Here is a 1,153,433-nt window from a genome sequence, read left to right as displayed (position 1 = left end):
AATAGCAAAGACAGAAAATTCAGCTTTTGGCTCTGGCGTTGACATACACTTGCAATCTCACTTCAGGAAAAACAGAGGCACAGCACAGGCAAGGTGGAGTAGGGATAGCTCAGTGGCTTGAACATTGGCATGCTAAACCCAGGGTTGTGAGCGCAATCCTTGAGAGAGCCATTTAGGAATCTGGAGCAAATAGGTTTAAAAAAAAAATCTCTCAGGGATGGTCATAGATCCTGCTGTGAGGGAGGGGGACTGGACTCCATGATCTCTGAAGTTCCCTTCCAGCTCTATGAGATAGTTATATCTCCATACATACATGTATCTTAGACACACCAATATCTTGCTAACTCAACATTTCCCAAATTGTGTTCCACGGAACACTGGTGTCCATGAGATGTGAATAGGTGTACCATGAAAAATTTTCAAAAGTAGAGATATTTTTCCTTCTAAAATATTAAATGAGAAATGATGCGTTTATCAAAAACATTAAGGTACTTAAATAGTATTTAGACTATAGGTATATTAATATTTATGATACAGGCATCATAGTATAGTTGTTACGCAACTTGTGCCTAATTTGTTTTGCGTTTCTTCTTCATAAAAATGTTTTTAAGCATAAAGGAAGGACAGTCATTTTTTGAACAATATTGTCCTTTCTATTTCTGTACAAAAGAACGACACTAACCATCCTTATTTCAGCTGTTATATTGATGTTTTGTTTTGGGTTTGTGCTTCATTTTTAAGCTGTATACTTAATTATAGGGATGCTAACATCCTCCCACCAGAAGCACATTAGATGTTCATTCGGATGATTTTCTCCTGTTGTCTTTTGTTCTTTGCAAAATAAAATACATCCAAAAACTTAACTCTTAAATTAACTTTTCAGTATTACATGAGGCAGCTTTGCAGTATGAAATCTCCCCTGCTCCTCCCACCCCACCCGGGACCAACATGTATGCATTCCGCCAATCTATTCCAACCCAAAAGTGTTGCATGGCCAAATCAGTTTGGGAAACACTGAGCTAACTTATACCAGTGTTAGCCTGTTTAACATACAGGTTGCACCTTCCCGGTCCAGCGTGGTTAGGACCTTACAGGTCCTAAACAAGAGAATTTCCTGGACCTGGGAGGTCTAGGGCTTTGGCCTCATGTGGTCCAAGCCTCCTGCTCTGCCAGGGCTCCAGCCCCTCACCCAGGCTCCACTGGGCTACCACGGGGCTCCAGTCCCTGGCCACATGCTGCCACGTGTCAGGCAGGAACTCCAGCTCTGGGGCAACCAGGCTGCCAGCCACCGATCCAGCCCCAGCCCTGTGGACCCATGGATGTCAGTCTGACCCAACTCTGGGACTGTCAGATCCTGGAGCATCCATGATCCTGCCATAAAAGAGACAGCCAGTTTTCAGAGGTGCAACATATATTGCATTTAGCTGTCTCTTCTGATCACAGATTTACAATGATTTTGCAAAATATGTAGTCTTGGCTGGCAGAAAGAAAAAGGAGCAACATCAGAAAGAAGGAAAAGGACACATTTCTAGAGAAGGGATAGAATCATAGAATCATAGAATGCTAGGACTGGAAGGGACCTTGAGAGGTCATCGTGTCCAGCCCCCTGCCCTCATGGCAGGACCAAATATTGTCTACACCATCCCTGATAGACACGTATCTAACCTGTTCTTAAATATCTCCAGAGATGGAGATTCCACAATCTCCCTAGGCAATTTGTTCCACTATTTGACTACCCTGACAGTTAGGAACTTTCTCCTAATGTCCAACCTAAATCTCCCTTGCTGCAGTTTAAGCCCATTGCTTCTTGTTCTATCCTCAGAGGCCAAGAAGAACAAGTTTTCTCCCTCCTCCTTATAACACCCTTTTAGGTACCTGAAAACCGATCTCATGTCCCCCCTTAATCTCCTTTTTTCCAAACTAAACAAGCCCAATTCTTTCAGCCTTTCTTCATAAGTCATGTTCTCTAGACCTTTGATCAGACTTGTTGCTCTTTCCTGGACCCTTTCCAATTTCTCCACGTGTTTCTTGAAATGCGGTGCCCAGAACTGGACACAATACACCAACTGAGGCCTAACCAGTGCAGAGGAATGACTTCTCGTATCTTGTTCACAACACACCTGTTTATGCATCCCAGATTGCTCTTTTTGCAACAGCATCACACTGTTGACTCATATTTAACTTGTGGTCCACTATAACCCCTAGATCCCTTTATGCCATACTCCTTCCTAGAAAGTTGCTTCCCATTCTGTATGTGTGAAACTGATTGTTCCTTCCTAAGTGGAGCACTTTGCATTTGTCTTTATTAAATTTCATCCTGTTTACTTCAGACCGTTTCTCCAATTTGTTCAGATCATTTTGAATTTTGACTCTATCCTCCAAAGCAGTTGCAACCCCTCCTAGCTTGGTATCATCTGCAAACTTAATAAGCGTACTGTCTATACTAATATCTACAATCGTTGATGAAGATATTGAACAAAACCGGTCCCAATACAGATCCCTGCAGAGCCCCACTTGTTATATCTTTACAGCAGGATTGAGAACCATTAATAACTACTCTCTGAGTAAGGTTATCCAGCCAGTTTTACACCCACCTTATAGTAGCCCCATCTAAGTTGTATTTGCCTAGTTAATTGATAAGAATATCATGCGAGACCATATCAAATGCCTTACTAAAATCTAGGTATACTACATCTACCGCTTCTCCCTTATCCACAAGGCTCATTATCCTATTAAAGAAAGCTGTCAGATTGATTTGACATGATTTGTTCTTTGCAAATCCATGCTGGCTGCTCCCTAGCAGCTTACCACCTTCCAAGTGTTTGCAGATGATTTCCTTAATTACTTGTTCCATTATCTTTCCTGGCACAGAAGTTAAACTGATCTGTCTGTAGTTTCCTGAGTTGTTCTTATTCCCCTTTTTATAGATGGGCACTATATTTGCCTTTTTCCAGTCTTCTGGAATCTCTCCTGTCTCCCACGATTTTCCAAAGATGAGAAAACCTCATCACATTACATGTGAGCTACATCTACACTCGAGAGCTTTGTAGATAAAACTGGGATTTTGTAGACAAAACTCTCAGAGCATCTGCACGCAAAACGTGTTTTGTCAACAGAAACTGTCAACAAAAAAAGCCATGTAGATGATCCAGGAGACCCTTCTGTCAATGGAGCAGGTCAAAAGATTGATCTGCTTGTATGTGTAAATGCGATCTATTGACAGAAGTTTTGTTGGAACATCTCTTCCAACAGTAACTTCTGTAGACAGATGCTTGTAGTGTAGGCAAAGCCATGGAGTTTTGGGTTTAACCAGAGCCAAAGGAGGTGACATTGTCTTTTGGTACCCTCTCTTTTGCCAGGACTTCTCTCAGGAGCAGGAAAAAGGAGGCGCATTGGTGTAACACTACACCCTGGACACCCAGGAAGTGGTGGGGGTATGAACCATAATATGAAGTTCACTCCATCTCCTCCTTTCATGCAGCAGTTGTGCTCACTTCCACCTCTCTGTATTCCCCCACCCACAAGTCTCGGTGTAGTTGGGGGGAGTGGGGGGATGCCAAATGAGAACAATCAGTGGAATAGCCCATTTCCTCAATGTTTTGTTCACCAATTAAGACTAATTTCCAAAATGCCAATTACAACTAAGTTCCAATATCAGTCAACTGATTTTCAGTCCCAAACTTCAGTAATTTACTAAGCATCATCTTGACAAAGGACTTAAGATTGATCATTAGGGCTTCTTGCTTAGATTAATTGAATCTATCTCTCTTTTACAACTTTTTCCATCAGTGTTTGTTATTCCATGTTATTATGATGTTTTCTGGACTTTCATTTACTGTTTACAGTTGAAGTTACAATTGAGGTAAATTTGTAGGCCCATTTATCACAACTACCAAGAAACTAAAAATCTGAGATAGAAAATAATAGTTCAGAAAAATCTTGGAAAAGCCAGTCCACACAATAGTCATTTGCCAAAACAATGTCATTTGTGCAGAATTGACCAAGTTCTCAGCCAATCAATTTCCCAATAGTTTGTGTTTACTAAAAGGAAGATGCACAAGAGTGGGGAAAAAAAGGAATCTCTTCTACATAATATATCTAATCCTACAGTATATTTATAGTGCGTGATCTGTAGTCCATGAGGGTATAGTTTTATATTTAGTGCAGGTGTTGCCTGAATAAGGGCTACAGGACTTAGCCATGCAGACAACCTGGGATTGCTTGGGTCCTTAACTCAGTTAAGGACTTTTTTCCCTGGAAAATAAAAGGACAATCTATACCCTTTATTTAAATTGCTGTATTTTTTTCAAAAACTCAGTATATTTTATTAAGTTAATTTTTACTTCTGATTTCTTTTAAAAAGGGAATTTTTTAAATTTGCCCAATTAATATTTTTGTAACTTTTTTTGTTATTTTTAAATTTGGAATTCCATCAAGTGTATTTTTGTCTTCATCCCTATAAATGCCTATCATTTGCTATGTTTTAACAAAAAGGGTTACAGTCAGTTTGGGTTCCAATAACATTTTCTTACAGTTTTTAATCCTTAAGTATTGATTCAGCTGTGCCAAAGCAGAGCACTATTCCAAATATCTCCATTTTATCTCTTTTCTGTAAGGTTCATTGACAGCAATCCTTTTCCAGGTTCATATATTTTTCTGGCTGATCTTGATTCAGACTCTTTCATCACTCACTCACTCACATCAGTTTTCAGGACTGTACTTGATTTGGTGATTCTGTCTCTTTTCTGTTGGGTTTTATGAGACACAATCCAATTCCAGGCAGACCATTTTCTTAACATGGTGGTTTGAGTTATCATAAAAGGAAGCTGTATACCAGATTTGGTGGTCCTTGATCATACAGTTTAGAAAGGGTTCTTGCTCAAACAGACAGATTACCATGAATGAATGCATGTAAAGGGTTAAAGCATGCAAGGACTTTGGGCTTTCCATCAGCCTAAAGTAGACAAATGTACTTGCTCAGGACATTGCTGACCCTCCATCAATCAGCATTGACAACTATTCGTTACAGGTCATCCACGAATTCATTTACCTCTGGTCCACCATCACTGACACCCTGTCATTGGAGTCTGAGCTAAATAGGAGGATTGGAAAAGCAGCCACAACTCTGTCCAGACTCAGCGAGACAGTGTGGAATAACATCAAGTTGTACACCCACATCAAAATGCAAGTCTACAGAGCCTGCATCCTCAGCACCCTTCTTTACGGCAGGGAGTCTTGGACCCTGTACTCCTGCCAGGAAAAGAGGCTGAATGTCTTCCACTTGCGCTGCCTCAGGCGCATCCTTGAAATATCATGGAAAGACAGAGTGACCAACACCGCCATCCTCGAGCAAGCTGGAATCCCAATCATGCACACCCTCCTCAGGCAGCTGCAGCTCCGCTGGCTTGGCCACATCCACAGGATGAATGATGGAAGGATCCCAAAAGACATCCTGTATGGCGAACTAGCCTCTGGCAAAAGACTCCCAGATGCCCCCAGTTGTGCTACAAAGATGTTTGCAAGAGGGACCTCAGGGAGGTAGACGTCGAGCCGGACAGTTGGGAGGAGCTGGCAGACGACCGCAGCAGATGGAGGCAGGCACTACACAAGGGCCTTCAGAAGGGTGAGACGAGGATCAGACAGCTAGCAGAGGACAAGCGAGCCCACAGAAAGCACAGTAAGGACCTGCCAGACACCCATTATACATGCAACAGATGCAGCAAGGACTGCCGCTCTCGTTTGGGTCTTCACAGTCACAGTCGACGCTGCAAATGATGATCCCAAATGGAACTACGAAGGGCGCGATCCATCGTCTACGTAGCCTGAAGGATGCTGCTGCTACTACTACTACTACTACTACTACTACTACTACTACTAAAGGGTTAAACCTAGAGAAAGTGGGTTCTCTGCTGGCAAGCATCCAAGTGAGCCAATATGAAGAGAGAGGGATCTTTTAACTGAAGCAGTTACCAAATGAGGGGGGCCTTTCTTTTGTTTGGCCAGAGCTAAGAGGCAGAGATGTTTAATCCTAAACAGGCTTGGTGAATCCAGTAAATATTCAGGCCACAGCACAACCTGGCCATTCAGATATATAAGAAGAAAGGAAATGTTTAGTCAGACATGATCAGGTTGTTTTTTATTTCGGGTTTGGTGTGCACCTTCTCAAGCTGGCTGATGCACTCCCACTCTATACTGAAACTTCTAAACTGAATCCCACGGAAGTAACTCTTTGTGCTTTTTTATCTCCCTTTTTTTAAAAGCATGTATCAACCAAGTATGCTTTATCACTTGCTTGATATACTTTATCTTTTGTTTTTAAGGTAATGATTTGATTCCTGTGGCCTAAAGAATGGTTTGTGTATATCCAGGCCTGGGACTGAAAGTTCAGCTATCAGATTACAGCTCTGTGTTTCCAAGCTCTCCGCTAAAGAGGGAGTTCAGAGCTCGGGGTTACCCCACAGGGAGACATCCCAAGTGTGTCTTCCTGGATTTTAAAGATGGGTTTTCTCAGTTGGGTGCTGGCAACTACTTACCAGGCTCAGGGATTCTGTGACCTTGGGCAGCTTTCAAGCAGAAGCCTATAGACACAAGGTATTTTTAAGGACTCTTGCAAGTCCCCACTCTCTGCATTCAGAGTGCCAGTGAGAGGTATCAGCCTTGACACAGACAAACTCTCTAAAATATATAGCTGTCTCATAAACATGTAGAGGGCTTTTTCCCACTGGAATGCCCCAGAAATGGTGTTCCAGCACCTTTTTTCCCAGCACTGCCATTTTTAGAAGGTGGCTTAGCAGCTCTGTGTGGCTCTTTAAAGAGCCATTTACAGCTCCCACCACAGCCACCCTCTACTGATTCTCAGCATCCGGCCACGCCGAAAGAGGATGCAGTTTATTTGGGTTAAACAAACCAAATAAACTGAGTCCTACTATCAGCACGGCAGGGCATTGGGAGCTGCCCCTGCCATGTTGCACATGGGGAAGTCGGAAGGAGCCACGCAGTCACCATGAAGAGGAGAGGGCCCAACAAAAGAGCAGCAGCACATGGAGCCGTGAGTTCTTTATCATGTGAGTGAAACCTAAGTAGCGGGGGAGTTTAAGCCTGGGGGCAGGGGAAGATTGCTGCTATGGGGGGAGGGGTAAAGCTGCCAGGAGGTCGTACTTACGGCCAAAGTCCAGCTCCCCACCCCAGCTCACCTCCCCCAGCAGGGGGCTCCAGCTGCATGTCTGGGACTCCCCTCCAACCCCCATGGACCCGGCTCCAACCCCCATGCCTCAAGCCCCCGCACACCCAGGCCTCAACCCCTGCCCCCACCCAGCCCCACACCCCACAGACCTGAACCCCCCGCCATCCCTGTGTGGCCCCAGATCACCCTTCCTACATGCAGTTGGCTCAGCACACGCAGGGCTCCAACCTGTTCCCTGCTCAAGCACCCTGCCCTGGTGCACCCCCATTCGACCCCTCCCCACCTGGCTCAACCCCCCTGGGGCCCCAGCTCACTCTCCCATGCATGGAGCTCTGACTTCAACCCATGCATGGGGCTCCAGCTCCCAGCCCCCATTGTGCTGTGTGGGGCTCCAACCCCCCTCCACTCAGCCACCCCCCCCAGTGCACCCCTCATTCCCCCCCCGATCAACCCTTCCCCCCACAGTCCCAGTTCACCTCCCCACTGCGCTTGGGGCTCTGGCTGTCAGTCACCGCTGGCATGCGCAGGGGCTCTAACTCCTCTGCTAGCTCAACCCACCCCTGCCCCAGTTCACTCCCAGTCAGTCTCCCCTCCACCCAGCTAACCCCACCCCCACCCCAGCTCACCCCCAGCACGCACTGGGCTGTCAGCCGCCAGCACACATGGGGCTCCAGCTGTCAGCCACTGCAGGCACATGAGGCTCTATCCCCCCTCCCAGCTAACCTCCTCACCCCGGTTCGCCCCGTTCAACCCCCCGCTCCAATAACCCATAGTCCCAGCTCACACTCCCTGGTACGCAGGGCTCCAGTTTCAACCTGCACCCTGGACGCCCAACCCCCGATGTGCAGGGCTCCAGCTCCAACCCCCGCTGCTGACCGCCCCTGCAGCCCCAGCTCCAACCCCCTGGCTGGACTCAACCCCTGCCCTGACCCCCTGATGCCCAGGTCCAACCCCCTGCAAGCCCCAGCTCATACACACACTTCCATCACCCCTGCCACCCTAACCCACCCCAGGCTTAACCCACCACCACCTCTCAGGGCCCAAACCCAAACCCTCCCCAACTTATGTGAAATTCAAGGTACGTGAGGGTTGCGTGGACCACAATCCTCACATACCTCAAGGATTACAGCATGAGGGTATTTCCAGCTTACAACCAAATCAAGTTACAACCAGGTGTTTGGAACGTAACCTGTTCATAAGTTGGGGACTATCTGTATATTAATGACTACTTCTTATTTCTAGCTAATAGGAGGCCAGAATTTTCATAGCCCATGTTATAATGGAGGATAATCTATATTTGATTCAGATCATTTATAGAGAATGAAAAGATGGGAGCAGTGTGGGGACAAAAATTGATCTGGATTAATGGGGTCTGTATATGGAAAAGGGTACATACATCATCATGCATCTTATAAAGAAAAGCTTTATATCTTACTTACATCTCACTCCAGCTAAGATCTAGCCTGGGCACTCTCTTGGAAGGGTCGTGAGGAAAGGAGAACATACTTATGCATGCGGTGGTTGCATCCAGGAATTAGATAGTTTAGGAAAGAAATAATTGAATCACCTCATCTCGTGACAAAATGCAGCTTCCTAGAGATCCCTAACCTACTTTTCTAAGGCTCCAGAACAGGACTTATATTCTAAACATGATACCAAATTTCTTTCTTTTACATTTTTAGCAGCAAGACTTTGCAAGACATCCACACATTGCTGAAAAAGTGTAATTTCTCTTCCTATGGAATCTATAGTACAGGAGTGAGCAAATACCAGCCCACAGGCCAGATACAGTTCCCAAGGGTCAGCACTGGTGGGTCACCAGTGCTGTATTACCTGTGCCTCCACTTGTACAAGCAATTGCATCTCCCATTGGCCAGAATGCCATTCCTGGCCACCAGAAGCTGTGGAAAGTAGTGTCCCAGTCTGTACCACTTCCCTCAGCTCCCATCAGTGGGGAACAGTGATCTGCAGCCAATTAGAGCTGCAGTCGCACATACCTGCAGAGGCACAAATACATAAAGCAGTGGCGGCTCTCCAGGGGCTAACCATGGCAGACTGTCACCATTTTATTGCCCATCCCTAATATAGTAAAATATGGACCATCCTGATAATGGGAAAAACCTTCACAGCAAGTACATACACAAGAGAAGAACCAAAAATAGGTACAGGTACTTAGAAATCTGGTCACTCTCTAGCATACTCAGAGAGGAGGAACCCCAGTCAGCAAGCTAGGCTCTTTGAAAATTAACCTGATCCCAATTAACTAATAAGTAAAGTATAGTGTAGTATTATAACATTTTATTGTCACGTTGCCTTAATAAGAGTTTCAAAGAATGAGTTAATATAATAGTTCTGAAGGACAACAACAAAGGAAACAGCTAAAACTCCTGTGCAGCACTGCAGACATGTCATGTTGTTAAAAACCTGAAACGATCTGAAGAAAATAACTCCCCTGATTTCAAGGACCAGTGCGTACTATGCAGTGTGTAAGTCACTGAATACATTCATCTTACTCTGAGAAAATGGAAGTAGAATAATGTGTTTATGTTTTAAAAATAGTGATTTTTGCACACATAATTAACTTAGACTTATCTTCAATTAATTTTTTCTGTTCAACCTCCGACAGCTGTTTAACTGTAAAATGTCTTGAATAAATGCCCTGTCATAGGAAAATCTGGTACTACTTTATGAATCAAGCTGTTTTGTTTTTTAAAGAATGGGCATAAATGCTTCCATGTGTTAACATGTTCTTGCTAGTATTTTACTATGTCCTACTGCTAACTGCAGTAGCTGATGGACTAGACACAATTGGCCAAGAAAGCTCTGTTTTAACAAGTTATAACACCAATTGAGTTTCATACAGCTCTCTGTTTGTCTAGTCTGAGCAGGTGTTCTTTGGCCATTAGCTTCAAGCACTGTGGCTGTGAAACACAGGATTGACAGCATCAGAGAAAATCTGTGATCTTTCCTAAGAGCCCTAAAAGTTCAGACCACAAAGTATTGGAGCTCATCTGGTGCTGCTCACTGAAAATGTTCCAGTGATGTTTGATGAAGCCAAGATGCTGAAAAGAAGGAAAAAAGAAGAGAGGAAAATAAGGAGGTTGAAGGAGGAACTTTAGAACGCAGGGCAGTGCTTCTCCATCTTAATGATGGGCAAACCATCGCACAGCAATGCAAAATGGAATCAGCCTAGGAAACCAATGATATTTAGTGATACAAGCTGCAATCATGCTGATCAGAGACAACAGCTCCAAATAGGTTATGGTACCATGGAACTTTTGCACCCAGCTCTCACTGACTAAAACAAGAGCTCCCTGCCTCATACAAATGTATACTATTTCTCAATATCACTGAATCTTCAGCTTCAAGAGCAAGGAATTCAGGGACAGCACAAAGCCCAAGACTGTTTTGAATCCTTGCACAGGCGTATTGTCACTCATCTCCAAAGCATTCATAGCTTCCAACCTATGGAAGCTGCATAGCTGCACCAAAAGGCAAATGTGACCATTAAGTACCATCACAGCTTTTGTATATATGATTACACTTTCTCTAATCCCAATTGTCCAGAAAATCATGACTGTTTTAAAAGTAATCAGCTCGTAAAAAAATAGACTGAATACATTTTAGGATGCTTTCTATTTGCCCTCTGGGTTTTGAGCTGGTAAGGTTCACTTAATCAAATTTTGCTCAAAGTTTTGAGAGCTAAAAGCTTACTTTAAAAAATGAAAGCTGTGATTTTGATAAAATAACAGGATTCCAGGAGCTGGGGCTTTAAGAAAATGTATAAATATCAAAAGAGTCATAAAATCAGAGAGCTGGCAATTAATCAGCAAATATAACATTCCATTTTTAGAGCTGTTGAGTGTCAGACAAAGGCCAGGATATGCTGTCATATGCTGTCATGATGCAATACAGCAAGTCTACACCAGAGGTTTGCACCAGGGCAGCTTTCTAGTTGCAGTTACACTGCCAGCAACTCTCTCATCCAATCCTCTACATACACAAGTTTTGCAGGATGCCTTTCACAGTAAAAGCTTGCACATAATCCCACTGATTTCTCACTACCCTTATAGCTCCTTTTTAAATACCTTGGTGCAGGGCTACCTCCCCACTCTGACACTCTGAGGGCAGAAAGTGAGGTCCCATGCCCCCCCCCAAAAAAAAACACCTTAAAAACACCTTACCTGTAAAAGGCTTTGTTTAAAAAGTTTCACAAGGTCACCGATTCCTTGACCCTGGGTTGGTAGACTGCCACCACCCAAGAAAAATACCTTTAACCCTGGAAGACACACTTGGGGTATCTCCCTGTGGGGCATCCCAAGCTCTTAACCCTCCCTTAGGAGAGAGTTTAGACACAAAAACTGTAATCTGATAGCTGACCTTTCAGTCTAAGACACAAATACACATAGACTCTTCTCAGGACACAGGTATCAGATCATTTGCTTAAAGAAAAGTAATTTGTTCACAAAGCAAGAGAAAATAAATCATACCAGTTGCAGCGTAGAGAATTACTTCACTGGGATTCATCTTAGAAGTACAGATTACAGGGGAAGGAATCAAATCATTAACCAAATCCACTGAAAAAAGATAGTCCACACCGAATCCAAAATAACCATAATCTGATTGTGTCTAACTACACATACTTACATATCTATGGCTGATTTTGAGATGGTCGGGATATTTACTGGATTCATTCCAACTGCTTGAGAGCAATAATTTTCTGTCTGTCCCCTCTGCATCAGCCATGCAAACAAAGACCCCTCGGACTGTAATTTTTCTCAGTTCAATAAAGTTTCTCTTCTTCCCATTGGCTTACCTAGCCACCTCCTGCTGACAGGTGTCTCTGCAAGGGTTAACCCTGTCCCTGCATTCCTTCATGACACCTTGTAAAGCCTAGGCACAAACCATGTGGCCTTTCTAGAATGGAAGTAGACCCCCATCTCTGTGATGGGGAGGGAAGTCTTACAGAGGAAATGCAGAGTCCCCACTGCAGATTGTACCATGGATCTACACCCACATTTGGGCAGAAACTTTCCAGGAGATTTTCCCCTCTCCTGCCCTTGAACACAGAAAGGGAACTAACGGTATGGACCACAGCACTGGATTTGACCAGTGGAAACAAAGAGCAGTAAGGGTGGAAGTCTTATCATTAACTTACTTGAGTCTTTCAATCTACCACATTTCTTGTGACATACAGAGAGAAAGAGATTAACACCTAAGAAGCAGGATGACAGTTTTCAGACCATAAGGCCTCACTCTAATTCTAACCAATCTTCACCAGAGACTGCTTTGTCCCCCGTTCTGCTGAATTAAAATATCCCAATCAAAAATATGGAGGACCACCATTTCTCATTCTACTCTCCCTCCTTTCTTTCTCCTTCCTCCTTGACTCTCTCCCCTTCTCATATTTTTCTTAATCATTATTCTCCTCTTTCATTCTTACTGAAAGGAATGTGCCAGCAGGACCTCAATACTGCTGAAGGATTTGGGGAATGTGTCCCAGATCATCTGCATGAAAATCCAAAGGTGTGTGTATGTAATGTCTTGTAAACAAAGCCTGATGGGAGCAGGTGAAGCAATGACCTTTTGTCTGTTGTAAACAACATGTTGTTATAAAGTCACAATTTATGCTATCACCCAGTGTAAGAATAGTGGAGTCTTACCAATGCTTGAAATTGTTGTGGGGGTACAGGGCAGTCACCATAGCTGTGTAGATATGGATTGCACAGAGCTCCCTCCATTTAAGCATTGTGAGGTGAAGCCGGGGGGGATAGCAGCTGAACCAGTTGGCTGGAAACCTTTTAGCTATACAGCTGTAAGACTGGTTTGATTAGTTCTCCCTGCCACCCACCACCCACTGTTCAAAGGTAGACCTAACAATGGGTCTATAGTTATTCTGTGAGAATCCACCTTGATGGATACTGAGATGCTGTGGCTACGCTGAGAGCTGAATACCACTATGAGCTGAAATCACTGGTAGCTGAAGTTACACAGAGCTGGAATCACAGGGTTTTGCCTACAGCAAAACCAAGAAGAGAGCGGTGGCTGGCTGGTAGGAGAAGCAGCCGGCAGCTGGCATGAGTGGCTGGCGGCTGGCCGGTAGGAGAAGAAGTGGGTGGCCAGCGGATGGAGCTGGCCGGTAGGACAAGCAGTGGGCGGCTGGCAGGAGCGACTAGTGGGTGGCCCATAGGAGAAGCAGCGGGCAGTCAGCAGGTGTGACCAGCAGGCAGCCAGTAGGAGAAGCAGCGGGTGGCCAGCAGGAGTGACTGGCGGGTGGCCAGTGGGGCAGCTGGCAGGGGCAAGCAGAACGCTGGACCAGCACTAAGGTGGCATTGCCTCAGGGTCAATGAGAGAATGCATCAGGATGTTGTGTTGGGGCCTGCACAAATTGGACAGAGTTGTAAGTAGGGCATTTGAAGTGGGGTGCGGAGAAAGTTTGGATGTGTGGACTGGCTGTTTACAGTATTGGACTGGTGAGCCTGAGAGGCAAGGGACACTGCTCAACCCATGTGATCTGGGACAGTCACTTGAAGGTTGGTTCTGCCCCTTTCATTAGAAGTTTCTTTTCTACACTCAGACTCTGTGCTTGCAAGTGGAGAAGCATTGCCTCTCTGAGGTGCCCTGGCATGTGTGAATTTGCCAGGCTACTGGGTGGGGCTCGAGCCAGTTCTGTATAAGATGGATGAAAAGGAACCCCTAGATGTTGAACCCGGCCCTGGTTTCTGCCAACGCCTTCCGGCAGAAGGGTTACATTACTGTCCCCTATTTATTTTGTCCCTTTGTTTCTGAATTTCTCCATTGTCTGGAAAAAGTGAAGGCACACAGCCAGTTTTGCCTCCAGTATATATTTGTGGAGCCAAAAGCATGAAATGTAAATTAGCTTTAAAAGAAAAGACGATTTCATTTAGCAACATGAGTGTCTGGCATTTGACAATATTCTCTTGAGACATATCCTGGTGATTCTACAGAAGGCTTGTATTTTATTCACTTGAAACAGCTATATGGTATATTCAATAATGTCTTTTAAATACTTTGCAAAAGTCTTACTTATTAGCTCCTCTTCTGTAACTTGGAACCTTTGCTCCAAAGCAGTTTACAATAAAGGTTGTAGCCAAAGCTATATTTTCTACACTCCATTTTAGTCTCCTTTTTCTCATGTCATCTTCTGTTTCAATATAAAATAATTTTCTAGGACTTAATGAGATATTTTTAAGTCACAAATCCAAAATCTTATATGGTTTTGGATTTGAAACATTGAGATTATAAGAAAATAAAAAGAAACGTGTTTTGAAACTAGTAGGCTGCAATACATTTAGAGGTTAGTGAGCTGTTTCCTTAAGTAACAGCATAACAAGAAACATTCATACAGTGGAGTCATGTTTGTCTCACAAAGGCACAATGTTCCAGGACACACCGTGCATCTCACAAAGTGAGTCTTTGCCCACGAAAGTTTATGCTCCAATATATCTGTTAGCCTGTAAAGTGCCACAGGGCTTTTTGTTGTTGTCGTGGATACAGACTAACAGGGCTATCCCTCCGACACCAGGATACACTGTAACCAAGTATCAGAGTGAGGGAACTGGACACTGGTTCTAAGCTAATTACAACAGCCATATATAAGCTGGTAGAGCAACAACACCCCACCCCGCACCCTACCAAGTCTCTTCCCTGCCTCAAGATTTGATTCCTGAGGATTACAGGGGTCTTGTACAACAGCAAAATAGTTTCACTTACCAGAAAAATCTTCATAGCTTGATGTGCAACAAACATGATCCTTGGAGTGCTACATCTTCAAAGGCCCTGAAAGGATCAGTTTGACTGGGGGGCGGGGAAGAAGGCAGGTCAAGGCAGTCCTGAGGGCTGCCCGGACTTGCACTGAGCTATCTGCATACCTTCAGGCTGCCGGAGTACATGACTGCCCTGGCCACATACCCTCAGACTGCTTCTGTGCCAGGGGCTGGTGCCAGGGCTGCAGAAGGTCTTTTGTGACATGAGCATTCTTAGAGGAACAGCGGGTCTGGGGAGCTGGGTCTGGGGAGCTGCATTAGCCACAATGAGTCACAGAACAACTATGAACCAGGCCCACGTACATTGCCCATTCTGATTACCACAGAGCTGGTTTTTTTAACCTAATTCCCTATACTCCCTCAGAGGCTGACTGGGCCTCCCGGCTTGCCTCACGATTCCACGCTGTATGCCTGTGCAGGAAAGGAGAGAATGAGCAAGGCCCCTTTCTCACAACGGCATACTGGAGATGGAACACTGTCAGCCTGTAACTATTACAGCTCAAATGAAAGCAATAGGGACAGGAAGGCTGCACTTAGTGGTCCTATTTAATCTTCCTTCAGATTGGGTTTACCTCAATGCTCAGGATCTTGAGTGGAGTATTTAACAGCTGCCATCACTGCTGGCTCAGCTACTGTCTCAAAAGCTGAACCTTTCAAACGTAACAGGCTCAGCACAGCTCCCCTGTGCTTAAACCCAAGGTACTGACAGCGTCCCCACTATGGGCTACAGTGACACAGGCCTTGGGAGTCACAGCAAAGTCATTCTGTGCAAAGGGATTTCAGGGTGAAGACACAAGACCCAGGCCCCATCCCCACTCAACCTTCTGCCCACTGGTCTCCCCCACTGTCACCCCCATTACCCACAGAGAGATGACAAGTGGTGGCGAGTGGGGGTGCAGTAGCGAGGAGGGACTTGACCAGGCAGCAATGGGCAGTGTAGGCAGGAGGCGGGAGCAGAGAGAGGAAGAGGTGGGACCACCGAGGTCCAGGTGTACAGAGGCAGGGCAGCGGCGGCTGCATCGGGGTGGCTTAGCCTTTCCAGGCCTATTAAACTCAACACCTGTGAAAGCACTGGTAGGAATTAAATGCATATTTTAAATAAAAACAACCGAGGAAAGATTATCCTATGTCTGTGTCCACACACTACGGCCCACCAAGGAGCTGGCCTACAAATACAAAGCTTTTGTGGCAGCTCAGGCTTTCAGAGAACTGTCCTGGATCTAGCTAAGGTACTTCTCAGGCCCCTATCACTACACCCTTCTGAGGCAGAAAAACTTAATTGTACACATTTTATGATCTGTACTGCAGTGAGAGACAATGGCCTATGTTGTTTAAGATGTTTAGGAGCTTCTGTGCTCACTGTTGAAACACTAACTGAATTGGGAGCCTAAATTTCATTTTCAGAAGGGATTTAGGAAGTTAGGAGCCAGAATCCATTGGCAGTTAATGGGATTTTGGCTCTTAAATACCTAACTCCCTTAGGAAAAAGAGATCTGGGCCATGTCTATACTACAGCAGTGGTGTGGCTATGGACACTCCAACCTTGCAAGGAGAATCTGTGCTTGATCTAGATGATCCACCACTCAAACAGAGGGTACTTAGGTCAACAGAAGAATACTTCTATCAATCTAGGGGCATCTATGCTGGGGGGTAGGATGACTTAACTGCATCACATAGGGTGTGAAATTATTCATAGTGAGGTCCATATAATTATTAGGTGTAGACCAGGCCTCAGCCTCTTCAATCAGTTACACATTGCAATGCTGAGTGCAGCCAAGCTTAAAATACCTTTAAAAATCTGGGCCGACGTGAGTTGCCCAAGATCACTCAGGATATTTGTAATATAGTAGGAGATGATGGCAGAACTTCCATCGCTTAGGCTAACAGTTCTAACCCTTGGCCTACACATCTTCTCAAAATCTCACCCTTTCCTTGACAAACCGCTGAGCCATTACATATTGTTTGGAGTTAGAAATGTGTCCCCCACTGTGGATTCCTTTTGTTCCCAAGTGGTCTCTTCATCTGAACCTCCCAGCATCTTTATTTATGATCCTACATGTTGATTTTCTACCCACAGCAAATCATCTATGAGTGGATTTAAAGGACTAAGCTATAAATCCCATCATGGAAATATAAACAAAGAAACAGCGTTGGCTCAGATGAACCATTCAGAGAGACCATTTCTTGCCCGTAATAGTTAATTACATGACAAGTTCAGCTCTTTCTCCTCTTCAAGACCCAAACAATTTTTAATAAACTAGTTAGCTACTCCTAACTCAAGTACAGCTTAATCCAGGGCTCACAAAAGTCAATTAAAAGATTGCCACTGACTTCAGTGGATGTTGGATCAGGCCCGAAGTACCACCACGTGAGTTATGTGCTAACTGTTCACTTAACTATTTACCATTCACGTTATGTGATTGCTCATTTAAGATGCATGGTAGTCCTGTCAATAGTTTAACAGGGGGCTTTTACCAGGGGAGCTCTTGCAGAATGGGAGGGATAAGGAAAAACTAGGGAATTCATTAAGCTGTTTTCCTGCGTAAACAAAAAATGCTTTTTGTAAACATTGCCAAAGAAGCAGGACTCACCATTAGAAAAACAAGCAGATTAAAAAGCACTTGGCTGGAAATGTTTATCCTTCTCTTTCCCCCACACCCTCTGAACATTGGTGCACCAATAGTACCACACTGTATTCAGTGTGTGCAATCTGAACAGCATTGGGGACCTGAGGTTTGAAGACTTCTTTGGGGAAACGTGGAAATATTCTCACCTTGGCCATTTTTAGAAAACAGCTGCATTTGCTGCTTTCTTCGTTCCAAAGGGCAAAGGAGGAGAATTGCTCTTTCAAAGTACTTTGCTGAGCTGTGGATTTAAATGAACTCTGGCAGTTCCTAGTCCCAGAGAACACGTACCTCCACCATGCACATGAAAATCATTCCCTTCGGCTGTGTCTACACTAGCCAGATTTTCCGTGGCTGGAAGTGAGCCAGCCACATGGCCACCGACCCCAGCCCAGACACAAAATTTGGAAGAGTAAAGGGACTTCGAAGTAGCGCAGTCACTGTGAAGTGCCCGCAGCTACACACATGCCAGCACTTCGAATTTTGAAGCTTCAAAGTTGCCATGGGGGAAAATTAGCCTAATGAAGTGCTGCGTATTCACCACAGCACTTCATTAGTAATCTCTCATGGCCCTGATTACCGTGCACCCTTCGAAGTTGAGGGGAAGTGTAGACCCAGCCATATATATTTAGATTATGGATATATTGATATTTAAGGCAAGCAGACCTTTGTTACTACCTCATATTTATAGATTTATAAAGTCACAGTAGTTTTATACAGTATTTCTGTGAGCATATTTCTCTTCTATAAGCTTCCTTCAGACAAAAATATCCTAGCAGCATAATCGGGTCCTGATCTTGATAGAGGGCCCCGGGCACTATGAAAATGCACACATCAACAACCATATTTACATATGAGTACAGTTATCCATACAGACACATGCACTTTAGAAAGATACCAGCTTAGTTAATCTCAGCAGCTGCTTTTCCTTTGAAGCACTGGTTTTGAAGGGACATGGTATCAGTAATCTTGACAAACATTTCAGTTTACCCACTGACATCCAGGGACTGTGCACACAAGTTTGCTTTTACTAACCTCAGAAATACAAGCAGAACAGAATTACAGTAGGTGTATAAACAATGAGGTCACAGGGTTAATGTCTGACTAATACTAATGACTTTTTTTCAGCCACTCACAAAGCAGGATACCACAAAGAATTCACTAACAACAAAGTAAAGATAAATAATGAAATGAGTACAACCAACTCCTTTATACAGTCTCTGTATAAAGTTGTATAAAGTTGCATAAAGGATTTAAATTACAACATAAAAATATCCTAGTTTCACAGTAGATGTGACTTTATTCCTTTCTTCCCTAGTATCTTTGCAATAAGCTGTTTCCACATGCCAATAAATAATGTCAGAGGAACTTACTGGTTCATGTAAATTTGGAAGGAATAGAAATTGTTGCTTAAATAATCACTGTGTGGAGAAAATAAATCTCCCAAACAATCTACAAAACTAAAACTAATCAGAAAAAAAAATCCACACTCTCTACCCCAAGTTATATTACTTCTCTTCAATTAAAAAAACAAAAAGATTTTCCTGAACATCATGACTGCAGTTTTATTTGGACAAGACTTGAGTCAATTGTTTACAGTAATATCTGAAAACCGTGACAAAACTAATCTGGACACTTTGGAACTTTGGATAACTTTCTAAGCAATCTGCAATATAACTATTCCTGGTAATAAAAACTGCCTGGCCAAAAAAAAAAAGAAATAATACTGAAAGGAGTCCTAGAGCTCAGTAAGCAAGTCCAAAATATAGTGTGGATGATTTACAAAAGATTCAAGTGCTGGCACTAAAAAGCTTCATATTTCTTTTCACACATAAATGTAAACCCTTATCAAAAAGTTTATATGCCACATGTGGTGGGAAGGGGTTTCAGTTTCAGTACAGTTTACTTTGGCAGCTCATTTCACTTTGCATCTGTAATTAAATGATGAAGATGAGACAATGTGGCTCTGGAAAGATCATAGGAAACGCCATCTTATCTATTTGCCTTTTATTTACATAGTTCTTCATGTTTTGGCTTCCCTCATGCATTTTTCATTAAAGCAGGAAGGCAAATTTAAAGCACGCCCTTATCCTTTAGTCCACTCAGGAAGTAGTACACAAATCCCAAATTCAGCACTTTCTGCTGCTCCAGCTTACCCCCCAGCCTTTTAATTCTTCTTCCCTACTGTGAGGAATGATCTCCTAGCACCACTATCAGCCAAGAACTGCAATCAAACCTGACAATAACAGGTAAATTTGTTTCCACCCTCCCACCTCTGCAGAATTGGATTTTAATAAGCAACCAAATAGCCTTGAAAATAGTCTCTATTTTAAAGTTACACCAATGTACGTGACAGAGAGGTAGCCGTGTTAGTTTGTATTCTAACAGAACAGCAAAAATGTAGCACTTCCCAATGTCAGTCTGCATTGCAAATGAGATTGATCTGATGAAGTGGGTCTCTCCCATGAAAGCTCATCAACGAATAAATCATTTTGTTAGTCTTTAAAGTGCTACTTTTCTGCTGTTTTGTTTTATCGATGTGTAAGATGAATATGCGCTTTCAAACATCAAAGTACTATGCACTTCTGTAGCCCCTCCTAGTTGAGATTCACACAGTATTTGCACACAGTATGTAACTATCATGCTCCTGAGAGATGCTCTTAACCCACCTTTGCAGACCATGGAGGGAAGTGCCCGAGGTTCCACTGTGAATCAAACAGCCACCCTAGAGATAACACTACTGTCGTGTGCTGAGAATTGGTGAGGCACTTATTTCCTTCCTTTCATCAAAGATTATCAGAGCTACACTAGGCAGTAGCTGGTCCAGAATCCTGCTGTCCTTAAGAACACTCTAGCGGCCTGGGATGTAAGTGCCTAAAATCCATAGGGCTGGGCACAGTACACACTCTGAGCTGGAAGGATAACTGTTAGGCACTGAGAACAACAAGAAGTCCTGTGGCACCTTATAGACTAACAGATGTTTTGGAGCATAACCTTTCGTGGGCAAAGACCCGCTTCCAACTTTCTGCTCACAGGTGAAAACTCATGAGGGACACTAAATTACCATTAAAATACACGTAAAAGTTTCTAATTGGTTCCAAGTGCTCCTAACTTGGAGAAGGAGTAGCAGCAGGTGGCACTGGTTTTGCAAGGTAAGTGAACCTTGGGTTGTGAGGGGTGGGGTTAGAGAGGGTTAAAAGCTGAGGGCAGTTTGGGGCCATGAGTGGGAGGGAGGGTTAAAACCTGGTGGTGGGTGGGGCCGTGGGATAGACGGGGGCGTTAAGGCTGTGGGGGTTGGGTGTGCAGGGACAGTTGGGGGTGGGGTCAGGCTGCAGTGGGTTGGGGCCACGGAGCCGGTAGGGGGGACCAGGCTGTAGCGGGTTGGAGCCGTGGAGAGGAGGGTAAGGCCCATATTAGTGGAGCAAGTTCACTTGTCTAGTGAACAAAGGTAGGTATATGTGTCCCACATTTTACCGAGTACTTGTAAGTAAAGTACTTGTTTAACGAGGGATGAGTGTAGTGTGTCTGGCCAAGTTAAAGTGCTCACTCGCCGGTTTATCTGTGTTCAGGTTTCTAATGTCTAACTTGTGTCCATTCATTCTTTGGCACAGGGACTGTCCAGTCTGTCCAATGTACATAGCAGAGGGGCATTGCTGGCACATGATGGCATATATCAAATTAGTGGAAGTGCAGGAATATGAACCCCTCATCGTATGACCTATGTGATTAGGTGCAGTGATAGTGTCTCTAGTGTAAATATGCAGACAGAGTTGCCGATGGGTTTTGTTGCAAGGAAAGACCCCACGTTTAGTATTCCTTGGTGCGGCATGTGGCTGCTAGTGAGAATTTTCTGGAGGTTGGGGCTGTCTGTAGGAAAGAACAGGCCTGTCACCTAGGAAGGGCCGGTGAAAATTTCCCCAACACTATTCTTACAGCATATCTTTTAGAAAAACATCCAGCCTTGACTGAGAAATTGCCATTGATGGAGAAACCCTCATGACTCTCAATAAACTGCCCCTAAAGCTAATTATTCTAACTTGAAAACTGGCAGAAAATTTCCAAAATTGTAAGTGTGAGTATTGAAGCAGAAGAGACAATGAGCAGCTGCAAAAGCAAAGAGGAAATAGATTCTTCTATGCCCTAAATTGCTGCCCAGTGCCTCAGAATCAACAAGATCCTTTGTAATATCTTAAGTGGGAGGGGGAGTGTCTACCTATAAGACATTGGTTTTTTATAAGTAAACAAAGAAATGTTTTTAAAGAACTAAGTCTTGGTTTCCTACTCTCCTCAAGCCAACCTACAAGTGCATGTGAATGTGTGTTATAGTAGCAGCAGAGCTGCCCTTTCAACTGTGTGTTTCTTGGCCAAAGTGATGTTTTCTCCTAGATTACTCCTCCTGTGCCCTCACTGCTAGAGAGTTATCGTGGGGATTTGGAAATGTTAGTATTTTGCGGCCCAGAAGTTGGAAGCATCTCAGTCACCACAAAATCCAGATTTAATGAGGGGAAACTTCTTCATGAGTTTTATTTTATATATGCTTGTGTGTGTGTATGTATGAGCCTGTTAGCATTAAGCATTGAATAAAGAGGCCATCAGTCAAATAAAACAAGGTCACAGAGATTAATCAAACCCCAGATGACCATAAAATGATCAAACCAGGCTTCGAAGGACAGAGGTGAACTATTTCAGTTTACACTAGCGAAAGTCTGCCTGCGGATCACCACTGGCTACAAGCCCATTTGAGGAGCTAAGAGGAATTACAGGAGCAGAGTTTCCTCACCAGAAACCACCTGCTGCACCAGAAGAGGGCACTGGCTGGAGCACAAGGTTGGCCTGGGTACTGGGACATGTGCATCTCTCAGTCAGCTCTTCCAGCAAGGCTCCAAGTTTCTCTTCCCTGGCAGAACCACAGGAATCAGGCAGGGGTAAAAATCCCTGGGAATAAATCTTTCCTGGAGAGCAGAGGCTCCTGCAGAGCCAGCAGGCTACACCGACAAGAATTTGTCTCACTCCTAATATAAAAAATAATTGCAAAAAAGAAGCAAAAATCAAGTATTTTCTATGGTTTGTTCTCAGGGTCTGTTATACAGGAAGTAGGTCTCTGCTCCACAGGAGCAACGTGGCTTACATTTAGATCCCTGCAGATCTGAGGATATGAGTTTTATATCTGCAGATATCGGCGTCAATGGATGTGGATATCCATGGATCTGGATGCAGATACAAATTTTGTATCTAGAAACCTGCACATTTGCAAATATCCACAGATGTCAACGTGGATATCCATGGGTTATATTTGCTGATGCAGATACAAATTTTTTATTCACACAGGGCTCTGCTTACCTTTGCTCTGGGGCTATGTCTACACTACACGATTAAGTCAAATTTAAAGCAGTTAGCTTGACTTTATAAGGTCGCTGCCATCACTGTAAATATAGTTAAACCAATTTGAGGGAGCACTAAGGTTGATATAATAACGTCATCAAAAGTGACTTGGTGTAGCATCAAGTTCGAATTTCTTTAAATCGACTTTATTAGCCTCCAGAGACGTCCTGTATGCATCCCACTATGCCCTATGGTTGTCTGCTCTGGCCGCTTCCATCTCCAGGGCTGTGTCTACACACAAAAAGCTGTCTTTTGAAACGAAATCAAAAGAATGCAACACTCTTTTGAAACCACTCTTCCCCTCCCGTTTCAGGAAGAGCACCTTCTTTCGAAAGAAAACGTGTAGATGCTCTGCAAAACACGCGCCCTTTTATTTTTTTTCCAAAAGAGCAGTTCTCGTGGTGCCTGATTTTTCAGTCCCTGGCACATTCTTACAAAAGAGCGGGGGCTGTGTGCACACTCTCGTTCAAAAGAGCAGATCCCTCTTTTGTTCTGCTTTTTTGTGTGTGGATGACTCTTTCAAAAGAAGTTCTTTTGGACAAGATCTTCCAGAAGGACTTCTTTCGAAAGATCGCTGTAGTGTAGATGCAGCCCAGGTGCACAGGTATTAGGTAACAGGAAGCCTTTGAATTTGAATTCGGCACCAGGAAGCCTATGGGGTCATGCTTGTGTGAGCATCTGAGAAACTTCTTTATTATCAGTGGGGTGGGCACATCTACCCATTAAAAATAGCCCCAACACAGAGTTCATGGTTCTATCTCTACCTCTGTAAGCTGAGTACTTGGATTTTATTTTCAGTGCTGATGCCAGCCCCTGCCCCACCCCATCATGTGGCAGCTGGGTTGTGGGGGTCATGCTTGTTTGAGAGGCCAAGAAACTTCTTTTCTGCAGTTTACATATGTACAGGGGCAGCCCCCCACACCCTTCCCTCAGGCACCATGCATTCGGGGTCTTTTCTGTGCCCAACCACATCATGTGGCTAGCCCCCGACCCAATAAAAGGATGTGTCTGCTGTGCAGTGCAGACGGCACCATGTCCTGGCTTGCACCTGCTGTCCAGGCCAAACAGCACCATGTCCTGGCTTGTGCATGGTGAGGGCTTCAAAGGCAGGAGAGATTTTTGGGGGCTGACGGTTACTGGGAGAAGGGACCATTTCAACTGGCTCTTCAAACAACAATACCTCTAACCCCATGACAGCCCCCAATGGTATGTGGGGCGGCCAGCACCCACATGGTCAACTGGGGCTGGTCCCCTGCCTAAACAACATACTGAAGGGTCCTTGTCAACTGCCCCTTCAAAGACAATCCCACACACCACAACATCCCTTACAGAATGGGGGGAAGGCAAATATGGCAGTCCCACGCCTGGAGCACTAGTTGGCTTATCAGATGGAAGCCATACCATTCTGCCCAGGTAGGAGTGCTTTCAGGGAGAAGGAAAGTGGGTGGAAAGCCAGTTGAGATGGCACAGATGCCTGGGTGATCCCAGGGTTCAGAGTGATTCATGCATGTGGAAGTTTAGCAAGCTCCATCCCCTGTGTTGGACACGTCTTTATAATGAAGTGGGAAGCCAAAAATCCTGCCTCACAAATTGTCTTTTTTCCTCACCTGTATTATCCTCTTTCTTGAAGCTGTGCTCTGTTCCTGCAATATTTTCAGGGATGATGTTTCTAGATTCAAGATGGGAGAAAGTGTCTGGGGGGCCAGTTGAAATGACACAGACACCTGGGCGATCCCACGGCAGTATGACAGACCCCCTGCCTAGCACACTAAACCTTCTGAAGCCAGCCTATTTGGTTTTCCTTTGCCTCAGATTCCCTACTTCTACTTCTTTCCTCTGAAAAAATGGTCATTTGCTTTCCACAGGAGGGAATGAGGGCAATGCAATGTGGGGAGATTACATCACATGCCCACAATCACTTGTGGGACATTTTTTTCCCATACTTCACCAGCAAAAATACCCAGAATGCTTTGAGGCTGAGGAAACGGTGGGATGGGTTCCCACAATGCACTGCTGCAACAGTTGATGTTTTACAGTTGAGTGTGGCAGCAATAAGTTGACTTTGTGGGGACTTTGTGGGGAGATGAGGATAGTCAAATTCAAATTTATGCAACCCAGCATTATAAAATCAAACGTACATTGTAGTGTAGCCTGTGATAGGCCACTTTAGATCTGAAACTTAGGTACAAAGCACCATAAGGGCACGTCTGTGTTTGGCTATTGTAATCTAAAATGTCTCAGGTTTATTAATGTTGCTACAGTACTGAAGGAAATTGACTGAAATCTCCATCACTGGAAATTTTTAAAAGCAGGTTAGACAAATACTTGTCCGGGAGCCTTGCTCCTGCTGCGAATGCAGGGGGCTGGATTCAATGACCTTTTGAGTTTCCTTCCACTTCTAGTGTTCTACAAATCTATGATTCTATTAAATAAATTCCAACTGCAAAACAATTAAATTATTCTAACATGTACAGTAAACTAGTAAGATTGAAACACAAAATCTGTCATATAGTCTCAGCTTTAGAGCTGACCCAATTTCCCATCCTCCACCAAAGAAAACTAAGTGAAGACATGGAGCTATGTAATAATAGGAGGGAGGGGGTCGTGAACAGTATTTCCAAATTTCCTTTGCTTTTAATTTAAAAAACAATAGTCAAAATTACCTACACTCAAAACCATTTTTTCAGCATGAAACAAAAGAAAAAAAATCATTTTGCATCAATCCAAAATGATTTTTTTTTGGCTCACACAGTGAACCAAAAAGCCCAAACAAGTAAGCAAGCAATTATGCACACAGCATGTACCACAAATATGCAATACATTTTCAAAGTCAACTTGGTTCAGTCACGTTCATGGTCCTTTTATATCCTCTTCACTGGTCCCACATGTTTGTGGAAAGCAGCCCTTAAACTCACACACTCAGCAGTGGTATATGTTGCTTGGGTTGGGCCGCTCCTTGATGCAGCAAGGAGACAGCATTCCCACCATTCCTTGCCAGAGGCAATTCAATAAGAGAGAGAAGAGTCTGACCACATCCTTCACAGTCCTGCCCATGCAGAGCTCTCACTTGATTGTGATGAAAAGACAAAATTCAAACTTTGCACCCAGGCAGTAAGTCTCACAATAGCCTTTTTTTTTTTTTTCAAGGAACAAAGCCTCAGGCCAAGCATATGTGGCCAAGTAAAAGAAACATTTAATATTTTCTAAAATTGTCTATTCCTGAATTTATACCTCTCCCTGACAGTATAAAAGTCTGGTCAATTGTTCCAGCCCTCTTCTTGCCCCATACAGCTCCAGCAGCAGGGCTCAATTTGGCTCAGCTGGTCTGGCTCCCTGGTGAAAGAATCCACAGATTCACTCCAATCAATTACTGTGCCACTAGCTGGCAAACACAGAAATGCACAAGCCAAGCTAAAACTTTCCTTGGTGTGCCTGTACTTACTTACACTGCATGCCTTAGAAGAACATAAATTGGCCTTTAAAATTCAAGACACAGTCCTGTTGCTTAGCTCCGAAATAAAATGCCTAAAGTTGGTGGATGAATTAAAGCATATTTGCCATGTTAATATTCACACAGTATAGACTGTGCCTAGCCATATCCATATGGGCAAGATAGTACATAACAGCTCTTACTCTTCCTTGCTTCTGATTTTCTCCTAACCACCAGAAAAGGCTGTAATGGGGAGGCAGAGGAGCCCTCTCATGATCCCTAGGTGCCAGAATGGTAGCTTAGACAGTCCTGATGTCACAAGAACTTTCAACAGGTAACCACATATATCAGCCCAGGTCAGGGTCCACCTCTTATCCCCTATTGAGATGTGATAAACAAAGTTCTGGTGTGACTAACAACCTGGCCCACTATATCTCTAGTTGCCTTTACCTGCCTCATTACATTCCAGGTCATTTTCAAGTTTCAGTGTCCCAGGATTCTCAGTTTTGTGTGGAGAGCTTGGAACGAAAAAACCCACAGGTAAATCTGATTTGATGAGAATTCAACACAATGTGAGCTGCAGAAGAAAGTATAATTTATTTGCTACAAAGAGTTAAACATTGCTGATAATGCAACACTTTGAAAATGTTCCCAAACAATATATGCTACATTTGAATGAGACTCTGAAATCTTATAGCTAAAATCATTAACTTGTCATAAAACAGAGTGGTAAAAGTTCAAGTTTCCAAATTGCCTACATATATAGGCATGGATATTGGGAGGCATCAGAAAAAAGACCTCTCACTTGCACAAAATCTTCCAAAATGGGCTCTCAAAGCTTTTTGCATACACTAATTAAGTCTCAAATTCCTCTGTGACATAGACATTATCCCCATTTTACAGGTGGTGACATGGAAGAACAAAGAGGTAAAGGCCCAGAGCCTCAAAGCTATTTAGATGCATAATATCCTTTGAAATCTATTGGCGTTTAAGTGATTGGCCTGTCTTTGGCAGAGCAGGGTACAGAGTTCTGATGAGACTCACCAGCTTTACATATTAACTGCTTTGCCATCTTTCCTCTCTCACCAGAGTTCCTCAACCCCTTTACCCGAGATGTTTACAAACAAATGACAGTTTTCTCCTTTTAAATGAGCTCAGATTTTAGTAGCTCAGGAGCGCTCCAGAAATGGCTCATACCTTATCATTGTTTTTACAGATGCATAAGCATATAATTTACTTTACAAACATCATGATAGCACAATACTATCTTAATCAAGCTCCAGTGAGAAGTAGCTATATTGCCAACTTAATGCATTACTTAAAAAACAGCAGCCAGCTTGGATCTTGGCTCCTATATCTTAGCATGAGGTTACTATATGTGACCATATGCTCTGCCAAACACTGTACTTCAGTGTTGTTCATAAAACTTAATTTGAAATGCGTGTAGGATGGCATGGGCTTTTTGTAAAAGGAAGTTATTATCTGTGATAAAAGCAGTTGTTGACATTAGCAATACAGACTTGAAGATCCAGACAGGAAATTTAATAAAAAGAAAACAAATGTAGAAGGGGAAAAGGGAGGTTAACAATAAGGCAAAGCAAAGCCAGATGTAGCAGTAAATATCTGCCCACAGGCAAAACCTGGGCGACTACCTTTCAGACTGGCAATGTAACTAGTTTGCTTATCACATTGGACATGGAAGATTGTCAGTCAAAGAAGGAGGGAGCACGCACTTCAACAGAGGCAATGCAAGGTTCATTGCATGTTTTGTGCTGGTTGTGTCATGTCAACTCAGAAGACGGAAGGGCCCTTCAAAGGTGTAGCAGGCACATTTTTCAGCTTGTAGGACAGGAATCGTTTAATCCCTCCCCCACAATTTACATGACTTACACACCTCTCCCTTTCCAAAGGGCCTTAAAACCCAAAGTTTGTAAAGACAGTCCTACTACGCACTTGTTCATTGAAATAGTTTTAACTCTATAGTCTCCAGTGCAAAATAAAATATACCTCTCCAGCATAAGAATAGCACCTAAGCATACTTCATTTGACTCAAATAAACACAGTTAGATGTAAAAGGTTCTAAATAATACCAAAATATATACTCAAAAGACTTCCTTACCTAGAAAAAAATTAATACTGGAAACAATATGCTCTGGGCATTGAAAGTGAATTACTCCCTAGTTCTTAGAGAGACGTGCACTAAGGAGTCCTCAGCAGCACACCAATCTCAGCCTTCCCCCCAGCAGCAGTATCCGCTGTGCATTTTTGCCCACCATTGGAGACATGCAGGGGCCCTGTTTTGGGGGAAGGGGCCAGAGCTGCTGAGAAGAAGATTGGAGCTGAAGCTGCCTGATGCCCAGATAAGGCCACTCACTTACAGAGCAGATGTGTGCCCTACCCACCCACCAGGTGATTGGCTATTCCGGGGCGTTCTCTCTGTCTGTCTCTCTCTCTCTGGTTTTATGTTGCAAATAATTATGAAATATCTTGTTTTCATTCTGCATTGGAATGAAAACAAATGTCAAACCCTTCAAATTTTTCACAGAACCAAATTCATGTTTTCTGGTCAGACTTCATCCTAATCGAACATGTTTGGCTTCCTTGGGCATTTATTTTACTATAGGATCTGGAAATACTAATGGTAACCCTATTACAGTCTAAAATAATTATGCACAAAAGGAAAATCCGCAGCAGTGCTGCATCAGACATCCACTTGTAAGAAGATGCCATGTGAACCAGCAAATTGTGGGAACTGCTGCTCCAGGGTACAGGTTAGAAGGTCTGGAAGCTACCAGAAGTCCTGCGACTGAAGGAGCAGTGGAAATTACTACACCACACCTAGGAGGAACAGTCTGTTGCACTACGAGCACCACAGTGGCTAGGTGGGAAATGCAGAGCATGGATGGAAGTTGAGATGACAGAACACTCATATTTCCAGTTCAGATTCTATCCATACCATATGCACAAATGCTGGTTGGCTCCCTGTACAGGGTGGCTTAGACTATGTCTGCACTTCACAGCTACAGCTGTCACATGTAGACCTGAGGTCTGCAAACATTTTAAATTGTGCTCCGCCTTAACCTGAATGTAATCTACACATCCCTCCTTCTCACCACCACCACCGCACGCGCACACGCGTGCATACACACACACACACACACCAGGAACCAAGAGCTGAGGCCCAAAGTAAGGCCTTGGTCAGGACTGGGTTCGGAAGAGCAGCTGCGGCAGCTTGGGCCAAGTCACAAACACAGCTGGGGCCCTGGTTGGGCGCAGGAGTGGAGTCTCAGGTGGAGGCAAGTCTGAAACAGCGCTGGGGGGAAAGTGGGACTGGGTGGGGCTCCCTCACTGCCCCACGCCATGAGACCCCAAACATTCTTCTGTGCCCCCCATAGGAAGGAGCATCCACAGCTTAGGGGACACTGTTATCACGTTTTACTGCAGTAACAGTAGGGATTCTCTCACCAATGCAAGAATTACTCCTCCCTGCAAAAGGGCTGCTAAGGGGACAGAATCAGCCTGAGCTGGGCCTAAACATTTCATTAAATAGAAATTAAGGTTTTGTGGGGTTTCAGCAGCTTTTGCTTCTATTCAGCTCTGACTATAGTTTGTTTAATAATCCTCCGTGTGATGAGAGGGGAAGTGATCATGTATTAACAGCTTCTTCACTAATGTTCAAAGGTCCTGATCCAGATTTCACAGAATTTCCATGAAAACCTTCCCTTTGATTCCAGGGGGTTTTGATAAGGTCCTAAGTCCGCTTAGTATGCTACATTTTTTATTACTGTATGGGACAAATTCTGCTTTTGGAGGAGATTTCTGTTGAGTCGTGCTTATGTGTCAGAGGGTAGAATTTCTCTTTCTTCTAACTCAGCTTTAGGCTTACATGCAATGGTGCTCAGCAGATAAAATATTATCCCTTCATTAAGTTAGTGGCAGACCTGTACCTTTTTAAAGAACTTGTGCCTACCTTTTTTTCCATTTGAAAAATTTCAGCTTGGCACTGGTTTTGAATTGTGCCTGTAGGGACTGTCTCAGGCTCTGCGTTTGTACAAATCTTTGCAGACAGGTACCTGAACTTAGGTAGGGCCTTTTGGTTCTGCCATAATGCAATACTTAAAGCTAATCATACTTGCACTCAATGAGGAATTATATAGAAAGATACAGCCAAAAAAGAACCTACTGCAGAAGGTTATACAATGTAGGTTACAGCTGTTAGGGCATATTTGCAGAATGACAGATGAACAAAAAAACAAGACCCTGGTATTTGGTATAATGGATGGTTCAAATAGGAGAGGCAGACCCCACAGAGAATGGGTAAATGATATAGTAGATTGGTGCAGAGCTAGTCTACAGAAACTAAGCCCCTCCACACTGAACAGGAAAATATAGAAGGCAATAGTGAGAGAAGTATCAGACACCAATGGGCGCTGAGCCCAGGGTTGTTGATGATGATGATGATGGCGATGATGAGGATCCTTGCACTGAAAATAGCACATCTTTGAGAATTAATGTGTCATCAGGGCTTTCATGAAGACTTTCATTTTGTCCTTTCTAATTTTGTTGTTTTCTAGAAAGGAAAATCATTTTAACAGAGAATACATTGTTGCTCTTTGTCTGTAGACAGACGAAACAAGGAGAAAAATGTCTTTATTTCAAATCCTGTTGTCAGTTACAATCCAGCTTTGCACCAGTATCCATTGCTGGGGCCTTGTCTGGTCTATATCTAGTTTATTGATATATCTATATGAGCAAACCCTGATAATGAAGATGCAATTAATACCAGCAAAAGAGGTGTTTGCTTTCATAGCTCCTACTAGTTCTTCAATAAAATAAAATAAAATGAAATAAAATATACCAACAAAAAGGATTTTTTGTTGCAGTTATAACTACTACTACCATGGGGCTTTTGCCACCATAGCTATGTGTCACTTGGGGTGTTTTTTTCACACTTCTAATGGACATGCCTATGTTAGCGAAACTTTTAAGAGTAGACCTGACCTGACTAGGTCAATGGGGTTATACCAACAAACACCTCGTATTCCTGACCAGCACTCCTGTTCAGTGAATAATAAAATTTACATTTTCAAAGTAATTTAGTAATTGTCTAATTACTTCTCTCACTATCTTTCTGAGAGAGGTAGGAAAGAAACAGAACCCAATACTATTTCCATTGAAGTCAACTGTTATCTCCCACTGGGAGTTGCAAGGAACCCTAGGTGACTTCTCAGTGCCACTGAAGTTGGTTAAAGAATCTAGAAGTTCATTATTCTCATTCCTGAAATCAGAACACATCCCTCTTAAAAAATAACATCCCACTATGAATACCCCAGACTATAACCTCACTCGCAAAGGCACCATCCTTTTTTCCCTTTTCCCTATTGCTGAGAGCATCAGCCAGCTTGTATATAATCAGGAACTGCTTAAGAATCCTTCGGGACTGAAACCATTAAATATATTCAATTCAACCTCACCACATGCCATGGGGGATATTAAAAATTTCAGATAACTATGATTTCAGATAATCAAGGGAATTTTAAATGAAACTAAAGTCGGGAACATAACCCTGTTTTGCATAATAGGAAATTTTGGATAATCTAGTTTGTGTTCTAGGACTTTTCAGCATTAGAAAACCACCAACAGTGTATTGCCAGCAACAGACACGATGATACACAGCACAATCTGGCTTGCATTACTCTCCCCTAACTTTGCACATATTTGTGTGTGGTATTGCAGTTATATCAATATGTAGCAACAACCTGCTGAGCGCCACAAGGTTCTAAGTTACTTTATTATTGTTCTTGTGTAGTGGTTTTGTTAGTTAGCTGCCATTGCAGAGTGAGAGAACTTTTCATGTCAGTTTTTAGAGCAAACATTTTTGCTTTATATTTTAGTTTTTTTATGACAAGCATGTTAAAAGTGCATAGTGCAGGGAGAAGGAGGTGATATTTCACATCCAAAGTTTCCATCTTCACTAATTTATAAAAAGGTGACCTGCTTTTTTCCAGCAAGTTATCTACCATGTTTCTTTCATTATTGGAAAAGCAAGTTAGCTGATGTGTGTTTGTCTACCAAAAGCCTGAAGCAGAAACAGTCTCAGAAGAAAGCTAAACTTCAACCTTTAAGAACAGGGATGTATAGAATGAATATTGACCATAGATGCAGTGCTGCCCAGAGGACACAGCAAAGACAGAGACCTAGAAGACTTAGATTCTATTTCCATCTTGATCAAGGTCCTGCTGGGTGACATTGGACAAGTCACTTCCCATCCTGTACCTCTGTTTCCACATCTGCAAAATGGGGATAATGGCTTCATGTGTAAAGTGCTTTGAGATCTACTGATGGGAAGTGCCAGGAATCATTACTAACAAGTAACCAATGCATCGCTTAAAGTTATTATGCACCTTTTCAAAAATCAGTAAGCCAAAGTTACAATAAGATATTAATATACAATATCTTATATTACTTGTTCAGGATTAGGGTGATACTCAAAGAATCTGAATAAAAATTTTGGGCTGGCCAGGACAAAAGCTCTCTTCTACCAAGTATACTAGAAGGGTAATAAAATTTGAAAATACCTGCCCTATTTTTGGCGCTCATCTTATGTGCCTACTGACACTGAAAGCTCCTCCATTAAAAGAACAGTCCATAGTTTACTATGCATCTCACTTATTCCAGTAATGTGCAATACAGACTCTAGATGCTAATAGCAAAATTCATTATATTTTCTGTTTAAAAATGTATGTCCATATTATTCATAGATAACCAAGACCTTTTAAAATCTATTATGTACCTAAGTTATTTTTAATTAACAAACTGAAAAAAAAAAAGAATAAGAGACCAAAAAAAAATATATAGCAAGAAATCAATAGAAATCAATCCCTGTCTATATGACAGTATCCTGATGGTGGTCTTTCATCTTTGAGCTGAATTGAAGTATAAAGTTTTTATAATAATTTCTCAGCAGATAAATGTGGAAATTCATATCCAAGTGGCAGTAGTAAAAATTAGCTAGATGAATAACATGTAATGTTCTTATCTAGTTTGAGAGGAACCTATGTGTTAGGAAGTACAGAGACAAGGTAGGGAACATTGAACAGCAGCACTGGACTGATTGCCAGAGGCAGAAGTCTTCTATAGCAATTATGTTGATTAGTTTAGTATTTATTTGTCAGATAAGCAGGCCTGCCGGAGGAGGAGGAGAGGATGGAAAGCCAAAGCTGGAAGTTGCTCTGAGGCCCAGTGATTCTAAAGGCCCAGGGCTCTGGCCACCACTGATGTCACAACAGCAGCAACAGCAGCTGGAGGTCCAGGCCTTTTAGAATCACTTCCAGTGCTCCAGAGCCCTGTGCGGAGTGCTCTAGTTGGGTCTGAGAGCCAACGGGAAAATGTCACACACTCCGGGCAACGCTGTGGGTTGGCTGCCCCAACCCCAGTTCTTACACCTGAGGCTCCACCCCTTCTGAGACCACCAGCCTCCTCCCCCCAGATTGCCTTGAGGCCTGACAATCCTGTCAGCTACCATGCCAACAAGATATTAACAGGCATAAAGGTGGGGGCAGGGGAGAGACAAAAATATGAAGTAAAATGGCATATGCAGCATGTTCGCTTTTGGTGTTACGTACAAATGTTAAATAATGAGGATCAGAATAGGGAAAGAGCAGAAATTTAAGGAAAATGCACATGGAAGTGGCATTAACTCCAATAAATCAGCATTCCTAGCACAAATATTTCAAGGGAGTAGCTGGGAGCCATGTGGTTTACACAATCTAACAGTGGAGAGGTGCAACAATTAGTTTCCATCCTGTTTATCCCCACATTTAGAATTGTGTTGAGTGTATGCAAGAAAGGAGAAGTGATTTGTCCTAGGTCACCCAATTGGTTCTAATCGTCCAAAAGGATTACAACCTTTCTAACTTCCAGTCCTTTCAGCTGGCAGTGATACTGTGCTTCAGGAGCGATAGTCAAAATGTATGAGCACAGTGAATGTGGCTAGAAAGTAATGTGGGAAGAAGTTTGGGGTTCTGTTCCTTATTATAGACTGTGTCTACACTACAAGATGAGTTTGAATTTAAGGCGGTTAGCTCGATATTACCACATGACTGTCTTCACTGTAAATACCATTAGCTCAATTTAGGGAGCACTAATATTGATATAATATCATCAGTACCTGCTGGGTGTAGTGTCAAGCTCGAATTCAAAAGTTCGATTAAAAGGCCAGTGCAGAAATGCAACATGTTAAAATCAAATTTAGCCTCCAAAGGTGTCCCATATGTAATCCACAATGCCCCTCAGTGATCCGCTCTGACTGCTGCTGTCCAGGTGTGCATGAATTAGGTAACAAGAAGACCATGAATTTCAGCTCGTGACCAGGAAACCGGTAGCTGTGGGGTCGTGTTTGTAGAAGAGCCTGAAAAATGTCTTTCTTTCTTTGCTATTAATGCTGTGAGCACATCTGCCCATTACAAATAGCCCCAGCATGGAGTCTGTGGTTCTGTCTCTACATTTGGTATTTTCTTCTGTGCTGCCTGGCGCCAACCATTGCCCTGCTGCACTAACTAGCAGCCAGGCTGTTGTGGGGGTCGTGCTTGCATAAGAGGCCAAGAAACTTCTTCCCAGCAGTTTACATTTGTGCGCAAACATCCCTCCTTCCCCCACAGGCACCACACAGTCAGAGTCTTTCCTGAGCTCAGCCACATCACATGGGTAGCCCCTTATCCAATAAAAAGACATGCCTGCTATTCGGTGCTGACTATGCTGCCAGGCAGCACCATGTCCTGGCTTGCACACAGTTAGGGCTCCAAGGGTGGGAAAGATTTTCAGGGGCTTGTTGCCACTGGGGGAGGAAGACTCCCCCAGTGGCTAAGATATTAAGGTGAGACTACTTCAACTGGTCCCCCACCAAAAATATTTTCAGGGCCTTTCTGCCACCAGATGGAAGTCTCCCTTGGCAGCTAAGATACTCTGGTGGACTAATTCAACTGGCCCCCTCACTGACCACCCCGCCATGTCCCTAGCAACGGAGTCATGGAGCTTGCTGCTACTGGGGGGGTTGTCTACCCCGGTGGCTAAGATATTCGGGGGGAACTACTTGAACTATTTCAACATTTCAACCAGCTCTGCAGTCCTCCACACCAAAAATATTTTTTGGGGTTGCTGCCATTGCAGATACCTGCTGCTTTGATATTTCTGCTACAATAAGTTTTTCTGAACATTTCCTATCTGTCTTCATGCTTTGACCTCCAAAAGACACAAGGTGGAAGTCCAACTGAGATTCCTGTTTCCATTATGAGTTCAGTGTCTGAGATTTCACTGCCATCCCCTCATTGGCAATGTCCATGTAGTGAAGAGGGAAGACAAAAATCTTTTTTCTCGACTTTTGTGTCCTCTTTCTTTGAATTTTTCACCCCTTCACCCAGGGAAGAGCAGGTGGAGTGTCAATTGAGAATACAGTCTGTCCTTGTGTTATTTTCAGGGATTGGATGCAATCACAGTAGTGGGGACAGTGAGTGAATGGCCAGTTGAGAACAGCCTGTGCACAGAAACCTTACAGAGCACTGGAAAGCCCCAGACCCTCCCTGCAGCAACTCTCTTTTTTCAAAAACTCTCCTATCATCTCTTTCTTCTAGCATTTGAGGGTCCCTGTGTTACTTTCAGGGATCAGATGCAATCGCGGGAAGGAGGACAGTCAGTGAATGGCTAGTTGAGAATTCAGTTACAGAAGAGATTTCTGTTAAATTTTTTGCCACCTCTGTGGATGCACTATTTTTCCTTCCTTCTTTTCCTTACTGTGATGGGAAAAATGGGCATTTGCTAAGCATGGGAGGGAAATGAGGACAATGCAATGTGGGAAGATGTCAAAGACCAGCAAGCATACCCAGAATGCTATGGGGATGAGGGAACTGTGGGATAGGTTCCCACAATGCACAACTGCAACAGTTGAAGTGTGCCAGTTGAGTGTGGCAGAAATGTCAACTTTGTGAGGAGCACATGAGGAGGTGACAAGAGTCAAAATCAAATTTATAAATCCCAGAATTACAAAATTGATATTAATAAATTTGATTTTCTCTTGTAGTGTAGACACAGCCATAGAGTGTTAAGGAATCTGGCTTGTCTCTAGACCTTAAGGTTTTGTTTAGAGACTAGATTTATCCTTCCACACTGGGCAAAAATCAGAGAGCAAGAGCGGTAGTCAGTCATTTCCCATACATCAGTAGAAGCAGGATTTAGCTCCTGTAGCTTGTGCATTTGGTATATATTTTAGGTAAATCTCCCTCAAAGTATCAAAGTTGGCTACTGTAAATATTTATTGATGAAGAAAGTCCTTGCTTGTTTCTGGTACATTTTCTTAGGATTCTGAAAATTCATGAAACAGGGGAAACAACTACCAAAACAGCCCACGTTGTGGAAAATAAACTTGCTCCGTTTTGGATAGACGTGTTTACTGCACAAACCTATAGTGACTCAGATGTGAAATACGGTTCAGGTTTAGTATGTTTTGTTTAGTTTTTTAGCTCAGCTTTGGAAATCACAGGCCACACGTCAGGCTGACTTATATCCTGTCAAAAGGATTCATAGGAAGCACACTCAGACCTTTATCCACTGAATGCTAATTCCTGCACGAGTGGTCCTGCATTTGCTGTGCCTACTTGTGTATTTTATCATTTTTTAGGATCATGGTGTAAGGCACAGCATGGATTAGGGTCTCTTGTTTTATTTGGGATTGGGATTGTCACATGATTTTGACACAGAATTGTACAATTTAAAGAATCACCATCCAATGCATGCAGCATTTTTCAATGCACAGTAATACTATTTAAGAAACCCCTAGGAAATTGTCACTCTCCCATCACTGCCTTTCCTCTCATTGACGCTTACCATAAAAAGACTCTAGCTCCCTTCTAATTAGCTTGTTTCTTCCACAGAACTCTTTTCTGTTATGTCACATTTCCAACTGTGCCAACACAATTGCTTCTATGATAAAGGCTTATGTTGTCGTGATAGCAGATTTTGGCATTAGATACTGAACCAAGTTAACTTTGAAGTAAGGGAAATGCATGTAGACTCTCTGCTGGCTACTTCAAAGTAGTGCCTAACCAACTTCAAAGTTAGTTCCTCGTGTAGACGCACCCTAGTTCTTCACTCACCACAGTCTTCCAACTTAGATAGGATCTGAATTTCTAATTTAAAAGTTTTCCAAGTGTGGAGTAGCTCTTGAAAGCAGGTAGTGTCTGGTGATTCACTGTAGGGGTAATATAGGGAGCTGTATTTTTAAAATTGTAAATATCCTATACAAGAGTGCAGCTAAACTTCGCACTTTGCAGGCACGCAGGATGCAGTAATTCTTAAACTGTGAAAGTGGGACACAGGTGAGACTTCACCTTCAAATTGGGAGGCTATATCTAGCAGTCCCTCACAAGACTCCTGTATTATTCAATACTTTCATTAATGATTTGGAAAATGGAGAATATGGAATATACTTCCATAATTTGCCAAGGACACCAAACTGGGGAGCAGGAGAGGGGGGTTGCAAGTACTATGAATCAAAGGATTAAAATTCAAAATGACTTTGACAAGTTAGAGAACTGGTCTGAAATCGATGGGATGAAAGTCAGTTTAACACAAGTACAAACTACTTATGCTTAGCAAACCAACAACAAATCAAATGAACAACCAACAAGTGGGGAAAACCAGATAGGTGGTAGGACCACTGAAAAGGAACTGTGGAGTATAGTGGGTCACAAAATTAATGCAGATCAACAATGTGGTCCAGTGTGAAACAGGTTAATATCATTCTGTGATGTATTGACAGGAGCGCTGTATGTAAGACGCATGAGGTAGCTGTCTCATTTTACTCGACACTGGGAAGGCCTCAGCTGGAGATCTGTGGACAGTTCTGGGCAGTGGGCTTTTAGAAAAGATTGGTTTAAATGAGAGAGTCCAGAGAAGAGCAACAAAAATGATAAAAACATGAACTATGAGGAAACTTAAGAAGAATTGGGATGTTTAGTCCTGGGGGAAAAAAAAACAAAATATGTCCAAGTGGGGATTTGCTGACACACCTCAATATGTTTAGGGCTGTAATAGAATGGATTTCAGTCAATTGTTCCCCGTAACAACTGGTGGGAGGAGAGACAGTATATAACTGTTGTGGGGGGCATGGGGCACAGTTTAAAGTTTCTGGTGGCATGCAGTGAGGTTCAGAGCAGAGCATATAAATCCTGCCAGAAATTAGGGGTGGGGAGGAAGCACTTGACCCCCTGTGCCCATCCATGCACCACCTCAAACTATCAAGTAAGCTCCGCAACAGGCTTACAAGGGAGGTTGTGGAGTCCAGTGGTGGTTTTTAAGAATCTATTGGGCAAATATCAGTCAGGGATGTTGGGGCTGGATTGATGGCCCTGAAGTCCCTCCAGCCCTACATTTCTATGATTCTTCCAAGGGACAGTTGAAAAAGCCCAAGGAAGAAAAGGAGTAGAAAGAATAAGACTTGCTTTCAGTGTTACTAGGACTAAACCAGTAGCATTCACTTAGTCCAAAATGAACTTAAATATTATACACACATCACCACCAAGAACACACAGTTGCCTATTTGCTGAGCTCCATGTAAAAATGCCTCAGCCAAAAAAGAAAAATTAACAGGCTGCCTTGTGCATGAGTTTAAAATACACTTCCACTATTTCAAATACAATTTTTCAAGGAAGAACTTATGGCTGATCTTTCCTTCTCACTCCAACCCTACATCCCATATTTAAAAGCATTCTAAGACTGAAAGGCCAGTGTATTGTCGGCTCTTGAGCCTGTTACAAAGGAAGGGATCTCAACAAAGGCTCATAGACAAAGAAAAAGGTTGAGAGGGACTAAAAATAAGTCTTTGAGCTGAGTCAAAGAAAAATGTCTATTATAAATGTGTAAACTGCAATCAAAAATCTCATTGGTTTATTAAATTAGCTAAATTAAATGGATTTGTGCCCAGTGATAATGGTTTATAACTATGGCTAAAATGTTAAGAGCAATTTGTGATTTATGGTGCCTCCATCTTTAATGGCCTATCATAAGACATTTTAAAGAGTCCTACTTTCAGACAACAAGTGCTTTGCCCTTCTGACAAATCAAATCCTTTCTTGGTCTTTCAAAATGGGCACCGATTTCATCCTACCCAAAATCACTGATCAGTTTTGAAAATCTCAACTTTCAGTCTTTTGGGAAATTAAAGCTAAAGCAGCAGCAAGCAATCAGGCATATCCTTTCACCATTCACAGTATAGTCCACAAATTAACTTCTGTCCATATCAGCTGGAGGTAATTGGAGCAAGCATAGTCAGGCTTTTGGCTGACTTTCCACAAAAAGTTCATCTCTTACACAAACATTCTGGACATCTCATTTACAGAAGTACAAATTCCACAAAGAAACAAATGTTGCATCTTAAAGGACCAAAATGAAGAAAATAGAACTTGTTAGTCAGAGTGACAATTTATCATCTTCTCACAAGTTGCTAAGAATATTTTAATTCAAAGGAAAAGCGCCGTCTCCCTCAGATTGCTGTCTCCTTGATAATCTTGAATGGGAATTAAAAACTGCCTCTCAAATGCTCCCATGCTTTCAATCCAAGCAATAGTTTTGGCAGCTGTAAACCCAGAGTGGGTCCATTTAAGATGATCAGAGGAAACAGGCTGACAGTGAGCTGATTAGAAAGCTCTTAGAGCCCCCTCCCATGAAGAGGGAAAGGAGTATAACTTGCTTCATGTGCTGTCAGAGTGATACCCAGGAGCACTGTTAGTTTGACTGGATATCCTTGGTGAGCTCCTGTGTATATACACTTTTTTTTTTTTAAAAAAAAAGGCCATTTAAAAAACACAAACAAAACACACACGCCAACCAGCCCCTTGTCAGGCTTCCTGTTCCTGTCAGCTTTTTTGCTTTGAGGGAATGTTTGAAGATAACAAGGGAGGAAATAATGAAACAATGTGGTAAAGAAAGTCTAGCTGTATTTGAAGAGATGACTGCAAGCTGTTTCCTGGCCTCAGCCTTATCTAGGGACTTCCAGAAAATAACCCTGGCTCAGCATTCTATAAATAACTCATTAGGATCAGAATAAAGAATTCAATTTTTTTTCATTCAAGTGCTGGGAAATGGAGCAAACGTTCCACATGGATGAAGTCTAGCTTTATTTCCAGTCGCAGGCATGGGATGGCAGAAAGGCATTCTGGACAGGAAACAAGCAGCCCTGTAGTACCTTAAACACTAACAAATTCATTGATTAGGTAACAGGCGTTCCTGGGTAAGACCCACTTCAAAGCTCATTACCTAATCAATACATTTGTCCCCCTTTAAGCTGCTACAAGACTGCTTGTTTTTTGTGAACCTACAGACTAACACAGCTAACTCTCTGAGACCATTCTGTATGGCGTCCTTTAGAATATTTTCACTGGGAGTGAGTTAAGCAGCATTTAAGCACATTTTAATGTACTGCATATGGAAATACAGGTTTTGGGCGAGAAGGCAGCATGAGACAACAGGAGTCCAAGAGCCTGGTGGAGAATTTGGACTGTACAAAGCAATAGGCATTAAAACAAATTCAGCAGCAAAATAAAAATAAATAGATGAGTAAGCTACTTTGCCCCAGCCTGAGTGCCTGTCACCAATAGAAAAGGTTTGAGCCCAGCATTTTCTTTCTAAAATTGCAGAAGACAGCTGACCGTAGCTCATAGGGAAGATTAGAAGACAGAGGGGGAAGGCTCAGATCTGACGAGAAACAAAAAGGTACTCCATAGATTTTTAAGGCCAGAAGGTGCCATGATGGTCATCAGGTCTGACTTCCCGCATAACACAGGCCAAACATTTGTGCATCAACTTCTGTTTGAGTTAAAGCATCTCTTTGCTGGGCTACTGCCCAGCTGTCCTGTTACATACAGTAGTTTAGATTCAGGCCCTGGAGCTGACAAGAAACTTCATACATCACCATAGTTTGAACAAATATTGCTCTACAGGCTATAATCAGGAGTGACTGTAGAGTTGCTATGGACATGAGTACAAGTCCTCCACTATAGAAGTTTCCCTTTCATTCATGAATCTGCTGAATGGCTTATTTCAGAATTACAATTCCCCACTATTTTTGTTGGTTCCGTGTTTTTATTAAACTTTTTTACAACTTCCCATAAGTACAACCATAGATCATAGTGAAACTTGGGCAAAAGTCCACTCTTCTCAGTCATCTGCCTGCCTTAAAAGACTACCCCAATGGTATTCTCAAATATGATGGGTATAATTCGGTTCCACTGCATTTAGATAATCACTTTGTGCAGCAGTAGGTTTATGCTGGCGCCTTGAATGGTCACTTACGGCAGCGTGCACTGCAATTCATTGTTGATGCTTTTATAAAGGTAAATAAATACACCAGTTCAGAAACCTTTCACAAGCATAAAAAAGTCCAGCTAAACGCAACTCATCTCATCCTTACAAGGGTGTCTGCCACCTCAGCTAGCTAATGCTCATAAAGTCTTTGGTTGAGTTTGCTGGGGTCTGAGAGGTATTTGGGAGAATTATGGGTGGAACAGTGTATATGGTAGCCAAACTAGGAGCAGTCCTAATTTAAGGCTCCATTTGTAACCATTAAGCTTAGCCTGAAGCATATACAGAGACAGTATTACATAAACAAATAGAGATCATACCTGTCCCAATTTAGCCATCTCGGATCATGTGGCTAGGGTAGACAAATTATCCATTAGCTGGTATTCTTGAGACGTCATGAATTGGATATTGCATTACTTTTTCTGTAGTCTTTGTTTTAAACAGGGGCCCAGTGAGCAAGAATACCACTACCAGGGGGTTGCCTTCAAGTTCCTAGATTCCGAGGAACATTTCTTCACTTTTTTTGGAAGTCATTCTTTCTACAGTTGTATACACGATTTTAAATAGGATACTGCAGCTGCACTTTTAAGAGGCCACATTAGATAAGACTTACCCATTTATATATCCAGGATAAATTAGACAAACAGAGAAAAAGGAAGGTTAGGTGGTAAAGATACTGGGCTCTGGAAAATGTGTTCAGCTCCTCTACAGACTTCCTGTGAAACCTTGGGCAAGACACTTAGTTTCTTTGTGCCATTGCTTGTAATATCAATATAGTAATAGTTCTGTATCACACAGCATTGACTGAAGTTCTTAGATATTACAGTGAAGTGGGACATTAAATACAAGGAGAAAGAGGGCTGAACAGGCCGTTCTTCCCAATTCAAAACATCACAACTGTGCCTGATTAAAAAGGCTTTTTTTTTTTCTAGTTTGACTGGTTTTACAAATATCTCAGCTCTTTGGGTAAATTGTTCTTTGCTTACTTTCTCATATACGTTAAATGTTATGTATCATGTAGTAAGCCCTACACAGGCTGACTCTTCTAGTCTAGCACTCTCAGGTCCTTACCAGTGCCGAATCAGGGAACTTGATGAACCATAGGATGTCAGTATGGTCTGACAGCATTACCAACACTTCCACTGCTTAGTAGGCTCTTAGAAGATATTTAGGACAAATGAGAGCTAAATAATAGCACAGAACACTGAGAGCCAGGGCTGGTGGCTGTAAACAAATATTATGGGTGTGTGGGAAAGTTGGCCATACCCATGATATGTTGACAGCTGGCTAATTAAAAGCATCCTGGACCACAGATGTTGCTGGACCAGAAAGTGCTGAATTAGAGGAGGTCAGCTTGTAGTCAGAGGTGACATCTTCACTGTTTTATTAGCCAGTCTCTCTGAAAATCACATCCATAGTTCAGAGTCACCATGCTCCACCATGTGACCAATAATGTATCTCCAAGGAGTGTGTAGATATAGTGTATGTCTGCACAGCACTAGCTGTGTGTGGGTGAGTCTTTGAGTGACACCATTAGTATAAGTAACAATAGTAGCAAAGACAAAGCAATGGGGGCTCCAGCACAAGTGTAAATATTCCGCAGAAGTTACTCTGAAGATGTTATTTTCCATTACTAGCCACGTATGGTCGGTAAATAGGTTCTAATGCTTCCATAAAAATCTAACAGAGTTCTCCTGAAAGACCTCCAGGTTCTAAACACACATCCAGGAAGAAGCCAAGAAGAATGAAAATTCTTCATCAACAAAGATGGACCCATTTTTGTTGAGGGAAGACAGCAGCTTCTCATAAATCATCTGGGATTTTCTCAGTATTCCCAATTAATTTTTCCCCTGATTAACTACCCATAAAATGCTGTAGGGTGTCTGATCTCAGGGCACATTTCCTTATAAAAAGAGAATAATGAAGTTCAGTGCTTCTATTCCAGAGCTTATGGCTTGGTTTGATTAGTTAAGTGGCTAAAAAATAGAGCAGAGCAGCTCCATTTGGGTGGGTCAAATCAGATGCGTAACACTGATTGTCTGATTTGACTGGTGGAAGAGTTCAGTAAAGATGACTAAGATGAAAAGGAAGGATGCGATCTTAAAAGCTTTTACATAGCTAAAGCACCAGACTCCTTTGTTCCATGCAACTAAGTTTCTTAACCCAGAAACCCATTTAATATTGGTTTCTTGAGCCAGTTTAACTGGCTCACACAGTTCTCTACTCACCTCTAGGGCACCTTCATGTGGCTGCACATTGGGAAAAGCTCCACTCAGTATGACACCCCCTTCTGTCTCTTGTTTGCTCTCTGGTCTCACTCATACTCGAGGAGTTACAGTGCTTCCTCTTTGTGGCAAGACCTCACTCTTTGTGGTCCTCTGGCCAGCCCTACAGTATTCCCCTTTCACGGTAACAGAGTCTGGAACTCCCTATTATTATTAATTTATTTGTATTACTGCAGTACCTAGGAGCCCTAGTCTTGCCCCATTGCCCAACTGTGTGGGGTGCTGTACAAACAGAAATAAAAGACAGCCCCCACCAAGAGAACATCCCATTAACAAAAAAGATGAGGGAATGGCTAATGCCAAACAATTAGGCTAGGTCTACACTTGCATTCCTCTTTCAAAAGAGGTATGCAAATGAGGGAAATCAGAAATGCAAATGAGGTGCAGATCTGTTGAGTCGTGCTTATGTGTCAGAGGGTAGAATTTCTCTTGTTTCTGGTACATTTTCTTAGGATTCTGAAAATTCATGAAACAGGGGAAACAACTACCAAAACAGCCCACGTTGTGGAAAATAAACTTGCTCCGTTTTGGATAGACGTGTTTACTGCACAAACCTATAGTGACTCAGATGTGAAATACGGTTCAGGTTTAGTATGTTTTGTTTAGTTTTTTAGCTCAGCTTTGGAAATCACAGGCCACACGTCAGGCTGACTTATATCCTGTCAAAAGGATTCATAGGAAGCACACTCAGACCTTTATCCACTGAATGCTAATTCCTGCACGAGTGGTCCTGCATTTGCTGTGCCTACTTGTGTATTTTATCATTTTTTAGGATCATGGTGTAAGGCACAGCATGGATTAGGGTCTCACAGGATTCTAAATGCTGAACCAGATCTCAATATCATTGATAAGAGACTTGGGGTGTGTCTACACTTGAACTGCTGCACTGGTACAGAATACTTCTATTAACCTGGTGCTGCTACACTGAAGGTTAGGTTCTTATAGCTATGTCTCTCAGGGGTGTATATTTTTTCACCATCCCTGTAGACCAGCACATAAGTAGAAAATTAAGAAATAAATAATGGTGTGTTCAATGGCACCGACAACGTTCTTGTTTGCCTAATGCTATGATACCTCCCAGTAAAAAGTGGCATTTGTTTTATGGGCTATTCTCATTTAAAACAGTCAGGAACTTGAGCAAATGGCTGCCTCTATGATGGTATAAAAAGGATAGATGGAGTGGAGATAGGACAATCCTCTGCATTTTACAGGGAGCACTATCTCTGCCATGAATTCGAAATATTTTTTTAATAAAGACAGTCAATATACATTTAGTAACAGGCAGAAGAAAATCGTTCATTCACCAACTTTTTATGGTGAAAATTACTTCAAGATTTATTCCGTGTCAGTATGCAGAGCATACTCATGATATAAACTTTCACAGCAACACACACAAACCCAGCGGATCGAGAGGACATGCAGCTGGATGCATTCCAAAAGTGGCACTAAATAACTTATGAAAATGATTAGCTATGTTTTAGCTGGAACTAAAACTAAATCTGGAGGTGAAAAGACAATCAACAAAGCCACAATGTTGAGACTCCTGAAATAGAAAACATCTGTCTCTAGAGGAAGCATTGGCTGGCCTCATATTTTGAGGTAGTGTTCAGAAGCAGATACTCCAGGTCAAGTTCTTAGCAGAAGTTCAGAATTAATGAGCACAGGAAGAGATATTCATCTAAACAGGTTGGGGTGGTGCAAAAGGAAGACCCCACCATTATTTGTTAAAAAAATAATTGCCCCTTCCTTTGTGCTCATCAAGGTGACCACAAGGAGGGATAGCTCAGTGCCTTGAGTATTGGCCTGCTAAACCCAGGCTTGTGTGTTCAATTTTTAAGGAGGCCATTCAGGAATGTGGGGCAAATAAATTTAAAAAAAAATCTGTTAGGGATGGTGCTTGGTCCTGCTAAGAGGGTAGGAGACGGACTGTCCCTTCCAGCTCTATGAGATGTGTATCTCCATTAAAAAAGAAAAGTTGATATAAGGTGGACTTTGTCCCACATGTCAACAATTACCATGCAAAGCATCATATATTGGCATAATTATGTGAGTATTATGCTGTGTAGCACAAATATAACATTGTGGGATGCTGTACTTTTCATACAGTTGTTCTTTATTTCAGTGCAGCATTGGCAAAGTCCATAAGGGCATGAGAGAGGAAGAGAGGAATAGCCCAAGATGTGAGAAGAATCATACCAGCGCTCTTGGAATGATGTAAACAATGCCCTAATATGCAGCATGGGAAAATGTTTTTGGTATTTGGTTGCGGTGACTCTTAAGGGCTTGGGAGGAATCAATATGGTTCCAGCTAGACTGGTAAAGAAATCTGGTCAGCAATGAATGACTCTTTAGTATATTGTGACCAGCTGGAGAAACTGTTCAGCAGAAATTCACACGGTTTGGATAGCTCTTAGTTAAGATTTAAGCTTTAAGTATAGCTAAAGTTTTCTTAAAGCCCAAAAATACAAAATACAGAAAATCATAAAACATAGACAAAGCAACCAAGAGAATACACTAGAGAACATGGAAACAAAAAGCCTGAGCAGAAGGAAAATAGACAATCACGAGTCTTACTTTTGACTGTATGTTTTACTGTACAGGCAGAACATCAGAGAGACACACTACAAAAACCAAAGCTGAGTGATACTGCTAGCCAAGTCCTTTACGTTTTGAGAGAATTTTGTGAGATACACAAACACAGGAATGGCAAGCCTTGTACACACGACAATCCTGGCCTACACGAAAGAGGCAGTTTTCAACATAAAGACACAACTCACAAAAGAACATCAAGATCATGAAGTGGGGTATATAGGATCTCATGATTTCACTATAGTGAAGCAAATACATTACTGAATTCATTAATCTAATTCTCTCCATATAGTCACACAACTCAGTAGGAGCTGCACCTAAATATCTGAGGACAGAAACTGCCCCATAATGCACAAGAAAATAGTGCTTTTCAAAGCTCATAATTGTTTCCTATGGTTTCATAGAGCTGTGTCGATTAAGAAGAGCTTCTTATGTTATAATGGAGGGTCACAGAAACCATAGCAAAGGAGAAAAATGCAAGAAGATTATATGTTGTAAGAAGACTCAGAGGCAGTAAAGATGAACATTAAAAGAAAAACTGAATAGAGATCTAGAATTTCTAAATTACTGTTGGCCCAAATGTCTGGCTTACCACTGAAATAGCATAATTATAAAGCTGGCATAAAACAGACCAAGGATCTAGTTACTAATTTCTTACTAGCAATAGCAGCAAATCAGTTTCTGCCAGTAGCGGGTCTCTTGACAAAAACCTTGTGTCTTTCACATGATGTGACCTACAGGGAAAACTGTTTTTAATCAGGCAAATCTATAAATGGTATGCAGTTGTGGTCTTGTGTCTCAAATGTCAAAAGGAACTGAGAAGAAAGTGGGGGATGAAATCTTCAGTATAATTTTTGTTTTAAAAACTTAACTTTGTCTTAAAAAAACCCTTGTATTTTGAACGCATTTTTTGAGTTACCTTTGTTAACTAGCTCAATTACTACAGTAATCTCTCAGAAATATGCATTAAAAGCTTCCCAGTAGTTTATGTTAGCCCCAATTATGTTAAATTATGAGTCCAAATTAAGATTTTTTTTCATGGTGGCAAGCTAGTCACTAAGGACTTCATATGCCAAAATACTTAACACTCCAGTTCACACCAGCAAAGCATACAAGCACACACTTAATTTTAAGCATGTGAATGTGATCCCACTTGAAGTCACAGGACTGTTCACATACTCAGCCTTAAACATGTGCTTAAGTGTTTTGCTGGATCTAGCCACAGTGCTCAGACCCATGGAGCATCAAATCCTAACCAGTCCTAAACTGAAGGACCACGTCTACATGGGCAGCTTCTGTAGACAAAACTGGGTTAATGTCGGCAAAACTCGCCATGCATCTACACAGTTAAAGTACCCTGTCAAGAGTTTGTTGACAAAACTCAGCTGTTCAGCAGGCGGTATTATACCTCTCCCCAATCAGGTATAGCGCCCTTGTCAACAGTGTTTTGTTGACAGATTGCCCGTGTAGACACTTCTGTCAACAGCCCAGGCTTCTGGTTTCCCCAGGCGGCCCTGTTTGCAGAGCTTCTGGTCAGCTGTTCTGTTGAGAGAGGGCTGGGAAGTCTGGCTGCTCTCTGTCAACTGAGCAGATTGTTCTTTCGATCTGCTTTTGTGTGAAGATGCTATCTGTTGACAGACATTTTGCCAGGGTTTCTCTGTTGACAGAAGCTGCCCGTGTAGACGTAGCCAAGGTGTTTATCGTGTTACTTCATGCACTAGCATCTCCAAATTATCATGTAGAATTCTGGTAACATGTGCCTGTTGCATAGAGCTGCTCAGAAATTTTCAGTATAAACTGTTTTTGGATGTAAAATTGGATTTTAGACCAAACTAACTTTTTTATCAGATGTTCTGGCTTTCGGCAGGGAAATCTGCATTTTTGATGAAGACCTGAAAATTCAAATATTGAAAAAATTACCTAAATTCCAAACAGTTATTTTTGCCAAAAAATTTCAGTTTTTTGATGAAGAGTTGAAGGCTCCCAAAGAATAAAGCCCCATTCCCCAAGCAGCTCAGCTACTGAACAATGAGCTTCCAGAAGCAGAGCATGCTAGTCAGATTTCAATTACCAGAATGTATTTCTAATGACAAAAAACAACAGGCCTTAACTTCACCATATTTTCCAATCTTCAGCCTCTGTGTAAGATTTTAAATGCAGAAAACATGTGCTTTGGGTTTGGTTTTTTTTTTGGTTTTTTTTTTGCAGATTGTCTGTCTGTCCTAAGTATATCTAAGGAACCTATCCATCACCATGATGCTCAAGGGCTGCTACAGTGTTTAAACATATGTTACATGTCGCTCATAGCCTGTCTGAAAGTCATAAAAGATTGGGTGCAGAAGCAGGTCCCACGATAGCCAGTTTAGAGCCTTCAGCATGACTGTTGCTGTGTAAAAATATTATGAAATCTCACTGTTGAGTTCTTTTCCATATATAGCAACTATGTATAGTAATGAAGTCCATTGTAAATAGACATTTTAAAGCACACACCTCACAGTATTGAGAGTATTTATGGGCTCCCAAATTTCCTGCTAATGGTTTCCTGAGTAAAATCGCTCCTTGTCATTGCAAGGGGGAAAAATGATCAAGAGGGGATACACAAAGCTGTTAGCTAATTATTTTCAAAAACAAACAGAAACCTGCGAGCTGAAGGACTATGTGTGTCTGTAAAAAAACAAAAATGATTAACCACAAAGAGGTCAGAGTGACTTGTGCTCATAAAAACAGTTAAAAATATAATTCTGGCTGGTCGGTGGAAAATGACCATTCCCATCACTCAAGAGTGATCAAAGTGGAGAATTCTTTCTCCATAATGTCGATGTAACAGTTGCACTGATTCACTTGCAATGTGGTGTGATTCTCCTGAGCAAGTGCAGTGGGAATACCTAGGTACGTTGACATCGCATAACCTAAGCAACTTTTTCTAGGGAAACTGACTGGTCCTTTCTTACCTCCCTCCCCCGGTTCCTACCCGTCTCATACCTTGGTGTGTATGGAACCCCCAGTCACCCTTCAACTCGACACAGAAAGCATATCTAATGGTAAATTGATTGCTAGGTTATTATTTTTGGTTCTCTTTTGTATCATTGACACCTTCCGAATGGGTACAACCTTTGGAGACACATTCTGCCATATTTGTTTATGTTGAGCAGTAATTTACCTTTCAACTAGTCCCACTGGGTAAATTACTGCTCAGCATGAGTTTGGGTGGCAGTGGATTCAGTAGTCTTACTTGGCAAGTAGGGCACAATGGGATATGGAATGGATTTCTCCTGTATGGCAATTTCATCCCTCTTATCTCCTTCTGAGCTATTATTTCAAAGCTATATTTGCCTAGTGGAGATATGTTTTCATCTCAATTCCCTTCCTGTTCTCTAGCCCAAGAGTGTAATTCATATTGTTAGAAAGTCTAGAGCAGGTCAAAATATTTTAAACTAAAAACTTTTAAACAAAAAATTACTTTTTTTCTAAAACAAATTATTCCATGCAAAAAAATGTTGGATAAAATCGTGTACCTTTTTAAACAACATTTTACCAAAATTATTAAAAACAGTTTCAGTAAAAATGTTCCAATACAGACCCAGTTTAGAAACTTCAATTTTATTTTTAAACATAGTGAAATCTCTTCTTTTTCCAAAGAGCAGAAATAAAGAGTGGCACCATAGCGCTTATCGATTTATTTTCTGTTATCTCTAAAATACTACTACTACTACTTAACCCTTGTACTCCGCATGGAGCATAGGTCATCAACAAGTCTCCTCCACTACACACTGTCTTGGGACAAAACTTCTAACTGACTCCAGGAGTACCCCAGTTGCTGAATACACAAGTAAAAATAATCAGGTTATAGAAATATTCTCTGTCCCAACTGAACAGAGGAGGGAGTTAAGTCCACCAAAAATAATGTTTGTTTCCACAAGCCTCAGCCTTTTATAACTTACACTCAATCTTCCTACTCTAATTATTACATACATAAATTATAAGGTGAGCTATTTAGCCTTTTTTAAGAGCAAGATGCTGGAGTTAATTCTTCTAGCTTAAACTGAAGAATAAATTGTATCAATTATAGCTTTCTACTGGGTCTTGTTATTTTGACTTTTTTTTGACTCACTTTGCACTCAGATATATAAATTAGCAGCAGTCTATACAATGCACAACTGTATTTGTTCACAAGGAATGCCTTGGTTCTTTTGACTTTTTCCTTCCCACTTCCTAAAAGTTTACAAGTATAACTTCTGAAAAATTACCTAACGTATACTGTGTTTAATGAGTACATTAAACATACTTCAGCTACAAATCTTATCAGCTGATTACTTAACCTTTGTGGATAGGTTAAATATTTTCTGCGGTGTTCATATAAATATGATACTTGGTTTCAGGAAAAAAAGTAATCAAAAGGAAACTATCTCAAAATTGAAATTGCTGCTTTTTTCCCCACTTATTTTATCTGCATTTTTTAAAAACTGATCAAAGAAAAAATTCTCATAGTTCATCTAAAATGTTAAAAGACAAATTAAGTACTAACATATTCATTCTGCTGTAATTCCTTCTGGGGTGGAGGTTGCATACCTTCTGAAATTGACTTTGAAAATTTACCATTCAATGCAACCACAGAACCTAAGCTACAGTAGGAGAAGATGAAAGCAAAGTTCCAGCCTCCCACATAACACATTTTAAAAATGGAAAATGAGATTCATTGTTTGTCTAAATAATTTAAATATTGAGACACTTATCCAAACAGTCTAGACACCTTCACTAGTAACATTGCAACTTTATATACCCAGCAGCCTTAAAGGAGGAGGGCTTTTAGGCAGTGCCCAGAGGCAGTCCTCCCCTGTAGGAAAGAGGTAGGCTCTGTCTGAGATGTAGCTGTGAATGAATGATGAATTCTGGATGACCACTCCTGATTCAAGCAAGAGTCTTTCTGTACTTCACTCAGGGACTTTACACCCAGTCATGCACTGACACCCATGTGTGCAAAGCCAGTGCCCACACTGAGCCCCGGTGGTGCCAACGGTAGTCTCCTTATGTGACTCTCAGTGCAGGACAGGGGCCTACATGATTGACTCTGGACACACACAGGACTCAAGCCTGCCTTCATTTGCACAGGAAGGGAGGGGTGAGAATAAGAGCATCTTCTGCCTGACCATCTGCCAGGGGGCAAAGCAGGATCTTGTGGGAGCTGGTCCCAGCTGATGTCTCTGCCCATTCACCCTATGCCCAAAAGGGCATTGTCCCTGGATCTGGGGACCCTGTCCAGCCCCACCCTACAATCTGGCTAACACAAATGCTGCCTCTGCAGTGGCTGCTGGCCAGCAGTGAGTGGACTACTTGTGCAGGGAATGAGGCAGCAAAGCATGGCTCACGGTGCATGATCTCCAATCTGCCCAGTGGGAATCTGCCCTGGCCAGCACTGACCTCTGTCACTCCTGGCACACACAGGTGTGTCCCTGCGCACCAATGGCCAGAGCAGATCTGGCCTTTTACTGTGTGCTTCTACTTCTTTTCCCCTCTAATAAAGTGTTTCTTATTTGACGCCAGGGCTCTCTGCCTTTAGACACAAAATGCAAAGGTCCAGTGTTACCAATGCTTGTGATTTTATCAACTGCTGATTTTGGGGCTGGTTTTTGACCCTTCTCAGCGAGACATTACAAAAGCCTGTCATAGAACAAATTTTCCATTGTTCAGAATGGCCAGTCTCTCCCATTACTGCCATTGGGCTGTTGTTTTCCTGCTGTCTAGCTGCCTGTGGCAAAGAGGAGGACTTTAATAAGGTTGGCTGCCACCCCCCACTGTTTTCAATTTGATTGACTGAAGCCTGCCTGCAGGCAAACTGGCTGCTGCTCTGTGGTTTGGGGAGTGGGAGATGGGGGGAGGAGGAGCAGGACAGGACATAGGGAGTGTGAGGAACAGCAGACACTGTGAAGGCAGATAGGGAGGTTGATGGAACCAGGAGATATGTGTAGGGTGGCAGGAGAATGGGGTGCTGAGGATGTGGAGGGGACAGAAAGGCAGAGTGGAGGTCCAATGCAGCAGGAGTGGAGTACTGCCAAATCTCAGTCAGAAAGAGGGGTAGGGCGTGATGAGGAGAGGCTCAGGGAACTGTTGCTTCTTGTGAAGGGCTAAACCAATTCCATACTGCCTGTGCTGTGACACTGTCCTGGCTATGGGTGATGGCTGTGTGTTTAAAAATTCTTTAGTGTGCATAGCTGTAACTCATCCCACCAACATGGAATATAAATTCTATGTGCGAGTGTGAAGCATGATGCATTAATTAGCTGCTTACCACCCAGCTCTTCTTTTACCAAAGGAAATAAACTGGGCGGGGAGAGAGTCAAGCTAGTCGCAGGAAACCACCAGGCACCCTTTCCTCACCACTGTCATAATGTCGCATGTCTTTTAGTTAATCAAAAAAGACTCAAAGCCATGTGATCTTACGGTTTTCAAATCTCATTCTTCTGGAGGCCACCTCATGCTTTGTGAGTGGGGGGAGGAAGGAACTGACATGATTTTTGGTTGGCATCTTGAGGGTGGCAATTCTGAACTCCCTTCGATGGCAGACAGAGGATAAGAGTCATCCCTGGGCTGAAGGACAGCATAGAGTCTTCAGTGAGCTTTGAGTGGTTACTAGCAGAAGCATGGGAGAGTGGAACTATTTCACCCAGAAAGACAAGAGGTGTGCTGCTACTTCACTTTGGTGTGCTATACCTGTTCCTTTTGGTAGGAGATTATTCCTGGGAATACTTACAGGGTCAGATCTTTACCTCTACCCCACCCACTCCTTTATGCCAGGTAAAAGAGTTCAAAGGGACTAAACACCCAATTTCAGTGAAAACAAAAAAGCAGTCAAGTAGCACTTTAAAGACTAGCAAACTAATTTATTAGGTGAGCTTTCGTGGGACAGACCCACTTCTTCAGACCATAGCCAGACCAGAACAGACTCAATATTTAAGGCACAGAGAACCAAAAACAGTAATCAAGGTGAACAAATCAGAAAAAAATGATCAAGGTGAGCAAATCAGAGAGTAGAGGGGTGGGGGGGAGTCAAGAATTAGATTAAGCCAAGTATGCAAACGAGCCTCTATAGTGACTCCACTCTCTGATTTGCTCACCTTGAACATTTTTTTCTGATTTGTCCTCCTTGATTACTGTTTTTGGTTCTCTGTCAACAGAGTGTTATTCCTGAAATTTTTGAGGGATAACACTGTGAAGACAAATGAAAAGTTACGCTGAGACTCGGTCAACAGAACGTTTTATGTGTGTAGATGCTCCCTGAGTTATGTTGACAGAAGGCCCCTTCTGTTGACAAAACTCTCTAGTGTAGACATAGCCAAAGAGCCTATCAGCATTCAGGTCACATCTAGGCTGTGGGCGCATAACTGCTCCACCATCTCTCACCCCAGCAGCCTGCAGCAGCACATCAGTCACCCTCTGGCTTCCACAAACCTGTTTATCACTTGCAGGTTGATCTCAGCATATCCACATGCTTGGATTTTTCCCAAAAAGGTATGTTCTGCACTGCACAGCCTTCCCCTGGACTGTTCACATATACAAGGTCCATTTCCCCTGTGAACAGTCAAATAGTCAACAGTTTGCTACTTAACTGGAGTTACCAAAAAGCTCACATTAAACACAGCACTGGGATGGTTTAAATTATAAAAAAAAAAAAAACCAAGAAAAAAGAAAAAAAAAACAAGACAGATACACTTTGAATGAACATGGGTATAAGAAATAGAGCTAGGAATGGGTATAAGCAAATAAAATGAACACACACATCGAGAAGTCTAATAGTAACAGGGAGGAAGTCTAAAAGGAAGTCTAGAAGTCTAAAACTTTATTTACTAAGTTCTGATTAACTACTTTTTTTAAGATAGCCTTTCTCACACACAGTCTTCCAGCGGGAGGATGATTGACCCTTTCAGGATCTCTTTCAGAAGCCCAGAGGCTCTTCTTAGGTGACAGAGAGATCTTGGGGTTCTCCACTCCTTCCTACAACAGTCCAGTGACTCTTTGAAGTGGATCGTTCTGATGGTTGCTCTTCAAAATACAGTTTATTCAAGCAGTAAAGGAGGCATTACGGAGTCGGGGGGAAAAGTAGGTGAGCACTGGCCTGCTAAACCAAGGGCTGTGAGTCCAATCGTTGAGGGGGCTGTTTAGGGATCTGGGGAAAATACATTTAATAAAAAAAAATCTGTCAGGGTCGGTGATGGGTTCAGCCGTGAGGGCTAGGGGACTGGACTTGATGACCTCTGAAGGTCCCTTCCAGTTCTATGAGAGAGGTATACATCTTCATGCTACTTGTTCATTCTCACTTGTGTTTGCTGAAATGTAAATTTGCTTTGTCTCCTCCCATCTTCTCCCACTGTTAGCTACTTATACATAAACTGAGGTAAACACACGTTCCTTTGTCCCAGATAGAGCTATTTAACAATTTTTACCTAGGCAGGGCTGTGAAGTTTCGAATATGTGCTAACACCTTCATACATGAGGATTTTATAACTTGACACATAATACCGCTTCATATGTTTTGCCATGACATTGTTGACCAGTGAGTTGTTATTAGTTTTCAAATGATATCTCACCAGGGCTGTCAAGCATCTGGTTTTTGGTGAGAATGCCCAGTCAAAGAAGGATCCTCAGGAATGCCCTTAAAAATCTGGTCAGTGGAGTAGCAGTGGCTGGGGACTAAGGCAGGGTCCCTAACTGCCCTACCTCTGCACAGCTCCTGGAAGCAGCTGCCAGGTCCCTGGGCCTCCAAGCACTGACAGGCTTTGCCTGCTTTCCTCATCCCAAGTCCCAGCTCCACAGCTTCCATTGACTGGGAACCACAACCAGTGGGAGCTGTGGGAGGTGGGACATGTAGATTTGAGGGCAACACATGAAGCCTCCCTGGCCACCCATGCACCTTGGGGGCAGAGGGACCTGCAGCTGCTTCCTAAGGACTACAGAGCATGGGACAGTGCAGGACTGTTCAGTTTGGTGCAGTTAGAAAGATGGCAACCATATGCCTCACAAGGCATATTATGTGCAAAGATTTTTACATTAGAGCATTGGGTGTGAATGCAGGGGGGCTTTCAGCCACACTCAGGCCGTGTCTACACGTGCTCCAAACTTCGAAATGGCCACGCAAATGGCCATTTCGAAGTTTACTAATGAAGCGCCAAAATGCATATTCAGCGCTTCATTAGCATGCGGGCGGCTGCGGCGCTTCGAAATTGACGTGCCTTGCCACTGAGCGGTGTGTCCAGACGGGGCTCCTTTTCGAAAGGACCCCACCTACTTCGAAGTCCCCTTATTCCCATCAGCTCATTGGAATAAGAGGACTTTGAAGTAGGCGGGGTCCTTTCGAAAAGGAGCCCCATCTGGACACACTGCACACGGCGAGGCGCGTCAATTTCGAAGCGCCACAGCCGCCCGCATGCTAATGAAGCACTGAATATGCATTTCAGCACTTCATTAGTAAACTTCGAAATGGCCATTTGCGTGGCCATTTCGAAGTTTGGGGCACGTGTAGACGTAGCCTTAGACTCTCATTTCTGTTCCTTTAGTTCATAGAACATTAATCTATTCAGCCATGCAGCAGATATGCATCCTTCCAAAATCTGTCTCCAGCAAGACTTCTCGTGGCTCCAGATACAACACTAACTTCAGTTTGTCTTATTCTTTCATTTGGTATGAAAGTCAGACAGGGCTGAAAGGATGAAAGCAGAGAGACACACAGCCCCCTGAATGATAGTATTCTGGGCCTTGCTTCAGAGATTATTTGACCTCCCTCCCAGAGTCCTTTCCCCATTCGGGAAGTTTACTCCATCCTCTCCTGTTCTCAAGTGCATGGAGGAAGGGGTGGGCAGTGTCCTGTTTAAGAAACAGTCAGGCTCTTAGTCTCCTTTAAAGATCTCATTTGTTTATGCAGAGTCCAGCACATATGGACCCCTGGATCTGGGTTTATCTTCAACCCTGTCTCACAGCACTCATTTTCTCCCGGGTATATTAAGTTTTCTTGGGTGAGCGAGGCACTCAGCTCTTCCTGTCTCAGCAATGAGGTAGCAAGAACCAGCTACTTCTGAAGTACAGCAGCTTTTCTTGAGGGTGCCACCCCTCCCTGCAGCGACATCTCCTTTTAAAGCCAGGCCCTCCAGCTGATGATCTAGTGCTGGTTCAAGCCAGAGGAGCTTGTTGGGGGCATGCCCCATGCCAGGGTATAATCACAACACTGTTTGTCACATGCAACAGTAGAGCAACAGTCATCTAATGTTTTACGCTTTGCTAAATGGCACTGCTGGTTAAATAAAACACTTAACCATGCAATGCAGGGAGGGTGGGGACATTTTTGTGCACTGACATGATGTTAATGACTAATCTCATGTTTGCGAATCAGTGCTCTCAGTCTGATCCCAGGGACCAGCACAAAACATCGCGTAATTGACAGCCTGGCCTGTCCAGCAGAAAGCTCAAGCACTGTATGAATGTGGACGATGAACAACCATCTCACTGAAATGGATCAGAACTGGCGCCTCTGATGGGAAGCTTCTGCTACCATTGCCCATGTTATTGTATCTGTTCTGTTGATAGTCACACAACATCATTTTCTAGTCGTTTCAGTTAGATACCTTTCAGACACCCTATCATAAGGCCACAGATTCACAGACAACATTAAACAAGCTGTATGACGTTCCAAAACAAAAAATCTGTACGGTGGGCACTGAGCACCAACCAACATAGGGAGATGAACAACACTGGGAAATATTCACACCATTCAGCATCAATAACAGTCTGACCATGGAAAGCAGTTGGTGCACTTACAAATATGTGCAAGAATTCAGAAGTAAAGGAAAACAAGTTCAGACAAATTGGCTGGGTGGATCACATTAAATGCCATCATAACTGGACTACATTACTGCAAGAAGGTGTAAATTAAGAGTAATTCCAGTGAAATCCATGGAATTAGTCTGGAATTACATCAACGCATCTAATAGGAGACTATGACCTGCGTCTTATAAAGGCAAAGACACTGATTAATAACTAAAGTGATTCTGACCGAAAGTGAAAATTGGGCTATTGAGAAAAAAATCCTTAAATCAAAAGCAATATATAATCAACAACATATAAGAATAATGAGGAAAAATAGCCAGAAAGCAATTTTTGCTATATTCTCAAGTAGATTGAAACCATATACAACTACAGAAGTTCCCCCTTTTCTTGTTTTTTTGTTTTTCTCTTTTAAACTGATCCACAGCACAAGAAAGTAGTCTGGTAATATACAAACAGAGAAAATGAATGGATGAATCTTGAATTTTACACCTTTAAGGAACTGATGAGAAAATAAAAAAGGCATTGACTTCCTGAAAGAAAAGGAAGGATGAAGAAGCTAAGGATTCTTTTAAATAGAGCCATGAGTATAAGAAAATGAAGAGATGTACAATAAAAGATTGTAAAAATTGTACACAAAAAGAATTGACAACAGTGTGACTAAAGCTCTAGAGAAAGTTCTTTCACAATTTAAGATAAGGGTAGGAAGCAAAACAACATGACAGAAGAGAAAAAAATCAGTGAGTTGAAATGAATACACACCACTGTTTTAGACAGCAGTCCCAGGTGTCCCATACACCAATTCATTTATGAAATAGACAGCACTGAGATGAGTTAAACAGCATCTAAAATAGCTATTAACAGTAGGTGTAGCTATTAGTATTGAATGGCATCTCAGGTCAGATGCTGAAAACAAGATGCTACAGTCTAGTGACATGGTCTTATTAATTTCACTTAATTCTTGCATGTTAATATCATCCACTTGTACACAAATGGACTTACAGTCTTCCACTATCCTGGGCAGACGTGTAGAATCATCAAAGAACAGGTTTGTATCCTTTTTAAGCAAGGTATCCTTTATTTTAGGTTATATCAATATAATGACATCTATTTAGAACAACATTTTAAAAAAACCTGAACACTAAGAGCAGAAAGAAGCCACTGTTCTAGCAGGCTACCTCAAAGACAGTACATTACACAAGTGGTCTGTAACTTATACTCGCTCTCCAGATCATCACCGTGTCGTGATGTGTGGGCTTGTGCGTTACAATGAACCTGAGAGTGATACCATAGGGAGTCTTGTACTCCCAGCAGTGTCACCCATGGCAGCAAGGTCAAGGGTCCAGTCAAAGTCCTCACCAGCAGAACAGGAAGATGAAGGCTGCAGTCAACAAGAGACTCCCAGTCGTCATGAATCCCATGTCATTGGACCTGAGCCTTCAAGCTGTCAAGAACCATGTGGTTACAGTGCAACAGTGCCCCCATGTTAAAAGAAGTCGCACACCAGTATCTTCCACTGCATACTACTCTCCTAAACTCAAGGTCTATTACAACTGGTGAATGGTGATGGGAGAATTGTGAAATCTGGAAGCTTTTAGTCATGGACCAGCACGTAGGTGGTAGATGAATGTATCAGTCATTTTGTTTTGAGGACTGAGGTGGTAGAACAATCCAGCTGCTGCATCCATGGCAGAGCATCCCTATTTAGGATCCGTTCTGCTCACCCCACATGTGGAGGGGACTAGAAAAGGTGCTCTAAGCCTAGTCCATGTTAACCCCCTTGACTGGATAACCACATACAGTGGGTTCACCTCAATGCAGTCAAAATCGAACAGTGAACTTTGCACTATGGAATGTTCAGACTCTAATGGACAACCCAGACAGTGAAAGAAGAGCTGCAATTATCTCCTGTGAGCTGCAACTACTCAACATCAGTATAGCAGCCCTGGCAGAAACATGTAGACCAGAAGAAGAACAGCTAAGAGAAGAAGGCAGAGGGCACACATTTTGTGGAAAGGAACCCCAAAGCAAATAAAACGAATCCATGGAGTAGGATTTGCTATCGAGAATGAACTGACAAAGATCCTATCTGAAGTCCCTGTCAGCGCTAATGAGTGTCTCATGACTCTCCGCCAAGGCAGAAGTCCAAGATAAAACAAGGACTCTGAAAAACCAGTGGTGGATTGAGAAGTCACAAGAACTCCAGCATCTCACAGACATCAACAATACAAGAGCTTCCTCCAATGCTGCTAAATCTGCTTATGGACCAAGAAACCATGCAAACAATCCCGAGATCAAAGGATGGTGCCCAACTCTTGAAAGACAATGAAGCCATTACTTCTGGCTGGAGAATCCACTATAATGAGCTCTGGAACTGCCCCTCTTTCTTCTTGGACTGAGCTGTTGATTGATGGATCTCATCTTCTGTGATGCCTTTGGTGATCAACTAAACCAATCCCTGATTGGCAGAGCAGATTACAGATGTGACATAAAAAAATGCCAGCCACAGGTGTTGTATGCTCTTTTTAGATCCTACGCTTTTCCTGTAGTGCCTGGGTACACGGACTCCAAAAGCAATCAAGAGCCTGTACAGGGGTTTACTGCCAGGACAAGCTGTCCTGAACAAGAGTTTTCAGATCATTGGGAGATACGCTGCATTACTTCACATTGGCCTTTAAGATGTCTTTATAGTGCTTATACTGACCACTGATAGAGCACTTTCCATGAGCAAACTGGCCATTAAAGACCATCTTTGGTAGCCTTGTACCATCCATCCTCATAACATGACCAGTCCATTGAAACGGTTTGTTCATAAGCACTGCTTCCAGGCTCATGACACCACACAACTTAAGAATACTGTGTTAGGAATTTTGTCTCACCAGTTCATGTGGGCAGCCGTCGTCAGATGACACGTGGAACTGATTGAGCTTCAAAACATGGTCGTGATACATTTTCCATGACTCCAAGCCATACGGTGGTATATTCAGGACAACTGCTTGATAACCTGCTACTTTAGTTTGGAGTTTAATACCATTGTCATTCCATAGGCTTTGAGTCAATTTTCCAAAGGCAGTGCTGGCTTTGGCTAAGCAAGCAGATATGTCATGATCCACATTTATGCCACAGGACAGTGCATTTCCAAGGTAGCAGAATTTGTCAACGACCTTAAGGACTTTACCAGCAGCAGTGATCACTGGAGTGCTGGGCTCTTTCCAAACAGACTAAAGCATAACTTATGTCTTCTTGAAGCTCACTGAGCAGAAGTAACAAAGTGATCAAAAAGCTTCATGGAATGAGCCAACAATGCATAATCAGCAAACAGAAGGTCACAGATAGTTGTATTAACCACTTTAGTGTGAGCTTGAAGTCTCCAAAGACTGAAAATGCTGCCCTCTGTTTGGCACTGAAGGGGTATGCCCTGCATTCATTCCTTAAAAGCAACTAACAGCATCATTGAAAAGCAGATGTTGAACAGTAGAGAAGCAAGAACACACATAGGAACAACCACCTCTCCACCATGGTCCTAGAATCCCTTGACCAAATCCCTCAACAACTGCCTATGGATGTTCTTGCAACACTTCCTACCCTGAATGAGGTCCAAGCAGCCATCAAAGTGATGAAGTGCAACAAGGCAACTAGACTAGATGGAATCCCTGCCAAAGTCCTCACAGGAGGTCGGTCAGAGCTCCACAAACAACTCCACTTCCTGATTCTCAAGACCTGGGATAGGGAGCAGATGCCATGAGATTTCAGAGACACATTGATCATCAGTCTCTTCAAGAAGGGTGACAAGTCAGACTGTGGAAACTGGCATGATACCTCCTTCCTGTCAACAGCAGGGAAAATCTTATCTTGAAACCTTGCAAACTGACTCCTACAATTCTCAGAAGACATTCTCCCAGAATCCCAGTGCAGTTTCCGATCATTCCAAGGAACAGTGGACATGAACTTCACTGCCCAGGAACTGCAAGAAAAATATCATGAATAACACTGAGCCTTATACAAGCGTTTCATCAACCAGCCTAAAGCATTCAACTCTGTCAATCATAGCACCCTGTGGACCATCCTCTCAAAGATCGGCTGCCCCAAAAAATTCATTAGCATTTTAAGGCTGCTTCACAACAACATGACTGCCACAGTATTGAACAACTGTGAAAAAAATGAAATATTTTATTAGAAAAAATCATGGAATAATTCAGGAAATATATTCATAACCTGCTTACAAAACACTTTACGCAACAGCGGATTCCAAAGCAACCCTTTTGAGGTCAAAACGGAAATCAAGCAATTCTGAGTCATTACCCCATCACTGTTCTGCAGCTTCATTGCCATGAGCCTTCACCTCATTGATGGCAAGCTTCCAGATGGCATAAAGATTGCCCATGGAATGAACGGGAAGCTTTTCAATCTCAGGAGCCTGAAGGCAAAAAGAAAGACCTCCATGACCTCAATCATGGTGCTCCAGTACACGGATGACAACATAGTTGCTGCTCTTTCTCCTGCAGCCCTCCAGATCATGTTAAGTGTCTTTGTGGAAGCATACAAAAATCTAGGTCTCACACTGAATATCAAAAAGACCAACATACTCCACTAACCCTCGCTCAGGGAACAACCTCATGTACCTTGTATTGAAGTCAATGGAGAACTACTGGAAAATGTGGAGCACTTCACATACCTTGGAAGTCATCTTTCCACTAAAGTTGATATTGATGCAGAAATCCAGCATCATCTGAGCTGCACAAGCTCTAATTTTGCCCACCTGAGACAAAGGGTTTTGGAGAACTGGGACATCTATCCCAAGACAAAGCTCCTTGTATACTGTGCAGTGACTGTTCCAGTGCTACTGTACACATGTGAAACCTGGACAACACACAAGCACCACTAGAAGCCACTTGAACAATATCATCAATGCTGCCTCAGGAGAATCCTAACTAGGATGAGCACATGAACACTAGCATTCTGGAAGAGTCAAAAGTGACCAGCATTGAAGCCATTGTCATTCACCAACAACTTCGTTGGACTGGTCAAATGGTTTGGATATCTGATCAGTGCCTCCCAAAACTTATTCTGTTTTCCCATTTGGAGGAAGGACAGAGGAGCACTGGGGACCAGTGGAAGCAATATAAGGACATGCTGAAGGCACACATGAAAAAGGGTAGCATCAGTGTCAACACTTGTGAGAACCTTGCCCAAGATCATCCCCAGTGGAGAACGGTAATCCATGAGGGGGTGGTGCAATTTGAGAAGTCCCACCAAACTGTAGACAAGAAGAGGCAAAGAAAAGAGCATCAAAAACTGCCCTGTCCCCCACCAACAGCTACTAACACCTGCCCCTTCTGTGATAAGATCTGTGGCTTCAGAATTGGGCTGATCAACCATCAACAGACTCACAAATAGGAGGGTGACATGAAGAGGTTCTACTTGTTATCGAGTGACCACCAAGAACAAGGGCAAGATGTGTATGTTAACCTGTAAACCCTGTAAGTCTGGACTCCTGGCTACCTGAGAGATGACCTTCTCATGGGATTTTTCATCTCACTGTAGGCAAGATGAAGAGAACGTACCATAGTTGGCTCACATGTAAGAGGATGTATCTATCTATCTGAATTTGGAGATCATACATGTTGCCTGGTGATATATTGTATTATTGCTCTTCTCTTTGGTCAGAGCTCTCTAGCTGACCCCTCTTCATTGGCACCATGGTCCTGTTATAGGGATTTTACTGACTCCCCTAATCTGCACATCTGTATCCAGAATGATTCAAAGCAAAAATTTGCTGATGAACTGTTGAAAAGCCACTTCTGTATCTAGCATGACTACCTACTACTTAAACCTTTGTACTCCGAGTGGAGCACAGGTCATCTACAAGTCTCTTCCACTTCACTCTGTCTTGGGGCAAAACTTCTATCTTACTCCAGGAGTACCCCAGTTGTTGTTGTTCTTCAGTCTCAGTAGATCTTCTCCACATTGTCCGAGGTCTTCCTCTTTTGTATTTTCCTGGCAGGTTCCATCTGAGAGATTGACGGACTATGCTGGATGGTGGTTTTATGAGAGTGTTGCCTGGCCATTCCCACTTTTTTCTCTTGAGTTGAATGTCAAGTGGTTCTTGCCCTGCTCTGTTTCAAAGCTCCTCATTTGTGACAATGTCTTGCCATTTGATATGAAAGATGTACCTCAGGCATCAGTTTATGAACGTCTGTAGTTTGTGATTTGAAGACTTTTTAGTACACTAAGTCTCACATCCATGCAAGAGCACACTCTTCACATTTGTGTTGAACATTTGCAGCTTTGTCTTCACAGATATTATTTGTGAACTCCATATGGGATGGAGAGTCTTGAATGCAGCTTTTGCTTTCCCTGTCCTGGCATTAATTTCCTCATCTGTTCCTCTGTCATTGCTCATAATACTCCCCAGGTAGGTGAACTGCTCCACATCTTCCAGGTCATCCCCTCCCAGTGTGATGGTGTTGTTGTTGGACTGGTTGATCTTTGTCTTGGTCTTTCCTGCCCTGGTTGCCACACTGGCTCTCTTTCACTGTGGCCAATAAAATTACTTGCCTCTGATGACAAAATGGGTGAGGTAATAGCTTTGATTGGACGAATGGCTGTTTGTAAGAGAGAGCATCTTTTGAGCTTCACAGCCCTTCTTTAGGTCTGGGAAGCTTACTCAGCTGGGTTTCTTCTCCAGCTCCTGCAGCTCTTTTTCAGGGTTGGAAGAAAGGAAGCAACAGGTCAAATTTAAAAATGCACAAATAAAACTTCACAGCCAACAACTACAAGTTTCTTGCAGCCCTTGGTTAGCTGCATAGATGGCAATGGAATCCAGGCACTGCAGTTTTTTGACCAAGTCTTTCCTCACCAGCCACATGAAAATCACACTTAAAACCTAAGTGAGAGATCAGAGAGAGGAGAGCTATACAAGCATCATCTTGTGTAAAGTCCTCCACTAGCACACTGGTGGCTATAGGATAAAAGCCAAGCTAGATTAGTTTGGATAATGACTGTATTAGAAGGCTCAAGCATTCTCTGCCACTCTACCACACTGAAACATACTTGAAACAACATTAGTTCCCTCTAAGATTTCTGATCAGGAAAACAAAAGGGGGCTAGTCCCCAGTCCCAGCCCTTTATGCTGGCATCAAAACTCACAGACCTGTTCCTCCTGATGCTGCAGTGGAGAACAGAGCAGCCGCCAGTACAGTCTCATGAAGGCGATCAATGCTGCATATTTGCAGCTCCCTCTTGTAAGGCATGGAAGACAGGAAGGCACTGTATTTCTGAATGGAGGCGACAATCCAGCCCCTAAATGCTAGAATTACAGGCAGCATCAATCCAATCCAAAAAGTTGTTTATAACTCAGAACATAGTGACATGGGTTATATATTGAAATGAAAGAAAGGTACAGAGCAGCTGTCCAAATGCTCTTTTCATGCAGAGCAACATAGACATGCAGAACAGCCTACAAAGCAGGACTGTGTAGTGTCAGAACACTGGGATCACATAATCACCAGGGTGACAGCATCATGCAGGCAATGGAGTAAGGAAGAAAAGAGAGGAATGAATCTTGCCTCCTAAAGTAGAGAGGAGGCTCTTTGGGATCACACCCAAGCATGATTTCTATGGGTTTTGCAGCACTCAGCACACTTTCAACAATGTAACAAAATAAATGGGACTTGCAACACTTTGTGTATAGACAACAAACAAAAGACAGTGATGAAACTCCCCCGAGATCAAGGTCCCTAACGAAGGATACTTGTCTAGTAAAATCTTGTTGTTACCCTAGCCCAACTGATTCTAGTCGGTAAGAACAGGCCTGCCCTGAATGATGAGAATTGTCTAAGGCTGAATGAAGGGGGAAAGGAGATTGCTCAAGAACACTGGGCCCAGACAGACTTTAAAGGACTTAATGTATGACTCAGGTATCCAGCACAAGGATCACTGAATCTCTTCCAAAGTGTAAACATTTGGCCACATTAGCTTTAGTGTTTTAAAGCCTATTCTGAAGCTCAGCATTGTCAGGGGAGGTCTTTCAGATAAAACTGGACATAATTTACAAATGCCCATACAATGGAATCAATTAGAATCTTTTCAGAAGGTTTGGAGAAGTTCCATTAATGTCGTGTTTCTCCAATTTTCATACCATGCACTTCCACTATCATTCTGCTAGGTACAGAAGTAAAATCTTTCTAAAAAGGCTTTATGCAATTTAGACAGGGGATTACTGGGAATCTCACAAGGAATCCTGATCTTTCCCAACCAAGTTTCACACCAAAGAGGCTCAGATACCTTTATTTAAATTTGTTGGAGGGTTCACTTAATTTTGCAAATGTTACCTTCCCCCTTTTAGATGTGGGTTCTGTTCAAAACTGGGTAAACATGACAGTTTCTGATGAGTTTGGCAGTTATTGAAAAGCCAAAGTGAAACTCACCAGATGTGAGCAAACGCAGACTGAAAGATATAAAGGGCTAACCTTCCCCACAAACCAAAACTACAGAGCTGCATCCAAACCAGTTCAGGTTCATCCATCACTGGTGATAATGCAACCCAGTCTTAAAAACCATTCACAGATTTGGGGTGGAGAGGGGGAGATTGCCAAAATATGTTACAATACTGCAACTCTCCTCCATTTATAGCTACAAATTTTTCAGATTCACATTGAATATTCATTACCCTTGGTGTACTGTTGTTTCCTGGCTGGCTAAAGCCAATGGTCAATAACAGATGTCTGAGAAATGATGCAAGAAATTCCATTAAGGATAATTATGGGGCAAGCTACCCATAGAGAATTTCTGATTAACCGTTCTCTTTTTCTCTGAAGCATGAGGGTTGTAGCCATTATATATTGTTATCCTATATAACTGGATAAATCCTGCTAACTCTTAACCTCAGTAATATCTTGTGACAGTGAGTTCCATGGATTATATATGAACGTTGTACTAAAGTATTTCTTTATGATCAGTTCTGAGTTTGTCGCCCTTCATTTTCATTGGGTATCTCTTGCTCTAGTATTAAGAGACAGGGTGAATGGGAGCTCTTGCATGGCATTCTCTACTCCATTACACATCTCCCCTGTCCTGTCTTTCTTTGCACATGTAAATAGCAGGAGTAAGAACGGGTGGCCTCACAATTCTTCCTTGATCCCGCACTCGTGCTTAGAAGCATCCATTACATTAATCATAATTCTTAGAAGTACCAATTACTATTCCCAAGTAGCTATTTTATAACGAATATGTTACCTGAGGCAATTGTATACATATGAAGAAAGGAAAGTGGTTTTTAGTTGTCTGCCTATTACAAAGGTTGTAAACATCAGTTGCAAACACTTAACTAACTGAACGCCTACTAGCCAACATGTTTTTGTTCACACCAGTAAGTCCCAAACCTCAGCAAAGACCCACTCAGGCAGACACTTGCACTTACACAGAGCCATCCCAAGCACAATCGGGCTCCATGTGGGTAAGTGGGTCTGCCACATGGATCTCTTTAAGAGATCAATAGGCCCATCTTGTTTTCATGATAGGGAACAATTGGATGGAGAACTGTGGCCAAAATTGGCAAAATCAGGCAATTATCAAGCATAAGAATACAGTGGAGAAGACACGTCTGTCTGAAGGCATCTGCTTACTTTTAAAATATAGGGTTTCCCTTGATCTCTACCTGATATTGTCCATAGATCCTAACAACCAATAAATAGATTCTTCCTACTTATAGTCCCGTGTCTGATTATTCACAGTGCAGCTAAGATATGTTTATCAAACACTCCCTGCCAGTCCTACTTTGTGCAAATCCTTCCTTTGGTGGAACAACAATTATTAAATTACTTTAGTGCCTGTTGTAGTTAATGGTTGCCCTTCTCTATCCCGATTCTCCTTCCTGCTGAAGTCTGAACCTTAAACAAGGAGTTCAGCATCTACACGTTCATTCTCTAGGATGAATAGGGCTGTGAACTCTGTATTACAGAATACAGCAAATACCTATTGAAACATTTGTTGACCATTTAGCAAGGGTTTTTTTAAAAGGCTGATATTTGATAGAAAGTTGTCCTTTTGACCTGGACTTCTTATAACTGATTTGGGCATTTGTCCACCTTTATTTGTTGGATTTGTTCATTTTTACCAGTTAGCAGATTGCAGGGTAGAGGATTCCCCTGGAAATTTTATATCCACATTGACATCCATCTATCCTTGCTGATGTGCAGGGAATCATATTTTATACTGCTACAAACTTGCAATATTTTAAACCAGTTATTCAGCTACTATTTACTACATACTGTCCCAGAGTCAACTGCATATGAATATATTTCCTGAACTATTTTATGATTTTTCTAATTTTTTCTAATAAAATACTTCATTTTTTCTCTATAGTGCCAACTCACATAGAAAGAACCTTATCCTACCATAAGTATTACCTGTATAATGTTACTGATGTCACTGGGACTGCACAGGTGTAAGGGAGGGCACCATATTACCCAATAAATTACAATAATAGTGTTAAGTATCAGGAAAAAACAGCTATTTTTCGAACCTGTGCCTGAGGTCTTGTCCACACACACAGTTATTTATGTCAAAACAAAAAGCAGTCAAGTAGCACTTTAAAGACAAGCAAAATAGTTTATTAGGTGAGCTGTCATGGGACAGACCCACTTCTTCAGACCCACGAAAGCTCACCTAATAAACTATTTTGCTAGTCCTGAAAGTGCTACTTGGCTGCTTTTTGTTTTGACGTGTATAGACTAGCACGGCTTCCTCTCTGTTACAGTTATTTATCTTATTAGAGTCATAAGAGTCCCCACCCCTAGAGGATAGGGATAAAGCAAAACCAGTATAAGCCACTTTTATACCAACATCACTGTGTCTCCACTAGGGTTTGAGTGTTATTTCCTTAAAATGAAAAAGTATAGTTATACTGGTACAAATTTACAGTTCAAGATACAGTTAACTTGACCACAACAGAAGATGGTCTGTTTGCTATTCTTCAACCTTTTCTGAAAACCCAAAGCAATCCGGTATTTTAAAAGCTGCTAATGGGGACGGGACACTCAGATAAATGTTTGAGGATCTGGAGCTGGCTGGGAGTCTTGCTGTAAATAGTATGTAGGGACAATGTGAATATGCTTTTCTCTTAGTTTGTTCATTTTGCTAAGTCCGCCCTTGTCAGGTGCTGGCGTGGGGCTTCACTCTGGGGGAAGCTTATGGAGGAGATGCTCATGAGTACCATACCCTCGTGAGCAGAAGTTCAACCCTGTGGCTACATGCTGTTATGATTACTGAAGGAGGGCAGAACTCCGACAACCTTTTCCAGAACACCACCCTCCCATCCCCCTTCAGGTTGCCAGGCATCTGGTTTTCAGCTAGAATGCACAAGCAGAAAGGGGCATTGGTGGCTCCAACTGGCACCGCCTACTGAGCAATTAAAAGTCCAGGCAGAGGTGCAGGAGGCTGGAGCCTGGGGCTAAGGCAGGCTCCCTACTTGCCCTGGCTCTGTGTAGCTCCTGAAAGTGGCCACCAGGTCACTGCAGCCCCAGGTCCAAGGAGGTGCCATGTGCTGTCTCCACTCCCAGTGACAACTCAGCAGCTCCCATTGGTCAGGAACTGTGATCAGTGGGAGCTGCGAGGGCAGCGCCTGCAGGCATAGGAGCAGGATGTGAAGCCTTCTTGTGCCTAGGAGCTGCAGGGAACTGGCAGCTGCTTCCTGAAAGCCTCAGTAAGTGCTACTGGGACCCTGCACCCCAAATCCTTTCCTGAACCCAAACTCCCTCCTGGAGCCCACATGCTGCACCCCACCAAACCCCAACTCCCATCACCGTCCCAGAACCCACTCTCCCAAACAGGGCCCTCACTCCTCTTTCTATGTTCCAACCCCCAGCCCTGCAGGATCTCACTTGATATTCCTTTCCAGCTTCACTGTTAACCACAGATAACTCTTCTCTGTATGTTTTTCCAGATAATTATTCTCAATATGTTTTTGTGCACCTGTGTTTTAGGAGGTTTTTCTAGGCTCTGTTCCCCTACTTTGCTGTGAGATAGTAACAAAATCCTTACGGAAGTCAATATATATCACACCTACTTCTTCCCACCTCCACAAGATTTGTTACCCTGTCAGATGAGGACATCAGGCCTGTCTGACATGATTTTTTTTCCTGACAAAACAATGTTGACTGTTACTTATTAGCTTATTATCTTCTAGGTCAGCGGTGTCCAAAAGAAAGTCCACCAATGACTGCATCCCCCCCACCCACAGCCAAGTGCCCTACTCCCCTGCCCCCTGCAGCCAGGCACCCTACCCCCACTCCACCCTTGCTGACTCACTGGAGCTGACCTGCCCCATTCACCAAACATACTGGACAACACAGTTCTAGATCCTTAAAATTGATTGGTTTTAAGTTATTTACTCCATTATCTCTCTGGGTACCAGTTAAGATGGCTGAGTCTATAATTTCCTGGGCTGTCCTTATTCCTCTTTTTTACAAATAGGAAGTATATTTACCCTTGTCCAGTCCTCTGAGATTTCTCCCACTCACCAAATACATCCATACTTCCTCCACATGCCTACATGTGTACCAGCAATCTCTAGAAACACAGAGTTGAATTATATTGTCCTTCCCCAAAATAATTTCAGCAAACAGTATCAGGTGTTGTCATCAAGATGAGAAGACATTTCAAGACACTGGCCGCATCTACACTTGCATTCCTCTTTCGAAAGAGGCATGCAAATGAGGGAGATCAAAAATGCAAATGAGGTGCAGATTTACATATCTGGCACCTAATTTGCATATTCTTCTTTTGAGAGCATCTTTTGAAAGAAGAAAAGCATTGTAGATGCTGCACTTTCAAACGTAAACCCTATCTTCAAAAGAACCCGTCTTCCCTTTTTCACATTTTCAATTTCCCTCATTTGCATGCCTCTTTCGAAAGAGGAATGCAAGTGTCGACACAGCCACTGTGATTTGCCTATGCTAACGCTGAGCTGTACACAGACCAAAATATATACAAAACATGAGCCACTACAAGTAAACCTTCATATAGAACAGTCAAGGAACTGAACATAACTCATTAATGTTTTTTAAACTGAAGTAAACTTTTGGAGCCAATGCTATATGGTTAGACTCTAGTCCTTCACCCATCCGCAAGACATCAGGGTGCATTGCCAGTTTATTAATGTGAACATGAATGGCTAGCTTAGTCCCTGCGCTGTTGCTCAGCCCAGCACAGGAGCCAAGCTGAGACAGCCTGCATCTCTCTGATTGTAGGGCCATCGTAGCACTTCACACAACTTATTGGAAGTGGGCATGATGTGCCCGGGAGGCTGTGCCTACCCAAACAGCTAGGCATGGTCCCTGCCATGCTCTGGGGTGGGAGCTGGTGACCCCGATGGGAGGTTGCTGTACTCCAGGGGAGGACGCGCAAAAGGGTCCAGACTGGGAGGTAGCCTCTGCACACAGCTGCCACACAGGCCAAAATTGTGCCTGGAAACCCAAGACCGCTTTGAATCTTTCACACTCAGGAAACAGCTGGGCCACAAGGATGTCATGTCTCCCCACCTGATACGGCCAGGGAGGGTCCTTCGGGGCAGCACCTGTCAGGAACATCCTGCTGCACCATAGGTATCCCCAGTGGAGACTTCCTGAGCTTAGTGCGACCAACATGAAGTGGGCTCAGGGGCAGGTTTGGAAAAATGGCATGTGAATTCCATCGGTCATTTGTTTTCAACGGCAAGGGGGGAGTGAGGGCAATGCACACTGGGATGATGACATCACACACGCACAACAACTTGCAGCACATTTTTTCCCATAACACACGGGCCACAATATCACAAAATGCAACAGAGCTGCAGGAACTGTGCGAGAGGTGCCCACAATGCACTGTTGCCACAGTGGAACCTAAGTAATATACCGGGGACACAAAGTAGACTTTGTGAGCAGGTGTGGACACCCAACTTCAACTTTATAAAATCTAATAGTAAAAGGTCAAATTTAATAAATTCAGCTTTATTCCCAAGTGTACACATACCCTTACTCCTGACCATTTCACTCACTGGTATCCTTGTAGCGTTGCAACCAGCAGAGAGCCCCAATGAATTCCAAGTGGTGGGTGTTTAAAGCTCAGTGGGACACTACAGATTGCAGCATCCTTCCACATTCAAAACTTTCCCTTCTGTTCTAACCGCAGCTGGAGGAATAACACCACAAAGCAAAGTGAACAGAAGCTGGCAACTACTGTGTAAGGCCATTCTGCAAACACAAAGGGGTGGCAGCACAGAGAGCAGAATTAGTTCTTTGAGGAAAGCATCTATTGCCAAAACAAAAATTCTTCTGTTACTTGTAAGGCACTCCTGCTATCAAAACAAATATCACCTACCGTCAGTGAAAAATGCAAACAAGTATTTCTCCTCCTGGGCAGAACGCCACCAGTTCATTCATTCTTCCTAAGGGTTTAAGATTACATCATTTGAGAACTCTGACACCCTGATATTACAAAGGAATGGAAGTTTGAACTGGGACTCCAGTTGGTGAGAGGAGTGTTATATCTATTAGGAGGCTAATCATGCCTATCTCTTTAGAAGCTTGCCTTTAGAAAACCTGGATTCCGTGGTACAAAAGATTAATACAGTAGTAGTAGTAGTAGGCATCCTTCAGTCTGCATAGACTATGGATCGCGCCCTTTAAAGTTTCAATTGAGGACTTCATTTACAGCGTCTATTGTGACTATGAAGACCCACACGAGAGTGACAGTCCTTGCTGCATCTCTTGCAGATGTAGTGGGTGTCTGGCAAGTCCTTATTGTGCTTTCTGTGTGCTCGCTTCTCCTCTGCTAGCTGTCTGATCTTCATCTCGCCCTTCTGAAGGCCCTTGTGTAACCCCTGCCTCCATCTGCTGCGGTTGTCTGCTAGTTCTTCCCAGTTGTCCAGCTCGATGTCTACCTCTCTGAGGTCTCTCTTGCAGACATCTTTGAAGCGCAACTGGGGGCGTCCGGGAAGTCTTTTGCCAGAGGCTAGCTCACCATACAGGATGTCTTTTGGAATCCTTCCATCATTCATCCTGTGGACGTGGCCAAGCCAGCGGAGTCGACGCTGCCTGAGGAGGGTGTGCATGGCTGGGATTCCAGCTTGCTTAATACACCCCTGGGCCAAAGCCCTGAATGCCTTATTCAGTTTTCTCTTGGTCCTTCTCAGACAATATTCTTGTTATCCCCAGTGAGAATTTGCATGAGTAACTGCTAGATGAAAGCTGACAAAGGACTTCAGGGTACAGCTCAATAATAATAACTTGTGCCATTAACCTTTCTCCTCTGGACACTTGATTTCTAATATAGAAGTCACAATGAATTTGATACCAATTGCAGTCATAAAATAAGTCTGTCCACAGGTCTATGGGCTATTATATCAGAGCATAAGAATGGCCAGACTGGGTCAAACCAAACGTCCATCTGGCACAGTACCCTGTCTTCTGACAGTGGCCAATGCCAGGCAGACCCACTGAAGGAAAGAAGGGGCAAAGGGGGAAATTGCCCCTGGACCCAGCATTTCAAAGGGACGTGGAGCTCCAACCATTGCCAGGTCCTAAGTTCCACGCCCCTTTCAAACACCACGGCATTCTGTGTGCCTCTCTGCAGGCAACTTGGAAGGAGTATGGGAGGGGCCAGGGCTGACTGCCCAAGCCCTGCCCCTTCTGCTCTTGGCCCCCACCACTTCTGGTGCAGAGAGCCGGGTCCCCCTCTTACCTTGACCCTGGGCCTGCAGCACCTGTCAGCGCTACTGATGACAGGTGTCCCCGAGGAATGACTAGGAAAGGTAATCATCAAAGCTATGGCTACTTGGAGCCGTAAGCTCAAAATAAGCAACACAGTTTGCTCTATGCAATCTACACAGCTCATTTTGAGTAGATTTTGACGTAAGCTATTTCAGCATGTGGCACTGTCTAAACAGCACCATGCGATGAGGCTTACAGGGATGCTGGAAGAGTGAACTCATTATCTTGAAACCTGTTTTGAGACAACAGGTGCATTGTATAGATGCAGGCAGCTATTTCAGGATACCGTGGTGTCCCAAAATAGAGCCCGCTGTCTAGACATAGACCAAGTGATCTTTGCCATGTCACCCATTTCCAGCTTTTGAGCTTCTGACAAACAGAGGCTTGGGACACCATCCCTGCCCATCTTGGCTAATAGCCATCAATGGACCCATCCTCCATGAATGTCTAGTTCTTTTTTTAACCCTGCCAAAGTCCTGGTCTTCACAACATCTTCTGGCAGGGATGGCCAGAGGCTGACCGTGTCTTGCATGAAGAAATACTTCCTTTTGTTTGTTTTAAACCCACTACCTATTCCACGGAAAGGCTCTCTCAAATACTTCTGCTGAAGCTGTTCCACTTTATGTACATAATTAGATATCAAATGGAACAGAAATTTGGGTTTCCCAAATCCCAGGTGAGCATCTTAATCACCAGGCCAGGCAGTAACTGTGACACTTTCGCTGGCCCCAGGAATATTTCATGGTTAATGCAGCCTCTTAGGAGGTGTGAGACATAGCTTCAAATCTCTACTCCAAAACAGATAAGAGGTGTGAGTTGCACCTGGCTACTTGACTGCTTTTTGTTTTGGTGGTATATAGACTAGCATGTCTCCCTCTCTGTTACTATCCCACAACCTGTGCAAGTGCTCTAACCATTGGGTTAAACATTAAAAGTGAGGAACTACCATCATCAGACTCTTCTGCAAGCACCAGGAGAGGGCTTGCAGTTGTGAATGCCACGTGGAAGTAGGCCTCCTCTGGGCCTACACTTAGATGCCTAAAACCATGGCCTCAGCATTCCCCATTGACTGCCTTAGGCAGCTCCCTGTTCAGATTGCTGGTTATTGTGGATTCCATTCTTAGATACCAGGCTCTGCCCATGCATTGTACAGGAAGCCTGGGCACCTAACATGAGATTATGGATCCCTTTGGGCACTAGAAAGCCAAAACTTCAGCACTGGAAAAATGAGCCGTTATCCCCCCGTTGTTCTCGCCTTTAGCGTTATTTGGGCAGTAAGTAAATGAGTAATAATAATGCGCTAAAAAAAAATCAGACTCTGGAGCCACATTGTCCAATACGCTTCCCGTTCACCAAATGTGGCAAACAGGGCAGCACAATGTGGTGAAAAGCCACTCAGTGGCTCAGTAGAGCCGCACATGTGGGGCACCGCTCTGCCTACTCCGTGCACATGCCCCACCACAAGGGCATGGTGGCAATGGACAAGGCAGCCCCTGCAGCCCTTTCCCTGGTATAGCTCCTGAGGCTTTGGCCAGGAGCCGTGAGCCATGCCCCACAACAGTGCCCCGGCACAGCTTCCCAGCGGCTCCTTCCCAGCATGGCTCTCAGGGCTGGGTGGCTCCGGCAACGTGGCTCTGATGACTCACCAGGGGTGGGAGGGATAGGGTGCCTGGCTGTGGGGCGGGAGGTTAGGGTGCCTGGCTGGGGGTGTTGAGGCCTGTGGCACTTGATGGACTTACTTTTGGACACCACTGCTCCAGAGCATCAAGAATGATAAAAGTAATCCTTATGTCATTTTCCATGAAGATCCAGTTCTTAAGACTTACTTAACACCAAAATCCTTTGCAAAAATATGTTTATGGAGCTGCTCTTTGGAACTCTGGGAAGTGTTTTGCTAGGGAGAGCAATTACAAACCAAAGACCCCATCGCAAAATCCTTGCCCTGTAACTAAACTAACTGACTTTGTTTTAACAACAAATTTACTCCCTCTCCACCTTTTTATTAAGTTTTCTATTTAATGCTGTAAGATTGACCTAACTTCTAAAAATAAAATCTCTTTTCCTCACCTTCCAGTATTTGTTAGTCTTTCTCGTGAAGCTAAATTACTGGTTGGAACAGCAGCATGGCAAAGAATGCTTACTGCTTTGGGCAGCTGCTAATTGGGCTGTTATTTGAGGGAGAAAAATGCAGAAAATTATTGCTATTATAAGCTAAATAGTGTAAAGGAAAAGAAAATGATATAAATATAGAACAGTTATACCAGGGAAATTATGGATTTTAAAGCTCTATTTTTCTAAAAGATCCCTTGGGACTTCTTGCATGCACTGAAAATAAAATAGACCAGAAATGGAACAGATTTTATTTTATTTTTTATACCATTTGGAAAAAAATGTTTTCTTTTTTCAGGCCAAAAAGCAGCAAGATTTATGATTTATGCCCCAATCTTGCAACTGCCCCCAAATGGCCAGACCCCATGCACTGCCATTTGCAGGACCAGTTTGTGTTGAAAATTAAACTTTATGAACAGACATACACACTTTGCAGATGGCGTTTCAAATTTATTATTTCTATACTCAGGCTCCTGTGAATGTTTTGATTTAGTTAAGGAACAGCTGTGAGGAAGCCTTTGTGCAGTTTACATTATTTTTGCTATACCAACAAGATGCTCTAGTCTTAGGCCCAAGGTCCAATCCTGAAACTTCTTTTGGGAAGACAGGCTGCTGTATCTGCACAGGGTCCCTTTGGCTAGGGCTACACTACAGAAGTATTTCAAAATAAGATATATCAAAACAGCTATTTTGAAATATCTTATTTCAAAACATCACAACTACACACAAAATGCATTTTGTAATATCAACCAGCTATTTTGAAATAACATTCCTGGACACATACCGCTATTTCAAAATAGTGCCATTGCACGCCATTACGGCTTATTTCAAGATAGTGCTGTTCCTCATATTAATAGTGGCTATTTCTAAATATCTATTTCAAAATAGGCCTTATTCCTCCTGCAATTAGGGTTACCAATTTTGAAATAACACACCAGCTCTTCAGAGCAGAGCATCTACACACAAAATGCATTTTGTCAACAAAAAATATACACACAAAAACTGTATAGATGCTCTGGGGGGGGCCTTTCGTCAACAGAGCGGATCAAAAGATCGATCAGCTTTTAGGTGTAGACGATCTGTCAACAGAAGTTTTGTGTGTAGACGTGGCCAGTGAGTGCAATACTCTACAACAATCAGTATCAGATTAATTAACTAAGCTACATCTTAGGGTCTTGCAACATGAGGGGCCTTTCAAAAAGAAAACACTGAGTCCATTTCAAATTTTATCAGAATCTATTAATAAGTAAAGGAGATAAAGGAAAAAAAAGAGTCTCTTTAAATATAGACATGTACATTCAAATATGAAAAAATACACATCTGGCTACACAAATACCCTTAACCTACCCTTATTGTTCATTATTGACAAGTGGGGGTCCAGGGCTAAGGGCAAAAGCATAACTGCCCTTGTTAAACTGGTATTTCCAAGAGCCAGTCTTCTATCAGTCTCCAAAGACAGCATTTTGTTGACCAACTACTATGCATACAGTGATGAAGGCATGGTCAGAATTTATTTAAATAAATAAATAATCTCACTGCCTATAATATTGGGAAAAATGTAAGGCCAGAGACAGCAGTGTTTTGAAGCAGCCCTGCCATGCTCACTCTCGTATTGGACTCATTCTAGGAGCTACAACCTGTACAGCACCCTCCTTGGTGAATACTAGCTGGAAGGCCACCATATTTTTTTTTACAGTTCAGTGCACTGACTTGTACAGTGCCTTCACTCCTGTTGTGCTTTGTTTTCTTAAGTGTTAGTGTGTTCTTCCTTTTTTTCAACTGTCCTTATGTACAATGGTACATTGGGCATTCTATAAATATATTAGAAGCAAGAGGAAGACCAAGGACAAGGTAGGTCCACTACTCAATGAGGAGGGAGAAACAACATCAGGAAACTTGGAAACGGCAGAGGTGCTTAATGACTTCTTTGTTTCGGTCTTCACCAAGAAGTCTCTTGCAGAAATACCTAACATGGTGAATGCTAGTGGGATGGCAACAGGTTTAGAGGGTAAAATAAAAAAAGAACAAGTTAAAAAGTACTTCAAAAAATCAGATGTCTCCAAGTCACCAAGGCCTGGTGAAATGCATCCTAGAATACTCAAGGAGCTGATAAAGGAGGTAGCAGAACCTTTAGCTATCACTGAAAAGTCCTGGAAGTCAGGAGAGATTCCAGAAGACTGGAAAAGGGCAAATATAGTGCCCATCTGTGAAAAGGGAAAAAAGAACAACCCAGGAAACTACAAACCAGACAGTTTAACGTCCGTGCAGGGAAAGATAATGGAGCAAGTAATTAAGGAATTCATCTGCAAACATCTGGGAGAAAATTAGGTGATAGGTAAGAGCCAGCATTGATTTGTGAAGAACGAATCATTCCAGACCAAACTGATAGCTCTTTGACAGGATAACAAGTCTTGTGGATAAAGGAAAAGCAGTGGATGTGGCATACCTAGACTTTAGTAAGGCATTTGGTACGTTCTCACATAATCTTCTTATCAATAAACTAGGCAAATACAACTGAAATGGGGCTACTATAAGGTGGGGGCATAACTGGCTGGACAACCATTCTCAGAGAGTAGTTATTAATGGTTTGCAGTCATGCTTGAAGGGCAAAACAAGTGGGATTCCACAGGGGTCTGTTTGGGGACTGGTTCTATTCAATGTCTTCATCTACGATTTAGATATTGCCATAGAGAGTATGCACATTAAGTTTGCAGCTGATAACAAGCTGGGAGGAGTTGCAACTGCTTTGGAGGATAGGGTCAGAATTCAAAATGATCTGGAGAAACTGGAGAAATGGTCTGAGGTAAACAGGATGAAGTTTAATGAGGACAAATGCAAAGTACTCCACTTAGGAAGAAACAATCAGCTTCATACAAACAAAATGGGAAGCAACTGTCTAGGAAGGAGTACTGCGGAAAAGGATTTACGAGTCATAATGGACCACAAGCTAAATATGATTCAACAGTGTAATGCTGTTGCAAAACAAGAAATCGTGATTCTCGGATACAGTGAAAGGAGTGCTGAGAGCAAGACATGGGAAGTCATTCTTCTGTTCTACTCATCACTCATTAGGCCTCATCTGGAATATTGTGTCTAGTTCTGGGCACCACATTTCAAAAAAGATGTGGAGAAATTGGAGACGGTCCAGAGAAGAGCAATAAGAATGATTAAAGGTCTAGAGAACATGAGCTATGAGGGAAGACTGAAAGAACTGGGCTTGTTTAGTTTAGAAAAGAGAAGACTTAGAGGGGACATAAAAGCAGTTTTCAAGTACCTAAAAGAGGTATTACAAGGAGGGAGAAAAATTATTCTCCTTGGCCTCTGAGGATAGGACAAGGAACAGTGGGCTTAGACTGCAGCAAAGGAGGTTTAGGTTGGACATTAGGAGAAAAAAATCCTAACTGTCAGAGTGGTTAAACACTGGAATAAACTACTTAGGGGGGTTGTGGAATCTCCATCACTGGAGATATTTAAGAGCAGGTTAGATAAACATCTATCGGAGATGGTCTAGAAGGTGCTTTGTCCTGCCGGGAGGGCAGGGGACTTGACTCGATGACATCCCGAGGTCCTTTCAAGTCCTAATGTTCTATGATTCCATGATTCTATAATAATGTGTTTTAGTGTGCCTGCCGCTTTCTTCTTCATGCACTACCCATGTTTCACATGATTGAGTTTGCAGGTGATTGTCCAGTGGATAAGGGTTGAATGGTTCTTGAGGAGGATGAATTTGTGTTGGCTTCTCTCTGTCAGTTTCAGGAACGTACACTGTATTTTTATAGTGTGGGAAAAGAAAAATCCCAGCAATTCATTGTTTTATAGCAAAAATTAAATGAGAACAAACATTTGTAACTGTATTTATATACTTTAGATAAACTTTGTATTTCCCTAACAAAATTAATCATGCTGCAAAAGAATTATATATCCTCTCTTTCTTTCCTGTGAGAACATAAGACTTTTGCGTTTACGTAATCAATGTCCTTTCTGTGAAAATAATACATTTTTAATGGTATGAGTGTTCTGATATTTGTCAGATCTTCGGGCCTTACAACATCATAATTTGGCCTTGACAACAATTGTTTCACCTAAGGCTGAGGGGCTTGATTGTAAGTTCTTTGGTGCAGGGTCTGTCTTTTTGTTGTGTTTATGTACAGCACCAAGCACCAGCAGAGCCCTCGGCAGCACTCCAATGCAAACAATAGCAACATGAAGCAGTCCACGTGAGGAGTGTTCTAGTCTGCTCGATATTTGCAGTAGCAGTCCTCTCACAATGCAGTGGCTGTGCAAGTGCAGTAATGGCAACTTATAGCCATATCCCTGAGTTCTGTGATGATGGTGAGATTGTCGCATTGCATAAAACTGCTATAAAACTGTGGATAGGTCAGCTGGTTCTTATCAGGAGAACCAAATTCAAACTTTATCTAGCAGTGGAAAAATCCTGAACTTTCAAGGTTCGAAGAGGTCAGTTGGCTACATCCATACCACTTCACACACCGATTCCCAGCCACTCCCAAAAGCTGAGCAGAGTTGCCTGTGGTGCTGTCTGGAGGGAGGATGTAGGTGTTGCAGGCTGCAGTGTGCTGGCATTTCAACAGGCAGCACTTTTCATATTGAGTCTGTACTGAGTCTGTGTTGTAATGCAGTGCTCAGAAGCTCTGTGCTCCTGGAGACACCATCCTGGGATTGAGGCGCAAGGATGGGACTCAGAGTATGTCCACATTATTGGGAAGATCAGCCCAGTCAGGGTCAATCTTCTGGAGTTTGATTCTGTGCACCTAGTAGAGCTTCATGAAAGCAAACAATCTGGGGTTGGCAGTCACCTCCTGTACTCCTCAATATCGCAAGGAGTAAGATTGGTCAATGGGAGAGTTTCTCCCATTGACTTCCGCTGTTCAAACAGCAAGGTAAGTTGATTGCAGATAAGTCAATTCTTGCTATGAAATCACTGTAGCTAGAACTGCATATCCGCAATCATCTTAACTCCCTAGTGTAGCCCAAGCACACTTGGGTTCAATACCTTGTGTAAGGCCAACAGACCTGAGTTGCTGGCCCCAGAAATAGAACCTGTGAGCATAGGGTCTAAAGCCCTGCACTCTACCACATGAGCTAAAGGCTGGCTTTCAGCTGTAGAGCAGAGACGGCACTTGCCCCAGCTGAGGTCTCAGAGTCTCTAGGCACTACATGCTTACCCTGGCTTGAGAAAGCACATCCCAAGCTTCTGAGACCTTCTAGCAGTTCATCCCAGACAAGCCCCCAGTTACAACAGCAACAGACTTGGGTTACTGGCCCCAGTAATAGAACCTGTGAGCAGAGGGTCTAAAGCCCTGTACTCTCCCACATGAGCTACAGACCAGCTAGCTCTCAGCCAACCCTGTAGAGCAGAGATTTCACTGACCCCAGATGAGGTCTCAGTACCTCTGGGTACTACACTTGGAAAGCCACCAATAACCAGATTTTCAAAAGTGGCCACTGCTTCTGGGTGATTTGAATTTTGGACAGCCAGCCTTGCTGAGCACCCGCAGCTGCCCTCGTAGTAACATAAGGTGCCTGTGATCTGTGCGAGCTGTAGGTGTGCACGTCTCTGAAACTCAGGTCCAAGGCCCCCCAGAAGTTATTAACCATTTTTTGATGCAGTTGATTTTCCTCTATCTGGGACTCATCCCCCCACCTCCTCAACATTGGCATGGCCTTACGCTCACAATCCCCTCAGCTGGGGAGAGTATATTAATTAATGCGCATGGCAGGCTGAGCTCCTATGTCACTCGTAGCAGAACACTGAGAAACCATGAAAATAAACAGTGCCTCTTTTGTAATTTAAAAAAATAAAAGAGGTGCTGGTACTCAGCCAGCTCCCTGACCCTCCCACCAGTCAAACCCATGGCTGGGGCTGCAGAGGTGCCAGTATCAGTACCAGCAAGTACCAGCACAAAAAAAGCACTGAAAATAAGTAAGTGATCCAAGGGGCTGGCCTCAGCCAGCTCAAGCTGGATGCTCTTGCAAAGTACTGTATTCACAAGAGGTGAAATGCACACACAGAAACATACTACATACCCATACTTACTGGACCTGTGTAATCATAGTCACACTGGCAAAGCCACTGCACTGGCCTCCGCCATCTGGTCCCTCAGAGCTTCCCAAACCCCTCCTGACGTCCCACAAGCGACCTGTCTGAGAACCTATCATGGCCATCTGCAGGGGCCTTGTGCCTGCCCATCCATCTGCCCCACCTCTGTGCAACAGACCTGAGCAGATTTGCTGTCCTGAGGGATGTCCATGGCCCCTTATATGAGGTGTGAATTTCACCTCAAGTAAATTATTTCTAGAGGGATTTCATAAACCGAGAGTGAAAACATAGTGTTCTCCATCACAGAACCTTTACAGGAACCCCTGGAGTCTTAAATTACACCATTGCACTAAACTGCTTTTTTGTGGCATCTTTCTCCCAGCCTTTCCTTTGGAAAAAGAAAAAGCAGGACAGCTTTCCACAGGCTTACATGGGGAAGATTCTACTCTAATTAACTGTAACCTTGTGCCAACAGCGTTCGCCTTCAAGATTCAAAAACTAGCAAGGGGCTGGGAAGGAAATTATTAAAACTTTACTAACTTGTGCCTTTGACCCTTCCCAAATTCCTTGCAATTTTCTCACATCTCTAACCCAACTGTGTTTTAATACCAAGCCAGTAACATGAACTTTTTGTTTGCACGTTTATAGCTTTCAAAGAACATCTTTAAAAAATGACAGGAAACATCGAGGATGCGTCTACACACGCGTGATCTTCCAGAAGAGTGCTGGCTTCTCCTGGAAGATCTGTGGAGCATCAACACATTAAAGGCACTCTTCTGGAAGGAATCCAGAAGAACACCCCACGTTTTCGGGATTCCGCACTCTGCTCCCAAATCAGGAACAGCGCCTTCTTCCAGAACACCCTTCCAGAAGAAAGCATGTGTAGACTCTCCCCAACCCCTTCTTCTGAAAGAGTGATCTACATGGCGGCGGCCAGCTGGAGAGCGCAGACACTCTAGGCAGCCCCAGTGGGACTCTATGGTCTCTGGCTCCAGCCACCTATAAAACTGCAAGGACCCAGAGACCCTGTGGCAGGAAGCTGAGAGTGTAGAGACAGGCAGCACGTGCTGGGCTGCCAGGCACACTGCTCAGAGCCCCATGAAGCGATTGCTAAGCCCTAAGCCCGACTGATGCTCAGCAGGCAGACACCCCACGCCCCCCAGAGCACTTCCAAGAAGCCAGCTGATGGCAGCCAGGACCCTGACTGGGTTCCAAAAAGGAGGGCCCCATCCTGGACAGAGCCAGAGCTCCAGGACCGCCTGGGCTCTGGAGGGATGAGGAGGTGCTGCAGGACACCACAGGTCACCAGAGGAATGTCCTTGCCTTTGTGCCCCTCACAAATGGCCTGGCTTCCCGAGGCCACCCTTCCCGGATCCCCTAGCAGGTCCAGTGTAAGGTTAAAGAGTTGAGGCAGGGCTATATGAGGGCCCAGGACAGCACCCACTGGTCCAGCCAGGCCCCAGCCAGCTGTTCCTACTTCAGGGAGCTGCAGAAGCTACTGGTGAGGAACAATACATCCCCCTACCCTGCACCACCATTGGGACAGCTGCGCCAGAGCTCCCTGCTGCACCAGAGAGGGAGGCAGGCCCAGCCAAAGACCAGCCGGGACCTGCCAGAGAGCACAGTGCCCCAGATGTCAAGGTCACATCTGGGGACAAGTCCTTGGAGGGCTCCCTCATAACTGAGCTACTCTCCACCTCCATCAGCCAGGCCACCGCCAGCCAGGCATCATCCAACCTTTTTGAGGCCAGCTCAGGTAAGTGTGCACCATGGCGCATCCCTCTGGGGGGCACACCCAGGCCCTAGTGCGATGGCCCAACCCCAGGAACGTGCCCCAGGGCCATGGCCACACCTGCAGATGATACCTGGCACCCCCCCTCTGCAGAGAGCCCCACGAGCCACATGTGTGCACTGGGGGGCCCTTACGCTGCATGGCTGCGCCAGCACCCCGGGCAGGGACTCACCCATGTCCAAAGGCCCCCCCACTAGCCTATTCCTGGGGGACCCACCACAGGCAGCACCATCGCCAAGGTGACGTGCTGCATTGGCCAGCATGCCAGGAACATGAGACACTGATCTGGGATGGGAAAACACCTGTTTTTCCTACTGAAGGAAAGTGTAACGGGGAAGCCTGAAATACCCTAGATCCCAAAGTAAAGGTTTGTTTTCTTCTGTTCCTTTGCTTCCCGCACCCCATTTTCCCTTGTCACTGAGAACATGCACTCAGTCCCACATTATTCACCTTGTGCTTGATTGACTCTTTTCCCCTGTTTTGGTTTGGTTTGGTTTGGTTTGGTTTGCTTGTTTAAAACAGACTTGCTTCTGGCTGCTTTCCTGCACCAGCAGCTGTTTACACTCTGGTGAAAGAAACCAAAATGGAAGCCAGTTTACATGTAGGATAAGCCCCTCCCACAATATGCAAAATAAGGATGGATGAGCAGATGATTCATTTTCATACAGCTCTATAGACACAACCCCCGCCCTTGATGGCCAATACTTGGGGCTAGGGTTTGAAGACGAGAGTAGCTGAGAAGTAGCACTGCTCACAGTTGTTTTCTTCTTCCTTTTACTTCTCATTAAGTTACAAAAGCATTGAAGTAATATGGATGTTGCCTGTTTTCCACTCCTCACAACAGGGCACAGTGTGGCATAGAGGCATAATCCCCACACAGACACGCTGGTTTAATTTAAATTGGTAAATTTACAGGTGCAAACTAAGCTGACATAAGTCAAGTTTAGATCAGCTTAAGAATATCCACTCAAAAATTTGCACTAGTTTATCTAAACCACTTTACACTCATACCATTAGCTAAAATGATGCAGTTTGTGTGTAGCCCAGCCCTTACAAAGAGCAGAACTTCTTTTATGTTCTAAAACAGCAGTGTCCAATATGCTGTCCATTTGCCACATGTGGTGAACTGGACTGCACAGTGTGGCAAAGCAATTTATTAGAGCCACACACGTGGAGCACCCTCCACCCCTCAGTGCACACACCCCACCACCTGGTGGGACAAGTGCATGGAGGCAGCCATGGAGGGGGCTCCTCCTGCAGCTCAGGGCGATGGGGTTGGCGCGGCTTGGGGCGGAGCAGTGGGACTCAGGGCAGCTTGTGTGGAGCAGTGGCTCACAGAGACAGGGCTCAGGGCAGTTCGTGCCAGGGCGGCTCACTTGAGGCAGCGGGGTGGCTCTCATGGGACAACTCTGGTGAGTCACCAACAGTTTGAGCGGGGGGCTATGCTTGGCTGGGGGTGAGATGGGGAGGTTGGGGGCCCAGCTGGGGGGGAGGGTGCCTGGCTTGGGTGGGGAGGGGGCGCCTGGCTGGTGGGGGGGCTATGGTGATTGCTAAATTTTGTTGTGGACACCACTGTTCTAAAAGGTACTCTTTAAATTCTAGTCTGATTGTGTAGGGCTGATGTGTGGATTCAGTCCCACTCAGCTATGCTCCCACGCAGCTTGCACTCCTGTTGCCCAGTTTAAAATTTTCTCTTGCAGCATAAATCTGGCAAACCAAAACCACAGAAAAATACAAGGCATTATTCCCTCTCCCAGTCAGCTACTGTCCTGGATTAGCAGAGATAGGCTGTGTCTACACTAGACCAATTTTGAGGAGTAAAGGGACTTGGAAGTAGCACAGGCCCTTCGACGTACCCATGGCTAACCCATGGCTACATGCAAGCCGGCCCTTGGAATTTTGACACTTTGAAGTTGCGGTGGTGGAGATTTAGCCCAATGCATATGCAGCACAGCACTTCATTAGTAATCTCCCAACACCCTAATTAACATGCTCCCTTCGAAGTTGGGGGCTAGTCTAGACACAGCCCTACGATGCAGATTCCTCTCTGATTACCATGGTCCTCACACCAGGCATACATATTGCTACACCCTTTACCTTTTGCTGGTTTTATTTGTTGTTTTAGCTCATACGGGCCATAAAAAGCAGCGGCCTCATATTCATAGTAAAAAAAATATTCTTTTGCAATACCACGTACCCTGCAATGATACAATAGCACTGTTCTGATAAGCTAATCTACATGGCAACAGAGCTGGGTTTGTCTGTTATCAGCAAACAAGATCTCAAAGAATGAAAATGAACACATCTGAGTTTGTCATAGGACTATCTAAGGATCCACTCTAGTTGCTTTTAATGCATCCAAATTAATTAGTGGTGATTTAATCTGATCTTCACTTCTCTAGTGATCAAGCTTCAGTTAATTATCTAGTGGCAATTCAAAAATACAAAGACTTAAAATGGAATCCATTCACCTTGTTTTCCAACCACGGCTATGTAAGATCTAAGTCTCAGCTATCATGGGAAAGCACGCTTTTTCAGTATGCAACTCCAGCTAAATCGATCACACTCAAGCTAATAAATGCCTTGTCTAAGGGCGCTGTAGGGGGAAAGGGCATTGGTATCATTCCTAATATGGCCAGGAGCCTACAGCTGTATTTACACTAGTAAGTTCTTTCAAAAGATTTTTCAAAAGAAGGGAGCTCTCTTGCTAAAGATCACACAGAGCATCTACATACAAAAAGCAGTAAATAGAAAGTAAATAGAATGTGACTCTCCTTTCAAAATTGCTCTCCCTTTCCCATTTCTGGAAGGGCGCCCGCTTTCGAAAGCTTCTTTAGAAAGAAAACGTGGAGATGCTCTGCAGGCCCGTCTTTCAAAAAGAGCAGTCCTCATGGGACCTGATTTTTCAATCCCTGGCCCATTCTTTCAAAAGAGCGGGCATGAGTGGATGCTCTCCTTCAAAAGAGCAGATCACTCTTTCAATCCGCTATTTTGTGACTGGACACACTCTTTGGAAAGAAGTTCTTTCAGAAGAGGTCTTCCAGAAGGGCGTCTTTCAAAAGATCCCTGTAGTGCAGATGTAGCTTATGTGTACCAACAAATGGCAATTGTGGTAGATTGTGATTGAGGTAGCCCCACGAGAACTAGCAGTGTAACCACAGGACATGAGAGGCAGGCCCAGCTAGCTGACTGAGTACACCGCTGTTCAGAAAGGAGGTGAATTTTTGGGCAACTAGCCCATGTGCCCATGACTGTGCTGCCATTTTTACTGCATAATTCAGTCAAAACTAGGGCACGTGCATCTGCCAATACAGGAAATTACAGCTCAAGCTGCAGTGTCGACATATGCACAAATCCTCCCCCATTGACTTTTGTCCAAGTGGCTATTCCCGTCACCCTCTCAATTAAAGTAGGCAGTTTTCTCATTTCTCACATAAAATAAATTGACACAGTTTGTCCTGGGGTGACATCACACACCACGCTAAAGACCGTACAACTTGCTTGTCCCAAGGCAACTCTTTAAATTAAGGCTACAAATAACAGTCCATGAGTTATTTGGCTCTAAGCTGTCCAGAATTTGAGAATCTCCTCATGTTCAGTAGCTCCCTGTCTGCTGTTTCAATGCAGAATCTTTTCCAAACCAGCTGCAATAATTACCCCCACTGAGCATAAGAAATCCCATTTAGTTATAAATTCTCTGGCAATCTTGCAAGAATATGTCTCCTAGAGGACTTCAGCGCATTTCTTTCAGAAGTTAACCTTATTAAATCATTCTTATGCTGCCCCCAAATAAAGAATGAACCTTTAGAATAACCCTTGCTTTTAAAGGCTCCACTTTGCTGTAAAAGTCAGCAGTTCTTTGGAGCCTGCAAGTCTCTCGAAGCAGCTTTAGTTAAACAATTGCTAATGTTCTCTCCTATCGAATTTGAAATGAGGCAAGCATTTGACCAGGAGGAAAATGCTGTGCCATCTCAGGCCTGTCATTGAGTCAAAGATACACATAGGTAGCTCTGTGAGAATTCTTGCATTTGCATGATACAGTGCAGTATTTTGTGATCGGGATCCTGGAACAATGTGTATGGTGTGGATGCTGAGAGCTATTAAACCAATTAAAAACTCTGTATATGATGGAAACCACTTCAAGCCGGCAGCAGCTCCCCTCCACGCTCCTAATTCCAGCATCTCTTGTTGTGACTCCATTTATGCAAAAACCTGCGGTCTCTAACAATGCAAGCCATAGTGACAGCTTTGTCAACATTGACATTGGTTTTTCTCAGCAGTTTAGAACTCAGCTGCAAATGTTTGCTCTGGGCTAAAATTGGCCCACACCGATCTAAGCAATGCTTAAACTGGTCTAAAAAAAGGGCAAGTGGAGGGGAGGGGTGTCTATCATCCACTCCACATTTGCCTGTTCCCCTCCCCACTATTTATTCTACCCCCAGTGGCCCAACCCCCAATCAATCTTGTTATCTCAGGCTTGGTCTACGCTAGGAGATTAGGTCAAATTTAGGTCACTCGGGTGGAATTTCTAAGGAATCAATCGACACTACAGGGGCCATTCTGTCGACTTTAAGGGCTCTCAAGATTAACTTTTATACTCCTGCTTTTCACAAGGAGTATCTCCAAATTCAACCTTACATGGCTGATGTCAGGGTAGTGTAGACAGTGTGTTGTAAAATTCAGGATATGTCTACACTAGCCAAAAACTTCTAAATGGCCATGCAAATGGCCATTTTGAAGTTTACTAATGAAGTGCTGAAATACATTTTCAGCACCTCATTAGCATGCGGGCAGCCGCAGCACTTCGAAATTGACGCGGCTCGCCACCGCGCGGCTTGTCCAGACGGGGCTCCTTTTCGAAAGGACCCCGCCTACTTTGAAGTCCCCTTATTCCCATTTGCTCATAGGAATAAGGGGACTTCAAAGTAGGCAGGGTCCTTTCTGAAAGGAGCCCCGTCTGGACGAGCCACGTCAATTTCGAAGTGCCGTGGCCACCCGCATCCTAATGAGGCGCTGAATATGTATTTCAGCACTTCATTAGTAAACTTCGAAATGGCCATTTGCATGGCCATTTCGAAGTTTTTGGATAGTGTAGACACAGCCTCAGTGTCCTTGGCCTCCTTGACGTGGCCACCACTTGCAGCTTTGCTGCTCTCCAGGGCTACGTCTACACATGCAGCCAACATCGAAATCACTTATTTCGATGTTGCGACATCAAAATAGTCTATTTCGATGAATAACGTCTACACGTCCTCCAGGGCCAGCAACGTCGATGTTCAACTTCGACGTTGCTCAGCCCAACATCGAAATAGGCGCAGGGAGGGAACGTCTACACGTCAAAGTAGCACACATCGAAATAGGGATGCCAGGCACAGCTGCAGACAGGGTCACAGGGCGGACTCAACAGCAAGCCGCTCCCTTAAAGGGCCCCTCCAGACACAGTTGCACTAAACAACACAAGATACACAGAGCTGACAACTGGTTGCAGACCCTGTGCCTGCAGCATAGATCCCCAGCTGCCGCAGAAGCAGCCAGAAGCCCTGGGCTAAGGGCTGCTGCCCACGGTGACCATAGAGCCCCGCAGGGGCTGGAGAGAGAGCATCTCTCAACCCCGCAGCTGATGGCCGCTGGACCCAGCAATTTCGACGTTGCGGGACGCGGATTGTCTACACGGTCCCTACTTCGACGTTGAACGTCGAAGTAGGGCACTATTCCTATCTCCTCATGAGGTTAGCGACTTCGACGTCTTGCCGCCTAACGTCGAAGTTAACTTCGAAATAGCGCCCGACGCGTGTAGACGCGATGGGCGCTATTTCGAAGTTGGTGCCGCTACTTCGAAGTAGCGTGCACGTGTAGACGCAGCTCAGGTGTGCAGGAAATGGCCTGGGAAAATTTGATTTCATTTCCTGTTTATCCAGCGTGGCAAGTGGAGCAGGCAGCACATTTGGCTATGAATTCCCAGGGCTGCAGACCAGCTCCACCATGGAGCACTCAGGAGATCCAGAACTTCATTGTTGTGAGGGGAGTTGGTGGGGGAGGGAGAGTGGGAATGAATCTCTGCTGGAAAAAACCATGAAGCAACAGAAGAAATGCAGACATATATGTGAAGATCTCACTGGGCATGGAGGGAAAAGGACATACCAGGGATGACCAGCAGTGCCATGTGACAATAAAGGAGCTCAGGTATGTGTACCATAAAACAAAGAAGCAGATGGACATTCTGGGTCATCTCTGCTAATGTGCTGCTTCTATGAGCAGCTGTCTGGGCTTCTCAGGAGTGACCCAACCATCATCCCCAAAGAGTCTGTGGATACCTCCTCAGGAAGCCTCCAGCAATAGTGAGGAGATGGATGAGGAGGAGGAGGAAGACAACGGTCAGCAGCCAAACAGAGCAGCAGATCTCCCCAACAGCCAGGAAATGTCTGTAACATTGGATCTCAACCCTTTCTCCCAGGATGTTTTGCAGCCAGGACCTGATGGCAGGGAGGCCATGTTTGGTGAGTTCTCGTTTTTAATTATGCTACAAGTCAGTTAAAGCAATTGGGTCTGCTCTGTGGTGGGCACTGTACCTACACAACCTGGGGCCTCAGGAACAATTTGTTAATTTGTCTAGGGACAGAGCACTGATCCTCCTCACACATCTCCATGAAGCTGTCATACAGGTACTCTCTAATGCTTCTCACAAGGCTTCTGTGGAGGCCTGCCTTATTCCAACCGACACAGTAGGACACTTTTCTATGCCAAGCCACCGGTAAGTAATCTGGCATCATTGCAGCACAGACCAGCGCAACATACTGACCAGCCTTGCATCCACATTCAGTCAACAGCCATTCCTTATCAATGTTTGCTATTCTGAGGAGACTAATATCTCTTTTTGCTACCTAGAGGAAGTGGCGAGGGAGAATTAAGTTAATATACGATAACACAAGCTGATCTGCTATGCTTGGACCACCCCGCTTCCCACCCTGTGCTGCCTGGGGAAGGGAACCTTTTAATGTCCCAGCCACAGCTGGCGAAGGGGGAACCATGAGGTGACCAGCCAGAGGGAAGAAAATGCAAACTGCTACACCATGCCTGGACCACCTCCATCCCTTCCCAGGGCTTCTGGGTGAAGGAAAGCTTGAACTATCACAGCAGAGTAGGGAGTAGACACATACAGTGACTGTGAGAGACACCAAGTCCTGATAGCACAACCACACTGCCACACATGCCCCAACCTTTTTTTCCCCCGGCTCCTGTGGGAAGGGAAAGCCTGCGTGCCTCAACGAAGTGGGTGGAGAGGCATGCGGTAACTGCTGCTGAGACACTGGCACACGCTCTAGCCCTCCCCCCACAATCTCTTTGCAGCATGCACAGCTGCAGACTGCTTTTGCAATCACAGGCTTGAAAGCATGCCCACAATCTGTGCCTTACCGTGACTGGAAGCAAACCTTGTCAAGCAGGTCCCTTAAGATCTCTGTGTAGTACCTGCTGCACAGAGGATGCTAAAATCCAAAAATTGTCCTTGCGTGCAATACATCCCTAGTGTCTTTCACAAAAGGCCTTTAATGAAATTCCTTTCTGTGTTGTTAAACCTATCTCACCTACAGTATGTGCAGCTCCTTAATGTCTGGCCTTCCCTTCTGATTTGTTGCGGTGTGCTCAGCAGCAAACACTTGGACCACGATTCACCCTTTCCTGCCAGCACGGATACTCAGGAGAAAATGAACATGGGAAGACATGAATATAGAGTATATGGAAGGGCACAGTTAAACGTGTGGAAGAGAACCATGCTGGAGGAGAGATGGGCTGATTGGGAAGCAGAGAACTGAGACAATGTCAATTGGAGACCCAGGAGGGGATGTTGCAGCTGATGGTGCAGCAAGAAGAGGTCCTACAGTGCCTGCTACAAGAGCACAAAGCCCCACTGCAACCCATGCACTCCTCACCATGTTCCCTAACCTCCCCACATCAGCAGCCCAGAATGCAGGGGGGTAAAGTCAAGGGCAACCTTTCATACCACTCCCTGGAACGCTTCTGAGAGAAGAAGGCTGACAGTCCCCCATCTGCACTGGCAAAATGCCCTGACATACTGACCACCCAAACCCCTGCCAAGAACCCCTTTGCCGTCCCCTGAATACAAACAAGTACGCTAACATGTATGTGTGTCTTTATTGCTTGTATTGCAGGTAGTGGGTGATGGTTTACAGGAAAGCACACATCACTCAAGTGGGACCTTCTTAAGAGTAACAGCTATGTCTGTCCTGTTGGTTTCTGGTCATTCATAAAGCTGTTTTCCTAAGCCTTCCTGATTAGCAGTTCCCCCTCACTGTGCTCTCCTTATTGCCCTGGTGTCTGTGTGCTCATAATTACTGGCCAGGTGATCTGCCTTGGCCCTCCAGCCTGGCATGCAAGCTTCTCCCTTGATCTCACATAAATTATGAAGCATGCAGGAGGCTGCACCATGAGGGAAACATTGCAGTTCCCTCCCAGCCTTTCCTGTTCTCCAGTCTGGAAAAAGAAAAGGCACAACAGCTTCCCACAGATCTAGCAGAGTCAGGAGACTCCTGAATCTGGCTTTTAAATGGCCACATGAACATTCTACTGCCATTCTGCACCTGCGCAGCCTGCAGTTGAACTGCTCCTTACTGTGGACCAAGCTGCCAGTGTGTGACTTCACGAGCTAAGGGAGCAAGGGGTGAGCTGGATCACTCAGAATCTCTGTTGGCATCTCCACATCTCGAATGGTGATTTTCTGGTCTGGGAAGAAAGATCCATTCTGCAGCTTGCTGAACACACCAAGATGCCTAAAGATGAGCACATCATGCATCTTTCCCAACCATCCTGTATTAATGTCAATGAAATGACCCTTGAGATCCACCAACGCCTGCAACACCATGGAAAAGTACCCCTTATGGTTTATGTCGTGTGTGGTAAGGTGGTCTGGTGACAAGATAGGGCTGTGCATTCCATCCAACATGGATTCACCAAGAGCAAGGCGTACCCGACCAATCTGATTAGCTTCTGTGATGAGGTAACTGGTTCTGTGGACATGATGAAGTCAATGGATGTGATATACCTTGACTTTAGCAAAGCTTTTGATACCGTCTCCCACAACATTCTTACCCATAAGTTAAGGAAGTATGGATTGGCTACATGGACTGTACAATGGATAGAAAGCTGGTTTGATGGACAGGCCTAACAGGTAGTGGTCAATGGTTCAATGTCTGGTTGGTGATCAGTTTCAAGTGGAGAGCCCCAAGGATCGGTTCTGGGGCCAGTACTGTTCAACATCTTTATTAATGAACTAGATGAGGGTATGGATTGCACCCTCAGCAAATATACAGATGACACGAAGCTAGGGGGTCAGATAGATACTTTGGAGGGTAGGGATAGGGTCCAGAGTGACCTAGACAAATTGGAGGATTGGGACAAAAGAAAGCTGATGAGGTTCAACAAGGAGAAGTCTAGAGTCCTGCACTTGGGATGGAAGAATCCCAAGCATCGGTACAGGCTGGGGACTGAATGGCTACATAGCAGTGCAGCAGAAAAGGACCTGGGGGTTACAGTGAATGAGAGGCTGGATATGAGTCAACAGTTAGCCCTTGTAGCCAAGAAGGCTAACAGCATGTTTGGTTGCATTAGGAGAAGCATTTCCACAAGATCTAGGGAAGTTATTATTCCCTTCTGCTCGGCACTGGTGAGGCCACCTCTGTAGTATTGCATCCAGTTCTGAGGCTCCCAGTATAGAAAGGATGTGGGTGCATTGGAGAGACCCAACAGAGGGCAACAAAAATGATTAAGGGGCTGGAGCACATGAGCTGTGAGGAGAGGTTGAGAGATTTGGGTTTATTTCATTTGCAAGAACAGAAGGCTGAGGGTTAATTAGATAACAGACTTCAGCTTCCTGAAAAAGGCTTCACCATGCCCACAGAGCCAGTTATCTCATCATAGAAGCTAATTAGACTGGTCAGGTAAGACTTGCTCTTGGTGAATACATGTTGGATGGAATGCATAGCCCTGTCTTGACACCAGACCACCTAACAACCTTAGAGAGGGTGACGAGAGGCTGTTCTCAGTGGTGATAGATGGCAGAACAAGGAACAATGGTATGAAGTTACAGAGGGAGAGAAGTAGGTTGGATATTAGGAAAAACTACTTCACCAGGAGGATGGTGAAGCGTTAGAATGCGTTGCCTAGGGAAGTGATGGAATTTCCATCTCTGGAGGTTTTTAAGTCCTATCTTGACATAGTCATGGCTGAGATGTTTTTGTTCAGGTTGATCCTGCTTTAGGCAGGGGGCTGGACTAGATGACCTCCTTGGGTCCCTTCTAGCCCTAGAATTCTATGATTCTATGATCTGTTGCCCCGCTGCAGTTAGGAAACCTCATTGCAGCAAAACCATCCACTGTGTCCTGCACATTTCCCAGAGTCACCTACTTTTCTAGCAGAAAGTTATTGATTGTCTGGGCTACTTGGACCACAGCAGCCCCCGACTCTAGATTTGCCCTCCCCGAACTGATTACCCACTGCCCAGTAGCTGTCTGGCCTTGCAAGTTTCCACAGACCTATTGCCACAGGCTTCTGAACTGTCAGAGCAGGTCTCATTTTGGTATGGCTGGGCTCCAGGGCAGGAGAAAACAATTCACGAAGTTCCATGAAAGTGGCCTTATGCATGTGGAAGTTTTGTACCCACTGCTGATCATACCATACCTGCAGAACAATGCGATCCCACCAGTCTGAGCTTGTTTCACAGCATCAGAAATGGTGCTCCACAGTGTACAAAGCATTGAGTGCAGCCAGTTCCTCCTCTCCAGTGTCTTACATTCATATATGTCCCTGTCCCCCTCGGAATATTCATCACTCCCCTGGCTGCTTGGGCTCTGCACATACTGCAGCACAATGTGCGAGGTGCTGTCTGTACTTGCCACAACAGTTTGAAGCTGGACCAGTTCCATGCTAGCCTTACGATGGAGTCTGCACAGATGTGAAAAAAGGGCACAAAAAGACTTTTTGCTGTTGCTTTCCAAAGAGAGGGGGAGGAGACAAGTGCTCTATGGGATACTGATGACACACACCCAGACATCACCCCCAGCGCATTTTTGTCCTGTCCGACACTGGGACAGAAACCCACAATACAACGGGGCAGCAGGAACTGTGGGATAGGTACCCAGAGTGCACTGCTGACAAAGTCAAACCTTACAACACTACTGGGGACACACCCTTTTGATTCTATGTGCCAGTGTGGACATGCATCGTTTGCATTATAAAATCGGGTGCTACAAAATCAACCTTAACAAATGTAACCTAATTTTTTTAATGTAGACGTACCTCAATCCTCACATCAAATTTGGCCCCATCTGTTCTACCCCAGTGTGCTCCAGGGCTTCAACTCTGCTTCTCCTGCAGCTCCTGGAGCTCCTTACCTGCCTTTCTCAGGCCTGGCTTCAGCAGGATCTACTCTCCTCTTCACCAGTCAGGGTATTGCAAGATGTCAACTCTTGAGGATAGTTCCTTTCCTCCCTGCAGCAGCCCTGATTCTCTGCTTCCCTCAGGAGGCAGGCAAGTGCAGAAAGTAGCACGTCAGACTGAGTTTCCTCCAGGCAGCCCTAATAATGTGCATTCCTCAGCGACAAAGCTTACGTGTTGGCAATTTGAATTCCGAGGGTTGAGTTCTGGAGCACTGTAAGGATTGGATTTAAGCCTGAAGTGCTAGTAATGATTCATGGAGCCTTGCTAGGTTACCAGATTAGATCCAGCCCAGCTCAGCAGTGACCAAAAGCTCTTGTCCATCTGAAGATAGCAGTACAATGGTCCACGTGGCATGAGTGAGTGACCTCAGGGCAGTTCCCAGAGGACAGATGTCCCTGTGACAAAAACCACCATCACAATTCCTATCTTTGTTGCCAGTCTCATCAAAAGAAGGTGAAGAAGCAGTGAAGAAAATGAACTACCTTCTTACTCCCACAGGCAAGCTGCTCCAGGACATATTGGCAGGACAGAGGGATAAAGCTTATAGTACCAACGCCTTGTAGTTTCTGCTCTGTGGGTAATAAACGAAGAGTTCCTGTCTCTGGAGTTATATATCAGAGAGGTAACCCTGTTAGTCTGTATCTTCGAGAACAACAATACCTTATAGCTATAGTCTATACAGATACTAACAGATATAGTCTATAAGTGCCACAGGACTTTTTGTTGTCTCTGGAGTTGTTCATCTGGGAGTTTTCACTAGCAGCAAATTTTTGTAGGTATTTCAGATGCCAAAAGATGCCCATAGGTGTCCAATGGGGTTTTCAAAAGCACTAGGAATCGAACTCTAATATTAATGGGACTTTGGCATTTAGGTATTTTTGAAAATCCCATTAGGCACCCAGCTGCATGCCCACCTTCCTTTGCAAATCTGGCCCTTCAGGTCCCACAGTGGTGGGTATGGTCTGAGAACAGAATTTTGCTAGCACAAAATGCTTTTAAAATGAACTAGAACAGAAATGGTTTCTCCCTGGGTGAAGTGCTTTGAAACCAAGTTCGGTTACATGCAATTGTGCTGCTTGCAATTTCACAATCTCAACCAAAAAAAAAAAAGTTAACCAATTGCTGACTACTTTTTCATGCTCCTGTAAGTGAAAAATATTTTGGTTTTAAAAATGGAACAATGAGCTATGAACCATAAGAGCTGATTGACTGACTTGAGTGAGTAGGAAAAAATCTTTATCTTAGGCTATTTTCTTAGGCCCAATCTTACCACGACTTCTACATGGACCATTCTCCCTCTCGACGTCAGTGTGGTTCTGTCCAAGCACTGGAGTGCCTTCTTCTTCTTCCTCATATGAAATTCTCCCTAAAAAATCCCTGTGCTTTCTCCCATGAAATCAAACCCTTCAATCGTGTTCTGCAGAGCAATGGCACCAATTAGACACGTGCCTCCTGAAACATAAAAAGGTTGTGACATTGTGGTTTGAGCACTTCCACAACAGCTTCTTTTCATAAGAGGTTTTACTGTGGATCCATAATACCCGACGCCCACTGCTATTAACAGGCTTTTGCAACATATGCGCTAACAGCTCCAAATGAATAAGTAGGAATAATGAGCAAAATCTGTAAGCTATAGTTTCTTTTGCTTTTAATACTACCATTAAAAGAAGGAAATTAAATCAAAGCACACACACACAGAAACGAATTAAGATGAGCTTATGGTTTTGTCCTAAAGCCACACAAGCCAGGAAGATCACATGGGATACTCCATTCTTAACTTGCCATGTTGCATCAGACAACTATTAAAGGGGATTTATAAACATTCACTAGTTCTACATGTTCTCTGTTACTAGTTTTACACGTTCTTTGTGCTGCAATACTTGGGCAGGAAAGGGTGAATCCAGTGCTGAGCTGGTGGGATGGTTAAATGCTGCTGCTGCAAGGAGATGTAAACTGTACTGGCCGTTGTCAGCTAGCCAAGCTAGGATCCAGCCTGGGGCAAAGATAGCTTTATTCTTCTTCAGAAGCTCCACCGGATCTCAGCCAGCAGAGACTGAAGCAGGAATGTGCTCTATCATCACAACCAGCTTTCTTGCCTATCTTATATCCCTGGCCATCTTCAGAGGCTCTGCCATCCACTTACAGGCCATTCAAGAAGATGGAGCATGTGGGCTCTTACACTGCTCTGTGTAGAGTTTCCACCAGTGTCAACCTATAGAGAGTCTAGCACAGGGGTAGTCAACCTGTGGCCCACAGACCATATGTGACCTACTGGGGCTCCACCTTTAGCCTGTGTTTCAGTTCTGGTAGGGTGGGAGAGGAATGTGGACAGACCACAAATCAGGTGCGTTTCACTCTCTGGGAGGGCTGGGGAGGCGCAGATAAGTGGGGGATTCTATTGCCCTGGTGCACAAGAGGTGTGTGAGGGTGGGGGCACTGTGGAGCCACAGGTGGAACCCCAGAGGACCCCGGGCTGCTGAAGTCCACTGAAGTGGAGGAGGGCCATTAATAGGACCCACTTACAAGCGATGCTTGCCCATCGCTGGTCTCACACACACAGCCTTTGCACTTCTTTGTCCTGGGCTATTTTAATTGTCATTTGAATTAGAACAGATAAGTTCTAAAGCAGCCACCAAATCTTATTTCTGTAGAAAGAACTTGGGGTGAAGTCACTTGCACCAGAAGCAGAGGCCCATGGTATCCCCTTTGGGCAGTGTTCACACTGCTGTGTTTTAAAATAGGGTGGAACTGTCAGTCTATTTGCTTACCAACAGTTTCACATTATTTCACCACGGGTGTGTGAACAGCCTGCTACCGCTTCAGCTTGATTTTAGCGGGGTGAGGTTTAGCTTAGCCAAGAGCTAAAGGTGTTCGTTACTCTGCCTCTACACTAAGCACAAGGTTGCTTGTAGCTAGCACATGTTTGCTACGTCCAGCTTGGCTAGGAAAAGCCATCGAGTATAAGATGAACCCTGCATGGGACTGATTCTGAATTTTTTACCCAGTCTGAATGAGCAGTGGGAATTTTACTTAAGTGAGGACTGAGGTGCTGTCTACAGAGGATACGCCCCTGTGAGACAAACAAGCCCTGTCACTCTTTGAATAAATGTCTGAGTGTCAAATGCAGAATGCCAAAAGAAATAGCAATTAAACATCTGTCTGGACCCATGCTGAGTTTTTCAGCCTAATCAACCAAGTCCCACTCTTGCTGAGCCTTGCTCCAACAAAAAAAACCTGCTGGGCAAATTCATTCACAAAGTACACGTTCACAGGATCTGATCCTGCAAAGGGCGTTTCTCAGGCAGAATGATACATCCAGGAAGGGCCCCTCTACATCACTGGGATGCTGCAGCAGGTGCACAATTGTCCCCCAAGAGCTGTCGGTTGTGAGATCAGGGCCACAGTCTTCTAGATAATACCAGGGTTACCATGTCTGAACTTTCAGAAAAGAGGACATGGGAAGGAGTGAATGACAACAAAGGGGGACTCACACTGTGCCACTATACGATAACATTCAATCCCACCCTCTCTTCTAACAGCCCTGGCAGACCTTTCATTGAAATGTATAAAAAATGAGTAATTACGCATGTCCTGGTTCGGGGAAGAAAAAGTGCAAGTCCAGTACTTAAAAATGTATTGCTGCCTTGTGCGAACTAGAGGAAACAATAGACAAAGCAATCTAGCTCATTATCTAAGACCTGCAGTCTCTTCCGTGATAGATGGGAAAGGTTACTGCAACATGCCAAAAAGATCCCTTTGATGCCCAGGAGCCCAAAGGTCACCTAACCTGTGTTGGAAAACAAGACATTTTTAAATTAAAAAACATACACAAAGCAAATCACCTTCTGTGTGACTTGAGCAGTTTCTAAGATACATCTTAGAGCCATGAGGGAGCTGAGTAATCTTTAATAACTGGAATTCTTCAGAGCGCTGCTCTTTGCTCTGGTTGCCCACTGCCTCCTGGGATGAGAAAATACTAAGGAAATGAAGACTGACCTTGCACTGTTACAGAGGAATCTGCAAGGGCCCAATCCTGCCACCCTGTCTGTGAGTAACTCTTCCTCACATGACTAACCCCTGGAGTTAAAACTTCCTCAAAGAAGGACTGTGCAGCTGGAGTCAAATGTTCCAATGAATATGCAGTAGAGGAGCAATCCCACAGAATGAGATTTCTGTACTATACCTTATTGCTTAGGATACATTGAGCTGGAAGATTTCACAAGGCAGAGTGTTCTTTCCTGAGGCTAGAGGTATAAGTAATGTTCAGCATCTGTTTATTGCAGCAGAATTTCTTGGATGCTAGCATCTCTATCCATTACGATTCATCTGGGCCTGCTCCGGGTGCCCTCTGGGCTATGCCGCTGTGGCAATTAACACAACACCTTGATTAAGTTAAGTAGTGGAAGTTACTATGAAGAGCAAAGCAGTGGAAATAACAAAGGGTTACACAGTGGCTGCTGTGAATAAAAGGGATGATTGTGCTGGAAGTTGTGAGGGATGTGGGGGGTGGAGAGCCTGTGACATGCTCCTTTGAAGGGAAGGTCCTAGCCTGTGCCAATGAGACATTGCTATTTTGGGACTGTCTCCTCAGAGACTGAGGTTGCCACATCAGTGACAGCTAAAGGAGATTTTGTAAAATATACTCCCACTTGTACTAAGAATGAGGCTGGATGCATTAATTCAAACCAGCCTGCACTCTTCCTGCCCACCACCCCTTTCCTGTCAAACGAGTTGCCTGCAAAGAACAAACTTTTGTACTTGGAAAGCTGTGTGGCACAGCACAGCCGGTGCCCCCTTTGCCTTGAGACATTCACAGGGGCGCCATACAGCCAAGTGCTGTGCATTCTCGCAGCTCACTGACATGAGTGGGAGCTGAGGGCCCAAGGCATCTCAAAAGATTAGCCCTTAAAAATCGGTCTAAATAATTTAGTATATAGAGAAGAGACTAGACTGACACAGCCTTCAACCCTACCACATAGCCCTGTTTTCGAAATGTAGACGTTTCCTTTAATTTGGCTTTTTAAAAAATCATCCTAAGATAATTAAAGGGGTAAAACAATTCCCAAAGTGAAAATATCAACAATAAGTGAACCTTACTGTTCTAATTTGTGCACCTAGCTCATTCCAGATCACCCAGTTTCCACTAAACTGGTATGTGATTTCATTAAATGGGTAGCGGATTGCACAGTAATTACAACCTTCCTTGGCCTGCTGGGCTTTTGTTTTGGGGGGTGGCGGGGGGGGGGGTTAATGTCATTTTCCCAAATGCCACTGATGCTGGGGGGAGCTTCTCCTCCCCCTCCGCACATTTATAATCAAAGAAATTTGCTCGGAAATAAAAAAATGTTTTGGTGCAATTATATTGCTAATTGTGTGTCATTTTGTTCACAGAGAGTAGATGTGCCTGTAATATACCCTTTATTCCAGCATAGCTGTCTACAGCTGGCTGGGTGGCAGCAGCGTAACATCATTACTTGTGTGGCTCCCTGAGGCTCTGCCAGGAAGCTTCTGCTGATCACTGATTATATGAGAAGAGTAGATAACATAGCCTCATGATGCCAGCTGGTGGAACCGTAATTAGACACAGGTATTAATTCATTCCCAGACCTCACTAACACACCCACTGGACACACTAGACAGCTTATGCTCAGTGCTGCAGGCCTCACTCAGGAAAAACTCTGTCATTGCCCATTGGTGTGTGACTTCAATGGAGGACTGGCAGTGGCCATTTTTCACTGTGGTCACTTGCCCAATCTGCTCCTGAGGTCAGCCAGGCTGGACCCACACTCATGTCATGCATCATCTCCCAGCCTCAATGTTCATTCAGGAGGTTACCTTCAAGCAGCAGAATCCCTGAAATCTGTACTGAGGAAGGAGTGGCTAGGCCAGAGCCTAACTGATGTGGCTGTTCCTGGTTTTGGCTCCTGGCCGCTGCTGCTAGTGTGGCGGGGGTATGGATGGAGTCTTACAAAGGCTAGCGCTGCATCAACATTGATGTGGCTCCCCCGCTGGCGAGATGAGGGATTGCAAGGCCAGAGCTACCATTACAGATTTGGTACACTTGAGGCCAACCTGTGCAGATACTGCTTCACACTGGCCCTGTGCACAAGTGGTATAAGTGTGGGGGGCGGGGGGCAGGTAGGACTCAGGCCCTGGGTGTGGGCAGCTGTTAGTGTGCCATAGATGAGCAAAGACCAGATTCTCAAACAGGCTTGCACAGCCAGGCTCACCATCCAGAGCGTGTTCAAAAAGTGAACTCAGGTGGGGTACTTACAAACTCCTCAGCTCTCTTTATTAAGGTTTTTAAGGAAGTGGGGGGGGGAGACTGAGCCAACAGCCCTAGTTAATAATGCATTCAAGGCTGCATTCTAGGCCTTGTCTATGCTAGAAGATTAGGTTGAATTTAACTGACTTTGGTCAATTTTCTAAGCAGTCAGTCCACACTACGAGGTCCATTCTATCAACTTCAAGGGCTCCTAAGGTTGACTTTGGTGACCCTCCCTTACACGAGCAGTAAAGCCAAATTCGACCTTGCATAGTCAACTTTAAGGTGGTGCAGTGGGAGCATTGTGAAATTTAACATTCTTGGCCTCCTGGTGAAGTCCCACAGTGTCCCAGTGTGACCATTCTAGCCACAGCTTTCAGCGCCACTGCTCTCCAGGGCTACATCTACACGTGAAGCCAACATCGAAATAGCTTATTTCGATGTAGCAACATCGAAATAGGCTATTTCGATGAATAACGTCTACACGTCCTCCAGGGCTGGCAACATCGATGTTCAACTTCGACGTTGCGTGGCACCACATCGAAATAGTCGCTGCGAGGGTACATCTACACGCCAAAGTAGCACACATCGAAATAAGGGTGCCAGGCACAGCTGCAGACAGGGTCACAGGGCGGACTCAACAGCAAGCCGCTCCCTTAAAGGGCCCCTCCCAGACACAGTTGCACTAAACAACACAAGATCCACAGAGCCGACAACTGGTTGCAGACCCTGTGCCTGCAGCATGGATCCCCAGCTGCCGCAGCAGCAGCCAGAAGCCCTGGGCTAAGGGCTGCTGCCCACGGTGACCATAGAGCCCCGCAGGGGCTGGAGAGAGAGCATGTCTCAACCCCACAGCTGATAGCCACCATGGAGGACCCAGCAATTCCAACGTTGCGGGACGCGGATCGTCTACACGGTCCCTACTTCGACGTTGAACGTCAAAGTAGGGCGCTATTCCGATCCCCTCATGAGGTTAGCGACTTCGACGTCTCGCTGCCTAACGTCGAAGTTAACTTCGAAATAGCGCCCGACGCGTGTAGCCGCAACGGGCGCTATTTTGAAGTTAATGCCGCTACTTCGAAGTAACGTGCATGTGTAGACACAGCTCAGGTGTGCAGGAAACAGCATGGGAAAGTTTGAATTTAATTTCCTCTTTGGCAAGTGTGATGAGCAGAGTAGGGAACACACCTCAGCAGCACATCTGGCCATGCATTCCCAGGGTGCAGATGAGCTCCAGGGCTCATCTCATGATGCTGAGACACCCTCCACTTCCACGGAAGAAATTCTCCCATCTCAGGATGTGATCCTCAGAAAATCTAGCAGCGCCTCCAGTTCTCTGACAAAAATCCCCATTTGTGTTGTTACAACGATAGATGTTAATTGAAAACTTGAAAAACCATTGGGGCTTATGCTGTGTCCCAGAGCTCACCAACTTCTGCATGGGAAGGTTGTCCATAGGGTTGTCCAGATATTACCATGATCAGTGCTTTTTTTATAGAAAAAAAGAAGTCTGATGATTCCTCAGCCCCACCTCCAGGCTTAAACCCCTTTCAGCCACAAACCGCCCCCATGCTTAAACCCTTCACAGCCCTAAACTGCCCCCTCCCAACCTCCAGGCTTAACTCCTCGCAGCCCCAAACCACCACCCCCTTGCTCCCAGGCCAGGCTTACCACCTCACAGCCCCAAGCTTCCCACTCCCACCCCCAGGCTTAATCCCTTGCAGCTCCAGACTGATCCCCAAACTCCAGGATTAACTCACCTGACACAGGAGCTCCATGTGCTGCCACCCCCCCGCTGCTCCTTCTCCCGGCTGCCATGTTCTCTTCACCACAGCTGTGCAGCTCCCCCCAGCCCTACTATGCCCCCAAGTACAGTGCAGCAGAGGCAGCTCCCAATGCCCTGCTGTGCTGAAACAATAGGACTCAATTTAATTGGTTTAATGGCCAAATCGTTCCTGCTGGCGATTAAACCAATTACATCAAGTCCTACTCTTTCAGCGCAGCAGGCAGGAAGCTGGAGGAGTGAGCAGTGGCAGCAGTGAGAGCCACAAATGTCTCCTTAAAGAGCCACATGCAGCTCAGAGCTGCCCAGACGGCTTCCAAAATGGCAGCACTGCTGGCTCCACCAGCTGGTTAAAAAGACTCCACAGGTTGGATTCAAAAAAGTGCCAGAATACCGTTCTGTTGTGTGCAGCCAGAAAAAAGTCCTGACAATGATAAGTATGGGACAGGACCCTAGGGTAGCCCCTTCTGTTCAGCAGACCAGTATGAAGTTATTCAACAGAGGAGAAGCCCTCTGACTTCTTACACAACTTTGGGAGACTAGGTCAGAGGCTCTTTTGTGTGCTCTGCATTCTATGTCAGTGTGTGTGCACCTCACACCAGACCCATTCACCAAACCACCAGGAACAGGCTTTATTGCATGAAGAACACTGGACAATATTACAATTCAGCAACCTCCCCTCTGCTCGTGTAACCCATGTAGCTAACAGGGAGATATCTCTTTAAGAGACCCCTGGAGGGGGGCAGGAGTGAGTTGTGTCTGGATCATTGTTGCTAGGCAGATTTAACACCCCACACTCAGAAGGCTCTGGAATTGGGTGTGGTAGTTGCAGGGTCTGCTCCAATAGGCTCTGTGTCTGCTGCTGGGGTCAGCCCCCACCTGAGGGACAGGAGATGGGGCAGCTGCTGTTCTGAGGAGCAGAAAGGAGGCTGATACTCCCCCGCCGACAGCACTTTGCAGCAGGGTTTCCTTTAAACCTGTGTACTTGTGACTAACCAGTCACTCAGGTGAATGCTTTTGCCACCTGTCTAGCTGTGATCCACAGTGGAGGCAAAGCTGCAGTGATCTCAACTGACGGTTCCTACGGGCAAATGGAGGGAAGATGGTTCAGGCTCAGCAAACTGTTTCTGCTTACTGTGATTCGTGTGGACTGAACTCTTCAAGTTTTACTTTTGTTTCCCTTTGTTTATGATTATTGTAACTGTCAAGACAATATCTGTGGATTTATAAAATTTAAATGCTTTAAATATTGAGTCTGTTCTGGTCTGGCTATGGGCTGAAGAAGTGGGTCTGTCCCACGAATGCTCACCTAATAAATTATTTTGTTAGTCTTTAAAGTGCTCCTTGACTGCTTTTTTGTTATGCTGTAAACATTAGATTATTTGTTTCTTCATCATAGATTTTATATATTTGACTAAATTCATTTCTCTAGTTTCTTTTAGGATGTGAATGTGAGGAGGCTGGCCCTGTGCAATCCTGGCTGAAAACCCTTCGAGACTGAACTCTGGATCTCCAATTAGCTTTCCGGGGGCATTTGGGGTTTATTTATTCAAGGCACTGAAGAAGGGCAATGAAATGCTCACCCAAGGTTACACTTGCAGCCTAGGTGCTCCAAGCTCAGGCCCTGCTGAGACCCTGCTGGGGGGGCAAAGGGTAAGTTGTACAACACAACCCCCCCCACACACACACACACAAACATGTTCTAACTCCCATAATAACTAACTCCCAAAACACACATGCCCATGTTTTCCCTTTACATCACTTAATCTCCTCTCAGAGTGCTCCATCAGTTCTTTTTGGTCTTGCCGATAAGGAACATAGAACAGAATTACAGCACTTCCTCTCCGCTTGCAGACTGTGGGCTCCCAGATCAGTCAATGCTGATACCCTGCTTGGGTGGAGAGGGCTCATCCTGTCAGGCAGCAGGAGGTTCTCCTGACATCCCACAGTTTTGTAGTCCACTACATCTAGTTCCCAGGGCTGCTCTTGCAGCACACTAGGCCTTGGGCTGCACTAGGTAGAATAGAATAGAATAGAATAGTTGCTAATAGGAAGGGATTTCCAAATCTTTGGGCTCTGGAGATTCTTGAGCCATAAGGAGGAGAAGTGTCAAGAGGAACCCACAGCCAAGTTCTCAAATCCATCCAGGGAAGGAGTCTTTCACTCCAGTAGTCACATTGGTTATGTCCCTGTGTGTGCTCTCAGTTGGTGGGAACAGTATCTCCACCATGCCCGTTTATATGACCACTGCCTAGAGGCTGCTGTGGTCTTTCTCCCTCCATCCCTCTTGCTAGGAATTTGTACTGGTGAGAGGTGGTAGGAGCAATCAGCTGGAAGAGAAATGTTGCTATACACACCTGTCCCAAAGAACTGGAGGTACATTTTTATTTCGGAGCAACTCCTAAAGCAGGTTAAATTAAAGCTTCCTAAATCTGTCAGATTGGGTCTTCTTTAAGCTATTACATCATAATATTAATGTATATTTCTCTAGCATTGGTGCAAAGAAGACAGCTCCCATACATTCATACTTGTACATATCAACTATGTCCCAGTTTTAACAATGGCTAAAGACAAGTTCAGTACAAGGTAGAGTTTCAGCAATTTCTTCCTAAACTAACATTTCATTTCCATGCCATAGTTTATGTCTGATGTCAACGCTTTCATGCTCCTAATTAACTTGCATCTGTTTCATGTTTGAAGATTACAACACTTGCCAACTGTGGCGGAAGTAGTTTACATCCAACACTAAACATATGGTGATGTTTATGCCATACTAACCCTGAATTCTTTGACTTAACATTGTCTCATTTGATGATTACCCAGTGGAAAACTACTGATATGGAGCTGACTACTTTAATAATACCAGAACCAGACTCAGTTGGATACTGCTAAGTAGATGCCCATAATACAGGCTACCCTGGCCTGATGCTCGGAGGTGCTGAGCACCTACAGCTCCCAATGCAATCTGTGGAAGCCCCAGATGCACAGCACCTCTGAAGAGCAAATGCTCCAACATGTGAATCTCAGAGAACAGACTCCCATCAAATCTCTGGGGATCCTCAAGATCTTACCATACTGCCCAAGCATGCTTTGCACTGGTGGCCCATTACTTCTGCACTGAGGCTAACAGAATTTAAACGGAGCATGGACTGGTGACAAGGTGGTATCTTCTCAATATAATAGACTTTCAAAGAACAGTCTACTCTGTCAGCGTTGGCTTACATGAAACTCAGAGGCTTCATTCCCCTCACACCAATTTTACATTGTTGTAATCCATTGGTTTCAGCAGAGTGATTCCTGATTTTCACCAGCGTAAGTGAGAGGAGTATTAGTCTACCAGTCCAAGAAGTTATGTGGAATAATTATCACAGAGCAGGCTTAGAACTGAAGTCTTTTACATGGTTGCAAACTTTTCAATTTTTAACTGCCTGTCTTTCAGCTATCCCTCCCCCTGGACTCACCAGCTGCCTGCAGAGCTGAGATGGGACGAGCTGATGCAGAGCCTGCCTACCTGGACAAGGTGGGATGGGGGCAGTCATTCTGCAGAGCCAGGGCCCCGTGAGGCTGAGAATATGGGCTGGGTTGCCTGGCCACCAGTCTAGCTTCTCAAACATTTTGTGCTGTGAGGATCCCTTCCCTGCGTGGTTCAAGTACCTAACTCTCTGCTGGAGCCAGGAGCTAGTTCCTCAGATTAAGCTTCTCTCCATCCTCTGAACTCATCTAGCAGCCACCGCCTTTCCCACCCTCCCAGCGGGTAAGGCCAATTCTTATGGTTGCAGAAACCAGACTTTTGGTCCAGCAGTACTGACTGGACACCATATAGGTCCCATTTCAACCAGGCTTACCAGCTAGAAACCAGACACCTGGCGAACCTCTTTAGGGAGAGGGTTAAGTACAAGTGTACCATTATCTTTCACACTATACTTCGTGGGATGTTCTCTAAATTTAATACACACTTACTTTCTTCTGTGCCCTTTTGTTCTCCTCACTGGGAGCTGTAATTAACTTTAGTTACATGATGTTACAGGGTTCTGATATGAACATGAAAAACATTGTTGCAACCACTGTTTTATGTTTAAATCAACTCCTATACAAAGCTGGCCACGGGAGGCGTCTATTGAAAGCTGATGATTCACTGATTCTGTTGATACTGCTCATAAGCATATATCACTTTTGTATTTGAAGTTATGAGTATTGTATTTCAAATGTTTCCTTCTGGGACACTTCAGCAGGAGGCTTGGCCAGCCTATTGTGAAAGGGTTGCTAGTCAAATGAAATCTGCTCTTCACTGACAATGCACCCCAAGTGATGCCAGTCCGCATCTGAAGAAGTTTGCTGTGAACGTTCAGACCATGTAAGCCATTGCAGCAGCCTAAAAAAGGATTGACTAATTCACAGACAGGTGACTTGCTCATGTGACAAACTCCATGTTGGGAGGTATTTTCACACAGTGAGAACAAAGTAATTCCCTCCACAGGGGCAAGGTTTTAAAAAGGACCCTAGTGTTTCCTCCATTTGTCTTCATTCCAGTTCATCACTTCAGGATCATATTTGCTGTGAACTGAGCCTGAAAGGACAGATCACCCATCCTAATAAAGGGTGTATTGCAGAGACTTTCAAGATAGCAATATCTTCCATCTCTGCTACAAGCCTGCACCAAGAACTTTGCATTAATATATGAATTGAACTTCTTAAACAATTATACTCTCAATGATTTCTTTTTATTAATAAACCTTTATATTTTAGATTCTATAGGACTGGCACAGTGTGCTATTTTGGGTGACATATGAGGTATTAGTTGACCTGGGAATGTTGCTGGGCCTTTGGCTTTAGAAGCACTTGTTTGGATTTGGTGAGGTTTGTTTTCACAACCACTCATCTATATAAGGCGGGAACTAGTTGTGGCACAGGAGACGATTGACTGCCTGACGGGACTGCTTGTGTGACTTACTGCTCGCAAGGGTGGCAAACAGGACTGCTCTTTCTGACTGGTTTGTGTGCTTTCTAGTGCAGGACACCAGTCTTGGGTTGTAAGTAGCCCTGTGTGACTGGGTGTAGCAACCCCACACTAGCCAAAGGCTTGGGGGCTGGGCTTGCTGGGTGGAAAAGGCTCCTCCCACATGGCCCTGCTGGCCATGCTCCAGCTGCAGCCCTAGTATACAGGCTGGGGAGGCCAGTCAGTGGGGGCTGGCCAGCAGTGGGGAAAGAGCTGTGCTAGAATTTGATGGCAGCAGCAGCAGTCATCATTGTCATCGTCGTTGTCCATGGAGGAGCAGCCGGAGCTGGAGCAGCCTCATCTGAGATGGGGTAGGAAGCAGTCCAGGGCAGGGAACCAGGAGGTATCCTGGGAGCTCATTGGGTTGCAGTGGGGATCCTCATTGAACTGGTGGCTCGGGGGGGACACACCGACCACCGACAGGGCCCTGGGCTGAAGCTCAGGGGAGAGGGAGGGCCCAAGCTCCCCTGCTCCTGTAACTCCCAGGAAGGGGGAACTCTGACTAGTCCGCCAGGGCCAGCGCACACTGACTAGGCCACTGAGGCCTGAGGACAGCAGGAAAGTCCTTAAAAGAGGCCTGGAGCTGGAGGCACCACCACATCCTGTCTCTAAGCAATTCACCCTGATTTGATCCTCTCATCAGTACCCCACAAACAGGCCTGCCCACAGAAGGAGCCAAAGGACGCAGTTGCCCCAGGGCCCAGTGTTTCAAAAGGGGCTGGAGCTCCATCTGCTGCCACTGCTACTTTAGCCGTGGTGGCGGCTAGAGCTCCATGCCCCTTTGAAGTGTCACAGCAGCGCTGCTCCAGCTGTGCACGGCTGTGAGGGAGCAGCGCGGGGCGGGGGACCTAGTGCTGCAGTCCAAGTGGCATTGAAAGATGACTGCTCTTGGCCCTGCCCCTTGTGCTTTTGGCCTTCCCCCTTCTGGGGGACAGAGCCAGGCTCCCTCTCCCACTTCGCCTTAGGGCCCATGGTGGCTGTTGGCATCACGGCCCAGAAAACCTCCAGTGTTACAAGTGGTAGTCCGTGTGATTTGCTTTGTAATGTTTTTTATTGAATTTTATTGAAGTGGCCATAAAATTTGTGTTTGAACTCTGTCCCTGCACTGTGTGACTCATTCTGCCATGCAGCAAGGGTTAAGCTGTAGACTCCTAAAGACCTTTTTTATTACAGAAATAATGGCTGTACAGCAAGGATTTAATAGAATTTATTTCTTAAATTGCATGGGAAACCCAACCTAAGATTCACCTGAAGTCTCTACTGATGATCACCAAACACTTTAGTCAGCAGTTCTCATTGCTCCCAGGATTTTCACATGACGGAAGCTATTCCTACACTACTGCAGGTACAACAGCAGGGGCACGCCCTTATCGCACGACAGCGTAGAGCAGGGGTCAGCAACTGTTCTGAGGCGGAGTGCTGAAATTTGACCTTTTGACCTGTATGTACGAGTATCTGAGTACTGGTGGTACTTCTTAAAGTCACTAATCATCCTACTTACAACACCTTAATTAATAAATAAATTAAGATGCAGAACTTAACTGTTAGATCGAACTGGAAGTTTTCCATTATCTCACTGCAGACCCTTAACCGCTTCCACGTGTACCTCACTGCACCTGTAAATATAGAATAACTCAAAAGCATCTCAGGAAAACACTCTGAACCTCAATGTTGATTGCTGTTCAAGGATTTAACACTTTGCTTTCTAACTTTAAATGGTCAGATAAACAGACCTTTGGCCCATCATATCAGAGTTAGACTGGCAGAATATTTCCTGATGAGATGACTAATGTGCAAGTCACCCTGTCTTACCACAGTGAGACCCTCACAAGAGACTCGTGAAAGAGAAAAAAAAATAACTTAGGATGGTGGTACTGTGAACTGCCTGAAGGAGGATGAATGCAATTGTATTTTAAGACTTAGCAGTGACAATGGTATTTGTGTTTAGAGCTTCCGAAACTTCAGAGCTTGTGGCATTTAATTTTTTTGCAGTTTTATTGGATCTGTTTCTGTGGTTTTTAAAAAATGATATTCCATAGAATTTTGCTGAAACATAGCGTCATTATAGAGTGGAAATGGGTTTTGGTTTTTATCAAAACAATTTAAAAAACAAATTACAGAATCAAAATAATACTTTTGCCCCAAACCATTTTCCTAATTTTTTTCCATTGCATTTCTGAAAAACATTGTGTGGGTTGAAGCATATTTTTAGAGTTTTTTCATGACAAGGAACATTAGGGAGCAGGCTTGCAAAATAGCCACAGATTTTTTCACTCCATTTTCATCTACGCTCAATTCCAAATGATAACACCAGCAGAACTGAGCCTGTGAGGGGAGAAATCCAGCATAAAATAAATAAACTTTCATCTTTCTAGGAACTTAAGCTAATTATGTTTAGCCAAATTTTTAAAGTTCTGCAATCAGTTCTATATATAGCCATTATGAAGCCAAACCCCCAGCTACTTACTTTAACAACTTTTCTGTGTCATGAACTATGAAGCCTTACAAACCACTGCATTATTTTGAATGTCACAGCCAGTTCCACCCCCATCCCCAGCTATTCTTTGTTGTGATTGATGCCATCAGGAAGACAAAATTCAGGTCATTGAGGTGCAAGTGCTTACGAAAAGCTTCAAATAAATCCACGGGATACTACTATATTCTATTTGACAAATTCTGTTGCCTCTTCAATAATGGTGTTGATTTCAGGTGCTGTCCTGTTCGCATGGGTTTTTTATCTGTCTTTTTGCCTTGTTTACATCTTTTTCAGCTCTCGACCAGTCAACTTGCATGTTCCTATGATTGGCAAACGGATGTAGAAGAAATCCACCACCAAGTAGAAGAAGTCAAGTTGCTGCAAGTTTTCCAACTTTCTGGAACAAAAATTCTGCATACCAGCCAATCACTCGGCCCATTGCAATCTGAGCAGCTACAGAATATTTTTCTACAATTGGTCCAGAATTTTGGCCAAACATGTTTCCACCAATGATTATTCCTTGCATAGTCTGTTAAATCCAGTACTTCGTAAGAATCATCATCACTGGCATGCTTCGAGGCGGAGTGAGGCCTCCGAGCTGCTGTGTTAGTGACTGCTTCTTGTGGGGGGACTCCCTGGACCCACATGGCTCTGCCCACCGGGTGCTCTGCACCATCAGACGTCGTACTCTGTCCTTCTTCTGCTCAGCTAATGGGATGGGGGGACGATACAAGAGCTGCCCTCCTCCCCCCATCAATTCCTTAGGGGCTAAAGCCCCATGCGGCCTGCTTCCCCCTCCCACCCCACTGTGGAGACAGGTCCACTCCCTCCAGACAGGCCACTCCCCTGGCAAGCACAGCCTCCCTCCCTCCCAATGGGGCTGGCCATGACCCCTCTCCTGAGGGCTGCAGACCACCAGGCTGTGGCAGCAGGTGGAAGGGGTCAGCCAGGCCCCGTCCCATGGCCAATAACTGGCCGCAGACCCTCAGCCACCAAGCCATGCCCTGCAACCCCCAGCACCCGGCTCCCTTGAGCCTGGAAGGTGCACCTCCCCCTCTGGGCAAGGGCTCAGCCAGGCCTGCCCCACAGCCAATAGTTGACCATGGCCCCACAGAGCTGGGCCCTGCACCCTCCAGCACCACACTTCCTTGAGCCAAGAGGGCTCCCCACTTCCTGGCAGAGGCTGCTCCCTATGCTTGCCAATGATAAACAGCTTGCATGCCATTCTTGACATGCATACTGGTTGTTGCTGATACCTGGTGTAGAGGCTTCCTATGTGGACAGATGGGTGTTTTTCAATTGAGACAGTTAACCCACCTTTTAAGAAATGCATGTGAGGTCAATCAAAGAATTCTTTCGTCACTCTACCTGTACCTACAGTGGGGTTAGGTCAACTTAACGATGTTACAGAAGGCACAACATTTTTCACAGCCTTGGGTGATGTAGCTAAATCAACCTATGTTTTAGGTGCCAGCTCAGCTTGAGAGCCAAACCTTGAATGCCTTATTGAGACAAACTGCCCCCGCAAAACTCAGGTGCAGCGTGTGCCCAGAGCCTGCTCTGAAGGGCAAGGTAGGTGAGTGAAAAGAACTTCCCTTGTTTCTTGCTGCTACATAGCAGCTGTGCTCCAAGGGTGTTTTTGCAAATAGTATTTCTGTGCTCAGTGGTTCTCCTGCCAGCAATTTAAAGACATCACAAGAGTCAGGCCTTTCTTTATGGTGTCCAAATTCTTATTACCCGGTATGGTGAGGACTAAATAGCCTCCAAAGTACAGAAACTAAGGAAACTCCAGTAGTCTCAAACGCCCATGTCCTTAGTGGTCGCGCTATTGAGGCCAATGGCATACTGTCATTTTACAAGAGCTGAGTATCTGACCCATCTTTTCTAGGTGGGTTTCAGTTCTACAAGGCAAAATCTCCTCCTCTTCTAGAGAAAGCACCGTTTTATGCGCGTCCTTTTCATCCATCCTTTCTGATGGCAAGAACCACTCAAAAATCATCTCTGTGCTGTAGCCTGCCCCAGCCACATAGACTACTAAGTGCAATTACTTTGTATACGAATCCACAGGCACTGCTGTAGTCGACCACGGTAAAGAGGCTTTAGCTCTACCTGACAATCAGCCTTTAAAGGGTAAGATTCTTCTTCAGTATAAATCCATTGATGCCTGAGTCCTTGCAGCAGAGATGAAGTTGCCCAGACTGTTGGCCCATGCACCGCTTGTATTCTACATAGGGCTTGTGTTTGACCTGTCTCTCAATTAAAGGAAATTTGGAAAAAAATCCACCTAGACATCTGACCCATGTCAGCGATTATCCTGTTAGTTTTTTTCCTACTAAACCGTCTGCTTGAAGTTTTAGTCAGCTGATAAGCCAGGGGAGAATCTGATAGAAATATAGGGCTGGAAGGGACCTTGAGAGGTCATCTAATCCATTTTGCCAAACTGAGGCAGGATTAAGTATGCCTAGAACACCCCTGACAGGTGTTTGCCTAACCTGTTGTTAAAAACTTCAGCTGACAAGGATTTCACAGCTTCCCTTGGCATTTAGTTCCTATACCCAATCGTCTATGTAGTTGGACATTTTTTCCGAATCTTGATCTTAAATCTCACTTGCTGCAAACTAAGCCGATTACTTCTTGTGTAGCCCTCGGTGGATGTGAAGGACAGTTGCTCTGATCTTGGTGTTCTTCTTTCTAACACCTCTTTACATGTTTGAAGACTGTCATTATACTGCCACTCAGCCTTTTCTTCGCTACAGTCAACATGCCCAGGTCTTTCAAGCTTCCCTCCAAGGTCAGGTTTTCTAAATCTTGTCTCATTTTTGTTGCTGTGCTCTGGATCCTCTCCAATTTGTCCACATCTTTCTTAGCACATGGTACTTGAAACTGGCCTGACCCTGCTGAAGAGAATGAATACCATGTTTTACATATTACATTCATGTTAATACACCCCACCAAGACAGTCCCCTTTTTTTGCCACTGTACCACACTGCTGACTTACACTCAGTTGGTGACCCACTCTAACAGGGGTGGGAAATAAGCCAGAGGCAGTTGCCAGGTCTAGATCCTGGCAGGCTACCAGCACTTTATTTACCAGTGTCTCCACAGGTACAGCCACCGGGAGCTCCCTTTGGCCTTGGATTGCCATTCCCAGCCAAGGGGAGCTGCGGGAAGCAGCATGGATGGGACATCCCTTCCCGCAGCTCCCAGTGCTTGGGAACAGCGATCCGCAGCCAAGTGGAACCTGCAGCAGTTATACCTGTGTAGGTGCAGGTAAAGAAAGTGCTGGCTGCCCACCGGGAGCTAAAGCAGGTGAGCCATGTCTGGCCTGCAGGCCGGTTATTGTCCACTGCTGCACTCTAATCTCCAAATCCCCGTCTGCCTAGCCAGCTTCTCATGTAACATAGCGTTTTGATGCCCGGACTACTTGCCAATCTGGTAGTAGATCAGTTCAATCTAGTACTTTTCAGGAGGGAAGAATTCACCACAATCAATTGTTTGTTTTTCACCTAGTGAATAATCAGCCTGTGCAGTACAGTTATTTTCCCATTATCCAAGTCTCATTATCTGGTGTTTTCAATTTTAGTAATTTTCCCCCTCTATAGCTTGTCTACGTGGGGAAGTTAAGTGAAATAGTTATTCTACCGCCCTGTATTCAGTATTTCTTTGTCCTCCGCCTGCATCATCCCAGTTAGCTGAATGCCTCACAGACTTTAATGTACTTATCCTCAGAACACTTCTTGGAGATAGGGAAGTGCCACAATCCTCATTTAACACATGGGAAATTGAGGCAGAGAAACCCTAAAGCCTAGATCCTCCAAGGTATTTAGGTGCCTAACTTTCCTTATCATCAGAGGAAGTTAATACCTTTGCGAATGTGAGCTTAAGTGACTTGCCCAAGCTCACACAGGAATGCTGGGGCAGAGCAGGGATGGAGATCCAGATCTTGAAAGTCCTAGGCTAGTACTCAGGGCTGACAAGAGGCAGGGAAAGGGAGAGCAATTGTACTAGGTACTGAGTGCAGAGCCCCCTCTCCCCCACTGAAAATCACCTTCATAACATTAATGTAAATAAACTGAAATGGGAGGGGAGTGGGGCTGCAGCAATGATGTTCCGGTCAGGGCCCTCATTTCTCTGCTTCTTTCTCTTGGAGCACGTCCTCCCGGAGCTATTACAATCTATCACAGAATAAATCCATTCTTTCCAGAAAAATCTTTGTGTACTTCCCAAGCACAGCAATTATTCCAAAATCAAATCACCTCCATTCTGAACAGAGCACCTGGAACTGTGCTATCCCAGAGTAGCCACCACAGAATAGCTTATTCCACAGTGGCTCTTTCAGTCAATTCCTCCACACAAACAAGGAACTTCTCCTGTACACAGGCCCGTAACAATTATCTTGAAGTCAAGAGAAGAGCATTAGGCTGAAGGATTTCAGGTTCCATTTCAACCAAAGCTTTGCTATCCAGAGACAGTTTGGGGAGAGGATTAAACTTCCATCTGTTTGCCTTAGGGGGACAGAGCAGGGTAATCTGAGAGAGGTTTCTAGAGAGTCACATGATAATATTGCACATTTATTAGGCACTAAAATCACAGATAAGACAGTATCTACTTGGGAGTCATTCCACTCACCAACTTAAATAGCTTTTTAAAAGTGCACTTTGCATATAACAGACTGGAAAGACTCCTTCAAAGCCATCCCACCAGATTATATGATTACTAATTATGTCTTTAGGGCACATGCCATCTATACTAAAAAATCCTTATAAAACTGGTGGGAAATATGCTTTGCTCTTTCATTGCAAATGAAACACAAACCTCAATATCAGGATTTCGTAAAATGCCAAGAGCAGTTAAATTACATTAAGGAATAATCTCTTTATTTCCTGTGAGCCAAAGGGTTCCTTCTGCTTCTGTGAGCAGCAAGAAACAAAACTCAGCCCATCTAGAGCGCATGCTGAAGAGGGAGAGCTCCCTGAGTTCATGCCCCATGGAAGCCTCTGCATACATGGGCCATACCGACCCAGCTCTTGGAGGGTGGAACAAGTCACTCCCCTTGACTTCTTCCCATTGTCATCCTATGGCTACGTCTACACGTGCACGCTACATCGAAATAACTAATTTCGACGAATAACGTCTACACGTCCTCCAGGGCTGGCAACGTCGACGTTGGGCAGCACCACATCGAAATAGGCGCTGCGAGGGAACGTCTACAGGCCAAAGTAGCACACATCGAAATAAGGGTGCCAGGAACAGCTGCAGACAGGGTCACAGGGCAGACGAGCGCTTCCGGGGCAACAGCTAGCCGCTCCCTTAAAGGGCCCCTCCCAGACACACGCAGCCTGCACAGCACGCGGTCTGCAGAGCCATAGGCACACACACCTCGAGCGACGCAGTCATGGACCCCCAGCAGCAGCAGCAGCAGCAGCCAGAGTTCCACACAGCCGCCCCTGTAGGAGCAGTGCTCGCCCTGCTCCATGCCATGCAGGAGGCAGCTGCGCACCTCCTTGCCACAGAGGAGGAGCTGCCCGCAGGGGAGGAGGACGCAACCTCCAACCCTGCAGCACCCCCCCCGCCCCGGCCACACATGCCGCCGGCTGTGGAGCTACCCCACGAGCACCGACTGGTGGGAGCAGCTGGTGCTCGGTGAGTGGGACAACGAGCACTGGCTCCAGAACTTTCGGATGAGCCGGCAGACATTTCCGGAGCTCTGCCAGTGGCTCACCCCCACACTGAGGCACCAGGACACCACCATGCAGCGTGCCCTCAGCATCGAGAAACGGGTCGGCATCGCTGTCTGGAAGCTGGCCACTCCAGACAGCTACCGATCCATGGGCCAGCAGTTTGGCATCGGCAAGGCCACCGTCGGGGCTGTCCTCAGGGAGGTAAGAGGACCCACGGGGGGAGGGGGAGGCAGCCCTGGCAGGGGAGTGGGGTACCTGGCAGGGGAGGGGAGGGGAGGGGAGGGGGGCCCTGGCAGGGGAGGGCCACACACACACCCTGCACACCCCTCATTGGTGCTCTCCCATGTGCTTCCCCTGCAGGTCATCCACGCCATCAACACCCTGCTCCTCTACAGGCTCGTGAGGCTTGGGGACCTGGATGCCACCATCGCGGGCTTTGCCACCCTGGGCTTCCACATTTGCTTCGGGGCTCTGGATGGGACCCACATCCCTATCCGCGCCCCGGAACACAGTGGAGGACGCTACTTAAACAGGAAGGGCTACCACTCAGTGGTCCTCCAGGCCTTGGTGGACAGCCAGGGCCGTTTCCTGGACATTTATGTGGGCTGGCCTGGCAGCACCCACGACGCCTGGGTATTCCAGAACTTGGGCCTGTGCCACCAGCTGGAGGCAGGGACCTACATCCCCCAGCGGGAGATCCCTGTGGGGGACACCACCATGCGCCTCTGCGTCATCGCAGATGCGGCATACCCCCTCCGGCCCTGACTCATGCACCCGTACACGGGCCATCTGTCTGCCAGCCAGGAGCGCTTCAACCTGCACCTGAACCATGTGCACCAGGTGGTGGAGCGCACATTTGGCCGCCTCAAAGGGCACTGGAGGTGTCTCCTCACCCGCCTTGATGCGGGCCCCACCAACATCCCCCAGATTGTGGGCTCGTGCAGCGCCCTACACAACCTCGTGGAGAGCAAGGGGGAAGGCCTTCTTTCAGGGCTGGGCTGTGGAGGCCGGCAGGGCCGCTGTGCAGCCACCCGCTGCCCCCAGTCGCCAGGTCGACCCCGAAGGGACCCGGGTCCGGGAGACCCTGCGGGCCCAGTTCGATGAGGCCACGGGGTGAACGCTGGCAGGCCCCCCACTGCTCCCCCATCCTCCACAACACTCCCTGCCCCTATGCCCACACCACAGAGCACCCAAGAGCACACACCCCCCCACTTTTCTTGTAAATAAAAGCAGACATTTGTTCGTCAAATCAAATATCTGTAGAACTCTTATCATTATTATCAAGACTAACTATTTACAGGCAAAATCAAACTTATATATATATATATATATATATTATAAATAAGGATAAGATGAAAGAGGAAGGGGAGAACTATGTACATGGGGGGGCAAGGATCAGCATAGCAACAGGGGTCTAATATAAAAACTATTTACAAAATAACATAAAACTGGGGGGAATATATACAAAGGGGGAGGGGGGGCCACGTCCTGGGCCCCACACCCCCTAATGTCCAGCACTGGGGGTGGGCGGCCGTGATCCACGCCTCGGCCTTAGCCCTGGCCCGGGCCGGCTGGGGGCCAGGCGGACCGGTAGATATGGCTGGCAGGTGTCAGCTGGCCCCAGGTCCCCCTTGGTGGAAGGGCCCTCAATGGTGGGTGGCGGTGCGATGGCGGACGGCGCAGCGGGTGGCGCAGCGAGTGGAGCAGCGGGTGGAGCAGACAGGGCGGGCGCAGCAGTGGCCGGCACGGCATGGGGGGCCAGGTAGTCGGTGATACGGTCGAAGGGCTGCATGAAGGCCCCCCATGCCTCCTGGCGCCAGGCCAGCGCCCGCTCCTGCAGCTGGAGGCGGTGTTCCTCCACCCGCAGCCGCTGCTCGGCGACCTCCAGCTGCCGACGGTGGATGGCCAGCAGCTGGGGGTCCATCGCCGTCGGGTGGTGGTGCTGGGTCCGCCATCTTCCCCGCCGTGGGGCTGGTCGGTCCTCCGCCGAGGTGCTGGCCTGGAGTGATGGCCCCGGTGGGCTGTCCGGGACCACTGACACCTCGCCGGCGCTCTCCGGTCCTTCTGATGGTGCAGCTGCAGAACACAGAAGGGGGGGGAAGAAGAGTGGAGACAGCCGTTAGTGTGGGCCCCGAGCCGTGGCCCTTGTCCCCCCACCCCTCTGCTGCAGGTTCCCCATCCCCCTCCCCAGGAGATGCTGCTGCTGGGTGTCCCACCCCCTCCCCCGGGGGACCCTAGATGTTCCGCTCCCCCCAGCCCCAGGGATGGGGCATGGCACTGTCATGCTGCAGGGGGCAGGGGCTGATGCACTCTTCTGAGGGACATGCCACTGCTGTCCTTGGGGCCATGGTCATCTGGGCATGTGGAGGGCCCTGGTCATATCTATTACCCCCTCCCCTCAACCCCGGGGGTGTGCACCGGGGAGGGTACATACCTGATGGTCCACTCCCACGGTCGGGGGACACCCGGGGGGCGGACGCCCGGCTGGAGCTCCTCGAGGGCAGCACTATCTGCAGGCTGGCATCACTGGAGGAGGACTCCCTCTCCTCCTCCTCCTCCCCTGGTGCCTCAGGGGGTGGGCTCCTGGGGGGGCCCCCGGGGTGCGGGGCTTGCCTCCGGGGCGGACTCCGCCTCTGGGGCCTGCTGGGGCTCGTCAGCCAATGTATCAAGCGTGGCCGGAGGGGAGGAGGTGTGCCGGGGGCCCAGGATGTCCCAGAGCTCTCTGTAAAAGGGGCAAGTGACGGGGGCAGCCCCAGATCAGCCGGCCACATCCCGGGCCTGGGCGTAACCCTGCCGCAGCTCCTTCACTTACTCCAGACATGAGCCAGAGTGCGGGCAGGGTGACCCCGGGCAGCCAGGCCCTCGGCCAGCCAAGTGAACGCATCCGCGTTCCGCCTCTTGCTTCCCATTACCTGGAGCACCTCCTCCTCGCTCCAGAGCCCCAGCAGGTCCCGAAGCTCGGCCTCCATCCAGGAGGGGCCCCGCTGCCACTTCCCGGCCTGGCTGCCAGCCTGCAAGCCCTGGCTCCCCTTGGTGGGGGGTGCCCTGGGGGCACTTAGGGGGCTGGGGGGCGGCCATCGCAGCTGGGGTGGGGGTGTCTGTGGCTGCAGAGGAGCGTGCAGGCGAGCCGCGTGGCAGTGCTGCTGCCTGCACACTCTCTCCGCTTCCTGCACAGGAAGGCAGGGGGTGGGGAGCTTTAAGGGGCTGCTGCACGTGGCCACCATCGAGCTCAGGGGCTGGAGAGAGCGTCTCTCAACCCCTCAGCTGATGGCTGCCATGGAGGACCCCGCTATTTCGATGTTGCGGGACGTGCAACGACTACATGTTCCCTACTTCGACGCTGAACGTCGAAGTAGGGAGCTATTCCCATCCCCTCATGGGGTTAGCGACTTCGATGTCTCGCCACCTAATGTCGATGTTAACTTTGAAATAGCGTCCAACACGTGTAGCTGTGACGGGCGCTATTTCGAAGTTGGCGCCACTACTTCGAAGTAGCCAGCACGTGTAGATGCGGCCTATGAGGAATATCCATAAAAGCTACCACTGAAACTATCAGTATTCACTTACTAAGGTCCTCCCAGTATGAGGGGAACTCATTCTCTCCATGTGGGATTTGAGAACTTGCAGCGGCTGTGAATGCCATGCAGTCGTGGCCCTACCAGGTTGGGAGAGATGGGCTGTCTGGTGCAATTGTGAAAGTATAAGTCTCAAAAAGGCTAGCTCAATATCACTTTAAGTTGGAGGTCAAACCCCACAAAGGGGGTAATTTGGCCATATTGTTTTATTTTTGTTGTTTTTTGGTTGTACAATCATAGCCACCATCAAGAATCACATCAAGAAGATATGTGTTTGTGCTCCATGTAGCAGTCCAATGGATTTGTTTTCCAAATTCTGTGTCATTCTAAGCCCATTCTAAGGCATATCTTGAAGATAAGTCAAACACCCAGCCCATGGGTCAGATCCACCCTTACTTACGCAACCAACATGACCAATTTAAATTCTACTAGGGCCTACTTTTCATAGTGGCGAGATACCTTGCTCAACTTTTAAAGGTTTTTTTTTTTAAAGCAAAGTGAAATTTAAACAAATGAGCCACCATAACAACGATAGGTGACACCAGTGTGTGCAATTTGTCAGCTGGACATGAGATGACTTTCAGATGAGATGCAGAGTCCTGACCATTTGTGGCCATTAAAATATAGAACTTTTCACCTAAAATGAGACTTTAAACTTGGAATTGTAGCCATAGTCCATCTCCAGGAATCACATCTCACTCCGCTACATTCTCCCTGCAATTTCAAATGGAGAGGTTACTCTTAATTATCCCTCTTAAAAAATTATTGTATCCCCAGAGGCATTGAGACCCTGACAAAGGAGATTGAAGTCTCTGCTCTACAGCCTTAGCAGAGAGCCAGCTGGCTTTCAGCTCATGTGATAGTGCACAGGTCTTTAGCCCCTATCCGGTCTTCTGCCCATGACTCAGGTCTGTTGGCTTTACATGATCATGTCGTGTAAGGGGAGCAGAACGGTGGCGATATTACTCCCGTGATGGGATACTTTCAGAGTCACTGGGAAGCAGTGAGAGCAGAAATGTTATATTACCTCGGCACCTGGCACTGGTGCAACCGCCGCTGGACTACTGCTTCCCGTTCTGGTTACCACAACTGGTGAAAGCTGTTAGAAGCCTGGAGAAGTTTCACAGAAGACTTCTGAGAACACTTAAAGGATTAAAAAAAACCATGTAGAACTGTGAAAGACTTATGAACATCATCCATATGCAGCTGTTTTTAGAACACTAGCACAGGCCCAAGTCTATGGTGCTGGGACATTCATCACCACAGGACGTCTAGAAATACCCTGAGAGACCCACATGCACCAGAATCAGAATGGACATGATTTGGAGAGTCCACTCAGAAGGCTGTAGTGTCCATGATTACTAAGGCTGCACGTCGTTCACTTAGGTCAAGAAAGGCACAGACTCTGAGACTTTCTGAGACCTCCATGACTTTGGCAACTCTAGTGCCTGGTGCAGTGATCACAGGGCTGCCAGAGCAGCTGGCTGTGGGACCAGTAGCTGGGGCACCCACAGCCAGCTGCGCAAGCTACTGTTTGGGTGGCCCAGGGCCGTGGCCCTGGGGAGCATCTGAACAGCAGTCCTGGAGGCTGCCCCAGGACCAGCAGCACTGGCTGCTGCTTAGGCAGTTGGCCCCAGGCTGCGCCCAAGCAATGGCCTTGGGGCCTTGGAGAAGCAAACAGCTGGGGACAGTCAGACCCCATGGCCAGTGCTGTTACATTTTGGTTGGGGGAGATATATATATATATATATAGAGAGAGAGAGAGAGAGAGTAAAACTCGTGGACAAGTCATGGCCATGAATTTTTGTTTATTGCCCATAACGGTCCAGTGTAGAACAGACTTGTCAGCACAGAAACCAGAAGTGGTCAGTACAATCAATCTCGGTGACAGGGGACCCTGCCCTCCTTCCAGCAAGCCGAGAGTGCCCCACTCCCCAACTGCCCAGTTCAAATCCAAACTTCCAAGCCCCTCCTCCTTTGTCCTGTTTCCAAGGCAAAAGGTGTCACCTGGTTGTCTAGGTTACAAAGGGCATTATGAAGTCTTCACCCCCCAAAACTCCAATAACCAATTATGCAAAGAGGCCAAGCCTAGGAAAACTGAAGCAGCCAGATGGAGTTAATACAGGACAGTAGTAAGTACATGCAACATAACAAGGGCAATAAAATCCCTGCAAACACCAGTTGGTTACAACTTCATACGCCAGTACAGTTTGGACTGAATTGGTGTGGCATGGAGTAGGAACTAGCGTGGAACCAATGTGTCTTCAAACATACAAATCCAGCAACCACTGCACCTGGTGTAGTGGGGATACAGTTATTGCAGTGGCAATAAAGTGGGAGAGAACATGCTGCACTCCCCTTCCCAGCACGTAGCCACTTGACTCTTTTGGGGATAAGTTCAGCGTGGCCCTGAGTCATTTGGTTCCATTTCCTGCCACTAGTAGCTGATGACTAATTGTATTTATTCCAGAGGGCTTTCTTTTTAATTTTGTGTTTGGGAGAGAGACATGTTCAGCAATAATTGTTAATATGTCTCTCCTGTTTCCTCCTTTTACTGATTATTTACTTTTCCCACATTGCTGCAGGACTGCATTTTCATTTTTATAATTGCGCCTCTGCATTTTTTCACTTATTTTCCCAGCCAAAATAGCCATTACCTTTGCTTTGTTATAGCTAAAAAGAACCTAAAGCATAATCAAGAAGCTTTTTCGCATATAGTGTGGCTTCTGGGAAATGTTTATACAACTTCTCTCAAGAGATGGGCTAGACTGAGTTGGAAAACTTTGGCTGTGTCCAAACATGAACATGTTCATCCTCCATGACAAGCACATTACCACCCTGACTCAGCCTGCCCTTCTTCAATAAGAATCATCTCCTGCAACCCCAGTCATGGCAGGAACAGTGTTAGGGGTGTTTTTTTCTGAGAATGAGGTTTGGGAAATTGACAAGCTCAGAATCTGATCTGCTTGCAAAGTATTTTGAAGGGTACTATGCATCAGGCTTCATTCATCCTTCTTCCTGTGGAAAATACACTCACAGATGTGTTTCTTTGTATACACCTGCAGCCACATGTAAGTCTATTGCTCTTGAATAGAGCTGGTCTCATAGTCCTAGAGACAGGACAGCCTCTCTTTCATTAAAGAGAAGGTTTGGACTGAGCAGAATCAATGCAAACTTCCCCACACTGGCCTACCACTGTGCCTTCACTACAAATAATAATGCCATTCTGCCTTCATCTTCATTTGGCATTTTGACTTGTCTGCTAAGCCTGACAGCTAAGATGTCATTTGCGGTAGAGGTGATTTATGTGATCAGAACACCTGCCTACTGGAAACTGATCCACGATAAACACCAAAGAGTAACACATAACTTACTGTACAAGCTAAGGGGACCTTTGGGCTTTAGCTGTGAAAAGTTCTCTCTTCAATTATGAAAGCCACTGAGAACTGCTGTCTTCCAATGGGTTTGTATATTTGGAAAAATGCCATGTTGACAGACAGGTACCTCAACTATACAGTAAATACATGAATCACACCATTCGCCAAAAGGACGTTATATGTGCCAGAGTCTTCCTACCCAGTTTTAGTGAAGCCATAGGATGGTTTACCAAGGAAAAGGTCTGACAAATAACTGGCAGACTCTTTATCTTAGGCACTTATATGGCAGCCAGTACTGTAATAGCTAAGTGTTTCACAGTCTTTCATCTGTTTAATCTCACGACTCACCAGTGCTATTATCCTCTTCTTATGGCCAGGGAACTGAGGTACAGAGCAGTCCAAGATCATGCAGGAAGTCTGTGTGTGTAACCTTGTTATCTGAATGTCAATGGAATGTATGGGGCTTCTATAGATAAGATAAACATTTCTGTACAGCTGGGGAATGGTCTCCGGCAGTCAGAGCACAGGAATTCGCCACAACACTTGCCCCAGCCGCAGAAAGGTTTTTATGCAAGGCACAGTGAGCAAATCTCTACATTATAACTGAGAGCTGGTGTTAGTAAATGTTCAATACGGAAAGCCTTGAACTCTGACTTGTTATTCAAACTTCATCAATCATATATTCACACCCAACATGGCTGGATTACAGACCAGCCAAACAAAAGGTCCATCTAGCCCAGTATCCTGACTTCTGACAGTGGCCAATGTCAGGTGTCTGGGGGATGTACCAAACACATAATCATCAAGAGATTCATCCCAGTGCCCATTCTGAGCGTCTCGCAAACAGAGGCCAGGGACACCATCTCTGCCCATCCTGGCTGATAGCCACTGATGGACCACCATGAATGTAGCTACTTCTAGTATTTTGAACCTTTTCATAACATCCTGGGACACAGAGTTGAACGGGTTGCCTGTGGGGTGTCTGGGTTGGTTACTGGGTGGTTGGCCTATGTAGTCAGCTGTCACTTTGCCCCTCTGTAGCTCTGTTTCCCCTCCCACCCTTTCCCTGTGTTGCCCATTTAGACTGGAGGGTCTTTGACATGGGGACTATCTTGCCAAATGCATACATACAGCAACCAGCAAAGCAGGGCCCAAAGCTTCGCTCAGGTCTGTAGGCAGCACTGTAATGAAAATAATGCTAGAAGAGATAACTGGGATTTTATTTTATTTTATTTTGCACCAAGTGCTCTACTTTGCCTGTTGCTTGCCCAGGAATCCTTCTCTAACTTAACCCTTTCCCACAACAGCTATCTTGTATAACAGAGGTGAGGAACCTTTTTTGGGTTAGGGTTCACTGACCCAGAGACAAATCAATCAGGGGGCACACAAGTGAGCCACAAAAAAAACCACCTCAGATGTGGTCCCTGACTCAGAAACAACACAAAAAGGAGACACTCCCTTCACACATCGGCCCCAGAGCCAAGGGGGTCTGCCAGGGCTTGCACATTTTGTGGGCCCCTCTGGGCTCTGGGGCTGGCGTGAAAGGGGAATGAGAAGTTCACTGTGGGAGTGGGCTGCCAGGAAATGGAGTGTGGGGCCTGGGGGGAGGGAAGGTGCAGGAGTGGGCTGAGGGTGGAGGTCTGGATGGGAGAGGGATACAGGAGTGGGCTGAGGGTAGAGGTCTGGATGTGAGGGGGATACAGGAGAGGAATGTGGAGGCTGGGTGGAAGGGAGGTGCAGGAGGGTTTGGGGAGCAGCATCTGGAAGGAAGGGGGCAAGATGGGGGTGAACGGTCTGCGGGGAGGGGCAGAAGCAGGATGAGGATTCAGAGTGGGAGGGAGGTGCAGGAGAGGGTGGGATGGGGGCGTCTGGGACACAATGAAAGGTGGGCAAAGGCGTGCAGAAGCTGTCTGGAGACTTGGGGTCAGCCCAAGGGGGAATACAGCTTACCTGCTATATGCATCAGACAACCTAGACAGTCTCTACGTAAACGAATAAACACACACAAATCAGATATCAGAAATGGAAATATACAAAAACCCATAGGAGAGCACTTCAATCTCCCAGGTCACACAGTAGCAGACTTAAAAGCAGCTATCCTACAGCAAAGAAATTTCAGGACCAGACTCCAAAGAGAAATTTCTGAGCTACAATTCATCTGCAAATTTGACACCCTCAGCTCAGGCTTAAACAAAGACTGCAAATGGCTGGCTAAATACAGAAGCAGCTTCCCCTCCCTTGGTGTTCACACCTCCAGATCAACCGCTGGTAGTAAGCCTCACCCTTGCTGACTGAGCTAACCTGGTTATCCCCACCCTTGCTCTGGCTTATTTATACCTGGCCCTGCAGATTTCCAGGACCAGCAGCTGATGAAGTGAGTCTGTGCTCACGAAAGCTCATGCTCAAAACTTTTCTGTTAGTCTATAAGGTGCCACAGGACCCTTCGTTGCTGTATAAGAAAATTCATTCACTCAGGGTTGGGAAAAGTTAGCGGGAACACTGGAACAGAGGACTCCCACTCAGCTGAAAGAATGTTATATTGTCTTCCCTTCAATCATTGCTGCTTTATGCCCCTCACGCTCAGGCCTTCAGTGCCTTGTCCGTGCAGTACACATACTCATTTTGTCTCGGGGGAAGGGAGGTGGTAATGCACTATCCCAGGACTGTGAATCAGTGACTTTTAAAGCCAGAGCCTTGGATTCGGGCTCAGCAACAGAGGAGGCTATAAGGAGGTATCTAGGTGTACTTTTTCTGGAGACATTGCATTAGTTTTTTGATGTTACATAAATTTGGCCATGTAAGATCCTAAAACTGGCACCGCAGTGTGACGGGTAGACGTGTTAGTCTGTGTCCGCAAAAACAACGAGAAGTCGTGTGGGACCTTATAGACTAACACATTATTTTGGAGCATAAGCTTTCATGGGAAAAGACCAACTTTGTCAGACGCACGTGGCATCAGATGCATCTGACAAAGGGGGTCTTTGCCAATGAAAGCTCATGCTCCAAAATATCTGTTAGTCTATAAGGTGCCACAGGACTTCTCGCTGTTGCTGCAAATATAATGATCTTCCTTTTACCTGTAGAAGTTTTCTCTCCTAGCTCTCATTAAGAGCTGTTGGTTCACAGAATTAATATACGAACCTTCTCTAATATTCTTGTCCCAATACTGCAAACATTCCAGCTTGTTTTTGACTTGACTCATACATAAATAGCTCCTCGGGCCCTGCTCCAGTAAAGCCAGTAAGCTGATGCTTAATATTAAGTGCAAGAATAGTTTTCTTGACATCAATTAACAGAACTGTACTCTTGGAAGCATTCATGAAAGTAAAATTACGCACGTTTGAACGTCTGCAGGGTCAGGGTCGGGGTGAGTTAAGCTAAAGAAATAGCGTACAACACCTCTGCTCGCAAAATCGACTTCAGTTAATAAAAATCCTAGGGCCCCTGGTGAAGCTAATTCATTGTTGATAGCCATGAAAAATGAGTTAATAAATCTTCTGTCACTGATGAAAGAGGAGGACTTCACAAGCAGCACTAAACAAATTGAGCATTTCAAAGCAACCTTTTGAATACAAGGCTTCATTTGCATATAACTGCCCCACCACCCATTGTTAAACAAGATGTCTGAGTCTACTTAGCTTTATTGTTTATCCCTTGCTGCTGTCATGACCAGATTCCACAAAGAGATTTACTGAACAAATATTTTCTTTCTAACTGACAGAAGGGAATTTACTTCTGCAATCTGGAGCCTGCTAAGGTGAAACAATCCCAAAAACTAACACAGGACTAACGAACACTATAAATACATTAGTTATCCAACGTGTGATTACACCCCAGTGGTGCCTGAGGGAATCCCTGCTCTTCCTCAGTGATACACTCAGAATATGCCTTAATGAAACAGCTTTTAAAAGTCTTTGATAGCTTTCATTTTAAAAATGGGAGCATCGTTTTGAGAAAGCCAGGCATCCCTCCCCCATCCTGTTTATTTGAAAACCCTGAAAAAACCGTTTAATCTAAAGTGACTGACATGGGCTGTTATTAAAGACCATATTCAGTTAAAATACTAATTGAGTCAGTATTTTTGAAACATAATTGACAGAAAAAGTGGACATTATTTACTCCCACTAGATTACAGGGAGTTTTGTTGTTTATACAGGAGAAAAAAATAACCCAGTGAAATACAAAGTTATTTTAGTTTTGCAGCGTTTTATAAATCCCAGCTTAAATGCATACTTGCCCTTTTTCAAATAAAAGGCACTATCGTTTATTTCTTTCTTACCTGCCAGTGAGAAAAGAGAGCTGTAAGCTGTGAGCTGTTTCTCTTTCACTTTGAATTTAGGAGACAGCACCTTAAAATTTGATGGCATGGTATGATGCAGCATATCAGAGCTGGACATTGTAAACTATCAGATAATGATCACATGGGGGGAAAAAGGAGAAAGTGGGTGTGTTTGTATTGTCTTTTGGATGGCAATTTGGAATCAGCATTGATAAGGGCCTAAATTTGCAAAAGCAAGTAGTTGATTTTGAGTGCCTGATCTGGAATGCTATTAGGGGCGTAGATGTCTGAGGGTGGGTGTTCAGCATTTTCTGAAAATCATGCACCTCTAAGACAGCTCAACCTACCTACTGAAAATAATTGCTTTTGAAATTTCAGCCAAGGTGTGTCCCTCCCCCTTCCCATTCCTCTTCCCCACCCCCACCCCCAGCTCCATCAGTTGAGGAATGACTCTTCTTTTCAAGCTTGGCTAGACAATGCAACTGTTGCAATGCTTCATTAATTTGTTGGCAGTCCAGCTCCGGCTCCTGCACTTGCTTCCTTTACTTGAGGTTTGTTTTTCTTTAGGATTTGCCAACAGGGATTATAAAGGCTGCAGACAACGATTAGAGGTGAAACAAAGGAAAGGACATTGTTTGTTTATTTTGAAAGAGCCTAAATTCATATTACTGGAGACACCAGAGTCTACCCAGTGAGATAACCTTAGCCTCCCCTTTTGTCAACTTTGATAGATTTAAATATAAAATGATTGATCCAGAATGCCAGTTCACACTAGCCAAATCCTAAACATGAGGTGAGAATAACATCACTTTTACTGTGGCCAGACACTGGAACAAAAACCTCATTCATGCACGGGAAAGCATCTTAAAAAATATAATCATGATACAGGTGTTTAGTTACACACATTTTTGTGCTTCTCTTTTCTTGTCTTTCTTTTCTTTTGTGCTTCTGTTTTCTTGTCTCTTGTCTTACTAAGGTTTTTGTTGGGGCTTTTTTTCTGTTTATGTTTTACACAACAGATCTTATTCAAAAAATTATCTGGTTCTCCTCCCTTGGGTCAGAGGGTAAAATTTTACCTTTATTTAAACATGGTGGAACACTCTGGCCAAAAGTGGACTTTGGCATTACATTTTACATGGTCCCAGACTCCCTGTCATCTTAACAGCTATAGCAACAGCAAAGGGAGATGGAAATACAGCTGTTCCCAAGTAATCCAAGTTTTTTACCTGCCCCTTCTCAGCATGTGCACGCAGGCAGTCAGAGACACCATGGATTTCTGCAGGGTTTCTCTGGATGTGTATGGGAGTATATCATGCAATAACAAATACTTGATTTCCAAAGTCCTGGCTGATGACAAAGAGAGGTCTTCCTGGAACTGCATTGGGCCCAGGGTTCTACTAGCATTAAAATATGTTGGCTTTGGTGGCTTTACTTCAAAATATACACAGGAGTAAGTAGGAGGAGAATCAGACCCAAGTCACACCAACAACTGGCTGACCAGCCTCAGCACTTTGCTACTAGAAGTGGCTGGTTCCTTTCAAGCTCCCTGCTCAGCCTGTAATCACCCAATATTGAAACCAGATTTACAGGCACTTTAGAAGAGAAGTCTGATTTCCAAACCAGACACGCTTGGTATTCTGAAAGAGGTCAGACCCCCTCTGGAGTGAAGGGTTTTTAATAGAATCCATTCAGCAGGAGCTAAGAAGAGACGTACAAACCTAGGAGGCTGAGATGTGAAAAGCTACAAGCACTATTCTTTTGAAGAAGAAATTGTAGGGGGAGAAGGAAGTAAGGGGGAAGCTCAAAACTATCTCAGACACTGAATTTCATTTATTCCATGCTGAGGGACTTCGCAGGTAGGAATTGAGGTTGGGGGATAGAATTCCCTCCAAGGCCTAAAGAACTCTCAGAGAAAAAAGTGTGGGGGTTGTTCCTATCCTGCAATGAAAATTCATGGGGGTTGTCACTGTCCTGCAATGAAAATTCAACCTTTGCAGCGATACATTAAAGCCCAGGCTGCTTATTTAAAGATATTTAAAATATCCCTTTACCAACAACCAGTCGAACATCAGGCTCCATTATTTTAACCTTAATGCGTTTTCGTAACCGATCAGGGAATAAGCTCTTTGAGACAAGATGGGCTCTTGTTCTGGGTTTGTACAGGACCTCTAGCATTACCGGGCAGCTAGGCATTTTAATAGGGGTGCCAGAAAATGTATTTCATAGTACAGAGGTGCGCATTTACTACACCAACAAGCACACCTATTAGGCCTATTAGTTGCAAGTAACGTGCCTCAGTTTGCAAACACCGAGTACAGACCTCAGCAATGCAGGCCTACCGTGTTGTCAAGTTACTCTGATGGGAGGGTCAACTCTTTTCAGGCAATTTGGAGTCTCAGATTCTCTCCACAGCAGCAGTTTCCATAAATTCGTCACCAGCACTGCAGGTGCAGCTAGCTAACCAAGTGGAGCACCAAGTATAGACCAGCCCAAACTTCCAGACAGCTGTAACCCTTTCCGAGAGCGTGATTTGCCTCGCGTACCACCAACAACCCTATCACTTAGAAACTTAAAAAAATATCATAGACCCAAAAGTCCAAGAGTCACAGCACACTACTGAACAATTGCTCTCGTTTTATCACATTATAAATCAGATAGAATATAAATACTGTACTTACATACCAGTGTACAGTCTCAGAGGGGTAGCCATGTTTGTGTTTTTGCAAAATAAAGCAAGCAGTCCTGTAGCACCTCAAAGACTAAGAGTTTTACTTATTAGCTAATGGGTTTTATTGGACAAGACCCACTTGATCAGACTTATCCACCAAAGCCCATTACCTAATAAATAAAATTGTCTTTAAGGTGCTACAGACTGCTCGCTTTATTTGGTGTATAGCGTACAGAGCAGTGTAACCAAATCATTCAATGAAATTTTAGTTTATACTAACTTTGTTAGTGCTTTTTGTAGCATAGGCAAAAAGCTAGAGGAGTTGATGCAGGCCCTAGAAGACCTCCGAGTACCCACAGGGCTACACATACTGCTGCTTGAGAACTACTGAACTAGACAACCAAAACCTAAAGCATCATGTGGTCACAACACAGGCAGCCACCCTGAGTGGTCTGTTCTAGACAACCTACCCTGCTTACCCCTGCAGCAGCCCCTCACTGACAGAATGAGGTGTTGAGACTTCAGAATTTTACTGTGTTTCATGACATTTACAATCTTACTCAACCTACTGAAGTCTGTTATTCCAGATCTCGCATCTTGGCAGCCTTGCAGCTGCTTAGCCCAAGCAGTTTACTCACAATGGGACAAGTTGTGGAACCCTCACAGCTTGTAGTGTCCTAGACCCCCAACAACTATATGCAATTAATCAGTCCTCCCTCTTAGGTGACCTATGGACTCCAAGTCCCTTGTAGAGGTAGCATGGTCTGGTGGACTAGACAGAACTCTGGGCATTCTGAATCACCCAGTTCCACCACTGACTCACTGTTTTGACCTTGGGCAAGTCATTTCATGTCTCTTCTTCAGTTTCCAATCTGTACAAAGGGGATAATACTCAAAGGGGTTAAGTAGGTATGAAGATTAGTCAGTCAATCTTTAATAGTGAATTTGAACATGCAAAGTGCAAGATAAGCTCTACACTTCAGCCAGTTTTCAGGTCCTACTTTTGTTACTTACGAAGATCCTCTTAGGAGAGCACTCTTCTGGATTTTGTTTCCCTTCCCCCCTGAAGATCATGGTACCTGCTTTTCCAGAAAGTCCACTTTAACTAGTCCAAAAAACACAAGAGAAAAAAAAAAAAAAAACCACACAACACTCTAGTTTATGCCCCCTCAATTGCTCCAGGGTCTTTAACAACTAATCACTGAATTTATTAAGTGATATTAAATAAAGCCAGCTAATGTTTTTGCAGAACAAAAAACTAAATGCTCAAACAGAATGGAAAGAAAGCGGTTTAGGCAGAAATATCATAAGAGGAGCTGGGGCATATAGCAAACACCGTTTTATCAGCTCGTTGTTTCTTCCGTTTAAGACATGTTATATTTGGATGTTTTCATAGGAGCATCATCTTAAAGATCAGTGTGGTTTTTCTAAACTCCACTCTGCTCGCTAATGAACTCAAGTCACATGTGTCATACAGGGTATCGCTAAATTAAATGGACTGGGTGCGGAAAGGGTTTTGAAGATAATTTTACAGTTGTTAAGAACTGTGTGGAAAAGGACTAGCCGTACTGCACCAAGACAGAGGAAAGATTTACTGGCTGCCAGACAAATACAAACAATTTATGGAAATTTTCTGGCGGGAAGGAGAAAGAGGGACAGTCAAGAACAAGTAGTAATCAGTTTTGTAGCTACAACAGGGAAAAAGGAGACACCAGGGGGAGGAAAAGGACAATAAACACACTATTTAAAAACAGCTAGGTAATGGAATACACTGGCCAGGGAGAAGGGGATACACCACTATTTCTCTGAGTATCTCAAAGAGCAGACAGACATCCTTTCTGAGAGATAACAGAACTACTTCTGCCATTGTACACAAGGATGTACTTAACAGGAGAACACACATTTGAAGACTTAGTGCATTTCTATTCTGAATGTTAGTGTCACTTCACAATAGCTTTAAAAAAAACAAATTGTCTTTTTTGGTAGAAAATACACAAGTTAGTTTCAGACAAAATATATATATTTAAAAACATTTTTACAATAAGTCAGGAAACACAGGAGCTTGCATACAATTTATTATAGCTCAGTTCTCAGCTCCCTACAGCTCAGATAACCCTGGTGACAGTGTACACAACTTCTAATTTTTGCTTTCATAATTTTAAAGCAAACAATACATTGAGTGTATTTTACTCTGTGCAAATAAGACAACTTCTGGAATCCTTCAGAGGAAATATCCAAGATTCAGTTTGCAGAGGTCCTTTGTTTCTCAAAAGATTATTAACGAGAGTTTAAGATAAAGTGCTCCTGTCCAGCAGAACCCAAAGGCCTTTTAGGGTTTTCCTAGTACATTTAGCTCAGACAAAAAAAAAAAAAAAGTTGGTCATACAAATTCCAGCTTTCCATGCCCGCTGTACATTCCCCAGTGGACTAATGAAAGAATTTTGTCATTGCTGAGGTCAGTCTGTCTCATTTTATCACAGGTCATGCAGCAGTTCTCATGACCAGTTACTGGCACCATGCATTCCAAGTCTAGCTTTGCCACCTGTCCTTTTTTCGAATGATGTCCATGAAAACTGTAGTGCAAACGGGAGAGCATTTGCTGTCGTTGATCTTGCAGTCTTTTGTTCTCGCTCCTGAGCATACGCAAAGCCAGCATGATCAGCAGCACTAAGATCAGCCCACCAGCTATGGGAACAGCAATTACAGCTGCTCTAAACCACAGTTCTTTTGAAGAAGTCAATTCCTGAACCTTAGTGATGAGATTTCTGCTGTTGTCATGCTGATACCTGCTCCCCTGTCCTGCAAAGACATCAAGTTTATTTCAGTGTTAGCTAAAACAATTGTTGAATTTTAAAAAATTCCTTAAACTGCAGACATTAAAAGCTCCCACTGCTAATCATATAACTTCATACTGGAACGTACATGCAAACAGTACCTCTACAAGAGTTGATCTGGACCTTTTCTAAACAAAAGAAAATATATTTGCTACATTGGCAGTTGATGCGATATGAATGAGTATACCACCATACTATTGCTGCAAAGTAGGAACTACAGGCAGACATCTAATGCTAATGCAGATATAAAAGCTACCCAGCCATCTCTGCATCCCACCACATGCTTCTCCCTCTGGTATCTCTAATTACATTAACAACAAAATCAATAGCAGACATACAAGGTCTTGGCTGTCACAAGTCTATAGATCAGAGAAGAGATTTAGTTGAAACTGCTTTCTCTACCTGAGGTTTCCCCCTTGGGAGGAGAGAGAACATCATGCAGTCCTCTGTAATTGCACATATCTTCGTGACAGCATTCCAATGTGGGGATGGTGGCACTGGAGTGGTTTTGTGCCTGTTTAGCTTGGCAGATGTCAGCTGTGTTTGCAATAGTGTCCAAGCAGCCATGAGTAAGTGGGGAATTCGTGTTCTGAGGGTCAAGCAGTCTGGAGAAACAGGCGTTCAGCTCAGCTTTGCACATATAGCCAGTTGCAACACAGTGTGCAGCATCACAGTAGCATCTAATTTCACCTACACATAAAAAAGTCAAGGTTTTATTTCTAGTTTGTACACAAATTCACTTGCTACTGTACACATTAACAGTAGCAGATTACAAAGTTTGGAAACTCAACACGACAAACTTCGGAACACTGTCTGAACACTGTCGTCTGTAAACCCTGCAGAGCAGAGCTTGCCTGTTCTGTCTTCGAAGGTGCCTCCCGCCCTAAGGCCCCTTCCAATCAGTACCTTTGGCCATCAGCACAATAGCAATATTTGCTACTAATAACTACTACAGGGATATGTTTGATGAAAAGAGGAATAACTGAAGAGTCAAACTTTAAACTTCCTATTAGGGATTAGGGGGTCATTTTGCTAGATCAAACATAGCCATATCTGCATACCAACCTGATGGTTTGGTTTGGTTTGGTTTTCTACTTACTAAATGAAATAAGGATGGGTTTGAATAGAGAGTGAGAGAGGACAGTCCCCTTCTCTGCACAAAAGCTACAGTTTGAACATCTTGCTGCAGTGGTTTAGAATTTGGATCATTACCGCTGAAAACTTTTTTTTAATTTTATTGTTTGTCTTACATCTTTTGATTGAGCACAAGTACAAAGTAAAATTTCTAGAGGTTTGATTTTGTCACATACATTTAATCGGAACTGCAGAACTGTTTACCATTTCTCAGGGCTATATGGAGGTTTAAGAGCTTTGGCTAACACCTTATAAAGCTATCAGCTAAAATCATTAAAATCCAAAAATTCCAAGTTAGGAAAGTTTTTACTGTGTGAAATTGGGCAGCTATTTGTGATCTCGACAGAGGTTTTCATGCAACAGGGCTTTTTTTAGTTAGTTTTATAAAACAGGAACTGTGCAGTTTACAATTAGTGGTTTGTTTGCCAAAATCAATTTCTTTCAACCCAAATGGAAAATCTAAGAATGGGTGCTACTGCAAAGCTGAAATCTCCTCCCCCTTCGTCCCTAGTTCTGCACACAGATTGCGGTCAAATAAAAAAAAAGGAAAATGTTTCTACTGGTTGTAGAAAAATAAAAAAAACTAAAACCTCCTCGGGAAACCTCAAAAATTTCTGAAGGGAAGAGATTAAAAGTAAAACTTCATTTTGTGCTCTCCAAACCACCCTTCTGATTATACACACATCCTGTAGGGTAGGGAAAACTTATTCTTTCTAGACAAGTTAGAACTCAAACCTATTTCAATATGCCATCAGTTCAAAGAATTAGTGGAAGACAGTTTCTGGAGCCATCATTACAAGTGGGGATTTACTTAAAGGCTTCCAATTCAATTAGTTGGTGCACTGTCTACCCCAGAAGTGAGATTTGACAAGTCAGTTGAATTGTCAAGACTTCTTTCTAGAAATACATACTCTGGAAATAAACCCCAGTAACTGCCTTTTTTACTTGTGCCTCACCACTTCTTAAGCTTTAAATAAAAAGTGGTAAGTGGGAAAGAACTTAGGGCTTACCCCGGGAATGCTGCTGCAGGCTCCGGCCCTGAGGTTTCTGTCTTTAATAACTCTGCTTAATAGAAGCCAAATGATAGATCTGTGCATTAGCTCCCTTGGGCCTTAGGGCTGAGGAGCCCAACTTTCTTTAGTTTCATAAGTTAACCTTCCTATAAATCGGAGAACACATTTTCCTCTGTTTTTTCTTATGTACAATTACTGAGCTTACTACTTCTTTTCTGCTGCAAGAAAGGATCTATGGACAGCTGCTGTTAGTTACAGAAAGTTAATAATAAAAAAGCTCAAAGAACACAAGTTGACTGTCCTTTCACTACTTTAACCTCATCATGCAACGAACATGACACAATAAAGCATATATTTCCACGCTAACTGTTTATATGACCTGTTTAAAATTCTACATGTTACTGATGCAAGATAATATTATAAACAAAACAGGACATATTAGTCATCAGGTTATTGCAACTCAATTTTAATTAAAGCCACGTTTTTGGTAGAACAGAATGAACTTTGTAGAACTATATTAAAAGTGCATTTCTGTCAATTCATAAAGTTTCTTCCTGTGCTACGCAAAAGGCCAGGAAGGGTATTAGGTATTTTGAAACTGAACAATGCCCTTCTGTTTCCTCCTCTTTCTTGTTACTGTATATAGCTATTAAGGAAAAATGTCTGCTTTTAGTCAAGATGGCTACAGGAGAGACTGCAGGCTTCTCTTAAGGCTTTTGAAGTCAGCAGCAGCCAGAAGTCTATGATCCCCTAATTATATCATTATCAGGCTCATAGTTTCAGTATCTGTGACTTCACATCACTCAGTCACTCCCTGTTCTGCCTGCCTTTGATGGGGCCAGAAGGCTTTCCTCTGCATGCAACACGGGCAGTTATTTAAGGTTAATTACACCATTACTTCCAAAATAAATAAATACTATAACACATCACTGTGCTAGTTTATCCTTTAACGTCTTTCATAGATCTTGGCAATTATAGGGAGCCAAAGAAGGTGACCTCCCCGCTTAAAAAGGCTAACTAAGCAGTCACTGAACTGTTTGGGGACAGTAATTTAACTTAAGTGTGTTCAAACTTCATTTCCTATTTACAGAAATGTAGCAATCGCTACAGGAAATTAAACACACTAGCTTGAGAAAGTATTAAAGGAGACGTGGGGGCTGGAATTCCTTGACTCTGAGCTGTACTTTAAAAAGACCCCGAATAAATGTGGGGGGAAGGCAATCCGGCCTCCTCCAGCCCTTGGGGCTGAGTAAAACCACGCCAGTGTTCTCAAAGGGGCCGTGTGTCTCTAGATGGCCCTGCTCCACGGCTGGAAGCGGTCAGAAATTCATTACAGGCAGACTAACAAAAACATTTTGACAACCGCTTGCCCTTGAGGTCGGACTTCCATCAATGAAGCCGGGCCAGGCTCTAGCAGCGAGGTAGAGACGGGACAGGGGAGGGGCGGGGGAACCCAGCCACTGCTATTTCCAAGGAGCCACTTGCCCCGGCCTGCGAGCCTCAGCAGAAGAAACCTGGCACGCTAACAAAGGCTTGGCAGGGGGCTTCACCGCCAGCTCGCAGCCCTCTGCGGGGGGCTCCCCGCCGAGCCGGACCGAGGAAGCCCACGGGCCAGCGATCGCCCCAGGAGGGAGTGCGCGGCTGGCCGGAGAGCGGCAGGGACCGGCTGGCCTGGCCCAGGGGTATCGGAGCCTCCCGCTCTAGCCCCGCACCCCGGGGTGCCGCCGCGCCCCCTCACCTCGGGTCAGCAGGATGGCCATGGCGCACAGCTCCAGTTGCAGCCAGATGAAGCTGTAGCTGGGGTGACGATCCATTTAACCGCCCCCGCCCTCTCCCCGGCCGGCCGCTCGGGGCTCCCTCCGGGGCTCGCTGGCGCTCGCAGCGCCGCACCCGAGTGCCCGGCGCGGGCCGTGTGGGGGCTGCCGCCGGGCCCCCCGCGCCAGCCTCGGACGGAGCAGCCCAGCGATCACACGCTGCGGGCGCCGCTCTCCGGCCGCCGCTGCGGCCACATCTGGGAGCAGGGAGCGCCCGCGGCTGCGCCCGGCCAGGGGTACCCCCTCCCGCAGCCTCCAGCTCGGCTCTGGCAGCGCCCGCCGCCTCCCCGGCTGTAAATAGCGCGGCGGCGGCCCGGCCCGCCCCGGGCTCCTCCCCCAGCAGCCGCGTCGGGCCCAGGGGGCGCTGCGGTGACTGCCCAGCGGCGGGAGGGGCGGGGTCCAGGGGACACACGGCGCTCCCCGCCCCCCGGGCTCTGCTACCCGCCCGGCAGCGCTCAGGCGCCCGCGGGGACGGCCAGGCCGGGCCGGCTGCTGGGAGAGGGCCGGGGCGGAGCGGGTCGCTTTCTTTCCCCGTGATCGATCGAGGCCAGGCAGACAGGCGGTGGCCTGCAGGAGCCGGGCTGCTTGCGGGGCGGGATGCAGGGGGAGTAGCCGGCCAAAGCCACTTAGCGGGAATTAGCAAATCCAAAAGCACCAGGCGCCAGCGAGACGTCGCGGACGGAGACTGACGCTCAATTATCCTCCAAACAATCCCAGGCAAACACGCGGGCTCGGCCTGATCAATATCAGCCCCGAAGCGAGCGCCTCACTGAGATGCTAATTCAGTTATTAGGACATTGTCTGAGCTCAGCAAAGCAGCGGCCACCGAAGCAGCTTTGCCAGTCGGATTCCCCCCAGCCCACCCCGGGAGAACTTTGGGCTGGAGAATCAAAGGAGCTCGAGCGAGCTGTAAGCCCTACGCGGGGGTGTTGATTTGCAAATGTAACTGTAAAGACTGGGTACACTTGTAATAAATAACTTCCGTCACAGTGATCCAGGCGCCGCATTTCATGGTGTAGTGCCGGCTTGTCAGCGTGGTACTCTGGGCTTTTGCAGAGAACAGAGTCAACGGGAGAAATCACCCAGCTTATTTGCATGCATGATGAAGGGATTTGCAGGAGCTGAGGCACGGGGGGAGCTTAGAAAAGAAAAATCGTGAAAGAACTGAAGAAGTTAATTAATAGACATTGTCCTGCATTTCATTTCACTGCTTCCCAAAGGGGGAAATCTTCAAGACTAGAGGGCAGGTAATGCAGATATGTACATTATATCATAGTTATGCTCCACTAGCATTAATAGCATCTGTCTAGGACAGGGGTGAGCAGGCCCCCTTGTGGGGGCATGAAATTTCACAAGGGGGCAGAGAATGGTCAGGTGCTAATCTTACACTCATCCAGCTCATTACAAACATGTTACTGTTTTTATGTGGTGTATTCACATTTATATACCAATCGATAAAGATTTTACATTCTACAGCCTTTTTTCTTAAACATCAAAAAGTTTCTTTTTTATAATAATGAACATAACCAAAATGTCCATTAGTTTGAATTACTTTAGCCAGGTTGTGGGAGCCCTGTTAATTGCAGGGATGAAAAGTAGGGCCTGATATAAAAAGTTTGCTCATCCCAGTCTAAGATGTTCCTTTTAGAACATTCCAGTGTTTCCAAAAAGATGAGTTAAAGAAGAAAGAGGGGAATTTTCAGGTGAAATCAAGAACAGATAAGAGGAGGGGTGTTCAACAGGTTTCACTGAAAGGGGATAAGGGCTAGCAGGGTGGTACAGTGAAGAAAGTAAAGGCCTGGGACTCAAGAAACTGATTTTCCATTGCTGGTTTTGCCACTAACCTGCTGTTTGAGCTGAGCAGGTCACTTCACCTCCCTGTACCCCTTGAGGCAGGTGGGGCTCCTCTACAGGGACAGGCACTCACCCCACTTAGGAAAAGAAAACTCCAGTTTCAAACCTAAACTGCCAGGTCTAGCCTGCAGTGTTTGTAAAAGTGGTGCCAGACATAATTGCTATTTGGACTACCCCTTTTGCTTTAAAAACAGAAAGCCATATTCACTGAATAACTAACAACTCTGGTTGCTTAATGGCAAAATGCAAAATTAAAACAAAAACAGCTTTATCTCCAGTTTCTACGCTGAATGCCCAAGCTAATCAGACTGCAGAGGAGAATTCATCACTGAAATGTTTTACCTCCTCCTTTAACACATCCCTTTGCTCTAAACGGTATAATTTCTGTGACAACATGAATACCAGAAATTTTATCACATCAAGCTTTTTAAATGGCTAGTGAGAAAATCGCTGTTTGTTTAGCTCTGAGAGACATGAAGCACAATCTCATTTCCATGCAGGTCAGAATTTCGCTGTTGATAGTCATTAAGAAGAAACTTTCCCCAGGGACTGGTTATTTCATAATTGTCCATTATAAAATTTCTTGCCCCTTTCTCTAAAGTATCTCATGCTGTCCACTGTCAGACAGACACTGAGCTCCAATGGACTACTGCTCTGATCTGGCATGCAGCGTTTGTAGCCATGTTGTTCGAGGATATTTAGCAGACAAGGTGGCGAATCTTGGACCAGCTTCTGTCAGCAAGACAAGCTTGTGATACACAGATCCTGAAGAAGAGCTCTTTGCAAACTCAAAAGCTTCTCTGTCAGTCTCACCAACAGAAGCGGATCCAATTTGAGATTACCTCACCCACCTTCTCTCTGGTGGTGTGACAGTTGCCATGTTTCATGTGATTTGGATGGGAGCATCAGCCAGCTCTGGTTAGTGCAGTCAGCAGCTAGAGCTGCAGTCAACTTAGTTTTCCTTTTAATTTTGCCAGCTACATTTTTACAGAGGTGCTGGAAAAGGAAGTTAGGACAAGAAATTACATTCAACCATGAGTTCACAGATTTTCTGTAAACAAATCCTACAGCATGCATTGAGTTAGGACAGTTTTCCTTTATGTATTGTTCTGAAGGCTGCTTTGCTGTTGAAATACCTTTATCAACTTTATTCACTATTGTCATTACAGTTTATACGCCCTGATTTCTGTAGTATTTGCACACTTTTGTTCCCCATTTATTGGCCAACGGCTCTAAATATTTAGTCTTACAACTCACAAAAGTACACTTGATGATACAAGAATAATAAGTTAATGGCAAAAATTTTCTTCTGACCTGTAAATCTGAAGTGATCTGGAAGTCCTAAAGAAGTTTTAAATTCAGGATATACCACCATGTGCCAGAGAGTCATTCCTGCCCTGAAAGAGAAAGGAGGAAATATGAAATGTCAGACTGAGCTCAAATTTATTTTAACAAGAAGGGACAAACTGAATCTAGAATTAATTAATGTTGTTGCTGTCAAGCATTATAAAGGCTTTATTGCAGTTCTCTTGCAATTTACAAATGCACAGTGTATCTGGACTTGTACCACAACCTTTACAATTTTGTACGTATTTGCAATGTACCTCAAAGTAACTTTCTAATGTTTGTTTCTCTTTAGAAATTACAACACATCAAGGTCACCAATGGCATTATGACTGAGGCACTGTGCTGCCAGTGCCTTTTATTTGCACACGTAGGAAAATCTTCATTTGCCGAAGTAATTTATAATCGTCTAGCTCAGCATTTCTTTTATGCACTCAGAGCTGATGACAAGTGTATTTAGCAGGCTTGGCTGTCGCGTGTGGCATGTATGCTCTGGAGCTGGTTTGTGTTCATTAGGTTGCATTGTTGCACAAAAGTAATATGACAGACTATGTCTGACTATTACAAATGTTCTGTCAAACTGAACAGGCCTAAACTCCGATATCTTCTCTAGAGGGAAATGTGTCTGAAATCAATTTTAAGAAGCAAAATTTCCTCAGCAGCTGTCATGGTTGAGTTGTGATTGAACATTTATTATAAAACATGTCAGCTTCTGTTTTCAGGCTAGACAGATGTTTGAAGTGCCACATCTGGGAGGGACTTGCAGGATGCAACTACAGCTCCCCAGTCTTGGCTCTCTGGAAACCTGTGAAATTCGTTCCCCAGTGGACCCACTCTGACTTGAGCCTTGGGGGAGGTGACTGGTGTCAGGAGGCATGATATTTGATTTACTCACGACTACCACAGTTCTTCCCCCACTCTGGTTATTAGCACAAGCGTTCTTCTTAGGAAACTCTACACCATTTGTTGGAGTTCCCATGATGGGCCCATACACAAACACAAAATAACAGTGTTTGCCACACTAGTTTGCTTCTGTCTTACAGGCAAAAGCAAACAGGGACAGACTTGGCCCATAAAAGGGACAGGAGCCAGGCCCGGCACAAAGCAAAGCAACAGTAATGACATGTTCTGCAACAAGAAGGAATGTGGGATAATAACTACAAGGAACTAGCAAGCAAAGCAGCAGGGAGGGGCCCGAGGCAGCATGATGTGTCTGTAACAACCATGAAAGAGCAGCCCGGAGCCTTAACTTGTAATGACTATGTAGTCCACATATCAAAAGGCTCGCCCACCAACCCACAACTACAAATACAATGAAACCCTTTGAAATGAGTATTGGATAAAGGAATAACATGGTTTCAAAAACAAACCTCCAGTGCACCTCCAGGTAAAATGGAATAGAAATCTGACCTGATAAGCGTCTCTACCTGTCAGCGGAATCCATTCCATCTGGACTGATTCACGACAATACGCAGAGACATTCACACAGCAATTGTAAACACAGGCATACCCATCAAAGGAACAGGCCAGTTCAGGAAAACACCACCAAGCATATGGACTGTGTTTGGGCTTTTATGTATTGGTTTGTAGGCTGATAACTTCAGCCCCAAGTTTCAGCCAGACAGGTTTAAAAATGGCCAGCATATAAAGCAGTGATCAGTTCAGAATATGCCCCTCTAACTTTTGAATAGCTTACTATTTGGAGCCCCCTTGACAGATCCAAAGACCCTCCTTCCACACCTAGCAGCCCAGCACAGGCCCTGCTTTTCCTTACCTTTGTCCTCAGGCTTGGGAGAAGGACCGTGGTATCTTCCACCGGGGGACAGCTCTGTCTGAGATGGATTTTCACTTTTGTCTTGTCAGAGCTCCCAGGTGGCCATATCCCCCAAACTCTTGTGCAAGCAACCCACCCTTGGCCCTTCAGTTTTAACCACCTCGATGCTGTCAAATGTACTGCCATGTGGCACTTACATCCCAGAGACCACTGCCCTGTTAGGAAATTCCATCCCACAATTTGTGCAGATATTATGCCAAACCTTTCCCTGCTTCAGGTGAGACCTGACTCAGGCATTGGAGGGAGACGGACGTGATAAGGGAAGCCAGAACTGCCTGACCAGAGAGAAAACCAAAAATTAATAAAGTTAAATGACAGGCACAATTTTTTTTTAAACTTGATAAGTTTTTTAAAGTTGCAGTTTGCATCTCTTATTCCAGGAGAAACTCCTTCTTTCCGATCTTCCTTTCCTTCCCCTACCATCGCAACCCCTCCCTCCCTCCAGAAAAACCTCAAGAGAGTCCAAATTCTTCAATATCCCCCATTCGTCCTTCCATTGTACTTAGAAAGTTATTACAATGAGGAGGAAGGAAAAAATATTCTCCTGAACTTCTGATAATAAAATAAGACTATAGCAAGAGGGGTGTGTGTGTGTGAGTGAGTGAGAGCTCGAGAGAGAGAGAAAGGTGGGACATTAGACAAAACTTCCTGTCGGGGTGGTTGAGTTCTAGAATAACTTGCCTAGGGAGGCTGTAGAATCTCCATCACTGGAGATTTTTAAGAGCAGGTGAGACAAGCACCTGTCAGGGATGGCCTAGATGGTGCTAGGTCCTGCCATGAGTGCAGGAGAGTGGATTTGATGATTTCTCACACTTCCTTGAGGTCGTACGATTTAAAACAGATGTAGTCCTACTAGCTATTTTTGCTGCTTCTTAATAAATATTTCTCACCAGAACCTATAAGCAGCATTGAAGCTGAGTAAATAAAGCTGTGGTGCCCTTGGTTTATTTTGAGTTTCAACTATTGTCTCCTGAAAGTGCTTCCCAGTTGGAAATTACTCCCTTATCCAGCAACTTTTGACATGACAATGCCATCCTGTTTGGTATTTAAACTTACTGAGCTTTGGCAATTTTCCACTGTTAACCCAAATTGTTGGACTTAACCTTCCAGTCTAACTTTTAAATAGCAATTGTCTCTACATAATATTTTATATTTGTTTGAGATAAAAAAGACCGCATATTCAAATAAATGGAGAGTTTCAGTTTTCTATAAACCCTCTGACATTCATCATCAATCATTTGATTCAGGGGTGACTGGTGAAGCGGCGTGGGGCACAATCCCCTCAGCCTGGGGAAGGGCTCGGCCAGTCCCCCTCCACTCCTGCCACACCCTTTTCCCCCTCAACTGAAAAACGTGGCCTGGGGGGACTAGCAGGGCTGCCTTCTCCCCACACTCACCAGCAACCATGGGGCTCTGCTTCCCCAGCCACTTCGCGCCACTTCCTGCTGGTGAGTGTGGAGAACAATACCGCACCTCTCCTGAGTGGCGCAGCTGGGGCAGCAGAGTGAGCTGGGGCCACATTTTTCCAGTTGCCCTGCCACTGCTGGTGAATGCAGGGGGTTGGACCCCTGCTACAGTCCCCAGCCCTCCAGCTGGCTATTGCCTGGCCCCTTGCCTCCTGCCCATGGCTTTTTGGGATGCACATGACCTCTCATGACCCCTCCCCCACATTGCCTACATTTTGATTATTATTGCAACAATGTCTCAGAGTAACTTGCATTCCTACCTATGCAAATACAGTATTTCTTTGTTTACCTGCCTGTGCCTCCAAAGCATTTGCCTGTACTGCAGCATAAGACATGCGTTTAATCAGCTGAGAATAATTACTATTGTATTTGGCTGATTAAATTTGGTCTAAGAGCGCAAAGAGTAAACACACTCTACTCTTTCCCTTCTCTACCCTGAAATGGCCTTTTGGGCTGGAAATCTCATCTCTGCTCAATACTGAAAACCAAGGAATATGCTTGAGAGATGGTCAAAGAGACACTGGTGCAGCATTTATTAGACTACTGTGTTTAAATTGTTTTGCTATTGCAACGTATGACCCAGAATTAGGAGACCATTGCCTGCAATGTCTGTCACTACAGGAAGAGAGAGCCTGGCCAAGCTGTCAAAGCAAAGCTGATTACTTATTCTCCAAAAGCCTCCCTTCCCACTGAAGCCAAAAGGCAGTCACGTAGCACTTCAAAGGCTAGCAACATAATCTATTAGGTGAGCTTTCGTGGGACATATATGGCTCTGGTCTGAAGAAGTGGGTCTGTCCCACGAAAGCTCACCTAATAAATTATTTTGCTAGTCTTTGAAGTGCTACTTGACTGCTTTTTTGTTTTGATAGTATATAGACCAACACACTTCCCATTGAAGTAACTCTAGTCACGATGGCCTTATCAGGGCTTACCTAGAAGACTGCAATTTTCAGCCTCCTCCAATCCATACAATACTGCCACCAAAGTCACTTCCCTTGTTTGCTTTTCAGATCCTGTTATCACCATGCCCCTTGCCAGCCCTGCTAACTCCTTACAGTACAGGCTCTACACAGAATTGCCCAATCCTACATCTCAGCCCTTGTTTCCTAGCACACCTCCATAAGTGCCATGTACTCTGCTAACTTCTCCACCTCCCTAAATCCTTTGTCTCCCTCTAATGGTAATTCCAGGCCATCACAATGCTTGGGACAGTTCTGTGCAAAGGTACAGCTCACTCTACTCCAGGCCTGTGCTAAAAATCTGACTTTTGTCTTACTTATACAAACACAATAATCATAAATGAATATGACAATACAGTATGCTAAAATTATAGTTAAATAAAAGAGTCAAATCAGCTTCAAACCCAGAAGCAACAAGAAGGCTGCACAAAATAAACAGTCTAAACCACAGGCCTTAATGTCCCATCTTTCCTTTCTAGTCTCCTGCATATTGTCTAATTTAAGGCCAGTTCCTGGAAAATTGCAATAGTCCAGGTGAGACGTGACTTAAATGGGGCTAATCACATGAACAATGACATAGTCCCTATATTGTAAGTTCTTCAGATCAGTGCCTGTCAGTTATGAAATACCCTCATGGGAGACTATTTCTGCTGTTATAGGCAGAATATTAAGGGCCCCCAATCTAGCCGTGCTCAGGAGCTGAAGATACACATCTCTCCTTTGTGGCTTCCCCCTGGTGCGTCTTGCTGAGGGTTTCTTTGACCAATTAGCCATTCCAGCAGCTGAACATAGCCCGAGCACAGAGCCACTTCTGCTGTCCACCAGCCAGCCTCACCCTTATGCCAGGGAGCAGCAATAAGGGCTGAATTTCTGGCTCCAGGCCAGCCCTGTGTTTCAAGCTATGCAAAGAGGCCAGTGATAATTGCTCCCTAGCTAGTGTTTTAAGGGGGACTGAGCTTCACGTGGTGCACACAAGATAATTTGTGGCTAATGCTGCAAGGTGCTAAGGACCTACTTGCCAGAGCACCACCTCTCCTGCTATGTCCCTGTCAGGATCAGGCCCTTGACGTCCCTTACATTTGCTATCGACCAACTGTCCTCATTTCCATTCCACTTGAACTGAATTCAGGAAATATCCCAACCAGGGGCTGTTGAGCCAAGACCCTTCCAAGAACCCAGAAAGTGAGTCAATTTGCCTGATGTGCTCGCCCAGGTACATTTCCCTCTCAAACCAACACCCCAACAAGCTCCCTCGTGCTGCGTCTTGCTCATCCACAGCAAGCGAGGGATTGCTGCAGGCAGCTGGGCCAGGGAGATCAATAGAGGGAAGTCAAACTGAGGCTGGAAATAGAAGCTGCCAGCAAGAGTCCCCTGGTGGGAAATGTAAAACACTGGAGAGAGGCAACAATTATTGTAATTGGAGGTAATGAGGCTGAGGCGCCAGCTCCCGGTCTACATAGCCTCACTCAGTACAGAGGGAAACACACACCCAGGAGACACCGTGCTAGCTCGGCCCCAGCTCTCCCTGCCGCAGCCAAGGCCTCCTCACCGCGCTCCCTCCCCACAGTCCCTGTCAAACTCTCCCCAGTACAGTGCCTGCAGCTAAACCTCAGTCCCTGGTTAGAGGTATCCTGACTGCAGCAGCAGTAGGGCCAATTGCAGGACAGGGTTCCCGGCCCTGGGTTAATTTACTGGCATGGATTTTGCAGTTGTGCTCACCAAAGAATTCAAAGTGACAGTGAGTGGGAAGCCAGTTTGGACCCTGTTCCTTACAGGGCTGCAGAAGCCATTCTAGCTCCCTTTCCTGTCTATCGCCCATCAACAGAGCATAACCCACATACATATGTGTGGTTAACTGTCCCATGCAGTGGCACCTAGACCACTTCACAGAGAAAGAATAGGGTCCTCTACAGCCTAAGCCAACAGACAGCTGACCTTTAGCTCAAGCTGTAGAGGTACCTGCACTAAGCTCCCGAGGTCCCAGGTTTGAATCTTCCTGTGAGCAGTTAGAGAGCACATCCCAAGCCATGCCGTATCTATCCACACAGATGCCCCTCCCCTGGTGAGCAAATTAATCTGAGCAGCCCCATTTTGCAGATAGAGAACTGAGGCACAGAGTTCCTAGTCCAAGGTCACACAACAAGCCAGTGACAGAGCAAAGATTGGACTCCCTTCCCTTCCCCTCTCCTCTGCCCCACCATCTACAAAGCCCAGGTCAGTCCCCTGAGCAGCGCACTATGCTTCCTCTCTGCCTCTTTGAGGGCCAAAGAATGAAACTTCCCCTTCTGGCTGCCCTCCCCAGTCCTACTCCCTGCTATTTACCTGCAGCTTGGGGCAAGCTCTCATTTGATATACGTCAGGAGCAGAGATCTAGGAGAATGGACTTCATTGGCCAGGCTGGGGATTCATTCTGTAAAATTAAAGACATTAGTATCAATACCTTATCAATGAAATCACAGTTCAGACAATAGTGCTGAGCTGGCAGGAGGTCTTACTCCAGTCACAAGGGAGAAAAGGTATTTGTGTTTCCTGTCTGGCTGCATCCTTAAGATGCACAGAAAAGCCCTCAAAGTTTTGTTTTAACAAAGAAATTTTTCTGTTTGTTTTTTGCATTAAACCTCAGGGAGCCTGATTCTGCGCTCCCCCCAGTTTTATTCTGATGCACCTTCTGTGGCATCAGTTTCAGTTGCTCCTCATTGATTCCAATGGGAGAAGAAAGTTCTAGGTCCTGACTTTCCTTTTTTGGAGGACTCTTTGTAGAAGTGTAGGACTGGGGAGAAATGGAATCACAGTATCCTAACACCAGAAAGGCTGCAATCATTTAATTCTCATGGAGAGAAGGGTAGTTAATTAGACTCTAACTCTATTTTGTTAAATCCCATTCCACTCAATTCATGTTCCTGAAAAACAGCTGGGAGAACAGCTGTCTGTGAAAGTAGATCACCGGCTTGGTCTATACATGAAACTTAGGTTGACCTACCCCCGTGAGTCTGTGTGGACACTGGTAGGTTGACAAACGAATTCCAACTAGCGCCTACTGGAATGTGGATTTACTATAGCGATCCAAAAACCTCTTCTGTCACTGGAGCAAGTGTCTACACTACAGTAGTATGGTGGCATAACTGTAGCTCCATAGCAGTACTTGTATTGTAGCCATAGAGTTGGCCTCCACTGGACACTCACATGGGCATAACTACATCTGTCAGGGGTGAGAATAGTATTCACCCTGAGAGATGTAGGCATGTTAACCTCCCCGCCATATAGACATCAATGGAAGATTTCTTCTGTCACCCGAGGTACTGTTTCTTGTGGGGTGGGATAAATATAGAAGCGGGAGAACCCATCCCAGCATTGTACGCTATGCTGGAGCACTACAGCAGTACGTCTGCAATTGTGCTGCTGTATCATTTTAAGTCGGCCACAACTTTAGCCTTAATCTGAACTTCAGCAGAAAAAGCTACAGGTTGGATTTCAGCCTGTTGTGATGACACATTCCTCCTCTAGTTCTCCAAAGAGTCCTCCTGCAAGTACAGGGAATTTAAGACTTGAAATTACTGATATACCTAGAGAAACGAATAAGCAGCTTTCTTAGGTTTTATGGCAGAGGGTCTCATAAAGGATCAATAAAAGACACAAAGAAAAACTCATTTAACAATCTGTTAGGGCTTCCATTACAAGTTCCTAATTTATAACCATAACTAATAAATTTTGCCATATAAGATCTTGTGTATTGAAAATTCTGTTAAAATTACAAGGTACCATTTAAAATTCCCTGGAGTCTCCTGGTTGTGCTGTGTAACCCACACACCTACTGGGTGCAGTTCACTGTCCCATGCAGTGGTATCTACACCACTTACACAGAGATAGAAGGCATCTCCTCTACAGCCCTTGCCAGGAGCCAGCTGTTTCTTCCCCTCAAGCTGTAGAGTCTCCTGCACTAAGCTACAGAGGTCCCAGGTTCACATCTGCCTGTGGGTGGTTATACTTGCAAGTTTAGGGGCTCTGTAGGGAAGCCTGGGTCTTCCACTATCAGCCTGCAAAAAAGCAAGCCTAACAGAATCTGAGGGTTTGTCTTCACTTCCGTGAAGATCAAGCCAGTCAGGGTCAATCTTCCGCAGTTCAATTTCATGCATCTGGTAAAAACAAGCAAAATTGATCTCTCTGGGATCAGTAGTCAACCCCTGTACTCCTCGCTATTGCAAGGAGTAAGGGAGGTCAATGGCAGAAATACAGTCTGTTGACTTTCTTTAATGAAGGCAGTCAAATAAGCTGATTTCCGATATGTTGATTCTAGCTATGCAATTGCTGTAGCTAGAATTCCATAACTGGAATTGACTTATTTTCCTAGTATAAACCAAGCCTGACTTGAACTGAACTTCTGTGCACTAAGTAACGCCTGCTTTGTCTCTCTCTTTTTGTCCGACTTCTGTTTGTAATCCATGAACATAATAGGTCTCCGTACAGAAGGTTTTGGTTTATTTTCATTACACCAAATCTGATTTACTCTTTTAGGGCCAGGAGAGGGGCCTGTGATGTCAAATTTAGATTTCTACATTTCCAACCTACCAAAAGTTTGGGAATGGCTGGCTCCAGGGTTTTGGCCAAGCCAACATTTATTATTTATAGGTTATAGAAATGCAAAAATATTAGCTGATCTGGGCTGTCGTGGAGTGTTTTGTGTTCCTCAACTGAGAACTAGCTTTGATTTGAAAAACAAATTATTTTGCCACTCCACTGCTGTATAGGTGTATTCTGCTAGAAAGTGTTAGGCATGGGAAAGCAACTTAATGTAAGTGTTCTTATTGAATTGCCTGGCTTTCTGTAAGTCAAATCTTTAATAATAGCTGATAGATAATGATCTTAAATGTATTGACAGCTTATTATTATAGTAGCACTTTGAGGCCCCAAGCAGTCTCTTTGTGCTGGGCGCTGTGCCAGCTTATAGAAAGAGAGGTTCCCGGCCCCAAAGCACTTACCATCAAGACAGACAAAGGGCTGGGGAGGGGTTGCGGAGGGAGGCAGAGATTACAGTGATCATATATGGAATTGAGCAATGGGGTCAAAATTAACACTTTAGTTTTAAAAGCCCTAATCACTGTTCCAGCATGGTTAGAAAATACAGAGTCTGCACCGTCTGATTATAGATAAGGATTACACATGGTGGGGAATTCACTGGCACTTCCTATGTACGGGCAATGCAATGTGGCAGTCTATTAGACAGACCTGTTAGATCCCTCATTTTGACTGTCTCAGAGAGGTAGGCATGTAAGTACGTAGCTTCACAAAAAAAACCCAAGCAGTCCTGTAGCACCTTAAAATGGGTCTGACGCACACAAGCTCAATACCAAATAAATAAAATGTTTAGTCTTCACGGTGCTACAGGACTGCTTGTTTTCATTTTGACTGTGACATTTCTGTTTGGCACTTCTTTTTGTGTTGGTCCTTCCCTGGAGCATACGTCTCCTGCTCTAGACTGGGACAGACTTCTAGTACCAGGAAGGAACGGCTACTTCCTGTTTCGGCCAGAGGAGTCACTATTCAGTACAAGGAGAGCTTCCCATCTACCTCCAGCTCCTAGCACTGAGAATGTGCTCTCCTTCCGAGAGAGAAGCAAGGGCCTTAAATAAAATCTAGGGAGTGGGGGAGCAGGGGATGTCCACGTATGCCTGTGGCAGCCCACTGACAGAGAGGGCAAAGGAGACAAGTGTCCCAGAGTCCAGCACTTCAAAGGGCAGCATTAAGGGCATGACACACTGTGGGCAGAGTTGAGGACTGGCTGCCCTCAGCTCCATCCCTTCTGGGACCCCAAAGCCCGCCCATCCCCTGTCCCTCCCCTCACACACATTTTGTGCAGGTGCCCCTGCCTGAGCTATAGCGCATCCTCTCAGTCTCTCACTGCATCATTAGCACTTCTGCCCCCTTCACAAAGCCACCTTATATGTAGAAGAGTTTCCAGTTGCTGCAGTTACTTCTGAAAGGTGTTTGACAAAACTCTCTCTGGTAAATGTCTGGTTCAGACAGCAGAACCAGCTTTAAACACCAGCAAAAATCAGTTTGCCAGTCAGCAGTGGTTACTAGCTAAAGATCGAACGAAACAGGGCAGGAAGCCTGGGAGGAATCGATCCCTTAAGACTGGGGGCTGGAGGTGGCATTAGTACAGGCTGCCCTGTCATCAGTTCTTCAACTGGGGGAAAAGCATACGTCTGAGGAAACCAACACCATTCTAGGGTATTTGTTCTCTGCGCAAGATGCGGCCAAGCCCCTTGCAGCTATCCTCGTTTATTTCCTGGGGGTGGATAAAAAGGGAAGGGAGGGTTCCTAGAGCATAAAGCACAAAGATTTCAAAGTAGTCTGTCACCTGTGTCGTTGGCCTCATGGACAGCCAGATCAGTCAGTGTCACACAATGTTTGCAACTTTTCTCGTAGGTGTACTGGTCCCAGGATCTTAGATAGACACAGTAGGAGAAGTCGGTAGTATCTTTCTTGGACCAATTTATGTTGGTGAGAGGGACAAACTTTTGCACTCCTGCAGAGCTCTTCCTTGGATCTCACATCATGTGTGTTTCTTGCCCTCTTGTGGTAAGCTGAGGACACTCACTCAGGAATGAGTCCAGCAGAGGACTGGAAGCTGCTGGTTGCTGCAGGAATGATGCCTTGTACTAGCAGGCATAGATATCACCCAGCAATCTTGTGGACAACATCAAAACTACCTTTAGTGCTTATTTCCAAGTAAAGTGGTACCGCTAGTGTGCTGGTATAGTTAAAGTGGTACAGGCTCCCAACTGTGAATGCAATTATAGCACTATAAACATGCTGCTACAGCTGTTCTGGTATTGGAGAAGGAATAACTTTTATAACAGTACAACTGCATCCAGTCTGAGGCACTTTCATACCAGTGTGACTGCATCCAGCCTAGGGTTTCATGGAATCATAGAATTCTAGGGCTGGGTGGTCATCTAGTCCAGCCTGCTGCCCAAAGCAGGATCAACCCGAACTAAATCATCCCAGTCATGACTATGTCAAGGTGGGATTTAAAAACCTCTAGGGATGGAGATTCCACAACCTCTCTTAGTAAAGCATTCCAGATATTAGTTTTTCCTAATATCCAACCTACTCCTCTCCCTCTGCAACTTCAGACCATTGTTCCTGTTCTGCTATCGGTCACCATTGAGAACAGTCTCTCTCCATTCCCTTTAGAGCCCCTTCTCAGGAAGTTGAAGGCTGCTATCAAATCACCCCTCAGTCTTCTCTTCTTCAAACTAAACAAGCCCAAATCTCTCAGCATCTCCTCATAGCTCATGTGCTCCAGCCCCCTAATCATTTTCGTTGCCCTCCGCTGAACCCCCTCCAGTGCATCCACATCCTTTCTATGCTGGGGAGCCCAGAACTAGACACAATAATACAGATGTGGCCTCACTAGTGCCGAGTAGAGGGGAATAATAACTTCTCTAGATCTGCTGGAAATGCTTCTCCTAATGCACCCCAATATGTCATTAGCCGTCTTGACTACAAGGGCTCACTGTTGACTCATATCCAGCCGCTCATCCACTGTATTTGTTCCAGTACAACTATTTTCATACAAATCAGGCCCCTAACCAAAATAGTTTAGTCATACAAATGGTATGTGTAGCCAGATTACCTTCGCCCTTGCAGAAATTGTAAAAACACTTCAATTCCCATGTTTGGCCAGAAATTAGCTCAGAAGAATCAGACGTCAGCCCACGAGATAGCCAAAAAAGGTGTTGTGTGTCATAGTTCATAAAAATGTGTATGCAAAGTTAATTCATATAAAAAGTTATGCATCCCAAATCAGCGATAAGACAAGTTATCACGTGTCAAGGGACAAGCAATAACAGATGTTAGGAGAGTCGAATCAGATAGTGCATTTCACGATCCAAACATCCGACTTTAGCTGTGAGAAATCATAAGCCATACTTCAGGAGATGGCTAGTTGAGTATGGCCTGAAGTGTGGAGGAATAATGATATTAAATTTGTCGAAACCATAGGGATTAACAACTAGGCACTTTGGCCATCATCAGCGAATCACCAGTGATAATTAGTCATGCAGCAAGATCAAAGATTGTATTTATATATTTAAAAAATTCTCACTACTCTTATGTGCATGTTTTTACCTTGGCCACATGGCAGGGCACCACCACTCTCCCCAGACAGTAGTGAGCTCAAAAGAAAATTCCCTCAAAAGAATTGCACATTACTCCAAACCTGGGACTTGCTCCAGGGGCCATGCAAAGAGTGTGTGTGGCTTTCACAAATACCTGGCTTTCAACCATTCCGAGATGGCCCCTCTACTGGCTTTCAAGGCTTTGATTAGTTGGAACAAGGGAGGGCTCACAAAAGTTACACTAGTACAATACAGACTTACTTTCTTGCCTGACTTCTGCTTTGCCCTCCTTGCAGGCCTGCCCATGGGGAGGAGGCAAGGGGCAGTTGCCCTGGAGACCAGGGTTTCAAAGGAGCCTGGAGCTCTGGCTGCCGCTGCTGCTGCTACTTGTCACTCCAGCCCCCTTTGAAATGCAGCAGCAGCGCTGCACGACACAACTGTGGAAGAGTGGGGGCAGTGCAGATGGCGCTGAAGGCTGACTGCCCTTGCCCCTGTGCATTCCGCTCTTGGTTCCACCTGTTCCGGGGCATGGAGCTGCCCCCCGCCCATCTTGCCCCTGGACCTGTGGCAGCTGTTGGTGCTGCTGCCTCCACACAAAAATAGTTTATTTCTCTATGGTGTATTTGAAAGCAAAAAACACAAGATACTTAAAATGCTACAGGAAGAAAACTGCAGCACTTTAAGGCTTCAATATAGACACTACCTATACCAACAAGCCCAATGGGCAGTGGTCAATGGCTCAATATCTGGATGGCGGTCTGTTTCAAGTGGAGTGCCACAAGGCTCGGTTCTGGGGCCGGTGTTATTCAACATCTTTATTAATGATCTGGAGGAGGGACTGGGTTGCACCCTCAGCAAGTTTGCGGATGACACAAAACTAGGGGGAGAGGTAGATTCGTTGGAGGGTAGAGAGAGAATCCAGAGGGACCTGGATAAATTGGAGGACTGGGCCAAAAGGAATCTGATGCGGTTCAATAAGGAGAAGTGTAGAGTCCTGCACCTGGGGCGGAAGAATCCTAAACATTGTTACAGGCTGGGGACCGACTGGCTAAGCAGCAGTACGATGGAAAGGGACCTAGGAGTTATGGTGGATGAAAGACTGGATATGAGTAAACAGTGTGCCCTTGTAGCCAAGAAAGCTAACGGCATACTGGGGTGCATTAGGAGGAGCATTTTGAGCAGATCTAGAGAAGTAGTTATTCCTCTTTATTCAGCACTGGTGAGGCCACATCTGGAATATTGTGTCCAGTTTTGGGCCCCCCAGTATAAAAAGGATGTGGATTTGCTGCAGCAGGTTCAGCGAAGGGCAACAAAAATGATTAAGGGTCTGGAGCACAAGACCTATGAGGATAGGCTGAGGGATTTGGGCTTGTTTAGTTTACAGAAGAGAAGACTTAGGGGTGATTTAATAGCAGCCTTCAACTTCCTGAAGGGGAGCTCTAAAGAGGAGGGTGAGAAACTGTTCTCAGTGGTGTCAGATGGCAGAACAAGGACTAATGGTCAGAAGATGAAGAGGGAAATGTGTAGGTTAGATATTAGGAAAAACTTATTCACCAGGCGGGTGGTGAAGCACTGGAATCCGTTGCCTAGAGAGGTGGTGGATTCTTCATCCCTTGAGGTTTTTAAGTCCCGGCTGGACAAGGTCCTGGCTGGGATGACTTAGTAGGGGTTGATCCGGCTTGAAGCAGGGGGCTGGACTAGATGACCTCGTCAGGTCCCTTCCAGCCCTACGATTCTGTGAAGAGAGTTGTAAGTTCCAATTAAGGGGCAACACCTAAAACTAAGTATAATGGTTTGGATGTGGACATACCAGCAAAATGCATACAGACCCATGCATGAAATTAAGTAGCAACCTGCAATTTTTATTAAACTTCAACACAGGAAAGAGATGCCACTTGCCTATCACCCATAATTTCCTATATAAATTGAACCTCTCTAGTCTGGCAACATCTGAGGTCCAGCATGATTTTAGTGAGCCAGATGTCCACTTATCATGGGTGTGGCCAAATTTTCCATGGCCCCATAAAGTTAGCTTGCAACCGAAAGTCCTGGCTCTCAGTGTTCTGTGCTGTTACTTATCTCTGATTTACCCCTAAATATCTTCCATGCACCCAGTAAGCAGTGGAAGTGTTGGTAATGCTGCTAGACACTATAGACCTCCAGTGATTCAGCAAAGTCTCTCATTCAGAACCAGTCAGGTCCCAAGGATGCTGGACAAGAGAGGTTGAACCTGTATGAGACATTTCACTGAGTCTAGTTCAGGGGTTATGGGCCCCTTACCGTATAACCCATAATGCAGTGTAGGCTCTACTCAGTGTACCTGCCAGACTCAGTGCTGAGGCCTCGCACCCTCCTGCTCCACTAAGGGTACAAAGATGAAGAAATTAGAAAAGCAGAATGGGGACCTTGGCCCACAAGGTCTGAACTCAGCCCATAAAGGCCACAAAGCCACCCTAGCACACAAGCCTAAGGCCCATCACCAAAATCTAAGATTTTTTATCTCTGGGAATCAGTTGTTTTATTCTCTTAACCCTATTGGAAACCAGCCACGGGGGCATCAGCAACTAGCAGCCATGCGGCTTGATATCAAACCACCTGTCCAGTCCATGCCTGCACATGGCATAGCTGTAGGTCAGTACCTCCCTCTGACAGATGAACCCAATTACCCCTGAAAACCTCCAGCTGATGAAAATGGATGTCCCTGTGCTGTAACACTGAACCCCATTTCTCCAGGGATCGCATGGTGATCTCCCTTATTTACTTTCTTTCTGGCCTTGTCCATATGGGCTGGGTATGCTCCCAGCCCCTGTCAGCGAGTGAAGAAGTGGCAGGAGCTGATCTCTCTCCATGCCTCTAATGGATGCAACAGATTTGGCACAGGAAACCGGCCGAGACCCTGCTGCCATCCTGGCTGCCCTCTTGTGGGCCCAATGCCCTTTCTTTGGATGCAAATCCGAACATTGCTATGCTCTGGATAGCTTTGAAAGCAAGAAGCACACTGGAAAAATTTGCCTTTCCCTGCAGTCTGCAGCCACTAACATGCCTGCCCCAGTCCTGCGAGGACAAGTACTAAATTCACCTTGGTTAAGACCCTAGTAACACAAGGTTTTTCTCAGTACCATGCTCAATCAGTACCTTGTCAGGAAGCTGCCGTCACTGTATGTGAACAGTAGGTCCAGCTTCAGGTTCCAGATATTTAGGGAGGTGCTTACTACTGCTATAATATTGCCAAATCCATACAGCAGGAAGTGGGAAAGCCCCCCATCCCAAAAAAAAAAAAAAAAAAAAAAAAATCACCAGACATGACTACACGAGCATTCAAACGACATGAAAAATGTCACTCAAAGAAGTTGCCACAGTTCAAGAGGGATTGCCAGTATTGGATGTCTATGCATGTGTCCCAGTGAGGGGACACTTCCAGCAGCTGAACGAAAAACCAACCAGGATGCTAGGTGCTCCCTCCCCAGCCGGCCAGTTTGGTGCTGCCTGTCCTGGTTACAAGGGGTAGGGCTGTCGCTGGCTAGATAAGCGCAGCTCTCACCTGTTTCACACTTCCCCAATCTCCTTCCTCCACAGACAACTGAGCCCCTTGCAGGCAATGGCTGATGAAGTTCAGATGTTTCCAAGCCAGCCACTGCCTCAGAGCTGCTAGCGATCCTGGTTGGGGGCTGGGGTTGCTGACTGGCAGCTGACCTCTAGGATTTTGGGGAGGGTGACCTTCAGGTGGGATTTGGTCAGCACAAAGAATAACCTTTTCTATTGCTGGACAGACCAACTGCTCCTTCTGGGCAGCGCAGAGTAAGTTCCTCCAGAGCCGTTTCTCAAGGCAATGTGAACTCTGGGGGAGGCAAGCTCGCTCTGCCTCGGACAGCTCAGTCCTACAGTGCTAAGGGAATCTGGGCCATGCCCCACTGGAGCAGAGCCCTTGCAGGAGAGCCAGGGGGCAGCCAATGCTGGCTTAAGAAGTAGGAACCCTCAACCTATCCCATGGAACCAGGACAGCCAGAAACCCCTTGCTAGCCCCTTACCTGCTAAGATACCAGCAGAGCTAACAACCATAACAGAATAAATTCACCTGCCAAGACAGTCCCACTCCAGCCAGAGAGCATACAGCACAGCTGCTGCTTTCTGTTCAACTGCGGGGAGCATCCCCTCGACCAGGCAGGGGGAGCGCAGAAGCTAGCACCAGGCACATGTCCAGCAGAGTCCCACAGAACTACCCAGCTGGACAAGAGGCCCTCTTACTCCTTGGGGAGGGATATTGGTCAATATTTCAATGGCCATGGGCTCAAAGATCTGTTGCAAAACCAATTTTTCCTGCATCACCCTCAGCCAGGGAGCGGTATCTGCCCCAGTTACTCATGGCATTTACTGAGCAGAAGATCATGACCTAGGGCCGGCGTCAGCAACCAAAAGAGCAAGGAGGACCCTTTTTTTGAATTCAGTAAAAACAATAATTCAAGAGCTGCAATGCGTGTGAATAAGCAACATCAAACCCTACTTTTTGTAACCCTACTTTAAGAACAGCACGCACATATCCCACAATGCACTGCACATATTAAAGGGGGAGTTCTCCAACATTTCCAGATCACATATCAGTTGCTATTTAGAGATGAGTTGTTTATTGTTGGGCTTTTAGACGTTCAATGAAATATTGGAAATAATCAGGAGGAGTGTTTTTTAACTTTGCAATTATAGTGTCAGAAGCCACAAAGAAGTCCTTAAAGAGCCACCTGTGGCTCCAGAGCCGCAAGTTGCAGACCCCTGCCTTAGGGGCAGTTGTATCCTCCCTTCTCCATTAGAGATGCTCCCCCTAACTCCATCTCTCTCCACCCCACCCCCCACACACCCAAAGAACCAAAGCTGCGCTCCTTACTTGCTAAGCATGTACTCCGCCATCAGGCACTCCAGCCAAACTCAGCCCAAGCAGCCCTGCAGTGCAATTCCCCCAGAGGATGGAGTGAGAAAGTGAGACAGAGACCTTGGCAGGGCGCGTCACATAGCGCAGTAAGAGCACGGAATGGATTTTATCCACATTAGTGACCCATTCGTGAATGATTTTGTCGCTACACAAGTTGGCAATTTTTCTCAGAGTACCAGCAGTGAAAGACGTTCGATCTAACGCTTATTTTCTTGCCAGGGAAACCCAAGCTCTAAATCTAGTGACAGAATCAGTAAATGGGCATTCCCATGGGGAGATGCTCTCCCATCTCCCTCCCTTGTTACTGGGACTGAATGGGGCCAGCAGTGAAAGGAGGACAATTTCTCTAACCATTGATGTGGGTGGATGGCATTTGGCCTGGAAGCTAGCAGCCCGTTGTTGGAAGGTTCCTGTGCCATTGTTCTGACAAGAGGGTGGGTGTGTCCAACAGTGCCAATAGCCGCAAGGCGAGAGGGGGATCTGCTTCCTGCCCCCAGAATGGGCAGGGCCAAGGGCAGAAGGGGCAGGGCTTAGCTCCATCAGCCCTGGGCCCTCACCATGCTCCTGCAGAGCTACGGAGCTGTGGCACAGTGCTCTGCAGTGTTTCAAATGGGCCTAAAGCTCCAGCTGCTGCTGCCGCCACTGAAGTAACAGCAGCTGGAGGTCCGTGCCCCTTGAAATACTGGGCCCTGGAGCAATTGCCCCCTTTGCTTGTCCCTCCCCTGCCCCCATCAATGGGCCTGGGTGGGTCTGGGAAAAGTTCCTCTGAGGAGGTAGACAAGAGAGGCAAAAAACAAAAGATTTTAAGCAGCAGCTTTTGAGTACCATGGAGGACCCTGGAAAGAAGCTAGTGAGAGAGCTGGTGGGTCTGCTGTTGGCCCAAAGATGCTTGAAGCTGTAAGCAAAAGAAACTAGTTTATGTCTGGTTCTTCCTGTGTTCATAGAAGTAGGATACCACGCCTGGCTTGCAAACAAACAGGACTACATCATCCATTTCTGCTCTCAACCGGAACATCCACAGGGACATCAACTTCCACAAATCATTTGAGTCTAAAAGGGGCAGAAAAAGTAACACAGATTTCAAGCCCATGCTCTGCTCCTTAACTCACATCTCTAGGCTTTCATTTTCCAAGCATTGGGAGTTCAGACTGAAACACTGGCCTCCACTTTGGCCTGTGTGTCACAACCAACCACAACACACAGTTTTGACTTCACTGAACATAAGCATTAACTCTGCCATCTGACAAAGCAGGTCTTTGCCCACAAAAGCCTATGCTCCAAAATATCTGTTAGTCTATAAAGTGCCACAGGACTTCTTGTTTTTGAAGATACAGACTAACTTGGCTACCCCTCTGATACTTGTCTGCCCTTCCTGAAATCCTTTGGTAAAAACAACACGCTCTCATGAAACAAAAGCCAACTGACAACATTTTTTAACCTGCAGTAGCATGAAAAGCCATTTCACGCAGCCCAAAGGACCCTAGCATGTCCTCAGTCAGTCTGAATGGTCTGTCATTTTGCCTGTATCCCTTGTGCCTTTGTATGACACTATAAGCAAATTGGCCTCGGTTTAATTCAGTTTCTTTCCTATAGGCGATAAAGGCAAGCAAAAGGAAAGCTTGCATGCGGAGGAGAGAGAGTCTGGGGGTAGGACAGGATGAAGAGAAGAAGATAGATCAGAACATTTACTTCTGCATATAGCAGGAGACTGGTTGATGATGATGCAGGTTTCTGCCGTTGTACTTGTCACGGCGGTACCGTTTATGGAGGGCAGGAGGGACAGTGGGCCCCCACATTGTCTGAACTCCTGAATTTCATACCTCATGCATCAGCAACGAAGGGTCCTGTGGCACCTTATAGACTAACAGAAAAGTTTTGAGCATGAGCTTTTGTGAGCACAGACTCTACCTCATGCATGTAGTGCCAGTGCAGCACTGAACTGCTACAGTGTGCGTGCTGTTCCCAGCTGTGCCTTTGGGGCAGGGAGTTTGTTTATGCACAGAGGGAGGCTAACAAAAGGGTTGTCATTCAAGTAACTGAAGGATACTTTGATCATCATGAGAACACTGCCAGTTACTCCACTTAAAACAAACAAGCAGTCAAGTAGCACCTTAAATACTAACAGAATAATTTATTAGGTGATGAGCTTTCCTGAGGCAGACCCGCTTCTTCAGATCTGGAGATATGCAGTACATCTCTAGATCCGGAGAAGTGGGTCTGCCCCACAAAAGCTTATCACCTAATAAATTATTTTTTTAGTCTTTAAGGTGCTACATGACTGCTTGTTTGTTTTGTTAGAATACAGACTAATGTGGCTACCTCTCTGTTACCATTCCACTTAAAAGATGAAACAAAGGCCAACAGCCACTGTAGGCCTAGGGGCAAGGTGAGAGGGAGGCCCACCTCCCTGCCCGCAAAAGGGATGGAGCCAAGAACAGGGCTCATCGCAGTCAGCCCTGGGCCCTCCTCACACTCCCTCAGAGCTGCAGAGTGGTGGCCCACAATTACTCCAAATATTTAAGTCCAAAGTTGACTATGAAGAATTGCAAAGGGATCTCACAAAGCTAGGTGAGTGGGCAACAGAATGGCAGATGGAATTCTTTGTTGATAAATGCAAAGTAATGCACACGGAAAAATATAATTCCATACAAAGTGATGGGATGTAAATTAGCTGGCAATCTGAAAAGGTAACATAATATTGGGAATGATTAGGAAAGGAATAGGTAGTAAGAAAGAAAATATATTGCTTCTATATAAAGTCATGGTATGCCCACATCTCGACTGTTGTAAGCAGATCTGATCACCACATCTAAAAAAAGATATATTGAATTTGGAAAAGGTACAGAGAAGGGCAACAGAAAAACATTTATGGTAAGAAACAGCTTCCATGTTAGGAGAGATTAAAAAGACTGGGTCTTTTCAGGTGGAAAAGAAATGGCTAACGGGTTGGGGGGTGTGCGTTAAGCATCTAAAAAACTCAGGAATGGCATGCAAAAAGTGAATATGGAAATGTTATACTCCTTCACTAACATAACACAAGAAGCTCACCCAATTACATTTTACAGGTGGCAGATTTAAAACAAACAAAAGAAATTATTCCTTCACCATCAATCTGTGGAACTCCTAGCAAGAGGAAGGCAGAAAGGACCACTCTAACAGGCTTCCAATAAAAACAAAATCAGTTCAAGAAGGATAGGACCATCAAGGGCTACTAGCCAGGGTGGCATCCCTAAACTCTGCCAGATGCTGGGAATGGGCAGCCGAGGATGAATCATTTGATGGGTGTCTCTTTTGTTCATTCCTTCTGAAGCATCTGGCTTTAGCCACAGTTGGAAGATAGGATAACGAACCAGATCAGGTGTTGCCAATAATTTTTTAATGAGGGGGGCATGCCAACATTTTGGTAAGTGGGCAAGGGCCACACTTTTCTATGGAGGGCGTGCAGGATGTGGGGTGAAGTTTGGGAGCAAAAGGTAGCTGAGGTTAGAGGAAGGGGGGTGCAGGAGAGGACATGGGATCTGAGAGGGAGTTTGGGTGAAGGAAGAGTTCATGGCCAGGGACAGGGTATTAAGGTGCGCCAGTGAACATAGTGTACCTGGACTTCCAGAAAGCTTTGTCAAGATCCCACACTGAAGATTCTTAAGCAAAGAGTGCAGACATGGGCTAAAAAGAAAAAGTATTTTCATGGATTGGCAACTATAGAAAACATAAGGGAAGATTAGATTGTCAGTCTTCACAGTGGCAAAAGGCAACTGACAGGTTCCCCAACAGATTTTTATTAGGGCCAGTGCTGTTTGATATATTCATAAACTAAACAAGGTAAAGCAGTGAGGTGGCAAAGAGTTAAAGAGATCTCACAAGACTGGCTGACTGGGCAACAAAATGCAGATGAAATTCAACATTGATAAGTGCAGAGTAGTGCATGTTGGGAAACAGAATCCCAACTATTCGCACAAAATGATGGGGTCTAACTTAGCTGTTACACTCAAGAGAGAGCTCTTCGAGCCATTGTGGGTAGTTCTCTGAAAACATCTGCTTTATGGCTATGTCTACACTAGCGAGTTTTATCGGCAAAACAGCCATTTTGTTGACAAAACCCAGGGAGTTTCCAGATTCCCAAGGTGTTCAGTTGACAGAACGCACCACTTTTGTTGACAGCCATATGCCGGTCCCCACGAGGAAGAACATATCTGTGGACAGAAGTTTGTTGACAGAAAACCAATGGACATTCTGGGTGGCGCTCTGTGACAGACAGCCATGGACAGCCCTGTCTGCTGTGCTTCCGGTTCACCGTTTTGTCAAGAGAGCAGCCAGGCAGTCTGGCTGCTCTCTGTAGACAGAGCAGATCACTCTCGAAATCTGCTTGGCAATTTCGCCATGACCTGTTGACAGAAGTTTTGTCAGAAAATATCTTCTGACAAAAACTTCTGTTGACAAATCCCTGTAATCTAGACCTAGCCAGTGTGTACCAATAGTCAAAAAAGCTAACAATGTTAAGAACCATTAGGAAAGGGATAGAAAGTAAGGCTGAAAACATAATGCTGCTATATAAATCCAGGGTATGCCCACACCTTAAATACTGTGTGCATTTCTGGTTGTCCCATTGCAAAAAGTATTACACATACACACACACACATACATATGAGAATGGATTGGAAAAAGTGCAGAGAAGGGCAACAAAAATGATGAGAGGTATGGAAGAGCTTTCATATGGAGAGAGATTAAAATGACTGGGACTGTTCAGAGAACTGACTTGTAAGGGGGATACATAGAGGTGTGTAGGAGCATGACTGGTGTGAAGAAAGAAAATAAGGAAGTTTTTTGTACACCTTCTCATAACACAGGAACAAGAGGTCACCCAATGAAATTAACAGACAACTGATTTAAAACAAACATAAGGAATTACTTCTTTGCGCAGTACGCAATCAGCCTGTGGAACTCATTGCCAGGTGATATTGTGAAGGCTGACAGTATAAGTGGGTTCAAAGTGGACATATCCTCCGTAATCTTACTAATGCTATCAGTGCTATCAACAAGATTGGCAGGTAGGCAACCACATACTCTGGCTGTCCCTAAACCTGTGATGGCCAGAATCTGGGAATGAATGACAAGGGATGAATCACTTGAATAAATTGCTTTGTTCTGTTCACTCCCTCTGAATTATAGGCACTGTACAATGTCATAAAACAGTGTTACATGGACCACTGGTCTGACCCAGTGGGATTGTTGATAGAGATAGAAGAATATATTCAACTAGGAAGAAGGAGACAGACAATATGTAGAAAGTCAATCAAGACTTGGCAAGGAGGAGCAGCAGCAGCAAGAACGGGCAAGATGGATAGTAGCCTAGCCACTTGCTAAGGAGAGAGTATTTGAAGAAGAACCCTCAGAAGTAAAGCCAGCCAGTGAGCCTGAATGGTGACTGCATAGGGAGGAAGCTGGCCCAAGGACCTAGTTAAAGAGAAACTGATGATATCTGCCAGGAAAAGGGATGCAATAATAAAAGCAAAGGATATCCTGACAGACATTGGCATAGCAAATACCTCGGAAAAATTCTATACTAGTTATTCTGGCCACAGTCTCCACTTGCGGTGCCTGGAAGGAAAGAATGGGGTCAGCAGATGGATATGGGACGAAATTTAGATCCAGAGAACGATTAAGGGAGGGAAGGGGAAGACCCCCAAAGAATTCAAATAAGCATCCAAACATACAAGGTTTCATTGATCCCTCTAAATCTTCAGAGCCTCGCTACATTTGTCCTTCCTTTCTTCTCAGAAAATCCACAATAAAATGTAGAACCTTAGAGGAAACCAGATGTGTCTGTTGACTTCTTCTGGGTAATATTGAAACAAGAATGGGAGTGAAAGAGTGTACAGGCTTAGAGTAGTGTCTCCTCCCTGCACAATCGTTTGTCACTAACGCGCCATAACCTGTCTCCTTCTTCAGTGAGTATGTCTTCATTTGTGAATGAACGCACACTGAACTCTAAAACCCATTGCTGGAGAGAGAATATAAGGAGCCACATTATGGATGATACTACAAGTGGCACAGAGAGGAATTATTTGTTTAAATCTGTACTAACTTATTTCCCTTGCATGGGGCTTGAAGTGGTCTAAAAAAGGTAGATGAGGTACTGTACTTTGGTAAGGCTAAAGAATCCCACTTTACGACCTTCTCTTCACACGTGCTTAGACTGGAACTTACAGAACTTTACCAGGCAGAATTAAGACCATAGACTAGATCTTTTGAGGGTACAAGGCAGTGTAGCTCAGCCCTTAAATGAATAACCCAGGAAGCAACTCATGTCTTATTTGGTATCTTACAGCTAGCACTGAATAATGCTACTTTCTCCCAGCTTTGGCCTGACCTACACGGTGATGTAGCCTGGACCAAAGGGGTATAAATTTTAGTCTGCACTTGTGTGTTGAGCACTACTTGGCTCATTATGGACCTTGCTGGCATGCAAAGAGAGATCCCTAGTAGATGCTAACCCAGTGCTGTTTGAGAGGGGACTACGTTCATGCCCACTGACCATCTAGCACATACTGTGATGGGTATACACCACACACAGGTGATGAAGGGGTGAATGTGGTACTGCAAGGCCAGTCATGGGGTCTGGCTGAACCTGAAGGGAGAGCCAGACTTAAGCGATCATGAAGACCAGGTTGGCTGAAGTAGGCTGGTTAGTATAAAGCCAAGATGAGAGCAGAAGGGGGCTGTGGAGAGACAGTCTGCAGTCAATCTTGCCGGGCAGAGAAGTGGGGAGGAGAAAACTGAGCCCTAGAAGGGGGTCGACCCAATGGGAATTGTGGGGAAGAAAGGCTCAGATGCCTGGCTAGAAAGAAGCGCAGGAAAACAGCAGCCATGAGTAGGACTGCGCTGACCTTGGCTGTTTGTTATACGGTTTCTGGGCTGGAGCCCAGAGTAGCTCGTGGGAGTGGGATCCCCTACCAGCTACTGAAAAGTAGTACAGGACTGTTGGCGATGCCATCTGGACAGTCAGCCTGGAAGGACTGTGCTAGGCTGGAAAGAGAGGGCTATATAATGACCTGGCCTGAGATCTCAGCTACGAAGAAAGAGTAACCCAAGTCATGGAGAGAAGGAGGAGAGGTCACAGCAAAAGTAACCAGCAGAAAATGGTGCCATGCTGGGCAAGAACCAATCCCTAGATGTAGGCCCAAGAAGGCCTCACTTACAGTGAGTGTACCTCTTTGTACCTAGGCAGGGTCCACATAGGCCAGTTACATTTGCATTTCTCTGTTGCAGACTAAGGCACCATGTAGACAGACCCTAAGTATTTTATCATATCACGCATGTTATTCAACATTAATACTTACAAACAAAAAACACAAAGTTATGAGGTTCATACCCATCAACTTCTCACTCAGTCACCTAACTGGTTTCTGTTTGCTTTATTGGACACTGCTGGTAAGGGCAGTTTGGCTCCTCATTTTCCAGCACCGCTGGACCAATAGTGTTTCTTAAAGCTCAAAGCACATAAAGAATAACAAACCGAGTTTTTGTCTGAACAAATAAATAGCACCCAAAGGCACTGATCCTCCACTGAGCTACGTGTATGCAGAGCCCTGTGCCTGCACCACACACTATTACAGTCAGGGGGCTGCCTGCAAACACTAGTGCAGGTCTGAAGCCTTCATCCTCCCCTCGATCGATATTCACTTTCTAACACTGTTCGCAATTGATCGTATAATTTCCCTGTTTTTAGGGAACTGACCCTTCTTAACTATTTTACAAGGCTCTGTGCTTTCCAGAAGTCTATTTCTCTATGGCAGAAATGGGTCTTTTTTCCCATTATCCCAGCTTTGCTCTCTATCACTGTGTACAGGAAACAAGTCTCATTCATGGTTTACTGCATCGTAGGAACATGTGGATGGAGAAAATTTTACCATTGCTTATTGAAACCGACTTGTTTTCTTTTCCAATTATAATGACATAATTTAAAAAAAATACACACACAAATGATTTGGCTTTCTAAAAAAGCATGTTCCTTTCCCTCCTGCTGATCCAGCCAGCTGGGAATGGCACTCAACACTGGGCTTGTGTCAGAGATTTATTTCATTTGTGTTGAAAGAAAAGGGTAGTCAAGAATCTGGAAACAAACTTTGCCAGGATCCCACCTTAATCCCTTAAAGCTACATGGCTGCTTTACAGCTCCAGAGTGCATATCTCTTAAATATGCCTTTGTATGCAAATGATTTCCTATAAACCACCAATAGGGATTGGCAGATAATCTCTTAACAGGTATCTTTAATCTATATAGCACATTTCTTCTAAAACATTCCTTAAGCCCAGGGAAAACATGAGCCAAAAATACTCATTAATCCTTAATAAGTTACTTTACTAAGGACTGGTAGAAAGGTTGACCTAGCTATGTCGCTCAGGGTTTGAAAAATCCACATCCCTGAGAGACGTAGTTATGATGACCACAGCCCCACTACGGCTGACAACACTAGGTCAATGGGAAAATTCTTCTGTTGACCTGACTACTGCTTCTAGGAGAGCTGGATTTACTACAGCAACAGGACATTGCTTTCCGACACGGTACTGAGTGCCAACATAACCATGGTGCAGCTCCAGCATTTCTAAAATAAGTGTATCTACCATCATTGTGCCTTCTCAAAGCTATAGGGTGACAATTAGGGATGTTTACATGGTTAACTGGTTAACCATTTTAACTCAGGGCCTCCTGCCTAGCACACCAGCCAGCCCTGCCATGGTCATGAGGTCGTGCCATGTGGCCCTATGACAGCTGGAGCTGCTCTGCCTTGGTACAGTTGGCCACTGACAGAGTTCACCTTCAATGGCTGGCTAACCAATAATCATACCAGTCATTTTCATACTTAACAACACGCTTACCTACCTAGTAGAACTATGTGTGCCAAAACTGAATCAAGTGAATATATGGAAATATGTCCATTGGGGTGTGTGTGTGTGTGTGTAAGTAATATATATATATATAAAAATGGTAATTTACCTAGTCCTGGAGTGAAATCCAACTATTTCTTTACGAAACTCTGCTGGATCTTAACCAAGAGCAGATGTACAGCTGATTCAGCAAGCACAGGAATTCCTCTGCGAGCTCCTCATTTCTTCAAATGTGAATAATTAAGGTGGAGGTTTTCAAAGTAGCCCAGCGGAGTTAAGCTCCCATTTTCCAAAAACATTCCAGGGGTGTATTATATATACTGCCATACAAGCCAAGTGCCCTAGTCCTGCACCAGCACCCCATCATGCTAATCACTATATAGTGAACACAAACCCTGCCCAAAAAGCTTACAGTATATGTAATTCAGTGGCATTGACCCACCTACTTCCTTAGGCACCAAGAAAATTCCTAATAGATTGTTTCCCTTGGTAATAAAGAGAAAGACATTATAGACAAAATGTTCATATGTTTGGAAGCTTTAGGAGTCCAGAACTAAACCAGACCTACTTTCTATTTGGTTCTCTCAAGTATCTGACAACAAGAGTACATTTCCACTGTGATAAAAGAACAGATGCATGGCAAAAAGCTAACCTGGGTCAGCTGACTTGAGCTGGAACTCCATGGGCGTTGCAGAAGATCTCTAAGTCTGGACTCCAGACCAAGCCCAAATGTCTACACTGCCATTATATGGTCATGAAGACTCAGAGACTTAATGTCATGAGTTCATCGCAGAAGTCAGAAAAGCAGGGTTCACAGGGTCTTCATTAATATAGATTGCTGCGCTACCTCAGACTTCAGCTGCAGCATATGGAACACTCTGTGATGCTGCTGACAATTCAATATCCAAAACTGAAGCTATCCAGCTCAACTGACGTTAGAAAAATGGATAAACTTCTGGAGAAGATGTAGCTGTCATCTGCATGTGACAGAGAGGGAGCTAGAACATGTTTCATACTTCTGTGATAGACATCGTCATCTGCAGACTCAGAACTAAGACCCATTACTTGAGTCCTCAGAAGAGAGCCACACTGGATTGATATGCCTGTGAAGTTGACAGTGCTATCTAACTGGCTAGGACAAGAACGAGATTCTGGTTCCACACATTTTGCAACTATATGGAGAACTGCTGAAGTCTAACACCAAATAGAAAAATGTTTTTCTGGATTGCAAAGACGACAAGAAAATGGTGATCCTACAGAATCCCTAGACTCATAAGCTATGGTTACACTACAGAGCTCTGTCGAAAGAAGAGATCTCCTGACAAAACTTCTGTTGACAGAGTGCAGCTACACACAAAAGCCAATCAGAAGAGTGCTCCACTCTGTCGCCAGAGCAGCCGGACTGCCCAGCTGCTCTCTTGACAAAACAGGCACTTGCAAGCACAGCAGACAGGGCTGCCCATTGTTTTGGATGCCCTATCTGTCAAGAGGAGGCCTCCCCAGAGCATCTACATGGCTCTTCCATTGATAGAATCTCTTGACAGCGGTGTTACGCCTCATGGCTGGGAGGCAGAACACTGCCGGTGAAAGTGTTGACTTTTGTCAACAAACTATTGACAAAACATATTTTGTGTGTGGATGTTCCATCAGTTTTGTCAATAAAGCTCGTTAACATAACCACAACTGTAGACCTTAAGGTCAGAAGGGACCAACATGATCATCTACTCTGATCTCCTGCACAATGCGACCCAGAGAATCTCACCCACCAACTCATAAGTTCTGGCTGAATTACCGAAGTCCTCAAATTATGATTTAGATATTTCAAATTACAAAGAATCCACCATTTATACTAGTTTAAGCCTCCAAGTGACTTGTGCCCATGCTGCAGAGGAAGGGAAGACGCTCCCACAAACTTTACTAGTCTGACCCAGAGGAAAGTTCCTTCCTAACCCCAAATATAGTGGTCATTTAGGCCCTGAGCATGTAGTGAAAACCACCAGCCAGATACCTGGGAAAGAATTCTCTGGAGTAACTTGTCCGAGCCCCACTCTAGCGTCCCATGACTGACCAAGAATGTGAAGCCCCAGAAAACTTAGAGACCATCCACTATCTTCTAGAAACCATCCACCATCTTCTAGAAAGAATGGGCTTTTGCACTGAGGTACACCACATAGCTGTAAGACTACCTGGGCAAGGTTGCAAAGTAAGTTCTGAATGGTAGTGGAGCTAACTTCAGAAGTGCTGCTTAGCTCCACCGCAGAGAGAGAGAGAGAGAGAGAGAGAGAGTTACTTGATGGGATTAAACTACCAACCAATTTCAGACCCAAAGCAGATCTGCATCCTCATGCCAAGTGACTCTTCTGCAGAATATCACTCAACAGCTTCAGTATGTTCTAGGAAGAGGCACCAGAGAGCTTGATTTTCCAACACTTGTCAGCATTATGCAGCTCTGTGATTTCCTTAGATCCATGCCAGGATGCGAAAGCCCTTGGATGCCTGCACACCAGAGGTTCAGAATCAGTGCTGAGGATGTGCTTGCTCTAGTGTAGGCAAAGGCAAAATTGCACGCTCCTACAGTGATTCTTTGGGAAATGGCAGAACTGCCCATTCTATCAGGATGATCAGTTCAGCAGAAAGTCAGACCAGGTTTGTCACCTGAGGTTCCACCCTCCCCCCACCCCCCCCGCCCACACACACCTGTCTTTTAGGCAGGCACATCCACGTCTCTCACCTGCTTACCAAATGCATGTCATTTTAGACTCATTTACCAACCCAGGCATACATGTTTGCTCACTGCTCATTGCTTTTGTGGTATAGCCTCTGATGTCGCTATTTTAGCAAGATAAGAAACTTCCTGTTCATTGAGAAAAAATACACACACCCCCTTATATCAATGATTACTGTTGTTTTTGCAACACACTAAAAGCTGTGTCACCACAACACAGTCTTTCTCTGCTGAAAGCTATGAGTGAAAGAATTGTCTAATGAGGTCTTCCATCTTGTTTGAATCTTGGCAGACAATTCTTTAGATCTTCTCAGGCTCACTTGGTTTTTCAGCTGAGGAAGGGTTGATTAAAGATTAGGAAATGTATTTCACTAGCATGACTGCAGATATGAGACAAGGCTTAATGACCTAATTATAAAGCATGCCAGAACAGTGCCATATTCAATATAGTATTTATCAACTGACATTTATGGGTTATAAAACAATTTTCCCAAAAATGAGAATGCGATCTCAGTTTGGTACCTCAGTAGCATGGGACAACAAGCAGCAACCATACCTACAGGCTCTGGAGCCTTTGATCACATCAGTTTTGGAGTCTGTGCACCTTTTTGTGGGGTTGGGAGATAGACTGGTGAAAGGACAGATCTGGGATAGGGAATGGAGTAACTCTGTGTAGGGAATTAGTGATGGTCATTGTGATAGACCACAGCCATCTATAGTAGCCTTATGGAGGGCAAGTGTGTGAGCAGTTGAGTCTGTGCCTTTATGTTTCCCAAGGACTGAGGCTCCTCAAGAATCCGCCTGCAGCAGCAGGCTAATCCAGCACCTGGGGGGTTAATCAAGCAGCTGTGGACAATTAAGGCCTGTGGAACCCGTTAAAAGGTTTCCCATCAGGTAAGGAGGGGTAGGAAGGAAGGGGGCAGACCGGGAAAGGTCTGTGGAAGAAATCCTGCAAGAGAAAAGACTTGCTGCAGCAACCAGGAGAAGGTACTGAGGGAAGTGGCCCAGGGAAGAAGCTGTTACACTTTGGGCTGAGGGAGACAGTTCCTCCAGCAGCAGCTACCTAGGGTTCCTGGGCCAGAATCCAGACTGAGTGGGAGGGGACCGAGCTCCCCCCCAGATCACCCCACACTCTCCGGGACAGCTCAAAGGGAGCAGGAGGAGACCCAACGCCCACGTGGGGTCTCCCCTGGTTTATGAATGTGTGGATGATGAGAAGGGCTCAGTAGGCTCTGCCCCGCCCCTGGGAAAACTAGGAGGGAGAGCAAAAGGGATGCAGTGAGCCTCCGAGGCATTTCTTTAACTGCCACAAGGAACAGGGCCCATGAGGATTTGCTTGGGACTTTGTCACAACGTGAATTAAATACAGCTAAGTGCGGGTTTCAGGGCCTATGGGTTTGGATTAGGCAATGGATGAAGGCGTAAAAATGAAGGGAAAGGCTCAAGGACACAGGCTTGCACTATCCTCTTGAAGATGCAAATGAAGGAATTTAGAATTCCTCATGTCTACATGTGGAGTGAGTGGCCTTATTTCTGTACATTCCTTCTTCCTTTCCCTCCCTATCATATTTGTTGCTGTCACTGTGTCTTGCTTTATAATTGACTAGGGGCTCTTCAAGGCGGGCCTGTGTCTCTCTTATTGGTTTGGGAGATGCCTAGCACCTTTTTTTGGCATCCAGCATAAGTAAATCCTAAGTAATCTCAGTGGAAAGTTACATTGAGAGTTTCCATATCTGTCCAAAGCCAAATGAATAACAGGTGGCCTGAGCGATGATGAGCTGTCCTTTGCAAATTTAAGACGAGAAAGATGCCAAACACCAATTCTAGATCTGTTATTGCAGAACTGTGCCCCTACAAGTAGTTTTTCCACATACTGTTGGTGCATGTGCACTATAACAGAACCAAGGGCCTATGTGTGCTGTTCTGGGCACAGGTACGCATGCATAACCACATCCGTGTTGCCCACTGCAATGCTGCCAACAGGAGGAGACAAAGGAAGTAGGTGCCCTGGAGCCCGGTGATTCAAAAGGGCCCGGGACTCAGGCCACCGCTGCTACCATAGTAGCTGGTCATCATTGCAGCTGCCTGAGCCCCAGGGCTTTACATCTCTGCCAAAGCCACAAGCATCGAACTCTGGGCAGCACTGAAGGTTGGCAGGCCAGGTGTGGCAGTCTGGGCAGCCCCACCCCTTCCACCTGAGGCCCTGCCTGTTTCAGCAGTGCTGAACTTTCCCCTCCAGCCTCTGGCCTGGCAATTCTATCCCCTCACCCCCAGTCCTTTGTATTTCCTGGGTGGCTTCACAGAGTTCTGCTGCATGTGGCTTGAGCTGTCTGCCACCTTCACACCTTTGTCAAGAGCAGCTCCCACTCACACCCCTTCTGCATGAAGACATAGCCAAGAGATGCACAGACATGGCCACAATCTGTTAATAATGTTTTGTGATAACTTCCACTAAGTGTGACATGGGTTCCCAAGATTGCCATCACATCACTGATTTATAGCCTTCTCTTGCCAGGCGATCGTTTTGGAGTAGAGTGGGGGCTGGGCTTCTGGCATATTGCACTGTAGCAAGAGAGGCTATTGGCAGGGAAGATGAGAGCTCATTGTAAAACTCACCAACCTCAGATTCTGGTTCCTGCTGCACTTTATGGTCCTTCTCTGGCTCCTCAATGGGGGTTCTCTGTAACAAGTGTTGACATGGAAGCAGTGCAGTTTCCAATGCAGATACAGGCTAAGATTTGGGAAGCTAAGGGACAGGAACTCACAGAGTGATTCACAGGAAACGGCTTTCCCTGACAAACAGAACAGAGAAGATATTTTACAAAATGTCACAGTCTATGTGTATAGCTGGAACTTCAGAGAGTCAAACATACAGTAGCCAAACTTTGCTTCTAGTGGTGTGTGTAAAAGAATCAATCTTTGCCTTTTTACAGCTTTCTCACTGCAAATAATACTGGCTGTGCTGCCAAGCAGAGCTTGTCAATATATTTGTTTTTCTTTAGATATACATGCTAATGCAACTAGCAAGCTAGTCTAATGTTTCATCTGCCCTAGGAACTGTAGATAACGTGCGTGTACATACACACACACAGACTGGCTAACCCAGCGAGGAGGGCTTTAAACTAGGTTCAATGGGGGCAGGTGACCAAAGCCCTTACCTAAGTCAAACATGCAGACCTGGGAGACAGGTCTGAAATTCCGGATAGCATGGGCTGTAATATCAGGGATAAAGGAGAGACAAAACAGAAGTGGAGAGGGGAAAAATCAAATCAGTGTCTTGTCTATATACTGAAGTGAGCAATACAGGGAATAAGGAGGAACAATTTGAAATACTAATAAATAAATACAACTATGACAAACCTGGCATCACAGAGACTTGTTGGGATAATTAATGAGGAATATTGGGATAGATAGGTACTGTTCACTTTGGAAGGAAAAACAGGATAAAAATGGAAGTGGTTTGCCTTTTATATTAAAAATGTACACACTTGAACTGAGCTTGAGACGGACATGAGAGAGATTTTTTGAGAGTTTCTAGGTAAAGATAAAAGAGGAAAACAAGGATGATTATCATGGTAGGAGTCTACTACAGACCACCTAACCAGGAGGAAGAGGTGGATGAGGCTTTTTTTTTAATTTATATATTCATATAAACAACTAAAAAATAATCCAAAGCACAGGACTTAGCTGAAATCCTCCATCACCACCATCTAGACATCTGTTGAGGAAAGTACTACAGCAGAACAGATTATCCAATAAGGTTTTGGAATGTATTGGAGACAATTTTTTATTTCAGAAGGTGGAGGAAGCTACCAGAGGGGAAGCTGTTTTAGATTTGATTTTAATGAATAGGGGGAAGTGACTGAAAATTTGAAAGCAAAAGGCAGTTTGGGTGAAAGTGACCATCAAATGATAAAATCACAAACTCTAAGGAATGTTAGAGGAGGGAGAGCAGCAAAATAAAGCAATGGGTTTCAAGAAGGCAGACATTAGCAAACTCAGGGAGTTGATAGATAACATCCCATGGGAAGCGAAACTAAGAGGAAAAACAACTGAAGACAGTTGATAGTTTTTCAAGGAGACATTATTAAGGGTGCAAGAGCAGATTATTCCACTGCATAGAAAAAATAGGAAGTGAAGCAAGAGACCACCCTGGCTTAACCAGGGTGAATGATTCAAAACTCAAAAAGGAGTCCTAGAAAAATAGTTCAAATTACAAAGGATGAATATAAACAGAACACAAGAATGTAGGGACAAAATTAGAAAGCTGAAGGCACAAAATGAACTCAAACTAGTTAGGGACATATAATGGGTGAGGAGGAAACATTCTACAAATACATTAGAAGCAAGAGGAAGGCCAATGACAGGGTAGATCCCTTACTCAATGAAGAGGACAAACAACAGAAAATGTGGAAAGATAAGAAAAGTAATTCTTCTGCTTTACTCTGTGCTGAGTAGGCCTCAACTGGAGTTCTGTGTTCAGTTCTGGGCTCCATGTTTCAAGAAAAATGTGGACCAACTGGAGAAGGTCCAGAGAACAACAAAAATGATGAAAGGTCAGGAAAATATGACTTATGGGGAAAAATTGAAAGAATTGGGTTTGTTTAGTTTGAAAGAAGTCTGAGAGGGCACTTGACAACAGCTTTCAAGTACCTAAATCTTTGTTACAAGGAGGAGGGAGAAAAATTGTTCCCCTTGGCCTCTGATGAGAGGAAAAGGAACAATGGACTTAAACTGCAGCAAGGGAGGTTTAGGTTGAACATTAGGAAAAACTACCTAACTGTTAGAGTGGTTAAACACTGAAATAAATTGCCTTGGGAGGTTGTGGAATTCCATCACTGGAGATATTTAAGAGCAGGTTAGATAAACATCTATCAGGGATGACCTAGACGATGCTTGGTCCTGCTGTGAGGGCAGGGCACTGGACTCCATGACCGCTCAAGGTCTCTTCCAGTTCTAGTGTTCTATGATGAATGGAGGGTTTGTCTACATTAAAAACACTGCAGCACATCAGAAAAAAACATTTCCGATGCCAATGGAAGGAATTCTCCTTTTCACGTAAGTACTCCACCTCCCCAAGAGGTAATGAGAACAGATTTAGCCCATTGATCTAGCGCAGTTTTCTTAGTGTTAGGTCAATTTAACCGTGTCTGAGTGCGGGTTTTTCAAGCCCCAAGTGATGTTGCTATACTAATTTACCAGTGTAAACCACACTACTGACTGAGGAAAAGACCAATGGAGGCAAGCATCACCCCAGGCAGAAGGCACAGGTAAGGAAGGTAGAAGAACAGGCACAATGAGAAGGTAATGGCAGAAGACAATCAAAAGACCAAAATAAGGAGCAACACTCTACATTGCCCTCTAGGCTGTCACTATGACTGGGTCTACACTTGCTGCGGAAAAACAAATGCTTAGGTTCAATCTTCTGGGGTGTCGTTTCGCGCATGTTGCCCTCAAACTCCCTGCAAGCCACAAGGTTTAAGGAATGCTGATAGGAGGAGTATGCCCGTTGGCATCCTGCAGTGAGGACAGGGACAAATATCAACGGCTGCAAAATTGATTTTTTGTAATGCAATTGGCATACCTAAAATTGCATAGTGGCTGGTGACATTCAAGGTAAGTGTAGACCCAGCCTGAGGTTTGATATCTCTGCATTATAATGATGCTGTTTTAATAAATCTTTAACCAACTGGTGACATCTAGTGGTCTTGATATTATTCACTGGGCTTAGAATACATTTGGTTTGCTCGACAGGTAAACAGCAAGACTGGCAAAATACACTCTGGTGATTTCAATCCATGTTCTCGTGTACAAGCATTCATGTTATAAAGCCTCAAACAGCTATTGGGATTCCCACATTTAAACCAGCAAGAAGTGAATTGTAAGTAATTTGGAGAAAAGAAAGTGATTGGTCTAAAAGGTCAACTCTGACAACATGCATTTCTCTGTTAAAAATGGGAATGTAGTGCTACTGAATACTTCCAAATTTTGATATTGAGACCCACTCCGTTTGCTTTTCAAATATAAATCAATCTATAGGCAAAGCACTTCTGTTCATAGAAAATCATTCGCAACCAGGGAATAGTTAACCTCACTGGAGTGGGGCAACTGCACACATTTGTTTTCATTTATAAGATTGTTTCTCATATGCTTCTAAGACAGTCTGTTGGATTCCCCAATCCATTTTCCTGGCCACGAAGAATTGTTCCCTACTTTATCTACTTTTTCCTCCCCAATCTGCTCTCTAAAGCCCCAAGTGGTGGAGCTTTCACCACTTCCCTTTGAAGACTACGAAACAGTCTAAAATTTCAACAGGAAGCATTTCTTTTTATAGGCAGTGCACATAATGCTTTACTTGATCGTTGCAAACAGCAGAGGTGCTACTGGCAGGAAGTATTAACATGTGGGTTCTCCAACTAGCTGAAACTGTATAACCTATTTCTAGGACTTAAAGGTCAGAAACAATGACATTAGAAAAACCTAAATTAATTTCACAATTAAAAATACAGAAACACCAAGGCCATTTCTACACATCCCACTTTTTCCAAAAGTGGCATGCTAATAAATGTCCCGAAATATGCTAATGAGGCATGGATGCAAATTCCCAGCACATCATTAGCATAAGATCACGTGACAATCTTCCAGACTCTAACATGTACAAGTGCGGCCCCTGGGGGGGGCGTCTTCTGGAAGGAAATCCTCCTTCTGGAGGCCCTTTCTTCACAAAAACACCAGAAACAGCCTTCTGTATAACTGGTGGGGAGGGATCTCGGTGGTTAGAGCACTGGCCTTGGAAACAAAGGGTTGAGAGTTCAGTACTTAAGGTAGTCTTTCAAGAGTCTTGGGCAGGTTAGATTAAAAGTAAAAGTCTGGGAGGAATAGTGACAGGTCCTGCTGTGTGTGCAAGGGACTGGAGTCAATGACCTTTCAAGGTCCCTTCCAGCTCTATGAGATACGTGTATTTCCATGCTTCAAGTATTAAATTATCAATTAAAATTTACCACATTTTATTTAAACAAGACCTGAAAAAATATTATAAAAAACATACATAAAAAGTAATCTATAATAAATAATTATGAATTTCTGATAGTAGTTTCTTTGGTGGCCCTGAAAGCTATCAGTTTTAATTTGTGCAGCCTTCAGTAGGCTTTGAGTTTGACATGCCTGACCTAGCCTCTCGTTATGGCCTCCTGTCACAATATAAGTGTCCTGCTTGACTCCATTGAGCTTGACCTATGATAGCTATATAACCAATCCTTCCTCTAATCTTTTGCATTGATTTGTGGAATAATTTGTTTTCTGTGCACAGAGACATGTACAAATGTGCACCACCAACAGAAACGAAAAATAAACAGGAGGATACTCTGCTGATCAGTTGAGTTGCATTTGAATCTCTTCCCTTTGAACCTCTAGTAACAGCACTTCTAGGGGTCATCACTTCAGCTGAGGCATAGGAGAAATAGCAGCCTTGGTGGTGTATTTACTTTGCACAGTCTCTCTCAAGGAGGAATAAATTCTGAGGCAGCATCCGAGTTTCTAAAGTTGCCTCCATGTTCTGTATAAATCAAACAGATCAGTGACCTAATTTGAAAGCAAAACCACACTATGACATCAGGTAGGTGATAATTCATATGCTAGATATTAAAGAGTCCCATCCTTCTGCCTGGACATGACCAGGGCTTTTTTTTTGTGCCAGTACTGAGCAGTGGCACCTTGGAAGCCCCAGCAAAGTTCTTCAGGGAGTCTCCTCAACTCTCCTGTACAGAAAGATACAAATGCTCTGAAATAGTGTCTCAAAACTATCGAGATGGGTCTCTGGTGGCATTAATCGCTGTTACATAGGGTGCAACCAGGGTCTGTACACACTCCACAAGATCAAGTTCTCTTGGTCACATTCCTTAAAGATGTCCCTGTGACAGTTTAGACCCCTAGGGTCACATGATGAGCTGAGATACCACTGAGTGTTCTCTGTAAGCTGTGCCTGCCTTCTCTGCCAGGTTGGGAACACTTTAACCCTCTCTCATTGAGCCAGGCTCTTAAACCTCCTCCAGCATATGCACAGATAAGACCACACTCTGCTACAAAATGATACAGACACTGCAGTCAACTCTGGGATGGCTCATCTTTAGGGACTTGCCTCTGCATTCAGATGTCCCCTTTCCTTGGAGTACAAACTCCACATTATGTGAAATTCCCCTCCTCCTTCAGTGTAGAAGGTGCATACAAGTTTTTTTCTCCAGTTAGAAAGTACATAAACGGGGTGTTAATAAACGAAAATAAGTTTAATTATAAAAAGGTGTATTTTCAGTGGCCAAAAAGGGAAAAAATATAAGCAAGCCGATTATTAAGAAAACACAAAGCATGCAAACTAAGCTACATTCACTAAAGAAACTGGTTAAAAAATTCCTCACTATGTATTGTTTAGGCAGAGTCCTTCACAAGCCAGTGGAGTCTCTCTAGCCTGGCTCCAGCATTTCTCCCTCCAACCAATCAGGTCTAGTTCCTTTGTTTCCAGGTATTTTCCAGTATTTTCTTGGATCAAGATCATAATGGCTTTTGTGGGTCAGTCCAAAGGTACATCTACCCCAGTATCCTGTCTGACTGTGACCAATTCCATATGCCACAGAGGGGATGAACAAAACAGGTAATCATGAACTGATCCATTCCCTGTCACACATTCCCAGCCTTGACAAATAGAGGCTAGAGGCACGATCTCCGCCCATTGCAGCTAATAGCCATTGATAGACCTATCCTCCATGAATTTGAGTTGTTTTTGAACCCTGGTTTAAGCCTTGGCTATCGCAATATGCTCTTCTAGGAAGTTCCACAGGTTGACTGTGCATTGTGTGAAGAAATACTTCCTCTGTTTAGTTTTAAATTTGCTGCCTATTAATTTCATTTGGTGACCCCTAGTTCTTGTGTTATGGGAAGGAATAAGTAACTTTTCCACATTCACTTCTTCCACATCAGTGATGATTTTATAGGCCTCTATCATATTCCCCCTTAGTCATCCCCTTTTCCAAACTGTAAAGTCCCTGTCTTACTAAACTCTCCTCATATGTTACCATTTCATACCCCTGATTATTTTCGTTGCTCTTTGCTGACCCTTTTCCCAGTTCAGTGTACCCCACATGCTACATACCCACACAATGCTAGTGTAATTCTACACTTACCAGGAAAGTCAATGTCTGCTAAGCAATTTTAGGTACACCAACTGCATACCTAAAATCGATTTTGTACCTGTTGACTTTGGTCCCTATTCTCACTGCAGAATATTGACAGGAGTGCTGCTCCCATCAATACTGCTTAATCATTTTGACTTGCATGGAGTTCCAGAATCAACATTGACCCCAGAACGTCAGCCCTAAGCATTCAATCTTCCACAGTCAGTGTAGACCTGGCCCTAGATATCATCAAGACAGCTGATGAAAGAAGCACGTGCAGGCTCAACTAAGACTGGTACCAAAAATCTCCAATTAGAGGTAATGAGACACAGACACACCAACTGTGGAGCACTCCAAGGAGACTGTACAAAGAAGTGGAGGTTTGCCATAGAGCTTTCACTGTGTCCATAATGGCCTATTGAAAAGGCAGGGGCACTTTTGACAGGCCTGCTGTGGCCAGAATATCAACCAGGCTGTAGGATGACTCCTTTTCTACTACCACATGTAAGACCAAGTTTAAGACCATTCTCTTCAGCAGCTCCTAGTGGGCCTTAAACTCATCCTGGTAAGGCAATATGCCTGCTTCTGAAACAGCCTTTTCCCGGGGAGACCAGCACCAGCTTAAGACACTTTTACCCTTCTGTGCAGGCCTGGTTCCTGAAACATAATACTGGACCCAGTACTGGAGTCTGGATTGGGTGCTTCCCAGTGAGACAGAGATGCACTTCTCTTGGAAGACACCGAAGTAGGAGCATCTCAGATGGGGCCCTGAGATCATGATAAACCTGCACAGGTTCTAAAAGGGACACGATAGAGCAAGGATGACTGAAGGAGTAGCAGGAAGAATCGCCTTGGACAACAGTATTATGACCTAAAGTCCAATCCCAATGAGCGTCTCTCATGTGACCTTGGAAGTGAGGTTCCTATTGGTGCCAGAGATCAGTACCCAAACAGAAAAGTTTGCATGGTGGTTCACATGGCTGGTTTCCCTCTTGATAGCAATGCAGTGCCTGGAAACTAACAGTATATAGGAGCTATAAGCTCCCTCCTGCCCACTGGCATAAATACCATGAATTGTGTGGCGAAAGTGAATACAGAAAAGTTATTTACTTGTTCCCATAATATAAGAACTAGAGGACACCAAATGAAATTAATGGGTAGCAGGTTCAAAACTAATAAAAGAAAGTTTCTCTTCACACAGAGCACAGTCAACCTGTGGAACTCCTTACCTGAGGATGCTGTGAAGGCCAGGACTCTAATAAAGTTTAAAAAAGAGCTCGATAAATATTTGGAGGTTAGGTCCATAGATGGCTATTAGCAAGGGGTAAGGTATGGTGCCTAGCCTTTTGTTGAAGGTGGAAGATGGATGGCAGGAGACAAATTGCTTGATCATTGTCTTCGGTTCACCTCCTCTGGGGCACCTGGCATTGGCTACTGTCGGCAGACAGGATACTGGGCTAGATGGACCTTTGGTCTGACCCAGTATGGCTGTCCTTACCATCAACTCCTATATTGCCAGCACTATACAGCCCTGGTGCTGGCCTGTGCATCCTGTGTTGACAGTTTGCCTGGTACCAGACTCAACGGTAACTGCATAAAGGTTAGAGTCAACAGAGCTAACTATAATGCCAAAACACAAAGGGGGTCTGATGTAGGTAGCACTCCACACTGCTCTCTGTGCCTGGTATCAAGGAGCTACCTCTTGGAAGGCTGCTTTCTGTGTTGCTTCATCACTGGTGATGTTAAAATGGTGCTGGACTACTGCACCCAACAGCACTGAGATGCTCAGTGCAGAGTCTGACCAAGCTTGTCTTTCTTCATACAGAGTTTAAATTCATAACAGATCTGACAGCGATCCCTGATCTGAGCCTCAGGCAAGCACTTGAAGCTACTCAGAAGCAGTCTACAGAGGGTTCGAAGCAAGGAGACTTCAGCACAGAGAATGAACAAAACTCTGCTAAAAAAGAAAAACAACAGTTTAGGTTAAAAATTATTTGTAAACACTAATGATATACAACTGTGATGAAAAACAAAAACCACCGAGTAAAGCCTGCCATAGGAAGAGCAGTTCAAACGACAATCATGGATGGTATGAAGGAAATGAAGGAGTGCAGGGTTGACTGGGCTCCTTACAGTGCAGCTGTGAGCACATGGAAGCAGAGTCACCTCTACGAATACCACTGAGCAAAAAATTTCCAGAGACTATGCTGGGCAGCACATACCTACCATGGAATGGATACATGCAAGTACTAGAAGAACAAGACCAGCCAAAGTGGGCAAAGAAAAAGAGACCAGGAGGAAGAGCGACAGAGCCCCCAGAGTTGCCCCAGCCAGACTGTGCTAAATTAACTGAAAATAAAGATAAAATTGTAAGGAATTGGTAGATTGAGTCAAAAAGATAGGGGGGGAAAAAAAAATCAACCAACCAACCAGACAATGCAATGCTCTCTCTCAAGCAACAGGTAGTTGAGAAGGAAATGGAATGGAAGTGAGGTCTGCCCCTGCTCATATGCCCTTATACTGGAACCTGTGGGTTTCTGAAGACACTGCTGACAAAAATCTCTGATCAAGAGTATGTGGATGCATGCACACATCCTGACATTAAGCACCAACATGGAAGCTGTGAAGGAAATTGTACATGTTATGCCCCGTTCTAGAGTGCATTCATTACCACTTTCAAAAAAAATTTTTTTAAATATTCCTGACACTAACTTTTAATATGGTTATAAACCAGTGAAGCTCAATAAGAAATCAAGGATCGCCACACTTGTGGTTTTCATCCTAGCACATTCGCTCCAGTCCCCCACAAACCTGCCACTTTAAATAAATGCCCCCTCCCCCAGAGCCAGACACCCTTAGCCCACTCCATGACCACATATTCCACCCTACTCACGGGAGCTGCCGCTGCTGCATCTCGGGCCATTGATGTTGCAGACGCCGTGCCGGGCTCCAAGGCCGCACCAGGTCGCAGGTGCTGCAACAGCAGGAGCCGCTGGGGCTCAAGGAGTTGCGTGGATTTCAGCTGGTACTGCAGGTACCACACAGGAGAAATTAAGCAAGGGCTGCCTCTGCCACCATGCGCTTGTCCCACCATGTGGTGGGGTACACGAGTGGAGCGGCTGGATGGGCACCCCATGCGTGTGGCTCTCCTGAGCTGTAGTTTGCCATACTCCGCATGTGGCGAACTGTGAGCGTGCTGGACACCACAGTTAGAAACTAACAAAATATAGACAAACAAAAAGCAACTTCCTGAAGTCCAAACCAAATTTAAGAACCATTTTGAAATCTTGAGTGATTTAACTTGTATTCTTAGTTTGTTTTTGGAGTGTTACAGGAATTCTGATTTTTGAGAGCACTGCCAGAGAGACATAAAATTTACAATGGTTACAAAAAAAGTTTTTTGAGACCACTTGTAAGACTTAAAAACAGGCTATACAAAGAATTTAGTATTTCTTTGTTACTGAGACAGTTCAGGTGGGGGGCACTTTAGTTACTGGCAGTTTTGAATATATGTGGAAACTGAAGTGCCATCACTTCAGTAGTTAATTGTATTAGTATTTTAAAAAGGGGACTTCTAGCTTCTTCCTGAGTTTGTTTTTTTTTAAATGCACAACTTTTTTTAGATTTACACATTTCTGGCAGAATCACAGTAGCACCAAGTCATAACTTTAGAAGACTTTTGGAAAGAAAAAGCCAAATTTACTATATAGTAGCAATAGTTTCTTTTTTATTTTTAATATACTTTAGGAAACAATATACAAAGCTGAGCTTTCCCACCATTTTCAAACAGTGGATAGCTCCAATTACACAAATTCAGCGTTTTGTGATGGCTAAGAACAGCAGTCAGCACCAGACTTGAACAGTTAGCTACAACACAAACATCCTTTGAAATGAAATGTCATAATAGCAAGACAGGCAAACCAGGAGTTAACATGAGACAACTGTTGTGGAGGCTTTTTAATTATCCTTGTTGAATTTCATATTTAATTAAATATTTTATACACAATTTCTTGTTTACAAGTTTTAAATAAAACCTTCCTTGAGAAATTTCAATTAAGTACAAAAAATGTTCAACAAGAATAGTTCTGATAAAGAATCTCCAAAAAGACCAAATTCTAGTATGCGTTGATCAAAGGAAATGAAAACCAGTGTTTCGTTGTTTTAACATGTTTATTACAACAGATACAGTTCACATCTGACTACCTTTTTCCTCTTCCCCTCCCACAACCATGTTAACATGTTCATTGGGCTATTTCCTTATATTTGAGCAAGTAATGTACTTTCAGCACACATGCCCAGCAGTACTGTAAGACCATTTTTACAGGGTGCAAATTGAAATACGTTTCAATAATTTATACAAACAGTGGGTTATGTTCAATCACTGCAATTTTAAGCTACTGTACATAGGAATGAAGAGATTATAGAAAAAGTGCCATAGCAACAGTGCCTTAAAAAGGAGAAAATTAGGATTAAAAAAAACTGATAAAATCAGATACAGGATTTCAGGGGCAAAATGGAACACAGAAAATGAAAAATATTTTTCTATAAAACAGAAATGGAGAAGCACTGCTTTTGATTTGGTGCAAGTGTGGAAACAGTTGTTTCATGATATTTTGTACATTACCCAAACTGTTCCAAATTGTTGCAGCCTTACATAAAGATCACCTGGCGCTCACATTGAATTTTAGGAAATGCAAGATTTCTGAATGATAAATTAACTAAAAAAGAAAGCTAATTTTGCAGACAGGTTTACATGTAAAAGGCTAGGTATTTAGCCACCTCAGCATTGATTAGTTTTGGATGTCTAAGCTCTGATACACATGGCTTCCCATGGCTTCACTCTACAAAACATATTTACAACGTGAAGAATACATCTACAAGAAATCTACATTTCAAGGGTTTTATAAATCATCCTTGTATCTTTCCCCTTGAATTGACTCCCTCCTGTCCCCTTCCCCTTGTCATCTCTTTTGCCCAGCTCAACGGTCCAAAGTCTACTCAAATGCAGCTCAAAAATGTTAAGACTGGGCAATCAGTTTTACAGTTCCTGTATTCAAAACCATGTGCAATTATTCACAACTCTTCACACCATGAAGGAATTCTGATTCTTTAGCTTTTCAAGTTCTTTAATTTGTTGCCTCAAAAATAGTATCCTGCAAGACAAAACAGATGGATTAGTATAAGAACTCTCATTGTATTCTTAAGATTAATGATATGCTATGATTAATATTCATATTGAATATTGGTCACTTACACACGTCAATTAAAATATTTAAATTACAACTTAATCAAATTAGATATTCATTTTTTTATTATTATAACTCTACTAAGCTTGTCAATTCTCCTTGGTGAAGCACAGCTAGCATAGAATGCAACTACCACAGAGTGCAACTGTGTTTGTATACGGTGCTTAGATTCACCTCATATACTAATGTATGTGGAACACAATTCTTTTCCATCAACGTAACAAAAAGATACAAAGACATTGCATAGTTAATCTAGTCACTGGAGATCATCAAGAGTCACTGGTGCAGAAAACAGAGAAATGGATACCAGTGAAGGTAGCTTTTATCCTTCAGAAAGACAAATATGCCTAAACTTAAGCTGTCAGTAAAACACTTATGAAAAACAGGAAACCAGAAAAATCAACTTAAAAATAATTTGAAGTAAGTGCCCAAACAAATTCTTACCTTTGCTCACGCAATGTTGCTTGAATTTCACATACTCGAACTAAAGATCTTAAATTTTTTAATTCAGTACAAATTTCTGACATATGAACGCTTCCCATATTATGGGCTTCCTCACGTAATCTCGACGCCTGCAGGAGTTAAAAAAAAAATTTAAAGTTACCTCTTGGATTTGGGGTCACTTACTAGAAACTAATGGACACAGGCCAAGGAAATTGGGATTCTTATTAAAAAGATATTAGTGTTTTTTGAAGGAAAAAAAAAAAAAAAAAAAAGAGAGATGAAAGCCGAATTATACGAAAATGGTGAATCCATGCTGCAGTCTTAATATCAACATGGATCATTTTTCTGCCAGACAGGCCTGATCACTATTGAATTAAATTACAAAGTAACAGACAAAGAGAATGTAAAAGGCTGTAATACATTTAATTTGACATAGCATGCTAGATTGTCTTTCAATAACTTTTCCTTCTAAATAAGTTTTAAACCAGCCTGGAAATAACATTATCGCATGAAACAAACCTGCTAGAATGATAATGACAGAATAGTTTACACAGCTCAGTGCTAGGATTAGGAAGTAACAAGTAGAACACCTTACAGCCTAGAGTTTGAGCTGTTTAACTTGAATTTCCTTATTACTGATGCTGGAATGAAACAGTATAATTTGTGTTTAGACAGCATTACACTGGAAGGTTTTTTGAACATCAGTAAATACAAATGACTGTAGATGCACTAGAAATATAAGCAGAAAAAAAGGAATTTCCAAACAAAAAAAAAAATCCAAAACAGAGTTATTTAAAAAGAAGTAGCACTAAACGAGTCATTGGGCAAAACATGGACAGCAAGTGTATATATGGTCTTGCATACGCATTATGATGGAATAGAAAGTATAATCATAAACATATGAGATTATATCATGGATAAAAGACACAAGAACTTTCCAAATTGGATTTATGCTATTACATTTTCTGGATATCCTGCCCGAAAAAATGTGGATTAACTAAAGGACTTATAGAAAGAGAAGGGAGGAGTGAAAAACAACCGTGAAAGATTAAAATAACGAAGTCTGCGTTAGTAGTTTAAACAAGAATGGGGAGACACCCAGTAAATATTACAAGGGCACAACACATCAGGGAGGTAAAGGTCCATTTGATTTTTTTTAATGGTATGGAGATTCACATGTTAAGGCATCCCAACAGATGTAACTGTCCTTGTGTTATGATTAAGGCATATTATTGCTTATAGTTCCACATTAGATTAAGATGATTTTCAAACTTGTTTTGCCCCGTATCTTCTCATCAGGATCACTACAGGGTAGGATATCCAAGTAAGTAACGTTAACTCTGTGAATTTCTGTTTTTTAGTGTATTTGATTTCTTTTAAGGATAATTAATTCTGTACTTAGTTTTGGGATACTTTTTTAGCCCTTAAGATACTGATATGCCCAACCATAACTCCAATTTAACAACGTGGATACAACAGTAATACAAATAAATAAAAAGACTGATAGTCCCAAACAGAACGAAGGCTATATGGCTTCACAGCTATACCTGAACTATTAGAAAGCACTGTAGTGGTAGAAACAGAAATTCAGAGGCAGACCTTTATGTTTGAAAACTGGGTATCCACATACGGCATCTTAACAATACACAGCAGCTTATCAAAGATTTGTCCTATTGCCTTATTACAACTGCATGATCAATACAGCCATGTTCAGAAACAGTTCTGAAAATTTTTCAAAACTCAAATACAAACTTAACAGTTCCAACAAATACATGAGTTTTACATTACCCATGGCTTGAAAAATCAACAGCTTTTATAACCACAACTGTGTGTATTCCACAGGATGTTTTATTTGAATAGCTAAATCATTGCATGATAGTAATTCTGTATTCACTTCAGTAGCAGATACTTTTTGCTAACAGATACATTTAAAATAATAAAATACTTTAGTATTAAGGAAGATTTACCATGTTCACAGGAAAGTCTATATACAATCTGAACATGTACCCACCTGCTTTTCTGCATGGTCTGCAGGCCAGCCTTGAACATGCTTTATAAGATTTTCATTGAAGTGTGCTGCCAGTGTTGGTGTTAATGAACATGTAGGCCGAACAGATGCATTCTGTGGTGCAGTTGCTGAATTTGATGCACTAGTGCTAGAGGTATGATTTGGAGCTGGTGATGGACTTCTCTGACTACTGGAAGAGGTAAATTAAGATTAAAAAAGCACAAGTTTTCAAAGTGTTTATAAATCTGCAGTGAATGACTTAAACCTCTACAAACTTCACAACATCCAGCCACAAGTTACTTTACAAAATACTCAAAACTTATACTCCAACCATTTATGATCAAAAAACTAAAAAAGCAGTCCTGTAGCACTTTAAAGACTAACAAAATAATTTATTAGGTGATGCGCTTTCGTGGGACAGACCCACTTCTTCAGATCTGGAAAATTCTGATAAATGTAAACTGACATGAAGAGAATGTAACGGAAAGATGGGAAAAAAAAAATGAAAACTCACAAATAAGCTACACAGGACAGAAGGAGGAAGAGGAGAGAAAATTACTTACTGCAAGTGTCTATTAATTGGGCTGCCTGAGATCACTATGAATATCAAAGATGGGGAAACTTTCCCAAACTTCCCTATCTTTGGTATTCACACTGATTTCAGGCAAGTCACTTAATTTACACTTCCAGTAAGTAATTTTCTCTCCCCCGCCTTCTCCCTACCCTTAACCTCTGTGTATCTGATTTGTCAGTTTTCATTTCAATTTTTTTTTGACTGTATCTCTTATGTAACCAGCATGTGAATTCACTTTCAGCACCATTTTCAGTGCAGCACTATCTCCAGATCTGAAGATGTGGGTCTGCCCCACAAAAGCTCATCACCTAATAAATTATTTTTTTTCCTAGTATTTTAAGTGCTACATGACTGCATTTTGTTTTGGTCACCATTGCGTATTCTGACACCTGTTTCTTGGTCTGAGATCAATACTCAATTGTAGTTGCCTAATGAACTGTCAAGAGACTTTGAAAAAAGTTAAATCACTCATTGAAGCCAGGGTAGAGAGGGACAGTGGATGGAATACCAAGTTACATAACCCCGAGAACACAGAACTCCTAGACAAGAAACTATTTTTGTAGGGCATCATGAATACTTATGACACTGTAGAAAAGATGCTATTATCTATTATCTTGCAAGGACTGTGATATTTGCTTTAAGTGTCCTAGTGTGGTTGACACTTCTCTATTCCTTCTCCGTTTAAAACTTTCATCCTGGTTAGTGTAACTCCTGTTTACATCATCATCCTGAACTTGAAAATCCAGAGCCCCTCATCATAATCACTTTCCTAAATAAATACTAAACATATAAAACTAAATCAGGATAACTTAAGCATGATTAAAACACAGTAGGATGGACCAGCTAATACTGCCATGCTAATAAAAGGGAGAGCTGGTATTAAAGTAATACCAAATAGTCACTTTCAAAATACTTGCTATTTTCAGTAGACATATATCCTAAATATTACATTTATAAAGAAATAAGGGTTTTGTGCCCCATGGTAAACCAAACTTGTGTCAAACAAAGGCAAAACTGTCAAAATCTGGGGAATGGGATGTTTTGAAACCCTAATTTAACAGTAACTTCCATAACTTTAGTACCTTAGGAAAATGTAAATATGCTACATAGAATTAAAACATCAATGAGGGAACCAAAACCAATGCCTCTATAATTAGAAGTATCAATTATTCTCCAAGTTTCTCTAGAACCTGGTTTTACAGAAAGACAAACTAGGCCAAATATGCCTGTACAAACAGTAAACTTACTTGACTTTCAGAAAGTGTGGTTTATGTTCACTTATTTTTGAATGGAATTGCTTCTCAATGTATGAATACCATATTTTAATTTTAAAATTATTTAATAAGGTATTAAAAGCAATAGATTTAATAACTGATTTTCTTTTTTAAAGTAAAAACACCTGAAGGCCATTTTTGGACTAATATTTTTCTTCCATATTCTTGCCATAAAAAGAAATACGTAGACACAGTGTAAGTGAAGTGCTTAATTCTGGAAAATGCTTTCAACTTAGGAAATAGATACCTGTTTTGCCTCAGGCTTATTTAATAAGTGCCAGCTGCTATTATAGGTTAAATAGGATTCTTCCTACCCCATATTTTAAAGAACAGTCCACCGCTTCTGTTCATTATATCAATGAGCATTATTTCTCTCACAACATGACCCACTTAAAAAAAGGCATACATCATACCTCTAACAATTTTTCTTGAAGTTTCAAAAATAAAAATAAGTCAAAAACTAGCCTGAAGTTATCACCAGCTCTTTAAACTATTTTAATATTTTAAAATGTTTTACTTCTAAAAAGAGAAAAAAATGGTTTAGATGCAATCTGTTACAAGAAAATTTAATTATTAATCATTCTGACCTCTGAACAATTAAAATGGGATTATAACTGATCAATTTTCTTCAGTTTAGATTTTAAAGTTCCTAGGTTTCAGTAGGTACTTGTATTTTCACTTTACCAGTCAGGCATCATGGCCTCCCAAGGTATTACAGAAACAAAAGGACACAACATGATTTTTCTGTTAAAAATCTAACTTATGATACTGTCAGAATGCTTAGATTTCAGAAAGTTATCAGGCTTACAACTAACCATTCTGTTTAAATATTTTAGCAATAGTAGTAGGTAACTCATTATTTTTGCAAGGGTACAGAGAAGTGTTTAATACTGTCTTCAGCAGCCATTCATCAATATTCACTGTTGTATCTGCAACACTGAAAGTACATTTTTGGTATAAGAAACTGCACAAACACCCATACATTACATCATAGTAGTGTTAAATTTCAAGTTCCACTAGGAGTGGGGTAAAGAAAGAAAAAGTTCCCACTTACTATTGTTCCCAAAATATACTGCCTGTGCAGATCCACACTTTGGAGTCATGTACCCTGGAACACGAGCCACAGAACCATTCAAAGTAGTAATTCATTCAGAGGTGTGCACACAGTAGTAAATGGATGCTGCCCTCTGGGACAGACTATACATCCATAGCCATCTGTCAGCTCCTCTCTCTCAGACAGTAAATTCCAAAAACAACCCAAAGCCTCAGGCAGATCAAAATCACTTGAGCGGTGACCAGCAGCAGAGCCTTTGGTAAGAGAAACTGGTGGAAAAAAGAACAAGAGTCCTTTCTTCTGCAGTGTAAAAGAAACATCTCACAGTTCAGAACTCTGCTTGCTCTACAGAAAAGTTAGATACAGATTTGTTTACCACAAGTGTGTATCTCAATGACACCATCTGGCAAGGGGTACAACTTAGGTCACTGAATTTAACGGACTCCTCTTATTGGCCTGACCTTTCAAACCAAAGTTGTCTTTACCCTACATGATGTAAACCAGAGTCACAGTTCTGAAAGTACCATTTCTACAGACTTGTATGAGGGAGCTGACAAATCCTCTGTATCTGTTCAAATATACTGCCACACTGAGGCACTACACAGACACGAGAAGTAATCTGAATAGAGATACTTTACAAACTAGCCCAGTTTATTTCTCCACTGGATGGAATAAAGTGCATTTCATTACAGAGACTTCTCCTGGGTTCAATATTTTAAGCTGAAGTGCTTCCAAGAGAGCTAGAAGCTGGAAAAAAAGCTAGAGTCTGGAGATTAAACCTCAAAGAGCAGTTCCCAAATACAGGGTTGTGATCTCCAAATGGGGTCATACCATCAGCAGATGAGGTCATAATGATGTATCGTGTGTGAAGGATGCTGTTTAGCTCAGCAAAATGTGACCGCACATGTACAGTCCATGCCAGTTCATGATGCATGGGGGATGCAGTTTTGCTCTTCAAAATGTTACATTCCAAGCTGTATAACCCCCAAGAAGGAAATACTGCATTAAAATGAGGTCATATCAAGAAATACTTTGGGAAACACTGCCCTAACATGTACATTACCTAAAAGACATACTGCTACTACTGTTTTGAAACAAAAGATTGCCTGAGTGGCACTGAAAGCTAATAATCAGAAAAAGGGAGAGATTAAAGAGCTTCAGTAAATCAGCTGGTGCTGAAGATGAGCAGCTCCTGACTTGCTTCTCCTTCCTCACAAAATTGACCTTGATGAAAAGTGTGTCTCTGGTAACAGCTTTGGGAGATAAAGAAGCCAGTAATCTGAAAGTGATCAGAGAATGGAATAGAGGGAGACTAAGTCCATTATTAATACAAATACTTCAAAGTGGGCCTTTGGTGGGTGAGTAGACCCGTAACTCCCACGAGTACAGACTAATGATCTAACAATTTTATTTCCAAGAAAATTCCTATTCTCATTCAGCATCCAAAGGACTTAAGCAAGTCATCCACACAAAGATAAAATCAAAATCAATCTTCAGATCAGGCCATTTTATCCAATTTAAAAAAAAAAACAAAAAAAAACACCAAACCCAACCCATAAAGCAAGCCAAAACCAAACCAAACCCTTTTTGACCTGGAAGAGTGACTACACAGATGCTTTTCAGAAGTTGGCAGATCCAAGCCTTAAAAGAACTTTGTGTTCTTCTTCCTTGGCTCTTAAAACTCTGAAGACATTGAGTTCACTCCAAATGGCTCCTAAGACAAGTTCTTGGTCTTAGAAGTCAAACTTTGGTTCACACATGCTCAAAAGCAGACAATTCCTTACAGTGGACCTCTCCTTCAGATCCTCTGATTCCAAGTCTTTCTCCAAAAGGAAGCTTACTGAAGGAGGCACACACTCTATATGCCTTAGAATCATCAGCTGCATGTGTATACACACACCAAGCAAACAATTCACACACCACTGGAACCTGGTGAAAAACATTTGGGCAGAGAAATGAATTTTGGGAATTTTTTTTTCTGTTTTTAATGTGTACTATTAGAACAAAGTCATAGTGAACAGAAGTTGTCAACTCAGTAAACTCACTTAAAAATGAATACCACAACAAGAAACCACAAACTTCTAAAGCTAACAACCAATCATGTGCAAAGCACAACATTTGATCCTGTAACTGCACTGACAGATGAAGAGGAAATGAAGTATGTTTAGAGGGTGGGATCCTTTGTAATTTCAATTCCAGAATGGTGAACTAGAATCATTAATGCATGCTCCTCAATTTTGCTGCTGTGAATGGTTCTGTGGTTCACAAGGCAGGACATGTAACTCAAAGTGGCGATCTGTGGAGCAAAAAAGAAACGGGTAAAAATCAAACAAGTTATGTAGCTGTGTCCTGTCAGCAATAACTGGGTTAGTGTACATACGCTGATCTTAAGTATACCAAAAATCAACCTCAATAGTTGCAATGAATACATGTTTCATCCAGAGTAACAGCAACAAAGCAACATAAATATTCCAACTTGCCTCGAGCGCTGAAGACTTCGAGGAGAGGCAGGCTCATGACCTGCCTGCTTGTCAGCCAGTACTGGCTGCTGAGGTGCTGACTGTGAAGCTGGTCCTTGCTTAACACCTGGAGTAATAACCTGTAATATTCAAAACTTGGTCAGATTTCCTTCACATCACCAACCTCAAACATATAAACCAAAGAAGCAAACATGGGAATTACCAGTTACAATCAGATCAGTGATCTGTCAAGTCTCGCAACTCAGCAGTCTGGTACTTCAAGTCCCATAGGAAGGTCAAATAAATCCCATTTCTTTACTGGCTCTGAATTTACAGCTTTTTCAATTCATGAAATGTACAACTGGATAAAAGCCATCTGCTATTTTTCTCAATACCTCACCATTACAGTCACCAACTGCTTTAGATAAATTTGACATCACATAACCTTCCAATTTTTGCTTTAAGGAGTTACAAACATCAATTATCCATTTCCTTCAAAGCACCAACAATGCTTCTAACAATAATTCTGCCATACTATGCTATATTTCCCATGGAAGTAGTATTAACTATGAATGTCATTATACCACTTTTTAAAAAATCTCAGGCCTTTGCCTCTAATGCTATAGTCTACCTTTTCAAATAGGAACCTATAACAACTTTTTAAGAATGCTCACAAACTAAAAGTAACAACTAAGATCTCTATCAGAAAAAGTAATTTTCAAAATAAAAAATGCATGTCAGTTTGGCCTCCTGATGTGATTACATTAACTCTTCTAATGATCACCCAAAACCAGTAACTTGAATTCTTTGAAATGGCTCTTTGAATAACGACACTTATGAAATCAACACAAGCCAATGCTACAAGATACTGGAACCTTCTGGGGATCGGTCTCTGTTAGAGACACCTGCATCTCCCTCCCTCACGCTCCCTTCCCAGAGGGCTCTGTTCAGTTTATTTCATTAACATGGAAATTCCTAAACTAAGACCTTAAAGGAATGAGACAAGTGGATAGCAACTGTGTATGCAGAAATTCATCCCAAGAAAGAAGGTACATACTTTATAGTAACTGGAGGAGATTTTAAAGATGCTGTTGTCTGCCCTGATCCCACTGCACACCCAAGTTGCACAAGCCAGAAGTCTTTTATCCAGCAGGATTGCACACGTGTCATTACCCACTTTCAGGCCTCCTCCAATGACCATATAGAGCATGAAGCAGCCCAAAGGCCACTCATTAACTTTATTAATACAAAATATGCATGACAGAACTTTGTAGCAAAGGGCAAAAGAGGTGGAAAAGAGGATCCAAATGGAAAAACAGTATCTTGAGCCCCAGTTAGTATAAGCTAAGTAACCTCTCCTCAAGCATTTACTTATGTGAATACCACTTTGAGGTAAGTATCAGTAACCTCAGAAGTAAGTAGGTGATAGAAGTTCTAACCTAAATGATGACTGCAGGACAACCCTTCCAAACTGGACTCGCTATCCAGAAGTGACACGTAACCTTTTCTCAACCACGATCTTCATATTTTATTACACTTGTGTCGTGACTCAAGATAATTTGAGAAATTTCTTGATTACTGTCCATTACTACCTGGTGGGAGGTGAGGGATGCCTGGGCCCCTTCTGAAATGATGGCAGACAGCTCCCTGTGGCAGGCTGCCAGCTGCCACAGAGCAGTCTTGAGCAGGCAGCCCCCACTGGTCCCTGGCTGGAGCCCCAGCCAGCACGAGCAGGAGTGTCCCAGTGGCTGGGTCATGGAGCCCTAGTCATCCCTGGCAGACAGCCCCCACCGGTCCCAGAACCCAGAGCCCTGGCTGATCCCAGGATCTGAGCCACTACCAGCTCCAGGATGCAGAGCCCTGGCTGCCCGTAAGAGGGGAGACCAGGCTGTCTGGGGCAGGCTGCTGGCTGCCCCAGGCCAGCTCCCGGGAGGTCAGCCACTTCCAGCTGGGATGAGGAGTCCCGCCCAGCTCTGGGGTGCTGGCAGCTGGCGCCTGGAGCCCGAAGCCCGGGCTGGCCTGGGGTGCAGAACCCTCACAGCTGGAGCACAGCGTCCCAGTGGCTGGGGCACGGAGCACCGGCCTGCCCTGGGGTGCTGGCGGCTAAAGTTTGGAGCCCAGGACGGCCCCAGCAGTTGGAGCGTGGAGCCCCTGCCAGCTGCCCATCGCTGGCTCCCTGGCGGGCATCTCTCAAGGTTGCCCACAACCCAGCTGCCATCTCCAATGGCCAGTTCCCTGGGTATGCAGCCCCTGCTGCCACCCCACCCCAGGCAGGGAGCCGCTCCTTGCACTGTGGGGCTGCCAGTGACTCCCAGGAAGACATCTGCAACTGCCAAGGGGGTCGCAACCCACAGATTGCACACCACTGATCCAGAAACTTCCAGAGTGTAGTAGTGATTGGTAAATGTATTAACAGAATTCCAAGTAGGTGCCAGATAAATCTTTAAAGTAGGGACTCTCTCCTGAAATACTACATTTACTGAGCCCGAGTAGAGTTCTAACTTGAAAAAGAGATAATTTCTTTAATGTACAAGAAACCTGAATGTGGTCTGTAATGCACTCAGAGTCAGAGGAAAAGTTTTGTTTTTAGCTTACCAGTAAACACCACAATAAGCCTGGACGATTTACAAAATGGTTTTGTTCAGGTTATTTTGTTGTTAAGAGAAAAATCCCAGCACCATCTAGTTTGTGGGATTTAGCTAATGCAAGAGAGCTATAAAGTTTAGGAAAATACTGGTAAAATGTACAAACTGCTTTTTAAGAAAGACTCAAACTACTTTTGGCAAAGATTTTGGATGAAGCTTGAGAATAAATGTCTTCATAAAATAGTTTCAGGAAGGCTTGCCAAAAGCCTCAATTTTGATCACCCTGTGAGCCAAGGTGATGGCTATCCAAAACACTGTTTCAATAGGGAGATAATATAATAAACAGGACAACAGAGGTTCTATGGGAGGGTTTATCAAAGAGAGGATCATCACGTCCATGTCCCAAACAGTGAATGGCTTCTTAAATCAGTGGAAATGGATGAATCAATCCTTTATAATATCTTGATACCACAGAGTGAGAAAAATTTCCAATTACTCAGATGGGTGATGTGCTAATATAGTAGCCAGGTTACTCAAGTGTAATGGCATCCTGAGTGTTTGAAAGTCAACAAGTATAGAACAGAGGCACCTAAGAACTTAATAGACCACAACAAGAAATACTCCCACTCCCTTGAAACAGGGCTTGCTAATAGAGTCCACTCTGCTTTGGACTGAAACGTCTTACATCGCTGCATAATAGCTTCTGTCCACAGAAGTTTGCCAACTAGCCTCAACTTGGTCAGATGCAGGGATGCTTGGATCCAGATGCAATACCTGGAGATATTAGTAATATCTCCCCGTTAGACTCTGACAAAGGCTCACATCCCCCTATCTGATCTGACTTGTTTTTCCTCTTTTGACAAGCACTGTTGATACTGGGCCATTTCCACCTTACTGAATAGACCTTGTCAGCTCTGGCACTCCCTCTTACTGGGACCCCCCTCTTTAAATATCCCTCTGAAAGCACTCCCTGACTCATGCATCTGATGAAGCGGGTCTTTGCCCACGAAAGCTTATGCTCCAAAATATCTGTTAGTCTATAGGGTGCCGCAAGACTTCTTTCTTGCTGTTCTCAAAGCTACGGGCTAACACGGCTACCTCTCTGATACTATGATAATGCCAATTCCTCTTTGGGAGATGGGTGAACTGAGGTCCTATGAGAAAGTGCTACTGCAAGAAGCACCACAGAGGACGGGGCAGGGAGGAAGAATGAAGCCTGATAGAGAAATACAAATACAGCTGCAGATTTTGTTTATTGCTATTGTGATGCTGGCAGACCAGGTGCCAGCTCAAACTAAGGCCCTCAAGGTTTGAATGAACACCGACAAATACATAGTTGTGTGTCAACATCTGTTTTAATAATGTGACGTTGAAAAGTGTGTTTAAACTTTAAATGCTTGTAGGATACTGCATATGCTCATCTCACTTATCTCTAGAAGTTATATTGCACTGTAAACCTCTGAAACTGTGTCACACACCAAAAAGGAAACAAGTATTAACAGAAATAAGTGCTGGGCCTAGACATTAGAAGGCCCTATAAAACTAAATGAACCATTGTGAAATATCAAAACTTAAAGGCTACATCCACTCTACAGGACAAATTCAAATTTAAGGCAGTTCGATATTAAAATATCACTGTCTTAATTGTAAATATCACCACCTCAAATTAGGGAGCACTGGTATTGATATTATATCATCGTCAGAACAAGCTGGGTGTAGCGTCAAGTTCGAATTTAGAAGTTTGAATAAAAGCTATTGTGGGAGTTCCATGTCTTTAAACCGGATTCAGTAGTCTCCAGAGGTGTCCCGTATGCAACCCACAATGCCCCAGAGTGCTCCATTCTGTCTGCTTCCATCTCCACTGCTCTCCAGATGTGCAAGAATTAGGTAACAGGAAGCCTGCGAATTTGCGTTCAGCACCCAGAAGCCTGTGGCTGTGGGGTCATGCTGTTAGCTCGGCAACGGTACTGTCTCTACCTCTGCTACCTGAGTGCTTTTTTTTTTTCTGCACTGACGCCAGCCCCTGCTCTGCTGCACCACGTGGCAGCCAGGCTGTTGAGGGTGGAGTTCATGCTTGTATGAGAGGCCGAGAAACTTCTTTTCTGCAGTTTACATTTGTGCAGGCCTCCCCATCCCCCACAGGACCCATGCAGTCGGGGTCTTTCCCACACCCAACCACATTATGTGGCCAGCCCCCGACTCTATTAAAAGACATACCTGCTGCTCAGTGCGAATCACGCTGCCAGGCAGCACCATGTCCTGGCTTGTGGGCAGTGAGGGAGCCAAGGGCAGGAAAGATTATAGGAGGCTTGCCGCTGCCCAGTGGCAGTCTCCCCTGGTGGCTAAAATTTTCAGGAGCTTGCTGCCACCCGGGGGACCTCTTCAACTGGCTCTGCACTCACCCAACCCTCACCTAAAGTATATATTCGGGGGCTTGCTGCTGCTGGGGTGAAGTCTCCCTGGGTGGCTAAGACCTGTGGGGTCTTGCAGATGCCACAGGAACCTCTTCAACTGGCTCTGCAGCCACCAACCCCAGACCCCACCCCCTCACCCTAAATATATATTTGATGGCTTGCTGCCACTGGGGGGGGGGGGGGGGGAAAATCTCCACCCAGCAGCTAAGATTTCTGGGGGCAGAGGAGCATTTCAACTGGCTCTGCAGCCACAGACCTCAGACCCTACTTCCAAAAATATTTTGAGGGCTTGCTGCCCATTGCAGACACTTGCTGTTTTTTTGCAAAATCTTTAATATTTCAATTATAAATTCTTTTTCCTAACATTTCCTATCACCTTTCTTCATGCTTTGGTCCCGTGAAACACACAGGGAATAGTAGGTGGAGGGCCAGTGGAGATTCCTATTTCTGTTATAAGTTCAGTGTAAGAGATTTCAGTGCCATCACATTTTGGAAAGGCAATGTAATGGGAAACCCAAAATCTCCCTTCTAACCTTTCCTATCCTCTTTCTTCATGCTTTCCCCTCCTGAAAACACAGGGAACACTGGGAGGAGGGCCAGCTGAGAAGACTCCAGACTCCTTGCTGCCCATTGCAGACACCTGCTGCTTTTTGTAAAAGCTTTGATAATTCAGTTACAGCTAAAATTTTGTTTTCCAATATACCTATGTCACAGAACTGGAAGGAACTTTGAGAGGTCATTGAGTTCAGTCCTTATCACCATCCTAGACAGGTTTTTTTTATTTTAAATCTATTTGCCCCTGATCCATACACAGCCCCCTCAAGAACTGAACTCACAATCCTGGGTTTAGCAGACCAATGCTCAAACCACTGAGCTGTCCCTCCCCCCCGTTATAAAGAAGCAATTCACTTATACAAGTCAGAAATTTCAGTCCATATGGCAATCTTGCTAATGTCATATCCTACTTTTCCTTCCTTCCTCCTGGAAAAATGGCCATTTGCTTTCCATGGGAAGGGAATGAGGGCAATGCAACGTGGGAAGAGGACATCACATACCCACAACCACTTACAGGTAATTTTTTGCCTCATGCTGCACCAGCAAAAATATCCAGAAAGCTACTGGGCTGAGGGAACTGTAGGACAAGTTCGCACAATGCACTGCTGCAACAGTCAATGTTTGGCAACTGAGTGTAACAGCAATAAGTCAAATTTGTGGGGAGCCTGTGGAAAGGTGAGGATACACAAATTTGAATTTATAAAACCCAGCGTAATAGCAACAATTTTAATATATTTGAATTTATCCAGTAGCGTAAACATAGCCAAAGACTTTAACTGTCCCATAACACATGCATCGACTAAGAGGAGATGGGTACGAACGCTTGTCCCATCAGTTAGAACTATGGCAGAAGGGAGTAAGAATTAACCACTACTCTGCTTGGAATTTGTAGAGGGAAATATTTGTAAGCATAAGTAAGTGACAACCAAGCTAAGCATCTTGGCTTACACCTTTAGAGAACAAAAAACTTACATAACACAGCACTTTCTATCACCTTCTGGAACCCAAGACTAACTCAATCTGTTTATATTTACCTGTTCTGACCTTGGAAACATTTCTTTTTCTTAATAAACCGTTACTTATTATAGGACTGCTACAAACTTTGCATTTGATGAGTGATCTGGGATGCAACTGACCCGAGATAAATGACTAGTCCTTCAGGACTGGAAATAGACATTGTTGTAATGTGTAAGGGACTGTCTACCACAAAGACAGACTTGCCTGGGTGGCAAGAAACAGCAGAGTCCCCAAGGGAACTGTCTGTAACTCCATGTTAAGGCTGTTACTGTGCTTGACAAGTCCACACTTAACATTTGGTTGGAGAAATTCAAATACAGAACTCACAACCAGTTTGGGGTTTGTGCCCTAGCTGGCAACAGTCTGGCCTGAGGTTGGGACTAGTGCTCTTGATCTACTCCAGACAGCGTGACAGCTCTGAGCAAAATCAGAATAAAACTGTAACAGGAAAAGAGGGAGGTGCAAACAGCAGAAAAATGCTGAATAATGACTGAAACTTTCCAATATTTGTTATGTTCAAAAAAACATTACTAGAAATCAACAAGATTACAATACTTCATAATGCCAGTTTTGCAGAGTCTCTTAATGGAAGTGGAGTTGTACCATGAAAAATTTTAGAAAACAAGAATAGCTCTTCATTTTATGCTGACAAAAACCTTCCATGACTTTTATTGATATGCTTGTGCATATACATAATTACCAATCAATAATACACAAAACTTTTACAAATGGCTTCTTTATCTGTTCTTCAAATCACAGGTTACCATCCTTTGGTCCTTTACTGGCACAACTTCTCCATAAATCACTACACATCTTACCTTTGGCTGTGATGATACAGGGGGTGTATTCATCAAAGGTTTCAGAGGAACTGTGTTGGTTTGAGGCGTGCTTATTCTTGGAGAAACATATGACCTTGGTGATGAGGCATCCGATGTTAAAGACATTGGAGATTGATTAGATGGCTGAGCTATAAAAAGACATGACAGAATTTTACAGCATTTTTTCTATCTACGTGTAAAAGCTGCTTAATGGTGGTGGGCTACAGTGTATAAACAAAGTCAAAATAGAAAGCATAATAAAATAACATGCAAAATGCAGAAAAGACCCAACTAAGCAATCAGAAGGAAAAGTTACAAAGTTGTTCAAGAGGTCCTTAAAACAGAAAGAGCTATTGGCTGCTGGGCACTTTTGAAAACTCTCATCAGTTTAGTTAGGTATCTACAGAGAAGCAGAGCGCTTCACAATCTCATTTCAACTCAGACCACTAAGCGCCTTTGAAAGTCAGGGCCTTTAAATGTGGAGAAAATTTTAGTCTCATTCAAAAATTCTTACATTAAAATGCACGATCCAATTAATTAATCTAAAAACATTCTAATATACTTCATCCAGAAGAATGAAATACGTATGCAGCAGCTATTTAAGGTGCTTAGAATCTCATTTAAAAAAGCCAACACATTAAACAATGCTGACAATACGCTTTTCAATTCTACAGTTAGGAAAACCCAAAACCCCACAACACATACCACAGAAACACTCCCTACTACTCTACCACAAGACCATATCAAGCTCAGTTCAATCTCTAGTTTTACTGTATTTAAACTAGCACCTTCCCAAGATTCCACCAAAAGCAGAGTTTGTATTGTACTGTGTAGATTAACATCAGAACAGTAGTACATTCCAGAATCAAAAGATCCCTCTCAGAAAAGATACTGTTTCACAATCTCACTTAACATGAGGTTCAAGGTTAAACTGATGGACTCCAGATTAAAAGTCTCTACTGGTCATAAGCACAGGAGTATCATGAGGAAAAAGGTGTTCAGTAACCAGAGTCAGGTATCCAATGCTAAATATTCTGGTTCTTCCTCCATACAACAGATTAATCTAAACCTTTGATTGGAAAGATGCAGTGCCTGAATGCTGAATTCCCCAAAAAGAGTTTAATATTACCCATGCATTATTTGTCAAGTTAGAGAATCAGAGAAGTTAAGACAGAAAAGACCTAGTGGAGTTTGACTTTGTGTCACACTTTACATTTACATAGCCCTCAGTTTTTAGTGTGTATCAGGCATCCTACCCTCAAAGGAAGGGTAACATACAATCAGGGCCATCAATAGGCGGTCCTAAGGTCTAGGGTAATCCATCTCCCCAGGCCCCAGGAGTGGGGATCCTCACAGACCTGACCCCTGCTCCAACCTATCCCACACCAGATTCCCAGTAATCACCTGCATATGACAAGCTGGGAGATTAATGGGAGTCTGGTACACAGTGGGAGCAGAACTCACCTCTTCCCCTCGCCCTGACCATGGCAGAAGTCAAAGGGGCTCAGCAACCTTCTCCACCACACCACACCCCCAGCCTGCTGCTGCTGCAGTGGGCGAGGGCAGCGCAGCAGGGCAGGGCAGACTATCAGGCTGCTCTGGCTCCCACTAAGATCGTGCCACTCCACATCAGGTCTGTCCATAGGACAGCTGAGGCAGCCACCACAGGGACCCTCCCCCATAAAGAATGGGGCCTGGGTGGCCGTCCCAAACCATCCAATGGATGGGACGCCTCTGCATGCAACTTTAGATGAGACATTTAATTACCATTGTTATCACTCAGTGAGTTTTAGTTATAGTTACCCTTACAGAAAGTTATCTGACATTTTTACATAAAGGCAAGTGATACTTGAAATACCTTGTGCAGAGAGTTGTGCAGCTTGAGAGATCAGGGAAGTAATATTGAAAGCAGATGGTCCAGCAGTGAGAATCTTATGGAGTATAGATTGCAGAGAGGCTTGTGTCACAGCTGCTGTAAGAACTAACCAACAAGTAAGTTTGAGCAACATTTTCTAATTTTCTGTTGGAACATATAGTCCGGTCAGATTTGTAAAGAAAAGCACAGAAAAGGCTAATATAGGTGCTTTAAGAGCACTCAAAAATCCAAGTTTAGACATTTGAAAAAATTGACTCATTTTCACTAACAGCAATATGGATTCTATACACTTGTTAATTGCCAATGACTGTTTAAACTTAAGATTAAAATCCAACAATCAAAAAGCCATTATTGTTTCTGACAGAACTGAATGAGGGCCTGTTGAGAGTTTTTCAAATCATTTCTGTTTTTAAACTCTGAAAAGAATCTGTCCACGATCTCATTTGTTAGAATGCAAAAAAAGTCTCATTTGTCTGGTGTCTGGAAATTTGCAAATGTTCCACAGCTCACTTCCTGTCTTTGGTCTACAGGACCAAAGTCGGAGAAAATTCTATTCCATAATAAAAAAACCTGTTAGCTCATGGAGATGTAAAAATCCATTAGAAATTTCAGCACACATGAACAGCGATGTAATAGCATATTAGCAGGTGATGATGAAGGTACACGAATGTAGTCCAGATATCCTCATGCCACACATCCAGGATCTACATAGCTATGCTGGCAAACCGCCCTCAGTTCCTTCTCTACCATTATATCCGATGAGACAAAACCCTGAAGTAGAAGGCAAGGACAGTGGGAACTGGAGCATCCATAGGGACACCTTGAAGAACTCCAGTTACTGAACAAGGTTAGTAATTTCTTCTTCACATACCATCCCATCCAGGTAAAACATCGGAAAACTTACCTTCTTCAAGCATTGGTAAATGAGTTGTGTGATGCAGGTGGAGATTCTTCAAGCAAGGATGGTCTGGGCTCTCAACTGTGCCATCAAAATTGATGCTTAGTTGAGGACGAAAAGTGAGTAATAGCAGCAGTCATTTACAGAACCAAATAACTAAGGAATTTGGTAAGGGGTGAGAAAGCAAATTCAATCTTTGGCTGGCACATAATTTTTTGCCTGCTGAGGCAGAGGTCTGTCAGCTGGTTTTACCAGATTTCAAAAGACCTTCATTGACTGGTAATGCAATTCAAGTAGACTGTAGCATATATGTCGTCAAAAGTTTATTTTGCAGCTCTTGAACCCTCTTTAGTGGTTTCTGGAGCAGCTCAGCAACATAATTTCATCAGCTCTGGAAGACAGTCAGTACATTACAGCTTCATCTGATGAAGAAATATTTGCTGGAGAATGGGGAAAAGGGTTACTTTGTCAGCTGCTGCCTTTTGCTGTAGCATGCTTATTCCTGAGGCTGTGGAAGAAGACATGCAACAGGACAATCTCTCTATGCTCTCCAGAGTAGAAGAAAGGAGCTCTAGGCTGTGTCTACACTAGCCCCAAACTTTGAAATGGCCACGCAAATGGCCATTTCGAAGTTTACTAATGAAGCGCTGAAATGCATATTCAGCGCTTCATTAGCATGCGGGAGGCCGCGGCGCTTCGAAATTGACACAGGTCGCCACCGCACAGCTCGTCCCAACAGGGCTCCTTTTCGAAAGGACCCCGCCGCCTACTTCAAAGTGCCCTTATTCCCATCTGCTCATGGGAATAAGGGAACTTCGAAGTAGGCAGGGTCCTTTCGAAAAGGAGCCCCGTCGGAGCAAGCCGCGTCAATTTTGAAGCGCCGCGGCCGCCTGCATGCTAATGAAGCACTGAATATGCATTTCAGCGCTTTATTAGTAAACTTCGAAATGGCCATTTGAATGGCCATTTCGAAGTTTGGGGCTAGTGTAGACGTAGCCCTTGAGAACTGCAAAGGGCCACAATATGACCATTGGGTGGGGGTGGGGTAAGAAGAACCCTACAGTTGACGAGACGGCATCCATTGGGGCCTAAGATTGCTACTCCCTGTGCACTTCTCTCTGAGACTAAGCGATGAAGATACATTCTCCATTACAGATCAGAGATGCCTGGACAGAGATATGGGAATATACAGGAATCCTCAACATATATCAGCAGTGGTTCAGACAGAAAAGCTGCAGGTCATTGTCTACCTTCTGTAGCAGGTAATGGAGAAGTAGACTGCACTGGGAAAAATACTGCTCAGTACCCATTAGCAGTGGTGACTCCAGTCTGCAGAAATAAAAACATCCCTGAAATGTCTGTATTCTTGCAGGATCTAATGTATCTGAGTTGATGCTGAATACGGCTCCACAACAGTCCAAGATGGTACAAATATCGACTGCTTTGCCAATACCAGTCTTGAAGATTGTGCCAGTATTTAGGGTACACATTGGAGGTGTGTTTCTAAACAGAAGATGCCAACACCTTCTGGCACGCTGGAGCAGAAGATGGGGATACTGGTTTAGGTACAGGGGTTGCAGTTACCAACCTTCTGGAATCAGAGTACTTGGTGTCGGCAGACAATACTGTTTCTGAGAAGCAGAGTGACTCAGGTTCTCTGCTGAGTATGACTGATGAGCACCAAGGCCTGCTTAGCACCACTGCTCTGGGTTAGGCTGCCCATCCATCCCATTTTCACCAGCACAGTCCTGTATTTTAGGTAGGCATCCCACCTTTCATTTTTAAAATAAAAAATAAAAACTACTTGTCCCATATATTTACTTCCCATGCTGAGCTGCCCTTTCCTCAAGTCACCGCAACGGTCGCTGCAAGTAAAAATCAATAAGGAGCTGCCCTGAGAGCACATGGAGCATGCACTGACTGGCCACTACAAGCAGCAGCAGGAGAGGGAGCCACGAGCCCTCCCATAGAGATAAGACAGGGTGCATTAGGGGATAAGGTAATGTGTTTTGTCTCCCCTCTTAAAATTCTAAGGGGGACCTGGTGCCCTAGCAGTGCTGGGCAGCCTCTCTGTAGGGCAGCTGCCTCTGCAGCTGGGAAGACCACTGCTGGGAGGCAGCACAATCCCTGTCACAGGACAGCCTCCTGTGCAGCTGCTTCCTCCTCCCCATCTCCCATGGGGCAGCCATCTCCAGAGTGAGGAACCCCCGGAGCCAGGGAGCTCTCCCAAGGGGCAGCAGCCCCATTCCTGGTGCCTGGAGGCACTGGGCAGCCAGGAGCCACAGTTGCCTTCCACAGCCAGGAAGCGCCCTCCCTCTCCTCCATTCTGCCTCCTCCCGGCAGGGCAGCAGCCCCCACAGGGCAGCCACTGCTAGGGCCAGGGAGCATCCCTGCAGCATTCCTGGAGCCTGGCAGTGTGGGGCAGCTGACAAACATCCCCTTTCCGCAGGGCAACTACCCCTTCAACCAGGAAGCTCACCTGTGGAGCAGCAGCCCCGTTCTGGGGAGCTGCACTTGGTTGGCAGCTCCAGCCAAGGAGCCACAAGCACCCCTCCCCGCCCACACCCTGGTGTCGTATATTTGGCATAAGGAAATATGGTCACATTACTCTTAGGAGAGCATGAGTTCTTTGATGAACTCCCAGTGCTGCTTGAGGTTCTAAAATATTCCTACTATAGATCTGCAAGATCCTGGGATGACACAGATTTTCTAAGAAAGCTCTATGGTGGGAGACATTTTTTTCTTGTAGCCTTGTCAGTACATTTGACCTAATCCCACAAAGATCCCTGTGATCAAAATACAGAGGTTGTACCAAATGTAAAGTCTAAAAAAGGTATACAGAAGGTTGTCTAGCTACAGTCCAAAGCTGCACTCAGAGCTAGCTCAGAGGTGATTTTTGAAGAAATTTAAATTTCTCTTTCTGGATTTCCTTGTAAAAGCAGTAGATCTTACATATGGATTGTATAAGGGTGTCCCCCAAACAGCACAGGCACTGAAGAATGACTGTTGCTAATCAGGATGAACTTAGAGCACGAAATGTTGCACTAGAAGGCAGAAAACATGGCATAATATACAATGATAATCCTTTAAGAAACCCTCTCAAAAAAAGAAAAAAAAAAAAAAAAAAAAAAAAGGCGAAGGAAAGAAACAGGGTATTCAGTGGAAAAACTCCAACAGTGGAAAAGGGATCAATCCAACTAACAGTGATGACTAACTAACTGGACTACATTGAACAAATTACACTAAGTGACATTAAAGGTGAATGTTAAGAATAACAGCGAGCACATGAACGGCTCGATCTTAGGCTACCGAGAAGAAACTAAGAGCGGTTACCCGACACAGATCAACACAAGTTCATCAAGAGGCACAAAGACGTCCGGAGAACACGGGCAACCAGAATAATATTTGATACAGCAATTCTCCAATCAAAGGAACATGGGGCACATGTGCACCTGAGATGGAACATACACAGGGAGATCACCAGAATTAAATCTTTAGCATAGCAAGGTTACGCAGCCTATCCTTTCTGTACTGGCAGACAGATGTGTGTCCCAGACAGAACAAAAAACAACAGTACTCCCAATTCCAATGAGACTACTTGTGCACATAAATTATCTTGCTATTTAAGCATTTATATATTATATTTTATTATAGTAACTAATATGGCAAGTTAAAAAGTTAAATTATAACCCTAAAAAGCACAACTAAGTTAGCCAGGTATTCATTTGCCTGTGATGCACAGTTTTACTCCCCTTATTTTCAACAAGACCCCACCTACTATGGTTTTATATTATTATACACTGGAATTACAGAAATAAAAGTTATAAAGTAATATTATATTAAATTTTTGTAGAACTCTTACCTTCATTTATTTTGGATATATCTACACTAGAGTTATTAAGCTGCAAGGTGGCTTGAAGAGCAGGCAGCAGCTGTCGAAGAAGATTTGGGTCTTGAAGTAATGGAGGAATTGGTGATTGCGGGACAGGTGAAACAGGGACGGTAGAAGTAGCAGGTGCAGAAGTTGGATTCAGTCCAGAAGCCGATGTGGAAGGTGTTGTACAAGAATGGGACACAGACTTGTCCACAGATGCAGACTCTGAACAGAAGACAAAGATTAATTTAGTTTTTCCTTCCCAATTAAGTGTTTTGCCACAAATCCATACAAGTACACTACTGACATAAAATATGAAGGATTAGCTTCTTGTTGGCCCACACAAAGGACTGGGAAACTGAAAGACATACTGACATAGTTACTGGAATTCATTTTTATGGTAGTTTAATATTAAAAAGGAATGTAAATCTTATTTTCGGCCCCTAAAATGTTTTAGGTGTAATACACTAAAATATCTTACCATGAATTCCATTATTATAACAGCTTCCAACTTCTTATTTGTTGCCAGTGACATCACCAAGACACACTGAGCATACTTTTTCCAAGACAAGATTTTTTTCAACCTTTATTGTTATTAAATTTCATTTCTTGCTAAATTTTAATTCCACTGTACATTTACTCCAGTTTATTGCATTTCTGCCTTTGATTAGTGGACATTATCTTTCAGAAATAAACACTTCTAAGAACATGATGAACTTGGCAAAAAGATGGGATGACGTGTCAAATTTGGGTTACACACCAAGACCACCACTACAGATCAGAATTCAAGCAGGAAAACAACAAAAATAGAAGCTGCAATAGGATTAACAACAAGAGTACAAGAGTTCATACAGTGTGATTCCGTGTCTCTGACATTGAATAGACATGTCCAAAAAAAGGGGGGTGGAGGGGTGGGGCTGGAATCCTCACAGTAGGCAGCTACAGAATAACATGTTAATAGAGAAAGTTTCTTCCTCTGTCTCTGTTTGCAATTTCGTTTATGTCCTCAAGCATCATAAGAATTTGCATCCTTTGTAATGTTTAATTTAATATAACCCAAGTGTCAATTATTTTCATCCATAAAGATGAGTACTCCTTTTCGGAATCCTATTAAGCTCTTGAACTCAAATTACAGTCTGGTGATAAAATATGCATGATAAAAAGCCTTACTTCAATCAATCTTGCTTTCATGTTACATCAATACACCATAATTTTTTTTATTTGAGTAAAAGTGAAGCTGAGTACTCTTGTTTATTATTGCTATAGCATGAATTATTTTCTATATCTTTATAAAATGTATGTTTAGGAAAAGAGCAGCTCAATTTAGTCAGTCAAACTTAGCGTAGATTCTTCTTAAATTCAAGTGTGACAAAAAGTCTCACTAGGGAAAGAACTATTTTAATTTTTAAGGACAATTCTGCATAGCAAAATTTAGTCAATGGAAACGTCGACACCTTTAAATCTAACTATAATAAAACTAGTGAGTTAAAACAGGACAGTTACATATTCTGCATTACTGAACTCTTGAAACATGGTAATTTTTGGAGGCCTACAGATGACTGAATGTATTGTTTTTGCAGGTTTTTGGTAATCCGTGAAGTCCAGATAACTTTTTGGTCTAACTGAAACAGAATTTGAGAAATTACAGTAAGTAGAGTGGATTTATGTCTTCATGTGACTCAGTGGAAAGAGTTTTTGTTTACAAGGAACTTAAGAACTCAATGTGCTCCTTTAGTCACCTGGTACAATTCTGCACAACAATGCAGGAACAACCAGCTTTGATTCCACACCTGCAGACATTCTGAATTCAGTAAGCCTCAAATTCTGGGCAGCAAAGACTGACTTTACTCAACTGATTAATGAGCAGTGTTAAAGAGCATGGGTGTGGGTGAAGCTGCTGCTTGGGAAGGAAAGCTGCCCAGCATGTCACCCGGCCCATACTCTACCCCTGTTCTGCTGAGTGCCACTCCCTCACTAATGTATCCCTCTTCTCATCTATTCCAGCCAAAGCCCTGAACCCTAATGTAGCAAGTGACATTTGGAAAAAAAATATGCTTCTAAAATTTCTTTCTAAAAAAGATGAAACTTGTTTTCCACTGGATGTCAAATTGTGAAGGCTGGCAATGCAGAAGGTACCTAATTAAAAACATTAAAATTGGGAATAAAAAAGAGTCAGCCATCGGTTTTTGATATATTCTGGAGTTTTTCAGGGATTTATTTACAAAAACTTTGTAGTAGGAGCAAGTCAATTGTCCTGTGGAACATAACATTACATATTATGGTATACAAGTTCCAGTTTTTCTCTGTTTTACATTTTCTTCATCAGTATGTCTAATATTTTAAACATATTCTCTAAAGCCTTCAAAAAGTAAACATTCCAAATTATCACATAATTAAACCCACAAAGACATTATTTTAAATTAATCAGTCAAAGTGGTTTAGTGTGTTCATTCCAAAGTTCACTGCCTTCAGAAAAAGGGAACACTAATTCATTTTCTGTCATTTTCATAATAAGGCATGTTTATGAAATTTCTCTCTGTTTATGATAAAATTTGTTTTTAAAGATTTTAGGCAAAACAAAGGATTTTATATCTTCATAAGGCACCAACTTCAATGGAGGGTTCTCTTAAGTTCACCAAACAGTCAGAAGTAAAAGGGAAAAAATGTAACTTGTTCTTCAAGATGTCTCATGTCTATCTGGGCTAGGTGTGTGTGCGTGGGCATGTGTGCATGGCTGTCAGAAAGTTCTATCTAGCAACTGGGTTGTCTGGGAAGCCCCTCGGAGTGGCAGCTATTAAGCCTATATATGACCAAGCTGACCCCTCACTCCCTCAGTTCCTTCTTCCCATACACTCCAACAGTGGGGCAAAAGGTTGGGTTTTGAAAAAAGAGCAACGCAACTCCAAGAACAACAGTTAACAACAGTAACCATTTTTTCTTCTTCGAGTGCTTGCTCATCTCTCTTCAAGTTAGGTGATTCCCAAGCTAAACCCAGGAAGAAAAGTCAATGTGCAGCTGACTCCAGGAGAACCACCCCCAAAGCCTGCATCTCATCTAGATTACTGCCTGAGCTCATGTAAAGTGCACTGTCACAGTGGGAAGACTTTTGCGAGGCTATAACACACCAATATACAGAACAAGATCCAGAAAAAAAATGCACAGTGATGAAACCAGGAGTCCCTTCATGTGCTCAGTGATGGTCATGAAAAGCTTGGTCCAATCAATACAGAAGGAAAGCGCCTGTCTCACACTGAGGGAGTGCAGCTGCTACTCCTGCTAAGAGCTATGAAGCTTAGGCAGGAAAATGTCCTAACATGGAACAGGTTAGACCACTTTCAACAAGAAGCTGGATGAGGGTGTAGTTGGACCTTGCTCTTACGGAACACTGTGTACGGGGGCTCAGACATGTGGGCCTGGAGCTCAGACACTCTTCTGGCAGAGGTCATAGTCACCAGGAAGGCCACTTTCCAAGAGAGAAAGAGGAGACAAACAAGTGGTGAATGGTTCAAGGGCAGGGCACATAAGCACCCAGAGGACCAGGTTAAAATCCCAGGGGGGACAAACCAGAAAGACAGTGAGCGAAGTTTGTCAAAGCCTTTGAGCCAGTACCCCACCTTCGAGGGCGCAAAAACACATCACCCACCCTCCCCAGGATGGAAGGCCCATATGGCTACCAGGTGAACCTTTATACATGAAAAAGCAAGGCCTTACTGATTCAGGGAAATATGGTAGTCCAGCATCCATGGGACAAATATAGACATAGGTACAAGATTATGCTGAGTGCACTAGCAGGAGAAGCACGTCCATTGGGCCAGGTAGGTCTGTTGCATAGATGGCTTGTGGTCACGTGGAGATTTGTTGCGGCAGCTGATGTGCTGACTCCATGAGGAGCTGCTGGAGCCAAAAGTCACGCCCCTTACGGGTCCGGGGCTTGAAACCCCTGCAGATACAGGGCTTGCTTATTTGATGGGCTTCACCCAAACAACAAAGGCAGGAGTCCTGAGGATTGCTCACTGGCATTCACTTCAAGCAGTAATAGCACTGCTTAAAGCCCTGGACCTTTTTCATTCCGTTAACCCACTAAAGGGAAAAACTGCAAGAGGAGCAAAACCTTCCCTACCTGATGAATAGTGAAGACTGATGCAAAAAGAGAAGTTACTCATCGTAGTAACGGTGGTTCTTCGAGATGTGTCCCCGTGGGTGCTCCACAATAGGTGCCGGGCTCGCCCGGCACTGCAGATCGGAATTCTTCCAGCAGTTTCTCCTGGATTATGCATGCGCCAGCGTGCGCACCTCCCTTGCGCGTCCCCGGCCATGTGCGCGATCCGGTCCCCGCCAGTTCCTTGACCAACCGCCTCAGATGCTCCTGAAACACACTAAACAGAGATCTGAAGCGGGGAGGATGGGCGGGTGGTGGAGCACCCACAGGGACACATCTCGAAGAACCACCGTTACTACGGTGAGTAACTTCTCTTTCTTCTACGAGTGTCCCCGTGGGTGCTCCACAATAGGTGACTACCCAGCAGTAACCCAAGTAAGGAGGTGGGTAATCGGTTTATGTGCAGCTTGTCCCCGAAAGGACTGCTGTCGACAGACAGGTGTCCTCTTGGTATACCCGATGTAGTGCATAATGTTTGGCGAAGGTGTCATAGGATGACCAGGTCGCCGCTCTACAGATGTCCTTTAACGCAATGCCCTTAAAGAAGGCTGTTGACGCCGCCACCGCCCTGGTGGAGTGAGCCCTAGGCGGAGCCAGCAAAGGAGTCTTTCGAAGTTCGTAGCACATTTTTATACAGGACACAATGTGTTTTGAGATTCTCTGTGAAGAGAGACCCTCTCCTTTTGACCTGGGAGCGAGAGAGACTAGAAGTCTGTCCGTTTTCTGGAAGGACTTAGTTCTGTCTATGTAGAAGGCCAACGCCCTCCTCACGTCCAGAAGATGTAGGCGTGCCTCCTTGCTGGAGCTGTGAGGCTTCGGGTAAAACGAGGGTAAAACTATTGGTTCGTTAAGGTGGAACTCTGAAGAAACTTTCGGAACAAAGGCTGGGTGCAGCCATAAAGTTACCGACTCCTTTGAGGATACTGTGCAGGGCGGCGTTGCCATAACTGCTGCGAGCTCACTCACCCTGCGAGCTGACGTAATTGCAAGGAGGAAGGTTGTTTTTATCGTAAGGAGACGTAGGGGAACTGTGGCTAAGGGTTCAAACGGTGGGCCCGTTAGCACGCTGAGCACCAGGTCCAAGTTCCACGATGGTGGAAGCGGTTTCCGAGGGGGGTACAGGTTTACCAGGGCCTTCAGGAACCTGGTAACAATAGGATGGGCAAATACCGTGGGCCCCTCCTCTGCATGCCGAAAAGCAGATATAGCGGCGAGGTGGACTTTTAGCGAGGATAGGGAAAGCCCACCCCTACTGAGGTCCAATAAGTATTCTAGTATTACAGGTATAGGAATGTCAATGGGACCTAACTGCTTGGCAGAACACCATGCAGTGAATCGAGTCCATTTCTGCTTGTAGGTCTTCCGGGTGGAGGTCCTTCGGCTACTCTCCAGGACTTGTTGTACTCCCTCCGTACATGTGCTTTCTAGGGAGCTGAGCCATGGATTAGCCATGCTTGTAGGCGCAGACCTTGAGGGTGTGGGTGCACTATGGACCCTTGGGCCTGCATGAGTAGGTCCGGCGCCACCGGAAAGGGGAGCAGTGGGCGGTCCGACATGCACAGAAGCAAGGGGAACCATTGCTGTCGATCCCACGTTGGGACGACTAGAATCATGCGGGCTCTCTCCCTTCTGGCTTTATGCAAGACCTTGTGGATGAGCACTGTGGGGGGAAACGCGTAAAGTAGGGGGCCCTTCCATGAAATCGCAAATGCATCCCCCAGGAACCCCCGCCCCAATCCTGCCCTGGAGCAGTACTGGGGGCACTTCTTGTTGTGCTGAGTGGCAAACAGGTTGATCTGGGGAAACCCCCATGTGTGAAAGATCGGTCGTAGCACATCGGAGTGGATCTGCCATTCGTGCATGAGTGCGAAGCGCCTGCTCAGCTGGTCTGCTTTCACGTTGTGAGCGCCCGGCAAATACGAGGCTTTCAACGTTATATTGTTGGCGATGCACCAGTTCCACAGCCGGACTGCTTCCGCACATAGGATACGGGATCGGGCTCCCCCTTGTCGATTTATATAAAACATAGTGGAGGTATTGTCTGTATTGATCCCAACTACTTTGCCCTGTATGTGGTCTTGAAAATGTTTGCAGGCGTTGAACACTGCTCTGAGCTCCAGTAGATTTACGTGCATTGACTGTTCTGCAGGGGACCATAGTCCCTGCGTCACCTTGTCGTCGATGTGTGCTCCCCATCCTATATGGGAAGCGTCGATAGTAAGAAAAATAGAGATTTGTGGTTGGTGAAAGGGTATGCCTGTTAGCAGGTTCCTGGGGTTTACCCACCACTGCAGGGATCTGCGCACCTCTGTCGTGGGCGATACCACCCTGCGGACAGTGTGGGATGCCGGTTTGTAGACGTTCGCCAGCCAATGTTGTAGGCTGCACATGTGCAATCTGGCATTTTGCACCACAAACGGCACCGCCACCATGTGGCCCAGCAGCTGCAAGCACGTTAAGACCGGCACCGTGGGGCTGTATGTAATGACTTGCACCAGCGAACTGATGGCGCGAAAGCAGGCATAGAGAAGTTACTCACCGTAGTAACGGTGGTTCTTCGAGATGTGTCCCCGTGGGTGCTCCACCATAGGTGACGGCTTGGCCGGCGCCGCAGATCGGATCTTCCAAGCAGTTTCTGCCGGACCGCGCATGCGCCGGTACGCGCCGCTCCCTGGCGCGCTCCTGGCCATGTGCGCGATCCGGTCCCCGCCAGTTCCTCGACCAACCGCCTCGGTTGCCCCTGCAAAACACTAACAGAGATCCGAAGCGGGGAGGATGGGCGGGAAGTGGAGCACCCACGGGGACACATCTCGAAGAACCACCGTTACTACGGTGAGTAACTTCTCTTTCTTCTTCGAGTGTCCCCGTGGGTGCTCCACCATAGGTGACTACCCAGCAGTAACCCAGATAGGTGGTGGGTAATCGGATTATGTGCAGCTGGTCCCCGAGAGGACCGCTGCAGAGAGACGGGTATCCTCTTGGAATACCCTGTGAAGGGCGTAATGTTTGGCGAACGTGTCGTAGGATGACCAGGTCGCCGCTCTGCAAATGTCTTTCAATGCAACGCCCTTGAAAAAGGCTGTTGATGCTGCCACCGCCCTGGTGGAATGAGCCCTGGGAGTGGCCGACAAAGGAGTCTTTCTGAGTTCGTAGCACATTTTTATGCAGGATACAATGTGCTTTGAGATTCTCTGCGATGAGAGACCTTCTCCTTTAGATTTGGGAGCGAGGGAGACCAGGAGTCTATCCGATTTTCGGAAGGACTTGGTCCTGTCTACGTAGAAGGCTAGCGCCCTCCTCACATCCAGGAGGTGTAGGCGCGCCTCTTCGCTGGAGTTATGAGGCTTTGGATAGAACGAGGGTAGAACAATAGGTTCATTGATGTGAAACTCGGAAGAAACTTTGGGAACAAAGGCTGGATGCAGCCGTATGGTTACCGCCTCCTTGGAAAAGACAGTGCAGGGTGGCGTTGCCATGACTGCCGCAAGCTCGCTCACCCGACGGGCTGACGTAATTGCAAGAAGAAAGGTCGTCTTTACTGTAAGAAGGCGAAGGGGAACCGTGGCCAAGGGCTCGAACGGTGGTCCCATGAGTGTGGTAAGCACCAGGTCCAAGCTCCACGAAGGTGGAATCGGTTTCCGAGGGGGGTATAGGTTTACCAACCCTTTGAGGAACCTGGTAACCATAGGGTGGGCGAACACCGTGTGCCCTCCCTCCTCATGTCTGAACGCCGAGATGGCGGCCAGGTGGACCTTTAACGAGGATAGCGAGAGTCCTGCTCTCTTGAGGTCCAGTAAATACTCTAGAATTGTAGGTATAGGCACCGAAAGGGGGGCCAGCTGCTTGGTAGAACACCAAGCCATGAAGCGAGTCCATTTTTGCTTGTAGGTTTTCCTAGTGGAAGTCCTCCTGCTACTTTCTAGGACTTGCTGTACTTCCACTGTGCATGTGCTCTCTAGGGAGCTGAGCCATGGATTAGCCACGCTTGCAGTCGCAGGCTTTGGGGGTGCGGATGCACTATGGACCCCTGGGCTTGCGTGAGCAGGTCCGGCGCCACCGGAAGAGGCATCGGTGGGCGGTCCGACAGGCGCAGGAGTAGGGGGAACCATGGTTGGCGATCCCATGTTGGGACTATCAGGATCATCCGAGCCTTGTCTCTCCTGGCTTTTTGCAGAACCTTGTGGATCAGCACTGCGGGGGGAAACGCGTAAAGCAGGGGGCCTCCCCACGGGATCGCGAACGCGTCCCCCAGGGACCCCCGGCCCAGCCCTGCTCTGGAGGAGAATCGTGGGCACTGTTTGTTGTGCTGAGTGGCAAACAGATCTATTTGGGGAAACCCCCATGCGTGGAAAATAGGCCGTAGTAGATCGGGACGGATCTGCCACTCGTGGGTGAGCGCAAAACGTCTGCTCAACTGGTCTGCCTTCACGTTGTGCGTGCCCGGCAAGTAGGAGGCTCTCAGGATTATATCGTGGGCGATGCACCAGTTCCATAGGCGGATTGCTTCCGCGCATAAGGTACGGGATCGAGCTCCTCCTTGCCTGTTTATGTAAAACATGGTGGAGGTATTGTCTGTACTGATCCCGACGACTTTGCCTCGTATACGGTCTCGAAAGTGTTTGCAGGCGTTGAACACTGCTCTGAGCTCTAAAACATTGATATGCAGAGACTGTTCCGTGGGTGACCACAGTCCTTGAGCCACCTCTTCGCCCATGTGCGCTCCCCACCCTATGAGGGAGGCATCCGTAGTGAGGAAAACCGATATTTGCGGCTGATGGAAGGGTACCCCTGTTAGCAAGTTCCCGGGGTTTACCCACCATTGCAGGGATTCGCGCACCCCAGGTGGGGGCGACACCACCCTGTGAACGGTGTGTACTGCCGGCTTGTATACACTTGCCAGCCAATGTTGCATGCCGCGCATGTGCAACCTGGCGTTCTGTACCACAAACGTAGCCGCTGCCATGTGGCCCAGCAGCTGCAAGCACGTCAAGACCGGCACCGTAGGGCTGAAGGTGATGACCTGCACGAGGGAACCGATGGCTCGAAGCGAGCCTCTGGAAGGTATACTCTCGCCGAGACTGAGTTTATGCGAGCCCCTATGAACTCTATGTCCTGTGAGGGGTCTATCTTTGATTTTGCCATATTGATAACCAGGCCAAGTGCGGAGAACGTGTTTGCTGTGACGCGTATCATGCGGAGAACCTCCCTTTTCGAGGTCCCTTTGAGCAGGCAGTCGTCCAGATACGGGAAAATAAACACCCCCTGTCTGTGCAGGTAGGCTGACACCACTGCCAAGGTCTTGGTGAAGACTCTGGGGGCCGAGGAAAGGCCAAACGGCAGGACCTTGTATTGGAAGTGTTCGTTGCCCACCATGAACCGGAGAAAACGTCGGTGAGCCGGATGAATGGTTATGTGGAAGTACGCGTCTTGTAGATCGAGGGCTGCGAACCAGTCTCCATCGTCCAGTGCTGTAAGGATGGAGGCAATAGTGATCATCCGAAAACGTTGCTTGCGCAGATACCTGTTGAGGCCACGAAGGTCTAAGATGGGCCTCCAGCCTCCTGTTTTTTTCTCCGTCAGGAAATACCGAGAGTAGAACCCTTTCCCTTGCAGTTGCTCCGGCACCTTTTCCACCGCCCCTATGAACTCTAGGTGGGCCACCTCCTGCCTGAGCCTGGCTACATGGGAGGCCTCCTGGGGGTGGGGCTTGGGCGGGGGTCGCGGCGGCGGGAGCGACTGGAAGGGGATGGCGTACCCCGTGGCTATGATCTCCAGCACCCATTTGTCTGTGGTGATCCTTTGCCACTGGTCGTAGAATGGTCGGAGGCGATGGTGAAAAAGTCGTTTCGGATGATCTTGTGCAATGGTGGTGATGGCGCAGCCCTGGATTTGTATGTCAAACTTGTGGCCTTTGGCCCCGCCCCGAGGACGTACGGCCCTGTTGTGAGCGTCGCCTGGGGGTTCTGTACTGCTGGTGCTGCTGATGCCGCCCTTGCTCGTAACCCCTGTGATACTGGGGGCGCTGTTGCTGGTATTGGTACCGCCTTTGCTGTGGGTAGTACCTTTTCTTTGAGTATGGAGGGGTGTAAATCCCCAGGGTCCTGAGTGTGGCTCTTGAGTCTTTACTGGAATGAAGGACCGAGTCAGTTGATTCAGCAAACAGCTTCTGCAAGTCGAAGGGAAGGTCGATTATCTTCGCCTGCAGATCTCTCGGTATGCCCGAGGTCTGGAGCCAGGACTCCCGTCGCATCACCACTGCAGTTGCTGTGGAACGTGCTGCCGTGTCCGCAACGTCCAAAGCAATCTGAACTTCCATCCTCGCAGCCGCGTAGCCCTCTTGCACTATGGCCTTGAGGACCGGCTTTTTGTCCTCTGGAAGCGAGTCCATGAGGGAAGTTAATCTGGCATAGTTGTCGAAATTATGGTTCGCCAAGTGCGCTGCATAATTTGCCATTCGCAAGGTTAAAGTGGAGGAGGAGTAGACCTTTCTGCCGAACAGCTCTAGCTTCTTGGCATCTCTGTCCATTCCCCCTGTTTTAAATTGAGATGTTTTTAATCTTTGCTGCGAGGACTCCACCACCAAGGAGTTTGGCTGGGGGTGGCTAAACAAGAACTCCATGCCCTTCGCCGGCACGAAGTATTTCTTATCCGCTCTCTTTTGGACAGGCGGAATAGTTGCCGGGGTCTGCCATATGGTAGTGGCGGACTCCAAGATCGCTTCATCAAGCGGGATTGCTACTCTGGAGGAGGCCGGGGAGCTCAAATTTTTAAGGAGCTTATGATGTTTCTCTTGCACTTGTGCTGTCTGGATGCCTTGCGTGAAAGCTACCCTCTTAAACAGCTCCTGAAACTGTTTGAGATCGTCCTTGGGATGGACGTCCCCTAAAGCCGTGGCCTCATCCGGGGAGGAAAACGAGGAACCGCTGGGGTACATTTCTTTGGACCCTTCCGGTTCTTGATGGTGATGGTGCGCCCTCTCGCTGGAGGTTTGCGAGGGAAAATCTCGTGGGTCCACGGCCAGCCCCCCCTGGGATGCTTGAGTCTCCGTCCCCGATCGCGATTGCCCTCGGGGGTACGAGGTAATATGTGGGGATCTCCCCCTGGTAGATTGCCGATGGTGTCCATGCCCCGCGTGGAAGGGACGACCATGGTAGTATAGGCACTGTTCCTGGGAAGGTGACCTTGACCATTCCCTTTGCACGTACCCTGTGTGTCTGGGAGAGGGGGATTGTCGAGACACTGGAGAGAGCGATTTTGCATAATAGTCCAGCGATTCAAATCCCAGGAAGGGCGAGGGGGGTGCCAGCCATGGGGAGGCTGATTGCAGGAAAGGAGAAGGGGGCTCCGGGTAGGCTAGGGGGGGCCCCTGCCTTCTGGTTGGAGTCTGCAACATGAGCGGAGGGCTGTGAGAGAAGAGCTCCACAGCCCTGTCTGGAGAGGGGCTGCAATGCCTCCTCTTATGTGCAGCCTTCCCCCTCCCTTGAGGAGGTAACTCCGCCCCCTGATGGGCGGGGGATCCCGGCCCCGTCGGCACCGTGCTAGGCACGCTCGAGGGCGGTGCCACACGTGCGGGGTCCTTGTGCGCCTGCAGGCTACGTGCCTGCGCGCCCTGCACCGCCGGTTCCCCGGGGATCGGTGCCGCTGTCTGCGGTGCCGCTGGTACCGGCGCTTGCTTAGCCGCCGCCCTGCCTGCGGTGCGGGGCGGCTGGCTGATGATCGGAGGCTGAGCCGCTTCCACGTGGCTCTCCGTGCCGCCGCCGATCAGCTGTTGCTGCGGCTGGGGGCTGCTCGCTCCTCCCGTCCCGCTCACTGTTACTGCCGGCAGGGATCGGGTTGGAGAAACTTTCCTCCGTTTTTGCGCAGATGGAGTGAGGGAGGCAGCTTTCCTTCTAAGGGCCCCGGAGGGTCCCTCCTGCTGCGGCCGCTCCGGCACGTCTGGCTGGAGGGCCTTGTCAAGAAGCAGCAGTTTAATTCTCATCTCCCTGTCTCTCCGTGCTCTGGTCGTTAACTTTGCACAGAAGGCGCATTTTTGTGCCACATGGGACTCCCCCAGGCACCTTATGCATAGACTGTGCCCATCGGACACTGGCATCGCCTCTCGGCAGGACTCACATTTTTTAAAGCCTGAGGCGGACATTGTTGGTGAGTCTTTGAGTTTGCTTGTGGGTACTTAGCACTTCTTTGTGCTGTTTCCCCGTCCGATGGCCTGCCTCCGCAGGAGGGCTGATGGCCCTAGCTCCCGGCCTCCGGCGCTGGTTACTGGGACTGGCTTGAGCTGTCCCTCCTTAGCTTGTTTGTTGTTTGTTTTTTTTTTTTTTTTTTTTTGCAAAATAACAACCGGTTACTTATGGTATCCTAAGAACTGAAAAACTTTAAAGAGAAAAACAAATAAAGTCGTTGAATACGCTATGTGGCTTTAGCCTAGTCGGATTCCGTCTGCAGCCGACGGCGGTTGAGAGGAACTGGCGGGGACCGGATCGCGCACATGGCCAGGAGCGCGCCAGGGAGCGGCGCGTACCGGCGCATGCGCGGTCCGGCAGAAACTGCTTGGAAGATCCGATCTGCGGCGCCGGCCAAGCCGTCACCTATGGTGGAGCACCCACGGGGACACTCGAAGAAGAACAGGTAGATACACCCTTGCTGTAATAGAGTTTATACGTGCCCCTATAAACTCTATGTCTTGTGTGGGGTCGGTCTTTGACTTCGCGAGGTTGATGACTAGGCCCAGCGAAGAAAACGTGTCTGCTGTTACGCGTTATCATGCGTAGGACCTCTGCCTTCGAGGCCCCTTTCAATAGGCAGTTGTCCAGGTATGGGAATATAAATACCCCGTCTGTGCAGGTAGGCTGACACCACTGCCAGGGTTTTGGTAAAGACTATGGGGGCCGAGGAGAAGCCGAACGGGAGAACCTTGTACTGGAAATGCTCCTTGCCGACCATAAAATGGAGGAAGTGCCTGTGTGCCGGGTGGATCGTTATATGAAAGTAAGCATCTTGTAAGTTGAGGGCTGCAAACCAATCTCCATCGTCCAGTGCCGTGAGTATGGAGGCGACTGTGATAATCCGAAAACGTTGTTTGTGCAAGTACCAGTTGAGGCCCCGAAGATCGAAGACGGGCCTCCAGCATCCTGTTTTCTTCTCTGTGAGGAAGTAGCGTGAATAAAAGCCTTTCCCCTGGAATTGCTCCAGCACTCGTTCCACCGCCCCTATGAACATAAGGTGGTCCACCTCCTGTTTGAGTCTCGCCTCGTGGGAAGCGTCCCTGTGGTGGGGCCTGGGAGGAGGTTTCGGCGGTGGGAGCGACTGGAAGGGGATCGCGTAACCCGTGGCTATGATCTCCAGTACCCATCTGTCTGCGGTGATCTTTTGCCATTGGGAGTGAAACGGTCAGAGGTGATGATGGAACATGAGCTGGGAATGGCATTGCACGATGGTAGTGATAGTGCAGCCCTCGACATACCCGTCAAACTTGTTGCCTTTGGGCCTGCCCCGAGGATGCGAGGCTTTGTTGAGAACGTTGCCTGGGAGTTCTGTACTGTTGCTGCTGTTGATGTTGCCCTTGGTCGTAGCCCCATTGGTACTGAGCACGCTGTGGTTGGTACGGGTATCGTCTTTGCTGAGGGTAATACTTTTTCTTCCTATATGGAGGGGTATAAATACCCAGAGTTCTAAGTGTAGCTCTGGAGTCCTTACTGGAGTGGAGGACCAAGTTGGTTGAGTCTGCAAACAACTTCTGCGTGTCAAAGGGAAGATCCACAATCTTCGCCTGCAGATCCCTCGGGATACCCTATGTCTGGAGCCAGGATTCTCTACGTATGACCACTGCTGTAGCCGTTGAGCGTGCCGCCGTGTCCGCCACGTCCAGGGCGATCTGGACTTCCATCCTCAAAGCTGCGTAGCCCTCTTGCACAATTGTCTTTAGCACCGGCTTCTTATCTTCTGGAAGCGAATCCATGAGAGAAGTAAGCCTGGAGTAATCATCAAAATTATGGTTCACTAGATGTGCTGCATAGTTTGCCATTCTCAACAGCAGGGTGGAGGAGGAATATACCTTCCTGCCAAACAGCTCTAGCTTCTTGGCATCTTTGTCTGAACCCCCCCGATTTGTACTGAGAAGTCTTTGATCTCTGCTGAGAACATTCTACCACCAATGAGTTTGGTTGTGGGTGACTTAAAAGGAACTCCCTTCCCTTCGCCGGGACGAAGTACTTCTTATCCGCTCTCTTGTTCATAGGCGGAGTGGAGGCCGGGGTCTGCCATATGGTAGTGGCTGACTCCATAATGCCTTTGTCGAGCGGGATAGCGATTTTGGATGAAGCCAGGGGTCTCAAATTTTTCAGGAGTTTGTGATGTTTCTCCTGCACCTCTGCCGTTTGGATGCCTTGCGTGAAAGCCACCCTTTTAAACAGCTCCTGAAACTGTTTGAGGTTGTCTGGGGGAGCAAGGTCCCCGGGGGCCGTGGCCTCGTCAAGGGAGGACGAGGAGGAACCACTAGGGTAAACCTCCCTCGAACTCTCAGGTTCCTGTAGCCGATGGTACACCCGCTCGCTGGAGGATTGCGAAGGAAAGTCTCGGGGTTCTAAAATTAACTCTCCTTGATATAGCTGTGTTTCCGTCCCCAGCCGGGAGTGTCCATGGGGGTATTGGACGGCCAGGGGGGACCTGCCCCTAGGTGTAGGCTTGGGGTGTCTGTGTCCAGCATGATAAGAATGACCGGGGCAGCACGGGCACGGGTCTGGGGATGGAGACCTGGACCACTCTCGGGGTGCATACCCCCGATGTCTGGGAGAGCGAGATCTCCGCGACGATACAGATAACTGTGAAGCTGGTTTGTGATAGTACTCCAAGGGATCCAATCCCAGAAAGGGCGAAGGTGGCCCAAGCCATGGTGACGTAGGTTGGAGGAACTGAGAAGGAGGCTCTGGATAGGTCGGTGGAGACCCAGATCTTCTGGGTGGCGTGTGCAGCATAAGGGGAGGGCTTGTTGATAGCAGCATTGCAGCCCTGTCTGGAAAAGGGCTGAGGTGCCGGGTTTTTGCTCTTGCCTTTCCCCTCCCCTGCGGGGCTGGCACCGCCCCCTCCCGTGCCGGGGATCTCGGCCCCGCTGTCGGCGCCGCACTCGGCCCGCTCAGCTGCGGTGCCGTGCGGATAACGTCCTCCGGTGCCTGCAGGCTCCGTGCCTGTTGGCCCTGCACCGCTGGCACCACAGGGGTCAGTGCTGCCTGTGGCGGTGCTGCCGGTTCCGGCGCTTGCCTGGCCGCCGCTCTAGGTGCCGCACGTGCCAGCTGTTTGGTAATCGGAGGCTCAGCCTCTGCCACGTGCGCTGCTGCTTGTTTGAGTATGCGGCTGGGGGCTGTGTGCTCCGCCCGTCCCACTCGCTGAGACCACCGGCAGGGATCGGGCTGGGGAGAGCTTCCTCCTTTTCTGCACCGAGGGGGGTGAGGGAAGCCGCCTTCCTTTTGTGGAGCCCAGGAGCCCAGGGCCCTTCTGGTTGAGGCCTCTCCGGCAAGTCGGGCTGGAGAGCCTTATTGAACAGGAGCATTTTCAGCCGCATTTCTCTGTCTTTCCTGGCCCTGGCTGTGAGCTTAGCACAGTGGGAACACTTCTGGGTAACGTGTGATTCCCCCACGCACCGAATGCATTCGCTATGCCCATCGGAGGCTGGCATAGCTTCGTGGCAGGACTCACACTTTTTAAAGCCTGAAGAGGACATCACGGTGAGTCTTTTTGTTGTTAATAGGGCACTTAGCACTTAATTCATGCCTGTTTACCCATCGCGGACACCGGCCTGCAGCGGCGGGAGGCCTACTGGCCTTCACATCCACGCGTCTTCTCCGCTCCTCTCTCTCTTTTTATTATATATTTTTATTTTTATTGTTTTTTACTCTTGCTTTCTCTCTCTCTCTTTTTTTTTTTTTAAGAAAGAAAAAAAACAATTTACACGTAAAACTCTAGCTAATCTGACTCTGGCCGTAGCCTGAGCGGATTCCGTCTGCAGCCGATGGTGGTTGAGAAGGAACTGGCGGGGACCGGATCGCGCACTTGGCTGGGGGTGCGCAAGGGAGCGGCACGCGCCGGCGCATGCGCGATCCAGGAGAAACTGCTGGAAGAATTCCGATCTGCGGCGCCGGGCGAGCCTGACACCTATTGTGGAGCACCCACAGGGACACTCGTAGAAGAAAGAATGGTTATGCTAAACACAACTACTTACACTATTCACACAGAAAGAGCTAGGGAACTCTAGTGTAGCAACAGGTATTTCACCACACAATGGAACAGCCACAAGTGAGAAAAGAAGAGAACAGAGGAGTGCTGAGTCAGCGGAGTCATATATTGGCTTTGCACACATGCCACTCCATGGGGCTTCCCAGACAACTCAGCTGGTACTTGCTAGGAAAAACCTTCCGATAATTGTGCGTGTGCATGTGCGCACACCTAATTTGAATAAATATGAGCAAGCACTCAAAGAACAACTCGTTTGTCCCACTATCTGGAAGAAAAGGAATGTTATTCACTTAATTCAAAAACCAATGAACAATTTTAGCCCCTGAATCTGCAGCCATACTTCAGGCCCAGTGGTGAATCAGGTTACAGTCCCACTGTGGAATGGTGGGCTGTACCTGGGGACAAAGCTTCTTAAGGCCCCTCAGGAATCTGCCAAGTCACAAGAAAACAGTCTGACCAGGATCAGCTGGTGGAATGCAGAGATGAACAAAAGCTACAGTCTGAAGAAAGAAGGGTCCCTGGTTCCTGAGCTGCTATGAGTAGTCTAAGGTAGACTGTATCAAAGAACACAAAGGAGAGATGCTGCATTCCAACACCCAGTTGTGCCTCATCCAAGCAGGTTTGCTCCTCTAGAGTCAAAGAGCATCCTTGATGAGAGATGCAGACTACAGTGCATTCCTGCAACAAGAGGTTCTGATGGTTGGGAAGAGGCCAAGGAGGACACATCTCTATGTTCATGAGCGTGCCAAATGGTGCTGGCAAGACCTCCCTGGGGTGATCATGACCACCCGTGCACTCTCTTGACCTTTACTAGGATCTGGCTAATGAGGGGGACTGGCAAGAATGCATACATTAGGCTCCCAGCATACAACAGGATGAAAATATCTGTGAGGGAACTTTTGCCTGGCAAACAGGCCTATTTGGGAAGTTCTCTATCTCTGGAAAATCATGAAAGCCTCCTCTGTGTAGACCAACCACTTGTAGTGAAAGAATAAATCCTCGCTGAGATGATTCCTAAGGCATTCCCGATGCCAGGGCAGAGGATGAGCTTCCAGATGGATATCTTGGCTGATTCAGAAGTCCCTGAGATGGCGTGCCCTATGGCAGAAAGCTAACGCATTCCCTCCTTGCTTGCTTATGTACAACATCAAAGCCATCTTGTCTATCAAGACTATCACCACCTTGCCTGTCAGATGCAACAGGAAGACCCCACAAGCCAACTGAGCTGCTCTGAGTTCCTTGACATTTATGTGCAACATCGCCTCCTCCAGGGTTTAGATCCCCTAGATTCAGCTAACAGCAACGAAGGGTCCTGTGGCACCTTACAGACTAACAGAAAAGTTTTGAGCATGAGCTTTCGTGAACACAGACTCACTGATCAAGTGAGTCTGTACTCACGAAAGCTCATGCTCAAAACTTTTCTGTTAGTCTATAAGGTGCCACAGGACCCTTCGTTGCTGTTACAGATCCAGACTAACACGGCTATCCCTCCAATACTAGATTCAGATAGTGGTGCAGGAACAATTTTTATAGTGGGGATGCTGAGAGCTGTTGAACCAAATGTGAAGCCCTGTATAGAACAGAAACCACTTCAAGCCATGGGTAAAGAGACCTCCAAGGTACATGCGCCCCCCCCCGAATCATGATAAGAAACATCTGACATTAGCACAAGGGAAGAAGTGGGACTGTTGAGTGGGAATTTTTGGACTGGACCCAACCATCACTGCAATAAGGTGAGTGGCACTGGGAATAGTTACAATCTTTGCCAGAGTGTCTCTGGTCCGGGGATACATCAGTGCCAGACATTAATGGGGGTGGCATGGGGAGCCTGATATGGCAGACCATGTAAATGAATGCCGCCATGTGCCCCAAGCAGGCACAGGTATATTTTGTAATTGTGGGGAAATATAAAGACCTCCACAATGAAGTCCAACAGGGCCCAGAGCCTATCTAGGAATGTTCCCACGCAGGTCAAGTTGAATACTTGTGCAAGAGGCCTGATGAATATTTTGGACTGAGCCTAATGTGGGATTTTTGTCATTGACTAACTGCCTAGGGAGCAGCATATGGCTTGCAGGAACTTGATACTGTGTTGGACCTGCTCTTTGGAGTTGCCTTCGACCACTGTAAACCACAATTACCGCCATACACTTAGTAAACGCCCTTGGTGTCGTATCTATGCCAAATGGGAGGACTGCAAATTGGTAGTGGACTGCACCCACCTTAAAAAAAATATTACGTATGTGCTGTGGGAAGATCACTATGTGGAAGCATGGCTCTTTCACATGAACAGCAGCAAACCAGCGTCTTAAATCCAGTGATGGGCCAATGGGGGACAGGGAGACCATGTGAAATGTTACTTTCTGTAGGTACCTGTTCAGGTCTCGTAGATCTACGATAGAATGCTGATTGCCCTTAGCAATTCAGATACAAAAAAATACTGTGAACAGAAAACTTTGTTCCAATATGGAGGATGAAATTCCTCCATAGTCCTCTACTGAAAGAGCTGCTAACCATCACTTGGAAGGAGATCATCATGGGAAGAATCTCTGAAGAAGGAAGGGCAGGGTGGAAATAAAGTGGGAGAGTACAGCCACACCGTACATGAGGACCCAGCAATTCATATTATCACCAACCATGCTGGGACGAAATGGGAAAGGTGGTTGTGAAAAACTACTGAGTCCAGGAAATAGTATGTGTCATTCTGTGGTGTACCCTCAAAATGACTTATCTCCTTATCTGGAGTGGGTCAAGCCCTAATGCGCTGAACTTGAGGGCAGGTGGCTCATGTACTGTCTTACGGCCCTTGGGCTTTTTATGCAGCAGGTCCTGCGCCAAGGCTGGCTCCGTGGCCCGGCGGGGGGGGGGGGGGGGGGGCGTGTAGAGAGAGGTTGCAGATTGAACCTCTTAAAAATGCCAGGTCCAACATGTACAGTACCAATACGCAGAGCCCTAAGGTTTTCAGGGTGGTATGGGAGCATCTCAGTCCATATAATTAATATCTGTCTGTTCTGCAACTGCTCTGTTCAACTGCTGAGCCTCCGTGGATAATACAAAGAGCAGCAGCCAGGATGCACAGTGTAACCTGTAACATCTACGGCATCTGAAGCTGACTGGGAAACTGCTCCAGCAGTAACTGTACCCTTGTCAAGGATTACCTGGAATTCTTTGCGGGAACCCTCTGGGAAAGCATTCTTTGACTTGGCCTTGGCCTTCCACACATTAAAAGCACAACAGTGGAAGAGAGTCTGGTGGTTGGCCACCCTCAAACACAGGACAGCGTAAGAATACATATTCCATTCAAATAAAGCCAACCTCTTGTAGTATTTCTGGGCATACTTCTAGGTTGTCCTTAACGTTCAATGTAGTTAACCGCTTTGACCAGCAGGGAATCTGAAGTAGGGTGGGAACAGCTGCATTCATGCCCCTGTTGGGACAGAGTACTTAAACTCTGCCCATGTGGAAATGAAAAGCAGAGTGGGGTTTACCACAAGGCATTACTTTTAACATACCTTTGTGAGAAGGGAAAGGGCCTCCCTAGCAGCGACTATTCAGAAGATGTCAAATAGGAAGTCTATTCCTGTGTTTGCAAACCAAGGTTGGGCATGACTCTTGGTATTTCCTAGTGCATACTGGCTTCATCTGAGGTGCAGGGTGAGGGGTCTCATTACTGGCTTTGTCTGGCAACAATGAGGCAGGTACTGCGACTTCCACAGTACCCCCAGTGGTTGGCCAGCAGGTCGGCTTCCTTTGTCCACATGGACTTGAAGGATCTTTTGCCCGGAGCCCTCAAGCAACAGGGGGATTGGGTCATTGAGAACATCAACCTCTCTGAAACACTTGTTAACAAATTATCAGGTTGGGAGGAATGAGTGAACCTCAGTGGGGTCCAGGAATACCACAGAGCCATTAACTGGCCATGTTTATGTGCTTGTGAAATAGATGGCATCAAGGGTCTGGGACGTTACCACAACTACATCGAATCCTACTTCATACCACAGCCATATCGTGCAACAGATAGCTTTCATCATGAACCTTTTCTCTTAACCTACAAAAGATCTCCACAATTCAGACCTGTACTATCTACAAGAGTTATGCACCTTGTGCAGTAACTGAGGTTGTTCGAGATGACTGTCCCTATGGGTGCTCCATGTAGGTAGTATAGCACTGGTGCACCCGTAGTTGGAGATTCCAAGAGTATCAAATTCAAGTCCCATTGAGGTCTATTTTGAGGGGAGATTCTGAGGAGGCCCTTCCAAGATCTAGTTTGCAGGTGCGTAAAAACAGAGCAACCCCTCACAGAAGGATAGTATATTCACACTGCCATCAAATGGACAGTCAGGGTGTTCATGTCAAGACACAATAACTGCAGAGATAGAATGTAGTCCAGGATTAGAGGAATTTCTTTAATTTCTAATAGAAGCGCTTAATGACAAGCCCAATATGGAAAAATAAAAATCTCCATTTAGCTTGGTAATACTGTATAGCAGAGTCCTTCCTACTGTTAGAAAGGTATCTTGTATACCTGAGCATATCTGTTCCAAGGTAGATGCCCATCCAAATACCATGCCCTGATATGGAACAGAGGTGGAGGATGGTGAAACTGTACTGAGTCAAAAAGAACAGAGAAGTTCAGAATGGGAATTAGTGGAGAAGACAGCATTTGCAGGACCATGGGAAAGCAGAAAGGTTGTGGCCAATAAGAATGACCATCACCTTTTCTTGTCAGATTTTGCAAGGGTGGAGGAAAAGCATAGTTGACCTTATCTGACCAAGAGAATAGGAGAGCACCGCTCTCTTGTTTATTGGGTGGGCTCCACAGCAGGCTGCTGTGCCCATGGCCCCCAATACAACCTATAAACCAGACCTGCAGGAGATTGCAGGGTTTCCCATGGCAGCAGCTCTGGGAAGGAAAAGGGAGTAATTGTTCTCATGTATGTGCAGGGCTCCAAGACAGTACACAGGAGTGATGTAGTATAGGCAGCTCTTCTCCCATTTCCAATTTCTTGGAAGAGGAAAAGACAGAATCTACTTCTAATGGTGGTAACACTGGAGGTGACAGAACCATATATACATGACATGTGAATAGGTGAGTCTCCCCGGCACACACCCGCTTACCATAAGCACACTGCATGGAAAGTATGATTTCCCTGGGAAGTGGAAAGGTCCAATACAGGAGAAAAACATGGGTCTGGTAAAGCAAAAACTTCTTAGGGTGTAGCTATGAATCTGCCCATTATACCAGGAAGATTAATTCTTTCCTAGTCATAATGGTACTAATGACTTGACCAGTAATGTCAGGTCTTGTGCCCTGTAGGATATCAGTGACAGCAGTACTGACAGTTTGTCACCCAAACCGCTGGATCCCATTTTTTCTGGGTAATCATTTTGTGTCCCTGGAACAGGGAACATACTCCATCCACCTGGGCTGAACTAGTGCAAAGCGTGTCCATGTTCTTGGACTTCAGGGAAGAGTTGGCCCCAAGCTTTTAGAGATGCCTCATTGGATCCTGTCATGGGATCCATGGGGGCTATCTCATGATAGCTGGTCTTTTGTGCATTTTTATGCTAAACTATAACGATTTAGTGAGGAAGAACAGCATTTTTCAAATTGAGGGCCATGGCCCAAAAGAGAATTGCGGGAATGGGGGGTATGACCATGAAGTTGTTTTAGTGGGGTCACAATACTGCCACCCTCACCCTGTGCTACCTTAAGAGCTGGGCAGCTGGAGAGCAGTGGCCATTAGCTAACACTGAAAGCGGCACTCCCCCTCCCCCCCACAATAACACTGCAGAAATAAGTCAGCAATACCATACCATGCCACCATTATATTGTTGTCCTTCAGAGCTGGGCAGCCACAGTGGGAGATGCTGACTAAGAGCCTGGCCCTGAAGGCCACAGCACAGAAGTAAGGGTAATACCACCATACCATGCTATCCTTACTTCTACATTACTGCTGGAAGTGGTTTTGCCCTCAAAGCTAGACTTGTGGCTCATGGACACTGTTTTCAAGCTGCTCAGCTCTTAAGGCAGCGATGCCAACAGCAGAAGCATAGAAGTAAGGTGGCAATTCTGTCAACACCCTCTTCCCCCACACACACAGGACAAAGACCCAGGAGTTCCAGCAGAAAAAGGAAAAGAAGATGCACCAAGGGGCCTCTCAACTAGTGAGTCAAGGGTATGTCTTCAGTTACTGGGGACTGGCACTGTGGCGATCAATCTACATGGGAGCCGATCTGTGGGTCTAGTGAAGACCTGCTAAATTAACTGCAAATCACACTCCTGTTTACTCCGATATTTCCTGGAAATGAGAAGCATAAGGTAAGTTGCTGAGCGTGTTTCTTCACTGACCCGGCATGGTGTAGAGTAGACAATGCAGTAAGCCTACCTAAGCTACCTTGACCTCAGCTGTATTATTCAAGTGCCTGGAGTTGTGGGACTTAACTCCACAGTGTAGACCAGGCCACAGATGATGCAAGCTCTTGTAGACCTACAGATTCAACTATAATGGGGCTTGCTGCTTTTTGTGGTCCAGAGAGATCTCCAGTGTACTACCATTCCACACACAGCCCAGATGACCATTCCAAGTAGCAACAGAGGCTGCATCTCTACCCCTACTCCTCCACCCTGGGGAATATTGAAAATAACCAGCTTCACAGAAACCAATCTGTAAAAGATAAGGTTGCTGTATGTGTAGGTAAAATGGACATTATGTTCTTTACCCTTGTTAACTTTTGTTCCATTAATATGTTCCGTTTTTAATGTGTCTGCTCTTAAACTGCAAAAATTTTGCACTAGTTTTGTTACTGAATAAAATTTTATTTGGAAAATAATTCCTCTTTCCTAGTTCCTAACATAAGCAGCAGCTCTGAAAAGAAAGGTTACTCACGGTAGTAACGGTGGTTCTTCGAGATGTGTCCCCATGGGTGCTCCACATCAGGTGTCAGGCTCGCCCGGCGCCGCAGATCGGATCTTCCAAGCAGTTTCTGCCGGACCGCGCATGCACCGGTGCGCGCCGCTCCCTTGCGCGCTCCTGGCCACGTGCGCGATCCGGTCCCCGCCAGTTCCTTGACCAACCGCCTCGGATGCTCCTGCAAAACACTAAACAGAGATCCGAACCGGGGAGGATGGGCGGGTGGTGGAGCACCCACGAGGACACATCTCGAAGAACCACCGTTACTACGGTGAGTAACCTGTCTTTCTTCTTCGAGTGTCCCCGTGGGTGCTCCACATTACGTGACTACCCAGCAGTAACCCACGATAGGAGGTGGGTAATCGGATTATGTGCAGCTTGTCCCTGAGAGGACCGCTGTCGAGAGACAGGTATCCTCTTGGAATACCCTCTGAAGGGCATAATGTTTGGTGAAGGTGTCATAGGATGACCAGGTCGCCGCTCTGCAAATGTCTTTTAGAGCAACGCCCTTGAAAAAGGCTGTTGATGCCACCACCGCCCTAGTGGAATGAGCCCTAGGTGTGGCCAGTAAAGGAGTCTTTTTGAGTTCGTAGCACATTTTTATGCAGGATACAATGTGCTTCGCGATTCTCTGCGAAGAGAGACCTTCTACTTTCGATTTGGGATCAAGAGAGACTAGGAGTCTATCCGTTTTCCGGAAGGACTTGGTCCTGTCTATATGGAAGGCTAGTGCCCTCCTCACGTCCAAGAGGTGTAGGCGCGCCTCTTTGTTGGAGTTATGAGGCTTTGGATAAAACGAGGGTAAAACAATAGGTTCGTTAACATGAAACTCAGAAGAAACTTTAGGAACAAAGGCTGGATGCAGCCGTATGGTTACCGCCTCCTTGGAAAAAACAGTGCAGGGTGGCGTTGCCATAACTGCCGCAAGCTTGCTCACCCTGCGAGCTGACATGATTGCGAGAAGAAAGGTTGTCTTTATTGTAAGGAGGCGGAGGGAAACCGTGGCCAAAGGCTCGAACGGTGGTCCCGTTAGCACATTAAGCACCAGGTCCAAGTTCTACGAAGGTGGAAGCGGTTTCCGAGGGGGGTATAGGTTTACCAACCCTTTGAGGAACCTGGTAACCATGGGATGGGCGAACACCGTGTGCCCTTCCTCTTCGTGTCTGAACACCAAAATGGTGGCAAGGTGGACCATTAACAAGGGTAGTGAGAGTCCTCCTCTCTTGAGGTCCAGTAAATACTCTAATATTACAGGTATAGGCACCAAAAGGGGGGCTAGCTGTTTGGTAGAACACCACGCCATGAAGCGAGTCCATTTCTGCTTGTAGGTCTTCCTGGTGGAAGTCCTCCTGCTACTTTCTAGGACTTGTTGCACTTCCTCCGTACATGTGCTCTCTAGGGAGCTGAGCCATAGATTAACCACGCTTGTAGTCGCAGGCCTTGGGGGTGCAGATGCACTATGGACCCCTGGGCTTGCGTGAGCAGATCCGGCACCACCGGAAGGGGCATCGGTGGACGGTCCGACATGCGCAGGAGTAGGGGGAACCATTGCTGTTGCTCCCACGTTGGGACTATCAGGATCATTCGGGCTCCTTCCCTCCTGGCTTTCTGCAAGACTTTGTGGATCAGCACTGTGGGAGGAACAGCGTAAAGCAGGGGGCCCCTCCAGGAGATCGTGAATGCGTCCCCCAGGGACCCCCGTCCCGGTCCTGCCCTGGAGCAGAATCGCGGGCACTTCTTGTTGTGTTGAGTGGCAAACAGGTCTATCTGGGGAAAACCCCATGCGTGAAAAATCGGTCGTAGCAGATTGGGACAGATCTGCCACGCGTGCGTGAGTGCGAAACGCCTGCTCAGCTGGTCTGCCTTCACATTGTGAGCGCCTGGTAAGTACAAGGCTTTCAAGGTTATATTGTTGGCGATGCACCAGTTCCACGATCGGACTGCTTCCGCACATAAGGCACGGGACCGAGCTCCTCCTTGCCGATTTATATAAAACATGGTGGAGGGATTGTCTGTACTGATCCCGACTACTTTGCCTTGTATATGGTCTCGAAAGTATCTGCAGGCGTTGAACACTGCTCTGAGCTCCAGTATATTTATGTGCAGTGACTGCTCCATGGAGGACCACAGTCCTTGCATCACCTCTTCGCCCATGTGTGCTCCCCACCCTATGAGGGAGGCATCTGTAGTAAGAAAAACCGATATTTGTGGTTGGTGGAAGGGTACCCCTGTTAGCAAGTTCCTGGGGTTTACCCACCATTGCAGGGATTTGCGCACCTCCGCTGTGGGCGACACCACCCTGTGAAGGGTGTGTACTGCCGGTTTGTATACGCTCGCCAGCCAGTGCTGCATGCTGCGCATGCGTAACCTGGCGTTCTGTACTACGAACGTCGCCGCTGCCATGTGGCCCAGCAGCTGTAAGCACGTCAAGACCGTCACCGTAGGGCTGAAGGTGATGATCTGCACGAGGGAGCCGATGGCCCGAAAGCGAGCCTCTGGTAGATATACTCTCGCTGTAATAGAGTTTATGCGAGCCCCTATGAACTCCATGTCCTGTGTGGGGTCTATTTTTGATTTTGCCAGATTGATAACCAGGCCGAGTGAAGAGAATGTGTTTGCTGTGACGCGTATCATGCGTAGTATCTCCCCCTTCGAGGTCCCTTTGAGCAGGCAGTTGTCCAGATACGGGAATATAAATACCCCGTCTGTGCAGGTAGGCTGACACCACTGCCAAGGTCTTGGTGAAGACTCTGGGGGCCGAGGAGAGGCCAAACGGTAGGACCTTGTATTGGAAATGTTCGTTGCCTACCATGAACCGGAGGAATCGCCGGTGAGCCGGATGGATAGTTATGTGGAAGTACGCGTCTTGTAAATCGAGGGGTGCGAACCAGTCTCCATCGTCCAGTGCTGTAAGGATGGAGGCGATTGTGATCATCCAAAAGCGTTGCTTGCGCAGGTACCGGTTGAGGCCACGAAGATCTAAGATGGGCCTCCAGCCTCCTGTCTTTTTCTCTGTGAGGAAGTAGAGTAGAACCCTTTTCCTTGCAGTTGCTCCGGCACTCTTTCCACTGCCCCTATGAGCATGAGATGGTCTACCTCCTGCTTGAGCCTCGCTACATGGGAGGCCTCCAGGAGGTGGGGCCTGGGTGGAGGTCGTAGCGGTGGGAGCGACTGGAAGGGGATGGCGTACCCCGTGGCTATGATCTCCAGCACCCATTTGTCTGTGGTGATCCTTTGCCACTGGTCGTAGAATGGTCGGAGGCGATGGTGGAATAGCCGCTTCGGATGACCTTGTGCGATGGTAGTGATGGCGCAGCCCTGGATCTGTGTGTCAAACTTGTGGCCTTTGGCCCTGCCCCGAGGACGCACAGCTCTGTTGGGAACGCCGCCTGGGAGTTCTGTACTGCTGGTGCTGTTGATGTCGCCCTTGCTCGTAACCCCTGTGGTACTGGGGACACTGTTGCTGGTACTGGTACCGTCTTTGTTGAGGGTAGTACTTTTTCTTTCTGTATGGAGGGGTGTAAATCCCCAGGGTCCTAAGTGTGGCTCTTGAATCTTTACTGGAATGAAGGACCGAGTCAGTTGATTCAGCAAACAGCTTCTGCGAGTCGAAGGGAAGGTCAACTATCTTTGCCTGCAGATCCCTCGGTATACCCGAAGTCTGGAGCCAGGACTCCCTTCGCATCACCACTGCCGTAGCTGTGGAACGTGCTGCTGTGTCCGCAACGTCCAGGGCGATCTGAACTCCCGTCCTCGAGGCCGCGTAGCCTTCTTGCACGATGGCCTTGAGCACCGGCTTCTTGTCCTCTGGAAGCGAGTCCATGAGGGAGGTTAACCTAGTATAGTTGTCGAAATTATGATTCGCTAAATGCGCTGCATAATTTGCCATTCGCAACATTAGAGTGGAGGAGGAGTAGACCTTTCTGCCGAACAGCTCTAGCTTCTTGGCATCTTTGTCTGTTCCCCGTCCTGAATTGAGATGTCTTTGATCTTTGTTGCGACGACTCCACCACCAAGGAATTTGGCTGTGGGTGGCTGAACAGGAACTCCATGCCCTTCGCCGGCACGAAGTATTTCTTATCCACTCTCTTGTGGACAGGCGGAATAGTCGCAGGGGTCTGCCATATCATAGTGGCTGACTCCAAGATTGCTTCATGAAGCGGTATTGCTATTTTGGAGGAGGCCGGAGGTCTCAAATTTTTGAGGAGCTTATGGTGTTTTTCTTGCACCTCTGCTGTCTGGATGCCTTGCGTGAAGGCCACCCTCTTAAAAAGCTCTTGAAACTGTTTGAGATCGTCCGGGGGATGGACGTCCCCCGGGGCCGTAGCCTCGTCTGGGGAGGAGAGCGAGGAACCGCTGGGGTACGCCTCTCTGGACCCTTCCGGTTCCTGTTGGTGATGGTACACCCTCTCACTAGAGGTTTGCGAGGGAAAATCTCGGGGTTCCATAACCAGTCCCCCCTGAGATGCTTGAGTTTCTGTCCCCGGTCGCAACTGCCCTCGGGGATACGAGATCGTCTGTGGGGATTTTTCCCTAGTAGATTGCCGGTGGTGTCTATGCCCCGCGTGATAGGGGCGACCATGGCAGTATAGGCACTGTTCTTGGGAAGGTGACCTAGACCACTCCCTTGGTGCATACCCTCTGCGTCTGGGGGAGCGAGATCGTCGAGAGATCTGGGACACTGGAGAGAGCGATTTTGAATAGTATTCCAGCGGTTCAAACCCCAGGAAGGGTGAAGGTGGTCCCAGCCAGGGTGAGGCTGGTTGCAAAAATGGAGAAGGGGGCTCCGGGTAGGCTAGGGGGGACCCCTGCCTTCTGGTTGGAGTCTGCAACAAAAGCGGAGGGCTGAGAGAAAGCAACTCCACAACCCTGTCTGGAGAGGGGCTGCGGTGCCTCGTCTTGTGTGCAGCCTTCCCCCTCCCTTGAGGAGGTAACTCCGCCCCTTGGCGTGTAGGGGATCTCTGCCCCGTCCGCGCCGTGCTCGGCACGCTCGAGGGCGGTGCTGCACGTGCGGTGTCCTCCGGTGCCTGCAGGCTGCATGCCTGCGCGCTCTGCACCACCGGTTCCCCGGGGGTCGGTGCCGCTGCTTGCGGTGCCGTCGGTACCGGCGCTTGTTTAGCCGCCGCCCTGCCTGCGGTGCAGGGCGGCTGCTTGATTATCGGAGGCTGAGCCGTTTCCACGTGGCTCTCCGTGCCGCCGCCGATCAGCTGTTGCTGCGGCTGGGGGCTGCTCGCTCCTCCAGTCCCGCTCGCTGTTGCTGCCAGCAGCGATCGGGCTGGGGAGGCTTTCCTCCGTTTTTGCGCTGATGGGGTGAGGGAGGCAGCTTTCCTTTTATGGGCCCCGGAGGGTCCCTCCTGCTGCGGCCGCTCCAGCACCTCCGGCTGGAGGGCCTTGTCGAAGAGCAGCATTTTAAGCCGCATCTCCCTGTCCTTCCTTGCTCTGGCTGTTAGTTTTGCACAGAAAGAGCATTTCTGTGTAACATGGGACTCCCCAAGGCACCTTATGCATAGACTGTGCCCATCAGACACTGGCATTGCCTCTCAGCAGGACTCACATTTCTTAAATCCTGAAGAGGACATTGTTGGTGAGTCTTTCAGTTGTTAACGGGTACTTAGCACCTTCTCTGTGCTGTTTTCCCCTTCTCTGATGGCCTGCCGCAGCAGGAAGGCTGATGGCCCTAGGCTCCTGGCCTCCGGCGCTTGTTGCTGGGACTGGACTGAATGCCGTCCCGCTTGCTGTTTGTTTGTTTTTTTTAAAAATAACAACCGGCTAACTTGCAGTAGCCTAAGAACTTGAAAACTTTAAGAAAACTTTAAAGAAAAAACTGTTAAAACCATTGAATACGCTAACTTGGCCTTAGCCTAGTTCGGATTCCGTCTGCAGCCGACGGCAGTTAAGAGGAACTGGCGGGGACCGGCTCGCGCACATGGCCAGGAGCGCGCAAGGGAGCGGCGCGCGCCGGCGCATGCGCGGTCCGGCAGAAACTGCTTGGAAGATCTGATCTGCGGCGCTGGGCAAGCCCGACACCTATTGTGGAGCACCCACGGGGACACTCGACGAAGAACCACTAATTCTGCACTGGGGCTATTTACAACCGGTAGATGCATGAATAGCAAAGAAAGAAAGAATTTTCTCAGGCACTCATACAAACATTACCCCACAGCCACAGGCTTCCTGGTCTGGATTTGAAATTCATGGTCTTCCTGTTATCTAATTCCTGTGCATCTGGAAAGCAGCAGCCAGAGCAGAGCACTAGGGGGCACTGTGGGTTACATATGGGACACCTCTGCAGGCTGAAATTCAATTTTAAGACATGGGGCTTCCACACTGGCCTTTAATCAAGCTTTGGAATTCAAGCTTGATGCCACACCCAGCAGACAGGCGATATTACATTAATATTAGTGCTCCCTAAATAGAGCTAATTGTATTTACAGTGAAGACAGTCACGTGGTAATATCAAGCCAACTGCCTTAAATTTAAATTTTATCTCATATTGTAGACACACCCCAAGAAAGAAAAGTCCTGTTTGTAGCTTTCTAAACAATGCCATGCCCTTAAAGATGCAAGCATTAAGAATCTTCCCCGTCCAGACAACACTGATATTGGTGAAATTTCTCCAAGATCCAGCAATGTTTGTATAACCATAGAGAGGTAGCCCCTGCTGTTGATACACTCTATGGAAAGGTGGTATGATGCCAAAATAGGTATGTACATGTCATCTATTGCTCCACAAGATGTTTGGAATCCTCACAGCTGCCAACTCATACGCTATGTCCTGCACATTGCTGACCGTCTGACTGTCACTCTCCTGAGTAGCAGTAAACAATTAATGGCTCTACACACACACACACACACACACACACACACACACACACTCTCCAACTCTAAAATGATATCCTAGCAGCAATGTGGCATTGCAGGTTTCCACAGTGCACTGACCCTTGGTTCCTCCATTGTCACTGTACACCTCTGATTTTGGTCTCCCTATGTTGTAAAGCTAAGGTAAGATCAGAATACAGGTCAAAGAATGGGGCCTTGCACATCCAAATATTCTCAGCTGCTGCTGGTCATCCAAAACCTGTGTCATGATGTGATCTCACCACTTGTGCTTGCTTCTCAGACACAGAAGCAGCGCACCACTAAATGCATTGTGAACATATCCTATTGGAAGGAGAGAAAAGGTCATGTTGGTGGGAGAGTGGTACTACATTGAAAGAAAGTGGAAAATCAAATGAAGTAAAAATCTTAAATTAATTGAACTGTTCAATAATATATTTATGGGTAGTAATTCTATGTTTTAATATGAATATAGCAGTAGGAATATACTACCAACCATCTGGCCAGAATAGGAATAGTGACTGTGAAACGCAAAAGGGCAAATAAAAATAAAAAGCTCAATAATAACAGTTATCAGAGGTAGCCGCGTTAGTCTGTATCTTTGAAAACAACAAGAAGTCCTGTGGTGCCTTAGAGACTAACATATTTTGGAGCATAGCCTTCAGACAAAGCTGGTCTTTGCCCACGAAAGCTGACGCTCCAAAATATCTGCTAGTCTCTACGGCGCCACAGGACTTCTTGTTGTTTTTGAATAATAATGGAGGATTTCAACTATTAGCATATTGACTGGGTACACATCACTGCAAAATGGAATGCAGAGATAGTTTCCTAACTGTTTCTTGGAACAGCTGGTTCTGGAATCCACAATGAAAGGGACAATTTTTGTTTTCGTCCTAAATGGAGCACAGGATCTGGTCCAAGAGCTGAATAGCTTGTAAACACTGACCATAATACAGTAAACTCTTTCATATCTGGCATTCCCAGGACCAGGAGGCTGCTGTCTATTCAAATATTACTATATACACTCATCCCTCACGATATGAGCACAAGTGGTTCCTAACTTTTTGATTGTAGGCGAAAACTGTTAACAGGGACACTAAATTCCTACTAAAATACGCGTAAAAGTCTCTGATTGGTTCCAAGTGCTTGGAGTTGCAGCAGGTGCCGCTGCTTTTGAAAGGTAAGTGAACCTGGGGTTGTGGGGGGTTAAAGGCTGGGGACATGAGTGGGAGGGAGAGTAAAACATTGTGGGGGGCCAGGTTCAGGCTGCTGTATGTTGGGTCTGCAGGGCTGGTGGGGGGCTTAAGGCTGCAGCAGGGGGGTGGTTAAGTTGCAGCAGTTTGGGTGCACAGGCTGGCGGGGGGGGGGGGGGTTAAGTTGCAGCAGTTCGGGTGCTGGGGAGTGGCAGGGGGTTTCAGTTTCGGCGGTTCGGGCGTGCAGGGGCCAGCGGGGGTTTTCAGTTTCAGCTGTTTGGGTGTGCAGGGCCGGTGGGGTGGGGTGTTAAAGTTTCAGCAGTTTGGGTGTGTGAGGCCAGTGGGGGGGGAGGGGTTCAAGTTGCAGCAGTTCGAGTGCACAGAGCTGATGGGGGGTTTAAGGCTGCAGCGGTTCGGGTGCTTGGGGTTGGCAGGGGGGTTTAAGTTTCAGCAGTTTGGATATGCGAGGTCAGTGGCAGGGGGGTTCAAATTGCGGCAGTTTGAGTGCGCAGAGCTGATGGGGGGTTTAAGGCTGCAGAGGTTCAGGTGGTTGGGGCTGGCGGGGGGGGGTTTAAGTTTCAGCGGTTCGGGTGCGTGGGGGCCGGTGGGGGAGGGGTGTCAGGCTGCAGCGGGTTGGAGCCTCAGGGAAGGAATAAGCCTCATATTAGTGGGGAGTACTTGTTTAAACAAGGGATGAGTGTAATGGACAGGTAGCTGGACGTGGGCAGTGTCTCAGTCTGGATGAGGAGAGCACTGCACATCCTCACTCGAGGGCTCTCTTAGGAGAAGGCAGGCAAGAGAGAAGCAGGGACCATTCTCTAGGGCTCAGGCACTACCAGCCATCTCCAAAAGCTGCTGCAGCGATCGCTGCACATTTATCTTCCTTTGTGCACTGCAGCTGGCAAGTGGCTGACCTGGGCTCATGTCCTGGCTCAGACACAGAGTGAGCCACCCAGCCGCTGGCGGAAAGCTGAGCCGTGATTGCCACATGCACAAACCAAACCACCAGTTTCCACAATTCAGTCCAGCATTGTGGAGGGGGCAGTCGTAAAAAAAGTTTCAAGGCTAGTTTCCATGATTTTCACCACAGCACTGAACGCATGCACGTGAGACACTTTGACTTATGTCTTTGACTCTAGAGTCTAAGGCTGTGTCTAACTAGCCCCCTTCTCCAAAGGGGCTATGGAAATGACACAGACTAGGGAACATCAGTGAGGAGCTGCCGTGCATATGCAGCACCTCATTGGCATAATGGCAGCCACGCGAACTGCCAAGCTGCTAACTTTGAAGTGCTGACAGGCAGTCTAGATGCAGGCACTTTGAAATACATGCCCAACTTCAAAGTTCTCTTACTCCCAAAACAAATTGGGAGTAAGGGAATTTCAAGGTTGGGTGCGTATCGCAAAGCACCCACATCTAGACTGCCTGTTAGCACTTCAAAGTTAGCAGTGTCGCAATTCGTGCAGCTACCATTATGCTAATGAGGCGCTGCCATTCACTGATATTCCCCGGCCCATGTAATTTCCATGCCCCCTTTGAAGAAAGGGCTAATGTAGACACGGCTTTAATGCTAAAATTCCAGCTATCTGAGAATTCCGTATGATAGAACGCCTCTTAAAACAGAGTTAACTGTATATTTAAATTTAACATCCCTGTGTCAGGAAAAACATGACAGCAGCCAACATTATGGCATTTAATTTCAGAAAGTGGAACTACACAAAAAGGAGGTTAGTTAAGCAGAAATTAAAAGATAAAACACTAAAAGAAAATCCCTGCAAGATGTATGGAAACTTTTCAGAGACAACATAATGGAGGCTCAAGTCAAATGTAAACCCCAAATTAAAAAACGAAGTAGGAGAACCAAAAAATTGTCAGCTTGACTTAACAACCAAGTAAAAGAAGCAGAGATGAAAAGCCATGCTTGAAAAAAGTGGAAGTTAAATTCTAGTGAGGAAAATGGAAAGGAGCATAAACTGTCAAGTTAAGTGCAAAAATGTAATTCGGAAGGCCAAAAAGAAATTTGAAGAAAAGTTAACCATTCTTACGCTCTTATGACAGCTGTATGGGTTTGCGCAATTTTTAAAAAAGCATGAAATACAGATAACATTAATGAATGGAGACCACTGCATGCTGGGAAGTTGACTACTTGCTTCCATTTGCCCCTGCACAACTCATTTCTGTTCCACTATGCATCGCCAAAACTTTTCCAAAGACAGTGCACTGGGTGATGGTGATTTGCACACTGGGATAACCACCTAGAGGTGCACTGCACTGTATACTGGCACAAATATTCGTGTGTATGCATAGCTCAGACTCATGGAGCCAACCATGAACACACACACAAGCAACAAACTACCTGTTGCGGCTTTATGCTGCATTAATTTTTGTTAACCAAAATTTGTAGTGTAGACACAGCTTATGCTGAACTGAAGTATATCATGGTCACTGGTACTAAGTACTCCTATTCTCACACTCCCCCCTCAGTTCCTCTTCTCTATGAACGTTGATTATTCATGACATTCAAAATTCTAATCTGAACAGTGCTAACCATAATGAGGTCCTCCTCTCTCCTTGGTGCCTCTAGCTGCTTCAGGAACAAACCGTTAACTTTTAGCCATTTTAAGAATGACGACTCAATGGCAAACCCAGAAGCGTCAAGGTTTTTTTCTGAAAGACAGACTTTAGTTTCAAGTGAGAATTAAACCAGGGAAGTCCTATTCCTGTGTTATAAAGGCAGTCACACCAGTTGATCACAATGGCCTTTTCTACTTTATCTAATTCAAAGTTCTATCAGATAGATGGATTAAGATAAACAAATGACTGAATTAACTGTTTTGAGCATAGGAAACAAACATTTTTAAATAAAATTTACACTTGAGAATCAATAATTCAAATCAACCTGCAAGACTGAGCAGTAGAAAAAAATAGTATTATCTGACATACCTTTTCTCTCTGTTTTCTGAGAAGGGATGGAAGATGTGGGTGTAGGCAATTTTGATAAAGTAGATGCTCCATTAGCATCAAAGGATTTCTTTGGCTGGTGGTCAGATTGTAGAGAAAATGGAGTAGGAGGAACAGAGCTTGGGGTAGCAGTTGGATGAACCACTGGTTTGATGGGATGTTGTACAGGAGTAGAACTACTGTGAGTCTCTGCTCTTGGTAGTCTGTAGTCTCTGTCATTATGTCTGCTTGTCTGAGACAAAATATTCTGAGGGAGTATACTACTGGCATCACTGGAATGCTTGTCTTCCACTGTTTTTCAGGTTACACAAAGAATGTTGCAATAAGAAAAAAAGATTAAATTAGAAACTTCAGTAATATTGTAAGGACTATGACTAATTCAGTACCATACAAATTACTAAATTTGATTAGGCTTTCATTGTCTTTTAAAAAAATCTCAACTACCAGCAGCTCAGTATTGTCAAACAAGACAATCTGATTTTACTTATGTACCTTCTCAACCATCATACCTTTATCCAATTTAGAATTCCAATAAAGTAATCTGCTTAAGGACAAACTGTTTGTAGTGAGTTTTCTATTTTACAGTCATTTTAAAGATTCTTTAAACACCCTGATCAAAATGAAATCTCTCCTCCTCCCCCCACTATACTTAGTCTGAGACACTAAATATGGAAGACAAAGCAATGCAAAAAAAAAAAAAAAAAAAAAAAAAAAAAAAAAAAAATCACATTTTATGAATTTCTCTCCAATGCACCATGTTTGTCTCATTTATTTTTTTAATAGACTGAGTTGTGAATCCTTGTTTTTACAAGGATAAAAGTGGACTGAAGTTCAGCTTCACATCACTTTTTAGTTATTAGCAAACAAAACGGTAACAAAACTAATTTGCATGTTGTTATGCCCCGATGTAAGGTTAGTCGCTATTGTATAGCAGACATGCACAGAATCAGTAAAGATGAAACTAAGTTTCTCATCTGTCATGAAACCTTACTACCGACAATGTTGCAAAATGGACTGAAAATTCATAAAAGCAAATATTTATTGCTATTAAGACTGTTAAATTGTTTGAAATAATCACAATTGTAGTGCTAACTGCACCGCTAATAATACAACAGCACTTAAAAATTTTGGATATTTTTCCTCCGTTTTCAAATATCCTGATTTCTATTACAAAACAATACAAAATGTACATTGCTCACTTTATATATCTGACTATACACAGTTGCATTGTAAAAAGGATAAACAGTATTTTTCAATTCACTTTCTACAAACATTGTAGTGCCAGCTCTTAATTATGGAAGCTCAATTTACAAATGAAGAATTTTAATTTTTTTTACATAACAAAAAAAAGTAAAACTTTAGAATGTTCAAGTGTGCTCAGTCCTACTTCTTGTTCACCCAACTGTCAACAAACTTGTTTGCCTTAACAACTGCAGAAGTTAATGCTGCCCACTTTATATTTACAAAGGACACCTGCAAATGAGAACAGGCATTCATACGACACTGTGGTAGCCCTCATTTTAAGATATTTACATGCCAGAAATGCTAAACATTTGTATGCCCCTTCAGCTTCAGCCACTACTCCAGACGAGATTCTTCCATACCAATGACGGGTTTTGCTTGATCCAAAGGAGGTTCATTTTCATCATCTCAGTCAGATGCCATCAATGGAAAGTTACTTTTTATATTGTAAGCAATTTTAGCAAAAAGTATTAAGTGAACACTGTACACTACGTTGTAATTGAAATCAACATACTTGAAAATGTTGAAAAAGATCCAGAAATCTTTGCAGCAAAATTAAACTGGTATTCTTTTATTAACAGTGTGGTTAAAACCATGATGAATCGTAACTAATTTTAACCTAGTTAATTTGTTCAGTTAATCAGGCAAGTCACAGTCTCAGACTGACAGCCCTAATTGCAACATAAAATTTCTGCATCTATTTTTCTTGAAATGTGCATTTTCTTTAAATAGTGTGACATTTGTTAAAACAATATATTTTCTCCAGATATTAATATGCTGCTCCCTTGCACTTTATAAGAAATAGTGATAACAACAGTCAGGCTCCTTATAAATCTCTAGTACCTGAAACACTAAAGGAAAAAGCACTAGAAAAAGACTATCATGGGACCTAGAGAAAAAAAACTGTGCCTTCAAACTGGGAGGACAAATGCTGCATATAGTAACCAACAGTGAATAATTACAAAAAAAGGAATATTAACATGGACCAAAGATATAAGTGAATGCTCTTGTTGGACTGCTTCAAAAAACTACTAGGAGAAAACTTCTCCAATATTCTTGTTCCCCAATGTTATCTGTAGTTAGATTTAAGAAAAAAAATTGACTGGGCCACTTCGATTCACTGCCAGAAAAAGTCCAGGCTGAAGAAAAGGGACTTCTTTTTTAGTTTGGCAATGAAAAGTACTGGAAGGAAGAAAGCAATGCACACAAGCAAAACAACAAAAAAAAAAAAACCAAAACACAAAAAACCCACACATACTTCCACTGGTGAACCCACTTGCAGCAGTTGCCTGCATCACCTCTCTTCTGTAGTCCCTATCTTTTGGGAAACTGTTAACTGATATTTTGCTTGCTTCTTTTTGTCTCTGCTCTCTGCAAAAAATACAAATAAAGAATTCAAATCAAGTATATTCTCTAGATTATATATTTTGATTAAAAAGTAAAAGCTTATCTGTACCTTTCAAGCCACTCTTTTGGTTTTTCCCACTGTGAAACTTCTGTTCGGCAGTTATAATAGTATTTTTTGCCAGAAGAGCTAATGTGCTCAGACCAGTCATCTGCAGAATCATAGGACTTCAAAAACACGAAAAACAATGTTGGAGAAAAGATGATCTGACAGTTTTTAGGTAACGTGTATACATTTTAATATATTCAAAGTTGCAATATTTTCTTTTCCTTCAGATCCAGTTTGAAACACTACTACTTTGCACAAGAGACAATAATGTACCTTCTATCTTAAAGCTTAATAGAAATGTACCTACTCTATCACCTCCAATAATAGAAATGCATTCCAGCTGCTTCAAACAATACACAGCTTTTCCTACCTCATCTCACTAAACTGCAGCCTAAATTGAGATCAGGTAGTTCACTTACTGGATCTCTCTAACATTTCTCCAGTCTACACGAAAATCTTCAGTATGCTGATGATTTTGGATCTTTTTCTTCTGCAGCTTAAGAACTGCCTCACAATGTCCAGATGATGTGCATCTGGAAACTTTTAACCTATTCGCCATGTTAGGTTTTAGAAAACATTTGGAGGATCATCTCTGTTCTTCCCACACTCTAGAACAATTTTTAGCACAGACCAATGTAGTAAAAGCATTTTTTTGAAATTGAGTGCTTGAAGTGTAAGAAATGATACGTGCTAAACAGTAAACAATGAGGCTCAAAACCCTATGAGTACTGCCCAAAAGGTTTCAGAAACACAAGAACGTGGGGAGTTGTGTCAGTCTACTGCTGGGGAACAAGGATACTATAGCTAGATCCTTGCAAATGATATATTTAGGGAAAATACTTTTCTCAATTGCTATGTGTCTTTTTGATTAAGCTGTCGAAGACAAGGCAGATACATCCGAAAACCTAATGACAAATAAGTTACATTGAAACCATCTAAACATCTGACTATACTAAAATCATATAACCTTTGCCAAATGCAATTTGTAATGCTCTTCTCTCCATTTTTAATACGTAGTTCAATAACATGTAGAAAATTCAACCTCCATAATTCAATTGCAAATAATAAAAATAGTGTATATAAAACAGCCTAAGGCATATTTAGATGCTGATGACTATTAATACTTACTGCATCTGAAGTTTTACTTGGATTATTGCTTGGATTAGAAGAATGTGAATTTGAGCTATGAAGAGCACTGTGGTTATGTGAATTTTCTTGAGGAGAGTAACTGGTTCCTAAAACACACAAACATGGTTCATCATGAATGTTTCTATAAAAATTAAACATCTGTATTTCAGAGAATGGAAGTATGTAAATGTTTTAAAAGTACTACACATCTTATTTTTACCCTCCCTCACATCTATATATTAAACAGACCTATCAATCTCCATTAAGAGAAACTGAAGAAATCAGTGGAATTTTCATTCAGCCTTTTGCTTACATATAGCATATATATGATGAAGCCATGTGAAAATATCTTCCACATTCTACCAATAGTTTAACTATAACATTTTCCCTGTGTCTACACATGCCCCTTCCTTTCGAAAGGGGCATGTTATAAGAGGGTTTGAAAGATACTAATGAGGCGCTGCAATGAATAAACAGTGCCTCATTAGCATAATGGCTGCCACTGCAACTCAAAAGTGTGGCTTTTCGAATCGCACGCCGCCCATGGAGACAGGACCTTCCGAAAGGACCTCATCTCCCCAACCCCAGTTTTCCAAAGCCCTTTTTCCGGGGCTTTCGAAAACTGGGGGGGGAGGTGTTCTTTCAGAAGGTCACATCTCCATGGGTGGCGCGCGATTCGAAAAGCCGCACTTTCGCATCGCCACAGCCACCATTATGCTAGTGAGGCACTGCATATTCATTGCAGCGCCTCATTAGCATATTTTGAACCTGCTCATTAACATGCCCCTTTCAAAAGGAAGGGGCACTTGTAGACCCATCCTTTTTAAAAATCTATTGGTAAGATTCAATTTACGTATCTGAGCAGATCAATCCAGGTTTCTCCAGATGAGACTGAACAATCAGGCCATTAGAATTTAGGGAGTTGAAAGCAGCTCCAACTAAGGGAGGCCACAAAAAGCAAAAGTTATCAATGGATTAAATTTGGATTGAACAACATGTTCCTACCCATTCTGACATAAGGTTATTTCAAATCATTTATCAACTATAAAGAGGAGGAAAACTACAATTTAGTGGAATTATATATTTCAACAAAGAAGTCAAATTTGGTGGCAAAATCTGAGACATGCATTAGACAAGCATTAAGTTTATAATATTCAATAAAATTATGAAGTATTTAACTATAAAAGTAGTGTTCAATACAAGAAGATAAAGAGAAGTTCTACCCTAAAAGGACCACCAGTAGCACTGTGAGATCCCAGGTAGTATGTCCTGACTATACCTCATGAGTACATGATTATGACTGTACAAAGGATGAGAGGGTAGGCAAATGGTTTAGTTATTTTGTCCTATTTAACACGTTTCTTATGATATATAAACCATGGCAGACTTCTAATCAGACTGCTTTATCTTTAGGATCAATGTAAGAAAGAAAGAAAGCAGTTAAGAATCACAAACAAATAATTTTTACATGCCTAAAGGTATATCTGGATATTAAATGAATACATAAATATAACAGATCTGTTCATTACAAAGGCTCATTTTACATACAAGTGATAAACTAAAGACTTATTTTACAGAAACACTACTTAGTTTTTTTTGCTAAGTTGTAAAATATACTGAAATAACTTAACAAGCTATTTAATTCTACCTCCTTGACAAAGGTGAAATGTTCCTCGACCTACAGAGATAGGCTGTGGCCCCACTACCCCTCCCTTTCGGAAGGGGCATGTTATGAGGCAGTTAGGAAGATGCTAATGAGGTGCTGACATGAATATGCAGCGCCTCATTAGCATAGTGACAGCCACATGCAATTTGAAAGTGCTGCTTTCAGAACGCATGCCATCCATGTAGCCGGGGGCCTTTTGAAAGGACCTCCTGACTTCAAAAGCCCTTTCTTCCTATTTGGGTTTAGGACTGACATAGATTGAGTGTGTGCTGTAGTATACCTGGAACAGCGATTAAGTGTGGGGAACAGCCTGTGTATACGCAAGAGTGACACAGTATGTGAGCTGGCTGCTGCAGGGTAAGTTTCTGAGAGATGCCACCCTGTGTCTCTAAGAAAAACCTGTCCTACTCTGTCTCCCTACTGCCGGGCTCTGCACTTACCACTTACCATCCAAGTTTCAGACTGGAGCAGCTTCACTTTATGTCTCCCTCTCCCCCATCCCTGCTTCACAGAGATGGGATAGAGGGGCAAGAAACACCCTGATTTCAGCCCTACCTTCTTCCCTTTATCCCCTCACCTTCTGCAGAGTTAGCAGAAAAATCCTAGGAGCAGATCGGCTGCAGACGACAAAGTGGGGGGAGGGCCAGCTGAACACATGCTGCCTGCTGTAAGTATGCATGTTCTGCTAATTAGCTGGGAAGGCCAAAGAGAAATGATTGGCAAGCTGGATCGGGCCCCCAGCACTGATTTTGCCCACCCCTGCTCTAAGGGCACATCTACTCTGAGCTGAAATTTGATTTGTGTCTGCTTTTGATTTGTCTCATATAGACAACGCCACATCCTAAGCATTATTTTTAGGAAGACAAATAAATTAAGGACAGCACTCACACACACAGCTACATTGTACACATGCCCTAAGACAGCCTGGTATGGAAGCAGCAAATTCAGTTTTCTTCACTTGGTCTTGAGATAAATAGTACCTTTGCGTTGCTTTCACGAGCTGATGGATAGATTTCAGAAATGTACGTAAACCTAAATATCTTGGCATGTTACCCTACAGCAGAAGATCCATCCCTCCAAACCTTCAGATCTGGCCCCTCAATCTCCTGCAGCCAGTCTGCTCTACTGCACTGCTGCATGCCACTCAAAGTGGCTGCTGCAGGAATCATGTGCATCTTTGCGCTCTGACTCCATCCCCAGCACAGTCTCTCAGTTCCAACCAGCTAGAAGTTGATGCAGGGGCTCAGCAGACTACAGCCTGCTTGAGAGTCATACAGGGGTGCTGGCCAGAGGCCACTTAAGGTATGTGCATCCCATCCAGAGCCTGCACCTGCCACCCTCTCTGCCCCTAATTCCCTGCCTTATGTCACAGCCCAAGCCCTCCGCACCTCCACCCCTAGTCACAACTCTGTCCTACCCCAGGTTAGGACCTGAACCTCTGCCTCTGGTTATAAGCCCCTCCCAGATCCTAAACATATACACACCCAGACCATTCCTCCAGGTCAGAATTCTTTCCTGCACCCATACCTGCTACCAGACCCTGCAACCCCTCCTGTACCCCAATACCCTGTCCCCAGTCACAATCTCCTCCTTCCACAGGACACAACCAAAACTCTCTGTATCCTCTCTTGCACACCTGGCCCTGGTCTCAGCCTCCTTCCAGGCCCTGAGGCCCCTCACCCCCACCTCATTGCCTGCCCCAGGTCACAATTCCTTCCCGTCTCCTTCACCCAAACTCTCTCCCAAACCCCACACCCTCTCCTGCACACCAATCCTCTCTCAAGCTCCCTTCTGCAGCCAACCTCCAACCTAGACTCCCAGACCACCTCCTCCATTAATATCAGAGAACACTGATCACTTATCCATTTCTTAGAGTGACCCTCCCATCAAAAAATTATTGTTCACCCCGTCCTACAGAATTGTTACCTGTTTAGAGCCTGGCAGAACATCCAAGTTCTGTACAGACTGAAGCTGAAGTTCAGATTGTCCCTGACTACTGTGTCACAGGCTCCTTAACATATAGGACTAGACAGTGGTCTATTTGCAACTCAGGAAACCTAATGTGCAACAATTTCACTACAGATTTTGCATCCTTAATTAATGCTCTGTTTTGTTAACTGGTTATCTACTGTAGTCCCACAACATAAATACCCAAGACTTATCAAAACACTGTATACCTACAGCATGAAATATTTATCAAAGGATGTAGCTACACTACTGCAGTCTTCTTACAATAAAATGTGTCTGCTTTTAAGGCAGATGGACAAGATAGATGGTACAGAATTGAGATATTTTGGGTGATGTTACTGTGCATGTTGGAATTTGCATTTTACATAGTATAACCTTCACTTCTTGACTTTCCAAAGTTGATATTTTAAACCTCAACATTTTCCATGTTTTGCCTTGCAATTAAGAGCCTAACTTCCAACAAAAATTTAAATTGGGAACGCTATTTTTTATGGTTTTGTCAAAGATGTTCATTCATGAATTTATAAAGGCTTCTGTTCCTAAATGCCAATCCTGGTAAGCGAAACTGAGTTAATTCCTTCTTGTGCAGTATTCTACACCAGAACATAATGAATGATAATGATCTTTACGCCAGCACCCTGAATGGGGCAAGACCGGATTTGTCAAGGCCAGAGGAAAAAATGTACAGCAGTCAAGATGCAAAAAGGGAAGTTACTCACCGTAGTAACGATGGTTCTTCGAGATGTGTCCCCGTGGGTGCTCCACACTAGGTGTCGGGCTCGCCCCGGAGCCGCAGGTCGGATCTTTTCAGCAGTTTCTGCCGGACTGCGCATGCGCCGGCACGCACCGCTCCCTTGCGCGCTCCCGGCCGCGTGCGCGATCCAGTCCCCGCCAGTTCCTTGACCAACCGCCTCGGATGCTCCTGAAAAATACTAAACAGAGATCCGAAGCGGGGAGGATGGGCGGGTGGTGGAGCACCCACGAGGACACATCTCGAAGAACCACTGTTACTATGGTGAGTAACTTCTCTTTCTTCCTCGAGTGTCCCCGTGGGTGCTCCACGATAGGTGACTACCCAGCAGTAACCCAAGATAGGAGGTGGGTAATCGGTTTATGTGCAGCTTGTCCCCGAGAGGACTGCTGTCGAGAGACGGGTATCCTCTTGGAATACCCTGTAAAAGGCATAATGCTTGGCGAAGGTGTCATAGAATGACCAGCTCGCTGCTCTGCAAATGTCTTTTAGCGCAACGCCCTTGAAAAAGGCTGTTGATGCCGCCACCGCCCTAGTGGAGTGAGCCCTAGGCGGGGCCAATAAAGGAGTCTCTCTCAGTTCGTAGCACATTTTTATGCAGGATACAATGTGCTTCGAGATTCTCTGCAAAGAGAGACCTTCTCCTTTTGATTTGGGAGCGAGAGAGACTAGGAGTCTATCCGTTTTCCGGAAGGACTTAGTCCTGTCTATATAGAAAGCCAGCGCCCTCCTCATGTCCAGGAGGTGTAGGCGCGCCTCTTTGTTGGAGTTATGAGGCTTTGGATAAAACGAGGGTAGAACAATAGGTTCGTTAATGTGAAACTTTAAAGAAACTTTGGGAACAAAGGCTGGATGCAGCCGTAAGGCTACCACCTCCTCGGAAATTACTGGGCAGGGTGGCGTTGCCATAACTGCCGCAAGCTCACTCACCCTGCAAGCTGACGTGATTGCAAGAAGGAAGGTCGTCTTTATCGTAAGGAGACGGAGGGAAACCGTGGCTAAGGGTTCAAACGGTGGTCCTGTTAGCGCATTAAGCACCAGGTCCAAGCTCCACGAAGGTGGAAGCGGTTTCCGAGGGGGGTATAGGTTTACCAGCCCTTTGAGGAAGCTGGTAACCATGGGATGGGCAAACACCGTGTGCCCTTCCTCTTCATGTCTGGAAGCCGATATAGCAGCAAGGTGGACCTTCAACAAGGATAGGGAGAGTCCGCCTCTCTTGGGGTCCAGTAAATACTCTAGTATTACAGGTATAGGCACAGCAAGGGGGGCTAATTGCTTGGTAGAACACCATGCAGTGAATCGAGTCCATTTTTGCTTATAGGGCTTCCTGGTGGAAGGCCTCCTGCTACTTTCTAGGACTTGTTGCACTCCCTCCGTACACGTGCTCTCTAGGGAGCTGAGCCATGGATTAACCATGCTTGCAGTCGCAGGCCTCGGGGGTGTGGATGCACTATGAACCCCTGGGCTTGCATGAGCAGATCCGGCGCCACCGGGAGGGGCATAGGTGGACGGTCCGACATGCGCAGGAGTAAGTGGAACCATTGCTGTCGATCCCACGTTGGGACTATCAGGATCATTCGGGCTCTCTCTCTCCTGGCTTTCTGCAAGACTTTGTGGATAAGCACTGTGGGAGTAAAGGCGTAGAGTAGGGGGCCCCTCCACGAGATCGCGAATGCGTCCCCCAGGGACCCCCGTCCCAGTCCTGCCCTGGAGCAGAATCGTGGGCACTTCTTGTTGTGTTGAGTGGCAAACAGGTCTATCTGGGGAAAACCCCATGCGTGAAAAATCAGTCGTAGCAGATCGGAACGGATCTGCCACTCGTGTGTGAGTGCGAAGCGCCTGCTCAGCTGGTCTGCCTCCGCATTGCGAGCGCCTGGTAAATACCAGGCTTTCAAGGTTATATTGTTGGCGATGCACCAGTTCCACAATCGGACTGCTTCCGCACATAAGGCACGGGACCGAGCTCCTCCTTGCCGATTTATATAAAACATGGTGGAGGGATTGTTTGTATTGATCCCGACTACTTGCCTTGTATATGGTCTCGAAAGTGTTTGCAGGTGTTGAACACTGCTCTGAGCTCCAGTATATTTATGTGCAGTGACTGTTCCGTGGAGGACCACAGTCGTTGCATCACCTTTTCGCCCATGTGTGCTCCTCACCCTATGTGGGAGGCATCGGTAGTGAGAAAAACAGATATTTGTGGTTGGTGAAAGGGCACCCATTAGCATGTTCTTGGGGTTCACCCACCATTGCAGGGATCTGCGCACCTCTGTCGTGGGCGACACCACCCTGTGGACGGTGTGTGCTGCCGGTATGTAGACACTCGCCAGCCAGTGCTGCATGCTGAGCATATGCAATCTGGCGTTCTGTACCACAAACGCTGCTGCTGCCACGTGGCCCAGCAGCTGTAAGCACGTCAGAACCGGCACCGTAGGGCTGAAGGTGATGACTTGCACGAGGGAACCAATGGCGCGAAAGCAGGCATCTGGTAGATAAACCCTTGCTGTGATGGAATTTATACGTGCCCCTATGAACTCTATGTCCTGTGTAGGGTCTATCTTTGATTCGCCAGATTGATGACCAGGCCCAGCGAAGAGAACATGTCTGCTGTGACGCATATCACGCGAAGTACCTCCTCCTTCCAGGCCCCTTTCAATAGGCAGTCTTTTTTTTTTTTTTTTCCCCAGATATGGGTATATAAACACCCCCTGTCTGAGCAGGTAGGCTGACACCACTGCCAAGGTCTTGGTGAAGACTCTGGGAGCCGAGGAGAGGACGAACGGCAGAACCTTGTACTCAAAATGTTCTTTGCCTACCATAAACCGGAGAAAACGCCTGTGAGCCGGGTGAAGAGTTATGTGGAAATATGCGTCTTGTAAGTCGAGGGCTGCGAACCAATCTCCATCGTCCAGTGCCGTAAGTATAGAGGCGACTGCGATCATCCGAAAGCGTTGCTTGCCAAGTACCGGTTGAGGCCTCGAAGATCTAGGATGGGCCTCCAGCCTCCTGTCTTTTTCTCTGTGAGGAAGTACCTTGAGTAGAACCCTTTCCCTCGGAGTTGCTCCGGCACTCTTTCCACTGCCCCTATAAGCATAAGATGGTCTACCTCCCGCTTGAGTCTCGCTTCGTGGGAGGCGTCCTTTAGGTGGGGTCTGGGTGGAGGTTGTGGCGGTGGGAGCGACTAGAAGGGAATCGTGTAACCCGTGGCTATGATCTCCAGTACCCATTTGTCTGTGGTGATCTTTTGCCACTGGTCGTAGAATGGTCGGAGGCGATGGTGGAATAGTAGCTTCGGATGACACTGCGTGATGGTAGTGATAGTGCAGCCCTTGATCTGTGTGTCAAACTTGTGGCCTTTGGCCCTGCCCCCAGGACGCACGGCTCTGTTGAGAACGTCGCCTGGGAGTTCTGTGCTGTTGATGTCGCCCTTGCGTGTAGCCCCTGTGGTACTGGGGATGCTGTGGTTGATACTGCAAACAGCTTCTGCGTGTCAAAGGGGAGATCAACGATCTTCGCCTGCAGATCCCTCGGGATACCCGAATTCTGGAGCCAGGACTCCCTGCGCATGACCACTGCCGTAGCTGTTGAGCGTGCTGCCGTATCCGCTACATCTAGGGCGATCTGAACTCCTGTCCTCGAGGCTGTGTAGCCTTCCTGCACGATGGCCTTGAGCACCGACTTCGTGTCCTTTGGAAGCGAGTCCATGAGGGAAGTCAGCCTGGAATAGTTGTCGAAATTATGGTTCGCTAGATGCGCTGTGTAATTCGCCATTCTCAACAGTAGGGTAGAGGAGGAGCAGAACTTTCTGCCGAACAACTCTAGTTTCTTGGCATCTTGTCCGTTCCCCCTGTCTTGTACTGAGAAGTTTTCGACCTCTGTTGAGACGATTCCACCACCAGAGAATTTGGTTGCAGGTGGCTGAACAGGAACTCCATGCCCTTCGTCGGGACGAAGTACTACTTATCCGCTCTCCTGTTTATAGGCGGAGGGGACGCAGGGGTCTGCCATATTGTGGTGGTGGACTCCATGATTGCTTCATCAGCGGAATAGCTATTCTGGAAGAGGCCGGAGGTCTCAGGTTTTTAAGGAGCTTATGGTGCTTCTCCTGCACCTCTGCTGTTTGGACGCCTTGCGTGAAGGCCACCCGTTTAAACAGCTCTTGGAACTGTCTGAGATCATGCAGAGGATGGATGTCCGCTGGGGCCGTGGCCTCGTCAGGGGAAGATAGCGAGGAACCGCTAGGGTAAACCTCTCTGGACCCCTCTGGGTCCTGTTGACAGTGATACATCCTCTCGTTAGATACTTGCGAGGGAAAATCTCAGGGTTCCAGAATCAACTCCCCCTGAGATATCTGCGTTTCTGTCCCTGTCCGCGATTGCCCTCGGGGATATTGAACTGTCTGGGGGGGATCTGTCCCTGGGAGTATGCCTTTGGTGTCTATGCCCCGCGTGATAGGGGCGACCATGGCAACACGGGCACTGTTCCAGAGATGGAGACCTGGACCACTCTAGAGGAGCATACCCCCTGCGTCTGGGGGAGCAAGATCGTCTGGGTGATTGAGATAATGGAGAGACTGACTTGTGGCAGTACTCCAGGGGTTCAAAGCCCAGGAAGGGCGATGGTGGTCCGAGCCATGGTGATGCTGGCTGTAGGAACGGGGATGGGGGCTCGGTATACTGGAGGTGACCCCTGCCGCCTCATTGGAGTCCACAGCATAAGTGGAGGGCTTAGAGCGAGTAGCCCTGCAGCCCTGTCTGGAGAAGGGCTGCGGTGCCAGGTCTTCTGTGCTGCCCTTCCCCTCCCCTGTGGGGCTGGCTCTGCCCCCTTCTGCGTCGGGGATCTCGGCCCCGCTGTCTGTGCTGAGCTCGGCACGCTCCGCTGCGGTGCCGCGCGGGTGGTCTCCCCCGGTGCCTGCAGGCTGTGTGCCTGCGAGCTCTGCACCGCCGGTTCCCCGGGGGTCGGTGCCACTAGCTGCGGTGCCGCTGGTTCCGGCGCTTCCCTGGCCGCTGCCCTGTCCTCAGTGCGGGGCGGCTGTTTGATTATCGGAGGCTCAGCCTCTGCCACGTGCATCTCCGCGCCGCCGCCGCTCAGCTGTGACTGCGGCTGGGGGCTACGCGCTCCACCCGTCCTGCTCGCTGTGGCTGCCGGCAGGGATCGGGTTGGTGGAAGCTTCCTCTGTTTTTGCGCTGATGGGGTTAGGGAAGCAGCTTTCCTTTTATGGGCCTCTGCAGGTCCCTCCTGCTGAGGCCGCTCCGGCGCGTCTGGCTGGAGGGCCTTGTCAAAGAGCAGCATTTTCAGCCGCATCTCCCTGTCCTTCCTTGCTCTGGCTGTGAGCTTTGCGCAGAAGGAGCATTTCTGTGCCCATCGGAGGCTTGCATCGCTTTGCGGCATGACTCACACTTTTTGAATCTTGAAAAGGACATTGTGGTGAGTCTTTGAGTAGTTAATAGGGTACTTAGCACCTTCTCTGTGCCTGTTCCCCTCTTGGACTCAGCCTGCCGCGGCAGGAGGTCTAATGGCCTTACGTCCCCGGGCCTCTGCTGCTCCGCTTGCTACTAAGGCTGTAAAACTTTACTTTTTACTCTCTTTTCTTTTTTTTTTTGAAAAAAACAACAAGCTAACTTAAGCTAAAGACTGAAAAAGAAGCTCTAAACACTTTAAAAACATTGAATACGCTAACTCTGGCCGTAGCCTGAGCGGATTCCGTCTGCAGCCGATGGCGGTTAAAGAGGAACTGGCGGGGACCGGATCACGCACGCGGCCGGGAGCGCGCAAGGGAGCGGTGTGTGCCGGTGCATGTGCGGTCCGGCAGAAACTGCTGAAAAGATCCGACCTGCGGCGAGCCCAACACCTATCGTGGAGCACCCACGGGGACACTCGAGGAAGAATGAGGACTTACTCAAGAACTTTAGCTTTGGGGAAGGCAGGCAGAGCACAGCGAGTAGAGTTGCATCATGCTGTTCTCTTTCTGAATAAATCAAGGAGATCAAATATGGTGAGTGCCGTGGAGTAAGGAAGAAGTTTAAGCAGTGAGTCAAATGTGACTGACTGCATGCCTGGGATTCAGTTAGGCTGGGAAATAAAGATGGTTAGTTAGGACAATGACAGAACTGAAGGAGGAGAGAACAAGTCTGTAGTGGAGGAAGTCAACACAGTCACAGGATTTCTGCCAGAGACTGGAAGAAGAGAAAACAGATGTTGCGTGAGCTAGGGATGGAAGTAGACAGCATAGATCTTGAAATATTAGAGGCAGACAAAATCAAGGGTGGAAGAAAATGTAGAACAGAGATGACCAGGTGAACATCCTTTCTTCCTTTGACAAGAGCGCTGAGAGCAGAAGAGAAGCCATTCACACTGATGGACTAAGAGTTACAGAAGCATCTTATGGCAGGGTGTGAGGGAGTGTGCAAGACGGTGATGTGGACAAAGATCAGGCAGTGGTCAGAGAGAAAGAACACATCAAAGGAGAGAAGAGGAGAGCGGTACTTGGTGTAGACCAAATTAAGTGAATAGCTATTTTGGCACTGACTTGCAAGTCAAAAGCAGTAGGAGGTTGTGGTGACAGGCAGCTACAGGACTGGATGGGTCATCAACACAACAGCTAACGTACCCAGTATAAGTGCACAACAAGAATGAGAGGAAATGAGAGACAGTATTTGAAATCGGAGAGGAAGAGGAACACAGAAAAGCTGGACCGATGGTAAACAAGGAGGGAGAATACTATGATACAGTGCAGTTCAAATGAGAAGACTTGGAAAGAACCATTGACACACACAACACTTTCCTCCCCTACTCTGTTCTCTCATAGTGGCAGACTAGGACTTTAACCCTAGCCAGTGTCCCACATCCAGCTTTGACCTCCAGTCATACAGCAACAAGAACTCTGTGCACACAATAGAAAGCCTTATGTTGAAGTTTGCTCACAGCCTGGCATTGCAATAAAACAGCATAACATTGAAGAATAAACTGAAGACTAATCCCAAACTTTCAGCTTCATTCAAAAATACCAACAAGTCCAGTTTTGCTATGCTGAGAAAAATCTTTTACAGCAAGGCAGCTTAACGTTTACAAGGCCAAGAACATAATCATGGATAAATGCCTACGATTACGTGCCAGTACCTTGAACAAACTTCCAGGTAAGAGCCGTTATAAGATAGAAGAGAAGATTGGTAGCTTGGAGGGGTTCAGTTTGGTGTTCAGATATTCGCCAAGCTTAGCAATTTGGTTGCAAATGTTTCATTACCAATCAAGGTAACAGTCAGTGCACAGTATATTTGGTGTAAAGTCCTCCAAGTCAGGTCTTTATACAGTCTTTTTGCGTGACCCTAACCAGTGGTTGATTTTGACTGGTTATTTATGGCTTCGAATTTCAACCGACCAATCATCGCTGGCCATGCTCTCATTGGCTGTTCTTTTTCTATTATCCCTCAACGTCAACAGAAGCAAAACAGAAGCAATCAACAAACCCAATCAAATGGAAAGCTGTCTATTAACTGCAAGACTTTCTTGCCCGATGCATTTGCATAGTGTTAGTATAGGTACACTATATTCTGCTTAACTTTTTATGTTTATCTTTTGTTCTACTGCAATCAAATTACCATTTTGTGCCATTGTTGGAGCTGCTCAAAAAAAGGAACCAGCAGAAAAAATTTAGGTGTCCAAAAGAATAAATTACTTATGTGTAGCTAACAATAAAGAGTGAAGGAGACAACTCTCAAAAAATGGCATTCTGATGTTTAAGGACTAGTCTTAAGAGTCACCACTGTCACAGTTTGAGTATTCCCATTAACAGAAAAGCATAAAAATGCTCCACTTAAAATAAGCAATAGCAAAACTAAAAACATTTTTGTAAATGTGCTATTCTACCGCCTGGTAGTGCTACAGGGCAGGATAATAAAGTGACAGGGAGGACAAGAAGAAAGCCTTGTATTCCTATCATCCTCTATAATCTATCTTCACAAGCAAAGGACAATGTGCCTACTGAAGCTCATCATAGCAGTCCAGCAGCATGGAAATGTAGATTAAACTTCATTTTACTGTTGCTCAGGAAACATGGCAGTGTTATAGGATCACAGAACACTAGAACTGGAAGGGACCTCGAGAGAAGTCAGCAAGTCCAAGACCCCTGCCCTCACGGCAGGACCAAGCACTGTCTAAACCATCTCTGATAGATGTGTATGTAACCTGCTCTTAAACATCTCCAGTGATGGAGATTCCACAATCTCCCTAGGCAATTTATTCCGGTGTTTAACCACCCTTGCAGTTAAGAAGTTCTTCCTGAAGTCCAACCTAGAACTCCCTTGCTGCAGTTTAAGTCCTATCCTCAGAAGACAAGGAGAAAAATTTTTCCTCCCTCCTCCTTCTACCACTCTTTTAGGCACTTGAAAATGGCTCTCATATCCCCACTAAGTCTTCTCTTCTCTCAACTAAACAAGTCCAGTTCTTTCAGTGTTCCCTCATAGCTCACATTCTCTAGACCTTTGATCATTCTTATTACTCTTCTCTGAACCTTCTCCACATCTTTCTTGAAATGCGATGCCCAGAAGTGGACACAATACTCCAATGGAGGCCTAATCAGCACTGAGTAGAGTGGAAGAATGACTGTGCTACTGTAACAGATCACATTTTATATATTTATATCTACCTAGTAAAGCCATAAGCTGCACATTGAGAGTTGGGTCAAAGGGCAGAAACAGGAAACTTATTTCTTTTGTCTCCCAAAAGACCAAGAGATTGGCAACCCCTCCTCTACCATTAATATGCAGAAGCAGCAGAGTGGCAAGAAAGAGCAGCTTTCCATTCCTCTGCCACAAGAAGAGTGTGAAAACCCCACTTCACGCAACTACAAGCTCAGAGTAACAAGAAGCGATGGGGCACTTCAAAAAGAATCTGGGCCCACATCCTCATCTAAAGTGCTGTATCCCTGATCATCACATCACTTGAAGGTAAAAGATATTGACTTTAAGGAATCTTTTTATTCTTGACCCAGAAACTCAACCACATCTGTCTGCTGACCAATCTCTCCTAGGAATGCCTTTGCTGATAAAATACTCAAATTTATTATTATTATTAATTATAATCAACTATTTCTCTACCGAGTAACAGAGAGGCAGCTATGTTAGTTGGCACTCCAACGGAAAAAACAGCAGAAATGTAGCAATTTAAAGACTAACAAAATGATTTATTTGGTGATGAGCTTTTGTGGGACAGAGCCACTTTGTCAGATTATATCGAGAAATTTGTGAACTGGAATTCATATTCAAATTCAACACATTAAACACGTGGTATGAACAGAGACACGCATAACAAGGACTGTTTCCCTTCCTTTGATGCTTATAATTACCCCAGGCAGGACACTTAACATCCCCCATCCCTCTGCCACCTACTTCAGTCCTATGCACTTGATTTGTCAGTTTTAATTGCAATTTTTTTTGGTCCTCTGTACTTATGTCAGTCTGTATTGGAAATGATATTCATCTGATGAAGCGGGTCTGCCCCATGAAAGCTCATCCCCAAATAAACCACTTTGCCACTCTTTAAAGTGCTATATTTCTCTACCTATATGTTTTCAATCTGTGTCTAGATCTTTCAGTGTCCAATACGCTCGTCCTGGTGTGGCAAAGTGCAGCTCAGCAGGTGGGATACACTTATGGCAGAAGTGGAAGGGGCAGCCCTGCAACAATGTCCCCAGCTGCGTGGCTCCTTCAGCCCCTGTACATCCATTCTGTTCCTGCCCAGAGCCACATGGCTCCCTTGGCCCTGGCCCAGCTCCAGTCAGGAGGCACACGACTCCTGCAGCCTAACAGTACCAGTGGCTGCAGCCTGATGCAGCTCTTGCTGCCCCTGCACTCCTACGGAGTCCCCGGCCCAGAGCAGCACAGCTTCTGGGACAGTGGCTCCAGTGAGTTGCCAGAATATAGTTAGAGCGGTGAAGGGGCTGGAGGTGCCTGTGGCGAATACGCAAGGATCATAAGCACAAGATCGGTAATTCTTGAATTATTACTACACTCCACTGGTCTAGATTACAAAAGAGGTAGTTTCAGCAGTTTAAAAATTACTCTGCAACTACTGTAGCTAGCTGAGCGAAGAGGCGGGCAAGATATCACCTATGAGCTGGATCTGAGCCTTTGAATCCTACCTGTGACTTGCCCTTCCAGCACCCTCAGGCAGGGAGCAGCCTCAAGCTGCTCCATGTGCCTCTCTGTACCCCACACCCTCAAGACAAGAGGCTTTGTGAGCTGCCCCTGGCCCAAGAATAATCCTCAGCACCTACTGGCCAGAATCACTGCTGCTCCCTGCCTGACAGTCCTGGAAGGGTGATTGTGGTGGGGACAGGCAGTGCGTAAAGCCTTCCCCTGTGTGCAGTGAGGCATATGTAGCAGCCAGCAACTTTGCATGGCCTGGGGCTTTAGCCTGAAGGTCCAGCTGCACTTCTTGCTGAGAGCTGGGTAACTAAGTGCCTCCCAGCTGGAGCCTGCTTCTGGTACTACACCCCATCCTGCTCTTCCAACTCTCTGCCTCCGGTCCCACGTCACAACTCTCCCCCAAATCCTACACTCCCCTTTTTCACTCTTCCCCTAGGCCGGAATCCTCTCTTACAGCCCAGTCCTCTACCCCAAGCTTCCTTCTGCATCCAATCTCCACCCCCAACCCCACACCTCCCTCCTTGCACCCCTTAAACCAGCATTTCCCAAACTGTGTTCCATGCAATGTGAATAGGTGTTCCATGGAAAAATTTGATGCTAGTTGTATTCTTCCTTCTAAAATATTATATATGAAATTATGTGTGTATCAAAAATAAAGCATTTGAATAGTATCTATATTATTATTATTATTATTAGTAGTAGTAGTAGTATAAGACATTCATAACAGTATAGTTATTATGTGACTCATGCCAAAATAAAGTTGATTGGTATTGTTTTGGCACAAGTCACATTCAGAGAAATCACATGATGCTGCACTTGATATGAGGATCCAACTCTCCAGCATCATTCCTAATATTAAGGAGGTTTGTGATCAAAAAGATACAAAATCATTCTTCCCATTAAAAAAAGTCAAATGTTATTTTTATTTTCTGTAAAATTAACAAAATTATAAACACACAAAACTGAAATATTTTCTGTGCCTAATTTGTTTTGCATTTCTTTTTTATAAAAATGTTTTTAAGCTTTAATGAAAGACAGTCCTTTTAAGAATAATATCATACTTTCTATCTTTATGCAAAAGAAATACACTAACCATCCTTCTTTCGACTATTACACCGACGTTTTGTTTTGGGTTTGCACTTTTTGTTTTACACTTAATTTTAGAGTTGCTAATCTTCCTCCTATCAGAAGGACATCAGTTTCCCATTCAGATGATTTTCTTTTGTTATTTCTTGTTCTTGGGAAAACAAGAGACATCTAAAAAACCCCAACTTCTTAAAATCAACGTTTGAGAATTACGTGACCAATTTTTTTTTGGTATGTAACCCTCTACCCCCTACCAGCATGTATGTTGAAATAAAAAATTAATATGACCAGTGCAACCAGTAGCAGTTTGTAGCACTTGAGGTTTTTCAGACTTTCTACATTCGTCATTCATCATCGTTGCACTGGTCATATTAATTTCTTATTTCAAAGTTTATCCTCCTGACATAAGGGGTATATTAATTTAAAATGAAAGCTTATATTCTGAAGTCTGTTTCATCAGCCAGTTATCTATTTGTACAGCCATTTGTGGTGATGTATAATTTTATTGCTTAGGCCCAAACTAATTTGGCCATGGAACACTTTTGGGCTTGGAATATACTAATGGAGCACATACAGGCTGGTGGGGGGTAGAGGGTTACATACCAAAAAAAATTGCTCACGCAATTCTCAAACGTTGATATTAAAAAGTTGGGGTTTTTTAGATGTCTTTTGTTTTCCCAAGAACAAGAAATAAAAGAAAATCATCTGAATGGGCAACTGATGTCCTTCTGATCGGAGGAAGATTAGCAACCGATGTTGAATGACAAACGTGTAGAAAGCCTGCAAAACCTCAAGTGCTACAAACTGCTACTTTTCATTTCAATGGTCACGATCAAAATTTGAACGCAAATGACAGAAGGTGTGATTTATTTCACCAATGGCCATGTTAGCAGAAAACTAAGGCTGTATCTACACTTACCTGGAAGGTCGACGGCTGCTACACAATTATTGGTAGTTTCCTCCCATTGACCTTCCTCAATTACCATGCCACTCAAAGGAAGTTCTGGGGTCAACATTAACCACAGAACACACCATTTGGTGCATGCACAAAACAGCACCGCGGAAGATCGAACGTAAGCATTTGATCTTCTGCGGTGAGTACAGACCCAGCCAAAAGCACCAATGATTTGTATGACACACAAAGTTAAATGCAGTCAGCATAAAAATGAATACACCATTAAACACCACGAATACTACAAGTTGAACCTCTCTCGTCCAATGGACAGGAGAGTCCTCTGGAGGATGAGAGGCCAATATTTTCTAGCACGTTTCCAACACTTCCACTGCTTACTGGGCTCTCAGAAGACATTTAGGGGTAAATTACAGGTAAAAACAGCACAGAACGCTACCAGCCAGGACTAGTGGCTGTAAGCAAACTTTATGGGACAATGGGAAACCTGACCACACCCACAATAAGTGGTCATCCAGCTAACTAAAATCATGATGGATTACAGAGTTTGCTGTATGAGAGAGTTCCAGATGAGAAAGGTTCAACCAGTACTACACAATTATACATAGCCTTGCCTACATTTTTAATAAATGAGTTATTTTGGCTCTAAAATTAGCCAAAATGAAATTTTTTACTTTTCACAGTTTAAAAAGTTAAAAAGAAAAAAAACACTTTAAAAAAAAAACGCTTATTGAAATAATTTACTAATTTTAATAATGATGTATCACTTTATTTTAAATTAATTTTCCCTTAATGGAGCAGATTAGCTGGAATGCCATTCCTATGAATATTAATCCGTAAGTAAGGAATTTTAAAAAATATTTATAGTTATTTCAAACATATGTAATATTAAACATTTTATATACCCACTAACACAGGAAAAACAAAACCATTTTAATACAATGCTGCTGATATAGCAAATGATTTACTCTTCCCCCTCTTCTTTAAATAAGAGTGGACAATAAAATAGGGTTTTAAGTTCTTAAAATGTGGTCCTATGTCTCACCTATCATTATACAAATACATCTACGTTTCGGTGTGTCATGAGTCCATCACTGAGACACAAACTAATTAGGGTTCCCATCTCTCCAATTACTTATATATAAAAAATTAGTACAAAGTGTCATTTTGTTTCTAGTCCCTGCCTTTTACACAGCAGTCAATACTAACACAGTAGGCACAGATATCACCAGGGATAACTAATTTGTACCCGTTCTCACCTGCTCCTCTTCTGGATCCATCTGCAGTAAGAAGATAAGGTATGGAGTGAAGCTTCTGCCACAGGTAACAGATAGAAAGCACCTTCCCACTCCCTGCCCTAGAAAAAGATGAGGTTCAGTGCACCTATAGCATTGAATCCACTTGGACTCATGGATTCCCTTTACATAAGCTACTACACAAAGCTCTCTCACGTCCCGTACCTCACCAAGCTGAATTCTTGGAAGGGGGGCTTAAAGGTAAAAAATTCACTGCTGACTGTCCCACAATAATAGGTATATCACTGCTGCCAGTTACCCCTTACAGGGTAAAACAGCAAAACACCACACAAAAACTACCTTTAATCGGCATCCCTCTCAATATATTATCTACCTAAGACTCTACTTACAACATATTTAAAGAACAGTAAGAATGATATTTCATCAAGGTCATCCCTCACAGGAACAAGAATATAACAATTAAAGATGACCAACGAAACATTAGGTTTTACTTCATTTGAAATTATCTTCTAAGACATTTCCAGAGCAAGCAACGGAGAACTTGTTGACCAAACAATGTAACTTCAAACAAGTGAACAATGGCATCTGGAAAAGGCAATTACTTGGAATTCCTATTATCCAGAGGTAGCATGAACTCTTGAATTCAGGCTGATATAATGTTGTTGTGCTTAGAATAACTCATCTAAGATGATGAGCTTCTAAATTTTCTCAAATGTGTGTGCACACTTCACTAATCAGTTCCCATGACCCAATGAGAATTTCAATATGCTTAAAATAAATATTTTATTAAGACAGTATATGCACAATGTGGCAAAAATTACTTATTACCAATCCTAGCCTTATTCTGCATTTTTCAGAAGTGCAGTTTTTAATCTGTGATGAAGTCTCACTATACAGACATATCAAGATATATCTTGATATACATAACAAGACTCCTCTTACTCTACACATCTTGCAGCTCAGGCCACGATGAAGTACCACTAAGGACCTTATCTAGTTGGATCACCTCCTAAATATACACATCTCACAGAACTGGAAGAGACCACGAAATGTCATTGAGTCCAGTCTTCTGCATTCACAGCAGGACCGTCACTATCCCTCAGATTTTTTTTTTTAAATCTAACCTGCCCCAGAACCCTGAAAGCCCCGCCACTAAAGACTGAACTTATAACTCAGGGTTTACAAGGCCAATGCTCTAACCACTGAGCTATCCCTACCACAAAAATTAAAATTTAGTGAACCAGCATATGCGGGATCTATATTTCTAGTGATATAACATTTGGGGAGCTTCTGGAAATCTTTTGCACCAGTCTGAACCATACTAATAGCTTTACAGGATGCCAAGCACAGTTTAAAACAATGTTTGCCCTAATCTTTTCCATCCATGTATGGATTTTTTCTGTTTGTGGGGAGAACAAATTTTATTATGTTCACTGAGGCATGTGTGCATGGGAACCACCAGGAGAAAGACAAAACTAGCTGTGCACACCTTGCTAATCAGCTGAGCAGCACTGGAATCTCTCCTGAGTGGCCATGTAAGCGCATAGTTTACAGGGAACAATGGTCTAATATGCTCATCAAAAACTTACACCCAAAAGTTAATCTCACCACCAGATATACCATGATTCTCAATTAAGCAGAATATCATTTTATGATATGGTAACAAACAGAACAAAAAGATAGTCCCTGCCTGCCCCACAGAGCTTAGAATTCTGTATTTGCCCACGAGAAAAAAAAATGTCCATCCAACTATGACAGTGCTTTAGAATACAGGATTATTTCAAATCAATAAACTTTCCTTCTAAAAACAAAAAGAAAGTCAATGTGAGAGCTCAAAGGAGAATGAAATAATTTTAAGTCATTAGCAGTGACTATTTGCTTAAAAATGAAAAAGATGAGAACAAAATGAAGCATAGAATTAATTTAGTAATTAGGGAGAGGGAAAAGGCACTTGAAAATGCTATGGACAATGTGCCTCCTTAACAGGTGAAACCCAACTATTTGGTGATAAGGAAATTTAATGCTCCTGTTTTCAATCTGACATATTCTGAACCTGCTCACTTGCAGAACAGGAAACTACAGTTCAATTATAAAACTAACTGCCTCTATGCAGAAGTATAAAAACCATCCTCTTAAGGAAAAAATACTATTATCAAAGAAAAAAAAAAGCGTTTTTCAAATTTTGCACCAAGACTTTTCTTTACTTTCTTATTAAGAATTCAACACACTTTCTAGAAATATCACTTATTTTACTTATATACTCTTCTTGGATCTTCCACTGAAACATCATCCTTGACTGCCAAATAAAAGTAACAAGAAATCCTGTGGCACCTTATGGACCAACATATTTTGGAGTATAAGCTTTCATGGGCAAAGACCCTCTTCAATAGATGTATAAAAAGTAGAAAGTGTAAGTTATGCAATATTGGCTAGCAACAATATAGGACTCTCAGAAATGCTTACTAATATCTACATAAAAATGCATGTCACATTTCAACTTATTTCTCATTCACCATGGTATTCATTTAAGTATTCATTTATGACAAAAACAATTTTAAGTTGTACTTCTGCCACCCATTTGAACTGACATTACATAAAACGGAACATTCATATTTAATATGATAAGCCCAAGAAGCCCTTTTTTGGCTAATTGTGTAAGGCTAGGAAATTCTGGTATTTGAAAGCTTTTTGGTCTCTCCATCTATAAAAACAGCCTAGATAGATATAACTTCCATTTGACATTTTTAACTGTATAGAAATGAAGAAAAATGTTTTTACAGAACAGAAATAGTTAACATATTTGAATCAATATACTAATTGCTTTTTAAGTAGAAGTAGAGAAATGAAGCTTCTTAAATCGGTTTCTGAACTCTTCCCAGTTATAATCTGCCTACAAGGTTACATGACTCACAAAAGGCCACACAAAATAACTACTTGACAAGAAACTGTGAGTAGTAGTATCCCATAACTTAAAAAGTTAAATTTAAGACGTATTAAAAAGTATTGATATGGATTCTGTCACTCTCCAAATGTTCCCCACTTTTTCTTTGACTGTTTCTTCCTTCACCTAGATTCAAAATAGCAGATGGATTTCAGTGCTAGCAACTCTCTCAAAAACTGTTTAAACATCCGTGGCACCTACTATAAGAAAAACTGACTAGAAACATGCAATCAATTTTACTCACAGAAGGCACCACAGGTTAAGTACTTCAGTGCAGGAGAACAATGTTACTAACTCTACAGCTTCTAGCTCCAGCAAGTATCTGTGGGAAAATACAGAACTGCTGTTGACTGCCAGTTTGAGAGTCCAGATTTCCTCCTATATTATTTACATTACCTGTAAATGCACTGAAAAAATCATGAATACTCTACAAAGAAAAACAAAAATGTGGATATCAGCAAAGCAAAACTATGCATATATTCCTCAGAGTTGAACAGGCAAAAACATTCAGATCACTGGCAAGACGGGGATCATAGGAGAGAGGCTCTTTTTTCCTTAGAGAGAAACAGATAGCAAAACAGATATCAATCCTTTAATCACTTACCATAAACTACAAAATAAGAATAGTAGCTTGATTAGGGAGATTATATTTCCGTAAGCTGAAGGTAGGACTACAGGTAAAATTACTTGTATGCAGGAAAGTTCAACAGCAATCAATTAGAGCTATGCAGCACAAATGTACAAATGAACATCAAGTTGACTGAGCCCATTAAAAAGTAGTACTGAAGAGCCTGAATCTTTTTATTTACCTTATTATCTTTAAGGTTTTCACAGGAAAAGGTCTCTCTCTCTCTCTGAGAGAGAGAGAATACTAGGACTAGAAGGGACCTCGACAGGCCACCGAGTCCAGTCCCCTGCCCTCATGGCAGGACCAAGTGCTGTCTAGACCATCCCCTGATAGACATTTATCTAACCTGTTCTTAAATATCTCCAACGATGGAGATTCCACAACCTTCCTTGGCAATTTATTCCAGTGTTTGACCACCCTGACAGTTAGGAACTTTTTCCTAATGTCCAACCTAAACCTCCCTTGCTGCACTTTAAGTCCATTGCCTCTTGTTACATCCTTAGAGGCCAAAAAGAACAAGGTTTCTCCCTCCTCCTTACAACACCCTTTTAGATACCTGAAAACTGCTATCATGTCACCCCTCAATCTCCTCTTTTCCAAACTAAACAACCCCAATTCTTTCAGCCTTTCTTCATAGGTCACATTCTCTAGCCCTTTAATCATTCTTGTCGCTCTTTTCTGGACCCTCTAATTTCTGCACATCTTCCTTGAACTGTGGTGCCCACAACTGGACACAATACTCCAGCTCAGGCCTAACCAGCCCAGAGTAGAGCGGAAGAATGACTTCTCGTGTCTTATTCACAACACACCTGTTAATGCATCCCAGAATCATGTTTGCTTTTTTTGCAACAGCATCACATGAGGATGGGGACAGCTGACTGACCTGACCCAATCCTCCCTGCCCAGTGTTCTCCATCTTCTATGCCTGGCTAGGGCATCGGGATGGACCCTGGTATGTGGCACCACATCTTCTCAAGAAACTGTATGGGGGGCATGCAAGGTCACAGGTTTCCTCTCTCAGATTTCTGAGAGGTCTCACACCAGAAAATGGACAAGAAGTGGCAGGAAAGGATAAAGCCCCTAAGGACATATTGTGCACCAGGGTCCAGAGAACATAACTGCCGGGGTCTCAGACAACCCAAAAAGAGAAAGGTGGCTCACCAAAGGAAGGTGCCTAGGAGAAAGAGCAGCCCCACACTGCTTGGGGTCACGAAAAAGGGTGGGGGTAGCACGTTAAGAGGATGCTAAGCCACTGCCCGGGAAACCAAGAGGTGCAAACATGTTGGAAATAACTAGGCTATGGAGGGGTGAGAAGAAAGCTAAGGGGCAAAGAAGCCGTGTCGGGTTTTGCCAGAAGAAAATTCTCTTTGCTTTTCCTTCCTTCCTCCACTCCAGCAAGTATATAATGTTCTAATACCAAAATAAAGAGAGATATCTCACCATGTCTTTCACTAGACACCTCTTTCCCAACTTTTCAGAGACTTTCCTCTCAACTTTTCCCTGATCCTTTATAAGCCCTAGGTCCTTCCAAGCCTTCTCAATGGGCCAAACCAGGAGAACCCATTCAGACACCAGAGATTTAGACATGCTTCATTTACAGGGATCAGTCACTCTGTAACACTGTTTTTAATTTGTCATGACTTACCAAACATTTACCCTTTTCCACAGGAATTTTCCATACTCTGATGTGTCAAAAAACATTTTTTAAAAATTTATAAAAACCCCAATAGTATATTTGGGCTGAAAAGTTTGAAGCGTTTTCCAACCATTGTAAAACACTGCTGGAATCTTTTCCTGTATCAGGAAAACTCAAAAAGGTTGAACTTAGAAACTTCGTATGTAAACAACCCATGATGAAAGAAGTACACTGCTTTCAAAAATATTAACAATTCAACTAGTTAAAAGTTGAAAGTGGCTGTGTCCGAGAAGCACTACAGGCTTTAAATCCCTCTCTACTCCCTGAGTACTTGTATCATGTCATTATAGTTATTATGCAATTTCTTTAAAAAGTCAGTCAAATGTGAGGCAATATAAATCTTATGAAAATTCACAGTCCCCTACTTACTACCTTTCAACTGAAAATTGATAAGAAATTTTATTCAAGTTTTCCAAAGCATTTCTGAATAGTCTTCAAGAATGGGGAAAAAAGCAAAAATCACTAAGTGAATATTAAAGCCAGATACAAATACACTCATTCCTCGCTTTACGAGCACAATTGATTCACAACTTTCTGCTTGTAGGCAGAAACTCATAAGAGGTACACTAAATTACCATTAAATTACATGTAAAAGTCTCTGATTAGTTCCTTGGGCTCCCAGCTCAGGGAAGGAGTGGCAGCAGGAGGCGCAGCTTCTGAAAGGTAAGTGAACCTTCGGTTGGGGAGGGTTAAAGGCTGGGGGTAGTTTAGGGCTGTGAGCAGAAGGGAGGGTTAAAATCTGGTGGCGGGTTTGGGAGGGTTCAGGTTGATGCGGTCTGGGGGGGGGGGGGGGGGTTGGGCTGCAGGGGTCAGGCAGCGCGGAGGTCTGGCTGCGGGCCAGTAAGGGGGCCTGGCTGCTGTGGTTCGCAGCTGCAGGGCCACGGGAGTTACAGGTGGAGGGAGAGTCTGGCCCCAGGGGATACAGGCGGCCGCAGGGGTTACAGGTGGCGGCTGGGGGCGGGGGGTGTGTGTACAGGCAGCTGCGGGAGGTACAAGCAACAGCAGGGTCTGGTTGCAGGGCCGGCAGGAGTGTCAGGCTGCGGGGCCGCGGAGGGGGTGTGCAGGCAGCCGCGGAGACACAGGAGAGTCTGGCCGCGGGGGGTACAAGCGATTGGGGGGGGTGGTTAACAGGAGGCTGCAGGGTTGGCAGTAGTGTTGGGCTGAGGGGCATACAGGCGGCCGTGGGGTCTGGCCTCGGGGCTGGCAGAGGGTACAGACAGCGGGGGGGGGGGGGGGGGGCGGGTTTAAGGCTGGGGGGAGGGTCTGGCTGCAGGGCCAGCAGGGGCATCAGGCTGCCGTGGTTTGGGCCTGTGGGGAGTTCAGGCAGCAGGGGGCAGGCTGGGGCTGCGGGGGGGGGGCAGGGCAGCTTGGAGTGGGGTTGGAACCACTGCGAGGGAGGTAAGGCTCATATGAGCTGGGGAAGTTCACTTGTAGAGTGAACTAGGGTAGGTAAGTGTGTCCCTCGTTTAAGCAAGTACTCATAAATGAAGTACTCATTAAACGAGGGATGAGTATCTGAAAATACCTCACAATAGAAACTATATGCTATCTGCATCCTCTAAAAGAAAATACTATAAAACTGTATCCATGTGAGAAAATGTTTAGATATATATGATATCCACAGATAACAGTTTACTGGTAACTGTTCAAATAAATATTTCTATAAATCAGGTTTTAGTCACTAAGGCAACAACTTACAAGCGGGACTGAAATTCTAGGTCAACATTTTTTTGCTTCTGCTACAGTCCAACAATGAATTCAGTGACAGATTAGAAATTACACTTCACATCTTCCTTACTAAATTTGTTATAAACTTCCTTTTTATCTGAAAGACTAACAAAACATATAAAATAGGTTATTTTGATGCATCACCGCTCCACTGCTCCACACCCTATTTTCAGGGTTTAACAAATGTTAGAACTGACAACATATGTATGTTAAATGAATGCTCTATATCCAATCCCCTCCATGACAAGTTCAGATCCTATATGAAACAAATTTCAATATTAAAAGCTTATGCTTACTCTACTTTTCAAATTACTGCTCTGAAAGACAACCAAAATGAAAAGGTTAGAACAGATAAGTCCATTTCCCAGAAAAAAAGTTAGATCACCACCAGCATTTTAATGGGACAAGGGCAATCTATTTGCTGCAGCCCCAGGCAACTAAGAAATTTATATACTGTAATTAACAGGAAGACTAGTACTTGAAAGCAAATGTGTTGCTAAAGCAGAGCACGACATGCTGGTATTTGCATTCACAGCAGGAACTGTACTCAAGACTACTTGTGCATTTTTCAGCCACATTACACATAAATTTTCAAACATAACTCCCCTATCCTCCTCCTCCTCACCACATTATGAAATAATTCATCTTGGAATTTATAGATGTGACTCAATCTCAAGGTCTGCACAGTAATTTTCTCAAACTGACTAACTTATGCATGCAGTTATTTTGTATGGCATAAATCCAAGTTCAGAGGTTTTCCTCTGCAATTTCTACCAGTGTAGTTTTAAACATGATTTTGTGCCTTCCAACACAATGTGCAAAGATGTACTTAACACACTGCACATGTTACAGTTTACCAATTTAAACAAGGCTGCACAGGGCTGCAGGTTCAGACAGCAGCCCTGAGTTTATTTTATCTACTTTCATAGCAGTCAGCTTAGTCCCACCATACCAAAAGCATTCTGGTTAATGAAAAAACAGGGCAGGAGGAGTGCAGAGTTACAAGGTAAAACAAGGGAGTTAAGTTATGTAAAAGAAGAAAGGAAAAATATTTTAATGAGAAAACTGAAAGAAAGGACAGAAAAAAGAAAAAAGTTCAACACTACAGCTGTGATACAAGGATGAGACCCGGAGGCAGTAAAAAGCACAACACTCAATCCAGCCCAGAAGAGACAAACATTTTGGAGCAAGTGGTAAGAATTCCCTGGAACACAGACCAACAGCACACTAATGATGACATGGTTATAGGTTGTTACATATTTTTGCTACATTTGAAAGCTATTATGGGACATAAATCAATAGTATCAACATTCTAAAATAATATATTTCTTCTAAGATTCCAAATTTACCATAAGAGCAAGGGTTTTAACTCAGAAATCCTGACCAAATTCCATCTCAACTCTACCTACCTAAAACTTCTTCTATAATTTTGTTTGGAAAAATGTATTGTTTGCTTGTTGTCCTGCATTTCCCAACTTGTTAAGCAGAGCCATTGGGCACTGCTAACTGAAACTTTTCATCTCAGAGATACTTGTGTTCCACAGGTGGATGAAGTGATTCTTGTGCATAGTTGCATATCAATTTAAATATGTAAAGTACTTTGGGGGTGAAAGCAGTAAATATAAATGGAAGATCTTTATTAAAATAAACTAATCTATCATATTAATCTTGACTTCTATTTTGCTTATTGTAAAACTAAAGCTAAAGCTTACTCAGCCTACAGCAAGAGCCATTTTGTAAGGCAGAGAACAAACTAAGCTAAGTCCTATCTTCTCACAAACACAGACACACACACGTCAGACAAGTTCTGATCACAGAGCCTACATGTCCACCCGGCTGCCATACACAGCTGATGCTCCTTCCCCTCCCCACAAGACAGGAGCCTTATCTCCTGAAGAACCTGAATTTCAGATGACATCACTCCTGAACTCCACAAAGCCACTTGGCCCGACTTCCTCCACTACAAGAACAGCGTAGGATGGGAGTGGCAAACAGATAAGAACACCAGTTTTGCTCTGCCTGGTAAGACAGATAGCAGTCTAGAAGGTCAAAGTCACCCAAAGCTAGGAGAAACAGAACAGTCAGTGCAAAGTGAGCAATCAAATTAAAACCTATTTGTTCGATAGTTTCACGGATCACTCCGTGTAAAGAGAGTGTCCTCCTCTGATGAGGTTAAAGGGAGAAAGACTGCAAACTGAGATAAGGATACTATTCTTTTTATGTTACTTTACAGTCTGAATTTTAAAACAGTAAGAATCTCGTATCTGTCATCCCATCCCATCCTTCTTTTTGTTTGTTTGTCACAGAGGTCACACAGAAATTGTTTTGACAACTATAATTTAATAGGAAAAAGACAGATAATTTCCAGTACAGGTAACTTCACTGCAGAATTAAACTGCACAATCAGTACATAATTTGAGTATCTAGGTTGACCTAGCCCGGGTGTGAGCAGGCATACTGCAAAGCCATAATCCTGGTACTGCACTGCAGTGTGGCATAACTACCTTAGGTGACATATCCCATGGCTCTTAGAATCATTGTAAACTGAGCCATCCTACAATTCTTTTCATGAAATGCAGGAGAGCTTTGTCTTTCTGGGAACAAGCAGGAGTTAGGCAGGGAAGGACTGTCAGAGCTCAAATGATTTAAACCTTCATGTTTACTGCAAAATGGGCAATTTACCAGAGCAAGTTTAACCTGTACCCCAGGATAGACTAGCTAGTCCACTTTAAAAGCACCGAACTTGGATCAGAAGCTGTATGTATGGACAGGAGCTGGGTTAGAGACAACACACTCGTAAGAGTTCAGGTTAATTCTGCAGCGAATAGAAGCATTTAACTTTACTCGTATCGGGTAAATGCAGGTAAAAAAGCAATGCACGATTTTGCTCTATAAGGGTATGCTTACACAGTGAAGTTATTTCAAAATAACAGCTGCTATTTCAAAAAAACTATGAGTACCTACACAACGCAACCACTATTTCAAAATAATGGAATTTTTATTTCGAAATTGGTAAACCTCATTGTATGAGGAATAACGTTTATTTTAAAATAGGTGTTTCAAAATAGGGTCTGTGTAGACAGGGAATAGAGCCTATTTCAAAACAGGTGCTACAGTATGCAGCTGCTCTATTTTGGAATAAGGTATTCTAAAATGCATTCTGAGTGTAGCTGAGCTATTTCAGAATAAGATATTCCAGAATACCTCTTCTGAAATAACTTATTCAGGAATAACGCTGTGGTATAGAAATAGCCTGTCACAAGGTTCTCCTCATACAAACATATCACATTGAAATGAAAGAAAACATTAAAAATGTCTAATAAAGCTGCTTATTTATGAGATTCAGATTCCACATTTGTAGGTGGGATAAGAGAATCTGACTGGTTGGGTGGAATAAATACTCTCATTCCTCGTTAAACGAGTACTTTACTTATGAATACTCGCTTAAACAAGGGACACATACACTTACCTTAGTTTGCTAGACAAGTGAATGCCCCCCGTTAATACGAGACTAATCCCCTCCTGCAATTCCAACCTGCCATAGTCTGACCCACTTGCTCCGCCAGCCCCGTGGCCCCAACCCACACAGCCTGGCCCTCCGCCAGCCCCACAGCCCTTACATGCAGCAGCCTGACCCCTGCCGGCCCCATAGCCCCTAACTGCAGCAGCCTGACCCCACCCCCCGCCCCACAGTGGCCCTGCAGCAGCCTGATCACACCCCCCCCCACCCAGCAGCTTGACCACCCTGCACTGGCCCTGCAGACCAACCCCACAGCAGCCTGACCCCTGCCACCAGCCCCACAGCCCCAAACTGCAGCAGCCTGACCCCCCCCACACCGCCCCACAGACTGGCCTCCTGGCAGCCTTAACCTCCCTGCCAGCCCCGCAGCAGTCTTACCCCTCCCCCCTGCTCACCAGCCCCACAGCAGCCGTAACTCCCCTGCCAGCCCCAACCTGCAGCAGCCTTAACCCCCCCCACCCCCTGCCAGCCCCACAGACCAGCCCCACAGCAGCCTGACCCCTGCCACCAGCCCCAACCCACAGCAGCCTCACCTCCTCCCCCTCCCTCACCCCCCGCACCAGCCCAGTAGACCTAACCTGCCGCAGCCTGACAAATCAACCCACCCCACCCTCGCTAGACAGTACACCCAACCTTCAACAGCCTGAACCCCCCACCCACCCCGCCACCAGGTTTTAGCCTCCCTCCCACTCATGGCCCCAAACTGCCCCCAGCCTTTAACCCTCTCCAACCCCCAAACCCAAGGTTCACTTACCTTTCAAAAGCAGCACCACATGCTGCCACTCCTTCACTGAGTTAGGAGCACTAGGAGCCAATCAGAAACTTTTACCTGTATTTTATTGAGAATTTGGTGTCCCTCTCATAAGTTCTCCTACAAGCAGAAAGCTGGGAACCAATTGTGCTCGTATAGCAAGGGATAAGCGTAAACTGACTGGACAGTTTTCCTTAACTACAGCACAGCAAACTACAGAAGTTGAAAAGTTGATCCAAATGTACTACTTTGCTATTTTTTTTGGATGTTTAATACACCTATCTTTATACAATATTCCAATTTTTCAGCTTCTCTAAGTGTCCAGCACAATACAGGTTGAACCCCTTTAGTCTGACAAAATCCGTGATCTAGCATAATTTTTGTTAGTCAAATATCCACTTACGAGCATGGCCAAGTTTCCCATGGACCCATAACACTTGTTTACAGTTAATAGCCCTGGTTCCCAAGTGTTCTATGCCATTATTTAGCTCCAATTTACACCTAAATGGCTTCTAAGGGCACGTCTACACTTCCAGGAAGACCGACCCGGTCAGAGTCAATCTCCCACAGTTTGATTTCAAGCATCTGGTAGAGACGCACAAAATCAAATCACTAGGTGAACAGCAGATTTCCCCTGTTTAAATGAGCACTGCTTGTACCAGAGGTTAAGTCAATTCAAGTTCACTACTTAAAGACTGGATTTTTTCAGACCCCAGCCCAAGCAAAATAATTACACTTGTGTAACTTCCTCACACAGACCAGGTGCAACACAAAGAAAGTATTTAAAAATCAGGGCTTCAGGTTTTAGTAGTGCAGAAGAATATATAACATGAATTTGCTTTATAATCTTATATCAAACACAAGAACAAACTTTCCAAAAGTAACACTCTCATCATGTGCCCAGAACAAGATATTATACAACATTTTAAAAAGGAATGCGTTTTATGGATGAATTGTTGAACAGATGAACAGAGAAGTACAAGCACAAGTATATCTACTTTACTTAAAATATACCAGGAGGAAGCCAACAGAAGCACCTTTTGTTAAAGCAGACACAAAACTCTGTTTCCGCAACTGGTAGTGCACTATTACTTCAATTGCCATTTTGTAAAGAAGCTGGGACTTCTTGCATAAAACCAAGTGAGTTAGGCAATACAGAACATGCTGAAAAATCAGCTTAAGTTAACGTCTTAAATTTCTAGAGCAGCAAGTGATTTGTGCGTCTCAAATTGGGTATCCATTAAGAAGCCTATTTTTCAGAGGGTGGGTGCCCACATTCTGAAACTCGGGTCCCTTAAAGATGTCTCAAAATGGTCATACAAAAATTTGACTAGTCACTTAGAAAATGTCAACAAGTATTTTTACCTCACATCTCAGGATTCCCAGAGTGATAAATAAATGAACACATACCGGGAGAAAAACATAGTTGCCATATAACAGTAGGGTAGGTCAATTTTTGATAGGTGCCACTTCAAGAATTTGGAATTGGAAGATGTGTAGGGTCTGAAAGGGAGGCTGGTTGAAGGAGGGAGCTTGAAGTAGAGGGCTGGGGTGTAGGCGGGTATGTGGAGTCTGGAAGGAAGTGAGACCTGGTGCAGGGAAAACTGCAGCCTCCAGGAGGAAATTATGACCTGGGTGGGGCAGGGGTGCAGAGTGGATGACGACCTGGGGCAAGAAGCTGGAGTGGGGTGCCAGGTGCAGTTTCCAGCTAGGAGGCACTTTTCCTTGGCAGCTCCCTACCTGCTGCTCCCCAACTCGCTGCTCAAAGCAGCCGGTAGCTGTGGCTGTGTGCACTTCTGCAGTGTGCGGGGGGTGGGAGGAGGGGACACTGTGCATGCTGCCTGAAGTGCAACCATGCTAAAGGCAGTTCCCATTGGTCAGTTTCTGGCCAATGGGTGCTGCACGATTGTGTTGATTGTTGGTATTAACAAAGCCATCCCATCCATAGGGCAGTCTGGGAGCAGCATTCCAAGGTCTTGTAGCAGCCACCTCATCTGTCCTATGGATGGGATAGTCCTGCATAGCGCTGTTAGATATGGGCCCAGGGCAGCCTTGGGGGACCTGGCATGGGCTGAAAACAGGGGTCTTCCTGTCATATGCGCACGCACACACACCAGGACTGCAGAAGCCACAGGAAGCAAACTGACAAAGCAGTCTGCTGTGTTCCCGTGACATCTGCCCACCAGGTCACTCCACTTCACTGTGGTGGCAGCAAGTTTAATAAACTTGCCTCCAGCTCACTATGCAAACAGCCTCCATTACCGCCCCCCACCGGTAATGCCCCATATTCCAGGGGTAACAAGAAGTGGGGTGGGAGTTGCCCTAGACCCTGCACCCCACACCCCTCTAGGGACAGTCCTGGGTATTCGTAACACTGGCATTTTCTTTCATGATTCCAGCAGAATAAGACATTCTTTCTCTTTTTCAATTCTCATGCACAATAACTTTTGCTTGCTATTTACTGATCTAAGAATTAATTTGTATACCTACAGTTTTGTATTTTACTACAGTTTTAGTCTTATAAAGAAATATGCAAGCTGAGGGGAATATGGATCAATAATAAAGTGGGCAAGCTCTGTTATATATGACGTATGCTAAATAATTTCTCTCCTTTCCATAGTAGAGTTCTTAGAATTTCTGTATGAATAACAGAAAACAGTTCTCACAAGATGACACATACAATAGTTAATAATCAAGAAATCATGTTTCAGTGCCATTGCCTGTTCAATTAAATCAAGTATTCAGATAGTGCAACACTTCACAATCTCAAAATGGATGCTAATGTGGAACATTCATGGGCTACTTTAAATGTCAATTATTTTCTAGACAGAACAAATGGTCCTTTAAATACAATGCAAAATAGTTATTGATCATTAAAACAGGTATTAGCTGGGCATAAAAATTAACTTTTGTTTTTACTGATCTAATTCAGAAGTGCATGAAAAAATATTGTTTTCTAAATTAAGTCAAGGAGGCAAAGTAGCACCTTAAAAGAAGTGAAAGGATTTTAATGTTACCCCTTACAAAGTTTATCTACATAACTATTAGTGTAATGCTATACTTAACTAGAGAAATCTCATCCACTCAACCAAAAAGACTTGAATTAATACCCATGGGAATTCAAAGGTGAGAATGGCTTCTCAAGGAAGTCACGACACATGATTAGAATAAAAACACTGCCTCGAGAAACAAAAATTGAATAGGACAGCTGATTTCAAAGTGAATTCCTATCTTATATCAAAGTCTTCATGAACACAAAATTGCAGAATTATTCTGCTTCAACAACAACCACCAAGAATAATTCCTGTATTTGGCTATGTATGTCTTCAAAAGTGGGCACTTATTCAAATTTTTATACCTGAGTATCACTAGGCCTGTACACAAATGTAAGAATGAACTGATAACGCTTGCATGAGCTGAGCAGAATCCCAGTTTCTCTCATCAAGTTTCCTTTTTTCTATGATTCTGCAAAATGAGTGATGTCACAGACATACCGATCTTTTAAAACAAACAAAAGGAAGTATTTTTTCATTCAGCACGCCGTCTACCTGTGGAACTCCTTGCCAGAGAACGTCGTGAAGGCCAATACTATAACAGCGTTCAAAACAGAACTGGATATATGTATGTAAGATAGGTCCATCAATGGCTATTAGCCAGGATGAGCAAGGATGGGTGGTGTAGCCTCTCTTTCCTAGAAGCTGGGAACAGATGGGAGATGGGGGAGCAGAACACTTGATAATTACCTGGTTTGTTTATTTTCTCTGGGGAATCTGACATTGACCACTATTAGAAGATAGGACATGAGCCAGGTGAACCTTTTGTCTGACTCAGTATGGCCATTCTTGTAAGGACGAGACCTGGATGAATATAAAGGCCGATTCTTTGAAAGACGTGAAATTATGAGGTATTTAAGGATGCAGGGTTACAAGCCAACTAGAGAGGAATGACTCAACTGTAACCAGCAAATAGAGCAATGGTTCAAGCCCACGCCACAAGAAGCAAAGCTACATGCTTCAACATTAAGTGGTGAGGCCAGGACTTCAGACAAGGCTCATATATGATAACGAGGCTCAAGCACAAAGTTTATATTCCAAATATATGGTCAAAAAAAAAAAAAAAAAGAAAGTATGAAATGTTAGTAACAGTGTGCTGCAACACTTTTGTATTTTCTTATCTAATTTGTAAGTAGTTTTTACATGAGCTGAAACCTGCAATACACCAGACAAATCAGACTCCTGGCAAGGGGTTACAGTCGCCTGGAAAGAACCACCACCACAGCTCTAGAAAACTAGTGAAATATTTCCACTTTCCTATTTCACTGAAAGGCCAAAATTTCTCTTCCAGGAGTATGACTATTCTAACGGTCAAAAAAGCATCAGTTTTGGCTTAGTCACAAATCCAAAGAGGCTGTTTTATGGGAAAAAAAAAAACCTAATAACTTTATAGAGCTCAGCTATTGGAAATTAACTGCACTGAAACCAAATTCTGCTATATTCAAATAAAAAAAAAAACCTTACAATCCACAACCTTGTGAATACTCATTTTAACACATAAATTTCCCATTACTTCTACGGAAAAAAACATGTAGTAGTGCCCTTGAAGAAACAGCATCAAGAGAATCTTGACTAGAGATCATCAAAACGTTAGATTTTTTTTCATGAAGCCAATTCCAAAAGTATAATTTTAGTAAATGTAGAGGAACACTTTCTGACCTGCACTTACATTGACAAGCAGAAAGAATTCCAATTTAAATACACCTACCAAAACATCTGATGAAGTGAGTCCGTGCTCACGAAAGCACATGCTCAAAACTTTTCTGTTAGTCTATAAGGTGCCACATGACCCTTCATTGCTGTTACAGATCCAGACTAACACGGCTACCCCTCCGATACTTGACACCATGCAAGGTGCTGCTACCAAAACAAATCAAGTAAGTCCTAATTAAACAAGTTTCTTGTGAAGACATACATCAATAGCTATTATTTGCCTATAATCATATTCACATGTTCCTTTTTCCTACCTCTCTTCTATATGTTGCTTCTGAGATACGGACAGATGACATACCAGGGTGATTTTGGTGCTAAAGTGCACTTCTATTCTTGAAGCAAAGTAGTTTAAAAATACAGTGTTTTAAAGCCACTATGACATTAACTACATGTAAGATTTGTTCCTTTTACAAACAAAAGATTGGACTGCTGCAAGCTAGAGGAAAAAAGTATTTGCCCAGGCATCAGACAGCCAAGTTAGATTTTTTTTTTCCCACTTCATATTTCACCAATCTGGCAGGAATAAAGGTACCTTCCATTACATCTGTGGGAGGGAAGAGAAACTAGCTCAAGTCACTGGACTATGACTCCATATATCTGGGATCAATTCTGGCAAGTTTTGCCACACACCTCTTGTGCGACCCTTTTAGTAAGTTGTCTGTGTTGTCTATTAAAGTACGTTTATGATTGTGACATTCACATACTTCTGTAATGAGGGTCATAGAAGTGCTTAGAAAGATTCATCTGCAAAAGCCTACTAATCTCTGCTACTCAACTAGTCAGGCTCACTCTTCTGGAGCTTGATTTCGTGCATCTGGTAAAGATGCTCTGATATGGAGCTCTCTGGCGTCGGCAATCAACCCCCCTCCCCGCCCCGTACTCCTCATTATTGCAAGGAGTAAGGGAGATCAATAGGAAAAATGCTCCCGTCAACCTCTCTTTGTGAAGACAAACCTTACAGTTGACTGCAGAGATGCAATTCCAGCTAAAGCATCCATGTATCTGCAGTCGACTATGATCTAGTGTAGACCAAGCCCTACAGATGTTACCAGCAGCTGCATTTTACCTGTAAAATGGGCAAATCTGACAGTCACACCATTTCTAAAATACCACTTTTTAAAGCAGAATTTCATTTTAAATATTCATCTTCAGTCCCTGAAAAATTTTAAGTGAGTAATTAAACTAAACTGTGAGGAAAATAAATTGATTTTAAGTAACAATTTTGATTTACTTAATCCTCTAACCTACTACTTTGTGTGCTAAAATCATGGATCTTTGGGAGATGAGCTGATCAAATATAGATTAATTATAATATTTTATTACTAAATTTTAGAGCCTTGAATCACTATAGAGTCAAAGGTCAAAAAGGACTACTACGTTGATCTGCTCTAAACTCATCTGTAACACAGGCTCTAAGCATATTTCTGGGGAAGTTCTGCGGCACAACTTTGAGAAAAACAGCCAATCTTCATCTAAAACTGTCAATGATTCAATCCACCACAACCCTTGGCAAACTGTTCAAATCATTAATTACACTCACTGTAAAAATACACATCTCCAATCTGAACTAGTCTAACTTCAGCCTCCAGCCCATGGACCTTCCTATATTTTTCTCTGCTAGGTTGAAGAAAGCCCATTATTAAATATCTGTTCCCCACAAAGATACTTGGGAGTTTAATCAAGTCACCTTAATCATCTTTGTTAAAACAAACAGACTGGGCTCCTTCAGACTATAACTCTAAGGCTGTGGCTACACTACCCCTCCCTTTAGGAAGGGGCATGCAAATATGGTCGTTCAGAAATGCAAATGAGGCATAGATTTAAATATTTCATGGCTCATTTGCATACTCACATAGAATCTCTATTCCCGAAGAGCTGACTTCAAAAGCCAAAGCAGACGTGTAGATGTGCTTCATTCGAAAGGAAACCCCATTTTCAAAAGCACCTTTCTTCCCGAAAAAAATTAGGAAGAAGGGTGCTTTAAGAAAGCAGGGTTTCCTTTTGAATGAACCCCATCTACACAGCTGTTTTGGCTTTTGAAATCAGCTCTTCCGGAATCAAAAGTCTGCACAATTATGCAAATGAGGCATAAGATATTTAAATACATGCATCATTTGCATTTCTGATTGGCTGTATTTGCATGACCCATCTGAAAGGGAGGGGCAGCATAGCAAAGACCCAGGCAGATTTTCTAACCTTTTAATCATTCCAAGTTATCCTCATCTGTCTTGACTTGTGGGTCGCAGAACTAGACAATTCCAGCAGTAGTTGCACTAGTACCAAATGCAGAGGTAAAATAACCATTCCATTATTCCCTGTTTATGCATACCTTATATCTGACATTTTAGACAGATAATCTTCTACACAGTTGTACAAGTAACCAAATTTCAAGAGCTATTCGTCTCTAAGAACTTCTCTAATGCCTTATCTGTGTATTATTTAGGTACACAGGATATGTAAGAATTATAAAGTTGACAATCTCCAGTTTAATTCTGAATGGTTTCTCAGATAAGAAATAAAGAACTATCTAAATTTCCACCTTTTAGGATGGTTGTCTCCAAGGATTAAGCATAAACTAAGAAAACATTTTTGAGCAAACTAATATATTAGTACCATTAGCAGCAGCTACAGATATTGAATTCTGCTATTGGCAAATCTGCAAGTGTTATTATGATCTCTTTGGACCTCTTTTCCCCACTGGCAGAGTTTCAGCAAAGAACAGATTACCCCAGATAACTTAGATACATAAAATTATATCTATTTAAGACTCAAATGAAGAATTACTATATAGACAATCTGTTTATCAGAGGAAGATAAGACAACGGTAGAAGAGAAATCAAATATCATAAGCTGGCAAAGTTGCAAGAATTTCTATCTGAGAACTATCAAAACAAAAAAGCAATCAAGTAGCACTTAAATATTGAGTCTGTTCTGGTACGGCTATGGTCTGAAGAAGTGCGTCTGTCCCACGAAAGCTCACCTGATAAATTATTTTGTTAGTCTTTGAAGTGCTACTTGACTGCTTGTTTGTTTTGATAGGATATAAACTAGCACAGCTCCCTCTCTGTTACTATCTGAGAACTTGTGCTAAGACCTTACTTTAGAGCTCTATTTTTTGTATCTGCTTTTGGTTAACAGGTGTCTGATTAACTTGAAGTCAAGGCTTTAAAGTTATATTGACAACTATGGATAGGAGAGTTCTAATTTCATTGGGAACTTGTTAAATACATAACAAAAGTGGTTAAGACAATTGCTTTTTTTTATTAAAAGAACATTAAAATGAGTATTGGCATAAACACAGGACTATGGGAAAATACACAAAGCTTTAATGTATCATTAAAATAAATGCTTTTTAAAAAAAAGATGGTACCATCTTTGGTGCTGATGAAAATTTTCATCACAGCAATAAAATCTGTAAAATGAATTAAGCACTACTAGACCAATAGTGTTTTTAGGTTGGTACTCAGTGTACCTTCACTAGAAACATAAGTCAGCCTACAGGAGGTCAACATACAATCACCAAAATATTTACTGTAGTGATTTATGTCCATACTATCCTCATTCTGTCAGTGGCATGCACCCTTACCATGAATACACCCATCAATTTCAGAGCAGCAACCTGGCAGCATCACACATGGTTCCCTGCCGGAAGCCTGAATTGCACCTGCCTGGCTCCCTAGTAGACTATCCCTACCCAGGGCTGCTCACCGGGAAACAAATCTCTATCCCTCATGCTGGAACTAGAAGCAACCCTGACTTCAGGTGTGGAGCTCCTCTCCTGGAGCCCTGCTGTGGTGGGGAACAGAGCAACAAGAGGCAGCTAGGCTGCCAGCAAACATGGAACAGACAGCCAGAAGCCTCAGTCCAATACCAGGCACTTGCCTGGCTGGCAGACGGGAGCCCAGGAAGCAGGTGAGATAGCAGCTAGGAGCAGAGGGCAGGAAGGTTCTGAACAGAGCAGTGCAGCTATGCTAGGAGCTGTGAAATTGGAAAGAATGACAGTCAACAGCCAAAGTAAGTAACAGTGTTTACACGGACACTGACACAAGCCCTAAGCCTCTGGTGGAGGTTGAGTTATGTCAATGCATGGTCATATCAGTGGGAACAAGAGGGTAGCAAGTACAGACACAAACAGATTCACTTAAACTACCTTATGTTGACCTTTCTGCATCAGAGACCAAAGGTATTCTGAATAGAGACTTGTATGCTGTTCTTCTTACACGAGAGGCAGGAAATATTTCTCCTCCTCTCAATGTAATTTGATTGGGCAAAGCTAAGGAATCCATTAATTCACCAAGCAAAAGGAGCATTAAGTTTTAAAGTTAGTGTTAGGGTGCAACACACCTCTAAGTACACCACAAAATGCCTGAAACTGTACTGCAACCAAGTGATGTAAACAATATGTCCATGATTCTTTTGGGATGAGGATACTATATACAATATTCTACAGCAAATTCATATATACAGCAAAAATACACTTATAAAAAGATTGAATCAAATCCCTTTGTTCAACTCAGTACAACTTAGATTTATTAAAAACTATTTTTAAGTTCAGAGTTTTTAAAAAGCTTTGATAAATCAGCTTTTACAGACATCAGAACTATTCTGATATTAACAACATGAAAGGACTGATAATACGCTTACTGAAGGTCACAACCTATCCAGCCACTAGCTAGGTGAGGAATGCATACGTTCTGCAGTGCAAAAAGGCAGAACAGCAGGCTTGAGTTGTGCTCTAAAAGCCCTGGAGACAGTGGTCTCAGTCAGAAATAGCCCTATTCATTTGGGAACCAGTCATGCTCGGCTTTGGAACAAGCATGAACTGATATGTATTTTATGTATGTTAGAAGAGAAAATATGTCAAATTTGGCTCTGTTTAATCATTCCAGGATCTCAAATGGACTTCTTTTTGTAGATGTCAGAGATGTAACTACTGTTTTTAAACTACAGAACCTCTGCAAAACACTCAGTTATAGAACAGATCAACTAACTGTGCAACCAAAACTACATTATACAAACTCCAAAGTAAACCACCACCACACTGTTTTTCCCCCAACAAAAAACAAACAAGGAGAAGGAAAGAACTTGACTTGTAAGTCAAACCTGAAGTGATTTGTAAGTAAAATTCTAAGAGCATAAACTGTCTTATTTTACAAAAGTATTGAAGTATTAAAATATACACTTGGTTTTTAGAACAGACTGAAAACTCTTAATCAGAGCAAAAACATGTTTCTATGATACTGTCCAAATAGAATACCTATTTCAGGGACTGGCAAGCCTGAATCTGCAATGTTAACAAAACTGCTGAAATCGTAATGTACCACCTCTCCCACAGACATGATTTAAAGAATAATCAACTTTGCTCCATCTACAAATAAAATGCAACTGCCCCTTGAGCATGTGCTCTTTTAAAGACCTGTATTCAGGTACACCAACTTTTTTTTAAAAAATTACTACTACTACTACTACTGCCACAATGTATGTCCCAAAGTATCACAGTGCTGAGTCCTGATTGTCAGAACCAATGCATCTTTTCCCACCAAAATGCTATTATAGCAGAAGAAAGGAACATACAGGCATACATACACACAAAGCTACACTCTAATACTGGAACTTTTCCCCAGGAAAGCCTTGTGAAATATGTATAGAGGTTTGACCCCTCACGCTTCAGTAAAATCAGCTTCTCTCTTGACCACAGCTGTCACCAGTAGAGACAAATACACAATATAGTTCCTCTTGGTTTTGCATACTTTTAACTACCAAAATACATACCTGAAGATTTATTTACCAGTGTAAAGTTAATACAGTTCAATGATGAGACCAGAGAGAACGGGAGGGGAAACAGGAAATAAGGAGAGAAACCATACCTAAACTGACACCAAAGAGCTAACAAAAGTTTTTCCGGGGGCAGTGTGGGGTGGGAAATGAGAATACCATGAGGCAGTTTCCAAGTGTGGGGTAAGGAGACTCAGGTTAGCACAGGAGGCATGAGGAAGAACAGAACAGCAACAGTGGAGAATGTTGCATACTTGATCCTGCGATTAAAGGTCTATCAATGAGAAACTCTACCTGACCCCTTCCCAGTTTCTTTAGACTACAAGAAAGCTCATAGGTAAAGGGCTGCAGTCTCAGTCCATGTCTGCATCACCCAGGTAGTCAATCTGCTCCAGGTTGATCTCCCAAGGTTCAGTTTCACACGTCTGATAGGTACATGTGCAACCAACTTAACAGGGGTCAGCTGTCAACCTATGTAGTCTTCCTGATAGACAGGAGTCAAGTAAACCCCCACAATGCACAACTTCAAGTTGTGCTTAGCTTGCGTTAAGGCAAGTTAAGTGCAACTCAAAGTTGCTCTGCTGTTCTCTACCACCCGGGTCTCCCAGCTTGGGGAAACTGTAGGAAAAAAGACGGACATGCTGCAGTGGCTTCTCACTGGCTTCCCCTAGCTGGGGGAAGGTGGGTAGAACACATACCTAGCTGCTAGACTGGCAGGGAGCCAGGAAACTGACCAGCCATACAATGGTCAGTTTCCCAGCTCCCACCAGTGAAGGAGAGTGAGGAAACTGACCATGGCTGGTGCCCTCATCAGTTCCTGGCTCCCCCAAGCTGCTTAGGAAATTTTACTTATACAAGGGTTGCAGGAACGCAACCCCCACATAATTTGGGGGGGCTACTGTAGTGGTGACTGACTGGAGAAAGTAACCCTCTGTCGACCTTCAGTAAGGACTGCCAGGTAAGCTGGATTTCAGATAAGTCTGCTCTAGCCATGCAACTGCCATAGCTAAAATTTTTTACCTGAATTGACTTATTTTCCTAGTGTAGACATGGCCTTAGACTGTCTGTCCACACTTTTCTGCTCTGAAAGCACACAGGCTAGAAACCTAACATAAAGCCTGAATTCTATAGAAGTTAAAAGGGCAGGTTCTTTACAAAATCATTCCATCAGGGAATGCTTTTGTAAATCCCTCTGGCAAGCAAATATAATCAAGATCTGTTAAAAACAGTATTGAGATCATTTTCCTTTTTCAAAGTGTAAAAGAAACTTACATATTCAGCATCCTACACCTGCTAAAGTCACCTAAATAGTGCAATAAAATACAACAAATTCAAGTTTTACTGAGTGTCAAGAAAAATCTACAACAATTTATTTAAAATGTTAAAAGTACTATTCTGTATAATCTACATTAATTTCAGAAGTAAATTTGAAAAAAATACAGTTCATGAGACATTTTCACCTTCATGTAACCACCTGCTATTTAATATCCTGGTTTTAAGACTGCTTTTTGAAGAAAATAATGGACTTCAAAACTAATTTTTTTAAAAAAGTGTAGTTTCAAGACTATTGTATCTTTCTAATTTCAAAAACCTTTCCCCTGTTATGGGAAAGACCCTCACAGAACGGAAAACCTGACAGACCATATAAAACAGCCAGTGAAACTTACTTGGAAATGGTAGAGGAAACAAGCCAGAATAGGAAAAGAACAGGTTTAAAACATTTAAAGATGTGAAATTTAGTTAAGTCATCAGACCATGATGAAATTCAGCTTGAGATACTCAAGGAAATGGATGAAGCAACCTCAGAAACAATAATTGTTTCTGATAACTCATGGAAGACAGGAGAGGTCCAGAAGACTGGAGAAAGGCTCAAACAATACCTAACCTAAAAAGGGAATCAAAGAGGACCAGTCAGCCTAACTTTGGAAAGATACTGGTACAAAATATCCATCTGCAAGCACCCAGAAGACAAAAAGATAGTAACTAAAAGCCAACATGTCTCAGAGGGGCAGCTGTATTATTAGTCTCTGTAGACTCACGAAAAACAAGGAGTCCTATAGCACCTTAAAGACTAACAATTTTATTTATTGAGGGCCCCACTTCATCAGATCTGGAGCAGAAGTAAGAATTCAGGGTTTATATAGCAGTGGGGTGGGGAGGAAAGAAGTAGGAGGAGATGGAGACAAAGAGAAAAAAGGGAGAGGGGAGTCACCTGTCATTAACAGGACCTATGAAAGAAGTACATTAAGTTAAGAGGGATGGGTGCCATTCCTGTGAATATCAAAGGTGGGAAAATTGCCCTTGTAAAGCGGAAGATACCCACCGTGTTTTTGCCAAAAATAAATCATAATAAAAATATTTGTTTTTTCTGACAAGATTACTGGAAAAGTGGAGAGCTTTTTAACTACAGCTTTTAAGTTGTATATGGCATTCTCATAAGCAAACTGGGCAGGTAAAGTACTAGAAGTGGGTGCAAAAGTGGTTGAAAGGTCACACTGAAAGAACAGTCACCAATGTTTCACTGTCAATCTGGGTGGTCCTATTTAGTGGGGTCCTGCAACAGCCAGTACCAGATGAGGTACTATTAATTTTCATTAATTACTTGGAAAGTTGTGAGGAGAGTTTCTACAATTTGCAGAGGACATCAATTTGAGAGGCACTCCAATAACTTTGAAGAACAGGATTAGAATTACTTTAACAAATCAGAATTGGTCTGAAATCAAAATGGTAAAATTCAATAAAGGCAAGTACAAAGTGCTACACTTAGGAAAGAAAATAAATCAAATGCCTCAATACAAAAAGAGGAATAATTGGCCCAACCACCTATTATTCTGTTCTGTTGTCTGGTGGTAGACATCCACTCCACCAACTGCTGACTTCTTTTCCACCATACCAATGGTTCCCAAGAAGGCAAGCTAAATCCTTGCTTCCAAACATTTCAATAGCTATTTAGTGTCTGTTTTGCAATTAATAGTTTGGACTCTTTGCACTCCACAAACCTGTCCAGAAACTTTTGTTGTAAAATATTCCATTTCAGTTTTATTTTGCAGTGTCAGGCCTCTCTGTTCAGTAGCAATTTTGTTTATTTGATATTTTGCATTACTGACAAAATAACACATTCTAAAGTTTAGATCAATAATTTCCTGTGTGTCCAAGTCTTCGATTCTGTTTACATTCACAAGTCACTAAAAGTAATCAATGTTAACTATTTCTATGCAACTTCAGTTAAATCTTCATATCAAGGAAAGAGCAACTGAATCAACCTGTGATGGGAAAAATGTAGTACATGATCTAAAAGGTTTTATGTTGTGTACATTAATATTGTTCAAGTTTAATTGTTTTAAATCATCTATCCACCAGTATGTTAAAACGTGGCAAAATGCCTACAGATTTTCCACAGCTCTCTAAAAACCTTGTCATAACAGGATGCCCAGGATGATATCCTATCAACGTGCTTTTAGACACATTTGGGGTATACATGGCCCAAACTGAACTACCTGCCTAAACTCAAATTCCACCTCCGTATATTTTCTATCACTGATGACAATACCACCACACTCCTGGTCACTAGGCATAACTTAGAAATGATTTTTCACAACTCCTCCCTTGACCCACAGGATGTAGTCAAAACTCGCAACTTATTTTCTCTGTTTTAAGTTCAGATCTTTTCTTCACATTCCAACATCTGAAGTACTCACCTGGTTTCCTTCATTACCTCAGGCTCTCTGAAACCTTTTATCTCCCCATTTAGTGTTCATTAACTACTAGAATTATTCTCCTTGATTGTTAGTCTACTTTACCCTAGAAAACATTTTGAATCTTTCCTGATTTCTCTTTTTCCAGGTAAAATTCACATTTCTTCTTGTCACCTTAAAGGCTCATCACAGCTATCTCTTCCCTATCAGCAAGGCTAGTTTTAACTGCTCACTTTCATTAGGATGCTTGTTCTGAAACATGGAATCCTCTCCTGGAACTAATACATAACTCCACAGGACCCACATCTTTGATCTCTACAGGAAACTACTCAACAAATAATAGATTATGGGGTTGTATGGTAGAGTTATTTTGTGCACTACTTAATCACCTCCCGATTTTAAGCTCTTGAAGACAGGGACTGTTTCCCTTGGGAAACCTAAATACAAAACACAAAATAATAATTTTGCTAGACATAGCTATAAAACACTTGCTTTAATTTGGTCACATGCCAATGGTATGGGATGCACAGTCTCATCACTTCCACGACCAGTGACAGCACAGCATTTTTAGGCTGCATGTTTGAAGACTGGTATTTTAGCACTGTATGGACTTTCCTTGGGCAGTAAGAGGAGAGAATATCATCAAAAGTGTGTAAAAAACTTGGCAAAGTTAATTCAATGAGCAGAGAGAGACTGACTACTCAACCAATATAAAAACATGCCTAGTTTGTATTACCCCAACACACAGCGCTTGCCCAGTTTGCAGAAATCAATGTTCATTTTATTGATTTAGAAACAAATATACTTACAATGGTATGAACTCCTATGGTACATGCAGTTATATACCAGTTCCACAATGTTTATATCCCCACAGTTTATTTCATGAATAAGCTATATTGATATAAGCACTTTTATAACTACATTCATAATACAGTAAAATCCTTTTAATCCTGACTCTGATTATTAGGAAATCCTGGTGGTTCATCATCCAGCAAAAATAGTTCCATTGAGAGATAATCCAGCAAAATTCAATGGGGTGCTTGGGTGGTGGGTTGGAGCCATGGTGGGGGCTGGGAGGTTAAGCCTGAGGTGGATTAGGGCTGCACGGGGGCCAGGGAGGTGAAGTTGAGCTGGGGAGTGTGGGGGTTGGAGCCAGAGGGTACGGGGGTAGTGACATCCAATAGTCTGGAAAATTTGGTTATCTAGCACCTGTGTGGTCCTGGATTCAAGGAATTTTACTGTATATTAATCTCTAAACCAATATACAAATATATGTACTATAATAATAATAAATAATAATAATAATATGGAGATATACACTGTAGAACTGGAAGGGACCTTAGGAGGTCATTGTTTCCTGTCCCCTGCCCTCTTGGCAGCACCAAGCACCATCCCTTTTTTTTCCCCCCAAACTATTTGCCCCAAGTTGCTAAATGGCCCCCCCCAGGACTGAACTCACAACCCTGAGTTTAGCAGGCCAATGCTCAAGCCACTGAGCTATCCCTCCCCCCTAAAACAAAAAAACATCCCTGTGCATAAGTAAGCCCTTAATAAAATTAGGTCAGTTTTGCTTTACTACAAAATAGTCAACCAGATTTAGGACTGAACAAATTTGAAACTTCAGCACACAAACACCTCTTGGTCATCTGTTTTGGAAACCAGCAAACTGAAAAGCTGAAGTGACTTAACACTAACTTTAGAAGGCAAGGAATAGGTGAGTTTTGACTTCCAGTTCACTATTTAAAACTTCAGTGTGGTGTTGTGCATTTTTTAAAAATTAAAACAAGGTTAACGGAAATACTTGCATAACTACTTCCTTCAATTAAATTTGTTTAGATGGAATAATTCCCTTTTAGTAGTTCAAATCCAAGTATTCCAACATCACAATAATGAAACTGACTGAAAATGAAAATACAAAACAGTGAAACCAACCTATTTTCACTGTCCAAACTAAGAGAAATGCAAAGAATAAAAACACACTCAAGTTTGGAGAGAAAAATGACATTACTAATTTTACTTCAGTTAATAGTCTTAGATCCTATTAGCATCTAGTAAAGCCTTCCTCCCCCGCCCCCCAAACACACCACTGAACCTGACAATATCCAGTTCAACAAAACGTGCTCCCAGTAAATTTTCTGTAACTGTCAAACTGGAGATATAGGGGGAGTATTGAAGTAACCTGACTTTTACATTGGTATAATTAGTCACATATCGGAACAATCAGCAATATATTTTAGTTCAATTATAATTAACACTATCCTGTGTTTAAAATCAGGTAACCCTTTACATTTACTGGGCATTATAGACAAGGATATACCAACACCACACAGGTAAAGAAGGTTGAGTTGTGTCTGAACACCTAATTCCAATTCATAAAATTAGTATGAGTATGCCATACATCTTAATGGTATACAAGATTTATTTGCATAAGTAGGCTCTGCCAGTTTGGCCTATGCACTTCATTTAGAGTAAAACAATTTAAAATTGTCAGTAATTATGCTGTTTATGAAATGTAAGCTAGACATGATTTCTGAACAGGCAAATAATTCTTAGGTTTCTTAGTAATAAAATTACATTAGTCTATTTCACTGTGTATTATTTAACAAACACTGAAAGGCTCACATTAGGTTATGTAAACATTTAAGACTACTAAACCTATACTATACATGTGACTTTTATTACCATAATACACTGAATTTTTCACTCCATGAAAAGGAAGAAGAGGAGAAGAGAAACAGCTTTCCATTCCCTTAGGTATTCCAGTATCTTCACTACTTATCACCCAACACTTCTGCAAGCATCCATGAGGCCCTGAATCACCAACCATTCTGTTCGAGTGGACTTGAAAACCTGAATACATTTTTCCTTGTGTAAACACAGTAAGTTCAAATACTCAGCTACCTGCCCTATACCCTCAAATGCTCCTATACTGGGACTTAATCCTCCAAACATTTACCATAGTAAGGGAAAGCCCAAGTGTAAGTCCCATGGAAATGAACAGAACTACTCATGGTAGTAAAAAGTTAGGGAAAAAAAGTGTTAAGTGTTGAAGGATCAGGGCCTTGAGGATCAAGCAAGTAGAACTGGAAAATAAACATAACTTCATGATTGGCACTGCAGAACAGAAACTTATCAGGCTGCCAAAGAACTTCATATATTGTATTTGGAAGCATAACTTTTAGAAGAACAGCACCTTAAAAATGTTAATCAAAGTTAACCTTGGAAGACAAGACAGGTGCTTTTCCTTACGCACCAACACAATATAAATAGTTAAAACAACAGAAAAATAAGTTATAGTCATGATAGCTGGAACTCTAACACTAAGTCTTTGGAAAAGTAAAAATGTATTTTGTTTATGAAAAAATCTAAAAAGTAATCTAATTAAAATATTAACACATACTACACTTGCCAAAGCCTTTAGAAGTCAGCTCTAAAATGTACCAACACAAAAAAATTAAATTGGTTTGATCTCTGGATGGCATCATTGAAATCTACTAATTTTTGGAAGAATAAAAGAATCAGTTCAGTACATAAGACCCAGAACAATTACTTATAGCAGAACTAATCACTGTATTTGGGTCTCAGACAGTTTTCTCACTATCGTGTAAAACATGTCAGGTAATGTGATGATGTGCTCATGTCAGTTATAACTGTTTTACTTAATTAATTCAATAAAAGTTAGCTTATGACTAATTAAATAAAAGTCAATTAAATATAACTCACCTCCATCCCTCTCTCTAACTCTGTGAGCATGCACATTTTTGGCTTTACTGTGCCCTGTGCCGTCACCATATTTGTTTTCGGGGCTATCAGATCGCCGCAACATTTTATTAGGTGGTGAAGGGTCGGTGGTGTCTCGCATCTTGTCATGACGGTGATCACCACCAGTGGGGTGACTCTTTGATGAGTACTTAAGAGTCTGCAAGAAATGAGATTTTTTTTTTAAATTAACTTCATTTTTGCAGCAGTTTATACCACTTTCCACTAATACACATTCTAAATTTACAAGTATTTAATTTTTTCACATTGTAGTGTTAATTCTAGCAATAAAATTATTTCTGAAAGTATATTTAACATCAGTATTTGAGGAACCCAAGTAGCATAAGGCTTCCCAATTTTAATTATCCATATAAAGTAAAAAATTCTAATTTAGCTTACACCACATTTCCCCACTTTGGTTTCAGAGTAGAGCATCTCCTATAATACAGTACTAAACAAATTCCTTGAATTCTTATTCATTTTGTGCTATATACACATTCAGCACAAAGACTTTTTTTTTGAAGGGGGGAGTGAGGAGGTAACCGAGGAAAAGGTGTTTAGTTGTTTAATCAATAATGCAATAAAAACAGATGTTATCATTTACAAATTCTGCATGAATCACAAGGTAAGTGATGTAAATGTCATCCAAAAAACCAAACTCACCCACTAGCTTGAATGGCCATAACAAACTTTATTTGAGTACAAGAACAGCTCAGACAATATTAAAAAGAATGCTGAATGGTGTGGGTGGGTGTGAAAGAGAGAGAAGGGGAGCTTAATTTGTGTTCGTTCTCAAATATTTACACCTTGGAAGCAGCACTGATGAGCATCTTTCACCTGTTTACTTTCATAATGTAAACTTCTGGATGGGGAATGTTTACATTTAGATGAACTGTCACTAATAGCTGCTTCTAGTGATCACAGTTCACTTCACAACCAGTCATCAAAATTAAATTTCTGAGCATCACAGCTCCTCAAATGTGTACCCCCAAGGAAGTACAATATCTCACCACCAAGGAGAATAAGTGTCCTCAAAACACACAGTGCAATATCCAGTGCATCTCAAGAACTTGGTTTCCACGTGCACAAGGCAATGGGGGAGTATATGCATCTCAGAAATACAAGTAGTGTTTCAGTGGCACAAGGGTTTGATGTAGGTTTCTGAGTGCAGCCTGTACCTAGTGCCTATGGCATGCCCTGCTCAGGTCACAGTTTCTAGCAGGGATTTGGGGAGCAGGAGAAAGGCCCTCTCCGTCCCTCCGAAAATATGTTTTCTTATCTGTTTTTCACTAAATGCGATAATAACGCATTTCCCCCACACACACACCCCCGCCCCCTTCTCCCGGCACTGAGAGCCGAAACCTACACAAGACCGCGCTAGGCCTCGCCTCCCTGTGTCTTCTCTGAATGGCCCTGAGGTAACCGAGATCTCGCTCCCCTCACACACAGCCGCCCCACTCCCCGGTACTACGGGCTTGTGAGGGGAGAGGGCGGGGAAGTGGCGGCACCGCGGCCTGTGGCGGCGGCCGAAGCCTGCGCTGGAGTAGCTCCCCCCTCCGCTCTCTCCCCCGCTCCTCCTCCTCGGCCTAGCGGCCGGCGCTGCAGGTACCTGGTAGGGCTGTGAGTCCCCCCTGCGGTCGTGACAGCTGGAAGAGAGAGAGAGAAAGAGACGTTAGTGAACAACCGTTACCGGCCGCCGAGGGGGAGGGGTACCACAAACATGGCGGAGGGGCTGGGGAGCCCCCGCGGAACGGGGGGAAGGGAGGAGGGGATTTACCCATCACTGAGTCTCTGCTGTTTCCTCGCATACATTACCATCAATGCCCGGCCTGTGTATGTGAGTGTGAGGGGACCAGGAGGGGACGGCCGCGGCCGGGCCACAGGAGCCGAAGGGGGAGGCAGCGCTCCGCCTCACCACCGACCGGGACAGGGAAGGGGAGGGAGGGAGGGAGGGGGCAGCTCAGGCAGCTCAGCTGGGAGCAGCGCTCACGGGCCCATCTCCTTTCCGCACTGCGAAAGAGGAGACGCCACCGCTCGGCCCCGCACACTCTGAGACACTGAGGAGCACAGACTCCGCTGCCGCTGCCTCCTCCCCCCGCTGCGCCCACCGCCGCCGCTCCTCCAACTACATCCGGGAAACTCGGGCGACGCCGTATTCGGTCAAAGTCGGATATTTTCGGCTGTTTTCGGCACACTCCTCCCACTAGGTCCACTCTGCTCTATGGCGGTTGTGCGTTCGGCAGACATCGGCTATTTCCGCCGAGTCCAACGCCCTCAATCTTCCCCTTCGGACAACATCGACTATTTCCGCCACCAGTCCTCTGTGGTCTCGCAACAAGACTCACCGGTCTTGGGAAAGCATCGGCTATCGCCGTAGAACGCTCCTCCGCATTCGGAAGGTCTCGGGTGTTTCCGTGACCCTTCACCTCTCGCCTTGCGGCCGCTCCCGCTTAGAACGCTCGGAGACAGCCGCGGGTGAGAGAGCCAGGATGGCTGATTGGCCAAGAGCTCCTCTCTTCTCGGGTGGCGTGGCGAGTTCCTGGGAGGCGTGCTCCGTACTGCTGCTGGTAGCCGGGGCTGAGAGTGAGCGCCGACTACTACTGGCGGGGGGAGAGGGCCTCTTCGGCCGGGCTGGACACAGCAGAAGGCGAGAGAGCGGGTCTCCCCCAAGCCCGGCTGAGAAGAGGGAGGGTTAAAGGGTCTGTCTGAAAGCCAACAAGCAGCATGTGTACGTCCTGTGTGCTGGGAGGAAGCTCGGGAGAGAGGCGGTGAAAACGGGCCGTGGGAGACTTGCTGCTGCCTGTAAGGCTTGTGTGAGTGTGTGCCACGGGCTGCCTTAGTCGGCGCTTTTCTGTCTCGCAGCAGCCCCGCTGGATAGCTTGAGTGGTAGATGCCTGGCTCCGCTGCGAATGTTGTCCTTGGCGTCAGAGGGGTAGCCGTGTCAGTCTGAAGCTTCAAAAACAACAAGAAGGCCTGCGGCACCTTATATACTAACATATTTTGAAGCATAAGGTTTCGTGGGCAAAGACCTGCTTCGTAGATGGTGCTGCCGTAGTTGCTATGAGTGTTAAGTAGCAGTAAGAAGAGCCAACTGCGCTTGTAGGGGTTTCCCTCTCAAATTCCCCAGCTTTTTGTGGCGGCGTTTGTAGTGCCTACAGCAGCCACTGAGAAGCTCCCACAGAACACTTTCTTTGTCTACACTTAGTAGTAAGAAGAAGGAGAGCAGCAGGGGTTGGGGTACATCCCTGGCACCATAGCACTTGCTGCAATCTCAGTGGCCATAGCAAGCATGTAATATTAATGATCTGGCGCTTCTACACAGACAATAGGCACTCTGCCTCCTGCAGTGCAGAGTGCTCTCATCCAGGCTGCTCCCTGTATTCTCTGAGGAGAGGGAAGAAAAGCAGCTCTCCAGAGGCAGGCAGCTAGCTTTCACCTTACAAAACATGCTTATGTGATTTGAAAAGTTCCATCTTCTAACCCCTCCCACTTGCATTTTAAAATGGACTGCTGAATTGGTTCTCTGTTGGCAGATCTGAGAAGTACTGTGAGTGGAGAGGGCACTTGAGCTTAAGTACCAGATAGTTTCTCCATCTTTATTCTTGACCTTAGAGTGAATATTTCTAGTGACAATCATTACATTTCTGTCCCACACAGAAAAGGCCATATTTGTAGATTACAATTTTATATTTGTGGCCAGCACTGAAATTTTGAGCCCAAAAGGAATGGTCTTTTTTTCCAAGAACATCATGAATGTCTGATAGTGGGCAGCTACAGTGAAAATTATTTTGTTGTAAAAAGCTGTTGAAATTTATTAAATATAAAAGTTCAGTAACTATCAAAATAATCTCACTTAAGCCCTCAAGAAATAAATAGAATGTTTAGAACCTTAAATGTTGGTCCTGATCACTCATTCCCTAGATTGGAAGAGGCTCGGGAATACCACAGAAATTGTTTCCTTGGGTTTGTGAAACTGAAGGGTTTTTTTTTCTTTTAAACAAAATATCCTATCATGACTATACCCATGCTGGTTTTTTAGTGTAAGGTCATTCACAAACACCCAGCTACATGCTTTTTTCTTTTGTTTTTCTTTTTTAAATAAAAGTGCTGAAGAGTGCTGCTGTGAGAGGACTCTGAAAGTTGTGGCAGAGTCCATTAAGGCTGGAGCCTACAGGATGACTCAGCAGGGAGCTGTTCTACAAGATTACAATAATGAGCTGGTAAAATGCATTGAAGACTTACACATACAAAGAGAAGAACTGAATAAGCAGATCAAGCAAGCGGAAGTGGAAAAGAATAAACTCCAGCATGAAATCCAGATCTTGAAAGAGCATCTGGAATGTGTCTGTGATACCTTGGCCCAAAAGACAGCGTCACGAAACGAGCTTGATAAAATCCTTACTGAAACTGAAACTGCTTATATGAAGATTTTGGATAGTTCCAGAATGCTGCTTAATGTACTGAAGAAGGAAGTGGGGAATTTAAACAAAGCTGCAGAGCTCAAAAGCAATGTGACCTGAAACACCCAAATGCTTGGACTGTAGCACAATTACAGCTCCTTCTGCTCCTAAATGAGGTTAGCCACAGAAGCCTGTGATGAGCATATGTCTGAAAAAGGGCTCTACCTTATTTTTGTGTGGTTTTTAGCACATTTTAAAATCATGGGAGATGTACAATAAAGATAAAGGTGCTGTTCTGCTCAAATGTTCCATTTATTTATCTAAACAAACAGCACCTATGAAGAATTATAGACTTTGCAAATAGAGCTAAGAAAAATAGAGGTAAAAATTTGGACCAACTTTGGCATGATGCTGACCTTCCCTCAAAGTTATTAAAGAAGCAATGAAAGTTTCTCTTGATTCACCATTCCAGCCATGCATATTTACTGCTGCATTTTGATCTACTTTAATAGTATGCCTTAAATCTGAGATGAAAGAGCACTTTAGCTTCTTAACAATCAGTTCTCTAGCAATGGCAAGGAGACGTGTTTAACTTGTAAAAGAAATTGATTCAGTTCTCTCTCACCTGGAGAACGTTGCCACTAGCCTTGGGGAGAAGAAATAATATAAAATGGGTAGGTAGGTGGTAGATTCTGAACATGGGCATAATACTTCTGACCCCTTTTGGCTGATTCAAGATCACGTTGGCTGATTGTTTTTAACTATTATTTGCCAAACAGAAATCTACTAGTGGTTTTTTTTAAGGGGTCTGTCCATCTGAAATATGCACATAACTCAATATTATTTTTTAAGATTTGCATTGCTTTCACGTCACCCAAAGATCTTCTACAACAAACGGAATGTGAATGCTTATATTGAAGTATGTTAAAAGAATTAAAGGGAAAAAAGACACAGTATTTAAAATATGCTCTCTCAGAAAATTAAATTTCTATAATTCAAGTTGACTGTGCCCTTGTCAGGTGCTTGGCAACTATAAACTTGCATAGTGGAAGAAAACAGCTCCTATCATTTTTAAACTAGGGGACTATATGTGGTATTCTAAGGGGAAATTTTGAGTCTTCAGAACTCATGACCATAGATTAGATTATTTATAGGAATTGTTGCAGTCTTTATCACTATAGTATCATTACACAGCTTGTTTCTGTGACAGGTTTTTAGAAGTTGTTTGCTTACTGAGATCATCTCCACTGAGGGCAAAAGACAGAACTGCCTGAAGACTTTCTTTTTGACTCCCTTATGTAAAACTTGTTTTACTCATATATTATAGACACACAAGAATTGTGAAGAATATTGAAGAATATCATAGAATCATAGAACAATAGAGCTGGAAGAGACCTAAAAAACCCATCAAGTCCAGCCCCCTGCCCTCGGCAGGAACAAACCCATCAGATCAGCCCAGCCAGGGCTTTGTCAAGGCAAGACTTAAACACCTCCAAGGATGGAGACTCCACTACTTCCCTGGGTAGACCATTCCAATGCTTCACCACCCTCCTAGTGAAAAAGTTTTTCCTAATGTTCAAACCTGGACCTTTCCAACTGCAACTTGAGACCATTGTTCCGTGTTCTGCCATCCGTGACCACTGTGAACAGCCTCTCTCCAGCCTTTTTGCAACCTCCCTTCAGTAAGTTGAAGGCTGTTATCAAGTTTCCCCTCAGTCGTCTTCTCTTCTGCAGACTAAACAGTCCCAGTTCCCTCAACCTTTCTTCATAAGTCATATTTTCCAGCCCCCTAATTATTTTGGTCGCCCTCCTCTGGACCCTCTCCAGTGTATCCACATTCTTCCTATAATTGGGGGCCCAGAACTGGACACAGTACTCTAGATGCGGCCTCACCAAAGCCAAATAAAGAGAAACAATCACTTCTCTGGATCTACTGGCCACACTCCTCTTAATGCAACCAAATATGCCATTAACCTTCCTGGCTACAATGGCACACTGACTCATGTCCAGCTTCTTGTCCGCTACAACTCCCACGTCCTTTTCTTAAGAACTACTACTGAGCCGGTCAGACCCCAGCCTGTAACAATGCTTGGGATTCTTCCAGCCCAAGTGCAGGACTCTGCACTTGTCCTTATTGAACCTCCTCAGATTTCTTACAGCCCAGTCTTCCAATTTGTCTAAGTCACTCTGGACCCTGTCCCTACCCTCCAGCGTATCTACCTCTCCCCCTAGCTTAGTGTCATCTGCAAACTTGCTGAGGGTGCAATCCAACCCGTCATCCAGGTCATTGATAAATATGTTGTACAGAACAGGACCCAGAACCGAGCCTTGTGGCACTCCACTAGAAACCGACCGCCATCCCGACATTGAGCTGTTGATCACTACCCGGTGGGCCTGATCTTCTAGCCAGCTTTCTATCCATCTTACCATCCATTTATCCAATCCACATTCCTTTAATTTGCTGACAAGAATATTGTGGGAGACCATATCAAAAGCTTTGCTAAAGTCAAGATAAATCACATCCATTGATTTTTCCCCTATCCAAAGAGCCAGTTATCTCATTGTAGAAACTAATCAGATTGGTCAGGCATGACTTGCCCTTCATGAATCGATGCTGACTATTCCTCATCACTTTCCCCTCCTCCAAGTGCCTCAAAATGACTTTCTGTCATATGGGTTGGGGGAGTTATAAATACACACTTAGAAGAAAATAATATTAGAGATGTTTCCCTACTTTGAGGCTTTCTTTTACATGTGATTTAAAAATCTAGTTTGAAGGGGGAGGGAAAAGAAAATAGCATAAATCTCAGTTCTATTCCTATTTTCTATTTCTAGTACATATTAAACATTTATATTGCGCACTGACATATTGTAGCACTAGATTTGCTCTTAGATGTTCATGACAGTAAAATCTTTGTTTTACACAGATTCAGTACCTTTAAAGGACTGCAGTTGTACTCTGCTTGTATTACACTGCCTGACAAGCAAACGGATCCCTTGGGTATAAGAGCAAAGGGTGTGCTGGTGCAAACTGTCTCTGGTTAATTAGTCTATATTGAGTTTTAAGAGGCAAAGCTTATATCCTCCCAGTTCCCTTTGTGCAATGCTGCATTAGAAAAGTCTCACTGGTACAGAATGACTGAGCTAGTCAACAACATGTTCAAGTACCATTTCTGTTTGGCTTTCCTGAATAATACAGAAATGACTAAACTAGCTAATGTCAGGGGTACACCTACTATTTGGTACTATAACACTAATGAGGTAAAAATTCTGTTTCCTTGCTTTTACTTTAATTTACTTCACAAATTACTGCAGGTATTTTTGACTGAGTTTCAACTTCTGTCTATTCATCTAGGGTCAGCAACCTTTCCAAGGCAAAGTGTCAAAATTTGACCTTTTGACTTCTATGTGCCAGTCCAAGTGCCAGTGTTATTTTTTTAAAGTCACTAATAGTCCTACTTACAACAACTTCATTAACTAAGAAAGTAAGACACAGCACTTTACCATTTTGGTGGTGATTAGTAGCATTAGCTGGTCTTTTGTTAATCCACAGGTAGCATGGCTTTGAACAAGCTCCTGGGTGCATGGAGAAGAAGGGGCGGGGCTGAGCTCCTGCATCATGTGCCACTCTTGGCACCCAGGCCCAGGGGTGCTGACCCTTGATCTAGCTGTTTGGTCTGCTTATCGTAGCTGACCTTGCTTAATATTGACATGACAACCTCAGATTTTTCTGGGACTCCTGATTGGTATGTCATTGACTTGTGTTCCAGAGTTACATGTATGTTGCCTATTTAAAGAATTTTAAGTGGAAAAAGAACTTGCATTATGCAAGCTCTGATTACAGAGCACTCCAATGACAGTTTTGTACTTCTTGTATTCTCAATGTCATTTGGTCAGAGTGACTGAGTGGCATTTTGTCATTAAGAACTATATACTATGTCTTAAGCAGTATCTCCTATTGCTATGCTTAAACAATTAAAATAGTGCTTTTTTCCAGTTTATGCACAGCTTCAGCCAGTAGAAACAAAATTGAAGTACTTGTGCTGGTTGGCTTACGGAAGCAAGAAATACATCTATTCTCCAGTATCTTGACACAATGGGAATTAAGTGATCACATGCTACTGTTAACTGAAATGCCACTGAAATTAGTGGAAAGTTCCAAAGCCAAATGGAAGGCAGTATATGGCTGTCTGCTTTGTTGGAGTATTTTTTGCCTCTTATTAGTGTATATCTGTGCATTTTTGTTAGATATATACACCTTTTTTAATGTACAGCTTTTCTCTGTGAATTTTCAAGGCTTTTTGGGATATGCTAGATTTGTAACATCTTGACTTTTCTTAAGTGGCTACAATCTGATTGTAATAAGAGTGTATAACATCCAGGGAAACAAGTTAACAAATTGAAATATTAAAACAATTGGATTCTATTTCTTTGATTCTGCGGTTTTAGGTGCTCAGTATTCCTTAGATGAGTTTATTTGTTATGAGTTTGGGTATAAAAAGTTGATGTGTAGATTTAACTTTTCTCTTGCACAGGTTTATGTCAACAGGCTTTTTGAAGTCCTGCTGTCAGAGGTACATTGGGGATGTAGAAACAGGTGGTTGATCAAAGTGGGAGAGTGGAAATGGGGAGTTATAGAGATGTGGCACGTAGAAAGATGAGGTGAAGACTTTTGTAGGAATTGTTCTTAGCTTAGAATAGACCCTGGGCTCTTGGAGTTGAGAACCCATATCTAAAAATAGTTACAATAGGCAATGCTTAATGATTCTCCATGGGGAGAAGGATAGTTCAGTGGTTAGCACATTGGCCTTTTAAAACCCAGGGTTGTGAGTTCAGTCTTTGAGGAAGCCTTTCAAAGGTCTGGGGCAGATCAGATTTAAAAAAAAAAATACAAAATCTGTCAGGGATGACAATATGTCTGGCTGTGACTGCAGGGGATTGGACTCAAATGACCTCAAAAGGTCCCTTCCAGCTCTATGTGATATGATATACTCACTCAACTGAGACATCCTTTCTTCCTCATAGAAGAGATCTGCTGTCTGGACACAGTCTGTCAACCAAACTTCTGTTGCCAGATGTTTTGTCAGAAGAAGGCTGCAGTCTCAACATAGTTTCTGTCTCTGAGTTAGGCTATCATCCAAGTCTCAAGAAGGCTGTCAGTATTATGTGTGAGGACATTACATCTGTCTTGGATAGAAAACAAACTGGTTGAAATGCTCTTTGACAATTCTTTCGCATGCGTCGGTGTCATTTGTATGATTTTAGCTAAGATTAGGAATGGGCTTAGGCTGGTTTATGGCTATTGCGTCAGACCACATCTGGAGAAATGCTGATCACCAGCAGGCCATTGCTCAGTACCACACAGGACCTTGGCCTTTGTGAATGGTGCAATATCTATTTTAAAAATAATTCCATTTTGAAATATGATTCTGTGCTTAACCCCTCCTTCCCAAAACCTTAGTCTGTCACAAATCTACTCTTCTCTGTATATGTTCAGACCCCAATCTGCTACTACAGCTAGAACAATGTTTTCTATTTTTTAAATTGTTTAGCTGGTACCAATCACGTAAGCTTTGTTATGTTCTGGCTTGGGCATCAGTTCCAATTCCAGAGGTGCATTCTGTGGAATTTGAGGACCCTTGCATGGCACAGGTTCAATTTGAGTTATGTAATCTGGTGTTTATGTACATGCCAGGAATAACACAGTTTGTGAGGTAGCTTTTTGCAGGCCTGAAGTTTACTAACACTTTATTTTTACTTACGAGCTGACAAATTTGATCTGATCTGGAAATTGACTCAAATATAGAATCTCCTGGTGCCATTTTTACCCATCTAATACTCAGAATGGAATCACACTTGAAAGAGATACTTGTAAAACCAAGAGAGGCATTTTGGATGTGTATTTAGGCACTTCTCTTTAACAGGAATGCCACTCAGTAATGATTTAAACTTTTGCACAATAGCATGTGGGTTATTTGTTGTGTGTGACAAATGCAGAGGTGCTCTTTAATAACTACTGCTCCTATATCTTCTCCCCGTGTAGTATTCGCCACATGGTGAGTGAAGTAATGTCTTATTGGATCAGCTTCTGAAGGTGAGAAACAAACTTTAAGTTCCCTCACGCACTTTGTCTCTAACACCCTGGGACAGACATGACTACAACTGTACTGTATACACCCTGCATTATTTAACCTAGCCATACATTGGGGTGGATATCTTACCTAGGGAAGAGGAGGCCCTTTTGAATCATTACCTGACAGCTTACCCTTAAGGGCCGTAAGCGACAACACCAGAGTGACTAGCCGCAGTGGCTTTAGCATGGCCTTTTGGGTGGCACCCAAACCAATTTGAATGAGAGAAATAGAGAGCCGCAAGCAATCAGAAGGATGTGGGTTTGCTAAGGGCCTATAGAGTCTGTTCTGTTACTGTAACTTAAATGGAAGTCTATCTAACTTGGCTGATAGTAAAACAGAAGGTTAAATATGCCTAAAGCAGGGGTCTGCAACCAAAATCCTGCCTTGGGGCTCTCAGCTGGTTGTGTGACACCCATGAGAGAGATGACATATGGGATTCGCCCCCTTTGCCCCACTCCTGGCTGCTCACTGAGCTGAGGTGGGGGGGGGAGGTTGGAGGTAGGGTCTCCTCTATGCTCTGAGCCTTTGCACGGAGGTGCTGGGCTGCTGTGCAAGCTCCCTACTCTGCTGTACCCATCCCAGTGCTTTGCACAAGCCCCCTGCCCATGTGAGGCACCCACCTGCAACACTGGGCACCCTGTTACTGGGGTAGTCCCACCATACCTGGGAGGGATGTTGTTCAGCAGCCCTGATGCTTGGTGCAGGAAATGGGGTGTGCTGTGGCAGCCTGACCCCTGCCTTCCGCCAGCCCTGCAGCAGCCTGACCCCCACACCAGCCCTGCAGACCAGCCCCACAGACTGACACCATGACAGCCCGACCCCTGTGCCAGCCCCACATCCCCAACCCACAGCAGTCTTAACCCCCCATCGCCAGCCCCGCAGACTGGCCTAGCGGCAGCCTGATCCCCACCTTCCCTCCCCACCAGCCCACTAGACCTAACGTGCGGCAGCCTGACCCCACCCCCCACCGGACCACACACCCAACCTTCAGCAGCCTGAACCCCCCACCCACCCCACGGACCCAACCAGCCACCAGGTTTTAACCTCCCTCCCACTCATGGCCCCAAACTGCTCCAAGCCTTTAAATTCCACCCCCCAACCCAATGTTCACTTACCTTTCAAAAGCAGCACCACATTCTGCCACTCCTTCTCCCAGTTAGGAGCACTAGGAACCAATCAGACACTTTTACCTGTATTCTAATAGGTATTTGGAGTCCTCTTACGAGTTTTTGCCTACGAGCAGAAAGCTGGGAACCAATTGTGCTCGTATAGCGAGGGATAAGTGTAGTTTCCTCTCTCCATTCTGAAAACTGAGCATTTATCTCTACCCTTTGTTTCCTATCTTTTTATAAGCAGTTATCAATCCATGGGAGGAAATGGGTCTTACCCACCTAAGCTCATTACCTAATAATTAAAATGGTTAGTCTTTTAAGGTGTTACAGGACTGCTTGCTTTCCTCTTATACCACAACATCTTATAATAATCTACACCAAAATTATATTGTAGAGTGACACCAGCAAATTTCCAGTCCCAGACTTGTCTCCAGAAACATCTTGTACTGCTCCTAGCTCTTTCCTTCTCTGCAATACAAGTTCACTGAAAGGTCTGTAATGTCATTAACAGAAAATGACATGCAAACACTTATCTCAAGGAGATAATATAACTCATCTAGAAAAAAACAATAAAACAAATTTAACTATAGGATAATTTTAATTAATTACATGTAACGAGGCATACAACGTCCGAATTGCTTACAAAGAAATAAAAGACAAAAAACCAAATTAATACCTAAATTAACAAGTTGAATGAAATCAAAGGTTTTTCTTACTATATGCTTTTAGTTGCTGAATTCCTTCAGTCAAGTCCTTCCTCCCATGTTCAATGATGCTTCCTTGCCTTTTAAATATTGTTGATCCCGTGAGTAGAGATGATTTTTGTCCTCTATTTCCCCTTAAAGCAATTCTCTTTTTTGAGAATCATCTCCAGTTGAGGTTCAGATGAGAGCAAGTCTGTTTGAGATGGGGACCCCTAGCTGTTTATTTGCCAAAATATAAGTCTTTCACTCTTCTCCTAGCCAAAGAATGGCCACTTAAGCAAGTATCTGATTTTGCTGACACCTGGCTGAGGTGCTGACTAGCCTTTCAGCCTGAGGAACTGAGGTGGACTGCTGCCCCACAATTCAAATGTGCCTTAGTAACTGTAAGGGAGTGAGAGGAAGGCCTGGTAGTGCAGGGGCTAAGCAGAGCCTGTTGGCCCAATTAGTCCCACCCTGTGTCACCTGCAGCCCGTGTCAGGCCTGGAGGCAGGATAAAAGGAAGGAAGCTAGGCCCATTCAAGGCTGAACTGCAAGGAGGCAGGAGCTGGCTTGGATGCCCACAGGGCCCAAGCTGGAGCTACTCTTGGGTCGGCTGCAGGAGGATACAGCCTCCAAACTCTCCTTCAGGCTTGCAGGGGCGAACCCCTGCAAATCAGCCCCCTAAGGAGGGGGAAATTAGACTCTTGGGCTGTGTCTACGCTACTAAGAAACTTCAAAAGGGGGAACATCGAAAATCAAAATAAGGTATTTCAAAATAGCGCAGCTACACACACAAAGCGGATCGCTGTACCGACCCACTATTTTGAAAGAAATCCCCCTCCCTGCCCGTGCTTCAAAAGGGAGCGTCCACACAGGAACACGGCCGCTTTCGAATTAATCAGCTAGGAAACACCACACATGGGGTCATGTGGCCGACAAGCCCTTCCAGGTCCCACAGCCAGCAGATCCTGTAAAGGGCCCCTCCCAAACACACTCATCCTGCGCACACACAGCACTGGAGAGCAGCACACAGCACTGCGTGGACCATGCTCTGAGAACAGGAGGAAAGAACGGAAAAAACCAAGACATATACAGATGATCTATTCCACTCCATAACTATGGTGGATAAATGCTTTAAGTAGATACAAACCAGGGAATAAAATGTTATTTGGGTACTACGGTGTGAGTGCTGGAGCTGAATGACTCACTTCACTCTTTATAGAGAGTATGAATGAGAGGACACGATGAACATTTACATAGGCTGACTATTGCCAACTCTCTCGTTATAAGTAGTATGATATTTGGTATCTTTCTTAAACCCTTAGCTCCTGGAGTCATGTGATTATGTGAAAATATCAGCTGTTTAAAAAAAAATTTCTAGCCTTCATCGTTCTTGGAGAAAGTGTGCCCCTTAAAGGCTTAAAATCCAAAAGGCTAATTTAAAAAATACAAACAACTCCTTCACCCCAAAAAACCCCTAAAAATTATTATTTTTATAACCTTTCTATTTTTTAACTCAAACATGATTTTTGGGATGGAGCTGTTATGTTTTTGAATCTATGGGTCAGGAAATCCTGTCAGAGTGATAAGCTTTGTGCAGGAGTGATCATTAAACGTCTAAGATGAGGAAAAAGTAAGATCTTGTTTCTTTCCCCTATACTGTGGGATTTTCATTAAGAATTAGGGAGAGAAAAAAACAGTTTTGAGCTGGTTCCTGCACCTAGATTCACCTTAGAATGATCTTAGGGAAGTATGTGGAGTCACTATGCTGGTTCTGCTGATTAAATGGAGGATTCCAGGCTTCACAGCTGCCAGGCTGGTATCTTTGATGTGGCACTACCTTTTGTTGGGCAAGAATGAGAGGAAGTAAGAACAAATATTGTACTCATATGTTATCTGATTGTCAAAAAACTAGTGTGAGAACAAACACTCAGGATGGGATCATGCAAAGCGTCTAGGAAATATTCATCGTTTACAGAATGTGACAAATTTCAAATCCACTTGGTTTTCAAATAATTTTTATTGCCTCCATAGAGGATACGTGTGGTGCAAATTACTGACATCAGAGATAATGAAAGCTAAATGTGAAGTTACAAAAACATGGCACATGTAAGAGAATTAATCGTACATCATTATGAATCTTCCTTGGTGTATGTCCCTCTCATTTTAGGCATGTAAGAGTTTGCTGTTTGTTGAGGGGGAGAAGGGTGTATTTGACTCCAAAATAACTATACTTCTCACCCCACAAAACAAGAAGTAGAGACAGTCATCTCAACTTAGGTCAGTAGGTTTTATATACACCACTCTTTCTAAACGCTCAATCTAGCTAGTTTAAAGGAACCCCACAACTCCTTCCCACCCCAGTCCCCCATAGTTTGCAATGTATTTGAAGTTTTAAAATTAAACACCTTTACTTACAGTTTGTGTTCCCTTCACATTCTGCATACACTGACTGGATCATATTCTGATCTCTGTTCTGACAGTTTACATTCTGAAATAATGTGACTGATTTCAGTTCAGTCACTCTGGATTTCTCCTGGTGCAATTGAGTACAAAGCAGTCCTCTGCCGCTTTCCTCCTTTGTCCCTTGCAGAGTAGTAGCCAACACTGTTCTATTTTATTCGTTTTGTAAGCTGTCAGGACTTGAACCAAAGCAGCACTGTATGGAAGAGCATGCCTCATGAAATAATAAGTTTGATATATGAGAAGACTAAAGTGAAATAGGGTTTCATGCTGGAAATGTTTACCGTTGTCACCTGTGCCTCGACACTGAAAGCCTCAGCACAGAACTGGGAACTGGGCTCCTTAATTTGCACATACTCCCTCTACTGGTTCTGCCGCAGCTAAATATAAACAGCTGGATCTTCTGTGTGCTACACTGTGAACACTGAATATAATTTATTAACTTCTCAGTAAAGCATATGAATGTATATTCTGAATTCAGGTGGCATTTCCAACAGATTGTAGTAATTTCCAGCTAGTTAACATGTATGTTCTAGATGTTAAAGTAGCACTAATGAAGCTGTATGGGACAAAACCCTGGGGTCCTTATTCAACTTTTACTCAAGAGTTTAATATGAGTTTTATTTAAATAAAAATCAAAAAAGGGCCTCATAATTTGGATTTATAAAATGTCTCTTTAGCAGGTGCACTGTGTTACTGAATGTCAAGGTGACCCTGCATGAAACCAATATTTTTTACAGGTGTAAAAGCTGCTGTTGGTACAATTTTAACAGCTTCTTCTGCTTAGTTTTTTTTTTTCCTGTAGTGTTACCTTATTTATTACTTTTAGGAAAGCTTTAAATAAGAGATCACAGAAAAGTTCATACATAAATAAAATTATTAGCTTTGTTTATCTTGCTTGTCCTTCATATCTTAATGACAAAGTATGGGTTCCAGATAAGATAAAATAAGTATTGGAAATTATATTTTAAAACATAGTTTGTATACAATCAGCCTTCTAAATAAAGGAACATTAGCAATTCTAACTAATGGGCTTTTGGAATACATATAAGCTGCGTCTACACGTGCACGCTACTTCGAAGTAGCGGCAGTAACTTCGAAATAGCGCCCGTCACGTCTACACGTGTTGGGCGCTATTTCGAAGTTGAAATCGACGTTAGGCGGCGAGACATCGAAGTCGCTAACCCCATGAGGGGATGGGAATAGCGCCCTACTTCGACGTTCAACATCGAAGTAGGGACGTGTAGACAATCCGCGTCCCGCAACATCGAAATAGCGGGGTCCTCCATGGCGGCCATCAGCTGGGGGGTTGAGAGATACTCTCTCTCCAGCCCTTGCGGGGCTCTGTGGTCACCGTGGGCAGCAGCCCTTAGCCCAGGGCTTCTGGCTGCTGCTGCTGTAGCTGGGGGTCCGTGCTGCATATACAGGGTCTGCAACTAGTTGTTGGCTCTGTGTATCTTGCACTGTTTACTGAAAGTGTGTCTGGGAGGGGCCCTTTAAGGGAGCGACTTGCTGTTGAGTCCGCCCCGTGACCCTGTCTGCAGCTGTGCCTGGCTCCCTTATTTCGATGTGTGCTACTTTGGCGTGTAGACGTTCCCTCGCTGCGCCTATTTCGATGTCGGGCTGCGCAACGTCGAAGTTGAACATCGACGTTGCCGGCCCTGGAGGACGTGTAGACGTTATTCATCGAAATAGCCTATTTCGATGTCGCAACATCGAAATAAGCTACTTCGAAGTAGCGTGCACGTGTAGACGTAGCCATATATGAAGGGTGAGATTGTCAAAGGTACTCAGCATCCAGCACTTCTCAGGGTGATGCTTGTTAAATTAAATGTATGTATTACAGTGGGGTGGATTTGTATGTAACCTCTCCGTGAAAGAGATGTGGCAGATCTGAGACCTGGCAGCCCAAAAGATTTCACTGCAATTGTGCCACACAAATATTGACTTCAGGGTGGTAAATAAGTGGATTTCCTGGGGAATCCCTGCCAATTCCCCTGACAAAAAAGAGTCACTGTCTGCTGATTACCTGTCATAGAATGTCAAAATCTAATACCCAAATTACATAAAGAAATAGCTTATCCATCCAAGCTGGGTTCTGGATCTAAGATGGATGAACTTGTAATCAAGCAGAAAAAACAGTTGTGGGATTTGAAGGACTGAAATTTACCAGAGCTTAGGCTGGAGTTGGCGATTGCCTCTGTTAAGCTTTTTAGGGTGCTTGTATAGTCTCTCATTGATTTAAGAGGTTCTTTCTATAATGCTTTTAGATTGAGAATAAACATGGCTGCTGTCACATTCCAGGGTGGAATCCAGACCATTTGCCATGAAACAATGACAATGCTTATGGGCAGATTTTCAAACTAATCATCACTCAGCATACTGTTACCTGCTGGAAATTTGGTGTCACTCCCACACTTTAGGGTGCACACCTGTACCTGGTTCTCAGGCTCTGTTAATTTACATACCCACCATTATCTGCTCTGAAATCTTGGGTGCTTCACAATGCTTTGTTCTTGTAGCTCCCACTGTGGACTGTTCACATAGAGTCAAAGAGCATTCAGGCCATACCTGGAGTAAATTAGGCCAGGTCTACACTAGACATTGATGATATATATGCAATTTTAGCTAATGCAATTGTGTAGCTATAGTCAACTTATCTACAATCGACTTACCTGGCTGTTCTCAGAGGGGGAGATCAATGGGAGAAACTCTCTTGTTAACCTCTCTTACTTCTCATGATAGTGAGGAGTATGGGGTCAACTGATGACCCCAGATAGTTTGATTTTGCACGTCCCTGTTAGACACAGGCTGAACTTCCATGGAGTGAAGATACACCCTCTGTGTACCTACAGTGCTGGTCCAGCGACTCGTACCTCAGCAGCTTGTCAGCAACATATCAATCACACTCTGACTTCCAGCAGCTTGTGTTATGACTTGTGAGGCGACCCTAACACACTCAGACTCCTGAATTTTCCTCAAAATGTGTGATTTTCATGGTCCAGCCCTCTTCCGGACAATTCACATCATAAAAGTCTTTTGCCCCCGTGAGAGGTTAACATCCAACAGTTTGCAAATGTAGCTGGAGTTACCAAAACAGTTCAGTTTAACCACAACAGTGTATTAGTTCTAATCTAAGAACAAAATGTGTTTATGTAACTATAAACAGATGCATTCATGACCTAAGCACAACCTATAAAAGTCAGAAATGGATATACAAAATAAAGCTAAAATTCTTTCTGGAAGCTGAACTTAGCCAAAGAGGCTTGGTTCAAGGTGAAATGTTTACCACAGGTTCCCAGAAATTTGCTGACCAAATTTTGATGTCAGGAGAACCTCTCAAAGTCAAACAGTTATTTCTTTTGTCTTCTGAGATGAAAGAGAGACAGGTAGAATGAGAGGGAGAGGTTCCTGGGGTAATTTTTTGCTCTTCATTTTTACATTCCAGTTCTCCTTTGAAGTGGATTCTTCTGAAGATTACCCTTAAAGGCTAATTTGTTTCAAACCTTACAGAAGGTGATATGGAGTCTGGGGGGTTCAGATGGTCGTGTGCTCTTTCTTCTCACTGCATATGCTGAGATGTAGATTTGCCTTCTCTTCTTCTTGCAGTCTCAAGGATCCTGTTTATTACTTACATATAAACACAGATAAACATAGATTTCTTTAATTAGGATAGACCTGTTTGTCCACTCCTATTTGGTAAGGGCTGTGTGGGTTTGAACATATGCTGCGATCATAATACAGAAGGAATTCATAACTTTATGTATAACGTTACCACACACATTTCGCCATAACATGATTGACCCGTGAGTTATTAGTTTTCAAATGACACCTCACAAGGTATAATTTTGTACAAAAATGATTACACTCGTGCATAGTGTGAATACAGGCAGCACTGGGTCACACTTGTGTATAATGAACTGTGTGGTCATTTATAATTACGACCAATACGCCGGTCAAAGATCTCAGAGATAAAACAATGTGCAGACACTGGCATTTTAGGCAGTGTAGCTTGCTGAGGATATTACAGTGTGTGGCATAAGCAGTGGGTGAACCTCTGGCTTGTGGAAGCAAAGTTCAGCCCCACTGCTTCTGTACCCACCAGAGCCCAGCCCCCATTGTGGCTGTCAGCTCCTGTCCAGTTCCCTGACCCAGACTCCACCCCATAGTCACTAGCTTCTGCTCTGGCCTAGTGCCTCCCACCCTGGTGCACAGAGTCTTCCCATGCCTATGATACCTGTCTATGATACCTGATACCTGGTAGGGAGCCATGCAGCCTCCAAACCCTGGTCAGGAGGGTTTCTGCTCAACAGAGGTTACAACTGGAAGACAGAAATCTAAGGTGGGTGCCCTCAGTGATGCACAGAGGGGAAATATTCTGATGCATTTGTCCTGAAACCGTGACAATGCTTATGGGTAGATTTTCAACACAATCAGCACCCAGCATATTCTTTTGAAACATCTGGTCTTTCTTAAGGTGCCTTGCTGGGAGTTGAGCTGTTCTGCAAATTTGGACCCAAGCATATAGAGAGTGTTCTGTGTACTTAAGGAGTGACAATTACAGCATTTGAATTCTGGCTTGTGTTTTGGTAGACCCTACATTGCAGTAGACACTGCAGCTGTACTGAATGGACTGTCCCAAATGAAATAAATGTACAATTTAAAAAGATGTGTAAATGCATGAAGGTTAGGAGAAGGATGTACAGTTGACAAAATTATGTAGTTTATGTATTATTATACACACAGTATTCACTGATTTTTAAAGTCGCATCAGGACAAAACTGCCCACCTAGAAATCTTAAAAGCATGGAATATGATAGTAAGGGAAAAGTTTCCAGCATTGCTACCATCTTCACGTTGCCTCTAATTATGTCCATTATCTGTGCTGTCGCTCCTTGAGGCATTACTTTGCCACTAGAGCATATGGAATAGCAATATGTACCCCAACTTCAGCTCATGTCCCCACACAAATCCTAGATGGCAGTCTCATCTAGCTGGCATATCTGACTGTCAGGCAGTCCATTATTTCAGAAATTTCTTTTACCCTAGCAAGGCTGGATGCCAGCAACTTCAACGAAGAGTGTCCTCTTATTAAGAATATTGGAAAAGCAGCATAGTCATAGAACCTCTACTGCTCCTCCTTCCCCGAATAAATGATTACACTCCTTTGAGGACTCATGAGATAAACCTAATCGTGTCTAGAAAGAAAACGTTAGCAGATGTCATTCCCTTTTCCTTCACAAAAAAGGTAAATTCATTACACTCCACCCAGGGCAAATTACCAGACTTGCCTGATTTAAAATTAGACATCTTGCTACATATTTAGACACCTAAACAAACTGTCTGACATTTTTCCTCAGAGGTGCTCAGAACATCAAGTGCACTTCAGTTTTATCTTCAGGCAGCCAAATTTAACAATAGTGGCCATAGTCAACAGTACAATACTTAACAAAAGATGCAAGGAAAAATTGCTTCCTGGCCCTGGATGAATACTGTAATTTGGTTACCTCCACCATTACATTATTTTACCATGCAAACAATATTAATGTCCATTACATTATTCAACTGATTACAAAATGTAGCTGAGCACATTTATTTCTTCAGTTAGCCTCATTCTCTGCTGCTTTACCCTTTGTGTAATCATTTATTTATACTGTCCAAACCTGACATAAAATATTGTCAAACAAGAATTTTGTATACCAGAGGAAGAGGTTTTTACACTCATGCTGCAGAGGTGTTAATGATGGCATGAAGCAATTGGGAATCATCCACAGCATGTCACACACGGAAGGAATGCACAATTTGCTTAAACAAAATCAAGGAAATGTAATGCCTAATTATCATCGGTATGCTTTCAACCTTGTTGTGCATAAATAAGGATACCTCTACTAAGAGAACATTGGCTATTCCCACCCTCTATGACAGGCATGGGGAACATATGGCCCGTGGGGTCTGCTTAGTGTAGGGAGGAAGCAGCTCTGTGCCCTAGGGGCACAGCAGAGCAAAGAAGCTGTGTCTCTGTGCTTGTTTGCTGTCTCCACACCCATTGTTCCAACTGGCTGGGAATTACAGCAATGAGAGAGACTGAGAAAAGAACACTTGGAAGATTAGTTATTGACAGATGTGACTTGGTAGGTACTGCAATAGGTTGTTTAAATGAGGGGAAACAGGTTTGGAAGTTCATTTGGACTAACTGAAGCCAGCACAGGTTGGCAGCATCAGAGAAGAATTATTTTCAGTCACAGGAAAAAGGTTAACAAAGCCTGCACTATGCTCCAACACTCTTGGCAGCTGTTACTGATTTAGCCTTGAAGGACACCTGCCTTTACTAGCTGTAGGGAGAACTCACCAGGGGAGTGTAGCTGCTCTGATAAATGAGGAGGAGAGATAATTAGAAAGTGAAGGAATGGCTAAAGTCGTCAGAATATCTCTCTCCCCTGACCATCTGCACACAGGCTCTCTCCCTAAGCTGCTGCCTCGGGGAAGTGAAAAGTCACCTTTGTCATAAACCTTGATCAGGATCAGATGTGCTAAGGGAAAGGCCATGCTCAAATATCAAAGGGCCTCTAATGTGCCAAAGTGTGTGTGGGAGAGAGTGTGCACAAGCAAGCCAGTGCCAGAGGACTGTAATTTAAGATTGGCCGTCACCATTAACTGGAAACTATGTGCTCTTGAATTGTAATGATCCTGGGAATGCTTGTTTTATTTTGTTTCAGTTCCATTGGAAATCGTTGCAGCATTACTAATATAAGCTACTGAACAAAACACAATGATTAATCATATATATATACATCCCAGAAATATTTTTCTCTACTGCTCTCTCAGCAGTGATAGTGCTGTGCTGTGTTTTGTTTTTCAATTCTACATTCCACAAGCCAAGGGCAGCCTGGCCTGCCATGGCTCAGTTCTTTGTTTTTGCATCTTTATTTGGCTAAATAGCTCCATATTTTGCATTCTCATGAATCAAATCCAGCCTGAATTTTGAAGCAAGAGGAGTCTAAGCAGATTTTTGCTCTCACAGTACCATTGGTTATCTACATAAGGACTCTGTCATTAAATTAAAAGACTGACGATTACAAAACAAAAGAAACTTATTGCATCCTTGCAATAAAATATATAACAATGGTAGAATAGTATGTCAGTCCTACATGTGCAACTTCTCTTCTTTAATTTTGTAAAGTGTCTAACAGGAAATTAGGCCTGATCCTGAAAGCCTTTTCTGAAACCATGTAAATTGCAGTTTAGATTCAAATCTAGACTCAAATATTTCTTCATAATGGATCCAAATTGGAATATGAATCAAACCTGAACTTTGGAAAAATTCAAATTCAATTTTATAGCTCAATTTCTGCTCCAATTAAAATTTGTGTTGCTTAAACTGCCAGAAACTCTAGTCTCCTGAGCCAAAGTATTGAATATTCTGGCTCCCAATCAAATATTCTATGCTAAATCAAACAGGATTCTTATCTCAGAATCTCGTTACAAAACCTCTCTTTACTTCCATTTAAATACTTGGATCTGAATATTTATTTTTCAGTTTTGGGCTTTAATCTTGGCATGAATCTATGTAACATACTAGTTGAAATATTTTCACAAAAAAACCCCCTACATAAATTAATGATGTACAGTCATCCATAATGGAAAAACCATCACTGATATTGGAGCTATTTGCAGGATTTGTAACTTGTGCTCTGAGAATCAGATAAATGTGTTGATATAAAAGTCAAACAGCGTCATTGCTTCCCCCTTTCACCACACTGACTATATCTATACTAGTCCCAGAACTTTAAAAGGGACATGATAATGAACCTAATTGAAAGATGCTAATGAGGTGCTTCCATGAATATGCAGCACCTAATTAGCATAATTGCAGCCACATCACTTTTGACCGTCTACATAAAAGGACCCCGCACACTTCGAAATCCCCTTATTCCTATTTGGTTATAGGAATAGCCAATAGGAATAGGTTATTTCGAAGCGTGCGGGGTCCTTTCGAAAAGGATCCTGTGTAGAGGAGCTGTGTGCGATTGAAAGTGGCACTTTCAAAGTGCCGTGGCCACTATTATGCTAATGAGGCACTGCATATTCATGGAAGCACCTCATTAGCATCTTTCGATTAGGTTCATTATCATTCCCCTTTCAAAGTTCTGGGGCTAGTGCAGACATAGCACTCTGTATAGTAATGATTCTCAACCAGGCATACATAGTATATGCCTAGAAATAGGCAGAGGTCTTCCAGAGGAACATCAACTCATTTAGGTACTTGCCTAGTCTTACAAGGGGCTATATAAAAAGTACCAGCAAAGTCAGTACAAACTAAAATTTCATACCACAATGACTTGTTCATATTACTCTATATGCTATATATGGACATGTAAGTACAATATTTATATTCCCATTGATTTCTTTCATAATTTTCTGGTAAAAATGAGAAAGGCATTGTCTGCAGGGAAATCACTGAGCCATTATTATATTGGTGTAATGTAAATATATAAAATAGATGTCTAGCAAGAATGGGGCTGCAGCCACATTTTAAGTAGCAAGAGAAACGTTCTGCTTCTGAAACTGGCTCATGAAAATCATTAGTTACAAAAAGAACATTAAGGGTCAGGATAAACTCATACAATCAAAGAATCCACCATTGAAAACAGTCTATTTCTAGAAAGTCCTCAAACTAGAGTGTGAAAGTCTTAAATACAGTGGGCCAGATGCTGGTCTCATGTACCAGATGTATTTAGCAGCATCCTTTTTTATACTTGGTAGCTGTGTAAAGAAATGTGAGGGCAGAACTCAACCCAAAATAAGCTGATATATATAGATATGGGAACAAAATGAATATATGCACAGACCTCTTCTAAAAATCTCCTGAACTGGTCCTGTAGCAGCTCCATAATTTTCATTTTCTTATCTAGTATTTTTGCTTGACTTTAGCAAGTTTAGATCTTACAGACGATTTCAATATTTGTTAAACCTATTATGGGTCTGAGGTTGTGAGGGTGTATTGTTTGATTGTTTTTTAGAGATGCTCAAAGGCAACTAGTTTGCGGGTTGCAAGGGGGGCACTAGCAGTGTTCCCTGTAAGCTGAGTACTTAGGTGATCACCAAGCAGAGATTCAGGTGCTGCCCAGCTGATTAGCAAGGTGCTCAGTGCCACCCATAGTAGGTCCCATCTGTTTTTAATGGTGGTGTACATCTACACATGCCTTGGTGCATATAACAAAATTTATTTCACACATGGATGGAAAAAATTAGAGGGCACACTGGGCTCTGGCCATGTGCCCTGGCCCACCCATGCCCCTCCTCTCCAAGTCCATGCTCCACTCATGCCCCTCTCCCTCTTGCCCCTGCCTCACTTTCTGCCCACCCCTTCTCCTCCCCCTCTTCCTACTCCATCCCCACTCACCTCTTCCTGCAGAAGTGCCACATCAATTCCGGGAGACCGGGGTGGTTCCCACCCACCACACAGTGGCACAGCCTGAGAGCTGTGCGAGCTTTCTAACTCGCACCAGATGAGGGGTGGGACTGTTCCCAAACTCCCTGGAAGTGGCATGGTGCTAAAAGTGACGGGGGAGGTGAGGGGAGGAAGGAAGGCGTGCTGGGGGTGCATGTGACTCTTTGTGCATCTCCCATGCGTTGTCTCTGGCAATGCTGCATGGCATTTGGATAAAAGGCCTGCCAAATGCACTTGGAGGCCCATTTTTAAAAGGTATTGTGATGGAATGGGGGGTGGGTGTGAGAGAGTCAGGCTGGATGTGTGTGTGACAGGCAGAGCAGCTCACAGCAATGACCCCCTGGTGCTGTAACCTAAGCTGGCAGGTAACACGTCTGACCTGAACAAGGAGCAGGGAAGAGCTGAGCTGGGTTTGAATCCGACGGGTAGTTAGAACTTGGGGGGAGAGGGAGTTGGAAGGCAGCCAGCCTGGCTGAGGGGGAAGCTACACCCCAGATAGGGCACCCCTTGAGCTCTTCTCCCTGAGATGGGATGGAATGACTGTCTCTGCCTGCTGTACTGACACTTCTGTACTGAGCTGTGCCTCTGTTGACTACTAGACTTCCTGTTCTACCTGCTGAGTGAGAGTCACTCCTGCCTGTGGACCGGGAGCAATGCTTGGGGACCCCTGAACCCCATCACAGATATTTAGGCACCTAATGATATAAGTAGGCAGGGCTGGTTCTAGAGGAGACAAGCAGGGCAGTTGCTCTGAGTGCTATCTGAGAATCATAGAACACTGGGACTGGAAGGGACCTCAGGAGGCCATCGAGTCCAGCCCTCTGCCCTAATGGAAGGACCAAGTACTGTCTAAACCATCCCTGATAGACATCTATCTAACCTGTTCTTAAATATCTCCAGAGATGGAGATTCCACAGCCTTCCTTGGCAATTTATTCCACTGTTCGACCACTCTGACAGTTAGGAACTTTTTCCTAATGTCCAACCTAAACCTCACTTGCTGCAGTTTAAGCCCGTTGCCTCTTGTTCTATCCTCAGAGGCCAAGAACAACAAGTTTTCTCCTTCCTCCTTATGACTCCCTGCTGTGCTTCCTGACTGCTTTCTGGAGGGGGTTTTATTGGCTGCCTGGGGAAGGAGCAGAGGCAAAACACTTTCTGCCCTGCCTAAGCCTGCTGTTGCAGACAGATGCCTCATGGGATATTCAAAAGCACCACCTATGTGTCTGTCTTCAGTGGATCTGGACACTTGAATACCTTTAAAAATGTGGCCTTTGGTCTTTATAACAGCTACCCTTGGTTTGCAGTAGCTGATGACTGTGGCAGCTTCACTCCAGAATTAGGACCCAATGATACACGGTCTGGGGTCCATATTCATACAATGTCCTTGTACGTGTATCGCTCAGAGGGTAGATACCCATTAAAATGCTGGACTAGTTATGCTTGTGGTACTTAAGTGGAATAACCTTGCTGATTCCTGTATCATTCCCACTGACAAAGCTGTGGCATCTTTGGGATATCAGACCCTTGGGATATCAGAATCTTTAAGAGAGGATAAGCTGGATGGACAGGTGTGAATACTTAAGGCAGAAGATGAGATAGTAATAGAAGAGTGTAGTTAGGTAGAGCGGCTCAATGCTTATTTTGCTTCATGCTTCTCACCAAAAATAGGTGTGGCTGGACAACCAGCAAACTTATCATGGACATTAAAGTAGAAGGGATACATATGGGATAAGTAAAAAAACACATCAGAGATCTTCTGACTAATTTGATGTATTCAAGTCAGTGAAGCCTGATGCTATTCACCCCAGGACACTGAAGGAATTCACTGAATAAATCTTGAAGCCACTGCAATACTTGCAAACTCATGAATGACAGGAGAGGTCCTGGAAGATCAGAGAAGAGCAAATATAGCACTCAGCATTAAAAGGGTAAAGAGGAGTTGCCAGGGAACTGTAGACCAGTCAATCTGACTTTATACCTGGGAAACTACTAGAGCATACAGGGGCAATCACTAGCAGCCAGTGTGGGTTTACTAAGAACAAATCATGCCAAACCAGCTTGATTTCCCTCTTTGACAGGGTAACTGATGGGGTGGGACGGGGGGCAGGAGTGAAAGGAATATCAGGGCATCATATACTTGGGCTTTAGGAAGGCTTTTGACAAAATCGCACATAACATTCTGATAAGTACGACCATGAATTAGGCTTGAAAGAACTACGATTCAGTGCATATAAATTGGTTAAACACCCACAAAAATGAGAAACTGTTCATGGAATGATATCTGATTGAAAGGAGCTCTTGAGTGGGGTTCCACAGGGACCTGTTCTGGGTCTGGTGTTAACATCTTTTATATGGGAAGATACAACATATTGATCAAATCTGGCACAAAGCACACACGGTGGGGATCAGGGTGGGGTGAGGTTTGCAATCACTTTGGAGGATAGAGTTAAAATTCAAAAGGATTTTCTAAATTTGAGAACTTGAATACAAACAACAAAATTAAATTCAACAAAGACAAATGTGAGATGCTAGCCTTAGGGAAGGAAAACCAAATGCACGCACTAACTCAACTGGACTGAGAAGGATCTATGAGTTCTGATGCAAAAAAAAAAAAAAAGCGGATGTAATTAATAAAGGCATAGGATGCAAGAAATGGGAAGCAATAGTACTGATCCATTTGCTGCTGGTTTTGCCTCAGCTGAAGCATCATGTCCAATTTTGGTCATCAGTGTATAGAAAAGATGTGGAGAAACTGGAAAGAATCCACAGGCATGTGACAATAATGATCAAAATGATGAAATGCAAACCATATAAGCAAAGGCTGAAGAAACTGAGTACGTTTAGTCTGAAAAAAAGGAGATTAAATAGGATCTGATAGCTCTATTTAAATACTAAAAAAGCTTCCAAAAAGCTAGAGAAACGTTGTTCTCTCTTGTCACAAGGGGAAAGAAAGCAAGAGGCAGTGGATTCAAACTGCACCACAGCAGAGTCAGGTTATATCCCAGGAAAATCTTTGTAGCTAAGAACAGTAGAAAAATGGAACAGACTGCTAGGGAGGTAATGGAAGTTCCTTCACTGGAGATTTTCAAAATGAGGCTGGAAAGTCACCTGTCTGGGATGGTTTCAACTCAGCGAATCCTATCTCTTGGCAGGGGCTTGGACTAGCTGACCCTTGAGGTCCCTCCTGAGCCTACGGTTATACGATTTTATTAGGAAATCATCCACACTACATTGAGGAAGTGTATGAAGCAGGATATACATGGGAAATTGCCTCATAGTGAGGGTTACTGGCCTAGTTGATAAAGGGGAATTAGGAGATGTTATATCTTGGTATTTAGCTAGCCATTTGACTCAGACTCTAAAAAAAAAAACCGAGGTAAAATGTATTTTGAGGGAACTCAAGTAATCTAGATCAGTATTTCTCAACTTGGGGGTTGAAGGCCCTGTTGACAGGGGCAACACAGGACAGGTTTGGGTGGGGAGGAAATCGCAAATGCACAGAACAGCTCAGGTCCCCATGCTACAAGATTCTCCACAAAGCAAAATTATGTGCTTCATCCATTCACTTCCAGCTCATGTTATACATGAGCCAGAAATACATTTTACCTCTGATTTACCATATACATAGACCAGTACTTCTCATTCTTCTGTTATGCCCACATCTATGGATACCGTATCTATGGATATGGTGTATGGGGTGTCCAGGGAGGGGTAGCACCTCTGGTGCGGGGACTTGTTGTGTCTCTTCGGGGGCAGTTCATGCACCTTTGGTCCCCACCTGGCACCCAGCTCTCACCTGTGTCTCCAAGAAGCTGTAGCATGCAGCGGCCACACCCGGATAAACTGCTTCCACAGGCAGGCTAAACCAGGTGAGGATAGCCGGCACATCTGAAACCTGCGGTGAGATAGGGAATTGCCTATCCCAGCATGCAAAGTCGGCCCGGGCGGATGAGATCAACAGCAAGATCCAATGACCAGGAAGGCAGTTCTGTCATGCTCTGTGGAGAGTGAAGGGCATGACAAGGCACCAAAGACAGCATGGCCATCCACTGCAGCCTAGGAAGTCCCAGCCATGATGACTCTTCGTACCACTGGAACCAGGCTTCTGAGGTCGGGAAAGTGGAACTGCCCCTGTGCAATGGCTTTTCCATTTTAAACATTCTCTCGCACAGGTTCTTTGCACATTCTCATCACTTCTGTCTACCTCAAAGTCCTGCAGCGATGGCGGAGGGGCGGAGTGACAGTGGAGGTGACCACTGGGAGTTGTCGCTCCAAACCTGCATGTAGGCAGCCTGTGGACTTTGGTCGCTCGACTCTGATCCCAGGATGACAGAGGAGCTTGGCAGCATCCCAAGCGACTGAGCATGCCTTTTTGGGAACAGCACTGCTCACCCTCAAAATGAGGGAGGGGCCTAGAAAAGGTGTCCCAAAAATTGCTCGTCCCAGTCAAAATGGCCAGCCTGCCGCAGCTGCCACTTTTACCTTCACAGTGGTCGAAAAACAGTGAAAAGAAAGATGATATTTGCAGCATGGACCTTTCACACCCTCTTGGACAGGGAGAATGCTATGAGGCTTGAGAGAAGAACAGCCCTCATAGCAAGAGAACTGGCACGTTATAACATTGACATAGCTGACCTGAGTGAGACCAGACTGACAGAGGAAGGATCCATCTGTGAACCAAAAGGAGGTTACACCTTCTTCTGGAAAGGTAGGCCAGAAAATGAAGATAGAATCCACGGAGTGGGACTTGCCATCAAGACATCACTTCTGCACCAGCTTCCTGACCTACCAACTTGATGAAGCTCCACTTCCCCCTCAACACCTCTCACCACGTTACAGTCATCAGCGCTTACACCCCCACACTGACTAACAGAGACGAAGCACAGGAAGTTTCTGCGAGGACCTTGACCATCTTGTGAAAGCAACTTCTCCTAATGACAAGCTTCTTCTGTTGGGTGACTTCAACACCAAGGTAGGCAAGGACTGTAGGACCTGGAAAGGGGTGCTGGGGCATCATGGTGTTGGGAACATGAATGCCAGTGGCTGCCTTCTGCTGAGCTTGTGTGCAGAAAATGACCTGACGATTACCAACACTCTCTTCAGACAAGCCAATAAATACAAGGCCACATGGATGCACCCGAGATCAAAACAGTGGCACCTGATTAACTATGTCATCAGTCGCAGATGGTACATTCGAGATGTTAAGATCACCAGGGCCATGCAGGGAGCTGAGTGCTGGACTGATCATAGACTCGTCAGATCAGTCCTTATGCTGCAAGGACTGCTTGTTATTGGTGAACATCAGTTCACCTTTCACCTACTCATTTTCACCAGGAAGCTAAAATACAACTGTCTGAGACAACCGACTTTTTCTAGTCTCTAAATAGTGTTCGCATAATTCACCACTGGCCTGAGCATGTTGATTCCCCAGTAGTCAAAGGAGCTGTACCAGTGGTTTACTTGGACCTGTTGTACTATTATGCACTGAGGATAAAAGTCACTCCTTTGCAGCAAGTATCAGAGAGATAGCTGGGTTAGTCTGTATCTTTGAGAACAATAAGAAGTCCTGTGGCACCTTGTAGACTAAGGCGTCACAGGACTTCTTATTTTTCCTTTGCAGCAAGACTTCATGAAGCCTGTGCATCTGTTATGACCCATTTAAGCCCTATTTGAGTATTTAAGGGTGCATAGGCCCTTGTGCTGGCTCCTCACCTGGGATGAATTTCACTGAACTGATGCTGTTTCAACTACACCAGTTACTGGCTGTGTCCATTAAATCATCTTTATGTCATGTTATTGATGTGGCCTGGGGTTCTAAGAGAGAATACTTTAATAATGAAGAAAATTATTTTCTCTTTTGGGAAATGAGGAATGGTATGTAGGATTGGGTAAAAATCATCAACTACTATATTTTGTTCCAGCAACATTGTTAAAAAGCCACAGCAGGTGGCAGTGTAACACATCTACATACTTCAGCAAAATACAGTCTGAAAATCTCTGCATGCATTTAACTTAATGAAGCAGTAATTAATTTCTGTTTCTTGCGCTCATCTAAAGACTTAATTGTAACTCTGTGACTGTGTCTACACTTTCAGAAAACTTCGAAATGGCCATGCCACATCAAAGCATACTAATGAGGTGCTGAAATGAATATTCAGTGCCTTATTAGCATGCCGCCAGCCACAGCACTTCAAAAGTGCCACAGTTCCCCTTGTCTTTCTTTTTGAAAGAACCCTGCCAACATCGAAATCCCCTTATTCCTAATCCCCCTCTACTACACTGAAAGTGAGCATCTGCGAGGGGAGTATTTAGCTTTGTGACTCTCTACAAGGGGCCCTGCAGACCTACTACACCTTACCCTTGGAAGCAGCAAAGTGACAGGAAAGGAGCAGAGAAGGTGTTCTCCAGGCCTACTTAAAGAGACCTTCTCAAACCAGCCAATGCTATGGAACAAGGGGATTTTGATGTTGACAGGGTTCTTTCAAAAAGGACCCCCCTGTAGACAAGCCGCAGGCGAGTGAACTGCGGCACTTTCGAAATGCTGCGGCCGGTGGTATGCTAATGAGGAGCTGAATATTCATTTCATTAGTATTCTTTGATCTGGCCATTAGCATGGCCATTTCAAAGTTTTCTGTAAGTATAGACGTAGCCTGTATCTGTACTGAAACGTCTTCTGAGTAACTTCTACACAAACTTGGGTTTCTTCAACACAAACACTCTAGCTTCTTAACCTTCATGTGAAAAATCCTAAGGGGACATGACTACTTAAAAATCCCAACCTGCTCTTGTTGTAAGCTGCAATCCTAAAATAACTGCAAATGAAAGACAGAGCAAATGTTTTTCTCTCTGCTACCCATGTCCTCCATTTTTCTAGTTTTGTGCATTTAGTAGCACTTTGTTTAGTCGCCATTTCTTCTGTGCAGTCAATTTCTCCTGTTTCTGTGTCTCTTTCACACAATGTCCTAAAGAAAAACAAATTTAAATGTGATTGAAAACCCACAGGAATTAGCAGGGGGAATTCATGGACATGGATTGTGACTAAAACTATGTGACCAGATTTCCTCTAGACACCAAATTCCCATTTCCAAGTGTTCTGTAATAATGGCATTATAACTGTGATAGCCTAATACTGCAGAATTGATTCTATTGTAATTTACACCTTTGTCTGAAGACCCCCCATATTTAAATAAATATATGACTTCTGATTCTTCTCTTCAATTGACCTAATAATACTCTAACACAGGTCTATGGGAGATGGAAACCTTCACAAGTTCTTCTTTGGCAATTCCTTTTCATTTTTATGTGAGAAGAATGAGGTAAGGAATCTGGCCTCCAACACCGTTGGAGCTGATAGGCACTACTGAAGGCAAAGAGAAGTGTAAGACCTTTATCTTTGCACCAACTGTCAAACCCCCTTGACAGCATGGCTCTGACATCACCCTTCCAGGGAGACCACTCCTGGCAAATGCCTTCAGAACTTTGTGTAGGATAGGAGAATGAACCATCTCAAATTAATATTAACTTGTTCAGCATTAATTTTCACAAGTTTGAAGGCAGAAAATGCTGAGTCCTGCTGTCCCACCGGCTCAAGCCTTTCCATACCATTTGCAAGTCAAAGCAGAGCACCCTTCCTCACATCTCTGGTCTCAAGCAGGAACTGACTCATTAGGCCTTGCTGCTCCTTTTATCTGAACTTTGGCTGTTTTGAGAAGGCCTCTTTAAGTAGGCCTTGAGAACATCTTCTCTGCTCCTTTCCTGTCACTTTGCTGCTTCCTAGGGTAAGGTGTAGTAGGTCTGCAAGGCCCCTTGTAGAGAGTTGCAAAGATAAATACTCCCATTGCAGATGCTCACTTCCCTGTAGTATGACCTTAATTAACCTCTGCTTCCTGAAACAAGATCAGTGCTGCTCAAAGCGCAGCTGAGCCTGGCATTGCAGGAGGTGGTTGTAAGCTCTTCAGAAAGGAGTGCACTGAGCATATAAATTTTATGTCCTCTCTCTTGTGGAGTTCATGCATTCCTGAATCAAGCAGCTTTTTAAAACAATCAGCCTATGGTACACGTCTCTGTTTCAGAGAGGTTCTTAAAGTCCACCACTGAAATGCTTCATACATACAACCCACAGATCTCACAAAACTCTCATGGTTTCAAAACTAATTTAACACTTCAGAATTACTCAACAGCATTAGCTTCATGGCTGGATTAACACTTTGTGGGCCAAGCACCAAACATTTTTGTGGGTCTCCATGGAGTCATTATCGGCCCCTTCTGAGTGTGTGCTTCATAAGGCAGTGCTAGAATACACCTAGTACTGAGTCTGAGAGGCATCTTTCATTTTGTCACAAACCACTGCAAGATTGTATGAACTGCTATACACCACTTCCTCAGCCCCCAGTTTTTTCCTCATTGAACTTTACGTTCATGTGGGTATGCCAGTGTCCACAGTGAGCAGAAATTTCAGAGTAATCAGGAGAAACACCCCACAGATTTCTCTCTTTCCTCAAACAGACATCCTATAGTCATGTCTTCAGGACCACCCTATTTCACCAGTCATTGTATGTGACCTGGTCTCAGCTCAGTAAAGTTATGCTACCCAATCAATTCTAACAAATCCCCAACCCAGCACCTCATCCTGCCACTTGAGTAAGCTTCTTGCAAACACCATTTCCCCAAAGTGAGCACACAGACCCTGGGAACCTAAAGTCATCTGCCTTTCTCCTTCAGTTCCCATTTATGTGCTAATCTAGTATCTGGTCACCGCCACTTCTCTCTATGCTTGTTTCCCTTCTACCTTGGATATGTTTCCCAACCAGTTGGGGCTTTCCTCTCCCCAGTAAGCCTGACTTGCTTCCTCATTCCCTGCTCCCTTGACACTTCTTTCATACTGTTCACCACTGTTCCTTGAGATTAACTCCAGTTTCTTTACTTGCTTCTACCTTAATGGTCCCAGTAGGCACAGAGCCACCTGCAGCTTCTCTTGCTACAACCATGAGGCCAATTGTCAGAGGCCAGCCTTAGACAACTGCAGCTACTAGCTAAGGGATGGGTGGCAATTTCAAGGCTGAGCAAGCTTGAACCTTGCAATGGCAGCACTTGGGATTCTAAATCCTCAGCACTGGCCCTAGACAGCTATAGACTCTGCTGTGCAGTGCTTTCCTCTAGGCCATGGCTTGAAGTATTTGAGATGCCTGTCACCTGCAGCAAGGGACCCCAATTCCTACACACTCCTTAGTTAGCACACAGGCATGCAGAAAGTGCAGTCTGAATGATTCCAAATGCTCCTCCATTATGGGATTGGCACCCAGTGAAGACAGTGGGGTTATTTTATGTATAACCAGTTCTACCCAAAGCCTGCTGAAGTGAGAGGTCTTCTCATAGAGCCAAAGGACCCATTCTGGATTATAGGAACAAAGTGCATTTTATGCTGCACTGGTTTATTATTGTAACAGGAGGGCCTCGCAGTAGCTAAAGAATAATCAACACCTTCTGCAGCACTTATCTTTTTCTGATGCACTTCCCACCCAATTACTAAATGTAAACCTGCTTAGCTGATAAGGGCTGAAAATATGGTTACAAAAGGAAGGCACTTCAGAATTCAGTAGAGATTTCAGAAGTACACAGATCACAGGACTGGTTCCTGCATAGTTTCAAAACTGCAGTAAAGTGGAACAATTTTCAGTGTGTGACTGGAGGATATCTGGATCCATATTGTAAAACTGTCCCACATAATGAGGAAAGATTGAGGTGCCTTATTGTTCTTTTCTTCCTCTCTTTTTTCTGTGGGGAAATCACCAATGCACTATTGCTGTCTTCTTTTTAAGAGAAAACTTTAAAAAAAAAGGCACACCCTTGTAATGGTAGTTGAAAATAGCAACTCGAATTTCAGTTAGCATTGGGTAGATGCCAACATTTGGTTTGAATGTCAAGTAGTTCTTGTCCTGCTCTGTTCCAAAACTCCTCATTTGTGACAAAGTCTTGCCATTTAATATGAAAGATGTACCTCAGGCATCTGTTTATGAATGGCTGTGGCTTGTGACTTGAAGAATTTAGTAAGCCAGGTTTCACATCCACACAAGACCACACTCTTCACATTTTTGTTAAAGATCCACAGTTTTGTTTTCACAGACATTATTTGTGATCTCTATATAGGACAGAGAGTCTTGAATGCAGCTGTTGCATTCTCTATCCTGGCATTGATATCCTTGTCTCTTCCTCTGTTTCTGCCCATAATACTCCGCAAGTAGGTGAACTGTTCCACATCTTCCAGGTCATCCCTTTCCAGTGTGATGGTGTTGTCGTTGGACTGGTTGATCATTATTGTCTTGGGCTTTCCCTTGTTAATGTCATTGGGGTAGTTTTGTCGAGCATTGTGACCTTTTCTTTCATGCTTTCATGTCGGTGTGAAAGGAAGGCGACCCCTTCAGCAAAATCGATGTCCTGCAGTTGTTTGAAAAGCAATGCTTCTCTTCCTTACTTATCCTGTTAACCTCTCTTGGTAGGGTCCACAAACCCTCCCTGCGAGGCTTCAGACAGAAGTGCATTGTACACTCAGTCCACCCAATTTCTTCTCTGGAGATGGTTAACTGAGGCCACTAGCATCCCTAATCCTGTGTGGGGAAAGCGTCTGCGTGTGAGATGTGGGCCCAGGTCTTCTATTTCCTGTGCATACATGTTCCCCACACAGAGCATTACCCCCATCCAGAAGCTGCTTCTCCATTCACAGCAAGTCCTGTGCAAGACACACTCAGCTTCTCCCCCTCCATCCCCCTCACTTTCCTATTGCTAGCAACCAATGGAATGCTGGGAAATGTAGTTCCTTCTTTGCTGTACGGGCAGCGCTCTAGGCAGGTAGTTTGTCAAGGATCTACAGCTCCCAGAGTACTTTGGACTCTCGGGGTCCTTCTGAACTTGGGACCAGTGCCATGCAACGATTGACACCATAGTAATTCTTCCACTGTTCGCTCAAGCAGAAGAAAAACACCTAAAATAAATAGGAAGCATCTAGATCAAGTTGTTTCAAAAAGATGTTCCAATAATGCAAATAAAATCTTTTCAGCAACATGTATGAAAAATCATTTCAGAAAAACACTATAAATCCTGGATTCTATTTGTCTACTCCAATCATCTGAGGAAGGGGGTCTTACCCACCAAAGCTCATGACTTAATAAATTTGTTAGCCTCTAAGGTGCTACAGAACTACTGCTTGTTATTTGTGATGCATGTGGGTGAGGTAAGGGGGTGTCAAAATGAGGACTGTAATGCGAACATAGTTAAAACCTTATGAGTTATTATCGTGCCCCCAATTTGGACCATTTACTCCTTTGTGCAAACCTAGTTTGTCGCTACTGAAAGTCCTTAGCAACCTGTACTTTGTTATAAACAGCATTCTTGAGTTCCTTCATTAATTCTTAAGAGCACTACTGATGGCAGATGGTAGAGGGGAAAGGAAAGCACAATGGGCTTTCATCCTTTCACTTATTTTCAGATTTCATAGAGCTATCAGCCCGTCCCAAAATGTGACCCCTCCCAAGAGTTCAAGGGTACTCCTAAAAGACTTTACACTCCTCCCTTTGAACTCTGGGTTCCTCTGTACTTCATTTTCCTTAAAGATAACAAAAATGAGGAATTAGGTGCGCTCTCTTGTAGCTTCCTTCTGCATAGTGATTCTAAGACAAGGAGGTATGTTTTCTAAGGAGGTATGTTTTCACATAGCTTGCAGAGAGCTGGCTGCACAATTCCCACCAATTTTAATGGGAGGTGAAGGAAAAAAGTAAGCCCAGGTAATTCCTTTTATATATATGTGAAGTGGCCATAGCACTGGCCATACTTTTCAAAACAAGTGGCCAGCCTTCAAAACATAGTGCTCTGGGTAAATCAGGACATTCAAATTCAAAATTAGGAACATTTACATAGCAGATTAATTAGTTCTGTGGTTCATAATTGCAAGCAAGTACCTCAAAAAACGTTTTGTAGCTGAATCTTGGGTTCTGTCTCACTTGGTCTTTTGCTGCAACAGTGGGAGCACATACAAAGAAACCTATGACATCTTCATCAATAACAGCCACATGACGGTGGTGATGTATTTTTTCAGAATTAGAAAAGCTAAAACTATATATCTGCTTTTGAACCAAGACATTGCAGAATTGCTTCCTGTTTACTTAGTTGTCAGCTACTAAATGCTGGAATCAATGTTTACAGTAATCTGCAAGATATGACACCAAATATTTAGCCAGAGCTTTCTCTGCTTTTTTTTTTTTTTTTAATGATTATCATTATTTATTTCATGAAAAGTAAGGAATTGTGAAGGTGGATCTTGGCAAGAAAGTGAATGGGGAAATAATTTAAAATAATTGGTTTTAAAATGTGACTTTCTAAATGAATCTGCACACATAATGGAGTTGATTTTCCTCTCATTTACAGTGGTGTAACTCCATTGACTTCACTGGGAATTAGCTCCTCATTCCCATAAGGGAGAGTGGTGAATTTGGACACTAGGCACACATTTCAGCTCTTAAAATATTTAAATTATATTTAAATTTTTTAAAGCTCTCCTTTAAAAGAGAAGACCCTTAAATAAATGTAGTGAAGCAAAAGGTTTCGATTTTCTCCTACAGGATGCTAAAAGATTTGTCTGGAGAAGGATAGAATGGAGGCTGTATCTGATGTGCTGAATTCAGTTTGGAAGAATGATTGATTGGTTGCCACTGCCTGTAACACTGTCAATCCCCATGTATTTGGACCGCTGAAACAAGTCACAAGCAAACAGTTCCCAAGTAAAAGTATTCTACATAGCATCCTAGGAGTAGTTTCTTTTTGTAAAGTTTCCTCATGAGCAATTTATTCAAAGACCTGGAGACTGAGCCTGTCTCATGAGACAAGCTAAAAATTAAAGCAAACCCCCAAGGGTGACACTTACACATACTACACAGACACAGCATTTTACAGTTAAAATAAATCATTTAACAGAAACAAAATGGAATAGCTGTGTCAGATTTCAATTAGATGTATGGTGCAGTCCAATTTAACAGTTTGCTCAAAAGCACTAGACATAGCAGTGGAATAAACAAAAGTATGTAATTTTAAATGTTTATGTTCTGAAGTCATATGGTCCACTGTTAACTGCTTCAAAATAACACGGAACATGAAGGTGTCTATTTGCCCTCCGAAAAGGAAATTAATATTAATTTATCTGAACAACCTGCAAACAGATGTTGCAGGAAGCTCATTAATCTCGTATGGAAAATAAATAAACCAGTAGAGAAAAGGATGGGTGGGAACTTGACTTCCTCTGTTTCTGAAAATTCAAAAGAAGCAATGATTTAAAATATATATATATATATATATATATATATATATATATATATATATATATGTATGCACCATACATCTATACACACACACACACACACGTGCACACACAACGTATTGGGCAAAAAACTTTTAAATGGAAAATTGAGACAAAGAACAAATATATTTGTTAACACTTTGAAAATAAAAGTCCCTTAATGCATGTCATACTACAGGATAGACCAGTAGCCTGCCTATTAAGGCTGCCTGACCCTTCCCGTTACAAGCTTCTGCTTCAATTGCTTATAACTTTGTTAAACTTTAATTGGTTAGGAAAAAATGATATAAGCAGGGTGTCTTCTTCAGATGAAATGTTTCTGGAAATTTTCAACCAAAATGGCTCAGCCATTTCTAGGAATGAAGTTAGGGAAAAGCACACTGTTTTGATGACTTTTTAAAAAAAAGCTTTAAAACCTCCATTCTTTGAAGCAGCAATTTGAAATCTGCCATGTTTATAGCCTGTGTGCCAGGAATGTGTGTTACGCTGTCCTTATGAAAATCTGTTCAAAGTTGACTAAGTTACAAGCCTTTTGAAAGTTGCAGTTTGCCCATGCTGAGTCAAAACTCACTAGAGTTTTGCACCTTAATTCCTCAAAGATTCTGTGTGCAAGAGGCATCATACGGTCTTGGGCTGAGCAGGACCTTCCTTCCTGGCTTCTATGGGCTAAGCAAGGTCTATATCAGGGCACTGGAACTGAAAGCAAGGTGACTCTTTCCGGTGGGCTCTCAATGCCAGTGCTGAAGCAGAATCTTGGAGGAAGCTTCTTGAACCAGGTGCAGAAGACCCTGGACCAAGGAAGAAGTAGATTAAGAGGTAAAGGAACTGGAGGACAGAAGGGGAGAAGACTGGCAAGGATTGGGTGCCAAGTAGAGAATGGAAATGGCTGTGCAAGAAGCCTGCAAGACAGGATGAAAAATATGGAAGGGCCTTTGAGCTAGTTTGTGGGGAGAGCCAGAGATCAGATGAGGAGGTGAGGGAGAACTGGGACTGGCTGGGACAAGAGGACACAGACTGAAGAGGAGCCCAGGGAAAGAGGCTGTGAATCCAGTGGGAATGATGAATGTGGACATGGGAGCGACTGGAGGCTGGTGGGGAAAAGAAGGGAATTAGATTAAAAACAAAAACAAAAAAAACTGTGATGGGGAAACTGGGACTTGCTGAACAAGGAATGTAGGAATAAGGAGCCAAGTATGGGGGGAAGTGGGAATGTCTGGGCAACAAGACTGGGAGTGAAGACTGAAACTGGGAATGGTAGTGGTGGAGAGACTGGTAGTCCAGAGAGGGAACTGGTAGGACATGTTTAGTGGAGACTGGGACTGACTAAATTATAAGATTAGAACTAGTACAAAGATTCAGGAGGTCAGGAGGAGACATGACAGCAACAAGGTGGCATGGAAGGGGCAGAAAGGGAGTTTGGCAGAAGTGGTCAGAAGGGTCTGCCTACGTTAGAGGAGTTTGATGAGAGAGATACATTCTGAAAGATAAAATGTGAGGTACCTATACTGCTGCCTAGTCATTTTCTCAGTTACATTCTCTTAGGTTTCCAGATATGGTCTTCCTGGAGGGTTTGGGCAGTGAGTAAGGAGTATAGATCAAATTAATTTTCTGTCTCCAGAAAGCTTGGCCCCAAATTCACTTTTTAAAGTATGGGTGCATGAGAGATCACAGCATATGGAGAAAATGTGCTGGGAAGGATGCTGACAAAGGGCCCTTTACTTTTGGGAGGCCCATACTTCATGTGTCTAGAGCTGGCCCTGTAGAAAAAACATGACTAAGCTTTCATGTGAAATACAAGGGAGACATTGGACCAAAAGGTGCCCTGGGCCACATTCTGTACCGATTTATACTGTGTGCATCCCAGCTTGGAGCTGCAGATGCTCATCAGGGTCTTATTTAGGTACCTTTATGCATATATCTTTATAGCAAATAGACACCCATAGGTGGCTTGTACTAGCCAACTTGGGCTCAGTCTTCAAGGCTGTTTCACTGCTATGTAGTCTTCTGGGCCTGGACTGAGGCTCAAACTCTGGCACCCTGAAAGGTGTGAACAACAAACAATGAGATTCCAAATTATTATAGACAAATGCAATCGAGCAGATATAAATTCTACTCTGGTGTGCATAACTCTCAGATTCATGCATAAAGGTTTTTCTTAATTACTAAAAGCTGGCCTAGGGAAATTAAGAATGCAAAATAAGAAAATATGCATATGTCTGAGCATGCTAATATGTGTTTGAAGAAGAAACACACTATTCCAAAAACAGAAATGGGTAATTAAACAATGTCATGCTGTGACTCTTGAATAAAAACATTTTATAAAGGACTGAGTTACTTTTTACATGGTTACTTTCAAGGCCTTTCTATTTTAACAGCTTAACACGCAAACAAGTTTAAAAGAATAATAATTTCACCAGGAGCTAACATCTGGTAGTTGCAAGGTAGCAATCCATCAATACTTAATGAGGTGCTTAAAGCTAGAAATATTTATAAGATGTCTTGTTAGTTTATAGTGTTGGACATTAAAGAGATACTGTCAACCTGATTTCTAAGAAAAAAAATCTTTACATACTATGTGCAGAATAAAAACAAAAAGTAATTTAAAACATAAGGATTTTTCTGTTCTTTGTCTGATCGATACAGCCCTACGCAGATATAAAATTTGTATCTGCATCCACGTCTATATCTGCAAAAATGAGCCACAGCTACTGGCATTGGCAGCTGCAGATGTGGATACCCACAGATACAAAGCAGGTATACACAAATTTGCAGGGGTTTAGATACAAAATTTGTATCTCCATTCATATCTGCAAAAATGAGCCATGGCTATCCACAGATGCAGATACCAGCAAATACAAAGTGAATACTCACAGATTTTCAGAGCTCTACTGATGAAGACAAAACAAGATCAATCCAATAGCAGCACCATCAAATACAACTCTGTCAACCCTTTTCTTCCATCCTGTCCTCTCTGTATGCCTCTGATTGTTGCCTCTGATTTCATGTCTGCTGCCGTATTTCTGATGAACACCCTCTCTCAGATTATGGAGAAGAGTGTGAATGTGAGCTCCTGCCAAAGCAGTACCTTGACAGAGAAGACACCAGGCTGGTAAAGTATGAGATAGAACATGCCAAAACCCATCACAAAACCATGATACTGACTATATACAAAGTGCTGCCAAACGTGCACATAAGCTAGAAAAAATAGAGAAAATACTTTCTTTGTACAATGGTAATTGCCGTGGTTATGTGTAACAACACAAGATCTCATTTTTTGATAGAAGTGAATTTTCTAATTTAAAGTAACCCTATAAATCAGCTGCAAAACAAAAGAGGGGTTCACTGGTGCAAAGGATTCGTATAAGGTGAATTTCAGACTTTGTCAAAAACCAGACATAAACCAGAACATGAATTTCCTCTCAAGATGGCTGGTTCTAGTAGTTTCCTTGCAGGCTCTTATTTCAAACCCTTTTCTAACCTTTCCTAAGAGCGTGGCCTGCAACCCCTTTTCTATTATGAACTGGAGCTATTGAAGTCTACGTGCTCTGCCTGCATCATGAGCCAGTATGAGTCAACAGACTAATCCCACTTCTCCCTCCAGCCCCCAGCACCTGATATTCTATCACAGGACAGTACAGTACTCAAAAGCCAGTATGCAGAGAATGCATGACCTGGTGCATGCCATAGCTAAGGGGCAGGCAAGATCCAGCCTGCAAGTCAGATCCAGCCCACCAAGCCTTTGAATCTGGCCCATGGTTCGCCCTCCCAGGACCCTCAGGCAGGAAGCAGCCAGCTGCTTAATGTGCCTCCCTGTACCACAAGCCATAGTGTAGGAGGCTGCCCCCACTCCAGAACAATGTCTCAGTTCCTATTGGCCAGAACTGGCCAGTGGGAGCTAAAAGATTGTGCTGGGGTCAGGGACAGCCAATGCAAAGCAGCCAATGCAAGTTGAGAGATTGTGCTGGGGGAAGGGGATGTGTATGAAGCCCCCCCCCGCATTAGGCTCAGAGGGGCACGTGGAGTAGCCAGTCACTTTGAGCAGCCTGGGGCTACAGCAGGCAGAGAGACTGCTCAAGGATCCTGCTGGGCTGCTAGCTGGGAGCCATCTAGGTAAGCACCTCCCAGCCAAAGCCTGCCTCTAGTACCCCACCCTATCCCACACCCCAACTCCCTATCTCAAGTCACCACCCAAACCCTCTGCACACACACACATATACTGCCACATGTCACAACTCTCTTCCAGAACCTGAACCCCCTGCTACTCCCCTTTTCCTAAACCAGACTCCTCTCTTACACCAGTAGCCCTTCCCAGACCCTGCACCTCAATCCCCTGCCCCAGGTCACAACCCCCCTCCTTCACTCAAACTTGTTCTCAGACTCCACACTTTCTCCTGCACCTGTTCCACACCCCAAGATCTTTTCTGAAACCAACCTCCATCTCTGACCCTGTACTCCCTCCATAGAAAATCGTGTCCCTTGATCAGCTATCAAAATCTTGGAGTGGCCCCCCTCCATCAAAAATTGTTACCCAGTCCTGACCTAGGTGCATCTTATATGTGTAGTCATCCTTTGAAGTGAGCGGAGCTAGCAGGTTTGAAAATGAAAACTTAACAGCAAGCAGTATGGGGTGGCTGTTTTGGCTATGAAAGTGAAATAGATGTCATGGAAGGATCATAGTTCACACCCAAAATTATGGATCCATTTCGCAACCTCACTGCTCTCCTATTGCTCAGACAGTGATAATGCCACAGACATAAGGGAGTCCCCATGGGATGGAGGGCTGGCATTGCCAGCTCCTACATTCATCACCCATTAAGTGCTAGTCTAGGGAGTATGTCACACGGTGGGAAGGAAGTGTGAGCAAAGATGCTGAATGATTCCTTGAGGACTGTTGCCAGCTAGCACAAGTTAACACAGTCATAGGGTCGAGGTCTCTGACAGACCCCCTTTCTGCTACACTAAGCAGATCTTGGCTGGATCATAGAATCTGATTCTGTCTCGTTCACTCTTAGACTAGCATGGACTCAGCCTCTAAAGGCAAGGGAAAGATTTGCATCATTTTGAACTGATTCCTCTGGTTGATTCTGGAAGGGACTGTGTCCATTTCTTGGGAATCATATCAAGAAAGTGCAAGTGTCTTGCAAAGAGAGCTAGGGCATGAATACTGCAGAATGTATGTGGAATGCTCAGCAGTCTGAGGCAGACGTGGAGGAAAATAAATATTCAGTTCTTCTTTTTTTTTTGACATCTGGATTATTATCTTGTTTACAGCTGTATATATTTGCCAACCAGCCCCATGCTGAAATTGCAAATGCACCAGTGAGTGAATTATGTCACTTTTTAAATTTACCTTTTTTTTTTTTTTTCAGTGTCAGTGAGTCAGACAGGATCCTTGCTCTTGCCGTACATCACATACACAAATGCCATGGGTGTGGCTGAGGGGATATCACAGCTGGGAGGTCATAAATTAGGACAGTGAGTCTGCTAGTTGCAATATCAATGCACTTGCATTTGTTCTGTGCTAACGTTTCCCCAGCAATACTCCCAGAACTCCTCCCCAAAATGCGCAGTCACATGCACAATGATTTCTGTGTATTGGGAGTGGCAGGATGCTTGGCTTCCTCCAAAGATGACGTCCTCAAAGTGCCTGTTAGGGACGCTTAACATCAACATGAACTACTGTCGTGTACTATTACTGGTTTGTTGGGGATCTTTTTAATCTCATAAGGTGTCATACCTATTTCACAGATGATGACATTTTGCCTGAACCAGCATGACATGGACTCTTTTTCATTAGATACTGTGCACTTACAAAGATAGTATCAATCTTTCAGTGGCATGTAGTTAGCTAGTCCTAGCATGAAAAGCTGCCTCTTTCATAACATACTCACTAATTACGTAGCAACTCCCTAAAGGTTTTGTGCAATAGCGTCAACTCTAAATGATCATAATTTAAGATACCACCAGAAAGAGAGGTGTATTTTCCTTTTTATGTGCATGTGTACATCATCTCCACAGACTCACACAAAGAACAGTGGACTGCGTTCTTGGCTATAGCCGGTAGATTGCATAGCTGCTCTGCACCCTGCCACTGGGATGTAGGAAATTAGGATAGTACAAAAGGGAAAAAAGTATAGGAAGTAAAAACTGAACTTTGCAGTAGCTTTAAATAATTGCCCTTTGCAAAAGCAGTTTCTCTGCTCTTGTTGTTCACACTTCCACATTAGCAACTGGCAATGGGCCACATCCCCCCTGACTGAACTGACTTGATTTCTCCTCTCTTGATGTCCACACCTCCACATTAACTGCCAATAATGGGCCACATCCACCTTGACTGAATAGACTTTGTCAGCTCTGGCCCTCCCCTTTACTGAGACCCTCCCTTCTTTAAATCCTCCTCTGAAACCCTGCCACTCATGCATCTGACGAAGCGGGTCTTTGCCCACGAAAGCTTATGCTCCAAAATATCTGTTAGTCTATAAGGTACCACAGGACTTCCTGTTGCCTTTGCTTTCAAGTGATCAGTATTTCAGCTGAGAGCACAGGTGCTCATTCACTTGAACTTCTATCATCCCCCCCACAGTACCCTGCCCCAAAAATCCATCAGCGGGTCCTCTGTTTTCAGTTGTGAAATTTCTTCCTCAGAGTTCCCCTCATCCTCTGAGTGGAATAATAAGATGCACAAGCACCATCATGCCCAGGAAAAAGAACACTCCTGGCTTGCAGCCACATGCTAATTCACTAATAGTAGTTCACAGGCATTTGCTGGGGAACATAAAAGAAAGCAATGATATTTTAACTATCTAGTGAAGCGAATAATTCACCCTGCTACTGCGTTCAACAAAACAAGACACAAGTCTTAGTAATTACGGTATAGTTCAAGCTTCATATTTACTTCTCATCACCTCTTCTAAATTTCCAAGTTTCTTAATGGAAACATTGGCAGCACTAAAAAGAACCGTAAGTATGCAGCAAAGAAATGCACCTTTTCTTTGAAATATTATGAATGTTATTTTTTGGTTTTAGTTGTAGCTGTGCATTTCTTACCCCCCCATCATATTAAACTTTTAAAATTATCTGAACTTTGATCAATGTAGTGTATACATTTGGCTTTAGTCTAAAAGCTTTGGTGGGGCAGGAGGAATGTGTGTGTGTGTAAAGGTTCTCTATGTACCCGCCTGATTATAACAGCCTGAAGGTTGCTCTAAATTAAACTCAATGCCAATAGACTCTGGAGGGTAATATGGTATCTAGTGATTAGTTATGCAATGTTACATGCTAACCAGGCCATGTCTCCCTGCAGCAGGGAGTAGTGGTGGAGTGAGAATTGCTACAGCAGTTTTATGCCATGGGTGGACTTCCTTACGCTGGGATGACCTTTCCATTAGCGGCTAACCCAGCTTTAGGATCACACTTTAGTATCATCAGTGTACCACAAAATGGACAGAAAAACATACACACAGCCATACTGGGTCAGACCAAAGGTCCATCTAGTTTAGTATCCTTCTTCCGACAGCGGCCAGTGTCAGAACAGGTAATCATCAAGAAATTCACTCTCTGCCATTTATTCCCAGCCCTAACAAACAGAGGTTAAGGATGCCACCCCTGTCCATCCTGGCTAATGTCCATTGATTGACCTATCCCCCAAGAATTTATGTAGTTTTTTTTTTAAACACTTAGGGTGTGTCTACACGGGCACAAATCTTCGAAATAGCCATGCTAATGGCCATTTTGAAGATTACTAAAGAGGCGCTGAACTGAATATTCAGCGCCTTGTTAGCATTAGGACGCTTCCGGCCACGGCGCTTAGAAAGCACCACTTTTGAAAGCACGCGGTTCCGCGCGGCTACACAGGAGTCCTTTTCGAAAGGACCCTGCACCTTTTGAAATCCCCTTATCCCAATCACTGATGTGTGAACTGGAGTTCATGCTCAAATTCAATACATTATCACTTGGTCTCAATAGCAATAGCAATTATCTCACCCATTACTAGGACTCTTTCCCTTCCTCTGGTATTTGTAATGATCTCAGGCAAGACACTTGTATATCTCCCCATCACCTCTCCCTTTCAGTTCCATGTATCCGATTTGTCAGTTTTTATTTAAAAGTTTTTGGACCTTTGTGCTATATAACTGTCAGGCTGTACTGGAAATGCTATTGATCTGAAGAAGTGGGTCTGTCCCACAAAAGCTTATCACCTAATACATTATTTTGTTAGTCTTTAAAGTGCTACATGACTGCTGTTTTGTTTGCTGGAATACAGACTAACACAGCTACCCCTCCGTTACTACAGAAATATGATGGGTTCTTACCATCTCCGCGGGAAACCCTGAATACCAAGACATCTCTTTTGCATTTGCCTGCAATCTAGGGTTCAACTGTTAATCAGCCATATCTGTAATACGAAGAGTAGACAAATAAATACATACAAATGTGCATAGTCTTGTGATAAAATCATATGTATAACCATTCATACTACTTCCACAAACTCTTGGGTTTTCCTGGACAGCTAATTTTGGTGGGTTTTGCACCTCTCCTAGTATGGGGGATAAAGGAGAAGAGAGAAATCGAAAGAAAGCCTGTATTTTAATACATTACAGTATTTTTTCTTTTTAAAATATGTATGACTGAAATACATAGTCTTCAGTAGTTAAAGGAAAATTCAGCTAGTTTTGTATTCTAGCTATGTGGCTTCTTGTGCCTAACCTATACCAAAGCACTCTAGGACTGAAATAATTATATACCAAGGCTAGCCAGCCTTTCTATGTATGAAAAAGGGTGTGTCCCATTTTATTCATTTGTTCCACATTGACAATCTTGGAAATTGAGAAACACACAATTGAATGAGAATGACATTGAATCCAAATTGGGGGAGTAATCTGTTTCCGCTGAGAGCTAACTAATACATTTACTTAGCTTTTGGACACTCAGTTTTGTATTTAAAATCTTCCTGTTTCCTAGGAAGTCCCCTCTTTCAGAAGTGTGTGTAAATCTTTTGCAAATGCAACATGATCCAAGCTGTGTGCCAAAATCTAAAGAATACAGCTTGCATGTTCTGAACAGAGTGGGAGACACCTGAGATGACTCACTGCTAAATTATGGAACAATCTCAGCTATGTGTGCCACAAAAAATGTCAGTGTCAGGAGGTGAAGAGGGCCACAACAGTATGTATCCGGACAACAGCACATATCCCCACCACAGAAGAGGCGTTCTCAGTTCTTTCATAAGGCTGACCAAATGTCAATAAAGAAACTATGTCAGATCCACTACCCCTCCTGGTTATAATCCCATAACATCTCTCTGTCAACAACAACAATTACATCATGGAAAAATACTAGAAAATATCTAATCCATTTTAGCTATCTTTAAATGCAATTCAGCAAATGGAAATGGGGGGTTAGCATTACACTACTAACTTTCTCTGCAGGCTACCAGCAAGTGCTTTGCAGACCACCAATTGATTATTTATATAAAAAGCTCTTGGTCCCGGTTTGGTAGAATTCTAACCTACCCAGAGAAAAGGAGAATATCATACCAGCTCCATCATAAGTCATTTTAAAGTTGCTTTGTGGGCTGGAGTAGGAGGACAGCTTATACCACTCCATGCTAGATCCTGTCCTTTTCCACAACTGAAGCCACAGTCCCTGTAGAAGTTACTCTAGCAGAACCCAAGACCAAAACAACTCCCTCCCCCACTGCATTCTCTTATGAAGAGGATGAAAAAGAGCCAGATTTTCCAAGGGCTAAAAATGCAGTCAGTCACCTAATGTGATTTGCAAAAGAGCCCAAGCAAAGTAGAGTCCTAGTTCTGAATTAGACCAATGGGAATTAGGCAATCCTATTAGCTACTAGATTAGAATCAGTGTTACAATGCCTACCTTTCCGTACTCTGGCATTGGGGAAACTGCAACCCCAAGATGGGTATTCAGACTTCTCCCACAATGTATGGGGAGAGTTAGATGCCAGAAATGCAATACAGCAAAGCCAGCAGGCTGAGTGGGGTGATGCTCAGACCAGGCAACAGAAAATACCCAGGAGAGAGTGCGGCCTAATCTTAACCCAACAAATGGATTTAGGTGTCAAACTCAAGGTACCTATCTCCATGGAATTCATAGCTATGACCCTTGTCCAGCTATGACCCTCGGCTGCTTCCCTTTGATTAATGACCTAAAGGTATGTATGTTACTGAAAAAGAATTTTTGCACTGTTCTTCAAAGGGAAGCAGCCGAGCTGGCTTTTATATTTAAATTCGGCACATTAACACATGGTTTAAACCGGGACAGGAACTTTCTGAGTCACTATAGGGGCTCGTCTGCATACTTGGCTTAATCTAATTCTTGACCTCCCCCCGCCACCCCTCCACTCTCTGATTTGCTCACCTTGATTATCTTTTTCTGATTTGTCCTCCTTGCTTACTGTTTTAGGTTCTCTGTGCCTTAAATATTGAGTCTGTTCTGGTCTGGCTATGGTCTGAAGAAGTGGGTCTGTCCCACGAAAGCTCACCTAATAAACTATTTTGCTAGTCTTTAAAGTGCTACTTGACTGCTTTTCAGTGGTTAGAGTGCTCATTCATTTAGTTGTTAACTGGCTGTGAGCCTGACAGTGGTAGATATAACAATCAGTAACATTAGCAAATGCTGATTATTGGTCCACACCACAGTGCAGGGTTTTACTGTGGTCCCCCTCATGGGAACCCTGTTCCCATTTTCAAATAAATTCTCTCTTCCAATAACCCCTCACTCATCTCTGCTTCTTATCTACTCCCTTATTTTTCCTCTCCCCCTGAGCTCCATGCCATGCCATCTGCTGCCCCGGCCCAGGGTCTGCATTAGTGCTACTGCCAGTGCCCTCACTAAAGCCAGAACTGCTGTTGTGGGAGCCCAAGCCATGAAGCACCACTGCTGCCACCATCAGATATAGAGCCAGAGCCATAAGTCAATTTGTGATGTCTCCATTTGAATTTGCTGTAGTAATGGAAGGGAAGCTCTGCCACTGGCAGTCTCTCTAATCAGACTTCTTGGCAGCCTTGCCATTTTGAAGCCTACTCCCCACTCAAATTCAAATGTGGGCAGTGGGGACCACTGCACCGCTCTTCCTAGGGGTTGCAGCAGGTCAGAAACAATGACAGCATCCTGCAATAAGCAGGCACATGTTGTGCAGCTGAGCAGCCTTTTGCCTGCAGGTGCTGTCTAAGTGCACAGGCCTGATAGCAGCTGCACCAGCCATTCCTCTGCCCTGTCAATGCCTGCTCACCACTTGATTCTAGGGCCCCACCTTCACAAGCTGAGTCAATCATCCTGGCAAATATCCCCCGACTGCCTCAGGGCTGATGCAATTTCATGTGCTGCATTTGTCTAATACTGTCCTTGGCCATTGGCTCCTATTTTTATAGGGGTCTGAAGCAATGGACCCTGTATTTTTTTCCATCCCTGTGCAAAATAAGATTTGTTATGGTCACTGAGGCACATGCAGACATGCACCACCACTAAAAACACAGGCTGCTGGCATGGGCATTCTGCTAATCAGCTGTATAGCTTCTGAATCCCTCATGGGTGGCCGCCTAAGCTCTCAGCTCACAGGGAACACTGGTCCCAGGGACCAGTACCCATCTGTCTTGCAATGCCTCTGCAAAATCTTTGCAAAATTTGAGCATGCACCAACATTGCCTCGTAGTAACAGTAAGCACTAATACTCCATCCTGCAGAGGGCACGGTCACTGAGCACGCTCTAGTGTTAAAGGGATTTGCCCCCCATGCTTTATCAAAATTGTCTTACAAATATTAATATGCATAACTCAAAGATGCTTTACACAAACTACTTAATGTAGCATATCAGTTACAATAGTACCATCTACTGAATGTGCATATCTTATTTTTGTGAACATGTCATTCTTGTATATGAAGTGTGGATCTGTTTATAGTTCTAAAGGTGCTAATGAGAGCCATTACAAGTGCTCCAGTACTTAAAGACTCAGTACTCAAAGCAATAACTTGTGAATGACTATATTTGTTCTATAATTTTAAACTGTGAAGATCCATGTGGATCATAGTGAATGGAAGAATATGCTGAAGTCAATGTCTGTTCACAGGATGAGCAAACATGGGAAGTCACATGTCATACTTTTACAGTTTGTGAAGGATCATAGTATCAATGCAGGTTTTCATACACAGGCATGTGTAAATATTAAGAAATGGCAAAAAGTACTAAAAATATTGCTTGACCTTCCAAACTTGACCTAGTTTAGGTTTCCCCTCCCACACCTACAAAGTAGTGCTGGAAAGCAACAATTGTGGCATTTACTTGAGCATCAGTAAACAACTACTTTCTAGACATAATACAACTTACGTGCGATTTATCAGAGACACCAAGAGAATTAAATATGAGAGTCCTCTTTAGATGTCTGCTAGGTTACTGTGTATACTGTTAGGTTTAAAAGGAAGTTCTACTGGTGCTCCAAGCACTAGGCTCTATGGCTTTAACCCACAGCAGGTTTCCATAAATAATTGCACATTTTGAATAATGGAAGATTGTTTTTCTAGGAATATCAGAAACTACAGGATGCTAATACTCCAGGCATAATTGCTTTGTCAATTTCATGCCCTTGTGTCCCACCTCAACACCAAGCGGCAGGACCTTCTAACACCTATGGAAGCTGATGAGCCCCAAGGGGCCCACCTATATTCCATGATGGTCCCATAGGTCACCTGGATATTAGTTTGCAGTTCCTTCACAGACTTGTAAGCACACGTATGTATTTGGCATGGTTCTTCCCCATCCCTAGAGCTGTCCCCTCTATAGAACAGTTCAGGATGGCCACCTCAAAGCCCCATGTTTTGGAGACCTCTGCATTAGCTGCCTGAACCATCATATAGATGGATCCCAGTTTAGCCCAGGGGATTACCTGTGGGGAGGGGCCTGGTATGCAGCAGGCTACTGGGTCACCATGGTGAGTGCAAGAAATGAGGAATTGACCCCTGCTGCTTCCTTGCACCAGGCCCAGTCTTGTTATGTCGAATAGCCAACTTGACCAGAGTCATTGCTTAGTGAAGGGGGCCTTGACAAGGGGGCTGGGCAGGATTGCCTTGTAGCCTGCTAAGCATGGCCCTGCCCCTTTTGCAACATGTGGGATACATGAGTGCAAATTGACATCAAGTGTGTTAAGCTGCAGCCCCTCTTCTAACACCTGCACAACCTTCTTCTTTCGGTTCTGGCTTCATTTTTCCTTATATCAACTGAACTATGCTCACCCCATCTGTGAGGTGAATGACTATGACTATGAAGTCATGAGACACCATCCTTCTCCTGACTCTCATTAAGTTGGCTATTCAACATAAAATCATACAATACTAGGACTGGAAGGGGCCTCGAGAGGCCATTGAGTCCAGCCGCCTGCCCTCATGGCAGGACCAAGTACTGTCTAAACCATTCCTGATAGACATCTATCTAACCTGTTCTTAAATATCTCCAGCGATGGAGATTCCACAACCTCCCTTGGCAATTTATTCCACTGTTTGACCACCCTGACAGTTAGGAACTTTTTCCTAATGTCCAACCTAAACCTCCCTTGCTGCAGTTTAAGTCTATTGCCTCTTGTTTCTATCCTCAGAGGCCAAGAACAAGTTTTCTCCCTCCTTCTTTTGACACCCTTTTAGAAACTTGAAAACCGCTATGTTGTCACCCTCAATCTTCTCTTTTCCAAAACTAAACAACCCCAGTTCTTTCAGGCTTTCTTGATAGGTCACGTTCTCTAGACCTTTAATCATTCTTGTTGCTCTTTTCTGGCCCCTCTCTAATTTCTCCACATCTTTCTTGAACTGTGGTGCCCAGAACTGGACACAATACTCCAGCTGAGGCCTAACCAGCGCAGAGTAGAGCGGGAGAATGACTTCTCGTGTCTTGTTCACAACACACCTGTTAATGCATCCCAGAATCTTGTTTGTTATTTTTGCAACAGCATCACACTGTTGACTCATATTTAGCTTGTGGTCCACTATAACCCCTAGATCCCATTCTGCTGTAGTCGTTCCTAGACAGTCTCTTCCCATTCCCTATGCGTGACACTGATTGTTCCTTCCCCAGTGAAGCACCTTTACAGTTGTCATAACAAGACTGTGCTAGATGTCCAGGCACTCTGTGATCTGCTTGTCCCTCTGCACACTTATCTGGGCAGAGTTCATCTGACCATTTCCATTAGTTTCATTCCCACCTAGCCACAGATCCTCAAAACAAAACAGACAGGCAGTTATTTTGCTCATCTCTTGAGCCTTCAGCCTCAGTTGCTAGAGTATCAGCTACTTAGCCTTACCTCTGGCCTGCTACTCCTGATCCCATGAAACTTCCACTTTGAGCAGGTATAGGCAATAAGTCGGAGCCAATTCAGCAGTGTTAGCTTTTAGCAGGCTACTGGCACTTTTATTTACCTGCATATCCTGTTTGGGCCACAAGCAGCTTGCAAACTGAGACCCACAGGGCTAGAGCTTTCCCTCCAGCTGAGCTAAGGTTGAGAAATAGTGCCTGGGAAAGAGCCACATAAAGGTTGGAAGAGGTATTGAACTAGAAACCCTTGGAAGAAACTACTGTGCAAAGCATCCCCTGGCTCCAGAGAATAACTGAATTGTAAAGTTCCGATTAAATGTTAAACAGGAGTTGGTAAACAGTTTCTTAGACTGGAAGGGCAGTTAGGTGCAACTATAAGTACTGTAATAAATATGAATCTCTTACTAACCAGTTACTGTACAAGACAAACATTTGACAGCCTTGTTCCAAGAAACACAGACCGACCCAATCCCACGACGTTCGCAGTTGTAATTCTATGCAGAAGGCCAAGAGATGGGACATTGGGAGCAGCACTTAGCGTCTCACTGGACACTCCCGGCACAACCAGCAGCTGTACTTGCCAAAACAGCAGCTGAGGTTTCCCCAGTGCAAGGTGAACGCACAACCTGCTGCCAAGCTGCGACCCACGACCCCGCCACTAGCCACTGGCACAGACCACACCCCCTGAGACGCGGCTTTCTACCTGGCGTCCCGCGGGCGCAAGTGGGCGGGATAAAGTGAGTCCAGGTGACCAATGAGAGCAACGCAGTGGTTTACCTTTCAAGCCAATGAAAGGGCTGGCTTTGGTAGGCGGGGCAGGAGCCAGCTAGCGCCATTTCTCGGCCAATCAGAAGGCAGCTCTTCGCGCCGGCCGCGCGCTTGGGCGCCCCTCCTACCCGCTAATTCCTTGCCCCTGAGGGGAGGAGGGTCTGTGCGGTTCAGTCCCCTGCCAGTGGAGGCGGCGATGGCAGTTGGCTGGGGCGACACCCTCAGCTAGAGGAGGCTGGAGCCGCGGCCGGAATGCGGAGGCCTCGCTGTGCTTAGGGCAGGTGAGAGCTGGATCCCCTCCGGCTGTTGGGCGGGTCGGTGTTTGTCCTGGTTACTGGGCTGGGGGAATGACGGCGCGAGGAGCTGCGAAAGAGACGCTGACAAAGGGACTGAGGCGCCCTCCGCCTCCCGCGCGGCGCTGGAGATGCTAAGGGGGCTCCCGGCGCGCGCGCCCCCATTTCACGGTCAGTCAGCCGACTTCGGAGGTGGGGAAGGGGCAGGCGCGTGAGTGGGGCCAGCGGGAGGGGGTCGGGGATGCTCTGAGTGGGACATGGGGGTCTGATGTCCCGGGAAGGAAAGCGGTGCAGAGCGGCCGCGGATGCCTGGGCAAGAAGGGCTGAGCTGGGCTGGCGTGTCCGAGCTGTTTCATAACGATTTCAGGGCGGCTCAAGCTTGTCAGACGGTGGCTTCCATTTTTTTTCCCTCACACGTGCCGCGATCCCTGGGTGGCGGCAAGGTAAGGCTGTCACCTGGCTGAGGAGTTGAACTCTGAAGAAGAAGGAGGCTCAGCTTAAGCGACAGTCAGCGCCGTGCTGCTTTTACGGGAAGAGTCTGGTACCGCTGTAAGAGAGGCAATCTGTCGTCAGCTCCGGGTTGTATTTTTCCTGGTGGGCGACGGGGACCCGTGAGTCGTGTGGCTGGTGGGAGGAGATAAGAGGGACGAGCACCGGTTGCTTGCAGGTTCGGGCCAGAAGGCATCTTTGGGTTCTCGAATATTAACTAATATTTCCAGGCTGGTGCTAAAGCCTGGCTTGTTAGGGAGTAGAATTGCAGATGTGACCAGTAAATCCACATCACTTCGTTGAGATGAGAAGGCAGATGTTACAGGAAATGCTCTTGTTACCCTTCAACAGATTAGGTATTTTGTTAGCATGAAGATTAAATGCTGCTCTACACAACAAAGCCAGTTTTATTTTGTGCAGTCTCTCTTTTTATGAATACTTTTATTTCAAATGATAACTTTGCATTTTAAACAGCAGTGAAGGGTCCTGTGGCACCTTTGTATTTTCAAGTATTATAATGGGAGGACACCTGTAATTTTAATACCACGCTAACCTTCTACATAGCATAATCAGACGTCAGATTAAAAACAACAAGAAGTCTTGTGGCACCTTATAGACTAACAGATCTTTTGGAGCATAAGCTTTCATGAGCAAAATAGCTGTTAGTCTGTAAAGTGTCACAGGACTTCTTGTTTTTGAAGGTGCAGGCTAACTCGGCTACCTCTCTGATACATAGACCTCAGATTGTTATCCGTAGATCTGGATGTAACACAGGACATCAGTGTAATTTTCCCCCATTATAAATATGGGCTTGTTAACTTAGTTACTGGGTGGTGAAGTGAGTTGCACAGGCTCATCCCGCAGCCCAGTAGTAGAATCTGGAATACATCCCAAGTCTCCTGACTTCCAGTACAGTGCTCTCTCCCCTAGTTTACCTTGCTTCTCCATGTTGTATAATAAATTTAACTTGATGGGTCAAAATGTAAGGGAGAAGTTTCTTTAATTATGAATCGTGCTGCAGCCATTTTTTGTTTTAAAACATAAGGCACCACTGGGAATAGTTAAGAAGAATTAATTTATAAGAAGTAATGGATATGAATAAATCATCGACTACGTAGCTAAACCCAGGAGACCTATTAATTTTAATTTATAGGTCATTGGTACCGTGAGGTATTTTTATGAATTGCCTAAAAATAATTTAATTCACTTCTGTGAAACAGATTCCTTACAGAAAAAGTATGTGGACATTAACAAAATAGTAGGCAAGTCTTGACAGGGTTTATAAATAAGATTATTCACTTGGCCAATTTGTGTGCAAAGAACACAAATTGTGTTTACTGTGTGAATTGGAAAGGGTGGCAGACCTGACGTTAATTTTCTATATTCTCTTTCCTGAATACATAATTCTATCTTCATTTTAGTTAATGCTATAAGAACAAAGCATCTCTCTAGGTTTTCATGTGTTTCTTAGGCTAAGCCACAGGCTTTAATAGTTCATTTCCACACTATGTATTCTAAAATATTTGGGGAAACCTGAATGGCAGTAAATATTTTTCTGCCAAGAAGAATCACCGTCTTGGATGTCTCTACTGATTTCACCTGATATGCTGATAATGGAGAAGATAAAATAGTTTACAAGCCCATTTAAAACAAAACCGCTTTCCTCAGCAAGTAGATTTTAAGTTCACTGAATGTAGGTTACCCATTTGTTGGTCATCTTAAATTTACATTTTTTCTAATCCAATTCACTCTTAAATATTTGAACTGTTAATTAAAAGCCATTGAAATGCTTAATTGAATTCTTAAATATTACAAAATGAACCAAGTAACTAGGAAATCGACAAACAGTTATTGGAAAGCTCAACTGCTCAAAGTTTTAAATGTCATTAGGTGAGATTTGTGGTTGTCTCCACTAACTCAGTTATCTTAGTAAATGAAGAATCATGTATCAGCAGGATTTATTAACTGATATAGCAGCAGGTTAAATGGATATGTTTGCCAACTATAGACATTGTCACTTTTAAACTAAGTGCAGTGGTTGGATTTTTGGGTACATGCAATAGAAAGGCATCTGCAGTATTGCTATTTATGCACTAATTTAAAAAAAAAAAATCTGCTGGGGTTGTCGTTGTAGAAGTATTTTTAATCAGAAATTGAATATAGTCTGAAAATATTTGCATTGTTGGCTCAAATTGTCATAGAGGGCACTCTGCTTGGGAATTAATTTTATCATTGGACTAAATCATACTAGGAGGATTGTGCAAAGCCTCCCTTCATTCAGAATGGTTAACTATCCCATGTTTGTAGTCTCCAGCAGCTCAGTTTAGGTGCCTTGACTTTAAGTTTTAATGAAAGATTTGGTTTTCATTGTTTTTGACATTTTCAGTTAAAACTTTTATTCTGTTTTAATGTTTTCCTGTTGCTTTCATTAAACAAATAACTCCACACCAGTGGTGTGGAGTTGAGTGTGAAATTTACTAGTCAATCTACAGTGTGTCCAATTTAATCAGAATGAAAATATGTAAATTTCTGTAATAGAGAAGCAAACTAGATTTGCTTTAGCTTTGAATCACAGGTGAGCACAAGGGTTCCTTTAAAATGAAAGGTTGCTTCAGCTGTACAGGTATAGATAGGAAAAATAAAGCTCTCTTAGGTCATAATGCCAATTCCAGAAATTAGTTTTCATATTATGCAAGTGTCAAACTTAGGTAATTGGTGTTTCAGAGTGCATAATGTGGTAATAAGTACTTTGATTTGTGAAAACAAGGGGAATAAAGTACAGTCATATAAAAACTTTTTTTTTGTATTTCTGGCAGGTCTTACAAATTTACAGACCCCAGCTACACTAGAGAATGTATATAGTACAGCCAGTGATGCTCCCATTGAGGTTTCAGTCACAAGTGGCTCCTTCATGTGTCTGCTGTGGCTTTTTGCAGCAGATGAGATTAAAACATTGCAATTTAATTATTAATCAAAGTTATTAAGCAGTTAAATACTTTTGCTATGTTATTCACCAGTTGCAGCTGATACAATATCTTGGTCAGTTATTTTGCTGTCCATCTACTACATATACACAAAGGGAGAGAGGAGTAAATTAAAACTCTGAATTCACATTACTGGAGCTCTTTTGGGCAGTGCTGATAACTAAGTTGGCTTCCGATTCACTGAAGTCTGAGTGTTACTGGTTTAGTAGTTAGAGGCCATTATGAAAACTCCTCCTCAGCATTGTGCTTGTACTCAGCACACTCCCTTTTCCTGAGTGCCTGGGGGAGGTTGTTGGCATCTCACTAAGGCACGGTCACTAGAATCTGCTGAGATGTCTGTCTCTTCTTTTGACTCTGTTAATTCAGGAGCTTTTTCAGTTTCAGACAATATATTTTCCTGTGTTTTAATCTCTCCCTCTTTTTGTGCTCCCACACCAATTGTCTGACAAACACACTGAATGCCCTCTGCCCCCAGAGTCACGGGCTGGCCTGTGGGACTCAGGTACCAGGGCGGTGGGGTAAGCAGGAGAAGCTGGGAGCTGCATGCACCTTTGCACAAGGCTTGCTGTAAACAGACCTTTGCAACCAAGTATAGCAGGAGTGGTACTATTACAGTTTGTTGAGAGCAGTCTGTATTTGTTGGATGGGAGTATCTTTTTCTTTTCTTTGAAAGTTGCTTCAGTGAATTCACTGTGGGATTTGTCACTGGTTTCAGCTGGGCCTGTTTAGTGCAGCAGCCATGCAAACTTATACTGGCAAAGCTGTGGGAACTTATTCCTGAGTTCTGACCTACAGTAGATGTGCTGTTCTTGTCCTATGCTGCTTAAAAAGAGGTTGCTCTATAAATGACTGGTTTTTATTTTAGTCGAGGGTGGTCAGGTAGTGATTTTATTCAGGAGGGGTGGTTTTTGGAGCAAGTAATTGTGAAAAGAACTCTGCTGAAGCATTAGCAGCTCAAGATCTTAACAGGGCAGATACCTGCATTTGTGAAATTGCATGTTTAGGAGCTAGGCCAGATGGAGAGCCCATAGGTGCTGGCATTGGAGGCATGGGAGCTGGGGTGCTTTGTGTGACAAGACAGTTTACAGTAGTACATAGATATTCATTTTGTTGTTGACATATTTCCTTGGAGTAGGGCAGGCTCTGTTGACTTTCATTGATACTGCATCTTTGCAGTATCAGTGAAGACAACCAGGACTGGAGTAAGATATGTAACAGTACAGTTAGGCTTCCAAATGCAGTGCTCCTGTAAACCATGAGTTCAGAACATAGCTCTGTCACCATTCAGATTGAGAGCATATATAACCCACACACTTATGTGTGGTTAACTGTCCCATGTAGTGGTACATAGACCACTTCACAGGGAGAAAATGTTTTGTCTGCAGTCTGAGCTGAGAGGAAGCTAACTTTTAGCTCAAACTGTAGAGGCGCCTGCACTAAGCTCCAGAGGTCCCAGGTTTGAGCCTGCCTGAGGGCAGTTACGCATGCAGTTCTATGTGGAGTTGCAATTGTGTTCTGTGTCTTCAACTCTTATCCATTTCTCTCCCTGTGGCAGTTCTCAGTTCTTCTTCGAGTGTCCCCGTGGGTGCTCCACCATAGGTGACGGCTTGGCCGGCGCCGCAGATCGGATCTTCCAAGCAGTCTCTGCCGGACCGCGCATGCGCCGGCACGCGCCGCTCCCTGGCGCGCTCCTGGCCATGTGCGCGATCCGGTCCCCGCCAGTTCCTCTCAACCGCCGTCGGCTGCAGACGGAATCCGACTAGGCTAAAGCCACATAGCGTATTCAACGACTTTATTTGTTTTTCTCTTTAAAGTTTTTCAGTTCTTAGGATACCATAAGTAACCGGTTGTTATTTTGCAAAAAAAAAAAAAAAAAAAACAAACAAACAAACAAACAAACAACAAACAAGCTACGGAGGGACAGCTCAAGCCAGTCCCAGTAACCAGCGCCGGAGGCCGGGAGCTAGGGCCATCAGCCCTCCTGCGGAGGCAGGCCATCGGACGGGGAAACAGCACAAAGAAGTGCTAAGTACCCACAAGCAAACTCAAAGACTCACCAACAATGTCCTCCTCAGGCTTTAAAAAATGTGAGTCCTGCCGAGAGGCGATGCCAGTGTCCGATGGGCACAGTCTATGCATAAGGTGCCTGGGGGAGTCCCATGTGGCACAAAAATGCGCCTTCTGTGCAAAGTTAACGACCAGAGCACGGAGAGACAGGGAGATGAGAATTAAACTGCTGCTTCTTGACAAGGCCCTCCAGCCAGACGTGCCGGAGCGGCCGCAGCAGGAGGGACCCTCCGGGGCCCTTAGAAGGAAAGCTGCCTCCCTCACTCCATCAGCGCAAAAACGGAGGAAAGTTTCTCCAACCCGATCCCTGCCGGCAGCAACAGTGAGCGGGACGGGAGGAGCGAGCAGCCCCCAGCCGCAGCAACAGCTGATCGGCGGCGGCACGGAGAGCCACGTGGAAGCGGCTCAGCCTCCGATGATCAGCCAGCCGCCCCGCACCGCAGGCAGGGCGGCGGCTAAGCAAGCGCCGGTACCAGCGGCACCGCAGGCAGCGGCACCGATCCCCGGGGAACCGGCGGTGCAGAGCGCGCAGGCACGTAGCCTGCAGGCGCACAAGGACTCCGCACGTGTGGCACCGCCCTCGAGCGTGCCTAGCACGGTGCCGACGGGGCCGGGATCCCCCGCCCATCAGGGGGCGGAGTTACCTCCTCAAGGGAGGGGGAAGGCTGCACACAAGAGGAGGCATTGCAGCCCCTCTCCAGACAGGGCTGTGGAGCTCTTCTCTCACAGCCCTCCGCTCATGTTGCAGACTCCAACCAGAAGGCAGGGGCCCCCCCTAGCCTACCCGGAGCCCCCTTCTCCTTTCCTGCAATCAGCCTCCCCATGGCTGGCACCACCCTCGCCCTTCCTGGGATTTGAATCGCTGGACTATTATGCAAAATCGCTCTCTCCAGTGTCTCGACAATCCCCCTCTCCCAGACACACAGGGTACGTGCAAAGGGAATGGTCAAGGTCACCTTCCCAGGAACAGTGCCTATACTGCCATGGTCGTCCCTACCACGCGGGGCATGGACACCATCGGCAATCTACCAGGGAGAGATCCCCACATATTACCTCGTACCCCCGAGGGCAATCGCGATCGGGGACGGAGACTCAAGCATCCCAGGGGGGACTGGCCGTGGACCCACGAGATTTTCCCTCGCAAACCTCCAGCGAGAGGGCGCACCATCACCATCAAGAACCGGAAGGGTCCAAAGAAATGTACCCCAGCGGTTCCTCGTTTTCCTCCCCGGATGAGGCCACGGCCTTAGGGGACGTCCATCCCAAGGACGATCTCAAACAGTTTCAGGAGCTGTTTAAGAGGGTAGCTTTCACGCAAGGCATCCAGACAGCACAAGTGCAAGAGAAGCATCATAAGCTCCTTAAAAATTTGAGCTCCCCGGCCTCCTCCAGAGTAGCAATCCCGCTTGATGAAGCGATCTTGGAGTCCGCCACTACCATATGGCAGACCCCGGCAACTATTCCGCCTGTCCAAAAGAGAGCGGATAAGAAATACTTCGTGCCGGCGAAGGGCATGGAGTTCTTGTTTAGCCACCCCCAGCCAAACTCCTTGGTGGTGGAGTCCTCGCAGCAAAGATTAAAAACATCTCAATTTAAAACAGGGGGAATGGACAAAGATGCCAAGAAGCTAGAGCTGTTCGGCAGAAAGGTCTACTCCTCCTCCACTTTAACCTTGCGAATGGCAAATTATGCAGCGCACTTGGCGAACCATAATTTCGACAACTATGCCAGATTAACTTCCCTCATGGACTCGCTTCCAGAGGACAAAAAGCCGGTCCTCAAGGCCATAGTGCAAGAGGGCTACGCGGCTGCGAGGATGGAAGTTCAGATTGCTTTGGACGTTGCGGACACGGCAGCACGTTCCACAGCAACTGCAGTGGTGATGCGACGGGAGTCCTGGCTCCAGACCTCGGGCATACCGAGAGATCTGCAGGCGAAGATAATCGACCTTCCCTTCGACTTGCAGAAGCTGTTTGCTGAATCAACTGACTCGGTCCTTCATTCCAGTAAAGACTCAAGAGCCACACTCAGGACCCTGGGGATTTACACCCCTCCATACTCAAAGAAAAGGTACTACCCACAGCAAAGGCGGTACCAATACCAGCAACAGCGCCCCCAGTATCACAGGGGTTACGAGCAAGGGCGGCATCAGCAGCACCAGCAGTACAGAACCCCCAGGCGACGCTCACAACAGGGCCGTACGTCCTCGGGGCGGGGCCAAAGGCCACAAGTTTGACATACAAATCCAGGGCTGCGCCATCACCACCATTGCACAAGATCATCCGAAACGACTTTTTCACCATCGCCTCTGACCATTCTACGACCAGTGGCAAAGGATCACCACAGACAAATGGGTGCTGGAGATCATAGCCACGGGGTACGCCATCCCCTTCCAGTCGCTCCCGCCGCCGCGACCCCCGCCCAAGCCCCACCCCCAGGAGGCCTCCCATGTAGCCAGGCTCAGGCAGGAGGTGGCCCACCTAGAGTTCATAGGGGCGGTGGAAAAGGTGCCGGAGCAACTGCAAGGGAAAGGGTTCTACTCTCGGTATTTCCTGACGGAGAAAAAGACAGGAGGCTGGAGGCCCATCTTAGACCTTCGTGGCCTCAACAGGTATCTGCGCAAGCAACGTTTTCGGATGATCACTATTGCCTCCATCCTTACAGCACTGGACGATGGAGACTGGTTCGCAGCCCTCGATCTACAAGACGCGTACTTCCACATAACCATTCATCCGGCTCACCGACGTTTTCTCCGGTTCATGGTGGGCAACGAACACTTCCAATACAAGGTCCTACCGTTTGGCCTTTCCTCGGCCCCCAGAGTCTTCACCAAGACCTTGGCAGTGGTGTCAGCCTACCTGCACAGACAGGGGGTGTTTATTTTCCCGTATCTGGACGACTGCCTGCTCAAAGGGACCTCGAAAAGGGAGGTTCTCCGCATGATACGCGTCACAGCAAACACGTTCTCCGCACTTGGCCTGGTTATCAATATGGCAAAATCAAAGATAGACCCCTCACAGGACATAGAGTTCATAGGGGCTCGCATAAACTCAGTCTCGGCGAGAGTATACCTTCCAGAGGCTCGCTTTCGAGCCATCGGTTCCCTCGTGCAGGTCATCACCTTCAGCCCTACGGTGCCGGTCTTGACGTGCTTGCAGCTGCTGGGCCACATGGCAGCGGCTACGTTTGTGGTACAGAACGCCAGGTTGCACATGCGCGGCATGCAACATTGGCTGGCAAGTGTATACAAGCCGGCAGTACACACCGTTCACAGGGTGGTGTCGCCCCCACCTGGGGTGCGCGAATCCCTGCAATGGTGGGTAAACCCCGGGAACTTGCTAACAGGGGTACCCTTCCATCAGCCGCAAATATCGGTTTTCCTCACTACGGATGCCTCCCTCATAGGGTGGGGAGCGCACATGGGCGAAGAGGTGGCTCAAGGACTGTGGTCACCCACGGAACAGTCTCTGCATATCAATGTTTTAGAGCTCAGAGCAGTGTTCAACGCCTGCAAACACTTTCGAGACCGTATACGAGGCAAAGTCGTCGGGATCAGTACAGACAATACCTCCACCATGTTTTACATAAACAGGCAAGGAGGAGCTCGATCCCGTACCTTATGCGCGGAAGCAATCCGCCTATGGAACTGGTGCATCGCCCACGATATAATCCTGAGAGCCTCCTACTTGCCGGGCACGCACAACGTGAAGGCAGACCAGTTGAGCAGACGTTTTGCGCTCACCCACGAGTGGCAGATCCGTCCCGATCTACTACGGCCTATTTTCCACGCATGGGGGTTTCCCCAAATAGATCTGTTTGCCACTCAGCACAACAAACAGTGCCCACGATTCTCCTCCAGAGCAGGGCTGGGCCGGGGGTCCCTGGGGGACGCGTTCGCGATCCCGTGGGGAGGCCCCCTGCTTTACGCGTTTCCCCCCGCAGTGCTGATCCACAAGGTTCTGCAAAAAGCCAGGAGAGACAAGGCTCGGATGATCCTGATAGTCCCAACATGGGATCGCCAACCATGGTTCCCCCTACTCCTGCGCCTGTCGGACCGCCCACCGATGCCTCTTCCGGTGGCGCCGGACCTGCTCACGCAAGCCCAGGGGTCCATAGTGCATCCGCACCCCCAAAGCCTGCGACTGCAAGCGTGGCTAATCCATGGCTCAGCTCCCTAGAGAGCACATGCACAGTGGAAGTACAGCAAGTCCTAGAAAGTAGCAGGAGGACTTCCACTAGGAAAACCTACAAACAAAAATGGACTCGCTTCATGGCTTGGTGTTCTACCAAGCAGCTGGCCCCCCTTTCGGTGCCTATACCTACAATTCTAGAGTATTTACTGGACCTCAAGAGAGCAGGACTCTCGCTATCCTCGTTAAAGGTCCACCTGGCCGCCATCTCAGCGTTCAGACATGAGGAGGGAGGGCACACGGTGTTCGCCCACCCTATGGTTACCAGGTTCCTCAAAGGGTTGGTAAACCTATACCCCCCTCGGAAACCGATCCCACCTTCGTGGAGCTTGGACCTGGTGCTTACCACACTCATGGGACCACCGTTTGAGCCCTTGGCCACGGTTCCCCTTCGCCTCCTTACAGTAAAGATGACCTTTCTTCTTGCAATTACGTCAGCCCGTCGGGTGAGCGAGCTTGCGGCAGTCATGGCAACGCCACCCTGTACTGTCTTTTCCAAGGAGGCGGTAACCATACGGCTGCATCCAGCCTTTGTTCCCAAAGTTTCTTCCGAGTTTCACATCAATGAACCTATTGTTCTACCCTCGTTCTATCCAAAGCCTCATAACTCCAGCGAAGAGGCGCGCCTACACCTCCTGGATGTGAGGAGGGCGCTAGCCTTCTACGTAGACAGGACCAAGTCCTTCCGAAAAACGGATAGACTCCTGGTCTCCCTCGCTCCCAAATCTAAAGGAGAAGGTCTCTCATCGCAGAGAATCTCAAAGCACATTGTATCCTGCATAAAAATGTGCTACGAGCTCAGAAAGACTCCTTTGTCGGCCACTCCCAGGGCTCATTCCACCAGGGCGGTGGCAGCATCAACAGCCTTTTTCAAGGGCGTTGCATTGAAAGACATTTGCAGAACGGCGACCTGGTCATCCTACGACACGTTCGCCAAACATTACGCCCTTCACAGGGTATTCCAAGAGGATACCCGTCTCTCTGCAGCGGTCCTCTCGGGGACCAGCTGCACATAATCCGATTACCCACCACCTATCTGGGTTACTGCTGGGTAGTCACCTATGGTGGAGCACCCACGGGGACACTCGAAGAAGAAAGAGAAGTTACTCACCGTGGTAACGGTGGTTCTTCGAGATGTGTCCCCGTGGGTGCTCCACTTCCCGCCCATTCTCCCCGCTTCGGATCTCTGTTATTGTTTTGCAGGGGCAACCGAGGCGGTTGGTCGAGGAACTGGCGGGGACCGGATCGCGCACATGGCCAGGAGCGCGCCAGGGAGCGGCGCGTGCCGGCGCATGCGCGGTCCGGCAGAGACTGCTTGGAAGATCCGATCTGCGGCGCCGGCCAAGCCGTCACCTATGGTGGAGCACCCACGGGGACACATCTCGAAGAACCACCGTTACCACGGTGAGTAACTTCTCTTTATTTCACCTTCAGAACAGCAAAGGAGGATCGAAGAATAGAATAAAAAATAAGGCTTTATGTAGGACTTAAAATTTTTTTTCCAAAGGGATTCATCTGGATAACAAGAGACGGAAGTCCAAAGGCTGGTTAACAGACACATGGCCACATACAAGTTAGACTGCGTCTACGCTACAAGATAAAAATCAAATTTAAAGGCGTTAGCTTGATATTAAAATGTCACTGTCTTTACTGTAAATACCGTTAGCTTGAATTAGTGAACCTTAATACTGATAACAAAATGTCGATATTACCGGATGGGTATAGCATCAATTTTGAATTTAAAATTTCGAATAAAGGCTAGTTTGGAAGTGCCATGTCTTTAGTTCAAATTAATTAGCCTCCAGAAGTGTCCTGTATGTATCCCACAAAGCTACATTGTGACCCTCCATGTATGGCTGCTTCCTTCTCTGTGGGTCTCCATTCAGGTGCTCAGGAAGAAGGTCACAGGAAGCCTGCGAATTTTTGATTGAATTAGAATTAGAATTTGAATTCTGCAGTGCCCAGGCCTACAAATATAAAGTTCTGGATGCACAGCTGATGGAACTGGATGGAGGTGGACAAGGCTGATAGCAAAGCTGCCTATTGCTACGCCAATGTCCACAGAGGGCGTGTGGTACAGGGAACCTGGACGGGTTTGGGGGAGGGCTGAAGGCACAGCTGCGTGCCAGTATGCCATTGTCTACACAGCTGATGGAACTGGGTGGGGGTGGACAGGGCTGATAACACAGGTGTCTGCCGCTAGCCAGTGTCCTCAGAGAACATGTGGCACAGGAACCTGGGTGGGTTTGATGGAGGTCTGAATTCTGTTAGTGGGTGCTCTGAATTCTGGGACAGTGCTTTACATTCTGGGATTCTAACATGAAACACCCACTAGCAACTGGGGCTAAGGCACTGTGGGATAGGTACTCACAGTGCACTGCTTACACTGTCAAACTTGCATAGGGCAATGAGGACATGGAAACTTGACATGGAAAAACAATAGGTCGAATTTCAAGAAGGTCTGTGAACACTTTGAATTCATAAGAACAAGGTTAAAAAATCAAACTTTATTAAAAATTGAATTTATCTCGTAGTGTAGACATAGCCTTAGAATTCCTTTCCATATGCACTTGCTTTATTGACGGTTTTAACAGCAGTCCATCTCCCATTTCAACTTCTCCCATGCTCTATGTATCTTAAAAAGAGAACACAGAATAAAGTCACAGTCTAAGGCTTTGTCTGCCCTTCACAGCTTTTAGTGTCAGGGTTATGTCGAGAGAGTCATGTTGCTAAAAGTGAGGCAGTTTAGCTGCTGTTTGTCAGCCTTTTGCTGGCAAAATTCTTTCTCCTCCAGTGAGTGGTGTTCGTGTTGTCCTCAGGAGAGTACCAACACGCTCTTCACACTGACACTGGCACTTGTTGCCCATAGTCTGGGGCAACCCCCACTCCCGATTGCCTCAGGTACTAGGCTCAGGACTACCCACTGGCTGCAGGCCGCACCCAACCTCTGCTCCACCCTACCCCACCCTGTTCTTGTTCTGCCCCCTTGTGCCCTCCCCCAAGCAATGTGAGATGTGAAGTACTGAAGGGTCTGGTGCGGGGCAGCAGCAGGGGTCATCCTCCCCTCCCACACTCACCAAGGCAGCAGTAATAGGAGCAACCCTGTAATTTGGTGTTTCTGTCTCTTCTCTGTTTGGTTCTACAATAAGCAATCCTGTTCCAGGCACATCCTTTTTTCCTTTAAATTATGATAAAAGGAGGCTGTAAAGTAAACCCTCGAGTTACGTGGGGGATGCATTCTTGCAACCCCCACGTAATTCATATGTTTTGTGCACATCGGTGAGGAGAGGGAACCAGGCTGCCATCTGGTTCCCAGTTCCCCTCTGCTTGTGGGACTAGGAAACTGACCAGCCCATCAGGGCTCATCAGTTTCCTGGTTGCATCTTCCAGCCTTCCTCCAGCAATGTGACTGTCAGGCTGACAGTTGTGTGGCTGGGGGATGGCAGGGGAAAGGAGCTTTTAGTTTGCCTGAAGCCTTCCCCCTGCTTTCCTCCAGTGGTGCAGCTATCAGGCTGACAGACGCGCAGCTGGTAGAGGGCAGGGGGAAGGTCCACAGAGCAGCTTCAAGTTGTGCTTAACTTGCGTTCAAGTGAGTTATGCACAACTTGAAGCCACGTATTTGGAGGGTTTACTGTATAGTGAATTTGGTGGTCCTAGTTTTTACGGTTTAAGAGGAGTTCTTTATAAAACAGACAAACCCTCTGTAAAATATATTAACACGTTAGAGTTTTGTACAAATTATGATGTTAGAGTTGAGAGAGTGGAGCAATTTAAAAGCCAGTAAATAGACATTTGGTCTTTTGGTCACAGGTTTTCCCCTTAATTCCACGGAAAACATGTCAGCTCTTTTATACCAAGCATAAAGCAGTTTCTGTACAACTGTAAGTGCGCTCTGCTTGGTGGTGTTTTAAAAATTTATTACCTGATTTTCCCACAAGTGTAGTACAATGTTACCAGTAGTTGACAGAGGATTGAATAATAAGACAATCCTAAAGAAAAATGAAGTATTTTCAAGGATTTATGTACACTACAGATTTTTCCCAGTGTAGGAAGACTTTACACGATAAGTTTTCCAATGGAGATATATATCTTACTATAGTAACAGAAAGAAGGTGGTGCTAGTCTATATGCTATCAAAAAAGTAGTGCAGTAGCACTTTTAAGACTAACAAAATAATTTATTTGGTGATGAGCTTTCGTGGGACAGACCCACTTCTTCAGATCATAGCCATAGCAGAACAGACTCAATATTTAAGGTACAGAGAACCAATATTTTTGTGATTTGTCAACCTTGATTACTGTTTTTGGTTCTCTGTGCCTTAAATATTGAGTCTGTTCTGCTATGGCTATGATCTGAAGAAGTGGGTCTGTCCCACGAAAGCTCATCACCAAATAAATTATTTTGTTAGTCTTAAAAGTGCTACTGGACTGCTTTTTTGTTTTGATAAGTTACTATGAATGCTTAGTGTTAAAAGCAATCATAAGAAATCTTGTGTACTGTTTTGACTACATGCCTGTATTGAATGGTTTCACTGAGAAGCAGTTGCGCCTCATTTCACCATTCAGTTAGCTGATGTGTGGTTGTGTATTTAACCAGCATAATGATTTGTGTGTGTGTGTGTGCGTGTGCATGCATGTTCTTGGCTATGACGGTATCTTCAGTCAATGTTGAATACTGAGAGTAAGGCTGTGTCTTTACTCAGCACATTGCTGTCTGATCCGCTGTTTTAGGTATTCAAGTTGCATACCTAAAATCGACTTTTCAGCTGTAAACTTCTCTGCCTGTCTTCATGACAGAAGCTTGACAGGAGTGCTTCTCCCGTCGACTTTCCGTAATCCTTGCAGCTAATGAGGAGTTTCAAGGTCAACACTGACCCAGGAACATGCCGTTTCATGCATGCGTAAAATGGAACCTCAGAAGATCAAACCCGAGCAGTCGATCTTCCATGGTCAGTGTAGATGTACCCTAAGTCTTTTTGGTAGAATTATTACCTGATAAATACTTCTGAACCATTGTTTTTTGATAACACAGGATTGGATTTAAATTTTTATCTTTTGTAAGGCTCTAAGCATAGTAATGTGGATTAGTATAATACCAGAAATTATTACCTTTCATGCTTGGTGTTCACTTAAAACATATACGTTCCTAATGTCAGTTGTTTTAACCATCTTAAATGTTTTGTTTATAAAGTGTCACAGGTGCTTTATCTCATGAGCTGGGATGCAGTCTCTGCCTTGTTAAACTTGCGGATATTGTGATAGGACATGTTCCAGAGGTAAACACTCCCATTTTGAGGCTGCAAAGTTCCTCCAAAAAGGAAATACCAGCTACATCAATATCTGAAATATATGATATAACTGTCTGCTGTCATTACATTAATACTGTATCTTTAGTGTAAAAAAAAAAATCATTACAGTTGGTGTCCCTACAGAACTATTTCAGAACTATGAAATTTGCCAGTGTGTCAATCTAGTTTTATGTAATTATGATGTCCGCTTCTAAGCTGGGAATTGTTCCAAGTAGCATGGTGGTGGTCTGTGTTTTTTGAGTTCCACTGAGAATTAATATTTAATAAGTTATATTATTCTTAGAACATTATTGTATAGTGAATAATACATAGAAGGAAACAGACTTTGCTAGTTATATACTAAATATAGCAGATTATAACTATTCTTCAGCTTTCACATGCACATATCAGAAGCAACAGTATACAAAATAGTATTAAAATGCAAACACACAAAATTCTGTTCTTTTCATCAAATATTTTTATGTTCTGTAGGCTTTGTCTACACTAGCCAAAAACTTTGAAATGGCCATACATATTCAGCACCTCATTAGCATGCGGGCGGCCACGGCACTTCAAAATTGATGCGGCTTGTCCAGACGGGGCTCCTGTTCCAAAGGACCCTAGCTACTTCGAAGTCCCCTTGTTCCTATGAGCAGATGGGAATAAGGGGACTTCGAGCTGCGTCAATTTCAAAGTGCCGCAGCCACCCACATGCTAATGAGGCGCTGAATATGTATTTTCTTCTTGCAAAAGAAGCTCTTTTGAAATAAGAATATGCAAATAAGGTGCTGGATATGCAGATACATACCTCATTTGCATTTTCAATTTCCCTCATTCGCATACCTCTTTTGAAAGAGGAATGCAAGTGTAGACACAGCCTTAGAGTAGGGGAGGAGGGAGTGAGAAGGAGGACAGAGTGCACTCTTCTGCTTCCTGCGGCAGCCGTGATTGCATACCTCAGACCATCAGATATGAAGCATTTATACAAGTCAGTCAGAGAAAAAATGCATAACAAGAAGCAGGGAAAAGATTATGTTGGTTTTTTTTTTTTTTTTTTTTTTTTTTTTTTTTTTTTTTTGTTAATGGAAACCCGGGGGATGGCAAAGGAGAGAGATGATGGTAATCCTTTGTGCATCTGATGGAGAAGGAAGAATGTGAATTTCCTTGTTTTTCTGTTAAGAATGTTCTTTCACATGCAGGGCCTGTAAAAACAAGGTGACATAGATTAGTGCTTCATAATTGAAAGAAATAAAATCCATCCAGAAATGGATGCCTAGGGAAACTGCATTCCTTATGTGCTTCTTTTTTATAGTCCTTTAAGTGGATAGCAGTGATGTAACAAACTGTTTATTTCAGTCAATATTGACTTTTCCCCAAGGTGCAGCAGCTCAAGGTGTTTCTCCTTTCCAGGTAGATTGTAGATTATGGCTGCATGAGCAGCAGGTATAATAGGCCAGCCTGGTGCAATCTGCCTCTGGATGTCTGGTATCTGGGTGCATGGATGGGAGGAGTTGGTGAATGAGGTTGGGAGTGGAGGGGCCGCAGGCAGAAGAGCTGGAGGGGAAGTTCTCTTGCCACTCATGCACAGCTGGGTAAACAAAACCTGATCTTGGAAAAAAGCAAGACACATGCCGGAAGTGGATGAATGCAAGAAGACATTAAAAGGTGATTAAAACCATCCACTTGCTATTGTAGACAGATTTTGCAAATGAAAAGGAAAAGTGGAAGGAAACAAAAGCACGTTTTAGATGTTGCATTTCTTGGAGATCAACAGATTAGGTTTCTGTTGCATGAGTGGCAAGCTGGGTAATAAATCCAGGAGCAATTTCTCGGATATTACTGAATATCAATCATCAAAGTATGATTGGATTTTGGGTGATCATGGTGATCATGTTAAAAAAGACAACAGAGAGTTCAAGTGTCTAACTTACTAAGGGACCTGAAGTTAATGTATTCAGGAATGTACAGGGCAAGGTATGAAAACAGTGTGAAGTGAATTTAAAGAGCCGTGTACTTTTCAATCACTTCTGATGCAACCCCATACAGCTCACACGAGGAACAAAAATATGGATCAGAAAGATTCATCAAACACCCACTGATAACTTTGTCATTCAGGATCATTTTTTTGTGCTTCAGAGATTTTACCAAGACAATTGCTGAGGAAATAGCTGACATCATTCTCAGTACCACAGGTGAACATGGATTAGATTTCAGCTTGTTGTAGACAGATTTATGATGGTGTCATGCCAATATGGAGGTCAGGCAGTGTTGCAGCAAAATCCTGGGGCACTTTTTTCTTTTCAATGGTTTGTGCTGATTGATCTGAGTAACAAATTGTATTATTTTCTTTGGATGCTTGTAGACATTGTATAGAATTTTCAGCACATGTCCAACAGCAATGGGAATTTTTGATTCTGTCTATTCAATGTAATTTATTCAGTGGGTTGCATGTATTGATTGTGTGTATGGAAATGTTTCCCAAACTTGAAACATTTGTATACCCCTTTCTGGACTTCAGTCTTATTGGGGTACCCCCTCTCCCAGAGGGGTAGGCCCTTGACAAATTCCAGGTAGCTCTTCTGAAAATTTTTTAAAATCTAATGCAGAAAGAGCAGCTTTAATACTGTCTTGGTATTGAAGTTTTGCTAACCATATCTAGCTTTTCTTTTCTCCAAAAAAATCTAAAATTCTATGCCTATTTAAAAAATATACAATGTACAAAAATAAAAAAAGTATAGACACTTATGAGCTTTATCAGTATCGTTGGTTAAATGTAAAGTAATAATCATTAAATTCAAATTTATATATATTCCTAGAAATAAACTTGTTGTGAGGAGTGGAACAGCTTGCAACCAGGTAGTAGGACAGGGATATCCGGCTTGATGTTCGTGAGCTTAAGACGAAGATGCAGCTCCATATCAATAAGATGATTTCATTTTTTTTTTTTTTTTTTTTTGTTTTGTTTTGAGGCCAACCAGCACCGAGAATCGTGACTCACATATGTAAGAGGTAGCAAAAGGCAGAAGATACTTAACTGTTTTGTCTGATAGGGCTGGATACTCAGAACTAATGCTCAGCCAAAATGATGAGTGTTTTTTGCCCACATGCTGTTTTCAGGAAGCCATTTGAAGCGAGCTCCAAGAGATGTTTTTCTTCTGAATCTGAGGGGTTGTTTGGCAATGTTTGGACACTGATGAGGAAAGCATTCCTTATCAACTCAAAGGTGATGCCCAGTTTAGGGAAACAGAGTAAACTCTTTCATATTCAGCAACTCTGGGACCAGGAGGCTGCCAGATGTTCAAGTATGCTGGATAATAGAAAGCAGTGGTGGGATCTCCTGAGACATGGAGCAGTCTGGAGCATGGAGCCCTGCCAGCAGCCCCAACCACTGTTACCACAGCCAGGTGGCGAAGACGCCACCATCTCCACAGCGGGCTGCCATGCTGGCAGCTCCAGCCTTAGGGAGCCAGCCAGGGCCAGGGATACTCTCAGAGCTGGCTGGGGCTTTGGGAACTCCACTGGGGCGCAGAACTCTGCCAGCAGCCATGGGGCTGGGGAGCTGGCTGGGGCTGGGATGTGGAGCTATGCCAGGGAGCCAGAGGAATCCAATTTACCATGACTAATGCATTTACCCCACAGCTTCAGTTTTGTGATCATGCTCACTTGGTCTTGAACATGGACTATGGATATGAGCTTGCCTTGCAAGGATAGAATAAAGCTGCTCAAATGAGCAAAGTTATCTGCAATATATGCTAACCCCCATCCTAGCCTGTTCTTGCACCCTACTCCACCTAAACCCCAAAGGTGTCTTTTCTGGGGTTTCCAGTTCATAGTATCTTCATTTCATAGCTAACATACTCATGAGTGGTAAGTTTATATAATGTTTGGTGGTGTGCAGAATGAGTCCAAGCCTCCCCTCTCCACACTAGCCTTGTAATGTAAAAATAGACTGGATACACGAAACATTCCAGTTTCCCGAGATTGCCCAATATAATAAGAAAATTCATTTTAACTAAGAATATCACCTTTTTTTTTTTAATATTCTTTGGAATAGGGAAACAGCCAAGCACTCTAGGATCAACAACTCTCAAAAGCAAATACATTCTGTAATTAAAAGAAAAGTAGCCCCTTTTGTGGAGTTGTTAGCAGGCAGGTAACACTTTTCATTGTTGTTGTTTGATTCTTGAAATAAAGTCATCTAGGAGACTTGAAATGTCCAATTCAGACGTAAAATTCTTGTGACTGTGCAGGACTGTCAAGTGACATTGACGTTCTTGGCCTGTTATCATTTGCATATTATTTTTCAGTCTGCACAGGCAACTTAATGGTCATTCTGAGTGGTGTAGGTTGTAGTTGAAATTGTGTAGAGTAATTTCAGGAGAATTGTAGCTTTTAACATGTCCCGCAAGCCTTCATTTTGTTTCAGAAATTGCTTCATTTTACTTACTGAATTAAGTTGGTAATTTCTTGATCTGCAAATATCACTCTTTATTTCTAAGCGAATAGATAGCCTTTCTGGCTGTCTACGTGGCACTGTAAGATCAAACTATGTATTTTGAGGCATCCCTGTACTCATCATGTGATGAGGTGTACAGGGATGCCAGAATAGCTCACCTGTTATCTCACACTGTTTGGAATCAATGGGTGGATTGCACAGATACAGTGGTATCCCAAAATAGCACCCCCCTCCTATGTTCAATGTTACTGTGGAAAGCTTCACTTGGTGGGATCCCATTTTGCATCAGTTATATGTTTCCCTAAATTTACTGTAAAGGTAAACTTTCCATTGAAATTCTTTGTTCAATGTCAGTTTTGGATGCCCACATATTTTTGATGAAAATTCTCTTTGTTGTCACTGAAGGTCTGAAGAAGGCTTCCATGGTCAATTCAGCTCAGTAGTGTAAGAACCTCTATCTAAAGACGTTTTGCCTTCCCTCCTGTTATTTCCCCAGGGTGATTATTTGATGAGTCAGTGTGCAGCCTGTTCAGCATTTTTTTGCAACAGGTGAACTTCATAGTGCTTGCCAGCGACACATTTGGGCTTTGAATTTTTGCATTAGCATCTTCTGCAGGAGCTATGGCTTTGACAAGAACTGCTAGCGTAAAGTCTGTTGAAAGAGACTGGAGTTACTTTGAGAATACAGTATGTTATGAGCCAAATTAATCTAGGCAGTTCTTCATGGCTTTGTAGTTTTTGAATTGTTTAATACTGCTGATTGTTCATGTCCATCTTTTTGGGCACAGAGGTCAATGAAGAAGGCTCCCCTTCACACTGAAATGCTTTGGTGACTTCCCCTGAAGGCACTGATGAGCTCTTTCACCAGTGAAAACTTACTGATGCATTCTGGAAACTTATGTAGGACATCCTTTGTGATAAAATTAAGGGACTGTAGAGCACAATGCACAAATTACACTCCTGGCTCTCAAACCTTCACTCTGGCATGGACCCCAGTAAATTGGCTGGACAACATTACTGGCTTTGTCGTAATGCTGCTCCAGCAATCAGGAAAGGTCAGAGCACACCTGAGAAGTGTATTATTCACAGTTTTGAAAAGAGGCAGCACGCATTGCATCTGTCTGATAAAACTCAATAAACCTCTTAAGTCTTCCAGTCCTCATTATAAAAGAATCTTAAAAGAAAAATGTACTTGTTCTGTTCTTGAAATCAGTAGTCTCATCCATTAGTTACAATGGCATAAAACTTCTGAAGCCCTTATCTTTTGCATGGTTTGTCTTAGTACCATCATTACCATCATTTTTGATTATTTTGTTAACCTCATGTGACAGCCACTTGTTTTTTGCGCCTAAGCCACTGTTTCATTTCCTATGAATCTGTAATGCATAGCAACAAGAGCTGCATCAAATTTGAATCACTCTTATTATGTCCATGCTGTGCTATTTCATGTTGAGATAGGTGTAATTGTTGTGTGGTGCCTTCCTCGCTGATTGTGTGGTTTGTTTTGTTTTTGTTTTTTATCTGTAACTGGCTGACATTAGAGCAGAAACATTTACCTGTGATTACAGAGCAGTATACTTCATTACTACTTCCTTATGACAGGAGAATTTTTCATGTGATTGTAAAACTATGCAGCGTATATTCTCAATCCTGTAATCCCTATGAAATAAATGTTGGTTTGGCCTTCACAGAAATTAACGTTTTCTTTTCAGATTAGTTTTTGCAGACTGATAAAAAAAAATTCTGTTTAACTTGCAATTGTATTCCAACCATGTAAATTTTGATAGCCAAGATTGCTGAAACCTCCTCTTCTTATCTTGTAAATTGTCCACATTCTTCTTTTGTATGACTTCAGTTTGAACGCTGAGTACCAAACTCAGGCCATCACTTGATGAATTACCCTTTTCTTCTTTTTCCTGGGTAACTTAATCAATAATTTATCCACTGTTGGTTATTACTGATCCTACAAATCAAGAATGTGATTCTGGGATAAAATAAAACTATGGCATGCTAGTGCCATTTGATTATAAGGACTAATTAAAAGTGGAAAGTCAGAAGCAGTCCTCACCTGTTTCAATGCCATATATTTTGTTGTATCCACATACAACCAAATATATACTTTAAAGGGTATAAAGTCAGCTATTGTGCTAAACACAATTTGTACTCTGACTGAATTTTAAGTTGTATATTGTTTTTCCTCATGTGAGGGTTCTGGGGTGGGGCTGGAGATGACGAGCTCACAGCATAGGATGGGCTCAGAAGGCTAGGGCTGAAGGTTGGGGTCCCAGGTTTTTGCTGGGAATGTGGGCACTGAGGCATGGTGAAGCTAAGGATGAGGAGCTTGGAATGCAGACAGGTTCCCTGGGCAAGGGTCAGAGAGGAGGACTCTTTCCAACCCTCTTTCTGCCAGCAGCAGTGAGCTTCATGGGAGAGGCCCACTTCTCTCCCTACTACCTCCCAGGGCTGCACACTCACCCTGCATCTTTGTTGTTAACCATATAAGAGGTCCTTTATTTAAGTCACTTGGATATGTGTTGTTTCACACTTAAGCCATTGAAACTTTGAGGAACACAATGTAAAACTTCCTCTCACTTACATGGTTACCTCGGGGCTGGCTGCCAGGAAAAAGAAAAGTTAATTAAACATTTTTTAATTAACACCTGTTACAGTAAATTGTACAATTTAAAAAATAATTGTTTAGACCCTCCTCCCCATCTTGATTTCTTATGGGGAAAATTCCTCATTATATGTCATTTTACTTTGTTGCAACTTTCTGGTCTCTATCCCAACAGATACTGAGAACCCCCTGTACTTGTAGGGGCCTTCAGATCCAGAAAGATCATCATCTTTTCTGTGGTGGGTGTTTTTTCCAGGGGGAGTCTGCCATCACACATGCACCTCTTCTCATGCTGTTGCCCCTCATTGTGGCCTTCCTGGGGGTGAGGAATGGGGCTGCCCCTTGCCCAGTGTGCGGGAGGAGTGATCTTGCGGCTTGGTATCTGATGGTTGGACAGATGATCAGGCTCATCTCTAGGAACACCCCTTTGGCATTGCCTCTTGGTGAGTGGTGGGGCTGCCAAATGTGTGTACCTCCTCCATCTGCAAGTATAGTAATGGCATCAGGCTGCTGTTGGCACTACTCATGTTTGTAGACAGTAACGGCTGGTGGCAGCAAGGGAGTGCAGGATGGAGCAGCAGGATAGCTGCCTGCTGGAGGCAGGAATGCTCCAGAGCCTGGGAGAGGTACATAGAGGTGGCAGGCATGGGGCTATAGGCCACTCTGGGGGAGTCATATGCAGGCAGCAAGCAAAGCTGGCAGGGAGGGAGGGAGATCTGGCTCGAAAAATTGGTGGATCTGGGCCTTCATTCCGTGCATATTCCTGGGTCCTTAACAATCTGCTGTCCTTCAGTGTACTAATAAAAAGTTTAGCTTTCCCTTCATATACTTCAGGGATCATTTTATCTGGCATTTCCTGGAGTAGGTAATCAGTATGTAACAATGTTTTCTCCCCAATGTGTAGCTTCAAAAGGAAGCCCACTTCATAAAGATTGTCCCAAGCAGTTCTTTCGAAATTCCTACCTTTTTCGCAAGGGTTACGTAAGTGTCCTAGAAAAGTGACATATAATCTTACAATAACACACAAACAACTGCATTTTTTAATACAATGGACCCCAAAGGTAATAAACTTTAATTCAGTAACATTTATGCAGGAAATTGCTATCTGTCACATGCATACATAAATAATTTATTTAAAATGTTTCAGATGTTGGTTATCTTAACCGGGCATGAGCTGAAAAAAGAGCAAATGGAGATATTTCTGGCACAGCCAAAGAGTTTGGCAAGTTCCTTACAAGTATTAAGCCACATTGCAATTGTACAAGTGTTACAGCAATACTGGTTCAGCATAGCGTATAAGAATAGGGGAGCAGTTGATCATTCTGGTGATGCCCACTGTCTTCTGTTTTAGCAACCACTCAGCAACACTACATTAAACTAAGCCATATCATAAAAGACCATCCAACATCTTGACAGATGAAAGGAGATATGAAAAAGTCAATCCATCAGTGATGCTCAGTGGTATGGGAAAAGAACCTGATGCAAGTATGGCAAACCTGCCTGTAATAGCTATAGGTCCAGACAGCAGATGGAAGCTTAAGTATATACCTGTTTCCTGGATTGCCTGCAGGCTTCAGCCTGGGGTGTCTCATGGCTTTCTATGGTTTCTGAACTAGTTTTAACTTACCTTCTTTAAACTGAACGATTGCAGACAGGATTTTCCCAGTTGCCAGTACAAATGCTGAATTTCTTGAGGCCTTGATTGACCTTGTTGCTGCACCAGAGCTGTGTCTTTCCTCTCATGGGAAATTCTTAATTTGATCATAGAACGTAGCCTTTGGAAGATGATCTTGAATGACAGTATAGTCCTGTATAGTATAGGTCAGGGGTCAGCAACCAAAATAGCAAGAAGAGCCATTTTTTCCAATTTGGTGTTAAAAAATTCAAGAGCCGCAATGCAAGTGAATACGAGATGGTCCTTAATAAATAATGTCAAACCATACTTTTTGTAACCCCTGTTTTAAGAAAAATGCACACACCATGATTTGTAATGCAATGCATGATTACTGCAGGATGTTCACAAACTTTATACATATTCTATTTCCTAACACTTTGTGTTTTTGTACCACGGTCTTTCTGATTTTTCATTTCTGAACCCCTCCCCCAAAGGATGCTAAGGGAAGTTATCCAACATTTCGAGATCATATATCATTTGCCATTTAAATATGAGTTGTTTATTTTTGGACTTTTAGACATTCATCATTTATTGAAAATAATCAGTTTGGTTTTTTTTAACATTGCAATTATAGCATTGGGAGCCACAAAGAATGTCCTTAAAGAGCTGCAGGTTACAGATGCCTGCTGTAGGTCTTGTATAATAGTACAGGTTGATCGCCTCTAGTCTGGCACCCTTGGGACTTGACTGGTGCCAAATGAGAGAATTTGCCAGATGACAGCAGGTCAATATTGTCTAGCAGGATTATCAACACTTCCACTGCTTACTGGGGTCTTGGAAGACATTTATAGCTAAATAACAGCACAGAGCAATGAGGAGCTAGCACTGGTTGCTAGAAACAAACTTTATGGGATCACTGGAGTCTCGGCCACATCCATGTTAAGTGATTCGTCCTGCTAACTAAAGTCATTCCAGTTTATGGATGTTGCCCAGAGAGTGTACTGAACTAGATGGGTTCAACCTGTATATAGTTAATAGCTTGGTTATCTGGGACCCAGCTGTGCTATGGAAGTTTCTTCGTTGTTGTAAAGTAACAAAAAGAAACATTAAATATTTTTGTTTGTAACACACAATCTGTGGTAAACGTATGTCAGCATAACGTGCAGAAATAATGCTTTTTGTTGGAGAGTAACATGTCCCAACTACTACAAAACAGTCGAATGACCATTGAGATGTGTGATTTGGAGTGTTCTGCAAAGTGTTTGGTCATGTAGAGCCAGACAAAGGATAGGTTTATGTGAATAATTAGTAATACAAGATGTCATATAAATGTCTTATTTTGGTTAATGTTTTAAAAAGTGATTTTCCTTAAAATAAAAATTTATCTGATGGATAAGAAATTGGGATCTGTGAATAAGGAACCTGTTACGGCCTCATGACCAGTACCTCGGCAGGAATATAGCCTCAGAATTGCCAATGTTATCCTCTGGAATTGAGAAGCCTCCAGTAAATGCTGCAAATGATGTAGGTACAGTGGGGTCACAACATTTGCGAGGGTTCGATGTTGAGAACCCTTGCAAATGTTGCATTTTGTGAATAGGGTGGGCAGCTCAGGGCAGCAACGGAGACTTGCGGTGGGGCCATGGGGAGTCAAGGAAGTGGCAGCTGCTGGCGCTCCCAGCCCCAGAAAAGTGGCGGCTGGTGCTCTCTGGCTGGAGCCCCAGGGAAGCAAGGCCGCTCTCGAATAATTGAATTTGCGAATGTGGTACTTGCCAGTGTTGCTGTATTATGGCTACAGAAGCGCCTGTGCAGTCTGAAGAAGTGCTCCCTAAGAGCTTCCAGAATTGATATATGTATCAAGACTACAGCCTAAGCTCTGGGACTCTATGGGGGTGGAGGGTTCTGCTGTTTGCCCTCCAGATGGAGTCCAGATGTCTACACATCAATTTTTAGCCCCTCAACCTGAGTTTCATGAGTCCAGCTCAGGTGACCTGGGCCAGACTCAGCTGTACCATGGGTTTTTTTTTTTTCATACCTTATAAACATACCCATACCTTTGGTATGGACCTTATGAAGTCTGAAAAGAGGACTTCAGCAATTTAATCTCTTGAGTACTCATTTGCCTGTGTCACTTGATTACAGCAATACATGATAGGCTGTCAGTTCATTTATCCCAAACTGTTTACTTTGAATCAAGAGTTTCTAAATGTTTAGAATACAGAGGGGGAAGAAAAAAAGCTGGTTAACAGTTTAATGGAAATCCTCAACCAGGTGACTTGCCATAAGCATAATTTTAAGTAACACTTCTTGAAAATTGGGAAAGACTTATTTTGTGAAAAACCTGCCTTCAGAGTTCAAATTTGTCTTTTGTCAGTTGCTTTAACAAGATCTTACAAAAATTAAAACTAAGCTGTAAGTAACTGTTATATTCTCAGATCTGATTTCAGTGGACTCTAATCACGGTTCTGAGCCAAAAGCTCCCAAAATTAGTAACTTAAGCAATTTCTAGCTGAAATTAACTCTTCAATGTTAAGATCAGGAGGTGTGGGATATTACAACCCTCTCCAGGCTTTTCCCTCACTATGGCACTTGGCGTGCAGAAGCCCATAAGAGACTTCAAAATGTCATGCCATGCCACTAAAGGCTTCTCTTTACAAACTCCTGAAGGTCACAGATTCCCTGGCTTTTGATTGAGATGGCTACTAGCACCCAAATGCAAAACTACCTTTGATAATCCAGGTAGATAGAATTTCTTCCTGTAGGGTATCTTCAAACTCTTTAACCCTTTCTCTGCAGAGAGCTTGACAAAAACTTTTTTTTTTTTCCTAATGACTGGTCTCATTGTCCTAGGCACATGCATACAAGAACCATCTGCCTTCTGTAGCACAGCAATTGGATCATGGTATTAAAAAAGGTGATTTTTTTTTTTTAAATTTAACCAAACAAAGAAAGCATACTTGGTTGCTAGTTGTGACAGAGTAACTGGAGGAAAAAAAAAAGATTAAAACACAGACAATTGCTTCCCTGGGATTCATTTTTAAAAAGTTAGTGTAGGAGGGTAGTTACAGGTACTCAGCAGAGAGAAGTCCAACAATCCTGAAAATAACCTGATTGCATCTGATTAAACATTCCTTTTTCTACTTTCATATTTTTTGTTCCAGGGTTTAGTATATTCCATGCTTGGCTCCTGGCTTAATTCATGTCTCCCAGCTCTGCTCTAGTCACACACAGATTGGAACAGGAAGGTCACTGTTTCCAGTTCAAAAAAACATGCTCTATTTTCACTGGCTCTCCTAGCTTCCTGTCAACTTACTTCCTTATTCCCTAGCATTCCTGGAGACCTGATAGGTCCCATTGTCTGTCGTTTTCTCCATTACAGGAGCTTAGTTAAATGAATAGCTGGAATGTCCAGAAAAGGGTATTACTCCTCTCATTCATCCCAAACCCAAATTCAGAATATGTGGGCATGGGTGTGCAAACTTTTTGGCCTGAAGGCCACATCAGGGTTCAGGTACAGAAGGTTAGGTGATGCTGTGCTTCTCCAGACAGCCACGTGTAGCCTGGCTCTCCATCCCCTGTCCTGCTCAACTGTTCCCTTGGGACCTCCTACCCCCTCTCACCATCCTCTTGAATCCTTTCCTCTAGAACCTCCTGCCCCCATCAAACCCTGCCTGCTTCTCGCCTCCCTGGAACCTTCTACTTCCTTTCCCCTGACTGCATGCCCCAGGCTGCCTGCCTCTTATCCAGCTGTCCTGTTCCCTGGCTACCCCTGCTTCCTGCCCCCTGACTGGGCCACATGGAGTTGTAGGGCAGGTGTTACTATAGCTGTGCTACCTGAACCATGGTGCCATCCAGTTGGAGCTGCATCTCTGTCTCCTTGAGCATCTAGGATAAACAAAATGAACAAGCCAACTGATAAAGCAAATTGATCAGTGGAAACATAGTTTGCACTTTGGTGGTGGAGAAAAACTTGGTATGCATTTTGAAGGAATGCATTTCAAAGATTTATTGAGCTATAAAAAGGAAAAAAAGAGAACCTTTTAGTTATCCATCACTTAAGGAACAAAGGAAATAGTATCTTCTTATTCTATGAATGGTGAATCCCCGTGATTGAGGGGTTGGAGAGAATTATCAGTTGATGCAAGTGAGAAAGATGTATTTTTATTTTGTTTGTAATCCTACCTGTCTTTTTACTGCCTTGCTTAATATCATTTAAATCTGTTACTTATTAATATGCTTATTTTTACAGTAAACCATGTCATCATCTACTACTACTACTTTAACCCTTGTACTCTGAGTGGAGCATAGGTCATGTACACGTCTCCTCCACTTCACTCTCTTTTGGGACAAAACTTCTAGCTGGCTCCAGGAGTACCCCCATTTGTTATCCTTCAGTCTCAGTAGATCTTCTCCATGTTGTCTAAGGTCTTCCTCTTTTTGTGTTTTCCTTGCAGATTCCATTTGAGAGCTTGATGGACTATGCTTTGATGGTTTTCTGAGAGTGTAGCCTAGCCATCCTCACTTTCTTCTCTTGATTTGAATGTCAAATGGTTCTTGTCCTGCTCTGTTCCAAAGCTCCTCATTTTTGGCAAAGTCTTGCATTTGACATGAAGAATGTACCTCAGGCATATGTTTTTGAATGTCTGTAGCTTGTGATTTGAAGACTTCTTAGCATATCAGGTTTCCCATCAATACAAGAGCACACTCTTCATTCACATTCTTGTTTGAAGATCTTCATCTTCTCAGATATTATTTGTGAACTCCATATAAGATGGAGTGTCTTGAATGCAGCTATTGCTTTCCCTGTCTTGGTATTGATATCCTTATTCGTTCCTCTGTCTCTCCTCATAATACTCCCCAGGTAGGTGAACTGCCTCACCTCTTCCAGGTCATCCCCACCCAGTGTGATGGTGGTGTTGTTGGAGTGGTTGATTCTCGTTGCCTTGGTCTTTGCCTTTCTAATGCTCAGTCCGGTCATTGAGGCAGTTTTGCCTGGCATTGTGACCTTTTCTTCTATGCTTTCCTGTCACTGTGAAAGGAGGGTGACATCATCAGCAGAATCAATGTCCTCTAGCTGTTTGAAAAGTGTCCATTAGAAAACCTTGTTGATGGCCCTCTGTTGTCCTGTTTGTGATCCAGTCAATGGTCACCTATCCTGTTGTTGGGCTTTATAGGCACCCATGTCGCACTCCTGTGAGTATGCTAAAGGATTCCGTCAAGACACCATTGTGATCAACTTGGAATGTCAAGGGTTCCTATGTTGAACGGATCAAGTTAATAATTTTGGATGGACTGCTGCAGTGTTGCAGCAGTTTCCACAAAGTGTGTCTGTCAACACTGTTAAAGGTATGGGGGGTCGTGGTGAGGTGCCTTGTGTTTCTCTACACTGAGGGCTATGCCAGTGGGTGCTATAGGTCCTCGAAGGGTCATGCAAACTGGACAGGTCAAAGGGTATATACCAGACAAATCTGGATCATCTCTCCGCAAGGTAAAAGGAGTTGGCTTAGGGTTAACAACCTTATCTGTAAAAACACAAAGTTACGGACACAAGTACAAAGAACCTGCAACTACACAGATCTTGGGTGGAGTTGGCAATCAGCTCGAACTGAGTATGAAGCGTGGTAGGGAAAGCCGAAAAGAAGCTGCCCTGCAGATGACCCTTCTCTCACCCAGGGCAACCACCCAGTTCAGTATATGGAACGCTTGTACTATGTATCAAGTGGGAAAGGCAGCACAGATTGCTGCGGAGATGAAACAGTACAGTCTTGCAGTTTTGAGCTTGTGTGAGACAAAATGGACTCAATCTGGGTAGCTATGCCTGGCAATAGGTGAAACCCTCATCTACTCGGGACATGAAGGAGAGGATGCACCACACACAGAAGGTGTGGGCTTGATGTTATTTGAAGAGGCATCTGATGGTTTAACGGACTGGAAAGCCGTATCATCATGCATAATCACAACTAGAGTCTACTTCAAAGTGTGGAACGTACTAATTGTGCAGTGTTATGCACCAACCAACGAAACCATGTCAGTACTATTAAAGTAATTTGTGTGGATTCTCAATTGTCCTAGCAGTCTGATATGTTTTCTCTGGTTGGAGTCAGTGGGTTTTCTTGGTTTCTGCTAAGAGACCAGTGAGAGGGGGTGGAGCAACATTACAAGGTGTGATTCACTGAATACTGCTTGGAAGGCAACACTGAACCATGGTCTACACTAGAAGATTAAGTTGAATTTAAGCATCTAAGGTTGATTTTATAAACCATCAGTTTACACCCAGTGCTCAATAGGTCAATTTTGAGGACATCTAACATCAACTTTTGTAATGCTGTTTTCCTCAGGAGTAACTCCTAAAAGTCGATTTGACATTGTTAAACTATACAAGTGCAGATGGCAGCATCATTAAAATTGATTTTATTAGCCTCTGAAACAGTGCTCCTCAAAGCGTCCTTTCTGGTTATTGTTCCACCTCCAATGCTTTCCAGGAGAGGTGGAAGGTAGGTGACAGGAAGCGAGAGTCATCAGCCCAGGAGTTTTGATTAGATTTCCTTTCCTCTCTGGCCGGCGAACAGATCTGCGGATCATGTCTCTGCAGCATACCTTGTAGCTATGAGTTCTCAGGATCACAAAAGGCCCCCAGCATGGAGCCATCAGGAGATCTTGGACCTCATCTCAGAGTGGGTGGAAAGAAGCTATCTTCTTCCAGATGAAAGCCAGAGAAAGAAAAGCTGATATTTATGTTAAAATATCACAAGGTATGATTCTCAAAGGCTACACCAAGGATGCTCAGCCGTGCCATGTAAAGATAAAGGCAGAGCTATACCAGGAATTCATTAAGTCACTCCAAGCGTGCATGTGAACCAGGGGATCTACCAGAAATGCAACAAGCAAATGGCATTTCTGGGAGATGCTCCAGACCAACCAATATTATGATGAGCTTCATGATATTCTGGGGACAGATGCAACCTCTTCCTCCAGAAGATGACTTGATACCTCCTTACAGAGTGTTTCTTGGGAGGATGATGAAGCATGTCCTGATTTGGTAGAGGTGGATTGCAGTGCAGTCCAGTCAAGTGTAGAAGCAGAGCATGAAAGTCAGGAGCTGTTTCTCTACTTGGAGCCTGTCGTCTTAACTGAAGAGATGGCTTTGGAGGCAAACCTGGCTCGGGCGCTGCTAGTAAGTATGCTTTTTTTTTTTTTTTTTTTTCTCCTACTGATAATAGTATGTTGCAATCGTGAAGTGGAGGGTCTATGCCTGTTTTCCTTAGAACAGCATGTTAATATTTCTGTGGTTTAGAGTGCAGATTCTGTTTGGACAAAAGTCTGAATGTCTTAGACAGGCACTCTTGGATTCTCCTCACAAGTTTTATTGAGGAGACCTGACTTGTTCCTGCTTCCATGGTGAGACACCTTACTGCACCAAACGAACTGTAAGTGATCTGGAAGCATGGCCCTACGGACAATTCTTGCAAATTTTCCAACATTGTACCCAGACAGAATGAGCAATCTTTCCTTAACCCTTTTTTCTTCTTCTGATGAGGCTGATGTCTCATTTTGGCAACCTATAATGCGTGGGAAGTTTCGTGAGTCACTAATGATTTTTTGCTTGTGACTTATGCAGTGCAGAGCAAAACTTATTCTTCTCCTGGAGCAGCCACCTTACAATGCAGGCACTGCTTTAAGCCGCATACACTGTAGGCAACTCCCCCACCTACTTGTTTGGTGGGCGATCAGACCCTCCCCAATTCACATGTGCAACTGGAGTGATTTTTTTTTTTTTTTAATACCTAGATTAGTCGCTTTAAAATCCAGGTGCTAGTTTATCTAGCACATGCTTCAGGCAACACCCCCCGCTCCCGCTGCCTCCCAGGTCCAGTGGGCTATTGGACCCTCCCCTGGTTCATGTGTGCACATGCAATGACTTTTAATGATTTTTATTTTTAACTCCTGAGTCAGACACTTTCAAATTCAGAAGCTGGTTTAAGAGTGCAGCAATGGAGCCACCTTCTCCCCCTGGGCTGGCACCAATGGAACACATGCTCCCATCCCCCCAGCACTGGTTTAAGAAGTCTGGGTTCGGACAAGTGGCAAAATTTTTTTTCTATGGAATGAAGATAGCTTACCATGATGTTGAAAGTAAACTTCAGGTGCAGAAGAGTGTAAATTGCTATGATTAGAATCATGCTTTCTGCCTTAAGAGTTACCAGAGTGACCTTGCAGTTGCACTATGTTCTTCCATACAGACAGGCAACCATTCATTTTGTCAGTATGGTCATTGTTCCGAGTAAAGATAAAAAATGTTGCTATTGACAATGCCATTAATATTTCTACACTTATTTTATCGGGACCTGACCTTCCTAGATGACAGAGAGGCCCCAGTCCCACCTATAAGAGGTTGTGCCAAATGTGGAGGTGGAAGAAGTCTGGGCATGAAATGTTGGAGTGTTATTTTGATATTGTAACAAAGGCAAAAGGAGAGCTGACTTACTGGAGGAAAACCATGATGGACTGTCAAGCACAAATGCATGCTTCATTCCTATCTGGTAATGAACAGGAAGACAGAGTTGATTTGCATCGCCGATTGAGAAATCAAAATCGGCAACTTCTGCCTTAATTGAAGCAGTACTTGAAAAAAACAAAGTCAGCAAACTCTTGATTTCCCCCTCCAACACGTTTCCCATTACATGGCCCCCTGTCCTTCTCTTTTGTGGGCCTTCTATCCTCAGGCCACTCCATGCCACCCTTACCGCATTCATTCTCTTCCCCTGGACTGGGCATTGCATCCGCCAGCCTCTCCAGGCACCAGCATTTTATATCTCCCTCAACCCACTCAGTTACTCGCCTGCTCCTGGCTTTGCATCCCCTGTCCAATCTATTCCCCGTTCTCCAAACCTCATCCCTCCACATATCCAGCCCCCTCCTCTCATTGTTGACCCAGAATGAAGGGGGAAGGTCACTGAGAGCCCTTCACTTTAGCGCCACAGTCACCTCCCAGCAGAAAATTTAACCTACAACTAGCCATAGTCGTCTTATCCTTGTGTTTTATGTATACCCACTGCTCTGCCGTTAGTGCCCCCTAAATAAAAACATTATAATTTGGAAAAAGATTTTTTTTTATTGGCTAACAGGCTTTGGAATTGAGAGGGTGGTAACGGTTGTCACACATTTGGAGGTGGTTTCATAAAGGGCAAGGAAACATAACGTGTTGCGGGCGTGACAGTTAACGCCCTTAATGGTCATTCTTAAACTTGGTTTTCAAGGCATCCCTGATTTTCAGGGCCTCTTTCTGGGCTTTCCTGTTTTCTCTTAGGGTCAGTTGCTGATAATTTCTTGCCAGGATCTCTGCCTCAGCACTTCCACACAGGTGTTAAACTTCCTGCCTTGACTCGCAAATGTTAAGAATACAGCAGACCCCAATGACAAGGGTTTGTCTTTTCTTCATTGAGTTCTAAGCAGGTCAGAAGGCACCTGAGCCTGGCTTTTAAATGGCCAAAGACACATTCTACTGACATTCTGCACCTGCTCAGCCTGTATTTGAAGAGCTTCTTATTGGAGTCCAGAGTCCCTGTATATCATTTCATGAGCCAAGGGAGCAAGGTGTAAGCAGGGTCACCAGGAATCACTATGGCCATTTCCAGGCCCTCAATGTTAATTTTCTGGTTGGGGGAAAAGGTACCACTCTAGGGCCTTCTAAACAGACCAGAATTTCTGAAGATTCGTGTTGTCATGGTCCCTTCCTGATCACTCCATGTTGATGTCTATGAAACCACCTTTGCGATCCACCAACACCTGTAAAATCTTAGAGCAGGTTGATGTACTGTAAGGCCCAACCTTGTGGTTGATGTACTCTGAGACCTGGTGGTCTGATGCCAGGATGGGGATGTGCGCTCCATCTTTGGCCCTACTGCAATTAGGGAATGCCGTGGCCGCAAATTCTTCCACTATTTCCTCCATATTCCCCCAGAGTCACTGACTTTCGTAGGAGAAGCTTTTTGATCGCCTGGGCTACCTGGATGATAGCAACCTCCACTGCAGATTTGCTCACTCCAAATTGATTGCCTACTGACGCATAGGTGTCTGGCATTGCAGACTTCCACAGAGCAATTGCACATGTTTCTCAACTGTCAAAGCAGTGCTCATTCTGGTATTGCTGTGCTTCAGGGTGGCAGACAGCCATTCACAGAGTTCCATGAAAGTGGTTTTATGCATGCCAAAATTTTGCAGCCACTGCTGATAGTCCTGTGCCTGTAAAACAATACAGTTCCACCAGCCTGAGCTGTTTTTGTGGGTCCAGAAGCTGCGCTCCATGCTGTGCTCCATTGCTGCCAGCAACTCTGCAGTACTTCTCTCCATATCTTCATGTCCATCAGTGCCCCCAGCAGCAGTGAGGTGATATTGCATGGGTAGTACGTTCAGAACATACTGCATTAGTGGTGTGGCAACTGAGCACAAAGCACTGCAACAAACTTTAAAGTGGCTCAGTATCCATTTTAGTGTTTGTAATGCCGGATGGCAGTCAACATAAGACTGCGTGAAAATGCCATTTGTTCTCAGTGGGCAGCGAGAAGTGAGGGAAATGCATTCTGGGATGATGACATCAGAAACCAAGACCACTTGTGGTGACTTTTTCCTGCAAGACACCGACACAAAATCCCAAAATGCGATGTGTCTGCAGAAACTGTGGGATAGATGCACCTAATGCAATACCTCCAAGGTCAGACTGAGGCTATCTTGTGGGAACACAGTAAATTGACTTTGTGATCAGTTTAGACACTCAAATTTGACCTTATAGTATCTACTGTTAAAAAACTGACTTTAACAAATTTGACTTTATTCGTAAGTGTAAACATACCCTGAGATAGGCATGGTCTTGAGGAGTTTTTTGATTAGGTGGACTGACTGGTCTGGCTAGAAGCTGTCAAATAGTTCCAACAAAGCTTCCTTTTTTTGAGACAGAGCAGTTTATGGTTCTGGGCTCCCTCAGGAAAGTTCATGAAAAGCAAATGAGGGATAATTAAGTGGAAGGAATGAATTTTACAGTTCAGTTCTAAGAAGCATCCCTCTTACACAGGAGCAAGTTCCATAGTTTAGGTCCAGTTGTCCTGAAAGCTGTCTTTTCTTGAGTCTCTCTTTGTTGGGCAAGTGTGCCAGAGTTATTTTGGAATATTTATCATGGAAAATTAATGCAGGAAGAGAGAGATTCTTTTGGGTAACTACAGCTAATCCCATGGAAAACTTTGCATATCAGAGACCTGGAACTGGATTTTGTTTTCAGTAGAGAGCTTCTCAGAGCAGAATACCAGGATATGTTTTCAGCGACATGTGGTGTTAAGAAGATACAATGCTATCTGCTATCAACATTTCACTGTCTGGCTTCAGTCTTAGATACAGGTTGCAATAATAGAGTCTGGCAATGAAATGTAGATTATAGTAACCAGATCTCTGTCTCTTAAGATACCGTGCAGTCTTCTGGCTAGTTGTGTACAAATGAAATTGAGATTATTTTTTGCTTCTGTGGCTAATTTTGTGTTTCAGTACCATTAATAAACTCTTAAGGACTTCAGAGCAGCTTGTGATGCAGAGTTGGGAAGGTGATTTTATTAAGGTTATGAAAGGTAAAGGAATTACAAACTGGCATAGTCAGCCTTATTAGTGGAGGCCTGCTGTGGAGCAGATATTCTCAAACTGAGAGTCAGAATTACAAAGTAGGTTGTGACCCATTCTTAATAGGATCGCTGGGACCCAAAGCTGAAATCATACACTGAAGATAACCACTGGGGGTTCATTTTCATCTTCAGCTCTGGATGGGAGGGACTTATGTTACAAACTTGCCTGATGGAACTCTTGAGCTTTGGCTTCCTGTCTCTTGTGGTAGATCTCAGGTGGCCTTGGGCTTGGTCCTCCCTCCTGGTATCAAGTAGTAATTTTTGTTGTCAGAAGGGAGTAACTGTGCAATTAAGATTGAGCACCCTGCTGTACAGGAGAGTGAGATCGCAAATGGGAGATCTTGTAAATGGATATAGGTAGGACCGTACCTATATTTACAGTCATGGAATCACAACTCTGAAATTGGGTCTCCCTTGAAATCTGGCTTTTACTGTGATTTTTAGTTTTTTACTGCACGGGTGGGGGTGGGGAGAAGGCATTTCTCAGATTGGGGATCCTGACTCAAAAAGGTTATTTTTGTGCTGGAGGGTCACAACAGTGTCACCTGTAGATCTGCACTTCTTACAGAGCTGGGCAGCTGCAGAGTGGCAGTGTTATCTAGGTGCCCAGCTCAGAAAGTGGTTCCTTGCCAACAGCAGTGCAGAAGTAAGGACTGCAATAACGTACTATACATCTGTGCTACTGCCTTCAGAGGTGGGTGGCTGGAGAATGGTGATGGCTGAATGAGGGTTCAGGTCTTGCAGGCAGCTGCACTGAAGTCAGGGTCAACTATACTATGTCATCCTTCTATGTTGCAGCTCTGCTTTCAAAGCTGGGATCCTGGCCAGGAGCTGCTGTTCTCCAGCTGCCCAGCTCTAAAGGTAGTGCTGCTGCTAGCAGCAGTAGCACAGAAGTAAGGGTAGCAGTACCACAACACCATTTACAATAATATTTGTACTTCCCCAACTACTTTTTGGGTCAGGACCCCTACAATTACAAGATAGTGGAAGGTTTTAAATAGCTGAAATAATTAAAATTATTATTTTTAAAATCTCTATAGAATTGAACAAAATAGACCAAGAATTTGGTAAGCCTATAGGCATTGCTTCTTCTACCTGTCCCACTTGACTGGTACCTGGCACTGGCAAAAAATCTTTGCTCTGCTTCTTTCAGGAAAGGAAAAAAAGGGGTGGTATCATAGTCTGGTAAAACGCCACCTGCTGGGCAGTCACCAGGCTTCTATGTTTGGGTGCCACACACTGGAATAGGGTGCTTCAAGTCTGGGCACATAATCTGTTGTTCCATGGAAGTGGGACCTCATGGTCCAGCTAAGCAAGGCTCCAAGATGACTGTAGACTCCCTGCATGCTCCAAAGGCACCACAGTTGCTTAAACACACCCTTTCTCAGAGCTCCAACTTTTTGGATATTCTGGTTTGTAGTTTCTTTCTGCAAGAGCATGGGATAGTTGAAGCATATAACCAGGTGAGGCGACAGCAAGGTTTCAGGGAGCCAGCTCCCTACTTGTGGAAGGGGTGAAGCAGGGGTAGCCAGCCCTCACTGCTTCCAGGACCATGCCCTCACCCACTCTGTGTGATCAGGAACGTGTCACCTGGGGATCTGAAACATTCTGGTGGTGATTCATAGACCCTGGGGCTTGTAGTAGTAGTGGCTGCTGGGAATTCTGGGTGTCTTTTGAATCTTTGGGCATCACGGCAACTGCCTCCTTCCCTCCTACCCCCCCATGTCCCATTGGCAGGTCTGCATGTAACACCTAGGCTTTGGAAAAGAAATTCTGAAACAAGTATTCCTTTTTTTAACAGTGCAAGTATCTATACCAAGGCAAAACAAAAGCACCTACAGGCCCTTCCCTGCATCAGTTGCCTCATCAAACTGGACCATTCTGTGCTTTTGATTGTAGTTCTCTAGGATGGCCAGGTTCCTTCCCTCTTCCACACAGCGTTGCTTTCTATCTATCTCTTCTTCCAGTCTCTCAAAATCGTGGTTGAGAGTGTTTGTCCTTGTAAGACTAGAGTAGGGAACCTTTTCGGTCAGGAGCCCCTCACACAGAAAATCAGTCAAGGGCCACACAGGTAAGAAGGGGAAAAAACCCTAAAACTCACTGGTACAGTCCCCGACTGAAAACCAACAACAACAAATAAAAGATACTCCCTTCATTCCCTTTGTATGCCATCCCCAAAGCATAGGGAGATCAGGACTAGTAGATTTTGTGGGCTCTCCTAGGCTCTGGAATGGAGCCAAAAATAAGGTGTTCAGTGTGGGAGGGGCCTGTCAGGAAGCAGCTTGGTGTGTGGCGACTGGGCAGGAGGGAGGGTGCAGAAGCAGGTTGGGGGTTCTGGTAGGGTTCAGGAGCTGGGTGGGGGTGGGTGATCTGGGTGAGAATGGGATGCAGGAATGTTCAAGGGGGGGAGTCTGAGCTAGAGGGGTGTAGGAAGGGGTTGGGGTGGGGATGTGAGCAGTAGGGGGGTGCAGGAGCAGGCTAGGATGGGAATCTAGGATGGGAGGGAGGTTCAGGAGCTGGTAGGGGGTGGGAGGTCTGGGCAGGAGCAGTGTGTGAAGGCATGCAGAAATAGGCTGGGGATGTGAGGTGGTGCAGAAGAGGGTAGAGGAGCAGGGTGGGGGTGAGCAGGTCTGAGCAGGAGGGGACACAGGGTCAGGGTAGGGGGCCTGGGTTTGGGTAATGGGGGAGGTGCAGGAGCAGTTTGGGGTTGTGGGACCTGGGCCAGTGGGGACTTTTACTTGGCACAGCTCCATGATAGCACACATGGCTCTGTGTCCCCTGCTGATTCCAGGCACCATCTGCTGCTGCTCTGATTATCTGCAATTCTGGCCAATCAGAGCAGCAAGGGAAAAGACTCCAGGCAGCGCTTTGCTGTCTGCCAGTTCTTCAGCTGGAGAGTGGTGGGGAGAGGCAACATGTGGAATTACTTCTTCCCCTGCCACGCAGAACCTGTGAGCCAGATCCAGCTCCACTTGCTTGATGTGATGCTGGCCTGTGAGTCTCTGATCGCCACAGCCCCTGCCCCACAGTGGGCCATATACTGGGGTGGGGAGCCACCAGCTTCAGGGGCCAGGATCCTGTCAAGCCATGGGCTGTGGGTTCCTTGTCCCTGTTTTATGAAGTTGCTGTTCCCTCTGCTAGTCATCCCTTAGGTGATCAAAGTCCCCCTGTTAGGTAGTCTGTTGCTTAGTTACCAGGCTACCAGAGTGGACTGGTTTTCTTGGTCCATTTGCCTTTGTCAAAGGGAGTTTCCATTTGAATAGAAGACTATCAAAGCTGAGTGAACCCCTGTGGTTAACTGACTGTCACCTCCTTGGAAATATGTCCCAAAATGAAGGTAAAAAGACATCAGAAAAACACCAGCTTGTTGGAGTTTTCAGCTTAGTCATTGTATGTTGAGTTCGTGATCACCAGCTGGAGTTCATTAGATGTATAAAGATAAATTTCTCAAATAGTCAAAAACGAGTATACTCTTGTTTCAAACTGAAAGAAGGAAGAACTTGTGTAATTGAGTTGTAGCAATTGCGACATGACTTGTTGGATAGTTGTGTTAATGTTCTTAGTCTTGTTGGGACTAGAAGGAATGAGGAGAGAAATGAAAATTCAGGTGCTTAAGAGGTCTTTCAGGTTATAGTGACTGGTTTTTCCACTTCTCTGGTATGGGTGTGACTTATTTGTTATGTGGTTGTTAACAAAAGGAGGAAATAAAGTGCCTCCTTGCTACTGTAGTTTACCAGAATAAATATAAAGATAGGACACTTTATATCAGGGGTGAACAAACTTTTTACATCTGGCTGCACTTTTCATCCTGGCAGTTAGCAAGGCCTCCACAACATGCTAACCAAGGACCCCTGCTTTATATTGCCTCAGGGTGGGGGTGATTAAGCGGGGGAGGGTACCCCTCAGGAGGGTGTGAAATTTCATAAGGGGACGCAGCACGATCAGCTGCTGGGGCTCAAGCTCATCCATCAATAAAAATGTTGAAATATATTACTGTTTTGATATATGTGTATTTACGTTTATATACCAATTAATAAAGTTTTTACATTTTCTACATACTTTCTTACACATGCTGAGAGGTTTTGTTTTTCGTATGAACCTAACTAAAATTTCCATTGTTTTGGAGTATATTACACAGGTTGCAGGGGGCCCTGCTAATTGCAGGGATGAAAGTCGGGCCCGATGTAGAAAGTTTGCTCATCCCTGCCCTAGGGCCTAGCTTCACAAATACCAGAATGCAGTAGAAATTCTGTATGCAATCTCTAAATAGTTTTCTAGAAGTATTTATCTAGTACAGGGGTCAGCAACCTTTCTGAGGCGAAGTGCTGAATTTGACCTTTTGACCTGTGGGTATGGTCCAAGTGCTGGTCTTACTTTTTAAAGTCACTAATAGTACTACTTAAAACAGCTTAATTAATAAATAAATTAGAATGTAGAGCTTCACCATTTTAGGTGGTGGTTGGTAGCATTAGATGGTCTTTTGTTAATCAACAGGCAACATGGCTTTGAGCAAGCACCTGACTGCGTGGGGAAGAGGGGTGAGGCTGAGCCCCCACCTCATGTGCTGATGCTGCCTTGCATGCTATTCTTGGCATGCATGCTGGGGGTTGCTGACTCCTGATTTAGTCGAATGCATGGGTAACTTGTGGTAACACTAAAGAGGACTATAGAGCACCATCCCCTATGACCCTGCCAAAATTACAGTTGCTAAGTGGGGTGCCACCTCATGCCACCTCTCTGCCCCTCTGGTTTGTCCTCTCTCTGCGGGCCCCTGGGAGCACTAAATCATGCATATGTTTGAGCTAGCTTTTTTCTTTTAACATCAGTACACTGGAGCTGATCAGTTAACAAGTGTGTGCGCCCCTCTAATTTAATTATTTTAAAATATCTGCTGAAAGCTGTGTTTGGTTTATCAATCAAGAATTCAACCATAGGCATTAGGCAAGAAAATATTTGAACAGTCAGTCTGTTTGTCACTTTCTACTTTTAGTAATATTATCTCTTGAAACCAAAGAGCTATGCTTATATACATTTAAATTTCTCTTTCAGTAAATTGTAACTAACTGTAAGAGTTTTGAAATGATGCTACAGTTTGCAGAACTTATATGCAAAGAAAGTAAATAAAAGTTGAAAAATGGTATAGAAGAAAGCTCAACTTTTTTTTCCCAGTCCAGCAGCTTAAAAACTCACATGCTGGGGAAACTTACTGTGTAAAATCAAGAGGGGAGGTAAGGGGAGCAGGAAAGGAGTATTACATATCTACTTGCTAAGAGTAAACTGAAAAGTGTCCTTGGATCAGCAGCAAGAAAACCCAGTGTCCCAAACAAAATCAGTTTCTGTTCTGTTTTAATATCCTTAGCAATTGGAAACGATTGTGGAAATATTTAATATTAACTACAGAATATTTACTGACTTGAGATTCTGCAATGTAAAAGCAGATTGATAATGTGTCATTGGTGTTGTCACTCTTCCAGATTAAGTTCAGAAATGCCATTTGGATTCAAGCTTGCTTTTTCACAAACCCATATGTGCATTTAGAAGAAACACTTTGCTTTCGGAGTATGTCTTTTTGAAAGAGGCTACCTACATACAGGCTACATCTACACTACAGCAGTCTTTCAAAAGAAGTCCATCTGGAAGATCTCTTCTGAAAGAACTTCTTTCGAAAGAGAGCATCCACACACAAAACAGTGGATGAAAAAAGTGATCTGCCCTTTCTAAAGAGTGTCCACACAGCCACCACTCTTTTGAAAGAATGGGACAGAGATTGAAAAATCAGGCGACATGAGGATCGCTCTTTTGAAAAATAGGGCCTGCGGAGTATCTACACGTTTTCTTTCAAAAAAAGATTTTGAAAGAAGGTGCTCTTCCTGAAATGGGAGTGGAAGAGCACTTTTGAAAGGAGTGCCACGTTCTTTCAATTTAATTTCGGAAGAACACTGTGTGTGTGTGTAGATGCGCCCCTAGATATTTTATAAGAACTTGCTAGTGTAGACGTGGCCCTGCTATTCTGGTCACTGGCAGAAAAGAAATTCTTAGCTATTTACATGCTTGAAAGAGTTTTCTTTTTGCAGATTTCTCAAACAGCTTGTAGTGAGAGACCAACTGAAAGAAATCATTTCCACGTTTGAAAGAACAATGCCAAGATGTATTTCTCAAATACTTTCCCTCTTGATTCCCAAATTGCAGCATAACTTTTAATTTAAATATTAGCGTATTAAGTTAAAGGTTGGAGTAATACAAAAAATTCTGAGACAGTGCAGCCTATCTGGGAATCTTGCATGCTGCTTGAATTTCTAAAAGTAATGGCCTTTAAGAAAAAATTAACTTGAGTATACAGTGAGGTCTCAGAGTATGCAAACTCAGAGTATACAACCCAGCTCTTGTGCAGCTGACCCTGACTCCTACAGCAAATCTTGTAGCATGAGTTCCAGTTGCACTTAACTCGCTCCCTCTGCCCTGGTTCAACTCCTCTCAGCTCCACAGGTCCATGGCTCAGTCACCCCGCTTCCCCAGCTCCACTCACCACCTGTGCATAGCTCCTTCTTACCCCCTGCCTCTGGTTCTAGCTCACCACAACTCGGGCTCAACCTCGCTGGCCCTGGTTCAAACCATCTACTGGCTCACCACCTACGTGCAGCTCCAGCTCACTTCCCCCGCACCCACGTGGCTCTGGCTCACTACCGCTCCACGTGGCTCCAACTCACCACCCGCACTGGTTCAAACCCCTTGCATGTGACCCTGGTTCCGTCTTCCCGCCCTGGTTTAAACCGCCCTGGTCAGCTCTGGTTGAAACCACCCCCCCCCCAACTGCACAGCTGTGGTTTAACCCCCCTTCCGGCTGACCACCTGTGCCGGCTCTGGCTCTGGCTCAAACCCCCGTACCTGGCTCACCACCTGAGCAGGGCTCCGGCTCACCACCCCCATGCACAGCCCCAGCTCAACTCCACCCCTCATTCCCCTGAAGCCCTAACTGACCCCAGGCTTAGCCCCCCCTTCCCGCCTCCCACGGCCCCAACCCACTGCCAGGCTTAACCCTCTCCAATTGCCTCCCCCCTGCACCCCAAGACTTACCTTTCTTCTGCTTCCCCAGCTGCGGAATGTGTGTTCTGCTGGGGAAAAAGCTGGACCCCCACTTATGTGAAATCTGGGTTACACGAAGGTGCCTGGAATGGAACCCTTGCGTACTCTGACACCTTACTGTACAACTCTTTCTATATAGCTCCCTGGTACTGCCTCTACGGGTGTAACTTCTTGCAGATCGAGAAGAAGCCATGCTCAAGAACACTAACCGTTACTGGTTCTTGGAGGCGAGTTCAGATTCATCTGATTTGGAATTACTTGCAAGACTTTTTACTTGATGTATATATGTAGATATCTATATATATCTATCTATATATATTTATAGGCACCCCATATGTGGACTATTAAATTTTGGTGCCAGCCAACTTTTTTTTTTTTTAAATTACTAATTCATCAAACTCATTGTAAGTCATTTAGTACAATATGGGAAAGTGATGAAACTACATCGAGATCGTTTTAACTGTTGGTTTTACACTATGACATCCTAAATGTTATGTTCGCCTCAATAAGTAACAAACTTGATTTTAATGGTATGGGCATGACTTGTTTAAATTTAGAATTCCCTGATGCTGTGGAAACAGTATGACATTCACAGTGCCAGAAGAGGTACTACAAAAATCCATGGCTTTCTGTGATGTTAAACACAGATGAGATCTCTGGATTAATGTAACTGATAGAAAGCATTAGTGGAACATTACTTAAAATGTATAAAGGGTTAAGTGTGCCACACACTCAGAGTAGTCTCAGAGGTTAGAATAGGTCATGAGTGTCAGATGATAGTAGAAGGGCATAACTGTGGACAAGTAGAGTACATTATTTTAGTACGTGCCAGAAGTATGAGTAAATTGGACAGCTCTGAGAGGTGACAGTGCATGATCAGCTAGCTGTCCTTATTTCACATAGGAGCTATAAAAGTTTAGTATGCTAGAGGTACATGCATTCCTTTCTCTTTTTAAAAGGAAAAGTATAAAGGAAGTGTAATGATGAAAAGAAAAAGTCTTATGCAGCAAATATGATTGATTCCTTTGACTTGAGTTTGACTGTTGAAGTTGAGGACTTAACTTTGGCACTGTGTACATGCCTGATACAGAGGGCATCATCCATACATTTGACCTGGATGATTTTGTATCTGATTGTGCTTTAGTTTTTTGCACTTGGCACTGTTCACTCAATGGTGCATATGTGTGATATCTTGGATACCTCAACACACTAGGTTCTGCCAGTTTTCTCTCAGGTTTCCAAATGTGATGTTATATTTATGTTCTTTCTTTAGCACTGAATTCTAAAAGCAACTGCTAATGGTGAGAGTTAATGGTGATACACAGAAGAGAATGCTTGGAGAAAGAATTTAAATTCAAAACTGAAAAACTTCTTGGCTAATAAAATATTTAAAATGTTTTCCTTTTGTTAGAAATCAAATAAGTGACACTTGAATATTTTGTGGTTTTGCCACGTTAAAATCTTCTGGCACGAATTAATATTTGCAATTGATATTCAGTTCAAGGCCTGTTAAATAGTAAAACTGAAATAAAATGAAGCTTTATTATTGTTCTGGGAGATATGTGCTTCTTCTGTGAGCTCGTGGATTTTTCAGTGTATTGGCTGGCATCAGCTTTGCATTTATAGCACCATGTGGGGAATTCTGTGGTTCATTGATATTCTACTTCAGTTTGACAGCAGAAGGATGGCAGCCAAACAAATATCTCATGATATGCAAGTAGATCTGCTATTCCTGTATGTGATGGATTTTACTTTTGGTAGTATTGTCTCCTGGTTACAGGTTCATTCCCTTTTAATGCGGAGGTGTTTGGTAGGGTAGAGTAGGATCGACTATTCCTCTGGCCTCAGGTCCAAAGTCCTCTAAGGATTAGCAAGGGTCCCATACTTAGGAGTGCGGTAAGGTCTTCTGACCACCTACTCTTTTTTTTTTTTAGTCCAAGTTTTATAAAGTCTGTGGTGAACTCCGATCAGTTAAAATGTCTAGTTTAGCCCATTGGATTAGTTTCTCTTTATTATATTCATCACTAGTGCAAGGAACCTACAGGCATATATCCTGTAAGAAGATAGCTTCAGCAGTTTTAGAAATAAGACACGAGGCCTATGAACTTTGGCACAAATAAAACAGACCAATAGAAAACCCCAAATATCGGGAAGCTAAAAATAGAGTGGTCAAGGAGAAGTTCTGATTACAGGAACAAGACTCAATCAAAAAATGGCATGGCAATGAACTGATGTACATGGTAAGTTGAGCTCATTGATCCACTAGCTTGTAGGAGAAGGATATTTCAACATTATTAAGGTGATGCAATATAAATAAGAATGAAACCCCTCCCTCCCCAGTTGAATATGTGTTAATCGTATATTATATTACAAATGTTGTATCCCAGTCTCAGGGCCGTAAGGGAGAAAGATATAGTAGCTCTTGGAAGGTGCCAGTATGATGGCCGCTAGTAATGAGGAGGAAGATGATGGCTAATGATGTAGGATGTTTTGCAGGGGATGTTGTGAGTATATGGATGTTCAGGTGTACATTTATAAACTATTTCTAAATAACAGAGAGGTCCTCTAGTGCGAGAGTTACAGCTGTGTACGTTGGGGTTTCAAGTCATATAACTTGATCAATAGTGGACTTGCTGTTGGGAAAAGAAAGTGGCAAATCTCAAAGGGATAACTGGAAATTCTTTGATAGATTTAATATACAATCCACAGATCAAGCTACAGATTAAGCACCCCAGATGGGACTCTGAGCAGTGCACAGGAACAACTTCCCTACCTGGGGTAGGACCTCACCTTTTGATTAAAAAAAAAAAAGTAATCTAAGTTGAAATCCAACTACTCTATCAGTCAGAAACACTGCAGTTTGCTTTGGATTTCTTCTTTTTCCTCATCTATTTTTCTTTTTCTGTTTCTTTCTCTAATATACCACATTACTGATTTCCTTGCACCAGAGGGAGAGATATGCCCCTTTGGGAGAACAGTAGACATAAACACAACCTCCCCTCGAGCAAAGGAGCGCTTGAGGTCTTGACCATCAAACTAATTTGGCAGACCTCATAGATGATCACCTGTTTCCCACCTAAGCAGATATTTTTCACACACCTAAGTGGGAGATGGATCCCCATGTGTTCGTTGTGAATAAGTCTATTGTTAGGTATCCCCAGCACTTGAAGATGGTGTTGAGCACAACTAAAAATGTCCCAAACACTGCTCCAGAGCAAGACTGTTGATGCAATGGGATACTCTTTTCTTATCAAATGGGACAGTCCCCTCATATACACATTTCTTCCCATCCTACTACTCTGCAGTGTACTACAGAAAATCAAAAGCAACTGGATATGAATCATACTAATTGCACCAGCATGGGTGAGACAGACTTGGTTTCTTTAACTTGATCAAATGGTGGTAGCAACTCCTCTATATCTTCCTTACATTGCTCACCTCCTCGCTCAAGATGCAGTATGTATTGCTCACCCAGATATCACTATCCTTCATCTGAAGCGATATTTACTCTGGGACTAACAGACTCAGACCCATTCTGTTCAGAGGAAGTCAAACCCATACTTAACAGCTGCCAAAAGTGGCATCTCTTGCACAGCTGGTTGGCTGCACACTCTCTTTGTCTCTATGTTCTGCACCCTTACCCAGGGCACTGGAACTAAAGAAATAGAGCTCTTCTCCATAGTTCCTTAAGCACGCAATTTGCCTCAGTTTCCTCTAAACATAACAAGGTGGATGGTCAACCTCTCTTTGCATGCTCAGCCACTAAGTGCTTTTTAAAATGACTCAGTGACGTCTTCCTCCACTAAAACAACCAGCTCTGTTATGGGATCTCAATACAGTCCTCTATGCTCTCTTACAGGGAGGCCCTATCTACCTGTTTCTTTTTGAACCTCTCAGTAAAGGCTGCCATCTACTTAACCTGTCTTCTATCCAACGCCTCATACTGTTGCTAACGTCGCTTCTCTTCAGAACCTGGAAGTATGCAGAACACCCATATTTTACTTAGAACAAAATCTTTTAAAATCCCCTCAACTGTTCCTCCCCGTTGCTGAGCACTCTAAAGGACAGGCCATCACCAATCAAAGACTCTCTAAGTGGATATTGCTTTGCACCCATTTCTGCAATGACCAGAAAGACATTTCAGTTCCTTTTTCTTTGCATGTACTTTCTGCTAGGGTAGTAGTTGCCTCTACAACATTTCCACAAAATGTTTCAATCTCAGACTTATGCAGGGCAGCCTCATGAAGTTCAGCGCACATTCACCAAGCACCATGCCATAGAAAAATATGCTGCATTGGACACACAGTACAGCCAGCCATACTTTCTAATCTTTGTACACAAATTCCAAAGCAATTCCTTCTGTGGAAACACATTGCTCTGTAGTCATCTACAATGGAGCACCCTTAGGGACACACCTCGAAGAAGAGGCAGTTACTCATCTTGTGCAGTAATATTCATTCTTTGAGATGGTTGTCCCTGTGAGTGGCCCACAATCTTCCCTCCCCCACAGTGCTTTTGGGATCTAACACTTACTCTGTGGTAGAGAAGGAATTGAGGTGCAGTTAATGACACATGCTGGCTAACTATTCACTGCGGTGCAAGATTGCAGCTGTGCGTGCACTGCCAACTGGGGTACTGCAGGGCAAATATTTGCTTATACATACAGGGTGCCAAACCACTTACATTGGAGCACCCACAGTATCTCTACTGCAATATGTATTTATACAAGGCAAAGTAAAACCGTACTACCCCTTTAACCCATAAGTGGTATGGGAGGCAGTAGGGGAGGAAACAAGGGATCTAACACTCTTAGGCTATGTCTACACTAGCATCCCCCTTTTGAAAGGGGGATGTTAATGAGACACTTTGGGATATGCTAAGGAGGTGCTGCAATGAATGTGCAGTGCATCATTAGGATAATGGCAGCTACGGCACTTTGAAAGTGCTGCTTTTGATCACCATGCGACTTGTTTACATGGGGTCTTTTTTTGAAAGGACCCCACAGACGTCAAGATCCCCTTATTCCTATTTGGTTATGGGGGGTGCTAGCGTAGACATGATCCTTGATTCAAGTGTTAGATATTTATTCTGTTTTGTAAATTGCATATTTGTATTAGGCAAATTAGCCACAAAACTTAATGACCATTTCTGCACATGCCACTTTCTCCAAAAGCATTTTCTCCAAAAGCAGCATGCTAATAAACGGCCCAAAAATGCTAATGAGGCACAGATGTAAATTTCTGATGCCTGATGAGCATACAGTCACATGATTTGGAGTCTGGAAGAAGCTCTTCCAGACTCCAAAATAGCATGTAGAGGCGCGGCTCCTGAGGATCTTCCAGAAGCCCTTTCTTCTTGAAAATTTACATCCGTGCCTCATTAGCATTTTTCGGGCCGTTTGTTAGCATGTGGCATTTGGAAAAAGTGGCATGTACAGAAACAGCCATGAAGTTTTGTGGCGAAGTTGGCTAATACAAATGTGCAATTTACAAAAGAGCATAAATACCTAACGTGTAGAAATGGCCAATGGGTTTAAATCAGTTACTGTATATCATTATTTCAAAAATAGGGATCACGTGAGTTGTGATTCTTGACCTATCCAAAATGGTAAAGGAAGCCAGAAATATACAATCTTTCCGCTTAGCACCTAAGTATTTGACTATAGCTTGAGGAGTGTCATGCAAATTATTTTACTAAGGCTCTCTAACGTCACTTCCCTCTATTTAAGTGCTATGCAAATCTGTTTAGAAATAATTATTTAAATGGGAATTTCACCCGGAGAACTGGGAGAGAGAGTGGGAACTAAAATCTGTGTATCATAATGCTTGGCACAGATATGTGCTTCTGCCTTTCATTTGCGTGAAAGTGCAATATATGTTGATTGCCATGTGTTCTTGGCCCAAGTGCATCATGCTTATAGGGTGCTTCAGACGTTCTTGTTAAGCATTCAAGAGCATTATTAAAGTCATCAAGAGGAGTTGTGGGTATATTTAGAACAATATTTTCTAAATATTCTGACTATGATAAGAAATACTTTGTTTTATTTTTAAGTGTTCTGCAGCTAGTTTATTTTGTGTTATGAAAGGGATCCAGATTACAATCGGTGGTTTGTGTTGTTCAGGGAGGCATTTTCGTCAGCAGCTCCCATCAGGTCAGCTATGGTTCCATAGCTCACTGTAGCAGAACCTTCATGGGGTTCAATGTGTGATCATGCTGGCCCAACCTCACCTTCAGTTCCTTCTTCACTGCCTGTGACAGTTGTTGGACCTGCAAGTGACTTGATTGCAACTTCTCCTCACCTTTTTCTAGCATTAGTGTTTTCATTAGTCTGAAGTTCTTTTAGTTTTCTTCTTGGTTAGTAGTAGTTCTGTTAGGAGTGCTTTTTTTTTTTTTTTTTCCCCCTCCAACCCAACTTTTCCTTTTGGGACATGCCTTAGTCCCCATGATTGAAACCCTGCAAGTCCTGCAGTAAGTCTTTCAACAGGACCCCCCCCCCCCCCCAAAACAAAACTTTGTTTCCAAAAAACAAAACAGTACCTTTTAAAATTAAAATAAATATTTTAGTTTTGTCATATGAAAATGTCATTTTAAGCTAACTGAAATTTAAAATTTTAATTGTGAGAAATCAAGCCAATAACTTAAAATTGATTTCACAAAATTTCACAGGGATTTTTCTGATAAAATTTTCACAGGGGAAACTTTATTCTGACCAGCTCTAGTCAGAACTCAACAACCCATTTGCTTGACAACTGAGGCTGCCAAAAGTATGCAGTCCCTGGGTTCTTTGCATTTAGCTGAACTCCATTCACAGTTTTTTACCCAAAATCTCATGCTTCCCCTAGGGAGCAGAGTTTTACATACTTTGGATGTTCAGAGGGTACTGGCCTTCTATATGGACAGGACCAAACCCTTTAGGAAGTCACAGCAGCTGTTTGTAATGGTGGCAGGCAGGATGAAGGGCCTACCGGTCTTTTTTCCCAGTGGATTTCCTCCTGGATAGTGGCCTGCATTGAGGAATGCTATAAGCTGGCAGGGGTCCACCCTCCCCCGATCAGAGCTCACTCTACCAAAGCTCAAGCTTCCTCAGCAGCATATTTGGCCCGAGTCCCTATCCAGGACATCTGCTGGGTGGCCACCTGGTCCTTCATGCACACGTTTACGGTCCATTACGTGTTGACGCAACACGCTAGAGATGACATGGCCTTAGGCAGGGCTGTACTGCATTCCATTTGGGGCTCTGATTCCATGAGAGCGCAGGTGTCATCTGTGGTGTATTTGGTGCAGGTGCCTTTTGAGGATATCTGTAGGGCAGCCACCTGGTCCTCACTTCATATGTTTACAGCACATTACTCTTCAATTCAGCACACACGGGAAGACAGTGTGGTGGGCAGGGCTGTCGTGCTGTGTACTCTGACCCCACCTCCTATGCTTTGGCTTGTATTCACCCGACTTGGAATGCATATGAACAATCGAAAAAGAAAAGACAGTTGCCTTTTCTGTTACTGGTGTTCTTTTGAGATGTGTTGCACATGTCCATTCCAAAACCCTCCCACTTTCCCCATTGTGAGACTAGCTGGCCAGAAGAAACTCAGTGGGCAGCGGGTCGGGTGGTGCATATATTGGTTGCCATGCAGGCGCCACTTCAGGAGGTGCCACACCAACCCTATGGCTACTGGCTAGGCAAAAAAGCTTCCGGCAACTGGGCATGCACCTGTGCACACCCAACTTGGAATGGACATGAGCACCACATCTCAAAGAACACCAGTTACAGAACAGCTAACTGTCTTCACCTACGGGTCATATTAAAACCTAAAGAATATCTGAAAATGAACACTTCAGACATTTATTAACATTTAAGTTATTATGCCAATAGCATGTATGTTAAAAAGGTAACTTTAATTGTAAGTTTCCACAGCAACCAAAACTCTTCATTTTTAGGAATGCTTTTCTGGCTTTGCAGTGTGCAAACTCATTTATAACTGCAAGTAAATTAGATTTTTCTTCGACATCACTGTTAAAGTTAAGCATTGCAAGCCTGTTCGAGTGTTCTTGTCCCATTGTAGAACAATGATGGTTCTTTACTTGTTTTAACATGCTGAATGTGAAGCCATTGAGAATCTGAAGCCACTGATGAAGGGAGACTGGCAAATATGTAATGCAATAGTGATACTAGGAAATAGAGTCAACAGGCTGAGATAAAATATTTCTTGAAGCAGTTCTTTTGGATTGCAGGCCAATTTAAAGTTGGTGGAATGTATACATTTCAGGAAGACGATCATGTCACCCAGATCTCTTGAATTATCGTTGTACCTTTATTGAAACTGTCACAGAGAGGTAGCTGTGTTTTGTCTGTATCTTCACAAAACAAAAAAGCAGTCTTGTAGCACTTTAAAGACTAACAAAATAATTTATTAGGTAATGAGCTTTCATGGGGTAGACCCACTTCTTTTTCGCTTTATTGAAATTGGTCAGTTGCTGAACATAGATCTTCATTACTTAGTTCTATGCATTCCCAGAGGAATCCAAAAAGGATACAAATTTGTCACAATGACTCAAGTTGGCAGGTAAAACCAGATTTGATAGTCATTGATTAAAAAAAAATGACTCAGTAGTGGCTCTCTGCATCAGATTGAAGTGTTAGGCTACGACTGGTGGAAAACTCAGATGAAATGTCTGTACCCTCTGCTACCGATTTTAAACTGAGGATTGCATCCTATTGATCAAAATCTTTTGGCTGTGTTCTGTGCTAGTCATAAATTCTTGCTCTGAGGTCCTTGTTTTCTGCCTGCACAGTCTCTAAATTGAGTGTAGATTCTGCATCTGTCATTACTGTTGGCATTTCTGTGTCTTGATTAATAACCTCCTCATTTTGAGGCAGTGGCACTGAAATATCATTTGCGGGTACTGAGTTTTCATCATCAGAACTGGAAATGTCACTGTCAGTATGGTCATTGTCTAATGGCTGAGCCGTCTTTTCTGTGAGTAATGATGTTGGCTTTACGTTCTTAACTGCTGTGTCACTTTGTTGATTTTGCTGTCTCTTATTTACACCACTTTTAAAGTCTTTGCTTCATTTTTGTAGAGGGGTCGTTTTTAAACACAGTAACACAATAAATTAATTCACTGAGGGCTACTGGTTATACAAAATTTTAATTGTATGTACTTCACGATGAATATCATATAATAACTGATTGGCGGTGTTATTTATTCTGACCCTTATTGCCTTATATCAAAGTCTAGAAATTTTGTCCACTGGTGTATTCCCATTATTAAATTCCTCTAATAACTGGTATTACTATGACTATGAACATGGGGCAATTGCCAGATTAGACATAAAGTTTATTAAAGAACTACAATGAAAACCTTATTATAACAAAAAAGCCTTTAAAGGTGAATCTAAAACTGGATGAAGAAGTGGGTTACAGCTGAGCCTGGTATGGCTGTTGTGTACACAGGCACATGAGAAAAAAAGGAACACAAAAATCTCCTATGCAGAGATAAATGTAACATTTAAAAGTTAAACTCACCCTCATACCAAGCAAAATCACTTTTCAGTAACAGAAGCTGACTGATGAATGAGAGCAGATTATTTATGAAAGTATATTGAATTTTAGATTACATAATTACATTACCCTCCTGGAGTAGGCTGACAATATGAAATTTGGCAATGAAATATAACAATTGTGTTCATCCTGCTTCTATTTTTCTTCATCTCCTCCACTATCCTCTTTAAAGGTGAGAACAGATGCAATGAGAAAACTGTAAGAATAATTTTTATATTGTGATGCCAAATTTTCAGAATTTGTAAACGGTCTATAGCCGTGTCTACATGAGCCAGCTACTTCTAAGTAGCTGCGCCAACTTCGAAATAGCGCCCGCCACGTCTATACGTGGCGAGCGCTATTTTGAAGTTGAAATCGACGTAAGGCAGTGAGACGTCGAAGTCACTATCCCCATCAGGAGATGGGAATAGCGCCCTACTTCGACGTTGAACGTCGAAGTAGGGCACATGTAGACGATCCGCGTCCTGCAACATCGAAAGAGCGGGGTCCGCCATGGCGGCCATCAGCTGAGGGGTTAAGAGACGCTTTCTCCAGCCCCTGATCTCTATGGTCGCCGCGTGCAGCAGCCCCTTAAAGCTCCCCTCCCCCTGCGTTCCTGTGCAGGAAGCTGAGAGCGCGTGCAGGCGGCAGCACTGCCATGTGGCCAGCCTGCACGCCCGCAGCAGCCACAATCCACCACCCTGCACTGATGGCTGCTCGCCAGCCCCCCAATCTCCCCCAGGGCACCCCCTCCAAGGGGAGCCAGGTCTCCCAGGCTGGCAGCCAGCCAGGGAAGAGGCAGCGGGGCCCCTCCTGGACGGAGGCCGAGATCCGGGACTTGCTGGGGCTCTGGGGTGAGGAGGAGGTGCTCCATGTAATGGGGAGCAAGAGGCGGAACGCGGATGCATTTGCTTGGCTGGCCAAGGGCCTGGCTGCCCGGGGTCACCCTGCCTGCACTCCTGACCATGTCAGGAGTAAGGTTAAGGAGCTGTGGCAGGGTTACGCCTGGGCCCGGGATGCGGCCAGCCAGTCTGGGGCCGCCACCGCCACTTGCCCCTTTTACAGCGAGCTGAGGTCCATCCTGGGTCCCCGGTACACCTCCTCCCCCCCGGCCACTCTTGACACCTCAGCCAACAAGCCCCGGAGACGGAGTCCGCCCCGGAGGCAAGCCCTGCACCCCAGTGGCCCCCCCAGGAGCCCACCCCTGGGATGCTGGAGGAGGAGGAGGGGGACTCCTCCAGCGACGGGGGGGCTCCAGATCACCATCCCATCCTGGAGCTCCAGCAGGGCGTCCGCCCAGTGGGTGTCCCCCGACCATGGGAGTGGACAGTCAGGTATGTACCCCCCCGGTGCACACCCCCGAGGTTAAGGGTCGGGGACAAGAGACATGACCAGGGCCCTCCACATGCCCAGATGACCATGGCCCCAAGGACAGCAGTGGCATATCCCTCAGAAGAGTGCATCAGCCCCTGCCCCCCCCAGCACAACAGTGCCGTGCCCCATCCCTGGGGATGGGTGGGGTGGGACACCCATCATCATCATCAGCAGCATCTCCCGGGGATGGGGAACCAGCAGCAGAGGGGAGGGGGGACAAGGGCCACGGCTCAAGGGCCACACTAATGGCTGTCTCCACTCTTTCCGCCCTATGTTCTGCAGCTGCACCATCTGAGGGCCCGGAGAACGCCGGCGAGGTGTCCGTGGTCCCAGAGAGCCCACTGGAACCATCCCAGCAGGCCAGCCCCTTGGCTGAGCACTGACCAGCCCCAGGACGGGGCCGACGGTGGAGCCACTAGAGGACGGCCACGGACCCCCAGCCGCTCGCGACCCTCCGGTGTCAGCTGGAGGCGTCAGAGTGGTGCCTGCAGGTGGAGGAGCGGTGGCTGGAGCTCCAAGAGCGAGCACTGGCCTGGTGCCAGGAGGCTTGGGTGGCCTTCATGCGGACCTTCGAGCGCATAGCGCAACACCTGGCCCCCAATGCTGCTCTGCCCGCCGCTCTGCCTGCCATCCGCCACCCTGGGGCCTGCCGCCGAGGGGGACCTGGGGCCTGCGGACACCAGCCAGCCCTATTTGCCAGTTCTCCCGGTCCCCACCCAGCCTCAGCCAGGGCTCCAGCCGAGGCGAGGGTCATGCCCTCCAACCCCGGGCGCCGGACATTAGGGGTGCGGGGCCGAGGATGTGGCCCCCCCCCTCCTTTGTACATATCCCCCATTTGTAAATAGTTTGTGGACCCCTGTTCTGTTCTGCTACCTGCCCCCCCATGTAAATAGTTCCCCCCTTTTCTTATATATATTATTAATAAGAGAATGCGCTATTTGGTTTCAAACAACATGTCCATTTATTTGCCAGAAAAGTGGGGGGGGGGGTGTGTGCTCTTGGGTGCTCTATGGTGTGGGTGTGGGCTCAGGGAGTGTTGTGGAAGATGGGCGGGGGGGGTGGTGCAGTCAGTGGCCTGCCAGTGTTCACCCCGCAGCCTGGTCAAAATGGGCCCACAGGGCCTCCCGGACCCAGATCCCCTCGGGGTCGACCTGGCAACTGGGGGCAGTGGGTGGCTGCACATCGGCCCTGCCAGCCTCCATAGCCCAGCCCTGGAAAAAGGCCTTTCCCTTGCTCTCCACCAGGTTGTGGAGTGCGCTGCACGTGCCCACAACCTGGGGGATGTTAGGGAGGCCTGCATCCAGGCGGGTGAGGAGACACCTCCAGCGCCCTTTGAGGCGGCCGAAAGTGCACTCGACCACCTGGCGCTCATGGTTCAACCACGTGTTGAACCACTCCTGGCTGGCTGTGAGATGGCCCGTGTAAGGGTGCATGAGCCAGGGCCGGAGCGGGTACGCCATGTCTGCGATGACGCAGAGGGGCATGGTGGTGTCCCCCACAGGGATCTCCCACTGGGGGATGTAGATCCCTGCTTCCAGCCAGCAGCACAGGCCCGAATTTCTGAATACACGGGCATCGTGGGGGCTGCCAGGCCAGCCAACATAAATGTCCAGGAAGCGGCCCCGGCTGTCCACCAAGGCCTGGAGAACCACAGAATGGTATCCTTTCCTGTTGAGGAAGCATCCTCCGCTGTGCTCCAAGGCACGGATGGGGATATGGGTCCCATCCAGAGCCCCAAAGCAATTTGGGAAGCCCAGGCTGGCAAACCCTGCAATGGCAGCATCCGGGTCCCCGAGCCACACGAGCCTGTGGAGGAGCAGGGCATTGATTGCGCAGATGACCTGCAGGGGAAGGACATGAGAGCACCTGTGAGGGGTGTGCAGGGTGTGTCTGGCCCTCCACCCCAGGGCTTTCCCACCCCCCCCCACCCCGCTCCTGGGTCCTCTTACCTCCATGAGGACAGCCCCGACGGTGGCCTTGCCAACACCAAACTGCTGCCCCATGGATCGGTAGCTGTCTGGAGTGGCCAGCTTCCAGGCAGCAATGCCGACCCGTTTCTCGACCGTGAGGGCACGTCGCATGGAGGTGTCCTGGTGCCGTAAGGCAGGGGTGAGCCACTGGCAGAGCTCCAGGAATGTCTGCTGGCTCATGCAGCAATTCTGGAGCCAGCGCTCGTTGTTCCAGTTGCTGAGCACCAGCCGCTCCCACCAGTCTGTGCTCGTGGGGTAGCTCCACAGCTGGCAGTGTGTGCGGTGGGGGGGGAGTCGGAGGGCAGCAAGGTCTGGGGCTGCTTCCTCATCCCCTGGAGGCAGCTCCTCTTCCATGAATAAAAGGTGATCAGCTGCCTCCTGCATAGCACTGAGCAGGGAAAGCACTGCTCCTGCAGGGGCGGGTGTGTGGACCTCTGGCGGCGGTGGCTGCTGCTGCTGCTGGGGGTCCATACTGCTTCGACGGGTGTGCTTGCCTGTGGCTCTGCAGACTGCGTGCTGTGCAGGCTGTGTGTGTCTGGGAGGGGCCCTTTAAGGGAGCGGCTAGCTGTTGCCCCAGAATGCTAGTCTGCCCTGTGACCCTGTCTGCAGCTGTTCCTGGCACCCTTATTTCGATGTGTGCCGCTGTGGTGTGTAGACGCTCCCCTGCAGCGTGTACTTTGATGTAGTGCTGCCCAACGTCGACGTTGAATGTCGACGGCACCAGCCCTGGAGGACGTATAGACGCTATTCATCGAAATAACTTATTTCGATTTCGCTACATCGAAATAAGCTATTTTGATGTAGCGTCCCCGTGTAGACGTAGCTTATTACAACTAGAATGTGTTTTCCATTCAGAAGACCATTTGTGCTGTGTATCAGTTCCCTTTCAAGAGCAACAAATGCAGATTCGTGAGTCTTGGTAATAAGATTTTGAATTTTTGTTTTATTTTTTAAACTAGGTGTCTCAGACTTGATGATAATCTCTAGATCAGGGGTCAGCAATTTCTGAGGTGGAGAGATGAAATTTGACCTTTTGACCTGTATGTACAGTCCAAGTTCTGGTGATACATTGTAAAGTCACTAATAGTCCTACTTAGAACAGCTTCCTTAATAAGTGGAGATGCAGAGCTTTTCTGTTTATGTGGTGGTTGGTAGTGTTGTTAATCCACTGGTGGCATGGCTTTTAGCAAGGTGCTGACTACATGGGGGAAGGAGGGATGGGGCTGTGCTCCTGACTTGTGTGCTGATAAAAATCAGCTTGTGTGCCACTCTTTGCACCCTTGCAAAGGGTTGCCTACCCCTGTTCTAGATAGTTGCTTATAATTCATTTTGTGACAGGACTCATAATTGCCATTTGACTGTTCATGGGCCTTTGAGAATTAAATTAGGATTTGAATCAGTTTTCAGTAAACAACTGAGAAATTACCACATGACAGCATGTAATATTCCTCGCTGTAAATAGATTTGTGTCCTTACTTGAAAAGAGCATGGATGCTAAACTTCCTTCTCTGCTCTAGAGGGGTGGAGGACCATTGGCCGGCTTATGCTATTTGGTCTGTATGTGTATTGTAGCTACACTTCAGACTATAGTACTAAAATTTCTGAGCCATTCATTCACTAAATTTACATCTGAAGTCTTAAAAGGGGTAAAGCTCCAAGTTTAAATATGCAGTTTTCTTCCAATTTGATGTCTGTCAAAAACTAATTTACACAAGTTGAGTTTTTTCTCCTTGGACAAGTCAGTTCACCTCCTTCTCACTTTCCAGATGTAAAATGGAGATACTTCCCTTCCCTTTTCATACTCTGTGCAGTTCTTTTCACTTTAATGTATTATTACAGTAAATTTATAGGCTGCATTAAATAGCGTCTCTTCATACTATTTATAGAAGGCTTGGTTATTAAATTTTCTCACGAAAAGTGTGGAGGGCTAGCTCAGTAGTTTGAGCACTGGCCTGCTAAACCCAGGGTTGTGAATTCGGTCTTTGAGGAGGGGCCATTTAGTGATCTGAGGCAAATAGATTTAAAAAAAAAATCTGTCAGGGATGGTGATAGGTCCTGCTGTGAGTGCAGGGTACTGGATTCAATGACCCCTGAAGGTTCTTTTCAGTTCTATGAATATCTCCATACATCATAAATTTTGAAAGGTTTTGGAAATACGTTTGCTTCAGAAAGTTAAAATCTTTTCCTAAAGGTACATGTTGTGGAATATGCTATGTTCCAAACTGGTTTTTGGGTTAATGGGTAGATACTAGTAACCACTTTAGGATTTATTAAATTTATTGCCAGTCCACAGTTGACTTAGAAAATATATGTGAATATAGTAGTGGGCTGGACTAGATGACCTCCCTTCCAGCCCTATGATTCTGTGATAGTGATTGTTCTTCTTCGAGTGGTCCCTGTGGGTGCTCCACAGTAGGTGTCAGGCTCACCCCGGCACCGCAGATCGGAAATTTCCAGCAGTCTCCGTCGGGTTGCGCATGCACCGATGCGTGTCGGTCCTTCGCGCGCTTACGGTCACGTGCGCGATCCGGTCCCCACCAGCTCCTTCTCAACCGCCAACGGCTGCAGACGGAATCCACTCTGGCTCCAACGCCCGAGACAGATAAACTCTGTTTTACTTATTGTTAATAGTTATAGCTATTAATTAGTTATTATAGTAATTTTTGGTTAGCGTGTATATAGTTTTAAAAGGAAAAGGGAGCGAGAAAAAGGACGGAGGCGGCCGCCTTCGGTGGGTCCGCTGTCTGAAAGCCTGGAATGTTATCTGTTGACTGTTTACAGTTATCTGTTGCTGGATTGATTGACTGCTAAGTGCCCTGTTAGCACTTAAGGACCTTTAAAGACTTTAAAGTTTAAACAATGTCCTCACCGGGTTTTAAGAAGTGTGAATCATGCCGGGAGGCTATGCCTGCCTCAGATGGACATAGTAAATGTATTTGGTGCCTCGGGGAAGCCCATGTCCCCCAGAAATGCCCTCATTGCTCCTAAGCTTACAGCTAGAGCGTGAAAGGACAGGGAAATGAGGCTCAAAATGTTCCTGTTCGACAAGGCCCTCCAGCCTGGGACATCGGAAAAGCCCCATAAGGATGGCTCTTCAGGCTCGCACAAGAGGAAGGCAGCCTCTCTGACCTCCTCTGTGCAGAAGAAGAAAAAGCTTTCACCAACTCGATCCCTGCCAGTTACTTCTATGAGCGGGACGAGCGGAACACGGGGCCTGGGCCTGCAGGCCTCTCATGGTGGGAAGGCCACGGCACATGTGCCTGTGCAGGGGCCTCCGGTTGTTAAGGAGGCAGCATCGAGGGCTCTGCAGGCACCGGAAGGGTTGGCACCGGCTTCTGCGGCACCGAGCCTTGCGGCACTGACGGCACCGGAGTGAGAGCACCCGGCATGGAGCCCAACGGTGCCGGAGGAGACTACCCGAGCGGCACCGAGAGCAGCGGCACCGAGCGTGGCACCGGGGGCAACGGAACAGAGCACGGCACAGACTACGGTGCCAAGCCCCCCGGCACCGATAAGAACACCTGCGGCGCCTGAATGGGGGAAAACGAAGGCAAAGACCCAGCACCGCAGCCCTTCCCCGGAGATCATTGCACTGCCATTATCACCTCGCTCTCCCCCAGAGATTCAGCGGGCAGCAACTCCAACAGCCTGCCGCAGGCCTCCATCTCCATTCCTTCAACTGCCATCTCCTGGGTTTGGACATTTTTCACCACCTTCAAGCAGGGGTCCCTATGAGTACTATCACAGGGGATCCCCGCCTATGTCAGTGTCATCTCGACGGTCACGCCCTTCTACACATCACGTCTACACTTTCAGGTCGTGGTCCAGGTCCCCATCACCGGGCCCTTGCCCTTGTTGCTATGGCCGTCCTTACCATACGGGACATCGGCACAGGAGATCTGAGTCTCGGGGTAGATCCCCGTCAACGCCTCGTCGACATCGCAGCACACAGTCTCCCCCTGGGGGAGCACCACAAATTTCCCAGTCAGAGAGTGGTTCAAAGGATCTGGAACCCCACCTGGAAACCTTGAAAGTACAACCATGTGAACAGAGTCAGGAACCTGAGGATTTAGAGGAGATGTATCACAGCGATGCCTCCTTGTCTTCCCCAGATGAAGCAGTTGTTCCTGGAGATATCTCCCCCGGATGACCTAAAGCAGTTTCAAGAGCTGTTCAGAAGGGTGGCTCAATCACAAGACATTCAAGTGGCGGAGGTGCAGGAGAAACACCATAAGCTCCTCAAAAATCTCAGACCTCCAGCTTCATCTAAGATAGTCATCCCATTGGATGAAGCAATTATGGAGTCAGCCACCAACATATGGCAGACTCCAGCCTCCATCCCTCCTACGAACAAGAGGGCGGATAAGAAGTATTTTGTCCCTGCCAAGGTTATGGAATTTCTGTTCAGTCACCCACAGCCTAATTCATTAGTGGTTGAATCCTCGCAACACAGAGCCAAAATGTCCCAGCATAAATCCGGGGGATCAGACAAGGATATAAAGAAATTAGACCTCCTCGGCAGAAAGGTTTACTCATCATCTACCTTACTGCTATGAATGGCGAATTACGCCGCTCATTTGTCGAACCACAATTTCGACAACTATTCTAAACTCACCTCACTCATGGACTTCCTTCCAGAAGATAAAAAGCCAGTCCTCAAAGCAATCGTCCAAGAAGGCTACACAGCTTCACGAGCAGGAGTCCAGATTGCTTTAGACGTAGCGGACACAGTGGCTCATTCCACAGCCACTGCGGTGGTAATGCACAGGGAATCGTGGCTCCAGACGTCCGGAATTCCCAAGGATCTGCAAGTAAAAATTGCAGATCTTCCTTTTGACAGGCAGAAGCTATTTGCGGAATCAACTGACGCGGTTCTACACTCTAGTAAGGACTTGAGAGCTACACTTAGGACGCTGGGTACATACACCCCACCATACAGGAGGAAGAAGTTTTACCCTCAGCAACGGCGTTACACTTATCAACCACAGCGGACTCAGTATCAACGGGGGAATGATCAGGGCGCCAACAACAGCCACAGCAGTACAAGGCCCCTAGACGTCGGCCCCAGCAGGGCCGCGCTCCCTCCGGACAAAACATAAAACAGCAGGTTTGACAGGTACATCAGGGACTGCAAAACCAAGACCGTCTCTCAGTGCCAATCTCAACATATGTTTCACCATCAACTCAAGCCATTCTACTCTCAATGGCAAAGCATCACCACAGACAGATGGGTATTGGAGATTTATAGCCACGGGGTACACAATCCCTTTTCAATCATTGCCACCACCGAACCCTCCCACCAGGCCCCTTTTCAAGGATGCCTCTCACCACACAAAGTTAAAACAGGAAGTGGACCATCTCTTGTTCATCGGGGCGGTGGAGAGAGTACCGGAACAATTCCGGGGAAAGGCTTCTACTCCCGGTACTTCCTGACAGAGAAGAAGACAGGAGGTTGGAGGCCCATCCTGGATTTACGGGCCCTCAACCGGTATTTGCGCAAACAGCGCTTCAAAATGACTACAATTGCTTCTATAATCACGGCACTGGACGATGGAGACTGGTTTGCAGCCCTCAACTTACAGGATGCATATTTCCATATAACAATTCATCCGGCGCACAGATGTTTCCTCCGGTTCACAGTAGGCAAAGAACATTTCCAGTACAGAGTCCTTCCATTTGGTCTCTCTTCGGCACCCAGAGTTTTCACCAAAACCCTGGCGGTCGTATCAGCGTATCTACACAGACAAGGCGTATTCATTTTTCCTTACTTGGACGACTGCCTGCGAAAGGAACTTCCAAAGCAGAGGTCTTACGAATGATACACATTTACCTCACTGGGCCTCATCATCAACCTCTCGAAGTCAAAAACCGAGTCAACGCAAAATATAGAATTTATAGGGGCCCGAATAGACTCTGCTACATCAAGGGTATACCTGCCCGATGCCTGTTTTCGCGCCATCAAATCCCTGGTACAACTAATAACATACAGCCCCACTGTTCCAGTCCTAACATGTCTACAGCTGTTGGGGCACATGGCAACCACCACGTTTGTGGTACAAAACGCCAGACTGCACATGCGAGGCTTGCAGCATTGGTTGGCGAGTGTGTACAAACCAACAGCCCATACCGTTCACAGGATGGTATCACCCACAATGGAGGTGCGAAGGTCACTGGCACGGTGGGCAGACCCCAAGAACCTACTAGTAGGGATGCCTTTCCGCCAACCACAAATTACCGTTTTTCTCACAACAGATGCATCCCATATGGGATGGGGAGCGCACATGGGCAGCGAAGTCACTCAAGGTCTATGGTCCCCCGTGGAGAAGACACTGCCTATAAACATACTAGAGCTCAGAGCAGTGTTCAATGCGTGCAGGCATTTTCAAAATTACCTGCACGGAAAAGTAGTTGGGATAAATACAGACAACACCTCAACCATGTTTTATATAAACCGACAAGGGGGAGCCAGATCTCGTGCACTCTGTGCAGAGGCGGTCCGGTTGTGGAACTGGTGCATTGCCAACAATATAACCCTAAGAGCTTCATACTTGCCGGGTGTCCACAACGTAAAGGCGGACCAACTCAGCAGACATTTTGCGCCCACGCACGAGTGGCAGATCCGTTCCGACCTGCTCCGACGAGTGTTTCACAAATGGGGGTTTCCCCAAATCGATTTGTTTGCCACTCACAGCAACAAGAAATGTCCCGGTACTGCTCCAGAGTGGGCATAGGACAGGGATCCTTGGGGGACGCCTTCATGATCCCATGGAAGGGCCCTCTACTCTATGCGTTCCCTACCACAACCCTCAGACACAAGGTTTTGGAGAAAGCCAAAAGGGAGAGAGCACACATTAATACTCGTAGTCCCAACCTGGGATCAACAACAATGGTTCCTGCTGCTTCTGTGCATGGCACGTCGCTGGCTGTTTCCCCTACCGGCAGTACTGGACCTTCTCACACAGGCTTGGGGGTCAATACTGCATCCACACCCACAGGGACTCCGCCTACAGGCAAGGTTAATCCATGGCTCAGCGCCCTAGAGAGCACATGTTCAGAGGGAGTGAAGCAAGTCCTGGAGTGTAGTCAGAGGACTTCCACCAGAAGGACTTATGAGCACAAGTGGACACGATTTACCTCCTGGTGCTCTTCCAAGCAGTTGGCACCTCTGGACGCCCCTATAACTACAATTCTGGACTACCTGCTTACAACTCAAACGAGAGGGGCTCGCTCTATCCTCAATAAAGGTTCATCTCATGGCTATATCAGCTTTTCGACACGAAGAGGAAGGGTCAACCATATTTGCCCATCCTATTGTCACACGTTTCCTAAAGGGGTTGGCAAATCTGTATCCCCCTCAGAAACCGTTACCACCGTCATGGAGTTTGGACTTGGTCCTCCACACGCTGTCAGGACCACCCTTTGAATCATTGGCCACGGTCCCCCTCCGGTTACTTACCACGAAGACAACCTTCCTTCTTGCGATTATGTCAGCCCGTTGGGTGAGCGAGCTTGCAGCAATAATGGCCACACTGCCCTGCACAGCATTCTCAAAGGAATCAGTGGTCTTATGATTACATCCAGCCTTCGTTCCAAAGGTCTCTTCAGAGTTCCACATTAACGAACCAATAGTATTACCCTCGTTTTATCCTAAGCCTCACAACTCCTGAGGTTGTACTTATTAGATGTGAGAAGGGCGTTAGCCTTTTACATAGGTAGGACTAAGCCTTTCCGGAAAACGGACAGACTCCTGGTGTCCCTTGCACCCAGGTCGAAAGGTGAAGGCCTATCTTCACAGAGGATTTCAAACCACATCGTATCCTGCATAAGACTGTGCTATGAGCTTTGCAAGACTCCTCTGCCAGCTCCGCCCAGGGCTCAGTCCACTAGAGCGATGGCAGCGTCGACGGCCTTCTTCAAGGGAATCACGCTGAGAGACATCTGCAGAGCGGCGACTTGGTCATCCTACAACACCTTTGCCAAGCACTATGCTGTGCACTGGGTGTTTGATGAGGATACATGCCTGTTGACAGCAGTCCTTTCAAGGGCAAGCTGCACATAAATCGGATACCCGCCTTCTTTTTTGGGGTTACTGCTGGGTAGTCACCTACTGTGGAGCACCCACGGGGACCACTCAAAGAAGAAAAAGAAGTTACTCACCTGTGTAGTAACGATGGTTCTTCGAGATGTGTCCCCACGGGTGCTCCACTACCCACCTGTTCCTCCCCACTTCGGAGCTCTGTTTTGTGTTTTTCAGAGGCATCCGGAGCGGTTGATCAGGAACTGGTGGGGACCGGATCGCACACGTGACCATAAGCGCGCAAAGGACCGACGCGCATCGGTGCATGCGTGACCCGACGGAGACAGCTGGAAATTTCTGATCTGCGGCACTGGGGTGAGCCCGACACCTACTGTGGAGAACCCATGGGGACACATCTCGAAGAACCATTGTTACTACACAGGTGAGTAACTTCTTTTTCTCTGGAAAAAATAACTTATTAGGTTACTATTTTTGGTTCTCTATGCCTTAAATATTGAGTCTGTTCTGGTATGGCTATGGTCTGAAGAAGTGGGTCTGTCCCACGAGAGCTCACCTAATAAATTATTTTGTTAGTCTTTAAAGTGCTACTTTACTGCTTTTTTGTTTTGATAGTATATGGACTAGCATGGCTTTCTCTCTGTTACTGTTCTCTGGAAGTGATTAACCCTTAGTATGTCACGTTTTGTTACAAATGTCACATCCCTTGGTCAGTTGGAAATTTAGCTATGACACAGGGAGTAGCCAACTCTCATTCTTAACAAAAGAGAGATGACAAAGTATATTTGTGTAATCTGGAGAACATACCCTTCTTCATGCAATATTAAGAAGGCTTCTTTGCTATCAGCAAACAATGCACTCTACCATATAAACCTTTGCAAATGTTTGTGTATTCTTCATAATCCCTCTGATTGTGGTGGTCAATTTAACTGTTTATGGATAGAACTTCTAAACTTTATGTAGGTATTCTTTACTTGTGGGACCTATGAACTTAGTCTGGAGTGTTGCAGATGGAAAAATCCTGTCTCCTGCAGTCCAGCCTGAGAGAGCAAAACTCTCATGAAACTTTGGGGAAGGAGGATATGTCAACTCTTGGGAATAAAGTCAAATGTATTAAAGTTGACTCTTTACCTTGAGATTTTATGAAATCCAAGTTGTGTCCTGCACCTGCTTACAAAGTCGACTTAATATGTCTCTATTAAATTGATAAACTCAACTGTGGCAGAAGGGCATTGTGGGCACCTACCCCACAGTTCCTGCAGCCCCATTGTATGTTGGGATTCTGTGCCAGTGTCTTGGGAGGGGAGGGTGGGGAGTCACTGCAAGTGGTTCTTGGTATCTGATATGATCATCCAAGAGTACATTTCCTTCGCTTCCTGCTGGGGGAAAAAAATGGCTAAGGGAATTTGCATACCACTTTATCACCTGCCACACACCATTACAAGGATAACATGGATCCAGAGATGCTTCAATGTTTGGTGCAGAGTTTTATGTTGACTTCCTACACTGCAGTGCAGTACATGCTGAATTTAATGTACTTGCAGAACGAGCAGATTGAGGCAGGGGGCATTAACACATGTCAAGATCAGGAGAGGAACAGCGTGGAGTCGGTGGTAGCCCTGGAGCAGGAGCACAGGTTCTGGACTTCTGAAACCAGCTCAGACTGGTGGGATTGTGTCATTTTGCCGGCATGGGATGATCAGCAGTGGCTTGAAAACTTCTGCATGTATAAGGCTACTTTTATGGCACTTTGGCTACGTCTACACTAGCCAAAAACTTCGAAATGGCCATGCAAATGGCCATTTCGAAGTTTACTAATGAAACACTGAAATACATATTCAGCGACTCATTTACATGCGGGCGGCCACGGCACTTTGAAATTGACATGGCTTGCCGCCACGTGGCTCGTCCAGACGGGGCTCCTTTTCAAAAGGACCCCGGCTACTTTGAAGTCCCCTTATTCCTATCTGCTCATAGGAATAAGGGGACTTGAAAGTAGCCGGGGTCCTTTCGAAAAGGAGCCCTGTCTGGACGAGCCATGCGGCAGCAAGCCATGTCAATTTCCAAGTCCCCTTGCTCCTATCTGCTCATAGGAATAAGGGGACTTCGAAGTAGCCAGGGCCCTTTCGAAAAGGGGGTTCTCTAATTGCAGTGGCGCCATAGATGGAATGCACATCCCATCCTGGCACTGGAACACAATGTCTCAGAGTACGTTAATCACAAAGGGTACTTCTCTAAGGTTTTTCAGGTGTTGGTGGATCACAAAGATTGTTGCGCTGACATCAAAGTGGGGTGGTCAGGAAGAGTGCATGATGTTTGAATCTTCATGAAGTCTGGTCTGTTTACCTCTCTAGAACCTCCTACTTTCTTTCTAGACCAGAAAATCAACATTGGGTACCTGGAAATGGCCATAGTGATTCTTGGTGACCTTGCTTACCCCTTTCTTCCTTGGCTCATGACACCACACACAGACACTGATTCCGGTAGTTCACAGGGTGCTCCTCGAGATTCTCTCAGAAGGGGCATCGATCATCTTGGTGGCACTGGCATGGGCCTGTCGGCACTGGTACTTGACCCTCCTGCACCTGTCGATCCATAAGCCAGTGACGTTGCTTATCCAGCCAGACCTGCTGACTCAGCAAGAGAGGACACTGCAACATCCCAATCTCCAGTTGCTGCACCTTGCACTGTGGATGCTCCATGGCTGAGACACCAGGAGCTGTCTTGTTTGGATCCCATAAAGGAAGTATTGTTAAATAGTAGAGAACCCTCCATGAGGGTGACCAGTTTGGCTAAGTGGAAAAGGTTTTCAGTTTGGGTGTCTCATAGAGGGCTATCTCCTGCACAAACCCCCATCCCATTGATTTTTAGATTACCTATGAGGTCTGGCACAGGAGGGTTTGTCCCTCTCCTTGGTTAGGGTGCTCTTAGCTGCTATCTCAGCCTTTCACCCGGGTCATGGAACATCTTTTGTGTTCTCAGAGCCTGTAGTCAAAAGGTTTCTGAAAGGTTTAGAAAGAATCAAGCCCCAGGTTCGGGTACCACTGCCCCCTGTGGGATCTCAATTTGGTGTTAGCCAAGCTTATGGGGGCCCTCTTTGAACCCCTGGCTACCTGCCCCCTGCTGTTTCTGAGTTACAAAACAGCATTTGTGGTGATCTCCTCAGCCAGGAGGGTATCTGAGTTGAGGGCACTTCCAGTGAACCCCTTGTATACAGTGTTTCACAAGGATAAGGTTGGTCTGACACCTCATCCCACATTTTTACCGAAGGTGGTCTTTGCATTGCATGTTAACCAAGCCATTTGCCTGCTGGTATTTTACCCAAAGCCCCATGCCTCCCTGAGGGAGTAATGTTTACATACCTTAAACAATAGAAGGGCACTGGCCATCTACATGGATAGGACTAGGCCCTTTAGAAGAATGCAGCAACTCTTTGTGGCAGTTGCTGATAGGATGAAGGGCCTTCCAGTCTCCTCTCAGCAGATTTCCTTCTGGATAGTGATGTGCATCAAGGAGTGTTGCAAACTCACAGGGGTTCTTTTCCCTCCAAGTAGGGCACACTCTATGGGACTGACCAGCGCCTGAGAGAGGGGGAACAGTTTGGGTGCTGGAGGAACCCCTTTTTGTTTACCTTGTAGGTTCATAGAAAGTGTAGCCCTGCAGGCTGGGGTGCATCAGGAGTCAGCCAGCAACGGGCCATAATTAAAGCACCTGGGGCCAGGTAAGGCCTCCAGGCTTTCTATAAAAGGCTTTCCCCAGGCAGAAGGAAGAAAAGGGAGTGGTGCCCAGAGAGAGGGAGGCTGGAGGAGAAGAGTGGACCAGAACAGGCAGAGCTGAGCAGAGCACAGCCAGGTACTCCAGCCACAGGGTACAGGGGAAGGAAAAGACCCCAGAGGGTAGTGGTGGGTGAAGAGGCCCAGGGAAAGGTTGCTGCTGTGGGGCAGGGGCAAAAAGCCCCCACCAGCTCCTTCTTTCTCTGTAGTCCCTTGGCCAGAGTCTCGGGCAGTGGGCAGGACTAGACTCCCACCCCACAGCTTCCCCTGGAGGGAAGACCAACCGGGGCAGAGCCCAAGCCGCTTGAGGCTGGCAGAGAGGGATCTGCTCCACCCCAAATTCATGGTGGCCTGTGAGGAAAATGGCTTGATAAAGGGAGGTCCTTGCCTTTGGGAAGTCCCAGGGCAATGAAAGGGGCTTCTGTGAATCTCTGAGGCACACAAGGAGCTTCCTGGAAGTACAGAAACCTTAAAGGGCGGGTGAGGGCTTTGTGACAGCAGGTTAGACAAACACCTGTCAGGGATGGTCTACATCAGTAGTCTGCAATTTGCAGCTCTGGACTCCTTTTAAGGACCCCAATGCTATAACTGTGAAGTTCTTTTAAAAAAAGCCTCCTGATTATTTCTGGTAAATGGTGAAAGTCTGAAAGCCCAACAATGAGCAACTGGTTATCAAACAATATGTGATCTTGAAAAGTTGGATAACTTCCTCTTTAATATGTGTAGTGTATTGTGGGATATGACACTGTCTCTGTGTTTTGATGGTGTTGCTAATAAAGTTATAATTTTGAAAAGGGAAAGGAAGCTGTGAAGGTCAACATGCATTTGAAAAAAGAAAACAAATGTGAAGTGAAATTGGCATAATTAAAATACTTTCGGGAGTGAAAGTCAGGAAGATATTGGTACAAACACTCACGTGTAAAGTATGAGGAAACAGAAGTTTGTGAAAGTCCTGCAGTAAACATGTATTGCATCACAAATCATAGTGTGTGCTGTTCTTAAAATAGGGGTTGCAAAAAGTATGGTTTGACATTATTTATTAAGGATCATCTTGTATCCACATGCATTGCGGCTCTTGAATTAGTGTTTTACTGACGTAAAAAAAAAGGCTCTTCCTGCTATTTTGGTTGCTGATCCCTGGTCTATATGGTGTTTGGTCCTACCATGAGTGCAGGAGAGTGGACTTTTTATGACCTCACCAGTTCTATGATTCTGTGCAAACATACATTCTTAATCTTTTACCTATCAAACTGACAGCATGTTTAAGCTCATGGAAAATGGGATTGTCACCTACCTGTCTTGAGAATACTTTGACCTATGTTATTACTCATGACATTATCTTGTTAATTAAGTCTAGGCTTTAGGTTGGGTTTCCTTGAAAGCTCTGTGCTTGCAGAGCTCTACAGGAGAGATTCGTGTGCATCCTAGCTGATCTGAAGAGTGCACACAGCCAACAGCATGTGCTCTGGTGTTCCTCCTCTCAACATTGCTCTGTCATGCAGCTGCTCCTGGGATGGACACTCCTGCTAGGTATGCAGGGTATGAGGGGACTGTGGAGGTCAGGGTGCTCCCATGCCATGGTACCACGTCTCTGCAGAGCTGGGGAAAAGTGATAGGGAACACAACCTAGCTCAGTAGAATAAGTTGCTGCTGTCTGAATCATGAGTGACTACCTGCCTTTGTTAAAAAGGCACTGTTTTTGAGTTTTCTCCAGCAGCCAGTTCGTTCGTTCGTTCTCTCTCTCTCTCTAGTTATCACATAGTACTTCCTACACTACACATACAATTTTTTTTGTAATTTTATTCTTTCAAAGTGTATTATTTTAGTGTTTTGACTGGTCTATGTATTTCATAAGTTTTATTTCTTTTGAACTTAAATTTTTTTAGTTGTCTGAGTAGTGAGTTCTAAAGTTCCTTATCTGTCTTGGCTGGAGTAATTATCCATATGGTAACTTTTAAAGTAGATATTAAATCTAGTTGTTTGTTTTGTTTTTTTGTTTCTGTTGGTGGTGCAAAACTGCACAAGTGTAGGTGCACATATATTATGCACATGGATGGAAAAAATTAGAACACCGGCTTTGGGATGTGTGTAATGATTTGACTCTATTTGTAGCCATTTATTTCCAATACTTCCATTTATCATCACTCATATCTCTCTCTGTTTGTTAAATAAGTTTATAGTGAAAAGAAATAAACATTTAAATTCTTTGTGTGAAGTGGCACAGTGAGGTATAACTGGCAAACTGAGATATACTGTTCCATTAGAAGTAGCATATCTCTGAATGTCCTGTGGATCAGAAGCTGGATGCTCCTATAAAAATTGTGGAGGCTAGAATTTGTGCATTGCAAACTTGTAAAGGCAGAAGGCAGTGCTTATGTTGTGCATGGCCAGAGAATTTGTGATGCTGACCACCAACAGGCATAGATTAGGCTTCTCATTCTAAGGTGTTGCATAAACGTGGGCACCCCTGAAAAGCATAACAGCAGCTCACAGTGGAAAAATATCTTTAAAGATTTCTAAAAGAGGTCTAATAACTGGTTGTTCCTAAAGAAACAGGTAAAGAAGCCTCATTCCAAAAAGTTGTGATCTTATTTCTCTAAAGAGGACATCATCCTCTTCTCATTTTAGTGTGCAGTCTTAACACACAGCTACCAGTTCACAGAGAGGTAGTCATGTTAGTCTTTATCTTCTCAAAACAAAAAAGCAGTCCTGTGGTACTTTAAAAACTAATGATATAATTTATTACGTGATGAGCTTTCGTGGGACAGAGCCACTTAGTCAGATCTGGAAGATCCTGATCATTCAAACTGATTCCATTATGTTAACTTCTGTACCAGGAAAGATACTGGAGAAAATAATTAAGGAATCCATGTGCAAACATTTTGAAAATATGTTGATAAGTAACAATTGACATGGGTTTGTTAAGAACAAATCATATCATACCAACCTGATAGCTTTCTTTTGACAGCACAACAAACCTTTTGGATAAAGGGGAAGCAAGAGAGTTGGTAAATCTAGACTTTAGTAAGGAGTTTGATCCAGTCTTGCATGATCTTTTCATTAATACACAGGGGAAATAGAACGTCGATGGAGGTTCTGTAAAAGTGGGTACATAACTGGTTGGATGACCATTCCAAAGGGTAATTATCAGTGGTTCACAGTCATACTGGAAGGTCATAATGAGTGGGGTTCTGCAGGGATCACTTGTGGGGCCAGTTCTGTTCAATATCTTCATCAGTCATTTAGATAATGGCATAGAGAATATGCTTATAAACTTTGCAGATGATACCAAGCTGGGAGGGATTGCAAGTGTTTTGAAGGATAGGAGTATAATTGAGAATGATGTGGAGAAATGGTCTAATGTAAATAGGATGAAGTTCAGTAAGGACAAATGCAAAATACTTTACTTAGGAAGGAACAATCAGTTGCCCGCATACAAAAAGGAAAAGAACTGTCTTGAAAGGAGTACTGCTGAAAGAAATCTAAGCGCTGTAGTGGACCACAAGCTAAATATGAGCTCAACAATGTTGCAAAAAAACAACACACCATTATGGGATGTATTAATAGGAGAAATGTAAACAAGACACAAGAATTAATTGTTTTGCTTTACTCCACACCAAATAGCTCTCAAAAGGAGTGTTGTGTTTAGTTCTTCTTCAGGTTCTTGCTTGTATCTGTTCAAGTGTGCAGGTGCTACATGCATGACTGTTGGAAAGTTTTACCCTAAGTTCTACCTGTCAGGTCGGCTGTGGAGCCTCCTGGAGTATTGCTGGTGTGGAGCCCTATATATGCTCCTGCTGACCAGACTGCCCCTCAGTTCCTTCTTACTGCTTATGTGGGCTGTTGGAACTGTGGCTGAGTGCTTGTTACTCTGCTGCATCTCCCTAGCTCCGCTCTTGTATAAATAGTTTTTAGCATAGCCATTGTTTGCTAGTTAGTTAGTGTTAGGCAGTCAGCGGGTGGGGAACCACTCCAAGGGCTTGGGACTTCAAATCCCAGAGATTCAAGCAGTGCAGCTCCTGTGTAAAGTCTATGCCAATGAGCGACACCCTCCCCCCCACAACTCCTGTCTTCATTGTCTGGGGGAAGCTTGTGAGACTGATAACAGCTGAATCTGTAGAGGTTTCAAGCCCCAGACTTGTAAGGAGCATGGCTTTTGGCTTTGTTAGCGCTTCATGGAGTCCACAGCACTTAAATCTTTGTGGCAAAGCTCTTCACCCAGTTCTTATGTATGCAGCGCACCACCTTCCATTCCAGGCCTGGTGCTGAAAAAGGACTCGTCCCAGCACCGGAGTTCCAGGAAGCCTCCAGTATGACACTATTCACCCTTTCCGGCATGTGCCTCCAAGATGCCTAAGTTGTTGGCACTGGCTCTGTCATCCTCAACATCTTTGATACAGGTGGCACCGGACATTTCTAGGGCCTGTAATTCTGATCCATCGCGGTTATGTACAACGAGCCCAATCCTTCTTGATTCGCCAATAGGAGAACTGGTGCCGTTTCATCCTTTGTCGACACCTGGCAGCATGGGAACTTACGGAGATGATGCAATCCCTCATGTAGATTGAGGACTCTGCCCTTTGACGTATCTCCAGATGTAAGCCTGCACTCATGGGTGCACCTGTTCTGGCACAAGTGTCTGGTCACTTGCAGTCCTAGCACTGCTTTGAGTCCAGACTTGCCCTTTGGTGGTACCATCGATCTGACTTGCAGCACCATAGATCTGACTTGCAGCAAAGATCTCTGTCCTGTTCCACACCTGGCTGCTCCCTTTCTAGGGTCTCCATACTGGGTGACTCTGATTCTGGCTCTTCAACGTGCTCTGCTCAAAACTGCAGCAGTAGTTGACATGAAGTTTCTCAGGGTTTGCACCTATCTCAACAAGGTTCCAAGTTGGACTCTTCCACCTGTTGTATGGGACCTGGGGTCCAACCATGTTGGCCCTGACCAGTTGTAGGTATGGGTGCACCTTCACACCATTCCTGCTCTGTGAGCAGATCCCACTCTCCACACTGGTCTTTGCTTGACTAGCTGGTCTCTCTGCAGATCCTGCCCTTTGCACCCATCTTTCACAGAGCTCTGGACTTCATTTTGGCATCAGTCATGCTTGAAGTGTCAGTTCCATTCTCATCAGTACGCCCATCTGACTCTTGCCACTGGTCCCCATCTTTGGTACTGGTCCCTGTCTTGGCACCAGTCCAGCTCTCAGCACCTGTCTGTCTCTTCACACTGGTCTTGCTCGACTTGTTGACCTCATTAGTGTTCTTGATCTGGACTCAACGCCAACCACTCTCCTGCAGTGGTTCCATCCGGGTCAGCCTCACTCTGGCCTTTGTGCTTAGCCTCTCCTGTCTCTCTTCGGGGGACTTCAGTCCTATCTGACTACTCCATCCCAGTGGACCCTTGCCTGCATAGAGACGCAGACACTCCATTCCAGTGTCATTTCTGTATGCCTTGGATATACCACCAGGTGCAGGATACCAGGCTTCCTTAGCCTTAGCCTCAGTCTCCAGCCCCCACCTCTGGCTCCCGAGGCTACAATTAGCCATCCTCTTCCAGACCCTCATTCTTCCACTTTTCTGGAGGAAGCTACTTGTACCCTGCCACCTGAGCAGCCGGGGTTTCAGCCCAGATAGTGCCCCTATTGGCCCCCTCCAGCTCCTTTCTGGATGAGGCAGTGGTTGGTATCTCCATTTTGGGTCCTTCACCCCTGGACTTCCAGGCATTCCAGAACCTCCTTTGCTGGGTGGCTACCATGGAGGGTCCTTCTCATGTGGCCCTGTCATTTAAAGAGACTGTTTGGTTTTTTTTCCCACAACCACCACCACCATTTAGCAAATTTTGGCCTCCATCCTTCCCCCCACTTGGAGGGAGGGGCTGGAGTGCAAATACTTTGTGCTGGTCGAGAGGCTAGAGTATCTGAACACGCATTTTCTGCCTTGCTCCTTGGTGGTGGACACAGTTAATGAAAAGGAGCCTTAGGGTCAACAAGCTCCAGCCCCAAAATCCAAGGACACTAAGCGCATGGACCTATTCAGGAGAAAGGTGTACTCCATGGGGGCCGTGCTTCCCAAGGTGGCTAACCAGCTGGTTATCCTGTGTCATTACAACCAAGACTCTTGGGTCTCTCTCCTTTAAATTTAAGGACTCACTACCTGAGGACTTGTGGGAGGAATTCTATGTCATCCTGCAAGAACGTAAAAAAACAGTGTCTTGTACCTGTCTTCAGACTTCTTTGGACTCAGGGGAATCAGTGTCCTGAGCTATTGCTTCAGGCATTGCCATCTGGTCTCCTGCCATAGATCCAGCAAACTGTCCAAGCCCTTCCTTTCAACAGAGTGGGGCTGTTTGCAGAACAGGCCAGCTCCCTCCTGCATAGACTCAAGGACTCCAGGAATACCATGAAGTCCTTGGGAATGCACACACCAGCAACACAGCAAAAGCTGTTTAAACTGCAGCCCCAATTTAGGCCTTTCTCATCTCGGGGTGCTTGAACTTCTACCACCATATGCCTCTCTACTTCTGCCCTCTGATCCTCAGTGTCAGACCAATCAGAGCCTGTTCAAGCCATCCTCCAGGTCTAAGCACTCATTTTGATGGTGAACTCAAGATCAGCGTATGAGTACCATTGGATACTTCCCTCCCATTCCTCAACATGCTTTGCGTGGTCCTTCTGGTTGGCCATTATGTCGAACCAGAGAGTCCTCAGGACAGTTGCATTGGGCTTTGCCAGCCCTCTTCATTCTTCTCTGCCTTCCCACCTGGCTTGCCTGTCCCTCTTCAGTGACCCCTCTCACAAGCAGCTCCTCCTCCATTAGGTACAATTGCTCCTGGCCCTGGGGGCAGTGGAAGAGTTTCTTCCTCAGTACAAGGGCCAAGGGTTTTAATCCCATAATTTCCTAATCCCAAATGCAATGCGGCCTATCCTGGACCTAAGGGAACTCAATAAGAACATAAGAACGGCCATACTGGGTCAGACCAAAGGTCCATCCAGCCCAGTATCCCGTCTGCCAACAGTGGCCAATGCCAGGTGCCCCAGAGAAGGAGAGCAGAAGACAATGATCAAGTGATTTATCTCCTGCCATCCATCTCCTGCCCTTGTACTGAAGGCTAGGGCACCATACTTTATCCCTGGCTAATACCCATTTATGGACCTAACCTGCAAAAATTTATCAAGCTCTTTTTTAAACCCTAATAGAGTCCTGGCCTTCACAGCCTCCTCGGGCAAGGAGTTCCACAGGCTGACTGTGCGCTGTGTGAAGAAAAATTTCCTTTTATTCGTTTTGAACCTACTACCCATCAATTTCATTTGGTGTCCCCTAGTTCTTGTATTATGGGAAAAGGTAAATAATTTTTCTATATTCACTTTCTCCACACCAGTCATGATTTTATATACCTCTATCATATCGCCCCTCAATCGCCTCTTTTCCAGACTGAAAAGTCCCAGTCTCTCTAGCCTCTCCCCATATGGGACCTGTTCCAAACCCCTAATCATCTTACTCGCCCTTTTCTGAACCTTTTCTAATGCCAATATATCTTTTTTGAGGTGAGGAGACCACATCTGCACGCAGTACTCAAGATGCGGGCGTACCATAGTTTTATATAGGGGAAATATGATATCTTTTGTCTTATTATCGATCCCTTTTTTGATAATTCCTAACATCCTATTTGCTTTACTAACTGCCGCTGCACACTGCATGGATGTCTTCAGAAAACTATCCACTATAACTCCAAGATCCCTTTCCTGATCTGTCGTAGCTAAATTTGACCCCATCATGTTGTATGTGTAATTTGGGTTATTTTTTCCAATGTGCATTACCTTACACTTACCCACATTAAATTTCATATGCCATTTTGCTGCCCAATCACTCAGTTTGCTGAGATCTTTTTGTAGTTCTTCACAATCCCTTTTGGTTTTGACTGTCCTGAACAACTTGGTGTCATCTGCAAACTTTGCCACCTCACTGCTTACCTCATTTTCTAGATCATTGATGAACAAGTTGAACAGGATCGGTCCCAGGACTGACCCCTGGGGAACACCACTAGTTTCCCCCCTCCATTGTGAAAATTTACCATTTATTCCAACCCTTTGTTTTCTGTCTTTTAACCAATTCCCGATCCATGAAAGGATCTTTCCTTCTATCCCATGACCGCCTAATTTACATAAAAGCCTTTGGTGTGGGACCGTGTCAAAGGCTTTCCGGAAATCTAGGTATATTATGTCCACTGGGTGCCCCTTGTCCGCATGTTTATTAACCCCTTCAAAGAATTCTAATAGATTAGTTAGACACGACTTCCCTCTGCAGAAACCATGCTGACTTTTGCCCAACAATTCGTGCTCTTCTACGTGCCTTGCAATTTTATGCTTTACTAGTGTTTCTACAAATTTGCCTGGTACTGATGTTAGACTTATCGGTCTATAATTGCCAGGGTCTGCTCTAGAGCCTTTTTTAAATATTGGTGTTATATTGGCCGTCTTCCAGTCATTGGGTACCGAAGCGGATTTAAAGGATAGGTTACAAACTACTGTTAATAACTCCGCAATTTCACATTTGAGTTCTTTCAGAACCCTCGGGTGAATACCGTCTGGTCCTGGAGACTTGTTACTATTCAGCTTATCAATTAACTCCAAAACCTCCTCTAATGTCAGTTCAATCTGGGAGAGTTCCTCAGATTTGTCACCTAAAAAGGCTGGCTCAGATTTAGGAACCTCTGTAACATCCTCAGCCGTGAAGACTGAAGCAAAGAAATCATTTAATCGCTCCGCAATGGCACTGTCTTCCTTGATCGCTCCTTTTATATCTTTATCGTCCAAGGGCCCCACTGCTTTTTTTAGCGGGCTTTCTGCTTCTAAAGTATTTAAAAAACATTTTACTATCATTTTTTGAATTTTTGGCTAGCTGTTCCTCAAAATCTTTTTTGGCTTTTCTTACTACATTATGACACTTAATTTGGGAGTGTTTGTGTTCCTTTCTCTTTTCCTCACTAGGATTTGACTTCCACTTTTTAAAAGCTGCCCTTTTCTCTCTCACTGCCTTTTTAACATGGCTATTAAGCCATGGTGGTTCTTTGTTAGGTCTCTTACTGTGTTTTTTTTATTTGGGGTATACATTTAAGTTGGGCCTCTAGTATGGTGTCTTTAAACAGTTTCCATGCAGCTTCCAGGGATTTTAGTTTAGTTACACTACCTTTTAGTTTCTGTTTAACTAGCTTCCTCATTTTAGTGTAATTCCCCCTTTTGAAATTAAATGCCGGAGTGTTTGACCGCTGCGGTGTTCTTCCCAACACAGGAATATTAAAAGTTATTATATTGTGGTCACTATTTCCAAGCGATCCAGTAACAGTTACCTCTTGGACCAGATCCTGTGTTCCAGTCAGGACTAGATCGAGAATTGACTCTCTCCCCTTGTGGGTTCCTGTACTAGCTGCTCCAAGAAGCAGTCATTTAAGGCATCAAGAAATGTAATCTCTGAATCCCGTCCTGAGGTGACGTGTACCCAATCAATATGGGGATAATTGAAATCTCCTATTATTACTGTGTTTTTTATTTTGATAGCCTCTCTAATCTCCCTTAACGTTTCAGCATCACTATCACTGTCCTGTTTAGGTGGTCGATAATATATTCCTAATGCCATATTCATATTAGAGGAATGAATTGTGATCCATAATGATTCTATGGAACATTTTGATTCCTTTAGTATTTTTGCTTCATTTGATTCTATATTATCCTTCACATATAGTACCACTCCGCCACCCGCACGACCTGTTCTGTCTTTCCGATATAATTTATATCCCGGTATGATAGTGTCCCACTGATTGTCCTCATTCCACCATGTTTCTGTGATGCCTATTATGTCAACTTCCTCCTTTGATATGAGGTACTCCATTTCACCCATCTTATTAGACAGACTCCTAGCATTTGTGTAAAAGCACATTAAAAAACTACCACTATTTTATGTCCACCTTCCACAGACACATTGGATTTTTTTATATGCGATTGTTTCACATCTGATCTTGCCCACATATTATTTCCCATGTTCCCTATCTATGGAGCCTCGTGTAAAAGAAGTCTCCGTCCGATCCAGGTGCTCCCCCTCACCAATCGGCTTTCCCCCACCTCTTAGTTTATAAACTGCTCTATGACCTTTTTAATGTTTAATGCCAGCAGTCTGGATCCACCTTGATTTAGGTGGAGCCCATCATTCCTGTATAGGCTCCCCCTACCCCAAAAGTGTCCCCAGTTCCTAATAAATCTTAACTGCTCTTCCCTACACCATCGTCTCATCCACACATTGAGACTGTGAAGTTCTGCCTGTCTATCAGGCCCTGCGCGTGGAACTGGAAGCATTTCAGAGAATGCCACCATAGATGTTCTGGATTTCAGTCTCTTTCCTAGTAACCTAAATTTGGCCTCCAGAACATCTCTTCTACCCTTCCCTATGTCATTGGTACTGACATGTACCACGACCACCGGCTCCTCCCCAGCATATCATTTCCCACAAGTTCCATATGGTTTACCTAGGCACTATTATTTCTGTACTGGATCCAGGGGACTAGTACACTGTTTTGACTTACAGGATGCATGTTTCCATATCACAATCCAGCCTTCCTACTGGTGTTAGCTCTGTTTTACTGTGGGCCACCTGCACCTTCAGTTTACATCCCTTCCCTTTGGGCTCTCCATAGTTCCCAGAGTATTCACCAAAGGTATGGCAATGGTGGACAGCCTTCCCCTACCATAACGATGTTCAGGTCTACCTGTACCTGGACAATTGGGTCCTTCGGGGCTGTTCGTTCCACCAGGGAGAGGCCCAAGTGGCTTTCACCATAGAAACTCTGGACCAGCTGTGACTCTCGCTCAAGCTAGCAAAGTCATCACTGATCCTGACTCAACTCATAAAGTTCATTAGGGAGGTTCTCAACACCATCAAGGCAAGGGCATTTATTCCCAACCATCGTTTCCAAGCTCTTGTCTAGCTTCTACACTCAATGTCCGAATTTCTGGTCACCCCAGTCAGGGTGTGGCCCTGTTTGTCAGGCTGCACCTTTGCCCCCTCCAGGCATGGATGGCATTGGTGTATTGCTTTGGCCTGGACAGCATGGACATGGTTGTCACAGTGCCACATGTGTCTGATGCCATCTGCTGATGGCTCGATCCCCAAAATGTGCTGGTCAGTGTTCCCTTTCACACACACCCTACTTACTATGTCACTGGTAACAGATGCACCCTCCTTGGGCTGGAGGGTCTATCTAGGGCATTTTGCCTCTCAGGCAATGTGGTCAGGAGAGGATTTCTCTCTTCACTTAGTGTGCAAGCTTTAGGCCATTCTCCTTGCTTGCTTTGCCTTTCTACTTAATCTCTGTGGCCGCTGTGTAGCAGTGTTGACAGACAACACCTTGTCTGTATACGCTATCAACTGACAGAGGAGGGCAAGCTTGTCACTGTTCTGTTCGGGGGGCTGTGCACTTGTTGGATCTTTGTGTAGCCCACTCCATTCACCTGGAGACATCCTATCTCCCAGGAGCCCAGAACCAGCTTAAGGACCACCTTGGTCTCTGGTTCTTTGCTCATGAGTGGTCGGTTTGGGTGGACGTCTTCCACTCCGCCTTCCAAAAGTGGGATTTTCCTTGGGTGGTCCTCATTACGTCCTGGAGCAATTGCAAGTGTCCTCAGTTCTGCTCCTTCCAGGGCCTCAGCACCAGCTTCTTAGTGAATGCATTTCTGATACCTTGGAACTATGGGCTTGCTGTACACCTTTCCTCCCATCCCTCCTTATGCGCAAAGTTCACAGGGATTGGGGGACATTATCCTGATAACCTCTGCTTCTGGATCTGGTCACGAATGACCACAGTTGTCTCCTCCATCTGGTCCTTTGCTCCTTTCACCTAATGGCATGGGAGCTTCATGGTTAAATCCTGTTGAGCAGGTGAGTTTGGAGCACATGCAGCTGCTAACTGTCTACGTGGTGCTTGTACTTGGCTAAGTGAACGTGCTGCTCTTGCTATTGTCATCAGCATGACCTCATACCTCTGCCCTGAAGGTGCTGGACTACCTTGTTTCTCTGAAGCAGCAGAGTCTTGCCTTTTCTTCCCTTCTGGTCCACCTGGTGGCCATTTTTGTCTTCCATCTGGGGAGGGAGGGCACTCTGGTTTCACACACCCCATGGTGAGGTGCTTTCTGAAGGATATGGACTGCCTCCATCAGCCTGCTCCACAGCTGATTCTGGTCTGGGACATTAACCTGGTACTGTGGGTGGTTATAGGCCCATCTTGGAACCTTTGCTCACATGTTCCCCACTTTACCTGTCCTGAAAATAGATGTGAGCAAACACTTGAATAGATGTGAGCAAACACTCTTGAATAGATGTGAGCAAACACTCAATGAAAAAATGGTTACTCACCATTGTAACAGTTAAAACAAAAAAGCAGTCATGTAGCACTTTAAAGACTAACAAAATAATTTATTAGGTGATGGCTTTCCCAAGAAAGCTCATCACCTAATACATTATTTTGTTAGTCTTTAAAGTGGTACATGACTGCTTTTTTTTGTTTTGATAGAATACAGACTAACAGTCACTATTCATTGTAACAGTTGTTCTTTGACATGTGTTGCTAAAATCTATTTGGAGCCTACCCTCCTTCCCCAGAGTCAGAGTAGCTGGTAAGAAGGCACTCAGGGGCAGTCAGGTTGGCAGGATCATATAGAGGGCTTCACACCAGCACTAATACAGGAGTTTACACAGCTGACCTGATGGGCAGTAGCTGGTAAAACTTTGAGAGCCATGCTCGCAGCATATACACCTAACTTGAATAGATATGAGCAACATATCTCAAAGAACAAGTTACAATGGTGACATGAACAAATTGGGGAAAGAAAGTCCAGAGATAAGCAACAAATATGATTTAAAGGTCTAGAAAACATGATCAGTGAAAGAAAATTGAAAGAACTGGGTTTGTTAGCCTAGAAAAGAGAAGACTGAGAGGAGACATAAAAGCTTTCAAGTATCCAAAAGGTTGTTGTAAGGAGGAGGGATAAAAATTATTCTCCTTAACTTCTGATGATAGGAAAGAAGCAATGGGTTTAAATTGTGGTGAGGGAAGTTTAGGTTGGACATTAAGAAAAAACTTTCCAACTGTCAGGGTGGTTAACCACTGGAATTGTGTAGGGAGGTTGTGGAATCTCTCCCTCACTGGAGATTTTTAAGAGTAGGTTAGGATAAATACCTGTCAAGGATCTGATGATGTCTCCCATTCTAGTAGTCCGTGATTGAGTGATTATAGCCATAAGAGATTTATGGTATTGAAATTTCTCAGAACAAGAGAAGCGGTAATAGATAATCTAATTCGGAATCCCATAAGGCTTTCTCAGATGGTAACACTGGTCTTGAAAATAAACTTTAACTGTTACCACTCAGTGCTTTGATATACTGGTATGGCAAGATTCGTTAAAAAGGTGGATTTTGGAATTCTTGACATTATTGCCTTCAGTTAGGTAGCCACTTAAAGCACAGAACATCCATTGTAGTCTGTTGGGGCTCTACACATGGCATAACATTAGAAGCCTATACTAATTAGTCCAGGCATCTGAAAGGAGTGTGATTTTGGTCTTTAACAGTAGCAAAATTGTTACTCTAATATGAGAGGCTTGATAAAGATTCAGGGGTGTCCATTCAAGTTAGAAACTTAATTTATTACATCAGAATGATCTAGCTTAGAAGTTCAAAACAAAACGTTCTGCCGACAATCAAGATAAACACTGAAATCCTGAATACTACCTCCTTTTCCTTCCATCTGTCCCCTCTCTCATATTATGTTGGGCTTGAATCAAATAGTGAAGAAGCTAGAAAGTCTTTCTGATTTATCTTCATTAGAAAAGCAGAAAATTGATTCATCTATGACTGAAATGTTGCTGGGAGCCATTTTGTGGAGGGGCAGCTTTTATCTTTTCTTCACTTTTTCTTGCACATTGGTGGCAGCTCATGGTAGAGGCTATTAATAGTTCTAACTCCTTGCAGACTAAGTTGCAAGGAAATGGGGGAACAGACTTTATCTTTAAAATTACTGAAGTTCTAAAGCCGTGTTAGTCTGTATTCTAATAAAACAAACCAGTAGTCGTGTAGCATTTTAAAGACTAACAGCATAATTTTATTAGGTGATGAGCTTTCGTGGGGCAGACTCACTTCCTCAGATCTAGATGTGCCCCACGAAAGCTCATCACCTAATAAAATTATGTTGTCAGTCTTTGCAATGCTATATGACTGATTTATTAGATTTCTTAAGGAGTAAGTGCTCCCTCTTGTGACTGAAAACTACTATACTCAAACTGGAAAGCTCTGAAACTTTCCATTTTTACCATCAGAAATTTTTAAGATCTCACTTTCTTGTACAGTAAGTAGACACGTGTATATACACACACAGTGTACCATAAACACTACACCAATTGATGTGGTTAATCTGAGCATAAACATAACTCCAAAACTGAAGCTAAATCCTGGCAAGTGAATATGCTTTCTTCTCTTAGCTAGGCTTTCTAGCGAATTAAAATAAATTTTATTCCATCACAGGTGATAGAGCTCATAGGAGCATTGTTTGACTCTAGATTGGTGAGAACACATCTCCCTGAAAGCAAGTTCTTACTCGATGCAGTTGCTAATACATGAGAGAGAGTTAAATCAGATTACAACAGTACAAATGTGTCTGGAGCTGGTAGGGACTTCCTCTGTAAAAACTTCAACTCTGGCTCAGGTCAATCCATTTCTTAGCAGACCACTAGATGAACAAGAAGGTGTAGTCCCATCTAACATTGTCATGCAGCTGAGTTCTAATAAAACAGAAAGAACCCTACAACATGCGTAACGTTTTACCATTTATCTCTCCCTGCGACTGGCTTCAATCAGATACAGATTGGTGAGATCCTGGGGCCATCTATAAATGCGAGTGTGGTTTTTATATCAAACCCTCCCCCAAAAGCTTAGAGCTATCAGACTATCTTGCCTTATCTTCTTATCTGTTAGAGATGCCACAGATCCTGATGGCTAACACCTCTACAATGCACTCCCCTTTTTCCTTGTAGCCATGATGCTATGGATGTAGTGCCTCACAATCAGATCACTGTAATAACTCTTCACCGTCTAAGTCCCAGCAATAACTTGGTTAACTTTCTCTCCACTGCTCTCAGGTGCAGAGGAATTAGGCAGCAGGACGACCGTTGCAGTTCGGCACCTGGAAGCCTGTGGCTGTAGGGGCATGAGAGGCTGAAAAATCTTCTCTCTTTTTGTTTGATATTAGTGTGGCTGTGGGGTCTGTGGTTCTGTGCATATCTCTGCTAGCTGCCCCTTTTTTTTTTTTTTCTGTGCTTCCTGGCACCCGCCACTGCCCCCACCCCACCATGTGGCACCTAGGTTGTGGGTGTGGGGGGCTCATGCTTGGATGATAGGACAAGAAACTTATTTTGATACGCTTACATGTTGTCCTGCCCCCCGCCCCATCCCCTCTGTTCCTTCCCTGAGAGGCGCCATACATTCTGGCACTTTCCCTCTCCTGCATCACGTGGCAGCTAGTCTGTGGGTGGGGGTCGTGCTTGGATGAGAAGCTTCTTTCCAGCTACTTACATTATTTTTCTGACCCCTACATCCCTTCCCTTTTTTCCCCCCAGTGGTGCCACGCAGTCTGGAATTTACCAGCGCCCAGCTGCATCGTGTGGCTTGACCTCAAACCAATAAAAGGATGTGCTGCGCAAAGTGGCAGGCAGCATGCGCGTAGTGAAGGTCCTGTAGCCAGTCAGGGGAAGTCCTCCTGGTTAGTCATGATTTTTGGACAACAGAAGAAAGTACTTTGTCACTAGAGAGGCAGTCCTCTTGGAGGAAATTCTTGTATGGGCTTTATCCAAAGGCCAAGGGGCTGACTGTAGTTGGGGGTCTTTTAGCTCCGCAGGGAAAGTCTTTCTTGGTGGTCACAATTTTGGGGTGATGGCTGTAGCTGAGAGTCTTTCAGCTGCCTGGGGGAAGTCTCCCTGGGCGGTCATGATTTTCGGGTGCTGGCTGTAGTCTGGTGTCGTTTAGCGATCCGGGGGAAGTCTCTCGTGGTGGTCACGATTGTTGGGTGCTGGCTGTACCTGGGGGGTGTTTTTAGCTGTCCCGATTCATAACTGTTTCAGTGATTCATTGCAGTTTCAGTGTAGCGCCTGTGTCTACTTAAACAAATGGATCTTCTTTCCAGGAGTTCTAAATCCAGATGCAGGTGGTGGGTCCTGTCCTGAGACCAGAGGGCTGGCTGTAGTTTGGGATATTTTAGCACTGTTGGACCTTTCTCACCTTCACGGGGACTTCCTCCATGTTGCAGCAAGGGGTGGCCTCATTCTGCCAGGGTGGTGGCCATCTGGCATAGGCTTGGGCATTATGGCTCTTCACCTTAGGGCCTTGGAGTAGATCCTCCTGGCCCCACATTTCTGGGAGGCTCTGCACCTTTCACTCAGTCCATGAGGGACTCGTGTCTTGGTGCCCTGAGCTGGCTCTTGGGCTTTTGAGATAAAACGATTGTTCTGAGGCTCTTCTTTGCTAGGAGGTCTAAATCCAGATCCACGCCTGCAAAGATCCAGTGCTTTTGCATCTCATTTTGAAAACCTGTCAGTTGGGAAAACCAAAATCTCTTTTCTAACTATTCCTAAGCGCTTTACGACCCCTCCCCTCAATTATAAAAAGCACATCTCTTCTACAGGCAAGCCAGACCCTGCGTGGAAAAAGGGACGCTTGTTTAACATGGCAGGGGAAAGAGGGAAATGAAATGTAGGGAATGAAGTGTGGGAAGATGTTGTCAGGTACCCACATCTATTCGCGGGACATTTTTTTTTCCCCATGCTGCACCAATGAAAATAGCCAGAATGCTACAGGGCTCAGGCAACTGTGGGATAGGTTCCCATGATATACGCCTGCAGCAGTTGATTTAAGCTGCTTGTGTGTGGCAGCAATAAGCCAGTTTTTTAGGGAGCAGGTGGGAATGTGAGTGTGCTCAAAATCGAATTGTTAAAGTTCAACTTTAGTAAATCAATTTAAAGAAAATCTTGTAGTGTAGACGCAGCCTCAGAGAGTGGAAGAGAGCTGAAGAGGAATGCCAGCATTGCCACAATCAGTAGGGGTGTGTAGAGTTCACACAGGGAGTGTTCACGCTCCCCTTCCCTGAGCTGACCACTGGCATCAGCTGATGGCTGAGGAGGACTGCTTACCCAGTCCAGGCAGACCAGGGGGCCCTTACCTCAGCCCATTTCAGCCAAGGGACATAAGTGCAAATTGCGGCTAGGGCACATGGGGTCCAAACCACAGCACCCAATTACCTGCGGTACTGTGAGCAGAACAAGGGGCTGGGGCCTGGGAGTGAAGCTGCCCTTGCCACACAATGCCTTACATAATCTGTATTACATATAGAGAGACTAGGTGGTGTAGTGTTGCCAACTCTGACTCAAGCTATTCCAAGAGAATATTTTCCCCCCAACTTGACACATCATTTTCTTAAAATATCCTATTAAAATCTCCATGACTGCTTTTAATAGCCACCAGGAATTTGATGCTGATCCTGGCAGATTCCAGGGGAAGTACAATCTTTTAGTAGGCCATCGTTACTCTATTGGTGAGGGAACAAGCTTTTGAACCACACAGAGCTCTTCTTCAGCATCTTCTTTGGACCCTGAAAGCTTGTCTCTTTTACCAACAGAAGTCGCTCCAATAAAATATATTTTCTTATCCACCTTGTCTCCAACATTCTTAGATGGATATGTCCGCAACTACACTGTGTATTACATATATGCAGTTTCCTGTATTGACCAAATGTATGATCTGAGTAAAACTATATCTGGTGATTGGACCTTTTGTTCTGCAAAGCTATGTTCATCAGCATTAATTTATTGCTGTTTTAATTTCTTTGATATTTCAGATTTTTCATATTAGAGGTTCACTATTAAACTGCTTAGCTTTGACTTATTTAGTTTCAGACAAAATAAGGAAAAAATACTTTGAAGGACCATTTTTGTACTAAATGCCAAAACAGTATCAATACCATATTGTTAACCCAGTTAAAATTACAAAATTGAGAAATTGTAAACATTTAAGTTTCCAACAGCAACATTAACTTGGACTCCTTCCGAATCCTCCTGTGTGTTCATAATATACATTGGAACATAAAATAATGTATTAAGGTTGAGTATAACAAGAAAAACAAATAGAAATGAATTCATACATGAAGCAAAGCAGAGTTAACTACTGTTTGGAAGTCTAACTTTGCATTTCTGGTCCTTTTTTGTGATTTTTTTTTTAGCTGTAATTCTTTCATAGAATCACAGGAATGTAGGATTGGAAGGGAATTTGCTAGGTCACCTAGTTCAGTCCCCAACGTTGAGGCAAGACTAAGTATTCTCTAGAGACCATCTATGAGTGGTTCCCACTGATGGTAGGGTGGTCTAGTGGCTAGGCCCCCTTGCCAGGGCCTAGGGGCCTGGGCTGTGGGTCTTCAGACCCCACCCTAGAGGCTGAAGGATAAGTTTGCGGCATGGCCCGAAGAATTTAGTTTCCCCTCCAACGGGAAAGGGGTTCCTGGGTGGGGGGAGGCTTCCCCTTTGTGCCTGGTGGAGGGTTCTGAGGCTCCACCCTCTGGTGGGCAACCCAGTTGCAGCTCTGGCTCGGGCCCTGCTTACCTGCCTCTTGGCTGGTCAGCCCTGAACTGGGCTGGCTTCCCTCCTTTTATGTTTCTCCAGCCTGATACTGGCTGCAGGTGAACTGGGGTGGGGCTGATTGGGTAAACAGGCTCTGTTTAAACCCAGCCCTGCCTGGCCTTCGTCTCACACGTCACCCCCCGACCGCCATAGGGGTCTGCCCCTCCCCCAGCTGTGTTTCTTCTCCCCTGAAGAAAAAGTCTGCATTTGTATGATTCTTCCTTGCACAATGCTGGATCTGGAAAGAGAAGGGTTGGAGGGAAAGGTACCACCTCATGATTCTGGGGTTTGTCTCTTTCATCACCTGTAGCCAGCACAGAAGGGCATGGTCAGTGATGAGGGTAAAGTGTCTCCCCAGGAGGTAATATCAGAGTGAGTCCATGTCCCATTTTACTGCTAGTGTCTCCTCTATTACCAAGTAGGCCTCCTCTCTTGGAAAGAGCTTCCTGCTGATATAAAGAATTGGGTGTCCGTCATCTCCCACAACTTGGGAGAGCATTGCTCCCACTCTGATGTCCGAGGCACTGGTCTGTAACAAGAACTCCTTTGAGAAGTCAGGGCTGTACAGGACCGGTTCTTGGCAGAGCTGAGCCTCTAGGGCTGGAAAACTTCCTCACAAGCTGGAGTCCACAGGATGCGGTTTGGACTCTGTTTCTCAAGGAGGCCAGTAAGAGGGGCAGCAATGGAGGAGAAGCCTGGGATGAAGTGACGGTAGTACTCTGCTAACCCAAGCAACTGGTGTACCTGTCTTTTTGAGGATGGAGGGGCATACCGCTGGAGGGCTTGGACCTTCCCCACTAGGAGGCATACTGTGCGCTTCCCCAGGGTGTAACCTAGGTAGGTGATCTCATCCCTTCTGAGGCAGCATTTTGCCAGGTTCGCTGTCAGGCCTGCTTCTTGAAGGGACTGCAATACGGTGACCATATGTTGCAGGTGCGTCTGCCAATTGTTGCCTCAGATCACTGTATTGTCCAAATACACTGCGGCATATTGGCTATGGGGATGTAGAATCTGGTCCATTAGGCACTGGAATGTGGCCAGAGCACCATGCAGCCTGAAGTGCATGGTCCAGAATTGGAAGAGTCCAAAGGGAGTGGAGAAAGGCATTTTGTCCTTGGACTCAGGCAAGAAAGGGATTTGCCAATAGCCCTTTGTTAAGAGGAGGGTAGAAACATACTCTGCTTCCCCAAGCTGATGGAGCAGCTCATCCACCTGGGGCATTGGTTAGGCATCAAATTTAGACACTGCATTTACTTTCCAGAAGTTGATGCAAAACTGGGTGCTCCCGTCCAGCTTGGGGACTAGGACTGTTGGGCTCTTCCATTCACTGAAAGACTTCTCAGTTACTCCCAGTGCCAGCAACAACTAAAATTCTTGCTTCACCACCTCTTTCGGCTTCTGGGGAAGGGGCCAGGGGTTCTCCTGGACCTTAACCCTGGTTCGGTCTGGATATGATGGACAGCCAGGTGAGTTCAACTGGGTTTTGCTGAGAAGACTGAGGAGAAGTTGGCGACTAACTCCTGGGATTTAAGCCTCTGTTCCAGGTTAAGGTTGGGCCTAATTTGGACCTCCCCTGCATTTTCTACCTCCTCTGCCTGGTGCCCCAGTTCTGGGTCTGGTGGGCAGGAGGTGATAAGTAACCACTTCCTGGGCCTTCCAGGGTTTTAAGAGATTTATGTGGTAGATCTGTCACCCCTTGTGCTTACCTGGCTGGTCCACCTCATAGTTCACTGGGCTCACTTGGTGAACGATCCCATAAGGCACCTGCCAGCAGGCAAGGAGTTTGGAGTCTGTACTTGGTAGTAGCAGTAGCACTTGATCCCCCAGTTGAAACTCGGAGTCTTGCTCGTTTGTTATAAGTTGCCTCCTGGGCCTGCTGTGCTTGAAGGGGGTTCTGTTGGGTAAACGTACCTAGGGCTTTGAGCCTCTCTTGTAGGTTGAGCACATACTGCTTTGGGATGGCTTTTCCTCCCACATCTCCCTTACTAAGTCTAGAATCCCCTGCAAATGCCTCCCAAATTACAAACATGAGGATGGGAGGAGCTGGTCCCAGTAACGTGCATCTGTCAGCACAAACTTGTGGAGCATTGCTTTCAAAGTCCAATTGAAGCGCTCTAGTACTCCATCAGTTTGGGACGGTAGATGGACATCCAGAGTGTCTTGATTTTTAACAGCAGGAAATGATGTTGCACTGTTTGGGACTTAAAGTTTGTCCCCTGATCATTAGGATCTCCCAAGGGACCCTAACCTGAGCAAAGATGTTCATTAGCTCAGTTACCACCTTCTTGGCACTCATGGAGCATAGTGGCACAGCTTCTGGGTACTGGGTTGCATAGTCAACAGCAATGAGGATGAACCAGTACCCAGCTGCAGTCTTCTCCGGTGGGCCGACTATATCGATGCCAATCCACTCAAAGGGTATACTCACAAGTGGGAGGGGAACTAATGGGGCCTTCTCCATGGACCAGGATGCTGTGAGCTGGCATTCTGGGCAGGAGGCCCAGAAGTCTGCAACTTCCCTGTGGATCCTGGGCCAAAAGAAGTGGGCCAAGATCCTAGCCAGTGTCTTGTCTCTTCCCAGTGTCCTGCCATGGGGATGGCTTGGGCAAGCTGCATGACCTCTCTCTGGTATGGTCAGGGAACCAAGAGCCGATGGTGCACTTCTCCCATCTATGGGTCCTTCTCTACACAGTAGAGATGGTCTCCCTGGATTTCAAAATGGGGGAACTGTCCAACTGGATGGGGTCTGGTGGTCTCCCTGTTCATTACTGTCACCTGATCATATGCTCGGCTCAGCGTCTCATCTGCCCACTGCTCTCCCATGAAGTCTGAGGGACGAGGATTTGGGCAGCTGGCGGGGCCTCGGGGGTGTGCCTATATTTGTGGGGTCCTGAGCTTCCCAAAGTTGCATTCCATGTATGGGCAGTCTCGGGACCAGTTCCCAATGCCCCCACATGTGAAGCAGGTGTCCTGTTCCAGGATGGCTTTTGGCGGGTGGGTGTCTCCTCAAGGTGCCCGGGGTGGGGATGGATGTGGAACAGCGTTTCCAGGCTGGGGTGTGAGTTGGGTCTCTGGTACCTTTTCTGAGGGGCGGCTGGTTACCCTATGGAGAAGCTGGTGGGCTGGTCCAAGGCCCAGGATTTGGAGCCTGGGGTTAGCTTGGTAGTCCTGAGTCTTTTGGGGCTCAGGGAGGGGCGGCAGAAACCGTGGTCAACCCCATCCTTGTGACCCCAGGCTCCCCTAGTCACTCGTGCCAGGCTGCCTCTGGCTGACCTGGAGCCTAGAGAGGGAGTCATCCTGGGACACTTGGCTGCTAGATGATTCTCCATCAACTGGATGGCTGCGGTCATATTTTCCGGGTGGTTCTTCATCACCCATTCCCTTCCCCCCGAGGGCAGAATCTAGGTGAACTGTTCAAGTAAGATCTGCTTGGCTACCTGCACTCTTTGTTTTGTCTTTGTTTTAGGCTTCAACCACCTCCAGCAGGCATCCTGCAGCTTCTGGGTGATGAAGTGGGGTCGGGCTCTCAGGGTGGGGGCATATTTACTAATGGCAGAAAGTCTCTTTAGAGATATTCAGGATTGCTGCCTTGACCTGGGCATAGTCCGGAGAGGCCACAGTGACCAGTGCCCAATACACAGTCTGGACGACCCCTGTAAAGTATGGTGCCAAGATGGCTGCCCACTGCTCTATGGCCCACTGGGATATGGTGGCCACCCACTCAAGTCTCCAGGAATGCCTCTGGATCATCCTCTGGGCCCATCTTTGCAAGCTTGATTGGTGCAGGTGCTGGCGGTTCATCTGGGCTTCTGGGTTGTAGCAGGGAAGTCACGTGCTTCATCAGCTGTTGCTGTTGGGTTGCTAATTCCCCCATTAGCTGCTGCTGCTACTGCTGAGCCACCTGTTGGAGCAGCTGTTGCTGCTGCTGGCTGGCCTGTTGCTCCACCATCCACTTCAGCAGGGACTCCATTGCTTCAGTGGTTTGACCTTGCTGGGTCTACAGCTGTTACAGTAGGATAGCTCTTCTGGAGGGCTGGGGCAATGCCCATGTTCTCCACCATGTGTGAGTGGTTCCCACCGATGGCAGGGTGGCCTAGTGGCTAAGCACCCTTGACGGGGCCTAGAGGCTCGGGTGTCGGTCTTCAGCCTCTACCCTCAAGACTGAAGGATAAGTTTTGGCACATGGTCCTGAGAATCTAGTTTCCCCTCCGGCAGGAGACGGGTTTCCATGAGAGGCAGGGGCTTCACCTTTGTGCCTGGGGGAGGGTTCTGAGGCTCCGCCCTCTGGTGGCCAACCCAGTGGCAGCTCTGGCTTGGGCCCTGCTTGCCTCAAAGCCAGCTCCTGCCTCTTGGCTGGTCAGCCCTGAACTGGGCTGGCTTCCCTCCTTTCATGCTCCTCCAGGCCTGACACTGGCTGCAGCTGAACCAGGGTGGGAGCTGCGGGAGTGCAGGGAGTGGTCCAGGCCAGAGGGTGCTATGGGAGCTGCAGGCCAGGGGGACGTTAGGAGTGGACTGGGCTGGGCTGAAGGGTGCATGTGGAGCTGCAGAGCTTGGCTGGAGGTATCTGACCACATGGCTGTGTGTGCCCTGCTGTGTGGCCAGAGCCACTTTACAGTGTGCAGCCATGGCTGCACTGCCATGCGGCAGGAGTCGCTTTGCCATGTGCAGCTGGAAGTACCAGCCGCTCCACCAGACTGCACCAGCGGTAAGTCCTTAACTTACCTGGGGGAGAGGTGTGGGGAGCAGCAGGCTGTGGAGGTTTGGGGACCAGGGTGAGTGTGGGGAGTGGGACCAGATGGGCCAGAGGGTTGGGGAGAGCTGCAGGCCAGCGGGTATTGGAAGCAGGCCGGGCTGGGCCGGGCCAGGCCAAAGGTTGTGGGGGGAAGCTGCAGAGCATGGCTGGAGGTGCCCAAACACATGGCTGTGGACGCCTCCCCCCACCATGCGGTGGGAGCCACTTTGCTGTATGCAGACGTGGCTGCCCCACCACATGGCAGGAGCCACTTTGCCGTATGCAGCTGGAAGTAACTTACCTGGCGGGGGGGTGGGAGTAAAGGGACCAGGCTGAGTGGATGTTGGGAGTGGGGCAGGTCATAGGTGCATGGGGGGCTGCAGGCCAGGGGGTGGTGGGAGCAGGCCGAGCCAGGGAGTGCGGAGGCGGGGGGAGCTGTATGCAGTGGGGGTGTTAGGAGTGGGCCAGCCCGGGGCAGGCGGAGGGGGTCAGCGGCAGGTTAGCGAACAGTGGTGGGGCAGAGCAAACTGGCCCAATCCTCCCTGCCATTTGCCATGTGTTATTTCATCTTGCTTATATGGTCCTCCGCGAGCCCCGAGCAGGGGCAGCAGCAGCAGCACCAGCAGCCCACGGGTGCCAAAAGGGCAGAACATAGAGGGCAGCATGTGCTTCTTCTGGTAGTGCACATCCACACATTCATTGGTGCACATAACAAAATTTATTCTGTCCAAGGATGGAAAAAAAGAACATTGGATGAGGGTAGATGTAGTTATTGGATAGATTGGGTATGGTCAACGTAGTAGCTAAGGGCTGAGTTACAATGGAAGGACTGTAAGGGAGAAGTTTATCTTTCCTCTGTATTAACTAAACATCCTTTATGGCCTCCTCAGTTGCACTTAAGTCTTGAGATAGTAATGTAGCTAAATAGTTTTTCTCAGAAATCTGACATCATGCTATTACGGGTCCATCTCTGATGTCTCATATTCATGAAATCCTCTCCCATGTCCTGTATCTTCTTGCAGAATATTTTCAGCCTTTATGATCTTCACCTTTGCCACCTTTGGCTATATCTAGACTGCTAGGCTTCCATTCTCAGGAAAGTGGAAGCATTCTTTCAGGACATCGCTGTATACTGCGTGCCACAAAGCAAAAGGGATGTGTTGGCAGAGGGGCTCTTCCTAACATTTGTCCCTGTGTGCCTGGGTCAAATGTCAGGAAAGCCTCTCCAAACAGTTCCCTGCAGTTTAGATGCAGCCTCTGGTGGTAAAACTGGAACTCTGAAGGAAAAAAAATGTTGCTCCTTTTTTGATTATGAAACCACATGGGTTTCCTAGGTAGAAAAAAATAAACTTCTAGGCAGTGCCATGAATTATGAAAAGTTCAGATGCATGCATGCTTTAACATGATTAGTCCCCGAGAAATCGCCACAAACATATCTAAATTAAAAACGAAACAGTGAAATGTATTAGTTGAAAATATCAGTTGGACTCTTCAACTGGACTAAGAATTCTCAGCTACTATTCTCAAAGCAGATTACTAAATGTGATTATGTCTAAAGCCCCCTGGCATGAGCCAAGAAATGATGTAACAAACAAACAAAAAAAAAACAATCAAATACTTCCAAAATTACACAAAAGTCTGCCGTATTCTACTCTCAGGAGCAGTGTTCCCTGTAAGCTGCATTTGGGCCACTGCTCAGAAGAAATTCAGATGCTGCCCATCTGATTAGCACAGTGCCCACAGCTAGGTTTTGTGTGTTTATTAGTGGTGGAATTCGCACAGATCTCAGTGCAAATAAAAATTCATTCTACACCTGGATGGAACAAATACACCCAAGGATGGAGAAGATTAGAGGGAACAGTGCTCAGATGGGAATATTTAGAGACAAAAGTAGGAGGTTTCAAGGTATCCAGTTACAGTTCTTCCATTAATTTGGCATTTGACTTCAGGAAGATCATGATCTCTACCTCGGTGTATCTATTTGTAAAATGAGTAGGCACTCTAGAGAGCCACAGTTTTTGTATAACCATCTCTACATTACAGTCTTCAGTAGTTTTATTTTCAGTGATATCCTTCTGAGTTAGAGGGTCACACTAACAGGGAGACCCTGGCAATTATAGACCGATAAGTTTAACATCAGTACCAGGCAAATTTGTAGAAACACTAGTAAAGAATAAAATTGCAAGGCACGTAGAAGAGCACAAATTGTTGGGCAAAAGTCAGCATGGTTTCTGCAGAGGGAAGTCGTGTCTGTCTAATCTATTAGAATTCTTTGAAGGGGTTAATAAACATGCGGACAAGGGGCACCCAGTGGACATAATATACCTAGATTTCCAGAAAGCCTTTGACACGGTCCCACACCAAAGGCTTTTATGTAAATTAGGCGGTCATGGGATAGGAGGAAAGATCCTTTCATGGATTGGGAATTGGTTAAAAGACAGAAAACAAAGGGTTGGAATAAATGGTAAATTTTCACAATGGAGGAGGGTAACTAGTGGTGTTCCCCAGGGGTCAGTCCTGGGACCGATCCTGTTCAACTTGTTCATCAGTGATCTAGAAAATGAGGTAAGCAGTGAGGTGGCAAAGTTTGCAGATGACACCAAGTTGTTCAGGACAGTCAAAACCAAAAGGGATTGTGAAGAACTACAAAAAGATCTCAGCAAACTGAGTGATTGGGCAGCAAAATGGCAAATGAAATTTAATGTGGGTAAGTGTAAGGTAATGCATGTTGGAAAAAATAACCCAAATTACACGTACTACATGATGGGGTCAAATTTAGCTACGACAGATCAGGAAAGGGATCTTGGAGTTATAGTGGATAGTTCTCTGAAGACATCCACGCAGTGTGCAGCGGCAGTTAGTAAGGCAAATAGGATGTTAGGAATTATTAAAAAAGGGATCGATAATAGGACGAAAGATATCATACTTCCCCTATATAAAAGTATGGTACACCCACATCTTGAGTACTGCGTGCAGATGTGGTCTCCTCACCTCAAAAAAGATATATTGGCATTAGAAAAGGTTCAGAAAAGGGCGACTAAGATGATTAGGGGCTTGGAACGGGTCCCATATGGGGAGAGGCTAGAGAGACTGGGACTTTTCAGTTTGGAAAAGAGGCAATTGAGGGGCGATATGATAGAGGTATATAAAATCATGACTGGTGTGGAGAAAGTGAATATAGAAAAATTATTTACCTTTTCCCATAATACAAGAACTAGGGGACACCAAATGAAATTGATGGGTAGTAGGTTCAAAACTAATAAAAGGAAATTTTTCTTCACACAGCGCACAGTCAGCCTGTGGAACTCCTTGCCCGAGGAGGCTGTGAAGGCCAGGACTCTATTAGGGTTTAAAAAAGAGCTTGATAAATTTTTGTAGGTTAGGTCCATAAATGGGTATTAGCCAGGGATAAAGTATGGTGCCCTAGCCTTCAGTACAAGGGCAGGAGATGGATGGCAGGAGATAAATCACTTGATCATTGTCTTCTGTTCTCCTTCTCTGGGGCACCTGGCATTGTCCACCGTCGGCAGATGGGATGCTGGGCTGGATGGACCTTTGGTCTGACCCAGTATGGCCATTCTTATGTTCTTATGTTCATTCTCCTTGCTAGAGATCTGGCTTTCAGATTATACCTAGTCTATGTACTATTTAATGCGACTGGAAATTACAGAAACATGACACTAATTTCTGTACTGTGTATGTGTTCCTCAGGCTACTAGTTCTTCAGGGGAAGCCAATATTGATCTGTTGGAATCCAACTACTTATTAGGTGGAAACTTCCTCAGTAAAAGTAAAGGAAGCAATATATCTCCGAGTGAAATCTTTCAAAACATGAGAATACCACTTTCAGTTCAGATTTTCAGTTACCTAAGGCTTCACAATGAATAAGACTCAATGGCTTTCAGATTGTCCTGTCTCCGCATGAAATATTAGGTCAGGTGCTTCAAATACCATTTGTTGGTATACCTTTCTACTTTTTGGAAGTCAAGATCTTGTTGCTCAGATCAATAGCACTCTTTGGAAGAACAAGTGTAGTATGCATCTTGTGTATCCAAAGACCTGCTTTTTAATTTTCCCTGGAAAACTTGTTCTGTAACAGTTGTCAGATTTCTGCTTTTAAATCATTCAATTGGTTCGTTAAGATGCTTCTTCCTTTTAACTTACAAATGCATAGAAAGTCCATTTGTACTCAGTACATTGTGAAAATCATTGAATAATTCCACAGAATGACAACTTTCACAAATTATTTGTTTTATAATTTATGGGAGTGACAGGATAACGAATCACCATTTCCTCATTGGTTAAGCTAGAAATGGAAAGGCATATTTGAGACCCAACCTGCCAGCTCTTTAGTTAACGTAAGACAGAGCATATTAGGGAAAAGATACATGTCATAGTGCCAGAATTCTCTCTCCATTAAAAAAATGCCCTTTGAGGTGGCACTACAGCAAAATGCTGCCTTTTCTTATAAATGTTTCCAATCTCATTCCTCCTTCCTTTTCTGTTACTGCATCTGGCTCAGTCTTCCCAGTGCCTTCAGACTAGATGTGTGAGCAAGTGAGAGCAGGATCATTTTCTCCCTCTTGTCTGTTGGTTGGTTTTTGATTATCTATCAATCCATACTGGTCCTCTGTGCTTTGCTTACATCTCTGTTTATGGGTATGTACTTCTGTTTCCTCAGAGAACTGTAATTCTAGGATTATTCATCTCTGAAAGTTGTTCTCTGGAGGCTTGTGACACACTCCTGGCCATTTATAACCAGAGGATTTGGTGCCAAGTTAAGTTAGTAGGCATATGTTTGAGATTGGTGGGTGGATCTCATTAAAAAAGAAAACTTCTAGACTGGTGAACATCCATTTATGATGTGTAAGGTTAATTTAAAGGTAGGACAAAACTCTTCAATATTTTAATTCCTTTTAACTGGCAAAACCTAGAAATAGAGGGATTGTAATGGAAACATTTATTAATTCAATTACAATAAGAATGAAGAAGTTAAATTATTTTAGTCCAGTTAAAGTAAGGGTTTTCCCTTAAAAATCCTTCATAATAGCTTCTGAATGTAACATTAGCCAACTCTTTTTATAAAGAGAAAGAAAAGATGTTTGTTTATACAGGAACAGGTTGCTTCATAACATGTAATATCCTAATGTAAATGAATTCACTTCTGTATGTAACCGCTAGATGTCAGAAGTACTGCAGGAGCCTGAGAGGTGTCTAAGGGCCTGGTGGAAATTCAACAACGTATCACAGGACTTCACATATTTCACTGTTTCCACATGGTAGATGCCAGAAGAATCTGATACAGTGTGATATATAGAAGCAAGGTACAACTGGAATAATGAAATTTCAAAAATAAGCCCTTTTTAAAAGTTGGTTGTAACAGTCCTGTTGGGTATTGTAAATGCCTCAGGTGCACTTGATACTGCTGTTACGTTCCTGGCTTTTGGTTCTAATTTTTATGGAAAGATGGATTGAACTTCAATTTAAGAATATTCGGTAATCCCTCTCAGGACATACTGGAACAGCTGGTATTTTTGCGTTGTAGCAAATTGATTCCATACAGCAGTCAGCAATACTTATGGCTGGATTCTGACAAAAACTTTTAAAGCATTTTAAATAAATTCAGCCAAAGAAAATAACATCATCAATGCAAAAATGTAGCTTAATTTGCAAGTTTGGGGAAAGTAACACCATTCCACTCCAACACAATATTAAGCATTTTACTAGTAAGGATTTCATCAGGTCATTTATTTTTCATTTGTATATATAGCTTCTGGAGGGAATAAATTTTTGCCATATATACATTTCTTAAATTATAAGGCAGTTCAATTTTTTTGATATTGAACTTTTTACCATGAAATAAAGAAAATAACTAATGACATCCAAACTTTTTCTACAGAATGAGTGTAGATCAACATAATTTTCTAATTCACGTGAATTATTTTCTTGAGATAGCTTCAGTTTTAATTATTAATACTACAGTACATTTGTTGATGAAAATGCCTTTGAAATTTTTATTGCATTAATTTTTTACATACAAAATCTTTTAGTAGCACATAAATCAGAGGTATGTAATGATAATGATGTGAACTATTGCTACATTTTTAACATGTTTAATAAGCTCATGGAAACTGAAAATCTTACTCTCTATCAGATAGCTGACATTGTTCAGATAAGGATAGTCATATGCTGATTGGGGGATCATAACTCAGATTAGAACTCGCATCTTCTGTTATGAAACTTTTATGTGTAAAAAGTAAAAATTGAAGCTGTGTTTTTTTTCTTAATTTGTACATTGTGTCCTTGGCGTGGACGCCAGTATTTTTCTAAACTGAAGTTTGGCTTTACTTGCACATAGATGTTTTGTAACTCTTAACATCATATGGAAATCTTTGTCGGCCTAGAATACTAACCTTTCTCTTCTCTAGTTTAAAATTTTGCATTTATTATGGATTAGTGAAGTTGTTACTGTCTTGAAAATAATGGCTTTGTTAAATATTAGTACAGTATGTTTGGAAATTGATGCATTGTTTTCGAAAACTTTTCTTTCTTTCCTTCCAAAAACCCATTAAAATCTAATCTTCAATGTGCTGTCTAATTCAAGTAAAATGTAAAGTCTTTATTTTTTATATTCTGAAAAATCCATGGTATTTAACAAGAAGTGGATGCTTTTGCTAATGCAGTAAAGCTTGTCAGCCTTTACCATTTAAAACAAATTCTTAAGGGGAGGTAATTTTACTCTGTATGTGTAATTGAAAAAGAAGAATATCAGTTTAGTCTGAAAGTTAACATATAAAACTTCACTTTGGTGAACTTAAAATACTTTTAAAAGACTAATTTTAATAACAAGTTCAGTTTGGAGTATGTTGGCAACCCTGCCTAGTAACTAAAAATGGATTACAATTCACTAAACAAACAGTCCATGGTAAATAATAATTATAGAGGGTTTTTTCATTTGTGGAGGACAGAATATTAAACAGTTCACAAAGGTTATGGCGCTTGTGCTGTGACCTTTTATAAGACTGTATGTATACAGGTGTGTCCAAAATGTTCACTTTCAGGACCAGGGTGACTTCACAAGAGAGCCATTTTGATTAATAGTGTTGATGTTTTTAAAAAACAACAAAAACATTCCTGTATATACATGGTTTATGAAAAATTGGAATATATTTTATTTTCCAGAATCTAGAAAAAATATAATCTTGACTTTACATCTATCCAACACCACCTTTTTGTGCTCCACTATTCATTAAGACTATCAGTTTTAAATCTGGGCTTCTTTTTCGCTGACTTGTATTACAATGATATTTTAAGAAAGGCTTTTGTACTTAAATTTTTTGTGTAAATTACACCACTCTCAGTTTAAACCAGTGGTAAAGTTAAAGAAAAAAAATGAGCGTGACTTTCTGGCAATAAATACACAAGGTCAAATCCACTGTTTATATAAATAGTCAGAGTTTCATTGCAGTCAGTGCTGCTATGACCACTTATACCAGCTGAGGACCTGCCTCACAAAATATTATTTGTATATTCACTTGAGGTTTGGATCTGTGCTTGTCTAGGCAGTAAGCGCAAGTTATACAGATTCTAAATGAGCTGAAGAGACATGATAGAATTGGAAGTTAAGTGGAGGCCTTGTACAAATTAGTGTTAGAATAAACAGAGGTTGTTATGACAACCTAATCATAATCTGTGAGCAATTTAAAATATTTACTGTTTTGGAAAACTATCCCTTTTATTTCCAAAATAATTGACATTCTAGGGTTAAAATGTGTAATTTTAGTGAAGGAAATTAATGATTTTTACAGCAGCATGGGATTAAAGACTGAACTGAAGAAAACAAGCTTACTTTATCTTGGCAAAAGTTGCGAAGTCAATATAAAAACAATGTACTCTCTTGTTTTTAATTGAGAGTGTCAAATTAAATCAGAAGTTCATTTAGCAATAATAATTTCACTTGGTCAGTAGGAGACTATTTCAAACAGACTGCTAGCCACTCAGTAGGTCAAGTTTTAATTTTTGTTTGATGTGTTTAGGATGCAATGATTTGCAGTTTAACATGTTCTTTATTGTAAAATTATGTTTTTGTTCTTTCTAGGCGAATCTTGGAGATTGCAAAATTTTTGTAAAAAAACTTGGCTGCAGGCATCTAAACAGAAATTAACTGCTGCCTTCTGGCTGTGGAGCACTGTTCTAACGTTCGTGTGTGATAGTCTGCAAACTAAATCATGCCAGCTTTATCAGCTGGATCTGGAAGTGATACAGGTACGCAAGCTAAAAAGAACTATATGTTCTCCCTTGTCTTACTTGTGAAGTCTAAAATCTTTATCTGCAAAAAGATAATTAATTACTGCCTTCTAAGTGAACACACTTTTAAATTTAATCGCTTCTCTCTTTAATTAATGTAAATACACTGCACATCATAGTTAAAAAAATAAATACCTTCAAGCAGATCGTTTATTCCTCTGAGGAATTTCTTTTCAGCCACTGGTTCTTTTTTTTTCTTCCAAAGAATGAAATGGTTTAATATGGCCAAATGTGTGAAACAGTCTAGACTGTCCTCTGAGTTACAGATAAGTGTAGTTATTTCTGAACACAAACTATTTGTTTTTGATTCTTCTCTTAAAAAGTAGTTGTCAGTTTTTTCCCCACTCTCCCATCACACATAAAGGTTCAGTTTATATCACTGAGTATATGCAGTGGTGATGCAGTTATAAAAGCTTTTTCCCTATCATTACAAAGTTTTATCCTTTTTAGCAATGCTAAAGTATCTTAAATATAGACACATTAACTTTTAGGAAGGAAAAATCAAATGCCCAAATACAAAATAGGGAATAATTAGGTAAGCAGAAGTACTACAGCAAAGGATCTGGTGGGTTATAGTGGATCTCAGTTGGAGTCTGCTTCAACGGTGTGGTAGTGTGAAAAGCTGGGTGTTCTTCTGGGAGCCTTGTATGTAAAACCTGAACAGTAATTGTTTCACTCATAGCATTGATTAGGCCGAAGCTGGAGTGTGTCCAGTTTCGGGTGCCGCCCTTTATTAAAGATGTGAACAAACTGAAGAGTCTAGAAGAGAACAGGAGACAATTTCCTCTAAATCTTTCTTTGTGTTTATAAGGAAAGATGGCAAGAATTGGACATGCTTAGGGATGAGACGAGAGTACTGAGGGAGACATAAGTCTCTGAATATGCAAACGATAAATCTGAAGAGGATTGTGATCAAGTGTTCTTCATGTCCATCCAGAAAAGGATAAAAAGTAATGGGTTTTGTTAGCAGCAAGAGACGTTAGGTTAGTGATTTAAAAAACAAAAACAAAAAACAAAACTGGATTGATAGCAAAAAAAAAAATGTACACATAAATTTAAATTAAATGTTTCCCTCTTTCTTTCTTTTGGATTCTACTGCTTGCTGGATTTCCAGAATTTGTTTCCCTCTCTCTCCTGGTGTACCACATTCCATTAACATGACAGTTGAGGCCAGCTAGTGTGTCCACATTGATCTCCAGCTTTGAATTCTGGAGGGCTAGTTATACAATATTTTCGGGGTGATGGTGGTTTCTGTTGTGGTGCTTTCTTGCTCTGGTCCACCTGCTTTTGTTGACCTTTGAGCACCACTTAAGGCCATTTACTCAGATTTGACCAAATATTTTTCTAGTATTCCAAATATTTCAAATAGTGATCAGAGTTGGACAATGGAGTGATGGGTGACTTGGTGTCTGATATAAATGGTGTTGCTTACTTTATTACTTAAATGAAATAAATGTATCCAGAGATAGTGGAGAGAGGGACCTAATGAATCCATGAATAAATAAAATGGCTTGGAAAAAAGTGTGGAAAAAATCAATCCCTCAATATTAAAATTTGTGGCTTTTTCTAGAGAACACGTACTATTATTTTATTTAGGATACATTCAAAATACCATTTTATTATTAGGATTAATGGCAAAACTTAGTTGTCTCCACAAACCGAAGAAGTATATTAATGAGAATGATTAGAGACTTGGTGGGGTAATGTGCATGACTGGAATATTGGTATAGACGGGTATACAACTGGATTGAGGTTGAGAAGGAAATAGGAGACCGACATGTTAAGAGCCACAGGGTAAGGATAAAAGTGGTAAAGAAACAAAGGTGATGTCATGGCAGGAGTCTATTACAGACCACCTAAGCAAGAAGAAGAGCTGGCTGTGCTTGTTTTTTTGTTTTTTGTTTTGTATTAAAACAGCTAAAAATCATGCAAAGCACAGGCCTTGATGATGATGTGCGAATTCAGCTGCCCAGACCACTGCTTGGAAAATATCACAGCACACAGATTATTCAGTAAATTCTTGGAATATACAGGAGACATGTTTTAAAAAATTCAGTAGGTGGGGAGGGGGGAGTAGGGGGAGAGGCTCTTCTAGGTTTTATTTTGATAAATAGGGAGGAACGGACTGAAAATTTGAAAATGGAAGACAGCTTGGAAAAAGTGATCATAAAATTTATAAGAGTTCATAATTCTGTTGAATGATAGGAAGGAGAAAAACACAATGAAGACATTGGATGTCAATAAGGTAGACTTCAGCAAACTCAGGTCATTTGTAGGTAAGGTCCCTTGGGAAGTAAATCTAAGAGGGAAAATAACTGAAGAAAGTTGGCAGTTTTTCCAAGGGCACAAAGCAAACCATTCTCTAAGCAGGAAAGATCTTAATGTGGCAAGGGACCACCCTGGTTTAAGCAGGAGATCTTGAATGATCTTAAAATTGGGGGGAAAAAAGTCCTGTAAAAAGTGGCATCTAGGTCAAATAGTAAAGCACTAATATAAGCAAATAAAACAAGTAGATGGGGCAAAATAAGAAAATACAAAACACGATCAAACTAGATAGAGACATAACGGGTAACAAGAAATATTCTACAAATATATTAGAAGCAGGAGGAAGACCAAGGACAGGGTAGGCCCATAACTCAAAGAAGAGGGAGAAACAATAATAGAAAATGTGGAAATGGCAGAGGTGCTTATTGACTTATTTGTTTCAGTTTTAACCAAGGTTGGTGGCAATTGGATGCCTAATATAATGAATGCTAGTGAAAATGGTTCAGAAGCTAAATAGGGAAAAAACAATTTAAAAATTACTTAGGCTACGTCTACACTGGCACAAAACTTCGAAATGACCATGCTCAGAGGCATAAGAGGATTTCAAAGTTGGCAGGGTACTTTCAAAAAGGACCCCGTCTGAATGAGCTGGGCTGGAGCAAAATGTGGCAATTTTGAAGAGCTGTGGCCAGCAGCATAGTAATGAGGTGCTGAATATGCATTTCAGTGCCTCATTAGTAATTTTCAAAATGGCCACTTGCATGGTCATTTGCATGGCAATTTCGAAGTTTTTGGTGAGTGTAGACACAGCCTAAGACACATTAGATGTCTTCAAATCACCAGGGCTTGATGAAATGCAGCCTAGAATATTCAAGGAGCTGGCTGAGGAGATAATTAACAATTACAGATGAAAAGTCACAGAATATGGGAGAGACTTCAGAAGACTGCAAAAGGGCATATATTGTGCTCATCTGTTAAAAGGGAAAAAGGACAACACAGGGAATTACAAACCAGTCAGTTTAACTGCTGTACCTGGAAAAATAATAGAGCAAATAATTAAGGAGTCTGTTTGCAAACATCTGGAAGATCAGGTGACAAGTAACAGCATGGATTTGTAAAGAACAAATCATGTCAAACCAGCCTGATAGAGTACCTCTACCATTTCCCCCTCATCCACAAGGCTTGTTACCCTGTCAAAAAAGCTATCTAGATTTTGTAAGAAATTTGATCCTGTCTTACATGACCTTCTCATTAATAAACAATGAAAATACAACCTAGATGGATTTATTGGAAGGTGGGTGCATAACTGGTTGAATAACTGTTCCCAGACAATAGTTACCAATGATTCACAAGCATATTGGAAGGTCATAATGAGTGGAGTTCCATAGGGCTAATGCCTAGGGCCAGTTCTTTTGAATCTCTTCACCAATGGCATATATAGTGGCATAAAGAGTAGGTTTTTATAAAATTTGCAAGCTGGGAGGGGCTGAAAATATTTTGGATTTTCTCAAGTGATCTAGACAAACTGGAGAAATGATGAAGTAAACAAAATGAAATTCGGTAAGGACAGAGGCAAAGTACTTCCCTTAGGAAGGAACATTCAGTTGCATACTTACAAAATAGAAATGACTACCTGGGAAGGCATACAGGTTGAACCTCCACAAACCAGACTTCTCTGTTCTGTGGTCATATTTGTGACTCTCCTTCATCCCAGTGAGTCTCAAGATTGTCATAAACAAGGCAGTTGTCTGGGATAGGTCAGATTTGGTCCCAAACACCTAGAATATGTAGGGTGTACCAGCTGAAGTGTAGCAGCACTTTGGATACAGAGGGAGTGCGCAGCTCTTACAGTCAATGTTGTGAGCAGTCACTGCACACCTGGCTTCATGTGCCTTTGTTTTATGTGCAAGTCTTTAGCAATATTGGTAGAAAAAAATCTACATGAACAGAAATCTGTGAAATCTGGAAACCCTGTGTGTGGGCAAGGGTAAACAAAATGTTTCACAGGCCACACACAGAACCCTGATGGGCCACATATGGGCCGCAGGTTGCCTACCAATAGGTTAGAGGGTTGCAGGGCAGTGAAATCTTGCAACCTCTGGTCAGAGCTGCTGAAATCTGTGACTACAATTTTGTTTTACATAAAAAAATGGTAAACCCTGTATTCGCTGACACGAAGCTGCTAACTGTGCAGATGAATACTGCCAACGTTTTCAGGCATGAAAGTTGCACAGGGGGTGCACAGCAAATGTAATATGCTACATCATAGTTCAGGTTACAACATCACTTTCTTAAATTTCCAGTCTGAAAATTGGTGCTGGTTGAGACAAAACTTTAATTGGTTTCAGTGGGATCATGCTGTCATCCTTGTTTCTGGAATGATTGCTGCCCTCACTTGCCAGAAGCACTTACATGGTCTGTAGGCTTGCATTAATATGAGAGATGTAGGAAGCTAAGATATATCTGATAAGCAGTAATTATCAGCTTTAATCCTTACAAAAGAACCAATGTGTGATGATATAAAAATTGCATTTGGACTTTTACCTTATCAGTAATGTTTTCATTCTAATTAGTAAGTTCATACCACTCTGACCAAGTTTTCGAAACTTCTCTAAGAGAGTTAGTCCTTTTTAAAATGTCTGATATATATATTCATTCAGCAAAGTGTCATTACAGATGTATATAGTTTATATTTACCAATGATAAGTGTCTTAAAAATATTAAATTACTTGCACTCAAACTTAACTTTAACTTGTAACATTTGAAAATTGGATAAGTTTATACATTGCAATTCTCAAATCCCGTACTCTTTTGTCCAGAAGGACTACATATGTTGCCAGATGAGAGAGTACTGTGCTGGTCTTGGTGCTGTGGCTGGGGCCAATGCAGGAATGTTGCCTACCCCACGGCAGTGTGGCTCGGAGTGGAGCCCTCCTTCCCTGCCCCCCTAGAAGCATGGCAGGAGCAAGGCCAGGAGCTGGAGCTCTCCCTTGCCCCATGGCAGCCTGAGGGCTGGAGCTGGAGGTCTCCCCTTTCCTGTGGCAGTGTGGGGGCTGGAGACCACACCTCCCCTGCAGAAGCACAAGGGTGGGAGCCGGAGCCCCATGGCAGTTCTATGGCAGCCAGCGAGGATCAGGAGCCCCCTGCCTGCCCTGTGGGGCCAGGGAACAGAGCTGGAGTGCCCTGGCTGCCGTATGACAGCTGGGGCAGGAGCTGGAGCCTGTGGCAGCCCCAGCGAGCCTAGGCTGGGGACACAGTTCCAGAGGAGGGGGTTGGAGGCTGGGGCTGGAGTCTGTCCCAGGGGCAGAAGTCCTGGACCTCCCCTGATCTGGCAAATTTTCTTGTTTGGGACCTATCAGGTCTCAACTATGCTGGACAAGGGAGGTGCAATCTCTACTTAATCTTTTTTTTTTTGGGCAGGGGCGTGGGGAGGGGACAGCAAGGAAACATTATTTGTGCAGTAAGCTTTAATCAATAGCAGGGAGAGTTGTCTTTTGACCAAGAAACTTAATACATTGCTGTTTTTGTTAGAAAACTATAATCACATGAACAGTTTGACAGTTTCTGGTCTTGCTGGCTGTCCTTTGACTGGAGCAGACTATTGTACTGCAGTATAAAATGGAAGAGTGCCAAAATCTAGCTTAGCTGTAGAATATTGTGTACATCAGCTGTCAGAGGGAAGGTGTTCTGGCTTTTCAGCCCAACTTCTGGTCAAGGACTGGCTGTTTTACTAGTAGTCCTAATACTGTTTGTCTGAGTACTTATAGTTACTGAAAGCTTGCCATGCTAATTCCAGTTGCTCGACATAGAGCAGCTACAGATGTTCAAATATTCTTTCTCTCTTGTTAAAGAAAATCCATGTAAACAGAATTTAATGTACTCTATGGATTTCAGTGAAAGGAATATATGAATTGCTTGCCACTCATTCTAATCAGTGTTGTATTTTGCTTAAACATACCCTTGAGACATGGCATCTATTTTGAAAAGTAGGTATATTTTCCTGTTGATTTGAGTACATAGCTTTTGCTTGTGCTAAATGTTATGCTCGTTGAGACTTCTTTCCTTCAGTGTATTAAGTGATATTCACAGTAAATTTTGTTTGCCTGAACTACAACTTACATCAACATCTTCCTGATTGTTGCATGAAATCCTACTAATGATAGGGTCTTTTGATGCCCTGTGGAACAGAGGAAAAGTGAGATTCATGGTAATCAAATGAAGTTTTCCAGTAGTTTTGGGCTCAGCTCAGTAATAAATAGCTTTGATTCCTGTTGTTGGAAGACTTCATTCAATCTCTTAAAGGTAAATTTGTTTTTCCTTTTTTGTAACTATAATTGCCACATTAAGTATTCCACACCTATCCTCCCCAGTGCCAGGCCTTCCATTTACTATGGCAAATGCTGGGAATTTAGAGTTAGTGCATTGAACACGCTCAGTGAGTCTCTCTCCTGGATAGCCTAATGCTGTAGTGACTTGTTTTATTTTTTACTATATGCCAGATACATGTATCCACCTTCTTTGGTGTTGATGAGGACGCAAATATTTGGCAAATGACCCGCACAATAGATTTCTAAACAAGTTGCCATTTAGTTGAGAGTGTTCTGCATGCCACAATATGCAAACTTCCTTGGAAGGCTAAAGCCACAGGCTTTTTTTGAAAAGAGAAATGTGGAATCTGTGCATGGGTTCCTCCACTTTGTTAAAGCTCTCTATTTCACATTGTCAGTACTATCATTATTTTGTTGCTCTTGCAGCTTTACAGAGTTGAATGATGTAACAGGAGTATATTAAAGTTGTAGTGCAATTAGACTTCAGAATATGATGCTTGCTGATATTATGTGTAGCAACTGTTTTGATCTCCTTAGTTTATTTTAAAGGCACATTGGTGATCAGCTGAGTATAGGTAGAGGCACTTTTCCAGCCTTCTGTCCTCCACTGCATGAATGCAAACGGAAATCAACTGTTCAGCTTAACTCAGATGTCACCAGATGTCCTGATTTTATAGCAAAAGTCCTGATATTTAGGGCTTTTTCTCCTATATATGCCTATTGCCTCCCCCCTCACTGTTCTGAATTTTCACACTTTTTTTGTCTGGTTATTACCATACTGGGAATGTAATGTTAAATTTGAAATACGCATGTTTACAGAAATCCTAAAAACCAGGAACGGTTTGGAACAACTGCAAATCTTATAGGTCTTGTAACCCAATACTAAAACTAAAGGCTTTCATTTTATAAGAAGAAGAACTCAAAAAATGGCGCACTTAATTATCTGGAGAACTCCTTTTCAACATTTTCAGTTGTTTTAAGATAGGTTCTCACATTAATGTAATTCGAAGTAATGAAAGATAGCTACAAACTTTGTATTAAAACACATACACTCACTCACTCACTCACTGCATGTTGGTTTTTACTGTCCTGCGTAGGTTTAGTCTTCCCCCTTGAAATCATTTATGACAAAATTGCAATTCAGTATTCATCAAAAAAGCAAAATAAAGCTTAACTAATGTCAATGTTAACTTTGAAATATGAGCTTGCAAAATAGCACTCACAAGGATATCAAAATTTGACAGTTTATTAAAACTAAAAAAAAAACAATAGTTTGATGAATTTTTTCCAAATATGATGATTATGCTTGGATTCATGGACTGCCTTGGGATTGTGGACCATATTCAGTTCCTCTGAAAATGAGGCTGTTAGTGAATTTGCAGAAAACAAAATGTTCAGTTTAAAAATTATATTTACATGTAGGAATGAGTTAATCACTATCACCCTGATCTTGCACATATACTGAACATGATGTACTAGCAGTCCAACATATTTCAATGGGACTGGCCACAGAACATGAATTTAAATATATCTGCAAATTTTTGGACAATTGAGCCCTGAAAGATTAGTGTTCTTTATATGTATTACAGCAAGCACTTACTATATCCATTGTAACTCTTTTTTACTGCAGCTTGTCTACAAGCACTATTTTAAATTCCATCTTTACAGATACTGTGTTAGATAATGAATGTTAGTGACTTTGACTTCTGTGCAGTAGCAATGACATCAAGAGCATAAGCAACAAAAACACGAATTCTGTTGTTTCATTTTTGGTAACTAAAATATTGGCTGATCCTCCTACAGAACTACAAAATAATGCTTTAAATGTGAAAAAGTAAACCTGTTATAAATGGTAGCAAACAGTGTTGATTATTTTACCTTTGACAAAATGGAAAAATTTAAAGGTTGGTGTGTCCCAATTTACTAATATAATAAAATTTGATAGTGTTGTTCTGGGCTCAGATATATGTTCTTTAGTGTTTATTATGTCTTAGTTGCTATTGAAAGCTTGGATTTTAAGCCCAGCATTGTTGTATAGAATACTAATTCAGAAAATTAATTAACAAATGAAAGTAAATACTCATCTATTAGCGTCAACTTTATGAACTTTTTTTCTTGTACTACTCCTAACAATGTTAGCATTTTCTTGTAATATGTAAGAGTGATGGAACGCAGAGACCATATTTTTTTATCATTTAGCACTGGTTTATAGCTTCCACAGACTTGTCCTAATAATGAAGCTATGAAGGATATGACAAGAATGGTGATATTAAATTTCTCTAGACTAACCGTAAATTTTTCCATTCTGATGTCAAGAATCTTGAGCATCTGGAATCTGCAATATGAGTGGTTCACTATGGGAACACTTTCATCAATTACTTAGCCATTTATTCTCCTACTAGGAGCTAGTATTCTTCTCCAGAATATACTACTATATAGGAAACAATTTTGTAGAGTTGGAAGAGTTTTGTGTCCTTTTGCTTCTGATTTAAAAGCCTTCCATTATTTTGGGATTTAAATTGTATTAGATCTTCAGTTTAATTTGTATATAATTTGCTTTTTTAAATAATAAAACTTGGACAAAATTATATTAGGTTTGGGGGGTAAAAAACAGAAGATGTACAATAGACATGTACAAGTGATTCCATTAAGTATACAGAATTTTCTCTGATAGTTGTTTTAACCAAGGGCTATACCAGTGGTTCTCAAACAGGGGTATGTGTACCCTGATGGTATTCAGAGGTCTTTTGTGGGGTACATCATGTCATCTAGGTATTTGCTCAGTTTTACAAAAGGCTACATAGGAAGCATTAGTGAAGTCAATATGAGCTAAACTTTCACACAGTGACTTGTTTATGTTGCTCTCTGTACTATACACAAGTGTGTATGTATTTATATTCTGACTATTTTTAATTATATAATTACAAAAGCACCTTTTAGTAATAATATGCTATGACACTTCTGTGTTTTTATGTCTGATTTTGTAAGCAAGTAGTTTTTAAGAGAAGTGAGACTTGAGGGTACACAAGACAAATCAGACTCCTGGATTAATTACAGTAGTCTGGAAAGGTTGTGAAATACTGTACTACACTGAACTTTCCAATACAGTTGACACTTTTTTCACTGAAATGCTTTCTGTTGTCCTAGTTGACAACTGTGGTCTCTACTGCAGATGTTTACCTTTCTGTTACAATTAGTGCAAAGAATGCATGGATAGATCCCTTAAATGTGTGCCAGGTTGATTTAAATCACGTTTTTTGGTAATATAAAATTTATGCTGCCATAAGCAGAATTATTGTATGTGGTATGGTTGTAGCCTTGTTGCCCCCCAGTATATTAGAAAGAGAAGGGCGGATAAGGTAATAGCCTTTATTGGATCAATTTCTGTTGGCAAGAGACATAAGTTTTCATACTAATTCAGAGCTCTTGTTTGGATCATAAGTTGGCCCGGCAAATGATCTGTCACACACAATGTCTAACAGGGGAAATTATGAAATCTTTGGGTTTTATTCTCTTACATATTTTTTTTACCAGCAGAACTTAACTTCATGTCCCTGTCTCTGCAGAATCCAAAGTACTAATGTGATTCATCAATACCTTTTGAAGTCCTTAGTACTTGGATTAACAAAAGCCCAATTAAAATATACTGTAAATATTTTCACAAGAACTATACAAAACTTTTTGCAATTCTTTTTCTCCTCACTCAGTTCTTCCAGGATACAGATCATTATTCAGTTTATGAATACTATTCTGTAGTATTGTAAACAAGATATGACAAAAATCAGCAATGTGCACATTGGTATGTAGAATTAGGAGCCGATCATTATTGAAATTGACACCTTTTGTGGTTATTGGATTACCATTATTTCATTTAGTTAGTTGACTTTGAAGATAGCTCTTTCCTTCCCAGACTTTTGACAAGGGATTGGTGGGCTAAGGGCAGGATTGGGTGTCTTGTGATTTGAGATCGGGGCTAAATTAGTGTAGGAAGTCCTTTTCCTTTGCAGGTTTGCAAAACTGTCTCTTTTTTTTTTTTTCTCTGTGTGTATAAATTGGCTAGTATTTTTAAAATGTCAGTTACCTTCAGACTTTGGGGAGGCAGTTTTGTTGGTGGAAATTGGTATGAATACATGTGTTATATGTAATCTGTGGCTTTAAATGTGGAAGTATTTTGATTCCTGGACATTGCTCCAGGTATTTTTTTTCTGGTTCCAAAATAGAAGCTGGTTTATTCTAATTCCTGTTTATCGGCCTTCCTTTTCCTAGCTAGCTAAATTTTCTTTCATTTGATGGGCACCAGACAAGAACAGTTAAAGGGTAGAAAAAGAACAATCCTGTGTAATGCTTTTTACAGCATTACCAACCCAAACACTCAAAAATAATTAGTTAAGCACTCCAAAATCCTTTTTCTTAAAAGGGGTTTTTAATTTTTTTAACCGTCTATCTTCAGAACATTTAGAATATGCTCTGGTCACGTTTTAAAGTTTTCTTTACAATCATGAGGTTAGAAACTTATATTCAAAAACTAAGCTGAGATTCTAGAAGTTGGGCAAGCCCACTGATGGGGTGAGAGAAAGGGGCAACTCCCCTGGGACCCAGTGATTCAAAATGGCCTGGGCTTCTGGCCGCTGCCACTGTTAACTCCAGCAAGCATTGGTGGCTGGAGTCCTGGGACTTCTAAATTGATGCCGGAGCACCAAAGGCCTGGTGAAGGAGGCTAGCCCCAACCATGCGTCCTCTGCCCGAGGCCACACCCCTTCTAGGAGTGCAGAGACAGATCCCCCCCATCTTGCCCAGGCGCCCAACAATTCTGCATAGAGCATCTTCACCAGACACACTACAACTGCACAGAGTAGTACTTCTAGTGCAGATCTTCCCATAGATAAGGGCACTCTGGTCATTTACATCCATGAGGACAACTTTCTATAGCAAAGCAATTGCTTTTGGAGTCAACTCTCCACAGGTCACTTCCTGCATACAAGAGGAGGAACCATAACACATTAACTAAATTCCAAGCATTTTTATCCTAACTGTGGTGCTATCAAATCTCACAACCTCACAGGTATCAGAGAGGTAGCTATGTTCTTCTTGTTCTCGAAGATACAGACTGTCCTGTGGCACTTTAGAGACTAAGAGATATTCTGGAGTATAAGCTTTCCTGGGCAAAGACCCGCTTCATCAGATGTATGAGTCTGATGAAGCGGGTCTTTGCCCACGAAAGCTTATGCTCTGAAATATCTTAGTCCATAAGGTGCCACAGGACTTCTTGTTGTTCACAATCTCACAGGGTTAGTCTCAATAAATTGGACGTTCCTCTTAAAGCCCCAGCTCAGCAGTTCTTGGTACCTAGAATTGTGTGCTATGAGCCAGGGAGACAGAAGATGACACAGTAGACTGCAGCACTGCTTGGCCCTTCATGCTTCAGTGGCTCTGGCAGTGCCAAGGAAGTGACGGCAAGTTTTTCTTCGCTGCTTCTCTCTATGCATGACCACTAAAGATCTTTGGCTTGCATGGTACACTTGGTACCAGAGGGTCTGCTACCTTATGCAGTCAGTATCAATGTCATCTGAGGGTCAAGAACACTGGCAAGCTATGTAGCATTTAAAACTCAGGGACCCAGGCATGCCTCTTAGTAGGGCTTCTCCTACTGAGGGAAAGTTTCTGTGCTATACTAAAGGCTATGATAAAAATGATAATCTACAAAAAAGTATTTTTAAGAAAAAATAAATTGGGAAGATGAATGGTAGCTGAACTAGTAACCAGGTAAACGGAGTTCTAAAAGGTACACATCTAAACTAATTCTTAAGGTAAAAGGAGACTCGTGGTTACTGCTGGTTGCTCTTTCTCACATCAAGGGTGGCAGAGAAGGAACTGAGTAGTTGGTCACACAGCACTTTATTATTGACAGAGGTGGTGTGCAACAAGACAACACATATGTGACCCAACCAGGCACTGCTACTGAAACTTCTTCTCCAGTTACAAGCCTGGGGTACAGATTTATCTAAAATAGACCATCCACAAGAACAGTCCTTGAAGAAGAACTTGAGAGGCAGGTCTACATTTCCACTTAATTTAATCTAACTTACACTGCTGAGGGGTATGAAAAAGACAACCCTCTGGCTATGTAAGTGACAGTGACCTAAGTGCTGTGCACTCCAGCACTGTACTGGTGGGAAACACTTTCCTGCCAACATGACTGCTACCTGTCACAAAGGTGAAATAATAATGCCAATGGGAGAGTGCTCTTCTGGTTGCATAGAGCATCGTCACCGGACACACTACTACTGCACCAAAGTAGTACCTCTAGTGTAGACCTTCCCATAGATAAGGGCACTCTGGCCTAAGAGGTTTTTAACAGTTTTTTTTTCTTCCCTGAGGACAAAAAAGAGCAATTTAAAGCAGTCATCTTAGATGGTCACCTTCTAGCTCAAACAGCTTTAGAAGTCTCACTGGACACAGCCACAGTCTTTAGCATCATGGCCATAGCCGTGCACCAATCTTCCTTTCTTCAGCTTCCTGGGTTTCCCACAGAGGTACAAACCACCATTGAGGCTCTTCCGTTCAAGGGACCATAGTTGTTTTGAGCTAAGAACATGCCTGTGCTTACAGCGCTATGGTCACACAGCTGTACCAGTACAGGTGCACCTTCGAAGCTCATGTGCCGAAGATGCTATATGCCAACCCTCATAAGCTATGTCAGTGGGATGATCTCTACTGCTGACATAGCACTGCACACACTAATACTTATGTAAGTTAAAATTGTATTGTTCGGGTGGGTGGAATATTCGCACGCTTGAGGGATGTAAGTTTTATTGACACAGGTGGTAGTATATGCAAAGCTGCAAAGCTAACACGGTTGCCTCACACACCAAAAGACTCCAGTGTGACTCTTCAGTCCTTAGGCATCTACATGCCTATTCTAAGAAAGAAAGAGGAAATACCACTCAGCACAAAGAACAATATCTGTACCATACACATAACCACAGAGGCAATATAATCCTCAAAAATGTAGACAGAGACCACTACCATCTCAAATCATCAAGATTCCAACAACCACCCTTAGCAAAAATTTTGAGGGTTTGATCTGTGGCCCAAGATGCCTTACACATTCTCAATGGCTGGAACCATTCAAAACATCCATCCTTTTAGAGACCTTTTATCTCCGTCCCATACAGCATGGCAGATCATCATATCAGACAGATGGGTATTAAAAATTACCAAGATTGGCTATTCAGTCCAGTTTACTTCCCCACGCGCCACCTACTTTCCTTTGCCATCTCTTTTCAAGGTCTCTTCTCAAAAGCATGTAGTGTGACAGAAAGTAAATTATCTTGTGCACCTGGGCACTGTAGAGCCTATATAAATACAATACAAAAAGAAGGGCTTCTAATCCTACTCATACAAACCATGCACACAACTGGGAGTTAATCTTGGCCAGAAACTACATCATAATCTTACCTTACATATTCATAGCAACACCCCACCCCCAACCCTTAAATCTGACCTGAAAGGAAATTTTAAAAATATACTTATGCCCATTGTGCTGTTTTATCTTCTTGTGTGCCCTTTCCCTGTTTCCACTCTTCCCCATGTTATAGTTTCTGTCTGTCACACTGTCTGGAGTGGCTCTTGACTGAGTGCCAACCTCAGGGCAAACTGTCAAAAAGCAGGGCAGAGACCTCAAACTGGTTTTATGTTCTATAATTAGATCCTGCCAGTGCAATAACAAATATGAACTCCTAAAGCACAACAGTAGAACTCAGAGTAATGAACACTAGGATTATGGACTAGTGAATTACACTCCTCATTTGTGTACAGTACTTCTGTTTCCAATGAAGCAGCAGTAAAGACCAAAACCAAAATAAAACAAGAAAAAAATTACTTAAATATATACTGTAAGAAAGGGAAAATCATCATTTTTCTTTTTATAGTAAAGTTTCAGAGCTACTTAAATTCATATGCAGTTGTAAAGGTGTGAAAGAACAAACAAAACTTTTTGTTCAGAGTTATAAACAACCTCCATTCCCAAGGGGTTTGTAACTCTGAGGGTCTACTGTCTTAACAGTCTTAACATGGAGTCACAAATACTCCCCTTGGACATTCCAGTTTATCTTGCCATTCTGGTAAATTGGATTATGGGATTGTTGTTTGATATCAAAAATTACAATAATACTCAGGTTCTTCTTCAAGTGGTCCCTGTGTATGCTCCACATCTGGTGTCAGACTCACTCTAGTGCTGCAGTTCGGAGATTTTTACAGCCGTGGTTGGCTGGACTTTGCATGCGCAGCCAGCGTGAGGTTCCTTTCATGCTCTTTAGTCACGTGTGCGAGCTGGCTGAACCTAGTTGCTTCCAATCGCCCACAGCTGCAGTCGGAGTTCGTGTTCTCTTGTGTGACTCAGCATATTTTTACTTGAAGAGGGCTCAGAGTGAGTAAATTTTTAATTAAGCTACCTTTTTCTCCAAACTGTTGTTCAGTCACTGAAAATAAATGTGTAATACAGTCTAATAATTACTCTACCTTCTAGCCTCTTGGCTCCTGTGATATTATCAATTCACAAGTTCTTTAGCTGCTGTGTGATCTTCCAAGATAGCTGAGACCTGTATTTTTAATACAAAGTCCAGAGAGGAAACTCCTTTATAAAAACAACACCAAAAAATCTTCCATGATTTCCTTGTGTCATCATAACCTATGCTTTAGTGGGCTACAGCTGAGGATGACAAATTCAGGATAAACTGTTAGATGTAGGTGAGACTCACACCAAAGGAATGGTTGTTTTATTATTAAATACACAAATCAAGAACCAAAAGTAACCTTCTGTTTCACCACATTGCTTGTTAACAAGAAATCTAAACTGCAGTCTCCATAGGCATCCCAGCCCTTGTTTCACCACACAGACATTAAACATACTAATTAATTGTTATTTAAAACCAGTTTGTTTAGACAAAATGTTCTTCTGACCTCATATATTGGTCTGGTTATGCTGCTGATCTTTTAATTCAGATCTGACCCAATATCTAAAGGTTTATTCATGAGAGAGAAGAATAAGTTCAGAGTTAAAGTGGTTATGGAAATCAAATGTGTACATTCATTGCAAAGTTGTTGTACATTTGAGGTAGTGATGGAATAAACTGCTGGCTTGTAAAGTCTGTGGTAATCTTCAAATTGGAATGTCCTTGGTTCATTGATTGGAATGTTCCTTTTAGTGTAATCTGAGAGATCAGAGTGGGAAAACAACAAAATGGAGATGCCTTCAGTGTTCTTATACCTTCTCCAATGTGGCAGGGCTGCTTTCAGTCTTAGTTTGTAGAAAATTACAGGCACAAAATGGAGTCCAGGGTTACATGAGCAAGTCAGATGCCTTGTATGCTATAATAACTCCTAAGAGCATTGGCCCTTTTCTGGCTAAGGTATCCACATAAACGCTTAGAAGGCAGGTGTGGGCTTCTTCTGTGATCCACTGTGAGAGGTAAGTATTCTTTGATGGGCCATCAGTTTGAATAGTTCATTCACAATGTGCTGGCCAGACTGAATGTAAATTACTTATGGGTGTCACCACAGGAGCACAACACATAGGTAGGATGCCAGTATGTAGTCAGTATCTATAATTTGATATACAACCATGATACATGAATATAAGCAAGATAATCATACTTAGAAAATCATAACTTTTATATTGACATCTGATGTGATGAACTTTTTCAAGGTGACAAGTATCAGAAGGGTAGCCGGGTTAGTCTGTATCTTCAAAAACAACAAGAAGTCCTGTGGCACCTTATAGATTAACAGTTTTTTTTGGAGCATAAGCTTTCATGGAAGAAGTGGGTCAAAGAAGCGGGTCTTTGCCCATGAGAGCTTATGCTCCAAAATATCTTCTAGTCTATAAGGTGCTAAAGGACTTCTTGTTGTTTTTGTTCAAGGTATGTTGCAACTTTCTAATAGTGATAACACTAATGATATGAATGGTCATGTTTCAATCATACAACATCACAGCCATAAAGAATCTTAAGGCCATTTTTTTCCTCTTTCAAATAAAACACAATAGAGTGAGAATGACAGAATAGCACATTAGTGATATAGCACTACCTTTAAATTCCTTTTCTCTTTGTGGTGGGTCAGAGAAATTAATAGGTTACATCAAACTCAATTTACAGGGTAACACTGGTAATGTATTCCAAAGAAGGTATATGGTCCTTGCCATGTGAAATCTATATTGTTGTGTTACCACTTATGTATTTAAACCTCTGTATTTTTGAATATTTAATGTTGTTTTCTTTGAAGATTTATTGTCTGAGAGTTAAGGTCCAGTGACCTGATACAAGGACAAAATGAGTGAGTGTATTTTATAGCATGATTTACAGAAAAATAAGAACAGGTCTGTTAATCAAGAGAAAGTAATTATTTCAACCAGCACCTTTACTCAGAGGAAATGGCTCAGGTGTGTATTTTCTTTCCTCTGAATGGTAAACATGATGTTTTGAAATGGTGATTGTGCAACAGTAAAAGCAAAGTCTTCTATTTTCCACTCTTACTTTCAAATAAGTCTTAGGCTACGTCTACACTGTGCAGCTTGCAGCAGCACAGCCATGTCATGTAAGCCTTGCCAATATTTAAGGCATTCAATATAGTTGCTCTTTGTCATCAGAAATGAGTTCTCCTGATGACAAAATAAAACCATGCCCAAGAAAGGACGGTAGTTTTGTCAGTGGGACAGCATCTCCTGCCAACAAAGTCAGTCGACGCTGGCATTTTCATCATTAAAACTTTCGTTATTCAGTGGGATGTCTTTTCATACCCTTGAGCGATGGAAAGTGCTGATGAAAGTGATGAAAGTGCGGTGTACACATAACCTTAGTTTACTGTTAAGGATACATGCTACTCTAATAATTGGCTGGAGAATTAAGTATAGAAAAACAAAACTTAATCGTGTGTAGGAAATCTAAGTTTTCAATAAGAATTTGGTCAATGCCTAATTAAATGGCTATAGTTACACTGACTCAAAGTGCCAACAGCAGTATGCAAATAGGAGCCAGCAGAGGCTGCTGCACACAGAAAAAAGCACTGTAAATGTGGTTCTGTCAGAGAACTCCCGCCCTCCCTACCTATGTCGGCAGCCTCTTATGCCTGGAAAAAATCAAGTATAAGAGGCTGCAGAAAAAAACGTGTGTGTGTGTCGGGGGGGCGTAAGGGGTGTTTGTCACTTGCAGAACCGTATTTACACTATTTTTTTTTCTACTGGCTGCCAGAGAGTGATATGCAAATGAGTGTCCATTTGCATTTTCAAAACCTCCTATTTGCATACTCCTGCTGGCAGTTTGGGTCAGTGTAACCGTAACCATTGGTTTTACTTTTCCAATTTTATTTTTTTCTTTTATCAAGAACGTGTTTCTCCTATTAAAATGATGACTGTAACTGTGTGTTGCTGATAATCACAGTGACTCCACTTAAAATTTGTGTGAACATGCTTAAATAAGAGCCAAGTCTGTTTAAAACACACAGTACTGTGCATATCCATTTATATCAGGTGCCTAGCTTCTATTAATCCAGAGACTGAGAGCCAAGCATCCTATTTTGAATTTATAATCTTTGGGTGTGAGTACAACCACTGATACAAGGCTGTAGTTGGCTGAGGCTTTGTGTTTTTATATCAGTGCAAAATTGTAGTGCTTTGAATTATATCCTCTTTTTTTATAGTATTTCTGAAGCATAAACAGGAACAGATTTAAGTAAAAGCAAGATTTCAAGAGAAATGAATGTCAACCACCAAAAACATTTGGACCACAGAAAAGAATGTAACTGGAAGGAACATTTTTTCCAGAATACTGTACTTAAAGCCAACAAAAAGAGAGAAATGTTAAATAATCAGATCCCAGAGGTACTATATTTAATTTTCAAGGGACAAATGATGCCTTAAAAGGTAGTGAAACAATGCGTATTAATAATATATTCAAATCTTAGGTTTTTGGGAGATAATAGGCATAATAATGATAGGCAACCTATAATTTACCATAATGTGCTTTACTAGTTAATATCTTGTAAAGCTGTCCTTATGAGGAACAGCAGCACTTACTCAAACTAAAAATAATACCAGGATCATGTATAGTGTGTCCCAGGAGATTACTGGTGTTTTTGTAGACAGCAGACAGGAGAAAAAGGCATTTTGTCCTTTTTACCCCAAGCAGTCCCACTGGAAAATTAAACATGTGCTATGAATTGATATCAACTCATGCCAGGTTACCTCCCTAAAGAGCGCTGCTGTAAGCGCTGTTGCTACATTTCTTGGACAGCAGTTTGATGGTCTGTGTGCATGATGGATAGTTTATGCTGTATGCTACTGTGGAACACTGTGCTACTGTCTGCCCCCAGGAGACTGCTAGAGAGGTGTGCCCTGGGAGCAGCAGTTACTTGAACACTTCTAGAGAATCTTGGATAAATCTTGCATACTTAAAATGTAGGTGTTGTAAAAATCTGGCTACACCATAACTAACAATGCAGGTACTTTTGTCTCGCTGTAAATCTTTGCTGGAAGCAAGATAAAAATGCATTAAACATTATATTAGCAAGAAATATGTAGAGAAAACATGAGCCCTTTTTAATGGACCACCCTCTCCCATTTCTGTTCTTTTAAGGAAGTTTTTCCTATTCATGACTCATTTCACTCTTTGGCTAAGATCAAGGTAAATGGAATAACCATTAAGCACAGGAATGTATTTTTTTTCAGGTTTTGTCCTTCAAAATCTTTATGAATTTTCAGTATAGTCTTATGTAAATATATATGGATATAAAAACTTGACACTGTGACATGGTTTAAAAAATATACTGTTAATATCTGCTTAAAAATGTTCCCTTTGATTCTTTAAGCTTTAGGTTTTTCTGGATACACCAAACTCCCTATCCAGTTAAAATTACATGTTCCAGGCAGCCAATTACACAGAACTGTTAAGTGAAATTAATGAGATCACCCTTAGATTATACTTTGTGTTTTATTTTCATTTTATAGGTCTGTATGAGCTGCTGGCTGCATTGCCAGCCCAGCTGCAGCCACATGTGGACAGCCAGGAAGACCTGACCTTCCTTTGGGATATGTTTGGTGAAAAAAGCCTTCATTCACTGGTAAAGGTAAACCACATTTAAGTCAGATTCTTTGAGAAGAGCATATGGAAAAATGTTTTGAGTGCCATCTAGTAAACCAGTGATTGAACTGTTGCTCAGTGAAAACAAAACAGCCTTGTTTCAACTAACTCTGTTTCTGTCAGGGGTGGAAGTTGTTAAATAAGATTCTACCAAAAATACATAGATGATTTCATTTAATAGTGGTGTTCTGGGAGTATAGAATAATGCAACAAACATATGTTTGCCCTTGTTTAGAAAGAGGGAATACTAAATAGTAGCAGGAAATCTGAGATGTCTTTATGGTCAACATTCAAGACATGGAGTTTAGCTTAAGTAAATAAATGTTCATAGCAAAAATTAGAAGGAATATGTTTTCTGAGGTCAAGTATGGCAACAGTTCAGTAGCCACATTAATTTAAAATAATTTCCTTTAACAAAATCAACTGAAATTCTAGTAAGCTGTTTATTGGCTTGCCTCCACTGAAAATTGTGTTTTACATATAAATATATTGAACAAAAGTATGACTGTAAAATAAATTGGGAAGAATACTTCAGTAAAGGGTCCCATTATGAAAATGATCAACAACAAGAAATCAAAGCATGCCATGGGAGTATACAAAGCAATCTCAATAATAGTCAGACTACATAAATCAATCAAACCAGTCAGTTTCTTAGAAATGAACCATGCCAACAGTATGTTATGTCTTGAAACTCTAAGATAACTTAAATTGAAAGAAAATTCTGCAGTTTCAGCTGAATCAGAATGAAGTGGTGTATTCCAGGCCACAAGTGCTCATAATTCAGCAAAATTTGGAACAGTTGTCAATTTGTAGTACCAGTCAATGTATTGTGCCTCTAATAGTATGTTTAGAAATCTTAATGGATAGCATTGTTTTCAAATCCTTTATAGTACCTTAACAATATTAATAGTTATTTTGTAGCAGTTCCAAAAGTTGTGACTTAATATGTTCTATATTTGGCTTATTCACGTGGGAACAGTTACCACAGGCACAAATTTGCCTATCCTGGGTTCATGGAAGTGGTGCTGCTGTTAGTTTAGTTGTTATAACCTGAAGGAGAGGAGGGAGGTGATGAAATTTGATGAACATAGGATGGACTTGAACAGTAGTACAAGTTTGATTTGGGCAGCTAGGTACCGGGAAACATGGCTAGTGGTTAGTAATTGAAAATAAAACAGGAAGAATAATCTCTGTGATCCCATTATACAGGTAGTTCAAAAATCAGCTTTCAGAAATCATGAGCCAGGTCCCAACAACTGAGAGTTTGGATCAAAAATCATTATTGTGTTAAAAACCAATTTTAAGGGTTTTTTCCTTTTTTTTATGTTTTGTTTTTCTTCAGTCTATAAAATAGGCTTAAAGTCACATTTTCAAGCTTCTCTCTACAACCATGTGAACTGGAGCCATATGAACTGGATTTTTTTTTTTTTGTTTGGAAAGCCGAGATTCTTCCTCGAGTGTCCCCGTGGGTGCTCCACGATAGGTGTCGGGCTCGCCCCGGCGCCGCAGATCAGATCTTTCCAGCAGTTTCTGCCGGACCGCGCATGCGCCGGTGCGCACCGCTCCCCTGCGCGCTCCCGGCCACGTGTGCGATCCGGTCCCCGCCAGTTCCTTCTTAATCGCCATTGGCTGCAGACAGAATCTGCTCAGGCTGCGGCCAGAGTCAGCATATTTAGAGTTTTTTTTCCAGAGTTTTAGAGTTCTCTTTCAGAGTTCTTAGTTAAATTGTTTTTCTTTATTGCCAAAAAAAATATATGTGTGTGTGTGTGTGTGTGTGTGTGTGTATATATATAGATATAGATATAGATATACACACACAAGTAGAAAGTCTTAGAAACGAGAGGAGGAGCGGAGGCACCCCGGGGGCGTGAAGGCCAGTAGGCCTCCTGCTGCGGCAGGCTGGAGTCCGTGAGAGGGGAACAGGCACAGAGAAGGTGCTAAGTACCCTATTAACAGCTCAAAGACTCACTGCAATGTCCTCTTCAGGATTCAAGAAGTGAGAGTCCTGCCGCGAAGCTATGCCGGCCTCTGATGGGCACAGTCAATGTATCAGATGCCTGGGGGAATCACACGTCACCCAGAAATGCTCCTTCTGTGCAAAGCTTACGGCCAGAGCCAGAAAGGATAGAGAAATGCGGCTGAAAATGCTGCTGTTTGATAAGGCTCTCCAGCCAGACGTGCCGGAGAGGCCTCAACCGGAGGGACTCACAGGGCTCCATAAAAGGAAGGCGGTGTCCCTCACCCCCTCAGTGCAAAAACAGAGGAAGCTCTCTCCAGCCCGATCCCTGCCGGCGGTCACAGCGAGCGGGACTGACGTAGCTCATAGCCCCCAGCCGCAGTCACAAGCAAGCGGCAGTGCAGCAGCACACGTGGCAGAGGCTGAGCCTCCGATTACTAAACAGCCGGCCCGCGCATTCAGAGTGGCGGCCAGGCAAGATCCAGAACCAGTGGCACTGCCGCAAGCGGCACAGACCCCCGCGGCACCAACGGTGCAGGGCCAACAGGCACGTAGCCTGCAGGCACCGGAGGAGACCACCCGCGCAGCACCGCACATGAGCGTGCCGAGCGTGGCGCCGACAGTGGGGCCAAGATCCCCGGCACGGAGGGGGGCGGAGCCAGCCCCGCAGGGGAAGGGAAAGGCAGCAGCAAAAACCCGGCACCGCAGCCCTTCTCTGGACAGGGCTGCAGGGCTGCTCTCAACAAGTCCTCCCCTTATGCTGCGTACACCAACCAGGCGACATGGGTCTCCCCAAGCCTACCCAGAGCCTCCTTCCCCGTTCCTCCAACCAGCCTCACCATGGCTCGGGCCACCCTCGCCCTTTCTGGGATTTGACCCTCTGGAGTACTACCATAAACCAGTTTCACCATTGTCTCAATCGTCCAGATGATCTCGCTCCCCCAGACATCAGGAGTATACACCTCGAGAGTGGTCCAGGTCTCCATCCCAGGAACCGTGCCCATGCTGCCACGGTCGTCCTTATCACGCCGGGCATAGACACCACAGGCATACACCCAGGGGCAGGTCCCCCTCGACCGCCCAGTACCCCCGTGGGCACTCACAGACGGGGACGGAAACACAGCTGTCTCAAGGGGAGCTGATTCTGGAACCCCGAGATTTTCCCTCGCAAGCCTCTAGTGAGAGGGTGTACCACCGACAGCAGGACCCTGAGAGCTCAAGGGAGGTCTACCCTAGTGGTTCCTCCTTGTCCTCCCCCGACGAGGCTATGGTCCCCGGGGATGTTGCCCCCCGCCCCCAGACGACCTCAAACAGTTTCAGGAGCTGTTTAAAAGGGTGGCTTTCACGCAAGGCATCCAAACAGCAGAGGTGCAGGAGAAGCACCACAAGCTCCTCAAAAACCTGAGGCCTCCGGCCTCGTCCAAAATCGCTATCCCGCTCGACGAAGCAATCATGGAGTCTGCTACCACCATATGGCAGACCCCAGCTTCCGCTCCACCTATAAACAAGAGGGCGGATAAGAAATACTTCATCCTGGAGAAGGGCATGGAGTTCCTGTTTAGTCACCCACAACCAAATTCTCTGGTGGTAGAATCGTCTCAACAGAGATCTAAGACTTCCCAGTACAACGCGGGGGGAACGGACAGAGATGCCAAGAAGCTAGAGCTATTTGGCAGAAAGGTATTCTCCTCCTCCACCCTGCTGCTGAGAATGGCTAATTATGCAGCACATCTAGCGAACCACAATTTCGACAATTACTCCAGGCTTACTTCTCTCATGGATTCACTTCCAGAAGATAAGAAGCCGGTGCTGAAGGCCATCGTGCAAGAGGGCTATGCAGCCTCAAGGACGGGAGTCCAGATTACCCTGGACGTAGTGGACACGGCGGCACGCTCAACGGCTACGGCAGTGGTCATGCGCAGGGAATCCTGGCTCCAGACATTGGGTATCCCGAGGGATCTGCAGGCAAAAATTGTCGATCTCCCTTTCGACACGCAGAAGTTGTTTGCAGAGTCAACTGATTCGGTCCTTCATTCCAGTAAAGACTCAAGAGCTACACTTAGAACCCTGGGTATTTATACCCCTCCATACAGAAAGAAAAAGTATTACCCTCAACAACGGCGATACCCGTACCAGCCTCAGCGTGCTCAGTACCAACGGGGCTACGACCAAGGGTGGCATCAACAGCAACGACAGTATAGAACTCCCAGGTGACGTTCCCAACAAGGCCGTGCATCCTCGGGGCAGGCCCAAAGGCAACAAGTTTGACGGACAGATCGAGGGCTGCACTATTACTACCATCGCGCAATGTCATCCACAATTAATGTTCCATCATCGCCTCTGACCGTTCCACTCACAATGGCAAAAGATCACCACAGACAAGTGGGTACTAGAGATCGTAGCCACGGGTTACGTGATCCCCTTTCAGTCGCTCCCACCGCCAAGACCTCCACCCAGGCCTCATCTCAGGGATGCCTCCCACGAGGCGAAACTCAAGCACAAGGTAGACCACCTGATGCTTATAAGGGCAGTCGAAAGAGTGCCGGAGTGACTTCAAGGGAAAGGGTTTTAGTCACGATACTTCCTCACAGAGAAGAAAACAGGAGGCTGGAGGCCCATCTTAGATCTTCGAGGCCTCGACTGGTACTTGCGCAAACAACGCTTTCGGATGATCACAGTCGCCTCTATACTCACGGCACTGGACGAGGGAGATTGGTTTGCAGCCCTCGACTTACAAGATGCGTATTTTCATATAATAATCCACCCGGCTCACAGACATTTTCTCCGGTTTATGGTCGGCAAAGAACATTTCCAATACAAAGTTCTGCCATTCGGCCTCTCCTCGGCCCCCAGAGTCTTTACCAAGACCCTGGCAGTGGTGTCAGCCTACCTGCACAGACAGGGTGTATTTATATTCCCATATCTGGACGACTGCCTACTGAAAGGGGCCTCGAAAGAGGAGGTACTACGCATGATACACGTAACAGCAAACACGTTTTCTTCGCTGGGCCTGGTCATCAACCTTGCAAAATCAAAGATCGACCCCACACAGGACATAGAGTTCATAGGGGCACGCATAAATTCTATTACAGCAAGGGTTTATCTCCCCGACGCTCGCTTTCGCGCCATCGGTTCCCTAGTACAAGTCATTACATACAGCCCCACGGTGCCGGTTTTAATGTGCTTGCAGCTGCTCGGCCACATGGCAGCGGCAACGTTTGTGGTACAGAACGCTAGATTGCATATGCGCAACCTACAACATTGGTTGGTGAGTGTTTACAAGCCGGCATCCCATACCGTCCGCAGGGCGGTGTCGCCCACGACAGAGGTGCGCAATTCCCTGCAATGGTGGGTAAACCCCAAGAACATGCTAACAGGGGTACCCTTTCACCAACCACAAATCTCTATTTTTCTCACCACCGACGCCTCCCGCATAGGGTGGGGAGCACATATTGGCGAAAAGGTGACTCAAGGACTGTGGTCCCCTACGGAACAGTCACTGCATATAAATATTCTGGAGCTCAGAGCGGTGTTCAACGCCTGCAAACACTTTCAAGACCACATACAAGGCAAGGTAGTCGGGATCAATACAGACAATATCTCCACCATGTTTTGTATAAAGCGACAAGGCGGAGCTCGATCCCGTGCCTTATGTGCAGAAGCAGTCCGGCTGTGGAACTGGTGCATCGCCAACAATATAACGTTGAAAGCCTTGTACTTACCAGGCGCTCACAACGTGAAGGCAAACCAGCTGAGCAGGCACTTCGCACTCACACACGAGTGGCAGATCCGCTCCGATCTTCTACGACCGATTTTTCAGGCATGGGGGTTTCCCCAGATAGACCTGTTTGCCACTCAGCACAACAAGAAGTGCCCCCAATACTGCTCAAGGGCAGGACTGGGACGGGGGTCCCTGGGGGACGCGTTCGCGATATCGTGGAAGGGCCCACTGCTTTACGCATTCCCCCCCACGGTGCTCATCCTCAAGGTCCTGCAGAAAGCCAGGAGGGAGAGAGCCCGCATGATCCTAGTGGTCCCCACATGGGATCGACAGCAATGGTTCCCCTTGCTTCTCCGCATGTCGGATCGTCCACCGCTTCCCCTTCCGGTAGCGCCAGACCTGCTCATGCAGGCCCAGGGGTCCATAGTGCATCCTCACCCCCGAGGCCTGTGCCTACAAGCATGGTTAATCCATGGCTCAGCTCCCTAGAAAGTACATGTACGGAGGGAGTGCAACAAGTCCTAGAAAGTAGCCGAAGGATCTCCACCAGGAAGACCTACAAACAGAAGTGGACTCGATTCACTGCATGGTGTTCCACCAAGCAGTTAGATCCCCTTGAAGTGCCTATACCTGTCATACTAGAATACTTACTGGACCTCAAGAGAGGCGGGCTCTCCCTCTCCTCGTTGAAGGTCCATCTCGCTGGTATATTGGCTTTTCGGCATGAAGACGAAGGGCCCACAGTGTTTGCTCATCCTATTGTTACCAGGTTCCTGAAGGGGCTGGTAAACCTGTACCCCCCCTCGGAAACCGCTTCCACCATCGTGGAGCTTGGACCTGGTGCTCAGCGCGCTAACGGGACCACCCTTTGAACCCTTAGCCACGGTTTCCCTCTGTCTCCTTACGATAAAGACAACCTTCCTTCTTGCAATCACGTCAGCTCGCAGGGTCAGTGAGCTCGCAACAGTTATGGCAACGCTGCCCTGCATGGTATTCTCGAAGGAGGCGGTAACCTTACGGCTGCACCCAGCCTTTGTTCCGAAAGTTTCTTCAGAGTTCCATCTTAACGAACCTATAGTTTTACCCTCGTTTTACCCAAAGCCTCATAGCTCCAACAAGGAGGCATGCCTGCACCTCCTGGACATGAGGAGGGTGTTGGCCTTCTACATAGACAGAACTAAGTCCTTCCGGGAAACGGACAGACTCTTAGTCTCTCTCGCTCCCAGGTCAAAAGGAGAGGGTTTCTCTTCACAGAGAATCTCGAAGCACATTGTGTCCTGCATAAAGATGTGCTACGAACTTCGAAAGACTCCTTTACTGGCCCCGCCTAGGGCTCATTCCACCCGGGCGGTGGCGGCAGCAACAGCCTTTTTCAAGGGCATCGCACTAAAAGACATTTGCAGAGCGGCGACCTGGTCATCCTATGACACCTTCACCAAGCATTATGCCCTACACCAGGTATTCCAAGAGGATACCCACTTCTCGACAGCGGTCCTTTCGGGGGCAAGCTGCACATAACCCGATTACCCACCTCCTTTCTTGGGTTACTGCTGGGTAGTCACCTATCGTGGAGCACCCACGGGGACACTCGAGGAGGAAAGAGAAGTTACTCACCGTAGTAACGATGGTTCTTCGAGATGTGTCCCTGTGGGTGCTCCACCACCCGCCCATCCTCCCCACTTCGGATCTCTGTTTGGTGTTTTTCAGGAGCATCCAAGGCGGTTGGTCAAGGAACTGGCAGGGACCAGATTGCGCACGTGGCCGGGAGTGCGCAGGGGAGTGGCGCGCGCCGGCGCATATGCGGTCCGGCAGAAACTGCTGGAAAGATCCGATCTGCGGCGCCGGGGCGAGCCCAACACCTATCGTGGAGCACCCAAGGGGACACATCTCGAAGAACCATCATTACTACGGTGAGTAACTTCTCTTTCCTTCATAATCTCAGGTCACTGGGTACTAGGATTTTTGGGGAAAAAATCAAATGTAACAGTTGGTAACGCTAGATATGAAAAGGAGATTGCAGTGTTTTCAGATTAATTTGTTGATCTAAATGTAATTTCTGAGTGTTTATAGTATAAGCCAATGGAAAAGGGATCTTTATTGCATTGGTGTTATAGGGGAAAAGATTCTTTTCAAGATGCAGTTTTGTAAGTGCTGAAGATAACTTGTTCTGTGGAGACAGGTAAATGCTATGTAGTGATAGTAGTAATCAGAAATCAGGCCTTTAAAATAATTACTTTTTACTCAGAAATTGACAGAACTTTTTGCCAATATTTGATCAAAATAATTTTGAGATCAGCAAGCGACTCTTTTTTACATATGTTAGACTTCTCTGGTAAGAAATAAATAACAGCAACAAACTAGAAGGATCAGTAATCCGGTATTCTCATTGTCCTGTGGGCTGCATTGCAGGTGCCCTCACTTTCTGGGCACTGTGGATTTCAGTTCACTCGAAGCATCTTAGTGGCTGACTTTAATTGGTCATGCTGCCAATAGGATAACTAAAAAGAGACGAGTTGTACAGTAGTGGTTATTTCCAGTCTGGTTCTGCAGTAATGTGTTAATAACTAAACTAATCCAGGTAGGAAATTGGGTATTGAGTTCTCTCTTTGGGTATGCCTGTGTAGCAATTAAAGATACAAAGCTGTCTTGGGACAACTGAGTTGGGCTCATGAGTTGTGGCCTATGGGGCTATAAAATTGCTGTGTAATAAACAGTCATATTGGGGTTGGAGCTCTGGGACCCTGGGAGGCGAGCAAGTTCCAGAGTCTGGCCTCCTAGCCAAAACCCAATTGTCTACTCAGCAATTTTTAGCCCTCTAAACCTGAGTCTGCTGGTAAGGACCAGCTGTGGCTATGCTACAAGTGTTTAATTCCAGTTTAGGTGTACCCTTAGACTCTGATCCTTCCGAAAATTAGGAGTATGTGTAATTTCATACATGTGAATAGTCACACTGAATTATGGTGGTGCTATTGTATGCTTAGCCTTTCCAAGATAGATGCAAGATAGATTTCATTCCTGACTCCTTTAGCTCAAAACATCCTTTTATATATTAAGTCTATCTATTCATAAGGTTGTGTTTCATATATATTTTTAAGATGAAAGGACCATTGTGATTATCTTCTAGCCTGACCCCATGTAATAACAAGAGCCACAGAGGCTCATTCATTAATTTTTGCATCAAACCATAACTTCTCTTTGAGCTGTAAAATATCATTTCAGAAGATACCCATTCTTACATTCAATTTCAAGATTTGAAAGAGGAGAACAGGTTAGATTTTATAGACAAAAGCAGTTAATATAGTTCAGCTACGTCTACTCTAGAGAGTTGTGTAGACAAAATTCGTGAAGCATCTACACACAGAATAGCTGTGTCTACACTACAGAGCTGTGTTGACAGAAGAGGCCTTCGGTTAACAGTACTAAGGAGTGTCCACACTACCAATGAATTCTGTCAAGAATCTGTCAGCAGAATACAGCTGTTTTCCACATGGAGTTATGTCTTGACCGTACGAGGTGTAGTGCCCCTTTGGACAGATTCTGTCAACAAAAAAAAAAGAAAATCGTGTAGACACTCCTGGGGGAGCATTCTGTTGACCGAAGTTCACCAGGCTTCCCTGTTCACAGAGCTTCTGGTTGGCTGTTCCGTCGACAGAGAGCATTGTCAGGGGAGCCTCTGTTAGCTGTGGGTGTGTTCTGTAGACAGAGGTGCTGTCGGGAAGTGTCTATCTACAGTGACTTTGGTGGACAGAACTGTTCAGTGTAGACACAGCTAATCTGTTTTGTCAGCAGAAACCATTGACAAAAAGCTGTGTAAATGCTCCTGGGACCCTTTTGTCTGCTTTTATGTATAGATGCGATCCAACTACAGAAGTTTTGTCGAAACATCTTTTCCGACAGTAACTTCTTTAGACAGATGCCTCTAGTGTAGACGTAGCCTTAGACATAGAAGTTAGCATCCTATCTAACCCTACCATTTCTTCTGTTTCAGAGTTTCAGAATCATGTAGTGCTTTTTTTGAGAATCTGGAATGCAATTTGAAAAGCTAATTTTTACAGCAATAGTCTTCGATGTGTACTGTACTTTTTGAGTACAAAAGTATGAAATCAGGGTAGGCAGTGGGAGAAGTCTGGTATTTTTAAACAGAGGGAGGAACTGAAGCTTACAGCCAAATGGTATCTCAGTGCTGATGTTACTTTTATCTTTTAAAGGTACCCAAAGTGAATGAAGTTGGAGGGGAAAAAGTATCCTGAATTAGTAGTAATCAGATCCTAATAATTCTTTATATGAGGGGGGGGGAAAGCTCATTTTTAAGGGAAAAGCTGGTCTTGCTAGTATTGGTTACTAGTGGTAAACATACAAGCATCAGTTTGTGAAAGCTATTCTATTCTTCATGATTGCAAACTGGTTAAAAGGTTTATTTTCTGGTTTGAAAAAGCTGCAATAAATAATGCATTTTTAATTTTAAAAATTGTTACTTTGTTTACAGGTGTTTTATATGAACATCTATAATTACAGCATTTTCTGTAAGAAAGGATTCTGATGTGTATGATTTGCTACTTTGGCTTTCTTTTAAATACCACTCTCTTGGATCTCCTTTCAGTCAGTACTATTGGGTAGAAATATCCTTTCTGTGAACTTGGACCAGTATGTGCAGCTTTAAAAAGTTAGAGATGGAAAAGTTGTATTAGATCATCTAGTCTATCCCCTGCAAATTCTGGACTGTTCTCTACAGTACATTCCTGTTGTAGTAAGTAAAACCAGCAAAAACTGATGCAATCATTCATTCCTTCCTGTTTCTCTCAGCCCAGGAATCAGTCAATTTGATTTTAGATTGCAAAGTATAGAGCAGAGAAAGCCCATGACTATACTTGATAGTTTTGGAAGATATAAAAAATTATCTGAAAAGTGAATTTTGAAGTGTCTGCTTCACTCAGCTGATTCCTTTCTCTTTTTATTATGACTCTCTTAAGATGAAGGCCTCTGGTAGAATCTAGGATTTCTGCAGGGTGAAGGAAGTGTAAGTCCCAGCATTTGTGTATAGACTTGTAGCAAGGCTTAGCAAAGAGATGACCTACAGTATTATTAAAGTAGTTGGATGATAACAACCCAAAACAGTGCATTCAGGCTCACAGGCTGGTTAGAGAATTCTTTTTTTCCCTTTGGGTGGGGTACGAGGGAAAAGGAAAAGGATGAGAATGGTGTGGGTTATTAAGGGAATTGTCACTGTGGGATTTCTGTCTATTTTCAACCTGTGTATTTGCACGTGCCATGGGATAGAAAATGAGATAGTTCAAGGCTGCTGTTATTGTTTTGTTTTTGCAGAGAGAAATAAAGGAAATATTTTGAGGAAGAAAAGCTTAGAACAGAAGCTTTCAATGTCTGTTGTATCAAGGCTGTTAATATAAAATAATAAGTAAACCCTCAGATCATGGTATGCCTTTCTGTAGTAATAATGGCAGTGTGCAGCAGCATCAAGTCATTTTAACTGGTCACGGCACTATACTGTTCACTACTGAATATGCTGAAATTGCAGTTTAATTTATCTCTAATTGCTGGATCCCACACTAAATCTATGATCTGGACTGGCATGAGTCAGGCTTATGGGAAGAGAGCTTTTAACTTTAGTTTTATGATATATAAGCGCAATCATAAAGTGTAAGAAACAAACAGTGGTCTTTAGAATAAATGTGCCTGAGATTGGTGCACAAGCTACAATGGAAACCATAGTTACAGGTTTAATGCATGTATTAGAGGGTGAGGTTTTTTAGCCAGTGTTATGCTGGATCATAGTGGTACCTTCTGCCCTTAAAATCTATTAATGATTTATATTAGAAAGCCATATCGATACAATTAAATTTATATTTTACTTATGTGTAAAGTGATTTTCATTGTACTGATGCATCATGTTAGCATTACAAAAATAGTATAGAGACTAGCACAGCTCTCTCTCTGTTACTATTCATCATTTTAGCAGTAAGCCTTGTAAGCCGTTTTCCTACAAATTTGCCATTTGCTGAAATGTAGAGCCCTTTAAAAATAAAAGGAAATGGAGGGCATAGTGAAGAAATAAGGTGAATTTTTTCATGTGAGTTATAGTCAGCTTCTTGAGATGCCAATTGGCTTTAAAAAATCTTAGCAAATTATGCCTGCCATGTGAGGGAACTCGGCTTTGTTTCTATACCTTCATGGCAAATCCTTTGGGGAAGATTGTTAATTGTCTGAAATACTGTTTGCTTTGGCATGGTATGAGAAGGGGAGGGAAGAAAGCCAGACCATGTGAGTATAAGCATCCACCACCTGGCCATATGTAGAAGGAGGTGTGAATGAAGTAGATGGAAGCAGCTGGTAACAATCTATGGGCTCTGAAAGGTAATTGCTCAGCATGCTCTGTAGGGGAAGCAGGCAGACTTGCTCCTTATGTTATAGTTTACATTTTTCAAGCACAGAAAGCATGCAAAACTTTTTTTAAAACATAAATTCTGAAGTTCCAGGAAAAGCTGTTACTTCTGTAATGCAGACTATCCAAACAATGTGCATATGTGATCAGCTTTACAGAAGTTAAACTTCTTAATATTCATATATGGAAGATCATAGACAAATATTACATGGATAATTGAAGTGTATTCTTTAAATCAAAAACTCTGAATTTAGGAAATGTTTACCTTTGCCAAAGTGACTTTTTTTCCTTATTGTTCAGTGAATTAATTGGGTGAGTCAGTGTTGTCTAAAGAGGTGCCACACATCCTGGTCCATGAATCCCACTGGTGTTTTCAGCTCTTCAGAGAACTGAAATTCTATAGAGCAATGTAAGCTTGGTAGTACTCTAACCTACACCATGTAGAATAGTGACAGAGAACTAGCCACATTAGGCTGTATTCTATCAAACAAAAAAGCAGTCAAATTGCACTTTAAAGACTAACAAAATAATTTATTAGGTGACGGGCTTTCGTGGGACAGACCCACTTCTTCAGGTCTGTCCCACGAAAGCTCATCACCTAATAAATTATTTTGTTAGTCTTTAAAGTGCAACTAGAACATGTCAGGGAATATTAAAATGTGTTTTATTTGATCAGGACAGTTATTTTACCAGTGGAGGAAATTGAGACTTCTGTCATTTCTTGGTATAATTCCTGATTTCTTTTGGCTTCTGGGCACCATCTTTTCTTTTGGATAGTGGAAATTAGGTTAATTCCATAACTTCTCCTTTTACTTAGTTTTTAGAAACATAGATGCAGTGGAATTTGACTTTTCCTCAAGTAAAATATTGATAAGAAGTAGTCTGACTCCAACATCTAAATGCAAAATTAATTTTTAGAACATGCTTTATGCTTACATTAAAACAACTACTTTATTAAATGGATATCTAGGAAGGAGGACTCTTACTGGATCACCAACAGGCAGACTGTATGGAGTATCAGGAATAAACTTTCAGATCAAAACTTCATTAGTTAATTTTGCGTTCCTCAGAAGTATTACACCCAATGGTGTTGGTATGCAAAATATTTGTTTTCTGTATTTTTTGCGTTCAGTTTCTTCAAATTTGACACATTGGAAACTTGTGTAAGAAGTGTAAGTGATTTTTGAGGAGTAGCACAACTCTCCTGAAGATTTTGTATGGTCACTGAAAGTTGAGGAGGACCTGGATACAGTTGGCTGCATTATGCTTACGTTTCCATGGAAACAATAGTCAGTCAAAGTAAAGGCAACAAGTGTGAACTTTGTATGCCCTTTAGTCAACAAAATACTTTGATCCCTAGTGAGGGGGTTTTGCTTTGTCGGTAGCAGAGCTCTCCTGGTAGAATAGCAACATACACATTTTCGCTTGTCATGGCAGAACTTTGTTCTGGGGGAGGAGGGATGGGTGAGAGTGTTTAAGCACCTGTGAATGACAAAAGTTCTATTGATCAAATGTATGCGTAGGCATTGCCTGAGCCCCAGTTGGGTGAATGCTAAATGCTCACCAACATAATGGGGTTCACAATCTAGACTTTTGTGAGTGTGTGTTTTTCTAATGTTCCCTTTTCCTGACTATCTTTTCTCCAGTCTTCTCTCCCTTCTGTGATTCTTCGTGCACATATTAACCTTTTGTACTCATCTGCCTTTCCCCTTTTCAGAACAAGGAGTGAAAAGTGTATGGTATGCTGTATGGTATGCACTAAACTCTTTAAATGTATAGTTAATACTACTAATAACAACACAGTTTCTTTTCTCTAAGTTTATTTTTAAAGTAATCATCTCTACACGTCTTTGTAGAAAACATCTGTTCTCTTTGCAGGTGTGGTGATTATCAATGGATGTTCACGTTAGACACAAGTCTCATTCAGTCACAAACTGTGGTATGTGAGCACATAGCATATTTATACAACACATACGGTGCCCCATTCACTGTTGAACATCTAACAAGTTTCTGGAGACATGAGATTTGAAAAAAGTTATAGAGCTCACTTGTCAAATTGACCAAGCAGGTGTATAAGTTCTTGTTCTTTCATTAAGCTTTCTCCACTATCAATCTTAGTGCCAATATCTGCTGTCTGGCACTTCTATCTTTCCTGAACCCCACTTGCTTGTCTGCTAAATGTTCTACCTGCAATCTTAGTCTCTCCATAAGTATCAGCATTAGCACCTTGCCTAGATGACTTGTTAGGGCAATCATTTGGTAGTTCTTGCACTCCAGGGTACTTTCTTTCTTATGTATTGTCACTAGCATGGATCTTGTCCGTTCCTTAGGTGCCTTCCCTTCTTTCCATGCTATATTACACAGTCGGTGTATTTTGTGAATCATACTTTCTCTGCCATATTTGATTATCTCTCTTGTGATCTTATCATTTCCAGGGATCTTGTTGTTTCGTCATTTCAGTGCTATTTCTACTTTCTCCTTCGAAATATTGGTCTGACTCTTGATGATCAGTAGAGATATCTCTTTCAGTTTTTTGATCAGTCTCTCTGAGACATTTGGGTCCAACTGTACTTTGTATCGCTCGGTGCAATATCTCGTCCATCACTGCACAATCTTCTCCTTGTTCATGAGCACCTCTTCGTTCTCATCTTTGATCACCATCTGCTTCGGCTGCCACTTCCTATTAATATTCCTCATAATTTTATACACCTCCCTGATCTTACATTTGCTGTTATACCTCTCTGTATTTTCACACTGCTCCTCTAACCATTTCATCTTACCCTTTCTGGTCGCTTTCCTTACCTCATTGCATTTCACCCTATATTGGTGTTCCACCCTCTCGGAAGCATCTCTTCCGGTCTTCAACACTCTCTTCTCTTGGACCAACTTCAGTGTCTCCTGTGTAATCCACTTCTTATTGATCTTCTCTTCGTCTGGAACAGTCTGCTCAACAGCTTATTCTATCTCCATCCCTTTGGCTCTCTTATCTAGGTCTTTCTCTGTGGTCGCATTCCTAAGCTTCTCTTCGAGCTCTGCTCTGCACACACTCCCTATTTTTATCTCGCCTAGCCTTGCCACATCTCTTTCTCTTGAGTTTTATCTTGATGTTTGCGATCACTAGGCTGTGGTCTGAGTCTGTATCCTCTCCTTAGAAAGATCGGCGCTGCTGTACTGATGTTACCCATCTTCTTATCAAAATCATATCTATCATGTTTTTGGACTTCCTGTCATTTGATCGCCTTGTCCACTTCCTAGAGTCCCTTTGTTGGAATCTTGTATTGCAGATCACCATCTTATGCTCCATAGCAAACTCTAGTAGTTTCTCGCCTCGTTCGTTTCTTTCTCCCTATCAAAACCTTCCCATGACTCTCTCCCAACCTTTGTTATCTGTTCCAACCGTCACGTTCCAATCTCCTCCAGTGGTCAACACATCTCTCTTCAGTATCTCCTCCAGCATCTTTGTCAACTCTTTGTAGAATAACTCGATCTCTTCCTCCATACTGTCCAACATGGGTGCATACACCTGATTGACTTAGATTTTGAAAGGTTTTGCTTCAGATCTCACTACCATCATTCTTGCACTCACAGGTTTGTATCCTAATAATCCTCCTCTAGCTCTTTTGCCCAGAAGGAATCTGACTCCTGCCTTATGCTTCGTTTTGTTTCCTGACTAAATGGCTTTGTAACCGCACATCTCTCCCAGTGTTGTCCAATGCATCTCTGGCCAGTCCAAGTATATCACATCAGTATCTCTTCATCTCTTTCCAAAGCAGCTCTAATTTTCCACTTGCTCGCAGTGTTCAGATGTTTCATGTTCCAGTTGATAGCATGTGTGTTAGTTGTAATTTTCTTTCAGTGGCCAATGTATCAACTCGACCCTGATAACTTGATTGGTGTCGCAGACCTTGTTTATTTGGGTAATGTCCGAGCCGGCATCTTTTATCATTCAGTTGTACTGGCATCAGATTTCATTCCTGTTGTTTCATGGTCAGTGCATCATCACTCATCTGACAAACCTTCCTTCCTTATCCAGACTTGGGACTGACATGGGACCCCCCCAGAGGCTTCATGGCAGAGTTTATTGAGAAAGTCCCTACAATTAATGTCCAGTTGAATATTGGTAATGAGTTCTGAGCAGGCTGAAAATGGAGAGAGAACAATAAGGAATACAAGTGTCCATATTGTTGCTGTTTAAAGTGTGTGCTTTCTGAACTATGCCAGCAGTATACACATTGCAACTTAGTTCCTGATTGAGTGAAATAAGTGGAAAATCATCCTTGTACAGAAGCATAGGCACCACTTATGCTTACAGTAGATTTAAGTCCTTCAGGGCAAGGATGCATTTCATACAAAACAATCTTTTATACTGCAAATTTAAATTCCTTTGAGGAGTGTCCCTGTGGGTGCTTCACCTACATGGGTGCTCCACCTAGGTAGTTTGTCACCTCTGTGCCCCTATTTGGAGAAATACAGTAGCAGTTCCCTTCGTGGGCTGTCTGACCTGTGAAATGTCCATATCAATTTTAGGTGAACATTCTCAATGTATGTGATGCCTAGAAGAGGGACCCTCTACTAGCAAATGTCTCCGTTGTAAAAATCTCACCACCAGAACAAGAAACGCGAGAGAGTTTCAACTCAAGCTGTTCGTCAGAGAGAAATCCATGAGGCCATTCTCTGATCCTGAGCACTCCTCACCACCGAGGCAGCCTTTATCTTCCTTAATTTCTGAATAAGCAGCACCAGCCTTGAGACTCCAGCCCTGGGCAGGCACATAAGAAGCAACCCGATTGAGAAGCACAGAGCCAGTCTCCTCAGAGAAAGCACTACTGCAAAGAAAAATCACCCCCAGTAGCAACGAAATCTAAGACACCAGGTCATGAGGGACTGGGCACACTTAGCTCCTCAGGCTACCACTATGCCAATCACCTGGATAGCGCCAGCTCTATGGGACCAAAGCATAAAAAGCCAAAAATGGCTCTGCTGGCACCAACCAAATCTGCCTTGGCACTGAGCAAGCCAGGAGTTGCATCAGCACCCATTGCTACAATGCTGCCACCTATGGTACCCACAGTGCAGCGCAAGACCTTGGTGCATAAGAAACTACAGGCACCAATGGCACAGGGCAGATCATTGGCACAGACTCCACCACAGGTACCATGCACCATATCTGTTGCCCATTCCTCCAGTCATGCCCTTCTCAACAGCTGCTGATCTGGCAGTGCCCTCAGGACCGGGCACTCCCTTGGACCTTTCTGGGAGGAAGGCCTGATCTTCAGCCACCCTCCAATTCTGTATTGCCAGCTATACTGCCCTACTGGCAAACTATACACACAGTCTCTTTGCTCAGATGACTGAGTTTATTGAACAATTGCCCAATACAAAAAGGGACCAATTCAAGCATAATCTAAGTGAGGGAGCATTAATATTACGAACGATGCTGCAGGCCTCCCTCACCTCTACAGACACTGCCACATGCTCCATGTCTACAGCAGTACTCCTGAAAAGAGCATCATAGCTTCAATTATCAGGCTTCCCAAAAGATGTGCAGGCCATAGTCGAAGTACAGATTTTTATCATTTGCACCAGTGCAGCAGCACTTTGACCATAGGTGAAAACAAAGACAGAACAGGAGACATCAGCAGGCTGAGCACCCTTTACCACCACAGCCTTCTACATCAAGACAGACCTTTTGAGTGATTGGCGGAGAGAAACTCAGCCCTGAAATCCCCAGGGCAGCATCGACAACCAAAAGCACCATTTGGAAACAGGATGGTGTGCTTCTGTTATGTGTGGAACATCACCACAGACAGATGAGTGCTGGAGATAGTGTGCCCTAGCTACTGCATCTATTTTATTTCTATACCCTCATCCATCCCTCTCCGGGGACCCGTCTCACAAGGATTCTGTCACTAATGAGCTCCAACATCTCATGGAACTGGGAGCTACAGAATCTGTTCCACAGGAGAAAAAGGAAAAAGGGTTCTCCTCCCAGTACTTCCTTACACCCAAACAGATGGGAGGATAGAGACCTATCCTCAATCTGTGCAATCTCAATCACTACATCTGCATTCATTGTTTCAAAATGGTGACCCTTGCCACAATACCTGTCCTGGAGAAGGGAGACTGACTGTCTACCTTAGAATAATAGAAGGCTAGGACTGGAAGGGACCTTGAGAGGTCATCGAGTCCAGCCCCCTGCCCTCATGATAGGACCAAGTACTGTCTAGACCATCCCTGATAGACATTTATCTAACCTGTTCTTAAATATCTCCAGAGATGGAGATTACACAATCTCCCTAGGCAATTTATTCCAGTTTTAATAATAATTGGAGATACACATTTGCTAGAACTGGAAGGGACCTTGAGAGATCATCTAGTCCGGTCCCCTTCCCTCTCAAAAGGACCAAGCATCATCTCTGACATCTATTTGGCCCAGTCCCTAAATGGCCTCCTCAAGGATTGAGTTCACAACCCTGGGTTTAGCAGGCTAATGCTCAAACCACTGAGCTATCCCTCTCTTTTTTTAAAGGCCACATTCATTTTGCAACTAACAAACTACTCTTAAGTCTTGTACTTATACTCGCAACCCCATGGCATGGGCTGAGCTAGAACAGGGTGATCAGAGCAAGTGTGAAAATTGAGGACACTTTTTTCCAGGCAGAGAGTACAGTTATTTATCTAACATAAAGCCCCTGATATCTGGATGTCCCCATGATATGGAAGTCCAGTCACCTTAGGAAAGGACAGGTTTAACTCTGGGAATCTGCACCTACAAGCACATATTGAGTGTTTCTAGAACAATATCAGCTGAAGGGTGGCGTCAGCCATGGGCTCTCTCCCACTTTGGAGATCCCTTCACTCCCTTGCTGCAGGAGCCAGAGCAGCAGGCGCATTCCTTCCCCATACTCTGCATGGGCCTGCTCCAAGATGCTTATTTTCACATTGACAAGTATCAGAGGGGTAGCTGCATTAGTCTGTATCTGCAAAAATAATGAGAGGTCCTCTGGCACCTTATAAACTAACAGATATTTTGGAGCATTAGCTTTCATGGGCAAAGACCTGCTTTGACAGATGCAAACAGGTCTGCCAAAGAGGGTCTTTGCCCACAAAAGTTTATGCTCCAAAGTGTCTGTTAGTTTATAAGGTGCAACAGGACTTCTTGCTGTATTTTCACATTGCAGTACATCCTCCCCAGACATGATTTCTACACTTTGCAATATACAATGAGCATTGGACAACATGCTGTACTCCTATTTTTATCCACTGCCTTTCGAGCATTTTCCAGAGTCCTAGCAGTGGTGGTAGTGCATTGATAGAAAATGGGAATAACCATCTTCCCATATCTCGACAGTTGCCTTCCTACACAGCCGCAGAAAATGAGGTCGCTATCCAGAACCCTCTTTGACAAGCTTGGTCTCTAGCTCAATCTTCAAAAATGTACATTGACACCAAGACAAAAGTTGATGAGGACATGCATGGACTTTACAAGAGCCATGGTCAGTCTGTCTCCACAAAGAGCACAGACCATTGTGAGCCTACTGTACCTCATCCGGAACAGGACTCAGATATCATCAAAAACATGCCTTCATCTTCTTGGTCACATGACAACTGCAACATTTGTAGTCCTCCACGCATGCCTCCACATGAGACCCCTTCAAATGTGGCTACACGTGGTTGACCAACCCCATTTTCACCACATGAGAAAAATACTCAGCATCAAGGAATCACTATCCTGATGAACAATACGAGACAACCTATGCGATGGGGTACGTTCTTGAAGACATCTCCTTCACTCACGATCACCATAATCACATCTTTCGTAGGATGGAGTGGTCACCTTGCAGAACACACTACACAAGGCCAATGGTCTCACCAGGAATCCAGGTTACATATAACCTTAATGGAACTCAGAGACAGTTCACAGGGTATGCCAACAATTTTTATACATACTAGTGAACAGAACAGTACAAACACCAGCAGACAATATAACAACCTGTTTTACATGAACAGACAGCTTGGAGCGCGATCATACCTGCTGGCTAGTGCTACACGTACTCCTAGTGCCAGCAGCTTGATGCAAATGAGCAGTGTTGAAAATTCAAAATGGCCACTCATTCACATATTTTTGTGGCTCTTTTGCATATTCAAGACAGAAAACAAGCAATGAAGTTGTGGTTGTGCTGTCAAAATCCCCCTCTGTCTGGAAAAATTCAGGGATATGGGGCTTCCAAATGATTTGAAATACAGCAAAGTCCTCCTACCTTATCTGACAGTCCACATATCTTATAGTATCTATTACATCTCAAACAATTGGGTTTATTGCTTAGCTCTGTAAGGGTACACCTGTCTGCTGTTACTGCTTTACACCCAATGACAGATGAGTGTTCTCTAGTCACACAGCCCACTGTCAAAAAGTTCCTCAGGAGTTTGCAAAATATGTATCCTCCAATGAAAGACTCTATACAAGCCTGGGATTTGAATCTCATGTTGATGACACTCACGAGAAACCCTTTGAGCCCATGGCAATATGTTCATTCCTTCACTTATCCATGAAGACTGCATTCTTAGCAGCTATCATGTCTCCCTGTAGGGTGAGAGAAATGAGAGCTCTTGTGATGGAATCACCCCATATACTATAGTTCACAAAAATAAAATTGTACTTTGCCCACACCCCAAATTCCTTCCCAAAGTAGGTACTTATTTTCACTGTAATGAACCTTTATACTTACCCGTTTTCTTCCCAAAACTCCAATCAAATGACGCTGAAGCACTCAAGCACATGCTAGATGTCCACAGAGTGCTGGCATTCTACCTACAAAGAACCAAACCTTTCAGAAAAATAGACTATTTGTATCATCCGCAGAATACTGGCTATCCAAATGGATATCAGGGTTGTATTCACCTAGTATGTGTAGCTTTTGGCAAACAGCCACCAGCAACTATCCATGCCCACTCCACTAGAGCAATGGCTGTGTCCACTGCATTTCTCCATAATGTGCCCATCCACGACATTTGCAGAGTGACCACATGGGCATCTACACATATATTCACACAACACTATGCCATTAAACTACTCAGCCACAGACACTCAATTTGGTCACACAATTCTATCTACCATAACATTACATCAACCAACGCTCTGTCAGCCAACTAGGGAGACATCTCCATCAGCAGCTATGTGGAGCAACCATGGGGACGTTCCTCGAAGAAGAAGAGGGAGTTCACCTTGTGCAGTAACTGAGGTTATTTGAGATGGTTGCTCACATGGGTGCTGCACCACCCACCCTTCTTCCCCTCTGCTTCAGTTCCTTCTGTTCCAGGCAGAGAAGGAACAGAGGAGTCGGCAGACTGTGCATGTACAGTAGCCACCACGTTCAGTGCATGCCAGCTGCTTTGCACGCGCAGCCCACCAAGTGAACTACTATCATATTTCTCTGATCAGAGGCTCGGGGGTGCTGTACTACCTAGGTGGAGCACCCACGGGAACAACCATCTTAAAGAACTTCACTTACTGCACAAGGTGTGAGTAACTCTCTTTTCCTCGTTCTTAACTCAAACCCATTTTTTTCCTAGTCCAAAGGGACTAGTCCCCATCGACAAGGTCCTGGAATATTTTTTATTTTTCACACTTCAGTTGTGTGTGCTTATTCTGATCATGTTTTTTTAAAAAGCTATGTAAGGATTCACAAACAGAGGTGATAGGGCTGGTCAGGAATTTTTTTGAAACTTTAAGTTGGCAAATCTTGGTTTGTTGATACAAAAGTCTTTTTGTAGAAAAGGGTTAGGTTGATTAATTTTTGATTTAGAAAAAAATTGAAAAAATTTCAAAATTGGACTTTTGACAATCTTTTGGGATTTTGATGGTCCCAATATGAGGTAGGAACAGTTTTAGAAATCTGATTTTTGTGGTATTGGAAGAAATTTTCCTATCCAGCTCTGAAAATTGCAGTATCAGTTCTCACAAAATTCAGAATGGCTGAAAGAATTGTTTCCAGGCTTACCTAAAAATAACATTTTAAATAAATTTTAGGGTAGATTCTAAGTATTGCAGATTTTAACACCAAAAGTGAGTATTTTAGTAAGCTAAACATGTGAAAATGGTAAATTGAGAGGCTTCCTCATAGACCTCTTCAATTGCAGAGCTCAAAAAAAAATGTTGAAAAAGTATAGGAGAGTGAGGATGAGCCAGTGCTTTGGGTGTTAGCCTGGGGCTATGTCTACACTTACCAGGAATATAGACAGCTGCTACGCAATTTTAGGTACACCGATTGTGTACCTAAAATCGATTTTACAGCCATCAATATTGGTCCCTGTCCTCGCTGCAGAATGTCAGTGGGAGTGCTCCTCCGTCCAACATTCCTTAATCCTTGTGGCTTGCAAGGATTTCTGGGGTTGACATTGACGTAAGTGTTCAATCTTCCACCGCCACTGTAGACCTAGCCTAAGTCTTTGGAGACCTGGGATTAATTTTATTCTTCACTGAAGACTTTTTTTCTCCTTGGGCCTCAGTCCCCCATCTGAAAAACGGGGATAGTAATCCTTTTCTACCTTTCAGGGATGCTACAAGAATATTAGGATTATTTGGCACGTCAGAACTGTACTGCAGTAACAGAAGCCATATAAGTACCTTAGATGGAGAAAACTGTGTAAGTATCTCCAGTTTGCCCATGGGGGAAAATGAGGATCAGAGGCTAAGTAATTTGCCCAAGATCACAAAACAAGTCAGTGAGAGAGCTGCAGCAAGAAACTTGATATGCTGGTTCCCAGATGTAATACAGGCCCATATAGCTGGGCCATAAAATCTGTTTTATGGTACAATTGTTAATTTTATTTATTTTTCTGTTTACTTTGTGCATTTGTCTTTCTTGGCTGGTATAATGAGGATCAGTTTTAACTTGAAAACTCTCTTCCTTTCAGAGAATCCTGAATTAAAGTAGACATTTCCTGATGTTAGCTCCAAGTTGGTGGATGGTTCCACTGGCTGGCTTTCTTTTTTCTTTCTATTACATACTGAGACTAAATAATTCTTGTTCCTGTGTTCAAGAAGTTTGAGCTTTGGAGCCAACACTTGTTCTTTCTTCTCCTGTGATTCTTTTTTTTGTCAATAGTTGAAGTGCAAGTGTCCAAACCAGATTTCTAGGTATAGTGTGACCTTTTAAGAAGAACACTGTTGACTGTAAAAAAGCCCAAAAGAAGTGTTCTTACTTTTTGTCTGTTGAAAAATGGACCTAAATGGTCTGCCAAATCTGTCTTTCTGATTTGCTTCTTGTTGATATTTGCCAGAAGTCCTGAACTACAATGCTTACATGCCAATAGTGATTTCATATAGTTTGTGACTATTGCTTGAACTCCTTTTCTTAGTCTTCAGTCTAGATTAAAAATAAACCTTTAGCAGATATGTAAATTGATTGCTTCACTAATGCCATATATTTAATATAGATAACTATTTTTCCATAGAGTAACTTGAGTTGTAATGCCCTTAGGTTTAACAGAAAATAAGCAATTATAGTTTTGTTGGGCTCAATTACACTGTTTTAATTAGGAGCAAAGCATAAATCATGGTGATATTTCAGTTCCAAAATCTTTCAGACTTTCTAGAAAAGAGTATTCAGGAAACATAATCATGCTAATCTGATATATGAAACACTAACATAGACATACTGAAGTTATCAGGTTGTCATTATAGCTAAAAACTGCTCTACCACCACAGAACATGTCAAGCAAAAAAATATTCATAGCTGTATGGACATGCTCTTATATTATAAACACTCACTTTTCACCAAAACAAAAAAGCAGTCATGTAGCACTTTAAAGACTAACAAAATAAGTTTGTCATATCCCAATAAGAAATAATAAGCTCCTCCCTTCTTTCTTTATCACAATCATTGAATCAGATCTTTGACGCACTGGCTTCTTTTTCCTCTTGCAGTAGCTCTATCTTTTTGTCTCTAGTATATGTTCTGTCTTTTAAAATGGCCATAATAGTGAAAAGTGGATGGACACACACAGGCCACAACTTTTGTTAAACTTTAACGTGGTGGAGGGACATCATGCCCGTTCCTGGGAGCTGCACAGACTTGCTCCATCCCCAGGAAATGCCAGGACTACCTAAGGCGGACAATTCCTAGAGCAGGTGTCAGCAACCCCCGGTACAGATGCCAAGAGTGGTGCACAAGCTGATTTTTACTGGAATGCAAAAAAGCAGGAGCTCCATCGCACCCCTTCTCCCCCATGCAGCTAGGATCTTGCTCAAAGCCATGCTGCCTATGGATTAACAAAAGACTAGCTAATGCTACCAACCACCATGTAAATGTTAAAGCTCTTCATCTTTGTTTATTAATGAAGCTGTTGTAAGTAGGACTGTTAGTGACCTTAAAAGTATTACTGACACTTGGACCATACATACAGGTCAAAAGGTCAAATTTCAGCACTCTGCCTTGGAAAGGTTAATGACTCCTGGCCAAGAGCCTGTACACTGAACACTCTTCTGTTCCCCAAACTCTGCTCCAGCTCAGAACTCTCTCCTGTAGGCCAAACTCCCTCTCAGATTCTGCACCCCACATTCCCTCTTACACTCTAATCCCCTGTCCCATCCCGGGGTCCCCTCTCGCACACCAAACTCTTGGCCCCAACCCAGAGCCCCTACCAGCATACCAAACCCTTATCCCCAGCATCACCCTAGAGCCCACATACCTATCCAGAGCCCAGGGCTCATCAGTTCCCTAACCTCTTGCCCCAGGCTGGATGCCTCTCCCACACTCTGAACCCCTCATTTCTGTCCCCACCTGTAGCCCAGAAGCCATAGTGGTGTCTGATGTCACAAGCTGGTGTCCACTCCCCCATCCCAACCCTCATCCTAGAACCCACACATCCATCTGAAGTCCTCATCCCTTTATTCCCAAGCCTGGACTCCCCTCCTAAACTGTAGACTCTTCATCCCTGGCCCCACCTCAGAGCCCGCACCCCCAGTCAGAGCCTCAGTCCCTTTCACACCCAATTCCCTTCCTGAACCTGGTGAAAATGAGTGCCTGAGTGAGGGCAGGAGAGAGTGAGTGATGGAGGGAGGAGAGCTGGAGTGAGCAAGGAGTAATGCCTTAGGAAGGAGAAGGGGATGGAGCAAGAATGCTTGTTTTTTGCAGTTAGAAAGTTGCCAACGATAGGTTGGTTCCAGACATCTACTATTGAAGTTGCAGCCTGATTAAAAACCTTATCAATTATCTGTCCTTTCAGTATGCTGGACGAATGGAAGTGTGTGTGAGATAACCAAATGACAGATGTAAGGGGAAAGAGTGGAAGATTATCTGTATACATTTACCAGTCTAAAGTATTCCTGGATTTTATAATACATTCGTTAAAGAGTAAGGGTGAAATTTATTTTAAAAACATAAAATTTCTTGCATTGGTCAGCATAAGCAAACTATACATAATAGGTATTTGATATTATGTTAGTAGAAGCCTTCTCAATAGTTAGGTAGGTGGCAGGTATGTTAGATTTTTCTTACTGCTTATTTGTTGCTTCAGGATAATAGTTTTCTTTGTGTGTAATACTTTCTAGAAGTCTTTTTTCCACCTTTTTGGGGCTAGGAAACGCAAGTTAAATTTCAAAATGTTAGGTTTACTTTCAAATTCTTGAAATTAAAAAATAGTCCCTCTTGAATGGTTGATTATATGTATGCTGCTTTAAATTATGGGGAAAGTATGATTTTTTTACATATGAAATGCAGTTTGTAACTTTTCAGATATACACATAGAGCTTTCAAAACCATCAAGCTTTCTCTTACAAACATTTCATTTACAATAATATTTTGGTTTTTTGAATATTTTGCTTTATCATTGGAATCACTTCCTTTGAAATTATTTACAAAATATTGTATTGTTATGAATTTCAATAATTATTTAACAGATGAATTCTTGTACTTGTTGATGGAACTGAAGCAGTGACAGAGAACAGCATATTTCTCATTGCAGATAAATTGCACTGATCCCACTAGAGGGTGCTAATTGATTAAAACATTTTTCTTTAGCTTGTCAAAGAGCCACAGGGTCTCTAAATGAAGATTGCTAGTCTCGGAATTTTGGAGGGATTAATTCTGCATCAGTGAAATGTAAAAAATGATCTCTGCAAAATAAGGAACTTGTGACGCTGAGCTGAATAGAAAACTAGGTCTAACTGCACTGAAGCATGTAATACAGCTCTTTACTGTACCAAGCAGAATTAAATCAAACTTTCCTCACTTTTACTGTAGCAAGCTTTACTTAAAAGAAAATAAAGTTGCACAAGATTATTCCAAGGTTTCATTATAGCTATGATGGACTGGACCCCATGGAGATGCTATCTGCTGTGCTGAAGGTACTTCTGAGCCCACCGTTTCTGTGAGCCTTGGCCCCTTTACCTGGGCTTACTGTGTCAGGCTTTAAAGCAGTGGTAGGCCACATGTGGCCCATCAGGGTAATTTGATTTCAGGCTGTTTTGTTTACATTGATCATCTGCAGCAATATTCCCTTCAATTTTTCCCATACACTTGTGGAATAAATTTTATGTGCACTGAGGCATGTGTGGATGTGCACAACCAGTAGAAACACATGCTGGGCAGCATTTGAATCTCTCTTGGTTGGTCCCCCAAGTGCTCAGCTTACAGGGAACACTGGTCTGCAGGTGCAGGCCCCAGGAGCTGCAGTTCCCAGCAAATGGAGAGCAGTGGGAAGCGAAGGCCAACATGTCCCTGTGGCCTGTGCCATTTCCTACAGCTCCCATTGGCCAGGAATTGTGAACCTTGTCCACAGAGTGTTGCAGAAAGCACTGCGTGTGGATGGTTAATATCTGCAAAATGTATCACAGCTCACAATCTGATTACCCAATGTGGAGGAAGATGTACACAGCTTTTCCTCCCTCCCAGAAATAAGTTCATTAACTTTTAAAAGGTATACTTTAATTCTAGGGTGGGCAATAATTTTTTGCACAAATTTTGGTACTGGTCTTGGGCCAACTCTGAATCTGCCAGAAGGGGCGTGGCCTTGGGCAGAAGGTTTGGGGCTGGGGGCTACAGAGAGAGACGAAGAATGTGTAAATGTGAAAGACAAATATTTTTTGTGAGAGAGACAGACTTTGTGATTCAGATTGAGTAGGTGCTGCAGTTTGTAGGTGACACTGTCTATATGCATGTGGCACAGACTGGGTGAGAGTGAGAGTGACACTGTGTGTGTGTGCTGGGTGCTGCTGGGTAAGCTTCTGAGAGAAGCCCCCCTTTGTATCTTTAAAGGAAATCTGTACTGTTCTGCACTCTGGCGTGACAACGAGAAGTTCTGTGGCACCTTATAGACTAACAGATTTTTTTTTTTTTGAAGCATAAGCTTCCGTGGGCAAAGACCTGCCTAGTTAGATGCATCTTGGTCTTTGCCCACGAAAGCTTATGCTCCAAAAAAATCTTTTAGTCTATAAGGTGCCACAGGACTTCTTGGTTTTTTTTTTTTTGTTTTTTTGTTTTTGTGGCTATAGACTAACATGGCTAGCCCTCTGATACTTCAGCGTGAGTCACTTACCATCCGTGCTTCAGACTGGAGCAGCTGTGCTGTGTGTCTCCTTCTCCCCCATCCCTGTTCTGCAGAGATTGGGTACAGGGCCAAGGGAATACCCTGACTTCCAGCCCCTTCTTCTCCTCTCTACCTCCTCCCCCTCTCCACAGCTGACCAGAGAATCCTAGGAGCAGCTCTGCTAGAGACAGAGCAAGGTGTGGGGTAAGGGGCAGCTGTAAGTATGCACTGTCTGCTAAACATCTGGGCAGTCTGTAGAGAAATATTTGGTGGGCCAGATCCAGCCTCCTGTCCTGATTTTGCTCACTCCTGTGTGGCAGGCTACCCCTCCACACCCACTGTGTCTTGCCTGGAGCTTGTGCCTCTCCCTGTGGCTTGGGTCTTAGGCTGCACCCACTTCTGTCTGTCCAGGCTAGTTGAGCAGTTTTTTTCTCCCTAGCCATGGTCTGGTCTTTTAGTCTGACCAAGAGAGGGGAGTCCAAACAGTCCTCCCTGGAGATAAGCCTCCCCACTGCTGTCTTTTCCCAGTACTTCCAGTCTCTTTGTATGTGGTGTTGTCCTCTTATCTCTCTCAACTGCTTCCCTGTGTCTTCCACCTACTCTCTCACTCCCTCCTCCCCTTCTTCCGTGACTGGGACAGCTTTTTAAAAGCCATGCCACTGGGTGGCTGTGAGGTCAGCTGGCCCTCACTGATTAACTGTAGTTCCTCCTGCTGATTTCACCTGGGTGTTTAATCAGCTGTTTCCCTTCTTCTCCTAGCTGGGGCTGTGTCCTGAGCTGTCTTTCCCCCTTCCTACCATGGTCTGCTGGCCTGACCTTGTTACACCTGTTTTCAATGGTTAAAGAGAGAGCAAACAGAAAAAAGTAAATTGCTAAGAAAGCAATACAGAACATGCGAACTAAGCTAGATTCACTAAAGAAATTGGTTACAAATTGTAATTCCTCACTCTAGGGCTACGTCTACACGTGCACCCAACTTCGAAATAGCTTATTTCGATGTTGCGACATCGAAATAGGTTATTTCGATGAATAACGTCTACACGTCCTCCAGGGCTGGCAACGTCGATGTTCAACTTCGACGTTGCTCAGCCCAACATCGAAATAGGCACAGCGAGGGAACGTCTACACGGCAAAGTAGCACACATCGAAATAAGGGAGCCAGGCACAGCTGCAGACAGGGTCACGGGGCGGACTCAACAGCAAGTCGCTCCCTTAAAGGGCCCCTCCCAGACACACTTTCATTAAACAGTGCAAGATACACAGAGCCAACAACTAGTTGCAGACCCTGTATATGCAGCACGGACCCCCAGCTGCAGCAGCAGCAGCCAGAAGCCCTGGGCTAAGGGCTGCTGCCCACGGTGACCACAGAGCCCCGCAAGGGCTGGAGAGAGAGTATCTCTCAACCCCCCAGCTGATGGCCGCCATGGAGGACCCCGCTATTTCGATGTTGCGGGACGCGGATCGTCTACACGTCCCTACTTCGATGTTGAACGTCGAAGTAGGGCGCTATTCCCATCCCCTCATGGGGTTAGCGACTTCGACGTCTCGCCGCCTAACGTCGATTTCAACTTCGAAATAGCGCCCAACACGTGTAGACGTGACGGGCGCTATTTCAAAGTTACTGCCGCTACTTCGAAGTAGCGTGCACGTGTAGACGCAGCTTAGATGTTATTTCAGGTAGAATCCTTCATGGGCCAGAGATGTTTTTTTGTTTCCCAGCCTGGGTACAGCAGTCTTCCCCTGCTACTCCTCCCACCTTAGTTACAGTCCATTTGCTTCCAGGAGTTTTTTAGACTCTCTCTGTGGGGTGGGGTGGCAGAGATGAGGCAAGCTAGATTTCTTCCCCTGCCTTGTACAGAATTTCCTTGTGGAGGGAATCCTTCATCTGAGTTTTGACCCCATGGAACAGTTCAGCAGTCCAAGATGTAGGTGAGTATCAGGTTTCCAGACTGACACTACAGCAGTACAGTATGCTTGAGTCAGGAGTAGTTGAAGTCTCCATAGGAAGGCCAAGCAGATGCACAGTTCATTGTCCTTGTCCTGTCTGGCTTTTCTGTTTTTGTACCTGAAGTGCTAGTGGTGAGAATCAACCAAAGCTGCATAGCTGAAATACTGATGTATACTCCTGACTTCAGATACAAAAATAATACATGCATTCAAAGTGGATAATCATGTTCAGTAAATCATAATCTTTAAATGATACCTTAAATGAATTATATTGCACAAAGCATAGCTCAGTTATAGCATATTCTTATCATAAGCATATTTTCATTAAAATATAGATTATAATGTCACTGTGTGTATACATGGAGGCATGATTTTCTATCTATTTTCCTTGCTGAATATATTCATCAGCATTTCTACAAAATCTTAAATGTTGGGAACAGAGATTAGTGAAAGTCCGTTTAACTGAAGGAAGAATTCAGGGATAGAATTCAGGCATGTCAGAAACATCTTTAACCATTGATACCAATCACAGAAGTGCACCCGCATGGACAAAGTTAATTTTAAGATTCTCATTAGCAGGAATGTGGAACCAGTGAATACTGCAAAATGGACTGGAAATTAGGTCATTAGCACAGATGGAAGGAATAAAGACACAGTGATTGAAAGCAGCTGTGCTGAATAGCTGAGAATACTTGTTATCAGAAAATGTGAAAGTTTATAAAGCAAAATATACCAGCAAAATATACTCAGTTTACCAAAATAACCTGTGTAGAAGAGATTACGTGTACTTCAAAAAAGCTTTTTCCTTAATCTTCTAGGACAAAGGAATGGAGATGACAATGAATAATAATTTAGTTAAGGAATTTACTATGCCTACAAATCCATTAGTTTTGCCACTTATCTATAACTGATACTTTAAAATCTATGTCGAAAGAAATGATCTTGTAAAGAGTTAATTTGATGGTACCTGTTCTTATCTCATTCCAAGTATAAGCCAGACCAGTAAGGGGCTGTGTCACCATGTGGTCTGCAATCATGGGTACGTCACAACACTTTGTTGATGAAACACCCCATTTGTGCCTCTCACAAAGAGCCAAACACAATGCAAATCATACCTTGAGTGTTTGCGTGTCGCTGCAGTCTTGGTCAAGGAGATACCTCAGAAGCCTGTCAGCTACGCATCAACCACACTCTGGCTTCCAGGAACCTGGTTCACTACCTGCAGAATGACTCCATACACTCCCTGAGCTGTATTTTCACCTAAAACATGTGATCTGTATTGCACCAACCTCTTTGGGACATTTCAGATGTTAGAGAGCCATTGCCTCTGTTTGGGGGTTGTCATGAATGAATGCAGGGAAAGGGTTAACCCTCAGAGGGCCCTTAGTCTGTTGGCGGGGGAGGGGCACAAGGTAAGCCAATGGAGGAAGAGAAATTCTTTTGAAGCAAGAACAGTTGCCCTCTGAGGCAGCTTTTTCTGTGTGGCTGAGGCAGAGGAGATGGGGAAAAAATGATTGATCCTAAGCAGCTGGAATGAATTTAGTAACTATCCTGACTCTCTCATAATCAGTACATAGATATGTGAGTAGACAGGAAATGTTTAGTTAGATGGGATCAGGTTATGTTTATTTCCGGAACTGGTGTGGAACTTCTCAGGCTGGGTTGATTCCCCCCAACCCCCTTGTACTCTGTAACTTCTAAGCAGAATCTTAGGGAAGTAATTTTCTGTGCTGCAACAGAATATTTTGAGTTGTTTTATTGTATTATTTCTACCTCCCTTGTCCGGCACCCTTGAGACTTGAGCTGTCCCGGGCGAGGGACTTTTGCAGACTGGGGTGGTAAATTCTGCCCCCTCCTGCCTGACATTCCAGCCCCTTCTCTGGGGCTCCCCCTCCCCACTATCACACGAGGCTCCCCAACTCCCTGTCCCTACAGGCTCTCCGGCTTCCAGGTCATGGCCCCAGCCACCCCTTCCCAACTTCAGCTTTCCTGGGCCCAGCCCTGGCCTCAGCTTCCCGGGGCCACAGCTTCCCACCTAGTCTCAGCAATGAGACACTGCTCTCTAGTCTGGGACTTCTCATCAGCCCCAGCTGTGGGCTGATGAGCTGCTGCTCCCATGCCAGGGCTCTCCATCCAGCCCATTCTTGCCCGGCCAGCCCTGGCTACTGCTCCTGGCCCAGGGTGAGGATCTCTCGCTGCAACTGCCTGATAGACACTGTGGCTCCCTTCCACCCACTTGCCACCAGGCCAGCTGTGGCTGCCCTGGGTTCTTGCCGCTGGTCTGGGTAGCTTCTCCTCCTCCCAGTCTTGGGACTACCTAGTCCTATAAGATCTGTGGTCCTTCCAGGCCACGGACGTTGCTGGAAGAAAGAGTGAAGGATCTGGGAGTTTCAACCTGTATATCCAGCAACTAAGTATATTTAGTTACTTTCTTTGTATTTTTCCATTTTTTATTTTGTGGAATAATTACTTTTTTAAGGTAGTGATCTGATTCCTGTATCCCAAAGAAGGGTCTGTGTATATTCATGCCTTAGACTGAAATATCAGCTGTCAGATTACAGCTCTTGGTTTCCAAGCTCTCTTCTAAGGGAGGGTTAAGAGCTTGGGATCATCTCACAGGAAGACATCCCAAGTGTGTCTTCCTGGGCTCTAAAGAGGGGTTTTCTCCCCTGGGTGGTGGCAGCTCCCTCTCAGGATTGGGGGATCTGTGACATTTGATTTTTTTTTTTTTGTTTTGTTTTTTGTTTTGTTTTGTTTTAAAGCAGAGCCAATAGAACCAAGGTATTTTAAAGGTTTGTGCGGGACACTCAGGCTACGTCTACACATGAAGCCAACATTGAAATAGCTTATTTCGATGTAGCAACGAAATAACGTCTACACGTCCTCCAGGGCTGGCAACGTCGATGTTCAACTTCGACGTTGCGCGGCACCACATCGAAATAGGCGCTGCGAGGGTACATCTACACGCCAAAGTAGCACACATCGAAATAAGGGTGCCAGGCACAGCTGCAGACAGGGTCACAGGGCGGACTCAACAGCAAGCCGCTCCCTTAAAGGGCCCCTCCCAGACACAGTTGCACTAAACAACACAAGATACACAGAGCTGACAACTGGTTGCAGACCCTGTGCCTGCAGCATAGATCCTCAGCTGCCGCAGAAGCAGCCAGAAGCCCTGGGCTAAGGGCTGCTGCCCACGGTGACCATAGAGCCCCGCAGGGGCTGGAGAGAGAGCATCTCTCAACCCCCCAGCTGATGGCCGCCATGGAGGACCCAGCAATTTCGATGTTGCGGGACGCGGATCGTCTACACGGTCCCTACTTCGACGTTGAACGTCGAAGTAGGGCGCTATTCCAATCCCCTCATGAGGTTAGCGACTTCGACGTCTTGCCGCCTAACGTCGAAGTTAACTTCGAAATAGCGCCCGACGCATGTAGCCACGACGGGCGCTATGTCAAAGTTAGTGCCGCTACTTCGAAGTAGCATGCACGTGTAGACACAGCTTCAGAGTGTCAGAGTGAGGAGGCAGCCCTGACAGGGGTCAATGTATAACAATTACCAACCTTCTCAATTTAAACACAAGATGGAGTTAGTTTTGATTAAAGAACAAAACAAGTTTATTTAACTGCAAAGATTGATTTTCAAGTGAATTCAAGTTTAAGTCATTAAGGTCAGACATGGTTGCAAGAGAAATACAGATGACTGCTTTCTAGTTACTAAACTTAACAAAGTGGGTTTGGTTCAAAGTAGAGTCTTTACCCTAAGGTCCTAGCAACAGGACTGACCAAACTCTTATGTCAGAACCCCATCCTGAAGTTCAAAGTCTATTCTTGTACCATCTTAGGCGTGTGTGTGTGAGAGGGAGAGTATCTGGGGTAAGTTTACCTCACTCTTGTATAGTCCAGTCACCTTTTGAAATGCATTTTTTAAGGTTTAATCACTGGATAAATTCTTCCATCTGTAAGACTGGAGGCGTGGGATCATGTGGTGAAAGAGATTGCGTGTTCGTTAAATACAAATCAACCTGTTCCTCTCCCACTCCACCGCCAAAGAATGTCTACTTGGCAGCTGATTGTCGATCAACTTTGACACTTGTCAAGAGGCATGATCTTATCCTTTGTCATTGAGAAACTGGTTTACCTAATCCCCAGACTTGTCGAAAAAACATAATTAAGTCATAATTTCATAACTTTGCATATAACATTGCTACATACATTTCACCATGAGATTATTGATCAGTGAGTTATTAATTTTCAAATAGCAACAAAGGGTCCTGTGGCACCTTATAGACTAACAGAAAAGTTTTGAGCATGAGCTTTCGTGAGCACAGGCTCACTTCATCAGATGCTGATCAGATCCAGTATCTGATGAAGTGAGTCTGTGCTCATGAAAGCTCATGCTCAAAACTTTTCTGTTAGTCTATAAGGTGCCACAGGACCCTTCGTTGCTGTTACAGATCCAGACTAACACGGCTACCCCTCCGATAATTTTCAAATGATAGCTGACAAAGCGTATGTTGTACAAAGATCATTACAATGGTGTATATAATGTCAATACCAGGGTACATTTTCTGTAGGTTTCTTTGCATTCCCTTTGGAACTCTGAGAGTTACTCATTTCTTTTAATTATCCCCCACTCTGCAGCCTCTTATCCAGTTACAATCATTTTGACAGAAGTCTATATAGTATTGCTTTTGGAATATGCTATCACTCCTGAAGTATTTCCATTAACCATTGTGTATGGCGTTCTCTGTCTCTCCCCCACAAGTATTTTGGTTCTAAGAATATGAAACTAACATGAATTGGCATCATCACAAAAAATGTATTAAATTATGTATGCCTTTATGACATGGTTCTTTATTTTTCTGATTAAAATATCAGAATAAAGTAAGTGGGAAGTAGTGTGCCATTGCCTTTTTGTTCTCCATTCTAATAGTAATGATTTCACAACGTTAAATATTTAACATCACAATCTTTGTTGCTTTCTTAGTAGAAATCATAAAAATCACAGATGTTGCCGGGGTACTTTTGAAAATGGAAAGATTTAAAGTAGTGGTTCTCAAATAAAATATACCAGATTTTTGTCCTAAAAGCAGCAAATTCAGTGCTCTTGACCTGGTCTTTCTGTTCTTGAGTACATCTGCAGCTGGATAGAAAGTTACACTGAATATTTCTTTCCTTCTCTGTTTCTTATTTTAACAAAACATAGTGAACTTCTGTTCCTTTTAAAAATCGATCAGTTGTTTATTGCCACGTCCAGTTCAGTCATCTGTTGGGAGTTGGATATCCGAATACATTTGTTTTCTTTAATACTGAAGAAGGTTGACTTATTGTATGAATACTTACTAAAAACCTTGTAAGTAGAAGATTTTGAATTCTAAACCAAATGCAATCCTCTCTTATTAGGGTGTATAGTAATACACTTGAACTTCCTTAATCTGGGAGTCTGTAATCAAGAAACATCTGTTGGTGTTGGAGCACCAGTGCTAGCTCCCCTTTGCAGGGAGCGGGAGCCCCCAGTATCATGGGCCAGAATCAGGGAAGCTGCAAACTGGATCTGGCCTGTGAGAGGAGGAAGTGGCTCTGCATTCTGCTGCTCATCTTCTCCCCAGCTGTGGGAATGGCAGTGAAGTGAAGCAGTTGTCTGGAGGCTTTTCCCCAGCTGCTCCCACTAGCCACAATTCACAGACAATGGGAGTAGTGATGGGCCACCAGGTGAACGTCCATCATCTTCAAACTCAGACCCTGTACCTGCACCTCCAACAAGCTTCTCCCACCCCCAATGCATACCTATCTAAATATAGTGCACAAAGGATTAATCTTATGATATGTTATACATGTACAGTACTCTATAATGCTTTGTATGAACAAAAGGTTTATTTGTTTTGTTTACCCTTCATTATGGCGATCACCCATGGTCAGGAAAATTCCATAATCCACCATAGCCTGTTTCCTGAGGTTGCCTGATTGAAGAGGTTCAAGCGTACTTATTTTCTGCTTATACTATTTTCAATATATGAACTTTGTCTTTATTTACTAAAATTTAAAACAAAAACAAAACAGCCCCTGAGGAAGTGTGACGATGGTAATTTGAGGAAAATTTTGTAGTGGCTTCCAAAAAATGGAAAGCATGTAATGCAGAAAGATGCTGTCAAAGTATAGTGGAACTTTTTTTCTTACAATTGTCATTAGTTTGTGACTTTCTCAAAGTTAAATATCAGGTTTTCTCAAGGTATTTTGTATGAAAATGTCATTATAAAGCTATCTGACCTTTGGCTGCCTCAGTTAGGTTATTTCTATCGGTACAGGTTGAACCTCTCAAATCCAGAACACTCTTGTCTGGCAACATCCATAATTCGGCATGATTTTAGTTAGCTGGATGACCACTTATCATGGATGTGGCCAAATTTCTCGAAGTTCCATAAAGTTTGTTTATGGCTACCAGTCCTGGCTCTGTGTTCTGTGCTGTTGTTTTGCTGTAGATTACCCCTAAATGTCTTCTAAGAGCCCAGTAAGCAGCAAAAGTGTTGGTAACGTACTAGATCAGAAGTGCACAAATTGGGGGTGGTGGTGTGAAATTTCAAAAGGAGAGCGCAGCATAAGCAGCTCCCCCCTACCACAGGGGCCCTCCTTCGCTGCCTCCCCATACTTTTTGTGCACAGCTGTGCAGTGCTTGTGTGCATCCTGCTGGCAGAGGGCTGCCTTCATTTCTGGTTCCACCACCCCCATCAGGACCCTCCATTGCCGCCCTGCAGCCTCTCCTGGCTCAGCTGCCTGCCTCCCCCACCCCCCGAAGTCTCTGTGGTCTTTTTGTGTCCTGCCTCTTATGTTTTGCAGAGGCAGCTGAGTGGGGGGTAAGAGAGGTATGCTTTTACTGGCACAGCTGCTTGTTTCAGCTTCCTGAGAGAGTGTGGGCAATTTTTTCAAAGTGCAAGTATGTTGATCTTTTGTTTAGTTCTTCTACTTACTTTCAAAGACTGCCTGGGAGGGCTGGAAAGGGTGATGGGGAGCTCTTTAAACAGCAGAGATCTATTGTTTTGTTTTCACCTAAGCTAGGTCAGGCTCTTGAAAAAGCAACATGAACTCCCTGGGACTGCTGGAGTTGGGAGGACTCTTTAAATAGAGTGATTTTTCTTTTCTTTTTTGTTTTAATAATTGCCTGGAAAGGTGACTCTTCAAACATGGTTTGCCTCCATCTGTAAAATGAGTATCCCCTCCCTCATTGTGTGCATTTTCCTTGCACCATTGCAGTTTATGTTGCTGCCTCACATAGACTGGCACATGCCATTTTTTTATGTGAACATAACAGAAAATTCCATTGGTTTGGATTTTATTAGACAGGTGGGCGGGGGAGAGAGGGGCTGACTAACTGCAGGGATAAAAAGGGTGGCCCGATGTAAAAAGTTTGCTCACCCCCGTGCTACAAAATATTGACCTCCTGTGGTCTAGCAAATTCTCTTTTTCAGCACCAGTCAACTCCTCAGCATGCCAGGAGGTTCAAACTGAATTTGGTTACTTTCTGCACAGACTTAGTTTAATTTCTCAATACAGTAGTATATGGGTGAAAGTTGCTATTTTGCTTAAAATACATTTATGACAAATTAAAGGTAACACTTTTTTGACAGGTGGTAATGGATGAAATGCCATTTGTTTGATGACAAGGCAGCAACATTTTAAAACCAGCTAAAATATTTCATTCTCTTTGGGTACATCTACACAAGAAACTAACTTTGAAGTTAACTTCGAAGTAGCCAGCAGAGAGTCTACACACATTTTCCCTTCAAAATTAACTGCGAAGTAGGGAGCCCAACTCCAAAGTCCTTACTCCGTTCTTGGGAGTGGAGTGGTGCCCTACTTCAAAGTTTAACTTCAAAGCAGGGTGTGTGTAGATGCTCAACTTCGAAGTTATTCTTGTAGAGTAGACTCAGCCTTTAAGTTGTAAATAAACTACTGATCTTGTATATCTTGGGGAGGTGTTCTTTGTGTAATAAGACTACAGAAGCATAATACATCTATGAACACATTAATGTAGGTGAGATGGTGTGTATGTGATTTAATAATCCAGTTAACTGTTCTTGTAGCCTGCATACTGTATTACCAATTTGGGATGGTTTTGGAACCCCCCAAAAACAAGTCACTAGAGCGTGTGGGCAAGTCTCTGTTACAAATACCTCTGCTTTTCTCCCTGTGGTTTGTAAGATTTCACTGCAGATGTCCATCAGAACATACAGAAGGGAGGTGAACAAATCAGTTGTAGTGATAAACTGATCAGTTTGTTCTTAGAAATTGACTTAGATAGTCCTAGTGTAGACGCACCCTAACTTCAAAGATAACTTTGAAGTGAGGCGCTACTTCAAAGTAGCTAGCAGAGAGTCTACACGTTTTCCTTTACTTTGAAGTTAACTTTGAAGTAAGGGAGCCCAACTTCAAAGTCCTTACTCCATTCTCGGGAATAGAGTACCGCCCTAATTTGAAGGTTAGGTTTGAAGTAGGGTGTGTGAAGATTCTCAACTTCAAAGTCTGTTACTTTGAAGTTGTACTTCAGAGTAAGCAACTTTTAGAAGTTATTTTTGTAGTGTAGACACAGCCATTATGTCTTATTTTTAAGCAATTATATGAGGAGTTTATACTACAGTAGCCATTTCTATTGAATAGAATAGATACAGCATAGTATCAGCATGGTATCCAAAGTCTGAAAGCATTTTTATATCAGGAATATTGCTGTTTTTTCTTCAGTTAAATATTTGGTTAAAACTTTAGCAAGAGTTGTTTTATTTTGAGGGCCAGTCACTGTCAGCATCTCAACGTTTGTTAATTGTTTTAATTGTCATATGTCAAAATCAAGGATAAAGAAAGTCAGAGATAAGATAAACACATAATTGAGAAAATGTGAATGATAATGTTTTCAATGCAGAAATAGAAGTTAATATTTAAAACAAAAATAAATATACTTTTTTAAGCCTTATCTACATGGTAAGTTAGTGCTTGGCAAATTGTTGTGCCATAGGTTGCCAGTATAATTTAATCCTCCCCATGAAGTTCAATTATATAGAATTTTCACATAACAGATATATCTCAACATATATTGTATTGAAGCAGTGACACTGGAATCTTTTTGAGATGCATATGTACCCTTTTAGAGTGCACCTGAAGGAAAGATAGAGATATATGATATCTGTTATTATGCAGATATATTTAGTCAATTGACATTTCTTTAAAGTTACTTGTCAGCATAAGTACCCAGAAGTAGCTAAATAAATATTACAAACATTTTCTGTTGTAACAAATTTGTTCATAAATTAAAATTAACATCTGTGTTTAGCCTGCCTAGGAAGTATGTTTACTGTATACGGAGTTGTCAAACTTTAAATGACTTTTCCAGGCGAGACTCGTTGGAGCAAAGGTGATGAGGGGGCTAGGTGGTAAGGTAGGGTTAGCTCACATGACATAGATTGCAAAAGAGAATAAGACATATTTTAGAGCTCAAGAATGGACATCAAAGTGTGAGGGAGAGAGAATAGGAGAAGGCAGAAAAAGGTCATGGTATATTATCAGTTGTCTTTGAAGAAAACTGAGATCCTAGTTAGAGAACAAATAGCGGGGAGATGGGGTGAGCTATTTCAGAGGAGATCTCAAGGGAGAAGAAGAACCAGAGTTTGTAGGCTCAGAACTCTTAATGTGGAATAGAAATCATGGTGTTTAGCAAGGAGAAGAGCAGAGCTAATAGGGTGTGACAACTGCTATGTAGCCTAGGAAGCATGTATGGTTTCCTGATCATTCCTCAGAGATATCTTTCAGCATAGGAAAAGGAGATGAGGAACCAGATGTGATTAGTCAGCCCTGGGATTTGACTTGATGATTAGAACAATGGGAGAGAAGAGCAAAGAACTCGAGTATGGAGGAGGAAGTGGGTACATTTGTAAATGGAATCACGAAGTCAACTGAGAGGGGAGCAAATGAAACAAGACAGGTTAAGGAGAGTGTCTAGAATCAGACACATTTAATGCTAGGCAAGTGCTCAAGGGTAAAAGGTTTTTGATTGTGGGGAACATTGGTGTAATTTCTAACTGAATGCTTTCCACCTCAGAAGAGAAGGACCAGTTTTCTTAAGTACAGACTAGCTGGAGTAGCCAGAAGGGGTAAAACTAATAGCAAAATGGGAGGGCAAAAAGAGGGAAGATCTGAGTACTCAGCACCAACTGGAGATTCTGAGAACAAAATTCACCAAGGGTGGGAAAAAAAGAATGTGAGAAGAAATTCTTGAATTGTCTATACACCAGTGTGAGGAGCAGTTCTGAAAGAAATATAATGTTGGTCGGTTTCAAGGTAACTGAGCCTGTATCAACTGTGCCTGTATCCCCCTTCATGTGATAAACTGCTGAAGCACACAGGCAGGTCTCAGGTCTTGAGCGATCCTCTTTTTAGGCTGAGAATCTTTGCTCTCCACTGTTCTCTGAGTAGATGTTTAAGCTTGCACAGCCCCATGCCATAAACTGTGATATCCCCAGCAGGCCAATGTGCCTAATGGCCAGCACCTGTGCTTTGCTTGCTCTTTGAGGACAATTACTAGCATATTCCAGGAGTTACAAGATACCACACAGCTCTTTCTCAGCAAAGTACATTATTTGTGGTTTGGCATCCTTGCCCATCCTGGCTAATAACTACTGATAGGATAAAAGAATTACAGAGGAAACAGAAAACAGTAAGTTTCCACACGCATATTAAACATGCTAAAGAATGCTCATCTTCCAAATGAGGAATTTTGTAACCCTTCCAACCCTCAATAAGGTTGGTCCTCTAAGGCCCTCAGATTCTCTCCATTTGCTGAATCAACAGGAAGACCTGGAATCTGCTTTAACAGCATTTATGTATCTCAAGTTACTATATCTCAAGTTTGTTGTGTTGGGAGAACCCAGTTGGAACCAGTGTATGCAGACTGCTCCAGGTTTAGCATTGCTCTGGAGTTGTTTACTCTTAGTGATTTGCCTTAATCCGCCTCCACTCATTTTTTGTTCCTGGAGAAGCTGTGGTAACCCATCCCCATACCAAGAACACGATCATTCATAAACCAAATGCAGTACTCCCCAAAGATTCTGCATGGCGTTGCAGTATCTGTTATAGTTTCTACAGAATGCAAGTGTTCCTATGCCAGTTAGTGAGCTGGCTGAGGAGTTTAGGCAAGGGGCACGTTACTGATAAGTGCTGCATTTGTAAGTCGTTAGGGCCTCAAGTGAAGAAAGAAAGGGACATTTGCCTCAGGGTGCTCTTAATGGAGTCCACACTATCCCTAGCACTGGAGACCAGGTCAGACTTGACCTTGAGTGTGATAACATCAATGCCATTGTAAGTTGGTACCATTCCACCTCTGACAAAGGTTCCAGTGAGAGACTGCTGCCTATCATCCTGCAAGGTCAAGGGGAAGTTGGGTAGACCCAAGACCCATGGTGGGTGGCTTGACACTCCTGCCATGAGTTGGGGGCCAACCTAGACAGAGTGGGCAGAGTGGCCCAGCCCTCCCCCATCCTGCTCTGTAATGCTGAGTAGTGATGAAGGTCTTGAGCACATGGAGGAGCGTCTACCCCAAAGACCTTTTGGGTAGCACAGGACATATTGACTTTTTGGGGCTGGCAGCATCCACTCAGGCAGTAGCACAGTCTAGGGACAAACTCATGTTGGGCCCTGAACAGGTATTTCCATCCCAGCAACTCCTGTCCCCTCTCAAGGTATGATCCCCCCCAGTGCTCCCTGTCTCCCAGCATTCAGGTCTTGGGTGAAGTGAGACAGTGTTAGCCGGTGGCCAGGTAATGTGCGGTGAGGTACTCCCCTGGGTCCTAAACAACCCAGTTTTTTTACTGTTAGAGCAGGCAGCTCCTAGCACTCTCACCCACGGCCAGGCTGTAGTAACCAAACGGTTAAAGTTCTTTTTGTTGTGCCGGCTGTGTTGCAGTGACAAAAGAGTTAACAGCAGTCAGGCTCAGAGCTTAACTAGTTACAAGTTTATTAAGCTACAGTTATAAGCGTGTGGTTACAAAGGCTATTGTTTACTTCTTATATGCTAGCAAAGTACAGGTGTTAACAAGTTACGTTACAATCCAATACAAAGATATCTGTTACCATCTAACACAATGATATCTTGATACAATGACATCCAGTTACAGAGCTCTAATTCTTTAGCTGTGCACAAAAAAGTCGGAGACCTAGCATGGGTGTATCTTACCCTCTCTGCGTCTCTCGATACCAGCGTAGCCAAGCCGGATCGGTCACTCAATTCCGCGGAAAGATGAATACGAGGTCGGGCGTCCCCAGTAGTGGACCTCGGGAGGCAATCACCTGACCTGACCAGCAGGTAGTTGGTGGAGATGCACTCAAAGTTAGAGTTCTGCTGGGCCCATCTTTTATACCCCTTTTTGGGTTACGTATTCTCATTCTTATCTATGGTGCCAGATCATACTGGTCTGTCTTTGTGACGCCAGTTTGTTACAAGGGCATTTCTTACTTAATTTGCACTTGTAAGACAGGAGACAAGCAATTTGAGAGTACAGGACATTCTTTTTGTGTGGGCGGGGCACTTCCCATTCTGGGGTGATGTGTGTGTGCATCATATCGATCAATGCCAGCTGGGGTGATTTCTGAGGGTCCCCCCGCCCCCCTTGTTGACAGTCTGGACTGTTAGCCTTCCATCTGTACTTTCTGCTTCTCAGGGTCACGATAAGCTAGCATATCTGGGCCTCAATGAGGGCATCAAAGACTGTGCTGTCAGCAGCCGTTTCCGTGCCCTGTGTGCTTCTCAGTGGTGGGGGGGGCAGCGAGCAAGCTGGCTTGTAAGGGGGAGACTCTGTCTGGCTACAGGCAGGCTTTAGGAGCACCCTTTTATCCCCCTGATAATGGGTGGAACAGGCAGGACTTGAGGTGACATTCGCCGAAGCCCCAGTGCACATAGGTGGAAGCCTAGGTCTCCTACCTGGAGCACCTGAGTTCGTCCCCGGCTGTCCCAAGACGTTGGTACCATGCCTGGGGTCTCTTGCCCCATCAGTGCCAGTGGTTTTTGTCACACTGGCCTTTATCTCCATCCGTTTGATCCTCATGGTTGAGGAGATCCTCGCGCTACAGGTACTGCTTTAGGTCTAGATCTGTTTTGGATCCTGATGCTGAGCGAGCATCAAGAGGCATCAATCTCTGGTCTTCTGTTACTGATCTGCCAGCTATTCCCCAAGGTCCCAAGACAGATTTATCCCATTCAGCCAGATCTTCTTGGCCCCATGCCTCTCACCAGTCAACAGACGTTGAGAGACCTTCTCACGTTGAGTTGTTAGACACTGATGAAGAGGCCTCAGAGGCTGGCACCAAGTGGGAATCCTTGCCTCTGTGTCAAATGCTAACATTAGTGATGCCACCCCATCCACAAGTCACATCCATCAGAGTGACCACAAAGGCAGTGGGCAGTGCCCTGGTTTCTGTAAAACCTGTGGGAGAGGGAACACCCGACCTCAGGGAACTTGGAGCAGGCATCAGCCTCTAGTACTTCTCCTCCCAGTCAGGGGTAATCCCCTGCAAAAGGTCCAGCACTGGGACAGGAAGCTCTAGCGACCCACCAGTCCATCTTAGATGAGGCTATTTCAACCCCCTGTTCCCAGTAACACAGGATGTGAAGGTGTATCAACTATCACGATTGTGATAGGTGCTTCTCTGTTAGGCTGGGGTGTCCACTTAAGGGGCCAAGTGGTTCAGGGAACATGGTCAACAGATGAGCAGCTCAAACACATCAGGCTCCTGGAGCTCAGAGCATTATGGTATGGCTGCATGCACTTCTTGCAGAGCACCAACAAAACTGTCGACATAATGATGGACAATACATCAAAAATTCACTATATCGACAAACAGGGTGGAGTACCTGTGACGTTACTGGCTTTTAAATTGAAAATGGAAGCTATGTATGTTACCGTTATATAGATCTGCCATCTCCCATGTCTTTCTCAAATGGGGGTTCCCAATTGTGGATCTGTTTGCTATAGCTGTCAACACATGGGGCTTGTCTGCACTACCACCTTCCTATGAAGGAAGGATGGTAATTAGGGTGTTGGGAGTTTACTAATGAAGTGCTGCCGTTCATAGGCAGGACTTCATTAAGCAAATTCTCCCCCGTGGCAACTCTGAAGTTTTAAACGTCGAAGTACTGGCACACGTCAAGCCGCGGCACACCCACTGGTACTTTGAAGTGCCGGGGCAACTTTGAAGTCCCCTTACTCCTCAAAATTTTGCCCTGGCAAAAGTTCTCCTCAAAAGTTGCCCCGGCACTTCAAAGTACCAGTGGGTGCACCGTGGCTAGATGCTGCTGGTACTTTGAAGTTTAAAACTCCGGAGTTGCTGTGGGGGGCGGGAATTTGCTTAATGAAGTGCTGCCTATGCACGGCAGCACTTCATTAGTAAACTCCCAACACCCTAATTACCATCCTTGCTTCGAAGGAAGGTGGTAGTGTAGACACAGCCATGCTGTCTCCACTATCGCTCCAGATATGGATTAGGCCTCAATTCACAGGGGGATGCATTCATCATCATACCTTTAGCATCTGCATTCCCGCTGATTCCTTTCATTCAAAGAGTAGTTGTCAAGGTAAAGACAGACAGGGCTCAGGTCATACTGCTAGCACCCAGGTGGGCCAGACACGCCTGGTTCTCTGAACTTCTACAGCTGTCCAGACATCCCCCACATTGTCTTCCTTCCATCTCCTCGCTCTTAACCCAACAGAATAGGTCCATTTGCTACCCAGTCATTGACCACCTTCACCTCCATGTATGGCTCCTGGTTGGCTGAGAGAGGCAGAACTGCATTGTCCACCTCAGGTCTGAATGATACTCAGAAACAGTAGGCGACCTGCAACCAGAACAACTAACTCACAAAAATGTCATTGCTTCATATTGTGGTGCGTCATCCAACCATGGGATCCCAGGCATGCAGGGATCCTACATATATTCACTTATCCACTTCACCTTCAGCAAACAAATCTATCCACCAGTGTGATTAGTGTCAACCTGGCAGCCATATCATCTTTCCACCTGCCTATCCAAGACCACTCAATCTTCACCCACCTGTCAGTCAAGTGGTTCCTTAAGGGCCTCCACGACATGTTCCTGCTAATCAAAGAACTGCTACCTGTATGGGACCATGGGGGATGGTAGGGACACTGCTACCTACAAATCTTCAGACAGTGGGCGCAGCGGTGCTGCCGCACCTAAAGGTGGAACACCCATGGGGACAACATCTTGAAGAATTCCAGTTACTGCACAGGGTGAGTACCCTCTCCCTTTGCATGGTCTCCTTAGCCCTCATCATTTCCACTCTGGAACCAGGAGACTAGTATGCCACTCTTGACCTGAAGGAGATATAATAGCAGTCTTTCCAGTTCATAGGCATTTCTTTCACTTTACAGTGCGTCTCACCCACTGCCAGTTTATGGTCCTCCCCTTTGGTTGGCCATGACACCAGGGATGCTCACCAAGTGCATGGTAGTACTGGCAGCCTAACTTAGGCATAGGGGTACCCAAATTTACCTTTACTTTGACTGGTTGGTCAAGGGCAGCTCCACATTTTAGGTCCAAAGAAACATAGTGGTTCTCTTTAGACACCTATCGGTTCTTGTGGCTCCTAGTCAATGACAAAAAGTCCTCATTAATATCAGTCCAAAAGATAGAATTCAATGGGTGGTTCTTGACTCAGCACACGTGAGGACATTCCTGCCCCTAGACACATTCCAACCCTTGGCAAACCTCATGAAAGAGGTGTCAAAATTCCCCCTGACCAAGGTAAGGCTCTGCTTCCACTTACTGGGCCACAGGACAGCATGTACATGTGTGGTTCACCACACTCAGCTCCATATGTGACCACTCTAGCAGTGGCTGACTTCAGCTTACTCCCGGTTCTGGGACCACTTGGACAAGGTGGTCATGATTTCCCCACAAGTACGTAACTCTCTGAAGGGGTGGGTGGACAGTTCCTGACAATGTTTTGGAGGGAGTTCCACTCAATGCCTCTGCTCCTTCCGCTGAGTTAAGGTTGGACACACTGGACCTTGGATGGGAACCACATCTCAACGATCTTGGGAACCTGAGGAGATGAGACTCTACAGGTCAGATGAACAGCTCAGAGTACCTTGATATTTGCAATTTTTTTTCTCTCACACGTTTGGCAACCTGGTGTGAGTCCTCTATCATACCTCAACAAGCAGAGAGGGGCAAGCTTGTTGGTCCTGTGGCAGGAAGCACTCTTTTTCTGGCTCTCCTCCATCAGTTACAATGTCCATCTTGAGACTGGTTACCTCCCAGGAATCAACAATGTCCTAGCATATCGCCTCAGCAGGGACTTCTCTTCTCACCATGAGTGATGACCCTGTCTGGACATGGCCAATGTGATCTTCCAGAAGTGGGGATTTCCCCTCATGGATTTGTTTGTCACTGAACAAAATAGAATGTGCCACCAGTTTTGCTCTTGGTCCAGGCTTGGTAGGGGCTCTCTCTGTGACACATTTGACCTCTCATGGTCTGAGAGTCTGCTGTATTCAATCCTGCCCATCCCAAGCTGGGTCCTAGTTCTGATAACATGACACAAAGCTTGAGTGATCACAATCACTCCAGTGTGGCCCTGCCATTATTGATTCAGCACATTCATGAACATGCATCCCTCTTGGCCCTTTCCAAATTGCCTAGACTTCTTGATGCAGGATAACTGTCAACTCCTGCATCCTAACCTCATGTCCCTGCACCTGTCAGTGTGTATGCTTCATGGCTGAACACAGAGTATTGTACTTGATTGGAGAAAATCCAGTAACTCCTACTATGCAGCAGGAGACTATCTATGTGGGTGATTTATCAGGAAAAATGGATGACATTCTCTCTGTGGAATTTGAAGCACAATATCTCACCCAAATGTGGCTCCAGTACAGTCTCTCCTCAACTTCTTGCTGAAGCTCAAGAGCCATCATATCTCACATCTCAAGAGACAGCTATAGAAAGCAGCCAATTCAGTAGTTAGGTCAGGGGCTCGGAGTTGGACTAAAGTTGCATTCAAAGCCTTGCCACTTACTGTCTTTATGGCCTTGGTCTGTCTGCTTCTCTTCCTTGCTATTTTTATTTTATAGTTGGGAAAGCTGGTACTTAAGCTCCCTCATAAAATGCTTTGAGAGGGCTGAATGAAAAATACTATCAAATGTAAGGCATTACTATTTTTATAATGATAATTGTTGCATAAGTTTGACAAAAGCAGATTTATTATCCATAAGTTCAATATATCGAGTTGTTGGCAATGCTACACACTCACCATATTCTTAGAGTGGAACATTTAACTCATGCTGGAACACACACACACACACACACACACACACACACACGTATATGCATTGTTCTTAATAAAATGATTTTTCTCACATTTGTTGTCTGAATGTTAAACTCTAAGGCTACGTCTACACTACAGCAATTTTTCGAAAGAAGCTCTTCCGGAAGATCTCTTCTAAAAAACCTTCTTTAGAAAGAATGCATCCACACACAAAAAAGTGTGTGTGACCAACGGGTAGCAGTCAATGGCTCAATATCTGGATGGCGGTCTGTTTCAAGCGGAGTGCCGCAAGGCTCAGTTCTGGGGCCGGTGTTATTCAACATCTTTATTAATGGCCTGGATGAGGGACTGGGTTGCACCCTCAGCAAGTTTGTAGATGACACAAAACTAGGGGGAGAGGTAGATATGTTGGAGGGTAGAGAGAGAATCCAGAGTGACCTGGATAAATTGGAGGACTGGGCCAAAAGAAATCTGATGTGGTTCAGTAAGGAGAAGTGTAGAGTCCTGCACCTCGGGCGGAAGAATCTCAAACATTGTTACAGTCTGGGGACCGACTGGCTCAGCAGCAGTACGATGGAAAGAGACCTAGGCGTTATGGTGGATGAAAGACTGGATATGAGTAAACAGTGTGCCCTTGTAGCCAAGAAAGCTAACGGCATACTGGGGTGCATTAGGAGGAATATTTCGAGCAGATCTAGGGAAGTAGTTATTCCTCTTTATTCGGCACTGGTGAGGCCCCATCTGGAATATTGTGTCCAGTTTTGGGCCCCCCAGTATAAAAAGGATGTGGGTTTGCTAGAGCAGGTTCAGTGAAGGGCAACAAAAACGATTAAGGGTCTGGAGCACAAGACCTATGAGGATAGGCTGAGGGATTTGGGCTTGTTTAGTTTGCAGAAGAGAAGACTTAGAGGTGTTTTAATGGCAGCCTTCAACTTCCTGAAGGGAAGCTCTAAAATGGAGGGTGAGAAATTGTACTCAGTGGTGTCAGATGGCAAAACAAGGAGTAATGGTTAGAAGTTGAAGAGGGAAAGGTGTAGGCTAGATATTAGGAAAAACTTCACCAGGCGGGTGGTGAAGCATTGGTATGCGTTGCCTAGAGAGGTGGTGGATTCTCCATCCCTTGAGGTTTTTAAGTCCTGGCTGGACAAGGTCCTGGCTGGGATGACTTAGTAGGGGTTGATTCTGCTTGAAGCAGGGGGCTGGACTAGATGACCTCTTGAGGTCCCTTCCAGCCCTATGATTCTGTGATTCTGTGGATCAAAAAAGTGATCCTCTTTTTTGATAGAGAGCGTCCACACAGCCCCTGCTCTTTCCAAAGAATGGGACAGGGATCAAAAAATCTGCCGTCATGAGGACTGCTCTTCCCAAAAAGGAGCCTGAGGAGTATCTTCACATGTTTTTTTTTTCCAAAAGAAGCTTTAGAAAGAAAGTGCTCTTCCTGATCCAGGAGCTGAAGAGGGCTTCCGGAAGAAGAGCTGTGTTCTTTTGATTATGCATCAAAAGAGCACATTTTGTTTGTATAAACTCTGTGTGTTCTTTCAAAAAAGGACTGGATTTTCTGAAAGAACTTGCTAGTGTAGATGTAGCTTAAGTGGCGTCTTGATGAGAAGAAATTAAGCTAAATTATGTTTTGATCACTTGAGTTTATTTTTTTACAGTTCTCCTGGTGATTTATAGAGAAAATATATTTTAACTCATGTATTTAATTTATATCTCTGTCCTTTTCAAAAGTATTTGTGAACATGGTTACAACAAGTGAAAAATCCTAAAGTTCCTGTTGCAGGAATTGAGAGAAAAGACATAGATTCTTTTTATTTAGAGACAGAGGAAGGCAGGACAAAAAGCAGTAAAATATAATAGAAGATAAACCGGAGTCCTGTTTTAAAGACTACTTTACTGCATTTTTCTCCCAAATTTAAGGTAAATATTAGTCCTTACTATACCCTTCACTGTACTATGGTGGGGAATCAGAGAACTGGTATAATTTATTTTTGGTAATGTGAATCAAGCCCCTTCCAAATAATTCTTTACTGAAACTGGATAGTGGTTTCATCTCAGGGTTGATTTTGATAAGTCAATTTGTTTCTAACTGCTGATGCCTTCATGGTGACTACCCAGGCAACCTGTTCTATCTCATCAAAATACTTTTTTCTTAATGATGCTTTAAAATCAAATCCTAGTACTTTAATCTTGCTGCACTGGACTACAATTTGAAGAACACTGTTTTCAAAGAAAGCAAGGTTTGCCAGTGCTGTGCTTTTTAAAGACTGATATAAAATACATTTCAGTTGCACGGACTTCATGTCCTTAGCTCACACGAAAGAGTAGATTGATTCAAATTTGGAAGTGTTCTGAAAGGAAAAAAGTCCTAAGAAATCTGGGGTTAAAAGTACAAAAAAACAATTTTGAAAGTAGTTTATACAGTAGTGGTGTAGGGTGTTTGGCTCTGAAAGGGCAAGAAAATTTATTTTGGAGCAAGTGTGACTTGTTTGGCTTTGGTCTGAACTTCCTCTTTCCACCTAGGGACCCTCTTCCTATAAGCAAACTCATCAAAACTTTTTCTTTATGCTGACAAAAAAGTGCACTTGAATGAAAGACTGTGAAAGCTCACATAATAGCAGCTTTATTTTGTTGTGTAGGGAACAATGAATTCAAAGTGAATAGTATTTCTTATAGAAAGATAAATATTTTAAGAAACTCTGCAAGGAGTTAGGGGGTTGTAGACAGTACATATTCTGTTCTGCTTAACCTTGCAAAAACAGAATTGCTAATATATTAGTCTCAGGCTCGTTACAATATCTTTCATACTCATTTAGAGATCAGTGTTTCTACTTTGTCTGCGGTGCTAAGTGAAAATAAAGGGTACAATTAAGAGTAGATAATACAGAAATAATGTTTTAAAACAGATGTTAACATGTAGCTAATAAAAAAGAAGGAAAAAATCAAAGGCAATATCATACAATTTGAATAATAGATATTTCAGCATTTTTGAAGGATTCCCAAGTATCTTGTTTGTAAAGATGGGAATGAATTAAACAGCTTAAATAGAAATGTTTTAAATGTATTGTAAAATGGTCATCTAACTATATTCTTACTAGAAGTGTGGAATACATATATACTGTAGGGAGCAAAGAACCATACTGCAACTTTTGTCAAATAGTAGATTTATTTTTCACAAATGCCTAAAACAGATTTTTCTGGGCCTTCATAGGAAATCAATTTCTATAAAAATGCAGTGGTGTATTATCAGAGCTCAAATCCAAATGACCATTTCAGTTTAAGCTTAACAAATCCAAAATTGAACTTTCTTTTTCCCTCAATACACTCTACTCTCCCAATTTTTCAGGGTTTGGCTTCACTGTAGGCTCTAAATCGATCTTTAGCATGTCCCGTGAAAACATAAGTCAATGGATCAGCACTCTTCTGTCAACTTCCATACTCCTCTCAACAAGAGGCATAGCTATGTCAATGGGAGAGCATCTTCCACCAACATTGCACCATGTAGACGCTGTCTGAAAGATATGTAAACCAGTGGTTTCCAAACTGTGTTCCAGGAGAACACTGGTGTTCTGCAAGCTATGGCAAAGTGTTCCACCATTGAAATTTGAGTAATGGCGGTCTCTTCCCCATTCTCAGGGACTGCGTCTACACGTGCTCCCTTCTTTTCTAAATAACGCTGTTACACACAAAATGCATTTCAAAATAGCATTTCGCTATTTCAAAATACAGCATCTACACACACACAGAGCCTATTTCAAAACAGAGCCATTGGGTGCAGAGGCTCCATTTCGTGCCTTAAGAAAACTTATTTCAAAATAGCTGTTTCAAAATAGGCGTTATTCCTTGTAGAATGAGGTTTACCAATTTCAAAATAAGCCAACCACTATTTCAACATTATTTTGAAATAGCCGTTGTGTTGTGTAAACGCTAGGATAGTCATTTCAAAATAACGGGTGTTATTTCAAATAACTGTGCTATGTAGACATACCCTTAGTGAACAGTGCTTTGATTTTATCTTCATTGTTCAGTATCTGGCCATAGGTATTGTTTGTGTGCCAATAAAAGCCTAATATGAAGATCTAATATTAATTTGCTTGTGTACTTTTCTGTGGTGTTCATCACTATGTCATCACAAACATTAATTTATCTTAAAAAAACAAAACAAAACAAACCCTCTGTAGTATAAGTATGATGACCAGATAGCAAGTGTGAAAAATCAGGACAAGTGGTTGGTAGTGGGAGAAGTTAATAGGCACCTATATATGACAAACCCCAAATATTGGAACTTTCCCTATAAAATTGGGAAATCTGGTCACCTTGGGTATGAGAGGGTGCTGCTATTCTCATTGTACAGATTGGGAGTTGGGAGACACAGAATAAAAAGATGCCCCTAATTTTGGGTGACCAGTCTGGGATTCACTCTTGGCATTATACATAGCCCTTCATATAATCAGGCACAGTTTCCATTGACTTCAACTGCATCTGTGAGTGCTCAGCCTCTTCTGCAAATTAGACCACGTGGTTTCACTGGGCATCCAAAGGAGCACAATTGATAAATGCCTCTGTAAAGTTTGGTTTAAGTGACTTGACACAACGCACACAAGCTGTATGGCAGGGGCACAGATAGAACCTAATTCTTCAGGTCAGTATTACACTCTTAACAATGTTACCTTCCTTTCTGTTCCTTCAGTCTTCCACCCCATTCACAACATACCTTCCAGTTTTTACAATATATGAGGCAGGGAAGCTATGGTTACCAGCTGCCTCTACCATACAACTTCCATTCTTTCCCTGTACAGATTGATCCTCAGCACTGAAATAGACTGGGGCCCATGGCAAAAATGGCATGTGCTCATGTAAGTGAAGACAATATTGCACGATGGAATGATTTAAATCAAGGCAATTTAAATCATATTTTAAATTGCTCCCCACCTAAAAAAAAAAGATGTAAATCAGGTTACCAAAGAAGCTAAGACTATGTTTAGAATTCATATATGCAAGCAATGCCTGTCTGCTGTGTATATTGGTTGGACAAACTGTACAATCACTATCACTTTGCCAAAGACATTAGGAATCTAAATACACCTAAATCTGTCAGTGAGTACTTCAACCTAGCAGGTCATAGAATTCAAAACTTGAAAGTCTGCATTCTAACACAAAGGCTGTGTCTACGCTAGCCCCAAACTTCGAAATGGCCACGCAAATGGTCATTTTGAAGTTTATTAACGAAGCGCTGAAATGCATATTCAGCGCTTCATTAGCATGTGGGCGGCTGCGGCACTTCAAAATTGACGCGCCTCGCCGCTGTGCGTCTTGTCCTGACGGGGCTCCTTTTCGAAAGGACCCCGCCTACTTCGAAGTCCCCTTATTCCCATCAGCTCATGGGAATAAGGGGACTTCGAAGTAGGCAGGGTCCTTTCGAAAAGGAGCCCTGTTGGGACAAGCCACGCGGCAGCGAGGCACGTCAATTTTGAAGTGCCGCGGCCGTCCGCATGCTAATGAAGCGCTGAATATGCATTTCAGCGCTTCATTAGTAAACTCGAAATGGCCATTTGCGTGGCCATTTCGAAGTTTGGGGCTAGTGTAGACGTAGTCAAATACACTTTAACACCAGATTACAAAGGGAGACATATGAATTGGAGTTCATTATCAAGTTTGACGCTTTCCACCTCAGGCTCAACAAAGATATCAAATACCTTATGTGTTAAGGACAGTTTCCCCACCTTTTATATTTGCAGTGATCCCCAGAAGCCTACTTAACTTAATAGACACTTGCAGTAATTATTTTTCTTCCCCCTTTCCACCTCCACTTCTGTCCTGTCTAGATGATTCATCAGTTTTTATTTCATTTTTTTCTATCCTGCTGTTAAATTCTCTCTGTCCCAGTTATCATTTTTCAGGATTTTCCACATCTGAAGAAGTGGGTCTGTCCCACAAAAGCTCGTCACCTAATAAATTATATTTTAGTCTTTAAACTGCTACAGGACTGCTTTTTTTGTTTTGTGAAGATGCAGACTAATATGGTTACATCTCTGAGACTTAATTTTGGAGTAAGCCCCATTGAACTCACTTGTATGTCTGCTTTTTGAGAAGAATGGGGTTCCCTTGGAAAAGCTGAGTTATGCTGACATAAAATAGGGAATAGATTTATGCCATACCATTATGGTCTGTGGCCATAATGTTCCAAAGTAAGGGACATATGTTATATAATATAAAATAAGGAAATGACCCTCGGTGTCAACTGGCAACTCTAGACTTCTCTTACTGAAGCTTTCTGTGTTATATACTGGAGTGATTAGAGTCTAAACCTAGTTAGCTAATCTGAAAAGCCATATGGATTATCTGAGCTAAACTTCTTTGAGTGTTCCCTGTGGATGCTCCACTCATGTCTTGTTGCACCCTGGCACTGCTGATCAGAGAGTCTTCAGAGCAATATCTGTTGCACCACACATGCATACCAAGGGTGCGTCTACACTAGCCGGCTACTTCGAAGTAGGCGGCACAACGTCGAAATAGCACGTGTTGCGTCTACAAGCGCCGTGTGCTATTTTGACGTTGAAATCGATGTTAGGCGGTGAGACATTGAAATCGCTATTCCCATCCGAAGATGGGAATAGCGCCCTACTTCGACGTTCAGTGTCGAAGTAGGGCACGTGTAGACTATCTGTGTCCTGCTACTTTGAAATAGCAGGGTCCTCCATGGCGGCCATCAGCTGAGGGGTTGAGAGACGCTCTGTCCAGCCCCTGTGGGGCTCTACGGTCACTGCGTGCAGTAGCCCTTAGCCCAGGGCTTCTGTCTGCTGCTGCTGCAGCAGCTGAGGGTCCATGCTGCGTGCACAGGGTCTGTAACGGGTTGTCGGCTCTGCAGATCTTGTGGTGTGCAGGCCGTGTGTGTCTGGGAGGGGCCCTTTAAGGGAGCGGCTTGGGGTTTTGCTGGCCCCTTATTTAGACAGGGAGCACTTGTGTGTGTGGGCACTCCGCATTTCCTTCTGGGGCGGCTCCTTTCTACGGTCTCTATCACTACTTTGACATTGAACATCGATGGCACCAGCCCTGGAGGATGTGTAGATGATACGCATCGAAGTAGCCTATTTCGATGTTCTTACAATTTTCAAGAAGCAAGAGGTATTAGGGAGGTTGAACAGAATAGAGTCATTAATTCATTTTTATGAGACTATAAGTGTACGTGTAACGTGTGATTTTATAATAAAAAGTTACTGTTCCATTGATTTACATTAAAATTAGTCTGATTTAAATTAAAGATCCAATTTTTGTCCAGCCTTCTATGTTGTAAGGCATCTGTACAAAGAGGCTGCATTGAAGTTGCACAGGCAACCTTAATTCTGACATTTCCTGACTTGAGTGGATCTTTAATTTAAATCAGACTAATTTTAATGTAAATCAATGGAACAGTAACTTTTTATTATAAAATCACACGTTACACGTACACTTATAGTCTCATAAAAACATTAATAATTTTCTTTTAATGTAGGTTTCTTCTTCAAGTAGTGTCCCTGTGGGTGCTCCACTCTGGGTGTTGGTGCCTCCTCCTGCTGGCGCTTGGAGATTCTTCTATAGACATGGTTTCCCGCACATGCACAGTGACGCCTCTTTGTGCTATCTGGCCTGCGCGCGTCACAGGCTCCTCAGTTCCTTCTCTACTGTTCTCGGCTGTAGACTGAGCTTCGTTCTCTCTGCAAGGTGAGAGTTAGATAGCCTCAGTTAGCAGTTGTTCTGTAGTTTCCCTTCCAAGTTGCTTTCCCAGTGTGCTTCATTGTTTAAAAAAAATCTGTGCAGAATTAGTGAGTTAAGGTTTGTTGCTGCGTTACTACTGAGCCAGGCTCCCAGGCTTCAAGTGATGTGAAACCTGTAGGGAAGCCATGCCAGTCTCCAGCCGTGATGCTTCTTGCATTAGTGTCTGGCCTGGGTCATCAGACTCAGTCCTGTGTGCACTGCTCCAGCTGAACTGCGAGGGCTCAAAAGGATCAAGCTAATAGATTTAAAAGTTACTTGTATGAAGAATCACTTCAGCCAATAGCCCTGGAGCAACCACCTGCTAAGGACTTGGTGCCAAAACCCAAAGCTATGGACTCTAAGCATCATTCTGCCTCGGCTAACACCACTCCTACGCCAGGCATGTCCCTGGCACATTCCTGGCCTCCGGTGCCATTGTCACGGGCTGTGTCAGCAGGAAAATCCTTGGTCTCACTAGCACTGTACATGATGGCACCGCATAAGAGGGCACTTTTGGAGCCGAGCTACAAGCATTCAGTACCCCCAATGCTGTTGGCACCATCAACTCCTCTGATTCTGACTGCACGATGTCTGAGCCTGAGTGGTCATTGGTCACTGCAACCCCACCCTCAGCACCAGGTTCTGAGCATAAGCAGCACCACTCCAAGTCGCCACATTGCCTGCATAAGCCATAGACCTTGGCTCCATGGAAGACCAAGGCCACGTCTCTGCCTCACTTCTACGCAGAGTCAGCAATAGCACCAAAGTGGCACTGCACCGATGTACCACCAGAACCTCCCACACCAATGCACTCTGCTGGGTCCAAGAAGAAGAATGCTAGCTTGTCGGGAAGAGCAACTTCGGTGCCAGACCTGACACTACCAGCCCCTCATCACCATTATTCCATGGCACTGTCTTCCTCTCTGCACCTGTCTCAGCGCTCAAGGTTATCATGAGGATCCAACGCTAGACCCCTTACTCTGGGGAGAGCTGGCTCCTTCTGCCGTAGTGTCTCCTCCTCCCAGCACTCAAATCTGACACACTGAATGGTAGGACATCCTGCCCACTATGGAATATCCTCCTCCATTTCCTCCGTGGTTCACACACCATCACTTGCACCACCACCTGGCATGAGAGTGGTCTTCGTGGCAGGCACGGTCTCCTCGTCCTTACACCCAGTCGGCACCATCCAAGGTATGAGGGGACCTTCCTCAATCACCATGACCATCCAACTTAGCACTGTACCAACCCAACCATCTCAGCCCTCCGGCACTGAGGACTCCCTTTCAGAGGGGAACAGGACTCCCCACTCCACCTCTCCTTGTCCTCACCCGATGATGCAGTGTTCTCCATTTCACCCCCTCCCAAGGATAATGCCAAGGCCTTTCAGGACCTCTTTTAACAGGGTGGCCCAGGCCCAAGATAAGGATTTGCAGGAGGTGCCAGTCAAACAATACCAGCTTCTGTGCACATTGCAACCCCCCTCTTCATCCAGGGTGAAGCTCTCCATGGGTGAAGCCATTATGGACCCCGCCAATGTCATATGACGAACAGTGGCCTACATTTATCCCACAAACAAAAGGGCAGAGGAAAAAATATTTTGTTGCTTCCAAGGACATGGAGTTTTTATTTACACACCCTCATTGTAACTCTCTGGTGGTGGATGTTGTCTGCAATAAGATCAAGTCGTTCTGCTCTGCCCCCCAGCCCTCTCAGGACAAAGCCAGCAAAAGTGAGACATAATGGAGCATAAGGTGTATTGATCCAGTACACTCCTACTACATGCAGCCAATTATACAGCAATGCTGGCCAACGGTGACTATCGGAACTACTGATCCTGGTGCTTCCAGAACAGCAACACCAGGCCCTTCTCAGCATCATTCAGGAAGGGCATTGGATGGATGCTCATCATTCTGTGCCTTCTCATGCTGCACCCCTTCCTGTCCTCTGGGACTATCTAGTATATCTTCACAAGTTGGGCTTCATCCTTAGCATGGTCCAGGTGCACGCTGCTGTGCTGGTGGTGTTCCACCAGATGGAGGATGGATACTCATTCCTCACCCAGCACATTACCAAATGTTTTCTGATGGGTCTCGAAAACACTTTTCTGTCAGTTCATTCCCTGGTCACTGTTTGAGACCTTAACCACGTACTGAACTGCCTTATGAAACCACCCTTTGAGCCCTTGGCAATATGTTCATGGCTGCACCTGTCTATGAAAGTCTTATTTCTAGTGGTTGTCACATCAGCCAGGAGGGTCGGGGAGCTTGCTGCCCTTATGGCAGAGCCTCCCTACATGGTCTTCACCATGGATAGAGTCATCCTTCCTTCCTAAGGTACCTTCTGTTTTCCACATCAATGAAACTATCCACTATCCACTCTTTTTTTCCCAAAGCCACAGTCCAGCTCTATACATGTGGCGTGGCACATCCCAGATGTCCACCAAGCCTTGGCCTTCTACTTTGACCATATGAAGTCTTGGTGCAAATCTCCAAGACACTTCCTGTCCTTTGCAGAGTGGCCTAAGGGCTTGCGTGTTTCACCTCAGTGGCTCTCTGAGTGGATTTCCTCCTATATTCACCCCTATTACACGATTCAGCATAGGGAACTGTCAGGAGCTGTCACCACCCAGTTGACCCAGGCTGTGTCTTCTACCACCTCCTTTCTCAAAAAAGGGCCCCTTATGGACATTTTCAAGGTGGTCACGTGGTCTTCCAGTAATACATTTGCTATATACTATGCTCTTTTGTCTTCCATTGCGTCCTCCATCCAAGTGGGCCAAGTGGTGTTGTCTACTATGACAGTTACTGAGCTCCAAACGTGCCTCCATTCTGTGACTACTGCTTCATAGTCATCCAAAGTGTAGCACCCACGGGGACATTACTTGAAGAAGAAGAAGAAGAAGAGTTGCAGTAATGATGGTTCTTCGAGATATGTGTACCTGTGGATGCTCTACCTCCCTCCCTCTTTACCCTGTTTTGGAGCATCCTGCTTTAATTGTCAGGTAGAGAAGGAATGGACGATCCCACGCCACACACAGGCCAGATAGTACAAGGAGGCTCCACCATGCATGCATGGCACAGGAAACCCTGGCTATAGAAGAAACTCTGAGCGCCAGTGCGAGGACACACTGACACCCAAGTGGAGCACCCACAGGGGCACACATCTAAAGGAACCATCATTACTGCACAAGGTGAGTAACTTTCTCAAGCTTGCTCATGTGGATTCCATTCTAGGTGTGTTCGTGCCCATCTTGACTACTGTTGAGACTTTTTTCGTTACTGATAGCCGTAGGGCTGTCCCTGGCATCCTATGGAGTCCCATGCTCATGTGCCATTATAAAGGTACCACTGGCCCTCTATTTCCTCAGTTCCTTCTTATCACCTATGTTAGGTTGGAGTACCTTTGCTCTTGCACCTGCGAGTGTGATAGCAGTTTCTCTTTGATGGTCTGCTTCCTTTTCTTGGTATATAATTACTGTAGTTAGTTAGTGAGGAGTGTTAGATCCCTGCAGGAGCTTTGTCCCAGGGAAGGGTCATGCCCCAGTCCCTGAGTTTCAAGCCATGCTCAGCTTGTAGTAGCCTGTGCTGGTTACAAGTCTGATCCCCCATAGAAGTTGCCTGATGTGTATTGGGGAGTCACAAGTGGGGAGGGGGAGAGGGAGTGCAAGATCTGTTAATAATAATAATAATAATAGTAATAATAATAATAATTTTTTTAGGCCAAGGTCATAGAAAGAAGAGGACATTTGCTTAAGAGCTCTCTTCATGGAGTCTTCACTTTGCCTGCATCAGAGCTGGCCCTCTCTGATTCTACCCCATCAGTGCAAAGTACTCTTTTGGTGCCAAACTCCTCTCAAAACCATTTGTCCTTGCTGGTGCCAATGATGCATAAGAAGAAGGGCATAACTCCCTGGCACCAAGTAAAGAGAAGAAGAGGGTGGCTAGCAAAAGACCCTGCTGAGGTTGTGTGCTCATTTTAGTTCATCCAAGGGCTGCCCTCTCCTTTGGAGGCCTCTAAACACCCCTCAGGATTCACCACTGATTCCGGGGCACTGTAGGGGCCCTACGGCTAGGCAGTGTCTTTGGCACCAAATACCTTCCAGGCTAGTAAGGACCTTGTGGCCCTATTGACTGCACCTGTGCTGTAGCTAGTGAGAGAGACCACAAAGGCTTTCCCACTCAAAGTTAAGTGATGATGGTGCTTTGCTGAGGCATAGGTCTATCACCCCGTGACTTGGATCTGATGTCACAGTCCCTGGCTAGACAAGCCAAGCTTTTGGCATCACATTTATGCTCACCACTGTAAACACACCTCGCTAGCCTTGAGATGCTAGTCTCTGCACTCTCTTGGTGCCAGTCTTGGTGCAGGCTTTGGTCACCCAGGTGGTCACTAGGGTACTGGTCATTGACTACTCAGGGCCAATCCTCACACTAGTAGCCCCCATTGGTTCCCACCTTCCTGGCACCAATCACCCCCTGTTTGACACCAATTACCCATCTTCAAGGCAGTTATCAAAAGGGAGTTCCACAGCCCCATCATGTTCCCCAAGGAATAATTCCTCTGGGGAGCTGAAACATAAATTCCACCCTTTCCCAGACAAACAGCAGTTTGATCCTAGACATGACCACAGACCTCTCTGAAAATGTATTGCAACCCTGGCATTGGTCAGTCCAGTGGCCTTACTGTAACCTGGGACAGGGGGTTCCCAGTGATTTCTGTGCTATAGTTGCACAGTTCATCTGCACCTGCACCTGGCCACGACTACTGGCTCTGGGTCTGAATCTTGGTGTGGACTCCATCTCATGGGTGAAGGAGCATGTGCCGGTGCTCAAGAAACCTCACTAGTGGAAGAGACTCAGACATCCCCTTCTTCTGTCATGCCATCATCCTTATCCCCAGACAAAGCCGTAACAGGGCCATCCTATTCTTCCACCCCGATGATTTTAAGGCACACCAGGATGTACTAAAGAGGGTGCCTGCTAACTTTTTGTTTGAGACTAAAACACCCTATTTGACATTTTAACTGGAGCAGCTCACTCCTGGTGCGCAAGAGGGGGTCTTGAAAATAGCCAAGGCCCTTTGGCAGATCCACCCTGGGTGCCCTCTCTAGGGTGACATGGACCCCTGAACCTCCTTAGAGTCCATAGGCTTCCTGGTTTTGGGTGGGCAGCGGTCTCGCAAAGTCTAGTCCCTTTTAATGGGGTAACAAACACTCAGTCTATAGTGAGCCCAGGCCCTGGCTCGGCTCGGGGCGGGGCGGGGCAGCAAACCCAGTTCGCAGAGAGCCCAGGCCCTGGCTGGGGGTGGGACACCAGACATTCACAGTTTGTAGAGTGCCCAGGCCCTGGTTCAGGGTGGTGCAGCAACCACTTACTGTTTGAGTCTTAATGGACCAAACAATCTCAGGGGTTGGCTCCAGTGCAGGGCAAAGTAACAAGTGCACAGGCCATGTACGATGAGGGGTTTAGGGGATTGAGGTGTGGCCTCCCTCAAAGAAGGGGTAGGGGAGCACAGGCCCACCTACTCCACTGCAGCCTGGCCCAGGGCCCTAGCAACAGCTCTCACGAGGAGCCAGTTGGTGGGTATCCTGATCACAACACACCAACATGGGCTCTGGTGGAGCGTCTTCTGGGCCATTTCCTACCTCAGTTTTCATAGGTGCAGGTCCCCACTCGGGTCTTCAGGATAGGTAGCTGCAGGCAACTGCAGCCAGTTAACATCTTCACATTGTTTGGGTAACAGACTGGAGGCAGGACCTCAGGGTACAGCAGGTCAAAGGGTTCAGGGTCTCTGGCAGCGGTTGAGGTCCCACGCTCTGGCAGGTCCTGGGCCTCATTGTAGCTGGGGGCAAGAGAGCTCGCTGGTACAGGCAGGTCTGGGCCCTCAGTATGGGCAGTCATGGGTGAGCTCTCTGGCGCAGGCTGGTTTATGGGGTATGGGGCTCCCAGGTAGGTCTAGGAACTCTGGATACTGGGCCAATGGTAGGCTCGGTCAGGGCTTTCTGGTTTGGCCAGGGTGGCCTGATAAGTGTTCCTGCCAGTCTGTCAATTGGGTATGGACTTCATGGTTCCTGCCAGCAGGAGCCTGACCAAAAACCTCTGCTCTGCTGAGGCCGACCTTTTATTGAGCCCCACGTCCTCCTCTGGTACTTCCAATCCCAGATGCGGCTCACTGAGGGGTGGGGCACAGGTGTTATGAGCCTGCCCACCAAAGCCTGTGGGAGGCCTCCTCTCTCCAAGTCAGGGGGAGGCCACTGTACCTCATCACAGTAGTATCAGTATCCAAAAGGATGGAGAGGAAGTACTCGCTAACTGTTAAGGCATTTAAATACCCCCACCCACAGGGTCATTAGTAATTTCTGCAGACAATGAAAGGGGCAGGCAGGACCAGGTGAGCACCACACTTAAAAATAAGTATGCAAAAAATTAGACCTTTTTGGAAGGAAGTTGTATTTGACAGATAGTCTCCACATGTTGGGCAAACCCAGCTCGATGTTGGACAGGGTTCCTGTTGCAGCCCCATCCTTCTTGATGGCTCTGGTTTCCAGTGCTACAGCCTTGGGTTGTGGAGTTTACCTCTGTGATCTCAGCATGCAGGGTCACTGTTCACAAGGCAATTACACTTTACATATATGTTAGAGGACTCAGAGCAGTGCACTTGCCCTGCTAGGCATTTCTGACTCATCTAAGGAGCAAGGTGGTTCAAATCTTCACTGATAATACCTCTACAATGTTTTATATCAGCTAGTAAGGTAGACCCCCTTCATCAATGCTTTGTCAAGAAGTTTATGATTGTGGGACTCTTTCATAGCTTCACACCTTCCAGGGATCAGTAACATGTTACCAGAGCACCTCAGTAGGACCTTCTCATCTTGCCACAAAAGAGAAGAGATTATATTGCATATCATTTTAGTTACCAAGTAGGAGGCTGTGCAGCTTATCTACATCAGTTGTTGAACTAAAAACATCAGTTTGGTTGTCAATACATACAAAAAATGCTGAATTGCAGGTTGGCAGACCCTTTTGTACTGTCTCAAATCTCTGTGCAGACTTGGATAGTCGACCTTAATGACCAAAACTACATGGTTAAGGAATTATAAAGGGAACAGTTTTACCTAATAAATTGTTTGTTTATCTTAGTACACCTGGCTTTTTAAGAAGGCAAATATAAAATACAGGGTTATTAACTTGCCACGTCACGTTCTTGGGTTCAGAATTGCCTTCCCAGGTTTTTAGAACTTTTAATGGATCTGTTACAAGTTGTCTTTATACAATGTAGTTCTCTTCTCTTATGCAGTACTCCCCAGCTATCTGACTTAGTTATTATCTCCCTGGTGTACTTTCTTTGTTGCTTTCTGCCATCAGGGACAGCCTCCTCTGTGTCTCTCTACTTTATCCATTCTCCATTTCATATTTCTGGTGCAAATATCTCCTTTGCCCTGCCTTCTGCCTCTTCATTTCTCTCCCCAGGCAGGAAGTGTTTCTATGACTGAATACATGAATTTTCACTGTCTTTTCTGTAATGTAAGTGTTTTCTGGATCCCATATCAATATGAGGGATCCAGTGGATACAACTGACTTGGATTTCCAGAAAGCCTTCAACGTGGTCCACCGCCAAAGTTTCTGTCATGGTATAGGAGAGAAGGTCATTTCATGGGTTGGTAACTGGTTAAAAGATAGGAAATAAAGGGTAAGAGAAAATGGTTTTTCAGAATGGAGAGAGGTAGATAGTGAATAGTGTTGTTCTCCAGGAGTCTGTACTGGGAGCAGGCCTATTCAAAATATTCATAAACTAGCAAATTGCTCCAGGGTTGCTTGGATGTTTAAGTTAAGTAAAGTTTCTTTTTTCCCCCCCAGCCCTCTCCCTCCCCCTAACCACACCTGCTGGGCTGAGGGAAAAAAACGCAACCCTGACCCTGTTTTTTTTTTTTTTCCTGCCAGTCCCAGCACAGCAGCAATGTGGGACTGGAGGCTTGGGCCAGGAAAAGAGCTTCAGCCCTAGCACAGTGGCAGTAGGGACATGGGGGCGAGGGCAGTTTTCCTGGTCCCAGCATGAGTTTGGGAGGGTGCTGGGGTGAGATTCATGGCTGCAGCATCTGTGGGGGGGAGCTAATTTTGTGGGGGGGGCATTGTGGTGGGCAACAGAGCTCCTCATGAACAATGCTGTGTTTGGATGCTATGGGGTGTTGGATAGAGGTACAAGCTATTCCCTGTGCTTGCTGCTTCCCCTGTTGTGTTTTGAAGTATGTTTTTCCTCCTGTCAGTGCCTGTCCCTTCCTATGTTCTGGGAAATCATGGGATTTCAGTCATTTCCCACTTTCCAGGCACAACCAAACCATGACCTTGGTTTAAATTAGGGTAGGAGGAAGCAGCATACCAAATTTTGTGGTGATAGCTCTTATGGCTTCAGAGGAGATCTTGAACAAACCTGCAACGGACAGACAGACAGACACTCTAAAATCTACAGTAGATGATCTGCAGAAAGGGTAATCAGTGAGGTGGCAAAATTTTCAGATGATACACAATTGCTCAAGATAGTTGACAGTAGACTGCAAAGAGCTTCAAAAGGAACTTGCAAAAGTGAGTGAATGGGCAACAAAATAGCAGATGAAGTTCAGTGTTGATAAATGCAAAGTAATGCATATCGGAAAACATAATCCCAACTGTACACACAGAATGATTAGTTCTAAATTAAATGTTAACACTTGAGAGAGAGATCTTGGAGTCATAGGTAATTCTCTGAAAATATCCATTCAACGTGGAGCAGAACTCAAAAAAGCAAACAGGATGTTGAGAATCAGTAAGAAAGGTGTACATCATAAGACAGAAAGTACCCTATTGGCTCTTTATAAATCCATGGTACACATACCCCTTGAATAATGTGTGCAGATGTGTTTGCCTTATCTCAAAAAAGATATCTTGGTATCGGAAAAAAGGCAAGAAAAATCAGTATGGATATGAAACAATTGCCATTTGAAGAGAGATTAATAAGACTGGGGTTTTTCATCTTGGAAAAGAGGAGTTTAAGGGAGGATGTGATAGAAGTCTATAAAATCATGACTGCTGTGGAGAAAGTATATATAAGGAAAAGTTATTTACTCCTTCCCATAACTCAAGAGCTAGGGGTCACCTAATGAAATCAATAAGAAGGGACCAAGTTTAAGGTAAACACGAGCAATTATTTCTTCACATAATGCACAGTCAACTTTTGGAATTCCCTGGTAGGGTATGATATGAAGGCCGCAACTTCAGCAGGGTTCAAAAAAGAACTTGATAAATTCATGAAGGATAGGCCCATTAATGGCTATTTATTAGCCAGCACATGCAGGGATGGTGTCTCTATCTTCTGTCAGGGCTGGGTATGGGTGTCGGGATAATCATTTGATGATTACGTTTTGGGTTGATTCCCTCTCGAGCAGGAGGCAGCAGCCCTTCTGAGGCAGAGTGCAGCAATTTGACCTTTTGAGGTCTACATGTGGGCTGAGTGCCCGTGAAACTTCACTAATAGTCCTACTTACAACAGCATCATTAATAAATAAATAAAGCTGCAGAGCTTTACGGTTTAAGTCTTTAAACCTCCATCTGGGTGGGTTTTTTAAATTTCTAAACATACTCTGAATTTTAATACAGGTTGAACCTCTCTTATCCCAGGTGCTCTGGTCCAGCAACATCCGTATATAGATGTTGCTTAACTAGGGAGCTCCAGCCAGAGAGATTGCCAGGGGTTGGGGGCTCAGCCAATCTGGCAGGCAGCCCCAGTGGCTGGGAGCAGAACCACTGGCGGCTGTGGGCAGGGAGCCCTGGTGACCCTGAGTGTGGAGCCTAGGTGACCAGGGGTGCAGAGCTGCTGCTGACCTCTGCTGGGCAGTTCCCTGCAGCCCAGGGCATGAAGCCTCTACTGGCCTGGGTGGTGAAGCTGCTGCAGTCCTAGCTGGGGAGCCCCCAGTGGTCCCAGGTGTGCTGTCCCTGGCCTCTGAGAACCTGCAGGAGCAGCATAGGCGGCACGGGGTGGGGCTGAGCTCCCACCTGCAGATCGGGGAAAATGCCACTCTTGGTATGCATGTGCACTTGGTATGTGTGCTGGGGGTTGCTGACCCCTGCTCTAGGGCATTTAGCATTGTCTAGGTGGACCTTTGGTCTGACCCAGTAAGGACATTCTTACGTTCTGCAATTTTTATGTATTCAATCTTTAATTTTCAATATTGTTAAGTTTTGGTCTATCATATGTCAGAAACATTTTGACATAGGTATAACTGATGCATTAGAGTGGCATAAAGCCAAACATCAAAGCAAGAATATTTATTGCATTTGTTGCCTTCATAGGAGAAAATCTATGTCTGCAGTGAACTGAAGCCAGAAAGTATCAGTCAGTTGTATGTACTTTGGATACAATTGATTATTTGGATTTTTATGGATCTTTGGAAGATTTTTGATGGTGGTAGAGTCATTACTTATGGGTAGTAGTACACATCTCCTTGTTGGAAAATAAATTGCCCATATCTCAGGCTTTACTTATTAGTCTGCTGTTCTTAAACTTTTTCTTGACATGGGCATTCTTTTTATTTATTGCCCCCTTTCCAAACTTTCTCATTTGGAGAAATATTAAAACAGTTGGGAGACAGTTTGGGCTTTGTAGTGCTCAAATTTCCACAACTCCTGTTAATTGTTGTTTTGGACCTGGGAATGGTAAAGACGCTATGGTAGTTTCGGTAGAATATCTTCTAAAAGCAGTTGACAAAAATCAAATGTACTAGGTGATTCTTCCAGATCCTTTTATGTATGTGTTAGATGTCTGCAGTACAGTAACCACAAAATGATGGTGAAGGAACATGTAGCTGATGGCCAGAATAAACAAAATTCCCCTTGAATGTCTCTATCATATTCTCAGGGGATCCCTTGGGTAATAGTTGTCAACTGCTAGCAAGCTCAGAGCTTGCTGATGTACAGCTTGAATATTTTCATCGTTATTTTGCAAGTTGATTATGAAGCACAGTTCTCCACTAACCAAGCGTCACATCTAGTTTGCATGATTCCAGAGTTTACTATATGGGGGCTATTTCTGGAAAAAACACTGGAATTTTTTAGTAACAGAGAGGGAGCCATGCTAGTCTGTATACTATCAAAACAAAAAAGCAGTAAAGTAGCACTTTAAAGACTAACAAAATAATTTATTAGGTGAGTTTTTGTGGGACAGACACACTTCTTCAGACTATAGCCATACCAGCAATACAATATTTAAGGCATAGAGAACCAAAAATAGTAATCAAAGTTGACAAATCAGAAAAAAAATGATCAAGGTGAGCAAATCAGAGAGTAGAGTGGTGGAGGAGTGATGGGGGGAGAGTTAAGAATTAGATTAAGCCAAGTTTGCAAAAGAGCGCCTATAATGACCTAGAAAATTCGCATCGTGGTTCAAACCACTTGTTAATGTGTCAAATTTGAATATAAAAGAGAGTTCAGCAGCCTCTCTTTCCAAAGTGGTGTGAAAATTCCTCTTCAGTAACATGCAAACTCTGAAGTCATTAACAGAATGGCCCACTCCATTAAAATGTCAGCTGACCAGTTTGTGGATCAGCAGTGTTTTTATGTCTGTTTTGTGCCCATTAACTCTTTGTCTAAGAGAGTTTGAAGTCTGTCCAATATACAAAGCATCTGGGCATCGTTGGCACATGATGGCATATATGTTGTTAGCTGAGGAACATGAGAATGTGCCCATGATTCTTTGACTAACCTGGTTAGGTCCGGTGATGGTATCCCCAGAATAGATTTGTGGACAAAGCTGGCAGTGGGCTTTGTTGCAAGGAAAAGTCCCAGGACTGGTGTTCCTGCAGTATAGACTGTGGCTGTTAGTGAGAATCCTCATAAGGTTGGGAGGTTGTCTGTAGGAGAGAACAGGCCTGTCACCTAGGGCCTAACTGAGGAACCACTTGATCAAAATTCTTTACAATAAACAAAAGATTATTAAAAATGAACTCTCTGAACTTAAAATTCTCATCAATAATCGGGCATCCACGAAAGACACCACAGAACCTCTTTTATATTTAAATTCGACACATTAACATGTGGTTTGAACTGGGATGCGAATTTTCTGGGTCATTATAGGGGCTTTTTTGCAAACTTGGCTTAATCTAATTCTTGACTCTCCCCCCGCCACTCTACTCTCTGATTTGCTCACCGTGATCTTTTTTTTTTTTTCTGATTTGTCAATCCTGATTACTATTTTTGGTTCTCTGTGCCTTAAATATTGAGTCTGTTCTGGTATGGCTGTGGTCTGAAGAAGTGGGTCTGTCCCATGAAAGCTCACCTAATAAATTATTTTGTTAGTCTTTAAAGTGCTATTTTACTGCTTTTTTTATCCTGAGCTTACAGTGTCTGAGAGCTGGTTGCAACACAGTCTCAGTGAAAGTCTGGCAACTCTGGAATTCATTTCTATTTCTCTACTGCCCCCAATATTCAGCACAGGCCTAGCTTGTCTAGTCATTACTCATTATCACAGGGGTGGGCAATAATTTTGATGGGGGGGTCACTCCAAGAATTTGGGTAGGGGTCAGGGGCCTCAATCTTCTGTGATATTAATGGGGGAGGTGTGGGGTCTGGGATAGAGGTTGGGTGGATAAGGGAGGTTGGGGAAAAGGATTGAGGTGCAGGAGGGAGTGTGGGGTCTGGGAGGGAATTTGGGTGAAGGGGAGTGGTTGAGCCCTGGAGCAGGGGTCTGGGATGCAGGAAGGAGTGCATGGGCTTGTGTTGTGATGTGGAACAGGAGAGGATTGTGACCCATGAGGTTGTGCAGGGGATTGGGTTGCTGGGTCTGGGAGGGGGTATGAGTGCAGGAGGAGGGGCAGAAGGTTTGGGTTATGTGGGGTGTTGGTGCGGGGGGGAGCAGAGGTTAGGGTTATGTGAGGTAGAGGGGCAGGAGTAGCGGGGACAGAAGGTTTTTGGGGAGCAAGGGTCTGGAGTGTACCAGAGGCAGGCTCTGTCGAGGAGACTTCCCTGGGTGGTTCCCAGCCAGTGCTCTGTTCCTGCTGCTGCTGCAGACCTCTTAGAACTGCTGCTTGCTCCATGTGGCTCTGCCCCAGATGCCAGGGGGAAGCGGGAGGCTTCACGCACTGTCCCTACCCTCCAAGAAAAATCTCTCAGCTCCTATTGGCCAGAAAGCATAAATTGGAGAATGGAAGCTGAGATATTCTGTCAGAGGAGAGGAGTAGTGTGTGAAAACATGCCCTCCCCTTGGCATCTGGAGCAGAGAGCTACATGGAACAGGAACCTGCTTACAGCAGCAGCTGGCTACTCTGTGCCTGAGGTGATTCGTGACCCAAATCTGGTGGTTTGGCTGGCCGGATCCAGCATACAACCCATAGCTTGCTGACCCATGCTTTGTTGTGTGTATTACAGTAGTGCCTAAGTGCCCCCCCAAAATGGCTTCTCATTGAGTTAGACACTGTATAAATGCATTATAGCTGATAGTCCCTGCTGCAAAGAGCATACAAAACAGGATAGGGTGGGGCAAGTGGCAAAACATGGAAGAAGAGTGAACAATGTGGTGGTAGCAAACATTCTATTAATTACATGATTTTTCTGGGGATGTGGGGAAAGTGTGTGTTTAGGTAGGAGTGGGTGAACTAGAGGGAACGTTGAAGTGACAAGGGCCAAAGGAGACAAGGCAAGGAAGAAAAGGGTAAAGTGGGTATGCAGCTGAGATTAAAAGAACATAAAGGAAGGGATTGGACCAACCAACCAACCAACCAAATGGGAGAAAAAAGCCCAGTTAAAATGTCGAACGCTCTCTGAATGTCTGAAGGTCTTTCCTTTGGCTATTTTGGCTTTTGCAGTTGCTCTTAGCACTGGAGTCTGACTGTTCCTCGCTATGGCTTTTTCGTAAGGCTGAATTGTTGGGTGGATGGGGACACTACATGGAGAATTTGGAGTCTTCCCTACACAGTTCTAGATCCAGGGGGAGGGGTTGCTTTGAGAGGTGGGACCAAGGCTGGGCCTCATATTACTCTCTCTCATCAGTGCAGTACTCCCTGCTTTGGGTGCTTCTGCAGCTGCTTCTACTGGTTGGAGTCTGTGCTTGTGCTGAGGAGGGGAACTGTTCTAGTGAGTTAAATATTTTTACAAGTTAATGATAGATGAGTTATGTCATTATTTTATTTTGTATATTTTGTTTATGTCTAGGTTGTGGTTATATGCGAATAATATAAATAAAATGAAATAGTCTCTAAGATAAGACGATTGTTTTTAGAGATGTTTCAAAAATATGTTGGCTATTTTAAGATTTATCATTGGAAATTCTACTTAAAATGCATCACTGATGGGGAGAAAAGAAGATAATAATAATATGTATATTCTTTTTTAAAAAGCCAAGAACATTGCATTCTACAACTATGAAAATTTTAAAATTTTGGCAGTGCAAGTCAATAAAATTTAAAATAAAATCAAGGTATTTTAATTTGCTAAAATACAACTTTTCCTGAATTGGTTGAATTCAAATTAACACTACTCTACCCTTCCTTCTGAATTATTTTAATGATTGCTGCAAATCCACTGTACTGTTCAGCAAAAGGTGGGTGGCAGGCTGTTATTTCACTTCATAAATCATAATTTACGGAGTTTTTATGTCCATTTTGGGGATAAACACTTTATGCTTTGTATTTTCAACAGCAATGTAAAATGTAATGGATACTTAAAGAAATATGTCAGAAATACAGGCATAGAAAAATGAGGGAAAATCACAAATGTTTAGTTTTGCTGTGGGTTGGTCAACATACTGAACATTTTTTCCATCTGATTTCATGCTCTTAGCACTTCAACAGAGGTGGTTGATGAATTGCATGTACATGATTGACTCCTATAGATTTACACGAGGATGTTTCTTTAGTTACACTCAACGGATCAGTTAACTCAATAGGGTTGTGTTGTCATACTTCCTTTGCTGCTAAGGATACTTATCTTTTTTGTGTTATTGTCTTCCAGATTCATGAGAAACTGCATTACTATGAAAAACAGAGCCCTGTACCCATACTTCATGATGCGGCAGCCTTGGCAGATGATGTAAGTGTCTCCTGCTGAGATCACTGGTACCAAGTCTCCCAAAAAACTGTCTGCAAGCAGGACTCTTCATAGTGCAAACATATGAATGTAATCCCCTGAGCTGAAATCATAAGAAGCTGCAAATGTTTCCAAAGGTGCTGTCATCACTGGGTTTATTGCTGATATTACTTTGATTTTTATTCATGTTCTTGTAAAAACACTGCAAGATAGACCCTGTTCTGCTTTGGTAACTACGTAATAGAAATTTGAGGTTGGAACGCCACATGGAGGGAAAAACTGTCAACTATTAGTGTTTTGAGAAGCTCACAGACAAGAGGAATGCTTTGGAAAAATAAAGGCAAATGAGATAGCTGTCCTGTTGACAGGACAAGAAAAATGACAGCTAATACTACAGAAATGAGGCATATAAAATATGTGAAAGAGAAGGGTTGTCAAAAATACCCTTTTAAAAAAGAGAACACTAGTGATTTATGGATATTACAGCATTGCAAATTACCTTCATAACTAAAAAATAAATTATAGAAGTGGTGGGCATTGATGGAGTAGTTAATTTCCTGTTACTGTAAATTTTATTTTAAATGGAAAAAAAAACCCTTCCATGGCTTACTATTTGGTTAATTCTGGGATTCAGGTGAATTTTGCACACACCTGTATAAACTGTGACTGAACCTGAGGCAGGATGGAGAGAGAAATGTTTATTAAACTGTGGTTTAGGTGAAATCCATCAGTCTTTGTTGTAATGGGTGTTCTTGATTCTTTTTTCCCCCTTTTGGAAAAGGCAATATGTTTTAGGATTAATTTCAAACATGCAGAGTTTGAATCATGATGCATTTTAGACATGTTCTTTAACTGCTCAGTTACTGCCTGTATATAATGCCCACACACTTTAAATAAGCCATCTGTTTATGTGGCATGAAACTATTGAAATATTTAGGATTGCAACGTATCTTATAAATGAATATCAATATGTTTGAAACAGTCACCAAAAAGACCATTTAGACTAATTTAATCGTCTTTCAGTATGATGATACTACATCCTGTTATGTATCAAATATAATAAAATATTTACTGTGGCATTAGACACATAAATTAACAGTGTTTTCCTTTAAGTAACTGCATTTAGGCAAATAATTATTTTGCAGATGTTTTAAATTTGGGCAGCAAGACTGAAGGTACTCCACATCCCTCCAGTTCTGAAAATTTAGGCCATTGATTTTTACAAAATTAAATATCTAATGAAAAATGAATTGCATATGGTCTACAAGAAGTACATGCATTAGAGATGTGACTGTGAATTTCTGCATAAACGTAGTTTTAAGATGAGACTTCCGTTGCTTTTTTGGGTTGCTAGTGCTTTTGTCTTTCTCTTAGTGTAATTTGAACAGTTCACTTTATGAGCGCACTGCTGTAAAATGTGGAGCTCTACTGAAATTAATTTAAGCAGGTCTCAGAACCTAGTTTTTATGTGTTAAGATGTTATCAGTCCCTTTTAATGGGATTGTAATTAATTTGTGTATAAAATATGTTATATAACTGTATAACACATGAATTTGTGGAATTAGAGTAGCATTAAATTTTGGGTACTCATGTTGACTAGTAAGCCTTCAAGGATTTAAGTGCATGTTAGCAATATGATAGCAACAAGGTATGAGATATCTTTTACTGGACCAATGTCTGTTGGTGAGAGAGACGAGGTTTCAGGCTATACAAAGGTCTTCTGCAGTTCTGGAAATGGTACTAAAAGCATCACAGCTAAATATAATTGTAATGCTGATAGACCCAGGTCACCAGCACCAGAGATAGAACCTGCCATCATAAGGGCTAAAGCCCTGTGCTCTACCGCATGAGCTAAAGGCCAGCTGGCTGTCAGTTGAGGCTGTAGAGCAGAGACTTCACTCACTCTAGTATGAGATCTCAGTGCCTCTGGGTACTACACAAGACTGAACAGATAATTTAGTGTAACTAGTTAACACACAGGATCATTCAAAATTAAGTGGTTTGCTAATACCCCTGTGATCAAAGGACAAAAAGATGGGGTTTAGGGGGTTACTGATTCTTGTAATAAGACATGAATGCAGTGTCTTTATTAAGACTATGATTTGAATGTCTAATAAAATTATAAATTTAAATTTCCAAGCTCATCTTTGATAGTGTTGTTCAGATTTCCTTTGAGGATTAGGTCAGATATAGAGTAATAATTTTGTGAAGAGTGTTCACCTGTAGGTGTTTTTCATGTCACTCTATATCTGACCTGTCCACTCCCATTCTCAAAGGAATCCTGCATAACAACATTTTCAGAATAAAAGCCTGGGAACTTAAATCCATAACCTCGCAATGCACTTAAAATAATGGTCTTAATAAAGACAATGTGTTTATGGCTTATTACAACAATGTTTAAATCACTAGTCTCCTTTTGTGTCCTGTGCTGAGAATGGTGTTAACAGGCCATTTCACCTTGAGTGATCCCTTAGAACCAGTGCTATCTGTTCAATCTTGTATTTATCTGTGACATTCTGAGTACCTTTTTGCAACCTGAAGAAGAGCTCTGTGAAGCTTGCAGTATTGTCTCATTCTCTGTCAGAAGATGGTTCAATACAACACATTTCCTCACCAATCTTATCTTGCTAATATTCTAGGATTTACATGGCTACAAAAATGCATATTAGCAATAAACCAGACATGTTTCACCAGATATTGAGTTAATGTTTTTTTTTCCAGATGTTAACTGTTTTACTATTTTTATTAATAAGAACTGTCTTATTTCCTATGTGTTATAAAACAAAAATAATGGAGCAGTGCTCTTAAAAATACTATTTCAAGTCTTGTGATTGACGTTAAGGCTTTGGATAGTACTATGAGTGAAGCAGTTGTAACCAGGCTTCTAAACATTTTCATGCATAGCTCAGTTTCTTACAAGGTGAAGTTTTTACTCCAGAGGCCTGTCCACACTTTATCACAGAGCCAAGGTGTTCAGACTATACTGTGTGGTTAACATAAATTCAAAAACCACAGAAAATATATTAATGTAGTGCAAATGTTCTCTCAGAAACCAGATTATTTTAGAGCTGTTAGTTAAATTAGTACTGTACTGATGTAAAGGTTTTCACAACTTTCTCTCCAAACTCCGCAAATGTCTTGTTTCTAGTAGGCACTTTCTGTCCTAGTTTTGTTCTGCTATGATCTCTGGCTCTGGTTTGCTGTTTTTTAAAGATTGCTTCATACTCTCCTCTCTCTAGTGGTTGTGCCCCCATCTCCATAAATTAGTTGAAGATGGTGCTAAGTAAGATGCATCAGTTTCTTTAAAGGAAGAATATCATAAGAGGGTCTCTTCCTGCAACCCTCCATTTAGTCAGGTGATCAGTAATGGCAACAACACCTATCCAGAATACATCACTCAAGTAACACCAGAAATAGCCCCTTACATTAAAAATCCCATACAAAATAATGCATTACAGGTTGTACCTCTCTCGGCTGGCACCCTTGGGACCCAACCAGTGCTGGATGAGAGAATTTGCCATACCACTAGACGTCAATATCGTCTAGCACATTACCAACTGTTCTACTGCTTACTGGGCTCTTAGAAGACATTTAGGGGTAAATTACAGCTAAACAACAGCACGGAACACTGAGAACCAGGACTGGTGTCTGTAAACAAACTTTATAGGACCATGGGAAACTTGGCCACACCCATGATAAGTGGGCATCCAGCTAACTAAAATTATGATGGATTACAGATGTTGCTGGGTGAGAGAGTGCCAGACTAGAGAGGTTCAAACTGTACTACTTAAAATATAGCAGAATCTGTAGAGCCTTTTATACACATACTAGCAAACATTCTCTTCAGTTTCTGTTTCCCTGTAGTCAACACCAGGGATATTGTAGATGCTTTATATTTTTATACAAACTGTGTTTCCTTCTGAAGACTTTAAATGAGAACAAGATTTTATTTTATTTTATTTATTCTTGCTTTTTCAACTATTCAGAGTTTCTCCGCAAGTTTTGTAAGATGTTTTCCTTCCATGAAATACAATGTTCCTGAAGCTTATGCATTCACACCTTTGCAGGACGGTTCTGTATTTGGGATGCCAAAAAGGGGTCCTTACTTATTGTTTAAAAGATACTAATTGACCTGTATTTGGGCTCTCCCCTACTGACCTTTTCCGCCAGAAGCTGCGGGAGGCACTTCCCTGACCCTTGGGGAAGCATGGGAGTGTGGTCAGCTGCAACATCCCTGCTGCTTCCCTGGGGCTCCTGGGGAGGGCTGGTGGCTGCCATTTCCCCAGGGCTCCAGAGGAGGGATGGTGGCTGCCACTCCCCCAGGACTCAGAGAGCCCTGGGGACTGCTATTTCCTCAGGGAGCGGTGGGGGGCTGCCACTTCCCCAGGGCTCCTGGAGAGCACCGGCAGCTGCCACCTCATTCCCGGCTCCCCAGGGCTTGGTGGAGCTGGGAGAAGCCACTCCTCCGCACCGTATCTCCCTGTCCTGTATTTGGGACAGGGAGATATGGTCGCCCTACCCTTTGAATATGTCCATTATCTTAGAAGATCAGCTCTGCTATAGTTAGCCAGTGGTGTGTAACATAATTTGAGGGATAAAAAACCTCATCTGAACCTGTTAACAATATTACGCAGTAAGAAATGTATGTCTTTGTCACTGAAACTGCCATAGGTAGATTTTAATCAATTGTAGTGAATGGTATGAAGACAAGGCAAGAGATTACAAAGGGAAGCTGCACTAGAAGACACTAGGAGCTGGTATCATCTCAGATCATATTGTGCTGCTTAAAACTAAATATCTGAAAAAGCATAATACACTAAACCTCAGTCACTAGTTGGCATTGCTTAGTTTTATGGGCCTAAACCAGCCAGCTGACCTCTTAAGCTGATTTGCCATTGTATAAGAACATAAGAATGGCCATACTGGGTCAGACCAAAGGTCCATCCAGCCCAGTATCCCATCTGCCAACAGTGGCCAATGCCAGGTGCCCCAGAGAAGGAGAACAGAAGACAATGATCAAGTGATTTATCTCCTGCCATCCATCTCCTGCCCTTGTACTGAAGGCTAGGGCACCATACTTTACCCCTGGCTAATAGCCATTTATGGACCTAACCTGCAAAAATTTATTGAGCTCTTTTTTAAACTCTAATAAAGTCCTGTCCTTCACAGCCTCCTCCAGCAAGGAGTTCCACAGGTTGACTGTGCGCTGTGTGAAGAAAAATTTCCTTTTATTAGTTTTGAACCTACTACCCATCAATTTAATTTGGTGTCCCCTAGTTCTTGTATTATGGGAAAAGGTAAATAATTTTTCTATATTCACTTTCTCCACACCATTCATGATTTTATATACCTCTATCATATCGCCCCTCAATCGCCTCTTTTCCAGACTGAAAAGTCCCAGTCTCTCTAGCCTCTCCCCATATGGGACCCGTTCCAAACCCCTAATCATCTTAGTCGCCCTTTTCTGAACCTTTTCTAATGCCAATATATCTTTTTTGAGGTGAGGAGACCACATCTGCACTCAGTACTCAAGATGTGGGTGTACCATACTTTTATATAGGGGAAGTATGATATCTTTTGTCTTATTATCGATCCCTTTTTTAATAATTCCTAACATCCTATTTGCTTTACTAACTGCCGCTGCACACTGCATGGATGTCTTCAGAGAACTATCCACTATAACTCCAAGATCCCTTTCCTGATCTGTCGTAGCTAAATTTGACCCCATCATGTTGTATGTATAATTTGGGTTATTTTTTCCAATGTGCATTACCTTACACTTACCCACATTAAATTTCATATGCCATTTTGCTGCCCAATCACTCAGTTTGCTGAGATCTTTTTGTAGTTCTTCACAATCCCTTTTGGTTTTGACTGTCCTGAACAACTTGGTGTCATCTGCAAACTTTGCCACCTCACTGCTTACCTCATTTTCTAGATCATTGATGAACAAGTTGAACAGGATCGGTCCCAGGACTGACCCCTGGGGAACACCACTAGTTACCCCCCTCCATTGTGAAAATTTACCATTTATTCCAACCCTTTGTTTTCTGTCTTTTAACCAATTCCCGATCCATGAAAGGATCTTTCCTCCTATCCCATGACCGCCTAATTTACATAAAAGCCTTTTGTGTGGGACCGTGTCAAAGGCTTTCTGGAAATCTAGGTATATTATGTCCACTGGGTGCCCCTTGTCCGCATGTTTATTAACCCCTTCAAAGAATTCTAATAGATTAGTTAGACACGACTTCCCTCTGCAGAAACCATGCTGACTTTTGCCCAACAATTCGTGCTCTTCTACGTGCCTTGCAATTTTATTCTTTACTATTGTTTCTACTAATTTGCCTGGTACTGATGTTAGACTTATCGGTCTATAATTGCCAGGGTCTCCTCTAGAGCCTTTTTTAAATATTGGTGTTATATTGGCCATCTTCCAGTCATTGGGTACCGAAGCGGATTTAAAGGATAGGTTACAAACCACTGTTAATAACTCCGCAATTTCACATTTGAGTTCTTTCAGAACCCTCGGGTGAATACCGTCTGGTCCTGGAGACTTGTTACTATTCAGCTTATCAATTAACTCCAAAACCTCCTCTAATGTCACTTCAATCTGGGAGAGTTCCTCAGATTTGTCACCTGAAAAGGCTGGCTCAGATTTAGGAACCCCTGTAACATCCTCAGCCGTGAAGACTGAAGCAAAGAAATCATTTATAATACATTATTAATGTAAGAATATAGTAATAAAAGACCTGTTAGATAGCAAAATATTTTGTTGCTGTATACAATCAACATTTGGTTGTATGGGTCAGAGTTAGAGTTATTGGAGTATATACAGTGAACTTTCTTCTCAATTTTCTTAATTCTAAATCAATTGCAATGGAGGGTAATGGAGAAAATATTGAAATTATTCTTCTTAGCTGTTTTCGTGTTTTTAACGCTTAGGGTTTTATGATTGTATTCTGGAAATAAAAGTTACATTATCCATCATAGCAGCTTTTCAGAATCTTTCAGTATTATTTCTGTGAACAGAAATTAATTTTAACTTTTGTATTAAGATGAAATTACTTGATGTAAATAAACATTTTGAGACATTTTTATAGTATCAGTTTAACATTAAAAAGTGATTATATGAAATCATTTTAGATGAGGTACTGGTAATTTCATATTTCTAGACTAGGTTTCTGTGATGTGAAAACTTTTTGGCTTTTCCCTGTCCTGGAAAATAGCTGACATTTGAAATCCTGTAATAGTAAAACATATGCATCTTAAATCCAAATTAGTTAAGAATTTAGTGATAAGAAAATCTCAAGCATGCAAAAAGTAGTTTGGGGATTACATTTTAGACTGTTGCTCTATTGTTCAGCAAACCACAATGTTGTATTATTACCAAACATACATTTCTGATCTGTAGTTAGGACATAATCTGTAGATTTTGTGTGCTTGAATAGCGAGTGACATGTTTTAGTCCATACTATGATGATTAACCTGCTTTACACTTTAAAAAGCTACTTACCGTGTATGTGTAAACATAGTAAAAGATCAGACTGCTTGCTCTGCTGGGGCACTCTGCTTCCCTAGACCATCCCTAAACAGCACAGGTACTGTGGGTTTTTGGAAGCAGTGTGGATTTCACCACCTCATTCAGAAGCTGGTTTTATAGACAGTGACAAATCTTGATCCAGTCATTTTTACAAGCTGTCCTTTGTCTGCAGGCAAAGGACCATTCACTTAAATGAAGTGCTGGGATTTGCTCTCATTGCTATAAATCAGAAAATGTGATCTGGCTGCACTGTTGCCAAATATAATTACCTGAATTAAACTGAGCAGTAAAGTCTGGCTTAGGTCCACTGAGGGCCAGTAAAGAAGCGCAATGATTGATAGTCTGTTTTTCTTCATGCTGTTTGAACCCACTGAAAAGTAATAACCTTGAACAAGATCAATTCTCTGTTGTCACTGTGACACTATGTGAAACAATGCTCTTGCTAATGTTCTTGTGTCAATTCAATCTCCCTCACAGCTGGCTGAAGAGCTGCAGAGCAAGCTACTGAACCCTGAGATCGGAGAGCTGTTGAAACTACTCTCAAAGCCAAATATTAAGGTGAGGGTGTTTTATACCTGCAAAACACATGCACACATTTTTGCAGGCTCCAGAAGGTTTTGTCTGTTTCAATCAAATTTTTCAAATAGTAGGAAGGAAGAGACTCAATATTTATAGCAAAATGTACTGCAAGAAAAAAGTATTTACCATTATCACTAGATTATAATGTTGTTACTGACGTTCACAAAAGTATCACAGTAGAGAGAGATTTGATATTTAGCAGTTTGAAAAAAGTGTTAAGAAATTAAACTCGCAGAATAAAATATTTCTGCAGATGTCTTTCAGTAAACGTAAAAATATGTCAAAATTGCTACGCTGACTGTAATTTGCTTTTTAATTGATGATTAGTACAGAATACATGGAAAGTGAGAATAATATATCTGAAAAGTAGGATTTTATACCTCAGATGATGCATTTAGTTAATTTAGTTCTCAAAAACTTTCCAGAATTCTCCCACTTATCCTACAAAACCACATAGGGTTCTATAAAGTGCCTTGCAGCAGGCATTCAGCACTTTTTAGGTGACAGGATACGTACGGTATGTTGCAAGGTGATTACCCATCTTTGTCCCAGGTGATAGACAGTGCCTAAACTTTCTTAACATATTTCACTCAGCCTTCCAGTCAATAAAATGCCAGTTCCTCATTCACCCACACCTATATTTTATATTGTCAGGTGGCAACAGACTGTGCATTCAACATTAAGAACTTAATGGAATGAGGCTAAAGGATGTTTTGTGGTCCCATTTATGTTGTTTTAAGAAACTGAATTGCTGCCTTTCGAAAGGAATTATGATGGTGTGACCCATTCTATCAGTGTGGTTGTTTGTCCTGCTGCAGTGGCTAGTTCAAGTATGGAGGCTAATGAGTCCGCTTTAGCTTGGCAGCAAGAATGAAGTGATAAACTTGTACATGTGGCATAGCTACTAGAGGGAGGAAGAGGAGCCATGATGTTTTAGCATAGGTTACAATGACTGTCTGTGTTTATACATTTGGTCAGCTCTACTCAAATTCAGCTTGTTTTCTTTGATGGGCGACTGGTTCTTGACTGGGACCTCTAAGTACTATCCTAATACAGATAAGTCTGAGAGGGGTAGCTGTGTTCGTCTCTATCTTCGCAAAACAAAGCAAGCAGTTCTGTAGCACCTGAAAGCTGAGAATTTTGTTTATTAGGCAGTGAGTTTTCATAATCTGAAGAAGTGGGTCTTATTACCTCATAAATAAAATTGTTAGTCTTCAGGGTGCTGCAGGACTGCCTGCTTTGTTTTGTACAGATAAGTCTGGTAAAATTATTGGGCTGGACCTAACCACATCAGCCACACCCTCAGGGGCTCATGCACCTGCACATGCACTAAAGTGATATATGCTATCATGTGCCAGAAATGTCCCTCTGTTATGTACATTGGACAAACTGGACAGTCCCTGTGCCAAAGGAATGAATGAACATAAATCTGACATCAGGAATTGGAATATACATAAACCTGTAGAGGAACACTTTAACCTCCCTGGACATTCAGTTTATTGAATGGATTTAAAAGTAGCTATTCTTCTACAAAAGGATTTTACCACAGGATTACAGAGGGAGACAGCTGAATTGGAATTGGAATTCATTTACAAATTCAGCATATTTAAATTAGGCCTCAACAGAGACCTCAGTTATGGTACGCATTTCAAGGGCAATTTGCCCACCTTTGATGGTCACAGGAATGGCACACATCCCACTTAATTTGTTTCATGTACTGATCATAATAGTCACAGTCACTATAAATGTTCACAAATATGTTTACCCATTAGACAGTGACTCCAGGTATTCTCTAAAATACCATTAATGAAAACTCTTTCCTATTTAATGATCTGTACTTAAGCAGTTGTCTTCTTCATGCTGAGTGGTTACTAGTGTTAAGTGGATTACTCATTTCCAATGTTTATATTGCATATGATGTAAGCATAGGGTTGTAAAATGATTATATACCCATGTAATGTTTGAGTTATTCTGAGCTTGGCATCTTTTGCATATGTGGATTGAACATAACTGACAGAACTCAGTTGTTCCTGCATTTGTCTTACCACAAGGGTTTCTGGCTTGCTGCCTTTCTGTTCCAAACATTTTCCTCCAAGACTGCAATGTTTACATGGTATAGCTTCTGTGGTGCTCTCACCGAGCCTCCAGTCTTTTTATTTTTATTTCTGGGGAGGACCTCTGCAAAAGGACTGTTAAGTCTTAGTATGCTTAGTTTATATTTATACCATGATGTGTTATCCCATTCTTCTACTGAATATGCTGGTATTACATATTGATTACATACACCCATGCTGATAGGTAGCAATGTCTTATTAGTCTTAGGGCTCTGTTTTTGTTTTTGTTTTTTTTCTTTTTAAGCTTTAACTAGCTAAATTCATTGTGGCAATCATAATGGGATTTCTGGGAGGAAAAAAATCCCAGTGTAACATACTGCCTGTTACTGCACTAGTATGAATTTAACAGCCACATTAACGTAGCTGAATACCCTTTATGGCTACAGAACAGGGGAATAACTGGACAGAGTTTAACAGACTCTTTGTGTAACCCTGTTGGGCAATCCTGAACAAAACAGAAACTCCTCACCTCTCTACATGGGTGATCTTGCTAGAGTTTCTGCATGGTCGTGAGTGGCAAGAAGGGTCTATGTGCCTGATACTCTTGCTACTCATGTTCCCCTGACTAGGTTGCTAATAAGAGAAGCCAGAGAACCTTGACTTCTCCCCCTGACATGTTAGCCAAGAAAGATTATGCTACATTCCCTAATGAGTTCTGGATTAATTACTTTATTTCATCTTTCTTCCCTCTGCACCTTGCTCTCCCTGCTGGGCAGAGAGGGGAGTAGGGTGGGAGCTGTCATTTTTATAGTTATAATTCTTCCCTAGGGCTATGCCTTGGACTGTGCACTGCCCTTAAACAGTTTGAGCAATGTCTAGCCCTTTTGTATTATTACATATAAAATTGATATTGAAGCCTGAAAAGTGGCTTGTGGGGTTGATGGGTGGGGAGGTAAGCTGGGTGGGGAATTTGGTCCAGATAGCTGAGCAGGCAGTTTCTAAATAGTTAGTATCTCTTAGGGTAGCAGAATTTTTTTCAGTAGTTGAAATTGTCCAGGATGTCGATTATATGGAGGTTATTGTTCTGTTGGGAGATCTTCCTCTCATGATCCAGTTTATAAGTAACAACAAGAAGTCCTGTGGCACTGTACAGACTAACAGATATTCTGGAGCATAAGCTTTCGTGGGCAAAGACCAAGCGTGTCTTTGCCCACAAAAGCTTATGCTCCAAAATATCTGTTAGTCTGTAAGGTGCTATGGGACTTGTTGTTTTTGAAGATACAGACTAACTCAGCTACTCCTCTGATACAGTTTATAAGTGAAACTGTACCTGGGGCCAGATGGAGTATTTCCCATTTTCTTCCATCCCCACTTTAATATCTTCATTGCCAGGCTGCATTACCCTAAGATCATGTTCCCACTGACCTGATTGTGGAACAGGGTCAGACACAGGCCAGTGGCACCAGGATGCACAGGACTGGTTAAGAACAAAGTATAAAAGTTTTTGGAAACTGCACTGTGTAGATGAACTCAAGAAAACAAAAAAAGTCAACTTTTACTGGTAAGATATATGAGTATGTGTACTTCTAAATCCTATGAAACATAAGGATTGTCACATTGTCTTGTTACATCTAAAGGACAGGAGACATTTGACATGGGTTTAATCAGGCTGCAGCTTCATTATTAGATGTCTGGACCTACCCAGCAGATAATTGTGTACAGTGCAGGGTAACTTCCATGTTTGTTCCGTTATTACCTATGGGGGCTTTTCCCAGTCTCCCTCTTTTTCCATCTTTGTCCCTCTAGCAAATCTATTGTCAGAACTGTACTATATCCAGGATGAGGGGCTTCCAACCACTACCCCTGTTTTTTACCTGGTCCCTTCAGCATAATCATTATTGGGACCTCACTATCCACACCCACCTCATAGCAGGGTTAAGGTGCGCTTTAAGACCGGTGGGTAGGATCAGTGCAGTACCAGTCATATGCATGATCTTTGTAAATTGCTTTAATGAACACTTCTTTTAAAGTCCTTTTCCAAATCATTTATCTGGTCACTATATATCTTTCCTGTGGAATACTAGTGCTGTACATTTGCCCTGCACTTAATTAAAGAGTTGCAAGTGCATCATATGGCCCACTGAACATCATGCCATGAATGAACAATACCCTTCCTGAAATCTGCTGTGGGAAAGGTAAGAAAGGATAGCTAGCATAATCCCCCAAACCTGGTATTTTACTAAGAATTGGGCGGGGGAGTGTCCTGCCTGAGCCTTGGTGTGTGTAAAAGAAGAAACATTATGCTTCTCTTTTGTAAGCTCTGCATTTACAGAACAAAAAAGAAGTCATGTAGCACTTCAAAGACTAACAAAATAATTTACTAGGTGATGAGCTTCTGTGGGGCAGACCCACTTCTTCAGATCATAGCCATACCAGAACAAACTCAATATATAAAGCACAGAGGTCCAAAAATTGTTATCAAGGTTGGCAAATCAGAAGAGCAGAGAGACGGCGGGGGGGCTTGGGGTGGGGAAGTTAAGAGTTAGATAAGACATCAAAGTATGTAAAAGAGTCCTTATAATGGATCAGGTGATCACTGTCCCTGTTGAAACCACATGTTAATATGTCAAATTTGAATGTGAATGTTAGTTGTGAACATTCCCTCTGTAGACAGTTGTTAAAGTCCCTTTTCAGCAGAACACAAACTTTCAGAGCTTTAACAGAATGACCCACTCCATTAAACCTGGCTGGACACATTTGTGTATTTGGAGTTTTTTGATGTCTGTTCTGTGTCCATTCATTCTTTGTCTAAGAGTGTTTGCAGTCTGTCCTATATATGTGGTGTGTGGGCATTGTTGGCATGTGATGGCTTATATTATTTTAGTTGGGGAACAGGAGAATGTGCACATTAACACATGGTTTGAACAGGGACGGCAATTACCTGACCCGTTACAAGGACTTTTCTTCATACTTTGATATTTTATCTAACTCTTAACTTCCCCACCCCACACCTCCCTGACATCCCTCTGCTCTTCTGATTTGCCAACCTTGATAACAATTTTTGGACCTCTGTGCTTTATATATTGTCTCAGTTCTGGTAAGGCTATGGTCTGAAGAAGTGGGTCTGTTCCATGAAAGCTCATCGCCTAATACATTATTTTGTTAGTCTTTAAAGTGCTATATCACTGGTTTTTTGTTTTGGTAGAATACAGACTAACTCTGTCACTCTGCATTCACAGGTGATGAGGCTATCTGCCCCTTTTGCAACAGTTTTTCTCTCTCTCCAGCTTTCCTTCATTTCCCCCACAGTCAAACACTGTTTCCTTAATTTGTCAAGAACAACCATCACCATCCTCCTTACTAAAAGGTGCAGCATGGTCATGTGTATCTCTTGATTTTATTAAGCTCTGACAAGTTCATGTTATCCAGTTGGGTTTCTGCTCACAAAGGAATCTCCAGAAGTAAGAAATAACTTCCAGAAGAGACATTTAATTTGTTGGAATTGCAGCTTAAAAGGTAATGCAAACTTATGCCAAGAATATTCTTTAGAAACCGGTAGATTTTAAATTAAAGGGACTTGGCCAGTATTTTAAAAAGTCACATAATATCTATCATACTAAACATTAAACACACTAAACACACATCCCACCTGGAATTCCTCTTCCTATACTGCAGGAGTAGGGAACCTTTTTTTGATTGGGATCCACTGACCCAAAGTGAGGAGGAAAAACAAAACACTCCCCCAATGCCAAAAAAAAACCCCAACAACAACCCTAAACCCTGGTCCCAGAGAAGCAAAAATACATACATACACACACTGTTCCCTTAGAAACAAACAGAAATAAACCTCATGGGCCTGGTTCCTAAGAAATAAACAAAAAGACTCACTTGGGGCACTCCCTCACTGAGCTGAATCCTGCCCTCAGCTTCCCTTGGCTCAGATAGAGGCAAGGCTCAGCCCCTACCCCACTCTCCCTCCCTGCCTCCTGCAGCAAGGGGAGCCGCACTAGAACGTCAACCTCATGCTCACACTGAGATAGAGAGACTTGCACCTGGGGTGGCATGCTTGTGAAAGTTCTCCCCACTGGTGGGATGGGGAGGGAAGCCCAAACTTTGTTTCTGACTGGATCAAGGGAGGCTAGGTGCCAGATCTGGCTCATGGGACTTTAAAAGAAGTGTTAATTAAAGACTTTTATCCACACCAATTAAAACAACCGAGACATAGACCAGAGTGTTCTGACTCCAGGAAGAAATCAAGTGGTTTTCTTCTTCTATGCATAAGATACCTCAGAGTGGATTATGACCAAATATTACAGTTTGAGTATTTGTTCAGTCATGCACATTTAAAATATAGTTGCAGAAAACCATACACAGCTAATGTTTGCTAAATTTGCAGTAGCTGATATTTAGTTATGCTTTAAACATCATTGTTGATACCTAAAGTAATGTTTTCATACCTTAGAACTTATTCTCACTTTGTCAACCTGTTCATCTCATATTTATAACAGACTATTAATCTTGATTCATTTATCAGACATTATCTAATTATAAATTATGTAGGAAGGAGTATAACTTCTGTAACTAATTTGTAAAAATATTGACATTTCAAGAATTAAGAAATAAAGTACATTTAGGATATAGTATCTCTGCTTTAGATTCCCTCCCCACCCCCTATTACTAACCTGCTGAATTTAGTCATTTGCAGTGGACCTTCCAGTCAGTGAAAATTAAAGATGCTACTATTTAAAATTTTCAAAACAGTTTTAAACAACTTAGATGAGTAGCTTCTTTGTAGGCAAAATACTTTTAAATTGCTTAATTCATTCTATGTGTCATTCTGTAGCAGTGGTTTTCAACTGGTGTGCCATGAGAACTATCCAAGTGTGCCGTGAAATGTCATCAGTTTCCCCTTGCTGCAGAATGTTGCAGAGTCACTGCTAGGGAAGATGCCAACCCTACAGGAGCCTGTTCATGCTGGGAGGCAGATGAAATGCCCTTCCCTGCTCTGGCAAGGGAGGAGGGAGGAAGGGTGGTAGCCTGTTGGAGCTGGGATGTGGTTTAAGTCCCGCATGCTGGCTCCAATGGGCTGATGGGGAGGGGAGCCTGCTCTCTGCCCTCTGCCCCTGTTCCCCTCAGGTAATCTACTTGGTTACTCAACATCCCTAGTGTGGCACACATTCAAATTGCCTGCCTTTTTTTCAACTTGTCAGAGGCAGTGTATTCTGTGGTGGATTTGAAACATTATTGCATTTGATCCTTATTTAGCTTGTTGTATGCATTATTATGTTGCAAACCTCTCTAGTAAGACTGTAACTATAGTAATTGCAAATAAAGGTGATATTTATGAGCAACCAATTCAGCTGAAAAAAGTGGGTGTGCTTTGGAATTGTTTGTCTCATTGAAGCGTGCAAATGTAGTGCCCATCTTTCAAAACAGAAGAAGGATAATGCAGGGAACTGTAGGCCGGTCAGCCTTACCTCAATCCCTGGGCAAATAAGGGAGAGGATCCTCAAGCAATCCCTTTTGGAGCACTTGGAAGAGGGGAAAGTGATCAAAAGTGGCCAACATGGATTCACCAGAGGCAAGTCCTGCCTGACCAATCTGATTAGCTTCTATGACGAGGTAACAGTCTCTGTGGACATGGGGAAGTCAATGGATGTGATATACCTTGACTTCAGCAAAGCTTTCGATATGGTCTCCCACAACATTCTTGCCCGTAAGTTAAGGAAATATGGATTGGATCCTTGGACTATAAGATGGATAGAAAGCTGGCTTGATGGGCAGGCCCAACAGGTAGTGGTCAATGGCTCAATATCTGGATGGTGGTCAGTTTCAAGCGGAGTGCCGCAAGGCTCAGTTCTGGGGCTGGTGTTGTTCCATATCTTTATTAATGACCTGGATGTGGGACTGGATTGCACCCTCAGCAAGTTTGCAGATGACATAAAACTAGCGGGGAGAGGTAGATACATTGGAGGGTAGAAAGAGGATCCAGAGTGACCTGGATAAATTGGAGGACAGGGCCAAAAGAAATCTGATGTGGTTCAACAAGGAGAAGTGTAGAGTCCTGCACCTGGGGCGGAAGAATCCCAAGCATTGTTATAGACTGGGGACCAAATGGCTCAGCAGCAGTATGATGGAAAGGGACCTAGGGGTTATGGTGGATAAAAGGCTGAATATGAGCAAATAGTGTGCCCTTGTCGCCAAGAAGGCTAACAACATGCAAGGGTGCGTTAGGAGAAGCATTTCCAGCAGATCTAGAGAAGTAGTTGTTCTCCTCTATTTGGCACTGTTGAGGCCACATCTGGAATATTGTGTCCAGTTTTGGGCCTCCCAGTATGAAAAGGATGTGGAGGTACTGGAGCAGGTTCAGCAGAGGGCAACAAAAATGATTAAGGGTCTGGAGCACAAGACCTATGAGGATGGGCTGAGGGATTTGGGCTTGTTTAATTTACAGAAGAGAAGACTGAGGGGTGATTTAATAGCAGCCTTCAACTTCCTGAAGGGGAGCTCTAAAGAGGAGGGCGAGAAACTGTTCTCTGTGGTGTCAGATGGCAGAACAAGGAGTAATGGTCAGAAGTTGAAGAGGGAGAGGTGTAGGTTAGATATTACGAAAAAACTACTTCACCAGGAGGGTGGTGAAGCACTGGAATGTGTTGCCTAGAGAGGTGGTGGATTCTCCATCCCTCAAGGTCTTTAAGTCCCAGCTTGACAAGGTCCTGCATGGGATGACTTAGTGGGGGTTAATCCTTCTTGAAGCAGGGGGCTCAACTAGATGACCTCCTGAGGTACCTTCCAGCCCTATGATTCTATGTTACTGAAAAGGCTGGCAACCATTGTTCTATAGGTTCAAAAGGTCTATTTAACATTAGTGTTTTTGTTAATAATCAAAATTAGTGTTTTTGATAATCAGGCACTCCAGTAGTGATCATCAGTGGATAGATCAATATCAACATGAGTACATTTTACACAGTCCAGCTCTGTGGAAAAAAGATATTATTTGTGATATTGACTAAATGAGATCTTAAAGTTGCAGGATTTGTATTATGTGTATTTAGTAGATTATGTAAGTTTGTTTCCAGTAATATACAAGTAGTGTAATTAATACAAGCTACATTCCAATAGCCTACACTATGTGTCACATTATGGTGTCAGTGCACTAGATTTTGGTGTGCATGTAAAGGCCTTATCAGGTGCCCTACGATGCTGCTTATTAAGGCTGACAAGCCCCATTCACAAGTGATAAAGCTTGTTACAAATTTCATAAATCCATGTGTTGTTTGAGTTGGAGTCCAAGATTTCAGCATTGTGCTGTCTTCTTTTTCACTTTGTGTCCATCTTCTGAATCAAAGCTGCTTCTTGTTGAGCTGCACCCAGTACCATATATTGCCTCTGGAGTGGATGGGATTCTGCACACTCCTCCCAGCTTTCTGCTTTAATGTTGAATGACTTCATATCACTTTTGCAGATGTTGTGGTCCTGCTATGAAAGGTGTCCTGATTTCAGGAGCGATCTTGAATCTCCATGTATAGGGCGACAAGGAGATAGGTGGGGGAGGGGCGGCTCCTCTGAGCTCCACCAAGCCCCGTGGAGCTTGGAAGGGGGTGGCAGCCACTGGCCCTCCCTGAGCCCTGGGGAAGCAACAGCCGCCTGTGCTTCCCTGGAGCTCTGGGGAAGCGGCAGCCGCTGGACCTCCCCAGGAGCCCTGGGGAAGTGGCAGCTGCCTGTGCTCCCTGCCCGCTTCCCTGAGGCTTGAGGAAGTGACCTACCTGCTCTCTGACCAGCAGCTGCATCTGCGCAGCTGGTGGCAGAAAAGGTCAGCAGGCAGAGGGCCCAAATATGGGACAGTTAGTCCCTTTTTAAAAAAAGGAGGGATCCCTTTTTGGCATCCCAAATACAGGACCGTCCCACCAAATACAGGATGGATGGCCACCCTATCCATGTACAAGCTGTTCCTGGGGATACAGTCTCTTGCCATTCTCCTGACTTGACCAAGGCATCACAGCCTCCTTCTCTTGATTTCTAAGGATATGTTTACGCTACTGATTTTTTTCTTTGCCAAAAACTGCCTTTTTGGTGACAAAACAGTGAGGCTATTCTATACTAGACATCAAAGTCGACGGCTGAGATGTAATTTTGCCAACATTTGCATAGCTAAAATCAACTTCTCAGTGGTTGACTACAATGGCTATTTACTCAGAAGAAAGTTGATGGGAGTGTTTCTCCTGTCAATCTTCCCTAATCCTCACTGCTTGCGAGGAGTTCTGGGGTTGAATTTGACCCCAGAAAATGATGTTTCACATGTGTGTGAAGCAAAACCACAGAAGATCAACCCTGAGCAGGTTAATCTTCTGTGGTAGCGTGGCTTTATCCTCAGAAGTTTGCACTGCGATGCGACTTTTTTGTTGGGAGAAACACCTAGTTTCAGTGACAAGAAACTTTGAGCTGTACAATAAACTTTTTCTTTTCCCTTCCCTTTATTTCAACAAAGAGACAATATATAAACAGTGCTGTTTGTTTTGTTGACAGAACTGGCTTCTGCCTGTATCCCACAATGCCTGTCCTGATGGCTCTGTTCCGTGTTTTGATCTCAGCTGCCTGGCGGGCAGGCACCCCTCCTCTTTCAAAGCTCTGGGAAGTATCTGAAAGCTGTGTGCGCTGTTGTTTGGGGAACAAACAAAGAACGCATCATTGGAATGCTCCTCTTCTGCCCTGCACTAGGAACACAGGGACAGGCAGATTGTTGTTGCAGGGGAAGAGGGATGTGCTGCTGTGCTGCTTTCATATTCCTCAGCTCAGAGAGCTACTTTGATGCCCCTCCGAGCATGTTGTGCGAGAACTTGGAGGGAATCCCAAGAGCTGCAGGGATCAGCTCTGCCTTCCCAAACACTTCACTGTGGGATACATACCCACAGTGACGATGGCATCCCCAATGTGGATTTTTGTTTGGTCGACTTTTAGATATTGACATAAGTTTTGCCAACAAAACTTGCGAGTAGAGATATACCCTAAATGTCAGTCCTCAGTGCTCCAGTACCTCTGGGTTTTGTATTTTTTATTCCAACTTTATTTTCAACGATCTTATATGAAAAATGTTCAGAGTCTTGACATACCTGTGTGTGTGTATTTCAGAGTTTGTCTATCCATCTGTCTGTTCTTGCGTATTAAATGGTAAGAGCTAGGACCACCAAATTTGCTGTATAGCTTCTTGTTATCATAACTCAAAGCAAGGTAAGATTTTGGTTGTGTCAGGAATATAAAAAGTGCCTGGAATAGGCTTGCTTCTCATAAAACCATATAGAAAAGAGACAGAATCACCAGGTAGGTGACATCCAGGACACTCCCAGCCTTGAGCTTCCCACCCGCAATTAATACAGGGAAGTTGATGGCTGTTACATTTTGTCAGGGAGCCAGGGGAAAGTGCATATTTGCTGCATTTTCCATTCTGGCTGGGGAGCGCAGGGAACAGAAGAACCTAGACCTTCCCCGCCTGGGATATATGCACCTCTCCCCCAGCTGTGCCTGCTGCAGTGGCCATGGAGAGGCACTTCTCATATGTGACCAAGCAGCTGCAGTAAGAGAGAGCTGGGGTAGTCATTTGTCCCTGGGGCAACTTGTTTACTGAAACCCTCACCCCCAAAAAATAACCCTGAGCAATGCCAGGTAAATCGTGTGTGTGTGTGTGTGTGTGTGTGTGTGCGTGCGTGCGCGCACGCATGCATGCACAGTGACACAGCTTGTTACAAATTTCATAAATCCATGTGGTGTCTGAGATGGAGTCCAAGAGTACAGCATGGTGCTTTCTTCTTTTTCACTTCGCATCCATCTTCTGAATCAAAGCTGCTTCTTGTTGAGTTGCACCCAGTGCCAGATATTGCCTCTGGATTGGCTGGGATTCAGTACACTCCTTCCAGCTTTCTACATCAATGTTGAATGTGTATGTACGCACGCACGCAGATGTACATGGTGTTGCTTGGCTCTTTAACTGAAAGAATTTTTTGAAAATAAATGAGAAATGTACATGCTTTTTTTCTAATGGTACTATTTTTCAAAAATGAATTCAAATGAAGGCTGGGGTAAGGGTTCTGGGGTGTGGAGGGGCAGAGGGTGGCTGGCTTAGGGCACAGGGTTGCAAAGAGTCTGGAGAGAGGCTGTTCACAGTGGTCATGGATGGCAGAACGTGGAACAATGGTCTCAGGTTGCGGTTGGAAAGGTCCAGGTTGATCATTACGAAAAACTTTTTCACTAGTAGGGTGGTGAAACATTGGAATGGTCTACCAAGGGAAGTAGTGGAGTCTCCATCCCTGGAGGTGTTTAAGTCTCGCTTTGACAAAGCCCTGGCGGGGCTGATCTGATTTGTTTGGTCCTGCATAGAGCAGGGGGCTGGACTTGATGGCTTTTTCAGATCTCTTCCAGCTCTGTTGTTCTATGATTCTATGGTGTGCATTTCTCTGCACAGATCTTGAACAACACAGTCCACATTCTCACAGAGAACACAATAACTATGCACTGCATAAACAAATGGCAGAATGTGCTCTAAACAACTCTGCCGGGAAGCAGTGTACCTCTGGGAGTGGTGTACCCCCGACAAATACATAATCATGGTGGCCTATATACTGGGCAAGAGCAACATCCTGGCCAACTATCTCAGTCACAATTTCCCTTTAGATCATGAGTGGCAGATCAACAGGTCCATCATCCGCTACGTCTTCCACAAATGGGGCTTCCTGACCTGACAACTGCCACAGCTCCTCTGCCACCTGCTTTGATCCAGACATGGATTAGACTGCAGTTCACTGGGGGATGCATTCAGCATCACATGGAATGCACCTTTATCATATGCATTCCTACCAGTCCCTCTCATCCAGAGGGTTGTGACCAAGATAAAATGGGATGGACCTCGGGTCATACTTACAGCACCCAAATGTCCCAGACAAAACTGGTTCTCGGAGCTGATGCTCCTCTCCAGATGTCCTATGCACTGCTTACCTCCCGTGCCAGTGCTCTTGACCTTGCAGAACAGATGCATCTGTCTCCCAGCCATGGACTGCCTTCACCTCCATGCATGGTTCCTGGCTGGCTAACAGAACTAGAGCTCAGTTATCCTCCCCAGGTCTACTTGATCCTCAAAAACAGCGGGAGGCCTGCAACAAGAACGATATATTCACAAAAATGGTGGCGTTTTGTAGACTGGTGTCGCACACAAGCATGTGACCCTGTGCAAGCAGGGATCCCATATATATTTACCTACTTACTACACCTGCAACAAACAAGCTTATCAATAAGCACTATTAAGGTCCACCTAGCTGCCATATTGGTTTTCCACCCACCAGTGCAAGACTACTCAGTGTTTACTCAACCTTCCGTAAAACGCTTCCTGACGAGGCTATATAACACATACTCACCAATTAAAGAACCCATACCAGCATGGGACCTTAACCTTGTTCTCATAGCCCTAGTGGAGAAACCATTTGAACCCTTGGCCACCTGCTCTTTACTATATCTGTCCATGAAATTAGCCTTCCTTGTAGCAATAACCTTGACATTGAGGGTAAGAGAATCAATGCACTCATGTCTGAACCACCATATACAATCTTTCATACAGACAAAGCGATCTTACGAACCCCCCCCTAAATTCCTCTCCAAAGTACTTACCTTGTTCTGTTGCAAAGAAACTGTGTACTTTACCTGTGTTCTTCTCCAAACTGCACACATGCAGTAGGGACAGAATCATGCATACCTGTGATGTCCAGCTAACATTGGCCTTTTACTTAGAAAGAAATCAGTCCTTCAGGAGAACAACACGGTTATTCATTTCTACTGCCGATAGATCCTGTGACATGCCCATCTCCAAACAGAAACTCTTGAAATGGATTTGTAGCTGCATAAAGCTTGCCTATTTTAAAGCTCATAGACAATCCCCATTAGGCATTTGGGTGCATTCCACATGTGCGATGGCTGCATCTGCAGCCTATCTGCGAGGCCTATCCACTGAGGACATTTGTAGAGCAGCCACATAGGCCTCCACTCACACATTCACACATCATTATGCCATACAAACCTACTCCAACTCTCAGGCTATATTTGGCCAATCGGTACTATCATCAACCGATACACATCACCCAAAGGACCCACCTCCTACCAATGACACTGCTCTGTAGTAGCTAAAGTAGAGCACCCACGGGTACCCTTGAAGAGGGAGAAGTTACTGACCTCTGCAGTAACTGGAATTCTTTGAGATGGTCATCCCCATGTATGCTCCGCCACACACCCTCTTCCCCACTGCTTCGGATTTCTACCTTGACATCGGGATCAGAGAAGAACAGAAGTGACAGGCTGCCTGCACTTGTTCAGTGGCTGTCACAGGTGTCTCATGCCTGTGCTCTGTGCATGCGGACAGCCGGCTGAAGGACACTGCTACACAAACATCTTTGACCTGTGGGTACAGCAGAGCTGACACACATAATGTGGAGCACCCACAAGCACAGCAGAGCAGGCACACCTAAGGTGGAGCACCCACGGGGATGACAATCTTAAAGAACTCCAGTTACTGCAGAAGTGAGTAACCTCTCCTTAATGCATTTTAAAAGGTTTTATTTAGCATACAAAGTATTATCTTTCAGTTAAACAAAATAAAGAACTATATCATCTTGGCAGCTTCTTCAACTCTTCTGGGCCTTGGTTTATTCTTACAAATCAAAACACACATGAACCTGCAGCTGTGACAAGAAACATAGATAACACACCACCTGATTATTTCTGGGGTTTTCTTATCATGTGTCTTTTTAAGATGTTTGTTAATACAAATGAAGCTAGTCCTTTAAATTAGTTTCTATACCTCTACCCAAAATTAGTTAATACAGGTGTCCTCCATCGTTTTCATCATATTCTTTCACTCATACGTAGAGCACTGCAAGCACTGCACAGATACAAAATTTTTATCCCTATCAAAATGCAATACAGAAAAATGATATCTGGATGTAAGCAGATACCTGTGAATTTGCAGGACTCTCCTCATATGTGTCATAACCACAGATAAACAAAGGAAGGAGGTTTGTGTTGCCATACATGCATTTTATTTTGGATAATAAACAACAATGAGCTGCATGTGAGGGTGTTATTTCCTGACTTATTTAGATATGGAATATTGCATGACTTGTAACTTGTTTTTTCAACTCCTGTAGTGAATTTTTCAGAGGTTTTTAATTCCTGAGGTAAAGCTGTAATTTAGATATTTTACTGTTTCCACCTGACCTTGCTTCTTCGCTAAGAGAACACTTTTATGAATAATTTGTATTTTCAAGACTCATATTTTACATTGCCACTGTCCTTCTGGATAACTGTATAAACTGTGCCTTGGTACTCTACATACTTGAGTGAAGCCTGTGCAATTACCTCTTTGTTTTTCCTGTGGTCAATTTCCTTCTCCACTTACCACCCCGCCTGCCGCCCCCCAAAAAAGAGTTTTTGTCAAGTGTAACCTTAGATTCCTACTACAGTCTCAATACTGTATAAAGGTGTGCATTATTTCTCCAAACTGTATTGGATTAGCACCTTGGATTCTTTCCAGATAAGTCATGTATGGTGGATTTTTCGTACTTCTGAGAACTGATCATTATTTACCTATAACAATAAGACCCAGGAACATTTATCATTTGGAATCTCTTTCTCAAGGGAGGAGTATACTTCTGAAATGTCATTTTGACTCTTAACAGAATTTCTTTTCTTTTTTTTTTTCCCCCCCAGATCTTCATTTTACATAGTGCTTGTATACATCCTGGGAGTAAAACAAATCGTTCATTAAAGTGTTCCTGGTTTAAATATGTGTATATATGTATTCAGAGTGACACACTAACTACAAAGTCTAGTGAACAGTTGAAACAGGAATATCTTCAGTGCTAGACACTGTATTCCTTATCTGCTGCCCTTGTGTTGCTTAGAAATGATGTGTATGTGTATATAAATATATCTCTGTGTGTGTATGTGAATGTGGTAAAGTTTGGAGACATACACACTTTTAGCTATATGTTTTTTGTTTAAAATAAAACTTTTCTAAAACTTAGCAATCAATTATAAATTATTACTTGGTCCATAAAGACAGTAGTACGCTGCAGGTTATAATTACTTTCTTCTACAGTCCTTTTTTTGCTTCAGTCCTGTGATGGGGTGTTGATGCCAAACTTGCCCGAAAAATGTTAATGTACCCTGAGGAGGGGGCTTATTAACCCAACAGGCTGCAGGTGAGGGGAATCAGGTGGCTAACTAATCCCCCTGTCTAGGTAAAGACAAGAAATTGGCAACATGGATGGCACTGCTGGGAAATAGATGGTGGTTGCTCCCTGGCATACCCAGGGAAGCGAGAAGAGTGAGAAGATGAGGAAAGGCCCAGTATAGGCAGTAAAGTCTGGAAGGGAAGAGACCTTGGCTGTTGACTAGAGGGTCTTTCAGCTGGAATCCAGAGTAGAGGGCAGTCCTGGGTTCCCCTGCCAACCACATAGAAAGTCTCCCCAGAGGGCAGCGAATGAGAAGTCTGCCTACAAGTGAAGAAGAAGAGATTTTAATGCTCTGGAATGTAAAACAAGCATATAAGGACCAGACTGGAAGAGCAAGTCACAAAGAGGAGGCTGCAGTTCCAAGAGGAAAAGAAAGGCCAAGAGAAAGAGAGGGACCGTGAGAAGAAGTGCTGGACGTTGCAGAGAGCTGTTCCCCAGAGTGACCAGAAGGAGGGGCTACCTGCGATGTGTGAGTACCCCTATGACAAGCTGGTACAGAAGAAACTTCTGATAGACTGTTGTGAGTTGAAATTAGTAGATATAACAGGTTTTTCCATATCTCATGGATTTGTAAATCATCAGGCTTCATTTGAAGTGCAGGCTATTTATGAAATGTTCTCTAAGTAGAGGATGTTTCTGCTTCTGTTTTGTCCTCTCTTTCTTCATCCATGTTGAAGAAGTACCTATCTCTTTACTGAATCCTACAGCATGTGGAAAATGGAGTCAAAATTCCTCTAAATATATACAGGTGTATTTCTGGTTGTGTGACTTAGATGTTCCATAGTGTTCTCTAGGTATAATTGTAGCATTGATGTCTGCAAGGTGTGGGAGTTCTCATGCCTTTTCAGGCCACCATTGGCTTTTCAGAGTCCTTATTTTATGTTGAACTTCTGCCTTGGCCTTGATATGCACTTCCCTCTTCGTTGCACAGTTGATGTTGCTTTGCCAGGCCCTAAGGGCTTTCCATTTTGCCTCAGTCAGATGTTCAGTTTCCACATCATTCTTATAAAATCAGTCCTGATGCTTCCTGGACTGGTAGCCAATGGCTTCAAATTATGGCATTTTTCAATTGGCTCCAGGGTTCTTCCACATTTTCAGGCAGTTCCCTTTAGATTGCTATCTGGAAATTATTTTGTCTGATGGGGACTTTCAAGCCTTGTATGTTGATCTTTAATTGAATCAGTTTCCTGTGAGGTCTCCATTTGGTAACAATCCTGATCACCATTGTGGATCAAATAAGGCAGTGATCAGTCCAGCAGTCATCAGCACTAGTCATTGCACATGTGAGAAGGACATTGCGCCAATCCCGAGCATGGATGTTGACATGGTCTTAAAGGCAATTGTAGATATGCAGTTCCAGCTATGGCAAGTAGGTGCACAAAATTAACCTGACCCAGGTTGATCTTCTGGGTAGTGAAGCCATATCCTGAGCTATGCAAACTCTTCTTTTGCCCGCCTGACACAAAGGGTGTTCAAGAACTGGGACATCTATCCCAAGACAAAGCTCCTTCTATACAATGCAGTAGCTGTTCCAACATTACTGTATGCATGTGAACTTTGGACAACATGCCAATGTCATTTAAAGGCACTTGAACAATATCATTAATGCTGCCTCAGGAGAATCTAAATATGTCTTGGGAGGATAGGTGCATAAACAATAGCATCCTGGAAGAGATGAACATGGCCGGCACTGAAGCCATTATTATTTACCAACAACTTCAATGGACTGGTCAAGTGGTCCAGATGTCTGATCAGTGGCTCCCAAAATAGATTATTTTTTCTGAGTTGAAGGAAGGACAGAGGAGCATTGGAGGGGCCAAAGGAAGTGATTTAAGGACACACTGAAGGCACACATGAGAAAGTGCAACATCAGTATTAGCACTTGGGAGAACATTGCCCAGAACTGTCCCCAAGGGACGGTGAGGGGGTGGCACAGTTTGAGACGTCCCACTGCAGTGCAGATGTGGCGATGCGGAGAAGAAGAAAAGAGTGGCAAAAACTGTCCCATGCTCTTCCAACAGCTACCAGTACCTGCCCCTTCTGCAATAAGGCCTGCAGCTGCAGAATCAGGCTGGTCAGCCATCAATGCTCTCACAAATAGGAGGTTGACAGGAAGACATCCTACTGGTCATCGAGTAACTGCCAAGAAAAGAAAGATGATTGTCAATACTAGTTCGTGCCTCCTGGTTTATGTAGTAGTTCAGGTGAAAAAGACAGTATTCAGCACTACGTAATGTATATATAGGTATATGTGTTTTTTGTATGAAAATGCTATGTTTTACAAATGTGAAACTTCTTTGCAAACTAAAGCCAGTGTTTTGTAAGAGCAGTGGAATATTATTATGATGTGGAGCTCCAACATGACGTTTTAAAGGTTTCAATTTCAATTCCAGTTTTAACTGAAAATGTTCATGAGTAAAAATTCTCCATTCCTTCTTTAAGAAGTTGGCAAAGGTATGTTCTGTTTCATACAGAGCCATGGCACATGAACACAATTTTTCTTAATTTTTCAAATTTTCAATTTTAAAAACCAAAGAAATAAATCATAGGAGTTCATTTTCAGGTAGCTAAATTTTGTTACTCTGGCTCCTGACCAAAAGGTTTGCTGCGTCACAATATATATATATATATATATGCTATGCCAGCTTTCATCCATGTTTTCTGGGCATTGAGTCAGTTTGAATTGGAGACTGTTACATATGATAGATTATTCAGATTTTACTTTTATTCAATACTGGGATTTTAATAGCAGTTGCATACCTAATTTCCTACATATTACGTTGTCACATTTTACCTTTTTCAAATTAATTCCTGTCAAAGTGAGTTTAGTGGGTTTTGATTTGTGTAACGTAATTGTTCTTGTTAACAATGGGCTAGCCACCATGTGGATTCACGTTAAAAAAAGGTAAGCCACAGTGGAAATTATTTTTTTAAATAGTGGTCAATTTCTTTGGCTTTAAAAGAACATGGAGTTTTTTTCTAACCACTTAAGAATGATTGTGATAATGTTGACTGCTTGTAGTAAAATTATTTACCTACTGTTTGCTATATTAAAAGGATTGCCAACCCCTGGCATGAAGTGCAGAAAGAAGTACATAACAACACAAGGCACAACTGTGAATAACTGAATGTATCAAAGTGCAAAAAAATCTAAACTATTTGGCATACTTCAGAAACTGTACCTTTAGCTCTACTGAGAACAAGCACTGGAAATTCTCATAAGTATTTTTCTTGGCTACTTTTTGTTACATTAGAGCAAGTAGAATTTTGAAAGCAAGGTAATTTAGACTGAAGAGAAAACCACTCTTGCATGACTAGGAATACTTGTCCACAGACATCCTTTCCTGAAAAATGATATTGAGAGAAAGTACAGAAATTTGGAGGTTATTTATATTTTAAAATGTTTTCAGAGTAGAAAACTGAGGAGAAAGTGGTATGCAACCATTGGTTTAGCATATAAAGTAATAAAAAAGATATGTGCTTCCTGTTTCGTTATTTTCAATAGACTTTAAATTAATGCTAAAAATATGTATGTTTAAATAGACTCACTTTTCATCACCTTTATGTACTTCAGCTTTATACATGATATCACCCTTTGGATCTTGAGCTAGAGTCAATACCAAAACTTCAACACACAGTGAAACCTGAGCTACTTCACTGCTTTTAGTTTAACTATTTCTTGTATAATCACACTTGAATTTTAAAATATGTTTTAGGTATTTTTTAATTTAATTTTTACAATTACTCTGCGTTTTCTTGGTAGTCTAAAGCTGTTGATGAGAAATTGAAAAATTGTGTCCCCCATTTAATGATGTGTTTGCTGCCATCATCATAGCTTTTTGGTGCACATTTGATTCTTATGGACGTCTACTGGCTTGGCCTGGTAAGAATGCCTATTACTTTGAATGATTTATTGAAGCTTTTGTCAAAAGAGCCTGAATTACATTAGACAGTGGTTGCTTAGCAGCTGAATTTAATGGACTAGGATCAGTACAGCAGGCATGTCATGAACTAAAATTTATCATTCCATCATTATACCCCAAAGATAATAACATAATCAGATATGTCCTGTAGGTAGCAACAAATAATTTAAGGGGTGTTTACCTATGAACAGCCATACTAAGTCACACCAAAGGTCCACCTAGTCCAGTATCCTGTCATGAGACAATGGCCAATGGGAGGTACCTCAGAGGTAGTGAATAGAAGATGTAATCATTGAGTGATCCCTATCCTGTCATCCATTTCCAGCCTCCGACAAATGGAGGCTAGGGACACTGTTCCCACTCATCCTGATTAATAAGTATTGATGGAGCTAACCTCCATGAATTTATCTAGTTCTTTTTTGGAGTCATGTATAGTATTGACCTTCATGGCATCCTCTTGCAGGGAGGCACACAGGTTGAACACATGTTGTGTGGAGAAGTACTTTCTTTTGCTGGTTTTAAGCCCATTGCCTATTAATTTCATTTGGTGACCCCTAATTCTTGTTATGGAAAGGAGTAAATAACTTTTCATCATTTACTTTCCCCACACCAGTCATAATTTTGTAGACCTGTGTCATATCCCCATTTAGTCATCTCTTTTCCAAGCTGAATAGTCCCAGTGTTATTAATCTCTCCTCATATGGCAACCGTTCCATGGCCCTAATACTTTTTGTTGCCATTTTCTGAACCTTTTCCAGTTCCAATATATCGTTTTGAGATGAAGTGACCACATCTGACACAATATTCAAGATGTGGGCATACCATGGAGTTTTAGAGGCAATAAGATATTTTCTGTCTTATTATATATCCCTTCCTTATTGATTCCCAACATTCTGTTGGTTTTTTGATTGCTGATACAAATCAATTGGATGTTTTCAGAGAACTCTCCACAATGACTCCCAAGATCTCTCTCTCCTATCCCTCATAACAACAGCTAATTTAGACCCTATCATTTTATATATATAGTTGGGATGATGTTTTCTGATATGCATTACTTTGCATTTATCAGCATTGAATTTCCTCTGACATTTTGTTGCTCGATCACCCATTTTTGTAAAATCCTTTTGAACAGTATCAGAGAAGTAGCCGTGTTAGTCTATATCCACAAAAACAACAAGAAGTCCTGTGGCACATTATAGACGAACAAATTTTTTGGAGCATAAGCTTTTCTGGGCAAAGACCCACTTAGATGCATTGGAGATTACAGAGGCAGGTCTAATTATACAGGCTCATGAAAAGAAGGGAGACTTCATCAACTCTGGTCTTCCTCTTGGTTGGTACTCTCTTCTTTTCATGAGCCTGTATATTTAGACCTGCCTCTGGACAGTGCATCTGATGAAGTGGGTCTTTGCCCACAAAAGCTTATGCGCCAAAAAGTCTGTTAGTCTATCAGGTGCCACAGGACTTCACATTGTTTTTGCGGATACAAACTAACACGGTGAACCCACTGAGACTTGTAACCATGCAAGACAATGTATTTAGCTGTATTGAGTGGAAATCCATCAACCTCATGAAAAAACTTGCACAGATACAGACAGACATCATCACCTTCTCCAAATGCAAAGGGATGGACATCATATCAAATGGACTGAAGGTGAAAAAATCTACTGCAGTCAAACTACTACACAGACTATGGTGTGAGATTGTGTTATACACTCTCTAAGAAGCTGAGGAACCACCTGATCAGCATCCTGTACAGCAAACAGGAAAACATTGAAAAAGAGCTCTCAAATCTGGAAACTCTCATAAAAAGAACTGCCTTCCACACAAAGTTCCACGTGGCTGGACTTTACTAAAACAAGAGAGGAGATTTACAATGCACACTTCACTTCTCTACAGAACAAAAAGGACTGTAAACTATGTAAACACCTGCTTGCCACATGGGATGGCAGTAGGAGTACACTTAACTCACCCAGCAATATTGTCAATCTATCCAGCTACACACTCAACCCAGCAGAAGAGTCAGCCCTATCTTGGGGTCTTTCTTTTTGCCTCACCAACCACACAAACATGATACAGTTCTGCAGGGATCTGAAAGCCTACTTTTGCCATCTTTGCTCAAGGAATACTTTCAACACCACACTGAATAGTGCACTGATCCAGAGATATCCTCTCACCTACGGTACAAGAAGAAGAATTCTGTATGGACTCTCCCTGACAGGCAAAATGACAGACCAGACGTATACGTGGAGTGCTTCCGCCAATGTGCACAGGCAGAAATTGTGGAAAAACGGCACTGCTTGTCCCATAACTTCAGCTGTGTAGAATGCAATGTCATCAATAGTCTCAGAGATAACTCTGACATCCTAATCAAAGAGGCTGGCAAAAGAGGTTCTGTTGCCATCATGAATAGGACAGACTACCAAAAGGAGGCTGCCAGGCAACTCTCCAATATCACATTCTACAAGCCACTGTCCTCTGATCCCACTGAGGAGTATACAAAGAAACTACACCATCTGTTCAAGACACTCTCTACAAAAACACAGGAACAAGTCTGTGCAGACACTTCATTAGAGCCTCAGCCAGATTTATTCTGTCTACTACCCAAGATCCATAAACCTGGAAATCCTGGACACCCCATCATCTCTGGCATTGGCACTCTCACTACATAATTGACTGGATATGTGGAATCTCTGCTCAGACCCTACACTACCAGCACTCCCAGCTATTTTTAAGACACCACCAACTTCCTGAGGAAACTACAATACATTGATGACCTTCCTAAAAACACCATCCTGGCCACCATGAACGTAGAGATCCTTTATACTAATATCCCACACAACAATGGACTTCAAGCTGTTAGGAACAGTATCCCTGATGATGCCAAGGCACAACTGTTGGTGGAGCTTTGTGACTTTGTCCTCACCCACAACTATTTTAGATTTGAGGACAATTTATACCTTCAAATCAATGGCACTACTATGGGCACCTGCTTGGACCCACTGCAAGCAAATATTTTTATGTCTGACCTGGAACAACACTTCCTCAGTTCTCGTCCCCTAACACCCTTCCTCTTCTTGTGCTACATTAGAATCATAGAACACTAGAAATGGAAGGGACCTCGAGAGATCATTGAGACCAGTCCTCTGCCCTCACGGCAGAACCAAGCACAATCTAGATCATCCCCAATAGATGTTTGTCTAACCTGCTCTTAAATATCTCCAGTAATGGAGATTCCACAACCTCCCTAGGTGCCTTATTCCAGTGTTTAGCCATCCTGATAGGAAATTTTTCTTGATGTCCAACCTAAACCTCCCTTGCTGCAGTTTAAGCCCATTGTTCCTTGTCCTATTCTCAGAGGCCAAGGAGAACCATATTTCTCCCTCCTCCTTGTAACCTTCTTTTAGGTACTTGAAAACCCCATCATGTTCCCTCTAAGTCTTCTCTTTTCTAAACTAAACGAGTCCTGTTCTTTCAGTCTTCCCTCATAGTTCATGTTCTCTAGACTTTTAATCATTCTTGTTCCTCTTCTCTGGACCTTCTCCATTTTCTCCACATCTTTTTTGAAATGTGGTGCTCAGAACTGGACATAACACTCCATTTGAGGCCTAATGAGCGCTGAGTAGTGTGGAAGAATGACTTCCAGTGTCTTACTCTCAGCACTCCTGTTAATGCATCGCAGAATCATGTTTGCTTGTTTTGCAATGGAATCACACTGTTGACTCATATTTAGCTTGTGGTGCATTATGACACCTAAATGCCTTTCTGCAGTACTCCTTCCTAGACAGTTGCTTCCCATTTTGTATGTATGAAACTGATTGTTCCTACCCAAGTGGAGTACTTTGCATTTGTCCTTACTAAACTTCATTCTGTTTACTTCAGACCATTCCTCCAGTTTGTCCAGATCATTTTGAATTCTGACTCTATCCTCCAAAGCAGTTGCAACCCCTCCCAGCTTGGTATCATCTGCAAACATAATAAGTGTACTCTCTGTGCCGATTTTGATGAATTATTAATTATTGATGAAGATATTGAATAGAACCGGTTCCAAAACAGACCCCTGTGGAACTCCACTTGTTATGCCCTTTCAGCATGACTGCAAACCATTAATAACTAGTCTCTGAGAATGGTTATCTAGCCAGTTATGCCCCCACCTTATAGGAGCCCCATCTAAGTTGTATTTGCCTAGTTTATTGATAAGATTTTGTGAGACCATATAAAATGCCTTACTAAATTCTAGGTATACCACATACACCTCTTCTCTCTTACCCACAAGACTTGTTATCCTGTCAAAGAAAGCTATCAGATTGATCTGGCATGATTTGTTCTTCACAAATCCCTACTGGCTGTTACCCATCACCTTATTTTCTTCCAGATGTTTGCAGATGCATTCCTTAATTACGGGCTCCATTATCTTTCCTGGCATATCGATGACATCTTTATCATCTGGACTCATGGGAAGGAGGCTCTTGAAGAGTTCCACTATGATTTGAACAGTTTCCACTCAACCATTAACCTCAACCTAGACCAGTCCACACGAGATCCACTTCCTGGACACTACAGTGCAAATAAGTGATAGTCACATAAACACCACCCTATAATGGAAACCCACGGACCACTACACTGACCCACATGCTGCCAGCTTCCATGCAGGGCACACCACATAATCCATTGTCTACAGGCAAGCATTAATGTACAACCACATTTGCTTCAACCCTTCAAACAGAGAAGAACATCTACAAGACCTTTACCCACACTTTCCTAAAATGACAATATGCACCTGAGGAAGTGAGGAAACATAATGACAAAGCCAGGCATGTACACAGAAGCCACCTGCTACAAGACAGGCCTAACCAGGAAAATAACAGAACACCACTGGCCATCACCTACAGCCCAAAGCTAAAACCTCTCCAGCACATCATCAGCGATCCTCAACCCATCCTGGACAATGATCCCTCACTCTTGGAGACCTTGGGAGGTAGGCCAGTCCTTGCCTATCGACAGCCCGCCAACCTGAAACAAGTTCTCAGCAGGAACTATACATGACAACATGGTAGCTCTAATTCAGGAACCAATCTCTGCAACAAACCTCAGTGCCAACTCTGCCCCCATATCTACCACAGTGACACCATCACAGGACCTAACTACATCAACCAGACAATCGGCTCATTCACTGCACATCTACTAATGTAATATGTGCCATCATGTGCCAGCAGTGACTTTCTGTCATATATTTTGGCCAAACTGGACAGTCTCTATGTAAAAGAATAAATGGACACAAATCAGATATCAGGAATGGTAACATACAAGAACCTGTAAGAGAACACTTCAGTCTCCCTGGACACTCAGTAGCAGATTTAAAAGTAGCCATCCTGCACCGAAAAAAACCTTCAAAGACAGACTCCAAAGAGAAAGTGCAGAGTTACAATTCATTTGCAAATTTGACACCCTCAGTCAAGGATTGAACAAAGACTGGGAATGGCTGGCCAACTACAAAAGCAGTTTCTCCTCTTCTGGTATTCATACTTCCACATCAGCTGCTGGAAGTGGAACACATCCTCCCTGACTGAATTGACCTCGTCAGCTCTGGCCTTCCTCTTGATTGGTACTCCCTTCTTTTCATGAGCCTGTACAATTAGGCCTGCCTCTGGAATCTTACAACCAATAATAATGAGGGTTCATTCATAGCAAGGACAGCCTTACAGGCTTCCTTTGAGTCTGCTGACACTGCCACACGTTCCCTAGCAGTGGCAGTGGTTATGAGGAGAGCCTCATGGCTCCATGTTTCTGGCTTCCCAAAGGTGGATCAGGTAAGGGTGAAAGACCTCCTTTTTGAAGGCCCCAAACTCTTGCAGAGTCCACAGACACTTCCTTGCACTCCCCAAAAAACTCCACAGCCACCCTTCGCACGCTGAACATTCAGGTTCCTGTACAAAACAGAAACAAAGTAAAAATGTAAATGTAGCTGCTAAGAGGGAGTTCCCTCACCCAACAGAGGGGAATCCACAACTCCAAGCCAGTTCTGTTCTCTGTGAGGTTTGCTGGGTCTGCTATCACCTAACGCGCCCCAGAGGTCACCGGACCTGGCTTCAATGCAAAAACAGCTGGGCAAGCCTAAGACTAATGTGCCTCAAAAATCTAAAATCATTGCTGGCACAAACACCATGCCCTGTTACTGGCAAAATAGCGGGTATAACAAAGCTCCACACTTGACCCCGTTAGCAGGCATGCCTATCCTGTTGCATGGTAAGGTAAAGGGTTCACAGCTGTGGTACCACAACTGGCTGGTGACTCGTGGCCTTCAAGATGCATGTGCCCATCCAGTCCGTTTACAGGAAATACCTCAGTTTTATGGTGTGTGGACAACATTTCCATTTCCATGGTACTTCCCTTTTTCTTCTCCACTACACCTAGGGTATTCTCCAAGGTGCTGGCAGTAGTGGCAGCTCATCTGCACAAGCAGGAAGTATGCATCCTCTCATGTTGGGACGACTGCCTGATAAAAAGGGACTCTGCAAAACACACAAAAAGCACTATCCCTAAACATCAGGTCTCCTCCAAGGAGGCTATATTACTCACACTTGATGCAAGCTGTGCAGTTGTGTTCTACCTTGAGAAAACTACAGCAACCGGAAAATTGGACAGTCTCTGGCATGGGCAAGTCTCATGCAGGAACAGCTGATTTGGCACAACACCTATCCAAATGGATTGCAGTTTCCATACACACTGCATACCAACTCAGAGGCAAACAGCTGCCACAGACTATCAAGACTCACATCATGTGGGCAACGGCTGGCACAACAGCCTTCCTGAATAATACGCCCTTAGTTAACATCTGTATAGTGGCCACGTGGTCTTCACACCATATGTTCACACAGCATTATGCTTTGGCAGATGCAGTCCTGCCTCCATCCACATAAAAGACTCCAATATCCACCTCCATCAAATGGATACTGCTACAGGATCACCTGAGTAGAGCACCTGCAGCAACCACTCGAAGGAGAAGTTACTTACCTTGTGCAGTAACAATAGTTCTCCGAGATATGTCCCTGCAGGTGCTCCACTACACACCACCCTCCCCTCTGCCTGGAGTCTACAGGGACTTCAGGTAGAAAAGGAGCAGATGAGGGCTTCGCTGGGCGTGTAGTCCAACACAGCGGCAGCAGCTAGAGATGCTGAATGTGCAGGCAAGGGGGTGGGGAAGCACTACTCTGAAAGCTTTCCGATCTTCAGCGCTGGGACTCACTGAGACCTGAGTGGAGAACATGCAGGGTCATGTCTTGGAGAAGCGTCATTACTGCACAAGGTGAGTAATGTCTTCTTATCTAAGATGTGAGCATGAACTAAGGAAAAAATTGAGATTCTCGCAAAAGAAGAGAAGTTCTGACAAGTAATATGTATTGACACATGAATAAAGAAAACCCTTAAGAAGTATGGGATTTATTTTCAATTTCAGTGTGGATTGCGAGAAAATGATTTATGCTGTTGAAACCGATATGAAAGGAGTTGCTGAATCAAGAGCAAAAAAACCGTTAACATCTGACTTCCTATTAGATGGATAGTTCTGTAACAGTTTAGCATCACACTGTTTGACACTCAAGAAAAAAGGGCAGAAGTTATCTTGCTCGTCTGATCATGACATTCCTTACTGCGTTTTGGGAACTTCCACTTGGCAGTATTCTCTAGGATACAACTTTTGTAATTTTGGAATTAAAATACAAAGTTTTAATGTCCTAACTTATGCTTAAAACCATCCTTTCTTCATGCACAATCTGTAGCTACATGTATAGTGGATCTTAACAATATTTATTTTAATAGGTAGTTTTATTAGTGTTTGACAAGCTATTAAATTGGCATAAACAAGTAGCAGGCACTCTACATAAATTGTTATGACAGTGGCACCACTCAGATTATGACCTGTACACTTTTGCATTTTATTGGTTTGCAGGCTAATATTTATATTTGCCATTGATATTTTCAGGCTTTGCTCTCTGTACATGACATTGTTGCTCAGAAGAGCTATGATCCAGTATTGCCTCCCATCCCAGATGATATTGACGAGGAGGAGGATTCGGTAAAAATAATCAGACTGGTCAAAAACAGGGAACCACTGGTAAGTTATCTTTCCTATTGTTGCTTTCTTTAATAGTTACGAACTTGATTATGAAGATTACTATTAGCTGGAAATATGAGTAAATAGTCATTTCACGTTTTTTCAAGAGGTGTTGAGTAATGCACCTGTAAATTACACCCTCACATTATTAAAGTAATTCAAATGAATGATCTTCATGTTGATAGTCTTACTTCATGGCTGTTTTAACACCACCTGAAAGCGAGAGTTCATACTGAAATCAATGAAATATTAATTTTTAGTCCTCAACCTGATTTATGAGCTTGTTGTAAAAAGCAAAAATGACAGGTAATCACCAGTGAAATCTAGCCCTTTGTCACAAACCGTTTCTGTTTGCATTAATATTGAGAACATGAGCCTTTGGAATATTGAAAAGAGAGCATGAAACACATTTTAAAATACCTTGAATTTGAGTCTGGGAAAATTTAAGTTGTCTGTTGTTATTTGGATTATGAATACCAGACAGTTGATAGTTCCTATGAGTATCTGGAAAAATGAAACTGGAAAAATGAAATAAAACACATAGTACGTGAATATTAAATTGTACTGATTTGCTGTAGACAGCGAGTAGCATTATGTAATAAATAACTGATTACATTTTCCCCCTGCCAACCAGCAAATGCTTTGTTTTAGGTTATGCTAAAAACTTGTTATTATGGAAAGGAATCTGAAGAAAAAAATCTGTAAAAGAGATTCAATTCTGTACTCAGAATGGTGGGGTGAGAGCAATGCCTATGTTAGACATACAGAGGTAGCTTGTTTCAGAGTTGATATCTCAGTAATGCCCTCAGTCTTGACAGATCTCTGGCGTCAGTCAAAAAGAAATGAATTTTAGTATTGACTGACTCTGGAGGCCCACGGGTACAGTTAAAAATTTGACCATATGGAAGGATTTTACTTGGTATTAACATTCTAAATCATTTTTTCCAAATATTTAGATCACATGCCTATTTCCAGAGCTTTTCAATTTTTATCACATGTATTCCTTCTGCTAGAGAAGAAACTTATATTAAGACTTAGTGTCAGGAACAGTCAAGAGAAGAAGTTGTATTTACTTTTAACTCTGAGAGGTGTGAAAAAATGAATGTCCCATAAAAATTATTTCAAATTAATATGAAAACCACATCATTGACCTGTCTGAATCTATAGCAATAGCTTTGTGACACAGAAGCTTGACATTTCAAAGTGTATGCCATTTTTATGAAGTTTAACATTTTAAACACTTTCAAATTGCTGTGAGGGAAGAATTAATAGTTAAACTTGTGAGCAGGTTTTAATGATTAGTAGGGAGATTTTATTTCCCTTTGCTGTATTACTCATATTCAATCAGAATTATGCAGTAGAAACATTCGAATTAACATTCAAGTTGAGTGGTCCCTGTTAAAAACTAATACTTGTGCAGTTGGATTCTTTTTATTTATCTTTTTATCTCTATAGCTTTAGGGTTCACACAGGCCAGGAAAGGGGAGGTGACACAGTCCCATACCCCTCTCTCACAAAGGGGTTGAGGGGTAACTGATTAATCTGACCCTCCCTGCTTAGCACTTTCAGCCCTTCAAACTTGGCTTAGCCTCTGTGACAGTCCTGCCTCCCCTGGTACTTGGCACCATGCCTTTGGGAGGAAAAATGTAAAACAGAGTACAGGGAATACAGGATCACACACATATGCACACCCTGATTCCTTTCTGGGTTCACACCAGAATTTGGCCAGCAGCAGTCTTTTGGCGCTGTATGGGAGGGAACAGCACCGAAGGGCCCTGTGGCACCTTATAGACTAACAGAAAAGTTTTGAGCATGAGCTTTTGTGAGCATAGACTCACTTCATCAGATGCTGGTCTTGGAAATCTGCAGGGCCAGGTATAAATAAGCCAGAGCAAGGGTGGGGATAACAAGGTTAGCTCAGTCAGCAAGGGTGAGGCTTACTACCAGCAGTTGATCTGGAGGTGTGAACACCAAGGGAGGGGAAGCTGCTTTTGTATTTAGCCAGCCATTCCCAGTCTTTGTTTAAGCCTGAGCTGAGGGTGTCGAATTTGCAGATGAATTGTAGCTCAGCAATTTCTCTTTGGAGTCTGGTCCTGAACTTTTTTTGCTATAGGATAGCTACTTTTAAGTCTGCTACTGTGTGGCCTGGGAGATTGAAGTGCTCTCCTACGGGTTTTTTGTATATTTCCATTTCTGATATCCAATTTGTGTGCGTTTATTCTTTTACATAGAGACTGTCCAGTTTGTCCGATGTATATAGCAGAGGGGCATTGCTGGCACATGATGACATAAACTATATTGGTAGATAGTAACAGAGAGGAAGCCGTGCTAGTCTATACACTATCAAAACAAAAAGGAGTCAAGTAGCACTTTAAAGACTAGCAAAATAGTTTATTAGGTGAGCTTTCGTGGGACAGACCCACGGTTTCCAGGTTTGTGGATTTTGGGAAGTAAATAGAATAATCCAGGCTGCGGCTCAGATGATGTGTCTGAGTTAATGAGGTCCCGAGTAGCAGCAGGGAGTTTCTTCAGTAGTAGTTGTAATTTCCTTTGTAATTTCCAAGCTGGCTTTTATATTCAAATTCAACATATTAACACATGGTTTAAATCGTGATGGGAACTTTCTGAGTCACTGTAGGGGCTCGTCTGCATACTTGGCTCAATCTGATTTGCCCTTCCCCCCACCCCTCCACTCTCTGATTTGCTCACCTTGATTATCTTTTTCTGATTTATCCTCCTTGCTTACTGTTTTAGGTTCTCTGTGCCTTAAATATTGAGTCTGGTTTGGTCTGGCTATGGTCTGAAGAAGTGGGTCTGTCCCACGAAAGCTCACCTAATAAACTATTTTGCTAGTCTTTAAAGTGCTACTTGACTGCTTTTTGTTTTGATATTGGTAGATGTGCAGCTGAATGAACCCACGATGGTGTGGCTGATCTGGTTAGGTCCTGTAATGGTGTTGCTGGTGTAGATATGTGTGCAGAGCTGGCAATGAGGTTTGTTGCATGGATGGGTCCCTGAGTTAGAGTGACTGTGGTGCGGTGTATAGTTGCTGGTTAAGATTTGCTTCAGGTTGGCAGGTTGTCTGTGGGCAAGGACTGTTCTGCCTCCCAAGGCCTGTGAAAGTGGGGGATCATTGTCCAGGATGGGTTGTAAATCCCTAATGATGCTCTGTAGAGGTTTTAGCTGAGGACTGTAGGTGATGGCTAGTGGTGTTCTGTTGGTTTCTCTCTTGGGCTTGTCCTGTAGTAAGACGCTCGTGGCACTTGTCTGGCTCTGTTGATCTGTTCTTTCACTTCCTCGGGTGGGTATTGCAGTTTCAAGAATGCTTGGTAGAGATCCTGTAGGTGTTTGTCTCTGTCAGAGGGGTTGGAGCAAATGCGGTTATATCTTACTGCTTGGCTGTAGACAATGGATCATGTGGTGTGTCTGGGATGGAAGCTGGAGGCATGAAGGTAGGCATAGCGGTCAGTGGGTTTATGGTAGAGGGTGGTATTGATGTGGCCATTGTGTATTAGCACCGTGGTGTCCAGGAAGTGGATCTCCTGTGTAGACTGTTCCAGGCTGAGGTTGATGTTGGGGTGAAAGTTGTTGAAGTCCCGGTGGAATTCCTCTGGAGTCTCCTTCCCATGGGTCCAGATGATGAAGATGTCATCTATGTAGCGTAAGTAGAGATGGGGTGTTAGTGGATGAGAGCTAAGGAAGCGCTGTTCTAGGTCAGCCATGAAAATATTGGCATATTGAGGGGCCATGCGGGTACCCATAGCTGTGCTGCTGATTTGAAGGTATATATCGTCGCCAAATCTGAAGTAGTTGTGTGTGAGGATAAAGTTACAGAGCTCAGCCATCAGATGTGCTGTAGCATCATCAGGGAGGGAAGGTACAAGAGCTGCTTCCAACCACAGGTGAGAGTCAGGAATGGTGATCTAGCTCCTGTCTTTGCAAAGCCCATCTTCTCTCCTCCCCTCCTCCCGGTGGCTGGAAGTAGTTTGTGCCTTCCTGCTCTCCAAGGGTTGAAAGGCAGTTAACACCTTCAGTCTGTTGCTGGCCTCCAGCATAACCCAGCTGCCTCCTATCTCCCAGGTACAGCCTGGGCAGGAAGGGTTTAAGCTGTAAGGGTGCACTGTGCACCCAGAACTTAAGAAACCTGATTGCAGGGCCTTCAGCAAATCCAGCTCAAATGGTGGCTCAGTAGGGCAGTGTGCCTAGGCAAATAAAGCAGCCATTTGCTTCCTGGGAGCAGGATCCAAGATGGGAAAATGAAAGGTGAAAAAGATGCCAAGTCCCTACCCAGAGGATTGCTGTGGAGCCTAAAGATTCAGGGCATGAATACACTGGAAATTGCTTCACCCCTCCCTGCCACCACTTCAGATCTTAGCTGAAGGTCAGAGATGGTTCCCTATGCCAGTGCTGTGCAGTGCTTTGGCACATGCAGTGCTCAGCTCCTTCTAGCTAGTGACCTGGGCCAGAAGGTCTTGAGCAGTGTCTTAAATTCTCTCTCATTTGTGTGCATATGCAGAATGAATTTTGTTATGGGCACCAATATGGAGATATGTAACACATCACTTCTATATTAGTGCACATGAGAAATTTCATTCTGCACATGGATAATCTGTGGTGGGGAGAAGCTGAGGGGTTCAAAGTGTGGGAGGGGGCTCAGGATTGTTGGGCACTGAGGGCTCTGGTTGGGGGTGAGGTGTTTGTGGTTCAGGAGTAGGCTCAAGGCTGGGACTAAGGGCCATGGAATGTGGGCTCAGGGTGGGAGTTAGGAAGTAAGAGGGGACTTGGAATTGGGATATGGGGTTTAGGAGGGAGCTAGGGTGGTGGAGCAGGCTCAGGACTGGGTCTGTGGGTTGAGATGTGGGGTCTGAGATAATGTTTCCTTTAATCTTTTCAATCCATATGTGGAATAAAATTTTTTGTGCACCAAGGCATGTGTGAATATCAATAGAAACAAAATGCCTAGCTGTGCGCGCTCTGCTAATCAGCTGGCTGGCATGTCAATCTTTCCTGAGCAGCTGCATAAACACACAGATTACAGGGAACCCTAGTCTGGGAGGGAGCTAGGGACTTAGGCTACAGGAGAAGACTTAAGGCTAAAGGTAGGGGTTGGAGTGCGGAGCACATACCTGCGGTAACTCCAGTCTGCTGTGTGTGTGGGAGATGGGGGAGCAGACAGGTGGTTCCATGCTGCTTGTGCTGCTCTGTGCTTACCTGCAGGCACTGCCTCCCGTAGCTCCTAGTGGGTGGGAATCATGGGCAAAGGGAGCTGTTGGAGTGGAGCCTGGAGGCCAGGGCAGTGAGGGAACAGAGCTTCCCAGCAGTTGCTGCAATTTGGCTCCAGTTGCAAGCAAGGAAAGGCAGTACACATAGCCACTTCCCTTGTCCCTTGGTCAGGCAGGGCTGGCCCAGAACACAGGGGCTGTGCAAGCTGCAGTATCTGAAGCCTCTATTTCTTAATCTCTTCTTGCTCTGGGGGCAGGAGGAGTGTGCCTTTCTCCCAGCCCCAGCAGGGAGCTATCACAGCTGAGGGAGAGGAGGCCAAGGCAGCTCTATGTGTGGCAGCCCTGCACCTCTGGTTGGGGCTTATTAGGCAGATGTGTAACTTAGAGAGAACTCTGGTCGTGGGTTTTCCTGGTGCATTGAACTGGTCAGAAATAGTGGGGAAGGAAGAGCCTGCCAGCCAGGCTGTTGTTAAGCTGAGAGCTCTGTTCAGTGGCTGGTTTCCTTACAGCAATACTTATCCTGCCAGAATGGATATGGAGGAGCAGCAGGGCTCAGAGGGGGAAGAAGTACTACAAGGAGAGGACAGAGAGAGGAGGAGCATGTGAAGGGCTCATGAGTGTACAGCAGAGGCAATACCTAACAAGCCACTGCCTGGCACCTGCCCACACTCACCAAGCTTTGCAACTCATTCTGTGCAGCCAGTGGTGGCCAGAAATGGGATGTGAGTAGCCCTATTGGCCGAAAGCCAGCCCACAGCTGACTGTGCAGATAGATCAGCAGGGGGTGCAGCCAGTCACACGTGCTGCATATTTGTCCAGCTATTAGCCTTCCACAACAACCCCCGTGGTTGACTACTGGACTACCTCTCCCTGCTGATGGGCAACTGGTGAGCAGTGCAGGATCTGCCAGTACTGATTGGGGAGGGAGGAAAATGGGAAATATGGGACAATTTTTTATTTTTTTTAAATAAAAATCAGGACACCTACAGGAGGGCTTAAATATTGGATTGTGTCTTTAAAAATGGGACACCTGGTTACTCTAATTATTAGTTAATATGATCTCAGAATTGTTATTTCACATAAGTGGCTATTTTTATAAAGAGTATAAGATGCGAAAAATATTGGAAAAAAGATACCTGAAAACATATGTGAGATGTTAATAAAGGGAACAGTATTTTTCAGGAGAAAAATTGCTATAATTTCTATGCATGATTATCATTTTAGAGAGAGGCAATACATTAACTAGACACTGCAAAGTATGAATATTACTTACTGTTCTAGAATTTAGAATTGTTAATATTGGATTTGGGTAAATAAACACAGGAAAGAAAAGATGATTGACTTATGTCAGATAGAATTGACGGCAAAAACATAACGACTAATTAACCAGTGAAAGAAACTAGTTCTCTGAGTGGTCCTTGTGGATTGCCCCACTCAGGTTTCAGCGCATCCCAGTGCCAGAGGTTGGAATGCTTTCAGAGCAGTGCCCCGCCTTCCACGCCACATCTGTGCACTGACAGTCTCAAACTGCTGCTGCTCTGAGGAGTGTGTGTGCGGCGTAGCCCTCATCAGTTCTTTTTCTACCATCCTCAGCTGAAGACGGACATCAGAGCAGCTCTTCTCCTTACCTGAAGACCAATTAGAAACCTATAGTTAGCCTTCCCCATCACCTCATAGTTTTCATAGTTAGATCTTTTTACCTCATTTGAAAAAAAAAAAAAAAAAGGCAGCAATGGCTGCTGTGACACCACGGCAGCAGCTTTTTTTCCCTCCTCACTACATGCCTGGTTCGCCAGAATGAAGAACTGCAATTCATGTGGGGGACCTCCACTGGCAACATGTACCACCTCTGCTAGAACAACCTGCACAACAACATAGGAAAGCACTGTGAAAGATGCAGTATCTGCAGAAATCTCAACAACCTTACTCAGCACCATTAGCTTCTTCGCCACACTCAACAGGGCAAGGGCACATTAATACCTCACAGAATGCCCCACACTCTTCTACACCATGTTCGCCTATATCTGACTATGGTAGCAAGCATAGGAGTAGGCATTTACCAGCCTGTTCATCTCCTTCCTGGCATTCATATAGAGACCATCCTTTTCAGCCACATCCTATTTGGGCCAACAAGTCATGGGCATACCCTCCACACCAGCTTTCACCTCAGTGGGGCCTCTGGGATGCATGGCACAGCTGCCATCCACGTTCCTCTTATACTCATTCCTCCAGACATACTACACAGTGGCATCAGTACACCTCCGGGTGCTCTCCTACAATTTTGGTGCACTCTTCACCTGTTAGTCTACCTTCTATAATCTCCCAGGTGGTTTCTAATGGATTTGATGAGTTATGTCAGTCAGACTCAGAGACTTCCTCCCATGGACCCAGATCTAGACAGGATGAAGCGGTATTTCAGATCTCACCCTCTCCTCTGTCTGACAATCGAAGCAGTTTCAGGAGCTATTCAAACAAGTAGCCCAATCACAGGATGTCACTCTGCAAGAAGTGCAGAATAAGTAATATAGATTACTTACTCTATTACAACCAACAGCATCTTCAAATGTAGGATTGCCTATTAATGAAGCTATCCTCAAGCCTTCTGAGGCCCTGTGGAAAAATCCAGCGTCTATTCTGCCCACAAATCCTAGGGCAGATAGGAAATATTTTGTCCCATCAAAGGACATGGATTTTCTTTTCTCACATCCACAACCAAACTCTCTTGTAGTGGACTCCTTAAATCAAAAGTCCAAAAACCCACAATTTAAATCTACACCTGCCAGTAAAGAGCACAAACAGCTAGATGCTTTTGGCCGCAGTGTTTGCTACTCTGCTACGCTGCAATTTTGCATATCCAACTATACTGGTCCTTTAGCAAATTATGATCTTGCGAATTATAATAAATTACAGGACTTAATTCAGGACCTCCTGGACAATAAACATCCTATCCTTCACTCTGTTATCAAGGACAGCCTTTCAGTTGCCAAGACAATCCTCCAGGCTGTCATGGATATGGCTGAGAATGCTGCTAGAGCCATAGCCGCTGCCATAGTGGCTACAATCATCTGGCATCCCACACAAAATCCACACAAAGGTGGAAGATCTCCCCTTTGATAGGAAGCACTTATTTTCTAGTACTACTGATGGTATCTTACATCCCATGAAAGATTATAGAATGATACTGCGGGCTTTGGGGATGTACACCCCACTAAAGAAGATGCTCAAGTACACTCCCTAACATATTCCACAAAAGCTCACCACTTAATAATTATTTTGTTAGCCTTTGAAGTGCTACTGGACTGCTTTTTTGTTTTGATGGAATATAGACTAACATGGCTATCTCTCTGTTACTACTCCCTAACAAAGATCCAGGTATCATAAGTCCACCTGCTACCGTCAGTAACACAGATCGGATGACAAAAAGACTAAGCACCAATCCAACAGAAGGACACAACAGACCCACTCCTCCACAGCTCACCCTACCTCTCAAAAGCAACAAATTTGAGGTTTTGGCCAGGGGTCTGAGCGACCACCCTACAAGTCTAGTGCATCACAAGGCTAACTTCCATCATTGTTTGAGCCCTTTTACCATCAGTGGACCCAAATCACATCAGACAAATGGGTCCTGGAGATTATCAGAGTGGGCTATACAATTCCTTTCACAGCCACCCCTCCTACTCATACCTCTACCCTGTCCCTCTTTGTGGACCAGTCTTACAAACCTCTTTTACAAGGAGAAGTTCAGAGATGGCTTACCCTAAGAGCAATAGAACCTGTCTCCAGAGCAAGGGTTTCTACTTCAACTATTTCCTTACAGCTAAGAAATCAAGGGGATGGATACTGATCTTAGATCTCAAGGAATTGAACAAATTGATGTACAGTTCAAAGTTCAAAATGTTAACCTTGTGAACTATCATACCAGCACTAGATGAGGGGGACTGGTTCTCAGCCCTCGACCTCCAAGACACATACTTCAGAGTTATTGTGGGCCAAGATCATTACCAGTACAGGGTTCTCTCTTTTGGACTTTCTGTGGCCCCTCAAATATTTTCAGAGACACTTGCAGTTGTCATGGCATTCCTCAGGAGGCAAAATGTCATAATTTTCCTCTACCTCCAATTATTGGGACACGTGGCTGCCACAACATTCGTAGTCCTATTTGCAAGACTGCATATGTATTGCCTACGACACTGGCTCACTCGCAGTTATGTCCCAACCTGTCACACCCTTTCAAAGTGCCTCTCTCTTCCTCCGTCTCTAGAGTGGTGGACGTCCCCAGCAAACCTCCTCGCAGGTATACCCTTCCACTGCCCAGACCCTTCTGTGACTGTAACAACAGATGTGTCGCTCATGGGCTGGGGGGCAGGGGCACTGTGACACAATGTCAATGCAGGGAACATGGGCCCACCCCAAGAGACACTTCCATGTCAATATTCTAGAGCTCAGGGCCATTTGGAAAGCATGCACCCATTTCCTTCCTCTGATAAGATGCAAAACTATCAATGTCCTCATGGACAACACGCCCACTCTGTTTCATGTCAGTTGAGGGAGGGGAATGTGTCTGATCTCACACTCATATTGTGGAACTGGTGCATCAGAAATTGGGTTACCCCAACAGCAATGTACATACCAGGAGAACAGAATGTCAGGGCAGACAGACTGAGCAGACATTTCTCAGACCAGCACAGATGGGAGATTAATACCAATATACTCCTTTCCGTCTTCTACAAATGGGGCTTGGCCACAACAGACCTCTTGGCAACACCTCACAATTGCAAATGTCTCAAATTTTGCTCCAGAGCAGGACTAGGTGAGAGATCACAAGATGATGCCTTCATGATTCACTGGATAGCCCCCTTCTCTGCGCTTTTCTGCAGATTCCATTCATTGCCAGAGTAATCAACAAGATCAGATCAGATCGGGCCACTGTAGTAATAATAGCTCCAGTCTGGCCTAGACAACCTTGGTTCCCTTACCTACATTATCTATTTATAGGTCAACTGATGATGGTGCCAAATCTCCTAAACCAGCACAGCAGTAGCACATGCCACTTCAACATCAGGACTCTGAAACTCATGGCATGGCTTCTCCGTGGTTCCAAAGTGAAGAACTTACCTGCTTTTACAGGGTCAAACACACCCTCTTAAACAGCCATCATTTCTCCACCCAAAGCGCCTATCAAAATAAATGGGCATGCTTTCAACATTGGTGCATGACATGCAATTTGCATCCTGATACCATCTCCATACCTACCTTACTCAATTATCTCATGGACCTTAGTGACACAGGCTGCTCTATCAGCTCTATCAGAGTGCACCTGGCTGTGATTACAACCTTCCATGAGTCCGTAGATGGTTCTTTTCTCTTTACACACCCCAAGGTGAAGCGTTTCCTCACGGGGTTACAGAAAGTGTGCCCAAACCTGCGCCCCCAGAATCACTATGGGACCTAAACTTAGGGTTAGATACACTTACAAGACTACCCTTCGAACCTCTAGCCATGACATTCCTTCAACATCTTTTTGCATCAATCCACATAAAGACTCCAATACCCACTTCCTTCAGTGGATAGTACTACAGAGTCACCTGAGTAGAGCACCCACAGGGATCACTCAAGGAAAAAGGGGAAGTTTCTTACTTTTGTGCAGTAATGATGATTCTCCAACATGTGTCCCTGTGGGTGCTCCACTACCCTCCTGTCCTCCTCTGTGCTTGGAGTCCATAGGGACTTCAGGTAGAAAAGGAACAGAGGAGGGTTGTGCCGCGCGCACACTCCTCAGAACGGCAGCAGTTCAAGACAGTCACTGTGCAGGTGCGGCGCAGAGGTGAGGGGCACTTCTCTGAAAGTGGTCTGATCTCTGGCACCAGGATGTGCTGAGACCTGAGTGGAGCACCCGCAGGGACACATCTCGTAAAACCATCATTACTGCATGAAAGTGAGTAACTTCCCCTTTTTGAAGCTGTGTGGAAATGTAACATTTAAACAGAACAAATAGACATTAATACACTATCTAAAGTAAAGGTTACATTTAAAAACATGGGTTGCATTAAAATTTGTTTTATGTTATATATTGTCTGGTTGCTATAAAAAATGCATAATAAACCTGAAGTCTGTCCTTTACTATTTAATCTATGTTACAGGCCAAGATCAAGCTTGCTTTTATTCGTTGTTAATTTTGGAAGAAAATGGGTTTATTTTATTAATATTCTGGAACCAGTGGTAATCACCAGGTGAATGGATGAAGTACTACTGTTGCTCCTCTCTAGGACTATGTCTAGACTAGAGGGTTTTGTCAACAAAACCTTGGGAGCATCCAGATTGCTACGCACATTCTGTTGACAGTGAGTCATCAGAACTCAGTGCTTTTGTAAACAGCCGTACTCTCTTGCCACAGGGAAGAAGGCTGCTGTCAACAGAGATCTGTTGACAAAACACTGGTCTGGATGTTCTGGCCGGGGGGGTGGGGGCGGCGGCTTTCTGTTGACAGAAGAGGCCTTTGGGATAGCACGCAACCCTGTCTGCTGTGGTTCTGGATGGCCATTTTGCTGATAGAGTGGCGGGGCAGTCTGGCCACTCTCTGTCAACAGAGTGGACTACTTTTTCTATCCACCCTGTGGTCTGGATGCAATCTGTAGACAGAAGTTTTGTTGCAAGATATCGTCTGACACAAACTTCCGCTGAAAAAATCCCTGTAATCTGTAGTGGGGCTCAATAATTTGTAAGCGTAAATGTGCCTAGAATGGGATTGTGTCTCATAAAATGGAATGGAAGGACTCAGCTATATAATGACCATTTGGGGGCAGCAAGTGATATGGGATGGAAAGCAGGGACAGTTATGCTGTATAATGACCACAGGATGGCAGCAAGGGTCCAGAGATGGAAGCCTGGATAGTTATAACCCTTCGAGGTGGCAGGGGTGGTGAAAGGGACAGCTATCTGCTATATATTTGAGTGAAGAGGGGAAGATAAACAGTTTGCCTCGTTCCTTACTCTGGCTTGGGAGCACAGGGTGGCAGATGAATCTGGACCTGCCCGAGCTGGGGGTCATGCCCTCTTCCCTCAGATGTGCCTGTGAGTAGAGGGTCTTTTTACCTGGCCTCAAGCTGCTGCTGTGAGGGAGGGCTTGGTGATTACAGTGTTTTCAATAAAGTAAAAAAAAAAAGCAGTAATAATAGGTAGTAAGGCACAATTACATCAAAGTTAAAGATTATAAATTCAGTTGACACCGAAGACTACACAAACTATATGATGAATACTACATTTCAGTATTGGAACATACTGATACTTTTATACATATGCATAAGGCCATTAACATTACACATGTTGAATGCAGCATATAAATTACCCTATGCACATGTATAAAACAGCATTACAATGTAACGTTAAATAAACATAGATTACTACTTTTTGAGTGGTGATCAGATGGTCACGAACTTGAATAAGGTATGTCACCCATAGAAGAAGGCATTCCGCTATCATAGAATCCTAGGGCTGGAAGGGACTTCAGGAGAGGTCATCAATTCCAGCCCCTTGTCTAGAGTAGGATCAACCCTAACTAAATCATCTCAGCCAGGACTTTGTCAATCTGTGACTTAAAAACCTCTGTGGATGGAGATTCCACCACCTCTCCAGGTAATATTTTTAGGTAACCTATTTTCTAGGTAATCTCTCTAGCTATATTTATAGGCATGTGCAATCATTTTTCAAGCATCATAAAATCAGACTTAGACAATTTCAGTGATCCCTCTGAATCATCTAGACTATACACAGCAGTGTTATTTCAAAATACGTTATTCTGGAAGAAATTTTCCACAATTACTTATTTTGAAATAATGCTGCTGCACACAAAGGCTATGTATGCACTAGAAGCATCTGTTGACAGTAATATCTGTCGAAAGAGTGCACCCACACACAAAAGCAGGTCAACAGAGCAATGCACTCTGTGAACAGAGAGCAGGCAGACTGCCCTTCCCTCTGTTGGCAGAATGTCTGACAAGAAGCTCAGCGAACAGGGCTGTCTACTGAACCGGAAGCCCTCTCTGTCAACAGAAGTGTCTTTGCTGTACTTCTGTCGACAGAGTTCTGTTGGCAAAAAGTGTTATTCCTCAAATTTTCAAGGGATAACACTGTTGAGAGAAATGCAGAGTTCTGTTGAGACTCTGTCATCAAAACGCTTTATATGTCTGTAGACGGTCCCTGAATTATGTCCACAGAAGGTCCCTTCTCTCCACAAAACTCTCTGGTGTAGACACAGCCAAAATGCTGAGCGCTGTTTTGAAACAGAGCATTCAGACACAATAGAGCCTGTTTCAAAACAGAGCCTTTGGAAGCACTGTGGCTTGTTTTGAAATAGCCCCTATTTTGAAGTAGGCGCTATTCCTTGTACAACAAGCTTTACCAATTTTGAAATAAGATGTCCACTTATTTTGAAATAGCGGGTGTGATATTTTGAAATTGGTAAACCTCATTGCTGGAGGAATAGTGTCAATTTCTAAATAGGTTTTGCTAAGGTATGGGACAGCACTTATTTCAAAATAGCTATTTCGGAACAGCTATTCTGGAATAGTTTATTTAAAAATAGGGCTGCTGTGTAGGCATAGCCTCTGTGTCATCCATCTCTGAAGTTTTCTGATAAGCAATCATTGTTGGATTTTTAACTTTAAACTATCATTATTTATAAATTGCATAAATCATTGAGCCTAAATCTAACTACTCTTCCCTGCAAGCAAAATCACTCCAATGCTGTCACTACGTTTGTAATGCTAATTGGGAGAGGTAAATTATTCACTAGATTTCTCACTCCCCACACCCTGGACTGCCACTATATCTATTGAGGGTGCTGCAATCTTTATACAGGATTAAAAGTGGTAAAAATGCTCTTGTAACAGGCCCAAGGTAACCCTTCTTGGACATTGGGAAGTTCTTCCACCTCCCCTGATAATTGTTGCCTTTTCTGATCCCTTGTTCTGTTCCTTCGTGTTTGGGTCCATATTCACTTTCATCTTTTACGTATTTCTACATTACAGATTATATATTCTTTATCCAATTGTCTTTTAGCACAAAAATCTTTTGGGGTTTAGATAACCTGCACATTACATGTCCCTTCAGGGATCCAGCTCACAGCAGTCTTTGTGATAGAACTTCCATCTTTTCTGAGCACATGCCCAGTCCATCTCCAGCATCTTTTCATAATGATGGTGGCCATATCATCGTGCTTGCCCCATGCAAGCAGGTCCTGATTTGAAATTATTCTTGGCTCAAATATATGGACGATCTCTACAGGCTTCTGGTGTGAAAGGTCGACAATTTACTGAGGTCATATTCTGTCATCCACCAGCATTCTGATTCATATAATAATGTTGATAAAACTTCAGTTTGGTGTGGATGCTGTACTATGATGTTAAAGTAGAAATGAAGAGTATGAATCACACTTGGGGCACTATTGAAAGGCTGGCAACTGACAGACAGAAGTGGAGGGCCTTTGTTGCTGCCATACCTTCCAGTAGGCATAAAGGGCAATGAGGATGATGGTGATTACACATTATACTTGCACAAAATTTAGTTGTTCCATTTCAGTATTTTTCTTGCTGGCTAAGCAATTTTCTGAGTCATATTGTTATGTGCCATCTTGTCTTGGGTATTCCCAGGGGGCAAAAAGCTGGTTGGTATTTAATATTAAATGTATGTGTATCTTTTACTTGCACCTTCAAATGTAACATGTTACCTGCTTTGCCTGCAATACCATTTTAAACAGATCAGCAATTTTATATCACAGAATCATAGAACAATAGAGCTGGTAGAGCCCTAAAAAAACCATTGAGTCCCACGCCCTGCTCTAAGCAGGACCAAACCCATCAGATCAGCCCCGCCAGGGCTTTGTCAAAGCGAGACTTAAACACCTCCAGGGATGGAGACTCCACTACTTCCCTGGGTAGACCATTCCAATGCTTCACCACCCTCCTAGTGAAAAAGTTTTTCCTAACGTTCAACCTGGACATTTCCAACTGCAACTTGAGACCATTGTTCCGTGTTCTGCCATCCGTGACCACTGTGAACAGCCTCTCTCCAGCCTCTTTGCAGCCTCCCTTCAGTAAGTTGAAGGCTGTTATCAAGTTTCCCCTCAGTCTTCTCTTCTGCAAACTAAACAGTCCCAGTTCCCTCAACATTTCTTCATAAGTCATATGCTCCAGCACCCTAATTATTGTGGTCGCCTTCTGCTGGACCCTCTCCAGTGTATCCACATCCTTCCTATAATTGGGGGCCCAGAACTGGACACAGTACTCCAGATGTGGCCTTATCAAAGCCGAATAAAGAGGAATAATCACTTTTCTGCATCTACTGGCAATGCTCCTCTTGATGCAACCTAATATGCCATTAGCTTTCTTGGCTACAACGGCACACTGTTGACTCACGTCCAGCTTCTCATCCACTACAACTCTTAGGTCCTTTTCTGCAAAACTACTGTCGAGCCAGTCAGACCCTAGCCTGCAACAATGCTTGGGATTCTTCCAGCCCAAGTGCAGGACTCTGCACTTTTCCTTATTGAACCTCATCACATTTCTTGCAGCCCAGTCTTCCAATTTGTCTAAGTCAGTCTGGACCCTGTCCCTACCCTCCAGTGTATCTACCTCTCCCCCTAGCTTAGTGTCATCCACAGACTTGCTGAGGGTGCAATCCAACCCCTCATCCAGGTCATTGATAAATATGTTGAACAGAACTGGACCCAGAATTGAACCTTGGGGCACTCCACTAGAAATTGACTGCCATCCCAACATCGAGCCGTTGATCACTACCCACTGGGCCCGACCTTCTAGCCAGCTTTCTATCCATCTTACCATCCATTTATTCAATCCACATTCCTTTGACTTACTGACAAGAATATTGTGGGAGACCATATCAAAAGCTTTGCTAAAGTCAAGATAAATCACATCCATTGATTTTCCCTTATCCACAGAGCCAGTTATCTCATCGTAGAAACTAATCAGATTGGTCAGGCATGACTTGTTCTTCATGAATCCATGCTGACTATTCCTGATCACTCTCCCCTCCTCCAAGTGCCTCAACATGACTTCCTTGAGGAGCCCCTCCACGATTTTTCCGGGGACTGATGTAAGACTGACTGACCTATAGTTCCCTGCATCATCATTCTTCCCTTTCTTAAAGATGGGCACTACATTTGCCTTTTTCCAATCATCCGGGATCTCTCTTGATCTCCACGACTTTTCAGAGATAACGGCCATGGGCTCGTCAACAACATACGCCAACTCCCTCAGAACCCTTGGATGAATTAGATCTGGGCCCATCAATCTATGTACATTTAACTTTTTTAGATAGCTCCTAACCTGTTCTTTCACCACCAAAGGCTGTCCACCTTCATCCCACAATGCATCACTTACCGCATTTGTCCTGGAGCTGTCTTTGTCAGTGAAGACAGGCAAAGAAAGCATTAACTACTTCATCTTTCCCTACGTCATCTGTCACTGGGTTACCTCCCTCATCCGGTAGGGGCCCCACAACCTCTCTGATCACCTTCTTCTTAGTAACATGCCTGTAGAATCTTTTCTTGTTATCCTTCACATTCCTCAAGAGTTGCAATTCCAGTTGCGCTTTCGCCTTCCTGATAACTGCCCTACATTCTCGAGCTGTATGTTTATACCCCTGCCTAGACATCTGTCCCGCTTTCCACTTTTTGTGAGCTCCCTTTTTGTGCCTAAGTTTTCCAAGGATTTCCCCATTAAGCCAGTCTGGTCTCCTACCATATTTACTTCTCTTGCTGTGCATCGGGACATTTCTTTCTGCACCTTCAATAGGACTTCCTTAAAATACTGCCACTTTTCCTGGACTCCTTTTCCCTTCATGGTAGCATCCCAGGGGATTCTGCCCATCAGGTTCCTGAAGGAGTCAAAGTCTGCTTTTCCAAAGTCTAAGGTGTGTAATTTGCTGCTCTCTTTCCTTCCTTTGGTCAGGATCCTGAAGTCTACCATCTCATCATGATCACTGCTTCCCAGGTTGTCCCCCACCTCTACCTTCCCTATTAGTTCCTCCCTGTTTGTAAGCAGCAGGTCGAGCCGTGCACGACCTCTTGTTGGGTCCTTCAGCACTTATACCAAGAAGTGATCCCCAACATTCTCCAGAAATGCATTGAAACCACATGTATGTCTCTAAGCCCTTGGGCTAAATGTTGCTGCATCAGTACTGTCTGCTATACATAATTACAAATATAGCTGTTGAAGCTTTTCATCTTTCTGTTAGCAGTTCTTCAATTTATGTTTCAATTTCATCTGTTGTTGTTCAAGCAGGGATGTAATCAGGAAAGACATTAGAGTTTTAACTAGAATAACAAGAAAGATTTGTATAAGTATGTTAGCAAGAAGAAGGTCAGGGAAGTGTGGGACCCCTAATAAATGGATATGGCATCCTATTAACAGACCACAGCTATGTCTACGCTTAGTAAAAATTTCGAAATGGCTATGCTAATGGCCAAGTTGAAGAATACTAATGAGGCACTGAAATGCACAGTCAAGCACCTCAGTAGCACACCGGTGCAGTTCACTCCTGCACAGCTTGTCTACACAGGGGTCCTTTTTGAAAGGACCCCACCAACATCAAAATCCCCTTATTCCTATGAGCTCATTGCTGTGGCCATTTCAAAGATTTTACTAAGTGTAGACACAGCCCACATGGAAAAAGCTGAAGTATTCAATTTTTTTTTTTTTTGCCTCAGTCTTCACAGACAGTGGCGAAAAAGCAGGTTAAAGACTTTCTTTAGAAAATCTGGATGTGCACAAGTATATGGGATTGGATCTAATTCATCCAAAGGTGCTGAGAGAATTTGCTGATATGATTGAAGAGCCATCTTTGAAAACTCATGACGATTACTGGAGGTCCTAGATGATTGGAAAAAAGGAAATGTAGTGCCCATGTTTAGAAAGGGAAGAAGGAGAATTTGGAAGCTACAGACCTGTCAGTCTCACCATGGTCCCTGGAAAAATCATGAAGCAGGTCCTCAATTAAGTCATTTTTAAACATTCAGAGAGAAAAGAAGGCAGTCAGGAACAATCAACATGGATTAATCAAGAGCAAATCATGCCTGACCAACCTAATTGCCTTCTTTGAGGAGATAACTAGTGCTGTGCATATGGGGAAAGTGGTGGATGGTGATATATCTTGAGTTTAACGAAGTTTTTGGTACAGTCTCCCACAGTTTTCTTGCCAGAAAGCTAAAGAATTACAGCTTGGATGAATGGATTAAAAGGTGCATAGGAAGCTGGCTAGGTCATCAGGCTCAACAGTTAGGCCATGTCTACACTGGCCCCTCCCTTTCGAAAGGGGCATGTTAATGAGGGAGATTGGAAGATGCTAATGAGGCACTGCCATGAATATGCAGCACCTTGTTAGCATAATGGCGCCCAAGCGTAATTCAAAAGTGCCACTTTCGGAGCACACGCTGCCTGTGTAGACGGGAGGCTTTTGAAAGGACCCCCTGACTTCAAAAGGCCCTTCTTCCTATTTGATTTTAGGAGGAAGGGGCTTTCAAAGAAGGGTCCTTTCGAAAGGCTCCCATCTACATGGGGGGCATGCGTTCCGAAAGCAGCACTTTTGAATCATGTGCAGCCACCATTGTACTAATGAGGCACTACATATTCATGTAAACACCCCATTAGTATCTTCCAAACTCCCTCATTAACATGCCTCTTTCAAAAGGGAGAGGCCAGTGTAGATGTGGCCTTTGTGAACAACAGCTCAGCCAATGTCAAGTGGAATGCCCGAGGAGTAGGTCCTGGAGCTGATTTCCTTCAGCTTCTTCATTAGTGATCTGGATAATGCAGTGAATTGCAACTTCTGCAAGTTTGTGGATGACACTAATCTGGGGGGAAAAGGTAGATATGCTGGTGGGTTGGATAGGATCTAGAGTGACCTAGAAAAAATGGTGGATTGGGCTAAAACTGATGAGATTCAACAGGGACATGCACAGAGTCCTACACTTGGGACAGAAGCCTCTCAAATCACTCTTGAGGATAAAATGGCTAAGCAGCAATTCAGCAGAAAAGAACCAGGATATTTCTGTGGATATGAAGGTGGACATGAATCAACATTGTACCCTTTTTGCCAAGAAGGCTAACATTATGTTGGCCTGTCTTGGAAGGTGTGCTGTCAACAAATCAAGGAGGGTGATTATTCCCCTCCATTCAGTACTGGTGAGACCACATCTGGAGTATTGTATCCAGTTTTAATACCCCCACTACAGAAAGGGTGTGGACAAATTGTAGAGAGACCAGGAGAGGGCAACAAAAATGATTAGGGGTTAGGATGCTTCACTTTTGAAGAGAGGGTGAGGGTATATTTCGTGGTTCTTCTTCGAGTGTCCCCGTGGGTGCTCCACATTAGGTGTCGGGCTTGCCCGGCGCCGCAGATCGGATCTTCCAAGCAGTTTCTGCCGGACCGCGCATGCGCCGGTGCGCGCCACTCACCCGCGCGCTCCCGGCCACGTGCGCGATCCGGTCCCCGCCAGTTCCTCTTAACCGCCGTCGGCTGCAGACGGAATCCGACTAGGCTAAGGCCAAATAGCGTATTCAACGACTTTATCTGTTTTTCTTTAAAAGTTTTTTTCAGATACTTAGGCTACTATGAGTAGCCGGTTGTTATTTTGCAAAAAAAAAAAAAAAAAAAAAGAACAAACAACAACAAACAAACTACGAGCGGGACAGCTTCAGCCAGTCCCAGTAACAACCGCCGGAGGCCAGGAGCTACGGCCATCAGCCCTCCTGCTGAGGCAGGCCATCGGACGGGGAAAACAGCACAAAGAAGGTGCTAAGTACCCACTTAATAAAACTCAAAGACTCACCAACAATGTCCTCTTCAGGCTTTAAAAAATGTGAGTCCTGCCGAGAGGCGATTAAGGAGAGACAGGGAGATGCGGCTTAAAATGCTGCTTTTGATAAGGCCCTCCAGCCAGACGTGCCGGAGCGGCCGCAGCAGGAGGGACCCTCTGGGGCCCATAAAAGGAAAGCTGCCTCCCTCACTCCATCAGCGCAGAAACGGAGGAAAGTCTCCCCAACCCGATCCCTGCCGGCAGCAACAGCGAGCGGGACGGGAGGAGCGCACAGCCCCCAGCCGCAGCAACAGCTGATCGGTGGCGGCAGGGAGAGCCACGTGGAAGCGGCTCAGCCTCCGATGATCAGCCAGCCGCCCCGCACCGCAAGCAGGGCAGCGGCTTAAAACTGCTTTTCATAAGGCCCTCCAGCCAGACGTGCCGGAGCGGCCGCAGCAGGAGGGACCCTGCGGGGCCCATAAAAGGAAAGCTGCCAAAAACGGAGGAAAGCCTCCCCAGCCCGATCCCTGCCGGCAACAATAGCGAGCGGGACGGGAGGAGCGAGCAGCCCCCAGCCGCAGCAACAGCTGATCGGAGGCGGCACGGAGAGCCACGTGGAAGCGGCTCAGCCTCCAATAATCAGCCAGCCGCCCCGCACCGCAGGCAGGGCAGCGGCTAAACAAGCACCGGTACCGGCGGCACCGCAGGCAGCGGCACCGACCCCCGGGGAACCGGCGGTGCAGAGCGCGCAGGCACGCAGCCTGCAGGCACCGGAGCACACCGCACCTGCGGCACCGCCCTCCAGCGTGCCGAGCTCGGGGCGCACGGGGCCGGGATCCCCTGTACGTCAGGGGGCAGAGTTACCTCCTCAAGGGAGGGGAAAGGCTGCACACAAGAGGAGGCATTGCAGCCCCTCTCCGCACAGGGCTGTGGAGTTGCTTTCTCACAGCCCTCCGCTTATGTTACAGACTCCAACCAGAAGGCAGGGGTCCCCCCTAGCCTACCCGGAGCCCCCTTCTCCATTTTTTGCAACCAGCCTCACCCTGACTGGGACCACCTTCACCCTTCCTGGGGTTTGAACCGCTGGACTATTATGCAAAATCGCTCTCTCCAGCCCTCCCCCAGACGCAGAGGGTATGCACCAAGGGAGTGGTCTAGGTCACCTTCCCAAGAACAGTGCCTATACTGCCATGGTCGCCCCTACCACGCGGGGCATAGACACCATCGGCTATCTACCAGGGAAAGATCCCCACAAACGATCTCGTACCCCCGAGGGCAATTGCGACCGGGGACAGAGACTCAAGCATCTCAGGGGGGACTGGTTATGGAACCCCGAGATTTTCCCTCACAAACCTCTAGTGAGAGGGTGTACCATCACCAGCAGGAACCGGAAGGGTCCACAGAGATGTATCCCAGTGGTTCCTCGCTCTCCTCCCCGGATGAGGCTACGGCCCCGGGGGACGTCCATCCTCCGGACGATCTCAAACAGTTCCAAGAGCTGTTTTACGAGGGTGGCCTTCACGCAAGGCATCCAGACAGATAAGGTGCAAGAGAAACACCATAAGCTCCTCAAAAATCTGAGACCTCCGGCCTCCTCCAAAATAGCAATACCGCTTAATGACGCAATCTTGGAGTCTGCCACTATGATATGGCAGACTCCTGCGACTATTCCACCTGTCCACAAGACAGCGAAAAAAAAAAAAAAAAAACTTCGTGCCGACAAAGGGCACGGAGTTCCTGTTCAGCCACCCACAACCAAATTCCTTGGTGGTGGAGTCGTCGCAATGTGGGGGAACAGACAAACATGCCAAAAAGCTAGAGCTGTTGGGCAGAAAGGTCTACTCCTCCTCCACTCTACTGTTGCGAATGGCAAATTACGCAGCGCATCTAGCGAACAATAATTTCGATAACCACATTAGGTTAACCTCCCTCATGGACTCGCTTCCAGAGGGCAAAAAACCAGTGCTCAAGGCCATCATGCAAGAAGGCTACGCGGCCTCGAGGATGGGAGTTCAGATCGACCTGGATGTTGCGGACTCAGCAACAGCATCCCCAGTACCACAGGGGTTACGAGCAAGGGCGACATCAACAGCACCAGCAGTACAGAACTCCCAGGCGTCGTTCCCAACACAGCCGTGCGTCCTCAGGGCAGGGCCACAGGCCACAAGTTTGACACACAGATCCAGGGCTGCGCCATCACTACCGTCGCAAGGTCATCCGAAGCGGTTATTCCACCATCGCCTCCGACCATTCTATAACCAGTGACGAAGGATCACCACAGACAAATGGGTGCTGGAGATCATAGCCACGGGGTACGCCATCCCCTTCCAGTCGCTCCACCCAGGCCCCACCTCCAGGAGGCCTCCCACGTGGCGAGGCTCACGCAGGAGGTAGACCATCTCATGCTCATAGGGGCAGTGGAAAGAGTGCCGGAGCAACTGCAAGGGAGAGGGTTCTACTCCAGGTACTTCCTCACGGGGAAAAAGACAGGAGGCGGGAGGTCCATCTTAGATTTTCGAGGCCTCAACCGGTACCTGCGCAAGCAACGCTTTCGGATGATCACAATCGCCTCCATCCTTACGGCACTATACGATGGAGATTGGTTCGCAGCCCTCGACTTATAAGACGCGTATTTTCACATAACTATTCATCCGGCTCACCTACGATTCCTCTGGTTTCTCATGGTAGGCAAAGAACATTTTCAATACAAGGTCCTACCGTTTGGCCTCTCCTCGGCCCCCAGAGTCTTCACCAGGCCCTTGGCAGTGGTGTCAGCCTACCTGCACAGACAGGGGGTATTTATATTCCAGTATCCGGATGACTGCCTACTCAAAGGGGCCTCGAAGGAGGAGGTTCTACGCATAATATGCGTCACAACAGGCACGTTCTCTCGCTTGGCCTGGTTATCAATCTGACAAAATCAAAGATAGACCCCACGCAGGACATAGAGTTCTTAGGGGCACGCATAAATTCTATTACAGCGAGGGCGTATCTACCAGAGACTCCCTTTCGGGCCGTCGGCTCCCTCGTGCAAGTCTTCACCTTCAGCCCTACGGTGCTGGTTCTGACGTGCTTACAGCTGCTGGGCCACATGGCAGCAGCGGCGTTCGTACAACAGAACGCTGGGTTACCCATGCGCAGCATGCAGCACTGGCTGGCGAGCGTATACAACCCGGCAGCACACACCGTTCACAGGGTGGCGTCGCCCACAACAGAGGTGCGCAAATCCCTGCAATGGTGGGTAAACCCCGAGAACCTGCTAACAGGGGTACCCTTCCACCAACCACACATATTGGTTTTTCTTACTACAGATGCCTCCCTCATAGGGTGGGGAGCACACATGGGCGAAGAGGTGACGCAAGGGCTGTGGTCCTCCACGGAGCAGTCACTGCACACAAATATACTGGAGCTCAGAGCAGTGTTCAACGCCTGCAGACACTTTCGAGACCATATAAAAGGCAAAATAGTCGGGATCAGTATAGACAATACCTCCACCATGTTTTATATGAATCGGCAAGGAGGAGCTCGGTCCCGTGCCTTATGTGCAGAAGCAGTCCGGTCGTGAAACTGCTGCATCGCCAACAATATAACCCTGGAAGCCTCGTACTTCCCAGGCGCTCACAATGTGCAGGCAGACCAGCTGAGCAGGCGTTTTCGCACTCACGCACGAGTGGCAGATCCGTCCCGATCTGCTGCAACTGATTTTTCATGCATGGGGTTTTTCCCCAGATAGACCTGTTTGCTACTCAGCACAACAAGAAGTGCCCACGATTCTGCTCCAGGGCAGGACTGGGACGGGGGTCCCTGAGGGACGCCTTCATGATCTCTTGGAGGGGCCCCCTGCTTTACGCTTTCCCTCCCACAGTGCTCATCCACAAGGTGTTGCAGAAAGCCAGGAGGGAAGGAGCCTGAATGATCCCGATAGTCCCAACGTGGGATTGACAGCAATGGTTCCCCCTACTCCTGCGCATGTCGGACTGGCCACCGATGCCCCTTCCGGTGGCGCCGGATCTGCTCACGCAAGCCCAGGGGTCCATAGTGCATCCGCACCCCCAAGGCCTGCGACTACAAACGTGGTTAATCCATGGCTCAGCTCCCTAGAGAGCACATGTACGGAGGAAGTGCAGCAAGTCCTAGAAAGTAGCAGGAGGACTTCCACCAGGAAGACCTACAAGCAGCAATGGACTCGCTTTATGGCATGGTGTTCTACCAAACAGCTAGCCCCCCTTTCGGTGCCTATGGCTGTGATATTACAGTATTTACTGGACCTCAAGAGAGGAGGACTCTCGCTATCCTCGTTTAAGGTCCACCTTGCCGCCTTTTTGGCATTCAGACACGGAGAGACAGGGCACACGGTGTTCGCCCATCCCATGGTTATCAGGTTCCTTAAAGGGCTGGTAAACCTATACCCCCCCCTCGGAAACCGCTTCCACCTTCGTGGAACTTGGACCTGGTGCTTAATGCGAAAAGGGGACCACCGTTCGAGCCTTTGGCCACGGTTTCCCTCTGCCTCCTTATGATAAAGACGACCTCTCTTCTCGCAATCATGTCAGCTCGCAGGGTGAGCGAGCTTGCGGCAGTTATGGCAACGCCACCCTGCGCTGTTTTTTCCAAGGAGGCGGTAACCATACGGCTGCATCCAGCCTTTGTTCCTAAAGTTTCTTCTGAGTTTCATACTAACGAACCTATTGTTTACCCTCGTTTTATCCAAAGCCTCATAACTCTGACAAAGAGGTGCGCCTACGCCTCCTGGACGTGAGGAGGCGCTAGCTTTCTATATAGACAGGACCAAGTCCTTCCAGAGAATGGATAGACTCCTAGTCTCTATCGCTCCCAAATCAAAAGGAGAATGTCTCTCTTCGCAGAGAATCTCGAAGCACATCGTATCTTGCATTAAAAAGTGCTACAAACTCAAAAAGACTCCTTTCCTGGCCATGCCCAGAGCTCATTCCACTAGGGCGGTGGCAGCATCAACACCCCTTTTTCAAGGGCGTTGCGCTAAAAGACATTTGCAGAGTGGCGACCTGGTCATCCTGTGACACCTTCGCCAAACATTACGCCCTTCACAGGGTATTCCAAGAGGATACCCGTCTCTCGACAGCGGTCCTCTCGGGGACAAGCTGCACATACTCCGATTACCCACCTCCTATCTTGGGTTACTGCTGGGTAGTCACCTAATGTGGAGCACCCACGGGGACACTCGAAGAAGAAAGAAAGGTTACTCACCTTAGTAACAGTGGTTCTTCGAGATGTGTCCCCTTGGGTGCTCCACTACCCGCCCATCCTCCCCGCTTTGGATCTCTGTTTAGTGTTTTGCAGGAGCATCCGAGGCGGTTGGTCAAGGAACTGGCAGGGACCGGATTGCGCACGTGGCCGGGAGCGCGCGGGGGAGTGGCGCGCACCGGCGCATGCGCGGTCCGGCAGAAACTGCTTGGAAGATCCGATCTGCGGCGCCGGGCGAGCCCGACACCTAATGTGGAGCACCCACGGGGACACATCTCGAAGAACCACCGTTACTACGGTGAGTAACCTTTCTTTTCTTTAAACATGGGTTTTTCATTCAAAGTGCAGTTATGTCTGTTGATCATTATAAAAAAACTTTACAAAATTTACTGTGAATGAGAGGTGTTTCAGTTTTAAGACCTTGCTATTTAGTTGCTTTATTAGTTCCCAAATTGCAAGTTTACTTACACTATTGTAGTTACATTATATCCATCCTGGTGGGAAGGAAAACATTTTGAAGATAATCATCAGTTCAGACTCCATGCTAATCCTCCCTTATTTTCTGCTGATACTGAGCATAATAGCAAGTTTATAGTTTAATGGTAATTTTGTGCTATATACAGCAGCTCACTAGGAGTTGAACTGATATGACGTTACCTCACACAGATTGCTAAGCAGCCTTTCAATTAAAAAAGTATTTATGCTTTATTTAACTGTTAAAAATTATGGCAGATACAGGAAACGTTCCACATTTCTGAACTCTGTGGATTCTCCCTTACATATATTCCAAATGAGTGCTACAGAACAGATGATTTTGCAAAGCCATCTTTGTTCCTTGGATGATTCTTTAAAAACTCCTTTGTGAAATAACAAAGTAGCGGTTAGTGAATGTGTTTGTGCACTGTTTTGAAGGTCTGAATGTTAGCTAAATAAGCACTAAAACATCTTATGTGTTTGGCAACATCATTTCTTTCTGTGCAGGAACTTTACTATATAATTGTTTTTCAGTTTTTAGTAGTACATAAGTGCAAATCTAAAAGTTGAACTAGTACAAATAGGAAACTGCACACTTAAAGGAAATGTTCATATCCAAAATTATATTACTTTTGTCACCCTAGATTCATAATAGGTATATTTCTACACTGCAGTTAAAATACGTGTGGCTGGCCCATGTCAGCTGGCTTAAGCCAGGGGACTGTCAAATTTCAGGATAGATGTGTGGGTTTGGTCTGAAGCCTGAGCTCTTGGACCTGCCCCCATTCCACAGTCCCAGAACCTGGGCTCCAGCCCAAGCCCGAATGTCTACACTACAATTTTAAAGCCTTACAGTCAAAGCCCCATGAGCCCAAGTGAGCTGGCACAGGCCAGCCCCATGTGTTTTACTGCAGTGTAGTCATGTCCTCAGTACAAATAACACACCTGTACAAAATTGATAGGTTATTGCTACAATCCAGGAAAGAACTGAACAAGTGACTGATTATATAGGATGTTTCCCAGTCCAGTGCATTTAAATTATGGTAATACTTACCAAATACCTCTTTTTTTAAAGGGGGCTACTATTAAAAGGGAGGAACATACTGGCGCAATTGTGGTGGCTAGAATAATGCGAGGAGGAGCTGCAGACAGAAGTGGTAAGAGAGGTCTTCTTGACACTAATCATTCAAATTATTACTAGAAATGGGGAAGGGTGTGTGTTTGAGTGTAAGAGAGATGTATCGGTATTTTATATTAAGATAATTGAGAGTTGGGCCATTTTCCAGGGTGGTATTTCCTAGCTGCTGATGGTATTTCCTGTTGAATGAAATGTGGAAATAGCTTAGCGTTTTTGAGTTATTACATAAAAAGCACAATAAATTTTACCAGTGATTGTTTATTATTTGACACATCTGTGCTTAAAAATGATGGATGGTACATGCAAAGATGGTCTTACTTCAAATAAGAATTCAAGATTTGTTAGAATAGATTTTGTTTTTAGATTTCTCCTACTTCCTGTTTCTAGATGGATCATAAGTAGCGCAACAGTCACCATGCTCTATGTATGATCTTTATCTTAAAACTAATACATGAAGAGTGCGAAAACCTCATTACCTTTCAAAGGTGTGTGTTCTTCAAAAAGGTTGGGTTTAGTTCTTATTTACTAAAAATCAGTATGCCCGTCTGTATTGTAGGCACTTTTGATGCAAATAGTAACTGTCTTATCTCAGTGGTCCCCAAATTATGGGTATGCCTCCTCAGTGGGAGCATGGAGGTATGTTTGAAGGGGTGCACAGCGGGGCCAGGCCAAGCCCCACAGGGGTGGGGAGACCATGCCATGTTTCCAGCTTCACTTCTCTCCCAGCATCACTTTTTCCCCAATCGTGTTAACCCCCCAGTTCTGCTCTGCTTTTAGGCTTGGGTAAGCCCTCGCAGGAATCAGGGAGGATGCACCATGTTTCTACCTCCACTCTGCCCAAAACCCTGTTCAGCCCCCAGTTCTGCTCCACTTTGAGGCAACATCCAGCCCCACTCCAGCTTCACTTCACCCTCTTGTCTGGCACCAGACCAGCTGAACTTGTATCCACAGCCCCTTCTTCAGCCCAGGTGCTGCTGCTCAGGAAGCCTTCGCTGTGCAGTAATAGAGTGGGGTTCAGATAGATTCTCTTAATAGTAATGGGGGCATCCCTGGAAAAGTTCGCATATCACTATCTTAGGTGACATCTTCAAAGATAAGCAAAAGGAGATGGATTTAATGGAGCATGAGGTTTTTAATTAGTTATTAATAATTTTACATATAGATATCCTGTGTAAACTAATCCTAATCAATGAAAATATTAAATATGCAGTAAAATTGTATATAAATTACATACTTTTACTACATGTTAAATATTTTTGGGAAATGCAGTAACCTCAGTGCAAAGAGAGAGGTATTTGCCGGTAATGAAGAGGCTATCATGCCTCTTCAAGATTCAAAAGAATGTAATAGGCATAGAACTGATGATGAAACTTAATCAAAATGCATTGATACTTGCTACTGTGTGTAAAGTGTTTTATATTTAATTCTGTAAATGGGAGTCCTCCACTGTATTTGGATCGCATACCAAATTTTTTAACTCCCACACCCGTAGTTGAGAAATATCGCTGGTATCAGATTACAACACCTTCAGTTTTTAAATTGACTGCCCCACACCTGCACTGGTGGAACATTGTCCAGGCTTGCCAAAGGAAGGCAGCAGTATTCTCTGGCAGAAGGGTGGAGGGGGGCAGCATTCCCCATAAGCTGAGCACTTGGGAGAGATGCAGGTGCCACCCAGCTGATTAGCAGTGTGCCTGCAGGTAGGTTTTTGTTTCTACTGCTGGTGTTGCATATGCCTTTATGGACATAAAAATTATTCCACACATCTAAAAGATTGCCAGATAGTCCCAGACATCTGTATAATAAAGTTGTGGCCTGATTAAATCCATATCAAGCATCTCCTCTCCTTCCTTTGGTACAGTGGGATGAGCCCATTTTCTCTGCATTACCATTGTTGCCTTCCTTCTGTTTCTGTCAGGAAAGCGATTTTACCTCCCACTTTCTGTCAGTAGTTATTTAATGTAATGCTTTTTGTGTCATTTAAAAATGTTTGGAACTTCAAATATAAATATGCCAGAAGTGGGTAACTTAGTGATTCTGAAAAAGTTGCTACATAATCAATTTTGCAACATGCCATTGCTTCATATTGATTAGTTTATGATGCTTGGCACCTTGCAGAATTGGACCATAAACTAGCACTCTGGGGGGCAAAAGGAAAGCAATGTAAGTTGAAAGAAAATAAATATAAAGCTTTTTTAATGTCTGTATCTGAAAGACAGAATGTTGGAGATACACGGCTAACTTTGGTTACCTTTCTTTTCCTTCCCTCCAATTTACCAACTCTGTCAATTCTTCATGATGTTATTGGCTAATATATATATGAAGAAAAGATACAGAGATCAGATCAGTGACTATTTTAGAGGGGATGAACATAAAAAGCATAGGAGTTACTACTGACTGTGCACCTTTTCTATTAAACACAAAAACACAACCATTCAATAAAAATACATATTTCTTAATGCATAGGTCTTATTCACGTTGGTGATGAACTTAGGGAAGTCAATGGAATTCCTGTAGATGATAAGAAACCTGAAGAAATAATACAAATTTTGGTAAGTAACGAACACATTTTAAAAGATGTTTGGAAAAAAAATTAGAAAAAGTAATTTATTTCAAAGGAGCCTATTATTCAAAAATATATCTGTGTTTTTTCTCCCAGTACCATCATTTTGCATTTGTGTGTCTTGTGTGCCTTGATGATGAGTTATAGTTTGTATATTAATATGTCATTTATAAAGTGTTAATAGATAACAGCTGTTACAGATCAGCATGTTACACGTCTAAGTAATTTGTGTTATGTGTGCATCAATCAGAAGTGATGTAGGTGGTTAAACTATGGGCATAGACACTTAAATCTGCTGGACTCTAAATTTATAAACATTATTCAGCTATTTATTATAAAAACCTATTACTTACATATTAACCTTTAATAAAGTATTTACAAATAGAACCTTGATAGGAAGTGCAACGAAGGGTCCTGTGGCACCTTATAGACTAACAGAAAAGTTTAGAGCATGAGCTTTCGTGAGTTGAAGCATCTGAAGAAGTGAGTTAACTCACGAAAGCTCATGCTCTAAACTTTTCTGTTAGTCTATAAGGTGCCACAGGACCCTTCGTTGCTCTGCAGATCCAGACTAACACGGCTACCCCTCTGATACTTGATAGGAAGTGTTACATGATGACTATAGATTGTTCTAACGCTGTTGTGCTTTTCCCAGCTTATGGTCATCTCAACTACACCATTGCTGTTAGCCATATAAACTTAAAGATCTCTGTAGTGAAGACGTAGCCTTAGGCTACGTCTTCACTACAGAGATCTTTTGGAAGAAGCTCCTCTGGAAGATCTCTTCCAAAAGAACTTCTTTTAAAAGACTGTGTCCACACACAAAATAGCAGATCAAAGGACCAATCTGCTTTTTTGCAAGCAGCCCCTGCTCTTTCGAAAGAACAGGCCAGGGATTGAAAATGAAGACTGTTCTTTTGAAAGAAGGGCCCTGTGGAGTGTCTACACAAGCTTTTAAAAGGGGACACTTTTCTGAAATGGGAAAGGAAGAGTGATTTCGAAAGGAATGCTACATTCTTTTGATTTACTTTTGAAAGAATGCTTTTTGTGTATAGATGCTCCATGGGTTTTTTTGAAAGAGCCCCCTTTTTTTGAAGAATCTTTGGAAAGAAATTGCAAGTGTAGATGCAGTCTTCAGCTCTATACCTCAGTTACCCCTCAGTACTGACTCTTGGGGAACTACAGGTAGGTAGTAGAAGTGGAATAGCTCAGTGATTAGAGTATGGGCCTCATAAACAAACAGTTGTGAGTTCTACCTTTGTTGGGACCTCAGATGTATTTCATGTTAACAGCTTTCAAGTACTTAGGGACAGGTTAGATAAAAGTCTATAAGAGAGGATGTAGATGGTGCTAGGTCCTGCTGTGAATGCAGGGGACTGGACTCATTAACCTTTTGGGAGCTCTTCTAGTTCTATCATTCTCTAAACTTGTAAGTTTAGAAAAATATGACACCATTAATAGCTTAATATATTTTCAGAAATTATTGCCGTTTTTCTCATGAAAGAACCAATCCTTTTGAAAAGTGTACCAATACAGCTTTCTGTTCTTGAGGTAGTCTTTGCTACACAAGTACATGTGTGGTTGCCCATTACATAGACTGCTTGGTTTTGTCCACAAATTAACTTAACTTCAAATGTTGATATTCCCAGTGATATACTGTACATTCTCTATAGTTTTGTGTTACCTGTCAAAGTGTATTTTCCTTCAAAATTGATATTTAAAAACAATGTCTGTAAATGCAATATTAAAGGTATAATATAGACGTCAGAAACTAATTGGGGCCCTTATTAATGGTAACAGGATTATTGCTGATGAAACAAGAAGTTGGCTGCTGTTTTGTCAGACAGTAAACTTTGGATTGCAGGCTTACAGGCAGAAATATGTCTCATTTATTGCTGAACAGGCCTATTTCCATTTTGTTTGAAGCAGCCTGGCTGGCTGTTCCATTGTGTTAGTTTATATGTCTGCATGTAATAGTAGCAGAGTCTCCAACTAGTTGGTACTTCCTTCAGTAGCAAAATGTCAGGTAGTGGGACGATATTGTACTTTATAAGTAAAATACAGCCAGACACACATACCTTAACTAGGATATAAGGAAAGAAGAGAGGATGAAGTGGTTGATAATGGCTAATTTGCTTGAAGACTTCATTGTTTTTTTCTCTCTAGAACACAGTCAGTTAAAATGTTTTCCTTGTTCTGGTGTTTTTAGCTTGCCAAAAGAATAAATGTTAATAAAAACAGTTCTATTCTACAATTGTAACACAAACCTGCTTGAATATTTTGGGCTATTTTTGAAAGGTATAATGTGTGATGGAGTATTGCAAGTTTTTCACTGAGTCTTGCAACTGTACCCAGTGTACAAAGTGCTGAAAAACTATCATTGACCTTTTCTTTAATACATAAGAACATAAGAACATAAGAATGGCCATACTGGGTCAGACCAAAGGTCCATCAAGCCCAGCATCCCATCTGCCGACGGTGGCCAATGCCAGGCGCCCCAGAGAAGGAAAACAGAAGACAAGTGATTTATCTCCTGCCATCCATCTCCTGCCCTTGTTATGAAGGCTAGGGCACCATACTTTATCCCTGGCTAATAGCCATTTATGGACCTGACCTGCAAAAATTTATCAAGCTCTTTTTTAAACCCTAATAGAGTCCTGGCCTTCACAGCCGCCTCGGGCAAGGAGTTCCACAGGTTGACTGTGCGCTGTGTGAAGAAAAATTTCCTTTTATTAGTTTTGAACCCACTACCCATCAATTTCATTTGGTGTCCCCTAGTTCTTGTATTATGGGAAAAGGTAAATAATTTTTCTATATTCACTTTCTCCACACCATTCATGATTTTATATACCTCTATCATATCGCCCCTCAATCGCCTCTTTTCCAAACTGAAAAGTCCCAGTCTCTCTAGCCTCTCCCCATATGGGACCCTTTCCAAGCCCCTAATCATCTTAGTCGCCCTTTTCTGAACCTTTTCTAATGCCAATATATCTTTTTTGAGGTGAGGAGACCACATCTGCACGCAGTACTCGAGATGTGGGCGTACCATAGTTTTATATAGGGGAAGTATGATATCTTTTGTCTTATTATCGATCCCTTTTTTAATAATTCCTAACATCCTATTTGCCTTACTAACTGCCGCTGCACACTGCGTGGATGTCTTCAGAGAACTATCCACTATAACTCCAAGATCCCTTTCCTGATCTGTCGTAGCTAAATTTGACCCCATCATGTAGTACGTGTAATTTGGGTTATTTTTTCCAACATGCATTACCTTACACTTACCCAGATTAAATTTCATTTGCCATTTTGCTGCCCAATCACTCAGTTTGCTGAGATCTTTTTGTAGTTCTTCACAATCCCTTTTGGTTTTGACTGTCCTGAACAACTTGGTGTCATCTGCAAACTTTGCCACCTCACTGCTTACCTCATTTTCCAGATCATTGATGAACAAGTTGAACAGGATCGGTCCCAGGACTGAGCCCTGGGGAACACCACTAGTTACCCCCCTCCATTGTGAAAATTTACCATTTATTCCCACCCTTTGTTTTCTGTCTTTTAACCAATTCCCGATCCATGAAAGGACCTTTCCTCCTATCCCATGACCACCTAATTTACATAAAAGCCTTTGGTGTGGGACCGTGTCAAAGGCTTTCTGGAAATCTAGGTATATTATGTCCACTGGGTGCCCCTTGTCCGCATGTTTATTAACCCCTTCAAAGAATTCTAATAGATTAGACAGACACGACTTCCCTCTGCAGAAACCATGCTGACTTTTGCCCAACAATTCGTGCTCTTCTATGTGCCTTGCAATTTTACTCTTTACTAGTGTTTCTACTAATTTGCCTGGTACTGATGTTAAACTTATCGGTCTATAATTGCCAGGATCTCCTCTAGAGCCTTTTTTAAATATTGGTGTTATATTGGCCGTCTTCCAGTCATTTGGTACCAAAGTGGATTTAAAGGATAGGTTACAAACCACTGTTAATAACTCCGCAATTTCACATTTGAGTTCTTTCAGAACCCTTGGGTGAATGCCATCTGGTCCTGGGGACTTGTTACTATTCAGCTTATCAATTAATTCCAAAACCTCCTCTAATGTCACTTCAATCTGAGTGAGTTCCTCAGATTTGTCGCCTAAAAAGGCTGGCTCAGATTTAGGAACCTCTGTAACATCTTCAGCCGTGAAGACTGAAGCAAAGAAATCATTTAATCGCTCCGCAATGGCACTGTCTTCCTTGATCGCTCCTTTTATATCTTTATCATCCAAGGGCCCCACTGCTTTTTTAGCAGGCTTCCTGCTTCTAATGTATTTAAAAAACATTTTACTATTGTTTTTTGAATTTTTGGCTAGCTGTTCCTCAAACTCTTTTTTGGCTTTTCTTACTACATTATGACAGTTAATTTGGGAGTGTTTATGTTCCTTTCTATTTTCCTCACTAGGATTTGACTTCCACTTTTTAAAAGCTGCCCTTTTCTCTCTCACTGCCTTTTTAACATGGCTGTTTAGCCATGGTGGTTCTTTGTTAGGTCTCTTACTGTGTTTTTTTATTTGGGGTATACATTTAAGTTGGGCCTCTAGTATGGTGTCTTTAAACAGTTTCCATGCAGCTTCCAGGGATTTTAGTTTAATTACTCTACCTTTTAGTTTCTGTTTAACTAGCTTCCTCATTTTAGTGTAATTCCCCTTTTTGAAATTAAATGCCAGAGTGTTTGACCGCTGCGGTGTTCTTCCCAACACAGGAATATTAAAAGTTATTATATTGTGGTCACTATTTCCAAGCGGTCCAGTAACAGTTACCTCTTGGACCAGATCCTGCGTTCCAGTCAAGACTAGATCGAGAATCGACTCTCCCCTTGTGGGTTCCTGTACTAGCTGCTCCAAGAAGCAGTCATTTAAGGCATCAAGAAATTTAATCTCTGAATCCCGTCCTGAGGTGACATGCACCCAATCAATATGGGGATAATTGAAATCTCCTATTATTACTGTGTTTTTTATTTTGATAGCCTCTCTAATCTCCCTTAACATTTCAGCATCACTATCACTGTCCTGGTTAGGTGGTCGGTAATATATTCCTAATGCCATATTCATATTAGAGGAATGAATTGTTATCCATAATGATTCTATGGAACATTTTGATTCCTTTAGGATTTTTACTTCATTTGATTCTATATTATCCTTCACATATAGTACCACTCCGCCACCCGCACGACCTGTTCTGTCTTTCCGATATAATTTATATCCCGGTATGATAGTGTCCCACTGATTGTCCTCATTCCACCATGTTTCTGAGATGCCTATTATGTCAACTTCCTCCTTTGATATGAGGTACTCCAGTTCACCCATCTTATTAGACAGACTCCTAGCATTAGTGTAAAAGCATGTTAGAAAACTACCACTATTTATATGTCCGCCTTTCACAGACGTGGTGGATTTTTTTATGCACGATTGTTTCACATCTGATCTTGCCCATATATTATTTCCCACGTTCCCTATCTGACTAACTTCTAGGGAATCCCTGTCTATGGAGCCTCGTGTAAGAGAAGTCTCCGTCCGATCCAGGTGCTCCCCCGCACCAATCGGCTTTCCCCCACCTCTTAGTTTAAAAACTGCTCTATGTCCTTTTTAATGTTTAATGCCAGCAGTCTGGATCCACCTTGATTTAGGTGGAGCCCATCCTTCCTGTATAGGCTCCCCCTACCCCAAAAGTGTCCCCAGTTCCTAATAAATCTAAACCCCTCTTCCCTACACCATCGTCTCATCCACGCATTGAGACTCTGAAGTTCTGCCTGTCTATCTGGCCCTGCGCGTGGAACTGGAAGCATTTCAGAGAATGCCACCAAAGATGTTCTGGATTTCAGTCTCTTTCCTAGTAACCTAAATTTGGCCTCCAGAACATCTCTTCTACCCTTCCCTATGTCATTGGTACCAACATGTACCACGACGACCGGCTCCTCCCCAGCACTGCCCATAAGTCTGTCTAGATGCCTCGAGAGATCCGCAACCTTCGCACCAGGCAGGCAAGTCACCATACGGTTCTCCCGGTCATCACAAACCCAACTATCTATATTTCTAATGATGGAATCCCCCACTACTAAAACCTGCTTCTTCCTAACAGCTGGCGCTCCCTCCCCCGGAGAAGTATCCTCGGCACGAGAGGATACAACATCACCCTCTGGAAGGAGGGTCCCAACTACGGGATGGTTTCCCTCTGCTCCCCTTGACTGCTCTCCTTCCCTGAGCCTTTCATCCTCCGTAACAGCCTCAGGACTGTCAGATTGGAGGTGGGACAGCCCTACTATGTCCCGGAAAGTCTCATCCACAAACACCTCTGCCTTCCTTAGCTCCTCCAGTTCAGCCACCCTGGCCTCCAAAGCACGCACTCGGTCTCTGAGGGCCAGGAGCTCCTTGCATCGAGCGCACACATACGCCACCCGCCCACAGGGTAGGTAGTCATACATACTGCACTCGACACAATAAACAGGATAGCCCCCACTCTGCTGCTGGGCTTCTGCCTCCATTTCCTACTCTAGTTATATACGAGGGTTAATTAAATGTTTCAGATAGAGGTTGTTATAAAGGATTTAGTTTAAGGGCAACAGAAGTAAGTCACTGGCTCCCTCCAAGCTCCCCCTCTCAACTCCCCTCTCCAAACTCCCTCCTGTTAGCACGCACCCTGTTTGCCAGCACCCGGTCGCAAAGCTCCCTGGTCGCTTACTAGCAGGGTTTAAGTGCTCAGCCTCCCTGATAGCTCCTCCCTCTGCCTACAGCTCAGCCAATCAGCACACGGTGTTTCAATTCAAACCTAATCAGCTTCCAACTGCCTGCCTGCCTGCCTGCCTGAGCACACGGCCTTTCAAACAAACAAACACACACTCAGCTCAGCACTCCAAACAAACAAACTCCAAACTCCAAACAAACACACAAGCCCAAAACCTCCAAATATAAGCAGCCACTTACCCCAAGGTGCTTTAGTTTGCTCCTTCCTTCCTTCTCCTCCTCCAGGAGAGCCTCTCCAAACTCCCTCCTGTTAGCACGCACCCTGTTTGCCAGCACCCGGTCGCAAAGCTCCCTGGTCGCTTACTAGCAGGGTTTAAGTGCTCAGCCTCCCTGATAGCTCCTCCCTCTGCCTACAGCTCAGCCAATCAGCACACGGTGTTTCAATTCAAACCTAATCAGCTTCCAACTGCCTGCCTGCCTGAGCACACGGCCTTTCAAACAAACAAACACACACTCAGCTCAGCACTCCAAACAAACAAACTCCAAACTCCAAACAAACACACAAGCCCAAAACCTCCAAATATAAGCAGCCACTTACCCCAAGGTGCTTTAGTTTGCTCCTTCCTTCCTTCTCCTCCTCCAGGAGAGCCTCTCCAAACTCCCTCCTGTTAGCACGCACCCTGTTTGCCAGCACCCGGTCGCAAAAGAACTGTAGCCTCTGAAACTGCAGCTTCTAGCTTCTAAGGTTATATATTTACCTTGAGCCATGGTACACAGATCAAAATGGAGCATTGCAAACAAGAATCTGTGATCTTCACAGTTGGCAGATCTATGCAGTGGCATTAAAGAAGTCTGTGGGTCACTTATGAGTTACATTCTGATTTTATCAGCATTTATTTTGTATCCCCCTTGTTTTGTGTTTAGATTCACTGTATTTATTTAAATCTTTGAGAAAGTAATTCTCAATTTGTTTTCTGTTCAAAATATTAATCAGGTTCAGTCTCAAGGAGCAATTACATTTAAAATTATACCTAGTATCAAAGAGGAAACACCTACAATAGAAGGCAAGGTAAGCGCAGTTTAAGACTATTCCATATGATTGTTGCAGTGACTGTTACACTGAATACAAATATTTTATAGGACATTGGTGTAGGAAAGTCAGACACAGGATAGATTTGAGCAATGGGATGTAACATTACTTAATTCATCAATGGTGAAATGTCCTATTCTGCCATACCCCCAAACACCCAGGGATTTAACTAAATGAAATACTGGGTTAGAAGGCTCCCGCCAGATAATCAGTGACTTTGGGTAGATTTGGCTAGGTTCACCTGTAGGACTCATCTCCCTTCTGAATCTTTTCTGTCTTTACCCATGTGGAGGAAGAGAAGGTTACCAGGGGAGTACCTCAGCCTATGAAAACCGTGTATCTCCGTTTCTCCTTATAATCATGAAATCCACCAGTGAACTCTAAGGTCTCATTTTCCTCTGGCAGGAGGCCATTTTAGTCTTTATATTCACTGGATACAGACTTCAAGTTTCACAGACTAAAAGATTCGTAGAATCACAGAAGATTAGGGTTCAAAGAGACCTTAGAAGGTGACCTAATTCAACCTCTCCTCAAAGGACCAACCCCAACAAAATCATCCCAGCTAGGGCTTTGTTCAACCTCGCCCTGAAAACCTGTGAGGATGTAGATTCTACCACCTCATGAGGCAACCCATTCCAATGCTTCACTGCCCTCCTTGTGAAATAGTTTTTCCTAATATCCAGTCTAGATCTCCCTCACTACAACTTGAGAGTGAGGCTTCTTACTTTGTCTTCCACTGCCACTGAGAATAGCCTGGCTCCATCCTCTTTGGAACACCTCTTCAGGTAGTTGAAGGCTGCTATCAAGTCTCCCCCTCCCCAGTCTTCTCTTCTGAAGAGTCTGTAGGTCTATTTTCCTCAGCCTTTTCTCATAAATCATGACAACAAGGACATACTGTTAACTGATAGAATCATAGAACACTAGAACTGGAAGGGACCTCAAGAGGTCATTGAGTCCAGTTCCCTGCCCTCTTGGCAGGACCAAACACTATCTAGACCATCCCTGATAAGTGTCTGTCTAACCTGCTCTCATATCAAGCTTCTTATCTACTGCAATCCGTAGGTCCTTTTTTGCACAACTGCTGCATAGCCATTCAGTCCCCAGCCTGTAGCAGTGCATGGGATTTTCCCATCCTAAGCATAGGACTCTGCACTTTTTTCGTTATTGAACTTTGTGAGATTTCTTTTGGCCTAATCCTCCAATTCGTCTAGATCACTCTGGATCCGATCCTTACCTATGGCGTATCTATCTCACCCCCACCTGAGTGTCATCTGCAAACCTGCTGAGGGTGCAGACCAACCCAACATCTAGATCATTAATGAATATGTTGAACAAAACCAGACCCAGCACCCATCCCTGTGACATATCTGCTTGATCCTAGACATCACATCATTAATCACTACTTGTAGAGCCCAGTGACCTAGTCAGCTTTCTGTCCACCTTACAGTTGGTTCATCCAGGCCATTCTTCATTAGCTTGCTGGCAAGAATACTCTGAGACTGTGTCAAAATCTTTGCTAAAGTCAAGGTACATCACATCCACAACCTTTCTCATATCCACAGAGCCCGTTAATTCATCATGGAAGGCAACCATGTTGCTAGGCATGATTTGACTTTGATGAATTCATGTTGATTGTTCCTGATCACCACGTTCTTCTCAGTCAATTGATTCCTTGAGGACCTGTTCCATGATTTTTCCAGGGACTGAGGTGAGGCTGACTGGTCTGTAGTTCCCCACATTCTCCTCATTCCCCTTTTTAAAGATGAGCACTACATTTTCCTTTTTCCAAATGTCTGGGACCTCCCCTGATAGCCAGGAATTTTTAAAGATGATGGCCAGTGAATGTGCAGCTACATCAACCAACACTCTCAGTATCATCTGATGTATTAGATATGGCCGCATGGTCCTGTACATGTCCAGCTTTTCTAAATAGTGCTTACCCTGTTCTTTCACTACCTCTTCTCTATACTGCGCTGCCCAGTGCATCAGTCCAGACACTCACTTTGTCTGTGAAGACCAAGGGAAAAATATTGACTACTTCAGCTTTTTCCACACATTTGATCTCTAGGTTGCCTTTCCCATTCAGTAAAGGTCCCATGATTCCCCTGACCACCTCCTTGTTGCTAACATACCTGGAGAAATTGTTCTTGTTATCTTTCATATCCCTTGCTAGCTGCAACTCCAGGTGCTTTTTGGCCTCCCTGATTATGCTCCTGCATTCTCTAGTATTGTTTTTATAATCCTCTCTAGTCATCTGTTCAGTTTTCCACTTGTATGCTTTATTTTTGTGTTTAAGCTCATCAAAGATTTCTTTAAGTCAAGTTGGTCACCTGCAATATTTGCTATTATTTCTGCACATTGGGATGTTTTGTTCCTGCACCCTCAATACCACTTTTTTAAAATACAGCCAGCTGGCCTGGACTCCTTTCTCCCTCATATTAACCTCCCAGAGAATTCTGCCCATCAGGTATTTTAGGGTGTCAAAGTCTGCTTTTCAGAAGTCCAGAGTCTCTATTCTGCCACTCTCCTTTCTTTGTTTTGTCAGGATCCCAAACTCGACCATCTTGTGATTACTGCTGCCCAGGTTGCCATCTCATTTTACTCATTTTACTCTCCCAACCCATTCTTCCCTGTTTGTGAGGAGCTAGTCAAGAGACGCATGACCCCTAGTTGGTTTCTTATGCACTTGCACCAGAAAGTTATCTTCAACACTTTCCAAAAGCTTCCTGGATTGTCTGTGAACAGCTATATTCCTCTCCCAGCAGATGTCAGAGTGATTGAAGTCCCCCATGAGAACAAGGAATGGTAATCTTGAAACTTCTGTTAGTCGTCTGAAGAAAGAATCATTTACCTCATCCTCCTACTCCGTTGTCTAGCAGACGCCCACCATGACATCGCTTTTTTTTTGCTCTCACATTTCATCTTAAGCCAGCAAGCTATTCTTCAGTTTCATATTGGAACTCTGAGTAATCTTACATACAGTGCAACCCTTCCACTTTTTCTCCCCCACCTGTCTTTCCTGCATGACAGTGCTACAGTCATGTGACTTACATGAGTGTCTGTTGTTTGCATCACTTCATAGTTCCTTGATTGTGCCAAGATTTCTAATTCTTCCTGTTGGTTTCACAGGCTTCTTGCATTCATGTACTCAAGAAGTAACTACCTGATTCCTCTACTTTCTCAGTATGAGTCACGGGGTTTCCCCTCTTGCATCCTTCTCCTCATGTTTCCTCCCACTATTGCACTTCACCACTTACCTGAGGGCTTAGGTAACCATCTCCTAGAAAGCCTATTTTAAAGCCTTCCTCACTAGATTAAGTTGTATCTAGTGTAACATTAACATTTTGGTGTAAGCATTTGACACCAAAAATATATTCAACATTGTGTAATTTAGTTAATATTTTTTGTAGAAAATGCAAATAAAATGGAATAAATCTATGGATTGTATTTAAGGATATTGTTAATTTTATATAAATCACTCTTCCTTCCAGATGTTTATCAAAGCCTTATTCGACTATGATCCTTATGAAGATAAAGCAATTCCTTGTAAAGAAGCTGGGCTTTCTTTCAGAAAAGGAGATATTCTTCAGATCATGAGCCAGGATGATGCAACCTGGTGGCAAGCCAGACATGAAGGTGATTCCAATCCCAGAGCAGGCTTGATCCCTTCAAAACATTTCCAGGAGAGGTGAGCTACTATGTTACGTAGTTTAATTTTTCATTGTATACAAATATATTTCTTTGCAAAACATTTAGGTCAGCATGGTTGTCATGTAAGTGCTCGTGGATTACAGTGTTATTGTCATCTTTGGAAGCTGGCATGGTGGACAAAACAATTAGAATCATAGAAGAGTAGGACTGGAAGGGACCTTGAGAGGCCATCGAGTCCAGCCCCCTGCCCTCATGGCAGGACCAAGCACTTTCTAGACCATCCCTGAAAGCCATCTATCTAACCTCTTCTTAAATATCTCCAGTGATGGAGATTCGACCACCTCCCTTGGCAATTCATTCCAGTGTTTGATCACCCTGACAGTTAGGAACTTTTTCCTAATGTCCAACCTGAACCTCCCCTGCTGCAATTTAAGTCCATTGCCTCTTGTTCTATCTTCAGAGGCAAGGAAGAACAAGTTCCCTCCCTCTGCCTTATGACACCCTTTTAGATACCTGAAAACTGCTATCATGTCTCCCCTCAATCTTCTCTTTTCCAAACTAAACAAGCCCAATTCTTTCAGCCTTTTTTCATAGGTCATGTTCTCTAGACCTTTGATCATTCTTGTTGCTCTCCTCTGGACCCTCTCCAGTTTCTCCACATCCTTCCTGAACTGCAGTGCCCAGAACTGGACACAATACTCCAGCTGAGGCCTAACCAGCGCAGAGTAGAGCGGGAGAATGACTTTTTGTGTTTTGTTCACAACACACCTGTTAATGCATCCTAGAATCATGTTTGCTTTTTTTGCAACAGCATCACACTCTTGACTCATATTTAGCTTGTGGTCCACTATAACCCCTAGATCCCTTTCTGCTGTACTCATTCCTAGGCAGTCCTTTCCCATTCTGTATGTGTGACACTGATTGTTCCTTCCTAAGTGGAGCACTTTGCATTTGTCCTTATTAAACTTCATCCTGTTTACCTCAGCCCATTTCTCCAGTTTATCCAGATCCTTTTGAATTATGACCCTATCCTCCAAAGAAGTTGCAACCCCTCCCAGCTTGGTATCATCTGCAAACTTAATAAGTGTACTTTCTATGTCAATATCTAAATCGTTAATGAAGATATTGAACAGAACCGGTCCTAAAACAGACCCCTGCGGAACCCCAGTAGTTATACTTTTCCAGCAGGATTGAAAACCATTAATGACTACTCTCTGGGTACAGTTATCCAGCCAGTTGTTCACCCACCTTATAGTAGCCCCATCTAAGTTGTATTTGAGTAGTTTATTGATAAGTATATTATGTGAGACCGTGTCAAATGCTTTACTGAAGTCTAGGTATATCACATCCACCGCTTCTCCCTTGTCCACAAGGCTCGTTATTCTATCAAAGAAAGCTATTAGATTGGTTTGACATGATCTGTTTTTAACAAAACTATGCTGGCTGTTCCCTATCACCTTACCACCTTGCAATTGCTTGCAGATGATTTCTTTAATGACCTGCTCCATTATCTTTCCTGGCACAGAAGTTAAGCTGACTGGCCTGTAGTTTCCTGGGTTACTCTTGTTCCCCTTTTTATAAATGGGTACTATATTTGCCCTTTTCCAGTCTTCTGGAATCTTTCCCGTCTCCCACGATTTTCCAAAAATGATTGCTAAAGGCTCAGATACCTCTTCTATCAGCTCCTTGAGGATTCTCGGATGCATTTCATCAGGCCCTGGTGATTTGCAGACATCTAATTTTTCTAAGTAAATTTTAATTTGTTCTTTTCGTATTTCAACTTCCAAACCTACCCCTTTTTCACTAGCATTCTCTATGTCAGGCATTCCTTCAGATTTCTCAGTGAAGACCGAAACAAAGAAATCATTAAACATCTCTGCCATTTCCAAATTCCCTGTTACTGTTTTTCCCTCGTCACTGACCAATGGCCCTACCCTCTCCTTGGTCTTCCTCTTGTTACCAATGTATTTGTAAAAAGCCTTCTTGTTTCCCTTTATGCTTGTAGCTAGCTTGAGCTCATTTTGTGCCTTAGCCTTTCTAATCTTGCTCCTGAATGCTCGTGTTGTTTGCCTATATTCATCCTTTGTAATTTGTCCTAGTTTCCATTTCTTATATGATTCCTTTTTTAGTTTGAGATCATGCAAGATCTCCTGGTTAAGCCAAGGCAGTCTTTTGCCATGTTTTCTATCTTTCCTACGCAGCGGGATAGCTTACTTTTGGGCCCTTAATAATGTCACTTTGAAAAACTGCCAACTCTCCTCAACCATTTTTCCCCTGAGTTTAGCTTCCCATGGGACCTTACCTACCAGCTGTCTGAGTTTACCAAAATCTGCCTTCCTGAAATCCATTATCTCTATTGTACTGTTTTCCCTTCTACCCTTCCTTAGAATTGTGAACTCTATGATTTCATGATCACTTTCACCCAAGCATCCTTCCACTTTCAAATTCTCAATAATTTCCTCCCTATTTGTTAAAATTAAATCTAGAACAGCTTCCCCCCGGTAGCTTTTTCAACCTTTTGGAATAAAAAGTTGTCTGCAATGCAATCCAAGAATTTATTGGACAGTCTGTCCCCTGCTGTATTAGTTTCCCAACATATACCTGGAGAGTTGAAGTCCCCAATCACCACCAAATTCTCGGCCCTGGATGATTTTGTTAGCTGTTTAAAGAAAGCCTCATCCACCTCTTCCACCTGGCTAGGGGGCCTGTAGTAGATGCCTAGTAGGACCTTATCCTTGTTTTTTACTCCTCTGAGTCTAACCCAGAGACTTTCAACACATCCATCTCCTATGTCCATCTCCACCTCTGTCCAAGTGTGTACATTTTTAATATACAAGGCAACACCTCCTCCCTTCTTTCCCTGTCTGTCCTTTCTAAGCAGGCTGTACCCTTCAATACCAACATTCCAATCATGAGTATTATCCCACCAAGTTTCTGTGATGCCAACGATATCATAGTTGTGTTCATTTATTAGTACTTCCAATTCTTCTTGTTTATTTCCCATACTTCTTCCATTTGTATATAGGCATCTCAGACATTGATTTGGTCTTGCCTCCCATTTTTGCCCTGGCCCTCTTTTTACTCTCCCAGTGTACCCCATACTCCCTCCCATTTCAAGTTCATCTCCCAGGTATCCATGCTCTCCACTTACCTGCAGGCTTTGCTCCCCTGCCCCTGTCGAACCTAGTTTAAAGCAATTGAACAATTGAACTTTGGAATCTCCTTGTTCGAATAGTTTGGATTTCCTTCCTTGTCTGGCTGGAATTAATAATGACCAAGTGATAGGCTAGTGCTTATCCAGTTTGGAAGAAAAGTCATATGGAAAATAACTCTTCAATATCTGTATCCATATTGATGTACAATTCAGGGAAAATATCTAGAGCAATTTTTTGAGAGCTTACAAAAATTAAGACACTGGGATTTAATTTTATAGACCTCGAACAGATTGAATTGTTTTGGGTTAATCTTTTTAAAAAAAAGTCAGGATGTTTTACAATAATTTAATGATACTAAATGTTTATTAATCCCAAACTCACACTAAAAACTAAGGTGTTTGTGTCTTTTTCTCTTTTTGCTATATCCCCTCTAATTTTACAGGAGATTTGCATTGAAAAAATCAGACGTACATATACACCCACTGAAAATTTCCAGCAGAAAGTCATGTAAGTCTATTAACCTGGAATAGAAATCACGCTCCCTGATCTCTAACTTTATGATATTTGTTAAAGCCTAGTCAAGAGGATATACTATTCCAGTGTTCAAAGCTGCTGAATCACATTATCTCAAAAAGAAAAGCAAATATATATGAGAAAATGGGTATTATTATGATTTGTTATTACAGGTCACACTACAATTGCTCTCAACTTGATGATTTATTAAAATATTCAGGACCCAACCCATAGACTTTGAATATGTAATACCTTTAAAAATTAGCCGGTGTTTTGTCTGTTGTAGGCCAAAAAAGGTTTGCTTTTTCATACGTGTAAATCTCTGGGCTCCATTCTGTAATACTTCATCACCACCGTAGTGGAATTAGTGTTAAGTGAGAGAAAAGTTTAGTTGTCCTCATGTCTGTACAGATATCTCTCCACCTTCCAACTGCCAATGGTAAATATGTATCTTTTAAACATATTGGAACACAATTTCTTTACAGGTTTCAGTATAAGCCAGATCTTTCCAAACTGTGGGTCATGGTACCAAATGGGATTATATTATCAGCAGATGGAATAGCAGTGATCCCTAATGTGTGCAGGATGCCATTTTGCTCTGCACAGCAAGACCTTTTAGCCACATCTGCATTATTTTTGAAATTTCAGGCCCTCTTTCGAAAGGGAGCGCAGCGCATCTTCTTTCAAAAACAAAATTGAAGGAACCTGCCCCAGCTTTTGAATACGTTCTTCCAAACATGAAATAGGAAAAGCCCACCCTTTGGAAAGCCTCTTTCAAAAGATGATGCGTATAAATGCTCCACGACCTGCTCTTTCAAAAGAGCAGGGTCCACCATGGTGCTGATCAGCTGGGATGTGGAGACACGCTGCCCAGCGCCTGCAGGGTTCTGTGGTCTGTGTGTGCAGCAGCCCTTAAAGCTGCACGGACCCAGAAATCCCATTGCAGGAAGCGAAGTGTGTGCAGGTAGCAGCCATTGCACATGCTGCCCCTGCTCACCCCAGCAACATTCCCAGGGACTACTGGAGCACCATGTCCAGCAACAAGCAGCATGAGGAGCCCCAGGGCCCCCTCTCTGAGCATGCCCAGGGCTCACAGGGGTCCAGTCAGTGGGGGAAAAAGAGAGCCCTCTCCTGGATGGAGCATGAGCTCTGGGACCTGTTGGGCCTCTGGCAGGAGGAGGAAGTCCTGCGTGAAATGGGCATAAAGCAGTGGAGTTCAGCTGCTTTCACCCAGATGGCTGAGGGCCTGAGTACTCATGGCCACCCTGCCCACACTCCTGACCAAGTGAGGAGCAAGGTCAAGGAGTTACGGCAGGGGTACTCCCAGGCTTGGGACTCAGCCAGACAGTCAGGGGCTATGCTCACTTTGTGCCCATTTTACCGGGAACTGCAGAGCCTCCTGGGGCCACAGGACACCACCTCCCCACCCACCATCCTTGATACCTCAGCTGAGGAGCCCCAGCCTGGGGATGCCGATGAGACAGGACTGTCAGCCAGCCCCACGACACCAGAGCCAGCTGCAGCAGAGTGGTCCAGCAAGGAGGTGAGCTGGTGATAGACACCCCCCTTCCACACTTCGAGCCAGGCCTCAGCCATCTGGGCATCCCTCGACCTCAGCGGTGGACTGTCATGTATGTACCCGACAGGGTGCATACCCCAGATCATAGGACAGAGGCTCCATACCCACCTGAGGGTCCCCCACATCGACAGCAGACCCTAGCTGGCCACAGCCCAGCTGGCCTGTGGCTCTCAGGGCGGCGTCACAGCTGCCAGTGGCCTTCAGCACCCACTCCTATGGGTGGTGCCATGGCCCACTCCATGGGGGAGACGGTGGGCAGGGATGGACTGTGCAAGGGAGCTGCCTTCAGGGGGACAGGGACCTCTACTGTCACCATGGTCCCCCAGGACCTCCCTGATGACGGACGGAGGATGGGGATCCGCTGCCCACAGGGGATGGGGGGCATGGGCCATGGGGCAGGGGTCAGAATTCATGGTCTGTCCCTCTCTTCTCTCCCATTCTTGCGCCTCTTGGAAAGCACTTTTACTGCTATAACCAAGCTGCACTTGTTTAAGGTGGCTCCTACTCAGTCTCAATATTGTGAACAATTGGAGACTAGTAGCTACAAACTGGGACCTAAAAATTTAGCAACACTGGGGCAGAGCAACTTGAATAGGAACTTGGCTTAGCAGCACATCAGTGGCTAGCTTCGGATGTTCCCCACAAACCTGATTATTCTGTGGCAGCATATTAAAATACTACAAAGACTGAACTTAGAATTAGTCAATTACAACTATAATTTAGGGCTTGGGGCTGCATGTTGCTGGGGTATTTTTAGTCAATGCCATTTTATAACTAACAAGGGTTATTAAAACACAACAGCTATTTAAATAACAGTATCTACTCTAAAAGCTGAGAGGTGAATAAGGGGAAATTCTAACCTCAGCACTGAAAAAATTCAAAGTTAGATGTATTTAGCTTTCTTTTCTTAATGTGACACCACATATTGTAGAATCCATTGTCAGCTCTTATATCGTCCAACTTCTTTGATTTTTTCATAGTTTGAACAGTAGAGCCCCTGGGCACTGGAGTCTAAATATTTCTATTTAAACTCAGGGAAAAAAACGTGTTTGTATGTAGGATTTAGAGTCTATTATAGCCTAATTATTTCTCATACTGTGCTCACTTTGTTATAACCCTTTACAACTGAAAGAAATAACTGGTCAAGTGAAAAATGAAACGATACTTAAAACAGATGTTAACATGAATTCCAGTGGAGCGAATATGTTTTCTTCTATGTATAGGTTTGGTTGGAGTTTATTTTTATTTCATATTGTTTAACTAATGTATTTAAAAATCAAGACCATTACAATAATTTTTTTTAAAAACAGAAGATAAATGCTTACAACCAAGAGTTCACAAACTCTTTGCCAACATTGACCCCATTTTAATGAAATGTTTCCTGTTGGGATTCCAGACAGTATGAAGGATGCCATTCTGAAGAACAGAATGGCATTCTCCAAGCACTGTGACCTCTCATGCATTGTACACAAAAGCTACCTCTACACTAGAGCGCGTTTTCGAAAGGGCACCTTTCAAAAATGAGAAATTAAAAGATGCCCTTTCGAAAAATAGCGTACACACATGAGTCGGGGTTGATGCCGTTTATTCGCCCTTTTGAAAGGGACCATCCACTCTTTTGAAAGAGAGTCTGTACACTGTCCCATGGTCTTTTTTGAAAGAAAGGGCCAGGAAATGCCACGGATGGTGTCGCATGGCAGACAAGCCCATCTGGGGCTGCAGCCAGCCGCTCCTTTAAAGGGTCCCTCCCCAAAATCCTCATGTTGCACAGCACAAGGCTTACAGAGCTGCCACAAGTCCCGCAGATGCAGTGCCCGCAGGGACACACGTGGATCTGCAGTAGCAGAAGCTTGAGACCCTGCTGGCCGCCGCCAGCGGTGTGGCTGTCCCGCACCTCCTGTTGGGGTCCACTCCCCTGGTACGGCTGTGGAAACCCCAGACCCGTGCTGCCTCTGGCACCCCTCCCCGCGTGCTTCGCCAACTCTGGAGCCATCCCACCAGCTCCAAGTGGTGGGATTGCCTGGTCCTAGGGGAGTGGGACAATGATTGGTGGCTCCGGAATTTCTGGATGTGGCGACAAACCTTCCTTGAGCTGTGCCAGTGGCTGTTCCCCGCTGCTAGTCTGGAGCCTTGTTTGTTTTTGCAAGACTTTTCCTCCTCACCCCCTTCAAGTCTATAGTTACAGTTTCTTTTTTCTGACTGTTGATTAAGGAGGCCTCTCTGATGACCATTGTGAGGGTGAGAAGAGTTTAGAAGCACTGTTTCTGATTCTTCATACTGGTGCTTTAAGTCCCTAAACGTATTCCACTGTAGGTGCATGTGTGCCTCATGTTCCCAGAGCCAGAGAATTTTGAAAGTGGTGTGCACACCACTTGCAACATTGTTCACTTCACACCTCCAACAAGCAGTTAAAGGGCAGTGAGGAATGACAGTCTCTCCAGTTCCTTCTCATTGCTACCTGATCCAAGTTGCAACCTCCAGAATCACAAGCTTTATTCCTTTATCTCTCAATGTATGTATTAGTAATAAGCTTTAGAAGTGTTTTGAGTTTAAAGCTTTATCTGATAGTTTTAGTGTTTTATAGTTAGTGTGGCAGACCCTACCTGGAAGCTTCAGGACCCTTCTGGAAGGACGGTATACTGGGTGATGGGCCAATGCCTTTTTGTTCCCTGACTAGGCCCAAGCCCTCATTGGTCAGCTGAGGCCCTGCACTCCCTATAAAATGTTCCCCTTGCTGGTTGCAGGGGGGAAGGTTTTGGAAGGCGCACCGGAGGAGCAGAGCAGAGCAGAGCAGAGCAGAGCAGAGCAGAGCTGAGTGAGCGAGCGAGCGAGAAGGTACCACGGGGAAGCGGTGGGTGAAGTGGCCCAGGGTGAGGTTGCTACTTTGGGGCAGGGGTGAAGGCCCTGCCAGTTGGCTCTTGTCCTTGTAGGGACCCTGGGCCGGAGTCCAGGGTAGAGGGTGGGTCTGGACTCCCCCCCACCCTTCCCCAGAGGGATTACTCCACTGGAGCAGGCACAGGCCTGCAAGGGGACTGGCTTTATGCCCCCCACTCTGGGCTTGCCTATGATGAGGATGGCTCACTAAGCGGAGGTTCCTGCCTTTGGAAAGGCCTGGGCAGGTAAAGGGTCTCTGTGAGTCTCTGAGGCACAACAGAGAACCGCCAGGAAGTGCAGGGACCCACAGGAGCTGACAAGGGACTTTGTCACATTAGTTAGCCTCCCTGACCTGGAGAGCGCTGCCCATCCTGTACTCCATTGTGGGTCCTGGGCTTTGCTCTGAACTCTGGACTTCAAAATTTGCACTTTCCTACTCATGTTCCTTCTTGGACAGTAACAACCACCCATGCTGCTTTTAGTGTCTTGGCAAAGCCCACATTGTGTTTGTTCTCCCCTCAGTATCCAGGAAGGATGAGAACTTTGCCTTAGGAAGCATCTAATGAAATATGTCATAAAGCCACAATGATGCCCTTTCCAGGCTTCCCCCGCCCTCCTTCCCACAAACCATATGTTGGCCTCATTCATCAAGGAGTGTATCTCCAGCTGCAAGATCTGATTTAGGAATGAGGGAGTCTACCCCCAACAGATACTTCATAGGGTCTTGACAGGAGAGTAGGAAGTGTATCAGACTAAATTCTTGTAAGCATCCGACTAAATTCTCCTCAAAATCCACTCAGAAAAGTTGGGTTCTGCCTTGCCTAAACTGAACGGGTCTTTAATCTCAGTCAAGACTAGGTTTAGGGACATGATAAGAAAACCCCCAAGCCTAATGCCCTGTCAGCCCTAGATTGCAATTCAGTGGTAGTGATGATTTTGGTACATCCCAAGCACAAACTCAGGGATTTGTCATCACCGACGGGAAAACAATTAAGAGTCTCAGCTAACCAAGGTACCAACTTTGGCTTACAAAGATGTGACACAGACCATGTATACTGCAGTTCCATCATTTTGACAGAGAGGACCCTTCACACTTGATTAAAAGCCGAGACCTGTGCTCCTCCTGAGAACTTCTTCACTGTTCAAGAACTGTTGTCTTCTGTTCTATTGGCCCTTCCATTTCAAAAAAGGTTCTGACTCCACCCGAAGAGCTGACTTTGGGAGAAGTCCATTTCCTGTTCTATCTTCGATTTATGACTTCCCTCCCCTGGCACCAACATTGGATTGGAATCACTCTTCTCTTCTTCAGGAAAATGAACCATTATTTCCTCCATCAAGACATGCCTTTCCAGACAGGAGGCATGGACAGGTTGGAACTGACCCCAGTCTCATCCTCTGCCTTGGAATCTTTTGCACCCTACATCCCAGGGACTTCTGCAAGTCCTGTTGGCCATACTGGGGCTACAAGACCCCTAGCATTGCAAGGAGCCAGTGTAGTCTGCTAAGGAGTTGTCCCATCCCTCTCATCTGGGGGGAGCAAGCAGATATGATCCAATTGAGGATGAGGAGTGCTCACCAAATCCTCATGTCTCCACTGAAACTGATGAAGTTATCAGCTTCTCCAGCTTTCTTTTGAAGAAGTTCAAGATTTTCAGCATAAGCTCCAGGACATCTTCTAGTCCCCTTGTTCCAGCTGAATATCACTCCCTGTTGATGAATCTGTCCTTGAGCCAGTTAGAGCTCTCTGGCATGTCCTAACTTCCCATCCTTTTGCTCTTAATACAGCAGAGGAGCTTTACTATATCCCAGCCAGAGGGACAGAATTTGTGTTCACTCATCCTGTCCCTAATGTTTTATGGGACAGGCTGCCAAGGACAAATCTAAGCAGCAGCACCTTCTAACTACTTTGACTAATAAGGAGAGCATTTCAACTTACTGAGAAGAAAGATCTTCTCTTCCTTTACCCTTCAGTTCAGAATAGCCAATTACCATCCACTAATGGCTAAGTATATTTTCCCAGGCTATTCAAAATGTGCAGATTTTGCTGACTAGCTTCTGAGGCAGGGCTGAGCTTTGTTTCCAGGCTCTCATAGAAGAAGACAAGGTAGTTGCCAGGACCACTGTTTGATGAATGACACATGCAAATAAAACAGCTTCAAGTGCAATAGCTGTGACCATTGTAATGGACAGGCTTCTCCAAGGTGCCTGAGAGTAGACCCAGCCCATCCCCTGCCCCTCAGATCACACTGCCTAGGGCAGGCAGAGGGTCCAGGTCTCTCCATGGTGGCTTGAGGTCCAGTGGTGGCTCTTGCCATGACCTGGTTTTGGCTTCCATCCACGCCAGAGAATGGGGTTTTAAGGGGAATGTAGTGGGGCGGAGTGGCCACCCCACTACCTGGAAAGGGAGGAACCCTTCTAGGAGCCATTTTGCCTGGAGCCTGGCCCCTCCCTGTCACCTGACCAGAAGTCAGGAGGCGGCACCAGGGCTATAAAAGCCCAGGCTGAGGACTCAGTTGGGGCTGAGCCTCCAGAGGAGCAAGAGGATGGCTCTGGGTTCCCGGACTGGTAGGTGGAGGACCAGCTGAATGAGACCGAGCCCTGGGTTGGGCAGCCTGGGCCCTTGCTGATCCTAATGCCCTGGGGACCCCAGCAGAACCTGTTGCCTGCTGAAGACCAGCTGGACCTAGAGGATCACCCTGAGTACCTGCCTCAGCCTGCACCCCAAGCCAGCCTGAGGCACCGGAATCGATATGCCACTTATGCCTGGATCAGGCCACCTGGACCCCAGCCGGACCTGGAACCCCATGAGTCCCGAGAAGTGTGCTGGACATGGGGTATGTGCCAGTGGGGAGACCGGGAGTGGCCTGGGGGCTTTTTCTTGTGGACTACTGACACATGTTTACCCTCTGAACCTGTACAGAGTACGACCGCGGTGCTTCAGTGCATTAATTACGTCCACAGCAGTCACGGTCTTCCACTTTGCATGTTCAGTGTAAGTAACAGCATCTCAGATCATGTTCTCCAAAAAGACATTCAGCACACCCCTACTCTCCTTGTAAATAAGACCCGAAATACACTTGACGCCTCCAAAGTGAGCCAAACAGCAAATAGCAGGCTTTGTAACACCTTGGATATTATCCCTCAACTCCTTCCTATGGTCCTTAGCGCCTGCTTTGCCTAGTCTCTTACCTCCCTTGCCAGTGCCAGACATGATCCCTGAGATTTCAGACAGAGCTGCCTGGGAGTAAGAGGACCATTAAAGTGCCTCAGGTCAGCAAGTAGCAGTCTGGATTCCCTGCTGACCCGCACAGCAGACCATGCTGCTGCGACCAGGGCCCCTGGGCTGGGATGCGGTGGAGTGGGCAGTCCCGTGTCCTCATCTGCTACCCACTTGCTGGGTGGCAGTCTCCCCCCTCTGCCAGCACAGGTGAAGTATCTATGCTCGTCTGGAACTGTGAACTGTGACCTGGGTTGGTTGCCCTGCCCTGCCCTTTGAAATGCTAGTCCCTGGGGCAACTGCCTCCTTTGCCTCCACTCTCAGCAAGAGTACAGTCAGATATTCAGATCTGTTGAAGTGATTCATTAATAAATCATTGCAGGAATTTTGAGAAATATTACCAAAAGTATGATTTGTTTCATAGTCCACACTCTAGATTTGCTGCTGCATGTTTTAGGGTTTTTTTTTAAAATGCCTGCCTATGTTTGTAACTGTGACAGGTGCTGCCAAAAAGTTATTTACTTGTGACATTTGTTCTCATGCTGTCCTATCACTACAACTTGGGGAATTACCTGCTTAAGTCCTTCTAATGGCAATAGTTAGCTATGATACGCCTGTTATTTTTATTAGACCTTGTGAGTTTAATTTTTCTTTTTTTAATGAATGAATTGTGTACTGAAAGATGTATTTCCTCAACTCCATGGAAGCTGTGGAAGAGTGAATGGAGAACGACAGTATGCTAAAATGGTAGTGCTGTTCACATGCCAGAGTTACATGCTACAAGTGACCAGACTATAAACATATTCATGTAAATGTCTACAAAGTCCAGAATGCCTGGCCAGTGGCTTCCAACAGAAAATGCAACATTAATCCCAGATACCACATTTTCAGCATTTCTTTCAACAACTAATAATTGATGTCTCAGATGCATGATGGCTTATAAATCTCCATTTTATCTGGGTATAAGGAAACACTGTTCCCCTTTTGCCCTGGAGCCTGGATATGAAAGTTATCTTTACTAGGAAATAGTGGTTTCCCTGCAAAATCACTTTTTAGTACTGATACTGAGAAGGCTTTTGCATTGGTAATATGGAAATATTGGTCTGAAATGCATTTAAAATCTCCAGTTGATGATGCAGAGAAATTCCTACGTCTGAGGTTACCACTGAGTATCTTGAAACTGGAAAATTCTCTAACTGAATGTTGTCCGGCTGGCTGTGTTCTGTAGCCTTTTGGAAACACGGATGCTTTTGTTGATCAGAAGCAGAGGGCTTGAGGGATTATTCTATTTATTGGCGGTGGGAACTAACACCCTTGTTCTGGAAGGAATGACTCCCCTTGCAGCTTAACTTAGAATGGTAAATCTGGTAAGTCAGTTTCTTGGAATATACCATTCCTTTCCTTCCATGGTGACAAGCTGAGACCACAGATGGATAACTGATTCTTGCATTTCCTCACATTAGTAAAGCTTGTTCTCTGTGCACTCTGTGGCATAAAACAGGTTCTAGATTATTATTATACCTCTGGTTGAAGGCCCAGATCAGCAAAGCCAGAAATGTCTGCAAATTTATCTCCTGGAAGGAGAAACTTGCTACTTTGTCATAGGAAAAGACCATCCACATTCAATGACAGCTCCTGTCAGTCCCCCTAAATAAAGAGTTCCTTGAATTTTTCATTAATCTGAAAATGAACTGAAGAGCTTTCTTTGATGGTTCAATCTGCTACTTTACTGTGTACAGTGAATAACTTCCTATGTCGGCAGAAAGTTTTGAAGACCTGAAGACAGTCCATTGGTACCAAACCATGAAACCTCTTAGTGTTATATCTGCGTAAGGTTGATAGCCTTCAAACTTTTCTGGGGAGGAAGTGAAGATGTGGCATTCCTATACACAACACAGCTACCATTTTAGAAACTAGCAGTGTAGTATGGAAGTGTTTAACTACGTTGTATGCCAGTTAGCTGGAGATAACTCAAGGGATTCTATTATTTTTGCATAGGACCAGTGATGTTGGAACAATTATTGTAGTGGAGTTGCTGAAAGCAGTTGAACAAAACTGTAGACCCTGTGTATGATGGAAATAACTCAAGGCAGGAGGTGCTATCACACCCTCAATACCCCTACTTTTAGCACCTATGCCCAGGAGTGCAGATCCCTAGAGCAAAGAAACTTGGTCATAAATTAAGGATCCTTGGCTTTTTAGGACAGTAGGTGATGTCACCAAAGCAAAAACAAGTGACACGTATTGGGAAAGTGTGGTGCTGAGCCAAAAAATAATTTTAAGAAGGCATTTCCCTTGGACCTGTTGTGGTCTTTCTTCCTTGACTACTATTAAGGGAGCCATGGGTGACAACAGTCTAATTCAGGGTTCAGCAACTCCCAGCACATGGGCCAAGAGTGGCATGTGAGCTGATTTTCATCGGTATGTGAGGTGGGAGCTCAGCCCCAGCCCTCCTCCCTCATACAGCTGGGAGCTTACTCAAGCCATGCTGCCTGTGAACTAGCAAAAAACTAGTTAATGCTAACAACCACCCCCTACACAGTAAAGTTCTACATCTTAACTAATTAAGTTATTAATTAAACAAAAACCACACCACTTTTCTGTGCCAGGAAAGCTCATTACCTAATAAATTATTTTGTTAGTCTTTAAAGTGCTACATGACTGCTTTTTTGTTTTGTGAAGATGCAGACTAACACAGCTAGCTCTCTGTGATTGTTTATTAATGAAGCTGTTATAAGTAGGACTCCTGGTGACTTTAAAAAGTATCATCGGCTCTCGAACCCAACATAGAGGTCAAAAGGTCAAATTTCAGCACTACACCTAGGCAAGGTTGCTGATGTAGTCTGTGATGAAAAGAGAATATCAGCAGTCCTAATGTATTCTTAACTGTTGTAGTAGCCACCTACAAGTGGCACATTTGGTTGTCATTTTCAACACCTGATAATTTAATAGGATAATTACCTACTCATAACAAAGTTTTAGCGGTTAATTACTAGAAGGCATGTGCATTACCACTTGGTACTAGCATCTACGCATGTGTGAAATATGTATTTACACGTGTAAAGTGTCTCTAAATTTTTGTCAATACTATTACAACTTGTCATGTGAATTAGTCTGCATTTAATTTGCTGCATGAGCAGGAGCAAAAAGAGACCAACTGAACACTATGCAGGGAGGAAACAACTAAGGTGATACTGGAGGATAGAGGGGACAGAACGGTGATTAGGGAAGTGAAAGAAGAGAAGAATTTAAAGTGAGTGTGGGGAAGGAGATAGCAAACAGAACACTTAAAAAGCAAGACGAATAGTGTAAATCAAGGAAGCATGAAAGAAGAAGAAAGGGAGGAAAATGTATAAAAAAGATAGGCTGAAGGATAGTGGAAGAGATACCAAGAAATACAAGAGAAAGATGGGGAAATGGGGAAAAGGTAAGCATAAATTCAGTGAAAGTTAATGTTTTTTATTGATTTTTATAGAGCTCAAACCACAATACTAGACTAAAACCATACGTAAATGCTATATTATCTGCACAAAAACTGTACGTCTTTCAATTCAAAATGCATTTGAAATTGTTTAGGGACACAGCTGGGATAAAGCTAAATAGCTTTATCTTGTGATTGTCAAACCCTTTGGCCACTCCAAAGACGGATGGAACTGCTAGTGATCTCCAATCCAGCCCTGAGTTAAGAATTAAACTCCTGCTAATTTTCTCTTCACTGTATGTTTGTCACAAAAACTATATCGAAGACTGGTAGGTCTAAAATCATACACAGAAGCTTGTTCTGGTTCCTGAATAAATATACATATTGCACTAACCCTCAAGTTCTGCGTGGTTCTAATAGGCAAACAAGGCACTGCAATGGAAAAGAAATTAGATTTGTACAGCACAAAAAAACAGTGGAGTCTTGGGTCCATGATGAGGGATAACACAAATTAATAACTTTTAACTTAGAGTGATTACATCCAATTATAAACAAATTTGTTAACAGTGAATAAACTATCAGTGCAACTGATATTTAAACTATTTTGCTCTGTTATGGGTTTTTAGTATTTTTTGTGGATAAGGAAGAAAGCACTAAAGCAAATTAATGGTGAGCAAATTTGGTAAAATTGCTTGGAAGTAAGCGAGTTCAATGGCAGTCCATTGGAACTGTGGAGTACAAACTTTCAAAATAACATTAAGTTGACTGAGCCCCCATTTAAAACATATTATTGTAACAAATATAAGTAAAAATTAAAAAAATTAAAGAAGTGGCTGTTGCTCTGCAGAAATGTCTGCCTTGTCCTCATCTTGCTGCTCTCTAGAGTGTGGGCTGTTAGTGTGAGGGCTGGTAAGTGAGTGAGAGAGAGAAAGAGAGGTGCAGGAGCCAGAGCAGGGGACTATGGCCATGTGGTGGAGGGCTGGAGTAGATGAGTGAGCTGCTGGAAATCAGGGCTGGGTGTGTGCAAAGGAGGGCAGGAGTCGGGGATAGAGGGCAGGAGACTGGACAGGAGGTTTAGAGCAGGGGGGAGCTCTGGGACACGCAGGAGGACAGGATTCAGGGATAGAAGGCAGGAAACTGGACAGGAGGTTGGGAGCAGGGGGGAGCCTTGGGGCTGGGTTTTGGAACACTGTAAGCCATTGATATTTTTGCAGCAGTATAAAAAGAGAATGAAAGCTACTAGTACAATTTAACTCTCCCCCCGCCTCACCCCGCCATTTAAATTTCACTGGAGTCAGTGTATTTAAAACAGATAAATTATGGTGCCTATTTGTTTCCTAGTTACTGCCTTTGGACCACCCTCTCCCCCACCCCCCACCCCGGTCCGCAGTCCTGGCCTATCTAGCTCCCCCATTCCCCAGGACAGGGCCAGATCAAGATAAGGGCTCAGCCTAATGGTTCAAATACCTCTTCCCAAACAAATACTAAATTTAATGGAAATCACTTATCTGGAAATCCAACTCTAATTGAAAAGTCAAATAAACAAACAAACAAACAAACAAACAGGATGTATGGTAAAGTTCTTCCAGTTTTTAATATACCATGCATCAATTAGTACAGTAACACAGGATGTTTTTTTAAAAAATATTGATCAGTTTTCAGATGTCTACAAAACTCCAAAAGAATTACGTTGGTAAAAGAATTCTTTACCTTCTAAGCCATTAACACCTATGCAAAGTGGGGCTGCCAAGCTCCCTATCTCCTCCCTATTTCTCCCATCACCTCACTGTTTTCCATCTCCTCTGGAAGGGTGTGGGGCTGAGACTCTTCCCTTTGAGAGAAGGCACAGGCACAACGACTGGAGCAGAGGTTAGCCTCCCCAAAGGGGGAGTTTCCACTTGACGCACCTGCCTGAGCAATTTAAAAGTGTGTGAGGCTCCCAGACATTTTTAAATTGCTTGGGGTCATGGGCAATTCCACCATTTTACCCCCATCCATCATTTAGCCAGGCTGAGACCCTTCCCAGACTTCAAATCTGAGGGCCTCAGCCTGAAGACCCCTCCTGCTGCATCTCAAACTCTTCATCCTAGGCTCTACATCAGAGCGTGGACTCCTCGCTGGAGCACACTCTCCCCATCTCACATCCCAGCCTTCTGTCCCAGTCTGGAGCCCCCCCACTATTCTGAACCCATTATTTTTGTGCTCACCTCAGATCCTCAGGGGGTCCCACAAAGTGTAATAGCCCTGGCCCCGAGAAGAGTTAATCCAGCCCTACCAGCCCTTCTCCATGATTCACGTTACTTGTGCCTTTCTTCTTGTCTCTGCTCCCTTCTGAGCCCTGTCTCCCACCCTTCATGGGACTCTCCAAACCCCTGATCCCTCATCTAACCTCTGGCCTGGGCCCAGCTGCCCTTTACTCTAGAGAGTTGCTTGTTTGTGCTGCCTGTTGGCTACCAAGCTAAGTGCAACCCCCCCGCCCCTAGCACCTGTCTCCACTTTCCTCCGAGTGGCTGCTCTCCCTTTTCCCAGCATAGGGTCCTGCCCTCCCTCCCCCATTTCTGTTACCTGCCAGCAGTGTTTGGGGGCAGATATCTGAGATGCAGCTTCCTCTGTCTTTCTCAGGCAGTGTAAGCAAAGAGTGCACAGCAGCCTGACCCCCTTGCTCCTCCTCCATCACCTTCCCATCACCCCAGGGGCTGCTGGCAACAGCATGTTTAAACAGTCTGTTTAAAGAACCTGCCTGCCTCCTCCATCCTCTCCAGATAGCTCTTTAAACAGACAGCCTCTGCTGCTTAAGGAGTTGTCTCTTTAAAATTCGGCTCCCTGCTTTGCAACATACAGGACAATTAGCCTGTTTAAAAAAAAAAAAAGTTGAGATGCTCTGCAGGGAGCTAAAAAAGGGACAGGCCCAGTTAAAACGAGACAGATGGTCACCATCTGTTATAATATCTAAGCATGCTGACACTGAGAGTGATTCAGGTGTCAAAATTGAACAGTCTTATTGTAATGAACTATAAAGTGCTATTATATATTTCTCCTAAATATTTGTCTCTCAAATAAAATAATACCAAGTACAGTGCATTCATTCTTTTATTCTGTTTAAATTGCTTTGTTGGCCCACTTGTCTTTGGATAAGCTCAGTTACATCTTGTTTGAATGAACACCATTTGGATGAAGTTAAATATTTCCTGTTGCTCATGTGGTGCTAATCATATATCGCTAATCAAAATTTAAAGTAAGATATGATTTTAAGTCTCAGAAAGCTTATTTAATAATGACTTTGCTCATAATAAGTATCTACGTTTAGCCTCAAAATGGAGGGTGAATTTTCTTTCACATGCAGTCAAGTTTGAATATCTCTTCCTATATTGCATATACTTTTCCCTTAAATTAAAGCAAGTTATGGGCTATAGCCAGTGTAAAATATATCCTGTGAATTATGAACTGTTTCTTCATACCACAGACCACACATATTGGAGTGTAAGAATAAACACAGAGTGTGGTATTAAGGCAAAATTAATGTTTATGCTCAAGGAAGGTTGTTTCTTAGCTAGTAAAGTTGGGCACCGAAATTAAATAACTTGTTGATTATTCATTTCTCAAAGATTATATAATTGCTTTATCTACAAAGTAAACTATAAAAGAAGGTACAGATGGAAACATTACAGCATTTGTTGGCAGTGACCAAGTTTTCTGAAAAATTTTCCTTTTGGACAGAAACCTGTTACATTTAATCACAGCCTAAATATGAACTTTTTAAACACCATCAAGACAATCCTGTTCAGTCACTTGACGTTTGGAAATATGACACCTCTCATTATGTGTGCACACAAAATTTTCTCCCAGTAAAGCTTTTCTCGCTTTTTATTCAGTTAACTCCAATTGATATTTAAAAATTCAGAACCTACTTTGTTAATTCAAAACTCATTTCAAACCTCCAGCAAAGCTACATTTGAAAAGCTGAACATCAGTTAGCTTTAAAGTGCACAATTTCAAAAAGGCATAGTGCACATGTACGCATTGCTCTAGAAACAGATTTTTTTAGGTGCAGTATTCTGTGCCCTCTGCCCTTTCTCTTTTTGCCAGTAGCAGCACTTTGTTTTTTATGTTTCGTTGTGCTGCATATGCCAATTTCTCTGTGGTCTGGAGCACTGCATCCTCAATGGATGACTTTCTAGATAAATCAGTATGTTTCTTGTAAATACTACACTTGTAGTACCTTCAAATGTGCACTCCCTGAAGCACCCATACAATAACTATTTCATGGGAAAAAAATAGTGAAATGCTTATAAAAAATCAAAAGATTCCTCTAATTTTCCTCAGCAATTTTAAGCTTTCTGTCTTCACTCTCAAGGCCCTATACATGAGATGCAGATTTAAGATTAGGGACCATTAAAGAAATCCAGGTGTCTATGTGATCATTTGTTTTACAGTTTTGCATAGAGGGGCAGTTTGGGAGTGTGTTTTGCAGTTTGATAGGTTTGCAAAGGTGTGAATTTAGAGTGCTTTGTTCCAGGTGGGCCTTCCAGGGCTGACGGACTTGGAGGCAAGGCTTTGAGCCGGCCTAGCCAGCAGCAGCCTTTAAAAAGGCAGGCACAGCCAACATTGTGAGCAGCAAACAGGGCAGCAGCTAACAGGGAATTTGCCTGTGACTTCTCCTTGCAGGGAGCCCCATACTGGTTATCTGTTTCTTTCTTATAGTTTTGTTTCTCTTCTGCTCTTCAAGGCAGCACTAGAAATATCTGAGGGAACTCTCTGAAGAAAGGTAAAAATGGATAGTGACAAGTCTACTGACAAGTCAGCTGTTGTTACCTGCACAGCATGTGCCATGTTTGTCTTCCTCCCAGAAGATAGAAGGGATTTTGTATGTAGCAAATGCAAGCTGGTTGCCATCTTGGAAGAGAAGGTTAGGGGACTTAAGGTGCAAATATCAACACTCTGGTCCTTCAGAGAAGGTGAAGACTTCCTTTACAGAAGGCAGAATTTGATACTACAAGCACAGCAGGCTGAGCAGCCAGAGAAGGCAGTGCTAATCAAGGAAGAAAACTGGAAGCATGTAACCTTGAGGGGAAGAAAGCCAGTGCATGCATCTCCTATTCTGGTAGAGGTAAGCAACCAGTTTCCAGCTCTCTACCCAGGTGATTGAGTGGAGAATGCTGTGGCAGAAACCTCACAGGGATGGGCGTAGAAGACCCCACTGACTGGAAGGTGTGGGATGTATAGTCCTAGGGATGAAGGTTCTAAGACCACCACCTGACAGAGAAGAAGACAGGTGGTGGTGGTAGGGGACTTCCTCCCAAGAGGGATGGAGTCATCCATCTGCCAGCCAGACCTGGATTCCTGGGAAGTTTGCTGCTTACCGAAAGCTAGAATCCAGGATGTTACGGAATCTCTTCCAAAAATCATCAAACCTTAATTAATACTCTTTCCTACTCCTCCATGTAGGAATTAATGACACAGCAAGAACGACCTTGAGCAGATCACTGTGGATTATGTAGCTCTGGGAAGAAAGATCAAGGAATAGGGAGTGTAAGTGGTGTTCTTGTCCATTCTCCTGGTTGAAGGAAGGGAACCAGGTAGAGATTGTTGAATCATGGAGGTAAATGCATGGTTGAGCAGGTGGTGTCGAAGAGACAACTTTGGTTGCTTAGACCATGGGGACTCTATTTTGGGAACATGGATTACTAGGAAGAGAGGGGATCCACTTAACGAAGAGAGGAAGGAGCATCTTCATCGGCAGGATTGCAAACCTAGTGAGGAGGGCTTTAAACTAGGTTCATCAGGGGATGGTGACACAACCCTGAGGTAAGTGGGGAGGGAAGAACGAATAACAAAGGTGACCCCTGATTCACATGGAGAATAGCTATCTAAGGTGTTTGTACACAAATGCAAGAAGCCTGGGAAACAAACAGGAAGAATTAGAGGCCCTGGCACAGTCAAAGGAGCGTGAGGTGATTGGAATAACAGAGACTTGGTGAGATGACTCACATAACTGGAGCATGGTCATGGAAGGGTATAAATTGTTCAGGAAGGACAGGCAGGGGAAAAAAGGAAGAGGAGTTGCACTGTTGGTGAGAGAGCAGTATGATTGTTCAGAGCTCCAGTATATGGAGCGAGAAAAGCCAGTTGAGAGTATTTAGGATAAGCTTAGAGGTGGTAGCAAGAGAGATGATGTGGTTGGTGTCTGCTATAGACTGGCAGATCAAGTAAGTGAGGATTTCTTCAGCCTACTAAGAGAAGCTTCCAAATCACAGGCCCTTGTTCTCATGGGAGATGTTAATCACCCAGACATTTGTTGGGAGACCAATACAGCAGCACACAGACAACCCAGGAAGTTTTTGGAGAATGTTGGAGATAACTTCCTGGTACAAGTGCTGTGAAGGAAGTGACCAGAGCTCTGCACAGCTGGATCTGCTGCTCACAGACCAGGAAGAACTAGTAGGAGAAATAGAAGTGAGTGGCAACTTGGGCTGCAACGACCATGAGATAATAGATTTCAGGATCCTGGCAAAAGGAAGAAAGCTGAGCAGTAAAATACAGACCCTTGATTTCAGAAGAGTAGACTTTGACTCCCTGAGAGAACTGATGGGCAGGATCCCCTGGGAAGCTAATATGAAGGGGAAAGGATTCAGGAGAACTGGCAGTATTTTAAGGTGTTATTGAAGGCACAGAAACAAACCATCTTAATGGACAGTTAGAAAAGCAAATGTGGTAGGCAGCCAGCTTGGCTTAACAGGAAAATCCTTGGAGAGCTCAAACTGAAAAGATATGCATATAAGAAATGGAAACTTGGACAGATCACTAAGAAGGAGTATAAATATATTGCTGGAGAATGCCAGGGAGTAATCAGGAAAGTGAAAGCACAACTGGAATTGCATCTAGCAAGGAATGCGAAGGGTAACAAGAAGGGTTTCTACAGGCATGTTAACAATAAGAGGGTGATCAGAGAGGGTGTGCGGCTGTTACTGGATGAGAGATGTAACCTATTGACAGATGATGCAGGAAAAGCTGAAGTACTCAATGCTTTTTTTGCCTCAGTCTTAATGGACTGGATTAGTTCCCAACCTATGGCACTAGGCAATACAGAATGGGAAGGAGGTGGACATCCCTTGGCGGGGAAAGAACAAGTTAGGCACTACTTAGAAAAGCTAGTGGTATACAAATCCGTGGATCCGGATTTAATGCATCCAAGGGTACTGAGGGAATTGGCAGATATCATTGCAGAGCCTTTGGCTAGTATCTTTGAAAACTCATGCCCTGTGTCTGCACAAGCCCCTTCCTTTTGGAAGGGGCATGTTAATGAGCAGGTTTGAAAGATACTAATCAGGCGCTGCCATGAATATGCAGCGCCTCATTAACGTAATGGTGGCTGTGGCAATTCAAAAGTGCGGCTTTTCGAATCCGCACTGCCTGTGGAGACGGGGACCTTCCGAAAGCCCCCCCCCCCCAGTTTTCGAAAGCACCTTCTTCACCCATGGAGACGGGGATCTTCTGAAAGGACCCCCCAGTTTTCGAAAGCCCCTTAGGAAGAAAGTATCAGAGGGGTAGCCGTATTAGTCTGGATCTGCAAAAGCAATGAGGGGTCCTGTGGCACCTTATAGACTAACAGAAATGTATGAGCATAAGCTTTCGTGGGCAAAGACCCACTTCATCAGATGCAGGTCAGAAGGGGCTTAGGAAGAAGGCTCTTTTGAAAACTGGGGAGTCCTTTCAGAAGGTCCGTGTCTCCATGGCTGGCATGTGATTTGAAAAGCCGCACTTTTGAATCACCACGGCCGCCATTGTGCTTATGAGGTGCTGCATATTCATAGGAATGCCTCATTAGCATATTTCAAACCCACCCATTAACATGCCCCTTCCGAAAGGAAGGGGCTTGTGTAGACCCAGCCATGGAGATCAGGAGAGAAACCCAATGGTTGGAAAAAGGGCAAGTGTAGTGCCCACCCTTAAAAAAGGAAAGAAGGACAATCCAGGGGCTACGGACCAGTCAGTCTCACCTCAGTCCCCAAAAAAATCGTGGAGGGGATCCTCAAGGAATCCATTTTGGAACACTTGGAAGAGGGGAAAGTGATCAAAAATAGGCAACATAGATTCACTAAGGGCAAGTCATGCCTGACCAATCATAGCTTCTGTGATGAGGTAACTGGCTCTGTGGACATGGGGAAGTCAATGGATGTGATACTGTCTCCCACAACATTCTTGCCCATAAGTTAAAAAATATGGATTGGATACATTGACTGTAAAATGGATAGAAAGCTGGCTTGATGGATGGACCCAATAGGTAGCAGTCAATGGCTCAATGTCTGGTTGGCAGTCGGTTTCAAGTGGAGTGCACCCAGGTTCAGTTCTAGGGCCAGTACTGTTCAACATCTTTATTAATGACCTGGATGAGGGGATGGATTGCACCCTCAGTAAATTTGCAGATGACACTAAGATAGAGGTACATTGGAGGTAGATACATTGGAGGGTAGGGATAGAGTCCAGAATGACCTAAACAAATAGGAGGATTGGGCCAAAAGAAATCTGATGGGGTTCAACAAGGAGGAGTGCAGAGTCCTGCACTTGGGACGGAAGAATCCCAAGCACTGTTAACAAGCTGGGGACCAATTGGCAAAGTAGCACTGCAGCAGAAAAGGACCTGGGGATTATAATGGATGATAGGCCGGATATGAGTCAACAGTGTGCCCTTGCAGCCAAAAAGGCTAATGGCATATTGGGGTGCATTAGGAGGAACATTTCCAGCAGATCTAGATAAGTTATTATTCCCCTCTACTCTGCACTGGTGAGGCCACATCTGGAGTATAGCATCTAGTTCTGGGCCCCCTAGTATAGAGAGGATGTGGACACATTGGAGCAGGTTCAGTGCAGAGCAAAGAAAATGATTGAGTCTGGAGCACATGAGCTATGAGGAGAGGCTGAGAGATTTGGACTTATTTAGTCTGCAGAAGAGTGAAGGGCAATTTGATAGCAGCCTTCAACTTCCTGAAAGGGAGTTCTAAAGAGAATGGAGAGAGACTGCTGTCAGTGGTGACAGATAGCAGAATAAGGAGCAATGGTCTGAAGTTACAGAGGGAGAAGTGTAGGCTGGATATTAGGAGAAACTGTTTCACCAGGAGGGTGGTGAAGCACTGGAATGTGTTACTGAGAGAGGTGGTAGAATCTCCATCCCTAGAAGTTTTTAAGTCCCAGCTTGACATGGTCACGGCTGGAATGATTTAGTCGAGGTCGATCCTGCTTTAGGCAGGGGTCTGGACTAGATAACCTCGTGAGGTCTCTTCCAACCCTAGAATTCTATGATTCTGTGAAATGAAGAGTGTTCTCTAAATTGCTGGTTGATTGTGCTGTAGAATGAGGATGATGAGTAGAAGGGAGCCGGAAATGAGGAGCAGAAAATGTAGAAGAAAGAAGCACAGAGGTTGGCAAAGCAAAGCTGGGAATGCATGTAAGTTTTGTGCAGTCCACAAATTCAGCTTACTAGTTTGCACTACTACTGCATTTACGGAAACAATATGATATTATATATGACAACTGCAGATTTCATTTTTCCATACATTAATAAAACACATGATTAAATTACTCTGCCCCTTGTATGTACTCTTATTCTGAATTTATGTTGTGCATGTTTACCCATCTTTTAATCCTTTCTTCAGTATTTTGTCATCAATCTTTTCTGCAATATTAATTAGCAACAAAAGTTATACTGAGAGGCAGTTAAGATTAGGGCAGGATACATTGCAGCACCTTAAAAGAATGCATGTAAAAGTGTGTTCCTTCACTTTCATGTAGCTAGAATGCCATCAATAGACATCCAACAACCAAGCTTTATATGCCCATTTCTGACAAAGTGGTCTTTGCCCACGAAAGCTTACGTTCATACATTTCTGTTAGTCTGTAAGGTGTCACAGGACCCCTCGTTGCTTTTGCAGATCCAGACTAACACAGCTACCCCTCTGATACAGAAGTAACTCAGTACCTCAACTTCAAGGTTTTGTGTTAGAGTGCAAATTTGATAAACAGTGAACTGTGATCTTCATTCATTCAAAATATCAAACAGGATAAGATTATAGGTCACCGCTGGTAAATCAATAACCAAAATTCTCAAATAAGAATTTTAGAGCGCATATATTTCTGCTGCATCTTTTACTGTCCTCTTTCTTTCAGTTCAACAATACTTCAACATGTAAAGATGAACTCAGTGTAGGTGAATTAGAGCTTGTCTCTGCAATTAAACAGTTGTTATCTTAGAAGTTTTTAGAACAGCTAAATATAGATGTGTTTTCTTATTTATGAAGTATTAAATAATAATACTTTGTTTTTTGGCTGTTCTAAGATGTGGAAACGGTTGAGTGTGGTAGGTGCATTTTTTTCTTCTTAGATTTAACTTTTCATTTTTCAGCTGTGTTTTCAGCCCATTTAATGATTTCCTTTCCTATTTTTTCCCTTTGTGCTTCTCAGAGGAAATTAAAGGTACATGTACAAAAGTTTCCCTGCATAGCCCAGTAATTTTATTTAGAGAACATGTGTTTAAAATTAAATTGAATGTAGTTCAAAGTTTGCAATTGATGTTATATGTACAAAATTTCCGTATTTGCTCTACAATATCAAATATATTGAATCAGACGATCTCACACTGAGAAAATAGTTTTGGTTATCACTCACACCAATTTTAGATGTTTCACTTAGTGGTCAGGGTTTTATCTTTAATTGAATATTGGGAAATGTAGACATTTACAAAAAATAAAAAAGGTGCTATAAAATAACCTTGGCAGAACTTGCTAAGTGGGGTAGAGTGGAGGAAGGTTATTTAGATGACCCTAAAAGATCTTTTCCTTTCATGTATTGGGACAAAGTAGAGTAGCTCATTAACTGTTTACTAACTGAATATAATCAGTATTGAGGAGTGTATTGCTTTGAAACACAGTAGTAAGTTTATTCATGTAATATATTCTTTATTTTTCCTCAGTATATAGCCTAGGTTGTAGTAATAGTCACAGCATATGATAAAGCAATAGCAGCTGATCTCTTTAGTTTTAGTTTACTTGAAATGACTTCTGTTTATAAAGGCATTAGAAATTGCAGCTCATATTTTTATCAAAAGGCTTCTGGCATGTAAAAAATACATTATAGCTATTTTATAGCAAATGAAAGGGCATGTTTTTGATCAAAAAACTTTCTGTCTAATCCACTGAGCCAAAAGTGTAAGCTAAAATCTGATAATATGTAGTTTGCCATAGAGCTTGATTTACATAAATTAAAGGGTGGGGTTTTGTTTTTTTTGCTTTTTGCTTTTTAAGTGGCATCATATTTTTTATTTTTTTAATAGATAAACTATAAATAATGCAAAGTTAGAATGCTTTTAAAAATATTTGATTTAGCTGTAACAAATGCACTGTATGAAAAGATAAAAAGATCAAAGTGTGCATGATGCAAAATTACAGAATACCTCCAGCTAAAATATAAAACAAGACAAGTTGTTTTATGTTTTTAAGCAATGGCATATTAAAGCTTTCTTATGCTATGCTTTATACCATTGTCATTTTAAGTAACTCCTCTTTTACATTTGTGTTTGGGCTTCTAACTATTTTGCTTTATTTCTTGGCTTTTGTTCTGTATGCTTTTACACTTCGTCCAGAGGATGATGAATGTGCTGGTCACAACAGTGGAACCTATATAGGTGAGCAATTGGCTATGAAAGACATTTTTTTCCTTTCTTTCAGGTTCTTTTTCTTGTAACTACTCTGTCCTTTCTTTCTTCTGGTAATTGCATTAAAGTTTCCTCACTGTGACACTGCTTGAATGAGCATGAATTTTGAAATAAGAAACGGCTCACTGGATTTGACAAAAAGGACTTATTTGTTTATTGTGACCTGTTTTTATTATTCTTGCTATTCAGGAGCTATTAAAATACTTCTCTTAATGCTCAACACCACTGGTAGGTACAATATTTATGGCTGCAAGATTGAAAATTATAAGTAAAAGGCAAATTAAAAACGGAATATCCCATGAGGTGTGTTTTACTTTTTTTGACCAGTTTTACGTGATGTTTGTCATTACAGTGATCTATGGCCACTTTCTGCCACCTATCTGGAGTAAATTGAGCTTTAGCCAGAAATTGCCACCATATAATTTCCCCTGATTCTAAATAGCTCGGTGCTAGGAAGAAAGGCTGTCTGATGTGGATTTTGCCCCTATCCACTCTTCCACAGCGCCACAGTATCCTCACAGTAAGAAGAAGGAATGGGAAAGTATGTGGCAAAGAGCTCTGCTGCATCCAAACTTACACCAGTTACAGGCCTGCTTCTACACTTGCCTTATTACCATGCCCCATCTAACAGGAGAGGGCAATTCAAAGCAGGCTAATGAGGTGCTAACATGCATATTCAGCACCTCATGAGCATAATGGCAGCTATGCGAATTTCAAAGTGCAGACTTCCAATTGCAGCTTGACTGTGTAGATGTGGGCAGCTTTGAAATAAGTGCCCCACTTCAACATTCCCTTGCTCCCAAAAAACTAGGTGGGAGTAAAGGAATGTCGAAGTGAGGCACTTCTTTCAAAGCTGCCCACATCTACATGGTCAATCTGCAATTGGAAGTCTGCACTTAGAAATTCGTGTGGCTGCCATTATGCTAATGAGGCACTGAATATGCACATTAGCACCTCATTAGCCTTCTTTGAATTGCATCATTACCATGACCCTGCCGACAGGAGAGAGCGAGTGTAGAAGCAGCCACAGATCAGTCACCAATTTTGTGCTGTTTCTCTGTGGCATAAGTTAGAGCTGTTCTTCAGCAACCAGAGCTTGCCCTTTTGACCTGCTCTCCACTACAGGGCAAAGCTTAGCCAAGGCAGAAAATCCAGCCTAGTGAGTTTAGTGAGCTCACAAGCATCATGCCAATTACAGTAAACATCTTCATATCTAACATTCTATCATCCAGAACCCTCAAATAACCAGCATGTTAACTGTAAGTAAATTTTAGTTTTGTTTTCCATAAGTACAGCATAGGGAAAGTAAATACAAATAAATACAGCAAACATAGTATAAGTTTAGAGTGCACAGTGTACTGTTATTGTTGGTAAATAAATTACTCTGCATACGTTTTTATTTGTTTCGTAATATCTAATCTTGTTTTTCTTTAGTGTTATGCATTGCTAGGAATATCTCTTTATTATCCTGAATATTTGAATATCTGGCAACCTCCAGGTTCCACGGCTGCTGGATATGTAAAAGTTTACTATAGTGCTGAAGACATATATAGCATGTATTGATACACTGGTTTTAAAGCTTTATGTATATAATGGATGAGGCTACAAACTAGACAGTACAAGCAAAAAAGCAGTCCAGTAACACTTTGAAGACTAATAAAATAATTTATTAGGTGATGAGCTTTTGTGGGACAGACCCACTTCTTCAGACCTGGGTCTGTCCCACGAAAGCTCATCACCTAAGAAATTATTGTGTTAGTCTTCAATGTGCTACTGGACTGCTTTTTTGTTTTGATAGTATATAGACTAGCATGGCTATCTCTGTGTTACTAGACAGTACAAAACATCCATGACGTGTTGCCTACAGTCTGAGGAGTGTACAACTAATTTCCTTGTTTATTTTCAGAAATGTTTGTTAATCATTATTCTTCTCTCTAGATAGTGTGCTGAAAACCCAAACATTTTTACATCTATGAATAAATCAGATAAAGTGTAACCCTTAAAGTACAGTTTAATAGAAGACTGCATAGCAACTGGAAAAAGAAATTTTGGGAATAGTTCTAAATTTGTGTGTGTCATGTATCATATCAAGAAATGTATCATTTCTTGGTGACTTAAATATTAAATTGCTTTCTTTTGAAAATTAAAAAATTGCTTCTCTAATGCCTGCATTGCTTACTTACCTATGGGGTCTGAAAATCAGGCAGTGGTATTTCTATATTTACATTTTAGCAAGCAATTGCTTTGTTTCATGAACAATGAAGTTTAATAAACTCTTCCTCAGCCACTGAATCATAGGAATGTAGGGCTGGAAGGAGTTTGAGATGTCACTTGGTCTACCTCATCCCACCCAATGGCTGTGGCACAAACTAGCATATTAAGGACAAAAACAAAAGAGCAATCATGTAGCACTTTAAAGGCTAACAGAATAATTTATTAAGTGAAGAGCTTTCATGGGACAGACCCACTTCTTCAGATTTGGAAATTCTGGTGAAAGTTAACAGTCACAATGAGAATTTAAGAGAAATTATATAGAAAGGAAAAAAATGAAATGAAAACTGACAATTATCTACATAGGACAGAAGGTAGGGTGAAAGGAGAGAAAGAAGGGGAAGAAAATTACTTAACGCAAGTGACTGTTAACTAACTTGCCTGAGACTGAGGGGGAGGGATAGCTCAGTGGTTTGAGCATTGGCCCAGCATTGTGAGCTCAATCTTTGAGGGGGCTATTTAGGGATCTGCAGCAAATAGATTAAAACAAGATGGTACTTGGTCATGCCAAGAGGGCAGGGGACTGGACTCAATGGCCTCCTGAGGTCCCTTCCAGCTCTGAGATGTGTATGTCCATATTACTATGACTATCAAAGCTGGGGAAACTGTCCTTGTAATGTGTAAGGTAATTGCTGTCTCTGTTGAGACCTAGGCACAAAGTGTCAAACCTGAGAATAAACACCAGTTCAGATGCCTCCCTTTGTAATCTGATGTTAAAATCTCTTAGTTTTAAGATGCAGATTTTGAGATTGTTAATGCTATGGCCTGCTCCACTGAAGTACTCACTGACAGGTTTATGTGTATTCACATTCCTGATGTCAGCTGATAGGAATAAGGGGATTTCAATGTATGCAGGATCCTTTCGAAAATACCCTCATGTAGACAAGCTGCATGCGAGCAAGCGAAACACGGCATTTTTGAAGTGCCGCGGATAGCAGCATGCTAATGAGGCACTGAATATTCATTTCAGTGCCTTATTAGTATTCTCCGATTTGGCCATTAGCATGGCCATTTCAAAGTTTTTCCCTAGTGTAGATGTAGCCTTAGACAAACAATTTTCTCTACTCTTTTCCCAATTTCCTCCACTTTATCTCTGGGCCATATCATTTGCCATCAAAACTTGTTGCACATGAGGCTCTTGGTGAGCAGGATCAGCAACTCAGATTCTGGGTAGGATTTTGTGCAACTGCTTCCTTTATGAGCCACTTATCCTAGTTTGTTGAAATGATGAGGTGTCACTTTCAAAATGAGAAGCAAACTATAATGTATTTGGGGTGCATAGTGCCACACCTTCATTATAACAGGTGTAATGGATCCAGAGGATATGTAAAAGGATTGCACTTTGAACAGTCGACGTATAGTTAATATGCACAATGGCATATATTTTTGTTTTTTTTCCGAGCAAAGGCCTTAACACTCCCATGAACTTGCGTCCAATAAAGTTTTCATCTGTTTTCAAGTCACTCTAAGTAGAAAAATGTTTCAATTTAGTAAGACTATGAAATAGTATCTTAAGACTTGCTCTTAAAAATTATTGCTTTCCTAAGTGCACTTGCTAGTTTAAAAAAACTTATATAGTAAGCATTTGTCATTATATAAATGAAAAGCACAACAGAGAAATAACATTTTTAGACTTGATACACATATAAACAAGCAGTTGAATAAACCTCAAATACACTCATCCCTCATTTAATGCGTACTTTACTCACAAGTACTCATTAAAACAAGGGAGACACATACCTACCAGTGTTCAATACACGAGTGAACTTCTGCTAATACGAGCCAGGCCCACAGCTGGCTCCGCGCCAGCTGCTGGGTCCCTGGCGGGGGCGGAGGGAGGGGAGACCGGCAGCCCTGTGGGGTCCCCATCAGGGAGGCGGTGAGTCTGACAGCCCCACGGCTGTAGCTGAGCCAGCCCCGGGGTCTCTGGCCATCTTTTTGGCCCAATTCATCTAGGTAAGTCTGGATGATATCCCTACCTTCCAGCATATCTACCTCTCTCCCAGCTTACTGTCATCTGCAAATTTGCTGAGGGTGCAATCCATCCCCTCATCCAGGTCATTAAAAAAGATGTTAAACAATACTGGCTACAGAAACAATCCTTGAGGCACTCCACTTGAAACTGACCACCAACAGACATGGATAACTACCCATTGGGCCCAACCATCTAGACACCTTTCTATCCACCTTATAGTCCATTTACCTAATCCATACTTCCTTAACTTGCGGGCAAGAATATTGTGGCAGACTGCATCAAAATCTAGGCCCTGGTGTGGGGCCAAAAAGGGGTTCAGTATGTGGGAGGGGGCTGGGGTTGCACAGTCTGGGCAGGAAGTGGGGCATAGGAGTAGGGTGGGGGGTGGTATGTAGGGTGCAGCAGTAGGTAGGGGAGAGTGTGAGGTCTGTGTGACGTAGGATGCAGGAGTAGACTGGGGATGTGCTATCTGGGTAGGTGATTAATTGAAGAAGCAAGTGTGGATGCAGGGTTTGAGTGGAAGATGAAGTGCAGGAGTGGGGTAGTGGAGCAGGATGGAGGTGTGGGCAGGAAGTAGGGTGCAGGGTCTGACAGCAGGACAGAGGATTGGTACACCTACCATGTGCAGCTCCTGAGTGGGTACAGGTGGCTTCACACTACCCTGAGCTTTCAGGTGTCACCCCCTGCCTTTGCCATTGGCCACAATTTCAAGCCAATGTCAGCAATAGGTCTGGGAGCCTTCAAGCTAGTTCAGGGATGGAGCTTTCCTGTTCTAGCTTCCCTGTGCTTCCATTCTCACAGATAGGGATGGGGGAATGGCAGCACACAGAGCCACTTCCTACCCACTGTCAGGCAGAGCCTGCAGACTGGATGAGGCTGGCAGCTTGCCTAAACACAGCCCGGGAGGCTTGGAGTTCTTCCTCTTCACAGCAAGGAGCCAGTGCTCACTCTCCAGCCATGGCACCTGCCCACATCACTAGAGCACCAATACTGCCTTGCCCCACTGGGCAGGGGGAGTCTTGAGCCTCATGAGACAGATCAAGGCAAGCTGCAAGTGAGAGTCAGCCTGCAGACCTTAGGTTACCCATCCTTGTCCTACAACCATATTAGCCTGTGAGTTGCAACGTGGTTGATTTTAAGGCTTCATTTCTTGCTTTAACTGTACATTTTCTGTCTTTTGTGAATTTACTTATGGAGCCATAATATTGTCTTTTGTGAGTGAAAATAATCTACTGATCGGTGAGTTGTTATTGGCAAATGCAAATAATTGCTCCCATAAACAAATTATATGTATAAGAAGACTGGAAAAAATATTGTTTTGTTTACGCTTTTATTGATGTTCATGATTCACGAATAAGGCTACGGTTTTGTCATTGAGGTCATGGAAGTCTTTGAATTCACGACTTACAAAGATCTTTGTGACTTCAGACTCAGGGGCTGTGAGCTTCATGGTCCTGCCACCTCCCACAGCAGCAGGAAGCTAGGAGGTATCCCCTACTGAGGAAGCAGAGTGCCCAAGCTCAGAGCCATCCTGGGCAGCAGAGGGGGATCCCTGCAGCTTCCTGGCAGGAGCTCCTGCAATTCACTGACTGCGGGGAATGGGATAATCCGCACATCATCTCACTTGTGCAAGTGCAGTTAGATGTGTACTCTAGAGCTCCAAGCCCCAGTGGGTGGTGGGAGTCCTTGGGAGATCCCTACCACCAGATAGTTGCCCAGCCCATTCCTATTTTATCATCAGTATTTTTAGTACAAGTCATGAACAGGTCCATGGATGGCCCATCAATTTTTCTTTGTTTCTGTGAGCTGTCCGTGACTTATACTAAGAATATCCTTGACAAAATCTTAGCCTTACTCATTAGCATACTATTCCAAATAATTAAGATTCCATAAAGTTGTTACATAAATGAAATATATGGTACACAAAAAACAAGCAGTCCTGTATCACCTTAAGGACTAACAATTTTATTTATTAGGGAATGAGCTTTTGTAGGTCTGACTCACTTCAGAGCTCATTACCTAACATAAAATTGTTAGTCTTTAAGGTGCTACAGGACTGCTTACTTTTTTGTGAAGTTGCAGGCTAATACAGCTACTCCTCCGAAGATCTATGGTGTGTGTCTTTACACATCTTAAGTTCTTACCAACTCTGCTGTTTTACCAGATATGTTTGTTTGGCATTTTGTATGTTTAGAACTGTTCACTTGTGGACATATTAGGTTGATAATCAGAAAATTATGTAAGCTATATAACTTACATTGAAAGGGAACAGTCTTTAGCAGTTTTAGTAGTGATTTTGCAGTTCTTTCACCCAAGAACTTTCAGCAGCCAATGTCACTGGAAATATAAGCATTATATATATTATTTGTTCTGTGTCCATCCATCTGTCCGGGCAAGGTTCTACCATGTTTTCCCCAACCCACTGTGACAGCCTCAGCCCCTCCGCTGGCCATTGTGGGGCCTGGCCCAGCCACCCCCCCACACCAGTGCCAGCCCACCCCTCCCCCCCAGCCAGTGTGGGGCCCAGCCCATGCCCTTTGGATGTGTATTTCAACAACTTTCTGTCTAGAACTTTCTTCTGGCCCAACTTACGCTTGCAAGCGGAGCTGTAAGCAGGCCTCCAGTATGGATTTATTTTTGGAAAACAAAATATATGTACAGTTTTCATGAGGAACAATTTTTATTTCTAATGTCCTACTGCTTTATACTAATTATTGTATAAAGGCTTTAAAAACATATTTTAAAGTAATGAGAAAAAGCAAACCTGGCAGATAATATAAATTGCTAATTGTACTTTGCTGAACTGTTTTCTGCTTGCTTTAAGGATTCTTGTGCTACAAAGGATTTTAAATTCAAAAAGAATTCTGTTACTGGGTGCTCTGAATTCTGGGACAGTGCTTTGCATTCTGGGATTCTCACATGAAACACCCACAAACAACCGAGGCTAAGGCACTGTGAGATAGGTACTCACAATGCACTGCTCACACTGTGAAACTTGCATAGGGCAATGGGAATGTGGAAATTCAACACAGAAAAATGATGGGTTGCATTTCAATAAGGTTTGTTGACACTTAAATTCAAATTCATAAGAATGAGGTTAAAAAATCAAATTTATTAAAAATCGAATTTATCTTGTAGTATAGATGTAGCCTATGAATCTTCTATATTTTCTGTGGCCTCAGGTTACTGCTAATTTTAACTAACCTTGCCAAAATGATCTTGATGCTAATTTGATAAAGAATCTTGAAGCCAGACTACAATACTGTGTATTTTGAAGTAATAATTTCCTGAGAATAATTGAGGAGAATTTTAAAGTTTTTTTTTTTTTTTTAATCTTTGACAAGCACACTTAATTCTGTCTACATGACAAGAATCTTTATACACTGTCAAGGAATATAGATTAATACTGTCACAAGGCCCTCCATGCTTTATGAAAATTGGTTTAGGAATATGAATGTGCTTAACTTGATGCATTTTGCATTAAGCGTCTTTGTGTAACCTATCAATTTTAAAGGTACAATCTGCTGAATACATATATCCTATTTTTGTTTGTGTATCATTTCTATGTGATGTTAGAAATATGAAGTGTGGATCTGTTTATAATTCTAAATGTGCTAATGAGGGCCATAACTGATGCTCCAGAATCTGACTGTCTAGGTGATGAAGTCAATGACCTGTGAATAGCTTTGTTCGTCCTGTAAGCCCAAGCTGTGGTTGGTCCTAGAAAGACAGGTGGGCAGGCCATTAGATGTTGAAACCTGTTTTGGATCTGTTACTTTTCCAGTCAAGGTGAGAAAAGTTATAACTATGCACATAGTATTTCTGTCTTGGGTGCGGGCAGGGAGAACAGAGAAATTGGGAGTTGCCACATGCCGAGAGACCTCCTCCTCCTCCTACATGCACATACTATCTAACGTGCCTGCTGGAAACATCTTAAATTGAGCAGAGGCAAGGATCAGGCCCAAGCTAGGAGGCTGCTTAGGTAGTGAAAGCGCTATTTAGAACAAGTGTTAGGGTAATAATTTGCATGTAACAAGTTTCTTAATATATTAGAATTATGTGGGTTTTTTGTTTATTTTAACTTAGTAATTTACTTTGGTCTAACAGTTTTCTCTTGCACCCACTTAAATACTACTTTTTATACTTAATAAAAACACTTTTGTTCGCACTGTACTTGATAATGAACAAGTGTTACCTGACAAGGGGAGCTAGGGTAGACATCGTTTTGAACTTTCTCTTTGTAAAACTTTTACATAGAGTAAGATGGATTTGGAGTTTTGATCCCTTTTGGGGTTGATTTCGTGGGTTCTGAGCTTTTATATCTGAGCCCCCTTGGAGCTGAGCTGAGCTGGTTCAGCATGTGTATTGCTCTGCAGGTCAGTAGTTATCCCCAACTCTGTACCTTTCCTGGGGGGAGACCAGAGCTTCTGGCCCAATAGGACAGGGTGGTGGGGAGCCCCAGAGAGCAGGAGGGTGGGTGTCAGTGGCTGGATTGGCACTTCCATAAATATCTGTTCACTGTTCTTAGTTTTGATTGAAAACTCTAGACATAATCATAAAATCCCAGAATCCTAGATCTGGAAGGGACTTCTAGTGATCAAATCCAGCCTACTGCACTTATGGCAGGACCAGACACTATCTAGAGCATCTCTGATAGATGTGTATTTAACCTGCTCTTAAATATCTCCAATAATGGCAATTCCACAGCCTCCCAAGATAATTGGTGCCAGTGCTTAACCCACCCTAATAGTGGGGAAGTTTTTCCTAATGTCCAGCACAGAGTAGAGCTCCCAACATTCCTGTTAATGCATCCTAGAATCTTATTTGCTTTTTTGCAACAGTGTCACACTGTTGAGTCATATTTAGTTTGTGGTCCACTATGATCTCTAGATTCCTTTCTGCAGTACTCCTTCCTAGACAGTCACTTCTCATTTTGTATATGTGAAACTCATGGTTCCTTCTTAAGTGGACTACCTTGCATTTTTCCGTATTAAAATTCATCTTATTTATCCCAGATCATTTTGAATTGTGACCCTATTCTCCAAAGCACATGCAACACCTCCTGGCTTGGTATCATCTGCAAACTTTATAAACACCCTCTCTATGTCATTATCTAAATTGTTAATGAATATATTGAACAGATTCATTCCCTAAACCAGGGTCTGCAACTGAAATAATGAGAAGAGCCATTTTTTTTAAAATTCAGTTACAAAATCAATCCTTCAAGAACCGCAATGCGTGGGAATATGAAACAGTCCTTAATAAATAACATCATACACCATACTTTTTATCATCCCTTTTTTAAGAACAAGGAGCACCCATTGATTTGTACCAGCGCTTCATTAGTAATCTTCGAAATAGCCATTTGCATGGCTATTTCGAAGTTTTGGCCAAGTGTGGCCACAGCCTATGTGTAGGCTGGATATATAACCTGAATAGAATGAATATTAGATCTAAATTCAGCAAAGTGCTGAGGTGCATGCTTATAGTGAAGCCCATACTTAACTGTTTTGTTGAACAGGGATAAACATAAGCACATCTGTGGAAACTTTTATTGAATTCTGTGGCCTTAGTTTGTTGTAGAACATCCAACATTTAGGGTTGGCAAAATTGTAACAATTATTAGTATTGGACTTTCTCTGAAATTAAGGAGTTCTCTTTCCACTTCTACATTGTGAATTTGGAATTACCTGCGCAGACCACTGGACTGGTGACTGAGGTACAGTTTTCTTTCCTCCATTTTCTAGAATTATATTACATTTAAAGGAGAGTAAATTTTTACATGGTATAATATTAGCCTTTGTTAACACATTCTCTGGCTTAGGTATGAATTGCAGTATGTGGCTATTGCTTTGACGTTGGAGTTCCAGAGATATTACTAATTATATGTAGTACTAGGTTTTTGAAGTTCTTTTGTTATCTTCATATCATAAGCGCAAGCTGCTAGTTCTTTTCTATGTAATCATATTTATTAGTGTTAATTTTAGATTTTGTCTGTGGTTTGAGAGCTGTGAGGAGGTTTAGAGGCATTTGTGGGCTATATACATTTTTTCTCCACATTTTTCTCATAGCGGCTGTTCTTAATTTCATGAAACCTGCTACATTTCAAAGGTGGTCTATAGATTAGCTTGTTCAGTAGGCTTATTGTGATGTCCTTGAAGTCAATGAGTATTTACAAAGTTGTAGCACATTAGCATAATGGCAGCCACACGAATTTTGAAGCTGCTAACTGCGAAGTTCTGACAGGCATTCTAGAGGCAGGTGCTTCGAAATACGTGCCCAACTTTGAAATACCCCTACTCTGAAAACAAATTGGGATTAAGTGAATTTCAAAGTTGAGCACGTATTTTGAAGCACCCACATCTAGACTGCCTGTCAGCACTTTGAAGTTAGCAGCTTCCAAAGCTGTGTGGCTGACATTATGCAAATGAGGCACTGCATATGCATAGCAGCACCTTATTGATATTCTCTGGTCCATGTCATTTCCCTGCCCCCTTTGAAGACAGGGAGCTAGTGTAGACATGGCCTTAACGTCAAGAATTCCAGGTTCCTTTGGTGATTGTATTTTTTTCACTTCATTCTATATTCTGCATAGTTGGGAGATAAACTTAAATTCTGCTTATGTCTGTAGTTTTTCTTTCCTTTTGATAGAAGTTTATATTCACATTTAAGAAAATTAAAAATGACATTTTACAGTGTATATCAATAATTTTCAGTGGTTCTTTGCAGTGTTTTCTGTGATCTCTAAACATTTCAACAGTCATTTATTAGAAAGTATTTGTATTTGAAAATATTTTCTATATTTCTGTGATTCTGTGTACTACTTAAACATTATCTTTATTTAAATAATTTTAATAGGTTAAGCTTAGACCTTAATATGCAATGCTATTATTTTAATTTCAAATAGATTTATTTAAATTACATAAACAAAAGAATTTGATTTAAGTAAAATCAGTTTTTATTTTTTATCCATGCTGTTTTTCTTGTTTTGGTAACCTTTACTAGATTTATATGCAATGCTACTTATAGGTGACTATTTGCAAATCAGTTTAAAAAGTAACATTCATACAGGGAAGCCTAAGACAACAAGGCAATCCATCTGTGATTAGTATTTAAGGTTCTACAGGTATGCAGGGCCAACTGTTGGTACATTACAGAGAAGTCTGTCTTTTTAACAATTTATATAAGTTCATCCCTGACTCTTGTACCTTTTCTGTAGTGTTCACTGTTATAGATCTTCGTGAATTTATTCTTTCAGCATTCCTAAGAGACAGAGGAGTTTAAATATTCTTTCACAGGTGGAGAAATACTAAGTTTGCATCTATACTACAAGATAAATTGGAATTTAAGGTAGTTAGCTTGATATTACCACGTGACTGTCTTCACTGTAAATACAATTAGCTCGATTTAGGGAACACTAATATCGATATCACAATGTCATTAGCACCTGATGAATATAGTGTCAAACTCGAATGCAGATGTTCAAATAAAGGCCAATGTAGAAGTGCCACATCTTAAAATAAAATTTATTAGCCTCCAAAGATGTCCCATATGTAACCCACAATGCCCCACAGTGCTCCGATCTGGCTATTGCTTGCCAGGTGCGCAGGAATTAAATAAGAGGAAGATCGTGAATTTCAGATTGGGACCAGGAAGCCTGTGGCTGTGGGGTTATGTTTGTATGAGAGCCTGAGAAACGTCTTTCTTTCTTTCTTTGCTATTAGCACTGTGACTGCATCTGCCCATTACAAATAGTCCCAGCATGGAGTTCATGGTTCTGTCTTTACACTTGGTATTTTTTTCTGCACTGCCTGCACCAGCTGCTGCCCCGTCACACCACATGGCAGCAAGGTTATTGTGGGGTTGCGTTTGCATAAGAAGCTGAGAAACTTCTTCTCAGGTGTTTACATTTGTGCACACACGCCCCTTATCCCACAGGCGCCACACACTTGGAGCCTCTCCTGCACTCAGCCATATCACATGGGTAGCCCCCAACCCAATAAAAACATGTACCTGCCGTTTGGTGCTGACCTTGCTGCCAGGCAGCACTATATTCTGGCTTGCGCGTGGTTAGGGATCCAAGGGTGGGAAAGAATTTTGGGGCTTGCAACCACCAAGGGTCAGTCTCCCCCGGTGGCTAAGACTTTTGGTGGCTTGCTGCCACGTGGGGAGACTTCTTCAACTGACTCCCCCCCACCAAAAATATTTTCAGGGCCTTTCTGCACTGGGGAGAAGTGTTCCCTACTGAAACCCCCCCACATCCCAGCAAGGACCTGGAGGGCTTGCTGCCACCAGGGGGAAATGTCCCCCAGAGGCTAAAATATTCAGGGTCTTGCTGCTGCCAAGGAGGAGGAATTCCCCCTGGGCAGCTAAGATTTTCGGGGGCGGTGGAACATTTCAACCAGCTCTGCAGCCACAGACCACAGTGCTTCCCCCCATATCCCCCCCAGTGCCAAAAATATTTTCAGGCTCTTGCTGCCCATTGCACACACCCGCTGCTTTTTGCAAAATCTTTAATCTTTCATTTATAAAATCTTTTTCCTAACCTTTTCTATCCTGTTTCTTCATGCTTTGACCCCCCACCCCCACCCCACTCCCAAAAACACAGGGGATAGTGGATGGAGGGCTGGTTGAGATTCTTGCTTCCATTATAAGTTAAGTGTATGAGATTTCACTGCCATCACCCAAGTTGGCAGTATCTGTGTAGTGAAAAGGAAAGACAAAAATATTTTTCCTAGCCTTTTCTATCCTCTTTCTTCTAACTTTGCACCCCTTCATGCAGAGAAGAGTGGGTGGAGGGCCAGTTGAGAATACAGGCTCTGTACAGAAGCTGTGTAATGAACTGGGAATCCAAATACCCTCCCTTTTTTCAAAAACTTTACTATCAATTCTTTCTTCAAGCTTTTCATTGTCCCCATGTTATTTTCAGGCATCAGATGCAATCACGGGTGGAGGGACAATCAGTGGATGGCCAGTTGAGAAGACACACAATTGCAGATTTTTATTAAATCCTCGATAATTCAGTTACAGAAGAGAGAGATTTCTGTTAACTTTGCCATCTTTATTGATACCCTACTTGTCCTTCCTTTTGATGGGAAAAATGGATGTTTGCTTAACATGGGAGGGGAATGAGGACAATGCAATGTGGGAAGATGAAGTCAAACACTAGAAAACACATGCAGAATGCCATGGGGATGAGGGAACTGTGGGACAGGTTCCCACAATGCACTATTGCAGCAGTCAGTGTTTGCCAATTGAGTGTGGCAGCAATAAGTTGACTTTGTGAGGAGCAAGTGGGAAGGTGAGGATAGTCAAAATTGAATTTATAAATTCCACAGTTACAAAATCAATATTAATAAATTCAATTCTGTCTTCTATTGTAGACACAGCCTAAATGATTTGCTCAAGGTCATACAAAAAATCAGTAGAAGAATTGTGGATGGAACTTGAATCTCTTGTGTCCCATTGCAGTGTCTTAAAGGACATGATAGCAGCTTTCAAGTACCTAAAAGGGAGGAGAGAGAAAAATTATTCTCCTTAGTATCTGATAATGGAACAAGAAGTAATGGGTTTAAATTGCAGCAAGGGAGGTTTGGGTTGGATATTAGAAAAAATTTCCCAACTGTCAGGGTGGTAAAGCACTAAAATAAATTGCCTGGGATGGTTGTAGAATCTCCATCATTGGAGAATATTTAAAAACAGGTCAGATAAATATCTAGGTGGTGCTTGATCCCGCTATGAGGGCAGGTGCCTGGACATGATGACCTCTTCAGGTCCCTTACAGTTCTAGTTTTCTAGGATGTAAAATGCAGGAAATGGCCTTAAAGAAGCCATTAAAGAATATTTATGTTTACTGCTTGATTTTTGCATTAGAAATTCAAGTTTTTCTCTGTCCTGGACCATTAAGATGGTGGGAGATATGCTGCAAGCTGCTATGGATGGGGTACTATGCTGTGCAGGGAGCCACTCTGGGCGGCTTGTGCATGGCCATGCTGTGCGTCTCTCTGGGTGGTGCACCACACCGCACAGTGAGCTTCTGTTGCCACCTCACACATTGCTGTGAGCCACTCTGTACGGGTGCACCATTCTGCGCAGGGAACTGCTCTGGCCAGCTCACTCGTGGCCATGCTGTACACCTCTCTGGGTGGGACACCATGCTGTGCATTGAGCCGTTCTGGGTGGTGGTCACTGGGCAGGAGAGGAGGAGATGCCAGCTGCTTACACATGGGATGGAATGCCAGTTAATTGAGAAGTCTAGTTATTTGAATACTGGTTAAAACAGAGTTTACTGTATAATAGTCCCTATATGTTGAAGGTGAAGAACAAGTGGAGGGTGGGGTGAGGTGAGATTTGTATTTAATTGTGTTAAGTTTTCAGGCTTTATTTATTAGAACAAAAATCTCTGAAAGTTTAAATAAACAACCACCATAATCTTAAATTTTTCAAATGGTTTTGGAGGTCACCCTGACCACAAAGCCATCCATCCTCTCTAGAGCTAAGCAATGTACTTTGTGGCAAAATGTACACACTATGAAACCTTCAGTAAAGTGGGAAGAATTAATTTCTCTTTGTGTGAAAAGATATTACAGGGGAATGTTCACATATTTTGAAAGTAGCTTTGGTACGCTTATGTCTGGGGGCTTTAGATTACAGCACAAGAAAAAAATTAACATTGTTCCTTTTCTGTGTCTCTAATGCAGACGCTAAAATAGTGTTAAAGTCATTGATTGCAGTTTACTAGGTTCATGATGCTAAATCAACAGAATATTAGTATCCCCTGACACTTTAGAACTGAACCAGTTACTAGAGAGTGTAGTTTTTACACTGCAAATATTTGAATTCAAAAATAATATAAAATAATCAACTGTACTCTTAGTATTCTGTGTAGTAATTGAAAATAGTATGTTTGGCAAGGTGAAAAACATCCAAAATATTTACATAATGGTATTTTATTATTGTTCAATACTACACGTACATCTGCAATTATTTGCAATTTTTTTTAAATCTGGCAACTAATTTTTAAAATAATTTGACAGCTGTATTTTCAATGTGTTTGGATGTGACTGTAATGCCGACAGACCCTAGTCAGCAGTAGGCAGGATTGAAGCAGGATCTTTGAAGTTTAGTACATGAGCCAAAAGCCACATGGCTATTAGCTAAGGCTTTGGCAGCTTCAGCAATGTATAGCTGAACTATGTGCCAGTAGAAGGGGACAGAGCACTACACCAGTTTTAAGTTACAGCCTTTCCACAGCCAAGGAAGCACATCTTGAGCTTCAGAGACTTCCCAGTTGATATCCTGGATGAACTCCCACTTGTAAATTCCCATAGATCCCCTGTTATCAGTGGGTGGATCAAACCTGCAAGCTCTGAAGCTCAGTACTTGAGCCTCAACTGCATGAGCTAAAAGCCATATGCTTATTAGCTAAGGCTCTGGCAGACTCATCAGTCTTAGTTGGGCTAGGTGCCTTGAGAGAGGAACACATTGCCACACCAAGCAAGCATAGGGTAGGTTTGCAGATGCTATTTTTAAATTTTGAGTTATGATAGAGAAACAGAGAGTCAAGGTCATAATTTTTTGAAAGGTGATGCTTTTATTAACTCTTTCACCCCTGTTCCTTACTGCCACAACGTATAATAATATCTAAGTGTCTGCATCCAATAGCAATTCAACAGGGATATGTCAGAGATGGTATATGACTCAGAATTGAATGTATGTTTTCCATATATCTGTTAGTTTATGTATCATTCAAGAAATTAATTATTAGTTTATTGTAAATATTATGAAGCTTGTTCCAATTGATTTACAAAATATTTCATTCCCTCAAACAGAAATAATAAAATCAATCATTTAATGTATTGGGCATATCATATTCTAAGTTGAAATGCCTGTTGTTTTTCAGTTTAGACTTAAATGTAAATTACCACCAAATTGTTATTGTCTTTGAATCTCTTCTGTACCATAAGGACCTGGTTTCTCAAAAAATGCATTTGAAATTTCATGCCAACTTTGTGAGTGCAACCAATGTGATTGCTCACAGAAACAGCCAGTTTGGTATTTCTTAAGAAGTCATTGCCTTCCTGTCTTTCCTGTGTGGGAATGAATCTTTCTGGGCTTTTCAGATATTAAATATCTTAGTTTAAAATAAATCATATTGTTCTTCCAGCTGGTTTTAGGAGAAGCTTTCGACTTAGCAGAAAAGATAGAAAGACAAATAAATCTATGTATGAATGCAAGAAGAGTGATCAGTATGATACAGCAGATGTCCCAACATATGAAGAAGTTGCACCATATCAACGACAGCCTAATGAAAAATACAGGCTTGTAGTTTTGGTTGGTAAGTAATTTCTTTAATTTCTAAATCAGGAATCTAGAGTAAATGTTAGTGCAATATTATTACAGAAAATTTAGCTTCTGTCTTTCAAACTGAAAATTTTTATATTTAGAATATTATGTTGCTCTTTTTGCTCATAATTTTTCATCTTTTTTGGTTGTTTGAGTTTTGGAAAACTGCAGCTGTAAAGCTATTTGTGTATCATATACTGTTCCTGAAAATGCTCCCCCTTATTAAGATATACAGATAAGCTGTAATGTTACCTTGATCTTTTTGTTGTTTAAAGTCAAGAAACTAAATCTTATTTTGGTACAGTGAATACTTCTGAATTGGCTGCAAATTTACCAGCAGAATATAGCTTGCAAAGGCATTTCGTAAACATGTAGTTCTCTTCTCAGTGATCCTTTTAGGTGCTCCACTCAAGGTATCAGCGCATCTTCACGCCAGCAATATGGAAATTTTTCTAATCAGTATCAGAGGGGTAGCTGTGTTAGTCTGTATCTGCAACAGCAACAAGTCCTGGCTCACCTTATAAAGTAAACTTTTGTGGCCAAAGACCCCCTTCATCAGTTTATAAGGTGCCCCAGAACGACTTGTTGTTTTTCTAATCAGTGGCTTGCAGGGCTGCCCATGTGCAACGGGGTCTATGTCAGTTGGCCACCTACTGCTTCTTTGCAGCATGATACCTGCAAATTCCTTTCACATTCTTGGTAGCAGATGGATCTTCACAGCTCTCCTCTTTCTGTCAAAAAAGGAACGACAAGAAACTTTAACATGTCTTTACCTTTGCCTCACTATTCCCTGTACCTTACCAAAAAACAAGAAACAAAGAACCACCAAAAAGAAAGCCTTTTCCTCCTGTATTGTCCTTCCCCTCCTCTACGGGACATTCAGTAGTTCAAAATGCCAGGCTCCTCCAGCGTCAAGACGTGTAGATTGCAGAGAGACGATGCCTGCATTGGACAGGCATGCCTCCTGCATTAAGTGTCTGGGAGAGAACCGTTTCTCACAGAACTGCACACATTGTCTTAGAGTTACAAGGGCCAGAAGGGATAGAGAGCTCGGACTAAAATTTTAATGCTTGAGAAATCCCTACAACCAGCAGGCACACCAAAGCCCTCCCAACAGGGCTCTCAGGAACAGTCTTGGACCACTAACTAACTAACTCTTTTCTGATCAGACATGCCCCAAAGAAATGAGTATTTCCAGTAGCATCTTCACTAGCTGTCACTAAGTATGTCTACACTAGCCAAAAACTTTGAAATTGCCATGCAAATGGCCATTTCAAAGTTTACTTATGAAGCGCTGAAATACATATTCAGCGCCTCATCAGCATGCGGGCTCATCCAGATGGGGCTTCTTTTCGAAATAATGAGGAATAAGGGGACTTCGAAGTAGCGGGGGTCCTTTCGAAAAGGAGCCCTGTCTGGACAAGCCGCGTGGCAGCGAGCCGCATCAATTTCAAAGTGCCGTGGCTGCCCGCATGCTAATGAGGCGCTGAATATGTATTTCAGCACTTCATTAGTAAACTTTGAAATGGCCATTTGCATGGCAATTTCGACGTTTTTGGCTAGTGTAGACATGGCCACTGTCTGGGAGAACAGCAGTGAGCGGCAGTAGAGCCTGGAGCCACTTCCTGCCCCCAAGCTCCTGGCCCCCAGCAGAGCCCACAGTCTGCATCCAGACTGCAGCTTGCCTAATCTGGATCATGAGGCTCAAGGCTCCAAACCTTCCATCCTGTTATGGGCCAGATGCTATGGAAGGGAGCCCCAAGCCTCAGGGTCTGAATGCGGACAAGCCGAGGTCCCGATCCAGACCATGGGCTGGTGATTCCCCACCCTTGCATTCGACTGTTGGTCAGAAATATGTCCACATTTATCTCAGAGAAATGAACCTTGTTATCCACAAAAACTTCTGGGTACCCAAGTGCAAATAGGTGTCAGTGTTCCACAGGATCCTCAGGATCTCCCTGGGCTGTAGCTTGTCTTCCTGGAAATGAGAAAAAATAATTTCCTTATCAGTGTCTGGGATGTTGTAAAACAGAAGCCTATTGTTTATTGCATTACAATAAATACCTGTATTAGTTGCCTGATTCCTGGGGATTTGTTAGATTGCCAATTGGTAAGCTTTCAGATCAGAATAGGACTCATTTGTGTCAGAAGTTCTCTTTTCCATATTGGACCCATTTCAATCAGCAGAAAGAGAGATTATTTGTTTGTTCCTAAAATTACTCCCAGATAATTATATTTCCCTACTGATAAACATGTAGTAAAGCTTGGCCTTGTGGCACCTGAAGTTGTTGCTGCCAAGTGCACACAATTCACAGGCTAGTACAGTGACTTGGCTTGTGAAATTCAGGTATTTCATCAGTGCTTGCAACTGTTGCAGGGCTAACTTGCACATCTCATGGGCTGATTGAACTAGCAAGTTGGATTTCTTGACCAGATAGTGAGACATGGTGACCTCTGTGTTCAGTTCAGTACTGAAGAGTTGCACAGCCTAGGATGATGCCAACATGCTTTTGCCTGACTGTTTTCTCGAAAAAGTTTAGAAAGGTTGAGAGTAAATAAGTGTCCCATATTACTTTCCACTTCATAAAGTGTCTGAATTTCACAAATGTTGAACGTATAGAGAAGCAGTCTTAAAAATATATAGCTGGGAAAAAAATCCAACGATGCGAAAAGTGCATAAGGCACGAAATGAGGCAGAGCACTGACTTGATGTTGCATTTTGCCAAAAAAGCCCAGTTCACCACAGACCTACCCATAAGGACATCGGAATCAAAGGAATGGCAGTCTGAGCATAAACCAGGATCAATATAATCACTCACAGTGCCAACACACAAGCACTACTGAACCTGCCAGCATTTACCAGGGGCCTTCTTCTGAATCAACACCAAAGAGAATGTATAACTAAAATCATCTTTACCCAGACAAACATTACAGTCAGGACTTGTCTATATTTAGAATGTATTGTATTTAGTGATCACTCAGAAATGTGTTGAGATCTTCAAACCTCAAATTGTTACAACATGTACATCTGCAAATGCAAAAATGTGCTGTTAGATTATTTTTCAATTTTGTAAAAACCTCATGGTTTATTATGTTTTTTTGGGGGGTTGCGGGGGAGGTTAGCCTCAACTCCCAGAAAGATTTGATTGATATGGAGGAAAAAATGTTGCAGAAAACTTGTGTCTACAAGTGTGAAAGATTGGGAAATATTCAGCAAAGAGCCCAATCCTGAAAATCTCACTCATGGGATTAGTACCTCTGAAGTTAGCTGGTATTGTTTCCATGAGAAGTTATGGGGCTACTCACTTGACTAATAGTTGCAGTAACAAGCCTATTTTGATAAAGTATTATTTTAGGATTTACATATCACTCTGAATATGGCGAACAAATTACAATGAGTTTTGGATGTTGACAAAAATATAACAGTACAGCATTACAAACACTCAGGATAATTATTTAACATTTTTTGCCATGGTTCTGGAAAAGTCCTACTCCAAATGTAATGTAAAAGTAAAAAGTTGATTGTATTTAGGCATTTTGTTCTGTGATAGTTCCAGTGAAATTCCTTTCCTTACTTGGAAGTCTGAAGATTCATGTTTAATTGTTTGGGTTTTTTTTAAATAATCTGTGAACAGAGTGAAATTTGTGCATTATGTGAAAAGGAAATTTAGCTTTGACACTCATTATGTAACTGTTTGTGTCACAAACTGTTTAAGTCCCAGCTATTTCTATAGGGATATTATATTTCTTGCATAGTACGTAACAGGTATTTTAATATTCTGATCAATCAGATAAGACTATCATAGCCATTGCTTCCATTAAAACAGTGTATGTATTTATAATTGTTACTGTCTGGCCATTGCTGATTGTAATCCAGGGCTAATCCTAAGGCTCCAGGCCTCCTAAGGCTCAGACCAGTAGTTCTCTGGCATTTGTTCTAAGTCACTCATCATGGTGGGAGAGGGAATGAGGACATGTTGAGAGCACAACAAGACAGAAGAACGACACACACAGTTATGAGGAAAAATTTGTGTGTGTTTGAACTTGATGAAAACCTTATGGAAGGCATGGGTCCATGCCAGGGGTCTGCAACCAAAATAGTGAGGAGAGCCATTTTTTCAAATTCAGTTACAAAATCAATACTTTAAGAGCCGGAATACATGTGAATACGAGACAGTCCTTAATAAATAACACAAAACTGTGCTTTTTATCACCCGTTTTAAGAACAGTGCATACATATTGATTTGTACCAGTTAGAAAATTACCCCCATCTCCAGGCTTAACCCTCCTCAGCCCCCAAATCCATCCACATCCCCAGGCTTTACCCTGCCCATCCTGCAAACCCACCCACGACCCCCAGGCTTAACCTCTCTCAGCCCCAAAGCTGCCCCCCAACTCCAGGTTTAACTCCCCTCAGCTCCGAACTGCACCCGCATCCTCAGGTTTAACTACTCTCTGCCCCAAGGCATGCCCCCCCACCGGGTTGGGACTGACGCAGCCCCAACCTCCCCCCGCATCCCCAGAATTAACTTGCCACAGCATGCGCGGCTCTTCCGCAGTTACCCCCCAAGTCCTCTGTTCCCTGCCGCCCCTTCGGTGAAGCTGTGCAGCTCCTGCAGGGGCAGGCTCAGCTGCCCCTCCCCTCAGCTGTCTTGTGGGCTTAGTGCCTCCCCCACGTGCAACACAGGCAGCTCCCTGCCCTGCTAGCTTTCTCTTCCAGGGGGCTCTGCCCTGCCCTGCCCTGCCCTGCCTTGCCCTGCCCTGCGCTGCCACAGCTTTCTGCTCCAGGGCTCCCTTTCACAGATGACTGCTCAGCAGCTCCGGAGGCTACTGCCACTTAAACAAAAAAAAAAAAGACCCTAAATTCAGTTGGCTTAACGACTGGCAACTGAATTTAGGTTTTTGTTTTTTTTTTTTATTATTTAAGCAGTAGCAGCCTCTGGAGCTGCAAGAGACGCAGAAGCAGTGGCTGTGCTTGGAGCCACAAGTGACTCCTTAAAGAGCTGCATGCAGGCCTCTTATAATCCATAGGGAAAAGATTAGTAGCTTGGAGGAGCATCGTAGTTGGGTACTTTGAAACTCCCCTACAAAGATCTAATAACGTACTTCAGTCCGGACCTAATTCCATTCCAGCCTTTTCTTGTACCGAAAATCTCATTAATACCAAATTCTTCACTTTATGTAATGTTGTTAAATGTGTCATAGTGACTAAGATAAGATTCAGCAGAATTGTGATTATGAGTAACATTTTAACCCAGGTTTCTCAATTTACATTAAGCTTGATCCCTCTATGTCACTTGACAATGTAGATCAAATAGGTCAATTTCAGAGAAAAGAAATGCATGTAGACATGAGTTGTGTTTAAATTATGGACAAAGCCACAATTTAAATGAAATACCACCAAAAAGCAACACATGCTGACAGTAGTTGAAAGGAGTTGAGGAAACAATAGCAGTCCCAAACATTCACTGGCTTTTCCCCCTACATTATTTTATTATTGTTAATTGTAAACATTCAAATAAGAAGGTAGCTACTATAGATAAGAAATAAGACATGGTCCATGGCAAACAAGAATGGTTTGAGAATGGGAGGATGAAAGAAATATGAACTCATTATGTAGCTGAGTGGATTTGTTAATACAATGTACCTTCCTTGAGATGCTGAGTTAATTGATGGGCTTGGAGTTAAGGAGGAAACATCATAAGGGGAAGGGGGGAATGGAAAAGACAGTTATTTTGAAAGCTGTATCTACATTGCACTGGGATTGAGCTTCCAAGCGTGTGTAGATGGACTAATGCTAGTGAGATTCAAGTTAGACCACTAAAAATGGGATCATGCATATTTCAGCTCAATGGACTGTACAGGCTCTCAGGTGCACCCTACTCCCTATTTCTCAGTTCTGATACTCATGTACTGAGCATCTTAATTTTACCACTTTAATAGGCCTGCCTAATTCCAAGGCAGATAGGCCATTTTCTATGCATAATTAAGTCCTCAGGGCTTATACAGAGTCCTCAGACACTCCTGCAGGCCCAGCTCCCATCTCTTGGGAACACAGGTTGATGTCCTTTCCCTGAAATTAGGCATTTCAGGATCAAAACTCACCACCACCTTCCAGTGACTTAATATTGTCCTGTGAAGCTACTCTGAACTTTGTGGCCAGGACACCACTGAAATGGATATAGCGGAGTAGGAAAAGGTTCAGAAAAGGATAACAGCTGCCATATGAGAAGAGATTGATAAGACTGAGACTTTTCAGCTTGGGAAAGAGAAAGGGAGGCATGATAGAGGTCTATAAAATCATGACTTGCATTGAGAAAGTAAATACGGAAAAGTTACATGCTCCTTTGCATAACACAAGACCTAAGAGTCATAAAATGAAATTAATAGGTAGCAGGGTTAAAACAAACAAAAGGAAGTATTTTTTTACGTAACACACAGTCAACTCATGGAACTTCCTGCCAGAAGAGGTTGTGAAGGTCGGGAATTTAACAGGGGTCAAAAAGAACTGGATAAATTAATGGAGAATACCTGAATTAATGGCTGCTAGCCAGGATGGGCAGGGATGGTATCCCTTGCCTCAGTTTGTCAGAGCTGGGGATAGGTGACGCAGGAGGGATTATTTAATGATTACCTATTCATTCCTTCTGGGGCACCTAGCATTAGCCACTTTCAGAAGACAGAATACTGAGTTAGATGTACCTGTGGTCTGACCCAGTATGGCCATTCTTATGCTCTTATGAAATTAGCAGTCCTGTGAAAAATCAGAAGCAAAAATGAAATCTGATGAAGCCCATCATGTTGTCCTTAAGAAAATTCCACAAAACCTGTCCTGAAGAACAAACAAACAAAGAAACCGTGAACAAACTCATGATAAAGAAAGCACATAAAAAGGAACAAAATTATATCCTGTATTACAACAAGTAAATTAAGGGGAGGGTGGAGCAGGTTGGGTTCCTCAGCAGCCAACTTTGGTGACTGACATAAGTATCAGGGTTGCCCAGATGCAAACATTTAAAGCTGCAAACAGGTAGCAATATGTGGCTTTGCATCTGGCTTACACATACCTGATAGTCTGGCACCCAGCTGGATAAGTGTTCTTGTAATGTTTTTTAAGTATATGTAATTAAAATACATTGCTTCAGTCTGTTTTTAGAAACTGGATAGTATAAATCCAATTTAAAGTACAATGATATGTTAACTTAATATTTTCAGAGTAACCAGATCATCTGTCAGGCTACTTTTTGTGGTAACATATGAATTGATGCTTTATTAGTACAGTCTTCTCTACTATGAAAGTATTAGAGCAGAAGAAATATGACATTGTCAAGCATGTTTACGAACTGTTGAGTGGCTGTGTTTTTATGAAAATCATATCCAGGGGAGCATTAAGTTTAGATTTAATGAACAGTTTTGTCACCTTCCAACACTAAAAATTCAGCTGTCTACTAGTGTGATTGTTCTAAGATTGTGGGCTATATGCAACGTGTAATACCATGATCAAGTTGACTTTACACCTACATCAACACAATGCAGTACAAAATTATAAGTAGTTTTTTTTATAACAAATAGCTTTTCTGATTTGACAAATACCTAGAGGTTTCGTTTGATTTTAGTTGTAATAAAGAAAGTATGCTTTCTCAGTAGCAAAGGCAGTTCAGAAATTTATTGTAGATGTCAAAAATTCTAATGTTTTTATCTGTGTATTGTCTGGCCAAAGCCATTAAAATGTCTTGGGTGAAAAGTGACAAAAAAGCACTGTCAGGTAATACTGTTAAAGTAGAAACAAACACATTTGAAAGACTTTATACATGCCAGTAGCAGCATTCAGTCTAACATGTGAAACATAATTTTAATACTATTGCCAGGGAACGCAAGGGCAAATAATTAAAGTAATGCAGTACTGGACAGAGCAGAAAGTGTCCATTATGTTGCACTATGACTGAAAGCATAACTTACAGGAAGCTGTATGGGGCAGGGTCGGGGGACCTGGAGCCAAGTGGAAATTTCTAGAGATTTGATCTATTACTTTATTCTCCTTTAAAAAATGCAAGTTTCATGCTTAATTAGTTTTAGTCCTATTAAGTGTTCTAGGATAATGAAGTGAAATAAGTATTTTTAAATGGGTTCATTTAGGCTGGTTAATCAGTACGTTGATCTCTTTCTGCATTGACTTTATATCTGTTTTGTATGAGTTTGAGTAAAGTTTCACACATCTTCACAGTTAAAAATACTGTCTATTGTCTTATGCATTTCTGGAAGGATGGAAGATGACAGATGAGGAAATTACTTGTTCTGTCTTTTTTACCATTTGTGGGGACCACAATTCAGGAAGAATTCCCAAATCAGGGGAATACTTTCAAAAAAAAAAAAAGCTTTCCTGAATTGAAGATTATACTGAGTACATCAGAGAATCAAACTTTGTTATAGCATCTTAATAGAGAAATTGATGGAAGCCATTCCATGTCAAATTGCAGGACCAATCTTCCCTCTTTTTTGTGATCATGTAATGTCCCAATGACAACTACAGCAGCTGATATGTTTAATAGTAATATAGGAAAGCACTCACTGTACTTTTGACATAAATGCAACATACCAGCTGGAAATGAGAGTAATCAGCTTCATGTGATCAGACAGCCCTCTACACACCACCACCAAACAGTCCATCTGTGACCAGCAGTTCACAGCCTACTTCTCATTAGCTACTCTAAACAGGCCACCTATACTTCATTGATCCCTTTCCTTCTCTTTTCTCTTTATAAGAATTCTTAGTATATCATATTAACAGTGGGATAAGCATCAGTCAGCTGTATAATTGAGATGATGACAAGTATTTTGATCTGTGATGTGTTTCATGTATGTACACTGGAAATTTACTCACATTCATGGTAAAGCACTTCAGTCCAGTTAAACGAGGCCTGTGGTTTAGTAAGTGTTTGGGCAAGACCAATACAGGTGTCATGTTCTATATACACTAATGTGTATGTGCAAAATCAGCTCCAGCCCGTGGCCAGCCAAACCTGCGATAGGGCTTCTTAAATTGATGCTGGTTTTTCTTGTCTCCTTTTGGGATGGCATGGGACTAAGTTGTCTTTGTTTTCCTCATAATATGCTGGAGTTGCCATCAATGTAAAGAGGAATAAGCAAGACAGAAGGAATGGAAAGGCATTCGTGGGTCTGCTCTTCAGCAGATCATCAGAAAGGAGACACAACCTTTGTACTTCTCACCATGTTTTTGACCAACTTTACACTTTTATTGACATAGCTGACAGCAAACGAGATCAATATAAAGCCCTCATAGGAAAAGGCTCTCTCATTTCAAGAACTGCAATTCAGAACTGGCATCAGCAGTTGTCATGAGGCAGGTGTCTTGGCTTCAGCTGTCTGGATTTTTCAAAGATGTCCAAACCCCCATTGAGGCAAGGGACGGACTAGCTCAGTGGTTTGAGCATTGGCCTGCTAAACCCAGGGTTGTGAGTTTAGAGGGGGCCATTTAGGGATGTGGGGTAAATAGATTTAAAAAAAATCTGTCAGGGATGGTGATAGGTCCTCCTGTAAGTGCAGGGGACTGGTCTTGATGACCTCTGAAGAGCCCTTCCAGTTCTCTGAGATAGGTATATCATCCATATGATCTTCCCTTCAAGATCTCTGAGCTCTTTGCAGACAATACAAACAAAACACTCCCTCAAAGACTCAAGGGTTATCTTGGTACCCTGGGCATCCAAACAGTTACTACCACCAAAAAAAAAAAAAACCCACCAGACAGTTCCTCTTTGAGTGATGTCACCATGGGCACTACACTGTAGGTGCTGCACTCGTCCCAGCACTGCAGATCAGAGACTCTTGAAAGCTATGTCTAGCCAGCCTACACATGCATGGTCACTGCGTTGCTCCAGTCACACTCTTGTGATCATGCACATTGTCCAGTTCAAACTAGTTCCTCTCAGCTGCCCCAGGCTGCAGACAGAGTTACCTGCCTCTCTTTGTCTTCAATATTGTGAGACTTGAATCCGTCCCTTCTTGATTTCTCAAGCAGTAGTTTTGTGTTCTTGTTGAGCTGTTGAAACTTCATTTGCCACAAAAAAAAAAAATTAAAAGTTAACTTAGTTTGAAGATCAAAATTAACAAGTCCTGTGGCACCTTATAGACTAAGAGATATTTTGGAGCATTAGCTTTCGTGCGCAAAGACCTGCTTTGCTTATGCTCCAAATTATTTGTCAGTCTATAAGGTGCTACAGGACTTCTTGTTGTTTTTGAAGATACAGACTAACTCGGCTACCCCTGTGATATCTGAAGATCAAGTTAAAGTTCATTGTTCAAACTGTTCTCCATTTCAGACTGTTGCCTGTTCTTACTAGTTCCTTGTTGGATTGGGCTTTAGGTGAGCTAGTTATCAGGCCTGGCCCACAAAGTTTTGCAAAATACAATAAGTGCCACAAAGCGATGCCCGCCTCAGACAGCCACTCCTCAGAAATGCCAGCACTCCAGCAAGTTAACGGGAAGGGCATGGTGCAACTCTGAAATGCACCTTAAAATGATTTTATTAGATAAGGCTCTTCAGCCTTCTGAGGACGACACTGTGAGGTCTTTAGAGCAGCCCCAGCATAAATGCAGAGCTTCTTCATCAACAGCTATTCCACCAAGCAAATCTAAGACGTTACCAACGAGATCCCTGCCTGCTATTTTGCAGAGCAGATCTGATGTGACTGATAAGCCTGGCATCTCTAGCACCATCTCTTCACATTCTAAGTCTGTCTCGACTTCTAAAATGGCCAAAGTCCTGAAGTCCTTGGCACCAAAACATTTGGAGCCAGGAGCACCAACACTGACTTCTTCAAAATGAACGACCCCAAGCACACTGGCATCAGCTCCCGCACCGACTTTGGCATTGATAGTGTCAGCACCGACATCTCTGCCTCATTCTCTGGCACCATCCGTGCAGGTGCCAACGGCACCAGGGGCTCCTAGTGACGCAGCACTGATGAAGGCACCGACTAAATCTCAGCACCGTAGTCATACTCCATAGTCTCTGTCACCTACTTTTTCTCTGGCACTGTCTCCATCCCCAGCAGCACCGAGGTCACCCATTCTACACAAAGGCAGACCAGAAAGACGCAGACCACAATGTTATGAATTTCACAGGCTGCCCTCTCCCTTCTTAACTCCTCCTGCAGATGAGAGCCGGTATGACTGCAGACACCTCTCACCTTCTCCTTCAAATTCCTCTCATATATCTTGCCAATTCTCTCCTTGTCAAGGAGACCTCTCCTGGGGCTTGCAAAGGCATTCTTATGGATCAGGGTGCTCCCCCCATTCTAGCAGCTGCCACTATCATGACCATCGTCAATATTACTCCCCACGCAGCTTCTCCCCTCAATGAGGTTACTACAACAGGTATTGATCAAGGGGACATTCAACGGCTGGCTACACATCTCAGTTGTCACCTATTTCAGATCCTCTGTCTCCACCACCGTAATCTCTGTCCCCTCAACATCTGGAGTTGGAGATGGCACCAGCGTCCAAGGTACAGTAACAGTGCCCTGATGTTTCTCCTACTGATCAGTCTTCCTCTTCACTGGATGAGGCCATCATACTAAGGAACGTCTTACCACCAGATGACATTGGACAATTTAATGATCTTTTCAAGCAGGTTGCTATGAGGCAGGACAAGCAAATAGCAGAAGTGCAGGAAAAACGACACCAGCTGCTAAAATATTCACAACCCATGCAGTGCTCCAAAATAGCCACCCCCTTGGATGAAGCTATACTTAAAGTAGCCAATTATATATGGCAAACTCCTGCTTCAGCTCCTCGTACTAACAAAAGGGTATATAATTCCTATTTACGCATCTACAGCCTAATTCACCAATAGCAGATGCTGTGTTACACAGATTGCACACATCCCAGTTCAGAGGTACTGCGCCTGACAAGGATGTCAAATGTCTGGATATCTTTGAAGAAAGCTTTATACCTTGGCAACCCTTCTGTTGTTTGTAGCCAATTATGAAGCACATTTATCCAACCATTACTTTGATAACTATGTGTAGCCAGACAAAGTCTCCCCCTTACAATCCAGCTTGCTCGCTGCCCCACCCCCCACTGAGAAGCACACCGGGCACGGAAACGGCTGCTGACAGCACAGTCTTTGGTGCCCTCATTGAGGCCCAGATGTGCTAGCTTATCGTGACCCTGAGAAACAGAAAGTACAGATAGAGGGCTAACAGGCCAAACTGTCAACAAGAGGGGGGGCACGCTCAAGAAATCACTCCAGCAGGCATTGATGGATATGATGCACACACACATACCATCCCCGAAGAGGAAATCTCCGCCCCCGCAAAAAGAATGTCCTGTACTCCTAAATTGCTTATCTCCTGTCTTACAAGTGCAAATTAAGTAAGAAATGCCCTTGTAACAAACTGGCGTCACAAAAGACAGACCAGTGTGATCTGGCACCTTAGATAAGAAAGAGAATACGTAACCTAAAAGGGGTATAAAAGATGGGTCCAGCAGAAGTCTAACTTTGAGTGCATTCCACCAACTACCTGCTGGTTGGGTCAGGTGATTGCCTCCCGAGGTCCACAACTGGGGACGCCCAACCTCGTATTCGTCTTTCCGTGGAATTGAGTGACCGATTCGGCTTGGCTACGCTGGTATCGAGAGACGCAGAGAGGGTAAGATACACCCATGCTAGGTCTCCGATTTTTTTTTGTGCACAGCTAAAGAATTAGAGCTCTGTAACTAGACGTCGTTGTATCAAGATATCATTGTGTTAGATGGTAACAGATATCTTTGTATTGGATTGTAACGTAACTTAACACCTGTACTTTGCTAGCATATAAGAAGTAGACAATAGCCTTTTGTAACCACACACTTATAACTGTAGCTTAAATAAACTTGTAACTAGTTAAGATCCAAGCCTGACCCTGTTATCCTTTTGTCACTACAACACAGCTGGCACAACAAAAGAACTGTAACCATTTGGTTACTACAGCCTGGCCATGGGTGAGTGCGCTAGCAGCTCCCTGCTCTAACAGTAAAAACTGGGTTGCTTAGGACCCAGGGGAATCCGTCAGCCTGTCTTGGCTGCTTGCAGCGACGAGCTCCCTGCTCTTGCAGTTTTAAACTCAGATGATAACAAGGGCATAGTTGGTACCTTACCTCACATTACCCGGCCACCGGCTAACACTATGTTATGCTTATGCCCCTTATGGACAACCTGCTGGAGTCCCAGAGGCTAATTCTCAAGTCAGTGCTGAAAGAGGGATACACCATGGCCAGAACTGCTGTCCGGATAGTTCTGGACATTGCAGATACAGCGGCACAGGCTACTGCTACCGCAGTTATGATGCAGCATGCCTCATATTTGCAGCCATGATACCTAAAGAGCTGCAAACTAAAGTTGAGGACCTGCTCTTGGACAAAAAAGAACTATTTATGGGAAACACCGACTCCATCCTCCACTCTAGCAAGGACCCTTGCACTATGGTACTAACACTTGGAACGTATACCCCTCCTTATAGAAGGAGGCAATATCCTCCTTGCCAGAGATGTGAATTTGGATGCTACTAGCTGCAGTTCCAACAACTTCCCAGGCCTTATAATCAAACCCGTACCCAGCAGAGACCCCAAAGGTGCTGAAATCGGGGTGGGGGGTCGCAATCAACCTCTTCAAACAACAGGCAGCAAGTGTGACTCCGTGGTTGAGATCAGCAACATTGCAAAGGTCACCTCCCAACCTCCCAACATTTTCCACCACCAGCTGAGACTCTTTCTTCATCCATGGGCCTCTATTAAAACTGATAGGTGGATTCTGGAGATCATGAAAATCACATTTATACCATACCTTACATCCATTACTTGCTACATGCAGATGACACAGAACTACTCAAAATAGTTAAGTTTCAAGCAGACTGTGAAGAGCTATGAAAGGATCTTAATAAATTGGGTGACTGGACAACAAAATGGCAGATGAAATTTGGTGTTGATAAATGCAAAGTAATGCACATTGGAAAATATAATCACAACTATACATATAAAATGATGGGGTCTGACTTAGCTGTTACCACTCAAGAAAGAGATCTTGGAGTCATTGTGGGTATTTGTTTGAAAACATCCACTCAATGTGCAGCAGTAGTCAAAAAAGCTCACAAAATGTTGGGAATCATTAAGAAAGGAATAGATAATAAGACAGAATATGTCATATTACCTCTGTATAAATCTATGGTATGCCCACATCTGGAATATTGTGTGCAAATGTGGTCTCCCCATCTCAAAAAACATATATTGGAATTGGAAAAGGTTCAGAAAAGGGCAGCAAAAATGCTTAAGGGTATGGAATGTCTGTATATGAGAAGAGAGTAATAACATTGGGACTATTTAGCTTGGAAAAAAGACAGTTAAGGGCGGATATGATAGAGGTATATAAAACAGGACTGGTGTGGAGAAAGTAAATAAGGAAATATTATTTACTCCCTCTCACAACACAAGACCTAGGGGTCATCAAATGAAATTAATAGGCAGCAGATTTAAAACAAAGAATAGGAAATATTTTTTTCACACAACTCACAGTTAACCTGTGGAACTCCTTGCCAGATGCTGTTGTGAAGGCCAAGACTATAGTAGAGTTTAAAAAATAATAGATAAATTCATGAAGGATAGGTCCATAAATGGCTATTAGCCAAGATGGGCATGGAGGCTGTTCCTAGCCTCTGTTTGCCAGAGGCTGGAAACGGGTAACAGAGCACTGAACACTTGATGATTACCTGTTCTGTTCATTCCCTTTGGGGCACCTGGCATTGGCCACTGTTGGAAGACAGGATACTGGCTTTGATGGAGCTATGGTCTGACCCGGTATGGCTGTTTTTATGTTCTTATGATCTTTAGTATACCAAAGGTTCCTAATACTTAGTAATGCGTAATTCACATCACTCATTACAAGTATGGTGCATACATATCTGCTAGAAAGGCAACTGCACCACAGACCCTGCATTATTGCATACCTGTGGCTTTGGCCGGTGGCCACTGCTGTACTTTCGTTTGTGTAGGAGTTGCCAGATGTCACCGAATGCATCATATTAGTTACTAATAATGCAAACCTGTGTATATATATATGTATTTCTACACCATTCTTTTCTCCTGATTTTTATAATTTATTTTCTGCCATGTACATCTTGAAATTCTTGTGCGTACCATTGGTGGTACATGTACCACACTTTGGGAAACACTTCTGTAAACAACTGTGAATGGGTTTGTCTATATTTTGAGCTGGGGCGTTAATTCCAGATTGAAGAGACGTACCTGTTCTATGTCTAATCGAGCTACTTTTCTAAAATTAGTGTGTGGTCATGGCAATGCAATCAATGAGAGAAGCTAGCCACCCTGTGTATATATCTATCCAAAACACAGTAGTAACATACTTGAGGTGGCTAGCCCATAAATCTGCTCTTGTTGCTGCAACTACATTATGGCTGTGTCTACACTACCACCCTCCTTCAAAGGAAGGATGGTAATTAGGGTGTTGGGAGTTTATTAATGAAGTGCTGCTGTGCATAGGCAGCAGTTCATTCAGCAAATTCCACCCCCGCAGCAACTTCGAAGTTTTAAACTTCAAGGGACCGGCACACGTCTAGCTGCGGCGCACCCGCTGGTACTTTGAAGTGCTGAGGCGACTTTAAAATCCCTTTACTCCTCAAAATTCTGCGGCTAGACGTGTGCCGGTACTTCAAATTTTAAAACTTCAAAGTTGCCGCAGAGGGGAATTTACTTAATGAAGTGCTGCCTATGCACATCAGCGCTTCATTAGTAAACTCCCAACACCCTACTTACCATCCTTCCTTTGAAGGGAGGTGGTAGTGTAGATAAGCCCTACATTTTTAGCTCACTGTCTGGTAAGAGCTAGTGCAGATATGTCTCCTTGAGCTGGGAATTACATCATCAGCTCAGACTGTAAACATACCATTGTGATAAAGTCACAACCACTAGGCACAGCAGTAGGTGTGCACTGGATTGGACTTTTAAGTGGAATGATTCAAAAAGGCTTCAGTAACTGACATGTCTTTTTTTTTCTTAAAATTGTTGCCAATAAATAGAATGAATTATCATTCAGGTTGAGAAAATTTAATTTGATTGCACCAACACAAAAAGAAGTATGCCTCTTTCATGGTTCTGTTAAAATGGAAAAGAACATTCAGAGTTGAATTGAACATTTTATTCAGGAAATGTAGTAGAAGAGCAGACAATATACTCATAATTTCCTTTGCTAATTAGGTATCAGTCCTCTCTGTGTCTCAGAAACATTTACACATGATAGCAATTGCACAAAGATAAAAACAATCTTGGAAACTCTGTAAAGTAGCCACTGAAACAAAAGAATCTACATCTTTCATAGCTATTTTCTACAGTGACAGAAAATGGCAGGTGGGGATGAAAGACAGAGCTAGTAGTTGGTTTTTTGGTCTGGAAACAGATTGCTCTATGTTTCCAGAGCATTTGTCAGACAGTAAATGAAGCCTGAGTTCTTAAATAGAAATAGAACTAAAAGCATACCATTGATTTGGCAATATGTAGGTTGGGAAATAACATCTGTATATAGGGAAGATGTCTTAAATGTTTAAAAAAACTAGTAAAAAGCAGATTTTTTTCTACTTCAGTTCTTACTGATTCAGTCTGATACACTAATTAATCTCCGATGCATACAGAATTTATATTACATTTCGTAAAAAAATCTTACTAGCTTAAATAAGTAAACTACTAATAAATTTTATGCACGATTTAGGAAAAAAAAAAAAGCTTGACACCATGACGCATTGCAATTTTCTACAGACATGCACCAGTAGAGGCTGTTGTACATTCCATTAAATAACCATTTATACTGCTAGATTAATTACAGGTAGATCAAAGATGGGAGTTGAAAGGTAGTTGTGTGTTTTATGTAAACATACAAAAAGTTATAAGTGCATTTTTATAGAGAGGCCATAGTTTTCAAGTGGTAGAAAGCTTTGGTCTTCATGATTGTACCTTGCTACATACATGAGAGGAGAGTAATTAATCGGTCATTTTTGGTAATTATTACTAAAAAGTTCTAAAACTTCGTTTTTAACTCCAGGTACTTAAGCTTACGAGCAAACTATGGAGAAAGGCTCATAAAGAGCATCAAGTTCCATTAAAATACATATCAGGCTGGTACATCATTTTTTTACTTTATGAAATATTTTGAATTGTAAGACTCAGGGTACATCTGCATCTTCTGCTGAAATGTCAAGATCCTTTCCAAGGCCCACAAATGTTACCTTCACTTTCTGTGGGTTAAACTTCAGATGATTGTCTCTCGTCCAAGTCCTAATCTTGACCATGCACTGGGAAAGTAATGCCATTCTACCATCTGGGTCTGATGAAAATGGAGCTGTAAATCATCCTTATCTCAATGATAATACAATCCTGCTCCTCCCCCTCCCCCTCCCCCTTCCCACCCATGTGTCTTGTACAAATTTGATAAGATGAGTGATAGGCTGGAACCCTGCATGACAGATCTCTTGGAACTGCCGAGAGATTACCCAAAACCATCCTTTGAGACCACACTGAGAGAAAAAACAAAGCTTTTTGAAAGTGCCATCCCTGCTAGAATCGATAGGCAGATCAATGAAATTTTGCATATAAAGTAGACCCCCCCTCTATATGCAATTTTGGCTCATGCTTAACTTGCATTAATGTGAGTCAAAATCCTGGGATTCCCAGGACCTGGAGGCTGGTGGGAGTGCAGCTCCTCTGCCATCTCCCTTCTCCAGCCTCTGGCTCCCCTTGCTAGGGGAAGCCAGGGAGAAGCTGTTCTGCCATGGCTGTCTGCCCGCCTGGCTGTCCCACCTGAGGGAAGCCGGGCAGGCAGACAGCTATGGCGGCACGGCTTCTCCCCAGCTTCCCCCAGCTGGGGGAGCCAGGGGATCAGACAGCTGCAGCAGAGCGGCTTCTGCCTGGCTCCTCACCATCCTGGGAGCCAAGAAACTGACAAGCGCTGGTGTGCTGGTCAGTTTCCCAGCTCCTGCAAGCCCAAGGTAGCTGAGAGCCAGGCTGCCGCCTGGTTCCCAACTCCCCCCAACTTGCATGAAATTTGAGTTACGTCAGGTTGCCCCCGAGTGCAACCCTCACGTAACTTGGGCAGTCTACTTTAATATCAAAAGTTGCTAACAGATTTAAAAGATCCACTGTGGGCCTCTTTCCTGCATCATTTTATAGAAGATAGTCAATGGGATCACCATCTATATGCTAAAACCAAACACTCCCAACATCAGTGTTTGCTAGACACTACTTTTTTATTTACATTTTCCAAGGAGAGAAAAATTAAATATAGTGTTACATGCACATTAAATCTTCTGAAATTTGTCTGAAGAGGGTATAAGCATGGGCAGTTCTTGAAGCCTCTGATTACTAAAAAGCCCAGACCTGTTGTTCTGTGGGGAAGTATCACAATGACCAATAATAACACCTGAACATAAAAGAGAACTTTTGTTTAAAAACAATGTAATTTATCTTTCAGGTCCCGTGGGTGTCGGGTTGAATGAACTTAAACGAAAATTGTTGATCAGTGATACCCAGCATTATGGTGTAACAGTCCCACGTAAGTAGAAACACATTTTGTGAGGTCCTCATATTGTATCAGTTTTTTTAAAATTATGTTAAGAACAATGTTAACATTGTCCAATATAGATGCACACATTTTATTTAGGTACCTCATTTAGTGTCACAAATTTTAAACATCAACGAAGGGTCCTGTGGCACGTGATAGACTAACAGAAAAGTTTTGAGCATGAGCTTTCGTGAGCACAGACTCACTTCATCAGATGCTGGTCTTGGAAATCTGCAGGGCCAGGTATAAATAAGCCAGAGCAAGGGTGGGGATAACCAGGTTAGCTCAGTCAGCAAGGGTGAGGCTTACTACCAGCAGTTGATCTGGAGGTGTGAACACCAAGGGAGGGGAAGCAGCTTCCCTCCCTTGGTGTTCACACCTCCAGATCAACTGCTGGTAGTAAGCCTCACCCTTGCTGACTGAGCTAACCTGGTTATCCCCACCCTTGCTCTGGCTTATTTATACCTGGCCCTGCAGATTTCCAAGACCAGCATCTGATGAAGTGAGTCTGTGCTCACGAAAGCTCATGCTCAGAACTTTTCTGTTAGTCTATCAGGTGCCACAGGACCCTTTGTTGCCATTACAGATCCAGACTAACACAGCTACCCCTCCAAAATTTTAAACGTCTACATCTGCTGTGTCTGTTTGAATCAACATTTATGAAACTAACTAGAAAATTTTGGCCCAGATTCTATGCAGTGGCTTTTCAGTGTAAATTTAACAGTTGATGTCAGCAAAGATTTTAGTAAATGAAACATCCATTTGAAAGTTCTTAGGAGTTTGAATTTCATGCTGAAATGTATACCACCAGCAATCCAATCTGAGGGAGCAGAATCTTACAAGAACAAGAGGAGAATTCACCCAACACAGACCTATATGGCTTGCTGCCTCTTCAAAGTTGCTATCTTGGAAGTTTGCACAGGAGGCGTTAGGCTAATGAAGCGCTGCACAGTCATCACAACACCGCATTGCTATTCACCAAATTGGCTCTTTTACATGTCCCCTTTGAAGGAGGGTCCAAGTGTAGATGAGCTCAAGGTGGGATATTGGTCTCTTTTGCAGACAATCAAATTACACTAGGGAAGAGGGTAACTGTCTTTTTACAGTATGGACCCTTTTTGTCTCGAGACAGTGATTAGGAGCGGCAGTGAGGATCTATGGGCAGTGTTTGAGTCTGCAGCTTCTCTCGTGGCTTATCCGCCCAATATTAGATTTGCACAGTCGATTGCAATAACCTCATGTCAGTCTGTTTCTAAACTCTGGAGTCTGAGAGTTTTTCCTCCTGAGACAAAGTTCTTTTGTGTGGCTTGCACATATACTGTCGAATTATGATAGCCCTGTCATAGCAATCGTCGCCAGGTATTTCAATCTGATGATGTAGATTGCTGGGATTTTGGATCATGTTGAACTTGTTTATGGCATTTTTTCATGTATCCTTGAATCTTAGCTTTGGTCTTCCTCTTGTTCTCAACCCACATGACAGTTCGCTGAAGAGGATTTCTTTGAGAAGATGTTCATCACCCATTTCTCTCACATGACCAAGCTATCGTAGTCTTCTGCTGTTGAGGATCGCTATGAGGCTGGGTATGCCAGATCTTGACAGGCCATCTGCATTTGAAACTTTGTCTTGCTAGTTGATATTCATAATTCTGCAGAGGCAGTGAAGATGGAAGCTGTTCAGTTTGTTCTCCTGGTTCGAGTAGGTGGTCCCTGCCTCAGAACCATATAGCAGGATACGCAATACACATGCCTGGTGGATTAGTATCTTTGTTTTCACTGTCAGCTAAGAGTTGTTCCATGCTCATTTCATAAGTCTGTCAAAAATCATAGCTGCCTTACCAATCCTGATGTTCAGTTCTTTGTCCACGGATAGGTTTGTGGTAACAGTAGATCCAAGATAACAGAATTGTTGAACCACATCTAGTGGGCTGTTATCCAGAATGACATTGCGTCGCTGAGGTATACCTTGAGTGAATGCAACAGTTTTCTTCATGCTTATGTCAAGGGAAAACTACTTGTAGGCTTTGGGTAGAGTGACTGTAGCATGACTGTAGCATGTCTTCATTATGAGCAATGAGAGCTGCATGATCTGTGAAGAGGAGTTCCCTAATGAGGGCTTTCTTGACCTTAGTTTTGGCCTTGAATCTTGCCAGGTTGTAGAGAGAGTCATCTAATCTTGTGTGGAGAAATACATCGCTGCATTAGTTTTGAAATGCTCGATTTAGTAGAACTAAGAATATGCCGAAGAGGGTAGGGGCAAGGACACACCCTTGTTTGACTCCACTGTTTATTGCAAACGGTTCCCATATAGATCCAGCATATTGCACTGTTGCTTTCATGTTTTTGTGAAAGTATGTTATGAGCTTGAGTAGGGTCAGCGGGCAGCCAATCTTGGTTAATACTCTATATAGTCCTGATCTATTAAATGTATCTAATGCCTTGTTGGCTACGTCTACACGTGCAGCCAACATCGAAATAGTCTATTTCGATGAATAACGTCTACACGTCCTCCAGGGCCAGCAACATCGATGTTCAACTTCGACGTTGCTCAGCCCAACATCGAAATAGGCGCAGCGAGGGAACGTCTACACGTCAAAGTAGCACACATCAAAATAGGGATGCCAGGCACAGCTGCAGACAGGGTCACAGGGCGGACTCAACAGCAAGCCGCTCCCTTAAAGGGCCCCTCCCAGACACAGTTGCACTAAACAACACAAGATACACAGAGCTGACAACTGGTTGCAGACCCTGTGCCTGCAGCATAGATCCCCAGCTGCCGCAGAAGCAGCCAGAAGCCCTGGGCTAAGGGCTGCTGCCCACGGTGACCATAGAGCCCCGCAGGGGCTGGAGAGAGAGCATCTCTCAACCCCCCAGCTGATGGCCGCCATGGAGGACCCAGCAATTTCGACGTTGCGGGACGCGGATCGTCTACACGGTCCCTACTTCGACGTTCAACGTCGAAGTAGGGCGCTATTCCTATCTCCTCATGAGGTTAGCGACTTCGACGTCTCGCCGCCTAACGTCGAAGTTAAATTCGAAATAGCGCCCGACGCGTGTAGACACGACGGGCGCTATTTCGAAGTTGGTGCCGCTACTTCGAAGTAGCGTGCACGTGTAGACGCAGCTGTTAAGTCCACAGATGCTATGAATAACAGCTTTCCTTGTTCTCTGCATTTTTTCTGTAGTTGTCGAAGTGAGAAAATCATGTCCATTGTTGACCTGTCAGCCCTGAAGCCACGTTGTGTTTCTGGATAGACTCGATCTGTGAGTTTTTGCAGGCGTTTGAGAATGACACAGGCAAATGCTTTGCCTGTGATGCTCAGTAACGAGATGCCTCTGTGGTTGTTGCAGTCACCCTTGTCACCTTTGTTTTCGTAGCAGTGATAATGTTTGCATCCTTCATGTCTTGTGGGACATCACCTGCTGTCCAGCATTTTAGGAGTAAATCAAAGAGGAAAGGAAAGAGCACAACCTTGTTTGCCTTCAGGACTTCAGCTGGAATTTTGTTGTTTCCTGGTGCTTTTCCATTGGAGAGAGCATGAAGACCTTGAGAAAGTTCCTCCTTTGCAGGCTCTGCATCTAGCTCAGACATTTGTGGAAGAGTTGGGATGTGGTTGTCCAGTTCATGTTGTATTGTATGCTCGTGAGAATAAAGATTTTAGTAGGGTTCCACCCATCTGGACATCTGCAGCTTTTTGTCTATGATCATCTGTCCATTTAAATGCTTCAGTACGGTGACTTTGGTAATGTCTGGTCTGAGAGATTTCTTCAATCCATCATACAGGTTTTCAGGTCACCCAAATCAGATGCCTTTTGAATATTAGAACATAGATCGGCTCAATACTTGTTTGCACACCACCTGGATTCTCTCTGAAGAACAGATCTGGTGTGTCAGATTTGATCTCTTGTGATTTGGGATGAGTTCTTTGTATTATTCAGATGCGCCTTTTGTTTTTCTTCAAGAGAAGTCTAAGAATGTCAGCGTTTTCATCAATCCAGTCTTTGTTAGAGAATTTACATGTTCCAAAGGCAGATTTGGCACATTCATGTATTGCATCTTTCAGCATGGACCATGTTTCATCAACAGTTTGTTGGTCAGGCTTGTGTTCCATTTTGTGAGTAAGATCACCTGCGAGGACAGAGCATTTCAGCGCATCTCTGCCATTGAAGGTATTGATTTTTTGGCTTATTGCATTCTTTTGTCATATAGTTTATTTGGGATAATTTTTACTCTGCTGATGATCAAGGAGTGATCAGTGTCACAATCTGCACTGTGATATGTGTGTGTAAATTTGACGGTGTTGAGATGTTTCCTGTGTACCAGTACAAGGTCAAGGTGATGCCAGTGGCCGGATCTGGGGTGGCGCCATGAAACCTTGTGACACTCTTTCAAGTTAAGGAAAGTATTAGTGCTGCAGAGATGATTCTGAGAGCTGAATTTGAGAAGCCTTTGACCATTTCCATTGATTTTTCCCAATACCATGATGACTGAGGCAGATGGGCTAGGACTAATGGTCACATCCAACTCTGCATTGAAGTCACCAAGGACATACAGTTGTTCGCCAGTTGGAAAGGAGTTGATAACTTTCTGAAGATTATAATAAAAGCAGTCCTTGTCTTCAGCACATGATGCCAATGTGGGTACATAAGCACTGAAGAAGTTGACACATCCTGGCTTGGTGCAGACCTTCAAGGATATAATACGTTCTAATTCAGCTATCGGCGTATTGATAGATTTCAGCAGATTTTCCAAACAGCAAATCTAAATCCGTTGAAGCGACATTTCTCTGAACTCAAGCCCTTCCAGAAGAAAGTGTAGTTGGTTTCTTTCACTGACCCAGCATCTGCCAGCCTGGTTTCTAGGAGATCAGTGATGTCAACATTCCGTTTGTGTAGCTGTTGATCTATGACTGCTGTTTTGTGTGTTGAGTCAGTGTTCATAAGATGAAAAGCAGATTCAAGTCCCGGACACATGGTCCTCACAGTCCAGCTACCAAGCCAAAATCAAGTTGACTTATTATTTCGTTTTTGGTGGGTGCATCATTTATATCTAGTTTTCAATTTTTGGTCGATCCCCATGCACTCAATGAGGAAGGCAGATGTGGCGGGTCAGCACCGTATTGACCAGGGGCTGCGCAGCTTGAGGTGGGCAGTAGCTGACCAATGGAGTGTGATGACTCCTCCCACTGATGAAAGGGACCCATGGCATTGTCCACTTCACCAGTTGAGGAGAGCTTATAAACCCGTAGCTGCCGTTTCTCTTGTTGTTTCCATGCTATCAGCAAGGATGGAGTGTCCTCTCCATTTGGCACCCTCTTACATGCTGTATTGCCTGGGCTAGTGTTTGGAGTAAGTGCGTTGCCCAAGTGGCACTATCCCCATCTTGGTCACGCCAGTTGAATCCAAAGGAAAGACAGAGGTCAGTATGTTTGGAACTGAGGTGACTGCAAGGAGATGCCGGAAAGCAGGTTTGATTAATCCTCCCTGCTAATGGCCTTAGGGTCTCCACTCCAGGTTTTCTGTCTGGGTTTATTCCCATACTCTTTGGATCTCCTGAACCTACCCACAAGTCTGTGGAGAGTTTTCTGGCAGGGTTGTCTTCCCTGGGGTGACATTAGGAGTCATGCTCCCTTAGATGCCAGTGACCAAATCATGGTTCAAGCGCCATTTGGATTGACCAAAATAATCCAGGGACCCAAGTATCCCAGACTCTCATCTCATACAGAATGAGGGGGCAGAAGCCACTCAGTCCACCCACCAGCTGTCACGTTCAGGGGTCCGCGCTGCCCGCTTGGTGCCCGTGGGCTGCTGGCGCTGCTGCTGCTGCCCCTTCTTGGGGCTTGCGGAGGACTATGTGAGCAAGAAGAAATAACATATGGAAAATGGCAGGGAGGATCGGGCCTGTTCTATCCTTCCCAACACTGCCCGCTCCTCTATCACAGAGCTTCCCCCGGTCTGCAGCCCCTCCACACACCCTAGCCCACTCTGCTCACAACACTTCCCTGGCCGCATCCCAACTGCATGCCCAGCCTGGCCCAGCCCACTCACAACACTCCGCAGCCCGCAACCCCCCCTGCACCCCATGACCCATCCTGCTCCCACTACCCCCCCGACACACAGCCACCCCCACCTCATAACCCAGCCCGCTCCCAACACTCCCCCAGCCTGCAACTCCCCCCCCATGACCTGATCTGCTCCCAATACTCACCCGGTCCCCTAACCCACCCCCCAGGTAAGTAAAGGACATACCACTGGTGCAGCCCGGAGGAGCCGCCAGCTCCTCCGCTGGAGCCACCAGTACCTTCAGCTGCACAGGGAAAAGTGACTCCTTCCCCATGGCTGGGCAGCCGGCTGTGTGCTGTGAAGTAGCTCTGGCTGCTCAGTGGGGTGTCCGCAGCCATATGTTCTGGCGCCTCCAGCCGTGCTCCACAGCTCCCTCCCCACCCTCCAGCCCAACCCAACCCAGCCTGCTCCCAACAACCCCCAGCCCACAGCTCCCTCCAAACCCTCTGGTCCAGCTGGGCCCACTCCTGACAACTACCCCAGTTCCCAAACCCACCCAGTCCACGACTCCCCGTCCCCCCCCACCCCCAGGTAAGTTAAGAACTTACCGCCGGTGCAGCCTGGAGTTGCTGCTGGTACCTCCAGCTGCACATGTCAAAGTGGCTCCCAATAACATGGCTCACACACCTAACTATAATGTGCAAGAGTGAGGAAGTTGTGTAATAAGAAGGGACTTAAATCAGTGTGACATATGCTGGGTGTCTCATGCTGCAAATACTAGAACATCATTGTAATTTCTAAACATCATAGCTGTCAATTTCATAAGTCAATAATTGTAGCAGCCAGTGTAGGAATTCTGTATGACACCTCGTCTTAACAGATGAAGAGGAACTCACCACACACGCACACACACACACACAATGATGGCTTTACTGCAAGTGATTATGATTTTGTCACATTTACAATGTGCAAGCAGAACAAAGTCCAGACTAGTAATGTTTACACTGGGTGTTAAATAGAGCCAGCTTCACAAAGCTGAAAATAGTTATGAACCAAATCAGCTGTCAGGAAGAATTTAATCAGAAAAATATGAATGATGATTGGGAATGATTTAAGAACACCATGCTAGATTTCCAAAAAGCCACAATCAAGAAAGAAGGCCTGTACTGGTTTAAAAAATGATCTGGTTTAAAGGGAAAGTGAAAGCAACTGCAAAAAAGAATATATGTGTGGAATAAAACAAACAGAAAAAGGGGGAAGTTGATAATCAAAAGACAAGAATTGTAGAAAATTGACAACGGGAGACAAGGAGCAGTTTCTAGCCAGGCGAGTTAAAGACAATGAGAAAGAGGTTTTTAAATATATTAGAAATAAAATAAATCCTGACAGTTATTCTTGTACATTACTAGATGAAAATGGTAGAATTAACAATAATAATGCAAAAAAGGCAGAACTGTTCAATCAATATTTCTCTTCTGTGTTTGAGGAAAAATGACAGATCATAGTGTGATGATAACACATTCCATTCCATTAGTGTTCCTAAAAGGTAATAAGCAGAGGCTACTAAAGTTAGACATTTTCAAATCAGCAGGTCTGGATAACTTGTATCAAAGAGTTTTAAAAAAGCTGATAAAGTGGTTTGCTGGACTGCTTGGCCATGTCTACACTAGCCAAAAACTTCAAAATTGCCATGCAACTGGCCATTTCGAAGTTTACTAATGAAGCACGGAAATACATATTCAGAGCCTCATTAGCATGCGGGCGGCTGCGGCACTTCGAAATTGACATGGCTCGTCCAGACAGGGCTCCTTTTCGAAAGGACCCCGGCTACTTTGAAGTCCCCTTATTCCCATCTGCTCCTAGGAATAAGGGGACTTCGAAGTAGCCGGGGTCCTTTCGAAAAGGAGCCCTGTCTGGATGAGCCGTGTCAATTTCGAAGTGCCGCAGCCACCCGCATGCTAATGAGGCACTGAATATGTATTTCAGCACTTCATTAGTAAACTTCGAAATGGCCAGTTGCATGGCCATTTCAAAGTTTTTGGCTAGTGTAGAGGTAGCCCTTATGTTGCTTGTCAATAAGTCTTAGAGCGCTGGAGAAGTTCCAGAAAACTGGAGAAAAACTAATGTTCCATTTTTAAAAAGGGTAAAAAAGATGACCTGGGTTATTAGAGGCATGTCTCCTGACATCAATCCCAGACAAGATAATGGAGAGGCTGATATACAACTCAAGTAATAACTGAGTAAAAGGGACAAGGTAATTAATGCAAATCAAGATGATTTATGGTAAATAGATCCTATCAAACGAACTTGATGTCTAACGGCGGTAAGGTTCCAAATTTTGGTTAATGAAGGTAATGTTGATGCAATATTCTTTGACTTCTGTGGACATTTGACTTGGTACTGCATCACATTTTTATTAAAAGCCTAGAACAATATAAAATAATATAGCACACATTAAATGGGATTAAAATGGCTGTTAGGTCTCAAAAGGTAATTATAAGCAAGGAATTATCACTGAGTGGGTGTATTTCCAGAGGAGTCCCAGAAGATTCAATTCATGGCTCTGCATTGATTAACATTTTTATCAGTGACCTGAAAGGAAACAAAATGGTCACAGATAAAGTCTCTGGATGACACAAAAATTGCGGGAGTGACAAATAATAAAGAGAACAGGTCTCTCATTCAGAGCAATCTGTGTCACTTGGTAGACTGGGTGCTATCAAACAATGTGTGTTTTTATACAGCTAACTTAAATGGCTTAATAGGGAGAAATGGTAGACATGCTGTATCTTTATTTTCATTGGGCTTTTAACACAGAATCATATGACATTCTCATAAACATTGAGGGAAATGCATTTTCAATAAAATTATTATCTGGGTTCAACAGTTGAAATTCAATAAATAAATCTGCTAAGTACTTAGGTGGGAAAAATCAAATGCACAAGTACAAAATTCGAAATAGCTAGTTAGGTGGTTGTACTGCTGACAAAGATCTGTGATTTATAATGGATTTCAAATCAAATATAAATCAACAATGTGTTGCAGGTATGAAATAAGGTTATATTCTGGGTTGTACTAATGGGAATCAAAACAAAAAGCAGTCAAGTAGCACTTTAAAGACTAGCAAAATAGTTTATTAGGTGAGCTTTCGTGGGACAGACCCACTTCTTCAGACCGTACAATGTTATATGTAAGGCACAAAAGTAACTGTCACACTGTATTTGGCACTGGTGTATTGTGTCAAGTTGTGGGTGGTGTACAAACTGGAGAGTGTGTAGAGGAGAGCAACACAAATGATGAAGAGATTTAGAAAACCCGACCTATGAGGAAATTATTTTTGTTTTGAAAAGGGCATATTTAATAATCAGAAAAGAAGACAAAGAGGGGAGCTGTAGCTGTCTTCAGTTATGTTAAGGGCTTTAACTAAGAGAATGGTGATCAAGTGTTCTCCATGTCCCCTGAAGGTAGGAGAAGTCATGCTTTATTTGTAGTACGGGAGAGATACAGAGGTTAGATATTTGAAAAATTTTCAAACTATAAGAGCATTTGAACTTTGGAATAGGCTTCCGAGAGATGTTATGAAATCCCCATCATACAGATTGGAAAATTACCTCTCAAGGTTATGATTTAGGTATACTAGGTCCTGCCTCAGACATGGGGACTGGACTTTATGACTTCAAGGTTCTGTCTAATTCTACATTTCTATTATGAAATATATATGTATCTAGAGAAAAGAATGTAGGTCATACATATCCTAGGAAGCAGTGATTTAAAAAAATGTTGATTAAGGTAGATAATCAGCATGAGATTCTAATGTGATACTGTGGCTCAGAATCAATGTGATCCTGGAGATATAAATAGGACTCTTGAGTGGGGGTAAAGAGGTTATTTTACCTTTATGTTTGGTGCTGGTGTGACTACTGCTTGAATATTATGTCCAAGCCGATGCCCACAATTCAAAAAGGACATTGATAAATTGGAGCAGAGACACAAGAATGATTAAAGGATTAGAAAACTTGTCTTACAGTGGCACACTTTAAGAGCTTTATCTGTTTAACAGAAAGTTATGGGGTGACTTGATTACAGTCTACTAGTAATTACATAGGGAACAAATATTTAAGAACAGGCTCCTTAGTTGAAGAGAGATAGGCATAACATCAGCCAATGGCTGAAAGTGGAAACTAGACAAATTCAAATTGGAATTGAATTGTATATTTCTAACAATGGGAGTAATTTACTAAGAGTCATGGCAGATTTTCCATTACCAACCATTTTAAAATCAAGATTGGATTTTTTTTCTTAAAAGTACTTTAGGAATCTGGGCCACTTCAGTGACTTGTGCTGTCCAGGAAGTCAGAATAGATGCTCACAGTGGCCCTTTCTGGGCTTGAATTCTCTGGATAAGTTGAAATGTTGACTTTTTTCAGAACGGATCAAATAATGTGATGTATAAACACTGTAGTTATACTGACACCATCAGATGCATTGCTACACTTATGGAACAGTTTATAAGATTGAGGGCAGCAGATATTTTATTTACCATAACACCTTTTAATAAAGAGAATTTTATTTACAAAATTTGATGTGTTCATAAGTTAAGTAGGTTTTAACTTTGTTGTAAGAAGTTTATTTTTATAAAAATGTATAAAATTTGATAATTTGAAGCAAACTACAGTAGCTGTGGTTGGTCTACACACCAAAAAGTAAAAACTGTAATCAGTGTGCATAAAGATAATGAATTTTAAATATTAGAATAATTTTCTCTCAAGAATTTTATTTTTTAAATAAAAATCTAAAACCCAACACAAAAATATACTGTATTGTCAGTAAAATGTATGTATATATGTAAAATCTCATACTTTAAATATTACTTTAACTGAACTGAAGGTTGTGAGTTTAGTTGCAGGATGTAATGAGTTTCATTGTGTATACTCTGTTCAAGGTCAAGGCTAGTTACAAATTACAGAATTTTGCAAGAAAAATTCCGACCAGATGAGTTCCTGCCATTAGATCATGTGTGAGCCCTAGAATAGATCAGGCTCTTGCAGTTCCAAGCAGCTTTACAACCGCATTAGTGAATCCTGAAAATCTGGTTTAACACTACCCTTACAGAATTGTTCTAGCCACTGGGGCCTTATCCGTGCTCTGCTTATGTAGCTAGCTGGAAAAATTAATATGTTTGTTCTCTGATTCACAAGTATTGCAAATGTTTCTGTAAATTCCTAAAAATTTGCTAGATGCTCTCAAATACTCAACTAGTTGATAAACATGCAATCATCTTCACGAGATATTTCTTCCCCCACAAATTGACATTTTTTATGAAGCAATTTTGTGTCTGCAAACTTCTGGTTTTTGGTTGCTCATCAAAACTTGAGGGAGAGGGAGTCAAGTGAAATTTAATTATTGCAAAATTTGAAGTGGAACCATCCTTGTAATATATATATTTGTATGTTAGCTGAAGAAGACTATGTCACAAATTCTAAATATATATTCTCTATGTGTGTCTTTGTTTATTTATCTGTAAGTGATATAAGCCGTGTCTACAAGTGCACGCTACTTCGAAGTAGCAGCACTAACTTCGAAATAGTGCCCGTCGCGGCTACACGTGTTGGGCGCTATTTCGATGTTAACATCGACGTTAGGCGGTGAGACGTTGAAGCCGCTAACCCCATGAGGGGATGGGAATAGCGCTGTACTTCGAAGTAGGGCACGTGTAGACGATCTGCGTCCCGCAACATCGAAATAGTGGGGTCCGCCATGGTGGCCATCAGCTGAGGGGTTGAGAGATGCTCTCTCTCCAGCCCCTGCGGGGCTCTATGGCCACCGTGTGCAGCAGCCCTTAGCCCAGGGCTTCTGGCTGCTGCTGCTGCAGCTGGGGATCCATGCTGCATGCACAGGGTCTGCAACCAGTTGTCGGCTCTGGGGATCTTGTGTCGTTTAGTGCAACTGTGTCTGGGAGGGACCCTTTAAGGGAGCAGCTTGCTGTCGAGTCCGCTCTGTGACCCTGTCTGCAGCTGTTCCTGGCACCCTTATTTTGATGTGTGCTACTTTGGCGTGTAGACATTCCCTCGCAGCGCCTATTTCGACGTGGTGCTGCGCAACATCGATGTTGAACATCGACGTTGCCAGCCCTGGAGGACGTGTAGATGTTATTCATCGAAATAGCCTATTTCGATGTCGCTACATCGAAATAAGCTACTTCGATGTAGGCTTCACGTGTAGACGTAGCTATAGAGTACATGACAGCCTTGTTTGATAAGTATGAATTTGGAATGGTAACATTAGTCACAAACGAGTGAGCTACACCATAATAAAAACTTTCATACCACTCTACACCATTAAGCATTTTGCACACAGTGTACCCAAATTATAAAAAAGTTATTACTAGATGCTTGAGAGGAAGTAAACATTGAATTAAAAACCCAGTAGCCTTCCGAGTATGTTGTACAAGACTGTAGCAGGAGGGGAAATGGGGATTCCTTTCTGACCACCAGAGGCACTCAGCTCCTAAGATACCAAATGAAATTTTCCATTATATTACAGTAGGGTCTCAACATTTGCGAACCTATGGTTCATGAATTCAAGTATTCGTGAGTGGCCTCTTCCCAGTGCTCTGGGGTGGAGGACGTGAGCAGCTGCCGCTTGCAGGCGCCCCAGGCAGGTAGTAGCGGCAGCTACCACTTCCCCCGGGGCCCTGGGCAGGGAGTGCCAGGAGCCGCCACTTCCCCCAGGGCCCCGGGCAGGAGTACCAGCAGCTGTCACCTCCCCCCACAGGTAGGAACCTTGGCAGCTGGGCTCCAGGCAGGAGCAGCATTAGCAAAATTCAACATTTGTGAGGGTTGTCCACATGGAACCCTCGCAAATGTTGAGACCTTACTGTGCTATCATACCTCAAATACTGAAGCTACAGATGTTGTTAATGATCATAACATTATTTGTGTCTCTGATAAATCCAGTCACTAAACTTCATTTGCCTTGATGGTTGCCTGTGCCAGTGAATGCCACAAATTGCTTTTATGATGAATAGTAGCAGAGGGAGCTGGGGAGTGTTTTAGATTGCTACTCATTGAATTTTCCAACAGCCTCTTTGTTCCCACTTAGTTAACTCTCTTCCATTAGCAAATAAAATCGATAATCTGTTATATATATCCAATGAGGTTTTCTAGTGTTTGCTTGGGTTCAATCCTGTGACATGCTGAGTGCAGCCTATAAGATGCTGAGCACATTCAACTCCTTTGGAAACCAGTGTAAGAGATAAGAGCATCATGCACTACACAGGATTGGGCACTTTATATTTTTCCTAAAACTGCTTTGTTGTATTTTTTTTAAAAGACTTTTTTTCTTTTAACTACAGACACAACTAGACCAAGAAGAGGCCAAGAAAGTGATGGTGTTGAGTACATTTTCATTTCCAAGCACTTGTTTGAGACAGATGTACAGAATAACAAGTATGTTGAAAGGGCTAACTAGAGCCCTAGTCAAAACAAGAGTTTTATTGTGAAGTTTTAGTACTTGGTTCTTCTGTGTTGTAATTTAAAATAGGTATAGTCTGCATTGATTTTAAAACACATTAAAGTGTAATTTTCATGTCTAAAGTACACTGCAATTTCTGCAGATTGTTCAAACAAAATAAAAATAGTATGAACAAAATGTAAACAGTTTTAAACCACTGAATATTTTAAAATAGCTGTCCAAAGAGCTATATGGACAGAGATATATATTTTTTTCAGATTTTGAAGATGGGGGCCCCTTTTAAACTGGCATTATTTGTCTTACTGATTGATCTTTGCAGGAAAGTAAAGGAGGCTTCCAGTACTGCATTTCAAATACGTGTTTCAGTTAATAGTTTCGTATAGTTACATTCCCCTCCAATACAAGCATTTCCTGTTCAAAAGAACAGGAATTTGGAGAAATATAGAGAAGGCCTCCCCTCAAGCACTCCAAAAATTAAAATAAAGATTTTAAAGATAAAGGTAAAATAAAGATCGTGTTCTCCACCAAGCTGAAAAATATTGTAAGTTTAAATCCTGCTCTAAGTAATTCAGAGGGCAAAGTGTAATAGACACAAAGCTTGTAAGTTTGATTGAAACTAAAAAATATGCTTTGCTTCTTTTCTCAAATTGGATTTTTATTATTATAGCACATAACCAGCCATATTGGTTCTGTTAGCTCTATCATAGCTGTTCCTCCTTTTTGGAGACAGAGGGTTCAGATATTCTATAGCACAGAAAGACATTTCAGTAGTTTCTATTGTTTAGCTTATCCACTTTTTTATTACATTACATTTGTTCTAAAAAAGAGGTGATGGAAAACATTAGTGTGCTGTTGGATGATAGTACTTTTTCTCTTAAACTGTAATATAAGCAGGTGTTACTGATTTGAAAACGGTAAAATAGAAGGCTTTTTTTAGGTTGACATGCCGAAGTATTTGGCAGCATTTCCTTTTATAAAACATGGTAAAAATCATAATGTAGAGTAAAAATATTTCTGTTCATGAACTAGATCTTATAAACCAAACTGTTAGGTATTTACTAAAGAAAAATGGAATGATTCTGATTTTTTTCACTTTCTACCATAGGTTTATTGAATATGGTGAATACAAGAACAACTACTATGGTACAAGCATAGACTCAGTTCGATCTGTTCTAAGTAAAAACAAAGTTTGTTTGTTGGATGTGCAGCCTCATGTAAGTAAGCACATCTCTTGACCTGACAATTTATTGCATTCTGAGTTAGGAATCCAGAAGACTGTGAATAGAGCATTCCATTTTATTCCACGTTCAGTTTATATTTCACACACTTTCTGGGTATACTTAATGTACACAGCATTCCTAAAGGGAAATTTCAACACAGATTAGATAGTGTTTGATGCAAAAACTCACTGCACTGACAGCTTACATTAACATGAAGATTTAATTAGTCACAGAATGCTCCAATATTTGTATTCAGTGTTCTACTGTTCTGAATCAGAATGTCTCAAAAACTTGATATTTAAATCCAAAATATCCTTCAGAAAGTGCTTCATCCTTCAGCCCTTAGTCACATAAGTAATCCTTTGATTTCAATAAGACTGTTCATATACAGGGTATTAGGACATTCCAAAATGTGAAGAATGCATTAAAATATAACAGATTGGGTGTGTCTACACTAGGAGCTAACTTCCAAGTTAACTTTGAAGTTAAGCACTACATCGAAGTAGCCAGCAGAGAGTCTACACACATTTTCCATTACTTGGAAGTTAACTTCAAAGTAGAGAGCCCAACTTCAAAGTCTTTATTCCATCTCCAGGAATGGAGTAGTGCCTTACTTTGAAGTTGTACGTTGAAGTAGGGTGTGTGTAGATGCTCTACTTCGAAGTTGTACTTTGAATTAAGCAACTTCTAAGTTATTTTTTGTAGTGTAGACACAGCCATAGAATAGTATTCTGTAGAGGGAAGGGACTGGTTTTTTATTTGTTCCTCTTTTGTGTGCATGCTCTATTTCCTACTTACCCTGAGACCCAGTATTTAGTATTGTCTGGATGCAACTTTAACTTGTGCATTTTTACATGTAAGAAAAGTTAGAAATAAATAAATGTACAAATATGGTTTTAAATACATTGTTCAGAACAAATATTTCCGTTTCTTTTGTGTTCTTCTCCCCCATCTTTGACTTGTTTGAGTATTGTTCAAATACTGTGTAGTGCAGCACAAAATTCAGGAGGAATTAAAATTAAAAGGAAACAGTTAAGTCTTCCATATTTCCTGACTTACCCTGTGCATAAGTACCTGCATGATGAAGTACTCAAGTTGTTGGTTTAAAGAGGGTTGTGTAGGTAATAGGACACGATTTTTCCCTGTCTGTTTCATTTTCTGTAAATGTTTGATGGCCTCATGGCACAGTTTTCTTCATGCTAATTGAAATGTGTCGCGTTCTTAATTAGAAAATTGGCAAAAAAAGAGGCTTTCTGTAGGAAAATGGGATGGCACAGACAGAAGCTGGTTGAATAATGGCTTTAGGAAACCCATGTCACGAGGTCAAAAACCTACATCAGTTCTTCTTTTGGTTGATCACCAGCAAACAAAGTACAATTTTGGATTCACTTGCTGAATTTTTGCAATGTGTGGAACATTGAATTTGGTGTGAAAACTGTCGGCTAATATTAACAATTTTAATCAAAAGGAAATTTTGATTTAGTAGTATATAGCATACCATAGTAAACAACTGACTTTTTTTCTAGCTTTAAAATGAGAAACTGTCATTACCTTCAGATTAAAAAGATCCCAGTTGGAAATACAATAACCAAATTCTAATAACCCAGGCTAAGCTTAGGGACAAGTGCATTTGACATTGGGGGTTTCAACCCTATACTGTTATAAATAGCTGCTTCTGCATCTGCTGCTAGGATTGCAGAAGGAAGGTGCTTGATAATGTGTCTGCAAGTTATCTGTCAGGGACTTGTTACTGGCCAACCACAGTTATATGAAGGAATGTTTTAGTTCTTTGAGTATGTTTCCCTATGGGTGCTCCACTATAGGATGCTCAAATGCCCAATGCTTTTGATCGGAGGCTGAAAAGTAATCTCCGTGAGCCTGCGCCTATGCAGAATATTGCCTTGTACTCTGAACGAGGGCATATAAGGAGGTGCAAAACAGCCTTCTCTTTGCTTTAGATGGAGCGTTCTGCTGTCAGCTGTATTCATCTTTCCAGCTTTCATCTTGCAAATTCTTTTTACCCTAATTTCATATTTATTTTATTGTAGTTTTCCTTATTTTGTTTGTTTGGTCCTTTTACTTACTTTGCACGCTAGTGCTTATAAGGCGTGACTTCCTTCCCCTTTTTTTCCTTAGATCTTTTATTTGTGCTGGAGTACACTTTGTTATGCCTAAAATCCTGGGGTTTAAACCCTCTTAGATATGCCACAGATTCTTTCCCCACAGTGATGGACACTCCAGTTGCCTGTGGTGTTTGAGGCACTCATAGGACCTTGTAAATTCAAGGTTTATCTGGATTTCCAAGTCAAATCCAATAAAAGATAGGAAATCTAGACTTAAGCTCCTATTAATGGAACATGCTCTCTCTCTGTCAGTGAGAGCTCTCCCTTCTTTCCTCCAGTTACATCAGGCTTTATGCCATGTGCTCAACACCATTCCATCTCACTTGTGCTGAGGAAGAGGCAAAACTCATGTAGCCCGTCAGCACCAAACAACAAATGGGCTTCAAGTAAAGAATATGTCAGACCATATGCCCGATATGGGGCTTCACAGGGCTACCACTGCAGACCCCCATCCCAGCAGTGTTGCAGAGCCTTCAATGCCCAAAGCAGCCCTGACATCTAACAACCAAAGCTGCCTGTCTCTGCAGGTGTCACAGCAAGTGACAAAACAGCTCTGCTCCTGGCACTAAAGGGTAAGTAACCAGCAGGATGCAGCAGCAGCATACACTGGCAGAAAACCCCCAGTCACTGGACCACCTGCGCAAATTCCTACTGCCACAACCCCAGATTCAGCACTGCAACCTACCTCCACAGCCAGACAGCCTAGTTCTTGTTCGAGTGGTCCCTGTGGTGTCGGTGAGTCATCATGCTGGCAGTATGGAAGCTTTTCTGAGCAGTGCCTCACTGTGGTGCACATGCACAGCAGGAGTCCTTGTCTGCTAGCTGCTTGCTGTGTGTGTGCAGTGCAGCACCCCCCTGTTCTTCCTCCTCCATCTTCAGTGGCAGATGGATCTATACAGTGCTCTTCTTTCTGTCTGGAAAAACAACTGAAGACTTTGCCTTTCCTTATCTGTTCACCTCACCAATTCTCCCCCATTCTTGCCTTGCTAACCCTTACCTCTAGTTAAAACACAACAAACAAAAAAAACCTAACCCTAAAAAAACACTCGACTCACCTTTGTTTCTTTTGTTTTTGGAGGCATCAGCAAATTCAAAATGCTAGGCTCCTGCAGTTTAAAAAATGTGCAGATTGTAGGGAGCCAATGCTAGCTTCAGATGGGTACGTCCCCTGTATCAAATGCCTGGGAGAGACACGTACCACCCAAAAATGCCAACGTTGCCTCAAAATTATGACAAGGTTCAGGAGGTATCGAGAGCTCAGACTGAAAATGCTGATGCTTGAAAAGTCCCCACAGCCACCAGACATGAAAAAGCCATCACAGCAAGGTTCTTGTGAACTGTCCCAGGGGAGTCGGAAAAGAGGTAACTCCTCTCTGATTGGTCAAGCCCCAAAGAAACGGGCTTCCCCAATGGGATCTTTGTCAGCCATCCTGAATACTTCAAGGACTGTGAAAGCCATAGATATGGCACAGGGTAAAACTGGCCAATTGGCCCCACTGAAAAAGACCAGCTCCACACATTTACTTGCTCTAAATCACCACTTGGCACCGAAGCTGATATGGCCTGATATGCCACTTCCATCAGCACTGGCACAGGCCTTGGCACTGATGCATTTAATGGCACCAGCCCCAGCACCAAAACATATCTCAACTCCAAAGCACACAGTGGCCCTGGGGCAGGGCTTGACACCAGTGTGCCTCCCGGCACTGGCTACAAAATCTTCTTCATCTTAGCCCATCACTAAATGTGCCTTGCACCTGCTCTTGGCACTGACACACTCCCTTACATTGGAGGAATTGTGTATCTTATCAGTTCTACATTCCCCTCTCTTCAGCACTGATACCTCACCTCCTCTGTCTATTGCTTCAGGAACTTTTTTCCTACACCCTCTTCTACCCATAGAGATGCTGAATCTGACAGAATCAGTAGATTCTCATCACAGCATTCTTCTCCAACCTACTCCAAACCAAAGAAGAAATCAGAAAGAGAAGATGGTGATGGATTGGACATGCCATTAGAAAATCACCAATATCACAAGGCAAGCCTTAAGTTGGAACCCACAAGGAAAAAGGAAAAGAGGGAGCCCAAGCAAGGCCTGACACAGAGACCTGAAGGCAGACACTAAAAGGATGGGATACATCTGGTCAGAACTATAAAAGATCGTCCAGGACAAGGGACTCTGGCAAATGATTGCCAATAGCCTATGTAGGCATGGAAGAGGCTTACTGCTACTACTCCAAACCCATATGGGAACCACTCAAGCTACCAATACAACAACATATACAGCAGCCACGCTGGTACAACCATCTATGGCCATACCCATCACCACCACACCCACCTCAATGGCCTTAGGATCCCTGGGCTGTGTATCAATACCCAACCACACAAACTCCAGCTCGCTCCTCAGAACCAACACCCAGAGTGCACCAGCTACCCACTTCGCTGTCCCATCTGATGATGAACCAATTGAGGAATAGACAACTTAGCTCATTTGGACAATGAAGATGCAGAGCAACCTGGAAACTCCTCCTCCTCCCTAGACAAGGCAGTTATTCCATTCACTGTCACTCACATGCACAACATCAAGCAATTCCAGAAATTGTTCAAGCATGTGGCAGTCTCCCTGTAGCATCCACTGAAGGAAATACAAGAGAAACAATATTGTTTGCTATGCAACTTACAGCCAGTCCAGTTGTCCAAGATTGCGGTGTCAATTGATGAAGAAGGCTTCCAACACCATCTGGCAAACCCCCGCATCGATTGTTCCCATTCATAAGAGACTTGACAGGTAATACTTCATTCCATCCAAGAGCCTTGACTTCCTGGTCTCCAACCCTCAACCGAACTTGCTGGGGATGGACTCTGTCCATCGACAATCCAAATTGTTCCAGTTCAGATCCATTGCGGATAACTAAGATCAAAAGTGGTTTGACCTTTTCAGGCACAAAGTATATTCTTCTGCCACATTACTGCTGCAGGCTGCAAATTACATGGCCCTTCTAGTGGATTATGACTATATTAACTACTTCAGGCTTCAAGATCTCATGCCTCACTTGCCAGAGGGTAAAAAAGCTGAACTACAGTCTGTCCTCCAGGAGGATCACACAATTGCATGCACCTCCATACAGACTTCCATGGAGACTGTGGACACAGCAGCGTGAACTCCAGTGACTGCAATAGTCATGTGCAGACCTGCTTGAAATGATTAAAGAGCTACAGACCAAAGTGGAAGATCTCTCCTTCAAAAAGGCACAGTTATTCACAGCAAAGAGTAATGAAGTCCTTCACTGCATGAAGGTCTTGTAAACTACTGCATGTAGCCTTGGTATTTAAATGCTGCCAAATAAACGGAAGTGCTACACTCCATACCAGAGATCTAGGTATCCACCCTTCCAACGCAAGCCTCACTGACCATTCGACCAAAGATCCAGGCCTAACCTCCAGAATTGTAGATGAGCCACAAAACTGCACTAATCAGCAAACAAGCCTTCTGCTTCCAAGCCACAATTTTGAGGGTTTGGTTGAGGGCCTGAATGACCTCATTACACAGCATTATGGCCAGTTAAAACACCCCAACCTGGAATTCCTTCACTTCATGGCATAAAAACTCCATGGCTGGACCAGCTTGAGCTCCAGTCTTTGAGCTTGGTTAGGGAAGTTTTGCTGGGAAGCAGAAAATCAACTCATGCAACATACCTGGCAAATTGGAAGTCTTCCTCTATTTAGTCCCTTCATGCAGATACCTCATCACAACAGGTCTCCATTTCTGTTGACTACCCCCTGCATCTGAAATATCATGGGCTGGTGTGATGGGGTGGACTGGAGCACTTGGACAGCTCCGAAGGAAGCGCTGTGCTTTGACCCAGGTAAGGCCGAGGCCCAGTGTCTGGAGATTGGCCACAACCCTGGTGAAGGAGCTGACAGCATCCTGGATAGGGTGTGTCAGATCCCACCTTCAGGACTCAGAAGGCAGCAATCAAGACTGCGCAGAGTGCCCTCTGCCACAGAGGGACACCTGAGAGCAGGATGTGACCCTGTTTCAGCTGGCTATATCAGTCATCTCAGCCTTCCACTCTTACAGCTGGAAGATCACAAAAATCAGCAGGACTGCTACATGTTCTTCAGTACATTCTGTGTATTGTGTAAGCATTATGTCACATGACCTGCTTGCAGAGTTGACCCCATCTTTAGCGATACAGTCCTCCAAACTATCCTAAGCTGTTCACCTCAGCAACCACCTCTTTGATAGGTTTCTGCTTAGAAGTTTCCTACAATAGAGCACCTATAGAGACAAAACATCTCAAAGAACTCAAACTACGGTAAAATAAGTAATCCCTTTCTTAATAGGCAACAATAATCTGATCCTCCAGCACAAACAGAACTTAATAAGTCTTAACTAAAGGTGGTCATCTAACCACTGTACCTTTTTGCACTTGGGCTGCAGAAAACCTTTCCAATTTTCTTTGGAACGGGGCAGTGGGAAGCCCAGCCAATCAGCTACTAAATCATCTGCTACTCCTCAGTGCATCAGCTAAAAACCTTTTGTCCAACTAAATTTTTCTAATAATTAGTGCCACTTCTGTGGATGGTCTATGACATTATCTTTACTCTGCCAGACTGATCAAATTTACCAACACTAGCAACTTTTGTGGAAATCAAGATTTTTTGTATCAGTCAAGTTGCAATAGGTGATGCACAGAATAAACTCTGTGTAAGAAAGTAGGATTCTAAGGAATGAAATGTACACTTGAAGAGATACTTTATAGATTTTGTGTGATAGCAAAGGTGTCTTTTGTTGTTGCAAACTCCAGCAGAAGGAATGAATTCAAATCCTGTTGGAAATTAATTATGATTTTTCCCTTTCCCAGACAGTGAAGCATTTAAGAACATTAGAATTTAAACCATTTGTGATATTTATAAAGCCTCCATCACTTGAGCGTTTGAGAGATACTAGAAAAAATGCCAAGATTATTTCAAGTAAAGATGAAAAGGGGGCTGCAAAACCCTTTACAGTAAGTATGTTTATATGTAATAAGAACATGAGATGCAGTGAAGAGTTTTTTTAATTGTTTATCATGAAGATGAAGTTATTGAATACCTTTAGAATTTAATGGAACTTGTGTCTCAAAGCATTTAAGTGTGCATATGCGTATGTACACATACTATTTGGTTTTGTTCACTTTTGTGCCATAAGCCTCCTAGGTTGATTTAACTACATGATTCACTTCTGCATAGCTGCAGTGGCCTTCTTAGCTTCTTATTTCAGTTTATGCAGTCACAGCTCAGACAGGCAAAAAACTCATTTTAGAAGAAATAATGCTACTCTCGTTAGTATAATACTGTTCGGCTACAGCCACACAGCAAAGTTATTTTGCAATTACATACATTATTTTGAAATAACTTTGCTAGTGTATACACCATGCACATGCTATTTTGAAATAAATTTGAAATATTAAGCATGTTGTTTTGAATTTTGTAAACCTCATTGCAGGAGGAATTATGTCTATTTAGAAATAGGTGCTGTTAAGATACAGAATAGCACTATTTCGAAATAAGCCATAATTACGTCCAATGATGCTATTTTGAAATAGACACTATGGGAGCGTCTACACTTACATTCCTCTTTCAAAAGAGGTATGCAAATGCGAGAAACAAAAATGCAAATGAGGCATGAATTTGCATATTGACACCTCATTTGCATATTCTAATTTCAAAAGAGCTTCTTTCAAAAGAAGACAGCCAGTGTAGACGCTGCTCTCTTGAAAGTAAACCCATCTTCAAAAGAATCCTTCTCTCCTTTATTTAATAGGAAGAAGGATTCTTTTGAAGATGGGGTTCAGTTTTGAAAGAGCAGTGTCTACACTGGCTTTCTTCTTTCAAAAGAAGCTCTTTTGAAATTAGAATATGCAAATGAGGTGCCAGATATGCAAATTTATAACATATTTGCATTATTGATTTACCTCCTTTGCATACCTCTTTCGAAAGAGGAATGCAAGTGTAGACACACCCTAGGTGTCCAGGCATGCTATTTTGAAATGAATTCTTGTGTCTGTGTTATTTCGAAATAAGCTATTTCAGAATGGATTATTTGAAAATAATGCTGTTGTATAGATTCAGCCTTACAGTGTTAAGAAGAATCAAAGATATTTTCACGTTGGCATCAGAACTCTTTTTTATGAAGGTACACTGGGTTTTCTTTAATTTGTGTATTACTGTGACCCAGGAACCTCTGCACAGGGGGTGTATATCATTTTATAGGGATCCCCTTGGGTCAGAGATATGCATCTTAATGTTACCTAAGGGTGGCGTGTCAGATCTCTGCCAAGAGCCCATTATTTGCTATAGTTACTGCAAGGTGTATATCTGGACTGTGTTTAAGGAATTAGGCATCTGTACTTACAATTACGTTCTTAAGGTACCTGAACTAAGACAAGTCACCAGAAAGTGATAAACATATTCATTTCCTGTAGTGAGGATGAAATGCTTGTCTCTCTCTGGCTTGTCTGATGTGTATTGTCTGCTTCACCATGGAGGCTTATCTACACAGTGAACCAGTGCTAATCAAGAGATTGCAAAATAGAGAAGAAAGAGGCACATGAGAGAAAACAATCTGCTGGGGTATCTTTCTATGAGAAACAATAACAGATTGAACCAGGGCACAGGTGGCAGCATACATGCCCTTTACTCCTGGTGGAGGAGAGAAGAGACCAGAGGAGTAATTCACACTTTCTCCTCGTTCCCTGATAGTCAGGGACCAGGATGAAGAGCAAGCAGTGTCCTGGTGCACATGGCTGCTGTCCCTGCCTTCCCTACCCTCTCAAAATGGCACCCTTGAGGTTGGAAGACTGGGGGGGAGCGTTATTTCCAGTATTTCTATTAGCTATCTTTGGGCTCTCCACTCTTTGTTAAATACAGTAAACTGTTGAAATGTGCCCAGTTCGATTTGTGCTTAACTCGCATTAACGCGAGTTAAGCACAACTCAAAATCCCGCTCCCCCGAGCCCTGGCTCAACCTCACTGTCCCTACATGGCTCTGGTTCAACCCCCGCCCCAGCCCCGCTCACCACCTGTGTGGCTCCAGCTCTCCCCTCACCCCCGCGCCCGGCTTTGGCTCCAACTCCAGCTCACCACCCCTCACGTGCAGCTCCAGCTCAACACCCCCAGCTCCGGTTCAAATCCCCTGCATCCCAGCACACCACCCGCACATGGCTCTAGCTCAACACCCCCACCCCCACATGTGGCTCTGGCTCACCACCCTCACGCACAGCTCCAGTTCAAACCCCCACCCCGATTCAAACTCTGCACCCGCGGCCCCAGTTAAAAACCCCACAGCCCCAGTTCAACCACCCTCCCCAGCCCAGCTCACTACCCAAGTACAGCTCCAGCTCAACCCCCCACGCATGCCTCTAGCTCAACCCCCTCGTCCTGGCTCAGCTGCCTTCTGCTCATGCGACTCCGGCTCAACTCCACCCCCCAACCCCTGTAACCCTATCCCACCTCAGGCCTAATCCTCCTGCCTCCAGCTCAACTCAACCCCTCACCCCCATGGTCCCAACCCATTGCCAGGCTTAACCCTCCCCAACTGCCCCCCTCCAACCCCCGGATTTACCTTTCTAAAGGAGCTCCAGGTGCTCCTGCTGCTTCCCCAGCTGCAGAACATGCATTCCGCCAGGGAAAAAAAGCCGCCCCACAACTTACACGAAATTAGACTTATGTGAGGGTGCATGCAAATGCAACCCTCATGTAGTTCAAGGCACTACTGTATGCTTTTGCTTGTTTTCACCATAATCATATGTAAGTGCTGCATGTTAAGTGGAGCTGTGATCCCAGGTGCAACCGGTAAGCTGGTAGGCATACCATTCTTTTGGGAGCAGTAAATCTCTCAATTCTGAGTGCATCCAATGTATCAGGTGCTGGACACTCCTGGGGAATTCTCAGAGGTTCATGTGTTCATATCTCTAATATGCCAAGAGATATCAAAGCCCAGACAGAAGGCGGGGAGTACTTATATTTCTTGCTGCCAGTGCAGTCAGGGAGCTGACCCCCCTGAAGCACAGACAGGACTTCCACATACTGATATGTGATAGTTTTTTCCTCATCTGTGTGTAGAATAAATTTTGTTATGTGCACCACCAGTAGAAACGCATGCTGCTGCCTGTGGGTTCTCCACTAATCAGCTGGATGGCATTTGAATCTCTCCTGGATAGCTGCCGAAACGCTCAGCTTACAGGGAACATTGGTGAGGGATACCTTGAGAAGTGTCATAGTTATTACAATTTTTTTATATTTCTTTAGTTAAAAATATTTAAAAAAAAAAAAAAAAAAAAAAGCTCCACTTCTGTCAGTACAAGGAAAAATAGAAGCCATGTTACAGGTACATTTGAAATATAATTAAGGAATTGAAAACAACTGGAAGGAAGGAGAAGAGCAAAATAAAAATGAAACAAGAAACAAATGCAAAAGTCTTTTAAAAAAAAAAAACTCCAAACATGAGGTAATCATTCCATGAGATCCAAACTTTAATAAACTTTCTGAAATATGTAATGAATTCAGATTTAATAGACAATGCGATAAAGCTTATCACAAACTTTTATATTAGCACATTTTATTTATTCCAGTTTCGTTGATAAACATGTCTTTATATTTAATTTTCATGCAAAATTCTTGATGTGAAATTTAGTATTTGGTTGAAACAACTTTAATATGGTGCATTGCAATAATACAGTGCGTAATATGAAATACCAAAGTGGGCTTTTAGTGTATAAGAGTAATGCAGTTTTAAGTCTTTCCTCATTTTAGCATCACTTCATCTTAATTATGTAATCAATTGACTATTTAGGCGGTTCCTCAAAAAATTAATATAAACCTATCTGAACTAATTCTAACAAGAAAGATATGGGAAGTCAGTAGGAACTACCCTTTGGATACCACCAAGCTCCTACAAAGTAAAGTTCACGTTCTGATTAATACCTTGCTAATAGCAACCTGGGATTTAGGTAATGCAGTTATTAGTGCACCATTAATGTAAACACCTATAAACATTTTTCCTCTGGCATTTGTAGCACAAACATTTCTCTGTAATTATCAGTGAGTGGCTTATTGCACTGTTAGGAGGGAAAAGTGGGAAAGTATTGCCTTGTGAAGCTAAAGCTAGTTGTGAAAATATTCACAGAAAATTAACTTGAAATGGTGGTTTTTGAAAATTCTTGGTCAGTGGCACAATTCCCATCTACTGGGTTACCTTAAAATAAACTATGTAAAATTAAATAAAGCAGTCAATGAAGATTTGCATTTGGCACTGTTGTGAACTGATTCAGTTGTATTTTTGACTGACTTCTACTGCCTTTCTTAGGAAGAAGATTTTCAAGAAATGATTAAATCTGCACAGATGATGGAAAGCCAGTACGGCCATCTCTTTGACAAAGTTATAGTCAATGATGACCTAACCACAGCTTACAATGAGCTGAAAACAACCTTTGACAAATTGGAAACAGAGACATTTTGGGTTCCAGTCAGCTGGTTGCATTCATAAGACTATAAATAAGGAATAGAAATGGTTATAGTTCATAATCTCGTTAATAGAAGTCCATGGTTGGAACTCAGCTGCCATTTAATTGTTACGAAGGTTTTCTAATGTTGGGAAACTTAATATATAGTTAAGGACTTGGTGTAGTTGGAATGCGCATCTTCTTTTTCTGTATCTTGAGCAATCCTATTCAGAATTTGGGGACAGTAAGATTACACTGAATCAGATACAGTACACTGAGCTAGTCATGCACCCAATACTACTAAGAAGCTTGTTATTTACATATAAAATTCAAAATTGACTTTTATGAATGGAGGGGTAGCACAGATATTAATACTGGATTCTATGGTGGTCTCAAACATAGCTATGGCCTTATGAAGTTGCACATGAGCATTTGGAGTTTTTCAGTACTTTCAAGTAGGGACTTTAACAGAACTGAAACAATCAAAAGTTGTCAGAAGGGACATCAGAGTTTTAACTGGGATAAGTATCGAGGGATCATTTTACTTTAGTAGAAGCGTGAGCTTTATTTTATGTGTACAAAATTATCCTAGTGTTAATTTGTATTTTAATGTTTCACAGAGAAGTAAAGTATTCATTGGCTTACTTGTAAAATGTGTTGTAAAAGAGCTACAGTCTGCTGCTGCTACTAATCTGCTATAAGTATGCAGATCTTGAAACTCTTTGCATGCATGCTTTGTGATGCACCAACTTGGAATAGCTATCTGAAAAAGGGAAAATATATGTTATCTAAATGTATAAAATCTTTGTGGGTTAATTATCTGTAAAATCAGAAGCATATTGGCATAAATAGTTTGTAGAAGGAAGGGTTTGTGGGGTGGAGGTTGTTTGTTTTAACTTCAAATCATTTTCAGACATTTCTGTTGTCCTTCAAAGTACTTTAGCATATTAGAGATTTGCTGATGATTATTAGGGGAAACCTCTGACAGTTGAGAAGGCAGTTACAATGCACAAATTACTTTTACTAATAAATACCTAGCAATACTTGTTTTGAAACATAATGTAACATGTCAAAATGCATTGTTTTAGATTTGAAAGGTTTTCATTGAGTTTAAATTTATACGCTCCAAAGAAAGAAGAGAAAAATTATTCACCTGTGACACTGCCCGGATTCATTTGAAACCTCAGATAGTTCTCTGTGCAATAGAGTAAGCAAATAATTGTAAATCATGTATATTTAACAAAGGTAGCCTTGTATTTTTCTTGATTTACTGTTGGTGTGCAGCAAGAGAAAACACACATATTGAAAACGTAAAGCATGTGTATTGTGCAAGTGAATTTCTATTACAGGTACAGTGTGTAGATGAGCTTGCTAACTTAAATCATGACATCTGTAGCATAGGAAGGGGAGTTATTTTATTTTAATATGTAAAGAAAAACAATTTAGTGAAATGTATTTATGAAAGAGTTGAAAAAGGATACTAAGTTTTTGAATTTTTCATCTTTTTGATCATTTCTAATAAAACGTTACTAGGTGCCTGTAATTAGAAGCACCATTTATGTAAATTAAATCAACATTCCATGTAAATATTTTAGGTTAGCTGATTTGACTCATCAGCTCTTTACAGTTGTATCCTAAATTTATGTTTGGCATTGAGGTCATTGCATTTGGGTTAAAATCAGATGAAACAATTGAATTCAGCAACAAGATAAAAATAGGAGTTTTAAATGTTTGTACTGGAATTATTGACATATACCATATTGCACTATTGATACATACTCAGAATCATAGAATTCCAGAGCTGGAGAGGACCTCAGGAAATCATCTAGTCCAGCCCACCCTCCCTTCCCCGTAGTTGAGCAGTCCGATGCTAGTGTAATTTCAAAAATATCAGATTTCACTTCTTTCTGCTGGACTTATAGTTGTTTGTAACAACATCTGACTGATTAGGTTAATTGCATAAAAATCATAATCATAATGTGAGCTGTAGAAATGTTCTCAACTTTTTATTAGTCCAAATGTAATTATTTTTACTGGGGAATATTATTCAGCACATCGCTGGAGGCTTGCAACTGCAAGATGCCGAGTATCCTTGTTTCTTTTGCCAAAAGCAATACCTGAAGGGGCTCTGCACCTCTCAGGATCTGGTCCTTTTATGTCAAGAGAGGGTCATTCTTCTGAAACAGTTTGCTAACACTGCTAGTAAACTGTAGCAGCTTAGATCACTATTGTATTATATCTTTTAAATAAGGGAACTATTCTGCCCTTAGGGAAACAGATAATACTGTACATGGTCTGAAAACTGTTAGAAACAGAGTGGCCCTGGCTGCTCTTTAGGCTTGTTTCTGGAGCTGTGGTGTCCTTTTGAAATAATTTTTAAAATATATTCTCATGTTGATGGGGTCTAGAAGAGCCTCATCTAGTATGTTTACTCTGTGGGATGATAGACGGAAAGCTCCCCAATGCTTTGTTCCTTTTCCAGAGAGACTTGCTTTCTGATCCTCTGTTTGGCAATGGCAATAATTTATACATGGTGACTGCATACGTATTTTCTGCTAAGAGATTAATTTCTTAATTGTACTGGTGGTAAGAGAACAAGGGAAAATGAAACCATGTATGTACACAGCAAATGAAAGAAATAAAGTATGTGGGAATCTTTATGCTCCTAGAAATAAAGTGTGTAATGAGTTACTGGAAAGGAGAATGGGATAGCCCATTCCAGTAAATACCACTTTAAAAACTAGCATTACTGCAGTGTGTGCTCATCAAGAAAATAGAGGTCAATGGTCTCTGTGAGGCTATCATGTATGATCCTAGATCAAGACAGAAAATATTTTAATGTGACAGTTTTATTAACTGGACAAGAGCATGCCCATTTTACTGATATACAAACTCACTTGTTGATAAACTTCCTTTGTTATGACAAAAATTATGTATTGTGTGTTTCTGACTTTTATGGATAGATGTGAGAATACATCTTACATATTGTGAATATTCAAATTGAGCTGTTTATTTTTTAAATAATTGAATGTTTTTACATGCAAGTACCGATATTTGTATTGTATTTTTGCTGTTTTGCCACAGTACAACAAATGTTAACATTTTATACTATTGTATCCAGCTCTATACTTGAAGTTGCCATCAATTCATTCATTGATGTCATGCCTGAAATGTAATTTTACTTTCTTATGCAGAACAATAAATTATCAATATAATTTATCAGTGAAGCTATTTTTAAAAACCCTGAACAAGACAGTTTACTGTGTAACTCATAAGAATGACTAAAGTGCTAAAACATGTATTGAGTGAACTCTCTTACAGCTCTTCATTCTAAGTGCAACCATTAAAACAGTAGGTTTTAAATGAATACCACTGGAAAGAGGATTGAAACTCTTTATTTATCGTTGTTGTTTACATTTTCTCTGAACAGACCCCCTCCTTTTCCTGTCCCAAAAATTAACTCTCCTCTTTCAGACAGTAAAAGTGGTGGGGAGTGCAGCATAAGGACATTGGGCCAAAGGCAGAGGTGGTATGACAGGTGTGATACAGAGAAAATGCACACCAGCACAAAGGCTACGTATATGCATGCCCCTTCTGAACATGTCAAAAAAATTGGGAAGAAGGGTACTTTCAAAATCGGGGTTTCCTGTCAAAGGAACCCCATCTATATGTCTAGTGTGCAATTTGAAAGCAGCACTTTTGATGCACTGGGTGGCTGTCATTATGCAAGCAAGGCACTGAATAATCATATCAGCACCTCATTAGCATTTTTGACCGGCTTCATTTGCGTGTCCCTTCCAAAAGGGAGGGGCATGTCTAAGCGTAGCCTAAATGTAGTAGAGTCTATCTGAATGATGATTAACTGATGATGAACTTTTCATGCTATCAGGTGAGGATGTATAACAAGCAACTAACGGGAAGTTATAAAATTAATTAAGCCATACTTTAATATACATCTAGCTACTATGGCCCTTGGCATTTAAATAGCCAAAATTTAGACTGAGTTACACAAGCATGTAATTAACATCACCTTATATGTAATTCATAGTTTGAATAAAATCTAAAGTGTAGATTTGCAATCCCAACAGCTATAGTTATTTCTCAGGAATAAGAAGGTAGGTGTGTTTGGGGTTTCTTTCTTTCCTTCCCTTTCCTTTCCTTTCCTATTTCAGTGTTAAAAGTATTTTCTGCTTGCAGGATGATTGGTTTACTGTTTAGCATCTGAGATTGATAGTAATGTTATTCCAATAGGAGTGCTGATTGAAAAACAGCCAAAAATAGATTGAAGAAATAAATTCTTTTATGTAAGAGGATAACTGATAAATTTCCCAGTTATATAATTTAAATGTTTTTTGGATATTTACATTTTTGTGTCTTGTTATAATTGCACATTACAAGTGAGACAGATTGGAGTTGTGGAAAGGTAAGTACTTTTTTTCTAACAAGTATCTATGTGTGAAAAAACAACCATACAAATTACTTATTGTAACCAAATTACAAACCAGATTGGTTTCTCAGATAATTGCATTGATTATTTACGATTTTTTAAAAGTGGATAAATGCTGACTTAATATTCATATTTGCTGTGTCCCTCCTTTCAGAGATATGCTTAAATCTGTTAAAACTTACTTTTTCAGTTAGAATGATCCAGAAGTTTCAAAATGTACAATTAAAATATCATGAATAGTCTAAAACAAAAACAGTATCTTTAGGATTCTCAAGAATTCCCAGCTGAACTAAATTTTCAAAACTTCTTGATAAGATTTTATAATCAGTTAAAAGAGAAATAGGTTGCATTACCCTTTTTCTTTTCAGTGTCCACGTTGATTGTGAAGGACTGAATATTCTAATGCAAAGATAAACAAGGTAGGTCATGATTACCTTTAAGTGATTAATTTTAGATTCACTCTTCAACAAAGGCATTACAGAACTTTCTACAATATAAAACAGACAAAGGATTGTGGAAGGGTGGAGTTTTAATCGCTTATATATTTGCTTTAAAGAATTCAGGATGTAGTGGGAAGAGCAAATGAAACAGAAACTTAAGAATCAAAATATTTTTGGTTACTTGTGGAAATGTAGATTGTATGCTACCTTCTCATTTGAGTGTTTTTGCTGTATATCACTGCACAACAGGAATAGTGAGTGTTAGATGTGGGACCCACATTTATATGACATATTTATAGGACCCATATTTATATGAGAGCACACAGCCCTGAAGAATGTAGTTTGACACTTCACTGCCTATACAGAATCATTCATCAATGAATTTCCCAAACCACATCTCAAGCTATTCATGGCTCATGAATCATTATATTATTTGTATTACTTTATCATCTGAGAGCACTAATCAGGGGCCAGGACCTCATTGTGTTTGGTGCTGTACACATGAACAAAAAAGCAGTACCTATCCCCACAAAGCTTACAATCAACGTATAGGACATGAGACACACACATATAGACAGATAAGGGTGTGTAAGAAATACTTTATCAGTCAACGCTCTACCAACACACTTGCAGTTGAATCATTGTCAAGTGCTGTGTAGATCATGGCAAAAAAGAGTTTGAAGGAGGGCCAATTGGACGCAGGAGTCAACATGCTGAAAGCAAGCGAGAGATGATATGTAGAGTGGAGACAGGTCATAAAGGAACTTGCAAGTGAAGACAAGTAATAGATGTTTGATGAGCTATAGAAGAATGGGGCACATGATCAAAGCAACAAGCTAAGGAAATTATCCTTGCCACAGCATTCTGAATTGATATGGACAGGGAACTGTGTTTGTCATGGGGTCGTAAAAGTTACAGATTCTATGACTTGCCATGATCTCTGTGACTTCTTTAGCAGCCAGTATGGTTGAGCCCAGGGCTGCCCAAGCAGCTGGCCCTTGAAGATAACCAAACCAGCCCCTGTTGAAATGGCCCTGCAGCCAGTCACACCAGCTAATGCATTAGCCCCCAGGCCCCATCCCAACATTCCACCTCTCCCAGCGGCTGGTGCTACAGGTTCCTGTCCTCCCCAAAAGTCAATTGAGTATTTACAGTATAAATCCTGGATAGGTCACAAGCAGTGATTTGTTTCTTGCCTGTGATCTGTTCTTAACTTTTACATGTGATTAAATGTATCCTTGTATATGACCGGCGCAAGGCTGGATTTGTTGAGGACATTGCAATAATTGAGGCTTCAGATGGTGGTTCTTTGGGGAGTGGGAGAGAGTTTTAGCTGTGTGCGTAGATAGAAAAGACTGTATCTTACAGATGTTACAGAGAAATAATCTGCAAGATTTAGATGATGTTAGAACCTAGAGAGAGACCTGAGCCAAAGCTGATACCCAGGTAGTGGGCCTGAGTGTTAGGTGGGATAGCGATGCTGTCCTAAAACACAGCCAATGCATGGCAGAATGCAGCTGTCATGCATCTGACAACAGAGGGGAAAAAGGAGAAAAATGTACTGTTAACAAATATTCATTTCCTGTTATACAAAGATATATTCATAGGGCTTTTTAAATGTATTGAGGGAACTAGACCTACGTGGTATCTGCATGAAGAGCCCTGGCATTCTCTCTGCTGTTCACTGGTTTGACCATTGGCCTGCTAAACCAGGGTTGTGAGTTCAGTCCTTGAGGCCATTTAGGGGTCTGGGGCAAATAGATTAAAAAAAAAAAGTTGTCGGGGATGGCGCTTTGTCCTGCCAGGAGGGCAGGGGACGGGACTCAATGACCTCTTGAGGTCCCTTCCAGCTCTATGAGATATGTATCTCTCCTTGCTCCATTGAAATTACCATTTGTAGTGTAGAATTCTTTTGGCAAGTGTGATTAAAAACTTGAGTGAACAGACAGTACAGTCTGAAAGTACCTTCTGCAGCTTTAGTGACTCTTGGAAACGTTAAGGTGGGGAAGAATGTTTTGTTGGTAGTTAGCTAAGTTAAGTACTTCTTTTACAAATAATACTGATGCTATCCAGTAGAACATAACGTCATATTAACCTTTTTGTATAACATGTCAAAATTAGTCCAACTGATGTTCATGAAATGCCAGCACAAATAACTTCATTTTATAGCATATCTGTATACACATCCCAAAAGCTGCAGTTGTCAGCAATCACTTGTTTCATTTACATGAAAACAACATGCTTTCAGAAGTTTCTTTATTGTTTAATTGAAGGATTCCTGCATTTTTTCTTGTCTAGCAGAGCCATGAAGTCACAGACCAGCAAAGACAGATGTAATTGTATCCAAGTAAGACTTCACACATCTCAAGACGTTTGGGATTTTACATTTCAAATAACAGTACTTTTCTTTATCTGATGGAAGCCAAGAGAGTATGATTAAATGCAGACTCCAAACTTGCTCACTGCAAACCTAGATGAACATGAAATCTTGCTGGAATTAACATAATTGTTTTTAAATAAAAGGCTGCCTTGGGCCTAGAATAGCATTTTATGCTTGCCAGATGAAAGAAATGTAAACATGTGAGGAGACGTAGGAATTTGTTTGTGTAAGAGAATCTCTGGACCCAATGTTTTCTCCATTTGTATAATTCTTAAGTGCAAAGCACCAGTGTGGTGATTCCCATTTGCATAAAATAGCCAATATGGTGGCATTTTGTGGGAAGGAAAAATCAAGTTCTATTTTGCTTGCAGAATTTGGGATGAACTTTGGTCTGACTAAAAATGTACCCTATTTCTGAAACAGTAGTTGGGTGTTGGGGGGGGGGGCCGAGGGCGAATTGGCCCTCCAATTCTTCCTTCCCTACATCTGTCCAATGGAGGACAGAGAAACTTGACACTCCTCTAAACAAATTTCTGCTCATTCGAGAGGTCTGTGAAAGGGGCCTTAATCAGTCTTCTGTGCACATTCACAATTATTGCCTTCATTGTTCCTAGTGTTATCAAACACATCACTGCTGAGTTGTGGTGGGGTTTGACATAGTAGTAGGCATCCTTCAGTCTACGTAGACTATGGATCGTGCCCTTTATAGTTTCATTTTAGGACTTCATTTACATCGTCTACTGTGACTATGAAGACCCACATGAGAGTGACAGTCCTTGCTGCATCTCTTGCAGATGTGGGTGTCTGGCAAGTCCTTAATGTGCTTTCTGTGCACTCGCTTCTCCTCTGCTAGCTGTCTGATTCTCATCTTGCCCTTCTGAAGGCCCTTGTGTAACCCCTGCCTCCATCTGCTGCGGTCGTCTGCTAGTTCTTCCCAGTTGTCCAGCTCGATGTCTACCTCTCTGAGGTCTCTCTTGCAGACATCTCTGTAGCGCAACTGGGGGCATCCGGGAGGTCTCTTCCCAGAGGCTAGCTCACCATACAGGATGTCTCTTGGAATTCTTCCATCATTCATCCTGTGGATGGGGCCAAGCCAGCGGAGCCGACACTGCCTGAGGAGGGTGTGCATGGTTGGGATTCCAGCTTGCTCGAGGACGGCGGTGTTGGTCACTGTGTCCTTCCATGATATTCCAAGGATGCACCTGAGGCAGCGCAAATGGAAGACGTTCAGCCTTTTTTCCTGGCGGGCATACAGGGTCCAAGTCTCGCTGACATAAAGGAGGGTGCTGAGGATGCAGGCTCTGTAGACTTGCGTTTTGGTGTGAGTGTACAACTTGTTGTTATTCCACACTCTCTCGCTGAGTCTGGACAGAGTTGTGGCCGCTTTTCCGATCTTCCTATTTAGCTCAGTGTCCAGCGACAGGGTGTCAGTGATGGTGGACCCGAGGTAGACGAACTCGTGGATGACCTCTAACATATAGTTGTCAATGCTGATTGATGGGGATTCAGCAACGTCCTGACCGAGTACGTTTCTCTTCTTTAGGCTGATGGTAAGCCCAAAGTCCTTGCACGCTTTGGAGAACTGATCCAGCAGTTTTTGAAGCTGGTCTTCTATGTGAGACACTACAGCAGCATAGTCTGCGAACAGCATGTCTCTGGTGAAGACTTCCCACACCTTAGACTTAGCTTTCAGCCTTGCAAGATTAAACAGTTTCCCATCACATCTTGTGTGCAGCAAGATGCCCTCTGTTGAAGATCCAAAGGCATGCTTCAGGAGGAGTGCGAAGAAGATCCCGAACAATGTCGGAGCAAGCATGCATCCTTGTTTGATGCCGCTCCTGATTCTGAAAGCATCCGATAATGCGCCGTCATATTGGATGGTTCCTCTCATGTCTTCATGGAACGACTGGATCATCTTGAGTAACCGTGGAGGACAGCCTATCTTGTGGAGCAGTTTGAACAGACCATCCCTACTGACCAAGTCGAAGGCCTTGGTCAGGTCGATGAAGGCTATGTAGAGTGGCTTCCTCTGCTCCCTACACTTCTCCTGCAGCTGCCTTAGAGAGAAGACCATGTCAACGGTAGACCTCTCTGCGTGGAATCCGCACTGCGATTCGGGGTACACCCTCTCAGCAATCTTCTGGAGTCTGTCAAGGATGACGCGAGCGAACAGTTTACCAGTGACGCTTAGGAGGGAGATTCCACGGTAGTTGTTGCAGTCGCTTCTGTCTCCTTTGTTCTTATACAAGGTTACAATGTTAGCGTCACTCATATCCTGTGGAACCTCACCCTTTTTCCAGCACAGGCACAGTAGCTCATGTAGGGGTTCCAGGAGTGTGTCCGCGGCACACTTGATTACCTCTGGTGGTATACCGTCCTGGCCAGGGGCCTTTCCTGCTGCAATGCTGTTGATGGCTCTCTTCAGTTCATCCACAGTCGGTTCCTGATCCAGTTTGTCCATTACTGGTAGGAGCTCGACGGCATCGAGGGCTGCGTCAACCACAACGTTCTTGCGTGAGTACAGCTCGGAGTAGTGCTCAACCCAGTGCTCCATCTGTTTGGCTTTGTCAGCGATGACTTCACCAGATTTGGATTTCAGAGGTGCCATCTTGTTCTGGGTGGGTCCTAAAGCCTTCTTCATACCTTTGTACATTCCTCTGAGATTACCAAAGTCAGCACAGGTCTGGATGCTGCTGCATAGCTGGAGCCAGTGGTTGTTGGCACAGCACCTGGCTGTCTGCTGTACTGTTCTTCTGGCTGGTCTAAGTGCTTGCTGGGTACTCTGGCTCGGTGAGCATTTGTACTCCAGGAGTGCAGCGCACTTCTTTTCAATGACTGGAATCGTCTCGTCTGAGTTAGCTTCAAACCAGTCGTTTGTGTTTCTAGCTTTTCTTCCAAACACTGACAAGGCCGTGTTGTAAACTGTATCCCTCAGATGTTGCCATTTGGATGTCACATCGGCGCCCTTGGGGCCACTGTGCAGATTTTCCTGGAGGGTCTCTCTGAAATTTTCAGCTTTCTCCGAGTTTGCTGTCTTTCTGGCGTCGATGCGGGGCCTTCCAGCAGGTTAGAGCAGTACAGCTTCTTGGGTCTCAGCTCGAGCTTGGAGAAAACTAGCGAGTGATCTGTATCACAGTCAGCAGTATGATAGCTGCGTGTCAGAAGGACGTTTGTGAGGTTATTACGCCTTGTGATGACCACGTCTAGTTGATGCCAGTGCTTCGAGCGTGGGTGTCTCCACAACACTCTGTGCTGTGGCTTCGTTTGGAAGAATGTGTTTGTGACGCAGAGATTGTGGTACGTGCACAGTTCAAGGAGACGCTGTCCATTGTCATTTATTTTTCCCACACCGAAGTGTCCTAAGCAGGAAGGCCATGAGGCCCAATCAGCTCCAACTCTTGCATTGAAGTCACCCAAGATGTACAGTTGTTCACGAGCAGGTATTTGCGCTGCAGCAGCACTAAGCACGTCATAGAACTTGTCTTTTACTTCTGGTGTGGCATACAGGGTTAGAGCATAAGCGCTGATCAGGTGGATGGGACCAGTGCAAGTTTGAAGCGTGATCTGAAGAAGTCTTTCTGATCTGCCCATGACTAATTCCACCATTTGTAGAAGGGTGTTTCTGACAGCAAAGCCAACACCATGCTCTCTGGGTTCTTCTTGGGCTTTAGCCTGCCAGAAAAAGGTGTAGTCCTTTTCCTTTAGAGATCCCAAATCTGCGAGTCGTGTCTCTTGCAGTGCAGCGATATCAACTCGGAGCCTCTTCAGTTCCTTGTTGATGACAGCGGTCTTTTGGGTGTCACTGATGGCCTGAAGATCTTCAGTCAAGCTGGTCAGCATGGTCCGCACATTCCAGCAAGGAAGCTTAAATTGTTGATCTTTCTCATTTCTTGTTGATTTTCTTATTGGTTTGCCTGGTGCCCAGATTTCAGTCACTTGTCAGGTTCAGGAACCTTAAGCCTCACGCACCCAGTGAGGCAGGTGAACTGTGGCAGGACAGTATCCCATTGGCTGGGGGCTGCCCAGCTTGAGGCAGGCGGTGACTGTCCAGTGAGATGCGAGGATCTCTCCCACCGTCGAAGGCAACCCCTGGTGCTCGTTCTCTACGCCAATCGAGTAAGAGCTTATAACCAGTATCTGTTGCCTCCCGTGTTGATGCAACTCTGTTCAGCGATGCCGGAGTACCTCTCCGGGCGCGAGCCTGGGCACTTACTATGGAGACTCTGGGCTGCCCAGGCACCAGTGTCCCCCTCTCGGCTTTACTGATATAGTCCAAAGGAGAGGATAACCTCCACATCTGGTACCAGCTCAGCTGCAGGAGTTGCCGGGACAGTGCCAGAAGTTGACACCGAACCGCCTTCGGACTCCACTCCGGATTTTCTGTCAGGGTTTACTCCCTTAGCCTTGCTCCTTCCCAGGATATTTTGGTGTTTTTATATAAAGCTGTGTATTTGCTCCCAATTTTCTTCCCATTTCCACTTTGTCAATTACTATTCCTCAAAGTATGCCCGGTCCGTGCCTTTTGCAGTCTTCTCCAGAAACTGAGTCATGAAAAATTACCTAAAATTGTGCCCATTCATTTTCCCTACAGTTTTACAGAATCTTCTGTGAAGATTCTCCATAATGTGGATAAGACTGATGAACTTTTTAATCCTTAAAAGGCTTTATATCTGCCTAATTGCATGGAAGTATGGTGGTATCAAAGGATATCAATGACAATGTGGAGGCAGCAGTGAGAACAGGTGAAGAGTTGGGAATCTGGTTTAGAATGAGTAGAAGTACCAGACAAGGAGATCTGTTATCACTGCATGCATCTGTTATCATGCATCTAGAGAGAGTGACAGACAAAATCAAGGAAGACATAAAAGGGATATCTGTGCATGGGATAAGAATTAACAACATGAGGTTTGTGGATGATTTTGAGGAAGATGAGAAGCTAGCAAGAACAGTGCAGGTGCTTACTGAGGAAGAGAAGCTGTATGGGCTGATTAAGAACATTGATGAAACGAAAACAGTTGTATTTGGAGACAAGGAAATAGGAAGGAAGATCAGTGTAGATGGGATTGAACAAGAGAATGCAGAGAAGTTCACATATCTGGGAAGCAACATAATGTATGGAAGGAAATATCAACTAGAATAGCGAAAGCAAGAGCAAGTTTGAAGGTGATGGATAAAATCTGGAAAAATAAAGTGATTAGCTTAGGAACGAACTAGAGCATCTTGAAAATGTGTATTCAGCAGCATATTGTATAAATGTGAGACATGGATAATAACGAAAGATTTCAAAGAAAAGAATATTGGCATTTGGGAGGAGTTGTCATATAAAGATCCTAAGAATAGGATGGATGCAGAAGGTCACTAATGAGGAATTATATAGGAAGATACAGCTGAAGGAGAACCTACTGCAGAAGGTTATGCAACAGGAAGTTACAGCTATTTGGGCATATTTGCAGAATGAATGATGACTGAAAGATCAAGACCCTGGTATTCGACAGTGGATGGCTTGAATAGGAGAGGCAGACCCCACAGAGAATGGGTAAATGATATACTAGATTGATGCAGCACTAGTCTTCAGAAACTAAGCCACTCCACACTGGGCAGGGAAAGATGGAAGGAAATAGTAAGAGAGGCATCAGACACCAACAGGTACTGAAGCCATGGTTGTTGATGATGGTGGTGGTATCAGTAAATAATTACATGAATGTCACATCATAGGCCGTTAAGGATTTAAACTGGGACACTCAAAGTTTGATTGTCTCCAGGAATTCCAGTATCTCGTTCTTCTTTTTTTAGATGTTCTTTCATGATCCTTTACAACAATCATATGGGGCAAGGTAATCTCCTAATATGAGATCTACTCAGCTCAGGTAAAGGAGAGAGAGCCTTAATGTCTGTCCTGAACAGTCCTAGCCCTGTCCATATCTTTGTTATTTGTCCTGAGGTCTCCAGTGATGCAGAATTCACATTCTTCCCTCTTATTTCAGTATTCAAGATTTATTTTGCTTTCCTGGTTTTGTTTGTTTTATTTTTTGTTTGTTTGTTTCTTTTTAGCATCTTTGGGAATAATTTTGTTGTTGTTTCCAGGCTAATGTTGCTCCATCCTGGTATTTTGCCTCATTTCATGCTCTTAGAAATATTTAATTTTGGATTGTGTTGCTGGTCACATGTGGGTTCTGATGCTGCTTTCTATGTTATGTATGTAAGACCAAATGAAATATTAAGACATCTGGTACTACTTACACTTCTCAATGAACAGATAATGAGTACAAACTTTTTGTACAGTAGCTCTCAGATGACATGTCATGGTGTAACATATTGTCATCTCTCTCTCTCTCAATTTAAATAGTGTCATAATGGCACCCTGTAGAAAAATGATCATGAGTAAATCCTGTCCTAAGCCTGCTGACAGTAATTCCAAGCTCCAGCACAGAACAATTAGTGGGCCCCTTTCCCCCTTCCTCAGCTTGAGCCACAAGACACACACCCTGCCCAAAGAGACTCCAAGCACCCCACCCCATCAGATCAGAAGACCCCCTTGTGAGTCAAAGTCTTGTCCCCCACCTGCCCAGTGTCTAGAGCCGACAGGTTCTTTTAAATCACTTGGGCCCCTGAGCAAATGTCCCCTTTGCTCACTTTCCCCACCTTTCCATTCTGCGCACACACACGCGCCCCATAGGTAGGCCTGCCTGGTTCCATTGAAGTTACCAGGAGTTTCCCAATTGCTCACATTTACTACCACGTTATCTTACTTTCATAAGTTGCCCCTTTGACTTCTGTGCTGTTACCCATGATGGTAGTGTTTTCAGAATTGGCCTTTAGGCCTTGATCCTATGCATTTTATTCAATGACAAAACTCTATGGCCTTCACTAGGATCAGCATCTGGCACATTATGGGCTGTTCAATATAACACACTGAGGCTACGTCTACACGTGCAGCCAACATCGAAATAGCTTATTTCGATGTTGCGACATCGAAATAGTCTATTTCGATGAATAACGTCTACACGTCCTCCAGGGCCAGCAACGTCGATGTTCAACTTCGACGTTGCTCAGCCCAACATCGAAATAGGCGCAGCGAGGGAACGTCTACACGTCAAAGTAGCACACATCGAAATAGGGATGCCAGGCACAGCTGCAGACAGGGTCACAGGGCGGACTCAACAGCAAGCCGCTCCCTTAAAGGGCCCCTCCCAGACACAGTTGCACTAAACAACACAAGATACACAGAGCTGACAACTGGTTGCAGACCCTGTGCCTGCAGCATAGATCCCCAGCTGCCGCAGAAGCAGCCAGAAGCCCTGGGCTAAGGGCTGCTGCCCACGGTGACCATAGAGCCCCGCAGGGGCTGGAGAGAGAGCATCTCTCAACCCCCCAGCTGATGGCCGCCATGGAGGACCCGGCAATTTCGACGTTGCGGGACGCGGATCGTCTACACGGTCGAAGTAGGGCGCTATTCCTATCTCCTCATGAGGTTAGCGACTTGAACGTCTCGCCGCCTAACGTCGTGTAGACGCGACGGGCGCTATTTCGAAGTTGGTGCCGCTACTTCGAAGTAGCGTGCACGTGTAGACGCAGCTTGAGAGATGATAAACACTGTGCAGAATGACTATACATACTTTTTATAAACTGTTGAATTAACAACTTTGTATAACTATCTAATCTGAGTACCAGAGCATGAATTTAAGTACAAACATTTCTATTCTGAAGTATTGATAAGCAAATTAAATCACACTGATAAATCTATATCATACAAATATATAGTAAATATAAAATAAATAATGCAAACTGTAATTTTTGGCTTCCTTTTGGTGCTGCTTAGCTTGTTGCCCATTATTTCATTCCTTTTACATCTGAGACACATTGTTCATTAAATTATTTTGTGCACCTTTAAGTTATTTTCCAAATGTTCTGAGAACTGAGGCAGCAATGCATATCTTTCTTAAGCAAATTATCACTGAAATGTTGATTACAATGTTTCAGAATAAATTATGGTGTTTGTAACATCTCCTAGTCTTGACCAGTGCATCTAAAAGACTGCATACTCTCTCATGTTTATTACCTTGGAGTTGCCTCCTATTTACCATATCCGCATAAATTCTTTGTTCTTCTTCGAGTGATTGGTCATGTGCATTCCAGTTTGGGTGTGCGCCGGCACATGCCCAGTTGCTGGAAGCTTTTTGACTTCACCAGTAACCCTAGGGTCAGTGTGGTGCCTGTATGGCTGCCCATATATGCACCGCCCGCCCCGCCCCCCTGTCAGTTCCTTCTTGCCATGCTGTCGGTTGCTGGAGCTCCCTCTTTGCTGAGTGTTGTCTGGTAGCCTTTATTGTTAAATTAATTGATAGTTAGTGAAAACAGTTGTAAATAGTTTGGATAGTTGTCTTTCATCTGTAAATTGTTCCACTTAGCACTTAGTAACAGAGAGGAAGCCGTGCTAGTCTATACACTATCAAAACAAAGAGCAGTCAGGTAGCACTTTAAAGACTAGCAAAATAGTTTATTAGGTGAGCTTTCGTGGGACAGACCCACTTCTTCAGACCAAGGTCTGAAGAAGTGGGTCTGTCCCACGAAAGCTCACCTAATAAACTATTTTGCTAGTCTTTAAAGTGCTACCTGACTGCTCTTTGTTTTGACTTAGCACTTAGTGAGCCGAGCTGGGACTTTAACCTGCCTCAGCACCAGGGGATGCCTGGCTCCCCTGGGTTTAAAACCTGCTCAAAATGTGGCAGACAAATACCCGAAAGTGACCTGCATAGGGCTTGCCTGAGCTGCCTCGGAGAGGCCCACCTCTGGGAACACTGCTGTATTTGCAAGGCCTTCAAGTCTAGGACTTTGAAAGACAAAGCTCAGTAGCTGAAGGTACTTATAATAGAATCAGCCTTGCAGCTGGACAGTTCCCCGGCAGGCACTCAGGGTGCTGCATCATCGGTTCAGTGTGCTCTGGCACTGTTGGTACCATTGGAAAGCTCCCGGTGACGAGAGCAGGACTCGGTGCCTAGCACCACCCAGCACCGTAAGAGTCAGTCCCTGGTGCCTCGCAAGAAGAGGAGGCATGTCCGAGTTTGATCCCAGGAGAGGAGGAGGTGACAGCAAGCATTGGGAGAGTCCGCCAGATCGCACGGTGACCAGGGTCATGAAGTGCAAGCATTGACTCCACCACAAGGCAAGAGCCCACACTCTCCCAGACTGCCCTTGACACCGGAGGCCTTTAGTGCAGTGCAAGGCCTCCTGCAGATCACGATGCCGCTGCAGACGCCACACCGGGAGCCTTCATCGCCCTAGATACAGGCATCTGAACAGTCTATAGGGGCCCCAGCACGGTTCCTGATGCCGGTGAGGCAACTGCAAATAGTCACCTCCCTCGGTGCCCCACATCAGATGGTGCCGGGCATGCAGGAGCCGATAGGCACTATGGGACCTTTGGCAGCACCGTGGTCGTCAGCGTCAGAGTCAGCATTGGAGTCAGACTCTTTTTACTCCAGCTTAGCTCGGAGCAGGAGTACAAGATCATTCTGACACTGCCCATTATAAAGTCAATTGCCAACACAGCAAAGACAGTGTGGCAGACCCCAGCCTCAGCCTTACCCATGGCTAGAAAGAATGAGTGCTGTTATTTCATCCCAGCCCAGGGCAATGAACATCTGTTCACCCACCCTCCCCCTGGAGAGTCAGGGGGTCCAGGGGCCCTCCCCTAAAAACAAAGAGTCCAAACGCTTAGACCTGTATGGTAGAAAAGTTTATCCTACAGGTGACCTCCAGTTGCGAATTGCTAACCAGCAAGCCATGGTTAGCAGATATGCATATAATACAGCCAGCTCCATGGACTGTTTCGCTGAGCTGCTCCCGCCAGAGACCAACTTGGACTTTAAGGCCCTGGTGGAGGAACAGAGACTCATATCCAGAGCGGCACTACAGGCCGCACTAGATGCAGCGGATGCAGCCACCAGGGTCATGGCCTCGGGTATAGCCATGAGAAGTGGGGCATGGCTTCAGGTCTCGGGACTCTCGCAGGAAGTGCAGCAGTCCATACAGGACCTCCCCTTTGAGGGCCCTCCCTATTTTCAGAAAAGACTGATAAGAGGTTTCATAGCATGAAGGACTCAGCCAACCCTATGCTCGCTGGGTCTATATACACCTGCAACCCAGAGGAGACACATGACTCCGAAACCCCAGTTCAGACTTCCCACAACAACACCAGGATGGGAACAGGAGAAGGGGCCACCATAGTAGGAGACGTCAAGGCCGCCAGACACAGGATCAGAGCCACCAAAAACCCCCACCACGGTCTAAACACCAGTTTTGATGGGGTGGTCGGGAGTGACACACCAGCCACCCCCACAATTCCAGCTCAGGATTTATTTTCATCCCACCTATCCCCATTCTACCATGCATGGTGCAGCATGTCAGACCAGTGGGTCCTCCGCACGATAGAAAAGGGATATGCCATCCAATTTGCTTCCTACCCCACTTCTCACCCCCTCTCCCTGTCCCTCTTCAGGGACCCCTCTCATGAGACATTTCTCAGGCAGGAGGTAAAGGCCCTCCTTCAAAAGGGGGCTATAGAGGAAGTTCCTGATGAATTCCAGGGGCAGAGGTTTTATTCCCATTATTTCCTAATTCTGAAAGTGAAAGGGGGATTATGGCCAATCTTGGACCTGCGAAACCTGAACAAATTTGTGAAGAAGATAAAGTTTCATGTGCTATCCCTGGGCATAATTATCCCAATGCTGGAACAAGGGGAGTGGTTTGCCACTCTCGACTTACAGGACGCATATTTCCACATAGCAATCTATCCACCTCACAGGAGGTTCCTCTGGTTTGTGCTAGGGAAGGACCATTACCAGTTCACGGTTCTTCCGTTCAGCCTACCCTCGGCCCCAGGAGTCTTTACTAAATGTATGTCAGTAGTGACGGTCTTCCTACGCAGGAAGGGGGTGAACCTCTTCCCCTACCTGGATGACTGGCTGATCCAAGGTCAGTCGCAGCAACAGGTGGCGCAACACGTGCAGCTGATACAAGAGACGTTCGACACACTAGGCCTCCTAGTGAATGAGGCAAAGTCTGTACTAGCCGCAACTCAGGTCATGGAGTTTGTGGGTGCCCAACTAGATGCAGAGCAAGCCAGGGCCTTCCTGCCCCAGAGCAGGGTCCAGGCCATGGCGTCTTGCATCCAAGGTCTAATCTGGTTCCCAATCACAATGGCCGGGCGATGCCTCAGACTGTTGGGCCACATGGCGGCATGCACGTTCATAGTCCAGCATGCCAGGTTGTGAATGCACCCTTTCCAGCTGTGGCTCGCCTCAGTATACAGACCTGTCAGGGACAATATAGACAAGTTAGTGACAGTCCCCCCAAGAGTGTTAACAGCATTACTCTGGTGGCTAGAGGCCCAGTCAGTCTGCATGGGAGTTCCCTTCAATCCCCCCCAACCCCCCTCTCCCTGGTCACAGATGTCTTGGACCTGGGCTGGGAGGCAACACTTGGGGGATCGTCAGAGTCAGGCCCTGTGGAGCGAGACCAATGCTCAGTTCCACATAAATGTGCAGGATCTCAGAGCGCTTTGGCTGGCATGCAAAGTGTTTCAGAGCAAACTGAAGGGGCAGTGTGTCGCAGTCAGCATACCTACCTGGGCCTCACAACTCCCTAGAGGACCATCTCAGCAGGTCCTTCATGGACCACAAGCTGTCACTACACATGGAAGTACTGAGTTCAATTTTCCAGAAGTTGGGACATCCCCAGGTAGACCTCTTCACCACCCATCTCAACACAAAATGCGGAACGTTCTGCTCTTAACCAGAACCGAAGCCTGGGATCTTGGGCAGACGCCTTCAGCATTCGTTGGTCGGGACCCTTGCTTTACACCTTCCCACCGATACCACTCATCCACTGAACAGTGATGAAAATTCGGTCAGACCGAGCATCAGCTATCCTGGTGGCCCCAGCTTGGGCTCAACAACACTGGAACTCTACCCTCTTGGAGATGTCTGTTTGCAACCCGGAGGTGCTTCCGCTATGCCTGGATCTGCTGACACAGGAGGAGGGGAGACTGCATCACCCCAGTCTCCAGGCACTACATCTCACAGCGTTGAGGCTCCATGGCTGAGACCAATCGAGCTGGCCTGCTCTGAATCTGTCAGGAAAGTATTGTTAAACAGCAGGAAGTCCTCCACGAGGGTAACATATGTACCCAAATGGAAGAGGTTTACTGTATGGGACACTCAAAGGGGATTGTCCCCAGGGCAGGCCTCAATACCTCATATCCTAGACTACTTCTGGCCTTAAGCCAGACAGGGCTGTCACTATCCTTGCTGAAAGTGCACTTGGTAACTATTTCGGCATTTCACCCAGAGCCTGGGATGTCATCCGTCTTCTCAGACCTGTGGTGAAAAGGTTCATGAAAGGGATGGAAAGGGTCAAACCACAGGTTTGGGCCTCCCCGCCAACATGGGATCTTAATTTGGTATTGTCTAAGCTTATGGCTCCCCCATTTGAACCCCTCGCCACCTGCTCCATGTTATTCCTTAGTTACGAGGCAGCATTTCTGGTGGCCATTACCTCAGCCAGAAGGGTGTCAGAGCTCAGGGCCCTGACAGTGGACCCACTTTATATGGTGTTCCACAAAGATAAGGTCAGGCTGAGACCCCACCCAGCGTTTCTGCCTAAGGTGGTCTCCCACTTCCACATTAACCAAGACATCACTTTACCAGGGTGTTATCCAAAGCCCCTTGCCACCCCTAGGGAGCAGAGCTTGCACACTTTGGATGTCCAGAGGACACTGGCCTTCTATATGGACAGGACCAAACCCTTCCGGAAGTCTCAACAGTTGTTTGTTGCAGTGGTGGACAGGATGAAGAGGCACCCAGTCTCCTCTCAGCGGATCTCCTCCTGGATAGTGGCCTGTATCAGAGAGTGCTACAAACTGGGGGGGGCTCTCCCTCTCCCGATCAGGGCTCACTCCACCAGGGCACAGGTGTCCTCTGCGGCATACTTGGCCAGGGTCCTTGTGGAGGACATCTGCAGGGTGGCCACTTGGTCCTCCATTCACACGTTCTCAGCACATTACGTAGTTACACATACACACGAGAAGACGTTGCGGTGGGCAGGGCTGTCCTGCACTCCTTCTGGGGCTCCGACCCCACCTCCTAGACGTTGGCTGGCATTCACCCAAATTGGAATGCACATGAGCAATCACTCGAAGAAGAAAAGGCAGTTACCTGTTCTGTAACTGGTGTTCTTTGAGATGTGTTGCCATGTCCATTCCAAAACCCTCCCACCTTCCCCTCTGTCAGAGTAGCCGGCAAGAAGGAACTGAGCAGGTCGGGTGGTGCATATGTGGGCGGCCATATTGGCACGACTCCAGAGGGTGCCGCACCAACCCTAGGACTACCGGCTAGGGCAAAAAGCTTCCGGCAACTGAGCATGTGCTGGCACACACCCAAATTGGAGTGGACATGAGCAACACATCTCAGAGAACACCAGTTACAGAACAGGTAACTGTCTTTTTATTCTCCTAGCTTCACTTGTTTCTAACTGAACTGAGGTACTTACTGCACTGTGCATATCCACTTGTAAATGGAATATCTTGGGTTTTTTAGTTGTAATTTTTCTGTGTAATATTTTCCAGATTCTTATATTGGATTCCACAGTTAAAAAGCCACCTGGATATTCCTTTTCCATTCTTTTTGTTAAAGTACCTCTAAGCCTTTCTGTGTGTTTCTGTAATCTGTAAGACAGACTCTTACAACAGGTTTTCAAAAGACTTATGCAGCTGGTAGCTTTTTGGTTATTTCATTTGACAATTCTTTTGGCGTCAGTATGGGTATTAAGAAGAACGAGTACTGTATTAGTTGTACTAAATATTGGTGATCTGCTTACAAAGATATTAACACTTTTGTTGCTACAATTACCACCTGTGGATTGTTGTTATACTGGAGAAAAAACAGAATCTAGCAAAAGCACATATGGGAGAGGGGAGACAGAAGTGGTATCATAAATCTGTTATACCAGACTCTTTTATGACAGTTTCAGAGAACAGATGAAAACTCCTCCAGGTGTTCTTTAAATACCAATATGTAGTCAAATATATATTTTAAAAATTGAAGAGTGAAACTCAAGTGCATGGTTCAGACTCATGAATGTAACTATGGCTTGCAATTTTAAACGATTCCTTATTTGTAAGAGATGTGGAAAACTGTTATGCAAGAAGAATGAGGGACTTGGATATTTGCAGCTGTCTTTGAGGTTGTGAATACAGAGCGGATAAATACATTGTGGTGTTCACTGATGTCTTTTGGGGACAGTGTAACTATTTTTACACTGCATAATACATTAATTTTGCGTCCTTGCTGTAAACATTCACTGTTATATGGAAAAACAAGTAAGCATTAGCGAGCTGAAGGGCTTCAGAAAAGCTTGTCAGTTATTGGTGGCATCTAGCATTTTCAAGATATAGTCAAAACAGGGTCTAAAGAAGGATGATCAGTTGTATGCATTTTTAAATAATCTAAAATGTTGGTCTCTCACATCAGCTATATATACAGGTTCTAGAATAGTATCGGAGGGGTAGCCATGTTAGTCTGGATCTGTAACAGCAACAAAGGGTCCTGTGGCACCTTATAGACTAACAGAAAAGTTTTGAGCATGAGCTGGTCCAGCATCTGATGAAGTGAGTCTGTGCTCACGAAAGCTCATGCTCAAAACTTTTCTGTTAGTCGATAAGGTGCCACAGGACCCTTCATTGCTGTTACAGGTTCGAGAATGTCATCAACTCTTTGGCTCTTATGAGGGACTTGTAGACACTAAGGGCTTGCCTGCATGGGGAAATAGCCTGGAACAGCTATTGCAGACTAGCCAGTGCTTTTTTTTTTTGTGCTGGAACTGCGTATAAGCACTCCAGCACCCCCAGCCTTGGGATTGACTGTGGGGGAGCGGCAGGGGGCCAGCTGAGTTACCAGCTCCCTGACCCCCCTTTTTTCTTTCTTTTTTTTTAACAAAAAAGGCACTGAGAACAGCTTTCACAGTAACTCTCCATAAAGACACTGCTGTTCTGCACAAAGAGTGCCTTTGTGTGGTTTATTCTACTTCCAAGGTGAATTAAACTAATCTGTAGAAAGGCACTCGATGCAGGATACTTCAGTTTTGATGCAGAAGAGGAGTTTCTACATTGGGTGTTAGAGTAGCACAGCTTATTGTGGTTTAAATGCACACCCTAGCTTATTCTGCTATAACTTCCCCATGCAGAGAAGCCCTAATACACGTAATTACAATTTGTTAAGCAGCATGTTGAATGGAATTTTGATTCAGTACCAGGAAAGAACAATGTTCTCCTCAAAGATATAACTGCAGAAAATCATGAACTTTTCTTATAGTGTAAGGTGGAAGCTCTGTTTTCCATCTCAGATACTCTTCCTTAAGAAAAACATCTCATATTAAATAGGCAATCTGACAAGTATTCCAAAAGAACATAATACATTTGGAATACTGAGATCTGAGCTGACAAAATTTTGGCAAAAATATGCATAAAGTGTATTTGTGTGAAGGTTTAAAAATAGAAGACCATTGTATGTGGCATTGGAGGCCAGGCTGATTCATGATTTATGACATTTGAAAGAATATACTGACCTTAGAAAATGACTTTAGAATCATCCGAATGTAATACAATTTAGATGGCTCTCGGAAGCTGTTTCTGCAGAAAGGATTCAGGGAATTCCAAAAACTGTTTTGTGAATAATACACAACGTGGTGCCAGGCACAATGTGAAAAAGATTCAGAATTCACAGTTTTCAGTCTACATTAATAGATGACTGATGTTATTTATTTTAATAACTTTTTGTACTTAAATTGTTAGAAATTTTTTCAGGTTTTTAGATTTGGCGCAGCTCAGAGGTTCAAGCTCCTTCATGTCCTGGCCTTTCCCCTTATTTACACTCACAACACACTTACAAGGCAAATTTATCAGAGCAGCCAGGAACATTTTTGTTATTGCCATTAGTTTGCTAATACATTGAGGTGTCATCAATCTCCTCCTTTCTTCTCCAGTTTTGTGAATGGATACTACTGACTATAAAGCTGGGCATTATGTAGACTGTCATTATTATCAATGAAGCACAGGTTGATTAAACTGAAGATTGCATTCTAAAGAAAAGGTACAGCATTGTACCCTTATGTACTTAGAAACCTAGTACATTAAAGTTAAGACATAAAATTTGGGATTGCTGTACTCTAGACACAGGAAAAATACTTTAACAGTAATTTTTTTAACATGTTTTGATTTTCCTTTTTAATTTCCCTTTCAAGTTGATTTTTTTTCTTTTCATGATAGATTTAGTATGAACATTAATTTTTCATAGAATTATAGAATGCTAGGACTGGAAGGGACCTTGAGAGGTCATCGTGTCCAGCCCCCTGCCCTCATGGCAGGACCAAGTACTGTCTAGACCATCCCTCATAGACACTTATCTAACCTGTTCTTAAATATCTCCAGAGATGGAGATTCCACAACCTCCTTAGGCAATTTATTCCAGTGTTTGACCACCCTGACAGTTAGGAATTTTTTCCTAATGTCCAACCTAAACCTCCCTTGCTGCAGTTTAAGCCCATTGCTTCTTGTTCTATCCTCAGAGGCCAAGAAGAACAAGTTTTCTCCCTCCTCCTTATAACACCCTTTTAGATACCTGAAAAACACTATGATGTTCCCCTTAGTCTTCTTTTTCCCAAACTAAACAAGCCCAATTCTTTCAGCCTTTCTTCATAAGTCATGTTCTCTAGAGCTTTGATCATTCTTGTTGCTCTTTTCTGGACCCTTTCCAGTTTCTCCACATCTTTCTTGAAATGCAGTGCCCAGAACTGGACACAATACTCCAATTGGGGCCTAACCAGCGCAGAGTAGAGCGGCAGAATGACTTCTCGTATCTTGTTCACAACCCACCTGTTAATGCATCCCAGAATCATGTTTGCTTTTTTTGCAACAGCATCACACTGTTGACTCATATTTACCTTGTGGTCCACTATAGCCCCTAGATTCCTTTCTGCCTTACCCCTTCCTAGACAGTCGCTTCCCATTCTGTATGTTAAGTACATGCTCCTCTTCATGCTGTGTCTATATAGGTACTCCATTTCGGGTATACATGCACCTTTGATTAGAGATTTTTGGTAGCAGTGTCCATTTGGCCAATACATGCATCCTACACATCCTTGTGATTATATCCCCCATATATACTGTTCTCCCAGTCTGGTCATTGTCTTCTTCTCTAATGGGTTGCTTGGAAAGCATCTGCAGCCCTCTCAAACTGCTGTCTCTCAAAAAGGGCAATGGGGGGTGGGGAGAGCAGGCAGAGAAGGGAGGCCCAAGAGGGCTTGCCCAACCTGACTGCAGTCCTTCCTGGAGTGTGGCTATCTGACTGATCCTGCCAGTAGCATACGCTTCTCTCAAAGATTAAGCCATGCATGTCTAAGTATACATGGCTGGTACTGTGAACTGATGAATGGCTCAATAAATCAGTTGCTGTTCTTTTGGTCATGCCAATCCTTACTTGGAAAACTGTGGTAATTCTAGGGCCCATAAATGCCGACAAGCGCTGACTTCTGAGGATGAGTACATTTATCAGACCAGAAGGTTCTTCCTCAAGTGATTGCTCATGTCCATTCGAAGTTGGGTGTGTGCAGGCGCATGCCCAGATGCCAGAAGCTTTTTGCCCTAGCCAGTAGCCATAGGGTCAGTGTGGCCCCCTGGAGTGGCACCAATATGGTGATCAATTTATGCACCCCCCTCTGACCCCTGCTCCGCTAAGTTCCTTCCCATCGCACCATCAGTCATTGGAGCTCTTGCTTTCTCCTTTCTAATTAAGTAAGGTAGTAGCCTTTTGTAGTCAAATAGTTCTCAAAGTGGTGTAAATAGTTTTAGAGTTTAATAGTTAGTCTTTAGCGTCTTCACTAATAGCTGAGGCAGGGCTGTCCGTCCTCCTCGGTGCTGAGGAATGCCTGGCTCCCCAGCTTTAAGACTTGTTTAAAGTGTGGCAAACACATGCCCAAGAGCAACCCCCATTCAGCTTGTCTGAGTTGCCTGGGGGAAGGACACTTGCATGACCACTGCTCAGTTTGTAAGGCCTTTAAGCCCAGAACTTTAAAAGATAGGGCCCAATGCCTTAAAGTCCTGCTAATGGAGGTGGCTCTTAAACCTCAGGTGTTCCCAGCAGGAGCGGAGAGTAGACCCTCCTTGGTGCAAAGTGCAACAGCACTGTCTACCATAGTGCTGTCCACGGACTCTCAGCACCAGGAGCAGGCACAGGCACCGTTGCCATCTTGGCACCGTACACCATCTTGGTGTGCACTGTTGAAGGGCAGGAGGCACACACATTGCAGCCGGTGCGGAGAGGGAGCCTGCAGGTTCTCGACTTGCCCTCAATGCCAGAGGCCTTTTCAGTGGCGCAAGGCCTTCTTCAAATGACAGTATGGGGTCCCTCCCTGTCAGTAGAGGACCGGCGCTGTAGCATCGAGACTGAGTGTTTGGGGCCTATGGATGTTACGCCAGCACCAACCCCCACACTCATGTTGACACTAGTACAAACATCGTACCCGGTGCCAACTGCCCTGGTGCTGGCCCATCAGGGAACAACTGTGGGCCAGTTTCAGGTGCCCTTTGCTCCAGCACCAGCACAATTATCAGTGCACTTGACATCAGCGCCAACTCTGGTGGCCCTGCCATGGTCATCGGTTTCCAAATCGGCATTAGAGTCCAACTCGTTATACTCGAGCTCCAGATGCAGTGGGAGCTAGAGAAGGTCATGCCATAGCTGTCACAGGCATCATAGTCATTGTTCAGACTATACGGGTTGGCCATCGGCTTCGCAGGCAACACAGCAGTGGCCCTTCTGGACCTCACCAGCATTTCACAAGGCGCAGGACCAGACTGTGGGCATAATTTCAGTGATGCTGGGAGCCCCACCAATCCCACACTTGGCACCATTGGCATCGCTCAGCGCCCCACCACCAGAGCATCAGCAGGAAGTGGCGGGCACTAGAGAGCCACTGGCATTGATCTCATTGGCATCAACATCAGCACTGTCACAGTATGGCTGGACCTCAGTGGTGCCAGCACAGTCTGTGATGCTACCTCCGGTGCTGATAGGGCAGGCACCAGCCCCAGCACCAGTGCCAGCTTAAGTACAGGGCACTGTGCCAGCACTGTTGGTACAGCCTGTTGGTGGTTTTCCTGTTCAGCCAGTACCAGTGCCTGCTCTACCTTCGGTGCCTCCTGGTTACCCTGTAATGCCTGTGGGGGGCCAGTTGATGGAGCAGGTCCCTACTGCTTTTCCCCTCCAGATGGAGGTGCAAGGGGTACCATCCTCTTCCTCCCCGGATGAGGTGGTGGTGGACTCGTCAGCCTCACTTGTATTGGAGGATGGTAGGGCATTTCAGTAGCTACTCAGGAGAATGGCCCAAAACTTGGGGGTGCAAGCAGAGGAGGTCCAAGATGAGATGGACCCTGTTATGGACATTTTTTTCTCTGCGGGCCCACTAGGGTGGCTCTGCCTAATCAAAACAATTGCCACTGTGGGTAAAATGGTTTGGCAGACCCCAGCTTCCGCCTTTCCTACAGTCCATAGGAATGAGAAACGGTACTTTGTTCCATCCCAGGACAATGAACATTTATTTACCCACCCCACTCTCAACTCCCTGGTAGTGGATGCTGCAAACCACAGAGAGCACCAAGGGTTCCAGAGTCCCCACCCAAAAAATAGAGATGCTAAACACTTGGACCTCTATGGGAGGAAGGTCTACTCAACAGGAGGGTTACAACTGAGGATTGCTAACCAGCAGGCCCTGGTCAGCAGGTATGCATACAACAGAATCAGTGCCCTACCTAGGTTCTCCAAACTGGTACCACCCAAAGCCAAGCAGGACTTCACAGCAGTGGTAGAAAAGAACAAACTGGTCTCAAGGGTGGCCCTGCAGGTGGCACTAGATGCTGCAGATGCTGCCACGAGGGTTATGGTTTCCAGAGTGGTGATGCGCAGGAGGGCATGGTTGCAGGTTTCAGGCCTGTCACATGAGGTTCAGCAAACAATCCAGGATCTCCCCTTCGATGTGCCTACCCTGTTCTCAAACAAGACAGATAAAAGACTGCATAGTCGGAAAGTCTCCAGGGCCATCCCAGTCTCATTGAGCCTTCATACGCCTGCCAATCAATGCAGGCATTTTAACCCCCATCTGCAGCAAAGACAGTTTCCACAGCCACAAAGGGATGGTACTAGAAGGTGGAACAGGATGGGCAGATGGCGTTCAGGCCAGCAGCCTCAGGGCCGTCAAAAGGGACCACAGGAGCCCAAGCCACAGTTTTGATGGCACAGTTGGGAGTGTCGAATTAATTTCACCCATTCCAGTATCCCTACTTTTTTCACTCCGCCTATCCCTCTTTTACTATATGTGATGCAGCATCACCACAAATCAGTGGGTCTGGTGTACGGTAGAGAGGGAATATGCCATTCAGTTCTCTTCCTACTCTGCTTCACAACCACCTTCCCTGTCCCTCTTCAGGGACCCCCTCATAAGATCCTGTTAAAACAGGAATTGCAATCACTTCTGGGTTCTGGAGCCATGGAAGTTCCTCCCAGGTTCAGGGGACAGGGGTTTTATTCCTGGTATTTCCTAATTCTGAAACCAAAAGAAGACTTGAGACCCATACTGGACCTAAGAGGTCTCAACGAGTTCAAGAAAAAGATGAACGTTCGTATGATATCCCTGGGTCTCATACTCCCGATGCTGGACCAGGGAGATTAGTTTGTGGCTCTCAACTTACAGGACGCATATTTCCATACTTCAATCTACACTCCTCACAGGAGGTTTCTCAGGTTTATGGCAGATGAAAACCATTATCAGTTCACAGTCCTGCCTTTCAGTCTGTCTGCTGCCCCAAGGGTCTTCACCAAATGCATGATGGTAGTAGCAATGCATCTACTCAGTGAAGGGGTGCAGCTGTTCCTGTACCTGGATGACTAGTTAGTCAAGGGTCATTCCAGAGAGCAGGTGATTCAGCATGTACAGTTTATCCATCAAACCTTTGTAAACCTCAGCCTCTTAATCAATGAGGCAAAGTCAGTGTTGATCCCATCTCAATCAGAAGAGTTTGTAGGGGCACAACTGGACACTAGGTGTGCCAGGGCGTTCCTGCCGGATGACAGGTGCTGCCTGCATTTGCTGGGTCACATGGCAGCGTGCACCTTCATGTTACAGCATGCCGAGTTAAGGAAGCACTCTCTACAGCTATGGCTGTCATCAGTGTATTGCTCTGTAAGAGACAGTTTAGACTTGATGATTACAGTGCTGACACAAACATTGTCGACCCTGCACAGGTGGTTAGACAAGGGGGTTGTCCTTACAGGAGTCTCCTGTACCGCTCAGCAGCCCTCCTTTTCCCTAGTAACAGATGCTTCGGACTGTGGGTGGGGAGCACACCTGGGTCAGCTACAAGCCCAGGCTGTCTGGAGCATCTGAGACTTTCAGCTTCACATAAATGTGATGGAGCTCAGGGCCATCAAACTAGCATGTGTGACTTTCAAGGCCAATCTGGCATGACATTCCATGTCAGTCAGTACAGACAACATGACAGCAACGTACTGTATCAACGAAAGGGTGTGCGTGCTCCTCTCCCCCGTGTGACAAGGCCACGATGCTCTGGGACTTCTGCATACAGCACATCATGCTGCGGACCTTTTACCTGCCAGGTGTGCACAATTCACTGGTGGACCAACGCAGCATGTTCTTTACAGATCATGAGTGGTCTCTCTACCTGGAGATAATTCATTCTATTTTCCAGACGTAAGGGTATCCCCAGGTGGACCTGTTCACATCTCACCTCAGTGTGAAATGTGGGATGTTTTGCTCCTTCCACAATCAGAGCCTGGGGTCCTGGGCAGACATCTTCAGTGAACCCTGGTCGGGCAGGCTGATGTATGCATTTCCTCTGATCCTGCTAGTTCACAGGCTCCTCCTCAAGGTTTGCTCAGAAGAGACATTGATCATCTTGGTGGCACTGGCATGGGCCTGTCAGTACTGATGCTCGCCCCTCCTGCACCCATCGATCCATAAGCCAATGACGTTGCCGATCCAGCTGGACCTGCTGACGCAGCAAGAGGGGAGACTGCAACATTGCAATCTCTAGTCGTTGCATCTCACAACGTGGATGCTCTGTGGCTGAGGGACCGGAAGCTGACCTGTTCTGATCCCATAAAGGAAGTATTGTTAAATAGTAGAAAACCCTCCACAAGGGTGACTTATATGGCTAAGTGGAAAAGGTTTTTGGTTTGGGTTTCTCACAGAGGGCTATCTCCCTCATGAGTCCCCATCCCATTGATTTTAGATTACCTATGGGGTCTGGTACAGGAGGGTTTGTCCCTCTCCTTGGTTAGGGTGCGCTTAGCTGTTATCTCAGCCTTTCACCCAGGTCATGGAACGTCTTCTGTGTTTTCAAACCCATAGTCAAAAGGTTTCTGAAAGGTTTAGAAAGAATCAAGCCCCAGGTTTGGGCACCACTGCCCCCTGTGGGATCTCAATTTGGTGTTAGCCAAGCTTAAGGGGTCCCCCTTTGAACCCCTGGCTACCTGCCCCCTGCTGTTTCTGAGTTACAAAACAGCATTTTTAGTGGTAATCACCTCAGCCAGGAGGGTATCTGAATTGAGGCACTGTCAGTGGACCCCTTGTACACAGTGTTTCACACGGATAAGGTTAGGCTCAGACCTCACCCCATGTTTTTCCTAAGTTGGTCTCCGCACTTCATGTTAACCAAGACATTTCCCTGCCAGTATTTTATCCAAAACCCCACGCCTCCCCAAGGGAGCAATGGTTACATACCTTGGATGTTAGGTGGGTGCTGGCCTTCTATATGGATAGGACTAGGCCTCTGTGGCAGTTGCTGATAGGATGAAAGGCCTTCCAGTCTCCTCCCAGGAGATTTGCTCCTGGAAAGTGATGGCCATCGAGGAGTGTTACAGCATCGCAGGGGTTCTTCCCCCGCCAGTTAGGACGCACTCCACAAGAGCACAGACATTGTATTTCGTGCAGGTGCCTATCCAGGACATCTGTAGGGCAGCCACCTGGTCCTCAATTCATATGTTTACAGCACATTACACTTCAATGCAGCATGCACGGGAAGACACTGCAGTGGGCTGGGCTGTCTTGCAGTCTGTTTGAGACTCTGACCCCACCTCCTGGGCAATGGCTTGTATTCACCCAGCTTGGAATAGACATGAGCAATCACTCAAAGAACGAAAGGCAGTTACCTGTTCTGTAGATGTGTTGCTCATGTCCATTCCAAAGCCCCCCTGCCTTCTCCACTGTTGGAGTAGCCAGCAAGAAGGAACTGAGCGGGCGGGGGGGTGGGCTTGGGTGGTGCATATATTGGTCACCGTATCAGCGCCATTCCAGGGGCACCGCACTGACCCTATGGTTACTGGCTAGGGCAAAAAGCTTCCAGTGACTGGGTGTGCACCTGCACGCACCCAACTTGGAATGGACATGAGCAACACATCTCAAAGAACGCCTGTTACAGAATAGGTAACTGTCTTTTATCCAACAAATTGCCTTCAATTCCATCTCAACTGCACTGGCCTGAGCTGGAGTATTCAGCATGTCTGCTTTTGTGGGTCAAGCTTGCCTAAACAAGTTTATCAGTTTAGTTTAGTGTTTAGTAGTTACTTAGCAGTAGCTCTTGTAAGAAAATCACTTATCCTCTTATTCCTTCCTCCATTAGATAGGTGTGCCTGGATCAAAGAGAGTCAAACATTGCCTCACTTCCTGGAAGGCAATCCCAGTCAGCAACAGGCATTACTGGTACATTTGTGGTCTTAGACAAAAGGCGCATTCTATGTAAGTCTAACTTCTTTTTATCCCATAAGAGCAGAGCCATAAAGAACTGGGATGCTGCTTATGGATGGAACGTTCACTTTGTCCGACTTCAAATCCAGGTCAGCATCCCTCATCAACAGAGGGGGAGAGAGTTTCCTTCCAGCAAGATGGTACCAATAGGTACTCTCCTGCAACCTATGGTACCCAAGGTCATAGGAACCTCATTACTGCACAAAGCTAAGAGTAACCTCATCTGTCTACACCTGTCTTGAGGCATGCAGAATCATCATCAACTTCCTCTGCAAGAGACTTACCTGGACAAATTCCCAGCTCATTATCATTACTTCACTTGATACTGTAGGAATTTTGATTCTCAAAAGATCTTTCTATGTTAGAGGAGTCAGTCTCTTCTTTTTATCAGCAATCTTCTCCTCTTGGTACCGAGATCTGTAGTCACAGGGGCTACATCTACACAGGCAGCGTCTGTTGACAAAGGTGACTGTCGACAGAGAAACCTCAGCAATATGTCTGTTGACAGATCACATCCACACATAAAAGTGGCTCAAAAGAGCGAGCTGCTCTGATGACAGAGAGTGGCTGGACTGCCCTGCCCTCTCTCAATGAACAGCTGACTGGATGCTCTGCAAACAGGGCTGCCTGGGGAACCAGAAACCCTCTCTGTTGACAGAAGTGTCTACATGGGCACTCTGTCGACAAAACACTGGCGATAGAGGTGTTCTACCTGATCGGGGAGAGGTGTAACACTACCGGCTGAACAGCTGAGTTTTGTCAACAGACTCTCAACAGAGTGATTTAATTGTGTACAAGCTCTGCAAGTTTTGTTGACAAAAGCTCAATTAGACGTAACCTGGACTTACACCTTTTTCCATTACCATCTGAATCTCCACCATTCTGTTCCGGTACTCCACTTAAGAACTACTAGAAGATTTACCTGGCATTGCTTGGGTCCTTGACTTAAAATAAGTTTTGGGTTTCTTCACATAAATCATTGTTCTGGAGTGGGACTAAGGATGAGGGGTTCAGTGTGCAGGTTTCCCTGAGGAGAGAGGGCAACCCCAGTCCTGTCTCACTGCAGCTTCTTGGGGCCAGGTGAGAAGTGCCTGTCCATAGATGTGGTGGCTGCAATGGGCACAGCCAGAGGAGGAGTGGGAGCTGAGGGAGAGATGAGACAGACATACAGATACAAAGACAAACTCTCTGAAATATGTACTACATAGCTGTCCCTTTCTCAACCCCAGCACCTTGTTGGCCCAATGGGGTTATTATAGCTGTCAGTGTACCCATCTCTGGCCCCTTGATGCCCTCCTTGTGGTCATTCTGCAGAATAACTCCCTCCTACCAGAACTCCTCCCTTTCCATTTTATGAGAAATAATCAAATTCCATACACATCTCATTATCCTGGCACAACCAAACCCTGACCTTACTTTAAGTTGTAATCAGAGGGAGTTGCATGCCAAATTTGGTGATCCTAACTGTTACCATTTAGAAGGAGTTCTTGAACAAATGGACTCACAAACTGATAGATGCACATTTCTAAAATACATAGTAAGGTGATGAGGATCTTTAATCAGCCTCTCAAACCTCTGTCCAAAGCTCTCCTATTTATGGAAATCCCCTACTGACATCTACCAAGAAAGGGATGATGCCTGGGGAAACATTTCAAAGACTTCCTTGATTGCACCAATAACCTTGAGTTCCACCTCCTATTCCATATCGTCCTGTTTGGTGGCCATATTGGGACCCTGAGGCAGTCTACCAACAGCAATTTTCTCAAGCTGTAGTTTCATTCACTGGAACCACAGGAACACCTATTGCTCCATTGTTACCTGAACAGGAGGAAATTTTCAAGGACCAGAAGGCTACAGCAGACAAAGAGACTACCACAGGCTAATATTCCCTCCTTTTCTCCAGGGGAGATTCTGATGTGTCTCCCATCCTTCATAACTGGCATCTTCAGTCAGTTTCAGGACCTCACAAACTGACTGGTGGAATCTTTCCAGATCCCTTGGACAAGGTCAGGGAATCAGCATAAACTGTTCAATACACCCAGCACTATGGCACCTTCTTGTGGCTCATTTGGGCATTAGCTCAGCAATAGTTTAACATCATCCCCTTAAGTCACTTGTCCTGCTATCTCTCTGGCTTTCTGGATTCAGGGTACCCTTCTTCATGTTTCCAGATGCTCCCTCTTCATGTCTTCTTGGCTCTCTGGATCAGTCACTATAGCCCTTCTTCAGGGTATTAAGATCACATTGGACAACTGTCCCAGGCAGCCTTCTGCTCTACTGCCCAGTGTGTGCCACTTTCCCTGTGGCTGTTAGGGAAACTAGGGCCCACCCACTCCTGCCCAAGACCTCTACAACCAGCAGCCAATGTCTTAACTGTTCCAAACTTTGTTACTGTTTCCTATTTTGTCTCTATCAGACTTCTTCTCTAGCACTTCTCTGGGTACCCCATTCCCTTAGGGCCAGGCTCCCAGGTCTTCTGTTCCCTCCATGGCTTTTCTCCCCTCCTTCTCTAAGCCGAGAGAATGACCTCATCATCTTACTGTACATTTTAGAAATGTGTATCTGTCTGTGAGTCTGTTTGTTCAAGAACTTCTGTTCTGCAATCATCTTATTACTTTCTACTTTCTGGTTTTATATAATTGGAAACATGCATCTCCTAGAACTGGAAGGGACCTTTGAAGTTCATCTAGTCCAGTCCCCTGCCCACTTGGCAGGACCAAGCACACTTTCTAAGCCCCAATCCCTAAGTGGCCTCCACAAGGATTGAGCTCACAGGCCACTGCTGAAACCAGCTGAGTCTGGCCTTGCCCACTTGGGCTTCATAATCAAGTAAAAGCTTATCAGCCTAATTCTCATCTAGGTGTAGCCTGTCATAGAGGTAACTGGTCCTTTTTTCTCTACTCAAGCCTCAGCTGCATAGGCACCAACTCCTGGTCTTGAGCACTCATGGAGAAAATTTAGAGAGTGCTTAGCATCCACTGGCAATGAAGCTCCACTAGGCACCTCTTGCTCACTGTCTGCCCTATCATTCAACTCCTGTCTGCCGACTGCAAACAATTGTTTCACAACAAGCAGGAGCTGCTGGGAGGGCTAAGGAAAAGAGGGGTGGGGAAAAGGCAGGGAAGGGGGTTCGAGGAAAGTGCTGAGTATGGGGCTATTGCCTAGGTTAAGGTGGGGCTGGAACACCCACCTCATGAGCTAGAGGGGAAGTTGGTTCCTATGCTTGTGTGGGTAATCACCCATCACATTTTACACACAGCAGCATCTGCTTGAGTGGCCTTGTGGATTAATGAGGTGCTTTTGTATCCCAGCAAGGCTATCTGGATGATCTCTCCAACAGTACCACCCATTTGCAAGCAATCCAATAAAAATATTGAGTCCTGGCCAAAGTCTCTGAATTTTTATTTTCTTACACTTTTCGTACCTCCTTAGTCATGGAAGAAGTAATCAAATGTGGAAGATGGCACCATGCTAAACTGACATTATATTACAAAGCTCAAAAACCTCTTTAACTTTTTAATGTAAGAGATATTCATCAGAAACCTTCAGTTCAGGATGACAGTTTACCAGGTTCCTATACGAACTATATTACAATTTAGTCTCTTATTGAACACTTTTCAGCAGAGCATCAAGAGCAGTTCCAGGCCATGATAACAGGGGATAACTTGCTTCTTTGAGTGTCTTTACAAGCTGTCCAATGGGGCCACTGATACTGCTGCCTGATCCATCTCCATGGCAGTCGTCATGCATCTGACATCTTGGATCCACCACTCTGGGATATTCTGAAGGTCCAAAGTACAGTGGAGGATCTTCCCTTTAATGACTTGAAACTTTTTGCAGTGAACATCAACAAGTTACTGCACACTACATGGATACCTAAGAAGGATTCTGAAGTGATCTGCAGTCTCTCTGAATCTACATTATTTAAAAAAAAAAGCAGTAGATCCCAGACAGCTCAGAGATCTTGCTCTCTCCAGTTCTCTATGTTTCAAAGACCAGTTGAACCACTGAAGAAGAAAGTGAGATTTCAGAGAAAGAGACTGTGGCATTATGCCCCATATTCTTTATAGTAATAATATGATATGAGTGTAGCATCATTATGATGTATTTTGTGCATGATAAGGCATGTAAGACCACTGAAAAAGCTATGATTTTCTGAACATGATTATCCTATTTGTAGCATGTATCACTTTTGTACCTGAAGTTAGGAATATTGTCTATGCATCTATTACAAAGTGTTTACCCTTGGGGAACACTCAATAGACAGAATGGTAACAGAGAGATAGCCGTGTTAGTCTATATACTATGAAAACAAAAAAAAAGCAGTCCAGTAGCACTTTAAAGACTAACAAAATAATTTATTAGGTGGTGAGCTGTCTGCAGTACGTGCACAGAGCAGAGTGGAGCATAGCTCAGCCAACACCCAAATGCCCCCGATGGGTCATCAGCTGCTCCCCATTGGGGAATTGCTGCAGGCTGTGGCCAGCCTGCTGGCTGTTCTCCTGGTTGGCCAGCAGTGACTCTGGATGACTAGCCACCTCTCCACTTTCCTGAGGTGCCCCCCATGCTGCAAGCTGTTTGCCCCAGGGTCTGATGGTGTCTGTGGCAGTATCCCACCAGCAGCGAGTGGTGGGATCAGCTCGTCCTGGGAGAGTAGACTGATGAACAGTGGCTCTGGAATTTTAGAATGACCAAAGCCATGTTCGTGGAGCTCTGCCAGTGACTTGAACCCATCCTTCAGCACCAGGACACAAGGATGTGGCCTGCGCTCTCACTCCAGAAGAGGGTGGCTATTGCCCTATGAAAGTTGGCCACTCCCAACAGCAACTGCTCAGTCAGGCATGAATTTGAAGTGGGCAAGGCTACCGTCGGGGTTGTCCTCCTTGAAGTAAGCCAGCCTGAGTCACACACCCACCACGAGGAGGAGAGGGGATGGGGGAAGGCCATGGGAGCGTGGTGGGCATCCTGGAGCACCCACCATGTACTCAGGGCTGCATTTGCCCTCCATCCTGTGCAGGTCATCCATCCCATAAACACCATCCTACTGCCCCGGATCATCTGTGCTGGGGACCTCAATGCCACCATCATTGGCTTTGCTGACCTGGGGTTCCCAAACTGCATTGGGGAACTTGATGAGACCCATATAGCTAACTGGGCCCCGCACACTAGCACTGGAGGGTACATAAACCGCAAGGAGTACCACTCTGTGGTGCTCCAGGTCCTTGTCGACATCAATGGGTGATTTAGGGACATTTGCACAGGCTGGTCAGGCAGGGCCCACAATGCCCACATATTCCAGAACTCCTGGCTTGGTTGCTGTATGCAGGAGAGTATCTACCTCCCCGCACAGGAGCTTCCGGTTGGTGACACAACAATGCCCCCCTACTTTGTAGCCAACGCAGCCTACCCACTGTAGGTCTGGCTTATATATCCATACACAGGCCACACAGACCCCAGCCAGGACCTGTTTAATGCCTGCCTCAACCAGGCCCACAACACAGCTTAGAGGGCATTTGGCCATCTGAAGGGGCATTTCAGGTGTCTGTTGTGGCTGGAGATTGGCCTCCCCAGCGTGCCTGCAATCATTGTAGCTTGCTGTGCTCTCCACAATATTGTGGAGAGCAAACACAAAGTGTTCATTCAGGGGTGGGTGGCTGAGGCCATACCACACTTCGAGCAGTCAGCTGCTGCCCTGTGCTGCCAGCAACACCAGGAGTGGGTGCCTGTGAGAGAGACCCTTCCGGAGGCGTTTACCCAAGGAGCCCAGTGACCATCCTCTGCCCTACCCCATCATCTCCCCTTCCTGTACAGCGACCCCTCACTGCTCCCCCACAAATCCAAAGGGACACTGGGGTGGTGGAAAACAAACACTTTATTTCACTGTTGAAAAATGTGTGCACACCTACATTTTTTAACTTAACCATATATAATGGGAGGGGCTAGGGGTAGCATTTGAATGATATACAATGGTGGGGGCTAGGAAAAGGGTTTGAATTATACACAATGTTGGGGCTGGGGATACAGTTTGAACTATATACAATAGGGGGGTAAGGATGGGGGGCCCCTCACCCCTCTGATGGGGTGGGGGACTGCAACCCGTGGTGGCCCTGGATGCCCCTACTACTCCAGGTCCTGTGCCCCCTGTGGGGCTGAGACAGGCATGGGACCATGGGGAGCTAGGGGTGAGGTGGGGTGCTGCGCCCTCAGACTCAGTGGGGTATACAGGTGGGGCCGGGGGGGGCACAGGGGCTGATGCAAGGGTGGCCATGCTGACCATCAGCCACCATGCCAGTTCCATCCAGGAGGCTGGGAAGAGGTCTGCTGGAAGCAAGGCAGCAAGGGCAGGAGCTGCAGGGGGATGTGGGGGGCGGGTGTTGCGGAGCGGGGCTGGCCCTGGAGCAGGCAGCAGGTCCAGGTGGGTGGTGACAGCCTGGGTGAAAACACTGAACGTCCCTATAATGCGCTCCCAGGCCGCCGCCTCCGTGGCCATCCACCGCTGCAGGAGGTGGTTCTGCTCCCGCCATGCTGCTGCCTGTGCAGCAGGGCCCTCCTCCTGGGGTCAGTGACGTGCCCTCCTGGTGCAGCTCATGGGCCTTGGTGTTGGTGCCCTGTCCCCCTCACTGCCTGCTGCAGGGCTCCCCGGGATGTTGATGGGGCTGGCCTGGCCCTTGGACACAGGTGCCATGGAGACAGAAGGGAAAAGAGTTAACCCATGAGTCCTGCAACCTAACTACACAGGGACGTGCCCCCAAAGCCCAGCCACCCATGCCCGCTGTCCATTGACCAGGTTGCCCTAGGGCATCCTGGTGCCAGAGGGGGTCCCAGCATGGGTGGGATGAATGCCAGTGATGGTCCAACCCAATCCCATTTCCTCCAAGCCCCTTTGCAGCTGGCCATGGGGGCATGTGCTGATGGGCAAGCGCAAGCCTCTCCTAGGGCTGGGGTATGCAACCAAGCCTCATGAGTCTGGCCTGGGGCCAGGGTCTGTGTGGGTGTCCTGCAGCCAGCTGTGGGTGAATCTGTGCCCTCCCTGCCTCACCAGCTGTGCCCTCCCCCGGCTCTGGAATGTCTGGAATGCCCAGGCCCTACCTCAGGGTGCCTCAAGGAGCTCTGGGGAGGCCCAGCTGGAGGTTGCCTGGCTTGAGGACTGGGATGGGCTGGTGGTGACCAATGTGCCACCACTGGACCCCTTCCCATCGCTGTCCTGCTCGGTCTGTTGCCTCTGCTCCAGGTGCTGCGGGGGGGTGTTACATGGAGGGTCCCAGCTCGTTGTCCCCTGCAGCCTCCTGGGGTGCCTCTTCCAGCTCAGCTGTGTCAGTGACCTCCCCTGGGGTGGCTGGCTCCTTTGTCCCCAGGAGCCAGTCCAAATCTTCGTAATAGGGGCAGCTTGTGGGTGCTGACACTAACGGTGTGTGGCATTCCAGGCCTTACAATACCCCTGCCCTATTTCTTTTACTTTAGAGAGGACTTGGTCCACAGTCTGGTGGGGGTGGTCTCAGGCGATCAGGCCTGCTGACAAACTTGAAAAGGCTGCGGCATTCTGCTGATGCCCCTGAGTCTGCAGCAGGACCTCCTCATCTGCCCACAGAGCAAGGAGGTCCCTGAGCTCTGGCTCAAACCAGAAAGGGCCCCATTTTTTGGCCCCCTGGCTGACATCCTGGGAGCCCTTTCCTGGTCTGCTTGGGGCTTCCAGGGGGCACTGGGCTCCTGGCTGCTGGCCACATCCCTTTTGGGGACAGTTGGCAGCTTGGAGGTGCAAAAGGTTGGGGCTGCAGGCTCGTGTGCCTGTGGCTGCCTGCACATACTCAGTCTCTTGAACAGGGTTTCTGGGTCCAAGCAGCTTTAGAAGTGGCCAGAGGCAAAGACCATAGAGCCCCACTGGGGCTGCCTGGCACATCTTCGCACTCCAGCTGGCCAGCACCATGGCAAACCTGCTCTTTCGAAGTAGGGGTCCATGGCGGGGCTACACGTTTACTTTCGAAATTAACTTCAAAATAGGGCACTCTACCCAATACAGGAGTGGAAGAGCAATTTCAAAATGCAGGCCGCATTCCTTCTATTTGAATTTTGAAATAGCGCTCTTTGCGTGTAGTTGCTCCTGGGCGCATTTTGAAAGAGCTGCACATTTCGCAATTATTTTTGATGAAAAGTGCTAGTGCAGCCATGGCCATCCAATTTCTTTAGCATATTAAGCTTACATTGCATTTTTATTTTTGTTTCCCAGGTAATCTACTTTAAGCTTTTTGCTAGTGGAAATTTTAAGAGCAAGTAAAACAAACATCTGTCAGGGATCTGACACTCTGAGTGTAGAAGGTGGGGGCCTGCAAGAGACCTTAAAAATACATTGCCTCTATAGGCTTCTGTTTAAAAGCTTCCCAAGGTCAGAGATTCCCTGATCCTGGGAAGTAGCTGTCATGACCCAAGTGAGAAAACTTCCCTTTAGAACTCAGGAAGACACACTTGGGATATCTCCCTGTGGGGTAACAAGTTCGCCAAATAACACCTAGCAGATTATCTACAGGTTTTCAGAAGACAGCAGGTGCATTGCGTAGCCCAAAAGGGAGAACATTAAATTCATACAGCCCTGCATGTGTAATGAAGTTTGACCTTTTCTTGACTGATTCATCCAGAGGTACTTGCCCGTATCTGTTGGTTAAGTCTAGGGTGAAGATGAACTGGGAATGTCCCAGTTTCACCAGCAGTTCGTCTGTGTGTGGTACTGGCTAATTGTTTGGGTGAGTTACAGCATTTAACCTATGGTAGTCCACACAAAAGTGGATTTTTATATCTAGTTTGGCAACTAGGACTACTAGAAAAGCCCATGTGCTCTCAGAAGGGTGAATTACACCAATTTCTATCATCTCCTTGATCTTCTTTTCTATAGCCACTTTGGCTGAAGGAGCCAGTCAGTAGGGTTATGCTCTGACTGTGTGAGCACCACCTGTGTTAATGGAGTGGAACACCTGTTTGGTCCATCCTGGGGTGGCTAAAAACACTGGAGTGAACCGCTCCACAATCTGACATCGCTGCTCGTGGCCAAGGCTCATGGAGAGTGTTACTCCTTGTACTGTGCCCTTGCCTTTCCCCCGCTACCTTAAAGGACCCACTTTCTGGCATGTTTATCATACAAGGCCTTCTGCTGTGCATTCTGCAAATTCCTCTGAGTGAGTTTTAAAGAGTAAGTTGTGTACAAAATCCAAAATGTTAGTTTCAGAGGAATGGTAGTCCCCACCCACTGCTGCTTTACTAGTTGCAAGGGGCCCTTAACATATACAAACATATACAAGTTTGAAAGGTGAGAATCCCAAACTGGCAAGTGGAACATCTCTATAGGCAAACAGTAAATGTTGTAACACCAAGTCCAATTCACTGGCACATTCATTCATGAATTTATGTATCATAGACCCATTATATTTTTCTACCAGGCCATTTGATTTTGGTAGAGGGTGGCAGGGAGGTGTTTCTCTATTCTCATTGGCTCACCTTGTGCTTGTCAACAGAGAACCCACTTTCTCTGGGTTTAACCCTTTATTGGCATTCATTCATGACTGGTTTATTATCAATTTATGGTTTCACCCCGTCTGGCCAGGTCCAAGGCTATGCAAAAACTCCTTCAGACTCTAAGCAGGCATTTTGATGGTATGTCCAAGGACAGAGTGCCAACTTCCACTGATTTCTCCCCACCATTCCTGAACCCTCTGTCCCACTTTCCCCAGGCATAGGCCAGTATTACTTCACAGGCAGTGCAGGCTGTGGCTCCTTTCCACCCTCCACAGCACATTTGCTCACATCACTGACACATCCACTTTGGGCTGGGGAGCACACCTCAAAGATTTCATGACCCAGACTATGGAGATGGCAGAGGAATTGTCTCTCCGTACCAATGTCCAAAAACTAAGGGCAGTAAATGTCTGGGGTTCCTGCCAATGGTTCCTGTCCCACGGCAGGGATTGGTGTGTGGTGGTCCTGACAGACATGACCACCATATTTAATATCAACCAGCAAGGTAGTGAAATGCCTTTTTCTGTACCCATACTGTAAGGGCTATAGCCATACTATAAGGCCCAACGCGTAAGGCCTTCATCTGCAGCCAGATTAAAAGAGCAGCAGCTCATAGCTGAAATGCATGAAGTTACATACTCACATTCCATCTAAATTGCATTAAAATTGTGTATTACCAGGCACTTAAGGAGACGCTGTCCTAACGGCACTCTAATATTAAAATGGCACTCTAAGATGAAGAAATAGATCTCAAGATGGTTATAGAAAACTTATTTTGATAGCCTTCTTAGCTTGATAGTTGGGGTTGTGAAATCCTCACTTCTTTATTGTTCTATTATTGTGGTCCCCTCTTCCCCATAATTTGTATGATCTTTTTCTGTTTTTAATTTTTTGTTTGCTGTATGCTAGGGGTAAAACAAGGTGGTGGGATAATATTCGGTTAGGGAAATATGTTACAATATGTTAGGATTGGTTAGTAAAATAACTGGTCAAGATATAGCTAAACAGGACTCAAGTTTCACTATATAAATTCCAACAAGGAAACCAGCAGGAAAAAGGAGCAGTCTTCCCTCGTACCTTATGTTCTCTAGATCTTTAATCATTCTTGTTGCTCTTCTGTGGACCTTCTCCAATTTCTCCACATCTTTCTTGAAATGTGGTGTGCAGAACTGGACACAATACTCTAATTGGGGTCTAATTAGCACAGAGTAGTGTCATCAGAGTGTATCTGCTCCTGGATCACAGTCTAGAGCCACATATGTTATCACATAGTCAAGGCTCCTCTGCCAACTCCCTCAGTATACACCACACCGGCACAAGCCTCCTTGGCTGCTTTTCAGGCTCATGTCTCTCTTCAGGAGCTATGTAGAGCAGCAACTCAATAATTCATCCATACCTTCACATCACATTGTGCCAATGTCCACCAATCCACAGGATGCAGCTTTTGACACAGCAGTGCTCCAGTAAGCGACTCATTAAGTCTGACACCCTTTTCTGAATAAGGTTTGTGAATCACCTCCTTGGAACTGATATGAGCAAGCACTCAAAGAAGAAAAAAATAGTTAGTAACCTTCTTGTTACCATTATTGTTCGTTGAGATGTGTTGCTTGCATCTATTCCATACCAACCCTCCTTCCCTGCGATATAGAGCACCACAACATTACTCTAGGGGGCTCCAGAACCAACCCGATGGATAGGTGTGAGGGTAAAGCTTTCCAGCAGCCATGCATGTGGTGCACACACACCTACCTGGAACAGATATGAGCAACACATCTTGAAGAATAACAGTTATGAGAAGGTGAATAACTGTCTTTTTATCTGTATTAAGATTAGGTGAGCGAGACATCCAGGAGATGGGCTCAGAGAGCGATGCTTATGACAAGATTGAATAGAGGACCACCAGTCAGATGTGCAACGGTAGGTTTGAAAGTCATCAATATAAAGATAATAGTTAAAGTAATGAGAGTGGGTAGGATGAAGACTAACCAAAAGAAATGCTGATGGAATTATCATAGGGGAAAAAGGAAGAATCCTAGAAGAGAATAGTTTAATAAAAGTCAGTTGGAACATGAGATTCCAAGAAGTAATGTACAATTTACAGCATCAAAATCAATGAAAGAGACCCAGTGAGGCTGAGGATGGAACACAGGGTCTTGGGTTTTGACCAGAAAACAGGTAACTGGGGACTTTGCTGTGTAAGCAGTTTCATAAGAGCAAAGAGGGGGCAGAAGACAGATTAGAAGTGACCCAACCTGGAGCTGGAGAACAATTTTTTTACTCCTGTGGTATCTTGGTTTTTTTGTTTTTTGTTTTGTTTGTGTCAGTCCAAGACCTTTGTTTGTTTCAGTCACAGACCTCAAATAAATATGATCTGATTATTTAAATAAAATTCTAGTCCTCATGGTTACAGGGAAAGCTTGAAAACATGACCCTTTTATATCCCAAATGTTTGGAAGGGAAAAAAAAAGTACCTACAATGTATTATTTTTAAGCTGGTCATGATTTTGGGGCTCTGACTCATAATTTTTGAATGCTTATTCTGGACAATATTGAGAGAAGAATTTGAAGAGTATTTGTATGTGGCCATGTTGATTGAATTGTAGAGGTGAAGAGAAAAGTGGAAATGTGACAACATTGACAGAAGTAGATGAGATCAAAAGTGGTATTTTGTATAAAGAGGGACACTGGAACATGGTTGTATTTCAGCACACAGGCCAGAAGATATTGAGAAGTCAAGAGCTGCTAAAATTAATGGAGAAGGTTACTCGGTCTAATGCCCATTTTTTATGGTGTCTGAGAATTGAGTAATCTCATTAAATAGTCTGGAAGCCCTCTAATAGGACTTCCTGTGTTTGACTGCAGAAAACACTGACTAGATGCTAACAGACCAGACCAACTATGCAAATATGTATTTCTTCATGGTCACTTGACAATGAGTAGGACATTTTCATGTCACCCTCCTATTTGTGAGTCTATTGGTGGCCGATCACCCTGATTCTGGAGCCACAGGTCTTATCACGGAAGGGGCAGTCGTTGGTGGCTATTGGAGATTATGTGGGATGGTTATTGATGCTCTTTTCTACTTCTCCACCTAGCCTCGTCTGCACTACGGCAGGACTTCTGCCTATTGAATGCCATGCTTTACTTTTAACTGAATGAGCTTTTGTACAGATTTTGGATAGTTAAATCCTTTTACACAGACAATCAGGTCTGCTGACTGGGGTGGGGGCAAAAAAGGCAACTGCTGCAGGACCCAAAGATTCAAAAGGACCTGGGCTCCCAGCTGCTGCTACTGTGGCAGCTGGAGCTCCAAGCCCTTTAAATCACCTCTAGAGCCTGGCATGGCATGCTCCAGAGGCTTAGACGGTGTGCTCCAAGCAGAACTAAAGGGCTGGCAGAAGGAAACTAGCCCCAGCTCCACCCCTTCCATGAGTGTGAAGTCAGCCCCTCCCCACCAACCACCTGGCCCAGGTGCTCAGCAAATTTCTCCCTACCCCATTCTCTTGTATTGCTCTGCATAAAATAATTCCACATAGGAATCATTACATATAATAGAGAAGATACGTAATGGGTAATGGTAAATTATGAGATTTTTCTTGTAAGTACGATCTTAGATATACAGGAATAATGCAAGCGTTTTGTCACATGTAAGTTGAACTCATAATTTATCTATCAGGCATGACACATCCTATGTATGCCACAGATCTGTGCTTACACATTTACTGTTTCAAAAGGTTTAATTAGAGTCAGTTGTAGTTCCTCAGTTTTCTGGTTTTACTCAATGAGAGAGAATCACATTTCTGACATTAAATACAGCACCATTGTGGTTGCATTTATTTGAAGAGATATTTGCAGTTACATATATTTCGCACTTGTCATACTTCCAGATGTTTTTGGAAAAAAATAAATGTATGATCCATATGGCCTTACTTACATGAGTAAATCTTTCATATATCCCAATTTAACTCAATGTGCAAGGATGAGTACTTACCCGTGTAAGGATTTGCAGATCTGGACCCTTTTCTCTTCTGTGAGTATTCATTTTCAGTGTCACAAATATATGAACTTTTTAATTTGTGTTTTCACTAAAACATAACATTATTCAAACAAAAGTGTTCCATAGTAAAATAAAACCTTTAGGGACCAAAATAAAATATTTGACATCACAGAAATGTATCAAGCATAATACGCCCCCTTTTACATTACTTAACACTTCTCTGTTTAGAAATCATCAGGGGAGTGGGATATGCTTAAATTTTATTGAATCAGATGTAGCAAACATAATACTAATTGATTCTGAAGCAATTATAAGTCATACTGAAAATATACCTTTTTCACAGTAAATTCCAAGACATTTACCAAAATCAAAAGAATGTTGCAAATATTAAACTGACATCTTCGAAGACAATTTTCTTTCATATGACTGAGTCATGAGCACTAAACTCAATTGTAGTTTATAGTCTTGGGTTTAATTGAATCAGTCTGGTAAAATAAAAGTATTCTCAGTTTTTGCTGTGATGCTACTCTTTTGGGGCCATGTTTTTCTGTCAATGAAATCACATATAAAATTCTGGTGACTTTATCTGAAGCAAGATTGTGTCCTTTTTTTAGGAGATTGTATAATGTATGATTTTTCCTGTAGAGAAAAAAAAATATCTTCCATCTTAAATCATTTACTTCAAATTGCACAACAGACATTTGGCATTATAATTGGCCACTTTCCTAATATATTTTTACAAGTAAAAAATAAATAGGAGCTAAGCCTAATAATATGAGAAAACATTTAAAATAAAATCTGGCAATAATGCATGAAAGGCAGTTAAATTTAAGCTATTAATATGTCCAAATGCAGTTATATCTTAGTGCTTGGCTGTAGACAATGGACACCACACGATCCATTGTCTACAGCCAAGCACTAAGATATAACCGCATTTGCTCCAACCCCTCTGACAGAGACAAACACCTACAGGATCTCTACCAAGCATTCTTGAAACTGCAATACCCACCTGAGGAAGTGAAAAAACAGATCAACAGAGCCAGACGTGTGCCACGAAACCTCTTACTACAGGACAAGCCCAAGAGAGAAAACAACAGAACACCACTAGCCATCACCTACAGTCCTCAGCTAAAACCTCTACAGCGCATCATCAGTGACTTACAACCCATCCTGGACAATGATTCCCCATTTTCACAGGCCTTGGGAGGCAGACCAGTCCTTGCCCACAGACAACCTTCCAACCTGAAGCAAATCCTAACCAGCAACTATACACCGCACCACAGTCACTCTAAGTCAGGGACCCATCCATGCAACAAACCTTTTTGCCAGCTCTGCCCACATATCTACACCAGCAGCACCATTACAGGACCTAACCAGATCAGCCACACTGTCGTGGGGTCATTCAGCTGCACATCTACCAACATGTGCCATAGTGTGCCAGCAATGCCCCTCTGCTATATGCATTGGACAAACTGGACAGTCTGTATGTAAAAGAATAAATGCACACAAATCAGATATTAGAAATGGCAATATACAAAAACCCATAGGAGAGCACTTCAATCTCCCAGGCCACACAGTAGCAGACTTAAAAGAAGCTATCCTACAGCAAAGAAATTTCAGGACCAGACTCCAAAGAGAAATTTCTGAGCTACAATTCATCTGCAAATTCGATGCCCTCAGCTCAGGCTTAAACAAAGACTGGGAATGGCTGGCTAAATACAGAAGCAGCTTCCCCTCCCTTGGTGTTCACACCTCCAGATCAACTGCTGGTAGTAAGCCTCACCCTTGCTGACTGAGCTAACCTGGTTATCCCCACCCTTGCTCTGGCTTATTTATACCTGGCTCTGCAGATTTCCAAGACCAGCATCTGATGAAGTGAGTCTGTGCCCACGAAAGCTCATGCTCAAAACTTTTCTGTTAGTCTATAAGGTGCCACAGGACCCTTCATTGCTCTCGCAAGTGTTGAATTTCATAAATATGGAAGCCACTCCCTGCCTGCAGCCTGGCTGCTGGGGCTCCTGGCCCGGAGCTTTGAAGAGGCAGCAGCTGCCAGCACTCCCTGCCCCAGGCCCTCAGGGAAGCAGTGGCTGCCAGGGCTCCCCATCCTGGAGCCCCAGGAAGCAGCAGCTGTCAGCACTTCTGCCTGGAGCTCTGGGGAAGTGGCCACTCACAAATAATTGAATTTGCGAACCTTAAGTTCGCAAATGTTGAGACCCTACTGTAGTTGATGTTAACAAATAGTGAGGTTCTTTGTTGAAAATTTGGAAATGGACAGCAGCTGGGTGAAAATGATCATGAAATGATAGAGTTCATGATTTCAAGGAAAGGTAGAAGGGAGAACAGTAAAAATAAAATACATTTCAAGAGGGCAGACTGGTACCGTGGGAAGCAAGTCTAAGAGAAAAAAACAATTGAAGATAAATAGTAGCTTTTCAAAGAGCCACTATTAAAGGTGAAAGAGCAAACAATTCCACTGTGTAAAAAAGATAAGTAGTATGCCAGGAGCCCACTGTGGATAACCAAGAGATCTTGAATGATCTAAAAATCAAAAAGGACTTCTCCAAAAAGTAGAAAATGGTCAAATTACAAAGGATGAACATAAACAAAAAGCATTTACGTAAGCTGATCATAGCTGTACTTTTTTCACATGCATTCATTTTTGACCTAAAGTGGGTGGGAGGGGGTCAACAAAAGTCATTCACAGAGCTGGTGTTATTATTTTGAGGTAAAAGCCCTCATCTCAATTTTTCTCACACGGCAGTGTGAACACTCCACTTATTTTTTTCCTTCAGAAAACATTTTTTCTGGGGAAAAAAAAATAAAAACACAAGCATAGAAAAGCCGTATGATCCCAACAGCCCTGGCTCTGTGGAGCTCCTGGAACTGAACAGCATTTCCTTCCCCTGCTCCTAGGACTCTGCATGCTGCCCCTCCCAGCTCCAGCGCATCCCAAGGTTGGAAGCCAAGGCCAATGGGAACTGTAAGAGAGATGTCTATAGACAGGAACAGTGTACAGAACCTCCTGGCTGTGCCTCCCTATAGGAGAGGGAGGGAAATGCCAGCTGCTTCCGGAAGTCACCTAAGGTAAGTGCCACCCATAGCCTGCACCTCTCACTCTTTCCTGTACCTCAACCCACTGTCCCAGTCCTGAGCCCCCTCCCGCAAACAAACTTCCTTCCAGAGCCCATATCCTGAGGGGTCTCTCTCCACTCTTTCCCTTGCCTGAGCCTCCTCCCATAGCCATGTGCCCTCATGCACTCCAAACTCCTCAGTCCCAGCCCAGACTCTGCACCCCTCCTCCCAAGCCCTCCCCCAGAGCATGCACCAGTAGTCACAGTCCTAACACCCTGCTGTTTCCACACACACCATCCCAGCCCAGAGCTCCCCACCCCCGACCTCATTTCTGACCCTATCCCAGAGTCCACACCCCACAAGCCAAAACCTGTACTCCCTCACACACTCTATGCCTTTGCTCCCGTCTGGAGTCCCCTCACACACTCCGAACTGCTCATTTCTGGCCCCTTCCTGGAGCTCCACCTGCACCCCCTGCCCAGCATGGTGAAAATGAGCAAGGGAGGGTGGGGGGAGAGTGATTGATGGAGAGTGGGGGGATGTAAGGAGCAGGAGGCAAGTCCTTGGTGATGGAGTGGGACAGGGACAGCACCTCATGAAGGGGCAAAGAGTGGGACAATGGTGTTCAGTTTCAACATTCTGGAAGCTGGTAACCCTGGTTTCATTTTAAACAGAACGATGTATTATTCTGAATCAAAATACCAACTATATAAGTCTGTACTGTGATACTAACTGTGATATTCATTGCAACAGTACTATCCACGTAAGTTTGTACTGTAATGTTAACTTCAACAGTCAATGACCAACATTGTTCTTTGTGGTTTACATCTTCTTATCTAAACTATTAATTCTTTGACAAAATATTACCTACTGCTAAAAAGGGGTGTTAAAGGTTAACCAGTTAACCTGTAGGGGCTGGAGCAGCCCCTCACCAGTGTAAGGGGTGCAGGGATCCCCAAGCTCTGCACCCTATCTGCAGGAAGGAGTGACTCCCACTCAGCAGGAGAACAGCATTTGTATTAGCCAACAGGGACACAGCATTGTATAGAGGTGTCAGTACAGCAATCAGAGACAGCCAGTCCAATCCCTGTTGAGGAGAGGAGGCCCCGAGGGGCCCCCCAAGCCAGGGGCTTGCCTCCTCCTTTGTCTCTCTCTTTCTGTCCCAGACTCACTGCTTTCCAACTCCCAGTTCCAATTCAAAACCCTCAGGCTCCACCTCCCCCTTTGCAGTACAGAGGTATCACCTGGTTGCCTAGATTACTCTCAGCAGGAACCCCACACCCTCTGTGAGCCACACACATATACACATGTATCTCACACTACATTACATCACCAGCCACGGGCAGGAAGCTGCTCCAGCTCAGGGAGTACCACAGGCGGAGGGTCTCCAGCCCATCTGGAGCAGCCCTTTCTATGGTGGGTGGTTGGGGCACAAAGGTGCTCCTGGCAGGATGGAGTGCCTTCCCCAGTCACCCTCCCATTTAATCAGTTAATCAGTTGAATTGAATGTTTAACTGGTTAACTGATTAAACAATTTTACATCCCTACTACTAACTGGCATATTTCCTTTTCTGAATGCCCAAAAATAATTTCCCCTTTTTGTGTCTGACTAGAAATTACATTTTTACCAAAAAAGCCAACAACACCAAAAGAACATGCAATAATACTAAAGATCACTCTGAACCCCACAATGTTTTACTGAGAATGAAGTGATGGAAACAGCTACAAGCAAGGCTGAGAGCTTTTTAGGTTGAGTATTACTAAGTTCAGTCATTACTGGGATTCATGGTTTTTATCTAATTTTTAAATTTTAAGCCAGTTTTGACTTTTTTACATGCAGGACATTACTATATGAATTATACGTGTGTGATAGTACAACCTCTGTCTTTGTCTTCTGAGTTTTGCAAGCCCAGTTTGAAATAGTATGGTTGTTTCTACACATACCACTTTCTCCGATGCTGAAAATTTTGGGGAGGAAGTGGTCTCTGGAAGGAGAACTTCCTTCCGGAAGACCCCCTGGAGGCCGTGCTTCAACACTGTTTTGGAGTCTGGAAGAACGCCTTCTGGACTCCAAATCAAGTGACCTTATGCTAATGAGGTGTGGGGAATTTACATCCATGCCTCATTAGCATATTTTGGGCCGTTTATTAGCATGACACTTTCAGAGAAAGTGGCATGTGTAGAAACAATCTATGTGTAATGCACACTAGGGTTGGTACTTCCCTGGAATTACCTGTTGTAGGATCTGCAGTAATTACTACTAGTGTTCCCTCTAATTTTTTCCATCCATGTGCAGAATAATTTTTGTTGTGTGCACCACCAGCAGAAGTGGATGCTACCAGCAGATGCTGGCTGTGGGTGCACTACTAATCTTCTGGGCAGTATTTGAATTTCTCCTGGGTGGCCGCCCAAGCACTCAGGTTACAATGAATACTGATCTCTACCAACTGATCTTAGTTCCTGAAGCCCTCCCCAGCCAGCAAGCCTACAAACACTGCGTCACAGAGATGCAGATAATCAGAATATGCATACCAAAATCAGGACACTCCTGTTACCAGTGTTCCCTGTAAACTGTGCACTTGTACATCTGCTCAGGAGAGATTCACATGCTGCCCAGCTGATTAAAAGAGTGCCCACAGCTAGGTTTTTTGTTTCTAGTGGTTCGGAATGCTTTCAAATGCCTCGGTACACATAAAAATTTACTCCACTTATGGATGGAAAAGATTAAATAAAACATTGCCTGTTACCCCCCAGCCAGCTGGTATTAAGGGGTTCTTGTGTCACAGCCAGATTTACCAGTATGTTTGAGTTGCCTTTCTCTAAAGATGCACAGCATCTGTACATCCAGTTTAATTACAGGTGCACTATGGTTGTGTTACCATGATTCAGTGAATCTGTCCTTAAAATTTAACTTTCAATCAATTTTGTAAAATGTTAATACAACATATAATCAAGTCATTAGAAATATTGTATAATTCTTTATTTTAGTTTAATAAGTATGTAATTTTTGCTTTTATATGAAGATTAGTTAAAGTTGAGTGTGTGTATCAGTAATTTAATAGTAAAAACAAAATTAGAGAGAATTTGTAATTATCCCTGACCAAAACATTGTAAAGCCAGGAAATACAGAGTTAAGGTTACACTGTAAAGAAATGCATTTGAGGTACCAAGCAATCTTAACTCTGCCACTAGGGAAAAACATTGAAAAATCTCTCTTAAAAATCAGATGAATTTAGTACTAGAAACATTAATATATACTAGTTGTATGGGTATTACACCACATGACTTTATTCCTCCAAACAGTTTGACTTCAGAAGAATTGTGTAATAGTTTGCATAAGAGAGGAGTGAATAATCACCTAGAATGGAGAGAAAGAAGCACAATCCAATTTCATAATTCTGAAATATTTTGACCCTTTCTGTATTGATTAAAAACTCTTACTAAATCACATTCATTCTTGGCTAGTAGAGTATGGGTCCCATCTGGAAACAATTTTAAAAAGAGAACCACAATATCTTCTTTGCTGTCACTATAGGAAGAATAACCACCCGGATATTGTTAATCTTGAGTTTATGGGCCAAAATATGAAGTCTTGCTTTAAAGCTTTTATTCTCCTTGATGATTTCTGGAGTAAGTATCTCTTGGCCAGACAGTCCATTCTCTAAATCACATACCTTTTTTTCCAATCACATGAGTTCTTTCCAAAAGTTCAGTTTTTTATCTGCATCTGAATTGGTATGTTGCATGATGCCTAATCTTTAATAAATCTCACTTCCGCCCTAGATCATCTTGCAATTTTTGCACCATGGGATTATTCAGCGAATGAAGAGGTAAGTAGAATGATCAAAGAGGGTATAGGAGCCCGTGACACACTTGGCAAGGAATGCTTACTGGCTTGCTTTCTAAGGTACTGGCTTTGGAAATTTTCCTTACTGTTTCCTAACAAAATATTTTTAGAATTGGGCAGCTGCAATTAGCTCAAGAAAAACAAAAATGTGAAGAAAAAGTTAGTTGAAACATATCCTATCACTTTTCTGAGTCTCGTCAATGGTGATCCAAAACTCAGTTGAGTCTTCAGATCTTCCTTCTGATGCAAAAAGAAAATTCCCTCTTGATTGTCCAAAAATGGATTATGCAAATTTAGGACTTGTGTGAGATGTTAGGTCAAGACACTTGTGTCTTATATTTATGTATAGGATAGGTTAAGCAAATGCATTACCAGCACAGGATTTCTCCCACCATTCCACTAAAGTCAACAAGACAACTTTTGTTCTAAGGGTGCCAACAAAGATGTCAATACCAAAAGTAAACACAACAAGAATTCCTGTGGCACCTTATAGACTAACGTATTTTGACTGAAAATGACAAAATAATATCTGACGAGGCAGGTCTTTGCCCATGAAAGCTTATGCTCCAAAATATCAGGTTGGGTGTATCTACATGTGCACAGTATTTTGAAAAGACCGTCCCTCTTTCAAAAGAATGAAGGGAGCATCTACACGTGCCATGAGCTCTTTCGATTTGAAATCGAAGGAATGCAGCCCAGACATCGAAAGCTGTACCCTGATCCAGTAGTGGGAAGAGCGCCCCCCCATCGAAAAACAACGTTGAAAGAAGGCATGTGTAGACGCTCCATGGCCCACTCTTTCAAAAGAGGAGTCCTCCACAACGGCACCCAGCTGGAGCATGGAGACGCCCTGCCCCGCAGAGCGGAGCTCTATAGCCCATGCATCTGGCTGCTCTTAAAACTGCACAGACCCAGAAACCTTGTGGTAGGAAGCTGAGAGCAGGCAAGCTGCGACAGCATGAGATCCCAGCAACACGTCTGCTAAGCCACCCCCGACGACAGCAAAAGGCACGTAGCCAGCACCCGGCAGCCTCCTGAGCCCGAAGCCCCCCACTCAGAGCTCCCAAGAGGGATCCCAGGAGCCTGTTCCAGAAAAAAAGAAAAGGGGCCCCTCCTGAACAGACCATGAACTCCGAGACCTCCTGGGCCTCTGGAAAGAAGAGGAGGTCTTCCAGGAGTTGGGGGTCAAGCACAGGAACATCGCTTCCTTCGCCCGCTTGGCCCGGGGACTGACTAGCCAAGGCCACCCGGAACAGACCCTGGAGCATGTCCAGAGCAAAGTTAAGGAGCTCTGGCAGAGCTATGCTTGGGTCCAGGATGAGGCCGGGCGCTCAGGAGCATGTCCCTCCACCTGCCCCTACTATCAGGAGATACACTGCATCCTGGGGCGCTGGGACAGCTCCCTGCCCACAGCGGTCCTGGACACCTCCATGGACCAGCCCGAGCCAGAGGAGCTGGAGGAGCCAGGACCAGCCAGCCTGAGCCAGGGGGCAAACACCACCCGGGACCAGTCCAGCGAGGAGGGTGACCTCGTCGTCAATGTCCCCTTGAGGTCATCCAGCCGGGCCATGGGGAGCTGGGCATCCCTGGAGATAATCGAGGTCCCCCCCAAGAAAGGGCACAGAGGGGCCAGCACCCCGGTAGGCAGGGCAGGGTTGGCACCCCTGCCAGTGGACTGGGCACAGGCCCGCAGGCCCAAGGCCAGACAAGTCAGCTGGCCACAGCCCCAAATACGCCCCCTGCACCCACCTGTGCCACCCAGCACCCAGACGTGTGGACAGCTCCAGGCACCCAGTTGCCCAGTGGGATGTCTGCAGGCCAGCCTGCACCCAGAGATGGTTCCATCTAGGGGGAGCCCTATGTGCACCTGATGCCACAGGGATGCCATGCCCACCATGGCTAGGCCCCGGGGGGGGACAAGAGGGGCCTCGGGGACAAGGTCCTGCTCAGAGACTGACATGCAATCCATCACCCCTTCCAGGTGCAGCAAGCGAGGGCTCACATGATGCATTGGCATCGGTGGTCCCTGAGAGCCCCCCACAGGCGTTGGACAGGGGCTAGGCACCTCCAGCAGCAGCAAGACACCAGATGCGCAGCCGGAGGTCACAGTGGCGCACGGGGAATGACACACCTCCAGCCTCCACCAGGCAGAGCTTATGGAGCGCCACCTCCAGCTGAAGGAGACTGACTTGGTGTGGTGGAGGGAGGCCTGGAACCAGCTCATGTCCCACCTGGAGGGCATCCACGGGACTCTGCAGGAGCATGTGGGCAATGTGGCATGGGTCCTGGCCCTCCACAACCCCCAGCTGCCCAGCCCCTTGAGCCCTCTGCAGTCCCCCCCCAGGAAGGTCCCCTCCAGGGTCCCCTGCCCACCTCCCATCCCCACAAAGTCCTCCACCCCACCCCACACCAATGCCCCCTCTGCCATCCCACAATGCCCCTACCTCCTGGTGCTTCCCGCCCTATCCCAGCCCTGCTGTGGCACCTGATCTTGGGGGTGGGAGAAGGGGATCCCAGTACTAGTGGGGCTCTCAGCCCACAACCTCCATGCCCGAGTGACCCTCCCAGTTCTGGCTCCCTCCTCACCCTCCTCCAAGTTTAGGCCCCCCGAACTGCAACATACATCGATGTCCCCCCACCCACATTGTAAATAGTTATGCATTCAATACCCACTAGTTTATGGTTAATATTGATAAAGGTTTTTATTGTGCACCAATGCCTGTGTCCTGTGGTCCCATGTGGGGGGGCATGGGTGCAGTGGAGGTGCATGGGGTGGATGTGGGGGGGACAGTAAGGGGTGAGCACTGGGGGGCGGTCAGTGCAGCCCTGGGGTGAGGCTTACACAAAGGGCCTCCCGGATCCGGACACCGTCGCAGTTTGCCTGGCAGCTGGTGATAGCGGGTGGCTGCTTGAAGCCCATGGTGGCCTCAGCCGCCCACTCCTGCATGTAGGTGTCTCCCTTGCTTATGTTGTGGAGGATGCAGCAGGCGCTCCCCACTTGTGGGACATTGTGCATCTCCACCTCCAGGTGGGAGAGGAGGCACTGCCACCTCCCCTTGAGTTGCCCAAAGGCCCGCTCAACCATGTGCCAGGCCTGGTTGAGGCAAGTGTTGAAGGCCTCCCTGGTGGGGTCGAGGTGGCCAGTGTAGGGCTGCATCAGCCATGGCAGTAGGGGGCATGCCGCATCTGCAACCATGCATAGCAGCATGATGGTGTCCCCGACTGGCATTTCCCACTGGGGGATGAAGGTGCTGGCATCCATACACACCCTGGCATTGTGGGCTCGCTCTGATGTAGATGTCCATGAACCGGCCTTTGTGATCCACCAGGGCCTAGAGGACCACTGAGTGGTAGCCCTTCCATTTGACATAGCGACCGATGCTGTTTGGTGGGGTGCAGATGGGGATGTGCGTCCCGTCCAGGGCACCAAAGCAGTTTGGGAACCCCAATGAGGAGAAACTCCCAATGATGGCGTCCAGGTCCCTGATGCAGACAACCTGGTGCAGGAGCATGGTGTTTGTGGCACGGACGGTGTTCCAGCCAGCGACCCCATCCCGGCCCCCACCGGTCAGTGGCCCCCAAGGGTTCCCTGTGCCCATGGGCCCCCTTCCACCTTCCCATGGTTGGAGTGTGCCCCAGACCCGGCTTACCTCCATGAGCACCGTTCCAATGGTGGCCTGGCCCACCCCGAACTGGTGCCCCACTGAACGGTAGGAGTCTGGGGTGGCCAGTTTCCATACTGCAATAGCAGCTCATTAAGGAATCTGTTTTGGAGCACTTGGAAGAGGGGAAAGTGATCAATAGTAGCCAACATGGATTCACCAGGGCCAAGTCCTGCCTGACCAATCTGATTAGCTTCTATGATGAGGTAACAAGTTCTGTGGACATGTGGAAGTCTGTGGATGTGATATACCTTGACTTCAGCAAGGCTTTGGATACGGTCTCCCACAACATTCTCGTCCATAAGTTAAGGAAATATGGATTGGATCCTTGGACTATAAGATGGATAGAAAGCTGGCGTGATGGTCAGGCCCAACGGGTAGCGGTCAATGGCTCAATATCTGGATGGTGGTCTGTTTGAAGCGGAGTGCCGCAAGGCTCGGTTCTGGAACTGGTGTTATTCAACATCTTTATTAATGATCTGGATGAGGGACTGGATTGCACCCTCAGCAAGTTTGCGGATGACACAAAACTAGGGGGAGAGGTAGATTCGTTGGAGGGTAGAGAGAGAATCCAGAGGGACCTGGATAAATTGGAGGACAGGGCCAAAAGAAATCTGATGCAGTTCAATAAGGAGAAGTGTAGAATCCTGCACCTGGGGTGGAAGAATGCCAAGCATTGTTACAGGCTGGGGACTGACTGGCTCAGCAGCAGTACGATGGAAAGGGACCTAGGGGTTATTGTGGATGAAAGGCTGGATATGAGTGAACAGTGTGCCCTTGTAGCCAAGAAGGCTAACAGCATACTGGGGTGCATTAGGAGGAATATTTCGAGCAGATCTAGAGAAGTAGTTATTCCTCTTTATTTGGCACTGGTGAGGCTACATCTTGAATATTGTGTCCAGTTTTGGGCCCCCCAGTATAAAAAGGATGTGGATTTGCTGCAGCAGGTTCAGCGAAGTGCAACACAAATCATTAAGGGGCTGGAGCACAAGACCTATGAGGATAGGCTGAGGGATTTGGGCTTATTTAGTTCACAGAAGAGAAGACTTAGAGGTGATTTAATAGCAGCCTTCAGCTTCCTGAAGGGGAGCACTAAAGAGGAGGGTGAGAAACTGTTCTCAGTGGTGTCAGATGGCAGAACAAGGAGTAATGGTCTGAAGTTGAAGAGGGAGAGGTGTAGGTTAGATATTTGGAAAAATGTCTTCACCAGGCAGGTGGTGAAGCATTGGAATGCGTTGCCTAGAGAGGTGGTGGATTCTCCATCCCTTGAGGTTTTTAAGTCCCAGTTGGACAAGGTCTTGGCTGGGATGACTTAGTGGGGGTTGATCCTGCTTGAAGCAGGGGGCTGGACTAGATGACCTCCTGAGGTCCCTTCCAGCCCTGTGATTCTGTGAGTCTTGAGGGGGAATGCAAGACACATGGTAGTATCCTGATGCCTCAATGCAGGTGCCAGACAGTGACACAGCTCCTGGAAGGTGTCCCACCTCATGTGAAAGTTCCAGAGCCAAGTGGCATCATCACATTGCCCCAGAACCAGTTGCTCCCATCAGTCCGTGCTGCTGGGATGGCTCCACAGGGGTGCCAGGGGGTAGGGTGCAGGCTAATATTGTCTAGCAGCATAACCAACACTTCCACTGCTTACTGGGCTTTAAGAAGACATTTAGGCTGTGCCTACACTTGCATTCCTCTTTCGAAAGATGTATGCAAATAAGGGAAATCGAAAATGCAAATGAAATGCAGATTTTCATATCTGGCACTTCATTTGCATATTAGTTCAAAAGAGCTTCTTTCGAAAGAAGAAAACCAGTGTAGACACTGCTCTTTCAAAAGTAAACCACATCTTCAAAAGAATCCTTCTTCCCATAAAAGAAGGGAAGAAGGATGCTTTTGAAAATGGGGTTTACTTTCGAAAGAGCACTGTCTACACTGGTTTTCTTCTTTTGAAAGAAGCTCTTTCAAAAGAAGAATATGCAAATGAGGTGCTAGATATGCAAATATGTACCTCATTTGCATATCTCTTTCAAAAGAGGAATGCAAGTGTAGACACAGCCTTTAGTGGTTTAATCAAAGCTAAATAACTGAGCTTGCAACCTTGTGTTTAGCAGGCAAATGTTCAAACCACTGAGCTATCCCTCTGCTCCCCAAACAGTTTACAGGCTACATTTTCATTTAATACTTGGCACAGGCAACAACAAATGCTGTGTCTCCATTAAATTTACTTTTTAGGTATGTCATAATCTTCCTCAGCATTCATGCTGTAAAACTAATATATGCATTATTGCCTAATATATGCGGAAGAAAAAAAGGGAAAATAAACAGTTGTCTACACACACTCTTTACCACTATTACTGAGATTTAAAAAATAGGTTTGAAAATGCCCTGTCACCCCCACCTGTTTCATGAGCACTAATTTCACTTGATAGTTTTTAAAAAAGAAACACATTTTAAACATGCACTAGAAGACTGCTAATCAATATTAAATGTGAGTAAAAATTAAGTCAATTTGATTAGAGGAATTTGCTTTTAGTGACTGGAAGCTAGTCTGCCCTGAAGACTGAATGCAGAGCACCACATTTACTTCCTGTAGGACTTTAGCCTGCGGTAACTTAAATAATTCACTAGCTTCCATTTATACTAAGAATATTTGCATTTAATTATTAACAAATAAAAGAATACAATCTAATAGATATAGTAATTCTTTCAGTACCCACTTCAGCCAGATGCCCCCCCCCATCACCCAGCACCTATTGCAGCCAGATGCTCTCCATCACTACCACTCAGTTTACTGGGGCAGTACTTCAAATCAATTATCTACTTTATTTAATCCCACACCAAAACTAAGTGTGAAGGTGGCCCAATTCCTTTCCCTCCACCTCAATGAAAATGAGGGTATGTCATCACTACCAGGAAGATTGACCCAGTCAGGGTCAATCATTTCAGGTTCGATTTTGTGCACCTAGTAGGGATGTGCAAAATCAAATTATCAAAAATTGACAGTTAACCTCTGTACTCCTTAATCTCACAAGGAAAAAGGGAGGTCAATGGAAGAGTTTCTCCCCTGGATTTCTCTCAGTGAGGATGGCCAGGTAGGTCAACTGTACACAAATCAATTACAGTTATGCAATTTCCATTGGCTGATATAGAGTATCTACAATCAATTTAAGGTCTAGTGTAGACCTGGCCTGAGTCACAGCCAGATGCTGATCAGCCATTCGCTACTCCCACCACCCCAAAAACCATATCAATCTGACCCATCCTGACTGCTAACACCCACTCCATATCCCCCAAATTCCCAGTATCCACAGCCAGCACCCTAACCAGACTCCTTGGCACCCACAACAGTCAATCTCATGCTCACAACCAGCATTCCTCCTCGTGTTTCTGGGCACCCTCAGAGACCTCCCAGACTTTCTATCCCCCCTTGGCACCCACACCAGCCAGACACTGTAACACCCACCATAGATGTCACCCCCTTGAGTCTCACCATCACCCACTTTAGACTTTTCAGTACTCACAACAGCCACATGCCCCCCTCACCCTCAGCATACACAGCAGCTGCACACCCTCTGTCACCCCAGCACCCACCGCAGCCAAACGCCCCTTGTCACACCCGCACTTGCTGGAGCCGTGTTCCCCATCACTCTAGCAACTACAGCAGCCATACACCCGTGTCACCTCAGCGCCACAGCTGCTAGATGCCCCCTGTCACCCCAGCACCCACCGCAGCCAGCCGCCCCCCCTCCAGCCTAACACCACCGCAGCCGGACGCTTCCCGTTACCCCAGCACCCACGGCAGCCAGTCGCCTCCGGAGCGGTCGCCTTGGGCAGACGGGCGCGCGTCTGTAGCCAGGGCCGCGGCGCGGTGCTGAGGGCGCGCTCGGAGGGCGGGTTCTCAGGCCCCACTGTGTTTACCCTCCTCTCCTAGTAACCGGCCGCGACTGGCCCGTCCCCATAGCAACCGCGCCGGCGGCTGCAGTCAGGAGAGCCAGGGCGCCGGAGCCGGGGCAAGGTACCGGGGCGGAGAGCGGGTGGGGGCGGCTCGTGGGGTGCTGCCGCTGCCGCCAGCGGGGCGCAGGGACTCCTGCCCGGCGGGAGTGAGAGCCCAGCAGGCTGGCCCCACGCAGAGGCAGCGTCCTCCCATAGTAGTGGGGGTGGGAGGGCGTGATCCTTACCCAGAATGGGGGAGGCTCCTTCTGATGAGTGAGGGGCCTCTGGGCAGTCAGGTGCGCCCCCCTCAGTCAACAAAGTGTGTGTCGCACACCCTGCCAATGACAAGCTTGGAAACATGCTGTTCTCCGCCCCAAAGCGTAGGAGCCGCCCTCTGGGTCTCCCCCGTGTGCGAAGGCATGTGGCCTCTGCTGCCTCATAGGGACCTCATCTCCCCAGTAGATCGGGTGTACTAGGCAGCAGCCACTGGTTCAGGCTCTTAGCTTAAAAGTTACATGAAATGAAGAGTTGAACTGGCTATGTTTCACTGCCCACCGTGAGCCTCTAGTTCTCATGACGTTTCCTGTCATTACCTGTAAGTGGTCATCTGCCTACATTTTCCCCAGCAATGCCCTTTGTTGAGGGGGCTGCCCTAGGACGTATTGGAGGGTACTCAATACACAGTGCCAGCTGTCTAGTTTTACCTGCTCAGGTGCAGCCTGTTTTGGTTTTTATATCCAAGATGCAGCTGATGAAGCTGTGAAATGACTAAGCACCTTTGTTTCAGTTTAAACTGATTTTTTGAAAAAATTCTGGGTTTAAAAAAATCATTTCCCACTGATTTTGTCCATACTTTTGTATATAACATATAGAAAATATTTTTATTAGGAAAATACAATATACTGCCTGAAAACATGGTAGTCTGTTTTATATGCAAAGTGGCCTGTTGAAGTAAGGCTATATTTTAGTCAAAGAGATACACAACAAATATACAAACAAAGGCCTGCATATACTCTCCAAAGTGCATGCACATGTAACTGTAATGCTGAATCTCATCCCCACCACGTATACATTTCAAGCTGTGTAAATTTTTTGCACCTAAAATGAAAGTCTGTATCAGAAAGAACACAAGTATGTGTCCAAAATTAATAAAAAAAAAAGAGGAGAAAAGGCTGAAGTTGAGTGTATTTGCTCCACGTGGCATGGCCCAATTATTAAATTTAAATATACCGTAGCTAATAATTCTATCTCTACAACAGTAGACTCTTTTTTCAAATTAACACTTTGATTTGGGTATTTCAGATATGTTTCCTTGAGTTCAGAGAAGGCAGTATGTTTTGAGTTCTGCTTTAGTTCCACAGCAGACCACACTGAATTCCATTAATTAAAGCACGAATCCACCAAATATTTTTTTCTTTCTGTTCTTGCTTCTACAAAAATAATACTCTACTAATTACCCAGAAAAATTATAGTAATAGTTTTTGCACCAGTTTTCACCCATGTTTGATTTTGAAGTACAGGCTGAAGTTCCCTAGTTTAGCATCCTTGGGACCTGATCGGTGCCAAAAGAGAGAAGTTGCCAAACTCCGTGAGTCAATATTGTCTGACAGCATTACTAACATTTCTTCCATTGCTTTCTGGGCTCTTAGGAGATATTTATGGGTAAATAAAAGCTAAATAACAGCACAGAACACTGAAATCCTGGTGGTTGTAAACAAACTCTATGGGACCATGGGAAACTTGGCCACATCCAAGACACATGGTTGTCCAGCTAACTAAAATCATGCCAGCCCATGGATGTTGCCAGAGAAGAGAGTACCAGACTAGAGAATTTCAGCCTGTAATAAAAACAAATTCCCAGGAAAAATTAAAATAAAAACTGAAAATAAAAGGCCACAAAGATGACAAAAACCACTCCTTAGTCCCATTGCAAACAGAACAGAACCCATTTGCTTTGTCCTGCATTAAATGTTATTGATATGGTTAGTTAACAGAAGTATATATATATATCATTTTCCACAGGGAGCCTTATTGTTTTTAATGTAGCATTAGCAAGTCTATTCCCCAGATTGCTGGTGTAATGTTACTAAATTAATTGAATTAGGCCCAACAATTCTTATTGTTAACTATTAAGTCTACAGATGTAGTCTTTTAACATTTTGGGATCTTAAATATATTTAAATAATAAACTATTTATTTGCCAAGGCACACGTCGTTATTAGTGAAGCCATGGGAGTGGCACTGACCAGAGCAGCTCAGTGGACTTCTGCTGGTTCTGGAACTGGCACACTAGAAATCACCCCGTTGAATGAATCTCTTCTAAATGACATAATTAAGTTTGCAGAGAGCTTTGGCTCTAAACATCCTGAAGAAGCAGCATATGTCTTCAGAGAACCACTTGAATGGAAAACACAACTGGATTATTCAATATTTGACTTAGGTTATGAGATCAGGTAGGTCTGAATGGCACTGGTTTTTACATATATTAAAAAAGAACTGCAAGAAAAAATTATGCTCATTTTGTATAACAAATGTTTGATTTTTTATTGTATTTGTTTTCTCAGTTTTTTACACTGGAAATTTTGTATTCTGATTTATAATTTTTCCCCACATATTTGTAGCACCTGGATTGTGACTTCACAGTTGTGTGCTGAAACCTCTACTGTTTCTTATTGAAGTGGGGCAGAGATATTTACCCTTGTTCTAGAATTTTTCACATTTTGTTGATAATGCTGGTGCAGACCTGCCAGTGCTATCAAGGAAGGAGGCATTAGTGTTGGCCTAACACAGGTGTTTTGTCATTGTGGGTACGTGTACACAGCAACTAGACGTCCACAGCTGACCCAGGGCAGCTGACTGGGCTTGTAGGTTTTGGGCTGCAGGGTAGTTTTGCTGCTCTGCAGATTTCTGAGTTTGGACTCAAGTACCCCATGATATCGCAGAACCCTAGAGCTCAGGTTCCAGTCCCAGCCTGAAAGTCTACACAGCAGTGAAACAGCCAGAGCCCCAGGAACCCGAGGTGGGTTGGCACAGATCAGCCGTGGTTGTCTAGTTGCTGTGCAGACATATCTTGAACAGTGTTTTTTGTTCATGTGAGGAATTAATTTTGTTATGTGCTCCAGTACGGAGATGATATGCAACCTCTGATGAAGATGTGATTTTATTTTGCCCACAGGTGCTTATCCCAAATAAATCTTTTAGTCTTTAAGATGCCACAGGACTCCTCATCATTATCACCTCCATGTTGGTGCTCATAAAAAAATTCATTCTGCACATGGACAATCTGTGGCAGGGATGGTGCTTGAGAGTTCAGAGTGTGGGAGGGGGCTCAGGGTGTGGGGGCAGGATGAGGGCTCTGGCTGGGAGTGCAGGCTCTGGGGTGGGGTGGGGCTGATGTGTTTGGAGTGCAAGAAGGAGCCCCAGGGAGTGTAGAGTACTGGAAGCAGACTCAGGGCAGGATGTTGGGGTGGGGGTCCAGGGTCTGGGTGGCAGTTAGGGAATAGGAGGGGGTTCAGGGTTGGGGTGTGAGGTCAAGGAGGGAGCTAGGATGGTGGAAAGAGCTCAGGGCTGGGGCTCTGGTTTGGTATGTGGGATCTGGGAGGGAGTTAGGATGCAAGAGGAGGTTCAGGGCGAGAGCAGGGCAAAGGGTGCGGGGTGCCTGCTTGGCCAGCTCCCATTTAGTGGTGGGAGGACAGGAGACTTCAGTGGCCTGCAGTGTCCCATGCTTACCTGCAGGAAGTGCCCCTCCATAGCTCTCACTGGTCATGATTCCTGGCCAATGGGATCTGGGGGCGGGGGGAGGGGGGAGATTCCTGGTGAGGGCTGCACAGGAGCAGAACTTCCCATGCTTGTGACAGTGTGGTGCCAGCTGGGAGGAAAATGAATGGCAGTACATGGAGCCGCTTCTCCTCTCCCCTGCCAGGAAGGGCTGGCCCAGAACACAGGGCCTTTATGGGCTGCAACCCCTAAAGCTGCTTTCTTAATTTGGCCCTGTTGAGAAAAACTTAACACAGCTTTTATAAAGGAAAATCATGCCTTACCAATCTATGAAAGTTTTCTGAGTGGGTCAACAAATGTGTGAACAGAGGTGATCCAGTGGATATAATGGACGTGGACTTTCAGAAAGCTTTTGCAAGGTCCCTGATCAAAGGCTCTTAAAACTAAGTGGTCATGGGCTAAGATGGAAGTTTGTATGCAGCAGTAACTGTTTGAAAGATAGGAAATAAAGGGAAGGAGTAAGGGCTCAATTTTCACAATAGACAGAGAAAAATAATGTGATCCCCCATAGAACTGTATTGAGACTTGTGTTCCACATATTCTAAAACAACCTGGAAAAGGGTGTGTGGGGGTGGGGGTGGTGAGCAGTGAGGTGGCAAAGTTTGCAGGTGTTCCAAAATTATGCAAGATAGATATGTTCAAAACTGACTGGGGAAGAATTACAAAAGCTTCTCACAAAACTGAGTGAGCAGCAAAAGGGTAGATGAAAATCAGTGTTGCTAAATGCAAAATTGTGCACACTGGAAAAAATAATCCCAGCTATACATGCACAATGATGGATGTCAAATAGCTGTTAACATTCAAGCAAGAGACCTAGGAGACATTGTGGATATTTAAAAAGCAATCTATTCAATGTGCAGACAAAAAATTAGGGACTATTAGTAAAACAATAAATATAAACAGAAAATATTATAATATCAATATACACATCTGCAGTATGCCCATACTTAGAATACAGCATGCAGTTTGGCTTGCCCCATCTGAAGAAAGGTATAATAGAATTGGAAAGTTTGCAGGAGCAGTGAAAATGTTTCAGGATATGGAACAGCTTCCATGAGATGAGATTTTAAAAAAAGACTAGGACTCTTCAGGGTAGAAAAGAGGTGACTAAGAGGAGCTATGATAATGGTCTATGAAATCATGAATGGTATGGAAAAAGTGAATAGGGAAGTATTATTTCCCCCTCACGTAACACTAAGAACTAACGCGTCACCTGAGGATATTAATAGGTAGAAAGTGCAGAACAAGTAAAAGAGAGAGTTTCTGCAAGCAAAACAAAATCAACCTGTGGAACTCATTGCCAAGGGATGTTCTGAGGCCAAAAGTGTAGCTGCGTTCAAAAAATGAAATAGGTAAGTTCATGGAAGATGGGTCCATTGCTTTTTTTTTTTTTCCCTGGGGCTGCGGAGGTGCTGGTACTCAGTACTGACAAGTACCAGCACAGAAAAAGCACTAGGTCCATCAATGGCTACTAGCCAAGAAGGTCAGGAACACAACTTCAGGCTCTGGGTGTCTGTCATACTCCAACTATCAGAAGACAGGACTGGATGACAATTGTAATGATCCCGTTCTGTTCATTTCCTCTGAAGTATCCGGCATTGGCTACTGACGGAACAAAAGATATTGGCTGTGGCCACACTAGCCCCTCCTTTTGGAGGGGCTATGGTAAAGTGGTACTTCGGTAGATGCTAATGAGGCGCTACCAAGAATATTCAGTGCCTCATTAGCATAATGGCAGCTGCATGCGTTTTGAAAGTGCTGCTTTTGAGGCGCATGCTGCCCATGTAACCCAGGGCTGTTCAAAATGACTCCCTGATTTCAAACGCCCCTTATTTCCAAAACCAAATGCAAATAAGGGGCTTTCAAAATTAGGGGGTCATTTCGAAAGGCCCCTGGCTACATGGGTGGCGTGCACTTCAAAAGTGGCACTTTTGAAACACTCGCAGCTGCCATTATGCTAATGTGGTGCTGCATATTCATGACAGCCCGTCCATAGTATCTGCTGAAGTGCCATATTACCATAGCCCCTCTGAAAGGAGGGGCTCATGTAGCCACAGCCATTGAGTCAGATGGACCAATTTTTTATTTCAGTTGTCAGCTGTAATATATTTTTCATGGGTAAAACATTCATTTGGTAAGTAAGATATAACAGCCTAACGTTTCCTTCTGTGACAAGCATCAGAGGGCTAGCCATATTAGTCTGTATCCACAAAAACAACAAGAAGTCCTGCGGCACGTGACAGACTAACAGATTTAATGGAGCATAAGCTTTCGTGGGCAGAGACCCACTTCATCAGATACACATCATGTTTCTTTCTGCAAACTCTTGATTTTGCAAGTCAACATGGTTTATTAGTAAATAGAAAGGGTAATGTAAATTAGGAGAAGTGTTCCATTTTCAATTCATAACTATGAGTAACATTGTCAGATTTGGACCCTATCTAAAATTTTCCTTTAATAAAATTTCTCTCTTTATGATGCATCATTTTATTCTTCTAGTGGAACAACTGTTCAGTCAGAAGAAAGAGACAAAGATGATCAACCACTGCTGCTCCTAACTGCCTCAACTATCAGAGTACGCAGTTTTGGCCAACTCTCTCGTTTGCTGCATGTAGCTACAGAAAAAAAGTTAAAGGAAGCACAGGCGTGCCTTGAAGGTTAGGGTTTTTTTGCTTTTGTTTTGTTTTGATTTTTTTAAATCTTGCCCTTGAATTTTAAGGTTTAAAAATAAGAGAAAGACATAAACACATAGGTTACATTTTATTTAGTGCTCATTTGGCTCATGAATGATTACTTGAAAACAGTGATGGATGAATCAGCAAGCTTCTATGTTTATATTTTTATCTTTCTTTTGGTCAGTAATATAGAGTGCTGGAATAATGTTAACATTGAATTTCATATAAAGATACATGTATTTTGATTAGTACCTCAGCAATTATAGCAAATCATACAGTCAGATCTCAGTATGCTCAGTGTCATCCATCAGAAGTTATGTTATTTTTGTATACTTTTAACTCAATTGCTTTTGCAGAATTTTCATTTATTAGAAACAACCAACCAAAATATGTTGTGCCTAGGAAGTTCATGGCATAAAAATTTCCAGATCTTTGCGATGAAGCCTTTTAAAAAACTGTGTTACAGTTATTCGGTCAAATGCAGTTCCTTGTCTTCAAACTGTGACTAAAATGCACCTAAGTATGCTAAATTAGACATCTGGGGGGTGCAAGATCTGAGTAACATTCATTTGTGACATTGGTAGAAATCAAGCAAGCTACAGGACTGATGCAGCTACAGATGGATTGGGTCTGATTGTAAAATGCTCACACAGTAAAGGCACACACAGTGGTCATTCTTCAGTGTGAGCCAGAACAGCTATGCACCTGTATAAGAATACTGTCACTTTTTGGGGCACTGAGAACAAGAAGAGCTTATGAAACCAGCTGACACACAGTTGTGTCACTGGTCACTGTAGAGGACAGCTGGCAATCCTGAGCAAGTGATAGTTGAGCCTTTTATGGAATCATTAGGATTGTTGCCAACAAATCTTAAGACATTGTTTTATACTAAATCAAACTTCCGCAATGATGGTTTCTCTGTGAATTGAGCCCATTGACTAGATGTTTGGGCCAACATTCAATTTTATTATCCCTGAAGGTAAATAGTGACCTGAAAGAGAGCTTGATATTTTCTTCTTGAGTCTTATAAATCTTGATGTTTATTGCACCAGAGAAGAGCTCCCGTATATTATTTAATGCTTATTTTAGCTGAATTTTGTTAAAATATGGATATATTAATATGTTTCAAGTCAAAACAAAATGATGTGAAATCATGTATTTCTACTCAGGATAAAACAGTAATTGTTTCAGAAACAACACCCATTCGCTACCTTTTAAAATTAAATATGTGTTCACATTATAAGTTAACGTTGTTACAATGCTTTGGCAGTTAAGGATTTTAAAAATCCTTTAAGATCAGTTTTGAAGTATCATTAGTTTCATGTTGGTAATGTTTCTTATTTACAGCCAACAGAGATCCTATAGTGAAAATTCTTGGCCCTGGATATGGAACAATTGAAGGAGAAGATATGTCTATGCTGCGTTTGCTGGACAGAATGAAAACAGATGATGATCCTGATACAGAAATTAAAATGAAGATTGCTCTTCTTCTTCAACAGCTGGATATGCAATTACTTAACAGTTCTTTAAAACATATTTCACAGTAAGTGCATTTCAAATGAAACTGTCCATTTTTAGTCAGTAAATTTTTAATTTTTAAATTAAATTAATTTTAACTCAAAACCTATGCTATTGGTGTGATCACAAGAAAAGATATGAAATTAATTATCATTATTGATTAATGAAACCCATGAAAAGTTGCAGAAATTAAAGTTATTTTCTGGCAGTTTACCAGTCTAAGTATAGATGTATATGTCAATGCGTGTGTACACAAATATGCATGCAGGACATATGTTCTTTACTTTGGAAACCACTCAATTTAATTTATATGTAAATAAGTCACTAGCAACTAAAACATTTTCATAGAGTTAATTTAGTCATGAAAACACAGAAAAGATTATACTGAATTTGTCAGTTTCATTTTAGTTGTAAAACTAAAATTTCACTCAATAGTCTTTTGCCCATTTCCATTCATTTTTCTCACTGCTCTGAAACCAGTGAAAAGAGCAAAATCTGTTTACACAACATTTTGAATATTTTTGAATATATATTTATTATTACATTTTAGTCCATGTTCTGTTAATTACAGAGAGGTGAGATTAACCCCTGCTGCTGTAAAAAATGAAGTGGATCTGCTCAAACATTTTTCTGGAGAAGGAGAAAATACTGTTCTGGAATCTCTTGAATATACATCAGGTTAAAATTCTACCATTTATGTTTTGTTTGATCATATTTTACATTTACACATGAACATTAAATATAAAACATTTGATTTTTTCATGTGGATGTTAAGATAAGCTAATTATATCATAATAATTTAAAACATATTTCTATTTTTAAGTAATAAAATACAACAACATGCATCTACAAATATGGAGCTCAATTCTTTAAGCTTGATTTACTTAAAAAATCCCACTGAATTCAGTGGGCCTAATTAAGGGCTTGGTCATGAGAAGCGCTGCAGATGTATTTAAAGTGATTTGTTAGGTCAGGCTGGAATGCTCAGCACCTTGCAGGATCCTAAAGGAGTTTAAACTGTTGACATAGTAAGGGTTGAAGGATTGGGACCTTGATTTTTATTAATTATGTAATTTAAAAAAAAAATCTGTTCAGGACTTATTATTAGAAATAGCAATATATTTTTTAAAATTACACAAAATCTGTTGTTGCAGATTATGAATTCTCCAATGGATGTCGAGCCCCACCTTGGAGACAAGTCCATGGGGAAATTTGTTATTTGAGTGTTAAGCCACATGACACTGATCCTATGTATATCACTTGCAGCACAGCAGGAGTGTTTTTAAATGGAGTAAGTAATAATAAAAATGTAAATTTGGTTTAGCAGAAACCTGACTGTATAAAAATGAGTGAGTGTTGGCTGAGGATTTACAGCAGTTGCATTCAACCAAGAGCTGAAGAATTACTTCAGTGGCACTTGCAGAAAGAGAGAAAATAATTGTCATGTTAATGAGGGAGTTTGGAAGATGCTAATGAGGCACTGCCATGAATATGCAGCGCCTCATTAGCATAATGGCAGCCACAGTGATTCGAAAGTGCCGCTTTCGAATCACGTGCCACCCATGTAGCTGGGAGCTTTTTGAAACAACCCCCAGGACTTCAAAAGCCCCTTCTTCCCAAAACAAATCCCTCATTAACATGCCCCTTTGAAAAGGAGGGGGCATGTGTAGACACACCCTTTGTGTTTACTATAAAGCCATTGTAATACAAACTGAAGCATTGCTGTAAACATTTCAGTAATAATTTTATCAAAAACATTAATTTAATATACTTAGCAATATGGTTAGGGTGTCACCCTACTTAAGTTAATAATAATGAAATAGAAATGAAAAACCCAATATATTGTCAAGTTTTGACTTTCCAAAACTTTTGTGTTTTTTGTCTTAGACCCAATCCTGCAAAACCATACATTTGTAAGTACAGGCATGTGAGTAATCTCACTGAGTTCATTTCAGTGGTATTTCTTACATAGGTAAACATCCTCAGGTAGCCATAAGTAAACATCAACCAAAATTAGCTTAGTATTTCTTATGGCTCATTCCGATGTTACTATTTAAAACGTTAATAACCTTTTAAAATGAAAGTCTAATCACTTCAAACCTAAAAAACAACTCATGCCCAATTCAACAAAACACATACGAATGAACTTATCTTAAGCATGCGAGCACTTCCATTGAAGTGACTGGCGCAAAGTGTCTCCAAGATAACAACAGTAAAAAATTCACTGACTCTTTGGACTCTGACAAACAGTGGTATATATAATGTGTCAGTGTTCAGGAATTTCTTGTACACATTTATTTAGCTCAGCCACAAACCTAAATGACTACTTTTGATTCTAATACTCCTTTATGGATTTCAGAGGGGAGGCAAAAATCAGACTTTTTGTGGAAACTCAGTAGCAGTCTTAATATGGATCAGTTACCTCCACTCTATGTTGTCTTGCCCAAATTCATATAGGAAATCTGTAGCAGAGCTGGGAGTAGAACCCCATTTCTTCCTCCCCGTTAAGATAGGGGCCATGGGATCTTTGCTGGCACAGTGGTCAGTTGTGTGATAATCATTGCAAGTTTGGGACTTACATTTCATAATATTATTTACTTTACAGATGGGAACCTTTTATAAAAGCTAAGAATAATTTTAAAAAAATTTTTTTAAGGGTAGAGGAAAGGAAAAAGATGATATTGATTATGAGAGAAAAAGTGACATATATAAAGATCTCATCACATTTTTAAGGGAAAGATCACCAAAATTTGTAGAAAATATGGCTAAACAGGTATGTATATTTCGATGGTATTTTATTTACTTTACTGTGATATAGTCTGTTCCCATATTGGTACTGTTGCCTAGCAGTCATGTGGTATAGTCCTTTAAGATTCTGAGAGGCTCTGATGTATGCAAAAGGTCTAGGAAATAAGAGGTATTTGTGGAGAGGAAGCAGTTCCTGGAGCATGTAGTGAGGGGAGAAAGCCAGTTACATTTTGTTTCAGGGGCTGGGACCAAGGGTATTGTGGAGCGGGTGAGCTTGGAGCAAGCCTCTTCTCCTCTCCAACCAATTTGGAATGAGAGGGCTGTATATATGCAGCCTCTTCCCTCAGAACAGAGAGGTGTGAAGAAGAGACAGTTGTCACCTAAATCATCTGAAGCTGGGAATTATTTGGAGAAAGGATCCAGCTGAATGAGAAGCTGATTGAAAGCCAGATCTGACCTGAGGTAAAGGGCACAGCTCAAAAGGGAGGAAGTAATTTCTACAATTTTAAAGATTAAGCCACCAGTTTTATCAAGACAAGTCCAACTATAAGCCTCTTCCCAGACTAGCTGTGGTATGATACATTATAGATTTCATGCATTTGATGAAGTGGGCTGCAGCACATGAAAACTTATTCCCAAATAAATGTTAGTCTTTACGATGCCACAGGACTTCTCATTGTTTATGTTACAACATACAGCTGTTATTAATTTAAGTACAAGATCCATCCCAAAGAGAAAATTGAATAATGAAAATGCGTAAATGAATAAAAGACATACTCAGATTTAGGGAGATTTTAAGAACAATGGAATCCACAAGGTGCAAAAAAATTGGAATATTTACAGTGCAATTCACCATGCCCTTAGTATGAAATATAAAAATGCAGCACAATAATACATACATTTTAAATTTATTAATAACAGTTCATAATTTGTTACCATAAATCATGTTTTCTACACTTGTATTGTTACACACACAAAATTCCTTATTACACACAATCTGAGGCACCCAACTTTACCCTAAATGTATTGCCTGCACACTCTAGGACATCCCAACTCTACCTTGTCTCTAGGATCAAGGCATCCTACCTCTACTTAGTATTTTAGATCTCAAGGTGTAACCTGGTTGATTTAGGCACTTTCTCTCTTTCACAGTTTCTAGGGCTCCAGAAAAAAGGTACCTAACTTTACCCATCTCTAGCTCTAGGCTCTACTCCAAACACGGGGCAAACACATCTTTCCTGTGGACTCCCAGCTTAATCCTTTGTGGATTTATGGGGTCTCTTACCAGTGAAAGAGCCTTGCAGGGTAATATCCTACTCAACCTCTATTTAAGATCAATTAAAAAAATGCATATGCTAAACACACAGTATTCACCATTCCCACTCCCAATATGGCAGATGAACTTTTCTTGATGGCCATTCAGGGCTGGGTCAACTCGGGGGTTGGGAGGGCTGCAGTTTCTCCACAGTCTCTTTGGCAGAGTGTTGAGGTATGGCAGTTCTGATCTTGGGGCTGTGACCCAGAATTAGTTCTCCAAAAAACTTTTGGACCTCAGTTTAAATACAGAAACTTGAGTCCTGCTTATCTGTGCCTTGAACAACCATTTTACTTAAATATTACTAACTGATTGTAATATATTGTAAAACAGTTATTTAACCAGTCACATTCCACCACCTTAATTGAATGACTCCTAGCCAAATTAATTATATAAAAGAAAGAAACAATCAAAAAGCAAGACAGAGACCATGCAAATAACCTAGTGGTGCACAACTCATGGGTCACAACCCCCAAAGGTGTCATGGATGTCTTGGGCTGATAAGGAGATCCTCCAGAGTCACATGCAGCTCTTTAAAGAGCCCCTACCAGCTGTGAGCACTGCCACCGCTGACTTAAACTTTAGGCAGCAGTAGCCTCCAGAGCCACAAGTGGAGTCAGCGGTGGCAAGGAGCCCTGGAAGAGGAAGCCAGCTGGGCAGGGAGCCCTGGCAGAGGAAGCCGGTAGGGCAAGAAGCTAAGGCAGCAGGAGAGTTGGGGAAGGGGTGTCCGAGCCTGCCTGCCGGAGCTGCACTGAGAAGGAGGAGGCAGTGGGAAGCAGCGGGGGGAGGTGGCAGCTGTGGGGGAGCAGCGCTCCTCACTTCAGTCAGGTAAAACCTGGGATGAGGTGGGGTTGGGACTGACAGAGGGTAAAGCTTGGAGATGGGACTGAGAGGCATTAAGCCTGTGGATGGAGGGGGGCTGGGGCCGGTAGGAGTTAAGGCTCAGGGGTCATGACACGAGTGCAAGAAAATATGGGGGTCGTGGTTGAAAAAAGTTGAACACCACTGATATAAACAATAGAGAAGAATAAGAAAATGGGATTTCATAACCATAACTATTCATAAGGCATTCCTTGCTAGACAGAATGTTATCAAACTATGTTTTCAGTAAGCATCTTAAGATCTGTTTCTTTATCTGGTGTTAGCAAGCGCTAGTAGGATAGGATCTCCTTACAGCCCAATATTACATTATTTTAATGTAATTTCAATGGAATATGAAGATGCAACTTCCTGCTTCTAAGCTCGTGTTTGCTGATCTCTTAATATGACTTCAGACAAAGGCCTCCAACTTTACATTATGGCTACAGGAAAAGGCATTATCCTTACAGTGTTTCTAAAGGGTCACGTCTACACTAGCTCCCTACTTTCAGAAGGGGAATGGTAATGGGGGATTTTGGCAGATGCTAATGAGGCACTGCAATGAATGTGCAGTGCCTTATTAGCATAATGGCATCTACGTGTGTTTCGAAAGTGCCACTTTCTACATGCACGCTGCCCGTGTAGACAGGGGCCTTTCAAAAGGACCTACCAGACTTCAAAAGCCCCTTCCCAAAACCAAAAGGGAAGAAGGGGCTATTGAAATCAGGGGGTCCTTTCAAAAGGACCCTGTCTACACAGGTTGCAAGCATTTAGAAAGCAGCACTTTTGAAACACACGCGGCCACCATTGTGCTAACAAGGTGCTGTATATTCATTGCAATGCCTCTTTAACATCTGCCAAAATCCCTCATTACCATGCCTCTTCCAAAAGTGAGAGCTAGTGTAGACATGGCCAAGATAAATAATATAGCTGAGTATTTCAATAAATTGTTTGTTCTAATTTGGGGTCTCTAATGGTGTCATGACTCATCATTATAGTGACTCTTGCTGGCTACGCTGGGAATTAACTTTCATTTCGCTGAGGCACCCTCATCTTATGATGTCTCACCCTTCATCACTTTCACCTCCACCACTAGGAACCATGTCGATTCCCAGACAGCAGGGTCCACATCTACATGAAGCCCTCCAGTTGTGCTCCATGCCATTCTCCCATTCCTTGTGGGGATCTGACTATCCTCAGTCCAGCAACTTGCCTTGGTGGAAAACTGCAGACTCTGATCTAGCCACTCAACTCCATGGTGGCCAGTGGGAGAAGGGAGACCCAGGCCCACCCTCTACTATGGGTCCCAACTCAGGGACCTGGTACTAGTCATCTCTGATGCATCACCTCCAACACTGGCTGTATGTCTCCCTGGGCCACTTCCCTGTAACCCTAGAATTGTCTCTGCCCTGGTATTAGGACCTGAGTCTGGCAGCCATCAGGCTGGAGCTTGTTCTTGCTCCCCTCACCCTGCCCAGCAGTGCTCTGTCCATGGTTTTGTCTCTCTCAGCCCTCCTACAGCACAGCCACTTCTCTTCCCTTGACCTCTAAGGAGGTGCTGATTCTGCTTTGATCAGTAGTCCTTCTGACATGTGGCAGCCTCGTCCTGACTGGCTGATCGAATACTTTTATTGGCTGGCTCAGTAACCTCTCATCTAATTGGCTGGGATCTGCACAACCTCCCTAAGAATTCTTTAATATCCATTCTGCCCATGTAGGGCAAGAGCCCCACCACAGTGGTCCATCAGAACATAAACTCAGTTTATAAATTTGCATGAAAAATTTATATTAATCCTTTATCCTGGTATTGTTCTTTATGAAGTTGTCGATAACCTTCATTTGTTGCAAGAGTTGTCTTTGATTTAAATGTCAGAGCTGAGAAGTGTTGCCATCATGGTACAACAGGTCTAAGATTTAAGTGTCTCTGATTTCTGTTTGGACTTACACAGTAGCTAAGGTAAGAAATGTCCCATTTTACCTATTACACTAGCATCCAGTAGTGCCAATACAGTTTAAATTATTTTATTGTTCCTATTTACAGACCTCTCTCTACAGATTTTCAGTGGTTTAAAATTTAGGAGTAAAATTAATTACTAGTTGAAACTTGTCATACGGATAAGGATGCCATAAGAAACGTAGGTTTTCTAAAATAGTCCCTTAGGTTTATGTAGCACTTTTCAGCCAAAAGAATCTCAAAACATTTTGCTTGATAATTTATGATAGTAAATAAGACTATTTTATCTAGTTGAATATTCAGAAGAAGTTTCGTAGGAAGAATGCTATTATTTAAACTGAAATGTATCTAATATACCAAGGCTAACAGTCTGCTCCTTGAAAATGTGTCATAGGGGCTACGTCTACACTAGCACACTACATTGAAGTAGCCTATTTCGAAGTAAGAACATCGAAATAGGCTACTTCCACATGTATCATCTACATATCCTCTGGTGCTGGTGCCGTCGATGTTCAACGTCGAAGTAGTGACAGGGAATGACGAAAGGAGCCAACCCGGAAGGAAATGCGGAGCGTCCACACACACAAGCACTCTCCGACGAAATAAGGGGGCAGCAAAGCCTGCGGACGGGGTCACAGGCTGGACTAGCCTTTCTGGGGCAAGAGCAAGCCACTCCCTTAAAGGGCCCCTCCCAGACACACTCGGCCTGCACAGCACGAGGTCCACAGAGCTGACAACCGGTTGCAGACCCCGTGCACACAGCATGGACCCCCAGCTGCAGCAGCAGCAGCAGCAGCCAGAAGCCCTGGGCTAAGAGCTGCTGCACACGGCGATCATAGAGCCCTGCAGGGGCTGGACAGAACATCTCTCAACCCCTCAGCTGATGGCCGCCATGGAGGACTGCATTATTTCGATGTAGCGGAATGCGGATCATCTACACACACCCTACTTCGACGTTGAACGTTGAAGTAGGGTGCTATTCCCATCTTCGGATAGGAATAGCACTTTTGACATCTTGCCGCCTAACGTTGATTTCAATGTTGAAATAGCGCACGGCGTGTGTAGATGCAACGTGTGCTGTTTCGACATTGTGCCAGCTATTTCGAAGTAGCTGGCTAGTGTAGACGCACCCAGGATCTTTACAGTACATTTACATAGCACTGAGCCTTCTGTTGGGGAGAGGTGGGCAAATAGGGTAAGGGCGTAGGGGCCCGGCATTTCAAAGGCTGGGTCTACATTTGCCCCCAACTTCGAAGGGGACATGTTAATTGGGGTGATGGGAGATTACTAATGAAGTGCTGCGGTGAATACGCAGCACTTCATTGGGCTAATTCTCCCCCGCGACAACTTCAAAGTGTCAAACTTTGAAGTGCCAGCATGCATGTAGCCATGTGCACTTTGAAGTGCCCACATTCCTTCGAAGTGCCTTTGCTCCCCAAAATTTTGAAGAGTAAAGGCACTTGGCGCTTGGAATTGCCCACGGCTACACATATGTTGGCACTTCGATGTTTGACACTTGGAAGTTGCCACGGGGGAGAATTAGCCCAATGAAGTGCTGCATATTCACCGCAGCACTTCATTAGTAATCTCCTATTGCCCTCATTGACATGCCCCCTTGTGGGCAAGCTGTGGGCAAGAGAAGACAAGCCCAAAGGGCCAAGAGCTCCTGAATGCTGCTGCTGCAGCATCAACGGCAGCCAGGTGCTCCAGGTCCTTTGAAATGCCATGGAAGCGTCACTACACTGCTCTGCATGGTTTCTAAGGGCTGGTGAGGGGACCAGCACCCTGCTATAGGCAGCACTAAAAGCTGACTGCCATTGTCCCACTCATTCTATCAGAGGCTCCGCTCTTTCCAGGGATGTGGAGCTGGGCCCCTACACACACACCTGGTGCCCAGACCCTCAATGCCTGTCAGCTGTGCTGCATAGCACTTGCATTTCTGGTGACATGTAGAGCAGCATACCCTATATGGTACCCTGGTGTGGGTCTAAATAGCAGAATAATTGTTAGTACATGTGAATGGTGATAGATTGACTATACTCAAAATTACAGCCATTAACCAAAGAACAGATACGGAAAAAGCAATAGGAATGCAAACTTGTTTATCATATTCCATTAGGCTGCATCTACACTAGCAAGCCCTTTCGAAAGGATGCCTTTCGAAACTAAACGTCGAAAGATGGACTTTAGACAATAAGCATCCACACAGGCAAATGGGGAGCGAAGGCCTGACCCGCCTCTTTGAAAGGCCTCACAGCTCTTTCTAAAGAGAGCGTCCACACACCCAGGGCACCCTTTAAAAAGTAGAGAGCCAGGAAACACCATGGGCAGGGTTGCATGGTGGACAAGCCCCTCCACGGCCATCACCAGCCCGCCTTATAGAGGGCCCCCAACCCTGGAGCCTCAGCCTGCACATACTTAGGGCTGGCTAGCCATCCCCTGACAGGCAGAGGGAGGGTGAGTGCAGGAGGCACCCCTATGGACCCGAATCAGCTCCCCCCACCCATCGAGGCCATGGCCAGCAGCATGCGGGCCAGGTGCAACAGGCCAGCTGCAGGGAGGTGGGTTGGGATCAGGGCAGTGAGGGCAGGCTTTTGGGTGAGGGGCAGCGTGGGGAAGAGGTAGGGGGGCTGGAGTAGGGGGGAAAGGCAGAAAGGGGAGGTTGACAGAGAGTGGAGCAGGGGGGGAGATTGGTGGGGGAGAAGAGGATGGGGGAGCAGGGCACGGGGGGAGGTCAGAAGGTAACAGGGGAGGGGGGAGAGGTCAAGGGCGGAGGAGGTGGGAGGGCAGCAGGGTGATAGGGGGATGGTGGATGGTGGGCCAGCAGTGGGAGGGGCAGGTGCGGGAATGGCTCATGAGGGGGCAGTGGCTGGGGCCAGGTGGGCAGTTATGGCCTGGGTCTGGGCGTCCAAGTTGGCTACCACCTGGTCCCAGGACTGCTGCTCAATGGCGAGTCACTCCAGCAGCATGCCTGTGAGGTCCCGCAGGGCCATGGTGTAGGCAGGGTCCCCCACCTCCTCCTCCCTGCCCTGGTGGTGCCAGCAGATGGCCCACTGGTGGCCCCAAGCTGTCCCTGCGTGGGCTCTGGGCCACTCCCCCTTGCCCTTGGAGATCTGGCTCCCTGGGCCATGGATGGGGCCGGTCCAGCTGCCAGCTGCTGGAGCTGTGGAGACAGAAGGGGAGAGAGGAAAGGGACTTTAGTCCCATGTGATGGCCCCCATGTCACTGCCCCTCTCCCCCATCCCAGGTGTCCTGTGAGTACCGCATCCTGGGGTTTCCCACGTGGGTGGCGCGGGTGTGGGCTCCCCTCTGCTTCCCCAGTCCCTCCACGGCCGTATGATCTGTGGTGCTGTCCTGGCTGCATGGTGCTGAGTGCTATGCATTGGCCCCCCCAGGGCCTGGGGAATGTGGCCATCTGAGCTTCACATGCACAAGGGCTGGAAACTGTGTGGGTGGGCTCTGGCAACCCCGGACAGGACCAATCACCCCCTCCCCAGCACCCGGGGTGACTGGCCTACACGCCACCTACCTGTGGGCCCCTCCAGGAACTCGGGCAAGGCACGGGTGCAGGGGGCCTCTTTGGATGGGCTGGACAGGACATCAATTATGAGGGCCCCCTTGCTTGAGCCCTCATTATCACTGATGGTCTCCAGCGTCCTTGGCCTCCATGGGTGCCTGGTGCTGGCCACCAGTCCTGGGTACTCCTTTCTCTCCATCCCTGCCTTGGGCTCCAGCTCCATCTCGGGGTCTGGGGAGTCAAAGACCATGGCTGGGGGTCCCACCTCCTTGAGCCCGAGAAGACGGTCGAGCTCCCTGAAGTAGAGGTAGCTGGTGGGTGCTGCCCCCGACCATCTGGTTGTGTCCCAGGTCTTGCAGTAGCCCTGGCAGAGCTCCTTGACTTTTCATCTGACTTGGTCTGGGGTGTGGGTAGGGTGGCCCCAACCAGCGAGGCTCTTTGAGAGCCACTCAGAGGTCGTGATGTTGCAGTGCTAGACCCCCATCTGGTGCAGGACCTCTTCATCTTCACACAGGGAAAGGAGGTCCCGGAGCTCAGCCTCTTTCCAGGAGGGGGCCCAGCACTTGGAGGCCTGGGTCACCTCCTGGGAGGACTCCCTGGTCTCTTTGAGGGGCCCGTGGGATGGGCAAGGGTCTGGCTGTCTGGCCATGAGGCCGGGGAGCACGGCAGGCTGTCAGAGGTGACGTGGCAGGGAGCAGGCTGTGCAGCAGTGTGGGCTCCGTGATGCTTGCACACTCTCAGCTTCCTGCATGGGAGTTTGTGGGAGCCTGCATCTTTAAACATATCCAGATGCTGGGGCCATAGAGCTCTGCTTCTGCTGTGAGTGGCACCGTCGCCCATCAGCTGATCGACACCACGGAGGACTCCTTTTGAAAGAGTCGTCTGTGGCACGTCTACACTTGCTCTCTTTCTAAAGAGTCTTTCAAAAGGGACTGCTCTTCCCACTGTGGGAGCAGAGGACCAACTTTGATGGAATGGACCCGTTCTTTCTAAGTTAATTTCAAAAGATCTTGTTTTGTGTGTAAACACAACAAGAAGTCCCGTGGCACCTTATAGACTAACAGATATTTTGGAGCATGAGCTTTCATGGGCAAAGACTAGCTTCATCGGATGTTTGTGTGTAGACGCTCCACCAGGAATTTTGAAAGATGGCCTTCTTTCAACATTACTTTTGAATGTACTTGCTAGTGTAAACATGGCATAAATGATTTCAACCATGAAATGGAGAAACTGTTACTAGGAGTTTACAGATCAATCTCTATTAGTTCAAATCCAAACTTCTGCTGAGCAAAGCTAGGAAAGGATGAAACTTGTCATGCAGGGTTTTCTCATATTGAGCCATAACTCAATAAGCTAAAAAACATGGTGGACGGTTATTTACTAAACACTATAAATGTGCTTTATGGTGTTCAAAATGTAAAGGAAGTACATTCCCTACCTCAGGATGCCAGTTTCTGGTTAGAATTTAAATGGCAAGATAAACCAAAGTGGTTTAGGAAGTGACACTGGTTATTCAGTAAGTGGCATTCTTCCCAAACAATCAGAACTAAAACCAGTGTTCCAGAATGGCATTAAGAGGTCACTGTGCTGCTGGAACACCCATCTTTCAAATGAAATGTAAAAATGAGGTCCTGAACCTTTGTGGAGATTAAGGCTATAAGTACATTGCAAACTCCTTGAGGCAGCATGTAATATGTGTGTGGCTACATAACACAGTGAAAAGCAGTTTGCACCCACACCGTGGTATGTAACTACACATCTCAATGAAAGGGCTCTGGAAGGGGGAAAGTAGTGGGAACTAGCCAGACCCTTTTCCCACTGCCTCCACCTTGCCAGAAATTTTCTGTATTGCTAGTCTTTGACTGTGGCCTGGAAAGCTCCCTGTGGCTGATAAAGGCTCTAGCTGTAGACAAATGGTAGAGTTTTCCCCAGCGCTACAATATCTGTGTCTCTATGTCAGAAAATGACTCCCGCAACAAGAGCTGTGTCTACACGTGCACGCTACTTCGAAGTAGCGGCGACAACTTCGAAATAGCGCCCGTCACGGCTACACGTGTTGGGCACTATTTCGAAGTTAACATCGACATTAGGCGGCGAGACGTCGAAGTTGCTAACCCCATGAGGGGATGGGAATAGTGCCCTACTTCGACATTCAACGTCGAAGTAGGGAACATGTAGTTGTTGCGCGTCCCGCAACATCGAAATTGCGGGGTCCTCCATGGCGGCCATCAGCTGAGGGGTTGAGAGACGCTCTCTCCATCCCCTGAGCTTGATGGTGGCTGCGTGGAGCAGCCCCTTAAAGCTCCCCGCCCCCTCCCTTCCTGTGCAGGAAGCTGAGAGAACGTGCAGGTGGCAGCCCAGACACGCGGCCAGCAGGCACGTCTCTGAGCAGCCACAGACACCGCCCCCAGCTGCGATGGCCGCACGCCAGCCCCCCAAGCGCCCCCAGGGGACCCCCCCAAGGGGAGCCAGGGCTCCCAGCCCAGCAGCCAGGTGGGGAAGCAGCAGTGGGGCCCCTCCTGGACGGAGGCCGACCTGCGGGACCTGCTGGGGCTCTGGAGCGAGGAGGAGGTGCTCCAGGTAATGGGGAGCAAGAGGCGGAACGCAGATGTGTTCGTTCGGCTGGCCAAGGGCCTGGCCGCCCGGGGTCACCCTGCCCGCACTCCAGATCATGTCCGGAGTAAAGTGAAGGAGCTGCGGCAGGGTTACGCCCGGGCCCGGGATGCGGCCGGCCGATCTGGGGCCGCCCCCGTCACTTGCCCTTTTTACAGGGAGCTCAGGGACATCCTGGGCCCCCGGCACACCTCCTTCCCTCCAGCCACTCTTGATACTTCGGCCGAGGAGCCCCAGCAGGCCCTGGAGGTGGAGTCCGCTCTGGAGGCAATCCCCGCACCCCGGGGCCCCCCCAGGAGCCCACCCCTGGGGCACCGGAGGAGGAGGAGGAGGAGGAGGAGGAGAGGGAGTCCTCCTCAAGTGACGCCGGCCTCCAGATCATACTCCCATCCAGGAGCTCCAGCCGGGCATCCGCCCCCCGGGTGTCCCCCGACTGTGGGAGTGGACCATCAGGTATGTACCCCCCCGGTGCACACCCCCGGGATTGAGGGGTGGGGGTAATAGTTATGACCAGGGCCCTCCACATGCCCAGATGACCATGGCCCCAAGGACAGCAGTGGCATGTCCCTCAGAAGAGTGCATCAGCCCCTGCATCCCCCAGCACGACAGTGCCATGCCCCATCCCCGGGGCTGCGGGGAGTGGAACCTCTAGGGTCACCCGGGGAGAGGGGGTGGGACACCCAGCAGCAGCAACAGCAGCAGCATGTGATGGAGTGGGGGGACTGCAAATGCGAGACTCAGGCTACATATGAGAAACAAGCTGAATAGCTCCCAGTGGCTAAGGATGATCCTGGGGCTACAACTGGCAGGTTACACCTCTGCCCTGAGCAAAGAGGAGGGAGGAGCCAAGCTGGGTTTGAATCGGGAGCAGCAGTTAGAGGCTAGGGGAAGGGAGAGGTAGAAGGCAGCCAGCCTGAGGAGGGGGAAAGCTACATCCCAGAGGGGCACCCCTTGGGGTCTTCTCCCCAGGAAGGGTTGGAAGGACTGTCTCTGACTGCTGTACTGTCGCTTCTGTGAGAAACTGGGCATCTGTTGCCTCATAAACCTCCTGTTGTACCTGCTGAGTGAGAGTCACTCCTGCTAGCGGACGGGGGGCAGTGCAGGGGGATCCCTGAACCCCATCACAGCAGCATCTCCCGGGGACGGGGATGGGGACCCTGCAGCAGAGGAGTGGGGGGACAAGGGCCACGGCTTAGGGCCCACACTAACGGCTGTCTCCACTCTTCTTCCCCACCTCCTGTGTTCCGCAGCTGCACCATCGGAAGGACTGGAGAGCGCCGGCGAGGCGTCCGTGGTCCCGGACAGCCCTCCGGGGCCGTCACTCCAGGCCAGCCCCTCGGCGGAGGACCAACCAGCCCCACGGCGGGGAAGATGGCAGACCCAGCACCAGCAGCCGACGGCGACGGACCCCCAGCTGCTGGCCCTCCACCATCGGCAGCTGGAGGTTGCCGATCAGCAGCTGCGGGTGGAGGAACGCTGCCTCCAGCTGCAGGAGCGGGCACTGGCCTGGCGCCAGGAGGCATGGGGGGCCTACATGCGGACCCTCAACCGTATCACGGACTCCCTGGCCCCCATGCCGCGCTGGCCGCCGCAGCGCCCACCCTGCCTGCTCCACCTGCTGCTCCACCCACTGCTCCAGCCGCTGCGCCGTCCACCGTCACACTGCCACCTGCCACCGAGGGCCCTTCCGCCGAGGGGGACCTGGGGCCAGCTGACACTCGCCGGCCGTATCTCCCGGTCCACCCGGCCCCCAGCCAGCCCTGGCCAGGGCTGAGGCCGAGGCGGGGATCCCGGCCCCCCACTCCCAGCACTGGACTTTAGGGGCGTGGGGCCCAGGACGTGGCACCCCCCCTCCCCCTTTGTATATATTCCCCCCAGTTTTTAAGTTACTTTGCTGTAAATAGTTTGTATATTTGACCCCTATTACCATGGTGATCCTTACCCCCCCATGTAAATAGTTCTCCCCTTCCTTGTCTTCCCCTTTCATGTTATCCCTATTTTTATAATGTATATATATTATAAGTTAGATTTTCCCTGTACATAGTTAGTCAGTCTTGTTAATAATAATAATAAGAGTTCTAAAGATATTTGAGTTGACGAACAACAGTCTGCTTTTATTTTTACAAGAAAAGTTGGGGGGGGCTCTTGGGTGCTCTGTGGTGTGGGCGTAAGGGCAGGGAGTGTTGTGGAGGATGGGGGGTGCAGTGGGGGGCCTGCCAGCATTCACCCCACGGCCTCATCGAACTGGGCCTGCAGAGCATCCCGGACCCGGGTCCCTTCGGGGTCCACCTGGCGACTGGGGGCAGCGGGTGGCTGCAGATTGGCCCTGCCGGCCTCCACAGCCCAACCCTGAAAGAAGGCCTCCCCCTTGCTCTCCGCGAGGCTGTGTAGGGCGCTGCATGCGCCCACAATCTGGGGGATGTTGGTGGGGCCCGCATCAAGGCGGGTGAAGAGACACCTCCAGCGCCCTTTGAGGCGCCCAAATGTGTGCTCCACCACCTGGCGCGCGTGGTTCAGGCGCTGGTTGAAGCGCTCCTGGCTGGCAGACAGATGGCCTGTGTACGGGTGCATGAGCCAGGGCCGGAGGGGGTATGCCGCATCTGCGATGACGCAGAGGCACATGGTGGTGTCCCCCACATGGATCTCCCACTGGGGGATGTAGGTCCCCGCCTCCAGCTGGTGGCACAGGCCCGAGTTCCGGAATACCCGGGCGTCATGGGTGCTGCCAGGCCAGCCCACATAAATGTCCAGGAAACGGCCCGGCTGTCCACCAAGGCCTAGAGGACCACTGAGTGGTAGCCCTTCGTGTTTAGGTCGCGTCCTCCACTGTGCTCCGGGGCGCGGATGGGGATGTGAGTCCCATCCAGAGCCCCGAAGCAACTGGGGAAGCCCAGGGTGGCAAAGCCCGAGATGGCGGCATCCGGGTCCCGAAGCCTCATGAGCCTGTGGAGGAGCAGGGCGTTGATGGCACAGACGACCTTCAGGGGAAGCACATGGGAGAGCACCAATGAGGGGTGAGCAGGGTGTGTGTGGCCCTCCCCTTCCAGGGCACCCCTCCCCTCCTCTCCCCTGCCAGGGCCCCCCTTCCCCACCCCGCCAGGGCTGCCTCTCCCTCCCCCTGTGGGTCCTCTTACCTCCATGAGGACAGCCCCGATGGTGGCCTTGCCGACGCCAAACTGCTGCCCCACGGATCGGTAGCTGTCTGGAGTGGCCAGCTTCCAGACAGCGACGCCGACCCGTTTCTCGACGCTGAGGGCACGCCGCATGAAGGTGTCCTGGTGCCTCAGTGCGGGGGTGAGCCACTGGCATAGCTCCAGAAATGTCTGCCGGCTTATCCGAAAGTTCTGGAGCCAGTGGTCATCATCCCACTCTCCGAGCACAAGCCGCTCCCACCAGTCGGTGCTTGTGGGGTAGCTCCACAGCTGGAGGTGTGTGCGGCGGGTGGGGGGGCGGGGGCGGCGGGGTGCTGCAGGGTTGAGGGCTGCGTCCTCCTCCCCTGCAGGCAGCTCCTCCTCTGTGGCAAGGAGATGCTCAGCTGCCTCCTGCATGGCATGGAGCAGGGCGAGCACTGCTTCTGCAGGGGCGGCTGTGTGGACCTCTGGCTGCTGCTGCTGCTGCTGCTGCTGGGAGTCCATGACTGCGTCGCTCGAGGTGTGCGTGCCTATGGCTCTGCAGACTGCGTGCTGTGCAGGCTGCATGTGTCTCAGAGGGGCCCTTTAAGGGAGCGGCTAGCTGTTGCCCCGGAAGCGCTCGTCTGCCCTGTGACCCTGTCTGCAGCTGTTCCTGGCACCCTTATTTCGATGTGTGCTACTTTGGCGTGTAGACGTTCCCTCGCAGCGCCTATTTCGATGTGGTGCCGCGCAACGTCGAAGTTGAACATCGACGTTGCCAGCCCTGGAGGACGTGTAGACGTTATTCATCGAAATAGCCTATTTCGATGTTGCTACATCGAAATAAGCTATTTCGATGTTGGCTTCACGTGTAGACGTAGCCATAGTGCCACTTCCCCACTGGCATGATCTGTTCTGTCTTTCCAATATATTTTGTATCCCAGTATGACTCTCTGTCTCATTGATTACCCTCATTCCACCAAGTTACTGTGGTGCCTATTATACCAATATCCTCATTCAATATGAAGCACTCTAGTTCATCTTCCTTGTTAGACTTCTAGCATTTGTATAGATGCACTTTGTAATAACAAAAAAGATCCCTATTGCAGTCTAAAGACTAACAGATTTATCTGGGCATCAGCTTTCATGGACAAAACCCTGCTTCATCAAACACATGAAGAACTGGCCAAGTGAAAACACTTTTTCAGAGAGTGGATATTTTATTGCCAATTAAAGATTAAAACCTCAGGCTCTGACGCTGCAAACTCTTTACTCATGAAAATAACCCTTACACAAGCATTCAGTTGAAAGCAGAACATAGTTTGCAGGACTGGACCATTAAAACTGGTTTGAAGTTGGATTCTGCAGTACTGCTGGTGTTGCATATTACCAATAGGACAGAATTCACCTTTAGAGTAACTTCAAGAATTTCCAGATTGAGCCAATAACTTTGTTTTTATCTACATTTCAATTGTCTGGAATACTGAAAAAAGGACAAGAGATACTTTAATCAGGCCACAACTTTATTATATAGATGTCTGGGACTACCCAGAAGACAAATGTACAGTGCAGACAAATATATATTTCTTTAAATCATTACCCCCAGCTCCTCCAGCCCACCCTTAATTTTCGTCCAGGTCCCACCCACCCTCTCTCCCACCAGCCAGGTTATGGCTTGGATCTTACCATACACCTCCCTTGTAGGAGGGTGAAGGTAGGCTATTAGAATGGGGAGAGAGGTTGGCTCCCTGCTGTGCCAGTCAGAGGAGTCCCCAAACCTCCTCCCACACCCTTCTGTTAATTTATCCAACCCTCCTTTGAAGTACTTAACCTAGGCCATTTATTTGGTCCCTGTCTGTGTTTCCTAGGGAGTACCTGCACTGGACATCTGCCCAACCTTACCAATAGTTGTGAAATATGGCCATCTCCTTTTCTTCTTATCCAAAAATGCCCTCCCTGACACTCACTGTGTAGAAGGCAAAATACTCCTCACTCCACCAAAGCCAATTTGGAGATGCAGGAAAAATTCTTTCCCAGCCTCCCTCTAGGAAGAGCAACTAACATGATGTCTACAGCAGGTCCAAACCCACCCTCCTATTCACCCCCACAAGGAGAGTGAGGGTAGTAGCTGGCTGCATGGAACAAAGAGGCTTTGCTGGCTTCATGGAACAAAGAGACTTCCCCTGCCCAAGGCTTGTTCCTTAATGCTTTTTGGTCCTCACATTCCTGAGGGGCAGAGTCAGTACTGCAAATCTTCCTACTCTCCACCTGTTTGCATCAGTCTTTGACCTCTCCCCAGCCATAAAGCAGAGTCAACCTTCTTTGGCAAGCTCAGACAACCCCTGCCCCACACTCTAATTTTAGTGCAATCATTTGTATGTAAGGCAAATGTTTTCATCCTATGCATTTTTAAATTAATATGGATGCTGCATTCTTGTACGGCAATTTAAATACACACAATGTAATGCATTCAAAGTTCTGCATATATCATATACAATTGTTAAAGTAATGTACCTTGGAATTTCTTCTTATAACTTATTTTAATGTGTATTATTCATGTGGCAATATGATTGACAAACCATTTCTCCATTTTTATAGGATTATACTTTTTTCGGAGAACCAACTTATGAAAAACATTATCACCATATGGAAAGAGTTGATGCTGAGGATTTAGGCCAATCCCAAAAGTTTTACGATTATTCAGAAAAGAATGCATTTGAAAAGACGAAGAGCCCTCTTGTAAAAAGCAAACCCATTGACAAGAAATTAGAACCATCTCTGAAGTGGAAGAACGTCGGGCTTGCTAGTTCCCGAGAGTATGTAGTTATTTGAAAAACTGAATTTTACAATAGACTTTGCTAATTTAATCTAATGATTTAGAAATACATTGTATGCGATTTTTTTCTTGTTGAAAATAAATTAAACAAATACAAAATAAAATTCAGGACCCCGCTGCTATAAAACATTTTAATCTTTGTAATTTTAAACTTTGTAATCCAGTTTCTTATAGTCCTCTTCTGCTATCCTGCCTGACAAAAGCCTTGAATGTCATCATAATACAGTTCTATCAGGAAGGAGGCAGCAATATCTTGCAGTCATCTGCAGTACTGTAGTTAAGCCTTAGTTCAAACATTTTCATAAATTAAAGGTTCTTTCTAGGGCAGGAAAGAATAAACAACCCATTCAAAGCAACACTTTTTGAGGGAAGAAGAGGACTGCAATAAACTGGACTGCCAGTAAGTAATTTTCCCTTGTCATACAACCCACTTCTGCAAACCTACATGGCAGTAACTTTGTCTAACAGTGGACATAGCACACATTAGAAATCCCTGAAGAGAGTTTACTTACAATAGAGAGGGGTTTTCATTTCTGAAATCAGGATCTGCCACGCACATCAAATCCAAGTGATAATAGAGGATGGATGTCTGAGAGCAGGCATAGAACTTGGTGGCCACCTTTCAGAAGGAGGAAGTAGATGCCTCATCCCTTGAAACCCAGGAGCTGGCATGCAGAAAATGGAACTTAATTGCAGCAACTGTCAGATTTTGATATCTGCTTCCTGGTTGGTTGAGTGTAATGCTGATAATCAAGGCTTTTGCTAATATGGATGGGACAAGAACAACATACAACAGTTATAACAGCTGTTTAGTTTTAATTATTTATTCTGATACTGCATATTATGAGCCTGATTGTGTAAGGGTGTCTAGCAATCTTTCAGATACCATTGCAGGATAGAGGCCTCTATTATTGTATATACATTTGCTGTATTATATTTTGTGCACATACTGAAGTCTTACAAATGTGAGACTTTGCTATAGGCCTCTGGTACTAGGGAGTTTTTAAAGTGCTAGCTGAGGAGCTCACTGCATCATTAATGTTGCTTTTCAGTAAATTTTGGAATGCTGGGAAAGTTACAAGGACTATAACAAACCTGATGTTGTACCAATATTTGAAAATATTTATGAGTCTGTCAATTTGATATGGATCCTGAGAAAGAAAATGGAGCAGCTGCTATAAGGTTCAAGGATATCATTAATATCAATCTACATGGGTTTATGGAAAATGGAACCTGTCAAATTAATATAATATCCTCTTTTGATGAGATTGCAAGTTTGGTTGATAAAGCTAATAGTGTTGTTGTAATTTTTTGTATGCCATTTGACTTGATAATGTATGATATTTTGATTAAAAGCCTAGAAAAATATAAAATTAACAGGGTATGCATTAACTGCATTAAAAGCTTACTGATGGGTCTTAAAATGTAACTGCAATTGAAGAATCAACATTGAGCATATGTGTTTCTAGCAGGGTCCCACAGGGATCTGCTATTGCCCCTATGCTATTTCACACTTCTATTAAAGACCTGGGAGAAAACATAAAACCATGACTGATAAAATGTGCTGATCACACGAAAATCGAAAGAACAGCAAATAATGAAGAGAACAAGTCACTTGCATAGTATGATCAAGATTACTTGGTAAATTGGGTACAAAAACAAAAACATGCCTTTAATATGGCTAAACGTAAATGTATACATCTCTGAATAAACAACATTGCACATAGCCCATACTGATGAGGGGGAAAAGTCTGTCCTAGGAGGGAGGCACTGATTAAAAATGATTTTGGGGTCATGATCGGTAATCAGCCAGACGTGAGCTCCCTGTTAACACTTCAGTCAAGAGGGCTGTGGCTGAAGCTGCCAAGGTGTCAGTACTCAGTACTGGCAAGTACTGGCACAAAAACAAACAAACAAAAAAACCCCCCAAAACCCCGCTGCTTTCTTTCTATTTCATCCCAATGAAAATGTACAGTGGAAAAATATATTCCCAGTGTCACATTGTGCAGCAGAATTAATCAGTTTAAACAGTGTAACTTCTTAATGATGATCATTATGAAGATTATTATGTACATATTGAAAAACAGATGCAATATTTATCGAACTTAAAATAAAATGTTAACAAAAATAAATATTTTCAGTGACAAAGCTTCAAGCAAAGTTATCAAAGAAGAAAAGGAAAGCAGACCTATTGTTCCAGAAAGCAAGAAAAAAGGCAATGTCCTTTCCCCTGGACATATTAAGAAACAATCAGTTCCAAAACGGTATACCATCTTCATTTTTCTCCCTTTCATACTTTTATTATCTTTTAGCACATATAGTCATTTTAATCTTGTTCAACATCTGGCAAATATATTTTTTTCTAATGAAATTTAAAATGTGAAAAATCTTGTCCAATCTGTTACATTTGTCTGTTTATTTTAGTCAATAACTACTTAAAGTAAACAATGACATTTTCTTGTTGCTAGTAAAATATCAGAGAAATCTGATGAAATTAGTGAAAGTTCCTCTGAGAGCGAAGAAGATGAAGAACAGCCTGAACGTTATCAGGAAGGAAACACAGATTTGCCTTCCGAATACTGGCAAATTCAGAAACTAGTAAAATATATAAAGGTAAGAAAAAAGAATATTAGCAGGTTTTTATTATAAAAATACTGAAAAGACATGTATTGAAAATTAGCTAATCAGCTAGTATATTGAGATTCTGAAACTCTTGACATGCCTATCTCGTTCCCTTTTCTCAGACTTTTTATTTGCTCTTTGTGGAATTTACATTCTCTGAGTTAGCCCACTTGTCTGTTTATTTAATGTTTTTAAAAACATAAATGATTTCTTCTTTAGGAATTGTTTATTTTGAATTTTGAAATACAGTATTTTAAGATATTTCTTTATGTAGCTAACTTTTAACAGCTTTTATTAAGTTAGAACCTTTTGCCTAAAGTTTTTCATCAACTGTCATTAATGCATTACGGAAGTAACCCCAAGGGTTGTCTTGTACCTTGTCAAACGTTTGTTAGCTGAAAAGAAAATGTCTGATAAATAGGAGTCTCCCAAAGTATAATAATAATAATAATAATAACAATAATAATATTTTACTGAATGTTTTTAAACATATAGTGGTATGTACATATTTATTATTCTGTAGATATATTACATAATACAAATTACACTATTCATTGGCCCTTTTAAACCAATTACAGTAAACTCTTTCATATCCGGCATTCTATCATTCAGAACTCTCAAATAACTGGCATTTTAACAATAAGTTAGTTTTAGTTCTTTTTTGAGTGGTCCCTGTGGGTGCTCAACCTCAGATGTTGGGCTTGCCCTGGCATTGCAGTTTGGAGATTTTCAAGACGAAGTTAGCCAGACCACACACATACAGGAGCGCGCTGGGCTCTTTGCGTGCTTTTAGTCATGTGCGCGATCCAGTCTGAGCCAGTTCATCTCAACTGCCCACAGCTACAGATGGACTTCACTCATGCTCCAACGCACGCCTGAAAGAAATGAGAATTCACAAGTTAATAGTTTGACTTTTATCTTCTGAACGTTTTTCAAACTCTTTATTGTATATAGTTATTTAAAAAAAAAGGAGAGGGGGAAAGAAAGGACAATTTACCTAATATGTTTAAGAGTTACTTAGAAGTTTTCTTTGTCTGTTGTTAACTACTGTTTACAATCATTAAGTACTGTTAAATACTGTTTACCATTCTACTTAAAAAAATGTCTGTGACAGGTTTTAAAAAGTATAAGTCATGCTGCAAAGCTATGCTTGCCTCTGATGGCCATAACAAATGCATCCACTGCCTGGGGGAGGCTCATGTACCTCAAAAATGTCCCCACTGCCCTAAACTCACAGCAGGGGCTCAGAAGGATAGATAGATGAGGTGGAAGATCGTCCTCTTTGGTAAGGCTGTTGAGCCTACTACCTCTGAGCCTTCACCCTGTGAGGGTTCAACAGCGCCTCAGAAGTGCAAAGTGGCCTACTTGGCTTCCCCAAGTCACAAGAAAAAGAGATCATCTCCCATTTGGTCCTTGCCAGTACTACCTATGAGCAGGACGAGTGAGGCTGAAAGCCATTATCCCTGTGCATCTAAAGGGGACAAATGGCTCAAAGAGCAGAAGTCAGTGGCTCCAACCCAGGCGCACAGACATGCCTCAGAACTGAGAAGGTCACGTGTCGAAGTGGCTGGCACCGAAAACTACGACACTGAGACAGTCATCCCAAGCACCAAGAACATCATCAGCATCAGAGGATTCGGAACATAGATCTACAGTACCTTGAGTGTCGGTGCTCACGGAACCCGCAGTGGAACTATCAGAACTGTGACCGGGCTACGGTGTCGTGTTTTAGTTTGAGCCTTCCTGGGTTATTGGAAAGAGTGACTGTCAGAGGCTGAAGGGTACAGTGCCAATTGACTCGGTGCCGAGCAGGCTGGTAATGTACTCAGTGCCATCAGCCTCGGTGCTGAATCTCATGGTGCCATTCGTCTCGATGTTCTGTTTGTCGGTGCCCTTCATACAATACTCTATAACCCCATCTCCAAAGAGACACCAATTTTCCTCTTCAAGAGAACGTCCTGAGACAGTGCTTACCACTCCCCCAGAACCCACAGAGGAATAATTGGAAGAAATTGTGGAGGAACAGGCAGAAGCCTATCAGATGGATGTCTCTTCATCACCCTCGAATGAGGCAGTCATCCCTGGTGACATATCCTCTCACGATGACCTAAGGCAATTTCAGGAGCTCTTCAAAAGGGTCACCCAGACACAAGACATCCTGGTTGCAGAGGTCCATGAAAACCAACATAAGCTGCTAAAGAACCTGAGGACCCCAACATCATCTAAGATAGCCATTCCACTGGATGATGCCATCACAGAGGCTGCAGATATCATCTGGCAGGCTTCCGCCTCGTGCTCCAGCGACCAATAAGAGAGCAGATAAAAAGTACTTCATCCCATCGAAGGGCATGGAATTCTTGTTTAACCACCCTCAGCCAAACTCTCTAGTGGTGGAGTCATCGCAGCAGAGGTCAAAGACACCACAATAGAAATCCACAGTGTCTGACAAGGAAGCAAAAAGACTTGATTTATTTGGATGGAAGTTATATTCCTCTTCCACCTTATTACTGTGCATGGCTAATTATGCCACATGCCTTTCTAATCACAACTTTGACAATTATACAAAATAGACATCTCTGATGGAATATCTTCTGGATGATAAGAAGCCTATTCTGAAGGCAATAGTCCAAGAAGGATATCCTGCCTCACGTACGGGAGTCCAAATTGCATTGGTCATGGCAGACACAGCTTCACAATCCACCACTACTGCCATGGTAATGAGATGAGTCTCCTGGCATTCCCAAAGAGCTGCAAACAAAGGTTGAAGATCTTCCCTTTGATGAGGCAAAGCTGTTCGCCGAGTCTGCTGATACAGTTCTACACTCCAGGAAAGACTCAAGAACAGCTTTAAAACAGTGGGTGTATATGCCCCTCCTTATCAGAGAAAGAGGTACTACCCATATCAACAGCATTACAATTACCCCTTTCAGCGACCACAATATCAGCAACATGGATACGATCCGGGACAACAACAACAGAGACCGCCAAGACGGCATAACCAACAGGGTCGTAACCCTGAGCCACAAACAATGAGACAGCAGGTTTGACTCCTGTGTCGGGGACTGCACCACCATACACGTTGTCCAACACAAATGGCCATCTTACCACCTGTTTCATCACCGCCTCAGACCATTCTACCAACAGTGGGCGACCATCACTGCAGACAAGAGCCTCATACTTACCTGGGCATCAGCAATGTCATGGCAGACCTGTTGAGCAGGCAATTTGCACCAAACCAGGAGTGGGAGATCTGTTGTGATGTCCTTCACTGCATCTTCCAAAGTCGGGGCTCCCCTCAAATAGACCTCTTTGCAACCTGCAACAACAGAAAATGCCCTTGTTTCTGCTCCAGGAATGGTCTTGGTTACGGTTCACTCAGTGAGGCTTTTCTCATACCGTGGAAATGACCCTTTATGCTTTTCCCCCAACAGTACTTACTCACAAGGTCCTGGAAAAGGTGTGACTGGAGAAAGCCAATCTGATCCTCATAGCCCCTGCATTGGCCCATCAGCATTGGTTCCAAGTTCTACAACAAATGTCATTTTGCCCTCCACACCCCCTCCTTCTTGTCCCGGACCTCCTCACACAGTATCAAGGGGCCCTGACTCATCGTCAACCACAAACATTACGCCTTATGGCATGGCTAATTCTTGTTTCAATGCCTCAGAGAGCCTATGCTCCGAGCAGGTCGAAGAAGTACTGATATGTAGTAGACGAACTTCCACATGAAAAACTTATGTCTACAAAAGGAAGTGGTTTACCTCTTGGTGTTCCTCCAAGCAACTGCACCCTTTGGAGGCACCCATACCTACAATTCTAGACTACCTACTTGACCTTAAACAAGGAGGGCTTACCCTACCATCCTTAAAGGGCCATCTTGCACCTATATTGGCTTTTAGACATACCGTAGAAGGGTCAACAGTTTTCATGCATCCTAGTATGACCCGTTTTCTGAAGGGCCTCGCAAACTTGTACCCTCCTCATAAGCCAATTTCACCTCAGTGGAACCTGGACCTGGTGCTAGACGCTGCCTAGACCATCTTTCAACTACTAGCTACTAGTTCACTTCGTTTACTTACCTTAAAGATGGGGTTTCTTTTAGCTGTCTCCTCAGCCCATAGAGTCAGTGAGTTGGCTGCAATGATGGAAATTCTGCCTTATACAACTTTCTCTAAGGATACGGTGATACTTCATCTACATCCTGCTTTCGTCCCCAAGGCCTCCTTGTAATGTCATATTAATGAGCTGCTAATATTACCATTCTTCTATTCTAAGCCACATGCTTCCAATAGTGAGATAAGACTCCATTGACTGGACGTATGAAGGGCTCTAGCCTTTTATGTGGACAGAATGAAACCCTTCTCTAAAATGGTCAGATTATTCATATCCCTCACACAGAGACTGAAGGGCGAAGGGTTATCATCACAGAGGATCTCAAATATTATCACATGTTGTGTCAAGATGTGCTACTCATTGTGGAAAGTCATGTTATCAGCTCCACCCAAAGTGCATTCTACCAGAACAAATGGCAGTTTCAACAACCTTTTCTGAGGAATTTCCTTGAAGGACATTTGCCAAGCAGCAGCATGGTCATCCTATGACACATTTGCTAAACACTACACGATACATCGCCAGCAGGATGAGGACACGCGCCTTCTGGCAGCAGTGCTTTCCGTGTCGAACAGCACATAACTCCGGTACCCTCCTCCATGTCTTGGGGTCACTGCTGTGTAGTTACCTGATGTGGAGCACTGATGGGGACCAGTTGGAGAAGAAAGAAAAGTTACTCACTTGGATAGTAACGATGGTTCTTTGAGCTGTGTCCCTGTGGGTGCTCCACTATCCACCCATTCCTCCCCACTTCAGAGTTTCTGCTTTTATGTTTTTCAGATGCTCCCATGGCAGCTTCGAGGAACTGGCTCAGGCCAGATTGCGCACCCAGTGCGCTCCTGCACACGTGTGGTCCAGCTAACAATGGCTTGAAAATCTCTGAACTGCGGTCCTGGGTCAAGCCTGACACCTGATGTGGTGCACCCATGGGGACACATCTCAAAGAACTATCATTACTACCCAAGTGAGTAACTTCTCTTTACGTTTTCCATAAGTACAGTATAGTGAAAATAAATAAAAAAAAATACAGCAAATTCAGCATAAGTTTACAGTGTACAAAACTACTCTGGTTGGTAAATAAAGTACTCTGCATACATTTTTGTTTGTTTCTTAATATGTAATCTTGTTTTTCTTTAGTGTTATGCATTGCTAGGTATACCTCTCTGTTATCCAGAATATATGAGTATCTGGCAACCTCCTGGTCTTGGGGTTGCTGGATATGGAAGTTTACTGTATGTTTCCCTCAGGGAGAATTCAAAGTTTATTGTGGAATTTAAATAATATAATTTACTAATAATTGAAATACGATTTTTTAAAAATATAGCCATAAAGTATAGGACATGGTTCACACTAGGTAATCGCAGGACAGAATTCCTACTGGTACTGTCAGTTGTTTGGTTACACTGGTATTAGCAACAATGATTCCACTAATGTAGCTTCAGCAGTTTCCAGTGTTTTAACTGCTGGACACACTGGGATTAACTAATTTTCTCTGTCACTGAGCTAGTTTCTAATTTATCTTTCACTAACACCTTTTAATTTGTGTATGTAGAATCTACTGTAGATACCATAGCGATGGATGCATAAAAAATTCCGTGGGTGAATACAAGCATTGCCATGGTTCTCTACATCATCCCCACCTGTAGACTGGACCTTTATATTGAATGCTGTTTGGAGCTTCTAAAAGACCATCTGGAAATTTAATCTTGTAGAGAATGTGACATCTTGCTTGCTGAGTGATGCTACTGGTATTGAGCATATAATGTTTGTTGTTGGCACTGTGCACTTATTTCTATTTGCTTTTATGTGCAGTTCAAGATGTTGATGTTAATGTTTGGCTTAATAGACCACCTAGCTCTTTGTCTTCACTGATGAATGCTGCTATGAGTTTTGCATTTGAACTTTGAAGTAGCTGGGGCTGGGTCCTTGGCTTTGGACCTACTCTGCCCTTCTGTCCCTACTTCTTCCTTGATCCAGGAATTGGCCAGGGCTATGTTGTTCATAGTCCCGGTGGCTGGAATGCCTGCTGAACCTGTGGGTCTGTTAGCACCATCCATCCAGCTTTCTCTTCCACAGTCAATGGAAGTGGGACTGGTGACAGGCATGGCACAGGAGGCCTTCTCAGCACCGGAAGCTTCTTGGTCACCCTTGATGTCAGTGCTGCCAATGTTACCATGGCAGTACTCATCTTTCACCACTTTAGCAGCTCTGACGACTTCCACGTTGATGCTGTTTCCAGCAGTCAGCATCAGCACCAGTTAAAATTTTTGGGGCTATGGATGGGTCACACTAGTCATTCACAACCTCAGGGCTGGCTCACTTTTTATCCCCAGAGTGCTGGGTCTCCATGGCATCCAGAATGGGATCTTCCTCCTCTTTCTCTCCATTGCTAAATCCGCACTATTGGCCATTCATAGAGTGCTATAGGAAAAAGGATTGGTGCTTGTCTCATGGTTGGGATGCTTCCCCTGCCCTGACTCAGCTCCTATTGTCCATTCCAGTGGACTCCATGAAATCTGTAGGATGCTCCTGGGTCATGAAGGTTCAAATCCATCTTACTCGAAGGTGAGATCAATAGGCAAGTCTGTGATGAAGACCACCCATCTGCCATAGGCCCATGCACAGTGAACTTTGCCTCATTGACTTGCCAGAGTTATCCCATCCAGGTCTGTCAGTCCTGGTGCAGGATCTGACTCAGGCACAGTTAATCACATCATCTTAGTCCCTGGATCAATCTGCAGTGCCTGAGTTACCCTCTTTTTTGGTACTGAAGGATTTCAAAGTGCAGCAGGAATTTTTGTGACACATGGGAGCTTCCTTGGTTATTCAGCTGGAGTTTCTGCAAGAGACTATCCATAAGTACTGGAAATACTGAAGTCATCTGCCCTCGAGAGAGTTGACATGCTTCTTAAAGATGCACTTTTTGAGTATTCTGAGATTTTTCTGAAGTATTATAGTTTTCATATTGCCTACTGCAAAGAACATGGAGAAATGTTACTCCGTTTTGATGTAGGGATCTGAGGGATTTTATTCCCCTTTGACCCCAAATTACTTTATTGTAACCACAATGAATAAAAGAGCTCTTCAGGGTAGATTTAAGTCTTCTTCCAAGGATAAAAACTCTAAACTGATGGACCTCATGGGTAAGTTTGCATTGCTAGCTAGCATGCACTGCTGTCCAAATACAATGTTCTGAACTGAACGGCTATGTCTAACTGTACAGAAGATGAACTATTCAGTGCCTCAAGGGAGGAATTTCAGGCATTTTATTAAAGTTAGCTTGGTTGCTAAGACATCACTGGAGTCCAGGAGTCCACTTTGGATATGTCTTTGATACATCAGCCAGAGTAATGGCATTGGAGGTGACAATGACAAGAGCTTCCTAGCTGCAGAATTTGAGTTTTGCTCCTGATGTGCAGCTGGCCTTGGAGTATTTGTCTTCTGATAATCAAGTTCTTTTTTTGGGTTTGATGGATGAAATGCTGGGCTCCTTCAAGAGGTCTAGTGGTACCATGTAGTTCTTGGGGCATTATTATCACAGTTCAGAGATGCCACTACAGTGGTCAGCAGCAGAAATAATCGAAGCACATATTTGGTCAGTCTTTCTCTTTCCCAGGACAGCAGGACTACCCCAGAAGGAGGCATGGATCCAATAGGAGGAAGCTGTTGTGTCTGGGATTTGGCCACTTGACATGTCTTCCCCAGAAAGCCCTACCTGTAGCGCCTATTTTGACTACTTGGTCTGAAGCAATGTTCCAGTTGTCACTTCCTTCTCCTCATCTTCTATGTCTGGGGACAGGCTGGTCCAGTTTCACAATGCTTGGGATAAATCACCTTTGACAGCTGGGTCCTACACATTGTTTGATCAGGCAATGACATTCATTTTCTTTATATCCCTCCTGCTCGCCCTCGGTCCACATCACTTTTCAAGGACCCCTTTCATGACGTATCACCCCTTGATCAGGATCACTCTATGTTGGCTTTGGGAGCAGGGGCAAAGGTTCTACAGGCAAATTTCAGCCAGGGCTTCCATTCCTGGTACTCTCTGGTGCCCAAATACAATGGAGGTAAATCTAGTCTCAATCTTCGTAGCCTCAACAAAGATATCAGGTCCATGAGGTTCTGAACAGCCACTCTATTGAGTATCCTTGTACTGTCTCAGAATGACTGGTTTGCTGCTTTAAGAAATTACTTTCATGTGGCAATGTTACCAAGCCACAGGAAATTCCTTTGATTCATCTTAGTGGAGTGCCATTTTCAGGATTTGGTGCTTCCCTTTGGCTCCTCTTCTGTCCCTGGTGTTTTCACCAAACGCAGGTTGTGGTGTTGGTATACATAGGAAAGAAAGGAATCCAGTATTCCCACATCTGCATGACTGATTCCTGAGGGACAGGTCTAGAGAGGAAGTCCTTTCTTACAGCAACACTACATTGGTCTTGCTCGACTGGAGAATGTTTGTCAGTGTATTCCCTTCATTAGGCCCTGACCAATCATGTCTGTTGTCACCAACATCTCTCTGATGGGCAGGGAAGAACATCTGGGCTTGCTGAAAGTTCAAAATCTGTGGCTGGAGCAAGATTCCTTCATGTTAATGTCCTGGGGCTGTGAGCTGTTTACAGTAGAGGGGCAGTACACTTTTCTGAACCTTAGCAGGGGCTCAATGGGTCAGATATTACTGACAATATCACTGCAATCTGTTACGTGAACAAGCAAAGGGAAGCACACTGTTGGATGCTCTGTCAAGAGGGGAGCAGGTTGAAGCAGTTTTTCCTCAAGAAGAGTATCGCTCCAATATCCAACCAATAGCCCAGAAACCAGAATCATCTCATGCACTGTCTCAGCATAAATTTTCCCTGAGTCATGAGTGGACCCTGATAACAAGTATCCTTTGTTTCATCATCTCAGTTTCAGGCATTCAGCTGACTGACCTGTTTTGCATGAGTTGGGCCAAACCAAGTTCACAGCCATGAAAAATACATTACAGACCGTGTACCAAAGGGGTAGGCAGTCTGTGTCTGCAAAAACGAGAAGTCCTGTGGCACCTTATAGACTAACAGATTTTTTTGGAGCATAAGCTGTTGTGGGCAAAGACCCACTTTGTCCAATGCATGTCACATGAAATCTGTTTTTGTGTGCTTTTATTGTATACTATACAGACTTAATGGGGGGCCCAGAGTTTCTTAAATTGTGGATCCTGTCCCAAAAAGTAGTTGCAGTGGGGTTACAAGCTTATTTTAGGTGGGAGTTACAGAATGGCTACCAGTGTTCCCTCTAGTTTTTTCCGTCCATGGGCAGAATAAATTAGCTATGTGCATCTAGGCATGTGTAGGTGTGCACCACTAATAGAAACACATGCTGCTGGCCATTGGCACTGTGAGTGCTCTGCTAATCAGCTGGGCAACACCTGAATCTCTCCTAAGTGGCTGTCTACGCGCTCATCTTACAGGGAATGCTGGTTGCTATTGTCACTTCTGCGCTGTCTTCAGAGTTGGGTGGCTAGAGAAAAGCGGCCACTGACCATACCATACCCTACCCTACCATACCATGCCGTTCTTATTTCTCCGCAGCTGCTTTCAGCAGCTCTGTCTTCAGACCTTGTCTCCTGGCCATCCGCCACCACTCTCCAGCTACCTAATTTTGAAGTTAGTGCCACAACCACCACCAGGAGCTGCAGCAGCACAGAAGTAAAGGTAGCAGAATTGCAATCCCTGTACAATAACCTTCTGACTTCCCCAGAGCTCCTTTTTGGGTCAGAACTTCAAACTATTACACCCCTGAAATTTTAGATTTAAATAGTTGAAATAGCAAAATGTGTGTTTTTAATAATCCTATGGCCATGAAATTGGCCAAAATAGACTATGAATTTGGTAGGGCCCTCTCTATGAGGGACAAAAGGAAATATTATATGTTATGTTCTCAAAGTGGAATCCCTGTCCAATGCTTTGCATGTCAGCTGGCAGTCTATTCTCCTGTAATGCTTTTATCTGGATTTCAATTGTCCCACTAGTCATCTTCAAGATGAAAGTGGACCATGCCAATCTCATTCTCATTGTCCTGGTGCGGCCAAGGCAGTGCTGATTCTCTGAACTTCTCTTAACTCAACATCCCCGTCTCACATCTCTTCCTCTCCATCCCATTCTATTCAGACAGGATCATGGTTACACCTTATATCTCATGCTCAGCACCCTGTATCTCACAGCATGACTGTGTTGTGTGTGATCAACGAGAAAGTGCAATGTTTGGTGGCTCTTGAACAGATCCTATTCAACAGTAGAAAGCCCTCTACCTGAATTGCTTATACCGTAAATGGAAAGGGTTTTGATATAGTGGTTGGCCCACAGAATTTAGCCAACACTGGCTTCTGTTCAAGACATCTTGGACTACCTGCTGCATCTTCAATCTTCAGGACATGTTCTTAGTTCATTGAAAGTGTATTGGCATGTCCCCATTCAGAGAAGATCACTTTTTTCCAAAGCCATGATAATAAGATTCTTCTTTGTTTCTCTCCTCTATGTGGGATCTTAGCATGGTCGTAGCAACTTTAATGACACCTTCATTCAAGCCCTTGGCATGTTGTCCCTTTCTGCTTTTGTGTCAGAAGACTGCATTCCTGGTAGCAATAACTTCTGCAAGGAGAGCCTGTAAGTTTCAGGTTCAGATGGCAGAGCCCCCATACATCCAGTTTTCCAAAGACAAAGTGACATTACAACCACATCCAAAATGTTTGTCTAAAGTGAGTTTTTAGTTTCATTTGAACCAGCCAGCATACTTACCTTCATTGTTCCCTAGGCTCCACTTACCTCTGGAGAAGCAGTGTCTCCATATATTAGATATCAGGTAATGTCTAGCCTTCTATCAGGACAGAACTAAGCTTTTTCATGCTTTGCTTTGCCTGTTAGTGTCATGTGCAGATCACGTGAAGGGACAAACAGCCTTTTCACAGATGATTTCTAAATGAATACCATTCTGTATCAAAACTGCATATGAAGTAACTTCTGCTAAGCCTCCTTAGTGACTGTGAGCTCATTTTACAGTAGCACAGTGATCGTTTTCTCAGTGGCATTTCAATACGAGACATTTGCAGGGCTGCTATGTGGTTATTCATACATACCTTTATGAATCATTATGCCATTCCTTCATCATCTGGGGCTTGTTTTCCTATGGCAGACCTGCAGTCCTTGATTCAGTTGAGTCAAAGCCCCGCCTTCTAGAGGCAGTACTGCTTCTGAGTTTCTGAAGGAGAATACAGTGCTACTTCTAATCAAAGAAGAAGAAGTGATTATTTGCTGTAGCTGGTTCTTTGAGATGTCATGTCATTATGTATTCTGCATCAGAATTCACCATCTGGGCATTCAATGCTAAGGAACTGGGGATGGGAGTGGGTGTCAAGGTGGTGTTGCCTCATATCACTAAGGAAGGGGCTCTGAGCATGAGGCATGAGTACCAGCTCCTATAGGCAAAACTATCTGTATCCACTGTATTGGGCTTTCATTTATATAAGGGTAATACATATCTGTGCCACATCTTGAAGAATCACAGTTACAGTAAGTAACTGGTTTTTTTTCAGTATGTGAACTGGTCAATAGTCACAGATAGATATGTATGTGTGAAGCCATTTTGAACTACCAGAGTGAAGAAATATTTAGCAAGTGAAAGATGATTTGACCAGTTCACATATTGAAAAGACAAAACAACTGTTGCTCACTGTAACTGTGGTTTTTCATGCTCGTATACTTTAGAAATATTCTGAACAGCTCTTGTTTGGCCTGTCAGCAGCAATCACTGCAGAATTTAAAATAAGTGTGAGAAATTGCATCCCAAAGGAATATCTTTCAGAAAATTATTAATACTTGAAAAAAGGGATTTTAATATCCACTGCCATAAAGCAACAGTCTTGTTACCAAAATTAAGAATGCATACCTATGAGTGTTTACATTGATACACACACATACATGTACACAGACACAGGTTTTAAGTTAATTAGAAAGTAGATATTCTTTAACAAACAATTCTCTTGAGGCTGATGGCTATGTTGAACAACAAATCTCCAAAGGGTTAGATAAAGTTGAAAAAACGTGCAGTAGTACCATACCACAGACAGTGGTGGAAACTCCTTATTGATGAAGTGTGACTTTAACTAGCACATGGAATTAATTTATAATTCAAGTGCAAATATTGTACTTCTGGCGAAACTGAGCAAATTTTTGGCATATATGTTCATGTGGGCAAGCGTTCATGACATATCCAGAATAAGGGAGGGGATATCTACAGTTATATATATGTTTATATGGAAGCACAGGCATAATTTTCTAGACGTGTGTGTGTGTGTGTGTGTGTGTGTGTGTGTGTGTGTAAGAGAGAGAGAGAGAGAGAGCAGTTAAATATATATTTTGCATATCTTAAAGGGGAACTAAAGTACTCTTAAAACACAGTTTGAATTTCCAAAGTTAGAAAACATAATTTGTATAGAGTAAATATTGGAAGTATAAAAATGTAAAGGGATGATAATAAGATTACATGAAGGAAGGATGTCTATATACAACCCGCCGACAAGACGTGAAAGATGCATATTTACAGTACAAACCAAACCTTCAAGTGTATGGGTTTTCCTGATAGGCTCTGGCTTTCCAGATCCTTTTACTGGTTTCTGGAGAAAAACTGTAACCTACAGGGAAATACTCCTCTGACTTCCCCCTTTTCCCCTTCCTGGGGCTGAGCAGCCTTATCAGAACTGCTCCATGTGCTGAGGAAAGATCTGGTCCCAGAGCACATGGAGGAAGAAAAATTTCTGCTTCCCATATGTGCAGCTAGGTGTCATTCTCTGTGCAGTAGATAAACGAAGAACAGCTGCTCTTACCCGCTCTGCAGCCCCTGCTCTGGCTCTCTGCACAGCCTCCTTACTTTCAAATTTAAGAGCCTAAGTCTCTTTGAAAATCAAGGTATGTCTACACTATGAAACTATGTTGAATTTATTTTGGTTGGCTTTTAGCAGCTGATTTTTTTAAAGTCAAGGGCGCGTGTCCTCACTGAGCATGTCGTGAGCAGAGTGTACCCCCACTATTATGGTTAATATTGACTCTAACAGCAATGCACTCTGGGTAGCCATCTTACAGTTTATGCCACTCATTTGAATTCTGGGTTAGGATCACAGTGCCAGATGGGACAAAAGCACTGTTGTGGGTGGTTCTGTATATATGTTGTCAGCCTTCCATGATGCACACATCTCCTCCTTCCCTTCCTGCTTGAAAGCAACAGGAAACAATCAGTTTGTGCCATTTCTTCCCAGTTTATCTGTGCAGACACCACAGTATGGCAAGCCTGGATGCCACCCAGTTGCAAAAGGCTGTGGCAAGCATTTGAAACACCTCACGCATTATCCTGTTGTTTGTTCAGAGCCTAGCTCAGAGCAGCTTCTGCAAGAAAGAATGTGAGGAGGCCAAACACACAGAGATATGCAGGAACACATTGAATGGACCAGTTGGCATATTCTGGCGGCAGTGGGGCACATTGACACAGTGGAACACCAATTCTAGTCCCAGGACACAAGCACAGACTAATCGGATTGCATAGTTATGTAGCTATGGGACAATGAGGCCATGCATAGGGCCACTTTAATGACATTTTGCGAATTGCTTTCCTGCGCACGGAAGTGCTGCAATACCAGAGTGAGACCTGCCCTGACAGTTGAGAAGTGAATGGCAATAGGCCTATGGAAGCTTGCAATGCCAGACAACTGCCAGTCAGTTGGGAATAAGTTCAGAATGGGCAAATCTACAGCAGGGGCAGCTGTTATCCAAGTAACCAGAGCAGTCAATATCCTTCTACTAAGAAAGAGAGTGACTCTGGGGAATGTGCAATACACAGTTTATGGCCTTGCTGTGATGGAGATCCCTAACTGTGGTGGGGTGATAAATGGAATGCACATCCCTATGTTGGCACCAGATCACTTGCCAGGGAGTACATAAACTGTAAGGGGTATTTCTCCATGATGTTGCAGTGCTGGTGAATCACAAGGGCCATTTCATTGACATCAGTGTGGGATGGTCAGGAAGGGAGCATGACGTGCACACCTTAGGAGCTCTGGTCTTTTCAGAAAACTGCAAGATGAAACTTTCTTCCAAGACTAGAAAATTACTATTGGAGGTGTTGAAAGGTCAGTAATTATTCTGGAGACCCAACCTATGCCTTGCTCCCATTGTTCATAAAGCCATATGCAGGCAGGATGGACAGTTCACCTTCAGACAGATCAAGTGCAGAATGATATTGGAATGTGCCTTTGGCCATTTAAAAGGATGCTGGCAAAGTCTATTAAGATGAGACTGTAGTGACTGTGTAGCAACTAAAGGTGTGGAAATGACAGCCTTCTGCTGCAGGAGCCATCCCTGGGAATTGAGTTAAAGGCTTCCTTGGCCTTGCCTCCCTGCATTCTAGGATGTCTGTGAAGAGGAGGATATGGAACTTGGGGAGGCGAGCAAGTGGTTTATCAATAGAGTGTGGCGGGGGGCTCTATGCTCCAGCAGCTTTTCCTGAGCCTCTACCAGGTGCCTCATTTGCTCCCACGTGAGTTGCAACATCTCAACAAGCATCTTACACTGTTACCTACATGCTTTTCTGTCCTCCTGTTTGGTGCAGAAAACTTCTAACAGTATTTGCATCCACACGTTCAGTTGTGCCCTGTCAGTGTGGGTGGATTCCCTGAGCTCATTCAACATTTCACCCTGTGTATGGTTTTTTTCACCTTCTAATCTGCAAAAGCCTAACAGCTGAAGGAGTGCAGGTTGGTAGCAAACTGATAGTTCCAGCTGCACTGGAAGAAAAAAGACAATGGTGGACTTTAGAAAAGGTACATTGTAAAAATCAGAAGGTTAACTCTTTTACAATGAATGAAGCACTGTACAGCACAAAAGATGTGTCATATACAAGGTGAATTTTGTATTTTAAACTGAGTGCCTATCAGTAAGGTATAACACACACCAGAGTGTTGGGCAGCTGAATTTGGTTTGCAGGCAGGCATGGTCAGCAATACCAAAGCTCTTTTGCTTCTGCTTTGAAAAAATGGGAAATGGTGCTTGCAAACTACAGCCCTCATTGTTGCTCACTCATTTGCATTTGCAAAGGGAGGGCCTTGTTTGTGATGCCTTCTTTCCCCTCCCCCTGCCCAATATGCTTCCAATCCCAAAAAAAGCATGCTGAGGGAAGCTGTGTTCCCATAGTGCAAGGAAGACTTTGTAGCTACGTCTACACATGTATGCTACATCGAAATAGCTTATTTCGATGTAGCGACATCGAAATAAGCTGTTTCGATGAATAACATCTACACGTCCTCCAGGGCTTGTGCCATCCACGTTCAACATCGACGTTGGGCAGCACCACATCGAAGTAGGCGCTGCAGGGGAGCGTCTACACGCTAAAGCGGCACACATCGAAATAAGGGTGCCAGGAACAGCTGCAGACAGGGTCACAGGGCGGACTAGCACTTCTGGGGCAACAGCTAGCCGCTCCCTTAAAGGGCCCCTCCCAGACACATTCAGCCTGCACAGCACGCAGTTTGCAGAGCCATAGGCACACACACCTCGGCAAAGCAGTTATGGACCCCCAGCAGCAGCAGCAGCAGCAGCAGCAGCAGCAGCCAGAGGTCCACCCAGCCGCACCTTCAGGAGCAGTGCGTGCCCTGCTCAATGCCATGCAGGAGGCAGCTGATCACCTTTTAGTCACAGAAGAGGAGCTGCCCCCAGGGGAGGAGGAAGCAACCCCAGACCCTGCTGCCCTCCGCCCCCACCCCCGCCGCACACGCTGCCGGCTGTGGAGCTACCCCACGAGCACTGACTGGTGGGAGCAGCTGGTGCTCGGTGAGTGGGACAACGACCGCTGGCTCCAGAACTTTCGTATGAGCCAACAGACATTTCTGGAGCTCTGCCAGTGGCTCACCCCTGCACTGAGGCACCAGGACACCGCCATGCGGCGTGCCCTCAGCGTGGAGAAACGGGTCGGCATCGCTGTCTGGAAGCTGGCCACTCCAGACAGCTACCGATCTGTGGGGCAGCAGTTTGGCGTCGGCAAGGCCACCATCGGGGCTGTCCTCATGGAGGTAAGAGGACCCAGGGGGAGGGGGAGGCAGCCCTGGGGGTGGAGGGGAGCCCTGGGAAGGGAGGGGAGCCCGGTGGTGGAGGGCCACACACATCCTGCACACCTCTCATTGGTGCTCTCCCATGTCCTTCCCCTGCAGGTTGTCCGCGCCATCAACGCCCTGCTCCTCCACAGGCTCGTGCGGCTTGGGGACCTGGATGCCGCCATCACGGGGTTTGCCAGCCTGGGCTTCCCAAATTGCTTTGGGGCGCTGGATGGGACCCATATCCCCATCCGCGCCCCGGAGCACAGTGGAGGACGCTACCTAAACACGAAGGGCTACCACTCAGTGGTCCTCCAGGCCTTGGTGGACAGCCGGGGCCGCTTCCTGGACATTTATGTTGGCTGGCCTGGCAGCACCCACGATGCCTGGGTGTTCAGGAATTCAGGCCTGTGCTGCCAGCTGGAGGTGGGGACCTACATCCCCCAGCGGGAGATCCCTGTGGGGGACACCACCATGCCCCTATGCATCGTCGCAGACACGGCGTACCCCCTCCAGCCCTGGCTCATGCACCCTTACACGGGCCATCTGTCTGCCGGCCAGGAGCGCTTCAACACGCGCCTGAACCACGCGCGCCAGGTGGTTGAGCGCACATTTGGCCGCCTCAAAGGGCACTGGAGGTGTCTCCTCACCCGCCTTGATGCGGGCCCCACCAACATCCCCCAGATTGTGGGCGCATGCAGCGCACTCCACAACCTGGTGGAGAGCAAGGGGGAGGCGTTCTTTCAGGGCTGGGCTGTGGAGGCTGGCAGGGCTGACGTGCAGCCACCCGCTGCCCCCAGTTGCCAGGTGGACCCTGAGGGGATCCAGGTCCGGGAGGCCCTGCGGGCCCATTTTGACCAGGCCGCGGGGTGAATGCTGGCAGGCCCCCCACTGCACCCCCGCCATCCTCCACAACACTCCCTGCCCCTACACCCACACCACAGAGCACCCAAGAGCACACACCCCCACACTTTTCTTGCGAATAAAAATAGACCTGTTGTTTGTGAAATCACAAAACAGTGAATTCTCTTATTATATTATTACTACAAATATATTATATATTATTATATGATAAACAAACAGTGGAACACAAGGAAGGGGAGAACTATTTACATGGGGGGGCAGGTATCATAAAATAACAAGGGTCTAATACAAACTATATACAACATAAAGGGGATATGTAAAAAGGGGGGGGGCCACATCCTGGGCCCTGCACCCCCTAATGTCCAGCGCTGGGGGCTGGCGGGCGCGACCCTCGCCTCGGCCTCAGCCCTGGCCGAGGCTGGCTGGGGGCCGGGCAAACAGGCAAATACGGCTGGCGGGTGTCAGCAGGCCCCAGGTCCCCCTCAGCGGAAGGCCCCTCGGTGGCAGACGACGGTGGGACGGCAGGTGGAGCAGCGGATGGAGCGGCGGGTGGAGCAGGCAGGGCGGGCAGAGCAGTGGCCGGCGTGGCATGGGGGGCTAGGTAGTCCGTGATGTGCTCAAAAGTGCGCATAAAGGCCCCCCATGCCTCCTGGCACCAGGCCAGCACCCACTTCTGCAGTTGAAGGCGCCACTCATCCACCCTCAGGCGCTGCTCCGAGACCTCCAGCTGCTGCCGGCGGATCGCCAGCAGCTGGGGGTCCATCACCGTCCGGTGGTGGTGCTGGGTCCGTCGTCAGCCCCGCCCTGGGGCTAGTCGGTGCTCCGCTGAGGGGCTGGCCTGCAGTGATGGCCCCGGTGGGCTCTCCGGGACCACTGACACCTCACCGGCGCTCTCCGGGCCCTCTGATGGTGCAGCTGCGTAACACAGGGGGGAAGAAGAGTGGAGACAGCTGTTAGTGTGGCCCCCGAGCCGTGGCCCTTGTTCCCTCGCCCCTCTGCTGCTGGTTCCCCGTCCCCGGGAGATGCTGCTGCTGCTGCTGATGGGTGTCCCACCCCCTCTCCCCGGGGGACCTAGGTTCCGCTCCCCCCATCCCCAGGGATGGGGCATGGCACTGTCCTGCTGGGGGGGCAGGGGCTAATGCACTCTTCTGAGGGACATGCCACTGTTGTCCTTGGGGCCATGGTCATCTGGGCATGTGGAGGGCCCTGGTCATGTCTGTTGTCCCCACCCCTCAACCCCGGGAGGGTGCACCGGGGGGGTACGTACCTGACGGTCCGCTCCCACGGTCGGGGGACACCCTGTGGGCAGATGCCCTGCTGGAGCTCCGGGAAGCCACGATGATCTGAAGCCCCCCGTCGCTGGAGGAGGATTCCCCCTCCTCCTCCTCCGGCATCCCAGGGGTGGGCTCCTAGGGCGGCCCCTGGGGTGTAGGGCTTGCCTCCGGGGCAGACTCCACCTCCGGGGCCTGCTGGGGCTCGTCGGCCGAGGTGTCAAGAGTGGCCAGCGGGGAGGAGGTGTGCTGGGGGCCCAGGATGGACCTGAGCTCCCTGTAAAAGGGGCAAGTGGAGGGGGCGGCCCAGATCGGCTGGCCGCATCCCGGGCCCAGGCGTAACCCTGCCACAGCTCCTTGACCTTACTCCTGACATGGTCAGGAGTGCGGGCAGCCAGGCCCTCGGCCAGCCAGGTCCTTGGCCAGCCGAGCGAACGCATCCGCGTTCCACCTCTTGCTCCCCATTACCTGGAGCACCTCCTCCTCGCTCCAGAGCCCCAGCAGGTCCCGGATCTCGGCCTCTGTCCAGGAGGGGCCCCGCTGCCTCTTCCAGGGCTATTTGGCTGTCTGGGAGCCCTGGCTCCCCTTGTGGGGTGGGTGCCCTGGGGGCGCTTGGGGGGCTGGCAGGCGGCCATTGCAGTCGGGGGGGTGTCTCTGGGCTGCAGGGAGGCGTGCAGGCTGGCCGTGTGGCTGTGCTGCCACCTGCACACTCTCTCAGCTTCCTGAACAGGAAGGCAGGGAGCGGGGAGCTTTAAGGGGCCGCTGCATGCGGCGACCATAGAGCTCAGGGTCTGGAGAGAGCGTCTCTCAACCCCTCAGCTGATGGCTGCCATGGCGGACCCCACTCTTTCGATGTTGCGGGATGTGGATCGGCTACACGTGCCCTACTTCGACGTTCAACACCCCAAGCGTTCAACGTCGAAGTAGGGCGCTATTCCCATATCCTCATGAGGATAGCGACTTCGACGTCTTGCCGCCTTACGTCGATGTCAACTTTGAAATAGCACTTGCCACGTGTAGACGTGGCGGACGCTATTTCGAAGTTGGCGCGGCTACTTCGAAGTAGCCGGCACGTGTAGCCGTAGCTTGTGACTCTTCTTTGCATGGTGTATATAAGGGGATGCTCAAGGCTGGGGTCGGCAACCCACAACACATGTACCACTCTCAGCATGAAAGCTGATGTATAGTGGCATTTGGGGGAGCTCTGGCCCCACCCTTCTCCTATGCAGTGTGGGAAGGTGCAGGAGCAAAGTATCACGGCTGGAGCCCACGCTGTGGCACAGGGCCGGAGCTTGAGCTGGGGCCGCCGGCGGAGCATAGGGCTGCAGCCAGGGGGCCAGGGCTGGTGCCCCACCACAGACCGTGGGACTACAATATGGGACTCGTGGATGGGGCTAGAGTCCCACCGCAGAGCTCCTGCCACAGCATGGGGCTGGAGCCGGTCCCACCATGGAGTCTCCTTCCCCACAACGGCACACGGCTGGGCCTGGAGCCCACAGGGCCGGGGTCCCCACCAGGATGTGGGTCTGGTTCCAGGGTGAAGCTCCCCTCTGACTAGGGCATGGGATCAGGGCCTCCACTGGGGCTGGAGCATGGGGCGGGTCCCAAGTCTGGGACCATCTTTGTGCACTCCCCACCCTGCCATGTCATCCCACCCAGCCATGGCACAGGGCTGAAGACAGTGGGACCAGTACCCCCACTGGGGCATGAGACCGTGCCTGGATTGTGGGCCCCCACTGGAGCACAGGTCCCCCATTGGCTTTGGAGTGTGGGGCCAGACCAGAGTGCAAGGCCCCCACTGAGGCATGGGGCCAAGCACAGGGCCCCTGCTGTGGACTCCCCACCTGGATATGATGGCCTCATCATGGCATGGAGCCTGTGGCATGGGCCCAGAGCCCTTGCTGTAGCACGGGGCAGTACTCCCAGGAGTGTGGGTCCCCAGAGAGACTTTAAAAAGTATCACAGGCATTCAGGCCACATGGAGAGGTCAAAAGGTCAAATTTTGGCACTTTGCCTCATGCCTTGTGCTGTCACAAGGTGATACTGGTCCTTAAAGAGAGGAGAGAGCAGTGCAGCTGTGATTGTCACCTACCTTAAAAGATTTTGTTTTAAGTGCAGTTATATTTAAAAAATTCTACATCTGTAAATTGCACTTACATGGTAACAATATTGTACTATCTTACTTGTAAGAGGTGAATTGAAAAATAGTATTTCTTTTATCATTTTACAGTGTAAGTATTGGTAGTAATAATAATAATAATAATAATACTATAAAAATACAGGTTGAACCACTCTAATCGGGAACTCTTCTGTCTGGCAAACTCTTTTGTCTGTAATTCAGCATGACTTTAATTAGCTGGATGACCACTTAGCATGGGTGTAGCCAAGTTTCCTGTGGTCCCATCAAGTTTGTTTAGAGGCTCTCAAAAACAACAAGAAGGAATAAGGGGATTTCAAAGCTGGTGAGGTCCTTTTGAAGAGGACCCCGGTGTAGACAAACCACGCGGCAGCGAAACATGGCAATTTTGAAGTTCCGCACACACCGGCATGCTAATGAGGTGCTGAATATGCATTTCAGCATCTCATTAGTATTCTTTCATCTGGCAATTAGCATGGCCATTTTGAAGTTTTTACTAAGTGTAGACATAGCCTCTGTTGCACACCAGAAGCAACTACAACAGTACATTGTCATCATCAGGAGGGCGCCCTTTGCTCAGGAAAGAAACAACAGCCCTCTGCTTATCGGGAAGGGTACTCTGTATATTGCAGCCCAGGTTAGCTGGGGTTGGTTAATTTCTTCTGAGACAGCCTGGATTTGAGTCCTTGCCAGGCCCCGAGGCAAGGTGGTGGAGCCCTGCTCCGTGCCATCAGAAGGGGTGGAGCTTTGGGTAGAAGAGGTGGGCCTGGGGCAGCCAGCCCTCAGTGCCACCTGGACAGCAGTGCCACTGTACCTTCAGCCCGCAGTGCTGCCCAGAGCACAGCACTCCAGCAGCAAATTAAAAGGCCTGGGTCTCCAGCTGCAGTTGCTGACACAGTAGCCATGATGGCCAGAGGTCCGAGAACATTTATATTGCTTGGCCCTAGGGCAGATGTCCCCTTTGCCCCATCAACAGACCTGTACATAATGGTATTGATTTATTGTGCGAAATAATGTAATAAGAACAGCATATAATATATTTTATTAACAGTGGTGAGTTACTTGTGAATGATTTTGAGATTATACATATTGGGGACTTCTTTTTCTGTCACTGTACATGGCAGTGAAAGTCACTATATTTGTCAATGGTCACTTTCAAAATTATTTGCTTACTGAGACCTTGGGTGTAGGGCTGGCAGCCATGACCCTGTGCACCTCATGCCCTTGCCTTGCGTCCTTAGTTCTCATGCCTATGGGATGTGGGAGAGAGACAGAGTCAGCAGCTGCAGCTGAAAGCATGGTAGCAGAGTCTGGAACAAACCTGGAGAGAAATTTTTGGGTCGGGGTATAGGCTGTGTGTTCTATGAGTGTTCTTAGTGCTGTGAGCAAAACAAGCTGTTTTCTGCTCTTTGATTCCTTCTTTGTTCACAAAGGAAAAACATCGCACCTTCTTTGTAAATAAAGTTGTAGAAAAGATTACCTGACTGTCACCAATTTCTGCTCTCAGATGGAACATCCCCAGTGTCCCAGATTTTGACTAGCCATTATGGTTGAAAGGGGAAACAATATTAATGTGCGCCTGAAACCTTATTTTAACACAGCCAAGCTATATTCATATTGATTCTCCATAGTTCTGTGCCAGTGCCTTTTTCAGCACTTACAGTAGTGCAGATAATTTAACAGACATTATTTGTGGTGTGCTTGGCAATGAGCACTTTTTTAGGAGCATGGAAGGTAATTTAACTGAAATTGAAATTCCAAAATGAACAAGTGAATATTGCTGTTCTTCAGCTACCAGTGTGGACAGTTACTTGGCAGAAAGTAGCACTTGTATAAGGGATGATTCAGTGCCATATTCCAAGAAACATATTTGGCTAACTTTGCAGCTCTGGCTACTAAATGTCTAATCTATTTGTACAGTAAATCCCCATCTTACACGGGTCCGAGTTACACGGGTCCATAGATACATGGATACAGAAAGGTCTCAGAGTATGCAAATCCAGAGTACATGACCCCGATCTTATACGGCTGACCCCCAAATCACACAGTAATCCCCCCACTTAATGCGGCTTCACATTGCAAGAAACTCGCTTTAACGCGAGTTTCGTGCAATGTGAATCTCCTGGGCTCTAAACCTGCCTAGCTTCTCGCAGCTGCAGGGAGCTAGGCAGGCTAAGAGCCCCTCCCTCTGTTTTCCCAGAGCGGTGCTAGGCCAGCTGCTGCAGGCACCTGAGGCTCTACCTCCCTGCACCTAACCACCCTGTCCTGGTTCAACTGGTTCAACATTCCCGCCCACCCCCTGCCGACAACCCCAGCTCACATTCCCCCAGCACGTGGGGCTCCGGCTTCAACCTGCACCCGGGGCTCCAGCTCCAATCCCCCTGCCCACCACCCTCACAGCCCTGGCTCCAACCCCCTGGCCAGGGTTACCCTTAGCCCCAACCCCCTGCTGCCTGGGTCCAACCACCTGTATGTCCCAGCTCAATTGCACCCTCACACCACCACCACCACCACAGCCCTAACCCGCCCCAGGCTTAAGCCCCCTGCCTCCTCCCAGGGCCCCAATCCATCACCTAAGTCCTCTCTGACTTACGTGGTTTTCAACTTACACAGTGACCTTCGGAATGACTTAACAGTGTTGGACCAGTGGCCTGTGAGCCCCGTGGGATCCCGGGTGCCCAGAGGATCCCGCCTGGCAAGGGTCAGGTCATGTTCCCTCCCCCTCCCCCATCCCAGGCGTGTGGGCTGCGGGGCTGTTCCAGGAGGGGGCCCCGTATCTGGGCCTTGTGACATCTTACTAACTCCGTATGTACTGGCTGCAGCCTCCCGGGACTGAGGCAAGGCTTAGCTCAACGAGGCTCAGCAGGGTGTTCTGATGGGGAGGGTGATGAGGGTCCCGTCACTGGAGCCCTTGTCATTGTCCTCAGTCTCGGTGGGCTGGTCTTCAAATGGGGAGCTGGTGATGCTGGAGGGGCCCACCTCCTCATTGCTGTCTGCAGGGGGTGGGACCAGCGGTGTCGATGACATGCTCCAGTGTGGCCACCTTCCTCAGCCACAGGAGACTTTGAGCTCCCTATAGTGGGGGCAGGGCATGGGACGTGCCCCTGACCAGCTGGCAGCACCGTGGGCCTTGAAGTACACCTGCCTGAGTTCCTTGACATTTGTCTGCATACTGCTGCAAGTGTGGTCAGGGTGGCCTTGTGCGGCAAGCCCTCTGGCCAGCCGGTTGAAGGTCTCGGCATTGTGCTGGCAGGCGCTGGTTTGCCAAAGGACCTCCTCCCCATTCCCACAGGGCCAGGAGGGTCAACTCTGCCTCAGACCAGGAAGATCTCCTCCTGGCGTGGGTCTTGCCCAGGTGCTGTGAGCCCTTGGACTCCTCATCCGTGGCCCCCAGGAGGGCAGTGGAGTTCTGGCATGCTGCCATCGTGGTCAGGGGGTGTGGAGTCTGGCTGGTGCTTCGAGCAGGGGCAGCCCAAGGGAGAGCTCGTGCTGCCCCTGCTTGTGGCACAGTGTTTGAAGACCTCTCAAAAGGTGGAAGTATATCTGAACTGCATTTTGTAGTCAAAAATCAGTTACCTACTTCACAAGGCTGTTGTTGTGGAAATTGATAATTTATTTGCAATGCACTAGATGACTTTTGGGATGAAAATGCTTTGCCAAAGTATCAGTTGCCACCAATTTTTATCAGCCACCTGGAAAGCCTTAAATTTCAGTTTTGGGAGTACTTTCCTGAAAAGGATCAGACAACAGAAGCGTGGATTAGAAATCTCTTTAATGCAGAAGCAATGGGAAGTGCTGTTATGGCACTATAGTGAAAGAAACATTGATGCACTGTTCCTGTGATGAGACATTTATGCTGAACTTTTCTGAGCAACCTCTTGCTATCTTGAATTTCCATGTGAAGCATATCCTGAGCTGTCATCTGCAGCTTAAAATGCCTGCATGCCATTTCCATCCACCTACCTGTTGAAGCCATATTTTCAGAACTGACGTTACTGAAAGAAGAAATACAGGCCCCATCTCACTGCTGAAGATTGTAGAATGAAAGAGTTTGAAGCATGAGCCTGGTGTAAATCCTGATGCCTGAACCAAACTGAGCAAGCCTTATACTGTAACAGGCATGCACTCAACAAACAACCTCTGTCTTTACCTCAGTGTCACAGTGCCCTGTGTCAAGGGTTTATATGCATCAGTTCAAACTTATCACTACGTTAAGTGCACGTTTATTTTTATTTTTTACTGCTATATATAAAGATTGTCTTGTGAACTAAAATATTTGAGTGGATACTGTTTGTAGATATGACCTTGTAATGCATTTTTTTATTTAAAGTACTATCTATTGTGAGTAACACAGGGCACTGGGGTTGTGTAGTAAGTTTTCTTATCAGAAGTGGGTTGCGGTGCAATGAAGTTTGAGGACCTCTGGGTTTGACAAAACCCTGTCATGGATGGCTGATTTGCTCAGGCCTGCCTCAACACAGGGAGCTGGAGTAGATGGACTCAAGATCTCTTCCAGCTCTACATTTCTGTGATTCTAAGAAGCAGTTTAAGAAGTTGCTTTAAAACAGGACAATGATGAGTATTAAGAATCTTAAATCCAATTAAATTTGACTATCTCTGTTTATGAAAGTTTGGCCCCTGACTGCTATCCTGGAACACATTATCTAATCATCTGATGATTAAGCAGAGAAACCCATTAATAGTTTAAGTTACTATTGCATTTCAACATTCCAATTTAATCCTTACAGGGAGTACAAAATCTGATTCCTGGGCACAGTTTGAGTTAACTTTAAGTTCAATTAGATTTTCCTCAGTGTGGTTTCTTCTTGAGTGTTTGCTGGTTTTCAGTGTTTTGCTATTTATAATAGTTTGTAAAGATGAACAAGAAGAGTTGGGGGGAATTTAAGCAGCCTGGGAAATGTGGTGTGCATGTGAGAGGTACTGACTTCAGAGTGTTAAATTTTTCTCCCAATTTTCATGAAATTTTTGGAAAACACTCCTTACAGGCTATTAAGATTCACAGTTAATTGCTGGCATTCTTTTATTGTCTACAGCAATACAGACAGCTGTTGCAGACCCCACGGCAAGGTGTGTGGGGGTGGGGACAGCTCCACACCCTGGAAGGATGTGTGGGGACAAAGGTGGAAGGTGTGGGGCCTAGGGCATCACAACCACAGGCAGCTGGAGCAGCACTATCATGGCAGTTCAAAGAGACCTGGAGCTCAAGCTGCCCCTACCAAAGTAGCAGCAGCAGTGGCTGGAGATCCGGGCCCCTTTGAAATGCCGGGCCACTGGGCAACTACCACCTTTTTGCTCCCCCTCCCCTGCCAGCTTTGGCAGGTCTAATTGTCTCCATGTCTTACAGGACTGGCTTGGGCTTCAGCTTCTGAAAATGCAGTCTATTTAAAGACTGCACAACATTTCTAACTGTCTTTGTTCATCTTATGGTAGGAAAAACCCAGAAAACCTGATAAAGTTAGAGTTTTACTTTTTATTTGTTCAGATTTCTGAGCTATTCCTGGAATTTTATTACAGTTCATGAGGAAATGAATCTCTACGGGGACTTGTTCTGTGAAACATTTTTATAAATGAGCTGGAAAAGGTGTAAATAGTGAGGTGACAATATTTGCAGATGCTATAGACTTAAGATAGTTATATCCAAAACTGATTATGAAGGCTTACAATAGGATCTCCAAAAACTGGCTGATGAAATTCTGTGTTGATGAAAGCAAAGTAATGCACATGGGACAACAAAATCCAAACAATATGTATAAAATGATGGATTCTAAGTTAACTGTTCCGCCTCAAGAAAGGCATCTTGGGTGGTTTTCTGAAAACATCTGAGCAATATGCAGCAACAGTAAAACAAAAACAAAAACAACACAAAAAAACCAGCTAATAGAATTTTAGGAACCATTGTAAAGGGTATATATAATAAGACAGAAGTGTTATAATTCATCTACATAAATCAATGGTATGCCCACTCAATGTATACTGTAAGTAGTTCTGGTGACTCCATTACAAAAAAGACATTAGAATTGAAAAGGTGCAGAGAGGGGCAACAAAGATGGTTAGGGGTATGCAACAGCTTTCGTAATGAGGAAGGTTGGAAAAAACTGGATTTTTTGGCTTAGAAAAGAGGTAACTGAAGGGAAGGGACTATGGCAGAATTCTATAAAATCTTGAATGAGGCGGAGAAAGTGAATGGGGTGGTGTTTTTTAGCCTTTTAGGTAGCACAGGAACCGGATGTCACCTGATGACATTCAGAGGTTGCAGATTCAAAACAAACAGAAGGAAATACTTCTCTGTGGATCTTCTTAAGCGTTGTTGTTTTGAAAGCCAACAATAAAACTGGGATCAGATAAGAATTTGGTACGTTTCTGGAGGATAGGTCCATTAATAGCTATTAGGCAGAGGGATGCAACCCCATTTTCCAGTATCCCTAAACCTCTGACTGCCAGAAATTGGGACTAGATAATGGTGATGGATCACTTGATAATTGCACTGTCCATTCCCACTGAAGCATCTGGCACTGGCCACTGTTTGGAGACAGGATGTTGGGCTACATGGATCATTTGTCTGGCCCAGAATGGCCATTCTTATTTTCTCATGTTTGTATTTGGAATTCTTGTATGTGACTTAATTAACCCCAAAGTAGGGACTCAAGTTAAATTCTACTTGCATTGAATATTGTTTAACAATTCAATAGTTAACCATTTTCTAATATAGCTTTTTATTAAGCCCTATTTCTGTCTCCCGCACTGGTGGGGCTTTGTTGCTTCAGAAGTAGTGTATAGCCTTCCCTAAGACCTCTGCAGGCCTGGGGATTTGAGAGCTGAGAGGCCAGTCTGTACACCCAGTGGCAACATGCCGCTTTCATGCACCAACCATGCGGGACTAAAATTTAGCATTCTTCAGTATCGCTAAAACACACATTATAGGGATTAAGAACTGGCTAATGGACAGATCTCAGAAAGTAGTTTTCAGTGCAGAATCATCAAGTGAAGGTCTTTCTACTTACAATGAGAGAGTTAACAAGCTTACTCTCTTTCATTCATCAAAAAGATGGATGAGCATAGTTTACAATTCAGAGATGTGCTGCCCCCCATGTCCCACCAACATTTGAATTGCTAAATGGGGTGCCCTATATCACCCCCCCTTGTCCGTCTGGACAGACGTTTTTGCACTCCCTCACCTGGCAGTCATCAGAAGTCCCCGTTGAGAGGAGTCTTATTGCAGTGTATAAGTGCTTTCTTGGGCTCTACAGTGCTCTGTAATCAAGCAGCGGAAGCTATCAAAAGAACCAGTATCGGGAAGCTGAAACTTCAAATAAGAATTTAGGCATACATTTTTAACAGTGAAAGTGATTTAACCACTGGAACAAATTAACAAGGCATTATCTTCAGATCAAGACTGGATGCCTTTCTGGAAGATGTACTTCAGCCAAACACAAGTTATTGAGCTCAATACAAGTGAATTTGAATGGCCTATTGTGTAAAGAAGGTCATATCAGACCCCTTCGTACCAAATTCCCTTCAGGCCTTAAACTCTACCACTCTTGGGCCACATGGGGAAAAGGTAATACAGCAACAATATATTAGAGTTCTGTAGTCCTCTGTAACTGAGAACACCTTTTAAGATGCAGACAAAGGGCGTCAAAGGACAACAGCAACAGAAGAAGCCATTATGCCATGGAATGGGCTGGAGAAGGCATCTGGAGCCCCATTGCTGTGGAGGAGTCAATGTGGATCACTTTGACTTCTGAGGAATCTGCAGGGTTGGTGTATAGGCCTCATGGGTTGCCCCCAATATAACGATTGTGGAAAAGTTTCTGAAAAGAAAACCTCACAGAAATGTCCGCGCCATTATCTTCCTGCCATCAGTTTTCTCACGGAAGAAGCATTCAGCCCCAAATTTATATTATATGCTGATCATATCATTTTTCAATATAGCTTGCCTTGAAAACATTTAAAGTTTTTAATCATATTTTATTTTACATTGAATAACTCTACAATTGTTCCATGAAACCCTTTAAAATAAAAACAAAGGAAAGACCAACTTTGAAGTAGAGTTTATTTTAAACGAATTATTTTTGTGTGGCCATTTTTATAGTTTTGTAATTCTCAGATGTGTGACATGTGCCATAGTACTGAACTGAAGTACTCTAATTACAACACTGGCATTGGTTAGAAAATATTTTATTACACGTTCTGTTTTAGAATTTATATTTTGTTGTCGTCTAATTTTTGGGTACTTATACTGTATCATTATATAAGAGGAGATACACATTTTAAACTAAATCTGCATTTAATCTGAAGCTTTACATTTGATTGTTGAAGTGCCAGTAGAATTCCGTTTGCATCCAACACATGGGATTTCAAAGAGTATAACAACATGATTTGTGTAAATTTAATGGGGCGCTAACTATTTCCATGTTTGTTAAAATCTATGCTGTATGACTTGCTGTAATGATAACTACAAGAAAGCGAAATAATTATTATGGTCTTCAGTAGTATTACTTATGCTGTCAAACTAATGTTTTGAGACATATGAAAATATTTTATTGTGGTTTTGCTTGAAAAATGTATATTAAGCTGTGCAAGCAATTTAGAAGCAAAAGAACAAAATACATTTATATTTTTTCATATTCTGTTTTATTTTTATTTAATATGAGAGAATAAGAAGTTTTGTATTTTTTTAAATACTTGGAACATACCAAATGTCATATGCCAACCATTATGTATGTGATACACAAGCATAATATAAATTATTTCATGATGGATCAAAGTATAGTTACACTTTAGTGAGTGTGTTCCTTAAAGGAAAAGACATAGCTTGGAGTACTAGACACACATTCTTTACATGTGCATAAAAATGAAATGACATGATGTGTCTTTAAACACCTGTTCCAAAGTGTTATAAAGCAAAGCAACTTTACAATATATCCTATAGCATGAGGTATGGTATTAAGATTTTATATTTTATGAAAGGGCAACTGTTAGCCTTTCTGAAGTCTCACACCACAGTGTTTGCTGTGGTTTTTCAGTCATCTTCTGTCTTGGAGAAGTAGATTTTTGTATTATTTAGACAGGCCAATTATATGCTAAGTGAGGAAAATATCACTTCTCTAGGAAAGCTGCTGAAAACATTACATGGTATTTTAGTATAGAGCGAACTGTATTCAAAATGTTTGCCTAATATTTTAAGTTAGGCACACACTTAATTACCTTGTGGAATCTGCACCACAGTGATGATATCAAAACAGTGAGACATTTTTGGAAAGACAAGATGCATCTAATCTTACTCTGAAAATAGATTTTGGGATGGACCTATAATAAACTGTCCTTCCTGAGGTATAAATTCCTGGAGTGATTAAGGCAACACTAAAGGACAAGGATATAACCCTTCAGTAAAGTAATTGACATATGCAGTATTCTTTCCAAAACAAAATATTTTTATTAATGTAACTAACAGTCCAATACAGTATAATATAAACCTCCTAAAAAGGCACAAAATCTCTCACCATTGCAAATTAAGGAACATTCAAACTACAACAGTACATGATTGAAATTATTCTGATTGTACTGCTTTGTTACAAGCGGTCAGTTAGTAATATATTGCCAACAGCAGTTATTACATCATATTTTAAATTTTACATAAATAAAATACATTTAAAACACACAAACATTCCAAATGTACACCATAAATACTATGCCAAACTATACTATACTAAAAATTATATCTACAACTGGCAAGTTTACTCAGGTTTACAGTTTGGCCCACACTCAGAAGGGGGCTCAAATGCTCAGACCATCACTCCATCCCCACCAAACCTGTGACCCTCATCACACTTGTGGCCCTCCCTCTGCTTCATCCAAAGTCCCATTCACCACTTGCTCTTCTCTGCCCCCTCCTCTCCTTGCCTTCTGCACACTCCTCTCTGCCCCTCCCCACCAAGAAAGCAGCATGCAGGGTCTTGGGAGGAAGAGGCCAAGCTAAGGTAGAGCCTTGCTGCAGAGCACAAGCAGAGCGAGGGGCAGAGCCACAGTCCAGAAGCTGGTGTCCACAACAAACTAATCTGTCCCTGAGTTTACTTTATCTTGCCATTAGTATCCCTTTAAAATCTCTTCTGGTGCTTTGCACACCTTTAATTACTATTGCTGTTCAGTTGAGGGTTAGTCAGCTTTGCCCTGCTCCAGTTTTCTTCTGTCTCTCTGTAGCAGCTTTTCTGATTTCTTTCCAACAGCCTTTCTCTTTGCTGACTTCCAGTTTCCATGTTCTTCCAATTGTGTCTTTCTCCAGTTCATATCTTCTGCAAATCTGCCTGCTATTAGCTGGCCTCTAACACTGTCTTAATACACCCTTTTAAAGAATCAGTGACCACACTTGCATGCACCCAGTGTCAATCATTACTTTAGAGTTCTGATTTATACCTCTGATCTTTAACACAAGTTGTGATTGGGATGAATAACTTAGGACCAACTAGCTTCTCAGTTAACTGACTGCTTTGTCACCACTAATGCACATGCTCAGTAGGCATTAATCTTGCACATGCTTACTTTATCATTTACCTCAGAGGTATGATTCTGCTAATCCACCCAGAAACGTACTTGGCTGTTTACCGGAGCATCATTTTTAAAATCCTGTGTTTTCACTGAGTGTACTCAGGGTCATAGAATCTTAGAATCATAGAATCCTAGGGTTGGAGGTTATCTAGTCCAGCCCCCTGTCTGAAGCAGGATCAACCCCAATTAAATCATCCCAGCCTGGATTTTGTCAAGCTGGGACTTTAAAACCTCTAGGGGTGGAGATTCCACCACCTCTCCAGGTAACGCATTCCAGTGATTCATCACTCTCCTAGTGAAATAGTTTTTCCCAATATGCAACCTCCATCTCTTCCGCTGTAACTTCAGACCATTGCTCCTTGTTCTGCCATCTGTTACTACTGAGAACAGCCTTTGTCCATCCTCTTCAGAGCCCCCTTTCAGGAAGTTGAAAGCTGCTATCAAATTGCCCCTCACTCTTCTCTTCTGCAAATTAAATAAGTCCAAGTCCCTCAGCCTCTCCTCATTGATCATGTGCTCCAGCCCCCTAATCAGTTTCATTTCCCTTTGCTGAATCCACTCCAATGCAGCCATATCATTTATATACTGGGGGTCCACAACTGGATGTAATACTCCAGATGAGGCCTCACCAGTGCTGAATAGAGGGGAATACTAACTTCTCTAGATGTGCTGGAAATGCTTCTCCTAATGCACCCCAATATGCCATTAGCCTTCTTGGCTACAAGGGCACACTGTTGACTCGTATCCAGCCTCTCATCCACAATAAACCCCAGGTCCTTTTCTGCTGCACTGTAACTTAGCCAGTTGGCGCACAGCTTGTAACAATGCTTGGGATTCTTCCATCTCAAGTGCAGGACTCTGAACTTGTCCTTGTTAAACCCCATCAGATTACTTTTGACCCAATCCTTCAATTTGTCTAGGCCACTCTGGACCCTATCCCTACCCTCCAATATATCTACCTCCAATGTATCCCCTAGCTTAGTGCCATCTGCAAATTTGTTGAGGGTGCAATCCAGTCCCCCATCCAGGTCATTAATAAAGATGTTGAACAATACCAGTCCTAGAATCAGTCCTTGGGGTATTCTAATTTAAACTGACCACCAACCAGACATTAAGCCATTGATCACTACCCGTTGGGTCCAAGCATCTAGCCAGTTTTCTATCCATCTTACTGTCCATGTATCCAGTCCATACTTCCTTAACTTATGGGCAAGGATGTTGTGGGAGATTGTATCAAAAGCTTTGCTAAAGTCAAGGTATATCACATCCATTGACTTCCCCATGTCCACAGGGCCAGTTACCTCATCATAGAAGCTAATCATAGAATCATAGAATGCTAGGCCTGGAAGGGACCTTGAGAGGTCATCAAGTCCAGCCCCCTGCCCTCATAGCAGGACCAAGGTTGGTCAGGCATGACTTGCTCTTTGTGAATCCATGTTGACTATTCTTGATCACTCTCACTTCTTCCAAGTGGTTCAGAATGGATTCCTGGACGATACCCTCCATGATTTTCTGGGGACTGAGGTAAAGCTGACAGGTCCATAGTTCCCTGGTTTGACCTTCTTTTCTTTTTTAAAGAGGGGCACTACATTTGCCTTTTTCCAATCATCTGGGATGTCTCCCAATCTCCATGAGTTTTCAAAAGTCATGACCAAAGGCTCTGCGATGATATCTACTAGTTCCCTCAGTACCCCTGGATGCATTAAATCCAGACCCATGGATTTGTGTGTGTCTAGCTTTCCTAAATAGCTCTTAACCTGTTCTTTCCCCTCCAAGGATTTCCTAGTGCCATAATCTGCAGTGTTCATCTCAAGATGGACTTAACTTTTGCTTTTACAGAATAAAGATCAGAAGGCAAAGTGCAGACTGGTGAATTCCCCTACTAACTTAGTAATAACTTTATGGGACCTACTTTTACTGATCATAGAGACAAAATTTTAAGTTTACAGAAGAGATTTGTGTAAGCCTGAAAGCTTGTCTCTCCCTCACCAACAGAAATAGGGCCAATAAAACAGATCTTCTCTCTCTAAAATCCTGGGACTGACACATCTACAACTAAACAGAGTTATCTTTAGGCATTTTCCTGGGAGAATATAAATGTTTCATTTATCCGTATACGTCTGTTGTAAATGATCAGTTTCTGAGCAGTTTTTGTATCTGTGGATGTTTTTAGTTAGAGGAAATCAATGTAAAAATTACCTTTGAAACTGCATCCATGTCAATGTCACTGATTAACAAGATTGTCAAATACACAGTTTCTGATTTGAAACCCTGTCATATAGTTTTCTCCAATTTGTGGTCTGGCTTGCTTTCTCATGCAGTCCCTAGCTAACTTTTGTGATGACCTATGTAGGATACCTTAAATTAGCTGTTTCAGCAGAGTATATATATAGTTGAATTACCATTTTAAACATATCTCATGGAGCTGGAAGGGACATTGAGAGGTCATCAAGTCCAGTCCCCTGCCTTCTTAGCAGGGCCAAGCACCATCCCTGACAGATTTTTTTAAATCTATTTGCCCTAAATCCCTACGTGATCTCCTTAAAGATTGAATTCGCAACTCTGGGTTTACAAGGCTAATGCTCAGACCACTGAGCTATTTTGGCTTAATTATGTCAAGCTTTTATTCTCTAGGTGCTGCATGGTATGATGCTATGATGTAAATTTCTCCTAAAATGTACTCATTTCAGATTACTAATCATAATCCATTTTTTCAGTGACTTTCCAAATTTTAGAATGCCAGTCATGGATTAGGAAATTATCCTCCTTTGGAATGGACAAATTCAAAGTCCTTTGCAATATCATCAACTTCAGTAAAAATACATGGGCTTGAGCAGCAAAATCCACATCTAGATGTTGGCCTAATTTTTCAGAGAATTCAAACGGATGTTTGGATATAAGGTTTTTATAGAGTCATATATTTTTATTCCACAGAGGATCATTGTGATCATCTAGTTTGACCTCTGATATAACATAGGCCATGCAACTTCCTTGAAGCCTTCCCTGAATTAATTTGTGCTCCCTTCTAATATAAATAGAATAGAGCATACAATTTAGAAAAAAAACATTCCATCTTAATTTTTAAAAAATAATTTATAACCAGAGTATTACAATCTAAGTGCATGTTCCACTGATTATTCACCTTGACCCTTCAGACATTTTCATTTAAATGGTATAGGGTCAGTTTCAGTATGTTTATGTAATCATGTTTGCATTTTACCTGTAGCTGTAATAATTTTTTCATTATTTTAGGGAGGTAACCAGACTGCTACAGTAATTGCATTATGTTCAATGAGAGATTTTAACTTGGCTCAAGAAACTTGTCAACTGGCTATCAGAGATGTTGGGGGTCTAGAAGTGCTGATTAATTTACTTGATACAGAAGAAATTAAATGTAAGGTAAGTAAAGATATGTAAATAAATTGAGCTCTGTATATGCTAGCCACTATTAGAATGCTCCCCTGCTCTGGAATCCCATGGAATATATGGTATAAAGAAGTGTTGCTTTATGAATTCTATTTAAAAGAGTGTATGTTAGATAATCCATAATTTTAAATGATTGCTAGCTAAAATGATTATATATTCTTATATAATGCCTCACATTTACTATCTTCCTCTGTTTAGATTGGCTCTTTAAAAATCCTGAAGGAGATTAGTCAGAATTCACAGATCAGACATACAATTGCAGACTTTGGGGGCTTGCAAATTATGGTGAAAATACTAGACTCCCCAGATAAGGATTTGAAATGTTTGGCTGCTGAAACGATTGCTAATGTTGCCAGGTTTAAACGAGCACGAAGGACAGTAAGACAGCATGGAGGAATCAAGCGACTAGTAAGTAGATATTAAAATCAGCACATTTACTGTATTTGCATTTTTTCTACTTTATAAGTCGTTTGTTAGCCAGAATCATCACTTAGGAATGCAGTATAGTAAAAATCTTTCTATAATTAAATACACTCAGAATGTTTTGGTTTTTTTCAGGTTGGGCTACTGGACTGTGTTCCAATGGATTCAGCTAATCTAACTCCACACCAGGAAAAAGATATTGAAGTAGCATGCTGTGGGGCTTTGGCACTCTGGAGCTGTAGCAAAAGCACCAAAAATAAAGAAGCAATTCGTAGGGCTGGAGGTATTCCACTACTGGCTCGGTTGCTCAAGTCCCCACATGCAAACATGTTAACACCTGTGGTGGGGACATTACAAGAGTGTGCATCTGAGGTAAGCCATATAACTGCTTAGTTGAGGCATGTCAAACTCAAAGCTTACTCATGGACTCACAAACAAAAACTGACAGCTTCTTCTTTGAGTGCTGTCCCCATGGGTACTCCACAGCAGGTGTTGGGCTCTCCCAGCACCACAGCACAGAGACTTTTCTTAGCAGCACTCAATGGGGCTGCGCATGCACAATCCCAGTGTGCGCTGTTTGCACCACTAGGGTTTGCACATGAAGCCCTACTCTCTCCTCAGTTCCTTTTAGCTGCCCTCGGCTGCAGGTGGAGCTCTGCTCTCTCCTCTCTCCTCAGACCTGTATAGAGAGAATATACAGTCTATAGTTACTACTTCCTTGTTTCTATAACCATAGTTCTTTGTGTTACATACTTAAAAAAAAAGAGAGAGAGAGAAAAAAGAAGCCTGAGAAAGAAGAAGCATCATTCTTTCTTTTCAGTTTCAAAGTTCATTGTACAGAGTTTGCTGACATGACCCATTACTAAAAAAAAAGTCAAGTAGAAGAAGAAGATGAAGACAAATAGAAACAAATAAACATGTCAATAATCCTGGGCTTTAGCAAATGCTCTATGTGCCGCAATCCTATATCTGCCTGAGACAGGCACTCAGAATGTATTTGTTGCCTCGGAGAGGTTCGCATTTCTAGAAATGCTCTCATTGTAAGAGCTTAACTGCAAGAGCTAGAAAGGACAGGAAGCTGAGGCTGAAAATGCTCATTTTTGACGAAGCTCTTGAGCCACTGCCAGACCCGCAGTTTAAACCAGACAATGTCCCGTCTGTCAGGCATGCCATCTCCTTCTCACTGGGGACTAACGCAACCACTAAGCCTTCCCAGGGTGTACTCCCTGCCCAGGATGAGCCTGGGAGGTGAACTGTGCACACCAGGCATGCAAAAGCCCAAGCCCACCTCTAAACTTAAAAGTTGCATCTCAGGGAAAGCGGTTTCAACTTCCCTGGCACTTGCAATCCTGGAAGGGGCTACGCGGCCATCACCAGAGCCAGCAGGCCAAATGGTGGCTGCCAGGCCAACCACGCAACTGGCCCCAGCTGAAACAGAGCCGTTGCTGGTGCCAGAGGAACATTCAATGCCACACTCTCTCCCAGCACCGGGGGAGCAACATCAAACCCCAGTGCAACACCAGGTCTCACGAGTGGCACTGCAGAAAGCCAGGGAAAAAGCTAAATGAGTTCCCATAGAAACCATAACCCATGTTTTTTAACTAGATCACCATGGGGCACTACGCACCATCCCTCAGTCAACCCTATCACCAGAGAGATAATGTGAGTGCTTATTATCCTTATTACAAGGCACCAAGGTATTATCAATCACCTCAGTCTCATTACTCTGCAGTGCACAGAGATGACTCACGTAGGCTACGTCTACACGTGCACGCTACATCGAAATAGCTAATTTCGATGTAGCGACATCGAAATAGGCTATTTCGATGAATAGCGTCTACATGTCCTCCAGGGCCGGCAACGTCGATGTTCAACTTTGATGTTGTGCAGCCCAACATCAAAATAGGCGCAGCGAGGGAACGTCTACACGCCAAAGTAGCGCGCATCAAAATAGGGATGCCAGACACAGCTGCAGACAGGGTCAGAGGGCGGACTAGCGCTTCCGGGGCAACAGCTAGCCGCTCCCTTAAAGGGCCCCTCCCAGACACACTCAGCCTGCACAGCACGCAGTCTGAGGAGCCATAGGCACACAGATCCCAGGCGCCGCAGTCATGGACCCCCAGCAGCAGCAGCAGCAGCAGCAGCAGCCAGAGGTCCACCCAGCCCTCCCGGCAGGAGCAGGGCTTGCCCTGCTCCATGCCACGTGGGAGGCAGCTGAGCACCTCCGTGCTACACCGGAGGAGGAGCTGCCCCCAGGGCAGCAGGGCTCAACCCCTAACCCTGCAGCACCCCGTCCCCCCGCCCCCCCGCCTCACACGCCGGCGGCTGTGGAGCTACCCCACCAGCACCGACTGGTGGGAGCAGCTGGTGCTTGGGGAGTGGGACGACGACCGCTGACTCAGGAACTTCAGGATGAGCCGGCAGACATTTATGGAGCTGTGCCAGTGGCTCACCCCCGCACTCAGGCACCAGGACACGGCCATGCGGCGTGCCCTCACAGTGCAGAAATGGGTCGGCATCGCTGTCTGGAAGCTGGCCGCTCCAGACAGCTACCGATCCGTGGGGCAGCAGTTTGGTGTCGGCAAGGCCAGCGTCGGGGCTGTCCTCATGGAGGTAAGAGGACACACGGGGGGAGGGCAGGGCAGGGGAGGGGGGCCTGGGCAGAGGAGGGCAGGGGAGGGGAGGGGAGGCCAGGGCAGAGGAGGGCAGGGCAGGGGAGGGGGGCCTGGGCAGAGGAGGGCAGGGCAGGGCAGGGCCACGCACACCCTGCTCACCCCTCATTGGTGCTGTCCCATGTGCTTTCTCTGCAGGTTGTGCGTGCCATCAACGCCATGCTCCTGCACAGGCTCGTGAGGCTGGGGGACCCACATGCCACCATCGCGGCCTTTGCCACCCTGGGCTTCCCCAACTGCTTTGGGGCTCTGGATGGGACTCACATCCCCATCCGCACCCCGCATCACAGTGGAGGACGATACCTGAATCGCAAGGGCTACCATTCTGTGGTCCTCCAGGCCTTGGTGGACAGCCGGGGACTTTTCCAGGACATTTATGTGGGCTGGCCTGGCAGCACCCATGACGCCCGGGTTTTCCGGAACTCGGGCCTGTGCCGCCGGCTGGAGGCAGGGACCTACATCCCCCAGCGGGAGATCCCTGTGGGGGACACCACCATGCCCTTCTGCATCATCGCAGATGCGGCATACCCCCTCCGCCCGTGGCTCATGCACCCGTACACGGGCCATCTCTCCGCTAGCCAGGAGCGCTTCAACGAGCGCCTGAACCACGTGCGCCAGGTGGTGGAGCGCTCATTTGGCCGCCTGAAGGGACACTGGAGATGTCTCCTGACCCGCCTGGATGCGGGCCCCCACAACATCCCCCAGATTGTGGGTGCCTGCTGCGCCCTGCACAGTTTGGTGGAGAGCAAAGGGGACACCTTTTTCCAGGGCTGGGCTGCGGAGGCCGGCAGGGCAGACGTCCAGCCACCTGCTGCCCCCAGTCGGCAGGTGGACCCCGAAGGTACCCGGGTCCGGGAGGCCCTGCGGGCCCACTTCAATGATGAGGCCGCGGGGTGAACTCTGCCCAGGCCCCCCACTGCCCGCCGCTTCCTCCACCACACTCCTGCCCCAACGCCCACACCATGGAGCACCCCACCGCACCCCCCTCCCACTTTTCCTGGACAAATGACAGCACGCACTTGTGGCTGAACTTAAACTTCTTTTTCTTTCAGAACTTTTTCTTTTAACTGTAAATATATGAAACAAGAACAAACTATATACAAACATGTGGAAACAAACTAATATGTACAAAAATAAAACAATACTAACAAGTGTCCTCAATAATAAAAAGAAAACCAGGGAGGATAAAGGGGAGAACTATTTACATGGGGGGACAGGGCAAACGGGGGGCACCAAATAAGAACTTTAAACTATATACAAGGGGGGGGGCCATGTCCCGGGCCCCTCGCCCCTATAGCCCAGCACTGGGCGTGGCCGGCCGGGAGCCCCACCGCGGTTGCAGCCCTGTCCGGGGCTGGCTGGGGGCGGGCCAGACCGGAAGATAGGATGCCCGGCGAGTCTCAGGTGGCTCCAGGGGTCCCTCAGCGCTCCAGCCCTCGGCGGTGGGTGGCGGGGTGACGGCGGACAGGACGGCGACGGGCGGAGCAGCTGGTGGTGGGGCTGGTGGAGCAGGCAGGGCGGGCGCTGCGGCGGCCGGTGCGGCATGGGGGGCCAGGTAGTCCACCAGGCAGTTAAAAGTCTCCATGTAGGCCCCCCATGCCTCCTGGCGCCAGGCCAGCGCCTGCTCCTGCAGCTGCAGCTGCTGCTCCGCGACCTCCAGCTGCCGTCGGTGGATGGCCAGCAGCTGGGGGTCCGTCGCCGTCGGGTGGTGGTGGTGCGGGGTCCGCCGTCTAGTCCGCCGTGGGGCCGGTCGGTCCTCGGCTGAGGGGCTGGCCTGGAGCGATGGTCCCGGAGGGCTCTCCGGGACGACTGAGGCCTTGCCAACGCTCTCTTCCGGTCCTTCTGATGGTGCAGGTGCGGGACACAGGAGAGGAGGCGGGGATGAAGAATGGAGACAGGCGTTAGTGTGGGCCCCTAGCCGTGGCCTTTGTCCCCCCAGCCCTGTGCTGCAGGTTCCCCATCCCCGTCCCCGGGAGATGCTGCTGTGATGGATGGGGTTCAGGGGTCCCCCTGCCCTGCACCCCGTCCCCTGGTGGGAGCGACTCTCACTTCACCCCACAGGGTCTGACAGCAGGAGAGGTTTCTTAGGCCACAGATGCCCAGTTTCTCCCAGGAGTGAGAGCACCAGCTGTCAGAAGAGACAGTCCTTCCAACCCGTCGTGGGGAGAAGACCCCAAGGGGGGCCCCTCTGGGATGCAGCTTTCCCCCTCCTCAGGCTGGCTGCCTTCCAGCTCTCCCTTCCCCTAGCCTCTACCTGTGGCCCCCGCCCTCCCCCCGCCAATTCCAAGCCAGCTCGGCTCCTCCCTCCTGTTTGTTCAGGGCAGAGGTGTCACCTGCCAGCTGTAGCCCCAGGATCCTCCTTTGCCCCTGGGAGCTATTCGGCTCTTGTTGCTCATACGTAGCCTGAGTCTCCCTTTTGCACTCCCCCCACTCCATCACATGCTGCTGCTGCTGCTGCTGCTGCTGCGGGGTGTCCCACCCCCTCCTCCCGGGGGCCCCTCGAGGTTCCGCTCCCCCCTGCCCCGGGGATGGGGTGCTGATGCAGTGCTGTGAGGGCCATGGCCCTGCTGTCCTTGGGGCCATGGCCATGTGAGCATGTGGGGGCCCTGGACACATATCTATTACCCCCCGCCCCTCAAGCCCAGGGGTGTACACCAGAGGGGGGTACCTACCTGTCGGTCTGCTCCCACGGTCCGGAGATCCCTGGGGGGCGGAGGCCCTGCTGCTGCTCCGGAATGGCAGGAGAAGGATCTGCAGCCCGGATTCTGCAGAGGAGGAGCCCCCCTCCTCCTCCTCCTCCTCCTCCTCCTCCTGCCGCGATGTCCTGGGGGTGGGCTCCGGGGGGGGGCCCCCGGGGTGCGGGGCTTACCTCCGGGGCGGACTCCGGCTTCAGGGCCTGCTGGGGCTCGTCGGCCGAGGTGTCAAGGGTGGCCGGAGGGGAGGAGGTGTGCCGGGGGCCCAGGATGTCCCTGAGCTCCCTGTAAAAGGGGCAAGTGACGGGGGCGGCCCCAGATCGGCTGGCCGCATCCCGGGCCCGGGAGTAACCCTGCCGCAGCTCCTTGACCTTACTCCTGACGTGATCAGGAGTGCGGGCAGGGTGACCCCGGGCAGCCAGGCCGTCGGCCAGCCGAGCGAACGCATCCGTGTTCCGCCTCTTGCTCCCCATTACCTGGAGCACCTCCTCCTCGCTCCAGAGCCCCAGCAGGTCCCGCAGCTCGGCCTCCGTCCAGGAGGGGCCCCGCTGCCGCTTGCCAGCTTGGCTGCCCTTCTGGCTGGGCTGGCTGCCCTGGCTCCCCTTGGGGGGGGGTCCCCTGGGGGCGCTGGAGGGGCTGCCGGGCAGCCATCGCAGCTGAGTGGGTGGCTGAGGGACGTGCAGGCTGGCCGCGTGTGTGGGCTGCCGCCTGCACGATCCCTCAGCTTCCTGCACAGGAAGGGAGGGGGAGGGGACCTTTAAGGGGCTGCTCCATGCGGCCACCATTGAGCTGAGTGGCTGGAGAGAGCGTCTCTCAACCCCTCAGCTGATGGCCGCAATGGAGGACACGGCAATTTCGACGTTGCGGGACGTGCAATGACTACACGGTCCCTACTTCGACGTTGAACATTGAAGTAGGGCGCTATTCCTATCCCCTCATGGGGTTAGCGACTTCGACATCTCGCCGCCTAACGTCAAAGTTAACTTCGAAATAGCGCCCGACGCGTGTAGCCGCGATGGGCGCTATTTCGAAGTTAGTGCCGCTACTTCGAAGTAGCGTGCACGTGTAGACACGGCTATAGAGTGGTTAGTCAGTTTCCAGAAGCCATCACATCACCATGCTCTTCTAGGGCTAATAAATGTTATGACTGTAGAAGTGCCTTTTCATCACAACACTCATTCCCAAGTGCAACTTATGCATCACGTTATTACTCAGAACATCATCATCACTATCCACGTGAGCCTTTTTACTCTAGCCTCGATCACACTGATGGCTCTGTCGCTACAGCAGTCCCATTAGGGATCACTCAAGGGCACCCTCCGCTGTGCCACAACACCAACCATCTCTTATCTTGTCTGTTTCCTCACATAATGGAAAAGGCATAGAAATACGTGATACCCACCTGCCAGACAATCTAGAGTCCCACCTTCCTCCTGACTCACCAACAGCTCAATCTGTAGTGTCTTGCAGAGAAGCACTCTCAACCATACACCATTCTTCTTCTGACGACCTGAAACAATTCCAGGATCCCTGTAAGAGCATGGCAATCAGCCAGGAGATTACCAGAGAAGTAGCATAAGTTTCTAAAACATTTAGAACCACCTACAATGACTAGAGTAGCTCTACCACTTGATGAAGCTATAATGGAGGCAGCAGAGGAAATCTGGCAAAACCCTGCCACGGCTGCACCTGCCAATAAATGGGCTGAGAGAAAATACTTTGTCACAGCAAAGGGCACAGACTTTCTATTTTTAAATCCACAGCCAGAATCTCTAGTGATAGATGCTGCCAACCACCAAGCAAAATCATCAATGTGTAAAACTCTCCTGCTGACAAGGAACATAAATGCCCATAGCTATTCAGTAGAAGGATCTATTTGTGTTCTACCCTCCAAGTACGCATAGTTAATTATGTGACACTTTTAGCCAATTATGATTTCAACAATTACTGTAAGCTTTCTCAATTAAGTTCTCATCTCCCTGAAGACAAGAGACCTACCCTGAAATCTATAGTTCAGGAAGGCCACAATGCAGCAAAAACGGCACTGCAGAGGTCGTTAGACTCGGCTTATACTTCAGCCAGAACCATAGCCACAGCCATTGCTATGAGAAGATCCTCATGGCACAAGCAGCAGGTGTTCCTAAAAGAACTCCAGGCTAAGGTGGAAGATTTACCATTTGATAAACTCAACTCTTTGCAACAAACAAAGATGAGGTCTTACATTCCAGCAAGGACACACAAACCACTTTGAGCACTTTGGGTATGTACACTTCTGTATTTTGTAAAAGGAGGTACACCCCATATCACCAACACAGGGACCAATTATGCACAAGAGAATCCTATAAATTGTGTCAGTACAATACTAATAGACCACAAAATCAGTAGCGCAAAGCCCCAAATAACCACTCAGTGCTTCCAACAGCCTACAAATAGCAGGTTTGAAGTTATGTCTGAGGGCTCGCCGAACCTCCCACACTCTCCAGTGAACAACTATCAAATATTTCACCATTGCCTACATCCCTTTTACCACAGTGGACGCTAATAGCCAGAGACAGATAGGTGGTAGACATCATTGCCCAGGGATATACTGCCCCTCTTCTCTCCATCCCTCCAACATTTCCCCCTTATCTGTCCCTCTTCAAGGACCCTTCCCATGAGAACTTACTACAGCTCAAAGTACTACACTTCCTACAATTTGGAGCCATAGAAGTTCTGAAACAACACTGGGGAAAGGATTTTATTCCAACTACTTCCTAACACAAAAGAAAACAGGGGGTTGGAGACCCATCTAGATCTACAGTGGCTGAACAAATATATTCACAAACAGTGCTTTAAAATGACCATACTGTCTTCTATAATCCCTGCACTGGATGAGGGGGATTGGTTCGTAGCCCTTGACCCTCAAGATGCTTATTTTCATGTCACCATTCTTTCTGCTCTCAGAAGCTTTTTGTGCTTTGCCCTCCCAGCACAACACTGTCAATACAGAGTCCTTCCCTTTGGACTTTCAACTGCCTCCAGAATATTCACCAAAATCCTTGCACCAGTAGCTGCGCATCTCAGACAGGAAGTCATCACCATATTCTCATATCTCAACAATTACCTCCTTTGAGGCCCATCACAAGATGTTATAAGACCCATGGTACAATCCACGAGACAGCTCCTACAGTCTCTTGGTTTCCTCAGCAGCATCACCAAATCAACCCTGAAGCCTACCACATGCATCGACTTCATCAGAGCTCTAGACTCAACAACTGCTCGAGCTTATCTCCCTACACAATGCCACAAGGCTATAAAGAGCCTTATATCACAGCTTACCATTAACCCTATGACTCCTGTTCTTACATATGTTCGCTTCCTCAGCCACATGGCGACCAATGCTTATGTGGTCCCCAATGCTCAGCTACATTTTCACTGCCTTCAGCATTGGATGACATCAGTATATATCCCACCAGACATCACATAAACAGACGGGTGTCAGTACCTCAAAAGGTATTTGAGTCCCTACGCTTGCGGACCCAAGAATGAAACACTTTTTAGTGGAGATCCTGTTTCACTGCACCCAACCAGTTAACCAAATGACAATAGATGCGTGGCTTCTTGGATGGGGAGTGCGTTGTCAAGTATCACTTCCAAGCTCGATGAACCAAGTACGAACAGAGACTACATATCAACCTACTTTTGCTGCACACTGTTTTCAATGCTAGCAATCATTTTCTGCCGCACATTCAAAGCAAGACCATCTGGATCCTCACAGACAATACCACGATGATGTTTTATATCAATCGTCAGGGAGGGGCCTGGTCACAATTGCTTTGTGCAGAGGCCATAAAACTATGGAACTGGTGTATTGGGCACAAAATCATCCTCACAGCATCATACCTGCCATGAGCAACACACTTGCAGACTCTCTAAGTCACCATTTCTCCCTGGACCATGAATGGGAGCTCCACGATGAAGTGACCCAACACCTCTTTCAGATGTGGGGCCATCCAGCTGTAGATCTCATTGCAGCACCAGAAAACTCCAAGTGCAGCCAGTGTTGTTTAAGAGCAGACAAAGACTGCAGATCTCTAGGGGATACCTTTCCTCTCTCCTGGAATACTCACCTTTTGTATGCCTTTACATCCATTCTTCTGATCACCAGAGTCCTCAAGAAAATCCAGACAGGCAGAGCATGAATTATTTTCATTGCTCCAGAGTGCCCCAAACAGATTTGGTTTCCTTTTCTCTCTCACCTATCTCGTCATTCTCCTTACCTGCTTCCCAGCTATCCAGACTTGCTCTCTCACCACAGCATGGAGACTTTTCTTAGCAGCATGCATTGGGGCTGCACATGCATGATCTGAATGCACGTCATTCCCACCACTAGGGATTGCACACACAGCCCCGCTCTTTCCTCAGTTACTTAATTAATGCCCTAACTATGTCTATTGCACTGAGTAGAGGGGAGGTGGACAGGAGACGGAGCATCCATGGGGACTCACATCTCAAAGGAACATCGTTACTACACAAAGTGAGTAGCTTCTCTTTCTTCTTCTAGTGCTGTCCCTGTGGGTGCTCCACAGTAGGTGACTGTAGAGCAGTACCCCCTAACTGTATGGTGGATTTTGGTTTGGTGCATCTACTGTAGACAGTAGTGCTTTAGCTACTGCCAAGTCTTTGTCTGCATGAGACTGTCTTACATAGTGTATCATAAAGGTGTGGTTAGAGGACCACATGGCTGCATGATATATGTCCTGTAATGACACTTCCTTTAGGAAGGTTGTTAATGTTGCTACGAATCTCATAGAATGTGCTCTTGGAAATGCCAGCAGTGGTTTACTTTGAATAGAATAGCATTGCATAATGCATGCAGATATAAGTCTCAGTATAGATTGGGATGACAGGGGCAATCCCTCTGACCTTTCTGTGATAGATAAGAATGGCATTTGTGATTTTCTGAAAGAGTGTGTCCTGTCTATTTAGAAGGAAATTGTTTTTCTAACATCCAAAGTGTGCAGTTTGACCTCCGCATGAGAAACACGAGGCTTAGGGTAGAAGTTAGGGAGGATTATAGGTTCATTGATGTGGAATTGAGAGTGTACTTTCAGTAGCAAGGAAGGATGGGGACATAATACAACTCTGTGTTTGTGGAAGGTTGTGTATAGTGGGTAGTCGGTTAAAGAAGCTATCTCACTCACCCTGATGGTGCGAATGATGTGCATTAGGATCATGCGTGTGCAGCCCCGCTGCGTGCTGCTAAGAAAAGTCTCCATGCTGTGGTGCTGAGTAAACCCAACACCTACCGTTGAGCAGCAATGGGGACACACATCTTGAAGAAACATTGTTACTGCATGAAGTGAGTGACTTCTCTTTTCAGGGCCACCAAAGAAAATGTACTTCTATCACAAAGTCATAATTATTTGTTATTATAGAGTATGTTTTAGTTATATTTTATAATAGTTTTCACAACTTTTCCAAATATAATACAATAATTTAAATTGAGAATTTAATACTTAATATGAATTTTATTATTTTATTATTTTATTAATAGTTCATAAAATTTGAGAAAAGACAAATAGCAGTGAGGGAAGAAAGAGACAGAAAGCACTGGTAATAAAAGCAGACCAGGGAGAAAAGCCAAATCAGAAAAGCCAAAACATCTCAAAGAAAGAAGAGATAGATAGTTTTGCAGTGAACATGCAAAGCCAAGTGTCAGGACGCCTGCATTCTATGGCTAGCTCTGGACTCTCTCTGCTGTCAGTTTCATCATCTCTAAAAATGAGTATAACCTATCACACAGGAAAGTCATGAGTTACCAACATGAATGAATGACTGAATGGGCTTTGAGATTTGTGGCTGGAAAGAACAACACGAAGAGTTAATTTAAAGAAGTGGTATCTGAGAGAAATGGCACTGTACAGACTCGGAAAAGGGTATTAGGTCTGAGAGAAACTGATCACCAGCTCACCAGTGGAATGCCTCTGATGTTATGTCATTAAGGGTGCACTTAAGTTGGAGCATTTCCATTGTAGAGGCGTTGCTTTGTCAATCATTGTGACCAGATTTGAATGATGCTTTGCCTGATTTTATGTATTTCCCCCTCACCTTTGTATAGGGTGGTTAAAACACAGTGAAACCATTCCCCTGCCCTAAGAGCAACCTCTCTCCCCATATGGAGGTTACAAATTCCCTTTTCCCCCACCCCCTTTCAGTGGGCCATAGAAGATATCACAAGCCAACATTAAATTTCCTGCATAGAGGAAGCAGGGAGAGAGGAAAGGGGTGCTGGGTGGGACTGGGTAGCCCGCAGGAGGGGAAGGGGTAATGGGGAGAGAGAGACCAGGGCAGCATCTCACAGCTTCTGTGGCTATTACCAAAAGTCTGGAAAGGAGGTTCCCTTTATTTTCCACCAAAGGAGAAACATTGCACTCCTCTCCACCTCTTAGAGCCCCTCCTCCAGTTTACACTGCACTCCCTCCTCCATTTCTTTGCACTTCATAAGCTGTGTCTACACGTGCACGCTACTTCGAAGTAGCGGCACTAACTTCGAAATAGCGCCCGTCGCGGCTACACGCGTCGGGCGCTATTTCGAAGTTAACTTCGACGTTAGGCGGTGAGACGTCGAAGTCGCTAACCTCATGAGGGGATCGGAATAGCGCCCTACTTCGACGTTCAACGTTGAAGTAGGGACCGTGTAGACGATCCGCGTCCCGCAACTTCGAAATTGCCGGGTCCTCCATGGCGGCCATCAGCTGGGGGGTTGAGAGACGCTCTCTCTCCAGCCCCTGCGGGGCTCTATGGTCACCGTGGGCAGCAGCCCTTAGCCCAGGGCTTCTGGCTGCTGCCGCGGCAGCTGGGGATCTATGCTGCAGGCACAGGGTCTGCAACCAGTTGTCGGCTCTGTGTATCTTGTGTTGTTTAGTGCAACTGTGTCTGGGAGGGGCCCTTTAAGGGAGCGGCTTGCTGTTGAGTCCGCCCTGTGACCCTGTCTGCAGCTGTGCCTAGCACCCTTATTTCGATGTGTGCTACTTTGGCGTGTAGACGTACCCTCTCAGCGCCTATTTCGATGTGGTGCTGCGCAACGTCGAAGTTGAACATCGACGTTACCAGCCCTGGAGGACGTGTAGACGTTATTCATCGAAATAGCCTATTTCGATGTTGCTACATCGAAATAAGCTATTTCGATGTTGGCTTCATGTGTAGACGTAGCCATAGAATCATAGAATTCTAGGGCTGGAAGAGACCTCACAAGATCATCTAATCCAGCCCCATGCCTAAAGCAGGATCAACCCCAACTAAATCATTCCAGCCGTGACTATGTCAAGCTGGGACTTAAAAATCTCTAGGGATGGAGATTCCACCAGTACTCTCAGCAACGCAATCCAGTGCTTCACCACCCTCTTGGTGAAGTAGTTTTTCCTAATATCCAACCTACACCTCTCCCTCTGTAACTTCAGACCATTGCTCCTTGTTCTATCATCTTTCACCACTGGGAACAGTCTCTCTCTACCCTCCTTAGAGCCCCCTTTCAGGAAGTTGAAAGCTGCTATCAATTTGCCCCTCACTCTTCTCTTCTGCAAACTAAATAAGCCCATGTCCCTCAGCCTCTCCTCATAGGTCATGTGTTCCAGCCCCCTAATCATTTTTGTTGCCCTCTGCTGAATCTGCTTCAATGCATCCGTATCCTTTCTATACTGAGGGACCCACAACTGGACAGAATACTCCAGATGTGGCCCCACCAGTGCTGAGTAGAGGGGAATAATAACTTCTCTAGATCTGCTGGAAATGCTTCTCCTAATGCACCCCAGTATGCCATTAGCCTTCTTGGCTACAAGGGCTCACTGTTGACTCATATCTAGCCTCTCATCCACTGTAATCCCCATGTCCTTTTCTGTTACACTGCTACTTAGTCAGTCAGTCCCCAGCCTGTAACAATGCTTGGGGCTGTTCTGTCCCACGTTCAGGACTCTGCACTTCTCCTTGTTGAACCTCATCAAATTTCTTTTGGCTGAATCCTCAAATTGGCTACGTCACTCTGGGCTCTATCCCTATCCTCCAATGTATGTATCTGTCCCCCTAGCTTAGTGTCATCTGCAAATTTGCTGAGGGTACAATCCATCCCCTCATCCAGGCCGTTAATAAAGATGTTGAACCATACTGGCTCTAGAATCAATCCTTGGGGCACTCCACTTGAAACCGACTGCCAACCAGACATTGAGCCATTAACCACTACCTGTTGGGCCCATCCATCAAGCCAGTTTTGTGCTTATCTTACAGTCCATTTATCCAATCCATATTTCCTTAACTTATGGGCAAGAATGTTGTGGGAAATGGTATCAAAAGCTTTGCTAAAGTCAAGGTATATCACATCCATTGACTTCCCCATGTCCACAGAGCCATCATAGAAGCTAATCAGGTTGGTCAGGCATGATGACTTGCTCTTTGTGAATCCATGTTGACTACGCTTGATCACTTCCCCTCTTCCAAGTGCTCCAAAATGGATTCCTTGAGGAACCCCTCCATGATTTTCTGGGGACTAAGGTAAGGCTGACTGGTCTATAGTTCCCAGGATTGTTCTTCTTTTCTCTTTTAAAGAGGGGCACTACATTTACCTTTTTCCAGTCATTTGGGATCTCTCCTGATCTCCACGAGTTTTCAAAGATAATGGCCAAAGGCTCTGCAGTGACTTGTGCCAATTCCCTTCGTACCCTTGGATGCATTAAATCTTGACCCATGGATTTGTGTACAATTAGCTTTTCTAAGTACCTCTTTACCTGCTCGCCACCAAGGGCTGCCCACTTCCTTCCCACACTGCATTGCCTAGTGCTGTAGTTTGGGAACTGATCTTGCCTGTGAAGACTGAGGCAAAAATAGCAGTGAGTAGTTCAGCTTTTCCTGCATCGTCTTTCACTAGGTTTACCTCCCCCATCCAGTAATAATGTTCCTTTTCAGACATTCTGGAGTTTACACTGCAATCCCCCATTGCACTGTGTTCTCCACTGCTGTCAGACTCTTTGGGGCTTGTATTCTCCCCACTGCAGTGCAGCCCCCATTGTACTACCCTCTGGCCCCTGGGGGCCTGCACTGCTCCCCATTACAGTGTAGTTTTCATTGCACTGCCACCCATTGTAGTGCAGCCCCCCCTTGCACTGCTTCCTTAGGCCCCTTGAGGCTAGCATTGCCCCCACTCCATGCTCTACCCCCTAGGTTTCTTGAGGCTTGAACTGCATCCCACCTTGGCTCACATGGGTTTCACCGTCCCTCTACTTAGAGCAGTCACACACCCTTCTCTGGCATGCATGAGCAGCAGGGGGCAGGACAAACACCAATCCTGGCTCCTTGGGCTGTCTGTATCTGGTTCATGCGTATTAAAACCCCTTTAGCTTTACATATGAAAGTACATGTGGGTAGCAAGCTGGGCAGCAGTAATCATGAGATGATCAAATTCAGGATCCTGAAGAAAGGAAGAAAGGAGAGCAGCAAAATACAGACCCTGGTCCTCAGGAAAGTAGTCTTTCACTCCCCCAGGGAACTGATGGGCAGGGTGCCCTTGGATGTTAGCTTGAGGGGGGAAGGACTCCAGAAGAGTTGTCTGTGTTTCAAAGAAACCTTATAAAAGGCACAGGAACTCACGCTCCTAATGTGCAGTAAAAAAAAAAAGTAACTATGGTAGGTGACCAGCCTGGTGTAACAGAGAAATCTTTTATGAGTTTAAACACAAAAAGGAAATTTACAAGGAGTGGAAACTTGGACAGAGGACCAGGGAAGAGTATAAATATATTGCTTGAGCATGCAGGCATGTAATCAGGAAGGCCAAAGCGCAGCTGGAGTTGCAGCTAGCAGGGAATGTGAAAGGGAATAAGAAAGGGTTCTACTGGCATGTTAGCAATAAAAAGTTGGCCAGGGAAGGTTTTGGACACTTCCTGAATGAGGGAGGTAATCTAGTCAGAGATGATGTGGAAAAGGCTGAAGTACGCAATGATTTTTTGCCTTTGTCCTCAAGACAAGGTCAGCTACTAGAGTGCTGCACGAGGCAGCACAGTATGGGAAGTGGGTGGGCAGCCCTCAGTGGGGAAAGAACAGGCTAAGAACTATGTAGAAAAGCTGGACATACACAAATCCTTAGGGGGTGGATCAAATGCATCCAAGGGTGCTAACAATTGAGGGGGGACATGATAGCAGTTTTCAGGTATCTAAAAGGGTGTCATAAGGCAGAGGGAGGGAACTTGTTCTTCCTTGCCTCTGAGGATAGAACAAGAGGCAATGGACTTAAATTGCAGCAGGGGAGGTTCGGGTTGGACATTAGGAAAAAGTTCCTAACTGTTAGGGTGATCAAACACTGGAGTGAACTGCCAAGGGAGGTGGTAGAATCTCCATCACTGGAGATATTTAAGAAGAGGTTAGATAGATGGCTTTCAGGGATGGTCTAGAAAGTGCTTGGTCCTGCCATGAGGGCAGGGGGCTGGACTCGAGGTTCCTTCCAGTCCTACTCTTCTATGATTCTATGATTCTATGAATGTTAGCTGATGTGATTGCAGAGTCATTGGCCATCATCTTTGAAAATTTGTGACACTCAAGGGAGGTCCTGGATGATTGGAAAAAAGCAATTGTAGTGCCTGTTCTTAATAAAGGGAAGAAGGAGAATCTGGGGAACTGTAGAATGGTTAGCCTCACCTCAATTCCCAGGAAAATCAAAGAGGGGATCCTTATGGAATCCATTTTGAAAGACTTGGAGAGTAAAGTGATCAGGAATGATCAACATAGCTTCACCATGGACAAGTCATGCCTGACCAACCTGATTGCTTTCTATACTGAGGTAACTGATTCTGTGGGTATGGGGGAAATGGTGCATGTAATATACTTTGACTTTAGCAAAGCTTTTGATATGGTCTCCCGTGGTATGTTTTCCAGCAAGTATGGATTGGCTAAATGGACTCTAAGGTGGCTAGAAAGCTGGCTAGTAGTGATCCATGGCTTGATGTTTAGATGGCAACCGGTATCAAGTGGTCTACTCCCAGGGTCTACTCTGGGGCTGGTTTTTTTCAACATCTTTTTTAATGACCTAGATGAGGGAAAAGGATTGCACCCTCAGCAGATTTGCAGATGACACTAAACTAGGGTTAGAGGTTGATATGCTGTAAATTAGGGATAGGGTCCAGAAAGACCTAGACAAATTGGATGATTAGGCCAAAAGAATCATATGAGATTCAATAAGGACAAGTGCAGACTCCTGCACTTATGACAGAGGAATCCCAAACACTGCTACAGGCTGGGTTCCAAAGAGAACAGGGACTGTTCTCAGTAGTGACGGATAACAGAACAAGGAGCAATGGTCTCAAGTTGCAGTGGGGGAGGTGTAGGTTGGATATTAGGAAAAAACTATTTCACCAGGAGACCATTGAAGCTCTGGAAAGGGTTACCTATGTAGGTGGTAGAATCTCCTTTTCTAGAGGTCTTTAAGTCCCAGCTTGACAAAGCTCTGCTGAGATGATGTAGTTAGGATTGCTCCTGCTTTCAATAAGGGGTTTGACTTGATGTCCTCCCAAGGTCTCTTCCATCCCTATGATTCTGTGATTTCCTTTTCTACATACTTTGCAAATTGTGCAATAAATGTGACATGGGTTGCACAGGAAGCAGCCTCTTTCACTACTCAACCATATTTCATTTTGTGCACTTCATGAGACAAGAGTAATGAGAAAACATATAATATGACCATGTAACTAATGACTTTGTGATGTATCATAATGCTAAGCCCAAGGAGGCCAAATTAAGAAACACCCTGAACAAAAGCTACTCCTTTGCCACTTTTCAAGTCCCTGCCCATCAGCATGAGAGCACTAGATCTTTTCAAAGAAAATTTCACAAGAATTTTTAATACAGGCAAAACGTGTTTTTCCTTAGCCTTTTTCTTGGGAATAGCCGAACCATTTTAGTTAAAATTAAAAAAAAGCTAGAGACCCCTTGCATACAAACTCTTAGTGTTTGTCAAAATTATAAGCAACTGAAGGCATAGTTTAACATGGGAGCTGTGTCTACACGTGCACAGAACATCGAAATAAGCAGCCCTTCTTCAAAAGAGTGGGAGGAGTGTCCACATGCGTAATGCCGTCTTTCGAAAGGAAATCAAAAAAAGGGGGCACAAACGTCCAAATCCGAACTCCGATCCCAGATCAGGAAGATCAGCCCCTTTTGAAATATTAAATTGAAAGAGTACACGTGTAGACACTCCACAGTCTGCTTTTTCGAAATGGTGCCGCTCCACCCGGCAGCAGCAGGGCTCTATGGTCCCTGTGTCCAGCTGCCTTAGAGCTGCACACACGCAGAAAACCCATGGCAGGAAGCTGAGAGTGTCCTAGGAGCAGCCTCTGCATGTGCTCCAGCCCCACGCTCCAGCACCGCAGCATGGCCAGCAGCCAGCCCCCCCGCGAGCCCCACAGACCCCCTCCAGGCCCCCGCCGGGCTCCCAGGGCTCCCTGTGGGAGAAAAAAAAGGGCCCCCCTCCTGGATGGAGTGGGAGCTGCGGGGCCTCCTTGGCCTGTGGAAGGAGAAGGAGTTCCTGCATGAGATGGGGGTCAAGCAGCACAATGCCTCTGCCTTAGGCTGCCTGGCTCAGGGCCTTCTGATCAGGGGCCACCCAGAGCGTACTGCGGAGCTGGTATGCTCCAAGGTCAAGGAGCTGTGGCAGGCCTGTGCCTGGGCCAGGGACCAGGACAACCACTCCAGGGCTGCTCCAGCCATATGCCCCTTCTTTTGGGATCTTCAGGGCATCCTGGGGCCCCAGGACAGCTCCCCATCCCCATTGTTCTTGGACATCTTGGCCGAGGAGCTGCAGCTGGAGAAGGAGGAGTGGCCTGGACTGGGGACCCAGGAGGGAGAGGGGACCACTGAGTGGTCGAGTGAGGAGGGGAACTTCACCATTGTCCTCTCCTCCCGCTCCTTCAGCCGGGTGACCAGGAGCCAGACATCCCCGGAGGTCGCCGAGGGACCCTCCGGTACATACAGGGTAGGGGCGACGCAATGGCTGGTCACCCACACACAGGACCGGTGGTCCCGGGTCGCACACAGGCCACCCCGCACGTGGGATGTGGCACCCTGCGGTGGCCCACCAGCAATGCCCAGCACCCGCCTTCAGTGGACAGCGCTGCAAGCCTCACGGGGTGGCGGCCGATCAGTGCTGGACAGCACCTGGGGCCTGCACACCACGGGCCAGGAAGGGCCACCTGCATGAGAGACCCCTGGATGCACCCCGCAGGCTGGGAGGTGGTCGGTGCTCCTGGGCGGGGGTCAGTGTCCTTTGTGGGGGTTGGGGCCCCATGGGGTGGGCTCAGGTGGGTGGGCCACAGCCGGGTCCCTTCCATCCGGGGCACATTACTGACATGATGTCCTCTTCTCCACACAGCTGCATCATCTGTGGGCCAGGAGAGCCCTGTGCCATCTCTTGGCCCTGAGAGACCCCCTGCAGTCCTCGGAGGCGCCCGTATGCCACCCCAAGTGGCGTGCTGTTGGGGTCATGGCTAGAGGGCCCCCCGCCAGGCCGAGGAGGACCCAGCCAGGCCAAGGTGGCCAAATAGTACCTGCAGCTTGCCCAGGCTGAGATGGAGAGGCGGAGGGCAGCCTGGAAGAGGCTGCTGACCACCCTGGAGGGCATTGGCCACACCCTCTGGGACCATGCAGCCAACGTTGCCTGCTTCCTGGCCCCCACAGCAGCTCCCCCAGCTGAGCCCGCCCCCTTGACCCCACTGAGCCCAACTCTCCCGCGCTACGGAGCCTGCACCCTCTGCCCCCACCAGGCCCAGTCACCAGCATTACCTGCTGGTGCTCCCCGCACCCTCTCCACCCCACGGGGGAACCTGTACCCATGCAGGCAAGGGCTCCAGGGGCTGACGGGGCTCGTGGCCCACCACCCCTGCCCCGGAATGAGCTGCCTGCCCCCTTCCAAGTTAGATTCTCCCTGTCCCCCTCCACGTTAGGTTCCCACCCGCTGTACATAGTTAACAAGAATAGTGGAGATAAATGTTTATTTTAATGTTCACCACTCCTTTCTGTGCTCCTCAGAGGGATGGTGGATGTGTGGGTCCGGTGCTGGTGTGGAGGGGTGGGGATGGTGGGTGGCAGATGTACGTGGGATGTGGGTGTGCATGCGGATCAGAGGTGGCCGTTTGCAAAAGCCTGCCTGAGGGCCTCCCTGTTGTGGTGGTTGTCCTGGTGGGCCTGGTGGATGGGTGCAGTGCCCAGCTGCTCATAGTTGGCACTGGCCGGAGGGGCCCCCCAGGGACATAGGCATCCCCCTTTCCTTCTACAGCATTGTGGAGGACGCAACATGCACCCTCCACCTGGGGCACGTTGAGGACCCTGAATTCCAGCCGAGTGTGGAGGCACCTCCACCGCCCCATTAGGCACCCGAAGGCCTGCTCCATGACATTGCGGGAATGGTTGAAGTGCTGATTGAATGCCTCTCAGGTGGGGTCGAGGTGTCCCGTGTATGGCCTCAAGAGCCACGGCTGCAGGGGGCACGCTGCATCTGTCAGCATGCAGACTGGCATGGTGACGTCCTCCACCACCAGGATCTCCTGCTGGGGAACAAAGGTGCTGGCCTCCATGTGCTGGCAGAGGCCGGAGTTCCGGAAGACCCAGGCATTGTGGGTGCGGACGGCCCAGCCCACATAGATGTCGGTGAACCAGCCCCTTGCATCCACCAGGGCCTGGAGCACCACCGAATGGTAGCCCTTCCTGTTGACGTACTGGCTGGCGCTGTGTGGCAGGGCGCAGATGGGGATATGCGTGCCATCCAAAAGCGCTGATGCAGTTCAGAAAGCCCAGGTCCTGGAAGCTGGCGACGGTGTTGTCCACGTCCCCCAGGCCGATGACCCTATGAAGCAGCATTGCATTGATGGCTCTGATGACCTGAGGGGGCGGGGAGGGGGACACATGCTTTAGTGCAGGTGGCAGGCCATCTCCCCCCCACCTCAAGCCCATTCTGTCCCTCTCCCATCCAGCCCCCACACCGTCCAGCCCCCTGCCCCCTCCCATCCAGCCCCTGCCCCATCCAGCTCCCTGCCCCCCTCCTATCTGGCCCCTTACAGTGGTGGGTTCCCCTCACCCCAGCCCCACCCACCCAGCCGTGGAGGATGTGTGACCCAGCCCCACCTTACCTCCATAAGTACACCCTAGACGGTGGCCTTGCCCATCCCAAACTGTTGTCCCACAGAGCAGTAAGAGTCCGGGATGGCAAGCTTCCAGATGGCAGTCGCAACCCATTTCTCCAGAGTGAGGGCTGGCCGCATGCAGGTATCCTGGTGCCAAAATGTGGGGGTGAGCCAGTGGCAGATCTCCTCGAAGGTCTGCCTCCACAGGCGGAAGTTCCACAGCCACCTTTCCTCACCCCACTCCCCCAGCACCAGGCGCTCCCACCAGTTGGTGCTGCTGGGGTGGGTCCAGAGGTGTCAGGACACCCGGGGAGGTTCCCAGCAGTGCCCCGGGTGGGGGAGCCCCAGACCACCAGGGGGACCGCCCAGCCACCCGATGAGATTGGGTGCAGCTGCGGCGATGGTGCACAGCACTGCCAGCAGGGTGTCCATAATGAGGGTGTCCTCCTGCAGGAGCTGTTGCTGTGCCTCCGTTGTGGGCACAGGTGGGCTCTGCTGGTCTGGGAAAGGCTGGGCAGCACTCGGCTCTTCCGGAGGGGAGGGTGGAGGGAGGTGCCCTTTAAAGGGGGCAGCTGGCTGTGGCCCTGGAAGGGCTTGTTGGCCATGGGACCCCCATCTGCGGTGTTTCCTGCCTCCCTTCTTTTGAAAGAGGGCTTGGAGCCGTGTGGACGCTCTCTTTCAAAAGACCTGTGGCTGCACTTCGAAAGAGCGGATCGAAATGCCGATCTGATAATGGCTGCAGGTGCTCCTTTTCGACAGCCGCTATTTCAACCACTGAATTTCGATTTTCACCCTTTCAGAAGGGTGCTTATGTGCAGACCCAGCTGGGAAGTGTTGGGTACCCTTCACAATAGTCATGGTAACCTGTTTGTTTGTGTGTGTGCTCCTTCTTTTGAGATGTTTTTGTAAGTTTTATGTCCTTTTGGAGTTTTGTATTTCTAAATCTTTCTATATACATTTATATTTTTAAAAAAATTTGTAAGCCACCCTTAATATTTTAAATGGGGGGGAGTAAAAATATTTTAAATAAATAATAAAATAGAGAAATAAAATAGAGAAATAACAGGGGCTTTATTGTTATGTGATTTTGTTACATAAAAGTAATGACCAGGAAGAGTTCTTTGAAAAATGTTTGACTCAAACAGGAATATGCTATTTTAAAGTAAATCTCTTGAATGCCTTTGGAGCAATGGAAGTTTGACACATATATTTATGACATGCAGTGGTAGAGATTAAGACCACAATCCTGCAGAGTGCATGATTGACTTTGAACACATCTGTTATCTCTTTCAGGACAATGCAATGTGACAACCCATATGCTTAAAGTTAACACATACACAGCATTTTGCAGTATTAGGAGTTACATTAATAGTGCAGTAGTTTTTAGCATAATAGCAATGTCATTTATTTGATGATATAGGTAACTAAAACTTTAACTTGCATTCATAGCCGAGTTACAGACTTGCTATCAAGACAGAGAAGATGATTGAGAACCTTGTGAAAAATCTGAGTAGTGAAAATGTAGAGCTTCAGATGCATTGTGCCAGTGCTATCTTTAAGGTAAATTTGTAATTTTTATGATCAGATTCTTAAATGCTAGTGTTTGTTTTCATGCCATACACACAATAACAATATCCTATATAAATGATATAGTAAAGTTTTACATGAAGAAAATAGATGTGATTCTATGGTTTAAATTATCTGGTTTTTTTCCTATTGTACAGCTAAAGAAGTGTCTCTGTAATGTAACAATTTAAATATAATTATTTTATTCCTAAAAAGTAAGAAACATATATGTATTATGCTTTGTACCAGTGTTCTTAAGCTACGTTCCACAGAACACCAGTGTTCTTTCAACAACTCGCAGGCGTGCCATGAGCGTCTGATACTTTTTGATATCATACACTCATGTTATATATTTTCTGTTATTAAAACCAGATGCAATGCTACTTCTTCATTGCTATGATACCTGACTAAATTACTTAATTTTGTTTTTTGCTGTATGTGTTGCTGTTTGTTTGTTTGTTTTAGTCTGACAAAAATTTTTGAAGAAAATTTTCATAGGTGGCTGCATAAAAAGTACTGCTTTTTGGTATTCTCTAGTCTCAAAAAGTTTAAGAAACACTGCTTTGCACATGTTTTTAATATATCCCTAAAATATCTTCATTTTTATTCTCTGTGATATCGCCTACTGTTCTCGAACATTTGAGATTATTTTTGTGACCTGTTTGCATTCAAAATTGGCACCGTGTAAAATAGTTGGATTATCTAACAGATGTCTGTTATTTTGTCATGTTAGCTGTGGCCACACTTGGCCAAAACTTTGAAATGGCCATGCAAATGGCCATTTCGAAGATTACTAATGAGGCGCTGAATTGAATATTCAGCGCCTCATTAGCATTAGGACACTTCCAGCCGCAGCACTTTGAAAGCGTTGCTTTCGAAAGCACGTGGCTCGACATGGCTGCACGGGAGTCCTTTTTTAAAGGAACCTGCTCCTTTCAAAATCCCCTTATTCCTCTCAGCAGAGGGGAATAAGGGGATTTCGAAAGGAGCGGGGTCCTTCCGAAAAGGATCCCTGTGTAGCTGCGCTGAACCATGCGCTGTTGAAAGAAGCGCTTTCAAAGTGCCGCGGCCAGAAGTGTCCTAATGCTAATGAGGTGCTGAAAATTCAATTCAGCACCTCATTAGTAATCTTTGAAATGGCCATTTGCATGGCCATTTCATAGTTTTGGCCAAGTGTGGCCACAGCCATTACGTAAATGGTGATTCTGCAGAAAACTAAGACCCAGATTCTGTAACTGATTCTATATGTGTTGACCTCTGTGCCCCTACTGAGCCCCCTAATACCAGTCTGGCTCTGTGTGAGTACTGGGGTCAGCCTGCTTAGAGCCAGTTGTAATTTTGAGGGCTAAATAACCATATCTTAGTAATATCTGTTTTACATGCTTTATAAATATCAGGTGCAAAAACAACAGGCAGTGTTTGCATCAAGAATTTGAGACTCATAACTGGTGGACTTCAGTAAGAATGGTAAAAATAGTAAGGAATCTGGTGGCACTTTAAGGACTAACAATTCAAGCTTTCTTGAATTGCCGCTCACTTTGTCAGATGCGTAAAGTGAAAGAAAAAAACCAGATGGTAGGGGTGAAGAAATGGGAGTGTAACAGTAGTAGTAGTAGTAGGCGTCCTTCAGTCTGCATAGACTATGGATCGCGCCCTTTAAAGTTTCAATTGAGGACTTCATTTACAGCGTCTGCTGTGACTATAAAGACCCACATGAGAGTTACAGTCCTTGCTGCATCTCTTGCAGATGTAGTGGGTGTCTGGCAAGTCCTTATTGTGCTTTCTGTGTGCTCGCTTCTCCTCTGCTAGCTGTCTGATCTTCAACTCGCCCTTCTGAAGGCCCTTGTGTAACCCCTGCCTCCATCTGCTGTGGTTGTCTGCTAGATCTTCCCAGTTGTCCAGCTCGATGTCTACCTCTCTGAGGTCTCTCTTGCAGACATCTTTATAACGCAACTGGGGGTGTCCGGGAGGTCTTTTGCCAGAGGCTAGCTCACCATACAGGATGTCTTTTGGAATCCTTCCATTGTTCATCCTGTGGACGTAGCCAAGCCAGCGGAGTCGACGCTGCCTGAGGAGGGTGTGCATGGTTGGGATTCCAGCTTGCTCGAGGACGGCAGTGTTGGTCACTCTGTCCTTCCATGATATTCCAAGGATGCGCCTGAGGCAGCGCAAGTGGAAGACGTTCAGCCTCTTTTCCTGGTGGGCATACAGGGTCCAAGTCTTGCTGCCATAAAGGAGGGGGCTGAGGATGCAGGCTCTGTAGACTTCCATTTTGGTGTGAGTGTACAGCTTGTTGTTATTCCACACTCTCTTGCTGAGTCTGGACAGAGTTGTAGCCGCTTTTCCGATCCTCCTATTTAGCTCAGTGTCCAACGACAGGGTGTCAGTGATGGTGGACCCTAGGTAAACGAATTCGAGTGCGAAGAAGATCCCGAACAACGTCGGAGCAAGCACGCATCCTTGTTTGACACCGCTCCTGATTCTGAAAGCATCCGATAATGCGCCGTCATATTGGATGGTTCCTCTCATGTTTTCGTGGAACGACTGGATCATCTTCAGTAACCGTGGAGGACAGCCTATCTTGTGGAGCAGTTTGAACAGACCATCCCTGCTGACCAAGTCAAAAGCCTTGGTCAAGTCGATGAAGGTTGAACTGTGCGCGTACCACAATCTGTGCATCACAAACACATTCTTCCAAACAAAGCCACAGCACAGAGTGTCGTGGAGACACCCACGCTCGAAGAACTGGCATCAACTAGATGTGGTCATCACTAGGCGTAATAACCTCAAAAACGTCCTTCTGACACGCAGCTATCATAGTGCTGACTGTGATACAGATCACTCGCTAGTTTGCTCCAAGCTCAAGCTGAGACCCAAGAAGCTGTACCGCTCTAAACCTGCTGGAAGGCCCCGCATTGACGCCAGAAAGACCGCAAACTCGGAGAAAGCTGAAAAGTTCAGAGAGACCCTCCAGGAAAATCTGTGCAGTGGTCCTGGGGGCGTCGATGCGACATCCATATGGCAACATCTGAGGGATACAGTTTACAACACGGCCTTGTCGGTGTTTGGAAGAAGAGCTAGAAACACAAACGACTGGTTCGAAGCTAACTCTGATGAGATGATTCCAGTCATTGAAAAGAAGCGCACTGCACTCCAGGAGTACAAACGCTCACCGAGCCAGAGTACCCAGCAAGTACTCAGAGAGGCCAGAAGAATAGTACAGCAGACAGCCAGGTGCTGTGCCAACAACCACTGGCTCCAGCTATGCAGCAGCATTCAGACCTGTGTCGACTTTGGTAATCTCAGAGGAATGTATGAGGGTATGAAGAAGGTATTAGGACCCACCCAGAACAAGATGGCACCTCTGAAATCCAAATCTGGTGAAGTCATCGTTGACAAAGCCAAACAGATGGAGCGCTGGGTTGAGCACTACTCCGAGCTGTACTCACGCGAGAATGTTGTGGTTGACGCAGCCCTCGATGTCGTCGAGTTCCTCCCAGTAATGGACAAACTGGACCAAGAGCTGACTGTGGATGAAATGAAGACAGCCATCAACAGCATTGCAGCTGGAAAGGCCCCTGGTCAGGATGGTATACCAGCAGAGGTAATCAAATGTGCCTCAGACACACTCCTGGAACCCCTGCATGAGCTACTGTGCCTGTGCTGGAAAGAGGGTGAGGTTCCACAGGATATGCGCGACACTAATGTTGTAACGTTGTATAAGAACAAAGGAGACAGAAGCGACTGCAACAACTACCGTGGAATCTCCCTCCTAAGCGTCACTGGTAAACTGTTCGCTCGCGTCATCCTTGGCAGACTCCAGAAGATTGCTGAGAGGGTGTACCCCGAATCGCAGTGCGGATTCCGCGCAGAGAGGTCTACCGTTGATATGGTCTTCTCTCTAAGGCAGCTGCAGGAGAAGTGCAGGGAGCAGGGAGTGTAACATCAGAACTAATTTCATCAGTGTGGATGTGAAACCTGAACTAAGTATTGTATATGTTCAGTGGCTTGTAGGATCAGGTTGCTAGAAAGCAATTAACATAGTCAGAGCATTGTGATAGCAGCACTGTAATTATGCCTGAGAAGGTAATTTTCATCTAAGCTTGTATTTTCAGTACTTTATATCTTCCCTAATAGTGACTTTTTGGCCTATAAGATTTTCTGTTTGTTTTAAGATCAGTATTAATTTTGGGGAGAGAGTGCAAAATAAAAAAATCGATTAATTAATTAGTTAAAATATTCAGAATTGTTATTGTGGCTCCTTTCCGGGCTTAAAATGTTTAATGACCTGGAATTAAAATTCCAAACTTTTGCCTATCTTGTAATAAAAATGAGGAATACGTGCATTTTAAGTATAAAATTAATGAATGAAAAATAGCATGTGATAAATAAATAATCATTTATTTCTCTTTCACAATTTAAAGGCCAATTTTTTTAGAGTTGGAGGCCTGAAATCCACAGACAAAAATGTACATAATAACATGTGTTCATAATCGTACATGCAGTAACTCACTGCGCTAGTCTTTTGTGTGCACACATCCATTTGCAATTTGCACAGTTGTGTTAATTGCATACATATTTTATATGCCTGTGTTGTGTGAAAGGACCATTGCCTTTATTTTCTGAACATTTGTCTGAACAGTGTTCTATTGTTACATGTAGTTCTTTGCCATCATTCCTATACTAGTTTTGAAATATGAATTAAATTAGAAAGTATATTTTGAAAATATTTTAATAAATAAAATAATTACATAAAGCTCCCTGTTAGATGGTGTCAGTTGCTTGGCAATTCATCAGGGGCATTGTTTTATACATTTTAAATAGTCTTATATTTAATTCATTTTACAGTGTGCAGAAGATGAGGAGACACGTGACCTAGTTAGGCATCACGGAGGCCTACAGCCACTTGCTACTCTGCTCAGTAACTCTGAAAATAAAGAACTATTAGCAGCAGTGACAGGAGCAATTTGGAAGTGTGCAATCAGCAGAGAAAATGTGACAAAGTATGGATAACAACTTAATTATATTAAATATATGTGTTAATTAATATTTTTGATTTTATGGGCTCATTTTGTTTTAATAATGGTTACATAGTAACACCACTAACGGAAACTTTATTTGCATCCATATTCTGTCTGGTCTTCAAACTGCAGCTTCTTGGTTATTACTATTTATAGCATAAATAATCTGCATTTATGGTTGACATGCAGTTGCCATTACCAGATCAGAAGGGTTTGCAAATATATGGGCCTATGCTGACTTTTAATACACCTCCTCCTACCCATTACCCACTATACTTACATCACAGAGGGCACAAGAAGTGACGTGTTCATGGGCTTTGTGATAGTTCCCCACATTTTGGTAGTTCCCAACGTGCCTTTTGAATTTCTGATATCTTCCTTCTCTGTTGACATTTTTGAAATTGTTTGGTTATTTCTTTATTGTCTAGTGTAGTTAATATATTTTCTCTTGGAGAAACATTACTTTGTTCAAAAGGATCAGGAACTAGAAAGATTTCCTAAGTTGACTAGTTATGCTAATTGCATTGTTATTGTATGCACATAAAGTTCTAAATATCATCTTTCAATGTTATACTCCTAGCCCTTCTACCTGAACTTCAAAGATAGATAGATTGATTAGATAGATAGATAGATGTGTGAACACCTGCATTAGAACTGTGTGATCATAATGTAGGAAAACTCAAAACCAGCCATCCCCAGCATTATCCACAGAAAAAAGATCAAGTAAAATTGATTAGCTTTTAACTCTGCCAAAGTTAAGACTAGTCATGTTTTAAAAGGTACAATCTTACTTAAGTGGATTACAGTAACATCTCGCATCAGCTAGCCACATAAAATTCTCTGTCCTTTGGTATATTTTTATGTTTTATGAATTCAAGCTTTAAATGTTAATTAACTATATCCATTAAGGATAAGGTTTACACCTTTGGAATAATACACCAATGGTAGTGGTAAGTGATTTAGGATTGTTGATGGTAAGTGGTTAATATGGGAATAAATGTTTATTTTTTTAAAAAAAACTGTTAATTTAAATAAGAGAAAAATATTTTAAAATATGATTGATTGTTTTACTGTATATCACATTCCCAAACTGTTTATGAATGAATAACACATGCGGTTTGTTTACCAAAGCAATTTGTTCATAAAAATGAAAATATTATCTTGTAACATTACTGCAATAAGAATGATGCTTTGGGTTTTTTTTATTGTTAACATTTAGATTTCGGGAGTACAAAGCCATAGAAACTTTGGTAGTGCTGCTAACTGATCAACCTGAAGAAGTCCTTGTGAATGTGGTTGGAGCATTAGGGGAATGTTGCCAGGAGCCAGCAAATAGAGCTATTATCCGGAGATGTGGCGGTATCCCACCCCTGGTTAATTTACTTACTGGAACCAATAAGGCACTTCTCGTGAATGTCACCAAAGCAGTGGGAGCTTGTGCAACAGAACCTGAAAATATGATGTAAGTTGTTTGTCTTCATTCTAAATAGCTCATGTAAATGAAAAATGCCGGCAATTGTGTTGGCTGAACCTTCAATCTTCTAACATGAATATAGTTAAGGTTGTGATGAAAAATAAAAAATGGGAGAGATTTATTTGCCATAGATTTTACATTTAAGTCACAGAAAAGTTATTTAGTATAATGAGACAATATAAAAGTTGTGAGAATTTTAAATTAGTATTTTAATATCAATTAGCTCAAGATATTATTCATGACACACTATTATGACCCGTCTGCCTTAAAACTCCAGATAATTTCTCAGTTTTTTCACATTGTAAGCACATTTTATAGGTTTTGTTTTTGTCAAGTTAATTGGCTTATTAAGTAACTGTTTTGCATGGCACCAGTATTTTTGGCTTTCTACAGAATGTGTGTGTTTTCTTTTGTGCTACTGTAGATTATGCTACGTAGTAAGAGAAACATAGTACAGAAAAATAAAATAGGAAGAATAAACACTTGTATTCTTGAGAAATTTGGATAAGCCTTTAAAGTTATAAATTTAATCCAAAGCTAATTTAAACTTTCAGAATAGGTTTGTAAATTCTTGTTTTCAAGGGCTCCCAGCTGAGGACATGTTTTTCCTCATCTTCTCACACTTTCAGGCTCAAATTATAGAAAAGTTATAGTAAAAATGTGTTCAGTTAGCACCACGAAAAAGGGTTTTTTAAAAAATTCTTACAATAGGACTATTATTAACATTTTAACTTGGAAACAAAAAATCCATGTTAGTTCTCTGTATAAATTTAATACCCCCTTCTTTTTACAGTAGTATACACACTCACCCACCCCCTCCCATACAACCATGCAATGGACCAAAGAAAAAGGTGGTGTTTTGTTCAGAAAGTTACTGCTCTCTGACTTGTCTTCTAATATCAGATTTGTGCAGCTTGTGAAAATCAAACTTTAATGTTTGTGAGAAATGTTCCAATAAAATGTCTAAGTCAGTATTTAGTGTGTTTGCTGTGTTTAGGACAGAGATATATTCCCCAAGGCTGTGGGCATAATTCTCTCCTTACACATGAGCGTGATCAGAAAGAGATAGTTGTCTTGTTCTCCTGCTGTTCTGATTTGCATAATTCACTTGATATTCATATAGCACTGCAAGGTTTCCTTTTGCTGAATAGGCCTTTTGTTTTCAGGCTTTGGCTGTCACCCAGTGGCAAAAGCCTAGATAGTATACAACTGTAAACATGGCATATATGAACAGTGTTAGTCATGTAGCATAAAAGTATGCATAAATGAAATAAACTCCACAGCCTATTTCATAAGAAGAATTGTAAGCATCAGCCTTATGCACTAATATATTAACCCAACAGAATGAGCATCATAAATCAACTGAGAAATTCAAACACCAATAAATATAAATTGGCACTCATAAAACCTCAGACATACTCCAGTACTCAGAGCTATCACTTCAAATACCCAGTATGGATAGCTTCATTCTGAAGTGTGGTCAGTCTAAGCACCAAAAATAACATAAGTTATTGCTAAAATTGTGGTCAAACAAAGTCCATCTTGTATTTGAGAAGGAGAGAGTACAGGTTGTTTGGGAGGAACTTTTAAAAAGGTTGCCAAGAATGGGGGAAGGAATCAAATCTCAAATTAGAATCATATGAAATTTTTTCTCCATTGAAATTATTCTCAAAATTAGATAACTAAGGAAGCAAACTTCTAGTCGAGGACTAGAATGTATTTTTCATTACTAGAAAAAAGCAGACACAGCTAATTACATATCATGAGCTAGACTGTGCAATTCACATGTAACTCTTCGCAGACTGCAGTGAAGATCTGCTCCGTACTTCAGCAGCACTGGAAGAGACTGTGCTATAATCTTACGTTTAATTCAATCCTGCAAGTTTCATAGCACTTTGGGCCTGATCCAGGAAAAGCAATTTAGTACATATTTAAGATGAAGCATGCGCCTTAATCCCATTGACTTTTGTGAAACTAATCACATGCTTAAAATTCAGCATGTGCTTAAGTGATTTGCTGCACTTAGTGTTCAGCACCTTAAAGAATGAGACAAGGGAGTTCCCCAGCATGCATAGGGGATGCCGTCTCTGTGTCATCCATTGTTTTCCTTGGTGTACCAGTTCTGCTCCACAGACAGGCCTGTGAAGAGAGAACTGAATCCATTGCCCCTCTACTGCCCCACACTACCCATGTCTGGGTAGTTTGGCTAGGAAAGGAGATGAAGAAAAGCTGTCCCTACCATATCACTTATTGCCAAACACAAAATGGCTGTGCCTACACGTGCCCCAAACTTCGAAATGGCCATGCAAATGGCCATTTCGAAGTTTACTAATGAAGCGCTGAAATGCATATTCAGCGCTTCATTAGCATGCGGGCGGCAGCGGCGCTTCGAAATTGACGAGCCTTGCCGCCGCGCGGCACGTCCAGACGGGGCTCCTTTTCGAAAGGACGCCACCTTCTTCGAAGTCCCCTTATTCCCATGAGCTCATGGGAATAAGGGGACTTCGAAGTAGGCAGCATCCTTTCGAAAAGGAGCCCCGTCTGGACGCGCCGCGCGGCGGCAAGGAGCGTCAATTTCGAAGCGCCGCTGCCGCCCGCATGCTAATGAAGCGCTGAATATGCATTTCAGCGCTTCATTAGTAAAACTTCGAAATGGCCATTTGCATGGCCATTTCGAAGTTTGGGGCACGTGTAGACGTAGCCAATGTGAGACAAAAAAGAACTGTTCATGCAGAAAACTTAAAATGCTGTGCAGTTCATTACTTTAGCATAAATAATATTTTATAAATTTCACACAAAAAAATGAGGGGATACCTAGTATGTGTGGAAATTAGGTATTCTTGGGACTAAAATGAGTGCTATTCCTTGTAATCAGGGCCAATTAAGAGGTTTGGTCCCTATTCACAGGGTCTTCCATTTTGATTGACTCATTGACTTTCTTAGGACCAGGATTTCATGCCATATATCAAAATGCTTTACAGAGTTAGTTAGTTTAGAATCACAGAATCATAGAAATATAGGGCTGGCAGGGGCCTCTAGAGGTCATCTAGTTCAGTATTTCCAAAACTGTGGCTCACAGGAAATTTCTAGAAGGGTTGCAGACCTGGAGCAGAGAGGAGGTTTTGGGATAGGAGGTGCCAGAGAGCAAGGCCATCCTTCAAAGACAGCTCTTCCCAGATTTGACCTGGCTGCCCCTCTTTTGTGACACCTGGGCAGTTGGACCAAATTTTAGTGAAAAGTGTTGTTATATGGCACACAGCAGGACAATGGGCCAAACCTGCCTGATGCTGCAACCCTGTGTGCCACATCATAACACTTGAAGAAGGGAGCCAGGTTTGCCTTGTGGCATGCATGGGGGTCAGATCACTCTCCAACCCCTGCCTCTACCCTGACTTCCCCTCACTGCTGGGTTATAGCGCTGCACGGGAGGCTGCTGCTGTGGCTAGTCATTGGCCCCATCGCTGGGTAAGGATCATTGACGAAGAAAGAGAAAGACACTGGTCTATGATTTTTGGGAGCTCTTCCCAAATTTGGAGCCTTGGCAGATCACACACACACACACACACACACACACGAGAGAGAGAGAGAGAGAAAAATTAGTTGGTCAGTTTATTCTAAAGTTTGGGAACCATGGATCTAGTCTGTGCCCTCTCACATTGAGGCAAAACCACATATACTTAGTCCTTCCTTGACAGATGTTTGTCTAACCAGTTCTTAAAATTCTCGGCTGTCTATGGCTGTGGGCGGGCTCTCCGGAATGAGGGATGACATGGAGCGGCCTGGGATAGACCAGTTATATAAATGTTTCTTTATTATTCACCACTCTGTGCTGTGCTCCTTGGTGGCTGGTGGCTGGTGGATGTGCTGGTGTGGAGCTGGTGGGGGTGGCAGGGATGGTGGGTGACGAATGTGCGTGGGATGTGGGTGTGCATTCTGCCCCCCTCCCATCCAGCCCCTGGCCCGTGCAGCCCCCTCCCCCTCCCGTCCAGCCCCTGTCCCATCTGGCCCCTTGCAGGGGAGGGTTCCCCTTGCCCCAGCCTCCCCGCCCACCCGGCCCCACCTTACCTCCATAAGTACAGCCCCAACGGTGGCCTTGCCCACCCCAAACTGCTGTCCCACGGAGCGATAGGAGTCCGGGGTGGCCAGCTTCCAGAAGGCAATCGCGACCCATTTCTCCAGGGTGAGGGCTGGCTGCATGCAGGTGTCGTGGTGCCAGAGTGCGGGGGCGAGCCAGTGGCAGATCTCGTCGAAGGTCTGCCTTGACATGCAGAAGTTCCGCAGCCACCTTTCCTCACCCCACTCCCCTAGCACCACATGTTCCCACCAGTTGGTGCTGCTGGGGTGGGTTCAGAGGCATTGGGGCACCCGGGGGTGCACCTGGCGGTGCCCTAGTGGGGGAAGCCCTGTAGCCCCCGGGGGACTGCACAGCCACCCTATGAGTTCGGATGCAGCTGCAGCGATGGTGCACAGCACTGCCAGCAGGGTGTCCATGATGAGGGCGTCCTCCTGCAGGAGCTGTTTCTGGGCCTCCATGGTGGGCACAAGTGGGCTCTGCTGGGCTGGGACAGGCTAGGCAGCACTTGGCTCATGTGGAGGGAGGGGCCCTTTAAAGAAGGAGGCTGGCTGTGGTCCTGGAAGGGCTTGTAGGCCATGGGACCCCATCTGCGCATTTCCTGCCTCCCTTCTTTTGAAAGAGGGCTTGGAGCTGTGTGGACGCTCTCTTTTGAAAGACCTCGATGGCACTTTGAAAGAGCAGATCGAAACGCTGATCTGAAAAATGGCGGCGGGGGCTCTCTTTCGATGGCCGCTTTTTTGAAAGCCGAACTTCGATTTTTGCCCTTTTGAAAGGGCGCTTACATGTAGACACAGCTTTTCTGTTATGCTGCACCAAACTTTGATGATACTCTGAGACAACTCATGGAAATTAAATTGTTCTAATTGTATGTATGTGCATGGGAAAGGAAGAGGTTGGACATGTACAGTAGCTCTGATCTACTTCTTCAATCCGGAATTACATTTTTCTCCACATTAGTCCACTCCTTCATCCACACGTTAATACAACTTTAACACACAATGAAGCCATTGGAGGGTAGGTGAATATGCAAGCTTCTTCACTGTGGTATGGTATGCATTTGTATCACAACAGATTATTTATCTTTCCCCAAAGCATGGCTGCTTGAATGAGCATCACCAATCCAGAGTACGAAAGATCAGTATCAGAGAGGTAGCTGTGTAGAAAAGAGTTCTCATTATTCTCCAGATCGGTTCTGCTGCACAACCTCACATAAGGATGTGTCCCCATCCACTGCAATGTTATTTTTTATTTTGAGGAAGTCCTTTTCCAGTCATTCTTTTTCTATTAATGATTTTAAATGCATTTATTTCTTATTCCATTGGTAAGTTTTACTAATTTTCAGATTTTTAAATCTAGTTTTCAATGCTGAGCTATAAGATATTACAATGTTATGGACTAAAATATACGATTATTTTAGTCAGATGATTTTAGAGTCACTGATGTACATTTTATCAAAGCAGTTTGCAACAAATATTATGAAAGTTTTAAGTCACGTGTTAAACTGTGGTTTCAGAAAAGATGAGATTACACTCTTCCAAAAGTAAACCCTATAATTTTACCAGTGCGCACAAAACAGAGTCAGTATAACATTGTTTGTTTATGTTTGTGTATGTGGTCTGAGTTGGCAGGGTATATTCCCAGACTTCTCAAAAGTGCTGGCAAATAGTGTTTCAAAAAAGATGATAGATATAACAAACAGATGTCTAGAGGGTACACATGTTTGAGGAATCTATGTTAAAGTTTATGCTGGAAATGTTCAATATCAAATTATTTGAAGGTAAAATTGGTTTATATAGGTTACATTTTTATTAAAATATAGTAATAGAAAACTGATTTGTATTCCTAGAACAGTTATTCTGCCCATCAAACACATTTACCTGTAAATACAGTGAACCCTATCTTATTAAGTAGCTAGTGATCCTAAGAACCCCAAAGTCTTCCCCAGCATTTTATGAATCTAAATTACCTGTAGTAAGTAATAGTCTCCCCAGTATAAGCAAATTCTGCCCAGAATTGGTCTTAGTAACACGGCACTTCATTTTAGGAAACTGGCTAAACTGCTTTGAAATTCAGTGCCAATAAGGCCTGTGTTCAGTATAGTTACTGTTGGTCAGCTGTTTTGAGTTGAAATTTGATTTGCTTTTCTCCTGCAAATTCCCTTTTTCAAGGCAAATATTTAGATAATGTAGAGTTAACCATAGATCTATGTCACCCTCACTCTTAGTTCTTGTCATAGGGTCATGACCGGTGGAAAGGGGCACAGCTGGACAGCCTCTGGAAGCTGGTTATTCCCAATTTCCAGAACAGCTGCTTACGGCCATGGAAAATGTACCGGCTGCTCTTAATTCTGCTTCTGAGTAAGCCAGGCCAGTCCCCATCCAACCCCAAACTCGGGGCTTGAAGAGGAACCTACAGCTACCTTTTCCCCAGCTCCATGTCTCAGCCTCACTGAGCGCACCTCAGTCACAGCAAAGCCATGGTCTACGCTACCGACTTATGTCAGTATGGCTTTGTTGTTGAGTGTAGATTTTCCATACCCCTGAACAACACAATTATACCAAACAAACTTCTGGAGTAGGCAGAACTGTGCCAATGGGAGGGTTTCACCATCAACATAACTACTGCCTCTTGGAGAGGTGTCATACGTATGCCGATGAAAGCAACTCTTCTACTGGCAAAAGTAACATCTTCACTTAGTTCAACAGTGGCACTGCTGCATTGCTGTAAATGTAAATAAGCCCAAAGAATCCAGGCACACTTTGTACACTGCATAATTCTGAGTACAGTTAAGTTTTTATACTGAAACACAAGACAGCACTTAAATGTAATAAACTTTACATATTTACTTCATTTATGTTTTCTAGGATAACTGGAAAATAGACCAGCATTTTAGCTCTCAATGGCCTCTCATACAATAAAAATCTATTTAAATGTTTTTATTTTACATATAATAAGGAATAAAAGTGTTTAAATATTTGAATGTTTAAAAGTCATAAATACCAAGATTTTTTGCTATGAACTAAATACAATATTTAATTGTTATTTAAATCTCTTCAGCTTTTCAAATAAATTGTTCAGCTATTGTTATTAAATGACCTTGTCCTTTAAATATCCTTTGGATTTGTCCTTAATGCAGGTTTTGCTGTAATTTAATTGTATCTTCATAATGCCAAAAATTATTGTAAAATATGTTATTTAAGTGACAACAGCTACAAGGGAGACTAATATGCATGCTATGAATACAGAATTGGATGCCGACTGAAGTAAATGTTAAACTCTGAAAATCTGTATTATGATAGGTAGTTTTATTACAGCATCCTGCCAGTGATACTAAAGTTTGAAAAGAAATTTATAAGAGAGCAGCTATTGGAAGCTCAGGGAAACCATCCCATAGTTGGGACCCTCCTTCCAAAGGATGTTACAGTATCCTCTTGCACTGAGGATACCTCTCTGGGAGAGGGAACGCCAATTGTTAGGAAAAGGCAGGTGTTAGTAGTGGGTGATTCAACTGTTAGAAACATAGATAGCTGGGTTTGCGATGACCAGGAGAACCGTATGGTGACTTGCCTGCCTGGTGCGAAGGTTGCGGATCTCTCGAGGCATCTAGATAAACTAATGTGTAGTGCTGGGAAGGAGCTGGTGTTCGTGGTACATGTTGGTACCAACGCCATATGAAAGGATAGGAGAGACGTCCTGGACGCCAAATTTAGGTTGCTAGGAAAGAGACTGAAATCCAGGACCTCTAAAGTGGCATTCTCAGAAATGCTTCCTGTTCCACACACAGGGGCTACGTCTACACGTGCAGCCAACATCGAAATAGTCTATTTCGATGAATAACGTCTACACGTCCTCCAGGGCCAGCAACGTCGATGTTCAACTTCGACGTTGCTCAGCCCAACATCGAAATAGGCGCAGCGAGGGAATGTCTACACGTCAAAGTAGCACACATCGAAATAGGGATGCCAGGCACAGCTGCAGACAGGGTTACAGGGCGGACTCAACAGCAAGCCGCTCCCTTAAAGGGCCCCTCCCAGACACAGTTGCACTAAACAACACGAGATACACAGAGCTGACAACTGGTTGCAGACTCTGTGCCTGCAGCATAGATCCCCAGCTGCCGCAGAAGCAGCCAGAAGCCCTGGGCTAAGGGCTGCTGCCCACGGTGACCATAGAGCCCCGCAGGGGCTGGAGAGAGAGCATCTCTCAACCCCCCAGCTGATGGCCGCCATGGAGGACCCAGCAATTTCGACGTTGCGGGACGCGGATCGTCTACACGGTCCCTACTTCGACGTTGAACGTCGAAGTAGGGCGCTATTCCTATCTCCTCATGAGGTTAGCGACTTCGACGTCTCGCCGCCTAACGTCGAAGTTAACTTCGAAATAGCGCCCGACGCGTGTAGACGCGACGGGCGCTATTTCGAAGTTGGTGCCGCTACTTCGAAGTAGCGTGCACGTGTAGACGCAGCTAGGGCCAGGTAAGCAAGCGAAACTTCAGAGTCTCAATGTGTGGATGAGACAATGGTGTAGGGAGGAGGGGGTTAGATTTGTTAGGAACTGGTGACACTTTTGGGAGAGGGGGAGCCTATACAGGAAGGATGGGCTCCACCTAAATCAAAGGGGATCCAGACTGCTGGCACTAAACATTAAAAAGGTCATAGAGCAGTTTTTAAACTAAGAGATGGGGGAAAGCCAATTGGTGCAAAGGAGCATGTGGATCAGACAAAAACTCCTCTTAGAGGAGAATCCATCGATAGAGATATTCTAGGCTTTAGTAAAAAAGAGAGGAGGAGAGATATCAAACAATGGGCTACATCAGACAAACAATCACATGTAAAAGAATCTAATACATCTGGGATGGGAAGACAAATAAGCAGAGGCAAATATTTAAAATGCCTCTACACAAATGCTAGAAGTCTGACTAATAAGATGGGTGAACTAGAGTACCTTGTATTAAAGGAGGAAATTGACATAACAGGCATCACGGAAACTTGGTGGAATGAATACAATGTATGGGACGCAATCATACCAGGATATAAAATATGTCGGAAGGATAGAAAGGGCTGTGTGGGTGGCAGAGTGGCACTGCATGTGAAAGATAACATAGAATCATATGAAATAAGAATTTTAAATGAATCAAAATGTTCCCTAGAATCACTATGGATAGTAATTCCAAGCTCTACTAAGAATATAGCAGTAGGGATATATTATCGACTGCCTCATCAAGACAGTGATAGTGATGTTGAAATGCTAAGGGAGATTAGAGAGGCTACCAAAATAAAACACTAAATATTAATGGGGGATTTCAGTTATCCCCATATTGACTGGGTACATGTCACATCAGGACGAGATGCAGAAATAAGATTTCTCGATGCCGTTAATGACTGCTTCTTTGAGCAGCCAGTACGGGAACCCACAAGGAGAGGAGCAATTCTCGATTTAGTACTGAGTGGAGTGCAGGATCTGGTCCACAAGGTCATTATTACAGGACTGCTTGGGAACAGTGGTCATAATGTAATAACATTTAATACTCCTGTGGTGGGAAGAACACCTCAGCAGTCCAATACTCCAGCATTTAATTTCAAAAGGGAGAATTATGCAAAAATGAGGAGGTTAGTTAAACAGAAATTAAAATCCAGAGAGACTAGAATGAAAACCCTGCAAGCTGCATGGAAGCTTCTCAAAGACACTATAATAGAGGCCCAACTTAAATATATATCCCAAATTAAAAAACATACTAAGAGACTGAAAAAAGAGCCACCATGGGTTAACACTCATGTAAAACAAGCAGTGAGGGATAAAAAGGCATCTTTCAAAAAGTGGAACGCAAATCCTAGTGAGGTAAATAGAAAGGAACATCAACACTACCGAACTGAGTGTAAAACTGTAATAAGGAAAGCCAAAAAAGATTTTGAGGAACAGCTAGACAAAAACTCAAAAAGTAATAATAAAATGTTTTTTAAATACATTAGAAGCAAGAAGCTTGCTAAAAAAAACAGTGGGTCCCCTAGATGATACAAATACAAAAGGAGCAATCAAGGATGATAAAGCCATTGCAGAGAGACTAAATGATTTCTTTGCTTCAGTCTTCACGGCTGAGGGTGTTGGGGAGATTTCCAAACCTTCACCGTTTTTTGTGGGAAATGAAACCGAGGAACTGTCCTGGAATGAAGTGTCATTAGAGGAGGTTCTGGAACAAATAGATAATGTTAACAAATCACCAGGACTGGATGGCATTCATCCAGCGTTCTGAAAGAACTCAAGTGGGAAATTGCAGAACTATTACCACTAGTTTGTAACTTGTCCTTTGGATTAGCTTCTGTACCTAATGACTGGAAGATAGCTAATGTGACACCAACATTTAAAACGGGCTCTAGAGGTGACCCTGGCAATTACAGACCTGTAAGTTTAATGTTAGTTCTGGGCAAATTAGTTGAAACAATAGTAAAGAATAAAATTGTCAGGCACATAGAAGAACATAATTTGATGGGCAAAAGTCAATATAGTTTCTGCAGAGGGAAATCATGTCTTACTAATCTGTTCTTTGAAGGGTTAACAAACATGCAGACAGGGGAGATCCAGTGGATATAGTATACTTAGATTTCCAGAAAGCCTTTGACAAGGTACTTCATCAAAGGCTCTTACATAAATTAAGTTGTCATGGGATAAGAGGGATAAGAGGATAAGAGGGATAAGATAAGGGATAAGAGGGAAGGTCCTTTCATGGATTGAGAACTGGTTAAAAGACAGGAAACAAAGGGCAGGCATAAATGGTAAGTCTTCCGAATGGAGAGGGATAACCACCACTAGTTAGTGGTGTCCCCCAAGGGTCAGTCCTAGGACCAATCCTGTTCAATTTATTCATATATGATCTGGAGAAGGGGGTGAGCAGTGAGGTGGCAAAGTTTGTAGATGACCATAAACTGTTCAAGATAGTCAAGACAAAGGCAGACTGTGAAGAACTTCAAAAAGATCTTGTCAGACTGAGTGACTGCGCAATAAAATGGCAAATGAAATGTAATGTGGATAAATGTGAGGTAATGCACATTGGAAAAAAACAACCCCAACTATACTTATAATGTGATGGGGGCTAATTTAGTTAACTAGTCAGAAAAGGGATCTTGGAGCTATCATGGATAGTTCCTTGAAAACATCCATGCAGTGTACAGAGGCAGTCAAAAAGGCAAATAGGATGTTATGTGTCATTAAAAGAGGGATAGAAAATAAGACAGGGAGTATCTTACTGCCCCATATATAAATCTATGGTACACCCACATCTCGAATACTGTGTACAGGTGTTGTCTCCTCACCTAAAAAAAAGATATCCTGGCACTGGAAAAGGTTCAGAAAAGGACAACTAAAATGATTTGGGGCTTGGAACAGGTCCCATATGAGGAGAGGCTAAAAGATTGGGACTTTTCAGTTTAGAAAAGAGGAGACTGAGGGGGGACACGATAGAGGTATATAAAATTATACATAAAATTATGACAGGTGTGGAGAGGGTGAAAAAGGAGAAGTTATTTACTTGTGCCCAAAATACAAGAACTAGAGGACACCAAATGAAATTAATGGGTAGCTGGTTTAAAACTAATAAAAGAAAGTTCTTCTTCACTCAGCGCATAGTTAACCTGTGGAACTCCTTGCCAGAGGAGACTGTGAAGGCTAGGATTATAACAGAATTTAAGAAAGCGCTTGATGAATTTATGGAGGTTAGGTCCATAAAAGGCTATTAGCTAAGGGTAGGAATGGTGTCCCTGGCCTTTGATTGTCAGAGCCTGGAGATGGATGGCAGGAGACAAATCACTTGATCATTGTCTTCGATCCCCCGGCACTGGCCACTGTCAGCAGACAAGCTGCTGAGCTGGATGGACCTTTGGTCTGACCCAGTTTGTCCATTCTTATGTTCTTACTTCTGTGCTTTTTAAAAAGATATTTTTATCTTGGAAGAAGCTAAAATTGGAAAATATTTAAAGAAATCCATTTTCTTAGCCATTTATATTCAGTGTCCCTTTTCTATTATTACAAATATTTGAGTTTGAAAAGAAGCTTTCTGTCTCATATATCCCAATTTCCTGATCTGCTTGATCATGCAGTCCCCAATTTAATACAGATATCTTCAGTAGATGGCAAGTGTCACAGAAGAAATTCTCAACAAGTAAAATTTAAAATGGTGTAAGCTTAAATTGTGATTAAATACATTTAAAAGTTTCTCTCAGCATGAAAATCTTTCTTTAAGAGCACTGTTTAGAGTTAAGACCATATACTGTTATTGTGATTGATCAATTGTGAATGAGACAGAGAAGAGAGAGAGGGTGTGAATATGATGAATGAGGTAAATGTATTTGTCTTTATGTTTTAGGTGATGTAGCATCTATGTGCTTTCTTTCTAATTATGCATTTTAAGACTGTTTAGGGGGTGGTATTGTTCCCATTATTGAAGAAAATGTCCGAACTCCCTTTAATGTGAGCAGGGTCAGGTCCACTGATGCCAATACAAATTGCAAGTGCTTCATATTTCACAGGATCTGTCTACCAGTGTTTCTCTTTCTGGATATTCCATTTTGAATGGAATTGTGAGCCAGAATCTGAATCAAGCTACATAGATTATGAATGTATCAGTCAGTTTATTGATACTTGATGGAGGGCATGTCTATACTTGTTGGGAGATCAACCTGGTCAGGGTTGATTTTCCAAGGTTTGATTTTTCATGCCTAGTGGGGACGTGCAAAATTTAACTATCGGGGCTCAACAGTTGACCCCTGTACTCCTCATTATCATGAGCAGTAAGGGAGGTTGATGGGAGATGCAGGGTTAGAGTTTGTGTGATCTTTTAAAACGTCTGAAAGCATGTGCCATGCCTTCTCACTGTCAGATTGTGGAAGGCACTGCAGATTCTTAAACCTTGGGTTGAGTGCTGTAGCTTCTTTTTAGAAATCTCACACTAGTAACTTCTTTGCATTTTGTCAGCTCTGCTGTGAAAGTGTTTTTAAAATGAATGTTTGCTGGGTTATCATCCAAGACTTCTTAAACATGAAATATATGGCAGAATTCAAGAAAAACAGGGCGGGAGATATACAATTCTCCCCCAGTGAGTTCAGTTACAAATTTAATGAACTTGTATTTTTTAATAAACATCATCAGCGTGGAAGCATATCCTCTGGAAGGTATTGAAGAATGAAGAGGCATATGAATCTTTAGCATATCTGGCACATAAACACCTTGCAACACCAGCTACAAAAGTGCAATGTGAACACCTGTTCTCACGTTCAAGTGACATTGTAAATAAAGAGTGGGCAATATTATCTCATGTAAATGTAAACAAACTTGTTTCTCTTAGAGACTGGCTGAGCTACAAGAGGGACTGAGTAGACGTGTAGGCTCTAAAATTAACATTGTTTTATAGTTGAGTGCAATTATGTGACAAAAAAATCTACATTTGTAACTTACACTTTCACTATAAAGAGATGGCACTACAGCACTAGTAAAAGGTGAACTGAAAAATGCTATTTCTTCTGTTTATCATTTCCGTAGTGCAAATATTTTGTAACAAAATAATATAAAGTGAGCATTGGACACTTTGTATTCTGTGTTATAATAGAAATCACAATATTTAAAAATGTAGAAAAATCCAAAAATATTTAATTTTTGAGTTAATTGAATGAGATAAGTTCAATTGATTGACAGATCTACTCTATAACAAGTATAGTTAGGGAGTACTTTCATGGCTCATCATCACCTGGAATGTAGTATTCAAAACAAGATATGGGAAACTACAGGAATGTGCCAAGAAAAAGCAAGGGCTGCTAGGTGTTTCGTTTTCTACCAGAGCATCTGGTTGAAACGGGACCCTAGTGGCTGCCGACCAGGCTATTAAAAGTCTGGTTGGCAGCTCAGTGAGGCTGGCAGGATCTCTGCCTACCTCCCCAGAGCTCACAGGAAGGGGCTGGCATATCGAGCATCTCCTAGGCAGAAAGGTGTCCTCAGGGGCTCCAAGTGCTGCCCTCCCTGAGCACCAGCTCCATGATTGCTATTGGCCAGGAACTATGGCCAATGATAGCTGTGGGGATGGCACCTGTAGGGGAGGGCAGCATGCAAAGCCCCTCCACTTAGGACCTAAAGGGACATGTCATCACTTCCTGGGAGTAACCTAAAGTTGCCATCTGGAGCCCAAACTGAAAGTCTCCTCTCATGCCCCAAGCCCCACCTCAGCTGGAACCCCTTCATACACTCAAACTCCCTCCTGAAGCCCTCATCCTCTCCCACACCCAAACGTCCTGCCGCAGTCCCCTTGGGTACCTTGAACCCCTCATTTTGTCCCTAGCCCAGAGCCTGTACCTCCTCCCACATCCCAACCGCTGCCTCACCCTGGAGCCTCCTCCCACACTCCAAGCCCCTCAGCTCCACTCCCCAGCCCAGAGTCCCTTCCTGCACCCTCATCCCCCAGCACACCTCAGAGCTTCCAGTCAGAGCATCACAGCCTCTCACACCCTGACTCCTTTGCCCCTGCACAGTGAAAATGAGCAAGTGAGTAAGGATGAGGGTGGGAGTGAGTGATGGAGGGAGTGGGGGTGAACTGAGGGGGACAAGGCCTTGGAGAAGGGATGGGGCAGGAGTGGGGCCCCAGGGATGGGGGTGAGGCAAGGGCATTTGGTTTTCTGAGATTAAAAGGTTAGGCACTCCAGACAGAGCAGGCATAAACTAGTAGGTTAAGCTTAAACTTCAAGTGACATATAGAGGGTATTTAGCTGTATCTTTAAAGTGCACCTTCTCTGTGAGATAAGAATTGCTTCATTGATGGAGGATACATATGTCTTCTTGCTGCATTACTTAATCTTTAGACAAATTTGGCTAAATTTGGTTATTTGGTCTCTTGAACATTTTTAAGAACAAACCAGAATGAAGTCAATAAGCCACTTATAATGTTATTCAACTTTAGTCATGCATAAGAAGTGTTGCACCCAAAAAGGGCAATTCGGGCATTGGTAAGTGGCAGATGCTTCAAGGAGGAAGGGTAGTTTTGAAAAAGTTTCAGTTTCACTGAATTATGATTCAGGAAACTTGGTCAGATTCTTGACTCTACAATATAGTCCCTTTGTGACCCTGGGCAAATTACGTAATCCCTGTGTGCCTCAGTGATGTCTGTAACAGGGAGATAATAATTCCTTCCTTCTGGTTTTTGTCTGACTCTTCTGTTTTGTTTTGCAAACTCTGTGGGACAGGAGCAGTCTCTAATTATGTTTGTGTGGTACCTAACGCAATGGTGTCCTGGTCTTAGTAGTCGCAACAGGTGCTGTTCTCAAACAAATAAATAATAATAATGTGGGAGACAACATTGCTTGAGCAAAGGCCGATTGTAGTGATGAGTGCAGTATGGGAAACTATAGCCTAGAACAGCAGCCAGGGAAACTGAAAACAAAATTACAGTTGATTTGCCAGGGAAAGACGGATTAAAAGAAAATACAAGTGAAAGCTGAAACAGGCTAGAATTTATTCTCTGTAATGCAATGCAGGAAATCTGAGCTTAATACATAACCTCTGTCTCTGGATTCTAGGGGTCGGTAGCAGTGTGGGTGCTAACATATTTGCTTAGGCTATATATTTAGCCACTCAGGGAAGGAAGTACCTCCCATTGCTCAATGTTGACTCCTCTGATTGACTAAGGATAGTGATATTGACAGACTTCAAAAGCAGTCCTCTTTGTTGCTGGTGGAATTGTGGCTACTGGAGTCTGTGTGATGGAAACATAAAAGAGGGCAAAATGAGTGAGATATCTGGGTTCCAGCAGAGATGCAGAGAAATCGTACTGAAAAGATGAGGGAGAGAAAAGAAAGATCATAGTAACAAGATGTTCTTCTGAGTAGATGAATGTACTGTGAGATAAGAATGACACCTCATCGTCCATAGTTTACCAGCTTAGGGTCATAATATTAAGGGAGAAAACAAACTAGAGCTATTTCTTGGTTTGGATAATTTCTCGAGTAATTGCAGGCTGCTATATCTACTAAGACTAGCGGCTAATTGTGATCAGGTGCTTGTTTTCTTCTCCCACACTCTGCTGTTAGGGAAATGGGTGCTTTCGACAATCCCACTAGTCACCTATTTTCATCTCTAAGTGCCTAAATAACTTTAAACATCTCTTCCTTTCCATCTTTTAGAAGCAAGGAGAATGTCATAATCTGCAAAGCCACCATCCTCCTTTAAAATCAATCTTCTCATTATGCTTATCAGAAACGCCTGCCCTCCTCTCCCTCAAAGCCTTTACCGTATGATGGTACCAAGGCGACTAGAACACTGTGATTACTACTACTAATTATATTCAAATCATGCGCACATTTTAATTTTTCTCAGAAAAATTAACTAGTATTAAGGCGAGGGCTTTTTTGATTATTCACATTAGCATTATGGTGTAAGATCAGAATTTGTACCTAGGCTGGTACATTTTCTTTAGTATTTTGGAAGACTGTACATCTTCAGATCACTTTGGGTTTTCTTGTGTTCTCACACTAGTCATGTTAACTACATTGGCTGCTCTCAAGTAAACTCCAGATATATACTGGGCTCTTTATCAAGTCCAATAGCAAAAAATTTCCTGTTTGTGTTTTCTGAAATGACAGGAAAGCGGTACTGAAGTTATTGAAAGGAGCATTATATGAAGTTTTGAAAATTGTCAGTCTTTGTTACTATTGTTTACATATTTATACATAGTTGTGTTCTGTGTTGTGTCTTTGTGCCATAGTTTGTTGTGCTAGTACCAAAGTTAACTCGGATTCCTTACATTTTCAGTTCACTTTTCTTCTGGCATTTGGTATATTTGGCACTGAGCATATAAATGAGATTACCTTTAGTTTAGCAGGTCTTACATTAAATGGGGCTTTTAAAATCAGGGTCTCCTCATTAATGGGGGAAAAAATCTAGATTTTGAAAGCAAAATTACATAACCAGGTAGTATAATTTGTTGTAAATAATGCCCTGAGCAGCTTTAAATAAAGTTCATGTCATAAATAACTTCTTCTGCATCAAAAATCATATGATTATGTATATTTAAGTTTTAAAAAGTCCTGGAAAACTTTTCCATAGTGAGCAGAAATTATATGTTTTTGTGTGATATTTTGTACGATTTACAATGAAGATTTGGACTATCAGTATACAATTAAACTTTTACTTTCCAGATGAGAAATCAGAGTATGCGTGATTTTCTTTATCTTCATCTCATCTGCTCTGAGTTTAACATATCCTTCTGAACAAAGACATGTTTGTAAAGGATATTAAGTTTTGTTTGGCCTTCCTCTCCATTTAAAGTACTCAGTGGACCCTAATGGGAAGTTACAATACCCAAGACTGATTGATATATAAACATAAGACAGATGGTGTAGAGATGACTCTGAAGATAATTCATTTTTCAGCTAGTCATGAAGATACTTTGATTACTGTGTGTTTAAGTAATTATAACACAGTGTTCAATGTTAGTTTTGTCAGTAGGGAACACGTGGGAAACAAGTTATACATTATTTGTGCCCAACAAAGCATGCACTGTGGTGTGACCATTTTAATTCCTCATGCTAGATTAGAAACATAGGATTTTAAAATATATCATACTGTAAAGTAAATAAATTAAGCGCAGACTGAAAAAAGTTAAGTACGTAGGTTTTTTGGCATAAATATTAGTTTTGGAAAATATTTGTTACTGTATGAAAGAAACTAGTATGTTTGAATTAAGGTTTCCGTTTACATGCAGCTCATTAAAATGTCACGTGGTTTGTTTCTAGGTTTACATGAGTCCTAGATATAATGTAGTTTGCTTCGTTCCTTCAGTAAAATATTTTAAGTGTAAATAGTGAGAAAAAGATAAACAACACCCATAAGCTTTGATTAGAAAACACATTTTGGCCTAAAAAATGTGTGTTTAATTATCTGGTGACACTGAGTAACATTTATAGAAAATGTTGATAGTATTTAGTTGACAGTAAATTACAAACACCTAAATAACATGACTGTTTGTTTTAAAAATCATACCACTATTTCTTGACATGATTTTTGAAACAAAATTATGTAATTTCAAGGTTGCGTTTGTAAAGATGACAGACCCAGGTTGTTGGCATGCAGGACTGAACTTGTGACCTTATAGGCTAGAGCTGTATACTTCTACCAGATGAATTAAAAGACAACTGTCTCTTAGCTGTAGAGCAGACTCACTCTCCCTTTTCAGTGATCTCCGTGTTTCTGAGTTACACATTGTTTACAACATAATTAATTAAGATTTCATAACGTCTTTCCCAAATAGGATAATTGACCGTTTAGATGGAGTTCGTTTGTTATGGTCCTTGTTGAAAAATCCTCATCCAGATGTTCAAGCAAGTGCAGCATGGGCTATCTGTCCATGCATTGAAAATGCTAAGGTAAGAATATATTTAATAAATGCAATTGTTTATGGTTAAGGCAAAGATTTAGTCATGGGTATTTTTAGTCAAAGTCATGGAGAGATCACAATTAATAAAAGAAATTTTCTACTGTGACCTGTCTCTGATGTTGGCTGTGTATGTACCCTGACTAAAATGTAGCATTTCCTAGGGCCCCCAGTGCTGCTCCTCTGAGGGGCTCAGGCAGCAACAGCTGCCCCTGGATTGGCTGACTGCCCTTAGCCATCCACTGCTTTGATATCCCGGTGTCCATTGCTTGGGTGCACCCTGGGGCCAGCTTCATACCTCCCAGGACTGCCTGAGCAGAGCCAGTGCAGCTGACCAGAGAGAAGCCCCCAGGACAGCTCCTCAGGTACCCCCTGGGGCCAGCTGCCCTGGGCCATGCGAGCAGCGGCCTGTGCAACTGGTTTCAGGGTGCCCCATCACACAGCCCCAGGGCCAGGTGCTCTGCTAGACCCAGCGCCAGCTGCTCTGCAGCTGCAAAAGTCATGGAAGATGCAGAAAGTCAGAGAAGCCAACTTTTACAACCTCCATGACAGATTTGCAGCATTATTTATAGATTGCAATTACTTAATCACATTTTTCTATGATTTTCAATAATTAATGTTTAAAGTTTTGCTACTTATTTGCTTTTTACTTGCATTCTTTTAACTGCTTTAAATCATGTATTTACTTCTAAATATTTAAAACACAGCTACAGAAACCATCCAGTGTTAACAGCAATCTGGTTGTCCTTAAATGTACTTGCTCTCTTGGTAAAATGTTGTCTTTATAATCATATAACCCTATCTCTGCATATTGTTTCCAGAAAAGCACCCTGAAGTGTGCTAATCTGACAATAACAGAAATAAAATTATTCTATTAACAGCCTGTGAACAGTGCTGGTAGTGGCTCTCCTCAACCCTACATACCTCAGCCTGGTTCTCAGGGGAGTACCTTTTGGCTTGAGAATATATTTTAGTCCCCATGCCAATGAAATCTTTAGATTCTCTGCTCAGATTGCCAACAAAAAGTGCCACTTGTGAATAGTGGTTCTTGTGCTGCAGTCAGCTGTGCACAAAGAACTGAGCTATTAATTTATTTCGTATAGACTGCCAGATGGAGACAAAACGGTGGCTGTTTTTTTGTTTTTTTTTTCTGATTTAGAATGGATTAGAATAGAGATTAGTTTAGGAATGAAGGTAAGGGTCTTGAAAAAGTGTGTGTTCAGCAGCATGTTGTACGAATGTGAGACATGGGTGATAACGAAAGATTCAAAGAGAAGGATATTGGCGTTCAAGAAGAGTTGTTATAGAAAGATCCTGCGAATAGGATGGATGCAGAAGGTCACCAATGAGGAATTGTATAGGAAGATACAGCTGAAGGAGAACCTACTGCAGAAGGTTATACAACAGGAAGTTACAGCTATTTGGGCATATTTGCAGAATAAATGACGAATGAAAAATCAATACCTTGGTATTTGACATAATGGACGGCTTGGATAGGAGAGGCAGACCCCACACAGAATGGGCAGATGATACAGTAGATTGGTGCAGAGCTAGTCTAGAGAAACTAAGCTACTCTGCACTGGACAGGGAAAGATGGAAGGAAATAGTGAGAGAGGCATCAGACACCAATGGGCACTGAGGCCAGGGTTGTTAATGATGATGATGATGATGATGAATCTTGCATCACTAACTTTTATACAAAGCTGGAGTGATTTCTTTCAGTTTTTGATGAATGCCTTCACTAACACAAGTTTTTATTTTCCCTTCTATTCTGTCACTGAGATAAATCATTCTGCACAATGTTGAAAGACTTGATCCTGTGAGGCGCTGGAACCTCCTTGGAAGTACTCAATCGGTGACACTCAGACACTGAGGTTCCCAAGCCACAAGTGGCTCTTTAGTGTATCTCTTGCAGCTCTGTGTAGCACATGATATTAAATTTTTGAACTATTACCCAACCTAAGTTATTAACCAATCCAGATGCTTCTAAGTTAATTACCAATTGTAGTAGATAAAATAATAATACTTGGTCAGTCATTTTGCTTAGAGAAACATAAATATAGGAAGAGGAACAATGAATTCATGCCACTCTAGCTCTTTTAAGTAATGGTGATCCCTAATTTGGTTCCTGAACCACTAAAATCTCAGTATCACTGTTTTAAGTGCTCTACACTGCCATAGAAGTTATTTCCTAGGATCAACAATCTTTGTACATCCTCCTTTCTTTTAATGTTTTATAAACATCATGATACAGTTGAAGGAACAGTGTCCTGATTTTGAGTTACATCTTCAGCATCTTACTGTTTTTCACATTGATTTCTATACACCACTTACCTGCCTCTTTTCTAAACTAACGAAGTCATTCTGAAGTGTATTTCCCTTTCTTTTTTATTGACACACTCTCCTCTATGGTGGTGAGTCATATACATTTCTCTTTTTTTCAAGAAACAGATACACCTGTCTGTATCTTGAACTGTTACCATTTATACATGTTGCCTGCATTTGATAGCCAAGACTTTTCATTGTACGGCTAAGTAGGTCTTCTATCACCTGTGCTTAGGAACTATCCTGGCTACTTAGCTCAGCTGGCTTTGGGAGCTCTTTTGCCAGAAAGCTCTACCCTACCATATTGAAGGCAATGGAACCAATACTGTGTTCTTAGGCTGCATAAATTTTTGGTTGGCTTTTTCACTGGTTTTGTGAAGAAAGGGAAGCTATGTACATCATTGTGCCAGTCCTTCTCCCACTTCTGTCTGCCTATCACACAACTTCAGATCTCTAACCCCACAAAAAAATATCTCTGTGCGTCCTTCAAAATGGGAGCACAATGACACAGAAGCAGTTGCCATCCCTTCCCCCCCCGGCAAGAAGATTCACAAATGGGGACAATTATAGCAGTGTGAGGGGAGGGGCTGCTTGCATGTAATCACAATTATTTGGCATGATAGCAGTTTTCAAGAAAAATTGTTCTCCTTAACCTCTGATCAAAGGGCTGGAAGCAATGGGCTTAAAATGGAGCAAGAGAGGTTTAGGTTGGACATTAGGAAAACCTTCGTAACTGTCAGGGTGGTTAAGCACTGGAATAAATTGCCTAGGGAGTCTGTGGAATCTCCATCACTGGAAATATTTAAATGCAGATTAGATAAACATCTATCCAGGATAATCTGGAATGGTGCCTGTTCCTATTGTGAGTGCAGGGTATTACACTTGGTGACCTCTCAAGGTCCCTTCCAGTTTTAGTACTCTATAATTACATTTAATTCTTCTATAATTACATTTAATTGCGGTTAATATTTACCTATTCTTATGATCGATCAAGACATGCTTTGAAATAAATTTTTCTATCTTGTGAGATAAAATGGAGCCTGTAGCTTTAAAAGATGCTTACATACTGTTGCTTCCCCAATCCTATCTAGTTAAGAGTGTCAGCTACGTGTGGGGTAGCTGTGGGCCTTGGATTTGGGTTTAATTTATTTTTGCTTCACTTTGGTGGTTGCTCAGTGCAGTCTGTGGATTATGAAGGGTGAAACAGAAAGGGAAAGCCCATTGTAACCTATGTTTATAATTGTGCCATGTAGCTGAAGACCCATTTTCCTGCAAAGATATGTAATGTGCCTGGATTTTAAGGGTTGTCTTCTATAAAATTCATATTTATGTGTTGTGCTGCACATGTGAGTTGAGTGTACACTGCACCACGGTAGTTCTCTCTATACTGAAATGAAATAAACATCCATAATTTTTACAGAAACTAATTCAAAACACTAGTTTAAACGCTGTAAGAGAGTTCTGTGTTGGCTGTAAGTGATCTATCTATTTTGCTTATATGGCCTCTATTTCCATAGTATTTAAGCACCTCGCAATCTGTAATGCATTCATCCTCACAACTCCCCCGAGACAGGAAAATGGTATCTCCATTTGAGAAGATGGGGAGTTGAAAGTGCAGAGAAACTAAGTAATTGGCCCAAGTTCACACTTGAAGTCTGCGGCCCAGCAGGGAATTAAATTCTCAGCCCTAGGCTAGCAAAGGCCACATGTACACATAGTGCCTGATTTGGGTCACTGTGCTACAGAAAAAATAATGAATTTATGTTAAAACTGCTGTTTGATAATATCAATAAAATGATTTGGTTAATGTTATTTTGTTTGTGATAGATTCAAAGCATTTTATAAGTGATGAGGTAGGTTGTACTGGCTAATGCAGGGGTCAGCAAACCCTGGCATACCTGCCACTCTTGGCATATGAGCCAATTTGGAGTGGCACATGGTAGGAGCTTAGCCCTGCCCTTTCTTCCCCCGTGCAGCATGGAAGGTGGTGGGAGCATGGGACTGGGGACAGAGCCCCTCCACAGATCCCCAGCCATGGTGCGGGGCCAGATCTGTGGCCTTGTTCCAGGGTTGGCCTCCATGCTGGAGCATGGGCTCAGGGCCAGGCCCCTCCCTGTGGTGAAACATGGGGCTGTAGCTGTCCTACCACCACCACCAGAACACCAGGCTAGGGCACACCCTTTCACCCTCTCAGAGCACCAGAACACAGGGCTGGAATGCAGGACTGGAGCACCTGCATTTCTCCAGACCATTGGAGAACTAGACTGAGGTAAACAAGATGAAGTTTAATAAGGACAAATGCAAAGTGCTCCACTTGGGAAGGAACAATCGGTGTCACACGTACAGAATGGGAAGAGATTGTCTAGGAGTGACTGCAGCAGAAAGGTATCTAGGGGTTATACTGGACCACAAGCTAAATATGAGTCAACAGTGTGATGCTGTTGCAAAAAAAGCAAACATGATTCTGGGATACATTAACAGGTGTGTTGTGAACAAAACACAAGAAGTCAATCTTCCGCTCTACTCTGGGCTGGTTAGGCCTCAGCTGGAGTATTGTGTCCAGTTCTGGGCACCGCAGTTTAAGAAAGATGTGGAGAAATTAGAGAGGATCCAGAAAAGAGCAACAAGAATGATTAAAGGTCTAGAGAAAGTGACCTATGAAGAAAGGCTGAAAGAACTGGGCTTGTTTAGTTTGGAAAAGAGAAGATTGAGGGGGGACATGATAGCAGTTTTCAAGTATCTAAAAGGGTGTCATAAGGAGGAGGGAGAAAATTTGTTCTTCTTGGCCTCTGAGGATAGAACAAGAGGCAATGGACTTGAACTGCAGCAAGGGAGGTTTAGGTTGGACATTAGGAAAAAGTTCCTAACTGTCAGAGTGGTCGAACAGTGGAATAAATTGCCAAGGGAGGTTGTGGAATCTCCATCTCTGGAGATATTTAAGAACAGGTTAGATAGATGTCTATCAGGGATGGTTTAGACAGTACTTGGTCGGGGCTGGACTCGATGGCCTCTTGAGGTCCCTTCCAGCCCTAGTATTCTATGATTCTATGATTCATCCCCTCCCCTCCACCACAGCGTGACCCTCCATCCCTGTCAGAGCACGGAGCTAGCATGCAGACCCTCCCTCCACCAGAGCATGTCCCCTACATCCCTACCAGCACACAGGGCCAGAACATGGCCCCCACCCTCCCTGGAGCTTGGGCCCCCGCCTCTCACCCCTCCAGACGATGGGGCTGGGGCACTGGGATCATAAGAAAGGTACTCTGCCAGTTGTAAGTAGGACTCTTAGGCTATATCTATACTAGACATAGAAGTCGACTGCTGATACTCAATTTTAGCTATGCCAATTGCGTAGCTAAAACTGACTTATCAGCTGTTGACTACAATGGCTGTCTACATGGAAGAAGGTCAACAGGAGCATTTCTGTCTCTGACCTTCCTCAATCTTTGCTGCGCACAAGGAGTTCCAGGGTCAACTTTGACCCCAGAAAGCACTGTTTCATGCAAGCGCAAAACACAACCACAGAAGATCAACCCTGAGTGGGTCAATCTTCCATGGTAGTGTAGCTTTAGTCTTTGTGACTTTAAATAAAGTATCACCAGAACTCAGACCACACATAGAGGTCAAAAGGTCAAATTTCTGCACTCTCTCAGAAGGTTGCTGACCCCTGGGCTAATGCATAAACCATTCCACCACTGGAAGCTACAAATGATTGTTGGTCTGAAGCTAGTCACTGTTGTTGAACATCACTAAGCCACTACCCCTGATGGATTTCAGAGTGGCCTGCAAATGACTTGTGAGGAAATAGTAGTAAGCTGGCATTGACTGAAGTAGTGGAACTGTTTAGGAAAATCTGCACAACTTCTATTGCTACTAGTCGCTCACTTTCATGAGCATGAAATTAATTTGCCTGATTTACAAACCAAGACTAGAGGAGCTGTGCAGGTCGTTAATTCAAAAGAATGATCTTAATACAAACAGATTTAGATTAATTAGTTCCTTAATTCAAAATGAAAAAAAATGCAGAGTGGGTAGTAATAGGATATAAGTGCACTGTCCAAGAAATGCAAATAATTATGAAAAAGTACAAGGAAAAGTATACCTAACTCTGTTGATATTAGAATGTTAAATTATGTGTTATGAATCATGCTACCTCAAAAAAGATTATTTATGCCTTTATTTCAAAGCATAGCTATCCAAACTGAAAAATATAGCAAAACTCAACGAAAGTTTTATTAATCCTATTGTGAAATCCACCTGTGCAGAGAAAGACTGTTCACACACTAGTGAAGGAGATAACATCAATATGATTGTAACTGATGAATTAAAAACAAATTCCTGGTCGAGTGACCTTTAAATAGTAATTTCTGAGACTTAAAAATTGCAGTAAAGATATCTGCTCCTCTCTTTATGTTTAAAGAAGACTTTTGGGTAGTCCTGAGAGTGGAACACTAAGCATGCTCATGCTAACCTGTCCTCTCCTTACCTTTTCTCTCTGGGCACACACCTGCTCACTGTCTGGTCAGAACTAATTTTAATTTCAGCTCTGCTGCTCGTGTTACTTGTACGCATACCTTTAAAAGGATTGGGAAGGGTGAACACCATCCACAAAACACTGAAACTGACTATCCCTCAACCTGTCGAGGTAGTTGGGTAGTAAAATTGAAAGGGAAAAAAAAGGAAAATCATTAAAAAAGGGATCGATAATAAGACAAAATATATCATACTTCCCCTATATAAAACTATGGTACGCCCACATCTCGAGTACTGCGTGCAGATGTGGTCTCCTCACCTCAAAAAAGATATATTGGCATTAGAAAAGGTTCAGAAAAGGGCGACTAAGATGATTAGGGGCTTGGAATGGGTCCCATATGGGGAGAGGCTAGAGAGACTGGGACTTTTCAGTTTGGAAAAAAGGCGATTGAGGGGCGATATGATAGAGGTATATAAAATCATGAATGGTGTGGAGAAAGTGAATATAGAAAAATTATTTACCTTTTCCCATAATACAAGAACTAGGGGACACCAAATGAAATTGATGGGTAGTAGGTTCAAAACTAATAAAAGGAAATTTTTCTTCACACAGCGCACAGTCAACCTGTGGAACTCCTTGCCCGAGGAGGCTGTGAAGGCCAGGACTCTATTAGGGTTTAAAAAAGAGCTTGATAAATTTTTGCAGGTTAGGTCCATAAATGGCTATTAGCCAGGGATAAAGTATGGTGCCCTAGCCTTCATAACAAGGGCAGGAGATGGATGGCAGGAGATAAATCACTTGATCATTGTCATCTGTTCTCCTTCTCTGGGGCACCTGGCATTGGTCACCGTCGGCAGATGGGATGCTGGGCTTGATGGACCTTTGGTCTGACCCAGTATGGCCATTCTTATGTTCTTATGTTCTTATGTAAGAAGCCCCCCCGGATCCGATCGGGGTTACTTTTAACAATGTAGTTCAACATTTTAAAGTTGAAGTGTGATTTTCAAATTGATGCCTCTCTTTGAATCCATACATTCATGGGGAAGCTGCAGGATGAGGAGCCTTGAAGATTGTATCCCAGGTGCAGGCAAGATATGGCCTGGGAGCTGGATTTGGCCTGTCAAGCCTTTTAATCTGGCCCATGGCTGGCCCCTACAACTGAAGAGAGGAGCGTTTGAGGTACTGCCCCAGCCCTCAGCAAAATCTCTCAGCTCCCATTGGCCAATTTCCCACGCTGCCCCCACTCCCAGCAAAATATCTTAGCTCCTATTGGCAGGAAACCAGATGATATTAAGAGATTTTGCTGGGGACTGAGGCAGAGCCACACAATTTCAGCCTGAGGTCTTATTCCAAGCAGGGTAACAGCAAAGTTAGTGAGCTCAGGTGTGCCTTCAGATAGCCTGAGGGAACGGGAGTCTGCCATCCACTGGTTGGGTGGCAAGAGGGACACAGGGCCACCCACACCACTGCATCCCAGGCCAGGGCCCTCCCAGTGTCAAAATGGTCCATCACTGAGTCAGTGGGGATCCAGGCTTCAATACACTGATTCATCTTCTGTCAGCATTGCAGCTTAACAAGGGTCTACTATCCCTGGGCCACCTCCACACACCCCCTCTGAGCATACCTGTTGCTCTAAAGGGGTACCCTGGTTTCTGGGAGCCTCCATCATCATTGGTCACTCTTCCAGATCAGGTCAGCCAGGGATCTAGATGGTCCGAGCCAGTTGTCAGTTTCTTCCAGGTCTCCTACCATCTTCCAATTTGTGAGCTCAGAGGATGTATCTGCCTCTTCTGGTGAATGGGCTCCAACTGAGCCTTCAGTTTCACCCCTTATACTCTGGCCATACCACTCTGCTTCCAGGGAAGTCTGGCTCCACCCACCAGGGTATAGTGAGGTGGTCTTCCACTTCAGGCTCAGAGGGGAGCCAACCCCTCTTGCTACAGTTCTGTATGACTTTTTGAAAAAAAATCATTTTATAAATATTCATTTCTGCACCATATGAAGTCAAAATTCCTTATATGAGCGCATACAATACTTCATGATTTTCTTGCTTTGTGAAGCTTCTTGTATGTGCGTACAGAAACCTTGGCATTTTGAAGCTGATGATCTTATTGCTTCCTTTCGTTTTCTCTTTTTTCTCTGTTAACATTATTACACATCAGCCAGACTCTACTTCTTTACACTCTGCTAACTATAAGGAATTTGATCTTACTTTTGTAATTTTAAAACCATGCAACTAAGCTAGAATTTCCTGATATTATTGTATACAATATTTCCTGGCCAGTGGAGGAAGATTTAGGCCCTCTGTTATAGACAAGACATTAATTATTGATTATCAACAATAATTATTAATTCATTTTCCTGGTGGGTCCAGACTTTGATAGGTTCCATAACAACATAAAAGAAGGCATGGCACCTACACTAACATGGTTTTCACTTGACAATAAATTTTTTTAAAGTTGTCTGAGGCAGAAATGATAATTTTCCACAGTCCAGCAGCTCCCACAATTCTGGACATGTGGGCTGCTCTCCTCTCTCCGTGGCTCAAGAAAGCGGATCAGCATTTTGGCACCACATAGTCTGGCCATGCCCCTCTGTTTGCTGCCAGATTCTTTACCTCTTCAGTAGGAAACAATGAGAGTTTCTTTACTCTCCCCTTTAACTTTTTTGGTTAACTTTTCTGCCCAGGTTTTTGTGAAATGGGAAGCATGCCTCTTTCACATTCACCCTTTTTCCTGGCTTGGTTAACCCCTTTAGGGATTTAACCCTCATTGAACCTCCAGTGAAGTGGTTTTCTGCCAACTCCTCTGACCCTTACAGGCGTGACAAAGCAGGTGAAAAAAAGATGCTGATTATGTGAGGCAGCCTTCCCAGACTCAGGTTGCAGGCAGCTCACCTGTACCACTTCCCAGGCAACATCCTGATCAGCACTCTGTTGCATTCAGCAGCACTCAGGGCCGCATCTTGGGCATTGGAACTCCTCTAGGCACATATCTTCATCACCAATGCCAAGAGAAGTTCTATGGTACCATTAACCACAATAACTCACCTGAGGGTATAAATAGACATCTTGGCAGTGAAGATCTACCCATCATTAGAAAGATTTCATAATATCTGAGAATGTATTTTCTTGTTCCAGAACTGCAGGAGATCTTCCACTGTGCCTTCAACTGCTAGGATTCCTGGTGTTGTGCATAGGAATCACTCCACGGGTACAGTCATGCACCCCAAGTCTGCAAGCCTTCATATTAAAGGTGCGGACCATACCCTGGAATATACACACAACATACAGGTTCAGACACAGGTATTCAACTACTTCCAATGGTGATCAGCTCACAACAATATCTGATAAGGCATGTCCATCTACCTTCTGTGCAATGCAAGTAATAAGGTGGACTGAACAGCTCTTTCTTTCCTTCAGGCCAATCAACATCAAAGGGGACCTGAACCAAAAGGCTGACTGACTCATCAGAGACAGAGTCAACAACTCTGAGGCTAGGCCTAGCTCAAAATAACTTACACAGTTTGCAGTGCACAAACTGTGTAAGTTATTTTGAGGCATCGTATTTCAAACCTGGTGCAGGCTACACTATGCCAGAGTTTGAAATAAGAGCCTCCTCATATGAGGAAGGTTACTGGGAATGAAATACAACCCTTGAAACAGCCCTACTATTTTGAGCATGGTGTTTGGCCATGCGGTTTCTATTTTGAGACACAAATGTATCCCAAAATATAAAGCATAATGTAGCCTTAGCTTGAGTGTTGCGTAAGTCAGCAGATTTTCAACTTCTTTGTTCAGTTATTCAGCATCCTTTCAACTGTCTGTTTCTGAATCATAAGCCGCGTCTACACGTGCCAGCTACTTCGAAGTAGCCACGCCAACTTCGAAATAGCGCCCGCCACATCTAGACGTGGCGAGCACTATTTCGAAGTCGACATTGACGTAAGGCGGCGAGACGTCAAAGTCGCTATCCCCATCAGGGGATGGGAATAGCACCCTATTTCGACGTTGAACGTCGAAGTAGGGCACGTGCAGCCAATCTGTGTCCTGCAACATCGAAAGAGCGGGGTCCACCATGGCGGCCATCAGCTGAGGGGTTGAGAGACGCTCTCTCCAGCCCCTGAGCTCTATGGTCGCCACGTGCAGTGGCCCCTTAAAGCTCCCCGCCCCCTGCCTTCCTGTGCAGGAAGCTGAGAGCGTGTGCAGGCAGCAGCAGTAACACGTGGCTAGCCTGCACGCTTCCCTGCAGCCCCAAGACACCTCCCTGCTGCGATGGCCACCCGCCAGCCCCCCAAATGCCCCCAGGGCACCCCCCCCAAGGGGAGCCAGGGCTCCCAGCCTGGCAGCCAGCCCGGAAAGAGGCAGCAGGGCCCCTCCTGGACAGAGGCCGAGATCCAGGACCTTCTGGGGCTCTGGAGCAAGGAGGAGGTGCTCTAGGTAATGGGGAGCAAGAGGCGGAATGCGAATGCGTTTGCTTGGCTGGCCAAGGGCCTGACCGCCCGGGATCACCCTGCCCGCACTCCTGACCACGTCAGGAGTAAGGTTAAGGAGCTGAGGCAGGGTTACGCCCGGGCCCGGGATCCGGCCAGCCGATCTGGGGCCGCCCCCGCCACTTGCCCCTTTTACAGGGAGCTCAGGGAAATCCTGGGCCCCCGGTACATCTCCTCCCCACCGGCCACTCTTGACACCTCGGCCGACAAGCCCCAGCAGGCCCTGGAGGTAGAGTCTGCCCCAGAGGCAAGCCCCGCACCCCAGGGTTTCCCCCCCAGGAGCCCCCCCCCGGGACGCCGGAGAAGGAGGAGGGGGAATCCTCCTCCAGCGATGGGGGGCTGCAGATCATCGTGGCTTCCCAGAGCTCCAGCAGGGCATCCATCAGGTATGTACCCCCCCCGGTGCACACCCCCAGGGTTAAGGGGCGGGGACAAGAGACATGACCAGGGCCCTGCACATGCCCAGATGACCATGGCCCCAAGGACAACAGTGGCATGTCCCTCAGAAGAGTGCATCAGCCCCTGCCCCCCCAGCAGGACAGTGCCATGCCCCATCCCTGGGGATTCGGGGAGTGGAACCTAGCGTCCCCCAGGTCGCGGGGTGGGACACCCATCAGCAGCAGCAGCAGCATCTCCCGGGGATGGGGATGGGGAACCAGCAGCAGAGGGCTGTGGGGGACAAGGACCACGGCTCGGGGGCCACACTAACATTTGTCTCCACTCTTCTTCCCCCCGTGTTCCACAGCTGCACCATTGGAGGGCCTGGAGAGCGCCGGCGAGGTGTCAGTGGTCCTGGACAGCCCACCGGGGCCATCGCTGCAGGCCAGCCCCTCGGCGGAGCACCAACCAGCCCCAGGGCGGGGCCGACGGTGGAGCCACCACCACCAGAGGATGGTGACGGACCCTCAGCTGCTTGCGACACTCCGGCGGCAGCTGGAGGTGTCGGAGCGTTGCCTGCGGGTGGACGAGCAGCGGCTGCAATTGCAGGAGCGGGCACTGGCCTGACACCAGGAGGCATGTGGGGCCTTTATGCGCACTTCTGAGTGCATAGCAGACTACCTGGCCCCCCATGCCGTGCCGCCTGCTGCTCTGCCCGCCCTGCCCGCTGCTCCACCTGCTGCTCCGATCGCTGTCCCACCGCCGTCCACCACCCCGGGGCCTTCCGCCGAGGGGGACCTGGGGCCTGCTGACACCTGCCGGCCGTATCTGCTGGTTTGCCCAGCCCCCGGCCAGCCTCGGCCAGGGCTGAAGCCGAGGCGAGGGTCACGCCCGCCAACCCCAGGCGCTGGACAGTAGGGGGTGCGGGGCCCAGGATGTGGCCCCCACCTTGTATATATCCCCATTATTTTTGTATATAGTTTGTGTTAGACCCCTGTTCTTTTATGGTACCTGCCCCCCCATGTGAATAGTTTCCCCCTTTTGTTTCACTGTTATATATATATATTGTATTAATAAGAGAATTCACTGTTTTGTGGTTTCAAAAACAACAGGTCTATTTTTATTTGCAAGAAAAGTGGGGGGGTGTGCTCTTGGGTGTTCTGTGGTGTGGGCGTGGGGGCAGGGAGTGCTTTGGAGGATGGGGGGGTGCAGTGGGGGGCCTGCCAGTGTTCACCCCGCAGCCTGGTCGAAATGGGCCCGCAGGGCCTCCCGGACCCGGATCCTGTCAGGGTCCACCTGGTGACTGGGGGCAGCGGGTGGCTGCACGTCAGCCCTGCCAGCCTCCACAGCCCAGCCCTGAAAGAATGCCTCCCCCTTGCTCTCGACCAGGTTGTGGAGTGCACTGCACACGCCCACAATCTGGGGGATGTTGGTGGGGCCTGCATCAAGGCGGGTGAGGAGATACCTCCAGCGCCGTTTGAGGCAGCCAAAAGTGCGCTCAACCACCTGGCGTGCATGGTTCAGGCATGTGTTGAAGCACTCCTGGCTGGCTGAGAGATGGCCCGTGTAAGGGTGCATGAGCCAGGACTGGAGGGGGTACGCCGCGTCTGCGACGACGCAGAGGGGCATGGTGGTGTCCCCCACAGGGATCTCCCGCTGGGGGATATAGGTCCCCGCCTCCAGCCGGCGGCACAGGCCCAAATTCCTGAACACCCGGGCGTCATGGGTGCTGCCAGGCCACCCAACGTAAATGTCCAGGAAGCGGCTCCAGCTGTCCATCAAGGCCTAGGGACCACCGAATGGTAGCCCTTCCTGTTCAGGAAGTGTCCTCCACTGTGCTCCAGAGCTCGGATGGGGATATGGGTCCCATCCAGAGCCCCGAAGCAATTTGGGTAGCCCAGGCTGGCAAACCCCATGATGGTGGCATCTGGGTCCCAAAGCCGCACGAGCCTGTGGAGGAGCAGGGCGTTGATGGCGTGGACGACCTGCAGGGGAAGGACATGGGAGAGCACCAGTGAGGGGTGTGCAGGGTGTGTCTGCCCCCCCCCAGGGCTGCCTCCCCCTCCCCGTGGGTCCTCTTACCTCCATGAGGACAGCCCCGATGGTGGCCTTGCCCACACCAAACTGCTGCCCCACGGATCGGTAGCTGTCTGGAGTGGCCAGCTTCCAGACAGCGATGCCGACCCGTTTCTTGACGCTGAGGGCACGCATCAATAAGTATTTCGATGTAGCATTCACGTGTAGACGTAGCTATACAGATGCAAAAAAGCCAAAATACTTTACATGCAGGTAGAGCCCAGATCTGTGGGGACAGATGTCTTATTATCCAGCTGATTGCAGGGCCTACATTGCACACATCCACCCCATTGACTACTGGTGAAAGTGATCCAAAAGATAAAATGAGAACAAGCAGCAGTAATACTGATAATTCCTCATTGGCCAAGGAGACCCTGGTCCTCAGACCTCATAAAATTGAAACTGGAACCCCCATGCCAGCTTCCATGGAGACCAGAGATCTATCACAAGATCCTCTTCTTCCTCCATACCTGAAATACGTTCAACTGGCATCCTGGCTATTCAGAGGGAAGCACTAGAAGGTCTCAGTCTGTCCTTCAAGATCATGAAGACAATGCTTTCATCCAGATTATTGACACTAAAAATGTACACCTCTGTCTGGTCCAGATTTAATAGCTGGCACCAAAAGCACAAGGCAAATCCCCCAAATCCAGAAATTCCAGTCATTCTGGATTTTTTTCCATGGCGGCATCGACAGAGGCCTTCATTCCAGTACCACTGCATGTCAGTCGCCTGTTCTTAGTAGCGTGCTCTTGAAATGACCCTTGGTCTTCCTGGCAGCTATCCATTAGGTAGCCAGATTCCTTTCCGCAGTTCTCTTAGCCACACCAGTGGTCAGGTCACTCTTACCAAAATGGAATCGTCCACTAATTTTGAAGGCCCTGACAAGCCATCCCTTCAGTCTCTGATTTCAGTGTCAGCCTTTTATTTATCCATTGAGACTTGTTTCTTAGTAGCTGTCACATCTACCGGGCCAGTGTCAGAGATGGCAGCTTTATGGATACAGGAACCTTACTGTTTGTTCTCCAAGGTGCTGCAACCCATGAGATCTTTAGTGACCTCATGAGCAAGTGTGTCCTCTCTGCAAAGAGAGAACTTGGTCTACAGCTAATACCTTCATTAAGCACTACAGGATGAATGTTCTGTCTTTTGCAGAGACCTCCTTTGATAGGAGGGTGTGCTGTAGATGGAAATAATACAGACTCGTAAATGAGGTGTTAGAAATGCAGGGTACTTATTTCCCACCTAACTTTTGTTTTATAATCTTCCCTACATCAGTTCACAACTCACTACTTCCCAGAAGTCCACAATTGTGGGAGACACTGGAATGCAGAACAGAAAATTTCTTACAGATAATTTACTTTCTACAATCAGGGTTTTCCACAGTTCCACCACCTTGGATGCTATGTAAGCCATGTCAGGTATTAGTTGGAATCCTTCAAATCAAAACTGAATATTTTTCTAAATGACAAAACTCTAGGAATTATTTTGGGAAGTTCTGTGGCCTGTGTCATACAGAAGATCAGACACGTTATACAGAAGCTCGGGTGAATGCATTTATAGGAAAGAATCTACAAATTTATGAATCTACATTGGTCTAATATATAGTTAGTTCATTATCTCTGGAATATTCATTAAGAGTGACGCTATTCCAGCTCTGAAGTTTGGGAATAACCTTTCTGGCTATTAGTGGGTGCAGAAAGGATGTGGCCAGAACCTGCAGCACCAAAATGCTGATCTGCTTCTGTGAGCTGCAGAGAAAGAGCAGCTCAGAAGTCCAGAATTGTGGGAGATGCTGCTAGCATCAAGGAAATTACTGGTAAGATCTTTTCCATGACTTCTATGACTTAATTTGTTCAGTTGATTCTTTATTTTTCTTTTCATTTTTAATGTCTACTGGGAGGAATAGCTGCAGTTTCCATCTACATCCTCTCTTCTCTAATCAACTCGTAGGCTCTTGGCAGGGCTGCTTCCGTGTGCCTCTTTAGACAACTGTACAGTGTTCCATATGGATTCATAACTGCAGCTCTTGAGAAAACAGAATCTAGACCCAATGAAAAATTTCAAATTTTTGAAAAAAAATCCCAAGTCAGCATGAAAAGTCAAAAAATATCGTAAAAATGGGTTGTAATTTCTTTAAAGCACCCATTCTGGAGTCACTGAGCCCAGCTCCTGTTTCCCTGGTAACCTATTGGGGAAGCAGTTGGGGAACCCAGGAGCCCACTGGGGTCACTGTGCAGTTACTTCATTTCATATTTCAAATATAATGGTGCTTTACAAACTGTCCAAAAAGATAAATTATGACCTTTCCTCCATGGCCACAAAGGACCCTGACTTTAGTCATTTGGCTGCTTTTGTGCAGGGAAGTTGGATTGGGGAGCTTACAACCCTGTGTGCACTCTGGAGGTCCACAGCAGAGAGCACAGAAAGTGTCTTGGGAGACTGAAAAGATATTTGTGGGGAGGGTAAATCTAGTCCAATCTTTGGCAGGAGGTGGGCAATGAGATAGCCAGAAAGGGTACTCTACCCTAACTTTGCAATAGTAGCTATAAAATGGCCTGAGAAAGGGAAGATTATTTCCCTCACTCCCACTGGCTTTCACGGAATGCCTAGGGTTGCTAAGTGTCTGGTTTTCAATTGAAAAGTCTGGTTGAAAGGGGGCCTGTGCAGTGTCCATTCACTACTGCTGATCAGACACCAAAAGTGTGATTGCTGATGTAACTGCAATTGTCTTCTGCTGCTGGAAGGGCAGGAAGAGTAGTTGCTGCTGGAGAAACTGGATTCTGGCTCTGATGGAGAGGTAGGTCCTGGTTCTGCCTGGAGGCAGGATCCAGACAGCATGAGGCATTTGAGGAGCAGGGTTGGTGGCTGGGTTTGCTGCCCATAATGTCTTGTCCCACTTTCTGAGCCTGCTAAGGCCCCAGCACTTCTGGTTTTGAAAAATTGGAATGTTGGCAAACTTATGCCCCACTGAATAGCGTGATTACTTGGCTAAGGATTTTGCCTTAGTGCTTAAATATAGATGGCAACACATAGTATTTGGCTGTCTGATGATTGTTCCAGGAAGTGTTATGGGGAAGGAATCTGCCCTCTCAGACCAAAGAGCACCAGTAAAGACACTTCACAGCTATTACTGCAAATCCAAGGCGTCAGTTGTCTTTGCCACCTCAATGAGATGAGGACAGGAAAATCCATGTACAATTCATGTCACTACCCAGCGCTGTCCCACTCAGTAGCTTGTGCACTGTGACAGGGCTGGGAAACCTACTGGGAACCTGTCCAGTTTTGTGAGATGGAAATTCATTAGTTCTGCAACCATGGGAACCTTCACAACTTCTGTGGCAGGGGCAGAATTTACCTTACCAATTCTGCAATGATGGGAACTCTCTCAGCTTTGGAGGCAAGTAAGATTAACACGCTGGTGCAGAAGAATTTGAGCAAATAGTAACAATCAGGTGTGTCATATGAACAATGAATAAATATTTCCTTATGTAAATACCATGCCCCCTCTTTTCACTAAACAATTGAAGTAGAGTGCTGCACTGGTTTTGTTAAGTTACCTAAGAACGTTCATAGATGGGAAATAACACGTATTGTAAACTAAGGTCAGATTTTTGAAGTTTATAAATTGCTTTGTGATTTGGTATGATAAATTATGGAATTGGCAATGGAGAGTAAAAATGGACAGTTTCCATTAGAAGAAAGGTAGTCTAAAGATTACTTGATAATTAAAGTTTATTTATGCAACCATACCATCACATTTTTGGGCAAAAGCAATCAAGGTTGACAAATTAACTTTGACATCTTAAGCTTTGTAAGATGTTCTAAATGTAAAATATTACTGATTTTAGTGGAGAAACTTTTATCTGTAAAATGAAGCATTTGAAAGATAAACACAATGTATTTTTGCAGTGCTGTATTTAGTTTTCAAGTAAGAACAGTGGTGTTTTTTAGAAGTAATGAGAGAGGAATTTGGTTTCAGAGGAATTTTTTGTATTAATGCCTGGACAAGTATTTTATGTCTCAATTTAGAGATGATGAGCTTTGTTTTCTAAATAGAAATCGCTACCCCCAAATTAGGTATAATATGGTAATGGACAAACCTCAGAAGGGGCCAAAGAATTTGGCATACAACAACATTTGGAAGTTTTTCAGGATTGTATTTTCTGAAAAGTAGGATAGAAATATTGCAAGACTTCTGTAGCTGATGTTCCCAATTAGTCAACATATTCTTCAAGATGAGGCTTTCTGATGAGGATTTCTGCTCCTGTTAGGAGCTAGAAGTGTAGAAGTATGTGCAAATAAAAATTAATGAAAGAAAAATTCACATTTTGCTGAGGTGGTTGGTGTTTGAGAGAATTGGTAAGATGTACAAATCAGCTGTGTGATTAGAAGCCATCAGGCAGCAGCTTCTATTAGCATAACAAACTAGGTTCTTGTCTTCTGAAAATCTGCCAGATTTTTGTTTTCACAGTGTGTTTATGATTGTAAGCCCTTGGTAGTCTCAGGAAAAAAGTTTTGCTGCCTTGAAAATGTAAGATCATAAAAATCTTTTTGGCTTTCTGGTCTGCTCCTTACAATTTTTAAAGTAGTTTAGCAGCCTGTCCTGTTTTTATAGGTTTTCTCCTTGTTTTCATTTAAGATATAAATATTACATTTCAAATGTCAGTGTAATAATAATTTGAAAGTACATTTTGTTGACTTTGTAATAACTTGTTGTCCCTTCTACTTTTTGATTTCTGCTATATCTTAGCATTTGGCCCCTCCATTTTTACAAACCAGTATACAATTATTACCTTATTGGTCAATGTGGGAAGATAGGATACTAGGTGGATAGACCTTTGGTCTGACCCAGTATGGACATTCTTATGTTCTGCCTTATAACAGGAAGCACACACAATTTATCACAATACACCTGTAGGACCTTACAGGGACAATATGTTTATTTATTGTCAGTGAAAATTGATAATATTTGAAGTAATGAAGTGTGTTGCTTAGAATTTTTTCATATAAAGAAGTATTCTTTTTGCCTTACTCACAATGAATAATTCTTACTTCATGAAGACTGTTCAAGAAGTGAAGTACCACTTGGTAAATTAAAGTGGGTGAATGAGTACCAGAATCAAAGAGATAAATTCACTCACATAATTTTCTTTTGTATCCAAATGCTGACATTATTCTGTAGTATAACTATACAGTTATGCTTTTTAAACTTTTCAAAACAACACTAAAAGTTTACATTTTATATGTAACTTATTAAAAAGAAAAGAGCAAGTCTAAATAGTAAACTTAAATGTGTTTAATACATTAGAATTTTATAGTATATAAAGACTCATTATATGTACAAAGTTAGTAATTTAGCCTTAGGCTTGAAAAGTGACACTCTCCTCTTTATGTTGAATGTCAGAATCTTATTATTCCCCAAAAGCAAACTGACTGGTGAGCCAAGATTTAGAAACAATATCATTTTCATTTTCATTTCTGTATTAGGATTTTAGGATTACTAGTATATATTAAAACCTCACACACTAGCTTTTGGCAACGACAAACCTTTTTGGTCTGACTCACAGAAAGGTCATACGTTGATTAATTTAAAAGATACGCTTTCATTATATATAGCATAAAGGTTGTATGTTTTATACCTAATTCAGAAAAAAATACTGAGTACATAGGAAATCTCTGAAACCATGTATGATTGTTTTATTTTGTTATGAAAGCAATTTGTAGACATAACTGCCCTAGGCTACTTGAAAATTAAATGAGAGTCTGAGAAGAATACAAACAACTGAAGACTTTATTTGGTAAAAGAAATATTACTAGTATGAAGATCTATCTCATTAATACAAATATACGAAAACATCTAGGCTACGTCTATACTACAGCATGCTTTAGGAAAGCAATCTTTCAAAAGCCACACTTTGAAAGATCGCCTTTTGAAAGTGCATGTCTACACATAAAAACTGGATCAAGATTCAGATCTGCCCTTTTGAAAGACCAGCCTGCTGTTTCAGAAGTGACCATCCACACAGCTACAGGCACCCTTTCAAAAGAATGGGCCAGGAAACACAATCGACAGGATCACATGGCAGACAAGCCCTTCTGGGCTACGCAGCCAGATGCTCCCTTAAAGGGCCTCTCCCAAGCATCCTCACCCTGAACACACTGAGGTCTGCAGAGCTGTCACAAGCCCCGCAGAGCCCCCCCCCCACATGTGCCCCACTGCCTCTAGAACCACCCCAGCAGCATGGACTGGTGGGAGTGGCTGGTGGTGGGGGACTGTGATGATGCCAGCTGGATGCGAAATTTCTGCTTGAGCAGGCAGACCTTTAAAGAGCTCTGTCACTGGCTTGCCCCTGCTCTGAGACACCTGGGCACTCACATGTGGCCTGCCCTCCCACTCGAAAAACAGGTGGCCACCTCAGACAGTTACTGGTCATTGGAGTACAAATTCAGGGTTGGCAAGGCCAGTGTTGGGGCTGTCACCCTGGAGTTAAGGCACGCTCGGGGCATGCACCCACCACAGGGAGGGGGGAGGGTGCCCCCGGGCAAGAGGAACCATTAGTGGCTTGGGGCACGTGGAGGGGTCCAAGGACGGGGCTGGGTACACCCTGTCACAGCCTCACAAGAGCGCTTGCCCTCCAGCCCATGCAGGTCAGGTGTGCCATCAACACTATGCTGTTGCACAGGGTAGTCCACATGGGGGACATGGACACAGTAGTGCTCCAGGTGCTGGTGGACCTGAGGGGGAGTTTTTGGGATATTTATGTGCACTGGGCAGGCCAGACACACAACACCTGGGTGTTCCAGAATTCTGGCCTCTGCCACCGAATGGAGGCCAGTACATACATCCCACCGTGGGAGCACCAGGTTGGGGACATCACCATGTCACTCTGCAAGGTGGTGGACACCACCTTGCACCTTGCAGCCCTGGTTAATGTGGAGCTATACTGGCCGCCTTGACCCCATCCAGGAGCTGTTCAACACATACATGAATCAGACTTACCATATGGTGAAGCAGGCCTTCTCGTGCACCTAGAAGTTGGCTTGCAGAATGTCCCGCAGGTGGTGGGTGCCTGCTGCATCCTCCACAACATTGTGGAAGATAAGGGTGAGGTATTCCCCCAGTAGTGGGTGGCCGAGTCCAGCCCCAGCCCCAGATTCAACCAGGTGGCCCCTGCCCCAAGCTGCCAAACCCAGATCTGCTTTAGTGAGGCCCTCTGGGGGACCTTTGCACACAGACAACAGTCATCCCCACCCACAGCACCCCACACAGGCCCCCCTGCACATACATTCCTCACCATCTCCTCACTGCATCCCCCCACACCTACATCCACCCCACACTATAGCCCCAACAAGAGCATGGGACATGGGGTGGTGCAAAAATAAAACTTTAACTATCACTCTAACCTTTATGTTGTCTAACAATATCACAACAAAACTAGCTACAGCAGGGAGCAGGGGGCAAACTTTGTACAATGTGGGGGCTGGGCAAGGGGGATGTGGTGCAAGTGGGGGTGGTACTCAACTGGGGGGGACCTCAACCTGGAAGGGTGGCGGGGGGGTAAATCAACTGCGGCAGTGAAGCTCCCTATAGTAGGGACAGGTCACGGGACCTGCCCCTGAGCAGCCAATGGAGTCCTGGGTCTGGGCGTAACCCTGCCACAGCTCTTCACCTTGCTGTGGATCTGGTTGGGGTACAGCCAGGGTGTCCTGAGGTGTCCAGGCCTTTGGACAGGTTGGCAAAAGCAGCTGCATTCTGCCACTTGCCCCCCATCTCCTTCAGGACCTGCTCCTCTTTCCAGAGCCCCAGCAGGTCCCTCCGATCTGGCCTGTGTTTTCAGGGCTGGCTGGAGTCCTGTGATCCCTGCAAGGGCTCTGAGTGGCCTCCTGGGGCTCTTGGGTGTTTGGCTGCTGATCGTAGGTCATGGTTGTTGCTCTGGGGTTACTCAGAGGGAGTGCTGTGGGAACTTGTGCTATGACTGCTCCCAGCACACTCTCAACTTCCTGCCAGAGTTTCTGGACCCATGTGTCTTTAAACATGGTCGGACACAGCTAGCATAGAGCCCCACTGCCACCAGTCAGGGTGTCTCCATGCGCCAGCTGGCTAACGCCACGGAGCCCTTCTCTTTCAAAAGAGCGGCCTGCAGAACGTTTATGCACATTTCCTTTCAAAAGAATCTTTCAAAAGGGGGTGCTCTTCCTATTACAGGACCAGAGGAACGCTTTCAAAAACAGCACTGTGCTCTTTCGATTTGCTTTCAAAAGGGTGCTTTTTGTGTGTAGATGCTCTATGTGCTCTTTCGAAAGAGGGCTGGATTTTCCAAATGTACTTCCAAATGTAGACACAGCCCTAAAGTAAATGTGGCTTCTGTAAGCAGTGGATACCTGTATGTTTCAATAAACACAAATTCAAGTTGAAACTTCATGTAGTTAGCAAAGTATATGGTTTTGTTAAATGATATTACAAGATTAAATTTGACTTTAAATATGTTTGCAAGAAAATCTTTTCAAAAAGTCTTGTAAAGAGCACAGTATGAGCTATCAGACCTACAGACTCTCAGTTTTACTTCTTTCTTCTCATTATGATCCTGATTTCCTGCTTCTCTGCTTTTCTTTTTTTCCTTTCACAGACCATCAGGCTACACCCACAAGCACATATGGAAACTTTCCTGACATGTGGTTTCTGCAATTTCCCTCTGCTTTTCATTACTAATAGAAGGTTCTATCCCTGTGTTTAGGGGGCTTCACAACGGATTCTGAGACTAAGCTCTCTTCCTTGCTACTGGGTTGTTTATATGCTAGCATATCACCAGCCTACATTCACCTGACTCCATTACAAAAGGCGGAATGTATGTTCTTTACCATACTACATATTGGACATGTAGGCCTACAGTTATCATGTATGGGCCTTGAAAATTTCAATTTTAACTTTTTAGAGATTGCTACACATCTTTACATCAGTAGATGGCTTTTGAGCACTGCCTCTTCATAAAAGAACCTGAGCTTTCAGAAGCATGCAGAGAAATCCCATAGAATTTGAATCAGCCATAGAGACAGGGGAATTTGCAGGGAGGCCTAGTCCTTCAATTTCAGGGGACAGAACTGTAGTTGGCAGAGCAGGAAGCAGAGAAGGAAAATGCAGATGAGTTCAACATTAACTTTTGCAGAAATATCCTTATAAGTTGAGGTGAGATTGTGGCTATCCACTGTCCTTTTGTTTCTCCACCTAGCTATGTCCACTTCCAATTTGAAGTCCTCCTGCAACCATATATTTTTAAGAGGAAACATTCACAAAACTGTTACTCTTCCCTTCCATGTCCTACCCAATTTCTGTCTATTAGTACTACTGCAAAATATAATAGAGAATGAATTTCCAGACTGAAATATTCCATTGTAATGAGTCATCTGATGTCCTCCGTCAGTAGTTTTAAAGTTTCCAGGAGAGGAATGATTTTTTAATCAAAAAATCTTTCTGCTTCTTCAAGTGATAGTCCCTATTCACAGGGATCAGTTTTGGGACTGGTTCTGTTCAATATCTTCAATAATTTAGACAATGGCATAGAGAGTATGTAAGTTAGTGAATGATCCCACACTGGGATGGCTTGCAAGCACTTTGAAGAACAGGATTAAAATTCAAAATCATAATGTAAACAGAATGAAATTCAATAATGACATAATAGCTTCTATGACAAGGTAACAAGCTCTGTGGACATGGGGAAGTCAGTGGGTGTGATATACCTTGACTTCAGCAGAGCTTTTGTTACACTCTCCCACAAGATTCTTGCCCATAAATTAATGAAGTACAGTTTGGATCCATGGACTATAAGACAGATAGAAAGCTGGCTTGATGGTTGGGCCCAACGGGTAGTGGTCAATGGCTCAATATCTGGATGGCGGTCAGCTTCACGTGGAGTGCCCCAAGGCTCGGTTCTGGGGCCGGTGTTGTTCAACATCCTTATTAATGACCTGGATGAGGGACTGGATTGCACCCTCAGCAAGTCTGCAAATGACACAAAACTAGGGGGAGAGGTAGACATGTTGGCGGGTAGAGAGAGAATCCAGAGTGACCTGGATAAATTGGAGGACTGGGCCAAAATAAATCTGATGTGGTTCAACAAGGAGAAGTGTAGAGTCCTGCACCTGGGGTGGAAGAATGCCAAGCATTATTATAGGCTGGGGACCGACTGGCTCAGCAGCAGTGTGATGGAAAGGGACCTAGAGGTTATGGTGGATGAAAGGCTGGATATGACTAAACAGTGTGCCCTTGTAGCCAAGAAAGTTAACAGCATATTAGGGTGTATTATTAGGGTGTATTAGGAGGAGCATTTCAAGCAGACCTAGAGAAGTAGTTGTTCCTCTCTATTCAGCAGTGGTAAGGCCACATCTGGAACACTGTGTTCAGTTTTGGGCCACCCCATATAAAAAGGATGTGGATGTGCTGGTGCAGGTTCAGAGGAGGGCAACAAAAATGATTATAGGGCTGGAACTTATGACCTGTGAGGAGAGGCCAAGGGATTTGGGCTTATTTAGTTTACATAACAGAAGACTGCGGAGTGATTTAATAGCAGCCCTCAACTTCCTGAAGGGAAGTTCTAAAGAGAATTGTGCAAAACTGTTCTCAGTGGTGTCAGATAGCAGAACAAGGAACAATGGTCTGAAGTTATAGAAGGAGAGGTGTATGTTGGATATTAGGAAAAACTATTTCACCAGGAGGGTGGTGAAGCATTAGAATGCGTTGCCTGGAGAGATGGTGGATTCTCCATCCCTAGAGGTTTTGAAGTCCCTGCTTGACAAGGCCCTGGATGGGATGACTTAGTTGTGGTTGATCCTGCTTGAAGTAGGGGTTAGGACTAGATGACTTCCTGAGGTCCCGTCCAGCCCTATGATTCTATGAATGACAAATGAAAAGTACCACACTTTGGAAGGAACAATCATTTGCACGCATACAAAATGGGAAATGACTGTATAGAAAGGAACACTGCAGAAAAGGATCTGGTGGTCACAGTGGATAGCAAGTTAAATATGAGTCAACAGTATGACGCTGTTGCCAAAAAGCAAACATCATCCTGCAATGCATTAACAAGAGGGTTGTACAGTTGCACAGGAATGCAAGAACATGAAAAGTAGTTCTTCGGTTGTGCTCTGCGCTGATTGGCCATGTCTACACTAGCCCCAAACTTCGAAATGGCCACGCAAATGGCCATTTCGAAGTTTACTAATGAAGCGCTGAAATACATATTCAGCACTTCATTAGCGTGCGGGTGGCTGCGGCACTTCGAAATTGACGCGCCTCGCCACCGTGCAGCTCGTCCCGACGGGGCTCCTTTTCAAAAGGACCCCACCTACTTCAAAGTCCCCTTATTCCCATCAGCTGTCCAGGCTGGCAGGCTTCCAGATAGTGATGGCCACACATTTCTCTATGGTCAGTGCTGGCTGTATCCTGGAGTCAAAAGACCTGGGCGAGCCAGCTGCAGAGCTCCATGAAGGTGTCTTCATTCAGAAGTTCTGCAGCCAGCACTCATCAGACCACTTGGCCAAGACCAGTCAGTCCCACTAATCAGAGCTGGTGGAGGTGCTGGCTGGCCCAGGGATGTGGGGGTGCAGACAGGGCCATGGTGGGTTGGGGGGCCCAAGGACAGGGCTCGGCCACTGAAACAGATGGAGAGTGACTGCAACAAGGGTGGCAAGCAGGCAGCTCAGAGGCTGATGTGGGTGTATGGCTCTCAGATCTGAGGATCAGGACCAGGCACTGGCTCAGCTTCACTTGTATCAGCTCAGAAGGCCTCAGCAACATATGCAGGGAGGGGGTGTTTTTGGAAGGGCCCTTTAAGGGAGCACGTGGCCGGCACTCCTGGCAAGGCTTGCCAGCCATGCGACCCTGTCCACGGTGTTTCCTGGCCTGTTCTTTCAAAAGAACACACAAAGCTGTGTGGCTACACCCTGTCAAAAGAGCAGCTATGACGATCATATGGATGTGATCTTTTGAAAGAGGGCTTTCCAGAAGATCTCTTCTAGAAAATCATCTTTCAAAAGATCTCTGTAGTGTAGATGCAATTTTAATATTATTTGAATTTTGTATCAAATATAGGTTGGTCATTCAAAATAATATTTCTTTTGTTTTTGGCTTAGGATGCTGGAGAAATGGTTCGCTCCTTTGTTGGTGGCTTGGAACTGATAGTCAATTTGCTAAAATCAGAGAATAAAGAAGTTTTAGCAAGTGTATGTGCTGCTATTACCAACATAGCCAAAGATGAAGAGAATTTAGCTGTTATAACAGATCATGGGGTCGTCCCTCTGTTGTCCAAACTAGCAAACACAGTAAGTGACAGTTTTCTGTAATATCCAACCAGTTTTCTGTAAATCCAAATTTAATTAGCCACTTGATTCCAGTTGTTGTATTAAACCCAAAGTGAATAGGTATGGCATGAGTTCTACGGTAGTTGTGTAAAAGGGATATAGAATCTTTTTCCACTTCAGAATGCAGACTGGCTGTGAAGTCGCTCTGTGACAAATGTACAGCTGCCTTGGAGCATGAACCCCTTTTTAGTATTCCTTGCAAGTTTTACGAAAGGGATAAGGGTGCCTCTCTATGCAGCAGCTGTCTCTGGGAGGAAGGGAATGAGCAATATATCTGAATGACACAGAGAAATCCTTTTCAGAATCTCAGTGACAAAGCCACATGTCTAGCTGGGGCTTTTCTTACAGATTTTAAGACTAATTTTGCCGGACTTCAAGGCAGCCTATATGCACACCTGGATCTTTGAAAATATACAGTCTACATTAAGTTCAAAACAGTATAATCTGCCAGTTCCACTGTACTCATGCAAAAGTTATAATTGGGATCCCAGTTTTTCTTTCTTTCTTTCTTTCTTTCTTTCTTTCTTTCTTTCTGGATGTCCCTGACCTATGCTGAAATATGGTTCTCCTATGTATTTAGGAAACATGTTTAATGAATTATTTTTATTTTTGCTTTACCCAGAACAATGATAAATTAAGGTGCCATTTGGCAGAGGCCATTTCTCGCTGTTGTATGTGGGGAAGTAACAGAATTGCCTTTGGAGAAACCAAAGCAGTGGCCCCTTTAGTGCGTTACCTAAAATCAAATGACACATCTGTTCATCGAGCTACAGCTCAGGCCTTGTACCAACTTTCAGAGGATCCCAATAACTGCATCACCATGCATGAAAATGGAGTGGTGAAGGTAAGATGAAAGATTTTTGGAATTCTGGCTTCAAATTGATAAATAGCATTGGCATGATAAGAAGACTTCCCTCACATGAAGGAATTTCTGAATATACTTGCCAGCTCGAGAGAATAAAGCCTAAGGAACTGGACAGAATAGGACTCTGACCTTTCAGCAGAAGGAGAAGGGTATTTGGGAACTGCATTAAGCCACTTCTGGAAAATTTCATCAAGGGTTTACTATTTAAAATTCCTCTTTTCCCTTTAGAATCCAGATTATGTTAATGACAGAGCATTTATTGTATGCATCAGTTGAGAGCTCAAGACTTGAACTGAAGTGACCAGATGTTTCATTTTTAAAGGAACAGGCCTGTATTTAACCTTCTTTCAGGTGTCCTGACTTTTTCTTTAGAAGTGTGTTAAAAATGTGGTGACCTTTTTTGGAAAGCTCTAGCATCCCCATGCAGTGCAGGAAGCACTTGAAATGTGGTGTGCGAGGGTGGATTTTGAGTCAGGGATTTGCCTTTTGTCAGTCTCATGAAAATCCATTCAATTTACACCAATTTATGAGCTTTTGAAAAATTGCAGTTTACACATGCTCAGCAGCTAGAGTTAAACAGCTAAAATCTCTGAATAGTCTATCCTCATTTCACATGCTTGAGCTTCCCACTTCTCCTGGTGCTGAATTCATACATGTGATCAGACTGAACGTGTGTTATCCCAACAGAGCAATTGAGTATGCTTTCTTCAGCCCAGGGCTGCTTGGACAAAGCAAGACTTCTCTATAATCACTACTCTTGACTGCTTCACAGCAGGGCTGACAGCCACTGCAGGCCCTGGGGTAAGATGGGAGGGATCCCAATTCCACACCTTGGGAGAGGGCGGGGCCAAGGATGGAAGGGGCAGGGCCTAGAGCAGTCAGCTTGGATCAGAGCCACACAGAGTGAAATGCTATGCCCTGTTAATCTGCTTGCTTTGCCTGCCCTTCCCATTAGCAGGCCTGCTGCCCCAGGTCAGGATGGGGAACTAAAAGCAGAAAGTCTGTCTTTCCTGTGGCCCAATGCATTGTGGAGGAGGAAGATGTTTGGCTCAAATCAAAGCAGGCAAGAATGGGTCTGGGATGCTGTAAGGAGGGCAGAGAAAGTGAATTGGAACACGAATCCTGGCGTCAGAGACTGGAACAGGCTGGGCAAGGAGATGTCTGGGTACTGGTGAGAAAGAAAGATGAGATGGCAAGACAATGAACTGGGGGGGAAACTGAGATTGACTGTGAAGCCCGATGGTGAATGGGATTGGCAGAGCAATGAGACTTGGTGTGTTTCTACACTACAAAAATAACTTCAAACTTGCTTACTTTGAAGTAAAACTTTGAAGTAGGCAACTTCAAAGAAGAGCATCTACGTGCACCCTACTTCAAAGTTAAACTTCGAAGTAAGGCACTACTCCATACCTGGGAATGCAGTAAGGACTTCAAAGTTGGGCGCCCTAATTCGAAGTTAACTTTGAAGTAAGGGGAAAATGTGTGTAGACTCTCAGCTGGCTATTTCAATATAATGCCTAACTTCAAAGTTAACTTTGAAGTTAGTTCCTAGTGTATATGCACCCTTGGACTCTGAAGTGGAAGGATGTGGGATTGGAAGTGAAACCTCCAAGAACACAAGAACAGCCATACTGGGTCAGACCATAGGTAAATCAAGCCCAATATCCTGTCTTACGACAGTGGCCAATGCCAGGTGCCCCAGAGGGAATGAACAGAACAGGTAATCATCAAGTGATCAATTCTCTGTCGCCCATTTCCAGCCTCTGGCAAACAGAGGTTAGGAACACCCTCCATGCCCATCTTGGCTAATAGCTATTGATAGACCTATCCCCCATGAATTTATCTAGTTCTTTTTAAAACTCTGCTGTAGTCTTGGTCTTCACAACATCCTCCAGCAAGAAGTTCCACAGGTTAACTGTGTGTTGTGTGAGAAAATATTTCCTATTGTTTGTTTTAAACCTGCTGCCTATTAATTTCGTTTGGTGACTCCCTAGTGCTTGTGTTGTGAGAAGGAGTAAATAACATTTCCTTGTTTACTTTCTCCACATCAGTCATGATTTTATATACCTCTGTCATATCCACACATAATCATCTTTTTTCCAAGCTAAAACATCCCAGTCTCATTAATCTCTCCTCATATGGCAGAAGATCCATACCCTTAATCATTTTTGTTGCCCTTTTCTGAACCTTTTCGAATTCCAATATATCTTTTTTGAGATGGGGCAACTACATTTGCACACAGTATTCCAGATATGGATGTACCATGGATTTATACAGAGGTAATATGACATTTTGGCTATACCTACACGAGCCCCCTCCTTTCAGAGGGGGCATGTTAATGAGGGAGTTCGAAAGATGCTAATGAGGCACTGCCATGCATATGCAGCACCTCATTAGCATAATAGCAGCCACGGCGATTCAAAAGAGCTGCTTTTGAATCATGCGCTGCCCGTGTAGCCAGGGGCCTTTCGAAACAAACCCCGAGTCTAACCATTTGTTTTGGGAAGAGGGGGCTTGCGAAGACTGGGACACCTTCAAATCGCTGCAGCTGCCATTATGCTAATGAGGCACTGCATATTCATGGAAGCGTCTCATTAGCATCTTTCGAACTCGCTCATTAACATGTCCCTTGCGAAAGGAGAGGGCTCATGTAGACACAGACTTTCTGTCTTATTATCTATTCCTTTCTTAATGGTTCCCAACATTTTGTTAGTTTTTTTGACTGCTGCTGTACATTGATTGGATGTTTTCAGAGAACTATCCACAATGACTCCAAGAGTGGTCTTGAGTGGTAACAGCTAAGTCAGACCCCATCATTTTATATGTACAGTTGGGATTATATTTTCCAATGTGCATTACTTTGCATTTATCAACACTGAATTTCATCTGCCATTTTGTTGCCCAGTCGCCCAATTTATTAAGATCTTTTTGTAACTCTTCACAGTCTGCTTGGGATTCAACTATTTGGAGTAGTCTTGTGTCATCTGCAAATTTTGCCACCTCACTGTTTATCCCTTTTTCCAGATCACTTATAAATATGTTGAATAGTACTCGTCCCATTACAGACCCCTGGGGGACACCACTATTTATGTCTCTCCATTCTGAAAACTGTCTGTTTATTCCTACCCTTTATTTCCAGTCTTTTAAACAATTACCAATCCAAGAGGAGACCTTCCCTCTTATCCCATGACAGTTAACTTTGCTTAAGAGCCTTTGGTGATGGACCCTGTCAAAGGCTTTCTGAAAACCTAAGTACACTATATCCATAGGATCCCCCTTGTCCCTATGTTTGTTGACCCTTTCAAAAAATTCTAATAGATTGATGAGGCATGATTTCCTTTTACAAAAGCCATATTGACTCTTCCCCAACAAATTATGTTCATGAATGTGTCTGACAATTCTGTTCTTTACGAGAGTTTCGACCAGCTTGTCCAGTACTGAAGTCAGACTGACTGGCCTGTAGTTGCCAGGATCATCTCTGGAGCCCTTTTTAAAGATTGGCATCACATTACCTATCCTCCAGTCATCTGGAATAGAAGCTGATTTAAATGACAGGTTACAAACTACAGTTAGTAGTTCTGCAATTTCACATTTGAGTTCCTGCAGAACTCTTGGGTGAATGCCATCTGGTCCTGGTGACTTATTACTATTTAGTTTATCAATTTGTTCCAAAACCTCTTCTAATGACACCTCAATTTGAGACAGTTTATCAGATTTGTTACCTGAAAAGAATTGTGCAGGTTTGGGGATCTCCCTCATGCCCTCAGCCATGAAGACTGATGCAAAGAAATAATTTAATTTCTCTGCAATGGTCTTTTCATCCTTGAGTGCTCCTTTAGCATCTCAATCATCCAGTGGCCCCACTAGTTGTTTACCAGGCTTCCTGCTTCTGAAGTACTTAAAAAGTTTTTTTTTTTGCTATTACTTTTTGACTCTTTGGCTCGCTGTTCTTCAAATTCTTTTTGGCCTTCCAAATTATATTTTTACACTTCACTTGGCAGAGTTTATGTTCCTTTCTATTTTCCACACTAGGTTTTAATTTCCATTTTTCAAGGAAGCCTTTTTGTCACTCACTGCCTCTTTTACTTTATTGTTTAACCACACTGGCACTTTTTTGGTTCTCTTACTACATTTCCTAAATTGGGGTATACATTTAAGTTGACCCTCTATTATGGTGTCTTTAAAAAGTTTTCTTGTGGCTGGCCGGGATTTCACTCTAGGTACTGTATCTTTTAATTCCTGTTTAACTAACTTCCTCATTTTTGTGTAGTCTCCCTTTCAGAAATTAAGTACTACAGTCTTGGGCTGCTGTAGTATTTTCCCAGCCACAGGAATGTGAAATTTAATTATATTATTGTCAGTATTACCCGAAGGTCCAGACATATTCACCTACCTCTTGGACAAGATCCTGTGTTCCACTTAGGACTAAATCAAGAATCACCTCTCCTCTTGTGGGTTTCAGGACTAGTTGCTCCAAGAAGCAGTCATTTAAGGTGTCAAGAAACTTTATCTCAGCTTCCTATCCTGAGGTGACATGTACCCAGTCTATATGGGGATAGTTGAAATCCCCCATGATTATTGGTTTTTTTATTTTGATTGCCTCTCTAATCCCCCTGAGTCACTATCGCCATCCTAGTTAGGTGGTCGGTAATATATCCCTGCCAGTATAGTCTTATTATTCAAGCATGGGATCCCTATCCAGAGAGATTCTCTGGTACAGTTTGGTTCATTTATGATTTTTACTTCATTTGATACTACACTTTCTTTAATGTAGAGTGCCACCCCTTCTCCAGCATGACCTATTCTGTCCTTCCGATAAATTTTGTACCCTGGTATTACTGTGTCCCATTGATTATCCTCATTCCACCAAGTTTCTGTGATACCTACTATATCAATATTTTCATTTAATAAGAGGCGCTCTAGCTCACCCATCTTATTATCTAGACTTCTAGCATTTGTATATAAGCACTTTAAAACTTGTCACTCTTTAGCTGCCTGCCATTACATGAGGCAATTGAAAGGGACTCTGTTTTACTTGACAGTTCCTCATGAGATGCTACCTGTATTTTATCATGTTTATCATGTTTCATCCTCTCCTCCTTTCCTCCTTACTAGGACATGGAGAATCTCCACTAAGAGATCCTGCCCTAAGGGATGCCACCATCCAAACCACATGCACCTCTGCACCTGTCTGCTTCCCCGCAGCCCTTAGTTTAAAAGCTGCTCTATGACCCTTTTAATTTTAAGTGCCAGCAGTCTGGTTCCATTTTGGTTTCGGTGGAGCCCATCCTTCCTGTATAGGCTCCCCCTTTTCCAAAGGTTTCCCCAGTTCCTTATAAATCCAAACCCCTCCCTCCTATACCTTCATCTCATCCAGGCATTGAGACCCTGCAGTTGTGCCTGTCTAACTGGCCCTGCACATGGAACTGGAAGCATTTCCGAGAATGCTACCATGGAGGTCCTGGACTTCAATCTCCTACCTAGTGGCCTAAATTTGGCCTCCAGGACCTCCCTCCTATCCTTCCCTATGTCATTGGTACCAACATGTACCACAACCTCCTGCTCCTCCCCAGCACTAAGTCTATCTAGACGTCTTGAGAGATCCGCAAGCCTCACACCAGGCAGGCAAGTCACCATGCGGTTAGCCCGTCATCACAAACCCAGCTATCTGTGTTGCCAATGATTAAATCACCCATAACTAAGACCCGTCTCTCCCTAAGAACTGGAATTTCCTCTCCTGGAGAGGTATCCTCAATGCGAGAGGATACTCTAACATTATGTGGAAAAAGGGTCCTGGTTATGGGATCATTTCCCTCTGCTCCAGGTAGATGTTCTCCTTCCCTGAGACTTTCATCCTCCTCAACAGCACCGAGGCTATCAGACTGGAGGTGGAACCATTCTACTATGTTCCGAAAAGTTTCATTTATGTATCTTTCTGTCTCTCTCAGCTGCTCCAGTTCTGCCATCCTGTCCTTCAAAGCATGTACATGGTCTCTGAGGTCCAGGAGCTCCTTGAACTGGATGCACACATCGACCACCTTCCCAATAAACTGGATAGCCCCCACCCTATTCCTGGGCTTCTGCCTGCATTGTCTTCTTAAACCTGGGGTTGTGTGGATTAAGTTAGGTTGGTATTGGCTTTAAATTCAAGCTGGACAATTTTAGCATTGTTAGTCCCCCCTCAGACTCCTCCTCTAAACTCCCTTGCAAAACTCCTGTTAGCTGCTCCTGTTTGCTAGCTTCTGACAAGAATCTGAGGTGCAGGAAAAATATTGGAATTGTCTGGGCAAGGAGACTGGGGCAAGAAGCTGGGGAAGGTGAGGAAGATACTCAGATTTGTTGAGCGGTCTGGAGAGGGCAACTGGAACTGGAAATTACTAGGAATGGGAACTGTGGTCAGGTGGTCAGGTAGATACCGGCTGGAGTGTGGAGACACAAATTGAGGCATGTGGGAGAGAACTGAGATGGGCTGGACAAAGAGAGGGACCTGTAGTGGGAAGGAACTGGGAATAGCTGTTCAAAGAAACAAAGAGTGGTAGGCACAGACTGTTAATGGCAATGAGAGGACTCAGATAGGGAGTTTGCAAGACCTAGAAATACAATATAAAATTAAATATCAAAGGAGCTTTGTTGCTTAAGATCTGGAGTCTGGGTTACTGTTACACATTCTTACCATGTTCATGTCTGGAACCTTCGAGTTAACGGTGGTCATGACAGTTTGAATAGTTTTAAAACCATCCAAAACCATTGTCCCAAATTCCTAAAAATAGTATAAAAAACTAGGATTTCTTACTTAATTTTGAAGTGGGAGAGATGGGCTTATTGTTGGATGTGAAGTCCTAGGAAACAATTGCAATCAATATCTTAAAATTCAAAGTAACAATTTTAATATAATTTTGTCTAGCATCAAATATGTGTGTGATTGCCCTGAATATTTTCCATGGTTAGTTTAAGAGTTACAAATTAACTAGTTAAACTAAGTTACTTAATTGTGTTCAATACCTGCATAAAACACAACATTTAAATTCTCCATGTGTTCATTTTCATTTAGAGTCAAGTAAGTAGTCACAGCAGCACAGTTGGGTCTCAACATTTGCGAGGGTTCCATGTTGACAACCCTTGTGAATGTTGAATTTTGAAAACATGGCTCCCACCTGGAGCCTGGCTGCCAGCGCTCCTGCCCAGGGCCCCAGGGGAAGTGGCCACTCGGCTGTTCGCGAATAATTGAATTTGCAAACATTAAATTCACAACTATTCAGACTCTACTGTATTTAATTACAGAAATTTAGTTTGAAGAATATGAAAATAATTATGTATGTCCAAACCTTCCAGAACACTTCTTTAAGAGTAATAATTTTTGGGCTTTAATTATCCAGATATTTTTAAAATAATATTTTTGAAAGCTTATACCTTATGAACTGAGTTATTGTGAAAGGCCCAGTCCTTCAAGACTTGAGCTCTGAGGAAGCAATAACATGATAGAATAGAGAATCCATGGTGTCAATTGTTTTAGTGCATGGCTCAAAGAAGGAGGTTGAGAAATGGAGAGAAATCTATTACTTATCCAAACAAACAGCTAATGTTTGGCAAGCTGGATTGCAAACTGTCTTTGTATTAGCCTGCTGCGTACTGTCTCTGTGGACTCTGCTGCCATGCACTAGAAGTTCAGGTTCCCTAATGCAGCAACTGGCTTCACACAGACAATATGTGGCAGGCTACTGCAGGGTACGTTTACATCCCAGCTTACTGAGCAGTAACTATTCATGTAGATTAAGGGTAGGGTATAATTTTCACAGAAGGGTCACTCCATGAATTTTGGTGTTGGTTTAGGGCTGGCTCTGGGCCTCCTGGAAGGGGCAGGGCCACAGGCAGAAGAGTTGGGTCTGGGGGCTACAGAGAGAGACAAAGAGAGTGTATAAGAGAAACATTTTGTGTGTGAGAGACAGACTGTGACAGAATGAGTGTGTGCTGCTGAGTATATGTGACTGACTGTGTGTGACACAGACTGGTTATGTGTGACAGTGCAGCAGACTGTGTGTGGTGGGTGCTGCTGGGTAAGTTTCTGAGAGAAACCACCCTCTCTCTCTTTAAGGGAAATCTGTCCTGTTCTGTTGTCTCCCACAGCCCCTGCTCTGCACTCCTGAATGAGTCGCTTGCCATCCTATTTCAGACTGGAGCAGCTGTGCTGAGTGTCTCCCTCTCCCTGATCCCTGCTCTGGAGAGATGGGGTGCAGGGGAACACTCTGACTTCAGCACTACCCTCTCCCTCTCCCCCTCCATCCTCCCCAACCCCACACAGCTAGCATGAGAATCCTAGGAGCAGCTCAGCTGCAGATGGAACAAGGTGTGAAGAGGGGCAGCTGAAAACATGCTGCTGGCTATAAGTATGCATCCACTGCTAATCCAGTGGGCGGGCCAGAGAGAAATACTTGGCAAGCTGGATCTGGCCCATGGATCTGACCCAATGTAGATGTTATGAAACTTCTGTTTAGCTATGTGTAGACAATAAAGTTGTATCTGGAATATGGTGAGGCATGCAAACGTACGTATTGTATTTCTTTCCGTTCAAACTGAAAACTGTTTCCTGAGAAGCATATTGTATAGTCTTACCTTAGTGCTTTTCAAGAGACCCTCCTCCTCACCAAAAAATCACCCAACCTATAAAGTTCCCAGTCCAAATTAATTTTTGTTATTAACTGTGGGTGACATCTTGAGACCTGCTCCCCCTCGGGAGCATCTACACTAGGAATTAACTTCAAACTTAACTTCAAAGTTAGGTGCTACTTCGAAGTAGCCAGCAGAGAGTCTACACACATTTTCCCTCACTTTGAAGTTAACTTTGAAGTAGGGAGCTCAACTTCAAAGTCATTACTCCATTCCTGGGAATGGAGTAGTGCCCTACTTCAAAGTTGTACTTCAACATAAGTAACTTTGAAGTTATTTTTGTAGAGTAGACACAACCCTCTTGATGCATAAAAGAGCCAGAGTAGTGCAAAAGGGCAAACAGTAGTGATAAATAGAGTTTCATGGAGAGTAGCTGAAGAGCCTGTTCTTGGAGTTACAGAGACTTGGTAAGTGTTTGATCTGTCTATTTTTTCATTTACTTTCTGGGAGAGTCATGTGGCTTGACTGTGGACCCCTGAACACTCTGTGTGAGTTAGGTCTGTTTGTCTTAGTGAGGGGTATGTGGTTGGGACCCTTGGCTCCTTGATCAGCTCCAATTTTTGATCAGTCCCAAAGGGTAATTCCTTCATGTTAATGAGGGAGTGGATCAGACCAACAAGACCTGGTATAGATGAACTTGTCTAAACTGGCAAGGTTTGTTAAGGAAAAGTGTATTTTGTCGACAACACTACCTGAGCATTCACACTGCAATGCAACTTTTGTCACAAAAAACACCCAGCAATTTTCATCAACAAAAAACAAACAGAAAAACTTCCAGCTTCATGCGGGGTTTCTGGCTTTTGCATTCCCTGTGTTAATGACAAACAAAGTATGGATGTCTCAAGGCATTTTGTCACTGATTCTGGCATCTAGGAAGTGGCCAACAATTCCCAAGCAGCCCCTCTGGTCATGAATTTGAATTCTGTCACCCTGCAGTCATCTGACCAGATACCTGCCTTGCCATTTTGCAAGCCCCATGAAATTTAAATTCATTTTCCTTCTCCCTGAGCACCTGGAGCCATCTCCATCCCATGCTGGCTCAATGTTCAGTAATTTCATGCTGTCTTCCCAGGCACCCCTGCCTGGCCATTGCACCAAATGCTCCTCCAGCTTGGACCACTGTGGAGATGTTTTATCTGATCAGTGTATGGGGAGAGGGACCTGTCCAGTCCCAGCTGGAAGTGACCCATAGGAACTGGGCAAGTATGGACATATTTCTTGAGCCTTGTGTGGTAAAGGGGCACGAGAGGGACACATAACAATGCAGAAATTAAATTAAAGAACTGAAACAAGCCTATCATATGGGCCATGAAGCAAACTGATGCTCTGGTGCATCACCATAGACCTGCCTTTTCTATAAGGAGCTGGATGCAATCCTCAGAGAGACCCCACCTCTACAGCCAAGAGTTCCATGGATAAAATTCAGAGTACGTGGAGGTAGTGCATGGAAGACCTAGCCCACTGGATGAAATTGTAGTTGTGGAGGCTGAGGTAGCCAAGGACGAGGGGCATCTCCTTGGGTTCACCAAGTGTGTCTGGCAGCCAGGAACTCTACTTCACTGCTGACAGACAGCCAGTCTGAGCAGCCACTTACCAGGGACCAGAAAGCAGGGATGGGAGACAGGATAAGTCGTTGTGGCTTGTGGGGTGAAGGGATGAAAGCTTGAAAAAGTCGGAGAATGGTTGTATTTCTGTGTGCTGCACGTGTCTGTGTAGCTAATTCATATGGCTGAGTAGCATGTTGATGCTCACCATGATCTCAATGGAATCCTTCTGAGAAAAGTTATTGAAAATTTTGGAGAGGTATTTGTATATTTTGTGCTTAAAATTCCACAGCAGTGCTGCTTTCCTTCTCTCCCATTGTAGGGGACTTGCTCACACCATTCAGCAATCACTTGCACAGGAACCAAAGCAGAACATAGATAGACCACATAAGGAGGAAGGTGAAAGACATAAGCCTGAAGAAGTACCGCCTTTGTTTCCTTGCTTACTCTGAGCTGGGAGATGTCTGCCACGAAGTTACCTGTCTGTTGGCAATTGTGGCATAATTAGGACTACATTTGTTATTGCAAAGGGAATTTTCTAGCACCAGCTGCAAATTATGGTTCCTGTATGCACAGATTACATCAGCCCCTTCCCTTCAGTCACCATGATTAAGGTGCTTGGTGAGATGCTTTCCCTTCAAAGGCCAATAGAACAGTGAATGAAAATGGTTGAAAAGGGTTTTGTAGAGGTGAAATGTTACAATCTAGGATTTATTGTCACATTTTTGTGCTTTTTTTCTAATATCAGAGATCTTGGTGACGCTGTTGTGCGCTACCTCAGGGTACTTGCTACAGATAAGGCAAGGACCTCACAGAAATAAGGAGGATTTGGTTCACAGAGTGCTAAGTCAGTCATTGAGAGAGTGCAGACTTAGGGAACAGTGATAGGAAAAGGGAACTCAGGTCCCACAAGGACAATCAGGCCTTAGCCAGGAAGGACACAGAACACCTGATCGAGGTCATGGAGGAACAAACTGATATTCTAAGGTCCTTTGTGAAGTGACATTGCGAGCTAACATGGATTGTGCCTTTCACCCCAAAGCAGGTTCAAAATTCTGTGTACAGCAATCCTCCCTCTACACCATCACATTCCTTTTCCGTCTGTGGGAGTCCGAATTTTCCCATGCACTCCACTCCCTCTCCCAACTGTGATTACAAAGCTGGACCTACACACTCCTGTGAGTAGTGACCCTTTACCGGCACCTGCCTTACCATGTAAGTTGGTAAGGCTTCACTGTGTTTCATAGTACTGCTTTCTAATTAATAAAGGTACTCTTTCAGAACAATTCAGTGTTTTTATTTACTGCTTACATATGTCACATACCAGTCACCATTATCCCATGTATAATCACAGAAAGCATGTTCCTGATTATTTGATCCATTGGAGTGAGGTGAGAAAGGGAAGCAAGTGTTACAGAGGTTTATTTCAGTGCCCCCCATTCTCAAAGTACACTCTCAAAGATTCCCTAGCCCTTTAAGCTCTTCTTATATCTCTACTGTCTGGCTGCTCAAACTCTGCAGCTAAGCACTGTTCATCATTGGTCCACAAACAAGCAGTACCCTCTTATTTTCATACAGATTGTGCAAGCTATAACATATTATAACCATGAGAATACGATGTCCCCAGTGTGGTACAGCCTTCCACTGAGACACCTTCTCCATCTCACCATCAATCTCTCAAAGGTGCATTCAATCACCATTTGGCACCTGCTCAGTCTGTTGTTATTGCTGTCTAGGTGCAACACGTATGGTTTCATGAGCCAAGATTACAATGGGTCTCCCAGGATTACAAGGGGCATATCCCCTCACTGTAATCTTGTGACCTGGAAAGAAGGTTCTTGCCTGCAGTTTTCTGTATAGACTAGTATTCTGGAAGATGTGTGTGACATGCACCTTCCTAGACAACCCCATGTCAATGTTGGTGAAACTCCCACAGTGATCCGCAAGTGCCTTCTGCACCATCATTTCTTCCTGATGATGTACTTGCTGGCAAGGTGAGATAATGCTAACATTGGAATATGTGTGCCATCTATTGCCCCTGCACAATTGGGAAATTCCATGTCCTCAAATCCAGCCACTATGTCATGCACATGTCCCAGAGCCAAAGTCCTCTGTAGCAGAATGTGATTTATTGCTCTGCACACTTGAAACATTACGCCTCCAACAGTAGACTTTTCCAAATCCATACTGATTTGCAACTGACCAGTAGTAATCAGGAGTCATCAGCTTCCAAACAGGAAATGACAAATGGTGGCACCAGGCAGAGTGGGATACATAACCACATTGCATTGCTCCTGCTCTTGACAGGGGAACTTAGATATGGCACAGTCTTTCAACAGAGAAGCAACTGCAAATACACTTTAGTGACTTTCTTTTTTGTGACATCTATATTGATGTTAGTTTCCTTAACAACACTTGGTAGTGTAGACGTACCTCTAACTCATTTACCAAGCTCACTCCTAAGTAGGAGAACAGGAACATCAATCAGTGGAGTTTCTGGGAGAGTTTATGGAGGAAAAGTGTAAGATTTTCATTCTATGTGCAGTTCTACACTCAGTACCATGACGGCCAGTGATGGATTAGTGGCTGTGACCTGGAAGGGACATGCAATGTTACCTGTGTCAGAGAAGGGGCTGGGTAGTTAATAATCACAAGTGGCAGGAGAACTGTGTAATATTCTACATGGCTGCAGGCAGGTATGCATGAGTAGGCTTTGCCCACCAAAGGCAGAAAGAATTCCACATAGCTGCAAGATTCCCATCTTATCACATTCTTGGCATGGAAACTGAAGAAAATATCTCTCGAGTTACAGCTGGTCATATGGAAAGGAGGGGTGTACAAGACATTCTTGTAGATAGCCTCTCAACCAAACCCACAAGACAATCAGACAAATCCACAAAAGAGGAAGACAGAAGATCCTTGTTTGGGATTCTGTGCTGAGAAGAATGGAAAAAATATTCTGCAAAGGACGTATGGACAACAGGGTGGTGTGCACTCTTCCTGGAGCCAAGAAAGAAGATATAACTCTAAGACTGAATAGATTTCTGAAGTTGGCCTATAATAATCATCTGGTGATAGTGCATATCACCACTAGTGACATTTCTTCACAGGACATTTTACAGATTATAGATGACTCCAAAGAACACAGAAGTGTACAAAAGAAGGAGAATATCCCAGTGATTACCTTTGAGATACTTTCTGCCTTTTAAGCGAAGGAAGACAGAAGTTTCTGAAAGTGAACACCAACTTCGTAAGTAATGTAAGGGGTTTGGTGTTGCATGAAACGTTGTTATACCTTCTTTGGCCACTGCTGGGGTGGCCCTACGGCTCTATAGCATGGGTGGCCTCCATCTCAGTAGAAGGAGAACCAATATTTTAAGGAACAGGCTGCCTAGACTAGTCAGGAGAGTATTAATCTAAAACAAAAAGGGAGGGCAAAATAAGGGAATGAATGGGCATGTAGTAGTAGGCATCCTTCAGTCTGCATAGACTATGGATCGCGCCCCTTATATTTTCAATTGAGGACTTCATTTACAGCGTCTACTGTGACTATGAAGACCCACACGAGAGTGACAGTCCTTGCTGCATCTCTTGCAGATGTGGTGGGTGTCTGGCAAGTCGTTATTGTGCTTTCTGTGTGCTCGCTTCTCCTCTGCTAGCTGTCTGATCCTCATCTCGCCCTTCTGAAGGCCCTTGTGTAACCCCTGCCTCCATCTGCTGCAGTCGTCTGCTAGTTCTTCCCAGTTGTCCAGCTCGATGTCTACCTCTCTGAGGTCTCTCTTGCAGACATCTTTGTAGTACAACTGGGGGCGTCCGGGAGGTCTTTTGCCAGAGGCTAGCTCACCATACAGGATGTCTTTTGGAATCCTTCCATCATTCATCCTGTTGATATGGCCACGCCAGCGGAGCCGATGCTGTCTGAGGAGGGTGTGCATGGTTGGGATTCCAGCTTGTTCGAGGACGGTGGTGTTGGTCACTCTGTCCTTCCATGATATTCCAAGGATGCCCCTGAGGCAGCGCAAGAGGAAGACATTCAGCCTCTTTTCCTGGTGGGCATACAGGGTCCAAGTCTCGCTGCCATAAAGGAGGGTGCTGAGGATGCAGGCTCTATAGACTTGCATTTTGGTGTGAGTGTACAGCTTGTTGTTATTCCACACTCTCTTGCTGAGTCTGGACAGAGTTGTGGCCACTTTTCCGATCCTCCTATTTAGCTCAGTGTCCAACGACAGGGTGTCAGTGATGGTGGACCCAAGGTAAACGAACTCGTGGACGACCTCTAACGTATAGTTGTCAATGCTGATTGTTGTGGATTCAGCAACATCCTGACCGAGTATGTTTGTCTTCTTTAGGCTAATGGTAAGCCCAAAGTCCTTGCACGCTTTGGAGAACTGATCCAGCAGTTTTTGAAGTTGGTCTTCTGTGTGAGACACTACAGCAGTATCGTCTGCGAACAGCATGTCTCTGATGAAGACTTCCCGCATCTTAGACTTAGCTTTCAGCCTTGCAAGATTAAACAGTTTCCCATCAGGTCTTGTGTACAGCAAGATGCCCTCTGTTGAAGATCCAAAGGCATGCTTCAGGAGGAGTGTGAAGAACTCCAGGAGTGCAGCGCGCTTCTTTTCAATGACTGGAATCATCTCATCGGAGTTAGCTTCGAACCAGTCGTTCGTGTCTCTAGCTCTTCTTCCAAACACCGACAAGACCATGTTGTAAACTGTATCCCTCAGATGTTGCCATTTGGATGTCACATCGGCGCCCCCAGGGCCACTGCGCAGATTTTCCTGGAGGGTCTCTCTGAACTTTTCAGCTTTCTCCGAGTTTGCCGTCTTTCTGGCGCCAATGTGGGGCCTTCCAGCAGGTTTAGAGCGGTACAGCTTCTTGGGTCTCAGCTTGAGCTTGGGGCAAACTAGCGAGTGATCTGTATCACAGTCAGCACTATGATAGCTGCGTGTCAGAAGGACATTTTTGAGGTTATTACGCCTAGCGATGACCATGTCTAGTTGATGCCAGTGCTTCGAGCGTGGGTGTCTCCACAACACTCTGTGCTGTGGCTTCATTTGGAAGAATGTGTTTGTGATGCACAGATTGTGGTACGTGCACAGTTCAAGGAGACGCTGTCCATTGTCATTCATTTTTCCCACACCGAAGTGTCCTAAGCAGGAAGACCATGATGCCCAATCAGCTCCAACTCTTGCATTGAAGTCACCCAAGATGTACAGTTGTTCACGAGCAGGTATTTGTGCTACAGCAGCACTAAGCACGTCATAGAACTTGTCTTTTACTTCTGGTGTGGCGTACAGAGTTGGAGCATAAGCTCTGATCAGGTGGATGGGACCAGTGCAAGTTTGAAGCGTGATCCAAAGAAGTCTTTCTGATCCGCCCATGACTAATTCCACCATTTGTAGAAGGGTGTTTCTGACAGCAAAGCCAACACCATGCTCTCTGGGTTCTTCTTGGGCTTTACCCTGCCAGAAAAAGGTGTAGTCCTTTTCCTTTAGAGATCCCGAATCTGCAAGTTGCGTCTCTTGCAGTGCAGCGATATCAACTCTGAGCCTCTTCAGTTCCTCGTTGATGACAGCGGTCTTTCAGGTGTCACTGATGGCCTGAAGATCTTCAGTCAAGCTGTTCAGCATGGTCCGCACATTCCAGCAAGCAAGCTTAAATTGTTGATGTTTCTTATTTCTTGTTGATTTTCTTATTGGTTTGCCTGGTGCCCAAATTTCAGTCACTTGTCAGGTTCAGGAACCTTAAGCCTCACGCACCCAGTGAGGCAGGTGAACTGTGGCAGGACAGTACCCTATTGGCTGGGGGCTGCCCAGCTTGAGGCGGGCAGTGACTGTCCAGTGAGATGCGAGGATCTCTCCCACCGTCGAAGGCAACCCCTGGTGCTCGTTCTCTACGCCAATCGAGCAAGAGCTTATAACCGGTATCTGTTGCCTCCCGTGTTGATGCAACGCTGTTCAGCGATGCCGGAGTACCTCTCCGGGCGCGAGCCTGGGCACTTATTATGGAGACTCTGGGCTGCCCAGACACCAGTGTCCCCCTCTTGGCTTTACTGATACAGTCCAAAGGAGAGGATAACCTCCACGTCTGGTACCAGCTCAGCTCAGGAGTTGCCGGGACAGTGCCAGAAGTTGACACCGAACCACCTTCGGACTCCCCTCCGGATTTCCTGTCAGGGTTTACTCCCTTAGCCTTGCTCCTTCCCAGGATAACCCATAAGGCAGTGGGGTGTGGAGAATGTGGTTAAAGATCCCACTACTTCACACCTCCCTGTCACCACAAGTCACCATAGCTCCCTGTGGAGCAATGACCTCATATCCCTGGGACCCTCCTCCCCACCTTTCGCTCCCCCCGCCAGCTACCATCACCATAGGACCCTCCCCAACCCACTACCTCCATCTGCTCCCATGTCCACCCTCCTCACTGCACTGGCCCCTCTCCGCCCAGCTGCTCTCAGTGCCCCCAGGTCCACCTTCCCCCATCGCTCTTCAGGCTCTTCTCTTCAGAGACGCCTTTTCCTGACAGTGCTGCCTTGCGGGGCACAGGTGGAACACCATATCTGAAAAGGAAAACAAACACGGGGCTCCTCCCTCGGCGAACTCCCAGAGGCAAACTCCCTTCCCTGTTAGCTGCTGCCCAGCATGATTTAGCATTAAATCACGTTGTTGAGAACAAAATTATGATACCAGGGGTTATGAAGAGAAGAAATTCTTATAATAGTCTGTACATCAATACTAGATGATGCTAATCTACACATCAATGATCCTGAATAATAAGAGGAATGAAATAGTTTGTTTATGGTCATAAATTCAATCTAGCTGGTAGTACTGAAACCTAATGGGAAGATTCATGTAATTGGAATGTTAAAATCAGTGATTATATCTAAGGCTGTGAGTCTGGCACAGAGGTCACAGAAGTCAAGGATGCTGTTTGTTACATATATTAGCCCAGAACTTCTGTGACTTCTGTAGCTGCAATGGAGTGGCTATCTGCATTCAACACTCCTGGGGTGGCCCTGGGTCAGGCACTGTTGGAGCAGTCCTGGTGCCAGCTGCACTGGCTACTGCTGGGACGGCCCAGTGCATCTGGCCCTGGGGACCACCGAAGTAGGAGTTCCCAGGGGCCATCGGAGTAGCACACAGTGAAGGACCGTTCACTCCTGCCTCTGGAGCAGGAGCCAACTGCCACCCATGCCCCAGGCTGCTCAAAGCAGTAGTACATTGTGCCATCCAGGACAGTAGTGCCTCAGGGCTACTCAGAGCAATAGTACCCCATGAATCCAGGAGCAGCTAGGATTTAATCAGGGGCATTTTTAGCAAAGGAAAAGATAAGTATAGAGGCCTAGAGGATAGAGGATAAGCCCCTTAAATCACCCCTATCTGAAGTGTGGCAGAGTATTTTGATTACAGTGGCAATGAAGAGAAGAGTAAGTGTTTAAAGATTAAGAATTAAGATTAAAAATAAAAGATATTTCATTTTGGAAAAAGATAAAAGAGTGAAGGATTTTTCCCTGTGGATGGTGATTTTTTGCTGTTATCGATAGGAAGGACTTGAATAGGAAGGCCATGAATGTTTGTTTAATGCCTGTGATCCATCCTAAAAAGCCTTTGTCTAAATCTTAACCTTAATTATAACATATTTAGGAAGGACTGAGTTGGAAAAAAATGGGAAATAGCATAGTGCTTCCCTTTGTCAATTTGCTTTCAAACCAGAGCAGATTTTTTTTAGAAAACATTTGTTGTAGAAAACTTTATTGTTTAAGATAACTCCGACTCCAATAAGAGTGGATGTATATTTAACCCTTCCCATGATTACCAATTTAGGGCCAGACTGTGATGCCTCAAATGACGATGAGTACTTTACAAGTCTTCTCATTGATTTCAGTGGGACTATTCATGATGTAAATTACTACTCAGCATAAGAAAACTGACACATTCTGGTCCTAATGATTCCTAATCTGGCACTAGCAGAGAACTACCTCTGTGAGGAAAGGGGGATTACTACACATTACTGCCTGCTACTAAGGCTGATCCTGGTGAATCATCTACAAAATAAGTAGCTCCATAAAGATATTATATCAACTTTCTTTTTCAGAACCGAAACATAAACACTTTCATTAACATATGAAGCCCTTCCTTTCAATAACAGCAAAGAATCAGCATCGACAGGGAAAAGTCCTTCTCTCTTTTATCTTTTTTCCAAAATGAAATGTCTTTTATTCTTAATCATTAAATACTTACTCTTCCCTTCATTGCCATTGTAACAAAATACTCTTCCACACTACAGATAGGGATGATTTAAGGGGCTAATCCTCTCTCCCCGTCCCTGCATGCTGATATTCCAAGCAAAGAGAGACCTGGCTGGGCTGTACTGCTATTGATATATGGCATTGCACTTATTTCTTTTTTCTTTTCTTCTCAGCTTTTTCTTGTTTCTTTTGTCAGAAAATACATAAAAAGGTTGTTGAAATCATTTTTAAGTCCCCAGTGATATAGACCTCTCCTTGGGTACAGATCACTCACAACTTAAAAGCTTAACTGAATTTATCTAGGTATTTTTTTAGAAAATAAAATATTTATTAAGAGATCAAAGTGCTGAATCTCACTATACTATCTTTGAAAGTCAGATATTCCATTATCACAGTTGGAAGTGACAGTTTTGAAAGCAGTATGGTACGCTAGAAAATAGGAATCTCATTAGCTGAAAATACGATAATGGTTTGTGAAGTACAGGGACTTACTGATGATGGATTCCCTTTTTGATAAGAATACAAGCACCTTGGAAAAGAAAACTGTAAAGCTGCAAACAAGATGATGTTTCCTCATAAAAATATCTCTGAGATTTGCAGGCAGCTGGTCAGTTTGCACATAAACGTATTCTAAAATGACCAGGGACATCTATGCAATCAGATCACCTTTGCTTTACTTTTTACTCTGTTGTGGAGGGTATGAGACACCTTTTGATGTTCCAAAAGGGTGCCATGTGACCTTAGGCTAACTGTGTACTAAAACTATCAACTTAACTAATTATTAATTTGTCATTTATTTACATATTTAATTGCTTTGTGATAGCACTTAAAGGCCCCAGTCAAGGTCAAGGACTCATTTTGTTAAGCACTATTGTATACATATACATACAATAAAAAGATGGTTCCTGCCTGCAAAGTACTTGTAGGAAAACATATGCAGAAACATAGGCAGAAAGCTCTATCTTAACTGGTATTCTATCATCTGGAACTCTCAAATAACTGGCATTTTTTAACCATAAGTAAATGTTAGTTACATGTTTTCCATAAGTATGGTATAGTTTGCACCTCCAAAAAACAACATTCTCTGGTCTGGCAACATCCCTCATCCAGCAGGGCCAACGATACTCCTGAAACAGAGAGCCAGGGTAGGAGGGTAAGCTAAGCTGGTCTCCCTACAGCCCCATGGGGAACAGCAGGGCCTGGGCCAAAGGCAGCATGCCCCAGCAGCCCCACAGTGCTGGGGGCTGGTGCTGGGATCAGGGAGCTGGCATCCCCCAGCTGCCCCACACAGGGTCAGGGAGCTAGCAGTGGGGCTGGGGAGCCAGCAAATCTGCACAGAGCCAGATCTCTAGCTGTAGATGGGGAGGCAGCTGTCCTGCTCAGAGCTGTGGCTGGAGGGCTGGCATCCTCTGGCAGCCCTGCATGGAGCCAGGGTTGGGAAGTCAGCATTCTCTGCCTGCCCTGCGTGGAGCTCTGCACCAGAGAGAAGACCCTACTGTTGCAATGAGCTGCAAGAAGCCAGCAGGGGTGGCCAGGGACTGTAGGGCATTAACCCCCCGGTCTGGCAAAATCTCTCATTTGGGACCACTGGGGTACTGAGGGTGCCAGACCAGAGAGGTGGAACCTGTATAGTGCAAGTAAATACAAATAAATACAGCAAATATAGTATAAGTTTATAGCATACAATACTACTGTTGTTGGTAAATAAATAAACTACATACACTTTTTTTTTTGTTTCTTAATAGCTGAACTTGTTTTTCTTTAGTGTTATGCATTGCTAGGTATACCTCTCTGTTATCCAGAATATTTGACTATCCGGCAACCTCCCAGACCCCGGGTTGCCAGATATGAAAGAATTTACTGTAATGAGACACAACAAGGAAGAGAATAACACATGGGAAAGGGGGTGCTGGAAAACATGGGTATCAATACTTGCACATATTATATTTGGTAATATGATCAGTATCAAAAACCATTCACTTCTTAGTGTTCAGTTATCTTATTCTTTTGTACAAAACCATAGCCTTTATATGTAATTAAAAGGTAGATCCTGGTTGTTCCTGGCACCCAACTCTTATAATTTCTCTGGGTTATGAGAAAGGAATCTCCATATACATGCCACTGAGCAGGACTGTGTCTTCTTTATGTCATCTTCTTAAGCCCCAGGTCTGAAGGAGTCTCCTCTCTTGTGACCCTCTCCACTGCTAAGAGGGAAACCATTATAAGTGAATCTTTATAATAGTGGATCTGTTGTGCACAGCGTGGGTAGGAAACCAATGGAGCTAAGTTTTATGGTGTGAAAGGATCATTTAAACCCTGCTCAGGCTTCCAAAATCTTGTTCCCTCCCATGCTCATGCTCATATGAACCATATCAGTCTCTATACATGTAGAACCCTTTAACACCCTTCAAGCATAAAGGTTAGCCATAGGTCTTGCCCTTAAATAAAGCTATGTCTATACTAGGCAAAGTTAGTCGACCACTGATATGCAATTCTAGCTACAGTAATTGTGTAGCTAAAATCAACATATCTGCTCTCAGCTAACTTGGCTGTCTATACAGGGGAATGTCAATAGGAGAGTTTCTCCTGTTGGCCTCTCTTACTCCTTGCATGTGACAAGGAGTACAGGGGTCAACTGAGACCTCTGAGAGGTTGATTTCATACATCCATACTAAACACACAAAATTGAACCCCAGAAGATCAACCCTGAGTGAGTCAGTCTTCCAGGGTAGTGAAGATGCAGCCTAAGAATACTCAAATTGGCTACGTCTACACGTGAAGCCTACATCAAAATAGGCTATTTCGATGAGTAACGTCTACACGTCCTCCAGGGCTGGCAACGTCGATGTTCAACTTCGACGTTGCATGGCACCACATCGAAATAGGCGCTGCGAGGGAACGTCTACATGCCAAAGTAGCACACATCGAAATAAGGGTGCCAGGCACAGCTGCAGACAGGGTCACAGGGCGGACTCAACAGCAAGCCGCTCCCTTAAAGGGCCCCTCCCAGACACAGTTGCACTAAACAACACAAAATACAGAGCTGACAACTGGTTGCAGACCCTGTGCCTGCAGCATGGATCCCCAGCTGCCGCAGCAGCAGCCAGAAGCCCTGGGCTAAGGGCTGCTGCCCACGGTGATCATAGAGCCCCGCAGGGGCTCGAGAGAGAGCGTCTCTCAACCCCTTAGCTGATGGTCGCCATGGTGGACCCCGCTATTTCGAAGTTGCGGGACGCGCAACGACTACACGGTCTCTACTTCGACGTTGAACGTCGAAGTAGGGTGCTATTCCTATCCCCTCATGGGGTTAGCGACTTTGACGTCTCGCCGCCTAACGTCGAAGTTAACTTCGAAATAGCGCCCAGCGCGTGTAGCCATGACGGGCGCTATTTCGAAGTTAGTGCCGCTACTTGGAAGTAGCGTGCACGTGTAGACACGGCTATTCTGAGCCAAAACTGTATTCAGTATAATTCATGGATTACTGTGTCAAGTATTGAATTTTCATAGGTCATAAAACTCATTTTTTCACTCCACAAATACGATTGTGCAACTCACAGTGAAGTCAGTGGGACTTGCCTGCATATCAAAGGGCAAAAAAAACCATAATTAGAAATTTTATTAGTCAGTCTAACCCTTTCATTTTCCTGTCTCAGATTTTAATTTAAAATTACATGATACAACATTTTTAGTCTTCCTGTATTGTTTTGTCAAAGGGGTAGTTACAGTTTACTGTATTCTTATGTTATTGTGAATTAATACGTAAATAACTGTTGTGTACAATGGACTTATTTTTAAAGGGAGAAAGATTTATATCTATGGATTCTATCATTCTATTGTAATCACCAAATGTACAAAACTGGCAGATTTCACCATGATATATGTTGTTTGACATTCAGGTTTAATATTAGACATGTTGTGGCATATTTTTAAAGATAGTCACAATAATACTGTATTCAGCATTTTCATCATGCACTGCTTTTGAAGAACTGGGTACTGTTTGCTGAGATCATAAATTCTTACAGAGGGCTTTGGATTTTTTTTTATATTAAAGAAGTTATTTCATCAAACACAGTGAAATAAATTGAAGAAAATTACAAAATATAGAACATAATTATTTGTAATTTCTGCTACAAATATTTCAGAAATTACTAGTGCCAGCTGCTGTTATGGGTTTAAGGTTTGATGTTTGAAATACTAAAGCATCTGGCTTTTTTATATGTCATATTGTTGGAGAGGTTTTGCTGAGAATGATAGGACAGAAGCTTATATTTTACACCATCAGCCATCATTTAAGAAAAGATGTTTTTAAAACTGGTGCAGTTTTTCCATTTAAATATATGCAGTTATACAGAATTTGTTTATTTACAAATTTGTGTATCTTTGGAATTTTCTTTCAACTAACACATGGAAGAACCTACTTTTGTAACTCTATTTGTTGGCTCCAAAGTTTAGGCTGGAGGTGCAATGCATGGCTGGCACATCCACTAATCTGATGCCTGTTGCTTGAAATATATTAGTTGTTATAGTACTTGGACATCGAAAGCTAAGGCACTAGATGGCAAAATTGTTGCATGTTTGTCAGCGGCAGAAAATCTGCCCAATTCCTTTTCTGTTTACAAGTTAACATATCAATCACATAGCACTAGAGAATTTCTGAGAAAGGAGGCACCAAAACCCCTTGCTTGCATATTTTATTTTGTTTAGGAAGGACTATTGAAACTTGACAACCATAAATCACTGCAATGTGCATTCTATTTAAAAGCTTCCAGGTTGAAACGTTTTCCTTAGCGGTCAAACTCCATTAAAGGAAACAGCATGTTACATCATTGCCAGGGGTCATAAAGGTTTTGATTCAGTGTAAATTAGACCTCAACTGGAGTTAATTTCTCAAAATTATCACATTACTGAAGTTTGGGATACCTAGAAAGTCCCTGTTAATGTCTGTCTGATCCAGAATGGGAAAACACAGCAGCAGCAGCAGCAGCTAGGGAACTTTGCTTATCTTTGCCTGAACTGTGTGGTTCAGGATACCTCTAATTTAGTAATGTTTGGTTAACAAACCTTGAGGCTGGCATAACACTTCTCTTGGAACATTCTAAACAATTTTTAATCTTATAAAAAGAAGCTTGTCCCACTAAGCTATAGGTTTGTTGGAGCTGTTCGACAGTAGCTATGCCCTGCAGCTCTTCTAGTGATAAATGACCCATTTCAAATAAGTGATGCTACAGCCAATTGTGCAGAAAGAAACATTAAAAAAATTTAGATAGACATTTTTGAAGATTAGCAAATGCACCAACAAAGTATGTTAGATCAAAATATATGCTGCTTCTTTTAATGGAACAGAGTGCTACTGGCTAAGTCTGCCAGCTTCAATAGGTGTGCCAAAAAGCCAAGGAATCTGGCAGAGTTCATAGATAGCTGTTCCATTTTTCATCTATATTTCTTTTCTGTATTTATCTTGCTTTAGAAAATGCAGGGAATGTCTTTTCCTTCCGACTTGGCACTTTTTCCAAACCACAGAAATACACAGAGCAGCTTCTTGCAATTGTTTAGTTCCCTGCACAGTCTGAGCTTTGTGACTGTGTGAAATGTTTCTTTTTAATTTGCCAGTAATAAAGAAAGAAGAATGCTTTTAGAATGCTTTTTATTACTAATATATATAGCATTAAAATGTGAATGAATAAAATTAATTTTCTTAATTGGCAGATATTGGGCTTAATACCTATGAGCAGAATACCAGATAATTATTTTTGGCATTCAGCTGGCAAAAAAATAGCTTCCTTGTATCAGAAGTTATTCACAGAAGCTGAATATAAGAAATAATAATAACAACAATGATGGTGTTTCAGACTTCATGAATAACTCTTTTTTTGGAATTTAGCCAAATACGATTGTGTGCATCCGTAAATAGTCCTTGAATTAGCATTCAGGAAACTTAATGTACCAAAATATGCATTTAACATCATCTTCTGAAACCCCTTTTTTCTCTCTGCAGGATCAATCAGTTTTTAGTTAAAAATAGCTTTCAAACACTTAGAAACCATTGTCTTTGGATGTGTCCACCTCAGACATCTTGAGAGCAATATTTTTATAGTAATGCATCATGTCTTACTGATTCAAGTGTAAAGTGAAGGTGGTGAATGAGGTTCCTGTAGATGTGGACTATCAACAGATGAGTTCTAGTTTCAAAGATCAGTCTCCTAAAAGACTTCTTTCTCAGTCGTACCACATATTTTAGGTAAAACAAGGCATAAGGGCCTGATCAAGTTCTCATTGAAATCAGTGAGATTTTTATCTTTTGACTTCAACAGGCACTGGATTAGACTCTAAATCACTGTTGATTTTGTGACAATAATTATAAAAATGTATGCAGATATTTTATAACACTATGTCTCTCTGATTATTTAAAGGCTTGTCAAATCTCATTTTCTTTCATTGTGCTGTTGTTTCCAAAGCAAAACATTTGGTCATACTTACTAATTGCTAATCAGTGTAAGAATTCAAAGTTTGTGTTGGTTCTATTTGTGAAGTGGGGAGTGAGGTCATTTAAAGGAAAAGGAATGTTAAATGAATGCAACAGTGGCTAGTATTGTCCTCTTGAGTTAACTTCTAAATATAGGGCCTAATACAGAAAAAATATCCAGTTCAAAACTAAGGAAAGCCAGCAGGCTGCATGGAAGCTGACTTTGTGGAGACTCCATTATATCCAGGGGGGAAATTAAATCTGAAAATGGTAGTGGTGGGGGTGGAGTCCGCGTAGGATGAAACTGCAAATCAGCTTGGCTCATGTAAATGTGCTTCCATCCTTCCTTACAGGTATTGTGGCTCGATCAACTGGACTTACCTCTGTCTATTCCTTTCCTTTCTATGTACTGCACCTGGCAAGCTATGGGCGTTTCTGCAACCATAGGGTTGGAGTAACTCCTTTGCTTGAACCCCAGGATGAAAAATGAATAAGTCCCAAGTCAAATAAGAAGCATTGTCTAGTGGAACATGGACAGACCTGGAAACCAGGCACACTTGACTTCTACTATTGGCTTTGCCCACTGACAGGTTAACCACTTTGTTGCTGTTAACCACTTTGATCCTGAATTTCCTCATCTGAGAAACAGACCCTCTCTTTAACAAAAACAAAAATTGATATCCCTTTGTCTTCAAATGGGTCTTGATTTCCCTAGGGAATGGGTCTGTAACCTGCAGCTCCAGAGCTGCATGCTTTTCTTTATGGTTTGATGTCTTGTGCATTGCAGCTCTTGAATTATTGAGTTTTTTTACCAAATTGGAAAAAATGGCTCTTACTATTTTGGTTGCTGACTGCAGCCCAACAGGATAAAAGCTTGGTATTCAGCTCAGTATTGCAGTAAGATAGAGGCATCCTCAAGAATAATTAATCCTGGCAGATGCCTCAGTTCCCCACAAAAAGAAAATGCTTAAGTCCCACAAACTTCACTAAGGCTTAAGTATGTCCTAAATGTTTTCCTTACATGAGCTGGTTATCTAAGTCCAGATGAAAAAGATTGTATTCAAACATGGGAGTGTTGCACCACAGAGGTGTCCCTCAGACATCTCATTTCACCTGAGAATGCCTGCTATGCTAGCAAGAATGTGAGAATTTCACTGTACAAATGTAATTTTCTGAAGCCATTTAAGTAAGGTTCCTAGCTGGTTTAAGCTGCTGGACTGGAGCTAAGAGCTGAGAGTTAGAGCTGAGATCAGAATATGGATAGTGAATCTTTTCACTTCTGTAGATTCATCCTTCAGCCAGTAAGTCCTTATGCATTGTTTCCCTGTCTCTCTTTTTTTTCCTTTGTCACTACATACATGGGTGCAGTGGTGCATCTGCAGTGCACGCTTCTGTAATGTATCTGCCAAGCGTTGTTGGCAGCAACAGGGACTGGATTTAGTATCTAGGGGATCCTCTTAAGAGAGGATAAAACAGAACCATCTTGACCCTCTCCCCTCCAAGCAGTAATCTGCAAAAATAACCCTGGGGAGCTCTAAGAGGCAGTACTTCCATACTCACAAGCACTGAGACAGTGTTTAGCAAAAGAAAATGTTTACTAACAGAAGGAAACTCAGGACTGATTTGGGAAAATGCTGCAGCAGTGACTTGAAATTACGCAACCAATAAGTAAAGCATCCATCCCAAAGTTTGCTTTCTACCCTAAGGTGAGGGGGTATTTGAAGGATGAGTCTGCCTCTGCTCATCGCTTTCTGCTCATTGCTTTCTTTGCAGTCTCTCTGCCTGTGCTTGTTGCTTTCTCTCCTGCTGTCACAGCTGCTGCTTTGTCATTGCTACTGTTTATTGCATTTGCAATCTCTGACACTACTTGTCATTGCCACTACCTGTCACTGCCACTGCTCATAGCTGCCACCATCACTGACCCTCTTGCTGTTAAGTTGTGTTCAGAGGTCCCACCACTTAGTTTAGTTCTCAGTGATTTCAGCTCTGTAGTGATTTCACTGGTTGTTGGGAAACCTCTCTGCTACTATCTCCTTGACATTGTTTCATCACTGCAACATTTTCTCTGAACTAGATCTAATGGTCAACACTCTTCTGATTGGCTGATTCATGAGCTCATCTCTACTGGTCACTGAAAAGGAACCAGAACTCTCAAATGAGCCTAGTCATTTCTTTCTTCAAACACTGGAGAAGCAGGATTGTCATGTGGCTTCCTAGGCCCTTTAAACAGGTCTATATCACCAAATAGAAATATTTCTCCCTACCCTTTCAGACTCTTGGACTTCCCCCTGGTTAGTATTACTATGGCCTCTTTTCAGCTCAAGAGATGGTGGCTAGCAGCAGAGGTGAGTATCTATGGGCAGCGTTTGAGTCTGCAGATTCTCTCATGGCTTATCTGTCGAGTATTGGATTTGCACGGTCAATTGCAATAACCGCTTGTCAGTCTATTTCTGTATTCTTGAGTCTGAGAGCTTTTCCTTCTAAGACGAAGTTCTTTTGTGTGGCTTGCATATGAACTGTTGAAGGATGATGTGCCCTGTCATAGTAATCATCACCAGGTATTTCAATCTGATGATGTAGATTCCCAGGATCGATGTTGAATTTTTTCATAGTGTTTTTGCATGCATCCTTGAATCTTAGCTCTGGTTTTCCTCTTGTTCTCAATCCACATGACAGTTCACCAAAGAAGATTTCTTTGGGAAGATGTTTGTCACCCATTCTTCTCACATGACCAAGCCAACGTAGTCTTCTGCTTTTCAGGATCGCTAACAGGCTGGGTATGCCAGATCTGGACAGGACATCTGCATTTGAAGCTTTATCTTGCCGGTTGATATTCATAATTCTGGGGAGGCAGTGAAGATGGAAGCTATTCAGTTTTTTTCTCCTGGTTGGAGTAGGTGGTCCATGCCTCAGAACCATATAGCAGGACACTCAATACACATGCCTGGTAGATTAGTATCTTTGTTTTCACTGTCAGCTTCATGCTCATTTTGTAAGTCTGCCAAAAATAGTAGCTGCCTTCCCGATTCTGATATTCAATTCTTCGTCCATGGATAGCTTTGTGGTGACAGTAGATCCAAGGTAACAGAATTGTTGAACCACATCTAATGGGCTGTTATCCAGAATGGCATTGGGTCACTGAGGTATACCTTGAGTGAATACAAGTTTTTTTCATGCTTATGTCAAGAGAAAGCAACTTGCAGGATCTAGACAGAGTGACTCTATCAGTGACTGTAACGTGTCTTCATTATGAGCAATGACAGCTGCATCATCTGAGAAGAGGAGTTCCTTTATGAGGACTTTCTTGACCTTAGTTTTGGCCTTGAGTCGTGCCAGATTGTAGAGAGAGCCGTGTAATCTTGTGTGGAGAAATACATCACTGCGTGAGTTTTGAAATGAGCAATTTAATAGAACTGAGAAGAATATGCTGAAGAGGGTAGGGGCAAGAACACAACCTTGTTTGACTCTGCTGTTCATTGTGTACGATTCCAATGTAGATCCATCATATTGCGCTGTTGCTTTCATGTTTTCATGAAAGGATGTTATGAGCTTGAATAGGATTGGTGGCGGCCAATCTTGGTTAATACTCTGTTTAGTTCTGACCTACTAACTGTATCAAACGCTTTTGTTAAGTTCACAAATGCTATGAATAATGGCTTTCCTTTGTTTTCTGCACTTTTCCTGTAGTTGTTGAAGTGAGAAAATCATGTCTATTTTTCACGTGCCAGCCCTGAAGCCACATTGTGTTTCTGGATAGGCTCAATCTGCAAGTTTTTGCAGGTGTTTTGAGAACGACACTGGCAAATGCTTTACCTGTGATGCTCAGTAACGAGATGCCTCTGTAGTTGTTCCAGTCACCATTGTAGCCTTTGTTTTTATAGAGAGTGATGATGTTTGCATCCTTCATATCATGTGGGACATCTCCTGCTCTCCAACATTTTAGGAGTAAATCATAGAGGAAGCGGGAGAGCACAGCCTTGTTTGCCTTCAGTACTTCAGCTGGGATTCTGTCATCCTGGTGCTTTTCCATTGGAGAGACCATCATGAGCTTGAGAAAAGTCCTCCTCCATAGGCTCTGCATCTAGTTCAGACATTTCTGGAAGAGTGGGGATGAGGTTTTCAAGTTCAGGTTGTATTGCACTCTCATTGGAATAAAAACTTGAGTCGTGTTACGCCCATCTGGACAACTGCAGCTTTTTGTCTGTGATCATGTCCACTTAAATGCTTCAGTGGGATGACTTTGGTAATGTTTGGTTCCAGTGCTTTCTTCAATCAATCAGACATAGTTTTCAGGTCACCCAAATCAGATGCCTTTTGAATATTAGAATATAAATTGGCCCAATACTTGTTCACACACCGCCTGGATTCTCTCTACAGAACAAATTTAGCATGTCGAAGTTGGTCTCTTGTGCTTTGAGATGGGTTCTTTATGTTATTCAGATGTGACTTGTGTTTTTCTTCAAGAAGAGGCCTAATGATGTCAGCATTTTTATCAATCCGGTCTTGGTTAGAGAATTTACATGTTTCAAAGGCAGATTTGGCAAATTCGTATATTGCATCTCTCAGCATGGACCATGCTTCATCAACAGTTTGTTGGTCAGATTTGTATTCCATTCTGTGAGTGAGATCATCTGCAAAGAGAGCATTTCAGAGCATCTCTGGTATTGAGGCTATTGATTTTTGGCTTATTGCATTTCTTTGTCATATAAAGTTCCTTTGGGATGATTTTCACTCTGCTGATGATCAAGGAGTGATCAGTGTCACAATCTGCACTGTGATATGCATGTGTAAATTTGACAGCGTTGAGATGTTTCCTGCCTACCAGTACAAGGTCATGCTTATGCCAATGACCGGATCTGGGGTGGTGTCATGAGACCTTGTGACACTCATTTAAGTTAAAGAAAGCATTAGTGATGCAGAGCTGATTCTGAGAGCTGAATTCAAGAAGACTTTGACCATTTTTGTTCATTTTCCCAATACCATGATGACCAAGGCAAATGGGCCAGGACTGATGGTCACTTCCAACTCTTGCATGGAAGTCGCCAAGGATGTACAGTTGTTCACTGGTTGGAAAGGAGTCGATAACTTTCTGAAGATTATAATAAAAGTAGTCCTTTTCTTCGGTGCATGACACCAACTTGGGTTCATAAGCACTGATGATGTTGACATATCCTGACTAGGTCCATAGCTTCAAGGATATAATACAATCAATTCAGCTGTGGGCGTATTGATAGATTTCAGCAGATTGTTCCAAACAGCAAATCCAACTATGCAGAGGCAGTGTTTCTCTGAACTCAAGCTCTTCTAGAAGAAAGTGTAGTTGGTTTCTTTCACTGACCCAGCCTGGTTTCCTGGGCAGCAGTGATGTCAATGTTCTGTTTGTGTAGCTGTTGATCTATGACTGCTGTTTTGTGTATCGAGTCAGTGTTCGTAAGGTCAAGGGCAGACTCATGTCCCGGACACATGGTCTGCACATTCCAGCAACCGAGCTGGAGGCAAGTTGATTTATTATTTTGGTTTTTGGCAGGTACGTCATTTACATCTACTTTTCAATTTTTTGGTCTATCCCCATGCACCCAGTGAGGAAGACAGATGTGGCAAGTCAGCACCTTATTGACTGGGGGCTGCCCAGTGTGAGGTGGGCTGTAGCTGACCAGTGGAGTGCGATGACTCAAGGAGGGATCAGTGTCTCAACCTGTGATGTGGTACATTAGTGAATGAGGTTAAATTAGGGTGACCGCCTCAATCAGGGCGTGCTGAATACTGTCTCCTGCCCTATTCTAAAACAGTAAGAATAATATTTCATTACCTCTGCACTCAATACTTAACCCAAACGAGCCAAAATTGATCACTTTGCATAGCAGCTCTGTCTGCTGAACATCTAGGCAGAGTATGTGTGACTATGAAAGACACATGACTCCCAACATCTTTTCCCCCGTTCATCACTAGATGTCAGGAGAGTGCTCATTCATACCCTGTTTACACATCTTTTGTTAGCCTGTTTAGCCAGCTAACATGGAGACCTGGCAGTTGGGCCAAAAATGGGAGAGAACATTGGCTGTAGTAACATCGAAAAAGAGGGACTAGGCAGAACTGGGAGGCAAAATCAAAACAGTATCTTAGATTCCTATATACAAATGCAAGAAGTATGGGTAATAAGCAGGAAGAACTCGAAGTCCTGATAAATAAACACAGCTATGACATAGTTGGTATCACAGAGACTTGGTGGGATAATACACAATTGGAATGTTGGTATAAAAGGGTACAGCTTACTTGGGAAGGATAGGTAGAGTGAACAGGGAGGAGGTATTGCATTATATATTAAAAATGTACACACCTGGACTGAGGTGGGCATGAACGTGGGAGACGGAACCATTAAGAGTCTTTGGGCGAGGTTAAAAGGGATAAAAAACAAGGGTGATATTAAGCTAGGGGACTACATACCACCTACCCATGTAGAAGAGGTGGATAAGGCTTTTTCTAAGCGACTAACAAAACCATTCAAAGTGCAAGTTTTGGTGGTGATGGGGGACTTCAGCTATCCAGACATACGTTGGGAAACTAGCCTAGCAAGGCACAGACTATCCAATAAGTTCTTGGACTTCATTGAATACAACATTTTATTTGAGAAGGTGGAAAAAGCTACTAGGGGAGAAGCTGTTCTAGATTTGATTTTAACAAATAGGGAGGAACTGATAGAGAATTTGAAAGTAGAAAACAGCCTGGGAGAAAGTGACCATGAAACCATAGAGTTCGTGATTCTAAAGAGTGGTCGAAGGGAGAACAGTAAAATAGAGATGATGAATTTCAGGAAGGCAGATTTTGGTAAACTCAGCTGGTAGGTAAGGTACCATGTGAAGCAAGACTAAGAGGAAAAACAACTAAAGAGAGCTGGCAGTTTTTCAAAGGGACATTATTAAAGGCCCAAAAACAAGCTACTCCACTGTGTAGGAAAGATAGAAACTATGGCAAAAGACTGCCTTGTCTTAACCAGGATATCATGTATGATCTCAAAAACAAAAAGGAGTCATACAAAAAGTGGAAACTAGCACAAATTACAAAGGATAAGTATTAGCAAACAATGCAGATACGGAGGAGCAAGATTAGAGAGGCAAAGGCACAAAATAAGCTCAAACTAGCTAGAGACATAAATGGGAACAAGAAACATTTTATAACTATATTAGGAGTAAGAGGAAAACCAAGGACAGGGTAGTCCCAATGCTCAGTGAAGAAGAAGAAACAATATCAGAAAACTAGGAAATTGCAGAGGTACTTGATAACTTCTGTTTCAGTCTTCACCAAGAAGTCTGAAGAAGGAATGCTAAACATAGTGAATGCTAGTGGAAAGGGGATAGGTTTAGAAGATAAAATTTAAAAAGACCAACTTAAAAATTACTTCAAAAAGTTAGAGAACAAGAAATCCTGTGGCACCTTGTAGACTAACAGATATTTTGGAGCATAACCTTTCGTGTGATGCATCTGATGAAGCAGGTCTTTGCCCACAAAAACTTATGCTCCAAAATATCTTAGTCTATAAGGTGCCACAGGGCTTCTTGTTGTTCTTGAAGATACAGACTAACATGGCTACCTCTCTGATACTTGAAAAGTTAGATGTCTACAAGTCACCAGGGCCTGATTAAATGCATCCTAGAATACCCAAAGGCCATGTCTACATGGCCCTTTAGCACAGCGTTGCTGCTGTATGTGCTATGCTAATGACAGTTCAAGACATTGCAAATGGAGGACCATTTCAGTTTCAGTTTTTTAGAACATAAGGAAACAGACTGTATATACATTTTTTCCTTTGGAGGTCACCTTTGAAAGAAAAGCATGTTGTATGCCCTTTCATGCAATCTGACCTTCAAAAATGTCAAAGGAGATGTATATTGAATTTATCTTTTGTTCTGTTTTTCTTGGCACATTGATCTCTATGGTATTATACAATTGTAATGTGCTCTAAATGGTGTATTTTACCAATTGAATTCCAATTACAGAATGTCTGACTTTTATTTATACATAAAGATTAAAAAGCAAACAAAACCACAAAAATAGCAATTCCAACAAAAATCTTTTGGCCAAAATGAAGACCGTGAATGAGAACATTTTCACTGATTTACCAGATAAAATGTATTTTGTAAAGTTTCAGTCTGACAAAATTTTTAATAAAAGTTCACTGGGCAAATGTCAGTTTCGTAAATCAAAGTATTTCAGGTTCATATTCTATTTATTTATTAATCATTTGATAGCATCAGAATGTTGTCTTGAGTGAACAAACATCTGGGGTTACAGTAACTTTTTTAGTGTAACTGTTGACAAAGTGGAGGTAAACCAAAAATGAATTCACTTCACGGACTTGGCATTTACATTTATTTTGAACAAATACCTTATTTTTCATTAGTATTCATAGTATTAGATACCAGTCAGCACCCCATGGAAAAGTCTAACTCTGATCACTGGATCACTTAGAATGAAAGGACTAGATGGGACCTCAAGAGGTCATCTAGTCTAATACTGGGGACTAATTTCTGTCTTGGCAACCTCTGACGAGTATTTGTTCAACTTCCTCTTAAAAATTACAGTGATGGAAGTTCCGCAACCTTCCTAGGCAAGTTATTCCAGTGCTTAACCAACTTGAATTTTACAAAGTTTTTTTTCTAGTTTCTAGCCTGAACTGCTCAAGTTGCAATTTAAGCCCGTTGTTTCTTTGCCTATCTCCAGAGTTTAAAGAGAACACTTTTAATCCCTCTTCCTTGTAACAACCTTTTATTTATTTGAAAACTGTTGTGTCCCCTCTCAGTCTTCTCTCCTCCAGACTAAACAAATGCGTTTTTTTTTTCAATGTTCTGTCATGGGCCATGTTGTCTAGATTTTTAATCATTTTTGTTTTCTTTTCAAGACCTTTGATTTATCCAGGTCTTTGCTAAAAAATGGCACCCAGAACTGGACACAATAATCCAGTTGAGGCCTAATCATCATGGAGTGGAACAGAAGAATTACTTCTTGTGTCTGGCTCACAGCACTCCTGTTAATAAATCCCACATTTTCTTTTTTTGCAGCAATGTTACACTATTGACTTATATTTAACTTGTGATCCACTAAGCACCCCAGATCCCTTTCTGCAGTACTCCTTTTCTAGACAGTTATTTCTCATTTTGTATGTGTTCCTTCCAAAGTACAATATTTTGCATTTGTCCTTATTGAATTTCATCCAGTTTATTTCATATCATTTCTCCAGCTGAACCAGCTGATTTTGAATTTTAATGCTGTTTTCCAAAGCACTTGCAAGCCCTCTCAGCTTTGTATCATCTGAAGTCTTTATGGGACTTTGCTCTATGCCATTATTTAAATCAGTGATGAAGATACTGAACAGAACCAGACCTAGAACTGATCCCTGCGAGAACCCACTTGATATACCCTTCCAGTTTGACTATGAACCACTGATAAGTACTCTCTGGGAATGGTTTTCCAACTGTAGCTCCATCTAGATTTTATTTGCCTAGTATGTTTATGAGACGATCACGTGAGACAGAACCAAAACCCTTACGAAATTCAAGATACCTCCCCACCCTCATCCACAAGGCTTGTTCCCTTCTCAGAGAAAGCTCTTAGGTTGAGCTGTCCAGTCACATGCATGGTGGAGACACCTTGTCCTTGGTTCCACCTTCTAATCCACATTAGAAGAATCCTAAAATATGTTAAGTGCTTTTCCATTTGATTTTCTCTGGAAAGCCCTAAAGATGTTAATTGATCCCAAATGTGAGTGTGGTAGTCTCTGCAATTGCAAATTGGCATAAAAGTCATCCATGAGAGAATTTTTCTGTTCAGGTGCTGTCTATGTTGTAAAAAAAATTGGGAACTCCTGTAATGTATAAAATATATTTTCTCTCCCAACATTTTTTTCATTATTAGTGAAATTTATAAGAAAACCGCATGCTTAATTTTAAGAATGCTTTTACTCTTGCTCCTTTATTCCTCATTTGATATTTCTTCAGCAAACAGTTGTAATAGACTATGACTTATTAAGGAACAAAGAACAAGATCAGCAGAACCCTTAAAAATCAAGCATGTACATGACCCTACTAATTAAAAAGGAGGAAAGATTACACAACCAGAAATGTCACTAATGGATTTATATAAGTTATTTACAGTTTGTTAAAAGACATCTGTTTACAGATTTCTTACCCAATTATGTTCTGGTTTTGCCATGTAGTGCAGGGCACAGTTGTCCCTCCCCGTTTTACTTGAAGATTGGCCCGGCCACCTCAGTACCTCACCAGGATCGTGACGTACTTTTGGGGGGAAATTAGCACAATATGTGTTGTGTCATTCCGGCCTTTGTAACAAGGATAAGTCCCAACTGTGGTAACTCCCAACTGTCCAGAGAGCTAAGCCCCTCAGGGCAGGGAGCACTGGCAAGCAGTCTGTAGTGCTGCCTCTCAGGAGGATGTGTGCTGGCAAGCAGTCTGCAGTGCTGCCCCGGTGGCATGAAAAAATTTGCTGTACTGAATTTTATTTTATGTGGTGCTTATGTAGGCACTGGAAAAAGTTCAAAAAAGGGCAACAAAAATGAGTAGGGGGTTGGAATGACTGCTTTGTGAGGAGAGATTAAAAGAATGGGACTTTGCAGTTTAGAAAAGTGACTAAGGGGGAGATATCATAGAGGTCTATAAAATCACGTCTGGAATGGAGAAAGTGAAAAGTGAAAGTGAAAAAGGAAAAGTTATTTACCTGTTCCCATAACACAAGAACTAAGGTAACCAACATCACATGGAATGTACCTTCAGCGCATGTATTCCCACCAGTCCCTCTGATTCAGAGGGTGATGGTCAAGATAACGCAGGAAATGGCCCAGGTTATACGACTAGCATCCAGATGGCCCAGACAGACCTGGTTCTCCAAACCTCAATAGCTGTCCAGACATCCCCCGTATGATCTTCCCCATCTTCTCACTCTTAACCCAATAGAACAGGTCCATTCACCACCCAGCCATCTGGTGCCTTCACTGTCGTGCATCATTCCTGGTGGGCTGGCAGATTCAGAGCTGCACTGCCCACCTCGGGTTCAAATGATCCTCATAAACAGTAGGCGACCTGCAACAAAGAACACTTACTCACAAAAATGGCAACACTTCATAGTGTGGTATCTCCCTCTCACAACAACTTCCTGCCAATCAAAGAGTTGATACCTGCATGGGACCTCAATTTGGTCTTCAGGGCCTAACCAGTGAGCCCTTCGAGCCGATAGCCACCTGCTCTTTGTCACACTTTTCCATGAAAGTGGCTTTCCTTGTGGCAATCACCTCAGCACAAAGGGTGAGAGAGATCTGTGCACTAATGTCCAAACCATCATGTTCAACCTTTTACAAGGACAACGTGGTCCTCCACACCCACCCAAAAATTCATCGCAAACGTACTTACCTTTTTCCACTGTAACAAGCCAATGTACTCACCTGTCTTCTTCCCTAAACTGCATACTGATGATAGGGACTGATCTATGCATAGCCTCCAACATCTGTCGGGCCTCGATCTTCTGCCTGCAGAGAACACGGTCATTTCAGAAGTCTCCTCAGCCTCGAGGTCCCATGGCACGCCTCTCTCTAAACAGAGGCTTTCAAAATGGATCTCAGGCTGATTAGCCTACAGTAAGTTTAACAACAAACCTCCAGCAGGCATTTGTGCCCATTCCACATTGCAATGGCTGCCTCTGCAGCCTTCCTCTGAGGCGTGTCCACTGACAACATTTGCAGAGCATCCATGTGGGCATCTCCTCACACTTTCACTGAGTGTTATGCCATATGAACCTATGCTGAACCACAGACTGTATTCGGCCAATCTGTTTTATTATCAGCCAATGCACATCATCCAACTGACCCCCTCCAAGCAGTGACACTGCTTTGTAGTCACATAAAGGTAGAACAACCATGGGGACACTCAAAGAAGGAGAGGTTACTCACCCTGTGCAGTAACTGGAGTTCTTTGAGATGTTGTCTCTGTGGGTGCTCCACTCCCACCCTCCTCTTCCCTGCTTCAGATCCCTGCTTTGGCTTCTGGATCAGAGAAGAAATGAGAAGCTGGCTGCCCGCACATGCACAGTAAGGCCTCAGGCCTGTACCCTGCATGTGTGTGCAGCTGAGGCAGGGACACTGCTACGTATAAATCTACAGTCAGTGAGTACAGCACCCACGGAAAGAACCTCTTGAAGAACTCCAGTTACTGCACAGAGTGAGTAACCTCTCCTTCTCATCTTCCAGGCATTCAGATCTGAGAAGTATTTGCAAAAGCATGTTCCTAGTGTCAGCATTCGTGATTGAGTATCTAAAGTATCTAAAGAGGGATCTGTCGTTGGCCTAGGAGAGTTCCAGAGATCAAAATCAACATGTTGAATTAAATTCAAAAGAAAATGTGAATTCAGCCAATATATTGCTTAACCCTACAAAGTAACAGTAACAGTCAGATTCTGCCACCTGTAACCAATGGGAATCCTTACAGGTACTATTCGATGTACGGATGACAGAATCTGACTCTGATCTGGAAGATGTTTAGTGGTTGCAAGCGGTAATTCAAAGTATATTCAAGGACAACTCTATGTAGAGTGAATTCAAGACTCCAGGAACAACTGGGAATCCAGAAACATCCACAGCCAAAGATCTTATGGGCAGCTTATGCATAAGCCTTTGGTAATGAGGACAGACACTACCAGTAAATATTCTACAATAAATGAGTTATTTGTCACCAGTGTACACAACACTTTATTTTTAGGACATCTGTTATTTATGTGACCCAAACAAGAGTAGGAACTTTGTGAGTCCAGAGCAACTAATTGTTATTTATTTTCAGTGGTCCTCTGTTGTTAGATAAATGCCATAAATAGAATGGCTGGCGTTTCAAATTAATAGCAAGTTAACAACAAATGTGGCAATCCCTCTCCATATTTCCTACTCCCACAGTTATCCACATATAGCGGGGGCAAGGAAAAAATCATGCTCAGAACACTAGAAAAAATTAGACATTTTTAAAAAAGAAAAGTTTAACAAAATATGGAATAGCAAAAGAACTCAAAAGAAGACATAGAGATGAAGAGCAACAACAAATGGAAAAGAAAATCCTCAGGATGTCACAGAAGCAAACCTAAATTACAAAAAAAAAAAAAGACAACATTCCTGGCAAAGGGCTGTCTGTTATAAATGTGCTATTATGTTATAAATTTTGCTATTATGAAAAAAGTCTGTGTTCTCTCCCTTTCTTCAGCTGTCCTCGTTATATATTAATCATCTCTTGGAAACCACAGTGAAATGAAAATAAAATTGAGATAATAGTCCCAAACAAAAATATGCTATAAGACCTTTGGCTTCATCATTTCTGGATTATCAGATCTGCCTATTGCTTTTTGTGGGATGAATTTCAAATCCTGTAAGTCTCTTAGTACATTGGAATGTTCTTGATGATAGAATTTTTTCTAAACATTGCACCAATCCTGTTACAGCCAAAAATAGAGCAAAATTATCTGACATCTAAGAGTCTAGACTCATATCCAATAAGCCCCCTATCTAAAATTGGTGAAAATGTTCCTTGAAAACCTAAGAGTTAAAATATAAAATGAGAGAATCTTAAAAATTCCTATATTTTAAAATATGCAAGCAGTTTACAAACTTTTAGTATTTGCTTTATATTAGCACACATACACTTCTTTGCGCTATCAGTGATTCTCTGGCTTCATTTGCCCATTTGTCAGATATTGAAACAAGCATGTTGCTACTTCATTTCTCCTTGTCCATTGTCCCATAAAGCCATAACAAATTAAGCAATAAATGATGGGTCGGAAAAGTGGAGGATAATTTACTCTTACTTTGTCCATTTATAATATTAAAAACATGAGAATGAATTTATGTATATAAATACTTAATATGCAGTATTTGATTGTATTCTCCCTGGCAGTACATATATTATCTTCTTTGACTGTACCTTGTCAGGTCAGGGCCCATGTGTTTCTGCTACATTTTGTACAATGGAATGGGGATTCTGGATACTGCTGCAGTATAGACTATTATTCATTTATTTGTGGTATTTCCTAGAGGAACATCAGTTCCATTGTACTAGGTATGGTAGAGACTAATAACAAAGAATATAGTTTTTGTCTCAGAGATCTTACAATGGAGGTATCAGACAGGATGCTGAATGAAATAGACAGTGATGATGGCAAAGCGACTGAGAAAATGGTAATGATGAAATTTCACAAAATAAAAAGTTTTGAACTATAAAATGTCTGTTTTTACAGAAAATCAGTTGAAATGCAATGAAAATGTGCATTGAAATTAAATAGATTACATCTTATTGCTAGACACAATCAGACACAATACTTGACTTCCACTGTTAGATTCCTCAGATATATGATTTTTTTTCTCTCCACTTTTGTGTCCAGTCATTTATCTTACTCTTTGTCTTTCTCATATTCCATTTCTCTGTACCTTCTCTCCTTCTTGCTTTTGACTAACCATCTAGATACTAGCATTTTAGTTCCCCAACTTAACCTAGGCCTGGTCTGGCCAGCACATTAATTAGATCTCCCAGAGCTGCCATAATTTGCAGCTCTACGTAAGATTTCTAAAAAGAAAGGTCCTTATGTCAGTGGAGAATTGTCATAATGGAGCTGCATTCCTCCCATCTCCTGCCATGCCTCCTGCGTTCCCTTGCACATCCTCCGTACCAGGATGGGGAGGGTGACTTGAACAAGAAGTGGTTTATCTACATCTGCCAGATTTATACCATCAGGGAGTTCCTCTCCACAGTGGGAATTAATTCTTTTACAGCTGGAATAAATCTGCTTTGTGCTGTCTCAATGAAGCACAATGAGCACAGAGCACTACAGAATGTGGGCCAATGCCTTTTTAGCAGTATGGGTATGGCCAGTAGTGCCTTATCCTTTTGCTCAGTTGGAAATGGAAATCAGATTGGATTTTATTAAAATTGAAACAGTGACTGAGCTTAACCTCATGTTTTGATTGTACAGTATGTTGTATTATTTATAATTTAATTGTATGGGAAATATTTTCATAAGGATAAATTATATGTGTAACATAATACTCCAAGCTAGGTGCTTTAAAATTTTCCAGTGTGCAGTATATTGTTGAAAGTTACAAAATGTTGGCTGGATCCAGACTGATACTTTTTTGGGTACATTTCTCCCACATGCTTTTATTTAAAGTATTTTTTGTTTTAGGTTAGATTTAGAAAAGCCATGTAAAAAATGTCTTTTTTGGAATGAGAGTGTTTTACAATTAGGCGATCACAGTGCAGGAATTCAGCATCTTCTAGGAACTACAGGATATGGAATAAATGAAAAACTAAATCTGAAAAAAATCTTTAACTCCTAATTGCAGTTGGGCACACTGTGTCACCCTAAAATATATCATCAGTAAAGTGACAGAAGCACCAATCCTATTGAAACAAACATTTTTGGTCTCAAAGGCTCTCGGCTCCATCTGATAGCCCTGATTTTCCAGAATGTCTTCGTCTAGTAACAGATTTATTTCAAAGAGGTAGCTCATATTTTCTTCAGATTAGAAGTTGAATGCATTTGTTCAAAAGGGACACGAGAAGAAGAAAAGGAATGATGTTTGCAAAGACTTCATTCTGTTGTGGAAGGTCTATTTGTCTTTCACATTTTCAGGATGCTGAACTGTTGTGTTTGGCAATCTCTAAATTATCTGTTTTACCTGAACCAAGAAACGCTTTCCCAGTATGGGTTGTTGTGCCCTTCCATGCTGTTTTAGATCAGCTGGTGAAAAATGAATGGCAAACACTTCACAGCTATCCAAGAGAAAATATATTGTCCACAAAAATTCTGCCTCCTGTGTCTCCCACTGTTCACGTGAGACTTTGTAACTGAGATGGCCATGGCCAGAGCAAAGAAGGTGAATATATACTACTGTGCTTAGACTCTTGATCTTGAGCACCAAGATATTTTTGCAAGAATGGTTTACTAATACATCAGTGCCTGTGCTTGCAGTTTTTCTGATTTGACATCTCCTGAACTTCGTCTCCGTGGGTGAGAATCCTGCCAAGGTGGTATCTTTAGAATTACTTATGCTTTGTGACTCTGCTTCACTGAAGATACCACCTCTGCAGAGTTCTCATTCACAAATATCTCTCTCCTCAGGTTTTGGAGGGGAGTCTTCAGAGGCGGTGTATGTCTTTATAATTTGATGTTTGTATTGTTTTATCTGAGGAAATAATTTATTGGTTTGTTTTATGAGTGGCTAAGATTTTCTTTGAGGAGCCTTTGCTTCTTGTGACACACAGCTAACAACAGAGATGCTGTGGTTTACACCTTTATTCTGACTGCTTCACTAGAGACCAAAAACCTCATAGCTTTATGCCTGTCTTGTGCTAGGATGCACAAGACTCAGCAGTAAGAATCCTTTAAGAATATTTTCAGATTTTCAGAACTACAAGGCAACTAATCCCATTGTGCAGCCTTGGGATATTGTAGTATTTTAAAGCTGGGCTAGTAATAGTAAAATCTTCCCTATTGCTATGACCATTTGAATAACTGAGAGTGTGAATTATTCTTGCTTTTAGAGTCCATAAATGACCGGCACACTCTATAATTTCCAGACATCTTGGCTACGTCTACACTACAACGATCTTTCAAAAAAAGTTCTCCCAGAAGATCTCTTCCGAAAGAACTTTCAAAAGAGTGCATCCACGCACAAAAAGGCAGATCAAAAGACTGATCTGTTCTTTCAAAAGAGAGCATTCACACAGCCCCTGCTTTTCAAATGAACAGGCCAGGGATCAAAAAAATCAGGCACCATGAGGACTGCTCTTTTGAAAAAAAAGGGCCTGTGGAGCATCGACACCCGTTTTCTTTCTAAAGAAGCTTTCAAAAGAAGGAGCTCGTTCTTTCAATTTAATTTCAAAAGAACAGTTTTTGTGTGTAGACACTCCACTGGATATTTTGAAAGAGCCCCTTCTTTCAAAAGATATTTCAAAAGAACTTGCTAGTGTAGATGTGGCCCTTATGTTTATCCTTATTTGCTGGTATGATGTGCTACCTGTGCCAAATTTCTTCAACATTTGCCTTAGAATATAAATATCAGCCAACAAAAATGAAGTCTATGTAATACTGCAATTGCCTTCTCTTTTTGTGGAAAGTGCTTTTTCATGCCAGACATTTATACTACCTGCCTCTTTACTGCCTCTGACATCAGTTAACATTTCCATGTGACAGAAAACAATACTTTAACAGTAAAGAGGAAGGCTATGTGAAGTTCTGGGGCACTGCATCTGAGAAAAAAAACAAGCTATAGTGCATTGGTGCCTTGAATGCCTCAAAAGTCTTGAACATATCAAAAGGTATGTAATATAATGACTTCTTCTTGGTGGTCACTTGATAATGAGTAGGACGTCTTCATGTCACCCTCCTATTTGTAAGTCCGTTGATGGCTGATCAGCCCAATTCTGGAGCCTCAGCTCTTGTCACAGAAGGGGTGGGGTTGGTAGCTGTTTGACAAGTGCGGGGCAGTTTTTGATGCTCTTTTCTTCTTCCATCCTCTCCTCATCTGCAGTGCAGCAGGACCTCTCACATTGTGCCACCCCCTCATGGATTATTGTTCTCCACTGGGGGTGGTCTTGGGCAAGGTTCTCCCAAGTGTGGATGCTGACGCTGCACTTTCTCATGTGTGCCTTCAACATGTCCTTATATCACTTCCACTGGCCCCCAATGCTCCTCTGTCCTTCTTCCAATTTGGAAAAGAGAATCTGTTTTGAGAGGTGCTGATCAGACATCCAAACCACATGACCAGTCTAACAAAGTTGTTGATGAATGATAATGGCTTCAATGCTGGTCATGTTCAACTTTTCTAGGATGCTAGTATTCATGCATCTATTCTCCCAAGAGATATGTAGGAGTCTCCTGAGGCACCATTGATGATATTGTTAAAGTGCCCTCAAATGATGCTTGTATGCTGTCCAGGTTTCACATGCATATAGTAGCATTGGAACAACCACTGCACAGTATATGAGGAGTTTTGTCTTGGGATAGATGTCTCAGTTCTCAAAGACCCTTTGTCTCAGGCAGGTGAAAGCAGAGTGTGCATGGTTCAGGCAATGCTGGATTTCTGCATCAATGTTGACTTTAGTGGAAAGATACCTATTTCATAGAACTGGAAGGGACCTTGAGAGGTCATCAATTCCAGTCCACTGCACTCACAGAAAGCCCTGTATCACCATCCTTGATAGATTTCTTTTCTTTGCCCCAGACAACTGGATGGTCCCCTCAAGGATTGAAATCACTACCGTGGGTTTCCAAGGCCAATGCTCAAACCGCTCAGCTATCACCCCCCAAAAAGTATGGGAAGTGCTCTACATTTTCTAGCAGTTCTCCATTGACTTCGACAGAAGGGGCATGAGATTGTCCGATTGGTGAAGGCTGGTCAACCACCTTGGTCTTTCTGTTGTTCAGTGTGGGGCTGAGATTCTCATGTGCTTCAGCGGAGATAGTGTGAAGATGGCTGTGGGACAAAGAACAGCAACCATATTGTCATCTGCGTACTGGAACTCCATGATTGAGGTTGTGGAGGTCTTGCTTTTAGCCTTCACTCTCCTGAGATTGAAAAGTTTCTTGTTAATTCTATAGACAATCTTCACACCATCTGGAAGCTTACCATCAATGAGGTGAAGGGTCATGGCAATAAACATGCAGAACAGTAATGAGGAAATGACACAGCCTTGCTTGACTCCCGTTTTGACCTCAAAGGGGTCGCTTTGGGGTCAATTGTTGCTCAATACTGTGGCAGCCATGTTGTCATAAAGCAGCCTTAAGATGCTAATTAATTGTTTGGGGCAGTAGATCTTTGAGAGGATGGTCCACAGGGTGCTACGATTGACTAAATTGAACACTTTGGTCAGTTGATGAAACTCACATATAAGGCTTGGTTTTGTTCATGACATTTTTCTTGCATTTGCTGGACAGTGTAGATCATGTCTGCTGTTTCTTGAAATGATCGGAAGTCACACTGGGATTCTGGGAGAATTTCTTTTGAGAGTGGCAGGGGGTGGTTTGTAGGGGCTCGAGTTAAGAGTTTCCCTGCCATTGCCAGGAGATAGGTGCCTTAATGGTTTTCACAGTCTGACTTGTTGCCCTTCTTGAAAAGACTGATGATCAGTGTCTCACTCCAGACAGCTACCACTCCATGGACCACCAGTTTGGTGTGAGCAAGGCTACAGTCAGGACCATTGTCATGGAGGTAAGAAAACTCAGGCCACATACCCACTGGAGGAGGGGATCCAAGGAAAGGGGGTCCATTGGTGATCGGGAGCTGGTGGGTGCTGGAGGAGGCCTGGCATACCCCGCACGCCCTCATGGGTGTGTATGTCTTCCATCCCATGAAGGTGGTTCGTGCATTGAATGCAATGCTACTCCAGAGGGTGATCCACGTGGGGGACCTGGACACAGCTGTCACTGGCTTCATAGCATTCAGTTTCCCAAACTGTTTCGGTGCCCTTGATGGGACCCATATCCCAATCCGCACCCCAGAACACAGCAGGGACCAATATATCAACAGGAAAGGCTACCACTCTGTGGTGCTGCAGGCCATGGTGGACAGCAGGGGCCGGTTCCAGAACATCTGCATGGGCTGGCCTGGCTGCACCCATAATGTGTGGATCTTCAGAAACTCTGGGCAGTGCCACCACATGGAGGCAGGAACTTACATCTCCCAGAGGCAGATCCTGCCCAGGGACACCATGGTGCTCCTGTGCACAGTTGCAGATGCTGCCTATCCCCTCCAGGCCTGGCTTATGCTGACCTATATGGGCCACCCCACCCACAGCCAGGAGCACTTCAATGCCCAACTCAACAACACCTGAAACGTGGTGGAGCGCACCTTCGGGCATTTGAAAAGCCAGTGGCACTATCTCCTGGTACGCCTGGAAGTGAGCCTCCTGAATATTTCCCAGGTGGTTGGCACCTGCTGCACCCTCCATAATATTGTTGAGAGTAAGGGGGAGGCCTTCCTCCGGGAGTGGGAAGCTGAGTCCGGTCCAGGCTACACACAGCTGGCTGCTGTCCCTAGCCTCCAGGTCCACCAGGAGAGGATCAGTGTATGGGAGCCCTGCATGAGCACTTTGCTTAGGGCCCCAATGAGTGCAGCCTCAGCCACCCCCAGCAGGTCCTCTGTATACTCCCCTCCACCCCGCACACCCCCTGTCGCCACCCTGCCACACACTCCCCTCCACTCCCCCACCAATAAGCCCAAGCTTGCAGGTATGTGGTTTAAATAAAGTATGTATTTCTTACAAGAAAACCTTGTAGTTATTAACTGGAACATATAATGGAACCACTGACCTATCTACACAGCACAGAGGGGTGAACTATTTACACAGGGAAGGAGACATGGATGGCCTGCATGGGGAATCCTTATTGCGGGGCAGGGGTCAAAGGCCTCAACCCATACCATCCCCGGGATCTGCGACCCCCCTGGTTTGGGGTCCCTGGCGGGGCTGGGATGGGGCAGAGAGGATGGGGAGATAGGGCCAGGGATCTGCCCCATCTGGGGGATCAGCCATTATGGGGGCCTCTCCAGGGGGGCTGGTGGGTGCGGCCATAGCAGGGCAGGTGGTAGGAGGGGCTACAGAGGGTGACAGGAGTGGCGGCAGGAGGGAGCAGCTGGACCAGGAGCTCCCTGAAGGTGCCCACCACGTCCCTCAGAGTGCCCATCAGTTCCACCCAGGCTGCCTGGCATCAGGAGGCCTCACCGTCCTCTAGGTGGAGGTGCTGCTTCACCACCTCCACCTGGCACCGGACAGAGGTGGTGAGCTGGAGGTCCTGGTGCCAGTGGTGGAGCTGCCTGGCCTCTGTCCCTCACCTCTGGGGGGCTGTCCAGGACCACAGAGGGAGCTAGGGTCTCCTGGCCCACTGATGGCATAGATGCAAGAATGGGAAAGAAGAGAGGGACAGGTCATGAGTCCCGACCCCTGCCCTGTGGGCCACAACCCACATCCGCCAGTGGGCAGCAGGTCCCTGTCCCCCATCTGATGGCGGGGAGGCCCGAGGGGACCCTGAGGGTGACCAGCTTGTGAAGTCCAGCCCCACCAACCCCCTCCCGGCAACAGCAGGCCACGGCATTATCCATGAGAGTGGGTTCTGACAGCCACTGGCAGCTGTGATGCTGTCCACAGGGCTGTGGCCAGCCAGCGTCTGCTGGGAGTGTGAGAAGCTCTTTGGCAGATATGGAGTCCCTGCTCTGTGATCCAGAGTGTGTACCCTGTTGGGTCCTTACCTGAGGGTCCACCGCCAAGGTTGAGGGATGCCCAGCTGGCTGAGGCACTTCTGGAGGTGCGGGAGGGGAGGTCTATGACCGGTTCACCCTCCTCCCTGGACCACCCAGCAGCTGGGTCCATCTCTGGCCCTGGTGTGGTGGGGCTGGCTGCAGGTCCCAGCTCATTGTCATCCCCAGCCCGGGGCTTCTTGAAAGTGTTGTCGAGGACAGCGGGCAGGGAGGTGGTGTCTCTGGGCCTGAGGAGGCCCCACAGCTCCTTATAGAAGGGAAAGGAGGCAGGGGCTTCCCTGACTGGCTGGCCAAGTCCCTAGCCAAGGCTCATCTCTGCCACAGCTCCTTGACCGTACTCCTGACCTGGTCAGGAGTGCAGACAGGCTGGCCCTGGGTGGACAGGCCCTCAGCCAGCCAGGCAAATGCAGCCGCATTCTTCCACTTTGTGCCCACCTTCCGCAGGACTTCCTCCTGCCATAGGCCTAGGAGGTCCTGGAGCTCATGCTCGGACCAGGAGGGGGCTCGCTTCCCCCCCGCCCCCGGCTGGACCCCTGCGAGCCCTAGGCATGCTTAGAGGGCAGGGCCTGAGGCTCCTCACATGGCTGGGTGCTGGCTATGCTGATCTGGGCGCTGCTGGAGGTCTCGCTGGGGCATGCAGGTATAGCATGTGTAAAGGCTGCTGCCTGCACGCTCTAAGCTCCCTGCAATGGGGTTTCTGGGTCTGTGTGGCTTTAAGGGCTGCTGCATGCACAGACCATAGAGCCCTGCAGGCACTAGGCAGCTAGTGTCCACATCCCAGCTGACTGGCACCATGGCAGATCTGCCTTTTTGAAAGAGTGGGTCATGGAGTGGCTACACATGTCTTCTTTCAAAACAGCCATTTGAAAGCTGGGGCTTTTCCTATTTCAAGTTTGGAAGAGCAATTTCGAAAGCTGGGGTGCATTCCTTCAATTTTTCTTTTGAAAGAGAGTGCAGCATATGCAGGTGCTCTGCGCTCTTTCGAAAGAGGACCAGAAATTTTGAAAATACTAGCTAGTTTAGGTGTGGCTACTGCGAAGATATGCAGAGCACAGCCTGGTATATAGGAACGGTCTGTATGGAAGTAGTTCTGCACACATGCTATGATTTGTTGATGATTTGGAAGAACAGCGGATTGGGAAATGACTGTTCCTGCCCTACCAAGGTCAGAATTAAAACTGTCATTGACTTCAGCATAAAACAGCAAATATTTTTATGCTGGACTACATCACTGAATAGGTTTATAAAAATTCCTGTTCATATTTGTATAACTGATGTAATAAAGTAACAAAATAGGTACACTTAAAAATATCTTATGTACTCAGAAACAAGTGAATGGCTGAAGGTAAATATAAATTAGTATGGAGCTGATGGCTCTAGGCAGACAGTGGAGAAGTGCATTTTTATATGCTGCTAAATAATGTACATCCAAAAACACTAATTCCATCATAACTTCTGGTGACATGAACTAATCACAATTCCAGCAGTGACATTATTATGAGAAGTTGGGGTTCATCATTCATTAAAATAAAAAGTCCTTGCTCTAGAGTCTAGGGCCTGTGAATATACAGACTGTAATTATCTAAAATATATGGCATATTTGTTCCAAAATTGTGGTTTTACCAAAATCACCATATGTATGTAAATTATGTGCATGCCTATTTTTGATTTTGAATCAGATGCATGAAATACATATACTTTTACTCCTTAATTTTCACAAGAAACTTGTGACATGCCCAAGGGAGCCCTTTTTATTTTTACAATTAAAGTTGATCAGAATTATGATTTACTGAAGAAACAAAATTAATAAGTGACGTATAGTAATTAGTAAGGAAGAAAGCATTTTATCAATGCCATTTAATCCGTCTTATAAGAAATGCATTCTGCTTTGTGTACTATATAATGCAATTTTCTCACCACACATGCATGCAGAGCATGTTCTTATTCCCATTGAATTAAATGACAAGGCTTATGTTGACTTCAATGGCAGCTGGATCAGGCCGATAGGGTACAGGTATAAATAGGGTGGCCATATCTCCCCCAGCCAAATGCGGGAAATGGGGAATGACCCCCATCCCAGCCAAAACGGGACAGATGGTCACGTTATTGGGGCACCGGGAACAGGGCTGCCGCCCTGCCAGCTATGCTCCTGTCTTCCCTGAGCTGTGGGTGGCAGCCAGCGCCGCCGCACAGTCCAGCTCCCAGCTGCCCCAGCTGGGGGAAGCCAGGTGGGTCCGGCTCCAACCCCACTGCGGCCATGGTTCACCTCACCTCCCACACACACTCAAACCCCCCATGACTGTGGCTCTGGCTTAGCCCCCCCCAAGTCCCAGCTCCAGCTTCAGTGGCCCCACTCAACCCCACCCCCTCAGGCTCCAGCTTTTGCTCCAACCTCCACAGCCCAGCTCAACCCCTCATGGCTCTGGCTCCAGGCCCCCGGCCCCAGCCCTGGCTCCAGCAGCCCCACTCCAACTCCCCCACACTCGGCTCGGGCTCCTGCTCCAATCTCCGCAGCCCAACCCAATCCCCCATGGCTCCGGCTCCAATCCCTGCTCCTGCTTCAAACCCTGCTGCCTGTGGGGGGGGCTGCCTGCTGCCTGTATCCAACCCCACTGTAGCCCTGGTTCACCCCTGTGGCTCCTGCTCCAACCCCCACGGCCCCAGCTCAGCTCCAGCCCCTGCTGGGGGAAACTAGGCAGCGGCTAAGCCACCGTATAGTCTGGCTTCTCGATCCCCTGAGTAGGGGAAGCCAGTGAATCCTATGAAATACAGAGCAATGTAGCCCCTTTTGCAAAATAAATTGGGGCACCAGAATGGTGCCAAAATATGGGGCTGTCCTGCCAAAAGCAGAATGGATGGTCACACTAGCTATAAATAAAGTGTAGATACAAAGCTTTCTCATACAATTGTCCATCAATTTTAACTCTTTGAAAGGAAATAAATAATATATATATTTTATGGACATATTCACATCTTAATAATTCTGATGTACTGTTCATACAGATGTAAATTCCATTCAAATTAATAGGAGTTATGTGAAAATTTTGACACAAGAATTGATCCCCACTGACGTTTAATTTACATAAGGCCTTTTTGACATAATTCAAGCATATTCACGACAGCCTTTCATAAGTTACTGATGGGGTCAAGGGGTGAAAAGTAACTGGCAAGAAGCTTATTTTGTACATTAGTCTAACACAAATACTTCCTTAAGTATAAAATGCTTTGATCTTCACAAGCAAATGCCATATGCGAACAGCTGTGACCCATGCCTCACAACTGCTGGAAGGTTAGAGAAAGGTAGCATATGAAGTCAATCTCTGTATTCAATTTATGCATTTATATTTAGCAGTTCATAATTTCATGTAATATTTTAGCTGTATGAAAAATATGCACTGGAGTTGAGTGATAACAGATTTCTTTGTGGTTTGACACAACATTGTTTGGGTGAATACAGAATCCTAAGTATTGCAGACTGAAAGTAGGAGTTTTAATTAGAGCTGTCTGTGCTTCAGAATACCTGAACTCACATTAAGATTGGCAGATTTCCTGAAATCTGAAGAGTATGTGGAGCTTATTTGAGCTAGACAAGAGTCTTTTGCTTTCCGGTGTATATGGCTTATTCATTTGCATCACTGACTTGCAGTACATTAAAAATAAGGAAAGGGAACTATCATCAGTTATTTGCTGATGTGAAAACACTATTTTATTTGTAAAGATCCAGTGTTGTCACCCTTTCTTTGGGTAGGGCTTTTTTCAAGGAGAATTTCTGTTGAAAACAATTGGACTACTCAACGGCTACGGTTACACTAGTAAGTTTAGCCACAAAACTGGTGGAATGTCCACCGCAAAATGCGTTTTGTTTGTTGACAAAACTCAGCACTTTCGCTGGCAGCATTCTGGCTCTCAGCCATGAGGCATAACACTTCTGTCAACAGATTCTGTCCACAAAAAACTGTGTGCACTCTTGGGGGGCGGGGGGCGCTTTTCTCAAGAGACAGGGCATCCTGAACAATGGGCAGCCCTGGGTGCTGTGCTTCTGGGTGCCTTTTTGTTGAGAGAGCAACCGGGCAGTCCAGCTGCTCTAGCGACAGAGTGGAGTGCTCCTCCAGTTGGCTTTTGTGTGTGGCCGCACTCTGTTGACAGGAGTTTTGTTGGGAAATCTCTTCTGACAGTGAGTTCCATAGGCAGATTTATGCGGTGTAACCATAGCCACACAGTAAAGTTCTAGTCAACTGCAGCAAACGACAGAATAGGACGCTAAATTGCTTTGTTTTTGACATGTAAGTGTGCAAAGAATTACGACTTCAGATTTGGGTCTCTCAAGTAGATTAATGTGGGTGGTTTATCAGGGTTCTTTGTGGACCCAAAAGTTTTCTCTTATTTGTGTGCATACATATAAATATGTATATATGACTTTAATTCAGTAATTTAATATCAGGGTATTAATTAATTTTGTTTTTTCTAATTTTATTTTATTAGCTTCTCTTGGGTATGGTAGGCTCTACAGATGAAACCCTACAGGAAGCAGCAGCTGGTTGCATAGCAAATATCCGCAGATTGGCTCTAGCTACAGAGAAAGCAAAATATGGTTGAAGTCTCAGCTACTTTTACAGGCTTCCATGTTTTACATACTATGAGACATTTGAATATGTAGCAACATGGGCTATCTAAGTTAGAGAAACGTGTCTGACGATATATTTAAAGCCTACTATCTAATTAAAATGTATGTGTTTAAAAGGTGTGCAAGATAGTATATTCATATTATATGCTTTTTAAAAAGTTTTTCAGTTATTGTATCATCTAAAAAATACTTAAAACAAATGAAAATAATTGTATGAGTTCCAGGTTAACAATATTAACTCTCAGATTTTAGACATGTCTTTGCTTTTAATGAAATTGTAATAAATACATTTTTCTGCACTGTGTGTGGCTTACAGTAATTCATGAATGTCTTGAACAATTCCCTTACTGCTAAACCTGTCTCATCATCCTGTCATTATGGTTTTGCCTGCTTGATCCCTTGAAATCCACGAGAGAGGACTGACTACAGGTGCACCAATTTCACATCTGGTGCTACATAAGTACTGCAAACAGCTGGAGTTTTAGACATCGTTCCAAAAGTATCCCAAATTTCCTCTTACTAGCACCAACATCAAACAAGGTAATATTTAATTATATAATTGATAGATAATACATATTAAATAGTTAAAATTCACAGCAGTAAATTTAGAAAAAATGAAGATGGGTAAGCACTTTATACTAATATTCTTATCTTTATTTATTAGAAATATAGTCTCTCGAGGAGTCACCCATATTCTTTTAAATTTAGAACTTTGAGGTATTTACTTTGTTACTTTACATAAAACTACCCTCAGAATTATTGACTTTACTTTTAATAATCAAGGTCTTTATTCCATGTTTTAATGAATTATCACTGCTATTGTGGAATACAGAGCTAGTGAAATACACACAGGCTACGAGTACACTAGCCCCTTCCTTTTGGAAGGAGCATGGTAATGAGTGAGTTGGGAACATGCTAATAAGGTGCTTCCATGAATATGCAGTGCCTCATTAGCATCAAGGCAGCAGCGCATGATTAAAAAGCTCTGCTTTCAAAATGTGTACCACCAGTGTAGACAGGGGCCTTTCAAAAGCCCCTATTTGGTATTAGGAATAAGGGTCTTCTGAAGTCTGGGGCATCCTTTCGAAAGGCCACCATCTACATGGGCAGTGCATGATTCAAAAGCAGCATTTTCAAATCGGGCGTGGCTGTTATTATGCTAATGAGGTGCTGCATATTCATGAAAGTGCCTCATTAGCATCTTCCCAACTTGCTCATTGCCATGTCCCTTCCAAAAGGAGGGGGCTAGTGTAGACACTACCTCAGGTTATTAATTAAGCCATGAGTAGTCCAGGTTTATGCACATACTGTGGATAACAATATTTGTAAGCAGCAGAACAAAGCTGAGACCTTGGATTATAAGTGAAAAAGAAAATCTTAAAATACTTGCAGGTTACTACCAAACAGTTACTTCTTAATGAATTGTATACTTTACTTTTCAATGCTGATGATTTAAAGTACCATACACCCTAGACTAAAAGCTGCCATGCCTATTAAATTTGATTAATTTTCCCTGTGCCTTGTGAGATAAAACTGCAGCTACTGAATGAAGTCAGCTTCAAATGGTGACATTCAAGTACAAACCCCAACTTTTTCATATTTATTACTCTCTTTTAAATGTATCCATGGACTCATTAGCTATAGCCAGAGTGGTGTGTAATACAATTATTTCTCATTTTATTGATTAAAAGAAACAACATACAAGGTGTGAAACAATTTTTTTTTTATCTTGAGCCAATTTTAGGTTTTTGAAGGCCTCTGTGAGTCTAACCAGTGGATCCTGATTCAGGCAAGCATTGAGCATGTGCTTATATCCAGACATTGCTTAAACAAGTATCCAACTTTAAACATATAGTCAAGCCCTTTTCTGACTTGGGATCTAAAAACCTACTTAAAATGATATTCTTGTTCATATTATAATTCAGGCATCACTAAATTTGTCAACAGTCATAGATGTACTAGAAGATCCAGTTTGATAATTCACTGAAACCTAATAATCCAAACCTGCTTCTCTACAAGAAAGACAGTCTCATGCCTAATCTGGAGCTGTAGTATGAAGCATCTATCTAGTTGCGTTACTTTCCCCTCCACAAGCAAAGTGACTCTATTAGCAGCTGTGGTACCTACATATCTCCTGTGTGGAAGGTTTGCACCTGTGGATTTGCACTGCATTCACTGTCTGTTCCTCCACTACACACGTAGAACTCTGTGGTGCATTGGGAGGAAAGGAGGTTCAGAGTTCCCTGCACACAAACCTGTGCTCTACCTTCCCAATATAGCGGATCCAACATTTCTTCTTCAAGTAGTTTCCCCATGGTTGCTCCACTCTATGTGCTGATACTTCCTCACTCCAGCAACAGGAGATTTTTATAGCAGTGTCCACTGCACCTGCACCATGGCACCCCCTCATGCCACTGGTGTCCATTAGGTTTATGCGTGGTTCCCTCCATTCCTTCCCTATGTATGCTAGTAAAGCATGGGGCACCAAAGCAGGGGAAAGAGGAAGGGTAATGGAGCACCCACAGGGACACACATCTCAAAGAACCACCCTTACTGCACAAGATGAGTAACTCTTCTTCTTCTAGTAGTGTCCTCATGGGTGCGCCACTCTGAGCCACTATAAAGCTGTGGTCAAATCATGGAGATGGGATTGGACCCCTGCCACTGTCACCAAGATAGTACTGCCTGTTTGAAAGCCATAGATGATGCAATGGAGGATTGAAGAGCATAATGTTGTGAAAATGTGTGGTCTGATGGACCAAGCAGCTGCTTTGCAAGTGTCCTGGAGAGGTACATTTTTGAGGAAGGCAGTTATAGAGGACATGGCCCTGGTGGAATGGTGCCTGGTGGTTCTTTGTTGTGGATGGCGGAGACATGAAGAAATCCACTTGGAGATCCTCGAAGAAGAGGCAACCTGTCCTTTGGATCATTCTGCACAGGATAGGAAGAGTCTAGGAGAGGAGTCAGCAACCTCTCCAAGGCGGAGTGCTGAAATTTGACCTTTTGACCTCTATGCATGGGCTGAATGCTGGTGATACTTTTTAAAGTCTCTAATAGTCCTACTTACAATAGCTTCACTAATAAATAAATAAAGATGCAGAGCATTACCGTTTAGGTGGTGGTTGGTAGCATTAGCTGGTCTTTTGTTAATCCACAGGCAACATGGCTTTGGGCAAGCTCTCAGCTGTATGGGGCAAGAAGGGCAGGGCTCAGCTCCCACTTCATGTGCTGATGAAAATTGGTTTGTGTGCCACTCGTGCCGGGGGTTGCTGACCCCTGGTCTAGGAGACATTTGCCAGAATTTTGTGTGATCAATGATACACATCTCAAAAAACCATCATTACTGCATGAGTAACTCAGAGCAGGAGACAGATGTTGCCATTTATTAAGGTATAGGAAGTTTTAAAAATATATATGGGAACAGATTGTGAACTGCATGGTAGCAGTTTAAATTTTGAGTAACTCCACTTATATTAGAGGAGATCAAAGCGTGAATTCACTAATCAACAATTTTACATAAATGTAAACCTTTTCATGGAATCATAAATGTTCCAAATTCTGTTGGTGACTCCTTTTACACCAATGGTCTTGCTAAGCAATTTTAAATAGACATCTCTATATCTTGCTTCTGATATCACAGTAAAGTCTTTATTATACACACAATATAACCATCTGATAAATATTTTTGTTAAATGCAAATATGGTTTAGTAGTTTGCGGAGGATATTGGGAGCAAACAGTTGGGTATAGTTTCATTTTCTTGTTTACAAGAAACATAACACTAACGGATATTTTACTGTATAAAGGGAAACAAACCTTTCTGTCAAGAATAGTTGGCTTAGATATGACATATCTGTTCAGACTTTAAGGATTTATATAGAATTCTAAATGGTATAAAACGTAAACTCAATTTTATGATCCAGTTATTTTGAAAATAAATGTAATTCCCATGGCGGGGCAGGACTTGAACCTGAAACTCTTACTCACCTGAGTAATCCTCACATATGAAAGAAATTCCATTGAAGTCATTGGCTTAAATCACAGTCTTGTAATTCCAGCCTTGAGCTGTATTATTTGCGATGTTTCCTTTTGTTTTACCATTCCTGCAGCTGTTCTGTTCTATACAGGGAGAAGAAGCCCTTTGAAATCGAGGCAGAACAGCTGCATAGTCACAGTAACTGTATTAAAAACCCAGTTCTCATTTGTATAAAACTGATGGATTCTACGTAAATAATTTAAATTGAATAGATTTTTAAAACCAATTGAATTCTGGCTTCGCTGACATACAGTGCAATGTAGGCACATGCATTTTCAAAGACTTCCACTTCCTTCATTAACCCAATAGGCAGCACAACAGGAATGGTCTTTGAAAAGAAACTATGCAAAGCTGGTTCTCAATCACTTTCCCCGAGCATGGTGGCATGGAAGGGACAGAATGGCTCCGATGCAAATTAGAGCAGCCTCAAGGATTTTGGCTAAGACAAAGATTTGACCCCATATGTTGAATACCTCTGATGATGAGACCTGAGTTACCTCTTGCTGTAGTCCCTGTGTGTCCCTACAGGGACTGTAATTCTGTGGGTCATGCACAGGTTAAGAAGGCACCTTAATATTTCCCCCCAGCACTCCTTTCCCATGTAAGAATCTAGTCCACTGAAACTTTAGATCAAATAGATTGACAAATGCAGACTCTTGTCTGGAATTATTCAACAAGAAATGGCTATTTTAATTATAACACTGGAGTGATTGTTAGAAAAAAGCCTATTTCTGGCACATGCATCTTCTACTCACCTAGCTCTTGACCTCTCCACCTTGGTTTTTAATTTGTTTCAATCCTTCTTTGATCAGTGCTTTCTGGTATCTCTTTCCAGCCTACAATTTATTTGCATTTGTTTTGCTGTAAGAGCAGAGGTTGTCCCAATGCATGAATTACCTTTTAAACTCTTTGGGGCCAGGTCTTCAGTTAGTTAATCAGTGTGGTTCATGCCTTTGCAGGCCATAAATCTGTGCCTACTTTATGCCAGCTGAAGGTCTGGATTTTTGTTCCTCATTTGCATTAAAATGGTCAAAAATTTTAAATTAAAAAAAAAGCTACACTGTCAGGAAGACAGTATCATTTCTAATACAGATCTATTATAGCTGACCAGAAATAAAGCAGCAGAAAGAATCTTTCACCTGTATGTAATTCCTTATTGAATCTTAAAAGAATACCAACTCTTTCATTCCAGACATCTGTCAGCAGACAACAAAGCTTTTCTTTTATCACTCTATGTCTGTGTGATTTATTGCTTAGTGACAATCATTATCAATTATTTAATTGTCCCAGGATGGTCAAATTACACATTTAAATGTAAAATTTATGTTAATTTCCCATTAAAGTTCATGTTTATGTAAAATGCATATGTAATGACACACAGTTTTATCTTTAAGTTGTTAAAGAAACATAAAATGTGAGTCCTGAGTGCAACGCATTTCATATTGTACTCACTGCTTCTTTATGCTGGTCAGTCACCAGAATTATTCTCCTTTTATATAATGAAAGCTGGGAGTTGAAGATCACAAGGCTCTGTCCTGATATTTAAATTTGTTGGAGGCCAGCTGATCGCTTCTTTTGAAAGTGGTACTTTTGTTTCACATCTCATAAAATATCTGAGGTGAGCTGCTGACTCCGTGTATCAAAGAAATGAGCCTTTCCAATGGGATGACCTAGTAAGAAATTAACCTCATAATAAATTAAGTGGCTGCTCCTTGTACCTGTATGTGTACCAAAGTTATTTTTTCCTTATAAGCAACAGCAGAATAATGCAAATGAAAAAAGTTTACATGCCTTTCTAATGAAAATATTCAACATTCCATATCATCTGTCTGCTTACAGAATTTATTTCTGAATTCTTAAACAAATTCTGCCCCTGCCATAAATTGTGGTTTTCATCTCTGTAGCCTCTTAAGTTTTGCCACATACTCATCAACTGCATGAAAACTGTGAGAGACAATCTTCTGTGACTCAGCCACATTTAAACAAACTAGTCCTTTGAATTTCAGTGACATATTTACCTTTTAGTGGGCCAAAATCTCTGGTGATGTAATCCGCTGAAGTTAGTGGAGCTATGTTAGCAGAGGACATGTGCCGAAAGTGTGCATTCTAAAGGGAACCATTTTGTTATAGTGACTATTAGACTATATGGCATTTCTCACAGAGAAAAAGAAAAGGTACATCAATTATGTTTAACTTCCCTGCATAAACTGTAACATCACATACTACTCAGCACTTTGCTCTCCTACCCAGGATGCAGAAACTAGCAAATAACTGCTCCAGTTTTATGAATCTGTGCTATAGGTTAGGCCTAATGTGTGGTTTTGTATTATTGTAACTGGATTTTAAATATTAGTTCCTAGATACCATGTCAGTGGTGTTCCCTTTTTTTTTATTATGGATTTTATGAGCAAGACTGCCTTGATTTGTGTGAGCTTTCTAGTCTTGTTTCTGTGGTCTGTGCAAGGCACCCTTTGGCTGGCAAGTTCCTCTCCTATTCCTGCTATTTTATTGGCATGTTACATGTTTTATCCAAATTGAAATGGCATATAGTGTTACTTATCTGCTTGCTCATTTCTTACAAAGACTGGTCAATAGTTTACTAGTTACAAGTCTGGTTCCTCTTCACCAGATTCATTAACCCACACAAAGGAAGCTCTGCATTCAATGTCAGTATGGGCCTGATCTTGTCACCCATTAATGTTTATTTTTATTTCTCTAATGGAAGAAACATGCCTTATACTGGCTTCAGTTACAGAGCATTGTGTATTTACCTAGCTCCTTTGTTTTATTCCTGCTACTGATTACTGTAAGGAGACTTCCCAGAACTTGTTGAAAGAGTATTCAGTTTTTTCATACGTCATGAAATCTTCCAATGAATGGAGGGGGAAAACACACATGATGGGACAAACTGTTACGAAAATCAGACAGAGGCTACATCTACACTACCACAGAAGATTGACTGCTCAGAGTCGATCTTCTGGGGTCTGCTTTCATGCATTTAGTTTGGATGCGCAAAATTGAGCTCTCATGTGTCACAGTCAACCCTGTATTCTTCATGAGATGTGAGGAGTAAGGGAGGTTGAAGGAAGAAACTCTCCCATCAACCTTACCCTGTAAAGACAGACAAGTTAGCTGAGTGCAGATATGTCAATTTTAGCTACACAATTGGCGTAGCTAAAATTGCGTAACTATGGGGTTGACTTTCTGCATCTAATACGTACAAAGCCAGTGGCAGAGAGATAGCCATGTTAGTCTGCTTTCTATCAAAACAAAAAAGCAGTCAAGTAGCACTTTAAAGACTAACAAAATAATTTATTAGGTGATGAGCTTGACTGCTTTTTTGTTTTTATGTATAGCCAGAGAGAATAGAGATTGATAATAGGTGTTCAGCAGTTTGATAAGGGAAGGTTATGCATTTGATGGTGAAAGCAACCAAAACCACTATTGGGTATGTAGTCTCAGAGGACTAGTTGCGTTACTCTGTAGCATCACAAATAACAAGCAGAACACCTTAGAGACTAACGATTTTTTTAGGTCATGAGCTTTCGTGGGTGAGATCCATTCATCTGTGGAGGTGGATCTTGCTCACAAAAGCTCATGACCTAATAAATTTGTTACTCTCTAAGGTGCTACAGGACTGTTTGTTGTTAACTGTAGGGTGGTTGTTTGATAGCGCTGAGGTTTTCCAGGTAGTCTATAGAGAACAGTTGAAGAAATTAGCACCATTGAATTGGTCTGGTAATGATAATAATACTCGGAACAGAGTGGGACAAATTACTGTGTCCCCGAGTGGGAGCTTGCACTGCCATTACTTGTGCAGTTTCTGTTCAGTAAATAAGTAGGGATTTCTTTCTTCGAGGCTGTAAATCTGCCACTGTTTACTAACACTAAACTCAGTGGCAGTGATTGCCCACCTCCCATGCCCAGACCCAGAATTTGTACTAATGCTTTGTCAGCACTGTGAAGGAGAAGAAGAGGAAATAACACCATTCCTCTCCTGGCTATACATGAATCAGAGTCATCGTGTTATATCAGTATGTCATTTTGGTTATGACCAAAGGCAGGAAGCAAAGATACACATAAACATTCAAGTAACATTTTAACAGGCTAATTCAGGTTCATTTTGAGAGGTGAGCAAAAGTTTCAGTCGATTTTATATCATTCAAAGAGTTTCTGCCATTTTTGCACTATAGATTCCCTTGCTTGTGTTGCCCCCACTGAGTTGTTATTGTTTCTGTCCCCTGCTGCCCTCTATCTTGTAATATATGAGTTATGGTTTGGTTTTGAAAGTAACCGAATAAAAATAATCAACCTGTTGCAACATGGAGTCCCAAACTTACTGGAATTCCTACTTGTGCAATATTAAGTTTGTGCGTAAGGATTTGTCAGCCTGGAACCTAAACTTGCTCTTGAATCTATCAGCCCATATACAAACTCTTTGGCATATGGGAGATACGTAACTGCTCTCATTCTATTGACTTCACCAGGGATTACACCTTTGTATGTAATGACAGAATTTCCCACCCAAAGGTTTATAGTGGTATGACATCTTATTTTCAACCAAAGTGCTCAATGAAGCTCTAGAGTAGCAAGGTACCAGTCACTTTACAAGTTCTTTGGTTACATGACATTCCTTTCCTTTTGGAAAGACCTTTTAATTTTGTTAGTGGCAAAGCCAAATGTAAAGGAAATTGTTATCATATGATGTGTGAAACATTTTTCTCCATATCATAGAGGAGCGCTTCGAAGTGATTTGATGTGTTTGTAATATAATGAGCCGTAACAAGACATCCGCTTTTTTGCCCAGTGTCCAGCTGAGGTACTCAGATGGAAATCCTAGAGTTGGATATGTCTTTAACTCATATCCACTGCTAGCATTAGTACCTGGGCCAACCAATCCCAGACCAAGAAACCACAGAGAAGGAAAATTACCAGAATGCCACTACAATCACAAGTCTCCCAAAAGACCTACAAGGTACCAGACAAAAAAAAGGGGCCATGTAATTAAGCTGCCATTCTCTTAGCTCATGGAGCTCACAAGTATTTGATGTTATAAAAGACTGAATTTGAATGTAAAACATTTCTGTGAAAGTCCGTAGTTGGTGATCTGTTGTTCTGGCACTTTGCTTCCTGGCCCTAGACTTCATTCACAGTGTGGCTACATGTTGGTATTTGGCCTAAAGTTCTAGAGGAATGTGGGAAAGTGGCCTGAGGGATAGTTGATGTGTGGCTCTAGTTTGCCTAAAGTCATTTTTATTTTAAGGATCTTATTGTGTTCTGTCATGGGACAACTACTTTGGATCACAAAAGGGACTCATAGACACCACAGCTGTTCAGGCAGAACCTATATTTAACTGCAATTCCCATTTTGACCAGTAGATGGTGGTAGCAATTTCTGCACTAAGACTGCTATTTTGCAACATCACAATATACATAAATTATCTATAACATAAGGGATAGAAGATGTGACAACTTGTTTGTCAACATTCCACGAAGAATGTGTCTTTAACAATGCCAATAATATTCAAAGACAAATAGCGTTCCGTATCTGAGAGTTTAACATGTTTTAGAACAAAACAAAAAGGCAGTCCAGTAGCACTTTAAAGATGAGCAAAATAATTTATTGGGTGCTGAGCTTTCGTGGGACAGGCCCAATGCTTCAGAGTGGGTCTGACCCATGAAAGCTCACCACCTAATAAATTATTTTGTTCATCTTTAAAGTGCTACTGGACTGCTTTTCGGTTTTGATAAAATACAGACTAACACAGCTATCTCTCTGTTACTATTCAACATACAAGGCACTACATTTAGGGTTTTAGAACAGTGCATGTGGCTGATCAACTGTTTGAATGGGACGGAACAATCATTAGCAGAACTGACCAATTAGTGAGGCCTGCCATTCCATTTATTTGAATAGCTAGTTCTATTAAATTCTCAAACTCCAAGAAATTGTCTGCTTCCACTAAGAATTTTAAGTAATTGAAATCTCTGGGCTTCTAAAAATCCAGTGACACAGCAGGACCCAGGCAGGCTGTATGCATGCTGTGACCCTGTGCCAGGGGTCTGCAACCTGCTTCTCTGGAGCCATAGTGCGGCTCTTTAAGGATTTCTTTGTGGCTCCCAATGTTATAATTGCAAAGTAAAAAAAAAAAAACCAAAACAAAAATCTTCTGATTTGTTTTTGATAAATGGTGAACTCCTAAAAGCCCAACAATGAACAGCTCATATCTCATAGCAAATTATTTGTGATCTCAAAATGTTGGATAAATCTCCCCTTAACATATGCAGTGAGTTGGGGCTATGATACTGTATCTGTGTTTTGATCATGTAGCTAATGAAGTCTTGATTTTGAGAAGGAAAAGGAAACTTGTGGCACTCCTACTGAGAAGGGCAACACACTTTTTAAGAAAGAAAACTGAAATTAAACATGACATAAAATTGTCATAATTAAAGTGGGGTTGGAACATCTTCAAAGAAGAGGAAAATCAAAGATGAAAACAGAATTTCAAACTGAAAGAACCCGATCCTTTGCATTTATATTGAGTTTGTCTGGGCTCCCTTTATGTCTCCTTAGTAATGAGAAATTCACCAACAACAAAAAATACAAATGCAAGAGAATATTTTAAGTTTGTGAACATCCTGCAGGAAACGTGTATCGCATTACAAATCATTGTGTGCGCCGTTCTTAAAACGGGTTACAAAAAGCGTGGTTTGATGTTCCTAAGGACCGTCTCCTGTTCACATGAATTGCGGCTCTTGAATTATTGAGTTTTTTGCTGAACTCCAACAAAATGGCTCTCCTGGCTATTTTGGTTGCCAGTCCCTGCCCTGTGCCATTTCCACAAGCATCTGGCTGCTGGCCCATCTCTGCGGCCCCTGGTGGAGGGGGTAAGAAGGTTGCTCCGTACTCTGCCCCTGCCCCCCGCATCTGTTCCAAGCCAATGGAAACTGTGGGGTCAGGGTAGGAGGAACTCGTGTACACAGGTAGTGCAAGAAGACATGCTGTTGCCCTCCCTCTACAAGCAGAGATGGGCCAGCAGTCTGCTGCTTCTGGGAGCAGCATGGGGACATAACAGGTGGGCAGCCTGCCTCAGCCGCCCCCGTCCCATTGACTGGGAACCATCTGCAGTAAGGGCCTCCCAGGCAGAGCATATATCTCACACCCCTTCTGCTCCTCAGTCCTGTGACCCAGCTCAGAATTCCCTCCTGCACCCCTCACTCTCTGCTGCACAATAAATATTCTGCCCAGCCTGGCATCTTCTGCACCCAAATTGTCTCTCAGAAAGAAACTAATATAACAGTTGTTCTAAGGTAAGAACTAAGTTATTCTGAATCAACTTAACTGTATTCTGCTTGTTTTACGACTGAAGTGCAACCACAGAATGGCTTTATGTTACCTAAAGGCAAGTTTAGTATAGCATGAATAGCCTTGGTGCCATAATTATCATCATTTTGCTCAAAAGTAGAGAAAAGACTTGTGTACTGGGGCCCCACAAAATCTAATAGCTGCAGGCCCACAAGACAGTTAATCTGGCCCGGGATAAATCAGAAGATAGAGCTACCTAGAACAGTTTTACATGGCAGCCAGAGGCTTTTCACCTGCGTGTCCAGTGGTATTCATAATTAGAAACATTTAGAAACAGCTTTCCATAAACCTGCACAATCTCAGAACATTCAGGGTTGGTCTTCCTATCCTGAAAAAAGCTCTGCACTGTCTGATTGCAAGACTGACCCAGAGAGAATAGGGTCCTGATGCTTTCCAAACAATCCCAATCAGCCTTCCCAAAACCCATTTTACAGCACCTGGGAACAATTTGGGATTCTTTTTTTTCAGCTCGCAAAACCATAATACAGCATGGTGTCTAAAATGCAGATTGTCTTGGCACATGCATTCCAGGAGCAGAAATCCACTGAATGGAGTTTTTAAAGACAAGTTTTTATCCAGAATAAACTTTGAATTTTTTTTTCAAATCAAAGCATTGACAAATCTTGATTGACAAATCTCAGTGATTACAATAATCAGAGACTTTAAGAAGTGGGGGGTGGGGCTGATAGGGAGGTTTCTTCAGATTATATTATTCGGTGATTGGGAGGCAAGCATGCCTAAGAATATTATGACTCTTTTTATCCATTTTCAGGCTTCCAAGTCCAAATGAAATTTATACCCGCTCATAGAAACTGGGAGAACTTCTGATTTAACCCAGTTTACTGTGTAACCAGATAACCTCCCAAACCTTTGGATGTGGGAAGTAAATTGAGATATTGTGGGCTGATACCAGCAGAAGTATATTGTCAGTATAAAGCAAGAAGAAGGAAACATTTATTTGTCAGTACAGGATGAACCTGTGCAGTACAGCACTCTCTCATCTGGCAACATCCGTAATCTGGCATGATTTTAGTTTGCCGGACAACCTCTTATTGTGGGGGTATCCAAGTTTCCCATAGTCCAGTAAGGTTTATTTACAGCTTCCGGTCCTGGCTGTCAGTGTTCTGTGCTGTTATTTACCTGTATTTTACCCCTAAACATCTTCTAAGAGCCCAGTAAGCAGGGAAGTGTTGGTAATGCTGCTAGACAGTATTGACCTACTGTGATCCGGCAAGTTCTCTAGGGTCAGGTCCGAGGGTGCCAGACTAGAGAGGTTCAGCCTGCATGATTATTATTACAGCACCATCTAGATACTATGCTCCAGCCAAGGTCATGCACGTACTTTGTTAGGCATTGTCAAAGCTTAGTATGAAACAGCTACTATCCCCTTGGAACAGATAAAGAGCTAAGGCACAGAGATTACAACTTATCCAAGGTCAAACACAAAGTTTGTGATTGAGTTGGCAATTGAATCAAGACTTCTTGAATCCCACTCCCAGAGGTTCACCACAAGCCTATGAGTAGTCTTGTAAACCAGCCCCCTTTTCCAGGTTTTGAATTGATTCCATTGTAAATATGGCAGCTATTTAAAGATACTGAAGAGCTTGGATTGGTAGAATACGTCCCATGAAGATGGAGTAGGGGATAGAGGAGGTGTCGAGTGTGTAACTACATTTTTTTTATATCAAGAGCTACAAGGACCATCTCAGAATAGCCGGATGATTAGAGCTCTTCCCTTGGATGTGGGAGGTGAGGATCAGAGAGAGCAGGAATTTAAACTTGTATTGTCCATAGCCCAGGATCAGGTCCTAACCACAAGTCTATTGGCTTTCCGTGCTTCTGTTTTCACAACACTTTCCAGAATGTCCTGTTCCTCAATGGAATGAAAAATACTGAAACTTGGATTTTTTTTCGAATGGGAATTGTTGTTTTTTGGCCAGTCCTAACATGTATGTCGCTCCTTGTATGTAAAAAAGAGACTTGAACAAAAGTCCCTCACACTTGAAACATATTATAATACTTTCAATTATTAAAAATGCTAGCTTGGCAACTGTATTTATTATATTGGTGAAGTAATGCCAGCGGTATTGGTTACCCTGAAAAACATCTGACTTTACCCCTTTCAGTAAAACAAGAATGGGAACCAGAATAAATATTAGTGAATTTAGTAAAATGATGTGTGATGTTTATTTTTTACACAGATGTCTGAAATGAAGCAAATGAATTTTTTATTGTTATAGACTGTTAAACATTTAACCTGAAGTTTTCAAAGTAGCAGTAGGTAATTTTAACATTGTGGTGCATACCAATTAATGGCGAATCCCCAGTAAATCCTCAATCACTTTGGAAATGTCTGGCAGTGATCTGCCATTTGAGATGCTGGATTAAGTGGAACTGAATTATTCTGTAACTTGTCAAATATAACAGTACAGTGAATTCCAGTAGAAGAATATGAAATGTACAATTCCCTGGTGATCATTGCACAGAATCGCCTGCCAATCTGATTTTCTCCGTAATTGCACACTTATTATAGCACTGTCACTGCCTGATTCTATTCCAAGTAAAACACTAGCAAACAGTCAGTAACTGCCCGGATTTTATTTGCCTGCATAGTTGTCCTCAGAACTAAATCCATCCACAACCTAACATGCAGATCAGAAGAGGAATGAATGGGTTTTGTTAATAGTACAGTGTGTTTCATGCAGGACCCGCTCCTGAATTCATTGAAGTCAGTATGATGGGTTAGATCACAGAAATCCCCTTGGGGTTGTCACCCAGTGTTCTGATTAAGCCACTGTCATCCACCTTGCTGCTCTCTGGGATTTCCCACCACCCTGTGCTCCTGGGCCAGAAGCTTTGATTTCCCCACATCCAGGGCACAGAATTAGGGTAGACTCCCTCCAGAGGAATGCTTATCCCAGCTCTGTGCCTTTTCTGATATGTCAAACATCTGAAACCACTCACACATTTCCACTTAATAATATTTTAACACACAGTAGTCTCCTGCATTTAAAAAGAATCTGGGGTAGCTCTTCTTCTCAGCTTTCATTCCTAACATTGTCTATTCCTTCCAGATTTAATTTTGCAGTAGTTTACTTTCACTTGTTTCCGTACTCGATGCCATCTTTATAATATTAATGTCTTTCCTGGTAGGAAATAATGACGAGTTATTCTGAAAACAAATCTTTGCTAGGTATATAATCTTTGTCTGTCAATGAATTTAGTCTGACTAAAAATGAACAACACAAGATTCTGTTCTACAGTTAATTCCTCCAGTTTTCACAATGTCAGAGATTGACAATCCTGTCTTTTTGCCTGTTTATTTTTCTTTGATTTCTACATTCCCTTGACCTGCAGTTTAAAATTATTAACTGGCCGCAGAGTCAACAGGTTAGTTAATTTAAAAAACAGTCATGTGTTAGATTGGTGTATTCACCTTTCAAATAGTTTTCCACTTAATATCCTCATCTTGCTAATGCCTTGAGTCCAAAGAAAAACACAAGGTTTTTGTTCTATTTTTCAGATGGATCTTTCACGTCCTTCATGAAACTGCAGAAATTCCTCATTTCCCTGCTAATATCCTTTTACCTCCTAGAGCAATGGTGGGAACATGTGGCCCATTGGAGTTCTGTATGTGGCCCATGAGACATTTTATTTACTGTTGCCCACATGAAGGGTTGCCAGATTCTACTTGTTTCCATCCATGTAGGGTCTTTTTTTCTTTCCAACATTACTAAAGTGACATGTGTTAGAGCAAGGGCACATGAAGAGAGGTGCATATTGACTGCACACAGTGTTGATTGTAAGAGCCATGTGGTTCTTCATCCAATCAAACACTGCTGCAGTTCAGCTGGCACACCCAAAAAAATCTAAATATGCAAGCCCAGTGAGGGAAACTATCCTATTCTGGGAGACAATCTTGATTACAACAATCCTGCAGCCCACCAACATGAAGGAGGAACCCTCATATGGCCCATTCACTAGCCTAGATTGCCCATCACTGTCCTAGAGGTTCTCGACATAATTTCCAAAAGGTTTGGTCTTATCCTCAGAGTCAAACTTAACATTTCTTAATATACCTAAAACCAGTTGTTCTTCTTATTTATCAGACTTCTGTCCACCATGATCAGATGACTCTTCTTAAGTGATGAGCTATATAGTGGCATGCAAGTGGTGCTGGGGGAAGAGGGAGATGTGAGGGTGGGATGAGACCAGGAGAGGGGGCAGAACGGAATAGAAAGACGAAGGATGGAGGTACGGGGGAAAGGATGGAGTGAGGATCAAGCACCCCCTGGCAAGTTAGAAAGACAGCACCTGTCACAGTATCTTTTCTAGAACATGATACAATCTAATTTCAGGTGTCTCCAGAGGTAAGGCTTCCACCAATGAGGCCTCACAATTAGGAAATGTAGCATAAATTTACCTTTACTGAGGGTTTGTCAATGCTTACTGGAAGATCAGTGTACTGGCTGGCGATCTTCTGGAGTTCAATTTTGCATCTGGTGAAGACGTGGCAAAATCAATTTCTCTGGGCTTGGCCGTTGGCCCCCATGCGCCACACTATTGCATGGAGTAAGGGATATTGAGGCAAGACTGCAGAAGCTCAGTCTTCACAATGGAAGTAAGTCAATTCTGATAACTCTAGCTACGCAAATACTGTATCTGGAATTGCATATCTGAAATCAACTTATTTCTCTAGTATAGACTTACCCTTAGTGTCATCCCTGGGCTTTTGAAACCTAGTCTAGAAGATGATCAAACAGTAGAAGTGATTGCAATTGAAGCGGTGTTAAACATAGGTCATGCAAGGGCTCACCCAGTCCCTCTCTCATTCCGTTAATTTGCTGAACCAGGTTTGTCCTTCTCTACATTTACATCTGAAATGAGTCCTGTGTTAGTTCATTGCCCATCATTGTTAACAGCAGTTGTCAACACCTGCTCTGTTTAGGATTGTCAATAAGGCTTCTGTTTGTATTATCCTAAGAAATTCCTCATCTACCCTAGGGGTTTAGGCTCTTTAAATACATGCAGTTATTAGCTGCCCAGAATCTTGTAGCAGAGTGTGCATGGGTGAGACAAGGAAATTCTTTGAATGTTATACCTCTATGTTAACTGTGTGGAATTTGCAGCTGAAAGGAAATTGTACATAAAGAGGAGCCCAAATTCTTACAGGTATTTAAGGTGCTGAACTTCCAGGTGCCTAAATAACTTTAAGGATCTGGGCCAAGGTGATATTTTTTAAATATAATGCTTTTAAAATTGTAGCTCAAAATGGGGACAGGAGTGAATTTTTGTGGATGGGGAAGGATAATTGATTTTACAGCATCAGTCAATGAACATCTATATTGCTAGATTAAAATGGATTTTGGGTTGGGTTGTACTGTTGAAAAGTGAAAATGTTAGTGAAAAACTGTGTTTGAAATTGGCCTCAGTTTGCCATAGCATTAAAGAAGATGTTTCTCAAACCAACACTAAGCGAAAAGGAGAAGGAGTGAGTTATTGGGCTGAGTAACTGTCTTCAAAATATCAGTGAGCTCAGGAGCTTGCTTATCAGGTGGGGTTTCCCATAGTCTTGGTGACCTGTACTCCTCATTCCCTGTTCAGTGCCATTGGTATCACAGCAGGGCTTGTGATTTGGAGTGTGTCCACAAAGCAAAATTATTTCAGAATAATGACCGCTATTCCAAAATAATTTTGCAAGTGTACAAACAGCAAAACTTCTATTTCAAAATAATTTCAAAATAGCAGGCAGCTTATTTTGAATTCTGTAAACCTCATTCTGCGAGAAATATACCTATTCCAAAATAGATTTTTGCAATGGGAGGCTGTATAGATAGGGAATAAGGGCTATTTTGAAATAAGCTATAGTATTTCCAGGGCCTCTAATACGAAACAGACTGTATTGTGTGTGGACACTCTATTTCAAAAGAGCTGAGTGCTATTTTGATGCACATTTTGGCCGCATTTACACTACAGTGATCTTTTGAAAGATGCTCTTTCCGGGAGATTGTCTTTTGAAAGATTGTATCCACACACAAAAAGTGTACGGGAAGAGCTATCTGTCCTCTCTAAAAAGCGTGCCTGCACAGCCACAGGTGCCCTTTTGAATGAAAGGGCCAGGAAATGTCACAAATGTGGTTGGATGGCCAGAAAGCCCTTCCAGGGATGCCAGTCACACACTGCCTTAAAGGGCCCTTCCCAAACAGCTCCGCTCTGCGCATGCTGCTGGGGCCTGCAGAGCTGTTCACGGTGAAGCTGAACCTCCGCCTGATTCTGACCCTCGCTTGTGAGATCCGTGGACCCATAGCACCTGTGCACCCACACAGGATCTCCCTGGCTCAGCTGCTAGCCAGCCTGCTGGCGGTCATCTTCTGCCTTCTGCAGTGCTGGAGACCCAGTCCCAGGGGCCCCAACCCATCATGGCCCCTCCTGCACCACCCCTGGGCCATCCAGTGCATCTGGACCCACCCCATGAGTTCCAGGTGGTCCTGATAGAATGGGATGACACCTGCTGGCTGCAGAACATCAGAATGAAGAAGGACACCTTCATGGACCTCTGCAGCTGGCTTGCCCACATCCTCCAATGCCAGGACAGCCTGATGCGACCAGCCGTCTCCGTGGAGAAGCATGTGGTCATTGCTGTATGCAAGTTCACCCCCTCCCTCCAACAGCTAGCATTCCTCTGGGCAGCAGTTTGGGGCGGGCAAGTCCAGTGTTGGGGCTGTTGTCCTCAAGGTAAGACACACTCCACTTGCCAGCCCAGCATGGGAAGTGGAAAGAGGGCTGCCTGGCCTGGGGCACCCTCGGAGGCTGGGGGCAGGGGGGCTGAGGAAGGGGAAAGAGAGGTGGGCAGGGGAGCAGGTGGGGACACCCCAGGTCACACCCATGAGCTTGCCAGCTCTCCCTTCCCTGCAGGTCATGAGAGCCAACAAATGGGTGCTGCTCTGGAGGCTCGTGTGCATCGGGGACTTGGATGTGGCTTTCATGAGGTTCTCTGCTCTTGGCTCCCCCCCATTGTTTTGAAGCAATCAACGGCACGCACATCACCATCAGGGCCCCAGACCATGGTGCTGGCCGCTATGTGAACAGGAAGGGATATCACTCCATCATGATCCAGGCATTGATGGACGTTTTATGGACATTTATGTGGGCTGGCCAGGCTGGGCTCATGATGCACGTGTTTTCAGGAACTCTAACCTGTATCACAGGATGGAGGCTGGTTCTTATGTCCCCCAACAGGAGCGCACCATCAGGGACATCGCCATGCCCCTCAATATGGTGAGTGACTCAGCCTACCTCCTACAGCCCTGGCCTATGCAGCAATACACAGGCCACCTCACCCAGTCCCAGGAGGTCTTCAACGGATGGCTCACATGGGCAAGCTACCCCACTGAGTGTGCCTTTGGCTGCTTGAAGGTGAGATTTAGGTGCCTCCTCATGCACCTTGATGTCAAGGTGGAGAATGTGCCCCAAGTCATGGTGGCCTGCTGTTCCCTCTACAACCTGGATGAGGCCAGGGAGATCTTTCCTCATGACTGGATGGCCAAGACCATCCACAGATTCAAGCAGCCTACCATGGCCCCCGACTGCTAAGGCCACCTCGATGGGCTTCACCTCTGGAAAGCCCTCTGAGAGGCATTTGCCACAGGCCAGAGTGAGTCTCACCAAGGCACCCCCCACAGGCACATCCCACACAAACACCTCTCATTGTTCCCCTCCCCAGTAACAGAGGACATGGGAGTATTGCAACTATTAAACTGTACTCAAATACAGGAATGTTAGAAAAATAAAAATTGTACATTGAACTACGTACATCAGTTTATGTAGGTAACTATATACATTGGATGGTCTTGAGACAGGGGAAATATTTCAAAATGGATGTGGGGGCCAGGGCCAGGGGTCACTATTCCAGGGAAGGGGTGGAGGGCTGTGAGCCCTGGCAGCTGTCAGAATCTCTCCTATCCCAGGTGCAGAGTCTCTGTATGGGCATGGAGGGGGCTGGGAGCATGGGGAAGTTGGGGGCCACTGGCTTGACCTCAGTGAGGTTGCAAGGCAGACTGTCTCAGTGGCGAGGGTTTGCCTTGGTGGGGTCCACCCTAGCCATGAGCCAGGCTGCGAGGCCCCAGAGGGTGGAAGGCAAGAGGTCTGCCAGCAGCTGGATGGTGAGGGCCTCAGGGTGTCAGGGTAGGCAGGCGGGGGCGGCTGTGGGGGGCAAGTGAAGGAGCAGCTGGCGAGGCAGGAGCCTGGGCTGACGGCTGCGTGAGGGTCCCGTGCAGTGTGGAGCATGCCTGCCACCTCTGCCCATGTGTCCCACCACCCAGCCATGTCGGCCTCATCCAGTGCCAGCCACCGCTCCACCAGGGTGTTCTGGTGGTGGAGGGCAGCTGCGTGTGTCATGGCCTCCTCCTCCCAGCTGCGGTGTCAGGCCCTCTGGGTGTGGGCCTGCTGGGACACCAGTGGTGGGGCTGGTCCAGTCCTCTCAGCCCACTCTCCCATGGTCTGCAGCCCACCAGCCTGGATGGGGCTAGCCAGCCATGGGGGGTGTACTAGGGCTCTCCCAGCCCTCGGATGGCACAGATTGTAAGGGATGAAATGGGAGGGAGGGGGAATCAGTCCCACATCCCAGGCCTGGTTTCTGTTCTCCCCACCCCCAGGGGGCAGCTGCCTCCATCCCTGACCTGGGGGATGGGCATGTGCCCATAGCAGTGGCACATGTTCCCTGCATGGTATCCCATGGCATGCATGGCCTCTGTGATGATTTGGGGATGGTGACAGGGCCCCCCACCCCCTCAGGGAATGGGATAGGTGGCATGTGGGGAGGGGGTCATCTAAGCAAGGAGGAATCCCTCCTTGGGTGCTGGGTGAGCTGGGTGCGGCCTGGCCCTGCCTGGGCCTCCCTCCCCACCTGCACACATATGCAGTTCACAGTGCTGTCCACAGAAGCAGGTGCTGGGTGTCACCCATAGGTGTTCCTGAATGCCAGGGGTGCTCTCAAGGGTGGAATGTCTGGGATCGGGCCATTGGCCATGTGCCTGGGGGGGGGCACCTCCCCCACCACCACCCTGAGGTATGCAATGCCCTGTGCAGTCACCAGCGAGTCCCTCGAAGGGGTCAGAGGATGCCCAGCTTGAGGTGGTTTGACTGCAAGAGGCTGACCAGTTGGGCAAATACAGGGGTACTCCACCAGTGACCCGTTGTGTTCCAGGGGACCTCCTCATGTTTCCAGAGCCCCAGGAGGTCCTAAAGCTTTTGCTCAGTCCATGAGGGGGCCCTCCATTTTGTGACCCAGGCAGGCTCCTGTGACCCGCTCCAAAGGCTCCCTGGAGGGCCCCTGGGGGTCACAGGGCATGGAGGCTCCAGATGCTGCAGGGCTGGCTCGAGGGCATGTGGCGCAGAAGCACAGGTGCTCACTGCTGCCACGTGCTCAGCTTCCTGAAATGCGGGTTCTGGGTCCCTGCAGCATTAAGAGTGGCCAGAAGCAGAGCCCATAGAACGCCGGTGTGGCTGGCCGGGGCATCTCGGTGTTCCGACTGGCCGGTGCCATGGACGACTGCTCTTTCAAAAGAAGGGGGTCACATTTTTCCAAAAGATTCTTTCAGGGGAAGGAGCTTGTCCAGGCCTGGGAGTGGAACAGGGCCTCCAGAAGAAGCGCCGCATTCTTTCGGAAGGAATGCAGAAGAACCCACTTTGTGTGTGGATGCGCCACATGCTCTCCCAAAAGAGAGCCGGCTAGTCCGAAAGTGCTTCTCAGTGTGGACGCGGCCTGTGTGCGTAGACACCCTATTTCAAAATCAGCTGGGCCAGAAAATCTCTGCGGCTACACTAGCCCCCTCCTTTTGGAAGAGGCATGGTAATGAGGCCCTTTGGCAGATGCTCATGAGGCGCTGTCCTGAATATGCAGCACCTCATGAGCATAATGGCAGCCACGTGCTTTTCAAAAGTGCTGCTTTCGAAGCGCCCGCTGCCCATGTAGACAGGGGCCTTTCGAAAGGACCCCCCAGACTTCGAAAGGCCCTTCTTCCCATTTGGTTTTGGGAAAAAAGGGCTTTTGAAGCCCGGGGGAGGCCTTTTGAAAGTTCCCCGTCTATCCCAGCAGCATGCTTCTCAAAAGCAGACCTTTCGAAATGCATGCAGCTGCCATTATGCTAATGAGGTGCTGCAGCACCTCATTAGCGTCTGCTGAAGTGCCACATTACCATGCCCCTTCTGAAAGGAGGAGGGAGCTGGTGTTGCCTCAGCCTTACAGAATAGCTTGTTGTGAAATAACACTGCTGTGTACACATAGCCTTGGGGATTTCAGTCTTTAAAGAAAAGGAGGCCCATGATGCCTCTTTCAGGCCCTGTGGAGCCCATTCTGAGTAACCTACGCAGGAAAATGCCCTGTGACCCTTCTCTGGGTTCCAGCTAAAAACTCTAGTCACCAAAAAAGTAATTCGTGCATCGTGAATGGAAATTTCCAACTACATTAAACATAGAATGAACTTCTCAGTGGGGATTCCAAGTGGCAGATGCCAATTTTGAGTTCAAAACTAGATCTAAAGCATCCAGTCATTCCACTGTTATAATCTTCTGCCCTTAGATACAGTTAATAGGTTGATGCTGGTGTCTTCTGTATAACCTTTTCTCATTTCTGAGGCAGGTCACTGTTACCCTCTCACTATGGACTTGCTGGAGTGTCAGTGACTGAGCTGTGGTCTTGCTCCCCAGCTAACAGTTAACAGCTATGGACTTACTGTTCCATGCAGTGTGTTGGGTGCGTAACCTTAATTAAAAACATAAAGCCTTCCTTTTGTATCACATTCTAAATGTTAAGCAAGCGCTGAAAATAGAAATCCTGTTTTCATTAAAGCTTTTCAAATGTGATCTAAGAAATAAAATATGGAGGGGGAGAGTGTATGTGAAATTTACATGTGATTATTTGATAGCTCTTGCTATTTTAAAGGCATTTTGGTGCCAACTGCTCCTGTAGCTCCTTCACACTCTTTGGCAGATTTTTCTCTACAGGGCCTGTTGGGTTTTTTTCCAGCACCACTTTCCAAATGTTGATTTATTATTTAAAAAAAAAAAACTTTTATGGTCAATGATAGGCAGTGTTCTCCATTAACCTGCTGTTCATCTACCGATCTCTCCGTCTCCTGACTGTCGTCTGTGTGTTTCTGGAAGATTTGCAGATGACTTGGGATGTGGCCTAAATGACAGGAATGTCTTTTGAAAGCACTAGTGGAAAAAATGATTCCACTAAAAAGAATTTTGCCTTTAGTAAAACGGCATCTTTACAAAGCACATGGAAGTGAGTCTTTAATTTAGGAGTAAACATGTTGCTCAGTTTTACAATATCTCTTTAAAAATGTTTTAGAACTTTGTTACAAGTAGAATTAAAATGTCACTGGTGTGGGGTGGGGATGTTCTTGCCACTGTAATGTCATCACTTTGATAAAACAGGACAAGAAGTCTTGAGAACTTATCACAACCTCACTATGGAGCCCCTTCAGAATAAACTAGGTATGGGTATTATCCAAATCTTTCTTTTACAGCTCTTAACAGTGGACAAAATGCACATGGAATTTATTTACAAATGAAGTGTGACAAAACTGCTTAATGGCATTTGTCTAGAAAGGCTACATTAGAAAATTGGCTTTGTGGGTTTTTCACTTAGCTACTATAAGCAATGCAAGTTTGTAGAATGAAAAAAATATGACCATTACAAAGTCGGCTCCTGCTTCTTGGTGAGCTTTCATCCTTTATATATGCCAACTAATTCAAAATTGGATTCAAGTGAATTATCAGAAGTCATAAATCAAATAATCTATATTGCAGGGAGTTGGCATGGTACACACTGTCTCTAGTATGTTCTTGAAAATACAAGGTGATTCACTAACAAGTTTAACAACAATTTTACTTTTTAAAAAATTGAGCAAACAAGCTACCCCATCCAAAAATTGACAAAAGACAGATTCCCTGATGTCCAAGCATTTTTATTATTCATTGTTTTTAGCATTATGTAACATGTGGCCCACGTTGGTTATGAACATATACTTGTTAATTGTGTTAATCATATTAGCATGACTACTCAATCATAAGAACATAAGAACATAAGAATGGCCATACTGGGTCAGACCAAAGGTCCATCGAGCCCAGCATCCCATCTGCCGACGGTGGCCAATGCCAGGTGCCCCAGAGAAGGAGAACAGAAGACAATGATCAGTGATTTATCTCCTGCCATCCATCTCCTGCCCTTGTTCTGAAGGCTAGGGCACCATACTTTATCCCTGGCTAATAGCCATTTATGGACCTAACCTGCAAAAATTCATCAAGCTCTTTTTTAAACCCTAATAGAGTCCTGGCCTTCACAGCCTCCTCGGGCAAGGAGTTCCACAGGTTGACTGTGCGCTGTGTGAAGAAAAATTTCCTTTTATTAGTTTTGAACCTACTACCCATCAATTTCATTTGGTGTCCCCTCTTTGGTCCATCCCAGATCCCTTTGAAGTGAATGAGTCTGCTCCTTAGGAACAAAGGAGCAGGGATTGTAAAGTCGCAGCATTGACAAGAGAATGAAAGAATTAATAAAAATGTTCCCATATGAATAAATCCAATGATCAGGCATCCTCCTTCTTTGTACTGTCAAAAGTCACGTAGTCAGTGTTTTTTAAATGACTGTGAAGCCTGTAGCCTCCCCCCCGACTCCCGGGGTGGTTAAATATTCGTCACCGTGTTTAAGTAAAACTTTCAGGCTCCAGCATATCTCCATTTGGCTGGTCAGCTCCCAATCTCCACGCCGTTCCCGGGCTGCAGTCCCACCTCGGGGTCCCAGATGCCATTAGCACATCAGTCCGAACGTTTTTGCTAGTGATTTATGGTTAGTAACAAAATACCACCGTGGAATCACAACCCAGATATGTGTCGCCCAGTGTAAATAACTCCGCTTGCTGTTCTGCGGGATTGTTGGTGCGTTCAAGCCCTGGTATCAAGGGGAAAGGAGGCAGGAACTGAAAAATCTACGCTTGAAAATGTACTTTTTCTGTATTGTCTTTTCACTTTGCCCTGCCTGGCCGTTGTTCTCAGGTGCAGCCTGGGGAAGGCGGGCGGGCGGCAGCTCTCTCTCTCTCTCAATCAGTCAAGCGGTTCGCTTTGGGGTTTTGTTGACCTGTACGGTACTGGAATGCAACTGTCGCGTCACGAACAGCTCAGCTGGGGCAGCGGCTAATCGCTACGTTGCCCGTGTTTGAGCAAGTCTGGGAGAGTTTGCGCTGATTAGAAGGATCGATTGACTCTGGGCGACGGGCTCCCTTGTAAGATCTGCCTCCCCTTCAGAACCCAGCCTAGTGCCTGGCAGGGGCTGCAAAAGCAGAGGGGACGCTCAGCTGGCAAAGGGCCGGAAAACCAAACTGAAATGACGCCGGAGAGCACCAGTGTCACCTCAGGGCAGGGTGGCCGCTGGGAGCGGCCCTTCAGCCCGGCGCTGCCCCGCTGACGGAGGTGGGACGCTGTTGATCTCTCCTGCTTGGGGCAAAGCCACCTACCGGCGCGCCGGGGCTCCGGCCGGGGCGGGACTCGGGTGACTCGCGCGGCAGCGCGGTGTGACGCAGGCAGCCCTGGCCGCCTACCCGGGGCGCTGTGACGTCACAGAGGCACAAAGTGAGGTCACGCCTTAAGGCAGCGCTCGCCCCCGGCAGCGGCCCCGCACTCCCTGGGCGGCGGCGGCCGAGGCACAAGGCTGATGTCCCCTCGGCTCTGGCTCGGGCCGGGCCGGGCCGGCCGTCTCAAAGAGCAGGTCAGCGCTCCCCGGGCTTCCCAGCTTCTGCTCCGCGGGGCTGCCCCGCCGCCCGCCTAGCCCGCAGCCGGGTGCCTCCCCCAGCCAGGCAGCCCCGGGACTGGCGGACCGATCTAGGCCCGCGGCCGGCCGAGCTGTGCCTGGGGCGAGGCGGCTTTCCCGGGGGTAGAGACCCAGCGAGTGGCGGGCAGGTCTGCGGGCCGGAGAGCCGGGGCCTGTCCCCGCGCCGGGCCCTGGGAGGTGGATGGCGCAATGGGAGGATGGTCGCGGGCTCGGCTCCGTGGCTAGGAAACCTGAGGCGGCTGCGGGCTGCCCGCTCCGGGGCCCGGGAAATAAAGAGCAGCGGCTGCCGCCGGCGGAGGGGCCAGAGCCGGGCTGCGCGGGGAGCGAACATGTGGCGGGCGTGGCAATGGGCGTAGGGCCCCGGCTGGGTCGGGTCGGGTCGCTCCGCCGGCCCGCCCGCGCCAGGTAGGGTCTCCCGCGGCTTTGCCGGGGGTCGCGCTGTCACCCCGGCTGGGCGAACGGCCTGAGCGCAGCCGGCCCTGGCTCCCCGGGGAGGGCGGCGGAGCCGAGAGCGCCGCACCCGGGCGGGACCTGGCGGCGCCGACCCTGCACCGGCAGCTGCGCCTTGGGTTGGCAGCAGACGCGCGCCCTGGCCCGGCCCGTGTGCCGTCCGCTCCCCGGGGCCTGAAGCGGAACCGCCCTGGCGCGCCGGTGCGGGGATCCGGCGCGGGGCCGGGCACGGCCGGCGCGTCGGTAAATAACCGGGTGGGTGGGGGGATCCCGCGGTAAGGGCCGGTTACGGACGGGGCTGTGCGGCACGGGGGAGCGGGAGGCGGGGCAGGAGCCCGGCGCTGGACTTGCAGCCGCTGTGGGCGCGCTGGGAGCCGCGCGGCGCGGGCCGGCCGGTCTGCGGGGCACCGTAGCGAATAGTGACTGTGGGCGTCTTTCCCGCGGCCGCTTCTCCCGGGGGCGGCGGCGGCGGGGGGAGGCAGGAGCCGAGCTCCGGTGGGTACCAGGGGAGGGCGCTGGGCGCAGCGCGGAAACCAAGCCCCGGGCGCACGGAACCGGCTCAGGCGGACTTTGGCAGCGGACAGACCGGCGGCGCTGGGCTGGCGGGCGGGCGCGGGGCTAAGCCTTGTGGTGTGCCAGCAGCGTTAGCGCGGAGCGGGGGCCGTCGGCCGGGGCCCGGCCGCACCCCAGAGGTTGTGACCCACCCGCACTGCGCGCCCCGGCTCCCCGGGCACGGCCACGCCCCTGCCTTCTCCAGCGCTGCGGCCCCCGGGGCTGGGTCCCCGCCCGAGAAGCCGCAGAGCAGCTCTCCTCCGCGATCCGAACTCGCCGCCAGCCCACGCTGCCCAGCGCGCACCACGCGGGTCTCACAGCGTGTCGCTGCGGCCCCGCGTGGGCTCACCCCCCCACCCGGGGAAGGAGCGCCCCACAATGCGGCCCTTGTGAGCTCGGCACAGCTGGTCCCCCGCAGAGCTCCCGAGAGCCGAGGCCCCGCGCTGGAGCTGTTCCTGGCGAGGAACCCCTGGCTAGAAACCAGCCCCCCGGCTCACGGTAACGAAAGCAGTTTATTCCCGCGCTCCCTTGGGGAGCGGCGGCGGGCGGGGGGCGGGCTGCTGCCGGACACCCGCGGGAGCGCCGCGGCTGGTGCAGGCTCGTCCATAGCGCCGCGGGGGGAGAGTTCACAGCAGGGGAGGAGACGCTGGGGCAGGACACAGAGACACGCACACAGACAGGAGCTTCACACACAGACACACACGGAGACACACAACAGAGCAGCCACACAATCAGCAGCTTCACACACGGACACGCACACAGACAGAGCGGCTTCACACACACACGCACACGGGACCTTGGCACCCTGTGCAGCTAACACTAGGCGGCAAGCAGACAGCTCCCGCCTTCCATGCCAAGTCCGCCTGGATGGTTGTCGTGTTTAAATAATTACTGCGCTATGGCCGATTTCCTCGAGTAACCCGATGCTGCTTCTTTCCAGCGCAACCCGAGTCCTCTGGCCATCCGAGCGGCGAGCCGCCCCCTTCCCCGAGCCTGCTGCGCCTGAAGAGCCGGGCTGACGGCAGCCGGCCCGCGGCCCCGCACCATGAACACCGTGGTCTTTAGCAAGCTCAACGGCCAAGTGCTCTTTGAGGAGGACGCCAAGGAGAGGGACACCAACAGCCGGCCCTACGCGGGGGTCATCGACAGCCCGCACCGGCCCGACGTGCGCCTTCCCGACAGCCCCTCAATTAAAGACAGCCTCAGCCTTCGCAACAGGCGACCAGGGTATGGGCCGCCTGCTCGCTGCCGCTTGGGCGCCGAGCGCGCGTGTGTTGAGTCTAGTGCCGGAGGATTGTTGTGACTGGTTATTGCCACCCTGCTGTTCGAGCCTCCCCTTAATCTCCCGAGGCTCCAGTGCCATACCCACTGCTAGTGGAAAGCCCTGCGGTAGCCAATGCGGTGTCAGTCCTGTTTCGCGGGCGCGTGTGAATGAGCGTACAGGACTTCGGTTTCAGGTTACTTCTCTGCCGCCGTGAAGTACAAATGCAAAACTAACAAGCGGTAAAGCCCGTCTTTATCCTGCTCGTTTGTTTTAACATATTAACTGTGCCGCTACAGACAAGCGAGAAGGAAAGCCGCCCAGTACGTGTATTTTTTTTCTCTCGTGGCATTGTAGCAAACCCGCCAAATAGAGCAGCTATGGAACACAAGCTCTAGGAAGTTGCGTCGTGAGATGTGTTTAGTAAACAGGGCCTTTAAGAAAAACCCGTGTCAACCAAACAGCTATAGATTTTTGTTTTAAGTTGTCTGGCCGAGCAAAGAAAGTTCACTTTATTTTCGTTACCAGGCTAGCAAGAGGAGTGAAAAAAATAATTCCTCTGAAGCCCGCCAAAGGCAGGCAGTCTTGGTATTAGTGTTATGTGAAAAATTCAACTGGTGATAAAACATCAGCTGTTAAATGTTTGTCCTGGAACAGGTGAAAGGGGAGCTGGTGATGGCGGATGGAAAGTAGTAAGTTTTGTTAGCGCTCAGCTCTAATCAACTATGCGTTTTAGTGTCAATGTAATTAATTTCGGTTAAATACACAAATTAGGTCTCAAGGCATTAAGAGTAAGGACAATGAAAATGCTGCAGAGCTATTTGTATTTATATTGCATCAGTTCACACTCCTATAAGCATTGCTGGCTGGTAGGGTTGGTGAGGCACATCTTACGTTTCATCAAAATGTTTCACCAGCCGATTCAGACATAGACTTTATTTAAATAAAGTATTTCAAAGACCGGGAAGCAGGCGAGGGAATCCGGCATAGAGCAGGTAGCTGGCGAGGCCCGACAGCGACACCTGCCGACCCAGTCTGGAACTACAGCACCAAATTCACCTTTTCTCCCCGTTCGTGGCGGCGGCCGGTTCGCCACGGAGGCGGCATTTCCTTGGGAGCCTAGCCTGGGTTATTTTTAATCCGATATATTTTTGTTCTTCTGAATTAGATTCTGTTTTCCACTTTATTTCCTTACGCCTTTTAACATTTTAAACGATAGGTTCCCTCTCCCCCGTGGTAGTTGTTTTCGAAGCCGAGAGGTTGCTTTTTGCCGGCAAGTTTGGGAAAGGAGCCGGGTGTTGCCCACAGGACGATTGTCTGAGCTTTTGATTTAAGGAGGGGTTATGCACCGACGAGCCAGGACCCGCCTAATCTCGGGAGATTGTCTGGCGAAGGGCAGCTCCATCTCTGGCAGATTAGCTCAGTGAGGTCGGCCGGAGTTTTAAGCGTACTTCCCCCGCGCGTTGTGCAGGAGAGCACAGTTCTGGCGGCGAAACACCAGAGGTCAGCCGCGCTGGGAAGCGCCCCGTGTACTCGAGACAGAGGCTTTCTGTGATATTGCAAACCGGCCCAGAAGGCCGGCGACAAAGGTTATGGGCAGCGCGCTGGTGCTGCACACATCCCCAGAACCGGCTCCAGGGCGCTAGCTACATGACGCTTCTCTGCTGTGCGTGTTGCCCCGCAGCGTAGTACTTCAGCGCGGGGCTCGGGAGCCATTTGCCGCCTCCTTTCTCTCCTGGGCGAGAAGGGCACTAGGCCTGGCCCTGCAGACTTCCGTGCTGCAAGCTCTGTTCTGTCTGTTGCGCACCCTCCCTCCCGCCTCGCTGTCCCAGGGTAGCAGTCTTCTACTTGTGTGTCTCACTGACACCGCCTCGGGGAGGTCTGAGCCGCGTGTGTCTTCGGCCACAGGGAAGGAAACAGTCCAACTGACAGGCAGAGCGCGGTAGAGGGTGTAGTAAAACGGGAGCTGTCGTTGGTAGGCAGGTGGCCGCGTGTCTGACTGCACAGACAGGGAGGGTGCGGAACACAGCACCTGTCAGGGGACAATATGTGACTTTTGTCATCATGCTTCATTTCACTCAGGCTCGGAAACCGGGGGGGGAGAGAGTGTACGGGGGAGTGTGTATGTGTGCATGTGTATGTGTGTGCGTACAGGGCCTCTTTCCTCTTGTTCTGCCGGCACGTGCTGTGGGACGTTGCTGCAAACGCCCGGCTCGCATGTGCGGCGCGTGCATCTGTACGACTTTACGCGTTGCTCTCCCCCGCCACACGCACGCCCTTGTGCGGCACCTGAACGCCCCCGCACACAGAAGGCGCGGCGTGGCTGGGCGGGCGGGCTGGCAGAGGGCACCCCGCGAGCTACTAACGAGCCGAGCCGCCCTCTCCCTCTGCAGGGCGCGGCAGAGCGGCGGCAAGGTGCGGCACAAGCGGCAGGCGCTGCAGGACATGGCCCGGCCGCTCAAGCAGTGGCTGTACAAGCACCGCGACAACCCGTACCCCACCAAGACCGAGAAGATCCTGCTGGCGCTCGGCTCCCAGATGACTCTGGTGCAGGTAATCCCGCGTCCCGCCGCGCGCGCGCGCTGCCAAACTCCGGACCCGGCCACCCCTCGTGTGCCCCGGGCGCAGGGCCCGGGGCGGCCTCTGTGCTCGCACAGCTGTGCAGCATTTAACACACAGACGGGAAGCCACAAGCCCCCCCAAAACCCAGCCCGCGAGACCGGGGAGCTGGTGTCCGAGTGCGTGTGGGGCGGGCGGGGGCCGGCTTGCCCGTCTCCCCGCCGCTGCCGGGCCTGAGGTGAGCGCCCTGGCCAATGGGGCACGTCCTCAGGGTGCCTTTTTACGCCTTTTTACGCACCGGCAGGGAGCGGCTCTCGCCAAGGCCGCGGAACGAGCTAATTGGGTGCCCCTTCCGGTCATCGTAGCCCCAGCGGGCGCGCTGCTTTTTGGCGGAGCCCGGTGTGCCGTGCCCAGGCCGTGGCTCGGCCCACGCACACCCACAGACGCCTGGCTGGGGCCGGAGAGGGCTGGGAGGCGAAGACTCCTGAGTACGGACTTAACTCGTTCGGAAGCGGCCCGTTAGGACCTCCCCTCCCACAGCGCTAGTTCCCTGCCAAGCGTGAGCTTTCTGACCTGCTCGGCCCCAGGGTAGAACGAGTGGCAAAGAGGTTGCTCCTTCGTGGGAAAGGGGAGCACTTTTATTGGCCTCCTTCACAAAGCACGTGTGCTTAGGCTTTGAAAATCAACTTCAGGCAGCCAGGAAGTAGGGAAGGTTTTAGCACCAAAAGCAAACACTTCAGAAGGGCTGCAGCTGCACTACGAGTTTTGCCCACGGAGCCCCAGTTTTGTCATAAAACTGGGGGAACGTCCACACACAAAATGCGGTTGGTGACAGTTTGTCGACAAAATGCAGGACTTTTCACGGCAGCGTTCTGCCTCTCAGCCATGAGGCATAACAGTGCTGTCAATGTTCTGTCCAGGAAAGAGCCATGGGAATACTCTGGGGGGCCTTCTCTCAACAGGCAGGGCATCCACAACAATGGGCAGCCCTGTCTGCTGTGCAACCAGGTGCCTGTTTTGCAGAGAGAACAGCCAGACAGTCCGGCTGCTCTGTCAACAGAGTGCTCTCCGTATTGACTTTTGTGTGTAGCCACATTCTGTCGACAAAAGTTTTGTCAGGAAATCTCTTCAGACAGTGACTTCTTTCTACAGAACTCTGTAGTGTAACAGTAAACAAAGTGATCAGTAGCTGTTCACTTCAGATGTGAAAATGCCATAGACTGAAAAGAGCTATCCAGACATCACTACTACTACATATTACACCCATTCTACACAACCGGCACTTGCATCTAGTGATTTTGACTTTTCCATTTTCACAAGACTATATATACAAATTATCAAAGGGGTGGCCGCGTTACTCTGTATCTGCAAAAACGAGAACTCCTGTAGCACCTTGTAGTCTAACGGATTTTTTGGAGCATGAGCTTTCATAGGCAAAGACCTGCTTTGCCAGATGCACGTGATGAAGCCGGTCTTTGTCCAGGCAAGCGTATACGCCAAAAAATCTGTTAGTCTATAAGGTGCCACAGGACGTCTCATTGTTCATACAGATTATAAGATTGTGCTGAATATAGGAGGGTAGCCTGTCCCTTATTACTTACTTAGGCAAAACTCCCACTGAAATCAGAGAAGATTGTCAAGAGAAACGAGAACAGGATTGACTGACAAAAGCGTGCAAATATTAGTATTATTTTTTTCATCTGACACGGTTAGATGATGGGCTTACATGGTGTCAACTGTAGGATGGTGCTATCTCAGGATGGGTCTATGTAGCAAAGTTATTTTGAAATTTCAGCCACTATTTCAAAATAACTTTGAACCAATATTTTGAAATAATTTTGAAATAGTGGTTGACTTATTTCAAAATAGATGAACCTCATTCCATGAGGAATAGCACCTATTTTGAAACAGCTGTTTCAAAATATGGGCTGTGTAGATAGGGAATAGAGCTTATTTCAGAATAAGCCATAGTGAGTCCAGTGGCTTTATTTCGAAACAGGCTCTATTGTGTCTAGATGCTCAGCTGTTTTGAAATGAATTTTGTGTGTATCAGGTCGTGGCTACAGTACTCCGCCCTTTTGCATGTAAATTACAGCAGTTCGAAAATGCAAATGAGGCACTTGATATGAATATTATGCACCTCATTTGTACAACAACAACCACCCGGCCTGTCAGAAGTGCTGATTTTGAAATTCAAATAGCCGTGTAGCCAGGGTTCCTTTGAAAGTGTGCCCTGATTTCAAAAGCACCCTTCTTCCCCAAAAAAGTATATTGGGCTCTGGTTTGTTGTGATAGATGCTGTAGAAACGTGTAAGGGCTGTCTACGCTAGAGTTTTGTAGAGAAACCTGAGTTTTGTAGACAAAACTTGCAGAGTGTCTACACATAAAAGGTGTTTTGTCGACAGAAACTGTTGACGTAAAAGCTGTGTAGACACTCCGGGGACCTGTTTGTTGACAGAGTGGATCAAAAGATTGATATGTTTTTATGTGTAGACAGGATCTGTTGACAGAAGTTTTGTCAGAACACCTCTTCTCACAGTAACTTCTGTAGACAGATATTTCTAGTGTAGACATAGCCATGGCTCCTGTTCCACATAAATTATATTCCAAGTAGGATGCAGAATAAAAGAATGAGCTAAATTAATCCCTGGCCATTGACTTCACAAGAGTTACTCTGGGGTTGAATTTGGCCTAGGCATTTTACATAAATATTTCTTTTTAAAGAAACATGCAAACCAGCTAATATCTTAATTTACAGATGCACATGATTGAAAATAAACCCCATTTGTTTTTCCTCATAATTCAGGTGGAATATTCTTTTAATCCAGAGGTACCACATTGTCTGTATGAGAGATAAATACATGTCTGGCATCCACAGTAATTCCTGCACCTGGAAGACTAAAACAACAGTATCCCCCATATATTTTTCAGATCCAAAAAAGAACAGGCCTGGAATACAGATCAAAATAGTTGAATTCTGAGAATTAAACACACAAACAGGTTGTGATCTCAGACAGGCTGATATAAATCTGAAATAACTTCACTGATGTCAGTGGTGTTACTTTGTATGGAGAGTGGCAGAACAAAGAGCAGATTCTGGGCCACATATTTGCATGTGTTTGAAAATTTTGTGTCTTGTTCCAAGAGTTGCACATTCCAGATGTATCAAACAGGGTGTTGTGTAAGTGCCCAGCCATCAAATGCCAAGACATGTTGTACAACTACCAGAAACCATTATGTAACGTTTTCTAAACAGGCTTACATTTTATCTTTACTGTTTTCTAGTTCATCAGTTCAGTTTCTCAGTGCTTTACAGACTCCTTTGTTATCACCTAAAATATCAACCTGTTACAATAATCATGTTCTTACTAGTTCTTTCAAGCTTATTGTTTCGTGAAGCTGTTGCACCTTCAGTTGCATTCAGCTTTAAATCACACCCTGCACTGACAACTCTATAGGAGGCTAAAAGAGACTTGGAAAATTCTTTAATTTCCATCCAGGGAATCATCCAGTTGGTTTTATTGGGTGGTATTGTTTTCCTGAATACAATCCTGCTGAGATTCCAAGAATGGCAAATAATTTCCATGCATGTAGGTGCATCTGCATTGAAATCCAGCCCCCCACCCCCAGCTCCCATGCTATATTCTGGACTCCAGAATAGTTACAGGTGGAATTGTGCTGCCAGTGCATCCCTGCCTGCAATCTGTCTTTTCCCACACATAGGCTACATCTACGTGAGACGCCTCTGCTGACAGAAGTCGCTCTTGCAAGGGATTTCTCAGCAAAACTTCTGTCGATAGGTTGTGTCTACGCATAAAAGCAGATTGAAAGAGCAATCCACTCTGTTGACAGAGAGCAGCCAGACTGCCCAGCCAGCTCTTGACAGAACAGCTGCCCAGTGAACCAGAAGCCCTGTCTGTCGACAAAAGGGCCCTGGGTCATCTACAGGGCTGTTTTGTCAACAGAACGCTGTCAAGAGAGGCGTTATAACTGAACAGGGAGGGGTATAACACGGCTGGCAGATGTGCCTTGTTTTGTCGACAAACTGTTGACAAAGTGCATTTTGTGTGTAGACGCTCTGCGTTTTTTCCCGACAAAAGCCCAGTTTTGCTGGGAAAAGCCTGTCATGTAGACATAGCCATAATATTTGCAAGCATGGAGAACAAATATGTAAGACTTAATGAGTAAACTTTCCAGGATCAACTTTCATGCCCACATATATTTCCTCCACGCTTGACTGGCAGATGATGCTGAATACAGTAGAGTGACCGCCCTGGGGCTATGACCAGTCTTCATCTCACCCACTCTCTCCAAATATACAGAGCTCCAAAAATGCAGAATTTGCACCAGGCTTCTGCGGGATCATATGGTACATAGGGGGGTTAGTTTTAGAGTGGTTTCTCTCTGACCAGATTTTGGGCCATTTTTGAGTGTCCCGCTATTTTCATTTCCTCCACTACCTCGCATATCTCTCTTTTAACTAATTTCCATCATGTTAGTAATTCTTTGTCTCTTCATACTGTGAAACTAAAAGGAGGTTTGTTCTATTACCTGATTCCTAGAAACTTAGGAAATAAAGGTAGAATCTCGTGGAGAGCTAGCGTTTTGAAGGCATTATGAAATTCCTTGATTTCTAATCACTAACAACATGAACACAAGGGGCGAAATTATTTGCTTGTTTATATATATACAACCCCAGTAAAGTCAATAGGAGTTCAGTGTGTGTGAGTTAGTGCACCATTTGGCTTAACAATTCAAAACATTATACTCCCAAAATTGAGAAGGCAGAAGACTAGAAAGTTTCTAAAAGCTGTCTTCCATCTTAGCCCACAGATTAGACTCCAGTTTGGAATCCAGCAATTTGTTCTATTAATTTGCCACGAACATGTTATGTTTTCATTTGCACTATTCCCACAACATTTGATTTATTTAATTTTAAATTTTGGTTTAAATATTCTTGTGAAATAAAAAAGAAAAATGACTGCATGTTCTTTCCAAAAGGAAATATGAATGGCTTTATTGTTTAATAAGAAGTTATTTGCCACAGTAAGATTAATATACTGGGCATGTGCTGCTGTGGCTTTAATAATATTACCATTTGCACAAGTATATCTGTGACATAATTTATTTTGGGGAAAGGAATCATTGGGCTATTATCCTTCTTTTAAATCCTTAGCTGTTCTTGAATAGAAAAGCATAAAAGATCAGAATAATTTTTCAGAGGCAAAGCCATGGAGTGAGTGTGTCTCGGGTGTCTGTGAATATTTTTGTCCATGCTGGGGAATTTGAACAAATCTTAGAAACATATTTGTGGTAACCCTATTTTTGGTTTGAGGATTTTCTTTTCATGGTATTATTCTGATGTTGATAATTATGCATAAATAGATGGTAGTAATAATTTTAATCATGCAGTTTTTTTCAGGATACTTAATTGTTGGTTGAATTATAATGCAAGTTTCTTCTCTGAGTGCCTTGTAAGCAAATCATCAATTTTTCTATGTTTGATAGGATTTTTCATGTTCACACAGTAATGTGAATCGTAGTCATCTTAATAAGTGTTTTGATGTTGTTAGTTTATGGAAAGATCTTTTATGATAAATCCTAAATAAGAATGGTAATAATATGTGCAGACGTAGTAATACCTTATGGCTATGTCTACACTACAGTGATCTTTCGAAAGAAGGTCTTCCAGAAGATCTCTTCTGAAATAAAAAAAAAACCAAAAACTTCTTTCAAAGGATCGCATTCACACACAAAAAAGCGGATCGAAAGATCGATCCGCTCTTTTGATAGTGTCTACACAGCCCCTGTTCTTTTGAAAGAACAGGCTGGGGATCAAAAAATCTAGTGCCATGAGAACTGCTCTTTTGAAAGAAGGACCCGTGGAGCATCTACACATGCTTTTTTTGAAATAAGCTGTTGAAAGAAGGTGCTCTTCCTTATCCGGGAGTGGAAGAGGGCTTCTGGAAGAAGATCTGTGTACTTTTGATTTTGGATTGAAAGAGCACATTTTGTATGTATATGCTCCATGTGTTCTATCGAAAAAGGGCTGGATTTTTCCAAAAGAACTTGATAGTATAGTTGCAGCCTATAAGGTGAGAAGGAACCACTGTGATTATGCCCTGTGTAATGCAGGCCACTGAGTTGCTGAGAGATATGACATGCAACATTTGAATGAACACGTATAGATATCCAATGAATTCCTGCCCTGGTTAAAATTAATGACAAAAACTCTTTTACTTTAATGGGATCAGGATTCACCCACAGTATTTTTGAAACTTTTGGGTAGATAAGTCTCATGCATCATTTTCATTCAGCATTAGTAAAACTTATTGTAATTCCATTCAGAATTTGATTATAAAGTCATTTCAGGGGGAGTTCGTAGCTGAAGTATATTTCTGTGGCAGAGTCTGTAATACTATATATTTGGGAAAAATTCTTTTGTAAATGCTAAGTTAAGGCTATTTCTCATTAGATGAATATTATTTCATCTTCTCATACTGAAAGTCTTAAAATATGTATGTAATGTTTACTCATATTAATATGAAAAATATTAAGAGTTGGAATGGAAAGAACATATTCACTGTATTTCCTGTGAGGTTTTCAACAAACTGATAGTGTATCCATAAATCACTTTAGTTAAATCTAATTGCTTTTATGCAAGAGTCATGCCATTTCTGTGCATGGTACTCTGATAGCACCATGGTAAGCTGTGTAGGTCTGGCTTGACAAGCGTATGTGTCTCATGGGACGCTGAGAGATCTGTCATTTTTCTTAGGCATTGCAGTAACTGTTAAAATATTTATCTGGACCCCAAATCAATCACTCTGTATTATTGCATATATGAATCTAGAATTATAGTAAATCCTGTAGAAGTCAAGTGACCCATGTTTCATCTGAGCAGTCTGGAATGAGTTTGTTAACTGCATTAGAAGTGGATGGATTCCAATCCATCCTTTCAGGGTTACTATAATGATTGCTGTGTCAATATGATAAATGTAAACAAGAAGCCTTGGAGCAGAACAAACATTACTTAGTCTTCTCTGCCAGCTATGATTTTGGTCTCCTAATGCATCACAGTGAACTCCAGAGTTTGTAAAGTAATGAATGTGGCGTTAGAGTGCTGATCCAGAGCTCACTTTGCTTGCTGTGGAGCCCTGTTTCATGTAAAATAGGATTTAAATAAAATCAAAGTGACAGGCTTAACGAATCTCTACGTGAAGTTCTAGATGGATGCCTGGCCCAAAATTTTGCTTGTAATTAAGCAGGTAGTGTTTATTTTCCTCGTAATCACCCTTAACTGGATTAGTGATCAAAAGTAACTAGCTAACTACTTATGTGATATATATCCTTTTACCACAATAGATGGAATACAAAACTAGGGCCAAATCCATCTGAGGCTTTCTGGTAATAGACTGATAGACTGCTATCTGGTCAGTTGTCTGTTCTGTAAATTTGTTATTGACTAGGTTACTGGTTTAGCATCCCCAAGTAACACTCTAAAATTTGGTAGATTCATGTGTCAAGATCAGTCCCAGTATGATCATAATTGCTGCTTTGAGAGCCCCCTGGACTACAGCATTGACAAAACCATTCCCAGTCAGGGAAGACTTTCTGTAACTAAAAAGTTTTATTATTAAAATAATTAGTCTGATAAGTAAACCAGTCATAATAAGCAAAGTGATTTAGTGTAATGCTGCGAAAGTGGCTGGCACCATCTCTCTCTCTCTCACACACACACACACACACACACACACACACACTCTCTCTCTCTCTCTCTCTCTCTCTCTCTCTCTCTCTCTCTCCTTGGGGAGAGCTCTCGAAGTTGAGACAGATCTCAGTCCTACTCTGGCATGCTGGCGAAGAGCTCCAATGGCTGTAACTGAGACCAGATGTTTCATAGCCTTTGAGAGTCCTCATGCATATGTATGCATAGGTCTTCCTTTGTTTACCGTATCTTAACTTATTCCCCCCAGAATATTGGGGTGCTCTTGACCTATAGGTGAATATATTAATTAAGCTATGATTATTAATATACACATCAATTGGATTATGATGATTAGCTGTGACTGAGCATCCAGTAACGTTGCCTCCAAAAATACTCTAATCCAGTGGTTTCCAGCCTGGAGTCTGTAGATCCCTGGGAGTCCTCAAGGGTATTAGAGATAAATAAAAAATAAATAAAAGGGTATGGGAGATAAATAAAAGATAAATAAAAATTATCATAAAAATAAGTTTTAAATAAATTGAAAATTTGCAATCAATTATTTAAAATTAAATATTTTCTAATAATGTTATTAATTGCTGTCTGAAAATCTATTTTATGGTTCTATTATTTATTTAGTGATGTGTTCATAGTGGCAAGAATTGGCTTTGATGGGGTCTGCTAATGGTTTGGGGGGTGATTTGGGGTTTGTGAACAGTTTGGTGGGTAATTGCAGGTCTGCACTATGAAAATGTTGGGAGCCACTTCTCTAACTGGATAAAAGCTTTCTTCCTGTGGTTACCTACCAGCAATTTGGAACACTTGTGACTAAAACAATAAACAAAGTGTTATACCATCTTATAATTTAAGATCATTGTTAGTTTACTTTCTCGTGCTAATTTATTGAGCAACTATTGTTACTTAAGCTGTAATGTCTTTTACTTAGGCTGACTGCTTAAGCTATGGTTATAAGTCTAAGCCTATAGATCTCTTGCATTTCTGCTATTAGTTCCTTACCCCTTAATCTTATGATTACTAATACAGTCACTGCGTCGGTACAGGTGATTGAACATGCATTAGGGGCTTATCTACACTAGCCCCCTCCTTCAAAGGGGGCATGTAAATGAGCCTGAGTGGTGAATAGCAGTGAAGTGCTATGCTGCATACGTAGCACCTCATTAGCCTAATTCTCACCAGGCAAATTTCGAAGTTGCTAACTTCAAAGCGCTGGCAAGCTGTGTAGCCACGGGCACTTTGAAGTAGCTGCACAACTTCAAAGTGCCCTTACCTCCAGAACATTTTGGGGGTAAGGGCACTTCAAAGTTGTGCGGGTACTTTGAAGCGCCCGTGGCTGCGCAGCTGCAACTTCGAAGTTCGCACGGTGAGAATTAGGCTAATGAGGTGCTGCATATGCAGCGCAGCACTCCATTGCTATTCACCGCTCAGGCTAATTTACATGCCCCCTTTGAAGGAGTGGGCTAGTGTAGACAAGCCCTACCTGTCTTTGCAAGATAATTTCTAGATTCAGATTTCTAGGGTGTGTGCAGCTTGATACTCTTTACTCACACAAGTGTAGCTCACTGACATCAATCGGGTTTCGCCGGCGTTACATTCATTTACAAATACTACAAACGTTGCTATTTAAAGTCACTCTAAACCCACCGGATCATGTTTTGAATACTTGCATAACATAGGGCAGAGTCTATAGCATGTATAATATGTTTTTTCACTTTATTAATAAAGAAAGTATGACACAATATTACAACCCTCTTTTTTAGAGTCTCACTTTTTGAGGCTAGTGTATATCAGAAAGCATGGCACGTGTTAAATAATATTTGGTTCATTGTGTCATATCTAATGAAAAATACTGTTTGGCATAATCAGCTATAGATCAATGTCTAGGTTTCTATTGACTCTAAACATGGTATGTTCTCTACATGCTGCTACCTTTACCTTCTTGTCATCAGTCATAATATACCAGAACCAGTAAAGGGCTGAATTTAGTTGTTTATGTCAACATGTTGAAAAGAGTTCATATTTTCCCTATTTTATTAAGCACATACTTCGTATTGTAAGAACAGATGTTACACTGTCAACTGGTAGATGATCTAATATAACTTATTTAATTTAAAACAATTAAGTGTATATTGGAGATACTGAATAAAATTTCAGTACATTGTCTTTTTTACAAAAATACTGAAGTTAATATAAAAGGACCATTATGGAAGAATAGAATTATTATTAATCACAAGTGCATGCTAACTCTTCAGAAGGAATACTTGCCAGTTGAAGGCCTGATCCTGCATTCCTGGCTCAGGCAAAATTTCTCCATTCTTCTTAATGGAGTTTAACATAAACTTGGGCCTGGACACATGTGAATGCATTTCAGCCTTTCTCAGTTTTCACAAAACATATGTGACACTTGTAGAAGAGTAGTAAATTAGATTTGTAAGTGTTTTTTTGGGGGAAACCATTGCATTTGTTTTTATGTAGGTATCCAACTGGTTTGCCAATGCAAGACGTCGCCTTAAGAATACAGTCCGTCAGCCAGATCTAAGCTGGGCTTTACGAATAAAGTTGTACAACAAATACGTTCAAGGAAATGCCGAAAGACTTAGTGTAAGCAGCGATGATTCATGTTCTGAAGGTTTGTTGATATTTTTATGTTTGTTTCATTCTTCTATTTGACACTAGAGAATACCCCATTCTTCCCAAAGGATTCTGATCTTTCACAAAAAGCTTTCAGTGTCCTAGAGTCCAGACTTTATTTATATTAGCTATATGCCAAATTCGGTTTGCAGTTATATACATATAATTCTCCTATAGTTAGAAAGATTACACGGATTAACTAGGGGAGAATCTGGTCTTACATGAGATACGTTGGTCCTTGATGTGTAATGCTAATGTTAGACAAAATAATGCTTATTTCTTTGGGTATTAAATAATAGACCTTTAGGGCCTAGAACAGCGGAGCACTTAAATGTGCTTAAATTTAGTGACAAGATTTGTCTAATTGAAATCAAAGGGCCTTAATGTTCCTGTATTCATGGGTTATCATATGCAGGTAGTCCCATTATTAACAAAGGTAGATGGATTAACTTCATTCAGCTTCTCATATAACAATGTGAGTTGGGTTTGAGCTGTAATGCAATCACAGTAGGAAAAGCAGTCCTTGAAAAATTCTTTCATATTTTCTCTCCTCAGCAAAATGAAAGCACAGTATTATGTTGTCTGATTTAGGAGACTAATATTATTTATTTAGATAATATGGATTGTGAAAAAAAATTATATGGCATTCTACTTTTGTTTCCTGAATGTTGATCGTATTCATACATTTCTATAATTTTCCAGTAACTTTGTAACATGATATGTATATTTATCCCCTGTAGTCTATCAGAAATGAGCCAATGCTACAAAATATTTTTGGAAGTGTTTGTTTGCATTTGACTGAATTTTTTTCATCTGTGCATGTGTTTTCTTTTGTGTTCAATTTCCATAAAAGTTTAGTTGCAGAACTATTAGTTGAAAGAGCAAATTATTAAGCAGATAGTGCGGAGTTTCATGGCAAATGAGTTTCAGATTCATAATTCTTAGCAAAGATAATGTGAAGAATTAAGCTCATCAAATCAGGGCATTAAAAGATAATCATGATTTAGTTGCCTGCTTATACAGCTCAGATTTCAAATATCAAATGCATGTAGTATACTGTTCATGTGAAAGCTACAGACCAAGCATTATTTCTAAAATTATTCAGAAGATAATTAGAATAACTAAAATATGTGAGAAGACTGTGATCTGCTCATGGACAAGTTGTGAACAAAAATGAAATTAACTGTGAAAATCGTAAGTTGTTCTGTGTCTACTGTTATTCATATTATATATATTTAAAGATGCACAGATAAGGTTGCTCTATAAGTTAACTGTAATGTATATTTCTTCTTCAGATGAGGAAAATCCTCCAAGAAGCCATGTGAATGAAGCTGGATATAATAAACCAGTTCACCACACTGTGATTAAAACTGAAAATTCAGTGATAAAAACAGGAGTGAGACCAGAGACAAGTGCCAATGAGGATTATGTGTCACCTCCCAAATACAAAAGCAGTTTATTGAATCGTTACCTAAATGACTCATTGAGACATGTCATGGCTACTAATGCAGCCATGATGGAAAAAACAAGGCAAAGGAATCATTCTGGTTCATTTAGTTCCAACGAATTTGAGGAGGAATTGGTGTCTCCGTCATCATCAGAGACTGAAGGCAATTTCGTCTACCGGACAGGTAAGGAATTCTTCATGTACCATTTTAAAACAGTTGCCTGTGTTTGTTAATGTCACCTGAAAATGAATATAGTGTTACATATGCAATCACATAGTTGTAAGCTATTATTATTATCACCGGAACATCCTCCCTGATACATTCCATAATATCATTCTGTAACCAAGACACTAGGGCCACATCGACACAAGTGGTTTTTCCTGGCAAAACTGGGCTTTTGTCAGAAAAACCTGTGGAGCAGCTACATGGAAAATGTGCTTTGTTGACAGTTTGTCAACAAAACCTGGCACATCCACCAGCAGCATTATGCATCTCCCTGTTTAGGTATAATGCCTGTCAACAGTTCTGTTGACAAAACAGCCATATAGACGTTCCAGGCCCTTTTGTCGACAGGGCTTCTGGTTCACCAGGCATCCCTGTTTGCATAGCTTCTGGTCAGCTGTTCTGTTGAGCAAGGGCCGGGAAATCTGACTGCTCTCTGTCGACAGAGCAGATTGCTCTTTCAAATCTGCTTTTATGTATAGACATGATCTGTTGACACAGATCCTGCCAGGAAATCTCTTCCGACAGTGACATCTGTTGACAGAGGCTTCTCATGTAAACATGGCCTTGAGTCAGAGAGAGAGCTGTGTTAGTCTGTGTCTTTGAGAACAAGAAGACGACCCGTGGCACCTTATAGACTAACAGATATTTTGGAGCATAAGCTTTTGTGGGCAAAGACCCGCTTCATCAGATGCATGAGTGGGGTTGGGTGGGTTAAGAGGGGTATTTAAAGAGCAGTGTCCCAGTAAAAGAGAGGGACAGAGCTGACAAGGTCTATTCAGTCAAGGTGGAAATGGCCTATAGTCAGTAGTCCGTATCAAAATGGCCTAGAAGTAATTTTTCCACTCTACTCTGCACTGATAATGCTTAGTTCAAGTGTTGTGCCCATTTCTGGGCATCACATTTCAGGAAAGATGTGGACAAACTGAATAAAGTCTAGAGGAGATCAGCAAAAATGATTAAACATCTAGGTGATGTGACCTGTGAGGGAAGGCTGACGAAAAATGGTGTTGCTTAAATCTGGAGAAGAGAAGACTGCAAGGGGACATGATAACAGTTTCTAACTACGTAAAATATTGTTATAAGGAGCAGTCATAAGCCTCTTCCATTCTTATATCTTGGAGCATAGGCCACTGATGATCAGGGTGAAAAATTATTCTCCTTAACCCCTGGGGATAACACAAGAAGCAATCAGCTTAAATTGCGGCACCTGAGGTTTAAGTCATACATCAGGAAAAACTGTCTGTCAGGGTAGCTGAGCACTAGAAAAAAATTGCCTAGGGGGGTTTTGGGCTCTCCATCACTGGTGGTTTGTAAGAACAAATGTCTGTCGGGAATGGCCTCATTACTACTTAGTCCTGCCTTGAGTGCAGGGGATTGGGGTAGAAGACCTGCTGAGGTCCCTTCCAGTCCTACACTTCTGTGATGGTTGTCAGGGAAATTAAGCTACCTTGGCGTAAATCCCATATTTTACAGTGGATATCAGGGTATTGTAAAATGGGAATGATAGAGCTGTGCCCACTGGCTGAGGTGGGAATCTGTTGGGGCTGAGATGAGGGACGATGGCAGGGAACTCTGGAGGCTCTCAATCTTGCCTCTCTCATGGTAGGCATCAAAAGATATATGCAGCCAACATTTTCAGAAGTGCGTGCCCTAGTTAATGGGAGCCCAGAAGAAAGCCCCCAGGTGTTTAGGGGGCTCAAATATCCGTCCACTCTTCATTAGGAGTCACATGAACATTCGTCCTTCACCTGACAACTAGAGTTCAGGTACCACCCTGGCCTCATCAGGACCTAAACACAGAACATAAAAACCCCTGGCTATCCTTGGGTGTGGAGGAGCACATTATGGAAGCTACCTGCTCCCCAAGCAGACGATGTGTATCCCTTCCTTCTTGATTATACCTCAGGCCCAACCATCCTTAGGATGAGAGCCCCAGTATGTAGCTGGTTGTCTGACCATTTGGGGCTTATAATCTTTAATCGCCTCCTAGTGTTGCTTAAGTTGGCAAGTAGCTTGGCCCTGTAGTTGCATTAGCTGGACACCACACGCTGAGCTCATGCAGTTTTAGGCTTAACTCTCTTTCAGTCCTTTTAACGTTTAATTTATTCTTTTAATCTTAGCAATAAAAGAAAAAATGTGTTTGTTTCACATAATAGGATGTTTGTTGGGAAGTCACCAAACCTGCCTTGACTCACACCCCTTTGATAGGTGTACATTAGGGCAAGATCTGGACCCTCTCTGGGCTCAGTCGTCCCCTCACAGATGGGGGAGGGAAGTATGAAGAGAAAATCTCAGCTCTGAAAGTTCAGGGTTTGTTTTTGTTTTGTTTTGCTGGGAGCTTGAAGAGGAGTAGGGGTGGAAGAGTGCAGTGGCTCCCCTGAACCTGAAAAAATAGAGTTTTGGACCCCAACATTTTGATCCAACCCACAGCAGCATAGGGCCTTTCCATTGACTTGGGGGTCTTCCCAGCTGAGGCTGTCCCACCAGGGACTCTGGACACAGCTTTAGCTCTTTTCATCAGTGATAATTTTTCTGCAGCTTGGAGCTATGGGAAGAGGGGAATAACAAAGGGGGTAGTTGCCCCAGACCCTACCAATTCAAAAGGTCCCAGGGTTCCTGGTTCCTACCACCACTAGGAGCCCCGGGCCCTTTTCATACCTGCTCGAGCACCACCCGGCATGGGCTGGGCAGCTCTGAGGGGTGCCTGGGGATGAAGGGGCCATGATGCAGCATGCTGAGGGCTGACTGCCCTAACTCTGCCACTTCTACATGAGGCCCTGCCTGTTCTGGGAGCATGGAGAATTGCCCCTTGCCCCACCTTGCCCTGGGGCCTAGAGAGTCTTTCAGCTCACCTGACTTGGAAGGTCTCTGTGGGAAAGTCCTGACAGCTCTGGGCTGTTGGTTCCCATCTGAGCTGTCTGGGAGAAAAGACACAGGTTCCTCTCAACCTTGTCTGTAATTCTGTACTTCTCTCCCCATTTCCCAGGACATCTGTTACTGCAAAGACTCCTCCACTGAATACAAGGGGAAGGATACAGTGCTAAGAAGGCAGCAGTAACCCCTTTTGTGTAAATCTTAAGGGGATGATGAATTAGGGTGTGTGGTAAAATCTTAGGTAGAAGAGGAGAGGTGCATGAATAGTGAATACATTCCAAAATTAAATTGGTTGACCAGTTAACATTATTTTTCAACATACCAAAAGCATTTGGTCCATGTTATGGACTAATTGCCTGCCAAGTTTTATTTTTAACTCAGAAGTTATTGAAGAACAGACACAGTGGTTTAAACATATAAACTTTGGATTTCTATACTTTTATATTGTAACTTAAAAGTGATCACAATAGTTTTTATAAACATAATAAATTTGCTACCGAACTAAGTTTTTCTTGCCAAGTTTCAGCTGAGAGTGAAGAAGAGAGTCTTAAATGGAAAGGCTGAGACAGCTGTAGTATGAGCTGCAGTGTTAACAGGCTGGACTGTAATGTACAAATAGCAGCATATTTCCCCATAAAGTAGAAACCATGGCATATATGGCCCTCATCGTAAGTTTTTAAAATAATTTTTAAATATTTTCATTAACTTTTTTTGAGTTCTACAGCCTTTCATGAGAACAAAACAGTTTTTAGGATATACTTTATTCTGCCTCTACTGATAAAACAGAAAAACAGAAAATTGTCTGTGGAAAGAAAAGTGTCAGGTACATGCTGTGTCCTACACTCTGTCTTTCCCATGTGTACAGACCCACTCCATAAAATAGTAGATGCAGATAGGCAGTTTTGAATGATAAGGTTATAATTCCATTAAAGGGTTCTGGTGATGTTATGATATGCAAGAACAGAGCCTGTTTTAAGAAAAAATAATGGGTAAGTTTTCAAGTTATTTCAAGTTTGTTTATGAAAGCTCTTAGAAACTCTTGAAATTACCAACATGATTTCTAGACTGCTTGAGTTAAAATAAACATGTTTTATCATTACAGAATTTTATTCCCACACACTGTTCCCAGAATAGTCATGTAGCAGACATGCATGCATGTTCTCCATAATAACTATAATACATTCTTGTGATGCCAGATTGGCAGATTATTATCATCAGATGTCAGTCATAAGGCTATAATAGCAGAAAGTGAGAGAATGACTCTTTTAAAAGTGAGGCTTACTATACATCTGTTGAACTGTATAGTTTGAGTTATGCTCAATTCTTAGCTGACAGGAACTTCATTTCATACTTGTCTCTTTGGCATTCTAGGTTATGACAACAGTTTTTTGGCATTTAAGTAAACTGTGAGTGAAAATTGATTCACACTTTAGTTTTGAAAAATAATGTTAAGTGTTGATACATTTCTATCTGTAGAAGATGTCAGCAAAAATTTGGTGTTGAAGGAAACCGTTGTGCATTTCCTTAAGAGCAATTTCTTGAAATAAAATTTAGTAACTGCAGCTGGTCCATGTTATGAGTCACATTCTGATTTCAGTTATATCAGTATATCTGTAGTAACTTCATAAATATAGCCTAGTGTAGCTGAGAGCAGAATGTGGCCATGTGTATCTTAATGGTTTTGGCCAAATTAACAGGATATGATTTCAGTGTCCAATGACAAATGCAATTTCTTGTTTTTAAAATTTATAAGGAAAATGGGTTGTATCATTTCCTGTTCCAGTCATTAACATGCTTATAAAGACTCAACCATATGCTACCCTAGATTCAGCTATAGAACTGGGGAGTCCTACTGTTAGATCAAGGCTAGAGTGTAACCTTTTGTTAACAGAATGTCTATGCGTTATTCCTTTACATATGAGAACCCAGGGTTTTAATATGCACAATAATATTCAAAAGAAAACAGAAAGCTGCATAATTTAAATCTTTTATACATTCTGTATTTATTTTGTACTTGCCTCAGCCATTTCATCCTGTTCTCACATACCACTGACATTGTTAAATAGGAAAAGAGGCTGCAATGACATACCATTGCCAACTCATGAACTGCTAGAGCAGTGAAAAGCGGAAAAATAGATGCATTCATACATATTACTCATGTAAGCATCTACCTTAAAGGATACATATATCATCTGCTGTTATATATGTGTGTTCACTTAAGACAGAAAGTTATCTCTCCAGAGTAGTTCTTAGTGCAGATACACTCTTTTTTTTCTCTGTATCAGCCTCCTGCCTTCAGTTTTGTGTATATTAAGTTTTCCAATATGATTTTGTTTAACTTTTAGTTAAAAACATTTATATTAGGTAATAAATTGTTGCAAGTCCCTTTGGGCAGGTTTTACTGTATGTTGTTCTGATGCACTCATTGAATATATGAAGAACAGAGAACTGCATTTATCTGCTCTTATTCATTTAGAATTTGCATTGTGTGGGTATGTAGAGGCCATGTTCCCCTTGTGCTAAGCATTGCACAATAATATAACAAAAATATCTAAGAATATTAGTGAGATCTGTCTGTATATGCCAAAAACCTAAGTTAATCTTTGCCTGACGTGTTATTAAAATTTTAACACTGGAATTATCTTGAAATGATTTTCAGTTGCTCTGTTGATCACTTAGGACGTGTCTACGTGTGCATGTTATTTTGAAAAGATAGATCCTCTTTCGAAAGAACAGAGGGAGCATCTACACGTGCCATGCGCTCTTTCAATTGGAAATTGGAGGAACGCGGTCCAGACATCAAAACCTGGACCCCGATCCTGTAATGGGAAGAGCACCTGTTGTCGACAAACTACGTCAAAAGAAGGCACGCGTAGACGCTCCACAGCCCACTCTTTGGAAAGAGAAATCCCCCATGGTGGCACCCAGCTGAAGCATGGAGACACCCTGCCCTGCAGAGTGGAGCTCTATGACCCACGTGTCCGGCTGCTCTTAAAGCCGCACAGACCCAGAAACCCTGTGGCAGGAAGCTGAGAGCAGGTGAGCTGCAAGTGCACGAGCTGCCAACGGCACACCTGCTTAGCCGCCCTCAACAACTCCAGAGGCCACATGGCCAGTGTCCGGTAGCCTCCCGAGCCACAGGGCCCCACCTCAGAGCCCTTACAGGGTTCCTAGGAGCATGCCCCAGAGAAGAAATAAAGGGCCCCCTCCTGGCCAGTCCCCAAACTCTGAGACCTCCTAGGTCTATGGAAAGTTGAAGAGATCCTCCAGGAGATGGGGGTCAAAGGAAGGAATGCCGCACCCTTTGCCCACCTGGACCGGGGATTGACCAGCCATGGTCACCCGAAGCAGACCCCAGATCAAGTCCAGAGCAAAGTCAAAGAGCTCCAGCAGGGCTAGACCTGGGTCCAGGACAAGGCTTTGGTGCTCAGGGCAGGTCCTGCCACCTGCTCCTACTACTGGGAGCTCCGCTCCGTCTTGGGGCCCCGGGTTAGCTCCCTGCCCACAATGGTCCTGGATACCTCTGCAGACCAGCCTGATCCAGAGGAGCCAGGACCAGCCAGCCCAAGCCAGGGGACTGGTCCAGCGAGGAGGGTGACCTTGTCATCGACGTCCTCTTGCGGTTGTCCAGCTGGGCCATGGGGAGCTAGGCATCACCGAAGGTCATCATGGAACCCCTCGGTAAGTGCACGGTGGGGCTGGCACTCTTGCTGGCCGGGCAGAGGCAGCACAGCCACCAGCGGGCCATGCATGGGCCCGGAGGCCCGGGGCCAGACATCCCAGCCAGCAGTGGCCCACGGCATGCCCCTGGTGTCTGCCCATGACACCCAGCATCTGGACCCATGGACAGCTCTGAGCACCCAGATGCTTGGTGGGACATACATGGGCTGGTCCACACCTGGGAACTGTCCCACCGGGGGGAACCCCTGTGTGCACCCAACACCACATTGATGCCATGCCCACCACACCAGGCCCCAGGGGGACAGGAGGAGTGGGATCTGTGGGAGGTAGGGGGACAGAGTCCTGGGGGAATGGCGGGATTGGGTCCTGGGGTGAATGGGGGGATGGGTTCCCTCTTGGGGACTGACAAGTCATCCATCTCCCCTTCCAGGTGCAGCAAGCGAGGGCTTGCACAGACCATCAGCCTCGGTGGTTCCCAAGAGCCCCCAGAGGCATCAGACTGGGGCCAGGCACCTCCAGTGGCACCAACACGCTGAGCGTGCAGTCGGAGACGGCAGCGGTGCATGGGGGATCACACCGCCAGCCTCCACCAGGCTGAGCTGACTGAGCAGTGCCTCCGACTAGAGGAGGCCAACCTTGCCTGGTGAAGAGAGGTGTGGGACTGACACATGTCCCACCTGGAGGGCATCCACTGTACCCTGCAGGAGCATGTGGGCAGCGTACCTGGCTCCTGGCTCTCCGCATAGCCTTCCGCCCAGTCACCCCCCAAGCCCTCTGCAGAGGCGCCCCCCCAAGAGGTTCCTCCCACGGGGTCCCCTGCCTGTCCCACGCCCTTCGCAGAGGCCCCTGCCCCACCCACTGTGATGCCTCTGCTGACTTCCCCCAATGCCCCTACCTTCCAGTGCTCCCTGCCCCATCCGAGCCCCACCATGGAGCTTGTACCCAGAGGGGAAGGGGATCCCAGGGCCAACAGGCCTCTCGACCACCAACTCCCACCCCCAAGTGACCCTCCTGGTTCGGGCCCCTCCCTGCACCTGTCCTGGTTCTGGCCTCTCCCCACACCGCTCTCAGTTCCAGCCCGTCCCTGCCCAACAACGTACATGGCTGGCCCCCCACCCCATTGTAAATAGTGAAATATTTGCACAGGCACTAGGTTGTGGTTCTTGTTGATAAACGTTTATCGCACACCTATGCCCGTGTCTCCTGGTCTCATAGAGGGGAAGCACAAGTGCAGTGATGGTGGTGGTGCATGTGGTGGGGGGTGGATGCATGGGGGGATGGTGAGGGGTGGGCATCGGGAGTGTCAGTGCGGCCCAGGGGCAAGGCTCATCCAGAGGGCCTCCTGGGTCTGGACCTCATCATGGTTCACCTGGTGACTGATGAGAGCGGCTGGCTGCTCAAACCCCGCAGCGGCCTCATCCGCCCATCCCTAGATGTAGGCATCCCCCTTGCCCTCCACGATGTTGTGGAGGGCTCAGCAGGTGCCGACCATCTGCAGGACATTGCGCACCCTGACCTCGAGGCAGGCAAGAAGGCCTCGCCACTGTCCCTTGAGGCACCCAAAGGCCTGCTTGACCATGTGCTGGGTCTCGTTGAGATGGGTGTTGAAGGGCTCCTGCCTGGAGTTGAGGTGGCTAGTATGGGGCCGCATCAGCCATGGCAGTAGGTAGTATGCTCATCCGCAACCGTGCAGAGTGGCATGGTGGTGTCCCCAACTGGCATCTCCCACTGGGGGATGAAGTGCCGGCCTCTATATGCCAGCACAGGCTGGAACTGCAGAAGACTCTGGCATCATGGGTTCACCTCCGTCAGCCCGTGTGGATGTCCATGAACCGGCCTTTGTGGCCTGCCAGGGCCTGGAGGACCGTCGAGTGGTAGCCCTTCCAGTTGACATACTGGCCAGTGCTGTGTGGCGGGGCACGGATGGGGATGTGCATTCCATCCAGGGTGCTGAAGCAATTCGGGAACCCCAGCGAGGAGAAACCCCCCAACAACGGTGTTGTGGTCCCTGACACAAATTACCTGATGCAGGAGCATCATGTTTATGGTGTGGATAACTTGCATGGGAGGGAGGCCATGCACTCTTGTGAGGGTGCGGCAGGGCATTCCAGGCCAGCATCCCGCCTGTGCCCCCTCCCGGCCAGCAGCCCCCAGGGGTCCCTGTGCCCCTTCCCGGCCAGGGGCACCCTCCCCCTCCCTGTGCTGGGAGTGTGCCCTGGGCCCAGCTTACCTCCATGAGCATTGTGCCGGCGGTGGCCTTGCCCACCTCAAACTGGTGCCCCACTGAGCGGTAGGAGTCTGGGGTAGCCAGTTTCCATATTGCAATCACACTTTGCACTCCCCACTTCTTAAGGGGGAATGCAGGCTGCATGGTGGTGTCCTGATGCCTCAGTGCGGGTGCCAGCCAGTGGCATAACTCGTGGAAGGTGTCCTGGCTCATGCAGAAGTTCTGCAGCCATGTGGCATCATCCCATTGCCCCAATACCAGTTGCTCCCAGCAGTCTGCACTGCTGGGGTGGCTCCACAGGCATCAAGGTGCCAGGGGGTGGGGTGCAGGCTGAGGTTGCCCACATCCTTAGGGGGGCCGCTCTGTCTTCTGAGGAGGAGCGGGGCAGCCGCGGTGACCATGCGGATGAGGTGGACAACAGTATCTGATGTCTGCATCCAGTGCCAGGAGCAGGGTGTTGTTGGCCATGGTGCTGCTGCACTGGGGTCTGTATTGCTGCTGGCAGCTCGGCTTGTCTCGGCTCGTGCAGGGTGGAGGAGTTGGGGGGCCTTTAAGGAGGCAGCTAGTTGCAGGCCCCAGAAGGGTTTGGCAGCCATGCAACCCTGTCTGTGGTGTCTCTGCCTCCCTTCTTTCGAAAGAGCACTCAGATGTGTGGACGCTCCCTTCTGAAAAAACGGGACAGATCATCGAAAGAGGGGGTTGAACCTGTGATCTGCCTTTGCTGTGTGGTTGTACGCTTTCGAATGCTGGGATGTTGATTCCTGGCTTTCAGTTTTGCCCTTGTGATGGTGAGCTCCCATGCAGACAGAGCCCTATTTGTACAGAACCTTTTGCACTGTTATAGGGAAATGGGGTTAAAAAAAAAAAACCCTCCTGGAATGTCACTGTTTTGTGAGCTAGGACTGATAAACAAAAGCGAATCTTAAAACTGAAAATACAAAGGATGAAATGGAAGGAAGGAGAGTTTGTAAACTGCTTGAGAAAGACAGATTTTCATTAGTTTCACTTTGTTACCTAGCACTGTAGGAGAACCAGAATAAATAAAAATAATGACGAAGTTAAGACTTGCAGACCTGAAAAAGAAGTTGGCATAAAAAAAAAACTGCGAGAGACTAGTTGATTTTGAAGATGTTTGATCTTTATTTTTACATGCTTGTACTCAGAAGCATGTTTAGTTTTTGATATTTTGCATAACTGTTGCTTTTTTCTCCTCCTTTCGCTGTCCTTTCTACTTACATTTTTCTGTCTTCTGATTCCTGGGAAGTGTATGATTGACACAGCTTGAGACTGTGCACTTTGTCAGCACCCTCAATCCCCACTGAGTTGCACTTGCAGGGCAGCTGAAGGTGCTTAGCACCTCCTGCCTTGCAGGGGCATTCATTATATTAAAAGATTCAGTCCGTGATCACAGATACCCTGTATGTCTCTCTGTGTGTGCGCGCACTCACCCTATAGAATGTCTGTTATTCTGTGCTGTCCTTGCTGATTTTTTTTCTCTCACTTTAATATTTTAAGAAGTGAGTATATATTTTTTAAATGGGCCATAAAATCTAAAGCATGACCTGAATACAGTGGAACCTGTTTTGATGAGGCAGCAAAAAATTCTAATATTAGTGATTTCTTCAAGTTTTACAAATTGTAAAGGAGTCCTCAGGGATACTTATTTTAAAGTGGTCACTTAAAACCAAGCTCATGAGATCTTAACTGCAGACATGAGGGTAGTTAATAAACAAAATTGGGAAGTGGATTATCAAACATGGCATTTAATGCACAAATCGTATAATTGAAATTTGAAGGTTGCATAGTTGAAGTAACATTGCTAATGGAACTTTAGTTTTTGCATTATCAGAGTGGGCAATATTGCACTAGCATAGATTTGTTTGGGGAAGGGGTTGCATTTAATTTCTTTATGGTTGTTGGTAGAGAAAAAGAGAAACAAGAAATTACCTGTGGTAAAATGAGCGATGTCAGTCTAAAAATGTATCATGTTGAAAACAAACTGTGAGAATTTTAGAAATTCAGTTGGTTTTTTTTTTTACTATTTATGCTGTTTGTACACTTTTTGAATTTCTTTCTGTTTGGACAATGAAAATCACTTAAGTCCATTTCATGGTGGTTTCTAGTCAGTTTCTCTTCTTGCTTCCATGGATGGCAAAGCAAAATTGCCATGCACTCTAATAAAAGCAGGATCCAACCAGTTATTTGGTTGCAGACAGCTTTGTTGCAGGGCAGTAGCATGTTGTTTTCATGATTTGTACTGGCTTTATCATTATAGCAGAGAAGGATATATTTGAAATTAAAGCTTTGAAATTGAAAATATTAAAACATGACAAAAAATACAGAGGTCTAAAAATCATGGGATAAGCCACGTTTATAAGGCCGCAGCTTTCTCTTGTCATTGATGATGTGACGGTGTGTGGCTAATTGAGACCATTATAACTTCCCTCATATATGTTCTTAAAACTAGATTGAATGCTGCAGTTCCTGTGCATACGCAGGATCTTTGTCTGATCAGGAGGGAAAAGTTTACAATGCTGTCATCATGAGACAGCACTGTGGCAGGTGCTTCTGAAATGGTAGACAATACCAAGAGAGCGTGCCTAAAAGTAATTGGAAGTTACTTACACCTTTTTATGTTTATATCCTCCCTCCAATTTAGCAAATGCTCCATTCCTGAGTGAGGACTATGCCCCTGCCACGTTTCAGACTTATTGCATCCAAGCTTATTGAAAACATGTGGTTAACGTGTGTATGAAGGGGAAAGAATGTCTTTTTCCCATTCCCCTACTTCCCAAAATGACTAAAGAGAGTTTGAAGAAAAGAAAGAAAGAAAGAAAAAGAGAATTGCCTTTAAAAGAGCCAGCCCACACTATAACTGTTTCAGGAAGTTCTGAGTGTGTGAAACAGATGGTTAGATTGGTCGTAAACTGCTTTGCAGCTTCAGCAATGGATAACATGACCAATAATCACTATAATAAGGAAATTATTAAGACAATTAACATTTTAAACAGGAATATTCAGTGAGAGCATAGAAACTGAAAAAGAAACTGAAGTTTGGCCCATATGAGAAAATTGAGATTTAACTAAAGTGCTTTAGAAACTGTTTTAGTTAAATGAGTTTAAAAATTGTATGTGGGCACTCTTATTGCAATGTAGGCGTCTTTGATATTGGTATAGTTTAGATCAATAACTTACCAATTTAAGGAGAAATTTCAAAGGAATGGTACATGTCCAACTCCTGTTGAAAGTAAATAGAGTTGGGTGCTTACCTTCTCTTTATGCCTTTGAAAATCTACCCTGCTTTTAGGCATTGTATTAATCCCTTTGTTGAGAAGACACTTTTCCCTCACTGCCAGATTAGTTTGGGTGGGGTGATGTTTTCTGTCTGTATCAAAGCAGCTCATGGATCAGATGGGGGTGGGGGTCAGGAGTCTGGTTCAAGTTGTGACAACTTGGCACATGTCCAGCACACATGCTCATTCTTTCGGGCAGCTGGTTCCCTGATAAATTGGGAGAAGAGTCAGGTGAAGGCATTCCCTGAAGAAGCTGGGGGAAAGGAGGTCAGGCTCTTAATATCTGGTAAGGCAGAGAGACAACCTGCTTTCTCCAGCCTCTTAGCACTTATACAAGAGGACGGTAATGTGATTCTAGCAATGGAACCAGGTTGGGAGTGGGGAGGACTGTTTTCAGTCCTCCCCAAACAGGTGGAAATGATTACGGAAGGAATGATGACCCCTTACTGTATGATTTATTGTTGGGTAGTCCCCAGATAAGTTAATAAACTTGCAGCCTATTTAAACTGTATCCCTTGAAGCTCGTCCTGCGTGTGCAGAACAATAAAAGCAGGGAATCCTAATACACCAGACAAGGAAAAATTCTTGTGCCCACATGAAGCCAACATAAGGCTGAGGCTCTGAGCATAATTGACCTGGCATAGTGTGATGCTTGGGGAGGAATGGTACAGAGCCCACACAGAACACAGATCTGGAGCAGTCCTCTATGGGGTCCATGCAAGATGCTAGGGGATAAACCTTGGATCAGGTACTTCTGCAGATTCACTTGAACCCACAGTGGGTATATGTGAGAGATTGAGGGGTAGGCATGTGCAGAGGCATTCCACTGACGCTTTGCCATCTGTGATGGTAGAGAGGTGTCCGTTGTGTTTTCTACAACTTCTGGGAAGCCGTAATGCAAAAACCTTTTACCAGGAGGGAGCAGTTGTGCTCAAGAAAGTGAGACATATGACATGAGATAAGGGAAATTTAAGGGAAACATGAAGGAAATAAAACAAAACAAGGGTGTTTCCACAGATTAAAAACATGTGACTCCAATCCTTGTGGATAAGTTTTGAAATCACATGCCTTACTTTATCACTGACAAAAGAGATTCTTCTTTCTAGTACATACAAATCTGTATCTAGAGACAGACTAAACTGAGGCTTTGCTGAGTTTGAACTGGCAACGCTCTTGAGCCTGACATTGAAATGTTCCTGTTTTGCATCCTGGGTTTTCAATGGCTCATCAGTCAGCTTTCCACTCATGCCCACATAATATTATAAATGCACTATGCCAGCATGTACAGGTAGTAAAATTGTCACAGGCAAAGCATCTTTTTGTTTGGTGAATATTACACCACCTATAAATTCCACTCATCTTGTGTGCATACATCTAAAACCTCCCAAAGTGTGTATGCAAGTGCAAATGAACCCACATGAACATATGTAAGGCGGGGGGCGGGACCCGTCTTTTGAGCATACTTTGTTAGATGGGGCTGCCACAATTGCAGGCGGGGACTGAAAATTGGGGAGATGTATTTTAGCATTTCTTCCTGCAAACTTTTAAAGTAACTGTAACGATTCATTTCATTCCAGAAAATGCCTGAATTGAAATGTCATACCTGGAATGGCATTTCTGTGTGTACCATTCTGTTTAATATAAATAAAAAAAACTACTGTTGTCATTCTGGTAACTTCTACTTGTACTTCAGTCTGTTGGATTGGCCCGTGTCCTATTATATATTAGAGAGGTGCCGCTGATGCTGCAAAATTTAAGTTTGTCCTGGTGTTTCTATTAAAATCCTTTTTAATTCAAGAGTTTAATATCCAGCTGTTAAAGTTCAGTCTGGACTGAAACCTGGTATAGATGGGAGTTTATTCTCCCATCAGTGTATAGTGTTTTAAGCAGGTACATCCCAGTAATACCAGTCTAAGTTATGGTTTAAATCCATGATGTGTTGATGAGCAAATAAAACTTAAGGAATCTTACTAGGTGTAGAGATGTATGAATAAATTCACTTCCCATGTGAAACTGGTGAAAAATTGTTTTTTCAATGGTTTGGGGAGAAAACAAACATTTTTATTTTGATTGTTTTCTGTTGTGTTTCTCCCATACACATACTTCTTTAAAAGAAAAATTGCCATTTTGCTGTGAAAATATTTTGAAGTGGTTGACAAAATGTGAACCATTTCTCACAGTGAAAACAGGCAGTCACTGGTGAAAATGGTAATGTTTGTTTATTGATTAGGTATACAATTTAATGCGAAATTAATAGTTGATAGTTTAATATCACTTTTCTTTGAAGTCAATTTTAAGCTGATTTTTTTTAAAATTAAAGTTTGAATGGTAGAGCAGAATATAAATATAATTAAAATATCCCTTCAGTGCAGCATTGCAAAATCAGTTTTAGTCATACTATTTGTTCCCATTTTGGTTGAAAATGTCGTGTACTGTACAGTGCCAGACTAGATGGACCAACATGATATAGCAAATTCTATGTGGATCCTATTTGTGGGTTTGTGGCTTTTGAAATTAACACCATAACTTACAATACTGCTTTATGTGTTTAACAGAAATTTTGAGGTCACTCATCCATAATGTGAACAATTGCAGCATAAAGATAGAAATAGGTTTTTGGGACCAGACTTGTAAGCTGTGTCTACACGTGCACGCTACTTCGAAGTAGTGGCACTAACTTCGAAATAGCGCCCGTCGCGGCTACACGCGTCGGGCGCTATTTCGAAGTTAACTTCGATGTTAGGCGGCGAGACGTCGAAGTCGCTAACCTCATGAGGGGATCGGAATAGCGCCCTACTTCGACGTTCAACATCGAAGTAGGGACCGTGTAGACGATCTGCATCCTGCAACGTCGAAATTGCCGGGTCCTCCATGGCGGCCATCAGCTGGGGGGTTGAGAGATGCTCTCTCTCCAGCCCCTGCGGGGCTCTATGGTCACCGTGGGCAGCAGCCCTTAGCCCAGGGCTTCTGGCTGCTGCTGCGGCAGCTGGGGATCCATGCTGCAGGCACAGGGTCTGCAACCAGTTGTCGGCTCTGTGGATCTTGTGTTGTTTAGTGCAACTGTGTCTGGGAGCGGCCCTTTAAGGGAGCGGCTTGCTGTTGAGTCCACCCTGTGACCCTGTCTGCAGCTGTTCCTGGCACCCTTATTTCTGTGTGTGCTACTTTGGCGTGTAGACGTTCCCTCGCAGCGCCTATTTCGATGTGGTGCCGCGCAACGTCGAAGTTGAACATCGACATTGCCAGCCCTGGAGGACATGTAGACGTTATTCATCGAAATAGCCTATTTCGATGTTGGCTTCACGTGTAGACGTAGCCGTACTCTTACATACATATGCAAGTGAACTCTTATAGGGAAGAGTTGACACCAATGGGAGTTACAAGAAGAGAGAGATTGAGGAAGCAATGCTTCAGTCTGTGTGTGCACTAGGGTTTAGACTGGCAATTAGGTTTTTCTTTCACTCCAATGTCTCATTAACTTCACCCTCACAATGATGGGAAACTTATTGGATCAACTTATCTTGTGATATTTCTGCCATCTTGATGGAGGTGAAGTCTCTCATGAGATATCCATTCTTGTGAAATTTCTACTGTTGTGGACCAAAACCAAAACAGAGAGCCAGTGCTGGATTCAAGTCTGTCCTTCCCATCCTACTCCAGAATTCCATAGGGTTGAGATTTGAAGTTCCAACTTTGGCTTCTCTCTAGCTACAAAAATGCAGGCTTTAAAGAAAGATTAGACTTCAAAACTTTCATGAATAATAAATGCTTGTTAATATTTGATGCCTTTTGAGTTTTTTGGAAGAAGCAGTAGCAGAAATGACCATACATTTTACATAATATGCACACAATTGAAGGTATATGTGAGTTTTATGAAAAAAATTATACTTAAATAAGCAAACTCCAGAGAGACAAATGTTTAAAGCGAGAAATGAAGTGGGAAAGGGAAGTTGCATTACAGAAAACCTCAAAATATAAGAATAACTTAAATAAAAAGAGAATGAAAGAAAAGTTTGAGGGTTAGAAGAGTTCAAAAGGGATACAAAAATAAATAGTTATAGCAAAATTTTGATGAGCTATGAAATGTTTCCTTCTTAATTCTTCACAGTAGCCTGGAACCTTAGTCTGAAAGATTTTGTGTGTCTGCGTTTTTCACCCATGGCTAAGGTTATGATGACCAAATTTTTTGGTGTGGCATTGACTTTTCAAGTAAGGATGAACTGCTTTGCCAAGATTCTCAGTTATGACACTAAAATGTACCATTATTTCAAAAGCCAGTTTTCAATCACTCCCTCTTTCCTCCCAGTTGATTTAGACAACAGATGCACGGAAGGCAAAGCAACATTCAAAATCATCTGTCAGCTGAAGCTAGGAGGAAAGATGGCCAGCTGACGGTAGCCAAGATTCCTTAAATGTTACAGTGTTTTACATTTCTGAATGTAAAAACGCTCTTTCCAGTATAAAGTACTAGCCAAAAGTCTTCAATGTGGTATCTTAGACTAGGTTAAAGTTGGAATATTAGAGACATTCGTGACTTTTGACAGATTTACGCTCTTGAAGCTAAAGTTAATGTTGTTGTCTTCTGCATTTCCCGTTGTTTTCATCTGCTTCCTTCTTTCTCTCTCAGCTATCATTTGTCATCTTAAATCCTGCTTGCTGAAAAAAATCAAGGCTTTTCATAAACTGGCTCTGGGGAAAAGAACTCCTTCAAGTTCTTTTTGTTAGATTTTTTTATGTGTGTGTTACATTATTATTTATCTAGTGCTAGTAATGTAGTAGACCCAGGGTTCTGAGAACAATTTATTTGGTGGCGTCAGAGTGCTGCCACCAACGCTCGTTAGTGACCATTCTGACTGTTTTTCAAGCCTTTAACCCTGATGTCTTCGGCTGGAGCCCAGGAGCTGCAAACAAAAGCTTGCTGAATACACACACTGGTCCCAGGTGTCTTCAGAGGTATTTCCTGGATCTCCCAGTAGGCTGCCTGGTGGAGAGTGCTGATCCTTTGCTTGGGGTGCCAGCAAACATCAAGGCAGCCAGAAGCAACAGCTGGGCACTGCAGCGAAGGACTGTTATTTTACCCTCCCTCCAAAAAGTAGGCTGTTGTGGCCATAGAAAAATTCCCTGGCAGCTGCATTTGAGAAATGCTGTGCTAGACACATTCTGGACAGATATGAAGACAAAGGGCAAAATGCTGGCTCCACTGAAGTCATTGGGAGTTTTGCCATTGATTTCAAGTGGGTGGGGTGCAGGGTCATAATTCTCCCCTAGGTTCCTGAACCAAAATAGCCATGCTTGGTTAAGCCCTAAAGCATTGCAATCTATAACTCCTAGCAGCTCTGCCACTGAATGTAATTTATAGTCCTGGGTTGGGTGCCATGGAGAGCTATGGGTACCAAAGGAAAGGGTTTTCAAAAGCCAGCAAGCAGGGAGCCACTCGAGTGCACAGGTGGGGCTGGGGCTTAAGGTTCAGGTCTACAAAAGTACTTAGTTGCCTGACTGGTAGGCAAGAGGTAGGTGCCTATCTCTGTTTCAGATTCTCAGTTCTGACCCCTCTTTTGGTGTTAGGTGCCTAAACCAGGCCAGTGTTCTGTTGTTAGAGGGAAAGGGAAGGAGCGAGAGGGAGAAATTGTCTGGCCTTTTTATAGCCAATGACCCAGAGGTTAGGGCACTCATCTGAGATTTGGCAGATGTGCTTTCAAATCCCTACTGTGTCTGATTTGGAGAAGAAAGACCCCCGATCTCAAGTGAATGCAGTGTTGATTGGTGGCATATTATGCATTACAGTGATGCAGTAAAATTCACTGCTCTCCTACTTGTCTCTCTCTTATGTTGCTTAGATAGTGTGTTCATTGACTAGCACATAATATTAGCAACTTCCTTGGCTTGTCAGATAAGATCATTGTACAGGAAGGTTTAGCATTTATTATTTTTGCTGTCAAAACATTCCTTCACTTCAGTGGAGTTCCTGACAGCAGTAAATGCATTGTTTTCAATGTGGTTGCACGTGTATAGATGAAAGCACAATTTAGTTTCTTTTCATGTCAATAACATCACTCAGTATATCATTAATTTGCCATACCACTTGGAGTGCTCATCCTTTAGTAAAGTTGATAATGTAGTTGTCGTACAATCATCATTATTAACTCAACAGTATTGAATATTTAGTAATATTCTTTTGTCTGTAATATAGGATAAATGCTATGGAATGTTGGACTTTTCAGGAGATTGAATATGTACATGTAACTAGTGCACTCCACTGTATATTGATTTATTTGGCTTAGCCCTCTCCACAGATAATTATGCTTCACCGTTATCATGAAATATTCCTGTTGTAAGCCTAATCCTGCTTTTCCTTTTTATGCCCAAAATTTATTCACATAAATGAAAGTTGGGATTAAATAAACAGTATAGTATACTCCTGAGTGAATTCTGTGCCAAAATTTTAACAACTCTGCTCCAAGAAAACAAAAATTCTGCACATAGTATTTAAAAATTCTGCATATTTTTTGTCAAAATAAAACAATATAACACGCCATTTTCAATTATTTTCTGACAAGTACTTTGAAAATGGTGTAATTATATTGTTGTGTTTCTGTGTTATTTTGACAAGTAGGCAGAATTTTAAATGTTTTGGTACAGAATTCCCTCAAGAATAAGGTCCTATAAGGTGCAATCTGGATGTAGGCTGCTCATGGGAGGGGACAGGGTTCGGGGGGAAATATGGATGCACAGGGCCTTGGGTAGAGTTCTGGGTGCCAGTGAAATGGGACTTCACAGAGAAATCCAGGTGAAGGTAGGTAGAGATGGAGTGAGGCTGAGGAAGTGCGGGTTGGTGAAGAGGTGGGGGCGTGATAATCAGGATCCAGCTAGTTGGAGCTTTGTGTGGTGGATGTCCAAGTATGGGGGGACCCTGATGAAGCTCAGCAGGATAGAAACTTAGTGGGGGGCTCATAGGGCAACTTTGAGTGCAGGGGGCTCCTGATGTGGAGGGACTCAATGTAGGTGAGTTCTGGGTGTGTGGTTGGAGGAGGGGTCAATGTACAGGGAGCTGTTCTTGCTGTCCACCCAACCTTCCCATGGATCCAGAGCCCCCTGCACCCTTCTGCTGAGCTTTCCCCGCCACCGCCTCTGAAGTCCCGAGCCTGAGCCTCAACGTCCTCACCTCCAAGCTCCACCTGAGGTTTGCTCAGTCAGAGACCCATGCTCTGCAGAATCTTATGTGTTTTCAGAACCTCGACAGCACTTTGTGAAACTCAGATACCATAGGACAATGTTTATAGGGAACAAGAAAGATAAAACAATAACTTCCTATTATATATTGGCTACGTCTACACGTGCACACTACATCGAAATAGCTTATTTCGATCAATAAAGTCTACACGTCTTCCAGGGCTGGCAACGTCGACGTTCAACTTCGACGTTTGGCAGCACCACATCGAAATAGGCGCTGCGAGGGAACGTCTACACGCCAAAGTAGCACACGCAGAAATAAGGGTGCCAGGAACAGCTGCAGACAGGGTCACAGGGTGGACTCAACAGCAAGCCGCTCCCTTAAAGGGCCCCTCCCAGACACAGTTGCACTAAACAACACAAGATCCACAGAGCCGACAACTGGTTGCAGACCCTGTGCCTGCAGCATGGATCCCCAGCTGCCGCAGCAGCAGCCAGAAGCCCTGGGCTAAGGGCTGCTGCCCACGGTGACCATAGAGCCCCGCAGGGGCTGGAGAGAGAGCGTCTCTCAACCCCTCAGCAGATGGCTGCCATGGCGGACCCCGCTATTTCGATGTTGCGGGACGCGGATTGTCTACATGTGCCCTACTTCGACGTTCAACTTTGAAGTAGTGTGCTATTCCCATCCCCTCATGGGGTTAGTGACTTCGACGTCTCGCCGCCTAATGTCGATTTCAACTTCGAAATAGCGCCCAACACGTGTAGCCGTGACGGGTGCTATTTCGAAGTTGGCGCCGCTACTTCGAAGTAGCGTGCACGTGTAGATGCGGCCATTGTATGTCATCTATATGTAACATATTATTACACTCCATCACTTTCAAAAGTGCAAGTGCTTAAACTAAAGAGCTAAATATAATTTAGTTAGTAAAAATATACCTTAGTTATAATAAAATGATAATAGTGGAACTTGGCAACAGAGTAGCTAATAAATACTACACTTCTGAAATGTGACTGGAATCCAAGTGCATACTATTTTACAGTGTAGTTAAACATGTGGCAGGACATACTAAAGCAAGATTTTCTTTTTGTCTTTCCAGTGGAAAACTAAAGTTCTTTGTTTAAGTGAGGCCTGATGGGAATTTTTAAAATAAAAACAAGGAGCTAAAGAATTCCATTCCTTTTTGCCAACTTTTTTTCCTCCTTCAAGCCAAATTATCGATTAATGGGGCATTAAATGTCAACTAGTACATAGATGTTTTCTTACCCTTTTTATTTAGGATTACTTCAGTAATTTCTAACTGATACTTCAAATACCAGGCAATGCCACAAAACAAGAGAATACATTTTCCAAAGCTTTGACCTTATAACAGTAAAAGTTGGTGCTATGAAAGTCAGGAGATTCACATATTTAATCCTATTTCTAATTTTTAGAAAACTCCTCCTATTCCTCTACAGTATTCTTCATTTTGAATCTCAGTTGTTTGTCTTCTTCATTAGCTGTTGCCAGTCTGCCACAGCTAAGTGAACGCTTGACCATATTTTTGTCTGGCTATAGTTAAATAGTGATCTGACAATAGAATACTTTTCTCTAGGCTTTCCTTCTTCCCCCAGGGAACAGTACTTCAAGGGCAACCTGCTTGTCCAGCATATGAACATGTGGAAAATCCACTGCTATGCACTAATGATTTTCAGATGGGCCATTGTTGCTGAAAATCATCCCAAGAGTAGCAGCTTCACCATTGTAGCACCTAACTATTTTGAGACCACATTGCCAGTATTTAGATCTGGTATGAGCTGCTTATATTCATATGTATAGTGGTGACATGCTACATTGCATGTACAGAGCAGTAAATAATTTGACTTAAGAAAATTAGGTAAGTTTTCCTTCTGTGGCTTCCTTGTAGTCTGTAATAATCCTATTTTTATTTCAGCATAGAAACTTAACCATTGGAAAAAATAAGATTATGCCAATGATCCATGACAGCAATGGCAAAAGCATCCTAAATACGGTTCATAAATTAATTACGTTCACACATTTACTTTAAATATTTATGGCTAATGGTGCTTCACACTTGGGAGAGGAGAATGAATTTTAAATTTCAAACAGTTTCTGTAACTGTTCTGCTTAAAAACACATACTTTTTAAACAACTTTCACTTTTAATCTATAATTAAAGCCAAAGTTTTCTTTTAATTTTAAAAGCTTGTCCTTGGACTAAAATAACATGGAACATTTTTAAACATTACTCCAAACTGCTGTAGATACATTTTATTTAAACCACAGAGCCTGCAGTTAGATTCCTTACTTTGCCAGACAGACTACAAATTGTAACTGTGGCAGTAATGACTGAAACTCTGGATGCTATACTACCAGCAAAAAGGGCTGTTTTTCTGGAGCTGTGCCTCCCTTTGGGCCCTATTCATGAATGACTTAATCCCTGAGTATTATCAAATGTTATGCAAGTTACTGTGCACAGAAGAATCATGGAATGCTGCTCTCCCTTGTGTTCCTGACGTGGAACTGGTTTGCTCACCTTGCAGCAGTTGGATAGCAGAGAGGGTGGAAAGACAGCAACTGTAAAAAAAAAAAAAAAAAAAAAAAAAAAAAAGCGTGTGTGAAATAAAAGGGGTGAGGCAAAGAAAGCATAAACTTTTGAAAAATTGGGTGTGCAAGTTGGACTAGTTCTCAGACCGATTTAACTTGCCCAAGTAGCACCAGCTGGAGATGGAACAGAACTTAAGACTTGGCAATGTTACAGAAGTAATATTTTCACCGAGAAAAAAATGTTCCAGAGTACTTTCCAGTTACTGGGTAAAAACATGATTTCTTTGTGCATGTCTTTTGTTCAGCTGGTTTCTAAACCATAAAAGATTCAGCAGTTAAATGCATATTATATTTTTCTGAATGTCCTGGGCCAAATTAATTCATAGTGTAATTCTTCTGTTTCAAGTGAAGTTAAGCCGGTAGTGATCCTGATTCCTCCTTTGTCTGAAATTTAATACAAAAAGCCTCTGGCAGGCAATTGTGAGTCCATTCACTTGATACTTAGTGTTCTTGGCCTAGCCAAACCCAAACCTAGAGATAATGGAAGTCTCTCGCAGAGGCATGTTTAAAATTTCACACCTGATTTTCAGGCATACTGCTGTAGGGTGGTTTGGTTGTGTTTGGGTACATCTCTGACCCAATATTCCAAATATTTTGAACTTTACCCCATACTGCCTTTTCTTCCTGTAACCTCTAAAATCAAAATTCTTGTTTTAAGACATTTCAGGTCATCATTTATAAGGCTCGGGAAGAAAATTCAACCCTCCATAGCAGTTAAGGAGCATTATAGGATCTCTGCCTTCCTCTGAAACATCATAAATTGGCAGCGGGCACACAAAGGGCATCATACTAGATGGTTCAATAGGCCAGTCTTGCATGACAAGTCCTTCATGCCCATATAATTCATTTACATGTATATACAAGATATATTTGAGAGAGTTAGTCTGTTTGTCTGTTTGTTCAAGAACTGCTTCTAAATGGGAAGATCTAGGACCACCAAATTTGGTATATAGCTTCCTTCCACTGTAACTTAAAACGATGTGAGGGTGTGGTTGTGCCAGGAAAATGGGATGTGCATGGAATGGGATTGCTTCTCATAAAATCATACAGAAAAGAGACAGGATGTGAAAGGGGCTGGCTGGGGGTGTCCTGTACACTGGGACCTCCTCAGCCCCAAGCCTTCTACCACACTCCCAGCACCCTTATGGAGGGTGGGGGGGGCTGAATATCCCTGCACTCCTTACAATTCATACAGGGACATTTCTGGCTGTTCCCCTTCATCAGGGAGCAAGGGGAAAGTGCACTGTTTGCTGCATTCCTCAGTCTTGCTTGGGGATTACAGGGGACAGACAAACCTGGACCTTCCCCAGCCAGGGGAAGTGCACCCCTACCCCACTGTGCCCACTGGAGTTGCAGCAGCCATGGAGAGATGCTTCTAAGCTGGCCCCAAGCTGCTGTAGTGAGGGTTGAGTAGCCCTCTCTCCCTGGAGCAGCTTGCATACCCACTCCAGAGCAATGATTTAAATGAAGTGTGTACATTTTATTTTATTTCCAAAAAGCAAAAATTAATTGAATTGAGGACTGGAACAAAGCTGACCAATCTTCTAGTAATTTTAAACTTCAGTGGAACATCAACAGAAACCTTTGCTCTCCCATCTCTCTTCTTCTGGCCCAAAAACATAGTTTTTAAAAGAAATAGAAGTTATCTGGATTAAAAACACAATCTGTGGTAGCGAGTGGGTGGTTTTGTTTACCCTGCCACATAATATAGTACCACTTCTTCTCCTTGTTTGGATAGCAGTCATAAGGCCTAGATATCAAGCTGTGAATGTTATTTTTCTTGTAGAAGTCTCTCTCTTTTTGGCGTGCATTTCTATCAGTGACTTTGGAGATGCCTTTGTTTTTGTCATCTGGTTGGGGTGATGAGGAGATTTCTGTACTGCTTTTTTTTCCCCAGGTTCAGTTAGTCTGACTCTTCTTCAATTCTGAGCAATTGGCACACTCTTGAATGCATGCAGATTTGCATCACAACCTAATAAGGTCTTAATATATAGTCTCGGTAAAAAAATAGCCTCAAAGGAAAGAATGCATTGTGTTGTTCCACATGATAAAAATCTGTTTTCTGTCTCTGCAGCTACCCACGTCCAAAAACACATTCCATTTTTTATAACAATTTTCATTTGTGAATCAAGGCATAATGAGAGGAAATGACTGGGGTATAATCGTCCCATCTAGAAACATTCATTTTAGTCCTGTAAACACAGAGCTAGAACTGTGTAAACAAGTGTCTTAATTTTCTTTAAACTGAATATTTTAGATGTCAGAGGTAGACAAGCTGGTTAGATCAATACCATATGCTTTATATTGCATCAGTGGATTTTTCTTTATTACTATATGTACTATATGTGAAGGATAATATAGAATCAAATGAAGTAAAAATCCTAAAGGAATCACAATGTTCCATAGAATCATTATGGATAACAATTCATTCCTCTAATATGAATATGGCATTAGGAATATATTACCGACCACCTAACCAGGACAGTGATAGTGATGCTGAAATGTTAAGGGAGATTAGAGAGGCTATCAAAATAAAAAACACAGTAATAATAGGAGATTTCAATTATCCCCATATTGATTGGGTGCATGTCACCTCAGGACGGGATTCAGAGATTAAATTTCTTGATGCCTTAAATGACTGCTTCTTGGAGCAGCTAGTACAGGAACCCACAAGGGGAGAGTCGATTCTCGATCTAGTCTTGACTGGAACGCAGGATCTGGTCCAAGAGGTAACTGTTACTGGACCGCTTGGAAATAGTGACCACAATATAATAACTTTTAATATTCCTGTGTTGGGAAGAACACCGCAGCGGTCAAACACTCTGGCATTTAATTTCAAAAAGGGGAATTACACTAAAATGAGGAAGCTAGTTAAACAGAAACTAAAAGGTAGAGTAATTAAACTAAAATCCCTGGAAGCTGCATGGAAACTGTTTAAAGACACCATACTAGAGGCCCAACTTAAATGTATACCCCAAATAAAAAAACACAGTAAGAGACCTAACAAAGAACCACCATGGCTAAACAACCATGTTAAAAAGGCAGTGAGAGAGAAAAGGGAAGCTTTTAAAAAATGGAAGTCAAATCCTAGTGAGGAAAATAGAAAGGAACATAAACACTCCCAAATTAACTGTCATAATGTAGTAAGAAAAGCCAAAAAAGAGTTTGAGGAACAGCTAGCCAAAAATTCAAAAAACAATAGTAAAATGTTTTTTAAATACATTAGAAGCAGGAAGCCTGCTAAAAAAGCAGTGGGGCCCTTGGATGATAAAGATATAAAAGGAGCAATCAAGGAAGACAGTGCCATTGCGGAGCGATTAAATGATTTCTTTGCTTCAGTCTTCACGGCTGAAGATGTTACAGAGGTTCCTAAATCTGAGCCAGCCTTTTTAGGCGACAAATCTGAGGAACTCACTCAGATTGAAGTGACATTAGAGGAGGTTTTGGAATTAATTGATAAGCTGAATAGTAACAAGTCTCCAGGACCAGATGGCATTCACCCAAGGGTTCTGAAAGAACTCAAATGTGAAATTGCGGAGTTATTAACAGTGGTTTGTAACCTATCCTTTAAATCCACTTTGGTACCAAATGACTGGAAGACGGCCAATATAACACCAATATTTAAAAAAGGCTCTAGAGGAGATCCTGGCAATTATAGACCGATAAGTTTAACATCAGTACCAGGCAAATTAGTAGAAACACTAGTAAAGAGTAAAATTGCAAGGCACATAGAAGAGCACGAATTGTTGGGCAAAAGTCAGCATGGTTTCTGCAGAGGGAAGTCGTGTCTGTCTAATCTATTAGAATTCTTTGAAGGGGTTAATAAACATGCGGACAAGGGGCACCCAGTGGACATAATATACCTAGATTTCCAGAAAGCCTTTGACACGGTCCCACACCAAAGGCTTTTATGTAAATTAGGTGGTCATGGGATAGGAGGAAAGGTCCTTTCATGGATCGGGAATTGGTTAAAAGACAGAAAACAAAGGGTGGGAATAAATGGTAAATGTTCACAATGGAGGGGGGTAACTAGTGGTGTTCCCCAGGGCTCAGTCCTGGGACCGATCCTGTTCAACTTGTTCATCAATGATCTGGAAAATGAGGTAAGCAGTGAGGTGGCAAAGTTTGCAGATGACACCAAGTTGTTCAGGACAGTCAAAAGCAAAAGGGATTGTGAAGAACTACAAAAAGATCTCAGCAAACTGAGTGATTGGGCAGCAAAATGGCAAATGAAATTTAATGTGGGTAAGTGTAAGGTAATGCATGTTGGAAAAAATAACCCAAATTACACGTACTACGTGATGGGGTCAAATTTAGCTACGACAGATCAGGAAAGGGATCTTGGAGTTATAGTGGATAGTTCTCTGAAGACATCCACGCAGTGTGCAGCGGCAGTTAGTAAGGCAAATAGGATGTTAGGAATTATTAAAAAAGGGATCGATAATAAGACAAAAGATATCATACTTCCCCTATATAAAACTATGGTACGCCCACATCTCGAGTACTGCGTGCAGATGTGGTCTCCTCACCTCAAAAAAGATATATTGGCATTAGAAAAGGTTCAGAAAAGGGCGACTAAGATGATTAGGGGCTTGGAAAGGGTCCCATATGGGGAGAGGCTAGAGAGACTGGGACTTTTCAGTTTGGAAAAGAGGCGATTGAGGGGCGATATGATAGAGGTATATAAAATCATGAATGGTGTGGAGAAAGTGAATATAGAAAAATTATTTACCTTTTCCCATAATACAAGAACTAGGGGACACCAAATGAAATTGATGGGTAGTGGGTTCAAAACTAATAAAAGGAAATTTTTCTTCACACAGCGCACAGTCAACCTGTGGAACTCCTTGCCCGAGGCGGCTGTGAAGGCCAGGACTCTATTAGGGTTTAAAAAAGAGCTTGATAAATTTTTGCAGGTCAGGTCCATAAATGGCTATTAGCCAGGGATAAAGTATGGTGCCCTAGCCTTCATAACAAGGGCAGGAGATGGATGGCAGGAGATAAATCACTTGTCTTCTGTTCTCCTTCTCTGGGGCGCCTGGCATTGGCCACCGTCGGCAGATGGGATGCTGGGCTTGATGGACCTTTGGTCTGACCCAGTATGGCCATTCTTATGTTCTTATGTTCTTATGTTCTAATATTCTGATCAAACAGATAATTTTTCAAAAACGTTAATTTTATAAAATCCAGTAATCTGTCTCCCTTCCCTCCCCCCCCCCACATCTACAGCGTATCCTGCTATTCATCATCCTCATGTCTGAGCACCTTGCATGTAAAAGCAATAGCAATAGTGAAGTCCCTAGTGGAGTTCAAGGAGTCTCTGGCATGTCTCACTTTCTGAGCTCAAAACTTTTCTTCAGGTATGTTTCTGAGGGCTGGTACAGGTTTAGCAATAGGAGAGGGTATCAGTGGAGGAATAAGTGATAAAGAACTGTTTATCTGTTAATTCAAATTACTAGTTTATAATATAAAATGCACAAGACCAAGTAATATCTTGAATATTGCAAAATTCCCGTTGACTTCAAATAAGAACCAGGCCTACAAGCTTTATGTGTAAATGTTGTCAGGCCAACATCTGCCTGGTATAAAGAGAAAATTTAGTTTGGATTATAGCATCCAAGAGTGTGAGCAATGTATGCTAATTTTTTTGTTGTATAAATAACAGTCAGCAAAGTAAATAATATATGTTTAATATGCAGTACACATGTAACTTAGGCACTGCAGTGAGGTTTTACTTCTTACCAATAACATAAGCTTTAATCAGAAGCTTTTTCTCTGGAGATAACCGAGTACAGTAATATATACTTGCATGCACATTGTTATGTTACAGAGATGTCTTTTAAGTCTGAGCTAAAAATCATCTCTCTTGTGACATTCTTTTCAGCTTGCATTGCATATTCTGGGCTTTGGCCCATTGAATCCTATGGAATTTTACCCTTAACCTGAGTTAGGATCAGCTCCAAACTCCACCTGAAATCACCTTTTGCAAATATACATAATTCCTAATCACAGAATTATTGTTTGTGAGCAACACACGTCATGCAAATTTATAAAAGTCATAGAGATCAATCACTTTGTTAAGTGGAAATATTTATGTTTGGATCCCAAAAATGTTATGAATCATTTTGGTGCTTTAAGTTCAGTGTAAATTATTCCAAAAATTATAGTGGCCAAATGTCATTCCCTCCAAACTTTTGGGTAATATCTATTTATCTGTGGGTCGATGACTGTTATGTATAATTAGAGGCAGACTTTGTCGAGTTAATACTAAGTAAACACAGCTGAACATAAGCAATTTGGACTACAAGCTTCTTTGAGTTTTGCCAATATCATACGACCCTGAAGATTGCTGCTTCTTCGCTACAGTCTGCTTTCAATGAGAGAGGATCCCTTTTGTTTCCAATGAATAAGTGTTTGGAAATTTGGTTTGTTTAAATTTTTCTTTGCAACAGAAAAGGACAATATGGCTGTACTTGCCAATGAAGGGCATCCTTTCTATAGTTTGGGAATTTGAATGGTTTCATAGAGGACTTCATCTTGAATAATTTGCTAAAACAAAGAACAATAGTGTAGCTAAAGACATAGTTTCATACTAATTTGAAAATTAATGTATGTGAAAGAAAACTTGCTACTGTTTCTGTAGAAATTAAATATTTAATATTCGGTATAAGAGATATATAGTCTTTATGTAGACATCGTTCTTAAAATAACATAAAAACTTGAAGAAAAAATGTTGTCTGGATTTCTAAGGCTGTGTTTCTTGATAAACATTTTCCACACCTCCTGTTTTGCCTCCAGGTACAAAAAGAAAATATAGCTTTATCTTCTTGTAGCAGGAGTGGCACAATTTAAAAATGTATTCATATAGTAACTTGCCACTTTGATATTATCACGTGCCTAAATAGAATTCCTTTTACACATCTGATTTTAAAAGTCATGTTATTTATCAGTTCAAAGAGTCTTCAAAAAACTGAAGCAGTAGCTTGGCTTAGCTTAAAAATAAATAAGGGTTCTAATTTCTGCTATATTCTGGTTATTTAGACAAAGATGTCTAATTTATGCAACAGGAAGAATGATTTTGTAATGTAAAGTGTTTTTGGTTCTAAAAATATTCTATTTTGCCTTACATCATACATCTTAAAATAATAATAGCTGATTTTGCAGCAAAAAATGCTCTTGCCAGGTAAGGCCCTGCATGCTGGTAACTTCCCACTCTTACGTGCAATCCCATTGCCTTTGATGAAGCCTTTGAGTACTATTAAATGTGAAAGAAATGTTACATTGGTATCATTATCAGTCTTCTTGGGCTCATCTACACTAGCCCTCTACTTCGAAGGGGGCATGTAAACGAGCCCAAGCAGCAAATAGCATTGAGGTGCTGCACTGCATGTGCAGCACCTCATTAGCATAATTCTTGCCACACGAACTTCAAAGTTATGAACTTCAAAGTGCTGGCAAGCTGTGTAGCCATGGACATTTTGAAGTGCTCGTGCAACTTCGAAGTGCCCTTACTCCTAAAATGTAATAAGAGAAAATCATCTGAATGAACAGCTAATGTCCTTCTGATAGAAGGATGATTAGCAACTCCCATAATTAAGTATAAACATTAAAAATTAAGTACAAACCCAAAACAAAACATCAACAGCTGAAAGAAGGATAGTTAATGTCATTCTTTTGTACAAAAATAGAGAGGATGATATTGTTCAAAAAAAGTCTGTCTTTCCTTAAAGATTAAAAAAACATTTTTATGAAAAAGAAATGCAAAACAAATTAGGTATGGAAAATAGTTTTACATTTTGTGTTTCTTTAAATTTTTATTTTTAGAGAAAACTACTGGAAATTAAAAGTAAGTAACATTTGACCATTTTTTAAATGGGAGGAGCATTTTTGCATCTTTTGATCGCAAATCTCCTTAATATTAGGAATGATGCTAGAAAGTTGGATCCTCATATGATGCAGCATCATGTAATTTCTCTGACCATGACTCATGCCGAAACAATCCAAATCAAGTCAATTTGTTTTGGCATGAGTCATATAATAACAGCTGTACTATTATGAGTGTATTATAAATATTAATATACCTACAATTTGAATACTATTCAAGCACCTTAGTATTTTTGATACACACATCATTTCATATTTAATATTTTAGAGGAAAAATGTCACTAACATCAAAATTTTTTCACACAACCCCTATTCACATCACGTGGAACACCAGTGTTCCACGGAACGCAGTTTGGGAAACACTGTCTTAAATAATATCCAGTTTTTAGATGTAGTTTCAAGTGCTGCTTTTGATAACACGGTGCTTGATTTGTAGCTACGATGACTCACCCAGGGAATCACTGATGCGCATTGCTCTTCAGGACTCAGTTGTGGACTAGTCTTCGCCTGGACAGGGCATTAAGCAGCCTTCGGAGAACCATACTTCATAATAACTTGTATTAATACAGTCTCCCTGACAGATGGGGCTTATCGTGGCATGTGCCGGTATATGGAACACTATTACAACAAGGGCAAGTACTGTCGTTTTGTCACCTGCTATCAAAGAGCTAGAAGATGATGATGATAGTTATGTTTAAATTTAATTAGATTTGATAATTTCATTAAAGTTAATTAATTTTTATTTATTGATTTATTATTAATTTCAAATGGGCAATACAGTTTTTTTCAAATCAAATAGATTTTTTTAATCATATCACACATTTAAGAAAGTGATTTTTATTTGGCACACATGGCTGTAGAACTAATCAGAACAATACCCTAATTTTTTAGACGCTTTTATTTCTCTGTTTGAAAATGATTTTATATTTTTGTTTGCATTTTGCACGTTGGGAGCTTCTGTGGTTCTGTTCAGTATGGCTGCAGTTACTCTAGTGAGTTTCGCTGACAAAACTGTTGAAAACAGCCAATGGAGGGGAGAGACTCTGAGGGAAGAGATTCTCCTGTCACAAAGACAGACCCAAACCTTTCTTTGCATACAGATAATTAGCAACCTTAAAGAGCAGAGGTATTTCTGCTTCTCTTGAATCTGGACAAAATTTATGAACCTCCTGAAAAACAAGACGTCCTTAGCACCTTATAGACTAACAGATATTTTGGAGCATAACCTTTCGTGGGCAAAGACCCACTTCGTCAGATGCATGAGTGGGGGTTCCAGAGGAGGGTCTAAATGTATTGGCTTATGAAAAGGAAGGAGTACCAGTCAAGAGGAGGGCCAGAGTTGACAAGGTCAGTTCAGTCACAGAGGATGTGGCCCATTATCAGCAGATAATATGAAGTTGCGAACATCAAGAGAGGAGAAGCCAGGACATTTCAGTCAGGGAGGATGTGGCCCATTATCAGTAGTTAATGTGGAGGTATGACTATCAAGAAAGGAGAAACTGCTTTTGTAATTGGCCAGCCACTCCCAGTCTCTGTTCAGTCCTTGGCTGATCGTGTGAAATTTGCAAATGAATTGTAGCTCTGCAGTTTCTCTTTGGAATCTGTTTTTGAAGGTTTTTTTTTTTTTGTTGCAGGATGGCCACTTTTAAATCTGTTACTCAGGCTGTGTCTACACTAAGAGATAAATCTGATATTTAATAAATTTGAATATTTAACCTCGATATTATGAATTCAAATAAAGTGTCTACAAAGCTTCTTGAAATTCAACCCACCTTTTTTCTGTGTCGAATCTCCATGTTCCCATTGCTCTGTGCAAGTTCAACAGCATGCACACTGATTTGTGGGGACCTATCCCACAGTGCCTTAGCCCTGTTTGCTTGTGGATGTTTCATGTTGGAATCCCAGAATTCAGTGCATCACTAACCACACAAAATAAAGAACTGGAGATCATGCCATTTCCTGCCGCAGCATTCCAGTGCAAGCATGGATCCATGAACTCTCCAACTCCTAGCACAGATCATTTCAGCAACCACAGCAGCTGTCATGCAATTTGTCCTTCAGTTCCAAAGCTCAGTGCTGCGTGGCTATCCTCATAGTGCTGCTTTTGCTGCTGAGGATGGTTTGGAAGAGCAAATCTCCCAAGTGTGTTCCAAGAACTCAGAGCTGCTGGCTGCCTTGACCACATTGCTGACAGTGGAGCAGCAGTTTTGGACTTGAGACCAGCACACTGGAGGGACCACATCATTTTGGAGTCCAGGGATGACCAGCAGTGGGTGCAGAACTTTTGCATGCACAAGTCCACTTTTATGGAACTTTGTAATGTGCTGTCACCTGCACTGAAGCATAGCAACACAAAAATGAGGCAGGCTTCAATGGTTCAGAAGCGAGTGGCAATCGCACTGTGGAAGTTTGCAACACCCAACAGTTACCGGTCTGTGGCAAATCAGTTCGGGGTGGGCAGATATAGAGTGGGGTCTGTGGTAATGGAGGTGACCAATGCAATCTGTTGGTGTCTCCTCAGGAAGACTGTGGCCCTGGGAGATGTACAGGCCATAATGGGTGGCTTTGCTGCCCAGGGCTTTTCTAACTGCGGTGGGGCAATAGACGGCATACACATCCCCATCATGGCCCCATCCCAAGTTGCCTCAGAGTATATAAATCGAAAGGGGGTACTTCTCCATGGTGATGCAGGGGTTGGTAGATCACAAAGGTAATTTTACCGACATCAACATTGGCTGGTCAGGGAGTGTTCATGATGTGCACATATTCTGAAATTTGGGACTGTACCAAAAGCTCTTGGGTGGGACTTTTTTCCCTGATGGGAAAATCAAGATTGGCGATGTGGAGATGCCCATTGTTATATTGGGCAACCCTGCTCACCCTCTGCTTCCCTGCCTGATGAAACACTACACAGAAGCCCTGTCCCCCAGCATGGAAGGCTTTAATCACAGACTGAGCAGGTGCAGAATGATGGGGGACTGTGCCATTGGATGTTTAAAAGTGAGGTTCAGATGTTTATTGACATGTTTGGATGTTTCTGAAGGTAATGTCCCCACCATTATTGCACCACATGCGTGAATCAAGGCATGAGACTTTCCCATCCATCTGGAATTCCAAAGTGGAGGCCATAGGCAGGGCTTACTTACAGCCACCTATATAGCCACCCACCAGTAGCAATGCTGACGCAGCAGCAATAAGGGATGCTTTAAAAACAGCTTCATGAATGATCTGTAGCACACATGCTACCCATGTATTTCTCTGCCATAATGCAAATAAATCATACCATGCCATAATGAATGAATGATTTTACTTGGTGGGAGGGGGTTAAGTTGTAGTAAGTAGAATGCATGTGGTGGGCAGCTGTGTCTTCAGCACCCCACCCCAACCTGCCCTGTTCCCTCAGCTGCACATCTGTTGCAGACCAGGGGGTATCAATGGGCAGCTGTGCCTTCAGCGGCCCCCTCTCCCTGCACTCACCCAGTTCCCTCAGCCATGCATCTGCTGCAGACCAGGGAGTATCAGTGGGAAGCTGTGACCCCCTCCCCTCCCCCAATCTGCCTGGTTCCCTCAGTCGTGAATCTGCTGTGGACCAGGGAGTATCACCGGGCAGCTGTGCCTTCAGTGGCCCGCCTCCTTCTGCAACCCACCCAACTTGATTTATGTTTCCCCCATGCTGACTCCTGCACAACAAGAAATCACACTGAGCTCAAATGAATGATTTTATTTTTGCGGGAGTAAAGGTTTAAGTGGCCGGGAAGAGAAGCCCTCTCAAGGGTGCTGGAATAGCCGTTTGCAGTGGCCCTGGGGCTGGACTGGCAGGATAGCCTTGCCCTCCCTCCCCACGTGCAGGGACCACAACGATGGGGGGTAGGCAGCTCTCCTCAGGGGACTCCGGCCAGCAGGTATCAGCTGCTGCACTGCTGGGTTGAGAGTCCCTGTGCAGCTGGAGTCGGGAGTGCAGGACCTCCGTCTGCTCATTAATAGCCGTTACGAGCTTTGCTGCAACCTCAGTCTGTTTTGCCGCAGTCTCACTCATCTTTGCTAGTTGCAGCTCCTTGAGGTCAAGCATTCCAAAGGAGAGCTAACCTGGTGGTTTGAGTATTAGCTTGCTAAACCCAGGGTTACGAGCTTGGTTCTTGAGAGGACCATTTAGGGATCTGGGGCAAATTGAGGGAGGAAAGAAAAAAGCATCAGTGAGGGTGATAGGTCCTACGGTGGGGGCAGAGGACTGAACTCAGTGACTTCTGAAGGTTCTTTCCAGTTTTATGAGATAGGTACATCTCCATATTATTATTCTCTTGTTAAAGTGTACTTGACTCTGATGCCACTCAGCTGTACTGTGATGCTATTGAGCAGTATCCTTTGCCAGCTTGATGTGCGTTGCCTCAATCTTTTCCGTATGCTGCAGGATCAGATCGTGTTTGCTTTTCTTGCGTCTTTGGTTTTTCTCCGGAATGCTGGGCACTGGGTCTGGAAAATGAAAGTCAAAATTAAGATACAGTTCACATAATATGCTTTGAGGTGCAGTGAATAGGTCTTTCTGTGTACTGTCACTGAAAGTATACTTTTGAAGAACACCCGTGGCTTACTAAGGATGGGATAGTAAGCCTGCATTTCACAATACATCCCTTGCTATTAATTATCCAGCACATTGCTTTGTGGACATGGTAAACTATAACCAGTTGTCCTCTTTTGGGAGATGGGGGTGTCTGCAAAGCAGGGGAAGCCGCCACGTGTCCTGTGACAGTGAAAAATGGACGGCTATGTTGGGGGGTTCGATGCACACTAAAAGTAATGTACAGTAAAAAAAAATAACCCAAAGAAAGGCTGGGTGTAAAGGGACATGGGAAGGGACAACCACAGCAGAGTCCACCAGCCGCATGGTGCTGGGGAGTCCTGGAAAAGCTGAAGAAACACTGGGGGAGGGGAACATGGGAGGGAAAATGCCCAGCAGAGCCTGGCAGCCATGAGGTGCTGGGGAGTCCTGAAAAATGCAAATAAATGCTGTAAAAGAAATGCTGGGGGAAAGGGACATGGGATGGGAAAAGCCCAGCAGAGCCCAGCAGCGTGGGAGTCCTGAAAAATGAAAAGGCATGCTGGTTGGAGAGCCTGCAAACCATGTTGTAGCGTGGGGAACGGAGTGCCCACTGACTGCTGGAAGCAAATGTAAAGGGACAGGTTGCCAAAGAAGACATCACCCTCCTAAAACTAACAGATATGGAGAAAGAACAGCTACTCCTGCTGTGTGACCAAGAGCCTGGAAAATTTGCTAAAATGCTGTATGGCACCATGATACCAGATTACTATCTGGTTGCCTGGCATGGCAAGGTGTGCTACCGTGGAAGCCGCAACAAATCAGGCATGCCCAAGAACCTCATGAGAAAAAATACAAGAGTGCCTGGATGAGGCCTTCGAGGAAATCTCCAAAACAGAGAAGTGCTCCATCCCAAGAAACATTAACACGCTGTTCTGAGGGGCACAGAACTACAGCTAGCAAACCTGTACCCCTACATGACCCTATAGTTATACCTACCCCCAACCCGAATACTCTTGCTCCAGGGGCTCTGGGACTGGTGTGGAGGGGCCCACTGTGAAGGGAACTGGTTCCAGGTCTATGGTGAAGAACCTTGGGCTGTCTGGAACAACTTCCTTTGTCCGCTTCTCATTGCTCCTTTCCTCCTCTTGGTTACTCTTTTCCTCCGGGCCCCCCTGCTCCTCTGGGCTCACACTGAACTCCATACCAGAGCATCCACAAGTATCATAATTCAGTCTGGGCTCTGTGGTAGGGTTGCTCCCCGTAAGCATGTGCAGCTCTTGATAATAGCAGCAGGTCTGTGGTGCCGCCTCTGACCTCTGGTTGGCTTCCTGGACTTTTTGATTGGCCTGCTGGCGTTCTTTAACCTTCACCTGGCACTGCATAGAGTCCTGGGAGTAACCCTGGGTGGTCATCTCACGTGCCATCTGAGCAGGTTTCTCTTGGCCACCTGAAGTCTCTTCGCCACTGATTGGTCTCCCCAAATGGCAATAAGATCAAGAATCTCCTGGTGGGTCCAAGCTGGGGCCCTCCTGCGAACCTGAAAAGTGGTAGTCAGATCACTACCCTGAATGCTCATGATTGCAGTACAGGGCTACTGAAAATTGCTACCTGTGTGGCGCAATGGCTACTGATGGGATGCAGCATGGTGGGCACGGGGATGTTTTCATAATGGACGCCCTTTATATTTGAAGGGCTGGGCTGCTGAATTCCAATTCTAATGCTAATTCAGATTCAATCAAAACTTCGCAGGCTTACTTTGACTTTCTGCCTGCAAACCTGAGAGCAGTGCATAACGAAGTGGCCATACTTGGAGGATCACCGCATAGCTTTGTGGGATACATACGGGACACTTCTGGAGGCTGACAAATTCAAATTAAGGACATGGTGCTTCCATACTAGCCTTGATTCAAGATTTTGAATTCAAATTTGATGCTATACCCATCCTGTAATATTGATACTTTGTAATCTGTATTACGGCTCAATAAATTGAGTTACTGGTATTAACTGTGAAGACAGTCACATTTTGATATCGAGCTAATGCCTTGAAAATCAATTTTATCTTGTAGTGTAGATGCAGCCTCAGTGTCCAGGGAGATTGGGGTGTTCTGCTACAGGTTTTTGTTCGTTACCATTCCTGATATCTGATTTGTGTCCATTTCTTCTTTTACATAGAGACTGTCCAGTGTGGCCAAAGTATCTTGAAGTGGGGCATTGCTGGCACATGATGGCCCTCCTCTTGACTGAGACTCCTTCCTTTTCATGAGCTTATAAATTTAGACCCTCCTCTGGAACCCCCACTCATGCATCTGAAGCAGGTGTCTGCCCATGAAAGCTTACTCTTCATACTATCTATTAGTCTATAAGGTGTCACAGGACTTCTTGTTGTTTTTGAAGATACAGACTAACTTGGCTACCCCTCTGATACTTGAACCTCCTGAGTTACTTTTCTCGAATTGGGACCTTTTTGCTGCAATAACCTTATCTCCTTTATCTTGTTTGCTCCATTCTTTTTCACTCATTCACATTTAATGGGTGAGAATGGGCAGATCTGAAAGCGTAATAACTACACTGACTCACCTGTCAGTTTTTGGAAGTCTCCAAGGGCCTGTTGTTTGGAAGGTGTCTAGCAATACTTGGATTTGGGAGGAAATGTTTGTGAGAAAAGATAAAGGTAAGCAGAGTTGTGGTGAGCAGTGAAAGCAAAGAGGACAAAATGTATCTTAAGATATTCTAAATTGTGTTAACTGGTTGTATTGTATCCTAGGCTCTCTACTAGCCTAAAAGTCGTCTAAGTAGGCACCATAAGGTACTTGAGAATTATAGACAAGGGGGGTAGCAGTGCCTATTAGTAAGAGTGCTTAACACTTCCCATTACAACACTTTCTTTTTTGCTTGCCCAGAGATTTTCTGTGCTAGGTTTCCGCCTCATGCTGAATACTTCAGGAAAATTTGATCCAAAATGGTTGAGGTGATTATGTAGGCAATCCAATATTAAAATATTGCTTTGAAACGTTCTAGCGTCCCCTTGCTTTGAAGCAGGGACTTGAAATGTGGTATGGCTTTGTAACAGAAATTTGGTATGCCTCTCCATCCCTGTGAAAATCCATCCAAATTTGGTAAAATAATAAGCCTTTTAAAAATGTGGTTTGCACAAGCTAAGTAGAGACTGCTTGAATTTGAGAAGCTAAATTCTCCAAGGACTCTGTGTGTGTGTAAACTGGGAATGGGAGTTGTTCTGGGAGGAGACTGGGCCATACTGTTTTTTCCACAGGATGCCTGCCTCATTCAGTGCATATCAGTGCTTTTTTGTGCCAGTACTTGCTCATACTGCCCCTTGGCAGCCCTCACTGTGGAATTGGTTGGTGGGGACAGCGGGGGAGAGCTGGGTGAGCACCAGCTCCTTTCTCTCTCTCTCTCTCTCTCTTTTTAAATACAAAAAAAGCCCTGGTGCATAGGATAGATGGGTCTCACTTAATGAACAGCTGTTCAATATTTTGTTTCTGATTGTTGCATAACATGTGGTCCTAAGTTTTATTTGTTGCATGCTCTTCAAACCCTGTTCTGAAAAAGAGAATTGTTAGTTTCCTCTATGGCATCCATTGTTATATTATCTGGATGCTTTACAGACATTAATGAATTAATTTTCACCACACCCCATGAGGTAATGGGTGCGATATTATCCCCATTTTACAGCTGGGTATCTGTGGCATAGAGAGATCCCCTGATATTGGATGCCCACTTTGAGGTGTTCAGAACGTGATTTTTTCAAAGTACTTAGTCTTATATCGCATTTTATAAGCTCAAAGCACAACTTCCATAGACATTAGTTGCCACTCTGAATGTTCAGCACTTCTGTAAATCAGATCCCAGGGTCCCAAGTCAGGTTCCCAGAAAATGAACGTGAATTTAGTGGCCCCTTGGGCAATGTTGATATAAGTGACTTACTCAGAATCAGACAGGAACACTGGCCAGCAGGCTAAATTACCAGGGGGACTACAGGACTGAACTAGCCCCTTGAATATGCCGAATTGTCTCTGTTAGAAAAACAAAACAAAATCAGAACATTTTGTTGTGATGTGTGTGAAATGAAGTGTGTTGTTTTTTTTTTTAATTCAAAACGATTTTTCATTTACAAATTTCCATGAAAACGAAACCTTTTGTTTTGGGCTAAATTAACCATTTAGTTAAGCCCAAAACAGAAGCATTTTTTCCAGGTTAACGTGGAATGAATTTTTCTCATTTTTGGAACTCTCAGTAAATTGAGAAATCTGTTGTCTCCTGTGACCTGAAGCAAAGTGTTTAGGCCCAGTTAAATGCTTTCACCTCTTGAAACTTATTCAAAAGCATTGTGATAGGTGGGCCAAATGTGTACACCTAAAGGTTCTCTATTAATGAGTGAAATCAGACCCGCTGATAGTGAGGGATCAAAGAGGGCAACTGCCCCTGGGCCTGACAATTCAAAGGGATCTGCACAGTCCCAGGTCCTTTAAACAGCCACTGGAGCCCTGCCTTTTCTGCCTAAGGCTCTGCCCCTTCCGTGCGGTCAGCTTGCCTCGGTGAAATTTGCCCTTGCTCTTTCCAATGTGATTGCATTGGTATCATAAATGTCTAGGCACAACTTAGGTGATTGTTTTTCTCTCTTGCATAAGCCTCACTAAGGAAAAGGTAAAGAACCACGTGATAAACTGACCATGATCTTTCTAAATACAGATCCATCAACAAATGTCCATTTCAATGGACAAGGGGATGTTAGTAATAGTTTTTACAGACAAATGTTCAAAACAATGAATTCCTTTCCCTCTTCTGACTTTGCATTCTTCACTGTGGATAAGTGCTGGATAAGTACACCATGGAATCAGTTCTGGCATGGGGTTAGAAATTCTGCTGCATGGCCTGACAATAGTGTATCTTGTATTGTACACATGATTTTTGTACATTGTATAAGCATGTTTTGTTGCTGTTGGGGATGGCTGACTGGGGATGAGGGAGAACTGAGAAATGGTTATGAGCAGGGGCCCTGGAATTCTGTCCAACATTTTTGTGAATTCTGTGGCAGGAGTCTGAGAACATCCTGTGTGTATGCATTTATAACATAATATTATACCGTGTGTATAGGGTCTGCTCCCAAACCCACAGCCAACTAGCATAAAAACATCAGATTTTACTGCCATAGTGTCAACATAGGATTGAAAAAAGGCTTTGAAACCCACTCCCTTACTCCTTACTTTTAATAAAAAAAACAATTGGGGGAATTGGAGCTTGCCATGGAATGTAATAGAGCTTTATCCTGGCTGCATTTAACTTAACTGCATTTAACTTAACTTTTTTACTTTAAAAGCTTTATTTTAATCTTTACAAACTCCTAGTTAAACTTTTAAAATAAAGTGAAAATCTGAACATGTCTAAGAACATAACATAAGAATGTCCATACTGGGTCAGACCAAAGATCCATCTAGCCAAGTATCCTGCGTTCCAACAGTGGCCAATGCCATATACCCCAGAGAAAATGAACAGAATGGGTAATAACTGAGTGGTCCCTCTCCTGTCATCCATTTCCAGCCTCTGACAGACAGTCTAGAGACACCCTTCCTACCCAGACTAGCTAATAAGTATTGATGGACCTAACCTCCCCAGCTCCGTGAATTTATCTAGTTCTTTTTGAACCCTGATAAATCCTGGTTTTCACAATAGTCTCTAGCAAGGAGTTCCACAAGTTGACTGTGTCCTGTGTGAAGAGAAACTTACTTTTGTTTGTTTTAAATCTTCTACCTATTAATTTAATTAGGTGACCCCTAGTTCAAATGTTATGGGGACAAGTAATTTTTCCATATTCACTTTATCCATTCCAGTCATGATTTTATAGACCTGTATCATAGTCCCACTTTGCCCCTTCTTTTCTAAACTGAAGTTTTAGTTTTTTTAATCTTGCCCATTCAAAACCCCTAGTAATTTTTGTTGCCCTTTTCTGAACATTTTCCAGTGGCACTATGTCTTTTTTGAGATGAGTTGACCACATCTGTATGCAGTATTCAAGATGTGAACATACCATAGATTTATACAGAGGCAATAAGATATACTTTGTCTTATTAGCCGTGTCTACACGTGCACGCTATTTCGAAGTAGCAGCGCACTAACTTCGAAATAGCGCCTGTCACAGCTACACGCATCGGGCGCTATTTCGAAGTTAACTTCGACGTTAGGCGGCGAGACGTCGAAGTCGCTATCCTCATCAGGAGATGGGGATAGCGCCCTACTTCGACGTTCAACGTCGAAGTAGGGACCGTGTAGTCATTGCGTGTCCCGCAACTTCGAAATAGCGGGGTCCGCCATGGCGGCCATCAGCTGGGGGGTTGAGAGACGCTCTCTCTCGAGCCCCTGCGGGGCTCTATGGTCACCGTGGGCAGCAGCCCTTAGCCCAGGGCTTCTGGCTGCTGCTGCGGCAGCTGGGGATCCATGCTGCAGGCACAGGGTCTGCAACCAGTTGTCGGCTCTGTGGATCTTGTGGTGTTTTGTGCAACTGTGTCTGGGAGGGGCCCTTTAAGAGAGCGGCTTGCTGTTGAGTCCGCCCTGTTACGCTGTCTGCAGCTGTGCCTGGCACCCTTATTTCTATGTGTGCTACTTTGGCGTGTAGACGTTTCCTCGCAGCGCCTATTTCGATGTGGTGCTGCGCAACATCGAAGTTGAACATCGACGTTGCCAGCCCTGGAGGACGTGTAGACGTTATTCATCGAAATAGGTTGCTACATCGAAATAAGCTATTTCGATGTAGGCTTCATGTGTAGACGTAGCCATTCTCTATCAGTACAGTACAGTTGCCTGATCTTTGTTCCATGACAGAAATTATTAGCCAGAAAGACCAGTTCATTATCTGTACTGGAGCCAGATCTAACATTAGACTGAAAGGGGCCAAGGCAAAGTGTTGCTGGAGCTACTTGGTCACAGCCTTCTCAGTAACCTTTTGTCTCATACAGCAAAGGTAATCGTCAGTGAGAGCATCAGTTTAAAGAGCTGGTCTCCTGAATGTGGGGTTAAAGGTCATTCATTTGAGAGTCTCTGGCAGCTTTCCTCCTTCGGCTCCACAAAACAAGGTATTGACAAATTTCTTCCAAGTGTGACCACTGTATACGCTCCCTACATTATACCAGTATGATGGATGTGGGTCCTGTTCACAGGTCACAGCTTGATGCTCCCCAGCACCTCTTCAACGAATATTGGCTGTAAGTCAACCAGCTCTTCTATCCTGACCTGATACAAATAACTCTTGTCAGAGGCAACCAACCTGTTCGAAATCTGATCAACCATATCCACAAAGCAGACAGAAAATTCCCCAGGGGAGAAACATTAAATTCTGATTTCAGGTGAAGACAGGCCAGATTCTCTAGGCTGTCAACTGCCTTGAACAGTTTCACTGACTGGAAATTTGCAGATGCCTATGATGGGAAGATAGGGAAGAGCAACTTTCTTCAGTGCAAAAAACAAAAACAGGCTATCTACAGCAGTCAGATTCAGAGCGAGAGAACCATTCTATACTCCTTCCTCTATAATTCATCTGTTATGGGACTTCTGTAGAACAGTAACGTGGGGCAGGGAAACACAAAGGGATCTGTCTTTTTGAAATGTCTGCACCAGTTTCTAGGGTCAGAAGATGATTATAAATGCTCTACAAAGCTATTTGATAGAGTTTTCCACTAGCTGAACAAAATTAGTCCCCCCAGAAAAAAAGGATGTGTTTAAAGAATCAGAATGGATGGAATACTGAGGTGGGTCAGCTCGTACTTCCTCCACTCAAACTGGAGGAACTGCTGATTACTTTGCTTGGTTCCTTCAGAATTTGCAACTGGTTGTGCATGGACATTAAATGGCACTTTTTGTCAGAGCAGAAAAATGGCCCAGTGCTCATGGTTAAAATAGTCTTCCCATTCTGTTGTATAGCTTGCTGTACTCTGTGTGCTTGCTCCTTTGTACTCCAGAGATGGCTGGATTGTAGTGATGATGAGTGGTTTATGGTTTACTATGGGATACGCTGAAAAGAAAGGCGGTATAGCAATGTGAATTAATATAGTAATATTAACTCCATGCAACTCAGCATCCCCTCTACTTTCTCACATTGCCATTTAAGTCATGTACTCTTAAACAGTGATTTGAAAATCATTATACAATGAAGATGTGTCTAACCAGGAGAATGATATCACATCATCACTAATTTACATACATTGGTAACTTTATTTTTCATTCAACTGCCTCTTGTTATGGCTCATCCTTCTTTCTCCTTTTGTTTCTTTCTTTTGCTTGTTTTGAAAATGCTGGTCAGCACGTGTGAAACCAGGGTCTCCAGAAGCAGCAAAAGACTGCATAAGAGGAGGAAAGAGAAACAGCCAACTGTGCTGCTGCCAATTTTACAATGAAGATAAGTTTTATACGAGGCCTATCAAATCAGCAGATATTCACAATTTAGGGCCGAAAAGAACCTTTATATCAGAGATATCTTTATTTCTGCAATAGATTCATAAGGAAGCTATACATTTGTATATGGCTTTTAAATATGGTTGTCACATAAGATTGATTTCTTGTATCTTAACGCCCACGTTGGTTTGTTTTCACTATATAATAATCTGTAGCATTCTCTTTTTTTTCTCTCCACCCGTCTTATACAAAGCACTTCCTCCTCAAATTACAAGCTCCATTTGCTCTGCCTATTCTAAATGATAGCAAAAAGCAGAGTATGGAGCCCAAAGATTACAATTTGGCATGACCTTTTTATAAGTTACATAAAACAGGAGGGAAGTGGTCAGGGCCAGCCAAAGGATTTTTGGTGCGCTAGGCAAAGTATGACTCTGGTGAATCCCCCCATATTCACTACAGAAAAAAATGAGAAGTCTAGAATGAAATTTTACCTTTATTTACTTGCATTCAAATCACCCAGAGTCTGACACTTAAAAGTTTTTTAAACATTTTGAGTTGTATTCAGAGTTTCTTGTCAGCATTATAAACAATTGCATTTCAGGTTGCAACTGTCTTCCTTCCAAAAGAACTGATTTTTGGAAACCTTTTGCATTGGGCCATTGTTTATGAAACTTTCAGAGAGGTAGCCGCTTTAGTCTGTAACTTCAAAAACCAGCAGTCCTGTAGCACCTTAAAGACTAACAAAGTTATTTATTAGGTAATGAGCTTTTGTTGGTAAGGCCCACTTCTATAGGTTTTCAGATTTTCGCACTCAGATCTGATCTTTCAGATCTTTCAGGTCTGAATCTTCAGATGAAGTCCAAATCTAAGAATCTGAAGAAGTGAGTTTTCTTCTTCGAGTGGTCCCCGTGGGTGCTCCACAATCGGTGTCGGGCTTGCCCGGCACCGCAGATCGGAAATCTTCCAGCAGTTTCTCCTGGATCGCGCATGCGCCGGCGCGTGCTGCCCCCCTGCGCGCCCCTGGCCGCATGCACGATCCGGTCCCTGCCAGTTCCTTCTCAACCGCCATCAGCTGCAGACGGAATCCACTCAGGCTAAGGCCAGAGTCAGATTACTTAGTGGTTTTTTTCCACGTGTAATTTGTTGTTTTTCGGTTATTAAACAAAAAAAAAAAAAGAAGAGAGAAAGCAAAGACAAAGAGAATACCAGCAAAAAAAAAAAAGGGAAAAAGAGAGGAGCGGAGAAGAACAGAGCGGACGTGGAAGGCCCTTAGGCCTCCCACTGCCGCAGGCCGGTGATCACTCTTTGAGGAGGAAAGGCACGGATTAAGTGCTAAGTACCCTCTTAACAATAAAGGACTCACCACAATGGCCTCTTCAGGTTTTACACAGCGTGAGTCATGCTGTGAAGCTCTGCCGGCCTCCGTGGGGCATAGCGAAGGCATCCGACGCCTGCGGGAATTGCAGGCTACCCGGCCGCGTTCTCACTGTGCTCTGACCACCGCCCCCCTCAGTGCAGAAACGGAGGGAACTCTCCCTGGCTCGATCCTTGCCGTGCATCTGCAGCGAGCAGGACGAGCGGAGCACACAGCTACCGGCTGTCTTCCCTCCTTGGCTTGATCCTTGCCGTGCATCTGCAGCGAGCAGGACGAGCGGAGCACACAGCTACTGGCCGCATACTCAGGCGGCGGCACTGTCACAGGCGGCACAGACCCCTGCGGCACCAGTGGTGCAGGGGTGCCAGGCATGGAGCCTGCAGGCACTGGAGGGGGATACCCGCTGACGGTGCCGAGCGTGGTGCTAACAGCGGGGCCGAGATTCCCGGCAGGGGAGGGGCCGGTGCCGGCCCCGCAACGGAGGGGCAAGGCAACATCAAAAACCCGGCACCGCAGTCCATTTCTGGACAGGGCTGCGCTGCTGTTAGCACCAAGCCCTCCACCTGTGATACACACGCTGCACCAAAGGCCTGTGTCTCCACTGGCCCATCAGGGGAAAAAGAAACAAAAAAAAAAAACAACCGCCTTCTCCGTTCCTCCAACCGATGTCACCACGGCTTGGGCCACCTTCACCATTTTCTGGGATTGGATCCCCCTGGAGTACTGTCACAAGCCAGTTTCACCTCTATCGGTGTCGCCGCGGAGGTCTCGCTCTCCCAGACATCAGGGGTACACACCCCGTGAGTGGTCCAGGTCTCCATCTCCGGACCCTTGCCATACTGCCATGGTCGTCCCTATCAGGCTGGACACAGACAAACCACAGGCCTGCACCCAGGGGCAGGTCCCCACCCCCGGCCGCTCAGTACCCCTGTGGGCTCTCCCGATTGGGGACGGAAACACAGTTGTCTCAAGGGGAGTTAAATTTAGAACCCCGAGACTTTCCTTCACAATCCTCCAGCGAGCAAGTGTGTCATCGCCTGCGGGAACCCGAGGGTTCAAGGGAGGTTTACCTTAGGGGTTCCTCCTCATCCTCCCCAGACGAGGCCATGGCCCCCGGGGATATCTCTCCCCGGGATGACCTTAAACAGTTTCAGGAGCTGTTTTAAAGGGTGGCTTTTGCGCATGACATTTAAACGGCAGAGGTGCAGGAGAAACATCACAAATTCCTGAAAAATCTGAGACCCCCGGCTTCATCCAAAATTGCTATTCCGCTGGACGAAGCCATTCTGGAGTCAGCCATTACTATATGGCAGACTCCAGCCTCTGTTCCGCCTACGAATGGGAGAGCGGATAAGAAATACTTCGTCCCGGCAGAGGGCATGTAGTTCCTCTTCAGTCACCCACAACCAAATTCTTTGGTGGTCAGGTCGTCCCAGCAGAGGTCAAAGGCTTCTCAGTACAAATCGGGGGATCAGACAAAGATGCTACGAAGCTAGAGCTGTTTGGCAGGAAGGTATATTCCTCTCCTATCCTGCGATTGAGAATGGCAAATTATGGGCACACCTAGCAAACCATAATTTTGATAATTACTCCGGGCTTACTCCCCTCATGGATTCACTCCCGGAAGACAAAAAGCTGGTGTTAAAGGCGATTGTTCAAGAGGGCTACGCAGCATCACAGACGGAAGTTCAGATTGCCCTGGACGTGGCGGACACGGCAGCATGCTCAACGGCTACAGCAGTGGTCATGCATAGAGAATCCTGGCCCTAGACGTCGGGTATCTCGAGGGACCTACAAGCGAAGATCGTGGACCTTCCGTTTGATACACAAAAGCTGTTTTGCAGACTCAACCGACTCGGTCCCTCACTCCAGTAAGGACTCGAGAGCTACACTTAGAAGCTCGGGCATTTATACTTCCCCATACAGGAGGGAAAAATTTTATCCTCAACAAAGACGCTATGCTTACAACCTCAGCGTGCTCAATATCAACGGGGCTACGGCCACGGGCGCTATCAATAGCGGCAACAGTACAGAACCCCTAGGCGACGTTCTCAACAAAGCCGTACGCCCTCGGGTCAGGCCTCAAAGGCAACAAGTTTGATGGGTATGTCGGGGGCTGCACTATCAATACCCTCGCTCAATGCCACTCTCATCTCATGTTCCATCATCGCCTCAGACCGTTCCACTCCCAATGGCAAAAGATCACCACAGACATATGGGTGCTGGAGATCATAGCCACAGTTGCACGATCTCCTCCCAGTCACTTCCACCGACGAAGCCTCCCACCAGGCCTCACCTCAGGGGCGCTGCCACGAGGCGAGGCTCAAGCAGAAGGTGACTCATCTTATGTTCACAAGTGCGGTGGAAAGAGTGCCGGAATAATTCCAGGGGAAGGTTTTTATTCACGCTACTTCCTATCAGAGAAGAAAACGGGACACCGGAGGCCCATCTTAGATCTTCGGGGCCTCAACCGTTACTTGCGCAAGCAACGGTTTTGGATGATCACAGTTGCCTTGATACTCATGGCACTGGACGATGGAGACTGGGTTGCAGCACTGGACTGACGAGATGCTTACTTTCATATAACAATCCACCCGGCACACAGACGCTTCCTCTGCTTCACGGTCAGCCAGGAGTGCTTCCAGCACAGAGTTCTTCCGTTTGGCCTCTCCTCGGCCCCCAGAGTCTTCACCGAAACCTTGGCAGTGGTGTCAGCCTACCTGCACGGACAGGGGGTGTTTATTTTTCCCATATCTGGGCAACTGCCTGCTAAAAGGGACCTCGAAGGCAGAGGTCTCACGCATGATACGCGTCACAGCAGACACGTTTCTTCGCTGGGCCTAGTCATCAACCTCGTAAAGTCAAAGTCCGAACCCACACAACATATAGAGTTCATAGGGGCACGCATAAACTCTATCACAGCAAGGGTGTACCTACCCGATGCCCACTTCCATGCAATCAGTTCGCTGGTGCAAGTCATTACATACAGCCCCACGGTGCCGATCTCACCATGCCTACAGCTGCTGGGCCATATGGCGGCAGCGACGTTTGTGGTACAGAATGCCAGGTTGCACATGTCAAGCCTGTAGCATTGGCTGGCGAGCGTTTACAAACCGGCATCCCACACTGTCCACAGGGTGGTGTCGCCCACAACAGAGGTGCGCAGATCCCTGGCGTGGTGGGAAAACCCTGAGAATCTGCTAGTGGGGGTGCCTTTTCACCAACCACAAATTTCTATTTTTCTTACTACCGGCGCCTCCCACATGGGATGGGGAGCGCACATCGGCGACAAGGTAACGCAAGGGCTATGGTCCCCTGCGGAACAGCCACTGCACATATCCATACTGGAGCTCAGAGCAGTGTTCAACGCCTGCAAACATTTTCGGGATTACCTGCATGGCAAAGTAGTCGGGATTCAATACCGACAATACCTCCACTATGGTCTACATCAATCGATAAGGAGGAGCACGATCCCGTGCCCTATGTGCGGAAGCACTCCAATTGTGGAATCGGTGCATTGCCAACAACATAACGTTGAAAGCCTCGTACTTGCCGGGCGCGCACAACGTGAATGCAGACCAGCTGAGCAGGCGCTTCGCAATCACGCACAAATGGCAGATCCGCTCCGATCTGCTACAGCACATTTTTCGTACATGGGGGTTTCCCCAGATCGATCTGTTTGCCACCCAGTACAAAAAAAAAAAAAAAAGTGTCCCCAGCACTGCTCCAGAGCAGGAGTGGGGCGGGGGTCCCTGGGGGACGCATTCATGTTTTTCATGGAAGGGCTCCCTACTTTACGCGTTTCCCCCGCAGTGCTTATCCGCAAGGTCTTGCACAAAGCCAGAAGGGAGAGAGTTTGCACGATACTCATAGTCCCGCTTGGGATCGGCAGCAATGGTTTCCCTTGCTTCTGTGCATGTCGGACCGCCCACCGCTCCCTCTACTGGTGGCGCCGGACTTACTCCCATGGGCTCAAGGGTCTATAGTGCACCCGCACCCTTAAGGTCTGCACCTACAAGCATGGCTAATCCATCGCTCAGCTCCTTAAAGAGCACGTGTACGGAGGGAGCACAAGTAGTCATGGAATGTAGCCGAAGGACCTCCACCAGGCGGACTTACAAGCACAAATGGACTCGTTTCACAGCCTGGTGTTCTGCCAAGCAGTTAGCTCCCCTTGACATTCCTATACCTGTAATATTAGAATACTTATTGGACCTCAAGAGAGGCGGGCTTTCTCTATCCTCGCTAAAGGTCCACCTCGCCGCTATATCAGCCTTTTCGGCATACAGAGGAAGGGCCCGTGGTATTCGCCCATCCTATTGTTACCAGGTTCTTGAAGGGGCTGGTAAACCTGTACCCCCCTTGGAAACTGCTTCCACCATCGTGGAATTTGGGCTTGGTGCTCAGTACGCTATCGGGTCCACCTTTTGAACCATTAGCCACAGTTCCCATACGCCTCCTTACGATAAAAACAACCTTCCTCCTTGCAACTATGTCAGCCAGCAGGGTCAGTGAGCTCGCGGCAGTGATGGCAACGCCGCACTGCACAGTATTCTCAAAGGAGGCGGGAACCTTAAGGCTGCACCCAGCCTTTGTGCCAAGAAAAAAGTCTCTCCGGAGTCCAATCTTAACGAGCCAATAGTTTTACCCTCGTTTTACCCGAAGCCTCACAGCTCCGGCAAGGAGGCACGCCTGCATCTCCTAAATGTGAGGAGGGCGTTGGCCTTCTACACAGACAGAACTAAGTCCTTCTGGAAAACGGACAGGCTTCTAGTCTCTCTCGCTCCTGGGTCTCTCTTCCCGGAAAATCTCAAAGCACATTGTGCCCTGTATAACAATGTGCTTCGAACTTCGAAAGACTCCTTTGCTGGCCCCACCCAGGGCTCACTCCACCAGGGCAGTGGCGGCGTCAACAGCCTTATTCAAGGGCATCGCGTTAACAGACATCTGTAGAGCGGCGACCTGGTCATCGTATGACACCTTTGCCAAGCGTTATGCCCTGCCTTGGGTATTCTGAGAGGATACCCATCTGTCGACAGCGGTCCTCTCAGGGGCAAGCTGCACATAAACCGATTACCCACCTCCTTACTTGGGTTACTGCTGGGTAGTCATCTATTGTGGAGCACCCACGGGGACCACTCGAAGAAAGAGAAGTTACTCACCTGTAGTAACCATGGTTCTTCGAGATGTGTCCCCGTGGGTGCTCCACCACCCGCCCATCCTCCCCGCTTCGGATCTCTGTCTAGTGTTTTTCAGGAGCATCCGAGGCGGTTGGTCAAGGAACTGGCGGGGACTGGATCGTGCACGTAGCTGGGGGCGTGCAGGGGGGCAGCGCACGCCGGCGCATGTGCGATCCAGGAGAAACTGCTGGAAGATTTCCGATCTGCGGCCCCGGGCGAGCCCGACACCTATTGTGGAGCACCCACAGGGACACATCTCGAAGAACCATCGTTACTACAGGTGAGTAACTTCTCTTTATCCATGAAAGCTCATTATGTAATACATAAATAAATAAATAAATTTGTTAGTCTTCAAAGTGCTGTAGGACTGCTTGTTTTTCTTATTTAGAACTTTGCTTTTCATGCTTTTGCTTTTGCCAATTGGGCAATAAGTTGTCTGAGACAAAGTTTTTAAGCTTTTTCTTGTTCTATCAAGATGGTGACCAGTCCAAAAAGTCTCTCTTTCAACATACTTATGTCTTTATCAGTTTTAACGTTGAAAAGCTAAGCTCCCCCTTGCAGCTGAAACTGGAAGAGTCAAGAGAATTTGAAGAGCAGTGAAAATGTTGGAAAAGCTGTCTGTGAGTCTGTGTTTACAAATAAATGCCAGGACAGATTGAGGTGTATCTGCTCAAATAATTCTTTGACTGAATTGCAGTATCTAGGACTGAAAAGTAATTTACTTCTAAGTTTTGTTTTGGATCCTGAACTCATTCTTCTTTTGCCTCATATATGAGCTGTGGAGTCTATCTCTGAATACATGCTAGTTCTAGTTCAAAGTTCAAATTCATCAGTAAGCTCTTGAGCATCTACTAGTTTAACGTAAATGGTATCATGAGCAAATACTAGTATCTTTTCAAACTTTTTATGATTCCTGCATTCCTCCAGAAACTTCTTACTGTCTTGCAGCTGTTGTATAGCAGAATGCATGTCAAAGTCTTTTGCCTGAAGTTTCTTACTAGTAAGGTTAATCTCAAACAAGATACACAATACCACAAAATGAGTGAAACTACAATTTTGAACTTGTAAAGGCCATTTGCAAGAACTTCTGCATCTGCATGCACCACTTTGCCAGCTGAGCTTATTAGAGTAGCATCATCAGAAACTTCAGTTAGTGCATCATAGATATTTTCAAGCTCTTGTTGAAGAGGCTTCAAGGCATCAACTTGACTCTCCCATCTTCTTTGACTTAATGGTTTCAGAGCTAGAGAATACATAAGGGCATGAAGAACTTCCCAATGAAATGTTGAACTGGAAAAAATCCACATATGCATTGCACCAGGTCAAAGAAACTGTTTACCTCCGAGCAACATCTGGCAGCATCATTGACAGCAAAATTCAGGGACTATGTACTTCAAGGAACAAAAAAAAGCCTATTATTCCTTTTTGTACACCATTGTCTTTACCCTTCATCTTACTCCCAGTGTCATAGCCTTGGCCATGTAAGTTGTTCATTAGATGAGGATACGCCTTCAAATTCTCATAGAATACATTCAGTCATAAAAACACCAGCTGTCTCCAGAGATATAAATATAAAAAATGTTCCTTTATGATCACTTCAGCATTATCCTCAACTACAGATTTTGATGTATCTGCAAAGTGAATGATCACTGTCATCTACTCGCTATGATTCTCATCTGGTGCACAGTCCAGAATTACTGAAAACTGTTTTGCAATATGGGCAGTTTCTAACATTTCCTCTTGAATAGCTTTTGCTAGAGTTAACTCAACTTATTCTGCAGAGTTTTCCAAGGTAATGAACATGAGTTTCATGGTCATTTATTTTATAAGATGCTCCTTTATGACTGGATCAAAGCAAGCGTGGTATTCAATAAATTTTAAGACATTCCCATTACCTACACTCAGTGTTCTCTCTAGAATGAGTACTTGGGCAGCTGCCAATGAGAGATTCAAATGCCACTCAGCTAGTTAGCAGAGTGCCTATAGCACCCACAGCTGGCAGCATGTGTTTCTAATGGTAGTGCACACACCTTTATGCACATGACAAAATTTATTCAACACACGGATGGAAGAAATTAAAGGAAACACTTCTTCCACTGTATAATTTTTCATTTGTGCTGTGGAATGGCAGGTTTTGCCTACTGAGAACTCTCACTAAAGCCACCAGATGCACCATTATTTGGCTTCAGTATTCTTCTTCTTGCTTGATTACATGTACATTTTCTTCATCAATAGTTGTCTGGGTTTTTTTTTTTTCATTCATAGTTTAAGTTCTTTCCAATTTTGTAATTGTTCCAAATGTTCAGGACTTTTTTCATGAGAAGACAGATGTTTTTCCAATTCTTTGAACCGTTTTTAGTAAATGAGCTACCAATTTCAGAATTGCAAAACATTTCGCAACAGAAGCCAAATACTGAGGCCACGTCTACACGGCCTGGATCATCAGCTCCGCTGCCAGCAGAGCTATGCTAAGCAGGTTTCTGGAAACTACAAATGGCTTTCCATTTGCCTACTCACATGGCTAATTAGCATAGCTGCATGGGATTTCGTTCTCGGCAGAGGGGTCTGCCACCAGGAAAGAGACCATGTAGATGTGCCTCTGCTGGCTAAACCCCCTTCTGTCACTAGTCCGTTTTGCGTGAATTTTGTCGTTTTGGAAGTAAGGGAACTTCAAAGTTGTGTGGGTACTTTGAAGTGCCCACAGTTACACGGCTTGCCAGCGCTTCAAAGTTCACACCTTCAAAGTTCATGCGGCAAGAATTATGCTAATGAGGCACTGCATGTGCAGCACAGCACCTCATTGCTATTCACCGATCGGGCTCGTTTACAAGCCCCCTTTCAAGGAGGGGGCTTGCGTAGACAAGCCTTAACAGTAATAGTGTACAATACACACATAATCTTAATCTTACAAGTTTTTGCGATTCTCCTTTTACATTCTTGTTTAAACCTTTTACCAACATAATACAAATTCTTTGTGGGCACAGCATCTTGGTATCATGACTTGTAATGCTGCAGAACAGCTGATGTGGGTTGCTGACTGGCCTTCACTAAGCAGTGAGCAACACTGATTGAACTGTATGACCGACCAGCACTGGGCACTGAGAATGACTGAACAGCCAGACCCTGTCCCTTCACACAGCAAACCTGGAAGTGACTCTTTTGAAGCTATGTCATGACACATTTTAATTGTATTTACCTATGCAGCCATGCTCCACAATGTGAAATAAATAATATAACTCAACTTCTGACATGGCAATGCTGCACTGTTTTACAAGTACAATATTTGATGCTTTTGGTTATAAGAGATAATGTATTAATATATTTTTAAATAGAGAATAAAAACACTTCCATCTAATTTGTCACCCCTTAAAGCCTTGCACCCTTGGTGACAGCTTATTTTTCTTATATAGGTGGGTCAGTCCCGGAAAGAAAATGTGCATCTCTTAATCAGGATGCAGCACAATTGATTGTTTTTTTTCTTTAGTTACTCACTAGAAGGAAATTTGGAGAAGCTGGTCGTAATTGCACACATGCATAGTATAAGAATAATACTGTCATATCAACATGAAGATTAAGCTATAGCTGTAAGTTATATTATCAAAAGCATTGTTCTTAAATTCCAACCTCTTTCCATACTAGGACTAGACCAAAATAACTTAACAGGCCCATGAGTGTTTTTGAAATAACTGAAAACTGCTGTATACGTCAAAATAAGGAAATCTGAGTTTGTTGGGGTCTGTACAAGTTGCATGGAATGCTCCTGTATGCTTCTGGCTTTTATGCCAATTCCTTCTGTGGCATTGGACAAGTTATGTAAAGGGATACCATCAATTTGCAAACCGCATATCTGTCTGCAGTTTTGTCTTTTATTGTTACAAATAAGAGCTAAGATAAATATACTGGAAAGACACTGGAGAAAAAAAATACTTTGCTGTTTCCTCATTTTGACCTAATACACGTGAGAGCCTGTTCTATCTAGCCAGTTACCCTGCTTCTCTTTTGTAGACGGATAGTCAGTTTGGGTGGGTCTTTCACACAGTAGTAAGAGAGAGAAAAAATATTTTTGAAATACATAACTTTTGAAAGAGGTGATGATGAAAATATCAAAATTTGCAGGAGGGCTCAGGGCAAGCATAGGAGCCAAAATAATTGACTTTTAACTGTTCTTTTGCAGTTGATGAGGTTGGAAGTGAATAGTGTCACCTTCATTATGTTGCATCTCGTGTTTCCCATTTGTTCCAATGAGGATAATAAGAGTTACCTCACAAGAGTTGTCGGTATTATTAACAAGTTAATAATTTTACAGAACTTTTTAAGATGTAAAAGAGAATATACTATTTGGGTGCATCTACACTAGGAACTAACTTTGAAGTTAACTCTTCAAAGTAGCCTGCAGAGAGTCTACACGTTTTTCCCTGACTTTTAAGTCCGTATTCCATTCACAGGAATGCAGTAATGCCCTCCTTCGAAGTTTAACTTTGAAGTAGGTTGTCTTTAGATGCTCAACTTCGAAGTCTGCTACTTCAAAGTCGTACTTCGAAGTAAGCAACTTTGAAGTTATTTTTGTAGTGTAGACGTGGCCTTTGTATACTGTATTAATAATGGTAATTATGTGACTTCTGAAAAACACTGTACTGCGTTATGGAACTATTATTGTCGGTTAACTATAATTTTGGCACTGAACGTTCTAGTTTTAATGCTTACTTTATACTGAACACTTCTGTTAATAGAAAGGTATATTGGATCCCATTGGTAGGAGATTGTTTGATGCTTTTTGTTATAAACAACAAGGAATAGTTCAGTCTGATTGGTCTCTTTGGGTGGATAATGGGAGCAGGATGAAGCATTTTTGGCCAATCAGTGTCTAACCTTGGGTGCTTGTGCAGTTGGGAGCAGAAAGGAAGGTACTACCACTACTACAATAGAATTCATAATTCTATGTTGTTTATGTTGTGGTAGCACTTAGAGACCCCAGCTATAGACTAGAGTCTCCTGTACTGGACTCTGTACAAATACATAATAAAAAAAGAATGTCTGACTGTTGCCGTAAACTATTCTTTCATCCCCAAGGGCTCTGAAATATTGTCCAAAGCGTACACAGAAATCACACCTCCCATCACTGAGGGGCAGCACTTTCTGAAGCTTAACCCAGTACCATTTTCAGTAGCACATGAGAATGTTGTATCCATTTGTAACAGATGGACATTCAGAAAATGTGATATTTGGAATTCAGCAGGAAGTGTTGTGTAATTGATAGCCACTACAGGTGTCTGTCATGTAGCAGTTGGTGTGCTCTTCTTCAGATCAAATAGTTGTTTAAAAGTGTTTTTGATAGGAAAGGTGCTGTGGAGGTCCTATAATTTATAGTACTGCATCTTAGTGCATAAACATGATATTGGCTTGTTCCTTTAACAAGTGACGGGGAGTTGGTAACCAAAATATGCTTCCAAAGCCAAATATGCACCAGAGACCTCTACAATGCTTCCCACCCACCTCCCCATGTTGTGACCATACCTGGAGCCTCCCTCCTGTGTCCCTGCCTGTAGCCTCCCTCACACCTCTTCACATGGCCCTGTTACTCCTCAGCAGCCCTGTGTAGCCCACTCTGCCTCCCAGCCTGACTCCAAGAAGGCTGTTGTGACTTTCACTTGGGTTGGGAGAGACACCAGCCACCAGCCTGCTAGTTTGCTGCTACCCGCCAAACCAGTCAGACCGAGCCAGCTCAGGCTCTTTTGGTGCTGGAGTGGCCTCTTGTGGGTAAAAGTTGGGAATGCAACACCATTTCTGTGGAAAAGCAAATTCTGCCTCCCTCAAACCATAATTTTGTGCATGCTGCAAACATCACTTAAGTGGAAGGGGCAGACCAAGAGACAAGCACTGTGAGGCATCTTGGCTGTCGGTGGGACAAATCAGGAAGTTCCCTCCCAAGAACTCTCGAGAGGAGGGGCCAGCAACAGCCCAAAATACTGCAATTCACAATTGCTAAAAAACCCTGTGGCTAACAGCTAAAAATGATCCAGTTGAGCTCGAAATATCACATACTTAGCAGACAGTGCCCTTGAAACATCAGCGCCTATAGGCATGTGCCTACTGTGCTTAATTGAAAAGCTGACCCTATCTGTTGCTGGGGGAGAATTTACTTGAATGAACAGTTATTGTTCTTGAGTGGGCAAGGGTGTCATTTGCAATGGCGCAGATTGCCCTTCAAGTTTGGTTTGCCATCCCACAAGTTTCATAGGTTTGGATATGCAATTTGTTGCACACCTGAGATTTTGCAGGCTGTAGCTACATCACATATAATGTTCTGCATGCCTCTGGGTGGAGCCAAAGAGAAAATGCAACAAAATCACTGATGGGTACTGACCATGTGTGTTTGATGTTTATGTAAATACATGCCCTTTCTAAATCCCTGCTTGTGGTTTAGTTGCAAACTGGGTCAGGGTCACATTTAAAACCTCATACACTGGTTAAACTGTCTTGTCAGTGGAAATTTTGTTTTGTAACAAATTTACCCTTAGATTCATACAGCATGTTAATGTTGTTCTGCTTTTTCATGTTTCTAATTGTTCCTGGTATCCTCAGGATTTCTTTTAGCATTTAAGTCCATCACCACCAGAACCTTTGAGGAAGCATCCTGGGCCAAGCACCTTTGTTGAAGCTGGAAGAGCTACAATGTATCTACCACCCCAAGCCTGCTACATTGCGCTCTAGGAGGAATTCATCCTCATAGAGCATCTCCCCCTTGCCACCCCCCCCCCCCAATTAATGTTGCCTGCTTTAGGGGCCTTTTGAGTTACAACACCTCTGTCAGACAGGTCTTTACCTGGCTGCAGCCTCTCAAACTGGACATTTTATCATCTAATGCCGTAGGGTCTGTGCTAGTTGCCCCTGGCTGAGACACTTCAGTGAACCTGGTGCAGTGTATTTCAGGCTCTCTTATTGGATAGCTGTACAGCTGCTTTCATAGAATACTAATCTCTATCTCACAAGTTGTCTTAGCTCCACTTTAGCCAATTCAGTGCTGAACTGGGGGCTAAGTTTGGGGAAATGCCATATACAAAATGGTCACTAAGAGGCTTTTCTCTCTGCTTTCAGAAACATTGGACAATGGACCCAATAAGTGTGAAAGGTGAGTGAGGAGCTATCTTTGCCATTTGAATTTTTCTGTGCAATTTGTACCCTGGTCACATGTCCTGGTAGAGATGTACTCTGTACATGTAAATGTTTGTTGTTGCTTGAATCTAGCGCAGCTAACAGAAAAGGAACAAACAAAGATGAAACGTACTGGAAGGAGATCAATGCAGCGATGGCCCTAACAAACCTTGCCCAAGGAAAGGATAAACTGCAGGGAACTACCAGCTGCATCATTCAAAAGTCATCACATATATCAGAAATAAAGACTGTTAAAGTACCAGTAGTTCAGCAGTTTTGAGAAATTGCTATTTTTTGGTCAAATGGACATTCCTCACAACATTGGGTTTCAGCAAAATCCAATCCATGGTTATGAAGCAAATACTGAAAAAAAGGTCCTTTATACATTGTGGTCAGTTTCAAAATTAAAATGCACTCTCAGATCCAGACTTTTTCAACATATTAAATAAAATGTTCAATTGCTTCTATAAAAGGCATGTAAATTATAAAAAAGTCCATTTTTATCAAAATATTAACTTATTTTATGTTAATCAAAGTGAGCATAAAATGTCTGCATTGCTTATAACAATAAGTGCCTTGCTTTCAAACAATAAGCTATAACGTGGGCATAGTACAACAGTTATGCCTCAAAACGACAATGCCATTAACCTTAATCTTTTGTATATTATTTCAAGTGAGCCTGTGCAGTCTGGGGCTGAACACATTGCTGGAAACCCTTGAGAGAATTGTTGCATATTTGACTTACACAAACTGATAACTGGTGAATCTTAATAAAAACATTAAATCTTTAAAAAATCCACAGTATTATTAAAAATTGTATACTGTGTTTGGACAAAATGACAATGAGGTGGTTGTTCATGTTTCTTACCTGTACCTGCAGTGTGTTAAAATACCAAAATGACTCAGCTGAAAAGTGCAATACTGTAGAAAACACACACAGGTTGAGAAATACATCAGACATTCAGATTAATATGAATGCACAGCCACACAGACGTTGTGATAATTAGAGCTTTCGAGTGGAGAAGGTTACAACAAGACAGTCTTGTACATTCAATCTGGATTTTATCCTTATCCTTCTAAAGCTTTGCTATTGACTTATTGAAGTAGTTATATACATAAACAAAACCAGTCTCTCCTGGTCCCAAGCTAATGTATAGCACAGTTTGTTATTTGTGTTGGAGCTCAATAACGTTCCACATTGGAAACGTATTACTTTAATATGTCCAAATCCTTTTATTTTGTACATATTGTATCAAATAAGGACAGTTGATTGACAATTCACATTTCAAGGGAAAAGAACACAAAGCAAAACTATATATACTCCAAGTTAAAGCCTGAATTAAAAACATCTGGGATATGAAAGCTTGAAAAATATCAGCATGTATCTTAGGAAGAGTTTAAAGTCAATGCTAAACCATGCATTAAAAATAACATTTTAAGTCTCTAAACTTGACTGCAATTGAGTGATATAATCAGTGTAAAAGCAGAAATTTGTGTTTGGTGTACAAGGTTTTCTTGACTCATACAACAATATCCTAACCAGCGCTTGAATAAACAGTGGTGAAGCCAAATATAATTTGTACTGAATCGGTTACAGAAAACTGGAAAAGAGCTGATTGTTCTTGGGGTTTGGATTTTTTTCCCTGTGGGTAACCTATCAGTTGTTATTTCTAGCGCTTTGCTCCTGCTCCCATTGACAGTGACAAGAAAACGCTCATATACTTCAGTAGAAGCGGGATTGGGCCAAAAATGAAAATTCCCTGCATGTGTAGTCTGTTCCAGTTGCACTAAAATGTCAAGATATATAACAAAGATCATCCTTTTTGTGACTTCTGTGACACTTCCTGATGTAACATAATATTATGTTGGGTTTGTTAAGGGTACAATGAAATGATTAATATGGAAATATTTTGTACATATATATATTTTTACTTTGTTTTCTAAATTACTGATGTGCATTGACATAAAGTGCCAAGCAGGAAACATGTCACGACTGTATGAACAGTTGAAGTATACCTCCTATTGACTTGCATCATTATGTGTCTAGAATGCCATGACAATAATTTTTGATACCTAACTTACTGGATTTTTGTCATAATAATGTGAGTTTTTAACTAAGAACAGAAATTAAATACTTCACCCTTGTTCATACTATTATAAATTATTCTGGTATTAAATATTTGTGACAATAAATTGATTGTCTTGTCAAACTATTCTGTTAAATATATTCTCAGTGTTTTTATTCGAGTAAATGACAATAATATTTGTGTCTGTGTTAGAAATAAAAAGGACTTTCAGTGACTTCTCTGGGATAAACTGAGGAGGACAAGCCATTTTACAAACATATTTGTCTTTTTGTATCATCAAAGCACAGAGAACAGCCTGCAAAACATATCAAGTATGTTTTGCAATTAACAGATATTTGCATAATTTCTCATTACAATTTTCTTTAATTTATTTTTGTTGCTGCTTTATCGTTTTCTAAAAACATAAATGCTCGTAGTTTGTGTGTGTGTGTTTTTAAATAACAAGGATCATGATCAAAGCTGAGCCAACAGCTAATGAAGTCTCAATAATTATTTATAATGTAGGAAAAACAAATATTATTAGTATTGCTCTTTTTGTTTCAACATATGTAACCATTTTAATAAAATAAATAACTGCAAACCACATCTTTCTGTTTTTGAAATAAATGGTCATTTCTCTTTCCTTAGTCATCACTTGCATACAATATTCTCTCTGTTTTCCTGTAGTACTATGGGGGTTGTTAGAATGGGGTGCAATAAGTGTTAAGCACAGGGAGAAGGGATACTGTCTGTTAGTACCCCTTTTGCTGAATGAGAGAATGTAGCAGCTCAGTGCATCCCAGGTGACTGTGGCTGCTTAGCAAGGTCATGGCTGCTGACTAATCCTCCTGGCGTAGTGTGCTGGGCTCTGGAAAGGAGAGTACAAAGAATCCTATTTCAGAGTCTCACGTGGGAGTTTCCTCTGAACAGTCTCATACTGATGGCTCTGAGGCCTACAGTTCTTATGTTCTGACAGATGCTGCACTTTATTCTCCAAAGCTGGTACAGGAAGGCGATTCAAACCTCTGTGTGTCTATGAAAATAACTGTGCCCAGTAGAGGTGTCCCCCAGTGTGAGGGTAAGTACCTAGCACTGAGTCTGACCGGGGTCCAGTTTGTGAAGGTTGTAACAGAGATGTACTGAGCAAACACGTCTTTGGTCATGGTGACAAGATACCCTTCCCAGCCAGTGCTGCCACTATTTTGGGCTGCCCTGGGTGTGTATGAGTCACATAGCAAAGGGAAGTTTGTGGCTGCCTTTTGCTTTTTATCGCCTGCATCTAGGCCAGCTTCCTGTGACATAAACCGTGAGCGAGTGTGTCCTGATGCCGTTCTGTGCCACAGTCATGCACTGACATGAAGGATGCAGTCTTGACTTGCACAGGTTAATATCAGGAAGATTGATTGTAGCCTGAGAGACACCGACTGCTCCTAGTGCCCTCTGGCATTTAGAGTTTTATGGTCAGGTCAGAGTTCATGTAGTGGTGGGAGGGAGCTATTAGGTGTGGTTCACAGGCCTGCACTGCACTGCAGCATTGCCTTGCTTTTGCATATTATAACAGGAATGTAGCCTAGAGATGGGGTCATGCTACCAACATTTGATCCAGATTTTGAGCATGCCAAAGTTTAAACATGCTGCTCCAGGATATGAGAGATTGCAAAATTTAGATCCTGGTCCAGTGTCCCTCAAAATCCCTCAAAATGTTGGGTTTCATATCTGATTTTGGCCCCATCTCTAAACCCACCTTGGTTAATAAAGAAGGAGTAGCTGGACTGAAGTGGAAAAGAGACATGAATGCCTCATGCTACAGAAAGGTCGCCAAATGTTCCTGTTATATCAGCTTGGGCAATTGGCAATGGAAGTGATTATTGGCAACAGAATTTAGACCTTGCTCATGGCTCATTTAACTCACATAACTGACTTTTTAGAGGGAACTGAGGTGTGTATTCTTGATGTTCTTTTTACATTTGTGTAGCGGATCCCTTCTTCAGATTTTGACTTTCCCTTTCAGGCACTTTTGGACTTGCTTCCCCTTCCATCTTTCTTCCTGCTTGAAAAATATCCTGTTACATGCAGGTGGCAACAGGACCCATCATGCCAAAGCTCATTGTATTTTCCTAGGCCCGTATTGATGAAGAACATATGATTTCAGTAGCCTATTGAATGATAAAGTCTCCCATTAACTGATATCTTCATTCTTCCATCCCCCTGATAAGTAATATTTCTCAACATGTGATGGACTCAGGAGTATGGTATAAAGATTGTCTAACCAACAGAATGTACTGTCTATCACTATGCTCTTAACTGTTACTGCTTTTGGCTATCTTAGCTCCCTAAAGGACTGTCAATTTAACCATAACTACGTAAGAACTGCCAAGTCTCATTTTATGAGCTGCTGTTGAGAGTTTAGCTATTTAAGTCTGATGTTAAACAATTTTTATTAGTACTTCATGGCACATGCTTGATTTACAGAGCTGTAAATAACCACAAATTAGGGGCATGTCTTTCCTTTATGGGAACAGCACATTATCTTGAAGGGTGGAAAGATGGTTTGAAGGAGAATACCTTGATTCTATTCCCAGATCTATCACAGCCTTCCAGTGAGAATTTTAGGAAGTCCAATGTAGCCTTCATTCCAGCGGAGGCTATGGAGTATACCCCAGGGGAGGGGAGCACTCTGGTATGGATGCTCTTAAAACAGGAGTTTTCAAAGCTATAGTCACTGGTCTCGATGTTCCAAAAATGTGGCTCTTGCTTTGGCTATCCACACTGCCCAGGTGCTCTGAATCTGGGTGACAGAATGCCACCATCACATCGAATGGTTATGCAGTGGAGGGTCATAGGTCCTACTGGTCCCATGAGCACAAAATGCAAAAGTGTTCCTCATCCCCTGGTATCCCAGCCGGTAGCCAACAAGGGACTATGCAGGGAGCAGTCAGTAACAAAAAAAACCAACACAGAACTTAGAAACATAGACGACATCAGAAATGCACGTCATAGGCGGGCATGAATGGAAAATGCCCATCAGTAACAGTATGGCTGCTTAGAACACCTGCTGGAGAGGTAGCGTGTCTATGAGACATGGGGCAATGCTTGCCTATTCTCCCACAAAGGGAGGGGATGCTGTAAATACTGTAGCTTCTCTTGTATTATTGCCCCATGATTCCCTGCTTCACTTTTTTCCTGTTCAGCAGATTCATTTAAGGTTAGTGATTCATTTAAGTCTGCCCCAGCAGGCCAGAGTAGTCCATGTCTCACAACCGTATTATGCAGCAAAGAACATATCAGGAAAAACCCTATTAACATTTACAGAGGGATATTTCAATGGGGTACAAGTCTGATGCCAGTGGCGTGTTGTCATTTTGACTAGGTCATGTGATCTCACTATGGCCACTTAGATGGAGTGGGGAACACAGAACATTTTTTTGGTTGACCCTGTTGGGAATTCACTGGGGGAGGGTGGGGCTCAGGAGCCATGTGCTCAAGGAAAATTCAGTCTCCTGAGGGAAGGAGGGAGCTAATGTATCTGACAGAATGACTCTTCCATCAGTGTGTTCTTGTGGGGCTCTGCATGGTGTGTATAGTATTTGCTTGCTCATTTGGGAAGAACATAGACTTGCTGGCTCAACTCTCAAATGAGACAGGGACAGATTATGACATTCTGAGGCCCTAAACTGTGACAAGTGTAAGAGGTCCCATAAAAAAAAATGAATGTATTATTGTCTCAAAAAAGACAATGAATTTATACATACAAAAGCTTTATTTTTGCATATATAGAAAAGCAAAATTGTAAAAATAGAGTAATCTAACTAAAACACATCTTCCAATATTCTTGTTTACATTATTAAATAGTTACTTTTGTCTGTGATGTAATTAGTAAATATGAAAATATTATATCTACAGCACCACAAAAGCAGTTACATTGACACAGACCAACTTACTTAACGGAAGCAGTACAACTTGCAATAGGTCTGATTGCTCATCAATTTAATTTTAACACAAATTTAAAACATTTTGGCTGTGGCCACACTAGCCCCTCCTTTCGGAAGGGCTATGGTAATGTGGCACTCTGGAATATGCTAATGAGGCACTGCCATGAATATGCTGTGCCTCATTCACATAATGGCAGCCTCACAGGCTTCTAAACTGCTGGTTTCTAAACAAACACTGTCTGTGTAGCCGTGGGCCTTTTGAAATGGCCCCCTGATTTCAAAAGCCCCTTATTCCCATCTGGTTTTGGGAAGAAGGGGCTTTCGAAATCAGGGTCCTTTCGAAAGGCCCCCTGGCTACACAGGCGGAGTGCGTTTTTGAAACCAGCAGTTTAGAAGCATTTGCTGCTGCTGTTATGCTAATGATGTGCTGCATATTCATGGAGGTGCTTCATTTGCATATTCCAAAGTGCCACATTACCATAGCCCTTCCGAAAGGAGGAGCTAGTGTGGCCACAGCCTTTGTGCCATGATTTTTGGAGAACAAAGTTATTGGTGACATCCTCAAATGATAATCTATGGCCATACTAGTCCCTTGTTTTGGAAGGGCTATGTTAATGGGGATTCAAATTCACGGCAGCACCTCATTATCATATTCCAAAGTGCCAGTTTACCATAGCCCTTCTGAAAGGAGGGGCTAATGTGGCCATGGCCTATGGCATTTGTCACTCTCAGTGCACAGAATGCTTAGGGCAGAGCTTTTCTTGCCAAACTGCTGTCCACGGTTCATTCTTGATATACTTCAGCTAAGAAAAAGACCTTCTCCTGAGCAGTTTGTTACCATTAGACTGAAAAGTAGCTGTAAAATTGTTTCTATATTAGGGCAGGCTAACTGATTGGTATCTCGGATGTTGACTTCCTAAAGGTCCTAATGGTTTAAATGTATACATCAGCATAATTTTCCTGGATATGGGCATGGGAGTGCTTTATTCTTCTTCAAATGCTTGTTCATCTCAACTCCAATCAGGTGTGCATGCACTGCATGCCCGATCGCTGGAAGATTTTTCCTCTAACAGTATCCCTAGGTACTCTGGGCACTCCACACAATCATGCCTTCATGGTGTCCAATACAGAGTCCTGCCAGTCCTCTGCCCACCCCCATTTCCTTCTTACTGCTTGGGGCAGCTAATACAATACCCCATTGTTTTTGCCTTGTAAAGCATGTGTGTCGCAGTATTGTTGTGTGAATATAATTAGATTAAGTAGCAGAACAGTTTTCAGTTTGCCTAGATAGATTTTTCATGTTTGCTGTGGGGGTGTCCCCAACATTTCCTGGGAATTGTGTATGCTTTGGTCCCTGGGCTTTAAGCCATGTTTGTACTGTGGCAGGTTTATGCCTAGAAGTGACCTGCACACTTTGTGCTTGAAGTGTCTTGGTGAGGGTTACTTCAGTGAATGTTGTAAGATATCTAGAGGGTTTTACCCCAGGACCCTCAAAGACAGAGAACAGCGCCTCTGAGTTTTGCTTATGGAGGCAGCACTTTGGCCTCAGTCAGAGGCCAGCATGGCAGACGCAGCTCCAAGCACCTGTTCCTCGGTGCAGTGCTCTGGCATCATTGACTTGAGTCAGTACCAAGGAAGGACTCCTCTAGAGCAGTGGTTTTCAACAGGTATGCAGTAACACACTGGTGTGCCATGAGAACTGTCCAAGTGTGCCTTGCCATGGCTCTTTTCAGAGCCATCATGGAGGGAAATTTATGACCCTATGCCAGCTGGGGCTCAAGCAGCAAGGCCGCCTGAGTCCCAGCTAGCCCAAGGTTGGTCTGTTTCCTCCTGCAGGGGCTTTTTGCAGAGCTGCTATGTGGGGAGATGCCAGTCCTGCAGGAGCTCACTTGCATTGGGAGGCAGCTAAAATGTGGCTCCCTGGCCTGAACGGGCTGGTGGGGAGCCTGCCTCCCTGCTCTGCTGTGGCAAGGGGGGCAGGAGGGAGGATGGGAGCCTCTTGGAGCTGGGAAATGGTTTAATTGCCACATCTCAGTTCCAGTGGGTTGTCAGGGAGAGGAGCCTGATCTTTGGAGCCATCCTTCCCTGACTTGCCCACCTTTTTGCATGCTGGCAGACCCAGGTTTCCCACTAGCCCAATAAGCTGCTATTGACTCTATTTTGCATTTTGCTCTGATCCATTGAATTTCAGTTATTTATCCATTCAATGGTTTAATGAAAATTATACTTTTTAAAATATCCTTACAAATAACAAAATTTATAACATGAAAAGACAAAATTCAGATGCCTGAATTGAATGCTGCATGGGAAACAGCTGGAGGGCTATAGATAGTTAGAAACAGTTCTGCTGGGCAGATTTTGTGTCTGTGTTTGCTGTTGAAGATGGTGTATTCTGTGGCGTATTTGAAACATTAATGCATTTGATACTTGTTGAGGTTGTTGTGTGCACTATTATGTTGCAAAGCTCTGTAGGAAGACTGTAACCATAGTAAATGTAAGCAAAGGTGGAATTTATGAGCAATCGATTCAGCTGAAAAAAAGTGGGTGTGCTGTGGAACTGTTTGGCCGTTGAAGTGTGCCATTTTCAAGGTTGAGAACCACTGCTCTAGAGATACAAAGCACTGGCACAGCTCTGCACACAGGTCATAGTCCTCAGTGCAGCACCGGTCTCACTCCCTGGTGCCCTACAAAATAAGTAAATAAATAAGGCCAAAAGAAGGCATTGCCAGAACAAGTCTAAAGACCAGGCGGCACGCAAGCCCCCATCAGATGCCCAGTCAGTGGGGTTTCCCCAAACTCCTGCCTCAGGAGGACTCCAGTAGATTCTGGACCTCCACTGCTCACTGGTCCCCCCACCATGAGGACCTACAGCTGCCTACTACGCCAGGAGCCTTTGTGGAGGCATTAGACCTTTTAGTGCTTATAGTGCCATCCTCCCCTCCATGGCAAGATAGGTGGCCTGCACTGGTTCCTGACCCAGTATATTCTGTGGTCATGGTGGTGACTATGGTATCAATAAGGTTGTCATCACCTGCACACTGATCCTGGGCACCACTGACCTTGTGTGGGGGAGCCACTCCAGTCCCCTAGTTGGCATCGCTCACTGACAGCAACTGACTTCCATCCAAATGCACAAGGCTGGTCAGTCTTCACCAGTCCTATGGTCAGCCATGTTCTCAAGGGTCTCAGCTGGCTATTTCCACATGTTGCTCAACTGTTCCTCGCCTGGGACCTCAACCTTGACGTCAGCCAGGATATTTTCCTCCCAATATTCTATCCTAAGCTGCACTCACTGAATATCTTCAGAACGTTAGCCTTTTACATGAAGAGAGCAAAGCCGTCCCAAAAGGCTGTGCCGCTATTTGTGGCTGTGGCAGACACAATGAAGGGTCTTCCTGTCTCCTCTCAATAAATGTTGCTGTGACTCGTGTCATGCCTCCATGAGTGCTACAATCTGGCTGGGGGGCTTGCCCATCCTCTCACTGCATACTCCACCAGGGCGCCGGCTTTTTTAGTTGTACTCTTGGTTCAGGTTCCCACTCAGAAAATATGCAGAGTGGCAATGTTGTCCTCCATGCATACTTTCTCTGCACATTATGCAGTTACCCGGCAGGCAAGAGATGATGCCGCTTTGGTAGGGCAGGGCTCCAATCAGTGAACAATTCTGATCCTGACTCCTCAACTTAGACTTGGGTGTCAGCTGATTAAAATTGACATGAACAAGCACTTAAACAACTAAAAATGGTTACTCACCTTCCCATAAGTGTTCTCATTTGATGTGTGTGGTTCATATCCAGTCTAGTACCCAGCTCCCTGCCCTTCCCCACTCTGGGAGCCAGGAAACTGACCACAGCTGGTGTGCTGGTAAGTTTCCCTGCTCCTGCAAGCCCAGGGGAGCCAAGAACCATGCAGCAGCCTGGATCCTGGATCCCTGCCGACTTGTGTGAAATTTGAGTTACGTGAAGGTGCACAGGAGTGCAACCCTCGAATAAGTCTACTGTATTTCACACAAAATTTGTCTCTTGAAGAAAACAATTCACCATCATTCAGTGCATCACTATCATTGACTTTTTTTCTGATTCTTTTCTGTTTTATCTACACGTGCGGTCTAGATCAGGCAGGTTTTATTTTGCTTTTGGTTAATGTGTGAAATAGAAAGTGGTGCACAGTTGTACCCATGTACAGATCAAAAGAAGAAAACACTTAAAAAAGCAAACAAGGAGTGAAGGACCTAGATGCCTGAGCATGCTGGACCATAAACAAAAGATGGCAGCCTTCCAGCTATTCCCAGTCAAGGGGAACGATATACAAGCCATCACTCCTCGGATGAACCTTAAACCCATATCAGTATGAACTTTGCAGGTTTGCTTTAAAACACTGTTGTCTTCAGCCTCATATTTTTCCAATGTCATGTTCCAATTTCATTGGCAGTGAGCTTATTTGTTTATTTGCTAAAGTGATGAGGGCACAGTCAGCATTCTACCAGTAACAGGTGGCCAACAAACGCTGCCTGAGGAGACTTCTAGCAGACTTATTCATGGAAATACTAATTTTACAAATGCAATTATTGTTTTTTTCCTCAGCCTCCTCCCTGTCACTAATAAACAATTAGCGAGCGGTAAGGGTATTTGTGTAATCAACTGGAAATATTTTGTCATTATTTGAATGAAAATATCTATGTTTAGAGAGAATCCTTTTTTCCTTATCACCTTTATTTATCAACCCATTTTGACAACATTTGAAATGGAGTCAGGTTTTTTTTTTTCTTTTTTAGAGGTCTTCTCATATTTCTTTTTTCTGATTGCTGAGCTTGGAGGCAGTAGAATGGTTCTTCAGAAATTGGTTCTTTGATTTTGGCAAGCTGGAGATGTTTGCCAATGAGGGATATTACCCAGTGAAAAAGTTTAGTTAAGTTTTTGGTTCACTATTTAAAAATATAGGTGCCTAAATTTATTCCCCTAAGTGCATAGCTTGACAGCTATAGTAATTTTCCTGCAAAACCTTGGTGAAACCTTGCTGAATTAAGTGTAAGTATCATATCATATTAAAAACAAATAACATTTGTTTGTTACCGTGGTAATATTTGTAAATTGTCCTGGAAATATGAATGATGTAACCCTTGGGAAGTGTTATGCACTGCACAGGACTCTTTTAAGCTGTGATCCAAGACAAAAATTTGTAAGTTGAGTTGTTTTTTGAGGAAATCCTTGGGAGGAGGGAAATGCAAACGCCCGCCTCTAGCCTTGCTCCTTTGAAAGTTCAGCCTTAGAAAGGGACTTTTGGCACCAGTAACCTAGTCCCATGACCCAAAGGGATAACACAGTTACGAGGGTTCTTGTTCTGAGAAAAAAGAGCTATGAACATCTGATAACAGACTGGTCACTAATGGGGTTTGAAGGACCATTAACCAGCCTTAGGCCTGGTTGGAGTTGGGGTGATTGGAGTGAGCTCTCCTAGCTACCCCCGCCTTGCACATGCATTAGAGCTCTCCTGATGGTGCACAGGGCAGGGCAGCAGTGTTTCCTCTAAGATTTTCCATCCTTGGATGGGTGAAATTTTCTTTTAGTCTGGTTAAAACTTCTTATGTGCAACACCAATGTTGAGGTACTACGTGAATGTGCACCACCAGTGCAAACAAAAACCTAGATATAAATATCTGTTGTAAATAGGCCATAGGTGTGGAACAAAATATATTAAAACAGGGGATAACTTATAAAGAACAACACTTACAATAAAAAAGCAGCCCAGTAGCACTTTAAAGAGTAACTAAATTATTTATTAGGTGGTGAACTTTCTAATACATTATTTTGCTAGTCTTTAACGTGCTACTGAGCTGCTCTTTGCTTTGATAAAATATAGACTAACACGGCTATCTCTCTGTCACTATTCAATGCTTACGATGTTTATTTTGTATGAAATCAAGTTTAAAAAATGAACGCTACTGTTGGAGTACCTGTATTATGATCCTTACTAGCCACTCAGGTTAGTGAACCACCAAAATGCTTATTATCCACCCATAACTCAGCTTTAAGATGCTAAACAAATCTATTAGTCACTTAGAAACACTCCAAAAATTATAGGATGGAGTGTGAGAGGCTCAGGGCAGTGGGCTGACGATGTGGGGTGCAGGAGTCTGGGCTGGGGTATATGGTGTGCTCAGGGTATGCGACTGGAGTGTATAGGGGGTGCAAAAGTGAGGGCAGGGTGCTGGTATGTGGAAGAGCAGGAATCAGGGTTGGGGTGAATGAGGAGCTCAGGGATGGGGCTTGCAATATGTGGGAAGCAGGAGGTCGGGTAGGATGCTGGGGATGTAAGGGGTTCAGGAGTAGTAACAGAGAGGTGGCTATGTTAGTCTGTATTAAAACAAACCAGCCGTCATGTAGTATTTTAAAGACTAACATAACCCCACAAAAGCTCATCACCTAATCCATTATTTTGTTAGTATTTAATGTGCTACATGGCTGGTTTTTTGTTCTGTGATAATATGCAACTGTTTTGTCAGTAAATTCATGGTTGGCGCATGCCTGTTAAATGCTTTTAATTACCACTTAATATCTCTTCCATGGAGCCTGTGTTATGCTCATAGTCTGACAAGCCTGAAGGCTTTTCACTTTTAAGTTAACAGAGCCAATGTCGGGAGAAGAGTGATGCGTCTGCAAGCTGCTGTTGTGCGCGCTTCCAGGAGGCTCAGAATAAGGATAGGAAGTGGTAAAACGCTGGATGGGCCACTGGGGGAACAATAGGACTTGGAAGATGCTAATCTCCCAGTTTCCTTCCTGCTTTTTTGTTTTGATAGTATATAGTTTTGTTTTGTCTCTATGCTACTTCCTTCCTGGGGTCCTGTAAACAACCCTGGCTCATGACTGCTTTAACACTATAGCAGTGGTTCTTAACCTTTACTGCAGCCTGCACCCCTTTGGTTGTCAAAATATGTTCTCACACCCCATGTCAAAAATCAAAAATGGAGTTGGGGGGGCGCTATGCACTTTTAAATGTTCTTTCTCAACACAAATAATATTACACTAGACATACAAAAATATGCAAGTACTACCTGGAGATGTTGTAGAGTTTTACTATGGAAGTAAACTGTAACTGACAAGCTAACAGCAGCTAACTGAATTCAAACAAAGCCACTGTGCTGCATCATCATCTGCACATGCATCAAGAAATACCCTGCAACGTGGCAGTACCTGTATTTTGTAGCGAGATAATTTCACTACAATTAATCGTTAAAAAATTATTAAGTAATCGTTAAAAATGTGTAATGTTAATAAATACATAGGTTTGATGAAACAAAGTGGTTGTACTTCTGTGCCTGTTCTTAATTTGTGTTTTCAGTGATTTACCTTCTAAAAAAAATCTGGCATGTCTTGCGCCCCCAGAAAGGGCGTCACCCCCAACCCCCCCAGGCAGTGTGTGCATCCCAGGTTAAGAACCACTGCATTATAGGGTTATATAATCATGTCATCTAGTGCTGGACTTCATCATCTTGGATGAGTGGCATTTTCTGGGGGTGTGTTCCACACTAGGAAACAAAAATTCCCACCATATGTAAATCCTATTTAAGGCAGGATAGTGAGTTAATCTAGAATCGTTCTAGGCTGAATCCCATCCAGGATGACTGCTGGAAAAAATCTAAGAAGCCAAACATGAAGAGAGGTGGGAGAAGAGCTGAGCCCAGGCCAAAAAATGTGTCTGGCCTATGACATAATTGCCTAAAAACATTTTGGGTGCGTCTACACTAGCCAGCTACTTCGAAGTAGTTGGCACAACATCAAAGTAGCACGCGTTGTGTCTACATGCGCTGTGCGCTATTTCGACATTGAAATCGATGTTAGGCGGCGAAATGTCAAAATCGCTTTTCCTATCCGAAGATGGGAATAGCACCCTACTTTGACGTTCAACGTTGAAGTAGAGCGTGTGCAGACAATCTGCATCCTGCTACATCAAAATAGCGGGGTCCTCCATGGCAGCCCTCAGCTGAGGGGTTGAGAGAGACTCTGTCCAGCCCCTGCAGGGCTCTGTGGTCACTGCATGCAGCAGCCCTTAGCCCAGGGCTTCTGGCTGCTGCTGCTGCTGCTGCAGCTGCAGCTGCAGCTGCAGCTGGGGGTCCGTGCTGTGTGCACGGCGTCTGCAACCGGTTGTTGGCTCTGTGGACCTTGTGCTGTGCAGGCCGAGTGTGTCTGGGAGGGGCCCTTTAAGGGAGTGGCTTGCTCTGGCCCCAGAAGGGCTAGTCCAGCCTGTGACCCCATCCGCAGGCTTTGCTGGCCCCTTATTTCGACGGGGAGCGCTTGTGTGTGTGGATGCTCCGCATTTCCTTCCAGGGAGACTCCTTTCGACGTTCCCCGTCGCTACTTCGACATTGAACATCGACGGCACCAGCCCTGGAGGACATGTAGACGATATGCATCAAAGTAGCCTATTTCAATGTTCTTACTTCGAAATAGACTACTTCAACGTAGTGTGCTAGTGTAGACGTAGCCTTTGGGTAAGAAGTTACTATTTTCACCAGCGTCTGTAGTGTATTAAACTTAGTTTGCATGTTTGTTTTATTTGGTTACTAATCTACTTCGTTCTGTTTGCTACCCCATATAATTCCTTAAAATCTATCTTTTGTAGCTAATAAAATTGTTTTGTTTTCTCTAAACTCAGTTTGTTGAATTCATAACTGGGAGGACAAGAAGCTGTGCATGTCTGCCTCTGCATTGGGGGAGGGGATGAATCTCTTGAGCTTGGGCTCTACAGTTCTCTGTGCAACACAAGACAATACAATTTGCGTTTGCACCCCAGGAGGCTGTGCACGTGAGTGCTGGGCAATTCCTTAGCTGAGTCTTCCCATGCAGAGCTGATTACAGTGCCTGTTTCTTTGTGCAGCTGGCCGTGTGCCTACCTTGGGTGTGCTTAAGAAGGCTTGAAGGCCTGACTCGGCAGGACAGGGTGAGGGAACCCCGGCTGGTGGAACAGTGGTACCCCAAAATATCAGGTGGCATCCTGGTGTCGGGGGAGCTTTGTAACAAGAGCACAATAAGCAAAGGAGTATTGGAATACTGTATGTGAAGCAACAAAGGTTTATTACAACCAGCTGGCGGAGTGATTCTGAACTTGGTTGAGTTTCAGAATGCACTGACTGGCATCAAGCTGTGATTGGTTATATAGAGATCTGATAGGCAGAGGAAAAGATAGGAGCAGAAAGTAAGGAAATGAGTATAATCAATGAGCAATCCATGTGAATTAACAAACAGTCTGGGAGTTACAAAGAGTTTTCATGTGCAGTTTACAGAACATGTTATCTACAAACAACAAGTCCTTTGCAGAGTGCAGTCCCCAACATCGATGTATAAAGTGATATCTCGTCTGTAATACACTGATGTGTAAAGCAGTGATGTCTTGTCTGGCATCGTGATGTTATCTTCACATGGACTTGATCATTCACGTTGTCTCTACAGAATCAAAGCAAGCGGGCAATTCAGGATCAAAGCAGAAGATAGTGAAAGACTCGTGTCAGTTGCTCTTTAACTATAGTCTAATTACCCTCCCCACAGGGTCCCTTCCTGGAATGTAGCTGCCTAGGGACTTGTACATCACCTGGGATGCCCTCCCCAGATGGCTGGGGTTGGGGGGAGGAGGGGGCTTACCAGACTCCATTTTGGAACAGTGGTTCTTAGTAAATATGGCCTACTTCAAATTTTTATCCTATAGGAGGAAGCAGAAGAAAGTACAGAGCAACAGCTCAGAGCGGTGAGTATTCCCTGCACTTAAACTGCTAACCAACAACAAAATAGTATATGAATTTCTGAATGGTCACAGTCAGCAGTGAAACTATAATGATAACTTTCCATTTTATTGGTAGTAAAATCAACATAAACTGTCAATTCAGAAAACATGGCTGAAAGTGACCCAAATCTTTTTCTTATAAAGCAAACCTTTGAAATGTCAAAGTTTCTAAACAATGGGCTATATTCCTCGACCAGGTATCAGCTGAACAGGATATCTGTGAAGGAGTAGTGTAAAGACTTTAGTCAGAGAAGACTGAACAAGGCTGGCTTAATGGCATAGGTAGATCCATATGACTATAGCTAAAACTTATGCTGTTACTGAAAATGTTCAATGTGTGTGTCACTTTTTTTGAAATGAGTAGAATGTTACACTGTCAGATGTACATTTACAAGCACTTTAGCCCCCTTTTAGATAAAAGCCAAACTTGGTTCTTATAAAAAACACATTTCCACAAAAGCCATCTTAACCAAGACAACTTAAAATACAAGCATTTACTGTGTGATAAAACTATAAATAAATCACTACATTAAATGTAGGATAAGAAGCATTACTCAGGGCCACCTTTAGAAACAAAAACAGAAGGAGGGCAGTTGAAACCTTTCTGCAATTTCCTCACGGGCAACCGGGGTGGGAATTCTATACCCAATTTATAACACCAAATAGCCCCTGTATCTGTTTCACAGTGACATGTACCAGCATGAGCATGGGATTTAGTGGAACATGGATTTACAACTGGACATTAAATATAGGCATGTGGAAACATTATTATGTAAACTAATACTTAGCTACTTCTTGCTGGATTCCCTCAACAGCAACAAAATGGTAGCACAGAAACTAAGAGCCAAGTGTAATTTTTAAAATTTGTTTTACAAGACCAAAAAGAAAAGAAAGTCTTCTGCGGCTTCAGGGTGATTTTTTAACTGGGACATGTTCTAAGTATTCATTCTTTTTTCCCTTAATTGACTTAAATTCAATGCTATGTCATAAAGGAATTCAACAAACATCACATGTGTAGTCACACTGACAAAGTTATCATCAAAATCCTTCTTCTGTTGTGAAATTTTAAATGTTGCCAGATTCCGCTTCTACTGAAGTCAGTGTAAGTTTGCCATTAATTTCAGTTAGCAAAAACAAGTTCCAGGTTTATTACTTTTTAAATGCATTACAAAGAATCTTTAGAAAATTTTGGAATCCTCTGGGCTACTTGTCTTCCATACTTGTCACTTTCATTGCTCGCAGAGGAGCTCTGGCTCAAGATGACTGCCAGCTAGACATATAAGCCACGTCTACACTAGCAAGTACATTCAAAAAATTCATCCCTCTTCTGACAGAGCCTGTAGTGTCTACATCACAGATCATGCTCTTTCGAACAGAAATCGAAAGAACATGGCGCTGCTTTCAAAAGTGTTCCTCTGGTCCCATCTTAGGAAAACCACTCTCTTTCGAAAGATTCTTTGGAAAGAAAATGTGTATACATACTCCACAAGCCACTCTTTCAAAAGAGGAGTCCTCTGTGGTGCTGGCCACCTGGGGTATGGAGAAGTCCCGGCCAGTGGCAGCAGAGATCTAAGCTCCCTATGTCCAGCCGCATTTAAAGATGCAGGGACCCAGAAACCCCATGGAAGGAAGCTGAGAGCGTGCGGGCAGCAGAGGCATGAGCCACAAGCCGCATGCCTTCACCCCTGCTCCCCACCCTGCAGATGTGAAGGCAGCTGTGGCCACCAGCCAGCCCCCACACAAACCCCAGGGCCCCTGCTCATGGTTCAGAGCCGTCGTTGGACTCTCAGGAGCCCAGCCAGCCACAGGAAAAACGGGGTCCCTCCTGGACAGAGCTGAAGCTCTGGGAGTTCGTTGGCCTGTGGAAGGAGGAGAAGGTCCTGAGGGAGATGGGCGGCAGGCAGCATAACGTGGCTGTCTTTGCCCACCTTGCAACTTGCCTGGCTGCTCGGGGACACCCGGCCCACACCAAGGAGCAAGCCCAGAGCAAAGTGAAGGAGCTACAGCAGGGCTACGCCCAGGCCCGAGATTCAGCTGGCTGGTCGGGGCAGGTCCCATAACTTTCCCCTTGTATTGGGAGCTCCAGAGCCTCCTGAGGCGCCAAAACAGCTCATCTTCATCCGCCGTCCTTGACACTGTGGCACATGACCTGCACCCTGAGGCTGAGGAGGAGCCAGGACTGAAGTGGTCCAGCAAGGAGGGGAACCTGGTGATTGACCTCCCTTCATGGTCATCAAGCTGGGTGACAGCCAGCTGGGCATCAACAGACCTCAGCAAGGGACCGTCTGGTAAGTACCTACTGGGGCCCCTGTTCATAGTTCTGTTCACTGTTTGTATTAATCACACAGTTAGTAGTTTTCCACCAGCCCCATGTCCCATGCTTATGGTGGGGGGATGCTGTGGGGGGATCATGGTGAGGTTATGGTGAGGAATGGACGTGTGTAGGGGGGCTGCGTGGGATGGCTGTGGGTGGGGTTACTGAGGTCCATGAGCAAAGCTCTCACAGAGGGCCTCCTGGATGCAGACCCTGTACCTGGCAACTCGAGGCAGCGGCTGGCTGTTCATAGCTGAGCCCAGACTCAGCCACCCACCCCTGAATGAATGCCTTCCCCTTGCCCTCCGTGATGTTATGGAGGGCACAGCAGGCGCCCACCACCTGCGGGAAATTCTGCAGCCTGATCTCCAGGCACATGAGGAGGCATCTGAACTGGTTCTTCAAGTGCCCAAACATCTGCTCAATGACACTATGGTCCTGGTTGAGCCTGACATTGAAAAGCTCTAAGGTGGGGTCCAGGTGGACAGTATAGGGCCACATTAGCCAGGGCTGCAGGGGGTATGCAGCATCCACCACTATGCACAGGGGCATGGTGACATCCCCAACCAAGAGCTCCTGCTGGGGGATGTAGGTCCTGGTCTCCATGTGCTGGCAGGGGCCAGAGTTCCAGAACACACAGGCATTGAGTGTCCTGCTCACCCAGCCCACATAGACGTCCATTAACCATCCTTTTGAGTCTACCAGGGCCTGGAGCACTACCAAGTGGTAGCCCTTTCTGTTAATGTAGCGGCTAGTACTGTGTTCCAGGGCATGGATGAGGCTGTGTCCCCCATCCAGGGTGCCAAAGCAGTCTGGGAAGCTGAGCATTGTGAACTCTGCAAAGGCTGCAGCCAGACCCCCCATGCAGATGACCCTATGAAGCAACATTGTGTTGATGGCCTGGACAACCTTGCATAGGCTAGAGGGTGTGTGCTCTCTATGCCATCTTCCAGCCCCTGCCCCCCATGCCTCCTCCCAACCCCAGCTTCCCATGCCCTCTCCCAGCCCTCTGCAGCTAAGGGTCCCCCCTCTTGCCTGGGAGTCCCCTTCCCATGGCTGGTCTGTGAGCCAAGCATGCCTTACTTCCATGTGATCAGCCCCGACAGTTGTCTTGCCCACCCCAAACTGGTGCCCCACAGAGCAGTAGCTGTCTGGGGTGGCCAGCTTCCAGCCAGCATTGGCAACCCACTTCTCAAGGGGGAGAGCAGGCTGCATGCAGGTGTCCTGGTGTCTGAGGGCTGGGGCAAGCCAGTGGCAGAGCTCCAGGAAGGTCCACTTGCTCATATGAAAATTCTGGAGCCATCTGGCACCGTCCCACTCCCCCATCAGCAGCTGGTCCCACCAGTCTGAGGTGTTTGGGTGGCTACAGAGGTTCTGGGGCACCCAGGAGGGGCTCCAGCAGGATTCCCAGTAGGGGGGCTCCATGTCTCTGGTGGCAGGACTCACCCACTGGAGGAGGTGAAGGGAAGCTGTGACTGCCAGGGCCAGCAGGCCAACCATGGTGTCCAGGATGGCCAACTCTAGTAGCGCGAGTTGCGGATGGGGATCCATCGGGTAGTGTGCTGGCTGCCTGGTACCTGCACAGGCTCTGCATTGCTTGGGAGAGCTCAGCAAGCCTCAGTGTGTGCACGGTGGGGCTGTTTGGGAAGGGCCTTTAAGAGAGCAGCTGGCTGCGGCCTCCAGAAGGGTTTGGCAGCTATGTGACCCCATCCGCAGTGTTTTCTGCTCCATTCTTTCAGAAGAGCTGCTGTAGCTGTGTGGATGTGCTCTTTCAGAAAACAGAGCAATCTTTTGAAAGAGTGCATCAAAGGATCAAACTGGTTTTCATGTGCAGATGCACTCCTTTGAAAGATGTTCTTCTGGGGCAGGGGTATCTTCCAGAAGCTCTTCTTTCGGAAGAGTGCTGTAGTGTAGACATAGCTATTTAGACTAGTATAATATTAGAGGTGGATGTAGGGTGATGCACAAACTTTTTCCTGGCTCCCTGCACAAAAAATGAATGCCATCTTTTCAGAATGCCATGCCATGGGTTGGCAAAAACCATAAGGCATTGTATTTTAAGATACAGCCCTTGCTCATTCAGCTGGACTCTAACTTCTTCAATCAACCCACTGGAAATTGAACCACAAATCTCTAGAACTAGAAGCGTGAGTCTTTGGAGCTTGAGCTAAACACCCCAGGATTACTCCTATGCACCATGATTTTTATGCCCTCAGTGGGACAGATAATATGCACTGACCAGTGGGTTACCTACACCCACACCCATACTCTTACTCCGATCTCCCGGGGTAGATAGCCAAGCTCCACTTTTGGTTGAGGTTTTTTTATGTGTTAGTAGTCAGTATGGCTTCCCAGAACATAGATAGTCCACCAGAGCAGTCTACCTTAAAAGTTGGGGGTGGCAGCAGTCATATAATGTTTGTTGGTCACTACACTTACTATTGCTTTGATAACATCACAGCTGATGTATTCTTTTATTACTATACTTTTACTTTCCAGACTTAACAGTGTGAAGAAATAGGGTGAAAAATTGTGGCTGACACTTTTTTCACTGAAAAATGCAGATTCGTTTACACTCAACTGTTTCAGGAATAATGTTGGTTTCACTGAATTGTTTAATTAAACAATAAAAATGTCACAATGAACTGTTCTGTTGGCTTTAAGTTTTGAAAAAAAACTTTTATAAAATGGTCAAAACTGAAATGGATACATTTCATCTTGATTTGAACAAAACTTTTTGTTTGACCCAGAATGAATTGATTTTTTTTTGCCAAAAACTGGGAATTTTTAATTTTCATGATAACCTGAAATGAGATTGTGCTTGATTTTTTTGAATTCTAATAAAACTGAAAACTACATTATTTACTGAGTTCTACTGAGAAGGATAATTTGGTATATCACTATCACAGCAAATCACCTAGCTGCAGAAAAGTGAGTATTGCAAAGCATACTGTTTCTCCAACTTCCCAGACTCCAAGTAATAGTTATAAGGCTTTCTCCTTGATGGAAAACAAAATACTGGGGTGGGGGAGGCATATTTAAACCACAAGGTGAAGTTTCCAGAAGAAAAGAATAATTCATTTAGGTGCGATTGATCGGATCATGAGACAGTGAGATTTTTGTTTCTAGGTACATATTCTTTGTTCCCATAAAGCATATTGGTTTGCGCATAAGTCACCATAGTGACAATAGCTGTTGATGAAAATATGCAGCTTGTACACTTCTAAATATCATGTAGCTGCACACGCATTCCTGAAGGATCAGCTTGTATTTGCTCTGCTGAATAGCATAGGAAATAAAACTTTCACTCTGTTATGGGGTCCGACGCAGACAGACACACCAGGAATAAAAGCACATGCAGAGATCCCATAAAGCTCTGGAGCCACTGGTAAGTGCTGAGGGATTCTGATTACATAAAAGAAGCCAAGAAGTGGAAGGAATAACTTGACAGTTTATTGCAGTCTTAAACATAGTGAACACAGTGTTAACTGATGTCTTTCATAACAGGTTGAATTTTGTTGTTTAGAGATACAAAAACAAGTGTCTGTTGTCTGAGTGTGGTAGGTCATAACACAAGGTCAGGGGTATGGCTGCAACAAAATCCCAAGGGGTGAAAGTGACTAATAAAGTTCACAAGTTAACGGAATTTTTGTGTCCTAGATCACAAAGTCAGAATGCTACTGATGAGACAAGAAAGTTATTCGGAAGCAAGGACCTGGCATGCAAAGATCTGACGGGCTGGCGCTGGGGGTGAAAAGGGATATGTTGAGTGCATTACTAGGCATGCACACATAGCTTCAGGCAAGAGGTAGTAAATAAGGCATAGGAAAACAAGAATGGAAAACAAAATACCATTAAATCATGATAACGAAAGGGGTAGAACCAGAAAAAAAATAGATGGAGGAAGAAGCATCAAATAGATTTGTATATCTTCATTATTGTGGCCTCTTTGTAGATCTGGGTAAACTTCAATATTTGATGCTGTGGTGATAGCATATTCAGTCACCTTCCTCCAGCAGCACCATAATTTGCAAAGCAAATTGCCCATCATGTCCAATAGTCATGAACAACCAGAGTGCCATGTTTTGTAATGAAAGTGATCCATCCTTCCTAGTCCAAAGGAGCCATAAGAATTGGCTGTCCCTTTGCATGACAATAATGAAAAATGAAATAGTGTGTGATGGGGTGTCTAAACTGCACACCAGAAAAGAGGGGGATTAATTAGAATCAGAATGCCTGGGTATAGCTGGAGTGCACAGCAGACTCAAGAGAAGAATCTTCAGGCCAAGGGGAGATATGGCCTTAGATCCCCTCCTGAGGGGAGAGGATGGGCAAGAACCGTGGATAAAGGGCTAGAGAAAAGCAGTAGGAGAGGATTAGCTACTGTGGTGGGCCCTGGGAAAGACCAAAACTTGAGCAAGTTGTTCCTGTGAGTCAACCTACTGAGAACAGGACAGAGGATTGAGGGAGAGGGAGCTGTGGAGGAGGGGAAAGAAAAGAGATTAAAAATTCAATTCCTTCAGGAGTAAGATGCAGCAGTACTTTTTGTTCAGTGTCATTTGGCACTGAGACCAGAACTGAAAAGACTCAGGAGGGACAGAAGATGTTGGAGGAGATTACCTGAGACTCTAAAGGCAGTGGTACCACAGAAGGATTGGGACTAGATTGTGCCATGGCCAAGTCGCCCCAATGATGAACAACCAAAATCTCGATGTGAAAGCTGAGGCAGAGCTGTAGCATGCCAAAAGGGGGTCTTCAGGACAGCAAGTCAATTATAAGGTCCACCTGCAATGCTGCAGAAACAGCTGGTGCTTTAAAGGGAGGACGTGGGGTTTCCCAGCTCCTATCGGGGTGGCGGCCGGACTCTCGGCTGCTGTCATTGACAGGAGCAGCTGCCACCCCTGACAGGAGTGGGTAAACTGTTGTTGAGGGGTATTGTAATTACTAGTTGTGTTAAATATGTTATGAGGTGGTTAAATATGTTATAATAATGGTTATGAGGTGTCTGAATGCTTGTGCCTATCACAAGAGAGAGAGACTCCATCTTAAAATGCAGGAGGCCATCTTGGAATTCAGGATCAGGGACTAAGCCAGTCTTGACTGAATTTTCCCACCAAAACCTGACTGAGAATTCCATTACCTCAGGAAGGTGCATAACTCTGCACATGGTACTAATTTGTGTCCACAAGACTAAGACTGTTGCACATGGCCCAGAGACTATTCCAGTACGTGGCTCTCAAATGGGGGCCAGAGCCCTCTATTCCATCTGAGAAGCATTTGGGTGTGGCTGTTTCATCTAAGAGAGGTGTGAATGCTCCCACCTGCACTTCTATCTGCACTAGGCTATCGGAGCTGTACCACCCAAAGAGGAGACAGATGATCTTCATTGGAATCTCCCTGGAGTTCCTCCCCAAGAGCTTAGAAGTTGTAGGTCTCAGGCTTCGTCTACACATCACCCGAAGTATAAACTTTCTATATTTTCCTTTCTAGGGTTCTTCCTCATTCTGATTAAATGGGTATTTGGGCCTAGGCTTCATGCCTTTTGTATACAATCCCAGTACTGGTATTTAGTTATATGTTTATGATCAGATGCTTGTTATTGTTTGATTGTTTGATTATTCATTCCCATTTTGCACTTGCTGTAATTTAACCTGGTAATACGTTTTGTGAATTTACTTAATGGGTTCCTCGCATTATTATGCTACACTGGGAGGGGAGAACACACTGGGATTATTCAATACCGGTGATAAATATGGGAAGAGAGGGGTTCCTACATCTTTTGTAACAGGGGCTGCCTTACCTTTCCCTTTTCCACATACACTTTCCCTTCGTTGCCTGTGTCCACTGGGTAACAATGCTCCTGTCAGGGGCAACCAAGAGTCAAGCTGCCACCCCTGACAGGAGCTGGGAAACCGCTCCTGTCAGGGGCAGCAGCCTGACTCTTGGCTGACGCCCCGGCGGGAGCCAGGCAGTAGAGCCAACAGTCAGGCTGCCACCCCTGAGAGGAGCAGGAAAACCAACCAGTTTAACAGCACTAGTCAGTTTCCCCTGTCCTGTGAGCAGCAGGCAGCCCAGAGCCAGGCTCTTGGCTGCCCACCTTTCACAGGAGACAGGAAACTGACCAGTGCTGCTGCTCTGCTCAGTTTTCTGGGTCCCCCGAGCTGCGCAAAATTTGACTTGCATGGGGTTGTGCAAGAACACAACCCCCATGTAAGTTGGGGGGTCTACAGTAATCAGTAATGGAAGGTGGGAATAAACCATTCGTCATCAGACCAAAAGTTTAAGCAGATCTCAAAAATCAGCTCAAGATTGAATTCTTTACTGGCTGATAGAATGGGTAATTTCACCATTATGCTACCATTCAGTCTGTAGGGAGATCATTATGACAAGGAATCTAGTATTTTGTTCAGACTCAAATCCAGAGTAGGTTAAAATCTTAGCAAAACTGACCTGTGCCAAACTTACCTGTAAATACAAACGGTGGGAAAATATCAGGGTTTACTAACAATAGCTTTGGAAGGGAATGCTACCTAGTTAGTTATGGCTGAGAATGAAAGTTAAATGCCAAGCATCTGTACATAATCTTGCTGAGCATTATAGTTTGAGTTCATAATGGCAACTACAGAGCTTTCCCACATTCCCTAAAGTACATGGGCCATACAGGTCATTCTAATGGCTTTCACAAGGTATCAATGAGGGTTAAGACCATAATGGATGTTCCAGTTCCTGAAAATTCTGAATATATTTAGTTATTTTCTGGCATTATTGAATTAATAGATTCTTCATTGCTCACCTGACTACACTTCCAAATCTTCTTCTAGATCAAAGGAAAACCTAAGGTTGTATTTCCAAACACTGCACTCCATGTATCTTGTATGTCATTTTACACGACAATCTCTTTGGGACAGGCTGTGGTGCAGCTGTCTAGTGAAAGAGCAGAAGCACTTTTGGTGAAAACATAGTTTACGTTTTTGCAATTTCTGTTCATCTGGGCTGCGTCTACACGTGCATGCTACTTCGAAGTAGCGGCACCAACTTCGAAATAGCGCCCGTCGCGTCTACACGCGTCAGGCGCTATTTCGAAGTTAACTTCGACGTTAGGCGGCGAGACGTCGAAGTCGCTAACCTCATGAGGAGATAGGAATAGCGCCCTACTTCGACGTTCAACGTCGAAGTAGGGACCGTGTAGACGATCTGCGTCCCGCAACGTCGAAATTGCTGGGTCCTCCATGGCGGCCATCATCTGGGGGGTTGAGAGATGCTCTCTCTCCAGCCCCTGCGGGGCTCTATGGTCACCGTGGGCAGCAGCCCTTAGCCCAGGGCTTCTGGCTGCTGCTGCGGCAGCTGGGGATCTATGCTGCAGGCACAGGGTCTGCAACCAGTTGTCAGCTCTGTGTATCTTGTGTTGTTTAGTGCAACTGTGTCTGGGAGGGGCCCTTTAAGGGAGCGGCTGGCTGTTGAGTCCGCCCTGTGACCCTGTCTGCAGCTGTGCCTGGCATCCCTATTTCGATGTGTGCTACTTTGATGTGTAGACGTTCCCTCGCTGCGCCTATTTCGATGTTGGGCTGAGCAACGTCGAAGTTGAACATCGACGTTGCCGGCCCTGGAGGACGTGTAGACGTTATTCATCGAAATAGCCTATTTCGATGTTGCAACATCGAAATAGGCTACTTCGAAGTAGGCTTCACGTGTAGACGTAGCTCTGGTGTTCTAGCTGAATCCTTTGCAGTCACAGTATCTGTGTGCCTAACATGCTAAGGATTGTGGGAGAGTCTGGGAGTTAGGTTGAAAGTAGGTGTGCTGTGCTTTGCTCTTCTCTGTGTGCTCTCCCCCATTTCACCCATTAGCACGATGAGGTTTTGGTTTTTTGTGTGTGCTTAGTTTTTTGGTTGATGTGGGGTTAATTTCTAGCTCCCTTTTGTTTTAGCAGCCTTTTGTCACCCATCTGAGCTATCACTGTCAGGCCAGTGGGGCAGAGATCTACTTCTGTGGTGTCAAAGGATTTAACCCATGGCCATGGGTTGCAGATTTTGCCTACAGACTCTGTCTCTGGGAGGAGCTTGTTCTAGCTGTGAGGAAGGTGACTGGGTTTAAACGTGTGAGATATGTCTCCCACGTGAGCTGTTATTGTGTATTTTGCGACACTTAGGGCTAATGTGCACTAAGGAAATAAGTTGATTTTGTCCTGCTCATGCCACCCTCCACACCTGCTGTAAAAGTGTCTTATGTTTCTCCTTTCTTAGAAAATGAGCAGCTGGTAAGATCACTAGCCCTATCAGGTGGATTCCTTTGGGCTAGAAACCCCAGAGGTTTTTCACACCTTCGCCTTTCACAGAATCATAGGGCTGGAAGGGACCTCAGGAGGTCATCTAGTCCAGCCCCCTGCTTCAAGCAGGATCAGCCCCCACTAAGTCATCCCAGCCAGGACATTGTCCAGCCAGGACTTAAAAACCTCAAGGGATGGAGAATCCACCACCTCTCTAGGCAACACATTCCAGTGCTTCACCACCCGCCTGGTGAAGAAGGTTTTCCTAATATCTAACCTACACCTTTCCCTCTTCAACTTCTGACCACTACTCCTTGTTCTGCCATCTGACACCACTGAGAACAATTTCTCACCCTCCTCTGTAGAGCTCCCCTTCAGGAAGTTGAAGGCTGCTATTAAATCACCTCTAAGTCTTCTCTTCTGTAAACTAAACAAGCCCAAATCCCTCAGCCTATCCACATAGGTCTTGTGCTCCAGACCCTTAATCATTTTTGTTCCCTTCGCTGAACCTGCTCTTGCAAATCCACATCCTTTTTATACTGGGGGGCCCAAAACTGGACACAATATTCCAGATGTGGCCTCACCAGTGCTGAATAAAGAGGAATAACTACTTCCCTAGATCTGCTCGAAATGCTCCTCCTAATGCACCCCAGTATGCCGTTATCTTTCTTGACTACAAGGGAACACTGTTTACTCATATCCAGCCTTTCATCCACCATAACCCCTACTTTCCATCGTACTGCTGCTGAGCCAGTTGGTCCCCAGCCTGTAACAATGTTTGGGATTCTTCCGCCCCAGGTGCAGGACTCTACACTTCTCCTTATTGAACCACATCAGATTTCTTTTGGCCCAGTCCTCCAATTTATCCAGGTCACTCTGGATTCTCTCTCTACCCTCCAACATATCTACCTCTCCCCCTAGTTTTGTGTCATCCACAAACTTGCTGAGGGTGCAACCCAGTCCCTCATCCAGATCATTAATAAAGATGTTGAATAGCACCAGTTCCAGAACCGAGCCTTGCGGCACTCTGCTTGAAACAGACCACCATCCAGATATTGAGTCATTGACCACTACCTATTGGGCCCGACCATCAAGCCAGCTTTCTATCCGTCTTATAGTCCAAGGATCCAATCCATATTTCCTTAACTTATGGACAAGAATGTTGTGGGAGACCATGTCAAAAGCCTTGCTGAAGTCAAGGTATATCACATCCACTGACTTCCTCATGTCCACAGAGCTTGTTACATTGTCATAGAAGCTGATCAGACTGGTGAGGCAGGACTTGCCCCTGGTGAATCCATGTTGGCTACTTTTGATCACTTTCCCATCTTCCAAGTGCTTCAAAATGGATTCCTTGAGGATTCCCTCCATTATTTTCCCAGGGATTGAGGTAAGGCTGACGGGTCTATAGTTCCCTGGATTGTCCTTCTTTCCTTTTTTAAAGATGGGCACTACATTTGCCTTGTTCCAGTCATCCGGTATCTCCCCCGATTTCCAAGAGTCTTCAAGGAGAATGGCCAAAGGTTCAGCAATGACCTCTGCCAATTCCCTCAGTACCCTGGGCTGCATTAAATCCAGACCCATGGACTTGTGCACATCTAGTTTTTCTAGATAGCTCAGAACTTGTCCCTTCCCCACAGATGGCTGCCCTCCACCTTCCCGTACTGCATCATTTAGGACCATCATTGGGAAGTTGACTTTGTCTGTGAAGACTGAGGCAAAAAAAGCATTGAGTACTTCAGCTTTTCCTGCATCATCTGTCACTAGGTTACCTTCCTCATCCAGTAATGGCCCCACACCTTCTCTGATAACCCGTTTATTGTTCACATGCCTGTAGAAACCCTTCTTGCATCCCTTGCCACCTGCAGTTCCAATTGTGCTTTTGCTTTCCTGATTACTGCCAGGCATTCTCCAGCCGTATGTTTATACTCCTCCTTAGTCAACTGTCCTCATTTCCATTTCTTGTATGCATCCTTTTTGAGTTTAAGCTGACTAAGGATTTCCCTGTTAAGCCAAGCTGGTTGCCTACCATGTTTGCATTTCTTACTATGCAGCAGGATTGTTTGTTCCTGTGCCTTCATTAGCATAGTGACTCAGAAAGTTCCCATCACGATTTAAACCATGTGTTAATGTGACGAATTTGAGTCACTATAAGGGCTCATCTGCATACTTGGCTCAATCTAATTCTTGACCTCCCCCCGCACCCCTCCACTCTCTGATTTGCTCACCTTGATTATCTTTTTCTGATTTGTCCTCCTTGCTTGCTGTTTTTGGTTCTCTGTGCCTTAAATATTGAGTCTGGTCTGGTCTGGCTATGGTCTGAAGAAGTGGGTCTGTCCCACGAAAGCTCACCTAATAAACTATTTTGCTAGTCTTTAAAGTGCTACTTGACTGCTTTTTGTTTTGATTTTGATGAGTGTGTAAGGTAAGGTGTGTCCCTACAGAGACTAGAACTGAGAGAGAACTTCAAGGCCACAAAGAAGGTAGCAACTCTGAACATAGTGGATGGGAAAATTTAGAACTTTATGTAGAGTGTTGAAACCACATCGCTGTTGCTATGGACAAGGCAATGTGCTTCTGAGATCATCACCTTTTCACATGTCTTTTATTTGGGCTTTATTAACTATTAACTCTCTAGTTGCCTGGATATTGTAAAGATGGACTTCTTATTTCCAGTCCACCACTTTGTGATTTGGGCAGAGGTCCAAATGACTAAAGACCCACCAAAGTCAGCTGCCACCAGGCAGAGGGTACTAGAAGGAAAGGAGCGAGGAACTACATCTAGGCTATAGGAGCGATTCAAGTGACAAATGCCCTCATTGTAGTTGGTTTATGTAAATTTAGTCACCCAGCTACCATGGAGGTGGGCATAGTAGATACACAGATTCCTGAACAAGAAAACATTCAGAAGGAGCCAGTGCTCTCCAGCTGCATAGCTGGTTTAGCATGAAATAATACTAGAAGATCAGAAAAGTGAGTGCCCTGTTAGTCTGGAGGACTAGTTTAGTCTGCACATACTTGCTGCAAGATATCTGAGTTAGTAGTCTGCCACTCTTAAAACAACAGATGCTGGATCAGCTATGAGTTGCACATAGTGACGGGATGTATCTGAAACCCCGCCCCCCCCCCGCCCCGGCTGGATGCCATTTTTGATGGCCTCGTGTGGATTGCACCAGTGAAGAGAGGGCAAAAAAAACCAAACCCACAAATATCTTCCTTGTGAATCAGCTGATAAAGACCATGCTGAGACTGCCAGTCTACTGCTATGTAATCATGGCCTGAGCATCCATGGCAAGATACTTTGCTGGGGGAAGGGGGGAGGTTGGAGAACATATGTTCTTGGTAGCCCTTTATGTTTATTCAAAGTGGCCAGAGATCTGTGTAATGGAATGTGCTGCAGGATGTATGTGAAATGCTCAGCCAGTCTGCCAAGATGAAGTGACAAAGGAATTTTATTTTTGTCTTCTGAGATCAAAACTCTTTTGCAATGTAATGGGGAAGGAGATTATATTAACTCAGTGCTAAATCAAGTTAAATGGTTGCCTGGGTATCCTTTAGCTGGACCAGTATCATGGTTTCAAATCAGAGAGACTTGTTGCTAAGTTTTGGGGCATATGTTTATCAGTTCTTCCATTCCACAGCCATCTCTAATAGCAGAGCCAACAGCTGCCCTTTGTCAACTAGTTTTCAACAGTACCTGATGATTTTAAGTGATAATAGCTTTGAATACACTATGCCACAATTGAAATGGCAGATCTTCAACAGACATTTGGGTACATCCTAATCCCTGGGCTAGGACAGAATTCATGGTAGTCAACCTCATTTTCACATCAGTAATAGTCAAATATTAGAGCATTCCATAGGGAGAGTGAGAGAGGAGTACATTACCTCCACTGATTGCATAGTTTTGCCTTGAGTGAATATGTCACATTAACACTGTGTACAAAAATTAAGGCTTAGATCCTCAGCTGGTTTAAACTGGCATAACTCTGGCCCTTTGCTGTTTAACACCATCTGAGGAACTGACCCATGTACTGTCCCTCTGCCGAAGAATAAACCAGGAATATATTTGTTGGACAGCACTGAGGGCTGTTTGCCTTTGGCACTGCCCCTTTTACCTTTGGCCCTGCCCCTTTCAGGCATGGAGCTGGGCCTGCCTCTCACCTTGCCCCACGGCCTGCGGCAGCTGTCACCCCACTGCTGCTGTGGCTACCAGCGGAATAGCCAGGACTAGAAACTTAGCAGCTGAATCTAAAAGAGGGGTCACAAAGGTTCAGGAGAGGAAGAACAAGACAAAACTGGATGAGTAGGTTGTGTGTTTTCAAACACAGGTTTAATTTATTACATTAAACAATAAGAAAAGGCAGAGACAACGAGAAATCCTCTGGCATCTTATAGACCAACAGATATATTGGACCATAAGATTTCATGGGCAAAGACCCACTTCATCAGATGGTCAGATTGTCTTTGCCCATCAAAGCTTATGTTTCAATATATCTGATAGTAAAGGACTTCTCGTTTTTGTGGATACAGACTAGCAGGGCTACCCCTCTGATAAAAGAGAGATGCTAAGGGCCTGAAAATGTAGAACCAGCATGGAATATAGGAGCCTTGAACCAGGAACCTGAGCCTACAAACACCAGAAGGGATTCCAGCCAAGACAGCATTTTTTTATTTACTTTTTCATGCCATAGAATATAACAATCCATTTACTCTCAAAATTATTTATATTATATTTTGAGTAGTGACCTGCTGATCTAAAGCGTTTAAAAGACCCACAAGCACTTCACATTTGTAATATCCTCTTTCAGACCACTTTCTTTCCCTTTGGAGCAGCGTGTAGCCCAGGGGTATATAACTGAGAGATGTCCACTTCAGTCAGGGGAGCAACCTTCATGAATCACCAAACAACAATGCTCCAGTGAGAAAAGCACTTTTTTTGTACCGCTTTGTGGACTTTAAGAAGTGAGGAGAAAGCAGAGCTTTGGAAACCCTTAAGCTACAGCTACAGTATTGTTGCTATTTGTTTCAGGATACAAATGTATCCCAAAACCGCAGCTCCAGGGCTAAACATGGCAGTCAAAATAAAAAATAGCAGCACTATTTTAAGCATAGTATTCTATTTTCACTACCCCTCATTGTAGGGGGGGGAGGGGTCATGGAAACCTGAGACTAGCCCCTTATTTCAAACCAGTGCCGTTTGGACAGCACTGATGTCGAAATAAGGTAACTCGAAATAACACGCGATTATGCTCACGTTCTCTCTCGGCCTCTTCTACTTGTAAGTCTCAGCGTGGTTTAATTTAAGTCCTTAAAATTCAAACAGTGACATTCACGTACTTCTTTTTTCCCTTCTGAACTCACAGAATTTCCATCCCTCTGTCTCTTGTCACTCTCACTCTGTCATAAAACAAATGAATCATACCCTGATATGAAATAGTAGCACATTTTATTCTTGCTGGGTTTTTTGTTTGGGTTTTTTGGGGGCTTTCCCCCCTCTTGTTGACTTTTCGGCAAACAGCCTAGAAGGGCTGAGTTATTTGCCAGAACTTAAATTTCTGGCAAACAGCACAAAGCCAGTTGAAATCTCAAATCATATTTCAGGAATGCCATCCTTCTACTGTGCCTTTCCAGATCTTTTCTCTGCACACTAATGAGTATTATAGGGAAATGGGTTCCAGAAATGTGAAAATCGATGTAGCAGGAAATGTACCAGAACCACCTTTCCACTTATATGGTCTCAGATGTCCAAGAAACACAATTAATTAGTGTTACTGAACTCCTTAGCGCCCCTGTAAAAGCTATTTGAGTGATTATATGCAGAACCATTGGTAGCGATTACTTCATACTGAAGTAATTAGTGGAAGTTTTGATTAAATTCTGCTAAGTGAAATATCAGTTTGTTTGGTCATCTGCACACATGGAAAACATATGCACTGTTGAACACACTACACAGGAGTTTGGATTAAAGGGGCTGATTAAACTAGTTGGAGAGTATGCTCCTTAAACATATATAAAGGATCTGAATTTTTTAAAGCAGCCCCTAATTTTGCTCCTGCAATGTTGAGAGTGAAAATAATTACAGGTGGTTTTCTAGGATTTATGGCTAGAAAGTGAGTTACTAAACCAAATTAAGGCCACTTCAGCTCTGAATGAGCATGTCCACAGTGGGATTTAGTACAGTTTACTTAATTTTCAATTGCCATTCACCCCTTTCCTTAAGTCACATTAACTTTCCTGAGCAGCTAAATGTAGCCAAGCCTTTCGACATCTCTCACTCCCTGGCTGTGTCTACACTTGCATTCCTGTTTCAAAAGAGGAATGCAACTGAGGGAAATTGCAAATACAAATGAGACACTGATTTAGATATCTCGTGCTTCATTTGCATAATCTCTTTTAGGAAGAGAGTCTTTCGAAGGAAAAAAGTGCAGATGGGGATCTTTTGAAAATAAACCCCATCTTCAAAAAAAAGCTCTTCTTCCTGAAACAAAATATGATGAAAGCTTTTTTTTGAAGATGGGGGTTTATTTTCAAAAGATCCTCATCTACACTCTTTTCTTTCGACAGACTCTCTTCTGAAAAGAGATTATGCAAATGAAGCATGAGATATGTAAATCAGAACCTCATTTGCATTTTCAGTTTCCCTCATTTGCATTCCTCTGTCACAAGAGGAATGCAAGTGTAGACACAGCCCCTGACTGAATGCATTAGGAAAGGGGTCCTCTTCCTACAGCACTGTTTGTTTCTGTTTGCAGCCATTGGGCCAGATGTTCTACTCATTTCCATCAGTGAAAGTCAAGACTCACTCCCCTGCCTTCAGCAGAGTTTTACTGGTGTAAACACCAGCCTACATGAGAGGAAAAACAAGGCCAGTATCTGTCACCCAGCACCGTATGTGGGGTATGGCTTGAGGACTTTCCTTACAACCAGAAGGGATAAAAGTTCAACTTTTATGTGAAATGAAAACTTAAATGTCAAAAAGGAGGCTTTGCCTGAGCAGTGGCGGCTTGTAGTGACACTGCATGCCCACAAAAATCTGCTGCCCCTTATGTTCTTTCGTTTCCATCTATCCTCTGTCTAGAGCAGCCGTTCCCAACCTTTTTGAGACGGTGACCCATTTTGACTAGACTGCGTGCCCCAAGGCAATTCAAAACCCAGTGTCAGGTGGGAGGTTCTCCCTTGGGAAAAATTATTTTATAAGTCTTTATCCACCCCCACGCCCCCAGGCTTTAACACCACACAGCCCCAAACTGTCCCCCCCCATATCTACCTCCCATGAACGCCGCTACTGCTCTCTTCTGCTCCTTCACGGGGCAGCTGCTGTCACCTCCTCCCCATGGCTCCCCCCCAGCCTTCCTACTCCCTTTGCCCACCTGCAGCACAGGCAGTTCCCTGACCCGCCGTGCTGAAATGGGGCTCAGTTTAATTGGTTTTACAGCAGGATCCTTCCTGCCAGCCGCTAAATCGATTAAATTGAGTTCCATTTCAGCCCGGAAAGGCAAGGACTGGAAGCTGGAGGAATGAGCAGTGGCAGCAGCAGGAGCCACAAATGGCTCCTTAAAAAGCCACAAATGGCCAGAGCCACCCAGCCGGCGACCTTTAGAAACTCTAATGGGGACCCAGGTTTGGGTCCTGACCCACAGGTTGGGAAACGCTGGTCTAGAACTATCTGCAGTGAAATTAAAAAAAGGACTGTGACGGTGTGCTGACCTATTTTGGGTCCCGTGGGTGCGCGTGAGGGTTGATACAGTGCAGGGAGGGTGCGGGGTGGATGGCCCGGGACCGACCACCCCACCTCTATGGCAGCCTTATATAGTATAGCAGCAATATGTGATTCAGTGTATCTACTTTAAAACCTGGGTTTCCACAGTATTACGAGTATCAGGAACAATAACACTCTGATTGTAAACACCACAATGCCCTGTGGCTGTTCTAAGTCCCAATAATGCTCTATACAGCCCCAGCTAGTCTAGCTAGTGGTATTTACCAATAATGACTGATTCATCTATTCGTAAGTACAACTACTTAACACTTGTCTTAAATATATTTATTTATTTGGCATAGGCTAAACACTAGGTTACATATAGCTGTATACAATTATATATGATTTACCAATAACATCCAATGCTCCCACATCTCACCAACAACTACGTTACAGCGGACTGTCAAGTCAGAGATACGGCTTGGTTGGGACCTTTCGTGGTGGTGACGTCCGGGTGATCAGGCCGGGGTCTGCTGTCTGGACTGGAAGTTGCTAGCCTCCGCCTGGTGTCCAGGAGCCCACCCCCTTGTCCCTGCTAAATCACCTTTTATACTGTTTCTTAGTTGGGGGTTCCATACCTGGCCAATTAAAGCGTTTTTTACCCAATTTGGACTTTCTATCCTCCCGGCCTGTCAGAACATGTTATAAAATTTCCTCTGTCCTTGGTAAATTTCCAAACCTGCCCCCGGGACCCTCTGATATTGCACAACCAGGATGTTCTCTTTGGGGGGCTTCCAGCAACTTGTCCCAGCTGTTCTCTTTGGTGACTTACTATCTACTTGTCAGGATGTTTTTCTTTGGGACTCTCCAACTACTTGTCAACTTTCTGATTTCGTTCTCCTGGTCTGGTTTCAGACCACCCCGCCATTATATGATAGCGTTCCAGGATGGAGTGTATGGTCATTCTGCCTTGCGAGTAAGGCCCGGCCACCGGGTGTTCGTGCTCCCACAGACTGCTACTCTGAAGCATTTTCTGAATATAGGGATTGCACAGAAAGCGTCAGATGAGGGCTAGCAATCCCGTGTATCCCACAAACTCCAAAGGAAATGGACCACTTCTTCCCCCCTACTTTTTAAAGACTCCAGGATGGACCAGTCTTGTTTCACTTGACCACATAACTGATTAGCCAGATTCGAAACTCATTTTTGTATATAGGGCCGCCTCTACATCCCAGCCGGTAAGAAGCAGGAAGTGTGATTTCGGCTGCCTTTCACCCCCCAAGCCTATTGAAGCAGATGATTCCAGGACTAAGCCCTAAATCCCATCCTGCATGCAAACAGGAAGTGTTCCTCTCCGAGGGTTTAGCAGTGGCAGGAGTTGGCTCTGGGGCCTCTTTCCCAATTAGCTACTGCAGGTGGAGAGCCATGCAAGGCCCTAGGATTGTTTTTATAGCTATCACACCTTTATGTGGCTGAAGTGTTTTTTTCCACTGTAACTAGGCCATTTTTGCAAGAGAAATATTTTCGGTCACATTATCATTTTTTTCCCCCAAGGAAAGCTTATGAAAACTAATCTGCAAAGAAATTGTTAGGGAGAAACATCAGCAAGTGTGTTTTTAAATGGATAATCTTAAAAGGAGCTAATTTCTGGGGAGTTACAAAGTAAAAGCTTTGGGCCAACTCCTGCTTTCTGCATTTCTTTCGCCACCCAAGCTGCTTTGCATTAGCCTCCACTAAGCCTCCAGTGATTATTTTTCTAATTATTGGCTTTAATGCTGGTGAGAATGCCTGGCTGATTACCCTTGAGGCTGAAGCACACTGTTCATTACCCACAGGAGAGGTATAACACAGGCAGTGCATGGCAAGATTTCCCATACTGCCTTGCTAATCCATCTCAGCTGCTACCAATATGGATAGGAGAACTATTTTAGGCCCATTCATTTCATTGCCTCTTTCCTAGGGTAATGAGACATCCCAATTAAAAAACGTCAGGATTCTCCTGATATTAGGAGCTTTGTCCACTAGCCCATTCAAAAGCCCATCTGCATGTCATTTGCCTCAACTTTTCACAGGTTGAAGGAGCCCATGCTCAAGATGCACCACTCACCATAGGGCTGAAGGAAGCTCCTTCAGTGCTGTTCAGCAGGGCTTGGCTCGATCATCCCTGAATGGCAGAATTATTTTAAGGAGCCCTATATTACAAGGCAGGCCTATGTGCACGTTCTATTTTTAATTTTTATAAAAATAAATCTTACATATGTGATTATTCCTACACCCCTAGGAAAAAAGTCCTGATTCTGCACAGTTGCTATCTGGCCGCTATACTCTTTGCTGAGGTTGGCAGAGTGGGACCCGTCTGTGGCAGGAGAGGTAGCTTGTTTGGTTTTGATTATCCCTGCACTGGGTCCTGGACTGAGCCCAACATAAAGGCCCAAGAAAGGGTAGCAATTTCAGTTTGTATCAATCTGTGCTAATTTAAACCAAGGACATTGGTAAAAGAGGCTTCATTAGTAACCCTTAGCCATGTAACCTCCCTGTTCTATGAAATGATGTTATAAACAGAGCACAGAACTTTCAGTGCAACAATGCAGGCATTAGTATTTTCAAATTTATCATTAACATGAAGAAACTTTATGTATAAGTATTAATAAATCTTAGTCATAAATAACCTGAATTGGTTCCATTACAGACCCATTTGCGTTTGGTTAACCCCTTAGCATGATTTTATATTTCTTTGTTGAAGTTCCCAAAATAGTAACCATGTATTTTACTACCAACTGGGTCTTCATATAAATCTTTCATTTTTCCCATTGGCATGATTTTCCAGATTTTATTTCTCCATGCCACTAATGTTTGCCGGGGAAGAGGGTATGATCTTTTCCCAAAAATGAGCTATTACACATCTGGCTGCTTGGAGTAATTGCATTGTCTGTGTGTTCTTCCAAGTTAATAACCTCCTTTGGATATGGTATTTTATTTCCAACTTCACTTCCCTGTAACACAATATTAACTAAAATGTTGTTCAGAAATCAGATATAAGGCAGACACGTCCTCATTATTAATTTGATAATTGTTAGCCCCATGGTTCAAGAAATATCAAATGCTTACTAAACTAAATGACGTGTCTCTCTCTCTTTCCATGGCAGATCCATTATCCCTTCACACAAAGATTTTCCATCATATATCCTCCATGTATTATTCATGCTTCAACAGACAATGCAACTTCAATCCAGGGCAGCTCCAGTGAGTCTTTACTGCCTTGTGCAATCATTTGATCTGTGAGGAGAAGGCATAACTCACTTTGCACTCACTTTGCAAGGTGCAAATGACTACTCAAGGTCCGAAGCAGTGGCAAATGATTGTAGAGCACTTTAACATGTGCAGATGTAGAACAATGGAGGCACCTGGGATAGAATGATCAGAGGTAATTGCAAATCAGCATTACCTAGAAGTACATGTTCCTTTTCCTCCATGTGTCTGACTTTCATTATTGGCAATAGAAGCCATGTATGCGCATCAAGAGAACAGCATGTCAGTGAATATGTGAATGTTACAAGCATGAGTACTCTGAATTCTGCCTCGTATTGGGTTATGAAGAGTGAAGCTTCAGCAAGATGTTCCCCTTCTAGAGGACACTATGGGCTTGTCTACATTAAGGGGAAGATTGACACAGCTGCAGTTGATCTTCCAGGGTTTGTTTCAGTGCACGTAGTGGGAAAGGGCTAATCAAACCCTGATGGTGCTCCCATCACCGCAGAACTCCTCACTGTCATGGTCAGCGAGGGAAGTCAAGAGGATAGTTTCTCCTGCAGCCCTTGCACAGTGGGCCTGTGCCGCAAACTCACTCTAGCGCACGTCAACACCAGCTGCACAATTTTCATATCTAAACTTGTATATCTCAGGCTCAGTTCCTTTTCCAGTGTAGACCAAGCCTATGTAGTGTCATGCTATTGTGGGCTCACACGCTCAAGCTGAGAAACAGGAGCTGGTTGTACAGCCTGAGTCAAGGAATGCTGCCGGGCTAGGATACAGCAGCACCAGGGCTGTGTTTACTTTAAAGCTTATTTCTTGTTGTTAACTAAGTAAATTATCCTAAAACCTGCCTCAGTCATCACTGAAATATTCCAGACACTCTCATTCTTTACATTATATTAGCTCCCAAAGGCACCTGGGAGCTGGTGCACATGAGAACTTTTCAAGGGAACTTTTACTTTTTACGAACTGCTGAATATTACAGAGTAGTTGCTCTAAAACATAAATCTGCTGTCCTTTCTCAAAGCTCCCAGACCAAAAGGTTAGAGGTGATAATTATCACTGAGTCCCATTCAGAAAGAGAGAACTATTTATCTGGTTGAGTTTTTAACTAAAGAAGTGGATTTATACAGTTTGGGAGCTATTTTTGGGTAGAATAAAAAATGACCTGCAGAAATCTTTCATCTTATTTCTACACCTGCCAGCTTTCCTCACTCCTTCCCTGACCCTCATTAGGCTTTTAGCAAGTCTCATAAATCCACCAAGAGAAATGTGGCTCTTAAAAGCTACCAAAGCTTTTTTTTTCATAGAAGACTATAAACAGTACATGTGTTTTATTTATCAGATTTTTTTAAATGTGTGTCTAGCCATAGAAATTATTGATGAATATCAAAGCAGAACATATTTCTCCACTGCAGTGAAAGTTCATTAACTCGTTTCCGAGAGTCATCAACTGAAGGAAATGTATTAGGGTCAAATCCTGTGAGCTTCTGAGTGCTCACAACTCTCAGTAAAGTGAATGGCCCTTTACCAGCTCTAACTGATTATCTATATTTGTCGTGTCCCTAACACATGGAAAAGCACTGGTCACTACTATGAAGTGAGACACTATGTCATAATTATGGTATTATTTATAGCCACCATGGAGAACCAAACAAAATATTCATGTCTAGCGCATGACAGGCTGAATCTGATCCACAGATTGAATGATGGCCATTAGGACAAAAGACCTTTATTACTTGTAGCACAAGAAATTAGATATGTGACTGACTGTGGAAAATAATCCATCTAGAATATTAATCTTAGTACAGGGTATACAAATAATAGCATCAAAGAACTAGTGTCAGAGTTGAAACATGTTGATGATCTTTGCTGGGTTTTATGGCCTGCATCATTTGTCCTAGAAGCTCTATACCATTTAAATACACATATCATAAAGCTAAGATGAATGAAATCGTTATTTTCAGTAAAGGCGAGTTTTGAGCAGCAGTCTCTTGCTATCCATTCTGGCACTTCCATTCATGTATATAGGAATACTTTATATAGCCCTTTCTACATGAAGCTATTTTAATGGGAATTAGCACAGACACCTTGTTAGGAGTTATCATCTTAATGACCTTCTATGCCTGACTTACGGTATGCTTGTAGTTTACTGAAACACACTTATAACAGATGTGCAAGGCTATCACTGAATACCCTTCTGGTCCCCCCAGTCAGACTCTTGCTCATGTGACACAAACCTGTGGCTTAATATCAAAGCAGGTTGTTGACTGCAATGGTGGGGGGGGCCCTGGAACAAAATTCAGTTAATCTCTTTGTTGTTTTTTCATGCTTTATATGAATGTGTATCAATTTAAAACCTAATCTACTCTAACAAACCTGTGGCCAGCTAGTGGTTCATAGTTGCTACTGTACCATACTCTCTGGTCACTTAGGTCTAGATCTGCAAAGGGACATAGGTGCTGCAATGCCTGTCTTTTAAGGTAGGTCTACATAACATTTGGGAATGAACCTCCCAGCTTGGGTCCGCAGCCTCCCCCTGTGTGCTAAATAGCAACAGAGAGGTAGCTGTGTTAGCCTGTATTCTGACAAAACACAGAAGCCATCATGTAGCACTTTAAAGACTAACAAAATAATTTATTAGGTGATGAGCTTATGTGGGGCAGACCCACTTCTTCAGATGGGGAGCTGGTGCTGTACTGGAAATGGGATGATGGCTTTGTAACGCAGAGATCCACAAAAAATTGAAATAAAAACTGACAAATCAGATACAGGAGTCCCTCGAGTTACGCGAGGGCTCCATTCCACGCATCCTTCCATAACTCAAATTGCGCGTAAGTCGGTGGGGTGGCTTTTTTCCCTGGCGGAATGCACATTCTGCAGCCAGGGAGCAGCAGGAGCACCTGGAGCTCCTTTAGTAACTTTAGTAAGTCCTCAGGTTGGCAGGGAGGCAGTTGTGGAGGGTTAGGCCTGTCACTGGGCTGGGCTCATGGGGGGGACAGGGGTGTTAAGCCTGGGGCGGTTTAGGGCTGCAGGGAAGAGCCGGGGGTGGAGTTGAGCCACAGCCATGGCAGGGGTGGTGAGTTGGAGCCACATACTGTGGGGTTTGAACCAGGGCATGGGGGTGGTGAGCCAGGATGCAGGGGCGGGGAGGGGGGTTTGAACTGGGGCAGGGGAGTTGAGCTGCAGCCCACACGGGAGTGGTGAGCCGGCCACGGGGGTACGGTTGAATCGGGGCTTGGGTGGTAAACTGAAGCTGTGCATGGGGGTGATGAGCTGGACCCAGGCCATGTGGGGTTTGAACTGGGGCAGTGGGTGTTGAGCCGGAGCTATGCACAGGGGGTTTGAACTGAGTGGGGGGATTAAGCCAGAGCCATGCAAAGGTGTGGTGAGCCCAGCTGCAGGGGAGGTTGAACCGGGGTGGGGGGGTTGAACTGGGGCCATGTGGGGCCGGGGGGGAGTGGGATTTTGAGTTGCACTTAACTTGCATTAAATGTGGGTTAAGCGCAACTCAGAATTATACATTTCAAGGGTTTATTGCACATAGGACAGAAAGGGTGGGCGAAGGTGGGGGAGGATTGGAGGGAATTAGTAACTAAGTATCCTGTCTGAGATCACTATGAATATCAAAGGTGGGGAAGCTGTCTTTGTAATGTGTAAGGTAGTTGCTATTTCTATTAAGACCTAGTCTCAAAGTATTAAATCTGAGCATGAATTGCAGTTCAGATATCTCCCTTTGAAATCTGCTTTTAAAGCCTCTTTGTTGGAATATGCATATTCTCAGATCTTGAACTATGTGTACTCAGATTACTAACATCTGCTTTGTGTCCATTCATTCTTCGGTGAAATGATCGTCCAGTTTGTCTGATATACATAGCAGAAAAGCAAGTGAAAGCTCATCACCTAATAAATTATTTTGTTAGTGTTTAAGGTTGCTATGTGCTAAGACAGCTGTGTAGACATTATAACATGGGCTGGAACTTGGATTCTGAAGTCTAAACTGAGAAGGGGGCTCTAGCCCTAGCCCAAAGCGCAATGTCTACACAGCGATTCTTAGTATCCTAGTGCAAATCCCTGGACCTGGGTTTGCAAGCTTGCTCCCAGACACAACACAGACAGATCCATAAGCTGCACTCCGTGGGTAATGCAATGAGGAATTCTGAGGGCTATTTAATGCTGTGATTTTTCTATTTTCTTGGTGAATCATCAAACATACTGAGGGGCTTTATAACATCCAAGCCATTGGGAAATCTCATAGTGCTCAATAGCTCTCCCAGTGCCAAACAGCACAACTGGTACAGCAATCCATTTTTGGAAGCTCACAGGACTAACTCTTACTTATGCAGGTAGGCTCCTTGCCCTGAATAAGCTGAGTGGGGTTTGGTCTGATATCTAGGGGTACATCTATACTTACCAGAAGATCGGCTTCTTCAGGTTCGATCTTCCTGGGTTTGATTTAGCATGCCTAGTGGGGACACCGCTAAAATAAGGGCTCTACAGCCGACCCTGCTACTCTTCCCTGTTGAGAGGAACACTGGAGGTTGACGGGAGAGTTTCTCCCATAGACCTCCTGCTGTTTGGGCGGCCCAAAAAACTGATCTATGATATGTAGATTCCAGCCACACAATTGTCATAGCTGGAATTGCGTATATTAAATCAGTTTTTTGGCCTAGTGTAGACTTGGCTTAAGAGTACTGGACAGATAAAATTTGGAGAAAGCCTGTTTTCCTTCTTGCACTGCTTTGTTTTGCTATGTGGCTTTAAATATATATTTGCTTTGTATTTAAAATTCAGTTCTGCTCTGACACAAGATGACAGTAATCACTCACTCATTCAATCAAATAAAATGGTTGCTTAATTCTCAGCTTTGCTCCTACCATCTATCCAGTACTTCAGCAATATTTTCTTCCAGTGGCACAACCTTTTATCTTTCAAATCAAACCCCACACAATTAAACAATTTTGTGTGCGAGTCAACCAGAAATGCCCTTGCTTTTCTCCACATCATCTTGCAAAGGCCTGCATGCAATCTTATGTGTATGTGAATTTACACCCAGTTTGAAACAACTATAAACGTCTGGTTTTGTGCTTTTCTGTCTAACCATCTGTTCGCACTTGCTGCTCCCACTTCCAGTTCTGTGGGTGGTGCACAGAGCAAAGCCCTGCACAGTCACCACCAACACCCTGCAAGCACCAGCAGTTGCTGACAGCCAGTAGCTGCTGAGACTAATTACACATGTTTATTTTCTGGGACTATTCTGAACCTTGTTTATTAAATCTGGAAGTTGGAAGCAGAGGCACCACTTAGGGGAGACTAGGGATTGCTGTAGCCCCTCCTGAGGCTTGAATATCTGCATTTCATACCTGACCTGTGCTAAAAGCACATACACTAGTCCCAGAGGCAGCTCTTAACTGCTACAGAAATTGTGCTGCTCCCAGCTTTGCCTTTGGGGCAGGGCGTTTGTTTATACCCAGAGGAAGGCAGGGTGATTAAGCTAACAAAAGGCTTGTCAAGCAAGAAACTGAAGGATTTTTAGATGATCATGGAAACGTTACCAGTTGCATCACTTTAATGATAGGAAAAAAGAATAGGTTGCAAAGGGACTAATGCTGTTCAACTGATTCATATGTAACCCCTTTTCTCCGGGTTAGTCGGGAGCAGGCAGCACTCAGTTGAGTGTTAGGGGTGCCTGAGAGGTTCAATATTAAAGGAGATCCTGAGCGTCCCAGTGGTGATATTGGATAGTTGGGAATCCCCTTTCTACCCCTGATTTCTAAAGCTCTGTAAAACGACAGTGCCGCCACCTGGCTGGCCCCTGTACACACTTAATGGTGCACCTTGGGAGCCTCCAGGAAACTTATTTCAGTTATAATCTGGATTTAACTCCCAAACATTATAAACAGTATATGTCTAATAGACCACATAAGAATCAACACACAGCTTTGAACAACTTAAGGGGACAGGGTTACAGACTAAACATGAATGCCATCAATTAACAATGTACACAGAAATAAATGAAACGTAACTGGCATGTACACTGCTTTCAGTGCTCCCACACGAGAGTGTACACTCCAATTATCAAAGTTCTGGTTACTTGCTTGCGGTGGCTTGTTGTTCACTGGCTTGCAGACAGCTTGGTCAGGGTTCTGTGCGTCAATCCAGGCAAAGCAAACAACTGAACAGGGCCTCTGACCTGGAGTTGGCCTCTGCAGCACTCTAGCACACACAAATCAAGTTCCTTTCCTGCAGGGTCTCTCATCAGCAGGCTGCAGCTCTCCAGTGTAGTTGCTGGCTGGGAGAAAACTTCACCCTTACGTGGAAGCAGTCTGTTCAAACAGCATTCTCTGTTCCACAACAGGAGACCTGGGTAAAAAGCCTCTCCTTCTTTCCCAAAGCCTCATGGGAGTTGTAGTCTCTAGAGCCAGGTTGCCACACACAGCAGCAGCTACAAGCTCCCACTTACGGAGAGGCTTACACATAAATGATCTTGAAAGTAAGGTGACAATTACAAAGGGATCTCACAAATCTGGGTGATTGGGGAACACAGTGGCAGGTGGAATTCTATGCTGATAAAAGCAAAGTAATGCACATAGAAATATATAATCCTAACTGCACACAGAAAATGATGACATCTAAATTAGCTGGTACAGCTCAAGACATAGATCTTAGAATCGTTGTGGCTAGTCCTCTCAAAACATCTGCTCAATGTGCAGTGGCAATCCAAAAAGCTAACTGAAAACTGGGAATCACTAAGGAAAGACGGATAGAATCTCAGACAGTAAAACTCTGAGTTAAGTGGGAGTTGCAAATTTTGTGTAAGTTGGGGGAAGTGAACCCCTCCCTCCCCCTCTGAGCCCCTGGGAGCCTGGAGCCAGGCGCAGCAACACCTGGTCACTTTCTAGGCTCCTGCTTAGTCCCAGGAAGCTGGGAGCCAGAGGCAGCAGTGCCTTGTCAGTTTCTTGGCTCCTCACTGCTTGCTGGAGCCGGGAAACTGACCAGGTGCTACTGCACCTGGCTCCCAGCTCCCTAATGGCTCCGAGGAGGAGGAGGAGGGAGACAAGATAAACTGGATTTGGAAAAGGTTCAGAAAAAGGCAATAAACATGGTTGGTGTCAGGAATGGTTTCCATATGAGGAGAGATTAAAAAAACTGGGACTTTTCAGCTTAGCAAACAAATGACAAAAGGGTGGGGATATACCTTAGAGGTCTAGAAAATCATGAATGGTATGGAAAAATTGAATAAGGAAATGTTATTCACTCCTTCAGTAACGTAACACAGGAAGGCCACCCAATTACATTTATAGGCAGCAGATTTAAACAAACAAAGCAAATTATTTCTTCATGGTCAACCTCTGGAACTCTTTGCTGGGGGATGGATGAAAGGCCCAAATTATAACAGGGTTCCAGTGAGAACAAAATAAATTCAAGGAGGTTAGGTCCATCAATAGCTACTAGCCAGGATGGGCAGGGATGGTGTCCCTGTCCTCTGTTTGCCGAAAGCTGGGGATGGGTAGCTGGGTATGGAAGCGGATTGCCTCTTCTGTTCATTCCTTCTGAAGATCCTGGCAGTGGACACTGTTGGAAGTCAGGATATTGAGTAGCTGGATCTTGGACCTGACCCAGTATGGCCTTCCTGATGTTTTTATATAGAACCCCACATCCGTCCTAGAGTTGAGATACAGCCCATGGGTCCTGACAGTGTTCCTCTCTCTTTCTCTAAGGCATGGTGAAATTCCTGGGGGGGGGGGCTGCAAGGTGACCCACCCCCTGTCATTCCCCTCACCCAGAGAAAAAGCTGGCCTTTGCTTCCAGCTCTCAGCCCCTACTATTTTACATGGGCAACTCAGTGCAGCTGCTATAAAAAGCAGGCAGCCAGTGAAGACCCACATGGAGCTAGCTGCCTCCTGCAAAAATGAGTAAGTGTGGGCTGGGGAGGGGAGGGAAGGGAAGGAGGAGAAGGATGCGCTTAGATGGGGGCTGGGGATGCCTGGCTTGTAGGAGGGGCATGGAGTGAGTGGGGGACTGGGAGGTGACTGGCTTTGGGGGAGGGGCTTGGGCGACCGGCTTGAGGGGCTTGGGTGGCTGGCCCCAGCATTGCAGGGCTTTGGCAGCTCAGGCTGGGGGGCTGGTGGCTGGCCTCAGCAGCACAGGGCTTGGTCAGCTTGGATGGGCAGCTCAGGCAGCACGGGGCTCAGGCAGGCAGGCAGGCAGGGAGGCAGCTGGCGCAGGCAGCTAGCACAGGGCTCGGGCAGCTGGCCGGGTAGGGCTGCACCAGGCACCATAAGGGGCCAAGAAAAACTGTTTGTGCTGATTTTTAATTTCAAATAGCATTTTTCTATCAAGTTTTTGTGTTTATTTTAAATAATGAATTGAATTTTTTGTTAAAAGGGGGTTGGATGATGGTAAAGAAGAGGTGGGAGTGTGTGAGGGTTTCTCAAAAATCAAAAGGAGGCGTGATGCTGAAAAGTTTGGGCACTGCTGCTCTATGGAGGTAGTAACAAATCAGAATACACATTTAAGTTTTAAGCCTGAACAGTGTCCCTTAAGTGTCTTGCTGCAAGATGTCAGAACATGTAGAGCAGAGTGGGCCTAACATGTATTTAATTTTCTTTCATTTATATAGGAGTTAGTGAAACGTGTGTGGGGAGAAGGTGGATGGCGGGGGGGGGGGGGGGGTCAATGCCATTCCTCCCACCCTCATTTGCTGCTTAGTTTGTCCCGAGCATGTGCAGTAACACTACTGAAGTGGCTGTCCTTAATCTGGTTCCCCTTGCTCTGTCCCACCTTGCATCATGTGCAAGACACCCCCACTCACCACCAAAATTTGAAGTGGTGCCCCTGTTTGGAAGCCCAAGTCATGATCAGAAGTTAGTTCTCGTGATCCACAAGTCTGACAGGACTGTAAGACAGTGTTATATTAGCTGGAGGGGTATTAATATCACCAGAGTGCTCTGTGTTTTACATGCAAATGGAAGGAGCAGGAGTCTCATTCTCACACTGGTGAAAATGAGGAGTAATGCCATTCAGAGGAATGTGTGTGAAGCTGGTGTGAGATCAGAGTCCAAGGTCCCTGCTCCAAAGAACTTACAATGGGAAGTTTCACACTTGAGTGAAGTTTACCCCTGCTCAGATGTCCAGCTAAAGGCTGCATTATGTGAGCCTTCACAATGACCCACCAATTGGCTCAAACTGGCCCTTGAGTACAGGTGTAATGCCTAAATCTGACAGTCTCTGGTACGGTGGAAGAGGAGTGTCACTGGACCAGACAGCCAGGCGGGAAGGTGCAGCTCATGTCTTCTGGCAGCCCTGAGTGGGAGGCCAGCAGGGGAGGGGGGCAGTTTCTAGAATTCCTCCAGCAATCTGTGAGGTTGGGTTAGGCACACAGGGCTGGGACTGGCACCTGCCAGCAGCCTTGCAGGGCTGGGGGAAGCCTCTGCTGGGGCTGGAACCAACTTTCCCCTGCAGTCCCATGGGGTTGGGTCCAGCTTCCTCCAGCAGCCCTACCACAGTGGGAACAGCAGCACAGGGCTGGAGCTGCAACCCCTGCACTGGCCTGGAGCTGGCTTCCACTAGAAGCTCCAGAACATGGGCAGTAGCCTCGGAGCAGCTGCAGCCTGGGGCCTGGGCCTCAGTAGAAGGTAGAGGAACAGCCCAGTGGGCAGGGGTGGGGGTGGAGGGGATGACAGTTTGGGGGCCTGTCGCAGGGAACCTTCCTTGGTCCTGCAAATTCTTTTGTCCAGGACTGATCAGGTCCCCACCAGACTGGACCAGGGAGGTGGAACCTGTAGCATATAGAAGTCTTATTAGCCCCCTGCCCAGGCATGACTGTCATCTCTACACTCCTTGTGCCACTTCTAAATCCTTTGTTGAATCACTCCTTCCACAGACAATTAGTCTGAAGAAACCAATATCAGAAAGTTCCTGGGTCTGGCTAATTAAACCCAGTGCAGGCAATTCAGGCTTCAGGATGTAGATGGTGGTTTCTGCTGAGAGGTTAACCCTGATGCAAACGGTGCTTGTGCTTCACATCTTCCAGTTTTGCCTTGGATAATATTACCTCACCATAGACTCTCTGGGAAATAATGTGAATGCTGAAGTTAAATGGTTTTGCTTTCTTGATTGACTGATGTTAGCACTTTATTGTTATTCAGAAACTTGTAATGAGTATTGAAATAATAACTAGCTCTTAGATATGAACTAGTTTAATTTTGGTATAAGTTTCAGATCCTTACCAAAGGAATAGAGAGAGCATGTGTTTTAAAAATATGAAACAATGCCTACGTGTAGAAAATATTGCCATTTAAAGTTTAACGAAGAAGCTGGAGCTGTTTCCAGGTCAGGCTGTCAGATATTTACTTCCTTTCCAGAAAACAAAACAAATCAAACCAATACCAAGGAGAAACTTTGATTTTATTTCTGACCTGCTTTCAGGGGTATTGGGGCAGGATGTGAAATCTGACACAAATATCAAATACTTTCTGTCCCATGAACCTTAACAACTTCTGGCCACACCAGCACTAGAAACTCTAGGCATTCTGGGCAAATGCTCCTTACAACTAAACTGCATTGTAAAGAAAATGAGTTCATTTTGGAGGCATGTTTTCGAATGCAATGCTCCATTTGTCCCCTTTCCTCCTGTCTGTCTCTATCTACATTGACTCCTGCATGGAGAATATCTCCTCGATCTCTTTGCCAGGCCACCACCTTCTCCATATTATAATTGCATTACAGTAGCACCTACAGCAGTGATCAGCAACCTTTTGGATGCAGTGCTAAAATTTGGCCTTTTGATCTCTATGTACCGTCAGAGTGCGGGTGATACTTTATAAAGTCACTAATAGTCCTACTTACAACAGCTTCATTAACAAATCAATAAGATGCAGAGCTTTAACACTTAGGTGGTGGTTGGTAGCATTAGCTGGTCTTTTGTTCCACAGGCGGCATGGCTTTGAGTAAGCTCCCAGCTGCATGGGGAAGGAGAGCTGTGGATGAGCTCCTGCCTCAAATGCTGATGAAAATTGGCTCGTGTGCCATTGTTGGCATGTGTGCTGGTGGTTGCTGATCCCTGACCTAGAGGCTTCAGCCAAGATTAGGACTTAATTATCTCAGGCACTCTACAGAAACATAGTAAGAGATTCTCTGCTTCCAAGAGATTTCAATTTAAATAGACAAGACAGACAGTGGGAGGAAGAGAAACAATAGCCCATATGGATGAAGTTAGTTGGGTGAGATCACAGAGCCAGTGCCAGGATTAGCAGTCAGGGCTTCCAATGCCCAGGTCAGTGGGCAGTTCACCCATCCCTGTTGTTCCCTGAAGTGCTAAACTTGCCATTCAAGATTCACTTCTACTTCAATGCACCCATGTAGTGACCGGTTCAAACATTATATTAAAAGAAATAAATTAATTCTTCCCCCAGGTTTCCCAACTTGCGTCATTTTCTCTTATTTTGCCTATTCACTTGCAAACTCTGCTGGATTGGGAATTTCTTCATTTTGTGTTTTGCAGAGATACAAATGCATTGCTGGTGTTCAATGGAATAATAGTAAAGATTGCTAATTATTTTCAACAACAAGTCAGAGAAAATAGAAGGAAAACATCAGATTCAATATATAAACTCACCCTTCGGAATAAGCTTAATGCTTGACCGATGTGCAGGTGGAAGCGAAAAATTTCATATTTCACAAGCAGTTTGTTTGGAATGTTCTGTATTACATAACAAAGCCGTTACTCTTCACTGGGTGTATTAGTGAAAATGACAATGTTTCAGGATGACCCAAGTGTCTATGCACCCTTGACAAATGAAGATTTGCTTTGCAACTGCCTGGGGAGAGAGCCAGACTATTTTGTCTGTAATTGAAACAAAGCAGCCCCCTTTTGAGTTCGTCAGAAAACACGAGATCTTTTTCTTACGTAGCTTTTTACATTTTTGCTCCTTACTCTCCCAGTTGTAGTTTGTCTAATTGCCAGCATTGTAATGGAGGCCAGGAAATCTTGATTTGCTATTAAAAGGGGCCTACTGTAGTAGATTGCATTTTTAACAGAGACTCACCAATAAATGGACTATTGGGTTAAAGCCATCAAAAACACATTTCCCAAACTCAGCTTCTGAAGTTCAATACATCTCCTTCGGTTCTATAACACACAGAAACTTTAATTATAAGAGGGCACTTCTGGGCATCCCTGATGTTTGGAAGAGGGATTCTTGGTGGGCAGAGCTGGTAAATATAGAAATAAGATGTCAGCGCTATGGGAACATTTTCCTTCAAAATTAATAGCCATTACGTAAACACTCTTTAAGTAAAAAGTCTCAGAGGTGTAGTCGTATTAGTCTGTAACTTCACAAACAACAAGCAGCCCTGTGACACCTTACAGACCAACACATCTATTACGTCATGGGCTTTGGTGGGTAAAATCCACTTCATCACATGGGTTTGGAGTGGAAAAACAGAATCCAAGATTATATAGCAGGGGTGAGGGTTAGGGAAGGGAGAAAGAAGTAAGCTACCTGTCAAAAGTAAGACCATGAAGCAATAAATGAAGCAAATTAAGTTGGCTGTGTCCCATTCCTGCAAATACCAAAGGTGGAGAAATGCCCTTGCAACTCATTTGCCAGTTAAGGTCTCTATTCGGGCCAAGGTTAAAGGTGTTAAACCTGGCAAGGCAGCACAATATTGAACAGAATGGGTCAGGCGGTTCAAGAGAAATAATATATAAAAAGAATTTTACTGCTACATTATGAGTAATTCTGTGCACTAGAAGGTTGGCGCATGTCAGAGCTGCCAGGATAAAGTAGCACAGTGTAAATACCAGGGCTATGTCTACAACTGTGCCCCTATAATGGGCACCTACAACTGCACCTTCTAAGGCATGTGATCTAACAGCTCCTTGTTGTTCAGAAAGAGCATTCCCACAGACCAAATCAAACCACTCTCAACAAGGGGCAGTAGCTTCTGCTGCTGACAAAGCCTGTTGTCCACACTGGCACTTTTCCTTATCAAAACTTCTGTTGTTCAGGGATGTGTTTTTTCATATCCCTGAGTGACAAATATTGTAAGGGTAAAAGTGCAATGCAGACAAAAACCTTGATATGGTCAAATAGATAGTTAAGCTAGATAAGCTACTAGGTCTTTTGCATAGCTAACATCCAGAATTATGCGCTTAGCATGGCCCTCTATTGCTTTGCAGCTTGTGAAGGCACTTATGCCAGTGCAAACTATGTGTAAAATATCATAAAATCAGAACTGTAGAATATTATACCTACTTTGCACTCATTCAGGGAAAGCGCATGTGACTTCAGAAACTGCACAGCAGTTGAGAACCAAGGGAAACTGAGTCCTTTGTCCCAATTACCCTGGGGATTGATCTGAACTGGCAATGGGAGAGCCATCTTCTCCCTTGGCTAACAGCATTAACTTACATCTGTCGCCCTCCAAAGCATGATTCCCCTTCCATGTACTCCAACAGGAGTGGATATGGGAAAGCAGTAGAAGTGGTATATCTTGACTTTAGTAGAACTTTTGATAGTTTCTCACAGGACCTTTACTTAAACTAACTAGAAAAGCACAACCTAGACTGAGCTACTATAATGTGGGTGCATAACCAACTGAAAAACTTACTCAGAGAATAGTTACCAGTGGACGTTGGAAGGGTGTGAGAAGGGTCATAGTGGGTCAGACCAATGGACTAGCCAGTATCCCGTCTTCTGGCAGTGTTCGGTGCCAGGTGTCCCAGGTACAAATAACAGAACAATTAATCAGTAAGTGATTCATCCACTGTCACCCACCTCCAACTTTTGCCATATCAAATGGGATCCAGCGGGGATAAGTCCTGGGTCCAGTTCTGTTCAGTATCTTCATCAGTTATTTACATAACGCCATAGAGAGTACACTTATAAAGTTTGTGGGCAATGCCATAGTGAATACACTTATAAAGTTTGTGGGCAAAAGCTGGGAGGGATTGCAAGTACTTTGGAGGGTAGGATTAACATTCAAAATGAGCTGGACAAACCAGAAAAATTATCTGAAGTATGAAGATGAAATTCAATCAGGACAAATGCAAAGTACTTGTAACCCTTCTGCCGGAAGGAGTTGGCAGCAACCAGGGCCGGGTTCAACATCTAGGGGTTCCTTTTCATCCATCTCACATAGAACCAGCTCAAGCCCCACCCAGTAGCCTGGGAAATTCACACACCTCGGAGAGGCAGTGCTTCCCCACTCGCAAGCACAAAGTCTGAGTGTAGAAAAGAACTTTTAGTAAAAGAGGCAGAAAAGTTGATTAACATAAGCTTGGGAAAATACCACACCCAGAGTTCATAACCAGTCCTCAAGTAAATGTCCCAGCTCAAATACATTGAGCAATGTCCTTTGGCATCTCAGGCTCACCAGGCCAATACTGTAAACAGCCAATCCACACACCCAACTTTCTCCGCACCCCCAATTCAAATGCCCCACTTGCAACTCAGTCCAGTCTGTGCAGGCTCTGACACCTCACACTAATGCATTCCCTCATGGAACCTGAGACAATGCCACCTTTGTGCTGGTCCAGAGTTCTGCTTGCTCCCACCGGCCGGCCGCCGGTCGCGCCATCCATCCATCCACTGCTCCTTCTACTGGCCGTCCATGCTGTCTGTCCATCTGCTGCTCCTCCTACCGGCTGCCCACCACTCACACCGTCCATCTGCCCGCTGCTCCTCCTATCGTCTGCCCAGCAGTCGTGCTGTCCATTAGTCCGCTGTGGGTTTGGCCTGAGGCAAAACCCTGTGATTTCAGCCCCTAATATCTACCAAAGTGGAGTCTCATAAAAAACACTAGCATGCAGCTCTATCTTTTAACAGGTGAAGAGGGCTAGTCAAACCAGGCTCATAGCTATATGGCCTAGGCCTAGGCAGGGCCCAGGCACTCAATTAGCTAGCTCAAACCATATCCTTCCCCTTCTGCTTTACAATGCTTTAAACCAAGGGAGCCCTGTATAATCCATGTCTTATGCAGTCTTGATGACCTGCCCTGTCCCCCACAACAAGTTGGAGTATTGGTGAGATTTCACAATTCTTATACTGAGTGTTAGCATAAATTGTAATTTTACAACAATGTGTTCACAATAGACAAAATCACATTGATCCCTTGCTACCCATGAGGCTTTGTTTGCAAGGTATCACATATGCACACCTTTGCATTCTCATATAAATGACCTTTGGGAGATACTTTCCTCCCAGCTTTCAGCAGCATTGAGTTCCTGCTGGCACATTCCATACATACTCAATTTAGAAAGGAACACTCAGTTGTACATTCATAAGAGTGACCTTAGTAAACTGGGGGATTGGGCCAAAAGAAATTTGATGAGGTTCAACAAGGACAAGTGCTGAGTGCTGCACATAGGACAGAAGAGTCCCAAGCATTGTTATGGGCTGGGGAAGAACGGTCTAGCAAGCAGTGCAGCAGAAAAGGACCTGGGGGTTACAGTGGATGAGAAGCTGTATATGAGTCAACGGTGTGCACATGTAGCCAAGAAGGCTAATGGTTTACAAAGGTGCATTAGGAGGAGCATTTCCAGCAGATCTAGAGAAGTTATTATGCCCCTCTATTTAGCACTGGTGTGGCCACATCTGGAGTATTGCCTCCAATTCTGGACTGTCAGTATAGAAAAGATGTGGATGCATTGGACAGGGTCCAGCAGAAGGCAACCAAAATGATTAGGGGACTCGAGCACATGACCTATGAGAAGAAGCTGTGGGATTTGGGCTTATTTAGTTTTCAGAAGAGAAGAATGAGGTGCAATTTGATAATAGCCTTCAACTTCCTGAAGGGGAGTTCTAAAGAGCATGGAGAGAGACTGTTCTCAGTAGCGACAGATGGCAAAACAAGGAGCAATGGTCTAAAGTTACAGAGAAGGAGGTGCAGATTGGATATTAGAAAGAACTATTTCACCAGGAGAGTGGTGAATCACTGGAATGCATTACCTAGAGAGGTGGTGGAATCCCCATACCTAGAGGTTTTTAAGTCCTGGCTTGACAAAGTTCTGGTTAGGATAATTTAGTTAGGGTTGATCCTGCTTTGGGCAGTGGGCTGGAATCGATGACCTCCTTAGGTCCCTTCCAGCCCTAGGATTCTATGATTCTAAGATGAGAGAAGGCTGCCCAAGAAGAAGTATTGAAGAAAATGGATCAGAGGGTCATATTGAATCACAAACTAAATCTGAGTGAACCCTGTCATAAGAAAAGCAAACATCATTTTGGGCTGTATCAACAGGAGTATTGTAAGCAGGACACAAGAAGTTATTCTTCTGTTCTACTCCAAGCTAACTGGTCTTCAGATGACTGCTGAAATATTGTGTCAAGTTCTGGGTGCCACTTTTCAGAAAAGGTGTGGACAAACTAGAGGAAGTCCACAAAGGAGCAATTTGACCTATGAGGGAAAATTTTAAAAATCAGGTTTGTTTAGGCTGGAGAAGACTGAGAGGGGACGTGACAGGAGTTTTTAAGCACTTAAAGGGTAGCTGCAAAGAGGAAGGGGAAAAATTGTTTTCATTAACCTCTGATGATAGGGCAAGAAGCAATGGGCTTAAATTGCAGCAAGAGTAGTTTACATTGAACTTTAGATAAAACTTCCTGTCAGGGTGGAGAGCTTGTGGAATCTCCATCACTGAAGATTTTTAAGAGTTTGTCAGACAAACACCTGTCAGGCATGTGCTAGATAGTTTTGTCATTAGTGCAAAGGACTGGACTAGATGACTTCTGGAGGTCCCTTCCACTTGCAAGAGTCTGTGATTTTAGGGCAATAAATGATGGAGAGTCATTGCCAGGGTGGCTCCCTTAGGACCCATGTAGCCATCCAAGTCTGAAGGAGAAGCAGTGAGAAGTTTTCTAGGAACACCCTCCAGCTAAACATTAACTGTGTGTGTGTGTGTGTGTGTGTGTGTGTGTGTTGATCCTCCTCAGTGTTTGGTATTTGTTTGGTTTTGTGAGGGGAGAAGGGAAGTGGATGCGTGTTTGTGCCTCAAAGGGGTTGAGGGTTAGAAACTCTTTTTTGTAGAAGAAAGCTGAGCTCCTTCCTTTGATATCTAGTACCCTAAAACCAGGAACTGAGGAGGAGAAGATGCTGGGTTCACAGGGTCCCTTTGAGGATGCCAGCAGTGACCTTGAAGAGGTTTTGATGGTTCTTCATTCTAACCTTCTTTACTGCTCTAACCTATATTATTAGACAGCCACTGACTGGTTTTTATGAGGCATTTTATTTTGGAGTTTTTAGAACTGTTGAAAAAGCAAAGGGAAGATTTATAATAATAGTTGCTAACTCTAGGCCAACTGGTTTGGCACAGAGAAGAGCTATGTTTTGCAGAACAGCTTTACAACATTCCACCATTAGCTAAAGTGTATGAAAATTACAGTTTTGAAATGACCAGATGTTTCTTTCGAAAAAGGAGTAGATGACCTGAAAGGAGAAGATGAGACCTGAACTCAGGCTTCCATGCTACAGCTGTCAACTTCTCAGCTAATGGATGACCTTTGATCATCCAACACTACTAAATGTGTGTGATTAATGCTCCTCAATTGCAGTCATGGTGTATTTATAATTTTCTCCATCAGGATGATATCACTTGCATCACTATAAAAGGTGAAGGAGAGGAAAGATTAATATGTCATTCTGGTATGGAACAGTGCGAAATAGCTCGCCTCAAAACAGAGGTTTTCTCAGGATGTAGATAAATGGTTTAGTCTGTTTTGTTTCCATCTTTTTAAATCAAGAAGCAGCAGCTAATCTGAGCTTTGTCTGTTTTTATTTCCAGACAGAACTGAGACCAGAAGTTTTTCTGATTTCAGTTTTATGTTGTTCAACACAATAAGATAAATGAGATAAATACACTGGAGAATGGTCAAAAGCACAGAAAATCTCCTTTTGACCACCCAAAGTGGCCTAATTGATATGGCCTGGCTTTAGGAATCTGTGCTGACTTGATAGGTGCTTTAAAGCTTTCCCTTTGGTTCTGCCCAGAGGTTACCAGTCAGGAGAAAGTAGTAGTGAGAGCATGCAGAGGGCCAGACTAACTGGATATGTGTAGCTATGGATAACCTAACAACCTTCTCTTCATGGCCATGGCCTTGCAGCTCCCACTTGGGCAGAGAGACCCTTCCCTTCTCCTCTGCCCATTCCCACATCAGAGAGTAGTGAGGAGCTTTCATTAAGGGGAGTCAAGGGAAGCTTAACAGGGGGATTGATAGCTCAGTGGTTAGAGCACTGGCCTTGTAAACTCAGGGTTGTGCGCTCAGTCCTTGGGCGGGGAGGCAGAGCTTTTCGAAACACTGGGACAGATTAGATTTGTGAGTCTGGCTGGTTCAGTTAGTGGAGCATCAGACTTTAAGCAGGGAGGTCTTGCTCAGTAGTTAGCTAACTGGCTGTGTAAACCCCGGGTTAGGAATTCAGCCCTTGAGGGGGCTATCAAGGTTCTAGAGCAGGTTTGATTTAAAAAAAAATTGTTGGGGATGATGATAGGTCCTGCTGTGAGTACAGGGAACTGGACTGGACTCAATGACCTCTCAAGGCCCCTTCCAGCTCTTTGAGATATGTTTGTTTCAATGCAATGGGGGGAGTGATTGAGGTTATAGTTACTGCTGCACCATGCCATGTCATACACTTATTGCCAAGCCCAGCATTGGCGCCCCAATCTGGACAATTAGACTACATCTGACGGCTAATACTACATTTATGCTTTGTTATTACCATATAGGGCCGGGCTGGCAAAGTGTGGTGCACTTCATTCTCACTGATGAAGTGAGTCTGTGCTCAGAAAAGCTCATGCTCAAAACTTTTCTGTTAGTCTATAAGGTGCCACAGGACCCTTCGTTGCTGTTACAGATCCAGACTAACACGGCTACCCCTCCGATACTTCATTATCACTGATGACAATGGGCTCTTGGAGCATTCAGCAACTTGCCAGGTCAGGCCCATAAAGCTACTGCTGCTGCTTCTGAAAAAGTAACATTATCCTGCCTGCTCCTCTTCGAAGAGAACACACAGTGACAAGTATTGCAATTTCTTTCAACTCCTTTAAAATTAACAGTTTTTAAAGGAACCTTATGGTATTAAATCATGTATTGTCATGGGCTGGGGCTGTATGTAATCTGGTCTAGGGAGAGATATAACAAATATTGCAGCCCCATTGTCCATTGCTTTAAATGAATGATTTATGTATCTACTCCCCTAGGGTGGACTAACACAGCTCCTCTAGGAACTTTGGTGGGGCTTTCAAACACTGGGGTCCTTTCGAAAGGCCCCTGTCTACACAGGTGGTGCACAATTCAAAAGCGGCTGCCATTACGCTAGTGAGATGCTGCATATTCATGGTAGTGCCTCATTAGCATCTTCTGACCTCGCTCATTACCGTGCCCCTTTTCGAAAGGAAGGGGCTAGTGCAGACGTAGCCACAGTGTTTTCAGGAAAGAAATAATGAAAACAGAAATGGGTAAAATTAGTTATGAACAACCAAAGAAAGCCCATCTCAGAGCTCATAATATGGTCCTCTGAACTACTGGTTAGAGACCACGGTGGTGTCAGCGTCACAGCTGGGAATCATGGTAAAGATCAAAGCCTCAGTCATATGGAAAGCCACCACAAGGATCAGGGTCACAGCCACCCAAGGAGTAAGCCAGAACTAGAGTCAGAAGTCTCTCCAACAGTCAAAGATAGAAACAGCAGTGGCAGTAAGGGCAAGGAACCAGAAATGTGTTAAAATGTGTGGTATCAGGAACTGGGACTAGGCATGAAAGCAAGAGCCAGGGAGAAGTTGAGGCAAGGGCTTGGACTCAGGGATGTAGGCATCAACAAGCCTAACAACTAGTTACTCAGACAGGTGTGGGATAGTAATAGGAAGTGTTACACCTGGTCAGGTCCAACCAGCAGTCTGCTGCTTATCAGCTGAGCTGCTGAGACAGTAGCAGCTGGTCATGGGGCATTAGCAGCAGTTCCCTCATCTAACCCTGTGGTGCAAGATAAGACTCTTCCTTGACAGTCCCATGAACCTGTGGCTGAGGCACGCCAACTGACAAGTCAGCTGCTTGAATTATGCAGAGAAAGGCTGAAAACACTGCAGAGAAGGCAAGGGTGCAACTAGTTTACTCTCTGTATTGTGATGGCCAGAAGAGGAATTATGGTCCAGATTTGGAAGGAACATCCAGAAGCTGGCAAATATCTTGGAGCTGAAGGCTAGAGAGAAGCTGACAAAGGCAATAGGCATGTTCCATCAGGATCAAATACACCAATAACTGGGCAGATCAACAGAGCAGGAGAAGCTGCATCTGGAGAGGAACACGGACAAAGTGTGTTTGGATTTCTGAATCCCAGTAGCTAGGAGAGTGTGAGAGGCAGTATGAGTATGAAAAAAGAGAGACAGAAAAATCTGAGGTTAGGCCACTGGAGTTCTCTAGAACCACCCTCTGGAAAGATAGGGCAGAGATCGGAATTCAGCTGTCTGCAAAGGGGACTGTAAAATGTCTCTTGCCTGACCACTCTGCTGTCCATGGTTGACAACTTCTTTACAGGGAGACAGCCATGCCTCAAGGAATTTCTGCATATATGTTTGGAGGTAAAAGAGGTTTGTGAGAGCTGTCTGTCCAAGGGACTGAGTGGAAGTGTTGGCAGGACTGGACCTCCTAGGGTTCCATAAGACTGATCTCTGGCAAGCTCTATCCTTAGGGATAAATGTGCTTGCTTAGAAAGAGCAGTCTGGTGACTTGGATTACAGGCTGAACCTCTCTTATCCAGCAACATCCATCGTCTGGCAAGATTTTAGTTAACCAGATGCCCACATATCATAGGTGTGGCCAAGTTTCTCCCAGTCCATACATTTTGTTTAAGGCTACCAGTCCTGGCTCTCAGTGTCCTGTGCTGTTATTTAGCTCAAAGTCACCTATCAATGTCTTCTAAGAGCCCAGTAAGAAGTGAAAGGGTTGGTAATGCTGCTAGACAATACTGACCTCCCATAATTCAGCAAATTCTCTTGTTTGACACTGGTTAGGTCATGAGTGTGCCGGACTAGAGAGGTTTGTCCTGTATTTCATTCATAGCATTTGATTGGAAAGCAAAGCACGGTCACTGGCTAAGTCATAGCTTTGGCCTGGTACTGTGCAGCCTGGAAGAACCACAGTCCAGGAGGGAGGATCTGGATTTCACCCCACAGAGTTGATGGCTGGGAGTTGGAACCCTTTATGTGAGTGCTCTCAAGGGACTACATGTGCAGTTACTCTGAAACTGTGGCATAGTTGTAAGTCAGACAAAAAGCTATTTAAAGTCTGTTCAAAATTATGCATTCTCCACTTCATGGGTTTGCTAAGCTCATTATAAAAGCAGAATTAAATTCCATAGCACTTTTAATATTTTATTATGATTATTATTGTGCTTTACTGAGGTAATAGAAAGTGACTTGGTCATCCACAATCCAAGAGCAAAAAGGTGTAGGAATCCTAGAAATTTGAACTCCATAGCAATACAGTGACTACCCAGTTTGGCTCCTCAATCACTAGCGTCCTTCCAAGGCAGGATTAAGAGGATTGTGTTTGCACATGTTGAGATGAATAGGCTGAGACAAGATCATTTTACTGCATTTCTGAAAGAGTTAGAATATTTGTGGAAAGCAGTAAAACTGGGCTGCTCTGGAGTCTGATTTTCAGCTTTACAAAATTATCTACCACATGAGAGTCACTAAATGAAATCACCCAGCTTCTCTCTGATCCTCTAGTTGTCTTTGATGAATTCTGGTCTCAGGGATTTTTTTTTCCTGCTCTCTTGTAAGCTAAGTAAGACTGCAATTTTGGACCTTCCAAGAAACAGCTTATAGTGTTGTGGGGTAGTTGCCCCACTCCTACAGGAATTTGCCCAAGAAAATTTGTCCAGATTATACGCCTTTTCCATGACGACATGACAGGCGAAGTACTGTCTGATGGAGCCACATCAGCCCCCTTCAACATCACCAACGGCGTGAAACAAGGATGTGTTCTTGCTTCTGTCTTATTTAACCTGTTCTTTGTATGCGTCCTTAACCATGCAATGAAAGATCTAGACCGAGGTATATACTTGAAATACCGGCATGATGGTTCACTTTTTGACCTCCGTCACCTGAATGCAAAGACTAAGACAGTGCAGAAACTCCTTTCTGAGGCACTCTTTGCCGACAACTGTGCCCTTATGGCTCACACTGAAAATGATCCTCAGCATATTGTCAACAAGTTTGCTGAGGCCTCGCAACTTTTCGGACTAACTATCAGCCTCGGAAAGACAGAAGTTCTCCATCAACCTGCACCTGGATCAAATGCTCCTGTCCCAAGTATCTCCATTGATGGCACTCAGCTAAAAGTAGTGGAGATCTTTAAATACCTGGGTAGTGTCATATCCAGTGATGGATCACTGGATAATGAGATCAACGCGCAAATATCCAAAGTGAGCCAGGCACTTGGCTGTCTGCGTGTCAAAGTTCTAAACCACCATAACATCCGAATGTCAACAAAACTGCTTGTGTACAGAGCTGTTGTTCTCTCATCTCTTTTGTACGGGTGCAAACATGGACACTATATAGGTGGCACATCAAGCAGCTCGAAGAATTACACATGCGCTGCCTCCGTAACATCATGAAGATCCACTGGCAAGACAAAGTGCCCAATCTTGAGGTCCTCGAGAAAGCCCAGATGACAAGCATCGAAATGATGATTATGAAGTCACAACTACGTTGGACTGGTCATGTCAACTGCATGGATGCCAACAGAATCCCTCGCCAGCTTCTGTATGGTGAACTATCCCAGAGCATCCAGCATATAGGTCGTCCACTGAAACGCTACAAGGATACCATCAAAGCCAATCTGCAGTACAGCAGTATCAAACCTAGGGACTTTGAGGACGCCACCAGTGACAGAACATGGTGGCATGCAACAGTCAGAAATACCTGCATTGCCTTTGAGGAAGACCGTTGCCGGCATCTACAAGAGGCATGTGAACGACATCACAGAGCATCAGCAATGCACAATCCACAGATTGCAAACTTCCCAGGCACCATCTGCGGCAAAATGTGCACCTCTAGAATTGGCTTATACAGTCACCAGAGGGCACACCATGAGACCAATAACAGATGATCTGCACAGATTTGTCATCATCGGATCAATGGCCTACCATTACAAGAAAGAGGTTACAGCAGCATCCCCAACTGGAGAGGGGCTTAAAAGTAGCCAATAAGAGGGCATCTTGTTGGAGCAGCCCTGTATATAAGGACTTGCTCAGCAGAGCTGAGCGAGTTGGAATCTGACCAGGGAAGGTGCTGGGCCGACTCCTGGTAAGACGAATCTCCTGGAGAGAACACTGCTGCACAGGCTCAGGGGAGTGACTGAGAGGCTCCAGCCTGATACCTGTCCAACTGCTGGCCCTGATACAAAGGCCAGTCAGGTGCAAGGGGCCACAGAGCAAGTGGCCCAGGGAATGAGAAGCAGCTAAGGGAGAGAGGAGGAGGAGGAGGAGGAGGGCAGGACAAGGCTTCCACCAGAGGGTCCCTGGGCCAGGACTCAAAGTGGTGGGTGGACCTGGGTTCTTCCCCTCCCCACCAGCACTACATCTAGATACATTCAAGAGTAGCTATTATGGACTGTGGCTTGTCCCTGAGGTGAGGCGATAGTTGGAGATTGCAGTGGGCCACAGTGGTGGTGTGCAAACATAGGATTGCTGATACCCCTGGAAAGGCATGAAAGAAGGTGGAAGGCAGTGTCCTGAAGAGGGTATCACAATCTGGGGAGTGATGCGGGTGCAGAGACATTTATGGTAGATGAAAGGTTGGATATGAGTAAACAGTGTGCCCGTGTAGCCAAGAAGGCTAACGGCATAGTAGGGTGCATTAGGAGGAGCATTTTGAGCAGATCTAGAGAAGTAGTTATTCCTCTTTATTCAGCACTGGTGAGGCCACATCTGGAATATTGTGTCCAGTTTTGGGCCCCCCAGTATAAAAAGGATGTGGATTTGCAAGAGCAGGTTCAGCGAAGGGCAACAAAAACGATTAAGGGTCTGGAGCACAAGACCTATGAGGATAGGCTGAGGGATTCGGGCTTGTTTAGTTTACAGAAGAGAAGACTTAGGGGTGATTTACTAGCAGCCTTCAACTTCCTGAAGGGGAGCTCTAAAGAGGAGGGTGAGAAACTGTTCTCAGTGGTGTCAGATGATACAACAAGGAGTAATGGTCTGAAGTTGAAGAGGGAGAGGTGTAGGTTAGATATTAGGAAAAACTACTTCACCAGGAGAGTGGTGAAGCACTGGAATGTGTTGCCTAGAGAGGTGGTGGATTCTCCAACCCTTGAGGTTTTTAGGTTCTGGCTTGACAAGGTCCTGGCTGGGATGACTTAGTGAGGATTGATCCAGCTTGAAGCAGGGGGCTGGACTAGATGACCTCGTGAGGTCCCATCCTGCCCTATGATTCCATGATTCCATGAACATGGAGCGTGAGGAGCAAAAACAGATGACACCAGCCAGGCGAGGGCACCCGGCTGACAAAGAGTTAATTCCCGAGTGACGACCAGGAGGTGCCACAGCAGTGAGCCACACCCAGTTCCAACAGTAAAATGTGACAGACCTGTGAACTGATGATATTCAAATAAGAATGAGCTTTAAGCCACAAGGGCAAGTGTGAACAGAACCTCATTCTTTTGGAAGGTTTGAAAAATTTTAGGTTTGTTTCTCTTTTGTTCACCTGTCCCACTGCAATTTCTGTTTTAGATCAAAAGGAGAAGGACAGTTGCACTTCGGGATTTGTCTTTTATACCTGAGCTCCACACTCTGTAATTGCCAGTCTAAAGAATGTTCTTGGCAATAAAGGCTGCTTCCTGTTTCAATTATTATCTGAAGTGGGGCTTCCTGGGAGCAGAGCCACAATCTGGCCCCTGAAACTCACTAGAGCCGCGTTTACACATGCCGGCTACTTCGAAGTAGCCGTGCCAACTTCGAAATAGTGCCCGCCACGTCTACACATGGCGAGCGCTATTTCGAAGTTGAAATCGACGTAAGGCAGCGAGACGTCGAAGTCGCTATCCCCATCAGGAGATGGGAATAGCGCCCTACTTCGATGTTGAACGTCGAAGTAGGGCACGTGTAGCTGATCCGCGTCCCACAACATCGAAATAGCGGGGTCTGCCATGGCGGCCATCAGCTGAGGGGTTGAGAGACGCTCTCTCCAGTCCCTGAGCTCTATGGTCGCCATGTGAAGCAGCCCCTTAAAGCTCCCCGCCCCCTGCGTTCCTGTGCAGGAAGCTGAGAGCGCATGCAGGTGGCAGTACTGACACACGGCCTGCCTGCACGCATCCCTGCAGCCCCAAGCCACCCCCCCTGCTGCAATGGCCGCCTGCCAGCCCCCCAAGCATCTCCAGAGCACCCCCCGAAAGGGGAGCCAGGGTTCCCAGCCTGGCTGCCAGCCTGGAAAAAGGCAGAGGGGCCCCTCCTGGATGGAGGCTGAGATCTGGGACCTGCTGGGGCTCTGGAGCAAGGAGGAGGTGCTCCGGGTAATGGGGAGCAAGAGGCGGAACGTGGATGCGTTTGCTCGGCTGGCCAAGAGCCTGGCTTCCCAGGGTCACCCTGCCCACACTCCTGACCACATCAGGAGTAAGGTGAAGGAGCTGCGGCAGGGTTACGCCCGGGCCCGGGATGCGGTCAGCCGATCTGGGGCTGCCCCCGCCACTTGCCCCTTTTACAGGGAGCTCAGGTCCATCCTGGGCCCCCGGTACACCTCCCCCCGCCGGCCACTCTTGACACCTTGGCGGACGAGTCCCAGCAGGCCCCGGAGGCAGAGTCCGCCCTGGAGGCAAGCCCCGCACCCCAGGGGCCCCCCCAGGAGCCCACCCCTGGGACACTGGAGGAGGAGGAGGGGGAATCCTCCTCCAGTGACGGGGGACTGCAGATCATCCTGCCGTCTTGGAGCTCCAGCCGGGCATCCGCCCCCCCCGGGTGTCCCCCGACTGTGGGAGCGGACCGTCAGGTATGTACCCCCCTCCCCGGTGCACACCCCCGGGGTTAAGGGGCAGAGACAAGAGACATGACCAGGGCCCTCCACATGCCCGGATGACCAAGGCTCCAAGGACAGCAGTGGCATGTCCCTCAGAAGAGTGCATCAGCCCCTGCCCCCCCAGCAGGACAGTGCCATGCCCCATCCCTGGGGATGGGGGGAGCAGAACCTAGGGTCTCCCGGGGAGGGGGTGGGACACCCATCAGCAGCAGCAGCAGCATCTCCCGGGGACGGGGATGGGGAACCAGCAGCAGAGGGGTGGGGGGACAAGGGCCACGGCTCGGGGGCCACACTGTCTCCACTCTTCTACCCCCCGCACCCCCATGTTCCGCAGCTGCACCATCGGAGGGCCTGGAGAGCGCCGGCAAGGTCTCAGTGGTCCCGGAGAGCCCACCGGGGCCATCCCAGCAGGCCAGCCCCTTGGCGGAGCACCAACCAGCCCCAGGACGGGGCCGACGGCGGATCCGCCACCACCACCCAAGGATGGCCACGGACCCCCAGCTGCTCGCAACCCTCCGGCGTCAGCTGGAGGTGTCGGAGCGGTGCCTGCAGTTGGCTGAGAGGCAGCTGGAGCTCCAGGAGCGGGCGCTGGCCTGGCGCCAGGAGGCATGGGGGGCCTTTATGTGCACATTCGGGCGCATAGCAGAATACCTGGCCCCCCCCCATGCTGCGCTGCCCGCCGCTCCGCTCGCCCTGCCCGCCGCTCCACCCGCTGCTCTGACCGCTGTCCGCCACCATGGGGGCCTTCTGCCGAGGGGGACCTGGGGCCTGCTGACACCCGCCGGCCATACCTGCTGGTTCGCCCGGTCCCCAGCCAGCCTCGGCCAGGGCTCAGACCGAGGCGAGGGTTGCGCCCGCCAACCCCGGGCGCTGGACAGTAGAGGGGTGCAGGGCCCAGGACATGGCCCCCCCTCCCCCTTTGTACATATCCCCCCATATATATTTATATATAGTTTGTGTTACATCCCTGTTCTTTCATATGGTACCTGCCCCCCATGTAAATAGTCCCCCCCTTTTGTTCTGCTCTCTCTCTCTATATATATATTTTTGTTGTTTGAATAATAAGACAAATCACCGGTTTTTGGTTTCAAAAACAACAGGTCCATTTTTATTTGCTAGAAGGGGCGGGGTGTTCTTGGGTGCTCTGTGGTGGGTGCAGGGAGTGTTGTGGAGGATGGGGGGGGTGCAGTGGGGGGCCTGCCAGGGTTCACCCCGCGGCCTGGTCGAAATGGGCCCGCAGGGCCTCCTGGACCCAGATCCCCTCGGGGTCCACCTGGTGACTGGGGGCAGCGGGTGGCTGCACGTCAGCCCTGCCAGCCTCCACAGCCCAGCCCTGGAAGAATGCCTACCCCTTGCTCTCGACCAGGTTGTGGAGTGCGCTGCATGCACCCACAACCTGGGGGATGTTGGTGGGGCCTGCATCAAGGCGGGTGAGGAGACACCTCCAGTGCCCTTTGAGGCGGCCAAAAGTGCACTCAACCACCTGGCATGCATGGTTCAAGCATGTGTTGAAGCGCTCCTGGCTGTCTGAGAGATGGCCCATGTAAGGGTGCATGAGCCAAGGCTGGAGGGGGTACGCCGCATCTGCAACAATGCAGAGGGACATGGTGGTGTCCCCCACAGGGATCTCCCGCTGGGGGATGTAGGTCCCCGCCTCCAGCTGGCGGCACAGGCCCGAATTCCTGAACACCCAGGCATCGTGGGTGCTGCCAGGCCACCCAACATAAATGTCCAGGAAGTGGCCCCGGCTGTCCACCAAGGCCCGGAGGACCACAGAATGGTAGCCCTTCCTGTTCAGGAAGCGTCCTCCGCTGTGCTCCGGGGCAGGGATGGGGATATGGGTCCCATCCAGAGCCCCAAAGCAATTTGGGAAGCCCAGGCTGGCAAACCCCGCGATGGCGGCATCTGGGTCCCCAAGCCGCACGAGCCTGTGGAGGAGCAGGGCATTGATGGCGCGGATGACCTGCAGGGGAAGGACATGGGAGAGCACCAGTGAGGGGTGTGCAGGGTGTGTCTGGCCCTCCCCCACAGGGCTGCCCGCCCCCAGGTCCTCTTACCTCCATGAGGACAGCCCTGACGGTGGCCTTGCCCACGCCAAACTGCTGCCCCACGGATCGGTAGCTGTCTGCAGTGGCCAGCTTCCAGACAGCGATGCCGACCCGTTTCTCGACCGTGAGGGCGCGCCGCATGGCGGTGTCCTGGTGCCTCAGTGCGGGGGTGAGCCACTGGCAGAGCTCCAGGAGTGTCTGCCGGCTCATGCGAAAGTTCTGGAGCCAGCGCTCGTTGTCCCACTTGCCGAGCACCAGCCGCTCCCACCAGTCTGTGCTCGTGGGGTAGCTCCACAGCCAGCGGCGTGTGCGGTGGTGGGGGGGGGGGGGTCGGAGGGCAGCAAGGTCTGGGGTTGCTTCCTCCTCCCCGGGGGCAGCTCCACTTCTGTGAATAAAAGGTGATCAGCTGCCTCTTGCATAGCACTGAGCAGGGCAAGCACTGCTCCTGCAGGGGCAGGTGTGTGGACCTCTGGCTGCTGCTGCTGCTGCTGGGGGTCCATAAGTACTTCGACGGGTGTGCGTGCCTGTGGCTCTGCAGACCGTGTGCTGTGCAGGCTGAGTGTGTCTGGGAGGGGCCCTTTAAGGGAGTGGCTAGCTGTTGTCCCGGAAGTGCTAGTCCGCCCTGTGACCCTGTCTGCAGCTGTTCCTGGCACCCTTATTTCGATGTGGGCCACTTTGGCATGTAGACACTCCCCTGCAGCGGCTACTTCGATGTGGTGCTGCCCAGCGTCGACGCTGAACATTGACAGCAGCAGTCCTGGAGGACGTGTAGACGCTATTCATCGAAATAAGATATTTCTATGTAGCGTCCCCATGTAGACGTAGCTTAGAGCTCTCATTTACCTTTATCTGGGAGCTCTTCTCTGACTGGCAGAAGCATCGTAAAGGGGCTCAATGCTTGAAAGACTTCACTTTGGCTGACAACTCTGTTCCAAAGTTCCTATCACCCTTTTACCCTTCCTCCTTTCCCCCTGCTACCTTCCACTGCCAAAATTGAATCAGTGCTTGGGGGAAAAAGTAGCTACTACCCTTTCGACAACAAGAAGATTCTAGAGAGTATCCATAGCCTTCAGCCCTCTCTAGCAAGAGGTGCCAGACACCGATAATAGACATTTAGCCTGTTCAGCCAGCCAACAGCTTATGTCACAGTTCCTTGCTCTCTTTCTTGAGTCCATACATCAGAGTTACTCCAACCGTAGAAATGCAGGAATATCGGTGTGTTAACATAGCTGTAGCTGTGTTTCTGTTTTATGCACCCACAATAACATCCAGGCTCACCGAAAGAGGGGGCAGGGCAAGGACACAATTGCCCCTGGGCTTTTTGAATTGCAGTAGCTGGTGAGGGGGGTGTCCCACAGCTGCAGTCCGGCTGGTGCTGAGGGCCAAAAGCCCTAATCCCTGCCCTTGGCCCTGCCCCTTCCAGGACATGGAGCTGGGCCCCCCTCCCACCTTGCCCCGGGGCCTACAGTGGCTGGTGGCGCCACTGTTTGTCTGAGAACTAGTCTAAAAATAGTTCACTGCCAGGTTAAACCTATATTTACCCAGATGGAACCAAGACCACTTTTGTGTGCTATTTTTGAATATACCAGCCCTATCCCATAAGCATGGGGCTCATCAGCAAAATCCCAGCCAAGTTTTTCTATTTCTGGGTACCCTCTTTTTTTACCACTCTGGCAACTGGCCACGAGTACTACCATTACATTACTAAATTCTAGTCCCAGTTAACCTGATTGTGCCCCTATGATGGTGAGAGGAAGGCAAAAGAACCCCTCAGATCTCTTCTAATTTTGCCTTAACTGGAAGAAATGATTCCTTTCTGGCACCCAAAATGGGTGATGGTCAGATCCATGGCTCTGCAAAACACAGCTCCAAAACAACATATACAGGGGGCCTGGTACTGCATACATAGCAATCGCCCCAAAGCTAGAATCTCTATTGCTTAGTGTGACAGCTGGTGCATAATCCATAGATTGAAGCAACTTCTATCCAACTGGCTGACGTGCCCTGAATCAAAACTGAAAAACTTGCCAAAAAAGTTGCCAAAACCGCAAAAGGTGGCTAATAATAACGCACAAAGAAACTTTAGACAAAAGACAAAAATTCAAATCAGCGTACCTTTAAAATGACCTGTATTTCAAAAGTGTGACAGTTCTGCAAACTTATCTTCCAAGTAAATCTGGCAATTTTGAGGGCAAACTAATTCTTCAAGTCAGTGTTATGGGAAAATAAAAGCAGGATTTTATAATGAAGGTTGGCAGCAGCCTTAATATAGATAGATAAATATTATCGAGAGAAACTGAGAGCGAGAAGTGTGTGTGTATGCATACATACACCTTCACTGTGCTAGGCAATTCATAATATACAGTAATTTCCCTTCTGAACTGCTATAGTTATTGTAGCCTTAAAGCTGGATAGACCTAGAGTAATGGTATTTCCTGACATTTCAAAATGTCTAAAGGTCAACAAAAACAGTACGTATGGAAACAATCTCTTGTCATTATATTATGTAGCATGAATTAAACAACCCTTTTCTCTTTCTTCATCTGTCACAGAGGGGAAAACATCTAAATGGAAAGCATCAAAAGAGCCTGAAAACACCAAGACATTAATTTAAGAAACATTCCACAAATCCATTCTATTCTGTTCAGTTTAAATCTACTGCTTTAGCATCTACGCTGTGCTAAGGGCATTGAGAAATTAACCAGCCTAACCTTGTGACATGAATATGAAGCTATCCAGGGAATATCTTTCTCCACATTTAATATAAGCTATATTTTGCTCATGATGCGTTGACCAACACTGACAAACTTGTTTGCAGTAGAATAATATTTCCTCTTTTATATATGCAGTTCTGGAACACAGAGATGTCACTGAAGAGCCCATAGTCAAGACCAGCATGGTCAGAATCACTAAGGCATTTGGACACCTCTCATTGATTTCCATGGGAGTTAGGGTCAGAAGTACCTTTGTGAACCTGTAACAGCAACGAAGGGTCCTGTGGCACCTTATAGACTAACAGAAAAGTTTTGAGCATGAGCTTTCGTGAGCACAGACTCACTTCATCCAATGCTGGTCATGGAAATCTGCAGGGCCAGGTATAAATAAGCCAGAGCAAAGCTGGGGATAACAAGGTTAGCTCAGTCAGGAAGGGTGAAGCTTACTACCAGCAGTTGATCTGGAGGTGTGAACACCAAGGGAGGGGAAGCTGCTTTTGTATTTAGCCAGCCATTCACAGTTGTGAATCTGCTTTTGTGAATCTGGGCTCCCCATCACACACTGTAACTTCTCACTATAAGCGGAAGTGATACTGCAAGTCCCCAATATGACTTCCATCCACTCAACATATTGGCTATGTCAACACTAGTCCCCCCCACTTCAAAAGCGGGATGCTAATGAAACACTTTGGGATATGCTAATGAGGCGCTGGAATGAATATGCAGCACCTCATTAGCATAATGGCGGCCGTGGCACATTGAAAATGGCACTTTGGATCATGCATGGCTCGTCTCCACAGGGTCCTTTTCGAAAGGACACCACACACTTTGAAATCTCCTTATTCCTATAACCAAATAGGAAGAAGGGGCTTTCGAAGCCCAGGGGGTCCATTCAAAAGGCCCCTGTCTACATAGGCAGCGTGCAATTCGAAAGTGATACTTTCGAATTGTGTGCGGCCACCATTATGATAATGAAGTGCTGCATATTCATGACAGAACCTCATTTGCATCTTCCCAAATTGCTCATTCCCATGCCCCTTCCAAAAGGAAGGGACTAGTGTAGACATAGCCAATGACTTCAGGATCTCGCTTGGGTGGCAACCGTTTATTTAGACCCCCTCATTTTACATGTAGAGTCGGGGTTATATTTCCACTGTGCATTATTTTGTATTGATCAGTACTGAATTTTATCTACCATACTGATGCCCATTCACCCAATTTTGTGAGATCCCTTTGCAATCTCCTTTGGACTGATCTTAAGGAGTCTTATATCATCTGCAAATTTTGCCATCTCACTCTTCACGCCTTTTTCTAGGTCACTTATGAATATGCTGAATAGTAGTAATACAGACCATAGGTGACCCCACTAGTCCCCTTGTTCCATTCTGAAAACTGACCTAGCCTTTGGTTTTTATCTTTTAAACATTTAGCGATCAGGGACAAGACACGACCCTCCAACCATATGAGCCAGTTTGCTATTCCTGACAGCTCCTTGTTTGGTAGAACAGCACAAAGCTTGTGGCTCCAGTCCAGATAAATACCCACCATGCACTCTATCCCCAAAACACCAACTGTCCCAGAGGGCTTGGCTGGAGATGCCACCAGGAAGTGGCTGGCTTGTTTAAACATCCAGTGTGTTACATTGCTGGTTGTAGTGAGTGTGTCTGTTTTTACCAGAGAGCTACTAATCTGAACTGGTAAAAGTGTAGCTGAGTGCCTGGCCTCTTGGGCAGTTCAGCATCCTGATTGCTACCTGGAGCAAGGTGAGCATCCAGGCTGCCTGGGATTCTCTGAAAGGAACCTGAAGATCTCCACCAGACCCTGTTGGCAGGGAGAGTACAATGCACTGAAGACCCACTATCACTTGGCAAAAGACACCAGCCCCATGCCAGAGCCTGTGGACCAAAGCAGATCACCGCCCCTGACAGTGCAGAGAAGAGCTATGTACTAGAAGGAGAGACTGAGATATGGCCAGGGAGAACAATGAGGAGACCTCGTGCCTGTTGCAAGAGTTCTTTGGTATAGTAGTGTGTTTAAGTAGTATGCAATCCATTGAAAGAACAGAGCCCGGAGTCACAAGGCTTTGTGTGGGAGACAGCCAGTCTGTGAAACTGCTTTGGTCTATGCCACTAATATACTAGAACCGTGGTGTCCAGTACATTGGTCACTCACCAGTGTGGTGAACAGGACACCATGCTGTGATGAATAAGGCTCTGGAGCTGCATGCAGCTCTTAGAGCCTTTAAATGCAGCTCGTCAGAGCCGCACGTCGTGCCCTCTTCTTGCTCCATGTACACGTCCCACCACTTGGTGGGACAAGCGCATAGTGGCGGCAGCAGCCCCTCTGGCTCCTGCTGGTCCAGCACTGTTCCTGTGGGCCCAGTGGCCTCGGCTTCGGTGGCAGTTCCAGTGGCAGCAGCTCTGGTGAGTCGACGGCATATTCAGTTATCATGTGGGGGGGTGGGCTGGGGGTGCCTAACTCTGGGGGAGGACAATTATTTAGAGCAGTGGAGGCAGTGGTGAATATGCAAAGACAACAACCACAACTGTGGCGATCCTTGAATTGCTATTCGACTCCACAGCACTAGAGCAACTAGCCTCTGGTGCGGATGGAAGTCTGATGACATCCTCCACCCCGCCACACAAAGTCTTCTGGGACACAACAATCCCACTGGCTTCCACATTCCTGAGAGGCTGCTACTCCTCAAAGTTTTAAAGGGACAAATAAAGTGAATCAATGACTCCTTGCATTAGCTGTGCAGAGATGCCAGGTTTATAGAAAGCATATGCCTCAGGACTCTGGGTTTAAGAGGCTCAGCTGCCTTGCTGACCAGAGTTCATTTGAGTGTGGCTCTTTCTTCAACCTCTTTGTCTAAATTTGCGCAGGTGTGACAGCGACTTGGTGAGACTCACTGCTTCTCACCCTCTGCATAGAGTAAAAGCCACCAGAGCCACAATAGCTACGCCTCACTTCCTCTTCTGATCCTGACACGGATTTGGCACATGGTGACCACAGGGGCCCTCTACAAGCCAACCCTGTGGTTCCATTGTGTCGCATTTCCTCGACTGCCCTTCTATCCTGCGTGAATTTTGTCTCAATCATGTAGATTACTCTAGCTCATATCTGGACTAAATTACTTTTATCACTTTAATAATCAGATACACAGTAGCATGCCAACAGCATGCATGCTCATATAGTGAAACTTCCACTTTTCACCAGATCTGATCCTAGCCTGGGGCTCTTTTATCACCAATATGCAGGATGTGTGCTTTATGTAGCCAAGCACACATTACGGTGGATGGCAGAATGCCTGCAGAGTAATAGCTTCAAGCATAAGCTGCTAGTAGTCCCTCAAACACATTTGGTATCCTGCTTTTTGGAGACAGAATTGGGTCAACTCCAGGAAGTCCTATTGCAATAATTTTTCCAGGAGTTAATATGGTAGGAAAAATATAGCTAATAAGTCAAACTCTTTCTTCTTTTGCTAAATAAAATAAACATTTTTCTAACTTGTATTGTTTCTGGCTCCACTTTCGTCTGTCTCTTACTACACTTTACTTCAAAATTCCTTGCTGGGTGTTGGCAGGGCACCTATAATCAATAGCATGACCTGGTAATATGGCACACCAATGTCATCCTGTATCACACACTGCAATGTTGAGCTTTTATTGGAAGTGAAGCTGCATAAACAAACACTCTTACCTTAATAGGAAGTAAAACAGTTTGAGTTACAACAGTGCAACTTTGGTGTAGTAGAAATTAATCTGAAATGGGTGGAACTACGTACTAGTGCAGTTAAAAAAACCCCCCACTGATTTGCTATTTTTCTTGCTATGCAGCTGGCGTCCAATACATTCTGCTAACTTTGTTTACAAAACACACTGCTCAGTGCTACTGCCCTTCCTCGTGAGGGATGCCCACATGGGAGATGTCAGTGGCTGACTATGCCTCAGACTGCCCCCCTACTCCTCCTGCTCTTCCATTTGAAGCTCAATCCATTGCACCTGTGCTAGTGCAGCCTCAGGGCATCTATGCTGGGGTTATCTGTACTGATATCAAAGAATCAAAGCAGATGAGGGTTGGGAAAGACTGCATGAGGTCATCCAGAGCAACCTCTCCTCCCAGAAGGAGCAACCCCAATGACATACAATTATAGATATGTTTGTGCAGCGCTTGCGTCACTGCTGCTTACTCTAGTATGAATTCTGGGAAAGCAATACTGCTAGCAGTCACTATGTGCATGTGTAAAGAGGCAATGTGGCATGAGAAGGGATGAGGACAAAAATGCCCGGACCTTAAGACAAGTGGGTGGGAGGCAGCTCCAGGCCCTAAAAGGAGGGGCAGAGCCTCCATTAAAGGGGGCAAAGTTGGAGCTACCTCCCACTAGCAAGTGCTTCTGTTCTGCCCTGACCACACCTCACAGGGCTACAGCAACAATTTAAGTCACCAGAGCTCCAGCTGTCTAACGATACTTACCTTATTTGACAGCTATGCACAAATGGCAACCTATAAGAGCTGGGTATTAGCTACTTTAGGGGCTTGCACTGGTGAAGCCACTTTGGTGTCAGTGTTCGGGTGCAAAAAATTCCACGTAGACAAGCCCTGAATGTATCTGTGCCCAGACTTTTATAGTTTTGGAAAAAGTGCTGGTCCCATTGAAATCAACAGCAAAACTCCTGTTCACTCCAAAGGGGCCAGGATTTCCCCGTACTGAAAGTGGAAGCTTAATGACTAGAATGCTGTGGTGTGAGGTCAATTGTGCTGCAGGTGGGAAGGTTGGTGTGGAGGAAGACAGAGAAATGTGAGCTTGGTAGCCCCAAATAAAGATAATTTCAACTTGATTTATCTGTACTGAGCCTTTGTTAGAAAAGAGCTTTTAACCAACTGTGGCAGCACGTTTATTTTGCTTACATCAAGTGGTCTCCAAAGCTGTTAGGCATACATTAGCTAGCATGCACATATTTAAAATGTACAGTCCTCAGTATTATCATTTGTACACCTTACCCCCATCACACGTAAGTTGAAGGCTGAACATTTCGGTGATATTTAGAAAGCATGTTAGATGGATTTTATATACAGCAGCCCTGCAGCTTGGAACTAACTGTAGCATAAGAAAGATGACAATAACAATTATATTTATGTGGCTAAAATGCTCATACCTCTTCCAATAGACATTAATCGGTTAACTAAGAAATTATTCCAAAATGTAATTTTCACATAGGAATCAAATTCTCTTTTTCAGTCAATCACAAGTCACGTAAAATGCTTGGCTAATTTTGATAGTGGCTGTTTTGTTTTGTTTTGAGTCTATTCTGAATCATTTCTTGGCATTTTTAAGTCAAAATAGCGGTAATGGAATTTTCATCCACCTGCATTGCATTGGTCACAGGAAAATAATGAAATGGATTCTCAGGCCTGTTTGTGCCTTGCTTAACAGGTTGCAGTGTCTGCAGTAGGCAAGACACATGAATGCTGCTTGCGCCACAAAATGTCCTCACAAGCAAAAAAAAAAATACAAACATAATGGGGCACTCTGAGCCAAACGATAGCAAATGCAGCTGCTTTTACCTTCCTCCCTCTGCTTCAAGGCCATCTTTGCAATATGGATTTCATTAATGGCTCACAGGCAACATTGCAGAAATACACGTCTAAGATGTTATTGGAAAAGCCACCTCATGAATCTTTATATATATATATATATATATATATATATATATATATATATATGTATATAATTAAAAACTAACTTTGAAAAGTTATTAGGAATTAGCTGGGAATTCAATGCACGCATGCATAAAGTGATCAACTACACAGACATTCTGTGATGCTGTCCCTTAATTTACCAAAAAACACACAATCAGGAATTCAGCAGCCATAGCATTTACTCTGTCTGTTGTTGATTCTGTTAGATTGTCACGGTTCTGAGTGGGGTCAGTATCTGAGTTTATACAGAACAATGAAGCCTGAAGGTCTCTTGCTGAGACTTTTAAGCACTGCCCTACTGTATATGATTATTTATAATATATTACAAGTGTAAATTCACAGATATGACTATTCCCTAACACCATCAGAGGAGTACATTCTATAGTAAAAGGGTGTCTACTATTTTCAAAGGAGTCAGGCATCTAGACATTTTTACATTAATAATGCACATCCTTTTAAAGAGGAAATCAGTGGATTTTAATAAAAACAATAATAAGCTACCAACTAAGCTAATTAGTAAATGAACAAAAATGCAAATATATCAGTAAGTGATGGGAGAAATACATTTTAGTTCTGAAATAATCAATAACAAATTGTGTTAGAACTGCATACAGAGGCTACTTCTAAATTGCCATGAACTGTTGGCAAAAGATACACAAATTGTGCAATGCATTTGACTACCTCCTGCCGACATTTCTGTTGGGAGAGGCTTTCCCGACATTTGGCCCATCCACATACGGTCAAATGTCGGGGAAACCCCCTCTGCTGACACATTCCTTTCTCTTTGTAGAATGAAGATGACCAGGATGTTGGCAGAGGGTTCCTGGAGCAGCAGACTTCTGTCAGGAGACTTCTGGGCTCCCAACAGAAGCCTGCAATCTAGACAATCTAGACATAGCCAGACAATGTGTAAAAATGCCATTGCACCTATGGACAACAGCCAAGACATCCATGCTGCCGAGGGTTATCGATAATCCCAGAAACAAAATACTGCAGGCTCCATGCATGGTACTTTCTTGCTGCATTATGACTAGCTGCCACTGTATGGTATCTGCCAACAAATGAAAATACAAAACGCCCGGAATCAGTTGGCGTGATGAATGGGGGCATTGTCAGACTAAAATCTCTGTTGATCTTATATCAAAATCTTGCCAATTTTTCAAAAGTGCCTTTTTGCGCTTGTGCAAACCCGGTGCACTTGTGCCAATCTGGTTTCACGTTCTGTGCACGCAGGTGCATGTGCACCACCCTGACCTGTGTACATGCCCTTTTTAAAGAACTGGAGCCCTGTTAAGTACAGTTCACCACAGGGCTTCAGCATCATTCCAGGCTGTTCAGTTCTAGTGTGCGGTGAATGCCAGTTCTTTTTGCTCTCTGCCGTATATGTGAATATTAACATGGAGAGATCAAGTCCTTCTTCATGGCATGAGGCCTCAAACAAATGCATCAGTCTATATATAAAAAATTAACATCAGTTACAGTCCTGGTCAGTTCTTGAAAAATAAAACCAAACTAGAACCACCCCGCGGTGAGGTGCAACAGTCCATGAAGCAGGTGGAGCAAGGCATGACACAGTTTGCTCACTGGAATGCATGTACTCAGAAAGCTCTTTTTCCTCACTGGTATATCATGGAAGCACCAGCAACAGCGTTCTGGAAGTAAACCAAATGCTTTGCATGTACTAGTGATTGCACTGAGCTTTGTGTGAACATCACAACGTTCCCTTTTCTTTCCCCTGTTTGAAAGCAACCTAGCCAAAATAGCATCCCCAGCTGCCTTGCAGGCAGGTATGCAGCAGTCAAGCCAAGTGAGAGGCCAGGAAGACATGAGAGGAGGGAAATAAACTGGCAAGTGGGTGCCATATCTGGAGCATTGCTTCTTGAGTTGTATAACTTCATCTTGCAGATGCTGAGTTGAAGGGCCAGAGCAGTTGTCTTCAATTATGGCTAGAGCCAAAGACATAACGAGAGTAATGAGAGCTAAATGCTGCCCTGCCAGCTCCTGGAAGATTATATGTTTATTCATTTAGTTAGTTACCAGAACGACAATCTAGACTTTGTATATGTCTGTGCGATGCAAGTGCACAAGCTAATCTACATCCAAGATGGTAGTTAGCTGCTGTGGTGAGCAGTGATACTCTTGTTTATTATAAATAATACCCTCCAGGAATCTGGCACACACACTGAAGCACTCTTATTTTCCTAAACAGTGTCAGATTGAGTAACTTGCAGGTTACTATTTGTACAGCACCCAAGAGCATGCTAGGCACTTTCCAAAGCAAATGGAGTCATTCAGACACAGCCCCAGAGACCTCTACTAGTCCGATTTTAAATGTAAGAAAAAGGTTCGCAGAGGACCTGCAGGAGTGAGAGGCTGGGTGAAAAATGACATGGGTTATGAGACGGGCATAGAATGTTACCTCTGGGGACAAAGTTAATTCATTGTTTCATTCTGCATTTCCTGTCTTAATTATTGAAAGCATCTCCTCTCTAGCTTCTCCAACACCAGCATTATCCCCTGGAGCCAACCAAAGTCTAACGACACACATACCATTTTCCTGGTTCATGAGTCTGTCCAGGTTACTCCTGCCTTTGACTGGCACCATGGCTCCCCCTTCTCCATTGCATCAAGTTTCAATGTCTCGCTCTTGCCTACCCTACCTTACTCATTCCACCTCCTATCTTAGTGCAGCACCCCGTCCTTGGCTGCTTTTTCTACAACCATCTTCATGCTGTCTTGCCTGCTCCCTTCCCACACAAGGGCTGCTCTTCCTGAGATGGTTAGCAAGTCCCACACCCACACATTTTGCTCTATATTGAATCACACAGACTCACAGAATAATAGGGCTGGAAGGGACCTCAGGAGGTCATTTAGTCCAGCCCCCTGCTTCAAGCTGGATCAACCCCCACTAGGTCACCCAGCCAGGACATTGTCAAGGCAGGATTTAAAAACCTTGAGGGGTGGAGAATCTACCACCTCTCTAGGCAACGCATTCCAATGCTTCACCACCCACCTGGTGAAGTAGTTTTTTCCTAATATCTAACCTACACCTCTCCCTCTTCAACTTCAGTCCATTACTCCTTCTTCTGTCATCTGACACCACTGAGAACAGTTTCTCACCCTTCTCTTTAGAGCTCCCCTTCAGGAAGATGAAGGCTGCTTTTAAATCACCTCTAAGTCTTCTCTTCTGTAAACTAAACAAGCCCAAATCCCTCAGCCTATCCTCATAGGTCTTGTGCTCCAGCCCCTTAATCATTTTTGTTTCCCTCCACTGAACCTGCTCAAGCAAATCCATGTCCTTTTTATATTGAGGGTCCCAAAACTGGACACAATATTCAAGATGTGGCCTCACCTGTGCCAAATAGAGGAGAATAACTACTTCTTTAGATCTGTTCAAAATGCTCCTCCTAATGCACCCTACTATGCCGTTAGCCTTCTTGGCTATAAGGGCACACTGTTTACTCATATCCAGCCTTTCATCCACCATAACGCCTAGGTCCCTTTCCATCGTACTGCTGCTGAGCCAGTCGGTCCCCAGCCTATAACAATGTTTGGGATTCTTCCGCCCCAGGTGCAGGACTCTACACTTCTCCTTGTTGAACCTCATCAGATTTCTTTTGGCCCAGTCCTCCAATTTATCCAGGTCACTCTGGATTCTCTCTCTACCCTCCAATGTATCTACCTCTCCCCCTAGTTTTGTGTAATCCGCAAACTTGCTGAGGGTGCAACCCAGTCCCTCATCCAGGTCATTAATAAAGATGTTAAATAACACCGACTCCAGAACCGAGCCTTGTGGCACTCCACTTGAAACCAACCACCATCCAGATATTGAGCCCTTGACCACTGCCCATTGGGAATGACCATCAAGCCAGCTTTCTATCCACCTTATAGTTCAGGGATCCAATCCATATGTCCTTAACTTATGGACAAGATTGTTGTGGGAGACCGTATCAAAAGCTTTGCTGAAGTCAAGGTATATCACATCCACTGACTTCCCCATGTCCACAGAGCTTGTTATCTTATCGTAGAAGCTAATCAGATTGGTGAGGCAGGACTTGCCCCTGGTGAATCCATGTTGGCTACTTTTGATCACTTTCCCCTCTTCCAAGTGCTCCAAAATGGATTCCTTGAGGATTCCCTCCATTATTTTCCCAGCGATTGAGGTAAGGCTGACGGGTCTATAGTTCCCTGGATTGTCCTTCTTTCCTTTTTTAAAGATGGGCACTACGTTTGCCTTCTTCCAGTCATCCGGTATCTCCCCTGATCTCCAAGTGTCTTCAAAGGTAATGGCCAAAGGTTCAGCCATGGTGTCTGCCAATTCCCTCAGTACTCTTGGGTGCATTAAATCCAGACCCATGGATTTGTGTACATCTAGTTTTTCTAGATAGCTCAGAACTTGTCCCTTCCCCACAGATGGCTGCCCTCCACCTTCCCATACTGCATTGTCTAGGACCATCATGTGGAAGTTGACTTTGTCCATGAAGACTGAGGTAAAAAAAGCATTGAGTACTTCAACTTTTCCTACATCATCTGTCACTAGCTTATTTCCCTCATCCAGTAATGGCCCCACACCTTCTCTGATAACCCATTTATTGTTAACATGCCTGTAAAAACCCTTCCTGTTACTCTTCACATCCCTTGCCAGCTGCAGTTCCAATTGTGCTTTCGCTTTCCTGATTACTGCCCAACATTCTCTAGCCGTATGTTTATACTCCTCCTTAGTCAACTGTCCACATTTCCATTTCTTGTATGCATCCTTTTTGAGTATAAGCTGACTAAGGATTTCCCTGTTAAGCCAAGCTGGTTGCCTACCATGTTTGCATTTCTTACTCTGCAGTGGGATGACTTGTTCCTGTGCCTTCAGTAAGACTTGTTTAAAATACTGTCAGTTCTCTTGAACTCTTTTCCCCTTCATCTTCATTTCCCAAGGATCATGCTCATCCATTCTCTCAGGGAGTCGAAGTCTGCTCTTCTGAAATCAAGGGTCTGTATGTTACTGTTCACCCTTCTTCCTTTTGAACACCCACTTTCACAGAGATTTGTAATATCCAAAACTAGAAAGAACCATTGTGATAACACAGCCCATAGAGCTTCCCTAAAATAATTTTTAGAGCATATCTTTTAGAAAAAACATGCAATCTTTATTAAAAAATTGCCAAGGATGGAGAATCCACCACAACCCTTGGTAAACAGTTTAAAGAAACTGTATAGTGTATAACAGTGTTTCTTAAACTATGTTCTGTGGAACACTTGTGTTCTGTGAACAGCTCACAGGTGTGCCAGAAGCATTTGGAAAAATAATTCAATATATTTTCTGTTATGAGAACCATATAAAATGTTATTTCTTCATTGCTATGATGCCTGATTAAATTAATTCATTTTGGTTTTGCTGTATGTGTTTCTGTTTGGTTGGTTGGTTGGTTTTGGTCTGACAACAATAATTTTTTGAAGAAAATATGCAGGTGTTCTGCATAACATTTATTATTGTTTGGGGTTCCATGGTCTCAAAAGGTTTAAGAAATACTGCTGCATATAGTCACACACAACACTTGCTGGCCTCAGTATCCGAGTAATCTTACCACTGTCGCCTCCAAAAACTAACGTCACCTGACTGCTTCCCCCCTTGATTATAATATAGCTGGTTTAAGTTTGTAAGTTGTTTGTGATGGAGACTGTGCCCTCTTATTTGTATTCTGAAGCACTCTAGCAAATGTTGAGTGGTATAAAATAATACATAAATTAATTATAATCATTGAAAATAAACATTATAATCACTGAAAATAAATATACAATACACGTTGGCATTCTAACATCCATTTTAACTATATATAATGCCAAATGAAGAGAATTACTAAGGAAAAAATAAATATCTGCAATAGTTACAGTATTACCTACTGGGAGACAATCACTCAACTGACTCTGCTAAAGGTCAGGGTTTTAGTTTTTTTTCCACACAGAACAGAACAATAATGGCCTTGGAGATTACATCGTTTCTTAGCACTTCTAAACGGCCTTTAATAATTTTCTCCATGACACACTAAAATGCTACCCTACAGAAATGAGAGACAGTATCACATGGAAATGGAGAAATAACTGGTGAAAAACAAGGAAATGTTGTTTCAGTCGTAGGCCTCCACAATTTTAATCTTTTATACCTAATTTTGATCAAAAGACTAGTTACATTTAATTACTTCACACTAAGTGCTAATCTGGGGAAGAGAGCTAGGCTGACATGCTGCAGCAAATACAACTCCATGGAATCTGAATCTGGAGCTACATCAGATTTGCTGACACTGTAAATAGCAACACTGAAAACTCTGAACATGAAACCCAGACCTTGTAAGGTGTAGAGAGTCCTAAAAACTAAACAATTTACCAAGAGTCAGAGAACTCTGTTCTCAAATCCACAGTCTTTTGAACCAGTGGTCTGTGAAAATAATTCCTCCTCTCAAACGCTTTTGATAAAAACTGTGAATCAATAACACACAAACTGGGTTTGCACTAGTTATATCACTAGTGCGTGGCAGAGTGGGGGGTTAAAAATGTTTACTAAGGAAAGGCACACCTGAAAAGACTTTTTTAAACATTCCATAGATCAAAGTGTTTCTTCCAGATCAATGAGTACCTTATGTTTGAAGGTAGCTACAATTTCCTCCAAATCGTTCACATCTGTCATGCTACGTTGTAAAAATGACACCGCAATAACTGAAGAGCTACAAAAAGGCAACAAGGTGGGTAGAATGACAGCGAAACAGCCAACAATATATTTTATCTTTGGACAGAAACCCCCAACCCTCTTTAAACATTATTTTATAATTTTATTTTCCTCAGTTAACTACTCTTTTCACTCTGGTAGATTCAACAGACAAAGAACAGTGAATTGGTTAAATTAAGCTTTTCATTTTACACAAACCATAAGTACTGTTTGTGATTTGACAACTAAATGCAGCAGTTTTACATTTTTATTTTTATTTTGCTATCTCTGAGACTGTTGAAAATTTTGAATGAATAAATCCCATCAGCTTAATTTAAGAGTTATTTACTTTAGTATTAATTAGAAACAGTATTTATACCTTCCTTTCACGCCCTTTATTTGGTGCTATTTACAATCCAATTATCTAATTTAGAATAGTTAGTTTATAGAGTTATAGCAATCATACATAGTAAAAGAAGGCTCCGTTTTTGAAATATATATTTGAAGTATTGTCCCAAAATAATAAGTAATGTTTATTTACCTAAAATCTGTCTCACACATGCGAAGTATCAAGATTGATTTAAAACTTAAAAATTCATAATGAAGTTCTGAACAAGAAAAATAAAGGATGTGAACATATGCTTACAAGTACACTATAATTATCAACAAGGCTTTCTTTATTAAAAGTCTCATTTCTTTTAGTTGCTGCTTTAGTTAAATCCACATAGGAGTACAGAAAGGGAAACATCTCAGTTCCTGTATAAAATACAACCTTCTCCCTTGATGGCAAGAGGAAAATCATGATGCATAAGAATTCTTTAATATATTTGCCTTTGAAGTTTATTGACTTTGCTTCTGCTGGTATGTAGGAATAACATTTGGTTACCAAGACTAGATCCTTAAAACCCATCCATTCGACTATAATTTTGTGTAAGTTCTATTAATTAAAGGCACATGAAGCTGGGGGGAGACATCTGTCTGCCTATATTTCAAAAGTTTTAAATGTTTTCTTCCTTTAAAAAGAATTACAGAAATACATACTATAAATTGTAAATGTTTCCCCTCCTTAGCAAAAGTTAGAGAAATATGTGCTATAAATCTGGGTCAGATGACTGAAAGGTGGAGCAAATTTCTTACTGAGATAATATATCAAGTTAATATTTGAATATGCCTCATCTCAGAGTGTTTTTCAAATTAATTTATTAAGTAGCTGAATGATTTTATCTTACCTATGTACCAGTCTTTAATTCTAGAAATAACCACTATGCAGAGTGGACAGTCTATGCACTGGTTTTATTCTGTTTTAGAAAGAGGTTATCACTGATGAATATGATTTTTATTTCAGAAATGTGAGCTGTCACTCTTTACCAGGAATTAAGGTATCATTTAAAGTTATATAGTATGCTGTATTGTGAGCAGCCCAAGGTACTGCCTTAAATTCAAGCCAACCAGCCAGCCAGGCTTCCCATATGGTTCTCATAATATGGCCTAGAGCTATATTTCATTTTATAATCTGAAGAGACGACACTAGATTTAAAGCAGGCCCAACAACGATACATTTCAGGAGACATTGCAGGTATTCTAATTATGTAACATGTAGTCATTTCTGGTACATAAATTGGATTTTTATTGGTATGCACTGAATCCTTAAAAACTTGCACCTTGAACATAATCAGCATTGATTCATACTACGGCAGTGGGTAAGGGATATTTCTACTGGGGTTTTGACTTTTTCATCTAGTTTGTATTACCTTAAAACATTTCAATGGCCAGTAGAATAGCAAGATGTTTAAAGTCTTCCAAGCTGTAAAGATGCAGTATCGTTTATAGAACATACTGCAAGGGGATTGTGTTCCTCTGAATTCTCAGTCAATCAGAAAGGCTCCAATCCTGCAACAGGATTCACAAATGCAGACCATTAAACCCACACAAAGTCCTCAGCTTACTTGAATGGAATTCAGGCAGTCGAAAAATTTCATGCTAGTAGGTCCTGCTGCTGCAGTGGGAATTATTTTAGTAAAAAGATCTTAGCTGATTTAATGTTGCCAGTGGTATTATTTCAGGAGCCACATATAAAGCTATAGCATATTCCACTTGCTTAGTGATATTTAATGTAAACCTTATTTTAAATAGACAGAAGAATTAGATCATGCTGGAAATATGAATATAATACAATAAACAGAATACCAAGTTGTCTGAGGCACACTGAATTATCTGGCACCAAAAGGAGCATAACCATTTCCAGTAGGCATTTGAATAGGCATCTGAAAAAAAAGGTAAAACGGAAGAAACATCACAGTGTGCAGAATCACTTTATTTCTCTGGCAAATGTGATATTTCTTCAGTGTGTTTAAAATTCCAAATCATCACATCTGAAATCCCAAAATAATAGAAATAGGGTTATAAAATCGATGACCCATTTGTTGTGTCTGATGTAAAATACAATAGGTCATTCATGTCTTTTTCTCTTGCAGGTGTAAATCAGCTAGATCTATGCCACAAATTTATGTCACACAGGAGCATGAAAAATCCACCCCACCCTACCCCAAGCTTCTCCCATTGATACAGCAAGCGCCGATTGCAGAGGTGGATTCCATGTGCTGACAGGAGAAGCTCTCCTGTTGGTGCCTAATGCTCTCATGGAAGTACTACTGTGGCACAGCTGCATTAGTGGAGCTGTGCTGTGGCAGCCTTGTAAGTACAGACTTTCTCTGACGCTGTGTCTATACTAGACTAAGAAAGTTGACTATAGATACGTAATTTGAGCAATGCCAATTGTATAGCTTAAATCGATGAATCTGCACTCAGCTAACTTGTCTGTCTATACAGGGGAAGGTCGATGGAAGAGTTTCTCCTTTCAACCTCCCTTACTCTTTACACCTCATGAGAGGTACAGGGGTTGACTGCTCGATTTCAGACATCCAGACTAGAGTCATGAAATCAAACCCTGGAATATCAACCCTGAGCAGGTCAATCTTACGTGGTCGTGTACATAAGCCCTGAGTCAATGCCCTGTCTTTGTGAACCAAACATCCTATCATATGGTTGCTGATACCACTCTGGGCCTGACTGTAGAGGTGCTGGTCCCTGTCATTTCCACTGAGTACAACGCAGTGCAGGATTTTAAGCAGAACAGCTATATCTGTACCAAAGCCCAGTTCAAGATGGATGTAGAACATGACACAGCAGAGGCTAAAATCAATCATCTGACATTTGTTTTCTCTGGATTCTCAATAGGTTAACAAGCCTTTCCAACTTTTTGATGCACAGAATCCTGAAACCTTTAAATCCAGAGTTATCAGCATACAGCTTGGAATTCTAACTCCATTTCATACCAATATGTCATAAGTAGAATAATTCATGACTGGCCCAATGGTCTGAATGAGTTTCATCTTTCTCCTTATTCTGTCCAGAAGTGTTAAAATTTCACCTATCAGATAAGAAAAGAGCATCTTTTTTTACAATAACTCATTGTTATTTAACAGACTCCACCCAACAGGACAAATTTTCTCTTGTGTCACAAGAGATTGAGGTTGCAGGACTAAATAACAACACCTCAGTGTCATTCTGTTGCTGCATGCATTGTAGCTACACATTTATGAGTACATTCAACTACAGATTATTTCCATGGCCTGGTGACTTTTTCAGCTCTCCGGGTTTACTCTTTCAGGATGATATAAAATCTTTCTACAGCACCCATTGTGTTATGCTAAATAGAAAAATGTACCAACTAATATGCAGGCTGAACAAAACTCACACGAATTACATGCTCGCAACAAGTAAATTATGGTGTGTGGTAATAAAAAAATATTGTCCTTGTTATTCCTATGGCTAAACACCAATAATATGTGGCAACACATCCTACATGGTTTACTTAATGCCACTGGTTCTAAGGAGCTAGTTACTGACCAAAATAGGAGGCTTATCCTATGCCTTGTATGCAGGTGGATGCTTGGCTGTAGCATACTTCACATATGCTTTATCATAGATAGACTGTGCTAAGCTGAAAATGTGCAGTGCTTTATTTTGACTCCAATCCTTTATATTCAGGCCCAGATGCAGTGTGTCTGTTTCTGTGCTCAGGGCAAGCATGGAGAGGGATGGGGCAGAGATGGCTTTAAGTCACTTTTGCCCTGTCCATATTCTGGGGCCACGTGAGACTGCTCTGACTTACACATCATTTCTCTTCATTTAGCTTGCCACTGCCTCCCCTGCTCGGTCCTGATCTGGGTCTCTAGATGCTGCCACAATACAAATAACAATTCCTGACGGGCCTGCGGCACCACCCCAAAAACAGCTGGAAATGGACTGAAGAAAGTAAGTTAAAGGCTTTGTAAAATAAACAAAACGTCCAGCATGTAGATCCTGATAACATACTGCCATCTCGTTAGAAAAATGGACAGAATGAAGTCACTGGGAAAAACTCCAGGAGACTCCTCAGAGCAAGTGAGGCCTCAAGCACCTTGTGGACCAGTAACAGAGGAATGACTTCTTAACATACATGGTCACCTGCCAAACATAATCTCTATGACAGCTCTAAACTTTTTCACAGACAAAAGTGCCTTAGCTGCCAGGTGGGAAAGATTTTGCAGAGAGAGGGAAACTAGAAAAAGCCACACGCCCCCAGCTGCTGTTTCCTATAAGAAAGCAGGTCCAGTATTTCATAGACATGTCTGCCATACCAAAACACTGCTCCTGGCCTCCAGTCCCTAACGTTCTCTGCTAAGGTTACAACCTCTATTTTTTTTCCATCCATGTACAGAATAAATTTTGTTATATGCAACAAAGCATATGTGGATGGGCATCATCAGTACAAATACACGCTGTGGGCAGTTGTGGGCAGCTCCTGAATGTCTCCTCTTAGAGGGTCCACTGATTATAACATCAGACTTTCAGTCACCAGTAATTTGGATTCTCTTCCTTGAGAGTATACCACTGTAAACCATGCACACTTCCTGGATCTGGCTCATGTACTTCAATACAAGGCCCAAAACTGGGCTTATCACTGGACTGCGTTTTTTAATATTAAGGGAAGACAGGAAAACACTTTGCCTCTAACTCAATGCATTCAGAGAAAGAAACTCATTAGAATAAAATCCTTCAAACACACAGGGATCAAAATAATAATAAAGAAGTTGGAAAGCTTTGTTTTTTAAAAAGGAAGATTTGAATGGAAAATAAATACCTGTGCTACTTTAAATCTTCTCCGTTTGACGCAGAAGTCTCCAACTTTTGAACTGTGATTCCTGTGCAGTTGGTGGATTGGTTTCTAATGGTGCACAAGAAACAAAAACAGATGACTAATATTAGCCAGTAAACATAAGCACCAGGAATATTAAAAAGAAGTGACTATGAGTAACCTGTCCCCCAGCCCCCCTTCCCCACATCTCCACTGTCACCCAGCCATTTGAGCTAAATAAATAAATGACAGTATTTTCACTAATAAAGAACCTTCCATCTGAGAATCACAAAGCACTTTATGGATGATAACTTCACTGTACAATGCTCAGAAAAGTACCCATTTCTTACCTGCATGATTATCACTATACATCTCAGTAATAATATATATAATCTCACAGCAGAAATATGCGTATGTATATTTCAACTGTAGATGCCACTGTAAAACATATATGACAAAGAACATTTAAATACCCAAGATTTAGAACCCTTTAAGTTAAATGCTTTCAGAAAAGAGAGCTCTTTTGTCAAATGGCTTCTCTTCCTATTATCTTCTCTCAGACAGCACAAACATCAGCACTCATGCCCCAAGAAGCGCCGGAGAACCCCTTTTCTTTGACAAGCAATGCTAAATTGGGAAACCAGGTTTAATCACAACATGAGACAAACCCCCTTCTTTGTTTCGGGGGAAAAGAATCCTACTCTTTTCCTACCTCCTCTTGCTGCCAGACTCTAAGTCTCTCCCTTTAAAGAAATAACCACACAAATGAAACATAAAAAGAGACTAAATTATTCTGTCACTTTCCCCTACATTCTGCACAGTCAACCACTGTGAATGTTAGCCTGTAACTTGACACTAACAATTCTCTTGTGAAGTTTTGCTGTGAACATCTGTCTGCAGAGTTTTTTAAGACAATAGAAAGGATTTTATCGAATAAAAAAAGATACCTAACTGATCTATGCCAGGAAAATCACAAGGGACCTGCACCAAGCAAATGAAAATAAACCCCATGAAAGCTGGATGTTTTAAAACTATCAGCAGATTTTTGCATATTATTTCACAAGCCCATGTCCCTTGACAAGTTGCTGCCATCTTATGGAAGACTTTGAAAAATATTCTTTTTCAAAACAGACAATTTAGCTTCTATTATCTTTGCTGTTTTCTCCTTCTTCTGTTCTTTACTTGTTGAATAATAAAGATATTCACATCTAAAAACAAAAGAGAGAATTTTGTTGCTTGGAGATCCATCTACTTGCTGCTGATTCCTCACTTAAAGTCACAGGACTGTGTGAGACATTACAGTCTCAGTGGGGGTAGCTGTATTACTGTGTAGCTTCACAAAAAGCAAGCAAACTGCTTATGTTTTGAGGACATTACAGTAATTTTCAGAGCAACTAGGAAACACCCTGATGTGAGAAAAGGGTGGTCTGTTCTATTTCTGCCTCTACCACAGACTCGGGCCCTAATCCTACACTGTTAAATTCAACGTGAGCTTTGTCATTGGCCTAAGTGATTAAGACCAAGCCCTCATCATATAGCCTTGAGGAAATCACTTAACTGATCTGTCTCTGGTTGTCTGTATATGAGAAGGTTGGACCTGCTTAACTACCAGTGTGATTTTTTGACTCATTTAGTTAAGTTAAGGTGACCATCCATCCTGTTTTTGGTGGGACAGTCCCGTATTTGGGATGCCAAAAAGGAATCCCTTCATATTGTAGAAAAGGGACTAATTGTCCCGTATTTCTGTGGGCAGCCATGGCTGCCCTGTTCCTGCCACTGAGGCTCAGGGAAAGCCAGGGGGAAGCATTGCAGCTGCCCAATCCCTGCTGCTTCCTTGGGGCTCCTGGGAGCCCTGGGGGCTGCTGCAGCCCATGGCTCGGGGAGGGCAGGTGGCTACTGCCTTCTTCCTGGATCCCCAGGGCTTGGAGGAGCCAGGAGGAGACGCCCCTCCCCCCTATCTACCTGTCCTGCATTTAGGACAGGTAGATATGGTCACCCTAAGTTAAATAGTTGCAAACCCCTGGGAAGATTCTCTTATTTGCTTAAACTTGACTTGCTTTGGTTTAGCTTAATTCACTTAGGAATACATTTAAAGCAAAATAGGCCAGTCAAACTGAAATCAGATGTAAAACTGGGGCATCCTGCACATGTAGACAAGCCCAGCTTTGTAAACAAGAGCACTGTATTTACTAACCTCAGTTGAGAGCAGTGGTGGATTAACTACTGGGCCAACAAGGCTCCAGAAAATGGGCACCCCCATGCCTGCCTGCCTGGCGCTTTTACCAGGGAGTGTATTTGGGTGCAGGAGTTTGCCTTGCTCTGTGCGGCCAGTGCTGGAGCACCCCGACTCCACTCCCTGGCCGGAGCATGGGGTAGGGTTACCAATGATATTGTGATATCAATATTAGTGCTCCCTATATCAAGCTAATGGCATTTAAAGTGAAAACAGTCACATAGTAATATCGAGCTAACTGTCTTAAATTTGAATGTATGTGATCGCGTAAAAGCAGCCAGAGACAGGCTTTTCAGCTTCACAGAGCTCTTCTACAGGTCTGGAGAGGGTAACTCAAGCATCTACGGTAAATACAAGTGAGGACAGATCGTTAAGCAAATGAATTCATGCAGGTAATTCAGTCAGCCAGCAGTGGGGTGAGTTACAGATTGTTACAATGAGCTATAAAACTAGTGTCTCAGTTAAGTCCATGATTGTTAGTGTCTATTAGAGTTATCAGGTCTATTCTTGCCATGTGTGGTGGCCTATACAACCTGAGTGGCCACTCCAGGCGGTGGGGGGCGGGGCTGCACTCAGGGCTACAGGTGAGTGTGTGCGGGTGGAGACAGGAGCTGTATGGGAGACAGGAGCAAAGTGGGGTGGCTGACATGGAGCGGGGGGCGGGGGATGGCACAGCTAGAGCTGTCCCAACAACCACCAGGCCCTGTGCTTTGGGCGGGGGGGTGTGCTTCCGGGGGATGCAGAAATGCATGGGCTAGCACAGCCCGAAGGAGTAGCAGGCGCCTGGCGCTGGCAGCAAGGGTCAGACCACCCCCACATTCGTCAGCAGGAAGCGGAGTGACACAGCCCTTGCCTGCAGCAACACTGAACTTCAGGCACAGGAGGTTGGGGAAAGGGATGGAATGGGGGCAGGGTGGAGCAGGAGTAGAGCCTGGGGCAGGGAGGGGATTGTCCCAGCCCCACAACACCATTGGGATGGCCATGCAGAGCTGTGGGCCACCCAGGAGGTGGAGCAAATGGCAGACATACAGCCAGTGGGCAGAGAAAAGAGGTAGTGAGTTGTGCCATCAGCTGCGTGCAGATGGTAGAACCAGCACTGTCCACGGCTGCTTCATGTCCCATCCCTAGGTATATGCAGGATAGAGCAGGACTAAATTTGGGGCACCACAACAGTACCCCACATTTAGTGGTGCCCTACACAGCTGTGTATGCTGTACATGCCTATGGACGGCCCTGAGAGTTCCAGTTCCCAATCTCCTCTCGGGATGGTGTTGAAGATGAGGACTAAGAGGTCAAGGACGGCGTGAATGAGTTTTGAAAAGGGCCTGCCCATGGATAAGACGGTGTTTTTGTTTTGTATAGTCTTTCTTTTGAGAAAGTTGTGATTGCCTGGATTCACCAACAGTGTTAATGGGGCTTTTAATGCACTGAATGAGGTACGGGGGTCCCCTTTATAAGTTGCCCCAATGGACGCTGTTTCACACTCACGTTGTGGACATATTGAGGGCAAACACATAAAAATTCCTGCTCTGACATCGTCACGCTGTATCAGCAGTCAAAACAACACTTCAATTTGAAATTCACGGCAGCGCCCCCATCTTAGCATTATGTACTGCACCAGCATCCTCCACGCCGCTTCTTCCGCCTAGTGTGTTCTTTCATATTGCGCCTCGCAGTGTTCCTTCCATTTTACGGTACAGTATTTGCCATCTATTAACAATGAGCAAGTGTAGTGCAAGCGCAAGTGAAGGTGCCAAGGTAAAGAAACAACACAGATGTATTGCGTTAAACATTAAGTTGGATGTTATAAGTCAGAGCAAAAAGGGTGAATGTGTGGTCGGCATCGCCCACGCTCTTAACGTGCCTCCATCAAGTGTTTGTACGATAGTGAAGAATGCTTCCAAAGTAGAAAGCAAGGCGAAGCATACTTTGAAGCATTCAGAGGTAATATAATGAGGTAAAGAAGTGAGATAATGGAGAGACTGGAAAGTTTGCTGGCATTATGAATCGAGGATTTCCATAACCAGAAAGTGCCGATCAGCTCAGCCCTCATTCAGGAGAAAGCTTTAAGCTTACATGAAGATCTAAAAAAGCAGTTGGGAGAGGAATCCACTGCAAATGGGAACAGCAAGAAGTCCTGTGGCACCTTGTAGACTAACAGCTATTTTGGAGCATAAGCTTTCGTGGGCAAAGACCCACTTCGTCAGATGCATCTGACAAGCAGGTCTTTGCCCATGAAAGCTTATGCTCCAAAAGAGCTATTAGTCTATAATGTGCCATAGGACTTCTTGTTCTCAAAGACACAGGCTAACATGGCTACCTCTCCGATACTACTTCAAATGAAAAGATCTTCAAGGCTGCCAACGGACAGTTTCACCATTTCCAAAAAAGGTTTAATTTCAAAAACATAAAGATTCAAGGAGAGGCAGCCAGCGCCAACACAGATGCTGCAGAAACGTTTCCTGAAAAACTTATAAAAATAATTGGAGAAGGTAGGTATGATTTTATGCAGGTATTTAATGTTGATGAAACTGGGCTGTATTGAAAGCACATGCCTGCTCTGAGATATATTTCTGTGAAAGAGAAGACTGCTCCTGGTTTCAAAGCTGCAAAAGATAGACTTACACTCCTTTTAGGGGGCAACGCCAAGGTGATAAGAAATTAAAGCCATTGGTAGTTTATCATAGTGAAAATCTAAGAGCATTGAAGAACGTAGTAAAATTTTACCTCCCTGTTATCTGGAAATCCCACCACAAGGTTTGGATTACAAGGCAAATATTCAGTGAATGGCTCATTGATTCTTTGTCTCTGAAATGAAAGACTACTGCAAGAAAAATAATTTTACATTCAAGATTCTGCTCATATTAGACAATGACAATGCCCATGACCTTGATTTTGAACAGGTGTGCCCCAAGGTTAAGGTTGTTTTCATGCCACCGAGGACAACATGGCTGCTGCAGCCTATGGACCTGGCTGTGACTGCAACATTCAAGGCCTACTACTTGAGAAAGGTGTTCCACAAACTCATAGCTGACACTGATGGTGACGAAAAACCCACTGTCCTGGAATTCTGGAAAATTTTCAGCATTTATGACTCTATATTGTTAATTAGCTCCACCTGGGATGAAGGTTCTAGCCGCCTAATGAATGATTCTTAGAAAAAAAATTGTCCTGGTGCAATCCATACCTTCCTTGGCTTCAATGACACATCAGGTGTTCATGATGAAATAGTAAAACTGGCAAAGGAAGCAAGCTTCCATGAAGTGGCAGTTATTGATGTTGGAGTCACATGGTTTGCCTCTGAGCAATGAAGCTCTGTTAGAAGCAGGCATGCATGGTTTTGAAAAAGAAAATATGTCTGATAGTGATGATGAAGAAGAGGGCGATTCTGAACAGAAAGCTATCTTCACAGTTCACTCTCTAAAGGAAATGTTCAATCATGTTGAATGTGCAATAGAGATAATGCAAAGATATGACAATCTTTTCGACCACTCATCAATGATGGCTAAGAGCATTAGAGAATCTATGGCTTGCTGCTGAGAAATATTAAAAGCAAAACAAAAAGCAGGAAAGCAGACAATCTTCGATTCTTTCTTTAAATAGAAAATGAAGCAACAAACTCACAGATGAACTTGAAGCAGGACCCTCAGGGTTTTAAGGTTAAAAGCCTTTAAAATGTATGTTTGGTTCTATGATTTGTACACTAAAAATGTTTTAACATGTAGTGTACGTGGTTCGTTGCTAACAGCTATTAAAACAAGAAAACAGCTCTGTCCCCATCCCAATGTATTTACATGTATTATTGTAGAAAATTCCCATTGGACGTTGTCTGGGCACCACTACTGCATCTGAAGCCCCTACTCCCCCCTGTATTTACATGTATTCTTGCGGGGTGGGAGGGAATTCCCCTTTATATGTTGTTTCGCTTTACATCACCACTTCATGGTCCCTAACCACAACGTATAAAGGGGCCCCCCTGTACACCACATGCTGTCACAGGCCTGTGTAGTACCCATGGATCTTGAAACGTGTGTTGTGCTGGGTACTGATCATTAAAGCAATGCAGATATGTCTGCAGGTTTTACATCTGTTGTTCTGGCAGAGTCTGAGAGACACCTGGAAGCAGTTAGCTTCTAAAGGGTTTGTTCAGACAATTCCTGCCTCAAGGCACTTGCCAGTTTACAGCCAGATTGTGACCCTTGATGTACATTCATGCAGAGAAATAAGAGGGTGAATAATAAGGGAAGCTAAAGATATCAGGGGAAAAATCCATGGTTGGCAGGGCTAAGGACAATCAGCAGGAGTTTTTAAATTATGTTAGGAATCATAAAAAATCTTCGCAGTTGTATAGTCCCATTACTAGATGGGGATAGCAACGTTGTTAATGATGCAGAAAAGGCAGAAATGATCAATGAATATTTTCTGGTCTGTATTTGGAAAGAAACTGGATGATGTGCGTGTATCACATGAATCTGATGAAGTACTTTCCAGTTCATTAGTAACCAAAGAGGATGTTAAACAACATCTGCTAGGCATAAACATTTTTAAAATCAGCAGACCTAGATAACTTATACCCAAAGTTCCTAACATACTGGCTGAGAAGCTCTCTGGCTTTCTGAGGCTCATTTTTAATGTCTTGGAATACCATGGAAATTCCAGAAGATTGCTAATTTTGTGCCAATATTCGAAAAGGGCAAAGATGATAATTGGGTAACTGCAGGCTAGTTAGTGGAATGTCAGTCTGGGCGAGGTCATGGAAAACTAACACAGGATTAGGTTAACAAAAAATTAAAGGTTAGGACAATAATTAATGTCAGTTGTGACCTACGCCCTATTGGCCCTAGTCCCCCAGCTCCATCTCTAGACCATCAACCCCAATCCTCCAGCTCCTGATCGCTGCACCCCAATCCTCCCTCCCTCCCTTCCTCCCCTGCCCTGCCCGTTGGCCTTCAGCTCCAGCTAGCTGTGCCACTCAGTTTGTTTGCTCCCCCACCAGCCTCCCTACCCTCCTCCCTCTGACCTTCCCACAGCTCCTGCCCCCACAGGCCAGAGCTCAGCCTTGCCCCATGGAAGATGCTATGTATGGCACCAAAAATCTTAAGGACAGCCTTGGTTGTCATGCAAGAACCGCTGGATCACAATTGGCAGAGGGGTGGATTGTGTTGTGCAGGGGATCCCCTGGGTCCGACATCTGCCTAATAATACACCAAAGAGTGGCAAGTGAAGTCTCCACTGACTGTCAGTAGCCCACTGGTTATCATGTTTCTATGGATAATAGGTCAGAAATTCTGTATGTGTACACACACTGAAGATCATGTTCTTAACATGGATTTAAGGCAGGTCACCAGGAAATGCCTCAGAAATGTCTCTTTCAGCCTGGAGGTAACACTTTTTGCTCTGTCCTGCTGTTTCTGTAGTACATGCCTACTGGCACATGGCCACATGCAAATTAAGAGATTGTAAAATATACAAGACAGAAAATCTAGAGGATGAAACAAATAGTGGGTGTGTGAGTTGGTCATCTCTTCAAAGAATTAAATCAGGTTTGTGTAGCAAGGCAAGGCTTATTTGCCACTAAAAAAATCACCTTGTCTAGCGTGATGCCTGAGAAGATAAAATAGACTTTGGTTAGGTGTTTGACTCAGAACTCATGACAGTGCAATTTAAAATTAGAACTATACAATTTCAATTGAGCACACCATCAGTGAATTAAGAATCGGCTAGCTCAGTAGACAGAGGTCAATATGTAGTCCTCAGTGAGATCTGTCACTGTCAACATCTGGCACTATTCAAATTTTTTATTAATGATTTGAAAGTAAATATAAAATAGCTTCTGATAAACTTTGTGAATGCATCCAAAATTGGCATAACAGTAAACAATGATGAGGACAGAGCAGACATACGGAGTCAGGGGGGAGCTAAGTAAATTATAATGGTTTGTGTTAAATAGGTGATTAGATTAGAAGACCTAGCTTTAAACTCTATTAATCTATATGAAAGGAGCCACTTTATACTCCCACATCACCTACCCATATTGTTAGTCTATGCCTTAGGGTTGTGGGTGGCAGGGACCAGTCTCCAGCAAACTGATACTTTCTTTTCCAGCAGAACTAAGCTTTTATGGAAAGGGAGGTAAACTACAGCAGGTATGGGACTGATATATATAGTATAGGTACAAACTACCTCCGTTCTGAACTAAAATTGATACAGAAACAGACCTGGAACTAATCTCTGATTCTGACTCATTGTCTGAGACCTGGTCTGGTGCTATGACAGCATAATTACACCCTGCCCCTTACTCAGGGCTTTCAACAAACCTCAGTCAAGTCCTAAGTAGTACTAATACAGTACAGACCCTCATACAATCAAAGACAAGACAAGACTGGAAGGTCCACTCAAGTAGTCATGCTGAGTTCTTTGCAGACACTCCCTTCCCACACATGCATACACACCTTACAGTGGTGGATTATACTTGAAAGGCTTTGCACATGTAGTGCCTTCTAAACTGAGAAGGTAGCAGCATGGAGCACTTAACAGGGCACTGCTAGTACTGGAGAGGAAGGATGATTCAGCAGTAAAGATACTAAAATGGGTCTTGAGAGATGTTGGCTCAATTCCCTGTTCTGCCACACACTTCCTACATCACTTTGGACAATTCAGTCTCTTTGTGCCTCAGTTCTCTGTCTGCAAAGTAGAGATAATAGGAGCAGTTGGAAATTCATCATGTTAATGAGTGTGAGGCACACATATATTGGCAATAGGTGCTGTGGTGCTATGCCCCATATTGTATGGAAATATGTTTTTGAATGACTATGCAGAACTTCAATATGCTTTATGCAAATAGGGGCATACAACCTACCATTCAAAAGCCTGTAATCTCCTGAATGGGTATGTTCTAGTTGTCTGAGTGTATCATTTTTGTGTGTGTAGTTCGAAATATGAAGTGTAAATCTGCTTTATTAATTCCAGGTCTTCTAGTGGTGATTAAGGACCTCAAGGGCCTGGTGCTGCTCAAGATAATGAGCTGTAAATCATTTTGTTTTTCCAGTTAGCCCAGACTGTGGCTGGTCCTACAAAAACAAAATTACAATGCCATCTGGTGCAGGAATCCATCTTGAATTTGGTATTTTTCCATGGGGATGGGGAGAATGAAACAAAGGTTTCCTGCCCTGCAGAAAGTCTACTTCAAGGATGAGAAGCCATAAATGACAGTCTTCAGATGGCTTTTAAAACTGCCTCTCTGTCCCAAGAAGATACACAAGAAGCTGTTAGACCCAGGTCTAGAGAAAAGATCAGCTCTGACTTGAAGGATTTTACCTGAAATAAGGAGTAGGATGAGAAATGTGATCTGTGTAGCAATCTCTCTCACTGTATTAGGCTAACTGGCATGTTTTGTTTATTTAAGATTAGTAACTTGCTTTGAGCTGCCTGTTTTCACTTGCAATCACTTAAATCCTACATTTTATACTTAATAGAAACACTTCTGTTCATTATGAAGCCCAGCGTAGACAATTATTTACTGGGGTTGCCGGGGGGAGGCGGGGGGCAAGCAACAACTGTGCATATCTCTCCTTCATTGGATAAGGAGAGTGAACTTCTGAGCTGTCTTGAAAATTTTTATACTAGCCAAGATGGCTTTGGTCCCTTTTGAGAGCTGTGCTCTTGGAAACAATCATGTCCCTGTAGCTGAGTCCTCCTAAAGCTGAGCATCCGTGTTACTCTGCTGGGTGGGGAGAGGAGGCTAGTACTCCAACTCCGTGTCTTTGCTAGGGTTGACAAAAGTTTCTGGCCCAGCAGAATAGAGCAGTGGGATGCCCCAAAAAGGTATATAGGTAGACTCAGTAGTGCAATCAGCACACTGGGTGATAGTCTCAAGGGAACCTCTACAATCCAAACTGTGACAGGTGCTGTTTAAGTCCATTTACTTGGCTTTCTCTATATATCAGTTTGTAAAGTCTCATTTTAAGTGCACAGATGTTTAATGATAATATTCAGAACCAGTGCTTTTTAAATACAAATTCCAGTATACATATAACCCTATGTTAACAGGGCACTATATAGAGTTTCAATAAAAAAAGAAGGTAACAGTTTCTCAGCTCCACCTCATTTCTGTAATCAGAGCATTAAAAACAATTTTAAAGTGATATGAAAAACACACTGTCATTTTAATTTTTCTTTCCCATCAGGCATCTCTGACCTGCTTTGTTTTTAAATGGGCTTGTGCAATGCCAGTGTTTTCTTTGGCAGCTATGGAAAGCTGGGTTTTGACATAAAAGTAAATTGCTCTAAAGCACTACAATAAGATTGAGACTTGACAGAATTCCATACAAATCAATTCTGCACAAGCCTAGACATAGTTTTTTCTTTCCTTCATGTTAAAGATAAAATTTTGCAAGAATGGAGTCCAGGTTAGGTGGCAAGCCCTTGTTAAGTCTACATGAAAGTCTTCTGGGGAGGTGGGCTTAGAGAGAGAGTAAGAACACCTAACTTCTTACCGTGGTTATATAATTTTTCTTGCAATGTTCACATGCACTTAAATAATGGCATAGTACCAAGAATGGACCTTCATGTCAGTTTGTTCTGTTAGTAGTTGTGGTAGAGAAAAGACATGCGCTTTAAAACTCACTCAGTCTTGAAAAAGTTGAGACCTGAATTGCTTACCTAAAAAACCCCCACACCATCATATTTTACAGCTTGTACTTAGTGGCTGAGGTGGACAGATGGGAGCCGGTTAAATAGAGGGAAAGGAACACATATTTTAGCCTTTATCCACACACCACAGCTGAAACTATGCCCAAAGCACCTCTCTCTGGCACAGCTGTTACCATTCATGTTTCTGTGACCAGAGAGGGCATTTTCTTTTTCCCCCACAAGAACTATGTTCTGAATCAGGGTTCTGCGTTAGCTAGATAGTAATTTTGGAAGCATGGTTTAGTGAGCACAGTGTTCAGAAAGAAAATAATCCTGTAAGTAACGGATGGGGAAAAACAATGATAACAGCTGTGTTAAACAAGCACTGCAGCAATCTTCACTCAAATGCTGGCAATCAGGGAATACCACAGAATTTTCCCAAATAGGCAAATTTAGTTTTCTTACAACAACTAAATTACAGTCATCATGCTATAGAATTTCTTCCTTTCTCCGCCTAAGCAACTATATATGCTTAAACTAGGTCTCCTAGCCCTAAAACTTTTTCTGCCCGATACCTTTTTACCACTCAGTTGAATTTAGACCAAAAATAAATATCAGGAAAAGTGCACTAATGTTAATTACTTGCATGTAGCTACTAGCATCTTAATATAAACCATTCTAGTATGGTTTCAAATGCACTGTGTTTACAGAGCTACATTCTAATCATTCGATGTCCAGATTTGTGGAGCATTTTAACGTAGAGGCCTCAGACATAACGGAAGCACAAAATGAATGGTAAAACAGGCAATTAAAACTAAAGTAAAATGTATAGTTTACTTAGATGGAAAAAACATTCAAATAAATTAAAACCCATCTGCCATATAAATTATGGTGGCTATAGCTTTTGTTTCCTCTTAACATATTTCCACGTGGCGCCAGGTTCACTTGCTCTCGGATTCCCACTTCAGCTAAGTCAGGCACCAATGTTAATGTTGCTGTCTCCCTCTTTATGCTCTAGACAGTCAGTCATCCAGCTGCCCAGTGTCTGACCTTGGTTATGAAGCAGAACTCTCAGACAGACATCCTGGAATACTTGCATTTCTATCGAGTTTAATTAAAAGAAGGGACAGAGCCAGCACATTGGGGGGCCCAAGGCAGCACACCAGCAGAGGGTGTTTTTATTAAGTCTCAGCTGTAGTCTTACATCAGTCCCTGGAAAAATCATGGAGGGACTCCTCAAGGAAGTCATTTTGAAGCACTTGGAGGAGGGGAAAGTGATCAGGAATAGTCCGCATGGACTCATGAAGGGCAAGTCATGCCTGACCAATCTGATTAGTTTCTATGATGAGATAACTGGCTGTTTAGATAAGGGGAAAAAAAAAACAAAAACCAACAACAAAAATTCAATGGATGTGATTTATCTTGACTTTATCAAAGCTTTTGATACAGTCTCCCACAATATTCTTGTCAGCAAGTTAAAGGAATGTGGACTGGATAAATGGATGGTAAGATGGATAGAAAGCTGGCTAGAAGGTCAGGCCCAGCGGGTAGTGATCAACAGCTCGATGTTGGGATGACGGTCGGTTTCAGTGGAGTGCTACAAGGTTCAGTTCAACATATTTATCAATGACCTGGATGAGAGGTTGGACTGCACCCTCAGCAAGTTTGTGGATGACACTAAGCTAGGGGAAGAGGTAGATATGCTGGAGGTTAGGGATAGGGTCCAGAGTGACTTAAACAAATTGGAAGACTGGGCTGCAAGAAATCTGATGAGCTTCAATAAGGACAAGTGCAGAGTCCTGTACTTGGGCCGGAAGAATCCCAAGCATTGTTACAGGCTGGGGTCCAACTGGCTTAGTAGTAGTTCTGCAGAAAAGGACCTGGGAGTTGTAGCGGATGAGAAGCTGGACATGAGTCAACAATGTGCCGCTGTAGCCAGGAAGGGTAATGGCATGTTAGGTTGCACCAAGAGGAACGTTGCCAGCAGATCCAGAGAAGTGATTATTCCTCTTTATTTGGCTTTGGTAAGGCTGCGTCTGGAGTACTGTCCAGTTCTGGGCCCCCAATTATAGGAAGGATGTGGACACACTGGAGAGGGTCCAGAGGAGGGTGACCAAAATAATGAGAGGGCTGGAGCATATGACCTATGAAGAAACGTTGAGGGAATTGGGTCTGTTTAATCTGCAGAACAAAAGACTGAGGGGGGATTTGATAACAGCCTTCAACTTACTGAAGGGAGGTTGCAAAGAGGCTGTTCACAGTGGTCACAGATGGTAGAACATGGAACACGGTCTCAAGTTGCAGTTGGAAAGGTCCAGGTTGAACGTTAGAGAACAAACGTTTTCACTAGGAGGGTGGTGAAGCATTGGAATGGTCTACCCATGGAAGTAGTGGAGTCTCCATCCCTTGAGGTGTTTAAGTCTGGGCTCGACAAAGCCCTGTCTGGGCTTATCTGATGGGGTTTGGTCCTGCCTCGGGCAGGGGGCTGGACTTGATGGCTTCTTAGGTCTCTTCCAGCTCTATTGTTCTATGATATGTAAAACAGCCTCTCTGTGCCATGATAGCTCTAATTAACTGTTTACTGAAGAAGTGACCTTCCTCCCAGAATTCCTCCGGTGATGAAATCAGGAGGGGGGGGGCGTCAAATGTTGGCATGCAGTTGGGCTGGAGGAGAAGGGCCTGGTTGTTATGGTGCTCTGCATGAATATCCCATGGCTCTGAAATTCACATCCTGGTTTAGCTCCTCACAGTAAAACTCTATAACCCTTGCTACCACACCCAAATATCCATCAGGGTGGTATAGACAGTGCTTGGTCCTGCCACGAGTGCAGGGGACTGGACTGGATGCCCTTCCAAGTTTCCTTCCACTCTTCTGATTGGAGGAGGCATCCAGGTGAGGGGTGGTGGCTCTGGGTCCCCAGAGCAGGTAGGGTGAGTGAACCAGACTCCCTCACTGTGCCAGCCTGATGAGCAATTGAACTGGGGGACCTTTGACTTGCCCTCAAAGTTATCATACAATACATACCACTTCCACGTAAAACTAAAATTACTGGCAATTTTAGGATTCCCACATTTCCAAATCAAAGGCTACGTCTACACGTGCACCCAACTTCGAAATAGCTTATTTCGATGTTGCGACATCGAAATAGGCTATTTCGATGAATAACGTCTACACGTCCTCCAGGGCTGGCAACGTCGATGTTCAACTTCGACGTTGCTCAGCCCAACATCGAAATAGGCACAGCGAGGGAACGTCTACACGCCAAAGTAGCACACATCGAAATAAGGGAGCCAGGCACAGCTGCAGACAGGGTCACGGGGCGGACTCAACAGCAAGTCGCTCCCTTAAAGGGCCCCTCCCAGACACACTTTCATTAAACAGTGCAAGATACACAGAGCCAACAACTAGTTGCAGACCCTGTATATGCAGCACGGACCCCCAGCTGCAGCAGCAGCAGCCAGAAGCCCTGGGCTAAGGGCTGCTGCCCACGGTGACCACAGAGCCCCGCAAGGGCTGGAGAGAGAGTATCTCTCAACCCCCCAGCTGATGGCCGCCATGGAGGACCCCGCTATTTCGATGTTGCGGGACGCGGATCGTCTACACGTCCCTACTTCGATGTTGAACGTCGAAGTAGGGCGCTATTCCCATCCGCTCATGGGGTTAGCGACTTCGACGTCTCGCCGCCTAACGTCGATTTCAACTTCGAAATAGCGCCCAACACGTGTAGACGTGACGGGCGCTATTTCGAAGTTACTGCCGCTACTTCGAAGTAGCGTGCACGTGTAGACGCAGCCAAAGTCTCCTGAGATTTTGACAAAAAAGTTAGCACTTCCCATACAGTAATACTCACGACCATTCTATTAATTCTGTCAACTATCCCCTAGAAAAAAGCTCTATATAGAAATGATACACTAATATCTTGAAAGGCCCTTACTGAAGAAGAGGCAGCCAGATGTCGTTGATTTATACACAAGGCCCAGAAGTAGTTACAAAGCAGTCTGCTACACAAGCACATTTCAAGAAGATTAGAGCTCTGTGTGGTAACTCAAAGGTTGCAAACTTAAAGATGAAAATACTAGCCTGAAAACTGAGTCCCATGTTAGATCAAACTGGTACCTTATTTGTCGACTGTTAGCCTTACTGGGACTCTCATCCCACTGAGCAAACAAGATCCTAGAGGTATTGGCTCTGCTTAAGGAGGTTAGATGTTACAGCTTCACTGAAATCAAAGTGAGCAATAACCAGCCTGGGAAGTGCCAAGACAGAAGCACTGTGGCAGACACCCAACGCATCGGCATCGTGGAGCTGCCTCTGACTACATCATCAGTTCTCCGTGTAGCTTCACATATGGTATAGCTCAAAACACTATTAAAATTTTGCAGCTGTAGGACCCCATACAGAAGGCAGACAATGCTCTTTTACTTGGTTACCAAGTATGACCCACCTGCAACCTTCCAAACAGCAAAAATGAAGTAATCATGAAGTAAGCTTGAGAAGTATCCATGTATCCTCACAAATCTATGCCCATCAGTCAAGCAGGACTTTTTGATCAGTGTGTCTCACATCCGCTCAAAAGGATAATGCTGGAGTCCAACACAGTTCCCATTGTCAAGCCCTAAAACCAAATCTGAAAAAATGGTTCCAGCTTTCTTCACTCAGCATTCTCATTTATTCCCCTTCTGAAAGAAAGGCAGGTTAAAGTAGGGCAGTAGCTGAAGTTCTCAATGCAATCCGCTTAACTACAAACCCCACAATATATTGGCCAATTATTTTCCCTTCAGACGACAATAAGTCACTTCTTACCTATTTTCATTAGGCCAGAGGAATAAGGCTCTCACACGTGGACGGCAAACGCAGTGTTCTCTTTCCTAGTGAGACACACCCTGGGTCAATGCTGAAACCCAAGCAGGGATGAGAGGGTATTGATGTTTTTGTTGCCTTGCTCCAATTATCTGACTCTCAGACTAGAAACAGAAGAGTGGCCAGAGCAGTCACAGCTGCCTGGTCTACCCAGATTCCTTTCTCAACTTGAATAACTCTTCCAAATAAGAAGTTATAGCATCCATGGCAAAAAACTATTTCCTCTCTCTCTAGAATAGTTGTTGGTAACCCTGAATGCAGACTCAAGAATGCCATTAATTATTGGAGTTGTGGCTAGCAAGCAACGTGAAAAGAACAGGAACAAGAACAAGAAAGGTTTCTACAGGCCTGTTAGCAATAAATAGGCAGATCAGGGAAAGTGTGGGAGCTACTGAATAAGGGAGTTAATCTAGTGACAGCTGATGTGGAAAAAGCTGAAGTACTGGATACTTGTTTGCCTGTCTTCACAGACAAGGTCTGCTCCCAGAGTGCTGCACTAGGCAGCACTGAATGGGAAAGAAGCGGGCAGCTCTCAGTGGGGAAACAGGTTAAAAACTATTTAGAAAAGCTGAACATAAACACAAATTCATGGTACCAGATCATATGCATCCAAGAGTGCTGAGGATGTGATTTCAGAACTATTGACTCTTATCTTTGAAAACTCATGTAATCGGAGGAGGTCCCAGATAACTGAAAAAAAAATGCAAATATAGTGCCTCTCTTTAAAAAAAGAAAAGAAGAAGGAGAATCAGAAAATGGTCAACTGCCTCAGTTCCCAGAAAAATCTTGGAGGGGATCCTTATGGAATCCATTTTGAAGCACTTGGAGGAAAGCAATCAGGAACAGTTAACATGGCTTCACCAAGGACAAGTCATACCTGATCACATTCTATGATATGGTGTGACTGGCTCTGTGGATATGGGGGAATGCAGTGGACATAATATACCTTGACTTTAGCAAAGCTTTTGACATAGTCTCCTGCAGTATACTTGCCAGCAAGTTAAAGACGTATGGATTGGCTGTACTGTAAGGTGGATAAGAAGCTGGCTAGATCGTTGGGCTTAATGGGTAGTGGTCAACAGCTCTGTGTCTGGTGGTGGCTGGTATCGAGCAGAGTACCCCAAAGGTTCGTTCTAGGGCTGGTTTTGTTCAACATCTTTATTGATGATTTGGATAAGGGGATGGATTGCACACTCAAATTTATGGATGATACTAAACTGGAGGGAGAGGTTGATATGCTGGAGGGTAGGGATAGGGTCCAGGAAGACCTAGACAAATTAGAGGATTGGGCCAAATGAAATATGATGAAGTTCAACAAGGACAAGTGCAGAGTCCTGCACTTAGGACAGAGGAATCCCATGCACAGCTACAGGCTAGGAACCAAGTGGCTAAGCAGAAGTTCTGCAGAAAAGTACCTGGAGATTACAGTGGGAGTAGAAGCTGTATATAAGCAAACACTGTGCCCCTGTAGGGAAGAAGGCTAACGGCATATTGGGGTGCAGTAGTAGGAGCACTGCCATTGCCAGCAGATCTAGGGACATGATTATTCCCCTTTACTCACCACTGTTGAGGTTGCATCTGGAGTACTGCTTCCAATTATGGGCCCCTGATTACAGAAAGAATGTGGATGCATTGGAGAGAGTCCACCAGAGGGCAACAAAAATTGATTAAGAGCCTGGAGCACAACACTTATGAGAGGCTGAGGGATTTGGGCTTATTTAGTCTACATAAAAGTGAGAGAGGATTTGATAGCAGCCTTCAACTACCTGAAGGGGGTTCCAAAGAGGATAGAGAGAAGCTGTTCTCAATGGTGACAGATGACAGAACTAGGCACAATGGTCTCAAGTTGCAGTTAGGGAGGTCGAGCTTGGATATTAGGAAAAACTGTTTCATTAGGAGAGTGGTAAAGCTCTGGAATGGGCTACCTAGAGACGTGGTAGAATCTCCTTCCCTACAGATCCTTAAGTCCTGGCTTGACAAAGCCTGGGCGGGGATGATTTAGTTGGGATTGGCCCTGCTTTTAAGCAGGGGGTTGGACTTGATGACCTCCTGAGGTCTCTTCCCAGTACCTCTCCACTAGCATGCCAGAATCCTCCTCTGTCAGTTTTCATATGTTAACGGAATTCTAACAACATATAGACTCGTGGTATCCAACATGCTAGCCATTGGTCACACATATTTGGCCAGAGTCTGATCACTTTGCAGAAACAATAAATACAAATTTTCAGAATAATGTGGCTAGTTCACATAGTTCACTATTTGGCTGTTCTGAACTGACTAGACCCCATGGACCTATGCTTACAAGATACAGTTGTCTGCAGCTGATGATGAGCACTATTACCCAGGAGACCCTTGAGAGTCTTTCTGCTTTCCTGTTAGTCTATAAGGTGCCACAGGACCCTTCGTTTCTGCTGGGTATAGTTTCCTTAACATTTATAGAATCTGCTACTATAGAATCTGCTAGTTGGTGGTCTTCTACTTTGCGAGACATATTGATAGATTATACCTAATACAATTTTGCAACTGAAAGTGGTTCACTCATGAAAGTTCTAGGGCCCTCTAGGTTTTCAACTGAACATGGAAAAGAAGTTACCCAAATACAAGGCCATGGTGCTGATACAAACATTACAAATCACTTTGGCAGGGTCTACACTAGAGAGTTTTGTCAACAGAGAGGGCTTCTAGTTGCTGGGCAGCCCTCTTTGCAGAGCTGCCATTCCACTTTCTGGCACCAGAGGGAAGTGCAGTCTGACAAAGCAAGTTGTGTGTAGATGCAGTCTGGTGACAGCGGTTCTGTCGAGATTACCCTATTGACAGTAACTTCGAGTGTAGACATAGCATTTATGTCCACTACCTTAGATATCTTGACATCACATCATCCATTCCCTCCACACCAACCTAGAGGATCATCGGGGTCACAGATGACCTATGACACTTGAAGTACATAGGCAGAAAGTCAGAATACTAACATCACAAAATAAAGATTAATCCACCTACTAACAACTATTCTAGGATGATGTGATGTGACTGCAATAAAGGAGGGAAAAAAAAAAAAAAAAAAAAAAAAAGGCTTTTACTCCACTGCAGTCAATGACGCAGACTCACAGACAATAATTTTGCACAGTGAACAAATTCATCATCCAAAACTGCATAGCCCCAAATTCCAAACCAAGCATCAACCACTAGTAAGATCAAATGAATGCACATGGAAATAACAGGGAAAGAAAACTCCATCCAAACCCGACTGTATTATTCACCACATTACCTCTGACTGTGATGCCTCCAACTCTGACATTCAAGAAGCCCTGAAAAATATTGGCACTGCAGTCTGCAAAATCAATCCATACTCCTCCTGGCAGGAAAAACCCAGCAAATAACTATAACCACTATTAATGGACATTTTCAATGCCATTTGCAAGGTCAACCCCTTACTAAAACTCAACCAGTTTGATCAACCCTCAATAAGCCATCATTTGATCTTGAAAGGCCTGTCGCACTAGCATCTCATCTCCAATGTCCCATTCCCAGACAAAATACTTGAGAAAATAGCAGCCAGCAAGAGGCAACATGTGAGGCATCCAGGATGTTGGCTGATGTCACAAATCAGGGCACAACACACATGGAAGGCTGACTGACCTGGGTCATCTGCAGGAGTGAATGAACCTGCGACCCTAGTGGCTAGAGCTATGTGCTTTCAGACATGAACTAAAAGCCAGCTGGATCTCAAAGGCTGTAGAGCAGAAACTTCACTCTCCCTTGTCAGCATTCTCAGTGCCGCTGGGGTTAAACATAGGCGGATTAAGGGCATGAAAGGAGTATTGCAGTCAGTGAACACATGCAAGATCGATATGCTCATAATAAAGTAAACCTGCTTAAATCAAATAGCAGAAGATGGCCCAGCACTGCTGTGGCTCCTATCATTCCCTGGAGGAGCTCCCCAGGGGAGTCATTTTGAGGCACTTGGAGGAGGGTAGCATCATCAGGAATAGTCAGCATGGATTCATGAAGGGCAAGTCATGCCTGACCAATCTTATTAGTTTCTACGATGAGATAACTGGCTCTGTGGATGGGGGTGGCGGGGGAATCAATGGATGCGATTTACCTTGACTTTAGTAAAGCTTTTGATACGGTCTCCCACAAAATATTCTTGTCAGCAAGTTAAAGGAATGTGGACTGGATAAATGGATGGTAAGATGGATAGAAACCTAGCTAGGTCGGGCCCAGCAGGTAGCGATCAACAGCTCAATGTCGGGATAGCAGTCGGTTTCTAGTGCAGTGCCTCAAGGTTTGGTTCTGGGTCCTGTTCTGTTCAACATATTTATCAAATGACCTGGATGAGGGGTTGGATTGCACCCTCAGCAAGTTTGCGGATGACACTAAGCTAGGTGGAGAGGTAGATATGCTGGAGGGTAGGGATAGGGTCCAGAGTGACTTAGACAAATTGGAAGATTGGGCTGCAAGATATCTGATGAGGTACAATAAGGACAAGTGCAGAGTCCTGTACTTGGGCCGGAAGAATCCCAAGCATTGTTACAGGCTGGGGTCCGACTGGCTCGGTAGTAGTTTTGCAAAAAAGGACCTGGGAGTTGTAGTGGATGAGAAGCTAGACATGAGTCAACAGTGTGCCATTGTAGCCAAGAAAGCTAATGGCATATTAGGTTGCATCAACAGGAGCATTGCCAGTAGATCCAGAGAAGTGATTATTCCTCTTTATTCATTCAGCTTTGATAAGGCCGCATCTGGAGTACTGTGTCCAGTTCTGGGCCCCCAGTTATAGGAAGGATGTAGATACACTGGAGAGGGTCCAGAGGAGGGTGACCAAAATAATTAGGGGGCTGGAGCATATGACTTATGAAGAAAGGTTGAGGGAATTGGGACTGTTTAGTCTGCAGAAGAGAAGACGACTGAGGGGAAACTTGATAACAGCCTTCAACTTACTGAAGGGAGGTTGCAAAGAGGCTGGAGAGAGGCTGTTCACAGTGGTCACGGATGGCAGAACACAGAACAATGGTCTCAAGTTGCAGTTGGAAAGGTCCAGGTGTAAACATTAGGAAAAACTTTTCACTATGAGCGTAGTGAAACATTGGAATGATCTACCCAGGGAAGTGGTGGAGTCTCCATCCCTGGAGGTGTAAGTCTTGCCTCGACAAAGCCCTGGTGAGGCTGATCTGATGGGTTTGGTCCTGCTTAGAGCAGGGGGCTGGACTCAATGGCTTTTTTAGGTCTCTTCCAGCTCTATTGTTCTGTGAGTCTATGATTCCTCTCCAGCTCAACTCAAAGTGGTGATGGGTATTTGCTCCTCCTCTCAGGAGGCCATCATTGTAGGATCTCACAGTGATCCCCTTTTCAATATCTGTGTGAGACCACTGGGAAAATACAGAATGATGCCAGTTAAAAAACCCGCAGCACAATCTGAGTCCAGGTTTGCTGAATCAGCCTCCAGGACGTTGGGTTGCGAGGCTACAAAACTGCAGTGCAAAACAGTCCCACTAAGGCTGAGTCTCAGAGCCAGGGCTCTACTTCCCTCATAGACTGCTGAGCAACATGAGTGGAAGCATTGGAAGATATGATTACAATCTCCTGAAGGAGGTTGTGTCAGAAAGGTTGAATCTTACAAAAGAATGAAACTTTGTGGTATAATTTCCACAGGCGGCATAAAAGTAGTGGTGTAATTGCCCATCTCAACCTTCCGCCATTCCAAGGATTGGAATCATCTCCACATATTCTTAGGAGCAACTGGCGGCAAAGAAGTCTAAGACTGACATTCTGCAGCCATCTAGTAGAATGAACAAGTATTAAGCAGTTTTCAGTGACAGCTAGCATACAAAACAATTGTACCATGGCCCGATCTAAAGCCTTGCTAGACCATTTTCTAGCTGAGAGAGAATGTGTGAACTTCCATTTCTATTTCTTTAAAAAAGAGTAAATACTGACCCGTAGTAACGTGAGGTATGGAGCACCAACATCTTACCTATTGGTCAGAAATTAGTAAGCTTTATGAGGGCTAGTAGACTCCTAGTATTTCCTTGGTGCAGTCTGATGCTAGATGGTTCGGACACTCTCGGTCACAAAGGAAGCCATACAAAAAGTCACAAGTGGTGACTTGATTTTTTTCTTCAGTATTTATTGGATGTTTTACGTAATTACACCAAATTCTGAAGAAAATAAGCTAGGCAGGTGGGCCATTTGATCCTGTCCCTAATACAGTCCACCCCAGCATAAGTATTTTATAGCATTTTTGCTGAGTTCTGTAAGAGAAGGGAGCCGAGGCAGTGCAGTTTTCATCCCAAAATAACCTTGCTGAGTATAGCTGGAGCCTCGGATCTCTGCATAATTCTCAGCACAACACAACTCCAATTTTTTTGTGATCACTGAAACTCCCAGTTTATGCAGCATGGAGATTAGCTCACGTATTCCCCCTTTCCCAAGGCTGCAAAGCAAGTCCATTCCAAATTAAGATTTGCCACCCCCTTTACCTCCTCCTCCTCACCACATATTCAACCACTTCAAGAAACTTCACAAATCCTACATATTTTCAACAATTGCTATTGGGACCAGAGTTTATCCAAAAGCTCCCACAAGCATAACATGAAGATTATTGATAGAGTTAGCATTGTATTTTAGGCACAAATCCTTCATTTTGCAAGCGGATATTTGCCAAATACCACTTCTATAGAGGTAGCTGGCGGCAAACAACATACAAACTGGCAAACTAAAAAGCTTTCAACATATTTAAGTCAGAGGACTCAAAGTCACATTTGCAACACAAAGAATCACAAGCGCCAGCAATGTAGGCAAGATACAGTGGGATTGCTTCCCTCATCTGAAAGCTTTCAAGCTACTCTGCACTAGATGGTACAATGTTGTCCTGCTTATTGAGAAGTTTAGTGTATTCATGTTCATTTAGTTTAAGAAGGGAGTGCCAGGAAAAAAGTGAGAAAAAGGGAAAGAATGGCTTAAGATAAGTCACTCTTCAGCGAACAGGCACAGAAGAGCAAAAGCGACTATAGCAGAATTAAAAAAATGGTGCTCAAATGTGCCTGTGTAAGGGGTTAATTATTAGTGTTCAAAACAGCACTGAATCGTCGGACCTCACTCAGAGCACCTGAGAAAGTTAGGTCTGGCTAAGTTAATGGGGAGAGATGAGTAGACATGCCAGCAGACCAGATTAGTATTTTTTCTTTAATGCTTTGTTTTTACTGCAAAATAAAAATAATTATTTTCCGAAAGCTGGCTGCTCATGCTCTCTCACTGGCCACAGCCTCTTAAAGGCCAGAACTGTGGATACCCCGCAGGTCTGACTGAGTTTGTGTAACAGTGGTTGACATGCAGGATATCACAGCCCAATGCTCATTTTAAGTGGTGGAATTCTACACTGCAATGTAAAAACGGTACAATGCCTGAAAGCTGTAGTGATGCACTTGACCAAGGTGGGAACACAGCAGCAGTGAGCCATGCAACTGACAACTAGCTAAAAGTTACCCAAATTAGTATCAATTATCAGAAAGTTGTAGTTCAGCAGCTGAGATTTTATGTTAGTATGTGTCAGTATGTTCCTGCCCTAATCAAGCATTCAAAGCACATAACCAGGAACAACCAGGTTAACACAGGTATCCTCTACCAAAACACAGTGAGCTTTAATGCAACATGGAAGTGTATTGAATTATTGACTACATTTACATATTTAAACAATGCTACTTACAGTAATAGTACGCAATATACAATAGTTGGTATAAATCACTGGTATATTTAAGTCTTCAAATTTTGGTAATGTTTTCTACCAAGTTTAAAAGTAGAAAGCATGGTTATCATAGATGAATAAGTGTATTTAACCAGAAACAACTCAAGTGGCTGCACAATACAGAATTACTATAATTGAGAGCTGACAAAATGCAGTATTAAAATGTATTTAATGCATATTTACAAGAAACTGCTTAGTATTTTACTCTAATATGTATATCAGCTATCGGACTAATGTTAAAGATGTGCTCAGGTTTCTCTTTGCTTTAGTGCATCAGAAATAATCCCTCCATAAAAAGTATACTAGAAAATATACAACTGTACAATAGGAAGGGGATAGAAAAAAATTAACACTGTTGAAAAAATTTTATTAATCTATACAGGTAAGTCTTCCGAAACAGTTAAACCATTGGCTGTTTACAGTAAACTCAAGTGAAATACTCACTGCAATAGTATTTTCCACACACAGATCCCAAAGCAGTTTGACTTTCCTCTTACTTAGTGTCTGAGAGAAAACTGTTTAACAAAAGCCATACAAAAAGCAGTTGTGCGATATAGACCTTCACAGCCGTAAGTGAGCTGAAGTTTGAGATACATGTACATTACCAACATTTAAGAAAAGAGCATCTGTACTGAAGTGTGGCAAGCTGATTCACAGTGAAAGAATAAAAGACACCTCTCCAATTCTTAGCCAAAAAAATGAAGACTCTATAGCAGGACAATAGTGAATTGCATCATAAAGAATTCCATTAATTTAATACATAAAATATGACAGGATTAAAACTCTAGTTAAGCAATCAAGTTGTCAAATGAAGTGAT

At 44.3% G+C, this 1,153,433-nt stretch overlaps 6 protein-coding genes and 1 long non-coding RNA gene across 12 annotated transcripts; 3 read left to right on the top strand and 4 right to left on the bottom strand.

Moving 5' to 3' along the window:
• Positions 1-130,876: 130,876 nt before the first annotated feature.
• On the bottom strand, positions 130,877-136,756 carry BAMBI (BMP and activin membrane bound inhibitor). Its single transcript, XM_074986289.1, has 3 exons — positions 136,422-136,756; positions 132,939-133,226; positions 130,877-132,501 (listed from the first exon to the last, which is right to left on the bottom strand). Exons 1-3 carry the CDS (start codon positions 136,495-136,497, stop codon positions 132,083-132,085), a joined length of 783 nt encoding a protein of 260 aa, XP_074842390.1. The 5' UTR covers positions 136,498-136,756; the 3' UTR covers positions 130,877-132,082.
• Positions 136,757-181,486: 44,730 nt separating this feature from the next.
• Positions 181,487-292,115, bottom strand: WAC (WW domain containing adaptor with coiled-coil). 4 transcript variants are annotated; one of them, XM_074984911.1, is made up of 14 exons: positions 291,800-292,115; positions 291,632-291,668; positions 289,987-290,182; positions 242,982-243,088; positions 241,857-241,972; positions 241,659-241,771; positions 239,141-239,449; positions 204,858-205,094; positions 200,080-200,202; positions 198,222-198,370; positions 190,850-190,972; positions 185,475-185,654; positions 183,464-183,591; positions 181,487-182,926 (listed from the first exon to the last, which is right to left on the bottom strand). In XM_074984911.1, the coding sequence occupies exons 1-14, from the start codon at positions 291,838-291,840 to the stop codon at positions 182,857-182,859; spliced, it is 1,929 nt and encodes a 642-aa protein (XP_074841012.1). In that variant the 5' UTR covers positions 291,841-292,115; the 3' UTR covers positions 181,487-182,856. The 4 variants fall into 4 exon arrangements, with proteins under 4 accessions (XP_074841012.1, XP_074841011.1, XP_074841013.1 ...); XM_074984910.1 differs by having other exon boundaries at positions 185,475-185,661; positions 190,854-190,972; XM_074984912.1 differs by having other exon boundaries at positions 185,475-185,661; positions 190,854-190,972; positions 241,677-241,771.
• Positions 292,116-292,162: 47 nt separating this feature from the next.
• MPP7 (MAGUK p55 scaffold protein 7) lies at positions 292,163-699,934 on the top strand. Of its 2 annotated transcripts, XM_074984915.1 has the most exons (19): positions 292,163-292,497; positions 300,466-300,516; positions 438,743-438,885; positions 441,660-441,826; positions 461,462-461,580; positions 531,179-531,256; positions 539,271-539,351; positions 567,601-567,732; positions 594,539-594,620; positions 597,068-597,153; positions 604,880-604,954; positions 608,467-608,663; positions 612,224-612,288; positions 651,502-651,672; positions 670,210-670,290; positions 683,657-683,750; positions 684,881-684,989; positions 691,987-692,130; positions 696,471-699,934. In XM_074984915.1, the coding sequence occupies exons 4-19, from the start codon at positions 441,790-441,792 to the stop codon at positions 696,648-696,650; spliced, it is 1,731 nt and encodes a 576-aa protein (XP_074841016.1). In that variant the 5' UTR covers positions 292,163-292,497; positions 300,466-300,516; positions 438,743-438,885; positions 441,660-441,789; the 3' UTR covers positions 696,651-699,934. The 2 variants fall into 2 exon arrangements, with proteins under 2 accessions (XP_074841016.1, XP_074841017.1); XM_074984916.1 differs by lacking the exons at positions 292,163-292,497; positions 300,466-300,516; positions 438,743-438,885 and adding an exon at positions 342,895-342,972.
• Positions 619,647-619,958, bottom strand: LOC142008074 (histone H4-like). Its single transcript, XM_074984917.1, is given in 1 exon segment — positions 619,647-619,958. A coding segment is annotated over 1 exon segment (312 nt).
• LOC142008075 (uncharacterized) lies at positions 648,751-661,517 on the bottom strand. Its single transcript, XR_012644070.1, has 5 exons — positions 661,440-661,517; positions 658,383-658,434; positions 653,564-653,658; positions 652,356-652,411; positions 648,751-648,840 (listed from the first exon to the last, which is right to left on the bottom strand). It is a non-coding gene; the product is annotated as an uncharacterized LOC142008075 (long non-coding RNA).
• Positions 699,935-755,823: 55,889 nt separating the features above from the next.
• On the top strand, positions 755,824-945,296 carry ODAD2 (outer dynein arm docking complex subunit 2). The gene is made up of 20 exons (XM_074986287.1): positions 755,824-755,832; positions 757,956-758,203; positions 762,027-762,184; positions 763,550-763,745; positions 764,292-764,398; positions 764,875-765,011; positions 766,377-766,493; positions 782,434-782,651; positions 784,813-784,935; positions 785,140-785,284; positions 819,603-819,749; positions 819,975-820,184; positions 820,335-820,571; positions 842,145-842,255; positions 847,110-847,264; positions 848,502-848,744; positions 867,110-867,224; positions 893,106-893,294; positions 893,956-894,177; positions 944,892-945,296. The coding sequence occupies exons 2-20, from the start codon at positions 757,980-757,982 to the stop codon at positions 945,003-945,005; spliced, it is 3,168 nt and encodes a 1,055-aa protein (XP_074842388.1). The 5' UTR covers positions 755,824-755,832; positions 757,956-757,979; the 3' UTR covers positions 945,006-945,296.
• A 24,831-nt stretch (positions 945,297-970,127) lies between these two features.
• On the top strand, positions 970,128-1,046,160 carry MKX (mohawk homeobox). 2 transcript variants are annotated; one of them, XM_074986285.1, is made up of 7 exons: positions 970,128-970,205; positions 972,211-972,497; positions 974,925-975,084; positions 985,289-985,442; positions 986,740-987,075; positions 1,043,438-1,043,471; positions 1,043,588-1,046,160. In XM_074986285.1, the coding sequence occupies exons 2-7, from the start codon at positions 972,316-972,318 to the stop codon at positions 1,043,772-1,043,774; spliced, it is 1,053 nt and encodes a 350-aa protein (XP_074842386.1). In that variant the 5' UTR covers positions 970,128-970,205; positions 972,211-972,315; the 3' UTR covers positions 1,043,775-1,046,160. The 2 variants fall into 2 exon arrangements, with proteins under 2 accessions (XP_074842386.1, XP_074842387.1); XM_074986286.1 differs by lacking the exon at positions 970,128-970,205 and adding an exon at positions 971,722-971,768.
• The last annotated feature ends 107,273 nt before the right edge of the window (positions 1,046,161-1,153,433 follow it).

This window comes from Carettochelys insculpta, chromosome 2 (genome assembly GCF_033958435.1).
Source record: "Carettochelys insculpta isolate YL-2023 chromosome 2, ASM3395843v1, whole genome shotgun sequence".
Taxonomy (NCBI): Eukaryota; Metazoa; Chordata; order Testudines; family Carettochelyidae; genus Carettochelys; species Carettochelys insculpta.
Note: the sequence above shows the minus strand (reverse complement) of the source record. Positions and strands in the feature narration are given on the sequence as shown.

What these genes read in the sequence shown, in the direction of transcription:
- BAMBI (XM_074986289.1), bottom strand. Translation starts at nt 136,497, where the DNA reads ATGGATCGTCACCCCAGCTACAGCTTCATCTGGCTGCAACTGGAGCTG. An exon ending in GGCCATCCTGCTGACCCGAG is followed by an intron (nt 133,227 to 136,421) that starts GTGAGGGGGCGC and finishes TTTTATGTGTAG; the next exon opens with GTGAAATTAGATGCTACTGT. An exon ending in TCCCAAGGGGGAAACCTCAG is followed by an intron (nt 132,502 to 132,938) that starts GTAGAGAAAGCA and finishes ATGTCTTTGCAG; the next exon opens with GACAGGGGAGCAGGTATCAG.
- WAC (XM_074984910.1), bottom strand. Translation starts at nt 291,840, where the DNA reads ATGGTAATGTATGCGAGGAAACAGCAGAGACTCAGTGATGG. An exon ending in TATATCCAAAATAAATGAAG is followed by an intron (nt 200,203 to 204,857) that starts GTAAGAGTTCTA and finishes CTTGTTGGTTAG; the next exon opens with TTCTTACAGCAGCTGTGACA. An exon ending in CGAAGTCTTCAGCGCTCGAG is followed by an intron (nt 185,662 to 190,853) that starts GCAAGTTGGAAT and finishes TACCTCTTCCAG; the next exon opens with TAGTCAGAGAAGTCCATCAC.
- MPP7 (XM_074984915.1), top strand. Translation starts at nt 441,790, where the DNA reads ATGCCAGCTTTATCAGCTGGATCTGGAAGTGATACAG. An exon ending in GCCTTCATTCACTGGTAAAG is followed by an intron (nt 461,581 to 531,178) that starts GTAAACCACATT and finishes ATTGTCTTCCAG; the next exon opens with ATTCATGAGAAACTGCATTA. An exon ending in TCAAAACATTTCCAGGAGAG is followed by an intron (nt 608,664 to 612,223) that starts GTGAGCTACTAT and finishes CTAATTTTACAG; the next exon opens with GAGATTTGCATTGAAAAAAT.
- ODAD2 (XM_074986287.1), top strand. Translation starts at nt 757,980, where the DNA reads ATGGGAGTGGCACTGACCAGAGCAGCTCAGTGGACTTCTGCTGGTTCT. An exon ending in GGGCTTGCTAGTTCCCGAGA is followed by an intron (nt 782,652 to 784,812) that starts GTATGTAGTTAT and finishes AAATATTTTCAG; the next exon opens with TGACAAAGCTTCAAGCAAAG. An exon ending in AGCAGAGAAAATGTGACAAA is followed by an intron (nt 847,265 to 848,501) that starts GTATGGATAACA and finishes GTTAACATTTAG; the next exon opens with ATTTCGGGAGTACAAAGCCA.
- MKX (XM_074986285.1), top strand. Translation starts at nt 972,316, where the DNA reads ATGAACACCGTGGTCTTTAGCAAGCTCAACGGCCAAGTGCTCTTTGAG. An exon ending in CCCAGATGACTCTGGTGCAG is followed by an intron (nt 975,085 to 985,288) that starts GTAATCCCGCGT and finishes GTTTTTATGTAG; the next exon opens with GTATCCAACTGGTTTGCCAA. An exon ending in GGACCCAATAAGTGTGAAAG is followed by an intron (nt 1,043,472 to 1,043,587) that starts GTGAGTGAGGAG and finishes GCTTGAATCTAG; the next exon opens with CGCAGCTAACAGAAAAGGAA.